Source organism: Callithrix jacchus, chromosome 2, assembly GCF_049354715.1.
Source record: "Callithrix jacchus isolate 240 chromosome 2, calJac240_pri, whole genome shotgun sequence".
NCBI classification, from domain to species: domain Eukaryota; kingdom Metazoa; phylum Chordata; class Mammalia; order Primates; family Cebidae; genus Callithrix; species Callithrix jacchus.
Genome location: NC_133503.1, coordinates 35,892,477 through 37,045,909, shown reverse-complemented (window position 1 = coordinate 37,045,909; position 1,153,433 = coordinate 35,892,477). Strand labels below are relative to the sequence as shown.

General features: G+C 42.7%; 22 protein-coding genes, 2 long non-coding RNA genes, 7 other non-coding genes and 10 pseudogenes across 163 annotated transcripts; 18 read left to right on the top strand and 23 right to left on the bottom strand.

Annotated features, from left to right (window-relative positions):
* Positions 1 to 2,110: 2,110 nt before the first annotated feature.
* LOC100389376 (uncharacterized) lies at positions 2,111 to 88,941 on the bottom strand. The gene is made up of 5 exons (XM_035285897.3): positions 88,639 to 88,941; positions 28,552 to 28,630; positions 21,794 to 21,967; positions 14,385 to 15,253; positions 2,111 to 2,369 (listed from the first exon to the last, which is right to left on the bottom strand). The coding sequence occupies exons 1-4, from the start codon at positions 88,818 to 88,820 to the stop codon at positions 15,026 to 15,028; spliced, it is 663 nt and encodes a 220-aa protein (XP_035141788.1). The 5' UTR covers positions 88,821 to 88,941; the 3' UTR covers positions 2,111 to 2,369; positions 14,385 to 15,025.
* On the bottom strand, positions 12,498 to 12,601 carry LOC118151973 (small nucleolar RNA U13). The gene has a single exon (XR_004740361.1). It is a non-coding gene; the product is annotated as a small nucleolar RNA U13 (small nucleolar RNA).
* On the top strand, positions 40,561 to 40,668 carry LOC118151862 (U6 spliceosomal RNA). Its single transcript, XR_004740267.1, has one exon. It is a non-coding gene; the product is annotated as a U6 spliceosomal RNA (small nuclear RNA).
* HSPA9 (heat shock protein family A (Hsp70) member 9) lies at positions 56,756 to 77,377 on the top strand. 2 transcript variants are annotated; one of them, XM_002744205.7, is made up of 17 exons: positions 56,756 to 56,929; positions 58,068 to 58,126; positions 58,344 to 58,431; positions 61,305 to 61,486; positions 63,327 to 63,451; positions 64,571 to 64,644; positions 64,730 to 64,836; positions 65,310 to 65,472; positions 65,758 to 65,850; positions 70,994 to 71,203; positions 72,520 to 72,747; positions 73,926 to 74,030; positions 74,596 to 74,713; positions 75,112 to 75,206; positions 75,879 to 75,971; positions 76,130 to 76,270; positions 76,600 to 77,377. In XM_002744205.7, the coding sequence occupies exons 1-17, from the start codon at positions 56,849 to 56,851 to the stop codon at positions 76,675 to 76,677; spliced, it is 2,040 nt and encodes a 679-aa protein (XP_002744251.1). In that variant the 5' UTR covers positions 56,756 to 56,848; the 3' UTR covers positions 76,678 to 77,377. The 2 variants fall into 2 exon arrangements, with proteins under 2 accessions (XP_002744251.1, XP_054108498.1); XM_054252523.2 differs by lacking the exon at positions 58,068 to 58,126.
* On the top strand, positions 71,829 to 71,898 carry LOC118151929 (small nucleolar RNA SNORD63). Its single transcript, XR_004740321.1, has one exon. It is a non-coding gene; the product is annotated as a small nucleolar RNA SNORD63 (small nucleolar RNA).
* Positions 73,545 to 73,610, top strand: LOC118151930 (small nucleolar RNA SNORD63). The gene has a single exon (XR_004740322.1). It is a non-coding gene; the product is annotated as a small nucleolar RNA SNORD63 (small nucleolar RNA).
* Positions 88,875 to 124,491, top strand: ETF1 (eukaryotic translation termination factor 1). 2 transcript variants are annotated; one of them, XM_078360559.1, is made up of 12 exons: positions 88,875 to 88,946; positions 89,107 to 89,210; positions 95,504 to 95,561; positions 111,558 to 111,733; positions 112,716 to 112,855; positions 116,964 to 117,102; positions 117,692 to 117,882; positions 119,017 to 119,146; positions 119,406 to 119,561; positions 119,995 to 120,059; positions 121,776 to 121,923; positions 122,196 to 124,491. In XM_078360559.1, exons 4-12 carry the CDS (start codon positions 111,571 to 111,573, stop codon positions 122,276 to 122,278), a joined length of 1,215 nt encoding a protein of 404 aa, XP_078216685.1. In that variant the 5' UTR covers positions 88,875 to 88,946; positions 89,107 to 89,210; positions 95,504 to 95,561; positions 111,558 to 111,570; the 3' UTR covers positions 122,279 to 124,491. The 2 variants fall into 2 exon arrangements, with proteins under 2 accessions (XP_078216685.1, XP_002744252.1); XM_002744206.7 differs by lacking the exon at positions 95,504 to 95,561.
* A 12,593-nt stretch (positions 124,492 to 137,084) lies between these two features.
* On the bottom strand, positions 137,085 to 140,023 carry LOC144580845 (uncharacterized). The gene is made up of 3 exons (XR_013531053.1): positions 139,327 to 140,023; positions 137,656 to 138,140; positions 137,085 to 137,228 (listed from the first exon to the last, which is right to left on the bottom strand). It is a non-coding gene; the product is annotated as an uncharacterized LOC144580845 (long non-coding RNA).
* A 22,072-nt stretch (positions 140,024 to 162,095) lies between these two features.
* EGR1 (early growth response 1) lies at positions 162,096 to 165,923 on the bottom strand. Its single transcript, XM_002744204.6, has 2 exons — positions 165,337 to 165,923; positions 162,096 to 164,650 (listed from the first exon to the last, which is right to left on the bottom strand). The coding sequence occupies exons 1-2, from the start codon at positions 165,638 to 165,640 to the stop codon at positions 163,326 to 163,328; spliced, it is 1,629 nt and encodes a 542-aa protein (XP_002744250.1). The 5' UTR covers positions 165,641 to 165,923; the 3' UTR covers positions 162,096 to 163,325.
* LOC144580836 (uncharacterized) lies at positions 165,735 to 167,386 on the bottom strand. Its single transcript, XM_078360464.1, has 2 exons — positions 166,425 to 167,386; positions 165,735 to 166,019 (listed from the first exon to the last, which is right to left on the bottom strand). The coding sequence occupies exons 1-2, from the start codon at positions 166,572 to 166,574 to the stop codon at positions 165,735 to 165,737; spliced, it is 435 nt and encodes a 144-aa protein (XP_078216590.1). The 5' UTR covers positions 166,575 to 167,386.
* A 17,691-nt stretch (positions 167,387 to 185,077) lies between these two features.
* Positions 185,078 to 193,895, bottom strand: REEP2 (receptor accessory protein 2). Of its 3 annotated transcripts, none has more exons than XM_002744203.6 (8): positions 193,715 to 193,895; positions 191,859 to 191,931; positions 191,508 to 191,584; positions 187,504 to 187,624; positions 187,159 to 187,272; positions 186,654 to 186,801; positions 186,432 to 186,562; positions 185,078 to 186,347 (listed from the first exon to the last, which is right to left on the bottom strand). In XM_002744203.6, the coding sequence occupies exons 1-8, from the start codon at positions 193,744 to 193,746 to the stop codon at positions 186,279 to 186,281; spliced, it is 765 nt and encodes a 254-aa protein (XP_002744249.1). In that variant the 5' UTR covers positions 193,747 to 193,895; the 3' UTR covers positions 185,078 to 186,278. The 3 variants fall into 3 exon arrangements, with proteins under 3 accessions (XP_002744249.1, XP_008983832.1, XP_035141697.1); XM_008985584.5 differs by having other exon boundaries at positions 186,654 to 186,795; XM_035285806.2 differs by lacking the exons at positions 191,508 to 191,584; positions 191,859 to 191,931.
* Positions 193,896 to 196,565: 2,670 nt separating this feature from the next.
* Positions 196,566 to 275,428, bottom strand: KDM3B (lysine demethylase 3B). Of its 2 annotated transcripts, XM_054249828.2 has the most exons (25): positions 275,116 to 275,428; positions 255,004 to 255,171; positions 252,651 to 252,764; positions 250,802 to 250,907; positions 248,991 to 249,115; positions 246,054 to 246,128; positions 240,849 to 241,448; positions 235,330 to 236,578; positions 234,221 to 234,422; positions 229,597 to 229,811; positions 228,618 to 228,770; positions 219,152 to 219,259; positions 217,491 to 217,618; positions 215,289 to 215,568; positions 214,902 to 215,024; positions 213,970 to 214,226; positions 209,536 to 209,802; positions 208,255 to 208,426; positions 206,572 to 206,662; positions 206,324 to 206,454; positions 205,023 to 205,142; positions 203,412 to 203,551; positions 202,819 to 202,995; positions 201,372 to 201,506; positions 196,566 to 197,910 (listed from the first exon to the last, which is right to left on the bottom strand). In XM_054249828.2, the coding sequence occupies exons 1-25, from the start codon at positions 275,311 to 275,313 to the stop codon at positions 197,830 to 197,832; spliced, it is 5,415 nt and encodes a 1,804-aa protein (XP_054105803.1). In that variant the 5' UTR covers positions 275,314 to 275,428; the 3' UTR covers positions 196,566 to 197,829. The 2 variants fall into 2 exon arrangements, with proteins under 2 accessions (XP_054105803.1, XP_008983821.2); XM_008985573.4 differs by lacking the exon at positions 214,902 to 215,024.
* Positions 275,429 to 278,343: 2,915 nt separating this feature from the next.
* On the bottom strand, positions 278,344 to 290,779 carry FAM53C (family with sequence similarity 53 member C). 3 transcript variants are annotated; one of them, XM_035285758.2, is made up of 5 exons: positions 290,654 to 290,779; positions 286,607 to 286,836; positions 286,154 to 286,211; positions 282,225 to 283,009; positions 278,344 to 281,388 (listed from the first exon to the last, which is right to left on the bottom strand). In XM_035285758.2, exons 2-5 carry the CDS (start codon positions 286,682 to 286,684, stop codon positions 281,131 to 281,133), a joined length of 1,179 nt encoding a protein of 392 aa, XP_035141649.1. In that variant the 5' UTR covers positions 286,685 to 286,836; positions 290,654 to 290,779; the 3' UTR covers positions 278,344 to 281,130. The 3 variants fall into 3 exon arrangements, with proteins under 3 accessions (XP_035141649.1, XP_035141656.1, XP_054105782.1); XM_035285765.3 differs by lacking the exon at positions 290,654 to 290,779 and adding an exon at positions 290,464 to 290,499; XM_054249807.2 differs by lacking the exon at positions 290,654 to 290,779 and adding an exon at positions 290,009 to 290,050.
* CDC25C (cell division cycle 25C) lies at positions 289,405 to 351,587 on the top strand. Of its 14 annotated transcripts, XM_035285663.3 has the most exons (16): positions 289,405 to 289,531; positions 290,296 to 290,359; positions 298,291 to 298,517; positions 300,163 to 300,257; positions 301,002 to 301,047; positions 302,307 to 302,340; positions 302,456 to 302,545; positions 304,465 to 304,563; positions 309,241 to 309,396; positions 342,410 to 342,562; positions 344,240 to 344,341; positions 347,933 to 347,995; positions 349,648 to 349,746; positions 350,284 to 350,417; positions 350,771 to 350,882; positions 351,060 to 351,587. In XM_035285663.3, exons 3-16 carry the CDS (start codon positions 298,324 to 298,326, stop codon positions 351,207 to 351,209), a joined length of 1,527 nt encoding a protein of 508 aa, XP_035141554.1. In that variant the 5' UTR covers positions 289,405 to 289,531; positions 290,296 to 290,359; positions 298,291 to 298,323; the 3' UTR covers positions 351,210 to 351,587. The 14 variants fall into 14 exon arrangements, with proteins under 14 accessions (XP_035141554.1, XP_035141547.1, XP_078216535.1 ...); XM_035285656.3 differs by lacking the exon at positions 289,405 to 289,531 and having other exon boundaries at positions 290,294 to 290,359; positions 298,287 to 298,517; XM_035285667.3 differs by lacking the exons at positions 289,405 to 289,531; positions 290,296 to 290,359 and adding an exon at positions 297,627 to 297,874.
* Positions 346,027 to 346,587, bottom strand: LOC118150217 (coatomer subunit zeta-1 pseudogene; annotated as a pseudogene).
* Positions 351,588 to 362,558: 10,971 nt separating the features above from the next.
* On the top strand, positions 362,559 to 384,875 carry GFRA3 (GDNF family receptor alpha 3). Of its 2 annotated transcripts, XM_002744198.6 has the most exons (8): positions 362,559 to 362,825; positions 372,967 to 373,254; positions 377,516 to 377,608; positions 378,948 to 379,260; positions 382,823 to 382,926; positions 383,088 to 383,222; positions 383,559 to 383,647; positions 384,187 to 384,875. In XM_002744198.6, the coding sequence occupies exons 1-8, from the start codon at positions 362,726 to 362,728 to the stop codon at positions 384,274 to 384,276; spliced, it is 1,212 nt and encodes a 403-aa protein (XP_002744244.4). In that variant the 5' UTR covers positions 362,559 to 362,725; the 3' UTR covers positions 384,277 to 384,875. The 2 variants fall into 2 exon arrangements, with proteins under 2 accessions (XP_002744244.4, XP_035141538.1); XM_035285647.3 differs by lacking the exon at positions 372,967 to 373,254.
* A 12,216-nt stretch (positions 384,876 to 397,091) lies between these two features.
* On the top strand, positions 397,092 to 449,892 carry CDC23 (cell division cycle 23). 6 transcript variants are annotated; one of them, XM_078360242.1, is made up of 17 exons: positions 397,092 to 397,165; positions 399,209 to 400,724; positions 423,448 to 423,520; positions 426,822 to 426,959; positions 431,608 to 431,650; positions 432,338 to 432,428; positions 432,531 to 432,663; positions 434,794 to 434,971; positions 435,053 to 435,150; positions 435,299 to 435,380; positions 444,032 to 444,185; positions 444,304 to 444,423; positions 444,751 to 444,826; positions 445,153 to 445,214; positions 447,303 to 447,381; positions 447,457 to 447,576; positions 448,408 to 449,892. In XM_078360242.1, the coding sequence occupies exons 2-17, from the start codon at positions 400,609 to 400,611 to the stop codon at positions 448,576 to 448,578; spliced, it is 1,734 nt and encodes a 577-aa protein (XP_078216368.1). In that variant the 5' UTR covers positions 397,092 to 397,165; positions 399,209 to 400,608; the 3' UTR covers positions 448,579 to 449,892. The 6 variants fall into 6 exon arrangements, with proteins under 6 accessions (XP_078216368.1, XP_054108491.1, XP_078216378.1 ...); XM_054252516.2 differs by having other exon boundaries at positions 432,323 to 432,428; XM_078360252.1 differs by lacking the exon at positions 399,209 to 400,724.
* Positions 400,576 to 400,724, bottom strand: LOC118151933 (small nucleolar RNA SNORA57). Its single transcript, XR_004740325.1, has one exon. It is a non-coding gene; the product is annotated as a small nucleolar RNA SNORA57 (small nucleolar RNA).
* On the bottom strand, positions 449,881 to 458,583 carry KIF20A (kinesin family member 20A). Of its 2 annotated transcripts, none has more exons than XM_035285603.3 (19): positions 458,494 to 458,583; positions 457,558 to 457,743; positions 455,933 to 456,022; positions 455,714 to 455,833; positions 454,990 to 455,128; positions 454,682 to 454,869; positions 454,466 to 454,595; positions 454,094 to 454,288; positions 453,875 to 453,986; positions 453,707 to 453,775; positions 453,363 to 453,506; positions 453,070 to 453,235; positions 452,794 to 452,958; positions 452,525 to 452,664; positions 452,273 to 452,375; positions 451,766 to 451,964; positions 451,418 to 451,509; positions 451,057 to 451,194; positions 449,881 to 450,408 (listed from the first exon to the last, which is right to left on the bottom strand). In XM_035285603.3, exons 2-19 carry the CDS (start codon positions 457,720 to 457,722, stop codon positions 450,091 to 450,093), a joined length of 2,673 nt encoding a protein of 890 aa, XP_035141494.1. In that variant the 5' UTR covers positions 457,723 to 457,743; positions 458,494 to 458,583; the 3' UTR covers positions 449,881 to 450,090. The 2 variants fall into 2 exon arrangements, with proteins under 2 accessions (XP_035141494.1, XP_078216081.1); XM_078359955.1 differs by lacking the exon at positions 458,494 to 458,583 and adding an exon at positions 458,166 to 458,404.
* Positions 458,584 to 459,073: 490 nt separating this feature from the next.
* On the top strand, positions 459,074 to 497,778 carry BRD8 (bromodomain containing 8). Of its 10 annotated transcripts, XM_035285515.3 has the most exons (28): positions 459,074 to 459,107; positions 460,092 to 460,188; positions 464,767 to 464,836; positions 465,454 to 465,503; positions 465,719 to 465,841; positions 465,963 to 466,043; positions 466,466 to 466,530; positions 467,487 to 467,623; positions 468,137 to 468,355; positions 468,747 to 468,891; positions 469,936 to 470,145; positions 470,551 to 470,831; positions 471,468 to 471,920; positions 472,262 to 472,355; positions 472,537 to 472,583; positions 473,332 to 473,546; positions 475,384 to 475,476; positions 475,669 to 475,737; positions 476,443 to 476,620; positions 477,339 to 477,443; positions 477,899 to 477,943; positions 484,313 to 484,591; positions 486,033 to 486,296; positions 487,550 to 487,707; positions 492,493 to 492,582; positions 493,117 to 493,185; positions 496,363 to 496,540; positions 497,394 to 497,778. In XM_035285515.3, the coding sequence occupies exons 1-28, from the start codon at positions 459,089 to 459,091 to the stop codon at positions 497,484 to 497,486; spliced, it is 3,927 nt and encodes a 1,308-aa protein (XP_035141406.3). In that variant the 5' UTR covers positions 459,074 to 459,088; the 3' UTR covers positions 497,487 to 497,778. The 10 variants fall into 10 exon arrangements, with proteins under 10 accessions (XP_035141406.3, XP_078215914.1, XP_078215900.1 ...); XM_078359788.1 differs by lacking the exon at positions 468,137 to 468,355; XM_078359774.1 differs by lacking the exon at positions 477,899 to 477,943.
* LOC103789288 (uncharacterized) lies at positions 484,259 to 498,438 on the bottom strand. Its single transcript, XR_013531022.1, has 3 exons — positions 498,389 to 498,438; positions 495,402 to 495,503; positions 484,259 to 485,771 (listed from the first exon to the last, which is right to left on the bottom strand). It is a non-coding gene; the product is annotated as an uncharacterized LOC103789288 (long non-coding RNA).
* NME5 (NME/NM23 family member 5) lies at positions 498,121 to 565,622 on the top strand. Of its 3 annotated transcripts, none has more exons than XM_002744195.6 (6): positions 498,121 to 498,164; positions 498,710 to 498,843; positions 508,925 to 509,130; positions 509,817 to 509,917; positions 518,542 to 518,660; positions 522,210 to 522,420. In XM_002744195.6, exons 2-6 carry the CDS (start codon positions 498,715 to 498,717, stop codon positions 522,291 to 522,293), a joined length of 639 nt encoding a protein of 212 aa, XP_002744241.1. In that variant the 5' UTR covers positions 498,121 to 498,164; positions 498,710 to 498,714; the 3' UTR covers positions 522,294 to 522,420. The 3 variants fall into 3 exon arrangements, with proteins under 3 accessions (XP_002744241.1, XP_008983779.1, XP_054108492.1); XM_008985531.5 differs by having other exon boundaries at positions 498,669 to 498,843; XM_054252517.2 differs by lacking the exons at positions 498,121 to 498,164; positions 522,210 to 522,420 and adding exons at positions 563,379 to 563,523; positions 565,496 to 565,622 and having other exon boundaries at positions 498,605 to 498,843.
* On the bottom strand, positions 520,839 to 520,943 carry LOC118151849 (U6 spliceosomal RNA). Its single transcript, XR_004740254.1, has one exon. It is a non-coding gene; the product is annotated as a U6 spliceosomal RNA (small nuclear RNA).
* LOC118151982 (small nucleolar RNA U13) lies at positions 522,666 to 522,768 on the top strand. The gene has a single exon (XR_004740369.1). It is a non-coding gene; the product is annotated as a small nucleolar RNA U13 (small nucleolar RNA).
* On the bottom strand, positions 550,351 to 558,304 carry WNT8A (Wnt family member 8A). Its single transcript, XM_008985444.5, has 6 exons — positions 558,109 to 558,304; positions 557,993 to 558,026; positions 557,643 to 557,781; positions 554,343 to 554,468; positions 553,516 to 553,658; positions 550,351 to 551,335 (listed from the first exon to the last, which is right to left on the bottom strand). The coding sequence occupies exons 1-6, from the start codon at positions 558,174 to 558,176 to the stop codon at positions 550,790 to 550,792; spliced, it is 1,056 nt and encodes a 351-aa protein (XP_008983692.1). The 5' UTR covers positions 558,177 to 558,304; the 3' UTR covers positions 550,351 to 550,789.
* LOC128931415 (large ribosomal subunit protein eL36 pseudogene) lies at positions 565,263 to 565,953 on the top strand (annotated as a pseudogene).
* A 3,354-nt stretch (positions 565,954 to 569,307) lies between these two features.
* On the top strand, positions 569,308 to 570,367 carry LOC103789258 (proline-rich protein 13 pseudogene; annotated as a pseudogene). Its single transcript, XR_013531021.1, has one exon. The product of XR_013531021.1 is annotated as a proline-rich protein 13 pseudogene (transcript).
* Positions 570,368 to 574,094: 3,727 nt separating this feature from the next.
* Positions 574,095 to 691,718, top strand: FAM13B (family with sequence similarity 13 member B). 32 transcript variants are annotated; one of them, XM_017967858.4, is made up of 26 exons: positions 574,095 to 574,615; positions 577,480 to 577,622; positions 612,443 to 612,609; positions 614,497 to 614,688; positions 615,131 to 615,343; positions 623,180 to 623,357; positions 623,662 to 623,803; positions 628,392 to 628,487; positions 632,633 to 632,790; positions 649,388 to 649,429; positions 650,094 to 650,249; positions 652,361 to 652,493; positions 666,952 to 667,016; positions 669,188 to 669,236; positions 669,642 to 669,789; positions 672,531 to 672,596; positions 674,649 to 674,859; positions 675,565 to 675,694; positions 676,317 to 676,398; positions 680,029 to 680,258; positions 683,360 to 683,443; positions 683,674 to 683,769; positions 686,185 to 686,268; positions 686,363 to 686,526; positions 687,965 to 688,066; positions 689,346 to 691,718. In XM_017967858.4, exons 4-26 carry the CDS (start codon positions 614,532 to 614,534, stop codon positions 689,467 to 689,469), a joined length of 2,910 nt encoding a protein of 969 aa, XP_017823347.1. In that variant the 5' UTR covers positions 574,095 to 574,615; positions 577,480 to 577,622; positions 612,443 to 612,609; positions 614,497 to 614,531; the 3' UTR covers positions 689,470 to 691,718. The 32 variants fall into 32 exon arrangements, with proteins under 32 accessions (XP_017823347.1, XP_054108470.1, XP_078215942.1 ...); XM_054252495.2 differs by having other exon boundaries at positions 574,095 to 574,992; XM_078359816.1 differs by lacking the exon at positions 628,392 to 628,487.
* LOC118151663 (uncharacterized) lies at positions 593,973 to 595,759 on the bottom strand. Of its 2 annotated transcripts, XM_035292142.3 has the most exons (3): positions 595,028 to 595,759; positions 594,683 to 594,715; positions 593,973 to 594,233 (listed from the first exon to the last, which is right to left on the bottom strand). In XM_035292142.3, exons 1-3 carry the CDS (start codon positions 595,724 to 595,726, stop codon positions 594,096 to 594,098), a joined length of 870 nt encoding a protein of 289 aa, XP_035148033.1. In that variant the 5' UTR covers positions 595,727 to 595,759; the 3' UTR covers positions 593,973 to 594,095. The 2 variants fall into 2 exon arrangements, 1 of the variants encoding a protein (XP_035148033.1); XR_004740078.3 differs by lacking the exons at positions 593,973 to 594,233; positions 595,028 to 595,759 and adding an exon at positions 594,885 to 594,970 and having other exon boundaries at positions 594,611 to 594,715.
* On the bottom strand, positions 689,344 to 733,927 carry PKD2L2 (polycystin 2 like 2, transient receptor potential cation channel). Of its 11 annotated transcripts, none has more exons than XM_035292124.3 (15): positions 733,567 to 733,735; positions 732,577 to 732,678; positions 730,553 to 730,686; positions 728,229 to 728,485; positions 722,098 to 722,319; positions 715,818 to 716,046; positions 714,050 to 714,220; positions 713,313 to 713,494; positions 709,329 to 709,449; positions 707,621 to 707,722; positions 705,704 to 705,768; positions 704,907 to 704,964; positions 693,436 to 693,548; positions 692,944 to 693,051; positions 689,344 to 689,601 (listed from the first exon to the last, which is right to left on the bottom strand). In XM_035292124.3, the coding sequence occupies exons 3-14, from the start codon at positions 730,673 to 730,675 to the stop codon at positions 692,961 to 692,963; spliced, it is 1,734 nt and encodes a 577-aa protein (XP_035148015.1). In that variant the 5' UTR covers positions 730,676 to 730,686; positions 732,577 to 732,678; positions 733,567 to 733,735; the 3' UTR covers positions 689,344 to 689,601; positions 692,944 to 692,960. The 11 variants fall into 11 exon arrangements, with proteins under 11 accessions (XP_035148015.1, XP_035148011.1, XP_035148013.1 ...); XM_035292120.3 differs by having other exon boundaries at positions 733,655 to 733,735; XM_035292122.3 differs by having other exon boundaries at positions 714,050 to 714,154; positions 733,655 to 733,735.
* KLHL3 (kelch like family member 3) lies at positions 733,798 to 1,030,920 on the top strand. Of its 50 annotated transcripts, none has more exons than XM_078360095.1 (22): positions 733,798 to 734,011; positions 772,043 to 772,096; positions 784,140 to 784,261; positions 839,134 to 839,287; positions 840,159 to 840,200; positions 863,923 to 864,024; positions 867,402 to 867,520; positions 875,904 to 875,984; positions 928,968 to 929,087; positions 939,763 to 939,869; positions 950,520 to 950,641; positions 956,465 to 956,627; positions 969,372 to 969,481; positions 984,397 to 984,513; positions 988,094 to 988,243; positions 1,006,341 to 1,006,458; positions 1,008,693 to 1,008,890; positions 1,010,422 to 1,010,523; positions 1,014,240 to 1,014,368; positions 1,019,813 to 1,019,953; positions 1,022,303 to 1,022,446; positions 1,026,323 to 1,030,920. In XM_078360095.1, the coding sequence occupies exons 8-22, from the start codon at positions 875,980 to 875,982 to the stop codon at positions 1,026,349 to 1,026,351; spliced, it is 1,755 nt and encodes a 584-aa protein (XP_078216221.1). In that variant the 5' UTR covers positions 733,798 to 734,011; positions 772,043 to 772,096; positions 784,140 to 784,261; positions 839,134 to 839,287; positions 840,159 to 840,200; positions 863,923 to 864,024; positions 867,402 to 867,520; positions 875,904 to 875,979; the 3' UTR covers positions 1,026,352 to 1,030,920. The 50 variants fall into 50 exon arrangements, with proteins under 50 accessions (XP_078216221.1, XP_078216240.1, XP_054108475.1 ...); XM_078360114.1 differs by lacking the exon at positions 875,904 to 875,984 and adding an exon at positions 866,287 to 866,486; XM_054252500.2 differs by having other exon boundaries at positions 863,906 to 864,024.
* Positions 735,360 to 757,315, bottom strand: MYOT (myotilin). Of its 3 annotated transcripts, none has more exons than XM_002744187.6 (10): positions 757,238 to 757,315; positions 753,370 to 753,936; positions 747,692 to 747,866; positions 746,418 to 746,519; positions 742,353 to 742,402; positions 741,363 to 741,495; positions 739,890 to 740,097; positions 737,001 to 737,166; positions 736,202 to 736,335; positions 735,360 to 735,993 (listed from the first exon to the last, which is right to left on the bottom strand). In XM_002744187.6, exons 2-10 carry the CDS (start codon positions 753,723 to 753,725, stop codon positions 735,821 to 735,823), a joined length of 1,497 nt encoding a protein of 498 aa, XP_002744233.1. In that variant the 5' UTR covers positions 753,726 to 753,936; positions 757,238 to 757,315; the 3' UTR covers positions 735,360 to 735,820. The 3 variants fall into 3 exon arrangements, with proteins under 3 accessions (XP_002744233.1, XP_008983624.1, XP_008983633.1); XM_008985376.5 differs by having other exon boundaries at positions 753,852 to 753,936; XM_008985385.5 differs by lacking the exon at positions 753,370 to 753,936.
* On the bottom strand, positions 754,412 to 766,826 carry LOC108588431 (tachykinin-3 pseudogene; annotated as a pseudogene).
* Positions 766,610 to 768,040, bottom strand: LOC100399984 (elongation factor 1-gamma). The gene has a single exon (XM_035292141.3). It carries the CDS (start codon positions 768,017 to 768,019, stop codon positions 766,838 to 766,840), a length of 1,182 nt encoding a protein of 393 aa, XP_035148032.2. The 5' UTR covers positions 768,020 to 768,040; the 3' UTR covers positions 766,610 to 766,837.
* LOC144580829 (heterogeneous nuclear ribonucleoprotein A1-like) lies at positions 769,125 to 770,343 on the top strand (annotated as a pseudogene).
* On the bottom strand, positions 783,716 to 784,492 carry LOC108589619 (14-3-3 protein zeta/delta pseudogene; annotated as a pseudogene).
* Positions 848,275 to 849,040, bottom strand: LOC100399626 (putative neuropeptide Y receptor type 6; annotated as a pseudogene).
* LOC144580830 (transgelin pseudogene) lies at positions 855,649 to 856,391 on the top strand (annotated as a pseudogene).
* On the top strand, positions 890,883 to 893,669 carry HNRNPA0 (heterogeneous nuclear ribonucleoprotein A0). Its single transcript, XM_002744186.6, has one exon. The coding sequence runs from the start codon at positions 891,185 to 891,187 to the stop codon at positions 892,091 to 892,093; it is 909 nt and encodes a 302-aa protein (XP_002744232.1). The 5' UTR covers positions 890,883 to 891,184; the 3' UTR covers positions 892,094 to 893,669.
* Positions 1,007,373 to 1,008,134, bottom strand: LOC108589609 (ribosomal protein uL30-like pseudogene; annotated as a pseudogene).
* Positions 1,030,921 to 1,069,538: 38,618 nt separating the features above from the next.
* On the bottom strand, positions 1,069,539 to 1,070,467 carry LOC100385042 (ribosome production factor 2 homolog pseudogene; annotated as a pseudogene).
* Between the last annotated feature and the right edge of the window lie 82,966 nt (positions 1,070,468 to 1,153,433).

Below are 1,153,433 nucleotides of genomic sequence, written 5' to 3'. Positions count from 1 at the left end.
TCTTGCTCTGTCACCCAGGCTGGAGTACAGTGGCACTATCTCGGTTCACTGCAACCTCTGCCTCCCTGGTTCAAGCAGTTCTCCTGCCTCAGCCTCCCAAGTAGCTGGGATTACAGGCACATGCCCCCACGCCTGGCTAATTTTCGTATTTTCTTTTTTTGATGGGGTGAGGGGTGGAGCGCAATGGTGTGATCTTGGCTCACTGCAACCTCTGCCTCCTGGGTTCAAACGATTCTCCTGCCTCAGCCTCCCAAGTAGCTGAATTACAGGCATGCACCACCATACCCGGCTAATTTTGTATTTTTAGTAGAGATGGGGTTTCACTGTGTTGGTTAGGCCGGCCTTGAACTCCCGACCTCAAGTGATCTGCCCGCCTTGGCCTCCCTGTAAATACTGGGATTACAGGCGTGAGTCAGTGTGCCTGGCCAATTTTTGTATTTTTAGTAGATTCAGGGTTTCACATGTCTGACCTCAGGTCATCCACCCGCCTTGCCCTCCCAAAGTGCTAGGACTACAGGCATGAGTCACTGTGCTCAGCCTCAAATTGTTTCTTAAGCAGACCAGCAAGGAGTGAGGCCCTACTCCATAGAGAATAAGGGGGCAAAAACCCCCACTATAACCTATAATGGGGCAGCCGCTCTTCACACCCTCCCCTCTTTCTTAACAGGCCATACCTGTTCGTGGTGCCTCCATAGAGTCAAGCCACTCTTTCCCTGGCCTTTTACACAACACCTGAATGGTCACACTTGCAAAGAAAGAAAAGGTCAAAATCTTGCTCTGTTGCTTATCCTCCTATATCTGCTGTGCTAGGTAACTAACACACTAGATGCCTATGAATATTTCATAAATTGAACTCGAGGGAGCTCCTGGAAGCAAGAAACAAAAGAGTCTGTTTCCAAACTGGACCCACAACAGGGATCAACACATGGGTCCTCCTGAAATGACTAAGGAGGAAGCAGCCTTCTGCTGCCCGTGCACTGCTGTCCTCATATATAAATTCGCTCCACAAGCATGTGTAGCACACCTGCTATATGTGGACCCTAGATCATATGTTCTAGTGGGAAAAACACATATAAAGTAAGTAAACACATAGTATTTCAGGTGATGTTCATTACCTCAGAGAAAAACAAAAGATGGTAAGGGGGCTGAGGATGGTGGGAATGGGGTCCAAGAAAAGCCTCTGAGTGGGTGGCATTTGAGCAGGATCCGAAAGGAAGTGAAGGAGCCACATTTGCAGCTGTCTGGGGGAAGAATGTTCCAGGCAGAGGATACAGCAGCTGCAAAAGCTCTGAGGTGGGGTATTTTGCAAGGTGTGGAGTGGAGTGAGTGAGACTGGAGTGGGGTAGTAAAGGTGAAAGAAGTAGGATATGGATCAGGGAGAAATCGGTGCTCAAATTATGCAAGGCCTTGTGGTCCATAGTAAGGATTTTAGATTTCTTTCTGAGTAAGGCAGGAAGTCATTAGAAGTTTCTACACAGAAAAGTGACACGATCCTGCTCTGGCTCCTGTGTTTAGAACAACCTGTAGGGGGCAGAGAAGAAATAGGAAAACCTCTTAGGAGACTACGGCAGAGCCAGGAATTTTCCCCCCAAAGTCATCCTTTCCTTCCACATTTTAGCTGGGGACATGGCTGCTCATAAAAAGGACTACATTTCCCAAACTCCCTTGCAACTAAGCATAGCCATGTGACAAAATGCCCGCAAAACGGATGTGAGAAGATAACTGCAACTCTTAGGTCATGTTCTTGAGGGCTCAGCACAGCTAGACACATTGTGCCATTTCTTTGTGGGTTTTTTTCCCCCAATTTTATTGAGGTATAATTGACAAATAAAAATTGTATATAGTATTTAAGCTGTACAATGTAATGTTTTGGTATCTGTATGCATTGTGAAATGATTACCACAATCAAACTAATGAACACATCCATCACATCACCTCATGTAGTTACTTTTTTTTTTTTGAGACAGAGTTTTGCTCTTGTTGCCCAGGCTGGAGTGCAATGGCGCCATCTCGGCTCACTGCAACCTCCACCTCCCAGGTTCAAACAATTCTACTGCCTCAGCCTCCCAAGTAGCTGGGATTACAGGCATGTGCCACCATGCCCAGCTAATTTTGTATTTTGAGTAGAGACGGGGTTTCTCCATGTTGGTCAGGCTGGTCTCGAACTCCCGACCTCAAGTGATCCACCTGCCTTGGCCTCCCAAAGTGCTGGGATTACAGACATAAGCCATCGTGCCTGGCAGGTTCATGTTCTTAAAGGAATGGGCCTGCCCTCCACTTCTTCCTTCTTCCCTTTCCATGGGTTACAATCTCCTGGGTGTGATGATGGCAGCTGGAGACACCACCTTAAGCCACAAGATGGAAGTTACCTGTTAAAGATGACAAAGCAACAAGCCACAAGGAGCCAGGGTCCTTGACATTGTGTGGTGACTATGTTAACCCTGGCCTACTCCTGCACAGGTTCATACATGAGAAAGAAGCAAGCTTCTATCTTGTGTGCAACTCTGTATTTGGGGGACAGTAATATCGCAGTCTCATCCATATTGGACCTAATTCTTTTTTTTTTTTTTTTTTTTGAGACAGAATCTCATTCTGTTGCCAAGGTGTTGTGATCTTGGCTCACTGCAACCTCTGCCTTCTGGGTTTAACCGAGTCTCGTGTCTCAGCCTCCCAAGTACCTGTGTGTCGCCATGCCTAAGTTTTGTATTTTTTTAGTAGAGATGGGGTTTTTCCATGTTGCCCAAGCTAGTCTTGAACTCCTGGCCCCAAGTGATCTGCCCTCCTTGGCTGTAATTACAGGCGTGAGCCACCACGAAGGCCTTTGTTATACCTAATTCAAAGGCTATTGCAAGCTTCCAGGCAAGCAGTGACAGTGGGTGGTTCTGATGAGAGTGTTAGTGGTATAAATGGGGATAAGTGACTAGATTCTGGAGATAATTTAAAAGGTAGAATTTGACAGCATTTACTTAAGGATTGGATAAGGGGACATGAAAGAAAGAGAACCAGGAATGACTCCAAGATTGGGGCTCTAGTAGAACAGATTTGCATTGATTGCCCTGGGGAAGACTCAGGGACCACTGAATTGAGAGACTCATGTGGGGATGGCGAGTCGCTGCTGGGTCGCCGCTGGGTATGACCAGGACCTATCAACATAGCTGGCTTTAAAGTCCAGAGATAGATGGCATTAGTTAGGGAGTGAGGATGGATGAAGAAGAACAGAGGTGTAAGGACAGCCCAGAGGCATCCAGAGATGGGGAGGTGAGGAGCCAGCCAAGGAGATGATGAAGGTGGGAGGAGAACTGGGTGTGTCATGGAGGCCAAAGGAAGAGTGTTTTATGAAAAAATAAGTGACCAACCATATCATATACCACTGTTTGGATGAGTAAAATGGGGAAATCAATCAGAAATGACAACTGAAATTAGCAACATGGAAATTGCTGGTGACATTGACAAGAGAATTTGCCTTTGAAGCACTGAGGACAAGCAGAAATGGGAAGAGAGGAAGTGGAGACAAATATAGATGATTCTGAATTCCTGACAGGTAGAAATTATTAAAGGGATCTAATTTCCACTCTTCCTATCATAGTTCTAAGTTTTCTAAAGGGCATAAGGGCACCCAGCAACTCAATCTATCCAGCTTCCCTTCCACATGGGTCTGAAGGGCTCTGCAGACTCTCCTCTCCCAAATCCACCCTGCTGCTGGGAGCCCCAGCCTGCCTGCAGCTCTGCCTCTGTCCTACTGACTTCCAAGGCCGCTCTCAAGGACTGCCTTGGCAGGCTAGGCAGCCAGGCCTGACTCTCCTGGATCATAATTAGTGCTGCTGCTAACGATGTTTGGCCTCTGTGGAATAGCAACCTGGGAAATTCTGATACTACCAATTTTCCCCCTCAGTGCTTTCCCAGATGCAGTTTCCCAGCCAGTGCTGTGTGCTCTCCAGCCCTTCGCCCCAGCTGCCTCCTTGCCAGGGAGAATTAAGCCTGTGCCTCAGATGCCACTCCAGAGGGCCTAATCAGTTAGCTAAAACCATCTCCTGGCCATTATCATGGCATTATCGTATTAACACAGGAACTGGCTTTGGAGGAGGCGGGGGGCTGCTATGAGGAAGAGGTGGAGGAACCAGGCCAGCCCCACACAGTACACGATGAGCATTGCTAGTCAGAAAACTGATGAATAGAGAGAAACGAGCCTCCCAGATGAGCCCTGGAGTTTTCAGTGGAGATGCAGCTCAACCATCTACTCTTTCCTGATGAGGAGCCCACCCAGTGCTCCTTTCTCCAAGTAGGGAGGGCCTCTACAGCCAGAATGCTGGACACTGCCCCATGGCCTGGTGTCCTGGGGCTGGGGCCGGGCCTGGTCAAGTCTTGGGCCCAGCTCTTCTCAGCCACAGCAGCCCCAAGTCCCTTCAAGGCTCTTGCCTTGAAAGTGCTAGCTCATAGGAGTGTCCTGATCTCCCAGGTCTGGAGACTTTACTTCATTGCTCTGATGGGCCTCCAGTTCTCTGGGGCAGGGTGCTATGGTGGGCCCTATGTCTCAGGGTCTTGAAGGAGAGGCCAGAGGGTTGCCTTGGTTTAAGGTCACTGGGGTTATCTGGACCTTGGCTTCTGCTACATGGGATAACGATGAAAAAATCAGCATTTCTAAGGTACCTGCTACATGGAAGGCCCAAGGTAAGATCTTTTTTTTTTTTTTTTTTTTTTTGAGACGGAGTTTTGCTCTTGTTACCCAGGCTGGGGTGCAATGCACGATCTCGGCTCACCGCAACCTCCGCCTACTGGGTTCAAGCAATTCTCCTGCCTCAGCATCCCGAGTAACTGGCTTGCACCACCATGCCCAGCTAATTTTTGTATTTTTAGTAGAGACAGGGTTTCACCTTGTTGACCAGGATGGTCTCGATCTCTTGACCTCGTGATCCACCCACCTCAGCCTCCCAAAGTGCTGGGATTATAGGCGTGAGCCACCGCGCCTGGCCAAGGTAAGATCTTTTTATTGTTGTTGTTGTTTTAGTAAACTATACGTAACATAGTCCAGGCATGGTGGCTCATGGCTGTAATCCTGGCACTTTGGGATGCCAAGGTAGGTGGATCACCTGAGGTCAGGAGTTCAAGACCAGCCTGGTCAACATGGTGAAACCCTGTCTCTAATAAAATACAAAAATTAGCTGGGTGTGGTGGTGGGTGCCTGTAATCCCAGCTACTTGGGAGGCTGAGGCAAGAGAATCACTGGAGCCTGGGAGATGGAGGTTGCGGTGAGCCCAGATTGTGCTTCTGCACTACAGGCTGGTCAACAGAGTGAGACTCCCTCTCAAAAAAAAAAAAAAAAAAAATATATATATATATATATATATATATATATATATATATATATAATAACATAAAACCAACCATTTTAGCCATTTTAAAGTGTCCAGTTTTGTGAATTAGGTACACTCAAAGTATTATACAACCATCACCACCATCCCACTCTGGAACTTCATCTTCTCCAACTGAAACTCTGTACCCATTAAGAACCAATTCCCCGCAGTGTAGGATCTTGCGTATCTATCTCTTATGGCTTTTGTTGTGAGGTAGGAGCTATTTCCCCACCTTTTTTTTTTTTTTTTGAGACAAAGTCTTGCCATATCGCCCAGGCTGGTCTTGAACTCCTGAGCTCAAGCGATCCTCCTGCCTCAGCCTCATGAGTAGCTGGGAACACAGGTGTGCACCACCATGCTTGGTTCCCAGTTTTTACAGACAAGGACACTGAGGGGCAGGCAGGAAAAGCAATCCTGGCTTTCCCAAGGACAAACAGGAAGAGGACTTGAATCCTGGTCTGCCTGATTCTCAAGCTCTCTGTGGTTTCCCATCCTGAGCTGACCAAGATTTAGGGCCATTATGGAAATAGCATCATCAAGTAATATCACTGATGATTAGTAATTTCATACGTGATATCACACACTGAACTGTGGCCCGAAGTAGGAAGGCTTCTAGACAGCATGGCTGGTACTCAGGAAAGCTTCCCAAAGCAAGGCCAGGCACTGATAGTCTTTGGCCCACCTCAGAGCATTCAGAAAGTGAGGATCCCCCACACTCTCCTTTAAATTGGTGCCTTGCTCCAAAGCTGGCTTTGCTCATTTGAAGGCAGTAGGCTCAAGGGCTTGACACCACTCAAAGGCTCACCCTCTGTGGAATAGTGAAAGGAGGATGGGCTGGGGGGCAGATAGGCTTGGGTTCAAATCCTGACTCTGCCACTCTGTAACCACTTGTGGCAGACTCTTAGGGGAAAAAAGATCCTTTGAGTTAGCTCAGGCATAGAAGTTTAGTATAAAAATACACGTGGAACCACTGTGGCCTCTAAGGAAACCCCAGGGGCAGGTGCTGAAGCTGAGAAGGAATCTGAATTCAAGACTCCTCAGGGGCTCTTGAGGGGTGAAGAGGTCACAGCTCTTCCTTCTCAGGCTCTGCCCACCCTCAATGTGATTCCACCACACTGGGAGCTTCTGCGTCTCTTCCAGGCTCTGCTCCCTCTTGGGGAACTCTGACTCAGGTTGAGGTGACTAAGAGGGAATTCTGTTGGCCAGCTGTCTTTCTGCACCAGACAGTAAGTCAGAGGTGACTGGCTAGCCCGTGGACCAACAGGTCTAAGGTTAGAACCACCCTCTGGTCTAATCACCTAGGGCAGAAGAGGCAGGCGTAGATAAGTGGTGATGTAAACAACTGGGGTAGGGGTGATGTCATATGGTGTATAATGTGGCCTGCTGCAAAGTCTTGGCCAGTACAAAGTCCCTTAGAAGGGGTTGTAGGGTGGGTAGGTAAACAGGACTAATACACATATTGTGTATGTTTAGGCAAGTTTCTTAACCTCTGCGGGCCCATTGTTTTCTCATCTATACAAATGGGACAATAACACCTACCTCATAGGGTTTTTGTAAAGATTAAAAGCACAGGAAAAAATGAAAGGGAACTCAAAGTCCCTGGCACACAGTAGCTGCTTGATGAACATTGGTTTCTCTTCCCTTCACTTCTGTAGGAAAGACCATAATTTGTTCTCTCTTGTTCCCTTTGTTATTCCTTTGTTCTCTAGTAATACATTTTGTTCTCTGTGGCAGAAATGGGCCTCCTAGCCAAGCACCTAGTTGGAGAGGAACATGGAGTCCCCTGTCTTATAATCCTGAAGAAACCAGTATTGCTAGCTAACCCTCTTCAAGAGTCTTTGGCAGGACAAGTGATGGGGAGCAAAGAGGGCGCCTGTGTCAAAAGGAAGATAAATGTGCCCCATGCTTAGGAAGACACTATGATGGAATGCCTGGACAAAGCAGCCTTTTTTTTTGAAATGCTATGAGACGATAAAAATGAAAATAGGTCTTGCCAACTCAAGGGCCTAAGGCAGAAGAATTATTTCTCAGTGGTTATTCCATGCTCAAAGGAGTTGTCCTAGTCCTCATTCAATCATTGACTCAGCAATTATGTATAAAATGTCTACTTTGTGGCTGTCTCTGCTTTCACAGAACTTACAGTCTCACCAGGGAGAGATAATAATCAAATAATCCTACGAATGAATATACAAATACCACGATGAGTGTTATGAAAGAAGGGGACATGATTCTATGAGAACTTTTAGAATCTGACCTAGATTGGGGAACCAGACTGTATTAAAGATTTGGACCTTTATCTTGAGAGCAATAGGAGGTTGTTGAAGGGTTTAAACAAGGTTTTGGCATAATCGGATTTGCGTTTTGAATTGCTCTGGTTATAACAAGGAGAACAGATTGAAGGAGGCCTGTTGTGGTAATGCAGCAAGAGATAATGGTATCTTGCTTTGGTAGTGGTGATGGTGGTAGAGATAGAAAGAAGTTATGAATTAAGGAGATGTTTAGGAAATAGCACCATTGGCCAGGCGCGGTGGCGCATGCCTATAATCCCAGCACTTTATAAAGGCTGGGGTGGATCACTTGAAGTCAGGAGTTTGAGACCAGCCTGGCCAACATAGTGAAACCCCATCTCTATTAAAAATACAAAAATTAGCAGGGCATGGTGGTGCATGCCTGTCATCCCAGCTACTCAGGAGGCTAAGGCAGGAGAATCACTTGAACCTAGGATGCAGAGGTTGCAATGAGCCATGATCACACCACTGCACTCCAGCCTGGGCAATAAAGCAAGACTCTGTCTCCAAAAACAAAAAAGAAAGAGAGAGGAAGGGAAGGGAAGGGTAAGGGGAGGGGAGGGGAGAGAAGGGGAAGGGAGGGGAGGGAAGGGGAAGGGGGGAGGGGAGGGGAGGGGAGGGGAGGGGAGGGGAGGGGAACAGCATTTATAGGACTTAATGATTGATTAGATATGGGATGAGGAGGAACATAGTGACAAGAATTTGGGCTTATATAAATGGATGGAAGACCAGAAGTAAAGTCTTAGACATATTGCCTTTGAGACACCCAACTGCCAAAATTGAGCCGGCAGCTGGATACATGATCTGGAGCTCCAGGGAGCGGTCAGGCTAGAGATGACAAATGTGTAGGTCATTTACTCAGAGGTAGTTCAAAGGCAGTATATGAGCTCGCTTAAGGAGAGACTAGAGTGAGAAGGAAAGAGACCTAGGACCAACTCTGAGGTACTCAGACGTGTCATTTAGGGCAGTGGTTCTGAAAACGTGCTCCATGGAACCCTGGGGCATCCCCAGGACCCTCTCAAGGGCCTGTGAGGTTAAAACTATTTTCTTTCCTTTTCTGTTTTTGTCTTTGTTTCTGTTTTTTTTCAGTCAGGGTTTCACTCCCGCTGCCCGGACTCAGGGTTTCACTCCCGCTGCCCGGACTGGAGCACAGTGGTGCGATCTTGACTTACTGCAACTTCTGCCTCCCCAGGCTCAAGTGATCCGCCTACCTCAGTCTCCCGAGTAGCTGGGACCACAGGTGTGCAACACCACACCCAACTAATTTTTGTATCTTTTGTAGAGATAGGTTTCGCCATGTTGCCCAGGCTATTCTTGAACTCCTTGGTTCAAGCCATCATCTTCTCACCTCGGCCTCAAAAAGTGCTGGGATTACAGGCATGAGCTACTGTGCCCAGCTAAAGCTATTTTCACAATAGTGTAAGATAATGTGTCTTTTTCATTGTGTTGACATTTGCACTGATAGTGCAAAAGCAATGGTGGGTAAAACAGCCTGTGCCCAGCACAAATCAAAACAGTGGTGCTAACCTTTGCTAGCAGTCATAGTACATGTCACTGCCATGTACATGCACTAAAAACATTTCCTGTTTACTCAGCAATGTTCTTTTAGCCAGTATGGGCCTGAAATAAAAAAGAAAAGAAAAAACAGGAATGTTCTTGATCGAACAGTAAAGATTATTAATTTCTACTAAACCTCAACTCTTGGGTACTTTTTAAAAAATATTCTGCTGGGCATGGTGGCTCATGCCTGTAATCCCAGCACTTTAGGAGGCTGAGGCAAGTGGATCAACCGAGGTTGGAAGTTTGAGACCAGCCTGACCAACATGGAGAAACCTCATCTCTACTGAAAATACAAAATTAGCCAGCCATGGTGTCTCATGCCTGTTATCACAACTACTTGGGAGGCTGAGGCAGGAGAATTGCTTGGACCCAGGAGGTAGATGTTGTGGTGAGCCAAGATCATGCCATTGCACTCCAGCCTGGGCAGTAAGAGCAAAACTCCATCTCAAAAAAAAAAAAAAAATCTGACAGTTGGGAGCAGTAGCTCAAGTCTGTAATCCCAGCACTTTGGGAGGCTGAGGTGGGTGGCTCACTTGATGTCAGGAGTTCGGGACCAGCATAGCCAACATGGTGAAACCCCATGTTGTAAAAATACAAAAATTAGCCAGGTATGGTGGCGGGCGCCTATAATCCCAGCTACTCAGGAGGCTGAGGCAGAGAACTGCTTGAACCCGGGAGGTGGAGGTTGCAGTGAGCCTAGATCGCACCACTACACTCCAGCCTGGGCAACAGAGCAAGACTGTCTCAATAAATAAGTAAATAAATAAACAAACAAAATTAGCCAGGCATGGTGGCATGTAACTGTAATCCCAGCTACTCAGGAGGCAAGGCTGGAGAATTGCTTGAACCCAGGAGGTGGAGATTGCAGTGAGCTGAGAGTGTACCATTGCACTCCAGCCTGGGTGACAAGTGGGGAACTCTAAAAAAAAATTTGGATAAAATAGAAAGTACACATAAAGCATTTCTGCTGTATCCCAAGTACAGAGATAGTCCCCAGGAAAAGCATTTTTGCTATTGTCTTTGTTTCAAGCAGAGCTAGCCTCTTTTTTCATGGAATATCATTTTGTTTTGTTCTGGGTTTTTGGTTTTTTGTTTGTTTGTTTGTTTTTTTAAAAGACGAGCTTTCACCATGTTGGTCAGGCTGGTCTTGAACTCCCGACCTCAGGTGATCCGCCCGCCTTGGCCTCCAAAGTGCTTGGATTACAGGCGTGAGCCAAGACGCCTAGCCTGGGTTTTTTTTTTTTTTTTTGTTTTGTTTTGCTTTTTGAGGGTTTTTTGTTGTTTGTTTGCTTTTTTGAGATAGAGACTTACTCTGTCACTCAGGCTGGAGTGCAGTGGCACGATCTTGGCTGACTACACCCTTGACCTCCCATTCTCAAGTGATCCTCCTACCTCAGCCTCTCAAAGTGCTGGTATTACAGACTCGAGCCACTGCTCCTGCCTATCAGATTTTTTTTTTTTTTTGAGATGGAGTTTCAGCCTCCAGAGTAGTTGAGACTACAGGCACGCACCACTACACTTGGCTAATTTTGTTTATTTTTTTGTACAGACAGGCTCTCATGCTGTTGCCAGGCTGATCTCTAACTCCTGGGCTCAGCGATCCTCCTGCCTCAGCCTCCCAAAGTGTTGAGATTACAGGTGTGAGCCATGGCACTTGGCAAGGAGAATTATTTTTACTTGAAAGAATAACAAAGAGACAAACTATGATTTTTCAGATTTGAGTGTCTGGCAGATAGTTTTCCAAAAATGAACAAAGTGAGACTATTACTTCAAGGAAAACAACTGACAGTATTTGTTGCCAATAATAAAATTCAAGCTTTCAAGTGAAAAATTAGAATTTTGGAATACTTGTATATGTCACCATGAACTTGAAAACTTCTCAATAGTTAAAGACTTCTTTGATGAGATTGATAGTGATGTAATGAATGTAACTTTAAAGTAATTGCATAATGAAATGCATCAACATTTAGAAGCTATATATAATTCAGTGGACCTATATTTTCCAAATGACCAACGAACAATGTTACAAAATCTCTTCAAAGTTTGAGATTAACCAATGGATTTTAATGTAATAGAATAGGAGTTGATTGATATGATTTCAGATTCCATATACCTTTAAGAAGCTATGTTTCCTCTTTAGTATAGTGGTGAGTAAAAAAGAAAAGAAAGAAAAAACTATTTGTGTCAAATTCTGGTGTAGTGTCCAAGAAAAATATCCACAATTATCTGAAGACTAAAATATTTCTCACTTTTCCAACTTGGTGAGGCTAGATTTTCTCCATGTCATGGATTAAAGAGATATTTAGGAAATAACAGCATTGGCCAAGCACAGTGGCTCACACCTGTAATTGCAGCAATTTGGGAGGCCAAGGCGGGCAGATCACTTGAATCCAGGAGTACAACAAAAACAACATATTGAAACTGATTAGGCCGGGCATGGTGGCTCACAGTAATCCTAGTACATTGGGAGGCTGAGGTAGGTGGATCACTTGAGGTCAGGAGTTCCAGATCAGCCTGGCCAACATGGTGAAACCCTGTTTCTACTAAAAATACAAAAATTAGCCAGGTGTGGTGGTACATACCTATAATCCCAGCTACTCTGGAGGCTGAGGCAGGAGAATGACTTGAACCTGGGAGGCAGAGGTTGCAGTGAGCTGAGATCATGCCACTGCATTCCAGCCTGGGTGACAGATGCTATCTCAAAAAAAAAAAAAAATTAATTGCAATAAGAGAATAAGATAAAGAATTAAAGAATCCAGTTTGGGGTTTTTTTGTTTTTTTTTTCTTTCTGAGACGGAGTTTTGCTCTTGTTGCCCAGGCTGGAGTGCAATGGTGTGATCTTGGCTTACTGAGACTTCCAACTCCCAGGTTCAAGCAATTCTCCTGCCTCAGCCTCCCGAGTAGCTGGTATTATAGGCGCTACAGGCGTGCACCACCACGCCCGGCTAATTTTTTTGTATTTTTAGTAGAAATGGGGTTTCACCATGTTAGCCAGGATGGTTTTGAACTCCTGAACTCAGATGATCCATCTGCCTTGGCCTCCCAAAGGGCTGGGATTACAGGCATTAGCCACTGCACCCGGTGAGAATCCAGGTATTTTCTATTAAGCCAGTCATTAGAGATTTGTAAAAATGTAAAACATGCCAATTTCATCACTATTTTTGGGGGAAAATATAGTACATTTTTCACCAAAATGTGTTAGTTATGTTAACACATAATGTTTATTTTTGGTATTTTAAATTTAAATGGATTAATAAATATTCTTTCAACATCTCAGGCTTTCTTTCTTTCTTTTTCACATCAGATGGGCAATGTGCCACCATCATAACAAGGTTTGAGGGAAGCACATCTCACACACGGGCATGAAGACCCAATCATCCCACTTATGATCTATAAACGGATCCTAGTTTTCATTTTGAATACAGTAAATACCAATAGCGATAACCACATAAACAAAAACTCTTAAAGACTTCAGTAATTTTTCAGAGTATAATGGAATCCTGAGACTGAGCTGAGGCTAGAGAATCACTTGAAACTGGGAGGTGGAGGTTGCAGTGAGCTGAGATCATGTCACTGCACTCCAGCCTGGGCAACAGAGAGATTCCATCTCAAAAAAACAAAAACAAAAACAAAACCCCCATCCATTTGTTCTCAGTGATTTAGCATCTCCATGGACAAACAGCAGGAATAAGAAATCTCTCCTAACTTGTAAGTATCTTGAGGGACAAGGAAACATTACAACTCACAAACACACATAGTATTTCAGGTCTCTAGAGATGGACTCCATCAGTTCTAAAAGGCTCCCACAGAAGGCTCCCATCAGAAAGCTCCCACCCTGTCCTCATTCCAAGAAATGGCTCAAACCATTCAGCGAAACTCAGCATCTTACTTCATCAATGCCACCCTCTCTTCCCACCAGCACATTCTACCTTTGATTTCTCCAGCTGAGATTGGTCAGGGGCAGGGCCACAGGAAGGGAGGATGAAGGGGCAGATAGGGTCAGACCTGTTCTAAAATGCCAGCACATTCAATTTGTTGGGTATTTTGCATGAATTTCCTCTTGAGTTCACAGGCTCCTAACTCAGCAGAATTAAAATGGGATGAAGTAATTAGAGCAGCAGCCTGTGAGGATGTTCTGGGCCTAGCATGCTTAGGGAATGTGGGGCAGGGGGAAAGAAAAAGGAGAAGAGAGCCTTAAGGCAGAAGGTGAGGAAAGAGATGCATCCCAAGGGTCAGCTCCTTGGGAAAGACTCTCCCAGCTTCCCTAGGTCACTGGTCAGCAGCTCTCCACTCAGCTCTGCTTCCTGAGAACCTACTCCTAGTCTAGCCCTTCACAATCAGCCTCCAACCTCCTTTTCTAGTCCCCCTTTCAGGCACTTCCATCAGATGCCCCTCACCTCTACCCATGCTAAACTCATCACCCTATCCCTACACTACGGTCCTTTCTGTCTTTGTATCTGCATTTATTACACTGTATTGAAATAATTGCTTATACTTTTTGTTGTTGTTGTTATGGAGTCTCGCTCTGTCTTGCCTAGGCTGGAGCGCAGTGTTGCGATCTCAGCTCACTGCAGCCTCTGCCTCCCAGGTTCAAATAATTCTCCTGTCTCAGCCTCTTGAGTAGCTGGGACTATAGGCATGTGCCACCACATCCGACTAATTTTGTATTTTTAGCAGAGACGAGGTTTTACCATGTTGGCCAGGCTGGATTTGAATTCCTGACTTCAGGCCTCCCAAAGTGCTGGGATTACAGGCATGAGCCACTGCGCCCAGCCTGCTTATACATTTAACTCTCCTGTGAGACCATTGGTTCCCAACCTCTGGATGTCATGCATGCATGGCATCCTCCTCCCTAAGCAAATCGCCACCTCATCATAAGACTTTCACCCTTTGGTCCCCAGACTGACTCCTACATTAGTTTAAACCCACAAGCTTTAAGTAAAAGCAGGGTTATGCAGACTTGTGGGTGTGTCGTAGTTTGAGTTTAGGTGCTAATGCTATGTTGAGAGCATGTGTGTGACTATTTCAGGGGTATAATTTGAAGGGATTGGTTTGTGGATTATTTGTGCCTGGGCCATGGAAACTCTGAGAACCTGGCTAATTTTGATAAAAGCTGGTGACCACATTCAGTTATCCTGTAAAAGAGCCAGAGGCTCCTCTCTGGGGCAGCCTGTTGGTGTCTCACCAGCTTTTCCTGGTAGGTCCCTCTGTAGAATTGCTGTCCTTCTCCAACCAGATGGATGAACCCAGGTCTCTTGGGCCCGTAGACTCCTAGAACATCAGACATCTCTGTGATGTCAGGAGGAGGAGCCCTTGTCTAGAAAGGAGATTGCTGAATTCCAAGTCTCTCTCCCTTTGTTCATCTGTCTCTCTCTTCCTCTTTCTCTTTGTGGCACTAAGATGTATTAGAATATGCCCTAATATAGGCACTAGGGCTTGCCTATGGTGTTCTTGATGTATAAAGCCCAGATGTTCTTCTAATTCTTCCTGAGCAATGATACCAGGAAGTTGACAGCCAGATGGACATTGTACACAGGCTCATCATCTGTCATCTTGACATGGCCAAGAGTCATGGCCAGACAGAGCCCCTTCTTCATCTGGAACTTGATTTTGGACTTCTTATCAACTTTGGCCACCATGTCTTCACTGTGCGTCACCAGGGAAGAGAACCTCCCTTCCTTATTTAGGCCTGGGCTCAGGATTTGTGGGATCTGCCTGATCAGAGACCCTAAGGCCAAAAAGGCATCATACTTGTCGAGTGTCTTGCTCTTGCCAAATTTCTTCAGCACCTTGATGTCCATGTGGGAGACACCCATAGCCTTGACCTCATCCCAGTGCTGCTGGTCCCCCAGGACACATGTGGAGAACATGGGCCAGGGAGTAAACTTCAGATGGCAGTGCCCAAGAAGCGTTCATCCTTCTCAGGGTCACAGTTCTTTCAGCTGATCTGTAGCTCCACTGTTTCCAAAAGCTACTGGCGCTTGCGCTTGTGCCTGTGCAGGACTTCCCACATTGCCTCCTACAGGGTCTTGAAAGGCTGCTGTTCTTGGTGCCCTGTACAGGGGTAACAAGAAAAGAGCTAATCCTGCCTCTCTTGAAGCCTGGGGCTCTCCCATTTCCTCCCTTCTAGATCTAGGGAGGGTAGGGAGTGGCATGAGAGCCTGCATTTGTCATGTCTGATAAATCCATGTTCCTTAATTAAGGTCCACTTTATTTTATTTATTTATTTTTGAGACTGAGTTTCGCTCTTGTTGCTCAGGCTGGAGTGCAATGGTGCGATCTTAGCTCACCACAATCTCTGCCTCCCAGGTTCAAGCGATTCTCCTGCCTTAGCCTCCCGAGTAGCTGGGATTACAGGCATGCACCACCATGCCCAGCTAATTATTATTATTATTTTTAAATTTTTAGTAGAGACAGGGTTTCTCCATGTTGGTCAGGCTGGTCTCGAACTCTTAACCTCAGGTCATCTGCCTGCCTTGGCCTCCCAAAGTGCTGGGATTACGGGCATGAGCCACCATGCCTAGCCAGGTCCACTTTATTAGATGATAAAAGGTCACTCTAGTCTCATTTTGTTTTTTTTGTTGTTATTGGTGGTGTTTTTTGTTTTGTTTTGTTTTTGAGACAGAGTCTCACTCTGTTTCCTAGGCTATTGTGCAGTGGCATCATTTCAGCTCACTGCAAACTCTGCCTCCTGGGCTCAAGTGATTCTCCTGCCTCCACCTCCCAAGTAGCTGGGACCACAGGCATGTGCCACCACCTCGGCTAATTTTTTTGTAGTTTTAGTAGAGAAAGGGTTTTACCATATTGGCCAGGCTGGTCTCGAACTCCTGACCTCAGGTGATCTACCCACCTTGGCCTCCCAATGTGTTGGGATTATAAGCATGAGGCACCATGCCCTGCCTTAGTCCCACTTTTGGAATGAGAAAATGAATCTTTTTTTTTTTTGAGACGGAGTCTCACACTGTCGCCTGGGCTGGACGTGCAGTGGCATGATCTCAGCACTGCAACCTCTGTCTCCTGAGTTCAAGCAGTTCTCCTGCCTCAGCCTCCAGAATAGCTGGGATTACAGCTGCCTGCCACCACACCTGGCTAATTTTTTGTATTTTTAGTAGAGACAGGGTTTCACTATGTTGACCAGGCTGGTCTGGAACGCTTGACCTCAAGTGATCCACCCACCTCGGCCTCCCAAAGTGCTGGGATTACAGGCATGAGCCACCGCAACTGGCCAGAGGAAATGACTCTTTAACCAGTAACACCATCCAACACACACACACACACTTTTTGTGATGTGACAAAAGATTGCTTAATTTTCACTTTGGCAAGCAAGGAAATAAACAAGTCAATGGTGACTACCATCTACTATCAACATGTTTTGAGGAAAGCATGTACGTAGGAATACGACCTCAAACTAAAGAGAAAAGATCTTATATTGAATACATTTAATTTTATTTAAAGACTCACTACATTGCCTCTTGCTTTTTCTCATTTCATCATGATAGTAAAATGGACCAGTGAATGCCCTAGCATGGAGTCTGGGAAGAACATAATTAGCCCGTTATCTCCTTTAGGCAGGGAGTGGTATTTGTTCATTTGCGTATTTGCAGGACCTAACTCAGAGCCTGGCTCACAGTGCTTACTACATCTTTGCGGAAGACAGGAAGAGAAGAAGGGAGGAAGGAAGTCCTCATTGGAGGACCAGGATAGGAGACAGCTCTTAAGCCCCATTGTACTTGGGACTCTGTAACAATTGCTTCCACCAAATTCTACTCTGTGACCTCTGTTTTTTTGGTTGGCAGGGGACAGAGTTTCGCTCTTGTTGCTCAGGCTGGAGTGCAATGGTACGATCTTGGCTCACTGCAACTTCTGCTTTCTGGATTTAAGCAATTTTCCAGCCTCAACCTCCCAAGTAGCTGGGATTACTGGCACGCACCAGCGCACCCGGCTAATTTTTGTATTTTTAGTAGAGACGGGGTTTCACCATGTTGGCCAGGCTGATCTTGAACTCCGGACCTCAGGTGATCCACCCACCTCAGCCTCACAAAGTGCTGGGATTACAGACATGGGCTACCTCACAGGGCCCTGTATTTGTGGTTTCTATCCCTGTTTCACCTACAAGACTGTGGTTCTTGAAGGGCAGGTACCACGATTTTTTCTTTTCTCACATCTCCAGTGTCTGACACCAGTTGTGAATAAATAACTGAAAGGAAAAAACCCAAGGAATAAACCAGCTAACGTCCCTTCTTTCTGGGCAGTTCAGAATCAGAGGCAACTATGGATTAAGGGACTACAATTAAGTTCTGTGAAAGTTGTCAATATTAAAATAAAGTCACTATTGTTAAGAAAACTCAGGGCAGACCATGAAGAGAGGGTTTTCAAGCTGGTATGCCTGATTTAAAAAAAAAAAAAATTACAAAAGACTGTAAAGCCCACAACCTTGCACAAAGGGCCTTCACGACATTACATAAAAAAATACTTCTGCCAGGACATCTGCCCAGCAACTGCCTATCCAAGCTCAGTCTGGCATCACCCTTGGTATTGATCTTTAAAGCCAAGGATAATTATTTTAAATATTTATGGAATCTTCTTAATTTTTCCTTTAAAAGCCTTTGTCAGGTTGGGCACAGTGGCTCACACCTGTAATCCCAGCACTTGGGGAGATGGAGGCATGTGGATTGCTTGAATCCAGGAGTTTGAAACCAGCCTGGGCAATATGACAAAACCCCATCTCTACATAAAATATAAAAATGAGCGAGGCAGCCAGACATAGTGGTTCACGCCAGTAATCTCTGCACTTTGAGAGGCTGAGGCATGAGGATCATGAGGTCGGGAGTTGAAGACCAGCCTGACCAATATGGTGAAACCCCATCTTTACTAAAAATACAAAAATTAGCTGGGCGTGGGGGCTTGCACCTGTAGTCCCAGCTACTCAGGAGGCTGAGGCAGGAGAATCACTTGAACCCAGGAGGCAGAGGTTGCAGTGAGCCGAGGTCATGCCATTGCACTACAGCCTGAGCAACAGAGGAAGACTGTGTCTCAAAAAAAAAAAGAAAAAATTAGCCAGCCATGATGGTACATGCCTACAGTCCCAGCTACTCTGGAGGCTGAGGTGGGAGGATTTCTTGAGCCTGGGAGGTGGAGGCTGAAGTAAGATGAGATGGCACCACTGCACTCCAGCCTAGGCAAGAGAGCCAGACTGTGTCTCAGAAAAAGACTTTGTCTTCCTTTACCCCCCTGAATACTCACATAGTTTACTATGGCATGCACATTTCCATTGCAGTGCTCTATTCCAAAATAAAGGTATTTTCTTTTAGAGAGTCTCTCTGATCGTTATTTAGGTTGACAGTTCCTTCTTGCATAGGGTATAAAAAGTGGTCTGAGGCCAGGCACTGTGGCTCATGCCTATAATCCCAGCACTTTGGGAGGCCAAGGCAGGTGGATCCCCTGAGGTCAGGAGATTGATACCATCCTGGCTAACACAGTGAAACCCCATCTCTACTAAAAATACAGAAAAATTAGCTGGGCGTGGTGGAACATGCCCATAGTCCCAGATACTCAGGAAGCTGAGGCAGGAGAATCACTTGAACCCAGGAGGTAGAGGTTGCAGTGCTGGATACCAGCATTTTAATTTCCTCTTTTATAAATGCTTACCTGATCTCCCTTCAGTTTTGCAGTTAAATCTACTGGTAATTGTGAAATAGCTCATGTAAAAAAAAAAAAAAAATCCACTGAGCCTAGAAGCCTGGTCCTCAACTTCCAGCCCTCTTTTCTCATGACCAAAATATCCCAGAGCCTTCAAGTATTCAGTACAGGCCCTGTTGGAACCTCTTTGAGCTCTACCATTTATCTCTAGAAAAGCACTGAATATAGCAAGAGGCTAGAGGCAAGCTGACATCTGCTCGTCAGCAGAGCAGAAATCATGGCTTTAATTTCCTTTCTCAATTAATTTATTCCCAGGCTGTTCCCTCCCCACCTTCATAAGCTGGTTCTTATTTCAAAAAGTCAAAGTAATAAAGCTGCTCTCCATTAGTCATCCAGTTGCTTCCTCCAGTTGCACATACACCACATGCCCCTCTGCGACCTCTTCCCATCACCTTCCTTTTCTCCTTGCCCCCTCTGCCCCACCCCTTCCAGATCGAGTGCAGGATCATTGCTCTTCCTCCAAGTCCTACACTCTTCCTACAATCTTCTGAGCTTATTCTCACTGAGTTGATCCTCATGGTGCTGAATACATACCTCATGATATGCTTTGCATTGATTGATTTCCTCATGCCAATATTCCCGGTATACTTCTATCAGAGATGACCCTACGAAAAAAATCTACTGTCCCAGAGAGAACTGAAAAATCCCAAGAGACTGAGTGCCTAACAGAGCTGGATTTATTCCCCTTGTTCCAGCAACAGGAATTAAAATCTCAGAGCTGGACCGACCCATAATTCCCAGGCACTAGCCCTAACGGTAGATCTGAACCAGGAGCCAAGGTTTTTGTGGTGACAGCCCTCTGTAGACACCTGCATGCTGCATGTTTTGACATCTTTGGGCAGTGAAATATAAAGAAATGGGCTGGGCATGGTGGCACATGCCTGTAATCCCAGCATTTTGGGAGGCTGAGGCATGTGGATCACTTGAGGTGAGGAGTTCAAGACAGCCTAGTCAACATGGTGAAACCTGGACTCTACTAAAAATAAAAAAAATTAAAAAAAAGTTGGGCATGGTGGCACATGCCTGTCATCTCAACTACACAGGAGGTTGAGGCTCCAGAATTGCTTGAACCCAGGAAGGAGGTGGAGGTTGCAGTGAGCTGAGATCGTGCCACTGCACTCCAGCCTGGATGACAGAGTGAGACTCTGACTCAAAAAAAATAAATAAATAAATAAATAAATAAAAAAGCAACTGAGTGTAGAGGGTAAGGCATGGGACTTTGGACCAAAACTCGAACTTAAGTTCTGCCCTGAAACTTCTTACCTTCCTGACCCTGGTTAAGTTACTTCTCTACCCCTTAGTTATAAAATAATGGTACCTCCTTGGCTGGGAGGACCCAATGAGAGCATGTATGTAAAGCATTTAATGTAGTGTCTGGTGCATGAAGAGGACTCAGTAAATGCAAGAAGTTATTATAATCACAAGTGAAGAGACATCACTAACTGTGTCTTCTGGTGGCTATAGAAAGATAAGCTATTGAAACTCATTGTAGGCTTAAAAAAATTTTTTTTTAAATACAGACTTGCTATTTTTTTAAAGTATTGCCTCTAAGAGTTGCTTTAATAAATTGCTAGAAAGGAGTGATTTATAAGTACCATATTGTTGGAATGCAAATAGATACTTCAAAGAGGTAAAAGCAACTTGTTTTCTTGAGTGGGATAAATATTCCCCTTGGGATCTTGTATACAAACTCAAATATTTTGCAAGCAAATAATGCTAAGAGAAACTCTAGCCCTTACTTAGGTGAAATGATCAACAAAACTGTATTCTGAGCTTTGAGTAAGGAGGTTTTTACCCTGCAGAAAAGGAGCCATTGCCCAAATGAAATACCCTAAGTTCAAAGCATGAGGAAAAATGGTCAATTTTGAGGTATTTCACTGTATACATGTTTTTTCTAATGCTGCGAAATATTGAGTAATGGCCAACCTATTGCACAGTCAATTTTCAAGTATTCATGTGTGGACTATCCAAGGGCAACTATCTAACCAACCTTGTATATGATTCTTTTTGTTCTGTCTGCTTTTATCTTTACTGCTTCCCACCACACACACACACACACACAATTCACATCCACACTCAGACACAAATATTAACACACATTTACTCACAGGCATGCATGAACTAACACACTAACACACACCTTCTCTCTCTCTTTTGTTCTCTCCTACACACACACACACACACACGCACGCACGTGCACACACACACACTTTGCCCAGAGCAAGCAGAGCCCAGAACTGTGTCTTCTGGTGGCTATAGAAAGATCCCATGACCCCTCTGAAAAGAATCTCTTTGTTCCCCTTCTCCCCTCACTGTAAGGTTTCCTTTTCCTGAATATCCCTCAGTAAGGGCGGGGAGGGAAGAAAGGAAGGAAGGAAAGGAAACAGTGGTCTTCCCCCAGCCCTGCAGTGCAGGCTGTGAGAAGCAGAAGGCTCCTGCTCCTGGGTGCTGGCATCTCTTCTGCCATTTTTTCTGAAACTTTGGGGTGTTTTTCTCTCTGCAGCACCCACGCTCCCCTCCCTTTCTGCCAAAGCTTCTTGTTGTGACAGAGCAAGCGGCTGGTGGATGGGGGAAGGGAATCAGCTAGGTGGCCTCCGGGCTGAGTTACAGCTCCCCCTCCAGGAGCAGGGAGGGTGGAGGTGAGGCCACAGACAAATCCTAGAAGCCCCCCCTAGTGCTGACCCTCCTACACACCCAGAGCGTCTGTGCACCCCCACACAACTGCCCGCCCATATAGACACACACACACACACACACACACACACACACACCCAGACGAGCGTGGTGGGCGCAGCCACGCAATCAGTAACACTCAGGCAGGAAACCCCATGTCACACTGGCATGGGTCTGCCCAGAAGCAATGCATGCCCCAGACCCCCTCCTTTGATCTCTCACCCCTCTGCTGGGCCAGAAAATGTTGCTAGGTGCTGGGCATCTTCGCAGTAGGAGAGAGTAGCAAGCCTTGGGCGCATGGACTCCGATACCACCCGGCACTTCAAGCACAGGGACCACCAGCGGCAGCAGCAGCGGCTGCCCAACCCCCTCCTCCCAGGGCTCCAGCAGCACACCCTGAAAAACACAGACACAATCCTGGTTTGGGGGCGGGGCAGAGGAAGTGTGGGGTACATCTCATAGGCTGTGGCCTCGCTTCCCTCGGGTTCAGCTGATGGCCAGCAGTCCCTGGACTTGTCTGAGGGAGAGACACCACTACAAGAGGGAAGGAGAAAGCACCACTACTCTGAAAGAAGGCCTATCAGAGGGCTCTCAAAGCTCCAGGAGAACCAGCCAGTGAGAGCCAAGTGGCCTGAATACCAGAGGACCCAACGACGTTGCCAAGCTAGATCCTGGGTCAGGAAGGTCAAGGTCATTCCCTATTGTGTGGGAATAAAATGTGAGATTCTGTGGGCTCAGCTGCAAGCACCCAGTCAAAGATGGGCCCCATCATTTTCCTTGCTCCACTGGAGGGCCAACACCCTGCCCTCCTCCCTCCCCAAGACCTCTCTCCGGCTGCTTCTCTAGCCCTTGTGCTTTAGGCACATTATTTTATTTAAATTTATATAGCTCCTCTGGGTGTTACTGGAGAGAAAGTTAAAAAAAAAACAACAACTGTGGTTCAGGGATTTTGCATGATTTGATCAAGATTACAGCCAGGCGTAGTGGCATGTGCCTGGAGTCCCAGCTACTTGAGAGACTGAGGCAGGAGGATCACTTGAACCCAGGTCAGGAGTTGGAGTCCAGTCTTCAGCCTGGGTAATATAGTGAGACCTCATCTCTCAAAAGAGAGAGAAAGCTAGAGAGACAGAGAGAATACACGACTAGCAAGTGAAGGAGCCAGGGCTCGCCCCCATGCCTGGAGAACTTGTAACCTTGGCCCTTCCCACTGCTTCTCAGTAGTGCGCCACTGGAACCTTCCCAGCTTCCTCTGAGTGAGCTGAAGAGGGAGTCTGGTGTTGAAGAAGGTGTTGGGGGAGGTAGAAGAGGCATCTGCCTATGACTTTTTTCCAAGGGAACAAAAGTAGCTCAGCCTGAAGACCCTCTGCTAGTCTTCCAAGTGTTGCAAGGCAGTGCCTAGTGGCTCGGGTGATTCCTCTAGAGCCGTTTCTCTGCAGGACCCCACACTTTCTTGGCCAGTGAGCTGCATGGCTGCAAAAAGCCCAGCCCTGGACAGGCAAAGAATGTGTTGATTCAGAGAGTTTTTAAATTAATAAGCACATGGTGATTCAGGCTGTTTGTTCAAGGAATGTGCCTAAATTGGAATGTGCCAAACTCCCTTCTCCTACCTCCTCCTCCTCCTCCCCAGGTCCTGGCTGTTCCTCATGTCATGCTGGTAGTCAGAGTCACGGTTCCTCCATACTCTCAGGCAGGGCGCGACTGTTAATCTGCAAAGCCCAACTTGCCAACTGAGCAGAGCGACTTCTCTGGACTCTGAGGTCTCTCCTGGTGTGTGTGTGTGTGTGTGTGTGTGTGTGTGTGTGTGTGTGTAAGGTGATTTTCTTCTTAAATTAAAAAGTGATTAATCCATTGGTTTCCCTCTCTTCTGGAGCGTGTCCGAGGAGGACAGGTACTACTCAGTTTCATATCTGCTGTCAGGAAGTAGACATGAGCAGCACTTCCTCGAAACAAGAACTACAGGTTGGACTTTCTTGAGGATGACCAAACTAGAAATGATTCTTCCTGGAGGAGCTGCCATCAGAAGTTTATCTCATCTTATCTCCCTTCAGATAGGACTGCTCTTCTCGTCAGCCCAGACAAACATAATTCATTCAAATATTCATTCGAAGAGTATTTATTGAGTCTTTATGAGCCAGAAATGGTTCCAGGTGCAGGGATATGGTGGTAACTAGACAGAGAGGCACCCTACTTTCATAAGGCTTGCATTCTAGTGTGTGGGGGTGGGGAGAAGGCAGCTAAGAAATGAGGAAACCAATAATCAGTGCCAGGATGAATATCAAATAAGATATGATAGAGCAAGGATCAGATCAGCAAGCTATAGCCATGGGCCAAATCTGCCCACCACCTGTTTTGTAAATAAAATTTATGAAGTAAATAAAGAGGCCTGCCCAGTAGTTCATTCCTGCAATCATAGCATTTTGGAAGGATTACTTGAGGCCAGGAGTTTGAGACCATCCTGGGTAACATGGCAAGATCCCCTATTCTTATGAAATAAATATTTTTTTAAATAGCCAGGAAAATCTGGCGGGTGCACACCTGTGGTCCTAGCTACTTGGAAGGCTGAGGCCAGAGGATCATGAAGTTACAGTGAACTGTGATCACACCACTGTGATTTTACTCCAGCCTGGGCAAAAGAGTGAGACCCTGTCTCTAAAAAAGAAAGAAAGAGAGAGAGAAGAAAGAAAGAGAGAGAAAGGAAAGGAAGGAAGGAAGGAAGCTCAGCAGGGGCCTACTTTACTTTCTCTTTATGTTTATATTTTTTAATTTTTGAATAGATAATATATTTAATCTACATTTAAAAAAACAGAAAAAGATATGCAGAGAAGTCTCTTTTCCTGCCCTGTTTCCTAGCTATCCACTTTCCTTCCCCATAAGCAACAAAATATTAATTTCTTGTGCATCCTTCCAGAGAAATTTATTCATACAAAAGAAAGTACATGTGTACAGTCTATGTTTTTGCCCCCCAGGAAGCTATTTTAAATTAGGAGGTCAGAAAAGATTTGCGAGTTAGGATAAAATTTGAATGATAAGAAGGTGCCAGCCAGGCAAAAATCTCAGAGCAGCAGCTTCCAGGCTGTGGGAACAACTAGTGCAAAGGCCCTAAGCTAAACCTGACATGGCAGGCCCTGAGATGAGAAAGGAGGCTCATGTGTTTGGGACATGCTGGGCCAGAGAGCAGTGATTTGACATAAATTGGAAGAAATTAGAAAGCAGGAAGATTCTGCTCTTAAAGGCTCTCTAGGCCAAGCACAGTGGCTCACACTTGTAATCCTACCATTTTCGGAAGCTAAGGCGGGCGGATCACAAGATCAGGAGTTTGAGACGAGCCTGGCAAACATGGTGAAACCCCATCTCTACTAAAAATACAAAAATTAGCCAGATGTGATCACTCACATCTGTAATCCAAGCTACCCAGGAGGCTGAGGCAGGAGAATCTCCAGAACCATGGAGATGGAGGCTGCAGTGAGCTGAGATCATGCCACTGCACTCCAGCCTGGGTGACAGAGTGAGAGACTCCATCTAAAAAAAAAAGAAAGAAAAAGAAAAGATAATATAAATAAAGAGAATAGCAATTAGCACAGTAATCACTCAACAACTTTCTCCTCTTCCTCCCCCTCCTCATTACTTAGTTTACAAAAAGCTTTCTCATCAATGATCTCATTTGATATTTGCAATAACCCTGTGATTGGAGTTGTTACTGCTTTCATTTCACAGGTAAAACACTGAGGCTCAAGATGATTAAATACATCATCCATGTCACAGAACAAAAACAAACCCAGGTGTTCTGACTCCACATAGCACAAGCTTCTCTTGTTGTTGGGAGAGCAGAGGGCAATGTAAGCAGGCAGAATAACAGGAACAAGAGAAAGAAGCAGGGAGCGTTAAACCCAATTGCATGTCATTTGCACCAGACATGCTCTCTCAAGAGGAGTCTGCACCTTCTGCCTTCTAGGCAGTGTCCATATTCACAGATCACAAGTCCTAGCTCAGGAAAAGGGGTAGCTTACTGGTGGACAGCCTCTACAGAGCAGGAAAATTGCGAACAAGAGAAACCCACCATTTCTACAATCTCATTAACACTGCAGACCTATACACACATGCACCAGACCTGCAGGTTGTCAGCGGTTAGTTATTAAGCCCGAGGCCTGAAATAAATTACACTGCATCTCAGAAAAACAAGGTTATGTTACTCTTATTAAGTATTCCTGGTATTAAAATGCCATCTACTGTTTTGTGGGTCACCTTTCTTTTCTCGGGGCCCTGTTGAATGGCTGGAAGGGCTGTCTTCCACATGTGCCACTCAGACCCTGTCCAGTCACTTCCCAAAGGGGACTGGCCGAGGTGAGCCACCTACCCCTTGTCTATCAGAGGCAGGCTATGAGGCCCTCGGGTAGGGCCTTCAGTGTCTGCCTTTGGAATGAAGCTGCCTTCTGGGGTTGCCCCTGGCAACCAGACTGCTTGAATCTGTATCTCTTAGAGGAGACTTCGGAGCTGGGGAGGAGGAGGAATCGGTCACTGAACCATAAGGATGCAGGGAGCATGCCAGGCATTGTCCTCCTTTCCTTCTTTCAGCTTCTAGACCCCATCTCCTGATGAGAACAAGTGTTGTCCCCTCACCTGGCTTCTGCAGGTCAGCAGAATTAGCCTGAGATGCTCCCTGAGGACAGGGAGCTTGGAGAGAACCTGCCTGCTTAGCCTACTGCAAAAATCCAGGTAACCAACACATCCTTGGCCAGTTCCTGGCATACCATATTCTTTCAAATGCCTAATACCATTTCATCCTTTAAGCTTCAACATCCCCTTCTCCAGAAATCCTACCCTGACTTGCCTTTTGTGCCCCAGGCAGACATAGTGTCCCTGCCTGTAAAACCCGGAGTATCACTCTACCTTAATACACATCACTCCATTGTACATGTATCTGTTTTCATTAGCTCCTGGAGGTTAAGGAGTGTGTATTATTCTAGCACAGGATCTGGCACATAGGCACAAAATAAATGCTTATGGAATGGATAAGTGACTGAGTGAGAACACAAGACCGTGACAGGAGAGCATTTCCCAAACCAGTAGTCCTGTAGCCCATTGTAGATTAGTAGGCATGTTGAAAAAATAAAAAAAAAATTTTTTTTAATTATCTCTGCTTAGATAATGTTGGGAAAGAAACTCCCTCCCTTCCTGAGGTAGGAAGGAGCTCTTCCAGCACTGGCCAGAGGAAGCTGGATGTGCTGAGCAGAGAGGGGCCTAAAATGATTCAGCTTCACCCACAGCATAGGGGTGTGCAGGGAAAACAGGGAACCAAGACAGTCTTGAAAGCTGAATTAATACATTCGGGACAGGAGAGTGGCAAGCTCCAAGCCTCATGTTAGGAAGACAGATCTGGCCAGGTATGTAGGGTGGACTGGAGGGAAGAACCAGCTGGCAGGGACACTTGTCAAGAAACTGTTGTGACAGTGCCGACTTGACGTAGAGGGTCCAGACAAGAGCAGTGATAGAGGGAAATGAAAGCAAGAAATAAATCACCCAACTCTATTGGATGGCTTCTTCATCAGCCCGGGGACAGCAGCTGCTGCCTGACCCTGGTTAATTAGCAGCCTGTGGTTGCCATCTGAGCTGACTGGCCACCAAACACTTGGTGCTCTGCAGAAATCTTAGCTGCCACTACCTCTGGTGCTGAGTGGTGTGGGGTGGAGTATAAGTCTAGGAGAGCACTTCCCAAACCAGTAGTCCTATTGTCCACTGTAGATTAGTAGGCATGTTGCAAAAAAATAAAAAGGAGTTCTCTGCTGAGATAATGTTGGGAAAGAAACTCCAAAGTCAACAAATGGAGAAAGTTTGTCTACTGGAACATGTCAAAGGAGCCATGTGCCCCTTCCCTCAGTGCTTATCAACCTGAAATGGCCATGGAACCCTTTTCATACTATGCCCATTCACAGCTCCGAACAGAGCACTTACTTGCTTAGATGCACAGCTTCACTCACAGGCCTACCTCGAAAGCAGCACGGAAGCTGCTTACAAGCTCTGGCTCTGAAGCCAGTCAGCCTGGATGCAAATCCTAGCTCTCCCACTCAATGGTTATCTAGCCTCTCAGTTTGCTTATCTACACAATGGGGAAAATATTAGAAGCTACTGCAGTACGGTTGTTTAGAGGATTATATTAGTGAGATAAGCACCTAGCACCGTACCTAGTACATGGGAATCCCTCAAAAACCTGAGCTACTGTTTTCATCCTATGCAGCCATGTGCTCTATAATGAGAGTTCAAGCTCTGAAGCAGGGCAACCTGGTAAGGGGAGGGTATCAAATTCTCTCTCTGGAGAATTAGGAGTGGAATGCAGGGCCACATGCTTGGCAGTGGGAGTAAAGGCAGACAAGATGCATAAAAAGAGGAGCCAGGGCTGGGCACAGTGGCTCATGCCTGTAATCCCAGCACTTTGGGAGGCCAAGGCAGGTGGATCACAAGGTCAGGAGTTCGAAAAAAACCTGAACAACATGGTGAAACCCCATCTCTAACAAAAATACAAAAATTAGCTGGGCGTGGCAGTGCGTACCTGTAATCCCAGCTACTCAGGAGGCTGAGACAGGAGAATCGCTTGAACTCGGGAGGCGGAGGTTGCAGCGAGCCAAGATCACGCCACTGCACTCCACCCTGGGCAACAGAGCAAGACTCCATCTCAAAAAATAATAATAATAAAAAAGAAGAAGAAGAGTCAGAATCTGAGATCGAGGCCTGAAGAGTCACAGCCAGCAACCTCATCCCTAATCTGCCCCTCACTCTCTTCCCGTGCTCACAGCCCCATTTTCTGGCTGCCCCTGTTTGCCCTCCCTGTATCAGAGCAGCATCAGGCCCTTGGATATTTCAAGCCAGTGGCCTCCACCAGGTGCTCATTGACTCTTACTGTGTGAGTGAGAAGCTCATGTCATGTCCTCATGACTACAGGGAACACCACTTCCCCTATCTTTTAGCCTCCCTTCTTCTCTTCTTACCCTTACTTCACACTCCCCTTTCCAGATGCTTCCCTTGAACCCAATAGCCTTCACACATTCCCAAGAGCAGCCTTTGGATCTGGAAGACAGAATGAATAAAGGAAATCATTCTTTCCATTAGTACGGCATTTTGCAAAGTGATTTTATATGACTTTGAGAACAACACTCTGAGGAAAGTATTATTATTTCCATTTTAGAGATGAATAACTAAAACTTACAGAACTTAGCAAAAACTCAAGACCACACAGCTACACAGGGTAGAATCAGGACCTGAACCCCACACTTTTCATCTCTAGGCCAGGGTTGTGTCCACTGTACCCTCCACCCTGGCCTCCCTGCCAACCCAGGACTCAGGGTCAGGCCACCATGGCTGCAAATCACAGCCTTTATCTAAGAACTTGTCTCTGGGCAAGTCATACACAGTTCTGTGTTTGCGGGTAGGCACCATCCCCAAGTAACTAGCTTTGCCTCTGGAAGTAACTTTTAAGAAGAGGTAAGCTAGTCAGGGTATTCAGGGATGCCAGGAGCAAAGTCTTGGATCAGAGCTGCTCTGCCTGCTCGTGTCACACTACTTTCCTCTGGGGAAATCCCCAGCAGCTGTGATATGGTTGGATTCAAGATTCTGCCCTAATGTGGTCTGACAGCAGCTAAAAGACTGGAGTGGGAAGATCTAGGACTGAAAATCTCTCAGTGGAAATCTGGTTTCTTGTTACTACCCTTTGTGTTCTCTGTGTTCGAGGGACTCAGGAAGACTCAGGCACCACAATCATCTGGTAGGTTTTCAGTCTCATTCATTAGCCATGGGAAGAGGCACCTCCTCCTTTTCTCCATCTGGAGAGGGCCTGAACCTAGGCATGTCAGGCAGCTGAGTCTGTCTGCTTCCCATGTTCCCCCTTTAGACCTGTCCCTCATCTCCTCCTGTAGTGGCCAGTATCTTGTCCCTCATGACCCCATGCTTCTGGATCCTGGCCCCACCTATTCCCTCCCTCCCCTCTCCTCATCTACCAGCATCATTCCAGAAGTGCTCTGAGGGCACCCCAGAATCCCTCATGTTTTTATCTTTTGAATTCCAGAGTTGACAATTTCTTTGTTACGAGGGGGAAAGGGCTGACTCCTATATCCCTGGGAGACCGAGGTGAGAGGACTGCTTGAGGCCAGGAACATAGGAAGATCCCGTCTCTACAAAAATTTAAAAAATTAACCACGTATGGTGGTGTGCGCCTGTGGTTCTAGCTGCTCAGGAGGCTGAGGTGGGAGAATCACTTGAGACCAGGAGTTTGATGCTGTAGTGAGCCTTGATTGTGCCACTGCACTTCACCCTGGCTGACAGAGACTCTGTCTCAAAAACAAACAAATAAACAAAGGGGAAAAGATATATGCCTTCTCATCTTCCCTAGCCTGTGGGGCTGAGAAAGCAGGTGGTCTGAGCCCCCTTTCTACCCTATCCAAATTGCTGTCCTTTGCAGCTCCACCTCAGTTGCCAAAGCCGGGTATGGTACACAGACAAAGGGAACCACAAAGCTTCCCCAGGAAACCAAAAATGCCAACACAACAGATTTATAACTGTGAATAGACTCCAAGAGATCATGAGGAAAGCCCCAAGCCTTTTTAGTTTCTACACACACACACACACACACACACACACACACACAGAGAGAGAGAGAGAGAGAGAGAGAGAGAGAGACACTCCTTCCTGCACCCCCAACAGCCCCCCCTTAAGGGAGATGTTAATGGAGTTGTCCATTAAATGCAGCAGCTGCCAGAGGATTCGGCTGACTGGGCAGAGGGCCTGAACCCGTTTATTCCAAACTGCAGCCCCCATCACATATCTCAGGTTTTTATCTTTTCATTTCTACATTGTGCTCTGGCCAGGTCGCTGAATGCCACCTCCTGGCCTGAGAACCCACATGCTTCCCTGGAATACACACTAATGCCTTCCTGTCTATCAGCTACAAAGGCTGTGCAAGGAGAGACGGGAGGGAGGACGGGGGAAGGGTAAATCAGCATTCATTTCCCAAAGCCTACTCATGCTCAAGAAAATGTTGCTTAAAGAGCCCCACTATGGAATCTTTCTTGACCAACCATGGTGGCTCACACCTGTAATCCCAGCACTTTGGGAGGCCGAGGCGGGTGGGTCACAAGGTCAAGAGATAGAGACCTTCCTGGCCAACATGGTGAAACCCCATCTCTACTAAAATTCAAACAATTAGCTGGGCGTGGTAGTGCATGCCTGTAATCCCAGCATTTTGGGCCGATAAGGCAGGAGGATTGCTTGAGCCCAGGAGTGAAAGACCAGCCTGGGAAACATGGCATGACCCCGTATCTGCAAAAAATACAAAAATTAGCCGGTCCTGATGGCATGCACCTGTAGTCCCAGCTACTTAGGAGACTGAAGTGGGAGGATTGCTGGAGCCTGGGAGTCAGAGGCTGCAGTGAGCCAAGATGGTGCCACTACACTCTCTTGGGTGACAGAGTGAAATTTTTTCTCAAAAAATAAAATAAAATTAACTCTCAAGAAGAAGACTGCCTGTTTCTGAAGACTATCCCCAAGACCAGCATCACCTGTCATTTCTACTGGGTCCCTGCCCTGTCCTCCATTGTGAACTATTAGAAAGCCAAATACTTTACCTGCTGTTTATAATGAAGGCAACAAAACAACTTTCATATAGTGTGGGAAAGTCCTAGAGTATCAGCCATGTACAATCCAGCAAATGGTGGGAACATGGCTTGGTGGAAGAGTGGGACTCTGGCTTAGCACAAGAGTCTGCCCTCCGTTTTTGGTTCTTCCTGCTTCTCTCAGCTTTCTTTTTGACCTTCTGACTCTTGGAGGAGCCATTCTACAAACATTAACTGAGTGCTGCTATGTGCAAGCTGCTGCTCCTAGCACAACCCTTGGGTTCATAGCAAGACTGCCTCTTCCTTGTGATTTTCCAACACCCCCAGCTGGCATTCTGGACACTATGACCAGAAGCTGGACTGATTTGATCCTCCCTTATACTGACCTAGCTTTTTCTCACAGCTGAATTGAGAAAATACCACTTATAATTGACTGCTGAACCCATCATTTGTGAGACAGCGTTTTGCTCTTGTCGCCCAGGTTGTCACAATGGCACAATCTCAGCTCACTGTAACCTCCGCCTCCTGGGTTAAAGCGATTCTCCTCCCTCAGCCTCTTGAGTAGCTGGGATTACAAGCACCTGCCACCACGCCTGGCTAATTTTTGTATTTTTAGTAGAGATGGGTTTCGCCATGTTGGCCAGGCCGGTCTTGAACTCCTGGCTGGTCTTGAACTCCTGAGCTCAAGTGATCCACCTGCCTCGGCTTCCCAAAGTGCTGGGATTACAGGCTTGAGCCACCACATCTGAGAGAAAAGTTATGGAAATGGGTAAGAGTTATCCAAAGTTTTCTTTTTCACCTCTAAATCAAAACACAAGATTCCAGATCTCTTGAGAATAATAATCAGGAGCCACTCTGATTCTAGAAATAGTGAGTCAACTAAGTGCTTGCTGAAGAGGTCAGAGATATTTGAGGTGTATCCCTAAATCTTTGGGAGTATCTTGAAAAACATTTACTGTGCTCTTTGTCTCATAGTTTCAAAATAGTTAGATCAAGGTATCCCCCAGTGGCCTTGCAGGAGAGGGTTCTTTGCCCCCTCACCAACTCCCTTACCATCCTCACCGCTAGTGGGAAGGAGGTCTTCAACATAACAGTGCATTTAAGTTAAACTCTAAGAGGTGACAGAAGCAATAAGGAATTATCTTGGAGATGCTTTATTGGAAGAAGGTAAGAATCCACCCTCATCCTTCCAAAATGGAGCCAGACCTTGGCCAGGCGTGGCAGTTCACGCTTGTAATCCCAGCACTTTGGGAGGCTGAGGCGGGCAGATCACCTTAGGTCAGTAGTTCAAGACCAGCCTCGCCAACATGGGGAAACCCCACGTCTATTTTAAATGCAAAAATTAGCCAAGTGTGATGGTGCACACCTGTAATCCCAGCTATTTGGGAGGCTAAGGCAGGAGAATTGCTTGAACCCGGGAGGTGGAGGTTGCAGTGGGCTGAGGTCGCGCCACTCCACTCTAGCCTGGGTGACAGAGAGAGACACTGTCTCAAAAAAAAAAAATTTTTTTTTTAAATGGAGCCAGACCCAATTTCACAGTCCCTAATGATGAAGACTGGGCCCAGAGAGGAAAGCAGGCGGTAGAAAAGAAGGAAGAGGGAAATGAAAGGGGAAAATTGCAAAAAGATTTAAAAAGAAAGCCCCAAGAACAAAATGACATCATGAAGAGGCCAGAGACTGAGCAAAACAAAGCTGCGAGTTCCTGCAGCCTTTCATCAGAGCAGACAGTTCCCTGGGCAGGTGCTGTGCTTCCTTCCAGAGAGCTCCAGACCCTGCCCAGGGGAGTGTGGCGCTTGGGACACAGCTGGCTCCCAGGCAGAGCACAGACCTACCCGGCGACTCTCTAGTCATGGCTCAGAGGTTCTTCCAGTCAATGTGCTTCCTTTACTGGTTAAACCCATGGAACCTCCGCCTGTGGCTCTCTGCTAACAAGGCTATTTATACCCTTGCTAGCACAGCTGTCTGCCAGATGCCTATTGAAGGAGCCATCTATTGTAGAAAAACACACTCCACTTCTTTCTCAGTGGGCCTTTACTCGTCTATGCTTTCTGAACGTAGGGAGAGGGGCTGTTGTTGCCATTGCTTGTTGTCATTGGGCATTAATCATCATCACTATACTCACAGGGTTCTCTACAGTCATTTGGGTTGGTCAATACTCTGCCACTTGGGAGAGCAGCTGTATTAGGTCAGGTTCCCTAGAAGCAGAGCCTGAGACAGGATTCAAGGCACATGATTTATTGAGATCTGGCTTCAGAAGAAAGGGAATGAAGGAAGCAGGGAAGGGTAGGAGAGAAGGATATGGCTGCAACTTTGTGTTTGGCCTCAACCTCACTCCATAAGGGGGACTCAAAAGCATAAATAGCACCAAGGAATTGATCCTTTCTTGCGATAAAGGGGCTGGCCTTTGTACCTTCTTGGCTGAAACTTGAAGGGGATGGGCACAGGAGGGGACAAAGGGTCTCCTATCCACTGGGAGCAATTTTCTGGAGGAAAAGGCATCTGTGAGCTATTGGAGCCCCACATGGCAGCTGGGGGATGGATACACTGACAAGGTAAAGGGGATCTGGGCAGGGTACCAACAGCATCCAACACAGCTACATGTTAGTTGGCCTGGGCTGATGTAACACAATACCATAGACTGGGTGACTTAAACAACAGACATGTATTTTCTTACAGTTCTAGAGGCTAGAAGTCCAAGATGGGGGGGTATGAGGGAGAGAGAGGGAGGCAGAGTAGCGAGACGAAGCCCTCTGGTGTCTCTTCCTCTAAGAGCACTAATCCCATCCTGAGGGCCCCATCTTCATGACCTCACTTTAATCTGATTGCCTCCATCTCCAAATATCATCTGGGCATTAGGGCTTCAACATATGAATTTTGGGGGCACACAATTCAGTCCATAGCAGCTACCATTTTGTAAACAGGAAAAACAGACAAGCATTAGCCAGCTTTGTTCCACGACAGCCATTTCCCCACCAGTCATTTCCCCAGCACCTAACTTCCTGAGAACCCCATTTGTTGTCCGATATGGAAGAGTTAAGTTTAAACCCCAGCTAGCTGAACCAGGCCTAGGATCTCCCAACGGTTTCTCTTTCTTCTGCCTTAGCAGCTGCTTGATCTGGGAAAATCGGGCTGTGAATGTTTGCAAGCCTCAGTCCTTGGTAAGTATTCTGGAGGTGACAGCTGAGGCATGTGCATGCACTCCTACCCAGCTCAGGCTTTGAAGCTCGGGAGCAGAGCCATTAACATTCTCTTCAGCCCACAGACAGTTCTCTTCAGCCCTTGTTAGTCTCATTTTCTTCCCTCCTGACTTTTTCATCAAGAGCAGCAGCTTTCTTGTTCCTAGAACCTTTTCTTTTCTTCAAAGAGCTCTGGTCCCCAGGGAAGCCTGTGGCCAAGAGACTTGCCAGACACCTCTGGATTACCAACGAAGAAGAGACCATGCTACCTGCTTTGCAGCTAAGAACCAAAGCATCCCCACTCCCTTCACAGAGGGCCTTCAGGATTGAGCAAAGGACCAGCTGGGGGGCCCACTTGCCCCCTGGTTTTTTGGGCTTCTGCAGTGGTTAGGCCATGGGCTAGAGAGACTATACTGCTGGGTCCTCAGGTCCACCCCTACTTCTAAATTTGGGCTATTTAGATAGAGAAGGTCAGAGAGGACAGTCACAGAGAGTAGGAATCCATCCACTACCCCATCTCTATTCTGAAGCTATTAGAGGAGGTGGGGAGGGCTCCTTTCACAGAAGGCATCTGTAGGCTGGAAAGGGGCAGAGAAGAGATCTCAGTGGGAACACGCTTAAGGCCTCTGTGATTTATTAAGAGCTACTATCTGTCAAGCTGTGTGGGGGGTGCTTCGAGAATAGGAAAAAGTAATCTTGAGGAAGCTTAAATTCTACTAGCCCCAAAGCAAATTTCCTAAGCAGTCTACAGATGTTAGTAAAAGGGACGCCAGTGCTTGCAATTCAGACAGAAGAGAGTGAGTCAAGCAGATAGTAATTCACTATCATTGTCTGAACTTTCCTCTTAGGGCTGTCCTCTCTCCAAGGGCCACTGGTTGTATCCCTGTTCCCCCAAGAGGCTTTGCAGGGGTGAGGGAATTGTGCCATGTTCCTCCACTGCCCAGGACTTGGTTCTGCCATCTCTGCATCTTCCCTGCCCCATGCCCTACAGTTATCTTAGGCATCCAAGCACTCACGCCTTACAGTTGCTTCTGCAGTGATTCCAGAGAGACACATGAAAGCAACCTTCCCAGGATCATATTTTACTGAACTCCTGTGCAGACAGGAAAACATTTATGGCAATGAGGCACCATCATTTGTATTCATTTCCCTGTCCCCTCTGGCCACAGACCTGGGCCCAGTATCACGCTGCACACCAGGCCAAGTGGGCCCAGCGGCACACAGAAAAGGACTGCGACTCCATCTGCTGGCTTGACAGCAGCTTCAGATCAGAGCCTTTGAATTCCTTGCAAAGCAAGCTCTGGCTCTGAACCAGAAGACCAAGAAGTCTTTTCATCATGATAAAGTAAAGATATTCAGCCATTTTGTCAAAGGCGATGACATCTACCCCTCCCACCTTAAACCCATAGGCAAAGATACAAATACACTGGGGAAACACTGAGCGAAGGATTATTGATCTCTCTTACAGAAGCTGGGGAAGGCAGCCCAGCAGCCGCTGGCTATGCTCTGCATAAGCGTTGCTTTAGGGACTATAATAGAGACCTGTGTATAACAAGAGGACAGCTCCAAACCAAGGTGGGGGTGGGATTAGAAAAACACTGATGAGGCTGGCCACAGTGACTTATACCTGTAATCTCAGCACTTTGGGAGGCCGAGGTGGGTGGATCATCTGAGGTCAGGAGTTTGAGACCAGCCTGACCAATGTGGAGAAACTCCGTCTCTACTAAAAATGCAAAATTAGCCAAGTGTGGTGGCACATGCCTGTAATCTCAGCTACTTGGGAGGCTGAGGCAGGAGAATCGCTTGAACCTGGGAGGTGGAGGTTGTGGTGAGCCATGATCTCACCATTGCACTCCAGCCTGGGCAACAAGAGCGAAACTCCATCTCAAAATAAAAATAGGAAACACTGATGAAATTAGAGTTTTCTTCTTTCCATCATGCCCTTCACCTCTACTTGCCTTCTTTATGAAAGAGGCTTCCTCTGTACATTACTTAACTATTCCTGAGGGCCTGTGGTCCATCCAGAGTCATCTTTACTCTCAAGATTTCTTACTGCTCTTACTGAGCAAGGAAAGGATGAAGGCCCACTTTAGAGATGAGAACAATTAAGCTTCCTTGATAGAAGACAGGAGAACAATGATATTACCTACTCAGACTCAGAAAATAATCACTTGGTTCCTGAAATCCCTTGTTTAACGACATCATGTTATTTGGAAATTTCAGTAAGGCTCCAATATGTAGTACGCATGTCAAACCAAAGTGAGGTGCCAGCAATGATGCAATTTTTCATAGGAAACAGTTGACAATCACTTATGGCACTCTCCAACTCTCACCCCCTATCAAGGGGAAAAAAGAAGTTGTTGGATATTAAGAGACTGTTTCTGAAATGGATTTATTTGGTGCAAAGTATTGGTGTGCTATGGGTACCCCCTCCAAAATAAAGAGGGTCCCTGTGTTTACAAGCCTAATGAGAAGGGCTTGAAAGGGACTCCTGGGAGAGTTTGATATGTGTCTTCTTCTGCAGTTAGGGGGGCAGAGTGGTCTAATTTCTGACTCCAGCCCAAAAAATGTAGAAGCAACCATACGTGCTAGCAGCTGCTTTGTGATGCTGGGATTTGTTCAGAGCTTGTGTGGGCAAAGAACCTGTTTCTCACAGACCTGAGATGGGCACATACGTAGGGGGATGGTTTGGAGAGCGTTTTAGATCCTGACCACAGGAATGTTAGAGGGTAAACAGGCCTGAGCAGAAGAGAAACTGGAAATGGACTGTTACATCATGAGGGGCCGGAGAGGGCGAAAGCAACTGACAGGGAGGGGTGCACTTGCCCAGGCCACTGGGAACTGCAGCAGCAGCAGCAGAGTGTGTACGTGTGTGTGTGCGTGCACATACACGCACACACAGATCTCTGAAGAACCCACGAAAGTGCTTTGGGAGAAAGCTAGATTTAAACACTGGCCACATGGAAGACGGGAGAGTGCAAAGCCAGCTTTGACATGAGACAAGTACCATATTTTCTGTCGCCTTTTACTTTGTTGTGCTTTAATTCTGGAAGGATCAGAAACTTCAGAAGAGAAAGATAACACCCTTTCTTTTCGCTTGCAGCAGACCCCAGATAGGAAGGATAAATAGCTTAAGCTTCAAAAAAAAAAAAAAAAAAGAAAAGAAAAGAAAAGAAAAGAAAAAGAAACAGAAACAAAAATTGATAATACCCAGCTGAACATTTTAAATGCCTAATTGAAATCATGTTTTACTATGTACAGTGGCTATAAGGCTTCCTAACACCTCCCAGGGATCCTGAAAAGTATTTGTCTGGGAGCAGATTTAGGACCATCACTACAAAGCAGGTTTAAAGAAACAGTGGGGCTGGGATCGGTGGTTTATTCCTGTAATACCAGCACTTTGGGAGGCTGAGGCGGGTGGATCATGAAGTCAAGAAATCAAGACCATCCTGGCCAACGTGGTGAAACTCCGTCTCTACTAAAAAATACAAACATTAGCTGGGTGTGGTGGTGTGTGCCTGTAGTCCCAGCTACTCAGGAAGCTGAGGCAGGAGAATTGCTTGAAATGAAAGGTGGTAGCTACAGCAAGCTGAGATTGCGCCACTGCACTCCAGCCTGGGTGACAAGAGCGAAACTCTGTCTCAAAAAAAAGAAAAAAGTGGGGCCAGGTGCAATGGCTCACATCTGTAATCCCAGCACTTTTGAAGTCCGAGGTGGGCGGATTGCTTGAGGTCAGGAGCTCAACCAGCCTGGCCAACACAGTGAAATTCCTTCTCTACTAAAAAAAAATAAACAAAAATTAGCCAGGCATGGTGGCAGGCACCTGCAATCCCAGATACTCAGGAGGATGAGGCAGGAGAATCGCTTGAACCCAGGAGGCAGAGGTTGCAGTGAGCCCCAAGATCACACCACTGCACTCCACCCTGGACGACACAGTGAGACTCTGTCTAAAAAAAAAAAAAAAAAGAGGCTGGGCACGGTGGCTCAAGCCTGTAATCCCAGAACTTTGGAAGCCGAGGTGGGCAAATCATGAGGTCAGGAGTTCGAGACCAGCCTGACCAACATGGTGAAACCGTGTCTCTACCAAAAACACAAAAATTAGCTGGGTGGAGAGCAAAAAAAAAAAAAGCAGGAGTTGCAATTCTCATCTCTGATAAAATAGACTTTAAAGCAACAAAGACCAAAAGAGACAAAGAAGGACATTACGTAATGGTAAAAGGATCAATGCAACAAGAAGAGCTAATGATCCTAACTATATACATACCCAATACAGGAGCACCCAGATACATAAGGCAAGTTCTTAATGACCTACAAAGAGACGTAGACTCCCACATAATAATAGTGGGAGACTTTAACACTACATTGTCAATATTAGATCAACGAGACAGAAAATTAACAAGGATATCCTGGACTTGAACTCAGACCTGAAGTAAGTAAACTTAATAAACATTTACAGAACTCTCCACCCCAAATCCACAAAACATACATTTTTCTCAGTATCACATCACACCTATTCTAAAAGTGACCGCAAAATTGGAAGTAAATCACTTCTCAGCAATTGCATAGCATTTCACAGGTTTCAATGGAAGATTGGTTGGCTGCTTGTTTGTTATTTTCCTTCCTTATTCCTTCCTGTCTCCATTGTTAAGCACATTTATTGGCAAAAAAGAGGTTTTTATTACCCATTTTTAGACTGCATTCTAGCCTGGGCTATAGAACAAGATTCCTGTTCTCTCTCCCTCTTTCTCTTCCTCTTTCTTTCTCTCTTTTATTCTTTTTTCTCTCTTTTTCTTTCTTCTTTTCTTTCTTTTTCTTCCTTCCTTTCTTTTTTCTCTTAAAAAAAATTAGCTGGGCATGGTGCCACGCACCTATAATCCCAGCTACTTGGGAGGCTGAGGCAGGAGAATCGCTTGAACCCAGGAGGCAGAGGTTGCAGTAAGCCAAGAGCACACCGTTGCACTTCAGCCTGGGCAACAGAGAAAGACTCCATCTCAAAAAAAAAAAAAAAATGAAAAAGAAAGAAAAGAAAGGAAGAAACAGTGGGAGCCTAAAACAAAGTTTTGTTATGATTATACCCCATCGGTCCTGTTCCAGTTGCAGTTATAAAAGTTGTTCTTCAACCTTTATTTTTTAAATAATTAAAACATCAAAGGACTCATAAAAAGAGGAGCTATTGTCAGAGCTAACGGTTCTCCTTGGCTTGACAATGCTTCAATGTCCTTGTGGAAAATGAAGCTCTGAGCTCTGCCGGCTTCTCTTTATTCTTCATTTTCTGAAGCCTCTCTCTTCCCTCCTCCTGTTACTCTGCAGTATATAGCACAGCTCTGAGCACAGCCACTTTTAACAACATCCCAAAACTTCCTCAGTCCTGACCCTGACCCTGGCCGTCTTCAGGAATACCATAAGGACTCGGAAGTCATCTCAGTTGAGTTTCATAGCCTCCTCCATGATAACACTTACTTCCATCTTCTCAATTTTACTTCCTCATTCTTTTTTTTTTTTTTTAGGCGGAGTCTCACTCTGTTGCCCAGGCTGGAGTGCAGTGGCATGATCTTGGCTCACTGCAACCTCTGCCTCCCAGGCTCAAGTGATTCTCCTGCCTCAGCTTTCTGAGTAGCTGGGATTACAGGTGTATGCCACCATGTCCGGCTAATTTTTTTTTTTTTTTTTTTGAGACGGAGTTTCGCTCTTGTTGCCCAGGCTGGAGTGCAATGGCACGATCTCGGCTCACCACAACCCCCACCTCCAAGGTTCAAGCAATCCTCCTGCCTCAGCCTCCCAAGCAGCTGGGACCACAGGCGCACGCCACCATGCCCAGCCAATACCATGCCACGTTGACCAGGATGGTATCGATCTCTTGACCTCGTGATCCACCCACCTCAGCCTCCCAAAGTGCTGCGATTATAGGCGTGAGCCACCGTGCCCAGCCTAATTTTTGTATTTTTAGTAGAGAAGAGTTTCATAATGTTGGCCAGGCTGGTCTCAAACTCCTGACCTCAGGTGATCTGCCCACCTTGGCCTCCCAATATCTCCTCATTCTTTCCCTACAGTTGGGGGATGAGATACATACACTCGCACCCACATACAAAACACCATACAAAGAAAATTCTATACATAGATTCTAGCCCCTTAGAAATGTTCAACTTAAGACAGTTAACATTAAACAGATAAGCATAAACATATAAACAACAGAAAAACAACATTAAACAAATACATGGTGCTTGCTTTGGCAACACATATACTGAAAAATTGGAACTATACAGAGAAGATAGCATGGCCCCTGAGCAAGGATGACATGCAAATTCGTAAAGTGTTCCATTAAAAAAAAAATACATGAATGAACAGCAGGTCAACTTCATAATTGAGATGGCAAGCAGGCGGCCAGTTGATGAATGTTTACTGAACAGCTCCTAGGTGTCAGGTGACTGGGCTAGGTTTTGGTAATAAAAATTTGAACAAAACAGACACAGTCACTGCACACATGGAGATTCAAAATACTAGAGAAGATAAATACTAAACAATTTTTTACTAAAATGTAGTTTATAGGCCAGGCTCACACCTGTAATCCCAGCACTTTGGGAGGCCAAGGTGGGTGGATCACCTGAGGTCAAGAGTTCAAGATCAGCCTGGCCAATGTGGCAAAACCCCATCTCTACTAAAAATACAATAATTAGCCAGGCATGGTGGCACATGCCTGTAATCCCAGCTACTCAGGAGGCTGAGGCAGGAAAATCACTTGAACCCAGAAGGCGGAGGTTGCAGTGAGCCAAGATTGTGCCACTGCACTCCAGCCTGGGCAACAGAGTGGGACTCCATCTCAAAAAAAAAAAAAGTATAGACAGTGCTGTGGAAGATCATATGCAGGACTGGTCTTGGCCTTAGGAGTCTAATCTATTCCGGGGAATAGAAGCTTGCCTAAAAAAATGACATTTATATTGGAATCTGAAGGCTAAATAGGATTAGACAAAGGGCTAGCAGAGAGAAATTGATCTAGGGAGAAGTGAGGGCCTATAGAAGTACAGAAGCAACACTTTCAAGGACCCAAAAGAAGGCCCGTGTTGCTGGAGTGAATCTATCAAGGAGGGGTTGCCGATAGAAGGAAGTTGAAGGGACCAGCAGGAAGCTGGGAGATTGTTTTCTTTTTTAAGAGAAGAGATCTCACTGTGTCACCCAGGTTGGAGTGCAGTGGGTATTCACTCCATCATCATGATGGCTAGGCACACCATCATCAAACACTACAGCCTTGAACTCAAGGGTTCTTCTCAGCACCCCAAGTGGCTTGAACTACAGATGTGCACCACCACACCCAACTCTGGGGGATTTTTTTTTTTTTTTTTTAGATGGAGTTTCACTCCTGTCACCCAGGCTGGAGTGCAATGGCACGATCTCAGCTCACTGCAATCTCCACCTCCCAGGTTCAAGTGATTCTCCTACCTAGCCCCCCAAGTAGCTGAAATTACAGGCGTGTGCCACCATGCCTGGCTAATTTTTGTATTTTTAGTAGAGACGGGGTTTTACCATGTTGGCCAGGCTTGAACTCCCAACCTCAGGTGATCCGCTCTCTTTGGCTGAGCCACCTCGCCCAGCCTCTGGGGGATTTTAAATGTTGATTAAGAACAAGCAAGTGGGCCAGGTGCAGCAGCTCATGCCTGTATTCCCAGCACTTTGGGAGACAGAGGCTGGCGGATCACGTGAGGTCAGGCATTCAAGATCAGCCTGGTCAACATAGCAAAATGCTGTCTCTACTAAAAATACAAACATTAGCTGGGCATGGTGGCCGGCTCCTATAGTCCCAGCTACTCTGGAGGCTGAGGCAGGAGAATCGTTTGAACTTGGGAAGCAGAGATTGCAGCGAGCCAAGATTGCACCCTGCACTCCAGCCTGGGCCACAGAGTGAGATTCTATCTCCAAAATAAAACAGAACAAAAAAACAAGCAAGTGAAAAGTATAGAATCAAAGACTCACAGGATTGGCAGTCACAGGATTTAAAGGTCATCTAGTCCCACCACCCAGATGATGCTGGTATCCCCTCTGCTCATTTTCTATCACCATATCAATACAAATGGAGGCCAGAGAGGTGCTGGCATGAGGTCACAGCAGGCTGAGGTAAGAGAGTACCCATAAAGCCCCAAAGGCTGAGGCAGGAGGATTTGGGGTTTCATTTCTCTGAGCTGAGTATGTGTTGGAGCTGGTCTCTGGTCAAACTGCCTATTTGTATGAGGACACTCTCACAGGATCAGCCAAGGAAAAGCAGATAACAGCCATTCCTGTTTATTAACCATAGCTCATTGGAAGGCTAATTGCTTTGAGCAGGTGTCAGGGAGGTTGATTTGTTCAAGAGAGCCTGGCTAGTTTGTATTCGTGACAGAGAAACCTATTGTTGAGGGCTGGGCAAGACAGCCTGTGAAGAAGTCAAAGGAGGGCACAGCCAGCCTGACCAGCACCCAGAGGAGCTCTGGCCCATGGACTCTGATCAGTGGAATTTGTTCATCATTATCAGAGCAAATGCTTCTTCCTGTGCTGGCAGCAGGACAAACAGGCTACTCCTTGGTGGTTCAAACCAGGGAAACACTCATGATTATATGGTAATAATGAACCTGGCCGCTTCCTCCCTTCATCTTCCTGATTCTCACTGTGTGGCAGGGCTGGGTATGCTCAGAAAGAGTCCTGTGTCCATGTCATTATTGAAACTAATCAACATTTAGTAAGTGTCTCCCACAGTAAAAAAAGCCCTGTGGTGGCTCAGGATACAAGAAAGTGTAGTCTCTGCACCTGAGAGGTTCACAAATCTAATTGAGGAAAGTAGAACCATGCACCAAAAGGTAAACCATAACCAATATATGGCTGCAGTGATAGGGGTTTGGGATTTAAAAGGCCATCAAAAGGCCAGGTGCAATGTCCCACACCTATAATCTCAGCACTTTGGGAGGCAGAGACAGGAGGATCCCTTGAGCCCAGGAGTTTGAGACCAGCCTGGGTGACAGAAACCCTGTTTCTACAAAAAAAAAAATTTTGGGGGGGGAACAGGGTCTCGCTCTGTCACCCAGGCTGGAGTGCAAGCGGCACAATCTCTGCTTACTACAGCCTCCACCTCCCAGGTTCAAGTGATTCCCCTGCATCAGCCTCCCAGGTAGCCTCCCGGCTACAGGCATGTGATACCATATCCAGCTTTTTATTATTTTATATATATATATATATATATATATATATATATATATATATATATTTATATTTATATATTTATTTATTTAGTAAAGACAGGGCTTTGCCATGTTGGCTAGGCTGGTCTCAAACTCTCAGCCTCAAGTAATCCACCTGCTTCAGCCTCCCAAAGTGCTGGGATTACAGGCGTGAGCCACCACATCCAGCCTACAAGAAGTTTTTAAAATGAGCAACCATGGTAGTACATGCCTGTAATCCCAACTACTTGGTAGGGAGGCTGAGACAGGGGGATTACCTGAGCCCAGGAGGTTGAGGCTGCAGTGAACTGTGATCATGCTACTGCATTCCAGCCTGGTTGACAGAGTGAGATGCTGTCTCTCTCTCTCTCTTTTTTTTTTTTTTGAGACAGAGTTTTGCTCTTGTTGCCCAGGCTGGAGTGCAATGACATGATCTTGGCTCACCGCCACCTCTGCTTCCCACCTCTCTAAGACCCTAGAGAAGCCTGGCCACATGGTCTATCTAGGAGCTAGGACCCCAGGCCATAGGATAAGGCAAGGATGAAGAGCAGTCTGTCAGTACCTGGGCGTGAAGGGACAGTGCAAATGATGGGAAAACTCAAAGCCCCCTCCGATCTTATCCAGAATATAAGATCTTGGAACCACAATGCAAGCTTGAAGATGAGAAATAAGCTAGGTTAACTTTCCCACCAGTCAGATGGGATCAGAGCATATAATTGGAGTTTACCTTTATTTAAGAATATAAATAAATGTGATACTTCCTACACACATGAATTTATAAACTGAGAGTCATACCTGCTGCAATTGCTACAGTTCATGTGTGAAAAGATGAGAACTAGATTAGAATGATTTCAACAAGAAGACAAAGACATAAAAGTCCTAGTGATATACAGGAATGAAGAACAGAACTCGATTTGCCCAGAATCTACAGCAAATCCCAGGACACATTGAGAATGCATGAAGTTTTTCCTTGTTTCTGTGGCTTTCTGCCCATAGGCATTCCTACAGGGGACTCAAGTAAATGCTTTATGAATTAGTCTTAGCATCCATAAGTTATGATGAATGCAACTTAAAAAAAAGCTTTGTTCTCTCCCAAGGCTGTATGTTACTGCTCAGGTGGACAGGGTAATAAAAAAATAAAAAAGGAGAAAACTTAGTCACTGAGTTTTTACTTTGTGTCAGATATGGTAAGAACTAGGAACATTAAGATTACTAAATCTCTGTTCCTGCCCTTAACATACACATTATCTATTCAGTGGAATGGCCATTTCAGCAAATAATTAAATCTCCTGTGATGCGTTGTGAGAACTGTGGATATGTTCTCTAGAAGCACAAAGGATCAAGTGACAAACTCAAGAAGCCAGAGAAGGCTTCACAGAGAAGGTGAGTTTAAGTGGTAGGCTTTACAAGATGAATAAGAGCTCACCATTTGTTTTGTTTTGTGACAGGGTCCGGCTCTGTCACCAAGGCTGCGGTGGCATGATCTCAGCTCACTGTAACCATTGCCTCCTGGGCTCAAGTGATCCTCCCGCCTCAGCCTCCTGAGTAGCTGGGACTGCAAGTGTGCATCACTACACCAGCTAATTTTTGTATATATTTTTTGTAGAGATGGGGTTTTACCATGTTGTCCAGGCTGGTCTCAAACTCCTGACTTCAAGTGATCTTCCTGCCTTGGCCTCCCAAAGTGCTGGGATTACAGGTGTGAGCCACTAAGCCTGGCCCAACATTTGGATAAGAAAGAGAAAAGCATTCCAGAGAGTGAGAACACTGCACAAAAAGCATGGAGGCACAAAGAAAGGGTGAGCTTGCAGTGTGGAGGAGAGAGAGGAGGGGTGAAAAAGAAGTTGGCAGGAAACGAGCCTTCCAATATTTTCACAAGATTAATTAAATTACAAAGATCATATAAGTAATTTTGCAAATTCACAAGTTGTTAAGGAGCTACATCCAAGCCTCAGAGCTGGGATTCCCAGGATAAGTGGGATTATCACAACAGAGGAAAACTCTATTTTTTCATGAAAAAAAGATATTCTGCCTGGAATTGGCCCCTACACTTTCTTTTCTTGAGATGAAATCTCCCTATGTTGCCCAGACTGGACTAAAATTCCTGGGCTCAATCAATTCTCCTGCCTCAGCCTCCTTAGTCATTGGAACTGTAGGCACACCACCACCACGAAGGGCTGGTTCCTGCCATTTTTGACCAAGGACAGCTAACCCAGCTAGGAGGGGTAATGTTCACATATTGACCACCAATGGACTTCTGAGGTGCACCAAAAGGAAGAAATCACACGTTATCTGCCATATGGCCCTGTGCTGGAGTCCACACAAAGAGATGGTCTACACAGACATTTATCTCCACTTAGAAAACTACTAGCCTCCAGCAAAATCATTTTCTTGTCTGTTTTTCTCTTTCAGGGCTTCTCACCAAAAGCACTGGCAGGTTTTCCTTCCTCAATAATAGCCAGCCTCATAGATTTCTTCATCTACCAAGTGAGCATCTTTCAGAGAAAACACTTTGGTTTAATATCCACATCACAGGAGTCTGGATAAAGCCTGAGACCTGCCAGCCATGGTGGCTTACACCTGTAATCCCAACACTTTGGGAGGCTGAGGTGGGGAGATCACCTGAAGTCAGGAGTTTGAGACCAGCCTGGCCAACATGGCGAAACCCCATCTCTACTAAAAATACAAAAATTAGCTGGGTATGATGGTATGCACCTGTAATCCCACCTACTTGGGAGGCTGGGGCAGGAGAATCACTTGAACCCAGAGGCAGAGGTCGTGGTGAGCTGAGATAGTGCCATTGCACCCCAGCCTGGGCAACAAGAGCGAAACTCCATCTCAGGAAAAAAAAAAAGAAAGAAAGAAAGAAAAGCCTGAGACCTTACAGGAGCACATCCATACTGCACAGCTTCCGGCACTCTGTCCCGGGAATCCTGTCTTTTTTTTTTTTTTGAAACAGGGTCTCACTCTCACCCAGGTGGAAGTCCAGTGGTGAGATCACAGCTCACTGTAGCCTCGATCTCCTGGGCTCAAGCAATCCTCCCACCCCAGACCCCTAAGTAGCTGGGACCACAGGTGTGCACATCACACCCAGCAAATTTTTGCATTTTTTGTAGAGACAGGGTTTCGACTCCAGCTCCTGAGCTCAAGCCATCTTCTGGCCTCAGCTTCCCAAAGCGCTGGGATTACAAGTGTGAGTCACCGCACTCAAGCCTAGAATCATGTCTCTTTAGGCCCTACTCTTTCCCTGCCTTCGCCCCAAAGAGGCAGTGTGGAAGAGGACTATCCCTGCCTACTAATATCAGTGTATCTTTAATCCATGGCAACTTCATGTAAAATATAGAACAAAAAAATAATAATCCCCAGCTGGGCAAGGTGGCTCACACTTGTAATCCCAACACTTTGGGAGGCCAAGGCGGATGGACCACCTGAGGTCAGGAGTTCAATACTAGCCTGGCCCACATGGCGAAACCCTGTCTCTACTAAAAATACAAAAATTAGCCAGGCATGGTGGTGTACACCTGTAATCCAAGCTACTCGGGAGGCTGAGGCAGGAGAATTGCTTGAAACCAGGAGGCAGAGGTTGCAGTGAGCCAAGATCGTGCAATTGCACTCCAGCCTGGGCAACAGAGCAAAACACCATCTCAAAAAAAAAAGAAAAAAAAAAAAAACAAAGAAAAGTAAAGAACCGCCAGAACTCCAGAGAGTTTTTTTCCTAATAATGTGCCTTGAGATTTATTGAAACATCTGAATCTGATTTTCAGCACATTAAAGATCTGGATTGCAAATGTACAGGTTATGTATTTTGTGATGTGTTTCTGATAGAATTCAGAGATCAGGGAAGAAAAGATATTATTACTGATAGATTCTTTGAAGGGAGGTCTTAGAAAACTGACTTCACCTTAAAAAGAAAGGTAATTTGGTTTTAATCTTTAAATAAAAAGTGCATTTGATTTTGAAAAACAAGCACTGAGACTCACGTTTTTGTGTTTAACAACCACCTTGAAATTGGTCTGCCTCAGAGGACAGCATGATTCTGGGCTACCTTAGCATGAATGATTTATGACATTCATGAACTTGGCAACTCCATCAGTTTTTCTAAACCTGGCACCCAACACCACCTGCATGTTAACTGAAGATTTATGATTTATAAAACTCACCTCATTATGCAGAGGTACATGAATTGTCTTATATTTGTAATCTATAACTCCCAAGACAGATAAGAAGACAGCTATGTCACAGAATTTATAGCTCCTACCCACTAAAGCTGAAGTTTTAGAGAAAAATTAAAGAAATAACTGGTCCTTTGGAGAAAAATAGCTTTAGCTAACCATTATACCCCCAAATGATGAAATGGCTATAATCCACCATTATATCTTACATGAACAAAGAGGCTAGAGGTGAAAGTCACTTTAATCACAGCACTGAACTATGTCTCCCTTTTGAACGCTGCAGTAATACACAGAACGTAAGTGACTTCTTGGAAATATCAAGCACTCTGTCAGTTTAATTTTTTCCCCAGTTTGGTGTCTGAGACCTCTTGCTGAGACTTCTCATCAAGTGGCCCAGCCAGACCCACGGACGGGGACTTCAGGGAAGACAATTCAATACCTCGTTGTGTCTAATGGCTTCCTGCATATACCCCCAAAATGAAGATCACATGCTGATTTGAGTTCTGAAATGCAGCTTGTTTTCAGAGATATTTTAGAAATGCAGCATCTCTCTCCCTATACCCTGAAAAATAATAATTAAAAAAAACTTGGAAGCACAGAGCTTTCAGTGGAATAAACTTATGTATCTATGGAATAGGATTATATAGCTAGCCATTAAAAATGGCAAGTATATGGGTCCAGGTTGACAAGCAGAAATCTTTAGACAATAGTAAACAAAGTAAGCAGAACACAAAATGACAGAAAAAAACGATGTTTCGATTCTAGAGATTTGCAATGGTATAAAGCTAAATGAAAAACAATAACGCCCTAAATAATTTATTTCCAAATTTCCCTACCAGTAAGGAAATAGATAGACATGGTCCTGAATCTGAGAAGCACCCCATGCCTTCCTCCTCTGGAGAGCTCTTCAAAAAACATTCTACTCTCTCTGGCCTCCTCTCTCTCAGCAGCACTCAGCTACCTAGGTCCACAGAAGAAAGCTGAAAATGTAAATGTCTTTACATAGAGAGGGAAAATTACTTGAAAAAAAAGAAAGTAGGAAACCCACTTCCATATTTGATAACTAAATAAACCTTGGAGGGAGATTGTTCTTTGCTATTTACTTAGTAACTTGATTTCTGAAATGTGTCTGGAATTCTTACAGTTCTGACTTTGGGCTCTAGTCCCAGTGTGGTCACTCTAACTCATGAAAATGATATTCCACTCACAAAATGGTGTCCTAGAACAAAAGGATAATATCAGTGAACCACAGATTACACACCAGGAAAAGTGAAACCTCTTTGGCAACTGGGACTACATTCAAGAATAGATAGATGCACAGGTAGACCCCAGGGAAGAATTGCATTTGGGTTCAGGGACTCAGTTGCCACTCCTCCTTAAGCAACCTGTTGACACTTTACCACTCAAACACAAACGCTGTTCTCCAGGGCTCTGGGTGCTGGTGTTCTGTTGGCTGCCTTTAATTCTGAGAGTGAATCCCCCAGTTCAGGCCAGAGATACATGCTGAAATGGAATAAGAGAGAAGTGGGCCAGTGCTATACACACATACACCAATGCACACACCCAATATAACCTAGGGCAGAACAGACTTCCTTTGGGAAGCCATGCAAAGTCACAGAGCACAGGCAGGATGGCCTCATTCACAGCTTCTGCCCCTTGGCACACTTAGAAATAGTTCATTCTGGTGGGGTGCAGTGGCTCATGCCTGTAATAACAGTACTTTGGGAGGCCAAGGTGGGTGGATCACCTGAGGTCAGGAGTTCAAGATCAGCCTGGCCAACATGGTGAAACCTCATCTCTACTAAAAACATAAACATTAGCTGGGCATGGTGGCACATGCCTGTAGTCCCAGGTACTTGGGAGGTTGAGGTGGCAGAATCGCTTGAGTCCAGAAGGCAGAAATTGCACTGAGCCTGGTCATGCCACTGTACTCCAGCCTGGGTAACAGAGCAAGACTCTGTTTCAAAAAAAAAAGAAAGAAAGAAAGAAAAAGAAACAGTTCATTCTTTTACGGAGGAGATGTGTTCATGAGACCCTTATACACACAGATCCTCTTTTCCCTTGAAGAAATGGTCAGAAGGATCTTTCCAGGTATACTGGCTTGCTTTAGGTCATGGCACATACACACACAAGCCCCCCTCACCCACCCCGTCAACTATCAGTTGAATAAAACAAGCAATTGGCACTTAAACCAAAGGCTGGGCCTGTAAGCTGAACCAGTGACCCTTGTGACACCTTGGCACTTTTCTGGGCCTTTACTCTGCCCAATAAGGCTTTCCATACAGAATGGTATAATTCAAGCCATACAGAGGAAGGCAGCAAGGCTGATAAGAGCAGTTCCAGGGATATTTTGGGGTACAGGAAAGAAATATTTAAATCTTTTTCTATTTTATCTCTTTGTTTTCTATTTTTATGCATTTGTAATAATAGTACTGTATACACATATGTAGTTTATAAATACATGACTACACATATAATGGGAGTATGTGAGCCAGTATTTTTCTAATAGGGACATGTAATGAAAAAAGTTGGAGACAAGAAGACACCACGGAGCTTGGGCTATTTCTGAAAAGGTGAGGTTCTTATTCTCCACCCCACTGTCAGAATCCTCCTTTATTAAACATGCAGATTCCACAACCCATCTCAGAACTGAATGTCCAGAGGTAGGATACCAGTGCTCTGCATGCTTAAAGAACTGCCCAGTAATTCTGACTGCTACTGAAGTTTGGGTACCACCGCAGTAGAAGAATTAGTGAAGCTAACATGAAAAGGGTGAGCTAGGAAAAGGGCAGAGTCAGTGCAAATGGGAACACCAGAAGTCCATTTCTAAGAAGAAAACAGGTAACTGGCCGCTACAGCTCCTGATGGAGCCTGACTAAGAAGTCCCTGTTCTAGCATTCTGGCTGTGTGGGTATTGAGACAATATCTGTACTTTCCCAACTAGTCTTCCATTAAACTCTCATCTCCTAAGGAAACCTGGACATTTCCTCCCTTGACAGTTGAGGAACAGGGGTGGGTAAACTAAGAAACCGTCTTGGTCGGCTCAGGCTGCTACAACAAAATATCGTGGACTGGATGGCTTAAACAACAGACAGTTCTTCCTTACACTTCCAGAGGCTGAAAGTCTGAGATCAGGGTGCCAGCATGGTTAGGTTCTGGTGAGGGATCTCTCCATGGAGAAGGAGAGATCATCTCTCATGTTTTCTCTTGTAAGGGCACTAATTCCATCATGAGGGCCCATCCTTATGATTTAATCACTTCCCAAAGGCCCAATCTCCAAATACAAATCATATTGGGAATTAGCGATTCAACATATAAATTTTGGGGGACACTTACATTCAGTCTATAGCAGAAACCAACAGCTCCTCGAAGAGAGAGAACATATAATTTAAGAGAACTGAAAAGGCAACTGACGTAATTTCACTAATCATGTGCCTAAAAGGGTGAGGACAAGATAGGAGGAAGAGGATGTATGAGCCAGAATTGTCTGTAAGCATTTGAACAAGGTCCTGCACTGACTAAACACTTAACCTGAAATCATGTGGGTGATTTCTAAAAAACACAGCAAGTTAAAAAAGGAGGCTGTAAAGCAGAAGCTAGAACAGTCTGTGTGACCTTGGGCAATTCACTGATTCTTTCTGTTTTTTATCTAAGCTTCTTTCCAGGTTTCTAGAACCCAATTTCAGATTCAATTGCTAGTTCAGGGTTCCTTTCACACTATATCATCCTGGTCAAAAATAAATTACATGCTTCAGTTGACTGAAAAAGAAAAGAAAAAAAAAAGAATAAATTACAAATTTGGCCCTTTAAAAAATCCAGAAAAGGCTCCTACATCTTTAAAAATTAATTATTAAATAGATCTTCATGAGGCGAAAATCTCTTTTGTCAGTCCTCCCCTCCCCGCAATAGGGGCTTCATGCACAGGGCCTTGACCTATCCAATACCCAACTATTTCCCAATGAAAATCCAGAGTGAGTATAACTGATGCTTTCCACCTTGAGCAATGAGGCTACATTGTCACTGGAATGTAAATATCCTATCTAATCAAAGTGACATCTTATTTTGATTTATTGCTTCCTTACTTTCCTTTTAAGGTCATCCTCTATTTCTCTTTTCTCCTATCAGAAGGAAGGCAAGTTGATAGGTTACTAGCGATTCAGCATAGAATGAAACCTGCTAACTGTCACCACCTCTGGGGCCAGGTACATCACTTGCCATAACACTTCCTAGGCTTCACTGGGGCAAACTCTGTTGAACCAGACTTGAGTGGAGTGACATTGTGTAATGTACTCCAATATAGTGTAGCTGATGCCAAAAGAGAAAAGTGGGAACTGTCTCCTGAAATCTGCCACAGATACACGAAAAATTCCAAGGAGAACAAAGGTGACAAATCCCTGCAGTATGCCACATTTTTATTTCCTGACGATGGAAGGTGCCACAGCATGCTATTCATCTTCGGGGAAACTGAATAAAATGTCTTCTGAGTCACCAGTTTAAAGAGACTTTGTTTTAAAAATATAAACTTGATTCTATGAGTTACAATAGAGATGGAACTTTATCGTTGTCCTGGAACTTAAATAATTCTAAAAAAGGTTAAAATATTTCAAACTTTCTAATTCTGTTGCCTAAAATAACTGCTGTTAATAATGTATTAGGCCGGTATTATAAAATGCACTTTCTGAATATGTGAAAGTAGAGGTTAAAGATAAGACCCAGCTTGGTTATGAGGCAGCAGAATCTGGTAGTTAGTAGTGCAGGTTCTGGAGTAAGAGAGTTTAGCTTCAAATTCTAGCTTCACCATTCAATTGCTATGTGACCCCATGTAACATATTTAACCACTCTAGGCCTCAGTTTCCAGATCTGCAAAATGGGAATACCAATAATATTTACTTGAGACCATTGCTGTGAACATAACAGTAACTAATGTATATAAAGCATTTGTATGGCACTTCAAACGAACACTCAGCCAGGCACCATGGCTCACACCTGTAATCCCCGCACTTTGGGAGGCCAAGGCAGGGGGGCCGCCTGAGGTCAGAAGTTCAAGACCAGTCTGGCCAACATGGAGAAACCCCATCTCTACTAAAAATACAAAAATTAGCCAGGCGTGGTGTTGGGTGCCTGTAATCCCAGCCACTCGGGAGGCTGAGGCAGGAGAATCGCTTGAACCCAGGAGGCAGAGGTTGCAGTGAGCTGAGATTGTACCACTGCACTCTAGCCTGGGCAACAGAGCAAGACTCTATGTCAAAAAAAAAAAAAAAAAAAGAACACTCAACAACTATTAGTGGTTGCTATTCTAATGGACAATTCCTATTAATATATAGGAGTTGTTTAAATACTTAAAAGTTGAAGCTAGTTACCTGTCTTCAGATACGATAAAGTAACAATTATGTCAGTTAGAATATTATTAAAAATATAGGCCTGGCGTTGTAGCTCATGCCTGTCATCTCAGCACTCTAGGAGGCTAAGCCAGGAGGATTGCTTGAGGCTAAGAGTTTGAGATCAGCTTAGGCAACACAGCAAGACCCATCTCTGTAAAAGAAAAAATAAATATACATATGTAATTATTTCCTGGATAATATATATGGTATACACAGGTATTGGCCAGCCACCTGCTCTGTTTGGTAAACATTGATCCGCATCAGATTATGCATTAGCTCTTTCCATTTCCCAATTTTGCACTGAGATGACAACAGAGAAATGAAATACAGCCCTGTGCTGTATGGTGAAGAATTATACCATTTAGCTATGAATCTGTCCATTCTTGCTTCTCTGAACCTTTACATGTTTTTACATTCAGGTTCATTTCCTTGAGCCTTCAGGCTGTAGGCCATGTTAATTTTCGAAGCAGTCCAGAAGCCAGTCCTTCACACTGAAGATATTATAAAGCTCGTGCTTTGAATATCTAGCGCTACCACGTCCCCCTTGTGGTCGTGAAGAGTATTTGCAAGGCGCCTGGGAAACCACCGGAAACAGCAAACACATACTGGATGTACCCCCGTAGGATCTTGGTTTCTGACAACCTAGATAACAACATTTGATTCCAGGATTCTTTTGATTAACACTTTGTGGCTTTTTAACATATGGAGCAAGAAGAAGAAAAGCAAACCCTTGACCAGGCACGGTGGCTTACACCTGTAATCTCAGCATTTTGGGAGGCCAAAGCAGACAGATGACTTGTCGTCACGAGTTCGAGACCAGCCTGGCCAACATGGTGAAACCACGTCTCTACTAAAAATACAAAAAAATTAGGCAGGTGTGGTGGTGGGCCCCTGTAATCCCAGCTACTCGGGAGGCTGAGGTGCGAGAATCACTTGAACCTGGGAGGCAGAGGTTGCAGTGAGCTGAGATGGCTCCATCCATCTGAGAAGGGGAGGGGAGGGGAGGGGAGGGGAGAAGACGGGGAGGGGAGGAGGGGAGGGGAGGGGAGGGGAGGGGAAGGAAAGGGAGGGAGGGAGAAAGAAAACAGAAAAGCAAACTCTTAAGAGAACCTGTTAAGAGAAGAGAGAAGTAACAAGTATGCAGTTACTGCAATGATTTCCACCTGCCCTTCTCCCTCCGACATGTATGACGTAAGAACATGTTTTCTATTGAGTTTCAATGTTAAATATTACTTGTCACTCCTATTTTCTTTGCTCTCTTGTTTTAGAATCTAAATCTCTACAAATAGGAATCATGAGCCTTTAGCTTGGATAGCCTTTAAGAAAGCCTGCCTTCTCATTTCTTTTCTTTCCTTACTTTCTTCTTTCTCTTTTTCTTTCTTTCCTTCTTTCTCCTCTTTGTTTTTTTCCCTCTCTTTTTTTATAATGTCTCGCTGTGTCACTCAGGCTGGAGTGCAATGGCACAATCACAATTACGACTCACTGCAGCCTTGACCTCCCTTGGCTCAGGTAATTCTTCCACCTCAGCCTCCTGAACGCAGTAAGCTGAGACTGCACCACTGCACTCCAGCCTGGGCGACAGAGTCTAAAGATATCTCAACGTGTCCCCCGGGCTGGTCTCGAACTCCTGGGTTCAAGTGATCCTCCCACCTCGGCCTCCCAAAGTGCTGGGATTACAGGTAACTAGGACTACAGGCGCACCATCATGCCCAGCTAAATTTTTATAGAAATGGGGTTTTGCCATGTTGCCCAGGCTGTTCTCAAACTCCAGAACTCAAGCGATCCTACCACTTCAGCTTCCCAAGTAGGCGGGACTACAGGTGCTTGCTACCATGCTCAGCTAATTATAAATAATAGTAAATTTGGCAGGGCGCGGTGGCTCACGCCTGTAATCCCAGCCCTTTGAGGTGCTGAGGCAGGTGTATCCCTTGAGTTCGGGAGTTGGAAACCAACCCGGGCAACATCGCGAAACCGCGTCTCTACCAAAAATACAAAAATTAGCCAGGCATAGTGGCGCATGCCTGTAATCCCAGCTACTCAGGGAGCAGGGCTGAGGCGGCAGGGGAATCACCTGAGCCCAGAGAGGTCGAGACTGTAGTAAACTGATACTGCATCACTGCACTCCAGCCTGGGCAACAGAGTCTAAAGATGGGGTTTCATGGTGTCTCCGAGGCTGGTCTCGAACTCCTGAGTTCAAGTGATCCTCCCACCTCGGCCTCCCAAAGTGCTGAGATTACAGGCGTGAGCCACTGCCTGGCCACCCCTGCCTTCTGAGGGAATTAAAACAAGGGAAATGAAAAGTGTTAAGTAACTAGTGAGGATAATATAATAATAGCTGACAAGGAAGAGTGTGTGGGAGGCTTTTTTTAAAACTTTAGAATCTGTATAATCTATAACCCATGTTACGTTAGACTTTTCTGTTTATTTTCTTACTCCCACTGCCATCCCCCTCAGAATGTAAACTCTTCAGTTACTTCTTTCCCTCCCCAACTCTCCCCCAACATTTCCTTTACAAGACCTCACCCAGGGGTGACTAATTAATAATACTGATCTTCCTGAAGGGATAGGGGCCTGAAGCATTTCTCTTTTTAGGACTTTCAGGACAAATTGCTTCAAACTCCAAAATCAAATTCAACCTGTCATTCGTGTTTTGCTTTGGCTGTATTCTCACCACCTAGAAGAGTGACTGACACCTGGTAGGCACGCCAAAACGTGTCTGTTGAATCAATGAATTAATTCCTCTTCTTAAAAATCTAAAACTGGTCACAGGGTAGAGTAGTTGACATCTTACCACCAGCAGAAGGTTTGAAAAGGGCTATAGGAGTCTCAGTCAAGCCCAGCACAATAGGCAGGGGAAGAGCCTAAAGTTCGGCTTTTTCCCTTTGTTCAGGATAATTGGCCTAACGTTATGTGTGAACCAAATGCTTTGTAGTTGGAAACCCAAGACCCCTGTGATAAAACGCAACACGAAATTCTTTTTTTTTTCCTTTTATTATTGTTAACAAGTGTTTGGTATTTTCTCAACGAAATTCTTTTAAGATCTGCATATCCAAATGTATTTCAAGTTTTGAACAGCGGGCGGGACCGAGCAACAAAAGTCCTGTCGTCCTCACTTAACAAAGCCACAAGACAAGATGGCGCCGTCCTCCAAGAGCCGGATCTGGGAACAAGTCCACGCCCGCGGGGTGTGCACGCGCCCGGGCTCGCCCCCAGACAACGCTGGCGTGCGCTACGGCACCCAAAGAGCGTGGTAGTCAGTCTCCACCCACGTTTTCCGCCACTCCCTGCGCACATGCGCTTTAGGCTCTTAGCTGGACGTCAGTTGCGCAGGCGCCACAGGCTCCTCCTCCCGCGCAACTGACGCAAGAAGACTGTAATCGGTTCGCAATTTATCCCGTGTGACCTTGAGTCTTTCCTGTCGCCGAGGACCCGGGCTGTCCGAGGTGCCGCCTTCATACCCCTCTTCCTCTCCTGGACTCTTTCTGAGCCCAGAGCCGCCGCAGCCGGAACCGGAGGGCAGGCTTTCTTCAACCATCATGCTTTGGAGCATATTACCTGAACGCCCTGGCTCCGGGAGCGGCAGTCATGTATCCTCTAGTCAGGCGGCGCGGGCGGCGCCTCAGCGGAAGAGCGGGCCTTTGGGCCGCAGTGACCAACCCCCGCCCCTCACCCACGTGGTTGGAGGTTTCCAGAAGCGCTGCCGCCGCCGCACCGCGCACCTCCCGGCCGCTTGAGTGCCTGTTTGCTGCCTCTTACTTCTCCATCTAGCCGCCATGATAAGCGCCAGCCGAACTGCGGCAGCCCGTCTCGTGGGCGCCGCAGCCTCCCGGGGCCCCGCGGCCGCCCGCCACCAGGTGAGGAACTATCGGACCGTCCTGGATGGGGTCACGGCCTCAGGCCTCAGGCCTCGGGAGTCGGTGCGACAGGCCGCGCGCCTTTTAGGTTTTGAATTATCCGGGAGAGGTCAGGAGAGAAAGAAAGTAACGGGCCTTCCACAGTTAGCGCTGCCGGTTCAATGCCTTTCCGAAGGTTTTGCCTCCGCCTGGGGCCCTGCTGAGTCACACCCCTCGCAATCTAGAGTGTCATCCCACATATTAGCAGGTAGTGGTGCTGATGGCCCGCTCTGTGTCTGGATGGGAAGGTTTGGCCTTGAGGGCGAGGGATGCAGTCTGTTTGGAAAGCCGCTATTTTCATTTTATTTTCGGCTTTTCTGCAGAATACAGTGTGTGTAAGGTTCCTATGGATATGATGAAATAAAGTAAAAAAATTCTTAACACTGAGTCGGAAATAAAACTCCACTTCCAGTTTTCGTGCTTAAGAATATTTTTTCCAAATGCGATTGTTTCGTTTGTACTTGAGAAAAAAAGCAAATGGGGAAAAAAAAAGGCAATGGAGTAGTTACTTGTTATCTAAAATCAAAGACAAGTGCTTTGGAGAATAGGAATTGTATGTGGGCATTAAGGAAGGCTTGGAAGGAGATTGAGGTTAAAGTTGTAACAAAGGTCTTTTATCCTAGTGAACGGCCACTGCTTAAGTTTTCCCTTTTAAAGACTCTACAAGATTAGTAACCCCAGTTCTCTTAAACTAGTTGCATGGCAAGGTCAGGGGAAAGTGTCTCCCCTCGGTTTTACCCCAGGAGACATCTGGCAATGTCTTTGGATATTTTAGGTTGTCACTAATTTAGTGGGGTGCTTAATGGTTTCTAGGGTGTAGAAGCCAGGGTTGCTGGTGTGTATCCTACAGTGCACCGAACAGCACCCACCACAAAGATCTGGCCCCAAATTAGTAGTGGTAAGGCTGAGAAATCCTACTGTAATGTGATTCTAAGGCCATGTTTTTTTTGGCCTCTTAACTTACTTGGGAAACTATGTTTATTAAACATTTACTGTTTTAGCAGCTTAACGTATCTTACATACTAAGCTAGCCCAAGTTTTCTTTTTTCTCCCAGTAGACACACTGGTTGGTGACTGAGTCAGTTTTTTTCTTTTTTAGGATAGCTGGAATGGCCTTAGTCATGAGGCATTTAGAATTGTTTCAAGGCGGGATTATGCGTAAGTATAACTTCATTTCCTTTGAGAAGAAATACATACTGAATTTCAGAGCTGTGTTTTCTACATTTGCAGTTAATTATCCTTTCCTGTAATTATTTATCTGTATTTATTTAGAGATTATGTAGTATACCACTGTTAATTTTCCTATTAAATATTATCTTTCAGTGACTTATTGATCAAGATAACAATAGCTGTGACACTTCTAAATGTCTTACAGATCGGAAGCAATCAAGGGAGCAGTTGTTGGTATTGATTTGGGTACTACCAACTCCTGTGTGGCAGTTATGGAAGGGAAACAAGCAAAGGTAAGCATGATTAGTAATTAGTACCCTATCCAGAACCTATCAAGAATCTGTGCTCTTTTCCTTAGTTAAGGAATTTGAGAACCTGATTTATTTTTTTTAATTTGAGACAGTCTTACAGCCCAGACTGGAGTGCAGTGGCACAATAATCCGCTCATAGTAACCTCTGCCTCCTGAGTTCAGGCAGTTCTTCTGCCTCTGCCACATAGTTGGGATTACAGGTGTGAGCCACCATGCCTGGCTAAATTTTTGTATTTTTAGTAGAGACAGAGTTTCACCTCATTGGCCAGGCTGGTCTCAAACTCAAGTGATCTGCCCACTTTCACCTCCCAAAGTGCTGGGATTCCAGGCGTGAACCACTGAGCCTGGCCTGAAACTACTTCTAACTAAAACAGCAAAAACATGGGACAAAGACTTGTATAGATCAGGCCAGGCGTGGTGGCTCATACATGCCTTAACTCCAGCATTTTGGGAGGCCGAGGCAGGCAGATCACCCAAGTTCAAGTTCAAGACCAGCCTGGCCAACATGGTGAAACCTCATCTCTACTAAAAATACAAAAAATTAGCCAGGTGTGGTGGCAGGCATCTTTAATCCCAGCTACTCGGGAGACTGAGGCTGGAGAATCTCTTGAACCCAGCAGGCAGAGGTTACAGTGAGATGAGATCACATCATTGCACTCCAGCCTGGGCAACAGACGAGACTTGGTATCAGGAGGAAAAAAAAAGAAAAACCTGATCTATAGTTTTTCTTTTTTTTTTCCTTTTGAAATAGAGTCTTGCTCTGTTGTCCAGGCTGGAGTGCAGTGGCGTGATCTCAGCTCACTACAACCTCTGCCTCCTGGGTTCAAACTATTCTCCTATCTCAACCTCCTGAGTAGCTGGTACTACATCACACCCGGCTAATTTTTTTGTATTTTTAGTAGAGACAGGGTTTCACCATGTTAGCCAGGCTGATCTCAAACTCCTAACCTCAGAAAATTTGCCTGCCTTGGCCTCCCAAAATGCTGGGATTACAGGCGTGAGCCACCATGCCCAGCCAGTTCAGGCTTTTCATACCCAGTGTTGGGACAAGAATCTTTACTTTCATATGGATAATGATATCTACTTCTAAATTTTTTTGTGGTGGCCACAAATTTCAGGCATATAGGAAAAATGTCGAGAACTACAGATTAGGGCCAAGAGAAGAGATAATCTTTTGGTTCCAAACAAGTGGGATAAGAAGACTATAGACTGTTCAGGTTATTTCAGAAGAGGAGACGGGTGAAAGAGGAAGCATGAAATCAAAAAAAGCCATGAAAGGAAGAAACAAGAATTCCAGATGCTGTAAATCTTGCTTAATAACCCAGTGGGAATAAAGGTTCCATGTACAGAGTGAGGAGGCTTCAAAAGGAATAGCCTGCTCCAATGAACAACATGCATTACTTCAGATATGGAGCTCTACTTGCTTCTAGTCTATCTGTGCACCTCCAACCTTGTTTCATCTGACCTAGAAAATGCAGCACTTTGGTGATTACCAGGGTAACCAAACAGTGCAAGCCATTCCCACCCGTCTTAATAGTAAATTATTAGTCCTGCTTCTATACCACATTTAAATCCTTTTCTGGGAAGTTACATACATTCAGTTGTTAGCACTACAAAGGTTCACCTGTAGTCTTAAGCAACCAAAAGCAGCTTTTAAAATGTAAGTCAGGGCCTGACCTGGTGGCTCATGCCTGTAATCCCAACAGTTTGAGAGGCCACTCGAGTCTGGGAATTAAATCATCCTGGGCAATGTGGCAAAACACTGTCTCTACAAAAAATTAGGCATGGTGGTATACCTGTAGTCCCAGCTACTCCGGAGGCTGAGGTGGGAGGATCAGCTGAGCCTGGCAGGTCAAGGCTGCAGTGAGCCATGATAGTGCCAGTGTACTCCAGCCTAGGTGACAGAGTGAGACTGTGTCTCAAAAAAAAAAAAAAAAAAAAGGCAGTAGTAGTAGTAGTGGTAGTTTGAAAGTAAAACACTGAAAATATCTTAAATATCTACTGTCTTCATTAACTGTATCAGCAGTAAAGCATGCCCAGCAGTATTGCTCATGAGTATTTGTTACGTAATTTGGGACCTGTTTGTGTCTTAAATGATTGCTGCAAAGATACCAGTGATAGGCTGAGTGCAGTAGCTCATGCTTGTAATCCCAGCACTTTGGGAGGCCAAGGTGGGCGGATTACCTGAGATCTAGAGTTCGAGACCAGCCCGGCAACATGGTGAAACCCCATGTCTACTGAAAAAAAAAAATACCAAAAAAATTACAGCCAGCGTTAACTTCACCTTCAGGGGCAAGTTGGGTCAGCAAGCAGCTCGCCACATTTCCAGGTGGGTCAGAGCCTTGCGTAGGGCCCTGGCCAGAAGGAGCAAGTGGGAAACAGAAAAGGGTTAGAGAACACTAAGATCTTCGGGAAGCCCCACATTCCCCACTGCAGTTCTGCCTTTTGGCCCGTTCTCTGGCATCCACAACCTTGCTGGAGCTCTTGCTCTGATACTCCTACTTGCCACACTCACCAGCCTGGACTATCCCTGTCAGCCCCTCCCACAGTGGACTGCCTACCTGGTATCTTTTGTGGCCACAAACACCACAGGATTCGGTGCATCAGCTGGGTTTAGTTTCTGATGCTTGGCTACTGGTTGTGAGCTTGAATAAATATAGCCGTGCCTATAGTCCCAGCTACTGGGGAGGGAGGCTGAGGCAGGAGAAAAAAATCATTTGAACATGGGACTTGGAGGTTGCAGTGAGCCAAGATTGCCATCACACTCCAGCCTTAGCGACAGAGTGAGACTTCATCTCAAAAAAAAAAAAAGTGACAACTAGAACCTTATTTTCTGTCACATTTTGGGAGTTTAGGTGCTGGAGAATGCCGAAGGTGCCAGAACCACCCCTTCAGTTGTGGCCTTTACATCGGATGGTGAGCGACTTGTTGGCATGCCAGCCAAGCGACAGGCTGTCACGAACCCAAACAATACATTCTATGCTACCAAGCGTCTCATTGGCCGGCGATATGATGATCCTGAAGTACAGAAAGACATGTGAGTAATAGTAAAAGTGCAGTTATTTGCAAGGACCATGCAGAAGAGTGTCAGCATGTTGATTAGGATCCCTAGAGCACCTTACTTTAGTCACTTTACATACTGTCCCTAGGGGAAATCTGTACCACTGCCAAAAGGGTAATTCCTTTAAAAAATTCATTTTTGTCTTGACAGATTAGATCTTTGCACAATATTGACATAATAAACGATGATTTGCAAGGCATTCCTTAACCACATAATTCAGTGTTGAATACATAAGGCAGAAATGGCATAGGTTCTATCCTGTGTTGATCCAGTACAGAAAAACTTGATTTTGCTTTTTTCCTTTCTTTTCCTTTCCCCCCCAGTAGAGACTGGTCTCACTATGTTGTCCAGGTTGGTGTTGAACTCCTGGACTCAAATGATGCTTCCACCCCAGCCTCCCAAGGTACTGGGATTACAGGCATGAGCCATCTTGCCCAGCCTGCTTTTTTCTAAATAGACTAGTATTAGAGGCCAAGTGTGGTGGCTCATGCCTGTAATCCTTGCGCTTTGGGAGGCTGAGGTGGGCTCAGGAGTTCAAGACCAGCCTGGGAAACTTGGTGAAAAGCCCCCTCTGCAAAAATACAAAAATAAGCTGAGCTCGGTGGTGTATGCTAGCCACTAGTGAGGCTGAAGCAGGAGAATCATTTGAGCCTGGGAAGCAGAGGTTCCAGTGAGCCAAGATCGTGCCATTACACTCCAGCCTGAGTAATAGCAGTGAAACCCTGTCTCCAAAAAAAAAAAAAAATGCTAGAAGCATAGGTAGAGTTTCTTGTTACATAAAAAGTTTTTTAGGCCTGGAGCAGTGGCTCGTACCTGTAATCCTAGCACTTTAGGAGGCAGAGGTGGGAGGTTTGTTTCAGGCTGAGTTAAACAGCTTTCTTGAGCTTGAGTACAAATTAGTTCTGTATGCATGGAGTCATGTGGACTTCTATGACTGGCTTCTTTCACTTAGCATGTTTTCAAGGCTCATCCATGTTGTAGTGTGTATCAGTACTACATTCCTTTTTATGGCCAAATGATATACTGTATGGACATATAGCACATTTTGTTTATCCATTTGTCAAGTGAAGGACATTTGAGTTTCTGCTTTTTGGCTATTAGGAATAATACTGCTAGAAACATTTGTGTACAAGTGTTTATGTGGATGTAAATGTTTCCTTTTCTCTTAGATAGTAGAATTGCTGGATCATAAAATGTTTCGTTGTCAAATGGAACTTCCAGACTTTATTCTAAAGTGGCTGCAAAAATTTTCTATCTGGGGTGGGAAGTAAAGAATGTTAAGATTTCATCAGTGTATTTCATATGTTGCTTATTTCATTTTGCCTTGTAATCCTCATAAACGTGATTGCTTTCTAAAGAATTTCACGGCCGGGCGCAGTGGCTCACGCCTGTAATCCCAGCACTTTGGGAGGCCGAGGCGGGTGGATCATGAGGTCAAGAGATCGAGACCATTCTGGTCACCATTGTGAAACCCCGTCTCTACTAAAAATAAAAAAAATTAGCTGGGCATGGTGGCACATGCCTGTAATCTCAGCTACTCAGGAGGCTGAGGCAGGAGAATTGCCTGAACCCAGGAGGCGGAGGTTGCGGTGAGCTGAGATCGTGCCATTGCACTCCAGCCTGGGTAACAAGAGTGAAACTCCATCTCAAAAAAAAAAAAAAAAAAAAAAAGAATTTCACTTAATGAATTCCCAGAATTATCATTTGTTGGCCATGAATGAGTGGGGTGGAAGATGGATGTTCATGATACATGGTAATTTTGTCGTGGTAGGTTGTATGGGCTGGTTTTCTCTAATACAATTTTTGTGTCTGACAGTAAAAATGTTCCCTTTAAAATTGTCCGTGCCTCCAATGGTGATGCCTGGGTTGAGGCTCATGGGAAACTGTATTCTCCAAGTCAGATCGGAGCATTTGTGTTGATGAAGATGAAAGAGACTGCAGGTGAGTGGGTTTAGTTCACAAGTGGGAAAGTTCTAAGAACTGAATGATTCCTTGAGATTACTAGCTTCCAAATCCCCAGCGTCATGCAGATGAATCTGTGGTGCCTTTTGTATAGAAAACCTAGGAATGGCAAAACTGTTATACTTCATGCTTTACCTGCAGATTGAATTTATCTTCAAGTCTCACTAATGGTGGCTGGCTTGTTTCTTTATTTCCAGTGTGGGGTAATGTTCTATATTGAAAGCCTCAAGACTACACATTAAGCTTTTGTCCCTGTTAGATAAAAATTAGAACTTCCTATTTGAAGTGGCTGTTGTAAGTCTAAAGGTCATTGTAGTTTCGTGAACCTTCACTAAAATGTTGAAAGAGTGATTTGGGTATGGTTGTTTTTTGGAAGACGGAGTTTTGCTCGTTGCCCGGGCTGGAGTACAATGGTGCAGTCTCAGCTTACCAGGTTCAAACAATTTTCCTGCCTCAGCCTCCTGAGTAGCTGGGATTACAGGTGCCTGCCATCACACCTGGCTAATTTTTTGTATTTTTAGTAGAGACAGGGTTTCTCCATGTTGGTCAGGCTGGTCTCGAACTCCCAACCTCAGGTGATCCGTCTGCCTCGACCTCCCAAAGTGCTGGCATCACAGGCATGAGCCACTGTGCCCAGCCAATCTTGGGTTTTCTTTTGAGATGAGGAGTCTCACTCTCACCCAAACTGAAGTGCAGTGCGCGATCTCAGCTCACTGCAACCTCTGCTTCCCAGGTTCAAGCCATTCTCCTGCTTCAGCCTCCCGAGTAGCTGGGACTACAGGTGCATACCACCACACCTGGCTAATTTTTTGTATTTTTAGTAGAGATGGGGTTTCGCCAGGATGGTCTTGATCTCCTGACCTCGTGATCTGCACCCCCTCGGCCTCCCGAAGTCCGGGATTTCAGGCATGAACCACTGTGCCCAGCCTGATGTTGGGTTTTTAACCAGTATATTTAGTTGGAGTGTCTTCCTGTAAGGACAGATTAGGTCACTTGCCAAAAGACTGATGAATATTGTCTGTAGCTCCAAAAGGATGACACATTTGTTGGGCTATATTGATAATTCTGTTCTGACAGAATTCCATTTTTTCCCCCCAGAAAATTACTTGGGGCACACAGCAAAAAATGCTGTGATCACAGTCCCAGCTTACTTCAATGACTCGCAGAGACAGGTGAGGTCAATTAGCATTCTTCACAAAAAGTAATGGTGCCTGGGATGGAAGGGCAGAAAAATGCTTTTCTCTTTGTTTTCCCTAGGCCACTAAAGATGCTGGCCAGATATCTGGACTGAATGTACTTCGGGTGATTAATGAGCCCACAGCTGCTGCTCTTGCCTATGGTCTGGACAAATCAGAAGACAAAGTGTAAGTTGGCGCAGTAAATTTCTCACCTGGATTTGTGAAACTAAAGTAATGGAGCCATGGGACTTACCTAAATTGTCACTTGGATTTCTTTTTATTTTTTTTATTTTTATTTTTTTTTAAGATGGGATTTCACCATGATGGCCAGGCTGGTCTTAAACTCCTGACCTCAGGTGATCCATTCACCTCGGCCTCCCAAAGTGCTAGGATTACAGGCATGAGCCACCACACCCGGCCTGTCACTTGGATTTCTTAACGATTGAACCTTTTACTTAAACTGAAAATGATTTTACTGATTTTAAGTCTATATGGTCTGTGTGTTTTTTCATTTCAAAACCATTCCTTTGTTTTCTTTTGGGCCATGGGAATTTAACAAGTATATACCTCAGGAAAATAGCTAAGATTATCTGTATTTGATTATTGAAATTTCTATCCTGGTGATAGGTTTTGTTTCTTAAGGATTTCTTTCTTTCTAGCATTGCTGTATATGATTTAGGAGGTGGAACTTTTGACATTTCTATCCTGGAAATTCAGAAAGGAGTATTCGAGGTGAAATCCACAAATGGGGACACTTTCTTAGGGGGGGAAGACTTTGACCAGGCCTTGCTACGGCACATTGTAAAGGAGTTCAAGAGAGAGGTGAGTTACCAATGTGGTTAATATGTAGACATTGGGATATTGATAAATTCTTTTTTCAGATTGCTCTTTGCTTTGTTGATGAGTTCAGTTCAGCCCCCTTATTCTAGACACAGATACTCTTCCAAGTAGATTAATTTTTTTCCTACAGATAAAGGGTAATTAAAAGTAATTCATGCTTGTTTATAAAGGTGTGACTCCATTTTGTGTTGTTCACCTTATTACTGCAGTTTAAAATTATTTACCACCTCATTAATAATGCTGGTGTTGAATGTCTTCACTTTGTAGACGGGGGTTGATTTGACCAAAGACAACATGGCACTTCAGAGGGTGCGGGAAGCTGCTGAAAAGGCTAAGTGTGAACTCTCCTCATCTGTGCAGGTGAGACATGGAAAAATCCCAGAAGTCTTGATAGATATTTTCAGCTGGAGGTTATTTAAATAGTATTTTCTAATTGGCCAAATGTCAGTTGAGTGAGTTTGTTTGTTTTTACAATTTTCTGGTTTGTAGATACCTTTGCCGTGAGCACAGAAACAGTAAGGTCTTTATTTGTGAGCTGAAATTTTTTAACCACCCAAATCAGTTACGTATACTGGAGCTAAATAATATCTGAATTACACTGGGTATACTTGTTTGCCTTTCAGTTAAAGATATTTATTTTTAAAACCTGGTTTAGCAGTGTTTAAAACTAGAATTGCTAGCTTGGAAAAACTGCTGCCTTAACTGAAATATTAAATAAATATCTTAGAGTTATTAACTCTTATAAGTGTCCTTTTTTTTTTCCTTTGGTTGGAGACAGTCTTGCTCTGTCATCCAGGCTGTGATCTCATCTCACTGAAACTTCAGCCTCCTGAGTAGCTGGGACTATAGGCACGTGCCACTAGTCTGGCTAACTTTTGGTAATTTTTTTTTTTTTCAGCAGAGATGGGGTTTCACGTTAGCCAGGATGGTCTTGATCTCCTGACCTCGTGAGCCACCGTACCTGGCCGTTTTTTGAGACAGTTTTGCTCTTGTTGCTCAGGCTGGAGTGCAGTGGTGCTGGGTTCAAGCAGTTCTCCTGCCTCACCCTCCCGAGTAGCTGGGATTACAGGTGTGCACCACCATGCCTGGGTAATTTTTGTATTTTTAGTACAGACAGGGTTCACCATGTTGGCCAGGCTGGTCTCCTGACCTGAGGCGATTCGGCTGCCACAGCCTCCCAAAGTGCTGGAATTACAGCTATGAGCTATGAGCCCAGCTAATTGTCTCACTTAATAATTTGAAAAATTGGCCGGGCGCGGTGGCTCAAGCCTGTAATCCCAGCACTTTGGGAGGCTGAGGCGGGTGGATCATGAGGTCAAGAGATTGAGACCATCCTGGTCAACATGGTAAAACCCCGTCTCTACTAAAAAAAATACAAAAAACTAGCTGGGCATGGTTGTGTGTGCCTGTAATCCCAGCTACTCAGGAGACTGAGGCAGGAGAATTGCAGATCACGCCATTGCACTCCAGCCTGGGTAACAAGAGCGAAACTCCATCTCAAAAAATATGTATAATAGAATTTGAAAAATTAGGCAGTCATAGTGTGCACACCTATGGTCCCAGCTACTCGAGAGACTAAGGAGGATTGTTTGAGCCCAGGAGGTTGAGGCAGCAGGGAGCCGTAATCACACCATTGCACTCCATCCTGGGTGACAGAGCGAGACCCTGTCTCAAAAAATGACAGTAATTTGAATCACCAGTCTGGAAAATGAGGTGAAGCTTGTGCAAGTTTCCCTCTGTGAGCATCAGATTTACTCAGCCTCTCTAAGCATCAGCTTGTTTAGCTCCAGTTCTGAGAGAAGCTTCACTTAACCACCAAGAATAGAATTGTATAAACCATGTTAGATCTGTTAGAAACCCACAAAGATGGAAAGCAGATCTATTTCCGGTGTCTGGTGACAGCAGGAAGAGCAGAGTTGTGACTGCTTTATTTTGATCGCCCACAGGGAAGAGGTATTTAAGACAGTTTTCATTGTGTTAGTAAAGTGGTTCTTGCTAATGAACCTTTAGTAAACTTGGATTTTTTTTTTTAAAGTGGCTGTGAGGAGTGACAGTTACACACACTCATCCATGGTCTTGCTGTTACTTTGCCCCACTATCATGGAGTGGCAGAACATTGCAACATTGGTTAGGGTTGAGGTTGAAATACGTGGCACTGCCAGAAGATAGTTTCTAATTCTTCCCAGGGATTTGACCTTTGGGGTAGGGGATGTGATATATTGGAAGAGATTGATTGGTTTTAATTAGTGTGGTTGCATCCTATTGATAGACATTTGGATTATTTTCTAGCAGTTATTATGGCAAGATGTATTGAGCTTCCTTACACATTCAGTTTTGCATAGGTGATTGTAAATCTATAGAATAAATTCTTTGTGTGTATTATCCTCATGCAGTTTATGTTGTGGTTTGAAAAGATGGACATTAATTAGAACAGATTAGTAAATGTTAAAGTATAAGTGATACAAAGTAAAAGTTAAGGGTGATTCTGCAGGCATTCTGCTGGGGTTCAAGTCCCCATTGCATCGCTTATTTGGTGATCTTGGATGAATTAACATTACTGTTTCTTATCTACAAAATAAGGATAATGATGGGTACTGTTCCCCTTAAGAGTTGTTAACATTACCGAGTTCATAAATATTATATGCTTAGGAAAACATACAGGAAATTGTGAGTGCTCTAAATGTTACTGTTAATGATAACAAGTGGTAACAAGGCAGTTACGTTTATAATTTAAGAAGAGGCAAGGCTCATGCCTATAATCCCAGCACTTTGGGAGGCTGAGGCGGGTGGATCACAAGGTCAAGAGATCAAGACCATCCTGGTCAACATGGTGAAACCCTGTCTCTACTAAAAATACAGAAATTAGCTGGGCATAGTGGCACACGCCTGTAGTCCCAGCTACTCGGGAGGCTGAGGCAGGAGAATTGCTTGAACCCAGGAGGCGGAGGTTGCGGTGAGCTGAGATCGCACCATTGCACTCCAGCATGAGTAACAAGAGCGAAACTCCGTCTCAAAAAAGGAGGGGGGCGCTGCACTTCGGGTGACCAGGGCAGGAATATTGCTTGAGCTTAGGAGTTGGTGACCAGCCTGGGCAAAATAGTGAGACCCCCATCTCTACAAAACTAGCTGGGTGTGGCACACAACACAGGTGCACACCTGTAGTCCCAGCTACTCAAGAGGCTGAAGCATGAGAATCCCTTGAACCGCCACTGCACCCCAGGCTCCACGACAGAGCAGGTCTCTAAAAATAAGAAGGGACCAGGCACAGTGGTTCATACCTGTAATCTCACCATTTTAGGAGGCCAAGGCAGGTGAATCACCTGAGGTCAGTAGTTCAAGACTAGTCTGGCCAACGTGGTATAACCCTGTCTCTACTAAAAATACAATAGTTAGCCAAATGTGGCAGTTGCCTGTAATCCCAGCTACTGTATAGGCTGAGGCAGGAGAATTGCTTGAACCTGGGAAGCAAAGGTTGCAGTGTGCCCAGATGGCACCACAGCAGTCCAACCTGAGCAACAGAATGAGACTTTGTCTCAAAAAATAAAAATAATCTGGCCAGGTGCGGTGGCTCATGCCTGTAATCCCAACACTTCGGGAGTCCCAGGCGGGCAGATCACCAGGTCAAGAGATGGAGAGCATCCTGGCCAATATTGTGAAACCCCATCTCTACTAAAAATAGAAAAATTAGTTGGGCATGATGATGGCATGTGCCTGTAGTCCCCACCTACTTGGGAGGCTAAGGCTGGAGAATTTCTTGAACCTGGAAGGCGGACGTTGCAGTGACCTGAGATTGTGTCACTGCACTCCACCCTGGTGATAGAGCAAGGCTTTGTCTCAATTCATCATCATCATCATCTCAGAAGGTACCTGAGAGAGGTGTTCATCATAACAAGGATAGCATCTGAGAGATGAGTTGATAAGAAAAAGATAAATGGGCAGTAGGTGTAAGGCTCTCAGGTGAAGACCTAAGAAAGGGCCAGAGTGGCCAAAAGGGCAAAGTGAAGATTGGAGTAGGATGTTGGTGGGCATGGAAAATGAGGCTAGAGCAAGCTTGTCCAACCTGTGGCCCAACACAAATTTGTAAACTTCTTAAAGTGTGTGTGTGTGGCGCGTGTTTATCCTTGGGCTAGAGGCTTCGTAGATGTGAGATTTGGCATCTCTTCCAAGATAAATAAAAACTCTGTGTGTGTGTGTGTGTGTGTTTATCCTTGGGCTAGAGGCTTTGTAGATGTCAGATTTGGCATCCCTTCCAAGATAAGTAAATACAAACCCCAGAGGAGTTGAGGATAGTAACATGGTCAGGTGTTGATTTGTGAAAAGCTCTCTGGCTAGAGTCGAGAATTGTTAAGGGCAGAAGGCAGCCTGAGTGGATGTGGGGAGGCTGTTGTAATCATGTGTTGAGAAAAGACTTGGATAAGAGTGTCAGAGTAAGACATAAGTGGTTGGGTTTGAGAGAAGAGGTAAGGAGAGAACATTGTGATGGATGTTAGACTGGTTGTAGAGGGTTGAGAGTTAGGAGTACTGGAGTTTTCAGGTTGTCATTAGCTTTTAGTGTTTAGAGTTGTGTTGCTATAGTAGCCAAATGCAGGTTTTCAATTAATTAAAATTAGCATTTAAAGTTTCATTTCTTAATTACACTAGTTTTATTTCAAGTGCTCAGTAGTCATGTTAGTGGTTGCTGAATTGAGCAGCATAAAGAGCATTTTCATCATCACAGAGTTCTACTCGATAGCACTGGTTTAGATAAATTCTGTATTCTGATTTGGTTTATCAACATTTTGCAAAAAAAAATTGTTAATATTTAGATATCACTATTCTACAGATGGTGTGTTAACTCTGTTTATTAAGTATTTAAAGGTCTAGGATACTTTCTCCTGAAGAAAGATGGTTATGGACTCATTCTGTTCTTATACATTGTGAGATTCCATGTCATACTGGGATTTGGGATTTATTAAATACTGGATGTTACATGGTGTGGCTGTCAGCAGCTCTGCATGGATGTAACGGCCATGCAAGTCAGTTCTCATACTTGTCTTTAATGAGAGCATGTCTGTAGCTTTCATACCACTTGTAAACATCCTGTAACTTACAGAACCCATGGTTGGTGGCATGTTATTTGGTTCAGACCATTTTCTTCAGGTACATGGGATATTTCTAAAACTAGGTGAAGGAAAACATCAGTTGTATGGTTCAAATGAGTATTTAGTGGCAGAATAGCTCTTTATATCCTGAATAGGGATTTTTTTTCCTGCTTATCTGCTGCATTCTTAATAACTTATAAAGTTCATTAAAACAGATTCTATGCTGTTTATCTCTGGGGAGATAAAACGTTGCATCTTAAAGAGTAACTGTTCTTGCTGACTGTTCATTTAAATTAGGTCTCACCCACCCTGTGGTTTTCCAAGTCTTCTGTCCTAGGGTATGGTCACATTTTAGTTGAAATAATAAATGTAACCATCATTTGGCTTCCCCACTAACATGCAATTAAACATTTCCTCTGCAGACTGACATTAATTTGCCCTATCTTACAATGGATTCTTCTGGACCCAAGCATTTGAATATGAAGCTGACCCGTGCTCAATTTGAAGGGATTGTCACTGATCTAATCAGGAGGACCATCGCTCCATGCCAAAAAGCTATGCAAGATGCAGAAGTCAGCAAGAGTGACATAGGAGAAGTGATTCTTGTGGGTGGCATGACTAGGATGCCCAAGGTATGGACCCATGGAATTCTGTCATAGAGAGAGGGGGCTGGCACAAGTATATGGCCGCCCATTCTGCTGGGGTGACCTAACAGAGAGATGAGATTTTATCTTCACTATTCTTTCGTGTCTTGTTAAAAATTGAAGAATAGGCCAGGCATGGTGGCTCACACTTATAAATCCCAGCACTTTGGGAGGCTGAGGCAGGCAGATCAAGTGAATCCATGAGTTTGAGGCCAGCCTGGGCAACATGGCAAAATCACCTGTACAAAAATACAAAAAATTAGCTGGATGTGGTGGTGCATGCCTGTAATCCCAGCTACTTGGGAGGATTGCCTGAGCTCTGAGGTTGATCACCTGAGTGAGGTTGAGGCTGCAGTGGGCCATGATCATGCCACTGCACTCAGCCGGGGCAGCAGAGCATGACCCCGTCTCAAAAAAGAAAAGAAAAAGTTAATATAAGAAAAATTAGGAGGGGCACTAGCAGGGAGGATCCTGAACTCAGTCATCGAATTTTTAGGACTGAAACAAAGTTCGAGATCAGAACATAAAACTTTGGTAATAACTCTTCCCCCAACCCCCGCCCTGGTTCTTTATACGTGTGTCTTTGCAGCATAGGGCATCTCTTCAAAGATTTGTGCAATGATGTATTTTATTCAACACATCATTCTGAAAGAATATGTGTGGAAAACTAATGACTGAGCACAAACCTGTTGAAGATGCAATTCTTGGTAGCCTAAATAGGATTATCTTGGGCCTAAGTTAGTAACCTTGTTTTTTTCTGAATTTTCCCATTGAAGTACATGGCCTTAGGGAATAGCAAAAAATGAACCTGGGAAAACAAGGCCTTGGACCAGACCTCTCTATTAAGAAATTTTCCCCAAATCTATTCAAATAGAACTTTTTCTTATCACTAATATAATAAACATGAGGGAGGAACATGCCCTTACATTAGCAATACACATTATTACTATAGCTGCCTTTAATAATTTGGTCTTTATTGATAATTTGCAAGAGGACGTGGACATCTGAGTCCCCTTGTCTTGCATTCTCTGTTTCAAATGATGTATTGTGTGGGAAACCAGATAATAAAACTTAGAATCCTTCCCAGATTTACAAGGGTTGTGAATGAGATATTCCTGTAAGTATAAAGTATATGCGTGTTATGAGATCATTAGCAGGAACCCAACTATGAAATGGTGATTTGAATAAACATTCTCAGATTTGAAACAGCCTGTCTTAAGAGTGTAGGACACATGTGCTCTCTTTTGTTCTGCTCAGGTAGTTCCCAAGTGTGGGCTGACAGGTTCTTTTTCCTTGATGCTCAGGTTCAGCAGACTGTGCAGGATCTTTTTGGCAGAGCCCCAAGTAAAGCTGTCAATCCTGATGAGGCTGTGGCCATTGGAGCTGCCATTCAGGGAGGTGTGTTGGCTGGCGATGTCACAGATGTACTGCTCCTGGATGTCACTCCCCTGTCTCTGGGTATTGAAACTCTGGGAGGTGTCTTTACCAAACTTATTAATAGGAATACCACTATTCCAACCAAGAAGAGCCAGGTAAGAACCATCACTTCCTACCTTGTCATGTGGGTTTTAGGTTCTATGAGGGATGTGATTGTAGCCACTTTCATGAGCATTTTCAAGAAAACACTCCGTTTTGCTGTTCAGAATAGTAATAGTTAACTGTGGGTGGTGAGAATCTTGTGTTCTGTTTTCTTTTTTTTGTTACCAGAAAAGTTCTTAGATGTCAGCTGGTGGTGATGATTACAGGAAGGACATCAATGGTCTCCTCCACAGGATTAATATAATTTGCTAAAAGGGATCTCAGTCATTTGACACTGAATTCCCTGTATGTAGTCTTCTCGAAGATGGTAAAAAGGATAGTCTGGACCAGATTTAGGGAAGTGTTCTTATCTTATGGGTGAATGAAGGGGTTGGTATGGAGGTACTGAGACACCAAGCAGGGCTATGTGGACATGGCTTGTTCTTGAAGTAGGAATTATTTCCGGCTGGGTGCTGTGGCTCATGCCTGTACTGCCAGCACTTTCGGAGGCTGAGGCAAGAGGATTGCTTGAGCCCAAGAATTTGAGACTGGTCTGGTAACATGGTGAAGCCACCTCTCTCCAAAAAATTAAATTAGCCAGGCATGGTGCTGTGCACCTGTAGTCTCAAATACTCAGGAGGCTGAGGTGAGTGCATTGCTTGAGCATGGGAGGCAGAGGTTGCAATGAGCTGAGATCGTGCCACTGTACTCCTGCCTGGGTGACAGTATGATGTGAGGCCTTGTCTCAAAAAAAATTATTTCTCGATTTTCCCAATCTTGTGGTTGGGAAACTATAACTGTTGCTGTATTTGTACAGTGATTTATTTGTCAACACATCATTCTGAAGAAATGTGGTGATTTCCTGTGACTGAGCACATGATACATCTATCTCTGATTTGTTTCCCCAGATGAACACGTTTCACATTTTAGTTCCTTTTGAGGCTTTCTGTCCTAAAGCTGCATCTTTGTACAGTGCATTTGCTTAGTTGAAACAATAGCTATTGTATGCCCTTTTGCTGTACTAATCCTATTCCTATTTCCTGTAAAGACATCAGCCTTTGTTCTGAACATACTGTTAAATTAGGACACTTCAGTCTTGGAATGTGAATCTTTCTTCTGGCTCTCATTTTTTTCTATAGAAAGGGAATAGTTTAATCAGATTGCCAACCCAGGAAGTTTTCTTCTTCCCTAGGTATTCTCTACTGCTGCTGACGGTCAGACGCAAGTGGAAATTAAAGTGTGTCAGGGTGAGAGAGAGATGGCTGGAGATAACAAACTCCTTGGACAATTTACTTTGGTAGGTATTGTGAACCCAGAATCCTGTGCTCCTTCACTGTAAAGTGAGATAATATTTTAAGCCATAAAAATATTAGTATAAACTGCTGGCATACAAATATATACTGTGTAATCTCAAGAAGGAGGTGTGCAGACACTGTACAACTGAATACCCATGGGATCCGTTTTTACCTGAAAGCCTTACTTTTTCCTTGTGTCTTAGGAACTTCCTCAGAAATAAACTCCTGATTACTCATTTAAAAGACATTTGATACTGTTACTGGTTTCTGATCAGGATTGCTTGTGAGGTGAATTAAATAGTGGGGAGGTTTGCTGTCATTCAGTGTGTACCCAGGTACATTCAGCGGTTACTTGCTATAGCTAAACTTCACTGGTATAAAACCTGTTGATTTCAGGCAGCAAACTACTACTGTTGCTTATAAACTGTGTTTTTTGTACAGCGAATCACTTCCCTCCTAGGAACCAAGTGACTTGTTTACTAGAATACCGTATCAATTTGGAAATAATAGCACTAGACCCCCCTGTAAGAGCACCTTACTCTGGATATTATTTATTATTTATTTTAGATTGGAATTCCACCAGCCCCTCGTGGAGTTCCTCAGATTGAAGTTACATTTGACATTGATGCCAATGGGATTGTACATGTTTCTGCTAAAGATAAGGGCACAGGACGTGAGCAGCAGAGTAAGTCACCCTGTTTATCAGATCATAAGAGTGAGATGAGGGAGCTCTTAGGAATAGACCCTCTTACTGTGCTGTTTTTCCCCAGGCCTCAAGGGAGGATGATGAGTCCTCTTTGTCCCTCAGTTACCAGATTTGCTTTTACAAGTATATTGTTTATTCCCTCAAAATAGGGAGGCACTGAGCCTGTGGGTTGCTGAAGTTTTGATGGACAAACAGGCCAGGCGTTTGTATATATTGGGTCCTTGGTTTCATTTTGTTTTATAGGACTATAGGGTATTTCTCCTCTTCATAATTTGTATCAAGATTGGCTGCTATGAGCAGGAGTACTCTTAATGCAATGGAGAAAGAGGCATATAACTTTACCTGAGAATTAATGAAATGCCTTCTTTTTACTACAGTTGTAATCCAGTCTTCTGGTGGGTTAAGCAAAGATGATATTGAAAATATGGTTAAAAATGCAGAGAAATATGCTGAGGAAGACCGGCGAAAGAAGGTGATTACTTTTTGTCTTCTGAACTTTACTCTTAGTAAAGCTGGATTTTGAAAGTGGAGTTTGTGGCCAGGCGCAGTGGCTCATGCCTGTAATCCCAGGACTTTGGGAGGCCAAAGTGGGCAGATTGTTTGAAGTCAGAAGTTTGAGACCAGCCTGACCAATATGGTGAAACCCTATCTTTACTAAAAATACAAAAAAGTTAGCCAGGCATGGTGGCACACACTTGTAGTCCCAGCTACTTGGGAAGCTTAGGCCCAAGAATCACTTGGACCTGGGAGGCTGAGGTTGCAGGGAGCCAAAATAGCACCACTGCACTCCAGCCTGGACAACAAATCTGTCTCCAAAACAAAAAAGTGGGAGAGTTTGAACATGTCATAGGTTGTGGGTAAGAGAAAACCTAAGATCAGTCTATTCTCCCTTCTCTGTTGGTTATACCTTATGTGGTGCAGTGCCTTTATTTCTGTTTTCCCTGTCACAATTCTCATGTTACAAAATCTAGCCTAAATCTCAAAGCCATCCAGACTACCTCATGTCACTCTGATTTCTCCCTTACTTTGTTTTTAGTCTGTAACTGTAGGCGGCACATAGCTTATTGTCTTATTGAGCATAGATGTTCAGCAAACTGGTTGACTGGAGAGTTTTCATTTATATTAAACTTTTAATTTCTCTAAGGAACGAGTTGAAGCAGTTAATATGGCTGAAGGAATCATTCATGATACAGAAACCAAGATGGAGGAATTCAAGGACCAATTGCCTGCTGATGAGGTGAGCTCTATTTTAAAGAAACTCAAGAGGTTGGACACATTGTTACCAGTGCCAGTGAAGTTTATTTTTCTGGGGGGTTTGATAGGGGTTTAATTATTTTAAAATGCGTCTAACTAGGAGACCTGGAAAAGTAAGGATTTTTGTTTTCTTTTTTTAAGTGCAACAAGCTAAAAGAAGAGATTTCCAAAATGAGGGAGCTCCTGGCTAGAAAAGACAGTGAAACAGGAGAAAACATTAGACAGGCAGCATCCTCTCTTCAGCAGGCATCATTGAAGCTCTTCGAAATGGCATACAAAAAGGTACAAGGATGAAGTGAGGTTTGATCCTAACCTGGTATTGATGGAATAGTTCTTCATTATTGTCACTGGTGGCTCCCTCCATAGCCATTTGTGGAATTAAGAGTGAGGTTAGAGTTGGAGAAATTCTCCTGCTGTCTTGACTCTACTTTGGGATTGTGGGTAGTGTCAAAGGGAAGCAATCCAGAAATCATTAAGAGTGAAAAGAGGGGAGGGAGAGTGGAATAGAGACGAAGGATGGGAGTATGTGGCTCCTTCATTTTGGAGTGCAACAAAGGAAATGGTTAGCCCTAACGTTAAATCTGAGTGGCTCTCAAATGTTTTCTTAACAGATGGCATCTGAGCGAGAAGGCTCTGGAAGTTCTGGCACTGGGGAACAAAAGGAAGATCAAAAGGAGGAGAAACAGTAATAGCAGAAATTTTGAAGCCAAAAGGACAACAGATGAAGCTTAGGAGTGAAGAGACTTCCTGAGCAGAAATGGGCAAACTTCAGTCTTTTTACTGTGTTTTTGCAGTATTCTATATATAATTTCATTAATTTGTAAATTTAGTGACCATTAGCTAGTGACCAATTTAATGGGTGGTGATTCTAACAGTATAAAGTTCACAATGTTCTATGTCCCTAGCCTGTCATTTTTCAGCTGCATGTAAAAGGTGGTAGGATGGATTAATTGATCATTATAAAGACTCAACTATTTTATGCTGAAGTGGCCGTATTTTCAAGGGGTGAAACCATCTTGCCCACAACAATGAAGGTAGTCAACCATAGACCTGGAATGAGAGACCACATATGGGGATGAGATCCTTCTAGTTAGCCTAGTACTGCTGTACTGGCCTATGTGTACATGGGGTCCTTCAACTGAGGCCTTGCAAGGGAAGCCAGCTGTGCCATGTTTATGGATGGGGCAGAGGAACCTAGAATAATGGAAAATGAATCTATTTATGTTAGGTAGAGCTATTAAAACAAGGTAGGAATGAGGCTAGGCCTTTAACTTCCCTAAGGCATACACTTTTCTAGCTACCTTCCGCCCTGTGTCTGGCACCTTCATTCTTAATGATTGTTCTCTTTTATCCATTCTGGATTTTTTTTTTAAATAAATATAAAAACCATCTTGTTCTCGTTTGTGAGGGGTGATGCCCTTAGATTTAGCTTCAAGAATATGACATCTCTCGTGCCTCCCATACTTCCCAAGGAGGGAGATGAGGATTTTCTAACATTGGAAATGCAAATTCAAGATTTAAAGGGCTGGTATAATTAAATAATGAGCAGTATCAGCATGTAAAAATCTTGTTTGAAGCATTTTCTTTTCTCTCCTAGACCTTTCATATACTTAGAACCTTAAAACAGTTTCTAGATCTCTAACAGGAAAACCAAGGTGGCTATTTTCAGGTTGCTTTCAGCTCCAAGTAGAAATGACCAGAATTGGCTTATATTAAACTGCATCTAGAAATAAGTCCTAAGGTATTATTTCTATGGCTCAAAAATAACAGGAACCCAGATTTCTTTCCCTGGGTTCTGCTTTTCTGTCCTCAGTGTACTGGCTTGTCCCAAATTCTCTGATGTAGTTCTAATTAGCACATACTGACAACTTGAGCAGAAAGGGGACTACATCTTTATTAAATGTTACGCATTATTTCCCAGAAGGCTCTCAGCAGGTTTGTGTTTCATGGACTACTATCATATGCCATGTTCAAAGGAGTCTGTTATCAACACAGGCTTAGAACATCAGACATAATGGCTCCTTTCATATTGTTTTTGTTTTTTTAAGACGGGGTTTCACCATGTTGCTTAGGCTGGTCTTGAACTCCCGACCTCAGGTGATCTGCCCACCTTGGCCTCCAAAGTGTTTGGATTACAGGCGTGAGCCACCACACCCGGCCTATATTGTTTTGTAATATGTAGAAATGAGAATATTTTCAAACTTCAGTATAAGAAATCAATTGAATATGCAAGTGTGAAGGAAGTGATTAACATTTCTGGAAGATTCAGTGTTAACACCCATGTAGAAGATCTAGGCTCAAGTTTCCAACTGCATAAACACTTGATGGGAACATTGTGGGATTATGAAGGATTGTTATATGGAGTATTGCAAGATATTTAGCATTTTTTGTTGGCCCTTGCCCATTAATTCTACTGTCTCCCAATCATAACTAAAAAAGCCCTCCAGGATTTCCAGAGCACTCCAGTAGAGAACTACTGGCTTACATTAGTCAAGACTCATGCTTGGGATCAGAGAGAGGAACAAAATATATCTATCTGGAGAAGTTGTTTAGGTGGGTTGGGTACCCATAGAAATTGTCTCCAGCTGTCCCATGGGTATGAGTGGACACAGTACTTCAGTCACCTATCAGTAAAGCTAATAGGATAAACAGTAAGAAAGTATAATGGGATTTCCTAAAGAAATAGAGCCAATAGGATATATATCTAGAATGAGATTTATTATAAGGTACTGGCTCACATAGTGGCTAGGTCCCACAATCCACTCGTGGGAAAGCTGTCTTAGTCTGAGATTAGAAGAATATGGATGCCTTAGCTCTGGCAGGTGGAATTTCAATTCCCTTCTGTCTTTTTATTTTTGTTCTATGTGGGCCCTTAACTGATTAGATGATGCATGCTCTCACCAAAGCAGAGCAAACTGATTTTCTCCAATTCAATACTAATCTTTTCTGGAGACTCACTCAAAATGTTACATGGCATCAGTGGCCAAATTAACACAAGATTGTCACAAAAGAAATGATTTGGTTTTCTTTAGTAGAGCCTCGCTTTTGTGGTTATAACTACTTGCTTGGGTCCCAAGAAGAACTTATGGGATGCCTCTTACACTAACCGTTTGTTTTCTGGGGGTTTTGTTTGGTTGATTTTTTGAGATGGAATCTTGCTCTGTTGCCCAGGCTGGAGAGGTGTGATCTTGGCTCACTGCAACCTCTGCCTCAGCCTCCTGAGTAGCTGGGACTACAGGTACCCACCACAACATCCAGCTTTTTTTTTTCTTATGAGAGACAAGGTCTTACTCTCACCCAGGCTGGAATGTAGTGTCGTGATCATGGCTCACTGTAGCCTCTGCCTCCTGGGTTCAAACAATTCTCCTACCCCAGCTTACCTAGTAGCTGGGATTACATGCACTCGCCACCACACCCAGCTAAGTTTTGTATTTTTAGTAGAGATGGGGTTTCACCTTCTTGGCCAGGCTGATCTTGAACTCCTAACCTCAGGTAATCCACTCACCTTGGCCTCCCAAAATGCTGGGATTACAGGCTTGAGCCACCATGCCCAGTCTTGCTGTCACCCAGGCTATAGTGCATTGATGTATTCATAGCTCACTGCAACCTTGAACTCTTGGGCTCAAGCAATCCTGCCTCAGCCTCTCAAGTAGTTAAGACTACAGGTGCACACCACCTCACCTGGCTTATTATTTTTTTTTTTGAGATGGAGTCTTGCCCAAGCTAGGGTGCAGTGGCCCAATCTCAGCTCACTGCAACCTGTGCCTCCCAGATTCCAGTGATTCTCCTGCCTCAGTTTACCAATAACTAGGACTACAGGCACATGCCACCATGCCCAGCTAATTTTTGTTTTTTTAAGTAGAGATGGGTTTCACCATATTGGCCAGTCTGGTCACAAACTCCTGACCTTGTGATCCACCTACCTCACCCTCCCAAAGTGGTGCTGGGATTATAGATATTAGCCACTGTGCCTGGTGTTTGTTTGTTTGTTTTTTGAGACGTCTCACTCTGTCATACAGGCTGGAGTACAGTGGTACCATCACAGCTCACTTCAGACCTCCACCTCCCAATCTCAAGTGATCCTCTCACCTAAGCCTCTGGAGTGACTGGGACCACAGGCGCACACTACTGTGCCAGGCTGACTTTCTTTTTTGGTAGAAATGAGGTCACTACATTGCCAAGGTTGACCTCACACGACCTCAAGCAATCTTCCCACCTCAGCCTCCCAAAATGGTGGGATTACAAGCATGAGACATTGTGCCCAGCCCGATTATTTGTGCTGAGTCAGGTATACATTATCAGTAGAAATACTATATACATGTGTACATAATATATCAATTCTCAGGGAGATCAAGACATTCCATTTCTTTGATCCACATAACATAATGACTACAGCAAGATGGAGCAGCAGAAATAAAAGCAAGTTCTTACAAATGGTGCATAAGAAGATGGGTGTAAAGAAGCAACTCAAATTTTGGAAATAACATTTCAAGAAAAGACCCTTTACCATTTCAGATACCACTGCAACTCCATTCTCTTCTCCAGTCATAAGGCCAGTTTTTTTGTTTGAGACAGAGCCTCACTCTGTCACCCAGGCTGGACTGCAATGGTACAATCTCAACCTCCACTTCCCAGGTTCAAGCAATTCTCCTGACTCAGTCTCCCAAGTAGCTGGGATTACAAGTGCCCACCATCATGCTTGGCTAATTTTTGTATTTTTAGTAGAGGTGGGGTTTTACCATGTTGGCCAGGTTAGTCTCGAACTCGTGACCTCAGGTGATCTGCCCACCTCAGCCTCCCAAAGAGCTGGGATTACAGGCATAAGCCACCAACCAACTCTTAAGCCCACTTTGTAAGGGCTTTGTCGTCTCCCTTTCCCCCCACCTCTAGTATCAGAATACAAAATAAGTGAAAACCCTAGGAACAGATAAAGGAGCTACAAGGCGACCTACAGCACTCCGAACAACATGTAGGAGGTACTTTAGCAATTATGGAATTAATGAAATAGGCATTTGAGTAGATAAACAATTGAATATCAGCAATTTCTTATAGTTAACCCTATTACGAGGAGCCATTTCTGCTACAGTAGGTCAGGAAATCTGTCTTGACACTAAAAAGAAGACTGCAGCTGAGCATCAAACCAGCCTTTAATGTATGCATCAGCCCTGCAATCAGGAATAGGAAAATAAAATGTTTCACCAAGCTCACAAGTTCTTAAACAGATTGTTGAAGCCCCTGACTGAGATGGTGAAGATTAGGGTCAAAGGTGATGAGGATGTGAGGTGGGGAGTCCATAAGGGACCGATTATAAAGTGCAAGATTGTGAATATTGATTATTTTTAGGGAAATGGTCCATTGCTTTCACTAGTTTCTCAGAGTCTGTTCCAAAGAGGGCTAACCAGATTTCCTATATGGGAAATTTACTAGCTTAAATGGCTTCAAGACCTACCATACCAGTCAGTCACCCCTTTGCCATTTGCCATCCCCTCAATCCTATGCATTTACTTAGCACCCTTTTCCTACCATCCACCTCCTTGGTGTATACCTTCCCCACTCAGCTCACAGATATTTCACTCAAATTCTTATTTTTTTTTTTTTTTTTTTTTGAAACGGAGTCTCGCACTGTCACCCAGGCTGGAGTGCAGTGGTTCGATTTCGGCTTACTGCAACCTCTTCCTCCCATTTCAAGCGATTCTCCAGCCTCAGCCTCCCCAGTAGCTGGGACTACAGGCACACTCCACCATGCCCAGCTAATTTTTTGTATTTTTAGTAGAGACAGGGCTTCACCGTCTTGCCCAGTCTGGTGTCAAACTCCTGAGCTCAGGCAATCCACCCACCTCTGCCTTCCAAAGTGCTGAGATTACAGGCATGAGACACCACGCCCCGCCCTACACTCTAATTTTTTAACTTGTTAATGTTCCACTTAGCAATTTCATCGTTTTTTTGGAGATGGAGTCTCTCTGTCAATCCAGACGGTAGTGCAATGGCACAATCTCGGCTCACTGCAACCTCCGCCTCCTGGGTTCAAGCAATTCTCCTGCCTCAGCCTCCCAAGTAGCTGGGACTACAGGCGCGCGCCACCATGCCCAGCTAATTTTTGTATTTTTAATAGAGACGGGGTTTCACCATGTTGACCAGGATGGTCTCGATCTCTTGACCTTGTGATCCACCCACCTCGGCCTCCTTCTGGATTATTTTGAAGCCAATTCTAGACTTGACAATTTGATTCAAAATATATACTACTAAAAGGATTATAGTACAACATCTATCATTGTCACACCTTTTAACATCTTTATAGCAAACAAGAATATATTTTTCCCAATAGTGTTCTAACTTTAAAGTTGATCTGAGTCAGGAACCAAGGGTCACACCCACATTGTTTGACATGTGCAAGTTCCTTTTAATCTAGGCTTCCCTGCCTTTTTTCCCCTTCACAGTTTATTTTAGAAACTGGACCACTGGTCCCGTAGCGTCTCCTACATTCTAGATTTTACTAATTGCTTCCCTGTGACGTAATTTACTGTGTTCCTCCGTCCCAATTAATCTGATTCAAGTTCAGTGTTTTGACATAGGATTTTGTTCTGTTCCCCAAGCTGGAGTGTGGTGGTGCTATCATAGCTCATCGTAACCTCAAACTCCTGAGCTCAGGCAATCCTCCTGCATCACCCTCCCAAACAGCTAGGATTACAGGTACTCGCCACCATACCCAGCTGATTGAAAATGATTTTTGTAGAAATGGCACTTTTACTACGTATGTTGTTTGGGCTGTTGTCAAACTCCTTAAGCCAAGTCATCTTCCCACCCTGGCCTCCCAAAGCACTGGGATTACAAGCATGAGCCTCTCACCCAGCTTGTTTCGTTTTTCTACAGTAGGCAGTGTGCATTTCCATCAGAGGGCACATAATTTCGGTTGGCTTTGTCATGTTAGTAGCCACTGATGATCATTACCTAGATCTCTAATTTCATTAAAGGTATATTATTTTACTTTGTCTTGTCTTTTTTTTGTTGAGACAGAGTTTCGCTCCTGTTACCCAGGCTGGAGAGCAATGGCGCGATCTTGGCTCACCGCAACCTCTGCCTCCTGGGTTCAGGCAATTCTCATGCCTCAGCCTCTTGAGTAGCTGGGATTACAGGCACGCACCACCATGCCCAGCTGATTTTTTTGTATTTTTAGTAGAGACGGGATTTAACCATGTTGACCAGGACGGTCTCGATCTCTTGACCTCGTGATCCAACCTCCTCGGCCTCCCAAAGTGCTGGGATTACAGGTGTGAGTCACCATGCCTGGCTTGTCTTCTCATTTTTAGTTGGAATACCTCTATAGTGAGAAAATTCCCCTTTTAACAAGTACAAAGTTACACTGCAATGTATCTATATATAAGGGAAGACCAGTTAAATGCTCAGCTCTTTTCCTTTATTTACCAGTTTTCAGAATGATTTGATTCCATAATCAAAGGTGGGGAAATTAGGTTTCTTGGCTGTCATTGTGAACTCATGGATTTTGACTTATTTTTGTGTTTCACTTCATTGCAACTTCTTAGTGATACTTAAATTGTTCTAACCCTGGCCTGAGAGCCTCTTTTTGTTGGCTTTTAAGTTCTTTTGACAAAATTCCAGTACGCTGTGTTACTTTTTTTGCTTACTGATATAACCAGGTATTCCAGACTCACCTTGTTCATTTCTGCTTCAGTCCAAGAAACTACTTCTTTTATCTGTTATCTTACTTAACATCCCTATGTCTCCCCTGCATCCCCACACACACACACAAAATATATATATATATATATATATGGACTGAATTACATCTAAGCATTTTCTGTACTTGTCCCAGTGCTGGACCATAAAAGTGGCAATAAATATTTATGGAATTGAACTAAAAGATTAGCATTTGTCTAGCTATTCTACAAGTATCTCTATTCAATCAAACAAGGCACCACTGGCAACATTAAGCACTTGCCTCTTCAGGTGGTCCAAGCAGGGTTCAGGCTCTCCCTATGAATACACTTATATGCTAGAGGTAGACCCCAGCTAATGAGCTCTCCCTAGAACAAATACTCTGTCAGGTACACACACACACACACACACACACACCTTTTTTTATACTGAGACGATGAGCTTATTTTCTCAAAGGAGGAAATCATTATAGAATAAAGCCAGAGTAATGGCCAGTATCTGCTTAATTTAACAAGATGACAAACTCATGTAAAGATGTCTGATCCTCTAGAGAGGAAACTGTCATTCCTTAGCTGCAGTCCCCAATCCAACTGAAGGATTACATTTCACCACTAGGTGTCCACAGAGGAACAAAGAGATACCTTACACTTGCCCATTCCAACTCCCTTTCACACACACTACACTCCATAAACAACTTGTCCTATGTCAATTTATTAAAAACCTTCAATCTTGTTTTACTACAGCTTAGGTCTTCATTTACTTTAACTTATGAGATATCCTGGCTGGGCGCAGTGGCTCACACCTGTAATCCCAGTACTTTGGGAGGCCGAGGCAGGCGGATCACAAAGTCAGGAGTTTGAGACCAGCCTGGCCAATATGGTGAAACCCCATCTCTACTAGAAAAAAAAATACTAAAATTAGCTGGGCATGGTAGTGGACACCTGTAGTCCCAGCTGCTCAGGAGGCTGAGGCAGAAGAATCATTTGAACCCAGAAGGTGCAGGTTGCAGTGAGCTGAGATTGCGCCACTGTACTCCAGCCTGGGCAACAGCAAGACTCCTTCTCAAATAAAAATTTTTAAAAAATTTACATACAACTCTCTCATAGGGGCAGGGTAAGCAAACATAATTGGTAAGATACCTAGGAAAAAGTCATTCATTCTAATATAGTTAATGAGAAAAACCACATTTCATTTCTCTACACTGTCAACACAGAACACTTCTGTGATCAGATGTGTGGGTTTATTCCACACCAAGCAATTCTCCAACTCTGAACACCAGCCTGGTGTCCTACAATTCAATTCAATTCTGACATTACCTACCTGGAGTTGGCTTCAGATCCCACAAATTGAGGGCTCAGTCTCAAGGCTGCCCTCATTTCAGATGCCAGTCCCAAGTTCCTCCAGGTTGTGACCTGATTTCTAACCAACTGGCTAAAAATCAGGGTACCAATGACCCCACTCCCCATCAGGCTTGATAATCTGCTAGGACAGCTTACAGAATTCAGGGAAAAAGACTTTGTTTACCCATTCATTATGAAAGATATGACAAAGGAAGCACAAATGATCAGCAAGATAAAGAGGTACATAGCGTGAGATCCAGGAGGGTTCTGAGCCCAGGGGCTTCTGTTCCTGTGGAGTTGTGATGTGCCAACCTCCCATCATATAGATGCATACGCCAACCTAGAAGCTCATCAAATCTTGTTCAAGTTTTTAGAGAGCTTAATATAGCTTAATCTCCAGCCTCCACCCATTCTCTCCAGTGGTCAGTGGGTGGGGCTGAAAGCTCCAACTCTGTAATCATTTCATATTTCTGATGACCAGATCCACCATAAGCCACTGCATTAGCATAAACCCAGGTGTGATCAAAAGAGGTTCATTATGAATACAAAAGACACTCCTATCATTTAGGAAATTGCAAGGGAACCAGGGGCAAAGAGCAAATACATTTCAATTTATACCACATTTAGGACATATAATACCCAATATTTTAAACTCCAATTCTGAAAAGCTACAAACTTCTAACAATTATTAACAATTCTAACAGCACTTAAGTAGACAGAGGAAGAGATCCCACACTCCCATTGTACTGGCTTCCTCTTTCCACCAGGAGAAACAAATCCCTAGGAATTGTACTTTGGATCTGCTCCATCTTTGGTCTCTCAACTTTTGTTTTCTGCTAGAGAACAACTGAGTCATGTTACAGGTTCTCAATAGATGAGTACGGAAAATAGTGGAAGAGGAAAGAACAAATTAGAAAAAACTAAAAAAGTAAGGGAACATTAAAAGGGAACTAATATATGACATATGCATACTAGAAAGGGTACTAGGTGCTTTATGTAAATTATTTAATCCATCAACAGTCCCATAAAATGGGTAGTATCCCATTTTACAGGCAAAAAAAATTCTGAAAGATTTAAGGAATAACTTTCCCAAGTTAAGGAGCGGAGTCAGGGTTCAAACCTAAGGCTACTAACTCAACAGAACTTTCGGGCCGGGCACACTGGCTCACGCCTGTAATCCCAGCACTTTGGGAGGCCAAGGCAGGGGGATCATGAGGTCAGGAGTTCGAGACCAGCCTGACCAACATGGTGAAACCCCGTCTCTACTAAAAATACAGTTAGCCAGGCATGGTGGCACATGCCTGTAATCCCAGCTAATCGGCTGGCTGAGGCAGGAGAATCACTTGCACCCTGGAGGCAGAGGCTGCAGTGAGCCGAGATCGCATCACTGCACTCCAGTCTGGGCAATAGAACAAGATACCATCTCAAACAAACAAACAAACAAACAAAAAAGAACAGGAAAGGGAGTGGGGCAATCTAATATAGAAAGGAGGAACTAGGACAAGAGGAATGACATAAGGAAAACCTTGGACACAGCTGATTCCTAGTCAGTAAGTAGTGTTTATGACTTAAGAAGACCCCTCCGTTCACTACTAAACACAGTGAATGACACACACAGCAGGAGCACAATATTATATAACAAGTGAACATATGACAAAAACTACAAAATGGAACCCAAAGAAGAGGTTCCAACCCGAGATTCAATTCCTGGGGGACAGAAGTATGTATGACTATGTCCCCACTCTATGAAAATATAGGTAATGGGGTCACTATAATAGATTGGACACCAAACATGGAGTTGGGCAGCCATAAACTAGCTGTGGAACTGAGCAAGTCTCTTTCACTTTTCTTTGCCTCAGTTTACCCATGTATGACATGGAGGTCATACCACCATCTTCAAAGTGTGGACATAGTTTATAAAACATGCAAGAAGTATTCAAAGACCATACAAATGAAAGTGCATGATTGATATCACTACTTACATGTCTCATAAGCAATCTCAAACTTAACAGGCCCAAGATGAAATTCTCAATCATCTCCCAGCACCTGCTCCTCACCTTTCCCACCTCAGTAAATGTCACCACTTCAGTACTCTGGAAACCATTCTTGGTTTTCCTCATCCAATCTATCAGCCAGTCCTAATTACACTTATTTATTTTTCCCTTGAGACAAGATCTCGCTCTGACGCCCAGGCTGGAGTGCAGTGGCGAGATCTCAGCTCACCGCAGGCTCGAATTCCTGGGCTCAAGGGTTCCTCCCACCTCAGCCTCCCAAGCAGCTGGGACTACTGGTGCGGGCCACCACACCCGGCTTTTTGTACTTTTTGTAGAGATGGAATCTTGCCATGTTGCCCACGCTGCTCTCAAACTCCTGGGCTCAAGCGATCCTCCCCGCTTGGCCTCCCAAAGGGCCAGGATTACAGCTGTGGGCCACTGCACCAGGCCCTCCATTCACTTCTATCTGCACTGTCACCAACCTAGTGTAAGCGAAAATCAACTCTCACATGCTAATGAAGCAGCCAAAATAGTCTCTGGGCTTCTCTTGTGCTCTCTCCAGTCCAAACCATCGCTCTAAACACTTTACCCACTGTTCTTGAAAGAAGCCAAACTTCTGAATCTGGCTTAAAAGGCCCTACATGGTCTTTTCCCCTGCTGCTCCCTCAAACCACTCACCCCGTCCCTGACCTTGTGCCACCACACTGTACTCCTCAACTGTGTTCTGCTTCCCCTTGACAAACTCTTACTCATCATTTGGCTCCCATTTCAGAGTTGGGTCCCCGCCACACACTCTCAGAGCACCGTTAAGTACTTAAGCATTTGTATAATTATTTTATTATACAAAAGTATAAAATCACAAACGGTGAGAAACCCAATCGACTATAAGCTCCACGAGGGTAAGTACTGTCATCTGGTTCACCTCCGTATCAGGAAAACAGGGTCCAGCACACGGTCTGCGCTCAATATTTGAACCCAAACGAGGCAAGGGGAGACAAGGTAGCCACCTAAAAATCCTAACTCAAAAAGACAATGTTCTAACCGTATGTTCATGCCCATTTTGTTTCAACACACTCTCCACCTCCATTCTCAACGGCTCAGGCCAAACCACCCATGGAGATACCTCAGGTCTCCAAGCTCAGGCAGCCCCCGCTATCTTCTACCCCATAAAGTTCTAAGTCCAAAGGGAGACCGTGTCCTAGCTCTGGGGCGAGAGAAAAGAGGCCTCATTCGCCCCTGCGGGTGAGGGTCCCGGACCGCCAGGAGGCACGCTCCTCATCCAGACCTACTGGACAGGACTCCTCCACACCATTCCGCGCAGCCGTGACGCACGGACACCGCAACACTACGTCAGCTAAGAAGCCGCCGCGCGAGAGGCGCTTCTTCGCGGGTTCTCGTGCACCGTTCAAAACGCGCGTCGGGCCCGAGTGCCTAGCTTTGCGTCGCAGAGCGTCAGATGTCCACCCTATTCATGGAGGAGGGACGGAAAAGACGACGACCCCAGTCTTCTCTCTTTAAGAACCACCCCCATTCGAGCCTGACGGGCTCTGAGTAAACTCGCGAGAGCCACCGGCTTCCGCCCGCTTCCTCCTCTGACTTGCCAGGCCGGAAAAAGGGTGGTACCTCCCGCCCCCAGCCTTACCTCACAAGGCAGCGCGGACCCAGCTGAGGCCAATCGGCAGGTTCATTGTAGGCTGCGGAGCAGAGAGCCAATGAGAAGTCGCGGCGGACGCAGAACTTCTCCTCACTCGCACTGGCCCCCTCCCTTCCGCCCGCCGCCTTCCACTCCGCCCCTGGCGGAGGAAGTGATGTCACAGGCCCCATGTGAGCGGATTGCAACACATGCAGCTGCCTGGAGAGAGGGAGCCGGTGTCCTACGTCAGAGCCGCCGCCGCCGCGGAGCCGCCGCCGGGGAGGAGCAGCCGCTGCCGCCCAGGACTGGGCCCTTAGGTGAGACACGGGGAGAGAAATGCCGGCGACCTCTGCGGCGAGTTGCGCCGGGCCGGGAGGAGAGGGCCTCTGGGGGTGGCGAGGAAGGGGGCCGCTCTGCCCCAGCGGCGGCGCTAACTCTGTGGTCTTGGTGTCTCCGGGCCCCGCCGGGCCGCTCTAGGGAGGAGGAGGCGAGAAGATGGCGGACGACCCCAGTGCTGCCGACAGGAACGTGGAGATCTGGAAGATCAAGAAGCTCATTAAGAGCTTGGAGGCGGCCCGCGGGTGAGCGCCGCGTCCGGCACCCCCCGTGCCCTCTTGGTTCCCGGACCCCTCAGGATGGACGCCCCCGCGCCGCATGGCCGGATGAAGAGAACCAGGCACTAGCCAACTCCCGCCTTCTGGATCTCTGGGTAGTTGCCCCTGACCCAGGGGCGAGGGTCGGCGCGGCTGGCCCGAGAAGGGGTCCTTCCCCCGCATGGGGGTAAGGGGCCCGCGCTCCCGGGGTTTAGATCACTCGGCCTCCCTCGTGGTAGGCCACCGCTACTTTTGCACCCCTCCCTGGCCCTTAGGTCCAGCTCCTCTCTTCGGGTCCCAGGTGCTGCCACCCGTCTCGGGCGCTGTTGTAGCAGAGTGCTTGGCCTTCCTTTCCCAGCGCCCTTCCCTGATTTCCTCTTCTCCTTTCACGTTCCTCAGCCAGGCCTCATTAAAATGGCCTCCCCCTCTTGGGCTTCTGTGACCCGGGTGGGTGAAGTTTGGATGGGACGGGACGCAGAGGTGGCCAGGGATAGCTTCTTTCTGACTCCTGATTTCTCTGGGTCTTCCACCTGTCCCAAGATGACTTCGCCCAAGTCCTCTAATTACCCCGCAGCTTCCTGGTTTTAGCTGTTCCAGGACCCAGCTATAAACTGAAAATGCTAACGTATGCGCTATGTGAGGGGTGCTGGGTAGGTTTTGGTTGATGAATCTGCGTGAGTATGTCCAGGAGAAATACGGATTAGAGGGCCGTTTGATATGAATCATAACTACAGAGTCCTTGCTGTCATTTCTCTGAAACTTGTGGGCATATCGCTGTAGAGGTGCCTGATGAACTTAATGCTTGTTGAGTGAGATTCAGAATTGAATTAAATGGGCTTTGAGTCTTGTACGTTTTGGTAGGCTAGATTAAATTAGCTCTGTGTGCTTTTTTAAAAAAAATGTTCCTTCGAGGAAGGTATGCCAGAGTTATTCCTGTTTCCTTAGTTTATCACTTTATTTTTTTCCTTTCCCACTCATGGAAACTTTGTTTACAGGAAATGGCCCCCCCCAAAAAAAGTGTTTGGAACATTATTACATACTTGTATGTCTGAGCATTCTTAGAATAGCAGAATGGGCTGCCTCAGGCAATGTGAAAAGTTGATTTCAGCACAAGAATTTGACATTCTGGTTTCCAGCCCAGGACTGTCATTTATGGGTAGAGTTGCAGTTTTAGAATGACAGCTCCTCCAAACTCTTCATTATGGCTGTTTTATGAAAAAGGATGTGCGTAATTGTACTGAAGGCCGAGTTCACAGGTTGGTTTTGCTAGTGTTTTGTTCTTAATAAATTGGGGACAGTTCTATTTGGAATGAGACTTCTAAAAGTTTGGCCCCATTCCGTGACTTGGGCTTGTGCTCACTCTGGTTTACTGGAGAAACATTTAATATGAGTTGAAGGTAGTAGCGTATTTTTTAGTCCTATTTTTATTTAGGTTTTTCTTTGAATTTAATAGAATATTCAGACCTTCTTAATAATCTTACAGGAACTTGTGCCATATGGTAGGGTGAATAGTTATTCCCAAAATGTGAGAATATTGTACAGAAAGGGTAATATCGGTCACGACCCGTTATGTTGCACTACGAGGAATCAGCCAGGTTCTTTTGTTTCAGTAGGCTCTTCTGTGTTACTTGAACAATCCAGTATTGCATTTTATAGATCGCTGTTATTGCAGTATTAAGGGTGGATGTGACCTGTGGATTTGTTCTTACTACTTTCATTAGCAGGCAGGTTCACACGTTTTAATTTGCATACCTTATGTTCTCTGAAACAGTCCAAAAAAATTTAATTCATAACTATAATTTGCCTGTTTGAAGTAACATTGAAGATAACATTGCTTAATAAGTAACAGCATTATTTTCTACTGCTTGATGAAGGAAACTCATTCTTAAATTTGTTCTACCCATGTTACCTAGCCACTAGAAACTTTTAAGCCCCTCTTTAAAGGGTTTGAAGGCTTTATCTCTTTGTTTAGCAAAGTTCAATAAAGTTTAAAGCATGCTAAAAATGAAGTTATTAGGTATAGCTTGTCTTCCAAGTTGTTGAGTTTGGATATTTTAGACATGATTAAGCTGTCTAAAATAGTTAGAGGATCTTCCTCTAAACATTGTGGTTAATAATCATGTCCTGCTTTGCTTTTAATCAGGATTTGGTTGCATCTTGATCCCATGGAAATTTAAAATCTTGGCCATCTCTGGGTATTGGTAAAGGAGTCAGAAGATTCCCTGTTACATACCAGTTTTTGGAGAGGGGTATAGTTTCATTGCCAACTTGTGTTAGAGTCAGACTCTAGGTTTTCATAGATAATGTACAGTGGAAAATGTTCTTCCTATTTTACCTAGGGCTAAAATATTTTTAGGAGAATTGTAATGGGCTTTAAAGACAAACTGGATGACAAAATGAATCTGTATTTGCTGGTGTTTTGGAGATACTCTGGTTTTCAGGAGGAAACAGGTTGTTTTCAGGCATTGGTTATTGGCACAAGATAGACTTAGTGGTGAAGTAACAGAATTGTTTTGGAAATGAAAAAGTCATCTCCTCTTAGTAGTGTAGAATTCTAGGCATAGGAATCAAGGATTGGTTTTTAACAGTAGTTATTAAAATTTGCTAGAGCAAGAGTAATTTTGAAATTAAGATAATCCTATTTGATTATCTCTTGCAATGTGACCCAAATTTAATGTAGCTTGAAAAAGGAACCACCTGCAAAATGGGCTCACTAACTAATTACATATGAATAAAGAGGAGGGAAGTATGTTGGCAAAATAATTTGCTAAGCACATACTATATTACAGGCTGCGCTACATACAGTACATTATTAAGTCATTTAATCTTCACAACAATTATTGCCACCATTTGGTATACAAGACACCTGAGGCTAAAAGATAATTTGTCCGAGATGTCACAGCAAAAATGTAGCAGAGTTCAGAACTTAAATCAATGTGCTCTACTGGGTATATTTTATTTTCAGAAAATACAAAACTAGACTTCCTTAAAATGTAGACTGAGCTATAACAGACTCTACTTTATGTTACATGTGTGGAAGAGCACTGATAGAGGCCAAATTACTAAAATGGGAAACTGAGAGCATTCTGTTTTGTAACCAGCATCATACTTAATCTTCTGAGTTGAAAGGAGTGTCACACATATAACTTGGGTTTTAATTTGAGTAGAACATGCTTATTCGGTTTCAGGTAAGCCTGGTCGCATGTTAGTTTGTGTGTGCTAGTCAAATAACCAGCTAATTCTTTGGGTAGACATAGGCCCCACTTAAAGTTGGTAGTAGTTCTTCTCTGTTCATGACTGCTCCTGGTATAATCTCCACAGTTGGCCTATGAGGACAAATGTATACATAAACCAAAACTGGTTGAGAGTATCTTGAATAAAGAGCTAAAACAGGCGAACGTATGTTAGAAAAAAGGGGAGAATTGTTGCTTGTTTTTTTCTCTTGGTAGTTTCTGTGCAGGCAAGAGGTGGCCTCAGAAATAGTGTTGGACACTTATAGTTTTCAGGTAATATTAATAAAATCATAACTAGAGCCTGTTCTAGCCAGGGACAGTGGTGAATGTGATCAAGGAATGGACAGTGTTAATTTGGGTTGTGTCTGTGGGTGTTAAAATATCTTTTCACTTATCTTCACCAGGAAACCTTATGTGTTTCATATCTAATGAACACTTGGTTAGATTATCTTCTAGCCATAACTCTTATTTGAAGGTCAGTGTAGCTTGCAAACTTCTGCTCTAGTGTTTAGGCGTTTTAAAAACTTTTTACTTGAAAAGAACTTGTTGATATCTTAACTGAATGAAATAACATTAGTTGTTCCTGCCCCCAATACAACCATTTTTAAAGAATCCCCACTGAATTACATATAATTAAAAGTTAATATTTTGGCAAGATCATTGAATAGGTTAATATTCTAAATCTTAGAGATAATTAATATGAACAGATTTCTTAATTTATATACTTTGAATAAATTAAGGTATGTTAGATGTGTTTGAGTACCTTCCCCAAGTAAACATTGTTGGTTAATAGAATATTCACCTAAGTGATGATGGAAAGAATGTTTTCAAAGCACTGAATTTCACATTCTTTTTTTTCCACCCGCAGTATCCTTGAAGAGCTGGTTGTAGCTAAAGTGATGCTTTGTGGTCTTTGATACAAACACCTGAACCACTTAAAGTTCAGGCTCTTAAAGAGAACTTTTTTCGTCCTCTATTCTGGCTTTTTCCATGCCCCTCTCCAAACCCCACAAACTCTTGATGGTTAGATGGGTTAAAAGACCACATTAGAACAGGGCATGTTGACTCACGTCTGTAATCCCAGCGCTTGGAAGGCTGAGGTGGGCAGATCACTCGAAGTCAGGAGTTCGAGACCAGCCTGGCCAACATGGTGAAACCCTGCCTCTACTAAAAATACCAAAAATTTTCCAGGTGTGGTGGCATGCACCTGTAATCCCAGCTACTCGGGAGGCTGAGGCAGGAGGAACAGTTGAACCTTGCAGGTGGAGGTTGCAGTGAGCCAAGATTGTGCCGCTGCACTCCAGCCTGCGTGACAGTGAGACTGTGTCTCAAAAATAATAAAAAATAAAGACCACAGGAGAAAAAAGTTAAGAACTAGAATATTTTAAGTTTTGTAAGAAGACACAAATATAGAACAAACAACTACAGAAGTTGGCCTCTCTTTCCAAATTTGGGCTTCCACATGTGTAGCTATGGACATTAATCTTGGATTAGGTGGTGACAATTGAGATAATACAGGTTAAAATACCTAACACCACATTCGCCACATTGAGAGTGCTCTGTAAATGTTAGCTCTTTGCTTTTGTGTATACAAACATTGATTCTGTAGAGCTATCCTAATGGAGAATTGTATTAAGGCATCAGGATACAGATATCACCAACAGGTCTGAACTGTGAGAAAATGGAGAAATAAGAGAGAGAAAAGAGGTGGTAAGGGGAAGAGGACAGAGTATATATGCTAGAAAGGATGTGGTAGTGTTCCTTAGTTTCCTCCAAGTGTATAGGCTGTCTACCTCAACTCAGAACTAGTCCTAACAGCCATTGTCTCTGGCATGGTGTTCTGTGCACTATGAACCTAAAGAACAATTACTCCCCTTGAATTTCAAGTGTTGACAAACTTGCTGTTGTAATAGCAGATATACTTAACCTTCCAGCGAAGGTAGGCTTACTCTGGGCATACTGCTAGGTAAGCAAGAGTACATAATTAGAATATCATTTAAGGTAGAGTGCAATGGAGGTTTTATGTCTCTCCCATCTTCCCCATCCCCAAACACCAGTTGGACCCTTTCTTCAGAGATTGAGGGTTGGCCCAATGAGCACAGCCCCCTGTCTTGGCATGATAACTTGGTTGTTAAAAAAATTAGTGTCAGCTTTGCAGCAGGGCTAAATGGTCTTAGAGCCTATTTGAAGAGTGGAAAGGAGAAATTTGCCTTCGCACTGCTGGATCTGTCTAAGAGCCTGGACAGTAGAAATTTCTTCTCAGTCCAGCCTATTCTCTAGGGATCTCAGAATAGAACCTTCTCCTAGGATACATTCTGTAGGTGTCTCTTAATTCTTCAGCAGCCTGGTATCTTAGTGAGGGGGAGAAGGGATTAGAAAGGTTCAGGGCTCTTTTTCTCCAGCAGGTTAGAAATTGAGAGTCTGAAGTTTCTCACTGGGTACTGTACTCAAGTCTGATGAAGCTCCCTCTGATACAGTTTTTTCTTATGCCATTTGACACACTTAGGATCCTTGCCCACTGTCTTTACTCTTCTCACAAACCTTTCAGGTTCAGAGGACTTGACATTTTCCTGTGCCTGACAGCTGGTTCTTGTCATACAGATAACTCTGCCTTTTGAGTTTGTACTCTTGTTTTCACAATTACATTTGTTCTTCTAAGATCCCCTTTAGAAGAATGATCATAGTCAAAATAAAAGGTTCTTTTTGTTTTCCTGCCATGTCTGTGACCTTATAAACTAGATTTTCCTCCAAAATACACATCTAGGTATATGAAAATGAAGCCCAGAAATGAACTTCTACTATTAACTAGTAAGTTAATGGGCTTCACCAAACATCTGCCGTTAGTTGGGCACTAGACATTTTGGAAGAAATATGTAATAAAAAGAGAAAATGATCTGCCACACAACCATGGAATGATAATATAAACCATTTCCAACTTCATGTTAGTAAGTACGGAATAACATCGTACATGTTGAAAAAGATTTAGTATAAGTAGATGACTAGGGTCTTTCTTTTTCTTTTTCTTTCTTTTTCTTTTTTTTGAGACAGAGTCTCGTTCCCAGGCTTGAGTCCAATGGCATGATCTCAGCTCACTGTAACCTCCCAGGTAAGTGATTCTTCTGCCTCAGCTTCCCAAGTAGCTGGGATCACAGATTCGTGGTGCCATACCCAGCTAACTTTTTTTTTTTAAGACAGTCTGGCTCTGTTGCCCAGGCTGGAGTGCAATGGGGCAATCTCAGCTCACTGCCACCTCCGACTCCGAGGTTCAAGCAGTTCTCCTGCCTCAGCTTCCTGAGTAGTTGGGATTACAGGCGCCTGCCATGACGCCCAGCTAATTTTTGTGTTTTTATAGAGACAGGGTTTCACCATACTGGCCAGGCTGGTCTCGAACTCCAGACCCCAGGCAGTCCACCTGCCTCAGCCTCCCAGAGTGCTGGAATTACGTGCATGAGCCACTGCACATGGCCATTTTTGTACTTTATTAGTAGAGACGGGATTTTACCATGTTGGCCAGGCTGGTCTTGAACTCCTGACCTCATGATCCACCAACCTCAGCCTCCCAAAGTTCTGGGATTATAGGCGTGAGCCACTGCACCCAGCTGATTTTTGTATTTTCAGTAGAGTCAAGGTTTCACTTTGTTAGCCAGGCTGGTCTTGAACTCCTGATCTCAAAAGATTCACACACCTCAGCCTCTCAAATTGCTGGTATTACAGGTGTAAGCCACCGCACCCAGCCGCAGATGATTAGGGTCTTGGACAATGTCAAAAAGGGAAAGAGATTGTGTAACTACCCAGGCAAAAGTTAGTAAAATTCCTAGACAAGGTAAGTGTTGTCAAATACTAATGCCCAATATTATTTTGAAATATAGATGAAATTCATCTTTTTGTTTCTGAGACGGGGTCTTTTATTAAAAGCCAGTTACTTGGCCAGGTGTGGTGGCTCATGCCTGTAATCCCAGCACTTCAGGAGGCCAAGGTGGGCAGATTGCTTCAAGTCAGGAGTTTAAGACCAGCCTGGCCAACATGGTGAAACTGTGTCTACTAAAATAAAAAAAAAGTAGTCAGGTGTGGTGGTGGATGCCTGTAATCCCAGCTACTCAGGTGGCTGAGTCAAGAGAATTGCTTGAACCTGGGAGGCAGAGGTTGTAGTGAGCCGAGATCGTGCCAGTGCACTCAGCCTGGGTGATACAGCCAGACTCCATTCCCCAAAAAAGCCAGTTATTCATCCATGAGCTTCAGTTTTTCCACATGCTCCATGGGGGAAATAATGCTTGGTTTTTTTTCTTCTTTAAAAAAGGTAGTCTTGGCTAGGTGTGGTTGCTCATGCCTGGGCTATAATCCCACTACTTTGGGAGGTCTAGGCAGGTGGATCCCTGAGGTCAGGAGTTGGAGACCAATCTGGACAATGTGGTAAAACACTGTATCTACTAAAAACACGAAAATTAGCCATGTGTGGTAGCATATGCTTATAATCCCAGCTACTTGGGAGGTAGGAGAATCACTTGAACCCAAGAGGCAGAGGTTACAGTGAGCCAATACTAGCCTGGGATATTGAGCAAGGCTCTGTCTCCAAAAACAAAAAAAGTAAGAAACTAGTTTTCTGAGGATGAGTAGCATACCTTTTGACACATCCCCCATCCCCCACCAGTAACAGCTCTGTGAGGAAAGGTGGTATTTCCATTTTCATGGATGAAGAAATTGAAGTACATACAGGGAGTAAATAGCTGCCTAATATCACAGCCTTAGTAGGGGGCAATGCCAGACTCTGGACCCACTTTGCTGATTTCAAAGCCTGTCATGCTAATTTATATGACACTGTATTTCTTTTGCTGAATAGAGACATCTCCCATTCCCTTCTGAAAGGAATACTCTTGTCCATGGAGATTTGTCATTTACTAGAAGGAGCAGGTGTGCTGAGACTCAGGTGCAAAGATTTAGAGGAAAACAGGCATGCAATTTCTACCCTAGGAAGAACTTGGATACTGAACATGTTTATTCTTGATGAGCATCAGTGGTGAGGGAAATAACTTGTTGCAAAATCCCTCCCCAGAAGCTCATTTGTATATTAGAAAGAAGATCTAAGTAGTAAAGTAGTGAATCCCAAACCCTGGTTGTGATTGCAGTCTCTGGCTTTGTACTGTTGTAAGAACACTAGAGAAATTTTCCAGCTTTGAAGCTGCTTCCTGGTGGAATATTCCACTAGGTTTTGTGAAGATCTTTTAATTTTTCGTTTTAAGACTAATGCCTATCATTGTAGAAAAAGTGTACACACTCTACCAGACGTATACATTTTTGTTTTAGATGACTGAGTAATCTTTGTTCCTTGGGGGATAGAAAGCTAAAATGGCCTTTCGTGAATTTTATTCTGAAAATGTTTGGACATCTGAGTTATTCACCCTAGGGTGGAGGTTGCTTTAATGTCTCAGTAAGTTCCAGTCTTGGTATTTCTCCCATTTCGTAATAGCATCTGACTCTTCGGTCAGTTGCATAAACCAATTTCAGGTAACTTTTCTACCGCCTTTGAAGGGTAACAGAATTATCCCTCCTAATTTGATAGTCTAATCAAATTAGACTTTTATAAAAGGCAGCCCCATTCACCTGCCTCAAAGGTGGTAGTAGCCACAGGAGTTGGTTGGCATTAAAGTGAGGATCAACAAAATTAAAATAAGACACTTCATAAGGGTTGGTTTTGTTTAGTTCTTGTTTTTTTATGGTAAATGCCTTATAGTATGATGGTTTGAGCTTCTAGGTGAAGTGAAAGATGGGGACAATTAGTAATTTTAAGGCACAATTAGTTCCTCTCCAAGTACTGACAGATTTTTTATTGGTATTGTATTTGGTAGTTTAGAATAAATCTCTGGTGTTTGCTTAGGAGAGACTATAAAGAGATGATGGTCAGAATTGGCCATTTATTCATTTATCATGTTTGAGCACCACTGTGCTAAAATGATTTCTGCCCGCAAGAAGCTTATATACACTTGGGCCGGGCGTGGTGGCTCACACCTGTAATCCCAGCACTTTGGGAGGCTGAGGTGGGTGGATCACTTGAGATCAAGAACTCAAGACCAGTCTGCCCAACATGGCGAAACCCCATTTGTACTAAAAATACAAAAATTAGCCGGGTATGGTGGCCCACACCTGTAATCCCAGCTATTTGGGAGGCTGAGGCAGGAGAGTCACTTGAACCTGGGAGTCTGAGGTTGCAGTGAGCTAAGATGGTGCCACTGCATCCCAGCCTGGGCAACAGAGTGAGATTCTGTCTCAAAAAAGAGGCTTATGTATACTTACTGTAAACATTGTGTTTCTTTGTTTGATACTTGGTCGAAGAGGAAAGAGAAGTGAGGTATCAAGTCCCTCTGAAGTGACTAGCCATAGGGTCATATCAGAATATTGAACCCATGCCACAAAAGTTTTAGGAATTAATTTCTGTGGTTCTCCCTTATAAATTACAGTTACCAGTGTTCTGGCTATATTATTTTTGGTGTTGCGCTTTTGTTCTGTGAAAGATTTGGCAAGTCCTGTAATCCCGTAAAAGTGACCATCACCTGCTACTACAAAATCAGCTCATACTTCCAGATTTAACAGGATTCAAATAAGACTTCAGCCCCATCCGACATTACCTCTCTCCCCACCATTTCTAGTTGGGCCATAATACTTCTTTCCAACTGGTACTATTGGTGGAGGGGAGAAGATAGCAAAGGACTAGAGCTCCATCTCATTACCATTTAGTGATCAGTTACTATCTGTTCTCCAAGCTAGGCACTCAACCTATGTGATCTTGTAGAAAGAATCCTTGTGACCTTGTGAAGTAAGTAGAAACTGAGACCCACAGGGATTTGTGTGGTTTGCCTTTGGTCACACGGCCATTAAGTGATAGAACTGGACGTGAGCCTAAATCTAGGCTCCTCCTATTCTGTTCGTATATTAACCCCATATCAAAAAGACCATCTTAGTTTAAAACTTAGTTTTGCATATTTGGGAGAAGAAAAATGGAAAACACACAGTGAATAAAACAAGGACAGGCCAGGAGCAATGGCTCACACCTGTAATCCCAGCACTTTGGGAGGCTGAGGCGGGAGGGTCACAAAGTCAGAAGTTTGAGACCAGCCTGGCCAATATGGTGAAACCCTATCTCTACTAAAAATACAAAAGTTAGCTGAGCATGGTGGCGTGCACCTGAAATCCCAGCTACTTGGGAGGCTGAGACAGACGAGTTGCTTGAACCCGGGAGGCAGAGATCGCAGGGAGTCGAGGTTGCACCATTGCACTCCAGCCTGGGTGACAGGGTGAGACTCGATCTCAAAAAAAAAAAAAAGGACAGTTTGGGAAATGGAGTAGAAATTGAAGAGGAACTGATTGATTTTCAGGTAGTGATCCATGTAATACTGCTGGCTTAGTGACTTTTTCAGAAGTGATCTGAGATTTAAATTGAGCTTTGTGAAGCAGGCATAGATGGGAGTTTGAAAAGGGAGGTGGTGAAAAATTTGGCCGTCTATAGCCTAGGCACGACCCAGCCATCAAACCCTGGGATGAAAGCTTCTTGGGGAGTATATTGTACATCCCAATTAGGGAGTATAGTAGGCAGTCTCTAAAATGTTCCTAGTCCTAACCTGAAAGTAATTATGTGACTTACAAATGACTTGGATGGCAGAGTATTTGCTGGGGAAAGAGGGTTCGGGCTGGTAAAAGTTGGTTATCTCTGAGCTGTCACAATTCATTATGGTCGTATTATAGCTATGATGTCTTAGGTAGGTTTTAGGGTTTTTTGTTTTATTTGTGCTGCTATAATAGAATACCACAGATTGGTGTTCTGTTAAGGAACTGCTCTCTGCTTCCAAGCTGGCACCTTGAACGCTGCATTCTTGGTTGAGAAGGAACACTGTTCCTCTCATGGCAAGAGAACAAAAGAGAGATAGCCCACTCTTAGAAGCACTTTATCTCGTGTGTGTGTGTGTGTATGTGTGTGTCTGTGTGTGTGTGTGTGTGACTATAGCTCTCAAGTTTTACAAGCACCTTAGTTTAAATTAGCATGAATCTATTCATGAGGGCAGAGCCCCCATAATCTAAACACATCCCATCTGCCCCACCTTTCATTACTAGGGATTAAGTTTCCAACACATGAATTTGGGAGGACATCTTCAAACCAGAGCATAGGAAAAATGCAGCAAGTGACCTTTCCATTTTTCTTTGGGTGGAGGCAAGGTTGTGAAGACTCATTAGCTTCATATGATGCAAAGATGACTCCATGAAGAAAGCAAGCCAGTTACAGTGATTCTCACCTCTACTTCTGTATTAAAATCTTTTGTATTTGAGGCTGAGCATGGTGGCTCACACTATAATCCCAGCACTTTGGGAGGCCAAGGCAGGCAGATCACTTGAGGTCAGGAGTTTGAGACCAGCCTGGCCAACATGGTGATACTGTCTCTACTAAAAATTCAAAAAATAGCCAGGCATCGTGGCATGTGCCTGTAACCCTGGCTACTTCAAAGACTGAGGCAGAAGAATCCTTTGAACTGGGTAGGCAGAGGTTGCAGTGACCCGAGATGGCACCACTGCACTCCAGCCTGGGCAATAGAGACTGTCTCAGGGGGAAAAAAAAAAAAAGAATCAGCTGGGCAGGGTGGCTTACGCCTGTAATCAGCACTTTGGGAGGCCGAGGTGCCTGGATCATTTGAGGTCAGAGGTTTGAGACCAGCCTGGCCAACATAGCAAAACATCATCTCTATTAAAAATAAAAGCCGGGCATGGTGGTGGGCACCTGTTATCCCAGCTACTTGGGAGTCGGAAGCAGGAGAGTTGCTCAAATCCAGAAGATAGAAGCTGCAGTGAGCCAGGATCACGGCACTGCACTCCAGCCTGGGCAACAGAATGAGACTGTCTCAAAAAGAAAGAAAGAAAAAGAATCTTTCCTATTTGAAAATTGAAACTGTCTCACCCAAAATCATCACCACCCTCACTCTCCTTATTCAGAAACTATTGAGTCAGGATGGAGGAAAAAGGGATCTTTTCTGTCTCAGCATGTATTCTTTTATTTTGCTTTTTTAGAAAGCTCTAAAAGGATTGGTGTCGGGGGAGGTTATGCAAACTGAAGTGTTCTTGAGCATTGTTGATGGTGAGCCTTGATTAAGATCCTTTCGGATCAGATGGGTATGATGATGGGTATGATGACTTGTGCCTATAACCTTAGCTCCTCAGGGAATCTGAGGTGGGAGGATCATTTGGATCCAGGAATTCAAGACCAGCCTGGGCAACACTGTGAGATCCTGTCTCTAAAAATAAAAATAAAAATTAGCTGAACGTGGTGGTACATACCTATAGTCCCAGGCTAGGGTGAGAGGATCACTTGAACCCAGGAATTTCCAGGCTACAGTGAGCTATGATTGTGCCACTGCACTCGAGCCTGAGTGACAGAGCAAGACTCCGTCTCTAAAAAAAATAAATTATCTTTTCACTTGAGTTTTGTTTGGGATTTATTTATTTGGTTTAGTTCTGTTTATTCTGTTTACAATTCCTTTTTTTCACCTATTTGATTTTTCAGAAGTTAATCCTCTGGGTGAAGCATTGATGAAAGCTTTGATAAGGGAAAGTGCCCCTAAAACCATTGAGAACAAAAAGGGATCTGAGTGCAGAGGCCCCTGGGAGCTTTGAGGGATACATTGCTGTATCTGTGTCTTGTTTTGCCCAGTTTTTACAGCTTGCATGTGAGTCATTGCTGTACCCTGTGATTCACTTGTTCTTTGATTTTGGAAGAGTAGTATAGGGATAGTAGAAAAATGGAGGAAAACTATTAGAAGTAAGTAAAGTTGTTGATTGTCTGTGTAGCCAGCATCTACTTAATGAGAGCTTTTTCGTTCTCCCCTGAAAGGTGTTCACTCAACTTTAAAAGACGGAAAGTATTCAACTTCCTTAATTTAATTTTGGGTGTTTACACAAACTGGTCTAACAGCTTTGATTGACTCGCAGGGGTGAGGATAAATGAATGTTTATCTTCTTTGGAAACTCCACTGGAAAAAGGTTAATCTGCTTGTTTTTTGGTTTTGTTTTGATAGTCTCACTCTGTTGCCCAGGCTGGAGTGCAGTGGCATGATCTCGGCTCACTGCAACCTCCACCTCCTGGGTTCAACTGATTCTCCTGCCTCAGCCTCCCAAGTAGCTGAGATTACCATCATGAGCCACCATGCCCAGCCCAATCTGCTTGTATTAAACCTAACATACAAAACCTCAGAAGTTATTAATGTAGCCTTTAAAATTTTAAAGTAAAAGCCATCCATTTAATAATCTGCATTTCCCCTCCCTAGTCAGGTGTCTTATTTTAAAGGTAAGTTCAGAAACTTAATGTTTCCCTCACATAAGGTAGGGAGGGGCATGCAGGGAAACTAGTGAAATTGTTTGAACCTAATTCAAGAGGAATAAGAAGCCAAGACTAACTTCAAGTTTTGTTTCAATTATCAATTTTGTAGAAATCTACCAAACAAAAATTCTTAGGCAAGCTACACTTTTGAGCCTTTTTTTTTTTAAGTGGAATCCTATAACAAGATTACATTCTTAGGTGTATTTGCTCCTTGGTCCTCTGGAATGTTACATGGATATAAAGTGTAAGGTTGCCCAACTGGGCTATACAGTAGGGTTGCTTAATGAATGTTTATCTTCTTAAACTATCAGCCATGGAAAGTAAGTAGCTGCTTATCTTAAGGTCATTGCTTTGCCCTCCACATCATTATCTTATTTGAAGGATTGCCTTAAGCATTTTGAGTTCTCAGTTAATTTGTCCCAAATTTCTCTCCTCTTTACCCTTAGACTTTCCAGACCTTTGGGGGTCTGGTGCCTGTTCTCCCTCATCAGCTCTGAGCCTTCACATCTGCTATCCCTTCTCATTCCATTCCCTGCTGACTGCCTGTTAAGAAACTATTCTCTGTAAGTCAGAGCATGTCAGCTTTTTTAAAAACTGACCCTTTGAGAAAGAACTTCAGTCTGGGTGCAGTGGGTCACGCCTGTAATCCTAGCACTTTGGGAGGCCAAGGCAGGTGGATCATGAGGTCAGGAGTTCAAAACCAACCTGACCAACATGGTGAAATCCCATCTCTACTAAAAATACAAAAATTAGCCAGCCGTGGTGGTGTGCACCTGTAATCCCAGCTACCCTGAAGGCCGAAGCAGGAGAATTGGTTGAACACAGGAGGTGGAGGTTGCAGTGAGCCGAGATCATGCCACTGCACTCCAGCCTGGGTGACAGAGTGAGACTCCGTCTCAAAAAAAAAAAAAACCAAAGAACTTCCTTGGTCCCTAGAGATTCAAAGAGCCCCTAGGATTGTAGGCTCCTTGAGAATTGGTTTACCAAGCATAAGACAGTAAAATGGGTACTCAAGCATTTTCTCCGTCTTTTATCTTTTCATAATACATGAGTGGACTCCTGTGTCAGGTAGGTAGAACCTGCAATCTAGATCATGATTAAAGTTCCATTTAGTTGCCCAGTGTTGCTAGCCTCTTCCAAAGCAAATGCCTTCTCTCCTCATTGGCCTGTATGTAGAGTTCGACATAACTCCAAAAGGAATTATCAAAAAGGTTTTTTGGAAATTACAGTTTAGAAGCCTAGTAAGTGTTTGTGATGGCAACTGAAGCAGTGTATCATAAATTTGCTTGATTCGTGGTTTGGCCAGAATACTTGCTCCCCTATCCAAGGGGTGGCAGCAGAGCACACACCATATTCTCCTGGGTACTGTCTTTGATTGTCTTGTAGTTTTTTGGAAAACATAGCACAAAAGTTCATGAACCGACCTTCAAGGTTTCATGTAGACAGCCAAACAGAATTCTGATTTTGGAGATGTAACTTTAGCTGCCAGTCTTGAGAGTAACTATTTTTGATAGTGGGAGGACTAGACAGCCAGCTCGTCTACTTTCAAAGAAAACTCTTTTCTGGGCTGGGTGCTATTTTGGGAGGCTGAGGCAAGCAAATGACAAGGTCAGGAGTTGGAGACCAGCCAACATGGTGAAACCCCATCTCTACTAAAAATAAAAAATTAGCTGGGTGTGGTGGTACACACCTGTAATCCCAGCTACTCCAGAGGCTAAGGCAGGAGAATTGCTTAAACCCCGGAGGTAGAGGTTGCAGTGAGCTGAGATTTGTGCCACTGCCCTCCAGCCTGGGTGATAGAGCAAGACTCTGTCTCGGGATGAGGGGTGGGAGGGAGGGAAGACAACTGTTTTCTGCCTGGAGAACCTGTGGAATTGACCACTAGGAGAAAATTTCCAGGGCAAGAGCCCTTGTAAATGAGATCCCTTTCCAATGCAAATGCTGACAATGCCATAGTACACATTTATGAAATTTTACTTTATGAAAATAAGCTTTGTATGACCCAATTACAGACATTTTCATATTTTAAACACCTGTAGTTACAAAGCCAATATAGGGGGTTTCTTTTTGTTCCCCTCACAGTGCTGCTTCTCTTCTTTCTTACTAGTCACTTAACACATAAACTCATTTAATCTGACTCTGTAACCAGCTTTCTAATTTCGTTTTCTTGCCAGCTTCCACTGGACTCTGGACAGGTGAAATTCTGTTAAAGCTGACATATTGGGTTACTGTGAGATTATGCACGCTCAGTAATTAGGGGAAAGTTTAGATGGTTCTGGCAGTCTTCCCAGTTTCTTTGACCCCCATCCATTCTCCTATGACACTAATAATTACTGCTACAATATTAAACTTGTTACATATTCTATAAGGGTATAGATCCAATAATCTATAAGGATTTCAGGAGGTAACTTTCTTATGGACTGATGAAATATCAGGTAGAAACAGTTTATAAACTGATACCACATTTTCGGTTTTGTTTGTTTTGTTTTTTGAGACAGAGTCTTGCTCTGTTGCCAGGAGTCAGGCTGGAGTGCAGTGGCGCAATCTCAGCTCACTGCAATCTCCGCCTCCTGGGTTCAAGCAATTCTCCTGCCTCAGCCTCCTAAGTAGCTGGGACTACAGGCGCATGCCACCACTCCCAGCTAATTTTTGTATTTTTTAGTAGAGACGGGGTTTCACTATGTTGGCCAGGATGTTCTCTATCTCTTGACCTTGTGATCCGCCCGCCTTGGCCTCCCAAAGTGCTGGGATTAAAGGCTTGAGCCACCGCGCCCGGCCCACATTTTCGTTTTTTAAACGGAGTCTTGCTCTGTCACCCAGGCTGGAGTGCAGTGGCACAATCTCAGCTCACTTCAACCTCTGTCTCCCAGGTTCAAGCAATTCTCTTCCCTCAGCCTCCTGAGTAGCTGGAATTACAGATGTGTGCCACCACACCCAGCTAATTTTTGTATTTTTAGTAGAGATGGGGTTTTACAGTGTTGGCCAGGCTGGTCTCCAACTCCTGGCCTCAGATGATCCACCCTCCTCGGCCTCCCAAAGTGCTGGGATTACAGGTGTGAGCCACTGCTCCTAGCCAAGTGGTACCACATTTTTTAGTTTGCTTTGTTTCATATCAGATCAATCTGCCTTCAAGATGTAAATCAGCTCAGTTTATACTGATAGCTTTTGTACTAAAGCCAGTCTTTAGATCAGGTCAGGGCAAATTTGAGACTTTTAATTTCCTATGTGTTGTAGATTTGATTCTGTATACTGCTGCCTGTTCTCCTTACAAAAGTATTAATGTTAAGATGGATTTCTTAACATAAAATTAAAATTTATTGATGATTTTGTGAAAACACAATACTTCTCAGGAAAACATGCTTTGGCTTTGGCTTTTATAGAGGCAAACTGTCAAGTTGAGACCAAGAGGCCTTAAAAGAAATACCCTGGGTCCTATATCTCTAGTCATGATGAATCTATTTTGTATACCATCTTCATATAATAAAATTAACTTCCAAAAACACAGAGAGAGAAAGAAAAGGAAAGGAAGAGGGAGGGAGGAGGAAAGGGAGGGGGAGGGAGAAGGAGAGGGTGGGGAAGGAAAAAGAAAGAGAGAAAAGGAAGGGAGACAATCTCAGCACTTTGGAAGGCAAGGTGGGCAGATCACCAGGTCAGGAGATTGAGACCATCCTGGCCAACATGGTAAAACCCCATCTCTACTAAAAATACAAAAATTAGCCCGGTGTGGTGGCGCTCACCTGTAGTCCCAGCTACTAACGAGGCTGAGGCAGGATAATTGCTTGAACCCGAGAAGTGGAAGTTACAGTGAGCTGAGATCACACTACTGCACTCCCATCTGCCATCTGGCAACAGACCAAGGCTCTTCTCCAAAAAAAAAAAAAAAAATCCTATTATGTACTGTCTGTATCGTTTTCATATACATACATATATGTATATTTAGAGACACAGTTTCACTCTGGTTTCCAGGCTGAAATGCAGTGGTATGATCACAGCTCACTGCAGCCTCAACCTCTGGGGCTTAGGTGATTCTCCCACCTCAGTCTCCCAATTAGCTGAGATATAGATAGCACATGCCACCATACTTGGCTAATTTTTGTAGAGACAGGTCTCACTATGTATTTTTTTGGTTTTTGGTTTGTTGCTGTTTTGTGACAGTCTGACTCTATTGCCCAAACTGGAGTGCAGTGGCATGATCTCGGCTCACTACACTGCAGCCTCTGCCTCCCAGGTTCAAGCAATTCTCATGCCTCAGCCTCCAGAGTAGCTGGGATTACAGGTGTGAGGCACCACATCTGACACACCCAGCTAGTCTTTGTATTTTTAGTAGAGATGAGGTTTTGCCATATTGTCCAGGATGGTCTTGAACTCCTGGACTCCAGTGATCTGCCTGCCTCAGCCTCCCAGTGTGCTGGGATTGCAGGTGTGAGCCACCACACCCGGCCAGAGTCTCACTACATTGCACAAGCTGGTCTCAAAACTCCTAGGTGCAAGCAGTTCTTTCACCACAAGCCTCACAAAGTGCTGGGATTACAGGTGCAAGCCACCTCACCCAGCCTACCTCCTTTAAAGTGCTTGATTTCACTGTTGCGCAGAGTTGTGCCACCACTAATTTTGAAATATTTCCCTTAAAAAAAGAGTAACAGTATTTCCATCAACCTAAAAACCCCTCTACCCTTTAACAATCTACATTCCTCCCTCTTTTCAGCCTCTGGCAACCACTAATCTGCTTCTGTCTCTCTAGAATGCCTATTGTGAACATTTTGTATAAATGGAACTACACAATATGTAGGGGTTTGTTTTTGTTTTTTTTGATACGAAATCTTGTTCTGTTGCCAGGCTGGAGTGCAATGGCGTGATCTTGGCTCATTGCAAGCTCTGTCTCCCAGGTTCAAGTGATTCTCCTTCCTCAGCCTCCCGAGGAGCTGAGATTATAGACACACACCACCACACCTGGCTAATTTTTGTATTTTAGTAGAGACTGGGTCTCACCATGTTGGCCAGGATGGTCTCCATCTCTTGACTTCATGAGCCATCACGCCTGGCCTGCAAAATGTGGTCTTCTGTGACAGTTTTTACTTGATGTAGTATAGGTTAATACATGTGTCATTTATTTTATTGCTGAATAGTTTTTCTTCATATGGGTGTACCACATTTTGATTATTCATTTATTAGTTGGATATATGGGTTATTTCTGGTTTTTTGGAGGTTTTTTTGTTTTTTGTTTTTTTAAATGAATAATGCCTCTGTGAACTTTCAAGCACAAGTTTTTGTGTGTTACATAATTTGTTGGTTGTTAAGAGTAGAGTGGTTGGGTCATATGGTAACTCTGTGTTTAAACTCCTAAGGACTGCCAGACTGTTTTTTGAAAGTATTGTACCACTTAACATTCCCAACAGCATTGAACAAAGATTGCAATTTCTTCACATGCTACATCTTTGTAGAAATGTCTCCTCACACCCTTTGCCTATTTTTTATTTGGGTTTTTTGTTATTGAATTATGAGTTCTTAGCCAAGCGTAGTGGCTCACGCCTGTAATCCCAGCACTTTGGGAGGTTGAGGTGGGTGGATCACGAGATCAGGAGTTCAAGACCAACCTTGCCAATATATAGTGAAACTCTGTCTCTATTAAAAAAATATATATATGAGTTCTTTACTTATTCTTTACATTCTTTACATAAATCTTAATAGATAATGTGATTTACACATATTTTCCAATTCTGTGAGTCTTTTTACTTTCTGATGGTATTCTTTGAAGTCCACAGTTGGTCTTTGTTTTTTGAGAATGAAAGCAGACTTATTAGAGAAGTTTAAAAAAAAAAAAAAAGTGGCTCCTCTGTAGAGCAGCCTAAAAGTTTTTTATTTTGAAATCCACTTAAGGTAGATCATCTAATATTTCAAATAGTCATTTGTCCGTGTTGTGTTTAAGAAAAATCAGGATGAGAAAAGAAATGAAACTTACAGTAATCCTTTTTGGAAAGGAATCACCTAGAATGAACTCTCCAGGTGATTTACATGTGCAGCAAATTCAGAACTGTTTTGGGGAAGTGCATGCTCTGAAAAATGTTAACTTATAGGCCAGGTGCAGTGTCTCACACCTGTAATCCCAGTGCTTTGGGAGGCTGAGGCAGGCGGATCACCTGAGGTCAGGAATAAGAGACCAGCCTGGCCAACACAGTGAAACCCCAACCCTACTAAAGATACAAAAAAATTAACTAGGCATGGTGGCACAGTTCTGTAATCCCAGCTACTCAGGAGACTGGGGCAGGAGAATCACTTGAACCTGGGAGACAGAGATTGCAGTGAACCGAGATGGCGCCACTGCACTCCAGCCTGGGTGACAGGAGTGAGACTCTATCTAAAAAAAAAAAATTGGCCGGGTGCAGTGGCTCACATCTATAATTCCAGCACTTTGGGAGGCCGAGGTGGGTGGATCACAAGGTCAAGAGATCGAGACCATCCTAGTCAACAAGGTGAAACCCTGTCTCTACTAAAAATACAAAAATTAGCTGGGCATGGTGGTGCGCGCCTGTAGTCCCAGCTACTGGGGAGGCTGAGGCTGGAGAATTGCTTGACCCAGGAGGCAGAGGTTGCGGTGAGCCGAGATCATGCCATTGCACTCCAGTCTGGGTAACAACAGCGAAACTCCATCTCAAAAAAAAAAAAATTATAAATGGACTGTAATTGATTTTTTTTTAATTTTTTTATTGTAAAAAATACATAACATGAAGCTTATCATCTTAACCATGTATAAGTATATAGTTCAGTAGCATTAAGTACATTCACACTATTGTACAACCAATCTCTAGGACTTTTCATCTTGTAAAACTAAAAGTGTACCCGTTAAACAACTTACTGTTTCCACCTTACTCCAGTTGCTGGCAGGTACAGTTCTACTCTCTGTCTCTACGAACTTTAACTACTCTAGGTGACCTCATGTAAGTGGAATCATACAGTATTTGTCCTTTTCTGTCTGGTTTATTTTTCTTAGCATAATGCGTTCAAGGTTCATCCATGTTGTATGTCAGAATTTCCTTCCTTCAGAACTGAATAGTATTTCACTGTGCATACACACACACACCATGTTTTTTTGTTAATCTACCAGTGGATGTTTGGGTTGTTTCTGCCTCTTGGCTATTGTGAATAATGCTGCTGTGAACATCGGTGTGCAAGTATACCAGTGTCCTCTCAGACTCTTGGGTATATAATTGGAAGTGGAATGGCTAGATCAAAGGGTAATTAGATGTTTAAATTTTATTTATTTATTTATTTATTTTGAGGAGCTACCACACTTGATGGCTGTACCATTTTATATTCTTGAGACAGTCTTATACTGTTGCCCTAGCTGGTGTCCAGTGGCTAATCATAGCTCATTGCAGTTTCTAACTTCTGAGCTTGAGTCATCCTTCTGCCTTCGCCTCCCGAATAGCTAGAGGATACAGGCCTGCATCATGTCCAGCTAATCTTTTATTTTTTTGTATACATGGGGGTCTCACTATGTTTCCCAGGCTGTTCTCTAACTCCTGGACTCAAGTGATCCTCCTACCTCAGCCTCCCAAAGTGCTGGGATTACAGTCGTGAGCCACTGTGTTTGCTTTACGTACAACTAGGAATTTTCTAATGAAGTGTTTCTTGACTGGTAGTGATTATGAGTGTCTTTGGAAGTTGTAGATAAAAAAATATGTTGCTAGCATTGGTCTTGAAATTTAAAAGGGGCTTAAAAATGGGTTGGTTGGCTGGGCGCGGTGGCTCACACCTATAATCCCAGCACTTTGGGAGGCCGAGGCGGGTGGATCACGAGGTCAAGAGATCGAGACCATCCTGATGAACATGGTGAAACCCCGTCTCTACTGAAAATACAAAAGTTAGCTGGGCATGGTGGCACACGCCTGTAGTCCCAGCTACTCGGGAGGCTGAGACTAGAGAATTGCTTGACAGGAGGCAGAGGTTGCAGTGAGCCGAGGTCGTGCCATTGCACTCCAGCCTGGGTAACAAGAGTGAAACTCTGTCTCAAAAAAAAAAAGGGTTGGTAACTGGCCAGAAGAGACTTCCCATGTGGCAGGGCCTTGATGGTATCTTCCATAGGTCAGATTTTGGTCCTCTGTTGTAGTTCTAAAAATGTGAATTTGGGCACTCAGAATTTATCAGTCTATCAGTCATCCTCCTTTTAATCAAACTCAAATGCAATTAATATATTGCCATTTAAAGAGAATGAGTTTGTGTGTGAGAGAGAGAGATTTCATAACTGGGACATTGCTGTGACTTCCAGCGTTATCCTTTCCCATTGTTAGGGTGTATAAGGTGCTAAATTCATGATTACAAATATGTCTAGACTTTGGAAAGACTCATTGCATCATCCCGTCATGGTATCTCTCCCTCAAGAACCACCACATTTGAAGGCTCTCCCATGGACAGATTCACTACCAAATTCCAGCCTGTTGACATTCCTTATCATAGATAGCTTCTTTCTTTATTCTTGGGAAGTGAGATGTTTCTCAACTATCTCTCCAGCTGCATTCTTTACATAAGTAATCTCTGTATTCTGTCAAATTGAGCACTAGATTCTGAACGCTGTTTCTAACTCTGGGTATACTTTCATAAACAAGACTAGTATAATTCCTGCCTTACTCCTTTGAAATTGACCTGTTTACATACTTTGGGGGGCATCTCCCTCTAGCTTGCTTTTACCAGAGAGAAACATGAGTTTACTTATGTGATGTTTGAACCCCTAATGAGTTATTCTTTCTTCCACAGCAATGGCACCAGCATGATATCCTTGATCATTCCTCCCAAAGACCAGATTTCACGAGTGGCAAAAATGTTAGCAGATGAGTTTGGAACTGCATCTAACATTAAGTCACGAGTAAACCGCCTTTCAGTCCTGGGAGCCATTACATCTGTACAACAAAGACTCAAACTTTATAACAAAGGTAATCTGGAGTTTGCTCCTTTTCCTTCTGTACATGTCTTGGTTACCTTTTATACTGTGATCCTGCTGTAGTGCTTTGTTCACTAATGTTTCCTTCAGTCAGCCATCATCAATGTCTCTTTAGCCTTGGTGGTTAGCTTGTTTTCTTTTTTGTTTATTGAAAATTCAGTAGGCCAGGCGCATTGGCTCAAGCCTGTAATCCCAGTACTTTGGAAAGCTGAGGCAGGTGGATCACTTAAGGTCAAGAGTTCGAGACCAGCCTGGGCAACATGGTGAAACCTCATCTCTACAAAAAATACAAAAGTTACCCAGGCCTGGTGGCACACACCTGTAGTCCCATCTACTCGGGAGACTGAGGCAGGAGAATTGATTGGACTCAGGAGGTGGGGGTTGCAGTAAGCCAAGATCTCCCCCCACTGTACACTACCCTGGGTAACAGAGTGAGACATTGTCTCAATTTTTATTTATTTATTTTTCTTTTTCTTTTGATGAGACATAATCTCGCTCCGTCACCGAGGCTGGAGTGTGATGATACGATTTTAGCTTATCACAAGCCTCCCAGGTTCAAGCAATTCTTCCACCTCAGCCTCTCAAATAGTGGGGATTACAGGTGCCTGCCACCACGCCTGACTAATTTTTGTCTTTTTAGTAGAGATGGGATTTCACCATGTTGGCCAGACTGGTCTTTAACTCCTGACCTCAGGTGATCCGCCTGCCTTAGCCCCCCAAAATACTGGGATTACAGGCATGAGCCACTATGCCCAACCTATTTACTATACTTCAAAGAATAAATCCTACTGAAACATTTCAGAGGAAGTTTTAAAATTAGGGAGAGAGTTCTGCCTGAGAGAGTTCAGGCTTTTTCTGCTTTATTTAAATTATGACTTAAAGGATCAGGCAGGAAAAATGGCTATGGGAACATTTTCTGTTAATTGAGGAAAATTGGGTGTGGAGTAAAGTAAAGTAAACTGTGTTTTTTGCAGTACCTCCAAATGGTCTGGTTGTTTACTGTGGAACAATTGTAACAGAAGAAGGAAAGGAAAAGAAAGTCAACATTGACTTTGAACCTTTCAAACCAATTAATACATCATTGTATTTGTGTGACAACAAATTCCATACAGAGGTAAGAAGTTCAAGACCAGGACATTTTCATCACTCTAGAATTCTTTCCCCGTAACCATTAGCAATCACTCCCCCATCCTTCCCACTCACTTCTCTCATTCTAGACAACAACTAATACATTTTCTTTCCACAGATTTGCTTGTGCTGAGCTTTTTTTTTTTTTTTTTTTCTTAAGACAGGGTCTTGCTCTGTTGCCCAGGCTGGAGTGCAGTGGTGCAATCTCACCTACTGCAACCTCCACCTCATGGGTTCAAGCAATTCTCCTGTCTCAGCATTGTGAGTAGCTGGGATTACAGGTGTGTGACCACCACACCTGGCTAATTTATTTGTGTTTTTTAGTAGAGATGGGGTTTCACCATATGGGTCAGGCTGGTCTTGAACTCCTGACCTCAGATAATCCACTTGCCTCACCCTCCCAAAGTGTTGGGATTACTGGTATGAGCCACTGCGCCTGGCCTGGACATTTTATATAACAGAATTGTACAGTTTGTGGCTTTTTTTTTTTAAGACAGAGTTTGACTCTTGTCACCCACGCTGGAGTGCAATGGCACGATCTCGGCTCATTGCAACCTCCACCTCCCAGGTTCAAGTGATTATCCTACCTCAGCCTCCTGAGTAGCTGGAGTTACAGGCATCCGCCACCACCCCGCCCAGCTAATTTTTTGTATTTTCTTTAGTAGAGACGGGGTTTCTCTGTGTTGGCCAGGCTGGTCTCAAACGCCTGACCTTGTGATCTGCCCACATCAGCCTCCCAAAGTGCCGGGATTACAGGTGTGAGCCACCGCGCCTGGCCTATTACTTTATGCTTTTAAGGTTCCTTGTGGTAGCATTCATCAGTATACTTTATTCCTTTTTATTACCAAGTAATATTCCATTGTGTGCATATATGCCATGTTTTATATATCTTTTCATCTTTGAACATTTGGGTTGTTTCCACTGTTTGGCTCTTTCGACTAATGCTGCTGTGAACATTCATGGACAAGTTTTTGTGTGATTGCACGTTTTCATGTTTCTTGGATTTGTTGAATTTCGTAGATTATATAGTAATTATGTTTGACCTTTTAAGAAGTTGCTAGACTGTTTTCCAAATAGTTGGACCATTTTACACAGCTGCCTATTTTCAAAAAGTAAGGCAGTTCACATTTATTATGCATGTTTTGAGACAGAGTCTCACACTGTCGCCCAGGCTGGAGTGCAGTGGCACAATCTCAGCTCACTGCAACCTCCATCTCCATGGTTTCAGCGATTCTTTTGCCTCAAGCCTCTTGAATAGCTGGGATTACAAGTGTGCACCAACACACCTAGCTAATTTTTTGTATTTTTTTTAGTAGAGATGGAGTTTTGCCATGTTGGCAAGGCTTGTCCCAAACTCCTGGCCTCAAGTGATCTGCTCACCTCAGCCCAAAGTGTGTGTGTGTGTGTGTGTGTGTGTGTGTGTGTGTGTGTGTGTTTTATTTTTGTGGATACATAGATGTATATATTTATGCAGTACATGAGATGTTTTGATACAGGCATGCTATGTGAGATGCCACACTGTGGAATATAGGTTACCCATTTCCTCAAGCATGTATCCTTTGTGTTACAAAGAATTCAGTTACATTCTTTTAGTTATTGCACTCAGTTTTCACATGTTTTTAGTAGCAGAACTGTAAGAAGTCATTTTCTCCCCTGCCCCCATGAAACTTTTGAGTGACAAAGCTGCCATAAGATGAACTGTAATGGTGGAAAGGAAACCTCATTAGAGTGACCTAAATCAGTCAACAGTAGAACAATCAAGAATTCACAGCTGGCTCCTAGTTCAGTCTCTTGCCTTTCATCGACCTAGGAAAAAACCTCTACAGTGAAATTAGAACTGACATTTGTCGACAGTTTACAATGGGTGGTTTTTGCTTACTTGATGGGAAGTCCGTTTATAGTTGGATCTTAGTCGACTGCATAGACAATCCAGACTTTTCTCTTCACTACCACACTCTTGCTTATGACAGAGCGTTCATCTTAGCCACTGAAACCACTTACCTGTATCTGGTTGGATAAAAGCAGATTTTGAATCTTGTTGATTTAAACAGTGGCAGCTACCCATGTTGTATAGCTTTTAGCTCATTTACTGAGTTAGACTTGTTGGCTTTTTTCCAAACCTTAACTCCTTTTCTAAGATACTGTTTAATCTTGCTAGCTTTGTACATTTTAGCTTTAACAGAGAGGGTTATATCCTGTTTATCAGGGTAGTTCTACATTCTAACAAGAGATAAGCCTATTCCCTGATAAGCAGATTTATTGAAACTTCAATCTACCTAACAAGTCATTTTGATAAGGCTTTATTATTAATGTGCACTATTAATATCTTTCTCTCCCCCCACAAGACTGAATCTTTGCTCTGTTGCCCAGGCTAGAGTGCAGTGGCATGATCTCAGCTCCTTGCAACCTCCACCTCCCGAATTCAAGTGATTCTCCTGCCTCAGCCTCCTGAGTAGCTGGAATTACAAGTGTGCACCACCACACCCAGCTAATTTTTGTATTTTTAGTAGATGAGATTTCACCATGTTGGCTAGGCTGATGGTCTCAAACTTCTGACCTCAAGTCATTCGCCCACCTTGGCCTCCCAAAGTGCCATTGCAGGCATGAGCCACCACACCTGGCCACAATATTTATGTCTTAATGCTGACTATCTAGCATCATTTTGTTAAAGATGGATTCTTAGTTGATCCATCTGTTTTCTAATCAGTTATTGAAGGGGCTATTTTCTTAGTTAAAATGGAATGAATAAGGCCAGGTGTGGTGACTAACAACTATGTAATCCTAGCACTTTGGGAGGCCAAGACAGGAGGATCATTTATAAAAATTGAATGGAATGGGTAACAATTTCTTACTTCCAAAGAAATTGTCCCCTAGCAATTAGAAATCTACTAAGCATATAGTATTCTAATTCCATCATGAGAAATCTATGTCCCAGGACCGTTCAATATTTTCTCTTCGGGAAGGTATAAATAATGGGGATATAAAGTTAACATAGAAGGAAGATTTTCCTCATAAAACTCAGAATCACTAACTGTAACACCTTTAAAGTCACGGTGGCTTATGCCTGTAACCCCGGCACTTTGGGAGGCTAAGGCAGGAGGATTATTTGAGTCCAAGACTTCGAGGCTGCAGTGAGGTATGATGGCCACTGCACTCCAGCCTGGCCAGCAAAGTGAGACCCTATCTCAAAAAAAAAAAAAAAGGAATGAGTTAAAAGTTTTTTGTTTTTTGAAATAGGGTCTCTGGATCTGTCACCCAGGCTGGAGTATTGTGGCACAATCTTGGCTCACTGCAACCTACACCCCTCAGGCTGAAGCCGTTCCAAGTAGCTGGGGCTACAGGCACTCGCCACCTAGGCCACCTAATTTTTGTGGTGTTTTTTATGTTTTGCTATTGTTGCCCAGGTCAGTCTCAAACTCCTGAGCTGAAGTAATCCACCCGCTGTGGCCTCCCAAAGTGCTAGGATTACATGTGTGAGCCACCGCACCCAGCCCAGAACTCTATATTATAAAACTGAAACTCTATACCCATTGAGCAATAATTCCTTGGTCCCTCCTTTTTTTTTTTTAGCCCCTGGCAACCACCATTCTACTTTTTGTCCCTGATTTTGATTACTCCGGGTACCTCATATAAGTGGAATCATACAGTATTTGTATGACAGGCTTTTTTGACAGGCTTATTTCACTTAGCATGTATTCAAGTTTCATCCCTTTTATAGCATGTTTCAAAATTTTCTTCCTGTTTGAGGCTGAGTAGTATTCCATTATATTGATAATACCACATTTAAACTGCTGTGTGTAATACTGCTATAAACATGAGCATGCAGATATCTTTGTGATCTTATATTTACATGCCCATGTCAGATACGTTGAAAAGCTTTTCACATAGATATCATTCCTTATTTCCTTGTTGGGTTCAAATTTGTCCATAAGAGTTACATGTTTATAACTGAAGTCTATAAATTATTCCATAGTATGGTTTTCCACAGTGCTAATAACAGTGGAGGGAAAGGTCTTGTATATGTCCTTTCAGAGTTGTTCTGACCTTAGCAAAGCTTTGGGATTCACTGTGTGGTACTTGTGTTTGCTTTTCAGGCTCTTACAGCACTACTTTCAGATGATAGCAAGTTTGGATTCATTGTAATAGATGGTAGTGGTGCACTTTTTGGCACACTCCAAGGAAACACAAGAGAAGTCCTGCACAAATTCACTGTGGATCTCCCAAAGAAACACGGTAATAGAGGAGGAGAACATGAACCCACTTACTTTATGTCTAGCAATGAGAAAACAGTATGATGGGCCAGGCGGGTGGATCACGAGGTCAGGAGTTCGAGACTAGCCTTGCCAAGATGGTGAAACCTTGTCTCTACTAAAAATAGAAAAAGTAGCCGGGCACAATGGCAGGTGCCTGTAATCCCAGCTACTTGGGAGGCGGAGGCAGGAGAATCACTTGAACCCAGGAGGCAGAGGTTGCAGTGAGTCAACATCACGCCACTGCACTCTAGCCTGGGCAGCAGAGTAAGACTCCGTCTCAGAAGAAAACAGTATGATGTGAGGGAAATGAATCCAAATGATGGGGAGAGAAGAAGTCTCCAGGAATGACTGATGTATGACTCATTGGTGCTTAAGGCTCTTCTGTTGACATAGAATTAGTAGTCACTCTCTGAAAACAAGTAGCAGTTTATGCTAAATGTTTAGTTAAGGGAATGGTGATTTTTCTTTTTTTCTTGGATGATGACATGATTGATTATTTTAGTTTTAATTTGAAGACATCTTGTAGTTCTTAATAATTGCCTTTTTCTCTTGCTACTTTTGTGTCAAAGGTAGAGGAGGTCAGTCAGCCTTGCGTTTTGCCCGTTTAAGAATGGAAAAGCGACATAACTATGTTCGGAAAGTAGCAGAAACTGCTGTGCAGCTGTTTATTTCTGGGGACAAAGTGAATGTGGCTGGTCTAGTTTTAGCTGGATCTGCTGACTTTAAAACTGAACTAAGTCAATCTGATATGTTTGATCAGGTAAGTAAGAAGTAGATGCTCTGTTATGTAAGTCCCTAGGTGGGAGCAGGCAAGTCCCTGTGTGAGCACTAGAACACACACATCTTTTTAAAATTCCCTGGGTTAAAAACCTACCTCTGAGTTAAATGGTGGCAGGTTTACAGGTGTTTATAGGAAACATTCCCCTGTGCTTTTCTGGGCCCCTTCTCTTCTGAAATCAGCCATTTTTAGGTGGGCTCCTTATGGATCCTGTGGAGATCCCTGGTTTAGTTTAGTTGGGTTGTCAGAATTGGCTGTAGAATGGAGTTTGATTTCAGAGAAACTAGAATGTGTTCCTTTTCTTTTTCTGATTTATTCTTGGAGATATATAGCAGCAAAGCTCTCAGCAATATGACAGCTGATTCAGCCTAAAGCATTTAATCTAGGAGGATCTGTTGGTTTATAATACATGGGCTCAGCCATAATACATTTCCAAGGTATTTTTCTGGAGGAAGTTGCCTTGTGGTAGAAATTGCCTTAAATTTTTTGGGTTTTGTTTTTTGTTTTTGTTCTTGTTTTTTGGAGACCAGGTCTCGCTCTCTCGCCTAGACTGGAGTGCAGTGGTGCAATTATAGCTCACTGCAGCCTCGATCTCCTGGGTTCAAGTGATCCAGCTCAGCCTCCCAAGTAGCAGGGACTATAGTCATGTGTCACTGTGCCCAGCTAATTTTTGTACTTTTTGGTAGACATGGGGTTTCACCATGTTGCCTAGGCTGGTCTCAGAATTCCTGGACTTAAGCTGTCTGCCTGTCCCAGCCTCCCAAAGTGCTGGGATTAGAGGTGTGAGCCACCGTACCCAGCCCATCTTAACCTCTGCTACCTTATTTGCCAGGAGCCAGTGATTCCCCTTTTCCTTTACAAGAACTTATTTTTGTTTGCACTTAAAGAGTTATCCTGTAGTAGGTCTAATAAAATGTCTAATGTGATTAGCTGGGAAAGTTTACCCTGGCAGTGCTGTTCACTGTAAGAGCAGCTTTTTATTAAATTGGGCTCCTTTCTCATACTTAGACTTCAGCGACCATAATGCTGAGCTTTGCATACCTTTAAGAGGTAGTGGGTTTCGGTAAAGGTGTTTTGAAGTACTAATAATATATATATTTTTTTTTTGTATGTCAGAGGTTACAATCGAAAGTTTTAAAATTAGTTGATATATCCTATGGTGGTGAAAATGGATTCAACCAAGCTATTGAGTTATCTACTGAAGTCCTCTCCAACGTGAAATTCATTCAAGAGAAGAAATTAATAGGTATAAGTGAAATGCAACTACATATTCCGTGAAATGTTTTGTTTTTGGAGGGGGTGTGTGTATGCATATGTATGTATGTACATGATTGTATGAGACAAGGCATCAAAAAGGTAAAAAGAGAGGAATTTAGCATTTTTATTAACACTTTTGCCTCAGTGAAAGCATTATTTTTTATCTTCTTTAGTCATTAGGTCAAGTAGGTGTGTTTGTATCTAAGAAAATTTTAATGTATGTTCTATTGACTTGTCCCTAATCACAGGACGATACTTTGATGAAATCAGCCAGGACACGGGCAAATACTGTTTTGGCGTTGAAGATACACTAAAGGCTTTGGAAATGGGAGCTGTAGAAATTCTAATAGTCTATGAAAATCTGGATATAATGAGATATGTTCTTCATTGCCAAGGCACAGAAGGTAGGAGAATTAGAAAATAAAGTTGGTTGAAAAAAGAAAATAAAGTTGGTATTTCTTACTGACCCAGGAAGCCTGGGGTGGAGATTTGGGGGAAGGTGGCTGATTTCAGGAACAATCAGAAAGTAGATCTACCCCTTGTTCCCCGCTCCTTCAGTCCGTAGCACATTCCTGCATAGATTTTTCTGCTTGAACTGTTTAATGTCTACTTAAGATTGTTAAATCTGCCCAGGACTGCATCTTGAACATCTCTGATGTTTCTTATGGTTAAAGCATTGTACCTAGTAGACACTCAATGTATGCTAACATGCTTATGGAAAAAAGGTTGAGAGATCAAGTCCCTGAGCCCTTTTCTCATCTAATCTCAACTTATGGAGCTTATACAGATTAGTATATGAGAGCCAAGTTAACATATTTTTTCCTCCTAATACTACAGAGGAGAAAATTCTCTATCTAACTCCAGAGCAAGAAAAGGATAAATCTCATTTCACAGACAAAGAGGTATGTGATTATTTTCTTGGTTTGATGATATATGCAAGCATAAATCCATGTGTTAGAGTACACTGGGAGTGTAGAGGGTCAGCCTTGGGAAACCAAACCACATATTAATTGGGGTTGTTGGGGGACTGTAGGAAGTGATCATCTCTGATTCCAGGGAGGGAGGCCAAATCATAGTTACTGCAGCCTATTTTTGTTGTTTTGTTTTTTGGAGACAGGCTGACTCTGTCACCCAAGCCGGAGTACAAAGGCACGATCTTGGCTCACTGCAACCTCAGCCTCCTAGGCTCAAGCAATCCTCTTGCCTGAGCCTTTCTGTACACTACCTTGCCCAACTAACTTTTGAATTTTTTATGGAGATGGGTTTTCATCATGTTGCCCGGGCTGGTCTTGAACTCCTGAGCTCAAGCAGTCTGCTTACCTCAGTAGCCTCCCAAGTGGTGGGATTACAGGCATGAGCCATCATGCCCGGCCTACTTCAGCCTCTGTTTGAGGTACAGTCCTGGTCTGTCACCCAGGATGGATGCAGTGGCACAATCATAGATTATTGGAGATGGGGTTTCACCATGTTGGCCAGCCTGGTCTCGAACTCCTGACCTCAGGTGATCCACCGCACCCAGCCACTTGACTAATTTTTTTAATAAAAACTGGGTCTTGGCCGGCCGTGGTGGCTCACGCCTGTAATCCCAGCATTTTGGGAGGCCAAGGCAGGTGGATCACAAGGTCAAGAGATCGAGACCATCCTGGTCAACATGGTGAAACCCCGTCTCTATTAAAAATACAAAAATTAGCTGGGCATGGTGGCGCGCGCTTGTAGTCCCAGCTGCTCGAGAGGCTGAGGCAGGAGAATTGCTTGAACCCAGGAGGCAGAGGTTGTGGTGAGCCGATATTGCACCATTGCACTCCAGCCTGGGTAACAAGAGTGAAACTACGTCTCAAAAAAAAAAAAAAAAAAACTGAGTCTTGCTGTGTTCATCAGGCTGGTATTGAATTCCTGGGCTCAAGTGATCTTCCTGCCTTGGTCTTCCAAAGTGGTGAGATTACACACCAGACCCACTATGCCTGGCCTGTTTTTGTTTTGTGTTTTTAATTAGTTAAGCAATCAGGAAAAATTTCTTTATCCTTGAAATCATTAATAGAGAGGAAAATTTACTTTGCATAATGTCTCTCCTGCACTGTGAAACCTGTGCTGCTTTCTTCACTTTATCATCTCTTTAACTGTAGTGGCTTCTCTGGTTTGCTCTAAATGCATCACCACAGTTTAAAGTATCACACTCCCTTATGAGATAGGTTTAAATCATACCTTCCTCAAATTCTGATTTGAAGAGCTTTGTTCTTTACAAGGCTGCTCCCAAAAGTAGTCCTGGCATGTCTCTTCTGGGCCATTCAATGAGTGCTGCTTAGAGATAAGATACTACAACAGCCTGACTTCTAGAGTCAACAATGGGAATCATAAGCTGAAAACCCAGAGTGTTTGTGTTGACATTTCATTGCTGAGGATAGAGCCTGAGGAGAGAAGTGTTGTTTGAAATAATCTGAATTTATCTGCTTATGTCCATTATGTTATCAAAACCAGAGATTACTTACAGACTTTACACACAGACAGACATGTAAGTGGGAGGATGAGAGCGATGGTTGGGCAAGGGGCTGTGAGAGGGCCTAATAAGCCTTGATAATATCCTAATCCCCCATTTTTGTATCTCATGGTCACCCCTATAGACCGGACAGGAACATGAGCTTATTGAGAGCATGCCCCTGTTGGAATGGTTTGCTAACAACTATAAAAAATTTGGAGCTACGTTGGAAATTGTCACAGATAAATCACAAGAAGGGTCTCAGTTTGTGAAAGGCTTTGGTGGAATTGGAGGTGAGTAGAAAATCAGCAAACCAAACTTAAAACCAGGGTCTCAGGCCAAGGCCCCTCCTGGTTCACCCTGCTTCAGGTGAGGTGCTCATTATCTACTGAGATGGGTAATTGAGGCAGCAGGTGCAGGTTCCTGATTTGGATCAATGTTTTTTATTACCTCTTCTATAATTCTGCAAGAGAATAGGGCTTCCCTTATTAGAGTGACCAGCCCCCCTACACCCAATGGCCCATTCCATGAACACGGTAATTTACCTTTTGGTTTGTTTCCCCAGGTATCTTGCGGTACCGAGTAGATTTCCAGGGAATGGAATACCAAGGAGGAGACGATGAATTTTTTGACCTTGATGACTACTAGGTAGTCGACATGGGTCCGGCAAAACGTGCCTCACCCTCCAGCATCCAACCCAAGGAGCATACCCATGGTGGAATCCAAACAGATCCCTGCCTTACAATTGGAACATTTCCAGAACTTAATCCATGAGCATTGGATATTGAAAAGAAACCGAAACAAAACCAGACCCAACCCTACACTTTGGTTTGTCATGGTGTCAGCGCAGCAGCCTACAACTAAGTTCCTAAATGCCACTTTGGACTAATTTAAAAAAGAATCCCAGTTTTTACTTTTACTCGATGGTGAAATTGGTTGCTCTTGTATTTTATGAAAAAAAAAAAATGATTTTTTTAACCTTCATACATAGAAGCAAAAATACTTTAACTGCTGTAAACCTTCAAAAGTTAATAGAAGTGAGATCATACTGGTTTGTTTCTTATTTTGATTGGAGAAAAAATTAAATTGCTGCATTTCGCAGTGACCCATTTACATGGCATTCTCAGCTTAGACTGCATAAGAAGAAATACATGTGGTGAAATGTTGGAACCATTTCTCTCTTGGTCTCTGTTTAATGTTGAAAGGGTGAGCTAATAGGAGGCAATTTCAACTTCACTCCCTCACGCTACCCCGTCCCCCTCCAGACTGGCAGTTTCAAGGATGCAAATTGCATTGCAAAATCAAACTGACTCATGAAGCATTTGGGCCAGTGCACTGTTTACTTCCATCTGTTTGCAGACACATTTGTGCCCAGCATTTGGGAGCCTTTTGTATCGATGTTCTGACAAAGGTCCCTATAACCTTAACCTACTCGAAACCAGTTTGGGATGGATATGATGGGGCTTCTGTGCTCTTGCTGGGATTGGGAGAATAAAACATGCAATTTAAGTGGAAGCGAAGAAATTTAAAGAGGATTTTCTTTTGCTTGGGTCAGTCCTTGTTAAAAGGGAGGTGGACGTATTTTCCTTGTGTTGGATGGCATGAGATTATGTGAATGTTTTGATTTATTAAAATGAACTGCAAGGTTTTTCACAGGAACGACAGACATGTATGACTGCATGTAATTATAAACTCCTGACCTCCTGGTGGGGTTGGAGCATCTGTTTCAAATGTGGGACTTATAAGCACCTCTCACACGAGAAATTAGGGGCGGGAGGGAAGGGATGGATCACAGCTTCTGGCACCATGGACTTTAAGACCATGTTGGATCCAAAAGTTGGCCTGAAACGCTGAAGCTTATGCTTCCCAGCTGGCCTGTAAGTCAGACTTGAACCCAGCTGATATGCAAGGTCATGGCGTGCCCGAGGTGGTGACAGTGAACAAAGTGTATAGTATGTGCCCAGTGGTAGCAATGGAAAAAAGTATACCAAATGGACTTTGAAGGACCAAAGGTTTTAAAAGTCAATTGGTATCATCTCCACACTGACTAGGGTAGTGGGGTACATTTGGTTTTCAAATTGGGTACTTTTAACACTTTAGTGCCTGACTGCTGTTCTTTACTGACTTGATTCAGTCACTCGTAGCTTTATTGGTCTGAACCAGCTCCTTGTTCCCAGGTTACAGACCTGCCTATCGTTCCAATAATCCTGTTTCACTTGAATGAAGGGAGTATGTCTTAAATGTAAAGTTTCTGGTTCTCACACTGTACTCTGAGGTCCAAATACTGTCTGTCAATGTGTAACCTGGTGTCTCAACCCCCAGTGAGAAGAGTTGATTCTTTGGTGTTCACCAACGTGGGAGACTTCACCGGAACAGGCTTTTTTGCTTTGGGCTCTGCTATTTGTTTGCAGAACACCCAAGAGCAAGCAAACATGCTCTCTTCACAGCAGTACCTTAGGGTTTTGCCATTGTAAATGGGTCTGATGTGATATGACAAGACCAGAGAAATTGGATGTAAATTTACATTTTTGAATATGCTTGTTGTTTCACATGATACATTTAGGGTATGCAGCTCCTTTTGTAGTTTTTATTTTTACTATTTAAGTTTGGAAATGATGCCAAATTTTTGTATTTCTTTAATCAATGTGTTCTCTTCGGTGATATATATTGCATTATATATTGATGTGTGTATCAATATATATTGATATGTATTACACTTACACATACAAACACAAATAAGAGGGGGTGAAAACCGTAGCCTTTGCATTCTCTATAGCCTCTGCAGAGAGATCCTAAGCAGCAAAATCTTGGTGTTGTGATGTACAGAAATGGAGAAGAGTATTAAACCATATTTAAGAATATACTTTGTGTGCTTGAGATTTTTTAGGACTGTTCTAGAAAGGCCTGAACTGTGGAGACTGAGTTCTCCAAGGCATACCTCAGATGAGTCATGGCCAGTAGCATTTCAGCCTTGGATTTGAGTTGTGTACATTTGTCTATGGAAAGGTATATGCAAAGTTTTTCTTAGATCCCAGAATTACACTAGAGGAAGATGGTTCAGGTTGCTGGCTCAAACTGATTTATATTCTCCCCCGTTCTACATGCATGCCAAAGAGAATCTTGCCCTTTTTTTTTTTTTTTTTGAAACGGAGTTTTGCTCCTGTTACCCAGCCTGGAGTGCAGTGGCATGATCTCAGCTCACCACAACCTCTGCCTCCTGGGTTCAGGCAGTTCTCCTTCCTCAGCCTCTTGAGTAGCTGGGACTACAGGCACATGCCACCATGCCCAGCTAATTTTTTTGTATCTTTAGTAGAGACGGGGTTTCATCATGTTGATCAGGATGGTCTCAATGTCTTGACCTCATGATCCACCCGCCTCGGCCTCCCAAAGTGCTGGGATTACAGGCGTGAGCCACCGCATCTGGTGCCTTTTTTTTTTAAGGTATGTTAAGTATATTATCCCAAAACCCAACATACCATGGAGGTAGATGTACCCAATTTTACAGGTGATGAAATGGAACAAAAGGTAGCAGCCCTTTAGTGGTAACACCAAAATTTTATCCCGAGCCTTATTCCAAAGTTCTGGCTTTTTGTCTTTGAGTCCTGTAATAGAATGGTCCAGATGGAAGAGCAGAAGCTAGGCCTGGGCTCTCTCCCTCCCATGCTTCTTCATGTTACATACCTTAGACTGTGTAGGAGACTAGTAGCCCATTCAAGAGCAGGTCAGGGGCTCGTCCAGTGAGCAGGGCTGCTAGGCCAGGTTCAGAGCAGAAGAGGATTTGTTTTCCCCTAAGGTTGAGGTGCTTAGAGAGCCTCTTTGGTAGTTTAAGAAGCCTAGTTGAGCCAAGGTGGTGTGTGGTTTGCTTTCTCCAGGTTTGAGAAAACTTTTAAATAAAATTGACCAGTAATGGCACTTAGCCTACATTCACCCATTTTCTCACCTGATCTAGATGATAGCCCTGACGATGAAACTCAATCACGAGCTGGGAAGGGGCGAACATGCCTGTGCTGGTAGAAGTGTAATTTTCCCTCTTAATGCATCTCTAGGCGCTGTTCTTGAAGACAAAATTGTTGGAAGACAGCACAGTGGTGCAGAATGTATGGGCTGTGGTCTTTGCCTGTCTGGGCCTGCAGCACTTGCTCTCTTTTGTTCTCTGGCTACAAGTCTCATGCCATGACACTCCCAGACAAGCACAGTGGATTCAGGGCTGAGTGCCAAAGTGGAATTTAAGCCTCATGCCAGCTTCTCCCTTGTTGCCAATTTGAGTGAATGCCAGCTGGGATTCCTACCTGTCAAGTCCAGTCCTGATAGGACTGGGTCTCAGGGGACCTGGGAACTGGTCAGCCAAGTGGCATGGGAGCATCCCATCAGAGCTAGGAAAGCCAGGCACAGTTGTTTGATTGCTCTGTAGCAGTTGGGTGTTGCAGGTTGCTGAGGGTGTGGCTGAAGAGCAGGAACTAGAGCTACAGGTGAAAACAATTGATCACCTCCAGGGTTCTCTGTAAATGAAGTCTAAACCCTGTCTGGGTGAATTCTGTTTCAGATACAGCCATCTCCAGGAGTCCTTCCCTGAAACTGGCAGGCTTACCAGGGGTTTAGCTAAGAACCCAGAACCAAACAAGAGTCAAGAAAAGCCCTGGTTGTGCTGGGCACTGTGGCTCACGCCTGTAAACTCAACACTTTGGGAGACCAAGGTGGATCACCTGAGGTCAGGAATTCAAAATCAGCCTACCCAACATAGTGAAACCCTGTCTCTACTGAAATTACAAAAATTAGCCAGGCAGGTGGTGGGATTACAGGTGGCACTTGTAAGCCCATCTACTCAGGAGGCTGAGGCACATTACTTGAAGCTGGGAGGCAGAGGTTGCAGTGAGCCGAGATGGAACCACTGCACTCCAACCTGGGCGACAGAGCAAGACTGTCTAAAAAAAAAAAAAAATTCTGGCTCTGCTGCTAGCTGGGCTTGTGACTTCACTGTATCCGAGAGTCCCTGAATCTGAACTGCCTTGCCAGTCAGCTGGGAAGCTATCAGGAAAGCGTAGTAGGGAGCAGGATCTCTAAGGTCTGCCAAATAGAAATCCTGGCTCCACATGAGAGGCTGGCAAATTATTCCATGTGTTTGAGTAGCAGTTTCCCCACCTGTAATAAGGATTCCCCTACTTCATAAGGATGAAATGGATAAGGCACATGAAGTGCACAGTGTCTGGCACTATCAAGAACTAGGATGGCAGCTGCCCTGATATTTCCTCCATTCCCAACCTTGGTCCTCTGGAAGTGGCCAGGGAAAGCTTGTGCTGGTGACCACAAGGTGGTGCTAGAGTTAAGGACACTGGAAGAAATTTGCTTCTGAAGCTGGGGGGATTTCTGACAAGCCTTAAGAAGTCCCTGGGACAGCTTGCTTTGCCCTTAAATTCTGGGAAAGTGGAGAAAGCAGTTTAACAAAGGAGTAGGGACAACTGAGCGGAGAGGAGAGCCCAGGAATCTCAATCCAGCTCTGCCCAGTTTTCTTACTCCTCATTCCAGGCTTTGAGCTACCCTTCTGTAAAGTAACTATTGTCACTGACTTTTGTTGAACAGTTATGTAATCCTTAGAAAAACATAGTGAGGGAGATGCTGTTTATATCTTCCCATGCACATTGATTCCAAAGCCAGTGCAAATGCAGGTCATCCCTACAGAGTGAACTAAGACAGCATGAAGAAGGGCTTCTTGGGGGGCCCTTGGCCCCAGTCAGGTGAGCAATCCTGGCAGTGGTGAGAAGGCAAAGCTGTACCTGGGAACCTCAAGCCCATCCTCAGAAAGGACAAGAGTCTCATTTGACTCTAGTCCTTAGTCTACAGCCACACCTTTATATAGCTTTTCTCCACAGTACCCAATACTTAGACTTCTTAAGGAACTATAACTTTAGCACTAGATCTTTTTTTTTTTTTTTAGACAAGGTCTCATTCTGTCGCCCAGGCTGGAGTGTAGTGGTGCAATCTTGGCTCACTGAAGCCTCAACCTCCCAGGCTCAAGCGATCCTCCCACCTCAGCCTCTTGAGTAGCTGGGACTACAGGCACACGCTGCCACACCCGGCTAATTTTTGTATTTTTTGGTAGAGATGGGGTTTTACCATGTTGCCCAGGCTGGTCTTGAACTCCTGAGCTCAAGTGGTCAGCCTGCCTCAGCCTCCCAAAGTGTTAGGATCACAGGTGTGTGCCACTGCACCGGGCCCTTTAATTTTAGCAGTAGAAAGGATCTTGCACCTTACCTATTCCAATCCCCTCACTGAAGACAGAAGAAAGCTGAGGCCAGAGAGTAATATAGTGACCTGTAGGTCTCATCCAGCAAATTAGCAGAGCCGACATGAACACTTGCTGCAACTCCTGCTGCAACTCCAGATTCGGTGCTCTTAACAGCTGGATGATCTTGTTATTCTTCATTCCAGGCCCTGTTCTCTCCAATGTTACAAATGAGAGAAGGGACAACTGAAGGTAGCACATGGCCTGAAACCAAAGACAGAGCTAGGAGAGGAAAGGTGGCCAACATCCAAATGGAGTTATGAAAGCTGTCTGAAGTCACTTCCCTGTGAGTCAAGGCTGGCTTGAGTGTGTAGATCAACTTGCTTCTCCAGCCCCCGGGCTTCCAAATTAGCCCCATCTAGCTCTTGCTGACTGCCACAGACTTCCAGCTCCTCCCACTCTGCTGAGATACTATACCTAGGCTTAGCCCCTTCTGCTTGCCTCTCCATCCCAACTCAAAGGAAAGCTAGAGGGCAAACCCATTTCCAAGGAAGCCAGTAGAACAAGGAAGGAGGGTGGAAACTTGAGAGAAAGTCTGTAAGCAGGAATGGCAAGGATCTTCTGAGAGGCAAAGATGCAGAGATATTCCGATTCCTGAGAGAAGGAAGGTGGGGGCTGAGCTTGAGAATGAGGAGAAATCAGGGCTTGATGATGCCAGGACCCCTGCCCCATGTTATATGACTATTCAGACCCAAATACATGCCCAGCCTAGGCTCCCTGGGTCGAGGAAGGGGAGGCAAGATGAGCCAGCTGGGGTGAGCCTGGAGGGCCTGCAGAGGCTCTTTGTTTTTTATCTCTTTTCTTTTGAGATGAAGTTTTGCTCTTGTTGCCCAGGCTGGAGTGCAATGGTGCAATCTTGGCTCACTGCAGTCTCTGGGAGGGGTGCTCTTTGTAATAAGGCAGAATATTGCCTGGGAGAGACACCCTCCTTCATGCCCCTGACAGGCTCTGATTCTGAAAGGCAGCATGGAAGGAGTTCTGCCCTTCCCTGGGGAGCTGAACAAAGTCCCTCAGAAGCCCAGTCTCCTCCAGACTTCTCCACAGACACACTCCACTGTCACCTCTATTCCTTAAATCAGACTTGAGTTAAGCCAGTCTCATTCCTTGACTCAGCAAGCATTTGGACATATTTCATGTCCTGAACCCTGTGTGATGTGCAGTGGGGAACCTTGCCCCTCAGTGTGAAGGTCCAGTAGTGGAGGCTGTAAACAAGGAATGGCAATGAAGAGCGGGGGAATGTTAAAGGACAAGGGGAGTGCAGGGTGGCTCCCACCTCCTCTGGGGGTGCTAGGTTGTGTGGAGACTTGGGTCAGCTGGAGAGATGAGAGGGTGAGTTTGGAGAGGTATGTGGATCAGTCCTGACTAGATCCAAGGGCCAGGAAGACATTCAGATTTCAGGACACTGGTTTTTCAGCAGCAGATTTTTTCATCCTGCTATCATTTCTGTGGTTTGTTTATTAACAGCTTTATTGAGGTATAATTTACGAACTATGAAATTAATCCACTGTAGGTATAGTTTGGCTATTTATTTTTAAAAGTAAATGTGTGTAGGCTAGGTATGGTACCTCATGTCTGTAATCCCAGCAGTTTGGGAGGCTGAGGCAGGCAGATCACTTAGAGCCGGAAGTTCAAGACGAGCCTGGCCAACATGGTGAAACCTCACCTCTACTAAAAATAAAAAAATTAGCCGGGTGTGGTGGCGTGTGCTTGTAGTCCCAGCTACTCTGGAGGCTGAGGCAAGAGAATAGCTTGATCGCAGGAGGTGGAGGTTGCAGTGAGCTGAGACCCTGCCACTGCACTCCATCCTGGGCAACAGTGGGACTCTGTCTCAAAAAAAAAAAAAAAAAAAAATAGTAAATGTAAATTTGTAAACACATGTTATGTAAACATCCCACAACTCACAACTCAATGTTCAGCATCCCAGAAAGATTATTTGTCCTCTCTTGCAGTCGGTCTCTATTCCCACTTCCAACCCTGGGCAGCTACTGATGGATCTGCTTGCTTTTTTTTTTTTTTTGGAAAAGTCTTGCTCTGTCCCCTGGCTGGAGTGCAGTGGTGTGATCTCCGCCTCCCGGGTTCAAGCAATTCTTGTGCCTTAGCCTCCTGAGTAGCTGGGACTACAGGTGCCCGCCACCACGCCCAGCTAATTTTGCTATTTTTAGTAGAGATGAGGTTTCACCATGTTGGCCATGCTGGTCTCAAACTCCCGGCCTCAAGTGATCCGCCCACCTCGGCCTCCCAAAGTGCTGGGATTACAGGCATGAGCCACCACAGCAGGTCTCTACAGTTCTGCCCTTCTTGGAAATTTTTATATTAATGGAAAAGCACAATATGTAGTCTTTTATGTGAAGCTTCTTTCATTTAGATAAATTTTTGAGATACATCTATATTTCTTTTTTCTTTTCTTTTTTTTTTTTTTTGAGATGGAGTCTCACTCTGTCACCTAGGCTGGAGTGCAGTGGCCCAATAATAGCTCACTGTAGCCTTGATCTCCTGAGCTCAAGGAATTCTCCCACCTCAGCCTCACAAGTAGCTGGGACTACACTGCCATGTCAGGCTATTTTTTTTATATATTCTTTTTATAGAAATTGGGTCATTTTTGTTGCCCAGGCTGGTCTTGAACTCCTAGCTTTAAGTGATTCCCCCTGCCTCAGCCTCCCAAAGTACTGGGATTACAGGTGTCAGCCACCATACCCAGCCTGTTGCATGTTTATTTTTATTTTCCAGTAGTATGATACAATAAGAAATATGTAGACATATACAGGTCTTTGCCCCACCCCTTTCCTGGCATACAGCTCCTAAAACCCATAGAATCTACAGAGTGGTAAGAGTATGCAGTGGCACAATCTTGGCTAACCACAACCTCTGCCTCCCCTGGTTCAAGCAATTATCCTACCTCAGCCTCCTGAGTAGCTGGGACTATAGGCACCTGCCACAATGCCCAGCTAATTTTTGTATTTTTAGTAGAGATGGGATTTCACCATCTTGCCCAGGCTGGTCTTGAACTCCTGACCTCATGATCCACCCTCCTCAGGCTCCCAAAGTGCTGGGATTACAGGCATGAGCCACCACACCAGGTAAGAGTGCCTTTTCTATGCTCATGAGATTACTGATGGCTTGGGGGCCCCTAGGTAACTTCAGGATGGGGACTAGTCACCAGAAAGACCCAAAACATGATTAGAGAGTGGAGCTTTTGGCTGGGCACAGTAGCTCATGCCTATAATCCCAGCACTTTGGGAGGCTGAGGCGGGCAGATCATTTGAGGTCAGGCGTTTGAGACCAGCCTGACCAATATGGTGAAAACTTGTCTCTACTAAAAATACACACACACAAACACACACACACACACACACACACACACACACACACACACACAAATTAGCCGGGCATGGTGGTGCTACTCAGAAGGCTGAGGCAGGAGAATCGCTTGAACCCAGGAGGAGGAGGTTGCAGTGAGCCAAAATCGCGCCATTGCAATCCAGCCTGGGCAACCGAGTGAGACCCCATCTTAAAAAAAAAAAAGTAGAACTTTCAGCACCTGCCTCCATCCTCCAGAGAGGGGAGAGGGACTGGAGGTTAAATTAATCACTGATGGCCAATGCTTTCATCAATCATCCCTATATAATGAGACCTCCATAAAAGCCCCTAAATGACAGGGTTCTGGAAGTTTCCAGGTTGCTGAACACACTGAAATGCTGACAGGGTGGCATGTCCACAAGGATGAAAGCTCTGCACCCAGACCTTGCCCTATGCATCTGTTCTGTTGACTGTCCCTGAGTTATAATCTTTTTAATAACCTAACCTACCATAATGTGTACATTTTTCCTGAGTTCTGTGAGCTATTCTAGCAAATTACCAAACCTGAAGGAGGGGGTCATGGGAACCCCTTATAGCCAATTAGTCAGAAGTATAGGTGGCAACTTGTGACTGGCATCTAATATTGGGGCAGTCTTATGGAACTGAGCCCTTAATCTGTGGGGTCTGCTAACTGAGGGTAATGTCAGAATTGAATTGAATTGTAAGACACCCAGTTGTGTCTGGAGACTTGGATAATTGGTTGATGTGGGAACAAAACTCCACATATTTGGTGTCAAAAATGTTATGAGTAAAACAGCATAACAGTAATATTCCATTGTATGACTATATCACATTTTATCTCTCCCACTGGTGGATATTTGAATGGTGTCCTGTTTTTAGCTGTTTGAATAATGCTTCTATGAACATTCACGTACAAGTCTTTGTGTGAATATATGTTTTTGTTTCTCATGGGTTAATGTATATCTTTGGAGAAATTTCTATTCAACTCCTTTGCCTGTCCTGAATTGGTTTATCTTGTTGAGTTATAACATTATTTATATATTCTAGATACCAAACCCTTATGAGATATATTATTTGCAAGTATTTTCACTTTCTGGATAATGTCTTCTGATGCACAAAACTTTCTAATTTTGAAAAAGTTCAATTTATCTGTTTTTCTGTTGTTGCCGTATCTAAGAATCCTTGCCAAATCCAAGGACATGATCTATCCATGTTTTCTTAGAGTTTTAGCCCAGGCACAGTAGCTTCTGCCTGTAATCCCAGCACTTTAGTAGGCCAAGGCAGGAAGATAGTTTGAAGCCAGGAGTTCAAGGCCAGCCTGGGCAACAGACCAAGACCTCATTTCTACAAAAAAATTTAAAAATTAGCTGGGTGTGGTGGTGCACACTTATAGTCATAACTACTTTGGAGGCTGAAGCAGAAGGATCACTTGAGCCCAGGAGTTTGAAGCTGCAATAAGCTGACTGTGCCATTGCACTCCAGCACAAATGACAGAGCAAAACCCTATCTTTTATGTGTAATTGGCCCATTTTGAGTTCATTTTTGGATACGGTATGAGATCAGGGGTCTGACTTCATACTTTTCATGTGAATATCCAGTTGTTGTGGGGCTGGGCATTGTGACTCACACCTGTAATCCCAGCACTTTGAGAGGCCAAGGCAGAAGAATCACTTGAGCGCAGGAGTTCAAGACCAGCTTAGACAACATAGGGAAACCCCATCTGTACAAAAAAGTTAGTTGGATTTGGTGGTACTCACCTGTAGTCCCAGCTACTGGGGAGGCTGTTGTGGAAGGATCACTTAAGCTTAGGAAGTCAAGGCTGCAGTGAGCCGTGGTGCTGCCACTGTATTCCAGCCTGAGTGACAAAGCAAGACTCTGTCTCAAAAAAAAAAGTTGTGCAAGCACCATTTTGTTGATGAAACTATTATTTCCCCCATTTAATGTTCTTTGCTCCCTTGAGAAAATCAGTTGGCCACAGGTATATGGGGTTATTTCTGAACTCGGAACTCTCTGAATTACTTCTGAATTCATAAATAATCCCATATACCTATTGCCAACTGGGTATGGTATGATAATCCCATGTACAACTGGTATAGATATATAGGTTTATATTTCTAAATTTATTATACCAGAACCATATTGTTTTGATTTATGTTACTTTGTAGTTTGTTTATTTGTTTGTTTTTTGAGACAGAGTCTCTCTCTCTCTGTTGCCCAGGCTGGAGTACAGTGGCAGAATCATGGCTCACTGTGCATTCTCTACCTACTGGGCTCAAGCAAACCTCCCACCTCAGCCTCCTGAGTAGCCTCTACTATACGTGTGTGCCACCATGGCCAGCCAATATTTTTTTAATGTTTTTATAGAGACAGGTTCCCTCTGTTGCCCAGACTGGTCTTGAACTCCTGGAATCAAGTAATCCTCCTGCCTTGGCCCCTGCAAAACAACAGGAATACAGGTGTGAACCACCATGTCCCACCAACTTCTAATATAAAACATTAAAATAAATGTGAAGCCCGGTGCAGTGGCTTGTGCCTATAATTCCAGAACTTTGGGAGGCCAACGAAGGCAGATTGCTTGAGGTCAGGAGTTCGAGACTAGTCTGGCCAACATGGCAAAACCCATTCTCTACAAAAATTAGCTGGGCATAGTGGCACACACCTATAATCCCAGCTACTAAGGAGGCTGAGGCCAGAGAATCACTTGAACCTGGGAGGCAAAGGTTGCAGTGAGCTGAAACAGTGCCACTGCACTCCAGCCTGGGCACCAGAGCAAGACTCTGTTTCAAAATAAAATAAATGTGCTGGCCAGGCTTCAGCTCCGATGGCCCCACTGCACAGGACTAGTAGAGGCACAGAGTCATCCCCATGGCTGCTGTGCCTGACGAACTCGCGAACCTTTTAAGCTCCTAGGAATTTTAGATGTTGAAAATATTCCCTGCGCCTGGGATTCAGTATTGTATGGTTCATTAGGATCTGTTGTGGCTGGCTTTGGACATTTTTTGTTAACTAAATTAGATCATGTGATGCTGGAGTAGGAGGATTTATCTCGGTGATTTTGGGATTCTGGTTTCACTGTAGGTATAATTATGCAAAGCAAAGGATCCAGCAAAGAACTGCCAGAAAAGGAATGAAAAATAAGTTATTATATGAAGGTACCCACCTCGACCCTGAAAGAAAACAAAACAACGGTAATAGCAGCAATTGAACAACCTTGAGCATAGAAAACCAGACTCCCTGAAGTCAGTGTGAATGAAGCTAAGATCAACCGCATAAAACATTTCACGTACAATAAACTCTCAATCAAGTAAATAAAGTTTTAAAAAATAATAATAAAATAAATGTGAGCTGGCTGGGTGCGGTGGCTCACACCTGTAATTCCAGCACTTTGAGAGGCCAAGGCGGGCAGATCACCTGAGGTCAGAGTTTGACACCAGCCTGACCAACATGGAGAAACCCCATCTCTACTAAAAATACAACATTAAGGCCGGGCGCAGTGGCTCACGCCTGTAATCCCAGCACTTTGGGAGGCCGAGGCGGGTGGATCACCAGGTCAAGAGATTGAGACCATCCAGGTCAACATGGTGAAACCCCGTCTCTACTAAAAAAAAAAAACACAAAAAACTAGCTGGGCATGGTGGGCGTGCCTGTAATCCCAGCAACTCAGGAGGCTGAGGCAGGAGAATTGCCTGAGCCCAGGAGGCGGAGGTTGCGGTGAGCCGAGATTGTGCCATTGCACTCCAGCCTGGGTAACAAGTGCGAAACTCCGTCTCAAAAAAAAAAGAATACCAAATTAGCCAAGTGTGGTGGCACATGCCTGTAATCCCAGCTACTGGGGAGGCTGAGGCAGGAGAATTGCTTGAACCCAGGAGGCAGAGGTTGCAGTGAGCCAAAATCACGCCATTGCACTGCGGCCTGGGCAACAAGAGCGAAACTCTGTCTCAAAAAAAAAAAATGGAAATAAATAAACGTGAGCTATATACATATTTAAGAAAGATTCATAAAAATAAGGATTATTTACTGAATGTTTGGTGAATCAGGGAGTGCTGGGTTAAATTAAGGAATAAATGTTGGCAAAACAAAAATTGTAAGGAGTACCTCCTACTGCTTCACCTGCCTGAGTTCAAAAGCAATCACAAATATGGAAGGCTTACTGAGCACTTTCACATGGCATTATCATTGTGCATCGTATGATTATTGGATATTTGCAGATTTTTATTTGACAGTAATTTGTATTCATTCATTCATTTTCCACCCTACTTCTTCCAGTGCCAGGTCTCAGGTGGCAGAAGCCCATCCTGGTAGCTCTCAGGGCACAAGGCAAACACCAACCCTAGACAAGATGCCATTCCATGGCAGGGCACACTCATAAACACACCCACACTTATTTATACTGGGACCATTTAGACATGCTGATTCATCTAACGAGCACATCTTTGAGATGTGTAAGGAAACCAGAGTTCCCAGAGAAAGCCCATGCAGAGATGGGGAGAATGTACTAACTCTGGCTTTCTCATCCATGTTATAAGGAAAGGACATTGAATTGAATGAAACGACATTATTTGAGGACCCATAGTCAACAAGGCAGACACAGTCCAAGTCAATAAGGAGCGCTCAATCTAGTGGCAAACAAAGCAAAAAAAATAAAAATAAAGCCATGGGTTGGGCTTGGTGGCTCATGCCTATAATCCCAGCACTTTGGGAAGCTGAAGCAGGAAGATCGCCTGAGGTCAGGAGTTGGAGACCAGCCTGGACAACCTGGTGAAACTGTCTCTACTAAAAACCAAACAAGGCTGGGCGCGGTGGCTCACACCCGTAATCCTAGCACTTTGGGAGGCCGAGGTGGGTGAATCACCTGAGGTCAAGAGTTCAAGACCAGCATGGCCATCATGGTGAAACCCCATCTTAAAATAAATAAATAACAAAATTAAAAATTAGTTGGGTGTGGAGGCTAGTGCCTGTAATCCCAGCTACTTGGGAAGCTGAGGCAGGAGAATCGCTTGAACCCAGGAGGCAGAGGTTGCAGTGAGCCGAGATTGCACCACTGCACTCCAGCCTGGGGGACAAGAACGAAAGTCCATCTCAAAGAAACAAAAATGTACTGGTTTGGTGGTAAAAGCACAAGACCTGGGCAGAGGATTTTGTGGGGAGGGAGACAAAAGTGGCACCCAATCCACTGGCAAGAAAAGGTTTGATTTCTGTCTGGAAACTTCATCGAGGAAGCAAGCATAGGAAAACAATGAGAAGAAAAATGCAGGAAAAAAACAGGAGGCTGTGGTGTATTATTGAGTGTCACATTGGCAGTTGTTGAAAGTTTATCAATCCCAGTCTCCAATATTCCTAACAGGCCCGAAAGCCAGCCCCAGGTCTGAGCATAGGTCCTCTCTTAAGGCAGGGAATAGCCCAGGACCCTTACTATTTCATAGGACTGTGTGTGTGTGTGTGTGTGTGTGTGTGTGTGTGTGTGTGTGTGACAGTCTTGCTCTGTCACTCAGGCTGGAGTGCAGTGGTGTAATCTTGGCTCACTGCAACCTTAGCCTCCCGGGTTCAAGTGATTCTCCTGCCTCAGCCCCCTTGAGTAGCTGGGACTACAGGCACCTGCCACCACACCCAGCTAATTTTTGTATTTTTAGTAGAGACGATGTTTCACCTTGTTGGTCAGGCTGGTCTTGAACTCCTGACCTCGTGATCTGCCTGTCTCGGCCTCCCAAAGTGCTGGGATTACAGGTGTGAGTCACTGCACCCAGCCTCATAGGGCTTTCAAAGAATCAAGGCCCCTGCACTGGAAGAGAATAAAAGGCCTACCCAAGCAGAGACCTGGGGTTCCTGCAAATTCTGTAGCAACCTACAGGAGCTTACCCTCATGCCTTGCCCCTTGGCTAGGCTCAATCATAAATAGCTCACTGGTTTCCAGCCTGGGATCTCCCAATCCTGCAAGGATTCCAACTCGTCACTTTGACCTGCTCTCCTCCTGTAGCAGGAAGGCTGGTGGCTGTCAGGAGCCTGAGGGGAGGGCAGGAGAGGGTGGAAAGCAGCATTGCTAGTAGCCTGGCCTCTGTGGACTACATTACCCACAATCCTAGAGCATAGCTCTGCAGAGAAGGCTGCTGGGGGCCTGCAGCCCTAAGTGGGAAAGCAAGGCAAGAGGCATCCTACCCAATTTTTTCCCAAACCTACCTCCTGGACCTTTGAGATTCTACAGGCAGTAAGGCTATCTGAGGCTGAGGAGACCCACAAGGCTCCTTAAATTTTGGCTTTATTTGCAGACACTGTGTGTGTGTGTGTGTGTGTGTGTGTGTGTGTGTGTCGTGCCTGGAAGCCTGTGATTTTATTCTGGATCAAGCCCAGGGCTGCTTAGCCCTAAAAGCCCCTTCTCTGACATATTCTCCCACTCAGCCCCAAACTCTGAGCTTTTCTTTCCCTGCCTTACCTGTGGCAGAACAATCACAGGCTCACAGGCAGGTCTAGCTGGCCACATAGGAACTTGCTTGTCTCCCCAGCAGAAAGCTGGACTTTGTGACAGCTGTGCTGCTGGAACGTAGTGGGAGGAGGCTCGGGAACTGCTGCTGGCTCCCTGTATGCTGAGATCCAGTCCCTGTTCGTGACCTTTCTCGTGGCAGATCACATCAGGGTAACCACATGGCTGGGCCAGGTTTGTTTCTGGAGGCGCTGTCGGGAGGGCCTGTAGGGACTTGCTGGTTCTTCCAGTGGTGGATAAACCAGCGCTGTCAGGCTGAGCAGGAGAGGCCCTTCTGGGTGATGGAAGCAGCCAAGGGCAGCGCTCAGCCCCAACTCACTCCGGGTGTACACCTGCCCCAGCTGTGGCTCCCCTCACGCCACCCTTCCAGCTTTCTCCTGCAGAGTCAAACTCAGACCACAGGGAGCCGTAGCTGGTGGAGAGGTTGGGTACCAGACCTAAAGTCAAAGATGCCTGTTCTAAGGTGAAAAGGGACCGCGGCAGACCTGAAAACAGGATCCTTCTCCTCCTTCCTCTCACTCAGATAACGACACCTTAATCAACGCAGCAGAGGCTGTTGACCTATGGGTGGGGGTGGGAAGGATTTCCAGGAGGCCAGAAGTCTGAACCAAGTAAAGGATGCATAGCACTTCTTTCTGCCAGAATAGTGTAAGAAGGGCATTCCAGGCCGAGGGGGCAGCTCGGCTGAAGCCAGGGAGGTACAAGACAATCAGGGAAGACCCACTTGTCAACTGCGCGGGGGAGAGCGACCCCCGAGGCGCAGAGGCCTGCGTGGCTGGAGGTCACGGGTGGGGGCCGCTGAACGACCCTCCAGCAGGGCGTGTGGTGCTCCGGGCTGGGGGAGAAAAGCGGGGTAAAACACCAGCGGGGGCCGGCGGGACCCCCAAGTCGGCGCCTCCCGCGCGGGGCCAAGCCGCGCGTCCCCGTCCCTCCCGCCGCCGCCGCCCCCTCCTTGGCAGCAGGTCCCCTGGCCGCGGGCTCCGGGGTTGGGCGGGCCCAGAGGACCGGGCTCCCCGCCCGCGGGCCGCCTGCCAGCCGCGCCGGGAAGGAAACGCCTTGTATGGGCCTGGGGCCGGGAGGAAACGCCTTGTAGGGCTCGGGGAGGAAGCGCCATACATGGCGCGGGGCGGGCGGGGGAGGGCCGGGGGCGGGAGCCCTCCCGGGAAGGAGCAGCTTCCGCCGGGGCCTCTGCAGGCCGGGGCCTCGCAGCCGCGGGCGGGGCGCAGGGGCGCAGGGGCTCTACGCGGCCTCGACGCCTGCTGACCCGGCGGGAATCTGCAAGGCCGCGCGCGCTCTGTGGCCTTGGGTGCAACGCCCCTCCCGAGCCTGGGGTAAAACGAGAGGCTGCGGCGGAGGCCCGCGTGGCGGCCCCGGGCCCTCGCAGTTGCGGGCCGGTGGAGCGGTTTCCCAGGCGCCGGCTGGACGTGCCCCGTTAGCCTCTCCCTAGCCGTCTCGGGCCCGGGAAGCCTGTACGAAGGGCGGAACGAGGAGCGGACGGCTTCGGGAGAATGTTTCCAGAAGAAAATAGGGCACCCTGAAGGTCTGGAGTTCCTGTTCAGACAACGGGGTTCCAGCCCCAGCGTCTCCCGTTGCCAGCGGGGTGATGCTGGGCCGAGTACTCACCTTCTCTGAGCCTGTGTCCTCATCTCCTCCGTGCAATGGGAGTGAGAGTCCCTGCTGTGCAGGTTTGTGGTGAGAATGAAAAGGAAATGGGGGCTGTGTCAAGTGCCTGACGTGGCATAGGTGCTTCGGCAGTGCCAGCTCCTCAGTCCTCTGTGCCCCTTCCCGGTTCAGAAGTGGGGGCCATTCTCCCTGGAAGCCCTGCCCCTTGAGGGAGACGCTCCTCCTTAGGCATATCTGGGGCCTCCTCGCCAAGACTGGACCTTCACCAGAGGCAAGCCTGTGGCCCACCACCCAGGGACCTGCTAGCCCTGCCTGCTGCCCTCCTCTGTGTACCCCATAGCATCAGTAATCTCCTAGGCCGTCCTGCCAAGGCAGAAAGAACCTGTAAGAAGTCGAGGTTCCCATCACAGCCAGAAACTGATATCTAGGACACCATCCTTCCCACGCCTGCTTTCAGTACCACACCCACACATTTCACCAAGAGATGGGTATCAATCTCAGAGAAGCATTTCCCGATCCTCTCTTGCTGGCCCTGCCCTCATCAGTCCTGCCTGTCCCGGAGTCCCACCGAAATCTAACCTGAATCTTCCTGTTCCATCCTGCTGAGCAGCAGTCCGCAGCCCCTGATGCATTCCAGGCAAGTTTGTGGACACACAAAAGATGCGTGTCACCCATGGCCTTGTTTCCTTTCATCCCTGGCAGGCAAGGAAGCTGTCGTTGGCATGGTAACCTTCACTGTGAAAGTTGCAGCCCTCAAGGATGTTTTTCAATTCCAGCAGGGACACAGCTCCTTCCCCACATTGTAGACCACAGGGTGACATGTAGCTGTGTCATTCTGGCCTCCCCCAGAACGGACATGAAGCTGGCAGCACAAAAGGATGAGTTCGTGGAGGGGAGCAAAAGGCTTAAGGGAGATGTCGATTGGATCTCTGAGGAACAGGTTCCTTTTGCCCTATGTGCTGATCCTCTGAGGCCCAGAATATTTCGGGAGACTCTTGGGATCTCATGGTGAAGGATAAACACATATCTTCACTAGAACCAGGCCCCTGACAAATGGCATGGTGCCCAGGGCTTAATTCCATAGAATAAGCTGATAAATCATAAAGCCTCCAGAATCCAGCGATTTGCTTTCTTGTCAGTTCCTCTGTGGGATAAATGAATATTTATTAGCCATCTCCCATTTCCCAGCTTCCCATACATTATTTCAACTAATTCTGCGCTCAGTTCCTATGAGGGACATATTACAACACTCATTTTACAAATAGGGAAACTAGAATTTGGGGAAAGGTCTTAAGCAACTGGACCAAAAACCACATGGCCATAGAGTGGCAGCACCAGGGCTGGGACCCTGTTCTTTTCCACTAGTCCTGTGTTCCTTTGCATTTGCTTCTGTGCTACAGGTAAAGATAGCCTTCCCCACAGGCCCCAAGGCACTGCCCTTCTAGGGAGTCCTCAGCAAGGAAAGGTGGCATCAGCGTCTGCCTCTGGGCCCACGTGTTCCTGTGTGGCCCTGCCTGGCACTGCAGCAGCCCCAGCAGCCCCAATCCAGAGGCTTCTCCCTGCCAGCTGCCTTGTCGCCGTCATGGAGTTTCCCCGGCAGAGGGCAAGCGGAGGGAAAGTGGTTCCCAGCTGCCAGCTTCACTAGGCAAAATCACTTTCAAGCCAGCCCCGGCTTCCCTCGGTCCCTCCAGAGGAGCACATTCAGCTCCCCCGCAAAAGGGAGGCGGGGAGAGACACAGAAAAAAAAGGGAACTTCCATGTCTTTCTCTCCCTGGCTGGGAAGTTCTTGGCTTCGAGCTGCCACTCATCTTATAGGTGGGGAAGATTAATACGGATCCTCTCAAGATTATAGACGTCTCTAAAATGAACCCTGGGCAGAGCTTTGTCCAAGAAAGATGCTCGTGGGAAAGGCCTGGATCTGACTGCGGTGGGAGAGGAGAGGCAGGTGTCAGCAAGGACAGACACCCTGGTTCTCCTGCTTTCCCACGTGCTCTTTTCTGAGTGCATTCTTCTTTCTGTGCTTCTTCTGTCCAAAGAGACAGGAAGGGTTATTTGCTGGCAAATGCAACAGGGTCAGAGAGAAAGCAAGAGGAGGAGGAAACTACCGGGTTTTGACCTTGAGCAAAACAAGGGAGGTGTTGAGAGTGTTAATAGTTAATATTTACCTACAGTGTGTCAACCACTCTTCATTTATTATCTCATTTAATCCCCCCCCTCAGGTAATCCCACTGTTATGTCTGTTTTAGAGATAAAGAAACTGAGGCATGTTCAATAACAATAACTCCCAATTAATGAGTGAGTTGGCCATCCTGGGCAACATGGAAAGACCCTGTCTCTAACAAAAATACAAAAATTAGCCAGGGTGATGGTGCATGCCTGTAGTCCCAGCTACTCAGGAGGGTGAGGTAAGGGAGGATTGCTTGAACCTGGGAAGTCGAGGCTTCAGTGAGTCAAGATCTCGACAATGCACTTCAGCCTGGATTACAGAGTGAGACTCTCTCTCTCAAAAAAAAAGAGAGAGTTGGCCCAGCACTTTGTTGTAGACATTGCCTCATTTAACCTCATAAACCAATGAGATGAAACCATTACAGTGATTTTATTTTGCACTTTCTTTTTTTTTTTTTGAGGTGGAGTTTCGCTCTTGTTACCCAGACTGGAGTGCAATGTCGCGATCTCGGCTCACCACAACCTCTGCCTCCTGGGTTCGAGCAATTCTCCTGCCCAGCCTCCGAGTAGCTGGGACTACAGGCGCGAGCCACCATGCCCAGCTAATTTTTGTATTTTTAGTAGAGACGGGGTTTCACCATGTTGACCAGGATGGTCTCGATCTCTTGACCTTGTGATCCACCCGCCTCAGTCTCCCAAAGTGCTGGGATTACAGGCGTGAGCCACCGCACCCGGCCTATTTTGCACTTTTTTAAAACTTTAATTCTACAGCCGGGTGTGGTGGCTCAAGCCTGTAATCCCAGCACATTGGGAGGCTGAGGCAGGTGGATCACAAGGTCAAGAGATCGAGACCATCCTGGTCAACATGGTGAAACCCCCATCTCTACTAAAAATACAAAATTAGCTGGGCATGGTGGTGCCTGTAATCCCAGCTACTCGGGAGGCTGAGGCAGGAGAATTGCCTGAACCCAGGAGGCAGAGGTTGCTGTGAGCCGAGATCGCGCCATTGCACTCCAGCCTGGGTAACAAGAGGGAAACTCCGTCTCAAAAAAAAACAACTTTAATTCTTTTAAATTTTTTAAATACCTACTCGAATGGGAATTATGCCCATTTTCTATAGGTGAAAACTGAGATTCAGAGAAGTAGGAAAATTGCCTATGATCATGAAGTATGTAAGTGGCAGAGCAAGGGCTCAGAATTCGGGTCTGTGTAACTCCGGAGTACATGTGCTTGTCATGTTTGCCCTGCTGTCTCCTGACTCACCAAGGCTTCTTCGCCGCCCCTAGGGCTCCTGCGCAGATAGGCTGAGACCACAAAAATCTGCCCACACCTACATTTCCCCAGTGCTCCACACACAGGTGAAAACTTGGCTGCTGTTCATTCTGTTTTGTTCATACTTGCCACCAGAGCATGTATGGTGCGTGGACAGATAGGCATGGGTGATATGGGGACCTGGGTCTTGAGACTCTGGCTGTCAACTGGCCTCTCTCTCCCATCCCAGACTCCAGAAGCAGGAGGAGACTTGAGAGGCCTCCATTACCCTTCCCAAGCCTTGAAATTTTCCTAAGAGACCAAGACGTCTAAATTGAACAGCCTTGGGATATCTGATGACTCAGAGAAGTGCTTCTTGGAGAAGAGGCTGGAGAGCCCAGCAGTTTTTATTTTTGTTTTTGAGTCCATGTTTTGCTCTATCACCCAGCCTGGAGTGCAGTGGCACCATTTTGACTCACTGCCACCTCTGCCTCCCAGATTCTCCTGCCTTAGCCTCCTGAGTAGCTGGTAAGCTGGTACTACAGGCATGTACCACCACACCAGGCTAATTTTTGTATTTTCAGTAGAGACGGAGTTTCGCCATGTTGGCCAGGCTGGTCTCAAACTCCTGACCTCAAGTGATCAACCCTCCTTGGCCTCCCAAAGTGTTGGAATTACAGGCATGAGCCACTGCATCCAGCCAAGCCCATCAGTTTTGGGTTTTTCCAGGCTAGAGTACAGTGGCGCCATCTCGGCTCACTGCAAACTCCACCTCCCGGGTTCAAGAGATTCTCCTGCCTCAACTTCCTAAGTAGCTGAGAATACAGGCATGTGCCACCATGCTGATTAATTTTTGTATTTTTAGTTGAGACGGGGTTCCACCATGTTGGTCAGGCTGGTCTCAAACTTCTGACCTCAAGTGATCCACTCGCCTTGGCCTCCCAAACTGCTGGGATTATAGGCATGAGCCACAGCGTCTGGCTGAGCCCAGCAGTTTTAATTAGGGAGATTTCTCATCTATCGTTGAAGGCCTTTAGCCAGCCTGGCTCCCAGAGCTCCCACAGCTCCTCTGCATGGTTACGGGAGCATGACTCCATGGCTCCCACCCCCACTTCAGGCCTGAGGGGGTGGGAAACACTTGAAATCCTGAGTCAGAGGAAAGGTTCCACTTCACTTTCCCTGGAACAGAAAGCCAAAGATGCAGCCGTCTGTATGGAGAAGAAGGAGAACTGGAAAGTGAGAAAGAATAGTGCTCACTTCCTTCCCTACCATCTCTTATTTTTAAAACATTTTATTCATTTATTTTTTATTCCACCATATGTGATTCATGCTCATTGCAGAAAATACATGTGATGGAAATAAGCTTTGTTAGTGTGAGTGTTTCTCCCTGTTTCCTCTCCTCTTACCCATCCACAAAACGTTTCCAGCTCAGAATTCATGCCCACTCCCAGCTCAGAGAGTCTGCTCTCAGCCATCCCCAGTCCAGCATCTTTTGTGATGCAGAATCAAAATGAGGGGATGGGGGGTACTGGTTAGGGAGAGAAGGAGATGGAGAGCTGGAGAGGCTGGAAGAAAGAAGGACTTTGACAGAGAGGCTAAATCCATCTATATAATGAAGAATAAGGAATAGGAAGAGAGACGGGAAGGGGGTAGAAAGGAAAGGTTAGGAGGAATTTTATAAGTACAGTATTGCCCTGGGGCATTAAGTAGACACCCTTGTTCTCCAAGTCAAGATTAGATTTACTTTTGTTTCCTGTCTCTAAGATCATAATTCTTTTTTTTCTTTTTCCTTTTCTTTTTTTGAGACGGAGTTTAGCTCTTATTGTCCAGGCTGAATACAATGGTGTGATCTTGGCTCACGGCAACCGTCTGCCTCCTGAGTTCAAGTGATACTCTTGCCTCAGCCTCCCAAGTAGCTGGGATTACAGGCATGCGTCACCATGCCTGGCTAATTTTCTATTTTTAGTAGAGACAAGGTTTCTCGATGTTGGTCAGGCTGGTCTCAAACTCCCGACCTCAGGTGATCCACCAACCTCGGCCTCCCTAAGTGCTGGGATTATAGGCATGAGCCACTGCATCCAGCCCTGATTATAATTTTTTACTTGCAACTCCATGGAGAGCCTTGACCATGTAGGTGTACAGAATTTCTCTGGAGTTCCATACAGGAAGGTACAACATATTGTCATTTGACAGATGAAAGAAGAGACTTGCTTTCTTTACAATTATGATTTAGTCTAGAAAAATTCTGGCAACAAATGCAAATGGAATGGTAGAATTATGAAATCACCCTTTGACCAAGTGCATTGACTCACACCAGTAAACCCAGCACATTGGGAAGCCGAGGTGGGCAGATCACTTAAGGTCAGAAGTTCGACACCAGCCTGGCCAACATGGTGAAACCCTGTCTCTACCACAAATACAAAAATTAGTCAGTTGTGATGGCGTGTGCCTGTAGTCCCAACTACTTGGAAGGCTGAGGCAGGAGAATCACTTGCACCTGGGAGGCAGAGATTGCAGTGAGCCAAGTTCGTGTCATTGTACTCCAGGCTAGGTGAAAAGAGCAAAACTCCATCTCAAAAAAAATAAAATCAACCTTTTAACCCTTAATGAGATAATAGATTTAGATAAGGATCATTAATCATTGGAGATTTCTATAACCATCGCATGAAAGGTATAGGAAAACTTTGTAATGCCAGTGATAGTTGGGCCCATCAATCAATCTGGGTTTTCTTTCAGAGTTAGGGTCTCCTGTGTTGCTTAGGTTGGAGTGCAGTCGCTATTCACAGGGGCAATCATAGCTCACTATATAGGCCGGGCATGGTGGCTCATGCATGTAATCCTAGCACTTTGGGAGGCCGAGGCAGGTGGATCACAAGGTCAGGAGATCAAAACCATCCTGGTTAACATGGTGAAACTCTGTCTTTACTAAAAATACAAAAAATTGCCGGGCGCAGTGGCTCAAGCCTGTAATCCCAGCACTTTGGAAGGCCGAGGCGGGTGGATCACAAGCTCAAGAGATCGAGACCATCCTGGTCAACATGGTGAAACCCCGTCTCTACTAAAATACAAAAAATTAGCTGGGCATGGTGGCACGTGCCTGTAATCCCAGCTACTCAGGAGGCTGAGGCAGGAGAATTGCCTGAACCCAGGAGGCGGAGGTTGCGGTGAGCCGAGATCGCGCCATTGCACTCCAGCCTGGGTAACAAGAGGGAAACTCCGTCTCAAAAAATAAAAACAAAAACAAAAAATTAGCTGGGCGTGGTGGCATACATCTGTAGTCTCAGCTACTCGGGAGGCTGAGGCAGGAGAATCACTTGAACCTGGGAGGCAGAGATTGCAGTAAACCGAGATTGCACCACTGCACTCCAATCTGGGTGACAGAGCAAGGCTCCGTCTCAAAAAAATAAATAAATACAAATAAAACTCTAAAAATTATGTTCTTTTTGTTATGTTGCAATACGAAGTGTATAGCATCGCCTAAAAATTGAACATGAATCAGATCCAGCCTCTGGGTACAACAACCAGTTTATGTGAAATTGATGGGATAGAAGGACATATTGAACAGCATTATAAGGGGGGAAACAATGTAATGTGTTCAATTCAAAAAGTGGGAAATTCTTCAGGACAGATAACCTGGTTTCTTCAATAAATAGATAGCAAAAGGAACTATTGTGACTGAAAAGAAACGATTAAAAGACAGGCGAGGGTGAGGAGGGATAGCATGTGGAGAAATGCCAGATACAGTATGCACCTAAAATAAAATAAATAAGTTAAAAAAAAAAAAAGAAAATAGTATAATGGATCCTCACGGACCTACTACATTAGATCTTAATATAATTTGAGTGTTTGAGGTGACTCCTGAAATCATTCTTTTAAAAATTGATTTCAAATTGATGTCATGAAAATAAAATGATTTACACTTAAAAAAAAGAAAAGAAAAGAAACTTAAAAGACATCGACCAAATGCAAAGTGTGGTCTTTTTTGGGTCCTGATTCAAGCAAAGGAACTTAAAAATACTTATGAAGATACACTGAAGTATTTACAGATGAAATTATATAATGTCTGGGATTTGCTTCAAAATAATCCAGTGTGTGGGGGTGAGGGTAGGGAAGAGGGTGTTATAGAAGAAACAAGACTGCTGTGAATTGACCATTGTTGAACTGGTTGATAGATACAGGGACATTATTACATCATTCCCCCTACTTTTGAGAATATTTAAGATTTTCTACAATAAAAATATGAAGGTTGATCTAGCCATGAAATAGATATTTAGAATTTATTTTTACAATGTGTGTGTGTGTGTGTGTGTGTGTGTGTGTGTGTGTGTGTGTGTGTATTTTTTTCTTTCGAGCTAAGTCTCACTCTGTTGTCCAGGCTGCAGTGCAGTGGTACGATCTCTGCTCACTGCAACTGCCACGTCCTGGGTTTAAGTGGTTCTCCTGCCTCAGTCTCCCGCGTAGCTGGGGTTATAGGTGCTCGCCACCATACCCATCTACTTTTTGTAGTTTTAGTAGAGACGGGGTTTCAACATGTTGGCCAGGCTGGTCTTGAACTCCTAACCTCAGGTGATCCACCCACCTCTGCCTCCCAAAGTGCTGGGATGTAGTTTTTCAGACACCCAGAAACACCATCAACAGTAGTGGTGTGCCTATGCGCTAATGCCATCTCAGTCCCTGTTGCCTTCTGGAAAAGTACAACTCCTTGGACTGTCACTGAGGACCTTCCAAATGTGGCCCGAACCTGCCTTTCCAGCCACGTTCCCTGCCCCTCCCCTCCATGCTTCCTGCCACTCCACCATTAATTTGCGGCTTTCTGAACACACCTCCCTGGCTTTGCACTTGCTGTTCCCTTGCCTGCACGTCCTTCTGTGAACTCCTAGTGTTCCTTCTACACCCATTTCTCCATTTCTCCTCCTTGACAGAATGTCACTCCCTGCTCTGTACACACCTCTCATATGTCACACTATGGTAATTATGTCTTTCCGAATCTTTCCTCATGAAATCCTGTGCTGCCCCAGGCTCTATCTTGTTTATCTGTATGTGCCCAGGACCTGACATAAAGTAGGCATTTGATAAATACACTTTAGATAAATTTTTATCTATTTGTGATAAAGGAGCCACATAGACTCTGGATGACCTAGTACTGAGGACAACCCCAAGAAAGTCACCCAGACTTGAGCTCTTCTTTCTAAGGGGTGCCTACAGAATTGTAGAACAACGAAACAAAGGCTGACCCGAGAATAACCAACCAGCAGGAACACCTGGCTAACACCAATTCAGTAATAAGCAAAAGAAAGAAATTTCAGAGAAAAGCTTTGAGCCTAGTGCTTTGTATGAGTTTTATATGGGGAATGAAGATGGAAAGAGAATTCAGTGATGGGGGCGAGATCACGAGTTCTCTAAGAAATAGTTGAGGGAGCTTCGTGAACTAATAAAATAACAACACTTTCTGGTTTTTAAAAAACATACGGCCCCCAAATTTAGAAGCCAACAGCAGTTGTCTGGTGCTTCTGTCCTGCCAGCCTCTAACAGACAGACCATCCACTTATGGGGAATGTTAAACAACTGGCATCCACTCAGCAAAAGCCTAGAGACCTGAGTCCCTAGGAAATCTTTCCCATCTTAGTTTGTTTATTTTCTCTTTCTTTTTTTATTATTTTATTTTTTTGAGATGAAGTCTTGCTCTTATTGCCTAGATTGGAGTGCAATGGCACGATCTCTGCTCACGGCAACCTCTGCCTCCCAGGTTCAAGCGATTCTTCTGTCTCAGCCTCCTGAGTAGCTGGGATTACAGGCCTGCACCACCATGCCCTGCTAATTTTTTTTTTTTTTTTTTTTTTTGAGACAGAGTTTCGCTGTTGTTACCCAGACTGGAGTGAAATGGCACGATCTCGGCTCACCGCAACCTCCACCTCCTGGGTTCAAGCAATTCTTCTGCCTCAGCCTCCCGAGTAGCTGGGACTACAGGCGCGCATGCCCAGCTAATTTTTGTATTTTTAGTAGAGACGGGGTTTCACCTTGTTGACCAGGATGGTCTCGATCTCTTGACCTCATGATCCACCCGCCTCGGCCTCCCAAAGTGCTGGGATTATAGGTGTGAGCACCGCGCCTGGCCTAATTTTGTGTTTTTAATAGAGATGGGGTTTCTCCACGTTGGTCAGGCTGGTCTCAAACTCCCAACCTCAGGAGATCCGCCCACCTTGGCCTCCCAAAGTGCTGAGATTACAGGTGTGAGCCACCACACCCGGCCTGTTTTATTTATTTTATTTTTTTAAGACGGGGTTGCCAGGCGCGGTGGCTCAAGCCTGTAATCCCAGCACTTTGGGAGGCTGAGGCAGATGGATCACGAGGTCAAGAGATCAAGACCATCCTGGTCAACATGGTGAAACCCTGTCTCTACTAAAAATACAAAAAAAAAATTAGCTGGGCATGGTGGCTTGTGCCTGTAATCCTAGCTACTCAGGAGGCTGAGGCAGGAGAATTGCCTGAACCCAGGAGGCAGAGGTTGTGGTGAGCCGACATCGCGCCATTGCACTCCAGCCTGGGTAACAAGAGCGAAACTCCATCTCAAAAAAAAAAAAAAAAGACGGGGTTTCACCGTGTTGGTCAGGTTGGTCTTGAACTCGCGACCTCAGGTGATCCACCCACCTCGGCCTCCAAAGTGCTTGGATTACAGGTGTAAGCCACCACGCCCGGCCTTGGCCTGTTTTATTTTTTTGAGACAGTCTTGCTCTGTCACCAAGCTGGAGTGCAGTGGTGTGATCTCAGTTTACTGCAACCTCTGCCTCCCGGGTTCAAGAGATTCTCGTGCCTCCACCTCCCAAGTGACTGGGATTATAGGCACCTGCCACCGTGCTCGGCTAATTTTTGTATTTTTTTAGTAGAGATGGGGTTTCACCATGTTGACCTCAAGTGATCCACTCACCTTGACCTCCCAAAGTGTTGGGATTACAAGGATCAGCCGCCGCGCCAGACCTGTTTTGTTTTATTTTGAGGCTGGGTTTTGCTCAGTCGCCCAGGCTGGAGTGCAGTGAAGATCATCACTCACTGCAGTCTCAAACTCTGGGGCTCAAGCAATCCTCTGACCTCAGCTTCCCGAATAGCTGGTACTACAGGTGTTTGCCACTACACCCTGCTAGTGTTTTGTACTTTTTGTAGAGACAGGGTCTCTCTGTTGCCCAGGCTGGTCTTGAACTTTTGGTCTCAAACTATCCTTCTGCCTCAGCCTCCCAAATTGCTGGGATTACAGGTATCAGCCACTCCACCTGGACCCATTTTTATTTTTACCACTCTTCGTTAACCGCTTATTATGGAAGGGGCAGATTCCAGCGGTGCAAGAAAATAGTCCATCAGAGGACCTTCATAAAAACCAGATTCTAGAAAATACTTATTTACTTATCTAGTCCTTTTCTTTTACGTTCTTTTTTTTTTTTTTTTTTTTGAGACGGAGTCTTGCTCTGTCACCAGGCTGGAGTGCAGTGGCGTAATCTCGGCTCACTGCAACCTCCGCCTCCTGGGTTGAAGCGATTCTTCTGCCTCAGCCTCCCGAGCAGCTGGGACTACAGGCACGTGCCACCAAACCCGGCTAATATTTGTATTTTTAGTAGAGGTGGGGTTTCATCATGGCAAGAATGGTCTCGATCTCTTAACCTCGTGATCCTCCCGCCTCCGCCTCCCAAAGTGCTGGGATTACAGGCATGAGCCACGGTGCAGGCCCTCTTTTACTTTCTTAAATAGAATTATTTTCTTCCAATGATAAAAACATCTGCTCACTGGGCACAATAGCTCACACCTGCAATCCCAGCACTTTGGGAAGCTGAGGAGGGCAGATCACCTGAGGTTAGGAGTTCAAGAACAGCCTAGCCAACATGGTGAAACTCCATCTTTATTAAAAATACAAAAATTAGCCAGGTGTGGTGGCACACACCTGTAATTCCAACTACTTGGGAGGCTGAGGCAGGAGAACCATTTTAATCTGGGAAGTGGAGGTTACAGTGAGCCAAGAGCACCATTGCACTCTAGTTTGGGCAACAGAGTCAGACTCCATCTTAAAAACAAACAAGCAAACAACAACAACAACAAAAATTGGCTCATTTAGAAGACACAGAAAAGCATAGAAAATAAAAGCCTGGGCACAGTGGCTCATGCCTGTAATCCCAGCAGTTTGGGAGGCTGAGGTTGGTGGATCACAAGGTCAGGAGTTGGAGACTAGACTGGCCAAGATGGTGAAACCCCGTCTCTACTAAAAATACAAAAATTAGGCATAGTGGCAGGAGCCTGTAATCCCAGCTACTCGGGAGGCTGAGGCAGGAGAACTGCTTGAACCTAGGAGGCGGAGGTTGCAGTGAGCTGAGATTGCACCGCTGCACTCTAGCCTGGGCAACAGAGCAAGACTCTGTCTCTTAAAAAAAAAAAAAAAAGGCCAGGCGAGGTGGCTCACATTTGAAATCCCAGCACGTTGGGAGGCCTAGGTAGGCAGATCATGAGGTCAAGAGATCAAGAACATCCTAGCTAACATGATTAAACCCCATCTCTACTAAAAGATACAAAAAAAATTAGCTGGGTGTGGTGGCGCATGCCTGTAGTCCCAGCTACTTGGGAGGCTGAGGCAGGAGAATCACTTGAACCTGAGAGGCGGAGGTTGCAGTGAGCTGAGATCACATCACTGCACTCCAGCCTGGTGACAGAGCGAGACTCCAACTCAAAAAAAAAAGAAAAGTTACCTATAATCCCACTACCTAGAATAACAACCACCAGCATTTGATGTATAATGATGTTATATGTGCATGTATTTTATAAAACTGGAATCATGCCATGTAAAGTTTCATATCTTACTTTCATTCCTTAATGTTGTGAGCATTATATCATGAATACTTTTCAGGTCAATTATTATTTCAGAACATGATTTATGACTGCCTAGTAAGTCATCCATCATATGATGTAACAGTTTATTTCAACCACCACCCATCAGACATGTATGCTAATGCCATTTTTCTCCATTATACATAATACTATGATTAACAGCAGTCATAGCAGGATTGCTAGGAGAGAAGGCATGAACCTTTTTTCTTTTTCTGTTTTATTTGAGACAGAATCTCGCTCTGTTGCCAGGCTAGAGTGCAGTGGCACAATCTCAGCTGACTGCAACCTCCGCCTCCCAGAAGGCATGAACTTTTATAAGGCTCTGGGTACACGCTTGTAGCCCTCAGGAAAACTGGGCCCAATTCATTCTCCCTCCATCAGCATGTAAGTTTCGTGTGGCAAAGGCTTTCTCTTCTTTCAACATGTGTGGAAAAGGTATGCTTTTATATTTTTCTTTTTTCTTTTTTTGAGACGGAGTTTCGCTCTTGTTACCCAGGCTAGAGTGCAACGGCGTGATCTCGGCTCACCGCAACCTCCGCCTCCTGGGTTCAAGCAATTCTCCAGCCTCAGCCTCCCAAGCAGCTGGGATTACAGGTGCAAGCTACCACGCCCAGCTAATTTTTTGTATTTTTAGTAGAGATTGGGTTTCACCATGTTGACCAGGATGGTCTCGATTTCTTGACCTCGTGATCCACCCGCCTCAGCCTCCCAAAGTGCTGGGATTATAGGCGTGAACCACTGCACCCGGCCTGCTTTTATATTTTTCACAATGAATATATATTTTGTAATAAGAAAAAAAGTCACTTTCCTTTTTTTTTTTTTTTTTTTTGAGATAGGGTATTGTACTTTTATCCAGGCTGGAGTAGTGATGAGGTCTCGGCTCACTGCAACCTCCACTCCTGGGCTCAAGCAGTTCTCTCACCTCAGCCTCCTGAGTAGCTGGGATTACAGGCTTCTGCCACTATGCCCATCTAATGTTTGTATTTTTAGTAGAGATGGGTTTTCACCATCTTGGCCAGGCTGGTCTCCAACTCCTGACTTTGTGATCCACCCGCCTCGGCCTCCCAAAGTGCTGGGATTACAGGCATGAGCCCCTGCGCCCGGCCAACATTACTTTTTTAAAGAAGAAAAAAAATAAGCATTATTTCCCCCATGAAGCAGATGGGGAAACTGAAGTCCATGGATGAATAACATAAAGATTTGCTTTACAAAGGCTGATAGCTGGGCCTGAGGAGATGGAAAAAGTGTTTGAGTAGAACCAAGATATGTCTGAAGAGAAAGTTGTAAGGACCTTGATAATTTCATTAGCCAAAAATGAAATCTAGCTCTTCATTTGAGACGGATAGTTTGAGACGGACAGTTGTTGAGGTGGCTAAAAGTCGGTTCTAATAAGGCAGCTGGAGGGGATGCCAGTTTCAGGGAGAAGCCAGTTTCAGGGAATTCAAAGTTGCTTCTAAAGAGATTCAAAGGTGGTTGGCAGGGCTGGGGTGGTTGAATTTCTCCTCCCAGAGACCCTCCAAATCCTCACCAACTCTCTACTGTAGGTGCTCTGTTAATTTGTTCAACAAATAAGCCTCGTTTGGTTCTCAGGCTTCTAGTCACTGGATCTGAAAAGGTTCTAGGAAGCGAAGTCGGTTCTGAGGAGCTAATAAGCTTCCCTGGAGGCTGAGAGGGTTTTCTCTGAGGACAGCATCCACTGCTAGTTCCGTGGAAATGGTGACTTCTGGATTTATCTGGCAGCTGAGGAGTCACTCTGGCCCATGTAGGAAGCCTGTTCTTTTTTTTTTTTTTTTAAGACAGGGTTTCACCATGTTATAATTTATAGTTATAATTTACATACTATAAATTTCACCCATTTTTGTGTATAATTCAATGACTTTCAGTAATATAAACAATTGTTCAAACATCACAATCAAGGCTGGTCTTGAACTCCTGACCTCAGCCTCCCAAAGTGCTGAGATTACAGCCGTGGGCCACTGCGCCCGGCCTGTTTTTTTTGTTTTTTGAGAGGGAGTCTCACTCACCGAAGCTGCGGTGCAATGGCGTGATCTCGGCTCACTGCAACCTCCACCTCCTGGGTTCAAATGATTCTTCCACCTCAGCCTCTCAAGCGGCTGGGGTTACAAGCGCCTACCACCACACCTGGCTAATTTTTGTATTTTTAGTAAGGATGGGGTTTCACCATATTGCCCAGGCTGGTCTCGAACTTCTGACCTCAGGTGATCTGCCCACCTTGGCCTCCCAAAATGCTGGGATTACTGACATGAGCCACTGCACCCCACAAGCAAGGATAATGTTTTAAAAACTCCTTCATAAGTTATAATTTACATACTATAAATTTCGCCCATTTTTGTGTATAATTCAATGACTTTCAGTAATATAAACAATTGTTCAAACATCACAATCCATCTCCATAATCCTCAAAATAGCAAGAACGCATTGGCCATCAATAACTCTCTTACACCCAGTCCCAGAGAACTACTAATCTGCTCTCGGTCTCTATAAGACTTTTGCCTTTTCTGGGCATTTCATATAAATGCAGTCATACACTATGCAGTCTTTTGCACCTAACTTCTTTATCAAAATGTTTTGAGGTTTACGCATGTTGTGGCACACATACATATTTTGTTCCTTTTTTTGCTGAGGCCTATTTCATCGTTTGGGTATACCACATGTTGCTTATCTATGCATCAGTTGAATAGACACTTGGATTCTTTCCACTCTGGCTGTTATGAATAATGCTGTTATGAACATTTGCATGCAAGTCTTTGTGTGAACATGTTTTCTTTTTTTTTCTCTTTTGAGACAGAGTCTCGCTCTGCCACCCAGGCTGGAGTGCAGTGGCACAATCTCAGCTCACTGCAATCTCTGCTTCCTGGGTTCAAATGATTCTCCTGCCTCAGCCTCCCAAATAGCTGGGACTATAGGTGTGTGACACCATGCCTGGCTTTTTTTTTTTCTTTTTTTTCAAAGATGGGGTTTCACCCTGATGGCCAGGCTGGTCTTGAACTCCTGATCTCAGGTGCTCAGGTGATCCACCCACCTCAGCCTCCCAAAGTGCTAGGATTACAGGCGTGAGCCATCGTGCCTGGCCTAATTTATTTGTATTTTTAGTAGAGATGGGGTTTCACCATGTTAGCTAGGGTGGTCTTGCTCTCCTGACCTTGTGATCTGTCTGTCTCAGCCTCCCAAAGTGCTAGGATTAGAGGTGTGAACCACGGAGCCAGCCATGTTTTCATTTCTTTTAGGTAGATACCCAGGAGTGAAATTGCTGGGTCATATGGTAAGTGTACATTTAACTTTACAAGAAATTACTAAACCATTTTTCCAAAGTGGCTACATCTTTTTATATCCCCACCAGCAATATGTGAGGGTTCCGGTTTATTCACATCCTCATTGATCCTTGTTATTGTCTGTCTGGAAAGAATAACTGTGAAGGATAACTTTTTCCAATAAACGAAGCCACCCTCTTCCCATCCCAGCCCCCACACATGCCAGGTCATCAGCAAGTGTTGGTTTATCAGAGTTGGAAGCACAGACCCAGACCTGCCCTCTACCCTCTGCTGTCCTCTCCTGTGGTGGCTCCATAACCCCACATTCCTGTTGTCCAAAGAAGAAAGAGAGAAATTTTAGTTACAGTACAAACCCCAGTCTGAGAGGTGAAAATGTGGCAGATCAGTCTGTGACAACCAGTGGGTGAATGGGACCTGTGTTCCAGAAAACCCATCAGTAACCGCCCACAGGAGATGGTGAAAAGGCAAACTACAGATAACCTCTCAGGACTAGTCCCCTGAGGGCAGCATCCCACATCACCTGACCCTGAGCCTCTTCCTGTTTTTGAGATAGGAGTGTCTGATCAATCCCCAGCTCACCCCCTCCCAGGCACCTCTCCTTTTTAGAAAAGTGTCATCATGGACTTTTGTCCATTTGCTGAGCTGACTAAATAATGACAATCTACCTTGCTTCACCCAGACACCTCATTACCAGAAAGATAGAAACAAATGGGGCTGGGCAGTGGCTAACGCCTGTAACCCCAGCACTTTGGGAGATTGAGGCAGGTGGATCACCTGAAGTCATGAGTTCGAGACCAGCCTGGCCAACATGGTGAAACCTCGTCTCTACCAAAAATCCAAAAATTAGCCGGGTGTGGTAGCATGCAGCTATATTCTCAGCTGCTTGGGAGGCTGAGGCAGGAGAACTGCTTGAAACCAGGAGGTAGAGGTTGCAGAGAAATGAGATGGCGCCACTGCACTCCAGGCTGGGTGACAGAGCAAGACTGTCTCAAGAAATAAAAAGATAGAAACAAATGGGAGAGAATTTGGAGTAGAACAACAAAAATAACAAAGGGGCTGGCTCTGTTTACTTGAGTAATTACTAAAGGGAGCAAATCTCTTAGGAGGCTATGACTGTGTAAGTGTCGGGGAAGATAGGTGCTTGCTGTTTCAAGCACCAGGGATGTGAATAAATATGGATCTGGTGGGAAGAAGGAGCCAGAACGGTGGGAGGAAGCTTTGGAGTAAATCCAGACACATCTACACAAAGACTTGCACTCCAGTGACCACAGAAGCTTTATCTGTAATAGCCCCAAAGGGAACCAACAGAGATGTCCCTTCATAGGGGAAGGGATGAACAGTCGGGGCATAGCCATATAGCAGAATGCTACTTGGCAATGAAAAGGAGTGAACTATTTCCAGGGTACATGCAGCAACATCAATGAATCCCGAACAGTGATGCTAAGTGAAGGAAGCCAGACCAAATCAAGGACATAGCAACTGATTCCCTGTATAAGAAACTCTGTCCTCTTTTTCTGGCTGGAACCATGGAAGTGTAGAAGAGAAGAAGAAGGTTCTTGCCGTGCCAGAAACCCTTAAGAAAAAATGAAGGAATTTCACAGAGCTGAAGATCAAGAACCTGAGAAGAAATGTGCTCCAAAGATGCGTCAAAAAGCAAGGAGGAGGCCGGGCATGGTGGCTCATGCCTGTAATCCCAGCACTTTTGGAGGCCAAGGTGGGCAGATTATCTGAGGTTGGGAGTTTGAGACCAGCCTGACCAACATGAAGAAACCCCATCTCTACTAAAAATACAAAATTAGCCGGGCATGGTGGTGGGCACCTGTAGTCCAAGCTACTGGGGAGGCTGAAGCAGGAGAATGGCTTTAATCTGGGAGGTGGAGGTTGTGGTGAGCCAAGATCACACCATGGCACTCCAGCCTGGGCAACAAGAGCAAAACTCTGTCTCAAAAAAAAAAAAAAAAAGAAAAAGAAAAAAGCAGTTAAACACTATCACAAGGAATTAGGCAGATGTACAGAACTGAAATTCAAATGGTGAGGATGGCAAGAAAGGCTGGTAACTTCTGTGTACCTGCAGAACCCAAAATGGCATTTGTCTTCAGAATCAGAGGTATCAATGGTGTGAGCCCGAAGGTCCAAAAGGTGTTGCAGCTTCTTCACCTTTGTCAAATCTGCAGTGGGACCTTTGTAAGCTAAACAAGGCTTCAACTAACATGCAAAGGATTGTAGAACCATACACTGTATTGGGGGTGCCAAAATCTGAAGTCAGTAAATGAACTAATCTATAAGCATGGTTATGGCAAAATCAGTAAGAAGCAAATTGCTTTGACAGGTAATTCCTTGATTGCTCAATCTTTTGGTAAATATGGCATCATTTGCACAGAGAATCTGATTCATGAGATCTCTACTGCTAGAAAACACTCCAAAGCAGCAAATAACTTCCTGTGACCCTTCAAATGATCTTCTTCACGAGGCAGAATAAAGAAAAAGACCATCCATCTTGTAGAAGGTGGAGATGCTGGCAGCAGGAAGGACCAGATCAACAGGCTTATTAGAAGAATGAACTAAGGTGTCTCCCATGATTATTTTTCTAAGCTGGTCAGTTAATAAAAAAGAAACCCTAGAGAATGCAAACTGATTCACTGTGACAACAGATCAGTGATTACCTGGGTAAAGGGGTGGAAGGGAGGAAAAACTACCAAGGATCATGAGGGAGCTTTTGAAGGTGGTGGTAATGTTCAGTATCGCAATTGTGATTATTTCACCTATGTACATATATGTCAAGACTCATCAAGCTGTACACTTTATGTGTACAGTTTATTGTTCATCAATAGTACCTCCATCTGGGGCAACATGTTGAAACCCTGTCTTTACAAAAAATACCAAAATAGGTTTCTTCTTTTTATTTTTAAAAATTTTTTAAATTGTATTTATTTATTTATTCATTTTTTGAAAAAGAGTCTTGCTCTGTCGCTCAGCCTGGAGTGCAGTGGTGTGATCTCAGCTCACTGCAACCTCCGACTCACAGCTTCTAGTGCTTCTCATGTCCTAGCCTCCTGAGTAGCTGGGATTACAGGCATGTGCCACCATGCCCGGCTAATTATTTTGTATTTTTAGTAGAGACAGGGTTTTACCAAATTGGCCAGGCTGGTCTTGAACTCTCGACCTCAGGTGATGCACCCACTTTGGCCTCCCAAAGTACTGGGATTACAGGTGTGAGCCACTGAACCCGCCTAAATACAAAAGTAGTTAAAAAAAAATTTTTTTTTAGTCCAGGTCTTGCTCTGCTGCCTAGGTTGGAGTGAAGTGGTATGATCTCAGCTCACTGTAGCCTTGACCTCCCAGGCTCAAACAATCCTCCTACGTCAACGTCCCGAGTATCTGGAACTCCAGGCACAGGCCACCACACCGGGTTTATTTAATTTTTTGTAGAGATGGGGTCTCCCTATTTTGCCCAGGCTGGTCTTGAACTCCTGGGCTCAAGCAATCCTCTTGCCTCAGCCTCCCAAAGTACAGTGATTATAGGTGTAAGCCACCAACACAGCCCTTGATAGAGTCATGATAATAATTTTTAAAACCCTAAGGAGAATGGGCTTGGTGGAGAGAACTCCCTGCAAAGGGAAATGAAATTTTACTTGCATCTGAGTTGCTGGGCCACCAATCTGATCTAAGAGGTCATTTGAAGTAAGTTTAGCCACAGAGGCTCTCCTAGGTCCTAGTAATGGAGATAAGGAGACTGGGAGAAAAATTACTGAAGTAGTGGGTTAGAGTTGCTCTTTGGGTGCAAAAATCTTATTAGCCCCAAAGGTTTCTGGGTAAAATGTTGAAATGTTATTTGCTTGAAATCTGATTCTTTTAAACTTGGCCTCATTTCCCTTAGGACTCTGGGATCTCGCTCTGTCCAATGGCTTCCCTCTCAAACTGCACCAAGTGTGGCATGAAACAGTGAACACAGTGTGGATACAGGGAGGGGACTGGCAGAGAATACCTCTGACCCTATAGTACCCATACCTGGCTCCAGTTCATACCTGGGGGGTAGGGGGCAATTCTGAATAGGCGGAACGTGGCAGAAACTGAAAACTCAAGCATGCTGCAAATCCTGGGCTAAGCTCCGCCTTCGTTAGTGCTTGGAATCTTTCAAACCAGGTGAGAACATTCCTGAAACAGGCTGAACATTCCTGAAATTCAAGCAAAAAGAGTACCTCTCAGGTAGGTGGAGGAAGGGTCAAAGGTCCTTAGGACCTCGTTCTTTCTTTTACTTCAGAATCAAAACCTGTCCTTGTCCTTAGCCCTGTCCCCCACCCCCAACCCCCTTCTGCACTACTCCTCTCTGTCCTTCCTCACATTCCCAAAGCCCTAGACAATGTCCCCCGGAGCAATCAGTTGTTCAATGCTCTCTGGGGCCCTTCCCCAACCTCAACCTTTATGATGATGTTCTATTTCCCTTGCAGGAGTAGGAATTTATATAAACACTTACCGTTCTTATATTTTTATTTTTATATCAGCCAACACATTCATTATACTATAGGACTATAAAAGGGAGCAGTTTTTGCCCCATGCCCTATTTCAACCATGAAAAGGAACTTAAGCTTGTCAGAGCCTAAAGAAACCCTGGTGACAGGACTAATAAAAATTAGCAAGCCAGGTGCGGTGGCTCACGCCTGTAATCCCAGCACTTTGGGAGGCTGAGGTGGGTGGATCACAAGGTCAGGAGATTGAGACCATCCTGGTTAACATGGTGAAACCTCGTCTTTACTAAAAATACAAAAAATTAGCCAGGCATGGTGGCACACACCTGTAGTCCCAAATAATCAGGAGGCTGAGGCAGGAGAATCGCTTGAATCCAGGAGGCGGAGGTTGCAGTGAGCCGAGATCACGCCATTGCATTCCAGCCTGGGTGACAGAGCCAGACTCCGTCTCATAAAACTAAAAATAAATATAAATTTTCAACATGAAAAAATTAGCCACCTGTAATGCACCTATATTCTCAGCTACTTTGGAGGCTGGAGGAGACTTTGAGCCCAGGAGTTCAAGGTTGCAATGGGCTATAATTGCACCACTGCACTCCAGCCTGGCTGACAATAAAACCCTGTCTCAAAAATAAAATAAATATTAGCTAGCAACAAGCCATCTGCATCAGAATGGCCTTGTTATCAAAGCCAGTTGCAGGACCCCATCCCAGATGTAAGGTATCAGTCAGCAGCTCTGTTCATGGGACCTGGGAATCTCATCCTGATGCCCTTGTAACATACAAGACCCTCTGCTTTAAAGGAACAGAGTCTCAGTGCTCCTTCTTTCATATTTTATGCTTGCCATGTTTTGTTTCTCAGGAATCTGGAGTGAGAAATTCTTAAGAATGTGTAACAGGCATGGACTTGTGTTCCTGGGCCTAGAGTGAGATGGGAAAGGGTTGGTGGGGCTGGGAAGAGGTGTGCCAATACAAATATTGTCTCATCAGGACCCGGCAATTTTGCCAGGAGGCTCACAGGGATGTGCCCCTTGCTAGAAAAGGTGTCCAGCTCCCCCTGCTCCAGGCCGAGGAGTCTGGTGTCATGGGAAAGGGCAGAGGTCAACGGTGTTGGTCAGGGAAAGCTAAACTGCACAAGAAAGAACTGGGCCAATGTCAGGGGATATTGGAATTCCTCTGGCTCCAGAAAGTGTGGGTTGAGAACCACCTAGGAGACCCTTAGAGGAAGGAGAAGAGGTGGAAGCCAATTAGACTTTCACTTCACTCAGGGCCTGATAACCATACTAGGTCAAGGGGAAACTTCATTGACCCTCTGATTTTAGGGGTCAGAAGTTGGGAGAGGAGCCAAGGCTTGGGAATTCCAGGATAACAAATCTATTGTACCCATCCACCCACGGATGGTGGTCTGACCAATTCACATAAGACTTAGATATCAGGGTTGGAGGCAGTGCTTCCATTCAGTAATCCATCTCATCCACATTCCTGAGTAGACTTAGCCAGTGTCCTCCTCGCCTCACCCACAAACCAAGTCAATCAGGTTGACTCCTACTTGTGCTTCCCAACTCAATTTTTCCACCTTTCCTAAGCCCCTGGGTGGGTTGGGTGCCCTTCTCTGTGCTCCCAAAGAGCCCCATTCTTGCCCATATCGCATACCACAATACCATGTTGCAATTTTTGACTTATATCTGTCTCCCCAACCAGCAATCCACATTCCTGGAATAGGAGCTAATCCCATGGTGTCTGTCCGGGCCGGGTCCAGGCCTCTCACAGAGTAGGCAGACGCTCACATGCCCACAGGGATAGCCCTAGCAATAGGAGTGGTCCCTCTGGGGACTGGGGCAAAAATAACCTAGAACCTCAGGCCTCCTACACAATGGGAACAGCTTTGGCCTGGATGTTTTTAGACACCAGGCTAGCCTTCTGCCCACTCTGTCCTCTGTCCCAGGAAGCTGCCAAGGATGACAGTTCCAACTGGCACGTGATGAGATTTTCTTCCTGGAAGGATTCTTGGCTTGACAACTGGCCTTTACCTCTTCTAGGTTTCTTTGATGCCCTCAAGTTGCTGGGGACATGGGGAATGGAAGGGAGAGGCTGAGTTGGCCTCAGCATTGTTACTGTTTCCACAAAGCCCTTGTGCCCACTTCTTACCTCTTCTAACTGCACATGGCAGGGATTCCCAAGATCATGGATTTTCCAATCCTGAGTAAGGTGGGGGACGGGGCTGGCCCAACATTTGATGCCAGGAGAGTAGCACTGCCTCTGGCCACACAAGTCTCAGCCCTAACTCTGTCCTTTTTTGGCTTTAGCTAACCAGGGTAAAGCTTCAGCCCAACAGACTGAAGAGGAACAGGCCCATTATTAAAAAAAGAACCCCAGCCTAGACAACATGGTAAAACCCTGTCTCTACAAACATTAGCTGAGTGTGGTGGCATGTGCCTGTTATCCCAGCTACTTGGGACACTGAGGTGGGAAGATCACTTGAGCCTGGGAGGTCAAGCTGCAGTGAGGTTGTAATTAGACAGTTCTGCACTCCAACCTGGGTGGATAGAGCAAGACCCTGTCTGATGACCCATACTCGTCCTCATAAATAACGAACTCCTGTTTCACACAGTGGGCCTGACTCTGGCTGGAGGATCTTTGTATCTCTAAAGGCCAAGTCTTCAGAAAACCTCACAGCCCTCAATATGGCAGAGTCCTTCCCCTAACCCAGGAAACACATACCCAATCACAGCTACTTTATTTTCCTTTTAATTTTCTGGAAGGATATACACCACATATCCCATGGGCAGTAAGCGCATTCAATGTGTTTATAAGCCAAACAGTCACTTTGTTTAAGCAAACACAAGTACAAAGTAAAATAGAACCACAAAATAATGAACTGCATGTTCATAACATACAAAAATCGCCGCCTACTCAGTAGGTAACTACAACATTCCAACTCCTGAATATATTTATAAATTTACATTTTCAGTTAAAAAAATAGACTTTTGAGAGTTCAGATTTTGTTTTAGATTTTTGTTTTCTTACATTCTGGAGAACCGAAGCTCAGCTCAGCCCTCTTCCTTATTTTGCTCCCAAAGCCTCCCCTGAATCATCACTCCCTGCTCCCCTTAAGGCTAGAGGTGAGCATGTCCCTCACAATTGCACATGTCAAGCCATCAGCAAGGCGCATCACACAAAAGGCACCAAGACGTGAAACTTTTAAAACCAAAGGACAAAGAAAAACACTTTCAAAAAAAAAAAAAAAAGAAAAACCAAACCATATTTTGCCACATGTGAGAGTACAGTCGAGCAGTATTTACAAAAACGTTAACGGAAACGGAACAACACTCTGACACATGCGTTGAGAATACCTAGGACTGCTGTTTCAAAAAAAGGTTCAAACTTATTGTCACAGCATCATCACAAAATAGAGGATCACCATTGGTTTGCTTGGCTTTTCTTTTTTTTTTTTTTCCCCCCAAAGTGAGGACCTAACTCCAAATAATACAATAGAATATGCAAATTATCTTCACATCAAGAGTACCTCAAGAAAAACGAAATCCATGGCACAGACACTATACAAGGGTGCAGGGCAGGGCTCTGAGGGGCCTAAACCCCATGTTGCCAACTCGATTTTCTAGCGTTGAAGGGAGCAAGGGGTCAGGCATATGATGGAGATGATACTGAAATGATTTATCCAAAATCCATGCAAGTCAAGTTCTTTGGATAGAGGTGAAGAACTTGGACATGGCTGTTTCAGGCAGCTGAAGTCAAAGGGAACAGGAATTTGGGAAGGGGAAGTGGGCAGAAAGGATTGTTGGCCAACAGACCTTCCGCTCTGAGTAGAGAGGGAGGACTTGGCTCTGAGAACCTCCATGACCTAAGAGGAACCCTCCTCTCCTATGGCCATCTCCTCCTCCTGTCCTTTAAGTCTCTTGTGTTTCTTTTTCTCCCTTTTCCGTTTGTTTCCCCCTTTCCCTTTAGCAAATTTCAATTGTCCTGGGAGAAAAGGTTGCTGTCATGTCCGAAAGCCCTGTGGAGGCGCTGAAGGAGTTGGTAACAGCTGAGGAAGGGAAGCTGCTGACCTGGGCAGGGAAAGCAGGGGGAACCGAGGAGTACGTAGTGGCCACCGACGGCGAGGGGAAGCCACTGTGCACAGGGGATGGGTAGGTCGAGGAGCCAGGAGAGGAGAAGGAGGTGGGCACAGGGGACGGGTATGAGGTGGTGGCTGGGGACGGATAAGAGGTAGTAACTGGGGACGGGTAAGAGGTAGCAACTGGGGATGGGTAGGAAGAGAGGGAGGAGGTGGCCGAAGAGGCCACAACACTTTTGTCTGCTTTCTTGTCCTTCTGCCGCAAGTGGATCTTGGTATGCCTCTTGCGTTCATCGCTCCTGGCAAACTTTCTCCCACAGATGTCGCAGGCGAAGGGCTTCTCGCCCGTGTGGGTGCGGATGTGGGTGGTAAGGTGGTCGCTGCGGCTGAAGTTGCGCATGCAGATGCGGCACTGGAAGGGCTTCTGGCCTGTGTGGATGCGGATGTGGCGGGTGAGCTCGTCGGAGCGGGAAAAGCGGCGATCACAGGACTCCACTGGGCAGGCATAAGGGCGTTCGTGTGGGGGTGTCTTGCTGGGCCGGTTGGGGTACTTGCGCATGCGGCTGGGTTTGATGAGCTGGGACTGGTAGCTGGTATTGAGGGCCTTCAGGTCCTGGGAGCCCGACTGAGTGGCAAAGGCCTTGATAGTAGACAGGGGAGTGAGCGAAGGCTGCTGGGTGCGGCTCTCCAGGGCCTGGAAGGGCTTCTGGTCTGGGGTGCCCAGGCCCAGGTCTGCCTGCTGCTGTGGAAACAGGTAGTCGGGGATCATGGGAACCTGGAAGCCACCCTTGGCGGGGTAGGCGGGAGGCGGATACTGGAGCGCCGTCCCTGCCGAGCCCGGGAAGGCCTGGCTTTGTGGCTCAGGGAAAATGTCAGTGTTTGGCGTGGGGAAGGTAGGTGCCGCTGAGTAAATGGGACTGCTGTCGTTGGATGGCACTGTGCAGCTCAGGGGTGGGCTCTGGGAGGCGGAGGAGGAGGAAGAGGCCGCTGGAGATGGTGCTGAGGACGAAGAGGCTGGCGGGTTGGTCATGCTCACGAGGCCACTGACCAGGCTGAAGAGGGGCTCGGGCCACAAGGTGTTGCCACTGTTGGGTGCAGGCTCCAGAGAAAAGCGGCCCGTATAGGTGATGGGGGGCAGTCGAGTGGTTTGACTGGGGTAACTTGTCTCCACCAGCACCTTCTCGTTGTTCAGAGAGATGTCAGGAAAAGACTCTGGCAGGAGAGAGAGAGAAGGGGAAGGCCTGGTTACTGGAGAGCAATCACTGGAGGACGAGGACGACCCGAGCTGCCAGGCAAGAGGTCGGGCCGGCTACCATTGACTCCCGAGGTAGTTAATAATTGATAGCAGCAGATTGCAATGTTCCTGGACCCACTCCAGTGGCAGAGCCCATTTCAACAACAGTTGACGCAAATACGGAGAATCCCCCTTCACTGCAGCTCACAGCGCTCCGCAGCGGCTGCGCGGGCGAGGGATTCCCGCCAGCACCTCCACGGCCGCCGCGGCTAGTGCGCGTCCCCAAACCCGGGCTGCTGGGATATCCACGGCCAAGGATCAGGGTCTTTCCTTGGGAAAAGGCGGCAGGCAAGGCAGTCTTTCCGGAGCGTGGGGGTGCTGCCCCGCTCATCAAAACAAGCCCTCCCCCTCCACCCACCCACGCAGCTCCAGAGCTCTCCATCCAAAACAAAAAAAGCTCAGTCCTCTGCGCTCCGCTAGGGATGAGGGCAGGGGGTGGGCTGTATGGTGTCCCATGGCATCCCTCTAATACACGACCCTGGGGATGCAAGGAATGAAAGGGAAACCCAGCTTCCATCCTAAGGTCCAGGAGCACTCCTGCGGTGAAGGACTGAACGCCAGGATCGTGGGGAAAGGGTTCCTCCGGGCGTAGGCCACTGCTTACCTGTGGTCAGGTGCTCGTAGGGTTGCTCGCCCGTATCCCCCTGAGGGTTGAAGGTGCTGCCGCTGCTGCTGCTAGTGTTGCTGCCGCCCCCGCCGCCCCCGCTGCTGCTGCTGCTGCTGCTGTTACCGCCGCTGCCCTCTGGGGCCCCAGCGGAGCCAAGGAACTGGGGAGCCCCGTTGCTCAGCAGCATCATCTCCTCCAGCTTGGGGTAGTTGTCCATGGTGGGCGAGTGAGGAAAGGATCCGAACGGGTCAGAGATCTGCAGCGGAGACATCAGCTGCATCTCGGCCTTGGCCGTGGCCATCCCAGACGAGCGGGCCGGAGAGCTGGTGTCGGGGCGGGTGGGGGCAGCCCGAGGCTGGAGCTGCGGGGGACACAGTCGCGGGGGCCTGGCCAGGTTACATGCGGGGCGCGGGGCACACTAAAGAGCGCACAGGCGGGGACCCCGGCTCGCCCTGGGCGCTGGCGGGCGTGGATGCGCCGCGGTTGCGGAGGCTGGGGCAGGGGCCGGTCCTGCGGCGGCGGCAGCTGGCGGCGGCAGCGGATGGCGGCGGCGGCTCCCCAAGTTCTGCGCGCTGGGATCTCTCGCGACTCCCCAGATCCGCCTCTATTTGAAGGGTCTGAAACCGCACGGGCCCGCCTCCGTCGTGACGTACATGGCCATATATGGGAAGCAGGAAGCCCTAATATGGCAGGACCGGCCGGGAGGACCCGGAGTGACGTGAAGCCCCCCCCATCCGACAGCGCCTGACACCTCCATCCCGCACCCTGGGGCCCGCGCCCGCATCCCAGGCGCCCAGGCTTCGGGAAAGCACAGAGCTCGAGCTGCTGCCGGGGCCTCCGCGACCCAGCGCGCTGCTCTGGAGTTCCCGCGTTGCCCCCGCCCCTCCCTCCGCCTCCTTCCCTCCTCCCAGAGCCGGAAGCGGCCGGGCCATATCGGGCTACTCCAAATAAGGCGCTGCCCAAATAAGGTTTGTTCCGGCGGGGGGATCCTTCCTGCTCCTTATATGGCATTTCCGGGTCGCTGCTGATTGCTCCCTCGCTCCCTCCCCCCTCCCTGGTTCCAAGCCTGGAGCCGGAGCACTCACAGGAGCCGGGGACGCCCAGGCGGGGAGGGCTCGGGGCGCGTGGCGCGGGGCGCGCGGCTGCTCAGGCGGCTCCCAGGCGTGAACTGGGCTGGGGAAGCCCGGACCCAGAGCGGGGGCGAGTGAGTCGGGCGGGGGTTCTGCCGCTGTCATCCAGGGCCCGCCCCCCCACCTCAGGGACCGTGGGAGCCAGCCGGGAGCGTGGGGGAGGAGCGGCTGGGCCCGCCAAGGCAGGGGCCGCCCAGGAGAGGCGGGGCCTTGACCCGGAGCCTAGACCCGGCAGGTTGACTCTCCGAGTGTCGCCGGGGAAACTGAGGCCAGGAAGTCACGGCCACTTGATTCTTGGGACACTGCATAGCAGTGAGCTGCCTTGTCTCCGCCAGCTGTCAGTGGGATGGAGCTGCTGGTGCCTGGGGTCCCCTGTACGCCCGGGGAACCGAAAGGCCTGTTTCCTAGTCCCCGCCGGCGAAGAGCCCACTTTTGAGGAACCGGAGCGGGGAAGCTGATTGCCCCAGGAGAGACCTGATTCCTGTTCCCACCAGGAGATAATGGTCCTTCTGGCGGGGGGCGGGGGCACTTCCCCCCGCTGATCCAGTCCAGGTGGAGGGCGGTCCGACCCTGCGGAATTCCGAGGGGTGGGCTTCCCTATGGGCTGTCTGAGGACCCCGGGCTGGGCGCGAATAGACCTGCTTGGCGGCTCGGTGCTGCCCCCTGGAGGTTCTTTCTCCACTCCCAGGCCCCGGGCTCTGGTCGCGCGGGCTCTTCCGCCGCCTCCTAGCTCCCCCTCCCGGATGCAGCGCTGGGCGCGGAGCCAGGCCGGGGGAGCCTTCGACGCAGTGAGCGCGAACTGAGCAGGCGCCGCAGCCCGGGCTCCCCCTGCAGTCCCTGGGGAGCCGCCACTGCCGAGGCGCTGGGACCAGGATAACACTCCCCGCTCCGAGCCTGGCCTAGGCGAGAGGAAGAAGGAAGCGCGGGGTGGGTGGTGGCGGGGAGGGGGAGAGCAATTCCCGCAGGTCTTCCCGGGGCCGGACGCGAACAGGGAAGCCCTCCCCGCCCCCACGACGCAGTCAAATGCGCACCCCAAAGGGAACAGGGATTCCGGGAAGGGAAGGCTCCTCCTGCTCTAGCTCTGAATCCAGAGGAGGTGCTGTTTTTCTGGATTTAAAAAGAAAGCAGAAAATGTATGTGGGGAAGGAGGGTGCTTGACGACACAGAGGGAAGGGAGGGGATGAGGTCCTCGGTGAACGCCAACAGCCTCTGGTGGTCGGGGTCAGGGCGTTTAAATGGGGGAGGGTGTAACTTTATCGGACTTCATCCTTTTGTGGCTGTCCCCGCCCCACCCCCCACACACGTTGTCTTATAAAAATCAACTTAAGAATCCAGCAATGAACCAGGACTCACCTGTCTCTGAGCTCACCATCCCAAGTCTGCTGGAGAGGTGGGGGGCCCACTCCCGCTGTGTACCGGGTTGTCCACTGGGGCAGGGGTGATGCACCTCTCAGAGGACTCCTGCCTTAAGGGCAGGAAGGCCAGGCCGTTGCAGCGCAGATGGTCCTGTGTCTGAATGTCCATTTTGCCACTCCCTGGTAGGGTACCTTAGCCAAGTTTTTTGTTGGTTTTTTTTTTTTTTTAATTCTTTCTGAGACGGGGTCTCACGCTGTAACCCAGGTTGGATTGCAGTGGCGCGATCTCAGCTCACTGCAACCTCTGCCTCCCAGGGTCAAGTGATCCTCCAGCCTCTGCCTCTTGAGTAACTTGGACTATGGGTGGATGCCACCATACCTGGATTTTCTTTTTTTTTTTTTTTTTTTTTTTGTATTTTTGTAGAGAGGGGGTTTTACCGTGTTGCCAGGCTGGTTTTGAACTCCTGAGCTGAAGCGACTCACCCACCTGGGCCTCCCAAAGTGCTGGGATTACAGGTGTGAGCCACAGCACCCAACCAAACTGTTTGGTTTTTGTTTTTTTGACAGGGAGTCTCCCTCTGTCACCCAGGATGGAGTACAGTGGCGTGATCTTGGCTCTCGCAACCTCTGCCTCCCAGGTTCAAGTGATTCTCCTGCCTCAACCTCCTGAGTAGCTGGGACTATAGGTGCATGCCACCATGCCCGGTTGATTTTTTTGTATTTTTAGTAGAGACGGGGTTTCACTGTCTTAGCCAGGCTGGTCTCAAACTCCAGACCTCATGATCCGCCTACTTCGGCCTCCCAAAGTGCTGGGATTACAGGTGTGAGCCACCTTGCTGGGCCAGGCAAGCTTTTTGTAACTCAGTTTCACCTATAAAATGGGGTTAATGTTAATAATACCCACAGAGGGCTGGGAACACTGGCTCATGCCTGTAATCCCAGCACTTTGGGAGGCTGAGGTGGGCGGATCACGAGGTCAGGAGTTTGAGACCAGTTTGGCTAAGACGGTAAAACCTCATCTCTACTAAAAATACAAAAAAATTAGCTGGGCATGGTGGCATGCACCTATAGTCCAGCTACTTAGGAGGTTAAAGCAGGAGAATCACTTGAATCTGGGAGGTGGAGCTTGCAGTGAGCTGAGATTACGCCACTGCACTCCAGCCTGGGTGACAGAGGGAGACTGTCACAAAAAAAATAATAATAACAATAATAATAATGCCCACATGGGAGTATTATTGTGAGGACTGAAATTCATTTGGGCTGACATATGTCAAGTCCCAATACACAGTACCTGCCTTGCAATTGGCATTGAACAAACAGTGGCTATTATTCTTTTCAGGGGCTTTGGATCCATAGGGTCATCAACAGTTCACCCATCCATCCTCAGCCTCCAAGAAGACTCCAGTGCCCCTTTTCTGGAAAGAGCTATGCAAACGGGGAAAATCATACCCATCCTATCACAGGGGACATAATCCCTAAGAGTTGATCTGAATCCTTCTTGCTAGGCTGGGCGCGGTGGCTCAAGCCTGTAATCCCAGCACTTTGGGAGGCCGAGGCGGGTGGATCACAAGGTCAAGAGATCGAGACCATCCTGGTCAACATGGTTAGAACCCCGTCTCTACTAAAAATACAAAAAAAATTAGCTGGGCATGGTGGCGCGTGCCTGTAATCCCAGCTATTCAGGAGGCTGAGGCAGGAGAATTGCCTGAACCCAGGAGGTGGAGGTTGCGATGAGCCGAGATGGCGCCACTGCACTCCAGCCTGGGTAACAACAGGGAAACTCCATCTCAAAAAAAAAAAAAAAAAAAAAAAATCCTTCTTGCTGCAGTAGAACGTTTCCTAGAGCAGAATTTTTCAACCTTGACGGTGCAGCAGAATCACCTGTGGAGGTATGGAAAAGACAGGTTTTTACCCTGAAGCAACTGAATCACAATCTTCCTGAGCTTGTGAGTACCAGCACTGAGCCGGGGCATCAGCCGGGGATTCTTGTGCTGTCCCTGGAAAGACACCCAGACCCAGAGAGAACATCCTCCTCCCCCAGCCACGGCAAACCTGGTCCCCGATGATTCTCCTGTGCAGCTCACCTAAGGTATTTTCAGGTCCTTGCTAAAGCTCAACACAGGAAATTCTCAGAGTCTACATCTTTTGTTTTGCATGAACAACATCAATTCCCCTTTCTTCTTATTACTATTCCCCAGTCAGCAATTTCTTTTGGGGAGCCACCCTAATCCATGTGATTGGGGGCAAGAGCCCCACCCTGGATCTATGGGTAGGTATGTTTCCAGGGCCTGGCCATCCATCCAGGGGTGGCCTAGCCTAGGAGTTGTTCATTTCCCTAGCTGTAGTGATTGAGTCAGGATGGGCACATGATCCAAACCAGGCCAATGAGAATTGCTTCCGAGACTTTCCAGAACTCTTGGGAAAGGGAAATTGCCTTTCCCTGATGGTACTAAGCCAATAGGATGTAAGCCTGGAGGCCATCTAGCTCACAGGCCTGGAGCTCCGGCCTGAGAATGAAGTCAATGCAGGGAAGTCAGAGAGAAGAGAGGCAGACATACAGAAGAGAGACATGCAGAAGGTCCCTGCACTCACCTGGGCTTGTTAGTTATGCAAGCCATGAATTCTTTTTTTATTAATAAAATAAAACGTCCTCAGTTTCTCTTACTCACAATCCAGCCAGTTGTACACCCATTATCAACAACAATAAAAACTTCCCTGAAGATCTACTGCAGTCAAGGTTTGGGAATAAGACCCATGGCATAGGCCTTGGCCTCTAAGGAGCTTACAGCTGGGTAGAAAGGAGCCTGGTTCCTATGTTACAAGAGAATAAAGAATAGGAAGGAGATAGCCCTGTTAGCCGTCAGAACTCAGTGACACTAAGGGACATAGGAGATAAGAGGGGAGAGAGATTGCAGGGGCCTGGGAGAAGGGCAGGGACAATGAAGAGATTTTGGAGGAGAAGGAACATGAGAAGGCCCAAACTTTGTGGATGGGGAAGTGAGAAGCTGTTTCAGGCCAGGCTTGGGGGTGGGTTGGCTAGGAGCACCAATGTGTGGTCTGTCTGGGGAAAATGAGGCTGGAAGGTGGAGAAATGGCTAGAGTAGAGAGATTTCCTCTTGGGAAGTAGCAAGTTAAATAAAACATTCATTCTTTTAAAAAGGTTTACTGGCCACTGAGTGTATTGGGTACAATGCTGAGTCTCAGGGATTCTGCAGTGAGGCTTTGCTCTCATGGAAAATACCATTCCGTGGGATAGACAGAAATAAACAGTTATGCAAATAAAAAGGATAATTTCAGATCATGGTGAGTGTGGCTTATATACTAGGAAGGTGAGGGAAAGGCATCTTGGAGGTGGCATTTATGCAGTGATAAAAAAGAGGAGAGGAAACCGACTCTGCATAGAGGGGTTTGGTGGGGAGAGCATTGCGGGCAGAGGGCCAGCCTTGCAGAGACCTCAGGAGGGAAGGCAGTCTGGCTGTGACCTGTCTGGGACCTCAGGTGAAGGTGTGGACAGCAAGAATTGTGCAGAGCCAACGTGCAGTCCAAACGTGCAAATTGTGCAGTCCACCCCCACTCTCCCTTATTCTGTCCTCATAGCTCATACAGAGGACAAGGTGGCCCTTCTCAACCCTGCCCAGCCCCTGTGGTGTGAGCTCCTGGAAGGCAGCTTCCACCCAGGAACTTGGGGAGGAGCTGAGCTCAGAATGCTGCATGCTGCCCTGGCCTTAGACCTTCAGGAAAAGGGCTGGAAGTCACCTCTTTACATAGAGTTATGCTGCTGACCTGACTTCTCAGCCTCAAGTCTGGGGCATCTGAGTCACCACACTCCTCTCTGGTCTGTCTTTTGGCCAATGGTACACTTCTGTTTGCTGTGATTGGGGGGACAGGAAAGGGAGGAGATAGTGAAAAGAATTGGCCCCTCCCATGGAGCCAAATCTCAGTTGGGGCTAGTGAGCACCCCACTTGTGACCAACAGCCCAGATGAAACAACTGGCCTGGGGCCTGCAGGAAATCAGGTTGGAGGTAAGGAAGGCTCCGAGTCACTGCTCCCTGGTCTAGGGCCCCACTGGGCCTCAGGGGTGCTCAGGGATGACCTAAGCACTCAGACCTTGCTGGACAAGTGACTGATACCAGAAGCTGGGGAAAGGTGAGAGGCCCTCAGCTGCTGTCTGCACTTAGACCTTTCCTTGCAAGCAGGAGAGAAGGAGGCAGAGAGAGAACTGAGCCTCCCCAAAGCCATTGAGGCTCCAGGAGAAAGCCAGTGGAACCATCCCATCTCCAACACCCGATCCAGGACTGAACTGGCTGCAGCTCTCAGAAGAAAACAAGCCCCTTTTTCCATTGCTGCTTCCTCCTCCCCAGCCGTGGGCTACGTCAGCACCCACGTGAGCTGCTCAAGCCCTGGTTTGCCCGTGGCCAGCCGGGGCTCAGGAAGTGACTCTCTTGGGGTTTGTCTGGGGCACCTGTCACACTTTCCGACCAACCAACTTTCCAACTGAAGGCTGATGAGCCTTGAATGGGTCTGGGGCAGTTCTGCTCCTACTCCAGGGAGGGCCTTGAGGGGTGAGAAGAAACTTGAGGAGTCAGGCATGAAGTGGGACAGAAGGTGCCCTGGGAGGGTAGGTGAGAGGGGGCAGTGGCATGGGAAGACGGGAGAGAGAGGGAGGATCATCCTGAAGTGTGAAGTGGTCTCATCTACTCATTCAAGATGCCAGAGGACAACACTGGGTCTCATGCTAGGTGAAGGGCTGTGTGGGGTGTTGCTGAGGTCTGAGAGACAGGGCGTCTGAAGAGGGTGTCTGGCATGCTCTGGACAGGATCCATGGGGTACAGAGAAGACAGCACAGAGGATTGAGCCCCTGGTGGCTGGGGGTGGGGGGTTAGCCCAGGAGCCATAGAGTCAGGTTAGGCCTGAGATGGAAGCCCCAGAGATATCAGCACTTGGGAGGGGCACAGTCTGTCCTGGGGGTGTCTGTAAAGGGAAGAAGGAGTGGGTGGAGATGGGTCTTCTCTGCCCCGCTGTGCCCTGCAGATGCAGAAGGAGGCTGCTGCCCTTGGACATGTGCCCCTCTGCCCTGTGCTGGCCAGTCCCTCTCCTGGGCCTGAGGCTAGCAAGACCTTGGGCTCAGAGGACAATTCAGCCTGTGGTGATTTCTTTGCTCCCCCTACCCCCAGCTGCGTGTGCAGTAAAGCCAGCCGGCTGCAGAAATCTCTGGAAGCTCGTTGGGCAGGAGAGGGAGGGGAGCATTACATAAGAGCCCACTGATGTGCAGGAAGTTGAGAGCAGCCTTTAGATTAGAAAGGCAGCATTTCCACCCAGCCCAGAAAGGCAGGAATAGCAACGGCAGTTATTTCTGGCCCCTCACCACCACCCAGCGCTGGGGCTGCTCAGCTTCTTGGTTGGTGAGCTTGGGCTCTGCAGGCCTTGGTGTGGGGGATGGGCAGAGAGGGGGCAGACAGTCCCTGGGGTTACCCCACTCTGGCACTGGCCTCACACCCAACTTCCACTCCAACAAACACCAGGATGCAGGGAAAACAGCAATAATAATATCTGTGCTGCTTATTTCCTCTGATTTTCCTCAATCTCTGGATACATTCTCCATCCCCGCCCTTACCCCAATATATGTTAACCATGTGACAGGCTCTGTGCTAAACACTTGATGGGCATTTGTCCTCACAGTGTCTTATGAGGCAGGTGCCATCCTCGCCCCCATCTCACTGATGAGAAAATGTACTCAGAGAGGGCAGGCGATTTGTTCCAGGGCACAGAGCTGCCCACTGGTGGAGCCAGGATTCCAATCCAGATGGTCTGGCTTCAGAGCCCTACAGCTGAACCCCAGCTCCTACCAAGAACTCTTCTGTGGGGCCCCGGAACGAATCAGATGAAGCTTTCACTTTCACCCTGCAGGGTTCTTGAGACAAGTTGGGTGGGGGGGACAGATATAGGAACAGGTCATTTTAATCCATTCAACAAGTATTTCTCAAACATCATTTCTGCTCTAGGCATTAACGATACAAAGAGTGGTAAGGAGGGACCCCCTCTTTGGCAGCTCACAGCCCAATGGGGAGACAGACGTTAAGAGGTGCTTGGAGCAGTGTGACACACACTGTCATGGGGAAGCACAACGAATGCGGGGGCCCTGATCCAGCTCCCACCCCCTGAAGTGCTTCCCAGGCAATCAGAGAGCCAACTTGCCATTTAAAAAATCATCGCTGGAGTCTGGGGGGCAGGGGGAGGGCAGGTGGTGAGACTGGCAGGCACCCATGTGATGGTCCAGGAGAGAGGGTGGGGTCGGATGCATCAGCACCAGCTATCACAGGGGCTCCTGCAGGGCCCTCCTAGGCAGAGACAGAAAGCCAGAAAAACTGACACCCACACGGACTGACAAGCCACCCAGCCCAAAGGAACATTCATATCCCCCGGTACAGCGGCAGTAGGATGGCCGGGAGGCTGATGGAAGGGCCCTGTTGTTTTTCCTTCCTCCAACCATCTTTCTATCAACTCCTTCCATATGGGAATGCTGTTTTAAGGCAAGGTCAACATGCATGAGTGAGAAGGAAGCTGGCGCCTAGCACAGGAGAGAGAGCTTCCATCCACCATCACACTGACAAACAGCCATAAGGGTGGGAGGGTCAGCTCCTGTTCCTAGGAACATCCTCAGAAAGGTCTCTACTGTACTCTGGCCAGAGGCAGCACTTCTGTTCCTATCCATGGGCACAGGGAGGGGTCTGGAACTTACAGGATCCAGTTTCCCTGTGATCCAGTTGCAGAGAGGGCCATCGTGGCAGGAAGCGACAGTGTCTTAAAGCTGACATTGGACTTGGTGTTTTACATATTTAATAATAATAATAATTATTATTATTATTATTATTTTGAGATGGAGTTTCCCACTTGTTGCCCAGGCTGGAGTACAGTGGCATGATCTCGGCTCACAGCAACCTTCACCTCTCTGGTTCAAGTGATTCTCCTGCCTCAGCCTTCCAAGTAGCTGGGATTACAGATGCCTGCCACCATGCCTGGCTAATTTCGTATTTTTAGTAGAAATGGGGTTTCTCCATGTTGGTCAGACTGGTCTCAAACTCCTGACCTCAGGTGATCCATCTGCCTCAGCCTCCCAAAGTGCTGGGATTACAGGCGTGAGCCATGGTGCCTAGCCTAAAATTTTAATTATTAATATTTATTTATTATTGTAAAATATACAAACATTTACTATTTGAACCATTTTAACTGTACATTTCAGTGGCATTAAGTACATTCACACTGTTGTACAATGATCACCACTGTCCTTTTTGGAACTTTCTCATCATCTCAAACAGGATTTCTGTACCCTTTAAATGAGGACTCCCTGTTCCTCCCAGGCTGGAGTGCAGTGGCACAATCTCAGCTCACTAGAACCTCTGCCTCCCAGGCTCAAGCAATTCTCCTGTTTCAGCCTACCAAGTAGCTGAGACCACAGGTGTGCACCACAACACCCAGCTAATTTTTGCATTTTTAGTAGAAATGGGGTTTTGCCACATTGGCCAGGCTGGTTTCAAACTGCTGACCTCAAGTGATACACCCGCCTTGGCCTCCCAAGGTGCTAGCATTAAAGGTGTGAGCTATCATGCCTGGCTGCCTGCTAATCTCACAGTTCCTGTCTCTATGGCTTTCACTATTCTAGGTACTCATGTAAGTGCAATCACACAGTATTTTTTTGTGTCTGCCATAATGTTTTCAGCGCTTATCCATGTTATAGCATGTGTCAAAATCCCATTCCTTCTTAAGGCTAAATAATGTTCCATTGTATGCATATACCACATTTTGTTTATCCATTTATAAACAAATGGATAAACAAATGTCCATATGACTGATGGACAGAGGATTGTTTCCACCTCCTGGTGACTGTGAACATTGATGTGGACTCAGAATTCTTTTTTTTTTTTTTTAAATAGAATCTTGCTCTGCCCCCAGGCTGAAGTGCAGTGGAGCAAACTTGGCTCACTGCAACCTCCGCTTCCTGGATTCAAGCAATTCTTCAGCCTCAGCCTCCTGAGTAGCTGGGATTACAGGCGCCCTTCACTATGCCCGGCTAATTTTTGTTTTTTAGTAGAGACACGATTTCACCATGTTGGCCAGGCTGGTCTTCAACTCCTGACCTTAAGTGTTAGGAGTTCAAGTTCACCTGCCTCGGCCTCTGAAAGTGCTGGGATTTCAGGTGTGAGCCACCACGCCCAGCCTTGGTTTCAGAGTTCTAATTCATCATAACCTGTAGCTCTCAACAAGGGGAATCAAAGTCAGATTTCGGAAAGACCTCATGGTTTCCTACTACCAGTGACCAAAGCAGCAAAATTTTCCTCCCTGGATAGCTTTAATATTCAGAGACTCCCTGCTCCCCCAGTCCCACCCCCTCCAGATGGAGATAATGCCGGGAATGCTTGCCCTGCTGTAGGAAAGAGGCTTTAAGGGCCACCCTGGGATCAGAGCTCTGGGTGGTTTATTTTTAGGAGCTGGGTGGTAGGGCTTGCATTGTCTTTCCTTGGGCTCTGGCACATTTGCCTCCACCCTCCAACCCCAGACCCTGCTTTCTCTTTCTCCTTTTCCTGGCAACATCCAGGCTGTCTCACTTTTTCTCTTCCAGGCTAAATCGAGAGTGTGAAGCTGCTCTCCTTCCCAATTTAGCATTTGAATTAAAGTGAGAACTGAATGTGGCTGGAAAGCTGACTCCCATCTGTGTGTGTGAGAGAGAAAAGGAGTGCAAGTGAGCGTGGGCATACGCTGGGGCAGCCAGGGCGAGGGCAGCCGATCCGGGCAGCTCCTGTTTAGCGCAGACACCCATCTTTGGGTGTAGGCAACAGCTCAGCTGAGAGACACTGAAGTTTGAAGATTGCTGTTTTTCCAGGAGTGAAGATTGCTGAAGAGGTATCGCTTTAACATTCCACAAAAATGTGCCAGTCCCCGTGCTGGATGCTGTGCAAACAGTGGGGAGCCAGCTGGGCCCATTGCCTACGCCCCAGCCTTCAGGCTGGTGGGGAAACAGACCAGGAAGCAGGCAATGACCACACAGGGTGTTGTGCGCTGTCGTGGGGTGGGGGTGGGGAGGAGGACAGGTGTGGGAGGGGCCTGGAGGGGCATCTGACAGCTTGGAGGTGGGTGGAGGAGTCACTCTGAGCTGAGGCTTGAAGCCCACACAGGAGCTGAGCAGGTGAAGCAGGTGAACACCGGTGCTTTGTGCAGAAGGAAATATGCATGTAAAAATCTGAGTGGGGTTGGCACGGTGGCTTGCGCCTGTAATCCCAACACTTTGGGAGGACTAGGCAGGAGGATCCCTTGAGCTCAGGAGTTTGAGACCAGCCTGGATAACATAGGGCAACCCCTGTCTCTAAAAAAATCATTTTGAAAAATTGGCCTGATGTATGCTGTCGACCTCATACTGAAGTGGGACAATATCCAGATGGAAAGCAGGTGACGCTGCCAAAGATCCTGGAGGTGAACTGCACCCCCAACTGTGAACGAGCCTGCAGGTACCACCCCGACTTCTTCAATGACATCTTCAACACTTCATTTATCGACTGCCATGTCACCTGCCTTGTCTAGGCACTTGCCGTCCTGAAACCTGTGCTTGAGGCAGGATTCCAACCTCAGTTCTCTGAGCTACTTCTGCAAAGGCCCTCATGTGTGCCCCTCTCCACACCGGCTCTGGGCACAGCCTCAGCCCCAGGCCTCTGTCTTCCTGAGCCATCTTCCTGGCCTCACACTTTGGGAGCTCAGCATACTCCTCCCACCTGTGGGTCAGAGCAGGACAGTGATGGTGTCCCCAGGGCTGAGCACCTCCCCTCACCACCATCCATTCACTGATGAGTCTCCGGCTTAGCCAAGGGCTTCATTCCTGGCATGGAGAGTGTGTTCCCGGCGGCTGTGTTTCTAGGGGTTGTTGGGGGAAGGGTTCCGTGGAGCGAGACAAGGTGTCATTGGGAGCAGGGTTCCTTCCACAGGGAAGCATTTGGGAGCCCTGTGCCGCATGGGGCAGGTGGGTTTCTCTTCCAGAGTCTCTGCTCTTATGCATCAGGACAACCCAGGGATGGCTGTGGGCTGCACACTGCTCCCACAGGTCTCTATGTGATGAGTGCCCCGGAACAGCCTGAGGCCACCGCCCAGCAAACCTGCTTTATCCCTATCTCCAGCTCACCCAGAACTTCACCAGCAAACCTGTTGCTGAGGTCTGGGCAGGAGGCCACTGTCTTCTGTTACCATCTCCTTTTCCATTAGCTGAGGGTCAAGACCCCGACAAGGAAGTCAGTCCCTGTCTTCCCAGTGCCCTGCTCACCGGGCACTCTGTAGGGTCCCACCCTCATCTGAGATGGGCCAGGATCTTCCGGCGAGGGGGGCCTGGGGCTGGGCTGGGTGGATGGCAGAGCACCAGGCAGAAAAGGATTCCAAGGAGAACTTCAGGTTGAAGTCAGATGCCACCTACCAGGGTCTACAGTCAAAAGGTTAGCTTTTTCTTATTTTTTAGTTCATGAAAGAAAAATGTAAAAGTCCAGTTCTTTTCTAATCGTGTTTCTGAAACTTAGAGTCAGCTGCGAGTGTTTTTTGTGTGGCTGCAGTGTGCCTGGGGCCAGCTCACGGGCAGTGGGTGGGCCTAAATCCCCAGGCAGGCAGGAGCTTCTAGAGCCTTCCAACATTTGGGAGGGCAGAGCTAGACCTGGTGGTGTCTCCTCTTTGAAATTAAGAACAATTGGCCAGGCACAGTGGCTCACCCCTGTAATCCCAACACTTTGGGAGGCCAAGGCAGGTGGATCACTTGAGGTCAGGAGTTCAAGACCAGCCTGGCCATCATGGTGAAACCCTGTCTCTACTAAAAATACCAAAATTAGCCAGGCGTGGTGGCATATGGCTGTAATCCCAGCTACTCCAGGTGGAGGTAGGAGAATCTCTTGAACCCAGGAGGCAGAGGTTGCAGTGAGCTGAGATCATGCCACTGCACTCTAGCCTAGGTGACAGAGTGAGAGTAAAAAAAAAGAAAGAAAGAAAAAGATATTAAGAACAATCTTTCTTGTAGCAAAGCTGCACCCGATGATGCTGCCTCCCCTCTCTACGTTGTCTGGGCCTCTGTTTACAAGCACAATTTGCCCTTCCTGGGGGGAGCCTTGCTCTAGCCCCTGGGGGGCCTGTTGCAGGGGCAGGGCAGGCTCATCACCTTTGGCGGCTCCTAGAGAGCTGTTGACATGCAGTGCCTCTCACTCGATTCATGCTGCAATAAAGGCCAATTTTCTCTCTCTCAAAAAAAAAAGGCCAGGTGTGGCGGCATGCGCCTGTGGTCCTAGCTACTCAGGAAGCTGAGGCGGGAGAACTGCTTGAGCCCAGGAGGTCAAGGCTGCATTGAGCCCTGATTGTGCCTTTGCCCTCCCTCCAGTGTGGGCAACAGAGCAAGACCCTGTGTCTCAAGGGAAAAAAAAAAAAAATTTTAGGTCAGGCCCCGTGGCTCACGTCTGTAATCCCAGTACTTTGGGAGGCTGAGGCAGGCAGATCATTTGAGGTCAGGAGTTCAAGATCAGCCTGGACAACATGGTGAAACCCTGTCTCTACTAAAAATACAAAAACCAGCCAGGCACCGTGGGCCACACCTGTAATCCCAGCACTTTGGGAGTCCAAGGCAGATGGAATACGAGGTCAGGAGATCAAGACCAACCTGCTCAAGATGCTGAAACCCCGTCTCTACTAAAAATACAAAAATTAGCCAGGCCTGGTGGCAGGCACACCTGTAATCCCAGCTACTTGGGATGCTGAGGCAGAGAATTGCTTAAACCTGGGAAGTGGAGGTTGCAGTGAGCCAAGACTGCACCACTGCACTTCAGCCTGGGTGACAGAGCGAGACTCCCTCTAAAAAAAAAAAAAAAAAAGATTTGAGTGGTCATGGCTTTTGCGGAGCAGGGAACTGGTACTGGGTGAGTTGGGCTCCAGAGCTTCAGTGCTCCTCCTCTCCACCTCCTTGTTCTTCCTGCTTCTCCCCTTCTTCCAAGAGAACAAACCCAGATGAGAGTAACCTAGGCTCAAGGAGCCTGGGAGCACATGAATGTCCTCTACTGAGACTCCAAATAGTCTAGGAGCAGGCAGGGAGACTTCAGTCTCCTTCTGAGTTGACCACCCAGAAAGCTGGACCTGGCAGGCTCAGGATGAACACGGAGCAGAGGAAATGGGATCTCAATCACACCATGGAAATCAAGGTATCAGGAAGGGCTTCTGCCTGGCTTCACTTACCCCACCCTTCTGGGTTGGAGGTGCTGGCTGAGTTGATCTCTGGGGAACCCTTCCTTTTCTTAGTTGAGGGGACTGAATCATGATTTTGGCTGAGACGGGAATGGGTTGACCTCTTGGCAAAGAAAGACCCACTGTTTGCCAAGACAGGAAAGAGCTGTCTGGGGCACCATGCATTTCCCTGTCAGGAAAAACGACAGGAACAGTTAAGGGATGTTGTTGTAAAACTCACCATCAATATTTCAAGCGGCATTATTTATTGATCACTTATCTGGCTGGAACAAAGGAGAGGGTAATTCATAGGGGATGCAGGGCTGGTGGGGTCAACTTGGGAAAAAGGTCAGGGAAAGGTAGGTCATTGAGAAGCCTCACCCCCAGCCCCTGCAAAAATACTATGGGATTCCAGGATTTGGAGACTAGAGACTTTTTTTTTTTCTTTCTACTTTTTTTTTTTTTTTGAGACAAAGTATTGCACTGTCACCCAGGCTGGAGTGCAATGGCTTCTGTTCACTGCAACCTCTGCCTCCTAGGTTCAAGCTATTCTTCTGCCTCAGCCTCCCGAGTAGCTCGGACTACAGGCAAATGTCACCACACCTGGCTAGTTTTTTTGTGTATTTTTAGTTGAGACGAGGTTTCACCATATTGGCCAGGCTGGTCTCAAACTCCTGACCTAGTGATCTGCCAGCCTCTGTCTCCCAAAGTGCTGGGATTACAGGCATGAGCCACGGTGCCCAGCCTATCTTTTTCAGCTTCACAGTACCCCACATGAAAATACAAGATGAGGCAGAGGGCACCTGGAGCAGGCCTGGGACTGTCACTGTGGCCATCAGGGAGGCCATATCCTAGGAATACTGCAGCTATATGAGCTTCCTTCCCTCTGGACTCAACTTATCCCTCCCCACGCTCCCCTCACCCCAGTTCCCCACCCCTTGCAGCCTCAGCGGTCCCTCTCCCCTCTTGACCCTAAAATCAAGCTCCAGCAGCCTCTCTAGATACCATTTCAGAAGCCTAGGTTGGGGCTGGGTGCGGTGGCTCACACCTGTAATCCCAACACTTTGGGAGGCAGACAGGCAGAGGTGGGCGGATCACTCAAGGCCAGGAGTTCAAGACCAGCCTGGCCAACATGACCAAACCCCATCGCTACTAAAAAAAAGAAGTTAGCCAGAGGTGGTGGACCTGTGCCTATAATTTCAGCTACTCAGGAGACTGAGGCAGGGGAATTGCTTGAACCCAAGAAGCGGAGGTTGTAGTGAGCCAAGCCGAGATGGCTCCACTGCACTCCAGCCTGGACGACAGAGCAAGACTGTCTCAAAAAAAAAAAAAAAAAAAAAAAAAAAGGTTGTGTCCCTCCCAGGGTGAGGAAAGTGGGGGTCTTCTTCTAGGCCTGACCATCTCCTGGGGCAGTAGGTGTGCACACAGACTGGGCTTAGGAGGAGATGTCCTGTTCACCCACAAGGAAGCTTTCTTCATGAACCTCCAACTCCAGGGAATAGAGGATGAGGCGCTATGCTCACCAAACCTTGAGCCTCCTGTCTGCGCGAGATTGTCCGCGGGGCCGGGGAATCCCATATAGGGAGGCAGCTGCGCCACCTAGTGGGCTTTTTCATCCTCGCAGTCATCCCTCCCATCCCTCGCAGCCTCCAACCTGGATATGGCACAGTTTCAGGCAGGACACACACAGAAGCCGCTGCCCGGTAAGGACAGGAAATGCCTTCCTCCTCCATATAGACCCGACCCAGCGCAGAGAGGGAGAAACTGAGGAGATGTTGGAGGGAGGTGATCGTGTACTGGAGGAGATGGAAGATAGTAGGGAAGCCAGCAGGAGCTTTTGGCCTGCAAACAGCTTCTCCCTGTCATTCTGGATGCCATTGATATGGAGACTGTGGCTCAGAGCCCCCAAGATCCCTCTCTCCTGTGCCTGCCCTGCCTCCCTGCCGGCCAAGCAAAGCTGGGCTCAGCTCTGCCGTCAAGGGAAAGCCGGCAGAGGCTGGATGGAGCGGCTGGCTTTCCTCTGACATCACAGCCTGGAAATCCCATTTTAAGCAGGTTCTCCGGGTGTAGGGCACCGCAAGAAAGGGAGGGGGAGCCAGCTGAAGAAGCTAGAGACCTGAGGCTGTTAGAGCCAGCAACCTCAGGCCTAGAGGGCTGCCCAGCGATCCCAAGGAGGCCTGGGTGTGGGACCCAGGGCTAGCCTGTCCCAGTCCCTACCCAAAGTTAATACCTCTCAAAGGCCCCCGGGAACCCAGGCAGTGATGCTGCACTCTCCACATAGTGTTGGCCATCCACCTCTGTCTGACATCTTTTTCACTCCCCTGGCTTGGAGAAATCTATGGGAGCAGAGGGGAGGGGGTGAGGGGAGAGGGAGATTGTCCCAGGGAATGAGGGGACAGCAAGGGGTCACCTAGACCCAGATGTGTCCCACCAGCCAGCCTCTTTCCCAGGACCCTTTTGACCCATTCTTCTTGTCACCCTCCATCTCCCCTTACCTCCTCTGCACCAAGGAGGGGCGGGCCCTGTGCCCAGAGTTCTAGAAGCTTGAATGTTTCCATAGCAACAGACCAATGAGCTTGGAAATCTAAGCATCTTCCTGTGGACACAGGGAACCCCTGATGCACATGCAGAGCCTGGCAATGCAGAATCTGCCATGACCTGCCTAGCCATCAGTCACTGTGGGTGCCAGCATGCTCCTGAGTGTGTGTGTGTGTGTGTGTGTGATATGCAGCAAATGAGATTTAGGTTAAAGAGCACCTAACCTGGTTTCCTGGGCATTTGGTAGCTGTTAGCGTGGGACTGCAGCATCTTACCCTCTCGGGATCTTTCTAGAATGAATTCCTCCCCTGAATTTTACTGTGGTATCTTCCTCTCCTCTCTGATGAAAAGAAAAATGGGCCAAAACTGCTCAGAGACTGATGGTGAAGGCGATGCCCCTCACAGGGCTGGTCGACTGGAGGATTCCAAGGAAGACAAAAGGGACATCTCACATCCCCCACCGTGACCTCAGTTCAGGGGGCTCTTGGCTAGCTTGGCCCAAGTGTGGCAGATGTACATGCCTTGTGATGCCAGGGAAGGAGGAGGGAAGCCTAGTGTAAGAGCATTTTGCCAAACTTGGGGTCCAGAGCCTGGTCTAGGTCCTACACCCCACCTACCTCATGCTCTGCTTCCTCCATTTTCCTTCCACAGGTTGAGCTATTTCTCTGCTCCCTTTTTCCTCCCTTATGGCTCTTTTCTTTTGTCAATCTCTCCTTTGTACCTGCTCTGCTCCTCTGCCTTTCCCTCCCATTGGGTTCTGGCCTCCCAGGGGCTCATCCGAAGCCAGTTGTGCTTTTGGCCCCTGGAGCTCTGGCTCTGCCTCCTGGGCTCAGCCCTACACCCTGTAGCTCCCTCCTACGCCTCTCCTCCAACCTGGCCCAGCAGTCCGGGCTGGACCCCTGTCTTTCCTGGTGCCACACAGGCTGTGCCTCTTGGTCTCAGCCCTTGGTTCCCTCTCTGTCCCCAGGACCCACAGGGCTGGTTTCCCCATCTCTGCTTCTTCGTGCAATGTGTCTGGCTCAACCCCCTTTGGCATTTTTAGTCTTTCTAGGCACAGTCCCGAGCCTTGCCTAGCAGCCCTATATCCTGTCCTCTCTCCCCTGGGGGCCTCACTGGGATCTTCGTCCCCCAGAGCCTACACCTAGCACTTTCTTTCGGATACCAGAGGGTCCACTAAAGACCTGGGGTAGGATTCTGAGGGATAAAACAAACCTTGGGGGTTGGAGCCCCTGGCCCTTCTTAGGCCTCTGGTTTTTATTTATTCATTATTATTTTTTAAAAATAGAGTCATTGGCTGGGCGCGGTGGCTCAAGCCTGTAATCCCAGCACTTTGGGAGGCCAAGGCGGGCAGATCACGAGGTCAAGAGATCAAGACCATCCTGGCCAACATAGTGAAACCCTGTCTCTACTAAAAATACAAAAATTAGCTGGACATGGTGGCACATGCCTGTAGTCTCAGCTACTTGGGAGGCTGAGGCAGGAGAATTGCTTGAACCTGGGAGGCAGAGGTTTCAGTGAGCCAAGATCATGCCACTGTACTCCAGCCTGGCACCTGGCAACAGAGCGAGACTCTGTCTCAAAAAAAAAAAAAAAGAGACGTAGCCAGGCACGGTGGCTCACGCCTGTAATCCCAGGACTTTGGGAAGCCGAGGCAGGTGGATCACTTAGGATCAGGAGATCAAGACCAGCCTGGCAAACATGGTGAAACCTCTCTTTACTAACATACAAACATTAGCTGGATGTGGTGAGGCGTGCCTGTAATCCCAGCTACTCGGGAGGCTGAGGCATGAGAATCGCTTGAACCTGGGGGGCAGAGGTTGCAGTGAGCTGAGATTGCGCCACTGCACTCCAGCCTGGGCAATAGAGCGAGACTCAGTCTCAAAAAAAAAAAAAAAAAACAGATGTGATTTTCCCATGTTGCCCAGGCTGGTTTCGAAATACTGCGTTCAAGGATCCTCCCGTCTCGGCTTTCCAAATTGCTGGGATTACAGGGGTAAGCCGCCAAACCCAGCTAGGCCTCTGTCTTTTTTTTTTTTTTTTTTTCTGAGATAGAGTCTTGCTCTGTTGCCCAGGCTGGAGTGTAGTGGTCTCAGTGCAGTGCTGTGATCTCAGTTCACTACAAACTCCACCCGTGTTCAAGTGATTCCCCTGCCTCAGCCTCCTGAGTAGCTGGGATTACAGGTGCATACCACCATGCTGGTCAGGCTGGTCTAATCTCCTGACCTCAAAATCTGCCTGCCTCGGCCTCCCAAAGTGCTGGGATTATAGCATGAGCCACCACGCCTGGCCCAGGCCTCTGGTTTTATCTCAAGTCCCAAAATCGTTTTCTCAGACTAAGCCCCCACAAGCCCATCTCTTAGCTGGTGATCAGAGCTCCTGTGGGTCACAGGCTGACCTCCCCCCTCCCCAGCTGGGCCCTGCTTCTCACTTGAGGTTCTTGCCACCTGTTAGCTGGTGGGGCAAGAACAAAGCACAGAGCGCAAAATAAATGAGGTGCCAGAGTTTGGTTTATTGGCTCATCCAGTGCCAAAGGTCCAATGGGCACCCTCTTTCCAAGGAACTGGGAGCCTGAGGCTCCTGCATTTCTCTTTCTTCTCAACATGTTCCTCCTGGCCCTGATTGAAGTCATGGCAGAAGCTGGGGTGGGGTGTGGGCAGAGGCTGGGCTCTGCCAGAGGTCTTAGCGCTCAGTCTGCTTGGCACAGGACGGGGACCCTGGGCAAGAGGGGATGGGCCCCAGGGACAAAGGAGATGAGCCCACTCAGCAGGGGCCTGTACTAGAGCCAGGAGCCGGGGGCCCTGAGGAGTGGGAATGGGGGTGACCTGCAGGGGAGCAAGGGCAAAGGAGCAGGTGAAGGGCCCCCCAGATCCCCCTTCTCTCATGGGCCAGGGTCCTCTGAGGCTCAGCGCCTAGGAGGGAGGGTTGAGCGGGGAAAGGGCCAGCTGGCTGTGGGGCCGAGGGTGGGAGGAGGTGACTGCTGGAGGGACAGTCCTTGACCCAAACTGCCCCCAGCCTTAGACCCAGAAAGACAAACTCACACATACACCCCTAGACCCCCCCCAACCTCTTTAATGTGGGAACATGTGGCACACAGCCCCACCCAGTGACCAGGAAAAGAGCCACCAGCTGCAGCTCTGGCCTGGCTGTCCTTGTCGCTGAAGCACACGCCAACCCGTCTTCCATCCACAGCTGCACCTGGAGGCCCCACCTAGGGTCCCCGAGGTCCTCCCCATGTGCTCCCTTTCCCCTAGGTGCCTTCAGGCCCGTCCTTGGTCTATCTGGACTAGGACTGCACCCTTCCTGCTCCCAAACCGAGGTGAGCAGTGGAGAAACGTTAGAGCCTCTGAGAAGCAGATGGCCATGGGCTTCAGCAAGGCACTGGGTGGGCGGGGTGGAGCAGGGCGGGGCTGCAGCGGAACAGTGGTGCAGGCCCAGGACCCCTCACCTCCTTGCGTGGCTCAGTCCTCAGCCTCTGGTCCAGCCTCTACCCTCAGTCCCCACAGCTGGGCCTCCCTCCTCTTTTCCAAGCCCCTTCCAGAAGAGTGGCCACTGGGCAGGCACTGGAAATGGCCATTGGAGGGGCCCCAGGGGCCTGAGACACCTGGGCTGCTGGCACAGTGTGGAGCAGGGCTGGGGCCAAGGCCCTTCCTGAGGCTTCATCCTTGCTGTGCAGCCTGCCGGGTGGAGGGCTCAAGCTGAGTCGCCCCCACCAGAGGTCTTTTTCTTGGGCCGGGTCTTCAGTGTCTTGGAAGCCAGTGGCTGTGGAAAGAAGGAGGAAGATGGGGCTCAGCCTGGAGCCACAACCCCCTGCCCGTTTCCCCAAGCTCCAGCCAGTGCTCTCACCTCAGCTTTGGGTACTTTTTTGATGGGTTTGGCCCTCTTAGGAGCCTTGTCTCCCATGTCATCCTCAGAGGTCTCTGTCCGGGAATCTGCTGGGTTTATGTTGGACCTTAGACTGAGGGCAGGGTCATCTCCTGGGTGCAGGGAGAAAAGGAGATGAGGAATCTTTCCCCTCTGGGTTCCTTGCCCTCACTGCTCCTCCCCAACCCTGGGCCCGGCCTGTACCTAAGTCCTCGATGGTGTCCAGGAGGCTGCCAGGGCTGGGTCGGAGGCGGCTGTCGGGCCCCTGCAGGGGCAGTGCATCCTCATCCCGGATCAGGGTCAGGTCCTGCATGCTGAAGCTGCGGAGCTTCTCTGACAGCACCCCCTGGCCCTAGGGTCACCACCACGCACCGGGAGAGCCGGGGGGAAGGGGCGGGGTGGAGATAGCGGTCACCATGGTGCTGGCAGCAGCCCAGGGTCAGTGCCCTCCCCACAGGGTCCTCACCCAGTCCCACAGTGACAGAGCTGAGGGCTGGGGTGGGGCCACACTTCCCCTCTGGACAGATGGGAAAATGGCTGGACAATGAAAGTGACTCAGGCAGACAGCGGTGGAGCCTGGACTGGAAGCTCTAGCTGCATGAGCCCAGAGCCTCTATAGTCCCGAGGACAGGGTAGAGGCCAAGGAGCCTGATCAGGGCCCTTGGTACAAGGCGGGTGGCCTGGGAGTCCAGGCCTGCCCCCATCTCACCTTGGCAGCAGCTGTGACTGCAGCATTGGCGGCCAGGTTCAGGCCCCTCTTGCCCACCCTCATCATAGTCTCATAGCTCTTGTCCCGGGCCTGTGTGATATACTCATCAATCTCCTGCGGGATTGGAGGGGAAAAAAGAGGAGAGGTGGGTGCTGCTGTCAAGGCCCTGCCCTACCCTTGTTCACCCCGGTCAGAGGCCCCTGCCTACTCTGGGAGGCCAAAGCAGCCCTGCCAGGTCACTTCAGGCTCTGGGACCCTAGGGAAGGCCAGTCTGTATGAGGCTGCAGGCTCTGGGCTGCCTTGGCTGGGGGCAGTCTGGGAGGTGAGCTGAGAGTAGGGGCAAACCTTCTCCTTGTTGGACAGTGTTGGGTGCACGAACTTGCGGTAGAGCACGCTGGAGCCCTTGGTGTAAGGGGACAGCAGCCATATCACAAAGGCGATCTTCAGTTCAAAGTAGAAGGGGAACCTGTTGGAACAGGGGCAAGTGCAGAGTACAGGGCAGAGAGTCAGGGGGTGCCCTGTGCCTGGCAGCACCGCCCCATGTGTGACCTTGCACAGCCCCTCCCTCTTAGCGCACTGGGGTCCCCATGAGGCTTATGGGACTGCTCCTTTCTAATCCCAGGGGGACTGAGGGGCTCAGCTGAGACTCCAAGAGGGAAGGTCAGAAGTGACGCTAGAAGTAATTTCTTCCAGCACCAAGTCTCCTTGCCTCATCCTCTCCCTAAGCCCCAGCTTTTCACTCCTAGAGAAAACCCCTCTTCCTCTGCCCTCAGGTCAACACCAAGGCAAACTCAACCTTGCAGGCCCACCCCTGGGTTTTCACCCTTTCCCTTCCTGCCCTCCCTCTCATCGAGAGGCCTGGGGCTTCTCTAGCTTGCTCCGGACTCTGCTGCCTTGCCATGACACACCCCGTGCTTTTCAGGATTGCCCTTCAGGCCCCCTAACACCTTCTCCTCTGGCCACAAACTCCTTCAGGTTGCCTATGTCCTCACAAAGCCCTCATCAAAACTCTCTCTTTTGCTGTGTCAAGACACACGTATAGGCCAGGCGTGGTGGCTCACGCCTGTAATCCAAGCATTTTGGAGGCCAAGGCAGGAGGATCGCCTGAGGTTGGGAGTTCAAGACCAGCCTGACCAATATGGTAAAACCCCATCTTTAAAAAAAAAAAAGACACATGTATAGGCCTGGCACAGTGGCCTGTAATCTCCTAGCCACTTGGGGAGCTGAGGCGGGAGGATCATCTGAGCCCAGGAGTTTGAGACCAGCCTGGCAACACAGCAAAACCCAATCTCTACAAAAAAACAAAAAATAAGCCAGGTGTGGTGGTGTGTGCCTCTGGTCCCAGCTACTCAGGAGGTTGAGGTAGGATGATCATTGAGCCCAGGAGGTCGAGGCTGCAGTGAGCCTAGCTTACACCACAGTACTCTAACCTGAATGACAGAGTGAGACCCTGTCTCAAAAAAAAAAAAAAAAAAAAAGGCATCTATATTCCCTACCCTCAATTTTTTAATATTTTTTGAGAGGGAGTCTTGCTCTGTCGCCAGGCTGGAGTACAGTGGTGCAATCTCGGCTCACTGCAACTTCCGCCTCCTGGGTTCAAGTGCTTCTTCTGCCTCAGCCTCCTGAGTAGGTGGGACCACAGGCACACACCACCTTGCCTAGCTAATTTTTTTGTATTTTTATTAGAGACAGGATTTCACTATGTTGGCCAGGACGGTCTCGATCTCTTGACATCGTGATCCACCCGCCTCTACCTCCCAAAGTGCTGGAATTACAGATGCAAGCCACTGTGCCTGGCCAATTTTTTTTTTTTTTTTTGAGATGGAGTTTCGCTCTTGTTGCCCAGGCTGTAGTGTAATGGTGTGATCTTAGCTTACTGCAATCTCTGTCTCCCAGGTTCAAGCAATTCTCCTGCTTCAGCCTCCCAAGTAGCTGGGATTACAGGCATGTACCACCACGCTTGGCTAATTTTATATTTTTAGTAGAGATGGGGTTTCTCCATGTTGGTCAGGCTGGTCTTGAATGCCTGACCTAGGTGATCCACCTGCTTTGGCCTCCCAAAGTGCTGGGATTATGGTGGCTCATGCCCAGCCATTTTTTTTTTAACCAATGGGGTCTCACAATGTTGCCCAGGCTGGTCTCAAACTCCTGGGATCAAGCGATCCTCCTGCCTTGGCTTCCCAAAGTGCTAGGATTACAGGCAGGAGCCACCATGCCTGGTTGTTACCCTCAATTTGCAGATCTCTCCATTTCTTTCCTCTCCTAAAACTGTTTTTCTCAAATTCAAGGGTCTTATCTATAAACGTAATGATCTTTTGTCCTCTCCCCCTTGGTAAAATTCTCTTGAGTTCCGATGAACTATTTTATTAGTCTTCTCTTCCAAGAGGTATCTGATCATTCAGTAAACATTTTTGAGCTCCTGCTCTGAATATACAGATGATTAAGACATACTCCCTGTCCTCAAAGTGCTCATACATATGTAGTCTAGCACAGCTTAGAAAATGCCTTGGAAATGCAAGTATCCAGTGTTTATAGGAGTGAATCATATGCCTATTTTACAAATAAGGAAACTGAGGCCTAGAGAGCTGTGACCTGCTTAAGGTCACGGGCAGCATGGCAGGTTTCCCGAGGTGCTCTTGCTGCCACCAGAAAGAAACTTAGGGGTTATATCTGTTCTTAGTCCTTTTTTTTTTGAAACAGAATCTCACTGTCACTCAGGCTGGAGTGTAGTGGGACGATCTCTGCTCACTGCAGCTTCCACCTCCTGGGTTCAAACAATTCTTCTGCCTCAGTCTTCCTAGTAGCTGGGATTACAGGCATGCCACTATGCCCAGCTATTTTGTTGTTGTTGTTGTATTTTTAGTGGAGACAGGGTTTCACCACGTTGGCCAGGCAGATCTCAAACTCCTGAGCTCAAATGATCTACCCACCTCGGTCTCCCAAAGTGCTGGGAGTGAGGTGTGAGCTACCACACCTGGCTCTTTGCTCTTTTTTCTTTGAGATGGAGTTTCATTTTTTTTACCAGGCTGGAGTGCAGTGGTGCAATCTTGGCTCGCTGCAACCTCTGCCTCCTGGATTCAAGTGATTCTCCTGCCTCAGCCTCCTGAGTAGCTGGGATTACAGGAATACACCACCACACCTGGCCAATTTTTGTATTATTATTATTATTATTTGAGACGGAGTTTCACTCCTGTTACCCAGGCTGGAGTGCAATGGTGCAATCTTGGCTCACCGCAACCTCCGCCTCCTGGGTTCAGGCAATTCTCCTGCCTCAGCCTCCTGAGTAGCTGGGATTACAGACACGCACCACCATGCCCAGCTAATTTTTTGTATTTTTAGTAGAGACTGGGTTTCACCATGTTGACCAGGATGGTCTCGATCTCTTGATCTCGTGATCCACCTGCCTCGGCCTCCCAAAGTGCTGGGATTATAGGCTTGAGCCACCGCGCCCGGCCAATTTTTGTATTTTTTAGTAGAGAAGGGGTTTCTCCATGTTGGTCAGGTTGGTCTCAAACTCTCGACCTCAGGTGATCCACCCGCCTTGACCTCCCAAAATGCTGGGATTACAAGCGTAAGTCAACCTACTGGGCCTCTTTTTTCTTTCTTTCTTTCTTTCTTTTTTTTTTTGAGATGGAGTCTCACTCTATTGCTCAGGCTGGAGTGCAGTGGCATGAACTGAGCTCACTGTAACCTCCATCTCCTGGGTTCAAGCAGTTCTCTGCCTCAGCCTCCCGAGTAGCTGGGATTACAGGTGCACCATCATGCCCAGCTAATTTTTGTATTTTGTAGTAGAGATGGGGTTTCACTATCTTGGTCAGGCTGGTTTTGAACTCCTGACCTTGTGATCCACCTGCCTCAGCCTCTCAAAGTGCTGGGATTACAAGCATGAGTTACCACACCCGGCCCCTCTTTTTTCTTTTTTAAGAGACAAGGTCTTGCTCTGTCACTCAGGCTGGAGTGCAGTGGCATGATCATAGCTCACAGCAGCCTCCAACTCCTGGGCTCAAGTGATCCACATGCCACCACACCTAGTTAATTAAGATAAATTTTTAGTAGAGACAAGGTCTCACTGTATTGCCCAAGTTGGTCTCAAACTCCTGGTCTCAAGTGATCCTCTAGCCCTGGCACCCCCGCAAAGTGCTGAGATTACAGGCATGAGCTACCTCACCCAGCACTACTATGTTCTTCTGCAGATCAAGTTAGGCATGAGAGGGGAGATATCAAGGACCCCATGGAATTGTTGGGAGTGGAAGAAACTTCACCCGAGCCCAATCTTTTGTTTGGGTGGCTGGGTAGAGAAAGGCAGAGGCCCTGGGCCCTGAGATGCAGGAGGGGACGCTGGACCTCACCAGGAGAGCACTATATCCGTGAGTGTTTCGGCCGTGGTGAAGAAGGCAAAGACGATCCAGTACATCATCCATTTCACCTGAGGGACAGAGGGCAGCGCTCACTGGGGCATGGGGCCGAGGAGACCAGGGACACCCAGGACCCCAACTCTGTGTGTCAAGCATGCCTGAGCTGGGGAGAACACCCAGGACCCCACTTCTGCCTGCCAGCCATTCTGGGCCCTCCTTTGCTGGTGGGTCTTATTAGTGGCAGACAGCATTGGTACAAAGTCACCCCAACCTGTAATAGGACCCAGTGTCCTCCCCTCTCTCTGCCATGTGGGTTGGGTAGGGGGTGAAGGGTCATCCACTCACATATTCCTTCACGTTTTTTGTCTTCACGGCCTTGTATGAAGAATAGGCTGGGTACAGGGTGCCAAAGATGAGCCTGGGGAGGCAGGCATGGTTACTGGGCCCCTTAGCCAAGGGCAATGGTCTCTCCCTCCCAGCTCTGCATCAGCCTCTAGGTAAGTAAGGGGAAGAGGGACAGAACTCCCTGCTGGACTGATGAACTCAGGTCAGTGGGTAAGGTCAAAGTAGCGAACATGCCCAGATAGCTAGGGTGATGCCCCTCCCCACTCCATTGTTCAGTTTTTCTCTAGCCCCCGAGGCAGGGAAAGACCCAGAGGCCACAGGGTACAATGTGGTCCCTTGCACCATGATTTTTGGCTATGCACAAACATGTCATGGGGACAGGAGTCAGGTCACTGCCACAAGGTGTCTTCCTTCTTGACCTCATGCCCATTCATACTCATCTGCCCTTACCTTCCACCTCCCCTGTCTCAGAACCAGGCTCTGCGAAGGAATCTGACACCACCTAACAGGGCACCCTACCTGGCAGTCAGAGGTACCATGTGGCCCTGGGGCCCTGGGGAACGGAGGGCAGAGGGGCAGGAGGCCCTGAGAGAGGCAAAGCGGCTTATTCCCCCATGTAAACACTACAGGGACCGGGCTGGGGGGAGGGCTGCCACTGGTGATCCAAGTACAGAGTGCAGATAAGACAGGATGGGAAAGAAGAGGAGCAATGCCCTTTGGGGCTTGCCCAGGCAAGAGAGAAGCAGCGACCCCGAAGCCACATGGAGGCCTGAGGTCCCTCATTCCCCCTGGGGTGGGTGGGGGAAGAGGAGAGCAATCATCCCGAGAGTCTAGAGGAAACCAGGACAGAGGCACTTGGTTGCCTGGTGAGGCGCACAGAATGGGAAGAAAGGAGCAGGGCGGGGCTGCCGCTGTCAGTCCCCCACGGTGGAGGCCGAGGGGCAGGGTCCTCATTAGGGCAGGGGATAGCCCACGAGGAGCCCCTGTCAGGCCCAGCCCCTTGACCATGTGTGGGTGCCGTGGGGCTGCCTGTTTCTACATGGACAGGCAGGATACTTCCGAACTAGCCGGTGCGGATGGAGTAGGGGGCAGAATCCTCAAAGACAAAGTCTGGGGTCGTGGGGAATGGTGTGTGTTCTCTCCTGGGGCCCAGGGAGGTGCCAGAGACAGCTCCACAGTGTGGTTGGCAGCCTGGAATGAAGGCCACCGCGCGTCCTCCCCCGGCGGCATCCACAATCCCAGGCTGAGCACACACATCTCTCCCAGTTACCGCCCACACTTTGTCCTCCGAGCATTTCTGCTTCCCGATACTCAGACTTCCTCCCTGGGGGGCCATAAGGGCATGTGCCCTCGTCCCCAGTCTCCTGACAGTGAGTGGAAGCGAGAGGCCAAGGGGCTTGGCGATGGCTCAGAGCTGCGGAATGGTGATGAGGCCCTGCCTTGCTCCATTCTCTTCCATCACCCTGTTCCCTCCCACAGGGGGACAGGGCCCGGGTCTGAGGACCCCTCCAGCCCAGACCTGCTAGGTGGGGGAGGGGCCGTGTCTGCCTCCCCTTCTAAATCAAGCCTTGCTGCTCAGCCCCTACGATGGGCACAGGAGCAAGGACGGTAGAAATAAAAGAGGTTATTAATAAAGAATGTGGGTGAGGTCCCTGGGAAGCCAGGCCTGCCACGCTCCCCTAATATTCCCCTCTCCAGTCCTGGGTGCCACATCTCCATGTCTCTGGGGACCCCAAATAAGGAGGCAGCGCCTTTAGGTGACTCTGCTGCACGAAGCTTCGGAGAAGTCCACCCGGGCTTTAACACCCCCGCCCTCCATCACAGCCCGCATCACCCCCCGCCGCCGCCGCACTCACACCACCAGGCGAGAGATGATCCAGGACACCATGGCGGGGCCGGGCACGGCGCAGGGCGGGGACCCGGCCCGGCCGAGGATGCAGCTGCCGGAGGCCGAGCGGCGGCGGCGGCAGCAGGAGCCGCAGTAGCAGCAGCAGCCGCTGCAGCAGCCGCCGCGGGGGCAGCGGAGCGCCCAGAGCCGCCGTTAAAGGGGAGGTCCCTGCCGCAGCGGCGGGCCGTGGGCGGTGGCGGCTCTTAAAGGGGAGGCCGGGAGGCCTCGGCGGCGCGCCCCCCGGCACCTGCTGTGGCCGGGCGCGCGCCTCTGACCCTCAGCGTCCTGCCTTTCTGGAATCGCTTGTTCATCTTTCTTGGGTTTCAAGCCCTAGGCTGTTGTCGTGGTTCCATCCTGAAATCGACCCTGCCCACCTCCAGCGCTTACTGTGCAACAGCCCCTGTGCTAACAGCTTCAATGCATTGCCAGTGAATCCTCTAGACCACCCTATCAGGCAGGGGCTGTAATTGTCCTCATTTTGAAGATAAGAGAATGGGAAGCTTAGAAGGTTCAATAATCTGTTGAGAGTCACAAAGCCATGCTGCTAAGATGATCCCAGGAAGCCTACTTTAAACAGGTTATATCCCCCAGCTGCTGACTAGCAAACTCTCCTCTCATCACAGGCCCTGGAGACATTCACCTGAGCTCACAGGTACAGCCACACCTGCCCACTCCACTCCTCATCCCCGTTGAAAGAGGATCTCCCCTGGCCTGATGATCTGTTTTGTTTTTTGGGACAGGGTCTTACTCTGTTGCTCAGGCCGGAGTGCAGGGGCACAATCTCAGCTCACTACTGGGCTTGAGTGATCCTCCTGCTTTAGCCTCTCAAGTAGTTGAAACTGTATACAGGCCGAAGCCGCCAATGCCCAGCTAATTTCTGTATTTTTTTTTTTTCTTTTCACCAAAATGAGGTTTTGCCATATTGCCCAGGCTGGTCTCAAAACTCCCGAGAGCTCAAGTGATCCACCCGCCTCAGCCTCCCAAGGTGCTGGGATTACAGGTGTGAGCCACTGGGCCGCTGGTCTGCCTTCTTAGGTTGTCACCTCCTAAGCTTTGCAGGGGAACAGAGGTTTATGCTCTCAATGTGGTTACTCCCAACAAAGGGTCAGCTTTCTTTTCAAACAGAGGGGCTGGGAGAGGGCCTGGGACTCCAGTTACACCCCCATCAGCAAGCACTAGTGGCGGTGAATGTCCTGATTCTGACATTTATATCCAGAATGTAGGCTAGGCCGCCTCCTGATCTTCAGCAAAGCAACCAACCTCCAACCATCCACTACCCCCCAGCCCTATTGCTCTCCTTTCCTGTCCCATTTTAAAGCTTCTGCATTCCTCTACCCTTTATGTTGAAGTGTAATCCTTCTGGTGACCACAGCGTCAACCTGTGCCCATGGGGCTGAAAGGACATATTCAGAACTGTGTATTTCAAAGAGTCATGGTCTTATTCAACTCAGTATTCTTGAACCACACAATGGTCTATTTCTAACATGATAAATTGTATTTCCAGGTTCAAACGCTTTAGAGGACATTTCCCAAAAGGTTCCAGAGAAGCAGCCTCTGATAACCCTTCTTGCTATTCTTTATAACTTCCTCTCCAGAAAGCCTCTTCTAATTGGAATTGGAATGCAGTTGTTCGTAGTCCCCACAATTAAGCACTTGAATTACTGCTTGATAAGTCCCATATGGGCCTCTCCCACCATCTCTAAGGTGATCTATGGCCATGTTTCACGCAGACAGGCCGTCTGCTTAAGAATTCCACCACAGGGCCGGGTACGGTGGCTCACACCTGTAATCCCAGTACTTTGGGAGGCCGAGGCGGGTGGATCACGAGGTCAAGAGATCGAGACTATCCTATCAACTTGGTAAAACCCCATCTCTACTAAAAATACAAAAAATTAGCTGGGCATGGTGGTGCGTGCCTGTAATTCCAGCTACTCAGGAGGCTGAGGCAGGAGAATTGCCTGAACCCAGGAGGTGGAGGTTGCAGTGAGCCGAGACTGCGCCATTGCACTCCAGCCTGGGTAACAAGAGCGAAACTCCGTCTCAAAAAAAAAAAAAAAAAAAAAGAATCCCACCACAGATTGTCCAACTTTGCTCAGGCCATGGCCTTTCTCCTCAGATTTTGCCACCTTTCCCACTCCATTCACAGAGCATAAAGTATGGGGAAACGTGTCTCCTTTCTACCCCAGCTTTCCCACTCCATTCACAGAGCATAAAGTATGGGGAAACATGTCTCTCTTTCTACCCTCTTACTCATGTGGCCCCTTCCCCTCGCTTCCAAGTTCCAAACCATAATGACCTTACCCTGGCACTTTCCTTTCTCCCAACATGGCACAACCTTGAGAAGCAAAGAAAAATATTTGTGGCAGGTCATGGTGGCTCATGCCTGTAACCCCAGCACTTTTGAGAGGCTGAAGCGGGCAGATCACAAGGTCAAGAGATAGAGACCATCCTGTACAACATGGTGAAACCCAGTCTCTACTAAAAATACAAAAATTAGCTGGGCGTGGTGGCCTATACCTATAGTCCCAGCTACTTGGGAGGCTGAGGCAGGAGAACTGCTTGAACCCGGGAGGTGGAGGTTGCAAGTGAGCTGAGATCATGCCACTGCACACTAGCCTGGCAACAGAGCGAGACTCAGTCTCAAAAAACAAAACAAAAACAAAAACCCACAAAAATACATACATATATATATATGTTTGTATGTATATATACGCACAGTCATGAAGACCTGGAAATGAATCCCCCACCTCCAACCCAACTCCCAATCTGATGTTATTTTGGAAGGGTTGGTACGCAAAGAATTTAGTCCACTCCAAACAGATTTGTTAGATTTTTAATAAGAACATGGAAATCCCAATCAGCCCTTCAACAAAATTAAAATACAGAAAGTGAAATTAAAAGTATTCTACAGTAAATGACTTTTATTAAAAAAAAAAAAAAAAAAGTAACTGTGAACATATAAACAGCCTGCAGGGCACTACAGTACAGCTGGAGAGAGATACATTTTCCAATGTACCTATGGGTCAATGAATTCCATCATTTTCAAATAAATCCTTAATCAGACTCCACTCAGTTGGAAAGTTTTGCTGAAAATATTTCTGGACAAAAAAAAAAACCTCATGTTGGAAATCAACTGTCCTTCCCATTTGGAAATGTGAGGAATCCCCAGGGAACACACCACAGCTCAGAGGTGACAAAGTTCCTTCTCATATGACAGTTCCCCAAGGTAAGACTAAGATGGGAGGGGGAGAAACTAAAAGAATCCTAAAAAAAGCCAATTTTAAGAAATTCTGCTTTGGCTGATTTTGTGCTATAATGGGTAGATGATTTCTAAAAATCATATTTCTTCAAAGAGTTTTATATCGAAAGGAAGACTAAATGTAATGTGCCTTTCCTCATAATCCAGGAAAACAACTGTGGTATTTCAAAAATTCTAAAAATATCTACTTTCATGAAATAGTAACTATTTCACTACAAACCTATTTTTCACTAAATACACACATTTCCTAATCCTGGAGCCTCCTGGGAAAAGCAGTGGGTTCTCCCTGGGCCCTGCAAGGCTCCAGTGTTCACAGGAGAGTGTGGGGAATGGCTTCACCCCGTCTCCTGGGATGGGCCTCGTCAGAGGTCATGTGCAGAGACGCTATCAGGCTTCCACCAGGCATGTTTAAGCAATTACCCCCTACTTGTACCAGTTATGTGATTTCCCTGACCTCCAAACACATTCCCATTTAACTAGGCACAAGAAGAAAAGAAAAGAAAGGTGTGCCCATGAATCTCAAATCAGGAGAATGTGCAGGAAAGCCCCGCCGTGTTCAGGCAATTTGGATTCCCAAAAGCCCACAGGATGGGGATGTGGCACTCTTGGCTTGGAGTCTGAAACTGTATGTGTGAACAGTACGACTTTCCTGTGTCAACCTTCGGTGTTGAGGCAGCATAGAAGAGAGTGGCTGGAGAGTTTGGAATACTGACCACACTGGCTCCGGGTGAAGGGCTTCTGCTCCAGCAAAGAGCCCTGCCGTTCCCTGTAAGTGTTGTGAGTGAAAGACCTGCTTCACAGGGAAGTTTGGAGTTTCTCCATGCCTAGGACCTTGCAAGTTTGGATTCATGAGCCTTGAGGGTGCCAACTGCATCTTTCACTGCATGGTAAATGATGTTCTTCACCTAGAGAGGGTGAACAGCAAAGTCAGTTCACAGCAGCCCCATGCAAATAAATGTATGTTCTACCTTGACTGTAAGCCTACTGGTTAGTGGGGAAAATTCCCAAAAAGGACCATGCGTTCCTACACAGTCATTTACAAATTACATAGGGCATAAAGTCTGTACTCAAAAATAATAATAAAATCCTGTGAACGGCACGGCTATCTGATCACCATCACTTATGTGCTTACTATGTCCTGGGCAGGCTCTGTTGCTGAACTCTCTTTTATTTTTTAATTTAAAGACGGGGTTTCACCATGTTGGTCAGGCTGGTCTTGAACTCCCGACCTCAGGTGATCCACCAGCCTTGGCCTCCAAAGTGCTTGGATTACAGGCGTGAGCCATCATGCCCGGCCTGTTGCTGAACTCTTTATGTGGCCCTTCGCTTAATCCTTGCCAGAATCCTATGAGGTAGGTTCTATTATGATCACCCCCAGTTTACAGATGAAAAACTGAGGAAACTCAGGCCACAGTGAATGCCTGGAGAACTTTGCTTCCTTATATGGTTAAGAGGCTTCCCTAAGGTTATACAGAAAACAAGAATGGAAGGTAGGATTATGGCATATTTTTTTCCTTTGTGCTTGTATGTTTTCTGATTTGGAAAACATATTACATGTGAAATTGGAATACACAATAAAGGTTATTAAAAAAGTGAAGAGGCATATTTAAGTGAAGAGGATAAAGATGGTTTTCTTTTAAAGGGCTGACAAGAAAATTGAGGTTATTTTGGGGGAGGAAAAGTGGGGAAATGCATAGTGGAAGGGTACATGAGGGCTTCAACCAAGTAGTTGCTGTATATGTATGTATGTGTGCTGTAATTTCTTAAGTTGGGTAATGGGCATCCAAATCCCTCTTATGCTATTCTCCATTAATTTTTTTGCATTGCTTCAACAAAAATTTGAGTACCTACTATGTGTCAGACATGGTGATAAGGAAAAGCAGTAAATAAAATAGTAAATTCCTGCCTTCACAGAGCTTAAATAACTTACCTTCTAGTACAGTTAAGTAACAGATAAAAATCTATCTATGTATCTATGTATGTAGGTATCTATCTATCTATCTGATGGTGAAAATATTACAGAAAAAATAATGCAGTGAAAGTGGGACAGAGAATGCTGAAGCAGGAGTTGCTGTTATTCCAAACAGCATAGTCAGGAAAGGTCTTTGTTTTTATTTTTTGTTTTCAAATAAAAAGACAGAGTCTGTTGCCCAGGCTGGAGTGTAGTGGGGTGATCATAGGTGACAAGAGCTTTGAAACTCCTGGGCTCAAGTGATCTTCCCACCTCAGCCTCCTGAGTGGCTGAGACTGCAAATACACACCCAATATCCCTAGCGCAGTAAAGGTGTTAAGGATAAGGTGACATGTTATCTTTACATTTGCATTCTATTTAAACAGCAGTGTTGGATGGGTGTGGTGACTCATGCCTGTAATATCAGCATTTTGGGAAGCTAAGGCAGGTGGATCACCTGTGGTCACGAGTTCAAGACCAGCCTGGCCAACATGGCGAAACCCTGACAACTACTAAAAAGAATTAGCTCAGCGTGGTAACACATGCCTGTAATTCCAGATACCTGGGAGGCTGAGGCAGGAGAACTGCTTGAACCTGGGAGGCAGAGGTTGCAGTGAGCCAAGATCATGCCACTGCACTCCAGCCTGGGCAACAGAGCAGGACTCCATCTCAAAATATAAATATATAAAAATAAAAGTAAACACCAATGGTGACTATACTTTGTATAAAAACTTTATGGTAGGCTGGGTGAGGTGGCTCACTCCTATAATCCCAGCACTTTGGGAGGTGGAGGCAGGCAGATTACCTGAGGTCATCTGTTTGAGACCAGCCTGGCCTGTTTGAGGCCATGAGTTTGAGACCAGCCTGGCCAACATGGTGAAACCCCATTTCTACCAAAAAATACAAAAATTATCTGGGTATGGTGGCGCATGCCTGTAGTCCCAGCTACTTGTGAGGCTGAGGCACAAGAATCACTTGATCCCAGAAGACGGAGGATGCAGTCAGCCAAGATCATGCCACTGCCCTCCAGCCTGGGCAACATAATGAGATCCTGTCTCAAAAAAAAAAAAAAAAAAAAAAAAAAAAGCAGGTAAGACTCAATCTAAGAGCAATTAAGAAAAACCTCTTCAATCTGATCTGCCAAGAACCAGGCATACCAGAGGAAAAGTGGCCACAGTGAAAGCCTAGAGAATTCTGCTTCCTTATTCTTTGTCATTTTTATGCAACTAAAGTACCTAAGTGTATTAATGATGAAATTCTGCCCTTCAAATTCCAATCCATTTCAAGAGCAGAGGAAACCTAATCTGACTGTTCAGCTCTGCTCTACAAGGGGATACAGTTCTTAGGAACATGAACTGTAATCCCTAGCAGAGCTCTAAGAAACTAAGCCTGCATAGAAATCTGTTACGAGAAACACCTTCAGCGCAATATTTCTTCTCAGAAACAGGCTTAGAACATGATGCCATAGTGCTTTTCCCACCTGTTTGGGGAGGTCAGTCTAGTTAGTTACTAACACTAATAACACTGTAACTCTGAAGGCGAGAGAAATAGAGGACTGTCACAACAGAAATGATTAGGTTAAGCAGTGGCCCACACCTGTATTCCGAGCACTTTGTGAGGCTGAGGTAAGAGGATCTCTTGAGCCTAGCCTGGGCAACAGAGACCAAGCTCTATTAAAAAGAAGATAAACCTTTTTTCTGAGATGGAGTCTTGCTCTGTCACCCAGGCTGGAGTGCAGTGGCATGATCTCAGCTTACTGCAACCTCCACCTCCCACTTCAAGAAATTCTTCTGCCTCAGCTTCCTGGGTAGCTGGGACTATAGGCGTGCACCACCATGCCCAGCTAATTTTTGTAAAAAAGAAGAAAAAAAAAAAAACAAATAAAATTAAGTGGGGTGTGGTGGCTCATGCCTGTAATCTCAGCACTTTGGGAGGCCAGGCAGGCGGGACTACGAGCTCAGGAGTTTGAGATAAGCCTGGCCAACATGGTGAAACCCCATCTCTACTAAAAATACAAAAATTAGCCAGGAACAGTGGTTGGTGCCTGTAGTTCCAGCTGGTTGGGAGGCGGAGGCAGAAGAATCGCTTGAACCTGGGAGGCGGACATTGCAGTGCGCCAAGACTGTGCCACTGCACTCCAGCCTGGGTGACAAAGCAAGTCTCCATAATAAAGAAATAAATAAATAAAATTAAAAAGAAATGATGAGGTTAAAAGATGAATATTCTCTAAATAAAACTGAGGAGGACTTATTAAACAATTCCTGAAAGGACTCCATATCCCCCAGCTTTCCTGCGTCATTTCTCCTCCACAATTAGACCTTCAAAGAATACCCTCAGAAAGGAGAATGTGCTTTCTGGTGTAATGTATATAAGTATGCAATGAGAAGACAGAGTGGGGTAGAAGGAGTTATTTACCTGCAGTTTATCCTCATGATTTGTATGAGTGTTAGAGAGATGCCTGAATTCCTGAGTCAGGCGGAAACAGTGCTTTACATGTTCTGGAGATACAAAGTCTTCTGCTACTTTTATGCAACTGTATAGATTGTGAACCTGAGAGAGGCAAAGTACAGAGGAGAAATATCAGACATTAGAGATTCAATAAATATGGAAAACATCCATGATATAGTTAAAAAATTTAGAAATAAGTATATTTCCATTTTTGTAATAACACAGAAAAGCTGTAAGTGCAAATTTATAAATAAAAATATTGACCAGGTGCAGTGGCTCATGCCTGTAATCCCAGAACTTTGGGAGGCAGAGGCACATGGATTGCTTGAGCTCAGGAGTTCAAGACCAGCCTGGCCAACATGGCGAAACCCCGAAACCCCGTCTCTACCAAAGGGGAAAAAAAAAGGAAAAAGAAATACATAAAAATATTAGTATTTGCACAGAAAATGTTCTGGAAAAATATACACCAAACTCTTAACAGTAGGCTACATCTGAGGAAAGAAACTAGATTGGGAAAGTGGGATAAGGGGATTGAGAAGAAGAGTAAGATATAGGTAGCTCAGCTAGGATTTGTCACTTTTTCTTTAATAGCTTACATTGTTAAAATTATTTTATTTTACTTTTTTTTGAGACAGAGTTTTGCTCTTGTGGCTCAGGCTGGAGTGCAATGGCACAATCTCAGCTCACCTCAACCTCTGCCTCCCAGCTTCAAGTGATTCCCCTGACTCAGCCTCCCAAGCAGCTGGGATTATAGATATGTAATGCCAGCAATTTTGTATTTTTAGTAGAGACAGCGTTTTTCTTCATGTTGGTTACGCTGATCTTGAACTCCCAACTTCAGCTGATCTACCCACCTCAGCCTCCCAAAGTGCTGGGATTACAGGTATGAGCCACCAAGTCTGGCCCTGTTTAAATTTTCTTAAATGAACCTTAACATTTAAGGTTAAGAAAATAAAAACATAAATTGGGTGCGCTGGCTCATGGCTGTAATCCCAGCACTTTGGGAGGCTGAGGCGGGTGGATCATCTGAGGTCAGGAGTTTGAGACCAGCCTGACCAACATGGAGAAACGCCGTCTCTCCTAAAAATACAAAATTAGCTGGGCATGGTGGCATATGCCAGTAATCTCAGGTACTTGGGAGGCTGAAGCAAGAGAATTGCTTGAACCTGGGAGGTGAAGGGTGCGGTGAGCTGAGATGGCACCATTGCACTCCAGCCTTGGCAACAAGAGCAAAAGTCTGCCTCAAAAAAAAAAAAAAAAAAAAAAAAAAAAGGCATAAAATAAGTTGTAGCATAAGCAAAATCAGTCTAATTCAGCTACTTAAATCTTAAATCTCTTGGTAGATTAGCAAGAAAAGCAGAAATAAGAAAACATCCATGGAACTGTTCACCCTAAGCCCCAAGCAGGAACTCACCTGGTGTGGGGCTCCAGCAGGTATGAAAACAGCATCACCTAGGAACTGCACGATAGCCCAGCCTTGCACGCCATACTCTTCATAGAGTCTCTTACGGAGGGTCTGGTCCAGGTACCAACTTTGGTCATGAATTGGGTCATGATCAGGGGGGTTCTCTTGGCCTTGTTCTTCTCCAACCTGAAGCCATCATCAAAATCCAAAGACAGGAAAATTAAAAATTATTAACAGCATAAATCCAACTTGCTGCAGCAATATCCTAGGATGGGGTGAGGGTGACAAAACCTCTGCTTTATTCTACTTAACATCCTCTATGTGTGGATGCAAGCCTTTGGGCTTTTCCACCAGAGGTACCATGGCAAACAGGTCTGTCTTTTTTCTTTTCTTGTTTCAGAGACGGAGTCTACTATGTTGCCCAGGCTGGAGTGCAGTGGCTATTCACAGGTGCAATTCTACTACTGATCAGCACGGAAGTTTTGCCCTGCTCCGTTTCCGACCGGCCAACCGGTCTTTAATGCCAAGGAACTCCACATGAGAAACCCTAGACAGGGTGTCTTGATATGTGAGCTGGGAGCACAGTCCATCCAGGGGCATACCTTTCTAAGCAGCTCCCGGATCTTCTCTGCATCCTTGGCTGCATAGATGTGCCATAAAGCACCTGGCTTCTCTTTTCCATCATGAATCCTCTGCTTTGTCACCTCATCAGCATCTCCCTCATCAATTGTCTTGAGTACCTCTGAAAAGAGCAAAATGACACTTTCAATGTAGTTAGCCATTTCAGTACCTCTGAGTTAAACAAAATGTCTAATTCAAACAAATTCAGTTTCTACTCTTCTCCATCTCTGGAATAATATAAGACAGAATCAAAGAATCAAAATTCATACTGGTCTAAGCACCCTACACACACAACGAACAACAACAAACCTTCCTTATTAGAGCTTCAGCATTTTTGGAGGTATAATTTCCCCATAAAACACATTTCTTGCTCAAACTGTGTAGCCATATCTTATGTTTAACTTGCAGGCTATTTCCTGCTACAAGTATATGGAGTTTGTATCTTTTCTCAAGACCCCTTCAAACACTAGCATTCTGGATCTAAGCTCACCAAGCATAAAGCATCACTGGCAAGTTAAGAGGGTTGGCTTCTAATGCTTATCTGTTATAATCACCTTAAAAACAAGTAATGAATGTTGCAGGTGTGCAGAATCAAAAGCAATTGTAGGCCAGGCATGGTGGCTCATGCCTGTAATCCCAGCACTTTGAGAGGTTGAGGCAGGAAGGTCACCTAGGTTAGGAGTCTGAGACCAGCCTGGCCAACATAGTGAAACCCTGTCTCTACTAAAAATACAAAAATTAGCCAAGTGTGGTGGGACATGCATATAATCCCAGCTACTCGGGAGGCTGAGGAAGGAGAATAGCTTGAACGCAGGAGTTGCAGTGAGCCAAGATCATGCCACTGCACTCCAGCCTGTGTGACAGAGTAAGACTCTATCTCAAAAAAAAAAAAAAAAAGGCAAATGTAAAGCCAGGCATAGTGGTCTTGCCTGTAGGCCCTGTTACTTGGGAGGCTGAGGTGGGAGGAATACTTGAGCCCAGGAGTTTGAAGCCAGTCTGGGCAACATAGTAAGACTCTATCACAAAAAAAAAAAAAATTACCCCGAACCTTGAGATTATACTTACTTTCTTTTTTAAAAAAGTATCTCCTTTTTCTGAAATTTCCACAGTGAACATATACTAATTTTAACACTGAGATGGCAGAAAGTGCAAATACAATGCAATTCATTTGCATTTATGCAAATGAAGCAAAATATCACTTTTATGCTTCATTTCTATGAAGGTCCTCGCTTTATCATCTGTCATTCCACAGCTGACCTGACTGATAGGTTAGGTCAGAATTCTGTTTGCCCTTTCTTTATTCCTCTTTGTGAGGTTACAAAGTGGAGAAGGGCAACATTTCTAGAAAGAGAAAGACTCTAGTCAAAGATACACAAAGTAGTACTCTTCTCTACTAAAATCTTCCCCTTTATCTAGCAACATCCACTGGGAACCCACTTCCCATCAGGACTGGAAGAAACAAGAAAAAGCTACTAGGGGAATAAAACAAGAAAAAAGAAAAGCCACTGGACCTGACTAAGGATGAAAACACCCAACTGTATTCCCAAGACAAAGCCTCACCATTCTGAAGCAGTGGGTTCTAGAAATCATACCTTCATCATGAGCACCCTCCCCGATGGGAATCCCAACATACACCATCACATTAACCGCATCAGACACATCTAAGTGTAGATTTGTTGTACCAACTCTTCTATCTTCTGCTGTTATCAACCCTAAAGGAGAAAGGAAAATACGCAATCGGAAGAATCTACATCAATAATACATCTGAAAACATGCTCAAGGGTGTTCCTTCTATTGAGATGGAGTCTCGCTCTGTCAGCCAGGGTGGAGTGCAGTGTTGTGATCTTGGCTCACTGCAACTTCCACCTCCTGGGTTCAAGCAATTTTCCTGCCTCAGCCTCCCCAGTAGCTAGGATTACAGGCACATGCTACCACACTCGGCTAATTTTTGTATTTTTACTAGAGACAGGGTTTTGCCACGTTGGGTAGGCTGCTCTCATACTCCTAAGACCTCATGATTCGCCCGCCTCGGCCTCCCAAAGTACTGGGATTATAGGTGTAAGTTGCTGCGCCCCGCCCAAGACTTCACTCTCCTAAAATTAAGAAATCACTCTCATCTCCTTTATACTGTTTTAAGACTGATTTATTATTGACACTGTTTGGCCACTGAACAAAATCTACCTCCAAAAAATGATCTCTCCATGAAAAACAAAACAGGCTGGGTGTGGTGACTGACTCCTGTAATCCCAGCCCTTTGGCAAGAAGAGGCAGGTGGATCATCTGAGGTCAGGAGTTCAAGACCAGCCTAATTAACATGGAGAAACCCCATCTCTACTAAAAAAATACGGAAACTAGCTGGGCATAGTGGCGCATGACTGTAAATCCCAGCTACTTGGGAGGTTAAGGCAGGAGAATCACTTGAACCTGGGAGGCAGAGGTTGTGGTGAGCCAAGATTGCACCATTGCACTCTAGCCTGGGCAATAAGAGTGAAACTCTGTCTCAAAAAAAGAAAAGAAAAGAAAACCAGGTATGGGCATTAGGCATATTCAGATATAGCTGAGCTTTCACTGTGATTTAGGTCATCACTGGCCTTCCCAAAGCACTGGCTGGGTAGCATGACACCCAGACCTCTTCATTATTATTTTGTCAAGTCTCTTTAGACTTAAGAATATGGCTCCTTGGGTAGTTTTTGACAGGAAACTTCCTCACAACTGGAGACATGTAAGCTTATGGTCTGGGCCCACATGGATGTTATGAAACCCAGTATGACAAAAGCAAACCAGCACCTACCCAAAATAATCTCTACGCCTGACAGTGACCACAGATCTCCCTCTATAGTTGAAATAAGAACAATAGTTCCCCGAAAGAGCAATTTTAGTCTCTCCCTCATACCATAGGCGTTGTACATCTTGGGGCCCAGATCAGGCCTTACAAAGTAGCTAGGTAGCCTAGAGGCCAGATTGAGCCTGCCATCTCGTTTGGTATATTCTGGCAGAGGAAGGTTCTCCATCAGATCTTCAAACCTATAAAAGTGCAGGAAAGATGACTTAGCTTGTTATTAGGGAAGAAAGCCAAGAGACAAAGTTCACTTTTCTGTGATTACTTTGCGAAGGCTTCTGAAGATGAAACCAGTCACTAACCTCGTTGGCATCATGTCTCGAAAATCTTCCCCAGGAGGCCAGTCCTTGAGTTTGAGCACCATTGGCTGCCCATCTTCTGACCGTAGTCGTTCTGGAAGACAGAGAATACTCCTATAAACATCTGCTGGTTTGGCTGCTGTCCGATTTTCAACAATGACAAAAGTTTTAGGAGACTAACCTCTTATCTTTTTTTTTGAGATGGAGTCTTGCTCTGTTGCCTGGGCTGGAGTGCAGTGGCGTGATCTCAGCTCACTGCAACTTCCACTTCCCAGGTTCAAGTGATTCTCCCTGCCTCAGCCTCCTGAGTAGCTGGGATTACAGGCAACTGCCACCATGACAGGCTAATTTTTATATTTTTAGTAGAGACAGGGTTTCACCATGTTGACCAGGCTGGTCTTGAACTCCTGACCTCAGGTGTCTGCCCGCCTCGCCCTCCCAAAGTGCTGGGATTACAGGCGTGAGCCACTGCACCTAGCTTAGGAGACTAACCTCTTATTTCAGAGTTGTAAACTCCCGTAATGGACTAGGTGGGCTTTGTTTTCCTCACTCACTACTTCAGTATGTGTCATATTTTTCCATCTTACAGGGATTCTGTCCCCCTTCCTCAGAGGGAAAGTGCTCTGCACAGCCCATGGAATCACATGCTTAAGCCTAGGCATGCTCTGGGAGTCATGTAATTGCCATGTAAACTACATGGTTGGCACCAGGGAAGAATGTACCCCACCAAGTGGGTATAATTTATTTATTTATTTATTTTTTTTTTTTTGAGACGGAGTTTCGCTCTTGTTACCCAGGCTGGAGTGCAATGGCGCAATCTCGGCTCACCGCAACATCCGCCCCCTGGGTTCAGGCAATTCTCCTGCCTCAGCCTCCTGAGTAGCTGGGATTACAGGCACGTGCCACCATGCCCAGCTAATTTTTTGTAATTTTTAGTAGATATGGGGTTTCACCATGTTGACCAGGATGGTCTCGATCTCTTGACCTCGTGATCCACCCGCCTCGGCCTCCCAAAGTGCTGGGATTACAGGCTTGAGCCACCGCGCCCGGCCTAATTTATTTTTTTGTTGTTTTTATTTGTTTTTGAGATGGAGTTTCACTCTTGCTGCCCAGGCTGGATTGCAATGGCGTGACCTTGGTTTACTGCAATCTCCGCCTCCCAGGTTCAAGCGATTCTCCTGATTCGCCTCCTAAGTAGCTGGGATTACAGGTGCCTGCCACCCACTACACCTGGCTAATTTTTTTTTTTTTTTTTTTTAGTAGAGACACCACACATGGCCTTAATTTGGTTTTATTTGTGGTGCCATCTTGGCTCACTGCAACCTCTACCTCCTGGGTTCAAGCGATTTTCCTGCCTCAGCCTCCTGAGTAGCTGGGATTATAGGCACACACTACCACGCTGAGCTAATTTTTGTATTTTTACTAGAGACAGGGTTTCACCAAGTTGGGTGGGCTGGTCTGGAACTCCTGACCTCAGAGATCTATGCATCAACCTCTGAAAGGGCTGAAACTATAGGAGCGAGCCACTGCACCTGGCTGGCTGGCTGTATGTATGTATGTATTTATTTATTTATTCAAGTCCTCATTATGCTCCAGAATATAATTTATTATTCAAAGGCAGAGCTGGGCATATAGATCTTTATTTCCCAGTTTGCTATTACTGAACTAGGTATAAAAGCTACTTACTGCATATGATCTCGAAACCATCCCAGAAATCCCGAACTTTCACGTCGGAAATTATAGCACAGTTCCTGCAGTTCACCAAGTCCACATCCTGGTCTCCAAATTCCTGGCTAAAGGCTTCTGGCTTCCAGAGCTCAGACTTGAGCTTTTTATGTACCCCCGAAACCAGCACTGGCTATGAAAAACAAAAATATCCCAATCAGAGCAATCTAGGAAAAACTTCCAGCTCTAGGGCTGAGAGAGAAAGGAGGGTTTCCTGAGGAGGGCATCCTCTTCTCCAGGAAAGTTCTACTATTCTTTCCCAGTTTTATAATGCATGGATTTCCACATGTCAACTAAAGTGAAAGGAAATGCTTCTACTCTATTGTTATGCTTGATTCTCACCCTCAAGAAATCACTTCTGTTGCCCTAGTACCTGCCACTGTTTTAAGGTGAGAGAACAAATAGCTGACAAGTGCAACTTTGAGATTTGAAAATACTTCCTCATACTGAAAGTGACAATTCTATCCATGAGCTCCCCCTTCCTCAACACCTGCTAAAGTTTTTAAACTAGGGATTGTTAATCACACTATCAAAAAACTTGTGTGGCCTTAAAACATTTACTTAGAAAAAGTACTAAACCCTCCTCCTCCCCATGTTAAAATCACACTTAAGAATTTTTCTCTAAAGGTGTTATCAATACCAGATCACCACCTAACAGAAATTTCAACTGCCTTTTTAAGAACACAGAACTATATAGCTAAGAAACAAGAGGATGCATGGTGTTTTTAGGAATCTCCTTGATTTATTTATTTTTTTGAGGCAGAATCTTGCTCTGTCGCCCAGGCTAGAATTCAGTGGCATGATCTCGGCTCACTGCCACCTCTGCCTCCTGGGTCAAGTGATTCTCCTCCTCAGCCTCCTCAGCAGCTGGGATTACAGACGCCCACCACCATGCCCAGCTAGTTTTTTTGTATTTTTAGTAGAGATGGGGTTTCATCATGTTGGCCAGCCTGGTCTTGAACTCCTGACCTCAGATGATCTGCCTGCCTTGGCCTTCCAAAGTGCTAAGATTATAGGTGTGAGCCACGATGCCCAGCCATCTCCTTGCTTTTAAAAACCCAAGACAGTGCTCGCTTCGGCAGCACATATATTAAAAACCCAAGACAACTTGAAGTAGCAAGGCTATTATAATAACCTCACTATGTCTAAATCTCCCTGGCAGAAGGAGAGACCTGGAATTGTCCAGGTAGCTGTGGTAGGCAGGCAGACAGCTGGTCCTCGGAATGACTTGTTCTTGCTTACCTGACCTTGCTTCCAACACTCCCGGAAGATCTTCCAATTGTTTTTGTTGCTGGGATCATGGAGACACAGAAGCCTCCCATCACAGAGCCAGGAGTGAGAAGTATGGGGATCTAGCACATTTAACCCCATCACCATTTCCTTCACTTCCTTCTGGGTTTCAGTTAAGTTGCAGGCCCGCTTTGAAGCATCTGAGGTTTTCTTATTTTCTACCACTGAGGCAATGATGTGGTCAAGAAAGTTGGGTAGGCTGGCCTTGCTCTTCACTCCCTGCCAGACACAAATCCATCAGGTAAGCTTGACTGAAGCACCATGAGAATGGCATTCCAAAAACCGTCTCACAGTTGTATTCACAAGTAGTTCTGACCTATCTGATTAAATTCTACAAAAGTTATTAAAATGTCTTTTACAATTGGAAGGGGCTAAGAAGTCAACATCTTAAATTCCTTTATCCTTCATATTTTACCTTAACAATTAGGTAAGAAAGGAAAGTACCGAAAGATCCCTTCTGCCTTGAGAGATTTGAGTTCTAAGAAATACCTTTGGCAACAGCCATTAAGTGTACAAAGCACACATGCATGTGGACTGCAGGGATCATCAAATGCTGTAACTGAGTGAGAAAGATCATTTAGTTTTAGGGTTCTAAATTTTTCCTAATCAGCAGGCCCAGGGATACAATACTTCGATTAACTAACTGAAGTGACTTTATCAAGGCAGGGAGCACCTCAATGAAGGGTGTACCAGAGTGTCCAAGAGGAACTGTATATTCTGAAAGCAGTCTCTGACTCTCCAATTTTTCCCTCACTACTATCCCACTGAGAATCACTCACCTGTTTCAGCTGATGGGAAAGCTCAGGCTCAGAGATGAACGTGACATACCTACGGTCACAAAACTAAAGGTAGGGGAGCTTTTATAAACTGGATAATCCTATGCTTACAGTATTACTAATCCCTGTCTCTATAAAGTGTGTATAATCATGTAACATCATGGAAGAATCAGAAAAAGAACTGGTGGTATGATGAACAAATATACATAAAACAGTACCCAAAGTAATTGTTTTGTTTGCTTTTTAAAAGTTACTTATCCAGGCCAGGTGCAGTGACTCACACCTGTTATCCTAGCACTTTGGGAGGCTTAGGCGGGTGGATTACCTGAGGTCAGGAGTTCGAGACCAGCCTGGCCAACATGGTGAAACCCTGTGTCTACTAAAAATACAAAAATTAGCCAGGTATGGTGGCATGTGCCTGTAGTCCCAGATACTTGGGAGGCTGAGACAGGAGAATCGCCTGAACCCAGGAGGTGGAGACTGTAGTGAGCTGAAATCGTGCCACTGTACTCCAGCTTGGGCAACAGAGTGAGACTCCTTCTCAAAAAAAAAAAAAAAAAGTTACTTATCCAAAAGAGAAACAATCACCCACATATATAGGGCTCAATCACCCATAATTCATCACGTTTCAGCTGTCAATCATAAAATAGAACATGACTAGCTGGGTGTGGTTGCTCACACCTGTAATCTCAGCACTTTGGGAGGCTGAGGCGGGCAGATCACCTGAGGTCAGGAGTTCAAGACCAGCCAAGCCAACATGGTGAAACCGTCTTTTTGAAAAAATAAAAATAATATGACACATATTTATGTTTTCACTTGAAATGATTTGCAGATCATATAAACTGAAAATTAAAGAAACAAGGTGTAGAACATTTGTATAAAACGAGGAAAGCATACAGAGGATAATATCTCGAGGCAGCTGGGAGGCAAGGGTGTGAAGGAAACCTGTCACTCTAAACCTTTATACTATCTTTAATTAAATTAATCAATCAATTTTTGAGTTGTAGTCTCACTCTGTTGCCCAGGCTGGAGTGCAGTGGCGGTCTCGGCTCACTGCAACTTTCTTTCACCTCCCGGGCTCAAGTGATTCTCCTGCCTCAGCCTCCTGAGTAACTGGGATTACAGGCACATGCCACAATATCTGGCTAATTTTTTATTTTTAGTAGAGATAGGATTTCACCATGTTGGTCAGGCTGGTCTCGAACTCCCAATCTCAGGTGATCTGCCTGCCTCAGCCTCCCAAAGTATTGGTATTACAGGCATGAACCACTGCACCCAGCATCATTTATTTTTTTTTCAGACAATTCTCCCTCTGTTGCCCAGTGCGTGGTGCGATCTCGGCTCATTGCAACTTTCACCTCCCAGGTTCAGGCATTCTCCTGCCTCAGCCTCCCAAGTAGCTGGGATTACAAGCATGTGCCATCATGCCTGGCTAATTTTTCTATTTTTTAGTAGAGACAGGGTTTTGCTATGTTGGTCAGGCTAGTCTCGAGCTCCTGACCTCAAGTGATCTGTCTGCCTCAGCCTTCCAAAGTGCTGGGATTATAGGTGTTAGCCACTGTGCCTGGTTGCCTTTTTTCTTTTTGAGACGGAGTTTCACTCTTTTTGCCCAGGCTGGAGTGCAATGGCATGATCTTGTCTCATCGCAACCTCAGCCTCCAGGGTTCAAGCGATTGTCCTGCCTCAGCCTCGCATGTAGCTGGGATCACAGGCACTCACCACCTGGCCCAGCTAATTTTGTATTTTTAATAGAGATGGGGTTTCTCCATGTTGGTCAGCCTGGTCTTGAACTCCTGACCTCAGGTAATCCGTCCGCCTCTGCCTCCGCCTCCCAAATTACTGAAATTACAGGCATAAGCCACCATGCCCCGCCTCTTTTCTGTCTTTTAGATGTTGTACCTTGTGAATGCATTCATTCAATAAATGCTTACTAAACACGACTGGATAAAACACCATGGCCCTAGGGATAAACTATAGAATAAAACAGGAAAAAATGCCTTTAGGAGAGGCAAGAGACAGAAAATAAAACACACAATAGGTCAGATGGTAATGAGTGCTATGAAAAAAATAAAGCAGAGAAAATAGATATGTGCAGAGGAGACAGTGTGATGGAATTTTAGAAAGCGTGATGTACAAAGTAAGGGTTACTGAGAGTAACATTTCAGGAGGTAGGTGAGGGAGCTGATGATGAAGCAAGCAAGGGGGTTACATGGGAAAGAAATTCTAGGTAGAGGAAATAACAAGTGCAAAGGCTCTGAAGAGGGAGCATGCCTGGCCAGGTTGAAACAAGAGCAAGAAGGTGGGTGTGGCTGGAACGGAGTGAACAGGACAGAGCGTGGTAGTTGAAGTCACAGAGGTGAGGGGAAGAGGAACAGATAAGGCTACAGCCTCATAGTCCAGGTGCGTATTCTATTCATCTGTAAGCACTATAAGGATTCTGCTCTTCTTATGACAGAAAGAGGAAGCCCTTGGAGGATTTCAGGCAGAGGTGATATGATCTGACATATATTTTATTATTTTTTTCTTTTCATTCTTTTAAAATTTTTATTTCTTAATAAAAAGCCTCCAGTGGGATGACTTATATTTTAAAAGGACCACTCTAGCTACTGTGTTGAAAATACATTGTTGGCTGGGTGTGGTGGCGCGTGCCTGTAGTCCCAGCTACTCGGGAGGCTGAGGCTGGGGGATCTCAAGTCCAGGAGTTCTGGGCTGTAGCGCGCTATATGCTGATCGGGTGTCTACACTAAGTGCAGCATCAATATGGTGACCTCCTGGGAGCGGGAAACCACCAGGTTGCCTAAGGAGGGGTGAACCAGCCTAGGTTGGAAATGGAGCAGGTCAAAACTCCCGTGCTGATCAGTAGTGGGATCACACATGTGAATAGCTACTGCACTTCAGCCTGGGCAACATAGTAAGACCCCATCTCAAAAAAAAAGAAAATACACTGTTGATTGTGAAGGGCAGGAACAAGGAGACCTGTAAGGAATTTATTGCAAAAACTTAGGCAAGATGTTAGCTCAGACCAGAGAGAAAGCAATAGAGCTGATGAAAAATAACTGGATTCTGAATATAGTTGCAAGATCAAATTTGAAAGGATGTGCTAACAAATTAGATATGAACGGTAGGACAGGTGATTCCCAAATGATTCTAAGATTTCTGGTGCAAGCAATCAGAAGGACAGAGATGCCACTGACCAGTTAAGAGAAAACTAAGGAGAAGCAGGCTTATGATCAGAAGATCAGGAGTTCAGGCTTAACATGCATTAAGCGTTTCAGGTTATCTATTAGATATCCAAGAGACTACAATACAAATGTACTATCCAGGTTAAAAAAAAACCCTGCTATTATCAAGAAAATCAATCAATCATTATATTAACTTTTCTCTGATGACTGAAAAACTTCAAATTCTCAACTTTTACTGACTTCCTAACATGGTACAAAGGTTCACTACTTAAAAAGATCTCAAACATTCCCAAAACTTTAGAGACCTTGTCAGTTTGACAATGTAGAGAACACAAATCACCCATGTGCCCTCTAACCCAATTATCAGATCTCTGACGGTTCTTTCATGGAAAGACAGCAAAGGCTAGAGTTGCAGAGAGGACACTTACTGCTGAGGATGTAGAGAAGACCGGGGGGAAAGGTATGCCTGTGTCCAAAGGGGTTTGAGGAAGTTTTCCAGGCCCGGAGTGAAGGAGGTCTCGAAGGCTAGAGCCTTCGGTTTTATTGTTGGAGGCAGTGGGACCCAGCAACAGACTGTTAAAAAGCTTTGGAGTCAACGGAGAGACCTTTGCAGTGGAGTTGAATGAGTCCAGCCCAAAGGGTGAATGAGACTCTTTATTGAGCACCGACCTCAGGGACCCTGCTTCTGTAAGAACATAACCAGGAATAACATTAGGTACAAAAAGGAATACCCAGCACACAACTGACTCCTAAAAATCAGTCACGTGGTTAGAAGGAAAGATTCTCTCCCTTCCCCTGCACCCCCCAAACTGTGTATGCTCTGTTTGGGTCTAGCCTGACAAGCTATAATTACAAGAGGTCTCACAGCCAAGAAGCTCTCCTACTACTTCTTTACCAAATCTGAATTTCAAACTCCCTTTTGTTCTCATCCATCTTTCATCTCCCTTACTTTCTAAGACAGTGTTTCAAGTGGATCTCCAGAATACCTGTACTGAAGTCACTGGGAGTGCTTGTTAAAAATGGAGATCATTACCCCCAGAGATTCTGGTTTCATAGTTCTGGGTAAGGCACGGGAATCTGCATTTTAAACCATTTCCCAGGTGATTCTTGTGTCCACTGAAAACTTCTACTCTAAGTCTAGCTCTCAATCCTGGCTGCATAACAGAACCATCTGAGAACTTGTTAAAAACCATGTATGTGGCCGGGCACAGTGGCTCACGCCTGTAATCCCAGCACTTTGGGAGGCCAAGGTGGGCAGATCACCTGAGGTCAGGAGTTCGAGACCAGCCTGACCAACATGGAGAAACCCTGTCTCTACTAAAAATACAAAAAAAAATCAGCCAGGTGTGGTGGTGCATGCCTGTAATTCCAGCTACTTGGGAGGCTGAGGCAGGAGAATTGCTTGAACCCAGTAGGCAGAGGTTGTGGTGAGCTGAGATCGTGCCATTGTACTCCAACCTGGGCAACAAGAGCGAAACTGCTTCTGGAAAAAAAAAAAAAAAAAACCTTGTATAAATTCTGACTAAGGAGGTCTAGGGTAGGCAGGGTAAAGCCCAGGCATGTGCCTTTTTAGAGAAGCTCCATTTCTATAAAGAAGTTGAAAGACAGCCCTTCATTTTTATGTGATCAGCCAGAGAAAGCAAGTGGCACGTTTCATTAATTGGATGGTAATGTGTGAGTTCAAAGAATCCTGGAACAAACTCTTGAGTTCCACCACAGGCAGAGCAGAGGTTTGTATGCATCTCACCTTTTGTTTCTTCTTTAGCTTTCTGGGTTGCTAAATCTGCCAACCAGTGCAGGGCGGAGGAAGGTGGGGCCATGTCAGGGCAAGGAGGCCTGATGGCTTTCAGTTCACTATTGCTATTTGATGCTGAACTGTCTGTTTTCAGAGGTTCTTCAGATCTGATGTCAGTGCTGTCGGCTTTGGGAACATGGTCCGGCTCTGGAGTTGTTACTGCTGCCAGTCCTCCTCCGCCTGAGAAGGTAGTTTCGTTTCCAGAAGAGGCACTAGGGTTTATACTAGGAAGCTAAAACACAGAAGGTCAACATGATTAGAGTGCTGGCCTTGACAACACAACTAGTAATGGCTTCCCATACTAAATAGGTCTGGGAAGAATTATCTGTGCCATAAACTGGCGTTTCATACATTCTTTAATTCAAAATATATTTATTGAGTCATACAACATGCCAGAAACCAGGCTATGTTCTGTGATCAGTGAACAAGGCTTGAAGTTTGCAATCTAGAATAAAGACTTAGCATGTCTGACACAATTTATACAATGGCAAATTGGTAATTTAAATGACCATAGTACTATTCTTAGGATTATATAACATAGTATATGCAAAGGGCTTAGCATGGTTCTGACACACATATATGCTAAATAAATGTTTATTACTCTATTATTGATTTTTCCAAATAATTTATTCTATCTAGAATATTTACATACTCTACTTGGTCAACTCTACTGAAAATATATCTTGAGACCCCTCAGCATTAATCCCTGTGCCTCTTATCATCAGCAATATGTTATAGCAGTGTTGCCAGAAAGGCCTTGGAATGTAAGCAGTTGGTTGTAGGTCAGGAGTTCAAAACCAGCCTGGCCAATATGGTGAAACCCTGTCTCTACTAAAATACAAAAAATTAGCCGGGCATGGTGGCTCATGCTTGTTTGTAATCCCAGCTTCTCAGGAGGCTAAGGCAGGAGAATCACTTGAACCCAGGAGGCAGAGGTTGCAGTGAGCCAAGATTGCACCACTGAGCTCCAGTTGGGTGACAGGGTGAGACTCTGTCAAAACAAAACAAAACAAAAAAAAACAGGCCAAGTGCAGTGGATCACGCCTATAATCCCAGAATCTTAGGAGTCTGAAGTGGATGGACCACTTGATGTCAGGAGTTTGAGACCAGCCTGAGCGACATGGTGAAACTCTGTCCCTACTAAATATACAAAACTTAGCCGGGTGTGGTGGCACATGTCTGTAATACCAGCTACTCAGGAGGCTGAGGCACGAGAACCACTTGAATCTGGGAGGCAGAGGTTGCAGTGAGCCAACATCACGCCACTACTAGTCTCTAGCTTGGGCAACAGAGTGAGACTGTCTCAAAACAAAAACTGACAGAGCAATGTGAAAACCATTGTCTCTGAACCCAACTCAGTGAACCAATCTTCATATTTCTGTCTTCCGTACCTGAGATGAATCCAGTGATATGGACTATGTATCATCTCAGATAAGACTCAAGAAGACCAGTAGTATTCTAAGCAACCTTTTCTATATTCTTTACCCATACAAAAACCCTGAGGTATACATCTTGACAAGATGCTAAGAATCTCTTTGTGCTATTAGTCAACCTTGAACTGGTTTAAAGACGAATGAAGGTTGAGTGTGGTGGCTCACGCCTGTAATCCCAGCAGGCCCAGCATGGTGGCTCATGCCTGTAATCCCAGAACTTTAGGAGGCTGAGGCAGGTGAATCATGAGATCAAGAGATCAAGACCATCCTGGTCAACATGGTGAAACCCTGTCTCTACTAAAAAATTACAAAAATTAGCTGGTTGTAGTGGTGTGTGCCTGTAGTCCCAGCTACTCGAGAGGCTGAGGCAGGAGAATTGCTTGAACCCGGGAGGCAGAGGTTGCAACCAAGATTGCTTGTACCCGGGAGGTGGAGACAAGATTGCACCACTGCACTCCAGCCTGGCACCTGGCAACAGAGCAAGACTCTGTCTCCAAAAAAAAAAAAAAAAAAAAGATGAATGAAGAGAAACTGTACCAATAAGGAATAATTAAATAATCCTTTGAGTTAAGTTCTTTGAGCTCTCTCTAGAAAGGCTTCCCCATCCCCTAATTCCCCCGGAATCCTATAGTAGCCTGGCATAACAGAGCTGAAAAGAGGGCATTTCCTGGTACAGAAATCTTTAAGCTTCATTTAGTTATATCCACTCACACCAGTTTACCTGTGACATCCCATTGGTGACGGCAGGTCTTAGCACAGATTTGTTCTGTCGACTGATACACGGGCAGTTTGCTTTAATTCCCCATTTGCCCCGGGCAGCATGTACCATGTCTCCAATATTGTAAAGAGCTGGGAAAAAAGGTAACAATAAAAATAACACCAGAATACTCGTATATGCCACATATTGTGCTAAGAGTCTTCTTTACATTATTTTTCTGAATCCTTACCACATTTCAATGAGGTAGCTTTTTTTTTTTTGAGACGAAGTCTCTCTCTGTCACCCAGGCTGGAGTGCAGTGGCATGATCTTGGCTCACTGCAATCTCCACCTCCTGGGTTCAAGCAATTCTCCTGTCTCAGCCTCCTGAGTAGCTGGGACTACACGCTAATGCCACCACGCCCGGCTAATTTTTTTGTATTTTTGGTAGAGATGGGGTTTCACTGTGTTAGCCAGGATGGTCTCAGTATCCTGACCTTGTGATCTGCCCACCTTGGCCTCCCAAAGTGCTGGGATTACAGGTGTGAGCCACTGTGCTCAGCCAGGTAGCTGCTTTTATCTTCAATTTTTGATGATCTAACTGAGACAGAGAAGTTAGGTCATTTGCTCAAGTACAGAAAGCTGGTAAATGGAAGCACTTAAACACTTTAGTCCAGGTTTATCTACCCCTAAAGTTCTGTTACTTTTAAGCACTAAGCTACACTCCTTTCCCTCATCTAGTAAACATTAACATGGTGTCCTCCAGGAGAAACTCTAGGGGTAGATTTTTCAGTGTTCAAGAGTGTAAACATTTTAGCTGGATTTTTACAAGCCTAAAACCATAAGTCTTTCTGAAAGCCTAGGGCACTGGCTTTTTCATTCTGGCTTCCCAAAGTGCTGGGATTACAGGTGAGTCACTGAGTCCAACCTGAGGTATAATTTATAAAGAATAAATTCCAGCCAACCACAGGAATGTGAAATGATATCTGGAAACAAAATTAGTTCCTCTGATCAGAAATGGGGAGTAGAGTGTGCAGTGGCCACATGCACACTAAAACACATCGAAAGATCCAAATTTGGCTGAGCATGGTTGCTCATGCCTTTACTCCCGGGGAGGTCAAGGAGGGAGGATCTCTTGAGGCCAGGAATTCAAGGCTGCAGAAATCTATGATCACACTACTGCACTCCAGTCTGGATGACAGAGCAGACCATGTCTCTTACAAAAACAATAATAATAAAGATCCAAATTCTCAGAGAAATCTGATGATGCTTAAAAGAAAAAATCAGGCTAAGATAAAACATTTTGGGCCGGGCACGGTGGCTCATGCCTGTAATCCCAGCACTTTGGGAGGCCGAGGCAGGTGGATCACGAGGTCAAGAGATCGAGACCATCCTGGTCAACATGGTGAAACCCTGTCTCTACTAAAAATATGAAAAATTAGCTGGACATGGTGGTGCACACCTGTAATCCCAGCTACTCGGGAGGCTGAGGCAGGAGAATTGCCTGAACCCAGGAGGTGGAGGTTGCAGTGAGCCGAGATCGCTCCATTGCACTCCAGCCTGGGTAACAAGAGCGAAACTCTGTCTCAAAAAAAAAAAAAAAAAAAAAATCAAAATTTTTACGTTGTATGGCTATCTCAACTAAAAACATTTCTTCCACCAAATCTAAAAAAGGAATTTCCTTACCTGTGCCAGGAATAATTTGTGTGGGCATGAGATTCTCTGGTTCGTGGGACTGTCCCTTTGCACACTTCAACCAGGAGAAAACTTCTTCATCACCCATCTCTTCCGTCTCTGAAATAAAAATGAATGATTTCACTTATTTTATAAGGGTCACAAAATGGATCCTTCTGAGTGGGAGTTTCAGAACCCCGAAGGCCAAATAGCTAATCTAAAAAAACAAAAAGCCCCTGCTTTTCTGAAATTTTATTTATTTACTTATTATTATTTTTTCTTTTTTGGGGTCCCTCCAGCTTAGCTTTACTGCATTTATTTACTTATTTTTGAGACAAGGTCTAGCTCTATCATCCATGCTGGAGACTAGTGGCTTGATCTTGGCTCACTAAAACCTCCGTCTCTCTGGCTTAAGCCATCCTCCCACCCTAGCCTGCAGAGTAGCTGGGACTACAGGAGTGCACCATCACCTCTGAATAATTTTTGTATTTTTTTGTAGAGATGGAGTTTTGCCATGTTGCCCAGGCTGTTCTCGAACTCCTGGGCTCAAGTTCCTGGTCCTGCCTTGGCTTCCCAAAGTGCTGGGATTATAGGCATGAGTCACTGTGCCCAACCTGAGGTATAATTTATAAATAAATTCAACAATTTAAAGTGTTTGCCTTAGTGAGTTTAGAGAAACTGAATGAACAACTACGATAATCACGACACAGAAACTTTCTATTCCATCTCCAAAAGTTCTCTCAGGCTCTTTGCAGTCAAGTCAATTCTCTTTCCTCAAGCCCTGGCCATCAGTGATCAACTTTATAATACTAGAAGCATGCAGGATGCAGTCATTTGTGTTGGGTTTCCTTCACTTAGCATAATGCTTTTGAGACTCATCTATACTGTTGTATTAGTAATTCATTCCTTTTTATAGCTGAGTAGTATTCCATGGTATGAATGTACCATGACTTGTTTATCTATTGATCAGCTGGTGAACATTTGGACTGTTTCCAATTTTTGGCTATCATAAAAAAAGCTGCTATATGGCTGGATGCAGTGGCTCACGCCTGTAATCCCAGGACTTTGGGAGGCTGAGGTAGGCCCAGGAACTTGAGCCCAAGAGTTTGAAACCAGCCTGGACAACATGGCAAAACACTCTCTCTACAAAAAAAAAAAAAAAAAAAAAAAAAAAACAACAAAACTTAGCCGAGCATGGTGGTGCATAGCCTCTCAGCTACTTGAGAGGCTGAGGTAGGAGGATTGTTTGTGCCTGGGAGGCAGAGGCAGGAGTGAGCAGAGATCGCTCCATTGTGCTCCAGCCTGGGCAACAGAGAGATCCTGTCTCAAAAACAAACAAATAAAGCAGCTATAAACATTCATGTATAGGTCTTTTTGTGGAAATGTTTTCATTTCTCTTGTAAATACCTAGCAGTGAGATGCCATGTCATATGGTAAATTTTAGTTTTATAATTTTGTAGGAAATGACCTTATTGCTTTCCAAAGTGATGGTACCAATCTGCATTCCTACCAGCAATATTTAAGAGATCTACTTCCTCCACATCCTTGATAATACTTGATACTGTCAGTTTTAAAAATTTTAGCCATTCTAGTAGACATAATGATTTCTCATTACGGTTTTAACTTGTATTTCCCTAATGAATAATTTATTCCACATACTTATCTGCCATTGATCTATCTTTTCTGATGAGGTATCTGTTCAAATCTTTTTAAAACCAGCTTGGGCTGGCATGGTGGTTCACACCTGTAGTCCCCAGCACTTTGGGAGGCCAAAGTGGAAGAATTAATTGAGCGTAATAGTTAAAGACCAGCATGGGCAACACAGTGAGACCCCATTTCTCCAAAACCAAACCAAAACAGAACATCAATAACAAAAGAATGGGCTTGTTTGCCCAGGCTGGCGTCAAACTCCTGCTGGCCTCTAGAGATCCTTCTGTCTTAGCCTCCCAAGTAGCTGGGATTATAGGTGTGCATCACTATGCCCAGTAGCTTTTCATTTTCTCTTTTTTTGGAGACAGGGTCTCACTCTGTCACCCAGACTGAAGTGCAACGGCTCATTGCTGCCTCACTGCAGCCTCAACCTCCCAGGGTTAAATGATTCTCCCACCTCAGCCTCCTGAGTAGCTGGGACCACAGGTGCAAGCCACCACATCTCACTAACTTAAAAAAATTTTTTTTTGTAGAGATGAGGTCTCTCTATGTTGCCTAGGCTGGTCTTGACCTCCTGGGTTCAAGCAATGCCACTGCCTTGGCCTTCGAAAATGCTCAGATTACAGGTATGAGCCACAATCTCAGAACTCTGGGGGGTGGAGGTGGGCGGATCACCTGAGGTCAGAAATTCGAGACCAGCCTGGCCAACAGGGTGAAAACTTGCCTCTACTAAAAATACAAAAAAATTGTCCAGGCGTGGTGCTGGGCGCCTCTAATCCCATCTGCTCGGGAGGCTGAGGCAGGAGAATCACCTGAACCCAGGAGGTGGAGGTTGCAGTGAGCTGAGCTCGTGCCACTGCACTCCAGCCTGGGTGACAGAGAGAGACTCTGTCTCAAAAAAAAAAAATTTATTGGCATAATAATGTTCGTAATTTTACTTATCATTTTAATGTCTAAAATATCTATATTGAGATCCTTGCATTCTTTTTATTATTATTATTTTAAAGAGATAGGGTCTCACTATGTTCATCCACTGGCCTCAAACTCCTGGGCTAAAGTGATCCTCCCACCTAAGACTCTCAAGTAGATGAGATTATAGGCACATGCCACCATGCCTGCATCTCTCATTCTCTCATTTGGTAAACTACACCTTCTCTTTTTTATCATCTAGGCAGAAGCTTAGTAAATATAAAATATCTCTTTTTCTCATTTATAATCTTCTTTTAAAAGTTAATTGTTTAACTTTTTTTTGAGATGGGGTTGCATTGTCACCCAGGCTGGAGTGCAGTGGTGCACTCACAGCTCACTGCAGCCTCAACCTTCTGAGTTTAAATGATCCTCCCCCATCAGCCTCCAAGTAGTTGGAACCACAGTAGTTGCATGCCACAAAGCCGAGCTAATTTTTAAATTTTTTGTAGAGACAGAAGTCTTGCTCTGTTGCCCAGGCTGGTCTTGAACTCCTGGATTCAAGTAATCCCCACCTTGACCTCTCAAAGTATTGGGATTGCAGGCGCGAGGCACCGAACCCAGCGAGTCCCATTTCTTTTTGGTTTCATTTTTCCCATCTTCTTTTGAATTATTGCATATTTTTTGTGATTTGATTTTGCTTTCCACTTTGGACTTATTAGCTATATGTCTTTTTTTTTTGAGACGGAGTTTTGCTCGTTACCCAGGCTGGAGTGCAGTGGCGCGATCTCGGAGTTGCAGCTCACTGCAACCTCTGCCTCCTGGGTTCAGGCAATTCTCCTGCCTCAGCCTCCTGAGTAGCTGGGATTACAGGCACGCGCCACTATGCCCAGCTAATTTTTTGTATTTTTAGTAGAGACAGGGTTTCACCCTGGATGTTGACCAGGATGGTCTCGATCTGTTGACCTCGTGATCCACCCGCCTTGGCCTCCCAAAGTGCTGGGATTACAGGTGTGAGCCACCACACCCGGCATGTCTTTGTTTTTAAGTGGTTGCTTTAGCATTTTCAGTATTAATCTTTAACTTTGATCAGAGTCTTCAAATATTAATTTCACTTTACATTTAGTGTAAGATCCTTACAAAACTATACTTCCATTTTCCCTCTTTTCCTCTGTGCTACTATTATGTATCTGAATTTTACATATATTATAAACCCCACAATACATTGTTGCTACTTTTGCCTTTTATTTTTTTTGAGACTGAGTCTCGCTCTGCTGCCAGGCTGGAGAGTGCAGTGGCGCAATCTCGGCTTACTGTAACCTCTGCCTTCTAGGGTCAAGTGATTCTCCTGTCTCAGCCTCCCAGGTAGCTGGGACTACAGGCATGTGCCACCACACTCAGCTAATTTTTTATATTTTAGTAGAGATGGGGTTTTACCATGTTGTCCGGGTGGTCTTGATCTCCTGACCTCTGATCTGCCTGCCTTGGCCTCCCAACGTGCTGGGATTACAGGTGTGAGCCACCACACTCGGCTTATTTTTGCTTTTAAACAATTAACTGTTAAAAAGATTATAAATGAGAAAAAGAGATCTTTTCTATTTACTCATATATACCATGTAAGATGTTCTTCATTACTTTGTATAAGTTCTTATTTCCATATCACATCATTGTCTTCTGCCTGAATGATTACCTTTAACTTTAGTATATTGTGGAATCTGTTGGTGGTGCATTCTATCAGCTTTTCTTGGTCTGAGAACAGATGATAGAATGGTCACTAATTGTTTTGTTTTGTTTTTTCTTTTTTAAGACAGAGTCTCACTCTGTTGCCTAGGCTAGAGTACAGTGGAGTGATCACGGCTCACTGCAGTGCGTTAACCTCCCAGGCAGAAGTGATCCTCCCACCTCAGCCTCCCAAGTAGCTGGGACCACAGGCATGTACCACCATGTCTGTAATCCCAGCACTTTGGGAGGCTGAGGTAGGTGGATCACCTGAGGTCAGGAGTTTGAGACCAGCCTGACCAATATGGCGAAACCCTGTCTTTACTAAAAATACAAAAAAAAAAATTTTGCAGGGCATAGCAGCACAAGCCTGTAATCCCAGCTACTTGGAGGGGCTGAGGATTCACCTCCTGAACTCAGGAGGCGGAAGTTGTACTGAGGTTGAGTCTCGCCCCTGCACTCTACCCTGGACAACAGAGTGAGACTCCATCTCAAGGAATAAAAACAACAAAAAAAGTTCATTCCATTGTTTTCTGTTGTCTTCTGGCCTACAGGACTTCTGACAAATTGGCTGTCATTCTTACCTTTGTTACTCTACACAAAATGTACTTTGATGTGGTTTTCTTAATGTTTTTTTTGTTTGGAGTTTATTGTTAAATTTGTGTTTACATAGTTTTCATCAAATTTGGAAATATTTTGACTTAAATATTTTTTGTCTCTATTCTCCCACTCTTTCTTTCTGAAAGAAAGGTTTGGTAGACCACCTGATATTTCCTGCAGCTTTACAAGGCATTTAAATGGCGGTCATTTTTCTCTGTTCTTTGTTTTATATAGTGTCTTTTATCATGTCTGCAAATTCACTTTTTTCTTCTTCTTCTACAGTATCTAATCTGCTGTTAATCTCATCTGGTATAATATTTGAGATATTTTTCATCTCTAGATGTTTTCATTTGGGCCTTTATATATCTTCTTTTCTCTCCTCATCACATCATATTTTTCTTTAAGTTCTTAATCATATTTATAAGATGTCTAATAGCTACATTAAAGTTCTCCTTCATTTGTTTTTGGTTGAGATGGGGTCTTATATTGCCCATCCTGGAATTGAACTCCTAGGCTTAAGTGATCCTCCTGATCCAGTTTCCCAAAGTGCTGGAATTACAAGTGTGAGCCACCATACCTGGCTTAAGGTTTTCTTTTCTTTTTCTTTCTCTCTCTTTTTTTTTTTTTTTTTTGAGACAGAGTTCACTCTTGTTGCCCAGGCTGGAGTCCAATGGTATGATCTCGGCTCACTGTAACCTCCGCCTCCCCAGTTCATCAAGTGATTCTCTTGGCTCAGCCTCCAGAGTAGCTGGGAATACAGGCAACTGCCACCATGAGAGGCTAATTTTTTGTATTTTTCATGGAGACAGGGTTTCACCATGTTGGTCAGGCTGGTCTTGAACTGCTGACCTCAGGTGATCCACCCCACCTTGGCATCCCAAAGGGCTGGGATTACAAGCGTGAGCCACTGTGCCCGGCTGGTTCTTTTATATTCTATTACCATTGTCACTCTGGGTTTTTTTCCTATTGACTGATTACCCCTCCTCAGCTTACTGGTCATGTAAGTCAGTATTTTTGCACACTTGATAATTAATTACTGATTAAACATAGAGCTTTGTGACTTATATTTCTGGGTAATGGGTTTTGTTTGAAGGGTGCTCCTTTAAATTATTCCTTTAAAGGGTATTTGGTGTTAGTGTGGTACACAATTAAGTAACTTACTGATCTTTTTGGTTCTTCCAAGGCTTGCTTTATACTTTGTTATGGAGGCTCCAGAACAGTTTTTATTCTGAGACTAAATTAGTCCCACTACTCTTCATACTGGCTGGTGGGAATACAAATCATGAGTATTGTGAATTACTCTGTCAACTGCTTTCTGAAGGTTCTATCTTGGGCTTTGAGGAGTTTCATCTTATTCATAAACAGATCACTATATAGGCAAAAACTGAGGGGCTCTCAATGTAGATGTCTGTGCAGTTCCGGTCTTTTTAGCACTTTGCCTTATTCTTCTCAGACTGTCGTCTCTGTCTCTCATCAATAAGGTTGCCAGTTTCTGTTTTGGTTCTCTTTCCTTTGCTACAGCCTAGAAACTGCCTAGCCAGGGCAATTGTAGGGATCACCTTGTTTTTTTCCCTTCTCTCAAAGATAACAGTCCCTTGTTTCCTGTTGTTCAATGTTGTGAAAACTATGGTTTCATAGATTTTATGTGGTTTTCTCACTGTTTATGGCAGGAGGGCAATTCCTGTGGCAGTTAATCTTTCATGGGCAGGAGTAGAATACTCTAGCAGCTAACATTTATGGAATACCTGGTGGGTGTCAGGTCCTATTCTAACTACTTTACATACAACACCTTATCAAAACAACAAAGCTGTGAGGAAAGTACCGGTATCTTTGTTTTATAGACAAGAAAACTGAGGCTCTGCAGGATTAAGTAACTAGCCCAAGATACAATAGTTGGTACAGTAAGATGCAGAAATAGGTATCACATCACAGTAGCCTAAACTAAACCACTGTATAATGGTTATATTGTACTTCCAAAGAGGGAAGAAGAAAAAAGTCAAGAGGCAAAGGAGGGTTTTTGGCATGTAATAAGATAAAGCAAGAGCCAAGGGCAGCAAATAATTTAAATAGACAGTTTTCCCAAGAAAATAAACAAATGGCTAGGCACAGTGACTCACACCTACAATCCTAGCAGTTTGGGAGGCCAAGGCAGGAGGATCACTTGAGCCTGGGAAGGACCAGACTTGACAATGTAATAAGACTCCTTCTCTACCAAAAAAAAAAAAAAAAGAAAAAGAAAAAATAATTAGCTGGGCATGGTAGCATACACCTGTAGCCCTGGATATGCAGGACACTTAGGTGGGACGACTGCTTGGGCCTAGGAGGTTGAGGCTGCAGTGAGCCATGACTGTGCCACTGCACTCCAGTCTGAGTGACAAAGTGAGACCCTTTATCAAAAAAAAAAAAGACAAAGTACATGAAAAGATACTAAACATCATTAGTCACCAGGGGAAAGCAAATCAAATTGACACAATGAGATACTACTTCACAGCCACTGTGATGGCTATAACAAAAAAGACAAAGGTCAAGTGTTGGCAAGAATATGGAAAAGTCCCATACACATTGCTGGTGGGACTGTAAATAGGGCAGCTACTTTAGAATATAATCTGGCAGTTCCTCAAAAGGTTAGAAGTAGAACTGTCAAATGACCTAGCCAATTCCACTCCTGCATATATAAATACACAAGAGAAATGCAACCATAAGTTCACACACAAATATTCACAGTAACACTATTCATAATAGCCGAATGCAGAGACAACCCAAAAGTTCAACTGGTGAATAAACAAAACATAGTATATTCAAAAAGGAGTATTATTTGGCAATACAAAGGAATGAATGATTCATATGTGCTAAAACACAGATTAAACTTTAAAATATTACACTAAGTGAAAAGGGCTAGTCACGGAAGGCATAACAAAGTGTAAAGCAAACCCTGGTAGAATCAAATTGTTCAGCAAGTTACTTAGCTATGCACTAGATACAATAGTGATGATTCTTCTGGTTTTTTTTTTGAAATGAAGTCTCACTCTGTTGCCCAGGCGGGAGTGCAGCAGTGTGATCTCAGTGCACTGCAAACTCTGTCTCCGGGATTCAAGTGATTCTTCTGCCTCAGCCTCTCAAGTAGCTAGGATTACAGGCATATACCACTACGCCTGGCTAATTTTTGTATTTTTAGTAAAGACGGGGTTTCGCCACGTTGGCCTGGCTGGTCTTGAACTCCTGACCTCAAGTGATCTGCCCGCTTTGGCCTTCTAAAGTGCTGAGATTACAGGCTATGAGCCACTGCGCCCAGCTGATTCTATTTTTATGATATATCTACAAAGGCAAAAAGCAGACTACTTGTTAAAATAGTATTCAGTGGCCAGGCCAGGTGGCTACTGCCTGTATCCCCAGCACTTTGGGAGGCCAAGGTGGGTGGATCACCTGAGGTCAGGAGTTCAAGACCAGCCCAACCAACATGGAGAAACCCCATCTCTACTTAAAAACAAAAAAAGTACAAAAATCAGCCGGGCATGGTGGTACATGCCTGTAATCCCAGCTACTCGGGAGGCTGAGGCAGGAGAACTGCTTGAACCTGGGAGGTGGAGGTTTTTTTAAAGAACATCTTTATTGAGATATAAACAAAGATCTTGGCTGTGAGCCAAGATTGTGCCATTGTTCTTCAGCCTGGGCAACAAGAGCAAAACTCCTGTGTAAAAAAAAAAACACACATATATAGCATTAGTCTAAAAAAAGAGAAAAAAGCAAAAAAGCAGACTAGTGGATGCCAATGGCTGAGGAGGAATAGGGAGTGACTGCTAATAGGTATGGGTTGTCAGGTGGGGTGTGGACTTACTTTATTTAATTAATTGATTTATTTTTAGATAGTTCTTGCCCTGTTGCACAGCCTGGAGTGCAGTGGCATGATCATAGTTCACTATAACCTCAAACTCTGAGCTCAAGTGATCCTACTGCCTCAGTCACCTGAGTAGCTATGACTACAAGCATTTGCCACCACATCTAGCTAATTTTATTTGTTTAGAGCTGGGACTTGCTGTGTTGCTTGGGCTGGTCTCAAACCCCTGGCCTCAAGTGATACTTCTGTCTCGGCCTCTCAAAGTGCTGGAATTACAGGTATGAGCTACCACACTAAGCCTTACTACACACGTTAAAAGGGGGGAATTTTATAGCATGTGAATTTTATCTCAATAAAGATGTTATAAAAAAAAACAAAACAGAAACACAGGCATGGTGGCTCACACCTGTTGATTCCCAGCGGACTACTTGTTAAACCAGCATTGTGAGAGGTTGAGGAGAATCACTCGAGCCTAGGAGGTCAAGAGTGCAGTAAGCTGTGACTGCACTGCTGCACTCCAACCTGGATGACAGAGCAAGAAACTGCCTAAAAACAAAAAACAAAAAACCCACAAGGGAAGATTAAGAATAATCCCTCTTGCCTTGTTTCAACCTTCCTACGGTATTTGCCATTTTAAGGTCTTACAATACAACAAAGTTGAATGAAGCCAAGGAACTAAAGAGAGGCATAAGCCCATTTCTGCCTCAATTTTCAAGTTCCTCAACTCCACGGACACACCTAGAGCTGCACAGGACAATGTTTACTTACCGCTGCGAGGCCGGCTTTTCCTGAGCCGGTAACAGTCAAGACAGACCCCAAATCCACATTTACGACAAACCCAGTGGATATTGAAGAGAGTTGTTTCACACACATCACACATCTCCCGTACACCTCGCACAGCTCGCTTCCATGCCACTTTCTCTGGTGGAAAGAGGAAGCACAATTGGCATTGACCATCCTGACCGACAGCAAAAGACCCCAGACCCACTGATCCCTACTCAAGCTATTTTGTTCAGTAATAAAACTCAAAGATTCATAAAGTTTTTGTTTCTGTAAGAGAAACTAAATACAAGAAATTTCTAGTATTTCTGAACAAACTGTACAACTTATTTATAATATAATGATATTTCAAGGGTTCATGGTAATACCAGGATATAATCTACTGTCAAAAAGGAATTAATGCCACATGTTGTCACTCAAGGAATTGTAAAATTTTTAATTGGTGGAATTTAAAAATAAGAGGATACCTCTCTTGAAATTTAGGATATAATTTCACAGTGTAATTTTCCTTAGTTTGGAAAATAGGGCTCAGTATCTTACAGACATGGAAATATTTGAAATGTATGAATAATGTGGGTTCTAGGTGTGAAACATGGCACCTAGTAACACACCATTTATTCACAAACCATAGAGCTTTTAAATACAAATTGGCTCAAAGCAAACTGAAAATATTCAGAGTGAAGCAAATCCAAATGGGAATTTAAATGGATGTTATGGTAGCTGTGCTACAAAAATGAAAGGCAAGCAGAGGAATTTTTAGTTTGTTAATTGCCAAAAACTGAAAGAATGAGGTCTGCTGGATATAGTTAAGGTCTCAACTACAGGTTGCTATAAAGAGAAGTCTTATCAGTCTTAATTCATTCACAAAAAAATGCCATCTGCCACTGTCTCCAATCCTTGATTTAAGTGAAAGAAAATAAAATTTTTCACTAGGAGCACCTGGAAGACAAGTGAGAAAGTGACTTACGGTGTGGCTCCACCATCATCATGGCCTCCTTCTCAGACATTACGAGCTGACAGAACTGGTCCCCAACATTGGCCAGGATGTATTTTGAGGTCTCTAGATCTATTCCTTCTGCTAGGGAGGAAGAGGGAATCCACAGGTTCATGGCATCAGGGTCACTTTGCTGGGGGCTTAGAAACCCCTCCACACGGAGTACCCCCTTTCGAGTGAAGATCAACCTGAGACATGATCAGATACATGGTAAATAGCAGTAGCATGCAAACTAACACACACCTAAACTCCTAGAACCTAAACGTAAGTAAAATGAGACAACAGGAATCAGACTAAGAATTTTCACCACAGTTGACCAAAACAGTATACATTCTCTGCTAATAGTAAAGCTTGTTAACTAACAAATAGTAGGTCTAGATTCTTTAAAAAGCTGTCCCAGAGCTTTTTAGTTTTTCTAAAAAGCTTGGCTTAAGCAATCTGCCCACCTATGATGGCTCCTTGTAAAATTTTTTTATTATTAAAAAAACCTGCTCTTTGTTTTTCTATCCACCACACCTAGCCAACACAGAGCCACTTTCATCATAACACTTTATTTATTTTTTGGAGACAAAGTCGTGTCTGTTGCCCAGGCTGGAACACAGTGGTGTGATCAAAGCTCACTGCAGCCTTGACCTTCTGGGTTCAAACAATCTGCCACCTCAGCCTCCCAAGTAGCTGGGACTACAGGCACCTGCCACCAGATCCAACTAATTGTTTATTTTTTCAAACTGTTTGGGCCAGTCGTGGTAACTCACGCCTGTAATCCCAGCACTTTCAGAGGTCGAAGCAGGTGGATCACGAGGTCAAGAGATCGAGACCATCCTGGCCAAAATGGTGAAACTCCGTCTCTACCAAAAATACAAAAATTAGCCAGGTGTGGTGGCACATGCCTGTGGTCCCAGTTGCTAGGGAGGCTGAGGTGGAAGAATCGCTTGAACCCAGGAGGCAGAGGTTGCAGTGAGTCGAGATTGTGCCACTGCACTCCAGCTTGGTGACAGAACAAGACTCCTCTCAAAAAAAAAAAAATCTGTTTGTAGAGATAGGGGCTTGCCATGTTGCCCAGGCCAATCTCAAACATCTTGGCTTAAGTAATCTGCCCACCTATGATGGCTCCTTATAAAATTTTTTATTATTAAAAAATAAAATAAATTAAATTAAATTAAAAAAGCAATCTGCCCGCCTCGGTCTCCTAAAGTGTTGGGATTACAAGCATAAGCCACTGTGCCTGGCCTTGTAACACTTTAAATTCATGTCTACCTACCTCAGGTGAGTCCTTAATATTGCCTGACAGTCACAATACAGTTTCTTGGTACACTCCCTCTCCTAGATGCCTATTGTCATACCTTCCTTCTATTCATACCTTCAATATTACTTCCCCAGTTAGGACCTTGCTTTCTATCCCACTGAGAAAACAGGAGCCAGAAGACAACTTCCACAAGCTCCTACCACAACACTACCACACTTCCCTGCAGCTTGGCCCACGTATTCCATATGATTTCCTGATGCTCTGAACTAGCAAAGGCCAATCTCTCCAGCTATATCCTATCACTTTTCCCCAACTCAAGGACATTTCTCCACTAAATCTCTGCTCTCTTTTCAACATCATCTGTTTTCTTCTCTATCAGATCACTCTTGCCAGCATCTAAATTTGCTCTAATTTCTACCACAAAAATTCTCTCAAGCCACACCTTCCTCCATTTATCTGTTGTTAGGGCAAAGTCCCTTGAAAGAATTGTCTATACTCATTGTCATACGTTCCTCCCACTTTTATTTTCTCCCTTACAATCAGGCAGTTCCCCTACCAATCTACCAAAACTATTTTGATAAGGTAATTCTACCTTACTAAATCAGTCACTTCTAGTCCTTATGTAATACGACCTGTCAGCAACATTTTTACTTTTTTATTAAAAATTGTTTTGTGCTGGTTGTAGTGGATCACACCTGTAATCCCAGAACTTTGGGAGGCTGAGGCAGGCAGATCACCTCGGATTTCCTCAGGAGTTTGAGACCAGCTGGACAACATGGTGAAACACCGTCTCTACCAAAAATATAAAAAATTAGCCGAGCATGGGGCCAGGTGCCTGTATTCTCAGCTCCTCAGGAGGCTGAGGCAAGAGAATTGCTTGAACCCGAGAGGCGTTGGTTGCAGTAAGCCAAGACTGTGCCATTGCACTCCAGCCTGGGCAACGAAGCAAGACCCTGTCTCAAAAAAAAAATTATTATTATTATTTTTTTGTAGAGACAGGGTCTCACTATGTTGTTCAGGGTGGTCTCAAACTGCTGGCCTCAAGTGATCCTCCAACCTTAGCCTCCCAAAGTCCTGGGATCACAAGTGTGAGCTACCACCTCCGTCCAAGTCAGCAACATTTGACACAGTTCATTATTCCTTCCTGGAAATACTTTCTTTAGTGTCTTCTAAGATACCTCACTGCCTAGTTTTCCTGCTACTTCAGTGGCTGTTCTTTCTCGGTCTCCTTTACTAGTTCTTCTAACTTCTCTACCTCTAAACATTAGAGAGTACCAGCATTCAGTCCCTAGACTGCTCTCATTCTTTATCTATGCTCTGATCTCACTTAGTCTGACAGCTTTAAATACCTGGTGATTTCCAAATTTATATCTCCAGGTGGAACCCCTTCCTTTAACTCTAGAGCTGTATCTCCAGCTGCCTTCTCAGTATCTCCCTTTGAAAATCTAACATGCATCTCCAATTTAACATGGCCAAGTTAAAACTCCCCATTTTCCTCCCAAACTTGCTTTTCCCTAAAGAATCTCTTTATCAGTAAATGACAATCTCATTCTTCCTGTTTTTAGGACAAAAGACATAGATAGAATCAGACACAGAATCATCCTTAAGTCCTTTCTTTCATACTCCACATCTAATTCATCAGAAAATTATGTGTGCTCTATCTTCAACCACTTATCATCTCCATCACTGTCTCCCTGGTCCAAGCCCCATCATTTTTCACCTGGATAATTCAAACAGCCTCCTAACTTCTCTGCTTCTGCCCTTGCCTCTACATAACCTATTCTCAAGAAAGTAGCCAAAGTGACCTTTTAAAACATTAACCAGTGTCACTCATCAGCTCAGGGCCTCCAATGACTTCTCATCAGAGTAAAAACCAAGGCCTTTAGAACAGCCCCGTAAAATTCATCATTAACTCATTCACTTCAACTCCTTTTCCTTCTTTGCTTATTCCATTTTAGCAACCTAACTTTATGGACACACCAGAAATATTCCAGCTTTGGGATGCTTGCACATGTATGGAATTCTTGTCACAGTGTGGTGTATTGCTTCACCTCCCATAGGCTATTCCTCAACTCTCACTTTCTCAGATCATCCTGTTTAAAACTGTAGCCTCTCTAGCCTCCCCACACTTTAATCCTCTTTGCTTTCTTTATTTTTCTCTTAGTTATGATAAGCTGACATATCATTTATTATTTTTTTTTCTTTTAGGAAGAGTCTCACTTTGCTGCCAAGACTGGAGTGCAGTGGTATGATTAGGGCTCACTGTAGCCTCGACCTCATGGGTTGGATGATCCTTTGACCTCAGCCTCCTGAATAGCCAGAATTACAGGTGTGTGCCACCACACCCGGCTAGTTTTTAAGATTTTTGTAGAGACAAGGTCTCACTATGTTGCCCATGCTGGTCTCAAGTGATCCTCCTGCTTCGGCCTCCCAAAGTGTTGGAATTACAGGCAGGTAATCACGCGTGGTCTTTTTTCCGTATTTAGTGTCTGCCTCCCCAAATCTTCTGAGGGCTGAAATTTGCTGAATCCTCAATGGCCAGAACAAGGGTTGGCACACAGTAAATGCTCAATAAACATCTGCTAAGTGAATCCACATCATAATGATAAACCATATGGATTTACTTTTAAAAATTAAAGATTCTTTTTTTTTTTTAATTAAGTTTTTTATTTTTTCTAGAGACAGGGTTTCACTGTGTTGGCCAGGCTGGTCTTGAACTCCTGACCTCATGATCCACCTGCCTTGGCCTCCTAAAGCACTGGGATTACAAGCGTGAGCCACTGCACCCACCCTAAAAATTAAAGATTATTGAAAGGTCATTCAGAAGGAACTCCCCTTCTAAATTTATCAAGCAGAAGGAAAGTGACTAAAGAGCTGTTGTTGGGTAAAAGCAGAGGATATTCCCAGATTTTCATCAGTTATATCTATTTCAAAGATGCTTCACATTATCTCCAAATCTTATTTCCCCTTCTTTTTAACATGACTCAAGTTACTCTAGAACTGAAGAGGAATAAGCAGTCAGGGAGATCCATAATATGAAATACAGTCCTTCTGCTTATAACAGTGGTTTCAAATAGAACCAACCCAAGTTAGGAATAACTCAGGGAACAGCACAGGGCTGCAGCTTAGACTGCTCAACTTCAATTCTCCAAGGACAAAACCACATGTCACTTTACAGTCCAAACAACTAAGTGACTACTATGCCAGGGCCTTTTCACAGATGCTGAGAGCAAAGGAGTTAAGGAAAGCAAAGACCAAGATGATCAAATATGTTTATAGACTCAGAGAAAGAGTGGAAGTTATGTGTCACTAATGAAAACTGGCAAAGGAGGAAAACAGGAGTATGGGTACCTCCGGAAGTGAAAGAAGCGGCAGGCTACAGTAGAATCATCTTGCTCCTGTTCCTTAAACTTCCGGTACCGCTCCAGGCGGCATTCACGACACTTATGCAGATGAGGTGCCACGTTGATGCACGACCCATCCTGAAGGAAGGGCTCTCCAGACTGCTTCAGCTTCTTCACTTTACTTACATCTTTCAGCACTGACTGGCCAACTGTGGCAAGGGGGAAAGAAGAAAAGTTTGTCATGAGGTGTTAATAGGAACCAACAGCATGATTCTTTTGGGGACAGACATTTGTCCTGACCTGGGTTGCTACTCCTTTCCCTGCTTGGGCATGTACCCATTCTGTCCATCCTTGACAGAAATGGAAGGCAGGGAGCAAAGAGGCTACCAATGGGAGCTAAGAACCATGCAGAACTTGTGGGAAGTGCCCCACTATGGTGAAACAACTTTGAATATGGCTGTGAAAAACACAAGAAGGCAGATTGTAGCTATCACTTGCCTCTAGTCTCTCACGATATGGCTGTTCTGTTAAACCAGGACCTCTTGAGCCTCCACAACATACCAATTCCTAATGAAAACAGCCACTTTTACCACAAGACTTTGTTTTATATGCTTCTGAACTATAAACTCACACCACAGAAGTTAATAGATTTTGATAGAGCTATTAAAATCCTTACGTATGTTTCAGAGAGGAGCAAACTGAGGAGTGATTCTCTCTGCTTCAAGTCTACAAATGTCTGCTATGTGGGAATGGATACCAGTTCCCAGTAACCTCCTGAAGTAAAGAGAATGGGCCAAAGTGAAGTAAAAAGGGATGAGACAAATGCAAAGAAATAAGTTTCTGACCCAAAATAACCAACAGCCAAGGAAGATCAAGAGTCCTCCTTTGGGAGATTATCATTATATGGGACAGATACCCCTCCTACAGTGCTGGTTTAGATGCAATCCTGCCCTGAACCAGGTCTGACAAGGGGCCCCTGGCAGGTCCTCTTGGCTCTGTAATTCTATGAGATTACAGAACTTCCCATCAAAGTCAGGGCCTCTGCTGCACAAGAGCACAACAGGCATTTGAGCCCAGTGCCAGAGCAAAGCCCAAATATAGCCCCAGCAGGATCACCTTTCAGGGGGGCGGTCCGAGGCCGGCCCTTGGGGGCCTGCTTCCCTTTGCTTTTGCCCAGCAACAGCTCAGCACTGCGCTCCCCATTGGGGCCCAGCTTCCCCATCAGGTGCTCTGGAATCCCCTTCAGACCAGTCTTAGCCTGCAGCTGCTCCTCAGAGTCACTCAAATCTGACAGGTCACTGTTGGTGCTGGAGTCCGAGTCCTGTCTGCAAGCCAAGCTTCGCTCATCCAGTGAGAACCTTTTCACAGCTTCAAAAGGAGCTTTGTTCTCCTGTGAAAAATCTGCCGGGGAGGACAGAAAGCCGCCTGAGTGCCTGCCAAAGACATTACTAAAGGTTTTGAGGAGGGGATTGTCCTGCTGCCCAGGCCCCACAGTTGGCCTCTCCTCTGTGGGGCTGGAGGAGAGAGTTGGCATCTCAATGGGCTGAGTGAGGCTGCTGGTGGGAGAGCTGGAGCGGCCATTCCCCATGGCAGAGAGGCTTGGGCCCCCAGTGGTAAGAGCTGAGCCCAGAACACCAGATACTAGCTTGGAGGAGTCAGCTGTAATGAAGAGAGGTTTCTTCTTTGCTAAAGATGCTGAATCTGCAGAGGAGTGAGACTCGGGCCAGCTTGGTGCCACCTTGGAGGTGACAGTGGTAGCAGAAGAGGAGCTACCTGATGCCTGAGATGCAAAGCTGCTGAAAGGGCTGTGTTCAACTTTCTCCACAAATGCCAGGAAAGGATTAGAAGGCTCTTCTCGGGACAATTTGGGGGGTTGTAAAAATAGATTTTCATGATTCTCGGGGGTGCGGGTATTTAGGAGGCTCCGTGGGAAGGCTGGAGTGAGGGTGGGCATGGACTCTGCAGGCACTTTCCGGTCCACAGAGCTGCCAGCCTTAGAGCCTGGCTTAGTGTCTGCTCCAAGAACGGATCTGCCTTTACACAGGCCTGAGCTCAGGCTCTCAAGGCTTTGTTTGAATGAGTCCCGACTAGAGGAATCATCAGCCAAACTCTCTGAAACAGTAGTGAAGTAGTTACTGGTAGGTAAAGTTTGGGACATGCATTGAAAAAACAAGTTTTTGGAGAGATCAGTGTCTTTCTGAGACTCTTGTGCAGAGGTACAACCAAAAGAGAAGCCCAAAGATTTGTTCTCTGTGGCTAGAACCCCATTAGACTGGCTCCTTCCACTTCCAAAAGTTAAAGGTTGTGACGAACAAGGGAGAGGTGCTCCAAATCCAGAAGAGGCCAGGATAGAATTTCTTGAATTCTGAAAGGAAGATAGCCTGAGTTAGTGATGTAGACTTCTCATGACAATCAAATAATGTCTTTCTTGAACCTCACTATTAACACATCAGCAGAATTTCTTGGGGGCTAATCAACTTTTCTCTTTTACAATTCCATGGATATGCTCTTGTAACTGGAATTCACCAGCAGTGGAGAAGAAATCTGTCACAGACTACACACTGAGCACCTCTTTAGCAAGGTGAGCCAGAGACAGCGGGATGTCATTCATCCTGCCATTCCTTTGGTTGCTACCCAATTGGTTATCACAGTGCTAGAAGGCCATGTAGGCTTCTTAGCAGCTATTTGGAAGTAGAGAGGCTCCTCTAAGGAATTGGAGAAAAGGGTTCCTGAACAGACATCTGCTTTTACAGTGACCCCTGTAATATTAACATATCTCAATGACCTTGGGAGCTATAAAGTTTTGATCTATTTAGGCTACTATAAAATTGCTCATTTTACAAAAAGTGACTTTAATCCCAGGACAAGCCCACTGTACATTTAAGAAAAGTATTCTCCTTATTAACGTGAAAGTCCACAACACGGACCCTTTTGGATTTTGGTATCTATTTACGGGTTCAAGTCAACCTAAAAGTTGAAAATCTACTTCAATTAATATTAAGACATAAAGACACTAAATTAAAGAAAGCAAGCTATTTACTGAGACCTTTTATTATAATTAGAATCTAATAAGAATCCAAAGAGGGAAAACATATATACTGTTAATAATCCAAACACAAGCCTTCAGTATAACTGAAGAATGAAATAATAAAACACTCTCCTTTCCTTCTTTTACCATGAAAATGTTGACTTCTGCTTGTGAATGACTGTATGTATAAAGAATAGAAGTACTTTCCTATATATCAATGTACCCATATACAGACAAGAGAGACAGAGAGATAGAGATAGATAGAGAGAAAGAAAGAGAGGAGAGAGAGAGAGAGAGAGAGAGAGAGAGAGAGAGAGAGACAGAGAGAGAGGAGACCCATAGGTAGGTATGAGCCCTTAATATTTATTAATTTAATAAAACTCATATCCAAGTACTTGACTTGCAAACCATAGACTACTTTCAAGTAGTAGAGGATGATATACCTTAATATTCACTTTATTTATTTTTATTTTTTGAGACGTCTCGCTCTATCTCCCAGGCAGAATGCAGTAGCACGATCTCGGCTCACTGAAACCTCTGCCTCCTGGGTTCCAGCAATTCTCCTGCCTCAGCCTCCTCAGTAGCTGGGATTACAGATGTGTGTCACCACGCCTGGCTAATTTGTTTTTGTATTTTGAGTAGAGACGCAGTTTCATCATTTTAGCCAGTACGGTCTCAAACACCTAACCTCATGATCTGCCCCCCTCAGCCTCCCAAGAAGTGCTGGGATTACAGGTGTGAGTCACAGCTCATGACCAATATTCATTTTAAAACACTGGAAATAAAAATTATTCCATTACCACTTAATGGATATAGAGTTTTCCTTTTGGAGTGATAAATTTCTGGACCGAGACAGTGATCATAGTTTCACAACACTGTAAGTGTACTAAATGCCACAGAATTGTACATTTTAAAACAGTAAGTTTTACATTAAGTGTATTTTATGACAATTTTAAAAAAAGTGATTCCAGATAAACAAAAGGGCTATTCTCTTAAAAAGGGAGGAGAGGGTTTTAATTAAACTATTCTTTAAATATGCACGAGGTGTTAACAATCAGGCTTTCCATAAGGGTAGCACAGAGACCTAAGAACCAAGCAGGCCACCTGTGTTGGCCTCCAATTGACATCTGCTACAGAGACTACTTCAGGGCATTGTAGAGTTAAAAAAATTAAAGCTCATTTTCTTTTTTCTTCCTACTAACCTGTAAGTATTGACTTAAACTGCCTCCCCACAATAGAGAAGAAGAGAACAGACACAGCCCTGAGGTGCTGCTGTTGCTTCACAGGCAGGATTTGGCCAGAAGCCTTGACACCTGCATGACTGCAAGGAACTAGCATGGGTAGCTCATGTTTCACTCTTAAAGTTACCCTTTAAAAATAAATACACACGTGAATGAAAAATAATTTGGACAGTCTTTCGTTTTCCTTCAAATGATTAAATTCCAAATCCTTTTCTTATAAGAAAGTAATGAGAAACTGATCTCAACCCAGTTTTTAGGGCAAGAAGTTTCCTGTTGGCTCTGTCTTTATTTTAGGTTAGGCAGTGTAATGAAAACATTCATTTCTACACATTTATTTATTTATTTATTTATTTAGATGGAGTAGTGCTCTGTCACCCAGGCTGGAGTCCAGCTGGTAAGATCTCAGCTCACTGCAACCTTCGCCTTCCAGGTTCAGATGATTCTCTTGCCTCAGCCTTCTGAGTAGCTAGGATTATAGACATGTATCACACCAAGCCCAGCTTATTTTTGTATTTTTTTTAGTAGAGATGGGGATTTCACCATGTTGGCCAGGCTGGTCTCAGACTCCTGACCTCAAGTGATCTGCCTGCCTCGGCCTCCCAAAGTGCTGGGATTATAGGTATGAGCCACTGTGCCTGTCCCATTTCTACACCTTTAAATCATATCCTGGAAGACCCAAACAGAAACACAGCAACATGAATGCTATAGTCACAGAAATTTCCCCAACCTGTATGAAACAAAATATTCTTTGAATCTGAATTTCATGTGTTCAGCTTTGCTACTCTTAAGAGTATCAGCATTCAATGGGTTTCTTTTATAGCGTGTAAAACCTGGTCTATTTTGTAAGACCCATTTATATTTACACTGCCTTTGACATGAAGTTGTTTTTAAATAATTCAGACACTATGATGATTTACACAGGATATCCATATAAGATTCTCACCTGGTTATCTTGGGAATGCTGGTCAACTAACAGAACAAACCATCAACTGTGTGAAATTTACATTTATAGGCCTTCTCTTCTGTATGGACATTTCATCTCCCTCCCTATCCCTGCACACTAGGGATTAACAATCTGTACTTGTTGGGGAGGGAAAGAAGTCAGATGAAATGTATATGTCATGTTTGGCACTGTTATATCTGAAATGGTTCCATTTTAGAATGTGAGTTCCTTAAAATAGAGATTTCAATTCTTTATAAAGAATATACAGTATTTAGCACACAGTAGTTTCCTATATATAATTTTAAAAAATCATTAAGGATTTCATCTCTGTATTTCATATTCTAGCTTGAGTTAATAGCTATTTGGGGAAAAAAATGACCAGCACCATAAATCATACTTTGGTGACCAAAATTAGTCAAAAAGACTGTATTATACTGATTTTGATATTGTTTCAAATTTGGATTAGGGAGACAACCTGATGTTAATTTACATTTAACACAGGTTCTATTGTAGCAACAATATATGCAAATCAGATAAAGAACAAAGGAAATCAGATATTCTTGTGATGAAATCCATCACATTTTCCAGGTAAGGCTTAAAAAGATGAAATCAGGGAGAAAAAAACCTTTTATGGCCACATCAAATAATGGAAATTAACCCAGCCTAAAGGGAAAATATCAAAGAAAATGATTAACTGAAAATAGGGTAATGGTAGCTTGCACGCATAGCCTTAATTATAATATTCACTATTACCAATACTGTAATTCATTAACCTTGCCTCTTACAGGCCTAGTAATAGAGGCTCGACCACTACATGAACTAAATAGATAATTGAATTTAAAACATTCCCCACCAGATCTATTTTAACATGTCTTTAAATTAGGTTGTATTATCAGTTTTTGATTTGCCCAATTGTTCAGGTGCCTTTTTTTTGTTTTGTTTTGTTTTGAGATGGAGTTTTGCTCGTTACCCAGGCTGGAGTGCAAATGGTGCGATCTTGGCTCACCACAACCTCTGCCTCCTGGGTTCAGGCAATTCTCCTGCCTCAGCCTCCCCAGTAGCTGGGACTACAGGCGCACACCACGATGCCCAGCTAATTTTTGTATTTTTAGTAGAGACGGGGTTTCACCTTGTTGACCAGGATGGTCTTGATCTCTTGACCTCGTGATCCACCCGCCTTGGCCTCCCAAAGTGCTGGGATTATAGGCATGAGCCACCACACCCGGCCTTCAGGTGCCTTTTAAAAGCTGATAAAGTTAGTAAAATATACACATTTGCCCAATGAGCAGTAAAGACCTATACATAGAGTACAATTTAAGCACATCTCAGAAATACTCCTTCCCTGGGACACTTGAATGTTTTTTAACATTTGAAATAAAGGAGGGTGAAAGAGTAAACCAAGTCTGCCCCTGAAGCAACTCACCTCTCCTGAGGCCTGCGGCCGGCTGCCTTTCTGTTTTTCCAGCACAGTCCCTGCTGCAAGGCCAGTGTCTGAGATCCTCACTGTGTTTGGGGTGGAGCTGGCAGTAGTGATCACAGCTGCCGAAGCCACCATGCCCTGGCCAACTTGTTCCAGTGTTTTTCCTGCCTCTTTGTTTTCGGCTCCACCCAACTCTGGGGCCAAAGGTGTCTGACCTGTGGCCGTAGCATACGGAGTGAAAGAGGCAGGAGTGTCCCCACCTACAGGCTCATCCTGCACCACCAGAGTCCTGCCGTTTTCTTTGGTGTAAGTGGCAAAGCGAATGTTGCGGTTAATCTGGGGGACAAATGTAGGCGGTGGCTGCTTTGCTCTCTGATCCAGCCCTGGGTCTCCACTGGCATTCCCTCCTTTCCAGGGCCCTCGGCTTGCCTCACCTCCATCGCTCCCATTACTGTCTACTTCACCCCTGTCTCCTTTTAATTTCTTTGATGCAGGGTCACACCCAGAGTCCGAAGCACTTTTCCTCCTCCGGCCATCTTTCCCCTCTATGCTTTCTCTCTTCTTCTTTCCTTTGGAAGATTTTACTGCTTTTAACGTACCCCCCTACAAAACAAAATTCAAAAATGATTTATTACAAGGAAACTTTCATCCTGTGAATACCATATACCATTAGCTCTTTCCCATCTCTAGAAGTAGACAAAGCAGGCATAGACTGCCAAGTTCCAATGCCAGTTCTAAAACATTCCCTGTGTTAAAAGCTCTAATCTTCCTGTGACTCAATTTATACATACACATTGAAGATAATAGTTACTAGAAGATAACTCACTTGGCAAACTTTCTGTTAAATAAAACATATTACTCCCTCAAATGGACTTTAACAATTTGTTGAATTTCTTTCAGAAAACAGACTGCTAGAGATAGGCTGGGAGTTCATTTACCCCTTGATGAAATAACTCACTTTATTACATATTTATCTCCTTGATTGAAAGAAACTTGCATTTTAAGTATTGAAATAGGAAATCTCCTCTAACCAGAAATCACTAAACCAACATTTGTGAGTCTGTAACCAAAGAAAAGTGAACCTGAAAGAGGCAGGTTTGGATTGCTCATATAGACACTGTAAAAACTCAATCCCCAGACCTTATTTCAAAGCATTAGTAGACAGAGGAAAGGGAAAAACGCAGGCTACCACTGGCAAAACAGGCATATCTCGTATTTCTTCTAGTAATTTCAGACTATCTCATGAAATCTTACTTTTGTCTTATTTGAGAGGTCAGACAACCTAGGATGATACAGAATTAGAAGGGGCAATTCCTTATCTGAATAAACTTTCCCTAAGAAGAATGAAGGGAGTGGGGCATGGGATGCAGCTAACGTTCTCTTGAGCAATCTTTGAGCAGCAAGGTTACAGCTAAAATATTTTTTAGACTGGCATTCCACCATTAAACAGGTATTCACTTTAGCATTATTTGGGTAACTTTCAGATAGTTGCATTTAGAAACTTGTGTGGGAGTGGTAATAACTGACACACAGTTATTTAGCCATTAATATTTACCAACTTAGTACCCTTTTTTTTTTTAGATGGAGTCTTGCTCTGTCGCTCCCGCTGGAGTACAGTGGTGTGATCTTGGCTCACTGCAACCTCCGCCTATCGGGTTCAAGCAATTCTGCTTCAGCCTCCTGAGCAGCTGGGACTACATGTGTATATCACACACCCAGCTAATTTTTTGTATTTTTAGTAGAGATGGGGTTTTACCATATTAGTCAGGCTGGTCTCGAACTCCTGACCTCATGATCCACCCACCTCAGCCTCTCAAAGTGCTGGGATTACAGGTGTGAGCCACCATGTCTGGCCAGTTAACGTACTTTTATGCCCTTCAATACTTATAGATTTTTCACAGATCTGTATCTTTTTTGTAATTATTATCATAGCTGTTACAATGGAAACTCAAAAAAATTTTAAATTTCTTCTGGCCAGTTCTAGTTCCTATATTTTTCCTTTTTGCTACCTTCATTACCATCTTTTCTCCTTTAATTTCCTTCTACAAAACTCTTAAGCAGGCTGGGCATGGTGGCTCATGCCTGTAATCCCAGCATGTTGGGAGGCCAAGGTGGGTGTATCACCTGAAGTCAGGAATTCAAGACCAGCCTGGCCAACATGGTGGAAACCCATCTCTACTAAAAATACAAAATTAGCCGGGCGCAGTGGCTCACGCCTGTAATCCCAGCACTTTGGGAGGCCGAGGCAGGTGGATCACGAGGTCAAGAGATCGAGACCATCCTGGTCAACATGGTAAAACCCCATCTCTACTAAAAATATAAAAAATTAGCTGGGCACAGTGGCACATGCCTGTAATCCCAGCTACTCAGGAGGCTGAGGCAGGAGAAATGCCTGAACCCGGGAGGTGGAGGTTGCGGTGAGCCGAGATTGTGCCATTGCACTCCAGCCTGGGTAACAAAAGTGAAACTCTGTCACAAAAAAAAAAAAAAAAAAAATTAGCCAGATGTAGTGGTACATGCCTGTAATCCCAGCTACCGGAGAGGCTGATGAAAACCACTTGAATCCAGGAGGGGAACGTTGCAGTGAGCTGAGACTATGCCACCACATTGACTAATTTTTGTATTTTTTCAGTAGAGACGAGGTTTCGCCATGTTGGCCAGGCTGGTCTTGAACTCCTGACCTCAGGTGATCCACCCACCTCGGCCTCCCAAAGTGCTGGGATTACAGGCATGAGCCACTGCGCCTGGCCTCTAAACCTTTCATTCAAGAACTGTTTCTGTTTGCTAAGTATCGTTTTCTTTCGATTTTGTTTTGTTTTATTTTGAGATAGAGTTTCACTCATCACCCAGGCTGGGGTGCAATGGTGTGATCTCGGCTCACTGCAGCCGCTACCACAGGAGGTATTCAAGTGATTCTCCTGCCTCAGCCTCCAGAATAGCTGGGATTACGGGCGTCTACCACTACACCCAGCTAATTTTTGCATTTTCAGTAGAGATAGGGTTTCATCATGATGGGCAGGCTAGTCTTTAACTCCTGACCTCAGGTTATCCACCTGCCTCGGCTTCCCAAAGTGCTGGGATTACAGGTGTGAGCCACTATGCCTGGCTCCCTCTTTTGATTTTTCTTTAATCTCTATTACCACCCAGTTTTCACTGTTGTAAATCACAATCAGTGAACTCTTCTTTCTTTCTTGTTCATTCACTCATACTACATTTAAAGGAGATGAGGTGATCATGGATCTCTAAAAAGGGTTACTATAAAACTTGGCAGAACTATCAATAATTGTACTTTGCTAGCAAAGAAACCAGTAATATGCTAACACCAAAAAAGGAAGAACCAACATCTGCTGCTAGAAACCAAAGATCGCCAGGCGCAGTGGCTCGGCACCTATAATCCCGGCACTTTGGGAGGCCAAGGTGGGCAGATCACAAGGTCAGGAATGCAAGAACAGCCTGGCCAATATGGTGAAACCCCATCTCTACTAAAAATACAAAAATTAGCTTGGTGTGGTGGCATGCACCTGTAGTCCCAGCTACTTGGGAGGCTGAGGCAGAAGAATCGACTGAATCCGGGAGGAGGAAGTTGCAGTAAGCTGAGATCACGCCACTGCACTCAAGCCTGGGCAATAGAGTGAGAGTCCATCACAAAAACAAAAACAAACAAATAAAAAAAACACCACCAAAGACCCCACCTATAACCCATCCAGCCAACTTGCAGAGCCTGGCTCACAGCAACCTACTACCCAGTCCCTAAACAACTTATATGTAAGTCCTACTTACAGTGAGCTACTCATGTGTGAGTTAGCAGCCTATAACATTGAGACCAGTACTCCCCAGTCATATTTGGCCAGCTGAACAGTACCTGGCATACAACATGTGCTTAATGAAGGAAGGAAATAAGGAAAGGAACAAAAATAGGTGTCCCAATACGCAAAGTAGCAGGTGTTTTTGGCTATGCAAACACAGCCAAGAGACTTAACCCTGTTCGTGGTAGTATTTATTACATGTAGTAAAGTTTTTAAACTTAACCCTGGCCAGGTGCAGTGGATCATGCCTGTAATCCCAGCACTTTGGGGAGGCTTTGAGACCAGACTGGGCAAGATAGCAAGACCCTATCTCTTAAAAAAACAAAACCCAAAAAACCCAATTCTCTTTTCCTACTCTGATCTTGTTTTAGCAAGTCAGAATGGCTGAATAAAGATAAAGAAGGACTATATACTTAGGAATAGTGGCCAAGACAGCAGCATTACAGAGGTGCTAAGATACCGTGAGGAATATGTGGACAGCTGGTCAACTGAAGGAAATTCACAGAATTACTTGATTGGTTCACGCAGAGATTTTTCTTTTTTGAGACGGAGTCTCCCTCTGTCCCCTAGGTTGGAGTGCAATGGCACTATTTTGGCTCACTGCAACCTCCACCTCCTGGGTTCAAGCAATTCTCCGGCCTTAGCCTCCCAAGTAGCTGGGATTACAGGCACCTGCCATCATGCCCGGCTAATATTTTTTTTTTTGGATTTTTGTAGAGACGGGGTTTTACCATGTTGGTCAGGCTGGTCTTGAACTCTAGAACTCAGGTGATCCACCTGCCTCAGCCTCTCTAAGTGTTGGGATTACAGATGTGAGCCACCATACCTGGACCAAAGATTTTTAATGTATCTTTTTTTTGGGTTATATTAATTCTGAATAAACCAAGAGTTGGCGTGGTTCAAAACAATTATGGAGTAATCAATCCACTATGGGCTGAGCACTGAACTAGGCACCAGCTTGAACTGATTCTACTTGGGAATACATAATTTCAGACTTCCTTGGACCTCACTGCCACTGAATGGAAAAAAAATGGTGGACATAGTTTCTCCTTCATTTCTTGTTACTGGGTAGGTCACAAGTATTACTACTGCTTATTGCACTTTTAACTGACTACATCTTTCAAATATACCTGTCCTGACAGAATATAGGGAGAAAATCGCCTTGCATTTTAAAAGAACTAGGGAACATAGTCATGATTAAAAGGGTGTGCTCAAACTAGGTCTCTTTCTTGAGAATATCTCCCCCCTTAATTAGACAGACTGTGGAAAAAGTAAAAAAATGCACAGTGGCTAAAGCTGAACAATTCAAAGGGCATCCACGGAGAACACATATATAAGGGATCTACACAGCAAGATAATGCAAGCTTATGAGTCAGCTCAGAAACGCAATCCATTACTATACCTCGCTTTGAGGCGTTGAATTATCCATCAGCATCACATGGATTAGTCTGGGATCTACCGACTTGATCTCACCACTCTACAGTAGGAGGTAAAAAAGATGTTTAATGACTTGTCCATAAAAAAAAAAACCATGCAATTTCCTAATTAATGGTCTCTTTATTGTTTTGACTCACCTACTAGAATGAAAGCTCCATGACAGCAGAGATCTCTACTGCCTCATTTACTGCTACAACAGGTATAGAATATGGTAAGCATTCAAATATTTGTTACGTAAATGAAGAAAGAGTTGAATTAATGTCAAAGTATGTCTTTTAGGAATGTTAATTTCAAATCCCTTATCTCTAAAACCTTCCTATTCTATATATTATGAAACAAAAAACCTTCAGAACGAACAGTCATGAAAAGAATCACTCTAGGGCTGGCCACAGTGGCTGACACCTGTAATCCCAGCACTTTGGGAGACTGAGGGGTGGATCACCTGAGGTCAGGAGTTCGAGACCAGCCTGGCTTAACATGGTGAAATCCAGTTTCTACTAAGAATACAAAAAATTAGCCACGTGTGGTGGTACATGTCTGTAATCTAAGCTACTCGGGAGGCTGAGGCAAGAGAATCACTTGAACCTGGGAGGCAAAGGATGCAGTGAGCTGAGATTGTGCCATCACACTCCAGCTTGGGTAATAAGAGCAAAAGTCCATCTCAAAAAAAAAAAAAAAAAATCACTCTAGGCCAAGCATAATAGCTCATGCCTGTAACCCCAGCACTTTGGGAGGCTGAGGTGGGTGGATCATGAGGTGAAGAGATCGAGACTATCTGGTCAACAAGGTGAAACCCTGTCGCTACTAAAAATACAAAAAATTAGCTGGGTGTGGTGGCACATGCCTGTAGTCCCAACTACTCAGGAGGCTGAGGCAGAAGAATTGCTTGAACCTGGAGATGGAGGTTGCAGTGAGCTGAGATCATGGTATTGCACTCCAGCCTGGGCAACAAGAGTGAAACTCTGTCTCAAAAAAAGAATAAAAACTTGATGGGGGGCAATTTTATAGAAAACGTCAAATTTGCCAGGCGCAGTGGCTCACGCCTGTAATCCCAGCACGTTGGGAGGCCAAGGCGGATGGATCAGGAGGTCAAGAGATCAAGACCATCCTGGTCAACAAGGTGAAACCCTGTCTCTACTAAAAATACAAAAATTAGCTAGGCATGGTGGTGCACACCTGTAGTCCCAGCTACTCGGGAGGCTGAGGCAGGAGAATTGCTTGAACCCAGGAGGCAGAGGTTGCGGTGATCCGAGATTGCGGCATTGCACTCCAGCCTGGGTAACAAGAGCGAAACTCCGTCTCAAAAAAAAAAAAAGAAAACGTCAAATTTATTGTGCCTATTCGTTCATCTAACAATTATACATATAAATTTATTCCAATAAATAATGTAAAAAGATGTTCATGGATGTTCACCATGACATTATATGTATTAGTGAAAATATTGGCAATTATTTAAATGTCTATCAATTTTAGATTAGTCATGATATATATATGTAGTACAAAAGAATGCAGATCTTTACATACAAAAATGCTCATTATATACAATTAAGTAAAAAAGATAAATTATATATGTATTAAATGATCTTGTTACTAAAGTGTAACTTATATAATTATTTACCATATAAATTTTATTTCATATAAATTATATACCATATAAATCATTTATGTCATATAAATATAATATATAAATCTTCTGGCCAGGTGCAGTGGTTCATGTCTGTAATCCAGCGCTTTGGGAGGCTGAAGTGGGCGGATCACTTGGGCTCAGGAGTTTCAGGCCAGCTAGGCAACATAGCAAGACCCCTTCTCTACAAAAAATAAAAAAATTAGCTGGGTATGGTGGCACATGCCTATAGTCCCAGCTACTCCAGAGGCTGAGGTGGAAGAATTGCTTGAGCCCAAGAGGTGGAGGTTGCAGTGAGCTGTGATCATACTACTGCACTCCAGCCTGGGTGGCAGAGTGAGACCCTGTCTCAAAAAACCACACACACACACAATTATGAAGTAATACACCATATGCCGAGCACTAAACTAGGCACCTGCTTGAATTGATTCTACTTGGGAATACAGAATTTCAGACTCCCTTGGAGCTCAGAAGTAGTTTCTTCATTTCTTATTACTGGGTAGCTCATATATATATTTTTTTCACATATTTTTATATATACATACACATATAGAAAATATATAGAAGAATATGCCAAACTCTTAATGGTGGCATTAAGGGGAGTGACATTAGCATAGGGGAAGGAGTAGCCTTTAATATCTACTTTATATATATGTGTATTGTTTGAAATTTGTCAATGAGAATTTATTACTTTAATAATTTATAAAGATATACATAAAAAGCACTTATGCTTACATTATATGTTATTGCTAATGGCAAGTCTGAAATTAAAGTTGTCATAAACACATTATTTGTTTCTCTCAAAACACTTATCTACTATTTTTAGTCAACAAAAAACAATTATCCTAAACAATTATCCAGGTATCTCTAGATGCTATGGTCTTTCTGTTTATTAAAAATAATTCTTTTTTTCAGCATCTAGGGCACAGTGGCAGAAATAATACAGAGGCACATGCTAACTGCCTAGTCTTTTAACTACTAACTTTTATGAATATGATGAAATAATACTACTATTATACATTGTGGATTGTTTGACAGATTTCAGAGCACTTTCAAATACTTTATCTCAGGACCCAAAACAGTGTTTTAAGGTCAGTGGGGGTTTACCTATTTACCTCTCATTTATAAATGAAAACAGTGAAGTTAAGAAAGTTCATAGTCTTTCTAGGGGTTATACAACTATTATTAATTGATCCAGAAATGAAACCCAAGTCATTTTATACAAAATGAAGTGCTCACCTATCTAAACCATCCTCAGACAGAATAACAGAGTCTCACCTCAGTTAAAGACACCTCCATAAGACGAGTGATGGAGTCTTGATGGCTCACAACACCATAGAGCCATCCTTCTTCCCCCTCTGGCTGGTATACTTTGACCCTGTGACCTTGAACACTGTAGGGACCTAAAAAGGAGATCAGTCAGTATTGAATATTTTTGGCTAAGCTATATTTCATAATTGTTTCTAAAAGCCAAAGGAAAATTAGATAATGTAAATATTTGGCACTTTTGGTCCCCTTTTATAGAACTGAACAAATGAGCAATTCCAGATTTACCAAATTCAGCAATTTAAAAACAAAACATGAATGGTTTCTTCCAGTAGTCTTTGTAAATTCTTCATTTATTTGAAAATTCCTTAGAATTTCCCAGCCCTCTAATTCCCCCTTGTTTTAATCTTTAAGTTCTGAAAGTATCACAGGAAGGGAAAGGAAACTTCCAAATAAAAGACTACAGCAGTATGAAATGTAGTTACATACCTGACTTGTACATGAAAAAAGTGGGAGGCCACTAAGCTGAATGTAATATTATGTTACATTATGTTATGTTGTATATGACCGCTTACATTCTGGTATCTGACTTTCAAAAACAGTGGGTGGAGAGTTCAATTTATGAGGTTTCGAGCCTTCTGCACTAATAGTCTGAACAAATATAGCACCTGTCTTCCTAGGAACACAGAGTTTCAAATATATTACTTTATCAGCAGGTAATGTTACCTGGCAATTTAAACTGTCCTCCAAGGACAGTTTCTCTCTCCCACATATCCTTGTACATTTGAGACTAAATACCTAATTCATTACCAATTTTAGATTATTCTCTCTCAGAGCTATAATTAAGCTTCTGTAACTTTTCTATACATTTTATATATATACATATATATATGTAACTCCCTACCTCTCCTGTCCACTCAATTTTCTTTTCTGCTACCAATTTTCCTCATACTCTTTCTTCCACCATCTTTCCTTGATTATTTAACATCATTTTATCCTGACACCTTCCTTCCCCAATAGGTCAGTTTTTCTATACTTACCTGTTTAGATTTATTTTGACAAAAGAGAAACAAGGAAACTATTTCCCTGAAAATAACGATTATTATGAAATCAAGAAAGGAAGGGTAGTGAAATGTGCAATATAAACGAAGCCAACACATTTTGTGTAGATTCTTGGGCAAAACTTGCATCTAAACTTGAAAGTTAATAATTCTTTTTATTCTTAAAAATAACATGCTTTTAATGTCAATGAGTCTGTGGACACATTATTTTATACTCTGAACTCTAAGTTGTGATTTGTTGGTCTTAAGTCTTTAGAGCTTGAGAAACTTGCAGACTGTAAGTTCAACAAAAGCAAAGATTTTCTAATTCATTACTATATCCCCAATGCCTTAACACTGTCTAGTACACGGTAATACTTAAGAAATAAAAAAAACTAAAACTCAACCCACAATAAAACTGTACATCATGAAATGCAGAATGAAGAGGAAACACGGGTCTGAATGAGATCCTGTTTTTGCTCTAAGAGCATCTTTAAGGGGATGGATTGACCTTAGACAGAATAACACAGTCTCATCTGAGTTACAGATACCTCCATAAGAAAAGTGATGGAAAGAGAATGAGATTTCTATTCTACAGATCCAGCTAACTGGAGATTTTCTTTCTTTATTTTTATTATTATTATTTTTTAAATCCTTCATGTGGCATCTGACTATACCCACAAAAAGAAAATAAGTACCAATGTTTAAGGTTGCATGGTAACCCACTCAACAGAGATCATTACCTGAATCAGAGTTCAGGGACAGAAGACTATCTGTTCTTACCTCGGCTGAATATCTCTTGTAGCTTTTGGTCACTGATCAAAGCATTAACTGTTTCTCTCAGTGCAGTATGTTCCAAAAGAATCTGGTTTTGGCTATCTGTTCCCATCTGGTAAAGATAAAAGAAAACAACTGAATGTTAAAATGAATAGCAAACATCTAATCAGCTGAGAAAAATCATACCCTAAAGAACTGTACATCAACATTTGCCAAACAATATCTATAGAACTTTAGTTTCAGGCTAGGTGAGGTGGTCATGCCTGTAATCTCAGTACTTTGGGAGGCCAAGGCAGGAGGATTGCTTGAGCCCAGGAGTTTGAGGCTGCAGTGAGCTATGGCTGCACCACTGCATTCCCGCCTGGGTGACAGAGTGAGACCCTGTCTCTTGAACAACAAAAAAACAGAAGAAGTCTAGTCTTATGAGATTTCTGCAAAAATTAAGGATGCTAGGATCAATTAGGATTAGGAAATATTATATATCTTTCTACATATAATAGCATATTAAAGGCTCTGAGAAGTCATACAGGAGAGAAACTTATTTAGGCCAGTGTTTCTCATACTTATTTGACCACAAAACATTTTGTTCCTTGTAAATCTTTTTGCTTATTTCAGTATTTATCCAACATTTACTAAGTGCTATCTCATAAAGCACTAGGATTATAAATATGAATAAAGCAAGATTACCGAGAGGAAACGAGGCCTAATGAGTGGGGGAGGACATATCAAAAAAGAAATCATCATTAATATTTCACAGAACACAGTTTAGGAAGTAACTGCTCTTGTCTGTCTCAATAAGAGAGTGAAACACTTAGGTGTCTCATTTTTTCCTGCAGATAGTAACCCTTACCAGTGAGAAATAAATATATTTTCCTAAATTCTAAAACTATAACTCAGATGCTGATTTGTTTCAACTTTTTAACTTGTCCCTTTTCTTGTAACTATAATACTTCATGCTGCTTGGAACCAGTCCAAACTCCTGGATATCAATAATGTATAGGGCCCCTTGGACTCGAGTTATAGAAACAGCCACCTCAGAGAAGCCACCTCTTCTGAAGGGACTAAGAATTGTGGTCTTAAGTCTTGGGTGGTTTTAGGGTGGGGTAGGGCTGTGTAGAAGAAGCCTCAGCCACCAAAAGTACTTTTCAAGGGAACAAAAAAAATCCCTTAAAATGCACAGAGACGTATGGTATGGTAGCTTATGCCTATAATCCCAGCACTTTGGGAAAGCAAGGCAGGCAGTCATTTGAGGCCAGGAGTTTGGGAACAGCCTGGGCAACATGGCGAAACTCTGTCTCTACTAAGACTACAAAAGTTACCCAGGTGTGATGGCATGCGCCCTTTATCCCAGCTAGTTAGGAGACTGAGGCACAAGAATCACTTGAAACCAGGAGGTGGAAGAAAAAGGCCAGGAATGGTGGCTCATGCCTGTAATCCCAGCACTTTGGGAAGCTGAGGTGAGTGGATCACCTGAAATCAGGCATTCGAGACTACCCTGACCAACATGGTGAAACCCTGTCTCTACTAAAAATACAAAAATTATCTGGGTGCAGTGGCACATGCCTGTAATCCTAGCTACTTGGGAGACTGAGGCAGGAGAACTGCTTGAATCCAGGAGGCAGAGGTTTCAGTGAGCCGAGGTCCCGGCACTGCACTCCAGCCTGGGCAACAAGAACAAAACTCTGTCTCAAACAAATAAAATAAAAAAGGCACAGCATATTTATGGGAGGAAGTAATAAAAGAAATGCTAATATGTTCCCAGTAAAAGAAAAGGGGAAATACCTATATTTATATCAACAAAGAAACTAGCAATGAGAGAAATAATAGGCTCAAGACTAGAGCAAGTGTTAAATACCTGAAACAGATGCAACCCACTGGCATCTGACAGGAACCGAAGCTCTCGATCCAGAAGATATTCCACTGGAACCACAGATCCCAAACCCAGTTTATCTACTAGGGGAGTAAAAGTCTGTGAAGTACAATAAAAAGAAATTGATTAGAACTTGGGAATTAAAAAAAAAAGAACTTGGGAATAAAAAAATAGCAATTCAAACAAATATCTAACTTCAGAGAAAGAATTATTATATCTTTCATCCCAGTAAATATAGATAAGCTAAAGCATAAGTCCTTGGAAACATTCCCAACCTAGCATCTGCCCCTCAAATAGTCATGGGAAGCTAACTAATGCAGAAAGTCAGCTCAATATTCTTCTTGGCTAAAAAGGACAGAGGAATCAGAAATTCTCCTAATTCTGCCTAGGGATCTGGCTAATCTTGCCAGACTTCAAGGAAGCTAAATTATAAAAATTCCCAGAATAAACAGTTATACTGTTGTCATGTCTAGAACTCTTGAAATCTTTGTGAAATTTATAAAATAATGCATGGTTAATTCATATTACCATTTCATAAATAAATAGCCTATAAAAAAAAAATCAAGCAGAGACCCCATATCCACTTACAAAAGAGCTTCTCCTAAAAGTTCAACTGGAAAGAGGCGTTAAAAACAAACTAAAGGGCTGGGCGCAGTGGCTCACCTGAGGTCAGGAGTTCGAGAACAGCCTGGCCAACATGGTGAAACCCTGTCTCTACTAAATATACAAAATTTAGCAGGGCATGGTGGCGCGTGCTTGTAATCCCAGCTACTCGGGAGGCTGAGGCAGGAGAATCGCTTGAACCAAGGAGGCAGAGATTGCAGTGAGCCGAGATCACGCCACTGTACTCTAGCCTGGGCGACAGGGCGAGACTCCATCTCAAAAAAACAAACAAAAAAAACCCAAAAAACAAAGTTTAGTAAGTGATGATATATACCACCAATAGATAAAAAATATTTGTTTTAAATATTAATTTAATTCTGTTAGCCACATGATAATTAGGATTTTTTAGAAGTTACCATTTATGCCTATACTTTGCTAACAGGACAGACAGAAACAAATGGATACTCTCACAATTAAATTTTATAACACACAGCTGGGCACAGTGGTTCATGCCTATAATCCTAGCACTTTAGGAGGCTGAGGCAAGTGGACTGCTTGAGCCCAGGAGTTCAAGACCAGCCTAGGCAACACGGTGAGCAACCATCTCTACAAAAAAATACGAAAATTAGACTGGGGGCAGTGCTGTGGGCCTGTCGTCCCAACTACTCAGAAGGCTGAGGTGTGAGGATATCTTTTTTTTTTTTTTTTTTTTTGAGACAGAGTCTTGCTCTGTTGCCAGGTGCCAGGCTAGAGTGCAGTGGCGCAATCTCGGCTCACTACAACCTCTGCTTCCTGGGTTCAAGCAATTCTCCTGCCTCAGCCTCCCAAGTAGCTGGGACTACAGGCACGTGCCACCATGCCCAGCTAATTTTTGTATTTTTTAGTAGAGAAGGGGTTTCACCATGTTGGCCAGGATGGTCTTGATCTCTTGACCTCGTGATTCACCCACCTGGGCCTCCCAAAGTGCTGGGATTACAGGCATGAGCCACTGTGCCCAGCCAAGGATGTCTTGTCTGGGGGTCAGAGGTTGCAGTTAGCTGTGACTGCACCACTGCATTTCAGCCTGGGTGAAAGAGCCAGAACCTGTCTCAAAAATATAAAATAATAAAACAAAATAAATTTTATAATGCTATTTTGTTCTACTCCATAATTGAAAAAAAACTTTAAAGGTTACAAATAACATTTCAAAAGCTTGCTTTAAGATTAAAGTGAAAAAATTATTTTCGTTGTTGTTTTTGTGACAGGGGTCTCACTATGTTACCCAGGCTGGATGCAGTGGCACAATCATGGCTCACCGTAGACTTGATCTCCTGGGCTCAAGACATCCTTCCACCTCAGCCCCACAAGTAGCTAGGACCACAGACGTGTGCCACCAGACCTGACTAATTTTTGTATTTTTTGTAGAGATGGGGTTTTGCCATGTTGCCCAGGCTGATCTCAAACTCCTGAGCTTAAGTGATCTTCCCACCTCAGCCTCCCAAAGTGCTAGGATTACAAGGCGTGAGCCACCATGTTCAGCCAAAAAAAATTCTGTCATATCAAATGTCATCTAATATAAAACATTTTGCAGGACAAAGGAGAAAAGACTGCTGCTAATTTCTGCATTAGTAACTTCAGAAAAAACAAATTAGTTAAGGACAAACTATGTAGCTCTTACACACACTCTTTCCCTAACACATAGTTATATTATAGGAGTAAAGCTCAGATATGTTCCCACCCAGTGAAAGCCACTCACCAGGGCCGGCCATTGTCCAATGGAGACTCGAGTGCCCTGGAGAAGGACTGGGTCCTCACGGGGTGCCCATACAAGAGATCCTTCCAGCAAAAGCACAATAACTTCTTCAGCATGAACTTTTACCCAGGAGTGTTGCTTCCAGTTACAGCCATCAAATTCTACAAAGATCTGCAAAAAGAGATAAAAAGCAGTTTGGAAGTCACACTTGGAAAAATCTCACATCATACTTATACATGCACATAAACCCCATTGTTCTGAACAACTGACTAGGAATAATTCTAAATTGTGTTTAAGTTCTTCTAAGGGATATCAATAAAAACTGATCTTCAGAGCCAGGAAGCTGGTCTCAGCCCCATTCTGAAAAGGAGGGACAGAGTTAAGGAGGCATGAACTATCCACAGTCATTCAGTAATTTTTAGTCATGTCTCTACTGAAATTGGCAACTCTTAGTTTCTAATTCATATCTACACATACTAGCTGAGGGCTTACCATATATAAGGTACCATGCTAGGTTCAGGAATACAGAGAGGAATCTGGTACACTTCTTGGTCTCAAAGAGCTCATAATCTAATAGGAAGAAATTTTTTGTACTTCTATTGAAATGACAATGAACTTTTATTTTTTGAATAGGTGATGTATGTATACAGCAAAAATTCAAAAAGATAAATGCTAAAAATCATTGCTCTCCCACTCCTGTGTGTGGATTCTACTGACTGACTGAGACAGGATCTCACTCTGTCAACAAGCCTGAGTGAAATGGTTTGATAGCTCACTGCAACCTCCGTATGCCAGGCTCAAATGATCCTCCTGCCTCAGCCTTCCAAGTAGCTGGGACTACTGGCATGTGCCACCACGTCCCGGTAATTTTTGTAGAGACACAGTTACACCATGTTGCCCAGGCTGATGTTGAACTCCTGAACAAGGGATCTGCCCACCTTGGTGTCACAAAGTGCTGGGATTACAGGCATGATCCACCATGCCCATCCTTTTATAAATTTAAAATTACATTAAAATTAATTATTTTGGTAGAGATAGGGTCTTGCTATGTTAATCAGGCCAGTCTTGAATTCCTAGGCTCACGTGATCCTTCCATCTGGGCCTCCCAAAGTGTTGGGATAATAGGTGTGAGCCACTACACCCAGCTCTGCATGTGGATTCTTAAGTTCAACTGTCAGAAGTAAGCTCACATCTGCTGGTCAAGACTAGCTGTAGTCACAACAATGCTGTTTCTTCTCTTAACAGATATTTCACTTCTCAGGATATACTTAAGTAGATACTGTATTTATATCATTCTGAAAGCAGATCACATCAAAATGAAGCTACGTTTTTCTAATAAATATTATGCTTAGACTTGTTTTTTTTTTTTTTTTAAACAGGATCTCACTTTGTTGAGAGTGCTGTGGCACAATCATGGCTCACTACCGCATCGACTTCCTGGGCTCAAGCAATTATCCTGCTTCAGCCTCCTGGGTAGCTGAGACTATATAGGCACACACCACCTCGTCCTCCTAATTTTTGATTATTTGTATAGACAGGGTCTCACTATGTTACTCGAGCTGGTCTCGAACTCCTAGACTCAAGCATCTTCCCGCCCTGGCATCACAAAGTGCTGGGCTTACAAGTGTGAGCTACCCTTCCTGGCCCCAGCTTTGACTTTCTATATAAATTCTTTTTTTTTTTTTTGAGACGGAGTTTCGCTGTTGTTACCCAGACTGGAGTGCAATGGTAGATCTCGGCTCACCACAACCTCCGCCTCCTGGGTTCAAACAAATCTCCTGCCTCAGCCTCCCGAGAAGCTGGGACTACAGGCGCGCCCCACCATGCCCAGCTAATTTTTGTATTTTTAGTAGAGACAGGGTTTCACCTTGTTGACCAGGATGGTCTCGATCTCTTGACCTCGTGATCCACCTGCCTTGGCCTCCCAAAGTGCTGGGATTATAGGCGAGAGCCATTGCGCCCGGCCCGACCTTCTGTATAAATTCTGACTTCTGAACATGAGTCAACACAGCACCAAAAGCTACCTATGCGGCCAGGTGTGGGGGCTCACTCACACTTTGGGAGAGCGAGGTGGGTGGATCACGGAGTCAGGAGTTCAAGACCAGTCTGGCCAAGATGGTAAAACCCTGTCTCTACTAAAAATACAAAGATTAGCCAGGAGCGGTGGCAGTTGCCTGTAATCCAAGCTCCTTGGGAGGCTGAGGCAGAGAATTGCTTGAACCCAGGAGACAGAGCTTGCAGTAAGCCGAGATGGCATCACTGCACTCCAGCCTGGGTGACAGAGTGAGACTTCATCTAAAAATAAAAATTAAAAAAGCTACATATGCATATAGATTATCACTATTTATAACAGATATGCCCAGTGCCTAATATATAGCTGGTCACAAAATGGCCAGAGTATTTATTTATGTCCCCTCAATCAACAAAGGATTTCTGTTGACTTTTGGGAAACACACTGGCACGATCTTGGATCACTGCAACCTTCGCCTTCTGGGTTCAAGCGATTCTCCTGCCACAGCCTCTTGAGTGGTTGGGACTATAGGTGTGCACCACCACACCCAGCTAATTTTTGCATTTTTTGTAGAGATGGGATTTTGCCATGTTGGCCAGACTGGTCTCCAATTCCTGGCTTCAACTGATCCACCCGCCCTGGCCTCCCAAAGTGCTGTAATTACAGGCATGAACCACTGTGTTTGGCTTGTGTGACATATGTAATTAATAAAAATCAAATTCAGGCCAGCCACTGTGGATCACCTGAGGTCAGGAGTTCCAGACCAGCCTGGTCAACATAGTGAAACCCCATCTCTACTAAAAATACAAAAATTAGCCAGGTATGGTGGCTTGCGCCTGTAGTCCCAGCTACTCAGGAAGCTGAGGCAGGAGAATTGCTTGAACCTGGGAGACAGAGGTTGCAGTGAGCCGAGATCATGCCACTGCACTCCAATCTGAAGCAAGGCTCTGTCTCCAAAAAAAATCACATTCATTACAATTGTTATGTGTATTTTACCACAGTGAAAAAAATTTTAAGAAAAATATTACTGAATTCACAATAGCTTTTACTGGTATATATGTTCTCATATAACCAACATAAGAATTATAATGATATGAAAATTCAGGAAATTTATACTTGAAAAGTATAGAACCATAGATCAGTAGCCTACCATTTAGTTTAATCTCTTCACAGGCAACAAATACTTGTGAACTGAAGGGCAGTGCTGAAAAGTTATCACAGAAGTTAAATCCGTTATCAAGATCTAGCTTTATTATCTATAATACTCCAAGTAAGCTTCATTTCCAATTAATAAAAAGATGTAGATGAGGCCGGGTGTGGTGGCTCAGGCCTATAATCCCAGCACTTTGAGAGGCTGAGGCGGGTGGATCACAAGGTCCGATGTGCAAGACTAGCCTGGCCAACATGGTGAAACACTGTCTCTACTAAAAATACAAAAATTAGCTGGACGTGGTGGTGGGCACCTGTAGTCCCAGCTACTCGGGAGGCTGGGGCAGGAGAATTGCTTGAATCCAGAAGGCAGAGGTTGCAATGAGCCGAGACTGCGCCACTGCACTCCAGCCTGGGCAACAGAGCAAGACTCTGTCTCAAAACAAACAAACAAGATGAGGATGCAAGGCTCAGAAAGGAGAAGAATGATTTTTACAAAGAAAAAAGCAGGACAGAACACTGAACTGCACCATATTTAATATATAAATAGGCTCATTCATAGATATATACATGTTGAGGGGAATAAGACAGTCCCTGCCTTCAAGTAACTTGCCACTGGAAAGAGAGATGCATTCAAACTTACATTTAAGTGCAGACTCAGGCACCAAGAAAGGCAGCACAATGTACAACGCTTGGAGCTCATGTTCCAGGAGGCCTGAACTATTGTCTCAGTTCTACTGTCTTGCAAAACTTGGGCTGGGGGCAGTGGCTCATGCCTGTAATCCCAGAACTTTGGGAGACCAAGGAAGGAGGATCACCTAAGGTCAGGAGTTCAGGACCAGCCTGACCAACACGGAAAAAACCCCATCTCTACTAAAAATACAAAATTAGCTGAGGGCTACTAGAGTCCTAAGACCAAAGCAAAGAAAAAGAAAAAAAAAAAAAAAAAAAACAAATTAGCTGGGTGTGGTAGCACATGCCTGTAATCCCAGATACTTGAGAGGCTGAGGCAGGAGAATCACTTGAACCCAGGAGGCAAAGGTTGCAGTTAGCCGATATTGCACCATTGCACTCCCTGTTGCGCAACAAGAGCAAAACTCCATCTAAAAAAAAAACTTGGACAACTTGCTTTTCTCTCCTGAAACCTTAGTTTCCTCTTTTGTGATATGATACACCTTCTTACCTCACAGACTGGTTGTGAAAATTAAACAGATTTGAAAGCACTTTGGTCCATTGTAAAGCACTATTGGGGCAGTAATATGTCACAGGATAAATAGAAATGGGGTAAAATAAAGTACGGTGGGTATTCAGAGGCATAAGATCAGTTCAGATGTGCACAGGAACGGATAGAGGGTGAGGACAACAAAAGCCCCAGTTAAGTTCTATGATGGCCAGGAACTATTCAACACACTTTGGGAGGAAGCAGTGGTAAATAAGGCAAAGAAGGCTAAGAGTACATGTGGAAGACCTTGAACACTTAGATAAAAGATTAGGGCTTCATCTAGCTGCCAAAAGGAAGTGCGGGTGTGTGTATGCAACTATCATTAAAAGGTTTTGTGTGTGTGTATGGTGGGGCAGTAGGGAGTGTTCTTACATGACCCAGAGTTGGGGGCAGTAACATGAGGAAGGAAGTGACTTGTGCTTGTGAGAATACAAGAGCCCTATCCCTATCACAAAGCTTGATGACTGGCTGGATGTAAGAGTAAGAGAGAATTAAAAAATGACTTTGATTTTGAACCAGAGAAAAGAAGTGCTGCCATTACAAATATGTACTGATGTCAGGAGGAGACAACGGCTGGAGGACAGACAAGACCTTGCAAACCATGAAAAGCAGCCTGGAACGTTCAATGCACAGGCTGGATCTGATCCTAAGTGACACAGTACTCTATCAGGTATCCTCAGAAAACCAGAGGTTGAGACTCCAAAGTAACTGATTGCTAGGTGCCATGATGTATAATTCTAATCTGCCAGCTCACTGCAACCTCTGCCTCCTGGGTTCAAGCAATTCTCCTGCCTCAGCCTCCTAAGTAGGTAGGACTACAGGTGCGCACCACCACGCCCAGATAATTTTTTTTTATGTTAGTAGAGACAGCATTTCACCATGTTGGCCAGGATGGTCTCAATCTCCTGACCTTGTGATCTGCTGCCTTGGCCTCCCAAAGTGCTTCAGTTACAGGCATGAGCCAACAAGGCTGGCCTAAAAAAGTTCTTTAAAAATCAAATAAAGTCGAGTATGGTGGCTCACGCCTGTAATCCCAGCACTTTGGGAGGCCGAGGCAGGCGGATCACGAGGTCAGGAGTTCAAGAACAGCCTAACCAACATGGAGAAACCCTGTCCCTACTAAAAATACAAAAAATTAGCCAGGAGTGGTGATGCATGCAAGTAATCCCTGTTACTCAGGAGGCGGAGGCAGGAGAATCGCTTGAAACCAGGAGGCCAAGGTTGCCGTGAGCCAGTCATGCCATTGTATTCCAGCCAGGGAAACAAGAGTTTTTTTCAAACTGTCTCAAAAAAAAATCAAATAAATTACCATAAGTCTGACAAAATCAGATGGTAGTAATTTAAGTGATATGGGGCTTCGTGTTTGTCATGTACTCATCAGTTTAGATTCTGGTTGTCCTCAAGGCCATTCTTACTTTAATTAATAACATTATTCATTTATTCACTCAACAAAAACAGAATACCTCTTATGAGTGTTAAAACTGGCACTCTGAATAAAGAGACCTCCAAACAGGCTCTGTGTAAGCAATGTGGCTTGATTCACCTGGGTGCAAGGAGGCTGAGGCCAAAAAGGGCATCAGCGAAGTGGGGTGGGATAGGAGCTGGGTTTTATACTTGGGATGAACAGTGTAAAGTTACGGAAGTTAAAGTTGGCAGTTTTTTGCAAGCTGGGAGAGGGTCGTAGGATGTGGAGTTAGGAGGTTGAGCCAAAGTCAGTTACAAAGTCCAATGGCCTTGTCGATTGAGGCTGGAATAAGAAACAATAATGTCTCAGGTTAGTTAGGTGGCACAGGGGTTGATCGTTCCCTTCCAGCTACTTCAGGTTTTCTAATTCTGGAAGGTCCTCCAGAGGTGTACATGCGTTCAAGGGGGTCACTGTGCGGTTCATGGGGGTTGCCATGTGATCCAAAGCACAGTCAGACCTTACATGAAGCACTTGCCAGGGCCAAGAATATCAAGGTAAATAAGGTAGCAACTTGACAGTAGGGACTCACACCCTAGATAAGCCCAACAGAGAGGTACAGAAATTATTACAATGCAAAGTCATTGGGGCAATAATAAAGATTTGAATAGGCTATGTTAGGTTAGACAAGCCATATGCCTTGGGAAACCAGAACAGTTTCACAGAAGAGGTAGTAGCATACAACCTGGGTCTTAAAAGGACAAGCTGCATCCTTCTGGCAGAAAAGAGAAGGAAAGGCTTTCCAGCAGGTGCAAAGGCAGAGAAAAGTGAAAGATCAAGTGTCCTGGGAGTAGCAGGAAGAGGCCAGTAAGTAAGCTATGAAGAACGGCACTTTGGGAGGCCAAGGCAGGCGGATCATGAAGTCAGGAGTTCAAGACCAGCCTGGCCAACATGGTGAAACCCCATCTCCACTAAAAATACAAAAATTACCGGATGTGGTGGCACAGGTTGCAGTGAGTTGAGATCACCCGACTGCACTCCAGCCTGAGTGACAGAGCAAGACTCCATCTCAACAACAGAAAAGCTCCGCCTGGTTGAAAAATTGAAACCTGTTGACAAATATATTGTTTGGCCAGGAGTGTTTGTTTGTTTGTAATGTGCATTTGAATATCTTTAGGCAGCATATGCACTCTCCACACTATATGTTTTGATCTGTCACCCAGCTGTTTCTCACAAGTCTGGCTCCTCCCAAGACCTATCTGAGTTTATGTTGCCTTTTTAGGCCTTGAAGGAGGCACTGACAGTTTTAAAGGTGATGGGGAGACCTGGTAAAATATGTTTCAGAAAAATAATAGGGGTTAGGCACGGTGGCTGATGCCTGTAATCCCAACACTTTGGGATGCTGAGGTTAGAGGATCACTTGAGCCTAGGAGTTCAAGACCATTGAGCCTAGGAGTTCAAGACCATTGTGGGTAACATAGTGATACGTTGTCTTTACAAAACTAAAAAATTAGCTGGGCATAGTGGGTGTACACCTATAAGTCTCAGCTACTTGGGAGTCTGAGGTAGGAGGACTGCTTGAGCCCAGAAAGTCAGAGCTACAGTGAACTAAGATCACACCACTGCACTATAGTACCTGGACAACAGTGAGACCTGTCTCAAAAAAAAAGAAAAGAAAAGAAAAAGGAAATAAAAAGAAGGAAAGGAAAAAGAAAGACGATGGGGGTTAGCTCTCAACACACCCCAAACAGGAAATCAAAACAGAAATTATAAAGCATTTTATACTCAGATAAAGAACTAAAATACAACTTATGCTATGGAATAAAAGGAATTTAAAAAATGAGTCTAATAAACTAATGTGGAAAGATCACTGAGGGAAAAAAGCAAGTTGCAGATTATTTGGGGGGAGGAGATTGTGAGTGAGAGGGTTGGGATTAGAGAGTGAACAGTCTTTTAGCCTCTTCAGTAGATGTTTGGTTTTTTTTTTTTTTTAAGAATTTATTTATTTGAGACAGAGTATCACTCAGTTGCCCAGGCTGGAGTGCAGTGACCCGATCTTGGCTCACCGCAATCTCCGCCTCTGAGGTTCAAGCAATTCTGTCCCTCAACCTCCCAAGTAGCTGGGATTACAGGCATGCACCACCATGCCCAGCTAATTTTTATATTTTTAAGAGACGGGATTTCGCCATGTTGGCCAGGCTGGTCTGGAACTCCTGAACTCAAGTGATCGGCCTGCCTTGGCCTCCCAAAGTGCTGGGATTAGAAGCATAAGCCACTGTGCCTGGCCTAAAAAAACATATTTATAATTTTTTTTTTTAAAAGGAAAGAATTACCTTTGGGGTCAGGTTGGAAGATAAATTATGAAGGGAAGAAACTGGAAGCAGGGAGACCAATTACAAAGCATGAATAACCCAGTTAAAAGACCTAAACCAATAAGAATACTGTATGAATGGAAAGTATTATTTAAGAAATTAGAGATAAAAACAGAGTATGGTGATGATTGTGAGATCATAAAGGAAATCAGAGATAACTTTCCAAGGTTCCTAAATTTTCCAATTTTCCTACCTATACTCCAAACAAAATGTGAACTCTGTTAAAAATTTTTTTACACAACTGTGGGATATTTTGTCAAGGTGGGGGAAGATGCATGAGTAGAATACCTCTGTTTTCAAATAAAAAATAATTTTCTCTTTACAGTTTCTTTCTCAAAAGATAGCTTTCTACCAATTATCCCCAAATTTTTCTACTTTCTAACATCCTGAATAAACTATGTGAAGTACATGGGAACAACAGAAATAATCTGAATAAAAACTCAAGCACTTATAGTGCTTTCAGGGGCTGGGGAATCACAAAGATGCGAATTTGCATCCCACCTCTCCCATTTCTTAACTGTGTAGCCTGCAGCAAGTTACTTTAGCCTCTTTGAGCCTCACTTCCTTTACCTAAAAATAGGGACAATAAGGCCCTCTAAGGATTGCCTGTAGGATTACACGAAATAAAGACTTAAAATGCATAGCAGAATATGGGCTCCAGATAAATGCTTATTCCTTTAGCAAACTCAGGCTAGAGTCAAAATTGGGATGACTTTTTAAAAACTGATACATAACAAGAATCTTAAACATGTACATACTCAGTATCTATCATACCACTCTAGATCATAATCCTAGTAAATAACCCTAAAGGGCCAGGTGCTGTAGCCCACGGCTGTAATACCGGTACTTCTCGAGGCTGAGGTGGGAGGATCACCTGAGGTCAGGAGACCAGTTTAGCCAACATGGTGAAAGCCCTGTCTCTACTAAAAATACAAAATTAGCTGGGTGTGGTGGCGCATGCCTGTAATCCCAGCTACTCAGGAGGCTGAGACAGGAGAATTGCTTGAACCCGGGAGGTGGAGGTTGTGATGAGCTGAGATTGCACCACTGCACTCCAGACTGGGCAATAAGAGTGAAACTCTGCAACAAGAGAGAAACTCCATCTCAAAAAAAAAAAAGGAATTATAATAATAATTCTAAAAAACCCTAAAGAGGTTGGGTGCCATGGCTCACGCCTGTAATACCAGCACCTTGGGAGGCCAAGGCGGGTGGATCACAAGGTCAGGGGTTCAAGAGCAGCCTGGCCAATATGGCAAAACCCGTCTCTACTAGAAATACAAAAGTTAGCTGGGCGTGGTGGCACGAGCCTGTAATCACAGCTACTTGGGAGGCTGAGGCTGCAGTGAGCTGAGATTGTGCCATTGCTCTTCAGCTGGGGCAACAAGAGCAAGACTCCGTCTCAAAAAAACAAACAAAAAAAAACCCTAAACACTAAAAAGGTTTTTTTCACAAAAATGCTCACCATGGCATTATAGATAAAGCCTAAAATCTGAAACAACTTTAATAGCCAACAAAGGGGAAGAGTTAAATTACTTAGCCAAAAAACTTTACATTCATAAAATTACATTCAAATTCCTTGCAGAGCATTTATTGTTTTCTTTTGGGTTATGCAAGTAATACATCAGTTACCTGTGGAAAATACAGAAAAGCACGAAGAAAATTAAAATCGCCTATAAAATGAAATTTTAGTAAAAAGAAAATTAACAGACTGGGGATGATGGCTTACACCTGTAATCCCAGCACTCTGGGAGGCCAAGGTGGGCAGATCACGTATGGTCAGGTGTTTGAGAACAGCTTGATCAACATGGCAAAATACCATTTCTACTAAAAATACAAAAATTAGCCGGGCATGGTGGCGTAGCACCTGTAATCCCAGCTACTGAGGAGGCTGAGGGAGGAAAATGGCTTGAAGTCAGGAGGTGGAAATTGCAGTAAGCCAAGATTGTGCCACTGCACTCCAGCCTGGGCAACAGAGCGAGACTCTCAAAACAAAAACAAACAAACAAAAAACCCAGAAAATATCTGCCACATTGAATGAAAAAGCATAACTCAAAATTAAAACGACAGTATAAGGCCAGGCACGGTGGCTCACCTTAAGTCAGGAGTTCAAGATCAACCTGGCCAACATGGTGAAACCCCATCTCTACTAAAAATACAAAAAATCAGGCATGGTGGTGGGCACCTGTAATCCCAGCTACTCGGGAAGCTGAGGCAGGAGAATCACTTGAACCCAGGAGGTGGAGGTTGCAGTGAGCCAAGATCATGCCACTACACTCCAGCCTGGGCAACAAGGGTGAAACTCCATCTCAAAAAGAAAAAAATAAATAAAAATTAAAATGCAGTATGAATTCAACTATACTTTAAAAAAAAGTCCTAAAAACAGCTTAGATTACATATCAAAATATAATGAGTACTTTATAACGAACTGTAAGACTACAAGGTCTAGCTTTTTTCTTTTTATTATTATTATTATTTTTTTTTTTTGAGACGGAGTTTCAATCTTGTTGCCCAAGCTGGAGTGCAGTGGCACAATCTCGACTCAGTGCAACCTCCATCTCCTGGGTTCAAGCGATTCTCCTGCCCTCAGCCTCTTGAGTAGCTGGGATTCCAAGCATGTGCCACCATGCCCAGCTAATTTTTGTATTTTTAGTAGAGACAGGGTTTCAACATGTTGACCAGGATGGTCTCGATCTCTTGACCTTGTGATCCACCTGCCTTGGCCTCCCAAAGTGCTGGGATTACAGGCATGAGCCATCGCACCTGGCGCTTTTTTCTTTTTAATATTATTAGAATAATTTCTACATTTTGTATAATAGTCATGCTTTGCTTCAGAATCAGAAAAACAAAACACCAAATGCTTCAAATCTAAGAAAACGACCTAGATGCAAATCACAAAACCAAAGGCCAGTGTATCCTGGACTGGAGTTTCAACATCAAGATGACTCCAATATCAAGACGAAAAAATTAGTAGTGAGTCCATATCCATAAAAATATGTAAAAGAAAAAGTTTAAAGATTATAAATATAGCAGGGTGACAAAGTAGAAATTCCATAATAAATCAGAAGTGAACATCAGCCTAATAGGGGCTTCAAAATGTTCTACTTTTTTTAGACAGAGTGGTCAGGGAATGGAAAAGGAAAAAATAGAAAAATTCACATTTCCTGATCTCCCATGAATTTACAATCTAGTACAGTAGATAAGCAAGTGTGGAGGAGGGAAGATTTCCCTCTACCTTCTGAGGGTTAGGTGACTGAAATAAATTGACAGTGAGCAGTTTAAGAGAAGAAAAAGTATACAAATTTGTTACATGTAGGGGGATCACAAGAAAGAAAAATAAATACCTAGAACCCAGTAAGACTGAGAAGCTTTCTTATTCTATAGAAATTATAGAAATAATTTTTAAATAATTATAGTATAAACTTATAGAAATAATTATATTTCTATATTTCTTATAGGCAACTTAGGGGAGAGTAAACCATATACATTATTCATTTATTTAAGATTTTGTGTGTGTGTGTGTGTGTGTGTGTGTAACTCCTAGGCTCAAGTGATCCTCCCTGTAGGTACACACCACTGCACCCAGCTTAGTAAATGATTCTTGGGAAAGAAAAAAAATCAGTGGGCCCTCAGAAGAACAGGTGACAGCTAAGACTCTCTGTCTGCATGTTGTGTAGACCTCCAGTCTCATCTCCTAAAACAGAAATTAATCTTCCCTGGTTGATAAGCTTACCAGGGAAGGTATTCATGACAATAGAGTTCCTTCTTTTTTTTTTTTTTTTTTTTGCAGGCTGGAGTGCCGTGGTGCGATCCTGGCTCACTGCAACCTCTGCCTCCCATGTTCAAGCCATTCTTGTGCCTCAGTAGCAGGGATTACGTGCATCACCACACCTGGCTAATTTTTCTATTTTTTAGCAGAGATGGGGTTTCATCCTGTTGGCCAGGCTGGACTCAAACTCTTGACCTCCACCTGCCTTGGCCTCCCAAAGTGCTGGGATTACAGGCATGAGCCATAGCATTTGGCCTAGAGTTCCTTTTGGAGGATGTGTCTTTAGGTAGATGAAGGAAGTTTAGAGGCAGCCCTCCATCAGCTGTTCCCCAACTGCCTTCAGTTTGAGGTCCAAAGCAGAATATTTTGGGGTGGCATTTCCAGAACTTCTTTACAAGCTATACATATTGCTACACATATCTATAACAAGAAAAACTATCTATAATAAATATCCCCAAGTGCTAAAGGAACAAGGAGTAAAAGCAACATGCTGGGGAGTCAGAAAGGCTTTGTAGGTTTGTAGTTCCCAGAATGGATGGGCCTGAAGGATGATCAGGCTTTCTTTTCTCTGTTTAGGATTTCAATGGATGACAGTACTAAAAGAAAAAGTTAAAGAGGGAACAAAGCAATGGAAGCCAGAAAATACCAGGAAAGTGGAGGATCACCAAAATCAAGGCTGCAAGCCTTTCAGCAACACCAAATTTCCCTTGTCCAGTTCTTTGCACATCAAGGACTCTTCTTATCTGTAATTTGGTCTCTAGCGTAGAGCGGAAAGGGGTTCTATGCAGATCTCTGGATAGGTATATCTCCCACTGTAAATTAATAACCTTGCATGTGGATTTACAATTCAGCCTCCAGAGTTTGGCTAGAGAGAATCAGTCCCCTAGAGCCTGATTACCTCTGAAGTCAGGAAAAAAGGAAACCACCCCCCCTCCACACACACACACACACACACACACACACACACACACGAAAAGGAGTTTCTGCTCTTGCAAACTGAAAGAGGTCCCACTATCTGAGTCACTACTAATCAGGCAGGTTTTACCCACGTAGAGATCATGAGCAAAAGACAATGCTTTCGCCTCAGGGGCAGTAGAGATGGTACAGGGAAAAGGCTTAAAAACCACTAACCTGTGAAAGGCAGTGGAAAACTGAGTAGCAACAACAGGTGTTGCATCCCCCAGGCCTTGTGGAAGCAAAGCCTACCCACCCCAGCTGTTGCAGAGAAAATCACAACAGAAAAGTCATGTTTCTTACCCACCATTTTGAGTCTCTTGGTGGAGGGGGAACCAAATAAACTAGAACAAGTTGGAGAAGAGACCCAGGAAAGTGTGTGATAAAAAGAGAATGAACCCTTGGCAGGTGGGAAGAATGAAACAAGTCCCTTAGAATCAAATGGGAAATCAATGACCGGGCATGGTGGCTCACGCCTGTAATCCCAGCACTTTGGGAGGCCAAGCCAGGCAGATCACTTGAGGTCAGGAGTTCGAGACCAGCCTGGCCAACATGATGAAACCCTGTCTCTACTCAAAATAGAAAAATTATCTGGGCGTGTAATCCTAGCTACTTGGGAGGCCGAGGCAGGAGAATTGCTTGAACCTGGGAGACGGAGGTTGCAGTGAGCCAAGACTGTGCCACTACACTCCAGCCTGGGTGACAAAGTGAGACTCTGTCTCAAAAAGAAAAGAAAAAATAAATAGAGCTATTAAAATTCTCTCTCTTTCTCACACACACACAATCTTTTTTTAAAAAATCAACTCAACTCTATAAAGTGCTTGAGTGTCTGAAAAATTCAACCATGGCTCAGTGTTTCATAAACACACCTGCAGCTGTAAGGGGAGAGTTAAGGTGATGAGTGTGCTTAGGGAGGCTCACAATTAAACAGTATATATTTTTAACATCAAAAAGTACAATTTCATTTTTAATTAAAGTTCTCTACACTATACCATATACAGATTCACAAAAACATATTCTATTTACATTAATAAACAGAGCATAAATATCAAGCTATCACTCAGCATTTTAGCTTTTGGAATTATAAGTAATAAAATGACACAAACATTTTAAAAGCCATAAACTCCCATTTCAACTAGGGATGAAATTCTGTTTGAACATAGGCAGCGAACAACACATTGTACACTGGAAATATGATAAATATGGTACTATCCTGGACCTGACTATAATTATTACATTATTTAGAAACAAAGTAGAGAGAGAGTTTAGAGTCTACCTACCCTACCCTGAGATGGAGGAAATGTTGGGTGGGGAGGCATAAAAAAAGAAGGCAGATACACTTTTACTCTTCCTGGAAGACTTTCAGACAGAAAAAACATAGTACTAGCCTAGACATTGCTACAATTATTTCATTATCTCTAATCAAAGGAAAAAAGTATTTTAGAGTCCATCATTCCTTGAAACAGAGATGAAAGATTAAGGAAGAAAAAAAAATAGGGCAGATTTTCACTTCTCTGGTAAGTTCTGGATAAATGAGATGACTATGATACACATTCAAAATCAAGTGATACTACACTTAGAGCACCATTTCATTCTACCATACAGAAAGAAAAGGATGTTTTAACTAATAAAATTAGTGTTGACACAATTGGTTAACCAAGTGATACTACATTTAGAGTACCATTTAATTCTACCATACAGAAAGAAAAGGATGGTTTACCTAATAAAATTAGTGTTGCTGCAACTGGTTACTCAGCAGAAAACAAATCAGGTCCCCCAATCTCACTTGCCAATTACAAAAATATTTCAGGCCAAGTGCAGTGGCTCATGCCTGTAATCCTAGCACTTTGAGAGGCCAAGGTGGGAGTTGGAGGATCACCTAAGGCCAGGAGTTTGAAACAACCTTAGGCAAAATTGCAATACCCAGTCTCCACAAAAAAAAAAAAAAAGTGGGGTGTGGTGGCTCACCTGTAATCCCAGTACTTTGGGAGGCTGTGACAGACAGATTGACTGAGGTTAGGAGTTTAAGACTAGCCTGGCTAACATGGCGAAATCCTGTCTCTACTAAAAAATACAAACATTAGCTGGGCATGGTACACACACCTGTCATCACAACTATTCAGGAGACTGAGGCAGGAGAATCACTTGAACTCTTGAGGCAGAGGTTCCAGTGAGTCAAGACCACACCACTGCACTCCAGCCTGGGTAAAAGAGTGAGACTCTTGTCTAAAAAAAAAAAAAAAAAAAACAAAATGCTGAGAGTGGTGCTGTGCACCTATAGTCCCAGCTAATCAGGAAGCTGAGGCAGGAGAACCAATTCAGTGCAGGAATTTGAGGCTGCAGTGGCTATGATTGCACCACTGTACTCCAGCCTGGGTGACAGATAAAACCATCAAAAAAAAGAAAGAAAGAAAAAGAAAAATCCTGCCAGGAATGGTGGCTCACGCCTGTAATCTCAGCACTTTGGGACGCTGAAGCGGGCAGATCACCTGAGATCAGGAGTTCAAGACCAGCAGGGCCAACATGGTGAAACCCTGTCTCTACTAAAAATACAAAAATTAGCCAGGCATGGTAGGCGCCTGTAATCCCAGCTATTTGGGAGGCTGAGGCAAGAGAATTGCTTGAACCCAGGAGGCGCAAGTTGCAGTGAGCCAAGATCCCACCATTGCACTCCAGCCTGGGACAAGAATGAAACTCCCGTCTCAAAAAAGAAAAAAATTCCATTCCAGGCCAAGGTGCAGTAGCTCATGCCTGTAATCCCAGCACTTTGGGAGGCCGAGGTGGGTGGATCACCTGAGGTCAGGAATTCAAGACCAGCCTGGCCAACATGGCAAAACCTGATCTCTAATAAAAATACAAAAATTAGCCGGGCATGGTGATGCACGCCTGTAGTCCCAGCTACTGGAGGCTGAGGCAGAAGAATTCCTTGAACCTAGGAGGCAGAGGTTGCAGCAAGCCGAGATCGCACCACTGCACTCCAGAGCCTGGGCAACAGAGTGAAACTCTGTCTCAAAATAAATACATAAAAATAAAAAATAAATTCCAGATAGACCAAAGATCTAAAAGTAAAAATAAACAAATAAACATGTTGGCTGGGCATGGTGGCTCACACCTGTAATCCCAACACTGGGAGGCCAAAGCAGGAAGATTGCTTGAGCCCAAGAGTTCCAGACCAGCCTGGACAACAAGGCGAAACCCCATCTCTACAACAAATACAAAAATTAGCCAGCCTGGTGGTGCACGCCTGTAGTCCCTGGGAGGATCACTTGAGCCCAAGTGGCAGAGGTTGCAGAGAGCTGTAATCAGGTGGCTGCACTGCAGCCTGGGACACAGAGCAAGACTTTCTCAAAAACAAAACAAAAAGAGGCCTGATAATTCTGATTAACATAACATTCTTATTTTTCTGTATGCAAAGCAACCCATTAAAAAAAGTCCAGACAGGCCAGTTGGGTGGTGATTCAGGGCTGTAATCCCAACACTTTTCGAGGCCCAGGAGGGCAGACGACAAGGTCAGGAGATCAAGACCATCCTGGCTAACACGGTGAAACCCTATTCCTACTAAAACTATAAAAAATAAGGCCGGTGCGGTGGCTCAAGCCTGTAATCCCAGCACTTTGGGAGGCCAAGGCAGGTGGATCACGAGGTCAAGAGATCGAGACCATCCTGGTCAACATGGTGAAACCCCGTCTCTACTAAAAATACAAAAAATTAGCTGGGCATGGTGGCGCGTGCCTGTAATCCCAGCTACTCAGGAGGCTGAGGCAGGAGAATTGCCTGAACCCAGGAGGCAGAGGTTGCGGTGAACTGAGATTGCACCATTGCACTCCAGCCTGGGTAACAAGAACAAAACTCCATCTCAAAAAAAAAAAAAGAGAAACAAGCACTTTACTGTTGGTGGGAGTATGAAATGTTCCACTCCTACTGAAAAATAACCTGGCATTATCTAATATAATAAAAAATACATATACTTCTTAACTAAACATTTCAATCCTGGATTGCTAAACTACAGAAATAAAACCTGGATTACATAAAAATATGTGTACAAGTAGATTAATGACAGTATTATCTATACTGCCAAAAAACTTTAGATAATCTGAATGTCCATTAACAGGAGGAATAACTGAATAATATGGTAGATCTATTTATTCTATGGAATATAAGGGAGTCACCAAAAATGATGAGTAAATCTGTAAGTATTGATCCCCATGGTATACTCTCAAATGAAAAAAAGCCAGGGTGCAAACATTGTGCAGTATGACACCATTTACTAAAAAAGAAAACTTTGTATATGGTTCAATGTTTTCATGTTTTAAATTAATAAAGTACTAGTATTAAGAAAGATGAGCAAAGACATTGCTGGTTTTTCCTCTGTAAACCTTTGACATTTTGCAAATTACAAGCTTTGCTTTTACAAAAAAAAAAGGAAAAATTCATTTTTTGGGGGATCTGTTTTATCTATGATACCCATATATGTGACCAAGGTCTCTGCAACTTACATGGGCCAAATAATGATTTAGGAACACAAAGAGGGCATCATATTAGGAATGAAGAACCAGAGACAAATGCATAAAAACCCAATAAACTAATTAAAAGAAAAATAAAAGGCCATTTTAAAACACAAATACAACTACTATTTCGTGAGAAAAAGGGGAAAGGCTGTTGTCCTGCCTTGGCTAAACATCTGAGTAGTTATTTGTCAGCACAGCTTTGCTGGTGAAGATGTCCGTCTATCAGACCCTTAATAACAAAAATTCCAATCAACAGGATCCTGACTCCTTTTTTTCACCTTTCATCTTAAGGTAGCATTTGGCTTTGTTACTATTTTCCAAAAAAAAGTTTCATTAAATGGATCAGTACTATATTTTATAGCATATCTGAATCAAAATGTATTTAGAAAGAGTATATTCGTAGAGCCTAAAATTGAGAAGTGTGTTTTCAATCACTTCAGAAACTCATTCATGCAACCCTCAATTACTCATCCTTAAAAGGGGGCGCCCTGCTAGGCAGTACTCAAAACCAAGCATGCCTGAAAACATATTAAACATAACTGAATGAAAATCTGCCCAATCACAGGCCAGCTGCTTGCAAACTCCACCCTAGAGTACGGGAAGAACACTTTTGATTGGAAGACAGTTGTGTTTACTACCGTGTGTGGTGCAAATTGGAAAGGTCCACATGCCCACGGTCCAAAGGAAATCTCTTTTAATGAGAAAGAAAAACAAAACGGCCCGTTCTCATACTACACTAGTCATTGTCATTAATAGAACCTCAACAAAACAGCAATTCTTGAACAATTTTGCAAGCTGATGAAAAAAATCTAAAGGCTCTGAGTTTTGGTCTGGCTGTTTTCTCATCTATGTCCCTGTATATATGTAAGACAAGCATAAACGTATTCCCAAAATACAAATCTGCCTTTGCCTCTATATTCACACAGCCCCAAGCAAGACCTCAACATAGTTGTAATGTTCTTTGCTTTAATTTCCAAGAATCACTGCAACTTTTTACTTGGTTTGAGAACCCAGTTCCATGGGCTCAGTGGTAAAATTATTTATTTAGCTTAGTGGGTGTCCAGCAAGGAAGTGAGCTTCAAAAACCTCTGCCCTTAGGGAGCACAGCAAACAACAAAGTGAATGGGGAGCCATTTCAGGTGCAGAGCTCATTAGCAATTCATCTGATGGAGGAAATGAGACGACCATTGTAAAAACCAGAAAATAAATCCCAATGAATAGCTAGGGCAAACTAGGCCTTAGGCCAAAGTATGCATATAACAGAGGATCTTAAGTATGTTTTGCCTCCAAGGGGTAGAGTGAATCTGAAATGGACACTTCTTTTCCCATCCCAGCGATCGTTTAAACAAAGTGCAGAGGACTAGAGATCCAAATCCCAATCTTAATCATCATTGCATCCCCTTATCTTTTTTCTATCATTTTGCAAATTTGCCCCACTGAGGCCTCATAAATGTCCTAGCAGCGTTTCTTATAGAGCAGGAAGAAAGATCAAAGCAAATGAACCCAAGCAGCAGAAGCAAAGCCTAAGCTATCCACAAGCCAAAAAAAAAAAAAATTTTTTTAAATCCATAAAGCTTGTATATTAGTAAAAAAGGACAATGTAACACTGTTAATAGGAAGAAAAATGAACATCAGAAACCTACAACATTACTTCCAAATCTCACAAATTGCGTTCTCGTTTATATCTGGAGAAACAAGTTCATTAAGAAAATTTGCTTTCTGCTTGCTGATCTATTACATTCCAAAAGAACGCCCCCCAACACGCACACACACACCATTTTTCATAGCCTTATCTCACCAGAGAAGCTAGGGCCCCTATCAAAATGAGGAAATAAAGTGGCTTGACAAAACTTAAACACTGTATTTTGCCGCCACATTAACGAGAATAACACATCATGATCGCGAAAGCTGGTTAAGTTGTATGACTGAACAACTTTAATCACAAAACACACCAAGGCAAGCATTCAAAAGGGGCCAAGCCCAAACACAAAGTTTCAAAACAAAACCTCTCCCAAGGTTGGGGGAGTAGCTGAGCTAGGAGCAAAAAGCACCACCCAGCAGCCCCGTTCGACTACTAAGAAAGATCTCAAACTTATCAAAAACAGCCACAACTGCAGCTCCTGTCACCCAGAAACGTAAGAGAGGAGAGCTTGAGACAGTGCCGAGAGCTGGCCTTTCTGGAGACCGCCAGGCCGAGCCCAGCTCAGACAAGGAGGAAGTAACTGCCAGATAAAAAAACCCCGAACAGCTCCAACTGCAGCCTCCGTGCCTCCCATAGCTGCCCACATTCCCGCCCCACTTGGGGCTCTGAGAGAAAAGGAACAGGGCGCAGGTCTCTTGGGAGAAGCTGGGGACCACAGGTCCGCGTCTTCGAGAGGGCAGTGGCAACTCTGAGGCTCCCGGGAGCTCCAGATTCGAGAGCCTGCTCCGAAGGCGTGTTGGGGGGAACGCCGAGAAAAGGGTCGCCCAGGAGGCGGGGCCTGCCGGCTGCAAGCAGCACCTCCTGGCGCCCTGGCCGCCCCCCGGGGGAAACCGGGGCGCACACCCCGACGCGGAAGCCATGCCGGCAAGAGCTTGGGGTGCCGAGGTGCCGGCGGGGGGCGCTAAGGAGATCTGGGGGGCACGGAAATAGGTCACCCCCATCCCACCGCCCCCTCACAAAGGCCCCCGGGGAGGCCGCCCGCAGGCCCCACAGCCCCGGCCTCGAGTGCCCGACTCGACCGCCACTCACCGCTAGGTCCTGGGGCACCGCCCCGCTCATGGCCCGCACCGTGCCGGCCCGCCAGGCTCGAGTGCGCAGCGCAGGCCCCGGATCTCCGCTTGCCGCCGCCGCCGCCGCCGTGGGGGCCGAGACCGAGGCTGAGGCCGCAGTGTCCGCGAACAGAAGCAGCAGCCGCTTGCCCACCGGGGAGGCCGCTGCGTCCGCCATCGCCGGGGCCGGCCTGACCCGCGCTCCCGCCCGCCGCCTCCCACCACCTCCGCCGCCAAGCGCCCGATCCGCCCGCAAGGCCTCCCTCCGCACCACCCGCGGCCGCCGTTCCCCCCCACCCCCCCCAACAGCCACCACCAACCACCGGCGCCGCGCAGCGCCCCCCGTGGCCGGGAGCGGAGCCGCAGCCCGGGCCCCGCACAGCGCCCCCCGCGCTCTGGAGCGGGGCGGCAGCTCCTGGCCCCTCGCAGCGCTCCGCCCCAATCTCCCCGGGGCCTGCAGTGCCCCCTGCGGTCGGGAGGGGAATTACAAGTTCGGCCGGGGTAGGGAAGTGGGCGGCTCCTTCAGATCCCCCATGGCACCATCCCTGGTCTCAGTCTTCCTTTAGGGAGTCGTATACCTGAGAGGGCCTTAGCTTGCTCTCCTCAGACACCAAAGACATTTACGGGGTAGGGGGTTGACGGGCAAGGGACCTTGACAGTGGATGTTCTGAGTTATTTAGTGTCGCTAATACCCCCATTGATTTCCTAACCTGAAAATATGAGCTGGCCTACCTGTTGTCTTGTAGGAAATGTTCTCCCCATTGGTTCGTGAAACACAATGTCTTCCTTCTCATTGGCCCATCGCATAGTAACATCCCATTCTGTCCTACCAGTACTTCTTAGGTTCCTTTCGAATTGGCCAATGTATTACTTCCACTGGATGTGTAATGGCACTCTTGCCACTGACTTAAGGCCAACGTGCCCCCCCCACCCCCCACCCCCCGCATCTTGGTGTTTTTCCTAAACCTAACTTCTTCCCTTCCTAGTCTGCCAATGTTAAGTCTGTGTTTCTCCATTCAACTCTTAGGGGAATTGGAACTAGACTAGCAGTAAAGGGGTTTCTCTTAGTAGCACCCCATCTTACCATGGAATTAGTGGGGCTGAGGGCAAAGAGAATTCTGTAACTCTTATCTGAATGCATTGAATACAGGTGTGGGAGACTGATAGCTCCTGATTAGAAAAGGAGCCTGTAGAGAAAGTGAGATGCTAAGATTTTTGGCTAGATTGTTACTCACAATAAGCAACAGGAAATTACCTCAGTCATTTAAAGTTGGCAATATCAGGGACCAGCACATTCCATGGTCTCATGGATGCAGAGACTGAGTATACACAAACCAGATACAAAAGATAAAGGGTCTAGTAATAACTCATGACTGTTGCTCTAAAAGTGACTTTTTTTTCATTCATTTTCCCTACAGAGAGGAGAGCGGTAGCTGGTTCTTTCTCCAAGGCTTCTGTCCCTTCCCAACTAACGCCTGTCCATAACCTTGTCTACACCCTTGACCTACTTTTCTTGTAGCAAAGGCTTGGGGAGAGGGGTAACCAACTATTGACTTTAGCAAAAGTACAAAACATATAGGGAAGTCATTCTAGAACTAACCCTGTGGAACACCAAGAAAACATTCCTCCCTCCATTCCTTTTAATTTCCATCTCTCACAGCCAATCTGAGGCCTGATTCAGAATGTTTTTCTGGGCTGAGAGCCACCTCTTAAAGCACATGGCCCATAAGCTATAGTTGATAGGAGGGGAACAAGGGTGAAGCCATACAAGACCTATCTGCCTTGCAACTTTTCTATCAAAATTAACTGCTGGGATTTTCTTCCATACAGAGATTTAACACTGCCCCAATGTCCAAGGGTGGTTTCTCACAGCAAAGAGAGAAATATACCTAAGCTCAGGACTAGGAAAGGCAAAAGGGAAATGCATTGAACAAATGTGGCCAGCACTTTTCATGTGCCAGGAACTTTCCAAAGTGTTGGGGACACAATATTGAACAAAAAAAAAAATCTTGTCCTCATGGAGTTTACATTCTTTCCTATATTAACAAGACTTCAGGAATGAAAAATGAAATCACACTTGGCTTCACAGGAAGTAAACAGCAGAAAAATTCACAAAAATTAAACTCAAAAGAAAAAAGGAGACAAAATCATTTGTAGGTGAAGTGAAACATCAGTTTTAAAGAAAAAAACTGTAATTTTAAGCTTCTTTAACCACATGCCACTGGCCCCACCTCCCTTCCTTTGTTTCCAGGACAATCCTCACTTTTTCTAGGGCGTATTTGCATCCCTGCAAAGATTCCTGCTCCAGGTAGTCAAATCAATGCTGTCCTCCTGCACATACTTCATTGGTATTCAATGATGAGTGCCACCAATTTGAAGCAGGAAACTAGGACATAGGCTAAGCAACTTGACTCTCCTTGCTGCCTGGCAAGTTAGCACCACAAATGGTAAAGAAAGGCTAAGCCTTAAGGACAGAGGCTTCTGCCTGGATCTCTAAGCAACTACACTTCACCCACACACATTGGAAGAATGTCAACATAGGGAGAATAAAGGGTGGAATAGAAAGGTCTAAAGAAAGAGAATGAGCCACATAGCTTCTTTCGGCAAATCAACACTCCAAATGGAAACATCATAGAAAATACTCTTCTACAACAAAAGAGAAGCTTTGCTGCTAGGATAGTTTTCCAAAAGCAACATTTTTAGGATGGAAAAATTGCCTAGGTCTTTGGAATCCGAATTCTGATGACTAAACCTCTATCTCTCCAGGACATAACATGTGAAAACTTAAGAAAGATCCCTGGCCCCATCTCCCACTCTGCCATCTCCCTACTTCCCAAAGCCTACAAACCAATCTATACAAGTTCCTGACTGCACCATAAAGCATTTCTCGGGGAGCTTGGAATGCATTAATACTGACTTCAACTTGCTGGAAGTGAGAGTGACAGCAGGCAGGAGGAGACAAGTCTAACTGCCAGGGAAAGAGACACCAAACCAGACTGTAAAAAATAACCAAGGCCTTAGCAGAAGCCTGGGCCACAGTATATCATCTCTCATGGAGGGCAAAGGGCCTAGAGTCCAAACACTGCCCCTTTTGAAAGGTTGACCCACATCTTAGAGGAAGGGGCTAGAACAGTTAGGTGGCTTTCTACCTTGCTTCTTCCTTGTCCTTCTTTGTGGGGAAGGGAAGAAGACACTGTAGTACACAAGGTTGCTTGGGAAAATGGATTATTCTAATAAAACTTTATTTCTTCAAACACAGCCACAGAGGCAGAACCTCATGTTTAACACACACAGACTTATGGATTTTTTTTTAATATAAAACAAAGTTTACGAAAAATTTTTCCACTTTTTGTATTTGTAATCCCATTAGCACAGGGACTTTGGCAGCAGGTGGGAGTGAAGGGCAGCTGGGCTGCCACTGGGCAGTCACTGGGCACAGGAGGAGAGCACCAGCCTGGGGAGTGGCTTCACTCACACACGCAGGTATACTCACCTACTGGCCAACCACACCACACACACAGCACAGATGCAGACATCTACCCAGTGTCAGCCACATGCCCTGGAGGTGTGCTCCACTCTGGGTAAGCCCAGTATGTGACAATCCAAATAGTCAAAACAGCTAAAGTGGAGGGAGGTTGCTTGCTTTACAAAAAGAAGCAATCATAGGCTGCTTTTAAATGGTCAGCAGTCCAAATGCATTGAAAAATAGCATTTGTTTTACACAGAACTGTTGAAACAGATCTACTGTGTAGAGCAACATAAACCACTTCTTGAAAATGCCTGTTCCAGGGCCACAGGTTCTTACATTGGGAAGCAAGATGATAGTTCTGACTAGCTTAGTTTTCCAGGCTAAAAGTAATGGAATTAAAATAATGAGAACTGTAGACCTTCTCCCCTTAGAATGGTGCCCTGGGGCTTTGGGGAAACCAGGATGGAGGCAGAATCACTGTCTCACTTCTTCAGCTTAGGGCCTGCAGAAACCTCATTGGCATTGCCAGTGACCTGTTGGAAGCTGGCATAGCCAATCTGCAGCAGAGAGCCCAGGGATGAGGATACCCTAGGAAGAAAAGAAGTTGGCACCAGGGAAATTATGGCCTGAAGAGGGAGAAGAGCCAGGGGAGGAATGAAACCATAGATCGGCAAGTCCTGGGCTCACAGTTCCCCTAGATTCTCCAGAGGGCCTCTCTCAGGCCCCTAGAGATCTGGTAGCCCAGTGGTAACTAGCCAGGAGATACAGAGGAGCCTCTGAGGGCCAAAGGCTTAAGAAGACATGGCCATCTCCTCTCTGGAGTAGAGACGAGGAGGCTGAAGCCTCACTGATGTTGACACACAGGAAACCCAGAAAATGTCAGGTTCAATTCCATGAGGAAGAAAACACAAAGACCTTGGTCTTCTTCCCTTACATGAGGAAGTGGGTCCTAGAAAACCCTGGAAATTGAAGAGAAAAATGTCCTTCTTGCCATAAACAAGAAGGGTAGGTCCAATTTGGTCATGCAGGGTCTAACCAAAACTGGACAAAACCTCACAAGCTATTGTAGTGGCAGCTTTAGTATGTGTTTCCACTGGTGCCAGCCCTACCACGGTACTTAAACCCATCACTGTGGCCACTGGGACCAGCGGTCCAGACTCAAGTTCCAGGTGAGAAACAAAAAAGTAAATGCAATCCAATGACAACCAAACTCCCAATTGCTTCTTACAGCCTTTGCTTTATACATCCTCAGCCAATCCCTCAGGGAGCCCCAACCTCCCTATGGTCTCTAAGGGCCAATTAGAGGCAAATAAACATTTCCTGGCAGGAGTGGAAGAAGAGCAAACTATTAAATGCTAAACACCCCTTCCTCTTTCTCAAGCAGGGTCTAACCAAAACTGGACAAAACGAAGAGGCTGGGCCTGGATCTTGTAAGAACTGGTTTCCTGCAGTCAGCTTCCCAATAGCAGTGCTGCGGTGAGCTCACCATGTCTGCTGAGGACTGAATGCCGCTTCTGCTGCAGGTCTGCCTCACTATGAGGACCAATATAGGGCCTTCCTACCTAGTCTATGACCTAAAAGGGCAGAGGGTAAGGGGAAAAGGGTCCCATCAGCAGAGAAGAGAGAGATGGAACCCCTAACCCTGCCTCAGTTGCTCATGTGCCATGTGCAACTCTACTCAAGAGGGCAAGAGAGGCAGCTGGTATAAAGCCTAGACAATCTGATGAGAAAAAAAGGCCAGCATGGAAAAAATACGGTGACACCCCCGCCATCTGCATTCCCCAATATACTAGATCGAGCTAGTGGGTGGGTGGGGCAGCTGAGGAAAAGATCATTAGCTGAAGTCATAGCACTTAACACACCCTGCTGTGCCCCAAAATGAAATCCTTTGCAGAGTTGGTGATGCTATGGATTACAAGCCTGTTCCAGAGCTATTTAGAAAAAGGGAAAACTTGGTGCCCACCTCTTAACTCCTTGAGCAAACCCACCATCCTGTAAAAAACTCAAGATCCTGGGGGTATCATGATACTCTGCTGTTAAGGAGCAACTGCCTTCCTTCCCTAAGGCTACGCAAACACACCTTTCCACAAGTACACTCCCATGCACGCACACACTCTCACACAGTTTCTCCGAGGAGGCTGACTCAACCCCCCACCCTGGCCAAATTCTAAGACACAAGTGCCCTTTGAAGCAAAGGGGCTAGTGAAATTCCCCGAGCTGGGGTCAGCAGACCCCTTCCTTCCCTGCCCATTGCTCTCCTTGTGGCAGGGATACTCACACTCAGGGCCGCCATGGGAAGGGTCTGCTCTGGGGCTGTCCCTCCCGCCACCAGCTCCGTTTATCTTGTCCCGGCCAGTCTCTTGGCATGGTCGAGCTTGCTGGAGCAAGAAGATTTCCGGCTGCCCTGAGTCGGAGCCCTCCACTCACCCCCATTCCCAGGCTAGGCCCCCAGCCTTGGGGCCTTGACACTTGTTAGTAGCCATAAGAGAGTCAGTCTGTGTGGCCCCAGGAAGCAGCCTCTCAGTTTTAGTTCTCCTCAATCAAATTCAAGTCCAGGTCCCCAAAGTCCTGCTGGCACAGTGTCCGCTTGCTCAGTGCCTGCCGACCCCACCGAACAGCCCCCTCCTCCTCCTCTTCGCTTTCACTCAGCACCTGGGAGGAACCCCCAATGGGGCTGCAGGAAGCAGAGAGGGGTTGGGGGCTACAGGCCATGAACCATGGTGGAGAGATGCTGCTGCCTTCCCGGGCTGTTTCTTGGAGACAGAGACCTCCTGAGTATGGTTTCTGTCAAACAAACAAAGAAGACAGTTACACCTGAAGGCAAGAATCCTAGGCTTTAGGGTGAGGTTTGTAAACTTTCTGACAGAATTTGGAGCCCACAGTTTCCATTAGATTTAGAGGCTTTTGCTCAAAGCAATAGGAAAAAACAAAAAAAGATTTAGAAGCTCTATGCAGGCGGGATCATCATCTGCATTGTACTACTCTGTACTGCCAGTGCCTTGTCAGAGTCAGTAAATGTTTGCAGATGGGATGGACAACTGTATGAAAAAGTGAATCTATTCTTAAACAGGTCTGTAACCCAGTGGTCTAGAAAGAATAATATGAAAAAAGTGAGCAAGTGCATACAATAACTGCACTCACACTAGGAAGTCAAAAAACATTTGTCTAACAGATGACTACACTGTAGCAGCCCAACTTGCTTCAGCCTTCAGACCCACTTTGAAGCAGTGACAGGCAAGTGGCAAAACCAGCTTTGGGCACAAGGAGTGGGCAATGATGATGGGATTTTTTGCAGCTTATGCATTCTTAAAAAGGAGGGAAAGTAGCACTTGCAGGACAATTTGGGATCCCTGTTGGAAGGTTTAACATGGGTCTCACCCCAGTTTCTCTAACTCCCAGGATTTTTAAGGCATTTCACAGGATGGGGGAACTTTTAGTGCTAAAACTGAGACAGTCTCAGGCAAGCTGGGATGGTACGTCACCCTAGCTAAGAGCTAAAGGAGGTGCTGCTGGTGGGTGGCAGGGGAGCAGGGGAATGAACCTAGGGGCTAGCTCAAAAGTGGGAACAGAACAGAGTCCCCACACTCCCATCCAAGTTCCCCTTGTCTTGCTGGTCCCACCTGATTCATCTTGTCAAAGTCCAAGGAAGGCCGCAGACGCCGGGGGTCCTCCTCGTGGCGCCGCTTGACCCCAGTTTTGCGGGCATCCAGATCACAAGGCTGTGAGCGGCTTCGGGGAAGGTTACGGAGACCTCGAGGTCGCCAGGGCAGCTCTGGGGAGGATGCGGGAGAGCTCCGGGCAGAAGGCAAGAAGCGGCTTGCCTGTGGGCCCAGGCTGGGTGACAGGGAGAAGCGGCGCTGAGGTGGGCAAGGTGACAAGGACTCAGCATCACTCTCCCAGGAGCCACTCTGAGGGGAGGCAGCGCAGGGTCGAGAGGAATCTTGGGCCAGGGCCAGGCTGAAGAAAGGAGGGCTGTAGGGTCTGTGGGCTGGGGCACATTGAGAAGAGGCACTGGGAGCTTGGAGGAACCTGAGGCTGGAGACCCGCTTTGGGGGGCTCTGGTGAGGCACCTGCGGCCCACCCCCTCCACCACTGCCCCGGTGCTTGATGGGAGTCCACAGCTTGGAGGGGGCGGGCCGCCACACCGGCTGCCAGCGAGACAGGTCCACGGGCACTGAGAGTGAGCGGCAGTGCCTCTTAGATGGAGGGGCAGGGGGCACAGGAAGCTTCTCTGGGTCTGGGGGCTCAGGGCTTAGGACTTGCGAGAGGGGCTGCTCCTTGGGGGAGCTTCCCCGACTGGGTGGTCTGAGGTGTAGGCTCAGGCCTGAGGGATGATAGCTGAAGTTGAGGCTGTCCTGGAACTCAGCACAGGAACAGTGGGGCAGGCCCCTCCAGGAAGCACCTTCTGGAAGGCATTCATAATAAAAATAGTATTAATGATAGCTTACATTTTTAAAGAACTTACCATGTGCCATACAATGTACAGAGCACTTTATGTGAAATTTTCCAAAAACCTCATGAGGTAGGTAGCATTATTATCATTATCCCCATTTCACAGATAAGAGAAATTCAGTAACTTCCCCAAAATCACACAGCAATCAAAAGACCAAAGGATTCAAATCCAGGTGTGTCTGATGCCAAGGCCAGGTTTCTAAATGACTATGTTATATTGCCTCCCTTGTGACAAACTACTTGGAATCAAAAACATTTCATCTACTGCCTGCCACTCCCTCTCAAAAGTAAAAGAAGTCAAGAGAAACAAACAGGTCAATGTGTGTCCCAGCTCATCCCTCCCCCAAACCCTCCCTCACTCTTGCCCTGGATGCTGAAAAGCAGGCCTACGCTCTCCTTCTTTGGCCTTTCCTCTTCTCATGTGTCAACAGCACCAAGTCAGGAGTTAGGGCTGCCAAGAAGTAAGAGGTAATCAGGCAGATAAGAGATCACTTTTATTCCTAGGGAGGGCAGACAGGGTGGGGAACGCCTTTGACAGTAAAATCCAGGCTTGAGAAACCCTAAGACTTTGTGCTGCTCATGTTCTTTTGTGTCTGGCTACCCGCATATTCCAAATCCCTTCCTCTAGGCCTTCCTTAAATCCAAAGAGATGGAGGGACCAAGGGAAGGAAGGGGAAATGGACTAAAAGAAAACGATTCTCATTCACTGTATTCCAATCAAAAATGTGACTTTTGAGAGATGGCTCATTAAGGGACTAAGGGCCTAGTCCAAACTCCTATGGCTAGCTGGTGGAATTCTGCAGGGTCTGGATATTTGGAGCAATTGACAAGCATATGAAGTCAGACTCAATGATGGCAAAATAAATACTGACTGTATTTAGTCAATAGTTCTTCCCCCTACTAACCTCTATGAGGGCAGGGACCACGAGTTCACGTTCTTTACTTAAAACACAATACCTGGTTTCCAGCAAGTCTTTAATAAACAGGAGGAAGAGACTGAATGAACATGTTTTTGCCAAAGCGCTTCCCTTGCTAGGTATCCCAACAGAAAATGAGATGCAGAACAGCTCAGCAGCATGAGTCAGAGAGTTCTGACTGTCCACTAGTGATGCCTCCATCTAAATGTCCCTATGATCAAGGGCCCTTTGACTGAGTAATTAATAATCTAGGAATTTATACTTCAGATATATTTTCACATGCGAAAAAATGACATATGTACAAGGTTGTTCTCTACAGTATTTCTCTCTCTCTCTCTCTCTTTTTTTCTGTTGCCCAAGCTGGAGTGTAGTGGGCACAATCTCGGCTCACTGCAACCTCCACCTCCCGGGTTCAAGCGATTCTCCTGCCTCAGCCTCCTGAGTAGCTGGGATTATAGGCACTTGCCACCATGCCCAGCTAACTTTTTTTTTAAGATGGAGTCTTGCACTGTCACCTGGGCTAGAGTACAATGGCACAATCTTGGCTCACTGCGATTTCTACCTCCTGGGGTTCAAGCTATTCTCCTGCCTTAGCCTCCTGAGTAGCTAGGATTACAGGTGCACACCAACACACCGGACTAATTTTTTTTGTTGTTTTAGTAGAGACGGGGTTTCACTATGTTGGCCAGACTGGTCTCGAACTCCTGACCTCGTGATCCACCCACCTTGGCCTCACAAAGTGCTGCGATTACAGGCATGAGCCACTGCACCTTGATAATTTTTGTATTTTTAGTAGAGACAGGGTTTCACTATGTTGGACAGGCTGATCTCAAACTTCTGGCCTCAAGTGATTTACCCACCTTGGCTCCCAAAGTGCTGGGATAACAGGCGTCAGCCGCCACGCCTGGTCCACTACAATTTTATGTATCTAAACAAGATTAGAAATAACCTAAATGTAAATCAATAGATTTGTTAAATAAGCCACTCTACAAGCACTTTAGGAGGCAGAGGCAGGCGCATCACCTGAGGTTGGGAGTTCAAGACCAGCCTGACCAACATGGAAAAACCCTGTCTCTACTAAAATTACAAAATTAGCCAGGTGTGTTGGCTCATGCCTATAATCCCAGCTGCTTAGGAGGCTGAGGCGGGAGAATTGCTTGAACCCAGGAGGTAGAGGTTGAGGTGAGCCAAGATCACGCCATTGTACTCCAGAGTGAAACTCCATCTCAAAAAAATAAAAAATAAGCCACTGTACATTGATACAGTGTAATAATATGAAGCTACAGATAATAAGGGAATGCTCAGCATTCTGATAGGGAAAGATCTCCTAGCTATATTAAAGTTTTTTGAGATGGAATCTCGCTGTTGCCCAGGATGGAATGCAGTGGCACAATCTCAGCTCACCACAACCTCTGCCTCCCGAGTTCCAGTGATTCTCTTGCCTCAGTCTCCCAAGTAGCTGGGACTACTAGCACATGTCACCATGCCTGGCTAATTTTTGTATTTTTAGTATAGATGGCATTTCACTATGTTGGCTAGGCTGGTCTCAAAGTCCTGACTTTGTGATCCAACTGCTGGGATTACAGGCATGAGCCACTGCACCCGGCCAGTTTCTTTTTTTAAAAAAGGTACAAAATAATATATAATATGCAACCTTTTGTGTTAAAAATGTGGAAATAAAATAGGTGCAGCAAACCACCATGGCACATGTATATCTATGTAACAAACCTGCATGTTCTGCACATGTATCCCAGAACTTAAAGTAAAAAAAAAAAAAAAAAAAAAAGGAAATATATAATTTGCTTCTTTTTATATAAAAAAATTCCAGTCACATATACTGTAAAGAAACTAATACTTTTAGAGAGGTAGCAGAAGCTGGGTAGATAGGGAACAGGAGAGTAAGAGAGATTTTTCTCAGCATAACCTTTTTGTTATTTTTTAAATTCTGAACCATGTGAATGTATTAGCTATTAAAAAAATTAGACTATACAAGTCCCCACAGAATAAGAGCAAACTAACCAGATAACTTTCATGCTAGAACATGAAAGACTACCAATCTCAGAAGTTGACCCTGACAAGAAAGTTCTAGGGCTAGGCTTGCCAACCCTGGTCACTGGAAACCAATGATAGAAATGTGTGGAGACGGGCATGGGTATACACAAACACACACGATGCCTTACCAGACACAAGCTGGAAAGGGTTCCCACAGTTGGAGATGTCTGCATGATCAGGCAAAGGCTAAGAAAGAGAGAATATCCATCATGATTTGGATTCAGGACACACCGACAGATTTCTAGGAAGCCCTCTTCAGTTCTCCTCTGCAATTCATGAGCTATAGGGATGTTAGGGACATTAAGCGTTCTTCCTTTTGTCTTCCCAAAGTTAGTAAGTCAAACAGTCCACATCCTCCAACATCTCAAACCCTTCTCCACCCAGGTTTTGCTGTCCCTTCTCTAAAGGTGGAAAAATCCCTGCCCCCTTCCTTTTGGGCTGGGTTTTGAGCCGTTAGTGGGCTCTTCCAGGTTAAGTATCATGATTCATACAGCACAGGACAAGAGTAAAGTAGTAGCAACAATCAGCCTCAGAAAAAAGGGGGAGGGGGTCGTGAAGAAGCAGGAAGACTGGTCTTTTACCAGACTGATGCTGAAGCGTGTGCATTTCAGCTCATCCAGAGTCTGCTTCTGTAGCTGCTCAGTGATCAGGGTTATCATGATTCTCCCCAGGATTTGACTTGCACACTTTGGAGCAAATGATGGATGTCTTCCCTGTTGTTCTTCCAGACCTCACTCGTGAGCCGTCTTCTGCCACTGCAGCACCATTCTAGCACCATTGGGACTTCCCTCTCCAGTCATGCCTGCTGAGTCTGCCAATTAGAGGGACCAGCCCCAAGTGATATTAGAGATGCACCTGGTCCAGAGATGGAAAATGCATGGCACACATACCACAGCACCCCTAAGCCAGGCCTCTGGCAGACATCAATTGCCCACAGCTCTTTCCTGCTAAGCCTAAACATAGCTTCAGAAACTATGAACTTGGCAGTCTAGATATGAAATAAAATAGAGTTGGCAATCAAGTTGAAACTTATTTGCCACTCTTAACCTGGCTCTGTTGTTTCTAACTGGAATACCAGCACCACTTAGAAAACAGCTGCTCAAGTGAGAGAGAGGGATGCCCAAATGATTATTTCCATCAAGATTAGCCCAGTATTTTATCTTCCAGTCAGAAGTGAAAAGAGATACCCTTCTCCTAAACTACAGAAATAGTAATAAGAGAACAAGGAGGAACAGTGGTTGTAGGCATGACTTTCTGCTTTGGACCAGAGTACATAGGATTTTATGTCCTCCCACAGCCTAAATATCTGATATAGTATTGTTTTCCCATAGATACTGTGTATGTTTTCTTTTTTTTTTTTTTTGAGACGGAGTTTAGCTGTTGCTACCCAGGCTGGAGTGCAATGGCACAATCTTGGCTCACCGTAACCTCCGCCTCCTGGGTTCAAGTAATTCTCCCACCTCAGCCTCCCAAGTAGCTGGGACTACTGGCGCGTGCCACCATGCCCAGCTAATTTTTGTATTTTTAGTAGAGATGGGGTTTCACCTTGTTGACCAGGATGGTCTCGATCTCTTGACCTCGTGATCCACCCACCTCAGCCTCCCAAAGTGCTGGGATTATAGGTGTGAGCCACCGCCCTGGCCCACTGTGTATGTTTTCTTATCAAATAGGAAGAGGATAAGGAAATGATCAGGGTAATTCCAATACATTTCAATTCCACAGACATTACAAACAACTACATGACTTTATTCGACTAAGTTTTTTGCCTGATCTGATGCAAAGACCATGGATACAGTTAAGCAAGATTCTTTCTCATGGTCAATTTCTGACAGAAGCAAACTAACTCCATCAGAGAACAGGCTTCAAGCCCACATAATTACCCAAGGCGCCTTGCTCAAGGGAAAAGGGGAGGTTAAGCCAGTCTTGATTTTGTTCTGTCTATTCCCAGAAATGACCAGCAGGCTGACAGATTACCAGAGACTGTATGCAGCATTAGCTAGTCAAAAGAACAAATGATCAAGAAATCTAATTATTAAATCTAATTTTCTGAGAGTTTTGGCAAATCATTTAATACTCCTTGGCCTCAGTTTACCCATATGTAAAGTAGGTAGAATAATCTAAACCTGTCACAGGAACAACATAACATACTAAAATGTACAAAAGGTACCACCTGGCCTGTAAAAATCAGGAGTCCACATAGACTACCATTTCTCATTTCTGTTTGTGAATCTTCAAGACCTCAGAATGTCAGAAGTAATGATATCAGTAAGATGAAGAAGGCAACAGGGTCTATCTCTGGCTGAATACCATCCTCCCTCACCTGCACACTAAAAAAAAGCCCAAGAAGGCTCTTCCTTCTGTGACCTTGGGGGCAGACCACTGTACAATAAAGAGGAAATCATCTCTAACCCATTCACACCTCAGAAGGAGGCCACAAGGAAGAGCAAAGAAATGAATCTGGATGTACTTGGAGTTCTTTGGAAGAAAGGTGCAAGAGAAGTCAATCATCATTAGAGTTAACTACCATTTTCATGCATAATTATTACCACCCTGAACAAAATTCTAGCTTCCGGGGAGCTCCCTTCAGCTGCTTCCCCTATGTTCTCATGGGAGAAGCTAAAGCTTATATCACTTTTGCTCTTGGTTTCTTAACTCTGCCTTCAAAGATCAACCAGAGAGGAAACCTAAGTGCAGGATTTTACCCTAGAGACCCCAGGCCTCAGGCTCACCAGCTAGGAGGAACAGGGTAGTGAAACAAACTCTCTAGCTTTTCGAAAGATATTTGGACAACAGCAAACTCCCAATCATCTCTAGGATAGGTGAATAGAGTGAATTTGTGTTTTTCTGCATTTTAATTGTTGGGATGTGGCCACACACAGCGGTAATTGGAACAATGCAACTACCACCACGCAACTGATACTCTCAGCCTGAGTTTCCTAAAACAGGCCAGGCTGAGAGGGGGAACAGAACGGAAGCCATAAGGAATCAAACCAGGACACAAAAGAAGGCAAACCAGCTCCGCGAGGGGCCTCCTCTTTCTCAAGCAGGCATTGAAAAAAGTGTAAGAAGCCCGATCTTGCTGCCTTCCTTCCCCTTCCATTTTGTGTATCTGAAGGGTAGAGACAGCCCTGAACGTTCACTAAACAAGTTAAAACTTCTCAGTTTAACAACTGGCACAAGGGCTTAGCCCTTCACAGAGCAGCAGGCCGCTAGGCCCTCTCAGCAACCCCACCAGGCCTAACCCTCAGTCCAGGCTTTTCCTCCACCATCAGCCCCCTAAAATAAAGATCGGACCCCCACCCCATCTGCTACTGGATGGCAGTAACCCCTGACACTCCTGTTTCAGGGATGCGGAGGTTGTGCTGAACCTAGACAAGGTAGAATCAAGTCAGGCCAAGAGGGAGGAGAGTCACAAATCCCTTGGGGACCTTCCCCCAGGTCCCAGCCCTACACCTCTTGGGGAGACTGAAGGAAAACATGAGGAAGGCAGGGAGGTGCACGAACAGGTAAGTGGAGACCTTCCGCCTCTTCTTCCATATGGTTCTGGTGGGAATAGTGGTGACAAGTGGGAAACACCCCTCCCCCACCCCCATGAAGAAGCAAAAGGCTAGGCCCCTTCAATCTTCAAGCTATCCCTCTGTTGCCCTGCCTGTCCCCGCGGGGTGGGGCATGGGGCGTCCGCTGGTCCGCGGCGGGGGGGGGTCGCCAGGGCTTGCTCAGGGGGGCTGGCGTTTGCCTCTTCCCACTAGGTTCCATCATCTGGCCGCGGGAAGCGAACTCCCGACGCAAGGGATGGGGAGGGTCTGGGACTTAGCACTCCGCCACCCCCTCCCCCACCGGGTCCCGTGCTCTCCCCGCGGAGGCGGCCTGCGAGGCCCGGCCGCACAGGCGGCAGGACTGGGGGAGGGGAAAGAGGGAAGGAGGGAGGGACAGTTGAGGTGCCCGCCCCGAGGCCCCAGCGCCACCTGCCCTCTGCCACCTACCGCAGCTCCTCCAGCTCCCAGGGCCACGGCCGGAGCAGCTCTGAGCGCTCCGTTCGCCCCACGGTGCCCTTAAAAGGCGCTGGCGCGAACCAACGAGTCCCTGAGGAGAGTAGGGGGACAGCTCCGGCTAGCAGAATCCCCTCGAGCCACCCGCGGAGGCCGCAGCCCCGTGTGGTGTCTCTGTCAACGTCTTTCTCAGATAGCGCTGTCGGGAAGTAGCCTGACGCTTTGATTTAGGGATGGGGGTGGTTTCCTCACTAACGAGTCACCCCTTCAAAATCTCTCAGAAAGTGGACGGTCCCAGTCGGAGGCACATCTTGAAACCCGCGGGGGAGGCCCCGTCGGAAGAAGGTAAACAAAGGCATCGCCCCTGGCCTCCCTCCCTCCGTCGGCCCAACTACAGCCTCCCACGCGGTTCTGGCCGCGTCACGCAATTAGCCACAGTGCCCCATCACCTGCTCTGCTGCTCCGCCCTCCACGGCCACCTCTTCGAAGGAATTCCCCCTTCCCCCTGCAAAGGACCTGTCCGCCGCGTGAAGGCTGCTGGGAAGTGTGGTCCAAGCGCCGATCAGGGCCTGCTCTGAGTCCCAGGAGCCCCTCTTGCAGCTGCCGGATCGGCATGAATCTTAAAAACCCAGGACTTACAATGGTTGCGGGGCCGTTTCCACTCGGTTTTGTAATTTGCCCTCACCCAGAACACTTTGTAAAGCTCAGGATAGCCCAAGGCTGTTCACTCCCTATCCTCCCTCTCCGCCCCCCCCCCAGCAGGATGAGGTAATGGGATTGTGATTATGACATCATAGGCGGTTCAGTTGCTTGCGTTGGGTGGGGGGAGGTGCGGGGAGGTGGGGAGAAGTACGGTGGTTACACTTTCGTTAAACAGAAAGGGAGGGAGGAAACAGGCAGATGGTGAAAAGATGTGACGGCCCTACATTTCCACTTCAGGAAGACAAAACCACCTTTTATTAAGTCTCCACCACTACCACCACTTCCCACATGAGCCAAAGTTTAAGTCTTTTTTAGAGACTGAATGTAGACGTTAGTGTGTGAAGAGGTTGGGTTGATGGTTTCTGGCTCTTATGTAAATTTGAGTCTCAGCCTCACAGATGGTTCAGGGAGACAAGCAAAAAAGTGGATGAAGAAGAGGCTTTAAACAATGCCTTCGTGTTGTGATCTCTTTGTAATGCAAAGTTTTCGATTTTTTTTCAATTGATTGGAAAGTAGCAGTAATGCAAGTAATCTTCACTATTACACTTAGCAGAAAGTCCTCTGAAAGACATCTGTTCTCTGTAAATATTTTGTGCCTTACTCATGACTGGGACAGGTAAATAGCTGTGATCAGCTGGAAAGTAGAGCCAATGGTGGGGATCTTCCTCACAGAGCCAGGTAGATGAGGAAGCAGGAGCCACAAAGTCTGCAAACTGAAAAAGAGTAGAGGAAAAGTGAGGTACAATAATAACTGAGAAAATAGGGGTAGAGAGATTTACCTTGCACTGCCTATTTCCCCTTGGCAAAAGGAGCAGAGGCAGGCACCATGAAGTGTGGGACACATAGTTTCTAATAATTGCACTTATGTGCCAGACACCATGCTTTTTTTTTTTTTGCAGAAACAGGGTTTTGCTCTGTTGCTCAGGCTGGAATGCAGTGAGACCATCATAGCTAACTGCAGCTTGAACTTCTGGGCTCAAGCAGTCCTTCCCATCTCAGCCTCCTGAGTAGTTAGAACTACAGGGGTGTGCCACCATGCCCAGCATATTTATTTCTATTTTTGTAGAGAGAGGGTCCTTGCTATGTTGCCCAGGGTAGTCTGAAACTTCTGGCCTCAAATGATCTTCCCAGCTTGGCCTCACAAAGTGCTCAAATGGCCAGGCATGATGACTCACACCTGTAATCCCAGCACTTTGGGAAGCAAGGCAGACAGATCATTTGAGGTCAGGTGTTCCAGATCAGCCTGGCCAACATGGTGAAACCCCATCTCTACTAAAAAATACAAAAATTAGCTGGGCGTGGTGGTGCCCACATGTAATCCCAGCTACTCCGGAGGCTGAGGCAGGAGAATCGCTTGAACCCAGGAGGCAGAGGTTGCAGTGAGCTGAGATCATGCCACTGTACTTCAGCCTGGGCCACAAACAAAACAAAAGAACAAAAAAAAAAAAAAGTGCTGGGATTCCAGGTGTGAACCACCATACCTGGCCTACATACTTTGATGTATATTCTCATTTTTTTTTACAGTCATCCAATGAAACAAAACTTTCTCTTTGACAAAGGAAACAGCCCAGGAGATTAAGTGACTGCCCACGTGGTAGGTAGAGGTAGTATCAAAAAGCAGTCTAAAAGAGATTCAAAAAGCCCTTGCTTTTCACTGCTAAGCTCTTCCCCTTTTTATTATTAACCAAGCTTACTAATTACATGATTGAGTTGAAAGTAGGCATTGGCTCATTTGCAAAACATTGAAAGAAACTGAGACAAAAAAAAAAAACAAAAAACCCTGCAAGTTTCAAGCCTCATTTCAAAGGAAGGTTACATCCCCTTTCATCATCTATTAAATAGCCTCCCAGTGCAGCCTAACACTCCTACCCATAATGAAATCTCCTTATTCCACTTTTAATTCCCAACGATTTTTTTACTCATGTCCTGCTCTTCTTCCCTGCTGCCCCCTGTGTATTATTTTGTTCTTGAGCCACTGTTTTGAACAGCATCTTAATTGTGCCCTCATGGGCCAAACCCCATCTCTGACCCTGCCCCAATGGGTTTCAGCAGAGGATACTTTCCATCCATATTCTGAGGATTCCAGGGCCTGGAGCCGGTCATCCAGGAGGTCATCCAAAGGAGTGGAAACCATTGGCTCTAAGAGACTCTCCATTCCCTGCCTAGGAAGGAACAGCTGAGTCAGAGGAACATGCATTCAATTCAGACCCTCCCTTTTCATCCAGTGAAAGCTAAATCTCTGCAAAGTGGGGAGAAGTAGGGCTAAGCCTACCAGTCATGAAAAGAAAAAGGAATAGAAAACACACTCCTCAGCTCCTCTGCCCTGCAGAGGCTGACTGGGAGGGTCCCAGAAATGTAGGGCTCTTCTCCACTGCCTGATCTGGGTATCCCAGGAGCAACCGCTGTACCGCGGGTTCTTATTTGGTGTTTCAGGGTGAAGCCCAGGCTGCCGCTGTGCCCTGGCAACAACAAATATGGGTCAGATTGAGGTCAAGGTGAAGGAACACAGCTCACTGCTTATCACAGTGAATCAGGAGCCTAGATAGGGATTCCCCAAGGATGACATAGGATCAATGCCCTCAATCCAACAGAAAAAGTAAATCTTCAAATCAGATTAAACACCAAACTTCCCACCTCCCTAATATTCTTTCTTCTGGGAAGGATAAATTAGATATATTCCAACACCTTCAGAAATCAAGATATAAAAGACAATATTTGACTTACCTTTAAAATAATTCTACTCTTTCACAGTTTGTATGTATGTATGTAAATGTACATGTAATTAGCTAAGTATGTTGCAATTAGCTAAGCCAGCTGGAGTCACGATGAGATAGTAAAAATGTTTGGTAGGAAGCCCATTCAAAAGTGGGCAAAGGATATGAACAGACACTTTACGAAAGAAGACATATATGAGGCCAACAATCATATGAAAAAATGCTCATCGTCACTGGTCATCAGAGAGATGCAAATCAAAACCACATTGAGATACCATCTCACGCCAGTTAGAATGGCGATCATTAAAAAATCTGGAGACAACAGATGCTGGAGAGGATGTGGAGAAAAAGGAACACTTTTACACTGTTGGTGGGAGTGTAAATTAGTTCAACCATTGTGGAAGACAGTGTGGCGATTCCTCAAGGCCTTAGAAATAGAAATTCCATTTGACCCAGCAATACCATTACTGGGTATATATCCAAAGGACTATAAATCGTTCTACTATAAGGACACATGCACACGAATGTTCATTGCAGCACTGTTTACAATAGCAAAGACCTGGAATCAACCCAAATGCCCATTGACGATAGACTGGATTGGAAAAATGTGGCACATATACACCATGGAATATTATGCAGCAATCAGAAATGATGAGTTTGTGTCGTTTGTAGGGACATGGATGAATCTGGAGAACATCATTTTCAGCAAACTGACACAAGAACAGAAAATGAAACACCGCATATTCTCACTCATAGGCGGGTGATGAAAAATGAGAACACATGGACACAGGGAGGGGAGTACTAAACACTGGGGTCTATTGGGGGGAAAAGGGGAGGGACAGTGGGAGGGGGAGGTGGGGAGGGATAGCCTGGGGAGAAATGCCAAATGTGGGTGAAGGGGAGAAAGGAAGCAAAACACACTGCCATGTGTGTACCTACGCAACTGTCATGCATGTTCTGCTCATGTACCCCAAAACCTAAAATGCAATAAAAAATTTAAAAAAAAAATGTTTGGTAGGAGAACAATCTCACTGGGTGCAGTGGCTCATGCCTGTAATCCCTGGACTTTGGGAGGCCAAGGTAGGCAGATCATGAGTTCAGGAGATTGGGACCAACCTGGCAAACACAGTGAAACCCCGTCTCTACTAAAAATACAAAAAATTAGCCAGGTGTGGTGGCACATGCCTGTATTCCCAGCTACTTGGGAGGATGAGGAAGGAGAATCACTTGAACCCAGGAGGCAGAGGTTGCCCTGAGCCGAGATCACACCACTGCACTCCAGCCTGTGTGACAGAACAAAACTCTGTCTCAAAAAAATAACAAAAAACAATTTCATTAGGAAACATAGAGCTTTTAAGAGTATTGCTGTTGTTGCTGTTGTTTTTGGAGACAGCGTCTATGTTGCCCAGGCTGGCCTCAAACAATTCTCCCAAGTAGCTGGGACTACAGGTGCACCCTTGCATCTGTAAAAAGTCTTAAGGGCGGTCAGACACTGTGGCTCTTGCCTGTAATCTCAGCACTTTGGGAGGCCAAGGTGGGTGGTTCATTTGAGTTCGAGACCAGCCTGGCCAATATGGTAAAACCCCACCTCTACTAAAAATACAAAAATCAGCCATTCACGGTGGCAGACACCTGAAGTCTCAGCTACTTGGGAGGCTGAGGCAGGAGAATTGCTTGAACCTGGGAGCTGGAGGTTGCAGTGAGCAGAGATTGCACCACTGCACTCCAGCTTAGGCAACAGAGCAAGACTCTGTCTCAAATAAAAAAAAAAAGTCTTAAGGGCTAGGTGTATAATTTCCATTTGAAAAAAATCTCAGAAACATTTGTGGGACTAGATTTTTAGAGAATTTCTTTCAGGAATGCTGCAACTTTGTCAGAGCACTCAGATTCTAGTATATTTCCATCACCTGAACATTGAATGAAAGCCACTTTGGTTGACACCTTTGTTGTGACCATCCGTAACTGCACTCACTTGGGGACCTGCTGCAGAAAGCACTGGCAGCTAGGTGTACACTTGCCATAATCTATCTGCTTTTGCTGCCACTGGAGAATAACTTCATCTGTCTCTACTTCCCACCTGCAGGGAAGTATACAGTTTTCCACAAAGTGTGATTATATTGTAGTCATCAAAGCAGATATCAACTCACCCCACACTCCCTTAATCCCCGGCCTGATTTTCAAACTCAGCTGGCAAGCCAAGGTTCTGTGCTAACTCTTACCACACTCACTGTCTGCATCCTAGAGGACAAAGACTCACACATCTCCTTTCTGGGGAAGCAGGTTCTACAGATGAAAAGGGAATTAGGATAAAAGCCAGCTGACTACACTGTGCCTCTCAGCCACTACCAGCACCAAGATACTGACATCAGACAAAAGTTGCACTTTTGACTTTTGTTTCTCAAAGTGTGATCTCCAAGTTGTCTACATAGGTAGCACCTGGGGGCCTTGATAATGACCCCACTTTAGACCTATTGAATGATGGTTTTTGGAGCCTACATCTTAAAGAGCTTCCAAGGTTATTTTTGGAAGATTTTTATTATGGAAATTTTTAAATATACACTGAAGTAAGGAGTATTAGATAATATCTTACTACTCAAAGTGTGGTCCTAGGACCAGCTACCTCACCATCAGCAGGGGGCTGGTTAAAATGGAAGAATCACCAGGCGCGATGGCTCAAGCCTGTAATCCCAGCACTTTGGGAGGCCAAGGCAGGTGGATCACGAGGTCAAGAGATCGAGACCATCCTCGTCAACATGGTGAAACCCCGTCTCTACTAAAAATACAAAAAATTAGCTGGGCATGGTGGTGCGTGCCTGTAATCCCAGCTACTCGGGAGGCTGAGGCGGGAGAATTGCCTGAACCCAGGAGGCGGAGGTTGCTGTGAGCCGAGATCGTGCCATTGCACTCCAGCCTGGGTAACAAGAGCGAAACTCCATCTCAAAAAAAAAAAAAAAAAAAAAAAGGGCAGATTCTTGGGCCACAACTGCAACGCAGACCTCCTGAATCAGAATCTGCATTTAGCAGGTCCCCAGGTGGTTAGTGTGCACATTAAATGTTGAGTAACGCAGATATGATGGATCCTCCTGCCCCCTATTGCTCAACACTCAGGGTCAATCTTCTATCATCAATACCCTCCCCCAGCACAGGATTATTTAAAAGCAAATCCCTAACATCAGGAATGTCTGTTTTTGTTTTGCGACAGTCTCACTCTGTTGCCCAGGCTGGAGTGCAGTGGCACAACCTCAATCTCCCGGGTTCAAGCAATTCTCATGCCTCAGCCTCCCAAGTAGCTGGGATTACAGATTGTGTGCCACGACACTCAGCTAATTTTTGTATTTTTAGTAGACACAGGGTTTCACCATGTTGGCCAGGCTGGTCCTGAGCCCCTGACCTCATGTAATCTGCCCGCCTCGACCTACCAAAGCGCTGGGATTACAGGCGTGAGCCACCGCGCCCGGTCAATAATTTCTAAATATCACCACTTAGTCATTGTTCAAAAATTCCATTAATAATCAAACTTTGAGGTCTTCTGGACTGTGATAAGGATTATTCCGGGATGATTTAATTCCTTCACTTCCCTGCAACGGAATTTCTTTTTACCCACGTACAATAGTGTCTCTGAGATGCTGCACACTGAAAGAAACCAAATAAGGAAAGCTCTCGGAAGAGGCCAATGCCTCTCATCATAAACACGCACACCTGTCTTGCCCCAACACCTGCCACACCGGCAGCAAATGCTCCATCTTTCGTGGAAGGCCAGCAAAACGTAGAAGAAAACGCCGGCACAAGAAAGAAGCCATGAAAATGAAACGCTTAAAACATCCTACACCCAAAACAGTCTTTCCTAGTATTATCCTAGGGGAATGGTCATTGCTAGCCAGGCGCGATTTAAATCTCCCGGGGTTCGTGGGGTGGAGGGAAACGAAGAAAACAGAAACGCTGTGGCGATTGCTCAGAGGGAGAGCCAATGATACGTCAGGCTCCCCTTAAGGCGGGCATACCCCGCAGCCTTGCTCAGCACTGGTGGGCCAATCGCTATCTTGCTCTGGTTATGGGGCGGGGCAAGTCTTTCCACTTCCAGAGCAAGCAACGCCCCCGGGTGATGTGCGAGCCCAATGATTGGCCATGAGGGTCTGGGCGCGAGCGCGGAGATTGGCTGACGCAGCTTAGAGGCGAGCCGGGATAAGTTACTGGGCGGGCGGAAGGTTTGAATGGTCAACGCCTGTGGCTGTTGGTATTTTTGCTCCGAGGCTGTAACTTCGGCCTTCTGCTCAGGGGAGCCGCCGAGTCCGACGCTGGCCTCCCAGTTGGGAGGCAGAGTTGCGGTTTAGTTAACTGTCTACTTTCTCCAGATTTCCTTTTATTCTGTTCGAGTCTCCGCCTGTGTCCGACCCCTACCCACCTTCCTTCCTCCCGACGGCAGGCCTCAGACTCCAAGCTTGAGGTAAATTCGCAGTGGTCTCCGCCGCAGAATCATGGAGACTCCATTGACCCCTTAGGGTCCAGTTGGGCCCCCACAAACGGAGGTTGGGAAGGCCGAATGGGCATTATTGCGAGTTACCAGACTCGGGTTCCTTCTGGTCAGGAGTCTGGAGCTGTGTCGCGTGGAACGAGTCAAGATCCTCTCTTTATTCCATCTTTAAAGTCCTAAGGTTGCCTCTCGTCAGTGAATTCAGGTTGTAACCTGAAGCCAAGCCGCTTCGACCAAGTGCTGTTTAACCTTTAAGCCACTCTGTGAATCACCCTTCGAGGATGCCCCTCCTCCAGTGCTGGTCCGCCTGACTGAAAAGGGTGGAGGAGTTTGGGAAAGCTGAGGGAACTGTGATGTACTGATATAGATGATGTTTTCCTCTTAGCTAGGTTTTGTTTTTCTCCTGTGAGAACTCGAAGACCATGTCTACAGAACTCTTCTCATCCGTAAAAGAGGAAGGAAGCTCTGGCTCAGGACCCAGTTTTAGGTCTAATCAAAGGAAAATGTTAAACCTGCTCCTGGAGAGAGACACTTCCTTTACCGTCTGTCCAGATGTCTCTAGAACTCCACTGGGTGAATTTCTTGGTGATTCTAGAAATCTCAGCATTTTGTCTGGGTAAATATACTTTTATTTTTACGTCTTATTGCCTTTGCTATTTCCAAACAGTTGGGTTTTTTGTTGGTTTGTTTTCAGTTATCTGGCTCAAATGTCAGGGTTTGGGTCTCAGCTCTTCCCTTGACACTGTAATCCTTTTGAGTCTCACCTTCTTTCCTGTGACATAGAAATAATAATCTCAGCTGGGTGAGGTGGCTCATTCCTGTAATTTGCACACTTTGGGAGGCCAAGGAGGGCAGATCGCCTGAGTCCAGGAGTTCAAGACCAGCCTGGGCAACATGGCAAGACCCCTTCTCTACAAAAAATATTAAACAGCTGAGTGTGGTGGTTGGCACCTATAGTCTCAGCTACTCGGGAGGCTGAGGTGAGGTGGAAGAGTTGCTTGAGCCTGGGAGCTGGAGGCTGTAGTGAGCCAAGATCACCTCACTGCATTCCAGCCTGGGCAACAGAGTGAGATCCTATCTCAAAAATAATAATAATAATAATAATAATAATCTCTTCCTATCTTACTAGGATCTTGTGAGAATCAAATGTTCTGATATCTGGGAAGAGTCTTTGAAAACTGCTACATTATGAGTTGGTCACATTATTAGTATTAATATTAGCGTTATTGCAGTTGTACTTTGAATTCTGATCGTATCATGTCTCAAATAGCAAATAGAGAAGTAAGTACCTGGGAAATACTAGGGACTCAAGGGAGAAATCAAGTCTGTGTTCACTTTGCCCAGGATAGAGAATGTGGGGTCAAGATCTTCCTCTGCCAATAAACTTTGGGCCTCATTAAAGAAAAAACAATATCTGTTTCAGTATGTTGGTAAGGAGAAAATGAGGTATACATTATAGTAGTGGGAGATTTTTCTCAGCCTGGTCTGAGATATTTTCAAAAGCAATTAGATTTATTTGGACACTGTTCAGATGATCTGATAGACATTAAGGGATATTTTGGCCGAGCGCAGTGGCTCACTCCTGTAATCCCAGCACTTTGGGAGGACGAGGTGGGCAGATCACGAGGTCAAGAGATGGAGACCATCCTGGCCAACGTGGTGAAACCCCATGTCTACTAAAAAATACAAAAAGTAGCTGGCCGTGGTGGCGTCCACCTGTAGTCCCAGCTACTAGGGAGGCTGAGGCAGGAGAATTGCTTGAACCCAGGAGACGGAGATTGTAGTGAGCAGAGATTGCGCCACTGTACTTCAGCCTGGCGACAGAACAAGACTCTGTCTCAAAAAAAAAAAAAGGAATATTTTAAATGAAGAGGATTGGCCAGGCATGGTTGCTCATGCCTGTAATCCCAGCACTTTGGGAGGCCTAAGTGGGCAGATCAGCTGAGATCAGGAGTTCGAGACCAGCCTGGCCAACATGGAGAAGCCCCATCTCTACTCAAAATACAAAAATTAGCTGGGTGTGGTGTTGGGCGCCTGTGATCTCAGGTATTCAGGAGGCTGAGGCAGGAGAATCAGTTGAACCCGGGAGGCAGAGGTTGCAGTGAGCTGAGATCATGCCACTGTACACCAGCCTGGGTGACAGAGCAAGACTCCGTCTCAAACAATAAAAAAATAAATAAACGAAGAGTATGACATGATTTTTGACTTTTAAAGATATAACAATCTAATGGGAATTTCGATGTACTATTATGTCTCAACAGAGGAACCCCAAAACATTGCCTTGATCTTTCAAGTCTTAGCAGTGGGGAGATATCTGCCACTCAGCTTACGACTTCTGCAGACCTTGATGAAACTGGTAGGGAGAAAGAAGGGAGACAAAGGTCTCAACGGGGAGAATAACTTTTAAGGAAAATGACAGGGAAGTAGAATAGAGATGGAAGGTGGTGAAAGTATTTAGAGAATCTGCCTAGAGTGATGGAATTTTGTGGGTAACTAGAGGATTTTTGAGAATGATTAAGCCAATGGAAAGAGAAAGATAACACTAATAGGAACTACTTTGCATTTGAAAATGTTAGACAAGAAGAAATATATTTTGTTGACTGATTAGTGATGGTAATGAAATTATAGTCATAGGATATGAGAAGTTTTGTGTCTTAGTCTAATCTCAGCAGAGGCAAAGAAGCCAGCGTAAAGGAATATGTTGTCAACTAATTCTTACATGTTTTGTATAAAACATTCCAAAATGAATGTTTCATTAGTCAACCTTACAGAATTCTAATTTCAGATTTTCTGAGTGATAACCTTTCTTTTCTACTAAAACACACACACACACACACACACACACACACACACACACACACTCCATAGGTTAGCATAGTGCTCTGTTTCCCAGCACTTCTTTTAATGACACATATAAATTCTTAAGTTCCATGAAATTGTACCTTTTACCATGAAATGGGTACCAATCGAGAGGCTGTGTGTTCAAAAGCTCAGTCCTTGCAGTTAATATGGCTTACTGGTAATGAAGAAAATCTGAAGGAAAAACAGTATGCATGGACAAAAGTAACTCCTTTTACTGATTCTTTATATTTGATTGCAGGTCACCTGGATTCTTCAGGACTTCAGGAAGTACAGTTAGCTGGGATGTAAGTTCTATTGCCAAATGAACCCCATGCAAAAGCCTTTCAGCACTAGTCATAGAGATTTTATCCTATACAGATTCTGCAGAGTACAAACCCTTTCTCTCTCTTTTGTTTTTCTCTGAGACAGAGTTTTGCTCTTGTTGTCCAGGGTGGAGTGTAATGGCTTGATCTCGGCTTACTGCAACCTCTGCCTCCCAGATTCAAGTGATTCTTGTGCCTCAGCCTCCTTAGTAGCTAGAATTACAGGCATGCACCACCATGCTTGGCTAATTTTTTGTATTTTTAGTAGAGACAAGGTTTCTCCATGTTGGCCAGGCTGGTCTTGAACTCCTGACCTCAAGTGATCAGCCCGCCCCAGCCTCCCAAAGTGCTGGGATTATAGACATGAGCCACCGAGGCCCTTGAAGTGGCACGCACCCAGGAACCGGAGGTTTCAAAAGAGATCAGGGGAGCCTTATGTGTCTCCTTTTTCTCTGCTGGTAAGTCATTGAACATCATTATTAAGGGTCAGTTGGAGTGTTATAGGCTATAGGATGGCAGCTCTGAATTTATGAACCTTTGAATTGCTTTAAATGCTCCAACCCAGCTGGGTGCTATGGCTCATGTCTGCAATCCCAGCACTTTGGGAGGCTGAGGCAGATGGATCACAAGGTCACAAGATGCAGACCATCCTGGCCAACATGGTGAAACCCCATCTCTACTAAAAATAAAAAAATTAGCCAGGTGTGGTGGTGGGCACCTGTAGTTTCAGCTACTCAGGAGGCTGAGGCAGGAGAATTTGAACCCAGGAGGCAGAGGTTGCAGTGAGCTAAGTTTGTGCCACTGTACTCCAGCCTGGTGACAGAGTGAGACTTCATCTCCAAAAAGTAAGTAAATAAAAATAAAAAATAAATGCTCTAACCCAGATAGATAATGAAATCCAGGGAGGGAGGATAGAAATTAATTTTTTAAAAAAAATTAGCCCCAATACACTGTGCTGGAAAATTAGTAAATTGTAAATTGTATAAAACTCATTCATTTTTGGTACATGTTTATTTATGTGGTTATGCAGGCAAAATGAGGGTCTTATCCCCAAGATGTCACTTGAGTCTTGATGTTTACCACAGAGAATACCCTATGTATTGTTGCCGGAAGAGACATGTCAGCTAGGAAAAGGGCTCCTAGAATGAAATAAAGAAAAAGTTTGGGATGTACCAATCCACTGAAGAATAATCAAACCATATTTGGGGCTAACCTGACCCGCAGTTTGTTTTAATCTGCAGGAATCATCACCAGCACCTAATGAAAAGTAGCCCAGTGAGTAGCTTCTCTTTTTTGGGTTTGGGTTTGTTTTTCGGGTGGGAGGGAGAGGGTTTCCAATGCACCTGTGGCTTGAGGATGCTGGACATTCTCAGCAAACACTCTTTTTTAGGTACAGCTTCTTTGTAGCACTCCAAATGGTTTGGACCATGGCCATAGAAAGAGAGATGCAATGTGTAGCTCATCAGCAAATAAAGAAAATGTGAGTGTTTAATGGAAACCTAGATATATTGGCAGATTTATTTTTTTGAGTGAAGAAACTTGTTGGTGTCATTGTGAAATGTAGAACTGTTTACACCTTGTGTGCTAGACAAGCACACTGTATTGCTATAGGAGAAAAAAATTCTTTGTTTTTGTTTTTTCTCATTAAAGTTTGGCCCTAGGACAGAGACCCAGCCCCAGCTCCAAGTCCTCCACAGTAGGTCATCGTTATTTCTCATGTTCTGTTGAAGAATTTGAGGACAAAAATTACCCTTACTGTAGTGTAGGGATTTAAGAGTTTTTCAGTTGTTTGTTTTAACAGGTAGGGATAATTTGCATAACTTGTTCACAGATTTTTTTTTTTCCACCACTTTATATGCAAGTATAGATTTATTAATTTCTTATTTCTTCTCCCTTAGTCTAGCTTTTAAGCCCTTACTTTGAGGAAGCCATGATTTTTTTTTTTTTTTTTTTTTTTTTTTGAGATGGAGTTTCCCTGTTGTTACCCAGACTGGAGTGCAATGGCACGATCTCGGCTCACCGCAACCTCTGCCTTCTGGGTTCAAGCAATTCTCCTGCCTCAGCCTCCCGAGTAGCTGGGACTGCAGGCGCGCACCACCATGCCCAGCTAATTTTTGTATTTTTAGTAGAGACGGGGTTTCACCTTGTTGACCAGGATGGTCTCGATCTCTTGACCTCGTGATCCACCCACATTAGCCTCCCAAAGTGCTGGGATTATAGGTGTGAGCCACCGTGCCCGGCCGCCATGGTCCTTTTTATGCAAACCTTAGGCTATCCTTCACTTCCAAGTTAAAACTAGCTTTTCCAGAGCTACCTAATCACTAAGATAATTCTCTATCTAATCCTTTCAACTAATCCCCTTTACTAGACATCTTTTTTCTTCCCTGCGTCCCATCCCTTTACCCAGGTCATTGCCCATAAAAGATAGCTACTATTCTTTTCTTACATTGACTTAAGATATGCTCATATTTTTGGCTGTTCTAATCAGTTTTTTCTTGATTTAATACTGTCCTTCTAATCTCCATTTATAATCATTTTTTATTTATTTGTTTTTGAAACTGAGTCTTGCTCTGTTGCCCAGACTGGAGTGCAACAGCGCAATCTCGGCTCACTACAACCTCTGCCTCCAGGAGTCAAGTGATTCTTCTGTGTCAGCCTGCCAAACAGCTGGGACTGTAGGCATGCACCAGCACAGCCTGGCTAATTTTTGTATTTTTAGTAGAGACTGGTCTCAGACTCCTGACCTCAAGTTATCCACCTGCCTCTCAAAGGGCTGAGATTATGGGCATCAGGCCTATAATCACTTCCTTTTTTTTGAGACAGTTTTGCTCTTGTTGCCCATGCTGGAGTGCAGTGGCACAATCTTGGCTCACTGTAACTTCTGCCTCCCAGGTTCAAGCGATTTTCCTGCCTCGGCCTCCCAGATAGCTGGGATTACAAGTGTGTGTCACCGTGCTCGGCTAATTTTTGTATTTTTAGTAGTGACAGAGTGTCACCAAGTTGGCCAGGCTGGTCTCGAACTCCTGACCTCTGGTGATCCACTCAACTGGGCCTCCCAAAGTACTGGGATTATAGGTGTGAGCTATCGTGTCCAGCCTGTAATTACTTTTTAAAATCTCACTTATCACCTTCCCAGGCAGGCTACCTACCCCTACCCCATTCCTTTTACTTGTGACCATAAAATTAGTATCTTACAAAGCAAATCAGCATGCCATACATAAAATGCACATCATAATTTGCATCTTCCCATGCAAAGTTATATAAGCGCAGGATGTAGGATCAAATTTGATTACATGAAATGTGTTTTGTGAGGGTTATTCATGGCTACATCAGATGAAATGTTTTTATCAGGCCAACTGACATTTCTCTTCCCCAACTAAAGCTGTTTTTCTTATGCAGGAAAACAGCACTTTGAGGCCCTTGAAGTGGCACGCACCCAGGAACCGGAGGTTTCAAAAGAAATCAGGGGAGCCTTATGGGTCTCTTTCTTCTCTGCTGGTAAGTCATTGAACATCATTATTAAGGGTCAGTTGGAGTGTTATAGACTATAGGATGGCAGCTCTGAATTTATGAACCTTTGAATTTTTCTAAACTGGCATCATCAAGCCAAATTTACGTGGGAAAAAGAGGGTTGGAGAAGTAAAGTTTGAACACGAAAAGATAGGAGCTATATATCCTCTGATCTTCTTGTTTAAACGTAAGGGGGGGAAAAGTATCTTGGGCTTTGATTTTCTTCTACTTTATTCTTCTTTTTATATGAAACGGAGTCTCACTCTGTTACCCAGGCCGGAGTGCAGTGGCACGATCTCAGCTCACTGAAACCTCTGCCTGCCTCAGCCTCCTGAGTAGCTGGGACTATAGGCATATGTTACTATGGCTAATTTTTTTTTTTTTTGAGACGGAGTTTCTCTCTTCTTGCCCAGGCTAGAGTGCAATGGCCTGATCTCAGCTTACCACAACCTCTGCCTCCAGGTTTCAAGCGATTATCCTGCCTCAGTCTCCCTAGTAGCTGAAATTATAGGCATGCACCACCATGCCTGGCTAATTTTGTACTTTTAGTAGAGACGGGTTTATCCATGTTGGTCAGACTGGTCTCAAACTCTGACCTCAGGTGTTCCGCCCACCTTGGCCTCCCAAAGTGCTGGGATTACAGGTGTGAGCCACCGTGCTGGCCAATTTTTTGTGTTTTTAGTAGAGACAGGGTTTCACCATGTTGCTCAGGTTGGTCTCGATCTCCTGACCTCAGGTAGTCTGCCTGCCTCAGCCTCCCAAAGTGATGGGATTACAGGTGTGAGCCACTGCAGCCTGGCCTCTTCTACTTTATTCTTTAAGTATAAAGATTGCTTTTTTTTTTTTGAGATGGAGTCTCACCTTGTTGCCCAGGCTGAAGTGCAATGGTGCCATCTCGGCTTACTGCAACCTCCACCTCCTGGGTTCAAATGATTCTCCTGCCTCAGCCTCCTGAGTAGCTGGGATTACAGGCACCTGCCACCATGTTCAGCTATTTTTCTTGTGTTTTTAGTAGATACAGGGTTTCACCATGTTGGCCAGCCTGGTCTCAAACTCCTGACCTCGTGATACACCCAGTTCGGCCTCCCAAAGTGCTGGGATTACAGTTGTGGGCCATCGCGCCCAGCCTGCTTTTTTATTTTTTAGACAAAAGGTCTTGCTATGTTGCCCGGGCTAGACTGGATCTCTTAGGCTCAAGCAATCTTACCACTTCAGTCTACTGGGTAGCTGGGACTACAGGCACACGGGACTGTGCCCAGCTCTGGATGCTTTTTTCTAATAAATGGACCCTAATTTATAAAAGCACTTCCATATTGTTACTTAGTGGTATCCAAATTTTCCTTTAATAAATTATGCTGTGATGTAAATTTGAGAGCAACTGGGCCAACATGGCAAAACCCCGTCTCTATTAAAAATACAAAAATTAGCCAGGCATGGTGGTGCCTGGCTGAGGAACAAGAATGGCTTGAAGCTGGGAGGGGGAGGTTGCAACGAGCTGAGATCATGCCACTGCACTCCAGTGTGAGCCACCACGTGATGGAGTTAGATTCTGTATCCAAAAAAAAAACCAAAAAGTGAAATAAAAATAATTAGTAGTGGCCGGATGCAGTGACTCACACCTGTAATTCGAGCACTTTGGGAGGCTGAGGTGGGCTGATCACTTGAGGTCAGGAGTTCACAACCAGCCTGGCCAACATGGTGAAACCCCATCTCTACTAAAAAAATGGACAAAAATTTGCTGAGCATGGTGGTAGGCACCTGTAATCCCAGCTACTTGGGAGGCTGAGGCAGGAGAATCACTTGAACCTGGGAGGCAGAGGTTGAAGTGAGCCGAGATTGCACCACTGCACTCCAGCCTGGGCAACAGAGTGAGAGTCCATCTCAAATTAATAATAATAATAATAATTAGTGATTTCATGTGATTATTCTACATATTTTCTCTAGTGTCTTTTGTGCACTTATATATTGGGGTCTTAACTTACCCAGGCATTCACTTGATTTTCATAAACCATGGACTCCAGAGATTTGGATTCTTATTGCTAATCTCAACCCTGACAGAAAGCTATTTTAACATATTCTATCCTAAGATAAAGTTGATCATGTTTTATTTAGATTTTTGGTTTCTGGGTTGGAGGGAAGACCTGGAGTATGTTCAGTTATTGGATAGTCTTGTGTGTGATTTTTTTTTTAATTGCAGTAAAATGTACATAACATTTATCATTTTAACTATTTTTGAGTGTACAGTCTAGTGACAGTAAGTATATTAATAATGTGACACCATTACCACAATTCATTTCCAGAATTTTTTCATTATTCAAAACAGAAGCTATATATCCATTAAGTGATAACTCCCCATCCCTGTTTCTGCCCAGCTGTTGATAACCTCTATTTTCTGTCTCTATGAATTTGACTATTCTAGGTACCTCATATGAGTGGAATAATACACTATTTTGTCTCCCTCTCTCTGTGTGTTTGTGTGTGTGTGTGTGTGTGTGTGTGTGTGGTCTCACTCTGTCATCTCTGCTGGAGTGCAGTGGCACAATCATAGCTTACTGCAGCATCAAACTCCCAGTCTCTGATGATTCTCCCACCTCAGCCTACCAAGTAGCTGGGACTGCAAATGCGTGCCACTATGCCTGGACAATTTTTTTGAGACAAAGTCTCACTCTGTCACCCAGGCTGGAGTATACTGGTGCAATCTCCACTCACTGCAACCTCCATCTCCCAGGTTAAAGCAATTCTTGTGCTTCAGCCTCCCTAGTAGCTGGGGTTACAGGTGTGTGCCACCATACCTGCTGAATTTATTTGGTATTTTTAGTAGAGATAGGGTTTTGCCATGTTGGCCAGGCTGGTCTTAAACTCCTGGCCTCATGTGATCTGCCTGCCTTGGCCTAATTTTTTGGTATCTTTTGTAGAGACAAGGTTTTGCCATGTAGCCAAGGGTTCAAGCAGTTCTCCTGCCTTGGCCTCCCAAATAGCTGGGATTACACGCATGTGCTACCATGCCCGGCTAATTTTTGTATTTTTAGTAGATACAGGGTTTCAACATGTTGGCCAGGCTAATCTCAAACTCCTGACCTTGTGATCTGCCTGCCTCAGCCTCCCAAAGTGCTGGGATATAGGCGTGAGCCACTGCACCAGCCCTTGCTTTTAATTCTTTAGGGTATATATTCAGAAGTGGAATTGCTTATGTGATTATTCTACGTTTAATTTTTGAGGAGCTGCCATGCTAGTATCCATAGTATGCCTCTGCACCCTTTTACATTCCCACCAGCAATGCACAAACACTTGTTATTTCATATAATGGCCATCCTAATGGGTATACAGTAGTATCCCATTGCAATTTTGATATTCATTTCCATAATAATTACTTATGTTAAACATCTTTTGATGTGCTTATGGGCCATTTGAATGTTTTCTTTGGAGAAATGTCCATTCATGTCCTTTTTGATTGTTTTATTGTTGTTGTTACTGAGTTGTAGGAATTCTTTATATATTCTGATATTAATCCCTCATCAAATATATGACTTGCAAATGTTTTCTCCCATTCTGTGGGTTGCCTTTTCATTCTCTTAATGGTGTTCTTTGATGCACAAAAGTTTTTCATTTCAATGAAGGCCAATTTGTTTATTTTTTTTCTTTTGTTTCCTGTGCTTTTTTTTTTTTTTGAGACAGAGTTTCGCTCTTGTTGCCTAGTCTGGTGTGCAATGGCACTATCTTGGCTCACCGCAACCTTCGCCTCCCAGGTTCAAGCAATTCTTCTGCCTCAGCCTCCCAAATGGCTGGGATTATAGGCATGAGCCATCATGCCCGGCTAAAATTTTATTTTTAGTAGAGATGGGGTTTCTCCATGCTGGTTAGCCTGGTCTCAAACTTCTGACCTCAGGTGATCTGCCTGCCTTAGCCTCCCAAAATGCTGGGATTACAGGTGTGAGCCACCATGAGTGGCTCTGTTTCCTGTGCTTTTGGTGTCATTATCCATATCCAATGTCATGAATTTTTTCCCTTATGTTTTCTTCTAAGAGTTTTATAGTTTTTTTTTTTTGAGACGGAGTTTCACTCTTGTTACCCAGGCTGGAGTGCAATGACGTGATCTCGGCTCACCGCAGCCTCTGCCTCCTGGGTTCAAGTAATTCTCCTGCCTCAGCCTCCTGAGTAGCTGGGACTACAGGTGTACGCCACCACGCCCAGCTAATTTTTGTATTTTTAGTAGAGACAGGGTTTCACCACGTTGACCAGGATGGTCTCGATCTCTTGACCGCGTGAGCCACTGCGCCCAGCCGAGTTTTATAGTTTTAGCTCTTACATTTAGGATTTTGATATATTTTGAGTAGTTTTTTTTTTTCTTTGAGACGGAGTTTCGCTCTTGTTACCCAGGCTAGAGTGCAATGGCGTGATCTCGGCTCACTGCAACCTGTACCTCCTGGGTTCAGGCAATTTTCCTGCCTCAGCCTCCTGAGTAGCTGGGATTACAGGCACGCGCCACCATGCCCAGCTAATTTTTTGTATTTTTAGTAGAGATGGGTTTCACCATGTTGACCGGGATGGTCTTGATCTCTTGACCTCGTGATCCACCGCCTCGGCCTCCCAAAGTGCTGGGATTACAGGCTTGAGCCACCGCGCCCAGCCTTGAGTAGTTTTTAATGTGGTCAATATCCTTGATAGATCAATGGAAACGTGGTGGACAGTGAAATGAAATATCTGGGCAGTCCTATTACTGCTGTTCCAAAATTGGATACAAATCCAAAACTAGGAGAAGACCAGGCAGAAGAGATTTCAGATGAATTAATGGAGTTTTCCCTGGAAGATCAAGAAGCCAAGGTAAAGTGTTCTGTAATAGTATCTTTGCATTCTTCATATTCCTTCATTCTGTTAAAAGAAAACCTTTAGACAAATCAAACTTAGCAGAGTTTATTTGAGCAAAAAAATAACTAGTGAATCCAACAACCCTCATAGCCAGAACACTTTCAGTAAAACTCCCATTTGCTATGTGTATTATGAACAGAAAATGGAAATGAAGTGCAGAAAACAGAAGTGAGGTGCAGAGACAGCCCAATTGGTTACAGCCATGTGTCTGCCTTATTTGAACATGGTTTAAACAGTTGATTGCTTATGGTTGACTGAAGCTCAGCTGCTGTGCTTTGCTAAGACTCAGCTTTTTAATACAAACGTCTATTTCTAAATTAGGCTTTCAGTTAGTTTAAGGACTAAGTTAGGTTGCAACTTGGTATGTAAAGACTCAAGTACAGAGGCATCCTCAGGCCAAATTTAGTTTAATTAACAATTCATTCTTTTTTTTTTTGAGATGGAGTCTTGCTCTGTTGCCCAGGCTAGAGTGCAGTGGTGCCATTTTGGCTCACTGCAACCTCTGCCTCCCAGGTTCAAGCAATTCTCCTGCCTCAGCCTCCCGAGTAGCTGGGATTACAGGCATGCACGCCTGGGTAATTTTTGTATTTTTGGTAGAGACAGGGTTTCGCCATGTTGGCCAGGCTAGTCTTGAACTCCGGACCTCAGGTGATCTGCCTGCCTCAGCCTCCCAAAGTGCTGAGATTACAGGTGTGAGTCACTGTGCCCAGCCAACAATTTGTTCTTAAATAAACAATATTTTATGCCTAATATGTAGCAGCCACTCTACTAAATGCTAGGGCTACAGAGATCAACAAGATGTGATAACCTTAATTTATTTACTTATTTACTTATTTATTTATTTGAGATGGGGTCTCACTGTGTCACCCAGGCTAGAGTACAGTGTTGTGATCTCGGTTCACTGCAACCTCCATCTCCTGGGTTTAAGTGATTCTATTGCCTCAGCCTCCCAAGTACCTGGAATCATAGGTGCATACCACTATGCCTGGCTGATTTTTTGTAATTTTAGTAGAGATAGGGTTTCGCCATGTTGGCCAGGCTGGTCTCAAACTCCTGACCTCAAGTGGTCTACCTGCCTCCCAAAGTGCTGCAATTATAGGCATGAGCCACCACGCCTAGCCTGACCTATCTTTAGACTGTAGGGCTACCTGACTGATAGGTTATCAGGTCACTATAGGAATCTTCTTACTCCTGGTGAACAGGTTCCAGTCAGTAGTTTGAGTGGTTTAGCAACGAAGTAATCTAGTGTAAGTGATGCCTCCAGGATAATAGTAACGTATAGAATATACCTAACATGACTTTTCAGGTATTTTATAATAGAGATTTCTGTTTCTTTTGCCTTTCCCATATCACTGAGAGATATAACTCAAGGCTGTGGGTTGTAGGCTATATACTGATATGCCGAAGATAGTTTCTGAGGCATTTAGTTTTTTTTTTTTTTTTTTTTTTAAATAGGGGACAGGGTCTTTCTTTGTAGCCCAGGCTGGGGTACAGTGGTGTGATCATAGCTCACTGTAGCCTCAATCTTCAAGGCTCAGGCAGTCCTCCCACCTCAGCCTTTGAGTAGCTGAGGCACATGCCACCATACTTGGCAAATTTTTTTATAGAGATGGGTTCACCATGTTGCTCAGGCTAGTCTCAAACTCCTGGGCTCAAATGATTCACACACCTTGGCCTCCAAAGTGCTGGGATTACAGGCGTGAACTACCATGCCTGGCCTGCATTTAGCTTTTTTTTTTTAATTGAAACAAAATCTCACTCTGTCACCCAGGCTGGAGTGCAGTGGCACCCAGGCTGGAGTGCTGTGGCATGATCTCAGCTGACTGCAACCTCTGGCTCCTGGGTTCAAGCGATTCTTTTGCCTAAGCCTCCCAAGTAGCTGGGACCATAGGTGCATGCTACCATGCCTGGCTAATTTTTGTATTTTTAGTAGTCATGGGGTTTCACCATATTGGCCAGGCTGGTCTTGAACTCCTGACCTCATGATCTGTCTGCCTTGGCCTCCCAAAGTGCTGGGATTACAGATGTGAGCCACTGTGCCTGGCCTGCATTTAGCATTTCTAAACCAACTTTGTTTCTTTGAAACAAGCAGGGCTATGAGTTTGTCTTTAAAATTTATTCATTTCACAAGGCCAATGTGGTATAGTGGAGTTAGGACAGTTGCATTCTAGTTCTCATGCTTTTATTTATTTTTATTTTTATTTTTTTGAGACAGAGTTTCACTCTTTTTGCCCAGGCTGGAGTGCAATGGCATGATCTCAGCTGACTGCAACCTCTGCCTCCCAGGTTCAAGCGATTCTCTTGCCTCAGCCTCCCGAGTAGCTGGGATTACAGGCATGTGCCACCATGCCCAGCTAACTTTGTATTTTTAATAGAGACGGGTTTTCTCCATGTTGATCAGGCTGGTCTTGAACTCCTAACCTCTGGTGATCTGCCCACCTTGGCCTCCCAAAGTGCTGGGATTACAGGCGTGAACCACTGTGCTCAGCCTTATTTTTAACATTAATTTGTTTATTAGAAAGGTTTTTGCTCTACTCTGTCACCCAGACTGAAGTGTAGTGGTGAACTCCCGGGCTCAAGCAATCCTCCCACTTCAGTCTCCTGAGTAGTAAGGACTGCAGGTGCATACCACCATGTCCAGCTAATTAGAAAAAACCTTTTTTTTTGAGATGAAATCTTTCTCTGTTGTCCACGCTGGAGTGCAGTGGCATCCTGGCTGGAGTGCAGTGGTGCAATCTTGGCTCACTTGTAGAGATGGGGTCTTGCTGTGTTGCCCAAGCTGGTTTGGAACTCCTGGGCTCCAGCAGTCCTCTTGCCTTTGTTGCGGGATCTTTAGGGTGTTGCTTTTCTGGCCAGAAACCTCTGTGGTCAGCAGTGCCTTTGCCTGAGTTCTTGTCCTGCGTTGAGATACACAGACAAGTAAAGGGTGAGCAAGACGAAGAGAAGCTTTATTGAATGTTAGAACAGCTCAGAGGAGACCAGAAGGGGGCAGCTCCTCTCTATAGGCAGTTTGTCTTATGCAGTATTCAGCTCTCAGCAAAGAGGAGGCCCTGGAGTAGGTGGCTTCTCTCTGCAGGCAGGTCCCCATTGACTTCCTAGCTCTCAGCAGATAGCATAGCTCCTCTCTCCTCTCTGGTTGTGTGGTCGTCTCTCTGCCTTCTGCCCTGCTCTGGCTGAGCCTGAGGCTTTTATGGACCTCACAGGGAAGAAAGTACTCCCTGATTGGTTCATGGAGTGTTGGAAAAGGCACCACAAATCCCCAGCTGGTGGGCAGCAGCCTTTAAGCCCTTCCTGGCCTGAAGATGGGGCCTTATGGGAACCTCCTTTCCATCCAGAAGTTTGTCTGCCTCTCTCAGCAGTCCATGGCACCCAGGCTGCTCACACCAAGGTGCACCTGCAGGCCAGCACTGAGCTCTCTGTCTCTGCTTGGCTTCCCTTCTTAATGCTTCTCTGTACCCAAATTCTGGAGGGGGCAGAGGCTGCAGGGTGCTCCCCTGAGGGCGTGCACACCCCCCAAGACTGTGACAGCACCTGGGCTTGCCCCAACCCCACTCTGAGATTGGAGTGGGTGCTGGGAGCAGAGAGAAGTGGGAGGGGGCAGGCCTTCCCAGGCCCCCATGGGTACAGGCTGCAGAGATACTTAGGTCCTGCACCTGGGAGGGTGGCTGCAGCTGCACTCAGGAGGGCAGTGATCCTGCCTGCTCCTGGCCCCTGCCAAGAGCACAGGGAGGCTCAGATCTGCAGCTACAACTTGGGTGGCTGCAACACCACCTAGGAGGGCAGGGCTCCTGCCTGCTCCATGGAGTGGGAGGCCCAGGTTTCCAGCAGCACCAGGGGAGCTCCTGCCCCAACTCAGAAGAGGGCAGGGCTCCTGCTACCTCCACACATCATGCAGCCCTATCCATGCTTCTCTGCTGCAACAGGTATGATGATGGCAGCAAGCCCTCTGGAGCTGCAGCTGCTATCACCTTGGCCTCTTAAAGTACTGGAATTACAAGTGTGAGCCACCATATCCAGTCTCATTCTTTTATTTACTTGGTGTTATGACTGTTCACAAGACAACCACTTGATCTCAGTTTTTAATTTATAAAATGGAGAGCATAATAATTAAAAACTACCTCCTCAATAGGCTTGTCGTGAATAAAATGTTAAAAGCAGTTTGTGTCTTCATCACATACATATAAAAGGTAACTGTATGATGAAGGATATGTTAATTAAGTTCATTGTGGTAATCTTTACATAATATATACATAAATCATTACATTGTACTCCTTTAGTTGAATTTTGTCATTTATACCTCAATAAAATAGAAAAAAAAAACAAACCCTAAAGAGCAGTTTATAATACAGTAGTAACCTGTTATCCACAGGGAATGCATTCTGAAACCCCCCATGGATGCCTAAAATTGCAGACAGTACTGAACCCTATATATGCTATGCTTTTCCTATGCATGTATACCTGTGATGGAGTTTTTTACTTAGGCATAGTAAGGGATTAACAATAATAACTAATAAAATAGAACAATTACAACAACATACTGTAGTAAAAATTATATGAGGCCAGGCATGGTGGCTCATGCCTGTAATCCCAGCACATTGGGAGGCTGAAGTGGATGGATCACTTGAGGCCAGGAGTTCAAGAGCTGCCTGGCCAACATGATGAAACCCTATTTTTACTAAAAATACAAAAATTAGCCAGGTATGGTGGTGAGTGCCTGTAATCTCAGCTACTTGGGTGCCTGGGGCAGGAGAATCTTGAACTTGAACCCAGGTAGTGGAGGCTGCAGTAAGCTGAGATCACACCATTGCACTCCAGCTTGGGCAACATAGTGAGACTGTGTCTCAAAAAAAAAAAAGTACTGGTTGGGCTCGGGGGCTCACACCTGTAATCCCAACACTTTAGGAGATTGAGACAGGTGGATCACCTGAAGCCAGGAGTTCAAGACCAGCCTGTCCAACATGGCAAAACCCTGTCTCTACTAAAAATACAGACAAATAAAATTAGCCAGGTGTGGTGGCGGGCAGCTGTAATCCCAGCTACTCAGGAGGCTGAGGCAGGAGAATCACTTGAACCTGGGAAGTGGAGATGTGAGCCGAGATCGCTCCATTGCACTCCAGCCTGGGCAACAGGAGCAAAACTCCATCTCAAAAAAAAGAAAAAAGAAAAAAAGTGCTATGGGCCAGGAGTGGTGACTCACACCTATAATCTCAGAACTTTGGGAGGTTGAGTTAGGCAGATCACCTGAGGTCAGGAGGTCTAGACCAGCCTGGCCAACCTGGTGAAACCTCGTCTCTACTAAAAATACAAAAATTATATGGGTGTGTGTGATAGTGGGTAATGTCAGCTGCTTGGGAGGCTGAGGTAGGAGAATCACTCGAACCCAGGATGTGAAGTTTGCAATGAGCAGAGATTGTACCAATGCTCTCCAGCCTGGGCAAAAGAATGAGACTCCATCTCAAAAAAAAAAAAAAAAGTGCTACGAATAACAGGATGATATGAAAAAAGGACATAGGTGTTTGGGAGGGTATTACTTTTGACTTTACCCTGACTAGCTGGAGAAATGGTGACAACACTATAATGAAGTTGAAAAGAAGGGTGGATTCAGAGGGAATAGATATGTTCTGTTTTGGACATTAAGTTAGAGATGCTAAGGAGGAAATTTAGATGGAAATTCTAAATGAGGAGTTGAGGCTACAGGATGAGAAATGTACATTTCAGGGCCAGCTGTATAGAGGAGAAAATGAAAGCTAATGCCTCTAAGTTTAAAGTGAAGAGAAAGTCTGGGAAGATAAGTGTACAGTTTAGTGGTATTAAGTGCCTTCATTTTATTGAGTGTACTTACCCATCTCTAGGATTTTTTTATTACCCCAAGCAAACATTTTTTTTTTTTTTGAAACTGAGTCTTGCTCTGTAGCCCAGGCTGGAGTACAGTGGCATGATCTTGGCTCACTAGAATCTCCACCTCCCGGGTTCAAGTGATTCTCCTGCCTCAGCCTCCCGAGTAGCTAGGATTCCAAGTGTGCACCACCACGGCCAGCTGATTTTTTTGTATTATTAGGAGAAACAAGGTTTCACCATTTTGGTCAGGCTGCTCTTGAATACCTGACCTCAGGTGATCTGCCCACCTCACCCTCCCAAAGTGCTGGGATTACAGGTGAGCCATTGCACCTGGCCCCCCAAACAATTCTGTACCCAGTAAACAAGAACTCCCATTTTTTCTCCCTTCCCCAGCCCCTAGTAACTATTCTATTTTCTGCCCTCTATGAATTTGACTGCTCTAGGTACCTCATATAAATGGAAGCATACAATATTTGTCCTTTTGTCTGTGGCATATATCTCATAGTATAATGTTTTCATTGATAATCAGTGTTGTAACATGTATCAGAATTTCATTCTCTTTTTTTTTAAAATCAGGTTTATATTAAATTGTAAAATGCACATAATCTTTATCATCATAACTATTTTTGAGCGTATAGTTTGGTAGTATTACATACATTTACATCATTGTGTAACCAATCTCCAGAACTCTTTTTTGGAAAACTGATACTCTGTACCCATAAAACAACTTCTCATTTTTCCCCCCTCCCAGCCTCTGGCAACCACCATTCTACTTTCTATAGAAAGTATAGAATAATTATACATTTGATTATTCTAGATATCTCTGGAAAGTGGAAGGATACAGGGTTTTTTTGTTTTGTAACGGGCTTATTTCAATTAGCATAATGTCCTCAGCTTTCTCTGTGTTATAGCATGTATCATAATTTCATTCCTTTCTATACCAGAGTAATATTCCATTGTGTGTGTATACCACATTTTGTGATATTTGGGTTTCAACCTTTTGGCAATTGTGAATATTGTTGCTATGAAAATTGGTTTACAAATATCTCTGTGTGTCCTTGCTTTCAGTTCTTTCACTTTTTTGGAGACAGGGTCTCACTCAGTTGCCCAGGCTGCAGTGCAGTGATGTGATCATGGCTCATTGTAGCCTTGAACTCTTGGGCTCAAGCAGTTCCCCCATCTCAGCCTTCCAAGTAATTAGGATTACAGGTTTATGAACCACTATACCTGGCCCCGCTTTCCCTTCTTTTTTTTTTCTTTTTTGAGACAAAATTTCACTCTTGTTGCCCAGGCTGGAATGCAATGGCATAATCTTGGCTCATTGCAACCTCTGCCTCCTGGGTTCATCTGATTCTCCTGCCTCTGCCTCCCAAGTAGCTGGGACTACAGGCATGCACCACCACACCTGGCTAATTTTTTATATTTTTAGTAGAGACAGTTTCACCATGTTGGTCAGGCTGGTCTCGAACTTCTGACCTCAGGTTATCCACCTGCCTCAGCCTCCCAAAGTGCTGGGATTACAGGCATGAGCCATCACACCCAGCCTCAGTTCTTTAGGGTATATATCCAGAAGTGAAATTGTTGGGTCATATGGTTATTCTATGTTTAGTTTTTTGAGAAACTCGTGTTTTCACAGCAACTGTTCCATTTTACATTCCCACCAACAATGCACAAGTGTCCCAGTTTCTCCAGATCATAGCCAACACTTGTTATTTTCTGATTTTGATAATATCCATCCTGATGACTATGAAGTGGTATCTCATTTTAATTTTGATTTGCATTTCCCTAATGATTAGTGATGTCGAACACCTTTTCATATGCTTACTGGCCATTCGTATATCTTCTTTGGAGAAGTGTCTATTCAAGTCCTTTGCCCATTTTTTTTTTTTTTTTTTTTTGTAGAGACAGGTAGTTTCTTCTTTTCATCATTTTTTTTTTTTAATTTTTTATTGGATTTTAGGTTTTGGGGTACATAAGCGGAGCATGCAAGACAGTTGCGTAGGTACACACATGGCAGTGTGCTTTGCTTTCCTTTTCCCCTTCACCCACGTTTGGCATTTCTCCCCAGGCTATCCCTCCCCACCTCCCCCTCCCACTGGCCCTCCCCTTTTCCCCCCAATAGACCCCAGTGTTTAGTACTTCCCTTTCTGTGTCCATGTGTTCTCATTTTTCATCACCCGCCTATGAGTGAGAATATGCGGTGTTTCAATTTCTGTTCTTGTGTCAGTTTGCTGAGGATGATGTTCTCCAGATTCATCCATGTCTCTCTCCGCGGATTCAACGAGAGCTCCAATCCTCCCTTTGCCCATTTTTTAATTGAGTTGTTTCTTTTGTTGTTGTTGAATTGTAGTTCTTTATATATTCTAGATATCAATCCCTTATCAGATAAATGATTTGCAAATATTTTTTCCTATTCTGTTGGTTGCCTATTCACTCTGTTGATTGTGTCCTTTGATGCAAAAAAGTGTTTAATTTTGATGAAGTCTATTTGTCCACTTTTTTTGTTGATTGTGCCTTTGGTGTTATATCTGAGAAATTATTGCCAAATTCAATGTCATACAGCTTTCCTCACCCCCCTCCCCACCTTTTTTTTTTTTTAAATCGTAGGGATGGGGTCTCACCCAGGCTGGAATACAGTGATATGATCACATAACTCACTGTAACTTCAAACCCCTGGCCTCAAGCGATCCTCCCACCTCGGTGTCCATGGTAGCTAATACTACAGGCATGCACCACCACACCTGGCTAATTTGTTTTTTGTAGGGATGGGAGTGTTACTCTGCTGGTCTCAAAATTCTGGCCTCAAGCAATCTTAATCTTGTAATGGCCTGCCAAGGTACTGCCATTACAGATGTGAGTCACTGGGTAATCTCCCTGTTTCCTTTAAAAAGTTTTATAATTATAGCTCTTAAGTTTAGGTCTTTGATTCATTTTGAGTTAATGCATGTATATCGTATAAGAGAAGGCTTTAACTTTGTTCTTTTACATGTGGAAATCCAGTTGTCTCAGCACTAATTGTTGAAAAAACTATCCTTTCCTCACTGAATGGTCTTGGCACCCTTTTCAAAAATCATTTAACTATATATGCGAGAGTTTATTTCTTGGTTCTATTCTATTCCATTAGTCTCTATGTCTGTCTTTATGCCAGTGCCACATTGTTTACTGTAGCTCTGTAGTAAGTCATTTTATGAATTTTTAATTTCACAAATCATCCTTGAATATATTCTCCTTTGTAGAAAAGTTAAAACAGAACAGCTAAGGATAACTAACCCTGTATGACCACCTTTCCCAGTCCCTATCAAAGGATGACTTTGAAATTATTCAGGATCAGTGGGAAAAGTTAAGAGCATGTGAATCAGTGGAGCTCAGTGGTCTGAGAAGTAACCTCTGGAGGCAGACTACCTGGATTTATAGCTTGACTCTTCAAGTTTTAGATAAATGACTGTAGGTGAGTCATATGATCTCCTTGTGTTCAATTTCTTGAGTTGTTGTCAGGATTGAATGAGTTAATTACACATAAATCATGTAGAACAATATTTGTCAATTAATAGTGCTTAATTATTATAGTATAGTGTTAGTGCTTAATTATTGTAGTATAGGGACTAAAATATGTGTAGTTATGAAGAAGTCTGATAGGTGAGGGGATGCTCAATGGCCTTGATGTCCTCAGCAAAGTAAAAATGGAAGCAATCTGATTATTGAGAGGAGATTGTGAGGTGAGAGTCTTAAAAGTGTGTGAAGAAGGTTGTAATTGACGTTTGGGGACTGTAGAATTACTAAAAGGCTAGTAAGATGATATTTGTAGGGTCCTGTGAGGGTATTATCAGGTAGACCTGCATGGCACTTGTTGCAGATGTCTTCCAACAAGAATGTTCTGGCCTGAAAGCGAGATTGGAGACTTTGAAACTCCAGGGATGATAGTAAGGGTTAAAGATTGCCAATGGTGGATAAATAAGGGGTTGAGGAAGAATAGGTGGTGGTGAAGGCAGCAGGCAAGTCAGTGATGATTCAAAGCCTGGCTAAAGCGCCAAGTATCATTAGGTGGACATAGTAAAGTAAGAACAGTAATATAATTGAAAGTTGCTGAGAAGGTGTAAAGTGGCTGGTTTAGAAAGTTTTGAGACCTAGGCCGGGCGCGGTGGTTCACGTCTGTAATCCCAACACTTTGGGAGGCTGAGACAGGCAGATCACTGGAGGTCAGGAGTTTAACAGCCTGGCTAACATGATGAACCTTGTCTCTACTAAGAATAGAACAATTAGCAGGGCTTGTTGGCAGACACCTGTAATCCCAGCTACTTGGGAGGCTGAGGCAGGAGAACTGCTTTAACTTGAGAGGTGGCAGTTGCAGATCGTGCCGCTGAACTCCATCCTGGGTGACAGAGCAAGACTCCATCTCAAAAAAAAAAGAAAAGAAAATAGAGTTTTTGAGAGCTATAGGAGATATTAGTCAGTTTGAGTACATGCCACGTTTGAGCTCTTGGTATTATAGTAACAGATTATGGTTGCAATTTTTATTTTTTATTTTTATTTTACTTTTTAAAATTTACCCCCATCCCGGTTTTTTTTTTTTTTTTTGAGACAGAGTTTCGCTCTTTTACCTAGGCTGGAGTGCAATGGCCTGATCTTGGCTCACTGCAACCTCTGCCTCCTGGGTTCAAGAGATTCTCCTGCTTCAGCCTCCCGAGTAGGTAGTATGATAGGTACCTGCCACCATGCCTGGCTAATTTTTTGTATTTTTAGTAGAGATGGGGTTTCACCATGTTGGCCAGGCTGGTCCCAAACTCCTGACCTCATGATCCACCCACCTCAGCCTCCCAAAGCGCTGAGATTACATGTATGAGTCACCGCACCCAGCCTAATTTTCCCTTTTAAGAATGAAGTATTTTTGCCAGGCACAGTGGCTCACACCTGTAATCCCAGCACTTTGGGAGGCAGGGGCGGGTGGATCATGAGGTCAGGAGTTCGAGACCAGCCTGACCAACAAGGTGAAACCTCGTTTCTACTAAAAATACAAAAATAAACTGGGTGTGGTGGCGTGTGCCTGTAGTCCCAGCTCCTCGGGAGGCTGAGGCAGGAGAATTGCTTGAGTCCAGGAGGCAGAAGTTGCAGTGAGCTGAGATTGCTCCACTGTGCTCCAGCCTGGGTGGCTGAGTGAGGGTCTATCTCAAAAAATAAAAAGAAGTATTTTTATTTATTTATTTTAATCCTAGTTTGTTGAGAGCCTGATGTAGAGTGCTAGAGAAGCTTAGCGGAAGTATTGTGAAGTCATGCTCTCCAAAGTGTTGTCAGTGGACATTGTAAGAATGTGGAAAAAACAATGAGTTTTAGTATCGAAGATAGTACAGGGACTAGAATGGAAAGGAAAAATGAGAGCCAGGCAATAATAAGAGTTCCCATTTATTGACTACTTAGCACCGTGTGCTAAGCAGTATATATCCTTAGTCACAATTCATTCTCATATCAACCCTGAAAGATGACTATTATCTCTCTTTGAGGGGAGTTCACTGGGTCATGAGGTAAGGTTTGATACTCATGATTACATAGAAGCAGTAGAGCCAGGGTTTAAACTAGGATCTACTGACTCTGGAGCCTGTTTTTAGCAATTCTCCCAGGTAATTCTGATGCACACTAAATTTTGAGAGTTATGTTCTTTTTTTTTGAAATGGAGTTTTGCTCTTGTTGCCCAGGCTGGAGTGTAATGGTGCGATCTCGGCTCACTGCAGCCTCTGCCTCCGGGATTCAAGTGATTCTCCTGTCTCAGCCTCCTGGGTAGCTGGGATTTCAGGCATGTGCTACCATGCCTGGCTAGTTTTGTATTTTTAGTAGAGACAGGGTTTCTCCATGTTGGTTAGGTTGGTATGAACTCCCAACCTCAGGTGATCTACCCGCCTCGGCCTCCCAAAGTGCTGGGATTATAGGTGTGAGCCACTGCGCACAGCCATGTTCTACAACATAGTATTAAATCCTATTTTATTTTTAATTTCATTGGTTTGTGGGAAAAAAGAACAGATACAATCTGAAGAAGGTGGATGGATGTTGGGAGAATTGACAGTGACCTTCCTAAAACATAAACAGTTTTGAGGACTTGCTGATAATGGATAGTAGTTCTATAGAAAAATAGCAAGTTAGGAATAGTCAGCATGGGGAAAAGGTTTCTAGGGCTTCTGAAAAAGAGCAATGTAAAATGAACATTTAGCATCACTTTTACAAATATGTCACCTTTGCAGAATATTGTAATTAATATAGTTAAGTCTCAACTGGTATTAAATTAGCAAATTGAATTTAATATTAACTTTAAAAATTATTTTATTTTATTTTCTCTCTCTCTTTTTTTTTTTTTTTTTCCCGAGATGGAGTTTCGCTGTTGTTACCCAGACTGGAGTGCAATGGCACGATCTCGGCTCACTGCAACCTCCGCCTCCTGGGTTCAAGCAATTCTCCTGCCTCAGCCTCCCGAGTAGCTGGGACTACAGGTGCGCGCCACCATGCCCAGCTAACTTTTTGTATTTTTAGTAGAGACGGGGTTTCACCATGTTGACCGGGATGGTCTCGATCTCTTGACCGCATGATCCACCTGCCTTGGCCTCCCAAAGTTCTGGGATTACAGGCTTGAACCACTGCGCCCAGCTTTATTTTCAATTTCATTGTTGAAAACTTGTCTAAGGTATGTTGATCTGCTTTTATGAAATTAAAGTACAGTACAGTGAACATAATTGAATCTCTGGTGATTGAAGATCTTTCATAGTCTCAGAAATATCATTCTAAATTGCATAATATGGACAGTAGAAAAGCATGGTCTTAAAATAGATTGACCCCAGGGAATACTCTGGAACAGGGGTCCCCAGTACAGGAACCAGGCTGCACAGTAGGAGGTGCCAGTGAGCATTAACACCTGAGCTCTGCCTCCTGTCAGATCAGTTGCTGCATTAGAGTCTGTTAAAGGTGGACTCTTGTCTGTTCCTTATGAGAATCTGAGAATCTAATGACTGATGATGATCTGAGGTGGAACAGTTTCATCCTGAAACTGTATCCCCACCCAGGTCCATGAAAAAAATGTCTTCTACAAAATTCGTCCCAAGTACCAAAAAGGTTGGGGACCACTGCTCTGGAAGTTTCGTTTTGGTTAGGTAGAAGAATGACATAGGGCTATGAGTTTTTGTTTTGTTTTGTTTTTAAAGAAACAGGGTCTTTTATGTTGTCCAGGCTGATCTCACCTGAGCTCAAGTGTTTCCCCTGCCTTGGCCTCTCTTTTTTTGTTGTTGTTCTTTTTTTTTTTTTTTGAGACGGAGTTTCGCTCTTGTTACCCAGGCTGGAGTGCAATGGCGCGATCTTGGCTCACCGCAACCTCTGCCTCCTGGGTTCAGGCAATTCTCCTGCCTCAGTCTCCTGAGTAGCTGGGATTACAGGCACATGCCACCATGCCCAGCTAATTTTTTGTATTTTTAGTAGAGACAGGGTTTCACCATGTTGACGAGGATGGTCTTGATCTCTTGACCTCATGATCCACCCGCCTCGGCCTCCCAACGTGCTGGGATTATAGGCGTGAGCCACTGTGCCCGGCTGTTCTTTTTTTTTTTTTAAGTTTTTAATTTTTTGTTTTTTTTTGCCTTGGCCTCTCAAAGTGCATTTTTATGGTCTTTGAAAATATTTAGACAATAGAGCCTTGGCAGAAAATACAAATAATTAAGTAAAAAAATGTTTAAAAATTGTCCCTTTATGGGCTCATTTTCTTAGATTGTAACTCTTATGAAGTCATTCTCTTTCTTTCTTTCTTTCTCTCTCTCTCTCTTTCTTTCTTTTTTTTTGAGACAGTCTCCCTCTGTCTTCCAGGCTAGAGTGCAGTGGCATGATCAGGGCTCACCGTAGGTCACAGCTTCCTGGGCTCAGGTGATTCTTCCATCTCAGCCTCCTGAGTAGCCGAGACTATAGGCACGTGCTACCATGCCCAGCTAATATTTGTAGAGACAGTTTTGCTGTGGTGCCCAGGCTGGTCTTAACTCCTGGGCTCAAGTGATCCTTCCACCTCACCCTCCCAAAGTGCTAGGATTACAGGTGTGAGCCATCATGCATGGCCATAAAGTCATTTTTGATTGATGGCCTACCCTATAAGAATATGCATAGCAGTTGGTTTTAGGTTAGAAAAGGGATAGGGTGCTGGGCATGGTGGCTCATGCCTGTAATCCCACCACTTTGGGAGTCCAAGTTGGGCGGATCACTTGAGGTCAGGAGTTTGAGACCAGTCTGGCCAACATGGCAAAACCGCATCTCTACTCAAAATACAAAAATTAGCCAGGCATGGTGGCATGCACCTGTAATCCCAGCTACTAAGGAGGCTGAGGAAGGAGAATCACTTCCTGGGATGTGGAGGTTGCAGCGAGCTGAGATTGTGCCACTGCACTCCAGCCTGGGCAACAGAGTGAGACTCCATCTCAAAAAAAAAAAAAAAAAAGAAAGAAAAGAAAAGGGATAGGTATTTTTTTTTTGTTGTTACTGGTTTACTGCCGGGCACAGTGGCTCATGCCTGTAATCCCAGCACTTTGGGAGGTCAAGACAGGCAGGCACCTGAAGTCAGGAATTTGAGACCAGCCTGGCCAATGTGATGAAACCACATCTCTACTAAAAATAGAAAAATTAGCCAGGCATGGTGGTAAGCACCTATAATCCTAGCTATTTGGGAGGCTGAGGAAGGAGAATTGCTTGAACCCGGGAGGTGGAGGTTGTAGTAAGCCAAGATTGCCCCACTGCACTCCTTCCTGGGTGACAGAGTGAGACCCTGTCTCACAAAAATATTAATAATAATAAATGGAAATAAATAGATACCTGTATAAAGCAGTGACCTCCTTGGAGATTATTGTAACCTTAGTGATTTCTCACTCATTTGTTTATTTAAAAAATGATTATTGAGTACCTGTTACATGTTGGGCAGTGTGGCAGGCACTGGTGATACAATGATGAACAAAACAGACTAGAACTTATATTCTTGTTAGGGTTGCATCAAAACAACAACATTTTCCATCAAGTTTATAGATATTCGGATCCAAGATGGCCGACCACTAACAGCTCAGGATTGTAGCTCCCAGTGAAAGCTCAGAGAACGAGACGACGCCACATCTTTAGACGAATTTTCGTCACTCACCGATTAGCCGATTCCCAGTGGAGGAGCCCCACGGGTCGCCAGCGCGACTCTTGTGGCCGCCGCCACGGTTTTGCCGGCGTCTCGGTGCAGCAGCTCTTCATGCAGAGCCAACGGGACTGCTTCCCCTACTGACCGGAGTTTGGAGCTCCAGGAAGTCAGAGCCGCTTGTTGCGGACTCAAGAGGGAAGCCAGACCAGAGATTCCCGGGCAGAAGAGCACCATCAGTCTTATCGCTGCTATTTAGGCTGCTACAGTGGGTTGCTCGGATCCCAGCACTGGGAATCAATAAGTCGGACGTTGACTCAGAAACCTAATTAGAAAGGCGGTTCATCTACAATGAAGGGAAAAAAACAGCCTAAGAAGGCCGAGTATACTCAAAATCAGAACCCATCAGCAACGGAACAAGCCCTGTTGGAAAAGGACTCATCAGCAACCGAACAAGCCCTGATGGAAAAGGACTCATCAGTAACGGAACAAGCCCTGATGGAAAAGGACTGTGTTCCATTATCTGAAGTAGGCTTTAAAAGGTGGATGATAAGAAACTTCTGGGAGTTAAAGGAACTTGTTCTAACCCAATGTAAAGAAACTAAGAACTTGGAAAAAAGGTTAGATGAAATGTTGAAAAGAATAGACAATATAGAGAGGAATACAAATGAACTTATGGAGTTGAAAAATACAACACGAGAACTTAGTGAAATATGTACAAGCTTAAACAGCTGAATGGATCAAGCAGAAGAAAGGGTATCAGAGGTCGAAGACCAACTTAATGAAACAAAACGACAAGACAAGAACAGAGAAAAAAGGATAAAAAGGAATGAGCAAAGTCTCCAAGCAATATGGGACTATGTGAAAAGACCTAATATACGCTTGATTGGTGTACCTGAATGTGACGGAGAAAATGAATTCAAGCTGGAAAATACTCTCCAGGACATTATCCAGGAAAATTTTCCTAATTTAGCAAAGCAGGACACTATTTAACCCCAGGCAATACAGAGAACACCACAAAGATGTTCCTCAAGAAGACCAACCCCAAGGCACATAATTGTTAGATTCACCAAGATCGAAACGAAGGAGAAAATATTAAGGGCAGCCAGAGAGAAAGATCAAGTTACCCATAAAGGGAAGCCTATTAGGCTTACAGCAGATCTCTCAACGGAAACCCTACAAGCTAGAAGAGAGTGGGGGCCAATATTCAATATACTTAATCAACAGAACTTTCAGCCCAGAATTTCATATCCTGCCAATTTAAGCTTTACATTTGAAGGAAAAATAAAATCTTTTAGGAACAAGCAAGTACTCAGAGATTTTATTACCACCAGGCCTGCATTACAAGAACTTCTAAAAGAAGCATTATACACAGAAAGGAACAACCAGTATGACCCTTTCTAAAAATACACCAAAAAGTAAAGAGCATTAACATAAAGAAGAATTTTTATCAACGAAAGGACAAAATAGCCAGTTAATAGCAAATGGCAGCAACCCTAAATTTAAATCTACCAAATCTCCCAATCAAAAGATACAGACAAAATCTAACGGTATATCCAAAGATATACATAGACTCAAAATAAAGGGTTGGAAAAAAAAAAGTACCAACCAAATGGAGAGCAAAAATAAATAAATAAAAAGCAGGAGTTGCAATTTTCACATTTGACAAAATAGATTTCAAAGCTACAAGGATACAAGGGTAAAAGGATTAATGTAATAATAAGAGATCTTAACACCCAGATACATAAGACCCATAATGAGATTTAGATACAATGAGACAGAAAATTGATAACGATATCCGGGACTGGAACTAAGATCCAGAGCAAATAAACTCAATAGAGCTCTCCATTTTAAACACACAAAATATACATTATCCACAAAATCTAACGATATATCTAAAGATATACAAAGACTCAAAACAAGGGGATGGAAAAAAACGCACCAACCAAATGGAGAGCAAAAATAAATAAATAAAAAGCAGGAGTTGCAATTCTCATACTTAATAAAATAGATTTGAAAGCTACAAGGATGCAAGGGTAAAAGGATTAATGTAACAATAAGAGATCTTAACACCCAGATACATAAGACACATAATGAGATTTAGATTCAATGAGACAGCAAATTGATAACGATATCCAGGACTTGAACTCAGAGCCAGAACAAATAAACACAATAGAGGTCTCCATTTTAAACACATAAAATATGCATTAACCACTTTAAACACTCAAAATATTGATCAGCCATTATTGAAACCCATTTTAGGAATGAAGTAATATTCCTTTTTCCCTCTTTTTCTTTTTTTCCCCTTCTTTTTCTCTTTTTCCCTCTTAAAAAAAAAAAAGGAAAGAAAAGAAAAGAAAGAAAAAAAGGAAAGACAAAAAGAGCCTAGCACCCTGGAGTTCCTGTGTCTTCCCACCCCTGGTCACCCTGTTGGGACAGTATCAGGACACAGACCCTAAGAGGCTCAGCCTGCTCCTTAAAAAAAAAAAAAGAAAGAAAAAAAGCTTTAGGCAAAAAAAAAAAAAAAAAGTTTATAGATATTCTAGTTAGAGTTATTGGTTGCAAATAACAGAAACTGATTTTAGTTTCCTCAAGCAGAAAAGAGATTTTTCTGGAGGATAGTGAGGAACACTGAATTACAAGGAAGGCTGGAAAACAAAGTAAGGCCTGGCTAAAATACTATTCCAGGAACATTGTGCTCAGGATGCCACCACTTGCTGGCTGGACACTCAATGCCACTGTTATTGGCATCCTGCTATGGAGCATGATCAGGCTTGCTGCTAGATAGACTGTGCTGCTCATGGATATTTGCTACCAGCTACTATATTCTCCACTGTGCTGCAGCAACCATAAAAAGTCTGGACCAACCCTTTGCTTTTTGAGCCTCTTCAAGGTTCAAAATCCCAGGCAGGAATATCTAGTTGGTCCTAAGGGTGTGGAAAAGGGAATATCTGTTCCCTGTTGGCCTCCTCATTAGGAGGCAGGACTGCCTCTCTAACTTGAGATTTTACTGAAGCAATATGCTGGGCAGCCAAATTGCAAATGTCTGCCATAACAGATAAAATAATTTAGCTATTGGGCTGGGTGTGGTGGCTCACACTTATAATCCCAATATTTTGGGAGGCTAAGGCTGGAGAATAGTTTGAGGCAGTGTTTGAGACCTGCTCTGAAACATAGCCCCCATCGCTATAAAAATAAAAATTAGCCAGGCATGGTGGCATGCACTTGTAGTCCCAGCTACTCCAGAGGAGTTCAAGGCTACAGCGAGCTATAATCATGCCTGGGCAATCCAGCCTGGGTGTCAGAGGAAGACCCTGTCTCTAATAATAATAATAATTTAGTAATTGCAAATAGTCCAAGTGTAATGACGGAAACAAAATGGGGGCTGAAATAGTGACTAATAGAAGGAAACCTTTAAATGGAGAATAATAAGGGAAGACCTCCATAAGTGGAAAGATATTTGGTTAAGAATAGGATGATTGGAAGGAACGATCCAAGATGGCTGATCGCTAACATCCCGAGATTGCAGCTCTCAGGGAAGGCGCGGAGAACTAGAGGACGCCACACTTTCAGACAAAGTCTCGTTGCTCACGGAGCAGAAGATCCCCCAGTGGAGGAAACACACGGGTCGCCAGCGTGACTCTCATGGCCGGCGCAGCGGTTCCACCCGCACCTCGGCGCGGCAGCTCTCGGAGCAGAGTAAACACATTTGGAGGACCGGCCCGGGCCCCCAGCACAATACCAGAGCCCGGCGCAGCGGCAGTGACGGCACCTCGGTGCGGCAGCACTCGGCGCAGAGTAAACGGGACGGGTTCCCCTTCTGACCGAGGTTTGGAGTCCTGGGAAGGCAGAGTCGCCTACTACGGACACAGGAAGGAAGCCAGACAGGAGAATCCTGGGCAGAAAAGCACCATCAGTTTTAACGCCGCTGCTCTGGCCCTGGGAACTAACAACCTGGACGTCCACTCAAGAGACCTAATCTGAAAGTTGGTAATTTCAAAGACGGCAGGAGGATAAATTTCCAATGACGAGAAGAAACCAGCGTAAAAAAGCTGAGAATACTCAAAATCAGAACGCCTCTCCCTCTAAAGATGATCACAGTTCCACATCAACAATGGAACAAGGCTTGATGGAGAACGAGCGCATCCTGATGACAGAATCACTCTTCAAGGAATGGATAATAAGAAACTTCGGTGAGCTAAAAGACCATGTTGTAGCCCAATGTAAAGAAACTAGGAACTTTGAAAAAAGGTTTGATGAAATCCTATTGAGAATAGACAACTTAGAGAGGAGTATGAGTGAATTAATGGAATTAAAGAATACAATACAGGAACTCCGAGAAGTATGCACAGGTTTAAACACTCGAATTGTTCAAGCAGAAGAAGGGATATCAGAGGTCAAAGTCCAACTTAATGAAATAAAACGTGAAGAAAAGATTAGAGAAAAAAGGATAAAAAGGAATGAACAAAGTCTCCAAGAAATGTGGGACTATGTGAAAAGACCAAATTTACATTTGATAGGCGTACCTGAATGCGACGGAGAGAATGAATCAAAGCTGGAAAATACCCTTCAGGATATTATTCAGGAAAATTTTCCTAAACTAGCAAAGCAGGTCAACATTCAACCCCAGGTAATACGGAGAACACCACAAAGATATTCCTCAAGAAGAGCAACCCCAAGGCACATAATCGTTAGATTCACCAGGGTTGAAACGAAGGAGAAAATACTAAGGGCAGCCAGAGAGATAGGTCAAATTACCCACAAAGGCAAGCCTATCAGACTTACAGCAGATCTCTCAGCAGAAACTCTACAAGCCAGAAGAGAGTGGGGGCCAATATTCAACATCCTCAAAGAACAGAACCTTCAGCCCAGAATTTCATATCCAGCCAAACTAAGCTTCACAACTGAAGGAAAAATAAAATCTTTTATGAACAAGCAAGAACTCGGAGATTTTATTACCACCAGGCCCGCTTTACAAGAGCTTCTGAAAGAAGCATTACACACAGAAAGAAACAACCAGTATTAGCCTTTCTAAAAATACACCATAAAGTAAAGAGCACCAACATAAAGAAGAATTTATACCAACGAATGGATAAAACAGCCGGTCAACATCAAATGGCAGTAACCCTAAATATAAATTGACTAAATCCCCCAATCAAAAGACACAGCCAAAACCCAACGGCATGTTACATCCAGACCTGTTTCACATGCAAGGATACACAAAGACTCAAAACAAAGGGATGAAGAAAGATTTACCAACCAAATGGAGAGCAAAAATAAATAATAAATAAATAAAAAGCAGGAGTTGCAATTCTCGTATCGGATAAAATAGATTTTAAAGCAACAGTGGTAAAAGGATCAATGCAACAACAAGAGCTAACGATCCTAACACCCAGATACGAGACTTAGATTCAATGAGAGAAAATTAATAAGGATATCAAGGACACGAACTCAGATCCGGAACAAGTAAACTTAATAAATATTTATAGAGATCTCCACTTCAAATACACAAAATATACATTCTTGTCAATACCACATCACACCTACCCATAAGTTTAAATGAAACATTGATTGGCCATTATTAATACTCAATTTTTTTTCAAAATAAAGCAATATTTCCATTTACTCTCCCTCTTTCTCTTCCTGTTTCTTCCTCTCCTTTACTTATATTTTTTTTCTTTCCTTCTCTCAAAAAAAAAGAAATCAACTTGTAAACCTCTAGATCCAAGTCGGCAATGTCTCTCTCATTGCTTGATTTCCTTCCTTCCCTTCCCTCCCTACCTCCCTCCATGCTTCCTCCCTTCCTTCCTTCCTTCATCCCTTCCTTCCTCCCTTCTTCCCTCCCTTCCTGCCTTCCTCCCCCCCCACCCAAAAAAAAAGAATAGGATGATTGGCCGGATGCAGTGGCTCACTCCTGTAATCCCAGCCCTTAGGAGGTCGAGGCGGGCAGGTCACAAGGTCAAGAGCTCGAGACCATTCTGGCCAACATGGTGAAACCCCATCTGTACTAAAAACACAAAAATTAGCCTGGCGTGGTGGTGCACACCTGTAGTCCCAGCTACTTGGAAGGCTGAGGCAGGAGAATCGCTTTAACCCAGGAGGCAGAGGTTGCAGTGACCTGAGATCACGCCACTGCACTCCAGCCTGGTGACAGAGTGAGACTCCATCTCAAAAAAAAAAAAAAAAAGAATAGGGTGATGAACTCTTGCAGTTTGCCTGAGATTGCAATGTTCTAGGATGTGGGGCTTTCACTGCTAAAGCTGGGAAGGTCCCGGACAAGCTAGGATGAAGTTGGGGTCACGCTAATTGTGAAGGAACCATACATGATAAGAGTAGAGGCAGGAGCATTTCATGAAGAAGGAACGTTGCAGGTACAGAGGCCCCAGGTGAAAAAGGTTTTTGCATGTTGGAGGAACTGAGAGGTCAGGTGAGTGAAAGGAGTGTCATGTGAGCTGCAAAAGAATAAGTTGTCGGGGGCCGGGCGTGGTGACTCAAGCCTGTAATCCCAGCACTTTGGGAGGCTGAGGCGGGTGGATCATGAGGTCAAGAGATCGAGACCGTCCTGGTCAACATGGTGAAACCCCGTCTCTACTAAAAATACAAAAAATTAGCTGGGCATGGTGGCGCGTGCCTGTAATCCCAGCTACTCAGGATGCTGAGGCAGGAGAATTGCCTGAACCCAGAAGGCGGAGGTCGCAGTGAGCTGAGATCACGCCATTGCACTCCAGCCTGGGTAAATAGAGCGAAACTCCCTCTCAAAAAAAAAAAAAAAAAAAAAAAGTTGTCAGGGTAGATTATACAGGGCCTTTAGGCTATGATTTGGATTTTATTCTAAGTACAGAGATGCTACTGAAGGGAGAGCTTTAGGCAGGGGAATAATATGATCTGATTTGTTTTTCGAAGACCACTCTTGTTGATGGATGGGGAATGGATTAGACGGGAATAAGAGTTGGAAGTGAGTGGGTGGCTTGGCTCACACCTATAATCCCATCACTTTGGGAGGCTGAGGCAGGATGGTTGCTTGAGCTCAGGAGTTTGAGACCAGCCTGGGCAACATAATGAGACCTCATCTCTACTAAAAATAAAATTAAAAAAGTATTAGTTGCATGTGGTGGTACATGCCTTTAGTCCAGCCACTTGGGAGCAGAGGTGTTGGGATCGCTTGAGCCCATGAGATCAAGGCTGCAGTGAGCCATGATTATGCCAGTGTGCTCTAGCATGGAAAACAAACAAAGGGAGACCCTGCCTCAAAAAAAAAAACAAAACCCCCCCAAAAAACAAAAACAATTGGAAGCAGATAAGAGTAGGAAGGTATTGCATTAGTACTAGCAAGCGTTGGTGGTAGCCTCAGCTAAGGTGGTGGCTATAGAGAGTGAGAAATTGATGCATTCAAAATATATTTTGCCTGCCTGCCTCAGCAACATGGAGAAACCCTATCTCTAGGAAAAAAAATTTAAAATTTGCCGGATATGGTGTGTATGCCTGTAGTCCCAGCTACTCAGGAGGCTGAGCAAGGAGGATGGCTTGAGCCCAGGGGTTTGAGGCTGCAGTGAACCATGATCACACCACTGCTTTCCAGCTGGGGTGACAGAGCAAGACCCTGTCTCAAAAAAATTTAAAAAAAGATGTTTAGATACACATTTTGGATAGAGAATCAACAGGACTTGAAGGGTTGGACGTAGGCTGTGAAGGAAGGATGAGATTGAGGATGACTTTAGTCATGTGCAGTTTGAAGTGTTTTGTCGTGAAGAGAAAACAAGCTATCACAAGAAAAATTCCTTCTTTTCTCACCAGATATAGCAACCAATCTCCTTTAATACCTGTATAATCTGCAGTTTCTCTTGCTACAGGGCATGAAGTGTCCCTACTCCTATCTAAAGCTCTCCCTTCACACTGCATCCTATTTATTCATTCATTTATTCAGTAATGCTGGAGATATAGTAGTGAACACAATACAGCAAAGTCCTGCTCTCACAGAGCTTAGATTCTAGTCATGAGGGAACAGACAAACAAATACATTTGTAATATGGCAGATGGTAAAAATACTATGGTGAAAAAGCAGAGGGAGAAGAATAGGGAGTCCCCTGACTGGAGTGGGGTAGGGTGAGAGTTGTTATTTTTGATAGGTTGTGTTGGTCAGAGGAGACCTCTTCGAGAGTGACGTTTGAGCAGACATCTGAAAGTGCGAGGAAGCCAAACAAGCAGATGTCAGAAGGAATGAGTCATTCCAAGTAGAAGGCAAAGCAAGTACAATGCCCCTGAGGTGAGTACGCTTGGCATGTTCATGGGACAGCAAGAAGGCCAGTGTGACTGAAGTGGAGGGAGCAAGTGGAGAGTGGTAGGAAATGAGGGCAGAAAGAGGACAGATCATGTAGGGCCTTGGAGGCCATTGTAAAGACTGTGAAAACTGAGTCAGACAGAAGCATCTCCTTATGTGTAGTACTGCAGTATTTTCCCTCTCCTATATTATCAATTTTCCCTTCTCCAAGAATCATAGTTCTCAAATTTTTTGGTCTTATGACTCCTTTGTAATCTTAAAACTTAACTTAGAATCCTGTCTTACACCTGATCTTAGGAGAAAAGCATTCAGCTTTTTATACATTGACTATGATGCTAGCTGTCTGTTTCTTGAGAAGCCCGTCATGAGGTTGAGGAAGTCCCCTTCTATTCCTAGTTTGCTGAGATATTTTAGCATGAACAGTTTTTTTGTTTTTGTTTTTGTTTTTTTGTGGGTTTTTTTAATGTTTTTGTTTTTAAAGAGATGTAGTCTCACTCTCTTGCCCAGCCTGGACTGCAGTAGCATGATCACAACTCACTGCATCCTCGAACTCCTGGGCTTAAGAGATCCTCTTGCCTATGCCTCCCCAAGTAGTTGGGACTACAGGCAAATACCATCACCCCTGGCTAATTCTTTTTTTTTCCCCCTATAGAGATGGGGGTCTCGCCATCTTGTCCAGGCTGGTCTTGAACTCCTGGGCTCAGACAGCCCCCCGCCTCAACCTCCCAAAGTGCTGGGATTACAGGCATCAGCTACCCTATGCAGCCCTTTTCTCTATATCTGTTGAGATAATCAAATGAGTTTTCTTTTTTAATCTATTAAAATCTGTGATGAATTACCTTTTTGAATGTTAAACAACCTTGTATTGCTGTGATAATGTCCCTTCGTTGTGATATATGATCCTTCTTATATATTGTTAAATTTCATTGCTAAATTCTGTTGATAATTTTTATACCAGCGGAGCCCAGTGGCTCACACCTGTAATCCCACCACTTTGGGAGGCTGAGGCAGGTGGGTCACTCAAGGTCAGGAGTTTGAGACCAGCCTGGCTGACATGGTGGAACCCTGTCTCTACAAAAACTAGCTGTGCGTGGTGGGGGCACACCTGTAGTCCCAGCTACTTGGGAGGTTGAGGCAAGAGACTCACTGGAACCTAGGAAGTGGAGGTTGCAGTAAGCTGACATAGTGCCACTGCACTCCAGTCTGGGCAACAGAGCAAGACTCCATCTCAAAAAAAAAAAATTTTTTTTTTTTTAATACATCTATGTTCATGAGGTTCTTTTCGTGGTAATGTTTTGGTATTGGTATCAATGTAATGATTTGCAGATAATTCCCTCTTCTTTTCAGTTTTCTGGAAGAGTTTATATAGAATTGGTTTTATTTCTCTTTTAGATGTTTGACACAATTCACCAGTGAAGCTACCTGGGCCTAGAGTTTTCTTTTTGGGAATGTTTTTAACAAATTCAACTTACTTTATACATATGGCACTACCCAGGTTATCGGTTTCTTTTTGAGTGAGTTTGGTAGTTTGTATCTTTGAATGACATTGTCCATTTCACTTAGGTTGTAAATATAGTGGCATAGAGTTGTTAAAAATACTTCACTATTAGCTTTTAGTGTCTGTAGAATCCATAGTGATGTCTCTTTCCTGATATTGGTTATATGTGTCCTTTCTCTTGATAAGTCTGGTTAGAGATTTATCAATATAAAATCCTATTAAAAAATCATGTTTTTTTCATTGACTTTCTCCATTGTTTTTCTGTTTTCTATTCCATTAATTTTGCACTGTAATCTTTGCATACTTTGAGTTTGATTTGATCTTCATTTTTTAATGTTAAAGTTGAAGCTGAGGTCATTGATTTGAGATCTTTCAAAATATGGATATTTAGTGCATTAGCTCTATCTCACAAATTTTGATATGTTGCATTTTCAATGTTATTCAGTTCAAAATACTTTCCAATTTCCTTTTTGGTTTCTTTTTTGATGTAGGGGTTACTTAGAAGCCTGTTGTTTCATTTCTAAATAAAATATTGGACCTTTCTGTTACTGTTTCTAATTTAATTTCATTGAATTTATTCCATGGATTTATATGACTTAAATCCTTTTAGGTGCATTGAGATTGGTTTTTATGGTCCAGAATATGACCCAGAACATCTTGGTATATGTTTAGTGTAACTTAGAAAATATATAGTCTGCTATTCTTGAGTATTCTATACATGTCAGGTAGGTCCGGTTGCTTTATATGGCTGTACACATCTATATGCTTATTAGTTTTCTTTTTTTTTTTTGTTTTGAGATGGAGTTTCGCTCTTGTTACCCAGGCTGGAGTGCAATGGTGCGATCTCGGCTCACCGCAACCTCCGCCTCCTGGGTTCAAGCAATTCTCCTGCCTCAGCCTCCTGAGTAGCTGGGACTACAGGCACGCACCACCATGCCCAGCTAATTTTTTGTATTTTTAGTAGAGACAGGGTTTCACCATGTTGACCAGGATGGTCTCGATCTCTTGACCTCATGATCCACCTGCCTCAGCCTCCCAAAGTGCTGGGATTATAGGTGTGAGCCACCGTGCCCAGCCTAGTTTTCTCTTAATCTGTCATTTTTTTTTTTTTTTTTGAGACACAGTCTTACTCTGTTGCCCAGGATGGAGTGCAGTGGTACAATCATGGTTTACTGCAGCCTCAACCTCCTGAACACAAGCAATCCTCCTGCCTCAGCCTCCCAAGTAGCTGGGACTACAGGCATGTGCCACCATACCCAGCTAATTTTTGTTATTTTTTTGTAGAGACAGAGTTTCACCATGTTGCCCAGGCTGGTCTCAGACTCCTGAACTCAAGCAATCCATCATTCTTAGCTTCCCAGTGCATACAGTTAAGTAATCAGATAGTTTCTGTCCTTTATTTTATTGATATGAAGGGGGTACAGTGACTGATTTTCAGATGTTAAACCAACCTTACATTTCTAGGATACATCCTACGTGGTCATGATTTCAGTCTTTTGTTTTGTTTTGTTAATTATGGATGGGGTGGTGTCTCACTATGTTGCCTTTCCTGGGCGCTCCAGAAATTCTTCCACTTCAGCCTCCTGAGAAGCTAAGACTACAGATGCATAACATTGTACCTGGCTAGTTTTAGCATTGTTAGGAATTAGTCCATTTCATCTAAGTGGTCTCATTTGTTGGCACACAGTTATTCATTAATATTTCTTGATGATCCTTTTTATTTCTGTAAGGTTGGTAGCAGTGTCCCACTTCCCGTTCCTGATTTTGGTAACTTGAGACTTTCTTTTTTTTTTATTGGTCCGGCTAACTAAAAGTTTGTCAATTTTTGCCCATCTTTTCAAAGAACCAACTTTTGGTTTTATTGTTTTTCTATTCTCTTAAGTTTTGCTCTAATCTTTTTTATTTCCTTCCTTTTGCTTGCTTTGGATTTAGTTTCCTCTTAGGTGGAAATTTAGGTAATTGATTGGAGATATTCTTTTTATTATAGGCATTTACAGCTATAAATTTTTCTCTAAGCCTCATGTTAGCTGCATCCCATAAGCTTTCGTATTTGTATCTTCATTTTTATTCATCTCAAAGTATTTTCTGATTTTCCTATGATTTCTTCATTGACTCATTGGTTATTAACAAGTGTGTTATTTAATTTGCCTTTTTTTTTTTCTCAGATGGAATCTCACTCTGTCACCCAGGCTGGAGTACAGTGGCATGATCTCAGCTCACTGCAACCTCTGCCTCCTGGGTTCAGGCGATTCTCCTGCCTCAGCCTTCCGAGTATCTGGGACTACAGGCACCCACTACCATGTCTGGCTAATTTTTGTATTTTTAGTAGAGACAGGGTTTCACCATCTTGGCCAGGCTGGTCTTGAACTGCTGAACTACCATACTGTTTGCCTCAGCCTCCCAAAATGCTGGGATTACAGGCATGAGCCACTATGTCCAGCCGATTTAATTTTCATAAATTTGTGGATTTTCCAGATTTTTTCTGTTATTGATTTCTAATTTTATTCCATTGTGTTCAGAGAACATACTTAGTGTGATTTCAATCCTTTTACATTTATTAAGGCTTATTTATTTTTCAAGCATATGGTCTATTGTGAGAATTGTCATGTGTACTTGAAAATAATATGTATTCTACTGTTGTTGGGTAGCGTGTTCTATGGATGTCTGTTAGGTATAGTTGGTTTATGGTTTATAGTATTGTTTAAATTAGGTTTTGAGGTTTCTAAAAATGGTACCACTGGATGTGGTGGCTCATGTCTGTAATCCCAGCACTTTGGAAGGCTTTTCAAATAGACCATATGCTATTTTTCAAGCATATGGTCTATTGTAAGAATATGCCATGTGTACTTGAAAATAATATGTATTCTACTGTTGTTGGGTAGAGTGTTCTATAGATGTCTATTAGGTATAGCTGGTTTATGGTTTATAGTATTGTTTAAATTAGTTTTTGAGGTTTCTAAAAATGGTACCACTGGGTGTGGTGGCTCCTGTCTGTAATCCCAGCACTTTGGACCCAGGAGTTCACAACCAGTCTTGGCAACAAATAGAGTCCTTGTTTCTACCAAAAAAAAAAAAAAAAAAAAAAAAAAGCCAGATATGGTGGTGCAAGCCTGTAGTCCCAGCTGTTTGGGAGGCTGAGGTGAGAGGATCACTTGAGCCTGGGATGTCAAGGTTGCAGTGAGCTGTGATCGTGCCACTGTACTCCAACCTGGTTGACAGAGTGAGACCCTGTCTCAAAAAATAAAAATAAAAAAAAGAAAGGTACTATACTAAATGTATCTCTCTCACTGGGTGCCTTGTTATTCTCACCCAGGGCCTTTGCATTTGTTGCTCTTTGATCCTAGAACATTGTTTCCCAAGGCAATGCATGATTTTCTCTTATTTCAGTCTCATCTCTGCACATTTGTCTTATGAGGACTTTTCCTGACAGATTTCCCAACACTATGTTTTTCTTTTCATCCTTCTTTATTTTGATTTATGGCACTTATCACTATGGAAAGAAGTAAAGAGTATATTTATTCATTTACTTGTTTGTCTCTTTTACTCTTTTGTTCATTACTTCGTCACCTAGTAGGTACTCAAAATGCATCAAGCTTCCAAATGTGAATTTGGAAGTCAGAGCAGAGGTCTTGACTAAAGACAGAAATTTAGGAGTCATTAGCTTAGAGGGAAAATTTAAATTCGTAGGTAGAAGAAATTACCTATGGCTAGAGAGAGGAGATAAAAGAGAAAAGGGCCAGGACCTAGCCCTGATGAATCCGGAATCTATTAGAGGTTTGATAGGTAAGGAGGCCTAAAAAAGAAAATTGAGAATGAGCAGAGGAGAGGGCACAGAGGTAGAAGCATCATGATTCTTCTAGTATAGGAGTTGTCTGTACTAGAAATAAAGAAGTAGGCCAGGTACTGTGGCTCATGCCTGTAATCCTAGCACTTTGGGAGACTGAGGTGGGCGGATCACTTGAGGTCAGGAGTTTGAGATCAGCCAGGACAATATGGTGAACCCTGTCTCTACTGAAAATAAAAAATTTTTTAAATAACAATAATAAAAAAATAAAAATACAAAATTAGCCAGGCATGATGGCCCATGTTTGTGATCCCAGCTACTTGGGAGGCTGAGGCAGGAGAATTGCTTGAACCAGGGAAGCAGCGGTTGTAGTGAGCTGAGATAGCACCATTACGTTCTAGCCTGGGCAGCAGAGCCAGACTTTGTCTCAATAAAATAACATAAATAAAAATACAAAAATTAGCCTGGGGGTGGTGGGTGGTGGCACATGCCTGTAATCCCAACTACTTGGGAGGCTAAGGCAGGAGAATCACTTGAACCCAGAAGTGGAGGTTGCAGTGATCTGAGATTGTGCCACTCCACTCCAACCTGGGTACCAGAGGGAGGCTCCGTCTCAAAAAAAAAAATAATAATAATAAATAATTAAGAGAGTAGGAGGTGCCGTTGAAGCCAATAAAAATGGAGCAGCCAACTCAATGGAAGCAGATGTGAGGTTCAGAATGATAATGTGGCTAGAGAAGTGACTGTCAGATGCTACAACGTGAAGGTTGTCAATACTTGACAAGAGCACAAGAGTGGTGTAGGCAGAAGCCAGGCTGGCTTATGTATACTGAAGAGTGTGTTGGCCATGAGGAAATGGTGATGCTGCTTCAATTTATAAAATAATAATTATTCAATTAGACCTTTTTATAAAATCTGCAGGTTGAATCTAGTTTAATAAGTTTCCCTATCTTCTTTTTGTCTTTCTCAGTGTTGAAATACTCCCATATTTGGAAAGTGTCTAGAGATTCTTTAAAGATTGAAAATGGGTAGATGTTGAGTGTTATCTAAGCCAAATGATCCTGGGATCTTCCTACAAGTTTCTGGGAACTGGGAAACTTCTAACTAGCTAGACAGAACTAAAGTACCATCTTCATCATCTCTCTATGACCTAGCACTTACATTCTTTGCAATAAATTGACACTGTTTTTCATATAAGTGTATAGGAAAGAAGTAGCTTGCTTTTTATTTTTTATTTTTTTCCTTCAGAGAAAAGACAGTCTCACTTCATTACCCAGGCTGGAATGCAGTGGCATGATCACAGCTCACTGTAGCCTCGTAGGCTCGACCTCCTGGGCTCAATTGATTATTCCACCTCAGCCTCCCAAGTAGGTGGGACTACAGGCACACATTACCACACCTCAGTAATTATTATATGTTTTTGTAGAGACACAGTTTTACCATGTTGCCCAAGCTGGTTTTAAACTACTAGACTCAAGCGATTCGCCCACATTGGCCTCTCAAAGTGTTTGGATTACAGGTGTGAGCCACCATGTCTGGCCGCTGAAGTAGCTGTTTCTGTTTGTGGAAGTAGTTTTCTGCTATCATTTATTTTAATGTCTTGTCCTTGAACTATATGAAGATGTTTATCATGTTCATTATCAGCATAATAGCTACCAAAAACTTAAAACATTGGCACAACAGAATAGAGATTTGAGAAATAGACTTATGCACATATGTAATTGGTATTTCAACCAAGATACAAAATAATCAAATGGAGAAAGTATAGTCTTTTCAACAAATTGTGCTGGAGCAATTAGAAATCCATATGTTAAAAAATAAAAGTACTTCAACCCATACCTTACATTATATATGAAAATTAACACAAAATGGATCATAGCTCCAAATCTACAACTTTAAACCATAAAACACCCGAAGAAAGGCCAGGCACGGTGGCACGTGCCTGTAATCCCAACACTTTGGGAGGCCGAGGCCAGTAGATCACCTGAGGTCAGGAGTTCAAGATCAGCCTGGCCAACATGATGAAACCCCATCTCTACTAGAAATATAAAAATTAGCCAGGTATGGTAGCAGGCGCCTGTAATCCCAGCTACTCAGGAGGCTGAGGCAAGGAGAATCACTTGAATCTGGGAGGTAGAGGTTGCAGTGAGTCAAGATCGTGCCACTGCACCCCAACCTGGGCGACAGAGTGAGACTCTGTCTCAAAAAAAAAAATTCAAAGAAAACAGGAGAAAATTTTTGTGACCTTGAGTTGGGCAAAAATTTATTGGATACTACGCTTAAAGATGGATACAGACCAAGTGTGGTGGCTCATGCCTGTAAACCCAGTACTTTGGGAGGCCAAGACAGATGAATCACTTAAGCCCAGGAGTTCAAAACCAGTCTGGGCAACATGGTGAAACCCCGTCACTACAAAAAATACAGAAATTGGCTGGGTATGGTGACGTACCTCTCTAGTCCCAGTTACTCTGGAGGCTGAGTTGGGAGGATCGCTTGAACCTGAGAGGCAGAGGCTGAGTGAGCTAAGATTCCACCACTGCCCTCCAACCAGGGTGACAGAGCGAGATCCTACCTCAAAAAAAAAAAAAAAAAAAAAAAAAAAAGCCGGGCACAGTGGCTCACACCTGTAATCCTAGCACTTGGGGTGGCTGAGGCAGGCAGATCACAAGGTCAGGAAATCGAGACAGGCCATCCTGGCCAACATGGTAAAACCCTATCTCTACTAAAAATACAAAAATTAGCTGGGCGTGGTGGCACGAGCCTGTAATCTCAGCTACTTGGAGATTGAGGCAGGAGAATCACTTGAACTGGGGAGTTGGAGGTTGCAGTGAGCTGAGATTGTGTCACTGCCCTCCAGCCTGGACAGAGTGAGACTGTCTCAAAAAATAAAGAATACGTTTCAATTAGCTAATTAATTGCAAACTCTTAGTAATATGGCTCTTAGCATAATTATTATGGTGTATTCTAGAGAAGCTCTTAAAATCCTTATCTAGCTTTCCCCTGCCTTCTCAGGAAAATTGAAGTTATATGAAGTCACGTCTGTCATGGAGATGAGGCACCCTGCTCCTCAGCGCCTCATCACATCTCCTTTCCTACCCCTACCTTCGGTTTCTCCATTCCTGCATCACTGGCTTCCTGGCCTTGACTGCATCTCTTCGCTTCTTCCTTTTGGGCTTTGGCTCCTGCTACTGCATAAATATTTCTCCATCTTCCAAGTTAGGCTACCAAGAGAGAGAACCTGATTGGCCTAGATTATTTTTCCTTATTCTAGACCACTAAATAGATGTATTCAACCAGCAATATAGTCCAGTCATCATTGGCTAGAGGGTAGGGTGGATGGGGGCATAGGGCAATGTTTGGGAGGAGTCTAAGGGGAAAGGTATAGAATATTGGCATGTGTAATGTGGACTGTACCATCAGCTGGCACCACTTGCAAGAGATAGAACCATGTGTGTGGTAAACAGCATAATATCCATAGTTGTTATAATGTAAAATGTTATTCCTATTTCCTTCTTCCAGAAACCATTGATGATCAAGCTGCCTTCCAGTTATGGCTCTCTTATTTTATTGCCCCCTCCTAAATCAATCCTTAACAGGTAGTGAGATAAGGGTTTAGAGAAGGAGCTTTTGCCTATTCTCTAGGTCAGAGGTAGAGATCTCAAGGTATGTGGGACCAGAGGATAGGATTGTGGATTAGTTGGAAGTTGTTATCAGAGGTCATTTGATAGATCCTCTTAACTCTGGATGTAGCACCCAAACCATGCCTTTCAAATAAACAGTAGTCTCTCTGTCCTCTTATACTTTCATCTGTTCCTGTGTAAGCAATTCTCACAGCTAGTTTTTCATGACATTTGAGCCATTTTTTTCCCTGATGGGCTTCGTTGGTACTATAGGATTCATAATATCAATCCTATAATGGTCATCATGCTATTTGATTTTAGTGTGTCCCTTTTTCTTGCATGATGCTTCTTTTGCTATCTTTCTTCTTAGCTTTTCATCTTTAGGTTTGTTGAGGTCCTTAAATCCTTATTGTTAAGTCCTAGAATCCTAGAGACAAAATGGACTTAGGTTTGTTTGGGTTTTTTTGGTCATATAACTGGAGGGTCTGAGCTTGGGTTTGCTTTCTGCTACAAGAACTGGTACATCTAAGACAGTCAGCTGCAGAATTTGGTTTGGCTAGTTAAAACGTCCATGGAGATGGAATATCATGCAGTCCAAGTGGAAAGATGTGAATGGGCCTATGAAGATAGTTTGCCTACCCAGGGCTTCTCAAACTTGAGAAATCACTGGGCATTTTGTTAAAATGCAGATTTTGATTCAATAGGTCTAGGGTATGGCCTAACATCTGGAAATCTGCATTTCAAAGAAGCTCCCAGGAAATGGTGATGCTGCTGGTCTGCAGACAAACTTGGAGGAGTAAGAACTGAGAGGTTTAATATTCCCAAACAGGCCTCAGTGAACAGAAGCTGCCTATATCGCTCCCCCTCCATGCCGGAGAACTTGAATAGGCTAAGACTGAATCATGTGGACAAATGCAAGGACAACGCAATGCCAGAGAGAGTTGAAAAAAAGTATTTTTCTGGCCAAGGAAAGCTCAGGAAGGTAAGAACTTTTTAAGATGAAAATCTGTGCATCTCATGTCTTTGCTTTTCTGGTGTGAGGATTGCTTTAGTATGCCTTTTTTGTCTTCCTCTTCTTTATGTTTACTTTTTCCTCTTCGTTCTTAACATCTTTCAGTCTTTTCTACATCTGAATCCACATGTAAAATATGTATGTAACATAGATATATAAAGTATATTGATATTGTACTTTCAGAAATGTTGTCATCAGCTGGGTGTGGTGGCTCAGGCCTGTAATCCTAGCACTTTGGGAAGCCAAGGCAGGGAGATTGCCTGAGCTCGGGAGTTCGAGACCAGCCTGGGCAACACGGTGAAACCCTGTCTTACTAAAATACAAAAAATCAGCCGAGCATGTGCCTGTAGTCCCAGCTATTTGGGAGGCTGAGGCAGGACAATCACTTGAACCTAGGAGGCTGAGGTTGTAGTGAGCCAAGATTGCGCCACTGCACTCCAGCCTGGGCAACAGAGCAAGGCTCAGTCTCAAGAAAAAAAAAAAAAAGAAATGTTGTCATCATACTGTCTTCCCAACCCTTTTTCTTCAGATCTGAAAGAATATGAGGGAACTTTGGTATGGATATTTTACTGCTGCGTTACATGCAGTCTGACAGAAACAACATCATATAGCAGACTGGTTTTGTTGAAAGCAACTTCTAAAAACGTTAGTCTTTGTTTTTTACTGTCCCCAACTTTTAAAAAATTCTAAATAGATGGGAGGATCACTTAAAGCCAGAAATTCAAGACCAACCTGGTCAACATAGCATGATCCCATCTCTAACAAAACATAATAAAAGAAAAAAATTAAAATTCTAAATATCTTAGATATTTTAGGAAATCAACATATTTATTTATTTATTTATGTTTGAGATGGAGTTTCGCTCTTGTTACCCAGGTTGGAGTGCGATGGCACGATCTTGGCTCACCGCAATCTCCGCCTCCTGGGTTCAAGCAATTCTCCTGCCTCAGCCTCCTGAGTAGCTGGGACTACAGGCACGCACCACCATGCCCAGCTAATTTTTTGTATTTTTAGTAGAGACAGGGTTTCACCATGTTGACCAGGATGGTCTCAATCTCTTGACCTCGTGATCCACCCGCCTCGGCCTCCCAAAGTGCTGGGATTATAGGCGTGAGCCACTGCGCCCTTCTTTATTTATTTATTTATTTATTTACCCCTGAGATGGGGTCTCACTCTGTCACGCAGGCTGGAGTGCAGTGGCATGATCTCGGCTCACTGCAGCCTCAACCTCCTGAGCTCAAGCGATCCTCCCACTTCAGCCCTCCAAGTAGCTGGGATATAGGTATGTGCCACCATGCCTGGCTAATTTAGTATTTTTTGTGAAGATGGATTTTCACTATTTTTCCCAGGCTGGTCTTAAACTTTTGGGTTCAAACAATCCTCTCGCCTTGGCCTCCCAAAGTACTGGAATACCTATTTATTTATTTATTTTAGAGGCAGAGTCTCACTCCGTCACTCAGGCTGGAGTGCAATGGTGTGATCATAGCTGACTACAGCCTTGGCCTCCTAGGCTCAAGTGATCCTCCCACATCTGCCTCCCAAGTAGCTAGAATTACAGGCGTGAGCCACCATAGCCCGCTTCATCTACCGGTTTTAAAACCTTTAACATGAGGATTGGGCATGGGGTGGGAATCTTGTCATCTTCAGGGTTTACATTTAAAGAAGACAGTCTCTCTGTGTGACGTTAATATCACTGAGATGCTGGAGAAAGATTCTAACCAGGGGCATCTGATTGGTGATTTTTCCAAGGTGAGTTTGGTTACACCCATCCTGTATTTCAGTGAGTCATTTTGGATCTGAGTCTTCTCTGTGTGCGTAGAACGCTCAGTGTAATTACACATCTTCAAGTACTCTTTGATAATCTGACAGTGCTCTAGTGGTAGATCCAGGCCCTAAGCCTTTCCAGAGAGAAAGTATTTCTTATTCTCTGGGAAAATCCAGAACAAAGGAAAAATTATGAGACTTTTACCTTTTTTCTATTTAAAAACATGTTTTAAAATTATGTAAATAATACTTGGTTGTTACAGAAAAGAGTAGAAATGAAGAAATTTATCCCAGACTTTATTAACCAGGGTAATTATTGCTTGGTATATATTATTTTTTTTCCCCATTGCCTGTGTAATTGCAGAAGGTATATATTCTTTTTTTTTTTTTGGAAAAAATGTTTTCTTCCCCTTTGCACAGAGCAGTTTACAAAGGTGGCTATCTCCTGACTCCACGCATGTTTTACACAAAAATGCCCCCTCAAATATGCCTAGCTATCTGCCCCACTTCAGTGTTGGAGAACTGGTGGGGCAGAGTGCTTAACTCTCAGGAACATTTTTAAAGATATTTTTGTGGGGAGGAAGTTCTGGGTCAAGGGGAAAGATTAGACCCAAGAGTGAGTATTCCATTCTCCATCTTCCTGGGAAAATCCCAATGCCAACAGTTTTATGAAGAGTATCTCTCTCAGCGCCCTAGTGACAGGGAGAGCACAGACCTACTGCTTGGGTGTAAGGCCGAGACAGAGAGAGGATAGGGTTAAGCAGCGACTGCAAACCCAAGGCAGAGGAGTAGACGCATATAGGGGAGCTGAGGGGACAGAGGTAGCCTAGAGGCCCAAGTCATAAGCTCCAGTCCTTCCCCAGGTCTAAGCAGAAACTATTCTTCCAAAGACTAGGATGGAGTTTTAGTTTTAGGAAGTGGCTTTGCTCCAGGACACAGAGAAGGCAAACCAGGCAAAGATCCCACAGGGTGGAGAGTTATGGTAGCTAAGAGATGGACACTCACCATAGCAGTTTTGAAGCTACATGCCAGGATCAGAGTAGAGAATGCATTTTATATGACCTATTCAATACAATTTAAATCACTGTTTCTTCCATGTTGTCCCTTCCTTATGAGCTATTCCTAATGCCATTTCCAAGGCAGAGGACAGGGCAGTAAGAAGGAACGAAAGAAAACGCTGAGGTCAGTAAATGGGGCTAAGGCTTGCATAGGATACATCCCTACCCATCCCCACCCCCACTTATTCTATAGAAAAGAATTCTTTCTCCCTCCCCTTTCTGGGCTGTCAGTATGAGGGCCAGGTAAAGGCAAAGGGAGGAAAACACTCAGCACATTCTTTCTCCTACTTTAATCTGAAGTGTAGGTACAGCAAAGGGCATAGAATTTAAAAAATGTCAGGGCAGAGGAGCATGTGAGCATAATCCAGTCTAGAAAGAAAGAGGGTGCTTCCCCTGCCCTGTATCTAAATATGCTGGGAACTTTACTCCCAGAACTGCAAAAAGAATGAAAAGGAACAGGAAGGATGTAGGGGAGGTTGGGGGTACAACCACAAACAGGATGGAGATTTAAGGATCACTATGATCCCCAAGATGACCCTGAGAGCATCAGTTGGGGAATTAGATGAAAATTTATAGCAGACATGCGAATTTTTCGAAGAGGATGAAGAACCAGGAACAGCGGGGTCTTCACTGAAGGAGCGACCACTTGATCTGTTCTTTGGCTGACTGTAGCACCTGAGACATGGTTTGCTCGGTAAGGGGGACATCTTCACCCCTTAATGCCACCGGATGTACCACCTGCTGGGGATCACTCTCTAGGATCACCCTCCATCTACAGTTTCATTCACAGCCAAGAACAGCCCCTCCATGTTCTCCAGTAGTGCTCGCTTTTCTACATTTTTCCTCAGTATCTGTCTCAATGAGTCGAAGAGGCAGTTCAGAACAGCCATAAGCATCAGCTCATTTTCATAAGCTGCCAATCACATAGAAATAGAGATCTATACTGCTTTTGTATACCACTGTCAGGCCTTCCAAGAGCGCAATTTCACTGTCAGTCCGATGGGTCTTGTTGAAAATGTTCTTCTCAAAGGCCTTTTGCTCCTTGACACTGGGGTAGGTGTCGTCATAGTACTTGGCAAAAAGTCGATCTCCATCATTGTCCAGAATTGGGATGGCTTTGACAGTATACAGAGAAGGTTCCAAAATCAGTGCCTCCATCTTGCCCTGCAGCTGATGCCAACGTCAGAAGGTATATATTCTTACACATTTTTTTCTGTGTTTTTACAAACACATATACAAAAAAAAAAATACAGTTTTTGCTTTTCCACAAAAATAGTTTATATTGTTTTGTTATCTGTACTCTTCGTTTAATAATTATATCAGGAGCATCTGAGCATCTTTTTTCTTTTCTTTTTTTTTTTTTGAGATGGAGTCTTGCTCTGTCACCAAGGCTGGAGTGCAATGGTGTGATCTCAGCTCACTGCAACCTCTGCCTCCCGGTTCAAGTGATTCTCCTGCCTCAGCCTGCCAAGCAGCTGGGACTACAGGTGTGCACCAACATGCCCAACTAATTTTTTGTATTTTTAGTAGGAATGGGGTTTTACCATATTGGCCAGGCTGGTCTTGAACCCCTGACCTTATGATCTACCTGCCACGGCCTCCCAAAGTGCTGGGATTATAGATTTGAGCTACTGCACCCAGCCTCTTTTTTCTTTTCTTTTTTTTTTTTTTTTTTTTTTTTTGAGATGGAGTTTCGCTCTTGTTACCCAGGCTGGAGTGCAATGGCGCGATCTTGGCTCACCGCAACCTCTGCCTCCTGGGTTCAGGCAATTCTCCTGCCTCAGCCTCCTGAGTAGCTGGGATTACAGGCACACATTACCGCGCCCAGCTAATTTTTTGTATTTTTAGTAGAGACGGGGTTTCACCATGTTGACCAGGATGGTATCGATCTCTTGACCTTGTGATCCACCCGCTTCGGCCTCCCAAAGTGCTGGGATTATAGGCGTGAGCCACCGCGCCCGGCCCTCTTTTTTCATATTAATAAGCAGTTATGCTTCATCCTGTCTTTCTTTTTTAAGAGTCAAGGTCTTGCTCTTTTGCCCGGGCTGAAGTACATTGGCATGATCATAGCTCACTTCAGCCTTGAGCTCCTGGCCTTAAGAAATTCTCTCTCTCCTTGACCTCCCAAAGCACTGGGATTACAGGAATGAGACGCCATGCCCAGCCCATTTCATCATTTTTAATAGCTCCATATTATTTCATTGTTTTGGCTGTTCATAATTTCTTCATAAATCCCTTCTTGTAAGATATTTAGTTTTACAATTTTTTTCTTATGAATGATACCAAGATGAACATATTTGTAGATAAGTCTAAAACTTTGTACACATCCTTGATGAGTTCTTTAGGATTAGTACTTAGAAATGGACTCGATGTATATGTGCTTTATAGAGACCACTGATTTTTTTGAAGGCCTCTTAGGTTTTAAGAGTCATTTGGAAAGAAGGACAGAATGAGGGTCTTTGATCTCAAACTTGGGTGTGGAATACTTGCTGTTATTTCAGCTCTTGTGTATTTCTAGGTATGTGCACTGCCAACCGTGTCAGGGAAACACCAAGATCTGAAGTATGTCAACCCAGAAACAGTAAGCAGATTTCTGGAGAGGGTAACTGGTTACATAAGCTACCATCTGGTCTGTTCTGTCCCTAAAATCCCCATTTCCATTTGTATTTCTTTCACTGTGTTCACTCACATAGGCTCCTTATTCAACTGAAGCTATATTAAAGGACTCCTTTTCCCCCCCGCTCTTCTTTCTCTTTCATTTTTAGTTAAACAAATGATACGTAATTATTGTAAAAAGAAAACAGGGAGGGGTAGGTGTGGTGGCTCACGCCTGTAATCTCAGCACTTTGGGAGGCCAAGGTAGGCAGATCACTTGAGGCCAGGAGTTCGAGACCACCCTAGCCAACATGGCAAAACTTTATGTCTACTAAAAATACAAAAAATTAGCTAGGCATGGTAGTGTGCACCTGTAATCCCAGCTAATCAGGAGACTGAGGCAGGAGAATCACTTGAACCTGGGGAGCGGAGGTCACGGTGAGCTGAGATTGTGCCATTGCACTTCAGCCTGGGCAGCAAGAGTGAAACGCCATCTCAAAAAAAAAAAAAAAAAAGAAATGGGATCACGATGAACGTGTAGTATTGAAATTTGCTTAGTAAGACATAGACATCTTTCTATATCAATAAGAAGATATCTATATCATCATTTTAATGCCTATATAATGCTCTATTCTAGCATGTATAATTTATTTTACCAAACTCCTATTATTGAATATTGAAGTTATTTCTAATATTTTGATAATATAAAACAATGCTGAGATTAATCTCATTGTGCCTACATTTTTGTGTGCTTTTCCTGTTTACTTAAGATGTTAGAAATTGCTGGGTCAGCTGGGCGCGGTGGCTCACGCCTGTAATCCCAGCACCTTGGGAAGTCGAGGCAGGCGGATCACGAGGTCAAGAGATTGAGACCATTCTGGCCATGGTGAAACCCCATCTCTACTAAAAATATAAAAATTAGCTGGGTGTGGTGGCACGCACCTGTGGTCCCACCTACTTGGGAGGCTGAGGCGGAAGAATCGCTTGAACCCAGGCGGAGGATACAGTGAGCCGAGATTGCGCCACTGCACTCCAGCCTGGTGACAGAGTAAGACTCCATCTCAGAAAAAAAAAGAAATTGCTGGGTCAAAGTGTAATTACATTTATTTGTTTATGCATTTACAAAGTTCCCTCAGAAAAGCTGAACCAATTTACACTTTCACAAGTTGCTTCAGTTTCTTCCTCTAGGTATAAACCTTTTCCTTCCATAGCCTTTCCTGAAAGACTTACTTTCTTCCTTTATGATGGTGGGTAGGGAACCATTTTGCATCTCTTCCTGCAATTTTGAGATCTCTAGCTGCTATCTCTGCCACCATAGAAGTCCTTCAACATCTCCTGAGAGGCTGATTCTAGCCATGCCTGTCCCCAGAAGGGTAGCCTGAATTTGGTTTTCCTTCCTTGGTATCTTAGCAATGCCAGCTATTTTGGTTCTCTAGAAGGGCCACTTCCTGTTTCATTCTCTTTTGTGGGTAGAGCTGAACCACTGTCACACGTCAAATATGGGATGACTTTGGAGGCTGGACATATAGTGGAATCCCAGGTGACTAACATGAATATGCGTGTAAGGAATTGTGTCATTGGCTCTTCTCTCCCTCAGAGTGGCAGTGAGCAGAGTATTCAGTCATTGTTTCTGTGCAGGTGGCTGCCTTACTCTTGGGGAAGTTCCAGGGTCTGATTGAGAAGTTTTATGTCATTGATTGTCGCTATCCATATGAGTACCTGGGAGGACACATCCAGGTGAGATGACATTCTGGCCATTAGTAGGGGAGGGCTGGAGATAGCTCTTTATTGAGAAGAGTCTGTGGACAAAGGGGCCTATGAACTCTAGAATTGGGACAAATATTACATATTTGAAGCACATCAAGGCTGAAGTCCTCCTTGTTTTAATTCTGTATACCTTAAGCAGCTTACTTTCCCTTTCTCTCTTAGACCAATGTCCCTCTTTTCTGTAGGAGCCAAGGACTCCTACCTAGACATAAAAACATTAATCCAAGTGTTGCACTTTGCAAACACTGTTCATGAACATTCCTCGCAGTGATTCCTGTTCTTCCAGTGGTTCAGTTCTGTGAACATTTATTGAGCATCTACTACATACCAACCTCTATGCCAGGTGTTCAGGATATATACAGAGATATACTTAGACTCCTGCCCTGAGGATGCTTATAGTCTAGCTTTTCTGGCCCAAATATCCCAGGTTGGTATCCCAGTCATTTCTAAGTAATGGTACTGTCCATAGCCCTTGAGGAAATGCTTATTAAAATTATTTTTCTACAGGGAGCCTTAAACTTATATAGTCAGGAAGAACTATTTAACTTCTTTCTAAAGAAGCCCATTGTTCCTTTGGACACCCAGAAGAGAATAATCATTGTGTTCCACTGTGAATTCTCCTCAGAGAGGGGCCCCCGAATGTGAGTATCTAAATGGGGTAGGGCAGGTGATGGAAATGGATTTTGAGTTGGACTTCCCAGACCAGTTCAGACAGAGACTGACTGGATTCTATAGTTTGAAGAATTTTAGAGAGGTTGAAGGAAGACATTCTAAAATTCAAAAGTTTGGAGCAATAAAGGAAAAGGGATTGAGAATGAGGCCACAGTACAGAAAAGGAGGAAGGGTGGACCACAGTACAGGAAGTACTTGGACCTTGTTTTACACATACAGTGAGACTGGAAGGTCCTGTTTGGGGTTAGCAGGATCCCAGTGAATGGCCCCTGGAATCCTGACCTTTCTTTCCACCCCACCCATCTCTGGGTTCTGTCTAAAGGTGTCGTTCTCTGCGAGAAGAGGACAGATCTCTGAACCAGTATCCTGCATTGTACTACCCAGAGCTATATATCCTTAAAGGCGGCTACAGAGACTTCTTTCCAGAATATATGGTAAAGGGTGGGGCATGCGGGGAGCTAACTTTAGCACCCAATTCCCAGGGTCTGCAAAGCCCTTAGAGACGAAACTGCTGCTCCTCCTTAACCACTGCCAGCAGCAGCGTCTCTATTATCCTTCATAGGCAGAGTTCAGGAGTCTAGAGATCCCTTACTCTGTCCCTTACCTTTCAGGAACTGTGTGAACCACAGAGCTATTGCCCTATGCATCACCAGGACCACAAGGCTGAGTTGCTGAGGTGTCGAAGCCAGAGCAAAATGCAGGAAGGGGAGCGGCAGCTGCGAGAGCAAATTGCCCTTCTGGTGAAGAACATGAGCCCATGATAACAGACCAGCCACTGGCTGCTAACAGGTCATCCAAAGACACTGCAGAAACCCTGAGCAGAAAGAGGCCTTCCCGACGGCCAAACCCAAGATTGTAAACCAACAGGCTGCCAATCTGTTGAAATGCCAGGCCTGGGAATGGATAAGGTTTCAGCTTGCTGAAACCTGGTGACAGAGTCCTGGAGCTGGCTCTATAAGGCAACCTTGAGTTGCATAGAGATTTGTGTTGGTTCAGGGAACTCTGGCATTCCTCTTCCAAACTCATCTTCTCACAAGCCAGTCATCTGTGAGTTATCTTCCTTCTTTCTTTGTATTTTCCTTCATTGTCTCCCCCTCTCCCTTTTTTAAAAATGGAAAAATAAACACTGCAGAGTGAGAGATATGATTGTGAGCCTAGCCTGCTCCTAGAAGAGCTGTATATGGAGATCACCAAGTTAGACTCCTTCAGACATACCATCTTTATTCATCTGGGGCCAACATGCTTTTCTCCAAACCAGTAATTCTTAGGCTGGGCGTGGTGGCTCATACTTGTAATCCTAACACTGGGAGGCCAAGACGGGTGGATCACTTGAGGTCATGAGTTCGAGGCCAGCCTGGCCAACATGGTGAGACCCCATCTCTACTAAAAATACAAACATTAGCTGTGCATGGTTGTGTGTGCCTGTAGTCCTGCTACTCAAGAGGCTGAGGCAGGAGAATCACTTGAACTCAGGAGGGGAAGGTTGCAGTGAGCTGAGATCACACTGTTGCACTCCAGCCTAGGCGACAGAGCAAGACTGTGTCTCAAAACAAAACAAAACAAAAAACCAGTAATTCTCAAAGTTTGGACCCTGGAACATCAACATCATCTGAACTTGTTTGAAATACAGATGTTTGGAAGCATAGGCAATCTGGCTGCAACATCTGTCACCCCATTGATTGCCAGAGTTGAAATGTAGATGTTCAGGCCTCACCTTAGTCCTCTTAAATCAGTTCCAGGGTCTGATTGAGAAGTTTTATGTCATTGATTGTCGCTATCCATATGAGTACCTGGGAGGACACATCCAGGTGAGATGACATTCTGGCCATTAGTAGGGGAGGGCTGGAGATAGCTCTTTATTGAGAAGAGTCTGTGGACAAAGGGGCCTATGAACTCTAGAATTGGGACAAATATTACATATTTGAAGCACATCAAGGCTGAAGTCCTCCTTGTTTTAATTCTGTATACCTTAAGCAGCTTACTTTCCCTTTCTCTCTTAGACCAATGTCCCTCTTTTCTGTAGGAGCCAAGGACTCCTACCTAGACATAAAAACATTAATCCAAGTGTTGCACTTTGCAAACACTGTTCATGAACATTCCTCGCAGTGATTCCTGTTCTTCCAGTGGTTCAGTTCTGTGAACATTTATTGAGCATCTACTACATACCAACCTCTATGCCAGGTGTTCAGGATATATACAGAGATATACTTAGACTCCTGCCCTGAGGATGCTTATAGTCTAGCTTTTCTGGCCCAAATATCCCAGGTTGGTATCCCAGTCATTTCTAAGTAATGGTACTGTCCATAGCCCTTGAGGAAATGCTTATTAAAATTATTTTTCTACAGGGAGCCTTAAACTTATATAGTCAGGAAGAACTATTTAACTTCTTTCTAAAGAAGCCCATTGTTCCTTTGGACACCCAGAAGAGAATAATCATTGTGTTCCACTGTGAATTCTCAGAGAGGGGCCCCCGAATGTGAGTGTCTAAATGGGGTAGGGCAGGTGATGGAAATGGATTTTGAGTTGGGCTTAGAAATTAGGGCTCAGAAATCTGGGTTTTAAAAATCTCCCTTTTCAGTTGATGTGAATACAGGCTAAGGCTTAAGAACTAGTGCTCTGGTTATCCCAGCACTTTGGGAGGCCAAGGTGGGCAGATCACTTGAGGTCAGAAGTTTGAGACCAGCCTGGTGAAATCCCATCTCTACTAAAAAAAAAAAAAAAAATGCAGAAATTAACCAGGCATGGTGGCACATAACTCCAGCTACCAGGGTGGCTGAGGCAGGAGAATCACTTGAACTTGGGAGGCAGTGGTTGTAGTGAGTCAAAATCTACTGCACTCCAGCCTGGGCAACAGAGTATATTCCATCTCAAAAGAAAAAAAAGAACCAATGCTCTGGAATTAAGGTAAGCCTTTCAAACTGTTTTCTTCAGCAATGTCCTAGGTTTTCCTTTTCTAGATCATTCCATGGTATGAGTTACTAAAAGTGCCCCCACAGACTCAGCAGCATGTTGTATCTAGGCATTCTCTAAGGCAGATGACAAATCTCAGTTGGGCTCAAAGGTTCCCTATCAGCAGTGGCTCACGCCTGTTATCTCAGCACTTTGGTAGGATGAGGCTGTCAGGAGTTTGAGACCACCCTGGTGAACATGGCAAAACCCCATCTCTACTAAATATACAAAAAATAGTCAGGCCTAGTGTCAGGTGCCTGTAATCCCAGCTACTTGGGAGACAGGCAGAAGAATCTCTTGATCTTGGGAGGCAGAGGTTGCAGTGAGCGAGATCACGCCACTGCACTCCAGCCTGGGCAGCAGAGTGAGACTCCATCTTAAAAAAAAAAGTTCCATATATATGGCTTCAGGGGGATTTTGATTTTTAGGTCTTTTCTCCACTCCATTTCACATCTCACAAAGGCAAGTTAGGATTTAGAATGGTTGGAAGTAGAGATTTGTGATATATGAAGATAGGAATAAAACAAAGCAAGATCTGTTAGACTTCAGGAAGATTTTTAAACTGTATTCTTCAGCAGTATCCCAGAGTTTCCTTTCTTGGCGCTTTTAGTATGAATAGGCTTTTATCTACAGTGAGGTGTGGCCCTACTTGGTCTCGGGTGGCAGTGGAATTGACCGAACATTGTCATTCTCTGGTATTAACCTAGTAGTACTGATAGCCCAGGACTGAAAAGGACAAAGCCCTCTACAACCTAGGCTGAGATAAAATAAAGACAAATATACTATCTTCCCAGGTTTTGGAACAGAGAGACATTTTTAAAGTGAGTGGGAGGGAAGGGGAGTTATAGCCATAGGGCAGCCCATGCACGTGCCTGAGTGGCTGGACTGGTTTTTTAATTTTTTTATTTGGCAAGGTTTGCACATGCTCTTGCCCTAGAGTGCTGCATGCATGCTTTGCAGCAGAGGGCACTGCTGTATTCTCCAAGCAATTCGGCTGAAGCCTATAGCATCCATTCCTAGCTACTGCCTGTCTAAAAACGGAAGCTGCCTCTGTGGCCTTCTCCCTAAACCCTTGAGCTCACAGCCCAGAAGGTCTTGGGGAAAGAGGAAAGCTGCTGCTACATTAGGTGGAGATGGCCAAAGGAAAGATGCTGCTCCTTTGCCCCACCCACACATGCCCCTGTAGGAATTCTAAGTTCCAACATGGGAAGAGATTGATGTACATGTGCCCACATGTTAGTAGTCTGAAGTGGAAATTGTGAGTTGTAAAACAAAAAACTAAGGCTTAATTATCTTCTTTATGGAAAACCTTATTTTCCCCAAAGTCAACATTTTTTGGTATAATTTTTTAGAGACAGGGTCTCGCTGTATTGCCCAGGCTGGAGTGCAGTGGCTATTCACAAGCGCGATCCCACTACTGATCAGCATGGGAGTTTTGATCTGCTCCATTTGCAACCTGGGCCGGTTCACCCCTCTTTAGGCAACCTGGTGGTCCCCTGCTCCCAAGAGTTCACCATATCGATGCTGAACTTAGTGCGGGCACCCGATCAGCATAGCGCACTGCAGCCCAGAACTCCTGGACTCGTGATCCTCCCACCTCAGCCTCCTGAGTAGCTGGGACTACAGGCATGCGCCACCACGCCTGGCGGTATGATGTCTTATAATATCCTCTCACTGTATAGGGACTATATAATCTGATTCATGTTATTTTCAGGAATAACAATAGTAGCTGACATTTTTCAGGTGCTTACAAGACTATTTCTAAACTCATATATATACACACTGATTTAATTTTCAAAACAAGCCCATGAGACAGGTACTCATTATTATGTGCATTTCTTTATGAAGATAAATTGAAGAACAGAGGGATTAAGTAACTCTTTTTTTTTGAGATAGGGTCTCACTTGTTGCCAAGGCTGGAGTGCAGTGGCATGGTCTCAACTCACTGCACCCTCCATCTCCCAGACTCAGGCAATCCTCTCACCTCTGCATCCTGAGTAGCTGGGATCACAGGCATGTGCCACCATGCCTGGATAATATAATTCTTGTATTTTTTTTTCTAATTTTAATTTTTTTTTTTTTTTTGAGACGAAGTCTCTATTTGGCTTACTACAACTTCTGCCTCCAGGGTTCAACTGATTCTCCTGCCTCAGCCTCCCAAGTAGTTAGGACTCCAGGCACGTGCCACCATGCCTGGCTGATTTTTGTATTTTTAGTAGAGATGGGGTTTCACTCTGTTAGCTGGGATGGTCTCTCTGACCTTATGATCCACCTGCCGTGGCCTCCCAAAGTGCCGGGATTATAGGTGTGAGCCACCATGCCTGGCCTTTTTTTTTTCTTTTTTTTTTTTTTTGTGGAGACGGGTTTTGCCATGTTGCCCAGGCTGGTCTCGAAATCCTGGGCTCAAGTGATTTGCCCACCTTGAACTCCCAAAGTGCTGAGATTACAGGCATGAGCCCTTGCGCCCAGCCAAGTAACTTGTTTAAGATCACAAAGCTAATTAATGGTGGAGTAGGGATTTGACCCAAGATAGTATGGCTCCAGAGCCTGTCCATGGATTTTACTGTTACCAAACCTTCATCAAAGAACAGTGTGCCAAGGCAGGCGCAGTGGCTCATGTCTGTAATCCTAGCACTTTAAGAGGCCAAAGTGGGAGGATCCCTTGAGACCAGGAGTTTAAGACCAGCCTGGACAACATAGCATCTCTATAGAATAAGAATAAACTTAGCTGGGGCCAGGCACAGTGACTGACGCCTGTAATCCCAGCACTTTGGGAGGCTGAGGCAGGTGGATCACGAGGTCAGGAGCTCAAAACCAGCCTGGCCAACATAATGAAACTCTGTGGTGTTTCATTTAAAAATATTTTTAAAATTAGCCAGGTGTGGTGTCCCATGCCTGTGATCCCAGCTATTTGGGAGGCTGAGGCAGAATTGCTTGAACCTGGGTGGCAGAGGTTGCAGTGAGCCAAGACCATGCCATTGCACTCCAGCCTGAGTGACAGAGACTCTGTTTCAAAAAAAAAAAAAAAAAAAGAATAAACTTAGCTGGGCATGGTGGTGTGCACTTGTAGCTATTTGGGGGGCTCAGGCAGGAGAATGGCTTGAGCCCAGGAGGTTGAGGTTGCATTGAGCTATGATGCTGCCACTGTACTCTAGCCTGGATAACAGTAAGACCTGTCAAGAAAAAAACAAAAGTATGCCCTTCCAGAGTTGGCACTGCTTTTTTACTGTTTTGGGTGTTAAATCTATAAGAGCCTCAATGGTAAGTTCTTGAGAATCTGAGGCCATAAGGGTTGCTTGGATTTGAGAGATAAAGAGCAGGCACTAAAACCCCAGCCTAGAGACCTCAGTATGAGGCTGTGTAGGGAGTGTGCTCAGCATTGGTGCCCTTGCAGTGACTGGTAGTATTCATCAGGAAGGCAACATTGAACAGAAATCTTTTGATCTAAAAACTGCTTCTCCAGGCCAGGTGTAGTGACTCATGCCTGTAATCCCAGCACTTTAGGAGGTCAAGGAGGGTGGATCACCTGAGGTCAAGAGTTTGAGACCGGCCTGGGCAATATAGTGAGACCTCCATCTCTACAGTGTCTGTAGGCCCAGCTATTCAGGAGGCTGAGGTGGGAGGATTGCTTGAGCCTGGAAGGTACAGGTTGCAGTGAGCTGAGACTGTACCACTGCACTCCAGTCTGGGTGACAGAGCAAGACTCTGTCTCAAAAAACATACATTTAAAAAATTTTTTTGAAATTGCTTCTTGTCAATCTCGGCTCAGGACCTGGCTGACCACTGACATACAGGGAATATATTAGGCCATTCTTCCATTGCTATAAAGAAATAACAGACGGGGCTCACACCTGTAATCCTAACACTGGAAGACCGAGTCTGGAGGATCACTTGAGCCTGGGAGTTCACCATCTGGGCAACATGGTGAAACCCTGTCTCTACAAAGAAATTTTTTTTTTTTAATGGAGTCTCGCTCTGTCACCAGGCTGGAGTACAGTGGCACAATCTCGGCTCACTGCAGCCTCCACCTCCCAGGTACAAGCTATTTCCCTGCCTCAGCCTCTCAAGCAGCTGGGATTACAGGCATGCCCCACCAGGCCCAGCTAATGTTTTGTATTTTAGTAGAGACGGGGTTTCACCGTGTTGGTCAGGATGGTCTTGATCTCCTGACCTCGGCCTCCCAAAGTGCTGGGATTATAGGTGTGAGCTGCCGCACTTGGCCAAATTTTTTTTTTTTAAGATGGAGTTTCACTCTTGTTGCCCAGGCTGGAGTGCAATGGTACAATCTTGGCTCACTGCAACCTCCACCTCCCGAGTTCAAGCAATTCTCCTGCCTCAGCCTCCCGAGTAGCTGGGATTACAGGCACCTACCTGCCACCATGCCTTGCTAAATTTTTTGTATTTTTAGTAGAGATGGAGTTTCACCATGTTGGCCAGGCTAGTCTCAAGCTCCTGACTTCAGATGATCCACCCACCTCAGCCTCCCAAAGTGCTGGGATTACAAGTGTGAGCCACTGCGCCTGGCCCTCTATGAAGAATTTTAAAAAATTAACCAGATGTGGTGGTGTGCATCTGTAGTCCTAGTTACTTGAGAGACTGAAGTGGCAGAATCACTTGAGCACGTGAGGTCAAGGCTGAGGTGAGCCATGATTGCACCACTGCAATCCAGCCTGGGCAACAGAGTGAGACCCTATCTCAAAAAAAAAAAAAAAAAGAAAAACAAAGAAAGAAAGAAAGGAAAAAAATACCTAAGACTGAGTAATTTTTTTTTTTTTTTGAGACAGGGTCTCACTCTGTCACCCAGGCTAGAGTACAGTGGCATGATCTTGGCTCACTGCAACCTCTGCCTTAGCCTTCCAAGTAGCTGGGACTACAGGCCCACAACACATGCCCAGCTGACTACTATGCTTACTTGGGAGACTGAGCAATTTATAAAGAAAAGAGGCTTACTTAGCTCATGATTCTGCAGGCTTTACGGGAAGCATGGTGTTGACATCTGCTCAGCTTCTGGGTAGACCTCCAGAAGCTTACAATCATGGCAGAAGGAGAAGGAGAAGCAGACATGTCACACGTTCAGAGCAGGAGCAAGAGTGGGAGGGAGTGACAGGAGGAGGTGCCACACACTTTAAAATAACTAGATCTCTTGTGAACTCAGTGACAGCTTACTTATCCCCAAGAGGATGGCCCAAGCCATTCATGAAGGATCCACCCCCAAGATCCAGACACCTTCCACCAGGCCTCACCTCAAACATTAGGGATTACATTTCATCATGAGATTTGGGTGGGAACAAATAACCACAGATATATCAAGTTGGAATATTTCCCTTTCTTTATCAGGAGTATAAAGTAGGAGGCATAGGGGATTCTCTCCCCATTCTGTTCAGGCATAGGTTAAGGAAACACCAATTCCTTTAAACATATGCATCTGGAGTTGTCAATTCTGAGTATCACAGGTATTGAAATATGACACAGTCCCTGCCCTCAAGAAACTGACAAGGTAGAAAAGTAGAAAATGGTTCTTTTTGTTTCCATTCCTATAAGTACTCTGGTCCAGTAGTATATTCAGCAAAAGGAACAAAAAGTGCCTCTTCCAGCTCCAAATCAGAATGTCAGGTGGTGGGGGCTGGCCAAGTTCACAGAATAATTAACTCCTGCATGCTACCTGGGATGATATTTATTCAGTCCTTGCTATATGCCAGGTATAATGCTACACCTTTTTTTTTTTTTTTTTTTTTTTTTGAGTCAGATTCTTACTCTGTCGCCCAGGCTGGAGTGCAATGGCACAATCTTGGCTCACTGCAACCTCCGCCTCCTGGGTTCAAGCAATTCTCCTGCCTCAGCCTCCCGAGTAGAAGAGATTACAGGCACCCGCCACCACACCTGGCTAATTTTTGTATTTTTAGTAGAGACGGGGTTTCACCATATTGGCCAGGCTGGTCTTTTGGGCAGGCTGGTCTCGAACTCCTGACCTCATGATCTGCCCTCCTCGGTCTCTCCTGGACCACATGAGCCACTGTGCCAGGTCTACACCTTCATTTAATACATTACTCATTTAATCCTTACAACTGTTATATGAAATAGATACTATTATCCTTAATTTTGTAGTTGAAGAAATGGAAGCACAGAAAAATTAAGTGACTTGCCCAAGGTCACCCAGCTAGTGTCAGCATTTGAATCCAGGCAGTCTGTAAAGCTTGTGGTCTTAACTATTTATTATACTGCTAACATCCTGGATTAGGATAGCAGCAGGAATTACAGCTCAAAAGAGAGAGGACTTGAGAGAAGGTAGAAACCATGTAATCTGACCATAAGAGGAGAAAATTGAGATTACAAGTGAAAGTGGAATATGATGCAGGGTCTTTGGACATTTGAGCTGCAATCAGTGGATTATAAGGCCCTCCTAGGGTGGGATTTGTGTCTTAATCATTTTGCACCTAGCATAAAGCTGGGCTCGTAATCAGTCTCAAAAGACATTATTGAATTGAATGATGGCTGAGTAACATCATCTTTGTAGAAAGGGCTAGCTCATTTGTCATTGTCCACAAGGGGCAATGCTGCTTATCTAGCAGGTGTTGGCAGTCACAGAGGACATGGTTGGTGAAGAGGATGTGCTGGAGGGCTGTCAGTCTTGGAGTCACATTTATTTGCAGAGCCTTCTCCAATCCACATTAAAGGCCCGGTGATGTCAGGCTCTCTACCCCTGTACTCAGAAATATGCACCAGGCATCTCGTTTTCTCTCATGGAAAGGCTGGCCTTTTACAGGTGGGATTGATCATTGTTCCCAGCCCATCAGCTTGACCCTGTCCCTGCATTCTTGTTTTATTCTGTGGGGACAGCACTGGAATAGACACTGAGTATCTATCAGAGTGGGCACCCTGAGCAAACGTCCTTTCCCAACCACTTTTCCTGCCCCAAACTTGATTTGGCTTGGTGGCTGGAGGAGGGGGAGGGCAGAGGAGACACCCCTTGACCACCTGACATCTTTGGTGGTTCATGGGTCTCAGCCTTTTCCTAGCATTCCGACCAGCCTGAAATTGTTACATTTTGCTTTATAAATTTCTTTTTTAAAGTATTGTCATTTGGAAAAACAAAACAAAACAAAAAAACTATTGTCTGTATGTAAGAGCAGGTGTGAGAGAAAATGAGGTGCCTGGAGCATATTTCTCTCTGGCAATGGGGTGGAGGGCCTGACATCATGAGGCCTTTAATTGTAGCTCCCCAGCTTCATGTTCCCTAACCCTTCTGGGGAGGAGGGCTTGGGAAAGGCACATGGAGATAGGGTGGAGCTGGGGGAAAACAGGCCTTGTACAAAAGCTGAGTAGCCAGATGTTCACTTTTACAGCTCTTCTGTAAAACTGGCAGGGCAGATATAGATTAAAACGAAGGACAAACTCCATTTAAAGTGCATTACAGCTCAAGAACCAGCACCCCCTGGGCAGGAGAAGGGAGGGAAGGGCACAGAGGCCATATCAGTCTACTTCCTTATCTAGGGCCACATGTCTCTCTCCTAGCTTTGCCAACGGTGATTTACACCCCCAGCTGGAATGACTCTCGTTCTGGGCTGATTACATCTGCAAATGCCCCCCAGAGGCCACAGCAGGATGGCCATATTCAGAAGCAGCAGCCAATAAATCTCAGAGGTTTATATTGCAATTCTCAGTACCCTCCCTGCTGGCCCTCTGCCAGGCTGGCTCTGGAAGTAAGGAGGGGGTCGAGTTAGAGGGTTAGGGGATGAAATCCTCCACTTCCTTTCATCACCCTCTTTCTTTCTATGCACTGCTTAGTTATCCTTCCAAGCCATTCTGCTTCTGGCTTTATCCTGGGATCTTGTGGGAATCAGGCCCAGGTCCAGGCCCAGTAAATACCCTTATCCTTACGGGTAGATGTCTGTGTTCTGGACACAGATGTGTTTCTACCTAGTTGTTTCATCCTGATAAAGTAGCTTGCTCTCTGAAACGTTCATCGTGTGAAAAGGATGGGCTCCCAAATGGTCTCTCCAGACACCTTCCTCAGTGATCTTTGGTCCAAGGAAATCTCTTCTACTTAGTGGAGGGCTTTCACATGTCTTGCTATACGAAGTTGGCAGACAGCAGGTGGGACGCCTCGGGAAGAGCACCCCCTTCCATGCCAAGCCCCATGGCTCCCTGGGCACCAGCCCTCCCCCTCGCCCCCACCCCTGCTGTCCCTCGGTCCAGCACAGGAGGCCTGTGGTGCAGACATGCGCTTCAGAGTTGCAGGGTGGCACCCAGGACCCTGTTGGGAGAGTGCGGTGGGAGAGATCTTTCCATCTTCCCTTAGGACACCATCGGGGCTGAATGTTGGAATCTAATGCCCCAGGTATGCTCCCCCAGCAAAGCCATTCCACCTGTCTGCGACCCATCTTTGCAGAATCTTGAGCTTAATAGCCATCGTACCCTAGAAGACACTTAGGAGGGGAAAAACGAGATCATAGATGTGCTAATTCTAAGAAAAACAAATACTAGGTCGGGCGCAGTGGCTCACGCCTGTAATCCCAGCACTTTGGGAGGCCGAGGCGGGAGATCACCTGAGGTTGGGAGTTTCAGACCAGCCTGACTAACATGGAGAAACCCCGTCTCTACTAAAAATACAAAAAATGAGCCAGGCGTGGTGGTGCATGCCTGTAATCCCAGCTACTCGGGAGGCTGAGGCAGGAGAATCGCTTGAACCCAGGAGAGGGAGGTTGCAGTGAGCCGAGATCACGCCTTTGCTCTCCATACAGCCTGGGCAACAAGAGCGAATCAAGAAAGAAAGAAAAAGAAAGAAAGAAAGAGAGAGAGAGAGGAGAAAGAGAGAGAGAGAGAGAGAGAGAAAGAAAAGAAAGACACTAGAAATGCAAGTGCCCTTGTTCAAGTTTTGTTACAAAATTTCTTTTGTGGTGGTGTCTGTTTGTTCTTTGGTATGTGGGTGAGTGGGATCCGGAAAGTGAGAAAGGGTGTTTTTTTTGGAGAAATATTTGCTTCCCTGAGATGGCGAGTTTCCAGCGGCAGCTTCCACAATGCCTTGCTAGGCGAAGTTGGCAGACAGCAGGTGGGCCACCTCGGGAAGAGCATCTCCTTCCGCGCCAAGCCCAGAGGCTCCCTGGGCGCCGGTCCTCCCTCGCCCCCACCCGCGCCGTCCCGCGGTCCAGCGCAGGAGGCCCGTGGCGCGGAAGCGCGCTTCGGAGTTGGAGGGCGGCGCCCAGGACCCTGGTGGGAGTGTGTGCGTCGCGCAGGAGGGCCGGAGGCGGGGGTGGGAGGCGCGGGTCCAGGGAGCCTGGCTCGCAGAGCTCCAGCGGAGGAGCTAGGGGAGCGCGGACCCCGGCGCCCAATGCTCGTCATGGGGCTGCCCCCGAGCCCGCGACCGCTGCCGCCGGTATTCCTGATGTTGCTGCTGCTGCTGCTGCCGTCGCCGCTGCCTCTCGCAACCGGTGAGTGTCCGAGCGCGCACCGGCCAGGGCTGCAGGAGGAGGTGGAGGTGAGGTGAGGTGAAGCCCAGGGCACCTGCCCAGCGAGGGCGCAGCCGCCTCCAGTGCATCCGAGCCGAGCCAGGGGAACTGGAGCAGTAAGCCCAGGGTGTCTGCAAGGGACCGGGGTCCCTCCTAACACAGTGTCCGAACTGTGTTAGGACTGAGTGCCAGCAATGGCCTGGCCACCCAAACATCTCCTCTTTGCCCTCTTCTCCCCCTCTTCTTTCTTCTGAGGTCGGTCTACAAGTCACAGAAAAACCCATCCTACAGCCAGGCCACTACCAAGACAGCATCTCTAGGAGGCCGGGAGAATCAGACTAGAAACAGTGTCATTTGCTCCACGTGGGCTTTAACTCTTCCTTCTGCTTTAAGGACTGAGGAAGAAACTAGGTACAGGTGAAGAAACAGAAGTTTATTAGAACTGACTTGTTTCATGACCTTCTATGATAGTAGGCCTTGCAAGCCGTCTAGCACAGTGCCTTGCCCTTTGGATAATAAATAATCCATAATAGGTGTTTAGTAGTTCAAAGCCTGGTTTTAGAACCAGGCCACTCCCACAAGGTAGGACAGCCTGGGATCCAAGGTCCCTGGAAGTTCCATGACCTTCTTGAGTGGGATGGGTGTGTGGAATCTCATTATGGGGCTCCTGCCCAGAGACTGAATAGAGGAACTCCTGAGACAGTAAGACCACCACACTGCCCTCAGTCCACAAGGCAGTGATGCAGAAATGCTTCCTTAAGACAGATATGGAAGGAAGGAGGGAAAACCCTGGTCTGTCTACCTGACAACATCAGTAAGTCAAGGCAGCAAGGCATCACTAGGACTGATTTGACTGCCCAGGAAATTTCACTAATCCTAAAGGTTATGGTTGCATGTCAGGATCAGGGGAAAACATTAAACATCTTCCTTATTAAATGATTTAATATAGTAGAGTTGGTGACAGATCTATTTTCCACAGTAATATTTGACAGCAATGATTTCTGGTTAAGTGGCCTCATTGAAAATCCATAAAACAGTCATCTAGGAAGTGCCAGGTAGGGCCAAGTGCTCTTCAAGAGCACAGACCAACAGAGGGCTTTAACAATGGGGTGGAAAATACCACCGCTCAGGGCCTGCTAAAACCAAGCATATAGGAGACCTCCGATTCACAGGGAACTGGTGTCATGTACTGAAAATCCTTCTGAAGTAGATAGGAGGCTGGAGTCCTGGGTTCTAGCCTTGACTCAATCTTGACTTACGACATTCCCTGGTGCACATTATGTTTCTTTGTTCTTTGTCCATCTATTTATAAAATGGGTACCTGGGCTATGGGCCTCATTGGGGAGAAACAAATGAGGATCTTGTGCCCTCAAGCATAGCCTGATCTGAGCTATTTTACAGTTACTCATTCTCTGATGAGCAAGAAGCAGAAATCAAAGTTACAAAACTAGGGTGCTAACAAATTGGTATGAAATAGACATGGCAGTGGCTGCATAAATGAGGAGGTGGGGCAAGTACAATAGAGAGTGGTAGGCATGAAGCTAGAAAAGGCATGACTTGTCAAAAGGGGGCAGTCATGACTCAACTCCTGTTACATGTGGGCCCAAGTGTTTCCATTTTTCAAGCCAAATTGGAAATTCATAGTTTTATTTGAAATCTGATCTTTTTTTGAGACAGAGTATCAATCTGTCACCCAGGCTGGAGTTCAGTGGTGTGATTCCAGTTCACTGCAGCCTCGACCTCTCATATTCAAGCATCTGCCTTAGCCTTCCGAGTAGCTGGGACTGTAGGAGTGTGCCATCACACCGGGCTAACTTTTGTATTTTTTGTAGAGATGGGTTTTTGCCATCTCTGATGCCCAGGCTGATCTTGAACTCCTAGGCTCAAACAATCTACCCATCTTGGCCTCCCAAAATCCTAGAATTATAGGTGTGCGCCACTGCACCTGTCCTAAAATCTGATTTTAATTTTAATTTTATTTTATTGTGATTTTTTTTCTTTGAGATGGAGTTTCACTCTTATTGCCCAGGCTGAATGAAGTGCAATAGTGTGATCTTGGCTCACCACAACCTCCACCTCCTGGGTTCGTGATTCTTCTGCCTCAGGCTACCAAGTAGCTGGGATTACAGGCGCATGCCACCACGCCCAGCTAATTTTTGTAATTGTAGTAGAGATGGGGTTTTTCCATGTTGGTCAGGCTGGTCTTGAACTCCCAATCTCAGGTGATCCACCTGTCTCAGCCTTCCAAAGTGCTGGGACTACAGGTGTGAGCCACCGCTCCCAGCCTAATTTTATTTTTTACTTATTTATTTTTTTGAGACAGAGTCTTGCTCTGTCACCAGGCTGGAGTGCAGTGGTGTGATCTCGGCTTACTGCAGCCTTGACCTCCCAGGCTAAGGTGACTTCTCCTACCTCAGCCTCCCAAGTAGCTGGGATTACAATCACGTGCCACCATGCCCAGCTAATTTTTGTATTTTTAGTAGAGATAGGGTTTCAACATGTTGGCCAGGATGGTCCCAATATCCTGACCTTGTGATCCGCCCACCTCAGCCTCCCAAAGTGCTAGGATTATAGTTGTGAGCCACTACACCTGGCCTAAAATCTGATTTTTAAATGTTGGCCACTAATTACAACTTTAAGAAAAGACTGTGAAAATGCAAACACACAAACAAACAAAAACCCAAAACCAAAAATACTAACCCCCCCCCCCACCACACACACACACACACACAAACAGGAAAAGAAAATACTGCCAGGTGTGGTGGCTCACGCCTATAATCCCAGCACTTTGGGGAGCCAAGGTGGGTGGATTGCTTTCGCTTAGGAGTCCGAGACCAGCCCAGCCTGGGCATCATGGTGAAAGCCCATCTCTACAAAAGATACAAAAATTAGCTGGGCATGGTAGTGCATGCATGTGGTCTCAGCTACTTGGGAGGCTGAGGTGGGAGAATTCACCTGAGCCTGGGAAGTTGAGGCTGCAGTGAGTGGTGATTACATCACTGCACTCCAGTCTAGGTGACAGAGATTCTATATTTAAAAAAAAAAAAGAAAGAAAAAAAAAATAACTATGCTGACTAAAGAGAACACATTTGCACACTGGATCAAATTATAACCTTTGCCCTGGATCAAGTCGTGTGTTTCACAATCTAGGAAACACAAATTCCACCTTGTTGAGATGAAATTTAATGTGATCCCCAAGTTCTTTGTTGAGATGAATCCCCCTAAATCCACCATTGCTCAAACTTGGTAAAGTGTGTCAGCTAAGACATTGTTTTCTTTTGAAAATGTTTGCAACTTGGATGGGTTAGTGGCTCATGCCTGTAATCCCAGCACTTTGGGAGGCCAAGGCGGGTGGATCACCCAAGGTCAGGAGTTTGAAACCAACCTGGCCAACATGATGAAACCCTATCTAAAAAAAAAAAAAAAAAAAAAAAAAAATTTACAACTCAATAGTTAGTATAGTTCAATATTTGTGGCCGGGTGCATTGGATCATGCCTGTAATCCCAGCACTTTGGGAGGCCTAGGCAGGCGGATCACCTGAGGTCAGGAGTTTGAGACCAGCCTGATCAACATGGAGAAACCCCATCTCTACTAAAAATACAAAACTAGCCGGGCATGGTGGTGCGTGCCTGTAAACCCAGCTACTGAGGAGGCTGAGGCAGGAGAATTGCTTGAACCCAAGAGGCCAAGGTTGCGATGAGCTGAGATTGCGCCAGTTGCACTCCAGCCTGGGCAACGACAGTGAAATTGTCTCAAAAAAAATTTTTTTTAAATTTAGTTCAGTTACAGCAATAGGATTTGAATCTGCTACTTTTCTTTTCTTTCTTTCCTTTTTCTTTTTTTTTTTTTTTTGAGACAGAGTTTCGCTGTTGTTACCCAGACTGGAGCACAATGACATGATCTCGGCTCACCGCAACTTCCGCCTCCTGGGTTCAAGCAATTCTCCTGCCTCAGCCTCCCGAGTAGCTGGGACTACAGGTGTGCACCACCATGCCCAGCTAATTTTTGTATTTTTAATAGAGACGGGGTTTCACCATGTTGACCAGGGTGGTCTCGATTTCTTGACCTCGTGATCCACCCGCCTCAGCCTCCCAAAGTGCTGGGATTATAGGCGTGAGGCGTGAGCCACCGCGCCCGGCCTTTCTTTTTTTTGAGATGGAGTTTCGCTCTTGTTGCCCAGGCTGGAGTGTAATGGCACGATCTTGACTCACCACAACCTCTGCCTCCCAGGTTCAAGCAATTCTCCTGCCTCTGTCTCCCGATTAGCTGGGATTATAGGCACGCCACATCTGGCTAATTTTGTATTTTTAGTACCCCAGCAAATTTTGTATTTTTAGTAGAGACAGGGTTTCTCCATGTTGGTCAGGCTGGTCTTGAGCTCCTGACCGCAGGTGATCTGCCCACCCCGGCCTCCCAAAGTGCTGGGATTACAGGCTTGAGCCACCGCGCCAGCCGAATCTGCTACTTTTTCTTGTGTATTTAACACTTACTTATTGGGTACCTACCAGAAGTAACATCATAAATTTGTAGAAATTCCTCAATCTTTTAAAGCCATGTTCCCCTTTTGGTAAATATATAAAATCTCATACCTTTCTTAAATATTTTTTGAAATCTCAAAAGCTTTTTTTTTCATCTTGTACATGTAAAATTATCAAATAGGGTTTTTGGAAATACATATTTCCTAGGGAAATTCTGATATACTTTTTCTTTTCCATAGATTATTGGAGTACACACAGGTGGTGTTTGGTTACATGAGTAAATTCTTTAGTGCTGATTTGTGAGATTTTGGTGAACCCAGCACCCAAGAAGTATATACTGGACCCTATTTGTAGTCTTTTATCCCTTCCCCGCCAACTCCCCAAAGTTCATTATATCATTCTTACACCTTTTCGTCCTCATAGCTTAGCTCCCACATATCAGTGAGAACATACGATGTTTAATTTTCCATTCCTTAATTACTTCACTTAGAATAATAGTCTCCAGTCTCACCCAAGTTACTGTGAATGCTGTTAATTCATTCCTTTTTATGGCTGAGTAATATTCTATCTTATATATAGATATGTATATCTATATGTAGCACAATTTCTGTATCCACTCACTGATGGATGGGCATTGGGTTGGTTCCATGATTTTGCAATTGCAAATTTATCATGTGCTGCTATAAACATGAGTGTGCAAGTATCTTTTTTGTATAATGACTTCTTTTCCTCTGAGTAGACACCCAGTACACCCAGTAATGTGATTGCTGGATCAAATGGTAATTCTCCTTATAGCTCTTTTTTTGAGATGTAGTCTTGCTCTGTTGCCAGGCTGGAGTGCAGTGGTGTGATCTCGGCTCACTGCAACCTCCATCTCCCGGGTTCAAGTGATTCTCCTGCCTCAGCCTGCTGAGTAGCTGGGATTACAGGTGCATGCCACCATGCTCAGCTAATTTTTGTATTTTTAGTAGAGATGGGGTTTATCATGTTGATGAGGATGGTCTCAATCTCTTGACCTTGTGACTCACCTGCCTCGGCCTCCCAAAGTGCTGGGATTACAGGTGTGAGCCACTGTGCCCGGGCTTTTAGCTCTTTGAAGAATCTCCACATTGTTTTCCATAGTGGCTAGTTACATTCCCACCAGCAGTGCAGAAGTGTTCCCTGATCGTGGCCTCCATGCCAACATCTACTTTTTGATTTTTTGATTATGGCCATTCTTGCAGGAGTAAGGTGGTATCACATTGTGGTTTTAATTTGCATTTTCCTGATTAGTAATGAGGTGAGCAATTTTTCATATGGTTGTTGGTTATTTGTACATCTTCTTTTGAGAATTGTCTATTCATGTCCTTAGTCCACCTTTTGATGGGATTGTTTGTTTTTTTCTTTGTGATTTGTTTGAATTCGTTGTAGATGCTGAGTATTAGTCCTTTGTCAGATCATGCCAGTGCACTCCAGGCTAGGCGATAGTGAGACTGTCTGGAAAAAAAAAAAACAAAAAACTTAAATCCAAGACCTGAAACTATAAAATTCGCGATAAATTGTGAAAAATTTCTCCCACTCTGTGGGCTGTTTACTCTGCTGACTGTTCCTTTTGCTGTGCAAAAGCTCTTTAGTTTAAGTACCAGCTATTTATTTTTGTTTTTATTGCATTTGCTTTTGGGTTCCTGGTCATGAAATCCTAGCCTAAGCCAATGTCTAGAAGGGTTTTTCCAATATTATTTTCTAGAATTTTTATATTTTCAGGTCTTAGATTTAAGTTTTTTTTTTTTTTCAGAGTCTTGCTCTGTCGCCCAGCCTGGAGTACAGAGGTATGATTTTCGCTTACTGGAAACTCTGCCTCCTGGGTTCAAGTGATTCTCCTGCCTCAGCCTCCTGAGTAGCTGAGATAATAGTTGCCCGCCACCACATGCAGCTAATTTTTATATTTTTAGTAGAGACAGGGTTTCACTATGGTGGCCAGGCTGGTCTAAAACTCCTGACTTCATGTAATCCACTCGCCTCAGCCTCCCAAAGTGCTGGGATTATAGGCATGAGCCACCATGCCTGGCCAAGTTTAAGCTCTTAATCCATCTTGAGTTGATTTTTGTATAAGGTGAGAGATGAGGATGCGGTTTCATTCTCTTGCATGTAGCTAGCCAATTATCCCAGCACCATTTGTTGAAAAGGGTGTCCTTTCCCTGCTTTATGTTTTTGTTTACTTTGTCCAAGATCAGTTGGTTGTAAGCATTTGGGCAAAACTAATCTCTGATGTTAGAGATGAAGATACTGCCTTATCGATCCACCATCTTCAGTAGAGCTACCACCAAAATGCAGATTTTCATAAAAACCTTTATGGGGAAAGCCATCACTCTTGAGGTTGAACCCTTGGATACAACAGGAAATGTAAAAGCAAGATCCAGGATAAGGAAGGAATTCCTCCTGCCTAGTAAAGACTGTGCTGGGAAGCAACTGGAAGACGGATGTGCTTTGTCTGACTATAACATTCAAAAGGAGTCCACTCTTCTCACATTGAGAATTTGTGGTGATCCTAAGAAAATAAGTCTTACACTACTCCCAGAAAGAATAGGCAGGTGCTGTGACTTATGCTTGTAATCCCAGCACTTTGGGAGGCCGAGGCAGGTGGCTCAATTGAGGCCAGGGGTTCAAGACCAGCCTGCCAACATGGTGAAACTCTGTCACTACTAAAACTACAAAAACCAGCTCAGTGTGGTACATGCCTGTAATCCCAGCTTCACAGGTGGCTGAGGCAGGAGAATCACTTGAACCCAGGAGACAGAGATTGCAGTGAGTCAAGATCATGCCACTGCACTCCAGCCTGAGCAACGGAGCAAGACCTTATCTCAAAAGAAAAAAGCATAGGAGAAAGAAGGTGACGCTGGCTGTCCTGAAATACCACAAGCTGGATGAGAATAGCAAAAGTAGTCATATTCATCAGGAGTGCCCTTCAGATGAATGTGGTGCTGGAGTGTTTATGGCCAACCACTCTGGCAGACATTATTGTGCCAAATGTCTGACTTACTGCTTCAACAAACTGGATGACAAGTAAAAGAAATGAAAACAGGCTGAGCATGGTAGCTCACACTTGTAGTCCTGTTGCTCAGCTCCCCTGAGAGAAAGTTTTTCCAGGCTCTTGGTGTCTCACTCACCCAAGAATGGGAGAGGGGACCATGCCAGGCGCAGTACATTTGCAAAGTAAATACTGGACCCCAAAAAGTTTTTGCAGAAAGTGATTTATTTAGGCAGAGAAAGAGAAAAAGGAGAGAGAAAAAGATAAAAGAGAAAAAGGCTTCCACTAAGAGTGTGTAAGGGGACCCAAGTATGGAATCCAAAGGGATGCGGAAGAAGGAGACTTTTAACCTGCGAGGAATTCTCTCCCTCTCCAAGTCCCCTGGCCAAAGAAAGGAATTCCTTTAAACTTCTGCTAGAGTGATTTACTTTTGATTCTTTCCCGTGCCCACGAAAATTAAAACAGAAACCGTTAAATCTGCTAGATGGAGAGGCATGGGAGGGGGACATGGCACTGGGAAGTTCTTGCTCTTAGAACTACGCCCTCTTGTGGACCCGGAAAGAAAACACATTCCCTCAATCCCAGCACTTTGGAAGGCCGAGGTGGGTGGATCACTTGAGGTCAGGAGTTCAAGACTAACCTATCAACATGGTGAACCCCTATCCCTTACTAAAAATACAAAAATTAGCTGGGCATTGTGGCAGCGCCTGAGTAGCTGGGCTTTGCCTTGAGTAGCTGGGCATTGTGGGGTACCCAAGTAGCTGGGCCTTAGGAGGCTGAGGCAGGAGAATCGCTTGAACCCAGGAGGTGGTGGTTGTAGTGAGCTGAGATCATACCACTGCACCCCATCCTGACTCTGTCTCAAGAAAAAAAGAAATGAAGACACTGGTTTACTTGGGAGCACAGTGACTGGAAGAGGGCTCCAGGGTTACTGGTAATGTTCTGTTCCTTTATCTGAATTCTGGCTACCCAAGTGTATTCAGTTTGTGAAATTCATTGAGCCATACATTTTGATTCATGTACTTTTCTGTGTTATACCTCAATAAAACGTTTATTACCAAGGAAGATGTACAAATGGCTAACAAGCACATAAAAATATGCTCAACATTTAGTCATTGGGGAAATGCAAATGAAAACTTCAATGAGATACCACTTCATGCTCACAAGGATGGTTATAATTTTTTTTTTAAATGGAAAATAGCAAGAGTTGGCAGTATGTATAGACACTAGAATCCTCATACATTGCTGATGGGAATGTAAAATAGTGCAGCTGCTGTGAAAAATACTTTGGTGGTTCCTCAAAAAGTTAATCATAGAATTACTGTATGACCCAGCAATTCCACCCCTAGGTATGTATCCCAAAGAACAAAAAACAGGTGTTCAAACAAATACTTGTACATGAAATGTTCACCAAAGCACTATTCACAATAACCAAAAGGTAGAAGCAACCCAAATGTCCACTAACTGAAGAATGGATAAACAAAATGTAGCATATTGATACAGTAAAATACTATTCATCCATAAAAAACAATAAGGTACTGGCTGGGTGCAGTGGCTCATGGCTGTAATCCCAGCACTTTGAGAGGCCAAGGCAGGCAGATCACCTAAGGTCAGGAGTTCAAGACCATCCTGGCCAACATGGTGAAAACACATCTCTATTAAAAATACAAAAATTAGCCAAGCACGATTAATGTGCCTGTACTTCCAACTACTCAGGAGGCTGAGGTAGGAGGAGCGCTTGAACCCAGGAGGTCGAGGCTGCAGTGAGCTGTGATCGTGCCACTACACTACAGCCTGGGACATAGAGTAAGACCCTATCTAAAAAAGAAGAAGGGGAAGGAACAAGGAAGAGGGAAGAAGGAGAAGAGCTGAGGTGGCTTCATCTAAGGAGGTAGTGACACACATGGAGAAAAGTGGGCAGATTCCAGATGTGTTTTGGAGTTGACAGGACTTGCTGGATTGAACACAGGATGTGAAAGGAAGAGATGAATTAAGAATGATGCCTAGATTTTTAGCTTTGAACAGCTAGGGAGATGATGATGTTCTGTTACCCCATGTTGGGCACCCTAAGTCCTGGAATACAGGGGCTTCCTTCCAGACTGAGGAGGAATCTTGGTATTTCTGAGTGAGAAACAGGGTCGGATTACCCTTTATTTCCTTCTGGAAATAGCTCCCCATCCCAACCCCAGCCAGTTTCCACCTTCAGGTATTTTTTAATGATTTTTAATGGGAGACTCAAAGTTAATGCTGACTCCCATTTAGCACTCCCTTGTCCATTCTCAGCTCTCTGATTCTGATACTAGCTCTGCCCATGGCATGGCTCTGCCCAGGGCCTCCTTCCTCTGTGCCTGTCAGGCTCAACAGGCTCACCTTCAAACAACTATCCCCTTTTCCTCCCTGAAGGCTGAGCAGCCTCTCTACAAACGCCTATTTCTTGTTGGGTCCAGACTGTGGCAGCTGCAGGCTATCCAGTCCTGCTGGGCTTTTCTCTCTCCATACACACTAAAGGCCTTTTGTGCTACCCTAAGATTTTCAGAAAGGTTTATCAGGAATGCCCCCCACCCAACCTCATGACTTGGTATTCCCAGACAGCTTCTCTAACCCTAGGTGAGCCTCACCTGGTATCTCCCTTTATAGGAGACCCCCTTCCCACAGAGAGCCGGCTCATGAACAGCTGTCTGCAGGCCAGGAGGAAGTGCCAGGCTGATCCCACTTGCAGTGCTGCCTACCACCACCTGGATTCCTGTACCTCTAACATAAGCACCCCACTGCCCTCAGAGGAGCCTTCAGTCCCTGAAGACTGCCTGGAGGCAGCACAGCAACTCAGGAACAGCTCTCTGATAGGCTGCATGTGCCACCGGCGCATGAAGAACCAGGTTGCCTGCTTGGACATCTACTGGACTGTTCACCGTGCCCGCAGCCTTGGTGAGGCCCCCATCATAGAGTGGTCTGAGGTGGGGAAGATGGCTCTTGGGGGTTGTTTTTTAATCCTGCAGGATATGGGCCACATGGTAGATACTGATGGGGAGGATAATGAAGCTCTGCATTTGACGTCAGGAAAGGTGGAGGGATAATGCCGGGATCCCCTTGAATCCCCATAACACTGCCCTCTCTTCTCCCTACTTCCCCCTTTCTTATCTGGCAACATGTCAGCTCCCACTTGGCAGCGCTGTAAACCAGACCGAGGCCCAATGTGGGGAGCTCCTGGAACAGAAGGTATGGACAGGAGATGGGAGAAAAGAGTCTTAACCCATAAATAGACCCCAAATACCAAGTTCAGGGAGATGGAGAGTTAACATCTTGGTCCAGCCTTTAACAGAAAGAATACTCATTAACCAGCCAGGAGATGTAAGAGAGAGAGAAGGCACAGAAAGAACCAAAGAGGAGCCGGCTGTCACTCTTTCCATAGGTCCCTCTCTCTGTTAGTCAGCTTTTACTTGACTATGTTGCCTTAACAAAACAGTGACTTGCAAAACAAAGGTTTAATTCCTGCTCATGTTCCTTTCTTTTTGAGACGGAGTCTTACTCTGTTGCCCAGGCTGGAGTGCAGTGGCACGATCTCGGCTCACTGTAACCTGTGCCTCCTAGATTCAAGCGATTCTCCTGCTTCAGCCTCCTGAGCTGGTGGGACTACAGGCACGCACCACCACACCTGGCTAATTTTTTTTTATTTTTTAGTACAGAGGGGGTTTCACCATTTTGGACAGGCTGGTCTCAAACTTCTGACCTCATGATCTGCCCACCTTGCCCTCCCAAAGTGTTGGGGTTAGAGGCGTGAGCCACTGTGCCTGACCCAATTCTTGCTTATGCTCTCTATTGGCTCTTCATGCATCTTCTTCATTCTTTGTCTGGGATGTTCCCTTCTCATGGCAGAAGGAAATGAGCATTGGCAGAACCATGTGATGGTTTTAAAAGTTTCTGCTCAGATCTTATCTATACTATGTATGCTTATATTCCATTGAGAGAGCAAGTCACATAGCCAAGCCTGACATCACTGGATTGGAAAAGTATACTTCTCCCACAGAGAGATACCAAAAATCACATGGCAATAGATGAGGATATACAATCTTACAGGGAAGGCAAAGAATGATTGGAAACAATAATACAATCTACCATTGTCAAAGAATTCATTTCTCTCCCTTCTACAAGTAAAATACACCCACCTATTTTCCATGGAAGATGCCTTAAAAGTTCTGTTCAAACATGACATCAGGCTTCAAGTCTAGGATCTCGTGATAGTTTCCAACTGGGCCTGGATGTGGTTCCTCTTGATGTAAAAACTTATGAGCTAAAAAGATAAATCACCTGCTTCCTATATGTACTCAGCATACAATAACGGGACAGGGTGAGGATAACCACAACAAACGTTCTCAGAAAGGGGAGGGATGAGTATCTAGGTGCAGTGGCTCACACATATAACTTTAGCACCTTGGGAGGCCGAGGCAGGAGTATCCCTAAAGCCCAGGAGTTTAAGACTAGCCTGGACAGCATAGTGAGCCCCCATCGCTACAAAAAAATAAATGAATTAGCTAGATGTAGTGGTGCACACCTGTGATCCCGGCTACTCAGGAGGCTGAGGGGGGAGGATTGCTTGAGCCCAGGAGATTGAGACTGCCCTCCAGCCTGGGTAACAGAGTGAGACCCTGTCTCAAATAAATGAATGAATGAATGGGAGACACACAGCAGATATTGATTCATAGCAATTCTGAAATCCCACTAGACAAATGTTGTAAGGGCCCTCTTTCCTGAGAATAAGGATTGTTCTTTAATAAGGCCCTGGTTTTGCTCTATGGGAGTAGTTGGTCTATCTATTGTTCTCCACAGCTCTTGGCTCAACCCTCTGGAAGATCCTTCCTCTTTCATTTTTCTCTGGCCACATTTGGAAAGGGCATCAGGGACTACAATCTCCCTGGGGGCTGAACCGCATTCTCAGCCTGCTTCCTCCCTGAGAAATGTTGGGACATTTTAAGTCTCAAATAGTCACAGTCTCTTTTAATCTATGCTGGTAGCTCTTTGTAGTATGACTCTCTGAAAACATAATTGCTGCTTATATCTTTGATTTCTATCATCTCATGTGCCTATGGCCTTTCCCACAATTCAAGACATGCCTCTTTTTCTACACCTAAATTAGAAGCATCTTGCCCTTATCAGGCTTCTGTGGAAGAGCCACTAGTTTAGTCTTTTTTCCCTGAATACATTTGTCCAACTGGCAGGACTTATTTGGTACCATCTTAATCAACTGAGAGATCTCCACAAACAGCACGATAGCCACATACCTCATTTGGTCTTTTCCCCAAGGCTGAGTTGTAATCAACCTTATCACTCAAAACATTTTTTTTATGTTTTATCTTTTACCTTATGAATATGAGAAACAATTGCATTTCTTAATCCTGCAAGTCCTGAAATTTCTGCATTATCTTTTCCTCCACACTTGGTAACTGGCCAATTCTTTTCTGAGCTTTTCTCTTTCTTATAGTACCTTACCAAATGCAGCCAATAGCAATCAAGACATACTAGTAACCTTCTGCTTCTCAGCTTCCCCTAACAGTATAAGCTCATTCAGCAAATACTTTTCTCAGTTATTGCAGGCAACAATTTTACCAAATGCTTTGCCACTGCATAATGAAGACTGCCATCTTTTCAGCCCCCAGTAACAGCTTCTTTATCACCCTCTGCCCAGTGCCAAAGCCCATGATACACATTATATTATTTAATTACTGTAGCACTCCACTTCTAGGTACCAACTGCATTTTATTTTTACTTTTTTTAGTTGGAATCTCACTTGTCACCCAGGCTGGAGTACAGTGGTGCAATCATAGCTCACTGCAGCTCAGCCTTCTGAGCTCAAGTAATCCTCCCACCTCAGCTTCCTGAGTAGCTGGGACTACAGGTGTGTGCCACCACACCCAGCTAATTTAAAAATTTTTTTGTAGAGATCAAGTCCTGCTGTGTTGCCTAAGTTGGTCTCAAGCTCCTGGGCTCAAGGAATATTGCTGCCTTAGCCTCCCCAAGTACTGAGATTATAGGTGTGAGCCACCATGCCTGGCCCTAGTTGCATTTTTTTTTTTTTTTTTGAGACAGAGTCTCATTCTGTCATCCAGGCTGGAGTGGCGTAGTCTCGGCTCACTGCAGCCTCCACCTCCCGGGTTCAAGGGGTTCTCCCACCTCAGCCTCCTGGGTAGCTGGGATTACAGGCATGCACCACCACACCCAGCTAATTTTTGTATTTTTAGTAGAGACGGGATTTCACAATGTTGGCCAGGCTAGTCTCAAACTCCTGACCTTAGGTGATCTGCCCGCCTCGGCCTCCCAAAGTGCTAGGATTACAGGCATGAGCCACCATGCCTGGCCCCCCATTGCACTTATAATAAGAATTTGCTAGGTTGTGCTTTGTAACATCCAATTTCCAAATCTCTGGCTTTCAACAACAAAAATGTATTTCTTGCTCATGTTACACATCTGCTGCAGGATTCTGTGGGTTGGCTTTGTCTCTGTTCTACTTGTCTTCTTCACCAGAAGATCCAGGCTGGTAGAGGAGAAAGAGTAGCAGCAGAACCATTTGAGGATTCTTAAAGCTTCTGCTCTGATGTGATTTACATCACTTCAGCTCACAATCCACAGGCCAGAACAAGTCACATGGCCAAGCCTGCCATCAGTGGGGTGAGGAAGTATACGCCTCTCACAGGGGGTGTGAAAGTTACATGGCAACAGGTGGAGAAGAATAATCCTCCCATGGGGTGGGGAGCAAATAATTGGAAACAATAATACAGTTTACCACACTCCTTGTTCCCTGTTTTCTGCTTCTCATTCTAATCACTTTTCTTTCAGAACTTCCTCTGAGGCTTCTCCATGATTCCTCTTGCCTCCCCACACTGTGTGCTGAGCACCATGGTGTAAGTGCGATGGTGCTCGGCATATTTATCCACCTCGCTTATACCATGGTGCTCAGCACACAGTATGCTCAACAAATGGTAGCTCTTATTATTCTTATAGTTTATGGATGGAGCTCAGCCTATATGTTACGGCCCCACATTTTTCTTGTCTCTGCACAGCTTGCAGCTGGTTAGGTAGAGGCTGTGCTTTTCCTTTTCTCCACAGGGCTTTAAGGTCTGAGCCAGCAGAGTCAGCCCCTCCAGCCTACCCCACCTGGTCCTCAGCATTCTGGTGCTCCCCACCTTGTCTCTAGGTAACTATCAGCTGGATGTCTCTCCGTATGAAGACACAGTGACCAGCAAACCCTGGAAAATGAATCTCAGCAAACTGAACATGCTCAAACCAGGTCTGTAGGGCAACTAGACTTGGGAACGGGAGGCTGGGGTGGGACTCTGAAGGAAGGGTGGCCGGGGAACGGCACAAGTTGGGGGGCTTATAAGGGGAAAGCTTCTAGCCTACCAGGTGACTAAGGAAGACTGTCAGGCTGGAAGTGTGAGCCATGGGGCATGGTCTGGTCTCATAGGAGTCATCAAAGGACAGCAGTTATTAGGGAGGCATTTGAAGAGAGCCCATTAGGGCTCCCTGTTTCCACAAGGTGGGCCCGTACAAAGGGTGTGGTGGGAGTGGCATCAGCCCCAAGAAAAAATGTCCTGAAATGGAGTATTTACTTGCATTCAAGGCAGCTAGGAAAGTAGCCTCTTTGTCCCTGAAGACTAGGAAATTGCTTGTTTTCAACCATTCTAATGGGATGGGCGAGGTATTGGGCAGGAAAAAGAGAGTGACTCTGCCCAGGGTGACTCAGGGTGGGGAGCCATCAGTCTGACAAGAACTGTGATGGATGCTTTTCAGGAAAGTGAGGCTATGAGTTAATTGAGGAAAAACATACACACATGCACTCTCTTTTTGAGAACTATGAGCTTTGCTGTATAGTCAGTATTTTATCATTAGAATTAGAATTTTGAGAAAAAGGCATAGGGATTCATGCATGAAACACTCTTAGTGATAAGATCAGCAAATAACCTGTTACAGTTACTTGATTACTGTGGCTGCTGGAATATTCTGTTAATAGAAATATCACCATAATTTCCCAAGATTCAGAATATGGGGAACAGAGTATACATGAATCAATAAATAAAAGATGGGCAGGTGACATTAAAATGGGTCAGGATAGGTGCAGGCCAAGCAAATCCAAACCAGAAACCTAAAATAGAGTTTAGTTGCCTCTGTTTTGGTCATTTCTAAAAGTGCTTTAGAATGTTTGGGCGGAGATGAAGGAGAAAAAACAAAAACAAAACAAAAACAACAAAAAAAAAAATGTCGCAGGTACTCTAGGTTATAATTTCTACCATTAGAACTCACTGCATAGCATTGAGGAAAGAGCTATGGTTATTTGAGCTTTCTGGCTGCTTGAATTCTAAGTAAATGGGTATTCGATGCATATAGATGAATCCTTATTATTTTACCTAGTCAAGATAAGGAGTAGGATAGGGAAGGCTTCAAACAGGAGAGAGGGGAAGCCCTGGATTAGGAGTGGCTGTATTCAGGACAGGCCTTCTTTTCCTCCTGGATCCACTATCTTCCTTGTTAAATCAGGGGTTTTCTGGGGTTCCTATGGAGCCTGGGCTGCAGGCATGCAGAGGGCCCACCCGAGTGACTTCATGCCCTTTCCCTCCACCACCCCGCAGACTCAGACCTCTGCCTCAAGTTCGCCATGCTGTGTACTCTCAATGACAAGTGTGACCGACTGCGCAAGGCTTATGGGGAGGCGTGCTCTGGGCCCCGCTGCCAGCGCCACGTCTGCCTCAAGCAGCTGCTCACCTTCTTCGAGAAGGCCACTGAGCCCCATGCGCAGGGCCTGCTGTTGTGCCCCTGTGCCCCCACCGACCGGGGCTGCGGGGAGCGCCGGCGAAACACTATCGCCCCCAGCTGCGCGCTGCCACCGGCGGCCCCCAACTGTCTGGAGCTGCGGCGCCTCTGCTTCTCCGACCCTCTGTGCAGGTGTGGGGTTTGGGAGGGCAGGGTGGGCAGGGATGTGGCACACGCCCCTCCTTCCTGGCTAAGTTCCTGTGCTGAGCAGGGTCTTGACCCTCCCAGGGAACCGTGGGACCCACCGGCTGCTTCACCAAGTAGCTCCTTGGATATTTTGTGAAACTCTTTTCTCAAAAAGAACATATGGTTTTTTTTTTTCTTTGCTGTAAAACCTCAGGACATATAAAAATGTATTTTAAAAAATTATTCAAAATTCTATCACCTGAAAATAATCTATCATACTTTGGGGAGCACTTCCTTTCAGTCATTTTTCTATCCAGATAACAAAAGTAGACATCCTGGGAATATATGTCTATCTTACTTTTTTCTCTTATGGCACAAATCTCATGAGCATTTTTTCCGTGGAGGTGTGTGGTAAGACACCGTGGCTCATGCCTGGAATCCCAGCTGTTTGGGAGGTTGAGGTGGGTGGATCATTTGAGATCAGGAGTTTCAGACCAACCTGGCCAACGTGGTGAAACCCCACCTCTACTAAAAATACTAAAATTAGCCGGGCTTGGTGGCAAGCGCCTGTAGTCCCAGCTACTCAGGAGGCTGAGGCAAGGGAATCACTTGAACCTGGGAGCTGGAGGTTGCAGTGAGCCAAGATTGCACCACTGCACTCCAGCTGGGTGACAGAGCGAGACTCCAGTCTCAAAAAAAAAAAAAAAAAAAAAAAGGCTCTGAAGTCAGACAGATATGAATTTAAATTCTGGGTCTTTGTAATCTTGAGCACATCACTTAACCTGAGGTTCCATTTAGTCCCCTGTAAATACTGGGATAATAATGAAGACCTCATGAGACTCTCGTGAGAGTTAAATTACATAATTTACATAGAGTGATGTAGAGTACTGGTGTAGAGGAAGTGCTCAATAAATGGTAGTGCTTATTTTTTCACTTACTGTCCTATAAGAACTTTTTCTTTTTGATACAGACACTCTTTGTTGCCCAGGCTGGAGAGCAGTGGTCCGTTCTTGGCTCATTGCAACCTCCGTTTCCCGGGTTCAAGCAATTCTGCCTTAGCCTCCCGAGTAGCTGGGACTACAGACACATGCCACCATGCCTGGCTAACTTGTATTTTTAGTAGAGGTGGGGTTTCGCTATGTTGGCCAGGCTGGTGTCCAACTTCTGACCCTGTAATCCTCCTGCCTCAGTCTCCCAAAGTGGTGGGATTACAGGCGTGAGCTACCACACCTAGCCAAGAACTTGATTTTTAAATGCCTGAATTATATTCCATGTATGGATACCCCATATTTTATTTAACAATTCCTCAGTCGCTGGATATTTAGGGTTTTTTTTGTTTTTTTGAGACAGAGTCTTGCTCTGCTGCCCAGGCTGGAGTGCAGTGGTGTTATCTCGGCTCACTGCAGCCCCTGCCTCCTGGGTTCAAGGGATTCTTCTGCCTCAGCCTCCCAAGTAGCTGGGACTATAGGTGCACGCCACAATGCCTGGCTAATTTTTATGTTTTTAGTAGAGACGGGGTTTTGCCATGTTGGCCAGGCCAGTGTTGAACTCCTGAGCTCAAGTGATCAGCCCACTTTGGCCTCCCAAAGTGCTAGAATTATAGGCATGAGCCACCATGCTTAGTCAACTCTCATTCTTTTTTTTTTTTTTTTTTTTGAGACAGAGTCTCACTCTGTCGCCAGGCTGGAGTGCAATGGCACAATCTCGGCTCAGTGCAACATCTTTCTCCCAGGTTCAAGTGATTCTCCTGCCTCAACCTCCCGAGTAGCTGAGACTACAGGTGTGCACCTGTGTGGTGACACCTGGCTAATTTTTTTAATATGCTTAGTAGAGATGGGGTTTCACTATGTTGGCCAGGATGTTGTGATCTCTTGACTTCGTGATCTGCCCACCTTGACCTCCCAAAGTACTGGGATTACAGGCCTGAGCCACCGTGCCTGGCCTCTTATTCTTTAATCTTTGTCCACAAACGTAATTACTACTTAGGATGTATTGCTACTAGTGCCGTTGCCAGATCAAAGGACATGGAGGTATTTGATATAGTTGATAAATATTTTCTCCAGGAAATTTGAAATTCTGATCTGGCTTTTCTGTGTCTTCTCAGGACAAAACACTCACAAAATTGAAGTTATCATTCATTCAAGTGATATTTGTTGACAATAACCTTGGTTTGCACCTTTGTTCTCCTACTGAGTTTTTTGTAACCTTGGACAAGTTTCTTAACCTCTGAGACTACTGCTTTTCTCGTCTGTAAACTATCTCATACTCAGGGCTCTTAATAATCATAATACTGATATTTACTGAGTACTTACTATGGGCTGGATACTATTTTAAGTACTTAACATGTATTAACTCATCTAAACCTTACAAGATCCCTAATTAGATAGATTCTTTTCTTTTCCTTCCTTCCTTCCTTCCCTCCTTCCCTCCTTCCCTTTCTCTTTCTTCTCTTTCTCTCTCTTTCTTTCCCTCCCTCCCTCCTTTCCTTTCCTTTTTCCCTTCCCTTCCCTTCTTTCCTTCCCTTCTTCCCTTCCTTCTTCCCTTCCCTTCATCCCTTCCCTTTATCCCTTCCCTTCTTCCCTTACCTTTTCCTCTTCCCTTCCCTTCATCCCTTCCCTTTATCCCTTCCCTTCTTCCCTTACCTTTTCCCCTTCCCTTCCCTTCATCCCTTCCCTTTATCCCTTCCCTTCATCCCTTCCCTTCTTCTCTTCCCTTTTTCCCTTCCCTTCCCTTTTTCCCTTTCCTTCCCTTTTTCTCTTTCCTCCCCTCCCCTCCCCTCCCTTCCCCTCCCCTCCCCTCCCCTCCCCTCGCCTTCCCTTTCTTCTTTCTTGAGATGGAGTCTTGCTGTGTTGCCCAGGGCAGTCTCAAACTCCTGAGCTCAAGTGATTCTCCTACCTCAGCCTCCCAAGTAGCTGGCATTATGGGCATGTGCATTCTCTTACTTCATCCTCACAAAAATCCGTGAGGTTTTGCTGCTGTCATCTCTATTTGATAGTTGAGGAAACAGAGGTTAAAGAAGCTATCTGAGATCACATAAGTAGGGATTATGGAGCCTGAACTCAGAGTGAAATGGTGTGGGGTCTGAGGAATGGTACATTTGGTTATGACAGGGGCACACTTCACAGAGGAAGAGGCCCTGGGCCAAGGCAGAGGAGGATTTGGGACAACAGTGGGCCTGCCAAGCTAAGGGGGCGGTGAGGGAGAAGGCTAAAGGCTGGACCCTCAAGGATGACTCATGAAATTTTTCTGGCCAGGTACAGTGGCTCACACCTGTAATACAGCACTTTGAGAGGCTGAGGTGAGTGGATCACCTGAGGTCAGGAGTTTCAGAGTAGCCTGGCCAACATGATGAAATCCCGTATCTACTAAAAATACAAAATTAGCTGGGTTTGGTGGCACACGTCTGTAGTTCCAGCTACTTAGGAGGCTGAGGCAGGAGAATCACTTGAACCCAGGAGGTGAAGGTTGCAGTGAGCTGAGATTGAGCCATTCCACTCTAGCTTGGGTGAAAGAGAGCAAGACTCCATCTCAAAAAAAAAAAAAAAAATAGAAATTTCCCTTCTTCCAGATCACGCCTGGTGGATTTCCAGACCCACTGCCATCCCATGGACATCCTAGGAACTTGTGCAACAGAACAGTCCAGATGTCTCCGTGCATACCTGGGGCTGATTGGTGAGGCTGGGGGCATGTGTAGGGAGGCTCGTGTTGGCTAGGCCTGAGGGCAAGAATGCTCTGAAGATAAAGGATGTGATCCTGATATGGGTGGAAGAAGGTGGGAGCTATAGTTCGGGTTAGCCTAGGCCCTGACTACCCTTTTCCTCTTCACTCCATAGGGACTGCCATGACCCCCAACTTTGTCAGCAATGTCAACACCAGTGTTGCCTTAAGCTGCACCTGCCGAGGCAGTGGCAACCTGCAGGAGGAGTGTGAACAGCTGGAAGGGTTCTTCTCCCACAACCCCTGCCTCAGTGAGTATGCTGAACTTGCTCTCAGGCCCCGGGGTTGGGTCAGCTGGACTCAAGGGAAGAAAAAGGGTCAACTCTGTGGCCCAGGCTGGTTCCATCCATCTCTGCCAGACAGAGCGGCTCCCAGCGTAGGCATTCATCCCTGTAGCCTGGGCCTTTCTTCTGTCTCCCACTCCCTGAGAAACCCCCAATGCTGCCTGTTCAACCTGTCCGGAACCCAGGAACATCTCCAAATCAAGAAACAAGCAAGCAGAATGAGAGAGTATCCCACTTCCACCTCCCTCCTACTTTCTCTCCTGCTCCCACGCCCTTCCAATGAGCCTTCTCTTCTCTCTTCAGCGGAGGCCATTGCAGCTAAGATGCGTTTTCACAGCCAACTCTTCTCCCAGGACTGGACAGACTCTACCTTTGCTGTGATGGCACACCAGGTAGGGCCTCCTCTGTTATACCCCTCAGACCTTTTTTTTCCTTTTTTTGAGATAGAGTCATGCTCTGTTGCCAGGCTGGAGTGCAGTGGTGAGATCTCCGCTCACTGCAACCTCTGTCTCCCAGATTCAGTCAATTCCCCTGCCTCAGCCTCCTGAGTAGCTGGGACTACAGGTGCATGCCATTACACCTGGCTAATTTTTTGTATTTCAGTAGAGCTGGGGTTTCACCATGACCAAATGGTCTCAATCTCCTGACCTTGTGATCCACCCTCCTTGGCCTCCCAAAGTGCTGGGATTACAGGCATGAGCCACCGCACCCAGCCACACCCCTCAGACCTTTCCTGGGCCCACTGGGGAAAACACAAACGAGGCAGACAAAGGGATGGGGGCGGGGGGCTGATTTCCTCCTTGCCACAAATACTAGAGACCTCTTATGGAGATGTACCTCAGGAGATGGGGAGTACCTCTTGACTGAGGCAGAAGAAGTGAAGGGGCTCAATAAGATCCCCTGAGCTAATTCCATTCCATTTCTCCCACAGAATAAAAACCGTGCTCTGAGGCCACAGTCCTGGATGCCCTCTCTTTTCTCCTGCACTCTTCTCTTGATTCTGCTCCTGAGCTTATGGTAGCTCATAAGGCCCCAGGGCCTTCTTTCCCTTCACCACACCCAGATGGACTTGCAGCCCACAGGGGTGAGGAAAGAACAGCAGCAGGAAGGAGGTGTAGTGCGCAGACAAGGGCACAGGAGAAGCTACGGGTTATGACCTCCAGATCCTGACTGGCCTGGTCCTCATTCCCTCCACCCATCTCCACTTCTGATTCATGCTGCCCCTCCTTGGTGACCACAATTTAGCCAATTTTCTGGTGGTGACCAGCTCCATCAAGTCCCTTTCTGAGCCCTTCCTCTTTTGACTACCAGGATCACCAGAATCCAATAAGTTAGCCATTCTCTATTGCATTCCAGGTTAGGGTTAGGGTAGGCAGGACTGGGTGTTTTGAGGCAGCCTAGAAAGACATTCTCCATTGTGAGAAAGGCGGGAGCAAGACTTCTGCCCCTTCGTCTCCTCCTCTGAGTGGAGGATGGGAACCTACTGCCTGCACTGCTCTGTCCCCAGATCCTGCAGAACATCTGGGCATCAAGAACTGGAGCCTATGGGCCTTGCTTTATTCCTATTATTGTCCTAAAGTCCCTCTGGCCTCTTGGATCATGATTAAACCTTTGACTTCAGACTTTGCCCTTTTTCCATTTTCTCAAATTTTGAATTTCTATAGAACTAGGGTGTTACAGAAAAAGCACAGGCCAGGTGATGAGGAGATATAGCAATGCTGCCACCAACAGCTATGACTTCAGGCATATCTCTTAGCCTCTCTGTGTTCTTGACATGGAGTTGGAAGAAAGTAGCTTATGTGAGGCCGTGGACCTAGGATTTGTCCCAGCTCCAGCCATTTGTCAGATATTGCCTGGGATCTGCCACAGCAGCTGAGATGGCGACCGTTAGTCAACCACACCATTTACTGAACACGGGCTTGGGTTATTAGGCTGCTCCAGATCATAATGGGGGCCAGAGGAAAAGAGAGCTTGGTTCTTTTTTTTCTGAGATGGAGTCTCGATCTGTTGCCCAGTCTGGAGTTCAGGGGTGCAATCTCAGCTCACTGCAACCTCTGCCTCCTGGGTTCAAGTGATTCTCCTGCCTTAGCCTCCTGAGTAGCTGGGATTACAGGCATACACCACCAAACCTGGCTAATTTGTATATTTTTAGTAGAGATGGGGTTACAGGTGCCTACCACCATGACTGGCTAATTTTTGCATTTTTTAGCGAAGACAGGGTTTCAGTTTCACCATCTTGGCCAGGCTGGTCTTGAACTGCTGACTTCAGGTAATCTGCCCACCTCAGCCTCCCAAAGTGCTGGGATTACAGGTATAAACTACCACACCTGATGCAGAGGTTGTTCTTTTTTTTTTTTTGAGATGGAGTCTGGCTTTGTTGCCCAGGCTGGAGTGCAGTGGTGTGATCTCGGCTCACTACAACCTCTGCCTCCTGGGTTCAAGCGATTCTCCTACCTCAGCCTCCCAAGTAGCTGGGATTACAGGTATGTGCTACCACGCTCAGCTAACTTATATATATATATATATATATATATATATATATATATATATATATATATATATATATATTTTTTTTTTTTTGCTCCCATCTACCTTTGCAGAAGTATTTTTTTTTTTAATTAAAAAAAAAGAAAAGAGACAAGGTTTCACCATGTTGGTCAGGCTGATCTTGAACTCCTGAACTCGTGATCCAGCCACCTGGGCCTCCCAAAGTGCTGGGATTAGAGGCATGAGCCACTGCACCTGGCCTGATTTTTTAATTTTTAGTAGAGATGGGATTTCAACATGTTGGTCAGGCTGGTCTCGAACTCTTGACTTCATGATCTGCCCACCTTGGCCTCCCAAAGTGTTAGGATTACAGGCGTGAGCCACTGCGCCTGGCCCAGGATTTGTTCTTGATCTCAGGGAATTTGTGATCCTATTGGGATAAGGACACACCTACACAATCAAAGCGTAATAGTTGGAAGAATCTATTTATAGAGCTCTGGACATTTGTCTATTAATTTATTCACTCACTCAATAAGCATCTGATGAGGCCGGGCACGGTGGCTCACGCCTATAATCCCAGCACTTTGGGAGGTGGAGGCGGGTGGATCATGAGGTCAAGAGATCGAGACCATCCTGGTCAACAAGGTGAAACCCCATCTCTACTAAAAAAAATACAAAAATTAGCTGGGCATGATGGTGCATGCCTGTAGTCCCAGCTACTCAGGAGGCTGAGGCAGGAGAATTGCCTGAACCCAGAAGGCGGAGGTTGTGGTGAGCCAAGATCGTGCCATTGCACTCCAGTCTGGGTAACAACAGCGAAACTCCGTCTCAAAAAAATAAATAAATAAGCATCTGATGAGTGCCGATTCTGAAGACACTATTTTGTGTGCAAGAGATTCCGAAGTAAAAGGACTCTCAGATCCTATTTTCAAACCTTTAACACCAAAGCAGGGATAAGGGCAGTGCAGTATGACAAGTGATACATAATGATTATGATAATTTTTTTTTTTTTTTTTGAGACAGAATCTCGCTCTGTCACCCAGGCTGGAGTATAGTGGCATCATCTTGGCTCACTGCAACTTCTGTCTCCTAGGTTCAAGCAATTCTCCTGCCTCAGCCTCCCAAGTAGCTGGGATTACAGGCTCATGCCACCACAGCAGGCTAATTTTTTGTGTTTTTAGTGGAGATGGGGTTTCATCATGTTGGCCAGACTGGTCTCAAACTCCTGACCTCAGGGTGATTCACCCACCTCGGTCTCCCCAAAGTGCTGGGATTGCAGGTATGAGCTGCTGCAGCTGGCCCTAATTATGATAATCCTCATTTATGGAGTCCCTACTGTGTGCCAAGTACTACTGTGCACTAACTGTGTGCAAATACATGCATTAATTCATTTAATCCTCCAGCAACGTTTGAGTTTGTTAGTTGTTAGTCACAAGCTATTATGTGACTTTGGGCTTAACCTCACTGGGCCTCACTATCCATATCTGTAACATGAAAAACCATGGCACCCACCTTGTGAGGAGTGAGATAATCCATGTAAAAGCACTGTGGCTGGCACACAGTAAAAACTCAAAAAAGTCAACAATTACGTGTTTTTTTGGTAGAGAATTTGGACATTACAGACAATTCTAAAGAAAAAGCAAACTCATTAAAATCCCACTCTCAAATGTCCTGACCATTCCCTGCATATCTGTGACCTTGAGAATCTATGGGTATGTGTAATGTTCATAAGTGGGGTCACACCCTGGAAAGCAAAGTGCAAGTCACAGACATCATTCAGCACCTATGAGTAGAGTTGAGCTGTAGCAGCATTCTATTTATCAGCTGCATGACATGAACTTATATGAATGCATATTCATACATGCACAGTTTATTTAATCAGTTCTGTGTTGATAGATATTTGGTTGTCTTCCCATTCTTTTCTGAGCCAAGTTTAAGGCAGTGAGGGAGGTGACTGTGGGTGGGATGTACACAAAGCTGCCAGAGTGGTGGGTGGAATCAGTCTCTCTATATACATTCTTGTATCCCTATGGCCTACCCAGCCCCAGGAAATGCTCAGTCAGGCTACCTCCCTGAAAACTCCAGTGGGACACCAATTTGGCCTTCCTTCTTCCTTTTTCCCCTCCCAGGAAGATCTCTGAGCAGTCAAGGCCTCTCTATTTGACCTGGCTCCATTAACCTGGGGCTGGGGGTGTGAATGGTATAGTCATTTCTTGCTAAGTACTTGAATTAGACTAATAGGTCATGTATGCTTTTCTCTGAAGAAGGTCCAAATTTCTGGTAAACAACCAGACCACTCTCCCAGCCGAGGTCCCAGAGCCAAGATTCTGGCTTGGTGTGCAGTGGCTGGGCTGAAACTTTTAATGGTGTCATGGCTGTCTGGGATGGTTAATGTCAGACTAGCTTCTGGGCAACACGGTGGTTAGGGCTTTTGGCAGTAGTGGTAAATGGAGAGGGCTAAATTACAGGTTCCTCCATGATTGGGATGCAGCAGATTATCTCCTAATCAACTATCTCCCAATTCACCCATTCATTCATTCATTCAACAAACTTTTAACAAGCACTTGCCCTGTCCCAGGTCTTGAGTGTTTTTATAGGAGATAATATCTGGGCCGGTGCAGTGGCTCACGCCTGTAATCCCAACACTTTGGGAGGCTGAGGCGGGTGGATCAGCTGAAGTCTGGAGTTTGAGACCAACCTGGTCACCACGGTGAAACTCTGTCTATTGAAAATACAAAAATTAGCTGGGCATGGTGGTGGATGCCTGTAATCCCAGCTATTCAGGAGGCTGAGGCAGGAGAATCACTTGAAGCTGGGAGGCAGAGGTTGCAGTGAGCTGAGATCACCCCATTACACTCCAGCCTGGGCAACAGAGTAAGACTCTGTCTCAAAAAAAAAAAAAAAAATGAAAGAAAAGGAAAAAGAAAACTATCTGTCCCTGTATAGTCATGAGCCATGATTTTAATGAAGAAGCAGCCCAGACTGGCAACTGGTCCGTAAGTTGGGCTGTTGGGATTCTTCAGTTAACCTGGTTGATTATAACACTCAGCTCTTTGACCTCGGGAAATGTTGTTCACATTTCTAAGCCACTGTTTCCTCATCTACAGTGGGGATGCCAATAGAATACATAACAAGTTGCAGTGTGTTTTGCTTTGTTTTTAGTAAAGCAAATTAATTTCAGCCAAAAGACTAATTGGCAATATCAAATAATGCTTATATCAATTGTAATAGCTTTGGGTGGCAATTTTTTGGCTTCCTATTTCTATAAAAACTTGTAAGCATGAGGCATTTATGCTTATTTTGATCTCCATGTATATTTAATTAATTTAGGTAGTAGTAAAAATATTTTAAAACTAACTCAGGGTTTTTTTTTTGAGACGTAGTTTCGCTCTGTCACCCAGGCTGGAGTGCAGTGGCATGATCTCAGCTCACTGCAACCTCTGCCTGCCGGATTACAGCAATTCTCTTGCCTCAGCCTTCCAAGTAGCTGGGACTTCAGGTATGTACCACCATGCCCAGGGAATTTTTTTATTTTTAGTAGGGATGGGTTTTACCATATTGGCCAGGCTGGTCTTGAACTCCTGGCCTCATGATCCACCTTTCTTGGCCTCCTAAAGTGCTGGGATTACAGACATAAGCCACTGCACCCAGCCTTCTTTTTTGGGGGGTGGAGACAGAGTCTCACTTTGTCGCCCAGGCTGGAGTGCGGTGGCATGATCTCAGCTCACTGCAACATCACCTCACAGGTTCAAGTGATTCTCCTGCCTCCCAAATAGCTGGGATTACAGGAATATGCCACAATGTCTGCTTGATTTTTTTTGGTGTATTTTTAGTAGAGAAAGGGTTTCACCACGTTGGCCAGGCTGGTCTCGAACTCCTGACCTCAGGTGATTCACCCACCTCAACCTCCCAAAATGCTGGGATTACAGGCATGAGCCACCTTGCCCAGCCAGGTTGTTTTGAAGACTGGAAATTATCACGACACTCAGCACGGTGCCTGATACAGGATGGACACTCAGTAAGTAGCAGCTATCATTATTATATACATCTGAGAGGGGACCTGTAGGTACCATGTATTCTGTTCTCCGCCCTGGAACAGTGGTGAGGTGATGGGGCTAATTTCCTCTCCAATTGTGGGCTCAAGTTTTGGTAAGGCTGCCCCTGGGAGACTTGGTATTCAAGGTCTGAACTCCAGGCTGGAAGCTATACAGCTCTGAGTCTATTGCATAAGCCCTGAGGGACCTTGTACAAGTCATGAAGGCAGAGAAAGTTGGCATCTTAGTCAATGGCCTTTTGACTGCCAGGAACAGCAACACTGAAATTACTTAGTAAACGGGGAGTATCGTGCAACCCAATTCCAAGAAGTTCAGCCAGGCTTTGAGGAAACTGGAAATGGTGAGTTGGGAACCATCTCTTGAAGCCCTAGACATCTTGAACCATCTACTACCTTCTCTCTGCAGACCTACTTCCTCTGAATGGCTAGGTCCAGTGGCTGCAGCTACCTGATCTCTCATCTCCATGCCAATTCCAAATTCACAGAGAGAGGAAATCAGATTATCTGGGCTCGGGTTCTAGATTGGCTTTTCTGGGCCAAGGTCCCATCCCAGGCCTATTAGCTGGGTAAAGAAAGCCTAGCGACACTTATTACTAAAGTAATTACAGGATCCTGATCCCAGACTTATCAGTAGAGGGCAGCTCTCAGAGGAGGCAGTGCCGCTCCATAGCACACCCCAAAACATGGACTCTTGTTAGGGAATTTAGGTGGATCTTAACAATCACCAGAGCTCTGGCTTTGCTGCCTCAGTGGCTTCCTCCCAGGCCTGGGAGTGTCTTCTCTTCATTTCCTTCTTGGATACCCTGAGGGGCAGAATGTAGGAACCGAACCTGGGTGATGTGCCATGACTTCTCTGGGTCTGAGGACCACCCTGGGAGCTAGAGCTGAGTGGAGGTTCTTTATGGCTACAGAAAAGACCTTGCTACTGCAGGGCCTACTAGATTTTTGGTCCTGGCAGTCGAAGAGTAAGACAAGTCAAGGGAATCAAAATATGCTACCGCAAAATATGTAATTTTGGCATAGGAAACATTTTGAGCTGAAAGCAATGGAGGTTCAACAGGAGCAGGAAGAGATCTCTCTCCTCTTATCTGCCTGAAAGCAGGGCATAAATTTTCCTTTGAAAAAGGCATTCTCCCTATACCAGAGTAAGAAAAGTGACTCTTTTTTTTTTTTTTTTGAGACGGAGTTTCGCTGTTGTTACCCAGACTGGAGTGCAATGGCATGATCTCGGCTCACCGCAACCTCTGCCTCCTGGGTTCAAGCAATTCTCCTGCCTCAGCCTTCCGAGTAGCTGGGACTGCAGGTGCGCACCACCATGCCCAGCTAATTTTTTTGTATTTTTAGTAGAGACAGGGTTTCACCTTGTTGACCAGGATGATCTCGATCTCTTGACCTTGTGATCCACCCACCTCGGCCTCCCAAAGAAAAGTGACTCTTATCACCAAAAATGGGAATTCAGCCAGATGTGGTGGCTCACGCCTGTAATCCCAGCACTTTGGGAGGCCAAGGAGGGATCACTTGAGGTCAGGAGTTTGAGTCCTGCCTGGCCAACATGGTGAAAACCCATCTCTACTAAAAATACAAAAATTACCCGGGTATGGTGGCTCATGCCTGTAGTCCCAACTACTCAGGAGGCTGAGGCAGGAGAATGGCTTGAACCTGGGAGACAAAGGTTGCAGTGAGCCGAGATCACTTCACTGCACTCCAGCCTGGGTGACAGAGCAAGGCTGCATCTCAAAATAAATAAATAGATAAATAAATAACAGGGAAATTGACACCAAGATGAGTTTGCATAAACAGACCTTACTAAAATATTACTTAACTTCCATTTGTTCCCCCATGTATTTCCTAGTCAATTCCCGACACTTCATTGTCCCTTGGAGCCCAAATCATCTTTCTTTAGCTAAAAGGGCATATGAGCCCCTAAGTCTAACTGCTTCTTTGAATTTAACTTCTTTTCTCTGAACTCCCATGCATATAAATAATTAATAAAAAGTGTGTTCCCTTTTCTTCTGTGAATCTGTCTTTTGTAAATTTGATTCACAGGCCTCCAGGTACTGAAAATCAGAAGGTAGAAGAAAAGTTTTTTTCCTTCCTCAACAAACGCATTACCATTTCTTTGGCAGATAACCCTCCAACTTTCCCTTTAGAGCCCATCTGACTGACAGTCATGGGCGCATTTCTCTCTTGGGATCTCTTGTTCTTTTTGAAACTGAGTCTTGCTCTGTGGCCCAGGCTGGAGTGCAGTGGCACAATCTGTAACCTCTGTCTCCTGAGTTCAAGTGATTCTCATGCTTTAGCCTCCCAAGTAGCTGGGATTACAGGAGTGCGCCACCATGCCTGGCTAATTGTATTTTTAGTAAAGACGAGGTTTTGCCATGTTGCCCAGGCTGGTCTTGAACTCCTGGGCTTATGCAAATCCACCTGCCTCAGCCTCTCAAAGTGCTGGGATTACAGGCATAAGCCACCACACCCAGCTGGGGTCTCTTGTTCTTAGAAACTTCAGCCCCTTTTTAGCATCTCCACTTCTTTCTGGAGGAAGCCTTCTCATATCTAGAACCTGAGAGACTTGCTTGATTCAATAAAATTCCACCTTCAGATATTGAGCTAATCAAGGCCTTATCTGAGATGCTATGGGCGGGTGTGGAGGTGGAAGAGAGACAGAGACAATAATAATAATAGCTAACACGAGAGCCTAATGTGTACAAGGCACCATGCTAATGGCTTAATGAGCATTCTCTCATTTAATTTTCATAACTATCCTATTTTATTTTCCCGGTTTTACAACAAGGCTTAGTGAGGCCAAGCAAGGTGATAGGGCTAACAAGTGTCTGGTCCAGGAATGAAACCTCAATCTCCCTGACTCCCCCACACAATCTCTGATCCATGTTGCATTTGTCCAGTGTTTGGTGAGACCCCATATCCTAAATAAAAACAGGCCAGGATAAGGGCTGTGGGGTCAGAGGGAGCTCTTTCAGACTGCAGGAATGGCTTCCTGGAAGAGAAGTTATTTGGATTAGGCCTTAAAGAATGAGTAGAGTTTATTAGGCAGAAATGCGGGGAGGGCACCTCAGAGATCAGAATGAGCAAATGCAGGGACTGGAAAGGGCAGTGTTGCAGGGAGAATAAGCAGTCGGCTGTGACTGGAGTTCTGTGAGTGGCAGGGGGTACTCTCAGGTCTTCCTGTCACTTATCTCCCCACCCTGCTGTCCTGGAGGAGGGTTAACCTTTAAGGACACACCCAACTACAGGGCTGCTGGTGTGCAAGCCAGGCCCTGTGGAATAGGCAGAAGTCCCAGGGAACTGTGTGCAGAATTCTGGCTTGGCCTGTTTGGTATCCCTGGCCAGTCATGGCCCCTTCACTCTTTAGTGACATCCTAGGACAGAGGTCGGTATGTGTGGGTGAGAGGATGAAGTGAGCCTGTGTTTGGGCTGGGAACAGTGACAAGCAGGATGTGAGAGCCCATCCCCCACAGAAGAATGCCTGCAAATAGCCCTCCCTGGTGCTGACCCTGCTCCCAGTGGCTATCATCAGCTGAAGTGTTAGGGCATTTGTTTCAAGGGCCTGGTCCTCCCAGACTTTGGTTGGCTTTTGGTTTCTTCCTACTGAGCACGTACTGTTGGCTGAGTAGGGCAGAAAGTAGGTTGGCACAGAGATGAAGACAAGTTTTATGGTAGAGATGGATAAACAATAGAGACATCATTATTTTAGTATTTGGTAGCTATGAAACACTGTGCTAAGAGCTTTACATGTATATCCTTTTTTTTTTTTTGAGACAGTCTCACTCTGTCGCCAGGTGCCAGGCTGGAGTGCAGTGACGATCTCGGCTCACTGTAACCTCCGCCTCCCGGGTTCAAGCAATTCTCCTGCCTTAGCCTCCCGAATAGCTGGGACTATAGGCATGTGCCACCACACCCAGCTAATTTTTGTATTTTTTTTTTTTTAGTAGAGCCGGGGGGCGGGGGGTCTCGATCTCTTGACCTCGTGATCCGCCCACCTTGGCCTCCCAAAGTGCTGGGATTACAGGCATGAGCCACCATGCCAGGCCCATGCATATCCTTTTAAAAGATGAGCCTTCCAGCCTGGGCGACGTAGTGAGATCTTGTCTCTACAAAAATTATAAAAATTAACTGCACCTGGTGGTTGTGCCGGTGGTCTCAGATACCTAGCAACTTGAGAGGTTGAGGTGGGAGGATTGCTTGAGTCAGGGAGGTAGAGGCTGCAGTGTGCCCTGATCATGTTACTAGACTCTAGTCTAGGTGACAGACTGAGATGCCATCTCAAAAAATTAAAATAAAAGCTGAGCCTTTTCATGGTCTTGTCTCCACATGGTATCAATCTAGCATCCATAATATTTGAATAATGATTGCACAATCTTTTGAAAAATATACACAGCAAAACTTAAAATCCTCTTTTCCTGAGGCCTAAGGATTGCTTGAGGCCAGGAGTTTGACACCAGCCCAGGCAACATAGTAAGACCCCATCTCTACAAAAAATTTAAAAATTAGCCAGGCGTGGTGGCAAGTAGTCCTAACTAATTAGGAGGCTAGGTGGGAGGATTGCCTGAGCTTGAGTGTTTGAGACTGCAGTGAGCCATGATGGAGCAGCTGTACCTCGGCCTGGGCGACACAGCAACTCGTTTCTAAATAAATAAATACATAATTTTTTCATCTGTCTCTCTGTATTGTATACACAAAGCAACCCCTCATCACAACCCTTTCTTCCCCTCCAAGCTCCCCTAGAGGAGAAATTAAGGCCATGAATATATAGAGAGAACATTTTTTCTTTACTCACATACATAATCCAAATTAAACTTCTTCACAGCCCTGTGAAGGCAGGGACTATTGTTTCCATTTAAGTTGGAGAAACAGATGATTAGAGGTTAAATCTTGACCAAGCTCACAAAGCTAATCATTGGCAAGTGGATTTGAAGCAGGTTCTGCGCCTACAGTGAAGTGCATATGTCATCCAGTGGCTCTGAGACTCCTGAGAAGGGGCCAAGTAATTCAGCATGGGGCGATCACTTAGGCTTCATGGAGGAGGAAATATTTGAGTAGGACATCAAAGGATGAAGAGAAGCTCTCAATAGGCAGAGACGGGCAATATGTTTCTCAGGAAGGGGTCGGGGGGGAGGCCCAAAGAATAAGCATATCAGATAGTGGAAGGTCAGAGAGGAGGTGATCTCACCACCATCCCCAATAACAGGGTGAGCCTGGCACTTAAGAGACTTGCCTCATTTCCCAACTTTGCCCCAGGGAGATTTTGCCTGTGCCCTTTTAACAGCCACCATCACAAAGCCTCCTTGTGTCTTCTGAAAGAGACCTTCTGACTCTGGCTGGCTCCCCATTATAGGGGAAGAGAGGGAGATCTGTGGTGAAGGAGCCCAGAAATGAACTCCCAAACCAAATGCCATACACTCAATTCCTCAGGAATTACATGTCAAGACTGTCTTAGGGAATGCAGCCCCCTAGCTGGTCAAAGAAAGCAGACTGTGGTCTAAAGGACACAATGGAAAGTAGATCCAACTTAATCTGGGTTTGAGTCTCAGCAAAACCATCAGCTGGGTGAATTCAGGCAAGTTGCTTAATCTTGCTGAGCTTCAGTCAAAAAATGATGGGCCTTTTTGCTAAAAAGTGGTGCCTCATAGGTTTGTCAGAGAGGAAGAGGAAATGGCTGGCTGGTGGGTGTATTGATCTAATATTTCCTTCAGTGCTGGGTGTTCGGGACTTGTCAAATCTGGATTTCTCCGGAAGGAAATAGACAGTATGCAAGCTCAGCAACTTGGGTGGGAAGGTAACTCCCAGCAAGTAAAGGGAAAAAGAAGAGGTGATGGGTGAAGCATGGAAAGAGAGTTTCCAGTCCTAAAGTCTTAGTACCATGTAGAGACAATTCCATGAACCTCCCTGAGCCTCAGTTTCTTCACCTTCAAATGCCAACTCAACTTAATGAATAGTGGCAGGGTGCTTGAATTGCTATTTCTTTCATTCATTCATTCATTCATTCATTCATTTATTTATTGAGACAGAGTCTCACTCAGTTGCCCAAGCTGGAGTACCATGGTGCTATCTCAGCTTACCGAAACCTCTGCTTCCCAGGTTCAAGTGATTCTAGTGCCTCCCCCTCCCAAGTAGCTGGGATTACAAGCACGTGCCACCAGGCTCAGTTAATTTTTGTATTTTTAGTAGAGATGGAGTTTTGCCATTTTGGCCGGGCTGGTCTCAAATTCCTGGCCTCAGGTGATCTACCAGCCTTGGCCTCCCAAAGTGTTGGGATTACAGGCGTGAGCCACTGACTAGCCAAGTGTTTGTATTTTACAAATGAAATTGAGGTTAAGCCCTGTCCTGGTTCCAGCATATAGCGTGAATGTGTGTATGTGCGTGTGTGTGAGATGATGATCCTTTAAATTACACAAAAATTGGGATCCCTGTGTTTGAATTAGCAAGAGATCAAGCCTACTGCCTCTGCTTTTTCTGCTGCCCAAGGAATTGGAAAACCTGGCCATTTGACTTAACTGGCCACCCAGAAAAGGGGAGGCAAAGGAGAATAAACACAAATTAGTATTTCTGTAAATTAGCCTGACATACTAAAGTTTACTGAGTGCTCATTACCTGCCAGATACTCTGCTAAGCACTTCACATATAACACCTTTAGTAGAGTCTAAATTACACGTTGGAGAATAGCCTAGGGCTTAACAGTACAAACTTGGGAGTCCAAGGCTGCTTAGGAGGTTAGGAGTCCTGCCTCTCCCGGTAGCTTGCTGCACATCCGTGGCTATTGCCTATGTACCTTCACCTCTCCAAGCCCCGATTTCCACTCTGTCTCTTGGGTCCTAGTGAAACAAAGAGATAAACAACAGCAATATAAATGACGGCAGACGTTTATTGAGCTGACGTGGATGGCAGGGGCATCCTAATCCTGAAACACTATTCCCTTGTCTCCACCATGGCAGCGGAAGCCTGGGCTGAATCCGCGCTGCGCCCCAGCCCCGCACCAGCGCGGGTGGAACCGCGTGGGGGAAGTTGCGGTTCGTGGGCGGCAAGCGGAGGAGGCGCGCAGCCTAATGCAGTTGTCAGTTAATTAGGGGAGAAGGTTATGTCATTAACGGCAGGATCGATACAAAGGGAATTAACATGCTCGGCCAGCGCCACCGCTAGCTCTCCGCGCGGGTCGCGGGCCGAGGGTCGAACTCCACGAAAATTCCGTACGCATTAGTCGACCATCAGCTGCCGCTCGGGGCTCTGGGCGGGCGGAGCGTCAGAGCTGGGCCGGAGGCGGGAGGCCGGGCCGGAAGAGCGCCCCTGCCTGGGTAGCCCCGGAGTCCTGGCGCAGCGCGGTCCGGTCTTCACTGCTGGAGGCCCTCGGAGGCAGGTGAGTGTCGCGGCCTGGCCCGGGGAGGCCAGGGGCGCTATGGCGATGGCTGGGTTAATGTTTAAACATTCCAAAGAGCCCCTGCTACTGTTTCCAGCGCACTCCACCCAGGCTCCTGAACACAGCTAGCTCATGCCGCAGGTCCAGGCGAGTCACTGGGAAGCCGCCCTGACCTCCCTAAACCAGGCCAGACCATCATGTCACCCACCCTCACAGCACTTTGTGACATTTATCACAGCGGGACTATATAGTGATCTATAGAAGGTTTTGTCCCCAACTAAATGCAAAAATAAATAAAATGAAATGGAGGAGGAGGAGGAGAAGAAGAAGGAGAAGGAGGAAGAGGAGGAGGAGAAGAAGGTGGTGGTGGTTCTGTACACTGTCTTTCTCCCGACCAGACTATAAGCTCCAGGAGAGCGGGACTTAATGGGTCTGCCTTGTGTAGCTGCAGCCAAAATGCCTTGAAGATGCAAGTGCTCAGTACATATCTGCCCAAGGAATGAATCCCCTTAGCAGCCCAGGGAGTAGGTAGGGTGAGGAAACTAAGGCTCAAAGAAATGACTTACCCAAGATCATACTGATCTCCCACCTCCCCAAGCTTTTTCCTTGAGTAAATTAATCTGTCTGAACCTTGGTGTTCCCATCTAGGAGAAATCTAGTTTGTAGCTGCCTCCATACTAAGTGCCAGGGACTGTGCTAACATTTTACTTACATTTGCTCATTTAATTCTCACAACAACCCTGTGAGATAGAAATCATGTTATAAGCCAGGGTGCGGTGGTTCACACTTGTAATCCCAGCACTTTGGAAGGCTGAGGCGGGCGGATCACCTGAGGTCAAGAGTTCGAGACCAGCCTGGCCAACATGGTGAAACCCCGTCTCTTCTAAAAATACAAAAATTATTTTGAAGGATGACTGACAATTAATAAAAAAAAAAATACAAAAATTAGCTGAGTGTGGTGGTGCATGCCTGTAATCCCAGCTACTTGGGAGGCTGAGGTGGAAGAATCACTTGAACCTGAAGTGGAGGTTATAGTGAGCCCAGATTGTCCCATTGCCCTCCAGCCTGGGCACTAGAGCAAGAATTCGTCTCAAAAAAAAAAAAGAAATCATGTTATATAGGAGGAACTTGAAAGTAGCAAGAGCTGGGCTCATCATTTGTCTGTTTGCCCTCAGATCCACTGTTCTCCTGCTAATACTCTGTGTCACAGGTGGGCTAGCCCTACACTCCATCCCCATCCCATCCCCAGGCAGGCTGCTTCTCCCAGGCTCTCTTGTCAGCTGGCTTTGGCTGGGTTTGGACAATGGGAGCCACAGGCTCAAGATTGAGGGTGGGAGGACAGAAGAAGCTAGGATACCCACAACCTTGTCAGTTTCTGGCTCCGTCTCCTTCATCTGGCCCCCACGCTCGGGATGGCAGTGGTTTCCTGCTCTTGCTAATCTCTGGGTTGCCCCAGTCTCCCGTTTGTCTTCTCACTTCTTCCATTACTTATAGCCACAGTATTAACTTCTCACTGTTTGAAATACTCAGTGAGTTCATTTTCCTGATTACCGGAAGAGCCATGATTTGTATCCAAATCTGTCTGACCACAAAACTTACATGCTTAAAGTTTTTCATGCTTAAAGTTTATTGCCGATGACAGTAGGGCAAAGCAGTTAAAAAATGATAACCACTGAACCACACTGCCCAGAAAGCTCTTACTAGGTAGCTTCTGTAGGAGAAATTCATTTTAAAGAGAATGGCTCACCCATAAAACCTATTTATAATTTATTGTTTTAAAATTCTGCTTTCCATAGCCAAAATATTGTTTACACCTGTAAATGAAGGTAATCATAGCATCTACCTGGTAGGGATACTGTGAAGACAAAATAAGCTAATCTATGCCAAACACCTGCACGACAGTTCACTGACAATTCCTTCCCCGATTCTTTTAAAACCTGGGGAAGTTTTAGTGCCTTCGGTCTTTTCATCTCGGGAATCCTGGAGTGTGGAGGATGGCAGCTCTGCCTTTCATTTCTGAGTATTCTCCTTATTGCATTGTAGATTCACCTTGCCCACTGGACCAGTGAATGTGAAGTAATCAGATGGCCAGCCTGGCAGCTACAATACACAGGAGATGTGTGCAATGAATGTTAGATCTGACTGAATGCTCCCAAATCAATTGGACTGCCCCCAGAGACTTGGCTGGCAATGAACGAGAGTGTGAGGTGCTTTTGACACATGCATTCAGGACCTGATTTGAGCAAAGGTGTCTGCTTAACAGTCCTGAGGGCAATTTTCTCTCCTGATTGATTCGTAACTTTCCATCTTAATGGAAAATAAGGCAAGTGTAAAGGAAGTAGTTTTCTCCTTGAACCAGAAATCCTTGTTGTGCTTTCCTTTCTGAACTTAGGGGGTACTATATCCTTTTATCTGAAAAGGGGTTACAGAGGCCAAAGTTTGCTGGGAGATGGTGCAAAGGTATAGGAGTTGGGAATAGGAGCTCAACTCACACAATCCCCAATGACTTGGGAGAACTCGAAGACTAGAGAATCTGTGGAGGTCAAGAAACTGTCCTTGCCAAGAGAGATTGTGCCATTGCACTCCAGCCTGGGCAACAAGAGTGAAATTTCATCTCAAAAAAAAAAAAAAAAGACACTGTCCTTGATGGCTGAACAACTGCACATAACAGATTAGGTCTTTAGCTACCACAGCCTAGAGCCTGGGGCTGGGAGTCTCACCTGTTCCCTGGGATAAGGTTCTTCATTTGAACCTACACTGACTGCTGCAATTTGCCATGAGCTCATATGAGTCATTGACATCAATGCAATTTATAAAATTTGTAGACAGTACAAATATATTTGATGTTATGGTTTTAAACTAGTTTGGAAGTTCTTTACCACAGTAGTATAAGCCTCCTACCCCTAGAGCTTAATAGCACAGGATTTGGAGCAAACAGACCCAGGTTCCAATCCCAGCTCACTGCTGACCTGACTGCTTCTTACCTCAACTTTCTGAGCCTCAAGTTTGTCATCTATAAGGCAGGAATAATTGTACCTACTTGGAAGAGTTGTTGTGAAGATTAAATTAGACACTAGAGTGAGAGTTTAAGAAATAGTAGCAATTATTAAAATTGTTGGCCGGGCATGGTGGCTCACGCCTGTAATCCCAGCACTTTGGGAGGCCGAGGTGGGCGGATCACGAGATCAAGAGATTGAGACCATCATGGCCAACATGGTGAAACCCCATCTCTACTAAAAATACAAAAATTAGCTGGGCATGGTGGCACGTGCCTGTGGTCCCAGCTACTCGGGAGGCTGAGGTGGAAGAATTGCTTGAACCCAGGAGGCGGAGGTTGCAGTGAGCTGACATTGCGTCACAGCACTCAGCCTGGCAACAGAGCAAACTCTTTTTTTTCTTTTTTTTATGCCCGGTGTCTCGGCGCTTGAGGATAGAGCTAGCAGATGGGAAGTCACCAGCACCGAAGACATGATGCCAAGGGGGCCAGAGCCCTTTCCCTCTTCCTCTGTACATTACGGGTAGCAGGACCACAAGCCCAGTCCCTGCCAAGGAAAGGAGGGTAAGACTCCGTCTCAAAAAAAAAAAACCACAACTGTTGGCCGGGAGTGGTAGTTCACGCCTGTAATTTAGGAGACCAAGGCAGGTGGATCACTTGAGGTCAGGGTTCAAGACCAACCTAGCCAACATGGTGAAACCCTGTCTCTACTAAAAATGCAAAACTTAGCTGGGCATGGTGGCTCATGCCTGTAATCCTAGAACTTTGGGAGGCCAAGGCGGGCAGATCACCTGAGGTCAGGAGTTCAAAACCAGCCTGGCCAACATGATGAATCCCTGTCTGTACTAAAAATACAGAAACTAGCCAGGCATGGCGGTGGAGTCCCAGCTACTTGGGAGGCTGAGGCAGGACAATTGTTTAAACCCAGGAGGCAGAGGTTGCAGTGAGCCGAGACTGCACCATTGCAATCGGTCTCAAATTTCTAAAATGATGCTGAGTCCTAGGGATAGATGGGGTTGAAAGATTTATGCTGAGATTATTCTAAATTTAAAAACAAATGGCCAAGAGCAGTTGTCCAAGCCAAGGCTCATGCCTCTAATCCCAGCACTTTGGGAGGCCAAGGTGGGTGGATCGCTTGAGCCCAGGAGTTCAAGACCAGTCTGGACAACATGGTGAAACCCTTGCAGTCCCAGCTGCTCAGGACGATGAGGTGGAAGGATCACCAGAGCCTGGGGAGGATGAGACTACAATGAGCCATGATCATGCCACTGCACACCAGCCTGGGCAACAGAGTGAAACTGTCTCAAAAAATAAAATAAAATAAAAACAAACTGGCTGGGCACAGTGTCTCATGCCTATAGTCTCAGCACTTTGGGAGGCTGAGGCAGGCAGATTACTTGAGGTCTGGAGTTTGAGACCAGCCTGGCCTACATGGTGAAACCCTGTCTCTACTAAAATAGGCAAAAAAATTAGCCAGGCATGGTGGTGTGCACCTGTAATCTTGGGAGGCTGAGGCAGGAGAATTGCTTGAGCCCGGAAGTCAGAGGTTGCAGTGAGCCAAGATTGCAACACAGCACTCCAGCCTAGCTAACAGAGTGAAACTCTGTCTCAAAACAAACTAACAAACAAACTAGGGACAAGGGGGCAAAGGCTGTCTCTCTGAGAGTCTATGATTATAAATGTCAATTTTTAAAATCATATGATTGATCTGAGTAGTAAATAAAATAGTGCATGTAGGCTGGGCACAGTGGCTCACGCCTGTAATCTCAACACTTTGAGAGGCCGAGGCAGGCGGATCACAATGTCAAGAGATCAAGACGATCTTGGCAAACATGGTGAAACCCCGTCTCTACTAAAAGTACAAAAAATTAGCCGGGCATGGTGGTGTGTGCCTGTTGTCCAAGCTACTCAGGAGGCTGAGGCAGGAAAATTGCTTGAAACTGGAAAACGGAAGTTGCAGTGAGCCAGGATTGCACCACTGCACTCCAGCCTGGTGATAGAGTGAGACTCTGTCTCAAAATAAATAAATAAATAAAAATAATAAAATAAAATAAAATAGTGCATGTAAAGTTCTTTGCCCAGTGCCTGACACATAGGATGTACTCTGTAAACATTTTATTAGTTACTGTGACCAGGAAAATGTGACAGTTTGCTGCCAAAGCTGAATATTTTTTAAATGCTCAAGTTTAAATTATAGTGAATGCTCTGGCATTGACTTGACTAGCTTCTTGAGGGTAGAGACTGTGACTTGGCCACTTACAGTTTTCTTAAAGCTTAGTGCCACCGTAAATTACTAATAAATAATTTTTTGAATAAATGTTGAGCTCACGATATGGTTATTACAGGACTCAAAAGCATTTTGAAAGCTTTGGAAAGGCTGGGTATGATGGATGATGCTTTTGATCCCAGCACTTTGGGAGACCAGGCAGGTAGATTGCTTGAGCTCAGGAGTTCAAGACCAGCCTGGCCAACAGAGCAAGACCCTGTCTCTACAATTTTTTTTTTTAATTAGCTAGGCATAGTGGTGCATGCTCATAGTCCCAGCTACTTGGAAGGCTGAGGTGAGATGATTGCCTGGGCCCCGGAGTTCAAGGTTGCAGTGAACTATAATCACACCAGTGGACTCCAGCTTGGGAGGCAGAGTAAGACCCCATATCTTACCCCATATCTTAAAAATAAAATAAAATAAAAACCCAGAAGGGGCTGAAAAATAAAATGTTGATTTTTGAGAAGGATGGAGGGGTTCATGAACATAGAAACTCAACATGGCCACAGGAAGAAACATCTTCAAATTCTAATTTTTTTTTTTTAGACTGAATGTTGATCTGTCGCCCAGACTGGAGTGCAGTGGAGCAATCTTGGCTCACTGCAGGCTCCGTCTCCCTGCCAGACTCAAGCAACCCTCCCACTTCAGCCTCCCAAGTAGCTGGGATTACAGGCACCTGCCATGATGCCTGGCTAGGTTTGTTTGTTTGTTTTTGAATCAGAATTTCGCTCGTTACCCAGGCTGGAGTGCAGTGATGTGATCTCTGTTCACTGTAACCTCTGCCTCCCTGGTTCAAGTGATTCTCCTGCCTCATTCTCCGAAGCAGCTGGGACTACAGGTGCGTGCCACCACACCTGGCTAATTTTTGTATATATATTTTTAGTAGAGACGAGGTTTCACCATGTTGGCCAGGTTGGTCTCGAACTTCTGGCCTCAAATGATCTGCCCACCTTGGCCTCCCAAAGTGCTGGGATTATAGGTATGAGTCATCGTGCCCAGCCTTTTTTGTTTTGTATTTTTTTAGTAGAGATGGGGTTTCACCATGTTGACCAGGCTGGTCTTGAACTCCTGACCTCAAGTGATCTGCCTGCATTGGTCTCTCACAGTGCTGAGATTATAGGCATGAACCACCACAACTGGCCTGAATTTAAAAATTTTTTAAAGTTTAATATTGTGAGCTTAGTCAAGAAGTCCTGAAGTATTATGGGTTGAATTGTGTCCCCTGAAAAAATTCATATTGAACATACTAATACCCAGTACTTCAGAATGTGATCTTATTTGGAAATAGTCATTGCAGATGTAATTAGTTAAGATGGGCCAGGCACAGTGGCTCATGCCTGTAATCCCAGCACTTTGGGAGGCTGAGACGGGAGGATTTCTTGAGTCCAGGAGATTGGGAGCAGTCTGGGCAACATGTGAAACCCTGTCTCTACAAAACATAAAAAGAAAAATTAGCTGGGCATGGTGGCATGTGCTTGTAGTCCTAGATACTTGGGAGGCTGAGGTGGGAGGATGGCTTAAGCCAGGGGAGGTGAAAGTTGCAGTGAGCTGAGATTGTACCACTGCACTCCAGCCTGGGCAACAGAACCAGAATCTTTCTCAAAAATAAAAAACCCAATAATAATAGTAATTAGTTAAGATTAGGTTCATACTGGAGTAGGGTAGACTGCTAATTCAGTAAAACTGGTATCCTTATTTTATTTTATTTATTTATTTATTTATTTATTTTTTGAGATGGAGTTTCACTCTTGTTACCCAGGCTGGAGTGCAATGGTGCGATCTCGGCTCACCGCAACCTCCGCCTCCTGGGTTCAAGCAATTCTCCTACCTCAGCCTCCTGAGTAGCTGGGATTACACGCTGCGCTACCATGCCCAGCTAAGTTTTCTATTTTTAGTAGAGATGGGGTTTCACCATGTTGACCAGGATGGTCTCGATCTCTTGACCTAGTGATCCACCTGCCTCGGCCTCCCGAAGTGTTGAGATTATAGGCGTGAGCCACCGCACCCTGCCGATATCCTTATTTTAAAAAGGAGTTAAATGGGATACACACACACACATGCAGGGAGAATGTTATGTGAAGATTAAGACAGAGGTTGTGGTGGTTCTTCTATAAGCCAAGGATTGCCAGCAAACTGAGAAGCTAGGGGAGAGGCATGGAACAGATAGTTCCTCATAGCCCTCAGAAGGAAACAACCATGCTGCCATCTTGATTTTGGCCTTCTAGCCTCTGGAACTGTGAGACAATACATTTCCGCTCTTTAGTCATCTAGTTTGTTATACTCTCATGCCAGCCTCTGCAAACTAATACGTGAAACAAACAAATCTAAAAATGCTGCCCTTCTGGCTCTCCCAGTGGTCTTTCACGCCCAAGCCCAGATATTCATGTCCAAAGGCTGGAAATGAATATATATCCAAACATGCTTGTGTCCAGCCATTTCTATCATAACAGCCCCCACCAACTATGCCTCAAAGAGCATATAGAACCATGTGGAAAGCCCTTGACCGATAGGTCCCAACAAGCACAGTAGCTTTAAGTCCAATCAACTACAACCATGTAATTAAAAATAATTCCTGCTTATGTCTGAAGAGCTTTAAATAAAGTTTGGAATTATTTAGCTATTTCACCTTAATGTTATTTTTTTTAGATGGAGTCTTGCTCTATCTCCCAAGCTAGAGTGCAGTGGCATAATCTTGGCTCATTGCAACCTCCACTTTCCAGGCTCATGTGATTCTTTCACCCTAGCCTCCTGAGAAGATGGAATCATAGGTGTGCTCCACCATGCCCAGCTCATTTTTGTGTTTTTAGTAGAGACGGGTTTTTACCATGTTGGCCAGGCTGGTCTTGAACTCCTCACCTCAAGTGACCCGCCCACCTCAGCATCCCAAAGTGCTGGGATTACGGGCGTGAGCCACAGCACCTGGTCATTAGTGTTATTTTAATATGTAATAGTAATTGGGATACATTGGTTATTATGGTTCAGGGACTTTGTGAAGCACTTTACGCACATCATTTCTTTAATCAACCATAGGACAGACTCAGAGAATTTGCTTGTGTATAAATGTATAGCTAGTTCGTAATGGAGATCTTAGTCTGCCTCAGCCCAGTGTCTGTGTTCTTTGTTACCACACTCTTCTGCCTCCTGAGAGGGTACTGAACCTAATGCAGAGAAAAGTCATGGAATATTAGAGTCCTTCTCTTGTCTGACTTAGTCTTGTTTTAATTGACATAAAAGCTCCTGTACATTCTGCCTGCATTTTCCAGCTCTAGATGAAAGAAATGTGACTGGCACATAGTAAGTGCTCAGTAAGTGTTAGCTGTTATTACTATTAATATTGCATTGTATATGTTCCTGTCTGGCAAGGGACGTGAATTCCCAGACTATTGCTATCAGTGGGTACTTAGAATGAACAAGACCAGTGGGGTAAGAGCCTGGCAAGAAAAGTTGATCTAGAGAAAAATGAGAAGTAAGGGTGGAGAGGTTGGGGCTGGGGGATGAGGAGTAAGAAAGAGAAAGCAATTGGCAGAAGGCCAGACTGCACTTTGCCTTTGGTGTGGCTGCCCCTGGGAATTGAGAGGAGTGGGGTGGATGGCCCCTCTACTCCTAATTGGTCAGGTCACCTTGCTTTATCTTTTATTTCTTCCCTTTTGGGGTGATGGGGTAGCTGCAACTTGTGGTTACATAAAGCTTCCTGGAATTCTTCCAGGAAGAGAGGAAGCATGTGAGGTCCTGGCAAACAAAGATTCAGGAGTTGAGCAGTGTGTGAGCCATAGCAATTGTGTACCAGCAATCAGCACCCTGGTAAGGCTGGAGGACAGTAGAAGGAGGCAGGTTTACATGTAAATTCCCTCTCTCCCACTTTAGCGATTGTGTGATCTTGGGCAGGTAATTTACCTATCTGAGTCTGATTTCTGCTTCTGTAATAAGATTGATAAATGGCACATGCTCTACAGGCATTTTGTCAGATGCCTGTACGCTAAGCATTTAAGTGCTTAGCATAGTGCCTAATAAATAGTAGCCATTATATTGCTACTATATATATATATATATTTTTTTTTTTTTTCTTTTGAGATGGAGTTTTGCTCTTGTTGCCCAGGCTGGAGTGCAATGGCATGATCTCGGCTCACTGCAACCTCCGTCTCTTGGGTTCAAGCGATTCTCCTGCCTCAGCCTCCAGAGTAGCTGGGATTACAGGCATGTGCCACCACACCCAGCTAATTTTTTGTATTTTTAGTAGAGATAGGGTTTCTCCATGTTGGTCAGGCTGGTCTCGAACTCCCAACCTCAGGTGATCTGCCTGCCTCAGCCTCCCAAAGTGCTGGGATTGCAGGTGTGAGCCACCACGCCCAGCTATATGTTTTCCTTTTGAGGCAGATTCTTGCTCTGTTGCCCAGGCTAAAGTGCAATGGCATGGTTTCAGCTCACTGCAACCTCAACCTCTCAGGTTCAAGCCATTCGCTTGCCTTCACCCTCCCAAGTAGCTGGGATTCAGGTGTGCACCACCATGCCCAGCTAGCTTTTGTATTTTTAGTAGAGACAGGATTTCACTATGTTGGCCAAGCTGGTCTCGAACTCCTGACCTCAGGTGATCTGCCCACTTCAGCCTTTCAAAGTGCTGAGATTACAGGCATGAGCCACTGTGCCCAGCCTATTGTTATTATTTTACGTGTTATTAGAGTTTGATGCCCTCTCTGCCTGCATGTGTGGAATCCCCAGCCTCCTCCTCCTGTTTCTGTTGCCTTAGTCCTGAAAATCTGGGTTACGTGCCCGTTGATACTTTCACTTTATTCTAGACTGTCCAGTGGGGTCATGCTTTCTGGGACCTCTGGAAAGCCCCAAGACAAGAGAAAGTATCTCTTCATGACTCTGGGATGATCCTTTTGTTCCACAGCCCAGTAAGGGCTGATAAAAGCCTTATCTGAGTGACATTCCATTATGGGATTAAATTAGACTTGCTCTAGGGCCTTCTGGCTGCCACTCCAGGCTGGATGCTGGCAGCTTCTGGTTATTGCCTTTGGCCCAATCTGAGGTCATCACACTCTTTGGGCCCTAGGGGCCTTCAGAGGCAGGGGCTGGGGAGAGGCTCTGACAGTCATTGGGATTAGTTTAAATTAGCAAACTCTGACTAAGCATGGAAGCCTACAGCCAGGCACACACTAGGTACTATAGGAAATAGGGAGGCCCAGATATTTACCCAGTCAGCTCCGTTCTGAGGCAGCAAATGACAGGCTCCATGAAGGCAGTCCACAGGGATGTGGAAGATCAGTAAACAGAGTTAATGGAGCAAAGGAATAACTGTGTGATTAATTTCAGGGTGGCTGATGAATTTCTGTGAGCCTCGGTTTCTTCATCTATGAGCTTAGAACATTAACATGTACTACAAAGTGTTAAATGAAAATGTGCTGGCTAAAACAACAACTGGCTTTGTGCTATTGCTGTTAACTTTTTTTTTTTGAGGCGGAGTCTCGCTCTGTCACCTACGCTGGAATGCAGTGGCACAATCTCAGCTCACCATAACCTCCCTCTTGAGGGTTCAAGCAATTCTCCTGCCTCAGCCTCCTGAGTAGCTGGGATTACAGGTAGGTGTCAGCCTCAGCCTCCCAAGTAGCTGGGATTACAGGTATGTGTCATCATGCCTGGCTAATTTTTGTATTTTTAGTAGAGAGAAGGTTTCACCATGTTGGCCAGGCTGGTCTTGAACTTCTGGCATCAAGTGATCTGCCCGCCTTGGCGTCCCAAAGTGCCTGGATTACAGGTGTGAGCCACTACATCTGGCCTGTTGTTCTTAACTTCTCAGATCCTCAGTGTCCTCATGTATGAAAAGGAGGAAATAATATTTCCCCAATTCCCAGTGTTATTGTAAGGGTTAGAGAAACCAAGCATGTAAAACAGTTAGTGCTTACCTGCGTATGCACACACATTCCTATGTTGCTGAATAAATGGGAACTCCAGCTACTTGGGATGCTGAGGCTGGAGGCTTGCTTGAGCCCAGGAGTCAGAGGCTGCAGTGAGCTATGATTGCGCCTCTGCATTCCAGCCTGGGTGACAAAGTGAGCCTCTGTCTCTAAAAAATAAAAAATAATACATAGGAACTCATGATATTTTCTTCTTAGGACAGTTTGGATGAGGTGGTCATCTGCTGTTGACTGGCCCCTCAGGAAGGTCAGGAAGCCATGGCCAGTATGATGTTACCATTGTGGAGATATGTTTATAGGACCTGGGTCAGGCTGGGACCAGCCTCAGCTTGGGGGGCAGAGCAGAAAGGAAGAAGAAAGAGGGGCCTGGGCACGGTAGCTCATACCTGTAATCCTAGCACTTTGGGAGACTGAGATGGACATATCACTTGAGGTCAGGAGTTCAAGACCAGCCTGGCTAACATGGTGAAACCTTGTCTCTACTAAAAATACAAAAAAAAAAAAAAAAAAAAAAAATTAGCTGGGCACGGTGGTACCCGCCTGTAGTCCTAGCTGCTTGAGAGGCTGAGGCAGGAGAATCGCTTGAGCCCGGGAGGCAGAGGTTGCTGTAAGCCAAGATTGCAGCACTATAATCTAGCACTCTAGCCTGAATGACAGAGTGAGACTCGGTCTCAAAAAAAAAAAGGAAAGAAAACTGATCAATACCATAAGCATTACAGAATCCAAGGGGAAGGGGAAGGATAATGTTTTTATTAATAAACTGCCTCTAATTTTTGTATTTTTAGTAGAGACAGGGTTTCACCATATTGGTCAGGGTAGTGTCAAACTCCTGACCTCAGGTGATCCGCCCCCCTTGGCTTCCCAAAGTTCTGGGATTACAGGCATGAGCCACCACTCCTGGCCCCATTTATACATTTTTTCCCCTAAATTTTAGGCTGCAAACTTTTATTAAAAATTTGAACTCTTCGCTTTACCAACACTGGCTTACAAGAGCTTCCTTTTGGCTGGGTGTGGTGGCTCATGCCTGTAATCCCAGTACCTTGAAAGGCCAAGGCAGATGGATCACCTGAGGCCAGGAGTTCGAGACCAGCCTGGGCATTATGGTGAAACCCCATCTCTATTAAAAATAGCTGGGCGTGGTGGCATACACCTGTATTTCCAACTACTCAGGTGGCTGAGGCACAAGAATCACTTGAACCAGAGAGGCAGAGGCTGCAGTCAGCCAAAATTGCGCCACAGCACTCCAGTCTGTGCCACAGAGCAAGATTCTTTCTCCAAAATAAAAAAAACCCAAAACCAAAAAACAAAACAAAACAAAAAAACAGTAAAAAAGCTACTGGCCAGGTGCAGTAGCTCATGCCTGTAATCCCAGCACTTTGGGAGGACTAGGCAGGTGGATCACAAGGAGGTCAGGTGATAGAGACTATCCTGGCCAACATGGTGAAATCCCTTCTCTACTAAAAATACAAAAAGCTGGGTGTGGCAGTGCATGTGCCTGTAATCCCAGCTACTCGGGAGGCTGAGGCATGAGAATTTCTTGAACCTGGGAGACAGAGATTGCAGTGAGCTGAGATCACACCATTGCACTCTGGTCTGGCAACAGAGTGAGACTCCATCTCAAAAAAAAGCAAAGGCTTCCTTTTGTCCTTTTTTGTTTTGTTTTTTTTGGTCAAGGTATAAGATACATACAATAAGATGTGAAAACTACAGTGATCTTACATGTATAATTCAATTAATTTTTTTACATGTATGCACACCCATATAATCACCACCCAAATCAAGATATAGAATATTTTCCTTTTTTTTTTTTTTAAAGAGACAGGGTCTAGCTCTGTCACCCAGGCTGGAGGACAATAGCTCAATAACAGCTCACTGCAACCTCAAATTCCTGGGATCAAGCAATCCTCCCATTTCAGCTTCCTGAGTAGATGGGACTACAGGCATGTGTCACCAAGCCCAGCTAATTTTTAAATTTTTTGTAGAGACTGGGTCTCTCTATATTGCCCAGGTGGTTTCAAACTCTTGGCCTCAAGTGACACTTTTTTTTTTTGAGACAGAGTTTTACTCTGTTGCCCAGGCTGGAGTGCAATGGCACGATCTTGGCTCACTGCAACCTCCTAGGTTGAAGTGATTCTCCTGCCTCAGCTTCCCAAGTAGCTGGGATTACAGGCGTGTGGCATGACACCTGGCTAATTTTTGTATTTTTAGTAGCTACTGGGTTTCATCATGTTGGCCAGGCTGGTCTCGAACTCCTGATATCAAGTGATCAGCCTGCCTCTGCCTCCCAAAGTGTTGGGATTACAGGCATGAGCCACTTCACCTGACCAAATGACACTTTTACCTCAGCCTCCCAAAGCTTTGGGATTATAGGTGTGAGCTGCTGTGCCCTGACAAGATATAGAACATTTCTGACAGTTTACTCTTAACCCAGTTTTATTACTAATAATACTATTTTTTTAACATTGACTGAGTTCTTGGTATTAGGCTAACTGCTAAATGATATTATGTGCATGATATCATTTGATCTTTGCAACAAAATACTGTGATTATCTCCATTTTGCAGATGAAGAAATGGGGAATTTGAGAATTTAAATGACTTGCAAAAGGTCAAGCAATGAAGTAGGTGCCAGGGTGGTAGTCAAACCCAGGTCTACTGGATGCCAAAGCCCATGTGCCTAACAATTGCTATAGCAGTGGGCACCCATTGGAACCACTTCAAAATAACTATTACTTTTTCCATTCTGTTTTATTTTGTTTATTTTCTCAGGAACCTCTAGTTTCCTCTTTAAAACTTGGATGGAATAATCTCTGTGCTTAGCATACTCCTTTCCATGAGCTCAGTCCGTAAGTCCTGCTCCCTGAGAAAGATGACAGAGGAGTTTCTAACAGCCTGCTGCTTCTGGGCGCCGCAGTGTAATCACACAATGAGTTCTTCTTACCTGCTGCATAGATGAAACCATTTCACTGAAACAGAGGTATTGCAGTAGAGAAAGAGTTTAATGGTCACAGGGCTAGTCAAGTGGGTAAGAAGGGAGTTTATTATGCAAATCAGACTCCTTGAAAGCTTGGAGGCTAGAATTTTTCTTTTTTCCTTTTTTTTTTGAGATGGAATTTCACTATTGTTGCCCAGGCTGGAATGCAGTGGTGCTATCTTAGCTCATTGAAACCTCTGCCTCCCAGGTTTAAGCAATTCTTGTGACTCAGCTTCCTGAGTAGCTGAGATTGCAGGTATCCGCCACCATACCCAGCTTATTTTTGGTATTTTTAGTAGAGATGGGGTTTCACCATGTTGGCCAAGCTGGTCTCGAACACCTGACCTCAAGTGATCCAGCTACCTTGGCTTCCCAAAGTGCTGGGATTACAGGTGTGAGCCACTGTGCCTTGCTGAGGCTAGAATTTTTCAAGGGTAGTCTGGCAGGCAGGAGGCTAGGGAATGGGGAGTGCTGATTGGTTGGGGATGATACGATAGGAGTGTGGAAAACAGTCCTTGTGCACTGAGTCTGTCTCTAGATAGGGGCGATGATGGGACCAGTTGAGTCATGAGTCACCGGTCCAGGTGGAGTCAGTTGGTTGCCAGAGTGTGAAAGTCTGAAAAACATCTCCAAAGACCAATCTTAGGTTCTACAATAGTATCATTATCTACAGGGGCAATTAGGAGAGTTATACATCTTCTGACCACTTCTGACTTCTGAGCAGTAAACAATGACTGGTTATCATTTATCTATAAACAGATCTTAGAAGAATTTAGGCTGCTCTCATAGTCCTAATCTTGTGGCCTTTTTTAGTTTTACGAGGTGGTTTCACTCCCAAACCAGGAGAGGGTAGTTTTGGGAAAGCACTATTATCCTTGCTTTAAGGTTAAATTATATGTCCCATAGTTACCTTGGCTTATGTGCATGAATGAACAAGGGCAGCTTGGATGTTAGAAGCAGGATGGAGTCAGTTCAGATTTCTTCCACTGTCATAATTTTTCTATGTCAGATCTCTCTGCTGTCATAATTATTGCAAAAGCAGTTTTAAAAGTGACCATTCTGTGTATGCCTCCCTAAGAAAACAGCACAGCTTTCTTACTTCCCCAGGTCCACAAGTGTAGAAAGTGCAGCTCAGACCTAAGAGTGCTCTTTATCTGGAGCCCAGGAGTTCAAGACTAGCCTAGAAAACATAGTGAGACCCTGCCTTCTCAAAAAATAAGCTGGGCTTGGTGACACACACCTGTAGTCTCAGCTACTTCAAAGGACTACTTGAGCTCAGGAGATCGAGGTTTCAGTGAGCCAAGATCATGCCACTGCATTCCACCCTGGGTGACAGAGTGAGTGAGACCTTATCTCAAATAAATAAATAAATAAACAAATAAATACAGTTAAAAGAGATAGGTTTTGAAAAATGTAAACATATCCCTTTTTGGTAGCTAACAGCAGTACCCTTGTCCCCAATGGAATATGGATGGCGCTAAGGCAGTCAGCTCATTTGGGGTCCAGGCTGTCCTCCTTCCTCAGCTTCTGGAACAGAGGGATGGCCTGGGTGTAGGGTTATGTGATTGTCCTGGGGAAATGAGCATTCTGACCTGCTTGATGGGAAGCCTGCTGAGATCAGGCTTAGCCTATTGCCCCTGCTGGGGAGCTCCCAATGGATCGTGTTCCCTGGACAGACGAAGAGGCTGAGCAACACAGTGATGTCAGCCCCATTGATTATCCCTCTTTCTAAAGGTTCTCAGCAGTGACCTCAAAGGTGAGGTATCCTTAGGGGAACTTTACTGAGTAATAGGAATAAAGGACACTGGGAAGGGGGGGTTACCCAAGCTGGGCTACACTGGCTGAGAGCCCCTGATAAGCAGAGTTGGCAGTGAGGCTTCCCATTATATCCTAGGGCCATTACCTTGGGGAGCTGGAATTGGACAAGCCTGCCTTTCCATTATGCAAGGAAAGGGCTTTTCAAGTAAATTTCCGTTTAAGTATGAGCTTAGATCGGTGAAGATGGGGCCATAATAGCTTTGATGGTCATCACAACTATTAAAAATACATTTTTTCCCTGTGCTCAGCCTGCCTTGTCATCTTCATATTGTTCATCCCCAAAAGACTGTGACTCAACATTTTCCTAGCTTCTAGGAGGCAGGTCCATAGGTATTTTCAACTTTTTAATTTTTCAACATACATAGTGGATGAAATTTACATGCTTAACACAGCCCATGGATGTATCCAGAATGTGATAAAACCCAAAAACTAAAAGACAGTTTGGTAATGGAGGTGGGTGATGGTTAAGTACAGCACTCTGCTCATTGGTCATTGTCTATAATGCTGGGCTTTCTTCTCTTCAGACCATCTGGTGTTGCCTGTTCATTGCTTAGGTCCTCAGCTACATAGAGTTCTCAACCTGCTGTCTCTGCTGCCTGAATGCTCTTCCCCTATGCTCTACCAGGCTGACTCTAGGTCTATCTCTAGGTCTCAGCTGAACCTAATTTCTTCAAGGAAGCCTCCTCTGATCCACTCCTCTAGCCCCAGACCAGGTTAAAGCCTTTTATTGGTTGTCTATCACTGCATAATAAACCACCCCAACCATGTATTTCCTCATTTTTCTGCAATTTTGGCTGGGTTCAGTCTTGCCTGGGGTCACCTCTGCAGCTGCAGTCAGTCGTCAGGTTGACTGGGTGCTGGCTGGTCCTGCATAGCCTCACTCATTTATCTGGAGCCTCAGCCAGAATGGTGGGAACCACTGGGACAGCTGGAATATCTGGGACAGCTAAGAGGCTGACCTGGTTGCATCAGGGCAGCAAGAGGGCAAGAGTTAAAGTTGTAAGATTCCCTTGAAGCTGAGGCTCAAAAGTCACATAACATTCCTTTCACTGCTTTCTATAGGTTAAAGCAAGTTACAGGGCTAACACAGATTCAAAGGCAGGGATATAGACTCAATTCGTGGCACAAAGTCATATTGCAAAGGGGCACATATCCAGAGATGGAGGACTTGTGGCCATCTTTGCCCATAGCCTAGCACAGGCCTCCTATCATAGCTTCTTAAGCTTTTCATCACTGCACTTATGGTAACTGCTGTTACATAATTCTTTGTGATTGTTTATTGTCTTTCTCTCCCACTAGACAAAAATGAGTATAGGAATCGACTGTCTCTTTCAACAGTCTATTCCAAGAGCTTGGCACATAGTAACAACTAGATAAATCATAGTTAAATGAGTATATGGATAGCACCCACCTCCTTTCTACCCCTGCCACCTCCAACAAAGAATTAACCAGCCCAGGCCGGGTGTGATGGCTTACACCTGTAATCCCAACACTTTGGGAGGCTGAGGCAGGCAGATCACTTGAGGTCAGGAGTTCGAGATCTGCCTGACCCACATGGTGAAACCATGTCTCTATTAAAAATACAAAATTAGCTTGGTGTGGTGGTGCATGTCTGTAATCCCAGCTACTTGGGAGGCTGAGGCAGGAGAACTGTTCAAACCTGGGAGGCGGAGGTTGCAGTGAGCTGAGATCGCACCATTGCACTTCAGCCTGGGTGACAGAGCAAGACTTCACCTCAAAAAAATAATAATAATAATAATTAATCAGCCCAAAATGTCAATAATGCCTAAGTCAAGGAACCTTGCTGGGAACTGACTGCTCTTTCAGTTCTCACCGGGTTTAGGTTTAGTTAAGTTCTTCCCGGTAGTAGCCTCACCCTACTTTGGTCTCTGGTGTCTGGTCCCACACTGCTCTTGAGCAAACAGCTTTTCTAGTCAAGCCTTTTGAAGAGCAGGGAGGGAGGGAATGGTTCCATCTGTCGGACAAAGCCAGGATCACAGCAGAAAAAGGCAATAGAGTTTTTGCAGGAAGGGCTTTAGGTGGGGATCAGCGTTGACCAGACTACAGCCCCCAACGGACGATGAAAAACATTCAGTGGGGCAGCACATGACTGGATAAAGTTGTTCGCAAAGCTGCTGTGTGTGACAAACTTGGGAGTGGTATTTAGAAGCTTGAAGTGCTTTCCTTCTTATTCTTTATTATTATTTTGAGACAGAGTTTTGATCAGTCACCTGGCTAGTGTGCAGTGGTGCAATCTCAGCTCACTGCAGCCTCGTCCTCTTGGGCTCAAGAAATCCTCCCACCTCAGCCTTCTGAGTAGCTAGGATTACAGGAGCACACCACCACACCCAGCCAAGTTTTGTATTTCTTTGTAGAGACTGGTTTTTGCCATGTTTTCCAGGCTGGTCATGGATTCCTGAGGTCAAGCAGTCTACTCAACTTGGCCTCCCAAGGGGGGAGACATGATGCCCAGCCAACAGTGACTTTTAAATTCTTCATTACATCACTGCCTTCTGATGCATTTATTGTTTTTTAATTAATTTTTTTAATTAAAAAATTTTTTAATCTATTTAGAGACTGCGTTATGAGACTGGCTAATCTTTGTGCTTTTGGTAGAAACAGGGTATTGCCATGTTGCCCAGGCTGGTCTCAAACTCCTGGGCTCAAGTGATTCACGTGGCTAGACTTCCCAAAGTGCTGGGATTACAGGCATAAGCCATTGAGCTCAGCCTGTGTTTATTATTAATAAACCGAAAACAAGGAAGTCAGTCTCTCCCTTCTAACTTTCATGGAGGCAATCTGAGCTCTAGTCTTCAACTGGAGCTTATCAGAGGTAGAAGAAATCCTGGTCGTCATCTGGCTTAGCTCTGTCATTTTATAAGGGGAAAACTAAGGTGCAGTGAGGAGAGGGAGTGGGAGAGTTTTGCAGGTGTTTTAGCTCTTGTGGATTCCAATCCTGGGCTGCTTCTAGGTAGTTTACTTACCTCTAAATTGATAGTACCTACTAATTGTCATAACAACTGTAAAACTGAATCAGTCCTTCCTTCCTTCCTTCCTTCCTTCCTTCCTTCCTTCCTTCCTTCCTTCCTTCCTTTTCCTTCCTTCCTTCCTTCTTCCTTCCCTCCCTTCCTCCCTCCCTTCCTCCCTCCCTCCCTCCTTCCTTCCTTCCTTCCTTCCTTCCTCCCTCCCTCCTTCCTTCCTCCCTCCCTCCTTCCTTCCTTCCTTCCCTCCCTCCTAAAGCCCTTCCTGCAAAAACTCTATTGTCTTTTTCTGCTGTGATCCTGGCTTTGTCCGACAGATGGAACCATTCCCTCCCTCCCTGCTCTTCAAAAGGCTTGACTAGAAAAGCTGTTTGCTCCCTCCTTCCCTCCCTCCTTCCTTCCTCCTTCCTTCCCTCCTTCCCTCCTCCTTCCTTCTTCCCTCCTTCTCTCCCTCCCTTCCTTCCTTCCCTCCCTCCCTCCTTCCTCCTTCCTTCTTCCCTCCTTCCCTCCCTCCCTCCTCCTTCCTTCTTCCCTCCTTCCCTCCCTCCCTCCCTCCCTCCCTCCTTCCTTCCTTCCTTCTTTCCTTCCTTCCTTCCTTCCCTCCTTCCCTCACAGGGTCTCGCTCTGTTGCTCAGACTGGAGTGCAGTGGCATGATCTCAGCTCACTGCAGCCTCTTGACTTCGCAGGCTCAAGGAATCCTCCAACCTCAGGCTCCCGAGTAGCTGGGACTACAGGAGTGCACCACCATGCCCAGCTAACTTTTGTATGTTTCGTAGAGATGGGGTTTCATCATGTTGCCCACGGTGGTCTCAAACTCCTGGATTCAAGCGATCCTCCCAGCTTGGCTTCCCAAAGTGCTGGGATTACAGGCGTGAGACACTGCACCTGCCTGAAATATTGCTCTTTAAAAAAGAACATAATGTCGTCTATGGTCATACCACCCTAAATGTACCTGATCTTGTCTGAAAAAGGACATAAAGTCTACTTCACAGGATTTAACAAGATAACATTTGAAAATGATTTGTAAAATAGCAAAACACATAAATATGAAATTAATTTTTTAAAATTATGAAAACATAGTGGAAGAATATGAGCTGTAGTTGGACAGAACTTGAGGTCACCTCAGTTAAGTTGCCTATCTGAGCCTGCCTTGCAGGCTTGTCAACAGGATTGTTGGTGCTCAGATATATAAAGTCCTAGCAGGGAGTTAGCAGCTAACATGTATCCAGTGCTTACTATGTGTTACAAATTGTTCAAAATACATTACATGGATTATCTCATTCAATTCTCACCCCACCTGAATAACAGGAATTATTGTTATGGTACTCATTTTATCAGTGAATGACCTGAACATATTAGGTTGATACGAAAGTGTGGTTTTTGCCATTAAAAATGATGACAGGCTGGGCATGGTGGCTCACACATGTAATCCCAGCACTTTGGGAGGCCAAGGTGAGCAGATCACCTGAGGTCAGGAGTTTGACACCAGCCTGGCCAACATGGCAAAACCTTGTCTCTACTAAAAATACAAAAATTAGCTGGGCATGGTGGCAGGCGCCTATAATCCCTGTTACTCAGGAGGCTGAGGCGGGAGAATCGCTTGAACCTGGGAGGCAGGGGTTGCAGTGAGCTGAGATCGTGCTACTGCACTCCAGCCTGGGTGACAAGAGCAAGACTCCGTCTCAAAAAACAAAAAAGTGATGACAAAAACCAAAATTACTTTTGCACCATTCTAATAGAATAAATGACTTTCCCAAGGTCACAAGCTGATAACGGTGGAGTTAGAGTTTGACTTTAGGTGGTATGGCTCAGAGCCCACATTCTCTAGCTCTGTACTCTACTCATTCCCAATAAAGGACTCTTACTAATATCACCATTACATCTCTACAGTGAGAGAAGAAAGGCAAAAAGATAACTAATGTCAGCTTGGAGCTGAAAAAAATTTTGAATTGGGCAGAGACTGGTGGTGCTGGAGGGTTAAGGAAGTAGAGTTCAAAGGCTTACAAAGGTGTTGAGGGGTCATTAAAGTTGGTAATTATGGCTTTTACTTTTTAAATATTTAATATAAGATAGTTATTCAAATATTTTCCTCCTGTATAAAGGGACAGTTTGAGTCTTGAGTGAATGAGTCTGTGACGTAGTTACTGATGATCGGACAAGCATGAAACAGTTTATTACTCAGCTGGACACAGGAAGTCTCTGGTAATTTTGACTGTTGATTTTTCCTTTTTTAATTTTTCACCTGGGTGCAGATGGGCTAAGGCAGAAAAGGGCTTTAGCCGACTGTTGATTTTTCTAAGTCACGTACATATTAAAACTTTTTTATTCATTGCCAGGAGCAGTGGCTCACATCTGTAATCCCAGTACTTTGGGAGGCCAAGATGGGTGGATCACCTGAGGTCAGGAGTTTGAGACCAGCCTGGCCAACATGGTGAAACCTCGTCTCTACTAAAAAAAAAAAAAATACAAAAATTAGCTGGGTATGGTGGCTGGAGCCTGTAATCCCAGCTACTCTGGAGGCTGAAGCAGAAGAATCACTTAAACCCGGGAGGCAGAGGTTATAGTGAGCCCGGATTGTGCCATTGCATTCCAGCCTGGGCAACAAGAGTGAAATTCCACCTCAAAAAAAACAAACAAAACAAAACAAAAAACTCTACTACTGGTATTATTGACGAGTATTCCAGTGTTCCAGTTTATCAATGTATCACTGATTATCCTAAATTTTACCCATTTGGGGGCTGGGTGCAGTGGGTCACGCCTGTAATCCCAGCACTTTGGGAGGCCAAGGCAGGTGGATCACTTGAGGTCAGGAGTTGAAGACCAGCCTGACCAACATGGTGAAACCCCACCTCTACTAAAAATACAAAATTAGCCAGGCATGGTGGCACACGCCTATAATCCCAGCTACTGGGAGGCTAAGGCAGGAGAATTGCTTGAACCTGGGAGGTGAAGGTTGCAGTGAGCCGAGATCGCAACATTGCACTCCAGCCTGGGCAACAAGAGCGAAACTCTGTCTCAAAAAAGGAAAAAAAGATATTTGGGGTGGGGCGCAGTGGCTCATGCCTCTAATTTCAGCACTTTGGGAGACTGAGGCGAGTGGATCACCTAAGGATGGGAGTTCGAGACCAGCCTGACCAACATGGAGAAACCCCGTCTCTACTAAAAATACAGAATTAGCTGCGAGTGGTGGCAGATGCCTGTAATCCCAGCTACTTAGGAGGCTGAGGCAGGAGAGTCGCTTGAACCCAGGAGGCAGAGGTTGCAGTGAGCTGAGATCACACCACTGCACCCCAGCCTGGGCAACAAGAGCAAAACTCCATCTCAAAAAAAAAAAAAAAAAAGATATTTGGGTTATTTACAATTATTGGTGATTAAGAATAAAGCTACTATAATTATTTGCAATAAAAATTACCTGCAATGGATAATAGTTAAAGACCCCAAGCATAAGAAACCCTGATGTTGAAATACAACTTAAGAAGGTGCTTACAGGCCGGGTGCCATGGCTCACGCCTGTAAACCCAGCACTTTGGGAGGCCAAGGCAGGTGGATCACGAGGTCAAGAGATTGAGACCATTCTGGCCAACATGGTGAAACCCACATCTCTACTAAAAAAATTAAAAAATTAGCTGGTCATGGTGGCATGCACCTGTAGTCCCAGCTACTCGGGAGGCTGAGGCAGGAGAATTGCTTGAACCCGGGAGGTGGAGGTTGCAGTGAGCCGAGATCATGCCACTGCACTCTAGCCTGGCGCCTGGCGACAAAACAAGACTCTGTCTCAAAAAAAAAAAAAAAAAAAGACGGTGCTTAGGTGCTTACAAATGAGAATCCTGTAAATTTTCCTTAAAGTTCTCTTCAACATACCTGTGAGTTGCATTCATCTAATAAAAAATCTTATCTAGCAGGGAAAGAAATCTTTGGGGGCTGTAGAAAACAATAGTACCAACAGAAAATATTGTCAGGGGCTGGAGGGAGGGGAGAATGGGAAGTGCCTGGTAACAGATATGGGGTTTCTTTCTCAGATGATGAAAATGTTCTGGAATAGGGTAGTGGTGATAGTTGTGCAACTATGTTAATATACTAAAAACCACTGAATTATATATATCAAAAGGGTGAATTTGGCCAGGCTAGTGGCTCACACCTGCAATCCCAGCTACTCTAGAGGTTGAGGCAGAAGGATCACTTGAGTCCAGATGTTCCAGACCAGCCTGGGCAACATAGTAAGACCTTCATCTCTAAAGTAAAGAAAAGAAAATTATCCATATGTGGTTGTACCTGTCTGTAATCCAAGATACTGGAGAGGCTGAGGCAGGAGGATTGCATAAGTCTAGAGTGACAGAGTGCTAGTTCTACTCAATTGAGTATTATATGTTTCAAATATTATGGATTTTTGTTTTGATATGGAGTCTTGCTCTGTCGCCCAGGCTGGAGTGCAGTGGCATGATCTCAGCTCACTCCAACCTCCGTTTCCTGGATTCAAGCAATTCTCCTGCCTCAGCCTCCCGAGCAGCTGGGGTTACAGGTGCACCATCATTCCCTGCTAATTTTTGTATTTTTGGTAGAGATGGGGTTTTGCCACATTGGCCAGGCTGGTCTCCAACTCCTGATCTCAGGTGATCTGCTTGCCTCAGCCTCCTAAACTGCTGGGATTAAGGCATAAGCCACTGTGCCTGGTCAATTTATGGTACATTTATATAATGGATTACCATGCAGTTATTAGGTATCATGATTTGGAAGAATATTAACTTGTGAAAATACTTGTAGCAAATTATCAAATGACAAATGTGGGCAGCGTGGCAGTATGAAGCTATGTACATGGATGGATGGAAAAAAACACAGAAACCAGTGATTTCCTTTGGGTGGGAGTTAGTGTTCTACATATTCTCCTCTTTTTTAAATTAACTAATTATTTAAAAAAATTTTTGAGACAGAATTTTGCTCTTGTTGCCCAGGCTGGAGTACAGTGGCATGATCTTGGCTCTTGGGTTTGAGCAATTCTCCTGCCTCAGCTTCTTGTGTAGCTGGGACTACAGGTGCACACCATCGCACCTGGCTAATTTTTGTATTTTTGGTAGAGACGGGGTTTCGCCACATTGGTCAGGCTGGTCTAGAATTCCTGACCTCAAGTAATCCACCTGCCTCAGTCTCCCAAAGTGCTGAGATTACAGGCATGAGCCACTGTGCCCACCATATTTTTCTTTATAGTTAATGTATTCTTCAAGTTTTTGCTATTAACATTACTTCTTTTTTTGAGGTGGGGGGGAGGTAGAGTTTCTGTCATCTGGGCTGGAGAACAGTGGTGCAATCATAGCTCACTGCAACCTCAAACTCCTCCCATCTCAGCCTCCCGAGTAGCTGGGAGTACAGGCATGCACCACCATGCCTGGATAATTATAAAAAAATTTTTTTACAATAGTAGTGATAGGGAGGTCTTGCTATGTTGCCCAGGATAGTCTTCAACACCTGGGCTCAAATGATCATCCTGCCTCAGCCTCCCAAAGCACTGGGATTATAGGCCCACAAATTGATTTTTTTAAAGGGTAAAATGGGCTGGGCATGATGATTTATGCCTGTAATTCCAGTACTTTGGGAGGCCAAGGCAGGAGGATTATTTGAGCCCAGGAGTTTGAGACCTGGGCATCATAGGGAAACTCTGTCCCTTAAAAAATTACAAAAAAAATTAGCTGGGTATGGTGGCACATAACTGTGTTCCCAGCTACTTGAGAGGCTGAGGTGGGAGGATCACTGGAGCCCAGGAGTTGAAGAATGCATCAAGCCTTGATTGGGCCACGGGCACTCCAGCCTGGATGACAGAGTGAGACCCTTTCTTAAAATAAGTAAAAAAATTAAAATTTAAAAATAGATAACTTCTAGATAACACCCAAGGAATGCAAAATGGTTTCAAAAAATTCCTGAGAGTTGGTAAGATAGCGTATTACTATGAAAGGGTAAAAACCAAAAACCATGGAAAATGTTCACGTAATGTTTAAGAACACGGGGCTTTGGAGTCAAATCTGGTTTATAGTCTAGACTCTTTCCTTGGAAGAGTGATAGAATTTCTCTGAGCTTCCGTTTTTCTATTTATAAAATTGGGATGATACGAATATCATAGTGCTGTTTTTAGGATTAAACCAGATTATACATGTAAAAGGGCAGAAACTGTTGCAGGATAAGTCCTCAATAAATAGTAAATGTTAACAATTGTTGTTAAATAAAGGTTATAGAAAAATGCTCTCACCCCACCTCCCCGCGGTACCCGGGGTAAGAAAGGGTAGACAGGCCGGACGCGGTGGCTCAAGCCTGTAATCCCAGCACTTTGGGAGGCCGAAGCGGGCGGATCACGAGGTCAGGAAATCGAGACCATCCTGGCTAACATGGTGAAACCCTGTCTCTACTAAAAATACAAAAAATCAGCCCGGCGTGGTGGCACGCGTCTGTAGTCCCAGCTATTCGGGAGGCTGAGGCAGAAGAATCGCTTGAATCCAGGAGGCAGAGGTTGCAGTGAACTGAGATCGTGCCACTGCACTCCAAGCAGGGAGTCAGAGTAAGACTCCGTCTCAAAAAAAAAAAAAAAAAAAAAAGGTAGAAGAAAAATGATTCTCCACATGGGGCGATACGACTTCCTATTTTAAAGAAAAATCCAGAGGTTACCGTGCATCTTTCCTAGTATATACATCACTTTAGTATAGAGTCAGCCCTGAAACTACACCCTATTTTTCGTCCAATCACACCACCCCTAAAGTGAAAGTCACTCTCCCTTCTCCACTCTTTCTGGCCCCTATTCCCACCCTTAGCTTCCCAGTTCACTTTTCCCAGTCACTCATTTCCCTCTTCCCCGCCCCGCCCAGAGGTCGTGGCTTCCCCCTCGCCCCGCCTATCTCTTGTTCTAACTTTGCCGCCTTAGTAGCTCTTGGCCAATCGGGAGTGTAATTATTTCTTTTTCCCCGCCTCTTCGTGACGTTTTCATAAGTACGACCTATGATTAGTTTTGCTGGAGCAAGAGGCGACCAATCACAGGCAGATATTTTTGGAGAAGATGGGCAACCAGTATTATCGCTGGTGATTGGCTGGAGTGGCCCGAGTCGAGAAAATGGCTGCGAGTACCTCCATAGTCCCGGTGGCTGTGACGGCGGCAGTGGCGCCTGTCCTGTCCACGAACAGCGATTTCTCAGATTTGCGGGAAATTAAAAAGCAACTGCTGCTTATTGCGGGCCTTACCCGGGAGCGGGGCCTACTGCACAGTAGCAAATGGTGAGATGTTGGAGTGGGAAGAGACCGGGCTTGGATCCTTGGCCTTGGGGGCTTGTCGAGCTGATCAGTTTGTGTCGGTGTTCCAGGTCAGCGGAGTTGGCCTTCTCTCTTCCCGCATTACCTCTGGCCGAGCTGCAGCCGCCTCCGCCTGTTACAGAGGTAAGGACATCTTTACTGTGAGCGCTCCCCGTCAACCCAGGGGTGTGCCTCAAGAACCACTGAGTGCCCTGTCACTGGTGGGGGGCAAACTGCTTAGCAGGAGTGTTTGTAGAGGGAATTCAAGCATTTAAAAGAGCTGGGTGTTTTAAGTGATTTTATCCATGTAGTTTTCTTGAGTTTTGAAAGCCCTGGTGGTGCTCTTATTTAAAGCTGGAGAGAATTAGTAAACAATTATTGCTTATGATTTCAGCCTTTCAGGGCTTATAGCCAAACCTAGACATTAGTGCCTCATAATAGTAAATATTATTATAAGGAATTATCATAAGAGTATCTCATAACACTCAAGTGGATGAGAAGAATCAAACGTTCTGGCCGAGTGCGGTGGCTCACGCCCGTAATCCAGCACTTTGGGAGGCTGAGGTGGGCGGATCACGAGGTTAGGAGTTCAAGACCAGCCTGGCCAACACGGTGAAACCCCGTCTCTACTAAAAATACAAAAATTAGCCGGGTGTGGTAGTGCACGCCTGTAATCTCAGCTTCTCAGGAGGCTGAGGCAGGAGAATCGCTTTAACCCGGGAGACAAAAGTTGCAGTGAGCTGAGATCGCCCATTGTACTCCAGCCTGAGCAGCAGAGCGACTCTGTCTCCAAAAAAAAAGTTTTTACAAAACCTACATTGTTGTCTGATCAGCATAGCAAATAATGATTGAGTTTAGGTGCTGAGTTGAGACGACCTTGGGTTCAAATGACCTTTGGCAACTTAAACATCTGAGCCAATTTCCTCATCTGTGCAGTGATGATAGTAATAGTATCTACTCCATGGGGACATTGAGATAATAATATAGACTGCTTAGAAGTGTATGGTGCTTGCATCTATATTTCAGTCAAGTTCTTTATTAGTAGCACCAAGGTGGGCAAGTGATTTCTAAGTGACAACCTCCTCATCTACAGGTAATGTTAATAATTGCTGGGTTTTCAAGAAGTTTAAATAAAGCAATAGTAAAGCATATGGTACACTCTTAAGTAAATTTTTTTAGTCATTGCAGTTTATATCTTACTAGCTTTTACTCCTGTGCCCACTTTCATAGTGCCTAGGACCATCATTGGTCCTAACTAGGATAAATACTTGTTTTTGTTGTTTAAATTTTAGATTCAGGGGCTACATGCGCAGTGTGCAGGTTTGTTACAGGAATATTTTGTGTGAGTCTGAAGTTTGGGGCTTTAGTTAAACTCCTCATCCAAATAGTGAACATAATACATGATAGATAGTTTACTTTCTTTTCTTTTTTTTTTAATACGAAGTCTTGCTCTTGTTGCCGAGGCTGGATTGGAGTGCAATGGTGCGATCTTGGCTCACTGCAACCTCCGCCTCTTGGATTCAAGAGATTCTCTTGCCTCAGCCTCCTGAGTAGCTTGGATTACAGGCAGCCACCACCATGACCAGCTAATTTTTTGTATTTTTAGTAGACATGGGGTTTCACCATGTTGACCAGGCTGTTCTCAAACTCCTGACTTCAGGTGATCCACCTGCTTCAGCCTCCCAAAGCGCTGGGATTACAAACATGAGCCACTGTGCCTGGCCAGATAGTTTTCAACATTTCCTTTCCTCCTTCCCCCTTTTGGAGTCCCCAGTGTCTGTTGTTCCCATATCTATGTCCATGTGTACCCAGTGATTAGCTTCCACTTACAAGTGAGAACATGCTACATTTGGGTTTCTATTTCTGTGTTAATTCACTTAGGATAATGGCCTCTAACTTTATCCGTGTTACTGCAAAGGGTGTGATTTTGTTCTCTCTTTTTTATGGCTGTGTAGTATTCCCTGGTGTATAAGTACCACATTTTCTTTAGTGCATCATTGATGGGCACCTAGATTGGTTCCATGTCTTTGCTATTGTGAATACTGGTAAACAAGCGAGTGCAGGTGTCTTTTTGGTAGAATAATTTATTTTCCTTTGGGTATATACTGAGTAATGGGATTGTTGAGTCAAATGGTAAGTCTATTTTTAGTTCTTTGAGACATCTGTGAACTGCTTTGTTCACAGAAAGAGGCTGAACTAACTTATAGTTCCACCAACGGTGTATAAGTGTTCCCTAAATAGGATCAATAATTATTGAATAAGTAAATAAAGCATATTTATTGAGAAGTAGGGCCTCAGTACCTATTACCCTCTCCTGAGGGTTCATATTATGCATAGGGATTTTACAGACTTCGAAGAAACCTGACCATTATTGAATTATTGTTAAGTGTTAGCTATTGGTTTGTTTAATAGCTTTCAGTTTGCTATGAGAAGGATTGATTCAGCTGACTCTTTACTAATTTGTTGTCCACTTAGTGTTTTCAGGTCTTCTCTAAGGAGTATCTCTAAAAAGAACCCCAGAGTAATGTTTTGATCTAAAGTTTAAACTAGAGTAAACCTTAAAACTGTGATTTATTGGCTGGGTGCGGTGGCTCACGCCTATAATCCCAGCACTTTGGGAGGCCGAGGCGGGTGGGTCATGAGGTCAAGACATCGAGACCATCTGGTCAACATGGTGAAATCCCGTCTCTACTAAAAATACAAAAAATTAGCTGGGCATGGTGGTGCGTGCCTGTAATCCCAGCTACTCGGGAGGCTGAGGCAGGAGAATTGCCTGAACCCAGGAGGTGGAGGTTTCGGTGAGCTGAGATTGAGCCATTGCACTCCAGCCTGAGTCACAAGAGTGAAACTCTGTCTCAAAAAAAAAAAAAAAAACAAACAATATGCATTTATGAGTGTGTTGGTTTAAGTTTTTCAAATTTTGTTTTTTCTCCATCTTTTCATTTTAAAAAAATATTTTAGAAAGAAAAGTTTGGCTGGGTGCAATGACTCATGCCTGTAATTCTAGCACTTTGGGATGCTGAGGCAGGCAGATCACTTGAGGTCAGGAGTTTGAGACCAGTTTGGCCAGCTTGGCAAAACCACTACTAAAAAGACAAAAATTAGCTGGAAGTGGTGGCACACACCTGTAATCCCAGTTACTTGGCACCTGGGGCATGACAGTCGCTTGACTCTGTGAGCTGAGATTGTGCCGCTGCACTCCAGCTGGTGACAGAGTGAGACTCTATTTCAAAAAAAAAAAGAGTTCTATGGGCTTACTTGGTAATAAACTAAATATATAAAATTATATATATAATATATATATATGCATCTACATGTTCTGGAGTTTTAGGAGGAAGAAAATAATCATTTTTCTCTTACATCTTGAAATTAACGATATGCTTTTTAGTTTTGAACTTTTGTTGTTCTATTCCCAACCACTTACGTAAGTTTGTTTCTTTTTTAGGAGGATGCTCAGGATATGGATGCCTATACCCTAGCCAAGGCCTACTTTGATGTTAAAGAGTATGATCGGGCAGCACATTTCCTGCATGGCTGCAATAGCAAGAAAGCCTATTTTCTGTATATGTATTCCCGATATCTGGTGAGGGCCATTTTAAGATGTCATTCTGCCTTTAGTGAAGCATCAATATTTAGAACCAATGGAAAAAGTTAAATCTTTTAAATAGCTTAGCAATGGGCCACTGAATGAATGTACTTTATAAATACTTCGCATTAATAAAAAAAGGATATCATAAATAAGTTAAAAATAGTGGTACAGAAGAAAATATTCTTAGGAATAACTAACAGGATAAATAACAACTGGATTATTTGCTTTAGGTTATATAAGGTTCTTCATGTCTGTGAATTAATATTATTGTGTAAGAATTAAGTTAAAAAGCCTGGGCTGATTTTTAAATTTATAAATTCATTTATCATTTTTATAGTATATTGGTTGTTTTTCTTTCATGACTATTAAAAATTATGACTTTAAAGGACAATGCAAGTAAACCAATTTAATACTGTATTGAATAATAATTTAAGTATAATTTATTATTTTACTTTGAAACATGAATTTACTTTCCTACTTTTTCTTAGTTGTTTTCTATATAAATTGATTTTAAAAACATTTTATATACTCCTCATTTCCTAGTATAAGTAGAGTATCCTTTATTTGAAATGCTGGAGACCAAAAGTGTTTTAGATTTCAGATTCTTTTCAGATTTTGGTATATTTGCATTATACTTACTGGTTGAAATAAAAAATACTCCAGTGAGCATTTCCTTTGAGTGTCATATTAGTGTTCAGAAAGTTTTGGGCCAGGCGTGGTGGCTCACACCTGTAATCCCAGCACTTTGGGAGGCCAAGGCTGGTGGATAACCTGAGGTCAGGAGTTCGAGATCAGCCTGGCCAACATGGTGACACCCCAGCTCTATTAAAAATACATAAATTAGCTGGGCATGGTGGCCTGTAGTCCGAGCTACTCAGGACGCTGAGGGTGGAGAATTGCTGAAACCTGGGAGGTGTAGGTTGCAGTGAGCCAAGATCACACCATTGCACTCCATCCTGGGCAACAACAGCAAGACTCTGTCTCAAAAAAAAAAGTTTTAGGCTTTTAGGTTTTGGAGCAATTCAGCTTTCAGATTTTCTGATTTGATTAACTATTAGCATATTTTGTATTTGGCAAGCATGGTAAATTCCTGCAGTTATAGACTATGTTTAAGTCATCTTTGTTTTAATTTACCATTTTAACTTTTTTTTTTTGAGATGCAATTTTGCTCTTGTTGCCCAGGCTGGAGTGCAATGGTGTGATCTCAGCTCACCGCAACCTCTGCCTCCCAGGTTCAAGTGATTCTCCTGCCTCAGCCTTCCGAGTAGCAGGGATTACAGGCATGTGCCACCACACTGGGCTAATTTTTGTATTTTTGTTAGAGACGGGGTTTCTCCATGTTGGTCAGGCTGGTCTTGAACTCTTGACCTCAGGTGATCCACCCACCTCAGCCTCCTGAAGTGCTGGGATTACAGGTGTGAGCCACCGCACCCAGCCCCATTTTACCATTTTTTAAGGCAACCATCACCACCTCCATCACTAGAACATTTTTTATCTTGTAAAACTAAAATTCTATACCCATTAAACCATTCTATACCCATTTTTCCATTCCCCAAGTTGGACCCCTTTGCAAAACCATTCTAATTTCTATTTCTATGATCTGGACTACTCTAAGTACCTTACATAAGTAGAATCATGCAGTATTAGTCTTTTTGTAACTGGCTTATTTCATTTAACATAATACTGTCAAGTTTCATCCATGTTGTAGCACATATAAGGATTTCCTTCCTTTTTAAGGTTTAATAGGATTCCATTGTATTTATATACCACATTTTGCTTATCTCCATGAATTGAACAAAGATATTTTGAAATTATGGGATTTAAAAAGTTAAATCTTTCAAATATAATCTATACCTTTGTAGAAACACTAATTTGGATGAGTTATGGTAGAATAGAACCAGCATTTGCTGAAGTTTGTGATAAAATAAAGTTCCTTAAGGCAAATATATAAAACATAAAAGGAAGCCTGGGCAGCATGGTGAAACCCCATCTCTACAAAAAAATACAGTAATTAGCCAGGTGTGGTGGCACATGCCTGTGGCCCCAGCTACTTGGGAGGCTGAGGTAGGAAGATTGCTTTAGCCCAGGAGGTGGAGGTTGCAGTGAGTAGAGATTGCACCACTGTACTCCAGCCTGGGAAACAGAGAAAGACCCTGTCTCTGACAACAACAAAAAAAAACTGAAAGAAAAAAGAGTCTTAATGTTTACACCTTTTATTTAAAAATAATTCCAAATTGACAAGTTGCAAGAATAGAATAGTACAAAGAATACTGACGTACTCTTTTTTTTTTTTTTGATGGAGTCTCGCTCTGTCGCTCAGGCTGGAGTGCAGTGGCATGATCTCGCCTCACTGCAACCTCCACCTCCCGGATTCAAGCGATTCTGCATCAGCCTCCTGAGTAGCTGGGACTACAGATGCATGCCACCCTGCCTGGTTAATTTTTGTAATTTTAGTAGAGATGGGGTTTCACCATATTGGTCAGGCTGGTCTCGAACTCCTGACCTCAAGTGATCCACCTGCCTTGGCCTCCCGAAGTGCTGGGATTACAGGCGTGAGCCACTTGCACCTGGCACTCACATACTCTATCCGGATTTGCCTAATGTGAACGTTAATCGTCTTTGTTTTATCATTTCTCTCTACTTCTTTATGTCTATACAATGTGTACATACCTATGGAATTGTTTTACTCTGAACCATTTGAGAATAAGTTGCAGATATCATCATTCTTTACCCCTAAATGCTTCAGTGTATTCTCTTTAGAATAAGGACATTTTCTTAAGTAACCACAATGTAATTACCACCTTTAGTAAATTTAACATACCATATTGTTAAATATGGTATTTGATACCATATTTAATCTACAACTGAATTCCAGTTTTTTTTTTGTTTTTTTTTTTTTTTTGAGACGGATTCTAGATCTGTCACCCCGGCTGGAGTGCAGTGGTGTGATCTCAGCTCACTGCAACCTCCACTTCAGGGGTTCAAGGGATTCTCCAGCCTCAGCCTCCTGAGTAGCTGGGATTATAGGCACTCATCACCACGCCCGGCTAATTTTTGTATTTTTTAGTAAAGATGGGGTTTTGCCATGTTGGCCAGGCTGCTCTTGAACTCCTGACCTCAGGTAATCCACCAGCCTCAGCCTCCCAAAGTGCTGGAATTACAGGCATGAGCCATGGTGCTCTACCAAATTCCAATCTTGTCAATTGAATTGACTTAGCAGTATCTTCTATAGCATTTCACCCTCAGTACAATCTAGGATCAGTTGTCTTGTCTCTTTAATTTCCATTAATCTGGAATAGCCTTATTTGTCCTTTATGACATTGACTTTTTTTTTGAAACTTATAGTTCTTCCTTTCCTGTTTCTTTTTTTTTTTTTTTTTAATTAATAGACTATTTTTTAGAGCAGTTTTAGGTTCACAGCAAAATTGAACAGAAAGTACAGGAGTTCCCATATACCTCCTTCTCCCCCATCACAGAGCTTCTCTCACCATCAATATCCTGCACCAGTGTAATACATTTGTTATAATCAATGAACCAGTATTGATACATTGTTATCAACAAAAGTCTGCAGTTTACATTAGGGTTCACCTTGTGTTGTATATTCTGTCGTTTTGACTTCTTTTTCGTTTCCATTTCCCCTTCCTTTCCTTTCCCCACCTTCTTTCTTTTTTCACATATTCCTGCTACATGAATCTTTCCCTTTAGTTAATAGAACATTCTTCATTTTGGATATGTCTGATGTTTTTTCACAGGGCATTGTATTAGTGTTACATAATGTCCATAATCCCCCTCACTGCTAAAGTTAATTTTTATCATTTGATGAAGATGTTATCCATTTTCTCCAGTGTGGTTACTATTGTTTCCCTTGCAACTCAACAATCTGTGGGGATACACTTTAAGACCATGCAAATATCTTGCTCCTCATACAAATTTTTCTCTAAATTTAATATTTATTATTAATTTTTATCTGAAGTAGTCTTTACTATAATGTTGCAAAATGATAATTTTTCTACTCTAGCATCTGTCTACTTTTACTCCTCAACACTTGGCATTCTACTTTAAGAAAGAGCCTTCCCTCCCTTTCCCCATTTATTTATCTGTTTAGTATTGGTATGGACTCCCATATTTTTAATTGCACATAATTCATTACTTATTTTGGTGCTCAGATAACTCCAGATTTGGCTAGCGAGCCCCTGAAGAGTTACTTAAAATTAGTGACCAGCTGGGCACAGTGGCTCATGCCTGTAATTCCAGCACTCTGGGAAGCCAAGGTGGGCAGATCACTTGAAGTCAGGAGTTTGAGACCAGTCTGGCCAGGATGGTGGAACGCCATCTCTACTAAAAATACAAAAATTAGCCAGCCATGGTGGTTGGAACCTAAAATCCCAGCTACTTGGGAGGCTGAGGCTGGAGAATCACTTGAACCTGGGAGGCAGAGGTTGCAGTAAGCTGAGATTGCACTACCGTGCTACAGCCTGGGCAACAAAGCAAAGTGAGACTGTCTGAAAAATATAAAATAAAATAAAATTAATGACTAAAAATAGGTGCCATTTTGGTTGGACTTGGCCCTTTAGGTAGGATCAGGATGCTAGTTTTAGAATAACCTGAAAAAAAAGATCTATTTGTTGATTTTCTCTTACAGTCTGGAGAAAAAAAGAAGGACGATGAAACAGTTGATAGCTTAGGTACGAATTTTTTTCTTTTACCTTTTGACCTAAAAAGCAGGATTGCAAACTTAAATGCTTGCAAGAGCCAGGCAGGTAATATGAATGGTCTGAGGATAGCCTTTGCAAATTGGAAACACCTGGCTTATCTCAACTGCCTTGTTGTACCCACCTTCAGCTGAGGGCTGTGTTGGGGGAATCTGGGCATTGTATTGTGAGGTCTTTCTTCCCTTGGCCCTTACCTGTTTCCTGCAACCTGAAGCTAGAAATTTAGAGTTTTAGTTGTGGTTTTTGATTTTTAAACATTCATAATGAATTCAGATTTAAAAAAAAAACAAACCTGTATGAGTCTGACAGTGTGACTGTAAACCCATTAGTAGTTGCAATTTCTGGGATTCAGTAAATGGGTTTTGTAAGGTATCATTCATAATCTTTGTTTGCTAGAGGTTTCAGGTTTAACTTTTATCGATGCTAAAGAGAATATCTGTGTCTATGAAAATGAGCTGGGTACAGTGGCTCACACCTGGAATCCCAGCATTTTGAGAGTTTGAAGCAGGAGGTTCACTTGAGCCCAGGAGTTTGAGACCAGCCTGGGGAACATAGAGAGAAGACCCTGTCTCTAGAAAAATAAATAAATAAGAAAATGAAAACCAGCATCCTAACCTTAGAACAGAGACTCTATTTCTTTCCTAGGTCCCTTGGAAAAAGGACAAGTGAAAAATGAAGCTCTTAGAGAACTGAGAGTAGAGCTCAGCAAAAAACACCAAACTCGGGAACTTGATGGATTTGGACTTTATCTGTAAGTGTTAGAGTAATTTGGAACTTTCTGTAACATGTTCTTCTGAGTAGAAAGGAGCTATTACATAGCATTAACTTCTGCAATTATTTCTTTTTTGCCCAGGTATGGTGTGGTGCTTCGAAAACTGGACTTGGTGAAAGAGGCCATTGATGTGTTTGTGGAGGCTACTCATGTTTTGCCCTTGCATTGGGGAGCCTGGTTAGAACTCTGTAACCTGATCACAGACAAAGAGATGGTAAATTGTGATGAGCTATGTGAAAAGCCCTCTGCTTCAAGACTTCTGTAATTCTGTTATAATACAGGAGTGGGGGAAGTTTTGGCAGGCCTTTGGTTTTAGTTCTCTCATTGCTGCACCTCTGGTGTCTTTCACTGTTTTAGAATTAAGTCTTTGAAAGACAGATAACTAGCTCTTTTTCGGTAGTTGCTGTTGGATTTGCATCCAGTTATATTGGAATATTTTTTCATATTCATGTTTTTACATTTCGGTTCTACAGTGACTTGTTTTTGTTTTTGTTTGAGACGGAGTCTTGCTCTTTCACCTAGGCTGGAGTGCAGTGGTATGATCTCAGCTAACTGCAACCTCCACCTCCTAGGTTTATGCAGTTCTCCTGCCTCAGCCTTTCAAGTAGCTAGGCCTGTAGGTACGCACAACCATGCCCAGCCTACTGTGACTTATTTTATAGACAATATTATTATAGTTTCTCCCCTAATCCCAGAGATGCTATAGGAAAAGTTTCTCTGCTATCAAAAACTGTATTAAAAAATTATGGCCAGGTACAGTGGTTCGCACCTGTAATCCTAGCACTTTGGGAAGCTGAGGCGGGTGGATCACCTGAGGTCAGGAGTTCAAGACCAGCCTGGCCAACATGGCGAAACCCTGTCTCTACAAAAAATACAAAACTTAGCCAGATGTGGTGGTGGGTGCCTGTAATTCCAGCTACTCAGGAGGCCGAGGCAGGAGAATCACTTGAATTTGGAAGGTGGGTGTTGCAGTGAGCCCAGATTGTACTACTTCACTCCAGCCTGGGTGAAAGAGCAAAACTCTGTCTAAAAAAAACAACATTGTTCAGGCCTTTTCTGAGCTGTCATGGATTCTGTAAAGATTCAGAAATTTGCTTATTAAGGAAATAATGTGTATTAAGTTGTTTTTAAACTGCAGTCATTTTATTAGCCATTAGCAGAGGACATTGTCTATAGTGTTTATTTTGCTATTCTTCAGTAGTTAATAGAAGCAGCAATACACTTCCTTTTTTGGCCTTAAAATCTTGTTGATTTCCCCTAGTAATGCTTCATGTCACTAAATCTGTATCTGAGATCTTATCTTGGTTTACCTGTATTCACCTATGTCTAACTGCCTACTAGACTTTTATTGAAAGTTTGTCAAACAATCTCTGGATTCAAAATATGCAAAACCAAATTCCTTGTCTTGCCTACCAAATTATTTCTCCCAACTTGATAGACTCTTACTAGCATCACTGTTTACAATGACATCCAGTCTTGACACATTAGAGTCATACTTGTGGCTTCCTTTTCTCTTATCTCCCTTTATCTAGTCAGTCATGAGACATAACCATGGTTACTTTCTTGTGTGCATCTCTTTTTCTTGGTTTCTTTTGTCATCTCAGTTGTCATCTCAAATTTGGATTACTTATAAGTAATGGATACTTTCTATCTAGGGTTCCCATTTTCATGCTTCCCTGCATACTATTTCCAAACGTTTTTGTGTGTGTGGAGATGAGGTTTAACTCTCTTACCAGGGCTGGTGTCAAACTCCTGGCCTTAAGGAATCCTCTCCCATAGTTTCCCAAAATGCTGGGCTTGCAGGCTTCAGTCATTCCACCTGGCTTGTTTCCAGACTTAAAGCTTCCATGTCATCATGTCATTCTCTTACTGAATATTTGCAGTAGTTCCCTTTTGTATCACATTATCTGTTGTACCATAGGATTCACTCTACCAGTTCAGTTTTATTTTTCCACTACTTCCCAGTACATAGCCTCCTCGAAAACCAAGCTAGTTTCCTCATCCTACTCACTCAAATTCATCATGACTGCTTTGCCTCTCCTTATGCTATTACCCTTGTCTATACTATTGTCTTCTTCCTCTTCCCTTTGCTATTCCAATCCTACCCCATTCTCTAAGACTCACCTCAAATCCTGTCTTTTCTTTGGAGCCTTTCCCAGCTAGGCCATTCCTCCCTGTTGTGCTTATTAAGTCATATTCACTTAATCGGACTGCCCTGTTTTCATTACTAGGTGTTCTAATAAAATTTTAGTGATAAATTCCTTTAGACAATATAGTTCCTGGATGTTTGTTTGGAAGAGAGGTCAAGTTATATTAAGTGTGTCCCTCTCTCTCCTGCTGCCAGCTGAAGTTCCTGTCTTTGCCAGACACCTGGATGAAAGAGTTTTTTCTGGCTCATATATACACAGAGTTGCAGTTGATAGAGGAGGCCCTGCAAAAGTATCAGAATCTCATTGATGTGGGCTTCTCTAAGAGCTCATATATTGTTTCCCAAATTGCAGTTGCCTATCACAATATCAGAGGTGAGTGAATAAAGACAATGGAATACTATCAGACCCTGACAGGTGCATTGTGCTGTTTTCTGAACTATCTTCTTTCTGCAGATATTGACAAAGCCCTCTCCATTTTTAATGAGCTAAGGAAACAAGACCCTTACAGGATTGAAAATATGGACACATTCTCCAACCTTCTTTATGTCAGGGTGAGCTGCTTCCCTTGATTGGATTTGATTAAGCTCTTTTGTGCACTAATCTCCTGGGTTGGATTGTCACTCACTTATATTAGCTAGAGGAAAAATAATTTAGGGAGTTCTTTTGTCATGCTTAGAATTTCTTTTTCTTTTATCCCAGAGCATGAAATCGGAGTTGAGTTATCTGGCTCATAACCTCTGTGAGATTGATAAATATCGTGTAGAAACATGCTGTGTAATTGGTAAGAGTTAACTACATTTTTTTCTTTTAAGATTTATGTTTATTACAAGTAATATATGTGAAAATAACCACAGTTAGCCAGGGATGGTGATACATGCTTTTAGTTTTATCTACTCAGGAGACTGAGGCAGGAGGATCACTTGAGTCCAGGATGTCAGGGCAGCAGTCAGCTGTAATCACGTCACTGTGATCCAGGGCTGGGCAACAGAGTGAGAGCCCATCTCTTAAACAAACAAAAACCCAATAATACAAAAGTACCAAAGGTAACAATTACATACCGCAGAATGTAAAAGCTCACTGTAATCCCACTCTGAGGATTGTTTGGTGAACATGATTCCAGAATATTTTTCTGTGCATAAATATTAAAAAATGTATGTGTATGGCTGGGCATCGTGGCTCACGCCTGTAATTCCAGCACTTTGGGAGGCTGAGGCGGGTGAATCATGAGGTTAGGAGTTTGAGACCAGCCTGACCAACATGGTAAAACCCTGTCTCTTTAAAAATACAAAAATTAGTTGGGCGCAGTGGCAGGCGCCTGTAATGCCAGCTACGGGGAGGCTGTGGCAGAACTGCTTAAGCCCGGGAGGTGGAGGTTGCAGTGAGCCGAGATCATGGCAGTGAGCCGAGATCATGTCACTATACTCTTACCTGGGTGAAAGAACAAGACTCTGTCTCAAAAAAAAAAAATAAAAGTATGTGTATATGTCTTTGTCTATATTGTTTGCTTGCAAAAATGATATCATTATACATAGTGCTATCTAACTTCCTTTCTTTAAACTTAATATATCTTTGTCATCTTTTCATGTTAGTACATTTAAGCTTGTATTATTTTTGATGACTCTCTAGCATTTTATAGATGTACCTTTTTTTTTTTCTTTAAGAGATAGGGTCTTGCTCTGTCACCCAGGCTGGAGTACAGTGGCACAATCTTAGCTCACTATAACCTCCAATCCCTGGGCTTAAGCAGTCTTCCTACCTTAGCCTCACAAAATGCTGGAATTATATGTGTGAGCCACCAAACCTGGCCATCATTTTAATTTAGTCATTTTCTATTATTATAAGTTGTGGCTAGTTTTTATTAATATAAACATTGTTTCAAGAAACATCTTTGTATATATATATTTATTTTTGCATACTTATGCAACTATATCTATATAATAGTTATGTAAAACATACATACCTTTGATCCAGCCTTTCATAGCAGTAAGAATTTTGAATCTGAAAAGAGATGAGACTGTTTTCCTACATTAGGGTGGCTCAGTCTGAGCACTGTTGACATTTTGGGCTGGATAATTTTTTTTGTTGGGGGCTGTCCTATGCATCACAGGTGTTAGCAGTATCCTTGGCCTCTACCCACTAGATGCCAGTAACTCCCTTCCCCCAGTTGTGACAATTTGACAACTAAAAGTGTTTCTAGACATTTCCAAATGTTCTCTGGGAGTCAGACTCACCCTCAGTTGATAGCCATGGCCCTCTATACTTGGCCATGCTGTGTGGCCTGATAATCAGTTGCCATAGACAGGTGAGTGATCAATCCTGGATGAAAGTAAGTTTGGTTGGTTGTGACTGAAAGCCTAGCTTCCCTGTTCCTGGGTCTGGTCACATTACATTGACATCATATATTTGTACCTTTCCAGGTTAGGATATTGTTAATAAACAGATGGAATTTTAATCCATCAGTAGTTCAGTAAATTTTTTTTAGCCCTTGAAGAATTTATGTGGTGGCTCATACCTGTAATCCCAGCACTTTGGGAGGCTAAGGTAGGAAGATCACTTGGAGGAGTTCGAGACCAGCCTGGCCAACATGGCAAAACTCTGTCTCTACTAAAAATACAAAAAAATTAGCTAGGTGTAGTGGCGCATGCCTGTAGTTCCAGCTACTTGAGAGACTTAATTAAGCGGGAGCAACTCTTGAACCCGGGAGGCAGAGACTGCAGTGTGCCAAGATCGTGCCTTTGCACTCCAGCCTGGGTGACAAAGCTAGACTCCGTCTCAAAGAAGAAGAAAAATAATTCTGTGAGAACACAGTTTAACAAGGATCAAATGATCTTTTCAGTATTGGAGCATTATAAATAAATCATAAATTCCATTATGGTGAGACTGGGCTCCAGTTTATTCGGAAAGCATCTCCTTTGCATCCTTTCTGTGCCAGGCACTGTGCCTTGTATTGTAATACCTACCCGAATTGCCTATTGAAGATGACCAAAAGGAAACAACTATAATTCGTGCACTGAGTGTTATGATTAAGGTAAACCAAAGATGCTAAGGGAATATATAGGAAAAGCATCTAATTAGCCTGAGATTAGAGAAGGCTTCTTAGAGAAGGTGATGCTTAAAGGATGGGCAGAAGAAAAAGAACTCGAAGGGAGAAGGGTTGACTTCAGAAGGGCATCACAGTACAGAGGCATTGAAGTGTGCAGCAGACATTGTGCTTGAAAGAGTTCACTGTGCCTGAGGCTTGGTGTGGGAGGTAAGAATGTACAAACAGAGGCTAGATCTTGAAGAGCCTTGATGCCTTTCTAAAGTGGTCAAGAGCTGGGCACGGTTGTGTGTGCCTATAGTCCCAGATACTCCAGAGGCTGTGGCAGAGGGATAACTTGAGCTCAGGAGTTAGAGTCCAACCCAGGCAACATAGTAAGATCCCATTTCTAAAAAATTTTTTTTAGAAATTAAAAAAAAAAAAAAGATGTCTGGAGACAGTGTGCTGGAAGGATTAGAGAAAGGGCAAGATGGCCGGGTATGGTGGCTCATGCCTGTAATCTCAGCATTTTGGGAGGCCGAGGCGGGCGGATCACCTGAGGTCAGGAGTTTAAGACCAGCCTGGCCAACATTGTGAAACCCCATCTTAAAAAAAAGAAAGGGCAAGACTAGAGGCAGGGAGGCCAGGTAGCGGGGGGATGTTACACTAGTTTAGTCCTAGGAATGACAGCCTAGATTGATGTATTGGCAGGAGGAATGGAGAGAAGCAATTGGATTTATTTATTTATTTAGACATGGAGTTTTGCCCTTGTTGCCTAGACTGGAGTGCAATGGCATGATCTCGGATTACTGCAGCCTCCACCTCCTGGGTTCAAGCAGTACTTCTGCCCAGACTCCTGAGTAGCTGGGATTACAGGCGCCCACCACCACGTCTGCTAATTTTTTGTATTTTTAGTAGAGACAGGGTTTTGCCACATTGGCCAGATTGGTCTCGAATTCCTGGAGATTGCCAACCTTGGCCTCCCAAAGTGCTGGGATTACAGGCATGAACCACCGTGCCTGGCCAGCAATTGGATTTAAAAGTTATTTAGGAACTAGAACAGACAGGAATTGGTGATTGGGTAACCAGATGGATACCATTGCCCTTTATTTTATTTATTTTTTGACAGGGAGTTTTGCTCTTTTTGAATCAGGCTGGAGTGTGGTGAAGTGATCACAGCTAACTGCAACCTCCACCTCCTGAGTTCAAACGATTTTCCTGCCTCAGCCTCCCGAGTAGCTGGGATTACAGGCATGTGCCACCACACCTGGCTGATTTTTGTATTTTCAGTAGAGTTGGGGTTTTACAATGTTGTCCAGGTTGGTCTTGAACTCTTGAGCAAATGATTTGACCCCCTCGGCCTCCCAAATTGCTGGGATTACATGCCTGAGTGACCGCACCAGCTTTATTTTATTTTATATTTGAGATGGAGTCTTGCTGTGTTGCCCAGGCTGGAGTGCAGTTGCACGACCTCAGCTCATTACAACCTCTGCCTCCTGGGTTCAAGCGATTCTCCAGCTTCAGCCTCCTGAGTAGCTGGGCTTACAGGTGCCCACCACCAGGCCCTCTAATTTTTGTATTATTTTTAGTAGAGACGGAGTTTTGCCATGTTGGCCAGGCTGGTCTTTAACTCCTGGTTTTGGGTGATCCACCTGCCTTGGCCTTCCAAACTGCTGGGATTACAGGTGTGAGCCACTGTGGCCAGCCTATTTTATTTTATTATTATTATTACTATTTTTTTTTTTTGAGACGGAGTTTCACTGTTGTTACCCAGACTGGAGTGCAATGGCACGATCTCGGCTCACTGCAACCTCCGCCTCCTGGGTTCAAGCAATTCTCCTGCCTCAGCCTCCCGAGTAGCTGGGACTACAGGCGCACACCACCATGCCCAGCTAATTTTTGTATTTTTAGTAGAGACGGGGTTTCACATTGTTAACCAGGATGGTCTCAATCTCTTGACCTCATGATCCACTCGCCTCGGCCTCCCGAAGTGCTGGGATTATAGACATGAGCCACCGCGCCCAGCCCTATTATTTTTTTATATAGAGACAGGGTCTTAATCATAGCTCCCTGTAAACTTGAACTCCTGGGCTCAAGTGATCTCTGGCCTTAGCCTTCCAAAGTGCTAGGATTACAGGTGTCAGCCACCATGCTTGGTTCCAGTACCCTTTACATGATGAAAGGAAATAGAGATAGGGAACATAATGAACAGTTTTTTTTTTTTTGACATATTTTTAACAGTTCTTTTTTAAAAGGAGACAGTTAAAATCAAAGGAAGCCAGGCATGATTACTAGCATCAGTAGTCTTAGTGATTTGTGAGGCTGAGGCAGGAGATAGCTCGAGCCCAGGGTTTGAGTCCAGCCTGAGCAATACCATCTGGCAAGATAGTGAGACCCCATTTCTATTTAAAAAAAAATTAGGCCAAATGTGGTGGCCCATGCCTGTAGTCCCAGCACTTTGGGAGGCCAAGGCAGGTGAAACACTTGAGGTCAGGAGTTCGAGACCAGCCTGGTCAACATAGTAAAACCCTGTCTCTACTAAAAATACAAAAATTAGCTAGGCATGGTGGTGGGTACCTATAATCCCAGTACTTGGGAGAATGAAGCAGGAGAATTGCTTGAACCTAAGAGGTGGAGGTTGCAGTAAGCTGAGATTGTGCCACTGCACTCCAGCTTGGGTGACAGCGCGACTCTATCTCAGAAAAAAAAAAACAAAAAACAAAAAACCCCAGCACATATATGAAGAATAATTATTTAGAAGTTTCTTTTTTTCTTTGTTTTAATAATCATTTGAGGCAAACACCTTAATGAACTGTTTTTTTTTCCTCAGTATATCTATCTGTAGTGCCCAGTAAAATTTCTGACATATAGTCAGTAAATCTTTGTTGAATTCAGCCTTAAAAAATTAGAGCAGGGAACATTAGATATGACAAAAATATACTTTAGCATTCATATTATAGACAGTTGAGAGGAAGTGAAAAGGAGAAAGAAGGATGGAGAGAAGGAAAGGAAACTGAGGACCTGAGAGAATGAGACAATCTTAAGAGTAGAGTGATGGCAAGAATCTCCTACTTGTTTAGTCCTGGCTGTTTTTGCTCTTATGTCTTGATATGACTTGCTCCCTTCTGTACCTGTCAGTCACAATCTCTGAGAGGCAGCATTTTATATACGTATATATATATATATATATATATACACTACACAGACATATACTACAGTATAACGTAGTTAAGCTTTGAACTCTGAGCTAGATTGCCCCATTTTAAATTCTGGTTCAGATGCTAACTAGCTGTGTTATCTTCGACAAGTTACCTAACCTTCTGTGCTTTAGTTCCCTCATCTGTAAAAGGAGAATAATAAAATGTGAGCCACTGTGCCTGGCCCATAAAGGAGATTTTTTAAAGTGCAGGGTTTCTCTTGCTTGCTGCACCTCTCCTTCTTTAAGTTACTGGTGTTACCATGTTCTCATGCCACATTAAAAGGAATATATATATACATATACAGGGTTTAATGGGCTGCTTGCTTTACAAAAATAGAATATTATGTACATACCATGTTCTTATGCCACATTAAAAGGAATATATATATATATATATATATATATATATATATATACATACACAGGGTTTAATGGGCTGCTTGCTTTACAAAAATAGAATATTATATACATACTAAATGTTTATATACATTTTACTTTTCTCATTCAACAGTATTTCATGAAAATCCTTCCTAGTCTTGGTGTAGCTCTTCATCTTTTAAAACAATATAGCTTAGGGCTAGGTGCGGTGGCTTAACGCCTGTAATCCCAGCACTTTGGGAGGCCAAGGTGGGTGGATCACCTGAGGTTAGGAGTTCAAGACCAGCCTGACCAACATGGAGAAACCCCATCTCTACTAAAAATATAAAAAATTAGCTGGGTGTGGTGGCACATGCCTGTAATACCAGCTACTTGGGAGGCTGAGGTAGGAGAATCACTTGAACCTGAGAGGCAGAGGTTGCAGTGAGCCAAGATCGCACCATTGCACTCCAGCCTGGGCAACAAGAGCAAAACTCTGTCTCAAAAAAAAAAAACCCCAAAAAACAAAAAACATAGCTTTATTGAGGTATAACTTACATACCATAAAATGTTAAGTTTACGTTTCAATCTGTTTTTGTAAATTTATAAATTTTGTAACCATTACCATAATCCAGTTTAGAATATTACATCACCCCAAAAAGTTCCCTCATGTATATTTGCAGTCAGTCCCATTCCCATCCCCCAGTAACCACTGCTTTGCTTCTTTCTCTATAGTTTTGCCTATTCCAGGAATTTCATATAAATGGATTCTTGCAATATTTAGTCTTATTGTCTGGCTTCTTTCAGTTAGCATTTTTTTTTTTTTTGATAGGGTCTCTCTCTCAGGGTCTTGATAGGGTCTCTCTCTCCCAGGCTGGCGTGCAGTGGCATGAACTCCTGGGCTCAAGCTTTCTCCTACCTCAGCCTCTGGAGTAGCTGGAACTGCAGTACCGTACCACCACATCTGGCTAATTTTTAGTTTTAGAGACAGGGTCTCACTATGTTGCCCATGTTGGTCTCAAACTCCTGGCCTAAGTCATCCTCCTGCTTCAGCCTCCCATCCATTAGTGTGCTTTTGAGGTTCATCCATGTTGTATCATGTATCAGTAGTTCCTTTTGCTGCTGAGTAGTAGTCCATGTTTGGATATTCCACATTTTGTTTATTCACCAGTTGATGTAAGACAGATAGCTTTTATACTTTCTTCAGCTGAAATCTTTCACTTTCACTTTTTGAGACCAATGAAAATAGAACTGCTTTGATTCTCCTGTAAGAGGGAAACTTAGAGCACTACCTTTTTTTTTTTGTTTCAGATGGAGTTTCATTCTTGTTGCCCAGGCTAGTGTGCAATGGCAAGATCTTGGCTCACTGCAGCCTCCACCTCCTGGGTGCAAGTGATTCTCCTGCCTCAGCTTCCTGAGTAGCTGGGATTACAGGCCTGCGCCACCACACCTGGCTAATTTTATATTTTTAGTAGAGATGGGGTTTTTCCATGTTGGTCAGGCTGGTCTCGAACTCCCAACTCAGATGATCTGCCTGCCTCGGCCTCTCAAAGTTCTGGAATTATAGGTGTGAGCCACTGTGCCCGGCCAGAGAGCTACCTTTTTTGTTTGTTTTTATTTTGAGATGCAGTTTCAGTCTTGTTACCCAGGCTGGAGTGCAATGGTACCATCTTGACTCACTGCAACCTCTGCCTCATGGGTTCAATAGATTCTCCTGCCTTAGTTTCTGAAATAGCTGGGACTACAGGTGCGTACCACCACTCCCAGCTAATTTTTGTATTTTTAGTAGAGACAGGGTTTTGCCATGTTAGCCAGGCTGGTCTCGAACTTTTGACCTCAGGTGATCTGCTTGCCTTGGCCTCCCAAAGTGCTGCTGGATTACAGGCGTGATTCACTATGCCCAGCCTGGGTCTTTAGAAACCTATGCTCCAAGGAATATAGTTTGAAATCCACCAATGTAAAGCATAGTCTAAGAAAACATATATATAGGCCAGATGTGGTGGCTCATGCCTTTAATTCCAGCATTGTGGGAGACTAAGCAGGAGGATCGCTTGAGCTCAGGAGTTTGAGACTACTGTGGCAACATAGGGAAATCCTGCCTCCACAAAAAAATTTAAAAATTACCCAGGCTTGGTGGCATGTGCCTGTGGTCCCAGCTATTTGGAAGCCTTATGTGGAAGGATCGCTTGAGCTCAGGAGGTTGAGGCTGCAGTGGGTTGTGATTGCACTCTTGCATTGCAGCCTGAGTAACAAAGCAAGACCTTGTCTCAGAAAAAAGAAAAAAAAAGAGAGTATGTATATAAATGGTATATCCAGGTGATATTAAAAGGAAGAAAATTTTGCAGTGTTTAGGAATACTTTTTTTTTCTTGAGACGGAGTCTCACTCTGTCACCCAGGCTGGAATGCAATGGCACTATCTTGGCTCACTGCAACCTCTGCCTCCTGGGTTCAAGTGATTCTCCTGCCTCAACCTCCTGAGTAGCTGGGATTACAGGCGTGTGTCACCACGCCCAGTGAATTTTTGTATTTTTGATAGAGGTGGAGTTTCATTATGTTGGTCAGGCTGGTCTCAAACTCCTCGTGATCTGCCTGCTTTGGCCTCCCACAGTGCTGGGATTACAGGCATGAGCCACCGTGCACAGCTTGAAATACTTTTTTTTTAAACCAGAATGTATAACAGATGAAATATATTTCCTAAGGGAGTGATATTTCCCTTTTGTACAATTTGGCTATTTTGCCAGGACTTTAGAGGGAGTGGGTTATGGTTTCATGCCCATTTGGTGAAATGCTATCTATTTTAATGGTCTTTTATTTTTACCTTTCTGATTATTCATTTTTTGTTTGATTTTTAATCAGGCAATTATTACAGTTTACGTTCTCAGCATGAGAAAGCAGCGTTATATTTCCAGAGAGCCCTGAAATTAAATCCTCGGTATCTGGGTGCCTGGACACTGATGGGACATGAGTACATGGAGATGAAGAACACATCTGCTGCTATCCAGGCTTATAGGTGATTATCTAGAGTGGGGTGAGGTGGAGCAGATTTCTGTGATGTTAGGAGCCTCTAAGCCTACAAGTTGCTAACCTTGATTCTGCTTTCTTAGCAGTCTGTCTTTTCTGTTTCTTAGACATGCCATTGAAGTCAACAAGCGGGACTACAGAGCTTGGTATGGCCTTGGGCAGACCTACGAAATCCTTAAGATGCCATTTTACTGCCTTTATTATTATAGACGGGCCCACCAGCTTCGGTAAGTCTGGTCACTTAATGTGTCTGATGTGGCAGGAGCTAATAACTTTTTTTTCCCTTTTGATAGCTATTGTCAAATCACAGTGGATGGTTTTGACTCTTGGAGACCTGAGTTTAAACTTGGTAAATGCTGTTTGGTTATTTTCATTTAGTATATTTCACTAATGGGTTAAAAGTATAATTATGAACACAAAGTAATCTATTATAGGGAGCATTAGGTTAAAGTCTGGTTGTTTCATAGATTTGAAATAGTGGCATACTGGTTCCTCAAGGGAGAACTTCAGTTTCTGTAAGGTCTTTGCTCAGACTGCCTATTCTTCTTTCTCAGACCCAATGATTCTCGAATGCTGGTTGCTTTAGGAGAATGTTATGAGAAACTCAATCAACTAGTGGAAGCCAAAAAGGTACCTTAAATTGGGTCCTGAAGAATTTGGGTGGAAATCTGCTGTTTAGTTGAACGTGGGGCTATCTGTGCTTTAATTTTTCCCTTATTCTGATCTAGATACATAGGAAAGTCTGAATATTTATAGATACATAGTATGAAAGCAAAGCTGGGCCAAGATCATCAGTGGGAATGTCAGTATGTAACCTAGACCTATCAGAACTAGTAAAAATGCATTGCGTTCTATAAATCTGAACTTCTGGGAGGCTTGCAGGGTCTTAACCTTCGTATGATTTAGTCATGGCACATGGGACGATGGTCAAAATTACCAGTTTATTTTTTTGACAGTGTTATTGGAGAGCTTATGCTGTGGGAGATGTGGAGAAAATGGCTCTGGTGAAACTGGCAAAGTGAGTGAAAGGAGTGAAATGCTATTGATATTTCTGCGGGCTTCTCTGGGATGGTGGGTCCTGCATGCTCTAGAGCCTCCTGTCTACCCATCATTCTACATGGGTGTGGGGATGTAGCAGGATGTATGAAAGCTGTCTGCGAATGTAGCCATTTTGACCCTAGAGAATGCCACTTCTGGCTGGGTGTGGTGGCTCATGCCTATAATCCCAGCACTTTGGGAGCCCGAGGCAGGTCAATCACCTGATGTCAGCAATTTGAGACCAGCCTGGCCAACATGGCAAAAGCCTGTCTCTATTAAAAATACAAAAATTAGCCAAGTATGGTGGCAGTTGCCTGTAATCCCAGCTACTCAGGAGGCTGAGGCAGGAGAATTGATTAAACCCTGGAGGCGGAGGTTGCAATGAGCTGAGATTGTGCCATTGCACTCCAGCTGGGTGACAAGAGCGAAACTCTGTCTCAAAAAGAGAGAATGCCACTTCTCTTGAAGGAGGGCAGTGCTTTCCTGTTAAAGCAAGGGGTCAAGAATGATTTGAAGAAAGAAATGATGAAATTTTTGTGTCAGGGCAGTGTAGGAAAACTACTTTCAATGTTAATTTCCTGATAAGGGCCAGAAAAATTAGGAATAACTCAAATAGTAGGCAAAAAGGTTCTTTTTTTTTTTTTTTTGAGATGGAGTTTCGCTCTTGTTGCCCAGGCTGGAGTGCCATGGTGCAATCTTGGCTCACTGCAACCTCTGCGTCACAGGTTCAAGCGATTCTCCTGCCTCAGTCTCCTGAGTAGCTGGGATTACAGGCATCTGCCACCACGCCCGGCTAATTTTGTAGTTTTAGTAGGGACGGGGTTTCTCCATGTTGGTCAGGTTGGTCTAGAACTCCTGACCTCAGGTGATCTGCCTACCTCAGCCTCCCAAAGTGCTGGGATTACAGTGGTGAGCCACTGCACCCGGCTTCTTTTTTTTTTTGAGATGGATTCTTGCTCTGTTGCCCAGGCTGGAGTGCAACCTCCGCCTTCTGGGTTCAGATGATTCTCCTGCCTAAGCCTCCCAAGTAGCTGGGATTACAGGTGTATGACATGACACTGAACTAAATATATATATAATATTTAGTAGAGATGGGATTTTACCATGTTGGTCAGGCTGGTCTCGATCTCCTGACCTTGTGATCTGCCTACCTTGACCTCGCAAAGTGCTGGGATTATAGGGGTGAGCCACTGAGTCGCCCCCCCACCCCCCGCTTTTTTTTTTTTGAGTCAGAGTCTTACTCTGTGGCCCAGGGTGGAGTATACTGGCACAATCTGGGCTCATTGCAACCTCTACCTTCTGAGTTCAAGCAATTCTGCCCCAGCCTCCTGAGGTGGGATTACAGGCATGTGTCACAACGCCTGGCTAATTTTTGTATTTTTGTTTTTTGAGACAGTCTCACTTTGTTGCCAGGAGCCAGGCTGGAGTGCAGTGGCACAATCTTGGCTCACTGCAACCTCCGCCTCCCAGCTTCAAGCAATTCTCCTGCCTCAGCCTCCCAAGTAGCTGGGACTACAGGCGCACGCCACCACACCCAGCTAATTTTTGTATTTTTAGTAGAGATGGGGTTTCACCATGTTGTCTAGCATGGTCTCGATCTCTTGACCTGGTGATCCGCCCACCTCGGCCTCCCAAAGCGCTGGGGCTACAGGCTTGAGCCACCGCACCCAGCTGTATTTTTTTTTTTTTTTTAAGTAGAGATGGGGTTTCACCTTGTGGGCCAGGCTGGTCTCAAACTCCTGACCTCAAGTGATCTGCCCACCTTGGCTTTCCAAAGTGCTGAGATTGATTACCTTACTCTGAGTAATCCTTGAGAATTTTTGCAAAGATGTATTATCTAGCTTAGATAGTAATGTTTATTAACTCTCCTTCCATCATTAGAGTAATGATCCTAAGCTTTGATAACAGTAACTGTCACTTCTAGTACTATTCTAGTTCTGAGGGTATCATTTATGTCAAAATTGATACTTACCTATGTATTGTTTTTTTGGTCTTGTGTACTTTTACTTTTTATCACTAAGTTGCTTTGAGATATCATTTGTATTTAAAAGACCAATTTATTCTGTAGGCTTCATGAACAATTGACTGAGTCAGAACAGGCTGCCCAGTGTTACATCAAATATATCCAAGATATCTATTCCTGTGGGGTATGTATCATACCATGAGAATTATATTGCTGTTATTATTACTGTCACCTCAGTCATTTTGCTTTCCCTTTCTAGGAAATAGTAGAACACTTGGAGGAAAGCACTGCTTTCCGCTATCTGGCCCAGTACTATTTTAAGTGCAAACTGTGGGATGAAGCTTCAACTTGTGCACAAAAGTGTTGTGCATTCAATGATGTGAGTATCAGTTCTTTAATAAAAGGTTTGGATTTTAGACTAGAACACAAGATCTTTACCATGCTGTGGGGGTGGAAGGAAGAATTTATGTGGAAAGCCTACCTGGGCCAGGCACAGTAGCTCACACCTATAATCCCAACAGTTTGGGAGGCTGAGGCAGGAGGATCGCTTGAGCTCAAAAGGAGTTTAAGAACAGTCTGGGCAACAAAGGGAGACGTTGTCTCTACCAAAAATAAATTTTGCTAGGTTTGGTGGTACATGCCTGTGGTCCCAGCTACTTGGGAGGCTGAAGTGACAGAGGACTTGAACCTGAGAAGTTGAGGCTACAGTGAACCTTGATCACACCACTGCACTGTAGCCTGGGTGACACAGTGAGACCCCATCTCAAAAAAACAAAGAAAAAAAAACAAGCAAGCTACGTGCCTGTCTGTGGAACTTGTGTATCAGCTTTTTTTTTTTTTTTTTTTTTTTTGAGACAGTTTCGCTGTTGTTGGCCAGGCTGGAGTGCAATGGTGTACTCTTGGCTCACCACAACCTCTGCCTCCCGGGTTCAAGTGATTCTCTTTTCTCAGCCTCCTGAGTATCTGCAATTACAGGAATGGGCCACCACACTCGGCTTTTTTTTTGTATTTTTAGTACAGACAGGGTTTCTTTATGTTGGTCAGGCTGGTCTTGAACTCCCGACTTCAGGTGATCCTCCCACCTTGGCCTCCCAAAGTGCTGGGATTACAGGCATGAGTCACCACACCCGCCATATATCAGCATCTTAATAACTTTTTTTTGAGACTAGCTCTGGACATGTTTTGAAACATTTGCCTGACTTTGTTGCAGACCCGGGAAGAAGGTAAGGCCTTACTCCGGCAAATCCTACAGCTTCGGAACCAAGGCGAGACTTCCACCACTGAGGTGCCTGCTCCTTTTTTCCTGCCTGCTTCACTGTCTGCTAACAACACCCCCACACGCAGAGTTTCTCCACTGAACTTGTCTTCTGTCACGCCATAGTTGGCTACTCTCGAGCCAGCATATTGTTAGACTCATCTTAATTAAGCCTTACCTCTATGTAACAAACAGTACGTCTGTTCCAAGGACCTCAGCTCTTGTTTCTATAGATGGCCACAGCGCCATAGGGACAGCTTGTATAATTACCCTCAGAGGCTGACTGACAGAATACTGGCAGGAACAGACATTGTCTTGCCAGTTAGAAGCACTTCTATCTCACTTGTGTCCAGAGTGGTTTTAGATCTTGGCCTTCTCTGAGTGCTTTTTTAAATTTTTTTGCTGCCAAGAAAGTCCCTTTAATAGCACTTTAGCACAGGCAATGCTACAGGAAGTGTCAGTGCTGCTGAGTGGAAGAAAGGCAAAGAAAGGAGGAAACTCTGCCACTCTACCCTCAGCTGGCAGTAGTAGGGCACTGAGTACCCTAGGAAGAAGTCAGAGCAATGGATACAAAAGACCTTGCTCTTAAGATTTGCTGAGCAGGATCCCTATTCTGATGTCAGAGATTAGGTTTAAGTGGAATAGAGCTATCCATTTGTTCTTACTCTACAGAGACGATCTTCCAAAAGTTTTGAGGGGTCTTCTAAAAGCTTTCAAATTGGAAGTAAATTACTAGAGTTGAATAAAAGGTCAAAAAAGAATCTCACAGAGCTTGGGACTGCTGATAGCCCTTACTGAGGGCAAAAGATGGCTATATTGTTAGCTATACTCCTACCAAAGCAAAGCAAGGAGGTAGGATTATAGATAATTTCACAGACATTTGGAAATAATGTTTGTGACTCTACAAGAATAAACTCACTTCAAGCTGATCTGTTTTAATGAATTTTCAATGTAATTGTCTATTATTTTTTCCCTCCCATCTGCAACAGAATACATTTTTTCAGCCTTTATCTAGATGAGATAAAGGAAATCATTCTTGTGGTGCTCTTGGAGTTTCAGGCCTGTGCATATGTATGCAGCAGGAGGTAATATGCTATGTCTGCTGTAATGAATTTGTACAGTAGATGCTATGGATCATTCTGAGCTCAGGGTCCAGACTTCATTCTTATTCCCAGAAATTTGTGTTACCTTTTTACCTCCTAACATATGACACTTCATCTTATATTAAGGAAGGTTTAGAATATCTAATACTACTTGAATTCATTTCTTACTAAGCCTTCTTAGGCGAGCTGTATACTAGTTACTAGTCTCCACTGCCATGCTTTTTCAAGGTTCCCCATGGTCCACAATGATGTTTGATTCTCAATTTTTCTGTCGCCTTTATAATTTGTTTTAATGGTTTTGCTACATTTGGAATTCAATAAAAAATGTGAACAATAATATCTTTAATATAACTTTTTTGTGTGTGCATAGAAACCGTATAAGTAAAAAAAAAAAAAAATGAGATTACATAGGTGATTATAATACAAAAAGTGGGAAAAAACCTGATATATGGTAAAGCTTAAAAGGGACCTATTTCTTCAGAAGAGTAGCTGACCCACCTCAGGGCCATGACTGCTCTTCTCTTTCCCCACAGCCTTAGTACTTTTTGCCAAAAGGCCCGGATTTGAGTAAAGGGGAGCGCCGTGAGCGTAGGATCCGGGCATAAGGGCTGCAGTCTGTTGAGCTTTGGCAGGTTGGTGTCCGGGGAAGTAAATTTCGAAGAAATGGTTTCTTCCCTGGGGGCGGTTGGTTTGGTTGCTGGTTTTCCTGGTTGTTACCAAGGCGCTTTTTGGCAGAAACCTGGCCTTGGAGTTTTAGCACCGTATGATACTGCTCAGCAATACATGCTGCCTTCTTCCGAAGGTCCAGTTTGACTAGCACCATGTTGTTCTGCAGTTCAGCCAGAGTCTGGTCCTAAGGAAGATCAATAAAGTTATAAAAAACACTTTTGTCTGGTAGATTAGAGAAACAACAGGGCTAATACATAACCACCCATTACTAACAGTTATTAATGACTGTTTCTTTAAAGATTAAAACTCTTTAAGGTCAGAGCTTATAACTAGATAAGGGGGCATTTTCTGAGACCAAAATATAAGCAGTGCTGAATAGGACATCTTCTAACCCATAAGGTGGTATGAGCTTGAGTAAATTTAATTTCTAAGCACCGTAGTCTCTAGATATCAAATTAAATGTTGAGCTTAGTTTAAGATAGACAGTTTTAATATCTCTGGAACCAGGATGCATCTTACTGATGAGAAATGTCATAGCTAAATTGTTAGTTTTTTTTCTTAGTAGTACATAAAACAATGGTTTTTTAGATGAAATATAACAGTAACTCCTCCCTAAGGTGGTTGTGACAGAAAATGCCTATAAATTACTTAGCATAGTTCCTGGTCCTTAGTAAATGCTTAACAAAAAAATAGTTATTTTTATTTTGCAAATATACTGCTGTCACTCTAAGTTCAGCCTAAAAATCTTTACCTTTTTCTTCTGGTCCCCTTTCCTTTCTCACATATACACTGGAGTGGGCTAGGAGGAGAGAAGTGGGTAGTTTGCCCTAACCTGTTTTATTAAGATGTCATCACAAGTGGTCAAGGCTTGACGAAGTTTTCCTGCCCCAGTGCTGTGGCAACAAGCTCTCTCTGCTGATTGGAGAGACTCACCAAGTTTCTGAAGCTCTGTCCGCAGCAGCCTTATATTCTGAAAAAGGGGAAGTAGGAATCAGATTGTGGGCAAGAGCAACCACTATAATAATCTGGAGGGGTCAGGTAGCCATTTGAAGAGAAGTAAAATTAGAAAGGGTAGTGAGCTGAGTGAAATAGCCACTCTCCAGCATCTTGTCTTCCCCTGAACCAGTGATAAGAGTGTTGGATGTGGGAAATTGCCTTAGGTAAGAGTATGGTAAACAGAGAAAGGTAATTACCTTCTGGCCCTCTTCTAACTTCTTGTCCACATCAATGGTGAAGGGCTTGGCTGAGGGTGGCGGTTCTAACATTTTCTGATACTTATGCAACTCTGAGGGAAGGAAACGGGAAACTTTATAAAATATGTGGGGTTTTTTTTTAGCCTTGGCCCAATCTCTTCAACTGAGTTAAGAGTAGCTTGTAGCAAATATCAAAAGTGAGGCTATGTGCGTCCTAGACTAAAATGTCAGGGGGGCTGTAGCTTGCAGTTTAGGAAATTATGTTAGAGCAAGAGTCAGAAGGCCTGGGTTTGAGTAACAGCTCGTCCCTGAACCACTGTTATGTTTCCTGCCTGTCTCTTTCCTCACCTTCAGTGGTGGAGTTTAGCTCTGCCTTGCACTGCTGTAATTTAGCTTTAACCTCCTGAAGCTGCTGTGTGGAGGCAGAAGCTGCCAACCTTTGTGACCGCCGTAGGGACAATTCAGACCCTGATTGCTGTTGGGCCACCGACTGTTGTCTGGCTTCCTGCAAGAGAGCTTCTAGCTCTTCAATCTTTTCATCTCGCTCCTAAGAGGGAAGCAGAGAGCACAATTCTGTGCAGAGCCAGAAAAATATTGCCGAGGCAGATGACTGAACAGACAAACAAAGCACTTGTGACACTGATCCCTTGAAAACCTGTTGTTAGCACTTAATACAATTTCCTGGCCAACTAAACCCTTAATCAATTCACCAAACATAGATTGAACCCAAAGCACTAAGAGGAATAGAGAAAATATATTCCTGCCCTTACTGGAGTAGTTTACAAAATCTCTACTTCAGGCAAGCTAGTGATGGAAATCTGAGCAGTTAGTTGGAGCTGGCTCAGGGCAACTCACCTGAATCTCTTCTTGGTAAAAACTTGTCAGTGACTCCTTAAGGATATTTAGTTTTTCTTCATACATTTCCTCCAATAGTTCCTTTTGGGTGTCCAAATGTTCACTGTCAGAAACAGAGGAGAAAAGAGAAAGTGAGTGAAGATTCTGAGGAGTGAACTTGGGGAACAGATCTTGAGGCACAACTCCACCCAACTCCTTACTTCCTACCCTCTGTCCCAGGTGACAGAGCAAGAGGGATCACTCAGCTAGTACCTGCACCACTGTTCCCGCTGTTGCATCTGTTCTACCATCTCAGTGCAAATTTCATCTCGGAGCTGCATCTCCAGCTGCAACTTTTCCTGTCGTTCTTTCAAAAGCAGTACCTTCATGGCTTCCACTACTTGTAGAAGCTCCTAGGGGAGAGACACGTGTCAGAGGTCATCAGATGCCCATGCCCTCGAGAGGCACAAGCCCACCTGGAAGGCACCATAGAAAATGTGTAGCTACTAAGCTGCTGCACCAAAGCCTTCTTGAATTCTCACCTCTTTGCCATACATGGAGACGTCAGCTTCATTTTCAGTGTTATTATCAAGGCCTGCGTCTGCCTTAGCCCCTTTCTCTAAGCTGGGGGATGCCTGAAGACTATGTTCCTTGATGAATGAGTGCAGGGATGGGAATCCTAGTTGCACAGGTGGGGCATGCACAAGCTAGAGAGAAAAAAAAATATATCTTACTTGAGTCTGTAAGTAGTCCCTAGGAGCTTTCTTAGAGTTACCAGTTCCAAGTTGAGCATACCCATCATACCTCTAGCTTCTCACCTGGCTAGCAATGGCTGAGAACTTGGCCACATGAAGAGTCTCATCATAGGTAGATGCACAGGGATTCACATTGACAATCATGCAGGAACGGCCTCGGCCCGTGAAGAAACCTTGGAACACTCGAGTCAACTTGCTGTCACGGAACGGAACCAAGTTCTGCTTTGAGCTGGCAGAGAATCAGAGATACTAGAGCTGTGAGCAGAACAGCAGCCTTTGGGGTAGCCTAGCACCAGTGGTGATCAGGAAGTCTCTTAGCAAATTGCAGAGCCTAGGGCTTATAATCAAAAGCTCACCGGTTCTGCTGGTTTTGACGAAGGGCAGCAATACAGCGGCCCAGGGTGTGCAGAGAGGTGTTAATGTTTCCTGCTTCCTTCAACCGTTCACCACTCTTCTGATCTTTGCAGCGCTCTGAGCCAGCCAGATCACAGAGTGACAGCCTAGAATGATGCACAGGATCTGACAAGGGCCTCATATGTTATGAGCCTTCTGGCCCTTTGTATAATTCTGGAGAGGGGAGGGCCCACTAAGAATCTCTGCACCCAAAGAAGGAGAACAAGTTCCCCTAAGAACCTCCCTCATGCTTTCCCGACTACCATTTATGACCAAGAAGCCCAAATTTCGAAATGGAAAAACTTACTCGCTGATCTTGGGGACTATATCTCCTTCCCCATGAAGGTGTAGGATCCTGATTGAGAAGATGCTGTGACTGGAAGTTATGAAAAACAGTCATTGCACATCTTCTATGACCAGACGGAACACTAATGTTTCCTGAACACAGTGAAGTTTATTCTTACAATCCACTCACCTGCGGCTGGAGTTCTGGTTGAGGTGGGTGCTGGCAAAGCTCTGGTTCTTACGACCCACTTTCAGGAGCTTCCAGGCCTCCTCAGCATCTTGAACATGAATCCAGTTGAGATCTGAGGCCAAAGTAGAGAAGGGTATAAGATGGGAACATCCAACTCTTTTGCCAGTCTCTCCCCAATTGCCCTCCAGTGTTCATGCCAACTTCCCCCATTTCTCATACCTTTCACATAGGGATTGCCATTTTGATCCTCGCATAGCCGCAAAGTCTGCCTCTTGCGCTGCTGGTTAGGCGGTTCTAATAGGTCATAAAGCAATTCATTGTAGATTTCAAAGAATGAGATCCAGATGGAGAAGCGAATGTCTGCTGGGACAGGTACTGGGGCAGTGTCTGGCTGTGCCCATCGGTGACTTGTTTCTGGGGAAGAAGCCAATGTATAGGGCATCAACTTAGAGCAGTTCATCTCTTTTTGGCCTGCAGGGGCTTCAGAAGGCAGACCTCAGATTGCAACCTCTGGTCTGTACTCTGGGCAGCTGTTAGGAACAGGGAGTGGGTTCCTACTGTTTCTTGGCAGAGCCCAGTCATCGTACATACCATCCAGCTGGCTACTGCTGGTATACTGACTGATGGAAGAGAGCCCAGCAATGCCACTGTCGAAGCTGGTGCTGGTACCTATCCGACTTTCAATGTAGACACTCCTCTTCAAGGAGGTGGACAGCTCCTCCTAGAGGGGCACAGGGAGAAGGTAAGCACAAAACTTCCCTAGATTTGTACCCCCTGCCCCCACTGCCATGGATACCAATGCTTTACCTCTTGGAGACCTCCATTTAGCAGAGATAGCTTCTTCATTTCCTCCTGTCGGATCTGCTTGCTATCTAGCCAAATTACCTCATTGGAAAGCAAGGGTTTCAGATCAGGTGTTGGATGAAGTTGGCCTTGGAGGCTATTGAAGATCAGTGCCAGAGACCGGGGAAGAATCCCTCCATCCTTGATGGTACCTGGAGGCATATGAAAGATGGCTGAGGCAAGTGTCTTTCTCCCCCTAACTCAGAGTATCAAAAGGTAAAAACAATGCCATTAGCAGCCAATCAGGAATCCTGTGAAGCATTACTACTCACCTTGAATCGTGTGGGTTTTCCCTGAGTTAGTGACTCCATATGTATAGATGAGCCAGTTCTGGCCTTTGAGTACATCTTTTACCATCTCCTTCACAGTTAGGTTGAAGAAGGATGCCTGTCCCACTTCTGGCCCAAAGATCTAGAAAGAGACCCAGATTTTTAGTGGCCTATCCTTCATCTCCCACTTGCCTCCTGTGCAAAGCTGCAGATATATTCCTTCCTGAGTGGTTGGCTCTGGAGACCACTCAAGCAGCTTCTTCCTGTAGTGCTGCCAGCTGTTCCCCAAACACTGAGGACTAAGCACTCTCTGCTAGTCTATCTTTCACCCAAATCAACAAACACTTAAGGAATGTTATGCCCTAGGCCTGATGCTGTACACACAATGGGGCAATATAATGGCCCCCAATCGTGGGCTTTGGAGATACATGGATCTAGACTCAGGTCCTAACTCTACCCATGACTAACTACATGGCTTCAGTAATATTACATTCACCACACTATCCTTGTCAGGAAAATAAGGAAATAACGATAATAATATAATTTGTTGGAATTGAAATACATATATTACTTGACATAGTGACTAACATATAACTAGGGCCCTCAAATTGTTTACGTGTGCATATACAAGGAACTCACAATCAAGTAGAGAAGCTTTCCCTCTAAAGAGGGAATAAAATTGCCCTTACATGTTGGTCCTTTGTTCACAGACCAGTAACCTCCATACCTGGGAAAAGGTGAACCTGTGGGTGGCTTGGCCAATTCCCCGCTCATTGCTCTTCAGGGCAAAAGAGTCCTTGGGTGCTTGTAGAACAAGGGTCTCCATATTCTCAATATGTACACAACCCTGAGAAGGGAGAAAATACAGCTGTCATAGAAGGCATTCCTGGGAATCCCTTTTGCACTGCATCATTTCACCTTAAATCCTCCCTTCTCAGGCACTCACCTGATCTTCCTGTCGTTCCAGCTCTGAAGGTAACAAGGGCCTAACCCTCAGGTATACTTTCACCTTCTCCATACTGTCCTCAGATGGAACCTGTGGTACAATTCCAGCCCAGAACCACAGATTAATTTCAGCAGTTACCTCTGAGCAAACAGGCAAACAGTAGTTTCTAGGAACCATGATAATACTACCCCATTTCACCTCAAATGTCTCCATGCAGCTACTCTTTGGTTTTACAATTATTCCAACCAAAATAGACATTTTTATGACTGTTACTCTTCCCTGTCTTACCATTATCCTGCAAACCTGGTTTGCCACACCAATGATCTGAGTTAGAATTTGTTGACTGGTATGAAAATTGGTATGTGATACTAAAGTAAAGCAGAGGCAGACACACTTGAATTTGAGTCCCAATTCCATCACTTAGTAACTATGAGACCTTGAACTGTGAGTTCTTTAAATTATTTGCCTCAGTTTCCTCATCTGCAGAATGAGGTTAATAATAACACCCACATCATTCATTCAACAGATATTTAAAGGCTAGGTACAGTGCCTCACACCTGTAATCCCAGCAATTTAGGAGGCTGAGGTGGGCAGATCACTTGAGGTCAGGAGTTCGAGACCAGCTTGATCAACATAGCAAAACCCCATCTCTACTAAAAATACAAAAATTAGCTGGGCTTGGTTGTGGGTGCCTGTAATCCCAGCTACTCAGGAGGCTGAGGCAGGGAGAGTTGCTTGGGCCCAGAAGGTGGAAGTTGTGCCACTGCACTACAGCCTGGGCAACAGAGCAAGACTCCATCTCAAAACAAAAACCAAAAATACCCCCAGATATTTAGAGAGTGCCTACTATGGCCTAGAAACAGAAGCTCTGACAGTCCATAGTGAGAGACATCATCAAGGACCATGTTCTCATGTAACTTTATAAGTCTAAGAGAAACTCTATAAGAGAACAAAATGTACGTTAATGTTTAGCATAGGACCTAGTACAGTGTTTCTCAGCCAGGGTCATTTTCACTCCAAGGGCCATTTAGCAATGCCTGAAGTGCCTGAAGACATTTTTTGATTGTCATGAGTGGGAAGGCACTACTGACATCTAGTGGGTAGAGGCCAGGAATGCTGCTAAACAATGCACAGGACAGATCCCTGGAAGAACTGTCTAGCCCCAAATGTCAACAATGCTGTGACTGAGAAACCCTGACCTAGCAGGAAAGCTACAAAAAATTGAAGCTGTGGTGATACTATTAAAATATGAACTGTACATTCTACTTGCATGATGCCTATATGACCTTGTGCAAATTATTTAGCACAGCTGGGCCTCAAGACAGAGAGAGATAACTATTATCTTTCCCTGAGAGATTAACTGAGAGCATGCACTTGAGGGTATTTCATTAATGCATTGCAAACAATAGTTCTTCTGGACACACAACACTTAAAATTTTTTTTACTTATCATGCCCTTAATTTTTTTTTTTTTTCTTTTCTTTTTGTAGCCATTTTGTCCCAAATGCTCTTAATTTTGAATTGATCTCTCAGCCATTCAGGTCTTTGACCTCATATTACCCTGTATGGACAACTATTGGCCTGAGGATCTCACTTTTTGCCCCAGCCACTCCCCAGTTCCTTTACCTGCTGCTTGTCCTCCAGGGAGGCAGAGATGACAGAGCAGTCTGACAGAAGGTTCTTGCGTACCACAGATCCCAAATCTGCAGCTGTGGACTCAAACATGGGAGAGACTACGACATCGTCGTCGGACAGCAAGCCCGCTGGTGGAGAAAGGATCCCTTGCGACATGATGGCAGGGGCAGCCTAGGTCTAAAAAGACAAAAACGTTAGCAACAGAAGAGGCTGAGAATTTTAGATGAGAAGTCCCTTACCCCAGGACACCGGGTCCCGCTCCCTACTTCCTTTCTCCTCCAATTATCTGCAAAGGGGAAGGGAATGAAGGAAGTTCACTTAATGAACAATTGGGAGAAGTTTGAGGTGGCATTTCTTTTCTTTTCTTTTCTTTTTTTTTTTTTTTTTTGAGATGGAGTTTCGCTTTTGTTACCCAGGCTGGAGTGCAATGGCGCGATCTCGGCTCACTACAATCTCCGCCTCCTGGGTGGCAATTCTCCTGCCTCAGCCTTCCCAGTAGCTGGGACTACAGGCGTGTGCCACCACGCCCAGCTAATTTTTTTGTTTTTAGTAGAGACCGGGTTTCACTGTGTTGGCCAGGATGGTCTCGATCTCCTGACCTAGCGATCCGCCCGCCTCTGCCTCCCAAAGGGCTGGGATTCAGGCTTGAGCCACTGTGCCCGGCCTTGGGGTGGAATTTCTGAGCACTCCGCAGAAATCTGGCCCCAAAAGCAGAAGGCCAAGCCTCAAGTAGGGCGCCTCGCCCGCCGGTGCTGTGCTGGTGGTGTCAGGGTCCCTCGGCTTCTTCTCTAACCTCACCGCAGGGCTCACGGTGAGAACAAAGATGCAGCATTAAGAGAAAGAGATGGCTGCAGCTCCGCCCTCTTAAAGCCTATTCTGCGCGGGCAAGAGCTGGTAACCCGGACTCCAGCCCAGCCGCACACTTACCCGAAGACGTGCCACTGGGTCCTCCTCCGGTACCAGCTCACTCACACCTGGTCTCCGAAGCGGACTGTCGCAGCCGGAGAGCACAACTCCGCCCTCGAGGGGCAGCTTTGTCACCGATACAATATTTTAAATTACGCGCTGCGTTCGTTCGGCCAATCAGATAGCGAAGCCTGTAGCTACCAATCCGCGTAAGGAAAAGGGGCGGACCTAACTGGAATTCCAGTCGTTTGCTTCCGCTTGACCGCTCAAATCAAATGTAGATCCGGGTTACCAACTGTCGCGATTTCGGAGTTATTTGGCAGGGGCTTCTTCCAACTTAACACTTTTCCTTGAATCCTAGACATTTCTTATCCAAGCAGCATAAAGAAAATCTTGAGGTTTCGGCCTCCAACCCTTGTCCTTCCTTAGCAACACTTTTAACATAAGTGCACAAGATAACTGGTTTAGCGTGTTTGCTTTGTCTTGGGGCGGCGGCGGGGGAACGACATTTCCCAGGAGGCACCGCGAACCAACGCTAGTACTCTATTTCCCAGAATTCCCGGCTTTCGGAGCTACCAGACTGTCTCTCCTCGGGGTTGGAGATTTCGGGGCCAAGATGGCGACGGGAACGGGCAGTGAGTATCTGAGCAGGTTTTGCGTGAAAGGCCTTTGTGGATTCGAGGCTAGGCACCATATTTTTGTTACACCACTAAGGAGTAGGAGAAGTGGTTTGCTTGAGAGCCCAAGGTTTTCAGAGACCTGCGCTCCACAGTATCGTGAATACCAACGTGTGGGGCCCCAGAAATCTGGGGACTTGTTTCTCAGGGAGGGAGCGGAGGTTTGAGAGAAGCAGCTTACTGAATCCGAGTGTGTTAGGAGCTCTGCGGGGTAACCGTAAAAGCAATCTAGAAACTTGGGCGTGCAGACTGAAAGATGTTGTGAGCCAGTCGGGTCGGAGTAACCGGCGTCTCAAAGAGCCATTCATTTTCTGACCTCCGTTTGTGAGGCAGAAGTCGGGTCTTTTAACAATGAGCTTTTCCTGCTACTGAGAAAATTGCGTCTCGGGCATTTCAGACATTTTTCTTTTCGTGGACTGAAAGTCTCCTAGGCCTGACGTGGGGAGAAGAGGAGCTGAGAGAAGTAAACAAGTTTATGCTAAGAGGGAGGCGGGGTAGTAGGAGGTTCTGGCCGCTCGGCTTCCTGGGAAATAAAGCCCTCGCGGTTAAACTGGAGGAATAAAGTCCAGTATTCTTAAAACTGGGCTTTTAGGGAGAACTGCGTAATCTGACATTCCCTATTTTTTTAATAAAGCAGAGCTTCAAGCCATGGCGTTTTAAGAAATAAAATGTTATACTGTAATTCGCATGCAACGAATAGGTACCACCTTCACTGTTGGTATTTCACTTGGAGAGGTGAAAATCGAGATTTGGTGATAGCAGTTCACTTTGTCCTAACAAGTCGAAATGTTTTTTATTAGCCTTTTAGACCTCCTTTTAGGGATTTCGGAGCGTAGCACTGCAGTCTCAGCGGTTGTTTCCAAGGTTTTGTTTTTTTTTTTCTCTCTCTCTCCTCTCTCTCCCCTCTTTCTCTCTCTCTCTCTCTCTTTCTCTTTCTCCCAGAACACAAGCTGCTGAGTACTGGCCCCACAGAGCCGTGGTCCATCCGAGAGAAGCTGTGTTTAGCATCTTCTGTCATGAGAAGTGGAGATCAAAACTGGTAAGGTACCTAGGATGTCAGCTCTCCTGGGTCTTAGAAATTGTTGCATATGCTTTCATGTTGGTAGCTTTCTGTAGTTAATCATATTAAGCTGTAAGTAGACTTTCTTTTCTTTTTTGAGACTAAGTCTCTGTCGCCCAGGCTGGAGTCCAGTGGCATGATCTCGGCTCACTGCAACCTCTGCCTCCTAGGTTTGAGTGATTCTTGTGCTTCAGCCTTCCAAATAGCTGGGATTACAGCTATGCGCCACCAAAAGTAGCCTGGCTAATTTTTGTATTTTTGGTAGAGATTTTGTATTTTTAGTAGGGTTTTGTCCAGACTGGTCTTGAACTCCTGGCATCAATTAATCCACCAGTCCTGGCTTCCCAAAGTGTGAGGATTGCAAGTATGAGCCACCATATTCAGCCAATTCTCTGTCTCTATAGATTTGCCTATTCTGGGTATTTCGTACAAATAGAATCATATGTGCTCTTCTGGACTTTATCACTTAACATAACACTTTTGAGGTTCATTCTTATATAGCATGTTTCAACACTTAATTCCTTTTGTAGCTGAATAATAGTCTGTTATACGAATATACCAAATTTTGTTTGTTCATCACTTGATAGACACTTGGGTTGTTTCCACTTTTTGGCCGTTGTGAATAATGCTGCTATGAACATTCATGTATAAGGTTATGGACAATGTTTTTAATTCTCTGGAGTTTTTTGTTCAAGTAGTGAAATTGCTGGGTTACGTAGTAACTCTATTATGTTTGACTTTTTGTTGTTGTTGTTCAAGATTGTGTCACTGACGCCCAGGCTGAAGTGCATTGGTGTGATCTTGGGTCACTGCAGTCTCTGCCTCCTAGGCTCAAGCGATCCTCCAGCCGCAGCCTCCTGAGTAGCTGGGACTACAGGCACATACCACCATGCCTGGCTATTTAAATTTTTATGTTTTTGTAGAGACAAGGTCCTGCTATGTTGCCCAGGCTAGTCTCAAACTCCTGGCCTCAAGTGATCCTCCCAGCTCAGCCTCCTGAGTAGCTAGGACTACAGACCTGTGCCACCATGCTTGGCTAATTTTTTTTGTTTTTTGTCACTTTGTTGCCCAGGCTGGTCTCGAACTCCTGGCTCAAGGGATCTTCCTACCTTAGCCTTCCAAAGTGCTAGGATTACAACCGTGAGCCATCACTCTGAGCCTGGAACTATCATTTTACCTTGCCCTTTATCAGCCCCCACCCCCTTTCTTTTGCATCATCCATTATGAATTTAACTGTCTTGCCACATTTATAGACAATTCAGTACTTTGCTGATTGTTATGTTTTCTAGCATTTTTTTGTCTCTTTAATCTAATTTTTGAAGTAATACATGGCCACCATAAAAACAAAAACACTATATAGTAAGAGCAACAGCAACAGAGAAATGGGTTAAAAACTTGAGTTTATTTTTCTCACACATAAAGTAAGTCTAGGCAGTCCACAACTCTCATAGCAACTTTACAGGGACATTAAGAAGTCAGAAACTACTCTTTCTGTTCCACCTTCCTCAGCACAGTTTATCTTCTGATTATCTTATGGTTCATGGTGGTTCCTTGAGCTTCAGCTATCACATCCTTGTTCCATGCAACAAGAAGGAACAGGGTTGGTAAGAAAGGTCACATCCCTTTTAACAACTTTTTTTGTGATATAATTGATTTGCAGTAAACTGCACTTTTTTTTTCCTTTTTTTGAGATGGAGTCTCACTTTGTTGCCCAGGCTAGAGTGCAGTGGCGCAATCTCGGCTCACTGCAACCTCTACCTCCCAGGTTCAAGTGATCCTCCCACCTCAGCCTCCTGAGTAGCTGGGACTACAGGCCTGCGCCATCATGCCTGGCTAATTTTTGTATTTTTTGGTGGAGATGGAGTTTCTCCATGTTTGCCAGGCTGGTCTTGAGCGCCTGACCTCAGATGATCCACCTGCCTTGGCCTCCTAAAGTGCTGGGATTACAGGTGTGAGCTACCACACCTGGCCACTGCATGTATTTAAAGGGTAAGATGCGGTACTTCTGAAATATATATACTTCTGTGAAACCATCCACAATTAAAGTAATTATTATAGTATCCATTAACAGATGAATAAATAAAGAAAATATGGTGTGTGTGTGTGTGTAATACACATATAAAATGAATACAATGGAATACTATTTAGTGATTAAAAAAAGTAAATCCGGCCGGGCGTGGTGGCTCACGCCTATAATCCAAGCACTTTGGAGGCCAAGGTAGGCGGATCACCTGAGGTCGGGAGTTCAAGACCAACCTGATCAACATGGTGAAACCCCGTCTTAAAAAAAAAAAAGAAAGAAAGTAAATCCGCCAGGCGCAGTGGCTCACGCCTGTAATCACAGTACTTTGGGAGGCTGAGGTGGGCAGATCATGAGATCAGGAGTTCAAGACCAGCCTGGCCAACATGGTGAAATCCCATCTCTACTAAAAATACAAAAATTAGCTGGGCATGGTGGTGCATGCCTGTAGTTCCAGCTACTCAGGAGGCTGAGGACTGGCTTGAACCTGGGTGGCAGAGGTTGCAGTGAGCCGAGATGGCACCACTGCACTCCAGCCTGGCAACACAGCAAGACTCTATCTCAAAAAAAAAAAAAAAAAAAAAAAGTAAATCCTGGCTGGGCATGGTGGTGCATGCCTGTAATCCCAGCTGCTCAGGAGATTGAGGCAGGAGAATCACTTGAACCGGGAAGGTGGAGGTTGCAGTGAACTGAGATCATGCCACTGCACTCCAGCCTGGGCAAGAGAGTGAGACTCTGTCTCAAAAATAAAAAAGTAAATCCTCCATTTGGGTGATTCCATGGTTGAGCCTGGAGGATTGTATGTAAAGTAAAAAAAGCTAGGCACATAAAGAAATGCGATATGATCTCAGTTATATGTGTAATCTGGGAAAAATTATAGACCTCACAGAACTGGAGAATAGAATGGGGCTGGGTGGGGTGGCTTAGTCTGTAATCCCAGAACTTTGGAAGGCCAAGGCGGGCAGATAGCTTAAGATCACGAGTTGGAGGCCAGTCTGGACAATACGACGAAACTGTGTCTCCACAAAAAAAAAATACAGAAACATTACCCGGGTCTGGTGGTGTGTGCCTGTAGTTCCAGCTACTCGAGAGGCTGAGATGTGAGGATGGCTTGAGCTGGGGAGGCAACATAAGAGCTCCTGTTCCCTATAGAAAAGAAAATTAGTCAGGCTTGTGGTGCATCTGTGATCTCAGCTGCTTGGGTGGGGCTGTAGTGGGAGGTTGCCTAAGCCTCAGAGGTGAAAGCTACAGCAGGCCATGATTGTGCCATTGCACTGAAGCCTGGGTAACAAAGTGAGATCCTATCTAAACAAGTGTGTGTGTGTGTGTGTGTCTGTGTATATGTACACATATCACATATACATTAGTGTGTGTATATGTATGTATATACATGTGTGTGTATATATACATATATATGTGTGTGTATATATACACATAGATGTGTATATATATATACATTGTGCATATATACATATATGTGTGTATATATAAACAGCTCATTTTTAAGCAAAACAGGTAAACTGTTTGAAATAGAATCTAATCTGTATATTTCCTTACATTTTTATTAGATAAGTAGTATAAGAATCCTTTTTGATTTTTGAGAAGGAGTCTTGCTCTGTCATCCAGGCTGGAATGCAGTGGCACGATCTCGGCTCGCTGCACCCTCCGCCTCCTGCATTTATGTGATTCTCCTGCCTCAGCCTCCCAAATGAGTGAGATTACAAGGGCGTGCCATCATACTTGGCTTATTTTTGTATTTTTAGTAGAGATGGGGTTTCATCATGTTGACCAGGCTGGTCTCAAACACCTGATCTCAAGTGATCTGCCCTCCTCGACCTCCCTAATTGTTGGGATTACAGTCACCACGCCCAGCCATAGAAAAACAGTATAAGAGTACTTGAGTAAAATTGTTAAATTTTATTATTTTATCAGCAGATACCAAATCATAAAGTTCAGAATGATATACAATGTCTTCCTCCCATTATTGTCCCCCATCTACTAGTATTAGCAGTTTCTTGTGTCTCTCTAGCATTAGTTTTGTTTATGTGAGCAAATATTTTTCCCTCTTATTCCCCTCATTTTTGAACACAAATGATTATATACTATACATGCTGTTGTTTTTTTAAGTGGTAGTGGAGCGGGGAGGGGGTCTCACTTTGTCACCCAGGCTAGTGAGCGACGGTGTGATTTGGGCTCACTGCAGCCTCAACTTCCTGGGCCTAAAGGATTCTCCCACCTCAGCCACACAAGTATTTGGGACCACAGGCCACAGATACACACCACAACACCTGGTTGTTTTTTTTTTGTAGAGACGGAGTCTCCCTTTGTTGCCCAGGCTGGTCTTAAACTCCTGGGCTCAAACTATCCTCCCACCTCTGCCTCCCAGAGTGCTAGGATTATAGGCACAATCCATTGCACACCTGGCATTCATTGGCATCTTTTTTATTCCAAAGTTTGAACTCTAGGCCTTGTACTCTCAGCGTATCTCTCCTGTTATTTTCTGCTTGGTGTGTAATAAAGCTTTCCTCATTTTGCAGGGTGTCAGTTAGCAGAGCAATCAAGCCCTTTGCAGAACCTGGCCGCCCTCCAGACTGGTTCTCTCAAAAAGTAAGTTCCCAAGCAAGTGTTCTTTTAGAGCAGTCTTTGAGTTCTAAAGCAGGCCCTGCCTTTTAATTACAAAGCTTTTGTACCATGATGTGGGAAAATAGTTAAGAATGCCTTTTCTTTTTTCCTACTTTTTGCTAATCCATCCATATATGATCATATTAGACTTTTCTTCTCAGTGTTGCATAATATTTAAGAACCCAAGCTTGGAAATTAGATCTGGGTTCATTATTACTCCATCCAAAAACTGGGTCATTTTCCTTTGTGTTTTTTTCATTTGTAAAATAGTGATGATTTGCTTCAGGATTGTTGTGAAGTTAATTGAGGTAATACATGTAAAGCATTTAACACAGTGCCTTGTTAGTAGATATTAGCTATAAATATTTTCAATTAGGTTGCCTTTACCCAAATGCACAAACTGTAGTCCATAAGACTCTTTCTGTGTCTTGTTTTGATTATTTTGAACTGATTGGATTATCAAGTTACTTACCTGCCTAGAAACCATTCACATCTTACATATATCTCTCTTCTCTAAATCTTACTCTAATCTCTTTAAACTTTGAAAGGGCATTTCTTTTCATGCTTGCTCATCACATTTTCACTTTTTTTTTTTTTTGTAGCATTGTGCTTCCCAGTACTCGGAGCTTTTAGAGACCACTGAGACCCCAAAGTGAGTATAAGGCCAGGTACTTTAGCCAAATTTCTTATAGAGTGTTTACTGAGGAATTCTGGTTTATACCTATTTATAATAGTGGGTGATTTAAAAACATAGCAGAAGTTATCTATGATTAATTGATAAAGAAGGCTCAGAGCAAGTGGGAGAGGGGATAAATGTTCTCTTATTCAAATATGGATTTTTTTTTTTTTTTTTTTCATTTTCCACAGACGGAAACGAGGTGAAAAAGGAGAAGTGGTGGAAACTGTTGAAGACGTCATTGTTCGGAAACTGACTGCTGAGCGAGTTGAGGAACTAAAGAAAGTGATAAAGGAAACCCAGGAGAGATATAGGTACTTATCAGAGAGAATGCCAAAAGACTGAGAAAGACATAAGAGGCTGACGTCTGGTATTGGTCAGATTTTTAGAATAGATTAAAAATCCATTCTACCTACCTCTCTTTTCTTCCTATAGACGGTTAAAAAGAGATGCAGAACTAATTCAAGCTGGACACATGGACAGCAGACTGGATGAGCTTTGCAATGACATTGCAATGTGGGTTATATTATATTGTTCTTCTGTGCTTGTTTCTTTTTCCCCTCTTTTCCCCTCAAGTAATCTGGCTTATTTCCTCCAACTGCCATCCCTTTAGACTTGAGACAGATTCTGGAAGGAGAAAACTGCAAAGCGGCTTGGTGGCTGGGAGGGGGGAGTGAGTCCTAGAAGGTAATATGATGGAACATTTCAGTATGAAAACATAACTTAGTTATAACTTAAAAGTGGCTCTAGTTTGCCTGAGTGAAGAAGTGGGAGTTAGACAGTATACCCCAGTTCCCTGTTTTGCTGGTTAGAATTCCTGTTTAGGCCTTTCTTCCAGAAAGCGCTGGCCAGGCAAAAAAATTTCTTTTTATGGGTTCTGTGAACTCTGGGGAGGAGCCAGAGCCTGTCTAGTGTCTAACTCTTAATTCCTTGTTTAGGAAAAAAAAATTGGAAGAAGAGGAGGCTGAAGTAAAGAGGAAGGCTACAGATGCTGCATATCAGGGTAAGCTGATCCTAGTATATCTGTTTAGCAGTTGATCGCACAGTACTGCAAGCTAATGACAGTTGGATTGTTTTGTAACATAGAATCCATTGGGTTAAATTTACTTGCACAGTTTTCTCTTCTGCTAGAATAAAAACATCCCTTAATGTCCCAGAAGAAGCTCCTAGAACATGAACTCTGCTCAGATCTCACTAGACCTTAATAAATAACTTTAGGATACCAAGGCTCGATAAGAAGATATTGAACATAATTAATGTTTTAGAAGTCAAAGGCCTGTGAAAAGATTGAGAATAGCTCAGTCATTAGATAAGGGGAGAAATGTAAGCATTTACAACTCTAGGAATAAATGCTGTGAGGTCTTTTCCTGTTTTTGTTCCCCCACCCCCGAGAGCTTGTTGTGCAGGCCTGAAGTGCAGTGGCATGATCTCAGCTCACTGCAATCTCTGCCTCCTATGATATTCAAGCAATTCTTCTGCCTCAGCCTCTCAAGTAGCTGGTATCACAGGCACCTGTCACCACGCCCGCCTAATTTTTTGGCCAAGCTGGTCTCAAACACCTGACCTCAGGTGACCCGCCTGCCTTGGCCTCCCAAAGTATTGGGGTTACAGGCGTGAGCCACCGTACCTGGCCTCCGTGTTCTTAAAAGCAGAGTATTAATAAGTCACTGAAGAGAATATTAAAGGGTATAAACCACTTTCCCACTCCGAGGACTTTTGGGATAACTAAGTAGTTTGAGATTGTTAAAGGAGTTTATTTAGTGTGAGAATTGCCCTTAGGAAAAATTAGGCTAAAAAGTTATCCATCTCCAGAAGTGTTAAAGCTTTCTAATCCAAACTCATTATGCTGCTTTAGTAATGCAACATTCCTATTTGTCCTTTATTGTATAATAGCAGAATAGTGTCAAGTTTCATTTATTTAATCTTAAAGATTTGGACATGTTTTCTTTTACGTTCTAGCTCGTCAAGCAGTAAAAACACCCCCCCGGAGGTTACCCACTGTGATGGTTCGCTCTCCTATAGATTCTGCCTCCCCAGGAGGTGATTATCCACTTGGGGACTTGACTCCAACCACTATGGAAGAGGCTACCTCTGGGGTGAGTATATTTCCAGCTGTAGAAATTGATCAGCTAAGGGGCAATAAGCCGGCAGAGCTGAGTGATGAGGAAACCACTTTTGGTCTAAAGGCAACTTCCTCTCTTGGTCTGAATGCTAAAGAATTTACCATGTTCTGTGCTCTGAGATAAAAATGGACCTAAAAACACTGAGGCTTTTGACCTTTTTGAGAGATAGGTAAAAGACTGTTTTAAGGAATTGTTTCATACTAGTCTTATGAAATTCCTGCTAAAATAAGGGACTGAGTCCTTGTAAATGTAATACTGGTAGTGGGTAAGGAGTTCATAAAAGGCAAGTTGGGTGGGATGTTTGAGTGGATGGAAGTGAAGCTTGTGGGGAAGAAAAGTATGGCTGAGAGCAGGAGGGATAGAGGCTTTCTGGGCAATTCGACTCAGGACTAATAAAATAATAGTTAGACACACTAACCCAAACAGATTAGTAGGGAACCTTCCATAGTTTGAGAAGTCAGATAAAGGTTCTCTGTTGTCTCTTAGGTAACCCCCGGGACTTTGCCGAGTACCCCAGTCACCTCGTTTCCTGGGATTCCTGACACCCTTCCTCCAGGCTCTGCACCCTTAGAAGCCCCCATGACCCCAGTAACAGATGATTCACCCCAGAAAAAGATGCTTGGACAGAAAGCAACTCCACCCCCCTCCCCTCTGCTGTCAGAGCTCTTGAAGAAGGGCAGCCTCCTGCCTACTAGCCCCAGACTGGTATGGAGACTTCTGTGGGTGTTTGAGAGCTGTGGTGATTTAGTACTTGGAAGGGAGTGCCTGGGACCTAAAATGTGACATGGGGAAAAAAAGTTCAAAAGAGGAAAATATCTCCTAATTATATGTTAATTTTTGAAAAATATAGTAAGTTGATAGTACCCTTGGGTCCTGAGGTCTCTGAATCAAAATTATTTTGGTTCTCTACTCCAGAGAACTCTTGTCAAATAAGTTTTGAACATTATAGTTTAGAGTTTCCCTTGGGTATTAAATTATTCTCTGTGGATGTTAACTGTTAGTTTTCATAAAGTTTGATCAACTTCTGGAGCTTTGTTGGGAAATGGTAGTAAAGGAAAACTTGAGTGTAGCCTTCACCTCTGTTCTTCCCTGGTAGGTCAATGAGAATGAAATGGCTGTGGCTTCTGGCCACCTGAACAGTACAGGTGTCCTCCTGGAGGTAGGCGGGGTCCTTCCCATGATACATGGTGGGGAGATACAGCAAACACCCAATACTGTTGCAGCCTCCCCTGCTGCCTCAGGTAAGTTACCACTTTTCCTTTATCTACTTCAGAGGTGTTGAACTTGACATTGACTGACCTCAATTTCAGTGTTTTTTACTAAGTAATTGTTAGTCCTAGTTTAAAGCCCAACTTTGTCTAACTGTTTTTGAAGCTACTTTACCTGGTAAACAATGTAGTGCTCCTGATTATAAAGCTGTCTGTCTTCAAGGTATTGATAGCCCTGATTGACCACAGCATAGATATTAAGAGTAATACTGAGCTGCTTTCTTGTGGCTTGCAAAATCAAGGTACTAGAGATACCTGAGATTCTAGAATAGTGGAATAAGATTTGGAACCAGAGAACTGGGCTTGAATCTCAGACCTGCCACACATTGGTTTTGTGACTTTGTATAGGTAACTTAGCTTTTGAGTCTCAGTTTACTTTTTTTATTAATTGTAATGTATATATTTGATGAAGAGGTGATAAGAATTAAATGAAGAAAAAAGTGTAAAGCAGGGAAAGACAAAAAGCTCCATAAAATATTCTATAAACTTTATTGGTATTTGAATGGTGTTGAACTTGGTGATTTACAATATGCTGAACTTCAGCAGAAGTGACATATTTATTAATACCAGTTTTTTATTTCTTGGTGATTAATTTTCCTCTGAGGAAAAATTACCACCCTTTTTTTTTTTTATACAGAGCCTCGCTCAGTTGCCCAAGCTGGAGTGTGGTGGCACAATCTGAGCTCACTGCAAACTCCATGTCCTGGGTTCAGTCAATTCTCCTGCCTCAGCTTCCTGGGAAGCTGGGATCAGAGGTGTGAGCCACTGCACCTGGCCTTACCACCCATTTTTTTATATATGTTGTGTGTTCTAGTGCTTTGGTTCATTCCTAACTTGGAGGAAGATCTTAAGTAAGGTTAGAGAGAGTAAGGATATAGATGATGAACTTACTCAGTGCAGCAGTTGCTCTCATCCTTTGAGACCATAAGAATTTCTTAGCTGAGTCTTTGAGTAGCTATTGCTTCTTGTTTATATGCTTTCTTCTTACTTCATTTTGTGTACCTCTTTATATGTTAGGTGCTCCCACTCTTTCCCGGCTTTTAGAAGCTGGTCCTACACAGTTCACCACACCTCTTGCTTCCTTCACCACTGTTGCCAGTGAGCCTCCAGTTAAACTTGTGCCACCCCCTGTAGAGTCTGTGTCCCAGGCTACCATTGTCATGATGCCTGCGCTGCCAGCACCATCCTCTGCTCCGGCTGTCTCCACTACTGAAAGTGTAGCTCCAGGTGCGTCCCTGAGCAGCCACAAGGTCTAAAATTTGATTTTGAGCTTCATTAGAGAATAATGACCAAGAGCATCAGCTCCAATTCAGATGTTTCTTCTCTGTTCTACATAGACATGTGCCATCTTTATCCTTAGAAATAAATATCCTTAGAAATAGATGTGAGAAGACATGGGTGGGCATTTATGTGTTGCAGGGAAGAGGCTAAGTATACAGATATGAGCAGGCTTGAAAATATGTTCTCACCCTTATAAATAAAACTGAGGAGAAGAAAACATAGGCACATGTATAATGACTCTTTCTGACCTTAAGTGTTTAGATATTTAACATCTGTCTGTAGTGCTGATGTGATCTCAAGGTGGTCACTTTGTACCCAGTAAGCTTCTGAGATGTTTTCTCTTTCTGTTAGTGAGTCAACCCGATAACTGTGTTCCCATGGAGGCTGTGGGGGATCCACATACTGTGACTGTTTCCATGGACAGCAGTGAAATATCTATGATCATCAATTCTATCAAAGAAGAATGTTTTCGATCAGGGGTAGCAGAGGCCCCTGGAGGATCAAAGGCTCCCAGCATAGATGGGAAGGAAGAATTAGATCTGGCTGAGAAGATGGATATTGCTGTGTCTTACACAGGTGAAGAGCTGGATTTTGAGACTGTTGGAGACATCATTGCCATCATTGAGGACAAGGTAACTATTCAGCAAAGCCCCAAATAAAATAATCTCATGGGTCTTATGTAGGCTTCTCTTCTCAGCTTAGCTTTACTGCTGCTTTTTTTTTTTTTTTTTTAGAGACAGAGTCTTGCTCTGTCATCTAGGCTCAAGTGCAGTGGCATGATCTTGGCTCACAGTAACCTCTGCCTCCCAGGCTCAAGTAATTCTTGTGCCTCAGCCTCCTGAGTAGCTGGGACTACAGGCGCATGCCACCATGTCTTACTAATTTTTTGAATTCTTAGTAGAGACGGGGTTTCACCGTGTTAGCCAGGCTGGTCTCGAGCTCCTGGCCTCCCAAAGTGCTGAGATTACAGGCGTGAGCCACCATGCTCGGCCACTTTGCTACTTATAGTAAGAATTACTTAAACAACTCTCCTACTTCTGCCCATCTCCATCTTTGTAGCCCCTTGATGCTAACATACTAGTCATCTCCCCAGGCATATCCATGTCACTGATTTGCACAGGACACGTGCCTATTCGTTGTTTGCCTCCACTATATTGGAGAAAATTGAGAGAAAGCTACAAATTCAAGCTATCACATTTGGTGCTAACAAAACTGAGGGACTTGGGCTTCTTTCTGTGACTTCAATAGGCTTGTGTATTGTGGGACAGGTAGATGATCATCCTGAAGTGCTGGATGTGGCAGCAGTGGAAGCAGCACTCTCATTTTGTGAAGAGAATGATGATCCTCAGTCCCTGCCTGGCCCCTGGGAGCATCCTATCCAGCAGGAGAGGGACAAGCCAGTACCTCTCCCTGCACCGGAAATGACGGTCAAGCAAGAGAGAATGGACTTTGAGGAAACGGAAAACAAAGGAATACATGAACTGGTGGACATCAGGGAGCCCAGTGCAGAGATCAAGGTGGAACCTGCAGAACCAGAGCCAGGCATTTCAGGGGCCGAAATAGTAGCTGGAGTTGTTCCAGCCACAAGTATGGAGCCACCAGACCTCAGGAGTCAGGACTTAGATGAGGAACCAGGAAGTACTGCAGTTGGAGAGATTATTGAAGCAGATGTTGCCATTGGGAAAGGCGATGAGACCCCACTTACAACTGTGAAGACAGAGGTATTTAATAAAGATCCGGGGCTGGGAAGATGGAGGGTTATACTGTAGGTAAGAAGTGACAGCTTATGGAGGGTTATACCTTAGGTAAGAAGTGACAGCTTAGGCTTTTTGTTTTCCTGTTACATTCCAGAGTTCTACATGTTTGATGTGTCCAAAGCCCATAGGCTGTGATTAGTGCTATAAATACTTGTCTTATTCCTGTTAAGGTTACCATTGGCGTCAAATTACATGAGTAGGACTTAGAATTTCTTCTATAGTCTCATTATCATTGAAGAATAAAGTTGTGTGAGCTATAATGATTTACCAGTACTTAGGGTATTTTTTTCTTTTTTGGTTTTCAGGCATCCCCTGAAAGCATGTTGTCTCCGTCACATGTCTCAAATCCCATTGAAGATCCTTTAGAGGCAGAGACTCAGCACAAGTTTGAAATCTCAGGTAAATATAGCCCTCTTTAAACTAGCTTGAAATCACTTGCTTTGGCTTCTGAGGGATTGTGGGTTGTGGGCAAGTAGAGGAAGTAGAATAGGTCAGCATGGAAAGGAGAGCTACAGGGGATTACGGTCCATAGGAAGGCTAAGGTGGAAAAATCTTCAGGTAGTCTTTCTCTCCTCTGCAGACTCATTGAAAGAAGAATCAGGGACTATTTTTGGAAGCCAGATAAAGGTATTTCAGACTTTTCTTTATTCCTCTTGCCATGTGATTAGATTTCCCTATAGCACTACTTTTTAATGAATTTCAGTAAAGTCACATCGTTATTCTCTGATAAGAGACTGGTACGGAGTTGCATGGGGAAAAGCTGCAGTGGACAGTCAGGCATAATGGGAGTGCCTCCTAGCAACAGGTGCCTCCCATATGAAACAGTTTGTGAATATCACACAGTCCTTAAGAAACCTCGCTTGATACAGTTAGAGTGATTTAGAGTGGATATGGATACCAGAGCCAAGGAGAACATACAGGAATCAAGTTTATTAATTAGGCTATCCAAAGATAATCATCCGAAGTTTTCTTTTTTGAATTTTTAAAGCAGTAGTAACAAAGACTTGAATGTGATGTGAGCTTACTCCATCAGATGAGACACAAAATAAAAATTATTTTTGATAACTTTGTACCCAGGGTCAGAGTTCCTCTCAAGAGCAAGGGGAAAGAAGGAACGCCTCTTAGCTTAGTCTTCAGTAAGTAGCTTTTTTTTTCTTTCTTTTTAAAAGATCCTGGGTCTTATTCTTTATCCAGGTTCTAAATTACTTAAGCCAGTGTCTATAAGTAGATAGTAGTATAAGTGATAGGGGGCTAAGTTAGGGAACAGTGTGAGGTCATTTCTAGAACGAATCTAACCCAAAAACAGATCATATTTAATGATGCTTTGCTAGATAGCTTTGCTTGCATTTGTTGACTGGAGCATACTGTGTCTAAGGATGCCCCAGGTGAGGATGAGGAGGAAGATGGTGTCAGTGAAGCGGCCAGCCTAGAGGAGCCTAAGGAAGAGGATCAAGGAGAAGGCTATTTGTCAGAAATGGATAATGAACCTCCTGTGAGCGAGAGTGATGATGGCTTCAGCATACACAATGCTACACTGCAGTCACACACACTGGCAGACTCCATCCCCAGCAGCCCTGCTTCTTCCCAGTTGTGAGTATCTGAGATTCTTTGAGGCCAAGGCAGTGAAGGTGAGAAAGAGAAAATCTTTTTTTTTTTTTTTTTTTTTTTTTTTTGAGATGAAATCTTGCTCTGTCACCCAGCTGGAGTGCAGTGGTGTTATCTTGGCTCACTGCAACCTCTGCCTCTTGGGTTCAAGCTTGTCTCCTGACTCAGCCTCCCAAATAGCTGGGACCACAGGTGCATGCCACCACTCCTGGCTAATTTTTTGTATTTTTGGTAGAGACAGGGTTTCACCGTGTTGGCCAGGATGGTCTTGATCTCCTGACCTCATGATCCGCCCACCTCAGCCTCCCAAAGTGCTGGGATTACAGGTGAGAACCACCACTCCTGGCCTCTTTTTTTTTTTTTAAGACAAGGTCTTACTCTGTTGTCCATGCTGGAGGGTAATGGCGTGATCTCGGCTTACTGCAACCTCTACCTCCCAGGCCAAGCAATCCTCTGGCCTCAGCCTCCTCAGTAACTGAGACTACTGGCATATATCACCACACTCCACTAATTTTTAGTAGTGATGGAGTTTTACTGTGTTCCCCAGGCTGGTCTCAAACTCCTGAGCTTAAGCAATCTACCTGCCTTGGCCTCCCAAAGTGCTGGGATTACAGGTGTGAGCCACCATGCCTGGCCTTTATCATGATTTTTAAGTTTTTATTTTTATTTTTTGAGACTCGGTTTCACTGTTATTACCCAGACTGGAGTGCAATGGCACGATCTCGGCTCACCGCAACCTCCGCCTCCTGGGTTCAAGCAATTCTCCTGCCTCAGCCTCCTGAGCTGGGACTACAGGCGCGCACCACCATGCCCAGCTAATTTTTGTTATTTTAGTAGAGACAGGGTTTTACCTTGTTGATCAGGATGGTCTCGATCTCTTGACCTCGTGATCCACCTGCCCCGGCCTCCCAAAGTGCTGGGATTATAGGCATGAGCCACTGTGCCTGGCCCAAATTTTTATTTTTATTTTTTAATTTTTTTTCAGAGACAAAGCCTCCTTTTTTTTTTTTTTTAGATGGAATCTCGCTCTGTTGCCCAGGCTGGAGTACAGTGGCACAGTCTTTGCTCACTGCAGCCTCCGCCTCCTGGGTTCAAGCAATTCTCCTGCCTCAGCCTCCCAAATAGCTGGGATGACAGGCATATGACACCATGCCTGGCTGATTTTTTTGTTTTTTAGTAGAGATGTGGTTTTACCATATTGGCTGGGCTGGTCTTGAACTCCTGATCTTGTGATCCACTCGCCTCAGCCTCCTGAAATGCTGGGATTACAGGCATGAGCCACCACGCCCGGCTGAAACAGGATCTCTCTTTGTGGTCTAGTCTGGTCTTAAACTCCTGACCTCAAGCAGTCTTCTTGCCTTGACCTCCCAAAGCACTGAAATTAGAGACATGAGCCACCAGGCCTGGCCTGATCTTTTCTTTAGTGTTTCCCTTTCTTGTCCTGGAATAAACTGTTGACAAGAAATAATTAGGGCTGGGCGTGGTGGCTCATGCCTGTAATCCCAACACTTTGGGAGGGTAAGGCAGGAGGATTGCTTGAACCCAGGAGCTGGAGACCAACCTGGGCAACACAGTGAAACCTTGTGTCTACAACAAAATTAAAAAATTAGCCAGGCATGATAGTGTGCGCTTATAGTCCCAGCTACTTGGGAGGCTGAGGTGAGAGGATTGAGTCTGGAAGGTTGAGGGTACAGTGAGCATGATCACATCACTGCACTCCATCCCGGGGGACAGAGTGAGACCCTGTCTCAAAAAAAAGGAGATAATTATAATTTTTTTTTTTTAACCTTTGCCTAGTGGAATTGCTGTTTCTCTGTTTCAGCTCTGTCTGCAGCGAGGATCAGGAAGCTATTCAGGCACAGAAAATTTGGAAGAAAGCCATCATGCTTGTATGGAGAGCTGCAGCTAATCATAGGTGAGTGGGCTTTACCAATCAGTAGGTTCATTTTCTCCTACTCCTATTCATTGTTGGTGACTGAAAAAAAATCCGAGTAGGCTTCTGTGAAACTGCTGGTATTGGCTCTTACTACCTTCAGCTACTTAGAGTAAGTTCCCTTCCTGTGCTTCTGGAGAATGTCAGTAATTTCACGTTATTCTTTTTGGACAGGTATGCCAATGTCTTCCTGCAGCCTGTTACAGATGACATAGCACCTGGCTACCACAGCATTGTGCAGAGGTGAGCCACGTTCCATCCAAAATGGTAACTTGCCTAAATTAAAAGTTGTCCAGTTTTAGTGAAGTTTTGCTTTACATAGTAAGTTTAAAGCAAGTAAGTTTATGCTTTTGATGTAAGGGGAACCAAGTGCTAAACTGATCATTCTAGTGGCTGGATTACCAGTGATAGTCTAAAAGAGTAAAACCCCACAGGGAGCAGTGGCTCACGCCTATAAACCCAGCACTTTGAGGGGCTGAGGTAGGTGGATCACTTTGAGCCCAGGAATTCAAGGCTAGCCTGGGCAACATGGCGAGACCCCCCCTTTACAGAAAACACAAAACTTAGCCACGTGTTGTGTCGTGCATTTATAGTCCCAACTACTTGAGAGGCTGGGATGTGGGAAGGATCACTTGAGCATGGGAGATCCAGGCTGCATGCAGTATGCTGTGATTGTGCCATTGCAGTACAGCCTGAGTGACAGAGGCAAGCCCTGTCTCCAAAAATACTTAAGTAAATATACTCCCTTTTTAACCTTTCTCAGTATTTATTATATAGATTGTTTCTTGGGTTAAGCACATGTTTTGGGGTAAAGGGTTAGTCTTCAAGTCCTGGCAGCTGGGAATTAAGGTATGCATGAGAAAATCTGTTATGATGATAATGTATTCAGAGATCTAGGTAAGTCCTCTTCCCACCTCCACTACTACTTATTCCTGTTCTCTTTTTCAGGCCGATGGATTTGTCAACTATTAAGAAAAACATAGAAAATGGACTGATCCGAAGCACAGCTGAATTTCAGCGTGACATTATGCTGATGTTTCAGAATGCTGTAATGTACAATAGCTCAGACCATGATGTCTATCACATGGCAGTGGAGATGCAGCGAGATGTCTTAGAGCAGATCCAGGTATTTTGAGGATCCTTTGTGTTTCAGCAAGGATGAAGTTAAAATACTCCAGGGGAGGGTTCATATTGATGCCAAGAAGGGTTGCTGTGTGTTTTACTTGAAATAGCCATCGGGGACACAATTGAAAACATAGTATTTTGTTCTTATAGAATTTATTTTTATTTTCTCTGGTGTGGTGAAAGAGTTGTGATACAATATTCTGCCTTTCTTGGGCAATTAATTTCCGTTTCACAAAGTTTTTAAATAAATTTTTTTTTAAATGATGAATGTATATTTTTAATTACATCAAGTACCTGGTATGTAGTAGACACTCAGCAAATAAGAGTTTCTCCTTTCCTTTTCCCTTCTTTTATCCTGTGATTGCATTACCAGGTACTTTTTGGGGTGTTGAACTTGGAAGAATGTTGCAAATCTTTGCACAATCTGCCAAATTACTTAAATTGCTGAACTTTGGTTTATTCTAGCTTTATTCTTTTTCTCATTCCTGGAGGATAGAGATTTTGATCCTATATTATAGCAAAAAAGAGGGCTACTTGATACTTTAGCATCCCTATTGCAACTAGAATTAAAACTTAATATGTTAAACTTCCGATCAGTCAAAATATGTTTGAGCCAGAAGAATACTATACAAAGTTCTATTTACAAAGCCTAAAGTGTACTTAATTCTTCCCTACTAAATCAGGTCTCAATGGCCTACCCTGTTTTTTTCTCCCTACAGCAATTCTTGGCCACACAGTTAATTATGCAAACATCTGAGTCTGGGATCAGTGCTAAAAGTCTTCGAGGGAGAGATTCTACCCGTAAACAGGATGCTTCAGAGAAGGTGAGGCCATCAGGAAAGAACCTGTGTGCCAGTAGTTCCAGTAGTAGAAGTCTGAAGCATCCAAGGAACTTTATGTTACTACTTGGTATTGTTGGGCTTCTGCATTTCAATGGTATACAGACACATAGATCTTAGAATGGTGGTGGTTTTTGCCCATCTCAACACTGAATAAGCCTGCTGTGTCACATGAAATCGTGAGTAGGGCAGTTATTAATTCCTCTGGGAGAGTCCTCTCAAAGCGGGGGAAATGGCTTAGCCTGCAGCAGTTGGGGACCATCAGTTTCTGTGCTAGAGGTGTAATGGCCAGATTGCTTTTGGATCTCTTTCCTCTTGTTCTTGAGTTTTAAAATTTTGTCCTTGTGTGTATGGTGCTTGTGTCTCTGTCCTGAGGTTTGGGGTGCTTGTGGCTGAGAGTTTCTGTGGAACCTGATCAGTGTTTGTTTGTCCTCTAACAGGACAGTGTCCCAATGGGCTCTCCTGCCTTCCTTCTCTCTCTCTTTGTAAGTATTGAATGGCTGCAAGGGGTGGTGTTGCCACAGAAGATTCTCAGCTCTTAACGGGGGTGGGTGGCAGAGGGAAATCCAATGTGCAGACTGTGGCAGTATCTTGAACTTCTGTTTATTCAGGTCATTGAATAAGAACTCTTTTCTTCTGCATTCCTGTCTTTTGCATGTGTGTGTGTGTGTGGGCTGGGTAGGGACTGTTTTGAGATCACTGGACTGAAATGTATTCTTGGGGTAAAGGATCTAGGATGTACCTGCTCCTCATTTCTTGACTTTACCTTTCACCAATTTTTTTCTTACAAATTGAAGATTGCTCAGAGCAGCAGCTACTAGCTGGCTTTTTAACAGTGTTCCTCATAATGGCAGTACTCAGCACATAGTTTTTCTCTTTTAAAATTAAGTTGCAAGACTAATGTAACAAACAGTAAAATTTAAGCTAAAGAGCTCAGTACAGGCTATAATTCCAACACTTTGGGAGGCCGAGGTGGGAGGATTGCTTGAACCCAGGAGTTTGAGACCAGACTGGGCAACATAGGGAGACCCTGTCTGTACAAAATTTAAAAAGAATAACAAAAAACCCTACTAGCTGTGCAGCAGAGTGGTGTGCCCCTGTGGTCCCCAGCTACTCAGAAGGCTGAGGTAGGAGGATCACTTGGGCCCAGGAGGTCAAGGCTGCACTGTTCATACCACTGCACTCCAGCCTGGGTGACAGAGTGAGACCTTGTCTCAAAATTAAAAAAAAAGATCTCAGTAATAATGACCACTGCATTTGGGTGTGGTGGCTCACACCTGTAATCCCAGCACTTTGGGAGGCCAAGGCAGGTGGATCACCTTAGGTCCGGAGTTCGAGACCAGCCTGACCAACATGGAGAAACCCCGTCTCTACAAAAAAAAAGAATTAGCTGGGTGTGATGGCACTTGGCTATAATCCCAGCTACTCAGGAGGCTGAGGCAGGAGAATCGCTTGAACCCAGGAGGTGGAAGTTGCAGTGAGCCGACATTGCGCCATTGCAGTCCAGCCTGGGCAACAAGAATGAAACTTCATCTCAAAAAATTAAAAAAAAAAAAAAATGACCACTGCATCAATATTGGCTGCTGAAATTACGGATAAGCTGAGGAGAGCTAGCCTAAAGACTTTGATCTGTGTTGTTCATTATGGGACAATGAGGCATAATGTAATGGAAGGCATCAGGCTAGAAAACTACTTGGTCTTAAGGTCATTGGATAATCTTTTGGGGCATTGTCCTTGCTGTGTGATGAAGCTAATATAATGAGGTACTTGTCCAGCCTACCTCACAGGGATATTGTGAGTATAAAATGAGATGATATATTGAAACTGTCTTGGAAAAAAAAAAGCATTATACAAATGCAAGGTGGTATTTTTATTTTCACTGTTACCTCATGGGCAACTTATGTTCATGGACTCTAACAATTTTTGAGTCCTTGCATATTAGAAATGTAAAAATGGCCTGGCCCAGCAAAAGTTTCAGTAATTCGTCTTGCCTATAGGCCTCTCAGCCTGTACCACAGACAGAACATTATGATCTCCGTTCTTTCTTACTGGCCTGCAACAGTGACTTTGGATTCCCCAAGCAAAGCATTCGGCTGGCTGTTGCAAGGCTGGTTAATGGGATCTTTTATCTATTGAAGACAGCAAAATATTGCACAAGAGGAAGGAGCTGGGCTGCAGGGAGAGAGCAGCAGATGGAAAGAAGCCTTCTAATTGTCCTGATCTCATGGAAAACAACTGTCAGGAGGTGCTAGGGAACTAGTGCCAGGGTCAGTCTGCAGGAAAGGCCTTTCTTATAGGGACCAACAGTTGGACAGGTATGTTAGTCAAGAACCTTACTACCCACTGTCCATTCTGACTCTCCTACCTTTCTTTTACTCTCCTGTTACTTTGCACATGATTTGGGCCTGGGTGGGATGACTAATAGTTATTCTGTGGGACCCTAGGTGAATCCAAGGACCTTTGTGGTAGGCATGAGCAAGATACTCCATCCTACATTTCTTCTCATAAACAACCAGGTGTTCTTTAGCCACTCTGTGGGAAGACAGAAATATGCCCCTCATCCCTCTGGATTTTTCTGCTGATTTTCTTCTCCTCTCTCCCCTAAGAAACCAAATCCCCAACTTTTCTGTTACACCTCTCTTATCTCCTGACCAACTCATGCTCCCTTTCTTTCTCTGCCTGTCATCTAGGATGGGGGAACCAGGGGACGCCGCTGTGCCATTGAAGCAGATATGAAGATGAAAAAGTGAAGCCTCAGAGTACCCTCTTTGAGCTGAACCTAAAATAAAAGTAAACAAGATAGAGCTTGGGCTTGCGGGCCCAGTTCTGGAAGTGGAAGCTACAGAAGAGGAGATACCTGGGCCGCTTGACATGAGCTGGAAAATCTCTCTCAGAGAGTTGGAGTAGCACAATTGCCTGTTTTAGGGCAGAAATCATGGGCTTTGTTAATGTCCTAATGTGTAGCTAGCAGATTGTAGCTAGTTTGTATTGTCAATTGTACAGACTTCTTTAAAAAAAAAAACAACAACTGTGAAATTTGTATGTATACAATAAACCAGGAAAAACAAAAACAAAAAAACCTCTAGCCGTTGGCTTGGGGTATGTGTGTATTTGAAACTTGTGGTTTCTTCTGCATAACTGTTTTGTTTGTGGAAATGAGACTGTAAGATTGTTAGAGGGGAAAAGTGGTCTTATGCTGTGAGAAGGTAAGTAACCAAAACAGTTTCTAGTTAATATACCTTAAAGTGTTGCATTGTGCAGGAAAGACTACCTTATTTAGACTTTCTTGAATGTTTGGGAAAAGTAAGGTTTTCAGAATTTTGTTCATGGCATTGCTTAAACTAGAGCATGGACATAGGTAACATTGACCTTTATCTCAGGAACATTTGTCCCAATGGTATTTCTAGGATAATGTGTTACCATTTGTTTCCCTGTTTCTATGGTTAAGGACTCTGTACAAAGAGTTCTTCGTGGCCAGGTGCAGTGGCTCATGCCTGTAATCCCAGCACTTTGAGAGGCCAAGGCGGGCGGATCACAAGGTCAGGCATTTGAGACTAGCCTGACCAACATAGTGAAACCCTGTCTCTAATAAAAATAAAAAAATTAGAGGCCGGGCGCGGTGGCTCAAGCCTGTAATCCCAGCACTTTGGGAGGCCGAGGCAGGTGGATCACGAGGTCAAGAGATCGAGACCATCCTGGTCAACATAGTGAAACCGCCTCTCTACTAAAAATACAAAAAACTAGCTGGGTATGGTGGTGCGTGCCTGTAATCCCAGCTACTCAGGAGGCTGAGGCAGGAGAATTGCCTGAACCCAGGAGGCGGAGGTTGCGGTGAGCCGAGATTGTGCCATTGCACTCCAGCCTGGGTAACGAGTGAAACTCCGTCTCAAAAAAAAATAAGTAAAATAAAAATAAAAAAATTAGCTGGGCATGGTGGGGTGTGCCTGTAATCCCAGCTACTCAGGAGGCTGAGGCAGGAGGCGGAGGTTGCAGTGAGCCAAGATTGCACTAGTGTGCTCCAGCCTAGGTGACAGAGTGAGACTCCATCTCAAAAGTTACTGGTCAGGTGTGGTGGCTTACACCTGTAATCCCAACACTTAAGGAGGCTGAGGTGGAAGGATTGCTTGAGCCCAGGAATTCGAGACCAGTCTGGGCAACAAAGTGAGACCCTGCCTCTCAAAAAAAAAAAAAAAAAAAAAAATTAGCCCAGCATGGTATGCACCTGTAGTCCCAGGGACTCAGGAAGCTGAGGCTGGAGGATCTCTTGAGCCACGGAATTCAAAGTTGCAATGAGCGGTAATTGCACCACTGCACTCCAGCCTGGGTGACAGAATGAGACCCGTAAACAATTAAATAGTCTGGGTGTGGTGGCTCATGCTTGTAATCCCAGCATTTTGGTAGGCTAAGGCAGGTGGATCACGAGGTCAGCAGTTCCAGACCAACTTGGCCAAGATGGTAAAACTCTGTCTCTACTAAAAATACAGAAAGCCAGGAATGGTGGCAGATGCCTGTAATCCAGCTATTCAGGAGGCTGAGGCAGAGAATTGCTTGAACTTGTGCAGTGAGACTCTGTCTCTGAAAAAAAAGTTTTAAACATTGCTGTTTGAAGGCTAACCCCAGTTTTAAGAATTACTAAAATTGGCCAGGCACAGTGGCTCACACTTGTAATCCCAACAGTTTGTGAGGCCAGCACAGGAAGATCACTTGAGCCCAGGACATCAAGACCAGCCTGGGCAACATAGCAAGACCTTGTCTCTACAAATAAATTAGCCAAGTGTGGTGGCACGCACCTGTGGTCCCAGCTACATTAGCAGCTGAGGTGGGAGGATCATGACCCTGGCTGGTGGAGGCTGCAGTGAGCTGAGATCATGCCCCTGCACTCCAGCCTGGGTGACAACCCCAAAATTAAAAATCTCAGTTCTATTCCAACTTCTCTTAATAACTAAACTTTTTGTTTGTTTAGCTATGAGCCACTGCACCTGGCTAATTAAACGTTTTTAAAACTCATTAGTGAAATGAAACAGTGTCGGGTGCAGTGGCTCACGCCTGTAATCCCAGCACTTTTGGGAGGCGGAGGCGGGCAGATCACCTGATGTCAGTAGTTTGAGACTAGCCTGGCCAACGTGGTGAAACCCCATCTTTACTAAAAATACAAAATATTAGCCAGGTGTTGTGGCAGGCGCCTGTAATCCCGGTTACATGGGAGGTTGAGGCAGGAGAATTGAGGCAGAATTGCTTGAACCTGGGAGTCAGAGGTTGCAGTGAGCTGAGATCGAGTCACTGCACTCCAGTCCGGTGACAGAGCAAGCCTGCATCTCAAAAAAAAAAAAACAAACCAAAAAACCGGGTATGGTGGCTCACGCCTATAATCCTAGCACTTTGGGAAGCTGAGGTGGGCGGTTGACAAGGTCAAGAGATCAAGACCATTCTGACCAACATGGTGAAACACCGTCTCTACTAAAAATACAAAAATTAACTGGGTGTGGTGGTGATTCTCGCGTGTAGTTCCAACTACTTGGGAGGCTGAGGCAGGAGAATCACTTGAACCCAGGAGGCAGAGATTGCAATTAGCCGAGATCGCACCACTACACTCCAGCCTGGCAACAGAGTGACACTCCGTCTCAAAAAATAAAATTATGAGCTTTTTTTCTAAACAGATGGTGGCTATGATGAAAAAATGAGTATTAGATAAATATCAGTTTATAACAAAATAAATAGATATGTTACACTGGAGCAAGTTTAATAGTCTAAGCCTTCTTGAGAAAGGGGTTTAAGAGGATACAATTAGAAGTCACAGATCAGTTGAGCGCGGTGGCTCACGCCTATAATCCCAGCACTTTGGGAGGCTGAGGCGGGCAGATCACCTGAGGGTGGGAGTTCGAGACCAACTTGACCAACATGGAAAAACCCCATCTCTACTAAAAATACAAAATTAGCCAAGCTTGGTGGCGGGCACCTGTAATCCCAGTTACTCAGGAGGCTGAGGCAGGAGAATTGCTTGAACCTGGGAGGCAGAGGTTGCAGTGAGCCAAGATCTCGCGAATGCACTCCAGCCTGGACAACAAAAGCGAAACTCTGTCTCAAAAAAAGAAAGAAAAAAAAAAAAGAGAAGAAGAAGTAAAGGTGGAGAGATTTGAGAGGCACCTGAATAGAGGTCAAAGTTGAAACCTCAAAGTATATATACATTTTAAAAATACATTCATAAGAAAGCAGAGGACCAAGCAGGAGCACAGAAGACAGGGATTTATTGAAAGTTGTAAAAGGGAGACGACAAAGAAAGGTGTAAGAAAACCAAGATAGTGGTGGAATGAGAGCACAGGAAGATATTTTTAAGCTTGATGTTTCTCAGTGTCAAGTTGAATATGACCAGAAGGATGCCAAAGGCAATTCTAAAGTGTGTTTTGAAGATTTAATGGTCCATGGGTTAAAAATGTGTATACACTGAGGAAAATATCCCTTGTCCCCTCAAGTTTTTTGCCTTATGGTTTAATTATGGATGATTTGGGCTAGAGGAAAATGATTGAGCTAGCTATGCTCCAGTTCTTTCCCTTCTTTTGGCATGAGCATGAGGAATTCTAAGTAAAAATAATTATTAGATAATATTAATATCTCTATTATACCATATTGTATGGTATAATATCTCTATTATACATGGGGCTTTTTCTGTATTGCCAAAGATAAAGATCATTTCATCTCATGTCTCCCTTCAGCTAGTTTTTAATTCTTCCTAATGATGAATACTTGAATACAAAGAAATTTCTGGCCTCTTATTTTTCTGCTGAACTCAGGAGATGGAGGTGCCTCAGGAATATTTATTTGAATGAATTTAATGCATTTTTCCTGTGTATTTACAGATGAGACATGAGTGGGTTTGGCTGGATTCTGATCAAGATTATCCCAACGACTCTGAGTTGAGCAATGACTGCAAATCCCTCTTCAGCTCATGGGACTCCAGTCAGGATCTTGATGTGGGCATCTGGAGGGAAACTGAGGATCCAGAGGCTGAGGAACTAGAGGAAAGCAGCCCAGGGAGAGAAACTAGTGAACTGCTTGTTGGGGATAGAGACAGTGAAGAATCTCAGGAAGAGGCAAAGCAAGCCAGCCACCAGAACTTCCTCCACTTTCTCTCTGAGGTAACTGTGAGCTGTTATTTCCAAAGCTGGAGGCCTCAACTTTCTAAGAGAATGCTTATCCTTACATGCTTCTACCACTTTTAATATTGTTTACTAAAATATAAACTTCACAGTGGCAGGGACTAAGTTCATTGCTGAGTCCCCAGCACTTTGTGCCGATAGAGAATATGCACCAAATACATGCATTTTGGGCTGGGTGCAGTGGTTGACACCTGTAATCCCAGCACTTTGGGAACCCAAGGCCGGTGGATCACTTGAGGTCAGGAGTTTGAGACCACCCTGGCCAACATGGTAAAACCCCGTTTCTACTAAAAATACAAAAATTATCTGGGCATGGTGGCATGCACCTGTAATCCCAACTAGGCAGGAGGCTAAGGTGGGAGAAACAGTTGAATCCCGGAGCAGAGGTTGCAGTGAGCCAACATCACACTACTGCACTCCAGCCTGGGCAACAGAGTGAGACTCTGTCTCAAAAATAAAAAATAAATACGTGCTTTTTGACTGAATTTCTAATACCTCAGTCACTAGGGGCTTGGGTCATAAGGACTGCTTTATGAGTATCCTTGTAATTCATGCTTTTGGAGTTGTGGGAAGTCATACTTGCCCAAATTTTCCTTGAAGCTTAAAGTGTTGTGACTTTAAGGTAGTATTTTAAAGTCATTACCTTGTTAAGGACTGAGGACCGGAAATAAACAGAATTGGACAGAGAGTTACATATATGCTGTTACTGAACACATTTAGGAGAACTTAGGTCAAGATCAGCAAGCATCCAGTTCAAACGTTACCACTTCTCTCTACAGTGTCTGTGGTAGACAAAATTTTCAACACTTTATTCTAGACAGCCACTGTCTTTTTTTTTTTTTTAGACAGCCAGTCTCAATTGATCAGAGTTGACATTTGAGATGAAAAATTAGAACATAGGCTAGGCACAGGGGCTTATGCCTGTAATCCCAGCATTTTGGGAGGCCAAGGTAAGTGGATCACCTGAGGTCAGGAGTTCAATACCAGCCTGGACAACGTGGTAAAACCCCATCTCTACTAAAAATACAAAAATTAGCAGTTGCCTGTAATCCCAGCCACTTGGGAGGCTGAGGCAGGAGAATCACTTGAACCCGGGAGGCGAAGTTTGCAGTTGGCATGTCATTGCACTCCAACCTGGGCAGCAAGAGCAAAACTCCATCTCAAAAAAAAAAAAAAAAAAATTAGAACATAAACTCCTGGAAGAGGCAAGGACCATGTCTTTCTTATTCACTATAACGTCCCCCCACCAACTAGCCCAGTGCCTGTGTATATATTTGACAGATTTTAAATGATTGAATTAATTAAGCTATTTTGTCCTCTCAGACTTAGTGACTGTGACAGTGTTAGCGTGTGGCATTGTTGATATGTGGATGATTTTCACTGGTGTTCCTGTGCATCTAATAATAAACTTTGATTGCAGGTAGCTTACTTAATGGAGCCCTTGTGCATTAGCAGCAATGAATCAAGTGAAGGCTGCTGCCCTCCATCTGGTACCAGACAAGAAGGATGGGAAATTAAAGCTAGTGAAGGAGAAAGGGAGCTCTGCAGAGACACTGAAGAGCTTTTAGCCAAGGGAGACCTCTTAGTAGCTGAAAAGCCACTGGGAGAAAATGGAAAGCCAGAAGTGGCTTCAGCTCCCTCAGATATTTGTGCAGTTCAGGGACCACCCACAGGGAGTGAAGAGGTAAGCAAGAAACTTCAATCAGCTGTCTCGTAGTCTTCTGCCCGGGGAAGCAGAACAGAGTGATTAGAGCATGTAGGCTAAATCCGGAAAGTTAAACTACCTGGATCCAAATTCTGGATTTAGCACTAGTTTTAGCTGTGTGACCTTAAGCATGTTAGTGAACATTTTAGAACTCCAATTTTTTCTGCAGAAATGTAATCATAGCACTCTATTTTGAGGGTTTGCTGTGAGGTTTAAATGAGACAATTTATATAAAGCACTTAGCACAGTGCATGGCTTATAGTAAGCAATCAGTAAAATTTAGAATACCATCATTATTATTACTATTATCTGGCAGGTGGGTGCAGTGCCTCGTGCCTGTAATCCCAGTGATTTGGGAGGCTGAGGCAGGAGGATCTCTTGAGCTCAGGAGTTCAAGACCAGCCTGGACAATACACGGAGACACTGTCTCTACAAAAATTTTTTTTAAAAAATAAGCCAGGGCCGGGCGCGGTGGCTCAAGCCTGTAATCCCAGCACTTTGGGAGGCCGAGGCGGGTGGATCACGAGGTCAACAGATCGAGACCATCCTGGTCAACATGGTGAAACCCCGTCTCTACTAAAAATACGAAAAATTAGCTGGGCATGGTGGCGTGTGCCTGTAATCCCAGCTACTCAGGAGGCTGAGACAGGAGAATTGCCTGAACCCAGGAGGCGGAGGTTGCGGTGAGCCGAGATCGCGCCATTGCACTCCAGCCTGGGTAACAAGAGCGAAACACTGTCTCAAAAAAAAAAAAAAAAAAATAAGCCAGGTATGGTGGCATGTACCTGTAGTTTTAGCTACTTGGGAGTCTCAAGGGGGGCCCAGAGTTAGAGGCTGCAGTAAGCCATGATGATGCCACTGCACTCCAGCCTGGGCAACAGAGTGAGACCCTGTCTCAAAAAACAAAATTACCTGGCTAGCTAGAGTAGTTAACTCCAGGGCCACAGGTGATCATGATGGTTTTTAAACAATCCAGTGAGAATTGAGCAAATAATCCTTTTCCGTTCGGGTGGAGGTGGGTGGCACAGAGTCAAGGTCCTCCAGCAAGATTGTTAATAAGAGCTCATTGACTTAGGTCTCGTTAAGTCAGCTTTCTTTAATTTTTTTTGTAGCTTTATATACTTGACCTCTTCTCACCTTAAGGGCAGCCTTCATTTACTCTATGCAAGTAAAATGATTGTGCAGGTAGTAAATCTCTTTCTAAAGGTTCCTGTGTCTCCTGTCATTCCCAGGGGGAGGCTCAGCAAGAATCCAAAGGGGAGGATCAGGGTGAAGTATATGTGTCAGAGATGGAAGATCAGCCCCCTTCAGGCGAGAGTGATGATGCCTTTAACATTAAGGAGACTCCCTTGGTGGATGTATTTTTCAGCCGTGCTACCTCCTCAAAGCTGTAAGCATAGACTTTCATCCAAGTTTGTTAAGATTCATACTTCTACTTCTGTTTATGCCTATTTGAATCATGAAATGGATTACTTTTATAAGTTAAAGAAAATTAGAGTTGGAAAACACACAAAAATAGAATTAAATATAATTTAAACACCATATAAATAGAAGTCTATATGCTCTCTTGTTATAAAACAAATCTGTTTCATCAACATTAGGACTAAAACAACTCTGTTTCATCAACATTAGGACTGTCTTTCAAGACCAGGTGTGGTGTCTCACACCTGTAATTTCAGCACTTTGGGAGGCCAAGGCGGGAAGATCCCTTGATCCCAGGACTTCGAGACAAGCCTGGGCAACAGAGGGAGACCCTGCCTCTACAAAACAAAAATAAAAATAAAAAAAAATAGTCACATATGGTGTCACTTGCCTATAGTCTCAGCTATTCTGGAGGCTGAGGTGGGAGGATCACTTGAAGGTCAAGGCTGCAGTGAGCCATGATTGTGCCACTGTACTTTAGCCTAGTCTGTATCATTCCAGCCTGGGTGATAGAGCTAATATTATACAAACTATTCCTAATATACAAACTATGCTGCTTTTTTTTTTTTTTGAGACGGAGTCTTGCCCTGTCACCCAGGCTGTGGTACAGTGGCTGGATCTTGGTTCACTGCAATCTCTGCCTCCTGGGTTCAAGCAATTCTCCTGTCTCAGCCTCACAAGTAGCTGGGACTACAGGGGTGTGCTACCACATCCAGTTTTTTTTTTTTTTTTTTTGTATTTTTAGTAGATAATGGGGTTTCACCATGTCGGCCAGGATGTCTCTATTTCCTGCCCTCATGATCCACCTGTCTTGGCCTCCCAAAGTGCTGGGATTACAGGCGTGAGCAACCTCGCCTGGCCTTCTTTTTTTTTTTTTTAAATAGACCCAGGGTCTAGCTCCATCACCCAGGCTGGAATGCAGTGGGCACAATCATGATTCTCTGCAGCCTTGACTTCCTAGACTCAAGGGATCCAGCTACCTCAAGCTTCCAGATTGCTGGGACTACAGGCATGGGCCACCACAACCAGCTGATGTTTTATTTTTTGTAGACCATGTTGCCCAGGCTTGTCTCGAACCCCTGGTTTCAAGTGATCCTCCTGCCTCAGCTTCCTAAAGTGTTGGGATTACAGGTATGAGCCACTGTGCCTGGCCCAAACAATACCTCTTTTAAAAATATTAAAATAGCTTTTATGAACTTGAAATGGAAAATTATTTTTATGTAGAAGAAATATTTTTTAAAGGAAAAAAATTAGGCCAGGTGTGGTGGCTCATAACTGTAATCTCAGCACTTTAGGAAGCTGAGGCAGGAGGATTGCTTGAGCTCAGGATTTTGAGACTAGCCTGGGTAACATAGTGAAACCTCATCTTTACAAAAAGTAAACAAAATTAACTGGGTGTGGTGGCATGCACCTATAGTCCCAGCTATACAGGAGGCCAAGGCAGGGAGGATTGCTTGAATTCAGGAGGTGAAGGTTACAGTGGGTTATGATCATATCACTGCCCAGCCTGAATAACAGAGCAAGACCCTGTCTCAAGAAACAAAACAAGAAAAAAAAGAAAAGAAAAACATTATTTTGAAGTTTGTGATCTTTGTTTTTCTTTCATGTATTTTAGGGAATTGTTTATATCAAACTTGTCTAATCCCCAGCCTGCAGCCCAGGACAGCTTTGAATGCAGCCCAACACAAATTCTTAAAACATTATGAGATTTATGCACAGACTTTTTTTTTTTTTTTAGCTCATTAGCCATCATTAGTGTATTTTATGTGTGGTACAAGACAATTCTTATTCTGCCAATGCAGCCCAGGGAAGCCAAAAGATTGGACAACTCTGGTTTATATAATTGTCTCATCTTTGTGTAGATAATTATAGGAATAAAGAACACATTTTAAAATCTTTTTTTTCTTCTTTTTCCTTTTTTTATCTTTTTTTTTTTTTTTTTAAACCAACGCAGTATCTTTTAACTTCAAACATTTTAAAATCTTAATGGGGAGGGCTTTTTTTTTTTAAAAACAGGAAACAAAAAAATCTTAATTTTTTTTTTTTTTGAGATAGGATCTCACTCTGTTGCCTACGCTGGAGTACAGTGGTGGCATGATCTTGGCTCACTACAGCCTCCACCTCCTGGGCTCAGGTGATCCTCTCACCTCAGCCTCCTGAATGGCTGGGAACACAGATGTGCACCACCATACCCAGCTGATTTTTTTGTATTTTTGGTAGAGAAAGGGTTTCATCACATTGCCTAGACTGATCTTGAACTCCTGGACTCAAGTGATCCACCTACCTTGGCCTCCCAAAGTCCTGAGATTACAGGTACGAACCACTGTGTCCAGCCTGAAGTGAATTACTTTTTTTTTTTTTTTGAGACAGCGTCTCACTCTGCTGCCAGGTGCCAGGCTGGAGTGCAGTGGCACAATCTCGGCTCACTGCAACCTCTGCCTCCCAGTTCAAGCAATTCTCCTGCCTTAGCCTCCTGAGTAGCTGGGACTACAGGTGCACACCACCAGGCCCAGCTAATTTTTGTATTTTCAGTAGAGACAGGGTTTCACCATGTTGGCCAGGATGGTCTTGATCTCTTGACCTCGTGATGCGCCCGCCTCGGCCTCCCAAAGTGCTGGGATTACAGGCTTGAGCCACCGCTCCCGGCCACGAATTACTTTTTAAAGCAGAAAAACATGGAGGCCAAGACCGGCAGATCACCTGAGGTTGGGAGTTCAAGACCAGCCTTACCAACATGGTGAAACCCCGTCTTTATTTTTTAAAAATAAAATAAAATTAAAAATAAAAACAAAGTTGCTTTTATCTGTGACTCCTGGCCTCAAGCGATTCTCCCGCCTCAGCCTCTCAAAGTGCTGAGATTACAGGCATGAGCCACTACACACAGCTAAGTAAGTTACTTTTACTCCGGTAATAAATAGTCTTTTTCTGGACAATGTCAGATCCACCTACTGAGAGAATATAGTATGAACTGTTTGTTTTTTCCATCACTATATCCCAGATCCACCCAGTTGTCTGTGGAAAGGCAAAACTAACAATTATTCTAATGTTTTTTCATTTAAGATATACAGCAGATATATAAATATATACCAGATAAATATATCTATTCATATATATCAGATAAATATATATTTATATATAACAGATAAATTTATATATAAATAACAGATAAATGTTATATATATAACTATATTGTATACAATATATACAGTTTGAACAGCAGATTTATCTGTTATTTATATATAATTTTATCTGTTATATATAAATATATAAATTTATCTGTTATATATAAATATAACAGATAACAAACTATATATATTATATATATATAGTTTGAACAGCAGATTTATCTATTTATTTTTCCCCGTAGAGACAGGGTCTTCCTTTGTTGCCCAGGCTGGGTTTTGAACTCTTGGCTTAAAGCAATCCCACCTCAACCTTCCAAAGTGCTGGGATTACAGGCCTGAGTCACTGTGCCCAGCCTAGATTTCAATTTTTGGTACACATATAGTTTAAAATGTAGATTGGTGAGGAATACCTTCATTTGCTTTTCTGTAACTCCTTAAGTATGAGCAATAGAGTGCTGACATGACACATTGTGACCGTACAAACAGCAGGAAATCTGCAATATGAGACATTTTATCTCATGATAGTTAATAGTCTTGGATGGTAAACTCTACATCCTTATCTTAGAATTTAGATTAAATATGAAATCTTTATTAGAAAGCAGTAGCTATCCAGCCTGAGCAACATAATGGGACCTTGTCTCTACAACAAATACTGAAATTAGCTGCAGGGTGTGGTGGCATGTGCCTGTAGTTCCAGCTACTTAGAGGCTAAGGCAGGGGGATCACTTGAACCCAGCAGGTTGAGGCTGCAGTGAGCCATGATCACACTACTGTACTCCAGCCTGGGCAACAGAACAAGACCCTCTATCAAAAAAAAAAAAAAAAATTGGCTGGGTGTGGTGGCTCGTGCCTGTAATCCCAGCACTTTGAAAGGCTGAGGTGGGTGGATCACTTGAGGCCAGGAGTTTGAGACTCGCCTGGCCAATGTGGCAAAACCCCGTCTCTATGAAAAATACAAAAATGAGTTGGGCATGGTGGTGCGTACCTGTACTCCTAGCTACTTGGGAGGCTGAGGCAGGAGAATCACTTGAACCGGGAGGTGGAGGTTGCAGTGAGCTGAGATCATGCCACTACACTCCAGTCTTGGCAACAGAGCAAGAATCAGTCTCAAGAAAATAAAATTTAAAAATTAAAAGAGAAAGCAATAGTTATTAATAGATATTAATAACTAAGTCTGCTTGGCCAGATAACTTAAGGAGAGATTTTTGAAAACTTCAGATAATTGGGTGCATGTCTTAAGAAAACCTCAGACCGGGCGCGGTGGCTCAAGCCTGTAATCCCAGCACTTTGGGAGGCCGAGGCGGGTGGATCACGAGGTCAAGAGATCGAGACCATCCTGGTCAATATGGTGAAACCCCGTCTCTACTAAAAATACAAAAAATTAGCTGGGCACGGTGGCGCGTGCCTATAATCCCAGCTACTCAGGAGGCTGAGGCAGGAGAATTGCCTGAACCCAGGAGGCGGAGGTTGCGGTGAGCCGAGATCGCGCCATTGCACTCCAGCCTGAGTAACAAGAGCGAAACTCCGTCTCAAAAAAGAAAAGAAAAGAAAACCTCATTACCCACCTGGGGAGACAGAATATTATTTGTGAAGTTACTGTCTCTTTTCTGTCATGTTTTATCCCATAGGACTGATCTAAGCCAGGATGACCCTGTTCAGGATCATTTGCTATTTAAGAAGACTCTCCTGCCAGTCTGGAAGATGATTGCCAGTCACAGGTAGGTCTCCAAAATGGTGATAGGATTATGTTCAGAACTGAAGCAGTAATACATATTGGGTTTTAAGCATAAAAAGAGATATGTTCATACCTCAAATGAGCCATAGTTGAAAGGTAGATTCTGTATCTAAGCCTGATTTATCCCAAAGTACTCACAGCTGCTTTAAGTCAGTACAAGAAATAGTTGCTGTGCCATTTGAATTGCCTCTAGAAATTGGTTCCTACTTCATGATAAAATTTGTATTTAAAATGTATATTCTTCTTTTCAATCTGGTGGATTCTCTTTTTTCACAGAGACAAGGCCTCAGGAACTTTGAACAAATTTCTGAGCCCTAAATCAGTATATTGTAATAATAGTTAAATATTTTATAGTTTTTTTTAAACTCTCTATCAAGAGGGAACAAATAGATTTCTTTCTAATGGTGCTCACATTCTGCATTCTGCAAAAGGAAGTCTACTAAGAACTGAGCTTCTCTTCTCTTTTAGAAAACCTTACCAGGGTTTCTTTATCCTCTCTGGGTTTGTCCCTTAACAGATTCAGCAGTCCATTTCTGAAGCCTGTGTCAGAAAGGCAGGCCCCAGGGTACAAGGATGTGGTAAAAAGGTCAGTGAAAAAGGGGTCGAGAAAGTTTGGTTGCTTTTATATCTGCCTTTTCATTTTTTATTTCCCATCTGTTATTTTTTATTACTTATAAACTCAAGATATGTTTTCATAGCCAAATAAGTTTATAAAGTTATGATGAGCTCAGTATTATATCCTTATTTGAGAAGGAATGCAGGGAACAAAAGGATGATATAGATTTATTTATTTATTTTATATTATTGACTTTTAAGTCATATGATCCATTTATCCATATCTATCTCTATTTATCTATGTGTATATATATATGTGTGTATGTGTGTGTGTATATATATATATATATATATATATTTTTTTTTTTTTTTTTTGAGATGGAGTTTTGCTCTTGTTGCTCAGGCTGGAGTACAATAGTGCGATCTCTGCCCATTGCAACCTCTGCCTCCTGGGTTCAAGCGATTCTCTTGCCTAAGCCTCCCGATTAGCTGGGATTACAGGCATGCGCCACCCTACCCGATTAATTTTGTATTTTTAGTAGAGATGGGGTTTCTCCATGTTGGTCAGGCTGGTCTCCAACTCTCAACCTCAAGTAATCCACCCACCTTGGCCTCCCAAAGTGCTGGGATTACAGGCATGAGCCACCACCACACCCAGCCTTTTTTTTTTTTTTTTTTTTGGACAGTGTCTCACTCTGCGAGGCTGGAGTGCAGTGGTACAATCTTGGCTCACTGCAACATCTGCTTCCCAAGCTCAATGATTCTCCAGCCTCAGCCTCCCAAGTAGCTAAGACTACAAGCAAGAGCCACCACATCTGGCTAATATTTGTATTTTTTGTAGAAACAGAGTTTTGCCATGTTGCCCAGGCTGGTCTTGAACTCCTGAGCTCAAGCAATCCACCTGCATACGCCTTCCAAAGTGCTGGGATTACAGGCATGAGCCTTGGTGCCTAGGCTGATCATTAATTATGATCTTAAATTGGCCTTTGGTTGTTTTTGACACTATTCTTTTGGAGCAAAACTTTAAAAGGAACCCTGTATGCATAGGTATACTAAGGCACAGATGTCAATCCAAATGGAAGTTATGAACATTGGTTGATGTAGTATTTTGGAATTTTATTTTTATTAAAAAAATTTTTTTTGAGACAGAGTCTCACTCTGTTGCTGGAGTACAGTGGTGAAATCATGGCTCACTGCAGCCTTGACCTCCTGGGTCAAGCAGTCCTCCCACCTCAACTTCCCTAGTAGCTGGGACTACAGGTGTGTGCCACCATGCCCAGCTAATTTTTGTGTTTTTTGTAGAGACAGAGTTTCACCATGGTGCTCAGGCTGGTCTCAAACTCCTGGCCTCAAGCAAACCACTCGCCTCAGCCTCCCAAAGTGCTACGATTATAGGTGTGAACCACTGTGCCTGGCCTGATTTTTTTTGTATTGTAATAAAATTCTTCTTTGTTTGGAATGTTATTAATAACTTTATTTTTCTTCATAATATCACTGAGGAGGAATTTTTAAATTTTTTGTAGATATGGGATCTCACTACATTGCCCAGGTTGGTCTTAAACTCCTAGTCTCAAGTGATCCTCCCACCTCAGCCTTCCAAAATGCTGGGATTACAGGTGGGTAATCCCAGCCTATTTTGGATTTTATAGCACAGGACATCTAAAATGCTATCATAAACTTGTGTGGTAATAGAGTATAAAAGATCACGATAGGACCTTGGAGAGTCACTTGTCTGTTTGTGCTGCTATAGCACAATACTGTAGGCTGGATAATTTATAAACAATAGAAAATTTATTTCTCTTTGTTTCGATTCTGGAGGCTGGGAAGTCCAAGATCAAGGCACTGGTAGTTTTGGTGTCTGAGGTGGGTTACTCTCTGCTTTCCAAGATAATGCCTTGTTGCTGTATCCTCATATGGCAGAAGGGACAGAAGGGTAAGAGGGTGATCTCTTCGATATGGAGCCCCCTTTTTCTTTGATATGGAGCCCTTTTATAAGGATGCTAATTCCATTCATAAGACTAGAGCACTAATGACTTAATTACCTCCCAAAGGGCCCACCTCTTACTACTGTTGCATTTGGGATTAAGTTTCAACATGAATTTCAGAGGGGATACCATCATTCAAACAGTAGCAGAGACAAACTTCTTTAGGAACAAGGAAAGTAAAGCTTAGGGGTGCTCGGTCATGACTTGCCTGTGATCAACCAACAGTTAATAGCAGAGCTAGAACTAAGCCCCAGATTCTTACCTCCGGTTCAGTCTTCTTTCTAAACTGCTGTGCCTTCTCTTATACATCTACTTTCTCTGTCTCATTAATGTTGTCATAATGTTCACTTGATCCTCTTTTCATCTACATGAAAAAAGAAAAAATTATTCTTAGTTTTTTATTTGCGCAGTAAGAGAAGCAGATTAAATAATTTGTGACTGTACCTTGTAAATAGTGAATAACTACTGTGTGATAAACTGATAATTGGCACTTTTAAACTTTGGTACCTGGGGCCAGCACCACTCCTATGATAGTAGAGTGTAGTGGCTTGGCCTGTGCACTCTGGAGTCAGGCTGCCTCTGAATTGGAATTTAGGCTGTGTGCCTTTGAGTAAGTACTTAACCTTTTTAGATTTCAGTTTCTTCATCTGTCAAATGGAGATAATAAGGCTGGGCTCAGTGGCTCATACTTGTAATCCTAGCACTTTGGGAGGCCAAGGCACGTGGATCACCTGAGGTCAGGAGTTCAAGACCAGCCTGACTAACATGATAAAACCCCGTCTCTACTAAAAATACAAAAATTAACCAGGCATGATGGCACGTGCCTGTAATCCCAGCTACTCAGGTGGGTGAGGCAAGAGAATTGCTTGAACCCAGGAGGTGGAGGTTGCAGTGAGCCAAGATTGTGACACCGCACTCCAGCCTGGGCAACAAGAGTGAAACTCTGTCTCAAAAAAAAAAAAAAAAAAAAAAAAAGGAGATAATAATGATACCTACCTTACAGGTTTATTGAGAGGATTAAGTGAGTTAGTACAGAAATACAGTGTTTGGCCTATTGTAAACAGGGAAATGTTAACGGCTGTTGCTATTTTATTATCTGATGGGGGTTGTTATCTTTGCTACCGTTTTCATTAAGAACTGGTTAGTTCTTCAAGAGAGCATGTCAGGTTATCATATGTTCCACACAAAGATTTGATTTTCTGTTTTTTCTTGGCCACCTGCAGACCTATGGACTTAACTACCCTGAAGAGAAATCTCTCTAAGGGTCGGATTCGCACCGTGGCCCAATTCCAGCGAGATCTGATGCTGATGTTCCAAAATGCTGTAATGTACAATGACTCTGATCATCACATATACCATATGGCTGTGGAAATGCGGCGAGAAGTCTTGGAGCAGATTCAGGTACAGTATGTAGAGAGAGAGCTGTAGCCTCTGGAATCTTGATTTCAGAATGTCTATGAAAATAAAGGTGATTTTAATGTGACTTTGCGTTCTCAGAGTTTATTTTTAATTTAATTAATTATTTTTTTTGAGACAGAGTCTCGCCCTGTCACCCAGGCTGGGGTGCAATGGCATGAACTTGGGTCACTGCAACCTCTGCTTCCCAGGTTCAAGCCATTCACCTGCCTGAGCCTCCTGAGTAGCTGGAATTACCAGGCCTGGCTGATTTTTTGCCTCTTTAGTACAGACAGAGTTTCACCATGTTGGCCAGGGTGGTCTTGAACTCCTAACCTGGTGATCTGCTCGCCTCGGCCTCCCAAAGTGCTGGGATTACAGATGTGGGCCACTGTGCCCGGCCTCTCAGAGTTTATTTTTAAAGGTGATTAAGGCCCTGAAGGATTGATAATCTGCCTGCTGGTTTGGAAAACCCTGAGCCTCAGTAAGTCCAGCTTTGATAGTGAAGTAGTCTAGGAATGCAGGCAGCAGTGAAGAGCTCTCAAGACAGCTGAGGACAGATAAGTAATGGGAATTCCTGCTTCCAGAGCCTTAAGTCAATGGGCTAAACTCCAAAGAGGCCAGAGTCACTGTGTAGTTTTTGGTTGCTTTATCTGTTGATATTAATATATGCTCACACTTTCCCATCTCTAGGGAGTAAGATACAGTAGCTAGAATACATTTGTGGGTTTCTTTTCTAGGTAGCATCATACTTTAAAGAAAAAAAGTATAGTTGAGTCTATTTGCCAAAGAAATAAACTTGCAATCCTTTAGCATGTAAGTTTCATAATAGCTTGCTATGTGTTCCTTAACCCTTTAGGTGCTGAATGTTTGGTTAGACAAAAGACAAGGCTCAAGTAGTCTGGAAGGAGAACCAGCCAACCCAGTGGATGATGGAAAACCTATTTTGTAACGTGGAGCTTCTAGCCTGACTTTTCTAGAGTTTGAAACCTCTCCCTGAACTCTGACCTAGAGAGGATCCCAGTACTTCTTTGCCATGTCTCTGTTGTCTTTTCCAATAAGAATATCCCTACCTCACTCAATGATACATGTGGACATAATATAAGGAAAAACAGGGGAAGCTGAGATTTGGGTTTAATGCCATAAATGTTGCATACATCTTTGTTCCACGGGCTTGATTTAAAGACAATTAGATTAGATCTTTTACTAAGCCTTTTACTCTAATAAATAAATGTCTTTTCACAAACAGAATATTGCTTTTTAATGACTAGGTAAGCTTGGCATAGAGGGGACAGCATCATCCGGTCAAATGAAGGTATCTGACACGGGTCTTACATACACTGCCTGGAAAGGAATCTGGGAGGTGGGGTGGTCTTATCATTTATAAAGTAGGGATAATTGAAGAACAGGATGAAATAACATAAGTTGTGAGTAAAATGTCAGAAAATATCTAGTGCCCTAAGATTCACAAGGAGAATAAAGATGACTACCTGGCTCGCTTTGGTTAAAACAACTTGCCAGAGGCTGCAAGGAGGTTCCTTGCTGGGATTGGCCCTCTGCAGCCACCGTCCCCACGCTGGGGCTTCAGGTCTCCTAGCAACAAATTGAACTCACCAGGGCGGCCGCTGAGGTGAGTGCTCAGAGAGGGTCAAATTCAGAATTTTCAGGTGCAACCCGGAAAGTCCCAGAGGACCCAGAGGCCCTGCTTTCCAATTAGGCCTGACCCTATGCACAGAGAGGTCCCTGCGGGACAGGGTTGCTTCACAGAGGCAGCCGGAAGAGGCCGCTCACCCGCCGCTGTATTGGCGTGTGATGTTGCCACCAGCCCGCCGCCCCCTTCGAGCCCCCTCCCACCTTCTGCTGCCTGGGAATGCCGCTGGTTCCGGGGCTTCGGGTCGACCCTTGGCCTCTGGTCATGTGAGCCCAGTAGTCCTTCCCGCCTCGGTGACAGCGTGTACGAAAAGCCGGGGCTCGATATGGACATAGTAGAAATCCTATTATTGAGACCCTGCATATAGAAAAACACGGCAGTTTTTTAACCTGCGTTAGTTAATAAAATCAAGTACCTAATATTGCTATTCTTAATCACAATTACATTGAATTTGGGATTGGGAGGGAAATTATGTCATTGCAGTTGACACCTGTTAAGAAACTCTCAATTTGTGTCCTGAAAAGCCATAATGGAGATATCAATGCCTCCACCTCAGATATATGTAGAAAAAACTCTGGCCGTTATCAAACCAGATATTGTTGACAAAGAGGAGGAGATACGAGATATTATTCTCAGATCTGGATTCACCATTGTTCAGGTAACTTCTGGGCATGATGATTCATGCTTTTTTCCTCTCTGCCCTTTAAAAAAAAATGCTTATGTAAATGTACCTACCCATTTAAACCGTTAATGTTCAGCATTACCTTTAAGTTTATTCTTTTAAGTATAAAAGTTTTATGTGATAGTTTTTAAAAGGATATAAAATGAGAAATAAAATTAACTTTTCCCTCACCTGTCCTCTCCCATTTCAAGTCCCAGGCTCCAGAGAGAGGCAACGCTTAACACTTTCTGTTCTTCCAGGAGTTTTCTATGCATTTATAAACGTTTTCCCCCCATAAAACAGAGCAGCCCTTTTCCCTTGACCCCCTTTACAGAGTCCCTCAGATAGGATTCCAAATCATTACATCTGAATTGATCTCACTCTTCCTAACTTCTGTGTAATATTTCCTTGTGTATTAGAACTACAGTTTATTTACTTGATCCTCTATTGATGGACTTTTAGACTATTAGTATTTTTTCAGTTACAACAAACATTTAATGTTTTAAGCCTTATATTTGTTCTGCAATTAGTAAATATTGTCATTCTAGGGATTTGAAAATGAATATAAATAGCATTGTTAAGGATTATCAAATAAAATTGAATATTTTTAATCTTCTTTTATAGTATTCTAATTTGAATTTCCAATTTTTTATTTTTTCACATTTATGCAGTGTCATATTGCTTATTTAGTTAGTTTTTTTTTGAGACAGAATCTCACTCTGTCACCCAGGCTGGAGTACGGTGGCCTGATCTCGGCTCACTGCAACCTCCACCTCCCGGGTTTTAGCGATTCTCCTGCCTCAGCCTCCTGAGTAGCTAGAATTACAGGCTTGTGCCACCATACCCGGCTGATTTTTGTATTTTTAGTAGACAAAATACTACTTTTGTATTTTGGGGTTTCACAATCTTGGTCAGGATGATATCAAACTCCTGACCTTGTGATCCACCGGCCTCAGCCTCCCAAAGTGCTGGGATTAGAGGCGTGAGCTACCTTGCCCAGCCTTTAGTCAGTATTTTTAAAAATAAAGAGAAAACGGCCAAGCACAGTTGCTCATGCCTATAGTCCCAGCACTTTAGGTGGCAGAGGTGGATGGATCATAAGATCAGGAGTTTAAGACTAGACCAGCCAATATGGTGAAATGCCATCTCTGCTAAAAATACAAAAATTATCTGGGCGTGGTGGCATGTGTCTATAGTCCCAGCTACTCTGGAAGCTGAGGCAAGAGAATCGCTTGAACCCAGGAAGTGGAGGTTGCAGTGAGCTGAGATGGTACCACTGCACCCCAGCCTGGGCAACAGAGGGAGACTCGGTCTCAAAAATAATAATAATAATAGGCCAGGCGCCATGGCTCACACCTGTAATCCCAACACTTTGGGAGGTCGAGGTGGGTGGATCACAAGGTCAAGAGATCTAGACCATCCTGGTCAACATTGTGAAACCCCGTCTCTACTAAAAAACACAAAAAAATTAGCTGGGCCTGGTGGCACGTGCCTGTAATCCCAGCTACTCAGGAGGCTGAGGCAGAAGAATTGCTTAAACCCAGGAGGCAGAGGTTGCCATGAGCCGAGATTGCGCCATTCCACTCCAGCCTGGGTAACAAGAGCGAAACTCCATCTCAAAAATAATAATAATAATAATAATAATAAATGAAATGAATAGAAAATATCAGTATTCAGAAAAGATATGGGATTTCAGTTGAGCTTCAAAGGGCAGGTGGAGGCTGAGGGAAGGGATGGTACGAGAAAGTGTTAGGAAATATTTAATGTAATTAAAGACTCAGGTAAAGAACTTTATAGCAAACGTTAGGAAAACTGGTAGCCACTGAAAAAGTTGGATCAAGTATTGTATACAAGGAAAGACTCCAAATGGACCTGAGATCTAGAAGCCATGAAAGAAAAGACTAGTAAGATTATATAAACAAAAAATTTCTTTACAGCAAAATAAATACCATAAGCAAAGTCAAATCATAACAAACTTTGAAAAAAGATTTGCAACTCATATCAGACAAAGGGCTAGTCCTCCTAATATATAAAGAGCTCCTAGAAAAAGATAAAAATAAATCAGTAGAAAAATGGGCAGAAGAGATGGATGGTCACAGAAAGAGAAAAACATTTTTTAAATATATGGAAAGATTCTCAATTTCTAGGTGGGAAAAAAAAACTACACTGAGATTCCATTTGGCAAAAATATAAAAGTAAATGGCACAATCCCTATCGAAGGGAATCTGGCAGTTATCTACCACTATAACAGATGGACTTACCATTTGATCAGCATTCTGCTCCTGAAAATCTGTCCTATAGAATTCCTTCTGCTCTTACTACCTGTCATGCACAGAGCCCTGTTTAGTCCTGTCAGTAAGTTCCTGTATTAATATGAAGTAATACATATGCAGGTTATTTTTTGCAGCATTGTTTATGTATCAGCAAAAGATTGAAAATAACCCAGATTGGGAGATTGGGAGACAGGACTAAATAAACCCTGGAAACTCCACCATATTGCATAATATACAACTAATTGTGAGAAGAAGAATGAGAAACCTGTTAGTACTGTTATAGAAAAAAGCAAAGTGTGTAGCAAAAAGAACAAAACAGCAAAAAAGCAAAATCGTGTGTACCAACCTTTTGTGTTAGAGACAAAGTAATATATTCCTGTTTGCTAATATTTGCAAAATGAAATTCTGGGATAATAAATAAACATTTAAAAAGGATTGCCTATTGAGGGCAAGGAAGTACTGGGTAGATTAGGACATGGATAGGAATAAGAGTTTTCAGTATATACCTTTATATATTGCTTTGAATTTTTGAATCCTGTAATTATATTACCCATTAACTTTAGAAAAAACAATTAAATGAAGTATACAAATAAAGGCATCCATTTAAGTTTTTAAAAAGTCCATATTAAAAAAAATTTAGTGACAAACTTGATAAGTGGCTAGTGTTAATTATAAATTAAAAATTAGCTGGCGGTGGTGGCTCACGCCTGTAGTTTCAACACTTTGGGAAGCTGAGGTGGGTGGATCACCTGAGTTCAGAAGTTCAAGACCACCCTGGCCAACATGGTAAAACCCCATCTCTACTAAAAATACAAAATTAGGAGGCTGGGTGCAGTGGTTTATGCCTGTAATCCCAGCACTTTGGGAGGCTGAGGTAGGCAGATCACCTGAGCTCAGGAGTTCGAGATCAACCTGATCAACATGGAGAAACCCTGTCTCTAAAATAAATAAATAAATAAAAATACAAAATTAGGGCCAGTTGAGATGGCTTACACCTATAATCCCAGCACTTTGGAAGACTGAGGTGGGCAGATCACCTGAGGTCAGAAGTTCGAGACCAGCCTGGCTAATATGGTGAAACCACAGCTCTACTAAAAACACAGTAATTAGCTGGGCGTGGTGGTGGAAGCCTGTAATCCCAGCTACTCGGGAGAATGAGGCAGCAGAATCACTTGAACCGAGGAGACAGAGGTTGAAGTGAGCCAAGACTGTGCCACTGCACTCCAGCTGGGTGACAGAGCAAGACTCAGTCTCAAAAAAAAAAAAAAAGACTCTGTCTTAAAAAAAGAAAAGGCTGGGCATGGCAGCTCATGCCTGTAATCCCAGCATTTATGGAGGCCGAGGCAGGCAGATCACAAGTCAGGAGATCAAGACCATCCTGGCCAACGTGGTGAAACCCCGTCTCTACTAAAAACACAAAAATTAGCTGCCCATGATGGCACACACCTGTAGTCCCAGCTACTTGGAAGGAGGCTGAGGTAGGAGAATCGCTTGAACCTAGGGGGCAGGAGCGGCGGTGCAGTGGAGGTTGCAGTGAGCCAAGATCGTGCCACTGCATTCTACCCTGGTAACAGCAAGACTCTGTCTCAAAAAAAAAAAAAAAAAAAAAAACACCAACAACAGAAAGCAAAATTAGCTGGGCATGGTGGTGCATGCTTGTAATTCCAGCTACTCAGGAGGCAAGGCTGGAGAATCACTTGAATCCTGAAGGTGGAGGTTTCAGTGAGCTGAGATTGTGCATTGCACTCCAGCCTGGGCAACAAAAGTGAAACTTTGTCTCAAAAAAAAAAATTAGTGTAACTAGCCTGGGCGATGCACTGAGACCAGAAAAAAAAAAAGATTTAATATAGATGACACTTTTCCTAGTTAGTAATTTTCACAACAAAGGCAGCCATGGTATGTCCTTCTGTCCTTCCTTTTTTGCTTTAATTGTGGTAAAATGTATATAACATAAACTTTACCCTTTTAACCATTTTTGAATGTACATTTCTTTCTTTTTTTTTTTTTTTTTTGAGATGGAGTTTCGCTGTTGTTACCCAGACTGGAATGCAATGGCACGATCTCGGCTCACCGCAACCTCCACCTTCTGGGTTCAAGCAGAACCCTCTTCAGCCTCCCGAGTAGCTCTCCTGCCTCAGCCTCCTGAGTAGCTGGGACTACAGGCATGCACCACCATGCGCAGCTAAGTTTTGTATTTTTAGTCTCTACTAAAAATAGAGACGGGGTTTCACCTTGTTGACCAGGATGGTCTTGATCTCTTGACCTCGTGATCCACCCGGCCTCCCAAAGTGCTGGGATTATAGGCGTGAGCCACCGCGCCCGGCCTGAATGTACATTTCAATTGCATTAAGTACATTCACATTGTACAACCATCGCTACTGTCTATCTCTAGAACCTTTTCATCTTAACACTGTGCCTAATGCTATCTTGTTGCTTCCCTCTTCCCCATCCCGGATAGCCACTATTCTACTTGCTGTCTCTAGGAATTTAACTATTCAAGCTATCTCATTTAAGTGGAATTATACAAGTTTTGTCCTTTGCATTGTATGCTTTTAAAATAGGCTTGTAAGTGCATTAAACTTGAGGCTTTCCTAGCCCACCTAAGGGAAAAGCTGAAAAGTGATACATCGTTTCAGTAGATGGCAGTGTTGGCCTTTGTTACAAACTGAGAGTTCTGTTCTGATAGTACTTGATATGGCTGTTTCTCTGTGTATATTCAACCTAATCTAATTTCAGATGAGATCAGGTGTGTTCAGGGTGGTATGGCTGTAGACTATTCAACCTAATTTCAAATAATGTCACCTGATCTAATTTTAAAGCAACCACTGGAATAATTGATTTAGTATCAGTTTTAAAGATGAATTTTTAAGTCTTATCTGTTGCTGTGTAAGCCCTTATCTGCCACTTGCTCCTTAAAAAGCAGGGGAAGCTACCTTCTGCAGGTATGCCAGTCAATATAGGACAGTTTTAAAAATTAAGGGTTCATCTTTAAAACTGATACTAAATCGAGGATTATGCTAAATCAGGTGCTCTTTTAATTTCTTTCCTTTTTTTTTTTTTTTTTTTTTTTAAGATGGAGTCTTGCTCTCTTGCCAGGCTGGGGTGCAATGGCTCACTGCAGCCTCTGGGGTTCAAGTGATTTCCCTGCCTCAGCCTCTCCAGTAGCTGGGACTACAGGAGCATGCCACACACCGGGCTAACTTTTTGTATTTTAGTAGAGACCGGGTTTCACCGTGTTGGCCAGGATGGTCTCAATCTCCTGACCTCATGATCCACCAGCCTCAGCCTCCCAAAGTGCTAGGATTACAGACATGAGCCTAATTTTTCTTTTTTTTTGAGATGGTATCTCGCTCTGTCACCCAGGCTGGAGTACAGTGGTACAAATTTGGCTCACTGCAATCTCTACCTCCCAGGTGAGCCACCATGTAATATCTCACATCTTTTATTTCTTCACTATATGAATTTCAATTTGAGAACAAATGTCAGCACCTTTTTCATAGTAACTGGTCCCTCATTGGTGAGAATGTTATACTTGTCCAGCAGGTCCTATTCATAGCAGTGCTGTGCCACCTAGGTAAGCATGTTCCTAAACTTCTTGCTCTGGGCAGTTGGATCCTTTGCTACAAACCAAGCAATGTTACAAAGTTTCTGAAGCCTGCAGAAACACAGAGTTCTGGAAAGGGCTTTAAGGGGTGGGTCGCTTAGTAAAATTCACACGTATTCTCAGGAAAATCTAAGCCATTTTAGAAAGATAGATTTCTGCCATAATCATGGGGATTTTTAGCCTTCACTTAGTGACTTGTCTCCATGTCTCATCATCCTTACTCCAGCCAGAAGTTCTTTGATTTGCACTTTGAATCCCTCAGTTATATTTTGAGCATTTTCCCTCCTGACCCACCTTTACTGGAATTGAAAAACCGCAGCACCAGGCATGGTGGCTCACGCCTGTAATCCCAGCACTTTGGGATTCCAAGGCAGGCAGATCACCTGAGGTCGGGAGTTCGAGACCAGCCTGACCAAGATGGAGAAACCCTGTCTTTAAAAAAAAGAAAAGAAAAGAAAACAAAAACGCAGCAATAAATAATTTTTTGTTGTTTTGTTGTTTTTTTTTTTTTCTTTTGAGATGGAGTTTCACGGTTGTTACCCAGACTGGAGTGCAATGGCACGGTCTTGGCTCACCGCAACCTCCACCTTCTGGATTCAAGCAATTCTCCTGCCTCAGCTTCCTGAGTAGCTGGGACTACAGGCGCGCACCACCATGCCCAGCTAATTTTTGTATTTTTAGTAGAGATGGCGTTTCACCTCTTTGACCAGGATGGTCTCGATCTCTTGACCTCGTGATCCACCCGCCTTGGCCTCCCAAAGTGCTGGGATTATAGGCGTGAGCCATCGCGCTTGGCCTGTTGTTTTGTTTTGAGACTGAGTCTCACTCTGTTGCCCAGGCTGGAGTATGTTGGCACGATTTCAGCTCACTGCAACTTCTGCCTCCTGGGTTCAAGCAATTCTCATGCCTCAGCCTCCTGATTAGCTGAGACTACAGGTGTGCACCACCATGCCCAGCTAATTTTTGCATTTTTTTATAGAAACGGGGTTTTACCATGTTGCCCAGGTTGGTCTTGAACTCCCGGGTTCAAGTGACTTGCCCACCTAGGCCTCTCAGAGTGCTGGAATTACAACAACAGGGAGTGAGCCACAGAGCCTGGCCAGAATTAATAAATAAATATACATTTTTTGAGACAGAGTTTTGCTCTGTCACCCAGGCTGGAGTGCAGTGGCATGATCTTGGTTTACTGCAACCTCCACCTCCTGGGTTCAAGCGATTCTCCTGCCTCAGCCTCCCGAGTAGCCAGGATTACAGGCACCTGCCACTGTGCTTTGCTAATTTTTGTATTTTTAGTAGAGATGGGGGTTTCACCATCTTGGCCAGGCTGGTCTCGAACTCCTGACTTTGTGATCTACCCGCCTCAGCCTCCCAAAGTGCTGGAATTACAGGCATGAGCCACTGTGCCCGGTGATAATTTTTTAAAGCACTCAAGGTCAGGTGCAGTGGTTCATGCCTGTAATACCAGCACTTTGGGAGGCTGAGGCAGGTGGATCACCTGAGGTTAGGAGTTCAAGACCATCCTGGCCAACAAGGGGAAAACACATCTCTACTAAAATACAAAAATTAACCAGGCGTGGTGGCTTGTAATCCTGTAATCCCAACTACTCAGGAGGCTGAGGCAGGAGGCTCTCTTGAACCCTGGAGGCGGAGGTTGCAGTGAATGAAGATCATGCCACTGCACTCCAGCCTCAGTGACAGAGTGAAACTCTGTCTCAAAAAATAAAAATAAAAAAATTTAGGCCGGGCATGGTGGCTCACGCCTATAATCCCAGTACTTTGGGAGGCTGAGGCGGGTGGATCACAAGGTCAAGAGATCGAGACCATCCAGGCAACATGGTGAAACCCCGTCTCTACTAAAAATACAAAAATTAGCTGGGCATGGTGGTGCGCGCCTGTAGTCCCAGCTACTCGGGAGGCTGAGGCAGGAGAATTGCTTGAACCCAGGAGGCGGAGGTTGCGGTGAGCCGAGATCGCGCCATTGCACTCCAGCCTGGGTAACAAGAGTGAAACTCCATCTCAAAAAAAAAAAAATGTAAAAGCACTCAAAATAGCTGCTTCTAGAGAAAGCATGATACTTTCAATTAGACTCAACTACCATGATTTTTTTTAACTTGATTCATTGTTATAGTCTCATTTGTGAAGGAAATAACATTTATTTGTCCAGAATGTTTCATAGTCTTTCAGATTGAGAAACATACTAGCAACTAATTTTTTTTTTTTTTTTGAGACAGAGTCTCACTCTGTTCCCAGGCTGGAGTGCAGTAGTGCCATCTTGATCTTAGATCATGGCAGCCTCTGCCTCCTGGGTTCAAGCAATTTTTGTGTCCCAGCTTCCCTAGTAGCTGGATTACAGACATGCACCACCATGCCTGGTTCAATTTTTGTATTTTTAGTAGAGACAGGGTTTCACTATGTTGGCCAGGCTGGTCTCAAACTCCTGACCTGAGGTGATATGCCTGCCTAGTCCTCACAGTGTGCTGGGATTACAGGCATGAACCATGGCACCCAGCCTAATTTTTCTTTCTTTTCTTGTGTTTCTTTCTTTCTTTTTTTTTTTTTTTTTAAATGGTGTCTCGCTCTGTCACCCAGGCTGGAGTGCAGTGGTGCAATCTTGGCTCACTGCAACCTCTACCTCCTGGGTTCAAGCTATTCACCTGCCTCAGCCTCCTAAGTAGCTGGAACTACAGGCACGCACCAACATGTCTAGCTAATTTTTGTATTTTTAGTAGAGACGCGGTTTCAGTTGGCCAGGCTTTCCTTGAACTCCTGACCTCAAGTCATCCTCCCGTCTTGACTTCCCAGAGTGTTGGGATTACAAGTGCGAACCATCATGGCTGGCCTAATTTTTCTTAATGTTACAGTGAATCAAGATATTTGTGACAGAACCAGAATAAAGAACACACATGTTCAAACAAAAAAGTTCTTTACTGCATCATTATACTACATGTTTGTTTGTTTGTTTGATACAGGGTCTCACTCTATCACCCAGGCTGGAGTGCAGCAGTGTGATCATGGCTCACCACCTCCAACGTAGTGGGGAGTACAGGCGCACACCACCACACCTGACTAATTTTTAAATTTTTCATAGAAACGAAGTCTCCCTGTGTTGCTCAGGCTGGTCTCTAACTCCTAGCTGGGCTCAAGTGATCCTTCTGCCTTGGCCTCCCAAAATGCTGGGATTACAGGCTTGAGCCACTGTGTCTGGTTGTTATTTCTAAGTACCATAATGAGATCAGCTCCCAAATAATAGCACAAATAGAAAACCATGAATTTGGAATACTTTAAAGTCCCGTTTTGTTCATTGCAGTGTTCTTTTTTTTTTTTTGAGCTGGAGTTTCGCTCTTGTTACCCAGGCTGGAGTGCAATGGCGAGATCTCGGCTCACCGCAACCTCTGCTTCCTGGGTTCAGGCAATTCTCCTGCCTCAGCCTCCTGAGTAGCTGGGATTATAGGCACGCGCCACCGTGCCCAGCTAATTTTTTGTATTTGTAGTAGAGACGGGGTTTCACCATGTTGACCAGGATGGTCTGGATCTCTTGACCTTGTGATCCACCCGCCTCGGCCTCCCAAAGTGCTGGGATTACAGACGTGAGCCACTGCGCCCGGCCCATTGCGGTGTTCTTTACCTTAAGAAGGAGATGCTGGCCGGGCGCGGTGGCTCAAGCCTGTAATCCCAGCACTTTGGGAGGCCGAGGCGGGTGGATCACGAGGTCGGCAGATCGAGACCAACCTGGTCAACATGGTGAAACCCCGTCTCTACGTAAAATTACAAAAAATTAGCTGGGCACAGTGGCATGTGCCTGTAATCTCAGCTACTCAGGAGGCTGAGGCAGGAGAATTGCCTGAACCCAGGGGGCGGAGGTTGCGGTGAGCCGAGATCGCGCCATTGCACTCCAGCCTGGGTAACAAGAGCGAAACTCTGTCTCAAAAAAAAAAAAAAAAAAAAAGAAGGAGATGCTATAAATGTGTTACTAACAAACCATATGCTTAGGGAGGCTGCCTAACTGGAATAATTTTTCTTAAGTAGGCTAAGTAATTCCTCTTACTATCTTATTTACAGCATACATTTAATTATATCATTTTCTTTCTTCATAATACAGAGATAAACCTCAAAGTTATAATCAGATTGGTACTAATGATCTTAATGAGGTATCATTGAACTGTCATTTTAAATGTGTTTGTTGACTTTGTGTCTTTTATAGAGAAGAAAACTACACCTCAGCCCAGAGCAATGTAGTAACTTTTACGTGGAACAGTATGGAAAAATGTTTTTCCCCAATTTAACAGCTTACATGAGTTCCGGACCGCTTGTCGCCATGATATTAGCGAGACACAAAGCCATCTCTTATTGGCTAGAACTTTTGGGACCAAATAATAGTTTAGTAGCAAAGGAGACATATCCAGACAGGTAATTTTCAGGGTTGGGGGGATGGCAGGGAATGGAATCCATCTGTGAAAATGAAAAAAAAAAAAAAAATCTGATTTCATTGTAATGGTGGGATTTTTCTTTTCATTTGGAAGTTTTCCTAAATCAACTTTTTTTGGGGGGGAGAATCTGGGAGGTCCATTTTACATTTTAACCACTTTAAATACCTATCAATACTACATACCAGAAAAAGCCTCAGAGAATGTCTGATTTATAGTTGATTATCCGTATTCTCTCAACCTTTAAACTGCCACTGAAGTAGGATTTTTAGATGGGAAAATTGGGATGGTATTTTAAAAGAATAATGGTAATACAGGAGCAGAAATTCAGATTTTCAGCATTATTGCTAATGTATGGAAACAAGAAGATACTGACTTTTTACACTTTTGAATATGCATTGCTTTTTCACTTCTCACAAAACAACACTGCTTTTTTTGCCCAGAGAATTCCTGTTTACCCAGTGTATTCATTCCTCCTGCAGATGTAAATATGTTTGATCCTTATCTAGATAGATAAGTTTAAATTTAAGCTTAAATTTGACATAGATTGTGAAGCTTTCATATGTAAGAAGTGACCATGCTTTTGTAAAATTCCTAAGTAGAATATATACATATAAAGTAAGGAATAGATGTCAGATTGGATGGACATCATCTCCAACTTGTTTTTAGTCTAAGGGCAATTTATGGCACAGATGACCTAAGGAATGCACTTCATGGGAGTAGTGACTTTGCTGCTGCGGAAAGAGAAATACGTTTTATGTTTCCTGAAGGTGAGTTACAGATGACAGACTTGTCAACTGCATCTCCTTATTGTTTGCTTTTTCTTTTATTTTGCGGATATAGCTGGGAAGGAAGATAAAAGATTTTTTTTCCAGTATATTTTGTTACATTTTTGAGTTGTATTTACTTAACACTTGAAGCCACAAATGGAAAACTTGACATTTCCCTAACAACTAAATTGTGCCCTCTAGGAAGTCCTTTGAGAAATGTTTAATTTTTATTTATTTATTTTTAACATTTTAAAAAATTTGAGACAGTGTCTCACTCTCACCTTGGCTGAAGTGTAGTGGCATAGTCACAGCTCACTGCAACCTCGAACTCCTGGGCTCAGGTGATCCTCCCGCTTTAGCCTCCTAGGTAGCTGAGACTACAGGTGCATGCCACCATGCCTAATTTTTTATTTTTTGGAGCGATAGGGTCTCACCATGTTGCCCAGGATACGCTCAAATGCCTGTGCTCAAGTTATCTGCCTGCATTGGCCTCTCAAAGTGATAAGATTGCAGGTGTGAGCCAACACACCCAGACTATTTTTTTTTTCTTTCTTTTCTTTTGTACTAGACATATTCTTCTGTGTTATAATTCTTTCTAGTTATCCTGAAAGGTTCAGTAGAGTTTGTGACACATGAGAAAAATAATCTCTCTTGGAAACTACATTTGATTTACTGTCTTCTCTAACAGTTTACTGTTTGCCTAACAAAATCTTGTGCAGTTGAGAAATTAATAACTAGTCCCTTTTTTTGTTTCCATACTGTTAGGGAAGTTGTAAACCTTTCAGAAGTTGACATATGAGGAAGAACACTGAGGTTTTTGGTTTGTTTTTAATGTCTTTAGAGCATAAATAAAATTTTGTGATTTTTGTTATAAGGAAAAAATAAATACAAAGCATTGACAAAATTTTGTATTTTTTTTTTTGGTATGTTTTTCCTGTTATAACTTATTTTTTCCTAAGTCATTTAGATCTGTTCCTCAGTATTTTCCACTGGAGATTCATTCAAATAAAACTGAAAACTGTCTTGGAGATTTAAAAAATTCATGATTTTTTTTGTTTCAGAGATTTCACATTTATGGAATAACTGATGTGATACAACAGTATCACTGTTGTTTGAATTTCTAAATTCAAAATAAATCAATTTCACTTTTTGAGTACTTGATCTGTTACTTTTTAGTGCCACCAGACTGATGCTGACCTGACAATGGGCTGACAACTTTTCTCCACTGGCCTTTCAGATTCTTAAACAAGCAAACAAAAACTACTTTTAAAATATATATATATATTTCTCAAAGCAGTTCTCCTGCCACAGCCTCCCAAAATACTGGAATTGTAGGAGTGGGCTGCCGTGTCCAGTGAGATGACTTTTTCATGTGGTAGCACTTTATGTTAGTCCTGCTAGTGAATTAGACTTTTGCTCGTTAGCTTTTATTATTTATTTATCTCTTTGAGATGGAGTCTCACTCTGTCACCCAGGCTGGAGTGCAGTAGCATGATCACAACTCACAGCAGCCTTGACATTCTGGGCTCAAGCGGTCCTCCCTCCTCAGTCTTCCGAGTAGCTGGAACAACAGGTACATGTCATCATGCTTGGCTAATTTTTGTATTTTCTTTTTTTGTCTTGCATTGGAATATATTTTCTTCTTCTTCTTCTTCTTCTTTTTTTTTTTTGAGACAGAGTTTCGCTCTTGTTACCCAGGCTGGAGTGTAATGGCACGATCTCAGCTCACCACAACCTCCACCTCCTGGGTTCAGGCAATTCTCCTGCCTCAGCCTCCTGAGTAGCTGGGATTACAGGCACGCGCCACTATGCCCAGCTAATTTTTTGTATTTTTAGTAGAGACGGGGTTTCACCATGTTGACCAGGATGGTCTCGATCTCTTGACCTCGTGATCCACCTGCCTCGGCCTCCCAAAGTGCTGGGATTACAGGCTTGAGCCACCGTGCCCGGCTGGAATATATTTTCTATAGATATGAATTCTCACTGCGTTGCCCAGGCTGGTCTTGAACTCCTGGTCTCAAGCAATCCTGCTGCCTCTGCCTTCCAAAATGGTGGGATTATAGGTGTGAGCCATTACACCCAACTTCTCTTTAGCTTTTAAATAAAACAGGATAAAATTCATTTTATGTTAAGTAGAAGGTATATTTGGAAGCTCTTAGTACTCATAGGATTATAGGATTATATTCCTAAATGTAATTTTCTTCCTTTTCTTTTTCTCTCTTTCTTTTTCTTTTTTTTTTTTTTTTAAGATAAAGTCTCACTCTGTTGCCCAGGCCAGAGTACACAGTGGCACAGTCACAGCTCACCACAGTCTTGGCCTTGCAGGCTCAAATAATCCTCCCATGTCAGCCTTTGGAGTAGCTGGAACCATAGGTGTACACTACTATACCTGGCTAATTTTTCAAGTTTTTTGTAGAAATGGCGTTTTGCCTTGTTGCTTAGGCCAGTCTCAAACTCTTGTGCTCAACCGATCCTCCTGTCTGCCTTCCAGTGTTGGGATTACAGGCGTGAACCACTGTGTTTTCAGTTGCCTTTGATTTTTACTCATTAAATTAATCCTTCTAATTCATTAGATGAATAAGAAGGCATGAGTTTAGAGATATAGTTAGACATTTGAGAAGCAGCAAGTTGTAGGATAAATATAAAATGATTAATTACTTAGCACATTGCAGATCTTTTGCTGTGAAGTTCTTTGGAGCAAATTCTGAGTTTGTGGTATGAGTATCCTCCTACTTAGCAGTCCATCAACAACTATGTGCAAAACTTTATATGATGATTCACTCAAGCAAGTTATAAAGATATTCAAAGACATGTTCCTAATCCTTGAAAAAAGTAATGCTTGCTGGGCACCGTGGCTCATGCCTGTAATCCCAGCACTTTGGGAGACCAAGGTGGGTGGATCATTTGAAGTCAGGAGTTTGAGACCAGCCTGGCCAACGTGGTAAAACCCTGTCTCTACTAAAAATGCAAAATTAGCCAGGCCCGGTGGTGCATGCTTGTAATCCCAGTTACTCAGAAGGCTGAGGCAGGAGAATTGCTTGGACCTGGGAGGTGGAGGTTGCAGTGAGCTGAGATCGCACCACTGAACTCCAGTCTGAGCGACAGAGTGAGACTGTCTCAAAAAAAGAAAAGGAAAGAAAAGAAAAAAGTAATGCTCTCTTCTTTCTCTTTTTTTGGGGGGAAGGGGTTACAGGGTCTCTCCATGTCATTCTGGATGGAGTGCAGTGGTACAATCATAGCTCACTACAACCTTAAACTCTTGTCCTCAAGCAGTCCTCCCACCTCAGCATCCTGAGTAGCTGGAACTACAGGTGTGTACCACCATATTCTGTTAATTTTTTTTTTTTTTTTTTTTTAGACAGAGTCTCACTCTGTTGCCCAGGCTGGAGTACAGTGGCATGATCTCTATGCCTGGCCCAATTTTTAAAATTTTTTTAGAGATGGGATCTCACTAAATTACCCAGGGTGGTTTTTTTTCCCTTTTAATAGAAATGGCTAATTTGAAGTTTTGCTCTATTCCATTCCTTCAATAAATTTATTGAGTTGCCTACTATTTGCTATAAATGCATAAGAAGATGAATAAGAAGATATCCCTACTCTCAAAATGATTATATTTGAAAATAAATATACTGGCTCAATATGGTGGCTCACACCTGTGATTCCAACACTTTGTGAGGCTGAGGCAGGAGAATAGCCTGAGTCCAGGAGTTGGAGACCAGCCGGGGCAACATAGCAAGATATCATCTCTACAAAAAATAAAAAATTAGCTGGACGTGGTGGCCTATGTCTATAGTGCCACCTACTCTGGAAGCTGAGGTGGGAGTATCGTTGGAGTCTAGGAGGTTAAGGCTGTGTGAGCTATGATAGCACGCTCCAGCCTGGGCAACAGAGTGAGACCCTGTGTCAAACAAACAAACAAAGAAATAAATAAAACAAGGATGACAAAAACCTTAAAAAGCTTAAAGAAAGTCCATCCATGTAAGGAACATGAAAACACTCTTTTTATTTTCTCATTATTTAGCCCTAATCCTGTCACGGTGGCTTACACTTATAATCCCAGCATTTTGGGAGGCAGAGGCAGGAGGATTGCTTGAGCCCGGCAGTTTGAGAGCAGCCTGGGCAACATGGCAAGACCTTATCTCTTACAAAAGTACAACAAATTAGCTGGGGGTGATGGTGCACACCTATGGTCCCAGCTACTTGGGAGGCTGAGGTGGGAGATTCACTTGAGCCCAGCAGGTCAAGGCCCCAGTGAGCTGTGGTTATGCTGCTGTACGTCAGCCTGGGTCACACAGTGAGGCCCTCTCAATAAATAAGTAAATGAAAAATCTGCTGATGAAATTAAGAAAGCAATTCCAGGGAATAAACTATTTGCAAGCCATATATCTGATAAGGGCTTAATGTCTAAAACATATAAGGAACTCTTACAACCCAATATAAAAAAAATCCTAAATAAACCAATTAAAAAATGGGCAAAGGGGTCCAAAGTGGCTCCCGCCAGAGGTCATGGTGCTTGCAAAGGCGAGGTCATCAGTTCAAGGCTAACCTGAGCAACCTCATAAGCTCAAACTGATTGGCAAAAAAAAAAAAAAAAAAAAAAAAAAATTGGGCAAAGGACTTGAATAGACATTTTTCTAAAGAAGACATACAAATAACCAACAAGTATATGAAAAGGTGCTCAAGGCTAAGCATGGTGGCTCATGACTGTAATCCCAGCACTTTGAGAGGCTGAGGTAGGCAGATCTCCTGAGGTCAGGAGTTCAAGACCAGCCTGGCCAACAAGGCGAAACCCCTTCGCTACTAAAAAATACAAAAAATTAGCTGGGTATGGTGGCATGCGCCTGTAATCCCAGCTACTCAGGAGGCTGAGGCAGGAGAATTGCTTGAACCCGGGGGGCAGAGGTGGAGGTCAGCTGAGATTGCACCACTGCACTTCAGCCTAAGCAAGAACAGTGAGACTCCATCTAAAAAAAAAAAATCACTAATCATCAGGGAAATACAGATCGAAACCACTGTGAGATATCACCTCACACATTAGGATGACTATTATCAAAAGAAAAAAAAGGTAGGCCAGGTACAGTGGCTCACGCCTGTAATCCCAGCACTTGGGAGACCAAGGCAGGCAGATCACGAGGTCAGAAGATCAAGATTATCCTGGCCAACATGGTGAAACCCTGTCTCTACTAAAAATACAAAAATTAGCTGGGTGTGGTGGCGCGTGCCTGTAATTCTTAGCTGTTCAGGAAGCTGAGGCAGGAGAATCACTTGAATCCGGGAGGCAGAGAGTGCAGTGAAAGATCGTGCCACTGCACTCCAGCAAGACTCTGTCTTAAAAAAAAAGAAGGTAAATGTTATGTTGGTTTCATAATCGTTCGATACAGACACTAGGTTAAAAAAAAAAACAAAGTTATGGTGGCACTGCACTCCAGCCTGGTGACAGAGCAAGACTCCCTTTCAAAAAAAAAGGTAAGTGTTGGCAAGCATATAGAGAAACTGGAACATTTGTACACATTTGATGGGGGATTTAAAATGACACCACTGTTGAAGACAGTATGAAGGTTCCTCAAAAACTGTTACATGATCTAACAATCCCTCCGCTGGATATATATCTGAAAGAATAGAATCAGGATCTTGAAGAGATACCTGCACTAATGAACCACAATAATGTTCATTGAGCCATTATTCACAATAACCAAGATATGGAATCAACCTAAGTGTCCATCGGTGGGTTAGTGTATGAAGAAAATGTGGTGTATATACACACAATGGAATACTATTCGGCCTTAAAAAGGAAGAGATTCTGTCATTTTCAACAACATGGATAAACCTGGAAGACATTATATTAAGTGAAATAAGCCAGGCATAGAAAGACAAATACCACATAATCTCACTTTTATGTGGAATCTGCAAAAAAAGTTGAACTCAGAGAGTAGAATGGTGGCCACCAGGAGCTTGCAAGACAGAGTGGGGGATGGAAATGTTGATCAAAGGACATGAAATTTCAGTTAGATAGTAGGAATAAGTTCAAGAGCTCTAATATAACAGCATGGCGACTATAGTTAATAATAACGTATTGTGTAATTGAAAATTGCTAAGACAGTAGATTTTAAGTGTTCTCAGCACAAAAAAGGATAAGTATTTGAGATAATGCAGTATGTTAATTAGTTTGATTTACGCTTTCCATAGTGTTTACATATTTATTTTATTTTATTTATTTATTTATTTTGAGACAAAGTCTTGCTCTGTTACCAGGCTGGAGTGCAGTGGCATGATCTCAGCTCACTGCAACCTCTGCCTCCCGGATTGAATCGATTCTGCTGCCTCAGCCTCCCGAGTAGCTGGGATTACAGGCTCGTGCCACCATGCTCAGCTAATTTTTGTATTTTTAGTAAGGATGAGGTTTCACCATGTTGGCCAGGATGATCTCAATCTGCTGACCTGGTGATCTGCCTGCCTCAGCCTCCCAAAGTGCTGGGATTACAGGTGCGAGCCACCGCTCCCGGCCGTGTTTACATATTTCAAAACAACATGTACACAAAAAATGTATACAATATTTTTTATCAATTAAAAAATGTGTTGGCTGGGCACAGTGGCTCATGCCCGTAATCCCAACACTTTGGGAGGCCAAGGTGGGTGGGTCACCCGTGGTCAGGAGTTTGAGACCAGCCTGGCCAACATGGTGAAACCCTGTCTCTACTAAAAATACAAAATTAGCTGGCATGGTGGTGCATACCTGTAATCCCAGCTACTGGGGAGGCTGAAGTAGGAGAATTGCTTGAATCCAGGAGCTTGAAACCAGCCTGAGTGACATAGTGAGTGACACCCTGTCTCCAAAAACTTAGAGAAAAAAAAAGATGGGTGTGGCAGCACACACCTGCAGGCCCAGCTACTTGGAAGGCTGACACCAGAGGATGCTTGAGCCCAGGAGTTTGAGATTGCAGTGAGCTATGCTCACACCACCATACCCCAGACTGGTCAACAGAGCAAGACCCTGTGTCTTAAAAAAAATAGTTAACATTTTTAAAATACGAAAAGATAGGCAACAGACTGGGAAAAAGTATTGGCAAATAATATGCCACATAAAGGAATAAAGAACTTGTAACTAGAATATATAAAGAACTCCTATGTCTAAATAATAAGAGAAACATCCCAATTGAAAACTGAGGTGGCTGGGCGCAGTGTAATCCCAGCACTTTGGGGAGCCGAGGCAGGCGGATCACGCAATGAGTTCGAGACCAGCCTGACTAACATGGTGAAACCCCATCTCTACTAAAAATACAAAAATTAGCCCAGCATGGTATTACGTGCCTGTAATCCCAGCTACTCAGGAGCCTGAGGCAGGAGAATCACTTGAACCTGGGAGGCAGAGGTTGCAGTGACCTGACTGCTCCACTGTACTCCAGCCTGGGTGACAAAGAAAAAAAGAAAAGAAAAGAAAGAAAACTGAGGCTGGTTCTACTCAGGAGGCTGAGGCAGGAGAATTGCTTAAACCCAGCAGACTTAGGTTGCAGTGATCCGAGATCATGCCATTACACTCCAGCCTGGGTGACAAGAGTGAAACTGTCTCAAACAAAAAAGGAAGGAAGGAAGGAAGGAAGGAAACAAACTGAGGCTGGTTGCAGTGGCTCATGCCTGTAATCTCAGCACTTTGGGAAGCTGAGACAGGCAGATCATTTGATGTCAGGAGTTCAAGACCATCTTGGCCAACATGGGGAAACCCCAGCTCTGCTAAAAATACAAAAATTAGGGCCGGGCATGTTGGCTGACACCTGCAATTTCAGCACTTTGGGAGGCCAACGCGGACAGATTACCTTCGGTCAGGAGTTTGAGATCAACCTGGCCAACATGGTGAAACCCCATCTGTACTCAAAATACAAAAATTAGCCAGGTGTGGTGGCACGTGTTAGTAATCCCAGCCACTTGGGAGGCTGAGGCAGGAGAATCAGTTTAACTCAGAAGGCGGAGGTTGCAGTCAGCTGAGATCATGCCAGTGTACTCCAGCCTGGGCAACAGAGTGAGAATCTGTCGCCAATAAATAAATAAATAATATAAATAAAAATTCAAAAATTGGGGGCTGGCGCGGTGGCTCAAGCCTGTAATCCCAGCCCTTTGGGAGGCCAAGGCGGGTGGATCACGAGGTCAAGAGATCGAGACCATCCTGGTCAACAAGGTGAAACCCCGTCTCTACTAAAAATACAAAAATTAGCTGGGTGTGGTGGTGCGCGCCTGTAGTCCCAGCAACTCGGGAGGCTGAGGCAGGGGAATTGCTTGAACCCAGAAGGTGGAGGTTGCGGTGAGCTGAGATTGTGCCATTGCACTCCAGTCTGGGTAACAACAGTGAAACTCCGTCTCAAAAAAAAAAAAAAATTAGCCAGGTGTGGTGACACAGGTCTGTAGGCCCAGCTACTCGGGAGGCTGAGGTGAGAGAATCACTTGAACCCAGGAGGAGGTTGCAGTGAGCTGAGACTGCATCACTGTACTCCAGCCTGGGCAACAGAGCAAGACACCATCTCAAAAAAATATATACAAAAATAGATAAAAGTTATTTGAAAACAGTGTTTTTAATGATTGCATAGTATTTACTCATTATATTTTCTTCAATAAGAATACATTTGTATTTGCAGTGATTGTTGAGCCCATTCCAATTGGACAGGCTGCTAAGGACTATTTAAATTTATATGTAATGCCAACTCTGCTTGAAGGACTCACAGAGCTTTGTAAGCAAAAACCAGCAGATCCTTTGGTAAGAAACCTTTTTATTCACACTAAAAAATATTTATAGTTTTCATGTTTAAAGACGTGTCCTTTGAAATACTGAAAATATTGAGAATCTTTTTAAAATAAACATTTCTAGAAGCTATTTTATATATATTTTAGATATTATATATAATTATTGATTACTTACAATTTTCTTGCTGTGATTTATTTATTTATTTATCTATCTATTTATTTATTTGAGACGATGTCTTGCTCTGTTGCCCATGCTGGAGTGCAGTGGTGCAATCTCAGCTCACTGCAACCTCCGCCTCCTGGATTCAAGCAGTTCTCCTGCCTCAGCCTCTCAAGTAGCTGGGATTACAGGCTCCCACCATCATGCCCAGCTAATTTTAGTATTTTTAGTAGAGAGAGTGTTTTGCCATGTTGGTCAGGCTGGTCTCAAACTCCCGACCTCAGGTGATCTGCCTGCCTCGGCCTCCAAAAGTGCTGGGATTACAGGCTTGAGCCACCACACCCAGCTTGTCTTTTTTCTTTTTTGTAGCCATCCTAGTATAGATAACACAAAGTGGTTTCTCAGGGTGGTTTTGATCTGCATTTCCCTAATGACTAATGTTGAGCATCTTTTCATGAGCTTCTTGGTCATTTGTACACCTTCTTTGAAGAAATGTCTATTTAAATTCAAGTCCTTTGCCCATTTTTAAACTGGATTGTTTGTCTTTTTGTTGAGTTAAAGTTCTTTTGTTGAGTTAGTTATATTTTTAGATATTAACCTTATTAGATATATGATTTGAAAATACTGTCTTCCATTTTGTAGATTGTCTTTTCATTTTCTTGATAGTATCCTTTAATGTATAAATGTTTTTTATTTGATGAAATCCAATTTATTTATTTTTTCTTTTATTTCTTGTTTTTTTGGTGTCATGTCTAAGAATCCATTGTGAAATCTAAGTCCAAGGTCATGAAGATTTACCCCTATGTTTTATGTTTTCTTTTAAGATTTTTTATTTTTTCTTTCCTTTTTTTTTTTTTTGAGAGAGAGTCTTACTTTGTTGCCTATGCTAGAGTCCAGTAGCGTGATCTCGGCTCACTTCAACCTCTGCCTTCTGGGTTCAAGTGATTCTTGGTCCCAGCCTCCTAAGTAGCTAGGACCATAGGAGCATGCCACCACACCCAGCTGATTTTTCAAATTTTTTGTAGAGATGGGGTCTCCTTTTTTTTTTTTTTTTTTTTTTTGAGACAGAGTTTCGCTGTTGTTGCCCAGACTGGAGTGCAATGGCACGATCTCAGTTCACCGCAACCTCCACCTTCTGGGTTATCAGGCAATTCTCCTGCCTCAGCCTCCCGAGTAGCTGGGACTACAGGCGCGCACCACCATGCCCAGCTAATTTTTGTATTTTTAGTAGAGACAGGGTTTCACCTTGTTGACCAAGATGGTCTCGATCTCTTGACCCGCATGATCCACCTGCCTCGGCCTCCCAAAGTGCTGGGATTATAGGCGTGAGCCACCATGACCGGCCAGAGATGGGGTCTCCTTATGTTGTTCAGGATGGTCTCAAACTCCTAGTCTCAAGTGATCTTCCTGCCTCGGCCTCCAAAAGTGTTGGGATTATAGGTGTGAGTCATTGCACCTGGCCTCTTTTAAGACTTTTATTGTTTTAGCTCTTATATTTTAGGTAATTGGTCCACTGTGAGTTAAGTTTTGTATATGATGCGGTGTAAGGGTCCAACTTTATTCATTTGCATGTGGAAATGCAGTTGTCCTAGTACCATCTGTTGAAGAGACTATTCTTTCTCCATGAATGGACTTGGTACCATTGTCAAAAATTTTGTTGACCGTAGATTCATGGGTTTATTCCTGGATTCTCATTCTTTTTAAAAATATGAAATGCAGGCCGGGCGCGGTGGCTCACGCCTGTAATCCCAGCACTTTGGGAGGCTGAGGTGGGTGGATCACGAGGTCAAGTCATTGAGACCATCCTGGTCAACATGGTGAAACCCCGTCTCTACTAAAAATACAAAAAATTAACTGGGCATGGTGGTGTGTGCCTGTAATCCCAGCTACTCAGGAGGCTGAGGCAGGAGAATTGCCTGAACCCACGAGGCGGAGGTTGCGGTGAGCTGAGATTGCGCCATTACACTCCAGCCTGGGTAACAAGAGCGAAACTCCATCTCAAAAAAAAAAAAATTAAATAAATAAATAAATAAAAATATGAAATACTTTATGAATTGTGCATCATCCTTGCACAGGGGCCATGCTAATCTCTCTGTATCATTCTAGTTTTGGTATATGTGCTGCCAAAGAGAGCACTGGACTCTCAGGTGTAGTCTATCGGTCTGCATGTCTGGCATAAGGATGTCACTACCACACTATGCTGAATAGCTTTGTAGAAGGTTTTGAAATTGAGAGTACACGTCAGTCCTCCAACTTGCTCTTTTTCATCATTGTTTTGGCTCCTCAGAGCCCCTTGCAATTTCATATGAATTTGAGGATTGGCTTTCCATGTCTGCAAAATGCTTGTTGGACATTTGGCAAGAACTGCATCAGATCTGTAGATTGTTTTGGTTATAAGTGACATCCTAACAATATCTCAAGTCTTCCTATCCATGAAAAAAAGAATGTCTTCTAATTTGTTTAGGCATTCTTTAATTTCTTTCAGCAATGTTTTACAGTTCTTAATGTATAAGCCTTTCACTTCTTTGGTTAAATTTATTCCTTGGCATTTTATTTGTCTTTATGCTACTGTAAATGAAAGTGATTTTGGCTGGGCGTGGTGGCTCATGCCTGTAATCCAAGCACTTTGGAGGCCAAGACAGACGGATCACCTGAGGTCGGGAGTTCAAGACCAGCCTGACCAACATGGTGAAACACAGTCTTTTAAAAAAATAAATTTTAAAAAAAAAAAGTAATTTTTAAATTTCTTTTTTGGACTGTCATTGTTTTTGTTGCATAGAATACAACTGTTTTTGTGTATTGATCTTGTAACCTACCTCTTTGATGAATTTATTAGCTCTAATAGCTTCCTTTTAAATTCCTTAGGATTTTCCATATATAGGTTTATGCCATCTGTGAATAGAGATTTACTTTGTCCTTTCCAGTTTGGATTTACTCTTGACAGTCTTGTATAATGTAAATCTAAATGTTCCATTTTAATGGTCATTTTCTTTAAGTGATTTTGAAAACTGTTTAAGTTTCCCATTGATAAAGTATATATTGAAAGGAAAGGCCGGGCATGGTGGCTCACACCTATAATCCCAGCACTTTGGGAGGCTGAGGCGGGTGGATCACGAGGTCAAGAGATTGAGACCACCCTGGCCTACATGGTGAAACCCCGTCTCTACTAAAAATACAAAAAATTAGCTGGGCACAGTGGCGCGTGCCTGTAATCCCAGCTACTCAGGAAGCTGAGGCAGGAGAATTGCCTGAACCCAGGAGGCGGAGGTTGTGGTGAGCCGAGATCGTGCCATTGCACTCCAGCCTGGGTAACAAGAGCGAAACTCCGTCTCAAAAAAAAAAAAAAAAAAAAAAAGAAAGGAAATATTAACTTAAGCATTTTTTTTTTGTCTTTTTTCATAGATTTGGCTAGCTGATTGGCTGCTGAAAAATAATCCCAACAAACCCAAACTTTGTCACCCTCTAATGGTAGAAGAACCTTATTAAAAAAAAATCCTCAAAAGAACAAATCATAAACTGTCATATTGCAAAAGGCTGTACTTCTACTGCTTGAAAAAAACATTATTTCTAGGGTTTAAGTAACTATGAGTGAAATAAATTTATTTCTTAAAAATAAGTGTTAAAGGAATAACTATTCTATGAAGCAGATAATATTAAGGTAAAATATAGGCTTAGAGTATGATTTTAACAATGATGTAACATTAGGTAATGGAAAACTGATGTAAGATGTTGCTAGGTGGTTTTCTTAAGTTTGATAAGTAGGACGTAAAGTTTAGTTATACATTTTCCCAAGCACATATCCTATATCTAGATACATAATTAATGCATAATTGAGATAGTCTAGTTTAAAAGGCATAAGACCTTTTGCAGCTCATAAGCATGATGATTTGGTTTCATGCTCATGTGTGAGATGTGCTTCCCTCAAACCTTGTTACAGCATCATCACATTACCTGTTTGATGTAAAAAATAAAAATAGAAGGCCAGGTACGGTGGCTCATATCTGTAATCCCAGCACTTTGGGAGGCTGACGTGGGCATATCACGAGATCAGGAGTTCAAGACCAGCCTGGCCAACATGGTGAAACCCCGTCTCTACTAAAAATACAAAAATTAGCCTGGTGCGGTGGTGTGTGCCTATAGTCTCAGCTACTGGGGAGTCTGAGGCAGGAGAATTGCTTGAACCTGGGAGGCGGAGGTTGTGATGAGCTGAGATTGCACCACTGCACTCCAGCCTGGGCAACAGAGCGAGATTCTGTCTCAATAAAATAATAATAATAATAAATAAAAATAAAATGATGTAAGTATATAAATAATTATTTGGTACAATGAAAATGGCCAGAACCAGGGGATGATTTTAAACTTAGGTAACTATTAGGCTGGTGCAAAAGTGATCGAGGTTTTTGCCATTAAAAAACTATCAATGGTAAGGCTGGGCACAGTGGCTCACGCTTGTAATCCCAGCACTTTGGGAGGCTGAGGTGGGCGTATCACCTGAGGTCAGAAGTTTGAGAACAGCCTGACCAACATGGAGAAACCCCATCTTTACTAAAAATACAAAATTATCCAGGCTTGATGGTGTATGCCTGTAATCCCAGCTACTGGGGAGGCTGAGGCAGGAGAATTGCTTGAATCCACGAGGTGGAGGTTGTGGTGAGCCACGATTGCGCCATTGCACTCCAGCCTGGGCAATAAGAGTGAGACTCCATTTCAAAAACAAACAAAAGAAGGCAAAAACTGTGATTGCTTTTGCACCAACCTAGCATTTTCTCGAAATTAATAAATGCCTTCTGGCTGGGCGCAGTGGCTCATACCTGTAATCCTAGCACTTTGGGAGGCCATGGCAGGCGAATTACAAGGTCAGGAGTTCCAGACCAGCTTGGTCAACTTGGTAAAACCCCGTCTCCACTAAAAATACAAAAAATTAACTAGGTGTGGTGGCAGGCACCTGTAATCCTAGCTACTCAGGAGGCTGAGGTGGGAGAATTGCTTGAACCTGGGAGGCAGAGGTTGCAATGAGCTGAGATCCTCCCAGTGCACTCCAGCCTGGGTGACAGAGTGAGATTCTCTCAAAAAAAAAAAAAGAGCAAATATTTAAACCTGTCTTCCTCTCTTCAAAATGTCATTATAAAACAAAAAAGTGGAGATAGGGAATAACTGTTAATAGATGAAAAGAGACTAGAGCCAGCTTACAAAGGATGTTTCTTAAAATGCAATGAGTGGATATTAATGGGATCCTGGTTTTAAAAACGTATGTAAAAGACCTTTGGGGCCAGTTGCAGTGGTTCAGGCCTGTAATCCCAACACTTTGGGAGGCTGAGGCGGGAGGATCACGAGGTCAGAGGTTTGAGACCAGCATGGTGAAACCCCATCTCTGCTAAAAGTACAAAAAAATGTGCCGAGCATGATAGTGCTCGCCTGTAATCCCAGGTACTCAGGGGGCTGAGGCAGAATTGCTTGAACCTGAGAGGCAGAGATTACGGTGAGCCAAGATCACACTGCTGCACTCCAGCCTGGGTGACAGAGCAAGACTCCATCTCGGGGGGGAAAAAAAAGAACTTTGGGGGGAAATTGAGATTTAGATACAGACTAAATATTAGAGAATAATTGCTGACTGGGCACAGTGGCTCACGCCTGTAATAGCACTTTGGGAGGCTGAGGCAGTCAGATCATCTGAGTTTGGGAGTTCAAGACTAGCCTGACCAACATGGATAAACCCTGTCTCTACTAAAAGTACAAAACTAGCTGGGCGTGGTGGTGCTTACCTGTAATCGCAGCTACTCAGGAGGCTGAGGCAGGAGAATCGAATGAATCTGGGAGGCAGAGGTTGCAGTGAACTGAGATCTCACCATTGCCCTCCAGCCTGGGCAACGAGTGTGAAACTCTGTCATGCACATGCACACGCACACACACACACACACACACACACACACAAAAGAATAATTGCTCATTTCTGTAGGATGAAAATATGGCCATAAAAGGAGAATGCTATTATTTTTAGGTGGTACATTCTGAAATGTTTAGGGATATAGTTGATGTTTATAACTTATTTTCAAATGAGCTGGCAAAAAAACTTTTTATAATGTATAGATAAAGCAAAGTTAGCAAAATATTAACAATTGTTTAGGTGTTCAGCATTTAAGTGTTTATTTTATTATCCTTTCAACTTTAAAATATTCATAAAATGAATTTGGGGGAAAAAGTTGAATTTATTTTTAACTTTAAAATATTCATAAAATGAAGTTGGGGAGAAAAGAGTAAAGATCCAGCTATCATCACTATAGTGATTAATTTTTCACATAAGTGATGGGAAGACATTCAAATACTGTATGTCTTTAGATTTGATACCAATGGAACGTATTACTAATCTGTGAGGTATTCTAGCCAAAAATGTGTACCTTAAAATTATCAAGGATTTAAGCCAAACTCCCAGCTTAGAGTAATATGGGAGTTAAAGCGACCATCTAAAGGACAACATAAAGAAGCAAGCAGAAACATTTAGAAGATGGGATGTTCTTCAGGACAGCTGCCCTGGTTTTTTAAATAAATTGGTATCTTGAGAAGAGAGACTGTCTTAGATTAAAAGAGATATAATTAGAGATTAAAAAAGATTAAAAGATATATAATTAGAATCAGTACCTGTTCCTAGGTTGGACCCTGGTTTAGGCAGACAAGCTACAAAGAACATTTTGAGACAACCAAGAAGATTTGAATCCAGACTGAGTATTAGATGAGATGAAAATATGTCTGTTGCCTTGTGCCTGTAATCCCAGCTACTCAGGAGGCTGTGGCACAAGAATCACTTGAACCTGGGAGGCAGAGGTTGCAGTGAGCAATCTTGCACTCCAGCCTGAGCAACAGAATAAGACTCTGTCTCAAAAAAAGAAAAAAATAGAAAAGAAAATATAATGTGGAAAATGGAAAGAAAGATTATTAGCTGAAAAAGAGCATGTTACAAAGCACTATGCACAGTGTGCACTCATTTAATTTTGGTTTTGGTTTTGGTTTTGGTTTGTTTTAATAAGATAGGGTTGGCCGGGCACGGTGGCTCATGCCTGTAATCTCAGCACTTTGGGAGGCCGAGGCGGGTGGATCACGAGGTCAAGAGATCGAGACCATCCTGGTCACCATGGTGAAACCCCGTCTCTATTAAAAATACAAAAAATTAGCTGGGCATGGTGGTGTGTGCCTGTAATCCCAGCTACTCAGGAGGCTGAGGCAGGAGAATTGCCTGAATCCAGGAGGCGGAGGTTACGGTGAGCCGAGATCGTGCCATTGCACTCCAGCCTGGGTAACAAGAGCGAAACTCCGTCTCAAAAAATAAAAATAAAAAAATAAGATAGGGTTGCACTATGTTGCCCAGGCTGGTCTCAAACTCCTGGGCTCAAGCATTCCTCCTGTCTTGGCCTCCCAAAGTGTTGGGTTTACAGGCATGAGCCATTGTGCCCAGCCATGTGCTCTCATTTAGATTAAAAAAATGAATAAATAAATGTGTATAGAGTAACATGTAGAAGGATACCCACTCAAGTGTTATTATCTATAATCTCTGGATGGTAGAAAGATTTTTCTTTTTTGCTTAGCTGTATTTTAAATTTTCTACAGCATTTACATAACTACTTTTGTAATTAAAAGAAATATTAAGATTATGAAAAATACGTATTATAACAACTTTAAAAATATGTGTTTTAAAGTTGTAAAAAAATGTCAACTTTGAAAGGGCTGGCAACACTTCCTTACTAATAGACTGTCTTTAAGCTGTCAGTGGCTAAGATGTTTTGCAAGTTCTCAGTGTTGGTATTTTTCTGAATTTTTGGACATATTCCTTCTGAGACTATGTGACCACTGTGTTTCATTTTTTTTTTCTTTTTCTTTTTGTGACCACTGTATTTCAAAACACCTTTAGCATCAGTGCTGGGAGAACAAACCAAAATCTTAAAAATAAAGATAAATAATAAATTGTTATATTTTTAGCAATGACCAAGGACATATAGGAAAAAGCAAATCATTTTTACAGTGGGATTCCAGTGTGACAGCTTTAGAAGGTCATTTCCACATTCAAAGCCTCTGTCATGGAGGGGAAAAAAACAAGGAAGCATTGTGTGTAGCAAAAAAATTCCAATTGGGTGTGGTGGGGCTCACGCCTATACTCCCAGCACTTTGGGAGGCCAAAGCAGGAGGATCACTTGAGGCCAAGAGTTCAAGACCAGCCTGGGGCGACATAGCAAAATTCCATCTCTACAAAAAGTACAAAAATTAGCTGGGTATGGTGGTCTGCACCTCTGGTCCCAAACATTTTGGAAGCTGAGGTGGGAGGATTGCTTAAGAGGTCAACACTGCAATGAGCCATAATCACACCACTGCTCTCCAGCCTAGGGGACAGAGGGAGATTCTGTCTAAAAAAAAAAAAAAAGAAAGAAAATTTCCATGCTGGTAGTCGGCTCCAATCCAGCCATTCATATTTTTTTCCATTTTTTTTTTTTTTTAAATGGAACCTGGAGCTGAGTATGGTGGCTCATGCCTGTAATTCTAACACTTTGGGAGGCTGAGGCGGGCTGATTTCTTGTGCCCAGTAGTTTGAGACCAGCCTGGGCAACATGGTGAAGCCACATCTCTAGTAAAAATACAAAAATTGGCCAGACATAGTGGTGCACACTTGTAGTCCAAGCTACTCAGGAGGCTGAGGCAGGAGGATCATTTAAGCCCAGAAGGCCAAGGCTGCAGTGCCATGACTGTGTTACTGTACTCCAGCCTGGGCAACAGTGCTAGACCCTATCTCAAAATAAAATAAAAATAAAAATGGAAGGGGCAAAGTAGAGAAAACCAGACTAATTTAAGTTACATTTTAGGGATTGATAGATAAATGCACATGCAAATGGAAAATAATATAGTTGCCATGGAATTCTTTAATTTGGCACAGATTTTATTTCCTTACTTCATGGGCCAGGAACTGAGAAGTGTAACATAGGATGAATAAGAAAATGAGAAGTCTGCCTTCTTGTTTACTCCCTAAATAACTAGAAGAGGAGAAGTCTGTCTTCTAACATCACCTGTTAGGTGTTACCAAAGTACTATGCATGCATGTGTGGTTGTTAAGTACTGGTGACTTAATGAATTTTTCTCACACTGAATGATAGTGTGGCATCCTTGTTAAGCATGATATGTCACTTCATTTGATTCCATTTTCCAGGACTCAAACTAAAGAAAGCCAAAAAAGCAAGCAAGCAAGCATTCAGCTCTCTTGCAACTTGGAACTAAACAGAAGTTTAGATTCCTCTTTTTTTCTTTACAATAAACTTGTAAACGATATGGGATGGCATCTAGAAGCCTTCTCTTCCCAGGCCTCTTGCCAGTCTTCTTGTACTTAGCCAGAAAAAATGGTACATGACTAACCTGGGCATTCCTACTTAAGTTTCTATTTGTGTGCATGTGTGTGGCATGGGGATAGGGGATGTGGGTGTGGGGTTCTGGAGCATGAGATAATGCTTGGAGAAAGGAGCCCAGGGCAATAGCTTGTCTGTCCTGTGTTAAGGGTGTCATGGATAAGCTTGATTTGAAAGTTATATAGTATTTGAGAAGTACTCTCCCAGTTCAGAAATACTGTCGCTTCTCTTATGCAGTTAACTCTTTATAAGAACTATTTAGGTGATGCTTCTTTTTTTTTTTTCTTTTTCTTTTTTTTGATACAGAGTCTTATTCTGTCACCCAGTCTGGAGTGCAGTAACACTGTTATGGCTCACTGCAGCCTTGACCTCCTGGGCTCAAGTGGTTCTCCCACCTCAGCCTCCTGAGTAGCTGGGACTACAGGGATGAGCCACCACACCCAGCTAATTTAAAAAAAAAATTTTTTTTTTTTTGAGACGGAGTTTCACTCTTGTTACCCAGGCTGGAGTGCAATGGCATGACCATGGCTCACTGTGACCTTCGCCTTCTAGGTTCAGGTAATTCTCCTGCTTCAGCCTCCTGAGTAGCTGGGATTACAGGCACGTACCACCATGCCCAGCTAATTTTTTGTATTTTTGGTAGAGACGGGATTTCACCATGTTGACCAGGATGGTCTCGATCTCTTGACCTTGTGATCCACCTGCCTCGGCCTCCCAAAGTGCTGAGATTACAGGCTTGAGCCACTGCACCTGGCCAAAAAAAAATTTTTTGAATCCCAGCACTTTGGGAGGCCAAGGCAGGTGGATCACAAGGTCAGGAGTTCGAGTCCAGCCTGGCCAGCATGGTGAAACCTCATCTCTACTAAAAGTACAAAAATTAGCCAGGCATGGTGGCACATGCCTGTAATTCCAGGTACTCAGGAGGCTGAGGCAGAAGAATCACTTGAACTCAGGAGCGGGAGGTTGCAGTGAGCTGAGATCATGCCACTGCACTTCAGCCTGGGTGACAAAGTGAGATTCTGTCTCAAAAATAATAATAAAAAATAAAAATAAAATAATGCTCTTTTTTTTGTAGAGATGGGGGTCTCACTATATTGCCCAGGCTGGTCTTCTACTCCTGGGCTTAAGCGATTCTTCTGCTTTGGCCTCCCAAAGTGCTCAGATTACAGGTGTGAGCACCTGGCCTAAGATTTGATTTTTGATTCAGAGATGGTCCAGTTCTTCGCAGTTTGCTATTTCTGTGACTTTAATTGCTTTCCTTGGATTCTTTGTTTCTGTCAGCCCCCTTACTAGTAACATTTCCTATATTATCTTTACATCTTTCAGGTAAGATCCATAATTGTGTTCCAAAGGTTAATTAAATCTCAGAAACTCCCAGGCTTATGAGAGAGATTATTATTATTATTATTATTTGAGATAGAGTCTCTTAATTATAAATCTTCTGGGGCTTGGGCAAAGAAAAGAAAAAGAGAAAAAAGAGATAGAGTCTCGCAAAAAAAAAAAAGAAAAAGAAAATTAAAAAAAAAAAGAGATAGATTCTCGCTCTGTGGCCAGGCGCCAGGCTGGAGTGCAGTGGTGCGATCTCGGCTCACTGCAACCTCTGCCTCCCGGGTTCAAGCATTTCTCCTCAGCCTCCCTAGTAGCTGGGACTACAGGCAAGCACCACTACGCCCAGCTAATTTTTGTATTTTTAGTAGAGACGGGATTCACCATGTTGGCCAGGATGGTCTCTATCTCTTGACCTCGTGATGTGCCCGCCTGGCCTCCCAAAGTGATGGGATTATAGGCGGGAGCCACGGTGCCCGGCCCAGAGAAGTTTATTTCTAAAGATAGAAATTGCCAGTGATTTCTGACAATTTTACCTAGCTTTCTTCCACCTCATCAAAGGACATGACTAACGAAAAAGATCTTTGTGAAGCAGTCATGTCTTAGCTTTCCCATTAATTTAATTAAAGCCTCTAGTACATAGGAAAGCAGATGACTATATAAAATGATGTTTCTTCCTTTCCTGCTTCAAGGGTGATCCAAGAAATTTCTCTCTCCTCATCTAAAACAAGGGTCGATGACACTGCTGTAATTGATGCCTTTTGTTCCCAGACCAAATTGTTTTTTATAGCCTACCCCCTACCGGCACTTTCCAAAGTGCCACTGCCATCAGCTCCGGAGGGAATCCCTTCCTCAGGCTTCCTGGGCAGCAGCTGCAGAGTGATGGCAGGGAGCACAGAATGGGAGGAGAAAGCAGCTTGCAGACAAATGGGCAGCTAATCAGACCAACAGCCCAATCACTAGACCCATAAAAAAATTCCATTCCCCACCTCCGCTAACCTCATCTGCATTTTTTGGCTGAGGTGGGGAGAATGCTTCTTGAAAAGTTGTGCTTCAAATGGTCTATCAAAGCAGGCTCAAATTACTGCCCCCCAACACCTTTTTCTTTCTCAAGCCAATTGTGCTTATTCAGCCCAATAGTTGTAAAATCACTACAGACCTTACAGATACTAAAAGGACAATTAGGGAGTATTGTGAACAACTTTATGCCAATAAATTGAACAAATTTGATGAAGCAGACAAAGCCTTTGAAAAATGCAAACTACCAATAGTGTGTCAACCTAAAGCACAATTTCTGGGTCTTCTTTTATTCAAAATTTGGATCTCTCAGTTTTCAAGATTTTTCATTTTAAAGCAGCCTTCCTGAGCTTACTTAATTAGCATTCTCAACTGTTCTCCTAGGAGCTGGTTACTTCTCAGCACAAGTTATCTAATTGTGGGATGGAGAGGGTTAAGCTATTTTATAAGAATAAGCATCTCTAAAGTTGTTCACAATCTTATTTTAGGATTATAAAATCCCGATTCTTCTGGGTGGCCTTTATGTTGGGGCCAGAAGGACAGCCTTTCTGAACTTTATCTAGTGTTTCTGGTCATTGCCAACGTGAGAACATTTCAAGGAGTCTTTAACATATATATGTGGTTAGTCTTGTCCCAGTCAGTCTGCAATGAGGTTGGAGCTTTAGAAACAAGCACATCCTTTTCAGTGATGTTTGCTTTTATAATGCGTAGTTTAGCAAATGGACTGTGAGGAATTAATCATGCCAAACTCCTAACCATCTGATGACCAGGTACAGACTAAACATCTCAGATGAAAATGTTTAGACTTTAAGCCTTCAGTCTTTCATTTCAAACCTCAATTATAATAAATTACAATATCTAATAGCACCCTTAAGTTCTAGTTTAACTTAGTCTGTTTGCACCTTTTATAGATAGAAGTTCAATGTGTACATGGCAGACTGTCATCAATTCCTTCATGCTTCTCAGATATGATTTGAGAAAATGTAATATTTGAAACTATTGTCATCTTTGTGGTGAGAGATAAGTATGTATCCTAAATTAAATAAAAATGTAATACTATTAGGGAATTTTCCCATTGGTGAAATCATATTATTATAACTCTCTGTTGTTAAAATGGAAGGTGCCAGCCCGAACACACTATAGTGTATAGGAAGTCAGACCCTTTGTTTAGCTTCCTGTAGGGTCTGGGTGCCCCCGTGCCCTCCTCCTTCAGCTCTTCTGTAGCTACCTGGCTCTAAGTAGCTCCAAGGCCTGGCTCTAAATTCTCCTAAGCCATCTGAGCTGACCTTTTCGCTGGATTCCCTACCTTTTCCTCTTCATGTAGTCCTTTTCTCCTCCTGTCTCTGTATAGCTAGCTCTATTCTTTTTTTTTTTTTTTTTTTTTAAGAGACGGGTTTCACCATGTTGGCCAGGACAGTTTTGATCTCCTGACCCAGCTTGGCCTCCCAAAGTGCTGAGATTACAGGTGTGAGCCACTGCACCCGACCTGGCTCTATTCTTTTTAAAGCCTCTTCATCTTTTTTCCTGGCCTTATCTTGATCATTTCCCTTTATATTTAGAATGCATCTGACCTCCACAAAGCTGCTATGAAGATTTTGAAATTATCAGATGTGGTGGCTCACATCTGTAATCCCAGCACTTTGGGAGGCCAAGGTAGGTGGATCACGAGGTCAGGAGTTCGCGACCAGCCTGGCCAATATAGTGAAACCCCGTCTCTACTAAAAATATAAAAATGAGTTCAGCATGGTGGCAAGAGCCTGTAGTCCAGCTACTCTGGAGGCTGACGCAGGAGAATAGCTTGAACTTGGGAGGCAGAGGTTGTGGTGAGCCAAGATAGCACCACTGCACTCCAGTCTGGGGAACGGAGCGAGACTCCATCTCAAAAAAAAAAAAAATTTTTTTTGAAATGATGAAGCACGCCACAAAGTAGAAGAGTTTTGTTTTTTTTTTTTTTTCTGAGATGGAGTCTCACTCTGTCACCAGACTGGAGTGCAGTGGCATGATCTTGGCTCATTGCAACCTCCACCTCCTGGATTCAAGTGATTTCCCTGCCTCAGCCTCCTGAGTAGCTGGGACTATAGATGCGTACCACCACACCTGACTAATTTTTTGTATTTTAGTAGAGACAGGGTTTCACCATGTTGGCCAGGATTATCTTGATCTCCCGACCTAATGATCTGCCTGCCTTGGCCTCCCAAATTCTGGGATTACAGGTGTGAGCCACGGGCCCTGGCCTAAGTAGAGGAATTTTTTGGGAGGAATGGAATCTTGCTCTGTTGCCTAGACTGGAGTGCAATTCACAATCTTGGCTCACTGCAACCTCTGTCGTCTCCTGGGTTCTCCTGCCTCAGCCTCCTGAGTAGCTGGGATTACAGTTGTGCACCACCACACCCGGCTAATTTTTGTATTTTTAGTGGAGACGGGGTTTCACTATATTGGCCAGACTAGTCTCGAACTCTTGACCTCAGGTGATCTGCCCACCTCAGCCTCCCAAAGTGCTGGGATTATAGGCATAAGCCACTGCACCTGGCCAAGTGGAGGGATTTGCAGCAGTATACTAATGCAATTTATTGCTGTTCCAGTTGGCCAGGGGACTCAAGTTGAATGGACACTGCCTGTATTGATACTGAAAACAGATCCTACATCCTATGTCCACTGAGTAACTAGGTTTGATTTCTCTCTACTTTGTGACAATCAACAATTGCTTATTGAGTATGTAGTGTGTTGCTCATATATTGAAAAAAATTTCATATTTATGTTAGTCTGACATTCTGGGCTCCCACAGACTGGCCAGTGCTTATCTTTCTAATGCTTATTTTTCTAAACTTATCTCTTCTGTCCCCGCCTTTATGGATTCTGCTCTAGCTAGAGTGGTCTATTTGCTCCCTTGCTCATTCCAGTCTACATGTGCTAAAGCCTTTCTCTCCCTTTGCCCTTGCTCCCCAACATCACAAACACTGGAAGACCCTCCTCTTTTCTGCTTATACAGTTTCAAGCCTGCAAGATAATTTTCTATAATTTTGCTGTAATAACGTGCTTATCTCTTGTGCCTGTGAACTACTCATACTTAAATTCTGACTTGGCTAGTGGTTAATAATCTATTCCCTTGACATATGTGCTGGACAGTACATTATGAAGTGCTTTAACATTTGGCCTTTCGAGACAGCAAAGCAATTTTTTTTTTTTTGAGATAGAGTCTCACACTGTCACCCGGGCTGGACTGCAATGGCGTGGACTCCACTCACTGCAACTTCTTGTTTCCCTGGTTCACGCGATTCTCCTGCCGCAGCCTCCCGAGTAGCTGGGATTACAGGCATGCACCACCATACTGTAATTTTTTGTATTTTTAGTAGAGACGGGGTTTCACTATTTTGGCCAGACTGGTCTCGAACTCCTGGCCTTGTGATCCACCTGCCTAAGCCTCCCAAAGTGCTGAGATTACAGGTGTGAGCCACCATGCCTGGCCAATTTTTACAAACATTTGTTTTTTTTAAAGTGAGTTATCTGGTAACCTCCCAAACAAGGTTGCGGTGAGCCGAGATCGTGCCATGCCATTGCACTCCAGTCTCGGTAACAACAGCGAAACTCCGTCTCAAAAAAAAAAGAATATCGGAACGTTGCTTTTTTTTTTTTTAATTGAGACGGAGTCTCACTCTGTCACCCAGGCTGGAGTGCAATGGTCTCAAACTTCTGAGCAATCTTGGCTCACTGCAACTTCTGCCTCCCAGGTTCAACTGATTCTTCTGCCTCAGAGTCCTGAGTACCTGAAATTACTGGTGCACACCACCATGCCGGCTTATTTTTGTGTTTTTAGTAGAGACGGGGTTTCACCATATTGCCCAGGCTGGTCTCAGACTGCTGAGCTCAAGCGATCCACCCGCCTCAGCCTCCCAAAGTGCTGGGATTAGAGGCGTGAGCCACTATGCCAGGCTTGACTGCTGCTTTTTTATAGGCTATATATTTCTAGGAAGCAGAACAAACTTATTCTAACTTCTTCCATATGGCAATTGGGAGAAGGCATAATGTGAAGGCCAAAATTGTCAAGATAGAGAAACTTAGAAGCTCACAATAGAATTTTAGAATTTGAAAAAAAAACATTGGGGGACTGGATCATGCAGTCTAATCCAATCCCTTCTTTGTATAATAATGATTTTGAGGCTCAGGAAGTAATTTGCATGGCATTATAAAAAATCTATGGCAACATCAGCAGCATTTTCCCCACAATACTAAATTATCTTCCTTGATTTTCTGAAAATTAAATTGTATTTATAGTCACATAAGATTGCCGGAATAGGGTGGGCATGGTGGCTCACACCTATAATCCCAGCACTTTGGGAGGCCCAGGTGGGTGGATCACAAGGTTAGGAGTTCAAGACCAGCCTGGCCAACATAGTGAAACCCTGTCTCTACTAAAAATACAAAAATTAGCTGGGCATGGTGGCAGGTGCCTGTAGTCTCAGCTACTCAGGAGGCTGAGGCAGGAGAATCGCTTGAACCCAGGAGGCGGAGGTTGCAAAGAGCCGAGACCTCCAGCCTAGGTGACAGAATGAGACTCAATCTCAAAAAAATAAATACAATAAAAATAAAAGAGTGCAGGAATAAGTTCTTTTGGAAAAATGCAAGACAACCTTCAGGGAACTAAAATATTACCTCACTCTCCTTTTGGAACATGAGCCTCATTATTTGGGTAGTTTTATTTGCAAGTACAAATTTTCTCAGCTTTTGGATAGATCTTATGTGTTATTGGCAGAATCGTTTCTCGCCAGAAGCATCGGAATTCAGAAAGACAGAAACAATGGAATTTATCTCAGCTCAATAAGAATTTTGAAGAACTCCAGATTATGATGTATTCCAAAGTGGCCTTAGTTTTTCAGCAAATTTTAGACTTCAGAGTCAGAACTGGCCTTGGATCATCCTCTAAGAGAATCAACAATTCTTTTTTTTTTTTTTTGAGACGGAGTTCCGCTGCTGTTACCCAGACTGGAGTGCAATGGCATGATCTCGGCTCACCACAACCTCCGCCTTCTGGGTTCAAGCAATTCTCCTGCCTCAGCGCGCACCACCATGCCCAGCTAATTTTTGTATTTTTAGTAGAGACGGGGTTTCACCTTGTTGACCAGGATGGTCTCGATCTCTTGACCTCGTGATCCACCCGCCTCGGCCTCCCAAAGTTCTGGGATTATAGGCGTGAGCCACTGCACCCGGCCAACAATTCTTTTCTAAATCTTAGCCACAGAGGCAACATGAAATGTCTGGCTGTTCAGGAAAGCTTTAACAATATTTTCACCCTCACTGTTTTCTTTTTGTTTGTTTTTTTGTTTTTAGTTTTTTTGGAAACAGAGTTTTGCTCTGTCACCAGGTGCCAGGCTGGAGTGCAGTGGTGCAATCTCGGCTCAGTGCAATCTCTGCCTCCTGGGTTCAAGCAATTCTCCTGCCTCAGCCTCCCAAGTAGCTGGGACTACAGGCGCATGCCACCACGCCCACCTAATTTTTGTATTTTTTAGTAGAGACAGGGTTTCACCATGTTGGCCAGAGTGGTCTTGATCTCTTGACCTTGTGATCTGCCCAACTCAATCTCCCAAAGTGCTGGGATTACAGGCATGAGCCACCATGCCTGGCCCCTCACTGTTTTCTTTTGGTTATGTAGGAATGCTATTGGAGCCCAAGACTTGAAATAAATTTTGTATTATTGTCTTTTTTTTTTTTTTTAATTTTGTTTTCCCCAGTTTGTGCTCATATAGATTCTGGCCAGGTTTTTTCTACCACGCCATGCTATCACCCAGGTTCTAAAGAAATCAGGCTGAGAAGAATTATATAACACAATGGGGCGATGTTCAAGTACCCTCAACCTGGCCCTGTCCTTCAAACTCGGGAGATTATTTCAATTCAACTCCAGGACACTTGTGAATGAGGGAAGCTTTTGGAGGGGTGATTAGTAGGAGGGTGCCAAGGGGCTGAAAGAGCTTCTGAAGCTCCCCACCAGGCTGGTCCAGAATTAACCCATGGTTTCCCAGTCAGAGCAGTCCCAGCTGCCTTGCTTTGGGGCCTCACAGGTTATTCTATGAAGTTAACCAACTGAGTTTGACCGTGACTGGCTTTGTTTTGCAAAACAAAATTGGTAAGGCAGGCCTCATGCTGACTGACTGAATGGTATCATCAACCCAATTCAAGGGGTGCCACAAAAGCAAGGAAGTGAAACTTCAATTTCCTCCTCATGTTAAATGATAGCTTATCATACTGAGTATGACCCTTATGCAGCTCAGGGCAAAGTATTTTATTGCTTTTTTTGTGAACAGCAATAAACCACTCTCTTCTACTTTTCCCTCTAACCCCTACCCCCGCCCCACACCTGATTGATTAAGGCTCATTGGAAAGGTCTGTTCTCTGTTGTCAATGGTCAGAAAACCAGAAGCCTCCTTTTTGCCCTCACCAACTGGTATCATTTTACCTCTATCTTAGGAAATACAGGGTTTGTTTTAAAACAAAACAACACAGAAGTAAATGGGGGAAAAAGCCATTCTGGCTTCAGAGCACCCTTGTAATTGCCATTGGCTCTAGCCACTTGGGTGAGTTTTGCTTCAGTTTTAGGCCAGGCAGATGATGTTAGTTGCTTTCATCCCTGAGTTTCCACTGCCCTTATACACACCTCCATTCAAGTGTCTGTCATACTACATTGGGTTGTTTGTTTGAGACAGGATCTCGCTCTGTTGCCCATGCTGCAGTGCAGTGGTACAGTCATAGCTCACTGCAACCTCACTCTCCCATCTCAAGTGATCCTCCTGCCTCAGCCTCCTGAGCAGCTAGGACTGCAGGTGTGCATCACCACACCTGCTTAATTTTTGTGTTTTTTGTTGAGACAGATCTTGCTATGTTGCCTAGGCTGGCATACTACATTGCTATGGGCACAGGCGAGCATTTCTTGATTGGGAGGAATTATAGTGCTTTCATTTTTATGTCCCTAAGCAGGTGCCTAGCATATCCTTGACCCACATAAGGCATGTAGTGAATGAATAAATTGACAAGGAGGCCTCCCACAACGGTTAGCTCAAATCTTTTCTCTGACCTGCCAGCAAGTCTCTACCTACCTAGACTCAGAATCAGAAAGAGGTTCAGTAGCTCAGCTCCCTTCACTGGACACTTGTGGGCATCGATGGGGGAAGATGTGATGTTTCTTAGGACTTGAACCTGCACCCTTTTCACTTTCTACTCCTATTTTTTTTTTTCCTTTGGAAATCTCATTTACTTCCATGGCTTCAGAAAATATCTCTTTATTGACTGGGTGCGGTGGCTCAAGCCTGTAATCCCAGCACTTTGGGAGGCCGAAGCGGGTGGATCATGAGGTCAAGAGATCGAGACCATCCTGGTCAACAAGGTGAAACCACATCTCTATTAAAAATATAAAAAATTAGCTGGGCATGGTGGTGCATGCCTGTAGCCCCAGCTACTCAGGAGGCTGAGGCAGAAGAATTGCCTGAACCCAGGAGGCAGAGGTTGCGGTGAGCCAAGATGGCGCCATTGCACTCCAGCCTGGGTAACAAGTGAAACTCCATCTCAAAAAAAAAAAAGGAAAATAAAATAAAAAAAAAAAGAAAATATCTCTTTATTGATGACTGCCAAATTTGCATCTCCTTCTCAAATTTCTTTTCTAGTTTATTTAGCAAGATTTCCTATATTTATTATCCAATCACCTGCTTGATATCTCCATTTGAATGTCTCAGAAAAATTACAAAGTTAGCAAGCTTAAAATGGAACTTTTTTTTGAAATAGTCACTCTGTTACCCAGGCTGGAGTGCAATGGCACAATCTCAGCTCACTGCAACCTCTGCCTCCCAGATTCAAGTGATCCTTGTGCCTCGGCTTCCCAAGTAGCTGGGATTACAGGCACGCACCACCACACTTGGCTAATTTTTGTATTTTTAGTAGAGAAGCGGTTTTGCCATGTTGGCCAGGCTGGTCTCGAACTCCTGACCTCAAGCAATCTACCCACATTGGCCTCCCAAAGTGCTGGGATTCCAGGTGTGAGCCACTGCACCTGGCCAAAATGGAACTGTTAATTCTCATCTTCCTGTTAGTCCTAACCTGGTTCTCTCTCATTTTGCCTATGTCCAAAAATGGTACCACCTGCCACTCAGTTACTAAAGTTAGAAAGACTGGGAGTCATCTAGCTTCCTCACCTTCTGTCACTCACCATATTTAATCCATCAGCAATTGAAACTCTTCCTCTTTTTTTTTTTTTTTTTTGAGATGGAGTCTTGCTCTTGTTGTCCAGGGTGGAGTGCAGTGGCATGATCTTGGCTCATTGCAACTTCCACCTCTCGGGTTCAAGTGATTATCCTGCCTCAGCCTCCCAAGTAGCTGGAATTACGGGCGCCCACCACCATGCCCAGCTAGTTTTTGAATCTTTAGTAGAGATGGGGTTTTGCCATGTTGGCCAGGCTGCTCTCGAACCCTTGACCTTATAACTTATGTGCCTTGGCCTCCCAAAATGTTAGGATTACAGGTGTGAGCCACCGCGCCTGGCCAATTCTTCCTCTTTTTAACATACTGCTCATCTTCCTCCTCTCTGCTCCTTCTGTTTCTATCCTAGTTCAAGCCACCATTAGCTCTTGCCTGAACTAATAGAATTGCCTTTTCTACAGGCTTCCTCTCTTGCCCCTTCCAGTCCGTTTTCCATATAACATTTAGTATGGATTTTTTTTGTGGGTTTTTTGTTTGTTTGTTTTTTGAGACAGAATCTCATTCTGTCACCCAGGCTGCTGGAGTACAGTGGCACAATCTTAGCTCACTGTAACATCCACCTCCCAACCAAGTGATTTTTGTACCTCAGCCTCCCAAGTAGCTGAGACTATAGGCACATGCCACCATGCCTCGCTAATTTTTTTTTTTTTTTTTTAGTAGGGACGTGGTTTCATTATGTTGGCCAGACTGGTCTTGAGCACCTGGCCCCAAGATGCTTGAGATCCGCCGCTTTGGCCTCCCAAAGTGCTGGGATTATAGGCGTGAGGCACTGAACCTGGCCTGTTTTGTTTTGTTTTGAAGTGAATGGGATCCTATCACCAACCTGCTTAAAACTTTTTAGACAGGGTCTTACTATGCTGTGCAGGCTGGTCTCGAACTCCTGGACTCAGGTAATCCTCCTGCTTTAGCCTCCTGAGTTGTTGGTACTACAGGTGTAGGCCACTGTGCCTAACTCCTTCTTAAAATCTTTTCATGGCTTCCCATTTCTCTAGAACAAAATGCAAACTTTTTACTGAGGCCTACTGAAGTCCAATATAATTCTGACTCTCTGTCCTACAACATTTTTATTCAGGTGAAACCAAGTTCGGGTGAATACCGTGGAATACAGAGAAGGAATACATGAAGCGAGAGGCAGTGTCAAGAGAGAATAGGTGGACTTTTTCCTTTGACTTGGGCTTAGGTGGTAATGATGTATTTGGGAACTTCATATGTTCTTCTCTTTCCTTGTTTTATTTTTTTCCCTTAAATCACATTGCACACCCAGCCCCTCCCCCATAATCTACCTCTTTTAACTACTGCCCAGCTGATTAGTCCTGAGAGTAGTATGGAGCCCCTTAGAGCAGAGGACCTAAAGGTTACTTTAACTTGAAATCAGGAGGCCTGAGATCTACCCTCAGCCTTTAACTAGCCAAGTGACCTCAGGCAAATTGCTTTTCCCTTCTGCAAGGAGAAGGGGTTCTCCTCCAGCTCCGAGGATAATGACCTATGTGACCTATGACTTACACACTCACCCCACCATTAGGAACACCAGTTTTATGTTGGGAGAGTACTAATCACCCACTACATGCAAATTCAAGTGTTGTGAGAGGCTTACAGAGTCACCAAGAAGGGTAATATGGTTCTACATCCAAGGAAGAGACTTGTCAGCCCTATTGTTGAGACAAAAAATACATAATGTCTAGATATCATAGGCAGTGAGACACAGATTCTGTCAAATGAATGGAAGGAAATTTCAAGGAGCAGAGAGACCTTAAGGTAATGTTTGGAGTTGAGGAGGCAGTAGATAGGACACACGTGTTTCAGAGAGGGAAATGGTCTCGACTGAGATACAGAAGTTAGGTGGGAATTGAGTGTGCAAGGAGCTGTCATAACCTGGTCCAGCTGGAGCTGAGTAAGCAAGGGATTTAGTTGGACAAGCAAGTTAAGAGCAGTTATTGGCTGGGAGCAGTGGCTCACTCCTGTAATCCCAGCACTTTAGGAGGCTGAGGTGGGTAAATCACCTGAGGTCAGGAGTTTGAGACCAGCCTGGTCAACATGATAAAACCTCGTCTCTACTAAACATACAAAAAATTAACTGGGTGTGGTGGTGGATGCCTGTAATACCAGCTACTTGGGAGGCTGAGGCAGGAGAATTGCTTGAATCCTTGAGGTGATGGTTGCAGTGAGCCGAGATTGTGCCACTGCACTCTAGCCTAGGCAACAGAGGGAGACTTACTCTCAAAAAAAAAAAAGAAAGAAAGAAAAGAAAAGAAAGAAATGCCAGCCCAAATAATTGAGATTTTATTCTCTAGGACCTTGAAGTTTTTTAATCAGGTGAATAATGAATTGAATGTGATGTACTAGTAACATAAATATGGTAGTAATGTGTTAGGTGAAGAGTTGAAAAGCAGAATGTCAGTTCTTCATTCAAAATTCAGATACAAGGTATGATCTTAGTACAGTGTGAAAGCAAAGGGAATGGAGGGAAGGGATAGATTTGGGGGACAAACCAAAGGAAGAAGACTAAATATGAAAAGTTGAGCAGAGGGAGGAGTCAAGAATGATTCAGAAAAGTAAGCCTCAGTTACTCAAAGTTACATTAGTTCACCAATGGAAACAGAGAAGTCATAAGAGAAAATCAATTCTGACATCCGAGGAGAACAGCCAGTCAAGCATTAGAGTTGCAATGCCTAGAACTCACACAGAGATGGAAGTTTAGGAGTTAGCAGCACAGAAATAAAACTGGAATTTGAGAATAGGTAAGTTCTCCATGGTGAGAGCAGAGAAAAAAAGTGGGCCCCAACCTGAACCTCAGGGTGGGATATTCATTATTAAGGATCAAGAAAAGAAGAGTAGCCCAAAAGAATTGCCTGAAAGCCAGGAGGATTTGTAGCCAGTGGTTGCCGACGCACTTAGAGAAAACTATGTCTGTGAGATAGAGGAAGAGGGATACAGAAGACAAGCAATTAAAGGTGGGTAATGTGGCTGGGCACAGTGGCTGACATCTGTAATCTCAGCACTTTAAGAGGCCAAGGCAGGTGGATTACTTGAGGTCAGGAGTTCGAGACCAGCCTGACCAACATGGTAAAACCCTGTCTCTACTAAAAAAAAAATACAAAATTAGGGCCGGGCGCGGTGGCTCATGCCTGTAATCCCTGCACTTTGGGAGGCCGAGGCGGGTGGATCACGAGATCAAGGGATCGAGACCACCCTGGTCAACATGGTGAAACCCCGTCTCTACTAAAAATACAAAAAATCAGCTGGGCATGGTGGTGTGTGCCTTTAATCCCAGCTACTCAGGAGGCTGAGGCAGGAGAATTGCCTGAACCCAGGAGGCGGAGGTTGCGGTGAGCTGAGATCGCGCCATTGCACTCCAACCTGGGTAACAAGAGCGAAACTCCGTCTCAAAAAAAAAAAAAAAAATACAAAATTAGCCTGGCATGGTGGTGCACACCTGTAATCCCAGTTACTTGGGAGGCAGAGACAGGAGAATCACTTGAACCCGGGAGGCAGAAGTTGCAGTGAGTTGAGATCATGCCTTTGCACTCCAGCCTGGGCAACAAAGGTGAAACTCCATTTAAAAAAAAAAAAAAGAGGTGAGTAATGAAATCATTATCCTGATTATGGGTCCCCTACTTAAGAGATAAGGTGGCAAAAGAAATAGAATATGAGTTTGGAAGGACAGCGGGTCAAGGAGAGTTTGTCTTTTTCTTCTCTCTCTCTCATTTTTTTTTGAGACAGGATCTTATTCTGTTGCCCATGTTGGAATGCTGTGGCATGATTACAGCCTCCCACCTCCACCTCCTGAGTAGCTAGTACTACAGGCACCACCACTGTTGGCTAATTTTTATATATTTTCTAGAGATGAAGTTTTGTCGAGGCTGGTTTCAAACTCCTGGGCTCCAGCAATCTGCCCAAGCCCAGCCTCTGAAAGGGTTCGGTTGTAGGTGTGACTCATCATGCTGGGCCCTTTTCTCTCTTTTTAATTTATTTTTATTATTATTTTTTGTGGTGGTTGTTTTTTGATATGGAGTCTCGCTCTGTCACCCAGTCTGGAGTGCAGTGGTATTATCTTAACTCACTGCAATCTCTGCCTCCCGGGTTAAAACAATTCTCCTGAGTAGCTGGGACTACAGGTGTGTGCCATCACGCCTGGCTAATTTTTTTTTTTTTTTTTGAGATGGAATCTTGCTCTGTCACCCAGGCTGGAGTGAAGTGGCATGATCTCGGCTCACTGAAACCTCTGCCTTTCGGGTTCAAGCAATTCTCCTGCCTCAGCAGGAGATTTGGCATTACAGGTGCCTGCCACCACACCCAGCTAATTTTTGTATTTTTAGTAGAGATGAGGCTTCACCATGTTGGCCAGCCTGGTCTTGAATTCCTGACCTCAGGTGATTCCCCACTGCGCCAGTCCTCCCAAAGTGCTGGGATTATAGGCGTGAGCCACCACGAGTTGCCCTCTCTCTCTTTTATTGGTAAGTCCCTTGGATGTCTGAAGAGGGGGATATGGCTAATGCCAGGAGACGGAGTGGTATTATTTAAGGGGACCTTCTAGAGGGGCAATTCCAGAGGGAGATAACAGTGTTTAAGGTGACTCTAGATTAGAAAATGTCAAGGTACCCTTGATGAGTGATTAGAAGGGTGAGGAAGTCTCCAGGAGTCGTAAAATTACTGAACATAATCCAACTAAATAGACAATTGAGCAAAGTCAGGAAGATAAAAGACTGACAAATGTGGTCAATGCTGAGGTTGTGGGTCTGTAACAACAGTTTGTCATGAACACAGTAAGGAGCTACAGTTGGAAGAACTGGGATAGATGAAGCTGAGTATACCAGACAGAAGAGGGGTTTTGAAGCAGGCTACACCTGGAGGAAAGCAGAGAAAGCAGAGAAAGCAGCGGTCTGGGGGACCCTGGAGTTGGGCATATCCAGATTCCAAAAGAGGAAATAAGGCCCTAGGCCAGGCAAGACTCTCACTGATAAAGGAGAGCTAGATCAGGCAAATGAGTCAGACAACAGCAGCTTAGAGGTAAGGTGGGCAGGAGAACAATGCCCCATTTGTAAATCTCAGGTACTCAGTCATGAATCATGGGATTGGATGCCCTGATGGTCAGTTTCCTGTTCTTGTCCCCACACCACCACAAGACCCAGCACAGGAGGACTCTAATGAGGCCATTCCGGTGGCCCAATCCCAGTGGATGGAGCAAGGAATCTAGGTTATTTTGTTGGTATGGAAGCAGGTAGAAATGAACTTTGGGAGGCTGGGTGCAGTGGCTTATGCCTGCAATCCCAGCACTTTGGGAGGCTAAGGTGTGCAGGTCACGAGGTCAGAAGTTCAAGACCAGCCTGGCCAGCATAGTGAAACCCCATCTCTACCTAAAATACAAGAAATTAGCCGGACGGCTAGCAGGCGCCTGTAATCCCAGCTACTTGGGAGGCTGAGACAGGAGAATCACTTGAACCCGGAAAGTGGAGGTTGCAGTGAGCTGAGATTGTGCCATTGCACTCCAGCCTGGGGGACGGTGCAAAACTCCAACTCAAAAAGAGAAAGAAATGAATTTACAGGCATGGTGGTTCACGCTTGTAATCCAAGTCCTTTGAGAGGCTGAGGCAGGAGGATTAACTTGAGCCCAGGAGCTGGAGACCAGCCAGGACAAAATAGACCTAATCTCTACAAAAAGTTAAAACTAAAATTACCCGAGCATGGTGGTGTATGCCTGCAGTCTCAGCTACTCAGGAGGCTGAGGTGGAAGGATCCCTTGAGCCCTTTTGAGGTTGCAGTGATCATGATCATGCCACTGCACTCCAGCCTGGACAACAGATTGAGAACCTGTTTCAAAAAGAAAAAGAGAAAGAAATGAACTTTGGCCATGGAGAAATGCAAGTGGGCAATCAGAGCTCTGTGAGACCAAGAATAAATAGATTCTTCAGACACATAAGGGAAAGAGGTGAAAGCAGTTGAGGCTTGAAAAGGATGTCTGAGCCGGGCACGGTGGCTCAAGCCTGTAATCCCAGCACTTTGAGAGGCCGAAGTGGGTGGATCATGAGGTCAAAAGATAGAGACCAGGATGGTGAAACCCCGTCTCTACTAAAAATACAAAAAATTAGCTGGGCATGGTGGTGCACGCCTGTAGCCCCAGCTACTCAGGAGGCAAGGCAGGAGAATTGCCTGAACCCAGGAGGCGGAGGTTGTGGTGAGCCGAGATTGCTCCATTGCACTCCAGCCTGGGTAACAAGAGCGAAACTCTGTTTCAAAAAAAAAAGAAAGAAAAGAAAAGAAAAGGATGTCTGGCTCATACCCCACCTAATTTCTCCTCACAGAAACTCAAGTCAGTGTATCTGAAGACAGTCTAGGAAAAAGAGACAACTGGTGAAAAACTGAAGTAATTGGGTTGTTATTATTATTGGAGAATGGATCTGTTTGAAGGCCTCAAATCCATAATATGAAGTCCTAGGAGATGCCAGCTTAAGATGTAGTAGTATTAATCCAGTGCAGATGTGAGCAGATGCTCTGGTAAGCTCTTTGTCCTGGGTAGGGAAGGACTGGCTTTCCCCTTCCTGACAGTCTTCCTACTTCCCCCACCCATCGTTTCTCTGGTCCCTTGCTGACCCAGTGCAGTCAGAGGCCCTCCAGACCCCTGGCCTAATTCCCTCAGTGCTTTCCTTGGGTCATCACACATCCTTTTCCTGATGACACTCCATGAGAAGGGCAGCCTAGCAGGGCAGGCAGAGCACCAACTATGGAGGCTGTCAAGAGCCCTGGAGTCCACTCTTTGCTCCTCTGTGATCTCAGGTGATGATAGGGTCAGGATACGTTCCTCCTCCAGGCAGTAGGGAATGCTGCAAGATTGAGTGGTTTAGAGCTCTATTCCTACCCAGAGGTCTTTAACCTCTTCTAGAGCCTTTGATCTGGTCCTTGCTTTTATTTTCCTCCAACCTGAACATCTTTATCCAGGTCCAGGGTCACTGTCTTTTGTCATCAATGAAGATTATGAGTAGTTTGTGATGTGGGGCTAGAAACATTTGTTTTTCTCTGAACCCTGTTTTTCCTTTCCTTTCTCTGTCTTCTAAAATAAACAGCCCTCCTTTGACATTCCCTCTTGAAACTTTGACCTCCAATGTAGACCATAATGGTTAGTTTTTTCTTTGAGTACCCCCTGAAGAACCAGGATTCTGCCCTCCCAAATCAGCAGGAGCCAGGCTTTCTGCTTTATCATTCTAAGGAAGACTTTTGCAAATCAAAAGTTAGGTCTCTTCATTCTGGAGAAAGGCTGAGAAATATGACTCTCTTGCTTGGTGAAGAGGGAGGAGAGCACACTTTTCATTGCATATGAATGGTAGTCAAACTGTCATGATGGTGAATGTTGCCAGAGATCCCTGGGCTCCTACAGTGTAAGTGGTGTAAAATAAAGAGTATGGATTTATGAGGTGGTAGCCTGAATTCAAATCCACCTTCCTGTGTTTAATTTTAGGTTGGGGTGCTTAACCTTTCTCTGAGGCAGTTTCCTTAGTAGTCGGAAAGGAATAATTGTAACTCTTTAATTGGATTGGTCTGAGGATTGAAGGAGATGATACCTATTAAGCACCTGACATTTTAGTAGGTGATCAGTTACGTCCTTTCCTTTCTAGTTTCTCTAACCACTTACTCACCTGCCAGCAAGCCTGAGTAGATTGGCAGCAAACCAAAGGAGACCCTGGGAACAGGACTAAGGGTTTTCTTCTCTTCTCTTCTCTTTTCTTTTTTAAATAAAGACAGGGTTTCAACATGTTGGTCAGGCTGTTCTTGAACTCCCGACCTCAGGTGATCCGCCCGCCTTGGCCTCCAAAGTGCTTGGATTACAGGCGTGAGCCACCACGCCTAGCCAGGACTAAGGGTTTTCTTAGGAGCTCCTAATTCTGCCCACATCAGAGGGCAGATGGGAAGAAGGAAGAAAAGAAAAAGACAAAAGAGATAAAGCTTTGTAGGGGTCTGGCAAGCATAAGCATATTTATGTTCTTTCTTTCCTTCCTTCCTTCTCTTTTTCTTTGTTTTTTTTAAACTTTTTTTATTTTGGGGGGGCAGGGTCTCACTCTTTCACCCAGGCTGGAGTGCAGTGGCATGATCGGCTCACTGCAGCCTCAACCTCCCAGGCTCAGTGGATCCTCCTACCTCAGCCTCTGGAGTAGCTGTGACTACAGGTGCATGCCACCACGCCTGCCTTTTTGGTATTTTTTGTAGAGAAGGGGTTTTGCCATGTTGCCCAGGCTGGTCTCTAACTCCTGTACCCAAGTGATCTGCCTGCCTCAGCCTCCCAAAGTGTTGGGATTACAGGTGTGAGCCACCATGCTTGGCTTCTTTTTCTTTCTTTTCCCTCTCTCTGTCTCTTTTTTGTTGTTGTTGTTGTTGTTGAGATGAGGTCTCACTATGTTACTCAGGCTGGTCTCAAACTTCCTGGCCTTCTTCTTCTTTTTTTTTTTTTTTAATAAGATGGGGTTTCACCATGATGGCCAGGCTGGTCTTGAACTCCTGACCTCAGGTGACCCACCCACCTCGGCCTCCCAAAGTACTAGGATTACAGGCGTGAGCCACCGTGCCCAGCCACTTCCTGGCCTTCTTAAGTGATTTTCCCGCCTTGGCCTCCCGAAGGCATATTTTCCTTTGAATCTAGACTGAGCAACTACAGAATTCCATTGTCCAGGTGAAGTGATGCTGTGCTTGAATTTACTGAGCTAGGGGAATAGGCTCATGAACAGGTTTCCCTCACTGAGTTGATCACTTTTTCAGCAGATTTGCAAGATCCATCATCAGATGGTGGCCAATCTGCCTGTCTTGGGCCCTGAATCTATGGAACCTGGGGGTTTTACTGTTCTGTCACCTTAATGATAGCCAGCTCATTAAGAATGAACCAAAAGGGAAGGAGTGTAGGGTTGTAACTAATGAATCTGAATGAGGCTGTGTTGCCTTGGAATGAATCCTTGACAGGAAGGTGATGGATGTAAAAAAATCCAAATTCCTCTAGTTTCTGGCTCAGGGTCCATGTGGGAAGATTGGTTGGTGTGATTGATTGCTCTGAAGATAAGATGGATGAGGGTGGGAGAGGCTTGGAAGGAGACAAGACCAGGAGACCGAGTTTTTTGGGGAAGCAGACAAACTTCAGGGGATTCCTGTTGCCTTGCTATTTCTTGGTGAAAACCTCTGATATAATCCTACAGTAAACACAAAGGTTGTTCTCCTGGAATGAACTTTTGAACAGGGCAGCAAGGATGGTTTTGCTTCTGAAAATCCCTCCTAAGATTATTGGGATACATCAGTAAGGTCCTGGGGAAAAAGTCAAAGCATCAGGTGCCTGGGTTATTTGGATGGAGAGTCAGTTAGGAATGCAGGGAGGAAATCTAGTGTGTTCATTTCTCTAGCACAGTGTCACAACTCAGGCTTCAGGATGGGTGCTTTGACATCTGTATTTATGGATGGTTTCACCTCCGTGCTAGATAATTTTATTTTTGCTTTTTCTGAACCCCAGGGAAATAATCTTCTTTTGGTTGCCTATTTCCATCCCCCCTTCCACGACCACCAAGCAGGCACACCACACACATTTTCTTTCTCTGTCTCTACTGGAGCCTGTTTTTAAACTTTCTATTGAAGGATGGACAGAGGAAATCTGTCATTTCCTTGACATATGCTTCACTTTTATGTATTTGTCCTTATATCTATTCTCTGACATCTGTGGTAGTTTTAAATGTTTCTCTTGAGATGCCAACTTCCTTAATGAACATTTCACCTTCCTTTTCACTAAAAAACAAAGTTGGTTATTCCTTTTTGGCATTAGAACAAATAACACATTCTTTCTGATGACAAAAAATGTTTATTGTTAGGCAAATGTAAAAATATAGAAAAACGCAAAAGGAAAACAAACCATTCTATTTTGGTATCACATAATGGCAAATGTTTGCACATTTTTAACAACAAAATTGGATTCATTCTGAACATACCATTTTGTAATCGGCATTGTTCCCTTCTATCATGCATGTTTTCCATGTTGCTAAGTATTTCTCAAGAATATTTTAGTGGTTAATAGTCTACTTTAAGTTCATGATTTACTTGTTCATCATACTTTGAACACTGAAATTGTTTTCTAATTTAAAACAATAAGCTAGGGGTGTTTTCCCGTTCTTGGTGATTATTTTTACTTTTTACTCAACATATTCAAAATATCTCCTCCCAGCATGGTGTAAGGTCTGTGCAGACAGCAGAGATTCCGAAGGATGAGATACTCAGATTTAGGAAACCAGTGGGTAAGCTCCCGGGGCTCTCTTTATGGGAAACTACCCCTCCTCCAAAGATTGCCACTGGAAGATGCAGAAGTGCAAATGCAGGTAGGTAGAATCCACAATTCCCCTTGTCTCTTCCCCTTGGTGTACAGACACCCCAGGATGCCCAAGTTAAGAGATCAAACACACTTTGAATATGGCTCAAGTTCAAAGGGCTTCCTTACTCCCCATTAAAATAACATTTTCTATCTCTGGGAGTCTGTATTGTTTTCCTGTTGACCAGTGTCTGGGTCTCCATTTTTTATTATCTGCCAAATCAAGGGAGTTGGATATTTCTAGCTTCCCCTTTATCCTGGCTGATTATTGGGAGAGAGAAGCAGGGTTTCTTATCCCCTTTCTAATCTTAAGGTTTCCAAAGGGAGCAATAGAAGTCCCAGCTGGATATGTCCTAGAAGCATTTATTGTGAAATAAAGCTGAGTTCTCAATCTGGGAAAATAACCAAGCAGTCCCTAGCTCTCTAGGGAACATCACTCTTATGGGACTTTGTCTGGGTAAGTCATAGTCTCCTGTCCGCTTACTGCCACGAGTCCCTTTCCATGGCTCCAGAGATGGTTTATGAGCTGCAAAAACCCTCAGGTTATACTGGGTGCTGGTTTCCCCAGGCTTAAGCAGGAAGAAATTATTTTCTTTTACCTTTCTTTTTTTTCTTTTTTCTTTCTTTTTTTTTTTGAGACAGGGTCTCAGTTCTGTTGCCCAGGCTGAAGTGTAATGATGCAATCACACCTCACTGTAGTCTCCTGGGCTCAAGTGATCCTCCCATCTCAGCCTCCCAAGTATTTAGGACTATAGGCAAATGCCACCATGCCAGGACAATTTTTTTTTAATTTTTTATTTTTGAGACGGAGTTTCGCTGTTGTTACCCAGACTGGAGTGCAATGGTGCGATCTCGGCTCACTGCAACCTCTACCTTCTGGGTTCAAGCAATTCTCCTGCCTCAGCCTCCCGAGTACCTGGGACTATAGGCTTGCGCCACCATGCCCAGCTAATTTTTGTATTTTTAGTAGAGACGGCATTTCACGTTGTTGACCAGGATGGTCTCGATCTCTTGACCTCATGATCCACCTGCCTTGGCCTCCCAAAGCGCTGGGATTATAGGCGTGAGCCACCGTGCCCGGACTGACAATTTCTAAATTTTGTGTAGAGATGATGTCTTCCTATGTTGTTCAGGTTGGAGGAAGAACTTTTCAAAATTTCATATGTGGGGTGAAAAATCTAACACTCTAAAAACTTCCCAGTAGGCAGATATGTGGTCTTTACCTAATTTATCAGCATGGATTTGTTTGTAGCTGGTCTGGAGCTAGCCACAGGCTACCCCTTCAGGAGTCTGAACAGAACTCTCATTTTTTGCTTTTATTCTCCTGATTCCCAGCAGCACACTGGGTTGGACATGGTCTGAAATTTAAAGGAACAAATACTTCGAGGGTCCCTCTAGATAGGGACCCCAAACCAAACTTTCCCTGTGGCAAGCTGCGTAAGTACAGGTGCAAAGACGGGAAAGTAGCTTGCAGGAAAGATGAAATGGGGGTCTGCCAAAGTCAGGAGGCCCAGGTTCCCATTTCAGCCCTGCCAGGAATATGCTGTGGAATCCTGGGCCTACATTTCACCACCAATAGCAGATACCATGAGGACTACAGACCAACACTGTGATTTTCCAGTTGCTTTCCAATCTGTTCTGTCTGAGAGAGAAGCTATGTCCCCTTCCACTGACACAACCAAGTGAACGTGTGTGGGGTATTATCAGGCACTGCCCTTACCCAGGGACTGGGCACTGCCTGAGGAGCGTGAGCAGTAATACTTCTTCACCATATCCCTACACTGGTCACACTTGACCGTACAGCACCACTGGAATTTGCAGTTACAGCTGCTTATGACCTCAGTTCTCCTCTCTTCCACCTGCAGTCCACACTCAGTGCACAGGCTCCCACAGCTACATCGCTCCCACCTGGATGTGTTGTGGCTGTTCTGTAGGCACTCACGACCCTCTGTGCCATAGATGCCTAGGCTGGAATTATGGGTACAGTAATCTGGTGATTCCTCTAAAAAGATCAGTTCCGTCTCTGCACTAGGAAGGAAGGCCTCAGAGGGTGCCCAGTGGCTCTCGGCACTGTTCCCAGCTCTCAGTTGCCGCTTATCCATTTCAATTTTCAGTGCCCGGTCATACTTGGCCTTCAGGTAGTCTCCCATCTCCCGGAAGTCAGCTAGCTGCAGCCAGCATGTCTGTACGCTGCAGCTCCCGGAGATGCCATGGCATTTGCAGGTCCTTTTCAAGGCGGCTCTCACTGCCTTCACAGAGAGAACATAAAAAAGACAATGGCTCTGAGCAGGGAAGACCAAAGGTCAGTGATTAAAAAGAATATGTTAGAGCTGTGTTTCTTAACTTTAAAGGAACATAGAATTATTGGGGAAGCTCATGAAAAATATTTATTCCTGGGCCCTACCTCAGATCTTCTCAATGAGGATATTCAAGGGGTTAAGGACCTGGGACTGGTTATGTTAAAGCTTCCATGGGTGATTCTGATGGAGAGCCAGGCAAGAGCTGAGAAGGTTACTAGAGCCCAGAAGCCTCTGCTCACTTGTAGAGCTTTTCTCTATCTGCCCAGCTGGAGCACTTTGGGAGGCTGAGGAGGGCGGATCACGAGGTCAGGAGTTCAAGACCATCCTGGCCAACATAGCGAAACCCAGTCTCTACTAAAAATACAAAATATTAGCTGGGCATGGTGGTGCATGCCTGTAATCCCAGCTACTCAGGAGGCTGAGGCAGGAGAATTGCCTGAACCCAGGAAGTGGAGGTTGCGGTGAGCCGAGATTGCGCTGTTGCACTCCAGCCTGGGTAACAAGAGCGAAACTCCGTCTCAAAAAAAAAAAAAAATTAGCTGGGTGTGGTGCGTGGGTGGGGCACCTGTAATCATAGCTACTTGGGAGGTTAAGGCAGGAGAATCACTTGAACCCGGGAGGCAGAGGTTGCTGTGAGCCAAGATCTCACCATTGCAGTCTAGCCCAGGCGACAGTACAAGACTCTGTCTCAAAAAAAAAAAAAATTGAATATAATAATGATCAAGGAAATACTCTGTAAATTACAAAGGAAACTATGATAATTGCCACAGTTATTGTCTTGAGGCTGAGGGTGAGAATATTTCCAGGACAAATATTGGATTTGTCTTCTGGGTTCTTTCTGAGAGGGGAGGAAGCTTCGTTTGAACAATTATACCCCTAAGGCAATGAATTTCCCATGGTTGTACTTGCTTAAAAAACCTCTTCCTGGCCGGGCACAGTGGCTAACACCTGTAATTCAGCACTTTGGGAAGCCGAGGCAGGTGGATTGCCTGAGCTCAGGAGTTTGAAACCAGCCTGAGCAACACGATGAAATCCCATCTCTACCAAAATACAAAAAATTAGCCGGGCATGGTGGCATGTGCCTGTAGTCCCAGCTACTCAGGAGGCTGAGGCAAGAGAATTGCTTGAACCCAGGAGGCAGAGGTTGCAGTGAGCCAAGATCATGTCATAGCACTCCAGCCTGGATGACAGAGTGAGACTCTATCTCAAAAAAAAAAACCTCTTCCTGGCTGGATGCAGTGGCTCATGCTTGTAATCTCAAGACACTGGGAGGCTAAGGCAAGAGAATTGCTTGAGTCCAGGAGATTGAGACCAGCCTGGGAAACATGGGGAAACCCCATCTCTACAAAAGCCACAAAAATTAGCCGGGCATAGTGGCAAGTGCCTGTAGTCCCAGGTTTTCAGGAGGCTGAGGTGGGAGGATGGCTTGAGCCTGGGAGGTGGAGGTTGCAGTGAGCTGAGATGGCATCATTGTACTTCAGCCTGGTGACAGAGAAAGACCCTGTCTCAAAAAAAAAAAAAAAAATCCAAACCCAAAAAACCCTTTCCCCCTTTCCCTGGGCAACCAGGACATCTAGGTACAAGTTGACAGGGAAATTTTTATGCTCTTGGCTCAAAATCCAACTTGTTTCCAGATTTGTATTCAGAATACTCCAGAGATTGCCACCTCACCAGAAGTGTTGGGGGAGAGTTAGACACTCCAGAGAAGCTTAGATCAATCCCAGTTCCCCACAACCCAGACAGACTTTAGGACACAAGTCTGGACAACAAGGCCCTGTTAATTTACTAGAACATACAGTTGAAGTGATAAAAAATGTAAGTCATAGAAGCAAGGCCTTGATTGTGTGTCCTCAGACGCCCGCCTGTAGAGGGGCAGAGCCAGCAGATAATGATAAGAGGACTCGACGGGAAGATCTAAGTTCACTGCCTGTCTCTGACATTTATTAGTTGCCTTGGACAAGCCAATATTCTCAGACTTCATTGGCTTTGCCATCCAGAGAATGAGAGTAGTCATCCCAGTCCTGCTGGGTAGTATGAGGAAAGAACGTATAAGACAGCTCTAGGTAAATTGTGAAGGGCTGCGCAGATGTGAAGCTGTTGCCAACACCGGCCACAACTCCTATACCCACCAGTCTGCCGGCCCTGTTATTGTGAAGATTCATCAGGGCTCTGGCATCCTTCCCCTTCTCCAAACTGTCCACAAAGAGTTTGGAGATCCTTTCCCCAAATTCCACATTGTCGCTGCAGCCTCCCCAGATCCAGCCATGGCCTCCTAGACATAAAGAAAGAATAAATTCTCCATGTAGCTCCCTGCTAAATCCCAGTCACCTGCCAAACCATCCCCAGGAGCCCTAGGAGTGTAAAGCTATGACTGAAGGTAAACAAGGAAATGGAGGTGCTTGGGGTGGGTGGCAGGAGTCCTGTTGCTAGAGCCAACTGCCCAGCCTTTAGACACGTCCCAGCCATAAGCAATTAGTCTTCTATACCCGCTGTAAAAGTAGGCACACTGGGGCTGACTTAGATGCTCTCAAAGGTTCACTGCAGCTCAATCATTCTGGATTTCTGCACCATTATTCTACAATCATCTTGTAAAAGCCTCCCTCATTAGCGATAAATCTAAGGAAGCGTCTTAGGTGGTCTGCAAATTGTTGAGTGGCTCTGGATTATGGATGAGCCATTCCAAGCTTGAAATACCAGGGCTAGCTTTAACTCTCATTTCTAATTGCCTTGTTGCTTTTAGAGCTACTTGCTAATACCTGGACTCATGGACCAAGGCTCAACTCTAAGAGTGTAAGACTAGGAAATCCTAGTCTTTGAGTCTTGAGATTAGACTCCTTGCTGGAATCTTGAGGTTTAAGGGAGCTGTCTCCCTTAACGTTTTCCTGAAAGACTTTAGCCTGCACTCAGCTCTGTAGCCCCTCACCTCTTCCCATCCCTATTAGAAAGCCCAACTTACCTGTTTTTCCATTTCTTGACTCATCACAGCCACAGTTTTCGAAGTCACCCATGCTACAGTTCTTGGTGATGGTGTACATGACTCCAGCAGAGCTGATAGCATGTATGAAGGAAGTCTCTCTGGTGGCTTTGGAGAGAGAGAGAGGGGATTGACTGGAAACTTGGATCCTGATCACCCAAAGCAGAGGCTTTGGAAAAATGATGTTTCTCTCCCTTATCCCCCACTTCCTTTGGGTTTAAGAGGATGCTTTTCTTTCTTTTTTTTTTTTTAAGATGGAGTCTTGCTCTATCACCAGGTATAGTCATGTGATCTCAGCCCACTGCAACCTCTGCCTCCCAGGTTCGAGTGATTCTTCTGCCTCAGCCTCTCACGTAGCTGGGACTACAGGCACCTGTCACTATGCCCAGCTAATTTTCGTATTTTTAGTAGAGATGAGTTTCACCATTTTGGCCAGGATGGTCTCAATCTCTTGACCTTGTTATCCGACCGCCTCGACCTCCCAAAGTGCTGGGATTATAGGCGTGAGTCACCACACCTGGCCTGTTTTTTGGTTTTGTTTTTGTGTTTTGAGACAGAGTCTCAGTCTGTTACCCAGGCTGGAGTGCAATGGTGTGATCTCGGCTCACTGCAACCTCCAACTCCCAGGTTCAAACGACTCTCATGCCTCAGTCTCCCGAGTAGCTGGGACTATAGGTACATGCTACCACACCTGGCTAATTTTTTTAAATTTTTTATTTTTTGGTAGAGATGGGGTTTCACCATGTTGGCCAGAGTGGTCTAGAACTCCTCGGGCTCAAGTGATCTACTCACCTTAGCCTCCCAAACTGCTAGTATTACAGGCATGAGCAACGACAACTGGCCTATTATTATTATTATTATTTTCTTTTTTTTGAGATGGAGTTTTGCTTTTGTTGTGCAGGCTGGAGTGCAATGGCGCGATCTCGGCTCGCTGCAACCTCTGCCTCCTGGGTTCAGGCAATTCTCCTGCCTCAGCCTCCTGAGTAGCTGGGATTACAGGCACACACCACCATGCCCAGCTAATTTTTTGTGTTTTTAGTAGAGACGGGGTTTCACCATGTTGACCAAGATGGTCTCGATCTCTTGACCTCGTGATCCACCCGCCTCGGCCTCCCAAAGTGCTGCGATTACAGGCTTGAGCCACCGCGCCCGGCCCTATTATTATTAGAAATAGGGTCTCACTATGTTGCCCAGGCTGGAGTTGAACTCCTGGGTGCAAGCAATCCTTCTGCCTCAGCCTCCCAAAGTTGGAATTACAGGTGTGAGCCACTGCATCCAGCCAATGCACTTCTATTTGAAAGAACAATGCATATCTTTCCAGCCTCCTTACTTCATCCAGGCAGGAATGAACATCCCTATATTACCAAAAAGGAAAATAAAAACCAGAGGTAGAACGATGAGACCAATGTAATCCCAGCACTTTGGGAGGCTGAGGCTGCAGAATTGGTTGAGCCTGGGAGGCAGAGACTGCAGTGAGTCAAGATCGTGCCACTGCACTCCAGCCTGGGTGACAGAGTGAAACCCTATCTCAAAAAAACAAAAAACAAAAAACAAAGAATGATGAGAACGAGACCACTTTCTAGTTGCGGTGTTGAGCTAAGGACCCTGCTCCCTTCGAGTCCAGCCTTGACCTCTGTCCACTAGCCACTGCTGCTAGTCGTTAGGCAGTGAGACGCAGGGCCTGAGGCTGGCTTAGGAGAGGGAGAAGGACCTTTTCTGCTCTCTGACTGGGAAGCTTGGGCCGTGTAATAATCATAATAATTATGATTGCCACTTACTGAGCTCTTATCTTACTAAAGTTTTTTTTCTTTTTTTGTTTTTGTTATTTTATTTTATTTTATTATCTTACTAAAGTTTTTATAAATATTGTCACATTTCATTTCTACATACTCCCTATTCTATCTTATACTCTTATACCCCACAGGGAGATAGTTCCTTCTATCCTCTTCTTTTTTTTTGAGACAAGGTCTTGCTCTGTCACTCGGACAGGAGTGTAGTGGTGTGATTATAGCTCACTATGCCCTTGAACTCCTGGGTTCCAACAATCCTCCTACCTCAGCCTTCCAGGTAGCTGGGACTACAGGCACATGCTACCATGCCAGCTAATTTTTTTACTTTTATTGAGTAGAGACAAGGTCTTGCTATGTTGTCCAGGCTGATCTCGAACTCCTGAACTCAAGCAATCCTCCTGCCTTAGCCTCCCAAAGTGCTGGGATTATAGGCATGATCCCAGCCCATGCTTGGCCACTTTCTCCCTCTTCTTTATTCTCTTTCCCCTAACTATTCTCAGGTGAATATTATCTTCAAAAATGACATGCACACTTTGGCATACAGTGGCTACATGGGTACACACAAACACACACAGACACACACCCCACCTGAGGCACAGCTCAATGTAACATCTCAGCTTTTCTGTTGTTGGGATTTTATGGCAGTTAGCCATGTGAAACTTCCTCAGGGGCTGCAAACACAAAGCCCTTTCCCCATTTTTATTTCATGCAACTCAGTGCAAGACCAGTGTGTACAAACACATAAATATAGGCATGCATTTAAAAAATAGAGTAATTTCTCTGGGCATGGTGGCTCATGCCTGTAATTCCTGGCACTTTGGAAGGCTGAGGTGGGTGGATCACCTGAAGTCAGGAGATCAAGACCATCCTGGACAACATGGTGAAACCCCGTCTTAAAATAGAGTAATTTCATCTGGGCACAGTGGCTCACGCCTGTAATTCCCGGCACTTTGGGATCACCTGAGGTCAGGAGTTCAAGACCAGCCTGGTGAAACCCCTTCTCTACTAAAAGTACAAAAATTAGCTGGGCGTGAGGTATGGCTGTAATCCCAGATACCCAGGAGGCTGAGGCAGGAGAATCGCTTGAACTCGGGAGGTGGAGGTTGCAGCGAGCCGAGATCTTGCCATTGCACTCTAGCCTGGGCAACAAGAGCGAGACTCCATCTCAAAATAATAATAATAATAATAATAATAATAATAATTTCCTACATTTATCTCATAAATAGAGACATCTCATATCCACCTCATTCAACCCGTAGGATACTTCTGATGAACTACACAGAACTGGCCTTACTGACCCAAATGACAAATCTGGGGTTGAGAGAGGGGAAGTAATTTACTCAAGGTCACACAGCAAGGAAAGGCAGGTCAGCAGGTCACCGGCAGCATTTTCATTTCACTGTGCAACACATGTCACACATACACACATACTGCAAGCCCCTCTCCATTCACACATATGCCCCTTGCACAGGTGAGTCCCGCACAAACTTACCACTTCTCAGCCTGTTGTGGGTGGAGAGCTGGAGAGCATTTTCAGGGCAGTTCCAGCGTTCCCAAGCAAACTGGAACTTGCACTCCTCAATGCCACTCTGGGCACCTAAGGCCACGCTAGTTGTGTAGGTCAGATAAGCCTGGCAAAGGGAAAAGGGCTGTGAGCTTCTGCCCGGTATGGGTCATCTTGGATGGGGGGAGCAGGCAGGACTCAGATGGGCCAGCTCTCCATCGAGAATCAACTATGGGTTCCTCTGGGTGAGGCTCTCTGGCACTGTCCCCTCCCCTCTTTTCTCCAGAAGAGTCCCCTTAGGGCCCTCAGTGGGTAAAGGAAGCCGGAGATCATCCTACCTTGGGACCTGTTATCAGGAAATTGTTCACTGACCTACCAAAAAGAGAAAAAGTGAGGCAGAGGCGAATGAGGATGAGGTGGTGGGGGCTTGGAATGAGGGTGGGAAAGGACTTACCAGGCGGAGACACTGAATGTGGCACAGCATATGCCCACAGCTGCCCAGAGCACAAACAGGTTCCCCATCACCCTGCCTACCCCAGTGGACCAGGTCCAGCTCAGGGCCAAGTCCAGAGAAATGAGGAGAGGGTAGAGTCTTCCTCAGTGTTTATGTGAGAAAATTCTGAATGGCCAAGGGGGAAAATCAGCAGCTCCTCTCATTTGTTTCTCACTGGTAGGGCTGCAGAAGCCACTGATCCAATGGGGGGATCGATCGGGGAGGAGGGACTCAGTTTTCGAGGAAAGCCCCGCCCTGCCCAGCCCCTCCAGCCCTTCCCTCCCAAGACTGAGAGAGAGGCTGAAGCTTTTCTCCTACCCTTGAGCTTTCTTTATTCTGTATGTCAATTTTGTCTCTTCCTGCTTCTTCAGCCCATTTCTCAGAATCACATAGGCCACAGCAGGCTGGGTCCTTAACCCTGAAGGCAGGTCACCTATTCTTGGAGTTACAGTGTCCTCAGCTGTCAGTGAGCCTCTACTCTCTGCCCAGCCTCCTCCCCAAGCTGTTAATAATCATAAAGCAATGCCGTTTGGGGCCCCCACCTACTCATTTACCCAAACCAGTAAGTGCACCATCCCTCCCACTCCCTTCCAGGCTGTGAGGTGATGGAACTGTGGGACTATGGAGCAGGGACACTTCAGAGTTCATCTATGTATCAGTCCCTTCCACCACATGTAGCAAAGTAAGTGCTGGTAAATTTCCTTCATTCCTAGCAAATCTATCCTTTTTTTTTGAGATGGAGTCTCGCTCTGTCGCCAGGCTGGAGTGCAGTGGCATAATCTTGGCTCACTGCAACCTCTGCCCCCAGGTTCAAGCGATTCTCCTTCCTCAGCCTCCCAGGTAGCTGGGACTACAGGTGCATGCCACCATGCCCGGCTGATTTTTGTATTTTTAGTAGAGACAGGGTTTTACCATGTTGGCCAGTACGGTCTTGATCTCTTGACCTTGTGATCTGCCTGCCTCAGCCTCCCAGAGTGCTGGGATTACAGGCATGGGCCACCGTGTCTGGCTAATTTTTGTATTTTTAGTAGTGAAGGGGTTTTGCCATGTTGGCCAGCCTGGTCTTGAATTCCTGGGCTCAAGTGATCTGCCCACCTTGTTCTCCCAAAGTGCTGGGATTACAGTGTAAACCACAGAAGCCTTTCTTTCTGATACCACTTTGTTACTAGGACTTCAGCTTCTTAGGCAGGAATCTGTCTTTTATTTATTTTTTTTGAGACAGAGTTTGCTCTTATAGCCCAGGCTGGAGTGCAAATGTGCGATCTTAGCTCACTGCAACCTCTGCCTCCCATGTTCAAGCAATTCTCCTACTTCAGCCTCCCCAGCGGCTGGGATTACAGGCATGAACCACCATGCTGGATAATTTTGTATTTTTAGTAAAGATGAGGTTTCACCATGTTGGCTGGGTTGGTCTCAAACTCCTGACTTCAGGTGATCTGCCTGCCTCGACCTCCCAGAGTGCTGGGATTATACGCATGAGCCACTGCACCCAGCCAGGAATCTGTCTTTTTTTTTTTTTTGAGACGGAGTCTCACTCTTGTTACCCAGACTGGAGTGCAATGGCGCGATCTCGGCTCACCGCAACCTCTGCCTCCTGGGTTCAAGCAATTCTCCCGCCTCAGCCTTCCGAGTAGCTGGGACTACAGGCGCGCACCACCATGCCCAGCTAATTTTTGTATTTTTAGTAGAGACGGGTTTCACCTTGTTGACCAGGATGGTCTCGATCTCTTGACCTCATGGTTTCACCTTGTTGACCAGGATGGTCTCGATCTCTTGACCTCGTGATCCACCCGCCTCGGCCTCCCAAAGTGCTGGGATTATAGGTGTGAGCCACCGCACCTGGCCCAGGAATCTGTCTTTTAGGTTCACTTTGGATTCTTAGTGCTTAGGAAGGCGCCTGGATGAATGAATGAAAGAACCTGTCTGTGACCCTAGTGTACCACTGGATATGGTTGGGGACTAGAATAAAGGAGTGGAAGTCTTTCTTTGTTGGTGAAGCTCTTTCCTACAGCTGGGGAAGGAAGACTAGAGAAATTCAGAGGAGGAGGCCAGGGATGAGGAGGAGAAAAAATAAATAAATGAAAAAGAAGAAGAAGAAAAAAAGAAGTTCAGAGGAAAGCATAGATGGACAGTCACAGTTCTGATTCTATCCTGTGACCATTACAGCATCCAGATCACTTCCCAGCACCCTGGACCTGGTTTGGGTAGGAAGTGGAGCTCAGAGATCCCTCTACAGAAGGATTTCTAGGGGCCAAAGAGTCCCCAGATGTCTTCAGGGCAGTTCACTCCAAGTATGGGCCAGGATTGGCATCAGTCTACAAACTGACTGTGGTCCTTCTGAAATAAGATAATCGTGAAAATAGAAGTGTTTAGAAATTTTTATAGCAACTTGGAGCAATTTTAGATATGCTAAACCTAAGAGGAAATTTGGGCTCCTATTTTGTATGTAGTTTTTTGTTTCATTTCTCTGGAAGGATGAGGACAAAAAGCCCTAATGGACTAAAAAGCTCTGTCCCCCAGCCCCAGCAAACTCTCTTGCTTTGATTGCTTGTGGGCTTTTCTGCTTGGGGAAAATAGGTGTCCCAGACTTGAGTCACGTGAGAAAAGCCAACTGAGTTAGCCTCAGCCTCCTTTTCTCTGTCTCCTACTTTTCCCAGTTAAGAATCTAACTTAACGTTCACTTCTTAAGACGGCAGGTTGATTTCCATGGCACTCACTGTGGGGTCAGAACAGGGTTAGTGATAGCTCTGAGGAAGTCCCATGCCACTTTGAAAGAGTTTTAGGAGTAACTCGGCATTCACTTCCTGTGTGTACGTGATTGGGTCTTATGCTTCTGTGTCCCCCACTGTACCTGGAATTTAGTTGGTACTCTACAAAAAATACTCTTTTATTTTGAAGATAGTTTTTTGTGTGCAAACTGTGCTTGCTCCTGCTCAGATTCTATAAAGATCATACAGTCTGTAAAAGGAAGTGAGAATTTATATAGAGAGGCCTCTGCTCCAGTATCAGGAGCCCTGGGCTTTGGGTACTAATTTGTGGTTTGACCATGGGCAAGCTATTCATCCCTGTCTAGACTCAGATTCTTTATTTTTTATTTTTATTTTTTTGAGACAGAGTCTTGCTCCATGACCAGGCTGGAGTACAATAGCGAGGTCTCGGCTCACTGCAACCTTCATCTCCCGGGTTCAAGTGATTCCCCTGCCTCAGCCTCTGAGTACCTGGAACTACAGGCACTTGCCACCATGCTTGACTAGTTTCTTATGTTTTAGTAGAGACCAAATGGCCAGGATGATCTTGATCTGACCTCATAATCCGCCTGCCTCAGCCTCTCAAAGTGCTGGTATACAGGTATGAGCCACCATGCCGGCCTCAGATTCTTCATCTATAAAATGAGAGAATGGGGAAAATGTTGAAGGCTGAATGACCACTAAAGACTTTCCCAGCTGGGCTGAGCATGGAGCTCACGCCTATAATCTCAGCCTTTTGAGAGGATTAGGCGGGACGATCACCTGAGCCCTGGAGTTTTAGGTTACAGTGAGCCATGATCCTGCCACTGTACTCTAGCCTAGGTGACAGAATGAGACCCTGTCTCTTAAAAAATACTTTCCCAACTGTCTGTCTCTCTTTTTTTTTCTTAAGACGGAGTCTTACTCTGTCGCCCAGGCTAGAGTGCAGTGGTGCAGTTTAGGCTCACTGCAGCCTCCACCTCCCGGGTTCAAGTGATTCTACTGCCTCAGCCTCCCAAGTAGTAGGGACTACAGACACTCACCACACCTGGCTGATTTTTGTATTTTTAGTAGACGGGGTTTGACCATATTGGCCAGGCTGGTCTCAATCTCCTGACCTTGTGATCCGCCTGCCTCAGCCTCCCAAAGTTCTGGGATTACAGGTGTGAACCACCATGCCCAGCTTCCAATTCTCTTACATGTTATAATCCTAACTTTAAAATGTATAGCCTTAGGCTAGGGCTCACTCCTGTAATCCCAGCACTTTGGGAGACAGAGGCAGACAAATCATCTGAGTTTAGGAGTTTGAGACCAGCCTGGCCAACATAGTGAAACCCTGTCTCTACTAAAAATACAAAAATTAGCTGGACATGGTGGCTTACACCTGTAATCCCAGCTACTCAGGAGGCTGAGGCACGAGAATCACTTGAACCCTGGAAGCAGAGGTTGCAGTGAGCCAAGACTGTACCACTGTGCTCCAGCCTGGGTGACAGAGTGAGACTCTGTCTCAAAACAAAACAACAACAAATTTACAGAGTTTATTAATCCCAGAGGTGATTGTAGGCCAGAAATCTTATCTCTTCAGTTGGGAGCATTGGAATTATCTTTTGTTTGTTTGTTTTTGAGAAGGAGTGTCACTCTGTCACCCAGGTAGCGTTCAGTGCTGCAATCTCAGCTCTCCTCAACCTCTGCCTCCTGGGTTCGAGTGATTCTTATGCCTCAGCCACCCAAGTAGCTGGGAGTACAGGTGCCCGCCTCCACACTTGGCTAATTTTTGTATTTTTAGTAGAGAGGGGGTTCACCATGTTGGCCAGGCAGGTCTCCAACTCCTGGCCTCAAGGGATTTGCCCAACTCGGCCTCCCAAAGTGCTAGGATTACAGACGTGAGCCACTGTGCCTGGCAAGAATTATCTTATATATTTTTAAATCCTGCAGTTGACCATTAAATGGGCCTTTAAGATGGATACCTGGAGGATAACCAATGCCTTCTTCAGAGTCCTTTGGGGTATATCTACATAAGACCCCTATACGGGACTGACCAAATTTTTCACTGCAGACAGAGGTTTCCTGGAGAGAATAGTAAGAAGCATTCCACATCAAGTCTGCAAATCATTTCCAGTCAACCTGTGCATCAATTTCCTTAATCCCAACTTTATTGTCTCATTAGCTTTTTAAGTTTTTTTTAGATGGAGTCTCTGTTGCCCAGGCTGGAGTGCAGTGGCGTGATCTTGGCTCAGTGTAACCTCTGCTTGCCAGGTTCAAGCGATTCTCCCGCCTCAGCTTCCCAAGTAGCGGGGACTACAGGCGCATACCACCATGCCTGGGTAATTTTTGTATTTTTAATAGAGACAGGGTTTCACCATGTTGGCCAGGCTGGTCTCGAACTCCTGCCTTCAAGTGATCTGCTTGCCTCCTAAAGTGCTGGGATTATAGGCGTGAGCCACCACTCCTAGTCTCATTAGCTTTTAAGTAATGAGAAGTCAACTCTTGGTTTCTCTCTTGCAGGAATGGAAATCTAGAGCTGAAGCCTAGAGCAGAAGGTGACAGTGGGGACACATGAGCCTATGACAAGACAGATTGAATAGTAGTATCTCTGAAGCCCTGGTATGCTGACAAATGACTAGCAACTGGCTTGGGTGCAGGAGATAAGGTATGTATCTATGTATAATGTCAAGTAGAACATGTAAATAGATACGAGGAATATGCATTTGCACCTCTGGGAAGGTATTACCAGGTAATCCTGAAGGCCCTTTCCACCTCTGATGTTCCAGGATGACGAGATTCCAGGAGTCCCAGGGAAGCACTGAGGACTATAATTGATAAAGGACATACCAACGTCACCCTTGCTGTGCCCAGCTTCAGGAAATTCAGAGGCCATTTGTGGAACCTTAGAGTGTCTGAGCTAGAGAGTCCCATTTGACAAGGAGGTACCTGAGACCCACAGAGAATTTGTTCAGGTTTACACAGTGATTCAGGGCCAAGAGAGCCTGGATTACACCATCCCGGTTTACTCAGGACGGAGAGGTCTCCTATAGTTTGGGGCTTTCAATGTTAAAGCCTGGAGAGTCTTGAGCAAACCAGGATAGCTGGTCACCCGACAGCAGAAGTATGCCTCCTAGGCCAGTGTTTCTTTCTAAAAATTCTTTCACTGAACTTCCCAAATCCTTCATTCCCCAACATTTCTTTCCCAGGCTCCTTGCAGGGCCTTTCCCCTGAGCCTACAGGGATTGATGAGACTGTAGGAGCAAGCTGCAGAAGAGTTGAGAGGGAGCAGTGAGGGGGCGGAGATGACTGGAGAATGTCAAAAGACAAAGAGATAGGATTTCTGACTTTTTACACTTCTCTGCTAATTAGATAAAGGATTGGGGCAGGGGGAGAATGAGTCCCCATGCATATTCTTCTGAGCTGTGACAGGGAGCAGAGTCTAGGGATTTTCTGCCCCTGATCTCCACCCCTCCTCCTTGGAAGCTTCTAACCTCCTGGGGATACTTGACTCCCAGTCCAAATGCCACAGCTGCTTGAGCTCCTGACCCTCCCTTTGGCCCCTTCAATTTAGCCTTAGTGACTTACCAAGTTGCCCCAACAATATGCTGTGGGAAAAAAGTGGGATGCTTTAGTTTTCCTTTTTAGCTTCAGAGTTCCGGGTGTGGGCAGGGAAATGAGGTCCCTATGTGAAAATGGGAGCAGTTGGTGGTCTGTTGGATACATGGGCCTGTAAGGACAGGGGCACATTGAGTGGGGAGGGGGGAATCAGTCTGCAAGCCATGACTAGATCTGTTTTGTGTTGGAAAGTATGTTTCCTTCATGAGTCTGGAAGCTGCCTAAGGCTGGGCCCTGCCAATCCCAGCCACACGGTGATGGCCCAAGGATAGGGACCTATTTCTCCCATCAGACTGAAGTACCCAAATGCTAGAAGCTCCGTCTTCACCATTAGCCTAGGAAGAATTAGAGTTGGAGGGGCCCACTCAATACAAGTTTCCAATTGGCTAAAGCCTCTTATTTTTTATTCCCCCATTGTTTTAAACCTCCATCTCTATTCATCTCTGGATAGGAAATAGAAGTTCTCAATTAATGTTTATTAATTAATTGTCAATGAAGAAGGTTTGGAACTGGTTGCAGGATTTTACAAGTTTTCAGAGAAATATGCATCCATCCATTCATTTATTAATTCCAAAAATATTTACCTACTCAGTTCAGGCCAGTACTCAATACTATGAGTTTAAGATGAATTGGGAGATATTTTCATCCTGTAGAAGTTCTCATTCTGGTCTGAGAGAGACAGATGTTTAAATTATTTTTAATAGAACAGTGAGATAAGGAACATTGGAAAGGTGGGAGGGATGGAAGTAAACAGGGATAAATAAGTAAACGCCATAAAAGGGACTTCTGATGAAGATCTGCCATCTGCCGGCAGTGAGTGGTACAACAGGCTCTCGTTGCCAGAATGTAGGTTCAGTACCGGAATTTTAGCCATTATCCAGTACCTGCCTAATGGATAGCCAGCCTAGTGGTTGGCACTGAACTGTAAAGCTTGTAAAGGGATCTTTGTCTTTGAAAAATTTGCACTATGCTTATGGATGTAAAATATAATTTAAAAAGTTGTCTATCGCCTTCCGCCACAGTCACCATTGGAGAGTAGCAGCCGTGGCTCTTCGCTATCCTATGGCCGTGGGCCTCAACAAGGGCCACAAGTAACCAAGAACGTGAGCAAGCCCAGGCACAGCCGCCGCCACAGGCATCTGACCAAACACACCAAGTTCATGCGGTACATCATCCGGGAGGTGTGTGGCTTTGCCCTGTACAAGCAGTGCGCCATGGAGTTACTGAAGGTCTCCAAGGACAAACTTTTCCCTCAAGGTCATCAGGAAAAGGGTAGGGACACACATCCGCGCCAAGAGGAAACGGGAGGAGCTGAGCAATGTCCTGGCCACCATGAGGAAAGCCGCTGCCAAGAAAGACTAAGCCCCCTCCCCTGCCCTCTCCCTGAAATAAACAGCTTGACACCCCCTTCCCCCCAAAATAAGAAGTTCTAGCCAGATTAATCAGACAAGAAAAATAAATAAAGGGTATTCAGTTAGGAAAGGAGGAAGTCAAACTGTCTCTATTTGCAGATGACATGTTTTTTTTTTTTTTTGAGACGGAGTTTCGCTCTTGTTACCCAGGCTGGAGTGCAATGGAGCCACTGCAACCTCTGCCTCCTGGGTTCAGGCAATTCTCCTGCCTCAGCCTTCTGAGTAGCTGGGATTACAGGCATGCGCCACCACACCCAGCTAATTTTTTGTATTTTTAGTAGAGATGGGGTTTCACCATGTTGACCAGGATGGTCTGGATGTCTTGACCTCGTGATCCACCCGCCTCGGCCTCCCGCAGTGCTGGGATTACAGGCGTGAGCCATTGCGCCGGGCCTGACATGATTGTATATATAGAAGACCCCATCGTCTCAGCCCAAAATCTTCTCAAACTGATAAGCAACTTCAGCAAAGTCTCAGGATACAAAATCAATGTGCAGAAATCACAAGCATTCCTATATACCAATAACAGACAGAGAGCCAAATCAAAAGCGAACTATCATTCACAATTGCTACAAAGAGAATAAAATACCTAGAAATACAACTAACAAAAGATGTAAAGGAGAACTACAAACCACTGCTTAATGAAATAAGAGAGGACACAAACAGATGGAAAAACATTCCATGCTCATGGTTAGGAAGAATTAATATCATGAAAATGCCCATACTGCCCACAGTAATCTATAGATTCAATGCTATCCCCATCAAGCTACCAATGACCTACTTCGCAGAACTGGAGAAAACCACTTTAAACTTCATATGGAATCACAAGAGAGCCTGCATAGCCAAGACAATCCTAAGCAAAAAGACCAAAGCCAGAGGCATCATACTGCCGGACTTCAAAATATACTACAAGGCTACAGTAATCAAAACAGAATGGTACTGGTACCAAAACAGAGACATAGACCAATGGAACAGAACAGAGGCCCCAGAAGAAACACCACACATCTACAACCATCTGTTTATTGATAGACCCAGCAAAAACAAGCAATGGGGAAAGGACTCCATGTTTATTTTTTATTTTTATTTTTTTTTGAGACGGAGTTTCGCTCATTACCCAGGCTGGAGTGAATGGCGCAATCTCAGCTCACCGCAACCTCCGCCTCCTGGGTTCAGGCAATTCTCCTGCCTCAGCCTCCTGAGTAGCTGGGACTACAGGCACGCGCTACCATGCCCAGCTAATTTTTTTATTTTTATTTTTAGTAGAGATGGGGTTTTACTATGTTGACCAGAATGGTCTCGATCTCTTGACCTCATGATCCACCCGCCTCAGCCTCCCAAAGTGCTGGAATTACAGGCGTGAGCCACCACGCCCGGCCCTATTTTTTAATTTTTATTTTCGTTTTTTGAAACGGAGTTTTCGCTCTTGATACCCAGGCTGGAGTGCAATGGAGCAATCTTGGCTCACTGCAACCTCCACCTCCTGGGTTCAGGCAATTCTCCTGCCTCAGCCTCCTGAGTAGCTGGAAATACAGGCACGTGCCACTGTGCCCAGCTAATTTTTTGTATTTTTAGTAGAGACGGGGTTTCACCATGTTGACCAGGATGGTCTCCATCTCTTGACCTCGTGATCCACCGCCTTGGCCTCCCAAAGTGTTGGGATTACAGGCTTGAGCCACCGCACCCGGCTGGACTCCTTGTTTAATAAATGGTGTTGGGAAAACTGGCTAGCAATGGGCAGAAAGCAGAAACTGGACCCCTACCTGTCACCTTACACTAAAATTAACTCCAGATGGATTAGAGATTTAAACATAAAACCTAACACCATAAAAACACTAGAAGAAAACGTAGGCAAAACTATCCAGGACATAGGCATAGGCAAGGACTTCATGCCTAAAACACCAAAAGCAATGGCAATAAAAGCCAAGATAGACAAATGGGATCTAACTAAAATTCAGAGCTTCTGTACAGCAAAAGAAACCATCATTAGAGTGAATTTGCAATCTACCCGTCAGACAAAGGGCTAATAACCAGAATCTACAAAGAACTAAAACAGATACACAAGAAAAAAAACAAACAAGCCCATTCAAAAGTGGACGAAGGATAAAAACAGACACTGTTCTTTTTTTTTTAAATTATTTTATTTTATTTTTTTTGAGATGGGGTTTCACCATGTTGGTCAGGCTGGTCTTGAACTCCTGACTTTGTGATCCACCCTCCATGGCCTCCCGAAGTGCTGGGATTATAGGTGTGAGCCACCATGACCGGCCAACAGACACTTTTCAAAAGAAGACATATATGAGGCTAACAAACATATGAAAAAATGCTCATCATCACTTGTCAATAGAGAAATGCAAATCAGGCCGGGTGCAGTGGCTCGAGCCTGTAATCCCAGCACTTTGGGAGGCCAAGGCAGGTGGATCACCAGGTCAAGCAATCGAGACCATCTTGGCCAACATGGTGAAACCCCGTCTCTACTAAAAATACAAAAATTAGCTGGGTGTGGTGGCGTGCACCTGTAGTCCCAGCTACTCAGGAGGCTGAGGCAGGAGAATTGCTTGAACCCAGGAGGCGGAGGTTGCAGTGAGCCAAGATTGTGCCACTGCACTCCAGCCTGGTGCCTGGCAACAGAGCGAGACTCTGTCTCAAAAAAAAAAAAAAAGAAAAAGAAATGCAAATCAAAACCACATTGAGATATCATCTCAAGCCAGTTAGAATGGCAATCATTAAAAAATCTGGAGACAACAGATGCTGGAGAGGATGTGGAGAAACAGGAACACTCTTACACAGGTAGGAGTGTAAATTAGTTCAACCACTGTGGAAGACAGTGTGACGATTTCTCAAGGATCTAGAAATAGAAATTCCATTTGATCCAGCAATCCCATTACTGGGCATATATCCAAAGAACTATAAATTGTTCTACTATAAAGACACACGCACACGTATGTTCATTGCAGCCCCGTGTACAATAGCAAAGACCTGGAACCAACCCAAATGCCCATCAATGACAGACTAGACAAAGAAAATGTGGTATATATACATTATGGAATACTATGCAGCCATAAAAAACGATGAGTTCATGTCCTTTGTAGGGACTTGGATGAATCTGGAAACCATCATTCTCAGCAAACTGACACAAGAACAGAAAGCCAAACACTGTATGTTCTCACTCATAGGTGAGTGTTGAACAATGAGAACACGTGGACTCAGGGAGAGGAGCATCACACACTGGGGCAGTTGTGATGGGGAGGGATAACCTGGGAAGAAATGCCAGATATAAAGTTAAAAAAATAAATTTAAAAAAATACTTAATGTAAAAAAAAAAGAAAAAGTTGAGTTGCAGAGAAAGGGAGACGAGTGATGGGGGGCCGAGACTCGTGGGTTCTGCTCTTCTTCTGAGGAGTTAGATGCTTCCACCTGGGGCCAGAGGGTGGAGAACACACCTAAACATGTGGAACCCCAATGCCGGGCAGCTAAATCCATATCCCCCCAACATCGGGTGCCCTGGAAATTCCAGTTCTGCCCACCCACCACCTGTCAATCCATCCTTTCCCCCAGGCCCCTATCCTCCTCCCACAGGAGCTCCCCACTGCAATCCAGTTTTCCCCCCATGTGGGCCCCCTCCTCCTGTGTTACAGCCAGGGTATCCAGGATGCCAACCCTCTGGTCCCTACCCTCCTCCATACCCACCCCCTGCCCCTGGAATGCCTCCTGTGAATCCCTTGGCTCCTGGCGTCGTTGGACCAACAGTGATAGTGGACAAGAAGATGCAGAAGAAAATGAAGAAAGCTCATAAAAAGATGCACAAGCACCATAAGCACCACAAGCATGGCAAGCATTCCTCCTCCTCTTCCAGCAGTGACTCTGACTGAATACAGGCCCTGGACCCTTCCCTCAAGTCTCACCAGTTCTGCTCTCCCATCAAGCTTCAGATGCCATGTTATACTGGGGGAAAGTAGCTCTTGTGCTCCCTTCCCTCACCCCCACCTGAGCCTCACCCTGCTGTTCAGCCCTGAGTGCCTAGGAAAAATGGGAAGAGGACTGCCATGGCATGGCTGTCTTCTTGCTGCTGGGATAGATCATATAGCTAATGAGTTTAGCAGGGGAGCTATTTTTTGAAGATGATGAACTAAATGTTGAAGACAGGTTTGAGATCTGTAAAATGTGATTTTTACTTCCTTTTATAATACTTTTGATTGAGGGGTTTGTGGAAATTTAATTATGATGAAGAACCTCTATCTTTTTTGTAATGTTGGCATACTTGGAGAATTTAGTGGCAAATACATTCCCCAGCAGGCCTTTTTTTGGTTGCACTAACTGCAAGGTTGCTGGGAAGTAGAGTCCATTTGGTTGATGAGCCTTGACTGCTGTTTTGGAACCTCACCTCTTCTCCTTAGCCCAATATACTGTGTCAGGTCCTATTCTCGTTCTCCAGCTCTCAGTCCAAATAAAGTTATTTCTCCTGGAAAAAAAAAAGAAGAAAAAGTTGTCTATCAACCAGGTAACACATATTTGAATGTGCATGCACACAAAAAACACTTAAAAAAAGCATAGGTCAGGCATGGTGGCTCACGTCTGTAATCCCAGCACTTTGGGGGCCAAGACTCTTTCAAAGGCCAAGTTGGATGAGAGACTCTCATTTTTTACATTACATATTTCCATGTTTTGTTAATTTTTTTGGTAACAACCACGAATTAAATTTTAAAAAAATCTACATGGAATAATTGCCGGGCGTGGTGGCTCACGCCTATAATCCTAGCACTTTGGGAGGCCAAGGTGGGTGGATCGCCTGAGGTCAGAAGTTCAAGACCAGCCTGGCCATCATGGTGAAACCCCATCTTTAAAAAAAAAAAAAAATCTACATGGAGTCTTGCTCTTTTGCCCAGGCTGGAGTACAATGGCATGATCTCAGCTCACTGCAACCTTTCCCTCCTAGGTTCAAGTGATTCTCTTGCCTCAGCCTCCTCAGTAGCTGGGATTACAGGTGCGCACCACCATGCCTGCCTAATTTTTTGTATTTTTAGTAGAGATGGGATTTCACCATGTTGGCCAGGCTGTTCTCAAACTCCTGACCTCAAGTGATCTACCCGCCTTGGCCTTACAAAGTGCTGGGGTTACAGACATAAGCCACAGTGCCTAGCCTTAATTTTCTACGTTCTCTTTTTCTTTCTTTTTTTTGAAACGGAGTCTCGCACTGTCTGCTGGGCTGGAGTGCAATGGCACCATCTCAGCTCACTGCAACCTCTGCCTCCTGAGTTCACGCGATTCTTCTTCCTCAGCCTCCCAAGTAGCTGGGATTACAGACGCATACCACCACATCCAGCTAATTTTTGTATTTTTAGTAGAGATGGGGTTTTACTATGTTGGTCAGACTGGTCTCAAACTCCTGACCTAATGATCCGCCTGCCTCAGCCTCCCAAAGTGCTGGGATCACAAGTGTGAGGCCCCGCGCCTGGCTCTATGTTCTCTTTTTCTACAGTTATTTCTGGGTTGGGTGTGTAAGGGGTAGGGGATGTTGGACCTCCTGCACTAATTTTTCTCATTTTCTTATCTTTTATTTCCTGTTTTCCATTTTTTTGTTCTGTTGTTGAGGAGAGTTCCTCAATTTTATCTTCCCATCCTTATGTTGGATTTCTAAAAATTTCTGTATCAAATACTTAATACCTAAGCCTTTTCCCTTACTCTCTGAATATTCCTTTTTTTTTTTGAGATAGAGTCTCACTCTGTCACCCAGGCTGAAATGCAGTGTTACAAATCTCAGCTCACTGCAACTACCAAGTTCAATCGATTCTCCAGCCTCAGTCTCCCAAGTAGCTGGGATTACAAGGCTGCATCACCACACCAGGCTAATTTTTGTATTTTTAGTAGAGATGGTGTTTTGCCATATTGCCCAGGGTGGTCTCGAACTCCAGACCCCAGGTGATCTGCCCACCTCAGCCTCCCAAATTACTGGGATTACAGGTATGAACCACCACACCCGGCCTGAATATTCCTTTTTCATAGTAGTCTGTTCTTATTTCATGATTGCAATATCTTCTTTTAACTCTCTAAGGATATGATTTTTAAAACTTTTGTCTCCTATTTTATTTCTTTTTCTAAATTCCTTTTTATTATAATGTTAGAGCCTTTTCTCAAAAGCCTAGCGATGCTTGGCTGTTCATTCATGCTTAATAATGAGGAACTAAAAAGCTCTTTGTATCTGGATATGGCTTATTGAATAGTGCGCTTCACTCCAGAGGGTTAAGATAGGCTCTAGCTAGTTCACTGGGGAATCCTAAGCATCAGTATCTTTAAGTCTTTTCTCTAGGGCTAGTTTTACCAGAGGTCTTTTAGTCTACAACTCAATAGGTGAAAAATCTTTCATTTTAATTTGTATTTTTTATTTATTTACTTTTTAGACAGAGTCTTGCTCTGTCGCCAGGTGCCAGGCTGGAGTGCAGTGGCGCGATCTCGGCTCACTGCAACCTCTGCCTCCTCGGTTCAAGCAATTCTCCTGCCTAAGCCTCCCGAGTAGCTAAGACTACAGGCGTGCCACTACGCCCAGCTAATTTTTGTATTTTTAGTAGAGACGGGGTTTCACCATGTTGGCCAGGATGGTCTCGATCTCTTGACCTCGTGATTTGCCCACCTCGGCCTCCCAAAGTGCTGGGATTACAGGCATGAGCCACTGCACCTGGCCAAAAATAAAAAGACAATGATATTATTATTATTATTTTGAGATGAAGTTTTGCTCTTGTTGCCCAGGATGGAGTGCAATGGCATGGTCTTGGCTCACTGCAACCTCTGCCTCCCAGGTTCAAGTGCTTCTCCTGCCTCAGCCTCCCAAGTAGCTGGGATTACAGGTGCCCGCCATCACACTCAGCTAATTTTTGTATTTTAGTAAATATGGGGTTTCACCATGTTGGCCAGGCTGATCTAGAACACCTGGCCTCAAGTGATCCACCCACCTGAGCCTCCCAGAGTGCTGGGATTACAGACATCAGCCACTGTGCCCAGCAAAAAATATATATTTTGAGTACCAGGAACTAGGTTAGATGCTGGGAATATATCTCTGTTGCCCAGGCTGGAGTGCAATAGTGCGATCTCAGCTCACTGCAACCTCTGCCTCCTGGGCTCAAGCCATTCTCCTGCCTCAGCCTTCCGAGTAGCTGGGATTACAGGTGCACACCACCACACCTGGCTAATTTTTGTATTTTCAGTAGAGACAGGGTTTCCCCAAGTTGGTCAGGCTGGTCTCGAACTCCTGACCTTGTGATCCACCCGCCTCGGCCTTCCAAAGTGTTGGGATTATAGGCCTGAGCCTTGGTGTCAGGCCTGCCTTTTTTTTTCTTTTTTAATTAGCATATCCTTGGCAGTTTGCATTGAAAAATAGAGGCTGTAGCTATGATGATAACCTTAAAAAATAAGTTGCAGAGGCCAGGCGCCATGGCTTACACATGTAATCCCAGCACTTTGGGAGGCCGAGCTGGGTGGATCACATAAGGTCAGGAGTTGGAGACTAGCCCGACCAACATGAAGAAACCTCATTTCCACTAAAAATACAAAAACTTAGCTGGGCATGGTAGCACATGCCTGTATTCCGGCTACTCAGTAGGCTGAAGCAGAAGAATTGCTTGAACCTGGGAGGCGGAGGTTGTGGTGAGCAGAGATTGTACCATTGCACTCCAGCCTGGGTAACATGAGGGAAACGGTATAAAAAAAAATTGCAGAAAACAAGATCAATTTATTGCCAATATTTCCCAAGGTGTTTTTAATTTTTATTATCCTTTTTGGTCTTTGCCCCTCTGGCATTTCGATGGTTATGTTAGAAAACGACTGATAATTCACTCTGCCTCTTCCTACCTAACCCATATTTATCAATCTGTTGCAGGTGGCTCAATTTTGGTTCAAGAGGCACTGAACACTTTTCCAAGAGGGGCGATACAAACTTCCTCATAACCATTGTATAGCTACCGATGCCTAAGAAAAATGTTAGGGAAAGTTCTATTGTTCCCCATCTACCCCTTTTCCTAATTTGAAAACAAGGAGCAGTGCGGGAGGAAGGGGCCCCACGTGGAGTTCTATGTTCCTGAAAAGGGTTAATTTACTAGCAAGCAAGCCTGGCCCAGAGTCTTTGTAGCCAATGGGGGCTCGCCCTGATGAGGTAATGCTTTCAGCCCATGTTTCATTGGTTGCCTTTCTCATTACTAGGCGTTCTCGGAGGCTGGGAAGTGGAGAGGGCTAGTTTTAGGGCTAATGGGGGCTTTTTCCTCGTGACAGGTGGTGCTTACAGAAATGCTTGGAGCCAGTTGTGGAAATCTGTTTCCTCTTCTCAGATGCCTGCATCTTGAGCCAGTTCTTCTACCTGGGGCTCTAAGGGTGTCTTCTAGTCTGGTTCTTGTCCCCAACCCACTGTCAGCTCCTAGGGTTCTCAGCAATGAGAACACGAATGTGATGAAGTTGTCTTAAGCCCTGATGAGCCGGAGCTGGAAGGAAAGCCTGCCCATCCTCGGATGAATACGTCCCATTACTTTTGTCAGCATGGGACCTTGGAATGTAGCAGCTCTTCACTTCTGAACCCTCTTTGGCTGGGGAGCAGAAGCACTGGCTGTGAGTCAGGCTGACTGCCTCTATACTTCCCCCACAAAGTTTTAGGAGTGGTGAGGAAAACTGGGGCTTCCTTCCAGCCATCTTTCCTCTGTCCGTGGTCTTCTATTTTGCTTACCTCCATTCTGGGAAGTTGTAGTGGCCCATGTAAGTCCTTTGACAAGCAAACAATTGTTTATCATGTTTCTGAAAGAACTTGGAGAACCCTTGGCCTTGCTTTTTACGTTTTTGGCCCTGCTTTTACATCAAGATCTGTATGAACTTCCTGGTAAGGAGAGAGGAAGCACCAGATTCCAGGCTGTATGTAAACAGGGAAACGAGGCTGGGAACGTGAAGTAGTTGTGGATGAAGTGGGGGTAATAGACAAGTGCTTGTTTCTGTCAATCAGCCTAATTTTTGCCTATAAACTTCATGCTGCTTTTTACACACTTAAGAACTAGACAACAAAGAACCAAGAGGGTATATTTCGGATGGCTGAACTCTGAAGTTTTTCAGGGCTGACTTGTAAAGAAGAAGTGGACATTGTACGTATGAATAGGACTTTACAACCACAAGGGGGAAAATTAGTAGAGGCTTCTAAGAGAGAGATGAAGCAGAACAGATTCTGTGGGCTCTGAGAGCTGAGGGAGACAGCATTGCAGAGGTGAACGGGCTCCCTGGGTCACTGAAGAGTAAATGATCAAACCAATTTGAAACAAAAGTTAGCTGTAAGCATCAGTCCTGCTTTTCATGGTTGAACTTCACAGAATGAGATTCTGGGAGTCGAAGGGAATAATATTTTATGCCATTTTACTGTGTAATTCTGGGAAAGGAGCTCTTTTTCTGTGACCCAGTTTAACTGTCTAAAAATAAAGAAATCACCCTGAATTCAAAGGAAGAATCTGTAAGTGAAAGGCTTACTCTAAGTGTTTAAAAGCTTGCCTACGGCATTTAAGATTCTGATGATATTGTCTGAAATATCCTGAAACTAACCCCATTCAGGCCTCCACCCACAGGATAAAGGTCTTCTTTTCATCCTGGTCTCACTCCACGCCTCCACCCCCAGCTGACAGGGATCTGACCCTCCCTAGATTAATCACAGAAAACATGAAAGACCAGGAAGAAAAGGCATAGTAAAAAGTAGGAGGCTTCCACATCAACGTGGGATAGTAATATGTATTTACAGGATGATCAGTTAATACATTTGAGAAAGTGCTTTGTAAGCTGTTGCCATGATAACAAATGGGTTTATGCTCCTGAAAAGAATAGGAATTGTGTTTTACTCATTGTGTTCTACCCCAGTGCCTAGCCCAGGACCCCGCACTTTTCTGGGGGTGACTTTTTATTGGATTTTTTTTTTTTTTTTTTTTTTTTTTTGAGACAGAGTTTCGCTCTTGTTACCCAGGCTGGAGTGCAATGGCGCGATGCCGGCTCACTGCAACCTCTGCCTGGGTTCAAGTGATTCTTCTGCCTCAGCCTCCCGAGTAGCTGGGACCACAGGCTCGTGCCACCATGCCCGGCTAATTTTTGTATTTTTTTTTTTAGTGGAGATGGGTTTCACCATGGCCAGGATGGTCTCGATCTCTTGACCTCGTGATCTGCCCACCTCGGCCTCCCAAAGTGCTGGGATTACAGGCGTGAGCCACTGAGCCCAGCCTTTTTTTTTTTTTTTAGAGACAGGGTCTCACTATGTTGCCCAGGCTGGTCTTGAACTGCTGGACTCAAGCAATTCTCCTGCCCAAAGTGTTGAGATTACAGGCTAGGCTTGAGCCACTGTACTGGTGAAAAATTTTAATTATATGAAGGTAGAAAGAATAGTTTAATGTGACTCCATATATCCATCTCCCAGCTTCAGACTATTAATAACCCATCACATAGGTGCTTAATGTTGTGAGGAGAAAAGGGGGGAGTTTGGTAGTTTCTTAGACATACTTTACTCCATCTTTCTTGGGAAGATTATGATCAATATGAACCATAAATCAGAAAAATTACATTTCCTGTACTTCACATTAGGTTAATCACATTTGAGAAAAACCAAAAGTGAAATTCTTTTATTTTTTGAAACGGAGTTTTGCTCTTGTTGCCCAGGCTGGAGTGCAGTGGTACAATCTTGGCTCACTGCAACCTCTGCCTCCGGGGTTCAAGCGATTCTTCTGCCTCAGCTTCTTGAGTGGCTGGGATTACAGGCATGCACCACCACACCCAGCTAATTTTGTATTTTTAGTAGAGACAGTTTTACCATGTTGGTCAGGCTGGTCTCAAACTCCTGACCTCAGGTGATCCACCCGCTTCAGCCTTCCAAAAGTGCTGAGATTACAGGCATGAGCCACCACACCTGGCCAGAAATTCTTTTTTTTTGAGATAGGGTCTCACTCTATTGCCCAGGCTGGAATGCAGTGGTACAATAATGGCTCAATGAAGCTTTGACTCCCCACACTCAAGTAATCCTCTCACCTCAGCCTTCAGAGTAGCTGGGACTACAGGCATGTGCCACCATGCCCAGCTAATTTTTGTATTTTTTTGGATAGAGGCAAGGGTTTCGACATACTGCCCAGGCTGGTCTTGAACTCCCGGGCTCAAGTGATCCACCCACCTCAGCCTCCCAAAGTTCTGGAATTACAAGCTTGAGTCACCAAGCCCAGCTGAAAGTTAAATTCTTAGGAATACCTTTCATTTATTTTTAATTAATTAATTTTTTAACATTCTTGGAGTAAGGAACACCTTTCAATCTGGATTACTTAATAAAAGGATTATAAAATAATTATTTGAATTTTATAAAAGGCCAGACCTTAAACTTTGTTACTCATGCCGGTGATTAAGTTTGCCATGCCTCAGGTTTTTTTGTTTAAATTATAGCCTCGCAGGAGGGTGTTGGGTGGTGACTGGAAACCCTGGCTGACTTGTCAGGCATCATCAGCCTGCTGCCTTGACTGTGATATGGATGGAATGGGGCCAAGGTCTTCATGTTTCTTAGTGTTTCTACTTTCTTTATCTTTGACCCTTGTACTGAGGACTGGTTCTTTATCTCTAAGGACACAGATAATAGGCAGCCAAGTTTGCCTGAACAGACTTTTTGGCAGTTTTCAACCATGTTTTCTGGAAGCGAAGAAGAGGGTGGTAAAAAGTCTACCAGTCTTACCGACTGAAACCGTCATCTACAGAGCTGAGTGTTTGGGTGAGTCACTTTTCTTTGGTCCTACCACATTTAGGTAAAATGAAGCTTTTTGGTGTAGTGATACAGTGGGGAATGTTGCAGGTTTTAGAGTAAAGTAGACCAGGGTTTGAGTTTCTTTGCTATAATGGTTCTCACATTTCTTACCTGTAAAATGGGTTGTTTTAAGAAATTATTTATTTAAAAATACATAGTGTAGGGACCAGCACAGTCAAGTGCTCACTATATAGTAGCTACTTTTGTGATGAAAGTGAAGACACTGCAAGCAGAAAAATAGGCAATGGAAATGGACAGAGAATTCACTAAGTAATACAACTGGTGGGAAGCAGAACACTCAACTGCACTTGTAATTAGAGAAATGCAAGCTCAATAATGTGTGCCATTGTTTTTGTTCATTAGATTGGCTAAAAATATACATAAAGTCCATTTTTGGTGAAAGTTTAAGCAAATAGTCATTCTCATATATTTTTATAAAGGCTTTTTGGAAGTTGGTTTGGTAATATCTATTAAATTTTAAATTTGTTATTCTTTAATTCAGCAATTTGTTTCCAGGAATCTGTTCTACATAAATATACTTGAGTATATAAACATATTGTAGTACTGTTTTTCATAGTGAAAACTGGAAACAAATTTACTATATGGACATATTTCTATGGAATTATATGTGTAAAGGCATATTTAGAGTATTGTACCATGATCCTATTTATATTAAAAGAAAGATAATTGTGTGTATGCATTTTATAAATGTATGAAAAGAGGTTTGAGATGATATATTTCACGGTTTACTTTTGGGGGAAGTAGGGTAAGATTAGGGTGAAGAGATGGTTTTGCTTTTCATTCTTTTTCTCCCCACTAATATACTACATATGCTTTTCTTTATTCTTCTAAATCTTTGAATTTTCCTAATGACTATTATAATTTTTTAGCGCCAAAAACCAGGAACAAATATGTACTATTTTTGTATTTGTAAAAACAATTTAACAAAATGGTGAAGATGTGAATTTAGACTATCTGAAAGGCCCTCTGTAGAGGGCCTTGTCTAGACTCAACATCATGGTTGGGTAGAGACAGTAGTTTTTGGGTCTGGAAGGGTGGGAAGAGCTTGTATTTAAGAATCAAAACTTCCACTTCATGGTTTGGGGCTTGGATTTTTGGACCAATAAACCCAAGTGACCCCTTCTGAAGACAGTAGGACTGCATAGGAGAGGTTAACAGGTGTTTCTGTAGTCTTGTCCTATCCAAGGCCCTTATTTTATTTTATTTTTGAGACTGAGTCTCACTCTGTTGCCCAGGCTGGAGTGCCATGGTGGGATCTCAGCTCACTGCAACCTCTGCCTGAGTTCAAGCAATTCTGCTGACTCTGAGTCCTGAGTAGCTGGAATTACAGGCACGCGCCACCACGCCCAGCTGATTTTTGTACTTTTTTAGTAGAGATGGGGTTTCACGATGTTAGCCAGCCTGGTCTTGAACTCCCGACCTCAGGTGATCCACCCGCCTCATCCTCCCAAAGTGTTGGGATTACTGGCTTGAGCCATCCCACCCAGCCAAGGTCCTCTATTTAAAAAAAAAGAAAGGGCTTGGACTTCTTTGAAAGAGGCAAGGCAATCTCTGAGTTGTAGTATCTGAGAGTCCAAGATGGCAGGGCTGGCATAGAACCTTCCAAGTTCTTTCTACCTCTTTGCTTCCTTTCAGGTTAACATGTCGGATTTTGTTTTGTTTTGTTTTTATTTGTTTTGAGGCAGGGTCTCCACTCTGTCACCCAGGCCGGAGTACAGTTGAGCAATCATAGCTCACTGTAGGCTTGAACTCCTGGACTCAAGTTATCCCCTCACCTAAGCCTCCCTAGAAGCTGGGACTATGGGCACATACCACCACCCCAGGCTAATGTTTAAATTTATTTTATTTTGCTAGGCATGGTGACTCATGCCTGTAATCCCAGTACTCTGGGAGGCTGAGGTGGGTGGATCACGAGGTCAGGAGTTTGAGATCATCCTGGCCAACATGGTGAAGCCCCATCTCTAGCAAAAATACAAAAATTAGTTGGGCATGGTGGCATGCACCTATAATCCCAGCTACTCAGGAGGCTGAGGCAGGAGAATAGCTTGAACCCAGGAGGCAGAGGTTGCAGTGGGCCGAGATTGTGCAACTACATTCCAGCCTGTGCGACAGAGTGAGACTCTGTCTCAAAAAAAAATTTTTTTTATTTTTTGAGACGGAGTTTCCCTCTTGTTACCCAGGCTGGAGTGCAATGGCGCGATCTCGGCCCACTGCAACCTCCGCCTCCTGGGTTCAAGCAATTCTCTTGCCTCAGTCTCCTGAGTAGCTGGGATTACAGGCATGCGTCACCATGCCCAGCTAATTTTTTGTATTTTTAGTAGAGATGGGGTTTCACCATGTTGACCAGGATGGTCTCGATCTGTTGACCTCGTGATCCACCCACCTTGGCCTCCCAAAGTGCTGGGATTACAGGCGTGAAAAACAAAATTTTTATTTTTGTAGAGAAAAGGGCTCACTTTGATGCCCAGGTTGACCGTGAACTCCTAGTCTCAGGCAATCCTCCAACCTGAGCCTCCCAAAGTGCTGAGATTACAGACATGAGCCACTGTGCCTGGCCAAGCATGTCAGATTTTTATCAGATATTCTGGATCCCTAATAATGAAATTTTTCTTTAGGTTTTAGGCAGCTTTTTCGGGTTATAAGTACCCACAAACTTCTCTGTAGTTTGCACATTTAGCTCCCCGCACTGTGGACAGTATCTGAGTGAGAAAATAGACAAAACTTCTTAGTGAAGATAGGAATGGAGGCTGACAGAAGGAAAATCCTGTTTTCCTGGGTAACTTACTCCAAATGAAAAGAGGTTTCATGGAGTTAAGAAATGTATCACTCTTGGCTGAGCGCAGTGGCTCATGCCTGTAATCCCAGCACTTTGGGAGGCCGAGGTGGGAGGATCACGAGGTCAAGAGATCGAGACCATCCTGGCCAAAATGAGGAAACCCTGTCTCTACTAAAAATACAAAAATTAGCTGGGCATGGTGGCACACGCCTGTGGTCCCAGCTACTTGGGAGGCTGAGGTGGAAGAATCGCTTGAACCCAGGAGGTGGAGGTTGCAGTGAGCTGAGATTGCGCCACTGCACTCCATCCTGGCGAAAGAGCAAGACTCTGTCTCCAAAGAAAAAGAAAAATGTATCATTAAAGCTGGGTGCGGTGGCTCACACCTGAAATCTCAACACTTTGGGAGGCCGAAGTGGGTGGATCACTTAAAGCCAGGAGTTTGAGATCAGCCTGGCCAACATAGTGAAACTCTGTCTCTACTAAAAATTAGTCAGGCATGGTGGCGTATGCCTGTAATTCCAGCTAGTTGGGTGGCTGAGGCATGTGAATCGCTTGAACCTGGGAGGTGGAGGTTGCAGTGAGCCAAGATCTTGCCACCGTATTTCTAGCCTGGGTGAAGGAGTGAGACTCTGCGTAAAAAAAAAAAAAAAGTATCACTCTAATATCCTTCAGAATTCTCTCGGATTTTTAGATTGTAGTCAGAAGGCGACTGGCACTGAGGTAGTGGCAAAGGTCTGCATGGGGTACAGTGATACATTTCATCATATCACTAGATACTTTTTAAAAAATTGTGATATATGAGAGAGGATGTAATGCATATATATAATTTGAAAAATAATTATGAAAAACAAACCCCATGTACCTTGTACTTGGCTTGAGAACTAGGATATTATAAAAGCTCTGAAGGTCCTAGGGGGTCTGCTAGCATGCAGGTAAAATTTGGCCACTGCACAAAGATACCTTGCCAAGGGGAGAGGAATTTGCCTCCTAAAGAATGGAGCTTTTTCCTTGGGTACAAAGACACTATCTGCTGCTAGACCGAGGGTCCATAAGGCTGGTTCCTACCCAATGGATATGTCATTTTTCTAATTATCTGGTTAGAAAACAATTCTTTTTTCTAGTTCATATAGAGGCTTCTTATAGGCTACTGGACTGTGTTTCTGGGGGTGCGGGGGTCACACCTGTGTGTTCTGTACCCTCCACTATAAGTAACAGTTATATTGAATTTTGGATTAATGTTTGTTATTTTTCTTTAGTGTTTTACCATGTATATGTGCATCTCTAAATTATCTACCTATCTCTCCCTCTACTCCAAAATGCCATTTGGCATTGTTTAGTGTTTCTTTTTTTTTTAATTGCTGTAACAAATTAACCACAAACTTAGTAGCTCAAACAACCCAGAATTGTATGTGGGAGGCGATGGGTATAAGGGAAATTGTACTTTCTGCTCAATTTTGCTGTGAACCTAAAACTGCTCTAGAGTTTTGTTTTTTGTTTCTTTGCTTTTCTCGGGTGTGTGTGTGTGTGTGTGTGTGTGTGTGTTTAAAGGCATTAGGTACTAGCATTAGGGGAAGCTTGGAACTCTCTGTACTATCTTTTGCAACTTTCCTGTAAGCCTAAAGTTATTCTAAAATAAAAAAGTTTATTTAAAAATTTTTGAAAACCATAATACAAATTTATTATCTTATAGTTCTGTAGGTCAGAAGTCTGACATGGGTCTAACTTGGCTAAAATCAGGCTCCTAGAGGAATATCTAGGGGTCTAAAGGAAAGAATCTGCTTGCCTTTCCTACCTATCTGTTTGCTTGTCTTTCCTACCTTCTAGAGGTTGTCCACATTCCCTGATCATGGCCTTCATTCATTTTCAAAGCCAGCAATGGCAGATTGAGTTATTCTCATATCCAGTCTCTCCAGTGTCTTCTGCCTTCCTCTTCTATTTACAGAGGCCCATGTGATTACATTGGGCCCACCCAGATAATCCAGGATGATCTCTCCATCTCTGGGTCAGTTGAGCAACTTTAATTCTGCCTAGAACCTTTCTTTCCATTTGTTATGTGCCCTAATATATTCACAGGTTCTAGGGAATAGAATGTGGACATCTTTGAGACATCATTATCCTGCCTACAATAGCCATCTTTATGTACAACTTTGCCACATGCTTGTTCTGGCCCCAACTAAAAATGATTGTCCTTTTTGTTTCTTTTCTACAAATAGCTCACTCCATATCTGCCAAGTCTGAGTTGCTTTCTGAGCAAGTGGAAAGAAGCAATATCCTTATTCTGATATAGTAATAATGTCCCATAATAGTATTAAACAATTGAATTAAATGTATTTTCTGGACATTAACTCAGCATTTATCAATAGCTCCAAATTGAGTTTCAGGAGCAAACTAGGGCAATTCAGAGACTACCACTTACGCTTCCTGTTGTTTCCAACTTTTATTTTTATTTATTTATTTATTTTTTTGAGACGGAGTTTCGCTCTTGTTACCCAGGCTGGAGTGCAATGGCGCGATCTCGGCTCACCACAACCTCTGCTTCCTGGATTCAAACAATTCTCCTGCCTCAGCCTCCCAAGTAGCTGGGACTACAGGCACGCGCCACCATGCCCAGCTAATTTTTGTATTTTTAATAGAAACGGGGTTTCACCATGTTGACAAGGATGGTCTCGATCTCTTGACTTTGTGATCCACCTGCCTCGGCCTCCCAAAGTGCTGGGATTATAGGCGTGAGCCACTGCGCCTGGCCTGTTTCCAACTTTTAAAATTCCAAAATGAAAACATATATAAGAAAGGCAGGAAACAGAAATATACAAAAAGAAAAATTCTAAAGTAAGCACCTGTGTAGCCACTACCCAATTAGAGAGAGAGAAAATGGACAACACCTCTTCCTCAAAGCTCACCTTATGGCTCTTGTCTGTCACATACTGCCTCTCTCAGAGATAAATCACCATCCTGACTTTTACAGTAATCAGTTGCTTGGCAGCTTACTACTCTGCATTAGTCCATTTTCACGCTGACATACCCGAAACTGGGCAATTTACAAAAGGAACAGGTTTATTGGACTTACAGTTCTACATGGCTGGGGAGGTCTCACAATCATGGTAAAAGGAAGGAGGAGCAAGTCCTTCCTTTTTTTTTTTGGTTTTCTGTTTCTGCCATTCTATGTGGATGGCAGCAGGCAAAAAGAGAGCTTGTGTAGGAAAACCTATAAAGGCACCAGATCTTGTGAGACTTACTGACTATCACGAGAACAGCATGGAAAAGACCTGTCCATGTGATTCAGTTACCTCCCACTGGGTCCCAACCACAACATGTGAGAATTCAAGATGAGATTTGGGTGGGGACACAGCCAAAGTATATCATACTCTATAATTTTACCACCTATGTATGTACCTCTGACTTGTTTTGAATTTATACTACTACTAGCAATGAAAGAGATTCTGTTGTTCCACATCACATAGTTTTACCACCTATGTATGTACCTCTGACTAGTTTTGTCTGATTTTGAACTTTATAAAAGAGCCATTCTGTAGGTTTCTTTTGTATTTTATTTACCTTCTTTATTGGTATGATTCAACCATGCAGTTACCTGAAGGTCTAAGTTTATTCATTCTTTTGTTTTTCTTTCCTTCTTTTTTTTGAGATGGGGTCTGGCTCCGTTGCCCAGGCTGAAGTGCAATTGTGAGGTCTTGGCTCACTGCAGCTTCCACCTCCCAGGCTCAAACCATCCTCCTATCTCAGCCTCCTGAGTAGCTGGGATTACAGGTGCATGCCACCGTGCTCAGCTAATTTTTGTATTTCTTGTAGAGATGGGGTTCTGCCAATGTAAAAAATGCAGCTATGAACTTTCAGGGTGTTGCCTTGTTGCACAGGCTGGAGTGCAGTGGTGCAATAATAGCCCACCCTAACCTTGAACTTCTGGCCTCAAATGATCCTCCTGCCTCAGCCTCCTGACTAGCTGGTATTATAGGTGTAAACCACTATGCCTTTTTTTTTTTTTGAGACAGGGTCTCTGCTTGCTGGAATATGCCTGCAGTGGCCCAAAAGAAAAAAAAAAAAAAGAGAGAGACAGGGTCTCACTCTGCTGCCCAGGCTGCAGTGTGGTGTTGTGATCATGGTTTACTGCAGCCTTGAATTCCCGGGCTGAAGTGATTCTCCCATTTCAGCAACCTCATTCCCCATCATTTTTTTTTTTTTTTTAGAGATAGGATCTTGCTATGTTGCCCAGGCTGGTCTTAAACTCCTGGCCTTTAGTGATCCTTTTGCCTTGGCCTCCCAAAGTGTTGGGATTATAGGTGTGAGCCACCATGCCCAGCTCTGTGACTTTTAATTAGGAATTAATAAGTAATTATTTATTGTAATTACTCACATTTGAATTTATTTCTGCTATCTAATGTTTTACTATTTGTCCTTCTTTAAAAATTTCTTATCCATTTTCAAAATTAAGATCTTCCCATTTTATTTTATTCCCCAATAAACTGGAAGTTATATATACTATTTAATTTCTTTTACTGATTATGTAGAAATTTTAAAATGTATATTTAACTCAACAAATTATAAACTTATTTAGCCTCCTCTTAAACAATACAAAGCCTTCTAATACTTTAAGTTACTCTCTCACAACAGTATATGTAAAATTATTGAACAACAGAATTTAGACATTGTTGCTATTATTTTGGATAGTGTTGAGATTTATAGCAAACATGCAAACAGTTTTCTTTATTCACCATTACTTCTTGCATTTTGGATCTTCCTCTGGAAGATGGTAATTTTCTCTTAACATTTTGATACATTGCAGTATCTTCTAGCTTTCATTTTATTATTGAAAGGTTGGTTGACAGCCAAATTATCTTTTATTTGAAGATTACTGTGTTTTCTTTCTTTCTTTTTTTGAGAGTCTCACTCTGTCACCCAGGCTGGAGTGCAGCGGCGTGATTTTGGCTCATTGCAATGTTCACCTCCCAGGTTCAAGTGATTCTCCTGCCTCAGCCTCCAGAGTAGCTGGGATTATAGGTGTGTGCCACCACATGCTAATTTTTGCATTTTTAGTAGAGATGGGGTTTTGCCATGTTGACCAGGCTGGTCTCAAACTCCTGACCTCAGGCAATCTGCTCACCTTGGCCTCCCAGAGTGCTGGGATTACAGGCATGAGCTACCACACTGGTCTAATGTCTTTTCTTGCTGCCTAATTTTAAGATCCCCTTTCTTTCTCTCTGAGTACTAATCTTTATGTGTGCATTTTATACTTTTCACCATGGCAACTTTTGGTCTTCTAGAATTTAGGATATTTACCATCAATTCTGGAAAATGTTCAGCCACTATTTCTTTGAATATTGCCTTTCCTCCATTCTGTTATCTCCTTCTTGAACTCTAAGTAGATATTTGTTGAATCCTTATGCATGCCATTGCAGGTTTTATTTTGAAGTTATTTCATCATGTTTTTAGTAATATTTAATCATTAAATTTTATTTTAGGTCATATTCCTTGTAACTGTATCTGTACGATTTTCAGAGATTATTTACTTTTGCTTATACTAGGTGCCTGGGGGCACTAAAGCTAACACTTTAATAATTTTCAGCTTGGGGTTTTCTAGGTCACACAGGTAGTGTGAAATTCTAGCCCTTTATAGTGTGCTTGCAAACTTGTTTAGGAATTCTCAGTTTTCTTCCTTTTTTACAACTCCATCCACAGTTAAGGTGGAGACAGATATCTTTACCTTTCACTCTGTAAGTCAGGTTTTTTGTCTGTTTTTTTTTTTTTTTTCTTTTCTTTTCTTTTCTTCTTTTTTTCCTGCTGAGGATGCAGCCCTTCAAAGTTCCTAGCTTGAGGAGGTCACCAATTTGATATCTGGGCAATATGCCAGAGACCCACAGAATAGGGATGCCTTATTCAACCTAGGTGAGGTCACAGAAGGCTTCTTAAAGTGACACTGTCTGGGCATCTAAGCTGAATTTAGGCTTATTAAGCAATAAGTGGGAGTATGCCATGGCATGGCATAATTACACTGTCTTTTTTTTTTTTTAAAGGCCGGAGAGCGCCCGTGGGTCTTGAACCACGCAGAGTGGTTGTTTTCCACCGTAGAAAGCATTGTCGAAGTAACTGCTGAGCTAAAGCCGGCCCTACACTGTCTTTACCATAGGATAGGAATCATGTCTAGCATACTCACTGCTGTCTCTAGCACTTAGCACAGAACCTGGCACCTATTGTTAGATGCTCAGTACGTATTTTTTGATTTATGAGTAAGAAGTATCAGTGTTTCCAAGTAGAGAAACAATACATATAAAGCAAACAAGAAGAAACAAATAGCAAAACTTTATTAAAAAGCAATAGATTTAAACTATGGGCTATTTCTTTTTTCTTTTTCTTTTTCTTTTTTTTTTTTGAGATGGAGTTTCGCTGTTGTTACCCAGACTGGAGTGCAATGGTACAATCTCGGCTCACCACAACCTTTGCCTTCTGGGTTCAAGCAATTCTCTTGCCTCAGCCTCCTGAGTAGCTGGGACTACAGGTGCGCACCACCATGCCCAGCTAATTTTTGTATTTTTAGTAGAGACGGGGTTTCACCTTGTTGACCAGGATGGTCTCGATCTCTTGACCTCGTGATCCACCTGCCTTGGCCTCCCAAAGTGCTGGGATTATAAGCGTGAGCCACCACACCCAGCTTCTTTTTTCAATGAGTGCTTTTACTGTACTCTTTTTTAGTAAGACACTTATGTAGGATAGAGTGCTACACTGTAACAGGGATAAGCCACGTGCATAATAACTATCACATTACTCTCTGTGTACAAAAGTTGGTTTCTTTCCATGAAGGCCTAAAATAGGGATGTACACCTTCATGTTTTGGAGCCTCTCTGCTGATGAGCTTGGGGTTTCAGAAAACATTAAATGTTTCTGCAAATTGTTATATACTTAAGTGGAAAAGAGCAGTTAGGTGTAAATGCTTGGCAAAAAATACAGCTGTAGTTAGATTGCAATCTGCAAACGTTGGCATTGTCAGTTTGCCACAGAAAATGTGGTCTAAATGAAAGGTGCGTGAGGGCTGGGAATGGTGGCTCACGCCTGTAATCCCAGCACTTTGCGAGGATCTCTTGAGCTCAGGAGTTAGAGGCCAGCCTGGGCAATGTAGTGAGAATATGTCTCTACAAAAAAAAAAAAAAAATATATATATATCTGGGCATGGTGGCACATGCATGTAGTCCCAGTTACTGAGGAGGCTGAGGTGCGAGGATTATTTGAGCCTGGGATATCGAGGCTGCAGTGAGCTATGATTGGGTCACTGCACCCCCAACCTGGGAGACAAAGCAAGATCCTATCTCGAAGGGGAAAAAAGTTGGTTCCTCTAAGGAACAGGTAGGGTATGCAAAAATGGTGAGACCCTCCTGCCTGGATTTCTGGTTAAAAAGGCAGCAGAAAGTTCATGATTTTGTGAAGGTCATAATCTGAGAACTTTTTTCTTTCCCCTATATGGATACAGGCAGAGGGAAGAAGAGAAAGGGATATTTATTCTTTGTTATTTATTTATTTTTAATAATAAAAGTTCTGATTGTGGAAAAAATATCTAGCTGATTATAGAAATTTAATAAAGAAGCCAAAACAAATTAGTCTTATAGCTGATGATAGTATTGGCTTACATTATTTAGATACACTGAATTCTAAGTTATCAGGCCAAATATGTGGACTTGGCAAAGATAAGACTTACTGTCAATTGTTGCAGCTCTCCAAACTGGATGTGACTGGCACCAGTGGCTATGTGAGTGAATATAGAAGCTGAAATCCACATTGTTAACTTTGGTTCTATTCCACAAAAATATTTTATTCCAGAGATATGTAAGATGAAGCTTTTCTAGGGCAGAGATCATGATCATGTACCCTAGCACAGTGCCTGACCCATAATAGCTGCCCGAGAAATATGTGTTGAATAAGTAAATGGCACAAAGGTTATTCTGGGTTGCTAAGATCAGAACAGTATTTGCCATTATTTTAGAGGTTGGCGTAGGATTTGAACACCCTGGAACAGTTTCTTCTCTTTGCAGCTAGTAATATTTTTCTGTTTATGAAAAATACACATTCTTGCCCACTGGCACAATGGGCCTGGGCAAAGTGGCACAGACTGATTTCCATTCCATTTCTTGGAAGAGCCAGCAATACATCTCTCTAATGGTGAGTTGCTTCTCCTTTATCAGAGGATTTAAATTTGATGTTTTTTTTGTCCTTCCTTTCTTCCCAATAGAGACTGCCTCAAGAAAGAGAAAATTAATTAGCTGAGTTTGACTGAATTTGATAGCATTTTACTGCTCTGTGAGAATCAGAGTAGTCACAATCTCATCTCCATATGCACTTGTTTTTCTCTGTACACAAAACTGCATGTAATGATGGCTCTCCATCCCTATTTATACTTATATCTTGTTCTACAAATGGGCAGTGTAAATATGCTTCGAACTGGGGAAGAGGTGTGCTTGTATTTATTGTAAGTTACAAGGTTCAGAAGATCTTAAAAATAGCACTGAGAGTTTAGGGAATTCTTATTGGTTCTTTGGTTTTCATTTACAAATAGACAAAGATTTGGCAACTTCTGTCAAGACAGGTTTTCACACCGGGCCTCATTCCTAGCAATAAAATTCTAGATATGAAAGCAGGACATTTTCAGATTGTTCTCTAGGCCTCTGAAAGCAGTATAGGAGAGGGAAGTGAAAAAATTGTAGTATATGGCTTATAAAGCACTTATATGCATACCAATTCATTTAAGTCTTGGTTTCCCTACTTGACTAACAGGGACTCTAGGGTACAACTAAGTTAAGTAACTTGATCAGAGTCACAAGTCTAGTAACAGGGCTAGAACTGGAACTTGGGATGTTTGTTGTATCTATTTTAATTTTAAGTGACAGAATTTGGCTTTTAAGGGACAGAATTTGGCTCTTGCTGGCTAGGGTGGCTCCAGTTTCTTATTAACATTGTATTAAAAAAGATAAGGCAGCCTTGACTGACCACAAGTTAATCTATATCCTAGTACTCTAACAGCCTTGCTCAGGGAGATCAATAAGGGTAAGGAGGACAGGTGATTAAAAGTTTCCTTATTGATGGTACAAGAGATGGGCTCAACATCCTGCTACATCTGGAAAAGCTGAATTCAATCAAACTCATGTAAAGGAGGGAAGAACCCATTTGCATTCTCTGTGAATAGTGATGGCATTATTAGCCATCTGTCAAGTGACTAAAGAGAGAGCTACTTCCTGACTTCGTCTCATTCCAGTGACACTGGTGACCTTGGGGAGGCAGATATGCTGAGGTCCTCCCTGGCATCTAGAATGCAGTCCAGGTTGGAGCAAAGATATATTCCTTCTATAGTGATGTGACTCATGACCTTATTTCTGAGAGGCATAATGCCTCTGTTTGGATGAGCTGGATAGAATGCTTGTTTTCCAGGCTTAAAAGTCATCTTGCAAATAAATAACAATCTTATCTCAAGTAGTAATTTTCCTGGCATGACCTCATCTCTGGAGGGAGTCTTAGAAACAAAAATGCTTGGTCTATACCAGTCACTTCTCATCCCGGCCAAATAGCTATCTGAAATGCTATTTATGACTTTATTGATATATTGAAATGTGACATCTCCATCTACAGGTAAAGAATTTGTAGGAAAAAAGAAAAAGTAATGTAATTTTGAAGTATTCTTTTAGTGAGGTATTCTCTCATCTCTGTAACAAACAGAACTGCTGTTCTTTGCTGTAGGGGCTGTCCTGTGCCATAAAGCATGTTTACCAGCATCCTTGACCTTCACCCAACAGCCAATAGCACCTCTCTAGTGCTGACAATAAAAAATGTCTGCATTTAGCAGATCCTGAATTCAGAAAAAAAAAATAAAAAAAAAAAACCAAAAATGTCTGCAGACATGGTCCCACAAGAAGTGTTGCAGTTGAGAACTAGTTTTTTTTTTTTGAGACGGAGTTTTGCTCTTGTTACCCAGGCTGGAGTGCAATGGCGTGATCTCCACTCACCGCAACCTCCGCCTCCTGAGTTCAAGCAATTCTCCTGCCTCAGCCTCCCTAGTAGCTGGAATTACAGGCGTGCCCCACCATGACCAGCTAATTTCTGTATTTTTAGTAGAGACGGGGTTTCACCTTGTTGACGAGGATGGTCTCGATCTCTTGACCTCGTGATCCACCCGCCTCGGCCTCCCAAAGTGCTGGGATTATAGGCGTGAGCCACCGCGCACCTGGCTGAGAACCAATTTTAACTGAAGCAACAAGATAGAACAAAAGAAACCAACTTCTTCCCTCTACCCACCAAAAAACTAAAGTGATATCTGAGATAGACTTCCTCTAGTAATTTCACAGGATTTAGATAAAGCAGGTAGATTAAATACTCACAGTTATTTAGTTATAAAAGGCCAAGTCAGAATTATTGAGGACAGTATCTTTGGAGACTGTTGCTGGTAAGCTGTGATTCTTACCACAGGTGCCTAGCTGCCTTTTACCTCAAGTTGAGGGAGTGGGCCTTCAGTGGAACTGCTCAGAGCACTTGACCTGTATCTCTTGTAGTCCGAGGGGCACAGTGGGCCTGTGTCTGACTCCCACAAGCTGGTGGCTGTCTCGGCAGCAGAGCAGAGGAATGTTAAATCTGCACCGAGATTTGCCTGTACTCCGAAGTTTATTTGGGCAAGAAATGTGCGAGGACTTCCTGTGGACCAGGTGTGAGCCATACAGAGCTGCCACTAGGCTAACACAGCAGCACCATGAGAAAAAAGCTCTCCTTTGTCCAGACACTGCTTCCCTCTACTGGGAAGTAGTTGTAACTTAGTTTGGACAAAACACTTTACTGCCACCTGCTGGAAAATCATCAAAATAAATAACATACAAAACTACAGTGAGGATGATGTGAATGGCACCCCTAGGATACAGAGTGCACAACCTTGTACCACAATAAAGGGTCACATGCAAATGGATAATGTGAGAGTCATCTCAGATCCTATATGACAGGGCCTTTACAGAGATGCTCAGGTTTCAACAGACAAGTAGTTGGAGGTGCGTGGAAAGAACTACCAAAATAGCTTTATGTTTAGATCAACAGAATTATAGAGGAGAAACCGCCAGAGAAGCAGGATAGTGGTGGTCTCTGAGGTATCCATGAAAAAAAAAAAAGTCAGCTTTAAGCCTCTACCATGCCCAGGGAGTGTCAAACCATCATACAAAGTTAACAAATTTCCTGCTCCATTATTTTCCCTGCCCCCCAATATTTGGTTCTGGTTAGTTAGGCTGGGAGGAGAAAGACTAGGCAGGTTAAAGATGACTATGGTCCTCTCTTTAAGGCAAGCAGTGAGACAACTGTTCCCAGCTGAAAAAAGAGGAAAAGGTTTCACTCTCTGTGACTCAGTGACCATAGGACTCTATTCCTAAGGAGACCACAGAACCCCTAAAAACTCATGGAAGCTGAGTTTTAAATTAGGTACATGACAGGTCTACTCCCACCACACAAGTTGAAAGGCATGGCAAAAGGTAAAACATAAAAGTTTGTGTTTGTTTGTTTTGAATTATAGCCCATGTGCCCCCTGTGTTGAACATACTGGTTTTATATTAAGTGGGATCTAGAGACTGTATCTTCCAGGGATATGTTCTAGAGTTTTTCAAGGGGAAAATGGTCATTGATCAATTCATTTGTTTTTTGAGATCCCATACTTTGGGGGTAGGGTATTAAAAAATGCAAGGGAGGCTGGGGGCGATGGCTCACACCTGTAATCCCAGCACTTTGGGAGGCCGAGGTGGGAGGATCACTTGAGTCCAGGAGTTCAAGACAGGCCTGGGCAACACAGGGAAACCCATCTCTAAAAAAATTAAAAAAAATTAGCAGGGCATGGTGGCATGTACTTGTAGTCCCAGCTACCCAGGAGGCTAGGGTAGGAATGTTGCTGGAGGCCAGGAGGTTGAGGCTGCATTGAGCCATAATCCAGACACTGCATCTCAGCCTGGGTGACAGAACAAGACCTTGTGTGTCTCTCTCTCTCTCTCTCTCTCTCTCTCTCACACACACACACACACACACACAAAGAAAAAAGACTGGGTATGGTGGTTCACGCCTGTAATCCCAACACCTTGGGAGGCCGAGGTGGGTGGTGGATTATTTGAGGTCAGGAGTTCGAGACCAGTCTGGCCAACATAGTGAAACCCTGTCTCCACTAAAAATACAAAAATTAGCCATGTGTGGTAGTGCACGCCTGTAGTCCCAGCTGTTTGGGAGGCTGAGGCAGCAGAATCATTTGAACCTGGGAGGCGGTGGTTGCAGTGAGCCGAGATCATACCATTGTACTCCAGCCTCCTGGGTGACAGAATGAGATCGTCTCCCAAAAAAAAAAAAAAAAAAGAAGCAAGGGAGTCCTTCCCTCTGGGAGCTTGTATCTTAGGTTTCATACTCTGAGCAAAGTATTTATTATAGTCAGTTATGTCAACAAGAGCCTGTGTTGCATGTGTGGGGCAGGTTAGGGCGGGTATTAACTCTCTTCGGATTTACTCTCTTAAGACTTTTACTCACTTATGATAAAGCTTTTGAAGCAATCATATTGCTCCTGTTCTCCAAGCATGGAATCACAGGTAAACCTTTCATTTAAGATATTTAGACTGAGTTGGGTGGATCACCTGAGGTTGAGAGTTTGAGACCAACCTGACCAACATGGAGAAACCCCATCTCTACTAAAGATACAAAAATTGGCCGGGCATGGTGGCACATGCCTGTAATCCCAGCTACACCGGAGGCTGAGGCAGGAGAATCCTTGAACCTAGGAGGTGGAGGTTGCAGCGAGCCAAGATTGCACCACTGCACTCCAGCCTGGGCAACAAGAGGGAGACTCTGTTTAAAAAAAAAAAAAAAAAAAAAGAGAGAGAGATACAAGGCTAAATGCACAGGCTGCATCTTCTCTGGGATGCTCTGAAATCAGGCTCTGTTGATCCTGTTTGGCAGATTTGGAAATTTATATTTCACTTCACTCAAGTTTAATCAGGCTCTGAGAAATTAATTTGAATAAAACAACTTAATTCAATCCAGTGAACAGTGTCTGATTTATAAACCATGGTATGAATTGACAAAAACTGTATAGCTAGTATAACTTGTCCTAGACACGTGCCTTGGACAATTGCTTCTTACTGGGTGTATGGATTTATTCTAGAGGATGGAAAGGCTACTGGCTGAGTTTGAAATCAGAGTATAGGCCTTTGTATGCTCTTAAAGGATATCTAGAATATCCAGAATTTAGGTTTGCTAGGATATAAACTCCACAAAGGCAGGGATTTACTGATGTATCTTAAGAGACTGGAATACAGCATTCACTAAGTATCTGTTGAATGAGTGAATATGCATTAAGATTTAACTGCCCTGAGTATTGGTCCTGGTCATTAAAATCAGTTACCTTGTTCCTGGGCAGAGTGTGAGCCTCACAGAACATTCTTATTCAGCTTCTGCTGGTTTTAGACTCTTTGTAGATCCCACCCCTCTGTTATGACAGCATCACTGGGCATGTGACACTTAGGTTACAGATAGTTTAGACTCTCTGATGAAATGTGGAGCCACTCTGGCCTCTGTAGCCCATTTACAGATCATTTCATAGGGTGACTTTATTTTTTTCAAATCTCGTCCCAAGTTCAATGAGGGTTCTTGTCTTACATTTTCCAGGTTACTGACTTCCAGCTCAGGCAGGTGGGGAGCAACTGAATTGTGGTGGCTGCTATTTTTTGTGCAGGCATTGATCTACAGGTCGTCAAGGAATTCAAATTGAAAATCCCAAAGCCCTTAAAAGACTATAAAAAGAAGAGATTGGCTGAAAAATCATTTTTGTGAGCTCAAGGGAGTTGTAGGGTTGGTCTGTGTAGCTATGCAAACAAGTACCAACTTTTTTTTTTTTTCTTATTTTTCTCTCAGCAAAGATGATGGGAACAAGAAACAACTTTTAAGTTCAGAGAGCTTATTCTTTCTCCCTTCTTTCAGCTCTGCCTCCGCAGCTGGCTGATTTTAGTATACGAAGCTCCTTGTGAGCCCGCAGCCTATTGACTTCCACAATTCCAGACTGTCTCGGCACCAAGCCTCAGTGTTCTGTCTGGAGTCTAGGTCAGGTTCTTAGGGTGGGGGCGGGCAGGACGCAGGTGCACCCCCGTAGTCCCGGATGTAACCTACATCTCTGGGAATGGGATCCAGAGTCACTGCTTAGGCCTCCCTCGCTGTTTTCTGTTCAGGTCTCTGTGCTCCTCACCTGGATTTGGGCGCCCTGGGTTTTTCTGGCCGCCTGCAGGGAGGGACATGGCTCCCTCAGCAGAGACCAGAAGCGATCTCTGTGTTCCGGATTTTCCCTTTATCCTTCCTACGTCCTCTCCCCAGTGTCCTCTCTGCTTCCCAACCTCCCCAAAGCGATGACCCCCACAACCCGCCCCGGGCCCACGCCTGGCTGCTCGCACCCTAACTCAGGAGCCCAAATTTGGGGTGGGAGAGGAACTGCATGCCTCAAGCCCGATGGAACCAGGGCCGCGGCCCGGGACGCTGTGGGGGTGGGGACAGTCGCCGCCCCGCCCCCGCCCGCGTCCCGCCCCCTCCCACGCACGTCACATCCGGCCCGGCCTCCGCCAGCCGCTCTCCTCCCGCTGGCCGTTAGGGAGGTTGTGCACCTCAGCCGCCGCTTCAGTCGACACTCCCGCCGTCTCTTCCGCGTCTCCGCCGCCACCACCGCCGGGGGTATCCGGGGGTCGCTTACCGGGCTGGCCCCGCGCCACAGCCGTCGCTTTAACCTCCCGTCAACGGCCGCCCCAGGAAGAGGCTTCCCGGCCGCGGAGCCACTTGGGGCCTCAGTTCTCGCTCTCTTGCAGTCGCCGCGGGTCCTGGAGAAGCGGCTGCGGCCAGGGAACGGGGCTTCGTGGTTCCAACGGTAGGTAAACGGGCGGGTGCCCGGATCTGCGCATGCGCGGGTTGCAGGTCGCCGCAGACCTTCCAGTCCTGCTGCACCCCCAGAGTCGCCTCCCACCCGCGCCTGCTCCCGGGTGTTGCGTTTCGGGGTGTGGAGGACTCCAGCAGGTGGGGCGTTCCGTGGAGAGGGCCCCCTTTCCGCTGGAGAAAGAGGAAAATGAAGCCATGCCCCCTGGCTACTGGGGGGTGTGGCAGCCTTGGATTTGCAAAGGCTGCAGTGCCTTGAGCGGGAGTGCCAGTCACCTCCCAGCCCCTCTAGAGATGGCGCGACACCCCATGTTTCTTTGCTGACCTCTCCTGCCCGCTGGCGCTGTGCCTCTTCCCCGCCCACTTCCGTCATGCTGGGCAGTGAAGTTGATGTAGAATTAAAAGGAGTGTGGTTTATTCTGGGCTCTATTGCGCCCCTTTTTAAGGTCACGTGAGATGAGTGGTTGCGGACTTCCTTAAATCGCTCCGAGAATATAGCCAAAATTGGGCTGATGATGCACTGGGGCCTTGTCTAGAATGCACTCTGGATAGGCCAGGCTGGAGGGGGACACTTTGTACAGCATTTCACATGGCAGCCTATTTTCCTAGATGAGGTTGTAGGCACTGAAACCGGTTGGCACATTTGCGCAGTGGGAAACTGTTAAGCCCATTTTCTTTATAATCGGTTAAAACCAAATTAACTTTTAGAAAGACGGTGCATTATTTCATTTGGTTCCACGTTTCTCCTGCTGATCAGTGAAAAAGTTGGGCGTTTACCTTATTCTGAAGGAGCTAATAATCTAAAATGGTAGCCGGAATTGTTACCATTATTGTAGACTATTAACATTAACTGGTGTGCACTTGTTTATAGAGACAGACATTAAAGGGTGGTTTTGAATTATTTGTCTTTCTGCAGCTGGGTAAGTGTGAGGCTGTTTTCAACTCTCCTTTTTGGGTAACCTTGAAATGCTTGTTGGCCTGGTTTTCTCACAGGTAGTGTGCATTTACTAGGTGCTTGATGGAATTGAACGAACTGATAATTATTTGTATATCCATTGGGAGCCCCTTCTTACCTTTTTTTTTTTTTTTTTTCTTGAGACAGAGTTTCGCTCTGTAGCCCAGGCTGGAGTGCAGTGGCGCGATCTCGTTTTACTACAGCCTCCGCCTCCCGGGTTCAAGCGATTCTCCTGGCAGCCTCCTGAGTAGCTGGGATTACAGGCGCTCGCCACCACGCCCGGCTAATTTTTGTATTTTTGGTAGAGACGGGGTTTCACCATGTGGGCCAGGCTGGTTTCGAACTTCTGACATCAAGTGATCCGCCCGCCTCTGCCTCCCATAGTGCTGGGATTACAGGCGTGAGTCACTTTGCCTGGCGCCCTTCTTACTTTCTTAATCCATACTTCTTTTAAAATTGGAGTAATAATTTCTCCAATTTAATTTTATTACAAACTTAGACACCTGGGTGACTCAGCTTAAGTTCTTGGAAAATGTAGAAGGGCATATTGCAGTGGCATAATTCGTTGGGTGGTGTAAATGTTAGTGTGTTTTTATTAGAATGTCATCGTTTTAGGACAGAAAATGACTGAAATGAATATATTGACTTTTCACTGTTACCCCACCAATAAAATAACTGCTTTTATAATCTTATGAATAAGCTCACTCCATCTCTGCATAACTCCTCCATCATCGTATACAAATTTTAAATTTGGGGACTATAATAGTATAAATTTTTGTTTGTTTGTTTGTTTGTTTTTTGAGATGGAGTCTCACTCTGTTGCCTAGGCTGGAGTGCAGTGGCGCAATCTTGGCTCAGTGCAACCTCCACCTCCTAGGTTCAAGTGATTGTTCTGACTTAACTTCCTGAATAACTGGAACTACAGGTGCATGCCACTGTGCCCAACTAATTTTTGTATTTTTTGTAGAGACGGGGTTTTGCCATGTTGCCCAGGCTGGTCTCAAACTCCTTACCTCAGGTGATCTGTCTGCTTCTGCCTCCCAAAATGCTGGGATTACAGGAGTGAGCCACCTTGCCCAGCCTTAGGTTCAAAAAAATTTTTTTTTTTTTTTGAGGCGGAGTTTTGGTCTTACATCCAATCTGGAGTGCAGTGGCATGATCTCAGCTCACTGCAACCTCTGCTTTCTGGTTTCAAATGATTTTGTTGCCTCAGCCTCCCAAGTAGCTGGGCTTATAGGCACTTGCTGCCATGCCCGGCTAATTTTTGTATTTTTAGTAGAGATGGGATTTCACCATGTTGGCCAGGCTGGTCTTGAACTGTTGACCTAGTGATCCGCCTGCTTTGACCACTGCCCCTAGCTTTTTTTTTTTTTTTTTTTTTTTTTCTCGAGATGGAGTTTTGCTCTTATTGTCCAGGCTGGAGTGCAACGGAGTGATCTTGGCTCACTGCAACCTCCGTCTCCCGGGTTCAAGTGATTCTCCTGTCTCAGCCTACCCAATAGCTGGGATTACAGGCATGGGCCACCACACCTGGCTAATTTTGTTTTTTTAGTAGCGACGGGGTTTCTCCATGTTGGTCAGACTGGTCTTGAACTCCTGACCTCAGGTGATCTGCCCACCTTGGCCTCCCAAAGTGCTAGGATTACAGGGGTGAGCCACACCCAGCACGTTCAATTTTTTTGAGGAATTACCTTACTGCAGAGCATCTGCACCATTTTATATTCCCACTAGCAATGTACAAGGATTCTAGTTTCTCCACATCCTTGCCAACAGTTATTGTTTGTTGGTTGGTTTGTTTGACAGCCTTTTTGGATTTTATTGTGTTTTTGATTTACATTTCTCTGAAGGCTAGTGACAGACTTCTTACTGACCTTTGGTTTATCTTCTTATTCTTTTTTTTTTGAGACGGAGTTTCGCTCTCGTTACCCAGGCTGGAGTGCAATGCTGCGATCTTGGCTCACTGCAACCTCTGCCTCCTGGGTTCAGGCAATTCTCCTGCCTCAGCCTCCCGAGTAGATGGGATTACAGGCACATGCCACCATGCCCAGCTAATTTTTTGTATTTTTAGTAGAGACGGGGTTTCACCATGTTGACCAGGATGGTCTTTATCTCTTGACCTTGTGATCCACCCACCTCGGCCTTCCAAAGTGCTGGGATTACAGGCTTGAGCCACCGTGCCCGGCCTAGTTCTTGACTAGAAATATATTTGTACCAAGAACTTACTTCCATCACATCAGTGTTACGAAGGTGCATGCATTAAGACTATATTTTCATCAATGAATTCATTCTTTTTTTTTTTTTTTTTTTTGAGACGAGTCTCGCTCTGTTGCTCAGGCTTAGTGCAATGGCATGATCTTGGCTCACTGCAACCTCTGCCTCCCGAGTTCAAGCCATTCTCCTGCCTCGGCCTCCCAAGTATCTGGGATTTCAGGTGCCTGCCACCACGCCCAGCTAACTTTTGTATTTTTAGTAGAGACAGGGTTTTACCATGTTGGCCAGGGTGGTCTTGAACTCCTGACCTCACATGATCTGCCCGCCTCAGCCTCCCAAAGTGCTGGGATTACAGGCATTAACCACTGCACCTGGCCTTTTTTTTTTTTTTTTTTAAAAACAGGGATGGAGGCTGGGCGCGGTGGCTCAAGCCGGTAATCCCAGCACTTTGGGAGGCCGAGGCAGGTGGATCACGAGGTCAAGAGATCGAGACCATCCTGGTCAACATGGTGAAACCCCGTCTCTACTAAAAATATAAAAAAATGAGCTGGGCATGGTGGCGCGTGCCTGTAATCCCAGCTACTCAGGAGGCTGAGGCAGGAGAATTGCCTGAACCCGGGAGGCGGAGGTTGCGGTGAGCCGAGATCGCACCACTGCACTCCAGACTGGGTAATAAGAGCGAAACTCCATCTCAAAAAAAAAAAAACAGGGATGGAGTGTCCTTGGCTGAAATGATCTTTCCACTTTAGCCTCCCAAGGTGCTGGGATTACAGGCGTGAGCCACCATACCAGGCTAATGAATACATTCTTATAAAATAACTTTCCTTTGTTTATAAAGTGTTTTGTAACATGGCTAGGAGTAGAGGAGGGGGTTACTTGATGAAGAAAAGGAAAGTATGGTATGTATATATGAACTTGACCACAGTTGGTGTTCACCAAGCCTGAGAAAGGTTAGGGGCTTCCTCAAAAGAGGCAGTAGGTTAATATGTGAGTAGCCAACTTTGATTCAAAATGGAAATAATGAAGGATATTTGGAATGGAATGTAATAAAGGCTGTTTTAATGTACCAACTCATTTCACACATTACACTAAATAGATATTAGTATTGAATTTACAAGAACAGCTCATTGTCAGCCCGGCATGGTGGCTCACACCTGTAATCCCAACACTTTGGGAGGCTGAGGCAGGTGGATTGCTTAAGTTCCGGATTGAGTTCCAGACCAGCCTGGGCCATGTGGTGAAACTCTGTCTCTACAAAAACACAAAAACTAGCCAGGCATGGTGGTGCATGCCTGTAGTCCCAGCCACTTGGGAGGCTGAGGTGGAAAGATCTTGACCATGGGAAGTTGAGGCTGTGGTGAAGCCAAGATCATGCCACTGCACTCCTGCCTGGGCGATGGAGTGAGATCCTGCCTGAAAAAAACAAAAACAGACCGGACGCGGTGGCTCACACCTGTAATTCCAGCACTTTGGGAGGCCGAGGCAGGCGGATCACGAGGTCAAGAGATTGAGATCATCCTGGCCAACATGGTGAAACCCCGTCTCTACTAAAAAATACAAAAATTAGCTGGGCGTGGTGGTGCACGCCTGTAGTCCCAGCTACTGGGGAGGCCGAGGCAGGAGAATTGCTTGAACCTGGGAGGCGGAGGTTGCAGTGAGATGAGATTGTGTCACTGTACTCCAGCCTGGTGCCTGGTGACAGAGCAAGACACTGTCTCAAAAACAAACAAACAAAAAAAAACCAGTAACTCATTACCAGATTGACTTATTAATCAGATATTTATTTAGTTCTTAAGTGCCAGAAATACATTGAGGAGCAAAACCCAAGGAGTCACATGGCTAATGGTTGCATAACTAAATTTAGTAGAAATTGTTGAACACTTGAACCTGGTGAATTTTATAGTATGTAAATTAACCTTAATAAACCTATTATTAAAAAACCCACCAATGGACTTTAGGGAGCTTATGCTCTGTTGGTAGAAACAGCCATTAAACAAACACAGATTGAATATATAATAAAACTTGTGGTGGGCCAGGCTCACAGTGGCTCACGCCTTTAATCCCAGCACTTTGGGAGGCCAAGGTTGGAGGATTCCTTGAACTTGGGATCCTTTGAGACCAGCCTGGGCAGCATAGGGAGACTCTATCTCTACAAAAAATTTAAAAAGCCGGGCATGGTGGCATGCTCCTGTAGTCCCAGCTACTCAGGAGGCTGAGGTGGGAGGATTGCTTGATCCCAGGAGTTTGAGGCTGCAGTGAGGTATGATCATGCCACTGCATTTCAGCCTGGGGTACAGAGTGAGACCCTGTCTCAAAAAACAAAACACAAACCTGTGATAAATGTTTTGGAGCCGAGGAATGATGCTTCCTAGATAAATAAATAGGTAAGACCATTAGATTGAGCGGGTTGGAGAAAGCCTCTCCGAGAATGGGACTTGAACTGATGATAGGAAAGAGGAAGCATGGGAGAGTGTTGAGGTCAGTGAAGTAGCAAGTATAAAAGCCCTAGGTTGGCCGGGTGCAGTGGCTCACGCCTGTAATCCCAGCACTTTGGGATGCCGAGGCGGGTGGATCACGAGGTAAACAGATCGAGACCATCTTGGTCAACATGGTGAAACCCCGTCTCTACTAAAAATACAAAAAATTAGCTGGGCATGGTGGTGCGTGCCTGTAATCCCAGCTACTCAGGAGGCTGAGGCAGGAGAATTGCCTGAACCCAGGAGGCGGAGGTTGCGGTGAGCCGAGATCGCGCCATTGCACTCCAGTCTGGGTAACAAGAGTGAAACTCCGTCTCAAAAAAAAAAAAGCCCTAGGTTGAGGAAAATGTAGTAAGCGGACAAGATAATTTAATGACATTTACTAGATTTCTACTGGAGAAGGAAATACTGCAAGTCTTTTATGTCAGGTAATTACCTCGCTTCTAGTGTATATTTTCTTTTCCTTGTACATGTAATGTATAAAGATTCTTATTTTTTGCTTTGGTTTTAAAGAGTTTTCAGAGAGAGCAATGTCTGTGAAGTTTCTATTATTGCCCTTTTCAGGAACAGAATAGAAAAGGTTCAATTTTGTTTACCTATTAAAAATATTTCTCTACTTGTTGCTTTTGTGTGTCAAACTGCTGCTCTTTACAGTTGAAAAGTAAAAGTTAAAAAAAAAAAAAACCCTGAAAACTGCTTGTTGATTAACATTGATTAACATAGAAAACTGCCTGCTGAATGTCATTTTGCATTGGGGAGAGCAGGGAGGCAGAGAAGGTTCTCTATGGTCCTAATTTGGAGCAAACACTGGTCACATTGGATTTAGTGTCTGGCAAGGTGTGAAGGAGCTCAAATTTTGGATTAGGTACAATGAGAGCTTTTTTTAATAGCAAAAGCGGACCACATTATGATTGGTTGTAGAATCACTTTCAAACTATTAACTCATAAAATGTTTTTCTATTGAGAGAAAATATTCTAGTAGTATTTTAACAGGGATCTTTGGCCAGCAACTGCAAAGTATTTAAGTGCTTTATGAATTACCTTTGCTGTAGCTTCATATATTTCAGTGACATGCTGGTCTTGAACTCCTGACCTCAGGTGATCCGCCCTCCTTGGCCTCCAAAGTGCTTGGATTGTAGGCCTGAGCCACTATGTCCGGCCTCAGTGACATTTTAAACAGAATTTTCAATGAGAATTGTAGTTTTTGCCTAAAGGAGCATCCACCTGTAAGATAGTAGACTTAGAGTTCTAATTACTAATTCAGTAACCTTGAACCAGTTTCTTCAGTTCTCTCATCTTCGTTTTCTCTTCTGAGAAAAGGAAGGGAAATCCATCTTCCTCATTTCACGGGATGGCTGGAGGATTCAGTTTTGGAGAGTGAACTGGAAAATACACTGGAAATGGTAACATCAGTTTCAGTATTGGGGTTCTGCTGTTTAGTGTTCTACTGGGGAAACAAAAATGAATTCTTTGGTGTTTTTTTTTTTTTGAGATGGAGTTTCACTCTGTCAACCAGGTTGGAGTGCAGTGGCACAGTCTTGGCTCACTACAACGTCTGCCTTCCAGGTTCAAGTGATTCTCCTGCCTTAGCTTCCCAAGTAGCTGAAATTACAGGTGCGTGCCACCATGCCCAGCTAATTTTTTTTTTTTTTGAGACAGGGTCTTGCTCTGTCGCCCAGGCTGGAGTGAAGTGGTGTGATCTTGGTTCACTGCAACCTCTGCCTCCGAGGCTCAAGTGCTTTCTACTGCCTCAGCCTCCCTAGTAGCTGGGACTACAGGGGCATGTCACCATGCCTGGCTAATTTTTGTATTTTTGGTAGAGACGGGGTTTCACCATGTTTGCCAGGCTGGTCTCAAACACCTGACCTCAGGTGATCTGCCTGCCTTGGCCTCCCAGAGTGCTGGGATTACAGGCGTGAGCCACTGCACCTGGCCTAATTTTTGTATTTTTAGTAGAGACGGGGTTTCACCTTGTTGGCCAGGCTAGTCTCAAACTTCTGACCTCAGGTGATCCACCTGCCTTGGTCTCCCAGAGTGCTGGGATTACAGGTGTGAGCCACTGCAGTTGGCCCTTTTTTTGCATATATTATAGTCAAATTTCACAATCTAGTGGGGAAGATATACAACAAAGTTTAATCACTGCTTTTTTCTTCATGTACCAGCTTCCCTTTTTTTCAGTTATTATACAAGTCTGTGCAAAAGGGAAATATTTTAATCTCAGGGGACCAATTTGGTTAGAACAAGTTGTAGAATTACTCATAATATCCCTTACCTGAAAAAAATGAAGTGTATTGTAGTTTTGTATTAACAAGCTATAAGAAATGATAAGCTATTCTTACTCTTATGAGTGTGGTAGGCCTTACCTGTACATGTTTTCAGTAGAGAAAAGGTGAAAGGTTACTAGAATAGAGGAGTCTTAAAGAGTCAAAATTTGTCAAAATTGAGATGATATGCACACACAACTGACTAGAATATGCATTCTCTAATACATACATATGCTTTTTCAGATATTTTATTTATTTGAGATGGAGTCTTGCTCTGTTACCCAGAGCAAGACTGGAGTGCTCTGGAGTGCAGTGGTACAATCTTGGCTCACTGCAGCCTCTACCTCCTGGATTCAAGGGATTCTCTTCCCTCAGCCTCCTGAATAGCTGGAACTAGGTGTGCACCACCACACCTGGCTAATTTTTTTGTATTTTTAGTAGAGACTGGTTTCACCATGCTGGCCAGGCTGGTCTCAAACTCCTGACCTCAAATGATCCACCCATCTAGGCCTCCCAAAGTGCTGACTGGGATCCCACACTGGGATTACAGCCACTGTACCTGGCCTTTTTCAGATATTTTATGTCATCTAAGTTGTAGTGTTTTTTAGATAGCATCCATCATCGTGCTGATACTTTGGGGAAGAGCTAATTTAGCAAATATTCACCTTAACTTAATAGAAAATCATGCAAATTAGTGGACCAGTGACTTTGGAGTGCCAAGGAGACCATGAGGTATCTGCTTTTAGTTTCCAAGATCAGTTGAAGAAACTTCCCCAAAGGATGACCGCTTGAAATAGCTGCCTGTAGTCAGTTCTAGAGTTGTACTGACAAGTTTAAAAAACAGAAAAGAGTGGTAGAGGGATGTTTAATCCTACTTATGAAGGTCTGAGGAAAGGTGACACTTTAAATGCTTGTCTCCTGAGTAAAGAGCTTGTAATGTGCTAGAGCAAGATGGCTGCCAACAGGTTCTCTTCCCCAAATACACTCCAAAGTCACTGGTCCCCTAATTTGCATGATTTTCTATTAAGTCAAAGTGAGTATCTGCTAAATTAGTTCTTCCCTAAGTATTAGCACAATGATGGACCCTTTCTAAAAGACACTACAATTTAGATGATTTATTTGTGGAGGGGAATGCGGATTAGATTTTAGAGTAAGATCAGTTAGAAAGATAGATGAGAGGATTTAGTCACAAGGGATTTTTATCCATTTATGTGACTTTGTTCCTTTTATTCTGATTTGAATAGCTTGACATCATGATTGGAGGTTATAAGATAATTGATTGTGGCCATGAAACCCTTTTGGGAGTTTCTCAAAACTAGCCAAGCTATTTACCAATAGATTACCTCCAGGAGTAACCAATTTTTATCTGAATACTTTGAATAAGAGAAGAATAAATAACCATCTGTGGTTGAAATGTGTTATGTATAGTGATTATAACCTGTAAAATATATGTGCTGTATCTAGTACCATAATTTGACAACTGTAGTCCTACAAAATATGCCTGATTCCATTTTCTTTTTTTCTTTCTCCATGAAGGCCTAGCTTGATTCCATTTTCATTGTGGTTTTGTGGAATCACCATGGAGGATCATTCCTTCAAATAACATGTTAAAGTGCAAATAGATGAACAAATTCTTAGGAATAGGTATAGTAATATTTCCCACATTGTTGTAAGAAATAGCTTATACTCCTTTTTTTGGTCTTATTTTTTTTAAGGCAGTGAAATTCCCAACCTTTTGAGCAATAGAGCACTCTTTAAAAACTTTCTAGTCCTGAATTCCGTATTAGCTATACTTTGTATCTGATAAATTACTTAATGTCAAAGCCAGTATGAACTTAATAACAGATTTAAGTGATTTGGTGTTTTCCTGATTGTGTTAGCCCAATCTCAGGCTGCTATAAGGAACTGCTTGAGAATGAGTAATTTTTAAAGAAAAGAGGTTTAACTGTTTCACAGTTCTGCATTGCTGGGGAGGCCCCAGGAAACTTACAACCATAGTGGAAGGCAAAGCAGGCCCATCTTACGTGGCAGCAGGCAAGGGAGTCTGTGTAGGAAGCGAAGTGGGAAGAGCCTCTTGTAAAACTATCAGATTTAGTGAGAACTCACTGTCACACAACAGCATGGTAGGAACTGCCTCCATGATCCAATCACTTCCTTCCCTTTACACATGGGGATTACAATTCTAGATGAGATCTTGGTGGGGACACAGAGCCAAACCATATTACTGATCAGAGTAGTGTCTATGAACATTTGATAGATAAGTTAATGCACTTTTAAGACATTTGTTCAGCTTTTCTGTTAAATATCTCAGACAAATTATGCTTTATTCAGTTTCTCTGGCCAGGAGAGAACCACTAATTTAGCATATTTGCAACTTTTGTAGTATCATCCTTGTTCAGTTAGAATGAAAGAAGTATGTTTTGCTTTGGTAGATTATTTGGAGCCCTGGCTAGTAAGAAACTGAATGTCTGGATCAGGGATAAATTAGTTAGTTTATTTACTTATTTATTTGAGATGGAGTCTTACTGTTTTGCCCAGACTGGAGTACAGTGGCTCGATCTTAGCTCACTACAACCTCCACCTTCCAGGTTCAAGCGATTCTTCTACCTCAGCCTCCTGAGTAGCTGAGATTACAGGCATGTACTACCATGCTGAGCTAATTTTGTATTTTTAGTAGAGTCGGGGTTTCTCAATGATGGTGAGGCTGGTCTCCAACTCGTGACCTCAGGTGATCCACCTGCCTCAGCCTCCCAAAGTTCTGTGATTACAGGCATGAGCCACTGTACCCAGCCAGTTTATTTTACTTTAATTTTGGTTTAATGATGTAAAGTCAAATATAGCAATAGTCTACAGACTTACAAATCTCTGTCATCTTTATTGAGATCCAGCTTTCTGTCTTTGTATACCAGTGATATAGGGATATATTTAGTTTTTTGGCTTTAACAAATAGTGAGATAGCTTTTTTAAACCTTTCTATGTGAATTGTATCCTATTTTGTCAAAGCATTTTGGGCAAAAGTGAGTTTTATTGTTCCTTCCTATTCTATTTGAAGGTAGAACTTTTTCTTGGCACTTTTTTTTTTTTTTTTTTTGAGACGGAGTTTCGCTCTTGTTACCCAGGCTGGAGTGCAATGGCGCGATCTCGGCTCACCGCAATCTCCGCCTCCTGGGTTCAGGCAATTCTCCTGCCTCAGCCTCCCGAGCAGCTGGGATTACAGGCACGCACCACCGTGCCCAGCTAATTTTTTGTAATTTTAGTAGAGACGAGGTTTCACCATGTTGACCAAGATGGTCTCGATCTGTTGACCTCGTGATCCACCCGCCTCGGCCTCCCAAGGCACATTTTTTTGAGTTGTTCTGTTGCCCAGGCTGAGTACAGTGATGCAGTTACAGCTCACTAAAGCCCCAAACTCCTAGGCTTTAGAAATTCTCCCATCTCAGCCTCCCAAGTAGCTGGGACTATGGGTGTGTACCACCAGACTCAGATATATATATATATTTGAGATGGAGTCTCGCTTTGTCGCCCAGGCTGGAGGGCAATGATGTGAACTTGGTTCACTGAAACCTCTGCCTCCTGGGTTCAAATGATTCTTCTGACTCAGCCTCCTGAGTAGCTGGGAGTATAGGCGTTTGCCACCATTCTCAGCTAATTTTTGTATTTTTAGTAGAGATGGATTTACACCATGTTGGCCAGGCTGATCTTGAATTATCTCAGGTAATCCACCCATCTTGGCCTCCCACAATGCTGGGATTACAGGCGTGAGTTACCACTCCTGGCCTTTTTTTTTTTTTTTAAAAAAAAAGAGATGGAGTCTCACTGTGTTCAGGCTGATCTCAAACTCCTGGGCTCAAGGGATCTGCCCACCTTGGCCTCCCAAAATGCTGGGATCACAGGTGTGAGCCGCTGCACCAGCCTGTTTCCTTGTGAGTGGGAAAAGTATATTTAAAAAATGTCATGCTGTGATGAAAAGTTTGATACTAAATAATCTTTTAAAGTGATGCCATGCCTTACTTGTATAAAAAAAATGTTTTTGAGACAGGGTCCCTCTCTGTCGCCCAGGCTGAGGTTCAGTGGCATTATCACAGCTCATTGGAAGCCTCTATCTCCCTGGGCTCCCGTGATCCTTTCACCTCAGCCTCCCGGGGACTATAGGCGCATGCCATCATGCCCAGCTAATTTTTGTATTTTTTGTAGAGACAGGGTTTTGCCACATTGCCCAGGCTGGTCTTTAACTCCTGAGCTTGAGTGATCCTCCCACCTCGGCTTCCCAAAGTGTTGGGATTACAGGTATGCGCCACCATGCCTGGCCTCTTGTTTCATTTTTTCATCTTTATTGAAGTATAATTTATATACAACAGCATTATAATGTCCTGTTCAATACATTTTAATAAATGTATTCATATGTAACTACCACTGCCACAATTATGACATAGAACATTTCCATCACCTCAAAAGTTTCTGGGTTTCAGTTTTCTCATCAGTAAAATGGATATAATTAAAGTATTTGCCTCCTTAGGGTTGTTGTAAGGATTAAATGAGTTGATATGTTTAAAGCTCTTGAAATAGTCCCTGGGATATTGTAAGAGCTCAGCAAATGCTGTCTGCTGTTATCATCTATAGTACTGATATTGGTGCTCTACCCCTTTTTAAAGGCCCTCATTACTAATTTTAGTAGATATTTACAGTATAAAGATTCTATGCTGTTAAGAAAGTGTGTTTCATTTGTTAAAAATCAGTTGATTATAGATGCTATTTTGGTTAATATAGCTCTGTAGTATATTTGCAAGTTGGCTAGTGTGATACCTCAAGCTCTTCATTGTTTTCAGGATTGCTTGCGTTAATCAAGGTTTTTATGCTTCTGTACAAAATTTAGGATTGTTCTATTTCTGTGAAAAATGTCATTGGAATTTTGATGGGGAGTGCGTTGAATCAGTAGACCACTTTGGATTGTATGGATATTTCAACGGTATTAAATTTCTCAGCCCATGGAGGAGAAAAGGGGTGTGTTTGCTACTACTGTGTATGTATATATGTGTATATGTAAATGAAATTAAATGGAGTGCAAAAGTACTGAGTCCTAGTAGAACTTAGGTCGATAGGTGGTATATGTAGGTACGCTTTCTTGAATGTCATCCAATTTTATCGATAATTGATATTTTATTGCATTGTTTCTGGGCTTGGAGTAGTGGCTCATGCCTGTAATCCAGTGATTTAGGAGGCTGAGGTGGGAAGTTTGCTTGTGCCCAGGAGTTTGAGGCTGCAGTGAGCCGTGATTGGGCCACTGTACTCCAGCCTGGGCAACAGAGTGAGACCTTGACTCAAAAAAAAAAAAAAAAATTCTTTGTAATCACTGTTATCTCATGGTGAGTTATATGATGTAAAATTCAACATAATTTTCTATTCCTTGTCAATAACACCATGCTAGGCAACTGTCACTTGTATTTAAAATAATTTTGCTGTTTGGGGCAGGGAGTTGTGGCTCACGCCTGTAATGCTGAAGTGGGCAGATCACCTGAGGTCAGGAGTTCGATTCCATCCTGGCCAACATGGTGAAACGCTCCCTCTCTACCAAAAAATACAAAAATTAGCTGGGCTTGGTGGCATGTGCCTGCAGTCTCTGCTACCCTGGTGGCTGAGGCACAAAAATTGCCTGAGCCCAAGAGACAGAGGTTGCAGTGAGCTGAGATCATGCCACTGCACTCCAGCCTGGGTGACAGAGTAAGACTCTGTCTCAAAAAAAAAAAAAGAAAACTACACACACACACACAATATTTTGCTGTTTGGATTTATAACAGTATGGCTTTGGAAATACTTGTTATTTTGAAAGTCTACTCATTGTATTGTCTTGTGTCAGTCCTTTTATTTAACTGCTTTCTTTGCATTTTATTCATTCTATCTGCTAGGACATTTTATTGGTTCTCTTTGGGATATTTTTGTATGTGCCTGCTGCTGTTTTCCTTTTTTTTTTTTGAAAATGTAATATTGTAGTTTAGTGTTGCATTCATTTTCTAGGACTTTCACAACAAATTACTGCAAATTACATGGCTCTAAAATAATAGGAAGTTTTCTCTCACATTTCAGGAGGGTAGAAGCCCAAAAGGAAGTGAACACAGGGCAGATTCTAGGGGATAATCCTTTCTTGGCTTCTGGAAGCTTAACTCTAGTTTCTCCCTCTGTCACATGCTCTTCTTCCTCTATGTGTGTGTGTATATATCTTGTCCTTTTCTTATAAGGACAGGATTATTGGATTTAGGGCCTGCTGTAAATCTAGGATGATTTCCTCTTGAGGTCCTTAACTAATAGACCTGCAAAGACCTTATTTTCAGATAAATTCACAATATGAGGTTTTGGGGGGACATGAGGCTTGGGGGCACATTATTCAACCCACCACAGATGTGAAGGGAGTATTTACATGTTTTAAGCTCTGAAAAGGGGTAGGAAACAGGACTAAATAATGTCAACTACGTTGCGATTTGCAGAAATGTTACCTTGGGCCACTCTCCAGTCTGAGAGTTCTCAGCAATGTGTTCTAGATAGAAGTCCCAAGTGAAAGACTAACTAGGGCATGGAGCATAGGCCTACCCTCTGGAAGTAACTGTTAGCAAGCTAGAAATAAGTGATGACCTAAAATGTGTATAAGACTATGAGGCCAGGTATGGTGGATCATGCCTGTAATCCCAGCACTTCGGGAGGCTGAGGTGGGCGGATCACCCGAGCCCAGGAGTTCAAGACCAGCCTGGGCAATGTGGTGAAACTTCATTTTTACAAAAAATACAAAAATTAGCTGGATGTGGTGGCTCATGCCTGTAGTCCTAGCTACTCTAGAGTCTGAGGTGGGAGGATCACATAGGCCTGGGAAGGTTGAGGCTGCAATGAGTGAGCTGTCATCATGCCACTGCACTCCAGCCTGTCTCAAAAAAGGAAGCAGACTGGCTAATTTGAGCACCATAATGTGAGATTCTATCATAGTATAAATTGTGATAATTTACATGGAAAGATAGTATAGTGATTAAGAGCATAAGGACTTTGAGAATCACATTCTCTGGTTTCATATTCTGTCTCTGACCCTTATATGTGTGGACTGTGGGTAAATTGGTATGCCTCTGCAATGTCTAAAGAAAGGGTTAAAGAAGACCTTAATACAACATGTAAAGTCCATGGAACTGCCTGGCATATAGTAACTGCTCACTTAATGTTTATTGCTGCTATATCCATCATCCTCAGGAAAGAGAGAAACTCATCGTCAGAAAGATTTATACCTTTGATTGTTTTCCTAGCAGTGAGGGTAAATTTTTACTGAGGAATTCATAGATTCCTACCCAGCCTCACCTTAGGAAAATATGCTTTCAGATTGTCTAGTTAGAGGTTGGGGCCAGTAGAGGACATGAGAATGAGATAACAGGTTCCTGGCTGGGAGCAGTGGCTCATACCTGTTATCCCAACACTTTATAATCCCAGCAACGTGGGAGGATTGCTTGAGGCCAGGAGTTTGAGACCAGCCTGGGCAACATGAGATTTCCTCTTTACTAAAAATAAAGCTGGGCTTGGTGGTGGTGCTTGTTGGACCAGCAATTTGGGAGACTGAGGTGGGGGATCACTTGGGTCCAGGAGTTTGAGGCTGCAGTGAGCTATAATTGCACCACTGCACTCTAGCCTGGATGACAGAGTGAGACCCTGTCTCAAAAATAAATAAATAAATAAAAAAGGAAACAGGTTATTGGTTTCATTAACAAGGCATTCTAAACACTGAGTAGCCATTTTAGTGATGTATAGAATTTGCTCTCTGGCAGACTTTTATAGTGAGTTTTCATTTGTAGTACATCGAGCAAATCCGCCTTTCTGTCCTGAGGGTATCTTTTAATGTAAGTCTGTTAAATACCTTATCTCTGAAGTTCTCTAAACAATCTAATTTTGCAGTTGTTTTCAAATGAATAGATAGGTAGATAAACCACATGTTTTAGTAGGCATTTCAGGATGCTTTGCAAGTAATCATTTACTAAAAGATTTGTTGTGGGAATGTGGTTTTCCTTCCCCTTAGTTTTTAATGTTCCTCCTGGAGGTGTATATTACTAATAACACTTCTTTGAAAAACTACACTGATTGTTACTACTCTTTTGTTTACCTAAAGCTTGTTGAGTAGAGTCCTGCAGTGTAGTTTCCTGAACTTATTAAAAGCTTTGTAAATAAATTTCTAGAATTCATAGAGGGTAATGATACCATTAGAATTCACAGAGGATGATGAGACCAAGTATTAAACATTTTGCCAGACAAGTTCTTCTCTCTCTCCCCAGCCTAATTGCTGGTCTTTTAGCATTATGCAAAGAAGAGAGGAGACTGGTTCTCTGTCTACTATATGTTATCTCAGTTAAACTTAACAGCTATACAGGTATTACATTGTTTTTTGAGACAGGATCTCACTTTGTTGCCCAGGCTGGAGTGCAGTGGTGCAATGACAACTCATTTTAGCCTCTACCTCCTGACAGAAGTGATCCTCCCACCTTGGCCTCCCAAAGTGCTGGGATTATAGCCATGAGCCAGTGCACCTGGCCTGTACAGATAGTTTCTTATTTTATGTAAAGAAACCTAGGCTCAGATACATGGAAATTGTTCACTGTCATGTATCTACAAAATGGTGGAGTTAGTATTTGAATCTAAACCTTTCTGGGTCTGTTCTTTTTGCTGTTTTCCAACATATGCTATTGCTTCTCTAAATTAGGGAGCTCAGACAACCACTGTGTTGTATATAAAGAAATGAGGAAAGTAGTTAAGTATAGTACCAAGCTTAAATTATGTCTTTGATTGTTTGATCTTTTGAAAATACTTCCATGTTTTGTTCTGAGTATATGAGGAAATGAGGAAGGAATGGGATGGGGTAGGGTGTGTGCACACAATTGAGAAAAATGGATTATTTGAATGGTGTAGTCCTTGAAGATGTGTCCTGTTACATCTACTCCTTTGCAATTCGTTTATTTATTTATCTTCAGCAGAAAGGTTCTTCTCCAGTTTTCTATCATTGAAACCTTTTCAAGGTTTTGCCTTTAGGTTACAGATAGGTTTTTCAGGCAGAAGAATACCTTTCAATATTAACCTCTTAAGAGGACTTTACTGCTGCTGCTATTAATAGTCTCTTCTGACAGTTAAAGATGTTGTAGGAAATTGAAATAATTGTTTTTGTCTTGTAGATTAACTGCTGAAGTACTGATCGAGTTCTGCATTTCTTCAATGAGGAACTACAGGCTGATCTTCTGCCATAATCTCAAACAGCCATAAATGACAAAGGAATGCTTGCTCAGTGAGGGTAGCTGGTGCAGAAGCCATTTTTTAAACTTAGGTATTTAAGTACTGAAAGGTAAGTTTTCAAAATGGTAACTGTCATGAGCTATAAATCCATAGAGATTTTGGAACTTGCCCCCTGTAGCTACTATCTGATTTAACTTGAGGTTTTGTAGTTCTTAGCTGGCACCAGATACATTGAGGAATGGATGTTGCTTGTCTGAGACTATGTAAATGTATGGCATTTTGCTGTCCCTAAGTTAATTTTCTCTTTTCCTTTAAGTTGGCTGCATTGTTTCCTAGTCATGTTGTGACACTCTACCAGTGGGTATACATTTGATCCAGTGGACCTTATTTTTGTAAACTTAAGAATTTTAGTAGACTTATCTTTGTGATATACTGTCCTTCTCTTGCAGTGAGAAAGAAATTGTTTATCTTGGGTGATGGAAAAAAGACCAGCTGGTGTCATTTTGTTCATTATCAACCTTTGAGTTTTTCTTTCTTTTACAAATACTCTTTTCCTACATAAAGTAATAAATATAGTGTGTTTATTTTAGAAAACAAATTTTTCATGGGATTACTTGTTCTCTGATATGTCAGATATTGGAAATGGCCATCCGAGACAATTGTTTTCTCCCACTTCTTTACTAATCACAGTTCCTACAAAATTAGGGCAAGTAACTATTTCTTCTGAACTGGATGGCTCTGACAATTTTTCTTTTGGATAATTATGAAATATCAGTGTTGAAGCCAGGCGCAGTGGCTCATGCCTGTAATCCCAGCACTTTGGGAGGCCAAGGTGGGTGGATCATCTGAGGTTGGGAGTTCAAGACCAGCCTGGCCAACATGGTGAAACCCCATCTCTACTAAAAATACAAAATAGTCCGGGCGCGGTGGCTCACGCCTGTAATCCCAGCACTTTGGGAGGCCGAGGTGGGTGGATCACGAGGTTAAGAGATCGAGATCATCCTGGTCAACATGGTGAAACCTCGTCTCTACTAAAAATACAAAAAATTAGCTGGGCATGGTGGTGCATGCCTGTATTTCCCAGCTACTCAGGAGGCTGAGGCAGGAGAATTGCCTGAACCCAGGAGGCAGAGGTTGCGGTGAGCCAAGATCACGCCACTGCTCTCCAGCCTGGGTAACAAGAGTGAAACTCCGTCTCAAAAAAATAAATAAATAAATAAAAATACAAAATAAGCCGGGAATGGTGGTGCGTGCCTATAATCCCAACTGCATGGGAGCCTGAGGCAGGAGAATCACTTGAACCTAGGAGGCAGAGGTTGCAGTGAGCCGGGGTGGCACCATTGCACTCCAGCCTAGGCAAAAAGAATCAAACTCTATCTCAAAAAAATGAATAGCAGTGTTGATAAAAGGACATCTTTTATTGAAAGTTGATGTCCAGACTTGAAAAATTTCTTTTTTATAAAAATGTATTATAGCTGCTCTGTCATGTAGAAATAAGAACTTGTTAATCTTGTTCTTATTAGCCCATCATTTATAAAAAGTGGTTATTAGATCATCACTTTTTAAAAAGGATTCTCTCCTGTTTGGGTTTATGAGGGGTTAGATGAACTTTATATGGTACAGTCCAGAATGGGTTTGGATTTACCTGTGTCATTAATAGGCTTGTTCAGTAAAGGTTTTCTTGGAGCCAAATTTGCTCCTTAATTTGTCTTTGGGACAATATCTCTTGCTAAATCTTGGATGATTAACTTTGCTATTGTTGATAAGTATGCAAGCACTAAAGGGAGCATTCAGCACTAACTGTATGTAATAGGGAATATGTTTAGGTAATTATACTGAACTTCATCTGTAGAACACACTATGGGCCTGATAACTGGAACATACTTAAATAGATGAGAACACATTCAGGTGTAAAGCATTTTTCTTTATTGTATCTAGTCATATTGCCACCTGTTAATCATTATAGTCTTTTTTTTTTTTGTCTTTCGTTTGGCAGAAAAGACAGCTTTGATTTCTGGCTGCAAAAAAGATATGAGGAAGAGCTCCTCCCCTTCCTTGAGTAACTGCAACTCCGTTCTTGCTAACAAAATATTTGGAATTCCACTTGATGAGCTGCAGCAGGGAGGACATCCAGACAATGAGGTTCCATTCATAGTCCGCCACGTTGTGGACTATATTGAGGAACATGGTATACATTTCCTTACTTTGAGGGCTAGCTTTTGTTTTAATAAACACAACTTACCCTTTTTGACCTTGGATTTTTAATTTTTTGTTTTTTTAGTATGGAAAGTCCAAAACATAGGAAAAACTAGGAATTCTTTTTAATGTTTTAGTGTGATTTTTACTTAAATTCATATACTTGGAAATGACAGTTGCCCAGCCTAGAACAAGTTTTAGTGGGGGTGATAGGAATTTTTTAAATGGATGTAAGGGGTGGGATAAAATAGAATATCCCTCAGAACAGAGATAATATGTTTCTAGATGTATAATTTGAAGGTTTTTAATCAAGTCATGGGAGCCAAGAAAGGCTTTCCAAAAGCACGAGTATTTTAAGTTAATTGGAGAATGAATATATGTGGTCAAGCAGTTGACATTGCAGCGCATTTAATGATTGCCTTGAACTAATGTAGGAGGTCTGGAGCAACAAGGACTTTTTCAAGTCAATGGAAATGCTGAGACAGTGGAGTGGCTTCGGCAGAGATACGACAGTGGAGAAGAGGTGGATTTGGTTAAGGAAGCAGATGTTCCCTCAGCTATTAGCCTTCTTAGATTTTTTCTTCAAGAACTTCCTGAACCTGTTATCCCTGGCAGTTTACATATTCACTTGATGCAGCTTTCTCCAGGTAACATAATGTAATATTTATCAGTAGGTCATTTATTGTTAATTTCATAGTCTTTACCTTTTAGAAATCTTGACATGTAAGCAGTAAGTATAGTATTTTAGATATTAATTTGTTATTTTCTCATTTGCTTTTTGGGGCTGAATGATCTTATCAAGGGAAATGCAACTTCCTGGATCCCTCTAGTACCATTTACTTTTTGTGATTGGTCTTATTAGCCTAAGATACAGGGTGAAGAGGAAAAGGAAGAGAAAAGAACAAGGAGTAGGAGGGTCATCAAAAAAAAAAAAAAGAAAATTATGTAAGGTAATGTGTGTGGTGGCATAATGTCCTATAGTAGCCAAAGGTGTTGCTTAGTGGTGATACTACTAATATTAGGGTTACTTATCCCTGGTTTGGCAGAATTTCCTAGCAAAAAAGCAAGAAGACAACTTTGATTCTAGGCTTGGAATATACCTAAAGCTTGTTCTTGGACGCTTACCTAAAGGAAATGAATATCAAATTGAACATCAGACTCTAAGCCAAAGAAACAAAAAAAGCTTTATCTTTGTTGGGGTTTTTTTGGTGGTGTCTAAGAGTAGTGCTTAGCTAGAATGGAATAGGAACAGGAAAAATAATGGTAGAGGCAGCAGAAAGGTAAAAGAACCAAGAAGTGATGAAAGGCTTCTGTTCCTAGAGCCAAATGGTATTCATGTGTATGTAATGGAGAGACATGCTTCATTATATAGGAAAATGTGTAAAGTTGGCATATAACATATATTTCTTGAATTTTAAAATTACCTTTTCAGGATTTTTTGGTATTATGGAGTTCAGTTATTTTTGAATCAGGTCTTCTAAAGCAATTCAGTTATGCTAAGAATTATAACTACTTCCTTTATACCTATCTCTATCACAGCTGGGCATTCTATAATATGTGTCTATATATCCTGAAGTATTATGTTGTCAGAGAAAGTGTATTTTCTTTTGAAAGTGTTTATCCATCTTTTTCTTAAATTTTAAACTCCTATGAGCCTAAATTAGTTAGGTGTCTCTGATTTATATATAAAGGTCAATGCAAAGACATTCTGTGACCCTCTTACACAAGTTTTCTGTGCAGCTAAATCATAAGGCTCACTTTGAACTTAACCTGATTCACTTTGTTATACTGGACCGAGCATAGAAAGTCAACACCAAGACAAAAGTATGCCAAATTACAGGGTTTGTTGCCAGCGACCATGGAGGACTCACGTCTCTCCAACCCGTGGCAGAGAAAGAAGGGTGACAAGACCTTTTTATACCTGTAAAACCACCTCGGGAGTGGGGGTGAGTAGCGGGGATGGGGATGAAAGGCTTCAGACATTTCCAGGGCTAGTGGATTCTGTAAATCACCTCCTGGGCTGAGACGAGGGTGAGGAGGGCTCCGGACATTCCAAGGGCCAGGGGACTTTTGTCATTCCGATTGTTACTTAAGTGGTTTACAGAAGTCAAGATAAACATTAGTTTATACATTATCTGGGTAGGGGTACAGATCTCAGTTACTTATTACAAGTTGCAGGGGCCAGGATGGACTTATCTTGGGCTGCTTATTCTGGTTATTACTGGTAAGCAAAGGCTAGCAACTCTGGCAGTTACTGATAAGAGAAGGTAAGCAGCTTTACCTCTTTGCATTCTGCAAAGTAAACTAGCAGTCTTATTTACAGAAGCCAAGGCCGGTAGTTATGGTGCAGCCATTACAACTTATTTCTGAACAACAGCTTTGTCTTTTATAAAATGGCGTTGCTCAGGTTCCAGCTATAGCACAACTTCTGTTCTTTTACTTTATAACGTGGATCAGAAAACAGGTTTCAAAACAAAATGTTATTAGTAAGGCTACCCATTTTTCAAAGTATCACTTCAATTTTTCTCCCCCCAAATATTACATTTTTTTGTTTTGAATTTTTGAATCCATTTTATTCTTACAGGAATTTTTTTCAAATGTTTATATTGAGACGCCTAATAAGCATTTTGCTTTTATTTTTTTATTTTTAAAATTATTTTTATTTTTTTTTTGAGGTGAGTTTTACTCCTGTTGCCTGGGCTGGTGTGCAGTGGTGCATCTTGGCTCACTGCAACCTATGCATCCCAGGTTCAATTGATTCTCCTGCCTCAGCCTCCTGAGTAGCTGGGATTACAGGCACACACCACCACACCCAGCCAGTTTTTGTATTTTTAGTAGAGATGGGATTTCTCCATGTGGGTCAGGCTGGTCTTGAACTCCTGACCTCAGGTGATCCACCCACCTCGGCCTCCCAAAGTGCTGGGATTACAGGTGTGAGTCATTGTGCCCGGCATTTTTTATTTTTATTTTTTGTGGTGGAGTCTTGCTCTGTCACCCAGGCTGGAGTTCAGTGGTTCCATCTCAGCTCACTGGAACCTCTGCCTCCCAGGGTCAAGCAATTCTTCTGCCTCAGCCTCCTGAGTAGCTGGGACTACAGGCGCCACCATGCCTGGCTAATTTTTATGTTTTTTAGTGGAGATGGAAGTTCACCATATTAGCCAGGCTGGTCTTGAACTCCTGACCTCGTGATCCACCTACTTCGGCCTCCCAAAGTGCTGGGATTACAGGTGTGAGCCATCGTGCCCAGCCTGCATTTTGCATTTATTAAATATGAATGGAAATCGATATGGTAAAATTTTTTTGAGCCTTTTAAAATAACTCTAGAGCCATTTTCTTTATAGTGATAGGTTTACATGTTCCCTCTGTTAGCTGTTGCAGACAAATATTTAAAGTTGCAAGAGTCAGATCATCTTTCAGTACTGAATGAAAATTTTTAAATTGATAATTGGAATGAGATTTAATGGAAGCAAAGTCATTGACTCACTGATTCTATCAGAAGCTATTTATTTTTCACTAGGATCATAATTTCAGTTGGTTTTCATTTATTTATTTGTTGTTTTTTGTTTTTGTTTTTCAAATGGTCTTGCTGTGTTGCCCAGGCTGGAGTGCAGTGGTGTGTTCCTAGCTCACTACAGACTTGATATCCAGGGCTCAAGTGATCCTCCCACCTCAGCCTCCTGAGTAGCTGGGACTACAGCCACGTACCACCATGGCTGGCTAATGTTTTAAATTTTTTATTTTTTGTAGAGACAAGATCTTGCTATGTTGCCCAGAAAGGTCTTGAACTCCCAAGCTCAAGCGATCCCGTCTCAGCTTCCCAGAGCACTGGGATTACGGGTGTGAGCCATTGTATCTGGCCTCGTTTTCATTTAAAATTATGACGACATCATCTACTATGTTGACATTCATGGAATTACAGGTGTGAACCACCATGCCCAACCATGAGGCAGATATTTTCATCTAGACATAATAATCTTATTAATTATTCTTATGTTAACATTAATTTGTGAAGGAATTTAAGATATGCAAAATGCTTATGGTCCATAAGTGCTTTCATGTTTAATAGGAGAAATCCACTGTTGTCTTCTGTTTTCCACTTATACATACATAATCATTAGCGTGTGTGTGTATGCACATGTACTTACATATATACCCATTTCTTGAATAGCTGTGCAGCTAGGTGTTGTAGTATTTGAGGTGATATTTGCATTTATGTTGTAATATCATCTGTTTGTTCATTCTTTAGTCATTCTTTTGGGAAGGTGTCTAGATCTCTGAACAAAGATTCCTTTCTACTTCTTTTTTTTTAAGTAGAGATGAGGTTTCACCATATTGGTCAGGCTGGTCTCAAGCTCTGAACCTCAGGTGATTCGCATGCCTTGCCCTCCCAAATTACAGGCATGAGCCACCTCTCCTGGCCCTTCCTCCCTTCATTTATTGTAGATAATTTTGTTTGTTTCTTTTATTTTTTGAGACATGCTTTGTCACCCAGGCTGGAGTGCAGTGGCACAGTCTTGGCCCCCTGCAACCTCTGCCTCCCAGGTTCAAGTGATTCTTGTGCTTCAGCCTCCTCAGTAGCTGGAACTGCAGGCATGTGCCACCATATCTGGCTAATGTTTGTGTTTTTAGTAGAGATGGGATTTTACCATGTTGCCAGGCTGGTCTCGAACTCCTGACCTCAAGTGATCCACCCACCTTGGCCTCCCAGAGTGCTGGGATTATAGGCATGAGCCAATGAGCCACAGCACCCAGCTGTACATAAATAATATGATATTATTTTAATGTTCACAAATACATGACAGAGTTACTGCTTTTAAGATCATGGAGGAAGCCTTGTTGCAGTTGTATTTCAGCTTTTGTTTTTAAAAAGTGGTTTCATTTTTCTGTGGTAGCAGGACAGTGCATTCACTGGTGTGGTTAAATCTTGTATTTAGACTAGGGTTTCACAGCCTTGGTACTGTTGATTTTGGGCTGGATAATTTTTTGTGATGGGGGGGTTGTATACTGCAGGATGTTTAGCAGCATCTCTGACCTCTACCAAAGGCACTGTCTTCCTCTAAGTCATGACAACCATTCATTGTCAAATGTTGACAATTCCTAGTTTAGACCCTAATGGTTAGTCCAACGGCTTATACATTGTGTTTTTATAGAAAACATAGCTAGCAGTTTTGTGGATTAGTTAGAACATTTCCAAAAAACGTTACAGTATTTGAAGGAATTGTTAGGGGAAACTTCCTATACATTATTTTTTCTGGATATGATTTAAATAGAAAGTAGACTCCAAAGGAAAGAAATTTAAGCAAGTGTGTATATATTTAATGTATTTTGAAATGCTTCTCTGCCTTATTTGAAGACTTTAGAAACAGGCCTGTATAGGTATAAATGTGTAGTAGAAATGTACCCAAACAACTTTGGATAATGTGGCTAGTATTTCAAACAAAAACAGTAATGGTGTAGTAAGTGCAACATCTTTTTTCAGATATTGTGTATTCATTTAGTGAATTCAACTAATGTTTATTGAACATCAGCTGTATGTTAGGCATTGCTCTAGATCAGCAGTCCCCAACTTTTTTGACACCAGGGATGGTTTTGTGGAAGACATTTTTTTCCACTGATGAAAAGGGGGAATGGTTTTGGGATGAAACTGTTTTAACTCAGATCGTTAGGCATTAGATTCTCATAAAGAATGTACAACCTAGTTCCCTTGCATGCACAGTTCACAGCAGCACTCTTGCTCCTATGAGAATCTGACTCGCTGCTTACCTCCTGCTGTGTGGCCCAGTTCCTAACAGGCCACAGATGGGTCCGTGGCCCTGGTTGGGGACCCTTGTTCCAGATGCTGAGAATTCAGCACTGAATAAAACTAGATGAAAATATCTGCCTCATGGTTGGGCATGGTGGTTCACACCTGTAATCCTAGCACTTTGGGAGGCTGAGGCGGGAGGATCGCTTTAGCCTAGAAGTTCTAGACCAGGCTGGGCAACATAGGGAGACCCTGTCTCTACAAAAATTTCAAAAATTAGCCAGCTGTGGTGGCATTTGCTTGTGGTTCTAGCTACTTAGGAGGTTGATGTGGGATGATTGTTTGTGCATGGGAGGTTGAGGCTTCAGTGAGCCTCCATGATCATGCCACTGCACCCTACCCTGGAGCAACAAAAAAATTTCTGCCTTAACAGAACTAAAATGCTATAGGGGATAAGGGAAGATGGATAAATAGATGATGAAAATAAACCTATGGATGGGTATGCTAGATAAATGCCACAGAGCTGGAGACAATGTTAGGTAGAATTTGTCAGTGTTGATATCTTTATTATATTGATAATATTAACTGCTTGCAGTTTTAATATGTGATTTTCTAAAATAATCCTTTTCTGCTGAATGCTTAGGTTGTTAAAATTTCCCATCCATTATAGGTACAGTGATTTAAACATAAATCCAGGGACTGTTCCATGCAATTTTAAAATTGAAGTACTGGTGCATTTGAATGGACAGTTGGTAATATTGCAAAGTATAGAAGAGTTGTTACTGGTTGCATTTTAATTTTTTTTTGAGACCGAGTTTCGCTCTTGGTACCCAGGCTGGAGTGCAATGGCTCGATCTCGGCTCACCGCAACCTCCGTCTCCTGGGTTCAGGCAATTCTCTTGCCTCAGCCTCCTGAGTAGCTGGGATTACAGGCACGCACCACCATGCCCAGCTAATTTTTTGTATTTTTAGTAGAGACGGGGTTTTACCATGTTGACCAGGATGGTCTCAATCTCTTGACCTTTGATCCACCCGCCTCGGCCTCCCAAAGTGCTGGGATCACAGGCGTGAGCCACCGCGCCTGGCCTGCATTTTAAATTTTAAGTAAAACTCGTGACTGTAGCCTTTCTTCATAAACTTTTATTTATTTATTTATTTTTTGAGACAGTGTCTCTCTCAGTCACCAGGCACCAGGCTGGAGTGCAGTGGTGTGATCTCGGCTCAGTGCAACCTCCGCCTCCGGGGTTCAAGCAGTTCTCCTGCCTCAGCCTCCCGAGTAGCTGCGACTACAGGCACACGCCACCATGTCCAATTTTTGTATTTTTTTTTTTTTTTAGTACAGGTGGAGTTTTACCATGTTGGTCAGGATGGTCTTGATCTCTTGACCTCGTGATCTGCCCGCCTTGGCCTCCCAAAGTGCTGGGATTACAGGCGTGAGCCACTGCGCCTGGCCGTCCTTTCTTGATAAACTTAAAAATTTTTTTCTTTTTTTTTTTAATTTTTGAGATAGGGTCTCACTCTGTCATCTAGGTGCAGTGGTGTGATCTTGACTCATTACAACCTCTGCCTCTCAGGCTCAAGCCATCTTCTCACCTTAGCCTCCTGAGTAGCTGGAACCACATGTGTGTGCCAGTACACCTGGCTACTTTTTGTATTTTTGGTAGAGGTGGGATTTCGCCAGGTTGCCCAGGCTGGTCTCGAGCTCCTGAGCTCAGGCAATATGCCTGCCTCAGCCTCCCAAAGTTCTGGGATTACAAGTGTGAGCCACCGTACCAGGTCAAAATTTTTTCTTAAACATAGTACTGGAGTTTTATTTCCTGATGAACTTTTTGACTAGTATTATTTAGCAGAGATGGCTAATATCATGACCATAACCTTTTGCCAAGAGTTTTTCAATAAAATAATTTTAAGAACCTGGGGAAAATACACAATGAAACATAATTGAGTTGGTTTTTACTCATGAAGCAATAAATCACTTCATTTCTAGAGGACCTCTGAGCACTTATTTCTCCCAAATGGGATCCTCACCATTCAAGTGGGATTAATATGGGTCTAGTTTCTGTTAATGAAAACTCACTGACATGATAAATATGAGGCCTAACTTGTGATAAAGTTTACTTGATAAGCAGAAACCAACATCTATTTAGAGTAGAAAAACAGAGGAGAAATGAAAGACCTTTTAATTTAGTTCTGCTGATATTGTTGAAGTTAATTGTTCATTTCAGGAAACCAGGAGAAGAAAATCACTCTGTTACCTTGTTAGTTCCTTGTTTTTCTATTCATCCAAGCTGAAAGATATCACTGATACTATTAGCCCTTCAAATTGTATCTCTGCTTTGCTCCCTAGTGGTCTGTATTGACTGGCATGGCCAGTGCATTTTGACTTCTTAGAGTTGGCACTAGTGTGGAAACAGGTACGTTCATGCTGGAGACAGTAGGATGAGAATTTAAAAAACAAAAAAAACTAGAGAATTGGATCCAATGAGTAATAGATGAGGAAAACATCCTCCAGCAATTAAGGGGTTGAGTTCCTTTTTTCCAGCTTCCCCTCTCCACCTCTTCTTCATTTCATAAGTGAAATGCAAAGCCCTAAGGCATTTGGCCCCAGTAGAGGAAGTGAAGAGGTTTTGAATTGTTGTAGTAAAAAGGTGATGTGGGTGGAGTAATGTGAACCTGGCAAAATATCAGAGCTTTGCTTTTTACTTTATTAAGAAAAAAAACCTGTCATTATGTTTTATAGATTATAATAATGAAGATGAATTTGGAAGAAAGTTGAGGTTCCTCTTGCAACAGCTTCCACCTGTTAATTACAGTTTGTTAAAGTTTCTCTGTAGATTTTTAGCCAATGTAGCATCACATCATGAAGAAATTTGGTCTGCAGATTCTTTGGCTGCTGTCTTTGGTCCAGATGTCTTCCAGTAAGTTGTTTGAAAAATTTTTGTTTAATTTTTAAAAATTAGATATGTGAAATAGAATCATTATATTGTCTCCCAAGGATCATAGGTTGCTCGACGAACCATTGTTTTTTATACTAGATCTGATTAATCCTCACAGCATTTTCGTGAACAGGGTACAAATTAGGTAGGTAGGTTTTCCAGATGGGAAAATGGAAGCACAGAACGGTGATATAAGTTGCCCATGTTTATAAAGCAGTTCACTGGTTTTCTTCCAATTTTACCTGTGATTGATTTAAGAACTCTCAATTTGGACTTTTATTCTTAGCATTTACACAGATGTGGAAGATATGAAAGAGCAAGAAATAGTAAGCAGGATCATGGCTGGACTTCTGGAAAACTACTATGAGTTTTTCGAGAATGAAGAAGAAGATTTTTCATCTAATGATTTGAGTTCAATTACTGAACAGGTGAGACTATTCTATTTGCATGGATAATTTTTTTTTTTTTTTTTTTAAGAATAATATGCTCTTAAAGACTTGCCACAGACATACGTGGAATTTAGGTACTCACCTAGAAGTAATTATCTTGGTTATTATATGTAATATCAGTAGGTGGCACATTTATGATTTTTTTTTCCTAAATAACATCCTGTCCTCTGTAATTCAATTAATAAGGAAAAGGCACTGAAATCAGATTATAAGGTAGAGATTTTTTGTTTTTATTTGTTTTTTAACTATTGTTATTTTGTAAGGATAATGCAGTGTGTTTGTTTTTGTTTTTTTTTTTTTTGCAGAGAAACTTCTAGCATAGAGGAATATAGGCAAGGGGTGAGAAATTTAGAGGGAAAGATTCAGTTCAAATATTTTTAAATTGGAAGTTAACAGTGAATTAACACAGTGGTAGAATTGTCATTAATGAGAAACATTTGGATATTAATCATTTAAGTGGCAGGTAATTTTTAAATTCTGGTAACTTTATTAAAATCTCTTTCTGAGGTTACATTATAATATTTTAAAAAATGGTTTCATTTTTTAATAGACAGGGTCTTACTATGTTGCCTAGGCTGGTCTTGAACTCCTGACTTTAAGCAAGCCTCTTGCCGTGGCCTCTCAGAGTGTTGGGATTATAGGCATAAGCTACTGCATTTAGCCACTTATAATCTTGATGGTTGAGACTATACAGGCTCATACTTTCTCCTTTATGAAATGGGAATATTGAAGCTGAGTAATTAGAATTATTGCAAAGCCATATTAGTCCAGTCTTCTTAGGTTTAAAATTTGTGATTTAGGTCTATGTAGAAGGTTTTCTTCTGCATAGTTTGGTTTGCCACCAAACTTTTAATAACGTTAAAACCTGTGAAGTCACTTTTTTTTAATGGATAATAATACACCTGTTTCTTAAAAAAGGTAGAATGGTAAAATGTTTTGCTGTCATCCATACTCACTTTTTCCATGTTTCTTTCCTCCCCTTGGTTTATTGTGTTTCCAGTTTTTAAAAGCAAATACAAGTAAATATTTTCCGAGAGTTTTTTCCCACAAGAAAGTAGCATACTGTCCACACTGTTCTGCCCCTTGTTTTGTCTCATCAGTTAACAGTGTGTCTTGGAGATCTTATTAAAATATAGAGAGCACATTATTTTCTTGTAGTCTCCTATTGTGTGGGTAGAATCTTTACAATTTATTTGATTCATAGTATCAATCCCCACTTAGAAAGGGGATGGTGCATTCTGGTTTTCTGAGAACAATTTTGGTTTCTGTCTGCTTCCCATACAGTATTTAGAAGCTGCCCTGTCACTCTTAAACATATTCAGGTTTGCATGGTTGCTTCCCTTCATTTGCTGTGAGATTACAAAACATCATCTTCTGAGAGGTTGTTTATTATACAGATTTTCATTATTCCTGATAGTTCTTTTTTTTTTTGAGACGGAGTTTCGCTGTTGTTACCCAGACTGGAGTGCAATGGCATAATCTCGGCTCATCGCGACCTCCGCCTTCTGGGTTCAAGCAATTCTCCTGCCTCAACCTCCCGAGTAGCTGGAACTACAGGCGCGCACCACCATGCCCAGCTAATTTTTGTATTTTTAGTAGAGACAGGGTTTCACCATGTTGACCAGGATGGTCTCAATCTCTTGACCTTGTGATCCACCCGCCTCGGCCTCCCAAAGTGCTGGGATTACAGGCGTGAGCCACCGTGCCTGGCCCTAGTCCTGATAGTTCTTACATCTCATTATGTGGATTTAAAGTTTAATTTTCTGGGCAGCCTAACTTTAAAAGAGTTTTTATGCTTTTTAATATTTGGGGTTTGTACTTTCTTCAGTTTTTCATGTAAGCATCCATTTCCCCCGCCCCCCAAACAGAGTCTTGCTATGTCACCCGGGCTGGAGTGTAGTGGCATGATCTAGGCTCACTGCAACCTCTGCCTCCCAGGTTCAAGCAATTCTCCTACCTCAACCTCCTGAAGAGCTGGGATTACAGGCACCTGCCACCATGCCTGGCTAATTTTTGTATTTTTAGTATAGATGGGGTTTCACTATGTTTACCAGGGTACTCTGAAACTTCTGACCTCATGTGATCCACCCACCTTGGCCTCCCAAATGCTGGGATTACAGGTGTGAGCCACTGCATCTGTCCATGTAAGCATTTTTATCTTTGGCTTTCCCTTCCTTCTCCCCTCCGTCCCTTTCTCCCCTTCTCTTTTTTCTCATTTCTTTTTTCTTTCTTCCTTTTCATCTCCTAAGTATCAGGAACTTTAAAGGAACAGGAATAGATGCCAGATTAGAGTTTGCAGTATGTAGACTGAGGATGAAATCTGTGTCTGTGTGTGTGCATGTAATAAATTAAGTGGGTAGAATTTGTAGCCTGAATTAGTGATACATGGAGCTTTTGGCACATTTTTTGAGGGGTTCCATTATCATATACAGTTCTTGACTTAAAAACTTGGTTTAAAGAACTGATGCATCTTTTAAATTATTCTTGCTTGAAGCAAAATGACAAGAAGAGGATAAGTAGATAGATAAACCTTAAACCTTTGATGTCTTTTGATGCTCAAAAGAAATCCCACCTATTGCGGAGTTCTGCAAGCCACCTTTCTTTTCCTTTTTTTCGAGTTGGAGGCTTGCTCTGGTTGCCCAGGCTGGAGTGCAGCGTTGCAATCTTGGCTTACTGCAACCTCCACCTCTTGAGTTGAAGTGATTCTTGTGCTTCGCCTCTGAAGTAGCTGGGACTACAGTTGCACTGCCAAGCCTGGCACGTGCGCGCATGTGTGCTTGTGTATATGTATATATTTTTAGTAGACACTGGGCTTCACCATGTTAGCCAGGTTGATCTCAAACTCCTGACATCAAGTAATCTGCCTGCTTCTGGCTTCCGAAGTGCTGAGACGATAGGCATGAGCCACTGCGCCCGGCCTATTTTCTTTATGTTTCAGTTCAGTGATTTTCAAAAATATGAGTAATGGCCGATCAAAATGAAATAGTATACGTGATGTTTGTGTCATTTATTTTTGACATTTCTAAGATGATTTGACTTCTAAGAACTGGTAATGTCAACTTAATATTTATATCTTGACTTCTCAAGAGTCTGCAGAGTATGCCTTGATTATGTTTTATATTTTGCTCTAATTCTGCAATAATTTCTTTTCTCCCATAGTTTGCTTATGTATGCTGAAGTATCTATATCTCACATATATTGTATCAGTAGTTTTATATTTTTTTAAACACTAGAAAAATTGACTTAAAATACATTGTGCTGGCTGGGTACCAGTGGCTCATGCCTGGAATCCCAGCACTTTGGGAGGCTGAGGCGGGTGGATCATGAGGTCAGGAGTTCAAGACCAGCCTGGTCAACATGGTGAAACTCTGTGTCTACTAAAAATACAAAAATTAGCCGGGTGTGGCGGGCGCCTGTAATTCCAGCTACTCCGGAGGCTGAGGCAGAGGTTGCAGTTAGCCGAGATCGCACCACTACACTCCAGCTTGGGTAATAGAATGAGATTCTGTCTCAAAAAAAAAAAAAACATTGTACTTGACATTAAATAGAATGGTGAGGCACTGTGAGGTAGTGTTGAATTCTGTATGTTTGCCTATGGATAGAAAAAAGGACATTAGGCCAGGCGAGGTGGCTTGCACCTGTAGCCCCAGCACTTTGGGGGGCTGAGACAGGTGGATCGCTTGAGGCCAGGAATTTCAGACCAGCCTGGTAAACAGGGAAAACTCATCTCTACAAAAAATACAAAAATTATTCTGGTGTGCTAGTGCACACCTGTAGCTCTAGCTACTCTGGAGCTGCAGGCACAAGAATCGTCTGAATCTGGGAGGCAGAGGATGCAGTGAGCCGAGATTATGCCACTGCACTCCAGCCTTGGTGACAGAGTGAAACCCTGTCTCAAAAAAAAAGAAAAAAGGATGTTATCGTATTTAACTATGCTTAATAAATGAAGTACTGCCGTGGGTCCTGACAGATATGCTGTAGATATAATTATCTTGTCCCATCTTGTTAATTATCAGAATCTATTTTCTTATCAATTGTTATTATGTTTCTGGAATGTAAGTGATTTACAGATAACAAAAGTACAGATTTATGAAGTTTTTTGGTAAGTGGATTTCATAACTTCAGTTTGATTAGTGAAGCAGAATTGATAAGGTATTTAAGTAAACATAAGTATCCTCAAACTGAGCACAGTTTGATTGTGTTCTTAAATATTTTAAATTTCTTATCCACATATTTAAAGATGTGGGCAGACCTAACCCATCTTGGAAGTGCTTTGATTTTTCTCCTGATTTTGATATTTGAAGGAAGCAAAGTTTATCCAGCACTTAATTCTTTTATAGTTTCATCCCATTAATGCAAGTGTTTGGCTACTAGAATCTTTTCCAGGTAGTAGATATTTTTATTAATACTATGAAAGAGAGAGAGATGGCTGGAGGTGAACAGGGAGTGCTTGAAGGATGATCCAGAGTCAAGTGGATTTTGTATATAGATCCTTAAATGAATGAGAATCCAGCAGAGTGGTTTGAAGATGCAGGTGATAACGATGTTTCTTTATACGTTTGAGAAGGCAGGTAGCAGCACTCTCCACAAGCTGGAGTCTGGAGAGCAGGCATTTCACGAGGCCCTAGAGAAGGGAATTACAGCAGTCAAAGAAAGAAGAGATGTAAGTATGGATGAGGGTTTTCCATAAGTGAAGTTGAGGCAGCTGCATAGGTAGAGCAAGGTCAAAAAAACTTCTGAACAAAATAGTGTTGATAAGCAGAAGGTCATGTTGACAAGGAGAGGACTAAGAAAAATTTTGAATATTAGTGTGGGGTAAGAGAGCATTTTAATCCAAGTTCTTTAATGCTTAACTCTAGCTCAAAATAATTGAGTCAGTTCTTAGTGCAGGAAGTTACACTGGGAGGCCTGGAAGTTGGGAGGGGAAAGAAGAAAACCCAACAGGTAATTGTTCGTCGTATTTTAGTTGACTATTGGTGAAAATAGTGGAGACTATCAATTTCCATAAAGCTTAATGAATTGAATATAATATATTCAATATAATCAAGTATAAGGCTTTCATAGTTCCTCAGAGCTATTGACTTTAGACACAAAATGATTTTATTTATTTTATTATTTTTTTGAGAGGGTCTCACTGTGCCATCCAGGCTGGAGTGCAGTGGCATTGTCATAACTTACTGTAACCTCGAACGTCTGGTCTCAAGTGATCTTCCCACCTCAGTTTCTTAAGTAGTTGGAACTACAGGCATGTGTTACAATGCTTGGCTAAATTTTTTTTTTTTTTTTGACAGAGCTTCCCTCTTGTTACCCAGGCTGGAGTGCGAGGGCGCAATTTTGGCTTACTGCAACCTCCGCTTCCCGGGTTCAAGAGATTCTCTTGCCTCAGCCTCCTGAGTAGCTGGGATTACAGGCATGTGCCACCATGCCCAGCTAATTTTGTATTTTTTTGTAGAGATGCGGTTTCTTTATGTTGGTCAGGCTGGTCTCAAACTCCCAACCTCAGATGATCCACCCACCTCTGCCTCCCAAAGTTCTGGGATTACAGGCATGATGCTTGGCCAATTTTTAAAAATTTTTGTGGAAACAGAGTTTTGCTGTGTCACCCAGGTTGGTCTTGAACTCTTGGCCTCAAGCAATCCTCCTGCCTTGGCCTCCTGAAGTGTTGATATTACAAGTGTGAGTCACCACACCTGGCCCCACAAAATGATTTTTAAAAGTGTGATATAACATATGTTAAAATAGTCCAGGCGTGGTAGCTCACACCTGTAATCCCAGCACTGTGGGAGACTGAGGTGGGTGGATTACCTGAGGTCAGGAGTTCCAGACCAGCCCGGCCAACATTGTGAAACACTGTGCTAAAAATACAAAAATTAGCCAGCTGTAGAGGCATGCACCTGTAATCCCAGCTACTCGGGAGGCTGAGGCAGGAGAATTACTTGAACCCTTGAGGTGGAGGTTGCTGTAAGCTGAGATTGTACCATTGCATTCAGTCTGATTGACCGAGCAAGACTGTCTCAAAAACAAATAAAACTGTTAAAAATAATAATATCTTTGTACCATAAAAGAGTGTGCTGACCAAGTTTTTGTTCTCAGTTTTCAAAGTCTTCTTTAAATTTTTTTCTGATGTTTTGCTTCTGTGCCCAAGCTTTTATTAATTAACCAAAATAATTCCCGTAATTCCTTTCCCTCACCATTATTTATTTATTTTTTGAGACAGTCTCTGTCTGTCACCCAGGTTGAAGTGCAGTGGTGTGATCTTGACTTGCTGCAACCCCTGCCTCCTAGGTTCAAACAATTCTCCTGCCCCAGCCTCCTGAGTAGTTGGGACTGCAGGCACTCGCCACCATGCCTGGCTAATTTTTGTATTTTTAGTAGAGATGGGGTTTAGCCATGTTGGCCAGACTGGTCTCAAACTCCAAGACTCAGGTGATCCACCTACCTTGGCCTCCCAAAGTGCTGGGGTTATAGGCATGAGCCATTGCACCTGGCCCCCTTTTATTCTTCTGAAAACATTTTTTTTTTTTTTTTTTTGGCCAGTGTTTTCCTTGCTTAGATAACCAGATGGATATTAAGTACATCTTCTCAACTTTCACTAGTTATTAAATACATAGATGAGGAAAGAGGGTAATTTTCCATTTGATCTACTTTAAAACCTGATCTGTCATTTGAGATTTTCACCTTTGCTTAGAAATTTTACCTCAGTTAATCACTTAGGCCAATGATTTTTCAGTCCTTATCAGCATTATACATTATATGGGTTAGACTAGAGAAGACATTTACAAGCACAACGAATTATACAGAATATGCCACATGTACTTTTACATGTAAACTAAATGGTTCACTTTTTTTTTTTTTTTTAAGACAAAGTCTTGCTCTGTTGCCCAGGCTGGAGTGCAGTGGTGCAGTCTTGGCTCACTGCAACCTCTGCCTCCTGGGTTCAAGCAATTCTTGTGTTTTAGCCTTCCGAGTAGCTGGGATTATAGGCACACACTGCCACATCCAGTTAATTTTTGTATTTTTAGGTTAGGTTGGATTTGGCCATGTTGGCCAAAATCTCAATCTCGGGTGGTCTCCATCTTCTAGCCTCAAGTGATCCACCCACCTTAGCCTCCCAGAGTCCTGGGATTACAGATGTGGGTTACCATGCCTGGCCTAACAATTGTTAATAATGACTTTTTAATGATCCATCTGACTAGTGACCTCTATAGACCTGTGGTGGAGACCTCCTGCTTTAGGTAGTTTGTAGTTTGAATGGTAGATACTCTCTTCATTTACGTAAGAAAATGATGCTACATGTAGAAACTAGGATCTATTAAATAAATGTAGAAACTATAAAAGAAATGACAACAATTTTAGTTACAGTGATAGGTATTATTTTTTATTATGTATAGACATTGCTGAAGAGGTTATGTTTATTAATCCTTTCAACCAGCTCTGTGAGGTAGTTAGTTATAGCATCTTTATTTTATACTTAAGACTTGGAGAAGTTTAGTTGCCAGAAATAGGGGCAAGTAGAGATGTGTGAATATAGATATTTCTGCCTCTGATGCCTACCTTTTAACTATTGTATTATACTTCATTTAATTTTAAGACTGAATCTTATTCTGTCACCCAGGTTGGAGTACAGTGGCACAATGATGGCTCTGTGCAACCTCGACCTCCTGGGCCCAAGTGATTCTATAGGCGCATGCCACCATGCCTGGCTCATTTTTGTATGTTTTGTAGCAACAGGGTTTCACCATGTTGCCCAGGCTGGTCTGAAACTCCTGGTTTCAAGGATTACAACCACCTAAGCCTCTCAAAAGTGCTGGGATTATAGGTGTGAACCACTGTACCTACCCTGTATTATATTTTAAAATAGGCATTCTGTACTTGTTGATTAGGAGTTTGATAGAATATCACAGTGTAATTACCTTTCTTTTGGTTGCAGTTTTACTTTCTGATAGTATTCTAGTATTCTAGCAACTGTTTTCGTCTATCAGGAAAAACATACTTGTTACATGTGGTAGTAAACACATTTATTCTAGGTATTCATATTGTATTTTTCTAGAACGGAGAAAAAGCATACTTTTATTGCTCAGCGTCTTTAATGACTAGTATTAATTTATATTAAGCCATTCTATAGATAGTTTCTTCTTTGGGATAACTTAAAAACTCATTTGAAAATATTTTGCTGGTTTTTCTTCTCCAATATTTCAGTATCTTTTTATTAGACTGATTACCTACCTAGCCATTTTGATAATGGAGGGCGTTTTAGAGCTTCTGCTAGCAAGATAATTATAAATTTGACTTGTGCTTACTGGTCAAAATATGAGTTCTTCCTTGTAGGATCCCATCTCTTCATATATAATTCAATCTGAATCACTTAGAAGTTAGCTGACATTTTCTAAAATGTAGCTAACATCTTAAGGCAACATTTTTTTTGCCTTCTTTTTTCACACTTACTCTGTATTAAAATGACTTAAGACATCTGGCAATCAGATTAATTAGAGGTCTGTTGTAAGTGTTACATTTACAAAACTAGTTAGAAAATTTAGTTTTCTTAATGTTAATTATACCTTATAGGCTTACTTATATTCCTAGTGATATGCTAATTTTGCAGTCATTACCTCCCACTTCAAAATGTTACATTTGTCTGGTTGGATATGAGGAAGTTGGCAGTTACTTCATAAGAGAGATTGGTCCTAGGAAATGAGAAAATAAAAATGAGTTGTTTGTGTTTAAAATTTTCATAGAATAATATGTCTTAGACTTGCTAATTAATAGTTTCATTACATTTTAATTCTGAATTTCCTTTTATTTATATAGGTTAATGAACTTTCTGAGGAAGAGGAAGATGAAAAGCTGGAACATATTGAAGAACTTCCAGAAGAGGGTGCAGAAAAATCAAATGACATGCCAGAGGTGGTACAATTAAGGATGACTGAAAATATCTTGGAATCAAATAGTGTTACAGCATCAACAAGGTAATAGCTCAGTTGAATTAAGTTTAGCTTTTAAGTACATCATTCCAAGGGTAGACTCACTTAAGCACTCAGGAACACAAACTAACTATATGTGAAAGTTTGGCATTTGTGAGTGAAAAACAGCAAGAAGTAAAATTTTAAATTTAAAGATGTGTTCTTGCTAAGGAATTTTCAGTTACTACTGTTAATACCTTTTTTCAAAAATATAACCTCTTAAAAATATTACTTCTTAAAGTTTATTTGTTTTTTATTAGCTTGTTAATTGGGCTGGAGAAAATTTTAGAACCTCTGGAAGTAGCATCGTTGGAGAAGGATACAGTGGCTGAATTGACTTGTATATTCTGTTTCCAGGCTACAATTAGTTATAACTAGGCTGTAAGGATGAAACTCTGATCCGTTAAGATAGTGCTTTCCAATTGTTCTCATATATAAAATGCCAGTATTTACATGGCATACTGGATAAGTTTGATAAATGATAAATGTGGTAGGCTGAAGGCCCTATCATAGCATATAGCTGGGACCATTGGGCACACTATTAAGGAAGCTTTAGAGAATTCAAAAGAAAGAGTGAACCTTTCTGTAGCTTTTGATAAATATTTCCAGACTATTTAAAGGACATGACCCAGTTTACATTGTCATCCTCCCTCTGTGGATCATTAGGTCTGCTAAATTCTATGCTAGTTCTATGTAAAGCTCCATGGTTTAGTAACCCTGTCTAATTAGGAGGATATAGCTATATATTTAATCCACTAGATATTTTTTATTTAATTTGTGTTCAGTGGAATGGTGGTTAAAAAGAAGAGGAAGTAATAATTTGAGTCAGAAAGCCAAATGTCATTTAAAAGTAACCGGTAAAATCTAAGGGAAGAACTCTCTAATGCCATTTAGGAAAATAATGAAGTAATTTTAAGAGTCTGCTGCAAAATACAACTATTACATTTCTCCGTAGGCCTCTGGATCTTTATATTATGTATGGTTTCTTCAAACATGATCATAATTCTGATATATTAAAACGTTTATTCTCTCTGTTGCCCGATTTAACATTTTGTTTTTGCTTTTATGTGTGTTTACATAACCTAATATTTTTGATGATCACTTAGCTGTATTTTAATTATATATTAAGATATCTATATGTTCAGATATCTGTATTCGAACTGTCGTTCTTTTTTCTTGATATTTTGAACTGTTTCAGCTAGCTTGTCAGTACTGTACTGCTACTGAAAAAAACCACCTTTGTTCTTTGGCCATTTTTTCCTTCTTTTAAATTATTTGGATAAATTTGCTGTAATCAAAGAGTGAACCTTTCTCTGGCTTTTGATAAATATTTCTGGACTACTTAAAGGATGTGACCCAGTTTACATTGTCACTTGGCAGTATTTTCTTGAGGACCTTACAGCAATAAATTTAAATGGGTGTTGTAAATTTTGTTAATAAATTTTTTTGGGGGGCCAGTCTGTTGCCCAGGCTGGAGTGCAGTGGCACAATCTCGACTTATTGCCACCTCTGCCTCCTGGGTTCAAGTGATTCTCATGCCTCAGCCTCCCAAGTAGCTGGGACTACAGGCACATGTCACCTAATTTTTGCCACCTGGCATTCATTGTTGGAGAAGGATACAGTGGCTGAACTGACTATAACAATTAACGGAAACATATAAATATCATCACTAAATCTAGGAGACCAAAAATATTAGAAGGTTATGTAAACATACATAAAAGCAAAAACAAAATGTTAAATAAATTTTGTATTTTAGGAGAGATGGGGTTTCACCATGTTGGCCCAGCTGGTTTCAATCTCCTGGCCTCCAGCGATCCATCCTCCTCTGCCTCCCAAAGTGTTGGGATTACAGGCATGAGCCACTGCACCAGGCCTCTAATTTTGTTAACTAGAGCTCTGCTCTCTAATAAGGTGACCACTAGCTCCTTCTGTGTATTTATTATTATTTAATGACAGGGTCTCTTGCTCTGTCATCCAGTCTGAAGTGTAGTGACACAATCACAACTCACTTAAAGCCTCCACTTCCTGGGCTCAAGCGATATTCCTGCCTCAGCCTCTTGTGTAGCTGGGAGCACAGATGCTTGCTACCATGCCCAGCTAGTTTTTGTATGTATTATAGAGATGGGGTTTTGTCATGTTGCCTGAGCTGGTCTTGAGCTCCTGGGCTTATAGGTGTGAGCCACTGTGCCCGGCCACTAGTAGCAGTACAACATAGCTACTTTTTGGTGGTATCTGTTGACTCATTATTAATACTTTTCAGTGTATTTAAATGTAAACTTAAACTAATTAAAATTAAAATTTAAAAATTACTTCCATAGTGTGCTGGCCACATTTCAAGTGCTTAGTAGCCACACATGTATCAAGTGACTATCATGTTGGACAGTGCAGATATAGAACATTTTTTTTTTTTTTTGAGGTAGAGTTTTGCTCTTGTTGCCCAGGCTGGAGAGCAATGTCATGATCTCTGCTCACTGCAACCTCTGCCTCCCAGGTTCAAGCGATTCTCCTGCGCAGCCTCCTGAGTATCTGGAATTACAGCTGGGATTACAGGCATGCACCATCATGCCCAGTTAATTTTGTGTTTTTAGTAGAGATGGGGTTTCTTTATGTTGATCAGGCTGGTCTTGAACTCCTGACCTCAGGTGATCTGCCTGCCGTGGATCCTAAAGTGCTGGGATTATAGGCATGAGCCACGGTGCCCGACCTGATATAGAACATTTCTATCATTGCAGAAATTTCTTCTGGAGAGTGCTGATTTAGACAAGTTAATTCATTAAGTATTTACCAGCAAGTTTAAGTATTGTTTCAAATACATATTACTCATAGCTTTTCTCTGATCATCTGTCTGGTTTTGTAGAGGATCTTCCTTTCCTCCAACAGTCATTTTATAAAGTTTTTTTTTTTTTTTTTTTGAGACAGAGTCTTGCTCTGTCACCCAGGCTAGAGTGCAGTGGCTTGATCTTGGCTCACTGCAGCCTCTGCCTCCAAGGTTCAAGTGCTTCTCTGGCCTCAGCCTCTCAGTTAGCTGGGATTACAGGCCTGTGCCACCACACCCAGATAATTTTTTATTTTTAGTAGAGACGAGGTTTCCATGTTGGCCAGGCTGGTCTTGAACTCCTAACTTCAGATGATCCACCCACCTCACCTCCCAGAATGCTGGGATTACAGGTGTGAGCCACCAAACCTGGCCGGTTGTCAGGATTCTTTAATTGCAGGTCCTAGAAACATTCTGGTTAAAGTATAGAAAAAGCAATTTATTAATAAGAAGGATTCTGGGCTACAGTCAAATGGAAATGCAAAGATAAGAACATGGACAGCTTTGTGAAGTTTAGAAACACAGGGGCAGCATTTGGCTGTTGCTATGAGAGTTCTGTCTGTTATTCTGCTCAGAAGTAGATACCTGTAGGGTGGGGGGAGAGGATCTGCCCTACATATAGTTAGGTGTCTATTCCCCTAGCTAGCATAGAACTGGTTATTGTGATTTATGTGTATCTGAGGACTGTGCAGAATGGAGGGAGGAGCTAGTTTCCCATGGGAAAACAGGGCTATTGCCAAAATGTTGGAGTGGGGATATTAGGCAGATGTCTACCATTTTGGTCTCCTAGATTTAGTGATGATATTTATATGTTTCCATTAATACCTATACATTTTCATTTTATTTTAGTTTTGGCTGATAAAGTGTCTAAAGATTAAAAAGTGCCCATGACTACTTTTTTGGTGGTATCTATTGCCTCATTATAATACTTTTCAGGTACTATAATGTCATCAGAGTAGAGGTACCTGCTGTTTTTTAGTTGACATTTATTTATGAAAATATTAATAATTTAATTCTTCTCTTGAAAGTAAAAATATCCATGGTGTGTAGTACCTTCAGACTGTTTTCAGTTTTTATTCTGTTTGTTATTAAAGTTGCTCACATTAGAATTTTCTATAAATTACCTATTTTTACATTTATTTTAATGGCAACTTATTCTTATGGATGTTATTGTTTGAGATAGAGGCTGAAGATTGAAGTTGTTTGTTGATGTCATTTCATAAGTGGTTGATGCCATTTCATAAGTGGTTAATAAGACATAAGCAAATGAAAAATTGAAGTGGAATGAAGCCTACAGCTAGTTAGAGGGAACAGATGTGTTTGATCTTTTAGGCTTTCAGAAAGAATGATTAGGGTTGTAAAAATTTTTTTCAGATATTTATTTTTGCATGTCTCTCTGCTAAACAAGGTTATCCATTTGTTTTTTTTTGTTTGTGTTCACATGAAGTTTCACTCTCGCCCAGGCTGGGCTATCTCGGCTCACTGCAACGTCTGCCTCCTAGATTCCTAATTCTCCTGCCTCAGTCTCCTAAGTAGCTGAAATTACAGGTGCCCACCACCATACCTGGCTATTTGAGACAGGGTTTCACCATGTTGGCCAGGCTGGTGTCTTGAACTCTTGACCTCTAGTGATCCAACCATCTCAGCCTTTCAAACTGTTAGGATTACAGGCATGAGCCACCACACCCAGCTCCCATTGAAGTATGTTATTTCTAATCCCCAGCAATCTACTTAAGCTTCTTATTCTTGTTTCTTATAAATATAAAAATACTTCACTGAGTCTAGCCGATTTCATTAGTATAACATATCTGTTGTTTTAAAAAACAACAGATCATTTATTTTATTTTATTATTTTTCTGGGAACTTTTCAGAGAGTTAAGAGCATTTCCTTTCTTTGGTTAAATCTCTTCAATGTCTCTCTATTGAAGGAGCCAAAAATTCTTAACTGGGCTGTAAGGTTCTATTCTGTATACACATTCTGCCCCATCCTACCCCTAACTGCTGCACCTTTTCTTCCTTTATCTCTTAGTTGCTCTGTCATTCTCCTTTGGCCATAATAAAATTCCTTAATTCATTAGTCATGTTCTACCTTTGAGCCTTTGCTCTGGACTGTTCCTTCTGTCTGCTTAGTTGTGCCCCTAGATAGCTGTATGGTTCTCTCACTATGTTCAGTTCTTTGCTCAGATGTCACTTTCTCAGTGATAACCTCCTCATCCTCCTTTCTTGATCTCCCTTAGCCTATTCTATTTTGTCCAAAACTCTTATAACCATCTCACATATGTTTATTATTGTTATTGTCTATCTTCCAGCCCTAGAAAGTAAATGATGAGACAGCAGGATTTTATTTACCCACGTATTTATAACACTTAGGATAGCGTCTGCTACAGAATAGGCACTCAGGATACATGTTGAATGAATAGAGCTTTAGAAGCAAGATGGAATTTTCTTGAATGTTCAACTTAATATGATTAAAATTACATAGCAAATGTGTCAGTGTTCTGAGATAGAAGAGATATAAAACATATTCTTTGATACTACCTTGGATGAAAGGAAAGTCAGGGAGAAATTTCCCTAAAATTCATAGGGCCCAGTATATAGGGAACTTTGAATGAATTTGAAACTGGAGATTGAACTTTTAGTAATTAACGTGTCATCTCTTTTAGTACTCCTATGAAGTAGTTTGCAAACATTTACTGGAAATATTAGGTAGCCTGCTTTGTATTTCTCTTCAGAAGTAGCCTAGGAAAGTGTTGGAATCCTAAGAGAAATAAACAAGTGGGGAATGGTTTAAGTTAGCAGTTCTCGAACTTCGGGTCTCAAATATTAGTGCCCTTATAAAAAGTTATTGAGGATTCCAATGAGCTCTTGTTACCCTGGACTATACTTGTTGATATTTACCATATTAGATATAAAAACTGAGAAAATTTAACCACAGGAAGTATTTCTTTGCCAAGTTGTATTTGGGAAGGATGCTGCTGCTGCTGCTTCTGTTTTTGAGACAGAGTCTTGCTCAGTTGCCCAGGCTGGAGTACAATCTTGGCCCACTGCAACCTCCACTTCCAGAGTTCAAGGGATTGTATCACTTCAACCACCCAAGTAGCTGGGACTGCCAGTATGTGCCGGCATACCTGACTAATTTTTGTCATTTTAACAGAGATGGTGTTTAGCCATGTTGGCTAGGCTGGTCTCAACCCCGCCCCCTCCCCCCGGCTTTAAGTGATCTGCCTGCTTCAGCCTCCCAAAGTGTTGGTATTATAGTTATAAGCCACCATACCCAGCCAGGGTGCTTCTGTTTGTAGCTAAAATATAACTATTTATGACCTCATGGGTTTTTATTGATAAATTCTTTCTCTTTTATTAGTTCTAAGTTAGTGCTTCTCAGATATTTTGGTTATACAACCCCCTTACACACTTAAAAATTATTGGGCACTCTAAAGAACTTTTGTTTCAGTGTGTTACATCTATTGGTGTTTGTGATATTAGGAATTAAAACTGAGAAAATTAGTTAATTTTTAAATTTTTTTGAGACAGGCTCTTGCTGTGTTGCTCAGGCTAGAGTGCAGTGGCATGATCATAGCTCACTGCAGCCTTGACTTTTAAGGTTCAAGTGACCCTCCCACCTCAGCTTTGTGAATAGCTGGGACTATAGGAACGCACCACCACACCCAACTACTATTTTTAATTTTTTGTAGATACAAGGTCTCATTATGTTGTCCTGGCCAATCTCAAGCTCCCGGGTGCAAGTGATCCTCCAGCCTTCGTCTCCTTAAAGTGCTGGGATTACTGGGCCTTATTTATTTTTTTAAAGTAACAATAAATATATTACATGTTAGTGTAATATTTCTTTTAAAATGAAAAGTAACTGTGTTTTCTATTTAAACTTTTTTAGTGGCATTGTTTTACATTTTTGCAAATCTCTTGAATGTCAAGCGTGAAGGATTCTTACATTTTCTTCTCCATTTAATCTGTACCTGTTAAGATTTGGAAGTTTTGGTATTAGGAAGTGGGGCCTTTGGGAGGTTATTAGGCCATGGGGGTGGGACTCTCATGAATCAGACTAGAGGCCTTATAAAAGGCCTGAGAAAAGACTTCTTACCCCTTTCTCTAAATGGGAACATAGTGAAAAAAGTCTTATCAGTAGGCCCTCACCATACACTTAATCTGCTGGTGCCTTGATCTCAGACTTCTCAGCCTCCAGAACTGTGAGAAATAAATTTGTTTCCTCAGTGTATGGCATTTTGTTATAGTAACCTGAATGGACAGAAAATTGATGCTGAGGAGTGGTTGCTGCTGTAACAAATACTTAAAATGTGGAAGTTGCTTTGGAACTGGGTAATGGGTAGAGGCTGGAAGAGTTTTGAGGAACATGCTAGAAAAACCTGTATTGCTGTGAATGGGCCATTAAGGGTGATGCTGGCGAGGGCTCAGAAAGAAAGGGAGAAGAGTTTTAGAGAAAGCCTCAGTTTTCTTAGAGAATACTAAGTGGTTGTGAATATGAATGGTAAAGGCCGTTCTAATGAGGTCTCACAGAAATGAGAAACATGTTATTAGACAGTAGAGGAAAGGTGTGGCAAAGAAGTTGGCTGAATTGTGTTTGTGGTCTAGTGTTTTGTGGAACATAAAACTTGGGAGCTGTGAAACTAGATTTGGCTGAGGAAATACAATCTAAGCAAAGTATTGAAGGAGTTGCCTGGTTCCTCTTGATTGCTTATCGTAAAATGTGTAAGGAGAGAGGAATGATTTAAATATGGAATTGTTAAAAGGGAAGCAGAACTTAAAGATTTGGAAAATTCTCAGCTTATTGGTATTATAAAGAACAAGAAAGCTTATTAGAGAGAGGTCACCAAAGGTGTGGCCAGACTGCCGTCTAATAAGGAGATTAGTCATCTAAAAGGAAGCTAGGACCTTTATCCAAGACAGTGGAAGAATGACCCTGGCTCACATATGTAATTCCAGCACTTTGGGAGGTTAAGGCCGGTAGTTTGAGACTAGCCTGAGCAATATAGTGAAATCTCATCTCTACAAAAAAAAATTTTTTTTAATGAGCTGGGTATGGTGCCATATGCCTGTGGTCCCAGTGACTCAAGAGGCTGAGGTGAGAGGATTGCTTGAGCATGGAAGGTCAAGTCTGTAGCCTGGGCAACTAAGTAGGACACTGTCTCAAAAGAAAAAAAGAATGACCCTGAAGGCAATTGAGAAATCAATTACAGGCCTTGAGTGTAAGGGCCTGCAGGGTTGGGGAAGCCTAAATGCAAAAGAGGGGCCACCAGTGATTAGGGGGACCTTGGAGACCTTGGCAAGATTCCATTATGCCTGGCATCATACTCTTCTGCCACTCTAGGTATGGCTCTGGTGTAATACAGGCAACTCTATCTCTACCAGAGCAGAGAGTACATGAGCCCAAGGGGTTTGGCTACCTCCACATTCAAAAGATGGGGCTGCCCTTGTGACCCAGGCAAGAGGACCATTACAGGGATGGGGTATGGTGTGTTGGTCATTCGGAAAAGATTGCTTCACTGAGTTTGGTAGATCTTCCAGATGTTCACACATATGTTAAAGTTCACATTCTTTAATGTCACTATTGATTGCATCAGAAGCATCTTTAAGTACTCAGATGTTTTTGAACTTATGGAGGAGGATAGAGGTTTTCCAGAATTCCGATTTTTGCCTGAGATTTCAGATTTTGTCATGTTGTTGCCAGCATTCAAGTCCTAATAGCCATAAAAGTTTAGATGTTAGTCTATCTTTCAAGTAAAAATGGTATTCCATAATAAAAGTGATTAGTTTTTTAAAAAGTTTCAAGTGGCTGGTGAGGAAGAATACAGTGGCCACAGTAGTACTTGCTTGGACTTATGCCAAGAACCCAAGCAATTTTTCTACCATTGATTTCTCATTATCATTGTAGAAAACTTTAAACAACAATTTTAAGAGTTTATTTGAGCATTTAAGGATTCATGAATCAGACAGCAGTCAAAACCAGAGGAGGTTCAGAGTGCTCCACTTTAGCATCCTGAGCAGTAGTGGGGCTTTTATAGACTGGATACAGAAGTAAAGAAATAACTTGATTGGCTAGGCATTTACCTTACTTGGATATTATCCAGTGAAAAATTCCTAGGTAGAGGTTAGTTGGTGGGTTTTCATTAGTCATCTTACTGTTGACATTAGGTTTCAGTTTGCTTACGTGGGAAGCCAAGGCACTGGAGCCATTTCAGCCTGATGGTCTCCTAATTAAAAAAATTTCGAAAATATGCAAATGTCAGGATAGTGAAAAGGGAAACTATGAAGGTAGTTCTAACTGTTTTATAGAAAGGGCTTCAAATACCCTCAGGTTTACAGACCACTTTTCGAGAGACAGTGGTTTAAATGTTTGTATGTGAGTTGTATTGATTGGTCTGTTCATGCATTTGTTATTTCTGTAGTTGTCATGTTTTGTTGAGATTTAAGCTGTGCTGAGAGTGGAAAATATGGTGGAGTTTGAGGTGTGAGCAGCCTAGGGTGCATGCATGGGAAAACAGTAGTTTTGGTTGATTGATCCTGAGGTTCAATCTAATCCGTGAAGTCCATGGAAATCTCAAGATTGTTTCTGAATTGTTGCTTTATATCCACACATTTATCATTTAGCTTTATATTTAAATGTACAAACTTTGGGGGAATTTTTACCTTTAAAATGTGAAGAGAGGCCAGGCTTGGTGGCTCACGCCTGTAGTCCCAGCACTTTGGGAGGCTGAGGCTGGTGAATCACGATGCCAGGTGTTTGAGACCAGCCTGGCCAATATGGGGAAACCCCGTCTTTACTAAAAACACAAAAATTAGCCAGGTGTGATGGCATATGCCTTTAGGCTCAGCTACATGGAAGGCTGAGGCAGAAGAATTGCTTGAACCTGGGAGGTAGAGGTTGCAGTGAGCCAGCATCACGCCACTGCACTCCAGCCTGGGCAACAGAGCGAGACTCCGTCTCAAAAAAAAAAAAAGAAGAGAGAAAAAGGAGAGTTCTAAAAGAGCTTTTTATCTTTTCTTCCTTTGCCTTACAATCTTTTTCGTGTTGCATTAAGAAAGTTTATTTTGGCTTGAGGTTTAGGTAATTTTTAATTTATGCTCATGCTTAAGAAACCACAAACCAAAAAGTGATTACTTTGTGTTAAAAAGTTCATTTAAAGTTGTGCTTCTCATGCCTTGCTAAAACTCAATTTAGGAAGATGAAAAATTGAAACGCTCTTTGTGGTTGCTGATGCTAGCGCTTCATTCTTGTGAGTTCATTGGCTTCTGATGTTCAATTTTAGATAAGGTGCAGGAAAGATGGTGTAAGTGATTTAGGAAGAGCTGTGAGTTTAGGGTTTTAAGACTGGTTTCCACCTCATTCTTGGATCCCCTATTATTGAGAAAATGTGCCTTCAGTTGACTAGAGGGGTATGCTAACTGTAATAATATCTTTTTTCTTTCCTTTCATCATTGAATCATATATTTTGCAAAATATTTCAGTTGACAGATTTTATCAGTTCACATTTTCACTATCCAGGTTCCACTTGAGTTTAAAAAGGAAGTCATACTTGAGTGGAAGTACCAGAAATGTTGAGCAGTAACAAGTAGAATTTATGCTCTGGGTCATAAGAAAGTTTTATTAGAGTTTAAAAAGAAAATCTTTTAAGTTCTAGCACATGATAAATATTGACAGGTTCTCTCCCTCTTTTCCTTCTCCTATAAATGATGCATTTGATATTTTAGATTTGTTATATATAAGTTAGTGACTAACTTTGTAATAGTGAGAAATATTTTGGTCTACTCTTATCATTGGTATAAAGTACTCCTAAGCTGATGGGGAAAGTAAGGAAAGGATTTTTGCTTTTGGTTTTAAAGGAGCATGTGATTATTATTTTTGTTTTGTTTTATATGTTTATTTTTTGAAACCATAGTTTTTATATGTAATTTTGGTATGGTTCTAGCATGACTTATCTGGAAGCTTTCCAATTTTTAGACTTGAAAGTTAGCCATAAATGCTTTTCTCAAATTGGATAATTGAACAATAGTACTCTACCTGTTTTGCATATTTTAGTAATTTCATATTTATAAATTATGTCCCTGGGTATAGTAGTGTGATTAATGAAAACAGACTGTTTTCTCTGCTTACATTGGATTAGACTTATATATATTTTTAGAGAGGTCTAGCTAGATTCAAAATTTTATTCCTCTTTGCCCACCTCCTGAAAAATTACAAAGTAATTAGGAAAAAAATTGTAGACTCTTGATTGGGTACCTCCTTGTCAGTAGTGACCTCATGTTGCAGTCTGCTTCCCTTAAACTGCAGAGTGTAGCACAGCCCTACTATTTGTAGGAGGACTCAGCGCTAATAATTGCTCAGCAGTTTTTATAAGCCCATCACTGTCCTTTACTTTGTTTTTAATGAAGTCTTTATCTGATGTTTTTGTTGGAAGATGCCAGCGTATTCATAATAGTTTCCAAGGCTCTGTTGCACAGGTAAAGTGGTCTTTACCAGAGTTAGTTGAGGCTGAGCTGCAGTACTTTTTTTGTATTTTTATTTATATTGCATTTTTATAATACAATTTTTATATTGTATTTTTATAATATTGCATTAAATATTTTTACAATTGGGAAATTAAAATAATAGTTTCTTATTTTATTTGGATACAAAATATTAGTGACTAGAATAAGTGGTTGCAAGATTGATCTTATGCTTTCAAGATGGTTATGTCATTGTAGGCAGATTTGAAAATAGAGTTAATAGCAGAAGGGATAAAATGTCAGGGAATGACTATAGTCTTCAATGTTATGCTTGACTGATGACTTTAAAATATGTATGTCCCCTGTGATTAATTGTTTGTCTTTTTAGTCTAGTCTTCCTTGTCTGGGGGTTTAATGAATGTAGTTTGCATTTCTAGGTGGTCTTTATGGCATCTGCCTGTAGTTCCTAAGTAATTTGACCGGAAGTTTTTCAGCAATTATTTTTCTTGTGTCTTTATTTTAGAACTCACATCCTTGTGATATTTATACATTTTAGCTGCAGATGCTTAGCTATATTGATACATCTTTTTTATATCTATTGGTGTGTGTGAGCCCTGGCTTATACATGAGGGCTTTTTACCCACAGGATTTGACTACAGTATGAAAATAAAGAATAATTAATATTTGTGAAATATGAAAGCTAAGTCAATCCTTTTTGTCCTTCAGAAGCTCAGAGAACAAAGTTTTACAATTTATTTGTGTATAGCCTCATGAATGACAACCTGACTCTTAAAGTGCAAAATCTATTTATTTGATTTGTTTACTGCGGCTGGCGGGAGCTCCTTATTAAAAGGAGCTGTTTAATTTTGATTGTCCTGGGATATTCTTCAGGGCTAAAGAATCTTTAATCTTGCACTAATAATTGAGCTTGCTGACCACTACTTTTATATATACTTGTAATTTTCAGTAGCAATTAAAAAGGATAGGAAGCAAAATGATCAACTGCCTTGTGATCTGGTCAGTTTAAGACCACTGGAGCTTTTATCTCTTTTTGGCTCCTTTGAGTAACTGGAAATTTTATTAAACTTTATTCTTTTTGGAGGCTAGATATAGATCTAGGCCACTGTTTCTCAAATTTACCAGTATGAATACGAATCATCATTGACTCTGTCGGGCGCAGTGGCTTACACCTATAATCCCAGCACTTTGGGAGGCTGAGGCGGGCAGATCATGAGGTCAGGAGTTTGAGACCAGCCTGACCAATATGGGGAAACCCTGTCTCTACTAAGAATACAAAAATTAGCTGGGCATGATGGCACACTGCTATAGTCCCAGCTGCTTTGGAGGCTGAAGCAAGAGAATCTCTTGAGACAGGGAGATTGAGGCTGCATTGAACTTTGTTTGCGCCACTGTACTCCAGGCTGGGTGACAAAGTGAGACCCTGTCTCAAAAAAAAAGTTTCTAATTTTAATCAAATTTATCATTCTTTTTATCCTGTGATTAATGCTTTTCATGTCATATTTAAGAAATCTTTTCCTAAATAAACATTTCTACATTATCTTCTTTCAGCTTTATTATTTTACCTTTCATGTTTAGATTTACTGTCTACCCAGAATTGATTTGATCTCTCATGTATGAGGTCGGGGTCAAGTTAACTTTTTCCATGTGGATACCAAATTGTATCAGCATTCATTTTTGAAAACACTGCCATTTCCCTGCTTTCTGTACCACCACCTTTTGTTCTAAATCAAGTGTATATGATGGTTGTTTTTCTTTTCTGTCTGCCTGTTTTTGTGTGGGTGCCATACTATTTTATTTACTTTGGCTTTATGGTATTTGAAGTTTGGGGATAGAGTACAGATCTCCAACAAAGTAACACTGTCCCTTCAGGAGATTCTGATACAGGTGGTCCATGGTTGACATCCCTGCTCTAGAGATGCTGTGAGAGAGCTCCCAAATTCTTACCTGTGTTTACAGTTATAAAAACATATTATTAAATGGAGCCATTCTGATACATAGTTGCACACATTGTTTAAGCTTGCACATGTAAAAACAATTTCTGGTATTTTGTAATCTTTGTGAGCACCAATGATTTCAGAACATATGTATCCTGGTCCATTTTATATATTCATTTGCTGATATTTATTCTTTTTCTTTTTCTTTTTTTGAGAAGGAGTTTTGCTCTTGTTACCCAGGCTGGAGTACAATGGTGTGATCTCGGCTCACCGCAACCTCTGCCTCCTGGGTTCAGGCAGTTCTCCTGCCTCAGCCTCCTGAGTACCTGGGATTACAGGCACGTGCCACCATGCCCAGCTAATTTTTTGTATTTTTAGTAGAGACGGGGTTTCACCATGTTGACCAGGATGGTCTCGATCTGTTGACCTCGTGATCCACCCACCTCGGCCTCCCAAAGTGCTGGGATTACAGGCTTGAGCCACTGCGCCCGGACCTGATATTTCTTTCTTAAAAATAATTCTGCAAATATAGTAAAATGTTAATTATAGACTCTCAGTGTTGGACTATATGTGTTCTTATACATATAGTTTATTTTCACTTTTCTGTATTTTTGAGAATTTTTGTAATATTGGAAAAAATGCTACAGAGAATACTTTATGGTATAAAATCCCTCCTCCCCTTTTGTATCTAGGATAGATTGTGGTAGATTTGATGAACCCTTTTTGGTAGTCTCAGATGTGTACTTTCTGAGTCAAAGAGCATGCATATTTTTAGAGCTCTTTGAAACATATTACTAAATAGATTTCCATAAGAAATTTTTACTCATTAACCTTCCCACTAGCAACATGCATGTTTCATAGCCTTTATCAGTATACTGTATTGACATCAGCAGAAATATATATACATTTTATTTTAATCTTTATTTATTTATTTTGAGATAGGGGTCACACTATGTTGTCCAGTCTGGCCTCAAACTTCTGGGCTCAAGTGATCCTCTCAACTCAGCCTCCTGAGTAGCTGGGACTTCAGGCATGAGCCACTGGCACCTGACTCTTAAGCTGTATTTTGAACTTGCATTTCTAGTTAAGCTGATTATTTTTCTTTTTGGTTGTTTGATTCTTTATGAAATATATCCATTTACCTACTAGCATTTTATTGATAATCTAATCTGACAAAAAAGGGTGAGAAAATTCCTCTGGGAAAATGAGCAGATGACTAACAGGGGCAAATCTGAGAAAGAACAGAGAGGAGATAAGCCTCACTAAGAGTTAAAGCATTATATAAAGCTTTAGTAACAGACTGATGAAGTAAGTAGTTGGGAATTAGAAAGCTTTTTCAGAATTTGGTGTAAGATAAAGCAAAAGCTTACCAGAAATCACAGATTAAATGGTTAAGAGTATTCAATTTATAGATTTTCCCCACACCATTCAATATGCCACATTGTCAGTGGATTATAGTTAGATATTAAAAATGAAAAGAATATTTCTCAATAGGTAGGGAATCATCTAAGTTTAGTAGAGATTGCAAATATTGCCAAGGAAAATAAAACAGGTTGCACCACATAAAAATTTAACTTTTATAATTTAATAGCAGCTCATAACCAAAATGTAAAAATATAAGCAGCAGTTTATTAGAGCAAAATATCAGAAAAAGATCTATCCTAGTTAATGTTAAGACTCTTTAGGGAAAGCATCATTTATCTTTTTACTTTGTGTTTTTCTTCTGCAGAAGTCAATAAATATTTTAACTTTTAGCTCACAGGAAACTACTAGAAATAAACTGATGATGGGTACACTCTTCTTTAGGGTGTGTTTTGGCTTTTTTTTAATTTCAGAAATGAAGTTCCAAAAAACTTCAGTGGTTTTTTTTGTCTCTTTTCTTTTTGAGACAGAGTGTCTTTCTGTTGTCTGGGCGGGTGTGCAGTAGCATGATTACTGCAACTTCCAACTCCTGGGCTCACTGATCCTCCTGCCCCAGCCTCCCAAGTATCTAGGACTACAGGTGTGCACCACCATGCCAGGCTGATTTTTAAATTTTTTGTAGAGATGGGATCTCACTATGTTGCCCAGGATGGTCTTGAACTCCTAGTTTCAAATGAACTTTTAGCCTCAGCCTCCCAAAGTGCTGGAATTACAGGCATGAGCCACTGCACCTAGCCGGAAAAATCTTTATGAGTGTTGGTAAACACTTCCCCGGAGATGATTAGCATGAAGACATTTAGAACTAAAAATAATCAATTCATTAGAAACTAGCATGATACTGGCAGTTAACAAAAATGTTTTTATATGTAGGAGGGGTTATGCCTGTCAAACCAAGAGGGCTTACTGTTGTCTGCTAAAGCATTTACTTTGCTACTTTGCTACTGAGACATGATAATTGCTGAGTGAATGAATGGTAAATAATAGTCATTTGATTTCCTACAGTGGATCCTGATAATACTAAGTTGATAGTGTTTGTTCTGCATGTTGGTTAGAGATTGTATTGCCACATTTTGGAGGGTTTTTATAAAACTAATTTACATTTTTTAAATGACAAGGTAGCTACAGGTGTGGTGTTCAGGTCAAGAAGACAGAGTCACTCCTCCCTGTGGCTAAGTGTTGGCTCTGATGATGTGCTTAGGCACACAGTGCCGTTTAGACATACTTTATCTTTTGTCTGATAAATGATTTTTAAAAATTACCTATATTCATGAACAGCTAATAACTACTGTTCACTTAAACCCAGTACAAGTAATTTTCTCTCCACCTTTGGGAATCAGTCAGTTTTTCTCCAAGTGAGCATCAGAGAAAGTAGTTGTCCCCCTTTTACCCCCATAAGTATATATATTTGGGCGTCTTTTTGTGTGAATAATCGTTTCTTTAGAAAATTACATTCATCTTCTCTGAGAGGTGCTCATGCTGTGGTGTGTGTATTGTTTTTAGTCACTTTTTTTTTTGTTATAGAAGACAGTAGAGTGTCTTTGTTAGTAGCAGGGGCTTTGGGGTCCCCAGCTCAGGGCCATATGCATTTGGCCAAGTTAACATTTTTGAGCTTCACTTTTGTGGAGAGGGGAAATAATTGTAACTTCTTGGGTATTAAATGAGATAAATGCATGTCATGCTCCTAGCCCATAATGAATATTAAATGAATACTAGCCTTTAAATTCTTGATCTTGTTAGTGATATGTTTTTCCAAATTTATTTTCTTTGGTTGATATTTGAAAGCTTTACTAACCAGATTCAGAAAATATTTCCAACTTGTTATGTAACCAAGAATACAACACTTAGTGGGTGCTCTCCTGGTTGTGTCAAGGTAATGCAAATGTGGCAGATTTCAGCACATTTTATAGTTATTGAGTATTGAAATGTTTATAGTTAATTTTTTCTTTGATTACAGCACCCATATATCTCCCATCAGCATCCTACCAGCCTCTACAGAGTAAGTAGTATATTTATAGAAGACAAATTTTTAAGATTTAAAAATACTACTAAGCTGTAGAAATGAAAATAATATACTTATTGTGCTCACTTTAGGGGAGAGGCTGTTTACAGGCAGTAAACAAGTTAGTATTTTATGTACTGAAATAGGAACAAGTGAAGAAGAAACCTGTTGCATTAATATACAAAATAAAAATGAACTTTCTTCAGATGATTATTTTTTGGTTCCTCTGAAATAGTTGAAAAATGCTCATGGAAGTGTAAGTTTTAAAAAAGTTGACCTAAAAAGTGTGAGCAATACTCATAGTTCATTTAGCTGAGTGTTAGTAGACTATTTTGCTTTATAAGTATAGCTTTGAAAAGTCTTATTTAAGTGGTTTTCTGTATAGCGAGGAGTGAATTATAGGGATAACCGATCCTTCCCATCACAGTAACAATAGAGGCATTATGGTTGATTTGTATACGATTGTCTGTCTGGGTAAATTTTACTTTTAAAACTTAAGCCAGTATCATGTATTCCTTTAATGTATTTCTTTTTATACTTCAGTTTACCCATTTTAATATCAGAATAGTTTTATTGGTCAAAGGTTTCAGCATTTATGTCTGTGTGACCAGATAACCAGTTAGAGTGACTGCTTCTTACTAAACTGTGTTATGTTTTGTAGTATTTTAGAAAGAACAATTAGAGCAGCTGTGGAACAGCACCTTTTTGATCTGCAGAGCAGCATAGATCATGATCTTAAGAATTTGCAACAGCAAAATGCGGTGTGTAATAAGGAAGCACAGAGTATTCATTGTGATGGGGAAGGATCTGATAACCAGTAAGAAACATTTTACTGTTGTTTATTAAATGTCATAAAATAGTTTTATCTTAAAAAACTGTATTTCTACTTAAATAACAGGGCCTCGTCTTTCTTGGAGATTTCTGAAAGTCATTGTGAAAAGTGACTGTGTTTATATACTTGCATATACATCCATAATTAACACTGAAAAATCTAACTTTTTTCATAATGTTTTATTAAGTCCAACACAGGTTTGTTTGGTTTTTGTTTTTTTTTTCCTGAACATCAAATGAAGTAACAAGCTTACCTTTAGGAATTATGTTGTATGAGAAATAACTTTAAAAAATTAGACTCTGCAAGAGATGGTCACACTTTGAGAGGCATTCAGTGATCTAGGCAGTTACAGGAGCAGCAGATTTATATCCCTGTAGTGCATATGATCATTGAGTGAAAAGATGGGCAGTCATCCTTTGCTATTTAAATGGTTATCCCCTGCCACCAGCCTCTCCCCTCCCCACATCTTTTTGTTAGGTCTTAATACAGGTTGAACAAAATCCAAAATCTGAAATGCTCCCTAATCCAAAAGTCCAAAATCTGAAATGCTCCCAAATCCAAAACTTTGAGCACTGACATGATACTCAAAAGAAATGCTCATGTAAACATTTTGGAGTTTGGATTTTCAGATTAGTGATGCTAATCTGGCACCTCTCCTTGGGATGTTGTAGGGGACCTTGTTTGTTATGCACTCTGAAAATTTTCATAAGCAAATGAGTGGCTTTAAAAATAATTTATGGGCCAGTTGCTAACTGGCAAATATTCCAAATTCTGAAAACAAACAAACAAACAAAAAACCCCAAATCTAAAGCACTTCTGGTCCCAAGCATTTCCGACAAGGAATATTCAACCTGTATTTAACCTTTGTTAGTTAAAGGTACCTATAAGACTCGATATTACTCCACTCTTCATCTGACCTGTTACCTTTAAATGAAGGAAAGCCTCTCTTTGTTTTCTATTACTTTAGCCCAATACTTCAGGATACCTGTGTACCTCCCTCAGATACCATGGTGCAGTGATTTCATGTCTTTCATATATCAGTGTTTTTGAGGGGGACAGATGATAAAGATGTACCCAAATCTAGAAGATTCATAGGAAGGTTAAAAAAAAAAAAGATGATTGGGGAGTGATTTTTTTTTTTTTTAGACAGTTTTTAAAAGGGCTAACTAGAATAGCTATCGAATATGAAATGAAACTGAAAAATGTAAATTATGTGAAAACCAGTGGTGGGAATGTTTATTTTTGGAATTCCGTGTAGTATAATTGCAAGTGTGTCATGGATGGCACTGCCAGCCAGTGCAGCTCTATTTGATGGCTTTGGTTTGTGTACTTTGAAGGCATGATTAGAATATATACAACTGGGAAAAGGCAACAGAGGGAAAGAAAAGAAAAAAATTAAAAAGGAAAAAATGTATTCAGTTGGATCTATTGGAAGTATTTGGGCAGAACATGAAGGGGAAAAAAGCAGTATGTAAAAGTTAGAAATAGTGGGAAAATGTTTCAAAGGATGTAATTAGATTTCTTGGAGTTTGTCCTTAGCTTAGCTAGGGATCCTGCAAACCTATACCCATTGGTCAGACAATATTCTTATTTTCATCACTGGGGAAGACATGTTCTATTGAGGGAAGTGGTACCATCTTTGGAAACAAAAACCAGTGTTTTGTATATTCAAAACTGTAAGATGACAACTCTGCAGCAGGAAGCTGTTTCTGTTTTACTTGATAAGGTGTTAGACATTGTAGTGTCTAGTACTGGACTTGTATTTGAACAGGACAAATGGGTCATTACTGTGTGAGACTGTGTATTTGCAAGGGAAATGACTATTTTGCACATAAATTATTTTAAAAGCCATTTGGTTATGAAAATTTTTAGAGGGGGGTAACAAACAAGATCCCTCATAATATCCTAAGGAGACAAAAACTTAGCAGATTTAATAATCTAATTTAGCAAGACAAAAAAAGTGGATTTTTGTGAAAAGTACACATTTTTCCCACAAGTAAAAGTTTCAGATCATTGTTGTTATTTACTTATTTTAAAGTAAAGGCATTACATAGTCAACATTTGGCCTGATCTAATTTTTTAAACTTCATCTCTAGGGTTAATATTGCTGATGATATTATTAATGCCAGTGAAAGTAACAGAGACTGTTCAGAACCTGTGGCTAGTACTAATTTAGACAATGAAGTTATGCAGCAAGATTGTGTATTTGAGACTGAAGAAAATAACCAGGTAAGGAATGTCAAAAATGTGTGTTAGGTGTGTTTGATGTATAACTTTGATTGTTTCATGTGTTCCTTTGATGTCAGTATTTTGCCAGATATAATTCAGTATTTTGTGGGCACACTTAATTATCTCAATTATAAATCCCCAAGAATATACATTCTCTCAGAGTTTAGGAAACATCATTGGTAGAAAAGTTTAAAACAACTTATTTTAAGTTATTTTCCTAGAAAGAAATTGTTATGTCAGCTGAGGTGGTTAGGTGGTATTATGGTTGACTTTCATTATTTTTAAGACAGCTTCTGTATTTCTTAGGAGTTTTGGTGAAGACCATGGTATAGGGGAGAACATATAATATTCTCATATAGCTCTTCTGATGGGATAGACCCCTGTAGCAAAATACTGGTTAACAAGAGAAAAACAAGTATTGAGATACCTCATGTACACATGGGAGATACTTGGGGAAAGTGAGTCAATCTCTCAGAGGTGGCTTAAATACCATCATGCCCTGAAACAAAGGAAAGAAGGATGCTGGAGAGATCTACTTGTAATAAGATGGCCAGGAAAAGCACCGTAAGCAAAGTTAAGGTTTGCTCTGAAGATTGATAGTTTTAGAGTCAGAGAGGAGACACCCGTAGAAATGGAGATTTCTACTGCAGGTGAAAATTTCTTTTATAAAAGAGTAACTTCTCTGTATTATCCTATATTTTCTATTTCTGAAAATAATCAGCTCAAAATAATCCTTATGCTAAAGAGGCATAATTTGGTGTGGAATGTTCTGAACCCCCAATGTTGGCATCCTTTCATGATAAGCAAGAACCTATGAACATTGTTGTAATGATGACCAAATTATTGTCACTGTCACATTTGTTAGTGGTAATATTTAAAAAAAAATAATTGCCATTAAATATAAAAAGCATCTTTCTAAGACATGCTCAAAATGTAATTTTGATATTACTTTTAAAAATAAGATGCTAAATTAATTGATAAAGTGAGTTTCTTCAGTATATTTTCATTCTAAACCATAAGCTAAAGTAGGGCTAAAGAGGAATTTAGAGTAAGTAGACTTAGGTTTGTATTTTGCCTTTGCTTAATATAACTTGGACTTTGGCCAAGTTACCTGACTTCTGAACGGCATTTTGCTTTTCTCTAAATTACATTAGAGGATTATGATTAAAAAATGTGAACATGCTATAAAATTATTTTATAAACTAGAAGACATTTCAAAGCAGTTGCCACCCATTAGTTTCACAGACTTGGGTATGTTAGATTAACAGCTTTTTAGTTATTGCTTCTGCAGTCCTCTTGCCTTTTCCTGGATTGTGAATTTCTGCCTGTCTACTGAGTCATTCCCATCTGTGTAAAACATTCATACTGTTATTTTTTCCAAGTTCAGAAAAAACCCTCTCTCAACTGCCTTCATCCCATTCTAGCTACATATACCCTGATTTCTCCGCTTCCCTTTATAAATAGAATTGCCAGAAGAATTGTCTGTGTCTATTTTAACTCTTCTCCCATTCTCCCTTAAATTCACTGTAGCTATCCTTTCCTCCGACCATTCATTCCTCTGAAATTGCTCTTGCAAGTTACTGGTGATGTCTATTGAATGTTTTACTTGACCTTAATAGCAAAGTTTGATTCAATTAATTACTCCCACTACCTTGATATTACTTTTTTCACTTGGCATTCAGGATATCTCACTCTGTTGTTTTTTTTCCTATACTGGCTGTTCTTTTTCGGTCTCTTCTGCTGATTGCTCATCTTCTGAATCTCTTATATTTGGAATAGCCCAGGGCCCAGTTCTCAGATCGCTTATTTTTATTTACTTCCTTAGTAATCTTGTTTAGTCTAATGGCTCTTACTACCATCTATCTGCTACTGATGCCCAAATTTGTATCTCCAGTACAGACCTGTTTTGGAACTTTGCATTCCTATATCCAACTAGTCCACTGAACATTTCCACTGGTGTATTTTTACCAAGCATCTGTTGAGTAGGAAAGATTTTGTTCGTCACCCATCATTAGTTTCATGGCCGAGGCACCTGTAACAGAAGACATTAACAAGAGAAAATCATGCATGTTTGTTTAAGTTTTATGTGACATGAGCACCTTCAGAAATCAAGACTTAAACAGAGACAGCTGTGTATTTTAATGCTTTGGTTTCATGAAAAGTGGACAGTAGTGCAGAAGAATAATTAGACAAAGAGGATGTGATCTCATTGTAATAAATGAAGAGTGGCTAATTTACCAAGGCCTATTTGTTCAGATTCTTTTCTGCGTCCCTGTGTATTCAGAGATAAGGGCGTTCCTTTTGTCCAGGTATAGGATAGATACTTCTGGAATGAAGGTTTTATGACTTACTTCAGAAAAGAAGTCTGACTACTTTTCACTGTTTCTACTGCCACCCTGCAGGTCCAAACTGCCATCATCTCACCTGGATTAATATTACCTCCTAAATGATCTCCTCATCTTTGTTTCCTGATGGTGTGTTCTCCACATACAGTCAGAATGATCCTTTTAAGAGGAAAATTAGATAATGTCACTTCCTAGAACCTTCCAGTGCCATCTAGTTATCAAAATATAGCTATAGGCACTACAGAATATTGGCTGTGATAGTGAGGTTTGAGATAGCTAAATCTTAAGTCCTATCTGGATTTCTATTTGTGTGGATATCTTCTTAGCTCACATTCTTACCTATTCTTGAAGATATTTCCTCAATTTTACCAAATCTTATCACTCTCTGTGTATTAGTAGGCCCTGCCACTTACTTACCTACTCCAACCTCTGAATTTTTTTGCCCTTTTTCCCTGCTTCCAACACCCCCCACCCATGGAGTCTTGCTCTCCTGCCCAGGCTGGAGTTCAGTGGCATAGTCTCGGCTCATTACAGCCTCTGCCTCCCGGGTTCAAGCAGTTCTCCTGCCTCAGCCTCCCAGGTAGCTGGGATTACAGGCATGTGTCACCACGCCTGGCTAATTTTTGTGTTTTTAGTAAAGGCAGGGTTTCACCATGTTGGCCAAGCTGGTCTTGAACTCCTGACCTCAAGTGATCTGTGTGCCTCAGCCTTCCAAAGTGCTGGGACTATAGGCGTGAGCCACTGCTCCTGGCCCACTCCTCATTTTTGATAGTGTTATAATTATTTTACGTATCTTTAAATTTTTATTTTTAGAGACCAGGTCTCACTCTTGCCCAGGCTGGAGTGCAGGGATGTGATCATACTCACTATAACCTTAAACTCTTCAAGCCATTTTTCTCACCTTATGTCCTAGAATGTTGGGATTACATGCATCAGCCACTGTGCCGAGCCATATCTACTTGTTTGTTTATTGTCTGTCTCCCAACATTAGATTAAAATCTCATGGGGCCACTCACAGTGGCTAATGCCTGTAATCCTAGCACTTTGGAAGGTCACAGTGAGAGCATCACTTGAGCCTGGGAGTTTGAGACCTGCCTGTGCAACATAAGGAGAACCCATCTGTACAAAAATAATAAAAAATATTAACCAGGTGAAGTGGTGCTCTCCTGTGGTCCCAGCTACTTGGGAGGCTGAGGTGGGAAGATCACCTGAGCCCAGGAGGTAAGGCTGTAGTGAGTGGTGATCACACTACTGCAGTTCAGCCTGAGTGACACAGTGAGAACTTGTCTTTGAAAAAAAAAAAAACAATGAGGGCCGAGATTTTTGTCTCTTTTGTTCTGTATTACATCCCTATTATCTAGATGCATAGTAGGTATTCATTAAGCATTTGTTGAATGTAAGACCACAATGGCATCTGGCACATAGTAAGCAACTCAGTAAATAATTTGTTGAATGAAATTGGTGTATCAGGCTGGGCGTGGTGGCTTACACCTATAATCCCAGCATCTTGGGAGGCTGAGGAAGGTGGATCGCTTGACCCCAGGAGTTTGAGACCAGCCTGGGCAACGTGGCATCTCTACAAAAATTAAAAATTAGCTGGGCGTGGTGGCATACACCTATAGTCCCAGCTATTTGGGAGGCTTAGGTGGGAGGATCACTTGAGTCTGGGAGATAGAGGTTGCAAGGTTGTAGTGAGCTGAGATCACGCCACTGCACTGCAGCCTGGGTGACAGAGTGAGACCCTGTGTTCCCCCACCTCTTCCCCCGCTGCCAAAAAAGGAAGTTAGTGTATCAGCTACTTTGTAAAGAGAACAGGAATTCTTTCTAAAATTAGTTTTAGGAAACCTTTTTGAATGATGAGTTCTTGGTCTTGAAAAGCTGTCACCATTTTTACTCCCAGCTAAGAAGCACAGTGATTTTCCTTCTTATTAGAATAAGATAGTTCAGTTGGGCAATACACAATACTTGTTAACTTGGACAGTACAAGCAAAAACACCTGATTTAAATTTCAGTGACTTGATAATCTAGGTTTTACATGCACGTAGTTTCTAATATGGAATATAACTAGTGCTGTGAGGGCACTATAGTCTTTCAGAAGAGAGGACAGAACTTCTGGCCAGGGTAGTTATGGAAGGTCTTGGAGCAAGGGGGATTTTGAATTTGGCCTTTCATAGGGTTGAATTTGGTTCAAGATTCGTGAGACTAAAATGAATAGTATAAGTAAAGATTACAGGGAAATGTTGAATGTTAATGAAGCAGAGCTACTTGTAGAGCTCAGGGTATTGTGGGAGGATATATAATAGAAGATAATTCTGGAAATAGTAGATTCGAGTCATGCATAGAACCTGGAATACTAAGAATTGTGTATTTTCTCAGTAGAAGGAAAATATGGAAAACTTTGAAGCAGAAGGAATGATGTACCCAGATCTGTATTTTAGGAAGAAGATTTTTGTAGTAGTCATAAAACGTTTGTAGGAAATATTGGGGGTAAAGACAACAGTTAGTGGGCTTTTTGCACTATGGGGAACACTTAAAATGTCTGAGCTGGTGGGCATGGTGGCTCACGTCTGTAATCCTGGCACTTTGGGAGGCTGAGGTGGGCAGATCACTTGAGGTCAGGAGTTCAAGACCAGCCTGACCAACATGATGAAACTCCATCTCTACCAAAAAATAAAAAAATTAGCCCAGGTGTGGTGGTATATGCCTGTAATCCCAGTTATTTGGGAGGCTGAGGTGGAAGAATCTCTTGAACCTGGGAGGAAGAGGTTGCAGTGAGCTGAGATTGTGCACTCTAGTGTGGGCAAAAGAGTGAGACTCTCTTTCAAAAAAAAAGTGAACTCTGGGATCCAGGGAAGGAAAGAAGGAAGGAAGAATAGAGAACATTTCAAAGGTGAAGATGATTAAGATTTAGGCGCAAACTGGGTTAAGAAACACAGATGCTAAGGGATGGGAAAAGAGGTCAGTGTTGGAGAACTTGTGGTTCATTTGAAGCAGATGTTTGGGTCTTGAGTTGTGGCTGGTGGTGGGGGCTCATTTTGCTTATGAGTGAATGGAATTGCCAAAGCAGTGACTTCAATAAGAGAATAAGTGGGGATTGAAGAAACCTGAGGGGCACCTCTGTCTTTTAGCACTTTAGAAGGGGAAGTTTAATTTTATTTGCTTGCTAGGGGGGTTAAAAGTCTAATCGAATGGCCTTTTTTTCTTTGCCTTTGCTGTTGAGCAAAATATTAAAAAAATAAATATATTTTAAACAATACAAATAATATATTTAATATATTTATATATATTATTAAAACATTTTTAAAACAATATAAACAATATATTTAATGCTGGTGAAGGTTTGGTTAAGATAAGCAGTCTCATACAGACGTCAGAAGTATAAAATGCTGTAAATTTCCTGGAAAACACATTGACAGAACAAAAGACCTTAAACCAGAAATTTCAAAATCTAGGACTGTGTCCTAAGGAAATATATACAAATCAGCGGTGTATGCAAATATTTTTCTATTAAAATTCTTATTGGGGGTTTATTTGCAGGAAAAAAATGAGAACCATGAAAAGTGCTCAATGGAAAATGATTTGATAAATTATAGTATATCCATGTAATAGGAGATAGGAGATTGTTGAGTCATTTAAAATTGTTTTAAAGGGCCAAGTAATAGTCACGAGGTAAAGTTATTTTGAAAAACAAAAAACAAAAACCAAGTATAGATTACTAAAGCTAATGAAGTTCCAATTTCTTTGCATGCACCTTATGTGTGTGTATGACACATAGTCAAAAGGCCAAGAAGTGTAACAAAACATTTACAGCGGCCTTCTGGATGATAGATTGTGGATGATTTTGCACTACAGGCTGTAGTGCAGTGGCACAATCTTGGCTCACAGCATCCTCTGCCACCTGGGTTCAAGCGATTCCCCTGCCTCAGCCTCCTGAGTAGCTGGGACTACAGGCATGTGCAGCCACGCTCTGCTAATTTTTTTTTTTTTTTTTTTTTTTTTTTTGTATTTTAGTAGAGATGGGGTTTTACCATGTTGGCCAGGATGATCTCAATCTCCAGACCTCTTGATCCGCCCGCCTCAGCCTCCCAAAGTGCTGGGATTACAGGCATAAGCCAACATGCCTGGCCTATAGAATATTTTTTAAGTGAGAGGTGTTATAGGGACTTAATTCAGATGGCTTTGACTATTTTAAAATGAAATGCATTTGCAGAGGGTGAGGAGACAGGAATTGGGTTTGGATCTGAAGAAAATAGGTACAGTTTCGCAAGAGTCTCTGTGGAGAGAAAGCAAATAGAACTGAGTCAGCAGATATTCAAGAACCAGTGGAGGTGTAGCTGAACTTTGATGATATGAATTTGTAGTGAGCCAGCTAGGAAGGTACATAAATGACACATTTTCTTGTAGCATCTCTCTGGAGGACAGAAAGCTGGTCATAAACTAGGCCACATTGACTAAATAGCTTTGAAATAGTTAACCATGGTACAGAGTGCACGCTGGATGGATTAGAAACTTAGGATGAACTTTTCAAGCTGTGACATTAAGGTGAAGACATTGCAGAAGAGGGGAATATAAGTTGGACAGGATGTATGAGTTTTAAGTGTATTTTAGCATGGCATGATTCAAGTGGCTTTGGTAGAAAGTTAACTCGTGTCTAGGAAAGTGTAAGGCTAGGTAGAGTAGGAGTCAGTAAACTTTTTGTGTAAAGGCCCTAGTCAGTAAATATTTTAGGCATTGTGGGTATACAGTCTCTGCCACAACTACTTAACTCTGCTGTTGTAACGTGAAAGCAGCCAGAAAAAAAGTAAGAAATGAGCATGGCTGTGTTCCAATAAAATTTAACTTATGGACATATCTGAATTTCTTGTCATTTCACTTCACAGAATATCATTATTCTTTTGATTCTCCCTCCTACCCTCAATCATTTAAAATGTAGAAACCATTCTTAGTTAAATAACTATGCAAAAACTGGCAACAGGTTGGATTTGTCTAATATGCTATAGTTGCCATCCCCTGGGCTAGAATATTGTAAGGAGATCAAGATTTTGGATATAAAAAATAATGCTGGAGATTTATTTTTCTTTGAAATTGACTTGTAGTGTAAGGAAATCAGATTGCCTTTTAACATTTCAAAGCTGATAAATCAAATAATCTCAAGAATACTAGGTGCTACATAAACCACAGTCCTACAATGTATTTGGTTAGCCAGGCTGAAATTAATCTTACGGAATCTTTTTGGCTGTTTGTTTGAGATAGTCTTACTTTGTCACCCAGCCTACAGTGCAGTGGCACGATCTCAGCTCACTGCAACCTCCACCTCCCGTATTCAAGTGAGTCTCATGCCCCAGCCTCCCAAGTAGCCGAGATTACAAGTGTGTGCCAACACACCCAGCTAATTTTTGTAGTTTTTTTTTTTTAAGTGGAAACAGGGTTTTACTATGTTGGCCGTGTTTGTCTTGAGCTCCTGACCTCAGGTGATTCACCTGCCTTGGCCTCCCAGAGTGCTGGGATTACGGGCATGAGCTACTGCCCGCAGACAGGAATTTTTAGTGATTAAATGCCTTATGTGTGGATAATTGACTTTTTTGTCCTACAGAATTTTAACATATTTTTATTTGTTTTTTGAAAAGAGATAGATTCAGTTAAACATTTAAATATTACCAGAGGATATATAGAAAAGTGTCACCCCTTCTGTTCTTGTCTATCCATATTTAATTCCCCTCCCTGATGTGGGATATAATAAAACTATAAAAGAGAGCACTGTCTTGTCCTAAAAATTGCTTCAGTGAATATCCTGGCACATACGCCATTTAATCTGTGCAAACCTCCTTTAGGATAAGTTTATAGAAGTAGAATTTGGGGTCATAAAGTATATGCATTTGTAATTTTGTTATATATCGTCAAATTGCCGACTCTTAAACCAAGTTTATGCTTTCACAAGCAATGCATAGGAATACCTATTTGTGCCTTACCACTGCAGAATTTTTACTACAACCTGGTAAGTGAAACTTATATATTGTGACTTTCTTTTACATTGACATTTTTATAGAAATGTCAAGTCTTTTATTTTTATCTTTTGAGACAGGGTCTTTTTCTGATCATACAGTGGCATGATCACAGCTCATTGCAGTCCCAACCTCCCAGGCTCAAGCAATCCTCCCACCTCACCTTACCAAGCAGGTGCATGCCATCACACCTGGTTAATTTTTAATTTATTTGTAAAGGAGTCTCGCTTTGTTGCCTGGGCTGGTCTCGAACTCCTGGCTTCAAGCGATTCTCCCACCTCAGCTTCTGAAAATGCTGGGATTACAGGTGTGAGCCACTGTGATGGGTCTCATCTTTACTGTTTACAGTTGTCTATATCTGCATTTTTCTGTTGGGTTGTTGCTATTTTTCCTTTTGGTTTATACATACTTTTTATTTATTAAGGAAATACTTTCTTTTTTTTCAGCCCCTCCAAAGCAGAAGGAAATACCTCCTTTCTTATGATCAATTACAAATATTTGTTTCCAATTTTTTGTCTTTTGACTACTTAAAGTCATTTTTGACAATATTAAACTTTTTTTGTTTCGTTTTGTTTAGGTTTTAGGTTTTGATGTCATAGTTAGGAAGGTGTTCCCTATTCTGAGATTATAAACTAATTTTCTTCTTTTAAAAAAATACTTCTGTGGTTTCATTTTCTACATTTGAATATTTCACCCACTTGGAATTTATCATGGTGTAAGATGTGAAGAGTGGATTCAGCTGTTTTCCCTATATGTTTACCTAGATGTCCCAGCACCTTAACTTTTTGAATAATCTGAATAGTCTATCGTTTTCCCACCAATGCAAAATGCCACCTCTATCATAAACTAAATGCCTGGGTACATTTATTAAAAAAGTGGCATTTGAAATCAGTTGAGTGTATTTCTCGCATTCACCCGCAATGAGTGACAGTGCCACCTTCTTGCCAGCATTTGGTGGTGTTAGTGTTTTGGACTTTGGCCATTCTGATGTGGTGTGTAGTGGTATCTTGTTTGAATTTTGAGTTTCTTAATGACATAACGATGATGAGTTTTTCATATGCCATGTGTGTATCTTATTTGCCATGTGTTTGTCTTCTTTAGTGAGATGTTTATTCAGGTCTTTTGCCCAGGTTTTTTTTTTTTTGTTGTTGTTGTATTTTGTTTTGTTTTGTTTTGAGGTGGAGTTTTGTTCTTGTTGCCCAGGCTGGAATGCAGTGGAACGATCTTGGCTCACTGCAATCTCTGCCTCTCAGGTTTAAGTTATTCTCCTGCCTCAGCCTCCTGAGTAGCTGGGATTACAGGCATGTGCCACCATGCCTGGCTAATTTTCTAGTTTTAGTAGAGATAGGGTTTCTCCATGTTGGTCAGGCTGGTCTCCCAACCTCAGGTGATCCACCTGCCTTGGCCTCCCAAAGTGCTGGGATTACAGGCATGAACCACCGCACCCGGCCAATTGCCTGTTTTTTGATTGGGTGATTTTCTCATTGTTGAGTTTTAAGAGTTTCCATCTTTCCGTTTTTTTTTTTTTTTTTTTTTTTTTTGAGATGAAGTTTCGCTCTTGTAACCCAGGCAATGGCGTGATCTTGGTTCACCGCAACCTCCGCCTTCTGGGTTCAGGCAATTCTCCTGCCTCAGCCTCCTGAGTAGCTGGGACTACAGGCACGCGCCACCATGCCCAGCTAATTTTTTTTTGTATTTTTAGTAGAGACGGGGTTTCACGTTGTTGACCAGGATGGTCTCAATCTCTTGACCTCGTGATCCACCTGCCTCGGCCTCCCAAAGTGCTGGGATTACAGGTTTGAGCCACCGCGCCCGGCCCCATCTTTCTGTTTTTTGAACTGAGTTGTTTTATCGTTGTTGAGTTTTAAGAGTTTCTGTCTGTCTCTCTCTTTCTCTTTCTCTCTGTCTCTCCCCCCACCCTCTCTATGTGTGTGTGTATGTGTGTATTTTTTTTTTTTTTGAGATGGAGTCTCTGTCACCCAGGCTGGAGTGCAGTGGTGCAATCTTGGTTCCTGGCAACCTCTGCCTCCCAGGTTCAAGTGATTCTCCTGCTTCAGCCTCCCACATAGCTGGAATTACAGGCATGCACCACTTCTCTCAGCTAATTTTTGTATTTTGAGTAGAGACGAGGTTTCACCCTATTGGCCAGGCTGGTTTTGAACGCCTGACCTCATGATCTGCCCTCCTCAGCCTCCCAAAGTGCTGGGATTACAGGCATGAGCAACCATGCCTGGCCTATATTTTGGATAACTTTATCCAATAGGTTTTTGCAAAATAGAATTATTTTTTAATGTGCTACTAGATTCCACAGTAAATATTTAGGAGTTTTATCTGATATAAAGAGATTATTCACTGTAGATTTTGAATAGGTATAAGTTGTACTCTAATCAGTATTTTGGGAGTTGAGAGTGTATGAAGGTGAAAAAAATAGAAAAGAAAATGGGTCGGGTGCAGTGGCTCACGCCTGTAGTCCTAGTATTTTGGTAGGCCGAGGTGGGAGGTCAGGAGATTGAGACCATCCTGGCCAACATGGTGAAACCCCATCTCTACTAAAAATACAAAAAAAAAATTAGCTGGGTGTGGTAGCGCATGCCTGTAGTCCCAGCTACTCGGGAGGCAGAGGCAGGGGAATCGCTTGAACCTGGGAGGCAGAGGTTGCAGTGAGCTGAGATCGCACCACTGCACTCAAGCCTAGCAACAGAGCAAGACTCCGTCTCAAAAAAACAAAACAAAAACAAAAAACAAATAAAAGAAAGTGTATGAAGTTAAATAGCCTGACTAGAACTCACATCAAAATACCTGATTTATCATCACTAAAATCCATTCATTTCATGGTACCTTCATTGATGGTACCCTTCAAAACTTAGAATTATTCATACCTTGCAAATACTGAGAAACCGCTGAAATATAGTTACCTCCTTTCAGAAGTGGAGACCAGAAGTATTTATAAGCTCTGGTAGATAGCCAAGAGGAACAGATGGCTGTCAATTTGATGTGTACTATCTTAAGACCTCATCAATTTTGGTCATATTTAATAGAAGAGAGAGAGTAGGCTGGATAGAACTATGTCAATATGCAATTTACTGAGTGTTTTGTTTGTATAGCAAATGAAAGGTACAGAATGGAGTGAAGATATGTAGTGTATTTAATAGAAGTAACTAGCATGCTTGAGCAAAGTGAGTGAGTAGAAATGGGAAGATGCAGAACTAAGCAATGTGGGTGCACCAATTATGAACAGGAAAGGAATGGATGGAGACCAGAGGAATTACTGGAAATCCCTGTCAGGTTTTAATTAGCTCTTGGCAGTAATTTCCGAAAACTACTAAGATACTGCTAATATGACTGTGATGTATCTGCTCCTCCTCCTGCTGCTTTTACCACCACTGCCAAAGCTGTCTAGCTTACTTGAATTGAGAGACCAGAGCACCTTAGCCTTCCTTTGCAGAACCTGATGTTTATGAAAAGGCACATGGGAAGAGGTGGGGAGAAGATATGGGTTATTTTGCCCTCTGATATTTTATTTATTTTAATTTTGTTTTTTATATTTTTTGGAAACAGAGTCTTGCTCTGTTGCCCAGGCTGGGGTAAATGGTTCATGCAGTCTCCTCTTCCTCACCGGTTCAAGTGAGTCTCATACCTCAGCCTCCATAGTAGCTGGCATTACAGGCACACACCTGGCTAATGTTTATATTTTTAGTAGATGGGGTTTCATCATGTTGGCTGGACTGGTCTCAAACTCCTGCCCTCAAGTGATCCATCCACCTTAGCCTCCCAAAGTGTTGGGATTACAAGCGTGAGCATCTGCACCTGGCTAATATAGATGGCTTTTCTTACAAGCTATTTCTTTTGATTCTCTGCAGTAACTCTAAGGTAGTCAAGTAAATGATTGTTATTCTCATATTTGTGATGAGAAAGGTAGAGCTAGGGCTTGAATTTGGTTTTTTTGAGTGAAATACCTGGGTTCTGTCTGTCTGTTTGTGACAGAGTCTTGCTCCTCACCCAGGCTGGAGTGCACTGGTATGATCTTCCACTTAGTGGGTTCAAACAATTCTCCTTTCTCTGTCTCCTGAGTAGCAGGGAGTACAGGCATGCACCACCATGCCCAGCTGATTTTTGTATTTTTAGTAGAGATGAGGTTTCACCATGTTGGCCAGGCTGGTCTCAAACTCCTGACCTCAAATGATTTGTCCGCCTTGGCCTCCTAAAGTGCTGAGATTACAGGTATGAGCCACTGTGCCCGGCCCCAAGATTCATGGTGGCTCATGCCTGTAATCCCAGCACTTCTCGTGGCTGAAGACAGGTAGATCACTTGAGGTCAGGAATTTGAGACCAGCCTAGCTAACATGCTAAAACCCCATCTCTACTAAATATACAAAGAAATTAGCCAGGTGTGGTGGCACCGTGAGCCTGTAGTTCCAGCTACTCGGAGGCTGAGGCAGGAGAATCACTTGAACCCAGGAGATGGAGTTTGTAGTGAGCCAAGATTATGCTACTACACTCCAGCCTGGGTGACAGAGACTAAGAAATAATTTTTTAAAGTAAGTAAATAAAAGTTAAATATTCAGCCTGGGTAATGGTTATTTCATGTGCCCAGAAACCTTTGGAATGTAAAGCTATCTTCTAGAGCAGTGGTTTCCAACCTTTTTGGAACCAGGGACTGGTTTTGTGGACAACAGTTTTTCCACGGACGGTGGGTGAGGGGTTGGGTTTTCCACATGAAACTATTTTACCTCAGATCATCAAAGCATTAGTTAGTTTCTCATAAGGAACATACAACCCAGATCACTCGCATGCACAGCTTAAAATAGGGTTTGCACTCCTATGAGAATCTAATGCTACCACTGATCTGACAGGAGGCAGAGCTCAGGCTATAATGCGCTTACCTTCTGCTGTGTGGCCTGGTTCCCCACAGGCCATGGATTGGTCCTGGTTCAGGGGTTGGGGATACCTGTTCTAGATCTAAAGGTTGCCGAAGCCTGATTTCTGTATCATTGTTTCTCACACTTTGGTTCTCAGGGACTCATTTGTACTCTTAAAAACATTGAAGATCCCAAAGAGCTTTGTTTACAGGATTTACCATATTAGGATTTAAAACTGAGAAATTTAAAAAATATTAACTTACTTAAACATAAATTCATTTATGGTAACATAAATAAGGTTGCTGTTTTCCGTAATAGACAACCATTTTCATAAAATTTTTTTAGTTTGAGGAATGGCATTGTTTTATAGAAAGAAATATTGTTGATACCTGTTTGACTTAAGACAGCTGGATTCTTGTAACTTGCTTCTGCATTTTTTAATTTAATTTTATTTTTGCTTCTGCATTTAGTCTGTTACTGTTACATTGTTTTTGTTGAAGCCTATGGGACAGCCTCACAGAGAAGTGTAGTTTGAAAAGGGACTAGTATCTTAATAGCTTTTTTGCAGTCTTATGGACCTTTCATGCTAAACAAAACTGAACAAGTGGTACTTTCTAAAGAAGAATCGGAGAGTCTAGGAAGTATCAAAACCTTTTGTTGATTTGAGAGGTGATCGTCGAAAACACCAAAAGTTCATGTATTTTGTAGTAATTCTCTGGGTATTTGTATTAGACTTGGTAGGTTTTTAATTTGGGGGAAATAGGGATGAGATGGTGTCACTAAGCTCATTGGAAAATGGGAAAGTTTTCTCATGTGGAGACTTTCTTTGTGGAAAATAGTTATTACTTCAAATATACAAAGTCCTCCATAACTCTTATTTTACCTACAAGAAGTTGCCAAACTTGTGTGTTTGTGGCTGAGGAGAAATAAGGCAAGCAGCAGTTGGCAAGCAGGATCAGAAGACCATCATTTTGGAGGAGAGAATTCTAAGGAAAAAGGATAGTAGTGATGATACCTAATAGAGTAGAAAGAAATGCAGAGTACCTGCCATACTTCAGATGACTTAGGTTTTGAGGGAAGATAAATTACTCTCTGTAAAAAGAGATCTAAGTCCTATAGACTGTTATAAATGATAGCTAATGAGGGGTGTTTGACTAACATATATTCTAATATCCTAATTTAGATTGGCAACTTCCTCTCTTATCTGTGTATTGGGAGCTCCATTAATACATGGTGGTGTTCTTTTTGTCAGTCTGTAGGCATATTGTTAGAGCCATGCAGTGACCATGGTGATAGTGAAGATGGCTGTCCTGAGAGGTAAGCATTTTTTCTTGTTGTTGCTAATTAATCATTTTGAGAATTGGAGCTCTTCACAGATTTCTAAGGTGAATTTTTAAGATGATTATCCATTATAAATATATAGTTTAGGTAATCTTAAACCGGCTTCTTGTTTTAATGGTAGGCATAAAGGATATTAAATATAAATATTTGGATTTATACAGGTTCAGACAGACAGTAGTTATAACTTGGAAAACATTCAGAGGGAAAAACACATAGCCTTTTTGCTTAAACCTTTCAGTTGATTTTAGAACAATTGGGAATTTACTGATACTCTGAGTATATTCATCAGTGAGTTAATTCATGGTCTTAGAACTGTGTATAGTAACTGAAAGATACTGTATTTGTTTCAACAAATATGTGTAGAATGTTTTTCTTCCTCTTTGAATTTATCCTTGATATGTCTCAGTACACTCCTAGGCAGTTGGTGCTTTTTTACACTTTGACTGGCTATAATGGTAGAGAAATACTGGAGGCAACAAGTATTTCGACTAAATGTAGAGTCTCAATAGATAGTCTCTTTGAGTAGAAGCTTTCTAGAATGTTTTAAGTCACAAAGTAAGATTTGGGTTCTTGTTACCCTTTGCATCAGTCTTCAAGATGCTGCCAAAAAGTAGAGTATAACTTTTTAGGAAGATGATTTGCGATTCTGAAAACACTTCAGTAATGAAGTTGCAGGCTAGATTGTAAATATTGAGAGATCCCAGACAGCATACTAATTTGCTGACAGCCTGTTGGCCAGGATGTATTTGTATTAATTTCATTGTTTCTTTTAATTATAAGTAGGAAGCCAGTTCTTAAAGGGTAAGTAAATTCTTTGGAGCCATGTCTCTGAAGCTTCTCCATACTCTGAAGGTCCACAGATTTCCTGGTTACAGCAGTTCCTTGTGCTTCCTCTTAGGAAGCAGGAATCATCCTCTTCCAGCCTAGCGAGTACTGGAGCTATTGGCTGAAGATACAGGATTAATGGCATTAACAGGCACCCCCACAATGATAACATCTGGATTTGGTAGAACACTTAGGACCCATATAGTGAGGACTCTTCTGTTTTGTTGTTGTTGTTGTTGTTGTTTTTGGAAAAAGCTCTTTCCTTTTCAATTTCAACTTTGTATAGGTTTGCAAACTTGTTATTAGATCCAAAGAGTACCTTGGTTACATGGATTACATTTTGTATGTTTAATATCATGTTTCTCAAATTTAGGTGATTAGGTCTTCTAGGCCACTTAAGTAGTATTTACTCATCCTACCATTTGCTCCTACTCTAAGCAAAGGAATGCCTTTAAACTTATCAGAGCATTGAGTTCATTTCTTCTGCTCAGCAAAAATAAGGTAATTATCTATATGAGAAAATGACTTGCCATATTTAGATCAAGACATGTCTCCTGAGTGCATACTCTGTTATGGCCAGTTAGAAGTTACATCTTGATGTGTCATTGTAAATTGCCACAGTGCCTTTGAGGAAAAGAACTTTTCCGTAGTAGACATATTAATGATCTATTGTATAATAGCAGGTGCTCTGTTGACTGGAAAATTGGTATGGATTATTTGTAACAGCTTGCTGTAACGCTTGTTCTAAATAAGGGTTAGTTTTTTGGAGGAAATAAAAGGTGAACTGAAATTTTTTTTAAATTTCCCTTTAGAATGTTTTGAGGAGGAAAAGGTTTGGAAGTAGTAACCTTCTTTGATTGGAAGTAGCAACCTTGTGATAGAAAACAGATTTAAAGTAAAAGACAGTGATACCTTCTTAAAAAGTCTTTAGAAGTCTCAAGAGTGGAGAGAATAGAGCTGTTTATTTGGTTAAAACATTTATATAAAATCTTTGTATACATTCATCCTTTTGTGTTTCTATTTACTGTGGATTTCAGTTTTCATTTTATAAAAGTTTTTCTTTTTTGCTGTGGTGTGTGGAGTGGAATAGGGAACAATTACTTGATTTTTCTAAACCCAAAGTGATTCTGTGGATCTTTTCAGTATTGTGTGGTTTTTCAGATACAGGGCTCCAAAGAATGGGCATATGTCCAGTTGTCATTTTCTCTTCATATGTAGTAAATGCTAACTGTGTTGTGGAGAAGAGGAATCTAGGTAAGAAATATATAATGATAATAGCCTTTTTATTCTTAATATACTAACAACTTTACTTGTATTTTTAGGGAAGAATATTTGTTATTTGACAGTGATAAATTGTCACACTTGATTCTGGTAAGAACTATTTTTTATCTTAGTCTTTAAAAACTTACCTAGGTTTAAACTGTCTGTTATGTCTGGTCTTTAACTTGGGTTAGCTAGGTTTAAATATTTAAATGTAAATACTCCTATCAAATAGTTTACAGTTAAACAGCAACTTACTTTGCCACTTTTGGTCACAAGAAACGTGGTTACGAAAACACTTTGCTGAATTTGGCATCCAAACTTATCATCCGATGAGACATACTATAAAACTGCATTTTTCTATTTGAAAATAGTTTGCACAGTGGGAGTGGGACAGTTGGCTATATAGGCACAGTAAACCAGTGAAGACTACACATGGATATGTGCTGGATATCTTTAAGCTGGGCGTGAAAAAATTCCGTAGTTGTGAAATGTATTCTTTATTTTAAAATACAGGATTCTAGTAGCAAGATATGTGATTTGAATGCCAACACTGAAACAGAAGTACCAGGAGGTCAAAGTGTTGGTGTTCAAGGGGAAGCAGCATGTGTCCATATTCCACATTTAGATCTGAAGAATGTTTCTGATGGTGATAAATGGGAAGGTAATTTTACCCACACACATTGTTTTCCTGATAATGTTATTTGTAACTGAAATTACCCTAAGCAATGATAAGAGTACAACCCTTTTCTGGATAACTTTATTCATCTTGATCTTCTGTTCTCCCTTTCTTATTAGATGAGCAAGTGGGTATTTTTAGTGAAACACACTGAGATTATGGGGCAGCATCTCATATGAACTAGAACTAGAATTTCTTATCTGATCCATCAGCAGCTTTGAAAATGGATGTTATAACTGATTTTTTAAAAAAGTCACCCAGCCTACGTTTTTGCTAATAGTTAAAGTCAGGTGCTATCTCCCAGTCTTTGAAAGCCCAGTATGTTAAGGCATAGGGATCTCACCAATTTAAACAGAGTGTGTATAATTACCTTGCCATTAGAATGATCAGTAATACTTTTTTGAAAAATGACCTTCAAGGGTACTTCTAAACAAATATTGTACCATATTCCTATATTTCTGTCTTAGGTTATGAAGGTATGGTGCAGGGGATGCTAAAAATTTGCACAAAGGAGAGAAGTTAAAAATTAACAAGCAAACAACATGGGTGTATGCATTTCTCAAAAGTCAGCAGATGCATAGATTTTTGTGTTTCTTTGTATATAAAGTTTTCTTTTTACTTCAAGAGAATCAAAAACTGTGAACAAATAGTGAACTTCAGTGGATGATTTGCATGCTGGAGTGTTTATGGGGAAATTTATTGGTACCTGAAATTTACTCTGAAATCCTTGAAAAAAACAAGATGGTTAATGTGATGGATAAATGTTATAAAGCAAGTATAGTAGAATGTTAATGGTAGATTGTGATTGGTATATGGATATACAATGTAAAGTTCTTTCAATTTTGCTATTTGTAAACTTTCAAATAAAATGTTGAATGGGGGTGGGAAACAAGCAATAAATTTGGATCTAGGAGTTCTTCTGGATCATACACCTTGGTAAAGAGACAATGAGATAACTCAAGAATCTTAGGCAGAGCTGCATATTCATTCACTTGGATGAAGATCCCTGGGTTGTCTCACCTTTGGCAAGTTATCTGTTGACATATGCTGGCAATAACAGGAATTGTAATGCCAGTGCCATGGACTCCTTTTGGCACTCTAAGTGTACTCACCTGATTGCAAATGGAGTGTGTGTGTGGTTTTTTTTTTTTTTTTTTTTTTTAGGACCCCCCCCCAACCAAGGCATTGTTTGTGCCAATTTTTATTGCTGTCTCCTCCCCAGCCTCCTTTTTATATAGGTCTAGATGTTTGGCATCCCCAGTCACATACCTGTTTTAACTTAGACTAAATTAGGAAGTTGTCTTTCATTTGCTTTGTTTGGGTTATTCAGGACACTTAGAGTTTATGAAGATGCTTTTCCCAGTGTTAGGGGATTTGTTAGCATACTGGTGGCAGTTGGAGATTAATGTTCTTTTTTGTTATTTACTATGGCTAAAACAAAAGGAGTGGTGGTTGACAGACCATCCCTTAAAGCCTTGCTAGGAAGTGAGTCTTCAAAAGAAGCAGCTGGGATTCTGATAAAGCACTTTTGTTTCTTCCTGTTAGAAGATGCAGATAATTAGTTCTTTATGATCTTTGGCCTGGGAGTCCTGATTAAATTTTAAGCATAGAAGAGCAGTTGTTTTCATTGTCTGAAGAGAATGGACATTCTCTGTCTAGCTTCAGTGTTCTTGAGTCTCCCCCAAAGAGAACCGGATACAGACTATCTTTTTTTCCGTGTCAGAATCCAGCACCTATACCTTGGTATAGATAAAGGAGGTAACCTCTAGGCTACTGATGCCTGATTTTCAATGCCTGAGTTGCCCTGGCTCAACAGCCTTAACAAGTCTGTGAAGGTCTCCTTCTTGTTCTTCCACAAATAGGGGTTCCTGACTTTCAGATAGCCAATGGTTAGAGACACCTGAGTGAACTTCCCAGCCATGAACTGTGCATGTGCTTGGTAGAGTGGCTGTTAGTAGACCATGTTGTTCCTTCCAACTTTGTCACTAATGCAAACATTGATTTTCCACAATTAGGAGTTTAGGATATTCTAAATGAAAAAGTCTTATTTACTTAAGAAACAACCTACTTTAGACCCTGGATACCTTGGAATCACAGATATGCTTTGTTTGATGTGACCCTGTAGAGAAGTGGGATGATTCCAAATAGAGGCCTATGTCACTATTCCTAAGTATATGGTTTCTGTTTTGTTTTTTTCCCTTAAAGGAGGAGCAAAATAGTCAGCAGAATGCAGTAGGTAGCAAGCAGGTAGCACATGACTGTCACCAGTATGAATCTGTAGCAGCTGTTCACAAACTTTTGACTTTCAATGGAAGTGGATACCATCGTCACATTCTCTCCTGCTATCTCTGGAATGAAATGCAGTAGGATTTTTTCAAAGAGCAAACTAAGGGAGATTTTTTTCTTTAAAATCATTTATACCGAAAAGCTTCAAACAGAACCTGCTTAAGAATTTCCATTTCTTCAGTTTTATGTTTGGGTAAAATAGCACTACTTTGAGTTTTTTCCCCCTTTTTTGCATTGCTTACTGAAATGCAAATGTTATGTTTGTATTTGTTAAAATCTAGTTAGTGGTAATTTCTTTTAATAAGGTTTTTGAGCAGAATGCCTAACTGGTTTTAGGGAAATGTTTTTGGTATCTTTGGCTTTGTGTTATGTGTATGGTTTGTTCTGACTGTGCCGTGTGTTCACTTTAGTATTTTTTGCCATTTTTTCCATTTTATTAGCGTCATGCCTTATCACTTTTCCCCTCATTGATTTCAAAACAATGCATCTGCAGAGAGATGGGGAGGGTAAGTATGGTTCACCATAGTTTAGTTTTTTTGCCTTTTTATGGTTCACTTTGTTTGTCTCTTTATTAAGCCCTTCTCCTGCTGTCCCCATATCTTAGGAAAACTGTTCTGGGTTAAAAGTGAATCCAGAAGAACTTGTTGTTACTTCTGTCTTTTCTTAAAATAGGACATTGCTCATAAAATGTTTACTACCGTTACTTATTTTCTGGGACACAGGTACAAGGGTTGCTTTGAAAATCACTTTATTGTTGGGTTTATTGTGGGATTGCACGCTTTGTACTCAGTTTTAATTATCAAATTGATCTGGACTTCAAAAACAAACTAAATTATGTTCTTATTATTTTGAAAGGAAAGGTAATGCTTTAAATGGCTAATGCATAAAGTTAAACTAAATTATTAAAACTGCGCTCTTAGCTATTGTGTGAGGAAAAATAAAATAAAATATCACTCTTGAATTTTGACACTGTCAAGCCATCTTTGTATTCATTTTTGCTATTGCTAATAGCCATAACATCAATTTTTTAAATTGTAGTCATTAAAAAAACCTGCTGGATGTGGTGGCTCACACCTGTAATCCTAGCACTTTGGGAGTCTGAGGTGGGTGGATCACTTGAGGTCAGGAGTTTGTAACCAGCCTGGCCAACACGGTGAAACCCCATCCCAACTAAAAATGCAAATATTAGCCAAGTATGGTAGTGAGTGCCTGTAATCCCAGCCACTCAGGAAGCTGAGGCAGGAGAATCACTTGAACCCAGGAGGCAGAGGTTGCAGTGGGTCAAGATAGTGCCACTGCACTCCAGCATGGGTGACAGAGCAAGACTCTGTCTCAAAAAAAAAAAGAAAAGAAAAAAGAACAAAAGACAGTTAATGTGTAGATGGGAATTTTTTTCCCCCTCCTGTACTTAATTTTGTATTTGGAGTATATTTGTGGATTGTGTGTATGATCTGTATGTGTTCTGTATGTAACCAAACATTATATTTGCAAAGACACCGAATGTATTAACATAGCTTTCATTTGAGAGCATACAAGATAACTGCAGTAAGGTAAATGTGCTTAAGAAGCCCTAGTGCTGTTAAGTTTTGTCTTAGTAATACTTTTAGGTATTACTGAAATACATATCATACAAAGGAATCCTGTAACAGAAGATAACCGCCACAGTTTAATATTAGAAGCCAGGTGCTGTCAGGTGAATTAGCTCCACCTTTGGGGATGTTAGAATTCTTCCAGAGTCAGAGAGCTCCACTTGGTGAGTGTTCTGTGTAACATGGGGAACAGCTCCCACTTTTTCTTAACATAGCTATTTGACAGTGAGTGATAGGTCATACACCTGGTATCATTTGGTTTTTAAGTTAAATTTCTAAGAAGCTGTTTCTAGTTTTCTTCCCCTACTTGAAATGTAACATTTATAAATAAAACATCTTTAGACAAGTTCAGAATTATATTAAGTAACATCTTTAGAATTAAAGAGCTTGACAGTGTCCTTTCTTGCTTTGCCACTGGGTTCAGAATTTAAATTTATATGAAAATAGAACTCTGAGGTGGGCACTGTGGCTCATGCCTGTAATCCCAGCTCTTTGGGAGGCCAAGATGGGAGGATCGCTTGAGCCTGGGAGTTCAAGACCAGCCTGGCCAACATAGTGAGACCTCAGCTCTAACAACAACAAAAAAAGAAAATTAGTCAAGTGTAGTAGCAAGTGCTACTAAGTCCCAGCTACTTGGGAGGCTGAGGTGGAAGGATTACTTGACCCTAGAAGGTCAAGGCTGCAGTGAGCCATCATGATACTCAACTCCAGCCTGGGCAGCAGAGCAAAACCTCATCTAAAAAAATCCAGAATTCTGGGCTAAAAATTGAAGCTTGAATAATTTTAAACTGTAGTAGGCTTTGCGGAGATCCTAGTATCTCTTGTTTTTAAATAAGTATATATATATATTATTATATGAACCACTACATAATGATATGATTTAAGGAACACATAGCTGGTATTTTATGACTTTTCTTCCCATGTGGAATCAAGAGATCCATGGTATTATTCTTTGTGTTTGTTTTATAGAGCCATTTCCTGCTTTTAAGTCTTGGCAGGAGGACTCTGAGTCTGGAGAAGCTCAGCTGTCTCCACAAGCTGGAAGAATGAATCATCACCCCTTGGAAGAGGACTGTCCTCCAGTATTATCACACCGCAGTTTAGATTTTGGGCAAAGCCAGCGTTTTCTGCATGATCCAGAAAAGTTGGATTCCTCATCTAAAGCACTATCTTTTACTAGGTATATGATTTTTATGTACTTACAAGAGGCAATTCCTGTTATATACCCAAGTCTTTTGAGAGATTTAGTCTTCCTGCCTGGGCAACAAGAGCGAAACTCTGTCTCAAAAAAAGAAGATTTAGTTTTCTAAACCTAGAATTCAAGAGCTTTCTCCCTCATTTTATGGAACACATTTTTATAACTTTTTTTTTTTTTTTTACCCTACTGAGTTCATTGAGGTGTAGTGTTCGAAGTTTGCTCTCAAATAGACATTTTTCTCATGGTGTATTCATATATTTATGTTTTCATCGTGGAAATACAGAGCTCTGTAAAGGAAGCAGCAAGTGGTGCCGAGCAGGTCCTAATCTTTTTTTTTTTTTTTTTTTTTTAAATCAAAGCCTTTAATGGATCTGAATGTCAAAAACTTTGCTATGAGGTTTGAACAGTTACAAGAGTGCTGAGCTGCTAGGTATCTTTGTTTCTTTTCTGCTTTTGTCCAAGCCAGTTTTAAATGATTCCAAACTGTTTTAATTACCACTTGATTTATTTAAATTTGTGGTCTATAACACTACAGTGTTTCTTTATACTACCTGTCCTTTAGTGTTAGGGATTATTTTTACCTTAAAGATATACTTATTGGTAATAGTATTATGTCAGGGCAATAAGAGATACAGTGTTGGTACTTGAAAATTTAACTTACAGTGTTGGCTTTATGTTTTAATTCAGAATTCGAAGATCATCCTTTAGTTCAAAAGAAGAAAAGAGAGACGACAGAACACCTTATCAGTTGGTCAAGAAACTTCAGAAAAAAATTAGGCAATTTGAGGAACAGTTTGAAAGGGAAAGAAATAGTAAGGTAAGTTTGTAACATTGCCCTTAGTGAGCGAAATCTAATATTAGAACTGAGAGGAGGATTTTTCGAGAGCATTAGTTTAGATCTGTGTGAGAAAGGTGACAAATCTGAGATGCCCAGAGGAATAGTGATTATGTAGATCTGAAACTATGTAACTCAGCCTCCTGACTTCCAGGCCAGTATTCGTGCCATTTGCACCATGGCATCTTTATATTTCCATTGGCAAAACAGCTTTTCGAATTTTTAAAGCAAGTGCTTTACATCGACAAATCATGTTACTGGTATTACTGCTTTATCAAAAACCACAAGTACCAAGTGGGGTGGAGAGGGAGTTTAGGAGGGATGAAATGGGGGAGGGAAAGAGAGTTTTATTAATTAGAGCATGTGAAGTGAACGAGTCCTGGTACTTGGAGTCAGAAGACCCATATTCAAATACGGCTTCTGCCGGTTACTAGACCCTGCCCTGGGAGAACTTGACTTAATATCCTGCCCTATTTAATTAAAATAAGATGAAATAAGAACTGAGCAGTCTTTTCTGTGGCAACTGTAAAATATTATTTGGATATAAATTAACATAACTATTGTTTATCACAAGTGTCAGTGATTCTGCTCTATAATTTTTCAGCCCTCCTACAGTGATATTGCTGCCAATCCAAAGGTATTAAAATGGATGACAGAGCTTACAAAACTGCGGAAGCAAATTAAAGGTATATTATGTGCCATTTTGTAAAAAATTCTTTATATTGATATCTAAGAATTACAATGAAAACTTTTGATAATTTTAAATCTTAAGCAGTTTGACAAAAATAAAAGTTACCTTTTTTCCTTTTATTAGGGTCAAAATTGCATACCGTAATACTGTTATAGTATAGTACTATGGTTCTGTATTATATTTTAAATGTCTTTATTGTGTTTTTATTAGTAATATCTTTTTGAAAGATACCTGAGATTGTATATTTGTAAATGAACTGATGTTTATAAAGTTTATCTGAAATACATTTCAAATATTAAGCAGCCTTGAGTTTTGGTGGATATTTCACCAAGATTTTTTGGTAGGTATTTTCATCTAAGACTAAGAATGTCTTATCACAGTGACTCGTTTATACCACAAAGACTAAATTGTAACTCTTGAATGATAAACTAGGCCTTGCATTTCTGGGTATCAACCCAGTATAGTAATTGTTGAAGTATTTTTACTTTGTAGATGCTTAGTAAGTATACGTTTTAATAATTACTACTTTGTCTGTGCCAAATATGGGTTTATTATCTAGAGCATCACTTTGGTTTATTCACTTAAATTTACTCAGTAAAGCTGTGTTGTTTTGTTTTGTTCTGAGACAGAGGTTGCCCAGGCTGGAGTTCAGTGACGCCATCTCAGCTCACTGCAACTTCTGCCTCCTGGGTTCAAGTGATTCTTGTGCCTCAGCCTCCCAAGTAGCTGGGATTACAGGGGCATGCCACCAAGCCCAGATAATTTTTGCAATTTTAGTAGAGATGGGGTTTTGCCATGTTGCCCAGGCTGGTCTCAAAACTCACAGCCTCAAGTGATCCACCCGTTGTTTTGGCCTCCCAAAGTGCTGGGATTACAGGTGTAGGCCACCACACCTAGCCTATAAAAATAAAAAAATATTTTTTATTTTTTTGAGACAGAATCTTGCTCTGTCACCAAGGCTGGAGTGTGGTAGTATGGTCATGGCTCACTGCAGCCTTGAACTGGTGGGCTCGAGTGATCCTCCCGCCTCAGCCTCCAGAGTGTAGCTAGGACTACAGGCATGCACTGCAACACCCAGGTAATTTTTTAAAATTTTGCATAGAGTTGGGGCCTTGCTTTGTTGCCTGGATTGGTCTCAGACTTCTGGCCTGAGTGATTCTCCCACCTCGGTCTTGCAAAGTGTTGGGATTATAAATATGAGCCACTGGGCCAGGCCCAGTAAAGTTTTTAGTATTTCTGAAGTACTAAGTACTTTGTAGGCAACTAGGGATATAACAGTGAACAAGACAGACACAGTCCCTACTGTTACGGAGTGTATATTCTTGGGGTTAAGATAACATCTCTCACTCTCTCTCTCTCTTTCTCTCTTTTGAGATAGGGTTTGACTATCTCAGTGCAGTGGCAGTGGCACAATCTTAGCTTATTGCAATTTCTGCCTCCTGGGCTGAATAGCTGTCTGGCTAATTTTTTTGTAATTTTAGTAGAGATGGTGTATCACCATGTTGTCCAGGCTGGTCTCAAACTCTGGCTCAAACAATATGTCTGCCTTGGCCTCCCACAGTGTTGGGATCATAGGCATGAGCCACCATGCCCGGCTAAGATAATCTCTCTTAACTTCTCTTTAGAATATTCTTAATTTTCTCCTACACTTCTGTTAAAGATTTCCATGTTTAATGCCAGTTTCCAGTCATCAGTGAAAATTATTACCTTGATTGTATTAGTAATTGATACCATTAAATTGTCTAGCATTGGCCTCCTAATTTCCCACTTTCTTTCACTTTTACTGCCCATCTGCTGCGTGGTAGCCAGAATTATCTTTAAAAAAATCATGTTAGTCTGGGTCCCAGCTACTCTGGAGGCCAAGGCAGGAGGACCACTTAGGCCCAGGAGATCAAGGCTACAGTGAGCCATATTTGTGCCATTGCACTCTAGCCAGGGTGGCAGGGCAAGACCTTGTCTGGGAAAGAAAAACAAATAAAAAGTCCTGTTACTCTTGTTTTCAAGCCCTTAAGTGGGCTTCCACCCAGAATAAAGTCAAAACTCCTTACTTCGGCTTTCAAGGCCTTGCACACTCTGCCCTTGGCCAATTTGATCACTTTCATATCTCTTTTGTGTTCCTCAAACTTGCCAAGCTTTAGAACCTCCTCGTTGGCTGTTGTCTCACTGGGGACAAATGCCCTTCTACTAAATCTTCTGTGCTAGGAGAACTCCTTATTCCATATTTTACCAGGATGATACTATTCAGAGAGGTCTCTTTTGTCAGTCCCATCCAATGTAGTTGTTCTTCCACAAATTATATTCCTTTTAGCACTGTGACTCCATCCTGTTTTATCTTACTTATAGATCGTAGCATTTTTTAAAGTTATTTTACTAATCTGAGTACTTGGTTATTGTTTTTCCTTCCCTGAATATATGCTCCACAAGAACAGGGACCATGTCTGTTTTGTTTTCCTCTGTATCTCCTATGTTACTCACCAGAGTATTTTATTCTATGATATGCTCTCTAAGGATATAAAAATAATAGCTTGCTCTCTCTTTTTTCTTATTGTTCTTTTGAGATAGAGTCTCACTCTGTTGCCCAGGCTGGATTGCAGTGGGCAAACCAAGAGGTTTACTGCAGCCTGAGCCTCCCACGCTCAATGTGGTCTCCCCACCCCAGCCTCCCAAGTAGCTGGGACTTACAGGCAGGCATTTGCCACCGTGCTAAATTATTTTATTTATTTATTTTTTGAGACAGAATGACAGGAATGTCACCCAGGCTGGAGTGTATTCCCATGATGTTGGCTCACTGCAGCCTCCGCCTCCTGGGTTCAAGTGATTCTCCTGCCTTGTACTACCCAAGTAACTGGGATTACAGGCGTGTGCCACCACACCTGACTAACTTTTGTACTTTTGTTAGGGATGGTGTTTCGCCATGTGGGCCAGGCTAATCTCAAACTCTTGACCTCAAGTGATACGCCCGCCTCAGGCTCCCAAAGTTCTGGGATTACCTGTGTGAGCCACCAGGCCCGGCTTCAGCTAATTTTAAAAAATTCTTTGTAGAGGCTGCGCACAGTGGCTCACACCTGTAATCCCAGCACTTTGGGAGGCTGAGGCGGGTGGATCATGAGGTCAGGAGATCGAGACCTTCTTGGCCAACATGGTGAAACCCATCTCGACTAAAAGTACAAAAAAATTAGCTGGGTGTAGTGGTGCACGCCTGTAGTCCCAGCTACTCAGGAGGCTGAGGCAGGAGAATTGCTTGAACCCAAGAGGCGGAGATTGCAATGAGCTGAGATCGCGCCACTACACTGCAGCCTGGGCAACAGTGCGAGACTCTGTCTCAAAAAAAAATTTTTTTTTTGTAGAGATGGGGTCTCATTCTGTTGTCCAGGCTAGTCTCAAACTCCTGGGCTCAAACAATCCTCCTTTCTTAGCCTCTCAAAGTTCAGGGATTACAGGTGTGAGTCTAGAGTAGCTGTCTTGCTGGTTTTTGCTTCTTAAATATTTTATTTGGGTTTGAAATTTCTGAGTCTGTGTGCTACTAATGTATACTTTGTTGTTGTGTATCTTGCTTATGCTTTGACCCAGTCACATTTTAGCTAAAACCAATTATTATTTATCTGTCTTTATTTCTGAAATGTAGATGCAAAACACAAAAGTTCTGATGGAGAATTTGTACCTCAGACACGTCCACGTAGTAACACTCTTCCAAAAAGCTTTGGCTCTTCTCTAGACCATGAAGATGAAGAGAATGAAGATGAGCCCAGGGTCATTCAGAAGGAGAAGAAACCAACTAAAGAAGCAACCCTTGAACTTATTCTTAAAAGACTGAAAGAAAAACGTATTGAAAGGTGTCTTCCAGAAGATATCAAGGTAATCTTGAGCTACGATTTTTGCCCAGATTAGCCTTCAGAATTCCTGAAACAAAATAATTACTATAGTAGGATAGAGATATCTAAGTAGTCTGATTTTCCTGAATCTGCTCACCAACTTTACAGATTCAAAAACATGCTTTAGTCAGCATAACAAAAGTACCATATACTTCAGGAATTGAGTCATAATAAAACTGAAAAACTAGAATGCTAATGAGTTCATTCATTTATGTTGGAGGCAGTTGGCAAGATGAGTGTGTAAAAGAACGTCAAACAAGTAGCTCATGCCTCTAATTCCAGCAGTTTCTGGGGTTGAGGCAGGAGCATTGCCTGAGTCTAGGAGTTTGAGACCAGCCTGAGTAACCAAGTGAGACCCTGTCTCTACAAATAAAATTTAAAAATTAGTGCACGTCGTGGTGTATACCTGTAGTCCAGTTAAACTTTGAAGGCTGAGGTGGGAGGATCACTGGAGCCTGGGAGGTTAGGACTGCAGTGAGCTGTGCCTCTAGCCTGGGTGACAGAGTGAGACCCTGTCTTAAAAAAATAAATAAAACATGAAACAACCTGAGTTTGAATCCTGTCCTGGTGTCTTAATAGCTATATCTATTGAGCTCCTAGCTTATGCCAGACATTGGCTAATTATATTTTATGCATTATGCCACTCAGTCCCTTCAACAGTCTTATAATGTATATGGATGTGATTATGTCCATTAATACTAACTTGATATGGTGGTTATGAGGATTAAATGAAAAATTTTTTTTTGAAGTGCCATTATTCTTTTCCAGTAAAGCCTATGCCTAGGGCAGTCCTGATCAAAGCACTTGGCAACCTAAGAATATATTAGATGAGATTTACTTGGAGAATAGAAAGAGGAGATGGTCTCAGGTGAACTTTTATCTAGGTAATAGGGAGTTCTGATGCAGAACTTGTATGTTGACAACACAGAGTACACCTCTCTCAAGATCCAAATATTGGAGTCTTTCTTTGCCTTCAACAGAGCTGAATTAGTCATTCTCATCACTTTCCCTCTTTTCTTTTGCTTAAAAAAAATTTTTTTTTTTTTGGCTGGTTGTGGTGGCTCATGCCTTTAATCCTAGCACTTTGGGAGGCTGAGGTGGGTGGATCAGCTGAGGTCAGGAGTTTGAGACCGGCCTGGCCAACATGGCAAAACCCCATCTCTACTAAAAATAACAGTTAGCCAGATGTGGTGGCACACTCCTGTAATCCCAGCTACTTGGGAGGCTGAGGCAGGAGAATTGCTTGAACCCAGGAGACGGCGGTTGTGGTGAGCCGCCTCATCTACTCCAGGCTGGGCGACAGAGCAAAATGTAGTCTCAAAAAAAATTTTTTTTTGTAGTAAATTTTGTGTGTGTATGTGGAAATCATAGCTCACTGTTTTGCCCAGGCTGGTCTTGAACTCATGGCCTTGAATACTAAGATTATAGGTGTGAACCACAATCCCAAGCCCTTTCTTTTAGTTTTAAGTTTTGTGTTAGAATAAATGTCCCCCGACCCCCTACAGCCTTATTCAAATGTATTATCCTTGGTTTAAGACTGATTCAAGCTTGAGTTTAAAGTCACAGTGTTTGACAGACTCTACTCAGCTATCCTCTACTGAATGTATATAATCTAAAGTTATTATAGCAAGATGTTATCCAGTGAATTTTTATCTTTAATTTTACTCTTGTGAGAAACCAGGGTGGTAGTAGTAGTAATGAGTCCTGGACATAAGTAGAGAGATTATTTGGTCTAGTGTTAAAGGATTTTTTTTTTTTTTTTTTTTTTTTTTTTGAGATGGAGTCTGGCTCTGTTGCCCAGGCTGATGTGCAGTGGCATGATCTTGGCTCACTGCAGCCTCTGCCTCCTGGGTTCAAGAGATTGTTCTGCCTCAGCCTCCCGAGTAGCTGGGATTACAGGCATCTACCACCACACCTGGCTAAGTTTTGTGTGTGTGTTTGTCTGTGTGTGTGTTTGTGTGTGTGTGTGTGTGTGTGTGTGTGTGTGTTTTAGTAGAGATGGGGTTTCACCATGTTGGCCAGGCTGGTCTTGAACTCCTGACCTTGTGATCTGCCTGCCTCGGCCTCCCAAAGTGCTGGGATTACAGGCGTGAGCCACCATGCCTGGCAAGGGTATTGTTTATACAAATTTTTTTGTAGAAAATTTTTTTTGTGGAAATCATGTTTTGCTGTGTTGCCCAGACTGGACTTGAACTCATGGCCTTAAGTGTTGAGATTGTAGGTGTGGATCACAACGCCAAGCCTTGAATACATGTTCAGGTGTTAATAGTTGATCTATAGAATGAAGAGGACAAATTTGTTTTAATTAATAGAATATGCAGAAGTTACCATATTTATTTGTCTGTGGAGTTTGTTTGTGAACAAATACATTTGGGAAGCATTGCCTACTCTACTAATTAGACTACTAAAAGCTGTGGGAAGAGTATTAGAGTGTAAAGAATGTGCCAACCCAAATGAGGGGAAACTGAGTTAATAGAGAAGTCTGAAGTCACAAATGGACATTGTTGAGCCTTTTCCAGGATCTTTCCACTATACTGCTTCCAGATTTTCTTAATCATTTAGAATTATTGTATTGTAAAACCTGTGTGTGTGTGTGTGTGTGCACATGCACATGCATGCCCACTCATCTTAATGCCAATAAAATGCCAACAACATTAAATAGCAAGTGTTATGTATGTTTACTCTGTGCTGGGTAGGCAGTGTTGTAAATGCTTTCCATAGAACTCATTTAGTCTTCATTAAAGCCCTTTAAGGTAGAATGAAGCATTACCATTTTACAAATGAGGATGTTTAATACAAAGAGCTTAGGTAATTTACCCAAGCCAGTATTCATAATCTATTCAGATAAAATGTAAATCAAGCCATCAAAGGGGTTTGTACCTACTTATTATAATAAGAGCAAATTGTACAGGAGACTGATAATTTTGCCTGCAAATCTGTAAGCAAAGGGTGCATTAACTTGGGCTAGACAGTTGATGGTTTGCCCTTCCTGCCTAATTGTTTATATTGTGGGAGTGAGGAGAGTGTTAATGGTGCCAGTGGAGTTAAAAAAAAAAAAAATGTGTTGTTGTTGTTTAATTCCAGAAAATGACCAAAGATCATTTGGTGGAAGAGAAAGCTTCTCTTCAAAAGAGTCTTCTTTACTATGAAAGTCAACATGGAAGGCCGGTAATATCTCTCTTGCTAAAAAGATTTTATTTTTTGTCTTAAAAAGGAACATGAATCACTTTTGTGGCCTACATTCTTCAGAAACGTTTTTGAGCATTATTTCCTACAGTTGGGGGATTGCTTATTGATTTAATATAACATTTGAAATTCAAGGAATAAGTCTCTTTTAATGTTTTGGACATTTTAGATTTGCGATGACTAGGCAATTTCTTTTTTTTTTCTTGCTTCAGGTGACCAGGGAAGAAAGGCACATTGTTAAGCCTCTCTATGATAGATACAGGCTTGTAAAACAAATGCTGACAAGAGCTAGCATCACTCCTATCCTTGTAAGTAAAACAAGCAATATTTCTCAAGTTCATTTTATCAAGATGTACTCTTCCAAAAAAAAATTATTACTGTGGTATATTGGGGAAATACACAGCCAAGGCAGAAATAATTGTCATTGTAAGGTGTGAGATTACTGATTTTAAAATATAAAATAGGTAACTAATAATGTCTGCTAGTATATCCCAAACACTTTTGTAAGCATTTTTATGTATGCTTATGTCATTAAATCCTGACAAGTAAAATCACAATAGGTAGAATATGATAGCATCGTTTCACAGGTGATGAAACTGAGACTTAGGCAGTGAGTCATCTGTCTAGTGTAATTTACTCTGTAAGTGACAGAAGCAGAATGAGAAACTCATTTAGCCTCCTTGTCTAGTTTCTTTCCATTTAAATTAATGTCTTTGAAAATGCATCAGTTTTGTGGTGGCCATGATGATGTCCTTCTATTTGCATAATGATACAAGCTGACTCTTAAAATAACTTATTAATCTTTTTAATGAGAAAAAGTCACTTAAAATAATGCTTATTAGTATTGGTGTACATTTTTAAAGAAAAATGAAAACTTTAATATTTAAATGCAGATTAAGTGCTGTCTCCAGATTAACCTTTAGACAGTATGACTGTAGATAGATTGGTCTTGGGTTCAAATAGAAAACAGCATGTAGCCCATTCTTCATTATTTCCTTAATTCACTGAACCTTCTGGATTGCTGTGGCTTTCAGGCTATTTTTATGTTGCTAGCCACTTGCATGGCAACTTCCTTTAGGTGATGATTACCTGGTGACCTTTTTTCACCCAAATTTTATTTTAGATTCAAGGGGTACGTGTGCAGGTTTATTACCTGGGTATATTGCATGATGCTGAGGTTTGGGGTACAAATAGTCCTGTCACCTAGGTACCTAGAATAGTTGCCAGCAGTTTTTCACCCATTGCTCCCCTCCTTCCCTTCCTCTAGTAGTCCACACATAAACTATATATATGTTCTTATCATTTAGAATTTTTAAAATATTTGTCTGTTGTTGCCTTTTTTTTTTTTTTTTGAGATGGAGTTTCACTCTTTTTACCCAGGCTGGAGTGCAATGGTGCGATCTCAGCTCACCACAACCTCCGCCTCCTGGATTCAGGCAATTCTCCTGCCTCAGCCTCCTGAGTAGCTGGGACTACAGGCATGTGCCACCATGCCCAGCTAATTTTTTATATTTTTAGTAGAGACGGGGTTTCACCATGTTGACCAGGATGGTCTCGATCTCTTGACCTCGTGATCCACCCGCCTCGGCCTCCCAAAGTGTTGGGATTACAGGCTTGAGCCACCGCACCCGGCCCTGTTGTTGCCTTTTTTATGCCCATAAGTACCCGATGTTTAGCTCCCACTTATAGATGAGCACATTCAGTATTTGCTTTGCTGTTCATGTGTTAATTTGCTTAGGATAATGGCTTCCAGCTGCATCCATGTTACTCTAAAGGATATGATTTTGTTCTTTTTTATGGCTGTATAATATTCCATGGTATATATGTTCCGCATTTTATCCAGTCCACTGTTGATGGGCACCTGATTTCATGACTTTGCTATTATGAATAGTGCTGTGATAACCATGTGGCTGCATGTTTTTTTTTTTTTTTGGTAGAATGATTTGTTTTCTTTTGGATATATATACCTAGTGATGGGATTGCTGAGTCAAATGTCAGCAGATGAATGGGTAAATAATATGTGGTAACCTCTTAAGCCATAAAAAAGAATGAAAGACTGATAGATGCCACAACATGGGTGAACCTTGGAAACAAGGTGAATGAGAGAAGCCTGACATAAAAGGCCACATATTGTATGATCCCTTTTGTATGAAATACTTAGGATAAGCAAGACCATAGAGACCTTAGATTAGTGGTTATCAAGGGCGGGGGAGAAGGCAAATGAGTGACAGCTAATGGGCACAGAGTTTCTTTTGAGGTAATGAAATGTTCTGAAATTAGTGGTGATAGTTGCACAACTTGGTAAATGTACTAAAAACCACCAAATCATACATTTTAGAAGGGTGAATTTTATGATTGTAATTATATCTTAATAAAGCTATTATTTAAAAAAAAAAAAGAATGAGAATGGCCCTCAAACCAAAAAAGTTGACACCTATTTTTAAAAAGAAAAGTGCTTCCGATTAAACTATATGTATGTTCTTATTTAGAATTTTAAAAATATTTGTTGTATGAACTCTTTTAGACTTCTCTAGACATAAATTATCTTCCTTGTGCATAAATAAAAATATAAGCAAAAATAAATTTAAGCATTTCCTAAAAATACTTAAAGCAAATGCTTAAGACTTTGAAAATAAAGTTTAAGATTCATAACATAATGAAGTGAAGCTTCACTGGACACTTTGAATACTTAAAATGTAAAACTATATTATTGATTGTTTTAGGGATCTCCATCAACCAAGCGACGGGGTCAGATGTTACAGCCAATCATAGAAGGAGAAACTGCACACTTTTTTGAAGAAATCAAGGTAATCCTTTAAAGAAATAATTATCTGATCCCTTCCCTAAAGAAAAAGTTCAAAGTCAAGGCATGTTTGATTCTCTGTTTGGATATCTTTTTAGGAAGAAGAAGAAGATGGTGTTAATCTGTCCTCTGAGTTAAGTGATATCTTGAAAACTGCAGTACAGATACAGTCTTCATTGGAAAACTCTGAATCTGATATTGATGAAAATCAAGAAAAACTGGCTCTGGATCTCCGATTGTCAAGTTCTCGAGCAGCTTCTATGTATGTATGCTGATTTGTGATTATAGCCTATTTTTATAATAAAATGTATATATGCCAAGAAATTTAATGTTAAATAATTGAGCATTTAGGAATTAGGTAAATAAAGAATTTATCAAAGGACACATGCTTTTTAAGTGTGATGTATTGTCATTCTCATTTTAATTTACTTTTTGAGATGGAGTTTTGCTCTTGTTGCCCAGGCTAGAGTGCAGTGGTACGATCTCAGCTCACCGCAACTTCCACCTCCCAGGTTTGAGTGATTTTCCTGCCTCAGCCTCCTAAGCAGCTGTGATTATAGGCGTGCACCACCATGCCTGGTTAATTTTGTATTTTTAGTAGAGATGGGGTTTCTCCATGTTGGCAGGCTGGTCTAGAACTCCTGACATCAGGTGATCTGCCCGCCTCTGCTTCCCAAAGTGCTGGGATTACAGGCATGAGCCACTGCGCTTGGCATCATTCTTATTTTTAAATAAATCATTGCCGTGTTTCAAAATTAAAAAAAAAAAAAAAATCTAGCCAGGCACAGTGGCTCATGCCTATAATCCCAGCACCTTTTGAAGTTGAGGCAGGAGGATCCCTTGAGGCCAGGAGTTTAAAACCAGCCTGGCCAACATAGTGAGATCCAGATGCTATAAAAATGTTTTTTAAATTAGCCAGGGGTGGTGGTGTGCACCTGTAGTCCCAGATACTTGGGAGGCTTAGGCAAGAGGATTGCTTGAGGCCACCTTATTGAACCACTGTTCCAGTCTGGGTGACAGAATGAGACTGTCTGTAAAAAAGCAAACAAACAAATAAAATCTGCAGTTGATTTATAACAAAGTACAGGAAGTAGTTGAGAGTTGATCTCTTTGTTCTATATCCACTTGTTTACCTTTGGACTGTATGGTGTATGTCACTGGTTCTGAGCCCCGACTTCACTTTACAGTCACCTGCCAAGATTTTAAAGTACTGATGCTTGAGTCCTTCAGCTATTCTGTCATAACTGGTTTGCTGTAGAATTTAGGCATTTGTAGACCTAAGAGTTCCTCAGCTGATTTAAATTTGCAGCCAGCACTAGAACCTCTGTTAAGAATATAATGAGGCCAGGCGCGGTGGCTCACGCCTATAATCCCAGCACTTTGGGAGGCCGAGGTGGGTGGATCACGAGGTCAAGAGATCGAGTCCATCCTGGTCAACAGGGTAAAACCCTGTCTCTACTAAAATTACAACAAATTAGCTGGGCATGGTGGTGTGTGCCTGTAGTCCCAGCTACTCAGGAGGCTGAGGCAGGAGAATTACTTGAACCCAGAAGGCAGAGGTTGCGGTGAGCCGAGATCGTGCCATTGCACTCCAGTCTGGGTAACAAAAGCGAAACTCCATCTCAAAAAAAAAAAAAAAAAAAAAAAAATATAATGAATCAAGTGTGCCCTTCAGTATTTTCTTACCATTTCAATTCTAGGCCTGAATTACTGGAACAACTTTGGAAAGCCAGAGCTGAAAAAAAGAAACTACGCAAAACGTTGCGGGAATTTGAAGAAGCATTTTATCAACAAAATGGAAGGTTTGTTGAGCATCACAAAATTGAGTCATCTATCTTCTTTAACTCACAAGTTGACCATATATTGAAATAGTGAAATATATGGGATTAGAAAGAAATTGTGCAGATAAGATGCTGGCATTGAAAAGTTTTAAAAAATTCTTTATGTTCTGAGGCCCTTCTTTTAATGGCCAGGAATAGTCACAGCTAGTGTAAACAACATTTGATCAACTATTTTCAGATTGTCCTAGGGAGGCTTGGTTGTGTTGCAGTGATTTTATATTCTTTAATTCTACATCCTTACCTTTTTGGGAGTAGTTGTGAACTGAAATATTTCTTATTTTAGAAAGGATCTCATAACAGGAGTGGTATCCTCGACTAGTTTGGATTTTTTATTTTTTACTAAGACCACTGTGCTCATACTGTGTGTTGAGGCTGCCCATTTTCAAGGTGTGTAACAGTGTGCCGGGCATGTGGCTCCTATAATACACTATGGCACATGCCTTTATCTAACTAGGTAATGCACAGTTGACTTGGAGGGGCTGTTTTAAAACTAAGAAAAATACATTCTAGTTCCGATGGTGGCCAGAAGTTTGGGTACAGTTATCTCAGGCCTGAGAAACATTTTTCTAAGTAGCTGGGTCATCTTACCAAGGTGATAGCTAATATTACAAATTTCAAAATATGTGTACTTTAATTCCCTTTGCTTTGTGAGTCTCCTGTATAGGTTGGCACATACGGTTAAAAAAATCTGAAGTGCAGGAATGCATTTTTCTCGATTGTCTTCTATTTCATTGTATTATTGGAAGAAAACTTTGCTTATAATTAGGATAGTTTGATGCTTTAGCTAGTGATGCTTTAGCTATTGAATTGCATTGGGTCATTACTGTAAAGTTAGAAAATTACTCTGTTGCTGCAGGTAAGATAGTGTACTTTTACATCTCAATTCCCTGGAGCCACAGTTAACTAAATGTCAGCGTAGCCTCCAACACTTAGTAGACACTGACCTGACAGTCTAGCACTGGATGTCCTATTAAAATATTGGGTTTCCTCCAGTTATCTATATTGATTATTGATAAGTATAGCATCATTTAATCTATCAGTAGAGAAATCTATCAAAAATTTTAGAAATGTTCCTTGGGGATGAGGGTATTAGTTCAATAATCTTTTTTTTTTTTTTTTACAGAGCAACTTTTTATTTGAGCTTATATTTAGTAACAGTATGTCTCATATTAGGACAACTTCTGGGTCTTTTTTTTCCAGATGATCTCTAGAACATTATAGATTTTATTTTCTCCTATAGGAATGCCCAGAAAGAGGATCGTGTTCCAGTGCTGGAGGAATACAGGGAGTACAAGAAAATTAAAGCCAAGCTTAGGCTTCTTGAAGTTCTTATAAGCAAACAAGATTCTTCAAAATCCATATAAAATATGTTCCTTGCAAATTCATATCATAAAGTCAGTTGTATTCCTTGAAGCTTATCATCGTGTGTACTTGGCTGGTACTTAAATTCATTTTGTCAGGCACTCAGAGAATCTCATTTTGTACTTGTGGTGCCACTAAACAAAACATATGATAGGAGGGTAAGTAAGCCCTCTCAAGGGAGCATAAGTGATGTTCCATATTAACCACAGACTGTCCTCTCCAACTTAACAAACATGCAGTTTCCTTCATTGTTTTCTACTACAGATACATCCTTTTAGCAAAAGACTAGAATTTTATCCTTTCAACTTCAAGAACTTTGGAAATACAAGGTTTTTGTTATTACCAACTTTTTGTTTCTCATTACTGAAGAAAATTGGAGGAAAATCTTCACACTGAATTCATCTGTTGCCTTTTTCTTACACAATGACTGAAAATTTGAAAGAAACGCTTATAAAAGTGCACATATGCAACTGTGTTCTCTGTTTTCCTAGAAAACCAAAATCTAACTGAGATTTCAAGTCCTACTGTGGAATACCTTTCTATTAATTCCCAAAGTGACACCTTCTCACAGGTAGTATGTTAGCAAAATTTTGCAATTGAGTGGTCACACAGCTCCTGGATGAAGATAACAGTTGGTAGACCAAAAAGTGACCTTGCTTAGTACATTGAAAACACACACCACACATCACACACAAAACTGAATCATACCACATGCTGCCTATGGGACTTCAGTTACTGTTTCCTGAGTTACTGTTTATCTGCTGGCGATGGTGTGATTTGTCTGGATCAGATCCGCTCTGTTCCCTCTACCCACCTTCAGATAATGTGAGAAAATAGCCATGTCAGTATGTAGGAACTCTGATGGTGCTCAGATTTGTGTGTTCAATCACTGGGCCTAAATCAGCAAAATAATAATTATGCCTAAAGTAATTATCTGTTCTTAACAAGGGCTATACCACTGCATTTTCACATGTATCTTCATGAGGTTATCTTTATCTTTTCCCACCTCCACTTTTAATCAACAAAATACATAACAACAACAATACCCCTGTCAGGGACCACCCTTTGCTCAATCATCACATGCTGTTTAAAGCAGCTGTTTACAGGATATGTAGTGGTATGACCCTTGTCATATAGATCTTAGCATATCTTTTTTTCCTTTGGCTTTGCATGGCTTTTCTTTAGGTACTCTCTCAGTATCATTCTGGTAATTATTGTTACGGAATGGTGATTTTGTTAACTACAACAGCAGATTTGAGTCAGGCTTAATCTAAGTGTTAACTTTCTTTTTCTGGTGCTTTTTTCGATCAATGATTGTCTCACTTTGACTATACACATGTTTTGCATGCAATAACTCATGCATGGTTTTCTTAACTAGCTAATATTAACAATTTGTTCCATATAAAAATGAAATTTTGCAACATCCTTTAATAAGGTGAGGGAAGCATGAACCTCAGACTTCTGGCACTATTACATAGTAAGCACATGAAGTAGCTTGATAATAAATAGCAGTTCTAGTACTTCACATTTCACCTGTGTGTGCAATGCCTTTTTTTTGGTGGGGGGGTTGGGAAAACTTAGTAGTGAATGTATAGTTGGGGAATAAAGAAAAGCACTAAATCTTGCCCTTTTTGTGTGGTTTCCTTTTGATACAACTAGGTTATTTATAATGTATACCTAGAAAAGTGAAATTGAAAATGCCAAAAGATGTATCCTTTTTATTTGAATCCGTCATGCAGTGTACATTTCAGATAATTTCCTTCAGTCTCCAGATAGGAGTGTATCCAAACATCTAATTTTATGTGCACTGTGTATTTTATATGAATATCTTATTTTATATACCACATGCAAAAATGTCCATATGCACTATTTAAATGTTTTAAATAATATATTCCTTCTTTATAATGCTAAATCTATATGAGTACCATATTTTTATAAGTCAGTGGCCTGACTGGTTTCATTTTAGGATTAACAGCTGCTTCATGATGTTATTCATTGTTAATGTTTGGCTGTGAGTAGAATATCTAAAAGTGGCATGGCGGCACTTACGCTCTGTGACAGTATTGTGTGTCATAGTTGAGCAGTAGGTGATAGAATTAGGCAGTTGGTGATAGTTTTACTTTGGTACAAATAAAAACTGTATATCTATATACAAATAATATATAGATATATATGTCTACCAGTATAATTGCATTGCTGTCTGGCACTTCATTGTACAGACTTTTGTAATAAAAGAACTTGAAAGTTCTAAGTCTTTGAAATGTATGTTTGTTTTTCCACTGGGTGTTTAAAAAAAAAAAAAAAAAAGACCTTAAGTGTTCCTTCACCTTAGGCTTTCACCCAGGGGCCAATGTTAGAGAACAACGGGGTCATTAAACTATTTGACTGGCTACAACTCTGGGAAATGGTAGGGCAGAGAAAGGCCATGTTGTTCTTTCCCTTGTGCAAATCTAGGGGGAGCCACAGAAAGAACAGTTAGCATTTCTTGTTGCAGTGAATTTTCCTATTAAGAACTCTTAATGTATGGTTGCTTAAGAGAAGAGCTTGGCCTGAGGAAGGTGAGTAGTAATCTAAAAATGTCTTTGTATTTAAGTTTTAAAATTCAGGGACTGTTGAGCACCAGTGTGGAAGTTGAATGCTAACTAAGGTCAAATGATGTTGCTTGGGCTAAGAGAACATTTGGCTACTGTAGAGGGGCTTACATAGCCTAGAAAAATTAGAAGAGTTTCTCTCTAATTTCCAACATGACAGCCACACACAATTTTCCAGTCTTCCGAATAAGGCTGTTACCGGATCCTCATTTACACTTTCCAAACATAACTTCTTTTGACACTGATATGCCTACCCTGCTCTGTATTTTATTTTTGGGAAACCTTAAATGCATTACACCTTAGAAATGGTCTAGGTAAAATTCCAGTTTGAGGATGTTAGTGAAATTTCTGTGGGTGGCTGGGGAGTTTGTTCTACACTTTGGCTTTTTTCTGGAAGACAAATTCTAAAGAATGGAGGGAGATTACTTGAGTCTTAAATAATAGTTTTTTAGAATCTTACGCCTTTATTTATCTGTGGCCAAAGGAATTCAGAACATGGTACATGATGCACTTGATAGCACCAGTAGTTCTTCTACTTTGTAACTATGAGAAAACAGTCTTTACCTACTTACTGAGCTATTACAGATCTGCCCTGTGAACTAGAAGCATTTTTTTTTTACTCATCCTTCACTTTTCTAGAATTTGATAACCTCATTATAAAATCCTTTGTGTGTACCAGTGTGTGTATACTGGAGGCTTGTCATAATATGCATGGATTGTACAGTGAGTCCCTGTCAGAGACACTTAATTCTGACCCTGAGGATAGTTTGATGATAGGTTGTTCAGTACCTTTAAGGAGTGCCTGAAAAAGACTACAAGTTTATGAAGTAATCCATGAATAAGTCTTTGTTAGAAATGCTTAGTGATTGCATGACAGATTCTTACCTCCACTTGTCTCAGTATTATAGAGCTGAAAGCTTTCTCATCACTTGATTTAGTTTCAAATTGATATAGTGTAATTCCTTCTCCAGCTCCACAGCATATAAAAAAAGCCTAGAAAATTTAGAAGGAAGTAGAGAAATGAGTTAGTAATATACTTTCATGTATAGACAGCAAGTTACGAGTGCGAAATGCTTTGAGTGGGAAGAGCACTGTAAGCTCCTAAAACGTGCCTCTTTTGATCTAATATTCTAAAGCTGTGTGGAGAAACTATCTGCTGTGCAAATCAAATATAAATGGCAGCTTCTGTTACTTAGAGATACAGGGATTTAATCAAAAGTTTCTTAACCTTTTAAGCAAATGGAGTTGTATGAAACTTTGAAATTGGATAGAGATTAAAGGCATCCCAATAGAATTAGGTTTTGGATTTAGGAAAAAAATGTCCTTAATGCCCATGTCATGATATCCCATAGTATTCTGGTTAGAACATAAGCTTACTCTTGAAATTCTTGTTGAGTGACAGGCTGGTAGTCATCTTGAATTTCCTCAGAATAATACTTTTTCTCAAGCCTCTCTTTCCATTTTTTCATCTGTTCTGCCTTTTGAATCTCCTATCAGGGTAGAGGACAGGTGAAGGCTGCATTCTTTAGTTCTCTTTCAAGTCTTTAACATACAAGCATCACAGGATTGAGGATCTTAAACTGTTGTCTCCGGCCCTCAGATTTTGAGCCTCACTGGCTTTTTGCCCTGCCTGGATTTTATATCTGTGCATCAGCAACATCACTTCAGAGGACTCGATGGGTGTAATTGCTGTCTAACATAGTTAGGGAAGCTTTGTAAACAAATTATAAATTACTCTCATTTCAATGCCTTTTCCCTTTAGCGTCTCCATCTGAATTATTTTCTTTCATTTGATCGAAGCTAAGATGTTCTTGCCATACCTCTGTTTCTTAGCTAATGTAATTAGATTCAAAGTGTATCTGTGGGTAGTTTTGGCCTTTCCAGCAACTTCTCAGCCAGATGATTTCAAAACCCCCTCTTTGTAATTACTGCATTGATTAGTCAGTGTGTGTACTCCAATCTGTCTATGTATCCAAAAACAAGCCCCTTGTATGACAAAATTTGTGTTGCTGAACCTTCCTGTGCACTGTTCTCACTATCACCCACTTTCCTTAGAGTATCCACATACCCTTTTCCCAGCTTCAGATAAAAAGGGCCTGTGTGTCGTGGAAAATAACCATAGCACCAGAAAAAGGTAAAGAGGAGACAGTGCACCCAGATACTATTAAACAACTTCTCAGTAAATTGGTATGTTACTTCACTGCTCCAGCAATAATGCTAGGTAGCAAAGTGGTGGGTCCCTTTATAAGGGTTCTGGGCCAGGTATGGTGGCTCACACCTGTAATGCCAGCACTTTGGAAGGCCAAGGGGGTGGATCATGAGGTCAGGAGTTTGAGACCATCCTGGCCAACATGGTAAAATCCCATCTCTACTGAAAATACAAAAATTAGCTGAGCGTGGCAGCAGGTGCCTATAATCCCAGCTACCTGGGAGGCTGAGGCAGGAGAATTGCTTGAACCCAGGAGGTGGAGGTTGCAGTGAGCCGAGATTGTACCACTGCATTCCAGCATGGGTGACAGAGCAGGACTCTGTCTCAAATAAAAGTTCTGATTACCTTCATCAGACAGGATGGTGATGCCTAGTTTCATACACTGTTTACTTGTTAAATGTGTACTCTTCTGGTCAGAGAATCTCTTAGTGCCTTTCTGTAATCCAACTTTTTTTTTTTTGAGACAGTCTCACTCTCTTGCCCAGGCTGCAGTGCAGTGGTGCAATCTCAGCTCACTGCAACCTCCATCGCCCAGGCTGGAGTGCAATGGGGCAATCTCGTCTTTTTTTGTTTTTTTTTTGAGACAGAGTTTCACTCGTTACCCAGGCTGGAATGCAATGGTGCGATCTCGGCTCACCGCAACCTCCGCCTCCTGGGTTCAGGCAATTCTCCTGCCTCAGCCTCCTGAGTAGCTGGGATTACAGGCACATGCCACCATGCCCAGCTAAATTTTTGTATTTTTAGTAGAGATGGGGTTTCACCATGTTGACCAGGATGGTCTCGATCTCTTAGCCTCGTGATCCACCCACCTCGGCCTCCCAAAGTGCTGGGATTACAGGCTTGAGCCACTGCGCCCGGCCGAAATCTCGTCTTATTGCAACCTGTCACCGAGTCTGGAGTGCAGTAGCACAATGTTAGCATTCAGTGTGGAAGTTGAATGCTAAGAACCCCTACTGGGTTCAAGTGATTCTCTTGCCTCAGCCTTCCGAGTAGGTGGGATTACAGGCATGCACCCCATCTGGCTAATTTTCGTATTTTTAGTAGAGAGGGGTTTTTGCTATGTTGGCCAGGCTGGTCTCAAATTCCCAGCCTCAAGTGATCTCCCTGCCTTGGCCTCCCAAAGTGCTGGGATTACAGGCATGAGCCACTGCACCCAGCTTTAAATGAGCCTATTTGAAGCAGGAAAGGATGACTTTGAATCCTAGTTTTATTGTGGACACATTATAGCACCCATGGTTTGGTATATGTAGGTAGTCCCTGTAACCACTTCTGAATGACCAGGCCAATTATAAAGTAGATGCATTAGTAACAAATGTGGAATAGACTATGCATAGTAAACTTAGCCATCACTCCTCTTGTGAAGCCTTTCTTGACATTCAGAGGGAAGTGATACCTTTTCTCATAAGCCAGGTATCAACTCTTTGGGGGCCCTTGCTCCAAGCTTTTAGGTTCTGTAGGTAAGGTCACCTTACCTCCTTTTATGGGAGCTGCCTCTTGCAGTTAGTTGTCTCTGCATGATTTTCATGTTCACATTGGCCCTTATATTCCTCTAATACCTCAAAAACAAATTCTCTATACTAAACTCCCTCTTTTTGAGCTACCTAAATGTGATTTCTGTTTTTCTGACAACTCTTACTGATGAATACTTGGTAGCAGGGGAGGCCCAAAGAAACAGACCCTCATAGATAGTATGCTTCTACCAAGGGGCACAACAATTGACTTAAACTGAATTTGAGACTGCCACCTGACTATTTGGGATTCCTCATGTTTACAGAACCAGCAGGGAAAGAAGTGGTTACTTAATGTGTTGAGGTGATCGATCCAAATTACCAAGGGGAAATTGAGTTACTGCTACAAACTAGCAAAGAGTAGACTGTGCCCAAGGGATTTTCTGGGGTGTCTCTTAATAACTTCCATGTCCAAAATTAAAAGATAATGGGAAATCACAGCATTCCATTAAAGGCAGGACCACTGAGAGTTCAGATTCAGAACTAATTAAATTTAATCCTAATGCAGCCAGCTGAGCTCTTGAGTATAGGCAAAGGGAATGATATGGAATGGGTAGGAGAAGCAAGTTACAAATATCAGCTGTACCCTTGTCATCAGTTACAGAAACAAACACTATAGCCCCCAATCATATTCCCTTCTTTGCTTTTTATGTATATATTTTCTTTCTCCTTTTAAGGAATATTGGGGGTGGCTAACTGTAGTTTAAACAATAGGTTGCAAAATATTCTTAAGGTATTGTGATTCAACTAGAAGAGGTCTTAATATCATCCACAGATGGATACAATTATTGTTGGGACTTTGCTTCCTTTTTAGGGTGAGGGTAAAAGTACCTTCATTTGTATAAAGGATAGTTCCATCTCACTGGATAGAAGCATGGAATCGTCATTTTATGGAAGTATAAATGTGTATGCTAGAAGAGTAGAATGGACCAACTGTTCAACTCAAAATTTATGCTTTTACACTCTGTGATGTTGGGTTTTAGGCTTTGTAAACTTTATTCCCTAAACTCTTACTAGCTGGATTTCTGTTAGATTCTGCCAGTATTTGCAGGATAGAGGGGAAAAGAGTAATCTTGTTTTTGTTTTTGTTTACTGTTTCCACTGGCATTGCTTAGGCAATGGTAGTTATCTTCAGCAGCAGTGGCTCCAGGCTGTAGCATCTAGCTGCTTTTGGCATACTCAGAAGCAGCCTCATCACAACCACTTAGAAGTACAGATTGAGTATCCCTAATTGGAAATCTGAAGTGTTCAAATTCCAGGACTTCAGCACCTCCATGACTCGATTTCAGATTTTTGAATTAGGAATGCTGAGCCAGTAAGTATATAATGCAGATATTTCAAACTCAAAAATAAAATTAAAAAAAAAACTGAACTCTAAAACACTTCTGGGTTCCAAGCATTTTGGATAAGGAATACTCAACTTGTATCAGCAGGGGGCTGCCTTCTCATCATAGGACTGAGCAACAGCTCCACAAGCCCCTTCTCTAAGATCGTAGTTTCTAGTAACACCACCTTTTGTGATCTTAGCCCTAGGAGTGGTAACCTCTTCCTGCAGTCATTATGAATTGCCTCAGTGTTGTCATTTCACTTTTTTCTGTCTTTAATACCTGTATAGTAACCAGTTCCCTGTTGGGCATTTTCTCTATTTGAAATACATATTGTCCTTTCTTTCTTCCTGAGTGGGCTCTGATTGATAGATGTAGTACATCTTCTCATTTGGTCAGGTGTATTTTTTGGGGATTTTTGTTTTTGTTTTTTGAGACAGAGTTGCGCTCTGGGTTCCAAGCATTTTGGATAAGGAATACTCAATAGTTGCAATGGCGCTATTTTGGCTCACTGCAACCTCTACCCCTCAGGTTCAAGCAATTCTCCTGCCTCAGCTTGCCAAGTAGCTGGGATTACAGGTGCATGCCACCATTCCGCCTAATTTTGTATTTTAGTAGAGATGGGGGTTTCACCATGTTCACCAGGCTGGTCTTGAACTCCTGACCTCACTGGCTTTGGTCTCCCAATGTGTTGGGATTACAGGTGTGAGCCACCATGCCCAGCAGTATTTTGTGTCTTTAAGGAATGTTTAAAAGTTTTTCCTTATCTTGGTTTTGAACATTTTGGTAATTGCTGGGCATTTTCTACTTTATTGCTGTTACAAATAAGGTCTTTTATTATAATTTTAACAAAACAATTGATGTTTGCATGTATGACATTAAATTTTTATTAGAAAAAAGTTTTATTGAGAACTTAAAAGAAGACATTGATAGAAAATGAAAATAAATTATGAACCCTTTCAAAACCTTTCAATTCAGTATTCTAGTTCTTCATTTCCTTGATACAACTCTGTACCATGGTCACAAGTTTTCCCTCTCATGAATAGGAGGATATAAATTATTTTTCCTACCATTTTACCTAATTATTTTTATTGTAATTTTTCAGATCATCATATACCTAGAAAATTGAAGAGAATCATAAGTAAAGGCAGTTTTACTTTTTAAATTTTTTAAATTAGAAAACCTCTAATGTAGTTCTCTTATCTAATTGTTTTGACTTGCCCCTCCAATACATCCCTATCTTCTTCCTGACATATTCAATGTTTTCCTATTAAGTAAGGTAATAGGGGATAAGATCAATGTTTTTATCATTATCAAGGAAGTATTGATTTCTGTTTATTTTTCCTCTCAAGTTTGGGTATTGAAACTTACAAATACCCAGCATTTGTGTAAAATGATCATGCAGTTTTCCTTTTTTTAATACAATGAATTATGTTAATTAGTTGATTACCCAATGTTGAACCATTTTTTCACTCCTAAAATAAATACTATCTGAATTTTGATATATTATTTGTGCTCTTAGATTCTATCTGCTAATATTTAGGATTTTTGCTTCAAGATTTATACATGAGATTTTCTGTTTCGGCACAATATATAGTAGATTCATTATTTGGGAGTTTCCTTTTTCTCTTTGCCAAGGCGTTTACTTTTTTTCTCTTTGCTAGGGCAAAGAGGAATGGCTTAAATAGCTTGAAACTGTTTGCTCCTTAAAATCTTGTAGAATTTCTTAGTGAAGACCATCTGATTGATTTTGAAGACCGATCTTCGATGACTTCATTTCTTCTACAGAATGGATTTGTTTAGGCGTTTTAGGGCTCAGTTTTGACAAATTTTATTTTCATAGAAAAATTCATTTCATTCAGTTTTTCAACTGTTGTTTGCATATAGTTATACAAAAAAGTCTCATAATGATATCTTCTAATTCCTTCCATTTCTTATTTCCCCCATTGTAATTTCTACTCTGTGTTTATGCTTTCTGTCTTTTATTCCTCTAGTTACCTGGTTTCTTTTCACTGATGTTTGCAAGGAACCAGTCTTTTATTTATACTACTACTTTTGTTTTTAACTCATTAATTCTGCTCTAATCTTAATAACTTTTTTCTTTGTATTTCTCATATTTTCTAAAATTAATGCTAACACATTTCTTTACATTCTTTTATTTATTTATTTATTTATTTATTATTTCTTTATTTTTGAGACAGAGTCTTGCTCTTGTAGCCCAGTGTGGAGTGTAGTGGTGTGATCTCGGCTCTTTGCAGCCTCCGCCTCCTGGGTTCAAGCGAGTCTCCTGCCTCAGCCTCCCAAGTTGCTGGGACTACAGGTGCATGCCACTACGCCAACTAATTTTTTATATTTTTAGTAGAGACAGGGTTTCACCATGTTAGCCAGGATGGTATCGATCTCCTGACCTCGTGATCCACCTGCCTTGGCCTCCCAAAGTGCCAGGATTATAGGCGTGAGCTACCTTTTATTTTTATCGATAAATTTAAGACTTAATTTTCCTTTGGGTATTTTTTTACTTTATCTCATAGATTCTGCTACATGGTATTTTTATTATTTTGTTTTCTTGGAATTCTATGATTTCATTTTGTATTTCTTTTTTTTTCTGAGACAGTCTCGCTCTGTCGCCCGGGCTGGAGTATAGTGGCACAATCTCTGTTCACTGCAACTTCCGCCTTCCGGTTCAAGCAATTCTCTTGCCTCAGCCTCCTGAGTTGCTGTGATTATAGGCATGCGCTGCCACACCTGGCTAATTTTTGTATTTTTAGTAGAGACGGAGTTTCACCATGTTGGTTAGGCTGCTCTTGAACTCCTGACTTTGTGATCCACCTGCCTCGGCCTATCAAAGTGCTGGGATTACAGATGTGAGCCACCGTGCCCAGCCTGTATTTGTTTGACTCAAATGTCATTTAATAGAGTTTTGACATTTTTTAGTCAATGTTTTCATTTTCTGATTTTATTAACATATTTTTATTGTGTTTTCAGAGAGTTTTTTTCTGCATTAACTTTTGGAATATATTGAGGTTTTCTTTGTGTCCTAATAGGTGAACAATTTTCATGAATGAGTTTTTTAAAAGAAGGGGTATTTTCTGAGAGTACAGAACTTAATATACAACTGTAAGATCATCTTACTATATGTTTTGGGTTTTTAAATCCATTTATTTTTCTTGGGATATTTTTTCTTTTTTGTGTTTTCCTGCCTATTTCTCCTTTTTAAAATCCAGTAATCTTTATGAAAGTTGATACTCTGGTGCATAGATACTCATAACTGATAAAATTAATCTTAGCCTTATAAAGTCGTTTAGACTTTAGGTCATTTGGAGCTTTTTGTCTAGAATTCTTTGATTTATATTAAGTTGTATCCCTGATATCTTTTGTTTGCCTTTTATGTCTTTGATCATATTTCTATATTTAACATTTTAGAATCTCTTTAAATATATATTTTGGGATATTTTGGTTTGTGATTCAAACCCCCTCTGTCCTCTAGTAGAATCCTTAGAAAGATGATAGTATTCCCTGAGTTCTTGCATGTTTGTGCCTTTGAATTTGAAGCACAGCTTTGCTGGATGAAAATATTTTTCTTTTTAAGTAAATTAAGCATATTTGCACATATTTATATTAGGTATATCTGCTTGCAGTTATACTGTTTTATATTTATATTTTAAGTCTTTTACCACGTGGTCTGTTTTCTCTTTTTTGTTTTGGTAATTCTGCCCTATAGAAATACATGTATTTTTGTTCTATTGGTTTGTCTTTGTGTATCTTTTTTTTTGAGACCGAGTTTTGCTTTTGTTGCCCAGGCTGGAGTGCAATGGTGCAATCTTGGCTCACTGCAACTTCCACCTCCCAGATTCAAGCAATTCTCCTGCCTTGGCCTCCCGAGTAGCTGAGATTACAGGCATGTGCCACCACACCAGTTAATTTTTGTATTTTTAGTAGAGATGGGGTTTCTCCAGGTTGATCAGGCTGGTCTTGAACTCCCAACCTCAGGTGATTCACCTGTCTCAGCCTCCCAATATGCTGGGATTACAGGTGTGAGCCACCATGCCCAGCCGTCTTTGTGTATCATTTTATATACCGTTAGTCCTCCCTTTCTTGCTTTGTTTCTTTCCTATGATCAACAAGCAAATTAGCTTGTAAATTCTTCATCTTCCTCTCCTCCACTACCCAATTATATTCAATAATATTATTTTTCATTGTATATGATAGATGACATCTTTTGTAAGACATACCATTATGTCACATACCACTTACATAAAAAATATCAACCTGACCGGGCGTGGTGGCTCATGCCTGTAATCTCAGCACTGTAATCTCAGCACTTTGGGAGGCCGAGGTGGGCAGATCACAAGGTCAAGAGATCAACACCATCCTGGCCAACATGGTGAAACTCCGTCTCTACTAAAAATACAAAAAATAGCCGGGCATGGTGGCACATGTCTGTGGTCCCAGCTACTTGGGAGGCTGAGGCAGAAGAATCGCTTGAACCCAGGAGGCGGAGGTTGTGGTGAGCCGAGATTGCGCCACTGCACTCCAGCCTGACGATAGAGCAAGACTCCGTCTCAGAAAAAAAAAAAATTCAACTTTTGACCATTAACTATAAAACACATTTTGATTTCACAGATGTTAAAATGTGGGGTGAACATGTGTTTTAAAGTCAATGAAACAGGGCTTGCTCGGCACAGTGGCTCATGCCCATAATCCCAGAACTTTCAGAGGCCAAGGTGGGAGGATCTCTTAAGGCCAGAAGTTCAAGGCCAACCTGGGTAACACAATGAGATGCTGTCGCTGTATAATTAAAAAAAATAAAAATCGGTGCAGTGGCTCACAGCTGTAATCCTAAGACTTTGGAAGACCAAGGCAGGTGGATCACTTGAGCCCAGAAGCTCGAGACCAGCCTGGATAGCATGGTGGAACCTGATCTGTATAAAAAACACAAAAATTAGCTGAGTGTGGTGGTACATTCCTATAGTCCCAGCTACTTGGGAGTCTGAGGTGGGAGGATCACCTGAGCCAGGGAGGTCAAGGCTGCATTGAGCTGTAATCATGCCACTGCACCCCAGCCTGGGCAACAGAGCTAACCCTGTCTCAAACAAAACAAAAAAATAAAAATTTAATCAGTAAAAGCCTTATTATTTACTATTGTACACTTAAGCTGATATTTCTTACCGGTTTGTTCTAAATGATATTCTTTAACTTTTTTTTTTAATTTTAATTTTTGTACTTTTTGTAGAGATAGGGATTTACCATGTTGCCCAGGCTGGTCTCAAACTCCTGGGCTCAAGTGATCCCCCAAAGTGCAGGAATTACAGGTGTGAGCCACCTTGCCCATCCTCTCCAATCATCTTGGTTGGCTGACACTCGTCCTCTAGTAGAATCCTTAGAAAGATGATAGTATTCCCTGACTTCAGGCATATTTGAGCCTTTGTATTTGAAGTGCAGCTTTGCTGAAGATAAAATTCCTTGGTTTACATTTTCTGTCCCTGAATATATTGTAGGTGTTCTTCTGTTGATTTACGGTGTTGAATATTGTTATGCTAACTTGATTTTCTTTAACCAAAATTTTACTTGGATAAGCCTCATATTGACCATTCTAGGTAAATTTTCCCATATATACAGTATGTCTTTCAATTCACATCATCTTTTATTTCAGTAATGGTCTACTGAAGTATAGATTTTTTAGTTTTTTAAGATCCAATTTAGGCTGGGCACGGTGGCTCACACCTTTAATCCCAGCACTTTGGGAGGCCAAGATAGGCAGATCATCTGAGGTCACGAGTTTGAGACCAGTCTGGCCAATATGAAACCCCATCTTTACTAAAAATACAAAAATTAGCTGGGTGTGGTGGTGAGCACCTGTAATCCCAGCTACTTGGGAGGCTGAGGCAGGAGAATTGCTTGAACCTGGGAAGTGGAGGTTGCAGTGAGCCGAAATGGCGCCACTCCACTCCAGCTGGGTGACAGAGCAAGACTGTCTCAAAAAAAAAAATCTAATTTAGATAAATGTTACAAGAACAATTCAAATATTTTTTTCCTCTTGAAATATTTGAAAGCCACCAACATGAGTGCTCCATCACCCTGAAAACTTCAGTCTGTACCTGCATACAAGGGCGTTCTTTTTGATAATATAGTACAATCATCAGAAACAGAAAATTAATATTTATAGATTATTGCCATCTAATCCTCTGTCTCCCTTTCAAGTTTATCAATTGTCCCAGTGATGCCTTTATAGGAAAAGTATCCAGTCCAGGATTATGTAGTGTATTTACTTGACATATCATTTTAATCTCATTTAATCTGGAATAGTTCCTCAGCTTTACCTTGACTTTCATGTCTTGACACTTCTGAAGAACAGGCCAATTATTTTGTAGAATGTCCCTCAATTTAAATTTTGTCATGATTTAGATTCAGATTATATGGCTTTGACAGGGATGTCACAGAAGGGATGCTGATTCTCATGGCCTCTTATCAAACAGCATAATTTCGATTTGTTTCAGTGTTGATTGTGGTCACTTACTTAAGATGCAGTCAGACTTCTCCAACCTAACATGACTGCTTTTCCTTTTGTAATAAGTATTTGGTGGAGAGGCATATAAATGTCTCATTCATGGAATCCTTTTATTCAATGGGGTATTAATCATTATCATAATGCTTAAATATTCTCAAATTTGGCCAGTTTCATCTTAAACTGATTCTTTTAATAGATCTCCATCATTTTTTTGAGCAGTTTTACTTTATGTCTCAGTAAGCTATTCCAGACTCATCTTGTATAGTCGTCCTTCAGTACTCATGGGGAATTGGTTCTAAGACCCCTGAGTATACCCAAATTTGCATATACTCAAGTCTCAACAGTTGGTCCCGCGGAACCCACATCTAGGGAAAAGCCCTCCCTAACCTGCAAATACTGAATTTTCCATCCAGGTGAAAACATTATGCATTTAAGTGGACCCATGCAGTTCAAACCTGTGTCATTCAAGAGTCAGCTGTACTTTCCAGACTTGGAATGAGCGAGATCTCCAAGGAGCCCCAGTTCCTTTTAGAGGAGAATGCTATTTGGAAACCAAGATCTGGGTACTGGTTGTGCTCATTGCTGCTAGGGTGTCATTTCTTCTAGCCCTCATAGTGGATTGGATAGAGTTAGAAAATACATGTATGTATATGAACACAAATACATCTAGATTCTAATCCAGCACCACAAAGTTCACCTTCAGCCTTTCCATTTTCATAATTCCTTTATCTGAAAATGTGAAACTTCAATGTGAAATTTTATTTGCTTGCTTACTATAGTCTCCTGACTCTGCTGTCTTCTGAGCATTTGGAGGGAAGAGGTGGTGACCAGAAGTAGAGCAGTGGTTCTCTCTTTTTTTTGAGTGGTAGTGGTAGTAGTATATTTAAGGAAAATAGGTGTTACTTAAATTCTGCAATTGTCAGATACATGTTATATATTACAGTTTTCAAAATACAAAATTGTTAAAGCAATTCATCACATTAATGATTACAAGAGAAAAATTATCAAATCTTCTCCACAGAGTATATGCACTATGAATACCCAGTGTGATATTCGCACAGTGAGTGTACACCTGTAGAATCAGGTGTCTGACTGAGAGTACAGGGGAGAGGAAGCAGCTGAAATCCAAATGGTTTGTTCTAAACATGAAAGGATCTAGATTCTGGGTGATTTATTTGGAGGTGACAATTGCTGTTCTGAAAAACAGCAAATCATTTCAATTCTTAACCAGAGCATTTTTCTAAGCATATTTCTAATAAAGGTACCACTTGTGTTTATGAAAAAAATTAAAATCTTACATTTTCGTCAAAGCCTTCTCTTCTGGCTTGTTCAGCCAAATCTCTGCTGTCTTTGGTACTGAAAATATAAAATAGAAATAAGAGGCAAATGGCAGTAAAAAAGGAAATGCCACCATAAAATACAATTGGATCTGTAGTAAGGATCTGAATAGTCTTTCTTTCTGATAACACTAATTATTTAGAAAATGTGATCATTAACAAATTCTTCAGAATATCATGTCATTAACTGTGAAAAAAATGTTTCTGTTCCACTGCCAGAGTTCTAGGTTTGGGAAGTGTTTTGACACCAAAGTCATTTAATAAATATAAGTGTAAATAGAAGTATTGTTCAAAAGGATTGTGTGTAAAATGTTATTTTTATAGCCAAATAAATGCATTTAATTTAGACTAAAATTGTTTCCTAACTTTTTAGAGGGACTTTATTCTCCCCTCCAGCTTTCTCTCACAACTTTTTCTGAGTAGTACGTCAGGCTTTATATTAATTTTAAATTAGCTTAGAATTTCATGATGTCCTGGATGTACTGACAGTGTATTTAGTTAGAATCACCACATAGGTTGGTGGTTGTTTTGCAATTAAAACCTTTACTCATGGCCGGGCACAATGGCTCACGCCTATAATCCCAGCACTTTGGGAGGCCCAGGTGGGTGGATCACCCGAGTTTAGGAGTTAGAGACCAGTCTGACCAACATGGTGAAACCCCATCTCTATTAAAAAACAAAAAACTTTACTCATAAGATTCTCATATAATGTAGAACTTTAAAATGGTAAGTTAAACATTTGAGAAAAGTCATCTTACGTTTTCTTGTCTTCATCTTTTTGAGCTTTCTTCAGTCTGAGTTTCTCAAGAACATTTTTGTAACTCTGGGCATAATTAAAAATAGTTTGAAAATTTATCAGAATATATCCCTTATTATTAATGTTTTATCAAGGTAAAAGAAATATGAAATGCTTGTCCCTCTGGATTGCTACCCTAAAGGATTGTGGAGGTAAATACTGTGATTATCGTTCTTTCACCTCATTGCTACATAAGCTTTATGCCTGTTGGTGAAAACACAAAAGGGGTTCTTTTATTGGGGGCATCATACTGGAACTTGGAAAAAGCAAAAATCTTTAAAAAGCATTAACCTATATTGCATTAGGAATGTTAACACTTGGGACGGGTGCGGTGGCTCACGCCTGTAATCCCAGCACTTTGGGAGGCCGAGGCGGGTGGATCACGAGGTCAAGAGATCAAGACCATCCTGGTCAACATGGTGAAACCCCATCTCTACTAAAAATACAAAAAATTAGCTGGGCATGGTGGCGCGTGCCTGTAATCCCAGTTACTCAGGAGGCTGAGGCAGGAGAATTGCCTGAACCCAGGAGGCGGAGGTTGTGGTGAGCCGAGATCGCGCCATTGCACTCTAGCCTGGGTAACAAGAGCGAAACTCCGTCTTAAAAAAAAGAATGTTAATACTTTTAATGACTATAACCAACATCATGAATTCAAGTGATAAAAGAAGGGGGGCGGGGAACAAACTCATTGAGGGATAGCTTAACAGTTTTTCTGGTTTGTTTTACAGATTCGTTTTTGGACAAAGTTTGTAATCCCCACTAACCCCACAAGCATTCCATATCATAGGACCTCTTCTCTGTGAAGTGCTGTGCTTTGGGAATATGGGGTATGCAGAGATGGCCAAACTGGCAGGGGAGATGTGACTGGTACACATGTAACTGTTACAGCTCAAACTGAGGTGTAGGTATTGAGAGAAGGACAGGACAGATTCCACTTTTTAAAGAAGAGTAGAGTGGTAGCCAGAGAGAAGAGCTGTAGCAATATTTCAGGGGTCAGAGAATGACTTGAGCAGAGGCTCAGAGAAGAGAGTGAGAACAAGCATGGTGTATAGCACAGTGCTCAGAACAGATTAGCCAGGACACACAGGGTTGTAAATAGAGGCAGAAAAGTAGAAACTATAGTAAAATTATAGTTAATGAAGATAGTTTGGGACTGTGAGACTTGAGGATTTAGAATATTCGGGTAAGGAATTCGGACTTGACAGGCCTAGGCAAACTGATAATCAGATCTGGACTGGCATAGGGAAGAGGCTAGAATAGTCAGGAAATGTTACCATAGTGAAGGCTGGGTGAAAAGTACTGAAAGCCTCATCAAGTGGTGTCAGTTAGAATTTAAAGTATTCCACAAATGTAAGCAGGAACTACAGAGATAAGCTATACATAAGCCATGACAATAGATTATATAAGGGATAAGGAAGCAAATTCTTTTCAAGGTTTTTGAGCCAGGAGTGACTCAGGATAGTGCTGCCATTAACAGAAACAGGAAAAGTGAGGAAGACAAGACACATGGAGTTCTGAGTTTAGATTGTTGATAGAAATTGAACAGCATCCAGAGTAAAAGCTTACCAGAAGGAAGAGCAAGTTTTATTATAATACTCAATAGTGCTTTGCATTTAGGAAATCACTCAATAACTTGATATATTGAACTTTGAAATAATTTTAGCTATGTTTTTAAAGCCAGAGAGCATATCTCACTTCCATAGTCATGAAATAATGTGAATATGAGTAACACTGGATCAAAACACAAAAACCAACCCTGGGGGTGGGATGGGGTGAGTGGGGAGAACACCACTTGGGGTTAAGTGGTATTGAAACTACAAGAGGATAAGTTTTATGAGATTGGTCTTAGAATTTTAATTAGGAAAGGAATTTGATTTACCTGTTTAATCATTTTACCAAGTTCAAAATCCGGCCTTCTGCCTATTGAATAATCAGCTTTCACTTCAGAATAGGTATCATTAATAATTGCCAAGAACATATTCTAGGGATAAATAGCAGATAATTCTTTCAATAAAAATTTAGTTTAAATGTTAGTGACTTTAACATGTTTTGGATTTGTAAAATTATGTTTAACTTTTAAAAGTAGGCTGGGCACGGTGGCTCATGCCTATAATTCCAGCACTTTGGGAGGCTGAGATGGATGAATCACTTAAAGTCAGGAGTTTAAGATCAGCCTGGCCAACATGGCAAAACCTCATCTCTAACAAAAATTAGCCAGGTGTGGTGGCACACACCTGTAGTCCCAGCTACTTGGGAGGTTGAGGCAGTAGAATCACTTGAAGCCAGGAGGCTGAGGCTGCAGTGAACCAGTCATGCCATTGCACTCCCGCCTGGGCAACAGAGACTCTGTCTGAAAAAAAAAACAAAAAACAAACAAAAATACACCAAGTTTTAAAAGTAAACTGTATGCTCAAAAATGGGGAAATGACTATGCAGACAATAAAGTAGAATAGATAATGTGTAGTGTGTGGGTATGGGCAAGTTTGTTTACAGTAAATGAGAAATGCAGAATGTAAAAGAATGCATATGAATTGATTATATACACATAAATTCATATTACATGATGGAAGAAAATTTAGAATAATGTAATTATGTGTTCATAAAGGTGTTTTTTATTTTTTTTTTGAGACAAGGTCTCAAAAATGTTACTCTATCACCCAGGCTGGAGTGCAGTGGTGCAATCTCAGCTCACTGCAGCCTCTCCCTCCCAGGTTTAAGCGATTCTCCTGCCACCCAAGTAGATGGGATTATAGGTGTACACCACCATTGCCTGGCTAATTTTTGTATTTTTAGTAGAGACAGGGTTTTGCCATGTTGCCCAGCTGGTTTCGAACTCCTGAGCTCAAGTGATCTGCCTGCCTTGGCCTCTCAAAGTGCTGCAATTACAGATGTGAGACACTGCACTTGGCCAAGGGTGTTTGTTGTGGTTGGTGTTGTTTAATTATATGAAGCTGCTTAAATTCACAGTCTTACTACAGCTCCTACAACTACTAATGTCCAGATAACACAAATGTAGAAAGGATATTCTTATCTTCACCAACCTGCCTTTCACTGTGGCCCAGCTCTAGCTCTGTAACCCTAAGACTTTTGTCTGTCACCAGGGGATAACTTCAGGGCCTGACAAAAAGTGTTTTCATGGAGGACAGTAACAATGCCTTGACTAGGAAGGCAAGGTTCCTGGTTAGGAAGGCTGTTCTGAGTGCATGTGAGAGATCTGTCCTGACAACTCCTGAAAACCACAACCTGGTAAGCATTTAGCCCTAAGGGCCAAAAGCCATTGCAATATGGGCAGAATATTAATGGACAAATTATAGCTCATGGCATGCATTCCAATTATTTATGTAAATGGTTTAGCACATTCCCATCCAAAACACCCAGATGTTAACTACTGTGATTACATTCTCCATTAGACAACTTGAAAACAGTCACTGGACTAGTGAACCTGGATTACTAGGGATCCACACAATTCTTAATAAATGTAAAGTATTCTGACAGCTGCACAGAAATAATAGTTTCTTCTAAATGAGTAATTTTATTTTTTATTCTAAAAAGTAAGAAATATAACGAATATATATGATCATTCTTACCAGCAGGACAAAGAACACAAAAAAGATGAAAGTGATAAAGTAAATGGGTCCCAAGATATGATTGGCTTGCTGAATACCAGCAAAATTAAAATCTCCAAGAACAATTCGAAACTGTGCAAATCTTTAATTAAAAGAAAGAAAAACATTAGAAAATTTATCTCTTATGTACATACATGACAACTAATGGGATTACAAATGTCTCTAGGAGGATATCTAGCAGCATTGGCATATGCTTTCTGACTTTAATTATGTTAGTACAGAGTTCTGTAAAATTGGTTGTAGAAAATTCCCCTAAAAAAAAGACTTAAGGTACCTCAATAGCTGAACAGGTAATGTAGGAAATGACTGCTTTTTTTTTTTTAGACAGAGTCTCACTCTGTTGCCCAGGCTGGAGGGCAGTGGCATGATCTTGGCTCACTGCAACCTCCGCCTCCTGCCTTAGCCTCCCGAGTAGCTGGGACTACAGGCACCCACCTCCATGCACAGCTAATTTTTGTATTTTCGGTAGAGATGGGGTTTCACCGTATTGGCCAGGCTGGTCTCGAACTCCTGACCTCAGGTGACCCACCTGCCTCGGCCTCCCAAAGAGCTGAGATTACAGGTGTGGGTTACCATGCCTGGCTGAAATGACTGTTTTAATGAATGTGAACTCAGTGTGTACCTCTAACTTTTTTTTTTTTTTTTCTGAGACAGAGTCTCACTCTGTCACCGAGGCCGGAGTGTTGTGGTGCTATCTCGGCTCACTGCATCCTCTGCCTCCCAGGTTCAAGCAATTCTCCTGCCTCGCCTCCCAAATAGCTGGGATTACAGGCATGCACCACCACGCCCTGCTAATTTTTTTGTATTTATAGTAGAGACAGGGTTTCACCATGTTGGCCAGGCAGGTCTCAAACTCCTGGCCTCAAGTGATCCACCTGCCTTGGCCTCCCAAAGTGCCAGGATTAAAGGCATGAGCCACTGCACTCAGTCCACCTATAACATTTGAACCTGAGATACTTGTTTACTAACTGGTTTTGGCAGTGGCCTCCTTGGCCGGCCATCTCTGTGCTCTTCTAAATATTAGAACTTAGACTTTGTTCAACAAGTGATTTTTTCAGTTTGTAGAAAGTTTAAACCCAAGAGCTCTAAACTTTCTTTCTTTCTTTTTTTTTTTTTTTGAGATGGAATTTCGCTCTTGTTACCCCGGCTGGAGTGCAATGGTGCGATCTTGGCTCACCACAACCTCCGCCTCCTGTGTTCAGGCAATTCTCCTGCCTCAGCCTCCTGAGTAGCTGGAATTACAGGCACGCGCCACCATGTCCAGCTAATTTTTTGTATTTTTAGTAGAGACAGGGTTTCACCATGTTGACCAGGATGGTCTTGATCTCTTGACCTCGTGATCCACCGGCCTTGGCCTCCCAAAGTGCTGGGATTACAGGCTTGAGCCACTGCGCCCGGCCAGAGCTCTAAACTTTCTAATGTCAGTATTTAATTTTTGCCTTAACCAACTCTTAAATTCTGATAAAACAGGAATGCCAACAATTTGTCACTTGCTAGTCTCAAATAAGTTCTGGTAATAATACTCAACATGATCCTAAGGTTTATTTTACCCTCTTTGATGCCCTGGTTTGATATGAAATACCACTTAAAATATTTTAGACCTTCTTTTTCTTATTTTAAAGATGGAAAATGAAGAAATTAAGACTTTGAGTAGCATAGTAGTAGCAAGTAGAATTACAATTTTCTAACTTGAAAATCTTATTTTATATTCTCATTAATTTGCAATGGTGCACCAGACATATCAGGAACATCAGTTTAAATTATGTGTGTGTTCTTTATGAGGAAATTTGGAAGGTTTTTTTTTGAGACATTGTTTCACTTTTGTCACACAGGCTGGAGTACAGTGGCAGGATCTTGGCTCACTGCAACCTCTACCTCCTGGATTCAAGCGATTCTCCTACATCAGCCTCATGAGTAGCTGGGATTATAGACATATGCCAGGCATGAGCCTGGTTAAGTTTTGTATTTTTAGTAGAGATGGTGTTTCACCATATTGGCCAGGTAGGTTTTGAACTCCTGAAGTCAAGTGATCCACCTACCTTGGCCTCCCAAAGTGCTGGGATTACAGGTGTGTGGAAGAAAATTTTTAATTGTATGTTGATAACTCTGTGTGATTGGTCAGTGAAAAGGGAGAAAGGCTGCTTGTCCCTTACTGCTTTTGCCAATTACATAAATGGAGTAGACAACTATCTATAATGAAGGAAGAAAAAGCATTCAAAGAAATGGGATATTGGAGTTCTAGGACTCAGAGTTATCCGAGGTTCCATCCTTGGTACCTAGCTAAGACCTGACCAAATCATACTTAAAGTATTTATCTTGCTTTTAATACTGGTTTGTAATGCTTTCCTACATAAGATAGAGAAAATAATGAATTGGAAGGAAACCAAGTCTCACCACAAATTAAATATTTTTTCTGGCATAGGAGAATATATTTTAGTGTTTCTGCCATGATCTTTGAGTTGCTATTTTGTAAAAAAAAGGTAAAGGAACAATTTCTCATTCTTTTCTCCTCTCCAGAAATTAGCTTAGTAACTAAACCTTCCACTCAGCCCTTTTCTATGAGGAAAGTGTTAAGATACTTCTGCTCTGTAAAGAATAATAAGAATGACAAAAACTGAAGCATTTACTGAATGGTTATAATCTCATAAGAACTGGAGGCTCCAAATACGATGTGTCTTTTCTTAATTGGAGCTTAGTTTATCCATTTGTTTCTTTTTTGCAACCTGAAAACAGCACCATGACACCTCAGCATAAAGAGTTATATTATCCTAAATGCTGGGATTATAGGTGTAATGGCACCCAGCCTAAACCTGTTTTAAAAATACATGCTTGGCAGATTAGCAAAGGACAATTAGGTCAATATCAATAAAAATATTAAGATGGAGTCCTGTAAAGAAAACATTTAAGATTTCTAGTGGCTGGGTGTCGTGGCTGGGTGTAATTCCAGCACTTTTGAGAGGCCAAGGCAGGAGGATCTCTTGAGCTCAGGAGTTCAAGACCAGCCTGGGCAGCATGGCAAAACCCCATCTCTACAAAAAATACAAAAATTAGCTGGGTGTGGTGGCATGCCCAGCTACTCGAGAGGCTGAGGTGGGAGGATTGCTTGAGCCCAGGAGTTTGAGGCTGCAGTGAGCTGTGATCACGTCATTGCACTCCAACCTGGGTGACAGAGTGAGACCCTGTCCCAAAAAAGAAATAAAAAAAGATATCTTTTGCCCAGAGAATAAATACTATAGAGACATGGAGGCCAATTTCCATTATTTTAGGTAAAATTGTCACTTCCAATGAAAAATGAAAAACTATTTTTCTATTTTTTTTTTTTTAAATGGGGTTTCACCATGATGGCCAGGCTGGTCTTGACCTCCTGACCTCAGGTGATCCACCCACCTTGGCCTCCCAAAGTGCTAGGATTACAGGCGTGAGCCACCATGCCTGGCCAAAATGAAAAATTATTTTTCTAACCTGACCCAGTAATAGCTTAAAAATGGATAACATAATCCATTTGGTTCCTTCAATGCCAAATCCTAATTTGAGTGTGACAGATATTTAGCCATCAAAGAAAATAACAGCCAGGCGTGGTGGCTCATGCCTGTAATCCTAGCATTTCAAAGTTTAAAACCAGCCTGTGCAACATGATGAGACCCCCCCGATACAAAAAAATAACAATAAAAAAATCAACCAGGTGTGGTGGTGCACACTTAGTCCTAGTTACTTGGGAGGCTGAGGACCATTTGAGTCCAGAAGTTTGAGGCTGCAATGAGCTATGATGACATCACTGCACGCTAGCTTAGGTGACAAAGCAAGACCTTGTCTCAAAAAAAAAAAAAATCAAACTAAATATAAATATATTAAAGCTTATATTACTACTTATCATAGAAGGTTAGAACTTTCCATTTTTTCTTAGAAAATATAGAAGATATAATTACATTTATAATAAGAGCTTACATGGAATTCTGAAAAGTGGAAAAATCATCAACTTGTGATCCAAAAACAAGAAATCCTAACTGGGCATAAGCAAAGAATATTATAAAAAACATGACGGCAAATCCTACTATGTCTTTAATACAACGTGACAAGGTTGATGACAGTTGAGACATTGTCTTATTGAAGCTTATAAATTTGAATATCTGAAAAAGAACAAAGTTAATTGAAATAGGAGAATATCAAAGATTATAATTACTTAGAATAAATTAATTTCAGAAAAATTCTGCTTTTAATTGCAGGAGATACTTACTGATAATCATGAGTGTTTGAGGATTTGCCAGCAATCATTACAAAGCCAAAGTTGTTTTTTTTTTTTGGTCACCCAGGCTGGAATGCAGTGGGAGATCACAGCTCACTGTAACCTCCACCTCCTGGGCTCAAGGGATCCTCCCTCCTCAGCCTCCAGAGTAGCTGGGACTACAGGTGTGCACCACCAAACCCAACTAATTTTTTTTGGTATTTTTTGTAGAGATGGGGTTTCACTGTGTTTCCCAGGCTGGTCTAGAACTCCTGGAGTCAAGTGATCCACCTGCCTTGGCCTCCCAAAGTGCTAGGGGTACAGGTATGAGCCACTGCACCCAGCCCAAACTACTTTTAAAATTACTTAATAGTTAAGAAAATCATTTTTCCCCATGGCTTTTTAATTTTTCATTAGCTATTGCACTGTTGTGTTATCTAATATAATAAAATATAAATACCTTTATCCATGCAAAAAAGATGGTAATAGCAATTATATTGTTGTAATAAATGTGCCAATATGCAAGAAAATAGAAATCTGAATATTTTTCAGTACTTTTCAACAGCTGTCCAAGTAAGAGAAAAATTTGTATATTACAGTATATGTTGAAGGAAACAGCCACAAAACATAACTAAATGGGAAAATAAGAAGGGTTAAATTAGAGAATATCTCTACCTCTAAATATCTTACAGCCTATGAGAAAGCACACAAAAAAGTTTATCAAAAGTTTAATAAAGAGGGAGAGAAAGATAGGACATATGCTTTTATATAAAATGGAAACTACCCTCAACTTATACAAGTTTAAGGTAGCATTAATTATTATGAAGTAGAAAAACATTAATTGCTTGCCATTCTAACCTATCTAAATCTTTTTTTTGAGTCATAAAACATAAATGTATAAAAAGATTATGTAACTCTGAGATCATAAGGATTTCTGCTCTGCATAATACCTAAAAGCTAAACATTTTCTACCGTGTAATACTACAAGAAAAACAATTTCCAATTACAAAAAATAAAACCTTCTGGAACCCTTTAACACTCCTTTAAGAGAGGATTTCAGAACCAGGTTATTTTAGCTATCAGAGCTTTATAACTGACATGAAAATTTTTCTTTGACTTTCCTTTCCTGAAATGCTCAGATAAACATTTAATGCTCTGTCCCCCCTTTTTTTTTTGAGACGGAGTTTCGCTCTTGTTACCCAGGCTGGAGTGCAATGGCGCGATCTCGGCTCACCGCAACCTCCGCCTCCTGGGTTCAGGCAATTCTCCTGCTTCAGCCTCCTGAGTAGCTGGGATTACAGGCACGTGCCACCGTGCCCAGCTAATTTTTTGTATTTTTAGTAGAGATGGGGTTTCACCGTGTTGACCAGGATGGTCTCGATCTCAAGGTGATCCACCCGCCTTGGCCTCCCAAAGTGCTGGGATTACAGACTTGAGCCACCGCGCCCGGCGCTATGTCCTTTTTAAGACATTAGTGGGGATACCAGAGACGTAGGTGGCTTACTTTGTGACTCTCAGAAACTTTCCATCTGGTTTTGGGAAATATGGTTTAAGTACTTGATTGGCTGTAATTAAGGGCCAATAATGGTGAAAGATCAGATTGCAAATCAGAAACATTGGTTCTTTGTTCCTAAGAGCAAGCTCTTAACATTTGTCTCGGCCTGCCTAAATCTGTTTATTTCATTATATTCCATTGACTAGAACTGATAAGTCTTTGGTGTTACTTTCGGGGACAATTTCCTCAATCCTGGTGCCCTCTGGACCCACAAGGGCCCCTCTGGCTGCTCACCTCTGTCAGTATTGTGCTTAGCCTTGCCTTTTGTCTATTTTTTCAAAATTCATTACGAGGAGGAAAACAGATTTAGGCAACATAGATCATTTTAAACAACCTTGCCCCAACAGACCCATGATTGGTGAAACTCAAGGCCCTGTAAGTAATACATTTTTTGAGAGGTAGGAAGACCTACTGTGCACATTAAAGTGTAATATTTCTGAAATCACCTTTCCCTGTAGGTTTATGTTGACCCTCCCAAGGACCAAATCAGAAAAAAATAGATTTCTCCCCTTTGGAGGCACACCATTATTAATACTATTCCAGTTCATTTTAAGTTTGACACTTGTAGCTTTCAAAATAAGTTCTGGATGAATAGAAGATTCTGTGTTTTCACATCTCCACTGGTAGGTTCAGATGTGATCCCCTTCAACCATACACATGAATATATACTCACCAGCAAAAGGAGCAGTTCTAGCCAGTTCCAAATACTTTTGAAATAGTTAGACTTAAATTCTTTTATTTTTTTGACTTCTTGTGTTGTGAATACAAAAAGGAAAATACAAAATGTGATTTCACAGGAAGCAATAAAATAATCATAGTAGCTAACATATCTGAGGAGCTTCACAGAGTAAAACTGCCATGAAGTAATTATTCCTCCAGTTGCGGAGAATTCTGCCACCAATCTGTAAAATCAGGTTTGTGAAAGTAACTGTTCATTTCAAGCATTTATATTTCAGTACTTAATGTGAAATTTTCAATCAATGATTATGTATACTTTAATAATAATCAGTTTTTTTGTATAAAATATGTTTCCTTGGGGAAATGGGTTCAATTTAAGCGTCTTCTAGATTTACTTATTTCATAGTGGCTCCACTTTTTCTCTACCTGAATATTCACAGTGGTCAAAGACCAATGTAAAGGAGAAAGCAAGCTGTGATTTTTTTCCAGACATTCATTCTATTTTGTATTCAGCTTGCTTGTTCATAACTGGGAATATAAATTATGTCCATAGGAGAATAATATGTTCAAGAAAATGCTATACTGTTAGTTACTGTTATTAGTTAGAACTCTTCCCCAATATACATAATTTTTGAATACTTCAGAGGGAGGACATAAATTCTCCCTCTTTAAGATGATCAGAAATGCTTCTTGCTTCTAAATGTCAAGGTCACATATTCTAAAGCAAATGTTTTCTGCTGGATGCTGGATACAAAGATCTATGTAAAAACGGAAGTATACAAATTAATTTCAACACGACATATGAAAAGATTTTGAGGTTGTTCACTGTATCTCTGGTGTTCTCCACAACTTCTGATAATTAAGAATTCATGGTAATTTAAGGAACCAGCATTTCTATCACAATATTACAATTCCTACATAAAGATATTAGCAAATTTTATTGGTACCATTATAAGGTTCTGCCAAAACAACAAAAACAAAACCTCAGTTAACAAATAAAACTGACATCTTACACATACGAGGTAGTGAGTGAAGTGAAAGAAACTCAGTGTTATGATCTGAAGTGTAGACTAATAAACAAAAAAGGGAAAATAAACAATATTGTTTAGTTTGCCTGATACTTGCACAAAAATGAAAATAAATGGATAAGGTGTAAGTAATATGCTTCTATATGACTACTGATTAGATACGCCAGTTAACACTTTCAAAATCTGCTGAAGTTTCTAAAAAATAACAGTTTAAAAGGTAACATAGAATAAGCGTAAAACCTTCAGAGAGGAAATCTAGACTTAACTGATATTACGAAGGCTTCTTCATATGACTAAAAGCCAGTTACCTCAATGCTTCCATTCTTGTTTAGAACATAAAAACAATTTGTACTCTTCACTTCATCCTGATCAGGACTGTTGGAAAGGGTGAGTGAAGTTGGTAAAAAGCTCTGTTTCTCTGAGAGAAGATAACTTTAAAATAAAACGTATAATATCCATTGGCTGCTTAAGGCAGTTCATTTGTTTTATTCCTTTTTACAAAGTTTAAAGGCCATGGTGTGTTTCACTCTCCCTGTTGCACAGGAAGCAAAATCCCCTAAACTCCAATTCCATATTCCATTCAGAAAAAATGTAAGATTTATGAGATAAAAGTGATTCACTGATATTAAAATAATGTAACTTTTAGGTTCAGGGGTACATGTGCAGGTTTGTTATGAGGTAAACTTGTGACTTGGGGGTTTGGTGTACAGATTATTTTGTCACTTGGGTACTAAGTATACTCCCTGACAGTTTTTTCCTGAATCTCTTCCTCTTCCCACCCTCCTCCGTCAAGTAGGCCCCAGTGTCTGTTGTTCCCCCTTTTCTGTCCATGTGTTCTCATTAGTTAGCTCCCACTTATGAGAACATGTGGTATTTGGTTTTCTGTTACTCTGTTAGTTTGCTAAGGATGATGGCCTCCAGCTCCATCCATGTCCCTGCAAAGGATATGATCTTGTTTTTTTTTTATGGAATAGTATTACATGGTGTATGGCAGATGCTGTTGTTGGTCTCTCTAGCAGTCATTATCCTTTTTTCTAACAGAATCCTAATTATATTCAGTGTTTCACCCATCCCCAGTTCACTTAGGGAAAGCTGATTAAATCCCCAGGCATACTGTATGTAATTGCATTGTATGATTACTGTGATTAGATCCAATCACAGTAATCTTTTGCTAGTGCTTGATTCTGACTCCCATGTTCTTCAAAGATCAATTATATATTGAATTTAAAAAAACATCTCAACCCCTCACATCTGAACCCACCAATGAAGGAGGTATAAACCCTTATTAAGGTTTTTAATTTGTTCATGCTTGTGCTGAGATTAAAGTCATATAGTTTAAAATAAATATAACATAGGCTGAGCATGGTGGCTCACTCCTGTAATCCCAGCACTTTGGGAGGCTGAGGTGGGTGGATTGCCTGAGGTCAGGAGTACGAGACCAGCCTGGCCAGCATGGTGAAACCCCACCTCTACTAAAAATACAAAAACTAGCTGGGTGTGGTGGTGTGTGCCTGTAATCCCAGCTACTCAGGAGGCTGAGGCAGTAGAATTGCTTGAACCTGGGAGGCAGAGGTTGTAGTGAGCCAAGATCACGCCACTACACTCCAGCCTGGGTGACAGAGCTAGACTCCATCTCAAAAAAATAAAAAAAATTGAAAATTAAAAAAATTAAAAATTTAAAAAATGTAGTTCTGTCAATATGAAAAAGCAACATCACATTGTTTTATTATTTCAAAATTTAGGAACATGGAGATTACATACAATATGTTAGTTTTATATTGCTTAATATATAGTCTCATTTCTTTATGCAGCTACAGAGTTATCATTTAGTCTTAATACTTTCCTCCTCTAATCAGATTATTAAAATCTGTTGGTTTCCTTTCAGCATGGCTTCTTTATAAGTAACTCATTTTTGTCTCAAGAATGAACAATTTAAATTTCAATGTGTGATAGCAGCCAGCATCCCAAAAATGTTAGAGCCTGCGGTATATTGCAAAAATGGCTCCAGTTCTTTGCATCTTTTTGCCTGGCCTGTCACCTAGGAAAGGGTGCACTCCCCTAGCCCTTGATGCTAGACTCAATCATGGGAATTGCTTTGGCCAATGGGATGTTAACATATATGATGCAAGCAGAAACTTGAAATGAGTTTGTACATTAGAACTTGCTCTTTGAGACCTCTACAACTGCCGTCAGAAGGACATGCCTGGACTAACTTGGACCCAGGAGAAGGATGAGATACATGTAGAGCAGAACTAACTCACAGATGCACATGTGAATCCTGCCAAATGGCAGCTATACTGGCAAGCCTAACAGAGATCACTCAAGCCCAGCTGGATCAACTGAACTCTGTAAACACATGAGAAGTATTTATTGTAAGCCACTACACTTGGGGATGGCTTGTTACCTAGCAAAAGCTAAATACAAGACCTAACTTGGGTCTCAGCTCTTTACCTCTGAATCGTTTAGGAGGCTTTTGGTTATAACCCAAAACCCCAACTTAAATTGGCTTAAACAATAAATTTATTTCTGTCACATAGCAGCAGTTTCAGAGATACAGCAGACACCCTTTGTGGTAAGTTCATGGAGCTAGCTCCATTTCTTTGAGATAGTTTCAGTTTTGCCCTCTGTGTTAGCCATATGTTATGCTTCCCCAAAATGATTGTGTTCAAGCAGCAGCTGTGATTATATGTCATTGATGGCAGTAAGGAGACAGCACCAACCAAAGAGAAAAAAAATTATTCCCGTTAGGCTGATTGGGTTACCTCAGGTCACCTCCCTAACCTGGACCATGCTAATTGATTTATGCCAGGCCAAGCTCACTGCACTCTAGCCTGGGCAACAGAGCGACACTCAGACTCGGAAAAAAAAAAAATATGGAAAAGAAAATATATTTACTATTCATTAAGTGGGTCTTCATAATGATCTTTATCCTAGTCACCTTCATACTGAGTAGGCTGAGGAGGAAGAGGGGGAAGAGGAAGGCTGGATCTTGCTGTCTCAGGGGTGGCAGAGGCAGAAGAGGTGGAGGAGGTGGAAAGGGAGGCAAGGGAGGCAAGTGCATTCAGTGAAACTTTACAGATTTGACATAGCAATTTCTTTCTGAAAAATGTTTCTACACAGTACCAGTCCTTCCACCCTTTGCTTTAGTTTCCATGCCTGTATCATCGAAGGGTCTGTGTCATAAAAGAAGTCAAAAGCAGTCTTGAATAATTGGAAACCTTCTCTAGATGTCTAATATCCATTTGTTTTCTGTTCTGCTTCTGCGTTTTCTTTCTCATCATCTGGCACTGGTTTGGAAGCCCCATCTCCATCAAGGCATATTCTGTTAATTCCTCTGGTGTGGTGTCTATTAGCTCTTGATTTCTCCATGACCAGTAACCTGAAACCCTTCACCCTCCCACATTTTCTTTGCCATATCCTCCACATTTCTTTCATAATTCCTTTGATTGTCTCTGTCATGAATCCTGTGAAGTCATGCACATCTGAATACAATTTTCTCCAGTGGGAATTTATTGTTTCAGGTTTGATGGCTTCACGGCTTTTTTAAAATAACAATGACGGCATCTTCAATAATGGAATCCTTTCACACTTTCACAATGTCTGTTGGGGTTCTCTTCTGTAGTGTCGACAATCCTTTCTATGGTGTAAAGTACTGTGTGTTATGAGCCTTGAAAGTCCTCATGATCCCCTGATCTAGAGGCTGAATTGGAGATGTTGTGTTTGGGGGTAAGTGAACCACCAGAAAAAGCATCAATGGAACCAATCCAGAGAAAGAGTTTTCGTTGTCCAGGCTTTCTTGTACAACCAAAAGATTGGAAGCTGGTGTTTATCTTTTCCCTTCAAGGTTAGGGAGTTAGCAGTTTTATAGATAAGGGTAGTCCTGATGATAAACCCGACCTTCATTTGCACAAAACAGTAGAGTTGGCCTATTTCTTCCTGCCTCTAATCCTTGTGCTTGCTTCTCTTCCTAATAAATGTTCTTTTCGGCTTTTTCCCCCCCCAGAATAGGGCATTTCTGTCTGCATTAAAAACCTGTTCAGGCAGATATCATTTCTCCTCAATAATTTTCATAATGACATCTGCTATATTGTCAACTGTCATTTGGTTGGCAAAAGCTACTTCTGCTATCTTGACATTTTAAAAAGTCAAACCTCTTTTTAAAAGTTTCAAACCAACCTTTGGTGGCATTAAATTCTCCAACTTTAGATCCTTCACTTTCCTTTTACCAGTGGCCACACAATGACTTTGCTTTTCTTAAATATTAGAATCTAAAGGTATGCCTTTCTTATAGCAATCCTGCATTCACACACAAGCTGCATTTTCAATGAAATAAGAAGGAATTTTGCAAAAAGCAAAGTTTTCACACCTGCTGGCATAGCTGCAGTGATGGCTTCATGAATTTTCTTTCCCTCCCTCTACACCCAGGGCAATGATCTTTAGTCTCTGGATTATTTTTATCTTGAAATAGTGGGCAACTTTAGCTGCAGACATCAATTTATGATACATAACAAGTAATTCAACTTTCTCTTGTAATGTCATGACACTTCTCTGCTTCACGGGAGCATCCCCAGTATCACTAGCGGCACTTTGTATGGGTCCCATGGTGTTATTAAAGGTTCATGGTATTGCACTAAATGTGATAAAAAACACACAAGAACTATGAGAGATCACTTTTTTTCTGAGATATGCAATTTACTGGAGAGATGAACTGCTTATGTGAAGGTGGTGAGCATCACAGGACACTTTAAATGGATACAACACTAGAGTTCACTGTAATAGCAACAGGAGATGGCTACAAAATTATTATAGTAGTACAGTGTGTACTCTAGTTAATTTTACACAGTTATGATTTAGTATTGCATCTTTATATTTGTTTACATTTTTCTTGACTACAAATGGTGACACATGTTTGTGTGCATAAGTTTTTGACAAATTTTAACTTCTTATAATAGATTTGTATATATTTCATGATAGTAAGTGATAGATGAGTACATGCATTTTATTCATTCATAACATACCTTTTTCTTAATTTTCAGTATTTCTAGGCTACATGGTTTGGGAATTATTTTTCAAATTGTCACAAAGGTCCCCCAAATTTTCCAATATATTTACTGAAAAAAATCCATATCTAAGTGGAACCTGTATAGTTCAAACTCATGTTGTTCAAGGGTCAACTGTACTAATAAAGAAGTTTTGTAGGCCATTGACCACTGTCTATGAAAAACAAAAAAATTTTGAGTCACTCACCTGATAATACAAAACAGATTTACATTAGCATTATATAAGGAAAAATCAATAAAAATAACTCTGGTCCCTCTTGTGATCCAGTTGTTCAGTCGAAGGTCAATGAACTTGTTTTTGGTTTCAGATTTTGATTTTGATAAAGTGAAAATATATCCCCCATTTCGGTAAACACCAAGAAATCCCCAGTGCCAAGGGGAGTTGGTATTAGAAGTAGAGTACCTCCATCTGTTAGACATAAAAAGAATAATGGTGAAATGAGAAAGTCCAGCTGAGAAGTATTCTAAGAATTTAAGTTAATCTTTGTTCAAAAGTAGTAGTTTTTTGGCCTGGTGTGGTGGCTCATGCCTGTAATCCCAACACTTTGGGAGGCTGAGGCAGGCAGATCCCTTAAGCCCAGTAGTTCAAGACCAGCCTGGCCAATGTGATAAAGCCCTATCTCTACAAAAAAATACAAAAACAAGCCAGTCATGGTGGCATGTGCCTGTAGTCGCATCTACTCAGGAGGCTGAAGTGGGAAGATTGCTTGGGCCTGGGAAATCAAGCTGCAGTGAGCTGTGATCATACCACTGCTCTCCAGCCCAGGCAACAGAGCCAGACCCTGTCTCAAAACAAACGAAAAAAACAAAACAAAAGTAGTAGTTTTTTAAAAAGTAGTAGTAAATTCATAAGTATTATAGTAATTTTAAAGCAAGACAATGTGTTAAGTTCAAAGGATTAATATTTAATCAAATTTAATATATTTTTTACTTTTTAATGCTTATGGTGGGCAACACCACTGGACTAGGTGCTATGAGAAAATTTTTCAAAAATCCATAATTTTTCAAAAATGACCTGGGCATGGCAGCATGTACCTGTAGTCCTCATTACTCAGGATTCTGAAGCAGGAGGACTTCTTGAGCCCAGGAGTTCAAGACTGCATTGAGCTATGATTGTATTACTGCACTCCAGCACTTCAGCCTGGGTGACCAAGTGAGACCTTATCTCAGAAAAAAAAAAAAAGAAATCCGTCTTTAGGTTTGGTGGCATATGCGCGTAGTCCCAGCTACCCAGGAGGCTAAGAGGAGAGGACTGCTTGAGGCCAGGAGTTTGAGGCTGCAGTGTCTATGATGGTGTCTGTGAATAGTCCCTGCACTGTAGCCTAGGCCACATAGGGAGATCCCATTTCTAAAAAACAAACAAAAATCCATCTGTTGCCTCAGGGAGCTTAGAATCTGGAAAATGATGACCATTTTTTTTTTCTTTAACAGGCTGTTTCTGTTATGAGATGTTTAGTGTGAGTAGGACAAGAAAATCAAGGGTTCAGAAATGGGAAAACAAGGTGCTTCATAGTCTGTCTTGTAAATATCATATATTGTTTATAAATGCTCAATAAAAACTTTGTTATAAAGTCTATGTTGTTACATAGATATTTTGTTTTAATGAAAATACATACAATCAAAATAAACTGTGTATAAACTAAATTTTGGGCTGAGTACAGTGGCTCATGCCTGTAATCCCAGCACTCTGGGAGACTGAGGCAGGTGGATCACTTGAGGTCAGGAGTTCAAGACCAGCCTGGCCAACATAGTGAAACCCCATCTCTGCTAAAAATACAAAAATTAGCTGGGTGTGGTGGTGCGTGCCTGTTATCCCAACTATTTGGGAGGCAGAGGCAGGAGAATCTCTTGATCCCAGAAGGCAGAGGCTGCAGTGAGCCAAGATTGCATCACTGTACTCTAGCCTGGGTGGCAGAGTGAGACTGTCGGAAAAAAACCCATTTTTAAAATTTCATCTTTTTAACTTTTAACTTAATTATAGGATATCCAAAAAGGAAGCTTTGATTCCTTATTTCAGTCTCTCTATTCAGTTCTCCCAAAATGGATTTGAAAGGTTATTCAAATATGCACTGTTTAAGCTTGTTTTTCTACTAATAACACTATGTTTCAGCAGGGAGGGAAAATGACACTGCTAGGAAAAAGTACCTATGGTTTTTTTTTTTTCCTCTTTTTGAGATGGAGTCTCTCTCTGTTGCCCAGGTTGGAGTGTAGTGGCATGATCTCAGCTCATTATAACCTCTGCCTCCCAGGTTCAAGTGATTCTCCTGCCTCAGCCTCTCAAGTAGCCTGGATACTGGGATTACAGGTGCACACTACCACACCTGGATAATTTTTGTATTTTTAGTAGAGGTGGGGTTTTACCATCTTGACTAGGCTAGTCTCAAACTCCTGACCTCAAGTGATCCACCCACCTTGGCCTCCCGAAGTGCTGGGACCACACCTGGCCTGAAGTACCTGTTTTAGTGAAACTTCCAATAGTTGTATTTTTGAGTGTTTTCCACACATGTCTATTAAGTGGAAACAGGACGATCTGTTATGCCAGCTCTCTCCTAGCTTCCAATTTTTGTTTTTAATTAGTGAATTTTACATTTTAGACAAGTACAAATTGATTCTTTTTTCACTGTTGAAGATTAACAGATATTAACTCACAACTTCAGTAAAGTATAGAGATAGTAAACCCAATTGATAGTGTTAATTTTGGTATTTAATAAAACATTTGTACTTGTTATGAGAATTTGGAATATAAAAATAACTAAAAAATTAGTTTAGATTCCAATTTAAAATGTGTAAATAATTGCTTTATCTTGTAATTTTGGGTTGAAAGAAAGTGAATAGTACTATAATAGTTAAGAGAATGGGCTGGGTGCTGTGGCTTACACCTATAATTCCAGCACTTTGGGAGGCTAGGGCAGGTGAATTGCTTGAGCCAGGCGTTCCAGACCAGCCTGGGCAGCATGGTGATATCCCATCTATATAGGAAATACAAAATTATCTGGGTGTGGTGGCATGTGCTTGTAGTCCCAGCTACTTGGGAGGCTGAGGCGGGAGGGTTGCTTGAACCCCGGCAGTCAAGGCTGCAGAGAGCTATGGTCTCCATTGCACTCCAGCTTGGGTGACAGAGCAAGATCCTGTCTCAAAAAAAAAAAAAAAAAAAAAAAGGAGGTATCATCATACTTATGAACTTATTAGATTTATAAGAATCATACAAGTCCTTAAGAACACTCAAAACTCCTATAAAGAAGAAACAAACAGAAAAACCCAGCAATGATTAATCTTGGGAGTTCAAGAGAGGTTGTTTAAGAAAGGAAATATGATCATGTTGCTTTCCTAAACCCTTAAAAAAAGGAAATATAATCAGATCACTCATATTTATAATATAAACATTGACTAATGATTGACAGTAATTATGATGTAACTATACTGAGAGGCTAAGAGGAACAGGAAGAGTGTGCAGAGGGGGTAGCAATAAGAGAGCTATATGATAGATCACCTTCCATGATAGAAAAACAATAGAGGCCAAGTGCAGTGGCTCATGCCTGTAATCCCAGCTCTTCAGGAGAGCAAGGCAGGAGGATTACTTCAGGCCAGAAATTTGAGATCAGCTTGGGTAACACAGAAAGACCCTGTTTCTACAAAAAGTGGAAAAAAAAAAAAAACACTAGTCAGGTATGGTGCTATATGCCTGTAGTCCTAGCTACTATTCAGCAGGCTGAGGCAAGAGGATTGCCTGAATCAGGAGTTTGAGGCTGCAGTGAACTATGAATTACACCACTGCACTCCAGCCTGAGCAAGAGAGTAAGATTCTGCCCCTTGAAGAAAAAGAAAAACAACAACAACAACAAAACATAATTGTAAGATCAAGTATAAGGTAGCAGTATGAGGATGTTATTTAAAAAGAAAAAGCATATACTAGAAGAAACAACTGTAAAAGAGCTAAAAGTAGTTGCTTCTGGAGAGTGGAAATTATAAGTAGAAAAGGGTAGACCTTTGTAAAGATTTGTATCACTTTAATAAATATTAAATTACAAAAAAAGGTTTATTCTCTTCCATATATATATATATATATTTTGTTTGTTTGTCTGTTTGTTTGTTTTTTAGACTGAGTCTTATACGGTTGTCCAGGCTGGAGCACAGTGGCATGATCTCAGTTCACCACAACCTTTACCTTCTGGATTCAAGTGATACTTGTGCCTCAGTCTCTTGAGTAGCTGGGACTACAGGTGCCCACCACCATGCCTGGCTAATTTTTGTTTTTAGTAGAGATGGGGTTTCACCATGTTGGCCAGGCTGATCCCAAACTCCTGACCTCAAATGATCTGCCTTCCTCAGCCTCCCAAAGTGCTAGGATTACAAGCATGAACCAATGATTTTCATATGGCTCTAAAAACACAGGGTGAGTAGCACAGATTCCACCAGCTTCTGTGTCAAGGAGACGTAGTGCCAGTGGCATTGGGTTTTCACATTTTCTTTCTTTCTTTCCTTTTTTGGGACAAGGTCTCCCTCTGCAATCAGACCTTGCTGCAGCCTCAACCTCCTAGGCTTAAGTGATCCTCCTGGCTCAGACTCCTGGGTAGCTAGGACTACAGTTTAATGCTACCACACCTGGCTAATTTTTAAAATTTTTTGTAGAGACTGGGTCTCAGTATGTTGCCCAGGCTACTCTCAAATTCCTGGTCTCAAGCAATCCTTTTTTGGCTTCCCAAAATGGTGGGATTACAGGTGTAAGCCACCACACCCAGTCTCACATTTGTGGGGATCGCTCCCATGTAAGGCCCCTAGGAAATGGGCCTCGCAATACGGTGAGCTTGAGCCCGGACACAGATCCCTGGTTGGGGGAGTCGAGCTAAGGGAAAGCAGGAACCGAGAGAGGGACTATGTTATTCTAAATAATTAACAGACATTACTTTATGGATATGAGGACTTGGGAGGCAATGTGTCCACTTTCGGCTCCTTATGGTTTATTGCTTGATTGTGTTCATTTTGGACCCTTGTCACCTTCATTGTAAAATATTAACTTAAGTATTTACACTTGGTAACTTACTTACTGTAACTTACTGAGTGTAACTGTAACTTACCATAACTTACTGGGCGTGACTGTAACTTACTTACCTTGACCTATTGGGCGTAACCTACTTACTGGAAGTAACCTACTTACTGGGCGTAACCTACTTACTGGACTTAACTTACTTACTGGGCGTAACTTAGTGGGCGTAACTTGCTTACTGTAACTTAAGTATGTTGATCTGGCGTAAAAAACTTTGACTTCAGAAAAGTATATAATGAAACGTATTGCAAAAATAAAATTGCTGCTTGGACACAGCCTAAGCCAGCCCTCCAGACTCTGCTTTCCTTTATTCTTTCACTTCCGTGCACTCTCTCCCTCAGGTTGAACGAGACATCTACGTTGGCAGTCTTGGGGACTCCTGCAGGTTGGTAGTCCCCCGGCAGACGTGCCGGACCCCAACACACATTTTCAATATAAAATGTACACGAGTCTACACCAGCACTAGCTTCAGTCACTTTGAAACACAGTGGCCAGGCTGGGTGTGGTGGCTCATGCCTGTAATTCCAGCACAAGGTCAGGAGTTTGAGACCAGCCTGGCTAACATGGTGAAACCCTGTCTCTACTAAAAATACAAAAATTAGCCGGGCTATTCACGAGGCTGAGGCAGGAGAATTGCTTGAACCTGGGAAGCGGAGGTTGTGGTGAGTGGAGATTGTGCCACTGCATTCCAGTCTGGGTGACACAGTGAGACTCCTTCTCAAACAAAACAAAACAAAACAAAAAAAACACCCCATAATGGCCATAAGCATCTTTGGCAAGCATCATCAGATGCAGTCCCTGTAGAGCATAACTGCCCCATTTTAGTAGGGACAGTGAAAGAAAAAATCACTGAAGGAAGGCAGAGTGAGAGAGGAGAGAAGTGACAGAGCACACCTAAGATACCCACAAAGGATCCCAAATTGTCCTGGGGATGTGTTGTGGGCATCTTGCCACAGCCAGAAAAGCAGATTAATTGACCATTTTAGAAGCAAAAATTGATGGTTTGTCCTGTGTCTAATATGACTAAGCATTTTATATACCAAAGTCAGAAAAAAGAAAACACTTTGTATCCTAAAATAAACAAAAATAATAGGTTCACCTTTCCTTTTCTAAACACTGCTATCTCCCAATTTTCCTTTTTTTTTTTTTTTACTACGGCTGAAATAATCTCCTTATCCTTCCAGGCCCCATCTGGCATTACTTGGAAAACACACATCTAAAAGATACAATGGTAAATGCTAGAAAAAATTACAGTATAATTTTATGCTACTTACTCACTATTACTTGTAAGGCCAAAATTAGAGAGGTCTTCATTTGCAGAAGTGTATTTGCCATAACATTCGCTTATCGAAGACTGAAAAGATGAATAGACTTTGCATGTGTTGTTGCGGACTTTTAGTTGACGAACTCTGGGGACTCCTAGAAGTATGTTCTCATAGTAGATGCGACTGCTGTTCTTCAAATTATACAGCTGCTGGTTATTGTACCATGAATCCCAGTACAGACCTTCCAAAAGGGGTCCTTCCATAAACTTCATATAGAAAAATAAATGTCATGGGAAAAATATTTTCATGTCAATAGAATCTACATTCACAACATTATGCATAAGAGATTCTGAGTATGAAAATTAAACTGTTGACCAAGCCACCATTAATGGTAATCGTAATGCTAATGAAGCTACTGCGGATGGTTAACACTCATTAAGCATGTACTGTGTACTAGGCCCTGCTCTAAGCACTTTACAAGCATTAATTCATTGAGTCCCATAGCCCTTCTTCTCTCCTTATTGAAAATTTTCTTCCAATACATGAGTATCAGAGCTGGTCATAGCTATACATCATGACTTCACCCTAAAGATGTCTCTACATCTCCTCCCAACTCTTCCCCAACTCTGGGCAAGGTGCCTACTACTCCAGGCTCTGCCTGCCCCTTGCTGCTCATTCTGAGATCCCAAGCCTAGGGTTCATTTACTTCCTCCTTTTGTCTTCTCTGCCATTGGCCACATACACGCTTCAGATAACACAATAACAAAGTGGCAAGGTGACCTCTACTTCTTTTATTATTCTTTCCTATTTCACCTAACCAGCTAGGATCATTTAGCCATCTCACACTTGCCCTCTCACTTTCAAGAAATGACCCTGTCTCCTTGATAAGTTTCAAAATCCTGTACAGCATTCATGATATGACCTTTGTCCAATTCATAATTTGGCCTTGTCCACCTCATCTTCCACATGCTCACAATATCAAACATAACTCCATGTGTAGAATTACTTATAGAACATATTGTTCCTTGTCCTAAAATATCCATCCCTGATTCATCCTTCAAAATGCAACTAAATTGTCATCACCACTGGAAGCCTTCTCTAACTGCCTTGTTCTTACATGCCCCAATGTGCATATGCCAGGTTTTGTGTCCTGGGATAGCTGAAACTGCTGTCCTCTTAACTGTTCTTTCCTCATAATGTGAGTATGTTGTTATGTTAAATGTAATGGAAAAAGCAAGTCTGCTCCAATGCTGAAGGAATAATTCCCTTATGTAAGTAAAAACACCATGATATTCTTATATGTACTTTTTGTTGTATACTGAATATTACTGAAACATATACACAGTAAAGGGTTGTATGCCAAAACCACATATATTACACTGTCTGGGCAATTAAAGAACTTTTTAAGAGTACATTTTGCTGGGCGCGGTGGCTCAAGCCTGTAATCCCAGCACTTTGAGAGGCTGAGGCGGGTGGATCATGAGGTCAAGAGATGGAGACCATCCTGGTCAACACGGTGAAACCCCGTCTCTACTAAAAATACAAAAAATTAGCTGGGCATGGTGGCGCGTGCCTGTAATCCCAGCTACTCAGGAGGCTGAGGCAGGAGAATTGCCTGAAGCTAGGAGGCGGAGGTTGCAGTGAGCCGAGATCTCGCCATTGCACTCCAGCCTGGGTAACAAGAGCGAAACTCTGTCTCAAAAAAAAAAAGGGTACATTTCACTATACACAATTATAGACTGACTAGATCCTAACCCTCACATAAGATGTAAGTCTTCTATTTAACAAATGAAATGAGAATGTTTAAAAAAAATCATAATTTTTTCTTTGACGGAGTCTTGCTCTGTTGCCCAGGCTGGAGTGCAATGGTGGGATCTTGGCTCACTGCAACTTCCACCTCCTGGGTACAAGTGATTCTCCTGCCTCAGCCTCCTCAGTAGCTGTGATTACAGGCGCCCGCTGTTATACCCGACTAATTTTTGTATTTTTTAGTAGAGACAGGGTTTTTAACATGTTGGTCAGGCTGGTCTCGACCTCCTTATCTCAGGTGATCCACCTGCCTCGGCCTCCCAAACCAAAGTGCTGGGATTACAGGTGTGAGCCACCATGCCTGGCCAAAAAAATCAATTTAAAAAAAATTACAAGGATAGTATCACAATGAGAACATAGGCTCTCAATAAAACACTTACTGGTTGGTTGTTTCTAATAGTTTAAAGAAATGATATTTATTTTTACTCATTTCTTCAAAAGATATTCATTGGGTACTCACTGTGTATGCCAAGAGTTCATGGACTACCTAAATCTACTTCATCCACAGTCACACGATACTTTACCTTCCAAAACTCAGTTATGCTGCGAATAGACTTAAAGTTGGTTCTTTCTTCACCAGGCACAGAAGTGTCCAAAAATAGAGATGACATAACTTTGTTTAAGTAATACATATGTGGGTTTACCATCCCAAAAGTCACTAAGGAGAAGAATTTTTTGTTTAAAAAAATTGTTTAATAATTTACATTTAAAAACTTATCAGGATTAAAAATGTTATATTTTGTTCTCAATTTTGTTTTGAAAATTAAACTTTATTATCTAATTATAAAAGTAATAATTTAAACAAATCTAAAATAGAAATATAAAAAATAGGATGTAGTTTCTAGAATTAGTTTGGCAAATATTCTTGATTTTTCTTTATGCATACACATTTATAAAGAAAATAAGTTTATTTTTATAAAAATGAGGAGACATTATATACACTATTCTGCAAGTTGGCTTTTTCTCTACATGAGAATAAGGCAATATAGTATGGTGAGTGGTTAAGGTTATATAGACTTTAAATTCAGACAGATAAAGGTTTGAGTCCCATTACAGGGATGGTATCCCTTACCTCCTAGTTTTGTTGTGAGAAGTGAGATGATGCACAGAGAACATTTAAAACTGTGTTTTGGCACATGAGTTTTTAAAAAATATTAACTAGTGGCCAGGTGTGGTGTCACACTTGTAATACCAGCACTTTGGGAGGCTGAGGTGGATCACTTGAGGTCAGGAGTTCAAGACCAGCCTGACCAACATGGTGAAACCCCGTCTCTACTAAAAATTTACAAAATAAGTTGGGTGTGGTGGCACAGGTCTGTAATCCCAGCTACCCGGGAGGCTAAGGAAGGAGAACCTGGGAGGTGGAGGTTGCAGTAAGCTGAGATCATGCCAATGCACTCCAGCCTGGGTGACAGAGTGAGACTCTGTCTCAAAAAAAAAATCATATTATAAATGGAGATTCAGGTTGCTTTCTTCATTATATATAAAAAAGTGTTCTTTAAAAACTCTGAATAACGGGATTATATGTGATCTTTTAATTTTTAACATTTTCAAATGTTCTGTAGTAAGCATGTAGTTTTCATAACTAAGCTTTTATAAAGCAGTCTAAGATATCTTAATTTATAAAGTTGGCTACAGTTATTATTTTTTCTTTGTTTTTTTTTCTTGAGACAGGGTGTCAGCCTGTCACCCAGGCTGGAGTGCAGTCATTGCAATAAAAGCTCACTGCAGCCTGGACCTCCTGTGCTCAAGCAGTCTTCCACCTCAGCCTCCTGGGTAGCTAGGACTACAGGTGTGTGCCACCATACCTGGCTAATTTTATAGTTGTCTTTTCAATCAAGATGGAACTCAAACTCACCCCTACACCACCAATTAATTACTTAATTGCTATACAATTGCCAGTGTGTAGCATATACCAACATGAGATAAATGCGAGCTTTCATCAACTGTATATTGGATGCCATAAAGACAAATGCTCTTTAATACTCCTCTTCACGTATTAAGCCAATGCTATTGACCCACAGATAGGTGGAATGCAGGTTGAGATGTTTTCCCAGTCCTTCCTAATGATTTGCATTGACTCAGCACAAACATATATATATTTTTAACTGCATTAGGTCAGTAAAAAGAACCAAGCTAATGGCAGACACCAAGATGAACTTTGGCCTCATTTGTACTTTGATTTATGAAACTCTGTTGTGTCTATATGACTCTCAAAATAAAATTGCAGTTGCCAACCCAAGGGATGAATTATGTTCAGGACAGAATTGCCAAATGAAAGGAATAATTATATTCAATCAATATTGACTATGGAAGCTTCTTATATATGCGATGTAAAATTTTGCCCCTTAAGAACTGGAAATAGTCAATTTCTAAATGAAATAAATCTAAATGAATTTAAGATTATGTCTAAACTGTGTCACTATATTTTGAGTTTTAGTAGCCTCACAGCTTAAGGTTTTGAAGTCTGTATGTTTTATTTTTCATCTTCATATTTTAACTTCTTAGTTCAAACAAACAGCATCTTTATTTATATCTGTGTACTTACATATACATAGGTTTATTAAAAAAATAAAGTAGAGTAACAACTCCTGAAGTGTGGTTCTAATTTCTACTTCGTTTCTGTAATGCAGCTTATGTTTCGAAGTCCCTGTGAGGTATAAGACAAAATTTTTCCTTACATTATTATGTAATTTATAATTTTTTTTTTTTTTTTTTTTTTTGAGACGGAGTTTCGCTCTTGTTACCCAGGCTGGAGTGCAATGGCGCAATCTCGGCTCACCGCAACCTCTGCCCCCTGGGTTCAGGCAATTCTCCTGCCTCAGCCTCCTGAGTAGCTGGGATTACAGGCACGCGCCACTGTGCCCAGCTAATTTTTTGTAATTTTTAGTAGAGACGGGGTTTCACCATGTTGACCAGGATGGTCTCGATCTCTTGATCGTTGTGATCCACCCGCCTCGGCCTCCCAAAGTGCTGGGATTATAGGCGTGAGCCACCGCGCTGGCCTGTTTTTAAGTGACAACAATGGAAAAACCACAATCACTTTTAGTCATTACATTGAGAGGCGGAAAGCTCCAATAGCTTCTAGCTATTTTTCAATTCTTAGTTTTACGAGGCAGGGATAATTACTAAATTTTCCCATCAGGGTAAGCGGGTCGTCATTTTTTGACTATATACTATTAATAACAGATTTTATATCATGATCTCTTCTCACCAGTCCTGTCTTAAGATGAAAAAGCAAATTACAAAATAAGCAAAACCCCTCATCTGTCCTAACCGTTTTCTCCACCCTCAATACTGCTGGAGGGGGAAAGAGCACCCCGGCTTGAATTCTGTCAAGGTCACGATTCCCCTGATCAACAAAGGACTTTAGAGACCGGCCTAGCGACGGCCACTAGACAGCAGGTGGCAACGCCCATATCGAGCCTCCGGCCAGAGGGGAGTGCCACGGCGCCCAGTGCACTGGGACCATCTGTCCCTCTCCGTTTCTCCAGGGGAGGCTGTGAGGGCTAAAGGTGTCGCCAGTCACATCTCTCACATGAATTTGGGGCCGCAGAGTTCCTTCCAGGGTGTCTGGAATTGCCATATCGCCCCTGTCCCTCCTACTCCTTAGAAGCATCCCTCACCGCCTCGGTGCCACCGTGACGCCTCAGCCATGGAGGACCTGGACTACACTGCCAGTTCGTCTTCCCGACGCCTCGGCGCCTGCGCGCTAATTTCCGGCGTGCGCTGCTCGGCTCTGACGCCTGCGCGAGGCCCCAGCTCCTCCAGGGCTGCGAGCTACTCGACCAGTCGCCACTGCGGCTGCGCGGCAGGGTCTGCGGGCTGCTGGTTGCGGGGCGTCTGGTGTGGAGGGCCAACTTCTGGGAATAACCTGGCTGTGGGCTTAAAAATCGCATTCATTCATTATCACGGGCTTCTCTTTCTCGAATGTCTTTAACATTTATCGCCTTGTTTAGTCTCCACATCCACCTCCGTGAAAGGTAGGTATTTTTGTCCTCATTTTAGGCCTGAAGAAACCGAGACGCTGAGAAATGAAATAATTCACTGAAAGTTGGGGCCAAGTCTGTTGGATGCCCAAGCCCGAATGCCTAACCGTGACCCCACGCTGCTGCTGCTGCTTACAGAAACTGGTTATTAACCGAGAGCTGTTGCTGGAAGTAGCTTCCACTCCCCTGCCCCAGCTAATGTTAAAATAGATGAAAAACCCTGCAGTGGTTATGTGAAAGGGCAGGTGAAAACGGGAGTCCTTGGGAGGCCAGACCCACATCTGACCCAGGAGCTTTGCAAAGATGAGAAGGTTGGTAAACCAGCTATAGAAAAGGCCAAACTAATTTGGCTGTAAATTAAGGCAGCCAAAAGCCCTCCAGGATGTAAGACAGGACGGATTCTCGTGTTGATAAAAAGGAAAATAAAATGGAATCCAGTCCAAAGGCTCCAGGGAAACCTGCAAAGAAAACGACTACACAGTTTTGAAAGGAAAAGATAAAGCCACTTTTGTTATTTCCCTGAAAGAGATGTAGACTGATGTCGATAAATGCTGTTTTATGTGTAGATAAAAAGCAAAACTAGGCCACACAGTAGTGAGGGTCAAAAACTACCATTGATACGAGGAACAGGAGAGGCCTCACCAAAGGCTGACAGCCAGTGAACTAGAGGAAACTAGAGGCCTGAGGAAAAAAAAGAGTTTTGGAATAGTTTTAACGAAAGGATTTAGGCTTTCTGGTACTGGGACTCTAGCTGCTCACAAAATTATGCTTTCTAATGTAACAGGTTATCTGAAGTTGAAGTTATTGGAGGAAAAACACCCATATGTAGGCATTACATGATAATAATTTTAAAAGATGGAGTCTCCCTATGTTTCCCAGTCTGGCCTCAGATTAAGAAATCCCCAGCTTGACCTCTCCCAGCAGCTGGGACTACAGGGCTGCCAAATTCACATTAACTATGAGAATTAAGCAGGTAACCTCTAGAGACTATTCTTATTCCTCTGTATCGTTCCAATTTCAGTATATGTGATGCCGAGGCAAGCACAAGACTATTCTTATTCCTTTGAGCACAACAGACTAAAAAATCCTGAAGAATTAGAGACCTATTTGGTTAAAACAAAATCATAATTCAGTAGATTCAGTCATAATTTAAGTTATTGTGGTTGCCTTTGAAGTGCAAACCATGGAAAGTCTAGCTCAGTTTCTAGAGGAATTGGCTGAGCTGTGAGCTTCACACTGTTCTAGAATATAATTTTGCTTTTTTGGAACTTGTTATTCATAGGTTTTGCTGAGTGGAGTTTTATTTTACAGATCTAGTCTTTTGTGAAGAGGAGACAGTCTGTTTTAAATAATTAAATTTTATTCTCTTTTGACATAAAACTGTGGAACACTCAGATAATCTATACCATGTTAGTATTCCTAAAAGAGAAAACAGGTAAAACAGTATTTAGAAAGCAGTACCAGTAAACCTTATTACAAGTATTAGATGTGTTTAAAAAGTTGATATTAATTTATAACCTGTAATTGTTAAATGTGTATGACTTAAATGTTAAAATCCTGCATTTTAAGATCATCTTCTACAGTTACAAATCCATATACCCAGATTTTCTGTAGGCTTCACAAATCAGAAGAGTAGGTAGAATGTGCAAGAGTCAAAGGATAAATAATATTATAAATATATATTAACTATATTACCTAATTAAAACCATAATCTGTTAATACAGCTATGGATTAATTTCAAAAAATGTAATCAAATATATTACTAATGGTGTAGTTGGCTGTTTTCCAATGTTGGTAAAGTTATTAAAGTTCTTCACTTTCATAGAGTCCAGATTGAGCTGCCAAACGCTGAAACTCTCCTTCTGGGTTAAAAGCTTGTTTCACATCCAAACCTTTCCCGTTAAGTGCTAAATATTTGCTGAAGGTTGGTCGAACCCGTAACTTCTTAGGAGCTGGAAGAGTTTGGTTTGGACGTGCTGAAATAGATCATATAAAAGTTGATTCAGAAAATCTGTTCTAACCAAATTGGCCATATTTATTATCAGACAGGAAAAGAAAAAAGAACCAAAACTGATTATATATGGGGAAAACCTCTCAAATTTTATACTCTGTTGGGATTTGCATTTCTTATTAAATCTTCCTCATTAAATCCCTTGTAAGACTTTGGTTAATAGTATGACATACCTGTAACGTCTAATCTTGTGTTACATGTGGTCACTCCAGCTTCATTAACTGCTGACACAGTATACCACCCAGCATCTTTCTTGTTTACATCTTTTATCAGTAAAGTAACTCTTCCAGTGTTATCTTGATATAAGCTGAAAAAAATTTTTAAGAAATGAAAGTACAGGAATTATTTCTGTGAAGTGGATGTCTCTGACCTATACTCAGACTAAGAAGAAAAAGAAGCATTTGAAAATTCCGAAGCTATATCTATTTATTGCCAAATAGCTATTAGTCTTCTTGAATTAAAGATTCCCACTTGGGTGCTGTCTTCCTCTACCCTTCAATCTGTCCCCTGATCTGAGGGTCCCTTGTCATTCACTCTGGTGTTTCTGTGTTTGTATTTATATGTATGTATAGGGGAAAGGAGGGGCCCTGACCTGTTCCCTTATCTGCCTTCTACCTCCTCCTTTGTTAATAAAGGCTGAAGCTTTTTTGTAAAGAAAAAAAAAAAAAAGAGACAAATCCCCCCCTTAATCTGGTTTATGTCATTTGTGTCCTTGAGCCGTCTTTCATCATCGTTGATAAAAGATAAATCCTCATCTACTTTATGGCTTACATTTCCGGTTAGTGGAATCTGGCTTTTTGAAGTTTTCTTATATTTATTATCTAATATATATTTTATTTTTCTTTAGTGTTTTAAAAACTAGACAAATTGAGATAAATACATGCCATTTATAATGCATGTTAAAAAGTGTAACTGGAAATAAACTATAGTAAGTAAATAAACTATAGTTAAGTCTAGAAATATATATCCTACCTTATTCGGTCAGTGTTGAATTGTACCATTTCATTATTTCTTTTCCAGAAAAGCTTTGGTGGAGGTATAGCAGAGATCTGGCATTCTAGTTTCACTGAGTCTCCCTCTAAAACCTTTTTGCTCTGTGGTTTGTAGATAAACATTGGTGCTCTTTTATGTTCTTTTGCTATATATTAATACAAAAATTCAAGTATTTGAAATATTATAAAAAGGCATTAAATCAAACCAAGGTATTATGAAATTTGTATGTTGATATTAAAATGTTAAAAAGCAACAGCAACGGAATTAGAAATTTTTAGTTCAAAAGATATGCAATACTATTTTATTATACCATTCAGAATTCTCAACTGTAATGACATGATTCATTGAATTGATAATTATAGATAATTATATTTCATTCAAATTTAAGTCACATTCTTTTTTTTCTTGAGGTGGAGTCTTGCTTTTCAGGAGTGTAGTGGTGTAATCTTGACTTACTGCAACCTCCACCTCCCGAGTTCAAGGGGTTCTCTTGCCTCAGCCTCCTGAGTAGCTGGGATTACAGACGTGCACCACGCCCAGAAAATTTCTATATTTTTTTTAGAGGACACGGGTGTTTGTTGTGTTGGACAGGCTGATCTCTTAACTCCTGGCCTCTAGTGATCCGCCCACCTCAGCCTTCCAAAGTGCTGGTATTACAAGCATGAGCCACCATGCCTGGACCAAATTTAAGTTATACTCTTTTTTTTTTGAGATGGAGTTTTGCTCTTGTTACCCAGGCTGGAGTGCAATGGCGCAATCTCAGCTCACCGCAACCTCTGCCTCCTAGGTTCAGGCAATTCTCCTGCCTCAGCCTCCTGAGTAGGTGGGATTACAGGCACACGCCACCATACCCAGCTAATTTTTTGTATTTTTTTTTTTTTTTTTAGTAGAGATGGGGTTTCACCATGTTGACCAGGATGGTCTCAATCTCTTGACCTCGTGATCCACCCGCCTTGGCCTCCCAAAGTGCTGGGATTACAGGTTTGAGCCACCACACCTGGCCCAAATTATACTCTTTATCATATCATCTATAGGGAGGTAGCATGAGTGATGGAAAAGAGTGTCAGACAACTTGGGTTCAAATTGCCTTTTGGCTCCATAAGCCATGCCAAATTGGTAAAATTTTATTTAGTTTCTCTGATCCTCAGTTTTATCTATAGTTAAAAAAAAATCCAGGTAGTAGTGACTGTTGTGCCTACCACATAAAATAATTGTAAGGAACAAATGAGATAATAAAGAGATACTTTGTAAACTGTGAAGGAATATGGGAATATCAGTAATTATCATGAACTTATTTTCAACTACCTGAGGGGAAAGAGGAAATGATAGTTCAGTACCATAACCCTGGTTTTTCTGAAGGAGAGATGAAATTGAACAGATGACAGCCAAGAACTCTTTCAGCTCTACTATTGTAGTATTTCGGAAGCCATTGGTACAAATAGAATTTGCCTAAACTTTAATCACTTAAATTGTATGTGTTTTTTAAAATTTCCAGCTCACCAGTTTTTCCCTGAGATTGAGGCCCTTTGGTATATTATGGAATTATCTTAAAGATTTTGTATTGATCTGGGTAGAATATAAACTCAAGAAAATAACTTATCCTTTAATCCAATCAAACTTATATAATAAGCAGTGAATTATAGCAAAATGTCTCTAATGCAATATACAATGACTTAAAGTATTAAAAATGTGGTATGGGTTGAGTATCCGTTATCTAAGATGCTTGGGACTAGAAGTGTTTTGGATTTCTGATTTTTAAAAAAATTTTAGAATATTAGCTTTATACTTCTTGAACATCCTTGATTTGAAAATCTGGAATGCTCTAATGAACATTTCCTGTGTGTGTCATGTCAATTTTGGAGCATCTTGGATTTCAATTTTTGGATTAGGGATACTCAACCTGTATATTTAAAACACTTAAAGTGTAAAATTTCAAAACCAGACACCAGTTTTATAAGAGTTGCCCTACTTAAGACAGATTTGAGACATAAATTTAGTCATACCTGTTTTCTAAAGCAAGTGGGCCTGTTTTGGTTATAATTAGACACTAGTTTCCTAGTAAAGAAGACATAGTCTAAGGCTAAAAGCTGATATTTACTCTTGTTTTTTTAAGAAATTTTTAAAAATAAGGTCTCACTCTGTCACGCAGGCCTGAGTGCAGTGTATATATAGCATAGCTCACTGTAACCTCAAACTCTAGGCTCAAGCTATCCTCCTGCCTTAGCTTCTCTAGTAGCTGGGACTATAGGGGTACACCACTATGTCCAGCTAATTTTTTTATTTTCTGTAGAGACAAAGAAGGTCTTGCTATTTATTACCCTGGCTGGTCTCAAACTCCTTGGCTCAAGTGATCTTCCCACCCTGGTGCCTCTTAAAGTGTTAGGATTACAGGCCTGAGTCACTATACCCAGCCTACTCGTCACGTTTAAACTATGTATTTAACATTATGACAGATTATGATAATTCTGTAATATTATGAGTCAGATTGGTTATTTTTATTATCCTCATTTTTGAGAAATGAAGATTAGAGAAACGATTAGACTAAGATTTTCATTTTGAGACTCTACAGTTACAAAGCTTTGGTGGTAGATCTGTCATTCTAGTTTCACTGACTTTCTTACATATATATATATAATAGATATATGTGTGTGTATATATATGTGTGTGTATATACATACATATGTGTGTGTGTGTGTGTGTATATATAAATATTTGTTCTGTGGTTTGTAGATAAAAATGGGCATTCTAATAGGTTATGTAGACATTAACCTTAAATACAAAGTCTGCTGGGCTTTTCTTTTAAAATACTTTCTTTTTTAAATACTTCTGGATTTTAAGGCATTCTCAAGGGTCCCTTTAGAGGCTTACCAAGGACATCCAGCTGCACAGTAAAGGTGGCTTCTCCTGCTCTATTCTTGGCAACACATACATAGGCCCCTGTATCTGAAGCTCTGACTACTTCAAAGATGAGTGAATGAAGACCCTTCTCAGACACTATCATTTTGTGCAAATCATCTGATTGAACTGGTCTTCCATTTAGATACCATGACACATCAGGAGCTGGCAGTCCACTCACCTAGAAAGAAAAACACAAGGAGATGGCAGAATTTTAAAGTATAGCATCACTGGAACCTATTCTTCCATATATGAATTTAAACAGTCCCTGGGTTTGTGATTGAAATGCAAAGCAGGAGCTCAAAAAGGTATTTATAATTTTTTTAAACAAAACATTGGAAACTAAGATCCCTGTAGGCTATCTCAAACCATAACTCTTTCACATGCAACCTCAGTCTCTTTACGAACTCTTATTTACTATATTTAGAACATTAATTTATGTTATATTGGTTTCCATAAGGAATATAGAAGTCCTATGGCTTTTCTGGCTAAATGTGACTGCAAATGAAGTTCCAGAGGCATATATAGGTGAAGCTTGCTGATCTAATGAGTAATTTTCCTAAAACAGAGTGTTCTTGAGCTGTAGTTTGGCATATAAATGGCAATTTGTTAAGTGTTTTTACATAAACGTTTAACAATGAAATCCAAAGCTTTAACACTATAGTTCATAGGGAATCTGGAAAAAAATTTTATAAGGAAAAAAATCTCCAAAATGAGGATAATAAAAATACAGCCTCTTCTAAAGAGCTATTCTAGTCTGAGGGACTCTTTTAGGCCAAGAGAAAGCAAGGTGGCTTGAATTTCTTGATAGAGGAGAATTGGAAAGACATAATACTTTAAGGCTGGGCACGGTGGCTCATGCCTATATTCCCAACACTTTGGGAAGCCGAGGCGAATGGATTGCCTTGAACCCAGGAGTTCTATCTAGACCAGCTGGGTGTGGTGGTGTGTGCCTGTAGTTTCAGCTACTAGGGAGGCTAAGGTGGGAGGATGCTTGAGCCTGGGAGATGGAGGTTGCAGTGAACTGAGATGGCGCCATTGCACTCCAGCCTGGGTGACAGAGCAAGACCCTGTCTCAAAAATAAATAAATAAATAAATAAAAGGCATTATACTTTAGAAATTCTATTGTTCTGATAGCTTCACTAACAAAGAGTATTTATTAGGTATACCTATTTACTTGGTTAATCCTCATAACTTTTTGGGATATCTGTTATCCCACTTTACAGATTAGACAAAAGCACAGAGAGGTTAAATGACTTGTCTAAGGTTGCTTAGTTGAAAGGTGGCAGAGCCAGAATTCAAACCCACATCACTTTGACTTCAGAATTTGTGTTCTTGTCCATTGTACGTACTGCTTTGCAAACTATGAAGTCGGAAAAGGACATTTTCAAAACTTAGTACCCTATTGTTGATTTCTCCCCATTACTTTTGAACTCTTCTCTTACTTTGAAGTCCATTCTGCAGAATCTTCCTTCATCAATCGACATGTTCTCTGGTACTTCAATGAAACGTGGTGGATAAAATTTCTCCTGGATTGCGTCCTGATCATTCACAGTTCCCCTTGAGGATGATCTACTTCTACAAAAATATTTTGGTAACAATTATGCATAAACATTGTCATTGCTTTTCATTTTGCACAAATATAGTTTAGCCATCAATTTTTTTTTTTTTTGAGACAGAGTTTCATTCTTGTCTTTCAGGTTGGAGTGCAGTGGCCCAATCTTGGCTCACTGCAACCTCTACCTCCTGGGTTGCATTTTCCTGCCTCAGCCTCCTGTATAGTTGGGATTATAGGCATACGCCACTGCACCCAGCTAATTTTGTATTTTTAGTAGAGAAAGGGTTTTACCATGTTGGTCAGGCTGGTCTTGAACTCCTGACTAGATTATAGGCGTGAGCCACTGTGCCTGGCCTAGCCATCAAATTTGAAACCACAGAATCTACTGTTTGATCTGATGGTATAATAACAAGAGAGAGAGGCGTTAGGGCTGAATTTATTTACTGTGGCATATTTGATGACTGTTAGAAATGATAGCAATTTAGAAACATCTGGTACAAATTGTACATCTTAGTTCTCTTTTACAGTGCCATGAATTGATGAAGAAATGGGTCTATTAAAATGCCCAGTACTCAGTAGATTATTCTTATCACCAGAGATTGTATAATTAGAATTGAGTCTCCATTATCATGAGAAAATTGTTTAATATAGAAGCACGGTCCTGGCTTATTTGACCAAAACATTAAAAAATTCCCCTGTGATAGTTTTGATAATTAACATCAAAATTTTGATCATCTTCTCAGACATTAGAAAATACACATTGTATTTTTTTAAAAGATACAGAGTAGTCTTGAGGGCTTTATAAGTATTACATTTTTAAGCTGAAAATATTTTAGGTAGGAAAACATACATTTCTTTAAAATTAAAAAAATTTTACCTTACTTGTGATGTAGGAACTTGCAGTCGTGCATGTTCTGAGTTGTGTTGCTGAAATTAAAACATAATAAGAATGTTTACATGCAATTGTTACCTTGAATAAAGCAGAATTCAGTAGTTATAGATGAAAGGAACATTCCTATTGTGTTTGGCTGTACTTGTACAGCCCTGGCAAGTTCTATCTGTTTAGCTTTTGAGCACTTAAAATACAGGGAACTAACATACTACCACTCTAGCAAGAAAGCCCCAGAATTAATAGGACTATTAAACAAGTATGATTTATGTAAATTAACTAGACTTGGAATTGATGGTGGTTCATTTTTCAGATGACATTTTATGACAAAGGATGATGTTTCTCCCTGATGCATTTGAAATGGGAGCGCATAGTACAGATTGTCCTTTACTAAAACAGGAATAGACATGAAGTCACTTGTATTGGCAGTAGATACAGGGATGATGCCTTCTTCTCTAAAGTGGCACCAACAGCAGTAAACACATATTAGACTGGAAAATTCTTCTCTTTTTAGCTTGTGGCACAAGATCCTGATGGACTCCATGAAAGATATGTGTAGAGCTATGAAAAAGCTTTGTAAAATAGCATTAATTCCTGTTTAATGAAGTTATATTTAAGCAAACATCTTTTAGGATTTATATCTGAGCACTAGAAAATTATTTCTATTTGAGAATAAAATCAGGGATTTGTGAAAATTATAAGATAACTAATTGATTAAGTAGTATATATTTTGTGTGTTTCATTGTGCTTAGCACAGTGGGAGATACAAAGTATAAAATACAGTCCCTACCCAAAGCTGTGTAAGAACACACAAAATCTGAGTACAAATAATTTGTTTTGGGATGAATCTATTTATCTAATGTATTTTGTCATTTTTAAGGCTTAAACTCTGTAGCAATTTTTGGCTAGCCTTAAGGTTCTCTAAGTAAAATATCAAAACAACTGGTCAATTCAGTGATCAAGCAAATCAACTAATTTGTTGGTAAAGTAAAAGTAATCCAATTAAAAATATCCAGGCTGGGCATGGTGGCTCACGCCTGTAATCCCAGCACTTTGGGAAGCTGAAGCAGGTGGATCACTTGAGGTCAGGAGTTTGAGACCAGCCTGGCCAACATGGTGAAACCCTGTCACTACTAAAAATACAAAAAATTAGCTGGGCATGGTGGCATATGCCTGTAACCCCAATTACTTGGGAGTCTGAGGCAGGAGAATCACTTGAACCCAGGAAGTGAAGGTTACAGTGAGCTGAGATCGCATTCTCTGCACTCCAGCCTGGACGACAGAGTGAGACTCCATCTCAAAAATAAATAAATAAATAAAAATATCCAAATTAAGTCTTTGACATTTTTCTTTTTCTTTCTTTCTTTCTTTCTTTTTTTTTTTTTGAGATCGAGTCTTGCTCTGTTGCCTAGACTATAGTGCAGTGGCACGATCTTGGCTCACCACAACCTCCGCCTCCCAGGTTCAAGCGATTCTGCTGCCTCAGCCTTCCGAGTAGCTGGGATTACAGGCACGTGCCACCATGCCCAGCTAATTTTTTGTATTTTTAGTAGAGACGGGGTTTCACTATGTTGGCCGGGCTGGTCTCAAACTTCTGACTTTGTGATCCGCCCACCTCACCCTCCCAGAGTGCTGGAATTACAGGTGTGAGCCACCATACCTGGCATTTGTGGCATTTTTCTACAGTGACGGTGTGAACATGTATATAGTTATATTCAGAGATGTAGTATTTCGTTTACACCATAGTTTGGTGGTATTTTATATTATTTGGGTATAATGTTTGAAGTGTATAACAAAAGTGAGATTGGTCTTTTCTGATTTTGTAATGATATGTTTCTGTTGCTGTCTTTTTTCTCAGTACTATTACCTTCATTTTAAAGATTTTAAAAATGAATGAGAAAAACAATACATCCTTGTTTTTGGAATAATATACTGTATGTTTATAAGGTAAACCATCATCAGTATAATATTGCTTTGAGTAATTCCACTAATAGTGATGAGTTTGTGTCTCATTTTTGCTGTAATCTTCCATACCAAGTGCAGAGCCCAACATATAAGTAGATTCTCCATGTAAATTAGTTGAATGAATGAATTCATGAACTGTTTAGTAGCCAAAAATAAATTTAAGTTCTCTTTTCAGTTTCTAGTTCTTGCCCTGGTAGACGCTCTTCCATGCTTTTTAGCAGGTGTAGTCACATCAAACAGAACCAAAAAACTTAATTTCAAAGATTGGGTCTGGTGGCTCACACCTGTAGTAATCCCAGCCCTTTGGGAGGCTGAGATAGGCAGATCACTTGAGCTCAGAAGTTTGAGACCAGCCTGGGTAACATGATGAAACACTATCTCTACTAAAAATAAAAAAATCACCTGGGCATGGTGGCACACACCTATAATCCCAGCTATTCGGGAGTCTGACGCATAAGAATCACTTGAACTCAGCAGGTAGATGTTGGAAAAAAACTGAATTTCAGTTTTCTACATTTGGAAGCCAGGAATACTTGAGTTTCTAGTTTAATCTCTTTGGCTCCCAGTTTATTGTGGACATTTTGGAGGGAACGAAAGATAACTACAGATGGAAGAAGGAATGCTAACAGTCTGCCGTTCCAACTGTACATTTTTCTTTTTTTTTTTTGAGATGGAGTCTCGCTCTGTTACCAGGCTGGAGTGCAGTGGCACAATTTTGGTTCACTGCAACCTCCACCTCCCAGGTTCAAGCGATTCTCCTAACGTCAGCCTCCCGAGTAGCTGGGACTGCAGGTCCATGCCACCACACCCAGCTAATGTTTGTATTTTTAGAGAGATGGGGTTTCACCATGTTGGCCAGGATGGTCTTCAACTCCTGACCTCATAATCTGTCTGCCTCAGCCTCCCAAACTGCTGAGGGAGTTTATTTAGTCTTCACTAAAATACAAAAAATTAGCTGGGTGTGGTGGCGTCTGCCTGTAGTCCTGGCTACTTCAGAGGATGAGGCAGGAGAATTGCTTGAACCCGGGAGGCGGAGGTTGCAGTAAGCCGAGATCACTGCCACTGCACTCCAGCCTGGGCAACAGAGCAAGGCTCTGTCTCCAAAACAAAGTCTCCTTTTCTAAATGCTTATAAATAGCATTAGAAACAAAAGTCAGTCAGTTCCATCCACCATTGGATACAGAAAGAGGCCATGATAGGCATGCATATATACATATATATATATATATATACATATACATATATATATAATACACACACACATATATGTATGTATATATATATAATTTTACCCCATTTTTTGATAGTTCTAAAACCTGGAAACACAATGTCACAAAGTCAAAACACCAGACGTCTAATGGTATTATTTTTTATCAGAACATTTATGGGTCAGTTAGCCCTAGGACTCTCTCTAGTGCCTACATGGACAGAATATATGGGTTGTGAATCTTCAACAGGAAAGAAATTAAGACTCTAAATGAAAGTAATTATAACCTTTCTCATAAGCTGTTTAACATTTCAATGTTTTAAAACATACTTGTGGTACTAAAGAAACATCCAATTCCTTTTGTTATGTTCCTGTTTTTAAAAAATGCTTTCTAAAAACCAAATAAACCCCCTCATTAGTAATAGTTCTAAGATTAACAAATGTATCCTTTCCAAGAAGGGATTAACTTTACAGAGAGCATAAAGTTAATATCCCACAGGCTTGCACCTGATCAATTTGATTTTTTTTTTTCTTTTTTTTCTGAGACAGAGTCTTGCTCTGTCACCCAGGCAGGCACAATCTTGGCTCACTGCAAACTCCACCTCCCAGGTTCAAGTGATTCTCCTGCCTCAGCCTCCCAAGTAGCTGGGATTACAGGTGCACACCACCAGGCTCAGCTAAATTTTGTATTTTTAATAGAGATGGGGTTTCACCATGTTGGTCAGACTGGGACACCTCAGCCTCCTTGAGCTCAGGCAGTCTGCCTGCCTTGGCCTCCCGAAGTTCTGGGATTACAGGTGTGAACCACCATGCCTGTCCTGAAAAGCAGACATTTAAAAATCTTACAGAATAAAAATACTTGACAGAGCACTTTAATTTACCTGCGAGTTTCGTGTATCACTGTCATCTTGAGTGTGAAACACGGCAGCCGCGTTCTGTGGTCCTAGCAATCTGCGAGCCATCTTCTCTTCATATGTTAGACGCTTTAAATAATTTATTGAGACAGTAATTAGATTTAATAAAGATATTTGTACAGGTTTACCTTAAAACCACTACTATAGGTCAGAACTTAAAATTAGTTCTATCTATTGAATGATAGAGTCTGTGGTTTTTTGAAGTCTTTTTCTTCCATTCAAAGCATTTTCCTCCTATTCTAGTGCCATTTCCCTCACTTGCAGTAAAGATTCACTTAGGCTTTCTTTTTGCTCTTATGAACAAAAAAGGCAAGCATAATCACCCTTAAATAAGGATCTCCTAAGTAAAGGGAAATTGTTCCCTTTCCTCCCTTGTTCTACATGTTCCAGTCAACTTTGTTTTTGAGTCCTTACATTTAGAAGTAATTTTTATTTAATTAATTAATTTATTTTTGAGACGGAGTCTTGCTCTGTCGCCCAGGCTATAGTGCAGTGGCACAATCTCGGCTCACTGCAACCTCTGTCTCCTGGGTTCAAGTAATTCTCCTTTCTCAGCCTCCCAAGTAGCTGGAACTACAGGTGCATGCCACCACACCTGGCCAATTTTTGTATTTTTAGTAGAGATGGGGTTTCACCATATTGGTCAGGCTGGTCTTGAACTCCTGACCTCGGTGATCCACCCGCCTTAGCCTCCCAAAGTGATAGAATTGTAGACATGAGCCACCACACCCAACTAGAAATAGCTTTTATTAAATGAGCACTGAATATTTGACTGTACTAACTTCTAATTGAGAGCAGTGCAACTGATAGGCTAAATGTATTTGTATTAAAGACTTATAGTACTGTTTAAAGATAAGTTACTAATATAATGTACACAATAAGAACTACATAAAAATTATAATTATCTGTCAATATTATACATCCAAGTACGCTAAGTTGAGTTGACAGTAATTCCTATTCTTTGAGCATCAAACATATTTTATAAGAGGATAATATTTAAAACAGAAAAATTTCATTAAATCATTCAGATAGATTTTTCATTTGCTTCATTCTTTTACTGCTATAAACCAAGAGGTGATTTCATGCAGAGAAAAATGGAATAGGGACCAAATATTCCTTCTTTTTGAAAAATCTTATTCCTTGCTGATTATATGGACATAGATCTGTGAGATAAAACTTCCTTATTAAAATTAGATTTATAGTTTAATTGGCCTTTTGTACAAAATAGACATCTTGCCCACTTGATTTCCATTATGAAGAAGGGTGTCTTTGCATTTCAGCTTTCTTTCCAAATCTTGAATCAAAGCTTCTTTTGATCCTTGTATTTCATGATCAGGAGTTCTTGGTGTGGGCTTAGCATTTGCAGTTTGGGATGGATTAGCATTTACAGGTTGGCCAGCTGAGGACTGTTGATAGCTTTAAAAAGAAGAAAGAAAAGATTTTTAAAAAGATCTTGGGCTCATTTTGTAAGTTACCTTTAGATATGTTGAGTTTATTATCACTTAGTACTACTAGTATTATTAAAAACAAATTGCCCTAACAACAGAAATATTTTATAAGAATGGTTAACATCTTTTTTTTTTTTCCTTTTGGCAAATGGAAATTAAGTGGCAGGAGGAAAAATTTAGATTAGACATAAGGAGGATGTCCTTTCTTGAAGATGTTCCCTAAAGAATGTGAGAGTAAGTCTAGTTAATGGCAGCTTGAGAGCTCTTCCAATCTTATGACTGAATTTTTTTTTTTTTTTAAATTTAGATTCTGGGAATACATGTGCAGGTTTGTTACATGGGTATATTGTGTGATGCTGGGGTTTGGCCTTCTAATGATTCTGTCACCCAAGAGGTGAACATAGTACTTGATAGGTAGTTTTGAACCCTTTTCTGCCTCCTTCTCCCCTTCCTGATTTTGGGATCTCCAGTGTTTATTGTTTTCATATTTGTGTCCATATGTACCCCAGTGTTTAGCTTTCACTTATAAATGAGAACATGCTATATTTTGTTTTCTGTTTCTGTGTTAATTTGCTTAGGATAATGGCCTCAAGCTGCATCCATGTTGCTGCAAAGGACATGATTTCATTCTTTTTTATAGCTGTGATGACTGAATTTCTTATTTGATTTATGGGTAGATATTGAGTGGTGCTGTGCTAGAACTGGTTCATATGGGGTGATTTTTAGCATCTTTTCCCAGCTTCCTGTGATTTCATGTTATAGTTTGAGATTGGTGGTGGAAATATTTACACCAGGGAAATTGGTAAATACCACAAATAATGGCTCTTTCATCCATTGATTGTTAGACATTTACCAGCACATCGCTGGCGTTTAGTGAATAATCTGTTGCTTTGAATGGAGTCTACTGTTTACACAGCCATTGACTTGCCTAGAATTTCCAATTCCTATTCATTTCATATTCTAGAAAATTCAAGTATGGCACTATGTAATAGCAACTAAAGTAATGACAGTTTCTTCAACATTGCTGAAGTGATTTTTAGAGAAAGAATGGGATGATTTGAGGAAGGAGAAAGAAATATAAACTGGAAAAAAAGCAAATAAATAGTCTTTATTTCAAGTTCTGATCCAAAATTTTTTCTAGGATGTACTTGCCCCTCTCGTATTTCCCTTGTGGATTCTGATAGAGGATAGGGTGGTATTTAGAGAGTCCTATATTTTTTAGATCTGTTAGGTAGCTTACACGTGTCACAGTGCTTGATTCAGTTTTTATCTAGTTTAACCATTTAGAACCCTGCAGGGGCTAATCTTTATTTTTAATTTTTATTTATTTTTTTGAGATGGGGTCTCACTTTGTCACCCAGGCTATAGTGCAGTGGCAGGACTTGGCTCATTGCAACCTCTGCCTCCCAAGTTCAAGCGATTCTCCTGCCTCAGCCTCCTGAGTAGCTGGGATTACAGTCGTCTGCCACCATACCCAGGTAATTTTTGTATTTTTAGTAGAGATGGGGTTTTGCCATGTTAGCCAGGCTGGTCTCAAACTCCTGACCTCTGGTAATCTGCCTGCGTTGGCCTCCCAAAGTGCTGGGATTACAGGTTTGAGCCACCTTGCCTGGCCTTTGGGGGTAATCTTTATTAATCTATTTAATGTGAGGAAACTGGCCATTGCCCTCAATGAGTGTTTTACCATTATCATAATGAATGTTCTACAGCTATCCAGATGAGACAGTCTTGGTCTCTTCTCTGAAATTATTTTTTACAAATATTCTCAAGGATCATTAAAAGGACTTGTGAGCTAAGTGGAAATGTATTTCCTCAAGTAGGGCCAGAGTTTTAATTTTTGCTGGCTTTAGGGACTTGGTTAGTAATCATTAGATTGTAAACATTCTGGAGAAAACAGTATGTCTTATTTCTCGTCATTATATCATTTATATCCATGAACACAAAGCATGGGTATAAGAGATACTATCAGTTGAGTAAATGAGTGATTTTCATTGTATTCAGGATACTCTGTTGAAGGCTAGTGACACACATTTCCTCTCCTGACATTTCAGGTCTTAAGATCTTCATGGTTGTCTGTATTAACCTTTAACTAAAGTCTGATTTGTTTGGTGAATTAAATAGCCAAACAAAATGTTTTTCAAAAAGTGAACTTTTAAAAATATAGAACTTTTTTTTTTTTTTTTAGAGATTGAATTCCTAGATCAAAGTGGCAAAATCTCTTTGGTTTTAGAGATCTCATATTTTTTCAATCATATGAAATTATAATAGCCTAGTGTTCTTTTTATTTTTTGTTTTTGTTTTTGAGACAAAGTCTCATTCTTTTCCCCTAGGCTATAGTGCAATGGCGTGATCTTGGCTCACTGCAACCTTTGCCTCCTGGGTTCAAGCAATTCTCCTACCTCAGCCTCCTGAGTAGCAGGGATTACAGATGTTTGCCACCACACCAGGCTAATTTTTATATTTTTAGTAGAGACCGGGTTTTACTGTGTTGGCCAGGCTGGTCTCGAACTCCTGACCTCAGATGATCCACCTGCCTCGGCCTCCCAGAGTGTTGTGATTACAGGCATGAGCCACCGCACCCAGCCTTTTCTTTCTTCTTTTTTTTTTTTTTTTTTTGAGACGGAGTTTTGTTCTTGTTGCTCAGGCTGGAGTGCAATGGCGAGGTCTCGGCTCACTGCAGCCTCCGCCTCCCGGGTTCAAGCAGTTCTTCTGTCTCAGCCTCCCAAGTAGCTGGGATTACAGGTGCTTGCCACCATGCCTAGCTAATTTTTTTGTATTTTTTTAGTAGAGACAGGGTTTCACCATGTTGGCCAGGCTGGTCTCAAACTCCTGACCTCAGGTGATCTGCCGGCCTTGGCCTCCCAAAGTGCTAGGATTACAGGTGTGAGCCACCTGTTTTTTTTTTTTTTTTTTTTTTTTTTAATGCTAGCTTACCATCTTTGTAAGTCACACATTTGTTAATGCGAATTACATTAAATAATTGTTTTTAGACTTGTCCTATCTGGGAAATTCTTAATATATCTGAAAAATACTGAAGGATTATCAAAATCAATCCTGAGAATCACCGATGTATATGTAACCTCAGTTACTTTGTTCACTGAATACCCTCATTATTACCAGTTTAGTTAGCTTAAGTGTTAGGACTTGATAAATGTTCCTATTTACAAACTAATAGTATGTTTGCACACTGCTTTATAGGTTCTTTCTCTATGATTAATTACCTAATTCCTTAATATTGCTACAGACCAGAAAACTGAAGCACTGGGTAGTAAAGTGCTTGCTGAATTTCATATTGAAAGCTTTTTGGAAGAATAATTGAGTTCCCCTCAATTTTCAGTCTGTAGTTTGATCAACTGGGTAAAATGTTTGCTTAAGAGCTTCCTATTGATGAAAACCTAAATAAAGGTTTCAGACTTCTCTAGGTCAGAATCCAAGGGATCATTTTGGAAGTCAGGGCAAATTGGAGCCCCTCATAACAATGAGGGAGTTGTGCACAAATGTTCAAAGGGCCAGGGCTTTCCACTCTGTACAGCTGGACAAAATGGGTATCAAGTGGCTATGGGAAGATTAAAGATTTATCTGTGGTTGCTGAAAATGGAACAGCTAAAGCTGGATCTTTGATCTCTGGTTTGGGGACCTCCTAGGCTTTATTTCTTATTATAGTTTTGCGTTTCTCTCTCTCTCTCTGTTTCTTTTTTTTTTTGAGTTGGAGTCTTGCTCTGTCTCTCAGGCTGGAGTGCAGTGATGCAATCTTAGCTCACTGCAACCTCTGAATCCCAAGTTCAAGCGATTCTTCTGCCTCTGCCTCCCAAATAGCTAGGATTACAGGTGCCTGCCACTGTGCCCAGCTAATTTTTGTATTTTTTAGAGAGATGGAGTTTCGCCATGTTGGCCTTGGCCAGGCTGTTCTAGAACTCCTGACCTCGGGTGATCCACCCGCCTTGGCCTCCCAAAATGCTGGAATTATAGGTGTGAGCTATTATGCCTGGCCTCTTTCTCTTTTCTTAGGTTTTCAATAACTTTCTTTTATGGGGAGTAATTTGGAATAGAACTGAAAGACTTTACTAAGAAAAACAGAAAAAGTTGTTTTACATTTTAAAATGCTTATGTAGGAAATATGGAAACAATAGAAAGCTAGATAGAAAATGATCATCAGGGTAAATGTAACCAGGAAAAATCTACTATATATCATGAATATTAAGGGAATTTGGGAGGGAAGAGAAAGAAAGGGCTCTCAATTATTGAAAGCATCCTTTTAAAATATTAGGTTAAACCTACGAGAATGCTATTTTTGTAGGTCAAAAACAGTTGATTATCAGCCATTTCAAATGGTTCGACTCAGTATCTGTAGGATTCTAACATGTTTTTGGTTTTCCTGATTTTTAGTTTTTTAAATATTGAAACTTTTTTTTGCAAGCTGAATTGCTATAGTCGGTTCAACTAGGTTTCCAAAGTTGTCACCAAAAATAGAAATTTCTAGAAAAATTAGCCTCTAGAGAAGATTGCGAGAAATTAGTGGAGTTGAGTGAATGTATCAGTAAGCCTGCAACAAAACATATTCCATTGGACAATTATTGAGATGCCTCTGATTCAATTCTCTGAGTGTTCCAGCCAGCCAAGGAACAGGAAATCTGATAGCCTTTAGTTTGCATAAGCACAAGGTATTCAGTTCATGTTTTAAAAAAAGCCTAACCATCATGTCCTTTTTCATATCAGGTTCTCCTAGAACAGTCTTAGGGCAGTAGAAATAGCACATGTTTTCATAAGGCCTCAGTATTAGTCCCTGTATTTAGATCAACCCAACTAATTTGAACAAGGTGTGGTTTTAATTAACAGAAGAAACCTTAAGGTCATAAGCCTTCATCTATTCAGGCTCTCCTTCTGATCATAGTAAGGAAAATGTATACACTCAAAAGTCTGAGTTCCAGATTTTTTTTTATTTGTTAATTTAAAATTTTTTCAGCCAAGTGGATGTTCGGGATTAGAGGGGAAAAGGGAAAGGAAGAAAAACTGAGAAGAAACTTAATAGCCTTTGCTTATGTGATAGGAGGAAATCCTATCTGAAGATGAGCAGACAGGTGTTCATCTCAGCTGAGCCCAGAACCAGAGGAATTAAATTTACAGCATGAGGAGCTTAGCTTAGAACTAAAGGAAAAGTTCATTGTTCTTAGGTATGTGAGGAATTGTTTTTTCAAAGATGGAAAATAATGGGTAAATAATTTTATGGGGTAATAGGTAATTTGGATTCAGCTCAGCCTGGACACTGGAGAATTGTCAGATGATCTCTTATTACCAGTATGCTGGTTCAGCATGTTCTATTAGAACTATGGAATGAGACTGTAAGGTCACATTGCCTTTTTAGATAGTAAAAAATGAACTGCAGCATAATCCTAAAACTCCTAACCCCCACCCCGCTGCAAACTCCTCAGATACAAGTTCACTGTACATGCAATATGTAAAAATTCACTTACTTGGAATCCATCGGGGAAGGGATTTTACTGCTATTGTAATCAGGCTGTGATGGTAATATGGAGCTGAGGAAGCTGGCTGGGGACTGGTTATAGGTGGTTGTAACCCTTTGGCCTGGGTTGGAGCCAGCAGGCTGCTGGGGAGAAGCAGGGAAAGCAGGGGAGGACATGGTGATGTGAGAGCTCACTGTTGAGGAGGCAGAAAATCTTTGTTCTGTACACTGGCGGGGCTGGATGATAATGGAAGACTGTTTGGTCTGGCTAGAGAAGCTGGAGGTTTCTGGTCCAGGAGGCTGCAGTCTGGGGCCACATGGGTTTTGAGACTGGATGAAGTGTTTTGGACGTTCGTAGTTAAACATGCTTAGTTGGTATATGGAAGATGAAGGCACGTTATTACTATAATGATTTGTTCCTGGAAGGGTGGAGCCCTGACTTTGGAGCCACAAGCCTGGAATTATGGAAGGTTGCCAGGAATCAGAAGCAACCTTGGTCTGCTCTTCCTCGTTCAGATCCTGAGAATACTGTGCTCCTGGCTGTGGTAGAGTGAGCTTCTCTTGAAGAATATTGTTCCTTCAAAAGGAGAAAATAATTGTTACAATATTTGCTTAAACAATAATATTGCTTATTTGACATCTTTCAGATCTTATGTGCTTTTTCTTTTCTTTTTCTTTCCTTTCTTTCTTTCTTTTTTTTTTTTGAGACAGTGTCTTGCTTGGTCGCCTAGGCTATAATAGCTCACTGCAGCCCCTCCAACTCCTCGGCACAAGCGATCTTCCCACAGGCAATCTCGGGAAGGACTACAAGTGTAAGCCACCACCATGCCTGGCTAATTTTTCTTTCTTTCTTTTTTTTTTTTGTAAAGATAGGGTCTTACTATGTTGCCTAGGCTGGTCTTAAACTCCTAGCCTCAAGCAGTCCTCCCACCTCAGCCTCCCTTGGTACTGGGGTTATAGGCATGAGCCACTGCACCCAGCTGAGTGGATGTTTTTTTTTTTTCATATGCAAAAATCCTTCTTTGTTGAGGAGTAGAGAGACACATTATGTTTTTAATGTAGGACACTTCAGGAACTCTAGGGGACTCTATAGTCAATGCTCATTGGGATTGGGGATATTCACTATGTAGTTTCCACACCAGGGTCAGGTAGAAAAGATGGGGAAGGAATCAAGCCACAAGAATGTTACAAGAATGGGGAAGAGAAAGTACAATAGGAGCATGTGCACTTGGGGATTGGGTCAGGGAGACAGGTCTTCCTGATGCAGTCCAAGGGTCCAAAAGTGGAGTGCTCATTTTGCACTGGGGTATACTTGAGGGTGCCGAAGCTGGGGACATTCTCTTGATTCCTATCAGTAGGAGAGTCTGGCTGGACGCTCCTCTTGCCCATAAGTCCCACAAATAAGTCCTACATGTTACGTTTCTGGGGAAGTGGTGATCTTCTAGATCTTCTTTTCTAGATCTTCTTCTTCTAGATCTACGTTTCTGATCTTCTAGAATCCAAGATAGCCTGGCTCAGGGCTATGAGCAGTTCCTCCAGAGAGAAGGAGTGGATTTCATAGAGTCTCTGAACCAGCTGGTAGAGATTCATGTCCTTGTGTCGGCCCCCCGAGAGAAGCCACCTCCTTCTTTGACTTATTACAGATGGCCCCAAAGCTCTGAGCTAGGCTGAAGGCCAGGATGGCTGTGAATAGCAGTGTGATCCTGATGGTGCCTGTGGAGCAGCTCTGTGCCTGGGCTGGGTGGTCTGGCAGGATCAGGGAGCTGGCCAGGAGTGCTGCCTGCTCCCCTCACACCTGGTGCTGCCTGTGCTGCTGCTGCAGAGACTAACCGAGTAGAGGGGATCTGGGAAACCTGATTGTTTTTTAACCTTACAACTCATTGCTTCTTTTTCTCTCCTTGATTCCTTTGAACATGTTAATAAACTACATGTTAATTAAGGAGTGACTGTGTGTATGTGTTTGTGTAGAATATATGTTACAGGTGGCATTCCAGAGTCATTTATAAATTTTTCTGTTTTTATTATGTATTTTAAAACAGAATCATAACTTATAATTCTGTTATTTTTAGATTATACTTTCTAGTTACTGATCTTGATGTTCTTTTAATTATTTAGAATTTTACTTTTTATTATTTTTACTTGTTTAGTAGGTATTTTAGACTAATTTTATTTTTGGTCTTTTTTTTTTTTTGCCACACCTTTGGAGATCTCAGACTAATTTTGAAATTGCTTTAGCTCTTTTACTTTTTCTTTTCAAATGGCAAACAGGAAGCATAGAAGTAAATAAGACATGTATGAAACTAGTCTATACCTTACCAAGAAAAGACAGGTACCATTCCCCCTACTTAGCTCTGTAGTGGCCCTCCTGCCTTCCTACTGTAGATCCTTATTTTTTCTTAGATGAACATTTGCCATGAAAGTCAACCTTGAAAGATTATATTTGCCTGATTTTTTTCCATTACTATAGTAAACCTAAGCGGGACTATATATAGGCATTGCATACAAAGATTAGCCCTATAAATTGTAACACTAATCATGTTTTCATTCAAAATATCAGATAAACGAATTCAAAAACATTTGCATATTTTGTTTAATATAGTATAAGCTGATACTGAGATAATGACAAATTGAACTTTTAACTGAAAAATTAACCAAATTATCATCATTGAAACTCAGTCTTATAATTATTTTAGTTACTGTCTTGGATAAAATGTCATTAATGAAACTTTTCCAGACCAAACAGTTTCATCCTAAATAGTAGGATACTTTCAAAAAATAGTATTTCAAGATTACCTATGTAGTTTAGAGTTAAATTAAAGTTAGCAATTTTAGGAAAGAACAGAAATGCAACTAAATAGCCAAGAGAAAGACTCTAGTGAAAAATAATATTTAAAAAGTTAAATATTCCTTAATTTCAAGTTTATGAACACAAATACATTAAACTAGAATGCATTTTAGAAATGAACTACTTTAGGCATTTAAATTGTTGAGGGGAAAACATCCTGAAGGAGGGCCTTAAGTAGATTTAAAAAAAAAAAGTCTATTTCAAGGCAAGTAGTTTTGTGGTTATGGGTTTATTCAGTCTGTTGCAGAATTGAATCCTGAGTTTGAGTCCTACATTTCTTTCTGGGCAGGTACATTATTCAGACTCATTTCAAGTAGCAAGGAATAAATATCTTTTCCAAAAACAGTTGTTTTTTCTTTACATATGTTTTCAGAATGTCAGCTGTCTTGCACATATTGATATTGGCCTACATTGTTAATAGGGATATTTTAAAAGCCCAATTAAAAATTTGTTATTTCAAAAGTTTCATTTTATCCATGTGTCAACAAAATTTTATACAGACATTTACACAGGTAATTCTGTGAGTCTTTTCTTTATGTTTGTAGTTACTGTTCAACAATTTAATTCTATAATAGATTTTGTTATATGACAGTATTTTATTCCAAATAATGTTAAATGAATTTCAAAGATTTTATAAATAAAGTACTATTCAGTCTCCTGTTTTAAAAATCTTAACCTTTTTTTCCTGCCTATCTCTAATATAGCATAAACTTGCACAGAAGACTGATAGGAGATATGTTGAGTTCATAAGACATCACAACAATTACATCAGATCAAGTGTCCCTTTTCAAGGAAAAATGGTGATTTAAAAATAATGACACACAGCTATCTTTCCTTCTACCATTTGTATCATGCCTTTCAGTCTCAATGAAATGAATGAGTCGTTTTCTCTTTAAATCGTTGTGTAATACCGTTATAATGTTGTGGCTTTCAAACTTTTTATCTGAAAATCATCTTTTTATACACTCATCTGATTTGGACAAAAAACAAAAGCAAGACCTAAAAGTGTAGCAGGAATAAAGAAGGGACTTACCCGTAGTTCCAGAGGGTGCCAGCTGGGTTTAACTCACTGTTGAAGGGAAGGAAGAGGCATCTCCTTCCCTCACAGACTAATCTAGTGGCTGTGTGCTTAGTATTATAGCACCACTGACTTTTATCAGCTGCCAAACAGTGACATCTGATGTGCTTGCCTGTCCATCTACCTATGCTGGCATGTCAAAGTAAGAGTCCACAATCTAAACAATATCTCAGATGTCTTAGTGATATTTAAGGAGTGGGATTACATGAGCTTCTCTTGCAAGCCTCTTTATTTTAGACGTGAATTTTGACTATGAACTTTAGCAAGCTCATGTGAGGGAAGGGCAGTGAATAGGGAAATGGGAAAAATAGAAAAAAAGAAACTCTCTTATTTCTTTATTACGGTGGGGACTTTGAATTTTCCCGATTTAAGAGACAGGACTAAAGGGAAAATAGTATTTCACGAGTGGAGTTCTTCTATCTATTATACTAAGACTTCTTCAACAATAAGACCAGTGATAGATGGGCTCCAGATTGATTTGTGTTGCATAATTCTTCATCTGAAGTCTTTTTTTTTACTTTTTCCTAATGAGAGTGGGATTCAATAATAGATTTGCAGTCTCTTAGTACTAGCAATTTGTTCCGAGGTGGAGTGCAGTATGGGCAAAGCAGGAGACCAGGGTCATGATGACATGTTACTGGGAAGGTATGGAGGTAGAAGAACATGAGTGTGTTTCTTTAGCAAGTTTTCTGTATCTGTATGGCATATGCCCCTTTTGCCTAGTACTTTTGTTTTAAAAGAGTTTTGAAACAACCAAGCAAATAAGCAATCTATATAATTAGAGCTGTCAATGCATGTTCATCTCCCTTTACTCCTAACAGTTACATAGTTTCCTTTTACTTTTTATCATGGAGAGCATAATGGTATTTAGGTTTCCATTTATGTGCAGGGAAGTAATTAATTGCAGAAGAAAATGTCGAATCAACAAATGTTGCGAAGTAGGGTAGGTGGCATGAGGATCAGGCCAATGGAATAGAATTATCTCCATGGAGTGGCTTCAATTCCTCTCCTTCATGGGTAGATACCCCAATCTTGATTTAATCTACATGTACATTTAGGGTCCAGCAAATAGATATTTGAGCACATATGAGCCATATAAGATTCTTTATAGCTGACTACAGCTGACCATGTAGGTGTACCTTTCTTTGGTGTTCAAAGAAAGTTTGATAATTTCTGCCTGGGCGCGTAGCCCTTAGTAGAAAACACATGCTAGACTTGGTGAGTAGGTGGTTGCCTACAAAGTCTTATTTCAGTAGTCTCCCAAAATATTCCTCAACATCTGTTCACTGATATTTCAAATTCCATTAATAGAGACAAAGGCTTTCAATATAAATTAGAGAGACTTAAAAAACAAATGCAAGAGATAGAATAAAAATAATAATAGCCAGTATACAGCATTTATTATGAGTAAGACACTTCTCCAAGCATTTTATTTTATTATTAGTTTTTTTTTTTTTTTGAGACAGAGTTTTGCTCTTGTTACCCAGGCTGGAGTGCAATGGCGCGATCTGGGCTCACCGCAACCTCCGCCTCCTGGGTTCATGCAATTGTCCTGCCTCAGCCTCCCGAGTAGCTGGGATTACAGGCATGTGCCACCATGCCCAGCTAATTTTTAAAATATTTTTAGTAGAGACGGGGTTTCGCCATGTTGACCAGGATGGTCTCGATCTCTTGACCTCGTGATCCACCCGCCTCGGCCTCCCAAAGTGCTGGGATTACAGGCTTGAGCCACCGCGCCCGGCCAGTTTATTTTATTTTATTTTTTTTAAGAGACAGAGTCTTACTCTGTCACCAGGCTGGAGTGCAGTAGTATGATCATAACTCACTGAAGCCTCAAACTCCTGGGCTCAAGAGATCCGTCCTCTGTAGCCTTTCAAGTAGCTAGGGCTACAGGCATGCACCACCATACCCAGCTAATTTAAAAATTTTTTTCGTAGAGACAGAATTTCAGTATGTTGTCCAGGCTAGTCTCAAACTCCTGGCCTCAAGCAATCCTCCTACATTGGCTTCTCAAAGCCCTGGAATTATAGGCATAAACCATATGCCCAGCCTATTCTAAACATTTTAAATGAGGTGTATGTGACGGACATTTGGTTCTGCTGGAGAACAGGGTTTGATTAGGACAAGGAAAAGGAAATAATAGATTTGAGGTCTCTTAGTACTAAAAGTTTGAGGTATACCTCACCAGCCAAGTAAGTTAGACATCCAGGATAACTAAATTCCTGATTTTGCCTACAGCAGGTTCTAAACGTACTACACTTGAGGAAGAATTTAGTTCCCCTTACTCTTTGTCTTTTAAGCTTTGCCTCTTCCCTAAGTCTTTGTAAGATATAACCCAGGTACAGTGTGATACCGGCTTTTATGGTACATCAAGGCTAAAGTTTTTTGCTATAATAGGGGACAAAGGGATGAAAAAGGAAAGGTAAGTAGGTTCTCATCTCAGTAGTCAGGGCTCTGTCTATATTTAATAATCTGTAATTTTTTTTTTAAGGAAAGGGGAGGGGAGGGAAAGGGAAGGGAGTGGAGAGGAGAGGAGGGGAGGAGGAGGAGGAGAGGGAAGTGGAAAGGGAAGGAAAAAAAGAAAAGAGAATTATGGGGAGAAGGAAAAGATAAATTAACAGGAAACTAGTGGGAAATTGCATTTATATTCATGGCCTCTAGGAAGTTCCTAAAGTCCTTGGGAAGTAAGCATTGTTACTTCCATTTTGAAGAGGAAGAAACTGGTTTTTCAGTAATTTTTTCAGTCAAAGCTGTCCTCCAAAGCCCCAGACCAACCAGTCATAGTAGCCCCCAGGGGAAAAGAGGAGGGTCAAATGAACAGCAATGTCTCTTTCCAGAGCTCCCTTCTTTTTTTTTTTTTTTTTTAAAGAAAAAAAAAGACAAAATGAAAGGGGGAGAGAGAACAGGAATCTTGCTCTATTGCCCAGGCTGGAATGCAGTCTAAAAATAGATATTAAAAACCTCTTTTATGCCGATAATTGTACTTATCAGCGGAAACAGGAAGGAATAAGGGAAGAAAATAACAAACAGCCAACGAATATTTCATTTAAGTCTGTGAAATGCTATGGAAATGCTGAAGAATGATTTACTTCCAATTATGTGGTCACTTTCAAAATAGGTGTAATGTGATACTGAGAAAGATGTATGTTCTGTGGACCTGGGGTGAAGCTTGTTGCAGGTCTGAGATCAAATCATAAATGTCCCTGTTAATTTTCTATCTCGTTGATTTGTCGAATATTAACAATGTGGTGTCAAAGTCTCCCACTATTATTGTGTGGGAGTCCAAGTCTCTTTATAAGTCATTGAGAACTTGTTTTATATATCTGGGTGTTCCTATATTGGGTGCATATATATTTATGATCGTTGACTCCTATTGTTGTATTGATCCTTTTACCATTATATAATGTCCTTCTTTGTTTCTTTTAGTCTTTGTTACTATTAAAGTCTATTTTGTCAGAGATGAAAGTTACAACTCCTGTTTTTTTTTTTTTTTTCTCTCCATTTGATTGGTAAGTCTTCCACCAAAGCTTTGAGTCTTGGTGTGTCCTTGCTTATGAGACGGATCTGGATACAGTGTACCAATGGGTTTTGACTTTTTATTCAATTTGCCTGTCTGTGTCTTTGATTGGGACATTTAATCCATTTAAATTTAGGATTAATATTGATATTTGTTAGTTTAATATTGTCGTTTAATGCTAGCTGGCTATTTTACCCATTAGTTGATATAGATTCTTCATTATGGAGATACTCTTTGCCTTTTGGTAAGTTTTTGGGATGACTGATACTGGTTGTTCCGTTCTGTGTATAGCACTTCTTTCAGAAGCTCTTGTAAAGCAGGCCTGGTGGAGGCCTGTGCTTTCACTAGGAAATCTGAGTGCTTTCTTGTTTGTGAAAAATTTTATTTTTCCTTCATTTATAAAGCTCAGTTTGGCTGGATGTGAGATTCTGGGTTGAAAATTCTTTTCTTTGAGGATATTGAATATTGACCCCACTCTCTTCTAGTTTGTAGGGTTTCTGCTGAGAGATCTGCTGTGAGTCTGATAGGCTTCCCTTTATGGGTAACCTGACCCTTCTCTCTAGCTGCCCTTAGAGTTTTCTCCTTTATTTCAACCCTGGTGAATCTAACAATGATGTGTCTTGGAGTTGCTCTGCTTGAGGAATATCTTTGTGGGGTTCTCTGTATTACCTGGAGTTGAATATTGTACACCTATAAATTATTATTGTGTACAATAAATTAGGTCTTTTCACACAGTCCCATATTTCTTGGAGACTTAGCTCATTCCTTTTTACTTTTTCTTCTCCATCTTGTCTTCTTGTTTCATTTCATTATGTTGGTCTTCAACCTCTGATATCCTTTCTTGATCAATTCGACTGTTAAAACCTGTGCATACTTCGCAGAGTTCTCCAATTGTATTTTTCAGTTCCATTAATTCACTTATATTCCTCTCTAAATTGTCTGTTCTCATTAGGATTTCATCAAACCTTTTTTCAAAGTTCTTAGTTTCTTTGCATTGGGTTAGAACATGTTCTTTTAACTCACAGAAGTTTCTTATCATCCACCTTCTGAAGCCTACTTCTGTTAATGGTACTCACTCGTTCTCCATCAGACCTTCTTCTGTTGCTGTTGAGGAACTGTGATCCCCTGTAGAGGGAGAGGGAGAGGTGCTCTGATTTTGGGTATTCTCAGCCTTTTTAGGCTGGTTTCTTCCCATCATTATAAATTTATCCATCTGTCATCTTTGTAATTACCAACTTTCTAATTAGGTCTCTGAGGGGATGTCCAACTTGTTGATTCCCAGCGCCGGAATCTGAGCAACCCACTGGACCAGCTAAAACAGCTGCATTAAGATTGATGGTGCTTTTCTGCCCGGGAATCTCTGGTCTGGCTTCCTTCTTGAGTCCATCCTTCAATCAGCTGAATAGGCGACTCTGCCTTCCCGGAGCGCCAAATGTCGACCAAAAGGGGACCCAGTCCTGTTTACTCTGCACCAAGAACTGCTGTGCCGGCCACAAGAGTCGTGCTGGTGACCTGTGGGGCTCCTCCACTGGGAATCTCCTGGTCTGTGAGCAACAAAAATTTGTCTGAAAGTGTGGCGTCCTCTCGTCCTCTGTGCTTTGACTAGGAGCTACAATCCCGAGCTGCTAGTGATCAGCCATCTTGGATCTCTCTCCCTGTAAATTTGTTTTTTTTCCTGCCTTTTAATGTTTGATTTGCTTTTTTGAATGGTGGCTTGTTTCCTCACAAATATGGCTATTTGAGTGGTTTAGTTGCCTATTTGAGAAAAATCATAGAATCTTAAGACTGGAAGAATTATTCAATGCCAGATGGTGAACTTTTATTCTAACCTGCTCATAAAGACAACATTTTCTGTTTCTTTTTCTAAAGTATCAGTAAGAGCCTTCTGTAAATTATTCAAATGCCCTACAAAATATAGTAACTTCCTACTATCTCACTGAAACCTTTCCTATAACATGTTAAGGGAATTCCCTGTCTATTATCAGTTTCAGAAACAGGGTAGCTATTTAACTGTCACTCATTCCTCCCTCTTCATATATAGGTTTTGTCTTCATTCAAAAATATAAGGGATATATGATATTGTAAAAATGGTGCTGTGAGCTTATTCTGAAGTCAGAGGTCAGATGTGTGTGATGAAACTCATTTATGCTATATCAAATGAAAATGTCACATTGAGGATGGAAGAGCTTAAGAGTGAAGAAAGTTTTATTTTAGTTTACGTATATATAATTTACCATGGTTATTGAAGTTCTGCATAGACATATAATGAAAGGGAATCCCATTGTAGCATTTGTAATTTGAACTATCCAGTCTAGCATTTGACTGTATCTTATATTATTCTCAAGCAAAAAAAAAAAACAAACTCCGCTAGGTTTGGAGTTAAAGAATACAAATGATAACATTAATTTGGCTAATGCTCTACAACTTTCTAGACATATTCACCTTTTGTTATCTGTTTTTAGAGATCTGAGTGTGAGAGCCAACTCTGCCACATACTTGCTGTATAGCCTTAAACAAATTGCTTAAGCACTGAACTTTAATAACTAATTGAAAAATGAGGCTAGGCATGGTGGAGTATTTCTGTAGTCTCAGCTAGTTGGGAGGCTGAGTTGGGAAAATTGCTTGAGCCCAGGAGTTCAAGGCTGCAGTGAACCATGATCACACCACTGCATTCCAGCCTGGGAGACACAGCAAGACCTAGGACCTGGACTCGCCCACACAAAAACGTACCAGGTTTATCAACCTAAATCAGATGATTCCTGAGAGACTCAAATGAAATGGGAAGTCAAGTAATCATGTAATGGACATTCTGTGGGCTTATCTCCTTAACTGTTTACTACTTATTTATCTTGCCGAACACAGTGTGGCTCATAGACACTCAATAAAAACTTGTTAACCTTTATGGAATATTTACCCAATAGTTTTCTCCACAGATGATTTTACTAATGAAGATGGTAATCACTTATGAAAGATACTCACTTACAAGTTCAGGGTCTTTTAAAGTTTTATTCGCTTATTTTTATTTTTGAGATGGGATCTTGGCTCACTGCAACCTCCACCTCCTGGGTTCAAGTGATTTTCCTCCCTCAGTCTCCTGAGTAGCTGGGATTATAGGTGCCTGTCACCTCACCCAGGTAATTTTTTTTTTTTAAGTTTTAGCAGAGATGGGATTTTGCCATGTTGGCCAGGCTGCTCTCGAACGCCTGACCTCAAGTGATCTGCCCACCTCGGCCTCCCAAAGTGCTGGGATTACAGGCCACTGTGCCCAGCCTGTAGTTTATTTTTTAAACAATATTTTGACTTGAGGTTTGTTTTAGGGGGTAGGGAAGTGGCAAATGGTGATGGATTGTATTGTTTTAAACATAACCTGGTGGGCAAATTCACTTAACTGAATTATCTTAACATTTCTACATTTGCTTTCCAAACACAAGGTCAGTTCTGTTTTTATTTTAAGGTCTGTTTTTCTTCATGAATAAAGAGGAAACCTGCATCACAAAAGTTTTACATTTTTATAGTGAGATAGGAGACTGAATTCTATTTTGGGAAGAGATTCCACTTCTTCAAAATCTTGTGTTATTTTAGCATTGATTTTTTTCTTTTTGGTATTTTTTTTTTTTGGAGACAGAGTCTCGCTCTGTCACTCAGGCTGGAGTGCAATGGCATGATCTTGGCTCACTGCAACCTCCACCTTCTGGTTCAAGCAGTTCTGGTGCCTCAGCCTCTTGAGTAGCTGGGACTACAGGTGTGCATCCCCATGCCCAACTAATTTTTTTTTTGTATTTTTAGTAGAGATGGGTTTTTGCCATCTTGGACAGGCTGGTCTCAAACTCCTGACCTCAAGTAATCCACCTGCCTCAGCCTCCCAAAGTTTTAAGATTACAGGCGTGAGCCACCATACCGGCCTGATTTTTTTTTTTTCTAATAAGTCTATGTAGAAAACCCTTAAATGTGAATCTAAGCACAGGGCTTAATATTTCAGCCATAGTGAAATGCATGCTGAAAGGCAAGGGAGGACCAACACAGTTAAAGTGACTCATGTCAGAATGCAAAATCCCTGAGGATGGAGCTTTGCCATTATCTATCTACAGAACCAGGAATGTTTGTTGAATGAATGCATGTTGGGTCTGTCTCCCCTTACTACTATGCTTGCAGCTCAAAGGTATTTCCATTGATAGTACAGAAGTCCTTCTTTGGAACCTGGATGTCATATTTATTATAACTGGCTGGTTCAGGAGTAATTGGCCTAAAGTTTATAGGGGTATTGTCTGGATTTGTATCCTTTGTTTAGCTTTCAGTGCTTCAGGGAGAGGCCAGTTTTGGAGAAAATTTGCTCTTGGATAACTTGGGAGGACGCTCTGATTTCTCTACTACTTTTCTTTCTGAAAAATATTCTTAATCACGAGTTCAGATGGAAACAAAGACTCTTCCTTTTGGCTCAGGGCTGAATTGTAGCAAGAAGATTTTGAAGAGTTATTACCTGGGGAAAAGAAGAGTTTTGCTGTGGAAGTTGTGGTGCCAGCCTCATTTACTGCAATGCACTTGAACTCCCCAGAGTCTTGAGGAAATACTTCTGTGATAATCAAGGTGCAGACTTCCTCTGGAAAGGGAAGAAATTCAACTTGATTATCATATTTGGACGCCCCAAGTTAACAAACTTATAGTGTGGGAGGATGTTGGGGAGCATAGGTACTAGGAATAAATAGGTTACCCCTGAGATTTAAAAAAAAATCCGTCTGATTAGGTATTTTCTCTTCTCAGTGGGCTCATAAAGATAAATCTTAAAAATACAACTCCATTGGCAGGTGTGGTGGCTCACACCTGTAATCCCAGCACTTTGGGAGGCTGAGGTGGGGCAGATCATGAGGTCAGGAGTTCAAGACCACCCTGGCCAACATAGTGAAACCCCATCTCTACTGAAAGTACAAAAATTAGTTGGGCCTGGTGGCACACACATGCCTATAGTCCCAGCTACTCAAGAGGCTGAGGCAGGAGAATCACTTGAACCTGGGAGGCGGAGATTGTGGTGAGCCGGGATTGCATCACTGCACTCTGGCCTGGCAACAGAGCAAGACTCTGCCTCAAAAAAAAACCAAAAACCAAAAAACATTAATTGATTGTATATTTCAATATAGCTAAAAGAGAATAATTTTAATGTTCCTAGTGTAAAGAAAAGTAATTAAGGTGATGCATATCTCATTTACCCTGATTTAATTATATGAATGTATCAAATTATCGCATATATCTTGAAAATATGTACATCTAATATATATCAATAAAATAAAATAAAATAAAAAAACTAAAACAATCCCAGCATGGTTCTTCTCAACTGCCTCTTAGGCATGTCTGTTTTCTCTGCTAGACTATGAGATCCTTGAAAGCAGGGATTACATTTTATTCCTTGATTTCTAGATTTCTGTAGCTTTAGTCCTAGATAAAGATATTCTGAACTGAACTAGAAATTATCAGTACCATCATGCTTAGACCTAATGTTAACACAGTGATGTCCACAGAGTGATGGGCACCATGCCTACTCCTTGGACAGTCAGCAGTTTGGTTGTTTGATGTCAGGACACCTCCTTACTGCTTCTGTGTAAAGTTATGGAGTCACAAATCCTAAACTAAGTGGGATTAGAGAGAGAATGTATATTCTTTTAGAGCAAGGATCTGGTCACTCTAGTTCATTGCTGTCTCCTTAATACCAAGAACAGAGACTAACCATAGTCTGTACTCAGTAAACATATGTTGAATGAATAAATATATGAATAAATACACGGATATATCCCAGTTATCTTGTTTCTTCTGTTGTGTCATTTCTTTTTTTTTTTTTTTTCAATGTTCAGTTTCCTTTAATGACCCCCATCTCCCTGAAGGAAAGGTGCAGGCAGCAAGGCGATGGCAAGAGATGTTCACTTGAAGATCTTGCCCTGATTGAAGGCTTTGCCCACATGCTGGAAGGCCCCCTCCCAGGAGAAGTACTCTCGAACCAGCGTCTGGGCCTCCTCGCTGCCAGGATCCAGTTTCCGCCATGTGTATGACTCCTAGTCCACCTGCCAATCTGGACTCAGCGGAAAGGCAAGCTCCTGGCCTCGGAAGACCCAGACTCCAGAAATTGAGCTACTATTGTTGGTTCCAAAGAGGATGACACTGGCGAAGGCATTCTTCCTCAGCTTGTCCAGTCGCTGGAACATTCCAGTGATGAGATTGCAGCTCATGAAGGTCTGAGTGAGTTCTTCAGGGAAGCGATACTCTGAGTACCACAGGGACCAGCCGTCCTTATCAAAGTGCTCCCAGAAATATGGCAGTGCCACAGACAGAGTGTCCTCATTGGAGTACTTGCGCTTAAATTCATCTAACACAAAGGTACTTTTGGGCAGGTGAGCAAAGGGGTCTTTGGCCTTGGGCTCAGCAGCCAGCGCCTGCTCACATTCATCCATCTCCTCCTCAGGAGCAGGGGCAGCTGCCTTTTTTTCCTCCTTCCGCTCAGCCTGGGGTTTCTGCTTCTCTTCTCGTGACCCCTTCTCTTTCCGTGGTGTGTCCCTTTTAGGTTGGCTCTCTGCAAACTTTTTAGCATCAAACTGGGCCATCTTCTCACACAGTTTCACTTCCCCCAAGACAGCCCGGAATTGGGGCTTGTTAATGCAGGTGAGGAACCAGCAGTTGGTATTGGGAAAGGCCTGGCGGAAAGAAGGCTCTAGGACCTGTTTATAAAGCCACAACAAAGTGCAGACAACTGTGATGTCAGCCAGTGTCACTCGTTCGCCCACCAGAAAAGTCCTCGTCTTCAAGTGAGCATCCAGCAGCCCCAGAATTCGCCTCACTTCCTCCTTCGCATTCTCAGTGGCCTGTTTGTTGTGGTGCATGATGCCCAAGGTGGGGAACACCCAGGTACTGGCTGGAGGTACTATGTCGCTATCGGCAAAGCTCACCCACTGCACCACCTGGGCGGCTGCCTCTGGAGTACTTCCCTGCAGCTCCTCATTGCTCACATAGTAGGCAATGGCATTGCTCTCAAACACACAGAATCCGTCGTCACCCTCAAATGCTGGAACCTTGCCGGCAGGAAATTTGCGGAGAAATTCAGGGGTGCGGTTGGTTTGGCCAAAGTGGAAGTGGGGTGGTGCGGAGAGCACGCGGACCTGAGCCCCGCTGTATTGAGCAGCGATGAGGGCCTTGAAGGCCCTCCAGTTTTCAGGATACATGTACAGGGTCCCAGCCGCCATGGTGATTCCGCAAAGAAAGGGGGTGTTGTGTCATTTCAAGAGTTGGGGAAGAGGAGCCTCAAAAGAGCTCATGAAGGCAAGAGTGACTTAGGGGACAAAGTCTTCTGATGCTACTGTTGATTTAATCAACTATCAAGATTTTAAGAAATTATACTTGCCAGGAATGGATGATAAACAAACTTCTGAAAGGTAAAACAAGAAAAAAGAGAATTTAAGTGATGATAATTAATTTAGTTGGGAGAAGGGGCCATATGTATATGAGAAATACCTGGAAGCAAGTACAAAGTTGACTAAACTGGAGTCACAGACAGTAAGTCAATTCTACAGAAACTCAGAAAAGGTGCCTAAAGAAATTAATAATTGGCAGGGTGCAAGAACTTGATTTTAGTTTTGCTTCTACCACTAAATTGCTCTGTGACCTTGGGAAAATTACTTTACTTCCCTGGACTTTCTTCATCCCTAACATGAAGATTAGATCAGATGAATATATCTTCTTTGAATATGAACCATTGTTGAATATACTAATACTGAGGTGGCCTTTTTCACCCAAGAGAATAATTTGTTTCCTAATTTCTCTGATTAAAATAAAATTGAATATAACATTATAAAAATATGTAGTATTACTGTAGAAAAATACACAAAAGGTTAATAATGATTTTCTCTATTTTTACATTTTTTCTTCATGTTATATATTTTCCAGATTTATTTTAAATTTGTATTACTTTATTTTAAAAAATGCAATAAATATTATTTTAACAGAAATATATCCTTTGTATAATAAAAGGATTTTTTTCTATATGTGATTTGTAAATATTTATTTTGTATTAATATTTAAATGAGCCTATTTTCTTCATTTGGCATAAGAATGACCTTGGATTTGAACACTGGTTTCAGCATTTACTAGCCTTGTGTTCCTGAGCAAGATTTTTTTTTGTTTCTAATTTCAGTTATTTAAAAATGAAGATAACACATACCTCAAAATGTTTATGTGAGGATTAAATGAGAAATTGTTTATAAAGTATAAACTCATTGTTTAACATGAGGTAGATTTCATACTTATTACCCTTCCCCAAATTATTTTGTAAGCAAATTACCTAATAAAGCATTTAAAAAGTTATTCATCAGTTTTCTTATGTTTTACCCTTTAAGAATATTTTTATTCTCATATTTCTTTTTTGTTTATATGTCAAAAACTCATTAGGAAAAATCAGATTAATTCATGACAATAAACCAGTCTTTTAACAACTATGAACATTACTCTTTCATCAAAACAGTTTTTGTGCAAGATCAGCTGAGGAAGTTCTTTTTTGGAGGGTTGAGCTTTGATACAACTGGTGAGAGCCTGAGGAGCCATTTTGAGCAATGGGGAAGGCTCACGGACTGTGTGGTAATGAGCAATTCAAACACCAAGCGCTCTAGGGGTTTTGGGTTTGTGCCACTGTGGAGGAGGTGGGTGCAGCCATGAATGCAAGGCCACACAAGGTGGATGGAAGAAACATGGAACCAAAGAGAGCTGTCTCAAGAAAAGATTCTCAAAGACCAGGTGCCCATTTAACTGTGAAAAAGATATTATTGGTGGCATTAAAGAAGACACTGAAGGACATCAGAAAAATTGAAGTGATTGAAATCATGACTGACTGAGGCAGTTGCAAGAAAAGGGGCTTTGCCTTTGTAACCTTTGGCGACCACGACTCCATGGGTAAGACTATCATTCAGAAATACCATACTGTGAATGGCCATAACTGTGAAGTTAGGAAAGCCCCATCAAAGCAGGAGATGGCTAGTATTTCATCCAGCCAAAGAGGTTGAAGTAGATCTGGAAACTTTGGTGGTGGTCATGGATGTGGTTTTGGTGGAAATGACAACTTCAGTCATGGGGGGAACTTCAGTGGTCATGGTGGCTTTGGTGGTAGCTGTGGTGGTGGTGAATATGGTGGCAGTGGGGATGGCTATAATAGATTTGGTAATGATGGAAATAATTTTGGAGGTCGTGGAAGCTACAATGATTTTGGCAATTACAACAATCAGTCTTCAAATTTTGGACCCATGAGGGGAAACTTTGGAGGCAGAAGCTCTAGCCCCTATGGTGGTGGAGGCCAATACTTTGCCAAACCGCTAAACCAAGGTGGCTATGGTGGTTCCAGTAGCAGCAGTAGCTATGGCAGTGGCAGAAGATTTTAATTAGGAAGCAAAGCTTAGCAGGAGAGGAGAGCCAGAGAAGTGACAGGGAAGCTACAGGTTATGACAGATTTGTGAACTCAACTAAGCACAGTGGCAGGGCCACCACTTCACAAGAAGACATGTTTTAGACAAATCTTCATGTGTATGAGCAAAAAACTCGAGGACTATTTTTGTGATTAATTGTATAACAGGTTATTTTAGTTTCTGTTCCGTGGAAAGTGTAAAGCATTCCAACAAAGGGTTTTAATATAGTTTTTTTTTTTTTTGCATTCATGCTGTTGATTGCTAAATGTAATAGTCTGATCGTGATGCTGAATAAATGTCTTTTTTTTTTAATGTGCTGTATAAAGTTAGTCTACTCTGAAGCCATCTTCATAAATTTCCCCAACAGTGTGAAGTTAGAATTCCTCAGGATGATGCCAGGTTCTATTTGGAATTTGTATACAACCTGCTTTGGTAGAGAAGTCATTGCCTTCAGAAATCTTGGTGTAGTTGAACTGATTGTTATGTTGTGACCTGAAGTTCACCATTAGAAGGGATTACCCAAGCAAATTCATGGAATAATTGGTTATAAAAATGATTGTTGGCACATTCTATGCAATATATCTAAATTAAATAATGGTACCAGCTAAAATTATAAATAAGAATAAAGCTTGTGTATCCATTATCATGTGTAATCAATAAACGATTTAATTCTCTTGAAAAAAATTAGTAAACTTTAAAACATGAAATAGACTTCAAGGTTAATTGGAATTAAAAGCAATTGAAAAGCTCATCATGATACTTTTTCTCAGAATCTGAAAGTCATCTGAGTTGGCTATCAGCACATTCTGTCTGTAATAGTGAACTTGAACTGTGGCTGTGGCCTAGATTTGGCATTCGAACATGATAGATTGACCTCTGGTTGTAGAGATGTCTTGAAGGACAAACAGAGTTCAGAGGATGGAAGAAACTGTTATACTATATGCAATGATTGAGATGCCATTTGCAGTAAGAGCGTACCTTTTTTTATCATAATTATTGACAGCTGACGGTATCTTAAGGAGCAGTTGGACATTCTTTTGGGCTTTGTAGTGTGCTTTACAGTCAGGTGTAAATTATTTTTATCTTCATAGAATTATATTTAATGAGAAAATTATTATTTCACTTCACCAAGAGCCATTTTTTTTCAAATTAGAAAACAGCTGGGTGAGGTGGGCCACACCTGTAATCCCAGCACTTTGGGAGGCCGAGGCAGGCAGACAACAAGGTCAGGAGATCAAGACCATCCTGGGCAATATGGTGAAACCCCATCTTTATCAAAAATACAAAAAAATTAGCTGGGCGTGGTGGCACACACCTGTGATCCCAGTTACTCAGGAGGCTGATGCAGGAGAATTGCTTGATCCCAGGAGGCAGAGATTGCAGTGAGCCAAGATTGGGCCACTGCACTACAGCCTGAATGACAAAGAGAGACTCTGTCTCAAAAAAAAAAAAAAAAAAAAAAAAGAAAAAACCAGATTAGTTGAACACTATTTCGTTACATTTGACTATTTTGTTGAATACATATCTAGTCACAGATTTAGTCTTTATTATTGGTCACAGTAGTGTGGGCAGTAATCTGCAGGGGACACATTCCAAGACCCCCAGTGGATGCCCGAGGCCATGGATAGTACTGAAACTTATATACACTGTGTTTTTTCCTGTACATACACACCTATGATAAAGTTTATAAGGTAGGCACAGTAAGAGATTAATAACAATAACAAAATAGAAAAATTATACCAATATACTGTAGTAAGAGTTATGTGAATGTGATCTCTTTCTCTCAAAATATCTTATACTCTTTTCATCTTTTTTCAGACTGCTGTTGACTAAGGGTTATTGAAACCACAGAAAGTGAAACTGGATAAGGTGGTGAGTACTATATTATAATTTGTTAAGAGCCTTGAATGAGGGAAGTTGGGCCAAAATTTTAACTGTGCTGCTGGCTGATTGAAGCTGGTTATAGTAACTTGGAAAAGACTATTAACCTCTCTAGAACTCAGGTTCTTTATGAAATAGAGCTAGCAAAATGCGTCTGAAAACTTCCTGTAAAGAATAAGAGTTATACAGATATATGAAAAGTATTTATGCCTAGTTTAGTATCACAATGTATAAATGAATGGATGGCATTTATGTTAAATGTACCTCTTAAATCCTGATCTCTCTCCCACTTCTACCTGCAACCCCAGGGTACTGTGGAATCTAAAATGATATTTCAGATTATAACTTGGCTCTGAGACCGGAGAGGGGTTATCTGAGGTCCTTCTATCAGGTGAGACCTAAGGACCAGCCTAGCGCTTCAGGCCTGTTGCCCCGAGATATCAGGGCATTTTACAGGGAAGGGATGCAGCAGGAGAGCCTTGTAGAAATAACAGACTTTGGTTCCTGACAGCATCTGTTAAATGGGAGCTTCCAGAGTCAATAGCAATGTCACTTACTCTTAATGACATTGTTTCGTTTGTCTCCCATCCTGTATCTGGCACAGATTAAATCCCTGCCCTGCATTTCATGCTTTGAACTAGCAATGGGCATTGATTTCAATTCTGTCAGATTTGGTAATTGGGAGACAGAGAGCCCAGAGAAGGCTCAGCTATAGTTTTGGTTTGACCCAGGTGATTGTGCTATTTTCAGTGGGTGACAGGGAAGGTAGTGATTTCCAGCTGTGACCTAATCAGGATGTAGATTCTACTTCGCTTGTTGGCTTCTTCAGAATGGCATTTTATGGCTAGTTAAAAGAATTTGACTATACCTTGAGGTCAGGCAAAGCAGTCTCCTTGGAGGGGACAGTCTAAGCATTGCCCTCCAGAACTGGAGGACTGCCACAGAGCAGAAGTCTAAAGAGCACAGGGTATGCCATGAATTGCTCTGCAACACTGAGCAAATCATTTCACCCTTTTCAGCCTCATTTTTCTCATATATAAAGTGATATTAATCTCTGAAATCCTTCCTGGTTTCTGCTTTTTTTCTTCTTATCACTTCATTAACGTCTATAACTTATTTATAAAATCTAAACCCCATCGTGCAGGATGGAGAGTTTACCTTAGTAAACACAGGGGGTACCACACAACTGGATCCTGACAGGCTGCTGCAGGGACTCTGCATCTGGTTTAAGGAATGAAAGAGAACATGATGCTGTCACTCATACTGTCAAAGCCCTGAAATTCAGGTACATGGTGGCCAAAATCTAACTGGCTCAGTTTTAGCTGCTACCTACCACACCCTAAGTTTCCTTTATGAAAAGCATGATGCTTCTCATTTCAGTGTCAGTTTGGATGTTTGCTTTAGTGGTATACTTTCTTCTTTATCTTCCAGCATTTCATTAGCTGAGATGGAGAAATACAACACCAGGCAATTTATATTTGGGAAATGCATATTGGCAAGTATTTAGACACTATAGATTAAAGGTTGAAAAACCTTTTAAATTTTACTAAATTTTTTTTCTTCCTCTATATAGTTGCTCTTCTTAGATCATTTAGGTTTTCAAAAAAGCACTTCCCTTCCTTGCTTTGGTTTTTTTTTTTTTTTTTTTTTTTTAATTAAAAGGGAATTCATCCTCGGGTAGTTGGAATACTCTCTTATGGGAACAAGTTCCTAAAAACCAACTGTCCTTTATGGTGTGGCACACAGACAAAGGGTCAAGCCATATAGAGCTACAATGGAATTCTTTCTGAAACCTATGAATTTCTTGAGAGCTTGTTTGGAGGTTCTAGCAGGGGAGCGCAGCTACTCGTATACCCTTGACCGAAGACTGGTCCTCCTCTATAGGGGATGGTCGTCCTCTTCGACAGAGCGCACAGCTTCAGGAGGGATGCACACGGAGCAGTGAGGGAGGAAGGGGACACCCGCCTAGCCAGCCAGATCAGCCGAATCAACCCTGGCGATCAGTGGGGTGACAGATGTCGCAGCCAGATCGCCCTCACATCTGAAACCTATGAATTTCTTTCTTGTTCTTTTGAGGTCATGCATCTAGAGGCTTTCTTCATGTATACTTCTTTTTTTATTCAGACAGAGTCTTGCTCTGTCACCAGGCTGGAGTGCAGTGGTGTGATCTCAGCTCACTGCAACCTCTGTCTCCCAGGTTCAAGTGATTCTCCTGCCTCAGCCTCCCAAGTAACTGGGACTACAGGCACATGCCACCATGCCCAGCTATTTTTATATTTTTAGTAGAGAGGGTGTTTTATCATGTTGGCTGGGATGGTTTCGATATCTTGACCTTGTGATCCACCTGCCTCAGCCTCCCAAAGTGCTGGGATTATAGGTGTGAGCCACTGTGCCCGGCCTCATGTATACTTCTTAAGAAAACTGCATTGATTCTTTTTTCTAGGGTCCATGTCTCCATTACTGGGACCCTCTCAGAAGGCCCAAAACTAAACCTATCCTCTGGAGGTCAATACACAGTGGTTGAACTGAAGTAGAATAACTTGATCTGTTGCTGGAGGTTTCATTAGCTGGGAGCTGATGGTCAGAGAAACTCTAGTGGTTTTCTTCTTTATCCTGTGGGGGAAACAAAATCAAACACAATCAGGTGAAAGAAAGATTAGAGGCAACTTTGATAGAAATGCCTCTCTGTATACACATTTGAATGTAGCACATATTTTTATCTATAATCCTTGTATTTCTTTATATTTGCATAATAATTTTAATGCTTTTTTTTTTTTTTTTTTTTTTTTTTACCATTTTAACCAATTATTAGTGGATTTTGGCTCCTAATAGTTTCACTTTAAGTTTCTTTTGTCTCAGTCTGGCAATCAGGAGGTGTTATAAAACACATTGTCTAGAAGAAATAACTTATAAAGCAAATAATCACTTCAAAATTTGTCTGCAAAGTTTTAGTTTTTTGGCATTTTTTAAAGTGGAGCTTTCACTTCATTCACATGCAACAAATGCACATCCATATGAGATTCAGTACTTACTCTGACATTTCTGTAGCACATTCCAACCACAATCCCAGGAATAAAACTTTTCCTTACTTCTCTGGACACCTTCAAGGAAGATAAAACTAAATTTTGTCTAAATCTCACTGGGTATTAATACAATTTAGTTCCAGTGTATTGTATTTATACTCAGACTAGCAGCAGTGTTGGTTATAGACAGGTTAATTCAGAACATCTGGATTTTTTTTTTTGATGGAGTCTTGCTCTGTTGCCCAGGCTGGAGTGCAGTGGTATGATCTCAGCACACTGCATCCTCCCACATCAGCCTCCTGAGTAGCTGGGACTACAGGCTGCACCACCACATGCAGCTAATTTTTGTATTTTTAGTAGAGATGGGGTTTCACCATGTTGGTCAGGCTGGTCTCAAACTCAGCCTGGCAACAGAGTGATACTTCATCTCAAAAAATAAAGCGTGGTGGCTCAAGCCTGTAATCCCAGCACTTTGGGAGGTCGAGGTGGGTGGATCACGAGGTCAAGAGATCGAGACCATACTGGTCAACATGGTGAAACCCCGTCTCTACTAAAAATACAAAAAATTAGCTGGGCATGGTGGCGCGTGCCTGTAATCCCAGCTACTCAGGAGGCTGAGACAGGAGAATTGCCTGAACCCAGGAGGCGGAGGTTGCGGTGAGCTGAGATTGCGCCATTGCACCCCAGTCTGGGTAACAAGAGCGAAACTCCGTCTCAAAAAAAAAAAAAAAAATAAATAAAATAAAATAAAATAAAATAAAATAAAAATAAAAACAAAAAACCCCATTATTTTGGAGCCATAGAGTAGTATCTGTGAATTTGTATTTTGGTCTGAAGTCTTTAGAATGTTTGTTATGGTAAGAAATACATTGAAACACATTACTATGCTTGTTATAAGGAAGGATGTTATCTTAGTCTCTTCAGGCTCACTATGATACCCTTTAAGATACCTTACTGGGTAATTTGTAAACTGTAGAAATTTGTTGCTCACAGTTCTGGAGGCTGAGAAGTCCAAGATCAAGGTACCAGCAGATTTTGGTGAGGGCTGTCTCCTTCATAAATGGTACCTTGTTGCTGTGTGCATGGTAGAAGGGGAAAGGTAATTCCCTCAAGTTTCTTTTATAAGGATACTAATCCCATTTATGAGATTGGAGCCTTCAGGACTTAATCACTTCCAAAAGGCCCTAGTTCTTAATGCTGTTACATTTGAATATTAGGTTTCAATGTGTGAATTTTGGGGGGACATAAGCATTTGGACCAAAGCAGATGTTGTCAATGTTCCTATTATCTTCATGATGATTTACTTGAGAAATATATTTCAATTGTTAATACTAGGAATAATTGAGCTTCTCCCATGATACTAGTTTAATTTTTCCTCATAGATACTATTAATCTTTTTTTTTTTTTGTGTGGGGGAGGGAGGCAGGAAGGGAGGGAAGAAGGACGGTAGGGAGGAAGGAAGGGATGAAGGAAGGAAGGAAGGAATGGAGGAAGCGGGGAGGGAGGGAAGAAGGACAGTAGGGAGGAAGGAAGGGATGAAGGAAGGAAGGAAGGGAGGAAGCGGGGAGGGAGGGAGGGAGGGAGGGAAGGGAAGGAAGGAAATCAAGCAATGAGAGAGACATTGCCGACCTGGATCTAGAGGTTTACAAGTTGATTTCTTTTTTTTTGAGAGAAGGAAAGAAAAAAAAAAATAAGTAAAGGAGAGGAAGAAAGAGGAAGAGAAAGAGGGAGAGTAAATGGAAATATTGCTTTATTTTGAAAAAATTGAGTATTAATAATGGCCAATCAATGTTTCATTTAAACTTATGGGTAGGTGTGATGTGGTATTGACAAGAATGTATATTTTGTGTATTTGAAGTGGAGAGCTCTATGAATATTTATTAAGTTTACTTGTTCCGGATCTGAGTTCGAGTCCTTGATATCCTTATTAATTTTCTGTCTCATTGAATCTAAGTCTCGTATCTGGGTGTTAGGATCATTAGCTCTTGTTGTTGCATTGATCCTTTTACCACTATATCTTTGTTGCTTTAAAATCTATTTTCTCCGATACGAGAATTGCAACTCCTGCTTTTTATTTATTTATTATTTATTTTTGCTCTCCATTTGGTTGGTAAATCTTTCTCCATCCCTTTGTTTTGAGTCTTTGTGTATCCTTGCATGTGAAACAGGTCTGGATGTAAAATGCCATTGGGTTTTGGCTGTGTCTTTTGATTGGGGGATTTAGTCAATTTAAATTTAGGGTTACTGCCATTTGATGTTGACTGGCTGTTTTATCCATTCGTTGGTGTAAATTCTTCTTTATGTTGGTGCTCTTTACTTTTTGGGGGTATTTTTAGAAAGGCTAATACTGGTTGTTTCTTTCTGTGTGTAATGTTTCTTTCAGAAGCTCTTGTAAAGCAGGCCTGGTGGTAATAAAATCTCCGAGTTCTTGCTTGTTCATAAAAGATTTTATTTTTCCTTCAGTTGTGAAGCTTAGTTTGGCTGGATATGAAAGTCTGGGCTGAAGGTTCTGTTCTTTGAGAATGTTGAATATTGGCCCCCACTCTCTTCTGGCTCGTAGAGTTTCTGCTGAGAGATCTGCTGTAAGTCTGATAGGCTTGCCTTTGTGGGTAACCTGACCTTTCTCTCTGGCTGCCCTTAGTATTTTCTCCTTTGTTTCAACCCTGGTGAATCTAACGATTATGTGCCTTGGGGTTGCTCTTCTTGAGGAATATCTTTGTGGTGTTCTCTGTATTACCTAGGGTTGAATTTTGACCTGCTTTGCTAGTTTAGGAAAATTTTCCTGAATAATATCCTGAAGGGTATTTTCCAGCTTGGATTCATTCTCTCCGTCGCATTCAGGTACACCTATCAAACGTAAATTTGGTCTTTTCACATAGTCCCACATTTCTTGGAGACTTTGCTCATTCCTTTTTATCCTTTTTTCTCTAATCTTTTCTTCACGTTTTATTTCATTAAGTTGGACTTTGACCTCTGATATCCCTTCTTCTGCTTGAACAATTCGAGTGTTTAAACCTGTGCATACTTCTCGGAGTTCCTGTATTGTATTCTTTAGTTCCATTAATTCACTCATACTCCGCTCTAAGTTGTCTATTCTCAATAGGATTTCATCAAACCTTTTTTCAAAGTTCCTAGTTTCTTTACGTTGGGCTACAACATGTTCTTTTAACTCACCGAAGTTTCTTATTATCCATTCCTTGAAGAGTGATTCTGTCATCAGGAGGCGCTCATTCTCCATCAAGCCTTGTTTCATTGTCGATGTGGAACTGTGATCATCTTTAGAGGGAGAGGCGTTCTGATTTTGAGTATTCTCAGCTTTTTTACACTGGTTTCTTCCCGTCATTGTAAATTTATCCTCCTGTCTCTTTGAAATTACTAACTTTCAGATTAGGTCTCTTGAGTGGACGTCCAGGTTGTTAGTTCCCAGGGCCAGAGCAGCAGCGTTAAAACTGATGGTGCTTTTCTGCCCAGGATTCTCCTGTCGGGCTTCCTTCTTGTGTCGGTAGTAGGCGACTCTGCCTTCCTGGGGCTCCAAACCTCTGTCAGAAGGGAAACCGGTCCTATTTACTCTGCGCCGAGCGCTCCCGCGCCGAGGTGCCATCACAGCCGCTGCCGGGCTCTGGTGTCCTGCTGGGGATCCGGGCCGGTCCTCAGAACCTGTTTACTTTGCTCCGAGAGCTGCCGTGCCAAGGTGCCGGTGGAACCGCTGCACCGGCCACGAGAGTCGCGCTGGCCACCCGTGTGTTTCCTCCACTGGGGGATCTCCTGCTCTGTGAGCAACCAGAATTTGTCTGAAAGTGTGGCGTCCTCTAGTTCTCCGCGCCTTCCCTGAGAGCTGCAATCCCGGGATGTTAGCGATCGGCCATCTTGGATCGTCAACCTCCTATTAATCTTAATATTGGTTATGTTGCTGTCTATGTTAACTACTTGACAGTTCAGAGCTCACTTCAGAGCCAATAAAATTTTTTAATTTAAAAATTTATTTTCGTTAAATTAAATTTACATTTAAAGATTCATTTTCAGTTTAGGAAAACGTCTGTGTTTAGAATAGTCTAGGTATATGAATCTACTTTTTTGTAAATTGTATACAATTTAAATGCACACATGAAGCATTTCAAATGAAAATTTAGCAACTAAATTCCAATATTTTAATGCAAAATACAGTTTTAAAGACTAACAAAAAAGGTAAGATTATTATTATTACTGTTATTACTTTTGAGACAGAGTCTCTGTTGCCCCATCTGAAGTGCAGTGACGTGATCTCTGCCCACTGCAGCCTCTGACTCCTGGGTTCAAGTGATTCTTCTGCCTTAGCATCCTGAGTAGCTGGGATTACAGGAGTGCCACCACAACCAGCTAATTTTATTTTATTTTTTGTAGAGAAGGGGTTTCATCATGTTGGCCAGGCTGGTCTTGAATTCCTGGCCTCAAGGTATCCTGCCTTGGCCTCCCAAAATTCTGGGATTAAAGGCATAAGCCACTACGCCCAGCTGTAAAATGAATTTTTATGTTGATTGCACATTGAAATGATAGTCTTTTATATATGTTGTGTTAAAACATATTACAATTAATTTTACCTGTTCCTTTTTGTTATTTTATTGTTACTATTAGAAAATTTAAAATTATATTTGCTGTTGTTATTTCTGATAGGCATTGTATTTTTATTAGATGGCACCATTCTGAACCATGAGCTTTCCTAAAGTGTTAATAAAACTTTCTCGATATCTTCTAAAGTTACTGGCTTATTCAGTTTTTCTGTCTCTCCAAAATAAACTTCAATCATTATATTTTCATCAAAAATTCTTTTTTTCAAATATATTTTCTTTTTTTTTAAATTTCCAATTTGTATATTATGTTCCAGGGTACATGTGCAGGATGTGTATGTTTGCTACATAGGTAAACATGTACCATGGTGATTTGCTACACAGATCATTCCATCACCTAGGTATTAAGCCAAGCATTGATTAACTATTCTTCCTGATGCTCTCCACCTATCCACCCTTCACCCTCCGAAAGGCCCTAGTGTGTGTTGTTCCCCTTGATGTGTCCATGTATTCTCATTGTTCAGCTCTCACTTATAAGTGAGAATATGTGGTATTTAGTTTTCTGTTCCTGAATTAGTTTGCTAAAGATAATGGCTTCCACTCCATCCATGTCCCTTCAAAGGGCATGATCTTGTTCCTTTTAAGGGCTGCATAGTGTTCCATGATGTATATGTATCACATTTTCTTTATCCAGTCTATCATTGTTGGGCATTTAGGTTGATTACATGTCTTTGCTATTGTGGATAGTGCTGCAGTGAACATACATGTGCATGTATCTTTATAATAGAATGATTTATATTCCTTTGGGTGTATACCCAGTAATGGGATTGCTGGGTCAAATGGTATTTCTGCCCCTAGGTGTTTGAGAAATTGGTACACTGTCTTCCACAGTGGTTGAACAATTTACACTTCCACCAACAGTATAAAAGCATTCTTTTTTCTCTACAACCTCACCAGCAGGTTCTCTATTCTCTTCCATTGGTGTATGTATCTGTTCTTATAATAGTACCATGATGTTTTGGTTACTGTAGCCTTGTAGTATGATTTGAGATTGGGTAGTGTGATGCCTCCAGCTTTATTCTTTTTGCTTAGGATTGTCTTAGTTGATCTCTTTTTCTGGTTTCATATGAATTTTAAAATATATATTTTTTCTAATTTAGTTAAGAATATCAATGGTAGTTTAATGGGAATAGCACTGAATCTATAAACTGCTTTGGGCATATGGCCATTTTCTCGATTTTGATTGTTCCTGTACATGAGCATGGAATATTTTTCCATTTGTTTGTGTCCTCTCTGATTTCTTTGAGCAGAGGTTTGTAGTTTTCTTGAAGAGGCCCTTCATTTCCCATTAGTTGTATTCCTAGGTATTTTATTCTTTTTGTGGCAGTTGTGAATGGAAATTTATTCATGATTTCACTCTTATAGAGCCAATAATTCAATAGAGATTAGAGTTAGGATCTCCTAAACTTGTGACCTGATACTTTTTTTACACTATATCTATGATGATTTATTTCCTCAAACCAACGTTTAGATCACGTGGCCCACAAAGAACTTTTATGTGATTTCCATGTAGGAGAGTTTAATTGGAAGATGTAGATTAGCCTAAGTAACAAAATATGGTAATTTCCAGAAAGTCCTTGGTTTATGGAAATAGAATATCTAAAATTGTAACTATTCCAGAAAATTCAGGCCATAAATTTGCATTACACAACAGTGCTTTAATAAAAAAAAATGAGTTCCCACTTAAAAGTCTTTTACATACAGTATTTGACACCATTACATACAGTATTTGACACCATAGAACGAGATTTATCTAATCTCCTAATCTCAATATATAATCCCTTAATACTTGGTGGCTCTTTTCAATCTTGAAAAACCCTTTATCATTTGGAAGTTTTAGAACCATATCAGGCTTAATTTGAATTAGACTAAAATTTGGTGATGTAAAAAGATTAACTAATAACTACTTTATGTTTTATTTGTTAAGGTGGATAGTGGCTATAGAATGTACCTTTTATTGTTATGTAAACTGTACATAAATATTCTATTAACTTTTCCTATGTATATAGTATTTTATAATAAATTTGTAAGATTAAAATAAATCTGAACCAAAGTTGCCTTTTTTCCCCATCATCAATATTTATTGAGCATTTACAGTGTAACAGGCACAATAGAACATACAGAAAACATTGTCCCTGCTCTTGAGGAGCTTACACTCTAAAAGAAAAAATATACCTCTTTTAAAATGGCATTTTTGTTTGGTGTTTTCTGCCAAGTACTAAGGAAATATTGTGTAAAGTGAGCTTTGGGTATAATTTAGCCCCATCATTATTTAGAGAGAGAAAGAGGAAGGATTTTAAAGGCAGACAATGACAGACAATTCAGGATAGGTAGGGTTTTAAAGGGAAATGAACACCATCTCATAAACTAAGGAGAGATTTGCTGCAGTAAATAGGATGAGGGAAATAGTTTGTGGGATGCAAGCAAAGGAAGCAGGGTATCTTAGACATTGAGTGGAGCCAGAAAGATCATGTGGCCTTTTTCCAAGTACATGGCCACCAAGTAGGAATGGTTGGTGACAAGACAGAATGCTAAAAAAGGAAGGTAATCTTGTATACCTGACAAATAGAAAAAAATAAAGAATCAAAATCAAAGGCAGGCTATAAGAGTATCAAGAAATTCTTAAACACCAAAAAGTAATTTGGAAGCACAAAATTTGTAGTTAATGCTACCCAATGTTATGATGGGTCAAGAACATTGTGGCTTCCTAAGTTAGAAAATGCCATATACCAAAATTTTGAATGGAACATATTACTTTTTTTCTAATCAATCTCCTCCTCTCCCAGAAAAATAGGAACTAATTTTCTTCAGGGTTGGGAGGAAATAGAGGGGATAATGGGACATGGTTGCAAACAGTAGTTATATTAGTAGTATTTTTGTTGTTATGATAAACTTTGTGTTTAAACTTGGTAAAAGTCCATTAGCTGCCAAGAGGGTATAAGGAATACATTTCCAAAAATGTACTATTTCCTTTAGAGAAGTTTCAGCGCCAAAAGACTAATTTATATGAAAAGCTGTAGAGAAAGTAGTTAAATGACCGTCCATTCATAAAACTTTTATTCCACTTACATGAATTAATACACATGTTCTTAACAATCATGCTAGGATTGTTCATGAAAATTTTATAAGACATGAAACAAAGCTAGCTATCATCTCAAGTTATTTCCCTATTAACTATTTTTACAGCACATGCATGTTAGACACGTATAAAAAAATCACAAAAGCAAAAAACCTAAACAAAGTTAAGTACATGGGTTTTTGTTTTACTGCAGTGCTTGATATACACGATTTGGCTCTCATAGAGCCAATAATTCAATAGAGATTAGAGTTAGGACTTTTTAACTCTAACAGTCAGTTTTAACACTGGCCCTTATGAAGCCGTAATGTACCAAAATTTGTTTTTAGGTTGCCTAAAACATCTAAATACAAATAAAATGAGTGCAGCAAAAATAATGAAAGCTAACAGCAGGTAACTTGGAATGTGAATTATTTCTGCCCTTATCCAGAGTAAAATGGGTCACAACTTTGTCTAAAGGAACACTTCTGCAGCTGTAGTCAAATGTGTGCACACTGACATTGAGTATTCCACAGACATACATGGTTTAACATGTGGTATCCATGGGATATCTGTTTCTACCACAGCCTTGTAAGTGCTCCAAACTTTAAAATACTCACAATTACTACACCTGTGACTGGAACCAATGATCCCTTTTATTCCCCACCAGCACAAAACATTATGTAGGCAGTTTTCTTTGCTTAGACATGGAAGCAGTTTTAACACTGGCCCTTGTGAAGCCACAGTATACCAAAAGTACTATGCCAAACATTTATAACTTATATAAAAATTCCATATTGGCCACCTCAAGATGAGAACAGGTAACTCCCTAAATGTTAACTGGCTCTACTCCCCTAATATTAAACATAAAAACCACATGGGAAATATAGAAATTCAAATAGAAGTAACATAAACCTGTCATAAATTGTAAATAAAATACTATTTGTGGGACAGCATGGATGACAAATGGTCTGTGTAAATTTTAGAATGAGGCAGATAAAAGTTTGAAGACCAGTTAATTTCCCCCTCCTTCTCCTGCTTCAGCTTCCTCTCCTTGGGTATCCGATGTCCACAATGTCAAGTTGTCTCTCAGTAATTGCATTATTAGCGTGCTGTCTTTGTATGACTCCTCACTTAATGTATCAAGTTCAGCAATAGCTTCATCAAAAGCTGTCTTTGCAAGAGAGCAGGCTTTCTCTGGGGAGTTCAGAATCTCAAAATAGAACTAGAGAAGTTAAGGGCCAGACCCAGTCTGATAGGATTTGTTGATTGCATTTGCTTTTTGCTGATTTCAAAAGCTTCTTGGTATGCTTGTTGTGACTCATCCACAATCCCTTTCTTGTCTTCACCAGCGGCAACCTCAGCCAAGTAATAGTGGTATTCTCCTTCCATTTTCAAATAGAAGACTTTGCTCTCTGCTTGTGAAGCATTGGGTATCAAGAACTTTTCCAAAAGAGACAGTACATCATTGCAGGTATCTCTTAGTTCCTTTCCAATTTTCTCTCTGTATTCTCAAGCCATCTGCTGTTTTTTTCTCAGAACTTTCTGTCTTTTGTTCAATACTTGAGACGACCCTCCAAGATGACCTACGGGCTCCTACAACATTTTTATAAGCAACTGGGAAGAGATTCCTCTCTTCATTGGATAATGCAGCTACTTGCTTAGTTATAGACTTCGTGCAGGCTGCCATGTCATCTCTCTCAGCCTGCTTGGCCAGTTTGGCCCTATGAACCAGCTCATTTTTATCCACGACTTGATGTTCTGTGTCCAGAGTGGGTGGTGGCAGTGCACGGACAGGGGCTCAGCAGTCTCTGGGCAGTGGCAGCAGCAGCCTGCCTTTGGTGTTTGTAAGAGTTAGTTTTTTCATTTTCTTCTTTTCTTTTCTCTCTCTCTCTCTCTCTCTTTCTTTTTGAGAGTTTCACTCTGTAGCCTAGGTTGGAGTGCAATGGCATGATCTCTGTTCACTGCAACTCTGCCTCCTGGGTTCAAGTAATTCTCTTGCCTCAGCCTCCTGAGTAGCTGGAACCACAGGCATGCACCACCATGCCCAGCTAATTTTTCTTATTTTTTTAGTAGAGACGGGGTTTTACCATGTTGGCCAGGATGGTCTTGACTTTTTTGACCTCACGATCTGCCTGCCTAGGCCTCCCAATGTGCTGAGATTACAGGTGTGAGCCACCATGCCTGGCCTTTTATTTTTTTATTTTTTTTAAGATGGAGTCTCACTCGGTTGTCCAGTCTGGAGTGCAGAGGTGTGATCTTGGCTCACTGCAACCTACTCCTCCTTGGTTCAAGCTATTCTCCTGCCTCAGCCTCCCCAGTAACTGGGGTTACAGGTACCCACCACCATACCTGGACAATTTTAAAATATTTTTTGTAGAGATGGGGTTTTACCAAGTTGACCAGGCTGGTCTTGAACTCCTGACCTCAGGTGATCCACCCACCTCAGCCTTCCAAAGTGCTGGGATTACAGATGTGAGCCACCATGGCTGGCCAGTTTTTTCATTTTCTAAGAACAGATAGTATTCTCAGTAGTTCGGAAGCAGATAAATTCAGTTCTACGAATATGCATGAGATATAAACATGCATTAGATTTTTATGTCCAAAATTAGGCACAAACAGAAAGAGCCTTTATCTATGTACTCTCTAAACAGGGTGGAACCAAACTTTGATGTGTTAGCTGCATTTGCTTGGCTTGGATCATTTTCCTAAAAAATGAAAACTTCACAAACAGTCAAACTCTTGAATTGGTAAATGGTTCCTGATGCCTCTTTTGCTAAGACTCCAGGAACAACGCAAAGGGTTTTGGAGTTAACTGACACAATTAAATTATATGAAAAGCTAAATAGTGCAAAAGATGAATAATAATAATATAGGTTCATCTTAATAATATCGTAAGACATCAGAGACATTAGAGACATTAAATCATGCCCGTGACATCACAAGACAGCACATGATCAATCACCTGGAAGGCTTTGAGAAGTAAGTGCTAGAAATAAGGAGATAGAAGCTTGATTGGTCTAAGTTCAGGGAGGACCTTCAACTGAATTTTGAAAAATGTTTAGAATTGGAAAAGATGAGGTACATATGTGAGATGAGGGTTGAGGGTGAATGGTAGTGGGGGATGGATAGAGAAGGTCATTAAGTAACATTCATGGAACATTAAACTGTGCCGGATACTGTGGCTTATCCCTTTATCTTGAATGTGAGGCAAGCAGCCCATGACCATTAGATGATGTGGAATACTCTGGGGTCAGATTGTTTGCATTTATTATTAGGTATGTTAGGTTTTTCTCTAAGTCTCAATTTCCCCATTGATAAAAAGACACAATAATACTGTTTATTTCTAGGGTTTGATAGCTTACAAAAGCACTTAATTTATATATGATATATATCAAGCACTCAATGAATGTTAGCTGCTAATATTATTCTGATGATTGTTATTATATGGTGATTCAGGAGATAGTCTACCCTTCCTCAGAGGTTACTGATCTAGGCTTCCTTGATATTTTTTCTCTTGTGAACTTAGAACTTCTATAATATACTTTTGTTTTTAATAATTTATTATCATGTACTTTCTTTGGAGGTTCCTTAAGATCAGGGATTTTTTAATATGTCTCCCTAGTGTTGAACGCATAGTAGGTGAGGAGTTGGTTGATTTTGCAGATTATTGCATAGGGAATATTACATTTTCCTAGGAGGTGTATATTGCTTTGTGCAGTTTTCCTCAATCCCACCCAACAAATAAAAGCAATTGATATAGCAGGATTCCTCCTCTATTGATGTTGGCAGTAAATCCTATATTTTACTAGCCATCTTAGGTGAGGTTAACCAATCATAGACTTGAAGACCAAGAGATGACATGAAAAATCTTCTGGTCTAACATCTTTGGAGAACAAAAGTAAGGTTCAGAGAGAGTATGTTGTTTGTCTGAGGTCATGTAATCTGTTGGTAGAGGAGTCAGGATTTGAGTCTTTTGTCTTCTAGTGCAATCCATGCAAGTTTATAGCAAATGGACTCTTTATTACTAGATAAATTCAAAACTGGATATTATTCTGAGTAGTTGAGACTGTAGTGTTTTTTTTTCCCTGTTATTAGATCAGAATATGTTTATGGTTCTGAATTCAGCGAGTAATGGAACAATCCATTACCAGAACATCCATTACCAGAACAGTCCATTAAAGTCCCAGAAGGACTTTACTTTTCAAAGGACTTAAGTGGACTTTTGTTTTATACATAAGCTCCATGAGGATGGAGACTTAGTCTGTTTTGTTCACTCCTGAATCCCTAGTGCCTGGAATAGTGCCAGGCACACAGGAGATGCTCAATAAATAATTGTTGAATGAATGAGTTTGCTTTGTCAGCAATATTGGTTAAGGCTTCAGTTGAGAATGTTTGTGACTTCTGGAGAGTGTAAACTTTAAGCATCAAACTCTGGAAAGAAATCCTGGAAACAACAGGGAAACTTTGGCTATGGCAAAAAGATAAAAATGAAATGCTTCCCCTCTGTGGGAAGAGAATGATTACATGAGAGAGTATATATAAAACTTCTGAAACTTCTTGGAAGAAACATACCTTATAAATAAATGTAAGGTCAATTGGTGCAAGAGGATAAAATATCCTCTAAGCACTTGGCACATCTCAGAGGAGAAGCTGGAAAACATTAGCAGGACAGTTTTGGTAGTGTGTGGAATCCAAGTTTTTGCCACCTTGAAGTCATTCTGTATCTGTAAGCTAATGAAAACAAAAAAGAGAAAATTCAGTCTTTATAAAGAGAAAGATCTTTGTACCTGGCTTCTTAATGTTCATGATGCTCCTTCTTCTAAGCATGAACAGTCAAGCTTCATGGGCAGGGCACCTGGCAGCCCCTGTTACCATTTAATCCTTGGGGTGGGGAGGCCAAGTAGGAGTTTCCCATTTTCTGTCCCTGATCTTCCAACCAATGAAAAAAGACAGTGATGACTAATGGAACAAAGAAATGCCCTGAATCTTACTTTCTGTATATTGCTGAGTTATATAATCTATGTCTGAAATGAATAAAAATATAGAAGGGTCAAGTAATACGGGGAAAGAGAGCACAAATTTAAGATGAAGGAAATTTAGATTCTCTTTTAGGGCTGTCATTAATTAGTTATGATTTGGACAAGACCTTTGGGGGTCTCAGTTATCTCATATCAGAAGTAAGATGGTCCCTAAGGTTTCTTCTAGGTTTAATATTTGCCCTTTTCAAACATTAAAAAATATCTCAGGGTCTGAGTAGATGAATTTCCATCATAGGAGAATAGAAAGAAAGATGAACATTGGTGCTTAAAGCAAAAGCAGTCAGCATTTAAGGAACTGGCTTTGCCTGCCACTTCAGAATGCAGAGGTTTGAAAGATGGTGAGCTGAGTCTTAGAAATTACTGAAATGACTTAAAATGTTATTTATTTATTAAAAATCTTTCAGAACTAATTTGAGTAAATGATAAAGCAAAGCCAAATACAAAAAGGAAGAATTTCGAAAAGAAAGCTCACCCTTAAATATTGGCTTCTCTTGCTAAAGCCACTGTGGTCTTTTACATTTGATTCTCATGTATTTTCCTCTAGGGGAGAAAAAAAGGAGATTTTTCAAAAGGAAAAAAACCCTTTTGTTTGTTTGGAAAATACAACACTCCAGAATATCAAAATCAAAGTGTGGGTTCTTGGTACATGTGGGCCCTACATGTGACTTATCCTGAAGTGTTCTTTCCTGATTTTAGGTAGCACTGGGTATGTTGTTGGGGGAAAAAATAGCCAGGGTTTTACTTTGGTGATGAGTTATGCTAGCAGGCTTCATGTCTCACGTAAATGGTAACCTTTGCTGAGTGTAACCCTAGCTCTTTGTAAAGAGAACAAAATTAGACTCCACCAAATGAAGAGTCTAAGACCTTGGCAATCTTACCCTGGAAAGATGACAAGATACATAGAGATCAGACAAATGAACAATGATGATGCCTTAACATTGCCTGAATAGGTGGGATGTCTGCAGAGTTATACTAACTTCATAGATATTATACAGGTTCAGTGGTCTGAAAAATAGGACATTAGATCTATTTGAAAGTGAACAACTAAAGAATTTGATAGTAGCTTCATTAGGAAAAAAGAGGAGAGAGAGGTAAGGTAAGGCAGATTTAGCAATGTACAGTATTTAAAATGTATTCAAGTATCACATTAGTGAGAATATTTTAAATTTATATAATAACTTAAACTCTGCATTCTTTTAAAATGTTACTTAGGTTATTTTGATTTGATGGAGAGGTTATTGTACTGTTCCACTTATTTTCTTTTATTTGCCTATTTTATTATTTAGTGTTTTTGTTTTGTTTTGTTTTTAGAGAGAGGGTCTTACTCTGTCACCCAGTCTGGGGTGCAGTGGCATGACGATATCTCACTGCAACCTTGAACTCCTGGGCTCAAGTCATCCTCCCACCTCAGCCTCCTGAGTAGCTAGGACTACTACAGGCACATGCCACCATGCTTCGCTATGTTTTTTTTTTTTTTTTTTTGTAGAGATGGAGTCTTGCTAGGTAGACCAGGCTGAAGATTTAGTGTTTGCATGTTTATTTACCTTCTCTTTGGTAACAGATGTCATACTAGGTAAACTTTATTCACATAAAGATAATTAATTCTAAGTGTCCATTAAGCAACAGATATTGTGAACGATTTTAACAGTTAATTTAATTGCTTTATTTATTTTTAGATTTTTTTTTTTTTTGAGATGAAGTTTCGTTCTTGTTGCCCAGGCTGGAGTGCAATGGTGGGATCTTGGGTAACCGTAACCTCTACCTCCCAGGTTCAAGCAGTTCTCTGGCCTCAGCCTCCCAGGTAGCTGGGATTACAGGCGCCATCACACCCAGCTGATTTTTTATTTTTTAGTAGAGACGGGGTTTTTCCATGTTGGTCAGGCTAGTCTCTAACTCCCAATCTCAGGTAATCCACTCGCCTTGGCCTCCCAAAGTGCTGGGATTATAGGTGTGAGCAACTACACCTGGCTTTATTTTTAAGTTTTTTATTTTTTAAGAGACAGGATTTTGCCATGTTGCCCAGGCTAGAGTACAGTAGCTGTTCACATGGGCAATCCTAGCACACTATAGCCTCAAACTCCTGGCTTCAAGCAGTCCTTTACTTCAGCCTCGGGAGTAGCTAAGACTTCAGGTGTGTGCCACTGCACCTGGCCATTTTTTATCCTCTATTACACCTAACGGGGTGGAGGAAGAACAAATAGTTGAGGAAAGAGGTACATGAATGAAGTCAGTAAAGGAGTTGTGAGTTTTGTGTCTATGAGATGGTTTCCATCACTTTCTGAACAAATCCAATTTCTGCTCTGGCCCACTGTGTCAGTTCATAGCCACCACTGTTACTGTAGTATTAGTCCCTGCAAAAATAAATGCATCTGTTTTGTAAACATACTCAAGCTGTTCAAAGAGGATGATATTTGACATCAACTGAGTATTTTGATGATAGTTTCGAAAAGTTCTTAAGGAAGCTTTATACATGGGAAATTCTAAAGATGTATCTCACTATTTCTTCCCCAGTCTATCTAGACCATTTTCTAGCAAAAGTAGATTTTAATTATTTCATATCTCTGATTCATTAGCATACAGCCTTCATATTGGTCTCTGTTTTGTTTTCTTTCTTGCTTGCTTGCTTTTGGAAAAAAGAAATCACTTTTTAAAAATTTTCAACACGTTTAACTGATGTCAAGCGTTAGCTGTTGTTTTCTACATGACTGGAAATTTTTCTTCATCACATTTAGAGTTTTGTCTCTTCCCCAGTGTTTTGTCAAATTTTTGATTTTACAAAGTACCAAAGAGGTGGTCCGTTCTGTTATTATTGATCATCCATCTCTCCATGTCAGATTAAAATACTTACTGTCCTGGTTCTCATGGTTCCTATATCTAAATTGTGTTTTTATATAAAACCATCTACTCTATGAAGTTATTATAAAAGATGCATCTCTATGTGAATATCTATGTAGCTCAACCCTTACTGTTTTCTTATTGTCAAGGTCCACATTGTTTATGGCCTTTCTCAGACAGCTTCTCCATCAAAGGATATGATGCCTGTCATGAGTTATGAATGTTACTACTTCTTTCCCTTGATACTGAAATCGTAGTGGAATTAGACACAACTGGGACATATCTTTAAAATCTTGCTCACTGGAGGGCTCTTCTGGGGCATATGGTCTTTCTCCTGTGGCTTGATGTTTTAGGTCAGGAATTTGAGAAGAGCTGGCCGAGCAGTTCATCTCCGATCCAAGTGTTGACAGCTGGAACTAGATAATGCATTTCCCAGATAGTTTCTTCACTCACATGTATGGCACCTTTGTGACACCTTGGTCAGTTCACCCCACTACTCAACTTGGTGTCTCATCCTTCAGGGATCTCCATGTGGCTTGAGTTTCTTACAGGATAGTGACCTCCTGGTAGCAGTTTCCTCACATGAAGGCTTAGGGCTCCAAAATAAAATGTTCCAAGAACCATCTCTTAAAGACTATCTTTCCCCAGTTGTTCTTGTGACAATAGAGGAAGTAGTTTTAAAAGACCCAGTTTGCAGAATTCTTCTTTATAAAAAATTCAGGCCTTAGGGTTCAGATACTAATATAAAAAGTTGAATTATGTGGCAAGCTACTTTTCACTTTGTTTTCTTAGGGAACTTTCAAATGTAGCTAAAGTTTGGGTTTATGATCTTTTTCTTATTTGAGGGTGAAATGTTGAAATTGAACTAGCCCTAGGACAAAGGAGAGGAACAGTGATGGTGGGGGCCCATATTCCAAGTGAATAGCTACACTGCTTCCTGGGTCTCACTCTCTAACACCTGCAGTGATCATGCTGCTGAGAGATGTCAGGAGACAAGTTGCCTAGAATTAAGAACCTTCCTGTCCTGGAAGTGAGAACTTCGAATCCAACTTTTGGCAGAACTTCTGATTGACATAGTTTGTATTTTGCAAGCTCTCCTCACCTCTTCTGTCTGCCCCTACCCAGAACGCTTTCCTACACATACATTACAGTGTTTCTTCCTTTAGAACTAGCCCTCCAAACCTATCACTTCCTCAATCCCACACCAGAACTAACTTGTTGTATTCTAATCTCTGATAGACTGGTTCGAAGATACACAGTTCTTCATGAACACATTTTACCCCTTCATTTGTCTTTAGGAAGAGCCATTGCTTTAACCCCAATGGTACCCTCTCCAGTGGTGGCATTCTGAAGCAGACACATCATCTTAGAGGTTGGGAAGATTGGATGTCTTTTACATTCTGCTGAATGCAGAAGAGACTTTGATACTTAACCATCGAACTTTTATTTCCTTTGATATGTCACTTAAAATAGGAAGAGGATGTTTGCCTTTTTTTCTTTGAAATGAGGTCTCGCTATGTCACCCAGGTTGGAGTGCAGTATTACAATCATATTGCTCACTGCAGCCTTGAATTCCTGGGCTCAAGTGAACCTCCCTCCTCAGCCTCCTGAGTAGCTCGGACCATAGGCACATGCCATCATGTTCAGCTAATTTTTAAACTTTTTTTTTTAGTGGACGTATACTTTTGTTATGTTGCTTGGGCTGGTCTTGAACTTTTGGGTTGAAGCGATTCTCCCTTCCCTCCCTCCCAGAGTGTTGGGATTACATGTGTGAGCCACTGTGCTCAGGCTTTTTGTTCTTTTTGATGCCACTGCCTTTGGTATTTTATAACATAAAAACTTTACATAAGTTTTACATGAGGTATATGCCCAGTAATGGGATTGCTGGGTCAAATGGTATTTCTGGTTACAGATCCTTGAGGAATCACCACACTGTCTTCCACAATGGTTGATCTAATTTATAACATAAAAACTTTACATGAGGTTTTATGTTATAAAATCATGCCCAATTTTTAAAAGGGGCTATTCCATTTCTGTTAGCCATACATACATACACACAGAGTTATTGCCCAGAGGAATACTTTGTGCCTAAGGGCAGCTAAGACCCTATAGTGTAATTAGCTGGGAGTCAGGTTACCTCCCACATGGACAGTGTCATGTGCTAGAGATGTGTGCAAGTAGAAAAGTCCTAGAGGAGAATCTGTAGCATTAAGCAGGCTTTGCAAATTAAAAAAAAAAAGATCATTCACAACAACCCTCTCTGACCTTAATTTTTAATAACTGTGAAATGGAGTTAATCGTGTAGGCACTGTACTAACCACTTTATATACATAATCTCATTCACTCCTCAATAACTCCAATATCTAGGGATATTATTATTCCCATTTTACAAGAAAGGAAACATAAGCTTAGAGAGTTTACACAAATTACCCAGTCATGTAGTTAGTAAGTTGTGGAGCCAGGAATAAAATCCACATAGTTCATCTCTAGAGCAGAGAGTTCTTCCTTGAAGTACTTTCTTGACCTGTGTGAGTAATTTCATAATGTGTACTTCTTGGGAAATAAGAGGAAAGGGGACCTACGCTGTAATGAAAAGCCTGAAGTTCTACTTTATTTATTTAGTCTAGATGATCCTTTATTTTTACACAGGTTCTTAAAGTCCAAACTTCTTCTTTTTAAAAATTATACTTTAAGTTCTGAGATACATATGCTAAACGTACAGGTTTGTTACATAGGTATACATGTACCAAGGTGGTTTGCTGCATCCATCAACCCGTCATCTACATTAGATATTTCTCCTAATGCTCTCCCTCCCTTATCCCCCCACCCCCTGACAGGCCCTGGTGTGTGATGTTCCCCGTTCTGTGTCCTTGTGTTCTCATTGTTCAACTCCCACTTATGAGTGAGAACATGTGGTGTTTGGTTTTCTATTCCTGTGTTAGTTTGCTGAGAATGATGGTTTCCAGCTTCATCCATGTCCCTGCAAAGGACATGAACTCATCCTTTTTATGGCTGCTTAGTATACCATGGGGTATATGTGCCACATTTTCTTTACCCAGTCTATCACTGATGGGCATTTGGGTTGGTTCCAAGTCTTTGCTATTGTGAACAGTGCTGCGATAAACATACATGTACATGTGCCTTTATAGTAGAATGATTTATAATCCTTTTGGTATATACCCAGTAATGGGATTGCTGGGTCAAATGGTATTTCTGGTTCTAGATCCTTGAGGAATTGCCCCACTGTCTTCCACAATGGTTGAACTAATTTACGCTCCCACCAACAGTGTAAAAGTGTTTCTATTTCTCCACATCCTCTCCAGCATCTGTTGTTTCCTGACTTTTTAATGATCGCCATTCTAACTGGCACGAGATAGTATCTCATTGTGGTTCTACTTTATAACTAGGCTTTGGGTTTAGGAGGACTCTCTTAAGGATATAAACAGAGATGTTCACCAATAATCTTTTCATATTCAAGACATTGGGTCAGAAACTTAACTCTGAGAATGGTCTACATTTATTGCTTGCATATATAAGAAAATATATGTGGTGTTGCAGTTAGTTGAACTAGACAGTATATCAAAAGCTATTTCCAAAATATGAGTGATGTGTGATAAATGTGTTGATTCAATTTTTTGTATGTGAAATAGCTTGGTCAAAGCCCCAAAACTCACATCGGAGGCCTTGGCAGAGGCAGAACTGAAAGAAAGTATGTTCAGGAAATAAAGATATTTATAATACCCAAAGGGCAAATTCTCACTAGGTCCAGCCGCCTCACTACAGAAAATGATATAATGAGACCCCACTGCATTTCTCTCAGCATCATGCAATATATCCTTGTAACAAACCTGAACGTGTACCCCTGAATATTTAAAAAAAAAAAAAAAAAAAAAGACGACCAGGCGCAGTGGCTCACACCTATAATCCCAGCACTTTGGGAGGCTGAGGTGGGTGGACACAAGGTTAGGAGATTGAGGCTACCCTGGCCAACATGGTGAAACCCTGTCTCTAGTAAAAATATAAAAATTAGCTGGGCATGGTAGCATGCATCTATAGTCCCAGCTACTGAGGAGGCTGAGGCAGGAGAATTGCTTGAACCTGGGAGGTGGAGGTTGCAGTGAGCCAAGATGCACCACAGCACTCCAGCCTGGGTGACAGAGTGAGACCCCATCTCAAAAAAAAAAAAAAAAAAAAAAGAGGGGGAGAGAGAGAGAAAGAAAAATAAAAGAATTCTACAAGGGGAGGGGAAGAGGGTGATTGGGACAGGTTAGCAGCATATCTTTTTTCCCTTACTCTCTTCCGCTAGTGCAGTTTAATTTAGCTTCTTGCCACCTTGGCAGTCTTGTTCTGTGTGAGAGCCTGAGAAGCTGAGGCGCAGATGGAGAGAAGTGGGACAGTGACAAGCTCATGGAGGCAAGGGGCAGTTTGAAGTGCCAGGAAATGGGGCCAGGGGGCCAGGTGGTCATGATAGTAGATAACATGCAAAGAGCAGGAGCATTTTGGGGAGGTTATAGAGAAGCTGGGATTTAGAGACCACTGAGAGAGTCAGTCAGGCTTTATAGCTTCAGACCTTGTCTCAGGGCTGTCCCTGGTCCCTATAGTCACTTCTGGGACAGTGCAGAAGCAATGTTCTCTAAGGTCACAGAGTTATTGAATATTAGAGCCCCATGTAATTTCAGAGGCCATCAAGTACATACACCCTCTCAATTTCACTTTAAAGGGAATTTAAAGTGATTGTCCAGTTGATCCAAAACAGCTTTGATTTTCATGGCAGGCTTTAATATCACTTTCTTTTGCAATTTGCTTTCGTGTTAAAAAGTCTGTCTATAAAAGACCCTGTGTGTGCGTGTGTTTGTCTATGTGCGTTTATATGGATGTGATGTTGATGTTGGGCTTGTTTGGTCAGAAAATAGAGTGAAACATTGTGATTTTAGTTACCTTATTAGCTGCTGATCAGGACTACAATTAGTCAATCTATGTATATTTACAAAGTATCCACTCAATGTATTCCTTTGTTTTTAAGGGCTAGACAGATATTTAATTTAATTTAATTTATTTACATACTGAGACAGGTTCTCACTCTCTTGCCCATGCTGGAGTGCAGTGGCACTCACTGCAACCTCAACCTCCCACGCTCAAGCCATCCTCCTCACCTCAGCCTCCTGAGTAGCTGGGACTACAGGTGCATGCCACAACACCTGGCTAATTTTTTTTGTTGTTGTTGTATTTTTTTGTAGAGACAGGGTTTTGTCCTGTTGCTGAGGCTGGTCTCCAACTCCTAGGCTGAAGCGATCTGCCGGCTTGGGCCTACCAAAGTGCTGGAATTACAGGCAATATTTTAAGCACATAATTTGGATAACCTTTTGCTTTCCTCCTCCTCCTCCTCTTCCTCCTCCTCTTCTTCTTTTTCTGAAATGGAGTCTCACTCTGTTGCACAGGCTGGAGTGCAGTGGTGTGATCTCGGCTCACTACAACCTCTGCGTCCTGGGTTCGAGCAATTCTTCTGCCTCAGCTTCCCAAGTAGCTGGGATTACAGGCATTACCACCACGCCTGGCTAATTCTTAGTTTTTTTTTTTTTTTTGAGATGGAGTTTCGCTGTTGTTACCCAGACTGGAGTGCAATGGCATGATCTTGGCTCACCGCAACCTCTGCCTTCTGGGTTCAAGCAATTCTCCTGCCTCAGCCTACCGAGTAGCTGGGACTACAGGCACGCACCACCATGCCCAGCTAATTTTTGTAATTTTAGTAGAGACAGGGTTTTACCTTGTTGACCAGGATGGTCTCGATCTGTTGACCTCGTGATCGACCCGCCTCGGCCTCCCAAAGTGCTGGGATTATAGGCATGAGCCTCCGCACCCAGCCTTTTTAAGGTATTTTTAGTAGAGACGGGGGTTTTACCAAATTGGCTGGGCTGGTCTTTAACTGCTGACCTTGTGATCTGCCCGCCTCAGCCTCCCAGAGTGCTGGGATTACAGGCATGTGCCTGGCCAACCTTTTGCTTTCTAAGTGCTGACATATTCAGTGGGGAAAGAAATAATAATAACAGCTCCTCAAGTACTATGGAAAAACACTTGATAGTTTTACAGTGATTCTCAAAATTTAACATGTATAAGCATCATTCCAAAATTTTGTTAGAATGCAGATTCTGATTTAGTACATCTGGGATTTCTTACAAACTCCTAGGTAAATGAATGCTGCTGGTCCACAGACCACACTTTGGCAAATAGCTGAATAAAGTCTTAACACTGGTTAAAATGTAAGGCATGCATAGGGAATAGCAAGTCAGTTTGATAGGGAAGATCAGATCTCAAGAAGCCTTGAATGCTAAGGTAAGGATTTAGCTAATATTCTGTGTAAAAGAATCACTGTAGTTTTCTATACTGGGTAGAGAGTGACATGATAGGACCTGTACTTAAGGGAGATTTATGTGTCATCATGTATCAGACAGATGTAGTAGAAGTTTTATGTTAAGTATTTAGGAGCAGAGACTCAACTCCTGGCCCTTAATGCCAAATGAGAAAAAGTTGCAGGAAGCGGGGAGAAAGGGATTGGCAATAGAGAGGCTAATTGCTTTACAGACTGGCTCTGAGTGAGGATAAGGAGTTGTTTGGATCACAAATCTCTTTAGACTGCCCAAATTCCAAGAGATCCCTGCAAATCCCTTGCTTATTTAAGGATGCAGTCATAAAATATGGTAAATTTCTCTGCTAGATCCAATTTATCAAAATGTATTGAGTGCCAAATACAGCCCTCTGCTATTTCAGGCATCTGTGTGTTTCCCAGTGTTTAATGCAGGATCCTTGTAATGTTAATGGTGAATGAAGGAATTCATTCTGCTTAATTCTCCTATTTCAACTTAAGATGTAACAATATATCCTTGATAAGACTATTTAAAAAGCAAGGACATGATAAACACAAAATACAGGTTAGTGGTTACAACTGGGGGAAAGTAAGGGGAAGAGATAAGAGAGGAGTAAATAGATGATGTGAATTATTGGTATTGTTCTAGTTCTTGGGTTGAGTAATTGATTCACTGGATTTGCTATATTATTAAATAAGGAAATGAACCAGTAAATAAAATAAAGTAGAAGAGTACTGTATATGTTAATACTCCAAAATATGATTAATTATGCACCGTCTATTTTTAAAAATATATATGAACACACACTCAAAAGTAATATCAGGGAGGGTCCAGCCTGTCTACAGGGTCTGCCAAAAGTGAGAGAATGAAATTAAAGTCACGATATCAGCTTATACCTATGGAGGGTTTTCTGTTTAGTATAATTTCAGAATGCAGGTAGTTCAGGTAGTTATCCCATCCAGTCTGATGCTTGGTGAGAAGGCAGTAGCACCAACAAAATATACTAACATTCTACTATCTAAATTTGTTTCATTCAGCAATTTACAGAGGGCTTTCACATATCAAAACATGCTTGCCTGCCATTTACTCAGTGTTACATTCTTGCCTTCTTGAACCTGGGACTAGAGGTCTTAGAAGAATGTCTTGTAGGAATTTGGTGTGAATGTCTTGGAGGAATTTGGAGTGAATGTCTTGGAGGAATTTGGTGTGCTCAGTATGAAGAAATATATCCTAGAAGGTGAAATCTACTTTCAAAATAAAAGTTCCTTCTTTGTTATCTGTCCTAGTAAGTGAATTGAGTTCTGGCTTATTCTACCGAACATACAGGAATTACCAATTTCAGAAACTTAGGATATAGCAAAATTCAGTCAGTGCTTAAACTACTCTGAGTATAATTTAACTATTTTGATGCATAAGGCATTTATAGGAACTTGGGTGTTCCACAAAAATGAATTTTCCAGAAAATTGAAATAAACCTATTAAGGCAAAAATATTTTTAAAAATAAAAGTAGTAAATGCTAAAGGACAAAAATTCTAAAAATTCAGAGTACAGAAGGTACAAAGTGAAAGGTAAAAATGACCCTTCTGAATCCCCAATTTCTACTATTAATAGTTTCTTATATATCTTTACAGAAAATATATCTGCATATTCAGTTATATTTATAATTTTATTTTTTTTCACAAATGGGATTATACTATAGTGGAATTACAGGATATTCATTTTAGATTTTAATAGGTACAGCTTCTGGGTTAATACTGGAATGAGAAACAAGGAAAAAAAATAGTTACAGCTAGATTACCCTTTTGTAAAATGGTACATTCTCAGTAGTTATTTGAGAATAACTTCCTCAATTGTTCTTATAATATATCCCATTGTTTTGCAAACTTGCCGTATTTTAGTCATAAGTGAGGCTGCACATCTTTTGTATGTTTATTGGTTGCTTCTGCTTTCCCTTCTTGTAAAATGCCTTCAAACTGAAAACAGAACATTAACAATATATTTTTACAGCTACATTTTTATAATTAGACTATATTAAAGGTGAATGTTCAATAATAATAGATTAAACTCTTGAGATTCTTTTTCATGATTTTTTAATACAATACATTGTCACACCAATGTCTAATACCAAGATGATGACATTTGGTGATTTAATGAACAGTTGTACTTCACCCAGTCTTTAGTCTAATTTGAGCCTCATGCAAGTTTGGAAAATTCCTGAAGTGGAAAGCATCAGCAATAAAAAGTGAGTTTGTGATAGTTGACTTCAGTCACTCCCAGCTTTGTCCAAACAGTACATACCTTCCTCCCACTTTGCTGATAAATGATGTTGGAAATAAATTTATACCCATATGCATAATTCTATGAGTTTAGGGCTCATGCCTCTTTTTGTTACTTATACAGTTTCTATCATACTATGGCTACTTAGGAAGTGTCTAAGAAAAACGACAATAATGCTGGTATTTGGTTTGTCAGTTGTGTCTTGGGGCATCAGTGGGACACAGAGCAGAATTCTTGCTAGGAATATGATCCTCACTTGATTCTAATTTTATCTTTGTGGTGAAGCTTTTAAATATGAGGACAGCTGATGTTGGATAAATCTGTCCTCACAAGCTGTATGAGATTGAAATAAAATTAAGTATTTGGGGTTAGATCCAAATGTAAAGATGTGGAAGTGCCTGATTAATCTTTTGATATTTCATTTTCTGCGTCTTGGTAAAAAGGAACTGTTTATTGTGAACTCCTAGCAGCAGTCCAGTTTGAAGCTTATGATAAGCTAAATGTGTGCCCTAACTTAAGGTCTAACATTTTATAAAAGATGAAGTAGAGTTCTTACTTTTCACCCCAACCTCCACCCTGCTGATGAAATGATAGGCTATATAGACCAGATTTTTTTTTTTTTTTAGCAATGTCTCTTTCTTTTTCTCCCTTGAATAACATGTTTATACTAATGAAATAGTGAGGCCCACGCTTGCACTTGGGTTGGGGTAATAATCCTGTGTGGTCTTTGTAAGTTTGCAAATGATGAGGCCCCAAACTCCTAGTAGATTCTTATCCAGGTGACCAAATGTATTGCTAATTGCTAAGGAATAAATAAATGTGTGTGCTCCAAGAATAGATGTCTGGCTCTTCTTCAGCTGACTGGATTACTAAGGTAGAAAAGCACTAAAAATAAATCAGGGCACAAATTCTCCTGCCAGGAATTGAGCATTGGGATAACTTGTCTGCCTGGTGGTGTTGACATCATCTGTTCTCCTAATGCTCTGCATAAATAGGAGCCGGAATGAGAAATAGATTTTGGCCATGGACTAGTGTCAGTAAAAGTCCTTAGCCCTTGTCCTGATACGCCTATTGTTGCTTCTTGCCAGGTTCAGTTAATTAGGCCATCCTCTAGGCGGCAGCTAAGTACATCAAGGTAAGAACTCAAAACCAAACTCAGGGTCAATCTCAGGGGAAATCATTTGATCTCTTCTAAGCTTCAATTATATTTTTGCGAGTTCTCTTCTGTCAGTTGGGTTTCAGCGTTTCCCCCGGGGGTCAGATTTTAACAGAGTTGGAAATGTGGGAAGACATCTCAGGAAATCATTTCTCTAGGACCTGAAGATTTCACAGTGATCCAAGTTCCCTGATGTGGAGTTAAGGATTCTTATCGCTGGATTCCTTTCTGTTATTACTTCAGATGTCCTGAGCAGAAAACCTTAGCCAGTTAGAATTAACCTCTGGATCTCATATGAACTAAAATGGGAGGAAATCCATGCACATCCCTACCTTCTTTATATCTGAACCTACTTTGTTTTAGTTTTATAGCAAGTTGCATTTAACTGGAATAATACTGTCTCACACTGATTAAGTGCTTGATGCTCACAAAATGCTTTCACACATTTATCTTGTGATCACAACAAGCCTGTAAGGAAGGGAAATGTTCTTATCCTCTTATTAACTGCTAGACTCAGAAAAGCCAACAGATTGAGACTTTGGCAGCAGTTGGTGCTAAGATCTTTGGGAGCTCTGAGATTTCATAGTCCACATAGTCAGCAGTGAACAGTCTGACCCATTTCTCTGGGGAAAGGTTGGGAAGTTTGTTCTGTCTGTTTAAATAGTTTGTTTATTTAAATATTTGTACAAAATATGTACTCTCATTATAGAAAATTTGGAAAATATGGAAGAAAAAAAAGTCAACCACAGACCGAGCAAGCAAAAACAAATTCCTTGGGTTTCCTGTTTTTTGACTGAATCTGTGAGATAGAAGGAGAGATCAGTAGGTATTCATTAATGTTTATTCTGTCTCCACCCCTTACTTGTGTTTAGTTAATAGGAGGATAAGAACATCTGCCTTCTTTACAGGCTTGTGGTGTTCACAAGATAAATGTATGAAAGCATTTTCTGAGCATCAAACAGAATAAACAATAATGAATTCCTACTGATCTCTCCTATCTCACAGACATTTAAATTCAGTCTCCTCTTCTAGGGATCCTTCATAGGTAGGTATTGACTCTAAGCCTTCAAAGCTGAGCTCTAAAAGGTGAGTCAGAATCTCCCTATAATCCTGGTACAGATCAGCTGTTAACTGTTCTCCTTTCATTACCCTTCTGTTTTTTTCCCCTCACGACACTCTTCCTTTCCTTCTGGCTATATCAGTACATTTTTTCTTCATATTTCTCTACTGTTTGTCATTTCCAGGCTTAAAGTCAGCAGCGAATTCTGCCTGGCCTCCCCAGAGCAGAGTCAAGGACCCCAATAACAATGAAGAGAATGAAAGGACAAATATGGAAACTGCTGCTTTTTCTAGTCTCCTACTCACCCAGCTTGGTACTGGCTTCTGAGACATACACTGACCAAAAAGAGGAGTATTGGGAAGTGCAGGAACTTTTCTTTTGTTTTTTGAGACGGAGTTTTGCTCTTGTTGCCCAGGCTGGAGTACAGTGGCCCGATCTCGGCTCACTGCAATCTCCGCCTTCTGGGTTGAAGTGATTCTCTTGCCTCAGCCTCCCGAGTAGCTGGGATTGCAGGTGCACACCAGCATGCCTGGCTAATTTTGTATTTTTTAGTAGGGATGGGGTTTCACTATGTTGGCCAGGCTGGTCTTGAACTACTGACCACAGGTGATCCGCCCACCTCGGCCTCCCAAAGTGCTGGGATTACAGGCAGGCATGAGCCACCGTGCCTGGCCCAGAGCAGGAACTTTAATAGCTCCAGATGTTTGAAGCCAGGAAATATTGAGCTCCAGTCTATCTTTGAATCCTCTCCTGCATTTTTCTTCATTCTTAAATAATAGACATTAGTTAATCATTTATTGATAAGTCTGTGTGTGTGAGTGAATGAATGTGTTTGGTCCTGAGACTAGAAGTAGGAAGCTACTATACTGGTTTTCTATAAGTTAAAATCATCTAGATTATATTCTCTGTCCTGTTCCCAAGGAATTAAGAACATTTGATTTTCCTCATCTGTAGGATCAATATGATGTGAGAAAACCCAGCTAACCAGTAGCCTTGGTTTCAAAGATACTCGCAGCCTCTATGTTGTCTGTTTTTCTGCTCCTGTTGTCCCTACAGAAAAAGCCCCTCAAGGCTGTGTTTGAGGTAGGTCCCTGCTCTCTGGCAAGAAGCATAGACTGGAATGACAGCTGTGTGCAAGGAGGCTAGTGGATAAATTGTAAAGGATGGGCTCACGCCTGTAATCCCAGCACTTTGGGAGGCCGAGGCGGGTGGATCACGAGGTCAAGAGATAGAGACCATCCTGGTCAACATGGTGAAACCCGTCTCTACTAAAAATACAAAAAATTAGCTGGGCACGGTGGCACGTGCCTGTAATCCCAGCTACTCAGGAGGCTGAGGCAGGAGAATTGCCTGAACCCAGGAGGCAGAGGTTACGGTGAGTCGAGATCGCGCCATTGCACTCCAGCCTGGGTAAAAAGAGTGAAACTCCGTCTCAAAAAAAAAAAAAAAAAAAAAAAAGGATGGGAAGGGTCTTCTCATTCTACTCTAGTTGATGTAGTTCCAGCTTTCAGTTGATCACACTTGGGAAGGGCTCATCTTCTCAACAGGACAGAAAATATGTGACCCCAAATTAACCACTAATAATTGTACATCAAATCCAAATGGGAATGAGGAGATAAAAGGCAGGATAGAGCCAATGTCTCATGGTAAGCAAAACATTTTTAGCTGGAATGTAAAGAATGTTGGTATTGGCGTTTAAAGGAAATGCAAGCTGCCCTTCCCTTCAATCCAGATAGCTCACAGTTGTTTGGGTCACAATTACTGTTTTACCAGTTTTGGAAATCTAACATTAATCTTAGCATTGGCTTTAGTGGGGAATCTATGCAATGTTGTAGATCTTTACGGAGAGGTATTTTAAACTGTGAAACAACATTTGTTTTTCTGGACACTTAAGACTTTTATACACTTTTGGTGGATGTGCTTTTGATTGTGCTGAATTGATCTATATCTTTAAAATATAATAAAAAGAATTAGGGCCAGCATAGAGGCTGAAGAATATCTCTTATCTAAAATGCTCGGGACCAGAAGCGTTTCAGGTTTCAGATTTTTTTTTTTCAGAGTTTGGAATATTTGCTGATACTTAAATCCTCCCTTGAGCATCATGTCAGTGCTCAAAAAATTTTGGATTTTGGAGCATTGAGGATTTTGGATTTTTGGATTAGATATGCTCAGCTTGTATAGAGAAACTTCCTGTTACCACACATAAGCTGAAATTTTTTTTTGACAAGAATACACTTTCACTCTGTTTTAAATTATAGGATTAAATAGCAGGCTTTGATTGAGGGTCTATTGTACTGCCCAGTACTGAGCAGTTGGAGTGTAACAGAAGATCAAACAAAGGAAAAAAAAAAGTCCAACTACATTTATAGTAAACTAAGTATACAGAACATGGTGTAAACTTTTTAGAAGCCATCCAACTCAGTATTTTTTGAGCATCTCATGTAGGCTACCTACTTTCTTTTGTTTTGTAGCCAGACTACTTCTTTCTAGTTTCATCCAATTGTTTAAAAACTAAATGATGCTTGTTGGGCATGACAGAAGCTGGGAGAACTCATTGTTATCCCATTTCCAGTAGTAGTCCAAAAAAAGGCAAATTGTTTGAGGATGATTCATTAGAAACATGGCCTCCCTCATCAAAGGATGGCATGTTCTATCATTAGAGAACTAATTTATGTGATGTGATCATGAGTGCTGTGGACTTAAAGGGCTCTATAACCTGTAGGAATTTGTGACTCAGCATCTGGCCCCTGGAAGCAGGTTCTTAGCGGGCTGTCAAAGCTCAAGGTGAGCTTCAGGTCGTCCAACTTCTCCTCAGGTTTTTTTTTTTTCTAAACAAATGAGGACCTGAAGTCCAGAGAAGAGAGGCCATTTGCTGTAGTGTGTTATTGCCAGAGGAATATCAGGAGAAATTGTGAAATTTGGAAAAAACATTACTAGATGTCCTTCAGAATGCTAGGCATTGACTAGTAAACCCTTCTAGGTTATCTGATTCTATAGTGATCTACACCTTTCATTGTCTTTGAACTATTTTAAATCCTTTAAAATTATAGAAAACTGAGGGTAATACAAGTTATTCTTGTCTGTGGAAATGCTTACCATGAGACATTGGCTCTACCCTGCCTTTTATCTCCTCATTCAGATTTGATGTGTAATTATTTGTCTTGTGGAGGTGCAATTGTTTACCACTCCTCACACACATGAAGCTGGGTTTGCATTTATTAACACATTCATTTCAGCATTCCTGGCTGCCTCTTGTACCAGTTTTTAACATTTTACTGGATCTGTCTTTAATGAGTTAAATTAAACCTTTGTCATGTGTTCATTTTATATTTGTATGGCAATCAAAATTTTGCCTTAAAAATTATCTTTTAACAGGAAGAAACTAAGATTTTAGTAAATATTCTCTGTTCCTTTTGTTAATTGGATCAGGCATCATTCTATAAAATAGAATAGATGCTTTGCAGGGCATGTCAGAACAATTGTTTTTTGAAGATGGGAACAAGGAAACAGAAAAATTAAAAAAGCAGATTGGTTAACATCAAGTTACTTCAAGTTACTTTTCTTATAAGGGCTAAAGCAGAGGGGACTTCCCTATCATGCCAGCTCCGGTTAACTGGGCCTCTTTTGATTGGTTACTGGGATTCCCCTGTTTCAAGAAAACTTGATCTGTTTGGGGTTTTACCTGCTTCCTAAATGTTTCCGTTTTTGACTCTGTGATATTTAGCAGCATGCGAGAATTCATTTTGGTTTGTCTTTTGGTGCCCAGAACAGGAGCTTAGTCCCAAACAGTGACCTATAAATTTTATTTAACACTTCATTCACTGTGAATAGGTAGAAGCACCATTTACATGGGTTTCTGAAATGGCTAATCAATTGTAACTTTTTCTCACATTTCTATGTTTATTGGTCACATGGGTGACATCTTAAAAATATTTTATCGAGGGTGAATTTCATGTAACATAAAATTAACCATTTTAAAGTGAATGATTCGGTGGCATTTAGTACATGCATAATGTAGTGCAACCACACTTCCATCTAGTTCTAGAACATTTCTATCACTTCAGAATAAAACCTCTTACCCTTAAGAAGTTTCTCCCCATTCCTCTTCCCCATATCTCCACCAATCCGTATTCTGTTTCTATGGAATTTTTTATTCTAGATATTTTATGTAAATGGAATCATACAATATTTGACATTTTGTACCTGGCTACTTTCAGTTAGAATAATGATTTAGAGGTCTAGCCATGTTGTAGCATATATCAGTGCTTCATTTTTTTATTGGTGAAAATAATTCCATTGTGTATCTATACCCAATTAGTTTATCCATTCATCCATTGATGGACTGGGCTGTTCCTACCTTTTGGTTATTATAAATAGTGCTGCCATGAACATGCATGTATATGTACTTGTTTGAGGATCTGATTCACTTATTTGGGGTGTATAACCTTGGAATGGAATTGCAGCATCATAGAGTAATTCTGTTTAATTTTTTGAGGAACTACCAGACTGTTTCCACAGAGGCTGAACTATTTTACATTCCTATCAGCAGTGTATGAAGGTTCCAATTTTGACACATCCTCGCCAACCCTTATTTTCCATTTAAAAAATTATGTCTATCTAGTGAGTGTGAATTGGTACTGCATTGTAGTTTTGATTTGCATTTCATTAACAACTAATGAGTTCAGCATCTTTTCATGTGCTTGTTAATTATAGAATTTTGAACATTGTATTATATTTTGGATGTACTTGGGAATATTTTGAATATATCAGGGAGGCTGGCTTTTGAAAAGAAATATTTGATGATTCCCATGTAATACAAGTAATCATCCCCTGATTTGTGTTTCTTAATTTAATATTTTATATATTAACATTTATTAAAGTGATTCCTATTAAAAAAATTATCTTTTTTGGAGACAACCTGGAGAAGATTTTCTTCATTCCCATATGACACTCTTGGCACAGTATTTTCACAGACCATTCCTGAATCTTCTGTAGTATCAAGCAACTGCTATTAAATAACTCAGAAAAATGTTGCTATGGTGATAATACTTGTCCTTGCTAAACGCAGCTATGTGAGCTGTTTTATGCTGTAAAATCTCACTTGGAGCTCTTTGTAAGATTTATTTGTTGATTTGCTTTTTGAATGGAGATATATGGTACATTCTATTTTATTTTATTAATTTATTTTTTGAGACAAGTTCTCATTCTGTGGCCCTGGCTAGAGTGCAGTGGTGTGATCATGGCTCATTGAAGCCACAACCTCCCAGGCTCAAGTGATCTTCCCACCTCAGCCTCCTGAATAGCTGGGACTATAGGTGCACACCACCATGCCCAGTTAATTTGTGTATTTTTTTTGTAGAGACAGGGTCTCACTATGTTACCTAGACCAGTCTTGAACTGCTGGGCTTAATCCATCCTCCTGCCCTGGCCTCCCAAAGTGCTGGGAATACAGGCATGAACCACTGCGTCCTAGCCCAACATATGGTACTTTTTTTTTTTTTTTTTGAGATGGAGTTTTGTTTTTGTTGCCTAGGCTGGCGTATAACAGTTCAATCTCAGCTCCCTGCAACCTCTGCCTTACAGGTTCAAGCAGTTCTCCTGCCTCAGCCTACTGTGTAGCTGGGATTACAGGCATGTGTCACCATGCCTGGCTAATTTTGTATTTTTAGTAGAGACAGGGTTTCTCCATGTTGGTCAGGCTGGTCTTGAACTCCTGACCTCAGGTGATCCGCCCATCTCAGCCTCCCAAACTGCTGGGATTACAGGTGTGAGTCACTGTACCTGGCTCCATATGGTGCATTTTAAAATAAATATCAAACAGCCACCATAACTTTTATTGAACATTTATTTGGTACCAGACTCTCTGCTAGGTGTTTTACATAGATTAGCTCCTTTAATCCCAGAAGAATGTCAGCCCCTAAGGATAAATAGTATTTTTTCTGTGTGAATTGTGGTATCCCTAGCATCTAAAAGAGTCCTGCCACAGAGCAAGTGTTCAATAAATGGTATTGGATAAATTAAACAACCTTTTGATGGTTGTTTGAGATAGTTATTGTGATTATCTTCATTTTGCAAATGACGAAGCTAAGAAATGTAAAACCATTTTCCCAAGGTCTTACAGATAGGCAGTAGTGGAATCCAGATTAGAACTCAGGCAGCCTGCTCCAGAGTCTGTATCATGTGGCCTTTAGGCCATAGAGTTCAGAAGAGCACTTTTACTTCTTCCTTGCAGGTACTACAGGGTGTCCAGCTATTTTGTAAAACAAAGAGGAAACAATTAAATTCATTTTAGTTCAACAAATATTTATTTATGGCCAATAAATAATATGTGCCCAAATACTTGTTAGGTATAATATTGAGAACTGGTAGTTAGGAAAACAAGATTATATTATGGGGTCTGACACTAGCTGGTATGACCTCGTACAAATAATATGCCCTCTCTATGCTTTGGACTCCTTAGTTGTAAAATGGAAAAGTTGGACCAGATGATCTAAATGTGCTCCAGCAAGTGTGGAGTTTTATTAAGAAATTAAGAAATAACATTAAGAAATAACACTGAGAAGGCCACAGTAAACTTGCTTGCTGGGGGTTGGGGTATTAGGGGTATCTTGGTTTATATATTTTAATCTTTATAGGGAATGAGAAAAGAGAAGAGGAAACAAAGTGGTCAATATATGATGGCAATCATAGAATGTATCACCTAGAAGATAAAATAAAGCAATTATCCCAGTAACAAGGAATCCTCAGTTCATCATTAATTTCAAGAGATGAAATTTATTCTATTCTGGCCCTTTCCTTTGAGAAGTATAATACCCTAAAATTACATCATATTTTATAGTTTCTCAATGTTTCCTCTCATTTGTACCTACAACTATGCTGAGAGGTAGTTTGGGGAGGATAGTATGGGGAAAAACCAAGGGCTTGGCCAAGGTTCAACAATTATCTAGTGATTCTCAGTCTTAGTTTTATGATGCTCAGCATATCTTAGCTCCAAATTTGAAGAATATATAAATTATTATTTTTAATGTTTTGATTTTTCTTTTAAATTCACTTGGTTAGAGAATATATATGCCTAACAACAGTTTTCCCTTAGGTTTCCAGAAGAGGATATTGCCTAATAAAACATAATAATAGGGTAGCAAAACTTCTAAAATAATGTGTTAATTTTATTTTTTTTGAAACAGGGTCTCACTATGTTGCTCAGGCTAGAGTGTAGTGGCAGTGGTTGTTCATGGGTATAATCACAGCATACTACAGCCTTGAACGCCTGGATTAAGCAGTCCTCCTGCCTCAGTCTCCCGAGTAGCTGGGACTACAGGCATGTGCCACCACGCCTGGTTCCTGTTTTAACTTTCTTTTAGAAAAGAAGATCTTAGGCCAGGCACAGTGGCTCATGCCTGTAATCCCAGCACTTTGGGAGGCTGAGATGGGTGGATCACGAGGTCAGGAGTTTGAGACCAGCCTGGTCAACAGGTTGAAACACCACCTCTACTAAAAATACAAAAATTAGCCAGGCATGGTGGCATGTGACTGTAATCCCATTACTCAGGAGACTGAGGCAGGAGAATCGCTTTAACCTGGGAGGTGGAGGTTGCGGTGAGCTGAGATTGCGCCATTGCACTCCAGCCTTGGTGACAGAGTGAGACTCTGTCTCCAAAAAAAAAAAAAAAGTTAAAAAGATCTTAAGGATGAAACATACTTTTTAAGGCTCACTTGTTTTATACTTTAAATTGGGTTGAATGATTATATTTCTTACTCTTCTAAGTGTAGCCAATGAATGCACTGAACTTACCACATGTCTGATTTATACACAGTGCTTCAGAATGCTGGGTGCCTCAGAAATTAAAAGATGACCCTTGCCTTGAATTTCACAAAAATTATGAAACATACAACTGACCACTGCATATGACAGAACATTATGAGTGCCAAAAGCTCAAGATAAGTGTTATAGGAAATTAAGATGAAGAGAGTCCTTTAAACAGTAGTGGTTGAGAAAGGTTTCATGGAAAAGGAGCCAAGTCTTGAAGGATGTAGATATTAAATGTGAAAGAGTGACAGTGAGAGTGAAGTAAGAGAAGGAAAGTAAGAGAAAGATATTAACAGGTGGAGGGAATGAGTATGAGTACAGACTCAGAAGGAAAAATATTCAGGGTGTATTTGGGAAAGTTGTGAACAAGTTGGACTCCTTGAAAAAGTTGTTAGAAAGATCCCTCCAATGATTGGTTCTTTGTAGGCCTATCATTGTTCTTTTTCCACTTCTCCCCCAACCCAAATAAAACAAAAGAATACACCATTAATTCCTTCATTCAGCTAGCATTTATTGAGTACCTGCTCTGTCCCAGGTATTTTTCTAGGGAGCATAAACTAGATCAACTGGCTTTGCCTTCAAAGGGCTCACAGTCTGATGAGGAAGACTAACTCTTGGTTGGAAAAGGAGTTACATACAGAGTACCCATTTTATTTGAAATGGGGCCACCTTGAAAAGAATGAGCTTGGCTGCATTGGGCTGATCGCCTGAGCTCTGTTTTTAGCCCTTGGAGCAACTTCAGGATGTGTGGCATTCCAGGAGAACAGCTGCATACTATATTCTGAAAATGACTAAAGTAGCACCTTCGTTTTTTCCAGACCCAAAGCAATGACTCTCACTAGGAAGGAGAGCCAAATCCTAACCTGGCTTGTGCTATTGGGCATGTTGTTCCACAGACTTTTAGAGGGGAAGTTTCAGATTGTCTTGCCTTTGTCCCAAAGAAAAGAGATACGGAGGAAGGAAGGGCTAAATTATAGAGGCCTCTCATTAAAAAAAAAAAAAAAGTTCATTATTGGTATTTCTTAGTGCAGCAAGAGATAATAATGATAGATATTATTTATTAAGTGCTTCGTGCCAGGCACTGTGATGAGAGCTCTAACTAACATTCAGCATCCAGTTTAACCCACACAACAGTCCTAAAAATTAGCTACTATTTTCATCACCTTTTACAAAGAAGGAAACTGAAGCTTAAGAAGATTAAGTAACTTGCCCATGTCACATAGCTCATGAGTGGATATCACAGAAAGAGTAATTAATATTGTAATGAGTTTTTATGTTTCATAATTTATAGAGAAAACTGAGGTTTAGAGAGAAGTGATTAGTCCATAGGGAAAGAGAAAAATGTCAGAGCCAGCTTTATAACCCATATCTCAATTTTATGACTCTTTAAAATTTTAAACCTTATTTATAATACAAAATTTAAATATATACATATATCTATATGTCTCTATATATCACCTAGCTCCTACAATTACTAAGTATTCATGATCAATCTTGTTTCATCTATACCCCTACTCTCTTGCCCCCACCATATAATTCTGAAGCAAATACTAAACATATTATTTTATCTATAATCAAAATATTTCTCTGAGAGATGATTTTTGTGAAAAATATAATACAATCATCACACCTAAACATTTGTAATAACTCCTAAATACCATCAACGATCTAGTCTAAGTTCAGATTTCCAGTTGTCTCATAAATGCCAAAGTTTTTCTTGCAGTTTGCTTGCTTGAATCAGTATCCAAATAAGGTTCACACATTACAATAGATAGATACATCTTCTAAGTCTCTTTCAATCTATAGCTTTCCCTCCAACATTTTTATGTTCTTGTGATTGTTGAAAAGACTAGTCATTTGTCCTATAGAGTTTCCTGCAGTTTTGATTTTGTTGATTGTATACCTGTGGTATAGTTTAAGATGTTCTTCTCTTCTGTCTTCTGTATTTCCTATAAATTGATTGTTGGATTTAGAGGCTTGATCAGATTCAGGTTTGAGTTTTTTATTTTGAAAGACTACTTCATAGGTGATGTTGGGTCGTGTTTCCCCATCAGGAGGCACAAAGTGTTTGGTTATCTCTTTTTGTGATATTATAACAGCAGTAATTGATTATTACTATTACTATTATTTTTTGAAATAGGGTCTCACTCTGTCACCAAGGCTGGAGTGCAGTGGCATGATCTTCGCCCACCGCAACCTCTGCCTTCTAGGGTCAAGCAATTCTCCTGACTCAGCCTCCTGAGTAGCTGGGATTATAGGAGTGCCACTGTGCCTATCTGATTTTTGTATTTTTAGTAGAGATGGAGTTTCACCATGTTGGTCAGGCTGGTCTTGAACTCCTGACCTCAAGTGATCCACCCACCTTGTCCTCCCAAAGTGCTAGGGTTACAGGCATGAGCCACCATTCCCGGCCTAGCAATCACTGATTTTTAATGCCTAGATACATTAATTTATTAGAGATTCCAAGGCCTTCCATTTACAGCCATGATGGAATATCAGGAATAGAATTTACCCTTCAACTTAGCTAAAAAACCCAGCAAGATATATGAAACAGTGGTTTTCAGACATTGGACAATAGGCATCATAGGAGTGTGATTCTTGAAGAAAGGGAAGTAATGTCTGGCATCCAGTGAAAAAGTACTGGACATGCAAAGAAATGGGATAATATAACCCATAACATAGATAAAATTTAATTAATACAGAATTCAGAAGTGACACATATCATAAAATTAGGAAACAAGGATATTAAAACAGCTATGATAAAAATGCTTCACGTGTTCAAGCATTTGTAGAGGAAAACATGAGCATAACAAGGAGAGAAGTGAAAGATGTAAGAAAAACACCCAAATCAAATTTCTAGAGATGAAAAATACAATATTTGAAATAAGAAGTACATTGGATAGGATTAACAGCAGACTAGACACAGTAGAATAAAAGATTACTACATTTGAAGACATAGTGATAGGAAGTACTCAAAGCTCAGAGAAAAAAGATGAAAAAAATGAACAGGGCATCAGTGAGCTGTGGAACAGTACCAGATGATCTAATGTACATGTAACTCAAGCGGGAGAAGGGCAGGGACACCAGAAAAGTATTTGAAGAAATAATGGCTGAGAAATTTTCAGGTGCCTTAATACTTAATAGGACCTGGAGACCTCTTTTTCTGTTGGGATTGCTTCTCTGTAGATAAAGAGAACAGTTTCATAATGAGCAAGAAGAAAGCTATAATCAATAAACTAACCCTTTTAGACTACCTAGTGACCTTCTGTGTTACGTGTATGTTGTTTTCCCTTTAGGACCATCTGGAAAATTTGTGATACTTGTTTTTTTTTTGTCTATACTTGAATCTCTTATTCACTCTTAAAGAGATTCCCATCCCTCACCACCATACCACCAAGTGCCCCTGGCTAACCTAAGGAAGTCCTGTACCTGTTTCCTGAGCTGCTGCTGGCTCCAGGGTCCTTTCATTCATCCATGCATCCACCTCCAGCTTTCCCTAATGAAATTTTGACTTACTTTGGACTGCCTGTCAGTTCATCTTAAAGGCTAATCCTTGATAATTAATTCTAGAGGTTTCTGATGAGTTAATGTATAACACTAACAGATTAACATTTACATTTAAAAGGCCATCCAGAGATATGCTCTATTTCCTATTTATTTAAGGCCTAGCTCAAATACAATCTTATTTATTCAACAATCATTTCTCTAGTGGTACCCTGAGTCATATACTGTGCTAGAATGAATAAGGCCTAGCTCTTGCCCTCTGGACCTTCACATTGCTGAAAGACAGACTTACAAACAAATACAAGTTGTTATCACATAAATACAGTAAAGGAGATATGAACAAAGGTTTGAGCACTCGGTGGGGAACAGTGAGCAGGACAGGGTACTCAAGAAGAAAGACCTTTGTAATAAGCCTGAAGAAGAAACAGGAGTGGAACAGTTTGAGAGTATAAAGAGAATCTTGGGCAAAGAAAACATCATCAGAGACACAGAAATAATGAAAAATGTCAGTTGCTGTTTACTAAGTCCTATGGTTCATGCACAAAGCTTTACAAACATTATCTCACTTGACTCTCACAAAAACCTTTTTAAATAGCTGTCTTTATAATATGCATTTTTCAGATCTGGAAACTGATGCTTGTGGGGAAGTTCCAAAAGTTGCCCAAGGTTGTCTAATATGGCAGAACTAGGATTAGAACCAAGAACTATCTGATTGCAAAGCATATAGTCTTAATCCTTAACTTACTAAAGAAAACTTGTGTTCAGAATATGGTAGGGTGAGAGCAAGGTAGTAGTAGGAGAGAAGGCAGAGAAGGTTTGTAAAGGCCAGACTTCTGAAAAGTTTTGTATGTTATACATCCATGAAATAGTTTATTTTATTTTATTTTCCCCTAACTCCCAAGCCAGAAGGAATCTTATTTTTCCCTTTAACCCCCGAGTACTTAATGTTTATATCTCACGTCCATTTATAACTTTTGCTTTTTTCCCATTTCCCCATTTACCATTAGGCAACAAAGTTTTAATCAAAGGTATTATTTATTTTTTGAAAAATTGTATAAACCAGGCAGGGTGATGTGTGCCTGTAGTTCCACCCACTTAGGAGGTTGAGGTGGGAGGATCACTTGAGCCTAGGAGTTGGAGGCTGTAGTGAGCTATTATTGCACCACTGCACTCCAGCCTGGGTGAACAGAGTGAGACTCCATCTCCTAAAAAAGATAATAAAGAAAAAAACACAAATTATGTATATTTAAATTATACAACTTGATTTGATATACATACTGTAAAATAATCACCACAATCAAGGTAATTAACATAGGCATCACAATTACCTTTTGTGTGTGTGTGTGTGAGGATACCTTTTGTATGAGAACACTTAGGATCAACAATGAATTTTAAGTATACAGTGTAACACTGTTACTGATAGTCACTATGCCATACATTAACTCTCCAGAACTTATTCATCTTGCATAACAGAAACTTTCTACCTTTTGACCAACATATCCTCCTTCCCTCAGCCCATGGTAGAGTCTATGAATTTAACTATTTTAGATTCCATATATAAGTGATATCATACAATATTTGTCTTTTTTTGTTTGGCTTATTTCACTTAGTGTAATGTCCTCTAGGTTCATTCATATTGACACAAATGGCAGGATTTTATTCTTTTTAAAGGCTGAATAATATTCTGTTGTACGTGAATACCGCATTTTCTTTATCCATTCATCTGTCAATGGACATATAAGTTGTTTCCATATCTTGATCCTTGTGAATAATGCTGCAGTGAACACAGAAATGCAGATACCTCTTCCAGATCCTGATTTCACAAAGGAATTACTTCTTATTCATCATCTTTATCCCATACAATACTCCATTCATTTAGTGAATGTGCTCTACTCACAGGGAAGGAGGGAAGGAGGGAAAGAAAGAGATAGGGTAGGAGGGAGGGAGACCTGTGGTTGTAGAAACTTTAGGCACCTGGGCTTTGCAATTCTTTTATTTATTTATTTTTGAGACAAGCTCTTACTGTTGCCCAGGCTGAGTGCAGTGGTGCGATCACAGCTCACTGCAGCCTTAACCTACCGGGCGCAAGTGATCCTCCCACCTCTCAGCCTCCGCCATAGCTGGGACTACAGATGCCTGCCACCACGCCTGGCTAATTTTCTCTATTTTGTAGAAATCCAATCTCGCTCTGTTGCCAAGGCTGATCTTGAACTATTGACTCAAACAGTCCTCTTACTTCAGCCTCCTAAAGTGCTACGATTACAGGTGTGAGCCACTGTGTTCAGCTGTAATTCTTTAAGAAGTTGTTGTTGCCTTGGAGAAATTAGAAACTCTTAGGCCATCGCTATATGCTGGTTGGTAAGTCATATAACTCCAGCATTGCATCCTGGGTTTCGATGTGCATGATGTCAATATGGGACAAGCCAACTGAGCTTTCTGCTAAAACTTATAGGAAAATCTGGTCTGAACCACAAATATCATGAATTCTAACCCAGGGACATAGCAGCTCTCCCAGTAGTTTTGCTGTTTTGTGGATATTGTGGTTCCCTTGCCTGGGACCCATTTGGTGTTTAGCACTTAGTCATAAATCAGCCTTGTGCCCTATTAGGCTGGGGCTGGAAAGTAGAGGAAGGGAGAGTAGGGGAGAGACGTAGAGATGTTAACTGAGCATGTGCAAATCAAGAAGGAAGACAGGAATCCAGGCTGTCTGCATACCTTTTTCTATAGACAGGTTGACTATGCAGACCTTTTTCTATGCAGCCTGGTTGTGACCTTTGGCCAGTTAGTTGTGTCTGCAGAAGAAATTGAGCCTTTTCTCTTCTTAAGCCTCCTTCAAATTCGTAGACCTGGAACATACCTAAACCTCAATTTTACCCCTCTCTTTACACAGTAGAGAATGAATCACCTGATTTAGAATCAGCGGATGTGGGTTCAGGTACTGACTGTCAGTTACTCACTGTGTGACCTTAGGCAAGTCATGTAGTCTCTCTGAGCTTTGGCTCTTTCCACAGAGTTGGAGTTAATGTTTCCTGTCTGCCCCTCCCTCCCCTGCCCCGGCCACACACACACAGTTGTTGGGGGAATGAAATGAGATAATAGGGATGAAAGTGTTTTGTGAATGGTCAAGCTCCATGCAGTTAATTGTAAGGGAGGAGGAGGAGGATGTGGTTTCCTGAGGGGCATTTGGGTTGTGGGACCCTATTGAATAAGCTCTTCTTTCTGTGCCACCTAAAGTGCCACCAGGTGGCAGCAGGATCCTATCTCTGCTCTTTATCTAATGGAGGATAAAGCAGGGAGAAGATAGGAAAGGCCTTTGGCTGCTGCTTTGCTCTGTTCTATAAAGGTGAAGAGGATTTATTTCTTTACCACTATCTACATTTCTTACTCCACCGAATCCCTCTGGTTAATATTGAATATTTCCTCAGAGGACCCCCATTCTTAAACTAGAATCTCAGGACACTTTCTCCATTTTTGAAGAGGCATAAAGGAGGGAAATAATTTGTCCGATGTTAAACAATTGGTTCATTCAAGAAATAAGACTTCAGTTTAGGCTTCTTTCTATGTGTGCAGTCCTTTTGAAAATGTATTTTCAAGATGTTTTGGGAGGCTTGAAGCTGCTTTGCTTCTTTCAGTGGAGGGGAATTTGAGGGCTTTCTGAGGCAGAGGGAAATAGAAAATCTATCTGTAGCATTCATTTGCAAATCTTTTGAAGTGTTACCTTGATTAAGAAACAAATTTAGGGGTACCTTGTTCAGAACCCCCAAGTATCTGAAAGGTAAGCCTTAGAAACTCTCAGATATGTACACTAGATGGAGTGCAACAGATACCGCAGGAGAGAGAATCCGTGGTGCATTGTTTTAAGGGTCGCATTTCAGAATATGGAGTTTTGCATCAGATGTCTTCCTGATTATAGTCTCCTCAGAGGGACATGTTCCAATGAGACTATTCTCAGTACACTCTGGCATATGGCAAAGGAAGGTGAGAAGGAGGGAAGCCAACCTTAACCATTTGCTATTGGTAATCCACATAAGGTGGCAAAGTAACAGAAATAAAAGCATGTGGACTTGAGAGCCCAACAGATGCCGGTTCAAAGCCTGTCCCAGTTACTTACTTGTATAGGCAATTTTCATAGGTTCCAGTTTTCTTATAAAACGGGGGTAATAAGATCTACCTTGTTAGCTCTGTAACATTTGACAAGTTATTTAACCTCTGTGTAACTCAATTATATTGTCTGTATAATGCAAAGTCCTACTTCATAGGGTTTTGTAATGATTAATAAGCTGTTACCTAGAACTATGCATGACATATAATAAGCACTTGGTAAACATTAGTTGTTGTTTTGGTATTATTACCATCATCACCATAGAGGGTTGTTGTGAGGATTAAATGAGACAGTGTATGTAAAGGTTTTAAAGAGAGCAGACACTCGGTAAAGAGGTATTTATTTATATGTAACTAATAAACACAGTGATGTAACTAGTATTTTACGGTGATAAATGAACCTGTTTACTTATGATATAAATATGGGAGTATTATTTTGCCTTTTGTTTTATGTTTATTCTTATTCAATTATTTGAGGATATTCCTGGCTTTTTAAAATACAGATCTGTCTTTTTTTTGTAATCTAAAGGCAATAATGACAATTAACATTTAGTGGCCCCTTTCTATATGCCAAACCCTGTGCTTTATGTATATTGTCTCAGGAGAATTTAGTAACTTTTTAAAGTCCCTACATCTACCAAATGACAGAAGTGGGATTTGAACTCAGACAGTGTGATTCTACAGTTTGTTTTCTTGTATACTATCCTGCTTACTTAAAAAAATGTTTGGACTAAGAGGATCCCATTTCTTAGTAATAGAATTATATCTTATGGCTGAAAGATATTTAAGAATTAATCATAAAATATATAATACATATCAGGCATAATAAAAATGCTAATTACCAATGATCTGGCAGAGCACTTTTGGAAACCTAACTTTAGGAAATAATCCAAAATACAGTCACAATTTTATGGATAAAGGTGTTCATCACAGTGTTATTTATAATTTGGAAAAGTTTTAAAGCAATCTAAACATCTGACCAAGAAATGGTTAGTAAAACATGGTATATCTACTTGATGAATCATTATGGGGGTCTTAGTAACTGTAAATGGTGATGCTGTTTAGAACGTTGTAAGAAAACAGATACTGTATATATGTGAAGTCATGAGAAGATAAGTAGATATTAGATATTTTATTTTTCTTTCTTGTATATTAATCTTTTGTTTCCTCATTCCAGCAAGATGAATAGGACAAAGGGATTCTCAGTCCTTTTATATATTAGGAGTTGGGGAATTTGAGTAATTTTTAAAGGTTGAATCTTTTCTGACCTGTAGGAATTCTCAGAGAATCTTTTCTTCACTCAGCAAGTAGATTTGGCCCCTGATGGACACTTAGATCAAAGATATAACGTCCTGAATCTTCTGGTGAGAGATGCTCATAGTTTTGTTAGCAACAAGTTTGTAGCCAGGAAGCAGAGTGGAATATGTAGAATTAGAGAAGGGCTGGGCAACAGGAATAGATGACTTTGTATACATACAGTGCGAGGACCCAAGGACTGGAGGGACAGTGTATCAGAGCTGAGACACAGAGGGGCTAAGTGACATGCTTAGGGCAGCACAGTGAGACCATGGAAGAGTTGGGATGAGAGTCCCTGGATTCCCAGCTTCCAGAGACATTGATAGTCCCCATCCCTCCAACGCCAGAGGCAGTTTTGTTGTAGCTCTAAATGTATGAGTAAGTGGATGCTCCTTGTGGCATTTCAGAAGGATGCTGTTTCCCACTAGTTGTTCTATAGAGGAATTGAGGAACCATCACATAATACCATAGGTCAGGTTTCCACTGAATTATTGACCTAAAAACTATATCTCAGACTCATTCCACCAAGCTAGAAGCCCAGCATTTTCATTAGGCTCTAAATTCAGATTTAACATCTGCTTTTGAAATCTCCTGGCTGAAGCTCTTCCAGGAGCAACTCTGAAGTCCTGGTTTCATACTTCTCTCAATTCCCTGTAATCAGAGACAGAGGGCGTTTTGGGAAGACATATGGTGAGATGGGGCTTTATCTGAAAATGTTCACGAAATGTTCCAAGGTTATGACAGGCATGATTTAGCTTATATATATGTCTTTCCAAGAGTCCGTGAGGTTGTTGCTGAAGTTCCTTATCAGTTTGGGAAGACTGAAAGCCTGCTTATTCTGTGTAATAAGACGAATGCATGCCATATGGATACCCAATCCTCTGGAAGATTCTCACCTGAAGAGACTGGCTTAATTGTATGGTAGATAGCAGACAGAACTGTTGGTCAAGGCCAGTCAGGGATGCTGAACTTCAGCTATAGGCTTTGCAAATTTACCAGTTTGTATGTATAGTCTTTCTCATGTACCTACCTCCTGGGTTGCTTGGAGGAGCTAGGGAATTAGATTCTGATGAAAAGGCATAGTCCTACTCTGCCTCTTTCTAAATACATAACCATGTTGTAATTGTCTGGATTACTGACATTCCCCCCTCAGAAAGTGCTTTTGTGAGGAGCAGGGATCCAGTCTTACTGTTGTCTTTATCCCCAGTGTCAGGCAGATACCTCGGCAGGTACTCAGTAGACGATAGTTGAACAGTGAATGAAAGAGGATGCAAGGTAGCTCATGTCTATAATCCCAGCACTTTGGGAAGCTGAGGTGGGCAGATCATGAAGTCAGGAGTTTGAGACCAGCCTGACCAACATGGTGAAACCCCATTCTACTAAAAATATAAAAATTAGCTGGGCATGGTGGCAGGTGCCTATAATCTCAGCTACTCAGGAGGCTAAGGCAGGAGAATCACTTGACCCCGCGAGGCTGAGGTTTCAGTTAGCCGAGATCATGCCACTGCACTCCAGCCTGGGCAACAGAGCAAGACTCGTCTCAAAAAAAAAAAAAAAAAAAAAGAGGATGGAATTTGAAGCTGGACAGATCAGAATTTTCCACTGTGTGACTTCAGGCAACTTGCTTAAGTAACAGTTTTAAAATTTGTAAATTGAAATAGCATTACCTACTTACAAGAGCATTTTTAGGATTAAGTTAATGAATGGAGGAACCTGATAACTGATTTTTTTTTGGATTCTGATTCAGTAACAGTCAAAGGTTGGAACATAGAGTCATGGAATTACAATGCAACTAAAAGAAAACTAGCCTCATTTCTGCCTGGCTAAGTCCTAATCCTTTGGATCTCAGTTTAAATATTATTTCTTCCAAGAAGTTTTTCTTATCTACTTCCAGTCCTTACTGTTCCCTGAATAGGTTAATTCATCCTGCTAAGTGCCTTCATAATGTTATATTTTCTCTGTTATAGCACTTGTCACTTCTTTCTGAGACAGAGTTTCACTCCTCACCTAGGCTGGAGTCCAATGGTACAATCTTGGCTCACTGCAACCTCTACCTCCCTGGTTCAAGCGATTCTTCTGCCTTAGCCTCCCAAGTAGCTGGGATTACAGGCATCTGCCACCATGCCTGGCTAATTTTGTTTTTTGTATTTTTAGTAGAGAGGGAGTTTCACCACGTTGGCCAGGCTGGTCTTGAACTCTTGATCTCAGGTGATCCGCCTGCCTCTACCCCCCAAAGCGCTGGGATTACAGGCATGAACCACTGCCCCCAACCTTGTCACAGTTCTTTTAAAGTATTATCTCTGTTAGACTGTAAATTACATGAGGGCAGGCATTATGTCAGTCTTGCTCACTATTGTATTTAAGCACATAGTAGGCATTTATTAAATACTTATTGATTGAATGAAGCGGGGTCTTAGGAAGGATAAGTAATTTTGCCAAAGCGTAAGCTAGACTCCACATCTCTTGACTCCTTGTATCACAACTGCCTCATGGACAGGCACTTTGGATTTTCAGGTTTTTAAAAAAAGTTTTTGTCCTTTTCTCTCATTAAGAAAAATTACATAAGCATTATACATAAACTGTATTTAGGAAATACAAGGTAAGCAAAGAGACAAAAAGAAAGAGGGAAGGTGTGTAGAAGGCATGATGCAAAGATTATTTTTTTGAGATGGAGTTTCACTCTTGTTGCCCAGGCTAGAGTGCAATGGCTAAATCTCAGCTCACTGCAACCTCCGCCTCCTGGGTTCAAGCGACTCCCATGCCTCAGCCTCCTGAGTAGCTGGGATTACAGGTGTCCGCCACCATGCCCAGCCAATTGTTTTGTATTTTTTGTAGAGATGGAGTTTCGCCATGTTGGCCAGGCTGGTCTCAAACTCCTGACCTCAGGTGATCAGCCAGCCTTGGCCTCCCAAAGAGCTGGGATTTCAGGCATGAGCCACTGCGCCTGGCCACAATGCAAAGATATTAAGAAAATCGTAAAGCTAGTGAATAAAAAACACATTATCTTAGAAGGAATGAAAAAAAGGCAGTTGGTTTCCCAACAGAAATTATGGAAGGCAATAGAATAATGGCCTTTAAATAATGAAATAAATAACTGCCAATCTGTAATTCTATATCTGGTGAAAATATTCTTTAAAGGTAAAAGTTTAAATAAAAAAAACCACATTTTTAGACAAAGGGGTTGCTTGTTGACCCCTACTAGACAATGAGATAAGAATAATAAATAAAAGGTATATATAGGGAAGGAATATGAAGTTGTCATTATTCAAAAACAAGACTGAGCACAGTGGCTCCCACACCTGTAATCCCAGCACTTTGGGAGGCCAAGGCGAGCAGATCAGTTGAGCCCAGGAGTTTGAGACCAGCCTGGGTAACGTGGTGAAACCCCATTTCTACAAAAATTAGCCTGGCATACCATGCGCACATTTGTAGTACCACCTACTCCAGAGGTTGAGGTGGGAGGATCACCCGAGCCCAGGAAGGTTGAGGCATCAGGGAGATGTGATTGTACCACTGCACTCCAGCCTGGATGATAAAGTGAGACCCTGTCTCAAAAAAAAACCCCCAAAAACAAAAACAACCCAACATGATTAACACGATTATGTCCGCAGAAAATTCAAAAGAAGCTGTAGGTGAATGATTAGAATCAGCAAAAATGAATTTAGCAAGAGCTCAGAATACAAGTCAACATAAAAATTCCTGGCATTTTATTATACCAGCAACAAATAATTAGAAAATAAATAGTATTGATTAAGTTTTACCTTAAAAAAAAAGGCGGCAAGATGGAAAAAGTAGGAAAGAAATAAAGACACATTACCCAAAAGTGTTGTCATATCACCTGGGGATAAACACTATTAATGTTCTAGGATGCTTTCTTTCAGACTTAGTTCCTGAGTGTTATGCACACATGTACATAACATGTATGTATGTTGTATGTATGTTCTGCACACACACAATTAATTAAAATATTTGTCTTTGTTGTTAAGTTGAGAAACTTCATAGAAAATAGGAAGGGTTTATAACTGGAATAATTAGGAAACCAGCCTATCCAGTGACAATGTCCAGAAGATAGGGACACTGCTGCTGTGGAGAAGCAGAAAGCAACTTTGGAGACTCCAGGATGTAGAAAATGGCCTCCCAATCAATAACTCAATAACTTTTTACTTTTAGGCTGTGTGTTCCCTTATTAGAGAAGGATTTGGCTCACTTAAAAGGATAAAGTTTTGCCCTGCATTGACCTTTTAGAGAGAGTCTGGTTCCTCTAATAGCATTATAATGGGGCCTGTTCTCCTGGAGGCTGGTTGCGCTGGAAGGCCTTTCGTTTCTAAAAGCTGTTCCAAGAACCTGTCAAGGCAATTAATTAAAAGTTAATAGAGCATTTTCTTTGAGTCCCAGGACTTGCTCGGCTATCTCGTTGGCAAATGACATTTGAGCTATAAAAGTCCACCTTGCCCTTGAGCTTCCTTGTGACCAACATGTGTTTTTATTTGTCATCCTGCCAGTGCAGGTATCCTGAGCTCTTATATTTCAGATGGAAATTTAGCTTTCTCCTTCTTCACATATTAAATCTAGAGGGTATAGTCCTCATTTACTGTTCAGATCCACACACCACTTTCAAGCAAAGATTTGTCATCCCCAGATGTTATTCTATATCTACCGTTCACAAATATCTGTTGAGGTCCCCCACTTTGTGCCAGATGCCCTACTTGGCACTGGAGCTACTACAGGGAATAAGGTACAAGCCCTGCCTTTGAGGAATGCATGTTGCTTGAAGGCACACATGTAAACATGTCTTCATGGTACTGCCTGGTAGGTATACATAGGGTATGGAAGCAATGACTCGGGGATCCTAATAGCCCTGGGGAATTAGAGAATGTTGTTGAGAAATGTTTAAGTGAAATCTTCAAGACTCAGAATTTCATGACTTATTGACAATACTGTAATCCCTGGGTAATTAGGATAATTTATGTTCTTATTGGATAATTAATAAAACATAGGTTTGAAAACATTCAGGCATTTAATAAGTAAATAATTACAGCCTAACTTTTTTTTTTTTAAGAGATGGGGTCTTACTCTGTCGCCCAGGCTGGAGTGCATTGGCATGATCATAGCTCACTGTAATCTTGAACTCCTGGGCTTAAGTGATCCTCCGGCCTCAGCCTCCTGGTGCTAGGATTACAGGTGCATGCCACCATGCCTGGCTAATTTTTAAATTGTTTTTATGGAGACAGGATCTTGCTGTGTTGTCCACGCTGACCTCAAACTCCTGGTTCAACTGATCCTCCAGCCTTGGCCTCCCAAAGTGCTGGGATTACAGGTGTGAGCCACTGTGCCTGGCCCTAATTTTGTTTTTAAAGAAGTAACTTTCAAGATCTATAAGTATTAAATTCTTTTTCCATGCCTAGGACTGGTCTTTGAAAGTTCACAGTCTATCTGAGAACAGATTTATCTACCTAAAATAGAGAATAGCAGGAAACAGTCAATGAGCAGATGCAACAGATGTGCTTCTGTTGCTAACATCACACATCTTTTCATTCCCTCAGGGGAAACAGTAATCCAATCTCAACAAGGAGCTTGATTTGGACACAGAAACTGGAGAAAGAGACCTGTCTTGCCTTTCTTATCCAACCAGAAATATTCATGTTCTACTTTCTCCCATTTATTGCATGAGCACATTTATTGCATGAGTGGCTTCAGGAAGAATTTTAGGGATTCCTAGAAATAACAGTCTTGAAATACTTTCCTCTTCTTCCTTCATGTAGATGCTTCCTCTTCTCAGTATATTCTCTCTTATGGGTATAAAGGTAAATTGAGTCCTACTTTGATATTAACTCTGCCTTCAGTTACCCTTAACTTTCCTTTAGTCAGATTTCAACCTAGCCTGAAGGAAAGCCTTCAGAACCCTGTGTACATGTTGATGGAAATGTAAATTTAGTATAGACTTTATGGAAAACAGAATGGAGGTTTCTCAAAAAATTAAAATTAGAACTACCATATGCTCCAGCAATACCACTCATGGGTATATATCCAAAGGAATTGAAATCAGCACATCAGGATATATATACAGTGGAATATTATTTGGCCTTAAAAAAAGAAAGAAATCCTGTTATTTACAGCAATATAGATGGACCTGGAGGACATTATGCTAAGTGAAATAAGCTGGGCACAGAAAGACATATACTATATGATCTTAATTTTATGTGGAATCTAAAAAAGTCAAACTCATAGAAGCAGAGAGTAGAATGGTGGTTACCAGGAGCTGAGGGGTGGTTATGGAACTGGGGAAATATTGGTCAAAGCTTCAAAGTCTCAGTTTGATAGAAGAAAGAAGCTCAAGAAATCTGTGGTCTATCATGATGACTGCAGTTAATTACAATGTATTGGATTCTTGAAAATTGCTAAGAGGGTAGGTCTTAAATGTTCTCACAACAAAAAGTGATAAGTATGTGAGATGATGGACATGTTAATTAGCTTGATTTAACCTCATAATATTATACATATATCAAAACACATTGTTCACTGTAAATATATATAATTTTATTTGTCAACTATACTGTAATTTTAAAAAGTAAATTAAAGAAAGAAAGACTTCAAAACCAAGACACTGAATTACTCCTCTGGTATACTGTAAAGGCTTGAAAGCCTCAGGTTGGTTGTAAATTCTTTAAAGCTGGTCTTGCACTTTTCTTATATTGAATGGAGAGCTAAGTATACAGTAAGGGCTTAGCTTACAGGAAGAGAGATTGATTCTGTTCATTAGGCTGATGAACTGTGCTGTTGAGGCAGAGAGGAAACTTAGGGAACTTGTTGCAGGAATGTTTTAGCATTTTCTCATTCAGCTCTGGTTTACTGGACAGACATATTCAGGATAGTTTACTGATTCTTTGAGGGCATAGGTAAACACTTATTCATTACACCAATAATACTCTTTTCTAGAAGTTTTTAAAATATGAGAAATTATTCTTAATCCAAAATGATTTGAGATTAGGTGATAGGAGGTTTTTGGAGTGCTGTCTAAAGGAACCTGTTTCCAGGGCTTTCTGGCAAACCTGAAGGTCCAGTCTTCTAAAAGGCTTATCTGGCAACCGGAGAGAGGCAGACAAGACAATGAGGCCTTATTTTATTCGCCAGCTGGCTCAGTGATAGACCAAACTGATGTGAACTATCCACAGGTACTGCAAAAAGAGAGAAAATAAAGGCTGATTTTTGGAAGTCTTTCCATGTTTCTTCTCATACATGAGTTTTACCCGCAATACTTGGTTTATGTTTCCATTATACCTTCTTCTCCAACTAGCTACTTACACACTTGTGTTCATCTACCTGCCAGAATGTAAGCCCCTTAAAGGTGAAGGAATGCATTAAAAATACATTTAATTTGGCCAGGTGCGGTGGCTCACGCCTGTAATCCCAGCACTATGGGAGGCTGAGGCGGGCGGATTAAGAGGTCAGGAGTTCAAGACCAGACTGGTCAACATGGTGAAACCCTGTCTCTACTAAAAAATACAAAAATTAGCTGGGTATGGTGGCTCATGCCTGTAATGCCAGCTACTTGGGAAGCTAAGGTAGGAGAATTGCTTGAACCAGGACCCGAGAGGTGGAGGTTGCAGTGAGCTGAGATCGGGCCCTTGCACTCTGGCCTGGGAGACAAGAGGGAGACTTTGTCTCAAAAAAAAAAAAAAAAAAAAAAAAATCACAAAAGTTCTTTTTTTTTTTTTGAGACAGTGTCATGCTCAGTCGCCCAGGCTAGAGTACAGTGACACAACCTTGGCTCACTGTAACCTCTGCCACCTGGGTTCAATCCATTCTCCTGCTTCAGCCTCCTGAGTAGCTTGTATTACAGGCGCCTGCCACCATGCCTGGCTAATTTTTATATTTTTAGTAGAGACAGGGTTTCACCATGTTGGTCAGGCTGATCAACTGACCTCAACTGATCTACCAGCCTCAACTGATCTCAGCCTCCCAATTACAGGCATGAGCCACCACACCTGGCCTGTCATTTCTTTATATTTGGATAACATAAAGACTTTAAGACCCTTTCTCCTTTGGGTCAATCAATGATTGGCACCATACACCTTTTACAAAACAAGGGACAATACAGTCCTCATTCACATCCTGGTCATGTCACTCCTAGAGACTCCCGCATTGCAAACCTCCCAGCAGGTGCAGCCCTTTCCTCTCCATTTGATGGGCTTCTCAGCTCCCATCACACTGACTGGACACAGACTCCCTAGAGGCAGCCCCCAAGAGCAGAAGAAACTGATGGCACAGGGGTTCCTAAAAAGTCATCAAGCCAGATGACACAAAACTCAAATGACATTTCACTTGTTTTGGTTCATTTTGTTTGAGGCAAGAGTGCAGTGGGTGTCCGACTAATCTTTTTTGGAATCTTTTGTAGAGATGGGATTTGGCTCTAATGTCCAGGCTAATTTTGAACTCCTGGACTCAGGTGATCTGCCCACCTTAACCCCCCAAAGCACTGAAATTACAGGCCTGCACTGTGTAATTTGCTGCATGACACAGCCCAATAACAAGGAAGAAACCCCACGGGTCCAGTGTCTATTCACATGGGTGGATTGATGGCTGGGAAACCCCAGCAGGAGGAGCCAAAAGAGCAGCCACCATACCTGCGTGTCCTGGTCCTCTCCTGAGGTGGCCAGGACAGAGGTGGGGGTGGCTTAGGGCTAGAGGAGGGAAGGTGATGAGATGGGGTGGGATCTGAGTTGGGGAAGGTAGGGGAAGGGGGGATGTTGGGCACCTGGAGGAGGAGGAGGAGAAAGGGGTCTGGGAAAGGAGCCAGTTCAAACTATAACTTCAAGGGCGAGTGGGAGGTTCAGCTACAAGTCAGGGAGAACGTCTATCAGGGAAGCAACAGGACATGCAGGGCGAGAAAGCAGGAAGCTCAAGAACAATTAGATGGAGACCAGACTCTGGTTTCCACCAAACCTTCTCCTGTCTGGGTGCTGCCTAAGCAACGCTGGGGCTTTATACTCCCTCTCCACCAATCCTTGGCCACTGAACATGGTGTCTCACAGTGGACATTCCATGGAGCACATGCGTCCTCCAATGCCTCTCCCCCATCTCAGTCCCCTGTGCACCTCCCAAGGACAGGTCCTCTCTGGAACAATCACGGACCTGATTTCTAGTCTTCCCCACCAGCTCCCTGTTCCTGCTTCTGGGCAGCTCATTACTGAGCTCCCAGGGCTTCTCATGGTCAGTCTTGGCTGCAAAACATAAGAAACAAATGATGGCAGGACAACAGGAAGAACCTCACACACAGCACAGTGGGAGGCTCTACAGCCCCTCTCAGCCATTCATATTCTAAGCAACAAAACATCAGAAGGATGCGGAAGGTCCCCATAGTAAACTGTCTCCATCACATCCATAGAGCCATCTATCCATCATTCTGCATCTTGGGAACTAATGTTGGAGCTACATTGGTTTTAAGCATGAATGGTACATTTACAAAAATTAACCTTATTTTGTTCATCAAGCAAATATCAATATAGTTCAGACAAATCCAAGCACACAGCAGGTTTTTGATCATAGAATTGTGCTAGAAGTCAATGATTAAAAGCTAACCAAAAATTACTATATGCTTGGAAATTCAAAGTGCCCTTATAAACAGAAAAAAGAATCCAAAATGAAATAAGACTGACTTTACACTTGGTGGCAAGATCATAACATGGCAATCAAATGTCTCCCTCTGGCCCGGGAATTCCACTGTGTGGCACAAGGTTGTGTGGTCTCAAATCACCCCTAACCCACCTAGACATGTTAACATCTGAAACAGGTTGATGGTGTCACTTATCTATATTATCTTACTGCCTGTGAAGTTGGACTTTTAATTCTGAATGCTAATGAGGGGGAGAAAACCAAGGTGACTCTCATGGTTGAGCTCCCAGGGATGTCCAAGGAATCTGTGCATTTCAAGAGACAAAGTTCGTCAGCCTCTCTCCTGGGTGATTTGGCTACAATACCCAGGGGGTTTGGCAGCATCATGAGTGATGGCTAGGGAGTGTGAAGCAGGTGGGCAGGACCCAGGGGCCTGGTGACCAGGTCAGACCCCCATTGTCCATTATCTTTTGTGGACCCATCCTCAGGTAAACTTCCCAAAGGCCTGCTTCTGCCTCATCACACAGGGTGTGCTCAAACTTAGGCCTCTCACAGCTGAAAACCACTGCTTTAAATGTCCTTACAATTTACTATGACATAAAGTTATTGTAAACTGCAAATATTCTATTCATGCTACAGATGGAAAGCCAATGCCTTTACCATAAATAGAAAAACAACCCTGAGACACAAGCAAAACAAAAATGAAACAGGGATAACACCACTATGGCATTCAATTCTGTTTGTATGCTGTCACCTGCATAAAGAGCCCTGAATTTGGGTTGTCTGGTTGTAAAAGGAGAGACCAAGTAAGTGGGTGTTAAAGTCAGATTAGCTCAAAAGTGAATGGCAGAGAGTACCGTGATGTCCATGAAGGGTTGCTGGGGTCACCTTATAGCCTAAGCAGAGAGAGGGCAAGGAAGGAGATGTGAGCAGAGTTTGGGGCCTCCAACCTGGGAGGTGATTCATGCAGCCCAGGAAAGGCTCCTCAAAGCCAGGGTCAACCTCCCTTGCAGGTAGGTCACTCATGGAGGCAGGGCCAGGCACCTTAGATTTGAGACCGGCTGTGCTGCTGACCAGCTATTTGACCCTGGGCGGGTTTCCTTTCACACAATGGGAGTGTAATGGCTGTGTCAAAGATTGTCTGAGGATAGGAGGAAGTAACCTGTTGAGCCCCTGTGTACTGTCATCACCTCCCAAGGACGTCTTTCCTCCCAGAGCTGGCACCTTGGAAAGTCCTTGGCTAAAGACAGTAATGAAGATAATGGCAGTAAATCATCATTTATGGCTGTTGAGGGAGGGGCGGGGGTACGGTTCCTATTCCTTGATAAGAATGAGGGTCTGGTGACTCCTGGGGACAGCTGAGTGAGACCTGTTGGTCTCCTGGGTCCCCAGGGGCAGGTCCATCTTCAGTGGCATTGGGCCTAGGCTGGGATGCTGGGGCAGCCACTGGAGCATCAGCAGGACAAACAGGCACAGAGGCCGTGCATCCATTAGAGGTGGCAGGTGTAGGATCACCTGTCCACCAAGTACAGTCATCAAGCCTGACTGACCACTGACCCTCACAGATGATGCCCTGTCCCTTGCCTCACACTTTGGTAGGGCAGCAGCTGGCACTTGGGGCCTCACAGAGCATCCCACTAAGACCTCTGTGTCCTGGTCACTGAATGGGCACTTGAGTCACCCAGGGCTATTGGAACAAGGAGGAAGAATCAGGCCCCGTGATGTTTTGGGACAGTGTTTAGGACAGGAAAATGCACAGAATGTATGCACAACATAGGGAAACTGTTGGTGTGGGAGCCAATATTTTATGACCTCCAGCCCTAATCTGAGCACTCTTACCTGTGCAATCTGAAGGAAACAGGAGACCTGCAGGAAAGATAGTGCCTGGATTTAACTTAAAGGAACAAAATGTTGAATGTTCACACTTCCAATATCCCTCTAAATCAACTCTTTCAATGCTTCCATCTTCACCACTATCATATGGGGTAACTGAGGCAGACAGAGATTTGCTGACTCAATGTCACTCAGTTGAGTCTGAGTTCACTGCTGATCACATCTGAACAAACTGCTTTTTCTGAAGTTTACCCCGTTTGATCATGCAGCTGCTGATTTTGTGCAGCCCTGAGACAAACCCCACCTGGCTGAGGATAAAGCAAATCCGAGGTGACTCTCAGTCCTGCTGTCATTTCCCATCAATTCCCCACTCTCCTCCTCTGCCCCTGCACAGTCTCCCGCACAGGCTGACACCATATAGTGGTCTTAATGGAGTTCACTGAATATTTCAGGTTCTCCTCTGAGCCCCTTGAAGGTGGAGGTAGCTATGGAATTTGCTTTGACTTAGATGTGCGTGCAAGTGAAGGGTATCACCTTGAGGCAAAAGGGTGGGAGCTGTTGAGACTGGCCACACTTTCCTTCATCTCTTAGAGCTGCTGATAGGTCCCATATAGAGGCTTCTCTTTTATTCTGGTGGGAGATGTGAGGATGTGGAGCACAGGGCCCAGGAGAGCCATGGAGGTCGGGTAGCATGAGCAGGAAAAGAGCCTTCAGTGTTGTAAATTTCCATTGATCGGGGCTGTTTATTACGTACAGTGACACCTGGTCCATCCTAGCAGGCATACACCATCCATTCCATGCTCTGTGAAGCAGACTAGCCTACTGTCAGAATATGAACTAGTTGTCAGGCACATGTAGGCTTCAGTTCCAGCTCTGCCTCTTATTGACCACAACCTCAGGCATTTGACTTTCAGTCTCTGAGCCTCAGTTTCAACTCTGTAAAATGGGCTGGCTATATTACCTCAGGTTGTGGAGAGAATTACATTAAATAAAAATGCACATAGAGCATTGAGCCCAGGGCCTGGCACACAGAGTGAGTACTCAACATTAGCCATATGTGGGGGCCGGCACGTCTGCCGGGGGGCTCTTGGCCAGCAAGAGGGTGCCAACCTGGAAAGGGGGGTGCGCGGAAGAGAAAAAGAAAGAACAGATGGGGTCTGGAGGGTTGAGAAGTCAGATGCTTCACCAACAGCTTTATTGAACTCAGGGCCTGGTTATATACATTACAAATAGAAGTGCTTACGTCATGGGATCAGTGTTTCGTGGGAACAGAAAGTTTTACAATATAATCACGAGTCACCATATTTTGGATAAATATGCTGGGAACAGGGAGATACATAGTCAGGTTAAAGTTGGGGGTGCAATTATCAGTCAAAAGAGTCCAGGTGCAATATCTAAGTTTAAAAGTTTAAAAGAAACTATTTATCTAGGGCAGGAGTTTCACAAGAAAATCACGGGCTACATTATAAATCATTAAGTCACAAGCAGTATTGTAAATACAGCATCAAGGGTCCAGGTGCAGGAAAGACATAAACAAAGCAATTTTTACTATCAGCTTGCTTTGAAGATTTAAGTCATAACTTTAAGAAAAAACTATAATGAATAGAGAAACAAAAGTGGACACTGTGAGAACCAAAAGTAGCCACCGTGAGAACAAAAAGTGGACACCGTGAGAACCAAAAGTGGACACCGTGCCTCCCATCACCTCAGCACAATAGAGTAATAACTCATGTTATTTTTTGTATATCACATAAGCCTTTTTGCAGTCCTTCTTCCCCATAGCTCGACTACCTCCAACAGGGGGCCCGTGTCCAGGATCAAGCTCCACCATATGGTATGACCCAGTACTTGGGGGTCTCACATGGAAGCATTCCCACAGCCATGTAGCTTCAGAATGCAAATTGATTGTCAAAACCCAGACAATGCAGCAATTACAAAATGAGAAATGTAAACTTATTTGTATATGTATTCTTTCAATCTTTATTTTTCAACGGATAGGATAAAACTACGAACAAGGCACGGTGGCTCATGCCTGTAATCCCAGCACTTTGGGAGGCTGTGGTGGGCGGATCATGAGGTCAGGAGTTCGAGATCAGTCTGGCCAATATGATGAAATCCTGTCTTTACTAAAAAACACAAGAGTTATCCAGGCATGGTGGTGCACACCTGAAGTCCCAGCTGCTCAGGAGGCTGAGGAAGGAGAATTGCTTGAACCCAGGGAGGTGAAGGTTGCAGTGAGCTGAGATCACAACACTACACTTCAGCCTGAGCAACAGAGTGAGATGAGACTCTCTCAAAAAATAATAAACCATGTATATTCTTTTGGAGCCAATGTTTTTCTCTTAAATGGTATATCATTAAAATATTTTTAGCTTAAAAAGAAAAGATGATTTTTGAGATTATCATTTTAATGATAAGATAATGCTCGATCAATATCCAAGATGGCCCTTTTAGGAGCAGCTCAGGATTGCAGCTCCCAGTGAAAGTGCAGAGGATGAGTGGATGCCGCATTTCCAGACGGATCTTTATTGCCCACAGACCAGGAGATTCCTAGGCGGAGGAGCCCTACGGGTCGCCTGCACGGCTGTTTTGGCCAGCATGGCTGTTTTGCTGGTGCCGCAGAGCGGCAGCTCTCTGTACAAAATACACTGGTCTGGTTGCCCTTTTAAGCTGGCCAGGAGATTCCCGGGCAGCACCATTGTTTCAGCCAGCGCAGTGGGTCACTGCACGGGAAATCAGCAGGCGACTGGAACACCTAGGAGAGAGTCAACAGTTCAACTTAAAAAAAAAAAGGCTCTGAGGCAGGGAGCCAGGTGATCAGGCTTGGTGGGTCCCACCCCCACAAAAACAAACAAAAAAACCAGCAATTGGAAATGCTTGGGGTTGAGAGTTTCACAGCAAGCACATCTGAACCCAGGATGGTGCAGGTCGGTGGGGGAGGGGCGTCCGCCATTACCGAGGCACTACACCCCTATGGAGGTAGTCCGCCATTGCTGAGGCAGCTTGCCATTGCCAAGGCAACCCGCCATAACAGAGAGAGTCTGCCATTATAGAGGTGGGCCACCATTGCCGAGGCAGTTCTAACCACACCCATATAAACAGGACTACAGGGAAGCTCAACGGGAGCAGGGCAGAGCTCAGCAAAGCCTCTGCAGGCAGACAGTGACTAGGCTGCCTCCTTGCTGGGCAGGGCAGCCCTGAAAAAAAAAAGGCAGCAGCACAACAGACACTCATAAATAAAGCCCTAACTCCCCGGGACAGAGCACCTGGGGAAAAAAAAGGCGGTTTATGAATTCTGCTGCAGCAGACTTAAACATACCTGCCTAGCAGCTCTGAAAGAACAATGGAGCTCAAAGCTCAACACTTGAGCTCCTATAAAGAACAGACTGTCTCCTCAAGCAGCTCCCTGACCCCCATATATCCAAAGAGTCACCTCACAAAAGATTGATCAGACTGACATTTGGCGGGCATCATTCTGGGACAAAGATAGCAGAAGAAGAAACTGGTAGCAACCCTTACTGTTCTGCAGCTGCTGCCGGTGACCCCCAGGCAAGCAGGGCCTGGAGTGGACCTCAGCAGTCCTACAGCAGAGGGGCCAGACTGTTAGAAGGATAACTAAGAAACAGAAATAACTTCATCATCAACAACCTGGACGTCCACTCAGAGACCCAATATGAAAATCAGCAACTACACAGACAACAGGTGGATAAATACACAAAGATAGGAGGAAACCAGTGCAAAAAGGAAGAAAACACCCAAAACCAGAACACCTCTCCACCTACAAGGGATCACAACTCCTCACCAGCAAGGGAACAAAGCTGGATGGAGAATGAGTGTGATGAAATGACAGAATCAGAATTCAGAAGGTGGGTAATGAGAAACTTCTGTGAGCTAAAAGAACATGTTCTAACTCAATGCAAAGAAACTAAGAACATTGAAAAAAGATTTGAGAAAATGATAACAAGAATGGACAACTTAGAGAGGAATATGAGTGAATTGATGGAGCTGAAAAACAACACAAGAACTTCACTAAGCATGCACAAGTTTCAACAGCCAAATTGACCAAGCAGAAGAAAGGATATCAGAGGTCAAAGATCAACTCAATGAAATAAAATGAAAAGGCAAGAATAGAGAAAAAAGCGCAAAAAGGAATGAACAAAAACTCCAAGAAATGTGGGACTATGTGAAGAGACCTAATCTACATTTGATAGGTGTACCTGAATGTGACGAAGAGAATGAATCCAAGCTGGAATATACTCTTCAGGATATTATCCAGGAAAACTTCCCCAACCTAGCAAGGCAGGACAATATTCAAGTCTAGGAAATACAGAGAACACCACAAAGATATTCCTCAAGAAGAGCAACCCCAAGGCACATAATCATCAGATTCACCAGGGTTGAAATGAAGGAGAAAATGCTAAGGGCAGCCAGAGAGAAAGGTCGGGTTACCCACAAAGGGAAGCCCATCAGACTCACAGCAGATCTCTTGGCAGAAACCCTACAAGCCAGAAGAGAGTGGGGGCAATATTCAACATCCTTAAAGAAAAGAACTTTCAACCCAGAATTTCATATCCAGCCAAACTGAGCTTCATAAGTGAAGGAAAAATAAAATCCCTTGTGAACAAGCAAGTACTCAAAGATTTTGTCACCACCACGCCTGCTTTACAAGAGCTCCTGAAAGAGGTGCTACATATAGAAAGGAACAACCAGTACCAGCCACTCCAAAAACATACCAAATGGTAAAGAGCATCAACAAAATGAAGAATCTGCATCAACTAATGTGCAAAACAGCCAGCTAGCATCAAAATGGCAGGATCAAATTTATAGATAACAATATTAACCCTAAATGTAAATGGACTAAATGCACCAATCAAAAGACACAGACTGGCAAATTGGATAAAAAGCCAAAACCCATCGTTGTGCTGTATCCAGGAAACCCACCTCACATGCAATGATACACAAAGCCTCAAAATAAAGGGATGGAGGAAGATTTACCAAGCAAATGGAGACCAAAAAAAAACCAGGAGTTGCAATTCTCCTCTCTGATAAAATAGACTTTAAAGCAACAAAGATCAAAAGAGACAGAGAAGGACATTACATAATGGTAAAAGGATCGATACAACAAGAAGAGCTAATGATCCTAAATATAAACGGACCCAATACAGGAGCACCCAGATACATAAAGCAAGTTCTTAATGCCTTACAAAGAGACTTAGACTCCTACACAATAATAGTAGGAGACTTTAACCCATTGTCAATATTAGACAGATCAACCGACAGATTAACAAGGATATCCAGGACCTGAACTCAGATCTGGCACAAGCAAACCTGATAGACATTTACAGAACTCTCCACCCCAAATCCACAGAATATACATTCTTCTCAGCACCACATCACACCTACTTGAAAATTGATCACATAATTGGAAGTAAATCACTCCTCAGCAAATGTATAACAACTGAAATCATAACAAACAGTCTCTCAGACCACAGTGCAATCAAGTTAGAACTCAGACTTCAGAAACCAACTCAGAACTGCACAGCCTCATGGAAACTGAACAACTGGCTCTTGAATGTTGACTGGATAAATAATGAAATGAAGGCAAAAATAGAGAAGTTCTTCAAAACCAACGAGAATGAAGACACAACATACCAGAATCTCTGGGACACATTTAAAGCAGTCTCTAGAGGAAAATATATAGCAATAAGTGCCCACATGAGAAGAGTGGAGAGATCCAAAATTGACACCCTATCGTCAAAATTGAAAGAGCTAGAGGAGCAAGATTAAAAAAACTCAAAACCTAGCAGAAGACAAGAAATAACTAAGATTAGAGCTGAACTGAAGGAGATAGAGACACGAAAAACCCTTCAAAAAAAAATCAATAAATCCAGGAGCTGGTTTTTTGAAAAGATCAACAAAATAGACAGACCACGAGCCAGACTGATAAAAAAGAAAAGAGAGAACAACCAAATAGATGCAATAAAAAACGATAAAGGGGAAATCACCACAGATCCCACAGAAATTCAAACCATCATCAGAGAATATTACAAACAACTCTATGCACATAAACTAGTAAACCTGGAAGAAATGGATAAATTCCTGGACACTTGAATCCTCCCAAGCCTAAACCAGGAAGAAGTCAAAACCATGAATAGACCAATAACAAGATCTGAAGTTGAGGCAGCATTTAAGGGCCTACCACACAAAAAAAAGCCTGGGTCCAGATGGGTTCACAGCTGAATTCTACCAGACATACAAAGAGGAACTGTTACCATACCTCCTGAAACTATTCCAAAAAATCCAAAAAGAGGGAATCCTTCCCAATTTATTCTATGAGACCAACATCATCCTGATACCAAAACCCGGCAGAGATGCAACAAGAAAAGAAAACTTCAGGCCAATATCCATGATGAACATAGATGCAAAAATCTTCAATAAAATACTGGCAAGCAATTGCAACAGCACATCAAAAAGCTTATCCACCATGATCAAGTAGGATTCATCCCAGGGATGCAAGGCTGGTTCAACATACACAAGTCTATAAATGTAATTCACCACATAAACAGAACCAAAAACAAAAACCACATGATTATCTCAATTGAAGCAGAGCAGGCCTTTGAAAAAATTCAACATCCCTTTATGCTAAAAACCCTCAATAAACTCGGTATTGATGGAACGTATCTCAAAATAATAAAAGCTATTAACGACAAAACAACAGCCAATATCATACTGAATGGGCAAAAACTGGAAGCATTCCTTTTGAAATCTGGCACTAGATAAGGATGCCCTCTCTCACCACTCCTATTTAATATAGTACTGGAAGTTCTAGCCAGAGCTAGCCAGAGCAATTAGGCAAGAAAAAGAAATAAAGGGTATTCAAATAGGAAAGGAGGAAGCCAAATTGTCTCTATTTGCAGATGACATGATAGTATATCTAGAAGACCCCATTGTCTCAGCCCAAAATCTCCTGAAACTGGTAAGCAACTTCAGCAAAGTCTCAGGATACAAAATCAATGTGCAAAAATCACAAGCATTCCTATACACCAATAACAGACTTAAAGAAAGCCAAATCAAGAATGAACTGCCATTCACAATTGCTGCAAAGAGAATAAAATACCTAGGAATACAACTAACAAATAATGTAAAGGACCTCTTCAAGGAGAACTACAAACCACTTCTCAACGAAATAAGAGAGGACACAAACAGATGGAGAAACATTCCATGTTCATGGTTAGGAAGAATCAATATCGTGGAAATGGCCATACTGCCCAAAGTAATTTACAGATTCAATGCTATCCCCATCAAGCTACCAATGACCTTCTTCACAGAACTGGAAAATACCTTAAACTTCATATGGAACCAAAAGAGAGCCCGCATAGCCAAGTCAATTCTAAGTAAAAAGAACACAGCAGGAGGCATCACACTACCAGACTTCAAACTATACTACAAGGCTACAGTAATCAAAACAGCATGGTACTGGTACCAAAACAGAGATATAGACCCATGGAACAGAACAGAGGCATCGGAGGCAACACAACATACCTACAACCATACAATCTTTGATAAACCTGACTAAAACAAGCAATGGGGAAAGGATTCCCTGTTTAATAAATGGTGTTGGGAAAACTGGCTAGCTATGTTCAGAAAGCAGAAACTGGACCCCTTCCTGACACCTTACTCTAAAATAAACTCCAGATGGATTAAAGACTTAAATATAAGACCTAACACCATGAAAACCCTAGAAGAAAATCTAGGCAAAACCATTCAGGACATAGGAGTAGGCAAGGACTTCATGACCAAAACACCAAAAGCATTGGCAACAAAAGTCAAAATAGACAAATGGGACCTAAACAAACTCCATAGCTTCTGCACGGCAAAAGAAACAGCCACTAGAGTGAATCGGCAAACAAGAGAATAGGAAAAATTTTTGCAGTTTACCCATCTGACAAAGGGCTGATATCCAGAATTTACAAAGAACGAAAACAGATTTACAAGAAAAAAACAAACAAGCCCATTCAAAAGTGGGCAAAGGATATGAACAGACACTTTACAAAAGAAGACATACATGAGGCCAACAAACATATGAAAAAATGCTCATCATCACTGGTCATTAGAGAAATGCAAACCAAAACTACATTGAGATACCATCTCACGCCAATTAGAATGGGCATCATTAAAAAATCTAGAGACAACAGATGCTGGAGAGGATGTGGTGAAATAGGAATACTTTTACACTGCTGGTGGGAGTGTAAATTATTTCAACCATTGTGGAAGACAGTGTGGCGATTCCTCAAGGACCTAGAAATAGAAATTCCATTTGACCCAGCAATCCCATTACTGGGTATATATCCAAAGGATTATAAATCATTTTACTATAAGGACACATGCACATGAATGTTCATTGCAGCACTGTTTACAATAGCAAAGACCTGGAATCAACCCAAATGCCCATCGATGATAGACTGGACAGGGAAAATGTGGCACATATACACCAGGGAATATTATGCAGCAATAAAAAATGATGAGTTCGTGTCCTTTGTAGGGACATGGATGAACCTGGAGAACATCATTCTCAGCAAACTGACACAAGAACAGAAAATGAAATACCGCATGTTCTCACTCATAGGCGGGTGTTGAACAATGAGAACACATGGACACAGGGAGGGGAGCACTACACACTGGGGTCTATTGGGGGGAATAGGGGAGGGACAGTGGGGGGTGGGGAGTTGGGGAGAGATAACATGGGGAGAAATGCCAGATATAGGTGAAGGGGAGGAAGGCAGCAAATCACACTGCCAAGTGTGTACCTATGCAGCTATCTTCCATGTTCTTCACTTGTACCCCAAAGCCTAAAATGCAATTTAAAAAAAAGATACTGCTCAATTTAATGAGTAATTTAATTATTACTATTGGACATTTTGTAGATTGCAAAGAGCATTCAAAACAAATGGAGAAGAAAAATATGTATTAAATGTTGTAAATATGAATTTGTCTTTATTCAGAAATATAGAACATATATATGTAATATAGAATTTATTTATTATGAGTCATGTTAAAAAGAAGGATTGCCTGAGGTCAGGAGTTCAAGACTAGCTTGGCTAACATGGCGAAACCCCATCTTTACTAAAAATACAAACATTAGCTGGGCATGGTGGCACATGCCTATAGTTCCAGCTACTTGGGAGGCTGAGACAGGAGAATTGCTTGGACCCAGGAGGCAGAGGTTGCAGTGAGCCGAGATCTCACCACTGCACTGAAGCCTGGGCGAGAGAGCATGACTGCCTCAAACAAACAAACAAACAAATAAATAAATAAGATAACATTTTTAAGTACCAATGGGCACTTGTCTGGTTGTTTTTCTTTCTTTAGGTTAACATGCCAGCAGTGATTCTTTTTGAGTTTATGACATAAGATAGTGGTTTTTATCCAAATAAGTCAACTACTTTACCCCATCCCTAAGCTACTTCATGGAAGGAAAAAGGAGGAAAAAGCCAGTACTGTGACTGCCTACGCTTCCCCCAGCATGGCCCCCTGTGAGACCTGTGGCAGCTGAGACCCAGGAACTGTTCAAGGGCGCCAGGCCCCATCTGTCTGCGTTCACTCACCTTCCTCAGGTACTTGCATGGGGGATGGCACCGACTTTGTGCTGCTGCAGCTCCCTGGTGAGCTGGCCCTGGTCATGGGACAGGAACTGTGGGGTCAGGATAATAGAGGTCTTCACCACCTGTAGAATGGGAACAGAAGCTCATGATGAATGCCAACCTATTAGACAATTAAAAAAAAACATTTCTTTAATGAGTGGAAAAACAAGGGGATGCTTGAGTCTATAGTGGTCAAGAGCATGGGGGCCTCAGAAAAGGTCAGAACCAAGTTCAATTTCCTGTACTTGGAATTTCTACTTCATGCCATGCAAAATTACTTTACCCCTCTTCACCTCAGTTTCCTTCTGCATGAAATGGGAACAATAAATTTCATTCCTCATTCAGTTTCTGTCAAGAATTAATGAGATAATACCTCTAAAACATCCAATTCATTTAAATGTATCATCATTTTTGTCATAACTAGTGAGATCAATTTCACTATTATTGCATATACAGTTCTGTGCCTGAAAACTACAAAACAAGAAAATGTTAACTCTAAAAAGTGTCAGTGATTTGTCATTGTTATATTATTAATCATAACCATATTTAACCACACAAGGCCTTGTACATGGCAGGTGCTGAGTAAACACTTGTTGAATCAATGCATGGGGGCTCCACAGCCACACTGTTCAGGTCCTGTTCTGTCTCCACACTTATTAGCTGAGTGATCTGGGCAAGAGAAAATTCACCTCTTATGTCTCCATTTTTTTTTTTTTTGGCATAAAATATAGATAATAAGAATCCCTAGCTTATTAGGTTGTTGTGAGGGGTGAGTGATTTGTCACATAGTAGGGGCTTGTTAAACATTAGCTGTGGTAAACTCCTTCCAGATTTTCCTTTTCAGAACCATGGATGATGCCATAGTGCCACCTGGTGACGCTAGAGTGTAAGTACACATGATCGCCAATATGCTCGCTCTCCACCACAGGTCCCAGACTGGGTAGTTACCGCCTAGAGGTTCTGCTGCATCTGCCTTCTCAATGCTCACGTAAAGACTTTTGTGTTTTCCTCTTTGCATCCCTGCAGATGAGGTTCAGGTTGCCTGACTCAGCTGGGTGATCCACAGGGCAATGACCACGGATGCCAGTCCTGTGAGGTCGCTGGAGAATATTCCTTCCTTTTCAAGCTCTGGGCAGATGACATGGCTGGGGTGACCCATGCCCTCAAGTTTCTTGCTTTGGAGGGTGACATTTTCTTTTGGCAAGGAAGGCAAAGGTCACAGGAAGCCAGAGACCTGGGACCTCTCTGTGCCATGGGCCCAATCTATAACCTGAACACTCTATGCTAAAAGCCCAAGGCTCGGGTGCTCCCCAGGGCTGCTCTGCCCCCTGGGTCTTGGCAGCATGGGGTCCGTGTGTGGGGATGCCAAAGACAGGAGCTGGAAGGTCTAAGAAATTGTTTTGGTTTGTTTTTTGAGACAGAATCTCATTCTGTTGCCCAGGCTGGAGTGTAGTGGTACGATCTTGATTCACTGTGACCTCTGCCTCCTTGGTTTAAGTGATTCTCCCTTCTCAGCCTCTAGAGTAGCTGGAACTACAGGCACTTACTGCCATGGCTTGCTAATTTTTGTAGTTTTAGTAGAGTCAGGGTTCACCATGTTGGCCAGGCTGGTCTCAAACTCCTGACCTCAAGTGATCTGCCCATCTCGGCCTCCCAAAGTGCTGGAATTACAGGTGTGAGCCACTATGCCTGACCAACAGGTCTAGGAAATTTCTATAGTTGAGGGGAGGACTGGAACTTCCTCAATATGTAGAGTAGGAGTCAAGCCTGTGAGATCTGAATGATCCGGGAGATCTCGGTTCACATGGGGGTGTAGTGGGAAGAGGAACATTGCACACTGTTGTTGATGGGCCATTGGAGGGGGTGCAGGGGCAGGTGACCTCACTTACCTTCTAGGGAGCCCAGAGGCCCTGCAGCTGAAGGCAGGAAGCCGTCTCAACGCCCTTCCTGCCAGCTGAATCAATTTTTTAGCATCCCCACCAGATCTCACTCATCAGGTAGGCAAATTACCAGGCAGGTGATTCTTCAGTCAAGCCAAAGCCCCACCTTGGGAGCTCTTTCCTTCCTCGGCCTACATTCTGACCACAAGAAGGCAGGAGCAGGAACTTGTATTACATGGAGCCTTTTCCCCATGATGCGGGTTTAGTCCCTATTCTACAGCTGGGGAAACTGAGGCACACTGAGCTGATGCAGAGGAATCTTAGAGGCAGAGCCGGAGTCCAGACACTCTGTGAGGTCAGCAACATCGAAGAAGGGGGCTGCTTCCCTGCCTGAGCCTGGCTCCTGGTGGGCCTCGTGCCTGGGAGGGAAAAGGATACCGGGTCCCCAGGCCCCTGCTCTAGACTGCATTCCTCACTTCTATCCACCACCCCCGGGTTCTCAACCCAGGAACCAAAGGGGCCTTTTGAGGTGAAAGGGTGATCATGTCCTTCCTAGGTCAGAGCAGAAGCCAAAGACCTCCTCCTACCCCCAGCCTTGGGACTTCCCAGTCCCTTCCCGTTGCATCCACTCTCCCTTGCTCACATTCTGCTTCAGCCTGCCAGCTTGCTATTCAAACAGGCCTCCTCTTGTCTTGGCCTCCCAAAGTACTGGAATTACAGGTGTGAGCCTCTGTGCCCAGCCCTGACTTCTGAGATCTTAATGCCCAGACCCCTCTCCTTTCTTGAGCCAATGGGGGCCATGACCCAGTGAGCTGAGCTGGGACCTGGCCGCCACTCACCCTCCTCATAGGCCACAGAGGCCTGGAGACAGCTTGGGGCATGGGACATGGACAGCCTCACTTTCTCCTCCCTGTTGTCCACATTCCCTTCCAACTGGACCAGGCTTTAAGAAGCCAAGGTGGAGACATGGCCCAGTAGGCTGACCCACTGAGCCTTGGAGCCATGAAGCTGGGAAGGGGAGGGCAGAGGCCTGAGTGGAGCCTGGTCCAAGCCCTGCCACTGGTCTCTGTCCCAGGGGCAGACTCTGGCCCAGGCTCAGGAAGGGGCTGGCTGGGGAGGCTGTGGTTGGACCTGTAGGAAACCAATGGAAGGCATAATACCGACGCCCGATCTCCAGGGTACCAGGTTCCCCACACCACATCCCTTCCCGAGCCTCCCAATGCCCCATCACCGAAAGCACCTATGAAAATACTCAGGGCTGGGCGCAGTGGCTCACTCCTGTAATCCCAGTACTTTAGAAGGCCAAGGTGGGCAGATCACTTGAGCCCTGGAGTTTGAGACCAGCCTGGGCAACCTGGCAAAACCCTGTCTCTACCAAAAATACAAAAATTAGCCAGTCTCATAACAAATAGCTTTAAATATTTTTTAAATATCCATCTAGGCCAGGCACGGTGGCTCACATCTGTAATCCCAGCACTTTGGGAGGCCGAGGCAGGTGGATCATGAGGTCAGGAGATCGAGACTGTCCTGGCTAACACAGTAAAACGCTATCTCTACTAAAAATACAAAAAATTGGCTGGGCATAGTGGCATGCACCTGTACTTCCAGCTACTTGGGAGGCTGAGGCAGAAGACTCACTTGAACTGGGAGGCGGAGGTTACAGTGAGCCAAGATGGCACCACTGTACTCTAGCCTGGGTGATAGAGATTCTGTCTCAAAAGCAAAATAAGACAAAACAAAACAAAACAAAAACCCATCTAGGAGCCCACCAACTCAGCAGCAGCCACCACAGGGTAACTTAGCAATGACTGCTTCCCAGGCCCCACCCAGATAGTCTGATTTAATTGATTTGAGGGGGGCCCCGGCACTTGTGTTTCTAACATTCCCAGTGCCCCGGTGTTTCTGCCTACAGCCCAGGCTTTCTGAGTTTGCATGGGAACCACGGCAAAGGTCTAAGCAAGTTCAAGGAGACGTGGGTAACGCCTGGCGTAACACTTCAGGCACGGAGCAGTTTACCTCAAGCCTTGGGAGCATGATAGGGAACAGGACCAGGACAGGGTAGTCTAGAATGGGGCTGGGGAGAGGCAAAGAGGCCCCAAGAGAACACAAGCCTGGAGGAGGCCCTGCAGGGGAAGGAGCCTCAGCTACCCTGTATTCTAGTCCAGACACTGCAGCTAAGAAGCTGTGCACTCTTCAGTAAGGGCGGCTCCCTCTCTGGGCCTCAGCTCCAAGGTCTGTAAAACATACAGAACAATGGTTCACAAAACTTAGCAGGACTTAAGAGAGTGTGTGTGTGCACATGTGTCTGTTATGAGTTAAATTTTGTTCCTCGGATATGTTGAAGTTCTGACCCCACATACCCATGAACGTGGTGTTATTTGGAAATAAGTTTTTTGCAAATGTAATCAAGTTAAGATGAAGCCACAGTGGTTGAAGGCAGGTCACACACCCAATGAATGCTGTTCCTAGGAGAAAGCCACCATGTGGGACAGAGGCAGAGACTGGCTTGACACCACCACAGCAAAGGGTTGCCAGCAGCCATCAAAAGCCAGAGGTGGTACGGAGGATCTTCCCTAGGGCTTTCAGAGGGAGTGTGCCCCTGCTGAAAACTTGATTTTGGACTTCTGGCCTCTAGAACTGTGAGACTAGATATGTCTGTTGCATTAAGCCTTCCGGTTGGCACTTTAATACAGTAGCTCTTGGAACTGAATGCAGGGTGCTTACTACACATGCAGAAGCATGTCGACCTCTGAGGAGATCCAAGTTGGGAGGAGGGTACAGCCCCGGACTCCTGTGGAATTTCACAGAGCACACTGAGACCCTGCCAGGCAAGTGGGAGAGGGGGACGGTCTGCAGACCACATGAAGTCGGCCCTGGGTGGCTCCCTGCATCTGAGCTCAGCCCCTCACTGGCTATCACTGAAGACCGAGGGCCCCACCTGCCTCTCTGCATCCTGGGTGAGTGCCTGACCTCCCTGAATCTGTCCTGGGGCCACTGGGTTGTGGGGAGGAACAAACAAGGCTGGGGAAGCTTCTCACCACTCCACAGACCCCAGAATGGAGCAAGTGAGAAGGAGCCAGCACAGCTGTCCCAAATAAATCAAGGACAGAGAAGCAAGAGGACCAGCCACTTGCTGAGTGTCTGCCACAGGCTCATTTCCAGGCATCCGGTTCTATTGGGCATGGGGTTTACAGATCCGGGAGCAGCCAGGAGCCTGGCTGGGAAATGGGGAAGTGACCATAAGTCCTGGAGAACAAGAACCTTGGAAGGAGAAGCTCCTTTGAAATGGCCATGGCTCATTCTCAACCCACAAATGCCATCCTCATCCAGCTCCAGATGCCAGGAAGGGAGGGAATTCCCTTCTCACAAGCACCTACTATATGCAGATGTTGTACAAATGTCTGTTTTCCTTCTAACGATTCTGCAAGGGAGATGGTAGATGTTCCCATTTGACAGAGGGGAACGGGGAGGCTCAGCAAAGGACAGTCACAAGGTCAAGTTCACCCAGCCAGGAAGACAGAAGAAGTGAATGGAAACACCAAGAGAACACCTGCTATGTCATGTGCCTTGGCTATGCAGGCAGTGGGAACTGGTATGCAGACCTCCAAAAACTACCCTGTGAAATACCTGAACCAAGATGAGGAAGCATGTTCAGAGAGGTTCCTTGTTGGGATCACCTGGCCAGGTCAGGGCAGAGTAGGCATTGGAGGCCGACTCTGCCCCTTCTTATTTCCCAGGGCTGCTGGAGGCAGGAAGGGGGAGGAGATGGGGCCAATAATGGCTAATGACAGCAAATATGTAGTGACTGTTTTCCATCAGTCACTGCTCTAAGCGACCTAAACATATTTAATCTTTGCAATATTAACCCCATGGGAGATATAACCCCCAGTGCAATGATTATATCATTTTACACGGGAGGAAACTCAGGTGCCAGGAGGCAGCTGGGCTCAGATTGAAACTTGGGCAGCCCAGCCGCTACCTCTCTGTTATAGGAGGGGCTAGGTGTTGGGGCGGTGGAGGAGCTGCTTTGTCTCGCGCCCGGGCCAGGCCTGGGGTTCAGCAGATGTTCCCCCAACCCAGAGTGACGCTCTGGCCCCATCCAGGGTGCTGGTCTGCAGTTCCTCAGTTGGCCACTAGATGGCGGGGCCGCCCGGGCAGTGAGGACCTGCTGGCTAAGGGGAAGTGGGGGCATCTTCCCCAGGGACTGTCAGCCCCGTCCTGGCCACCCACCTCCAGCTCCCCGGAGAAGTCAGGCAAATGAGGCCTGCTGTGGTTTCGGAGGGTCAGGCTGAGGTATAGGCCGTGGTCTGGGGCTGGGGCGAGGCCCAGCTGGCAGCTGGAATGCAGCAGGAGCCCACCCCGGCCCGGGATGTGCTCCCCGGAGACCAAGAGGGCCTGGGATGAGAGAATCTGGGTGTCAGGCAGGTACAGGGGTGGCAGCTTCCTCTTCTCACCATCCCCTGCGCCGGGAATGCAGCAGCAGCTGTCACCTCCCAGCCTCCTCGCCTGCCCTTGCCCCAGCTGACCTCTAAGAAATGCAAATCAGGGCCGGGTGTGGTGGCTCACACCTGTAATCCCAGCACTTTGGGAGTCTGAGGCGGGTGGATCACGAGGTCAGGAGTTCAAGACCAGCCTGACCAACATGGTGAAACCCCATCTCTACTAAAAATACAAAAATTAGCCGGGCATGGTGGTGCTTGCCTGTAATCCCAGCTATTCAGGAGGCTGAGGCAGGAGAATTGCTTGAACTTGGGAGGCAGAGGTTACAGTAAGCTGAGGTCATGCCATTGCACTCCAGCCTGGGCAGCTGAGCAAGTCTCTGTCTCAATGAATGAACGAATGAATGAATGAATGAAAAGAAACAGTGGCAACAGCAGCACCAGCTGTGATCATTACCTGAACATGCAGCAGGCGGTGAGGTTTATCATAGTTTTATGTCACAGGGTTTTATGAGGCAGGGACTGCTACTCCATGAGTCAACAATGTGGACTGAACACCTGCTACGTGCCAGGCTCTGTCTTAAACCTGGGGATACTACCACAAACAAAATAGAAATGGCCAAGCCCCTGCCACTTAGATGGCAGTGCTGGGAGACAGGACAAGGAGAAAGGCATTGTGCTTCCTGCTGGCACCCTCGGCAGAGTGAGCGTGAAGCCACCTGAGCTGAGCCATGCCCCAGCCATGCTCCACCGTCCACTTGTCTCATGAGGCCAGGACACGCCCACCACCAGCTCAGTTACCCATGACAGAGGTGGGCTTGCAAGCCTCGGGTCCTGGTTGATGTCTACCTGTGTTTGCACATGGGACCACTCAAAGATTGTTAGGTTGAGCTGACGCCCCTGAGGGCTGGGAGTGCATGTGTATGTCACCAGGGATATGGGGGTCTTGGAGGAGGGAGACCATGTGAGTTTCTCCTGGCAGTGACCTCAGCCCCGGGCCACACCACAGGCAGCCCCTGTGATCAGGCTGTGCCAGCCTCCCTGAAGGAGCCCACTGTGTACCACAACCATTTTGCCCAGGACAGAGACCCTGTATCTCGAGAGGCTGTGTCGTGATGTCCCCTCAGCAGAGTCCTAACAGCTGGGTGGATGAGATGTCTCTGCTGCAGTTGACCTGTGGAGACCAGTGGGTGGGAAGGGGCTGGCTTCTTCCCCCGACCCCAGAGTGAACTATCATGGGTGCCAAGATCTCACTTGACCCCTCCGCCCTTTGGGGAAGCCACTGTGGACAAATAACCCCAAAGAGAGGTTTGCACAGAGACTTGAGGGCGAAACCACATCATCATCATCATCAAATGAAGGTAATCAGAGCTCCCACCATGGAGGGCCTCTGCGCCAGGCATGGTGCCAACTGGTTCCTCATCTGAACCTCAGAAGAACCATAAGAGATGGTGGCAGATGAGGAAACTGAGTCACACAAGTCAGGGAAAAGAAAGCATCTTGCCTGTGCTCACACAGTCAGTGATGGTGCTGCCTGGCTTCAGGCCAGGAGCCCTGATCACTCATGTTCCCTCCCCCAGCCATGGTGGTTTAGCCATGGATGGTTTAGCCACCCTCGGGGACAGGCACCAAGGTGGCTTCCTGCCTTTCATTTCTGAGAATAATGAATAAGACAGCTGAGGTGTGAGGCTTCTCCAGGGGAGGGGCCCCAAGGAGGAACTGAGGGGCCAGGGGCTCCACTGTCTTCATTCTACCAGGCAGGGCCAGAGCACTCTGAGAGGTGACTGCCACAGCTATGCTGCCAGGCATGGGGAAGGCGGGAGGATGGACATGCAGATAGGAAGGACAAATGCACAGAGCAGAAGTGGGGGCTGGAAAGAGAGAAACAGAGGATGAGGGAGAGTGTCGGGGAGGGGAGGGAGGAGAGGGAGGGGTAAGGGGAGGGGGGCAATGGAGGGGAGGGGAGGGAGAAGGGGGAAGGGAGGGCAAGGAGACAGACAGGGGAGGAGGAGATGGGGAGGGCTGGGAAGGCAGAGTTGGGGGAGGAGGGAGGTAGGACAGGAGGAAAAAAATCTGTGGGTAGAAAGGAGAACAGGTGGCAAGAGAGCAGGTGAAGATGGTGGGGGGGAAGATGGAAGGGAGGATGAGTGGGAAAATGGAAAGGAAGATGGGAGGATGGGAGGAGGGTGACAGGTGACAGGGAGGCAGGTGGGGGGAGGCAGGTGGTGGGGGAGGCAGGTGGGGGGAGGCAGGTGAGGGGTTACTAAGAAAAGAAGTAGACAGGAGGAAGGCCCTGGGAGACCCTGCTTGGAGTTTCTTCTTTCTGCATCTTGCCTTATCCCCAACCATTACCTCTCCAGCTCCCATTCAAGAAGGACTTTAGCATTAAGTATTATCAGTGTTCATATACCTATTGGTATATGAACCAATTTTAAAGACCCCTTACAGTCTGTTTGCATAGTGGAGATGGCAATATTTTCATGTCTTTCCCAAGGTGTGAAGCACCAGCAGTGGTGAATAAGCACTAGCAGGTCCTTTTGGAAATTTTTGTTGAGAAAGCCATAAAAGAGAGGGTTTATACATGTGGAAACCATAGCAACCACATGGCAAACTACAAATACCAGGTCATGGTGGCAGCTCATCAGCACCTCATGATATCAGTCAAAGATGACATTGAAGATATTCAGGGCAGCCAGCAGGCTCCAAAGGTCACCACGATGGAAATCAACATTGTGTTGATCCTCTTGTTCTCACTGAGCAGGCTCTCATTTCCCCTCTTCTTGTCTACCTTTGCATTTCTCCTGTGGAGGCAGATAATAATTATCTTCAAGTAGCAGATGAGGATGAAGCCCAGAGGAACAAAATACTACATCATAAGCAGGGAGGTGGTGAAGAGCAGCTGGTTCTTTCTGGAGGGCCAATTCTCTACACAGGCCACCCGGTGGGTGTAGAGGTCAGTGGGGGAGAGAGAGGTTGCAGAAAGGCTCATCAGTGAGGTGGTAGGACAGGAAGAAGGGAATAGACAGCAGAAGGGAAAACAGCCAAATCAGTGTGATGCTCCAGTAGGCTTGAGTCACACTGGGCTTCCAGCCATGGGGGTTCACAAGTAGCTGGTATCTTTCCATGGCAATTAATACAAATGAGAATATGGACACAGAGATGGAGACACTCTGCACATGGGATTTGAGTTTGCACATGGTACCCCCAAATATCCCGTGGTTCATCAGAGTGTAGATGACAGTAAAGGGGATGCACATGACACACATCTAGATATCAGAGAGGGAGAGGTTGGCAATCAGTATGCTGGTGACATTCTGAGCTTTTCTCTGCTTCTTAAAGATGATGATGATGAGAGAGAGGTTTCCAAAAAGGCCCACAATTAAGACCACAGTATAGGCTGTGAGGAATAGGAATAAAGCTAGAGAAAGAGGTTGACAGGACTCAAAAAAATGCAGTTGTTGTTCTTTGTCCTGGTTGTATCAGATGCTGGCTGGTTTAGGGAAACTTCCATTATGTCAGGATTGTAAGAAGAGATTTTCTAAGCTTGCTTGTGTTATGGATGGATATTGTGGCCATTAGTCCTTGGGAGGCCCTTTGTTCTGAGGATTCCAATGAGAAATTAGTAGGGTTTTGTCTTCCCTGATCTGTGTTTGTATTTGATGGAAACACAAGAATGACTTGAGCATGCTCTTAAGAGCTTAAAAAAAGAAACAGAACCCAGAATATTAACACAAGTTCTTAACAATATGGATAATTCTCTAGGGGTACCAAAGCCCCTGAGAGGACATAGAGCAAATCAAATATCCAGGGGATCTCTGTGAACCTTTACCCTCCCCTCATCTCAGGTACTTTCTTTGTCCTGCTAGTATAGTCTTTAGAGCTAGGGAGGCAAGGAATGTAACAGCATTTTGTTAACTATAGAAGCAGCCAAATATGTGTTTCTATCCCTATCAACTTCTGTATTTTTTTTTAGGGTCATCTGAGTATGCACCCACTTGCTTCAATGGCCTTTAAAATGTCATGAGGATAGGGATTGTGCTGTAGAGGCTGGAATACTGTCTTTGAAGTTGGGTTCTGTTATGGTTTGTTTGAATGTTTGTGTTCCCTCCAAAATTCATGTTGAAACTTAATCCCCAATGCAACAGTATTAAGAGGTAGGGCCTTTAGGAGGTAACAACTAGGCCATGGGGGCTCTGCCCTCATGAGTGGATTAGGGCCTTCAACTCTCTGGGGTTGAAGCCACAGGCAGTTTCTGGGTATGTTGTTCAGATTTTGGAGATCAAGACAAGGAAGGCAGACAGTGTCTAGTGAGCCATTACCCAGGAATAACTTCATTTAAAAAGCATTCCTCCAATTCTTCCTTCCTTCAGATCCCTTCTTCTTCTGACTTCCAGAGGAAAGGCAGGCTCTGGTTCTGTGGCTCAGCATAGTTTAGGGTGGTTATATTCAGTGGAATTATTCATACCAGGATGTGCAACAGGCTTGAAGAACTCCCTGCCTTTCAAAGTGCTGAGATTTCTGGCCCAAAGAGAACGCATTTAGAGACAGCAAAGAGGGAAAAAACTCTCCTCATCTTGGTTTATTCTTTAGGAGTTTGAGGAAAACAACATAAATAGCATTGACAAAGGGAACTGAGCAATAGGAATGAAAGTTTGAAGTTATGGTGGCCTATTCTCACATTGTCTCTGAGATCTAAGGCTTAGTAGTTTCTTATTGGGAATAAATCACCTTAGGAATACTTAGGTCTGTCGGATACCACAGATGAACTGAGTGTGGTGGTGTGTACCTATAGACCTAGCTACTCGGGGGGCTGAGGAGGGAGGATCCAAGGAACTGATCTGTTGGTCAGATGTGTTAAAAGAAAAACTTCAGCCAAATTCAATTTGAAGGAGTTTAATTGAGCAGTGAAAGATTTGTGAATCGGGCAGCCCCTAAAATCACAGCAGATTCTGAAAGACTCCAGGGATGCCTCATGGTCAGAACAAATTAATAGATTAAAAAAAAAGTGATGTATAGAAATTGGAGGTGAGGTACAGAAACAGCTGGATTGGTTACAGGTTGACGTTTACCTTCTTTGAACACAGTTTGAATACTGAGCAGTCTATGAGTGGTTGAAGTATGGCCTCTGAAATTGGCCAAGACTCAGCTATTGCTACAGGCACATATTCCTAAATTAGGTTTCAACCTTGTCTGCCTATTAAGCTAGGTTACAGTTCATCCACAAGGACTCAGATGTAGAAGCATGGAGTCCTTCTCAGGCTATATTTAGTTTGCTTTAACAGATACCATGTAGTAATAGGAGAAATAGCAAAATTTATAAATAATAATATTCAAAAAGAAAGTTTAAGGCCTGGATGACTCACGAGACCCAGGGTTCACAGATAATGGCTGAAGGAGAATTTCAAGGCAAATTTAAGCCTTCCACTTCCTAAAGCATATACAAGGCAATATTTCTAGTTTATTTGGTCATTTCATTTTTTTAAAAAATCAGTCAAATTAATCATTTGTGTTACATGAAAACAAATAGACTAGAATCTCTGAAAGGTACATCTTAGAGCTTACCCTAAGAACAAAGTACTACATTAAGTAACCACACTTAGCATCAAGAAACAAGTGCCTAATCTCTTATAGTGTTATTAAAAAGTGTAATTGGCCTGGCTATTCAACATCAGGCAAACCTCCTTAAGTTATTCAGCTATTCATCCATTCCAAAAAATCAAATTTCATATCTGTCTATTGCGTAAGTGTTTGCTATCTTTTAAAACTTGAGGATTACATTTGACCCAACCATTTTTTTCTTACACAAGACTCCATCTCAAAAAAAAATTACTTATAAAAGGTTTATAAGTGAAAATAGCTTTGAAAAATGGAATAATTAAAATGAAAAGCATGAGTAACAACACCAAATATTTTAAAATATTTTAAAGTGTAAATAATTAAATCAATATAATCCTGGGCCAAGAATTAGCAGGCAGATCAAGGAATGGAATAGACAGAAATAGACACTGATATATATGATATGTTAACATATGATAGTGAAAGCAATAAGGATTACTGTTTGTTTGTTTTTGAGACAGAGTCTCACTCTGTCGCCCAGGCTGGAGTGCAGTGGGGTGATCTCAAGTCACTGTACCCTCTTGCCTCCCCGGTTCAAGCAATTCTCCTGCCTTAGCCTCCTGAGTAGCTGTGACTACAGGCATGTTCCACCACACCTGGCTAATTTTTGTATTTTTTGTAGAGATGGGGTTTTGCCATACTGCCCAGGCTGGCCTCAAACTCCTGGCCTCAAATGATCTGCCTACCTCGGCCTCCCAAAATGCTGGGATTACAGGCATGAGCCACTGTTCCTGGCCAGAAGTAAAGATTTCTAGGGAAGGAAAGAATTATTAAGTAAATATTGCTAGAATAGTTAACTAGCTGTTAGAAAAAATATTAATTTAGTTTCATAATATACACTAGAATAAATTCCAGGTGAAAGAATTTGAGAAAATAGACTAAAAGAATTTTAATAGACAATATAAGACAATATAGAAAATGGGTGGCTCATGCCTGTAATCCCAGCATTTTGGGAGGCCAAGGTGAACAAATCACCTGAGGTCCCAAGTTCTAGACCAACCTGGCCAGCAGGATGAAACTCCATCTCTACTAAAAATACAAAAATTAGCCAGATATGGTGGCATGCGCCTGTAATCCCAGCCACTTGGGAGGCTGAGGCAGGAGAATCGCTTGAACCCGGCAGGTGAAGGTTGCAGTGAGCTGAGATCACGCCACTGCACTCCAGCCTGGGTGACAGAGCGAGACTCAAAAAGAAAATGTAGAAAAAATATGATCTTTAAATGGAAAGGGATTTTTGAAACTTCTTCTAACTTAAATAAAACCTTATCAAGGAGCTGGTCTTTGACCACCTTGTCTAAATTAACCACCCTCGCCGCTTTATTCTGTTTTAGCACCCTATTTTATTTCCTTAGTTACAGTTACAACAATCTATGATTATGCTTTTTAAAAAGTCTATTAGCTTACTGATTTATTGCTTTTCTTACCAAATATAAATTCTTTTTTTGGGGGGGTAGGTGGGGGACCAGGTCTTGCTCTGTTGTCCAGGCTGGAGTGTAATGGTGTGATCATAGCTCACTGCAGCCTCAAACTTTTGGGGTCAAGTGATCCTCCTGCCTCTGCCTTCTGAATAGCTGAGACTACTGGCATGCACCACCTTGCCCATTTAATTTTTAAATTTTTATTTGTAGAGAGAGGATCTTGCCATGTTGTCCAGGATAATCTGAAACTCTTGGTCTTAAGCAATTCTCCTGAATTGGCCTCCTGAGGCACTGGGATTACAGGTGTGAGCCACCCTACCTGGCCAAATAGAAACTCTTTGAAGGCAAGAAATATGTCTCCTTTACTGCTGTATCTTTAGTGTTCCTGTATAGTTTCTGGCACATAGCAAGTCTTCGGTGAATATTTGTTGAATGAATGAATAAATGAATAAGCTTAAACTCAAAAGAAGAAAATACAAGAGGAAAAGTTAAGATGCCTATTTAAAAACTTTTAAACTTTCTTGAAAAAAATCAATATCTAAGTTAAGACACAAAAATGGAAATAATTACAAGACATGATGCAAAAGATATTTTTTATGAAGCATATGTATCAATAAAAAAGAAATATACTGATAGTATCTATTAGTATGTATGGACAATTAACAGAAGAGCAAATAAAGACTAATAAATATTTGCAAAAAGAGGTCTTGTTTCACTAGTAGTCAGAGAAATAGAAAACAAAACAGCAATGAATTATCATTTTCATTTAGCAGATAATCAAATACTGGAAAAAAGTCACGAATATCCTATACCCTGATAACGGAGGGTGAAAAGGGCACTTTATACATTATTGATGGACATATAATGTAGAATACCTTATTAGAAAACATTGGGAATAAACATTCAAGATATTTTAAAAATACTTATTTCCTTGGTCTCTACAGTCTAGTTCTACCTTAAGGAAATATTAGGAAATGCAGATAAAGATATATAAATAAAGATATTCTTCACAGTGTTATTTATAGTAGTAAAAAAACAAAGATCAATCTAAACCTCCAACATTAGGGGAATGGTTAAGTAAATTAGAGTATACTCGAAGTCTGCATATGACTTATGCAGCCTTTGCAAATGATATTTAGGAATAATAAAATGATATGAGAAATGCTTATGGTGTAAAGTTAAATGAAAAATGGATGGTATAAAATCATGGATCACAGTATGATCTCAAATATGCAAAGCAATAAGGGAAATATAACAAGGTTAATAGTTTAGGGTTAGGATTATGGGTAACTTTTATACTTTATAATGTTTTATATTTTTGTAGTTTATCAAGTTTTAAAAAATGAACATATATTACTTTCATAATTGAAAAGCAAGTTTTCTTTCTTTTTAAGCATACAATGTTGGACATATAGATCTCTCTGTCCTGTAATCGTTGGTGATAAAACTTAGTGAGCAATAGGGTTTTGTTTGCCTCAAGTTAAAATTCATTGCTTTAATTGCAAAAGTTAATTTATGAGCCAAAAATTTTATACAGCAGGTTGTTTGGTTGATGAAAGTATCCAAAGAAAGAACTGAGCATCTGATTTTTCTTATCTCTTCAGAGCCCTTGTGGCATTGATTTCTGCTCTCTCATTATATTGTATGTTTTATTTTTAGTTATAAAATATGTTTTATTGCCTTTAATCTGATATACCTTTATAAGCTTGAATTAAAACATGAGATGATTTTCTGAACTCACGTTTTTACCATGTTAGTGAAAGTTAAGATCGAAAACTGCAAGTAGTAGGTTCTGAACTCAAAGTCACAGTCATCCGTGTTCTAATTAATCAATTATTGCAGAAGTTTGGTAGAGAAAGGTTTCCCGGTTGTTTTTCTCCCCCCCACAACAGCCATCTTTACTTCTGTCAAGAATTATTTTGACTTTGTTAACAGCTCTCTCATTATATGCATTTTAAAAAGAAAAGCTGTTAATCAATCTGCTTGAATTGTTTTTTCTTTTTTCTTGATTTCAGTAGATCCTGGATGAAGTACTCACTAAAGTTTAGAGTATCACCTTAAGACCTGGGCAAAGGGCCCCCTGCTTTGGATCTTGTATCACAAATGTTCAAAATATAAGTGTCATTTAGGATCCAGCACTAAGTGGCATAGTACAATTTGTAATCCAAATGTCCACTGTAGTGACTAACACCATTCAGGCTCCAGCTAACCCTTCCCTTCATCTCTTGCCCTGTGTCATTGAAACAAAAAGTGATTCTGTGTGAACGTCATGAAGGTTATGGGCTGTTGATGCTGGTTATGAACGCTGCTTTGGAGTATAGGGAGGATTTGAATGACAGAAATTCTTAGGTGAGGGAAAAGACAAATTAATTAGCACAAATGCAGTAGAATCTTGCACATTGAAGTATCATTTTGCAGGGCTGTGGAGCATCTATTTTCTTGTTTCTCTTTGTATTCCAGTATGTGGTTCTGGAGATATAAATTAGGATGATATTTGTTAACAGTGGCTCATGGCAGTTGAGGAATATTTTGCAATATTAAACAATTTATATTACTCTTAAATTTTATATATGAAGGTCCTGATATTGTGGACATTGGCAGTAGATGAGCCTTGAACTCTAGGATTGTGAGTAGTTCTGTTTTTGTAAAAATACACAATAGGACTTAATTCATTTTAAAAAAAATTACATTAAAGTTTAAACTTTATTATAGTAAGTTTACTTAAAATTTGATAATAGTTATAATTTGTATTTTGTATTTAAATTTTTATAGACAATTCTATATTAGAATATTTTAGAAAAAAGATAATGTATGATAGCTGGGCACAGTGGCACATATCTGTAGTCCTTGCTACTCAGGAGGCTAGGTGAAAGGATCACTTGAGCCCGGGAATTTAAGCCCAGCTTGGGCAACAGAGCGAGACCCCATCTCTTAAAAAAAAAGGGTCTGTCTAAGCCCAGACACCAGTCTTCACTTCCTGTGAGCCCCGAGGAAGCCCTCTCTCCCCAGACATGGCCAACAAGGGTCCTTCTTATGGCATGAGGTGCGAAGTACAGTCCAAATTGAGAAGACGTACAATGAGGAGCTGGAGGAATGGCTGGTGGAGTGGATCATAGTGCAGTGTGGCCCTGATGTGGGCTTCCCAGACTGTGGGCACCTGGGCTTCCAGATCTGGCTAAAGAATGGCGTGATTCTGAGCAAGCTAGTGAACAGCCTGTACCCTGATGGCTCCAGGCCAGTGAAGGTGCCTGAGATCCTGCCCTCCATGGTGTTCAAGCAGATGGAGCAGGTGGCTCAGTTCCTGAAGGCAGCTGAGGACTATGGGGTCACCAAGACTTATTCTAGACTGTTGATGTCTTTGAAGGCAAAGACATGGCAACAGTGCAGAGGACCCTGATGGCTTTGGGCAGCTTGGCAATGACCAAGAATGATGGGTACTACCATGGAGATCCCAACTGGTTTATGAAGAAAGTGCAGGAGCATAAGAGGGAATTCACAGAGAGCCAGCTGCAGGAGGGAAAGTATGTCATTGGCCTTCAGATGGGCAGCAACAGAGGGGCCTCCCAGGCTGGCATGACAGGCTACAGATGACCTCGGCAGATCACCAGTTATGGAGAGAGGGCCAGCCCTGAGCCCTGCCATTCCCCTGCTCCTTGGCTGCAGGCATCCGACTTAGCCTGCCTTACCCATACCCATGTGGTACCTTCAGCCCTGGCCAAGCTTTGAGGCTCTGTAACTGAGCAATGGTAACTGCACATGGGCAGTTCCTGCCCCGTCCCCCTAGCCTCAGCCTAACTTCTTACCTGAAAGCACCACTGCCCTGGCCCCTTCCTCCAGCTGGCCCCACCACCCCTACTGTCTTCCCACTGGGCTAAGCAGGGGAGAAGCGGGCTGAGGGTAACCTGGATATGGGGCAAGTCCACTGTCCTCCTTGGCAGCAAAAGCCCATTGAAGAAGAACCAATCCAGCCTCCCCCTATCTTTTTCTGGAATATTTTTGGGGTTGGAACTCAAAAAAGGAATAAAAAATACATCAATCTTTAAAAAAAAAAAAAAAAAAAAAAGAACCAGGCACAGAAGCTCATGCCTGTTATCGTAGCACTTTAGGAGGCTGAGCAGGGTGGCTGTCTTGAGCCCAGGAGTTCAAGATCAGCCTGACCAACATGGCAAAACCTTGTCACTACAAAAAATACAAATTTTTGTATTTAGCTGGTGTTTGGTGGTGCTGCCTATAGTCCCAGCTACTTGGGAGGCTGAGGCATGAGAATTGCTTGAACCTGGGAGGCAGATGTTGCAGTGAGCTGAGATTACTGCACTCTGGCGTGAGCAACAGATTGAGACTGACTCAGAAAAAAGAACATAACATTTGAAAACCAATATGAAACTTTTAATTTTTAATTTTTCACATTTAATGTAGACTTTGATGATCTTTAGATTTTTGTTTTTGAGACGGAGTTTTGCTCTTGTTGCCTAGGCTACATACAGTGCAATGGCACAGTCTCAGCTCACCTCAACCTCCACTTCCCAAGTTCAAGCGATTCTCCTGCCTCAGCCTCCTGAGTAGCTGAGATTACAGGCATATGCCACCACGCCCAGCTAATCTTGTATTTTTTTTTTTTTTTTTTTGAGACGGAGTTTCGCTCTTGCTACCCAATGGCGCGACCTCGGCTCACCGCAATCTCCGCCTCCTGGGTCCAGGCAATTCTCCTACCTCAGCCTCCCGAGTAGCTGGGATTACAGGCAATCTTGTATTTTTAGTAGAGGCAGGGTTTCACCATGTAAGGCCAGTCTTGAACTGCTGACCTCAGGCGATCCACCTGCCTTATCCTCCCAAAGTGCTGGGATTACAGGCGTGAGCCACCATGCCTGGCCCATGACCTTTAGATTTTATACACTTTTTCTTTTTTTTTTGAGACAGAGTCTTATGCTGTCACCAGGCTGGAGTGCAATGGCGCGATCTCGGCTCACCGCAACTTCCGCCTCCTGGGTTCAGGCAATTCTCCTGCCTCAGCCTCCTGAGTAGCTGTGACTACAGGTGCACACCACCACGCCCAGCTCATTTTTGTATTTTTAGAAGAGACGGGGTTTCACCATGTTGACCAGGATGATCTCTATCTCTTGATCTCGTGATCCACCTGCCTCGGCCTCTCAAAGTGATGAGATTACAGACATGAGCCATTGCGCCTGGCCTACACTTTTTTTTTAATATCAATGTTTATTTTGTAATTGATGTGAAAATTATATGTATTTATAGTGTACACTATGATGTTTTGATATATGTATACATGTGGAATGATTAAATCAAGCTAATTAACATACCCTTCACATTACATCCTTATCATCTTTTTGTGATGAGAACTTTTAAAATCTATTGTCTTAGCAATTTTCAAGCATCCAATATATTATTATTAAACATTTTTTATGCTCTAAATAAATTGAATTTATTTTTAATCCTTTGGATACTTACTGATAATATGACACAAATTATAAGAAAAGCTTATAACATGATTATTTGATAAAATTAAAGTAGATAAATTGTATGCACTATATTGTAATTTAAAAATTATATATGTCTTTATCTTATTATTTATTTAGACACTGCCAGCTCATCAACATTACATCCAGACCTGTGCAATAATGCTTAAATTCAGTTGTCTTTGATATTCTGTCAACTTTTAGTTACATACAAATCATAACTTTAGGCCAGGCATGGTGGCTTACACCTATAATCCCAGCACTTTGGGAGACTGAAGTAGGAGGATGGCTTGAGGCCAGGAGTTCACCATGAGCAGTATAACAAAATTCTGTCTCTACAAAAAAGAAACAAACAAAACTTAGCCAGGCATGATTGGCATGTGCCTGTATTCCCAGCTACTCAGGAAGCTGAGGTGGGAGGATTCGGTGAGCCCAGGAGTTCAAGGCTGCAGTGAGCCGGGATTGTACCACTGCACTCCCACCTGGGCGACAGTGAGATACTGTCTCAAAAACAAAATTATATTTTTATACATATTTTAAAATTTTTGTCAAGGCACATGAATCAAACTTTTTTTAACAGTTTGTTTTATAACGTTTACATTTTTAGAGACATACTGTGGGCTTTCATTTATATTCTGGCTGTGGACCTTGCAAATATTAGGCCTGGATTTGCTTAAAATTATCTTATTTGTTTGCTTTAGAGTTTAATTATTTTAAAATAAGTGATATTTTAAAAATTTTAGATGTACCATTGTTTATCAAAAACTTGGGAAATACCATGAGGAGAAAAATAATATTGCCACTGTAATACCTCAATTTTGGCATTTTAAAGGATTATCCACTTTAAAATGTGTCTTAAATTTATTCTTTCTCAAACTCCATTGCCATTCTAGTCATCCTAGATTAAGCCACATCATTTCTCACCTGAACTAAAGCAATAGTGTAGTTTACTTGTCTCTCTCTGTTTTCTTTTACCTCCTTCTAGTTCTTTTTCCATGCTGCATCAGAATGGATTTTGAAAAAATATATAAATGAGATAATGTTGCTTTTCCTTACCTAAAGCTTGTTGACAGTATCTAATTGAGGTTGTAGCAAAAATTCAAATTATCTACTATTCCTTATGAAGTCTTACATGATATCTACCTCTCCAATTTTCTGTCATATCTCTCCTCTTCCCCACATCTATTAGGTCCTTCCCAATGTTAGCTTTAGGGAGAAGTTTTAATAGGAAGCAGGATATCTTCTTGACCCTACAGGAAGAACTTTGTGAGGTGGTAGCTAGCTTGATTATTAAATGGCAGCTAAAATAAATATTTTATTTTTGACAATGCTTACTCTTATGTCTATATTATTATAGGACCCCACCTTCTCTTAACGCTCTTTGATGATGGCTGGTTAAGTTTAAAGGGGTAAGGTAGAGGTAGGGATGGGAACTGGCAACATAAATTGGGAGATATTTAAAAAATGCTACTGCTTTTATAATAAAAATCCATTTTTTAGATAGAACATAGTTTAACAAGTTTCCCACTGATGGATATAGATTGTTTCTAATTCTCCAGTCCCATTGTAAATACCACATTATAAACAATGACCTTAGTGGTTAAATATTAGGAATTATCTTAAGGAAGTAACATTCTGTGGTACACTGATGTTTGAACATGCCTGATACAGCCTCATATCCAGACCTAATCAGTATCCTATGATGCCATGGCAGACAAATACGTCAAAGCATAAAAACCTTGGGAATAACTTTTAGTAGGATTTCATTTGGAATGTTGGCGTCTGTTAATTGTATAGAGTTCTTTTATCCCTGTAATCTTTGGCTATGCCTCAAAATGTAAGCCCGTTCAGGCACTGAACCCCTCCAATACCTTCTTGCCCATTTCATTCAGAGCATCCATCCTCTGAGGAACCTGATTCCTTTGCTGACTTAACTAGAAATGTGCCTTCTCTCACAGTCCAGGTCTCACAGGACTGAATACAGTAGTCCCCACTTATCCTTGAGGGATATCTCCCAAGATCCCCACTGAATATCTGAAATTACGGATAGTACTGAACCCTATGTCCACAGTGTTTTTTTCCTGGACAGCAATGGATGGGTTGTGTATGCAGCATGATATAAAAGAGATGATTTATCCTAGTCAGGATGGAGCAGAATGATGAGAAATTTCATTATGCTCCTTGGAATGACAATTTAAAACTTACAAATTTTATATTTCTTAGATTTTTCTATTTAATATTTTTGCACCATGGTTGATCCCAGGTAACTGAAATCATGGAAGGCAAAACCCCAGACTGGGAGACTACTGTATATATATTCAGTTGAACCTCATTCAAGGATTCTATATTTATGAATTCACCTACTCACTAAAATTTTTTTGTAACTCTAAAATCAATACTCGGCACTTGCGTGGTCACTTGTGGATGTGTGCAGGGTAGTTCAAAATTTGAGTCACCCAATGACCCATTCCCAAGTGAGGTTGAACAAGGCAACATTGTCTTCTTATTTCAGTTCTCATACTGTAAACAGTCATCCTTTTGTGGTTGATTTAGTGTTGCTTTTTTTTTTTTTTTTTTAACATGCTTGTGCTTTCTGTTGGTGATTTCACTGTTTGAATGGCCCCCAAATGTAGTACTGAAGCCTGTGATGTGCCTTAAGGAGAAAACATGTGTTAGATAAGCTTTGTTCAGGCATAAGTTATAGCGCTGTTACCATGAGTATATTAAATAAAGTATTGTTAAGCAGAAACACTGATAAAACAAGTTAAGTACTGATTGGTTGATGAACATGTTCTGACCAGAGGCTTACGAGAACTTCCTCCTGTATTTCCCTCTAGGATCAGTGCTTCGGTATTTGCTAGTGCAGTGTTCATGGCAGCTTTATAGAGACAACTACTGTAAATGACAATAACTGGCTTTATTTCTGGCGCTCTCTTGCCATTTTGATGACTTATTTTCTATTTTGTGGAATTTAAGTTCATTTGGATGTTTACCTCTAACGTTTTACTTTAATGACATTTTAGACTCAGTTCATTATCTTCAACAAACATTAATCTAGTGCTTTTCTGCTTCTTGGGAAATTCTTCTTTATCCTGAGATCATGAGATTTCCTCCTATATAATTCTCTAAAATTTCTATTCTTACATTTAGGTGTATAATCTATTTGAAAAAGACTTTTTGGTTTAGTACCCGCTAGAAATATAACTTCATTTTGTTCTCACAGATATTTGATTGTCCTACTACTGTTTACTGAAAAGACAGTTCCTGCCTCTACTACTTCACCATGCCATCTCTATCATTTATCACGCATCTGTATATGTTTGTGTTCTCTCAAAATTCCTGTGTTGAAACCCTATTCCCAGTGTGATGGTATTTGGAGGTGGGACCTTTGGAAAGTAATTAGGTCATGGGAGTGAAGCCCTCCTGAATGAATGGGATTAGTGCTCTTATAAGAAGAGGCCAAGGCTGGGTGTGGTGGCTCAGGTCTATCTAATATCAGTGCTTTGGGAGGCTGATGTGGGAGGATCCCTGGAGCCAAGAGTTCACAACAAGCCTGGGCAACATAGCAAAAGCCTGTCTCTACAAAAAAGAGGATTACATAATTGTTTTGAGATAATTGTTCTTGACTATGAGGATTAATAACAAGAGTGCTACTAGTCAAAGGTTGCACAGGTGAGGTCCTCACAAAAGTATTTTTGTGTGTAGAAGATTGTGATGGCCTTTGTGCAAGGTTGTGGCTTTTTTCAGTCTTTTATGATAGTTTTCATTATCAGGCATTGTGCACGAGGACCCTCTGTTCATGGCCTTCCCTGGCTCTCTTTGTCAGAGGTTTTAACACATGTGACTTCATTCGATTCTGACAACTTTCACAATTCTTGGATACTTCATATAATACTAGCATAGTTGGTATTTTTAAATTTCTCATTTTTTGATTCTAACATATAGGAATGCAAATGATTTTGCAAATGTATGTTATGTCATCTTGCGAAAATCTCTCATTAATTTAATAATTTATTCTTAGATACTCTTGAATTTTTCACACTTGTGATCCTACCATCTGTAAATAATGATAGTTTTGTTTCTCTTTATAATTCCTATTCTTTTTGAAAAAATATACTTGCATTGCTAGGCTGGCCCTGCTAGGCCCTCTAGTACATTGTTGAATAAAAGTGGTATTAACAGGCATTCTTTAAAGACAAGCTTTAAACATCTTACCATACTTATAGTAAATATTACACTTAATGTCCTCAGAGAAGTATTTTTGTGTGTATAAGATTGTGATGGCCTTTGTGTAAGATTGTGGTTTTTTCAGAGTCTTTTGTGATATTTCTTGTTATCAGGCATTTTGCGTGAACATTTACTCATAGTGTTTCTGACTAAGAAAAATTTTTTTCCAGTTCATTAAGAGTCTTTTAAAAATATTGAATGTTTATTTTTATCAAATACACGTTCTGTCATTATTTAGGTTGGTCATATTTCTTCTTCTATTCTGTTATTGTAGGTAATAGTATTAATTGATTTTCTACTCCTAAATCAACTTTGTATTATTTAGACAAACTTATGTTTTATCTTTTTTTTAATATTATCCCTTTTTATCCTTTTTATATATTGCTGCTTTCTGTGTGCTAATACTTTGTTTAGGAAGTTTGTATTCATGTTTTTTAGTGAGCTTACCTATAAGTTCCCTTTTTCTTACTGTCCTTAGTGGATTTTTTTTTTTTGAGATGGAGTCTCTGTCTGTCACCAGACTAGAGTGCAGTGGTGCAATCTCAGTGTACTGCAACGTCTGCTTCTGGGTTCAAGTGACTCTTCTGCTTCAGCCTCCCGAGTAGCTGGGATTACAGGTGCATGCCACCAAGCCCGGCTAATTTTTGTATTTTCAGTAGATACAGGGTCATGCCATGTTGGACAGGCTGGTCTTGAACTCCTGGCCTCAAGTGACTCACCCACCTTTGCCTCTCAAACTGCTGGGATTAAGGCCATAAACCTCCCACACCTGGCCTCCTTAGTGGATTTTTATGTCAAAGTTAAAATAGCCTCATCAAATGAGTTAGAGAAAGTACTCCCTTTTTCTAGTCTCTGAAAGCTTTGTATTATTGGTCTTGTTTCTCCCTCGAATGTTTGTAGAACTTTCTGGTAAAGTCTGGGCCTATAGTTTTCATTTTGGGAAGATTTTTGGGAAAAATGGAATGCTTGTAGGGTGAATTAGTTACTATTGGCTGCATTTGGTAATTTACAGCAAGAAAAAAAAAAGCTCAAAAAAGAATTGGCTTATTTGCAAGCAGAAAAGGAATTTAATTATTTAATTTGAAAGGAAATTAAGAGAGCACAGAAATTCAGTACTTGCAGGTCTGGAAGATACAAGTGATTCTCATTTCCAGATGGTAAAAGAGAAAACTGAGAAGGCCTTTGAATATTAAAGTCTGATTAAAAATGCTTAGCTGCTAAAGCAAGTATCCCTTGAGGATGTGACCATATAGTCATTGTTAAAAAAACTCTAGATGAGTTAAAGTTGTGTTTATTAAATCCTTTAAATTTGACAAAATGGTCAAGTAAAAGAGAATAAGGATGCCGTCAAACCTGATAGGTTTAAGTATCTGAACTAAATTAAATGAGGGAGAATTGTTTTGAAAAGAACTGTAGGTGTCACTATTACTACAGGCAGCTAACTAAAACAAAATTATAAAAAGTCAAGTACGTTTTTGAGAAAGAACTGTATTTCAAAAATAACCTCAGCCTGGACTAAAATTGTCTATGACTGTAGGCCCCCAATTTCTACAGGAAGGAAGCTGCTCAGTTCCCAAGAAAGACGTATTTTCCAGTGCCCTCTTCACCACCACCAAGGAGGATGGCTTCCTGCTGGAGAGAAGACCAAGAGCCATGGTGAGCAGGGGGTTGGGGAGCCCATTAGTATTAGAGAAATCAAGAGCTATTCAAGAAATATTCCCCCTCTCCAGAGTAGGAACTCCTTGTAATCATCTGCCCAGTGAGATTTTAGAATTGCATTTTCTATCCTTCTCTTTTCCAAATGGGAGGGTTTATTGGAGTTATTCTGACTCAGTTCCATTATTGTATATTATATATGTATTGGGGTGGGTGGAACAAATAACTGTTGTTATAAATTCATAAGTATCTAGGTGAAAATCAACCTCATCTAGACCTGATATAGAAATTAAGATTTAGATCTTGGACTTTAAGCTCAAGTGAGTGACTTTATGGGACTTTAAACTTTTTTTCTCCCTTGGGAAGTAAGTATATTTGCATGTGAGAGGGTACAGAATCTTACAGAAAATTGAGCAGAGCTAAAGGGAGAATTAGAGAACTAGAGGACAGCTCAGAAGATATTATCCAGAATGCTTTGAAAAGACACAAAAGGATGGAAAATATAGAAGAGAAATTAAGATATATGAAGGAAAAACTAAGAGAATTTATCATTCATTTAGTTGGAGTTACATAAGGAAAAGAGAGCAAGAAAGGGGCAGAGGCCATGTTTGAAGATGAAATGGTTGCAAATATTTCAGAATGAATTAAAGAAGCCCAGCAACCTCAAGTAGGATAAATAAAAAGAAATCTATCCAAGACACATTCTAGAAACTGCAGCAAACAACAGGCAAAGAGAAAGATATTAGAAACACCAGAGGAAAAAAAAAGTAGATTACTTTCAAAAGAGCAACAGTTGTATTATCACTTGGCTGCTTAACAGCAAAAATAGAAGTCGGGTGACATGGACTGGTATCTTAAAGGGGCTGACAAAATAGCTGCCAATCTAGAATTTACACTAAACCATAAATATCTTTCAAGAATGAAGGCAAAAGAGGCATTTTTTCAGATAAACAAAAGCTGACAGAATTCATCCTTTTTTTTTTTTTGAGATGGAGTCTCACTCTGTCACCTAGGATAGAGTGCGGTGGCATAATCTCGGCTCATTGCAACCTCTGCCTCCCAGGTTCAAATGATTCTCCTGCCTCAGCCTCCTGAGTAGCTGGGACTACAGGTGCCCACCACCACATCCGGCTAATTTTTTGTATTTTTAGTGGAGACCAGGTTTCACCGTGTTAGCCGGGATGGTCTCAAACTCCTGACCTTGTGATCTGCCCACCTCGGCCTCTCAAAGTGCTGGGATCACAGGCGTGAGCCACCGCGCTCGGCCAGAGAATTCATCACTAGTTAATTACAGGAAATTCTAAAGGATGCATACATCAGACAGAAGAAAAGTGATCTCAGAGGCAAGATCTGAGATCCAAGAAGGAAAGAAGAGCAGAAAAAGTGGAAAACATATGGGTAAACCTAAACAAAGACCAATTGTATATAACAGTGACAATAATGTCCTGGCAGGTATAAAAAATTAAAATGCACAGCACAACAACAATATAATCCAGAGAGGATAAATAGATTTTAAATAATCCTTGTGTCATCTAGGGGCAGGATAAAGATGTTTACTAATTTCAGTTTTGATAAATATGCATGTGATAATTCCTAATATAACTACTAAAAGAATAAAAACAGTATATTATTTCAAAACCAGTAGATGAAGGAAAAGAGATGATAAAGTACTCATTCTTTTATTATTATTATTATTATTTTATTGCATTTTAGGTTTTGGGGTACATGTGCAGAACATGCAAGATAGTTGCATAGGTACACACGTGGCAGTGTGTTTTGCTGCCTTCCTCCCCTTCACCCACATTTGGCATTTCTCCCCATGCTATCCCTCCCCAGCTCCCCACCCCGCTGTCCCTCCCCTATTCCCCCCAATAGACCCCAGCGTGTAGTGCTCCCTTCCCTGTGTCCATATGTTCTCATTGTTCATTACCCACCTATGAGTGAGAATATGCGGTATTTCATTTTCTGTTCTTGTGTCAGTTTGCTGAGAATGATGTTCTCCAGATTCATCCATGTCCCTACAAAGGACACGAACTCATCATTTTTGATTGCTGCATAATATTCCATGGTGTATATGTGCCACCTTTTCCCAGTCCAGTCTATCATCGATGGGCATTTGGGTTGGTTCCAGGTCTTTGCTATTGTAAACAGTGCTGCAATGAACATTCATGTGCATGTGTCCTTATAGTAGACTGATTTATAGTCCTTTGGATATATACCCAGTAATGGGATTGCTGGGTCAAATGGAATTTCTATTTCTAGGTCTTTGAGGAATCGCCACACTGTCTTCCACAATGGTTGAACTAATTTAAACTCCCACCAGCAGTGTAAAAGTGTACCTATTTCTCCACATTCTCTCCAGCATCTGTTGTCTCCAGATTTTTTAATGTACTCATTCTTTACAAGTTAAGAAATAGGGGCGCAACAAGGATGATCTTAGGTTTTCTGGATTTAGCAACCAGGTGGGTGACAATATTCCTAACTGATTTGGGAGCAGGAAAAAAAGAGAGTGTGGGAGGAAGGTACTGAGTTCTGTTTGGGACAAGTTGAATTTGAGGTGCTTGAGGGACAGCCATTAAGTCTCCTCTTGGAACTTAGGGCAGCAGGTTTTCTTTTTAAAACCATTTTTGGTAAGTTTTTGAGCTAAAGTGATTCCCAGCTCTGTCTGAATTTATGAATTAGCCTAAACATTCTGAGCTCCATTAGGCTGTTTTACCAATGTGCATTTTTAACAGGTTTTCCAACAATAAGTTAAGGGAAAATTGTGAAATTGATGTTTCTGGAAGCTTTTAAAAATTAGATGCTTTTCTATTTTGAAAGATTTAGGTTTGCCTTCCTTCCAGAGGGCTGGACTTCTTCCGGGATCAGTCTTTTGGTATTAAGGAATTTATTCTCTGCTCTTCTCTGCCATCTGGTGGCAAATGAATGGAACACTGCATTTGGAAGGGAAAGAAGGAATTTGAGCTTTTTATTATAAATTTTTTATGTATTTGGGGGGACACGTGCAGATTTTTAAATATACACATATTGCATAGTGGTGAAGTCTAGGCATTTAGTGCACTCATCACCGGCATAGTGAGCATCGTACCCAACAGGTAATTTTTCAACCCTCACCCCCCTTTTACCCTCCCACATTTTGTAATCTGCAATAGAAATTTGAGCTATTTTAAAATATGTAACTTGATGAAGAGAAGCAACATATGGTTGTGTGTATTTGTGAATCCAAACTTTGACACCACCAAATCACAGCAGTAGTTTTAGGGCAAAGAAATTGTCTATCTGTGGTATTTTCTGTATTCTTTCCTCACTCTTCTCTTACCTTCATTGCCCTGCCTTACCATCTGATTTTTCTTTTCTTTTCTTTTCTTTTCTTTCAGACGGAGTCTCACTCTGTCACCCAGGCTGGAGTACAGTGGTACAATCTCAGCTCATTGCAACCTCTGCTTCCTGGGTTCAAGTGATCATGACTCAGCCGCCCGAGTAGCTGGGACTGCAGGTAAGTACTACCATGACCAGCTAATTTTTTGTACTTTTTTTTTTAGTACATAGAGGGTTTCACCATGTTGACCAGGCTGGTCTTGAACTGCTGACCTCAGGTGATCTGCCCACCTCAGCCTCCCAAAGTGCTGGGATTACAGGTGTGAGCCACCACGCCAGCCTTATCTGGCATTTCTAACCTTATATGTAGGGCTAAGTAAACTGAGTCATCAAAGTTAAAATCATCCTTCAGCACTTCTTTTACTTAAATCAGTGTTGACTTTATGACCTTGTACAAATGTGTGGTCTCCTTTAGTTCCCAAAAATATTGGTGTCCTAATCTCCAAAACCTATGAATATGTTACCTTACGTGGCAAAAAGTACTTTGCAGATGTGATTAAGGTTAGGGACCTTGAATGGAGAGAATATTTGGGATTATCTGAGTGGGTACAATATAAACATATAATCTCTTTTCTGGTTGTAGTGGGGTATGGGAGTGGGGAGAGAAGGATAGAAAGGGGAGAGAGGGATGGAAGATGGGAGGGATAAAAGGAGGAAAGGAGGGGGAGGAGGAAGAAGAGAGAGAGGAGGAAGCATGGAAGAAAAGCAGAAGAAATTTGAAGTATGAAAGGAACTAGACTCACCATTGTTGATTTTGAAGACTGAGGAAGGGGGCCATGAGGCAAGGAAGGTGGGTAGCTTCTAGAAAGATTCTCCCTGAGAGCCTTCAGAAGGAAATGCAGCCCTGCTGAAACTTTATAATTTTAGCCCCCTGAAGCCTGTGTCAGACTTCTGACCTATGGAACTGTAAAATAATAAATAATCTTGTTTTAACTCACCAGTTTTATGATAATTTGTTATGGAAATGATAAAAAACTGATACAAAGCTCCACTTCATGTTCATGAGTCTGGAACCTCCACTGGGAAAAGTGCAGAGCTAGCTTGACTTTGGGCTAGTGTCGAACCTAGGGAACTTGAGGTAGAGAGATAATAAACTAGTTTGTTTGACCAATTTAATATTTCCTCTTTCCAGGTTATATTGTGACCATCAAGTGTCTATCTACCCTATTATTTCACTCTCCTCTTTTTTCTAGATTATGTAGTTTCCTTTTTCACATTTCCCCTCCATTTTAGCTTGCCTATATGTAGGAGTTTGTGATTATTTTAACGAATATTGATTGAATGCCTATCATATAAAGGGTTATTCATGGTCCCTGACATGGAAAGGCCAATAATTTAGTGGGGACAAGTAACAACAAATATTAAATAATGTTTGTTTCCCCACAAGTTATAATTTAGAGGGAAAACAGAGAAGTCACAAGAATAAACATTTTCTCTCTAGCATTATCAATTTCTCCATCTGTATTGATTCATTCTCATCCCATCTTACACAAACAAACTTTATTCCATATACCTCTGTAACCAGTACTCTACTTCTCTGCAGTTACAACAAAACTTCTTCAACTCCATTTCTGCACTTCTTGTTCCCTCTCAGCCCACCTTAATTACCTTTCTCCATCACTGCACTAAAGATTTGTTTGTCAAGGTCACTAATGACCTCTGTGCTACCCGACCTAATGGCCTCTATTCTAATCAGCTCATCTCTCAGCAGTATTTGTTTTAGGTGATCCCTCCCTTATTTTTTTTAAAAACAGCTTTATTGAGATAAGTTATATACCATACAATTCATCTGTTTAAACTGTATAGTTTAATGTTTTTAGTTTATTCACAGGGTGGTGCAACCATCACTACAATCTAATTTTAGAACATTTTTGTTCTCCCTAATGGAACTCTGTGCCCAATAACCATCGCTCCCCATTTCTCCCTCCTTTTCTTCCCCTAGCCCCATGCAACCATTAATCTACTTTCTGTTTCCATTGATTTGCCTATTCTGGACATTACATGTAAATGGAATCATACAGTATGTGATCTTTTGTGACTAGCTTCTTTCGGCTAGCATAATGTATTTCAAGGTTCACCCATACTGTACCATGTATTAGTACTTTATTCCTTTTTATTGCCAAATGATATTCCATATCCATTAGTTGATTATTTTGATTATTTCTACTATTTGACTATTATGAATAATGCTGCTATAAACATTTGCATACATATTTGTGTGGGCACATATGTTTCATTTTTCTCGGATATATACCTAGGAGTGAGGTTTTGCTGGGTCATGTGGTAACTTAATGTTTGAGGAACTACCACCTGTTTTCCAAAGTGGCCACACAACTATTCACGATAGTAAACACATGGAATCAACCTAGATGCACATCATGGTGGACTGGAAGAAGAAGCTGTGGTGTATATGCACCATGAATTACTATGCAGCCATAAAAAAGAACAAAATCATGTCCTTTGCAACAACATGTAAGCAGCTGGAGGCCATTATCTTAAGCAAATTAGGCAGGTACAGAAAACCAAATACTGTATGTTCTCACCTTATAAGTGGGACTGAAACATTAAGTACGCATGAACACAAAGAAGGGGACTACTTGAGTGGGGAGAGTGGAAGGAGGGCAATGGTTGAAAATAACCTATCAGGCACTTTGCTCACTATGTGGGTGATAAAATTATTTGTACATTATACCCCAGTGACACGCAATTTACCTACATAACAAACCTGCATGTACACCCTGAATAAAAAAGTATTTTCTACCCTAAAATAAAAGTGGAAAAAGTAAAAACAAAAAAACAAAAAACCGCAAGTGATGGCACCATTTTTACATTTTCACCAAGCAATGTATGTGTGTTTCAGTTTCCCCACATCTTCACTAACACTTATTATTGTCTGCCTTTTTTATTATGGCCATCCTCTCCCTCGTTACTGAAATACTTTCTTGGGTTGGCTTCCAACCCATGATGTTACACTCTCCTGGTTTTTCTCCTGCCTCACTTGCTGCTTTTTCTTGGTCTTATCTGTATGTTTACCTCATCTTCCTACTCATCTTCCTCTTCTTTTTCTTCCTCATTCTTATTTTCTTCCATGGAACTTCTAAATGTTGGAGTGCCCCAGAGTTCTGTCTGGAAATATCTTTCTATCTATATATTCTTGCTTTGTGATCTGGTCTCATGTCTTTAAATACTACATGAAAATTAATTATAAATTTTTATTTTTAGCCCTAACCCTGATATTCAACTGTTTACTAAACAACTCTTGTTAGATTATACCTAGTAGGGATTTCAGATTTAACATCTCTAAAACAGAACTTGTGGTTTTTAACAGCAGACCTGCTTCATCTCTGTCTTCCAAATTTTGGTAAATGGAATTGCTATATATCCAGTTGCACAAGTGAGAAGCCTGCAAGCCATTCTCAATTACTCTTTCTCTTATGCCCTATATCAAGTCCATCAGGAAATACCTTTTGGCCTTGCTATCCTAATGCCTTTTTTCTTTTCTTTGAGACAGAGTCTCACTCTGTTGCCCAGGCTGGACTGCAGTGGCATGATCTTGGCTCACTGCAAACTCTGCATCCCAGGTCCAAGCGATTCCTGCCTTAGCCTCCTGAGTAGCTGGGACTACAGGCACATGCCACCATACCTGGCTAATTTTTGTATTTTTAGTAGAGATGGATTTCTGCCATGTTGGCCAGGAAGACTGGTCTTGAACTCCTGACCTCATGTGATCCACCTGCCTTGGCCTCCCAAAGTGCTAGGATTACAGGTATGAGCCACCACACCCGACCTCCAGTGTATTTGAATTCATTCACTTCTTTTTCTGTTTTCTACTACCAGCCTAGTCTCAGCCATCATTATCTCTTCCTTGGACTGCTGTGGTAGACTCCTACTGATTTCCCTGCTCTCTATTCTACAGTCCAGAATTCATATAGCAGCAAGTAATCTTTTAAATTTTAAGATATCACATAATTGGAAATGCTTTCATTTTCCAGTAAAAGAAAAGGAAGAGGCATTACATTATTTAAAGGAAATTTCAGTTGTGGCTTATTTTTAAATGGTTATAAAAACTTTTAAATTTTCAACAATTTGTTCATAAATAAAGCTTCTTCTGGATGGTGAATATAAAAAATGGAAAAGATTATCATTAAAAAGTCTTGATCAGGGAATTGTATGTGGCCATTTCCGGTTCTTTTCTTCCTTTCCTACTTTCAATTTTTTTCTAAATAATTCAATAAAAAACCTACTAGGTAGGGCTGAGCAAGATAGACATGTGCACTGGATGGTGCTGGGGGCAGCCTGACGTGGGGTATCAGAACCCATGTGAAGTGGGAAGGGGTCTGTGAGGAGGATGATCGTAACAGCCCATATGGTGGTTGGAACTTGAGAGAGGTGAGGAGGTTTTCTGCATAGGAGAGTGGTGACAGCAGAAACCTGGCACAGGGTGTTGGGGCTTGAATGAGGTGAGGAGGGCACCTAGATTTTGGGGTAGAATTTATAGCTCAGTGACAAATGTTAGAGCCTAAGTAGGTTAAGGAAGATGCTTGCTGGCTTGGCACCATGTATCAGAGCTTGATTGGGTTGGGAGGGGAATCTCTGCAGAGGGGTGGTGGTGGCCTGGCATGTGGCATTGAGGCCCAGCATGGTGAGGAAGGCAGCTACATGGGAGAGGCCTGTGGCAGCAATGATGGGCCAGCCCAGTGTATGAGAGTCTGAGTAAGGCAAGAAGGCCATCTTTGTGAAGGGGTGGTAGCAGGAAAGGAAATTGATTATATGCAGGCAAGATTGAGCCAATAAGTAACTATATTGAGGAATGTGGGAGCCAAGTTTTCCACTGTCAGAGAAGAGAGTTATAAATATGCAAAAGAAAAAAACTGGAATAAACTTTGTGGTATTGGATTGGAATTGAGGTATTGGTGTGAACTCATGGTTAGATAGATTAATGTAGAAATAAATATAGACGTAAATGTGTGAATTACATACATTAATGTATGTGTATGCATAATGTGCCATGAGTCTGTATATATACATATATCCCCTAGCTCTGTCTGGGGGCAGCAATCCTCCAACAGCAATGTGCCACATCTAGTGCCAATATCCTATTTCTAAGTACCATTCTCCATTAAAAGGAACCAAGATTTCTTGAAATCGCTGATTCCAGGTTAGGGCAGTGAAAGTCCAAGATGAGTCTACGATATCTTGTCAGGCCGGAAAGTACAACGTGCTCGAAGAATTATGGGGACATGTCAAAAGAACACAGAAGTCAGTTCGAACGAATTCCCAGTAGCCAAATCTGACATACTTTGGGTGACAAAATAAATAATAATAGTAGAAGATTACAACCCGTGGAATAAAAGCAGGAATTCATGAGTCCATATGGATATAAATAAATGAATAAATAGTTGGGCAGAAGAGATCTAGTAAGTGTAGATGTAATGCTTGAGTAGGAAAATCACCATTTATAAATGATTATAGATTTATAAATGATTGTAGATTCAGCTGAGAATCATCAATGAATATTAAAAATTAGTGGATGAAAGTTTGATAAGGAAAGGGATATTATGTAGTTTCAAAATACCTCCACACAAATTTAGTACTTACAAAGAAGAACAAAAGCAACTTAGAGTGGAAAATCTGGCAGACACTCCCTTATTTGAGTGATTAAAGTTAACAGTAATGGGACAAGAAGAAATGTACTACCTGATAGGATGCAGTGTCACTTTTGTGACATTCCTGTTAAAATATGTAATCTTACTCTAATTATGAGGAAATATTAGACAAATTCAAATTGAGGTACATCATACAAAATAACTCACCTGTAAGTCTGTAATCTTCAAAAGAGGTTCAACAAGAGGCATGACAGTCAAAAACAGCATGTGATTCTGAACTAGATCCATTCATATTATTGGGACAATTGTCAAAACTTGAATGGGGCTTGTGGTTAGTTGGCAGTGATGGATCAATGTTAATTTCATAATTGTGATGGTTATATTGTGGTTATGTAGGAGAATGTCCTTGTTCACAGCAATTACACATTAAAGTCTTAGTGGAGGGCACTGGGGCATCACGTTGACAATTTATTCTCAACTGTTTCAGGAAAAATGTTATTTGCATTATTGTTGCAACTCTTTTGTAAGTTTGGAATTATTTCAAATTAAAAAGAAAGTAATTTTTAAATGAGTAAGCTAAAGGTTTTCATTAACGTGTCATCTTATTAAATATATCTGGATATCTTAAATATAAATAATATTTATTATCTTAAATATTAAGTATCTTCCCTATTCAATTTTTGTAGCAAGGCTCTTGTAGATAACACCAAATTCTTTCCAGTTTACCCCTGTGTATTATATTAATTTTTTTTCTGTGTATACCATGACATTAAAAATGCTGTGGAACATTAGACAAAGGGCTCCCTGTATGCAAAGGCCTGGAGCTCAGAGGGCATGTCTTTTAGGAGAATTGCAAGCCGTTAAGCATGTCTGGAAAGTGGAATTCGTGGTGGGGTGGTTGTCAAGGGAAAAGACATCTAGCAACCTTAGCTGGATGGTGGTGCCATTCACTGATCTAGGGGGTTACATTGGTAAGTCACTTCTGTGGCCCTAAAACTGATAGCATAACATTAGTGAGGGTGTACCCCAACTAGTAAAGCAACCATTTATGTAGAAACTTTCCCCAAGATGCTTCCTGACCTCAGAGTTCAAAGACAAATTGCCTTAAACTTGTGCCTCTAAGAGGCACACCTCAGAAATGTGAAGAGGGATAGAAAAAGTAGCTGGCCTCTGTCCTATCTATTATACTATCAAGTAATTTAGCAAAAAGGACATATTACAATAGACACATATGATAGCACAGTTTTTTAGTACTCAATAGAATGTGGCTTTAATTGTTAATAATAAAAATAATATATGTCCATTTTAGAAAATGAATCAAAGTAAAAGAAGAAAATAACAATCATCCATAAATCTACCATCTAGATAGAATCACTGAACCATTTATGGCATATTTTCTGACAGTGCTGTATAATGTATTTCTTTGTTGTAAAGATTTTCAAACATACAAAAGTTAAAAGGGGAATATAGTGAGTACCCATATGCCTTCCTCCTAGAGTCAATAATTATATATACTTTGCCATATTTGCCTAATCTCGTGTGTGTGTGTATGAGTGTATGTGTATAGATATTTTTATTAATAACCTGTGTTGTTCAATGTTCTTTTTTTAATCTCTGCTGATTATTGTTTTTTTAATTTTTATTTTTTTGGGTACATAGGTGTATATATTAATGGGTTACATGAGATATGTTGATGGAAGCATGCAATGGATAATAATCACCTCAGGGTAAATGGGGTATCTATCACCTCCAGCATTTATCCTTTGTGTTAGAAACAATCCAGTTATACTTTTTTAGTTATTTTAAAATGTACAATGAAATTATTATTGACTGTTCCTGTTATGCTGTCAAATATTAGATTTTACTTATTCGAACTCTTTTTGTTCCCATTAGTCATTTTTTTTAAGACAGTCTCGGGCCGGGCGCGGTGGCTTACGCCTCGAGGCGGGTGGATCATAAGGTCAAGAGATCGAGACCATCCTGGTTAACATGGTGAAACCCCGTCTCTACTAAAAATACAAAAATTAGCTGGGCATGGTGGCATGCGCCTGTATTCCCAGCTACTCAGGAGGCTGAGGCAGGAGAATTGCTTGAACCCAGGAGGCAGAGGTTGTAATGAGCCGAGATCGCGCCATTGCACTCCAGCCTGGGTAACAAGAGCGAAACTCCGTCTCAAAAAAAATAAATAAAAAAAAAGACAGTCTTGCTTTGTTGTGCAGGCTGGAGTGCAGTGGTGCAATCTTGACTCACTACAATCTCTGCGATTCTAGTGCTTCCGCCTTCCAAGTAGCTGGGATTACAGGCAGCCACCACCACACTCAGATAATTTTTGTGTTTTTAGTAGAGATGGGATTTCACCATGTTGGTCAGCTGGTCTCAAACTCCTGACCTCAGGAAATCTGCCCACCTTGGCCTTCCAAAGTGCTGGGGTTACAGGTGTGAATCCCATTAGCCATCTTCACTCCCTCGCCACCAGTACCTTTCCCAGGCTCTGATAACGATTTGTTTACTCTCTATCTCCATGAATTCAATTGTTTTAATTTTTAGCTCCAGAGACCATCCAAAGTTTGTATTTCTATGTCTGGCTTATTTCACTTAACATAGTGACCTCCGGTTCCATCCATGTTGTTGCAAATGAGAGGATCTCATTTTTTTTATGGCTGAATTTTCTGTATCCATTCATCAGTTGATGGACACTTAGGTTACTTCCATGTCTTGACTATTGTGGATAGTGCTGTAATAAACATGGTAGTGCAGATGTCTCTTTAATATACTGATTTTCTTTCTTTTGGGTTTATAGCTAACAGTGATAATGGTGGATCATATGGTAGCATTATTTTTAGTTTTTGGAAGAACCTCTATAGTGGTTGTACTAATTTACATTTCTACCCACAGTGTATGAGGTTTCCCTTTACTCCACATCCTTGCCAGCATTTGTTATTGCCTGTGTTTTGGATAAAAGCCATCTTAAATGGGGTGAGTTATCTCATTGTAGTTTTGGTTTGCATTCCTCTGATAATCAGTGATGTCGAGCACCTTTTCATATACCTGTTTGTCATTTTTGTGTCTTCTTTTGAAAAATGTCTATTCATATCTTTTGTCCACTTATTAATCAGATTATTAGATTTTTTCCTGTAGATCTGTTTGAGCTCCTTATATATTCTGGTTATTAACCTCTTGTCAGATGAGTAGTTTGTAAATATTTTTTCCCATTATCGAAGCTGTCTCTTCACTTTATTGATTGTTTCCTTTGCTCTGCAGAAGCTTTTTAACTTGATGTGATCCTATTTGACCATTTTCACTTTATTCACCTGTGCTTGTGGGATGTTAATCAAGAAATCTTTGCCACTCTAATGTCCTGGAGAGTTTTTACAATGTTTTCTTTCAGTAGTTTCATAGTTTGAAGTCTTAGATTTAAGTCTTTTTTTTTTTTTTTTTGCTCGCTGAAATCTTTTATTAACTTAAAAATATATAGATTAACTCTTTGCCTGAAGAAATATACATTTTCCTTTAATATTGAAGGATTTTTTTTTTTCTGGGGATACAGAATTCTAAATTGAAATTTTCTTGTTTTTTTTTTTTTCCTGGATTGAAGATTTATTTATTTATTTTTTAATTTTTTATTGCATTTTGGGTTTAGAGGTACATGTGCAGAACCTGCAAGACAGTTGCATAGGTACACACATGGCAGCGTGTTTTGCTTCCTTTCTCCCCTTCACCCACATTTGTCATTTTTCCCCAGGCTATCCCTCCCCAGCTCCCCCCACCCCGCTGGCCCTCCCCTTTCCCCCCCAATAGACCCCAGTGTTTAGTACTCCCCTCCCTGTGTCCATGTGTTCTCATTTTTCATCACCCTCCTATGAGTGAGAATATGCGGTATTTCATTTTCTGTTCTTGTGTCAGTTTGCTGAGAATGATGTTCTCCAGATTCATCCATGTCCCTACAAATGACACGAATTCATCATTTCTGATTGCTGCATAATATTCCATGGTGTATATGTGCCACCTTTTCCCAATCTAGTCTATCATCGATGGGCATTTGGGTTGGTTCCAGGTCTTTGCTATTGTAAAGAGTGCTGCAATGAACATTCGTGTGCATGTGTCCTTACAGTAGAACGATTTATAGTCCTTGGGATATATACCCAGTAATGGGATTGCGGGGTCAAATGGAATTTCTATTTCTAAGGCCTTGAGGAATCGCCACACTGTCTTCCACAATGGTTGAACTAATTTACACTCCCACCAACAGTGTAAAAGTGTTCCTTTTTCTCCACATCCTCTCCAGCATCTGTTGTCTCCAGATTTTTTAATGATTGCCATTCTAACTAGTGTGAGATGGTATCTCAATGTGGTTTTGATTTGCATCTCTCTAATGACCAGTGATGATGAGCATTTTTTCATATGATTGTTGGCCTCATATATGTCTTCTTTTGTAAAGTGTCTGTTTATATCCTTTGCCCATTTTTGAATGGGCTTGTTTTTTTTTTTCCTGTAAATCTGTTTGAGTTCTTTGTAAATTCTGGATATCAGCCCTTTGTCAGATGGGTAAACTGCAAAAATTTTTTCCCATTCTGTTGGTAGCCGATTCACTCTAGTGACTGTTTCTTTTGCCATGCAGAAGCTGTGGAGTTTGATTAGGTCCCATTTGTCTATTTTGGCTTTTGTTGCCAATGCTTTTGGTGTTTTGGTCATGAAGTCCTTGCCTACTCCTATGTCCTGGATGGTTTTGCCTAGATTTTCTTCTAGGGTTTTTATGGTGCCAGGTCTTATGTTTAAGTCTTTAATCCATCTGGAGTTAATTTTAGTGTAAGGTTTCAGGCAGGGGTCCAGTTTCTGCTTTCTGCACATGGCTAGCCAGTTTTCCCAACACCATTTATTAAACAGGGAATCCTTTCCCCATTGCTTGTTTTTGTCAGGTTTATCAAAGATTGTATGGTTGTAGATATGTTGTGTTGCCTCTGATGCCTCTGTTTTGTTCCGTTGTTCTATATCTCTGTTTTGGTACAAGTACCATGCTGTTTTGATTACTGTAGCCTTGTAGTATAGTTTGAAATCCGGTAGTGTGATGCCCCCCGCTGTGTTCTTTTTACTTAGAATTGACTTGGCTATGCGGGCTCTCTTTTGGTTCCATATGAAGTTCATGGTGGTTTTTTCCAGTTCTGTGAAGAAAGTCAATGATAGCTTGATGGGGATAGCGTTGATTCTGTAAATTACTTTGGGCAGTTATAGCCATTTTCACGATATTAATTCTTCCTAACCATGAACATGGAATGTTTCTCCATCTGTTTGTGTCCTCTCATATTTCGTTGAGCAGTGTTTTGTAGTTTTCCTTGAAGAGGTCCCTTATGTTCCTTGTGAGTTGTATTCCTAGGTATTTTATTCTTTTTGTAGCAATTGTGAATGGCAGTTCGTTCTTGATTTGGCTTTCTTTAAGTCTGTTATTGGTGTATAGGAATGCTTGTGATTTTTGCACATTGATTTTATATCCTGAGACTTTGCTGAAGTTGCTTATCAGTTTCAGGAATTTTTGGGCTGAGGCAATGGGGTCTTCTAGGTATACTATCATGTCATCTGCAAATAGAGACAATTTGGCTTCCACCTTTTCTATTTGAATACCCTTTATTTCTTTTTCTTGCCTAATTGCTCTGGCTAGAACTTCCAGTACTATATTGAATAGGAGTGGTGAAAGAGGGCATCCTTGTCTAGTGACGGATTTCAAAGGAAATGCTTCCAGTTTTTGCCCATTCAGTATGATATTGGCTGTTGGTTTGTCGTAAATAGCTTTTATTACTTTGAGATACGTTCCATCGATACCGAGTTTATTGAGGGTTTTTAGCATAAAGGGCTGTTGAATTTTGTCGAATGCCTTCTCTGCATCAATTGAGATAATCATGTGGTTTTTGTTTTTGGTTCTGTTTATGTGGTGAATTACGTTTATAGACTTGTGTATGTTGAACCAGCCTTGCATCCCAGGGATGAATCCTACTTGATCATGATGGATAAGTTTTTTGATTTGCTGTTGCAGTCGGCTTGCCAATATTTTATTGAAGATTTTTGCATCTATGTTCATCATGGATATTGGCCTGAAGTTTTCTTTTCTCGTTGGGTCTCTGCCGGGTTTTGGTATCAGGATGATGTTGGTCTCATAAAATGATTTGGGAAGGATTCCCTCTTTTTGGATTATTTGGAATAGTTTCAGAAGGAATGGTACCAGCTCCTCTTTTTGTGTCTGGTAGAATTCGGCTGTGAACCCATCTGGACCTGGGCTTTTTGTGTGTGGTAGGCTCTTAATTGCTGCCTCGACTTCAGACCTTGTTATTGGTCTATTCATAGTTTCAACTTCCTCCTGGTTTAGGCTTGGGAGAACACAGGAGTCCAGGAATTTATCCATTTCTTCCAGGTTTACTAGTTTATGTGCATAGAGTTGTTTGTAATATTCTCTGATGATGGTTTGAATTTCTGTGGAATCTGTGGTGATTTCCCCTTTATCATTTTTTATTGCATCTATTTGGTTGTTCTCTTTTCTTTTTTATCAATCTGGCTAGTGGTTTGTCTATTTTGTTGATCTTTTCAAAAAACCAGCTCTTGGATTTATTGATTTTTTGAAGGGTTTTTTGTGTCTCTATCTCCTTCAGTTCAGCTCTGATCTTAGTTATTTCTTGTCTTCTGCTAGGTTTGGAGTTTTTTTGATCTTGCTCCTCTAGCTCTTTCAATTTTGACGATAGGGTGTCAATTTTGGATCTCTCCATTCTCCTCATATGGGCACTTATTGCTATATAGTTTCTTCTAGAGACTGCTTTAAATGTGTCCCAGAGATTCTGGCATGTTGTGTCTTCGTTCTCATTGGTTTCAAAGAACTTCTTTATTTCTGCCTTCATTTCATTGTTTATCCAGTCAACATTCAAGAGCCAGTTGTTTAGTTTCCATGAAGCTGTGCGGTTCTGGGTTGGTTTCTGTATTCTGAGTTCTAACTTGATTGCACTATGGTCTGAGAGACTGTTTGTTATGATTTCAGTTGTTATGCATTTGCTGAGGAGTGATTTACTTCCAATTATGTGGTCAATTTTCAAGTAGGTGTGATGTGGTGCTGAGAAGAATGTATATTCTATGGATTTGGGGTGGACAGTTCTGTAAATGTCTATCAGGGTTGCTTGTTCCTGGTCTGAGTTCAAGCCCTGGATATCCTTGTTGATTTTCTGTCTGGTTGATCTGTCTAATATTGACAGTGGAGGGTTAAAGTCTCCCACTATTATTGTGTGGGCGTCTAAGTCTCTTTGTAAGTCATTAAGGACTTTCCTTATGTATCTGGGTGCTTCTGTATTGGGTCCATATATATTTAGGATCGTTAGCTCTTCTTGTTGTATCGATCCTTTTACCATTATGTAATGGCCTTCTTTGTCTCTTTTGATCTTTGTTGCTTTAAAGTCTATTTTATCAGAGATGAGAATTGCAACTCCTGCTTTTTTTTTGCTCTCCATGTGCTTTGTAAATCTTCCTCCATCCCTTTATTTTGAGGCTTTGTGTATCCTTGCATGTGAGATGGGTTTCCTGGATACAGCACACTGATGGGTTTTGTTTCTTTATCCAGTTTGCCAGTCTGTGTCTTTTGATTGGTGCATTTAGTCCATTTATATTTAGGGTTAATATTGTTATGTGTGAATTTGATACTGCCATTTTGATGCTAGCTGGCTGTTTTGCCCATTAGTTGATGTAGATTCTTCATTATGTTGATGCTCTTTAGCATTTAGTGTGATTTTGGAATGGCTTGTACTGGTTGTTCCTTTCTATGTGTAGTGCCTCTTTCAGGAGCTCTTGTAAAGCAGGCCTGGTGGTGACAAAATCTCTGAGTACTTGCTTGTTCGCAAAGGATTTTATTTTTCCTTCACTTACAAAGCTCAGTTTGGCTGGATATGAAATTCTGGGTTGAAAGTTCTTTTTTTTAAGGATGTTGAATATTGGCCCCCACTCTCTTCTGGCTTGTATAGTTCTGCCGAGGGATCTGCTGTGAGTCTGATGGCCTTCCCTTTGTGGGTGACCTGACCTTTTTCTCTGGCTGCCCTTAGTATTTTCTCCTTTATTTCAACCCTGTTGAATCTGATGATTATGTGCCTTGGGGTTACTCTTCTTGAGGAATATCTTTGTGGTGTTCTCTGTATTTCCTGCATTTGAGTGTTGGCCTGTCTTGCTAGGTGGGGGAAATTTTCCTGGATGATGTCCTGAAGAGTATTTTCCAGCTTGGATTCATTCTCTTCATCCCCTTCTGGTACACCTATCAAACGTAGGTTAGTTCTCTTCACATAGTCCCACATTTCTTAGAGACTTTGTTCATTCCTTTTTGCGCTTTTTTCTCTGATCTTGGTTTCTCATTTTATTTCATTGAGTTGATCTTCCACTTCTGATATTCTTTCTTCTGCTTGGTCAATTCGGCTGTTGAAACTTGTGCATGCTTTGCAAAGTTCTCATATTGTGTTTTTTAGCTTCTTCAATTCATTCATATTCCTCTCTAAGTTATCCATTCTTGTTATGATTTCCTCAAATCTTCTTTCAAATCTTTTTTCAAGGTTCTTAGTTTCTTTGCATTGATTTAGAACATGTTCTTTTAACTCACCGAAGTTTCTCATTACCCACCTTCTGAAGTCTAATTCCGTCATTTCGTTACTGTCGTTCTTTGTCCAGCTTTGTTCCCTTGCTGGTGAGGAGTTTGGTCCTTTGTAGGAGGCGAGGTGTTCTGGTTTCGGGTGTTTTCCTCCTTTTTGTGCTGGTTTCTTCCCATCTTTGTGGATTTATCCACCTGTTGTCTGAGTAGTTGCTGACTTTTCAATTGGGTCTCTGAGTGGACGCCCAGAATGTTGATGATGAGGTCTTTCTGTCACTTGGTTTTCCTTCTACCAGTCTAGCTTCTCTGCTGTACAACTGCTGAGGTCCACTCCAGGCCCTGCTTGTCTGGGGTACACCTGTAGCAGCTGCAGAACGGTGAGGGATGCTACCAGTTTCTTATTTTGCTATCTTTGTCCCAGAATGGTGCCTGCCTAATGTCAGTCTGATCAGTCCTTTTTGGACTCTGGATATACAGGGGTCAGGGAGCTGCTTGAGGAGACAGTCTGTACTGTATAGGAGCTCAAGTGCTGAGCTGTGAGCTCTGTTGTTCATTCAGGGCTGTTAGGCAGGTGCGTTTAATTCTGCTGCAGCACAACTCTTAGAATCCCTTTTTTTCCTCAGATGCTCTGTCTCGATGGGGTTGGGGCTTTCTTTATGAGTGTCCATGGCACTATCCTGCCCAGCTAGGAGGAAGTCTAGTCACTATTTCCCTGCCAAGGCTCCGCCCTGCTGATGTGGTGTAGGGCCTGTTGCTGCGGGCTCTGCCCTGCAGCCACAAGCTCTGTGCAGGCTCCGCCCTGCTGCCACCAGCTCCGCCCTGCAGCAGAGTCTCTCTGTTATGGCATGTTGCCTTGGCAATGGCAGGCTGTGTCAGCAATGGGAGTGTACCTCCGTAGGGGCGGATATCCTCGGTAATGGCAAATGCCCCTCCCCCACTGAGCTGCACCGTCCTGGGTTCAGCTGTGCTAGCAGTGAAACTCTCCACCCGGAGCGTTTCAAGTTGCCGTTTTGTTTTTCCCTTTGTGGGTAAAACCCACTGAGTCCACTCTTCTAGCTCCCTGCCTCAGAGCGCCTTTCTTTCTTTCAAGTTGAACGGATGGCTCTCTCCCAGGTGTTTCAGTCGCCCGCTGTTAGAGCACCAGGATCTGTGTGATTTCCTGTGCAGCTAGCCACTCGCTGGCTCAAACGCCACTTCCCAGGAATCTTCTGGTCTGGCTCACTGTCCAAGTCCCGTTTAATCGATGGATATGCTAATCTGCCCTCCCAAATCTCAGATTGCCAGTTTAGCGGGGAACCTGGGCCCGTGTGTTTTGTGTGGATTGTTGGGGAGTGCCTGCGCTGCGGCACTGGCCGAAGCGGCCGCAACAGCTGAACTGGCTGCGCTTACGTCCCGTGTCTTTCCTACACCTGGGACTTTCCCCATTCTGTGGGCAACAAAGATCCGTCTGGAAATGCGGCTTTGACTCACCCCCTGAGCATTCGCTGAGAGCTGCGATCCCGAGTTGTTCTTACTGCGCCATCTTGAAAACCCCCCCAGATTTAAGTCTTTAATCCATTTTGATTTAATTTTTGTATATGTTCAGATATAGGCGTCTAGTTTCATTCTGCTGAATATGGATATCCAGTTTTCCTAGCACCATTTGTTGAATACTCTGTCCTTTCTCCAATGTGTGTTCCTGATATATTTGTTGCAAATGAGTTCACTGTAGACATATGAGTTTGTTTTTGGCTTCTTTCTTCTATTCCATTGGTCTATCTATCTGTTTTTAGCCAGTACCATGCTGTTTTGGTTACTTTGACTCTTTAGCATAATTTGAAGTCAGGTAATGCAATTCCTCCAGTTTTGTTCTTTTTGCTCAGAATAGTTTTGGCTATCTTTTGTGTGTGTGTGTGGTTCCATGAATTTTAGGATTGTATTTTCTATTTCTGTGAAGAATGTCATTGTATTTTGATAGGAATTGCATTGAATCTGTAAATTGCTTTGGGTAGTATGGATATTTTAACAATATTGATTGTTGGTTTTGCCTTTCTCCCAAGACTGTTGAGCTCCTAGAGGCCAGAGACTTTATTGAAAACACCTAGCCCAGGAATGAATTAAATGAAATGATGAATAAATGACAAGAGAAAGCTCTAAATACTTTTTATTTCGAAGGTACATATTCTGCATATAAGTCTGTGCATGTGTATGTACTTGGGTATGTGTATTTTAGGGATATTCTAGAAATGTTAAAATTTTTTTAGTCCTCTAATTCTGATAAGCTGTCTCAACTTCCTACCCATCCAGCTGGTAATTCAATCCCTGTTATTACTGGAGTTGTGTATACAAGAGTTCCGGGGTTATGTGGGGCCAGGAGTGTGGATCTGGTTCCAAGACCAAGGTGGTATACCTTACTTTAAAAATAGTTAATGGCCAGCCTTCACTGTTATCAACGATGTGAGGGATGGGGTGGAGTTGGGGGGTGGTGGGGGCTATACACTGGTTTCCTCCAGTGGGGGAGACTTAGAAGCTTCTTGTCACTTCTAGACTTGGGAAACTATCTTTTATTCACACTAAACCCTCCTCTTCCAACATTTCCTTCCTTCTGGAGGAGACAGATACAATTCCCCCTTCTAAAAGCTTAGATTTTGCTCCTGAGGCAAGGGAATATACAGGCAGAAGAACAAGGTACAATCAACATCACCACAAAATGAAGAGGTCTGTTTATTTTCTCACCACAGGAGAGACCCTTTTAAAGACAATCTGCTTTATGGGTTGTTGTTGTTTTTCTCCACAAAAAGCATTTTATTAAAGAGAGAGAGGCAAGTGCCTTTGCATGAAAAAAGGTGGAAGGAGCCCCAGTAATGTCATGTTGACATTTTTGCCATTCTGACAAGTATGGGTTCAAATAAAGTCAGACTTAATTTGATTTGGCAAAATAAATAGTTTGAATTTTTATATGTCATCTTGATGGTATGATATTTATATCTAAATGCAAGTCATGACTTTTTCCTCTGCATTATCAATTTAAGTTCTTCATAATACAGTATACTTAGCTGGAATACTTAATGGTTTTCCTATTTATTAGTTAGCTATTTTAGGACAATTAGGTCATTTCCAACTTTTTTTCTAGTGTAAACAAATTCAAATAAATATCTTTGTAGCTCACTCCTTGCATAGGTCCTGAATTATTTCACTGTGATAAATTCCTAGAAGTATAATTGCTAGTTCAAAAGAAAGGATCAAATTTAAAAGCTCTGATATGAGTTATTAGGGTCTACTAGAAAAAAAATGTACTTTCACCAAAAGTGGCAAAGAATGATGCCCTTTTGAAATGTTCACCTTGAATAAAAAAAAATGGAACCTGTATTAATTTGCTAGTGCTGCCATAACAAAATATTATAGAATGAGTTGCTTAAACAATAGAAATTTGTTTTTTCCTAGTTCTGGAGGCTGGGGGTCAAAGATGAAGTGCTGGCAGTTTGGGGTTCTTCTGAGGCCTCTCCTCCTTGTCCTGCCGATGGTCATTCCTCTACGCACTTGTGCTCCTGTTGTCTCTTCTTAAGACACCAGACATGCTGAAGTAGGACCTCATCCTAATGGCATCATTTTAATGTAATCACCTCTTTTGAGATTTTATCTTCAACTATGGTTACATTAGGAGGTACTGGGGGTTATAGCTTCAAAATATGAATTTGAGGGTGGGGAACACGTGTACACAATTTAGTCCATAGCAGAATCCTAACTGCAAAACAAACTTGGATGTAATAAAAAGTTGATTTTAAAAAATCAGAGTTGCTGCTTTCTGGAAATGTAGCTGGCCATAGTCTTTCCTTTCTTCCTCAGTTCATTCTTTCTATGTATAATTTAGGTATATTAAAACACACTCTTTTTAGTGTGTGGTTCTATGACCTGTGTAACTATCACATTTCATTAGGGTTTTGTAATCAAGCTTGCAGAAGAAATGGAAGCCAAAGGCAGTCTGAATTTCAGTTATATTTTTATATGTTTTATTTTGGAAGGTTGAGACACCTGTAAGTGAGTGAAAGAAACAAAGTAAATGCAGATGATGATCTAAAAGGCAAAATAGAAAAAAAATAATTTTTGCCCTTATTGACCTAAAGAGTAGGAAATTGACTGCATCATTTAAGTGTTTACATAATCTTTTATTGACTATCCCTAACTTTACTGATCTAATCTCCAAAAAGAATCTAACATTCCAGCCTAGTATGGTGGTATGGATCTATAGTCCAGCTACTCAGGAGGTTGAGGCATGAGAATCACTTGAACCCAGGAGGGTGGAGTTTGCAGTGAGCTGAGATTGCACCACTGCACTCCAGCCTGGATGACAGAGCAAGACCTGGTTTCAATAATAATAATAATTAAAAAAAAGAACAGAAGCAATTATTGAAGGCCACCACTTCATCAAATGTGTCTGCACTGAGGGCATCATTCTTAGTGGCTAACTACATTGCTAAAGCTCAGAAGCCCTTCACCATTGGTGAAGAGTTGTTCTTGCCTGCTGCTAAGGACATTATGGTGAACTTTTAGGAGAGGCTGAAGTTCAAATGGTGGCACGTGTTTCTCTTTCGGCTAGTACCATAACTAGACAAATTGATGAAATAGCAGAGGATACTGAGGCACAATTGTCAGAGAGGATTAATGAGTCACCATGGTATTCAGTCCAGGTTGATGAGTCTAACGATGTTGACAAAAAGGCAACAATGCTTGTTTTTGTGCTATATAGTTTTCAGGATGATGTGCAGGGGGAATGTGTTAATGGCACTTTTGTTGCCAATCAACACCATAGGTGCAGAATTACTCAAGACTTTGAATGATTACATATCAGGAAAATGGAATTGGTTTTCTTGTGTTGGTATATGCACAGGGAGAGTGGCTGACATGACTGGATGGCTTTCTGGTTTCACTACTCAGGTCAAAGAGGTCACTTCTGAATGTGAGTCTATGCACTGTGTCATCCACAGAGAAATCCTACCTAGTCGAAAAATGTCACTTGAACTTAACGTTTTGCAGGATATGATTAAAATTATCGGCCGGGCACAGTGGCTCACACCTGTAATCCCAGCACTTTGGGAGCCTGGGGCAGGCAGATCATGAGGTCAGGAGATAGAGACCATCCTGGCTAACATGGCGAAACTCCGTCTCTACTAAAAATAGAAAAAAATTAGCCGGATGTGGTGGTGCGCACCTGTAGTCCCAGCTACTCGGGAGGCTGAGGTAGGAGAATTGCTTGAACCCAGGAGGTGGAGGTTGCAGCGAGCCAAGATCGCACCACTGCATTTCAGCCTGGGCAACAGAGCGAGACTTCGTCTCAAAAAAAAGAAAAATTATCAACAACAATTAAGTACATGCCCTTAACTCATGTCTGTGTAACTCTGTGAGATGTATATAGGAAGTGAGATGGCTTTCTAAAGGTAGATCACTGACCAGAGTTTTTGAGTTATGAGAGCTACTCCAGAGATTTCCTTTGCAATGCATTTTAATGACAGAATAGGTGGCAAAACTTGCTTACTTGTGTGACATATTCAACCTGCTCAATGAATTCAATCTGTCATTTCAGGGGAGAACGACAATTGTGTTCAAATTAGCAGATAAAGGGGCTGCATTCAAAACTAAACTGGAATTATGGGGGCGATGAGGGAACTTTGGGATTGCTGACATGTTTCAAACATTAGCAGAGATTTTCAAAGCGACTGACCCAATGCCTTCTTTCTCCCAGCTGGTGCATGATCACCTATCTCAGCTTTCAAAAGAGTTTGAGCTTTACTTCCCAATCACACACACACAAAAACCTTGAACTGGGAAGGAATGGATCCACCACCCATTTGTGAATAAGTCTCATTCTGTTGCCCAGGCTGGAGTGCAGTGGCGTGATCTGTGCTCACTGCAACCTCCACTTCCCAGGTGCAAGTGATTCTCTTGCCTTAGCCTCCCAAGTAGCTGGAACTACAGGTTAGCCACCACGCCTAGCTAATTTTTTAACTTTTAGCAGAGATGGGTTTCATCATATTGGCCAGGCTGATGTTGAACACCTTACCTCAAGTGATCTGCCTGCCTTAGCCTCCCAAAGTGCAGGGATTACAGGCGTGAGCCACTGTGCCTGGCCTAAAATATATTTCTTAATGTGTAATCTCCCAAATAAGTTATAGTCTTGTGCATCCAAAAAAGCACTGCCCCATGAATATCTCATTATTACCTTAAGCATTTACAATTATGTTCATAATCTTCCCTAACCCCCCACCCAAGACATTTCCTTTTCTTGGATTTTCTAATTCTACCATGCTGCAATTTTAGGCTTCTAGGTTTTCAAACATGGTCATGCTTCCCCCAGCAACTCCCTCCCACAACTCACCCCCGGCTCCTTTTTTTTGAGATGCAGTCTCACTGTTGTTGCCCAGGCTAGAGTGCAATGGTGCCATCTCAGCTAACTGCAGTGTCTGCTTCCTGGTTCAAGCAATTCTCCTGCTTCAGACTCCCAAATAGCTGGGACTACAGGCATACACCACCATGCCTGGCTTTTTTTTTTTTAAGTAGAGACGGGGTTTCACTTTGTTGGCCATGCTGTTCTTGTACTCCTGACCTCAAGTGATCCGCCTGCTTCAGCCCCCCACAGTGCTGGGATTACAGGTGTGAGCCACTGTGCCCAGTCCATTTCCCCCTTTATTATCAATGGGCAATTCCTGACATTTGAGGGGTTTTTTTTGGTAATAAGATTATAGCTTTCTACTCTCCTTTCATTTTTTTTTTAAATGGCATTTATCACTAACATGCCGTATACCATTCTTATTGTCTGCTTCTTCCTCTAGAATGTAAGCATCATGAGGGCAGAAGTTTGTGGTTTACAGCTATATTCCCAGCACCAGGCATAGGATTCATATAATTGGATAAACTAAGAACTTACTATGTGCCAGGCACATATACATACATGTTTACATGTAGAATCTCATTTAATTTTCACAACAGAAAGATGTTTTATTATTCTCATTTGAAGATAATAAAACTGATTACATTTTAAAAAATGTTAAGTAACTTGCCCAAAGTCACACAACTAGAGGGTTACAGGGTAAGTGATACACCAGTGTGTTTACCCTCAAACCTTAGCCCTTCTATATGCCTTTGTAATAATATCCAAACTACTTAACCTAAGATTCAAGACATTCCATAGTATCATTTCATAGTATCAAAGACCCTCAACCTATCTCACCTCTTCCTGTTTTCTAGCTAAAACTGCTGGTTCCGGTCAAACTAACTGGTCCACTCCCTGTGTCTTGAATCTTATGTGCCCTCTGGATTTTGCTCAAATAAACTCCCTGTAGAAATCTTTTCTTTTTTTCCTTTCCAACTTTTAAGTTCAAGGGATACGTGTGGAGGTTTGTTATGTGGGTAAATTGCTTGTCTTGGGGGTTTGGTGTATAGATAATTTTGTCACCCAAGTCATTGCCATAATACCTGATAGGCAGTTTTTCAGTCCTCTCCTCCTCCCACCCTCCATCCTAAAAAAAAGACCTGGTGTTTAATGTTCCCTCCTTTTATGTCCATGTATACTCAATGTGTAGTATAAGTGGGAATTTGTGGTATTTGGTTTTCTGTTCTGGCCTTGATTTGCTTAGGATACTAACTAGTCTTTGACTCTGAGGTTCAGTGGAACTTCTAATTCTTTCCTAAATCTTTCCTGAATACTTGACACTGTGAGGAATTCCTCTTAACTTATTCAGCTTTTACCATATGGTTTTGGAGGCTTCTGGTCACGTAATGCCTCATATTAACTATGTCCCACCCCATGTATCTTGCATGGCACACAAAGGCTCAATAAATGTAAGCCGTTATAATCTTCTATTCCCACCTGAGGGCACTAAAAGCAGTGACTTAGGGGTGTTGGATCTCTCTGTAAAACGTTCGTCTAACCAACACCTTTAAAAAGCTAACATTCTAGGCCGGGCGCGGTGGCTCATGCCTATAATTCCAGCACTTTGGGAGGCTGAGGTGAATGGATCACCTGAGGTCAGGAGTTCGAGACCAGCCTGACCAACATAGTGGAACCCGTGTCTTTACTAAAACACAAAACTTAGCCGGGGGTGGTGGTGGGCGCCTGTAATCTCAGCTGCTCAAGAGGATGAGGCAGGAGAATCGCTTGAACCCAGGAGGTGGAGGTTGCAGTGAGCCCAAATCACGCCACTGCACTCCAGCCTGGGCAACAAGAGCGAAACTCCGTTTCAAAAAAAAGCTAACATTCTAGTTGAAAGAAAGCAACACATGGATGATGTAAATTGTACATTAAAAAATTCACTGAGGTTGAATAAAAATGTCTGCTGGAGTGTCAAGGGGAGCTGAAAGGGCCTCTGAGGGCATCGCGGGAGGGCTTCAAGGATGGCAGGAGGGTGGCAGAGATGTCGCGCCTCGTCTGGGTCGTAACGTCTGAAGAAGCTCTTTTGGTTCCCCGTTGTCTTTCACACCGCCGCCTCGGGCTCGCCTTTGCGCAGGGCCACGTGTTAAAGTTTTAGCTTAACAGCAAGCCTGGCCCACTGTAAACGGTTAATAACCGCCTTCGTGGACCAGGCATTTGCCCTCCATCTTTGTGCCGGCGAGAGGAGGGGCGGGGACGCCAGGTGTAGCAGACGAGCCGAGAGGATCGGGTAGATCTGAGCCCCCAACCCCAACAGTCAAGTTTTCAAAAAGCCCGCGCGTGGTGCCCCAGGCCGCATCCGTTGGGAACGGCCCCCAGCGCGCCCCCTGCTCCCTCCCCCGCCTAGCCTTGGGCGGGAGAAAGCGCGGGGGTGGCACGCAGACTCTGCATACTGAGGGGGCCGGGGCAAGCGCGCACTGGGGAGCGCGCCCGTTCGACAGCCGCCGAAAACGGAAGTGGGTGCGAGGGGATCACGGTGATTGGCTGAACTGACATGTCTCTCAAGGGGCTGGCGCGAACGCCACTGCGGAGTTGGGCGAGGGGTTGAGGAAAGGGGAGGGGGAGAAACCTTGGGAACAGCCGCGGTGCCGGGAAGAAATGGATCGCGGCGCTGTGCGGAGGGCAAGGAGGAACCCATGTCAAGGGACAGAGGGGCAACTGGGAATGAAAGTGGGGTGGCAGGAGAGGGGACGGCAGCAGCACAGGCGGCGGGCTTGAATAGACCGCGGAGGGCGGGGAGTCCGTCATCTAGAGCGGCCCTGCGGCGCGGTAGGCGGGATTAATGAGAGCGAGGCGGGGATTGGCGGGCAGCCCTCGGCGGCCGTACGTCGGCGGTGACGCACGCCTCGGGGAGGGTGCGCGCGCGTTCAGCGGCCTCTTTGTGTGGTGCCCCGATAGGAGAGCGGAGGTGGTGGCGGCGGTAGCGGTGGCCTTGGTTGTCTTCCAGTCTCCTCTGCTCGCCCTTTTGCCGGCACCTCTCCCCTTCCCTCCCCCTTCCTCTCTTCCTTCCTTCCTTCCTTCCCTCCCCTTCCCTTTTTCCCTTCCCCGTCGGTGACCGGCGGGGGTGGCTCCAGCTACGGCTGGGCCCAAGCTGTGTAGAGGCCTTAACCTACGATAACGGCGGCGACGGCGAAACCTCGGAGCTCGCAGGGCGGGGGCAAGGCCCGGGCCGTGGAGATGGAGAATTCCCAGTTGTGTAAGCTGTTCATTGGCGGCCTCAATGTGCAGACGAGTGAGTCGGGCCTGCGCGGCCACTTTGAGGCCTTTGGGACTCTGACGGACTGCGTGGTGGTGGTGAACCCCCAGACCAAGCGCTCCCGTTGCTTTGGCTTCGTGACCTACTCCAATGTGGAGGAGGCCGACGCCGCCATGGCCGCCTCGCCCCATGCCGTGGACGGCAACACTGTGGAGCTGAAGCGGGCGGTGTCCCGGGAGGATTCCGCGCGGCCTGGTGCCCACGCCAAGGTTAAGAAGCTCTTTGTCGGGGGCCTTAAGGGAGACGTGGCCGAGGGCGACCTGATCGAGCACTTCTCGCAGTTCGGCACGGTGGAAAAGGCCGAGATTATTGCCGACAAGCTGTCCGGCAAGAAGCGCGGATTCGGCTTCGTGTATTTTCAGAATCACGACGCGGCAGACAAGGCCGCGGTGGTCAAGTTCCATCCGATTCAGGGCCATCGCGTGGAGGTGAAGAAGGCGGTCCCCAAGGAGGATATCCACTTCGGTGGGGGTGGAGGCGGCTCCCGATCCTCCCGGGGCGGCCGAGGCGGCCGGGGGCGCGCCGGTGGCCGAGACCAGAACGGCCTTTCCAAGGGCGGCGGCGGCGGTTACAACAGCTACGGTGGTTACGGCGGCGGCGGCGGCGGCTACAATGCCTACGGAGGCGGCGGCGGTTCGTCCTACGGTGGGAGCGACTACGGTAACGGCTTCGGCGGCTTCGGCAGCTACAGCCAGCACCAGTCCTCGTATGGGCCCATGAAGAGCGGCGGCGGCGGCGGCGGAGGAAGCAGCTGGGGCGGTCGCAGTAATAGTGGACCTTACAGAGGCGGCTATGGCGGTGGGGGTGGCTACGGAGGCAGCTCCTTTTAAAAGAAAATATAAAATGCCTGGGAGTGGCTGTTGGGGTAGCTCTTTTTGACAGCCCAAGTGGGGTCAACTCCTAAGCCCCAGCCCCTCACACCGCCTTCCCTGTTTTGCCCTTAGGGGAGCCACTTCTAAGGCTGCTTACCCTTGGGGGTGTTCCTCTATTTGCCTGCCACCTCTCTTGTCTCTCCCTCTGAAGATGGACTTGGCCCCACATACACATTTTTGTGTTACAGTCATTGATGGACTCTATTTTTTTATTATTACTTGGACCTTGGTCGTTTTTATACTAGCAAAATGTCTTGTTTTAATTTGTGTTTTTTGGGGGGAGGGAGGGAGTGAACTTGCTGATTCTGTAGCAAAACCTGGGCGGGGGTTGGGGTGGGGGGTAGTTTACTTTGTTGTAAGGACTTGATACCTGGCTACGGCGTTTTCTATGAAATCTACTTGGATCCCTTGCCTGAAATTTGGAAGCATATGTACAAAAATCATTTTTACGTTTTATTTTTAATAAATCATTGTGTTTGACCGTACATGTCTAACATTTTTTTTCTAGGATCCATTCCATATCGTTTTTAAGGAATATTTGTTTAAGATTTTACGTGTTAATTCTTTATTCTTGATGTGTACTTAGAGAAACTTTTAAGAGGTCCTGTGGGTTTTTTTTTTCCCTCGTTGCCCTGCTAGTTGCGTATTGAATTATATCCCTTACAGGCAAAACTTCTGAAGTGGTGGATGTGGCTTTTTAAACTCTTTTAAGTTTCTGTGCATCCATCTCTTGTACTAAGCGATTTGCTTATCATCTTGTCATGATTGGTCATTTCTATGACAATTTACTTCAAACTGTGTACTGTGTAGTTCTATATAGTTTGTGTTAAGCATGTCATTCATATAAACTGTTTAAAATTTTTCAGATGGCCTAGTTTCATCCCTCTTATTGGTTTGTCTGTAATGAATGGTTGAAAATAAGGGTTATATTTTACCCTCAAATGCGGTTTTGTACTTTCAGAGCAGGTTTAAACGTTTTTTTTTTTTTTTTTTTTTTCCCCTGTATCTGAACTGTTGTCCTCATGGAAATCCTTTTCCCAGTCTTTGTAGCACCATCTACTGGCAGAATGGCAGAGTAGCTGCGAAACAATTCGTTTAAAAACTTTAGGACAATTGCATCAGATTTAGAAGTTTTGCCATCAAAATTCTTTGCAGACTTGGAAGTTACACGTTTGCTTGTAACTGAGATGGGCTTCACAGGAATGTAGTTGCCAGTTCATATCACACTTACCCTTTCTATAAGAGATTTGAAAATGTAAACTGCTATGCATAGCTTGGGCAATAGCCCTAAATTGCTATGACAACTAATGAACCAACTACATAATACTGGTATTTTAGGTGCAAGTTGTAAAGCAAAATATCTGTATTGTGCTTGGTTAACAAATGTATATTTGTAGTCCTTTCATGCAATAGCATTCAAGTTGTTGTTTATAAGAGAAGAACAAAACTGATAATAGGAGAAAATTGCCTTTCTGGATAGAAATATAGAATAGCAACGTTTATGGATATCACAAATAAAGAATTCAATTCTTTACATGAATGAGTGAGAGTATGTGTAACCTGGTGGGTGGGTTCAGAGTATGTTTAATATGCTTAACTTGATGTTATTTAACGTAAATATTGGACTTAAATATGTTGAAGGCTCAAAGCTATACCAAGAAGCTTTCTGAAAAATTATTGGGCTTTAAAATAAAAGAATATTTTAATACTGAACCATTTTTTTTTAACTTGTTACTGTTCAATTCCTAAGGTCTAGTTCTTGCCAGTTTTTTTTTTTTTTTTCTGATTGCCAGGACTCTACTTCTAAAGAGGCGTGGAGAAAGGTTAAGATTATTAGGCCAGGTTGTGGTTGCTCAGTATTCACTTTGGCAAAGGATAGCGGATGCTTGGTACAAATGGTGTTCTAGGTCAAATGGGGTGGATGCTTTTGCACATTGAAGTGATTAACATGTCAAATCCTTTGCTCTCAAATAGTTCTACAGTTTCCATCAATTTCTGTCTTATTTTTTAATTCTAGTGATATACATCATACTACATGTGGACTACTTCATTTGGTAATTTGGTCCAGCTTTTTGGTGGCTGTACAGTGGCCTCTAGGATACAGAAAATGATTCTCTGAAATTTTTTGTTAAAATTGTTAAATACTACTCTGCTTGACTTTTTTACTCAGTTTTGGTGGGAAGATATGGGTCAATTGGAATAGTTCTAGTTCACCTTTGTCAGGGTTTTCAGTTTAATAAGGTTATTGTCATTTTATATTCCCAACAGGGGCTTCTAAAGTTTGCAAATGAGTTATGTAAAAGTATTTTCTGTTTATTAGGAAAGCAATGTGTTCTGTTCATGGTATAATAATACTTTATTGTGTCTACCCTTAAAATTGCTATAAACTAGTGAAGACAAAAGCATACTGGTATTTAGTCATTTGTGGGTTCCTCTTGTCAGTTTATATGCAAACATGTTTGGCATGTGGGACTTGGGGAGGAGGAACAACTGCTTATATATTTTGACTCCTTCCACCTCTGAAAGTTATCTGAACATTAGTCAGATTTAAGAGATCGGATCATGGGAGCAGGTGCTACAGAACCTAGTAAGTGTTGAATATAATTTTCAATTATATTCTTCTTGAATGTAATTTGATGGATTAGCAAAATAAAAGTGAACCTTTTATTTTTCATCTTTCTTAATGTGAAGATCTTTTGCAGTTACATTCTCTGAAGTGTAAATTCAGTAGTCGTTAGTTGAAAGTGGTTTGAAAGGTTGTTAAAGACGATACAGGTTGAATATCCCTTATCTGAAATTCTTAGGCCCAGAAGTGCTTTGAGTTTGGGATTTTTTTCAGTTTTTGAATATTTGCATTATACTTAACCATTTGAGCAGCTCTCATCCAAAAATGTAAAGCCTAAAATGCTCCAATGAGCATTTCCTTTGAATGTCAAGTTTCAGATTTTGGAGCATTTTGGATTATTTGATTTGGAATACCTGTAAGTGTTTCAGGTAATTTAAAAAGCTCTCACTGGTACTAATATACTGTATCAAAAAAAAAAAAAACAAAAAACAACTTTCAAATGGTTAAAGGATAACTATCAAATCAGAATGACTATACTGATTGCACCCATTTATCCATTGTTAAATGATTGGAAACATTTCATATTCAAATATAATTTTCATAATTTTTGTTTTAAGCAAACCTAAAAGATTGCAGATACTTGATAATTTTGCATTTATGACCTTCTTCAAGACCAGAAGTGACAGTATCAGCTATTTGATTTGTAGGCTTATTTAGTTTACCTTTTAAGTGTGCTTAAGTTTTGAGAATTTGCATTTTAGGTTAAATTTTGTATGCCTGTGTCTTCTGCTGATTGCAAATAGGCATTTGGATGTTGGAATTTGAGCAGAACTACATCTAGACTGTATGGATTTTACCTAAAAAGACAGTACTTGCACTTAGGGTAAGTGTCTTTCTCCATTTAACCAGCTTATTCAATCATCTTAAGAGTGATCATTGGGACATTTTTCCTCCTCTTAACCTTATTTTGGCCTTTTGAAACACAGCAACTAAGATTGCCTCTAACCAAGGGTAGGACAACACTTTTTCCTTAGTGTTTTATTGCAGGTTACTTTGATTTGCTTTTGTCTTATGCTTTCTATTACATGCTTCCTATTACAAATGAAAACATGGAAAATTTTTTTTCCAATAAGAAGTTCCTTTAATGAGTAAATGAAGCTTGAGAAACGTAATTTCTACTATATGTTACTTTAAAACTTGTAATATTATGTAACATTTGGATTATACTTTAAGCCACAGAAAATAGCAATATTACTGGGCAGTACAAAATACAGAAGTCCTGATTTTTCTTGGGGCTGGTATATTTTTTAAAATACTTAGAATTAAATACTAACTATAAGACCAGACTAAACAAAAAGTAAGTAAAACTTAATATGAACAAAACCCATCTCAGATAATCACTGCTAATAGGTATGTATTCAGCTACATCTTTTGCATGCACCTACATTAACTCTTAAAAATAGAATTATATCATTTTGTAGTTTAGATCATGAACATTCTCACATACCAAGACAAGTAGACCTATTTCATTCTTATTAATGCCTGTATAATGTTCCATAATATAGCTAATATTGTAACTTAAAACATTCCTTTGTTGAGGGACATGAAGTTTTTTCCATTTCTTGCTGTTACGAATAACGATGTGATGAGTGATGATTATGCCTGTAAATATGTTTGTGCTTGTCAAATACTTATTAGCTGATGAGCTGGCTTCTCAGCTAAATGCACTGGAATAATGAAAGTGCAGCAGCTTTCTGATATGAGTATTTTTCAATTCTCAGTAGATACACAGAAAAGTATGTACCTATTTGTGGCTTTTTAAAAGCCTTTGGGTAAACTCAACCAAAACATTTTACTGAAAATTTCAAAGTTAGCTTATATGTGATAAAACATTGTTAATAGCCAAGGAAGACCATTACGTTGCTGCTGCTTTTTGCTTTCTCCAGTAGTTTTAACTGCAAGACTGTTTGCCAGTTGTTTTCCATATGATGTCCACATTTATCACTTAAGAAATTTCATTACTGTCTGAAGAAATAATAAGAAAGCTACCATTCAGTATTGGCTATGTGCCCTGTACTATGAATATATGCATCATTTTAAGTTTATTTTAGTCCTCAATAATTCTATGAAGAGATTCTTTTAACCTCCATTTTGCATATTAGCTACAGCCTTATAACTTAAGTAAGGTTATGTAGCTACAGTCAAGAAGAAACGGATCTGTTAGCTTAATTTTAAAAGTTGTAAAAAAAAGTTGCTCCTCCCATTTCTTTACTCAGTGCTCAGAGGTAACCTATGTTTAATACTTTGTCGTCTTCTAAACTTTACTTGCATGGATACATAAAAACTTTTTTTTAGAACAAAATGGATCACTTAGTATGTTTACATATATATGCATAAATGTGTATTTTAACATCAAACACATCTTCGTCTACCTGTGTATGTACCTCTGTCATATAACTATTCTACAGTATAGATGTGTCATTTATTGGTCAGCAAGTTTCCAGTTTTTTGCTTGTAATTTAAGACTCCTTTTGCAGGGTTTGCATTGACATTTACAACATACTCAAGAGGAAAAAGAAAAGGTACAGCAGCCTAGCTGAAGCTGTTCATTACACTGGTGTCCAGATAGTTCTCTAGGAAACCTGCTAGAGTCCTACAAGGAATTGGTGGATATTCTACAGTCTTAACATTTCAATTTTATTTTGTTATTTCACCACAAAAAATTTTGCAGACTTTTTAATTAGAAAGACTTAATTAAAAACTATGTGTCAAGGAGTGGTGGCACACACCTGTAGTTCCAGCTACTTGGGAGTTTGAGGTGGAAGAATTGCTTGAGGCTCGGGGGTTAGAGGGTGCAGTGTGCTATGATCATGACTGTGAGTGACCACTTCACTCCAGCCTGGTGACTTAGTGAGAGTCTGTCTCTGAAAAATAAAAATTAAAAAAAATTTAAAGATATGTAGCTTGTCTCCATTAAAAACAAGCCTTAGTTCCCTTACTTTCTGAAAGAAGTGTACCTTGAAGTCTGAGATTAGAGCAATAAATATGCCATTTATTGTCCTTTTTTCAGTTTATTCTAACTAAAACTTGAAGCATGATGTTTGTTGTAGGTTAATAGAGATTTTTCAGTGCAGAAATTGTCTTCAATTTAATTTTAAATTACTTATTAAGTACTCTCTCAAGAAGAGAAAATAAGACAGGAAAAATGGTGTCCTGGGAGAGGATTGCTCTGAATCAGATGTGTGCAACACCAAAAAATCTCAATTTCCATTTGAAATGTAGATTCAGATCTTGCTATTTTCTGATGAAAAAGCTAAATTTGCTCTAATTGAAAGTTTATGTCCTTATTTTCATTTTAAGTTAACAATTGAATAATTTTTGAGGAGGCAAGATAGTTTGAAAATAATAAATGGACATGAATTATTAGCCCCAAATTTCAATTTAGCACATCATGGGTGTTCTTGATGCCTAAATTTAGTCTCTTACTAAATACAGTATGTGGAAGTATTTTACTTGGGAAGTAGAATTTATTGTTGTTCCAAAAAGTGGCACAGGTCTGGTTTGGGAAAATTAGTCTCTGACATTGGAACTTGCTTTTGAGTGAACTTCATGTTTGCCTTAAATGAGAATTTAAATGTTACAAGATAAAACATTTATTATAAAAAAGATATTTGAAAGCTGCTATTTAAAAAGAAATTACAAAGTGGGAAGACTAGAAAGGGCAATTCTCTATTTTCCACCTATTTTTTAACTTTCATTTAAAGCTAGATAAATTGAACTTTCAGAGAGGGAAAGGATTCAGGAAGATGGCTTTGGTAGGTATTCTTAACTACTTCCTTCTCTATTCAGGCAGAATTTCTTTGTTTCTTTGATTCTTTTACCATTTTGTATGGTTTACTTAAAAAACCTCTCTGAAATAGGTATCATTTCCTGCTCTAAAATTCTCAAGTGTAAACTTTTGCCATTTAAACGTTGTGCTTCTTTTCCAGTGTTTATCATCAATTTCATTGGGTGTTAGGCACCTTTGTGTAAGACACTAACATAATCTGGAGGTACACAGCAGTGAGACAAACATGGTTGCTGTCTTCGGATACCTTGCATCCTGGGTGGAATTCAATATATTTTGAGATGATGCTTTTTTTTTTTTTTTTAACAGCATTGTGTCACTATCTCAGATTGTTCACACCAAATTGGAGTTAGTTCCATTGTCATTGAATGTACATTCTCTGATGAAAATTAAGACTCTTTTCTCCTCAATTGATTACTTTTTACTAATCAAATGTTTTGTTTTTGATGCTTATGTTACAAATGTAATTTGCTTCATAGTGGACCTCCGATTTAATATTTCATAGCCCTTAAGGACATAAATTTTGGCATCCAATAGATCAAGTTCTATTTCTGACACAGTCACTTTCTAGCACTGTGACCTTGGACAAACTGGCCCAAGCCTCTGTTTCCTTATTTGTAAAAAAAAAAAAAAAGGCTGTAGTAATACCTGCTGCATAGCAGATTCAATGAAAGATTGCATTGTTAAGCAGATTCAATGAAAGAATGCATATAAAGAAGGGCTTACTGTAGTCTCTGGTACACAGTAATCAATTACTATGTGGCCCTGATGAAGAGGTGGACAGACTAGAAAAAGGCATACTTCTATGTCACCCGAACCGTACCAATACAGTATTTGCACGGTAAATGAAATCAATGAGTATCTCAAAATAGTAGTGACTTACACATATGTAGTCCATAGAACACTCTTAGTACCTGAAGCATGGTCTTTAGGCTTTGCTCTTTACTTGTTGGGTGAGCTTCCACGCAATAGTTCTCAAAATCACTGCTGCTGTAACACTAGTAGGACAGAGATGAGTCATGTTAGCTATCTGTAATGTTTTAAATATTTGTTAATATTAGGAAGGTATAAATAATGTGAGTGTTCCTTAAGGCAGGAAGAAGGATCAAGAAAAGCATTGTGGAGCTAATAACATTTAACCTTAAAAGATTTCCAGAATCTACAAATAACTAAAACATTTGCAAGAAAAAAGCCCATTCAAAAGTGGGCAAAGGATATGAACAGATACTTTACAAAAGAAGACATACATGAGACCAACAAACATGAAAAAATGCTCATTATCACTGGTCATTAGAGAAATGCAAATCAAAACTACATTGAGATACCATCTCAAGCCAGTTAGAACGGCGATCGTTAAAAAATCTGGAGACAACAGATGCTGGAGAGGATGTGGAGAAATAGGAACACTTTTACACTGTTAGTGAGAGTGTAAATTAGTTCAACCATTATGGAAGACAGTGTGGCGATTCCTCAAGGACCTAGAAATAGAAATTCCATTTGACCCAGCAATCTCATTACTGGGTATATACCCAAAGGATTATAAATCGTTCTATTGTAAGGACACATGCACTTGAATGTTCATTGCAGCACTGTTTACAATAGCAAAGACTTGGAACCAACCCAAATGCTCATCAATGATAGACTGGACAGGGAAAATGTGGCACATTATACCATGGAATACTATGCAGCCATAGCGATGAGTTCTTGTCCTTTGTAGGGACATGGATGAACTCGGAAACCATCATTCTCAGCAAACTGACACAAGAACAGAAAATCACACACCGCATGTTCTCACTCACAGGTGTTGAACAATGAGAACACATGGACACAGGGAGGGGAGCATCACACATGGGTCTGTGGGTGGGGGGGAACTAGGGGAGGGACAGCATGGGGAGAAATGTCAGATATAGGTGATGGGGAGGAAGGCAGCAAACCACATTGCCATGTATATACTTGTGCAACAATCTTGCATGTTCTTCACATGTACCCCAAAACCTAAAATGCAATAAAATATATATTAAAAAAAAGATTGGTCTAATAGAGAAGGTGGGAGGAAAAAGGGCATTTTAGGTAGAGGACAGGTGGAAATATGGAACATATTCAGAGAAGTATGCTTATTGGATGCTAAACATTATACTGGGTATAATTACAAATCTTCTCATTGCGTCATTCAGTAACCTTCTGCTTCACAGATAAGGTCGCTAAAACTCAAGCCGAAAAGGTTAAGTAACTCCTAAGGCCCCCAAGCTGCTGACATGATAGAACTGAGGGTTGAATCCAAGTCTGACCAGTTCTAGTCATTTTGCTCCTTCCACTAAGCTTCATTGACTTCTGGATAACAAATGACTAATTTGTACTAAGATAAAAGAGAGTTGTGAGAAATAAATTGGGAAAATTAAGTTGGAACCAGGATGCTGAGGTCTTTGAGTAGTAGGCTAATGAGTTTGGACTTATCTGGTAGGCAGTGAAAGTCATTAAAGATTTTTGAGCAATAATAGAGGTAGTGAAACGAATTCACAAAGATTAGTCCAGTAGCATTGAGGACCATAAATGACAATATGGGGGATGTTTCAAAGTGGCAAGTTTGCTAAGACAACTGATGAGAATGAGAGCATGAACAAAGAGGTGGCATTGGAAATAGAGTGACAATTTGAGGTAAGTTGTGAAAGCATAATTGACAAATGATTGGCTATATGAAGAAGGAAAAGGGAGTAGATTAATCAAAATTACTGTGTGAGAAGATGTTGTGCGACTGGTAGTAGGAAGAGGAGATTTAGTTGATTCTGGTAGCACATTGAAGCATTATGTCTTGCACGTATAGCTTTACAAAATGGCCATTGTGCTGGATAATCTTTTTGCCTTTCCTGATCCACTTTCTATCTTTATCTCTCTTGTTCTGTGTTCCTGGGAGGCTGACTCCTAAAGAACTCTATATTCTTTTTTCTAGCTTTATTTATGGTGGGTTTGGACAGTGATAGAAAGGTGAGACAAAAATATTTGTTTCTTCTCTTCCTCACATACTTAGCAAGAGATTGTCAGTGGCCACAACTCTGCTCCCATGGTCCTCTTTTATAGCTTTAGGTCTTTTCTGACTTCTTGTTACCGTCTCCTATTTACTAGATTCTCTAGTTCCAAGATGGTTCAAACCTTGTTGATTTCCCTTAACTCTGCCCACACCCTTGTAAATAATTTCTTTTATTAAAACTCTTCAATAACTGAATGTACTGTGGTCATCTCTTGAGTGAAATTAAATAAACTTCTTTCACAATTTCTGACTTGATCTTCCCAGCATCACCAAATGTGAAGACCTAGCTATTTGCACTGGGTTACTATTCCTAAATTCAGTGTCTCCCTGTTTCTTGCTTTGTCAAATTAAAATTTGTTACTCTTCTGCTTGGTGATTCTGCTGGAAATACCGAAGAAAAAGACAAAAATGCCTGCCCTCCAAAAGCTTATATTTTTACTGAGGAGAGACAGGCAGTAAGACGTAATAAATTATATGGTATGTTAGAAGATGAGAAGTATAGAAAAAATTAGAGTGAGGAATGGTGAGTGTTGCGAGGGATGTTTGATAGGATAGGGTGATATGGGCAGGTCTCTCAGAAAGTGACATTTGAACAAAGACTTGAAGGAAATGTGGGAGTGAGCAATATAGGTATTTAGGGGAAAAGCATTCCAGGTAGATGATTAGGAAGAGCAAAAGCCTTGAGGCAGGGCTGTGCCTGGCCTCTGAGGAAATACAAATTGTTCGGAGTTACTGGACCTGAGGGAAGAGGAGGAAAGGAATAATGAGGTCAGAGAGGGGCCTGATCATGTAGGGATTTGTAGGTTGTAAGCATTTTGGCTTTTACTAAATGAATGGTGAGCCATTTGAGTTTTGAGCAGAGGAGTTCCATGATCTGATTTGAATTTTAACAGATTCTCTCTGGCTTTTTCAAAATTCCTATTCCTTTCATACAGCCGCTTTCAACGAGGGTTTATAAGGAAAGCAATCGGAACTACTTGGATAAGGTATAAATGATCCAGAATCTTTTTAACTCTACCATGGTGTATATGTATATATGCTGAGAGATGCTGCTTTTTGGCCAAAATGAATCTTTAATTGGGGGTATGCAGAAAAGTTATATCTGGCCTGAGGCTGTTACCTTTTAGAATGGCTTACTTGCAAGGTTGGCCCTAATCTGAACACTTGGATTTAGGGGTGTTCCCAAATCTGAACACTTGGATTTAGGGGTGTTCCCACTGTTCACTAACTAATAAAGGTGGTTCACTGTACCTAGACTGTGCAAATAAGATGATTTATGCTAAACATCTGCTTTCCTTCTGGGAGTCTGGAATTTTGCTACATGCCCCATAAAGGGTGTCTGTATGACCAAACTCCTAGTGAAAACCTTGTGTACTGAGTCCCTAGGCAGAAACATCACTCATATAAAAATGTGCTCTGTGTGAACCTTCATGGGAGGGAGAGACCCTGAAAAAGGCTGCACATGGATTTCTCCAGACTCTGCTTATGTCTTTTTCCTGTATGATCCAACTGTGTACACATACTGTGTCACTGTAATAAACTTAAGCCATGAGTACAATACTTGGCAGTGCTGAGTTTTGTGAGCCCTTCTATCAAATCACTAAATATGGGCTTGGTCTGGAGGATCCCTGACACAGGTAGATTTTTTTTTTTTCTTTTTTGAGAGTCACCAAGTTAATGGGAAAACATTAGGTTGTGGATAGGAGTAGTTGGGCAATTTATCAAGAATTCAGCCAGCTCTGTTTATTGGAGAGCTCTTCTGAGCTGTTTCTGCTTTGTTAATTCCTTTTCTTTCTCTAAAAACTTCCCTCCAATTGGTTTTTGTCACACTTTATACATTTATAACAAATTGCTGACAGGAATTTGTCTATCACATTATGAAAAATGGCAAATGAGAGTAAAATCATGGATTTATTAAGAACTATTAAAGTATTCATGTGCCCTGGGACACCATTTCTAGGAATTTAACCTAACAGAACAGTTTATTGAACAATTTATTGAAAGGAAAACAGTTTGCATAAGAATTATAACAGCAAAAAATTGGAAACTATCGAAATGTCAAATATTAGGGAAATGTTAACTGTGGTGTGTCAAAAGGTGAAATATTAACTCAGTGTTCATTAACAGGTGAATGAATTAACAAGATGTGGTATATACCTACAATGGAATATTCAGCCATAAGAAAGAATACACTTCTGGTATATGCTGCAACATGAATGAACCTTAAAAACATGCCAAGTGAAATAAGCTCTGCACAAAAGAACATACTATGATTGCACTTACATGAAGTACCTAGAGTAAGCAAATTCATAGAAATAAAAATGGAAAATTACTGTTTAAGGGATACAGAGTTTCTTTTCAGATGAGAAAGTTTTGAAAATGGATAGTGGTGATATATGACATTATGAATGTACATAATGCTGCTGAATTGTACATTTAAAAATGGTTAAAATGGCTTTTTTTCTTTTTTTGGAGGCAGAGTCTTACTCTGTTGCCCAGGCTGGAGTGCAATGGCATGATCATAGCTCACTGCAGCTTCAAACCCTGGGCTCAAGTGATTCTCCTGCCTCAGCCTCCCCAGTAGCTAGGACTGAGTACAGGCATGTGCCACCATGCCTAGCTAATTTTAAAAATCTTTTTCTGGAGATGGAGTCTTGCTATGTTGCCCAGGCTAGTATTGAACTCCTGGGCTCAAATGATCCTCCCATCTCAGCCTACCAAAATGCTAGGATTACAAGTGTGAGCCACTGCACCTGGCCTAAAATGGCAAAGTTAATGTATATTTTACCACAATAAAAATTTTAATGAGGCCGCACGCGGTGGCCCACGCCTGTAATCCCAGCCCTTTGGGAGGCCAAGGTGGGGGATCTCCTGAGGTGAGGAGTTCAAGACCAGCCTGGCCAACTTGATGAAACACCATCTCTACTGAAAATACAAAAATTAGTTGGGTATGGTGGCTGGCACCTGTAGTTCTAGCAAGCCAGGAGGCTGAGGCAGGAGAATTGCTTGAAGCTGGGAGGTGGAAGTGGCAGTGAGCCAAGAGTGTGCCATTGCACTCCAGCCTGGGGGACAAGAGTGAGACTCCATCCCCCCCCAAAAATTGTAATGAAAAAATATATTATCTAACATAATAAATATGCAAGTATATTAAAGTAGTCAGATTAAAAATTATATCTTAAAAATATTTTTTTGTGATGAGTCTTGCTCTATTGCTAGACTGGAGTACAGTGGCACGATTTTAGTTCACTGCAATCTCTGCTTCCTGGGTTCAAGGGATTCTCCTGCCTCAGCCTCCTAAGTACCTGGGACTACAGGTGTGCGCAACCATATCCAGCTAATTTTTGTATTTTTAGTAGAGACAGGGTTTCACCATGTTGGCCAGGATGGTCTCAATCTCTTGACTTTGTGATCCACCCACCTCGGCCTCCCAAAGTGCTGGGATTACAGGTGTGAGCCACCGCGCCTGGCCTTAAATATTTTTTTAAAGACAAGGTCTTGCTCTGTTTCCCAGGCTGTAGTACAGTGGTGGTGCAATCATGGCTCACTGCAGCCTCAAACTCCTGGGCTTAGGCGATCCTTCTGCCCCTGGCTCCCAAATAGCTAGGACTACAGGTGCACTGCACCATGCCTGGTTAAGTTTAAAAAAATTTATTTTAAGAGTTGAGGTCTCACTATGTTGCCCAGGCTGGTCTTGAAACTACTGGGCTCAAGCGGTTCTCTCTCCTTGGCCTCCCAAAGTGCTGGGATTAGAGGTGTGAGCCACCATGCCCAGCCAAAAAGTTTTTTTTTAAATGAAATCATGGACATTGAAATTACCTATTTGCAATTATTTACAATTACGAATACCTTTAAAAAACTCCATAGAATTATTAAGTTCTCAATTTATTTCTATTTCCATGTCATCTTCCCTCTTTCCCCAACTGAAAGTTGCATCTTTTTCCACTGAGTTTCCCTGATACCTTTTCTGTACTTGAATCTCATATTTTTTACCATTATATATGCCTATGTCTAATTTTCTCAAACAACTTGTATGCTCTTTGGCATTATATTAATATAGGATTTATGTTGCCACTCACTGGTACAGCCTGCATAGTAGATATTCAGTGAGACTTAGTTGACTGAATTATAAGCATGCCATTGTATAATGGTAGAGATTTACCAAAATGTTTGAGCATACTTGCTCATTGATTTTATATCACTTCACGTGTGTGTTTGCCTCAATTCTCTGTACTTGCTAGATGTGCAGACCTGATCTCATCCACATACACATCACTGTATTCTTGACTTTGGGGCTTTGCATCATTTATATTTTACCTTTTTATGTAAAAACAGCCTAATTTTCTTTGGATCCAGAAAGGAAAGAACTGGAGACATGAGGCAGGGGCAGCAGATAGAGGAGAGGATCATCACAGTTGATTTAAAGTTACATATGCCTATTGAAAAGTTGTAAGTAAGAAATAATGCTCATTCCTGAATAGAATGTCTGCAAAAGAAGCAGATTTTTTTTCCTTCCTAAGCCACTGGTGTAATAATTAGGTTTTGCTTTTGTTATGAAGAGATGTTCACGTTTGCCAGCAGAGGGCACCAGTTGTAGGTTGTAGATTCATAGGAAGCCTCAGAGACTGGTGTACTGGTCTGTGTGAAGCACTCTGCTTGTTGCTTTAGTTGGTCTGTCTGCCCCTCACCTGCCTTTTTTTTTTTTTTTTTTTTTTTTTAATATCTTAGAGTCCAGTGGTACTCTTCCAGCTTTCCCCAAGAGCATTCTTTGGCTAGGCCTGGTTAATAAGCTAGGTGCCCAGAGGAATCCAGGTGGATGGACTTCGTTGTAGTAGCTGTTTGGAAGCCTGGGATGCCAGCTTATATGTAATATCCTCAGGGGTTCAGAGCTGTTTTTCCTCATCCAGAGGTAAGGTGAAAAGGGCATTAAGCTAGGCATCCGAAGGTCTGGTTCTACACTGAGCTTGGCTCTCCAGGTAGTTTTGAGCCAGTTGCTTTTTTTCTCTCTCTCAATTAGCTTATCTTTAAAATGGAGATAGTAAGATAGCAGTAGTGCATTCTGTGTATAGCTAATAGTGGCCTGTGAGGTCAGGTAGACCTGGGTTCAAATCCCATCTTTGCTATTTACTAACTGTGGGGCCTTGGTTCAAGTTATTTAACTCTCAGAACCTCGATTCTCTCATGTTCAAAAGAGAGATAATAGTCCCACAGGATTGTGGGGATTAAATGAGAAGGGTACATGTGAAGTGTGGAATACAAGGTCTGGTCCAGAGTAAATTTTCAAGGAATGGTAGCTATTATTACTATTCAGAGGATGTTGTCTTAAGTCAAAGGAGATGATGGATATGAAGCACTTTGTAAACTTAAAGTGCAACAGAAATGCCATGGGTGATTATACTCCGGAATCCACTTGGCGTAAATTATTTTACCTTCAGAGGAAGAGTCTGTATTCCACTGGATAAGGTACTGTTTTATTTATCTTTTGACTTTTTGGGGTCTCAAGTTTCTTTTCAGTTTCTGTCTGGCTTTGTGAGGGTGCTTGGCAAGTGGTCCAGAATAGGAGAGGGCATTTTGGTGATACAGGTGTGGGTGGACCTTAATTTACCTTTGGTCATGTCTAGTCCTTGCTGACCTGTTAGTAACAGTGACCAGTGGAGATGTGAAAATAGCTCCAGGAGAGGCCCTACCCTGGTTAATTTTCATCTTGAACCTAGGACCAAGCACTTACAGAGCTATAGTTTGATAGCATTGGCATAGACAATGAAAATTGTAGCTGCTAATGGTTACTAATGCTTATTACAGGCCAGGCTCTCAGCTAAGTGCTTTACATACTTTCACATTCTAACCTAACAACACCGTGAAGTAGATACTCTTATTATCATCACCTTTTTGCAGATGAGAAAATTGAAGCTTGTAAAATAACTTGCCTAGGGTCATGTTTTTGATAAGTACAATTGGATCTTGCCCTGTCTGATTTTAATGGTCTGGGCTCTTTTCATTTTTCAGGTGATGTTTGCATCTAGCTGTGCATTAGTCACCTATGAAGTTCATTGAAATTTCTGTTCCCAATGGGTACAGTAGCCCACACCTGTAATCCCAGCATTTTGGGAGGCTGAGGTGGGAGAATTGCTTGAGCCCAAGGAGTTCGAGACTAGCCTGGGCAACAGAGACCTCCGTCTCTAAAACCAAAGGAAAAAAAATAAAAAAGTTCCTGTTCCTCAGGCTCTGATTCTATGGGTGTGAGGCAGAGCTGGACCCCGCAGTGTTTTTTCATTTTTCCAGATTTATTGAGGAATAATTTGCATAAACTAAAACTCACCCATTTTAAGTATAGAGTTTAAATGAAATGCAGTACTTGTATACAGTTGTGTAGGCATTACCACAGTCAAGATACAGAACATTTCTATAACCCTAAAAACTTTCTTCATGCCTGTTGATCTTCTGGCACCTACCATTTTAACCAGCTGGGCAGATGGTTCTGATGCACAGCTGTGTGTGGGATCATTATACTGTGTTATGGTTCCTGCAAATGTGAGGTGAGGAATTGATGTCCTGGAGAAAGAGGGTAAAGGTGAGAAAAGAAGTAAAAGGGCATTTACAAGGAAGAATGATTGGCTTAGCTGTCTTCAGATAAACTGTACTGGCTCCCTGTACAGAGATAGGATATGGAAAAGAGAACTTTCTAGATAAAATCCAGCTTAAAAAAGTTTCTCCTCCTAACATGGTTTCTTCCTAAGCCACTTAAGAGCTGAATGATTCTAAATAAAGTTGGTGTGGATGGCTGAATCAATTGCCTTGGGGTAAGATCTGGGGCCACTAGGTACTTTTGATAAGCTGTGGAAGAAGGCTGGTGTATGGGAAGGACTGGGTTAAGACAGGGATCCCCAGGTTACAGACTGGTACTGGTCCATGGCCTGTTAGGAACTAGCAGCGGCATTAGATTCTCACAGGAGCATGACCCCTATTGTGAACTGTGCACGCAAGGGATCTAGGTTGTATGCTCCTTATGAGAATCTATCTAATTCCTGATGGTGTGAGATGGAACAGTTTCATCCTGAAACCGTCATCCCTCTTGACCCCCTACCCCCATCCTTGGAAAAGTTGCCTTCCTTGAAACTGGTCCCTCGTGTCAGAAAGGTTGGGGCCTGCTGGAGTAAGACACTATTATTACTGGGCAATCTGAGGATGGGACCTTTTACTCCAGACACCACTTTGGTTCTTTTTACTCTCTCTACTGCAAGACTCCAACAGCAACTGTCCTTAATATGAAGTCCAGTAGGGAAAATTAGCCGAGAGCAAACAGGTTCAGGCTGTGGCTCAGAGGACATTTGGATAATAAGGTAGATAATGTAAAATGTATCTCTGAAACTAGAAAAGATTGGGGGTAGGAACTTTGTGCCAGGAGTCTGGAGACTGTTTCTTGACTCAGCTCTGCCCCCTGGTTTTGCTAGATGACTTACCTACCTTCCTTCCTTCCTTCCTTCCTGCCTTCCTGCCTTCCTGTCTTCCTGCCTTCTTTCCTGTCTTTCTTTCTTTTCTTTTTTTTCTAAATTTCAACTTTAATTTTAGATCAAGGGGTACATGTACAGGTTTGTTACATGGGTATCTTGCATGATGCTGAGGTTTGGGGTTTGAATGATTCTGCCACCTAGGTAACAAGCATGGTACCCAATAGGTAGCTTTTCAACTACATTTTCAGCCTTGCTCCCTGTATTAGGTAGTTTTTGTGTTGCTATAAAGAAATACCCAAGGCTGGGTAATTTATAAAGAAGAGAGGTTTAATTGGCTCATGGTTCTGCAGGCTGTACAGGAAGCATTATGCTGGCATCTGCTTCTGGGAGGCCTCAGGAAGCTTACAATCATGGTGGAAGGCAAAGGGGGAGCTGGTATATCACATAATGAGAGTAGAGGCAAGAGAGTGAGAGTGAAGAGGAAGGTGCCACACACTATTAAACAACCAGACCTGGAGTGAACTCAGAGCAAGAGCTCACTCATTATCATGGGGACAGAGTGAAACTATTAGGAGAGATCTGCCCTTATGATGCAAACACCTCCCACTAGGCCCTACCTCCAACTCCAACACTGACGGTTATATTCCAACATGAGATTTGGTGGCTACCAACATCCAAATCTTATCACCCCTTTTATCTCCCTCCATCCTCTAGTAGTCCCCAGTGTCTATTTTTCCCATCTTCATGTCCATGTGTACCCAGTGTTTAGCTCCCACTTATAAGTGAGAATATGCAACATTTGGTTTTCTGTTTCTACATTGATTCACATAGGATAATGGCCTCTTGCTACATTCATGTTGCCACAATGGACATTATTTTGTTCTTTTTTTATGGCTGTGTAGCATTCCATGGTGTATATATGCCACATATTCTTTATTCAGTCCACCACTGATGGGCACCTAACTTGATTTCCTGTCTTGGCTATGGTGAATAGTGCTGTGATGAATATATAAGTGCATGTGCCTTTTTGGTAGAATGGTCTATTTTCTTTTGGGCATATACCTAGTAATGGGATTGCTGGATCGAATGGTGGTTCTATTTTTAGTTTTTTGAGAAATCGCCAGTCTGCCTTCCATAGTAAGTAGCTGAATTAATTTACATTCACCAGCAGTGTGTAAGCATTCCCTTTTCTCCATAGCCTTGACAACATCTGTTATTTTTTGACTTTTTAATAATAGTCATTCTGACTGGTATGAGATGGTGTCTCATTGTGGTTTTGATTTGCATTTCTCTGGTGAGTAGTGATGAGAATTTTTTCATGTTTCTTGGCTGTTTGTAAGTCTTTTGAGAAATGTCTGTTCATGTCCATTGCCCACTTTTAAAAATGGGTTTTTAAAATGTTTTTTGCTTGTTGAATTAAATTAAAAAAATATTTTTTGCTTGTTGAATTAAATTTCTTATAGATGCTGCATGTTAGACCTTTGTCAGATACATAGTTTATGAATATTTTCTCCCATTCTGTACATTGTCTGTTTACTCTGTGGATACTTTTTTTTTTTTTTTGCTATACAGAGGCTCTTTAGTTTAATTAGGTCCTATTTGCCAATGTTTGCTTTTGCTGCAATTGCTTTTGAGGATGTAGTCGTAAATTCTTTGCCAAGGCCAATGCCCAGAAGAGTATTTCCTAGGTTTTTTACCTAGGATTTTAATAGTTTTAGGCCTTACATTTAATTGTTTACTCCATCTTGAGTTAATTTATTTTATTTTATTTTTTGAGTCAGAGTCTTGCTCTGTCACCCAGGCTGGAGTGCAGTGGTGCGATCTTGGCTTACTGCAACATCTGCCTCCTCAGTTCAAGTGATCCTCCTGCCTCAGCCTCCTGAGTAGTGGAGACTACAGGTACACACCACCACACCTGGCTAATTGTATTTTTAGTAAAGATGGGGTTTTTACTTTAGTAAAGATGGGTTGCCACATTGGCCAGGCTGGTCTCAAACTCCTGACCTCAGGTGATCTGCCTGCCTTGGCCTTCCAAGGTGTTGGGATTACAGGCACGAGCCACTGCACCTTGCTGAGTTAACTTTCATATATGGTGATAGGGTCCAGTTTCATTCTTCTGTATATGGATAGCCAGTTATCTCAGCATCATTTATTGAATAGGAAGTCCTTTCCCCATCGCTTATTTTTGTTGACTTTGTCAAAAATCGGTTGCAGGTGAACAGCTTTATTTATGGGTTCTCTTTTCTGTTCTGTTGTTCTACGTGTCTGTTTTTGTACCAATACTGTACTGTTTTGGTTACTATAGCCTTGTAGTATAGTTTGAAATCAGGTAATATTATACCTCCAGCTTTATTCTTTTTGCTTAAGATAACCTTTCTTTTCTAAATGGCCTCTTCTGAGTGTTCTCTATTCTGCCTACCTCCCGTGAATCATGAATGGTGAATAAAGTATGAAGGTGGTAGTTGTATGGTTTTGACACATACATTATAGTCATATTGGTTAGCATGGCAAAGTGGGTTGCAGGGAAATTTTGCAGGAGTTTTATATTTGCTCTGTTTTTTTTTTTTCTGGCTGGGGGATGGAGTCTTGCTCTGCCGCCGAGGCTGGAGTGCAATGGTGCGATCTCAGCTCTCTGCAAACTCTGACTCCTGGATTCAAGCAATTCTCTGCCTCAGCCTCCCAAGTAGCTGGGATTACAGGTGCCCACCACCACGCCAGGCTAATTTTTGTATTTTTAGTAGAGATGGGGTTTCACCATCTTGGCCAGGCTGGTCTTGAGCTCCTGACCTCGTGATCCACCTGCTTCGGCCTCATGTGCTGGGATTACAGGCGTGAACCACTGCGACCAGCTTATGTTTGCTCTTAATAGTTATATTTTGAAACTTGAATGTGCTCAACCCTTACACATATCCTTTCCTGATCTTTTTTTCTGTCTGGTTTGTTAGATGTGGCATTTCTCCACCTTCCTGTATGAAGAATATGTAAATGTGGGTATGTGCAAAGGAGAGTCATTTCTTTCTTATGTCCCTTTTATGAATCACCCAGTTGTCTTCCTGGTGGATGTCTGAACTCTGGCACGGATTCCGAGATTCAGTTTCCTTATTTGTAATGTTCAGCTTTTCGTGGACCCTGTGATTGGCCTCAAAAGGAAATATCTGGAGCAGGGCCACAAGGCTGATTAGAGGAGGAAGGGACATAGAGGAAACAAGATATGAATGGTATTGTGAAAGGAAGAAGTGAAGATAAAGTGCTGTGTGGGGTGTAAATGAAATTACCTAGGCCTCTTCTCACTTGAGAAACAGTGAGTGTGGGTAATGGTCTCATCTAAGAGAATGCTGAGGTGCCAGGGGAAGTCATCTTTGAGAGTAACTCTATAGCTATTTTGAGTTCAGGAGGCCATATAAAGTTTTAGTTACTTTTACTTTCTATCGCCTCTATATTCCTCTGTTCCTTCTGTGGTTTCAGGGCTTTGTAGTAGTAAAGAAATTTAACAGTTTAAATTTATAAGGATGTTAGATTTACTGAGGGTCTCTTTGTACTTTCACCTACACCATGTTATCCTCCTTGAAGTCCCCTATAAAACATTAGAGTCTAGAAAGTATTTCTTCTAAAATAATCACACAGATTACTCTGAGAAGAAAAATGGACCATTTAAAACATTTTTAGAGTCCTGTAATTTTGGAGCTGAAAGGGACTCTAGAGATTGTCTGGTCTGATCCTATATTGTGAATCAGTTACTGAGCATGAGGTCCAGAGTGTGAAGAACACTACTCAGGAAAGTCCCTCAGCCAGTGAGTGCTAGTACAGATCTGGAAAAGCCCGGGGAGACATGAAGGGTCCCAGAAGAGAGATGCTCATAGCTGATTTTTCTGAGGCATTAGGGTAGCTTCTGCACCACTTTTTGTGGCTAATTGCCCCAGTTACCTCTAAGGCTCTGTGGCTAGGAGATAAGACTGGCCTCCTGCCTTCCACAAGATTATGTTTTAGTTTGGGAAACAAGATTTATAAATAATGAATTAGCCAAGACAGTATATTAGGTGTGAGATGACAATACAGGACAGTACGGTTTGTAGCAATTTTGGTGGTGACTGGCTGTCACTGGTGTGATTAAAGAAAGTTTTATGAAGACGGGATTTGACTGGCCTCCCAGAAAGACTAAACGACTGGCATTGGAGAAGGCATTCCAGGCAAATTAGTCTAAATTGAAGCTCAGCAGCTGGAGATTACAAGATGTGAAAGATCTTTGGCTGGAGATGGGGGTTCAGTGGGAGACTTATTAGTTGGAGCCACAGCTTAAGTCAAATTCCAGTATGACAGATTTTAGTTAGATTTTTTTGGAATTGTGCTATAAAACTGGTAGTATCCATTGTGATAGCTTTACTGCAATAGTCTTTGGCCTCTTGCAGTAAAATAGGGTTTGTTTCAATTTCACCTCTTCATATTACCTCTCTTTTTTGAATTTCTAATTTTCCAATTTTTACTTTTAATTTCTCTTTGTATTCAAATTTCTGTCGGTGCTTTTCCCTTAACTCCTCTCCATCTATCAGACACTCAACGCTACTATAGAATTTGGGAGGAGGATTTGGAACATAAACTGACCTACAAGTGAATTTCCCCAGGTGGATGATAAACTCCACTGCAGGCCACAGAGGGGCCTCCTCATTCCAGCAATCTGGCCAGGCTGATAGACTCATAGCCTATGGGGGCAGGGGAGGGTGTAGGGGCCAATATTTCTCGGGCTAGTGAGGAACTGCCTGATTCTTTGCAGCCTAGACAGAGGAGGAAGGAGCCCCGGGGGCAGGCTAATCGCCTGGGCTGGGGATGCCTAGGCAGATGCAGAGGCAGCTGGAAAGGTGGCACGACACCTTGGTCGCTGGAGCTGCCGCTGTTCCTAGGAGACCAAGGAGCAGCAAGCCTGCGGGGGAGGGGGAGCAAGTGGGTTGCTGCTTTTAGCAGCTGAAAGGGCTGCAGGGAGCTCTGGGTAGGACATTTTCTGCTGCTGCTGCTTTTGCGGTAGAAGCTGCCGCGAGTAACTCAGAGGAAGGAGGATTGAGAAGGGAGGAGGCTTCACTTGCAGCCATGCTGAATCACTGTTGCTGATCAGATCTCCCATTGGTCTGCTGGGAGAATCAAGAACAGAGCTAGGATCCCCGGGTGCATGCACAGTTCAGCGGCTACCACCGTCACTGGGCCTCACACAATGGAGGGTGAAAGGTATGTATGTATAAGTGTGTGTGTTGTGTGTGTACATAAGTAAATGTGTGCTTGCGGTGCAGCCACCAGCTTTTGTGTTTGCATTGGCTAGGCAGGGTTGGAAGACCTAGCCACTGATGGATCTCAAAGGGCGGCAGAGCAAGAGCAGGAAAGCCCCTTTCCAAACCACCCCTTCCAGGGCTTGAATCTCCAGAGATCTGGCTTCCGCAAAGGCAGGTCTGGGTTTGCTAGGCAGCGGAGCACCCTGAAAGAAGGGACTTCTGGCTAGTGTTCGGCAGTAGTTTCACCACGGGCTGAATCGGGATTGCCTTTCTCAGGCTGTTTCAAGGAGGCGTTTCCCTTTCCTGGCTACTTTCCTGGGGTGTTTTTTTCTTTGGTGGGGTTTTTTTGATGTCATAGTGGGGCTGGCCTGATATATTGTACTTGCATTTTCACGCAGGAGTGCTTGAATCTTCAGCAGGCATGCCATGCTGATGGCTGTGTGTGTGCATGCGTGCATGCTGTGTATGTCTGATCCACACACACATTCAGGGATGAAGGAGAGAAACCCAGTCAGATGACACTTGCTCTGAACTGAGTTTCATATTTGTATTGAAAAGTTTATGAGTCATGCATGAAGGTATGTGCTTCTTCCATCAGGGATTTCTTTTGAAATAGGTACCAGCAGAAGAGATTTTAAGTTCTTTGTTGAGCTGGATCTAACTAGCGAGGGTTTATTTCCTGGCAGGCACATGCATCTAAATTTTTAAATTGTTATCTGAAGATCTGAATCTTTCATTGTGAAGGTGCTCAGTGCAGTGCAGAGGCGACATTCCCCTGTCTATGAAGTAAAATATCTCCTGAGTGCCAACCTCTGCATTCTTCAGTGTGCAGCTGGTAGAGTACTGGGCTTGCCTTTTCTCTGAGGAGAGAAGACTGCAGGGAGGGGTCTGGCCATGGCAGTGAGCCACTGAGGGGAAGGCTGCTGGTCCAAGTTGCCAGTTTGATGCAGGCAGTAACCATCTGGTTAACAAAAGCGGGCTCAACTAGGTCAACACTAGAGAGTTTCTCAATGAACACTTTCCTTTTCATGGGTTGTTGTGACTCCTGCATCTCACGTGGCACAGTGATGTCATTAAACATCTCTAGACCCCATTAGAACTGGTCTGATGGTTGGGTGCCATCTCATTCTCCTGTCTGAAGAGGCTCTGGGAACTGTGCTGCTGGTGCATTCTGTTTCTGGATGCTCTTTGCAACTGGAGCTTAGTGTTGAGCTCCGTGTGGCCTGCTGGGCAGCAGAACATGAAGGGCTATTTCTCTAGGTGGGGGCAGAGATGAGCAATGTCTTTGGTCCCCCAAACAGTGTCCCATTGGTCTGGTAGGTGGCAGAGAATGGGGTTGATGTGATGGAGGTTTAGAGACTCTGGTCATGCCTATTTGTTTGACCCGTGGTGTAACTGGGGTTGAGATGTCAGTGTGAGATTACCAGCAGTGGATCAAACAGTTTTGGGCACTGTATTCCCAGTTCAGAAATGTAATGAGTTCCTGCCCCGTCCTGGTGCCTCTCAGCTGGGATGGCTTATATCTATAACTTTAGAACAGCAGGTTGCACGTGTTCTTGTACCTTTCCTCTGCTGAAGGCCGACAGTAGACAAGAAATCCAGACCAAGCAGCTTCCAGTGTTCACCATGTCACCCGGGTCATATCTTTTGTTTCTGCTCCAAGTCCAGATTACCATGCCAGGCATTCAAGTCTTCTGAACTCTGACTCCTTTTGCCATTCCCACGCTCACTCCTATACCCACTAAGAATTCTGTTGGTCTCTTTCGTGATCACCTGTCCTATACATTATTCAATCTAGCTTTATATCCTTAGCTCCCAGAGTTCCTTTTGCTGGATGTCTTTACCTTCTTCTTTTGCAAAAGTTATCTATCTATGAAGGTTATTCTAAAATTCTACTTTATCTTGGAAAGTCGGCTTTTCTAGTCCTGGCTGATGTTCTTCTGAATTCGAATACCTCTAGTTTGTCCCTCATATTGGACACGGAATAATAGGCCCACCGGATTTTTCAGTGCTTTTATTTTATGTATCTTACCAGTCCCCAGACTTGGAAACAGGTCCTCAAGGGCAAGGATGATGCCTTGTACTTCTGAATACCCCCATTGACTACTGTGTGGGTACACACATAGCAGGTGCTGAATAGTTATTAGCTGATTAACTAATAACTTTTGTGTGAGCTCTGATAACTAAAAAGAAAGTTGGTGAGAGAAGAGATTGAAACCTTTGGCCAATAAGTTCATCTTTGGATATCAGCCTTATTATCTTAGCACAGGTCATTGACTCCATGGAATGCTTTGAGGTAGGGGGAGAACAGAAGGAAGTAGCCTTGTTTTACAAGTGCCCTGGGAAATTGAGGTCTAGAAAAGCTGAGTGACTTGCCTAGGATCACATGCCAACCTCCAGAGACTGGAGGGATCTTGAATCTGGTGTTTATTCCACACTTAACCTGCTGAATCTTAATTGGGGCTGGCTGTTTTTAAGCATTACAAATTTTCAACCAAGAGATTGCTAATGAATGGTTTTTTTCTCTTTGCCGCGAGGGCATGAAAATATTTCCTACCTTTAAAGGCTATTAATTAAAAGCATGGGCTTTGGAGTAACATGGACCTTGTGGTGAATCTATTTTACAAATAATGTGACCTTGAGTGTGTCACATTTTTTTCAGAATTAATTTTTCTCTTCTGTGTAAAGGGAGTAATAATAGTACTTATACTTTTAGAGTTGTGAAGATTAAGTGATACCATATGTGTTAGGTACCTAGTAAAGTTTTTTTTGGCACAGAGTAAGTACTCAGTAGATGGTAGTTGCAATTATCATTGGTATCCGCCTATTGCTATGTTGTACCCTGTGCCTCACTGCCGGGTTACTAACCAAGGCATATTTTAGGGCCTCTTTGTTTGTCATCCAAAACGGATTATATCAAACCATTTCCATGAGGAAATTAGGTAGCTTATCAGGCCATCATCTTGCTTCTTACTTAAAACTATCTCCTTATAGTAAGTTACCTCATAGGGCTTGGCATTTCTTCTTTTAGGTTTCACTAAGATCTGCTTTAATCTTCCTTTTTATAGACAACCTGTGGCATCTAGTTGCCTCAGTGGTTTGGAACCATGGGCTAGATACATGTTTGTTCAGGCCAAAATCTTAAGAAGAACTTGCGAATTTGCACTGTCCTTTGCTGTATCTTTCAAGATTTCCAGGTCTCTCCTGGACCTTATGATGAGGGAACTTCCCCAGTTTACTCCATGGGAGGATCACTGTGGCTTGACCAGTCAGAGGAAGATGATTTTGTCTTCTGTTTTTCCAAGGGAAAGGCTCTCTGGCTCTTAGCTACTACAATGATAAATTGTGTCTGTGTGAGTGTGTATGTAGAGAAGACAGATATCAAAAATGGCAGTTGCACTTGCAGTTGGGATTTTATTTCAGTTCTGGAAATCAGCCTTGTGGATAGGTTAAAATAAAATTTCAACATAAATGGTTAGTAAGACTCATAGAGAAAGAAAGTAAAATGGTTGCCAGGGGCTGGAGGGAGGGAGGAATGGGAAATTATTGTTTAATGGGTAGAGAGTTTCAGTTTGGGAAGATGAAAAAATTCTGGAGACGGATGGTAGTGATGGTTATACAACAGTATGACTGCACTTAATGCCACTAAGCTGTGCACTTAAAAATGGTTAAAATTGTAAATTTTATGTTACCCCTATTTTACCACAATAAAAACAAATTTAGGCCCAGACTGGCAGATCTGAAAGTTACAGAGCTCCACAACTTTGGAAGAAGCATCATAAAAAGGGGAAGTTGATTGTCTATTTCTCTTAAAATTGTGGTTATTTTCTTCATCAGAAGCACAGGGATGCCCTTGCTTGAGAGGGGCACCATATACCGGGCACTATGTCATGATTTTGTGTGAGGTGCCTCAGAGAATGGTTTTTACCGACTGGTATTTATGAAGAAGAGACTGTTTCTGGACCTCAGGGAGCTTCTGAGCCAAAGGAGCTCATCTATTTATGCTTGATCCGGGAAAGACAGATACAGAATATTTTCTGAGGAGACAAGACTTAGAAAGCCAGTGCTCTTTAAATGTTGAGTTTTGCAATGTCACGTTAAATGCTGGCAAGACCCTGGAAAGAGCAAGTGTTGAGCAACCGAGCCTTTTTTTCTGTTCCCAGTGGCTAGTCACTAAGGCCTCTTCCAGCATTAGAAGTCAGGGATAGAAAATTCTGAAAAAAGTTTTGGCATCACTACTACCTGAAGCAGATGTGCATGCATTTCAACCATGATAATTGAAACCAAATTTTTCCATTTTAGAAACACTTTTTTGGCAAAGTAAAGTTTTCAACTGCAAAAACAAAGTCAGGGAAAGAAACCTATTGATTTCCCTATACCCAGATTTGGATTTTTAGGATTTTGCTTGCTAAGTTTTGAATTGGTAAGACAAATCTGGCCAAGAAAATTTTTGTGTAAGTTTTCGTAAAGCAAGTGCTTTATTTGATGAAATTTGCCATCATAGAACTGACCTAATTTTTTTTTTTAGTTTCTGGATGAATGCTCAAACTAGGTTAAATGGAATAGAGCGTTAATAAACCATGTAAAAAATAGCTTGAACATGTGTTGGTAGATTGTTTTTTCTGTTAAATAAGTTCAATGCCTCTCAGGTCAGAAATCTAACTTTTTATAATTATGAGGATTTTTAGAGTTTAGCACAACTTTCCTGGACTTTTCTTTTTCACTTATGATAGTATATTGTAGCCACCACCAAAAACCACACACATGCAAAGGCTCAGCTCTGCTATTCAAACCAAACATAAGCTTGGCTTCCAAAATGCCACATAATGAGGAACGTGTTTTCTTTTAGTCTTTCTCTCTTCTTGTCTAATTCTATCAGTCTGTGTAAACTGTTTTACATTTTTATACAGCCCACCTAAGAGTTTTCCCCTTGAGTTCTGAAGAAAGCAGTCGGTGACTTGGGCTTTTAGGAATGTGATTAGTAACATACCCTGTTCTCGAGCTCGTTTATGAAGGAACATGACAGCAGCTGCTGACCAGCTTTGTTGAATCATGATTGGCTTGTGTGAAGCCTCCAGTATGGAAACTCCAAGTTCAGTACAATTAATAACACTGACTCCAATGCACACTGCAATTTCCCATAATCAGAAGTGAAGTAGTGCTATATCACAGGTCCTAGGAGATTTAGTCTTTTTTCATCTGGCTTGGTTTGGCCACATAAGGAAGAATGTCAGAGAGTGGGACATGAGGGGTTGTGCCCCCCTTGGCCTGATGGGGTATGGACATTATCCTGAGTCAGTGGACCTTGGAGTCAGGTAGACCTAGGTTTCACTGCCAGTTCTGTACTTACTAGTTATGTGGGATTTTGACAAATTTTATCTCTGTTCCTTAAGAGATAATACTACCTACCTCCTAGGGTTGTTCTGAAGATAAAATGAGATAATGGAGGCAAGGTACTTTAACATATCCTCAACTTTCAGGAAGTGTTAACTTGATCTGTACCTTCCATGTTCTATGTGTCCATGTGGGCTATTACAGGGATTCAGGTTAATGCTCCGAACTGAGGTGGAACTGCTAAGAGAGGATGAAGAATATGGGGCTCTCTGGTAGCCTGTGTGTAAATGGTACTTCGTGATGGCAGGACTGCACCACCAAGGTCAGGTTCTTCATTAATCCAGAAGTAGAAATCTAAGTTTGGTCATTTTGGTCTTGAACTTTAGGATTGGGATACTTAATAGATCTGCAGTTTGACCAGAATGCCTGGGGTTCAGAAATGCTATCTAGTTAGGGTCCCATTGCTGCCCAGAGTTGGAGGAGCAGAGTCATGCTGATGACCTCATGAGAACCTAAAGTACAGCAGTCAACATGTCATGAGTTTATTGATTTGCAGTAAAATATTATTGGCAAGATATTCCTGAGGGTCTGCAACCACTTTCTGTCTCTCCGAAGGACAACCATGGGAGGCCAAACTGGTCAAAAGGCTGAAGAGTAAACTAGGGACTGAGTGATGGCAATGGAGTATTTATAGGCTTTAAGTTCCACCATGGGGATCTGATCTGAGGCTGAACCAGCTGACGACGTGTGATGACTAAATCACTTTCCTAGACAGAGCGCAATGGGTTCAACCAGGTGCTTTCTTCTCGGTCTGATTTGTAGTTTTTGGTTATTCCTTTCTAAATGACACCTTTGTTGAGAGTTTTTAATGCATTCAGCCCAGCTTTTCTCTGGCTCAGAGTTGTTTTGCCTTCATTGGGTGGCTTTGCCTCTTTATTCCATCTCATCTCTAGCTTGAACATAATATGCTTCGGCCCCTTGTATGTGGCCAGTGTCAGCCCATGACTTCTGAATTTTGTTTGCATCTCTTGGAGACTTTAGAGGTGAAACAGATCATAACCTTTAGCAGCATTTCTCACACTCCCCTTTCCTTCCCTCTGCATTCTCACACACCCGGGATGTTCTGGAGCTCCTCATTTGTTTTTTCTTTTTTAAAAAAACTTTTATTTTAGGTTCAGGGATACACGTGTGGGTTTGTTACAGAGGTAAACTTGTGTCACAGAGGTTTGTAGTAGAGATTAGTACCTGTCATCACCCAGGTACCCAATAGTTCTTTGTTCTGTTCCTCTAGCTCCACATATCCTCCATCTGCAAGTAGGCCCTAGTGTCTGTTGTTCCCTTCTTTGTGTCCATGAGTTCTCATCACTTGGAGCACTCCATTTGTTAGATTCCCCCAAACATTTCTGTACAATCAGCCTGCTTGGAGACTCTTCTATTTCCTGCCTTTCTGGCATGTTGTTTAGTATTCTTTCCATTCCATTTACTGCCTCCTCAGCAATAGAAAGAATCTAAGAACAGACACAATAAGCAGCAACCCATCCCCCTTTCTTCCCTCTTCTCCAGTTGTTGCTAGTTTTCTCTCACCCACCTCCTCCTGATTCTATGTCATCAATGCAGGGAACCGGGCTGCCTAAGAAAGTACTCCTCTCCAAATGAGGGGTGGAGGGGATAAGGAGAGGAAGTTGAGTGGGTCAAAGCCATCATTATTGAGGGGGAGTGAGGAAAGCTACAGTGGTCAATAGTTGTACCTAATTTACTTATCTATCCATTAATTTACTCAGTAATCATTTAGAGTACCTGTCATGTGACAAAAGCTAAGAATTCAGAGGCAACCAAGATACCGTCTTGGTTCTGATGGAGCTCACAATCTAGAGTGGACAGTGGTGTGCTGGAGTCTGCAGTCATCCACTTGTAAAACTGTTTGTTAAGTTTTCAGGAATTTTGTGAGCCAACTATTAAATATGGCCATTATTAATAATTAAATTATGTAACATAAATTGTATTAAAAATGAATGTAATAAATACCCCAAACTCATCATTTCTAATTATTTTCACTATAATCTTCTAGGGCTTTGAGGTTATGTCTACTGTATCTTGCTGTAGAAATACTATACAGTGGTATAATGGTGTGCTGTTGCACATCTCTTCCCAAATCTCATGTTTGGTGGCATCATATTGGTAGCTTAAAATCTGCCATGGTGGGAGTACTTACACTCTGGAAATTGGCAAATATTACAAATCAGGACTCCTTTCCTGCCAACCAACTGTTAAACATTTACCAGCACACATGGTGTCCAGGAGACAGATAAGTAAGAGGCAATTAGAATATAATACAGAAGGAAGCACAGAGTACTGTGGTAATACAGAAGAGGGGAAACTGATCTAGTTTCCCACTAGATTTTCACTAATATAGTGAGTAGTGGAGTATGAGATGGAAGGCTTCCAGCAAGCGGCTTGAAGGCTGGTAGGAACTAGGGAGACACAGGGGAGAATGAGTGGGGAATAGAATAGAATAGTTTTCTTCAGACAAAACTTCACAAGGTAGAGAGCCTAGTGTATTTTGGCTATTGAAAGTAAAATTTTAGTACTACAATAATGAGAAGTTTTCAGGGCAATGATGGGATTAAAGGCCAGGCTAGGTCTCTGAGATTTATTCTGAATGCAGTGAGGAATCAGTGAGGCTTCATGTAGAGCATGCCTTGAACACACGGGCATTCTGGAAAGGTCTCTCTGGAGTCTGGGAGTAGACTATTCTAATAATCCTGGCAAGAGACCATGATGGCCTGGAGTGGGTTGTAGTGGTAGTGAAAGTGAGAAGGAAATGGGGTGCAGAGATATTAACAGACAGGATTGATATGATTTATGGCTGTATGTGATGAGTGAGAGAGAGGGAGGATGATATCAAGGATGACACCCCAGTTTTTAGCTTGGATAGGTGATTGGGTGGTTGGTTATGCCTCTGAGATAGAGAATACAGAAAAAGTAGCAGGCTTGAGGGAAGGTGGGGAACATAAATTTTGGATAAGTATGAGTTACCTGTGTAAAATCTAAGTAGGGGAATAAAATAAGACATTGGATATGTGGATCTGGAATTTAGAGGATAGAGGAGGGCAGGAAAGAGGGCTTTGGAAGGTAGTGTGCTAAAAGGGGGCCACGATTTTAGAGGTTACATATTTTTATTTGTAACTTTTATAATTACTATTTTGTGTATATTTATATTTTAACTCTGAAGGCCAACTCTACTTTCTTTTAAAAAAAAGTGTTGGTCAGACTATCCCCTTCTGCTCCACCATCTAACACTTATAAAGACAAGTAAAGAATTTTCAGGTAGAGTTCAGATAACAAATACGTATTGAGGACCTACTGTGGGCATGGCCGCATGCTGGGCAGGCTAAGCCATACAAAGAGTCCTCAGAAACATGTTCCTTGCCTTCCAGGTATGTTGAATCTAGGTGGTTGGATTGGTACCATGAAAAAGCAATCAGGCACAAGGCAGAATTCTATGTGCCAGTTGAGTTACAGGTCAGAAATACTACAGGACTTCAGAGAAGGAAGAGTTAGGACTGAAGTATTCTGAGGGCTTCATAGAGGAGGCAAAGCTTAACTAGTCTTTGAAGAACAGATATTTAGATTATGATACAGGGAAAGAGAAGGGAAATCTAGGTGCCTGCAGTGATGGTTGGCACATAATAGGTACTCAGTAAATATCTGAGTAAGTGAGAGAGCTAAGGCTGGCATTTAGGTTCAATCCAGATCGAGGAGGTCCTTGGATACTAGGCAAGAATCATGACTTTATCCTGTGGACTGATGATTTTTCAGCTTAGCTATAGAGTCATTTGAAAGGAAATTTTATGTGGGCACCTAACGTGTAGAACAAATGGATGCCAAGGGCTGTGACTGAAGAAGCTTCAGCTCATAAACCTCACAGCCCCTGAAGAGACCTATATGTAGTAAGGATCTGAAAGTCATAGTCAGATGACCTTTTAGAAGGATCAGTTTGGCAATGGTGTACAGGGAGTACTTGGAGGGAGAGCATCTACAGTGGGGAACAGCAGGTGGGAGGCCACTGTAATAGTCTAAATCAGGGGAAAAGAGAAACAGAAAGCCCAGGAAAGAAGGGCCAGCTGTATCTATACTTATGGCTATAAAGCTTGACTGTCTTGTTGTATGTCTTCCTGAAATGGGGTCTGCGAGTATCTGTGAGTGTGGGTAAGTTGGAGCCAATTTGCAATATCCTTTCTGTGGGCTGTTGAAGGAATCATCCACTGCAGTGGATTCATCATGGCACCACTGGTGGTTCATACGAGCATGTTTGCTAGTAACAGGCCAGTGTGGAAATTAGTAAGTATTGAGCCAGATATCTGGTGCTTTAACAAAGTTGACTAGATTTATGTGTTCTCATTCTGCTGCAGCTTATTTAGAAAATGGCTTAGATGATCATATCTGTATATTTCTATAGCAAAGAGGGAGATTCTGCCTGGCCCATACTTTCTCACTGTATCTACGATTGTTGACCCATTTGGATCTTAAATATGGCTGCTCAACTTGAATGTTTCTGGAACCCCGAACATTGGAATATACATAAAGATTCCTTTGTTTAGCAGTTTGAGCTGCAGGTCTGGTGGGAGGGGCACATATAAATTAACATTGACTATGGTTTTTAGTAGGGGCTGGAGCCAGTTTTTGCTCTTGGAGAAATCAACCATTTTGTGCTTAGAGTAAGGACATTTACTGTGAAATGCTTTTCAACAGAAAACATCTTGTGACTGAGTCTGCCTGAAAGTGTGTGTGTGTGTGTGTGTGATTTTGAGTGGGTCTGGGTAGGGTGAAAAGTATGGTATTATTCTTGAACAAGATAGTGGGAATATACCTTAGTGTGGTTTGTGTTTCACAGATGAGGAGAGGGGATCCATTAGCCTTATTTGGGAATAAGAACTGAGAATGCTTGGGATTAGGACTTGATAGGGTGGGGATGGGGCAATCTGTTGCGGTCTCAGTAGTTAAGATCTGGTATGAATGGAGGGAAAAAGGTTTAGGTGATGAAATGGTAAGATCTAGCAACTCTGTGCCCAGGCATGTGACCATAGGTTGAGACACATATATATATGTGTGTGTGCATTTATGTACCCATTGCTGGAGGGTATAGGTTGTAAGCTTCAAGTTCAGGACACCTAAACTCAGATCCCATCTCTATTACTTATTATTTGCAAAATCTTGTAAAGATTTTTTTTTTAACTTCTCTGAGCCCTCAGATGTTCATTACTTAATTTCTTGTTCTCTGCAAGGTTAATGAGTTGCCAAGAAGCTTGTACCTTCCAGAGACCAGGGACTCAGAATCTTCTCCAAACATCCTGTATCTTTTCATGGAGGAGCAGGGGAAAAAAGGAACCTGGTTTCCTTCAGATGTCAAGCCTTGCCTCTGCATCAAGAGTGGAAAGGGCTGTGGATGGATAGGCGGACACTGTTGTCTTTCCCTAGTCAGTCCTATGGTTATCAGCAAGTTACTTACTCTTTCAGGGAGGCTCTAGTGTGAATTATATTTTGTTGAACATTAGTCCTCTCATAATAGGCAATCTATGTTTGAGACCTTTTGGTAAACACAATATTGTATTAAAAGGGATATATCGTTATTGGACCATTCTGGAAAGTGCAAAGAGCAATATACCAGAAGAGTGAGCTTTCCTGTTTACTAGCCACACTGGAGATTGTGTCAGCGCTTCTAAAATGATTCTTTTTGGTTTATACCTGTTCCATATCTTTGAAGTGAAGCTAATGATATCTGTTCACTAGGTTTTTTTCATGCTTTAATCTTATTAGTTCCCTGTCAAGAAGCTTCAGTGGCTTCCTGATCTATACCTAATTATGCTTTCTCATCCTGGCTTTTAAGTCTCTCCACAGTTTGAAGACAACATTTATAATGAATACTGATAGAGTATTTTACAGGTTATAGATTTATCCTAAGAATGCAAGTATGGTTAATATTAGAAAATATAGTGTCATTCATCATATTACAAGAATAAAGGAAAAAACTTATATGAACATCTCATTAGATACACAAAGACATTTTATAAAATTTAGCATAACTTTATGACTTAAAAACTCTTAATAAAAATAGAAGGGAATTTTCTTAACCTGACAGAAAGCATTTCTAAAAATCCTATAACAAATATACATAATGGGTGAACATTAGAAACATATTTAAAAGTGGGAATATGACAATACTATTCATTAGCATCCTTTCTGTTTGACATTGTGTGGCCATCCTAGCCCGTGCAAACTTTTTTTCAAAAAAGAAATGAGAGGCCTAAGAATTTGATAGGAGAAAAATCTCTGGCATTATATGCAGATAATATGACTGTCTACATAGGACACCTAACTTAATCTATGTACAAATAGGAATAATAGGAACGTTGGTAATGGCTAGATATATGATCAATTTGCAAAAATCAATGGCATTTTATAAACAATAACAGTCAGAAAATATAATTTAAAGATACATCATTTCTATCACAAAACAGCAATAAAAACGATAAAATACTTAGGAATAAATCAATCAAACATGTGTAAGGTCTTCATACAGAAAAATCTAAAAGTTTGAGTGACAGTAAAGAGGACTTAAATACGTGGAGTGATATCCTATGTTCATAGATAGGAGGGTATAATATCAGAAAAATCAAGGTTTTTTCCAAATTGATCTATAAGTTCAATGCAGTTCTTATCAAAATTTCATTTGAGTTCTTATGGAATTTGACAAGGTAGTCAAGACACTTCTCAAAAATAACAATAGGATTGGGGACTTTCCTTGTTAGATATTAGACCTTATTGCAAAGCTACAGAAATCATGTGGTATTGGTACAGAGACAGACAAACTGACCAGTGGAATAGGTTAGTAAGTCAAGAAATAAATCTCTATATATCTGAAACTTTAATATGTGACCTAAGGTGGCATGCCAGATGTGTGGGAAAAATAAAAAGTATTAAGTACATGGAACTTACGGAGAAATTTAGATCCCTCTTTCACATCCTGAGATAAAAATCAGTATCAGGGCCTGGCATAGTGGCTCATGCCTGTAATAGTGGCATTTTGGGAGGCTGAAGTGAGCAGCAGATCACTTGAGGCCAGGAGTTGGAGAACAGCCTGACCAACATGATGAAACTCCCCATCTCTACTAAAAGTACAAAAATTAGCTGGGTGTGATGGTGCACACCTGTAATCCCAGCTACTTAAGAGGCTAAGGCACGAGAATCTCTTGAATCCAGGAGGCAGAGGTTGAGCCGAGAGATCTGCACTCCAGGCTGTATGACAGAGTGAAATTGTCTCAAAAGAAGAAAAAAAAATCAGTTTCAGATAAAATAGGGCTTAAATGCCAAAGCAAAAATGTTAAACCTTTAGTAGAAAATGGAAGTTAATATTTTTCTAGCTTTGTAGTAAAGAGAGACACTATAAAATAAATTATGCTTTGGAATTTCTCATCTTTTGAGGAAAATTTTCATCTTTGCTGGTTGCTTCCCCTCTCTGATCACATTTTCTGGCTTGAGGTTTTCTGTACCTGCTTAAACACGCAACTCTAAGCATCCTCCTTTGTGCATATCTTCCTCTGTTCAGCTAACTTCCTTGTAGGCAGAATCCAAACAATCCCAAAGTTCAGATACTCATGGCTTACATTTGTATGATGAACTGACTGTGAGGAAGGGAGCCAAAAAGGAGTCTGTTATGGTCAGGCAAGCTGTGGGTCTGCCACGCTGGTTGTATTGAAATGTTCCAATAGTTATGAACCCCAGTGTGAGATCTATAGTGATTCTCAGGCCTCTTAAATGTCCTCTGAATCATAGAAGCCTCTTTCTCTAGCAAGGTTGCAAAGTTAAGTGGTGGCATGGATAGAGGCTCACTAGGGAAAATCAAAGGAGAGTACCCTCATTGTCCTAAAGTTGGAGTGAACTATGGGGTCCCCAAATCTACACAAGTGGAGAAGGTTCTGTTTTCCTAGTAGCAAAGTAGAGCTTAGCCTGGTTCAAACAGATAATGCCAAGGTCTCACACTTGACATGGGAGCTGAATAGTTTCACCAATTTGGGGAGAAAGACCTTTCCTTGCTCATTCTTTTGATTCCTTCTCTCCACTTTCCATAAAGTTGAAAGATGTTGTTGAGTAGTAGTTGGTTAACTAGCTGGAACCCCATGGCGATTTGAGTATTTTGTCTCTCTCTTTCATTTTTTTCAAGAGACAGAGCCTTGCTCTGTTGCCCAGGCTGGGGTGCAACAGCATGAAACTCCTGGGTTTAAGCAGTCCTCCTACTTCATCTTCCTGAGTAGCTGGGTCTACAGGCAACAGCCACCATACCCTGGACTCTTGATTTTAATACAGAAGGCCTTGAGATAATGGTTGACTCTTGCTAGTTACTACTTACTCAGTCTACACACAGATAGGCTTTCCTTCATAATACTTATAATCCTTTGTCTTCCTATGGGATTGCAGTTTCCCACAAGCTTTTGCTGTTGTTCCACTGCTTCCTGGAATGTAGCCAATGTGATTTTTCTAAAGCACAGTTTTGTTTACCTGCTTTCTGCCCTACTTTTGTTTAAAACCCTCTGATGGCTTGTCATTATTTCAGAAAGAAACCCAAACTGCTTAGCTTTGCTTATATGACACTTACAAGACTACTCAGTCTTCTAGTTTTTTCTCTTGATATTCTTTCTTGTGCTCTCCTTTAGTTTTACTGAACTACCAGTGCTTTGAACACACTTTGCTCTTTTTCTCCTCCAGGTCCTTGTGCATATTGTTTCCTCCGCCTGGAATACTATTCTTCTTTCTCTTTACCTGGCTCATTTCTGCTCTTTCCTCAGGTCTCAGATTCTAGGAAGCTTTCCATAGCTGGAACAAGTTGGCCATCTCCTGTGCTTCTGTAAATCCTATTTAAATGTTTACTTGGCATTCTCCCCTACTGAACTCTAAGCTTCATGAGGGCAGTGATGGTGGCTTTGTTTATTGTTTTGTTTCCCTTAAATCTAAATGCAGTGCCTGGCGCATAGTAGCCGCCAGTAAATGCTTGTTGAATGAACAAACAACCCTGTGAAGTGAGTGATAGAGTACTTAGTCCCCTTCAATTTTCAGGATGGAGAGATGGAGAATAAGGACGTCACAAAAATCACACAGTACTTGGTGGAAGAAGCTGAGCTATGACCTGCAATGGAAGATCTGAAGAAATTCCCAGTACATTGTCTTTCCTACTGGGTCTGTGTGAGAACAGGCTGACAGATGCCTCTGGTGGGTGGGTAAATGCGTGGGCTTTTGGCAGTTGAATGAATGGGTTTACCAATGTGTGATTCTCTTTCCCTCCCTCTTCCTTCCTGTTCACAGCATCAAGCTGAGCCCCCAGACTCTGATACAGGGTGGGGATGATGAGAAGAACCAGAGGACGATCACTGTCAACCCTGCCCACATGGGGAAAGCATTCAAGGTTATGAATGAACTGCGGAGGTACTTTTTCTATCTTGTCTCTGCCCTTTCAGAAGGAACTTGTCCATGAGCTTCATTGAGGATTGAGAACAGAAGTCAGAACACGACCACCTAGGGAATTTTGACTCTTCCCACCCACTCTCAGTCACTTAGTTTCCCCTTTCAAAGTCTGGTTGAGACAGAATGGCTTTGCCAGAAAACTGTCTTTCCTTTGTATGTATTTAACACCTATCATTTTAATAATTAATCACAGGGGAAAAATCCTTCATAGTTACAGCAAGTCTGTTCATAAACTTGATTTCCAACAGAATGAGCTGCTTGAAAATCTATAATAGAATGATTGCAACACCCACACACAGTTGCAGATTAAAGACTGTGGTGGATGTCACGTATTTTCTTCTGGTTTCACTCTCTTTCACTGGTCTAAACTTAGGTTGGCAAGACAACCACATGAATGGAAGAATACCTGGCTCCTTAAATGTAAAGAGAGAAATGAAATGTGAATACACTCATCCTCTCTGAGCTAATAGTGAGGGCTACGCATGCTATTTGTAAGGCCAATGTGCGTGTTTGACAAGCTTGTTGCAAGGCAGCTTCAGGGCTCTGAACATGTGTTTCTGTACATGTTTTTCTACACAAAGCCTGAGCACGCAATCTCTTCCTTACCAGAGAGCTCAGAAGCTTCCTTTGCCCGTGCCTTTATTTATTGCATACTTCATCCTGTTGTGAGATGTAATTGTTGATTTCATCTTTTCTCTGTAGTTCATGAGCTCTTTGAGGGCAGAGGCAACTTTGGAGTAATTTTTATCTCTAGCACCTGGCACTTCATAGGAACTTCTTCTATTCATTCACCAAAGATGCCCAGAGGCACTGGGTGAGCCCTGGAATGGGTCAGTGGGGTACAAAGTAAAAAATATAAATAGGTCAATGAAAATAATCTTTCTATAGTACAAATAGGTATCAGGATGGAGGAGTGCGTCCAGCGCCTGATAAGTGGTAAGTATGCGGTAATCATTTGTTTCTTAAAGAGGGCTACAGAAGCAAGCATGACAGGTGGGAACTTTGGAGAAGAGAGTTGATGCTTGAACTGAAATTTGAAGGACAAATAAGAGTTAGAGAAGAGTAGTGGGGATAGGGAGAAGCCTTCCAGGCAGAGAAGATGGCACATAGCCAAAGAAGTGTGTGTTGAGTGCAGAGTTGAACTACTTTTAAACAAAATTCTATCTGATTCTATGTTTGCTTTCTTATTTCTCCTTTCTACAGGGCCCAGTCTCTGGCATTAATAACCAAGTTAAATTAAATTTGTCTTATGCTCCACTACTCAATTTTTGTTAGGCCTCCTGCCAGATTTCCTGGAAGCTTTGCCCATAGCTGTCTTAGGCTTTGGGCTGTACTGAGGTCCATGCTTGTGGGCATGATTCTCTTGTTACAGAAGAATTTTTCTTGTGTTCCCTAGACACTATTGAAATTCCTCATTTAGTTCTTTTAAGTATGGCTTGTGTCCTCTGTCTGATTCAAGAGTCTTTCACCAGGCCTTGTTTTGCCTGATATAGTCAACTCTAGTGATGCTGAAAGGGAGAATATAGGAAATAGATATGCACACAAGATTCCCTGCACCTCTACTTTCTATTATTAGCATCTCCCCTCCTCTCCCCTCCCCTTCTCCTCCCCTCCCCTCCCCTCCTCCGCCCCTCCCCTCCCTTCCTCTCCCCTCCCCTCCTCTCCCCTCCCCTTCTCTCTCTCTCTCTCTCTCTCTCTCTCTTATCAGTCTGTCACTTAGGGTGGAGTGCAATGGCCCAGTCATAGCTCACTCTGATCTTGAACACTTGAGCTCAAGCAATCCTCCCACCGTAGCCTCCCAAAATGTTGGGATTATGGGCATGAATCACTGTGCCCAGCCCCCTTTTTCTTAACTAATTTTTTAAAAAGACATTCTAAGTTCTATTACTTCTGTTACAAGTTACTAGTTTTTTCTCTTTCCCCAAAAGCATTGACTTAGATTTAACCTTCTCCAACAGTCCTACTTCTTCTTCTCTTTTGTATAATTCAGCATTTGCCAAACTCTGTTCTGAGGAATGCTAGTTCCATTAAGATGCTCTGTCAGAAAAAAGAGCTCTGTGCCCCAGTGAGTTTGAAGAATGCTGTATACTGTACCCCTCTCTGAGGCTCATAATATATACTGGCATATTAAACACTCTGAAAAGTCCTACAGTAAACTTGTCTGACCAAGGGTTTTCCACATGTATTTGACTGTAGTGCCTTCTTTGATGGTTGTTGTATAGAGAGCAAGTGTTTTGTGAAACTTGTTTTGGGAAACACTGTTCTAATACCAGACATAGTCCTTTGCTGAAATTTAAGCGTATAATCTTATTTTCCCTCTGTTTGTTGTTTCAAAGGGACCACGATCTGTATATATTTAGCTGGCTGGGAAAATTTTAATTCAGGTTTAGGCATAGATTTTCCTTGAAATTTTTCTTTTGTAAAATAAACATATTTATTATAGAACATTTAGAATATATAGATGAGCAACAAGTCATGTATAATTTTAGTACATAGTGGTAATCATTGTAAAACTTTGGACGATATACCTCTTCTTTAGAATATATGTCTCATTGCAAAAGACATTGTGGCACAATAAAAGTCTCTATATTCCTTAGTTTAAATCATTTTAGCAAATTTTTATTTATTTATACATATGTATATTTTTTTTGAGTTGGAGTTTTGCTCGTTGACCAGGCTGGAGTACAATGGTGTAATCTTGGTTCACTGCAACCTCCATCTCCTGGGTTCAAGCAATTCCTCTGCCTCAGCCTCCTGAATAGCTGGGATTACAGGCACCTGCCACCACACCCAGCTAATTTTTGTATTTTTAGTAGAGACGAGGTTTCACCATGTTGGCCAGGCTGGTCTTGAACTCCTGACCTCAGGTGATCTGCCCTTGTCGGCCCTCCAAAGTGCTAGGATTACAGGCATGAGCCATGACGCCCAGCCAAATGTTTATGTTTTATATAACTAATGGCCACAAGTCTGTAGCTAAGACCAAGCTTACAGTAGCTCAATGTATAGAACTTACAGAGAAGTCAATTTTGTAACTTTGCATTTTGGCTTTGATTCTTGGCTATGTTGCTTAAAAGATTTTATGGGTTGATGGGTACCATAAAATCTTTTGCCTGCCCACCTCCATTACTATCTGATGGGAATGTTTAAATTGGATACAAGTCTTTTGGCTCTAAGTCCTAGTCCATAAGGGTCCCACCAAGGGACAGGACGGACAGGGGCAGGCAGGCACACTACCCTGGTAAAGATACAGGACAAAATAAAAGTTTGGCCATAGATGCTGCCCTTGGCAGATCTTGTCCAACAGGGTGAGAATGTAAACTAAAAATAAAATTCTAAGCCCCCCAGTGGACAGAACAGACCATCTGTTGGCCAAGGGGACCCCTGATTAATTTTGAAAATGGAGTTCTCAGCCATGATGGGATGGGAGGGGTCAGACTCCCTCCCTTGGTAACCATGATTAAGCTTCCTTCCCCTAGGTTCTAACAAAAGCCAATCCTTTCAAAAGACTCCACCACTGATATCAACAAACTGTCTGACACTGCCCTTCCGTTTTTGCCTGAGAAGAGACCACCGACCACAGGAGTGGTTCTGGTTAGTCTTTTGAGAATGCACAGTAAGGGGTTTCACGGCCTCTGTTTCACCTTTTGACGTCAGAGGACTGAAAACTCCATCCTCTGATTACTTTAGCTTTTGAACTTGGAGAGCAAGAACTTCAATTGCGTATGTGCACGTTTCTCTTTCATAAATATACATGATTTCTTCCATAGCTTATTGATTATGTGTATTTGGCCACCTTGATTACCATACATTCCTGTTTCCTTTGCCCCTCTCTCAAAGTATCTGTTTCTGGCTTCTGGCTGAAAGCTGTGCTTCCTAGCCTGTCAGAATAGCCACACTGCAGATCGTAACCTTTATAGGAAGTAAAGTTTTCTCTTCTTTTAAACAAACAAACAAACAAACAAATGCCTTAGTTGGACATGGGAGTTTGTGACTGTAATCCCAGCTTTGCAGGAGGATCACTTGAGCCCAGAAATTTGAGGCCAGCCTGGGCAACATAGTGAGAACCATCTCATTAAAAAAAAAAAAAAATTTATGTGTCGACCTAACTTATAACAATATTGAACAAATTTTTCTATGTCACGAATTGTTCTACAATATAAAGTGGATCAATGATATTCTATTTTTGATTTATTTTTTAAAAAGAATTCCCTGTTGTCAGATGTCTAGGTTTTCCCAATTCCTCATATAAATAACCCCCTGCTATGGTTACCTCTGTAGCCATATAACACAGCAGTTACAAACATAGACTCTGGTTTCAAATCTTGGCTCTAGTACTTATTTTGTGACCATGGGCAAGTTAATTAATCTCCCAGATCTCACTTTTGTCGACCATGAAATGAGGCTAAAAAGAGTACCAGTTTTGCTGGCTTGTTAAGAAGATTAAGGAATAAAGTGCTTAAAACAGTGACAGCACATATATTACTGTTGTTGAATACTTGTGCACATTCATGATTATCTGTGTAAAAGTAATTTCTAGAAGTAGAATTGCTGATTTGAACAGCCTGTAGAATAATAATAATAACTATTCCTTAGATATTGTGAGATCCTGGCACATAATATTCTATAAGCATTAGCTATGATGATGATGATGTGCTAAACACTGTGCTAGGTTCAGGAATATGGTAGGAGATAAGAGGACCAAAGTCTTGCCCTTAACGAAGTTTGTGTTTGCATGTTATTGAAAGGCTACATCAAATTCCAGGGTATTTAAATGGCTAACTTCTAAAAACTAAATTGGAAAGGTGAGGCAGGGAGGAAGGGGACCTGCATTGATACTTTCTTGATCTGAGTGAGTTTAATGGGAACTAGAGAGAGGCTGGGTGTACTTATGGAGGCCTGAGCTAAAGCATCTTGCTATCCAGGGGTTATGCTAATGAAATGTTACATGATATTAAAGGGACTTGGGATTATTTCTTGCATTGCTTTCACATAACTATTTTGGTATAAGCACACATGTTCTTTGCAGTTTATGAATCACACAATTCATGAGTTTCCTATTCTTTTTACCTACATGGTAGAGAATGGGCTGTTGGCATGGTAACTGCCAAGGCTTCTTCCTCCTTTTGTACTTCATTGCTCTGCTTTGGCCAGACCACAGCTGCTGCTTCTGGATGGCAGAGCTCTAGTGACTCTTACTGACATATCCTAACTCCTGACTTACCATCCATCCAGCAACCTCATTTGCTGGCTGGATGGTAAGTCAGGAGTAAGGATGTGTCAGGAGAAATGATGTGGGCCTTCTTAGAATAGCACATCCTAACCTGCCTGAAAAGAAGGGGGCAGAGAGAATGAAACAACCAATGAGTAGAATCCATGTGCAGTCTCTTTTCTCATTTTGTCAATTTTAATCTCCTATTTCCCTATTGCAAACAGTTCTCTGCTCTCATCTTTTTTTTTTTTTTTTGATGGTCTGCCACTATGCTTTTATTATTGATATGAACCATCTTAGCACATTGCTTTCTGTTTTTCTTTTGGTAACAGCTTTATGAAGACATAATTCAGATGCCATACAATTTACCTGTTTAAAGTATACCATTTAATGGCTTTTAGTATATTCACAGAGTTGTGCAATCATGATCTTAGAATATTTTCATCACCCTAAATAGAAACCCTGTATTCTTTAGCAATCACCTCCTTCGTACTTTCCCCCATCATTACAACCACCCCCCATCCGCCCTAGGTAACCACTAGTCTACTTTAGGTCTCTATAGATTTGCCTGTTTTAGAATTTTACAGTGTGTAGTCTTTTGTGTCTGGTTTCTCTCACTTAGCATAATGCTTTTGAAGTTTATTCATCTTGTAACATGTCTCAGTACATCGTTCCTTTTTATTGCAGAAAAATATTTCATTGTATAGATATATCACATTTGACTTTTGGCTATTATAAATAATGTTGCTGTGAACATTCATGTACAAGTTTTTGTGTGGATGTATTTTTTTTTTTTTTTGAGATGGACTTTCGCTCTTGTTACCCAGGCTGGAAGTACAATGGCATGATCTCGGCTCACTGCAACCTCCACCTCCTGGGTTCAGACAATTCTCCTGCCTCGGCCTCCTGAGTAGCTGGGATTACAGGCACACGCCACTGTGCCCAGCTAATTTTTTGTATTTTTTTTTTTTAGTAGAGATGGGGTTTCACCATGTTGACCAGGATGGTCTTGATCTCTTGACCTCGTGATCCACCCGCCTCTGCCTCCCAAAGTGCTGGGATGGATGTATGTTTTTATCTCTCTTATGTATATATCTGGGAGTGGGATTATTGGGTCATATAGCAACTTTAATCTTTGAAGGAACTGCCAAACTGTTTTCAGAGCAGCTGCACCATTTTACGTTTCCATCAGCAGTGAGGTTCTAATTTCTCCACATCTTCTCTAACACTTGTTATTGTTTGTGCTTTTGATTATAGCTATCCTAGTGAGTGAAAGGTGGTATCTTGTTGTGGTTTTGATTTGCATTTCTCCGATTGTCAATGGTGTTGAGCATCTTTTCACGAACTCATTGGCTGTTGCTACATCTTATTTGGAGAAATGTCTATTCAGATCTCTTGTTCATTTCTAATTAGGTTATTTTTCTGTCTATTATTGAGTTGTAACAGTTTGAGTTCTTCACATATTTTAGATACAATCTCATTATCAGGTAGACGATTTGCAAAAAATTGTTTCTCGTTCTATGGATTGTCTTTTCATTATCCTGATGGCATCCTTTGAAGCACAAATGTTGTAAACTTTGATACCTGATTTATCATTTTTTCTTTTATTGTTTGTGCTCTTGGTGTCATATCTAAGAAACTGTTGCCTTATTTGGAGTCATGAAGATTTACCCCTATGTTTTCTTCCAAGAGTTTTTATAGGCTTAGCTCTTACATTTAGATATTTGAACTATTTTAAGTAAATTTTTGTATATGGTGTAAGGTAGGAATCCAACTTCATTATTTTGCATATGGATATCCAGTTGTTCCAGCACCATTTGTTGAAAAGACTATTTTTCCCAGTTGAATGATCTTGCCACCTTGTCAAAAAAATCAATTGAACATAAATATGGGGTTATTTCTGGACTCTCAATTTTATTTTATTGATCTATATAGCTATCTTTATACTAGTACCACACCATCATATTTTTTGAAATGGGGTTTCACTATGTTGTGCAGGCTCGTCTTGAACTGCTGGGCTCAAGCAATCCTTTTGCTGTAGCCTCCTCAGCATCTAGGAGGCATGTACCATCGCACCCAGCTACACACTGTCTTTTTTTTTTTTTGCTGATTATTCCTCTCCTTAACCTCTCAACCATCTCCCACATCTGAATTCCAGGACCATGTAACTACTTGCCTGCTTGATAACCTTACTTACATGTCCAATGGTCAGCTCAGACTTAACATGTTTAAAACTTAACCTCTAATCTTAAATGAAATATATGGAAACAAGAAGATATGGAGGAAAAGTGAAGTAGACAATTGAAAAAAATAAACATTTTTTCAAATTTGTTTTTCAAAATATAAAAAGTTAACATTTGCTAAATATTTTCTGTTAGCACTATGCATTATCTGATTTACAGCACATCTCAATTCTGTGACACTCTGAGTGTATTGTATACCTGTCTACACTAGAGAGTGGTGAGGCAGAGGTTTGAGAGGCTTGATTTGAGAGCCTCAGCTCCTTCCTAACCTTACATTGTACTTTTCCACAAATGGCGAAGTGTCTAGTTCTACATTTTTTCTCCTCAAGATTGTCCTTTGGAGTAGTGTGATAACTCAGAAAAAAGGATCCCATAGGATCCCAGGTAAATTGAATAGGAGTGCTTGTGAGCCATGCAGTGCTTTAGAGCTACTACTTCCTTCTTCCATGTAGTGTGCATACATAGTGATGTCTCCAGTGTGCAGACAGGCTTCCCCACCCCCAGGGAAAGCCCATCTTAAGTATTTGGCAAGTTTCTTTTGGCCAGTTTTCCAGGTTAGCATTTCTCTGGCCTTAAGACACACTTCCCACCCATCAGAACTGCTGTCATTGATTTGCTTAAGTGGATTCTCTATCTTTATTCTTCATTCCTTTTTGTTTCTTTCCCATTTGTTCAAGAATTATCAGCTTCCCTGGATTTGTGCAAGGTAACATGCCCTGACATTTGCTTGTTCAGCTCCTGGCACTGAACATTTGTTCAGCATTTCTGACCCTTCTCTGTCAACAATTTTCTGATTAAAATATAGGTTACCAAAAATATATAACTGGATATAACTGGTTCCTTTTTTTTTTTTTTTTTTTGAGAAAGAGTCTTGCTCTGTCACCCAGGCTACAGTGTGGTGGCACGATCTTGGATCACTGCAACTTCTGCATTCTGGATTTCAAGCGATTCTCATGCCTCAGCCTCCTGATTAGCTGGGATTATAGGCATCTGCCACCACACCGGGCTACTTTTTTTTAGTAGAGACAGAGTCTCACCATGTTGGCCAGCTGGTCTCAAGTGATATGCCTGCCTTGGCCTCCCAAACTGTGGTTACTCTTAAATAGCAGTGATAACTCAATTTTCTTCCTAAAATACTTAATATAAGTAAAAATGTCCACGATGAGTCTGTTCATGTTGGAAATACATTTTTAGAATAAAATTTAATGGAACTGAAAATGCCATTTTCAGATGGCATCTATAATTCCATTTGGTCCCCATGATATGTGCCCCAAAGGCAGCTAAACCAGGTGTGAAAACTGTGGTGAGCTTATTTGCCCATGGTCTCTTAACCAGTTAGGGACAGAGCCAGTTCTGTTCCTGGTTGTACTGGTTTATCCTGATACAGTTGGTGGTTAGGGTCTGCTGCCCACTGCAGATAAGGTCTCAATCCCCCGGTTTTGCCTGTTGGTGCCCAAAGGAAACCTCCTTACTGATACCTTCTTCCGCTTCCTGACTACTTCTCCCCGTTGGATCTAACCTGTCTTCTGTGTTTTCTCATTGCAAGTGTCAGCCAATCATGAGGCATTGTGGTACTGTGGAAAAGTCACTGTATCTGTAGTGAAGAGAGCTGGATTCAAGACTTAGGCTTCTGTGGCTTTGGGCATCTTTTCACCTCTCCGAGTTTCATAGACCAGATGATCTCTAACAGCATTTGCAGCTCCAGCCTTCTCAGACCTTATGAGTCTATTCGTCTGATGTATGAACCCAAACAAATTTCTTAGTAGTTGACAGTGACTTAATGGGCTATACCAGAGACGGCAAATATGGAGCTTTTCTTCCATCTGTCAACCATGGCAGACTTATTAATTGGCCTCAACATTCTCACACAAAACCTAGTCATGACCTCAGCCTTCTTAAATCAGGGGAGCGTGCTAAGTAACCACTACCAGTGACTCACAGTTGAAGTGTGTTTGTCTTCCTTATCTTTCATCCTCTCTCTAGTGCTTTAAGCTCAAGGAGGGATGAGTGGTGATCAGGATACCACAGAGGTTAAGAGCATGGGCTCTGGGCTTCAGCTGGCTTCATTTAAATCCTGTTTCCACTGTTCCCTTTCTGTGTGACTTTGGGAAAATTACTTCTCTGGATCTCAGTTTCTTCATTTGTAATATGGGCATAACAATTAGCCCTATCTCATGGGGTTGTAGAGAGGATTAAATGAAGTAATATGTGCAGCCGACTCTGTGGCGCAATGGATGAAGTAATATGTGTAAAAAAGTGCTTAGAACAGTGCCTGGGACTTAGAAATCAATAAATATTCACTATTATATTGATAACAGGAATGACAGGAGCTTGGAAGAGTAATGAAGGAAACATTCTTGGGTTGATGGGAGGTTGTGACACCCTATCAATCTCTAAAGTAGTCATATCTCCACTCTGCCTATGAATGTGGATTGATCACACTTCATTCATTAATTTATTTATTAAGTAAAAACTTAGGGTCTGCTATGTGCTAGGTATGCAGCCAGGTGTCTAGGATACAATATTAAATAAGACAAGCCCCTTCGTGAGTTCAGTGGGGGTGACAAAAATAAAGGTAATTACAGTATTTTTAAGTAGTTGCAGTGATTGGAGTCTACACAGGTCTTTAGGGAGCACTGTGTTTATGGGCAGAGTCTTCTTGTTGATAGTGTTAAATCTGGGTGGAAGGAGAAATACCTAAGGCTGGCTTGCCTCTTACTGATGTTGCATATACAATGCGTCTCTTGGGGAATTGTTAGTACGTGGTCTTGCTGGTGACACACTTCAGTGGTGTGCTCATGTTCCTCAGCATTCACTCAGTCACTCGAATGACAGCCCCAAGCTTTTGCCATTCCTTCCTAAGTCACTAAACCCTTAATTCTCAATCAGACTTCATGGAATTGGGGAACAGAGAGGTGAAGACAAATAAAGTAGCCCTGAATTTATAGCCACCAATTAGTTGGATCTCTCCTTGTACCTTAGGAAAGCATGAATGCCAGGTATATCAGGGACTTGGAAAAGTTGATGAATCCATCCCCCTGTCTAACTCAACATAGATCAAGTCCCTATGACAGCTTTGTGTAGTAATAGTGTGAAATCTGGGTGGGAGAAAAAAATAGCCTTATAAGATGAGGGTAGGTGTCCGTGCTGTGACCCATCCTGTCCCCTCCCTGGTGTCTTACAGTAAACAGCTGTTGTGTGACGTGATGATTGTGGCAGAAGATGTCGAGATAGAAGCCCACCGTGTGGTCCTGGCAGCCTGCAGCCCCTACTTCTGTGCGATGTTCACAGGTATGGTGTGCGGCCAACATTAACCCATGGTTATGGGGCTGCAACTCTACTGGGAGAATGTTGAGGGTGGTGACATGAGGGGAGGGAGGAAAGAGAAAGCCATTAGCCCACCATGAGGGGCTTCTTTATGCCAGATATTGTGCTTTGTGCCATGGAGGACTTGATACAACCACGTCCAGGCCAGTTGGGCATGTAGCCCTTTCTACCATGAGGAAAAAAAATACACTCACATAGCTCATTAGTTCTCAAAACTCAGCATGCACCATCGTCATGTGGGGAAGGGTGTTAGCAATGTAGATTCCTGGGCTCATGGCCAGGCCTTCTGGTCTCTCACTTTGCAGATGGAGGACACTGAGGCTGATACAAGGGAAGAGACTTGCCCAAGGTCACAGTGAATGAGTGGGACTTGGCTTCCTGGCAGCTGACCCAGTACCCTACCAGCTGGCCTACATATTGTCCTTCCTTAGCCCTTCATTCCAGACAGGGGCCCTGGGCCTCCTTTAGCCTTTATAGGAGTGTGGAGGAGAGTTGGAAAAGTGATGATAGGGCTTGAGGGGGATGAGAAATAGGTATAATCAATATCTGGCATTCAGTTTCAATACATTTGCCAACTTTCCAGGGTCCCTGTTTCCTGGGCATGTCCAATAGCCTTGTCCAAATCGATCCCATCTGTTAGTTCTGAGACTGAATTACCTGAAACCCACAGCCGAGCTTCCTGTCTGTAGTTCTCAGCACCTCCCCTGAACCGGGTACCTTCAGTGCTTTATAAAATCACTGCTGACAGAAGGAGGCCATCTGGGCTTGGTGAGACACCCCAGAATGGGTCAGGTGTCCCTTCTACATGCTTTCCAAGTGCCTGTGCCTGTTCTGAGTATGGCAAATGTCACTGTGCATAACTGTTTGTTTCCTGGGATCTCTAATATCCATGCCCTGGTATCTCATGTAACTGGCTGCTTTCATCCTGCAAATGTCTCTTCAGGCAGGTCCCCTTTCACCACTCTGGCCATAGTTCCACACCAAGCCTCTCTATCCTATAACTTGACTTTATCTTTTCATAACATTTATCACTATCGGAAAATCATCTTGGTTTGTACCTGTCTCTCCTCGCTAGAATATAAGCCCCAGGAGGACAGGGACCTTGTTGGGCTTGTTTGTTACCATATCCTGAGCACCTGCTACATGGCAGGACACAAATATTTTTTAAATGAGTGAATGAAGTGTCTTCTGCACTTGACTGTGAGCTTTGGGCATTTAGGGAACATGTCTTGTTATTGTTGAATCCTCTGTGCCCAAATAAGTGAATGTCTGAAGAATGAACGCAAGCTTGCTAAGGATGCGTGAGTGAAGGCACATTTGCTGAATGGAGTGTAACCCTCTTCCTAATATGTTACACAGCTGAGCAAGACTGGTTTTGTTGGGAGATACTTGTGATTTGTGCATTGAGAGTTTGTCACATGTGTGTCCCCCAGGAGCTTGTCTCAACTTGGAGTGGTGCCTCTGCTAAGGGACCAAGCTACTCTTACCTCACTTTCATCTTTGGGTCAGGAATTTCACATTGTAGCCTGGAAAACTAGCTAAGTTCAGTATCTGGAAATTTTGAGCTGCATTCCCTTTTGACTTGTCTTAAACCCTAGTTGCAAGGCCTTTATTTCCTTTTTTCCCCCTTTCCTTCATCCATCTCTATTTTAAAATAGTTCATCTTGTCTACAATAGTTATTTAGCTGTAACTTCAATAAATAGCTCTGCCAGTCATCCTTTGTGTGTGGGGTTTGGAAAGTTCAGTGTGGAGAGAAATCTGTTTGGAATTCCAATGAATTGTCATACTGGCTCCACTTTCTGCTAATGAACTTGCCTGTGAAGTAGCTGAAGTGTCATAGCAAAACCGAAGTGATTTTACAAAGTGGAAGAAAAAATGTTTCTGGGGCATTCTTAGATTCTAGGAATTGAAGGGACAGGAGACTCAGGAGAAGAAAGCAGGGTGATGCAATGCCCAGCCCTAACCTTCCGTTGAATCTGGGTCCCGTCCATCCTTCCGCCCATCCATTCACCCAGCCATCCAAATACTATTCATGTGTTTTATTATAGATAAAAATCAGACACTGTGGGCAAGCAAAAAGTAAAAACTTATGTGTACCACAACATCTAGGTAAGAGTATGGTTTATATCTTTTTAGATTTTATATTTATAAATGTGTACATATACAAAACATATATTTGAGTTCATTTAATATATACAGTTGAATAGTCTTTTTTTTTTTTGAGACAGAGTCTTGTTCTGTTGCCTGGGCTGGGGTACGGTGGCATAATCTCAGCTCACTGCAACCTCCACCTCCTGGGTTCAAGTGATTTTTGTGGCTCAGCCTCCTAAGTAGCTGGGACTATGGGTGTGTGCCACCATGCCTGGCTAATTTTTGTAGTTTTATTAGAGAATGGATTTCACCGTGTTGGCAAAATGATCTTGAACTCCTGGCCTCAAGTGATCCACCTGCCTTGGCTCCCAAAGTGCTGGGATTACAGGCGTGAGCCACTGCTCCCAGCCAAAATAGCCTTTTTTGATGTATGTATTTTTTTAAAAATTGCTATTCATCTTCCTGGAATGTTCTTTCCTCTGTCTCTTTGCCTGCCTGACTCCTGTACATCCTTCATTAGTGCTTAAGCATTGCTTCCTCAGGAAGGCCTTCTATGTCCTCTCTGGCTTAGGTTAAATTCCTTCACTACTTACTCCCATGGTACTTTATGCTTCACTCTAGTATTACTACTCATCTTATTACTTCCTCAATATTTGATTTCCCTGGTCAATCATAAGCTTTATGAGAGTAAGAGCTGTACCTTTAAAATTCACCACCATGTCCCCGCTGCCTAGCATGGTCTTCCATATAGCAGGTGCTCAATAAAAATTTGTTTAATTGAGCCTAGCAGTATATAATGAATATCCTTCCATGTCAATGAAATTGCAGTTACAACCTAATTTTAATGCCTTCATGTGATTCCATTATATATACTCTAATTAAAAATTCATTTCCTTCTTTATTGGAAATCATAGTTTTATGTGATATTTTGTTATAAATATTGTTATAATGGGAATCCTTGCATCTTAATCTTTATTTATATTCCTGATTATTTTATTAGAATAGATTTCTAGAATAAGAAGTACTTGGTTAAAAGGTATACACACCTTGAAGACTTTTGAGACATGTGCCATACTGATCTAAAGAACAGTTGTACTGGCTTATGCTCCCATCAGTGAGATATCTAAGATTTATATAGTTTTAAGGCCCCTTGATCTTGCCTAAACCTCAGTAAATAGGTACTAAAAATATCCAGTAACATTGCAAAATTTTATTCTAATTATCAGGTTCAGCTTCAAAACATGTAAAATGCATTGTGTGCTGGGGGTAAGAGGCTGAATCTCGTTAAGTCCATTTCTATCAGTATGTTTAAAGCCAAAAGGAATATAAAATACAGGATGTCTTCTGACTTGAGTTGTGTGATTATGATATTTTACCCAAGCTTAAATGTTTTTATTTTTTTGTCCCCTGAGTTCATATTCTCCAAATGTCCTGATGTGGTTCCAAATACCAATCCCACATTCCTTGACCATGTCCTGTAGTAGTAATTGTCCTGTGGACAATAACTCACTGTGAAACTGAGATCTGAGTGCCTATCAGAGAGTGTCCCAATCCAGACAGTCTACGAGAAGATCTGGGGTGAGCAGTCAACCTATTTGCCTTTCATTGCTTTCAGCATTGCTTGAGTGTGGAGGCCAGTAGTTCTGTGTTCCATCCGTCTTTTTCCTAAAAGGATGGAATACTTAAGATTCTTTCCCCATCCTCCCCATGTGGCACCTCCATCCCAGAGGAAGCAATTTTCCCCAGATCTCCTCATCAGTGTTTCTCTCTTTTTATCATGGCTTCTGTGTACTATATAGTATTTGTATTCCATATGGATCCCTGACCTACATGTCATCTAGATACAGCCCCCCATTTTATGGTGTTAAAGGAACTGAGGTCTAAAGAATATATGGGCTTAGGGTCTTATGCCCATAATCATGCAATGGCTAAAAGACACTTGGGCTTCCATCCCACATGAAGTCCTGGGAGTGATCTGTCCCACTCGTCTGGTCCTATTGTACTGTTTGTAGTGGCTGATTTAGATTGGTTTTTGTTTTTTAGAGAGGAGTTACTGTCCAGTTTTTATTAGATTTAGGCTGATGTTCAACTGGCATCTTTGAATATATGGTGAGTAGAAATAGGGAGGACAGGTCAGGAAAGTTCTGGGGGTGAGACAAGGGGCTTAGACTTTGAGTAGGCACTAATCATCCACAAAGCAGAACCATGAGGGCCTGGCTGTCTTAGTCTCTTCCCAGGCATGAACTTCTTGCGTAGAACTGTTGTTTCACCTTTGCTGCAAGCCAGACTTTACCAGACCCTGGCCTGTGGCCGGTGTCTGTGTTCCCAGTGTTTGTATGGTGTCCTGATGCCTTTGAAGAGCTCTACATAACATGCAGCTCAGCAAAACTGATTACCGGGCAATGGACAATGAGAGAGGGAGAACTAGGGAATAGAATTCTTTTCTTAGACAAAGTGGACCTTCAGGGAGGTTGTAGGGTAGTAATTGTAGTAGATAGGGTCTGCTTTCTGAGAGGTTTGCCCCTGAGGAGTCAGAGATTAGGTAGATAGAATATTTCAGAGAAAAGGGATGGATGTGTCAGAGGCTGCCTGGGATTAAGGAGCAATGGGTTCACCTTCCATGTGATTATCTTCTAGAGTTAGTCATCTTTGGGCTAAGTGGCAGTGACACAGGCCTTCTTCTTCCTGTCCCTATCATATCACAATAAAGTCAGACATCTTTTTCTGGCCCAGGAGATCCAGATTTGATGGTGAGGGAGCCAGCAATCCTGTCTAATAATGCTACTCTCCGTGCAGAAATGGCAGGTGTTTTGAGCAGGGATTTGGCTTGTGGTTCAACACAGGACTGTGTGGTGCCTAGGAATAAAGACTGCTATTCAGTCCCAGTGGTTTCTCCATTAAGGTGCAGCTGGTTTGACCAAGATGGTCTGAGGTAGACTTGTTTGGGTTTGGAGTAGCTCGGCCTTAAAACTGAGATCACCATTGGAGATAAACTATTGGTAAAGAATGTTTTGTGAATGTTCATAGAAGAGGTTAGGAGTTGGTGATGTGGAGGCCTCTTTGCTAAGGATTAAACACAAGATTGGTAATTCTACCTTGTATTGGGAGATGGTGCAGTATCTTGGAAAGGGCTTTAGAGTAATAATGACCTGGATTCCAATCTCAACTGCATACGTGTGTGGAGAATTCACTTTCCTCTCTGATCCTCAGCTTTCTTATTGAAAAGACTGGAATAATAACAATAACAAGGGAACAAATATAGGTAATGGGTATAAGGCACTCAGCACTACATAGATACTTAATAAAGTCTACTTTTATTACTGTAGAGCACGTTATCGTTTTTAAAACTCTTGCGGATGTGGTTGGGGGGTGGTGATTAGGGTTGATTTTTTTTTTTTTGTAGTCACTTTGTAATGACACAGAGACATTTTTTCCTGACTTTGTGCTCCCTGTGCTTCCAGTTGGGCAGAAAGATCTTTCTAGAGGGAGGAGGGATGAGATTCCAAGGGGAGTGGGTGAGGAAGTGATGTCTGTCACTGTGGTTCTGCTGGATCCTGCTGTCCCAGCTCTCACAGTCTCATTGTCTCCTTTGATTCTCACAAGGCCTTAGGATAAAGGCAGAACAGGGAATGTCCTTATTTCACGGGTGATATAGGGTAACCTATGGTTCAACAGAGGACTCTGTGGCACCTAGGAATAGAGACTGCTATTCACTCCCAATGTGACATAAGAACCTGTGAACTAAGTCCATTCCCCGATCTGCAGTCAAATGACCCAGAACACTCACCTGCAGCAGGTTGGCCAGGATTCAAGGAGATGGCAGGGTATTTCTTTCTCTCCTGTGAGGTTAATGTCTTTGGCCTTCGTACTCAGCTCTGGCCGAATGAGTTGGCAGCCCAGGTTTCAGGACTTAGATGAGGATTAGGGGGAAGAAAGGTCAATAACCATCTTAATGTCCATGAAGAATCATTGTGCAAAAGATAAGAATTTTTCTGTTTTCTCTCTACCCAGAACATGAGACTAAATTACAACACTAATTCAAGTTAGAAGCAAGAAGGTATTCTATGACATAAGGACTCTTGAACACTCCATTTTCTTGTCCTTTAGGACATATGACTATGTAGGGGTGGTTGGTGGTTTAGCTGTGGTGTTCTTCAAAGAGACCTGCCAGCCGGTCTATTCCTTTTTCATTCTCCAGGCTTTATTTACTTAATAATAGGGTTGTTTTTATACCAATGATCTGGAAGATGAGCTAGCGATTTTTCTAGACATCTTGAGTCTTCTGTGATTGTGAAAGGTTTCCTTTTACTCCTCCATTCCATACTCCTCCCTCCTTCTCTTCTTTGGCAGTCTTCCACCTAAAAAGATCTCAGCTGTGCACATAGTGTGCTTGTTAGGATCTAGATTGAAGGCTTGGAACCTTTTACTTAATAGGCTTCTGGGATTGCTTACTCTTCTTGGCCCTCTGTGGTTCTCAGAGGCTGCTAAGTGCAAAGCCCTAAGGGTCTGAGGATTTAAAGAAGTTCAAGACACAGTCAGGCCAACATCATCCTTAACCTGATATTCTGCATCAGTCTTCTAACTGGTCAATCTGCCACCTGCTTTGTTTTCCCATTCCCAATCCATTCTCCATACTGTGGCTACAGTGCTTTTCCCAGTATAAAAATCTCATGTATCCCTTACCTGCTTAAAATCTATCAGGGGCTCCCTGTTGCTCTTAGGATGAGGTGTAAACTCCTTAGCATGGCCTGTAAGTCCCTCAATGGTCCAGCTCCTGCTTTCATCTACAGCCCTGTCTCACCATTCTTCCCTAATGTGTTCCAGCCAGACTGAACTTGTTGTGGTTTCCAGACAGGTCACATCCTTTGTTACCTCAGACCTTTTTATACACTATGCTGTCTGTCTGGGATACTCTTCCTCATTTTTCCTTCTCTTTTGAATAACTATGACTCCTCCAGATCAGTGGCTCTTAACCATCATGCATCAATCTGATGAAAACAATAGCTTCTCTCCCTGGAAGAGAAAACCTGTGTTCTTGTGTGCTCATGATTTTGCATGCAGCTTTAGGGTACAGGAATCTCTGGCTTAAGAACCTTTCAAGCTAAGTCTCCTTTTCTAACATCTGACATCTTTTGCAGTTATTGGTTTTCTTGTCTCTCTCTCCACTAGACTGAGCTCCATGAGGGTGGGGCTGTGACTTGTTAGCTGTTGTATTCTCTGGACCTAGCACAGTGTTTGAGACATGAGGACACATCTGATTTATGTTTGCTGAATGAATAAATGAGCAAATATCTGCCCTTGAGAGAATCATGCTCTCTTTGGAGAAACGGGACGTGCATGTTAACAGATCATAAGCGGAAGATGCAAAGGGCTAAAAAGATGTGCAGCTGACAGCCATTCTCTGAAAGTTCAGAGTCTGAGGTGGCTTTCTGGGCCCCTTGGGAAGAGCTAGCAGAAGAGAGCACTTGGGTTGACCACACAGATGGAAGGACTTACATGGCTCATCTTGTTTTCTAGAAATATTTTCTCAAACTATTAGAGATGAGTGAAGGAGCAAGAACGACCAAGTCCTTGATGGTTTTTCTCCTCCAGAATTACTGAAGCCCATGGAATTATGAGATGTCAAGAGAATCTCTCTTTTTTTCTTTCTACTCCAATAAATATTTTTTAAGTGCTTGTTTTATGCCAAGCACTTTGTTATGTGTTAAGGATATCTTGACAAATAAGCTTGGCAAGATCTTAGCTACTTGGTTCTTTGTTAGGTATTAAGTACTAACTTGTCCTCAGAATTTGGACCAAGGCCTTGAGTTTGGGAATACTTTTATTAAGGTTATTAGTTAGGATGAGATTTTATTGAGGGATGTATTGGAAATGACACAGGGTCTAGAGTTAGGCCAAAGTTCAAATCTTACTCCTGCCTCTTAGAATTTATGAGTAAATACCTCTTGAAATGCCAATTTTATAATTGGTAAACTGGAAGTAATACTGTCTACCTTCTGGACATGTTTCAAGGGTCAAATGAAATAATATGAGTCAGGTAAACATTAGTGTACCTTAGCAGAGGGTCTGGTACACAGTATTGACTAATATGACTATTTTTAGGCCCCATTTAAACTAAAGTCTTAGTTTGGTTTAGTTATTTTTGCTGGTTCAGAAGATAATAAGATTGGATTATACAAGCTTTTTCAGAAAATAAGTGCTGTCTTTGAGCCCTTAGTTTTTCTTTCACATCATTTTTTTCTTGCTTATTTAAGTTTTAAGTACTACTTACAGAAAATTAGAAATTTAAGAGTCATGTAAAGGAGCAAGGAAAAGTCTCCTAAAGACCTCCTGTCTAGGAAACTGTCTTAACCTTTTCTGAATCATAGATTCCTGTAAGAATCTGATAAAAATGACCTGTCATTCCCCTAGAAAAAGTGAACTTTTATACAGATAAAAAAATATTTTCATACAATTCCAGGAGTTTTTTATTTATCCCAAAGTTACAAAACCCTAACCTGACTTTCAACCGCAAATTCCACAGGCAGAAAACAATCAGCCCAGGCTCTGATTTACACTGCTGTGAGGGCTTCTGAATCTCTTGGTTCTTACAATCTGGCTGCTGTATTTTTTTTAGTCTTATTTTTTGAGGACTAACTCATTAGACAAAGAATTGGCTATCTTTGATTATCTTTGGCAGTATAATTACCAACTGGACCCTCATTAATGAACTTTTTAATAACTTTTGATTTCCTTGTGTATGCATGTTTTTGTTTGTGTGTCTCAATAAACTCAAGAGAGAGATTGTGGAGCCTGTGTTATGGGTGGAGGAGAAATATACTGTTTTTCCCTGTTTTTCTTTACCTGTTTGTTCTGCCCCAGGGCACTGTACTGAGGCCTTTCACGGGCTTCATTGGCAATCAGAGGAGAGAGAACAGGGTGGAGGGCCATAGGTCTACCTGATCTGGCAGCTGAGGGAGCAGGCAGGGTTTGGAATGGCTCCCCCGCTACTTTCCTCCCTGTTCCAGAGTCATTCAGCTCTTGAACTGTGTCAGGATGGGACTCTGGATTGGTGGAGGAATCATGTGCAGTCCATGCAGCTTGGAGGTGGGTGTCTGCAGCCCACATGCTGTACTGTACTTTATTTTCTTGGCTCTGGTGTATGAATTCCGCAGAGAGAAAACAGCCGCCCAGGCTCAGTTTTCACACTCACATTAAGGCTTCTGGACCCCTTGTTTCTTGCAGTCAGGTTGTCCTTTATTTCTGTTTACAAAGACATGTGTTGCCTGTCTTTCCTGAAATCAGCAGCTTTTGCTGAATGGGCCTGGCTTTACATAAACCCATGTGTTGTTTGCAGAGTGCAGGCTGAAGGCAGGGGCCTCAGGACCATAGCAATGTGGTGCTGCTATTGCCTTTATTTATAGCCCTGCCTTCTCTCATTTTTGGATTATTATCAGGGCCTCCAGCTGTTCTCCTGCCTGTGATCTAGCTTCTACCCTACATCCAAAATTTCATTAATTCTCAATGGTGCTATACCTGGGATAAAGTCCCAATTTGTTTACCTCACTTACAGGGCTTGTCAAGTCCTGGCCCCATCTACCTCTCCAGCTTCCTTCTTCTCACTGTTACTCTGTATACCAGCCACACCAGCCTCTCGCCATTTCATCAAAATTTATTTTTTGGGTACTTTCCTCTCTTTGCACGAATGGTCCCCAGATTCAGCTCATCCTTCCTTACCTTTGCTGCCTGTAGAACTCTTCCTCATCCTCTATTTACCTCACTAAATGTGATCTCTTACTAGGGTGTCTGACTGCAGTTCCCAGGAGAGATTTGTTGCTCCCTCCTCTGGGTTCTTGGGCTTTAGTATAGTGTAGTGGTTACAAGTGTGGACTCCAGAGTCAGACTTCCTGGGTTTCAACCCAACTTGGCCTCTTCCTAGGTGTGTGACCATGGGCAAAATGAATTACCTACCCTCCTGTGCTCAGTTTCTTCGTCTGTAAAATGGGGGTAATATTAATAAACCTCATAGGTTGTTGCGAGGATTAAAAGACTTTAAAGTGCTTAACACAGTGTATGGCCATAGTTAGCTTTCAACAAATGTTACTTATTGTTATCACAATACTTTGTGTATAATTCTGTCTACTAAGTTCTTATCACCTCTGTTTATAAATACTTTTATATATCTGCCTTACTAGACTTGCGTTCCTTAAGGATGGGCACATATCTTCACTTTTTCTGGCCTTGTATATGGAAGTTTACAGCAAATATTGGTTAAATGAGTGGTTGGACACAGATTTGCCCTCAAAATGGAAGTGGGCAATAGAGTAAGGAATGCTTACGATTGGGTTTGTGGGTGATCACAGATCCAAAGTTGAGGTAACCTTGAGGTTACCTGGTTTATCCCCCTCTGTGCCTGAATCCCTCTGCTACCTCCTGGAGCCCAGGAAGTGCTTTTGTGTTTCCAAGACAGGGCAGGAGTGTGGAAGGTAAATATATCCCAGGTGCCGCATTCATGTCCTTTTTGTTTTTGTTGTAAACTCTAGGTGACATGTCTGAGAGTAAAGCCAAAAAGATAGAAATCAAGGATGTGGATGGGCAGACGCTAAGTAAGCTGATCGACTACATCTACACTGCTGAAATCGAGGTGACCGAAGAGAATGTCCAGGTATACTCAGGCTCACTAATAGCTCAGTGTATTACACACTCAGGAGCCACTGTTTTACGGTGTTATTTTATTTAACTCTCTCAACAATTCAGTTGGTTACTAAAGAGGAAACTATGGCTCCAGAGAGGTCAGGTGACTTGCTCTGGGCCACATGGTCAGGAGGTGAGCCAGCTGGTCCTCAAACTCATGACTCTGGCTTGGGCACCCCTGCTCATGATATCCCTGGATGAGCCTGGGCCCGGGAGTAGAAAGTCTTTAACTCATGTCAGTTGAAAATCTTGCAAAGGAAAAGCTGGGAGCCTGGGTGACTCCTCTTCTCCCCAGGTCATTGTCTTGTCTCAGAATTCAAATAGCTGAATAACTTTTGGGTACTAACAGTAAGTGCAAAGTAATTTGGCATCAAATGAGCAGGGGGAGGTTGTAGAAGTCTGTAATTGGAACTAGCTCTCTTTTCATCATATATTTATTTAATAACTCTTTTTCTGTAAAATACAAAGTGTTTCCAAACTTGGATAATTAGAAGATATTCTACTTTGGATCCTTATTGCCTGGTTAGGATTAAGAGGTACATAAAGCAAGGTGGAGTTTGTGTGGACATAATGTTCGCTGTTTGGAGGTCCTGAGCCCAGAAGCTTCTGTCTCATGAGGTTGGGTTGTGTTACCCTCCCAGCCTGTGGATGCATTCACCAATGTGAAAATTCTCTGAACCTCCTTGTTCAGGGACTTTTAACCTCTTTGCTTTCAACTGTGGTTAGGTCAAGGGTGATGTTGGAGAAAAAACAAAAAAGATTGGGAAGGGGCTGGGCGTTGCCCTTCCATGGTGGAGGTACTAGCAGTACATTGGGAGGCTGAGGCAGGCAGATCACCTGAGGTCAGAAATTTGAACCCAGCCTGGCCAACATAGTGAAACCCCATCTCTACTAAAAATACAAAAATTAGCTGGGCATGGTGACAGGTGCCTGTAATCCCAGCTACTTGGGAGGCTGAGGCAGGAGGATCATTTGAACATGGGAGGTAGAGGTTGCAATGAACTGAGATCGCACCACTGCACTCTAGCCTTGGTGACAGAGCAAGACTCTGTCTCCAAAAAGAAAACAAAAAAGATTGGGAAGAAGACATTTTGGATCAAAGTGTGGATTCTTCTTCACGCTGTTATGTATTTGCTGAGGTGGTTGCTCACAGGTTGTCTGTGAAGACAGGATCTATTGAGGATTTGGTACACTGAGGAGATGAGCATGGAGGCACTGGGGCTCTCCTGAAAGCCTCAGAAACAAGGGTCAGAGATCTGGGACTTTGTTAAATGGCTGTGAGAGCTACACTCCTAGTCCCTTCCCAGCCACATATACCTTGGAGATACCCTGAGTTGTCCTTCCATGGTGGAGGTACTAGCAGTCATAACTGACTTTTATAAGCAAATATGTGCCCATCAATTCACATGCATTATTCATTCAATTCTCATAACCACTCATTGGACTGTACCAGTATGATCCCTCCTTTACAGCTGAAGAAGCTGGTGCTCAACAGGGTTAAATAACCTGTCATGGTCACAGAGAGAGTAAGTGGTAGAGTTGGGAGCTGAAGCCAGCCCCCTGTGCTGTGCTCTAAGGCTGTGATGAATTCTTGTTTCTTGTTAAATGAATGATCAGAAACTTGACTTTGGCTCATAATGATTTACAATAATAAAAACTGACATCAACTGAGCACTTCCTAGGTACCAATCACTGTGTTAACTACTTTAAAATTTTCTCATCTGATCCTCATAAGATGCCTTATTGTCCTCATTTTATTGTTGTGGGGACAGAGGCATTGAAAGGTTAAGTAATTTGTCCGCAGTTGTATGGCTGGTAAGTGGAGGAGTCAAAATTTAAAATGACACTTAAACACAGTGCTCTTTGTCAGCTCTTCTGTTCTTCTATATATGCCCTCCCACCCCCAACCTCTTTTCCTTTCTTTCTTTCTTTATGTGGCACTGATTCAGTGCCAGATCCACTGTGTGGCTGGGGCAGAGGCCCTGGGTGGCCCCAACACCTGGGCCCCTGGCTGGTGCCCTCCATCCGTGCGTGGCCCTGCCTCCCGTCAATTCCAGGAGTAGGTGCTTTCTGAGGCAGGGCATTTCCTTTTGTTTTTGCTAAAGGAAGCAAACTCTGTGACGGGATATCCTCTGCTGTGTTTTCATGTTATCTGAGGGAGGAAAAAAACAAAATGAGACCTGCACATGAAAAATGGAGGGGAAGCCATTGCAAGCTGAAGGGTAACCTGTAAACTCTTTGCCAGGGGCCATTTCAGGGCCTGTTTTCCAGGAACTGTAATGCTGAGGTGGCGGAAGGCAAGCTAGAAGACTCTTGACTTAGGGTAATCTTCCATCCTGATGGGTGGTTTTGGCCAACTACTCCTTCTCTGAGCTCAGCCTCCTCCCTCCAGGGACCAGGCAGTACTGCCTTAGTGATTCTGGGAGGACAGTCTTGCTTCAGAGCTGAGGGCCCACGCTTGGCCTCTTGTTCATCATCTTGTCACTCCTGCTGCTTTGAAGGAGTGGAGTTTCAGGCAAGAGAAGAGAAGAGAAATCCTCTCAAAGCCCTGTTGATGTGGGAAGAGGAAAGTGAAGATAGTCACTTCATGGATGTGTTGCTGTCTTTTCTTTCAGAGCCTCTGGAGATGTGTTTTGTACTTGTTTCTAGATGCCAGAACCCCATTGGATGGGGCCTTCATTTATCCAAGAGACCCAGAGTCTGAGCAGTAATACATCTTCCAGCCTCCAATCCTTCCCTTCAGCATTCTGATTTCCTTTACTTTTTTTTTTTTTTTTTAACACATTCCTGTATGAAGCAAGTAGAAAGAAAAAAAAGCTTTGACTCTAAGCTAGTCTCAGTGGAAGATCAAAGAGAGGAAAAGAGCAATTAGAGAAACTGCAAGCCCCATTCATTTTAGGAAGTCAGTTTGGGAAGTCTTTTGGGTAGGAGTGAACTCAAACAGGGGTATGAAGAGGTAGAAAGCCTTATAATTTTTGCCTACTAAGTGGGTATTGTGAACAGTAGGGAAAGCAATGTGGGTAGCTCTCTCCAGGGAAGTTTTAAAAATTAAAAGTGTAGCCTAAGGAGAATATTCAGGAAATATTTATTATTTCATTTCTCTGGCTGGTTGTCATAAGCTTGAGAATTTAAACACCACACTGTGCTGCTGTCTCCTTGGAAGAGAGGAAGGAGGAAGGGACTCTGTGTCACTAGCATGATCTTGTGTTTGTGTATTGGGTGGGGGGAGCTCACTGGAATGCAATCTGGGGGCAGATTGGACTCTCAGAAATCCTTTTGGGTGGTAGGTGGTGGGGAGAGGGCTGCTGTTGCATTCCTGCCTCTTCTCACATGTGGCCCTTACTGGGTTTACCACACCTCTGAAGAGGGTGTGTGCTGGCTGATGTTTGACAGCTTCCTCTACCTCAAGACTTCTGAGGGTCACTGGTTCAAGGTTACTGCTCCCTAGGATGAACACCTATCCTAGTTTGCCCAGAAGTGAGGGGCCTTCTGGGGTTTGGGACTTTCAGCAGTAAAAGGGGCAAAGTCCCAGGAAAATCAGCATGATTGGTCAGCCTGTGGCCTTAACTCCAGTCTTAACTCTAGCTGTTACTGGCCAGCGGGTGTCATGGAGGTGATCTGGAGATTGGGAGCAGAGCTTTTTATTCCTGGTGTACATTCAATAAGAATGGTTAATGGATCACCATTTGACTAGCAGGCAGAGACTAATCTGGTCCTGGAATCTGTTCGGCCAGGCTGAACCAGCTCACAGGTTAATTGAGTTTCCCAGTTTATGGCTGCTTAGTGGGGATGGTGGCTGTTTAGTGGGGATAGAGTTCAGGTAGCTAGATTTGGATTCTGGCTGTGTTTACTTATAGTCTAAAACTCTCAGAAGAGGGTGATTTTATCTTTTTCTTTCTCAGGAATGAATTAGTGGTTCAGAGAATACCACAGACATGGTGTTAATTTACTGTTTCCTGCTGGGGATATAGGATAGTGGAAGAGAGGGTGGAGGAAGAGAAAAGGAGCACATTTTCTAGAACTCAGCTGTCGCGAGGGAGAAGTGTAAGCCTGTGGGTAGGAGCAGCCTTCCTTGCTGAGCGTTGGCATTTGGCTCAGGAGTTCGAGCACTGATAGTGGAGGCTCTTGGTGGCTATTGCCTGTGGGGAGGGATAATGGAGGGTGACCGACTGTCCCACTTTTAGCCCTGAAAGTCCTGGGAAACCCCTCAGTCCTGGGAAAACTAAGACTGTTGGCAACCCCAGTGGAGGGACAAGACCCCCAAATGGCAGTAGGGCAGAGTTTTTGGCCTGAGTACATAAAACTGATGAAGAGTCAGAGCTGAGGACTCAGAGCTGTCTTGGGAGAAAGACAGAGTCCAGAATTTAAATCACTTGAAAAAAAAAATCTTTTTTAAGTGTCCTGAATGAAGAAAACAAATGCATCTGTAGCTGATATCTTCCTGGACAAGCCCTCATGGCTGGAAACAGCTAGAGTGTAGCTGGCTCAGTCACTCTCAGAGCCAGGACAGCAGCTGAGAGCAAAGGCCTGGGACAAGGGGATTATTTTGGGGTGAAATGGATGCTAGGGTCCCCAAGGTAAGCGGCCTTAAATCAAGCTATTATACAATGTGATTTTTTTCTGAATTTCTTTTTGGAAAATCATGCTCAGACTACCTGCTGCTTCCATAGGTGAAGGGCAGGGTGGCAGAGCTGGAGTGGAACAGAACTTTGGCCTTTTGTCCTGTATGTTTGATCTAGAGGCAGGCTTCAGCAGCTGAGGGGAAGTCCTAGGGAAACTTGACAGAGGCTGGCTGGCTGAGAACCCAGCAGGCCTGCTCAAGCCGGTCTTCCCTGGCCTTTAGGAAAAACACATGAACATACACCTAAGCAAGAACTATTTCTGTCTTCCAGGATATAGAATAAATACTCATGTGTCCTGTGACCTTTTAACTGGAAACTTAACTCTCCTTTCTCTATGAATGTACCCAAATATGATCTTTGCTTTGTATCTGTTTGATGGGAGAGTAAAGTGGCATTGCCTGAGTTCTGAGGGATTTGGGATGAATCTTGTTCCAGTAGACTCTAAGCTCCAGGAGAACAGGATCTGGTTTCTCTTGCTTTCTCTTGAATCCCAGAGCCTAAACTAGTGGCTGGCACACAGATGTTCAGTAATTAATAATAATTCATTATGTACCTTTCTGCATGAGGACAATATACTGAAGGTTGTGGGACAGTGGCTCTAAAACTTGGCTGTACATGAGAAGCATGTGGGGAGCTTTGAAAAACATCTTAATGTCCAGGCCACCCCCATAACTATTAAGTTAGATTCTTTTAGAGCAAGACCCAGGCATCAGTATTTTTAAAACTCTTACGATTCCAGTGTGCAGCTCAGTATGAGAACCACTCTGTGTGTGTGTGTGTGTGTGTGTGTGTGTGTGTAGTTTTGTTACTCAAAGTGTGGTTGGTGGACCAGCAACTGCAAGGATCGCTAGGGTTCTTATTAGAAATGCAGGCTCTCAGATCCCATCCTAGACCTAATGAATTAGAATCTGCATTTTAATAAGATCCCCAGGGATTAAGGACTGGGAAGCATGGCTGTAGGGATGCAGAGAATCTGCTGGTGTTTAGGGTTCATGAAGTGCAGAGTAGGGGGAAATAAGGCTGGAAAGCAGGCTAGGAAGTTTGGACTTATTGGGCAGGCATTGGAGAGCCATGAAAAGATCTTGAGCTTGGGAGTGATGTGATAGGAACAGAGGGATGAGTCCCTGCCAGTGGGATCCAGTGTCTGAGAAGAATGTCACCTTTTCTTGCAGGTGCTGCTACCAGCAGCCAGCTTGCTGCAGCTTATGGATGTTCGGCAGAACTGCTGTGATTTCCTGCAGTCTCAGTTGCATCCCACAAATTGCCTGGGGATCCGTGCATTTGCAGATGTGCACACCTGCACTGACCTTCTGCAGCAGGCCAATGCATATGCAGGTAATGGGGAGCCGGGCTGCTGCACCTCCTCTGAGTTTGTGGATCTAATCACCTGGCCTTCTGCAGACTCCTCAAAGATTATGAGAAGTGGTCTCTGCTGTGAAGCAGCTATGATTTAGTTAGGGATACAAGATCCAGGTGGAAAGATAATTAATGGTAGGAAAGTTAAGCTCATTGCCAAGTGGAAAATGATTAATTGCCAAATGGATGGTAGAGACGGTAATTTTCACTAGAGTAGAGGAAGGAGATCTAAGAAGACTTGTGGGGTGGGGAGAGTAAATTGAGCTAGGTCTTGAAATAAACAGTTTTTGGTATCATTAAGGAAACCTTTATTTTCATCAGGTGTTCCGTGAACAGTCTTTTAAAAGACACGTCCTATTGAAGGGCTTATAATGATGAGGGGTACCCTGCTCCACCTTTCCACACCGAGTTCTTGTGCTCCACAGCCACTCACTTTCAATCCTTAAAGAATTAAAATGCAGGTTCTGATCCAGCTAAAAGCTACTTCATCTGCAATTCACCTCCATTTATCAAAATAATATGTGTAACTGCTGTTTTTTGATTTATTAGTTTTAGATATTATTTGTTGACTTCAGAAGAATAAGGTTGAGCTTTTGCACACTTTCTTCTTAAATACATGCAGCCATCCCCCTCTTTATTGTCCAAATATCATTTCCACAACTGAACTAAATAATCTATTACAATTACAGGGATTTTTAAATCAGAAAATGAATCAGAAGGGCAGTTAATAATTGTATTTTTCTCTTAAATAGTGTATGGTTCTACCACTAATTCTTGTTGGAACAGTCCTCAATACATCAGATCATCTGTTGATTCACTTATTTTTCTTGGAGATGTTCTCTGCGCTAGAGCTTGTCAGTTTATTATTTTAATAGGGTTTTGAAAGGGAGTAGAAATGAACATTTATATTCAGCCCACCATGTTTACTTAGCTAGCTGGAAATAAATCTTCATTGCCACTTGTTCCAGTCTAAAGAAAGATGATGAATGACTTGGAAATAGGCCTGATCATTTTAATTGATAAATTCAGCCATGGCCACCTTCTTCCCTTGTAATAAAGCAACTCCTTCTTTTCCCTGCTTAAACACTGTCATGGCTGCTATTCTGTTCAGTGTCTCCTGCAGCCAGTGTCTGGAAATTAGCTGAGGACTACTGGCTGCCCACCTGCCAGCTAGCTACCTGTGCTGTGTTAGCCTGTTGGTCAACAAAGCAACAAGCAGTTGTTCTGTTTCTTGGCATGCTTTTTCTCTCTGATTAAGTCCCTGACCCCAGGAGCCTGCAGATACTTTCATGTCTCCCCACAATCTGTTTCTGAGGGCACACATGGGAGCAGTTGTAAAGTTAGTCTTGATATGATGGTTTTTGTGAAGGATTTACCCAGTAGCCCCAATTCTGAGTCCTGCTGATTCTTTCTGGCTCTAAACTTTGACTCTTCTGTTTCTCTGCTGTTCCTCTGCTCTCTTCCCCCTGCATATTCTCCACTGCCTTTCCACATTTGCTTAGGGAGCCTCTTCTCCCTAGGGAGGACTCTCAGTGAAGACTTTGAAGAGGTTACTTTCTAGATAGATGGATGTGCTAAGATTTTGCTTTAGCAGGAGCCAAGCTCTTTGCTAAGGTAAGCATTTTCTGTGCAGATTATTTTCACAAACATTTCTAGTGTAGTGGCAAAGGAAGAGTGCTTAGATGTCAAAAATTATCTGTCTTCTTCTGAGTCTCCTCTTACCAGCCCTCTCCTTCCACATAGCATGTGCGTGTATGTGTGTGCACACCTAGCACATATCCCACCCTAATGGTCTGATACAGTTGTCTGAGGTTTGGGAAGTATACTGAATCTCCACCTTTTTAAAAATTTTAAATTACCTTTTAGATTCAAGGGGTACATGTGCAGGTTTGTTACATTTGTATATTGTGTGATGCTGAGTTTTGGCTTCTGTTGATCCCATTACTCAGATGGTGAACATAGTACTCAATAGGAAGTTCATCAGCCCTTGGCCTCACTGCTTTTGGAGTCCCCAGTGTCTGTTTTTCCCATCTTTATGTCCATGGGTACCCAGGATTTAGTTCCCACTTGCAAGTGAAAACATGTGATATTTGGTGTTCTGTTTCTGTTTGGTTAATTCACATAGGATAATGGGCTCTAGCCGTGTCCATTCTGCTGCAAAGGACATGATTTTGTTCCTTTTATGGCTGTGTAGTATTTCATGGTGTATATGTACCACATTTTCTTTATCCAATCCACTGTGGATGGGCACCTAGATTGATTGCATGTCTTTGCTATTGTGAATAGTGCTTAATGAACATACGTGTGCATGTGTCTTTTTGGTAGGACAATTTATTTTCCTTTGGGTATATACCCAGTAATGGGGTTGCTGGGTCAAATGGTGGTTCTATTTTCAGTTCTTTGAGAAATCTCCAGATTGCTTTCCACAGTAGCTGAATTAATTTACATTCCAACCAGCAGTGTATAAGCATTCCCTTTTCTCTGCATCTGTTGTTTTTTGTCTTTTTAGTCATAGCCATCCTGACTGGTGTGTGATGGTATCACATGGTAGTTTTGATTTGCATTTCTCTAATGTGAATCCCCACCTTTAATAGAGTTCCCAGGCTCTTCTGGCCTGGCTTTTCCCAACTTTAATGTCTGTGTTTTCTCCCTTTCTCCCTTGCACTGTATGATGATGAGACTCATCTGTGGGAGAGTGCAGCAAATGCAGCTGGGAACACATCCATCTTTCTGGTACTCCTTGGTCCTGTTGCTGTCATTGTGACTGAGTTCCATCTGCATTATGGGTGTGTGTATGCAGCCATCTTGATGAATTATCCTTAGCTAGTGCTTACTGAGCTCTCACTTTGAGTCATACCCTCTGCCAAGCATTTTATTGTCCTCATCCCATTTAATGCATACAATAGCTGAGGAAACCAGAGCATAGAGAGGTGAAGTAATTTGTTGAGGTCACATAGTGACAGAAGGGACAGAAGGCAGGATTCAAGCCCAGACTGTGCCAACTCCAGAGCTAGTGTTTATTACATTCTACAGCTTCCAGGCCCAGTTTGGACATAAGGACTCCCTGTGAATCAGTAACTGAGGAGTGCATGTGGCTAGAGTTGGCATTTTCCATTGGATGCATGTTCCTGGAAGCCTGTGCAATGTAGTCACCAAATCCCAACAACCAGGCAATGTAGACAGACATCCAGCTGTCCACTAGACAGGGTATGTCATCATCTTGGGGTGGAGGAAGGACCATGTGGGTGTCTTCTTCTCTTTCCTGTTGGATGACTTCCTCTCAGACACATGGAGCCTGTTTCTTCACTGCACGAGTGAGCAGGCCCTCCTCCTTTCCCTGTCTGGGTCAGCATGATCTTCAGGCTGAGAGTCTCCTCCCTGTTATATAGGCCTTCTCTGGAGCCTGTGACCCTCTCCTGGGTGGCTTTTTCTGTAGTGGTCTGCTGTGCACACTAGGGAGATAATATTTTTAAAATAGTATAATGTAGACGATAAGGCCATGATGCAAAGAGGTTAAAAGAAGGGTATGAAGGCTAGATTGTGCAGTGTTTAGAGAAGAAGTAGAAAACTATTTTCCATGCTCACTCCCTTGAACCTACCCACTGATGTAGGCCTGATTTTTTCCTTAGTCTTGTACCACTGACTTTAGATGGAGTCTGGTGTTCTCTGCTATCACTGCCTCTTGAGATAGACCTGTGACCTCATTCTGTTGGAAGTACAGGGGTGCAGGCACCCACTAGGGTCATATACAAGGGAAAGCATTGGTCTCTGTGGTCACAGGCCTCCATGGACCCAGGCCTTGAGTTAAAAAGTATTTCATGCCAACAAACTATAAGGAGACCTTCTGTATCGGAACTAGGAATCAGACCAGCTAACACTTTGGATCTGAGTAATCCTGAGCCTATTTTCTCCTTTCTGTGATGGGAGTAAGCACATCCTATCCTGTCTCCAAGGTAATTTGGAGATTGGGGGAATGGGGAGGAGAGCATCCTATGGAAGTAGACACCACTGGGGCTGTGCTGTGGAGCCTCCCTGCCAGCCTCATCATCTGCAGTGAGGGAGCCTCAGAGTTGGATCCGGGCAGGAGAGACAGGAATCCTCAGGTATTGCTGCTGCAGACCACATGCACTTTGTGGGAGGAAGGCCATATCCAGGACTTCTGGTTTTGGTTTCTCTTTATCTAGATGTATAGTGCAGGCAGGTATATCCTGTGCAATCTCCCCTACTCTTCCCAGTTTCCGGCTAGCTTTGCTTTGCCTTCACTTATCTGTAGATTTGTTTTGCTGCTGAATTCTCTTTCTTTTCCTTCTCTAAAAAGCTTTCTTTTTCTATGCTTATCATTATTGTTGTTGTTATTCTTGCTATTTTAAGAAAAACGCATCCCTGACTATTAACAGAAAAAGCACATAGGTGGAAAGAAGATACCACAATCCTACCTAGAGATACCTGCCTGCAGCACCTTGATGTATATCCTTCCAGATCTTTTTCACTGTATATATGTGCTTTCCAGCTTAAAAAACATTCTAGCCAGGTACAGTAGCAGGTGCCTAAAGTCCGGCTACTTGGGAGGTTGAGGTTTGATAGCTCAAGCTGTCATGCATAGCATGAGCCCAAGTCCAGCCTGGGCAACATAGCAAGATACCCCATCTCTTAAAAAAACATTCTTAGCAGTATATTCTGAATGTCTTTCCATGTTAGCAGATACATTTCTATACCACTGTTTGAAAAGTTTAGGTAATATGTTCAATAAAAGCAATTTATACTGATGACCAAAAAATGCAAACAGTACATAGAGGTATAAAATGCAAAGCCAGTCTTCTCCCAGGCTGTCTCTCTGAAGTGGGGAGATCCTTGGTATCCCTACAGAATGTATATGTTATGCTTTTGAACTTATACAAACAGAAGCACTCTGTACTCATTGTACTTTTGTTTGACAATACAAATCTTGCAATTATTTTCAGACCCCTGTGTGTGGCTATATCATATTCTTTTAATCTTCTGCATCGCATGGATGAGGTATAATTTATTTAACCGGTCTTCTATCAATGGACATTAATGATTCTGGTTTTTTCTTTTATTTAAAATGCTTCAGTGAGAATTCTTATACATAATATTTTGGAGTACACTTGCTAGTGTACCTACAGGATACAAACTTAGAAGCATAATGGTTGGATCAAAGAGAATATACATTAAACTTTTTTTGATAGATTTTTACCAACGTGCTCTCTAAACAAATGTGACTTTATTTTAAAGCCAGTTCTTGGCTTCTGATAGGTCCTCAGCTTTTCCAGCAAGAGCCCAACTTTGTGGGGGCTAAAGCATCATCTCTATATCCAGCTACCTATTTGGTTTCCTGTTTGGAAGGGTCCTGTCTCTTCCTGCTGTGGCAGTCCCTCCTGCTTCCTCTGGATTCAGTCTCCCCCTCAGGAAAATCTCCCAGATCTTTGCTATGATATATGTTATTCTGGGGTGAAGGGGGTAGGTACACATTTAGAAGCCAGCTGCTCAGACCCTTGTCTCAGCTAATGGCATCGCAGTCTTTCTGGGCAGTGAGAAGCTGGGAAATGGACCCCAGTGTCTTTCACAGCCCGTTTCTTATACTTCATTATTGTTGTTTCCAGGGACTGCTTAATCTTTAACCTCAGAGGCCAGGGCCCAGGTTTATGGGGACTTCGTTGTTTGGTAATTGGAGAGCCATGCACTGGGCCATCAGCAGAGCTGTTTGGGAGGGATGTTAATGGGACTTCATTAAAGAAATGGCAATTAAAATTCTTTGGACATGTTGTTTACATCAGTTTGCCAAAGCTAAGCGAAAATGTCCAGAGACAGGATGGAAAAGCCATTGGATTTCACGTGCTCGTGGAGAGAAATGACCTTTTTTTGATAGATTGAGTCATTTGAGATCATGGAATGAAGTAATTAAATTAAGGGCGGCACAAAAATTTGGAGAAGCGTTAGAAAACCTCTGAATAAAATTGCTGCTCCTAACTTGTCCTCTTCTAAAATTGCTGCTCCTAACTTGTCACCATGAAATAATGATGATGACAATGATGGGTATTTCTATCATTTTTGCATACTTGCTAGGTGCCAGGAATGACGTTACATGATTCATAGGCATGGCCTCATTTTGTTCATCTAAGTATAAGAGATAGTTATAATTTTCTCAGCTTATAGGTGAAGGAACTGAAACTCCAGAGAGGTTTGGTAACTTGTCCAAGATCATATGTTAATAGTTTGTAAGTAGTAGTGCCACAGTGAGGCCAGCTGACTGCAGAGGTCTGTGTCCTGAGCCCCAGCTACTTATTTTCCACCCGCCCAGACCAGCACAGCCTATTTTAGCATGATGGTTGCCTCACTCCTGCTTCTCTTGGATTTTCTGCTTCTAATTTGAAGGTGGCAAATGAGGCAGTCGTGCAGACATAGATAGTTTTTGTTGCTTGCTCTTTGTTAGGATTTTAGGAAACTTCCCTTGTTCCATTTTCTGGGTTATGGGGAACCTCACTGTTGAATCAGCACTGTTATGGCCCTTGGCTCTGTGTGTGTGTGTGTGCGCGCGCGTGCGCGTGAAAGGGAGAGGACAACACATGTATTTCTGGAGTTAAGGCAACATAGAAAGAGAGCTCATTTCCTGCCTTCCCAGGGAGTGTGGAGGTAATATTTAGAGTCTGAGGACTGCTGGTCATTACCCTTCTGAGAAGAGGTCAAGGTAGGTCTCTGTTACTTCCCTGTAGGAGCTGAGCCTTCTTTCTAGAGCAGAGAAACTGTAAGCCTGGAAAGCTAAATATTGATTCAAGAAAGCTTGCCGCTGGCCTCCAAAAATAGAGTAATAAGGGGTAGAAGAGAGAGTTTTAAGGCAGTTCTGTGGTTTTTTTTTTTCACCTTGCCAAATTTTTTGATTTTGTTTGTGTGTCCACCTGTGTCAGCTAGTCTCTCCTGAGGGTGTGACCTGAGGTTCAGTTCAGAGGCACTCACACTTGTTCCATGGGGCTGCTGGCCCTGAGAATTATGAGGCTTATGGGGTTTATTTCATCTCTGCAGGTCAAGGAAGTCATAGATGCGTCATCATTCCATTTATTCTGAACTTGTAGTTAGTTGAACCAGATCAAAAGTTTAGGTTTATTTTATTCCATAAGGAGAGAGGAATAGTCCTGGGGCTAGCCTGAGAGGTTGCTTGAGCCGTAGGCACTCTTGAAGAACAGTCAGGAAAGTGAAGCAATAATTTTAGAGCTCAGTATACACAGATGAGGATTCAGCTTCAAATGATACAGACTTGGTCCCTGACCTCTTGGGGCTCCCAGACCCAATAGAATAGAAAGATTCATGTAATAAAGCAGGGTGATTAGGGATATGATTGTTATTTCTTGTTTGGGGGCTTTGGGAGCCTCAAAGACTATCACTTCCTTTAGCCTGGTGAAAGGGAGGATTAGGGAAATATCTTAATTCTGGGGTTAGGTCTGAGATTTGAACCAGAACTGACCCCAAAATGCCAACAATTCAGGAATTTAGGGACTAAGATTACTCTCTTTTTTCCCCAAAGAGAGGTTTTTAGATGCATATCCCCTGTCTATGTCTCTCACTATGTCCAGCACCCCTAAGAGGGATTCTTAAGGTTTTTGTTTTCTGATATCTATGTTTAATTTTACCCCAGTGGACTGCTCAGGATTGGTGTTCTTGATACTTATCAGAATATTTATTATTATAATCAGACAGTCTTGGTTCCAAAACCTGGCTCTGCCAGATTTACTATTCTGTAAACCAAAGCACATGTCTTAGACTTGCTGAGCTTCTGTTTCTCCATCTGTAAAATGGGGATATTGATACTCACTTTAGTAGGGCTTTTGGGGGGATTGAGAGACACAATATATGTAAAATACTTAGAATAGTGTTAGCTAATATTAGGAAGTGGCCTGAACTTTCTGCAAGACCCAACTGTACCACCAGAGAAAGCCCTTTCCTGGGAATGTGTCATCCAAATTTTATCATCCTTTTAACTTTGGGAAGATATGTTTGTGTTGCTTGGTGGGAAAAATACTGAAAGTTGTATAGTGCCTCTTCCTCTTCTTCTTAATTTCCCATCCACATGGACATGAACATACTCATTGTGTTTTACCAATCAGGACTTGGAACTTAAACAATATTTGTTACTTATATTAAAGCCTGATTAATTAGAACTCTTAACCAGAACCCTTAATTAACTGACTTATTTTTCTCTGTGTCCACTTCTCTCTCTTTTTTTTTTTTTTTGAGATGGAGTTTCACTCTAGTTACCCAGGTTGGAGTGCAATGGCGCGATCTTTGCTCACCGCAACCTCCGCCTCCTGGGTTCAGGCAATTCTCCTGCCTCAGCCTCCTGAGTAGCTGGGATTACAGGCATGCGCCACCGTGCCCAGCTAATTTTTTGTATTTTTAGTAGAGATGGGGTGTCACCATGTTGACCAGGATGGTCTCAATCTCTTGACCTCGTGATCCACCCGCCTTGGCCTCCCAAAGTGCTGGGATTACAGGCGTGAGCCACCGCGCCTGGCCCCGTGTCCAGCTCTCTTTAAGAAAAAGAAGCAGGACAGGCACGGTGGCTCACGCCTGTAATCCCAGCACTTTGGGAGGCTAAGGTAGGCATATCACCTGAGGTCAGGCATTTGAGACCAGCCTGGCCAACATGGCAAAACCCTGTTTCTCCTAAAAATACAAAAACATTAGCTGGGCATGGTGGTGTGCACCTGTAATCCCAGTTACCTAGGAGGCTGAGGAGGGAGAATTGCTGGAACCCAGAGGGCAGAGGTTGCAGTGAGCTGAGATTGTGCCGCTGTACTCCAGCCTGGGCAACAGGGCAAGACTCTGTCTCAAAAAACAGAAGAAGAAGGAGAAGGAGAAGCAAAATGATAAGAAAAGTTAGAGTCATTACTGGAGAGTTATGGCTGGCCCATGGTTAAAAGGTACTATGCCCCCTGCACATGCATTCCCTGCCCCAGGATTTCGCCTCATCTGCCTCTCCATCACATCTCCAAGAGCCTGGCAGAGCTCCTCATACTTAGGGAGGGCTCAGCAAATCTTTGTTGGACAAATGAAGATATTACCTGTGTTCTAGCTAGACTTCACTATTGCTGTTCCTTACACATGCTCTGAATTTTCCTCTTCCCTGCCTTTGTTTATACTGAAAGTATTTCTCTCAGTCCTATAAGAGGTGGACTTTGGGATGGAGTTATTTGTGCCTTGTCTTGTCTTGCTTATAAGGCAGTAGGTTCCTTTTAGACATCAGTTCTGTTTTCTTATTTCTGAAGAAACACTGCATTTGATACATCATATGTTAACAGTTATCTAGCACTTGCAGTGGACTCAGTAAATGTGAGTTACATCTATTTCTTTATTTAATGCCCATATCACCTTTACAAGATATGTACTATTATTATCTCCATTTAATATATGGGAAACCTACAGCTTCAAGGAACTAAATAACCAATATCTCTGGACAGTTTGTTGAATTCAATAGAATTAAATTTGGTCTCTAAGATCTTACATGTCCACAGCCTTGCCCATAGGACCTGCAGTCCCAAAAGATGTCTTTAAAACACTTTTTTTTTAATAGAGAGGGGGCTTCACTTGATTGACCAGGCTGGTCTTGAACCCCTGGCCTTAAATGATCTTCCTGCTGAAGCCTTTCAAAGTGTTAGGATTATAGGTGCGAGCCACTGTGCCTGGAGCCAAGCGATATCTTGATGATAAAGAAACTCTTCTCTGTTAAAGAGTGGTGCTGCCCATAGACCTGGACTTTGCAAAGCAGGAACACAGGCTGATAATATTCATCCTTTATTTCTAAAAAGCTTCTTAAATATCTCAAAATGAATTAATATATATTATCATCTTTGGGCTTCAAAGCAATCTTGAGACCTATGTCAGGTATTATGATTGCCTTTTATGGATGAGCATGCCAAAGCCTGGGAAGAAGTGACTGTAAGAAATGAACCCAGGTCTTCTGATCTTTAGCAAAGGCTCTTCATTACATTCTCCATTAATATATTAACAGCAAAGCAAAACAAACAAAAAACCCCAAATAACTGTTCAAAATAGAAGATGGTTCAGGAAGGTGTCTTCTGGGAGCAAAGTGGGTTCTTTCCAGGAAGCACCTGTGGAGAAGGCTGACTGGAATACAGAGTCTTCTGGGGAAATCCTATTTCCCAGGAAATGGAGTTAGCTGGAGCATCCTGTTTCTCTTCTCTACCCTGTTGTTTCTTGAGTGTTGCTAACAGAGAGGGGATCCTGGTCCAAAGACTCTGTGGGCTACCCCTGTCTCCTCAGACTAAAGGGAGAAGGGAAGGCATTTTCCTCTTTGATCCCTCTTTGTTTTTTTTCTGTTCATGCCCTACAAACCTCCCAGATACATGGGTGCCAGCCCTGGGTGGGAAGCTGCTGCCTGTTATTTCTCTTGTTGCCCCTTCCCTATCAGACACTGCTTCCTGGAAGAATTTCTGAATGGGATTTCAGTGGAAGGTTCCAGATGGGCAGAGAAGCAGCCCACTTCAGAAAGGAGTCTAGATTTAAACCCTCCAGCGGGGGAGGGATAGAGGGATGGAGGTGAGTGCTGACTACTTTCTGTCTGATTTATCTCGAGGATTGCTAATTTATTCCCCACATCACCTAGAATATACATTACTGCACTTCCTTTATCTTCCCTTTCAGAATCTAAGCCTATCTACAGCCTTATGAGCTCTAAGGAAATTTTTATTTCATAGCATAGAATTTTACTTTCTTACCTCCTCTTGTTCTTTTTCCTTCTCCAACTGTCAGTTTTTTGGTCAACCAAAGATAAATGTGGGAAGGCCAGATGTGGCTCTGGGGAAGAGATGTTGGTGCTGGTTTGTGGGACCCTCCTGAGAACCATGTGGTCCTGCTGAGCTCAGCTGTGGCTGGTCCAGAGAGGCTCAATGTCCTGTGCTTGGTCATGGTGTGGTGGCTTGTGTGGTGACTGCTTTTTCTATCTGCTATTTCTTGGGTGTTACCAACTGACAGGGGACTGTGGTACAAAGACTTCCTGGATCAGAAAGGGAATGGAGGGAGAATCCAGTACTTTCCCAGCCTCCAGCCCAACAACAAATTTTATCATCCAAAGAAGATTGCTCTCTTGCTTTTATTTTAAGATCTTTAGGAATGAACACTTAAAAAATAATACTATCTAGTCTTAAATATTTCCACAGTTAAGAAGGTTTTTTGAATATTTATCTTAAAAACTAAAGGCTTTTTTTGTATTGATATACAGAGAAGCAAAGACCAGTGTCTTACCATGTTGACACTTTGTGGGGGGTTATCCTGGCAGGACCCATAGACCATAGCAGCCAGGAAGCGCCTCAGCCCAGAAACTAAGCAGGGTCAAGCTTGAGGGAGGCTTGGATGGGGGACTGCCTAGGGAGACCGGTGGTTGACAGTTGCTTCCCTTCATAAAGAAACTGACTTTTGGATTTGTCTTATCATGTATAAACATTCCTGAGTTTCAAGATGGACAACCTTTAGTTGTGACTATCACAACTAATATCAATAGGCTGGTTTGGAGCAAGTGGGAGCCCTATTTTGTCCAGTGGAAGATGGAAAATATTGTTTATAACTCAATCTACGAGAGTAAACTATTAATGTTTAGGGAATCTGGATGAAAGTAGAAATTTGTATGAGAATTCTTTAGGTCTGAAGTTATTTTAATATAACAAGTTAAAAATGATTTTCACAAGAAATGATTTCAATCTTAAATTCTTTGTTTGATTTTTATGAAGTTGATGAAGTCAGGGGCAGTGGCTTGTGCCTATAGTCCCAGCTGTTCAGGAGGCTCAGGTGGGAGGATCACTTGAGCCTAGGAGGTCATGATCAGCCTGGGCAACATAGCAATGATGCCATTGGCCCCAAATCATAATTATAAATGGTAAAGCCAGGATTTGAACCTAGGCTCCTTCTTTCTGAAGTAGATGATGACATTTCATTGAGTTTAATGCTCTGGACATAGCAGGATAATGGCCTGGACAAATGTCAGGGTAGGACATGTCCCTGGCATTTCCCTTTTGCAGACCTTAGGCCTGTGGGTTTTATCTTATTCTAGTTGTCACCAAATTCCCCTGTGTCTTACAGTTCCATAGCCCTGGCTCCATGGACTGTTCCTAGGGGTAGTGGGGCCACCCTGTTGCCACCTGGATGAATGCTTAGTTGGGCCTTGTGAACCAGAGACTCACAATAGTAGGCTTGACTTTGGGCAAGAAAGGATGATCACATCTTCTGACCTTCCAATGCTGACTTCCTATAAGAACCCCCAGAGATCTCTCAGACACACAGCAGTTCTGACCCATTTTTGTTTGGCTGAACTTCAGGGTGCACTATCTGTGACTCTACCAGCTTGTACCCTGAGGAGAAATGAGCTCAATTATGGAGGCAGGCCCCAGTGAGGCTTTTCTGCAATGCTATTATTAATTGCATGGAGCATGGAAAAAATATAAAGTCAGATCTGTCTGCCCCATTTTCGTCTTTGTTGATGTTCAGGACAGAGGCTCATAGTGGGTGATACCATCACTGCTGAATTAAAAGGCGAGTTTCCCTCCAGCCATGATGTCTCTGCCTTTCTTTCACTCCATTTCCCTCCATGGCCCCCCTGACCCCCTTTAGGACTCTACTGTGAATCCCACAGATTGTCATGGAAGGGCAGGAGTGTGTTATAACTTTGTTTTTTAAACTTCTGCTTTTCTTTTGGAACAGAGCAGCACTTTCCAGAGGTGATGCTAGGAGAAGAGTTTCTTAGCCTGAGTCTGGACCAGGTGTGCAGCTTGATATCCAGCGACAAGCTGACCGTCTCTTCAGAAGAGAAGGTATGACATGGCTCATTGGGGAAATGGGAGCATCACTCGTCAGGTGGTCATGGGAGGGATTTGTGGTTTCATGAGATCTTTTCTTTTCTTTCAGAGAAAAATAACAGCTTTAAAGAAAAACCCTTTTAAAAATTTAAAAAAAAAGGCTTTCTGGCTCATGACCACTGCATTCTAGACTCTTTAGAGAAGAAATGACAGTGATGATGATGATGACAAAGCTGCCACTATTTACTGAACACTTACAGTTCGCCAAACACTATGCTAAGTGCTTTATGTTCTTGGGCTCACTCCGCCTCTACCGTAGCCCTGTGAAGCAAGCACTGCTGTTGTCCCGGTATTACAGAAGAGGAAGCAAATTCGGATTCCTCTTCTACCAGGAAAAATTTATTTACGCCGGTAGATGTAGTCTACTATAGTGAGATAACATAAGCTTCGGTGTTGGCCAGCAGGGTCCAAATCTCAGCTCCAGTATTGACAAATTAGTTATGTGACCTTGGGTGAGGTTCTTTGCCTCTCCTTTGTTTCCTCTTGTAAAGTGAGGATAATAGTATTAGAACATATTCCACAGGGCAATTAATTGGGATAATATATATAAAATGCCTGGTATAGTACTTGGTCTTATTCCTTTCTGTATTCTCGGAGATGCTCAATACATGTTTTTTGAATGTCTTAGTTCACTCTTTGCATCCAAGCTTGAGGCTCTTTCTTGAGCGAATATTTAAGGAAAAACATTGAAAAGGATTTTGTATCTGAGATGAAATTGCATTCACATGTCCAGAAAATGGGGTAAAACACACACACCTTCCTGCCATCCTGGGAAAGTTTGATCAAGAAGAAAAACAGTCGTTTGTTAAAACTGTAGGCTTCCCTGAGACTAGCAATGGATTCCCAGAAGGTGACTGGCACAATAAACTGGACTCTCCCTTAGGCTCAGGGAGGCCTCAGCTTCCTTGAACCTTTATGGGCACAAAGGACCCTTTCTGCCTTAAAGTCAGAAACTGAGAGGATGCTGTGCCTTCTTACCAATCATATGTACTGTCTGCTCTGGATTTTGCTACCAAATTGGCACAATTGGAAGGAATGAACCAGTCAGTTGATTGGCTATGTGAATGTTGAGACAGTTGGTCAATTTGGGGCCCTCTTGAGCATGTTCTAAGTGTAGAGTGAGAAAATGGAAGCCCTCATATAAACAGCAGGATTTGAATTAGCTTGGGGTATGTGGGTTGAGAGTGGGAGAACTGTTACTTTGAATTCATGCTGGCCCATCCTGCTCTTGAGATCATAGCAAGGTTTCTGCACCTGAAGGTGAATCTGTGCTTGCTGTGTCTGGGTGGGAGTAGGGGTGGGTTGTTAATAAGGAGAGGCATTATAGTGCTCTGGAAACCACTTGGGCTTTGGGCACAGGCAAACCTGGTTCTATTCTCTGCTTTCTGGCTATATGACCTTGAGAAGTCGCTAGTCTCTTTGAACCTTAGCTTCCTTAAATTTAAAATGGATAGCAAATATAGCGTTTGCCAGGTGCTCAATAAATGGCAGTTGTCATTGTAATTGCATAATCATCTATTTATAGGCACCATTAATAATGATCATGGTACCAATTTTGCCATTGATAATGGTAAAATATGCCATTGAGTTAATTACATCTTTCCAGAAACAAAGAAACATAACTTTAAAGGTATACACTTAAAAATTATTTGAGTGGTGCTCAGTAATTCATATGCTTACATATGAGTTGCTCTTTCTGTATAACCAGAGTTTGGAGTATAGGTATTTTTCATATTAAGGAAGTTCTATTTCATATTTGCTTCTTGGAACTTAGGTGTAACTTCAGAATTATGTCCTGCTTTTCATAAAGCAGATGACTTGTGATCTTGATCCCTTTAGCACCTTTAAGGTTGGCAGTGCAATTTTGAGTTTTATCAAAGAATAGCGGGGCTTGGTTTACATTTTCTCTTTGGCTAAACTCAGTTTTATTTCTCCTTAATTGATCATGTCTTGCTGGAAGTTAAATAGCTGTAAGCTTCTGACAATTAGATGTTTTTCATTTGAATGCTAGTCCTTTAGGCTTTGAAAATTCTGTGTCTGTTCCAGGAGATTTAGTGATTTCTACTCCCTTTAATTACATTGTGTATGATAAGCAATCTCTTGCATGCATAACAACCTTTCCTTTCAGTACTGTTTTGTAGTGGAATTTTAAAATGTATTTGAAGTAATATTAGGGATCTTAAGTTAAAATTCAATTGCATATGATGTTAACAGTTGCAGAAAACTCAACTGGGTTGGTAATCAAATAACTTGTGTTCCGCTGACTCCACACGTAACAGCATGTCAGCAATTATGACTTTCTGTGTGCTGCCCACAGATTTCTTTGAACATATATTTAAAAAGCCAGATTTCAGACATTAACCTGTAAAAAACACATGCATCTTAAAATAGAGGAAATGGAGTATTTTGCTGTTAACAATGCGTATAAGTAACAGTGGCCAGCCCTAGGCAGCTTCCATCTTGGGAGTTTGCAAGTATAAGTTCTACAGTCAAAGGGGATGAGTTTGAATCTTGACTTTCCTACTTAAACAAGCTGAGAACCTTGGGCAAGTTGTTTATTTCCCACAAGAATGTATGTACCATATACAAGTAGACAGGAATTTTATCTGTCCATTTGTCACTGCTGGAGTGGTATCAGGTTCATGGTAGGCACCGAAAAAATTGCTGTTGAATGACTGCATAAAAGAACCTCCCTATGGCTCAGTTTTCTCATCTGTAAAAGGTGGGTAATGGTATCTACCTTATAAGGTTGTTATGAGGATTAATTGGGATGATATATGAAAAGTGCCTAGAATACAGGAAGTGTTCATTACTGTAAGACACTATTGTTATTGCTGCCATTATTATGGTTGTTACTGCTAGTACTGCTTTTAGTGGTAGTTATAACTGTTGAATGGTGCTTTTCCCAGTACCCATATTGGTCTGGGCTGTTGGTGAGACTGGGGGCCCAGTACTTAGCAGGGTCAGAGAGTGGTTGTGACCTCATGTACTCCAGTGCCCCCAGCCCTGCCTGGGCCCCTCCCAGAGCTCAGAGACTGTTCTTCTTTCAACATCACTTGCTTTTGCCCATTCATTATCTCCTCTACTGCCCTCAAATACCTTGAGGGCTGTGAGGGTATCTAAGTCATCTTTGTATTACATACAGTGCCTGACTCAGCGCCCCAAGAGGTGCCATGGAAGGGCTCAGCAGATGTTTCCCAAGGGATCGAGGCAGGCTGGGGCTGGACTCTGCCCTGAGCCAGCTGAGGTTATGGGAATAATTTTAACATTTTTCCAGAAAGTACGGACAGATAAGGGGAATTTGAGGGCAGGGGAGGGTGTGGATCCTTGCCATTTTTGCTCTTGTTTTTCCTTCATGTGGTTTTAGAAGTCCTATTATTTGAGAGAGGTCAAATGGCTGTGATGGGAGTCACACAAAATCACTAGTTCATTGGGTGGAACCTTCCCTTTCCTCATGTCATGCTGGACCCGTATTGACTTCAGTAGGGATGGCACCATGTTCAAGAGGTCGAAGAAGAGGCCTGGAGGCAGCGAACGAGACATAGGGTTTATTGAGGGCATTTACATACAGGGCTGTCCAGTGGTGGCAGGCTGGACAGGGAATTGCAACTGCTTGTAAAATGCATTCAGTTTATATAGCATCTTCACTTAGCACCCTCCTGCTAGGGACCTTCGCCTGGTAACCCTCATTTAACACAAAACAAAGGGCCTCAATCCCCTGCATGTCCCAGGATGGGCTGGGGTACATCAGATGTTCCTCACAGGTAACGAATGAATCTCCGGGTTCTTTATTCCTTAGCCGGGAACACTGAAAACAGATTCTTTTTAGACTGTAGAGTCATTCTCATGCTTAAGTTATTGCTGTCAGGTGCATCTACCACACACTCCATTGCCCTGAAGACACAACCAAAAAGATAAAGCAAGTCCCTCCAAGGCATCTGATTTCTTCCACATGGTGGGTGTTGAGGGGTCAGGGCTAAGCCTGTGAACTGACAGCATGTTTATTATATTTCCCTTTAAGACACAAAGTTCAGGTCTGGCAATGAACATCCTCAGTGGCCCAGTGACCCAGGGGCAGGGTAAACAACCTGCTGGGTAAACCCTGCATTTCACCCCAGCAGGGAGAAATGCACTTTAAGGAAAGGGATACGACTCCTGAGTTCCAGTGCAGTTTTGCCCTTGAATTGCTGTGGGGCCTAGCAAGTTACTGGGCTTCTTTGAATCTTTGCTTTACTATCTGGTAAATATATTTCTCCATCTCAAGATCCCATACCTTCTTATGAAACACTATTGAGGCTTTTCAGAGACACCTCTGAGTGAGTCTTAACAGGGAAATGACATCTGTTTTAGATACTGGTTAGGAAGAAATTTATTAAGTCTCTTTAAAAAATTAGTGTTAAGTATGTGCTGGAATAAGAACTATAGGTTACTTTCTTTTTGCATTATCACATTTTAAAATGTGCTGTTGTCTCCTCAAACTGCATTTTAGGGGCCAAATTCTGATATCTTATTTTTTGGCAGGGACTGGGCCCTTGTCTCCTAGGATCATTGGTGTTGCATGTTCTTCTGTCTGAATTCCTTGCCTCTCCAGCCAGGTGGTGTGGGAGGCAGGCTGGAGGGCCTCAGCTGGTGGGCTAGGCTTGCGTGATTGCTGTGGAGGCATTGCCAGGTGACTGAGCAGGTGTAGCCTGCTGCCTAGGCCAAGCTGTTGGCAGCCCTGCCTTACTCTGAGGTTATCATTTAGAGTTGCCAGCTTCTCAGCCTACCAGCAGTGATCTGTTAATGCCCTACCTTGGCATTACTCTTTTTACAGTTCTCCTTTGGACAGTGCAGTTCAATAACCACCTATGCACAGAATGCCACAGCACCGTGCCTCCAAATCTACCATGACCAACCAGTATTCTCCAGGTACATTTCGCATTATTATTATTATTTTTAAAACATGAAGTTTTGGCTGGGCATGGTGGCTCATGCCTGCAATCCAAGCCCTTTGGAGACCAAGGCAGGTGGATCACCTAAAGTTGTGAGTTCAAGACCAGCCTGACCAACATGGTGAAACCCAGTCTTTAAAAAAACAACAACAAAAAAAAAACCCATGAAGTTTGTACTGAAGTAAGTTCATGGAGAAACAAACAAATAAAGCATACAATTAAACTTTTTACAAAGTAAAACACCCATATAACTAGCATCCAGATAAAGAAACAAACCCTAGAATCCCCTTCCAGTTACTATTCCCTCCCCTGGGAAGGACATCTACCTTCTTGGCTTCTCATACCTTAGATGAGTTTTACCCATTTTGGAAGTTTATATAAATAGAATAATGGTGTGTGTGTGCTTTTGCGTCTGATTTTTCCTGTTCATCATGACATTCAGAACATTATTTCTAATTCTTACAACAACTTGCAAGGCAGAGATTATTGTCTTCATTTTGCAGAGTAAGAAACTAAGGCTCAGAGAGGTAACACAGCTCATTAAGAGTAGATAGCGCCATGATGTGAAGCTGCATGTGTCTGCCTCCCAAGCCCTGCTCTTTATTAATACACCCCCACCCCGATGAGGGGTACAGAGATGAGTGACAGCTAATTACTATTCAGGGGCTCATAGTCTGGTAGGCAGACAGACCGAAAACATGTGTCCATAGTATTTGTCCAAGAGAAATAATTGCTTATAATTGTAGTTCAGGGAAAGCACCCTGAAATATTTTATTCCAGGTTGTTGTATAGGAACGACATCATGGAAAAGAGAATCTTTGAGCTAAACTTTGGAGAATGAGAGTAGAATTTTGGAAAGCCATTTAAGTTGGACTATTCCTACTAAAGATCTGGAAGTTTGGAATAGCTTGTACTTGGGGAGAAAAGCAACCTTTGTGACAAGAACCAATGATCTTCAGTGGGGTATGGTGGGAGATGAGGCTGGGTATGGGGTAGGAGTCTGTGAAGAGATTTAAGGAGGGAGAACTTTCTTCTTGAGGTCAGTATTTGCCTAAATGTGTCCATAAAGACACAGTATTACAAGATGTTTATAGGTGTTTGAGTTTTTTTTTTTTTTTTTTAAAGCATTCTCAGGTTAGATACATTTAGGAGACACTGGCTGAACAAAGTAACCAGGTTTCTTTACTACAGGACTTGTCAGAACTTTTATATGAGCTTTGCGAACCTTTAAGGGGTATTTGGGAATACAGTATGATGTGTTTCTTGGGCTCATTTGGCCCCTGAGCCCCTTTACTACAGAATATCTCCTGCATCTGATATCCTTAGGAACACATTATGGAGAAGAGTCTTTAAGCCACCTTTCATTGGTTATCCCAGATATTCTACTATTTTTTGCATCTTTGATATGTCTTTCGGTAATTCATTTCCTTGGTGATTTATAATTTTTGATTGTGACTTCATGTTCAGAGGGTGTCATATCCTGGGAATCTAGGTTGTCCTGGGCTGTGGACCCTATAGGGTAGGTTTACTGGTTTAGGAAACGGTTTTTATATTAGATTTTGTCTTATATATTTCCTATACCACCTGAATGATGTCAGTTCAAACTCTATGTTTGTATGTGGCATGAGCCTAGGGTTTGGGTTTCTTGAAGATGTACATTTTACTCCCTATCTTTCCCTTCTTCCTTGCCTCCCTCCTCGCTGCATTCCTCAGCCCACAGGAGATGGCAACCTTCCTTCCCCTTACCCATAGCAGATGAGTAGAGTTCATCTAGTCTTAGTTTTACAGCTGGGCAAAACTGTCCACAGGAGTCTGTGGCCCAGACACCCTACCCAATGGGACACCAGTCTTCAATTAAAGCTCATATCTGAATTGTCTCTGAGACATTTTGGCTTCAACTTTTGTTCAGCTTCCTGGCTTGAATTTCTTCTTATTTAAAACACTCAGGCATTTTCTTCTTGCTTTCCCATATGGCTCAAATCTTTACTTTATTGAATACATTATTTTCACATGTTTGGAACTACAGGGAACTATTCCTTCCAAAGCAGCTAAGTCCACCATATTGACTGGCAGACATTCTCCATCCCTATGTCATCCTGCACTCATGGTTAGGATTAGTGCCACTGAAGTCTCTCAGCTTGTAGGTGTTTCTATCAAACCATTATGCTTCAGTCCTTTCCTTATTCTTTGTGGACTCTTAGTGAAAATCTGTTTTACTGGCTGTAGGCAGTGATAGAAAGCTGAAGAACAATTTCCAGGCCAAGTGATCTTACTGTTTTAATTTTTTCATGATTTCTGGTTATCTGAAGTCAGATATCTGGCAGTGTGCTGCTGTAGGAAAAGAACCATACATTCATTCATACCTCCCCCCTTTTTTTTTTTTTTTTTGCCAATCAGTTTGGGCTTATGAGGTTGCTCAGGTTAGCCTTGAACTGATGACCTCGCCTTCGCGAGCGCCATGACCTCCGGCGGGAGCCACTTTGGACCCCAAGATACCTCCCTTTGTAGAACTTATAATGACTTAGAGAAGAGATATTTTATCAAATATGTGCACAAGTAAATATATCGCTACAAAGTGAGAGGTGTGTTATGAAGGAGATGTGCAGGGTGCTGGGAAAGTGTAGATTGAAATCAGTGGTTCTAATTGCTGTCTTCTCACCAATTTGCTAGGTAATGTCAGGCAAACTACTTCGTTTCTCTCTGCCTTTCTTTCTCCTTTTGCAAATGACTAGCAGTTTCACAGCGTCCTTGTGAATCTAAAATGAAGCAACTACAAGGAAGAGCTTTTAAGTGTTGTGTGAAATGGTGATGGTATGGTCAGAAAGATGAACTCAACTGGGTAGGTTTCTAGGGAGCCTTCAGACTAGGACATCACTCAGTCAGTGGTGTGCTGGTAAATGTTTAACAACTGGCTCCCTAAAAAACATTCTAAAAGCCCTGATTCTTTTATTGATTCATTTGCTGATTTCCATGGTGTAAATATTTCCATCAATGCTGACTTCAACTACCAGTGTCATGTCACTAAACGTGGAGTTAGGAAGAGATATGCACAATAAGCTCTAATTGCAGCACACCACTGCTCCCAGTTATACCTGGCATTGAGTGTGACAATGAAGTGAGAGTATGGTTAATACAACTTGTTAAGCTTTCATTTAAGAAACACAAACAGGAATCCGACAGAATCATTCTTGTGTGTAGAAGCACTGTCTTCTTAATTAATTAGTTAATCCATTTTTTTTTTTTTTTTGAGACGGAGTTTCGCTCTTGTTACCCAGGCTGGAGTTCAGTGGCATGATCTTGGCTCACAGCAACCTCCACCTTCCGGGTTCAAGTGATTCTCCTGCCTCAGCCTCCTGAGTAGCTGGGATTACAGTGCGCGCCACCATGCTCAGCTAATTTTTGTATTTTTAGTAGAAACGGATTTCACCATGTTGGCCAGGATGGTTTTGATCTCTTGACCTCGTGATCCGCCCGCTTCAGCCCCCAAAGTGCTGGGATTATAGGCATGAGCCACCACACTCAGCCTATCTTCTTAATTTAAAAGTATGGCAGGGGATTTGGTAAACGTTATTGCCTCAATCCCTGGGAAACAAATAAGGATACCCACGGGAGCTGTCCTAGGAGGGTGTGAGGATTCTAACTAGGATTGTCCGTTTAGGAACTTAGTTTCCCAACTCAACAGTCTGCCCATGTTTTTAAAATTAATTGTGTCTCTCAGATGCAAATTGCATAATGTTTGAGCATGAGTTTTTGGAGTTAGAGGAGAGTTCATGTCAGATCTACTACTTCCTGGCAGTAGACCTTGCACAGCTTGCTAACCTCTCTGAGGCTGTTTCCTCTTCTGTAAAATGTAAGCAGTGACACCTGCTTAATAGAGATTTTTGGTGGATTAAATGAGATCATATGTATAAAATGCCTGTGCTTGTTGTTGTTGATAAAGTTACTCCTCAGATCAAGTAATAATCAGGTCCATGTACAGGAACCTAGTTTTTTTTTCCCCCCGATACTGTCAAAATTAGCTTCTTTTCCTTCTTCCTATGTTTTGCTAAGAATTGCTCCCAACTGAACTTCTCCCCTGGCCAAGTCAGTGCCCAGCCTTTTGAACTTGAGTCCTTCTTGATCTTCAAAACATATTTTGAAAGCAGGGAAAAGTGCTCCAGGACTCCTCATTCTCCTTGGGGCATGGAAGTCCAGCCTGGCTTGGCTGCCTGTCTGTCCAGAGGGACGGAGTGGAAGGACTGGATTCATCTGGTGTTCTCTGGCCAAGACCTGTGCTTACATCTGAAGTGTGGTGAGCTGGGAGCTATGGAATCTGATTTTCTCCAGCTTCTTTCCACATGACAGTCTTGTAGCATGCAAAAAATTGGTTCTAAGACATTGATCAGTGAGGAAATGGGGCTATTTCTTTGTTTTAAAAGTGAAACCCTAACTGTGCCTAAGAGCAGCTGATTATTTCATCACAAAAAGTAGTATCTAAGTATATATCACCTCGTCCTGGTGATGGAATCTATAGTCTCTGCTTAGATTTTATAGACCGGGGGTTGACAAACTTTTTCCAGGAAAGGCCAGATAATAAATATGTGAGGCTTTGTCTGTCATGGCTTCTCTTCTCTGCTACTGTAATGTGAAAGCAGCCACAGACGATATGTAAATGATGAGTGTGGCTGTCCTCCAACATAATTTTATTTACCAAAACAGGTGACAGGCTGGATTTGGCCTGTGGGCAGCAGTTTGCAATCCCACTGTTATTAGATCTATTAGACATTTGAGAGTCAGCTAAGAAAAATGGGTTTAGAGCAAGAGCACTGAAGTTGGTTTTGTATATAACCAAGCATAGCTGGCTCTGCTTCTTTTTAGTTCTGGGACTTGGGCAAGTCATTTAATAAGGCATAAGAGTATCTGCTCATTGGGTTACCTTGAGAACTCAGGGAAGTGATGTTTATGGACAGTCCTTTGATGGGAAGGATTATTGGGAAAGATTTTAGGTACATTGAAAGCTAAAACAAGTTGGAAGTTTATTTGCTTGTTTATTTTCAAGCATGAAGTCCAAATGAAAAAAATATGTGGCCTTCTCTAGCTGCTGAGAAGGTCACTGTTGTTGCTGAATGCTGTGGCTTTCATAGCTGAGTAGGTAAACAGTGCAACTAAGCGGAACCAGTTAAACAAGTCAAGCCAAAAATAAAGATAAGGTTAAATATCGACTTCAGTAGACTCAGCTTGCTTTTTGTTTTTATAACAAAAATTAAGCTGGTTGATGGGGAAGAATGTGATCGATAAATGCTATCTACTCAAGGACTTATAGTTTATTCTTCAGCAAAGCTTTGCCTGTCAATTACCTTGTGTCGTGCTAGGAAGCATTGGGGGATGGTGTGCAGAGATAGAGCTGGTACACTTCTCACTCTGCATAGGCTCACAGTCTAGTAAAGGGGACTAGAAAGAGGTGTGGCTAACCAACCACATGCAGGGCAGAATGGGGTAGTCTGCCCATCACCTAACGCAGCAAAGGCAGACTTTATCTGCCTTACCCACCAAGATTCCAACTCTTTCTTCCCCAGCCCTGCTCCAGCGTGGGCAGCTTCCACACATCTCCTTTCATGCTTATTCTGAACGCATTTTCCATTCATTCATTTTAAAAGTATTTCAGTTTGTGTTATGTGCCAGCAAATAAGACAAGGTCTCTCATGGATCTTAAGGGCTAGTGGAAGAAACATAATCATTCAAACAATGCTATGAGGGTGAGGGACATAGCTCCATGAGAGCTCCTAATAAAAAATGAACTAGATGAGGATTTCTATGGTGTATGTGCTTATGTTTGTACATAAATAGGTTATTTTATATAGAAATAGGAGCAAACTATACATACATACTACTCCTTTCCTTTTCTACTCCCTTCCCTTCCTTTCCCTTTCCCTTCCCCTTTCTCCTTCTCTTTTCTTTTCTTGCCAAATTCAAGTTATTTCCAGCCTGACTTAAGTATATAATTAGGAAACAGTGGCAAGTGTTTTAGGGCAAAGCATCATTAACATGTCAACACACAAAAAATATACTTAAGAAAAATCAGAATACTTTTTCCCCCTTGCAGATAAAGCTTTCATTTCAACTTTCTGCCATCCTGTAAGTTTTGTTGTAGTTTTCCCTTAGAATTTCTTTTCGTCTCCCTTCTACTTCTTATTCTGAAAAACTAAAAACCTATTATAAGTTTGCAAGAATGAACATCCACATCGTCTTTACCAAGACTGACCATTAATACTTTATTTCATTTACTTTATCTCTCTAGATTTAATCTTTCCTTTTGCTGAATCATTTGACAATACATTGCAGACATTATGACACTTCACCCCTAAATATTATAGCATGTATTTCTTAGGAACAAGGAAATTCTCTTTTCTAGCCATATATCCAATTATACCAATTAAATTTAATATTGATCTAGCAATATTATCTAACAGACAGTGGATATTCACATTTTCTTAATAGCACCCCAAAAGCCATTTATGGCAATTTCTTTTACAGCCATAATCTAATTAAGGTTTATGCACTGCATTTAGTTGCCTTGTCTATAAATCTCCCTAATCTGGAACTGTCTTCCTACCTTTTTCTGTCTTCCATGATATTAACAGTTTTGAAAATTCAGGCAAACCATCTTGTAGAATGTGGTAAATGTAGAGTTGTCTGATCATTTCCTCACCGTAAGATTCAGGTTAAATATTAATATTTTAGGAAGAATAATACTTAGGAAGAATAATACTTTTAAAACTATGTGTTTTTAAAAAATCAAAATCAGGAATATAAGTTTGTCCTCTTATTGGTGGTGTTAAATTTGGTCCCTTGTTTAACATATTGTCTATCAGATCTCTCTATTTGAGGATCTTTTCCCTCCGTGTAAGTAATATGTAATCTGTTGCGTGATTCTGTCTTTTTTTTTTTTTTTTTTTTAAAAGACAGGCTCTTGCTGTGTTGCCCAGGCTGGAGTGCAGTAGTGTGGTTACAGCTCACTGCAACTTCAGTCTCCTGGGGTCAAGTGATCTTCCTCAAACAGCTGGGACTACAGACAGGTGCCGTTATGCCCGACTGATTTTTTTTTTGTAGAGATGGGATCTTGCTAAGTTTCTCAGGCTGGTTTCAAACTCCTGGGCTCCCACCCTGGCTTCCCAAAGTGCTGGGATTACAGGTTTAAGCCACTGTGCCTGGCCTTTAACAACTTTTGATTTTAGCATCTATTGGTGATCTTTGCTCAATCAGTTATTACATTGGTGGTATTGCAAAAATGGAATTTTTCTAATTCCATTATTCCTTTTACGAGGCATTTTTTTTTTCTTGGAAAGGAGAGAACTTCTTACACTTTTTAAGTATCCATATAAGAAAGAAGAGACCTTCCTATACTTTTTTAGTATCCATATGGGTTCATGGATTATATTTTTAAAATTATTATTATTATTATTTTTTGAGACAGGGTCTCACTTCATCACCCAGGTTGGAGTGCAGTGGTACACTTATGGCACACTGTAGCCTTGACCTCCCAGGCTCAAGCAGTCCTCTCTCCTTAGCCTCCCTAGTAGCTGGGACTATAGGCATGCTCACCGTGCCTGGCTGATTTTTGTATTTTGTAGAGATAAGATTTCGCCATGTTGTCCAGGCTGGTCTTGAACTCCCGGGCTCAAGTGATCTGCCTGTCTTGGCCTCCCAAAATGTTGGGATTATAGATGTGAGCCGGCATGCTTGGCCATATTATAATTTTTTTTAAAAAAATTAAGGCTATATTCCCGTCTTAGCCTCTCAAGCAGCTGAGACTACACGTGCCACCATGCGTGACTGATTTTTTTTTTTTGGTAGAGATGGGGTCTTGCTAAGTTTCTCGGGCTAGTCTCAAACTCCTGGGCTTCCACTTTGGCTTCCCAAAGTGCTGGTATTACAGGTGTAACCCCATATATTGAGATATATGGATATTAAATGGACAATTTGATTAGTTTTGACAAACGTATATGCGCATGTAATGCACACCCTAAACCACAAAAAGTTTCCTTTGAACCTTTTTCAGTCATTCCCTGACGCTGCTTCCTCTCAAAGCAGCACTAATCTGATTTCTTCATTATTCTCTTTGATATTTAAATTGTCCCAAATATTGGCATTGAAAGCCCCATCCAGCTGGCTCTGTGTCCTTTTGAGATGTCTTCTTTAATCATGTATAAAAAGATGTTTTGCTTTATTCTTTTAATAGCTGAAAATAGAGTTGGCACTCTGTATCCATGGGTTCCATATCCGTGGATTCAACTAAGAAAATATTCAGAAGAAAAAAGTTCCACAAAGTTTCAAAAAGCAAAATTTGAGTTTGCTGCAACATTAAATACTACACAGAATCCACTTGCATGAAGTGATGTATGGGCATTATATTAGGTATTATAAGTAATCTTCTATAATTATTTAAATTCTATTATTCATATACTTTAAATAAATATATATATATAAGTGTATGGGAGGATGTTTTAAAGTATATGGGAGGATGTACGGAGGTTATATGCAAATATTATGCCATTTTATATAAGGGACTTGGGCATTGGCAGATGTTGGTATCTGTGGGTGGTTGTAGAACCAGTGCCCTGGGGCCAGGTGCAGTGGCTCACGCCTGTAATCCCAGCACTTTGGGAGGCTGAGGCAGGTGGATCACCTGAGGTCAGGAGGTCAAGACCAGCCTGGCCAACATGGTGAAATCCCATCTCTACTAAAAATACAAAAATTAGCCAGGCATGGTGGTGTATACCTGTAATCCCAGCTACTAGGGAGGCTGAGACAGGAGAATCACTTGAACCTGGGAGGTGGAGGTTGCAGTGAGCTGAGATTGTGTCATTGCACTCCAGCCTGGGAGACAGAGCAAGACTCTGTTTTAAAAACAAAAACAAAAACAAAAACAAAACAGTGCCCTAAGGGTACTGAGGGATAACTATATCTAATGGTATGGATACTCCTTTAATAATTTTTCCTAAAGCCCACTAGTGGACTTCAGGTAGTTTTATTTTTTTATCCCGTTACAACCATGCTGCAGCTAACATCTTGCAGCACATATTCTATTCTCTTACACTGATGTGAGTATAGGCTAGAACTCAGAAGTGGTATTTTAAAGTCAATGAGTATGCACATTTAAAATTTTGATTGAGAATGCCAATACTTCCCTCCCCTCTTAAAAAGCATATTAATGAAATTTTAACAGACATTGCTGGTTTCCCCATGGCCCCACCAACACTGAATTTTCTCTGTCTGTGTGTATCTGGTGGCACAGAGTTCAAATTTGGACTTATCCCTGAGTAGAGCAAACATCCAAAGTATAGGTCTGTCTTTTTGGTTCCAAGCCCTCCAGTTTTGATTTGCATAGAAATGAAATCTCTCCTCAAGGAGAAATGTTTTCCATTCCTTGTCATTCAGTGTCACATTGACCATCACAGCCAGCTTTGGGCAGAGGGCATTCTTCCTGTTTTTATTCTGCCTTAACTTTACTTGGGACATATGTGAGGAAAGGGAGGCCTGGGGGATGATGACATTGCCCCCAGGGTCTGATCTTCCTAGGCAGCCTCTGTAAATTTGGTTCACAGTTACTGCTCTGTATTTCTACGCTTAAATAACTATTGGAACTGGTTTTTATTTTAGAATGAACCATGATGATTCTACATTTGGGATAGCAGGTTTGTCCGTGTGTGTGTGTGTGTGTGTGTGTGTGTGTGTACAGTGTGTGTGTGTGTGTGTGTAGAGTGTGTGTGTGATTGCTCTCTGAGGCCAGCAAGTAAACAAAGACTTTCTGTTTTTATTTTAAATATTGAGTCTCAGATTAATTTAACACCTTTAGGGATGATTCATAACTTTTTCTCCTTTTTTTTTTTTTACAGATTGAGGGTTGTTTGAAAGCTTTTGTCTCTTTACTGAAGTTGCTCATGTTGCTTTTCTTTATAGGTGTTTGAAGCTGTGATTTCATGGATCAATTATGAGAAAGAAACCCGCTTAGAGCACATGGCAAAGCTGATGGAACATGTCCGACTCCCTCTCTTACCTAGGGACTACCTAGTTCAGGTGAGTACTGTATGAAGAACCAAGCACTTCTGTATTCACCCAGGCCTCTAGGAACAACAGTGGGCAATCCTGACTGGACGGAGCGGTTGAGTCTTAGTGGGTCTTCTGTATGTGCTGAGGGAACCAACCCACTGGGTTAAGTGTTAGGTGTTGTAAAGTTTAAGAGCATAGGCTTGAAAATAGGACGCTTAGGTTTCAGTCTCTGCTATACTGCTTATTAGTTTTAGATTTTTATTTAACCTCTTTAAGCCTCAGTTTTTCTTCCATAGAGCAGATATTATAGTAGAGCCCGCAGGGTTGTTGTGGGCACTAAAGGAGTGGAGTATGCAAGTCAGACGTTTAGTGCGGAGCCCGGCATAACATGTTCCATGGAAGTTAGCTGTCTCTGTTGTAGAGGGCCGAAGCAAGAAGGGTCATGTCCACAATGTTTCTATATTCCCTTTTTGTCTTAGTTTTAGGAAATTTGAAGCCAAATTAAAGACTGCAAAAACCGGGTGCCTAGAATATGTAGTGATTCTACTTGGTCTGGAAAGGAAAGAAAAATTAAGAATTGTGGGGTTCTCTTATGATGCCATATGTTTTCTCACTTAATCCTTGTAACAACCCTGAGAAGCAAAGATTGTAACTCCTTTTTACTCATATAGGCCTTGAGGCTTATGGAGGTTGGAATTTTTCAGGGGTCACCAGGCTTAGGGAGGCTCAGGACTCAAATCCATGTCAGTCTGGCTCTGAAGTACATAGTTCTTCAGCAAGCTAGCTGCCACCATTGATAGGCTCTTTTCTGCTTACCCATTACATGACTTACTTTATATAGTAAATGGCATTAGACACTTTAGAAGCAGAGAATAAACCTGAAAATATATAAATAAAACAAAACATCAAGACAGCAGGTTAGCCCTCAGCTGTCTCCAAGGAGTCTCTAGAAGGAAGGGAAGGTGTGATGCAAGGATAAGAGGCAGTTTAGCAGCCCAGTAAGCTCTTCTTACTCTGCAGCTGTATAATACTGGGCACATACTTAACTGTTTTAAAACTCAGTTTTCTCATCTGGTAAAAATGGCGTTTGCCTTTATAGGATTGCTTGAGGATAAAATGAGATAATCCACTTAAGGTCTGTAACACAGTGTTCAGTGAATGTTACTGATCTTACTTTGTAGTGTTCGTGACCACTGCTGTGATTCTTAGTAGCAGGTGACACAGTATCCTCATGAGCACTTGTAAACTCTGCTGGTGACACTTGTTGATCGCAGATATGAGGGGTCAGTGAAATGTTCCCTGAAAAGCTGTACCTCAGCCTTCTCAGCTGCTGAGGGATAGGCTTCCAAGCTCTTAAATGGAGTACCCACACTACGTTGGGTGGTACCACCGCCACCTGGTGGCAGCATATCCTTCCTGTAGAAAAGGTCCCCTAAGCAGAGGGAGTGAACAGGCCTGAGCATCCCATGTCTGTCAAACCTCCCACTGTCCTGTGGGAAGCTGGCCGGGGGTGGAGGAGGCATCTGGACTCCAGCATAGTCTCACTTCTATAGGGAGGGTGGGCGGCCTGGGGACATGGGTTCCAGAGGAAGCTAAAGCGGCCTTAGAGACCCTCGGTCACAAACTCCACCAGGCATCCATAACTGAAACTTAATAAACATCACCATTAGGAAATGGTTCTTGGATTATTATGCCAAAGTAGAGTTTAGATCTAGAAAAGAAGAGGGTCAGAGGCAATGGGCATGAGAAATAATGTGTGGGACTCCCCTGCCCTTTTTTCAGAAAGGCCTTTTATCAGGCTTCCCAGAATGAACACCTGTGGAAGAGGATGTTTCATTAACATTCATTTGACTTGGAAACTTCAAATGAGTATAATTGCTGGGATGGCTGTTGGTGATGGAGGAGGAGGAAGAAGGGAAAGCCCTGGGCAGACCTACACCAATGCTGCCAGACTTCTGGGGGAGGTTTTTTTTTTCTTTCACAAAAGCTAGCATTTATTAGGCTTTTACTCAGCATTTAAAAATATTGTATTAAATTAATAATATGTTGTGATAAAATATATATAACATAAAGTGTTATTTTAACCATTTTTAAGTGTACAATTTAGAGGTATTAATTACATTCACAATACAGTACAACCATGACTATATAGATTTCAAAAACCTTTTCATTACCCTCAAGTTGAAACTCTGTACCTGTGAAGCACTAACTTTACAGGAGAACTTTTAATTCAAGCTGAGTAAGTTCTTCTAGAGAAATAGCTGCTCATGCATTTCTCTTTCCTTCCAACCTTGTTTAGACATCCTCTCCCACCCTTTTTATTTTGTAACTGACCCTAGAAGTTTATGATTCGTCTCAAGCTGGCTCAGTTCCTTACTGGGAGGGGAAAAAAAAACCTTCCAAGGAAACAGTTCCTGGGGACTGTCTCTGGGGAGGGAGGTGCTCAGAGGTACACAGAGGGCTTCCCTCACCAATCCCTTTTTTCCCTTCCAGCTCCAATGCTGCCCAGCAGGTGATGGCCCTGGCTGTGCTTTCATTCCTAGTGACAGACGGGGACCCAGGAGAGGCTCAGTCAGGCCTTGTGCATCACTGACTTGAGGGCTGAGATAATTGAGGTGGGAGGCCCTTCTCATTCTCTGACTGGACTTTAATTCTGCAGGGTCAGAAACTTCTGGGTCAGAAATTTTGTTTTGTTCATCGTTTTCCTTCTGGGGACCAGCACAGGGCTGCCCAACTAGGAGACATTCAATCAGTGTTAGCTGTTGAATGGAATCGATCTTTCCCAACACAAAGCAGCCTCAGAAGACCACACTACGCTCAGTGATCTAACCTGGGCCAGAAGGTGGAGAGTTGAGAGTTAGAGCATCAGAATGGCTTCATGCTTGGTCTTGCTGGTGAAACCTTTAGGCTAACATTTGCTGATTACCTGCTTAGGTCCTGAGCTATGGAATAAGAGGTGAAGAAGCCCCAGCTCCAACTTAGATGGAGTCCTAGGTGAGGTCAATAGGTGGAACTTTGTGCAGGATAATTTTTCTGCTCTGATGTTGTTAATCTGTTAGAAAGAGCCTTTCTGCCCTGAGACCTTCACTATAAGACAATAGATAAGAATCTTTCTCCTTGACAAGCTTAATTTGCTCAGTGCCTCCAGAGGTTGGCTGATGGCTCCCACACCCTTTCTTCTTTCACCTCACTCCTCCTCTCCGACGTCTGTTTTCCCTAAACATCACAATGTATTCAAATCAGGAGAAATGTGTTTAGAGGTTTTTCAGGATGGCTGTCTTTTGTTTTGCATAAACTCATTTAAACCTCAAAACAAACAAAACTGGTGAGGCTTAGATACCTTTAATATGCCCATTTTTACAGATGAGGAAACTGAGGATCAGAGAGGTTAAGTAGTGGATCTGGTCTAAAGCCAGAGCTTGATCCCTTATCCCACTGTGCTCTTAAGATGCAGGAGGTGAGCAATAAGTTGTAACTCTTTGGGTCTGAGATGATGTGGTGAAGAAATGAATGAGTGTGGAGTACAGGAATGACTGAACCCAGGGAGAAAGCTTGGGAAATGTGGCTGAGCTCTGCTGTAGGATCACCTGTGTATTGTTACCTCTAGACGGTTGAAGAAGAAGCTTTGATAAAGAATAACAACACCTGTAAAGACTTCCTCATTGAGGCCATGAAATACCATCTTCTTCCTCTGGATCAGAGGCTGTTGATTAAGAACCCAAGGACCAAGCCCAGGACTCCAGTCAGCCTTCCCAAGGTAAGCTCCAGCCCAATCCTCGCCAAGAGTCAGGACTGTGCCCTGCAAATGGCCTTCCACTCCTGCCTCCAAGTCTTTCCTCACCCATGGCTGCCCTGCATCTTGCTTGCATTTATAACCTAGGAGATGGAGTCTTCTGGTTCCTCTTGAATCTGCTGGTACCTCTCTCTTCTGGGGTCTTCCTTTCCTAAGAGTTTTAAGGTAACCTCCAGTGTCATCAGGGAGGTTTGAGAATAACTCAGAGCTCCCCTTCACTCCCACCCTGCCTTCTCATTTCACACCATGGCTTGTGCTCTGTTTCTGTTGGAAGTAGAGGGATGACTATGTTGGTTTCACTTAGTGATGGCCATACTGGTCCTCTTTCTAGGCCATGCTTTGAGTCAGAACAGTCCCAGTCTGTTTCTTTCCCCCACTTCAGGGAAGGACATAAAGGACTATTAGGGCTGCCAGAGAAGAGAAAAGGGGTCCCGAGAAAAGAGATCCTGTCAAATTGAGGAGTTTGACAGGTCATGAAGCAGGGGAAGGAAATGGAAGAAATGAGCATTTGTGAGGGAGCAGTCAGGGAAAGGGAAGGAAGACATAGGAGGGGACCCCAAGATCTAGAGATCTAGAGTTTATGGTTTGTGCTGGCTGCTTTTGTTCCCTGCGAGTCTTCCTCTCAGACCCTCAGGTCCTTATCTACAGAATGAAGGATGCTCCACCTGATTCCTGAAGTCCTATCTGACTTGGCGCCAAAGTGGTCATTCTAGGAGTCTAACATGCTGATGTCTGGGGGAAGGAATCAGTCAACCAAGGAGGAAAGGAGAGGTGGAGAGGAGTGGGTGATGTTGTCTCATGGATGACACAGTAGGCAGCACCAGGAAATTATTTAGGTCCTTGCTTTGTCGTCCTCCTCCTCCTTCCAGCTGGCTGCCCTCCTCCCTGCCTGCTTCTTCCAGGAAGGTTTCATAGTGGCTAGAGAAGCATGTTGTTTTCCAAGACCAGGTTGTTGGAATTCTCTGAGGTTTGCAGGACCTTCTTTCCCCTCTGCTCCACGACCTTGGATCATGGGGAATATATTGTTGCAATGTGAACAAATGTCTCAGTGTCCCAGATAATAATATAAGCAGCTAACCTTTATTGAATGCTGAGGGTGTCACTTGCATATCTTATTTAGTCTTTTCAACAACCCTATAAGGTAGAGACAGTTATTATCCTACTTTTATAGAGGAGGAAACTGGGGTTCAGAGAAGTTAATTGACTTGCCCAAAGTCAACACATGTAATGTGGTAGAACGAGCATTTGAATTGAGTCTTTATCACTCTCCAAACCTGTTCTCTGAATCCATACCATCCTGCACCTGGCTTCACCTTTGTAAACCTGAGAGTGCATACTTGCCTGTCAGTCTCATGCTGCCTAGTGCAGGTTAGAAGAAGGCACAGCCGCAAGGCAAGGCCTTTGTCTGGCTGAACATTGGTATTACTGCGGGTTAATGCCTTTTGTTTCATTTGGTTAAAATATTGCACTGGAACTTCTTCATATTTTTCAAAGTGAAAATAACTTAACTTTCTTTAATTATAGACATATGTGCTTACTGTAGATTATTAAAAAGATAGTACAATTTCAAAATAAAGTAAAAGTCACTTGAAATGTCTCCTAGGGTAAAAAACACTGCTATTGTTTGGTAAATTTTCTTTCAGACATGTCTCTATATACTTTTTCACAAATAGATGTAGTGTATTGCTATATAGATTCAAATGTTTTACCCCACATGCAGCCATGTGGTACAGACTGCTTTTAATATTATCAGTATAGGTGAAATCAGCATTTAGATTGTAATGGTACATGGTGTTTAATTGTACTTATGCACTATTATATACATATTATGGACAGTCCTCTACTGATGGGCTTTACAGTAATTCCTTTTTTCTGGTATTGTAAACATTTCCGTGTCAAGTATCCTTTAAAAGGTGGTATTTTGTTTTAGTTTGTATTTCTTTCACTGGGAGTGAGATTAATCTTGGTTTTAAATGATTATTGGCATTTGTATTTCTAGTTTGGAGAATTCTCTGTTCATGGTCTTGCTCATTTTTCCTATTAGATTGTATGTTTTTTATTAACATTTTTTATTTTTAATTTTTTGAGGCAGAATCTTGCTCTTGTACCCAGGCTGGAGTGCAGTGGAGTGATCCCAGCTCACTACAGCTTCCACCTCCCGAGCTCAAGATATCCTCCCACCTCAGCCTCCTGAGTAGCTGGGACTGCAGATGTGTGTCACCACACCCAGCTAATTTTTTTTTTTTAATTTTTTTGTATAGACAAGTTTTCTCCACGTTGCCTAGGCTGGTCTCGAACTCCTGAACTCAAGCAATCCACCCACCTTGGCCTCCTAAAATTCTGGGATTATAGGTGTGAGCCACTGTGTCTGGCCTTATTTTTAGTTTTTAAAGGCTCTTTGTACATTAAAGAGGTTAGGCCTTTTTATATATGTATTTCAAATATGTTTTATTCTTAGTTTGCAGTTTGCCTCTTGTTTATAGTAATTGTTTAGTCCAAAAAACCACAATTTTCAAGTAGTCAAATTGATCTGTCTTTTACTTTATAGCTTGGGCTTTGTGTCATGTTTAGAAGTGTTTTCTTTACTCTGAAATTATTTAAAGAATGTCTCTATGTTTTCTTCAAGTGCTTTATTAATTTTGTTTTACATTTGAATCTTTAATGCACTTAGAATTTTTTTGTGTGTGTAAGGAGTGAGGGCAGGGATTCAGTTTTACTTGCATTGCAAATGAGGAGCCAGTTGTCTCAAAGTTATTTTGGTTGTTAATTTCCCTTTTCCCCCATTGGTTTGAACACTATCTTTATCATGGTCTAAATTTCCGAAAGTTTCATGTCTTGAGAATGTTAATTCTAAGTGCACTTTTTTATTCAGCCTGTTTACTTCCCTGGGTTTTCAGCTGGTCTTCTGTTTGTGATGTTTCCCTTTGGAAATGGTGGTTCTCATCCTCTGTGATATCGGATGAATGACATCTTTGCCTGAGGAGTGTAGTCTGGAGCTAAGGGAATGGTTCAATGCTGGCCCAGCTTTTTTTGTGTAGAAACCATACCCAGTGACCTCTCCTTTTCTGGACTCCATGTCTAGCTCTTACCCCATATACCCATAAAACGATAGTTTTAAAATTAAAGCCCAGTTTGTGCCTTAGCCCGGACTAAGCATGCTGAGAGCTGCTCCATCATCACCCCTGTTCCATCCCAGGGATTGAATCTATAGTTGAGAAAGAGTCTATCCCTTGTTTCAGGAGGTCAAAGCCATCCTCCTGTCATCCCAACTCCTTAGGAACCATTTATTTTCTAAATGAAAACATTTAGATTCCTGGGCACCTAGCCTTCTGCAGGCAACTGGAACCATGGCTTCCTTAGACTCTGTTAAAGAAATAAAGAAGACATTATTGCTCTTTGTCTCATGGTTCTCCTGTCTTTAATCCTTGAATGATTTAAGGTTATATTGTTCAACCTGCTTCTTAAACTATACTCTTATTACCATTATTTGAGCACTTAAATTAGTGAGGAGATCCCCACTGAGGGCTTGAGGAATGAATGGGGTATGTTGAGGGAAACGATCACTTAGGTATTATCAGGTCATGTACTGTCTAATTAAATTATCACAGTAATAGATCTGAATTCTTCATATCCCCACTTTACTGAGATTACTCAGAAAGGTTAAGAAACTTGCCCAGTTAATTACTGGCTAAGTGCAGAGCTGGGGTTTGGTCTGTCCCTCTACAGAGTCCATGCTTTTCCTTTTACACCAAACTGCTTCCTGAGAAACAGCTTTGAGATTTTGGTAGTGGTTTAAAGAGATGATTTTCTTTCAGACTAATTGAGGTATAATAATTTATATGCAGTAAAATTCACACTTTTTAGAGATACAGTGTGATGAGTTTTTACAAATATACAGTCATATAATCATCATCCTAGTCAAAAGACAGAATATTTTAATCACTGCAGAAAGTTTCCATGTACTGCTTTGTAGTCAGTCCTCTTCTTCTACCCTGAGCCTCCGACAACTACTGATCTGATTTCTGTACCTCTGGTTTTGCCTTTTCTAGAGCGTCATGCAAATGGCATCATGCTGTATGTAGTCCTTTGAGTGTGGCTTCTTTTTCTTACCATAATGCATTTGAGATTCATCCATGTTGTCGCATGTATCAGGAGTTCATTCCTTTTTATCACTAAGTAACATTCCATTTTATGGATGAACCATAACTTACCCATTCACCAGTTGGTGGACATTTGGGTGTCCATTTTTGGCTGTTACAAATAAAGCTGCTGTGATTTCACTTACAGATCTTTGTGTGGACATATGTTTTAATTTCTCTTGGGTAAATACCTAGGAGTAGGATTGCTGGGTTGTATGGTAAGTATATGTTTAACTTTATAAGAAATTGCTAAACTTTTTTTTAAAATGGCTGTACTATTATGCATTTCTACCAGCAATATATGAGTTTCAGTTATTCTGCAGTCCTGCTACTACTTGGCATTATCTATTTTAAAAAATTTTAGCCATCCTAGTAGGTATATGGTGGTATCTCACTGTAGTTTTAATATGCATTTCTCTAATCATTAATGATGGTGAGATTTTCTCATGTACTTATTTGCCACCCATATTTCTTCTTTGGTGAAGTGTCTGTTAAAATCTTTTGTCCATTTGAAAAAATTGTGTTATTGTTTTCTTACTGAGTTGTAAAAGTTCTTTATGTATTCTGGATACAAGTCTTTAATAAGATATATATTGTGCAAATATTTTCTCCCAACCCGTGTCTTATATTTTCATTTTCTTGGCAGGATCTTTGGAAGATAATTTTTTAATTAATAAATTTTTTAATTGACAAAAATTATATGCATTTATCATGTACAACACGAGGCTTTGAAATAGAGATACATTGGGGAATGGCTAAATTTAACTAATTAATGTATGTATTACCTCATTACTTACTTTTTTGTGGTGAGAACACTTAAAATCTATTCTCTTAACTATTTTCAAGAATATAATAAATTGTTATTAACTATAGTCACCATGTTGTACTATAAATTTCTTGAATGTATTTCTTCCATGTCACTGAAATTTTGTGTCCTTTGATCAACATCTTACCAGCCAACCCCTTCCCCTATCTCTTGGTAACCACCATTCTATTCTCTGCTTCTATGAGTTTAACTTTTTTAGATCCCACATATGAGTGAGATTGTATGTTATTTGTCCTTTTGTGCTTTGCTTATTTCACTTAACGTAATGTCCTCCAGTTAATCCATATTGTCGCAGATGATAGGATTTCCTTCTTTTTTAAGGCTAAATAGTGTTCTGTTATGTATGTGTACCACAGTTTCTTTATGCATTCATTTGTTGATGGACATTTAGCTTGATTCCAGTTCTTGGCTACTGCAACTAATGCTGCAATGAACATGAGAGTAGATATGTCTCTGACATACTGATTTCATTTCCTTTGGACATATACCCAGTAGTGGGATTGCTGGATTATAGAGTGGTTCTATTTTTATTTTTCTGAGCAAATTCCATACTGTTTTCCATGATGGCTGTACTTTGAAGTAAAGAAGTTTTTAGTTTTTCCATTTTTTTCTGTTGTGGTTTATTTTATGTTCTATATTAAAAAAATCTTTGCCTAATTTGAAGTCACAGATTTTCTCCTATGCTTTCCTCTAGAACTTTTAGGTTTTTCATTGAGGTCTATGGATCCATTTTGTGAAGTTTTTTTTTTTTTAATGTGGTTGTTGCATGAGTTAAGGGCCTAAGTTTCTTTTGTTTTGCATATGAATGCCCAGTTGTTCCGCACCATTTATTGGAAAGATTCTCTGTTACTTTTTAAAAATAATTGACTGTATATGTGTTGGTCTATTTCTGGACTCTCTTCTGTTCCATTTTATCTATTTGTCTACCTCTACACCAATACCATGTTGCCTCAATTACTAGCTTTCTAGTAAGTCTTGAAATTAGGTAGTATGAGTCCTCCAGTTTTGTTCTTCAAAGTTGTTTTGTGATTCTAGGTCCTTTGCATTTCCATTAACTTTCAGAATCATCTTGTCTATCTACAAAAAAGCTTGTAGGGGTTCTGATTGGAATGGTATTGAATCTCTAGATCAAATGTGGGAACTGCCATTTTAATAATATTAAATCTTTAAATCCACAAACACAGTATAACTCCATTTATGCAGGTCTTCTTCAATTTCTCTCATCAGTGTTCTATGGTTTTCAGTATATGGGTCTTATGTGTCTTTTGTTGGATTTATCCCTGGAATATTTTATTGTTTTAGATGCTATTGTAAATTTTTTAAATGAAATTACAATTTCTAATTGTTTATTGCTAATACATAGAAATGTGATTGATGAGAAAGATTATTTAATGGGGGAAGACGTCAGATTGGTGATGGCTTCATTGCTTTCTGAAAACAAGGACTATAGTTTCAGGAGATTACTGAGTAGCCCAGGCTGATGCTTTAGGCAGGCATTTAGGGCTCTCTTCTAGAGTTTTAGCTCCTCCATGCAATTGTAGGTTCCACAGCAGCAGGCATTACTCATCTATGTTCTTGGCACATGGCCTCAATTAAAGAAATTGATTTTCAAAGAAGAAATAACCTCATAGAAACTTAACACTGACCATTTATATTACCCCTCATTTTTTCCCAATAGTCTTATCATCATTCATACCTGTGTTTTCACATGGATTTAGTAAGGATTTATGACCTACTTTATATCCTCCTTTGATCACTAATGTAGGTTGACTCTAGAATGTTTGATTCAAGCCAACAAGTCCAAATTTGAATGAATCCAGTTGTCATTCCTGGGGGGTTAAAAAGGTCTCTTCGTTTTTTGTTTTTAATCTAAAATCCAGCTATAAACAATCGTGTATGCATTAATTCATTGCTTTTTTTTTTGAGATTGAGTTTTGCTCTCATTGCCCAGGCTGGAAAGCAATGGCATGACCTCAGCTCACTGCAACTTCCACCTCTCGGGTTCAAGTGATTCTCTTGCCTTAGCCTCCCAAGTAGCTAGGATTACAGGCACCTGCCACCATGCCTGGCTAATTTTTTGTATTTTTAGTAGAGATGGGATTTCACTATACTGGCCAGGCTGATCTCGAACTCCTGACCTCAGGTGATCCACCCTCCTCAGCCTCCCAAGGTGCTGGGATTACAGGCTTGAGCCACCATGCCCAGCCAATTCATTGCTTTTTAATTCAGTCATCCAACATATGTTCAAAGAGAAATCACTAATTGCCAGACACTGGGGTAAGCACTGGAGTCACGAAGGCTCATATGAACTGGTCTCTTCCCCAGAGGACTCCCAGAACCAGGAGGAGGGGAAACAGATGTGAAAAGACAATTCCAATGAAGTGAGTAAATGCCTTCATGGGGGTACAGGCACAACACTCTGAGAGCAAAGAGAGGGGTAAGGGGTTAAGGAAAGTTTTCTGCAGGAGCTAACAGGAGCTGTGTCTCCAAGGTCAAATGCAAATTGTCTGTGAGAGTGAACATCCAGAAACTGGTTCCGATGACTGCAGGAGAAAGCTGGTTTACACCCTCTGTTGACCACATAGAACAATTTGTACTTTGCAGCTTCTTCCCTGGGTCATTGTCCTTGTCTTCATCACTGAAGGTATTGATGATGATACAGTAGTATTGTTTAATTACTAATTACTGAGCAGCTTCTTTGCATTACTAGCCTAAGTACATAATGTCCACTGTCTTATTATGTCTTCGTTACAACTCTGGAGGCTTTGAGATAGGAGAAAACCAAGATTCAGTGAGACTGAGTGAGACTGAGTGACTTGCCCAGAGCTTTACAGCTCTTAAGTGGCAGTGGGAAGACTTGAATCCAGGTCTGGCTGACTCAAAGCCTGGGCTTTTAAATTACATGATACTAATCCCCACAATAATGGTAACAGCAGATCTCAATTACTGAACACTTACCATGTGTCAGCCGCTGGGCTAAGTGACTTATATTTGTTATCTCATAGGATTTTCATAACTATAATTATCCCCATTTTGCAGATGAGGAAATTGGACCTTGGGTTATGTCACCCACTCATTATGTATTAGTTATCTATTTCTGCATTACAAATTACCCTAATTCTGATGGCTTAACACAATAAACATCTATCATCTCACAGTTTCTGTGGGCAGGAATCTTGGAGTGGCTTCGCTGGGTCCTTTTGGCCCAGGGTTTCTCATACAGTCAAGCTGTTGGTTGGGGTACAGTTATTTCAAGGCTTGTTTGGGGAGGATCTGATTCTAAGCTCACTCATGTGGTTGCTGGCAGGCCTGTTTCTTGCCATGTGGGTCTCTCCATAAGCTGCTTGAGTGTCCTCATGACATGACAGCTGGCTTTCTTCCAGAGAGAATGATTCTAGAGCAAGAAAATGAGAGCACATACCTAACACAGAAGCTGTAGTCTTTTTATAACCTAATGTCAAAATCCATGTCCTGTCCCTTGTTTCTTTTATTTGCTAGGTACAATTCACTAAGTCTAGCCCACACTCAAGGGGAGAGGCTTTAAGTTCCATGTCTGAGTGTAGGAGTATCACAGAATTTGTGACCCATCTTTAAAGCACAGCTAGTAAATGGCTGTGTTGAGATTTAAGCCTAGGATGACTGACCTGAGGCCCTGCGCTCTGAACTGTTTTATTATATTACCTCCAAATGTCACAAAAGCATTGTAGCCGAATGCTGTGTTGAAAGAAACCTGATCCTGCCCTTTGGGGACTTTTAATTTTAAACAGTCTCTCTGAGAAAGTAAGATAGAAATATATGAATATTCTATTCTATTTGAAAAACCAAATAAGTAGAGGAAGAAGAGAAATTAGGAGATAATTGGACTAGTTGGAGAAGCAGGCATAGGAATTCCACGGGCAGGGTGGTTTGGGCTTTCATGAATTCAGTCCAGATAGGCTTTCTGGTAGAGCAAACTTTGAAAAACAACGTGGTGGAGAACGACTTGCACTATATCCAGCAATCCTTAGCAGTAACTCTGTTTGCCAGCCAAGGCCCTTCCCTGAGAGGAACAGGACTCTGCCTTGAGATAGCTGCAGAAGCTAATAAGGGTGTTTTTTCTGAGCCTTATATACATAGATATAAGACGTAGATCCTGAGACATCCCAGCTGGAACAGCTAACAGCATCATCTTGACTCCCACACATTCACCGCCCAGCACTTTTCCTGAGGCTGGGTTGCCATGGACAACCAGAGGCTGTCTCCCAGCCACTCAGAACGCTCCTACGTTACCCTGTTCCACAGATGGCAGCAAGGAAATGAGGTTTCAGGAAGATGCAAATGAACTTTTTGGAAATGAACTGAACCTGGCACTTTTCACTGTCATTCCAGTTCAGTTGGCATCTCTATTCAGCTCTTTAAAAATGCTGCTGAAACGCCATTTGGGCTGGAAGTGGGTGGCTTGCTCCTGAATTGGGCTGTCCTTTTAGTAGCTGGTGTTGGAAGAAACTGTTGACAGGCTGGGTGTGATGAGCTCTTATTTGGGCCAGGCCCCTGGATGGGCACTGCCCCCTTCTACCTTGGTCCACACCCTGGCAAACATCCTGGGGTCGTGAAAAATCCCCACAATCACCCCCAGAATTAGGGGCACTTATCCTCCCTTCATAGGTTCATAATATCTTTTTCTACCTTTTATTGGGAGTCTGCTTTTTAGCACCTGCCTTTGAAAATAATGGTGACACTGGCACTATTAAGCCTCCTGACACCCATATGGGAAGCATCCTATTACCCTGATATTACAAGTTATGAAAATGAGACTTAGCAATGTTAAACGTCTTGCTCACAGCTACAAAGCTGTGTGTGTGTGTACATATGTATATATGATACATAGGTATATATGTACGTGTGTGTGTACATATGTATATATGATATATGACACACATATATATACATATATATGTATATATATTACATTTGGGTCCAGATGTGTCTGATTCCAAAGCCCATTTTTTCCACCCCTCCTCTCTCCCCCTGGGCCTTGCCCTCTTATTACCTGGTTCTCAGACCCCCATTGTCTCTGCACCTTGCTATCAGTACTTGCCTAGAGCAACTGTTGCTCAGGAACCTGCTTGGACAAGTCTTCTGGCTCGACCTCGACATGCTCCTTCGGATGAATTGTTGGTGTTAGCCCTGCGGCCCCACGCACCAGGGTAAGAGAGACTCTCGCTTCCTGCCCTGGCCCGAGGGACCGACTGGCTGGGCCTGCCTTCTGCCCAGCTCACCGGTCACAGAAGAGAGTTTGGACATACATTCTACTCTTGCCCCATGAAAACAGTGTGTAGAGTCCAGATTGTTTCTCTTACCTGAGTGGAAATTTGAATGACCTATGTAGTCTTGAGGCCAGGGCTAGGGTTTTGATCTACACATAGGCTGGAAATCTCTACTCTTTTCATGGACTGTCCCTTTCCCTGGCTGGTCCCTGGCACCTAATGGCTCTCAGACACAGAGTGGTTGTGATTTCAGTGAGGAGGGACCAACATGCCTTCAATCCCACAGTCACACGGGTGGAATCAGAGTCATCTATGTGAGCAAGAGAACATTATATATTTATTTTAAAAAATATTATGCTGGGAATAAAATTTCCTTACTAAGGAATCAGTTTTTCCCATTGGCTCACTAATCTCCCTAAAATAAATGGCTATTTGACTTTTCAAAATAAGGGTGTTTTCCTTGGGAGGTATCTAATAATTGTCCCTGCCGCAGTGGAGTTCAGCTCACTCATATTCTGTTAGTCAGAACCCTCCATTCACCAGAACTTCTGCAGCCTTCAGCACAGTGACAGTTGAGACTTGGGATCAGAATCCCGAGGCACCCTGCCAGCTTCCTAAGCATGCTGCAGTTCATGAGAGTGATTGAATTATGTTCAGTCTAGCATGATTGTTCGCCTAGAACCATTTCTTTAGTTTGTGATTCGTACATGACTGATGGTTCTCACTCAGGGTTACCTTGAAAGATAAATGTTAAAAATAGCGATCTCTAAATAAGCTGATCTGATTCAGTAATTTCTAATAAAGACATCATAAATCTTAAGTAAATTGGGGTTTAGGAGTGTTGGGGAAAGAAAGAAAACATGCTTGTTGAACTCCCTGGGCCTGAGTGTTTCTGGAATATAAAATGAGGACTTGTAGGTGAGAATGGTTCAAGTCTCTTCCTCTAATATCCTGTGGTCTTCTTAAATAGCTAGAAGTTTGTGATTTCAGAGATGTGATACATGTAGACTGTGGGAAATACTCATATTTCCCTAATTGGTTGCTAACATCAGGTATCTATGGAAATAGCTATCCATTAGCATTCACGATAGGACATTTATTCTTTTCACTCTGCATGAGCAACACAATGGTGGGTATAGTGCTCCATGTATGATGGCTTCTTGCAACACCTACTATAAAAATTGGATTTCTTTTGACCATACTGGGCTGTATCAATTTACATTCCCACCAACAGGGTATATGAGTTCCTCTTTCTCCACGTCCTTGCCAGCATTTGTTATCTTTTGTCTTTTCTATAGTAGACGTTCTAATTGGGATGAGGTGATATTTCATTGTGGTTTTCATGTGCATTCCCCAGATGATTAGTGATGTTAAATTATTTTTTCATATACTTGTTAAGAGAAATACCTATTTAGATCTTTTGCCCATTTTTAAATCAGATTATCTGTTTTTCTGTTATTGAGTTATTTGAGTTTCTCATATATTCTGGGTATTAACACCTTGCCAAGTGTGTGCTTTTGGCACCTTTGTGAAAAATCAGTTGGCCATAAATGGTGGATTTATTTCTAGGTTTTCTAAGCAATTCCATGGATCTACATGTCTGTTTTTATGCCAGTACCATGCTGTTTTAGTCACTATAGCTTTGCTGTATATTTTGAGGTCAGGTAGTGTGATGTCCCCAGCTTCGTTTTTTTTGTTTTTTGTTTTTTTTTGCTCTAGATTGTTTGGCTATTCAGCATCCTTTGTGGTCCCATATGAGTTTTAGGATTTTTTTTTCCTATTTTTGTGAAGAATGTCGTTGGTAGTTTGCTAGGAATTACATTGAATCTGTAGATTGCTTTAGGTAGTATGGGCATTTTAACATTATTATTCTTTCAATCCATGATCATGGGATATCTTTCCATTTATTTGTGTCCTCTTCAATTTCTTTCATCAATGTTTTCTAGTTTTCATTGTAGAGATCTTTTACCTCCATGGTTAAATTTATTCCTAGGTACTTTATTTATTTATGTTAATGAGTTTTTTCTTGATTTCTTTTTCAGGTAGTTTGCTGTTAGTGCCTAGAAACAATGCTAACTTTTATATGTTGATTTTGTATCCTGTCACTTTGTCAAATTCAGTTATTCATTTGAATAGTTTTTTGGTGGCATCTTTAGGCTTTTCTATATATACAATATTATATTCTCTGCAAGCAGGTACAGTTTGACTTTCTCCTTTCAATTTGGATGTACTTTATTTCTTTCTCTTGCCTGATTGCTCTGGCTAGGACTTACAGTACTATGTTGGATAGAAGTGGATAAAGTGGGCATCCCTGTCTTGTTCCAGTTCTTAGAGGAAAAGCTTTCAACTTTCCCCTTTCCAGTATGATGTTAGCTGTGGGTTTGTCACATATGGCCTTTATTATGTTGAGGTGCATTTCTTCTATATTTAATTTGTTGAGAGTTTTTATTGTGAAGGGAAGTCGAATTTTATCAGATGCTTTTTCTACATCTATTGAAACAATCATGTGGTTTTGTCTTTGATTCTTTTAATGTGATGTATCATTTTTATTGATTTGTGTTATGTCAAACCATCCTTGCATTCCTAGGATGAATCCAGTTTGATCACAGTAAATGATTTTTTCAATGTGCGGTTGTATTTCATTTGCTAGTATTTTGTTGTGGATTTTTGCATGTGTGTTTATCATAGATATTGGCCTATAGTTTTCTTTTTGTGTGTGTGTGTCCTTGTCTAGTTTGGTATTAGAGTAGTGCTGGCTTCAAAGAATGAATTTGGAAGGATTCTGCCCCTTTCAATATTTTGGAATAGTTTCAGAATAATTGGCATTAGTTCTTCTTTAAATATTTTGTAGAATTCAGCAGTGGAATCATCAGGTCCTGGGCTTTTCTTTGACAGCGGACTTTTTATTAGTGATTCAATCTTGTTGCTTGTTATTGGTCTGTTTGGGTTTTCTATTTCTTCATGATTCTGTATTGGTTGGTTGTATGTGTCCAAGAAAAATTAAAAATAGAACTACCATGTGACCCTGCAATCCCACTATTGGGTATGTATCCAAAGAAAATGAAATCAGCATGTTGAAGATACATCTGTACTCTCATGTTTATTTCAGCAGTATTCACAATAGCCAAAATATTGGAATCAACCTAAGTGCCCATCAACAGATGAGTGGATTTTAAAATATGGTATATATACTATTCAACTATAATTATAACTATAAAAAGGCCGGCACAGTGGCTCATGTCTGTAATCCCAGCACTTTGGGGGGCTGACAAGGGCGGATCTCCTAAGGTCAGGAGTTCGAGACCAGCCTGGCCAGCAGGTTAAACCTGTCTCTAATAAAAATGAAAAAAAATTAGCTGGGTGTGGTGGTGGGCACCTGTAATCTTAGCTACTTGGGAGGCTGAGGCAGGAGATTTGCTTGAACCTGGGAGGCAGAGGTTGCAGTGAGCCAAGATCGCGCCATTGCACTCCAGCCTGGCTAACAGAGTGAGACTCCACCTAAAAATAAATAAATAAAAAGGTGAAATCCTGTCATTTGTGACAATGTGAATGAAACTGGAAGCCATTATGTTAAGTGAAATAAGCCAGGAATAGAAGGACAAACACCACACGATCTCACTTATATATGAAATCTAAAACAGCCAGTCTTGTAGAAGTAGAAAGCAGAATAGTGGTTATCAGAGGCTGGGGAAGGGAGGAGGGAGAGGAGATGGGGAAGGGGAGATGGGACTGGTCAATGGATACTATGTTACAGTTAGACAGGAGGAATATTATTCTGGAGTTCAATTGTACAGTAGAGTAACTATAGTTAACAATAATATATTGCATATTTCAAAATAGCTAGAAGAGAAGATTTTGAATGTTCTTACCATGAAGACGTAATAAGTATTTGAGATTGTGGGCATGCTGATTATCTGGATTTGATCATTACCCAATGTATGCATGTATCAAAACATCACACTGTACCCCACAAATATGTGTACCTATTATGTGCCAACTAAAAATAAAACAAACAAATTGACTTTCCTATGCCTATGAGAGAAGTAGATGTATACCTGCTCTTCCTGCAGCCTTGAGCTCACTCTGAAACTGATGGTCCTATTCCACAAAACCTCACAATTCCTTTTCTCAGATATTTGTACAAGTTTTCTATGTTTAAAGTCATGTCTCACCAGTGGTTTTATGAGCTCAAAGGCAAGTTTGTTTTGAAAATTTTATCTTGTATTCTTTTTTCATTTGAGACAGGGTCTCATTCTGTTGCCCAGACTGAAGTGCAACGACTCTGCAATCACAGCTCACTGCAGCCTCAAATTCCTGGGCTCAGGCGATTCTCCCACCTCAGCCTTTCAAGTAGCTGGGACTACAGGCATGTGACACCACACCCAGCTAGTTTTTGTATTTTTGTAGAGATGGGGTTTCACCATGTTGCTCAGGCTGGTCTCCAACCCCTGGAATCAAGAGATCCACTTACCTCTGCCACCTAAAGTGCTGGTATTACATGCGTGAGCCACTGCACCTGGCTGTCTTATATTATTTTTGTCTTTCTACTCAGGTTTTACTTTAACATAAAAAATTTGCATTTTGGAAGGATTTTGCATTTTGCATTTTGGAAGGAATTGTGAAAGTTCTCAGAGATGAGTGGTAGATTTTCTCCAATATGAATGTACCCTCTATATCCCTGGTGGGAGATAGTTTCTTGGGCATGGTGAAGGTTCCTGAAAGCCTTGCCTTTTTTTTTTTTTTAATTTACAAAAGAAGCTGGATAGCTTATGCTAATAATAAGCAAACTTTCTTTTGGTGGTCGAGTCAAAAGATGGGAAAAGCCCTCACTTTCTCTTTTTATTTTTTATTTTTATAATGTATTTATTATAATATAGCCCATATTTCTCTTTCGCTTGTTTTTTCTGTCTCCAGAATTTTAATCTGGTGTTCCAACATATCTTAACTAAAGAAAATGACATTCTAGTTTAGTTTTTTTTTCCATTTTTTAAAACTCTGTATTGTTTGTTTAACACCTTGCATGTGCCATTTACTTTTTATTCATTTATTCTTTATTCAAAATAAATACTTAAGCCCTCACTTTTACCTGGCAACATAAATACAGGGAGTTATCTTGGTGACTAGGCAGATCCATTTTCTGCCCAGGCAGGGCTTGCTGTCTAGGGTCACAAAAGACAAGTCACCGACGGTCAAGCACAATGCAGAACACACAGGGCAGGTGAAATCTCAGGAATGTGTAGCTCTGACTTGGAGGCCAGAGAAATCAATTTGGAGGAAATAACATGTAAGCTGAGACCAGAAAGATAAGCAGGTGTTAAAGCAGAGTGCTCAGAGATGGGAAGAAAGTTTCAAGTCAGGGCACAGCATGTGGGAGGGTGTGGGGTGTCTGAAGTCCTTGCAGAAAGAAAACTTAAAACTGCTTTTATTCTCACTCAGGTTTCAAAGAAAATCCTTGCAGTATTTGCCTTCAGTTTAGCTTTACCTACTCAAAACCAGAAGGACAATGCAAGTTCTGGGCATGCTTACCAACACAAGTCATTCTGTCCTGGAAGAGTAGGTTAGGCATTGTTCAGAGTTTGCCAAGGGCTGTGTTCATTAACATCCCCCTTGAACTGTTCGTGGATGCCTGTCGAAGCAAAGAATTACAGATGGGAAGTAATGTAGAATTCATCTTTACTCTGAAAAGGGCTACTCTTGACACAGGGCAGTGGGCCCTCTGAGCTGAGGCACGCAGGAACGTCAAGAACAGAATGTTTCTTTCTGGAAGCAGCAGTGGCTGCAGCAGCAGCAGCTTGAGCTTGGACTGTGTGTCCTGGGTTCCTTTGGAATGCTTTACAAGTCAGAACTGATTTCTTAATTTTTGAACACTGGTCACCCACTTTTGGTGACAGACAGCTGTGGACTAAATCTGATGACCAGTGACCACCCACATGGCAGTGGGTGAGCCTGTTCTGGAATGTTGGGGAATAAATGATTGATCTGTAGCAATGGTGGTGAGCTCTGGTTTTGCCTCCCGTTTGGTGGGTAGTGTTCGCTTGAGGGATATGCTCCTGCGAGCTCATGCAGATTTTGATGGCCACTTCTCTCCCCAAAAATACATTGTGGGAAAGTAAAAAGCACTATGATAATTCATAATGGCAAAATTTGTTAATGGCATATCATCAGGAAATCCATACAGGGTGTAGGTTAAAAAAGTGGTTCTCAAAGTAAGAATCTTAGAGTGGAGCAGCAGCAGCAGTACCTGGGAACTTGTTAGAAAGGCAGATTCTGGGCTCCACTCCAGATCCACTGAATCGCACTTTGGGGATAGGGTCCGGCAGCTTGTGTTTTTACGAGTCCTCTATGTGATTCTGTTGTATGCTCCAGTTTGAGAACCACTGGATAAATGAGACAAGCTACAGGTAATGAGCAAATGAATTTGCTGGTTGTGACTTCCACTCTTTCTCTCCACTCAAGAAAGCATATTGGAATGCCATTGAGTGAGAGTGACATCAGTGTGGGGATAGCTGTGAATTTGCACATGCTTATTAACATATGTAAACTATAGGTAACTGGTACTTTAATTTTATTTATTAATAACATGTGACCAAAGTCACAGCAGTGGTACCACAATTAAGTATGGCAGTTCTGTTAACCTAGCCAGAGCAGTAGTTTTCATTGTTTTTTGACCATGCCCTGCAATACAAAATAAATTTAAATTGCTATCCAGAAGACACATGTAAGTGTGTATAATCAAAACAAATATTTCATGAAATGATATTCTTATGATATTTTCTGTGCTTTTTAAAACTATATATGCTGGTCATAATCCATTACATTGATTTCATGACCTACTAATGGAAAGTGACCTGTGTTTTGACAAACATAGATGCAGCAAGTTGTGTTTGCTCGGATCCTGTCTCTAGAGCAGGAGCTGGGGGTGGTGACTGGCTTCACCCTCTGTCAGGTAGACTTGAATTTCAGATTCTGCCTACGCTCTTAGCTGTGTGACCTTGGGCCACTTACATATGTTCTCTGAGCTTTACTTTCCTATCTGTCAATGTGGATGATGATATTTACCTCAAGACAAGCCTTGTCACCACAACTGTGAGGTAAATATTATCATCCACATTGACAGATAGGAAAGTAAAGCTCAGAGAACATATGTAAGTGGCACAAGGTCACACAGCTAAGAGCGTAGGCAGAATCTGAAATTCAAGTCTACCTGACAGAGGGTGAAGCCAGTCACCACCCCCAGCTCCTGCTCTAGAGACAGGATCCGAGCAAACACAACTTGCTGCATCTACTACCTTACTTGTGGAAATAGGACTGACTGCTAGAACTAGTTTTCAGAACATTATCAGTTTAATAACTTTTATAATAACCACCTCACAGCAGTTTTTCACAATTCTTTTTATACTGCAGTGCATAAGTGCACCCTACATTCTAGGCATTCAGAAATACTTTTGAATAATAATTAAAAAAATACATCCAAATTATGCACTTTTTCAAAGTATATTCAAGTTTGCTTTGATATGAGATTTAGCACCCCCCATTCCCAATCTTGAGGGCACTGAGATTACAGAAAATGGCCTACGTGACTTCACATACCCACAAGCTAGCCCCTGAGTGGGGCATTTGGGAAACAACTTATGATTGTGTTTTTGTGGGAAGATGCTTGTTAGACTTTTCTTGAATACTCATATCTGTTGGTAACTAGGGGCAGCATCTTCATGTATGTAGCTCTGTAAACTGGCATCTCTGATCATCCATAGACCCTGGGCAATAAGCATGTGGAAGTACCAGGGATAGGTCACCCATAAATCCAGATTTTGGGGAGAATGCGCTAATGTCCACTTGTCTCTCTGGAGGTCATGATTGTGGTTGGCGGCCAGGCACCCAAGGCAATCCGCAGTGTGGAATGCTATGATTTCGAGGAGGACCGGTGGGATCAGATCGCTGAGCTTCCCTCCAGGAGATGCAGAGCAGGTGAGCAGCCCTGTCTCCCACTTCTGCAAGCTGTTTTCCCCTGCTGGTCCCCAATCCATGCCGGAAGTCATGAGTTACTCCTTGTTTCCTCAAGCATCTGTGCATTTCAGGCTCCCATTCTTTTCCCTCCTGCAGCTTTATTATTTTTTTTTTTGCAGAGACAAGAGACAAGTGAACATTTATTTTTGTACCCTTCTGCCTATGTGTATTTCAAGTCTTTTTCACAACAAGGCCCCAGGAATCTCCAGATTCTATTATGTCCCTGGGCTTGTCCACTGCTGCAGGAGTCTTAGGGTGCCTCATACAAATGCTAGAGTTACTCAGTTACCAATATTAAACCGTAGGATAGGAGATGCAGCAAGCAGATTCCTTCCTCCGTGGAATGTGCTGATTTCAGACGAGGCGGCAGCCAATGTAGAAAATGCCAGAATTCAAAGTAATGAGAGGTGCTTGCCATGAACATAAGCTACTGCTTTTTCTTTTCTTTTTTCTTTTGAGATGGAGTTTCACTCTTGTTGCCCAGGCTAGAGTGCAATGGCATGATCTTGGCTCACCGCAACCTCCACAACCTCCGCCTCCCGGGTTCAAGCGATTCTCTTGCCTCAGCCTGCCGAGTAGCTGGGATTACACAGGCATGGGCCACCACATCCCGCTAATTTTTGTGTTTTTAGTAGAGACGGAGTTTCGCCATGTTGCTCAGGCTGGTCTCGAACTCCTGACCTTAGGTGATCCGCCCTTCTCAGCCTTCCAAAGTACTGGGATTACAGGTGTGGGCCACCACACCCGGCCAGCAGCTGTCTTTTCTTTGATTCTTCTTTTCCAGTTTTTGAAGATACTTGATACAAATTCTCCAAAACCCAAAAACACATGCTTCCACTTCATTGATAAAAATTACTGCAGTTTGGCACCTGGGTCTATTTCAGCTGGCAGATGAGCTGATTGATGTGTTTACCCTGATAGCCAGGTGTGCCCATCTCCTTGAGGAAGCTTACTCTGTTTTTGGTAGCATGATGGGCCACTGAGAGGTGGAAAGGGAGCAAGAATCATGAGATCTCCTGGAAATGCTTCCCCAGGAAGGCAATTTCATGAATGAGGTCATCCAAGCAAATGACACCAAACTTCCCCAGGTGTTCCTCGATCACTGTGTTGTCTGTCAGAGGGATGGTCTTATTCTTGACCTTGGCTTGTCCATGTTTGAAAATGATCTCCTGGACAGACTTCAGATTTGGAAATCCCCAGGTCACATGAGGTTCCACTATATGCAACATTTTTAGGTTCTGGCGGGTGACTTTTACAAAGACACCATGAAAAAATTTCTCTAGGCGAAGTCTTGCAATGGTTTTCTGCACCAGTAAACTCAAGCCATCCATCCTTTCAAGGCATATAACAAAGGCCAAGGAATGTTTATCTGGCGATTCCAAGGCATGAGGTTTCACTTCTAGTTATCTGACATGCACCTTGTCACGTGTCTGCCACCAGGAATCATGTAGGAATGATTCCAGTTGCTTAAACCTGGGCCCTTTTCCTTTCTTCCTTCTTTGCCAAAATGCCTGCTTTGCTGAAGTGGCTTTGAGGGCTTGATAGGCCTTCCTCTTTTTCAGGAGATTTTCTGGAACCAAAGGGATTTTTCTTTGCTCTTGCTCCACCATCTTTCCATTGTAGCAGCTACTGATCATCTTTTTTTATTGTTGTTAAGACAGAGTCTTTCTCTGTTGCCCAGGTTGGAGTGCAGTATCATGATCTCAGCTCACTGCAACCTCTCGTTCCTGGGTTCAAGTGATTCTCTCACCTTAGCCTCCTGAATAGCTGGGACTACAGGTGCGCACCACCACACCTGGCTGATTTTTAAATTTTTAGTAGAGAGGGTTTTTACCATGTTGGCCAGGCTGGTCTTGAATTCCTGATCTCAGGTGATCCACCTGCCTTGGCCTCCCAAAACACTGGGATTATAGGCATGAGTTACTACACCTGGCCACCTGCACAGTTTTTGGCTTTTTTGGGGTCAGTTCTTATGAGCTTGGTGAGTTAAAGCTAATTCAAGTATTAACTTGAATCAGACAAAAGTAGAAAGCTAATAGGAAAGAAATCCAGTGAATCCCATAATGACTGTCAAATATCTAAAGTATCTTCTGTGGTGGCTTTTTCTGTGTCTGTCTTGCTCCTCATTGTCATCCATCAACATGAGCAGTCATGCGCCTGACCTGACCTAGATGTCTTGGTTTCCTGTGCCTCAGGTGTGGTGTTCATGGCTGGCCACGTGTATGCTGTGGGAGGGTTTAATGGCTCACTGCGGGTGCGGACAGTGGATGTGTATGACGGCGTGAAGGACCAGTGGACGTCTATTGCCAGCATGCAGGAGCGCCGGAGCACACTGGGCGCGGCAGTGCTCAACGACTTGCTCTACGCGGTGGGAGGCTTTGATGGCAGTACTGGTAGGTTCAGGGTGTGTTCCCAACCACTCCCAGCCTGGGATACATCCTCCATGCAACACTGTTTTATTCAGCCAGTTCTGGACTAACTTTCTGTCTGTTTGTAGCTACTGCCCCAGGGACATACTCACCCTTCTTCCTCAACCAGCTTTGTGGGGAAGAGCCAGGCCTTCTTCCACACAGAATATGTAACTGCCCATGTACTAGGCTTTCTAGGACCTCACACTCAGAGTCCCTTTCCTACTTTCCAGTGTCTGGGGACATATTTACTCAGAAGATGAAACTTGGAGAGAATGCTTAGCTGGGGGTGGGGGTGGGGTGCCTCAGACCTCCAGTTTGAACCCTCTGCTAGACAGGTGAGGGAGCTGAGTTTGGCACTTGGAAGAGACCTGGCTTGGGTCACGCAGTGGGCCAGGCTGCCCATTTTTTCTGTTGCCCTTTCTATGACCCCACTGAAGCTTTACCAGTGGGGTTTCACCATAGGTGAGTCTCCTTGCCTCTGGATTCTATCTAGCTTCAAAATTTCAACTCAAAACCAATAGTGGACATAAACTCAGAGAGGTGATCTCATCTCTACTCATACTGCCAGGTAGATGTCTCTGTGGACAGTAGCTCTATTAAACTGATATGATCTCCTTTGGCCCCCAGGGAGGTGAAAAGCAGTCTTTTTTACTTCTCTGAGTTTTATTTGTGTCTTCACAACTTGGGGACTTTTCTCAGCCTTCTCTTTGCCTCACTCATGTAATTCCAGGGTCTTTAGCCCCTCTCGAGGCTGCCTTTAGTGAGTGCGAAAAAGAGAATGAAAGGGTAATGGAGCATTCTTTCTTTTGGGAATTACTTTTGGCTATTAGTAGAGAACATGATTAAACAGTGCCTCAAAACATGAGGGTTTTGCTTTACTCATGAAACAAGAAGCCTAGAGGTTAGCAGTTGCTGAGTTGGTCCAGTGGCTCATGGACATTGAGGCCACATTCTTTAAGATTCTCTTGGCCTTTTTCTCATGATTGTGAGGATGGCCATTATAGCTCCAGCCAACACATTTGTGTTCCAGGTAAAAGCAAAGGCTATTTCTGAAATCCACATAGACTTCTGCTTAGGTCTCATTGACTTGGTCACCTCTAGCTGCAAGGGAGTCTTGGAAAGCAAGTGTTTAGCTTTCCACTGCTAAGGTAGAGGAAGTTAAGGGGAAGGAGATTGGAATAGGTGTTCAGTGAGGCTACCTCAGGTGTCTACTTGGAATCAAAGTATACCACTCTGCAGTTTTTATGATCTGCATTTGCCATGCATTTCAGGTATGCCCTTTGTCCTTTCACAGCCCACCCTCTGAGAAAAGTCTTAATAGTCCCCGCAGGTAGACACTGAAGGTGTGTTTCAGGGAGTTTCCACAGGTTGCATGGTGATGCAGAAGTGGCACTGAGCCATACATTTAGGTTTCCAGCCCCTGCATTTGGACTCCTCCCCTATCCTCACTGCTTCTCACACAGCAGGGTGAGGCCTGGTGCCACGGAAGTCTCATGAGTCTCTTGTCTCCCAGGCCTAGCATCGGTGGAAGCCTACAGCTACAAGACCAACGAGTGGTTCTTTGTGGCCCCGATGAACACGCGGCGGAGCAGTGTGGGTGTGGGCGTTGTGGAGGGTAAGGAGGTGGCAGTGGCCAGTGGCCAGGCCTACCTGGCTCACGGGCCTTGTCCTGGGTCCAGTATCATGCTTGGTGCTTCCTCTACCTTGGTTTATTCTTGAGATCACTCCTCTGAATTAGGTACTATTTTCCTGATTTAACAGGTGAGGAAAGTTGAGACTCAGAGAGGTGGTGGAGCTCCTGGCCCAAGGCTGCTAAGTGGTGGAGCTGGGCTGGGGAGTAGAAGCCCAGAGGGGGAAATGTCGGCCTGTGGTTTGGCCCCTTGTTAGTAGCTCTGCTATTGGTTGGGGAGGGGAAGGGAGTAGGGAATTCATAGTCAGCATATAACCCAGGAGGATAACGTAGTGGAGTGAAAGTTAATTGCATTTAATTAATTTTGTCCTCATATTCATATGTTGAACATTAACAGAACTGTGAGTGAGGTAGGCACCTCTTCTTAGATCTGATGACTGTCTCTGCAGGGCAGGCTGGTGATTGAGACCAGCTCTAGTCAGGAAAGCTGTGTGGGGTAAGGCAGGAGGGAGTGGTGAGGTCTAGGGCCTGGTCAGATGGTACACTTTTGTTTGTAAAGAACTCTCACGTCTAGTCTCTGGTTTGCAAAACCGTGGAGACAGGCAGGACTTGGATTTCCTCCACCTTCCAGACGTCCCACATTCCAAGGACAGTAAATAGCATAGCCTGTCCTTGAACCCAGGGGTCTTTCCGACTCCTAAGCTGGTGCTCTTTTCACTGTGCTGTGCTCCTTCAGAGTGCTGACAAATGCCAGTAGGTAGGAGTTCTATAAATATGTGTGAATTCAGTGTACCAAAGCATACAATATTATTTGAACTAAAAGGTAATCATTTGCATGACAACACTGATTCATTAACCTGTACTGATGTGGGGATTTAGATGGAATATCTGTTTATTCAGACATGTGTGCAGACATTCCATCTCTCATGTACACACTCAAGAATCCACATGCAGACACAAATGTACCCTAGGGAAAGCGTAACATCCAGTGAATTAGACATTAATAGAAAGATTCTTTTCTCGCATTGCATTTCTCAGTCTGCACTGTATTGTGTAATTTAAGTTTTTATTTAAAGATATACTATTCTGGCTGGGCGCAGTGGCTCACACCTGTAATCCCAGCACTTTGGGAGGCCGAGGTGGGTGGATTACTTGAGGTCGGGAGCTTGAGATCAGCCTGACAGACATGGAGAAACCCCATCTCTACTAAAAATACAAAGTTAACCTGGTGTGGTGGCGCATGCCTGTAATCCCAGCTACTCGGGAGGCTGAGGCAAGAGAATTGCTTGAACCTGGGAGGCAGAGATTGCAGTGAGCTGAGATCACACCATTGCACTCCAGCCTGGGCAATGAGAGGGAAATTCTGTCTCTAAAAAAAAAAGTATACTATTTCAACGTACTAAATAAGTCTTCTTTGTGAGGGCAAAGATTTTGTCTTCCTACCAAGGTAAATTGTGTCTTGCAATCTCATTCTCTTGGTGGAGCAGAAATTGATTTGTCTGCCAAGTATAAGTGCTTTGTCTAGCCACCTTCTCATTTCTTTTCTTGTTCCTTAGCCAGAAACATCAAATAATAGACTAGGGGTTAAAAATTGGAAATCCCTGTTAATAGACTCCAGGAGGAACCTTGAGTGGGTATTTTTTCAGCTGATGCAGATGGAATGGTTGATGGGGGTTAGAAGAGGTGCCACAATGGTGGTATTTAAAATGCTCCCCTTGACAAAGGCTTTTGTGAGCATGTTCTATATTTGGAAGAAGTGCTGTCTTGTAACATGCCCTGTTGGCATAGAAGACAGGCTGGGGATTTGTTTCTTCTGTCCCTCCTGAATCTGAGGCTCTTTTGGCTGTGGGTCACCCTGGGGCAGCAGAATCCAATTGACAGCTGTAGTGAGAATGTGGAGGGAGGAACTTAAGTGGACTCTGTCTGCTTCACTGTGGCCTTGAAGAGACAGCTCTCCACACTGTCTGGCTTCGTCTCCTCCCTCTCATCATCTCATTACCATGGCAATACAGTTTGAATGACACTGAAAAAAAATATGGAGGAAATCATGATAATTTGCTACTGGCTGCCTTGAAGAATACCTACTTAGGAAAAGGACTGTGTGGATTGAAGTGTAGGCAGAAGCTCCCCAAGAGAGCGGAGAGTGTACTGTGGAGATTGTCGCATCTGAACCAGCATACACCTTACAAGTAGCCTGGACCCTAGAAGAGCTGCTTAGTCAGGTTCAAAAAAAATTTTTGACTTGGTGAGTGCAGAACTTAGGAGGACATGTTTCTTTCTTTTGGGTCAATTGAGAGGAACTTGGGGCAGAAAACAAAGCCAGGCTTGATGATGATAGAAGAAAAACATTTATGGGCTGGGCACGATGGCTCACACCTATAATCCCAGCACTTTGGGAGGCCCAGGCAGGTGGATCACGAGGTCAAGAGATCAAGACCATCCTGGCCAACATGGTGAAACCCCGTCTCTACTAAAAATAGAAAAATTAGCTGGGTGTGGAGGCGCGTGCCTGTAGTCCCAGCTACCTGGAAGGCTGAGGCAGGAGAATTGGTTGAACCCGGAAGGTGGAGGTTGCAGTGAGCCGAGATCGCACCACTGCACTCCAGCCTGAGGGACAGAACAAGTCTCTGTGTCAAAAAAAAAAAAAAAGAAAAACGTTCTTACATTTTATAGTGCAGCAGTAGTTCTGGTAGCAGAACATAGGTTTGAGCCTAAGAAACTTTCTAACTTAAAATAATTGCAGATTTTCAAATACCAGTAGCATTCTTGGTGTCTGTCCATTAAGAAAGCACATATGACCAAAAAATCTACTGAGTAAGTAATCCTGTTAAGTGGATTTAATGATATTTATTTAGTCTATATCTATTGTGACTCCTCCCCCTGTTCCCACAGAAGAGACCATCCCATTGCATTTTAAGACTAAATTTTAAACCCAAAATATTTGAATTTCTGCTTTGGGAAAGCTCAAATGGCAAAGTTTTCCTCCTGTGTCCAACCTCACTCTCAACCCTCAACCCCAGGCAGAAATGATGCTCTTGGATATAGCAGCTTAATGGTGTTTTAATTTAAAAGTAGATGATGGTACCTCAGGGTTCTTGTTCAGAGATCACAGGGTGTCTGTAGAAAAATTCCAGTCACCCTGGCTCACAATGTACAGAGAACTCTGCATTCACACAGTCTACCTGCCAGGGTTGTGGAAGGAGTAGAAACAATGGTTAAGACAGGTTTTGGGTTCTCATTGAAGAATATTTTTCCACATTTACTTCATCTGTTATTTTGATCCTTTAGTTAGAAAGGTGGTCTGCTTGCCTATAGCTGGAGGCCTTCTAGCTTTCCATCTATCCGGTGCTGGTGTCTTGTTTTAGAGAAAATGTAACCTAATTCATTAGCAAGATTATGTTGAGCCCCAGTGGTACCAAGCCATAGCTTTGTGTTGGGTATTTGGGGGTACTTATTTAGAAAGATGTTCAGTGTTTGCTTGTAAGGCGCTCATGGCTTAAGAGCAAGTAGCAAGTAGAATATGTGAAGAAATGTGAAGGATGCTTTGCGTGGTTGAGGAGTAAGTTGGTGGTCCCCTGAAGAAAGGGGACTCAGAATTCTGAGGTAAGGGTGCCCCAGTTGGTTACAGATAGGGTTTCAGCCGAGCTCTGGTTTCATGCCAGTGTCCCTGGCACCACACTCAGCCACTTTGTCTGTTGCAGGGAAGCTGTATGCTGTTGGGGGTTATGATGGAGCTTCCCGCCAGTGTCTTAGCACCGTGGAGCAGTACAACCCAGCGACCAATGAGTGGATATACGTGGCAGACATGAGCACCCGCCGCAGTGGTGCAGGTATGGGGGAACCTTGGGGTCCCAGCTGTGTCTGATTAGCTCACAAGTGGGTCTTTAAAGTATTTTTTGGTTTTATTTTAGATTCAGAGGGTACATGTGCAGGTCTGTTACGTGGATATGTTGGATAATGGTAGGGTTTGAGCTTCTAGTGTACCCATCACACAAGTAGTGACCATTGTACCCAACGGGAAATTTTCCAACCTTCACCCTCCTCCCAGCCTCACCCCTTTTGGAATTCCCAGTGTCTATCGTTCCCATCTTTATGTCCATGTATATCCATTATTTAGCTTGCACTTATAAATGAGAACACATGGTATTTGATTTTCTGTTTCTGGGTTATCTCACTTAGGATTATGGCCTCCAGCTCTATCCATGTTGCTACAAAGGACATGGTTTCACTCTTTTTTTTGGCTGCATAATATTCCATGGTGTATCCATATGATATTTTCTTTAATTAACCATTAGTGGATACTTCGCTTGATTCTATGACTTGGTGTTGTCAGTAGTGCTGCTTTAAACATACAATTGTATATGTCTTTTAATGCTTTCTTTTCTGTTGCATAGCGGGACTGCTGGGTCAGATGGTAGTTATATTCTACGTTTTTTGAGAAATCCCATACTGTTTTCCATAGAAGTTGTATCAATTTATATTCCCACAACAGTGATAAACATACTCTTCTCTGCAACCATGCTAACATCCAGGTTTTTTTTTTTTTGACTTTTTAATAATCACCATCTGACAAGTATAAGATGATACCTTGTGGTTTTAATCTTCATTTTTCTGATGACTATGATGTTAAACATTTTTTCATATGTTTACTGGCTACTGGAAAGCCTTATTTTGAGAAATATCTGTATGTATATCCTTTACCTGCTTTATAATGGGGTTGTTTTTTCCTTGTTGAGTTGCTGGAATTCCTTATATTCTGAATATTAGTCCTTTGTTGGAGGAATAATTTGAAAATATTTTTCTCCCATTCTGTAGGTTGTCTGTTTACTCTATTGATTATTTCTTATGCTGTGCAGAAGCTTTTTTGTTGAATTAAGTCCCACTTGTCTATTTTTGTTTTTGTTGTGTTTGCTGTTAGCATTTTAGTCAGAAATTCTTTGCTTAGGCCAATCTCCAGAAAAGTTTTCCACAGGTTTTCATCTAGAACTTTTATAGTTTAGGTCTTCCATTTAAGTCTTTAATCCATTTTCAGTTAATTTTTGTATATGGTAAGAGATAGAGGTCTAGTTTCATTCTTCTGTATGTGGCTAGCCAATTTTCCTAGCACCATTTATTGAATAGAGTGTCTCCCCATTGTTTATTTTTGTCAGTTTTGTTGAAGATCAGCTTGTTATAGGTATGTGGCTTTGTTTCTGAGTTCTCTATTCTCTTTTTGTGTCTATTTTTGTACTGGTACCATGCAGGTTTAGTTACTATAGCCTTGTAATCTAATTTGAAGTCAGGTAATGTGCTACTTCTGGCTTTGTTCTTTTTGGTTTAGTTTGGCTTTGGCTGTTCAGGCTCGTTTTTGGTTATATATAAACTTTAGGATTGTTTTTTTCTAATTCTATAAAGAACTATGTTGATAGTTTTATAGGAATTTTGTTGAATCTGTAGATTTCTCCAGGCAGTATGGTCATTTTGATGATATTGATTCTTCCAATCCATGAGTATGGGATGTTTTTTCATTTATTTGTGTAATCTGTGATTTCTTTCATCAGTCATAAGTGGGTATTGGTTCAACAACTTAACATTTTATTTTACCTCCTTCTTCTTTCCTTTTGCTGTATATAATCCCACTATCACCTTTGCAGCTAGACACAGCACTTATCAGTTAACCTTTCCTGGGGGATCACTAGAGAATGGATGAGTTAATACTCTCCTCCTCACCATCCCTTCTATTCCTATGAAGGTGTTTACATCTTTTGAAAGTGAAGGCTTACTCTGTGCCAGGCACTGTCCTAACAAGTACTTTTTTGTGTCTCAATCCACTTAATTCTCACTGCAGCCCTACAAGGTGGATACAATATGAATTCTACTTATCAGATTTAGAAAGTAAGTCTGCCAGTGGTTGAACAATTTGCCCAGGGTCATATAATTAGTAACTAGCAATATCAGGATACTGACTCCAGAGTTAGCATTTTAAATCCCTAAATTATCAGCCTCATTCCTCTGAAGTAGTAAGACAAGTCTTCAGTTGGCAAAGCTGAGCTTGCCTATCTGGGATTGAAAGCCAAGCTATGAGTGTTCTCGTTTGGAGATAACATGCCCCCCACTCCCACTTTTCCTCGCTTTGGCCCACTCCCCAACATGGGAAGAAAATGACTTTCCAAAAGGTTTTTCAATTCTACTTCTTGTCAGAAGACCAGAAGATCTGTGGTACTTGGGGATTTTTTTCAGGAAGTGGAGCAACAGCCCCCTTCTCCCCTGCTTTGTCTTCCCATTCATTGTCTCAGAGGCCCAAAGGGAAGGGTCTGAGAGGGCAGACAGAGTCATTGGTCCACTGGCTCTTTATTGCTGGTTCCTGTGGTCAGCGGTGACTAATTACCAATCTGCTCCTGGCAGGAAGACTGTGTGACTTCTGAGAAGGGAAGCCACATTCCCTCAATGTTTTCCTTTCTCTCTCTCTCTCTTTTTTTTTGTACTTTTGCAGATTGAGTTGTGATCTCATTTTATAGTAGCAAACATATGACCACTTCCTCAGCATTCCTTAAAAAGTATGTGATTTTAATATTTTCAGAGAACCTTTATGTACTCACTTGGTTACAAAAATAAAATCTGCGTGATTCCATTTAAAAAACATTTGAGTTTGGAGTGCTATTTTTAGGGAATTTTTGTCTCTCCTGATTCTGACAGGTGGCCCTTCCTGAATGTGGAGCCATTGCCTGGAAGTCAGGAGGCCTGGGTCTTGATGCTGGGTCTGCTGTCATTTGTCATGTGACCTTTCCTGGGCAAGTCCCTTCCCTTCTTTCTGGCCCCTAATTCCTTATATGTGAAATGAGTGGGTTGTTGTAGATGTTCCCTAAGAACCAAGTCCATCTACAAATCCCATTATTCTTTTCCCATCAGAAACGTCTTTTGGAAATTTTGGTTTCTTTAGAGCCTTCTTCATACTCCCTAGGAATCCTCTGATGTGATGTAAGGGGTGAGAGCTCAGCATGCCTGGGGCAGCACACCCTGAGATACGTGGCTGCTCCTAGGACCGAAAGCCTGGGGAGGCAGCCGGGCGTGGAGCTGCGAGGGCAGTCCTGCCTTCGGAAGCTCAGGCTTGTCTCTGTGGAGGGAGCTGCCTTTGGAGGCTACAGCTGCTTTGTCTCTGCCAAGCTGCTGAAATGGTTATTGCTGGGTGGACATCACCTGGCCCTACTCCTGCGGCTTACCTATGCTGGAGGACCTGGGGGTGACACGTCTGCTGCCTGTGTCCCTAGGAGGCACATTCACCTTGATTTAGGAAATGAAAACCAAGCCTTTTTCATGAGACGACTGTCAGAGCCCTGGGCTTGGCTCCTAGGTCAGCCTTTCTTCAGTGCTTCACTTTCCTAAGATTTGGGCAAGTCTCACCTCTTGAGTCGGGAACCCACATACTGGTCACAGTGGGTGTTCTTGTTGGCTGAAGACCCAGAGACCAAAGGCTCTGGCCTTTGGCTGCCTGAGGCCCTTTGAGTTGCCAAGAGCCCCTGTGGCTCTAGGTCCAGGAAACTGCTGCATGAATGTTTCTGGATGAGGCTGCATGAGGGCAGAGGGAGAGTTGCCCAGGCAGTGGTGCCTGAGTGCCCAGAAAGCAGCTTGCTTCCTCAGCAGGGTGTGGGCAGTGCCACCAGAAGATTAGGGGAAAAAGAGGCCATCTTTCAGGGAATGCGTGTTCCTGCTGAGCTTGGAGTTAAGGAAGGTGAGGCAGCTTTGGAACTCAACTAATTTATTAAACCTGTCAGTTAGAGAGAGCCATTATTGATATGACAGCACCATCTGCTGTTAGTTTAGAGCAACTGCTAGGAGCCACTAGCATACTGGCATAATTGGTGGGAGGGATTTTATTAATTTATATTTTTGTCATTCAAGCGGTATCTCTTGAGAACCTACTGCTGTGGGACACAGGGAAGCAGGTGAGGACAAGATAAAAAAAGTCCTTATCCATAGGAAGTTATGGTCTACAAATCTGGTTCTTGGGTCTGAAACCTGGCTGCACATCCCAGTCACCTGAGGAACTTTTTCCAACTCCTGACCAGTGTGAAATCTATATCAAAAAGCTCCCCAGTCAATTGAGATACAGCCTGTCCATGCAGTGGAGTCGTCTGTGGTCCATGGGAACTACTGATCTAGTACAACTCTTCCCCTTTACAAATAGGGAAACTGAGGCCCAGAAAGGTTAAAGGTCACCCAGTGAGCAAGTCAGAGAGACATGTCCAGAACACAGGTGTTCTAGCTACCAGGTCAGTTGCACTTTCGTTCTTTCTTTCTTTTTGAGACAGAGTTTTGCTCTACCACCAGGCTGGAGTGCAGTGGCTCGATCTCAGTCCAATGCAACCTCTGCCTCCTGGGTTCAAGTGATTCTCCTGCCTCAGCCTCCTGAATAGCTGGGACTACAGGTGCAGGCCACCATGCCCAGCTAATTTTTGTATTTTTAGTAGAGTCGAGGTTTCACCATGTTGGCCAGGATGGTCTTGATCTCTTGGCCTCATGATCCGCCCGCCTTGGCCTCCCAACGTCCCGCGCCCAGCCCAAGTTGCACTTTCTAGATACTGTGCTGTCTTCCTTCTTTATGGTTTTCATCTTCTTGATGAAAGGATCTTAAAAGATGACACTGAAATCTGTAAGCAAAGCAATTCTAGCACTCAGCTCAGGCCGATCAACATGGTGAGTGATCTAATGATGCCCTCTGCAGCCTAGGAGGAGAGAAGTGGGCAGAAAGAGCAGCTTCTGCAGACACGACCAGCAGGAGGCCTCCCTAATAATAATTTCAGCACTTTGCTGTGTGGCTAGTTTCAATTTTTTACTCTTTTTACTCAATTAATATAAGGCTGAGTAATATAAGTAATACAACATTGTAGGAAAACTAGGCAATATCTATATTGCCTAGGAAAAAGGAAAACGTACATTACCACTCAAATAATTATTCTTAATATTTTTATGGATTTCATTCAGTCTTTTTTCTTTGCTTATGAACATCTTCCTCCATATAGATGCATGTATATATTCATATATATATATGTGTTTTTAAAAATAGAATTTGGGTCACATTTGCTTTATATTTCAAAGTTTTGAGGTTTCCAGTCTTATAGGAGGCAGGCAGGGTGTCATTATATTTGTTTTACAGATGAGGACACAGGTTCAGGGAGACAAAATGGCACTCCCCAAGTCACCTCATGGGTCGGGACTGTTCAGGACTGGACGCCAGTCCTTCTGATTTCTGGTTATTTAGCCAGTCTGAGGCTGGGACACTGTGTTTGCCTTTCAGGGGTTGGAGTGCTCAGCGGACAGCTGTATGCCACAGGTGGGCACGATGGGCCTTTGGTGAGGAAGAGCGTTGAGGTTTACGATCCTGGAACAAATACCTGGAAGCAAGTAGCAGACATGAACATGTGCCGGCGCAATGCAGGTAATGACTGCTCTCTCCATCTCCGCTTTGGGGGTCGTGCGGCTTTTCTTCCTGAAGACACTGGCTCTAAACAGTGGGGAGATTCCCAGGGTCTGGAGCTGAGCTTGTATCCTGAACAAGGAGTGTCCATTTGCCGGGTGGGCTCTTGGTTAGAGGAGGGGAGAAGTTGAGACCCAAAAAGCTAGCTGCAGATCCTGCAACCTAGATGCAGGGGAGCCCCTTTCTCACCAGGGAAAGGTGATGACTTTTACTGCACACAGATGAGCACAGACCTGGAAAAGTCCTCTGGTTGTCATCAATGTCCCTACCTGCCCCCCCACCCCCAACAGCTTTGGTAGGTAGCTAAGTACAGGGCCAGACAATGGCACTTGGTTCTTTTCTTTGGCAGTGCCTGGCTAGGAGAACCTTTCAATTCTAACCTGAAACCAGTCTCCTTCCTTACAGGGATAGTCGGACCCTTGATCAGTTCTTCTTTCCTTATTGCTTTCTTCATATTCCTGTCTCTCCTTTCCGTCTCATCCCCTGTTCCTTCCTGTAGGAATGGTTTACTGTAGAGTATCTAGGTATGTTTCCTGGAGCATGAGGTCCCTTTTAAGCTGTCTCCTTTTTGAGCTTTGCCTTGTGGGTCGTGTACTCCGCCAGTGGACCTTTATGCCTCTTTGCTCTAGGGAAGTGTTGGCTTAGCCCAACTTCCCCGGCTGGAAAGACACACAGGTGACATAGGCAGATTCATTTCCATTATTCTCATATTACCTGTTTGCCACACCCATTTGTGGCCGACTTGGAAGTGTAACTGGGGGTTGGAAGAATATTTATTAATTTGCTCATTGCCTAAGCCTGCTGTAATAGAAGTTGTCATTTGGCTTCAAGTCACATGAGCAAGAAATTACAGGACCCTTATAAGCAGCTATCTAGAACCTGAGAATTAAGTTTAGATGTAAATGTGTGTTTGTATAAAATTCATAGATATTTCTATTTTTTAATAACAAAAATGGAATTACACTATAACACTATTTTATAACCTGTTTTATAAAAAACTCACTTTATAATCTTTCATGAACATTTTATTACAACACTAAACTTATTTATGTGATATTTTAAATGACTATATCATAATTTAAACAACCAATCTACTATTGGACACAGGTTATTTCCATCTTTTCTATACTATAAGTAATACTTTAGTTACTATAAATGGTCCTTATAGCTAAATGAGTGTACACATTTAAAATTATTTCTTTAAAAGACCAGAAGTAAATTTTTTTTTCCAGACAAAGTCTTACTCTGTCGCTCAGGCTAGATTGCAGTGGCATAATCTTGGCTCACTGCAACTCCGCCTCCTGGGTTCAACAGATCCTCCCACCTCAGCCTCCTGAGTAGTTGGGACCACAGGTATGCACCATCACGCCTGGCAATTTTTGTATTTTTTTGTAGAGACAGGGTTTCACCATGTTGCCCAGGTTGGCCTTGAATTCCTGGGCTCAAGTGATCCATCTGCCTTGGCCTCCCAAAGTGCTGGGATTATAGGTATGAGGCACTGTGCCTGGCCGGAAGTGGAATTTTTAAATCAGAGGGAGCACATGTGTTTTAGATGCCATCCAGGAAGGTGGTCCATTTTATCCTCTGAGAGTACTTTCAGCAACATTGATAATTATGACTTTTTGGAGTATCACCAATCCCTTAATCAAATTTTGAAAAAATACACAATGTACTGGACTATGGCCCTTGCAAGTCTTAATGAACAATAACTAATTATGTTTTCCTATGCCTTAGACCTTGCTACATGAGACCTTGCCCAAACTCCATCTCACTCTGAGATCAGTATGGGAGCTGTGCCTCATCCCTGGGAGCTGTATGTGAAATAGACCCAAGTCTTGTAAAGGGATTACAAACATAACCGTCAGCATCATACAGCGGGCTTATCAGGGAAAAACGTAGCAGCAGAGAAGTAGTAGCATGCATGAAATCCCCTGAATTGTCTTATTCCCTAGCTCAGGCTGGGCACAGGAGGTCTGTATACACCTTCCCAGTAGAGAGCGGTCTGTGCCCATAGGCTCTACATACTTACTGTGTAGGTGTGAGTGTGGCAGGGGGCATACGCATTGTAAGAAACAAAAACTCCCCGGCTGGAGAAATGATCTTGTTAGGAAGAAGGATCCTTGGAGCTCAGTGGCTGTTGTCATATTTTCTTCCACTAAGCAAACTCAGACCTGTGGAGCTAAATCTCTGTTGTATTACCATAAAGGAAGGAAAAGAGCCTCCCAGCCTCTCCAGATTTGTCTCTTTATCAATTCTGATCTCTTGGTGCACCTGCTGTGATGTCTCTTACGGCTTTTGTTTGACTACCAGGGGTCTGTGCAGTGAATGGGCTCCTGTATGTGGTTGGAGGGGATGATGGGTCCTGCAACTTGGCTTCGGTGGAATACTACAATCCTGTCACTGACAAATGGACGCTGCTTCCAACCAACATGAGCACGGGGCGGAGCTATGCAGGTCAGTGTGTGCCATCTCTCTGCCCATCCCAGAGGCCTCCAACACACTGGGGGCTGGTGGGATGAGAATATGTGAGCTTGCTTAACTTGGACCTGAGTGCCTCCTTAAGAGATGACAGGTAATGGTTATGTGGCCACCACTCCTTCATTCTGTGCTCATGACAGATACAGAAAATTGGCACTGATTACCTCCTGCCCTGACCTTGTGAACCTGAAGGTAGCCTCAGAATGTATAACAGAGTTCCAACTGAGTAGTCACAAGAGAGTTTAGAATTTCACTGGCATTTCTGGTTTACTTTGTGCCAGGCTCCTAGATGGCATAAGATGCAATGCTTTCTGTCCAGAGTTGAATTTGAAGGGTAAGACCTGCCCACACAAAGCAGGGGAAAGACAAGATGATGTATATACACGTTCTAAATGACATGCGCTAGACAGGCTTTGGCACACAGAAGACTGGTGAGAACTGGCAAATCCAGGGAACCCTTGCTGGAGGAGAGGGGCTCAATTAAACTTTGAGGGTGGATCAAAATCACACAAATAGCTGTCCTTTACTGGGCGCCTGGCCCATGCCAGGGGCAGTGAGTTAGGAACAGAGTGTGCATTCTTTCTCATCTTTTCAACAACTCTCAGGCTAAATGGGACTATATCCGTCCATTTATGGATGATGAAACTGAGGTTTGGAGAGTTTAAGTAACTTGCGAAAGGCCACATAGCTAATAAATGGCAAAGTCAGAGTTCAAACCCAGAGTTCTAAGTCCATGCCTTTTGTGCTACCCTGGCTCAGGGTAAGCCTTAGAGTAAGGCACCAGGGTGGTGTGGAAGCTTCTTGGGGAGTGTGTGTGAGGGGTTTGGTGAGGTGCAGGGTCCAGGGTGGCATCAGAGTTGGTACTGCTAAGGTTGGGTCCATGGCAAGATGAACAAATATATATCTATGGTGTAGTTCAGTTCCTTGTATCTGTTTTTCTAGAACCTGGAATAGAGATAACATTATTTATCCAGCACACAGAACATACCAGACATTATCCAAAGTATTTCATGGTCATTATCTTATTTGATCCATACCACGACTCCAGGAATATTCTTCTTCCCATTTTGCATTATAAAGGTCAGTCATTCCTTCTTGTTTGACTGCAGAGGAAGAGCGGGCTGTGCAGATTCGAAGGAGTTTGTAGCACATTCTTTTTTTTTTTGAGACAGAATCTTACTCTGTCACCCAGGCTCAGCTCACTGCAGCCACCACCTCCTGGGTTCAAGTGATTCTCCTGTCTCAGCCACCTGAGTAGCTGGGACTACAGGTGCCCATCACCATACCTGGGTAATTTTTGTATTTTTAGTAGAGATGAGGTTTTAACATGTTGGCCAGGAAGGTCTTGATCTCCTGATCTCGTGATCCTCCTACCTTGGCCTCCCAAAGTGCTGGGATTACAGGTGTGAACCACCACGCCCAGCCTGCAGCACATTCTTTCAATGTAAGACTTCTGTGACAATGGACTTTAAGTTTTTTCTTCCTTTAGAGCTTTTTTTCACCTCATAATGCTTTCCTTGGCTTAGTATAAAACATTTTAGAAGATGTTTAGTCCTGGAGTAATTCTGTTATGGGATGAGTGAGGCAAGTGAGGGATCCTCCCTTGATTCTATGTGTGCCTTAATGAGAGGGGAAGAGTTAAGTGTAGGTGGTTAGAATTTCATATATATGCTGAATATTTCATGTCCCTTTCTTCACTGTCTGCCCACTCCAGAAGTAGGTAGGAAGAAAACAAGCGAACCTGCAATTTTATCTTCAAACCCACTTACTGAGCGGGTCTATTATCTTAAAATCTAAGGAAATGCTCGAAAATGCAAAGATTTATGGACAAAGTTATTTATTGGGCCCTTACTCATAATAGCTAAACTCTGAGAATGACTTACTGTCTGGCATGAGGGAGATAGCTAATAATCTATGGGATACTTGTATAGTGTATGGATTCTTAATGTTATGAGAAAACATTTGTAATAGCCTGTGTGAACTATTTTTAATAGCCTGTATTGGCGGGGGATTGGAGTGGGGGTTGAGTAGCTGCTGCTTCTACAAATGGATACTGGAGTCAGATATGAATTGAATCCCAGCTCTGCCACTAGCCCTGAGTCTCTGGGCCATGTATTCTATCACACTGAACCCCTGTTGTCTTATTTGTAAAATGGGAATAAAATTAGACTAAGCCTTTTAGGGCTGCTGTGAGAATGCAATGCAGTAATATATGTGAAGAGCTAAGCACAATACCTGCCTGGCACTTGACACCATGCAGTAAATGATTGTGATTATTATTAGATGCTAGAAAGTATTCCAAAAAGACAGTGGTGGTTTTCTTTGTGTGAAGGGATTAAAGCTTTTTTCTTTGTGTTCTTCTGCATTTTCCAGATTTCCCATAATGAGAATATATTACTTTTATAATCAAGATAAAAGTTATATGAAAAAGCAACACAGGAGCCTGCTTTCAAAAAAAAAAAAAAGCTACCTTCTGAAAGAGATGTCTGAGATTCAAGTAAGATGCTGTCAAGATCAGGCATTTGGTCTGGACTCAGGCTCTGCCTGCCTCGAAGCTTCTATGTCTGCGCCTTTAGCCAGGAATGAACAGAAAATAGATGTCTTAGCAGAATATCTCCAATGGGGTATCCTGGCTTGCTTTTAGCCATGTTCTCTCAATCTCATCTTCAACCAGAACATTTTATAGTTGTGGGACTATGTTAAAAATAAGGCTCCAGTAACCATCCTGCCTGTAGGCACCTGTAAGTTAGGATTTCATTTAGCAACAGACACCAGAAACTCTGACGGATACTTTCCTAAATAAGAAAGTGAGTGGATTTGTCTCTGGTAAAAAGAAATCCAAGGTTGGCCTGGGGGCTTAGACTGACATTGAAGAACCAAGTTTCTCCTCTCTTCTGTTCTGCCAGCTTCATTAAAGGCTGTTGCCTCCCCTTGGCCTTGCTTGAGCATTCTGGGCACAACAAGAACAAAGCCAGTGTTGCAACACTGGCACACTTGCCTTTATAGTCGTATTGGCCAGCACTGGGTCACATGGCACGCCTAGCTGCCAGGCAGTCTGGGCAGCTGAGCTTGCAGCTTGTGCTGGTGGCTGTAGTAGAGGATAGCAAGTAGGAAGGACGTTGATGGAATCAACATGTGGTATCTGCCATGTAGCCTCAGTCCCTTACAGTGAGATTTTGGGTCATGCGTGGATTTATAGTTAGGTGCTGAGCATGGTTCACCCGGACTAAAACAGTAACACAGCATACATGTCTGGAGCATTTATCAGAGTCAAGATTGTCACACTGGCAGGGTCTGTTAGATGACATTTGTGTGGGCACTGAGCATAAAAAGGTCAAAGAACTCACTGAAGGCCACAGTGCAGGTTGACTGGTGGCAGAGCTAGGATTGGAATTCAGTCTTTCTTCCTCCCATGAACGCAGCCTACTGTACTTACCACTTCATGAGAGTAGAGGTGTCTTCTAAAAGTAGAGACGAATCACCCATTGCTTCTCTTAAAGTGATTCAAATTTAGAACTGCGTAGCTGCCCCTGGGCACTAAACATTGTTGAGGTGGGTGCTAGAGCTGGGGACAGGAGTCACCACAGTGAGTCCATGTGGTGACACGGGGTGAGGCCATTAGCCAGTGGTATTTGAGAGACTTGAGGTTCAAGTGTCTTGCCAGGGCTTGGCTGTTGGAGTGGGGAACAGCCAGCTGCTAGCAGCCTGAGACCACAGACACTTCAATATTAGGAAAAAAATGATACCTATTTCCCTTGGTTGTGACTTAGGCTATCTTGGATTCATGAACTCACTGGGAGCCTGAGTAACTTTGGAGAAGCTAAGATGGTAACTTTCTCTGTTTCTTATTAGGTGTTGCTGTGATTCACAAGTCCTTGTGACCCAAATTCCCACTGCCAGGAGGTGGAGGAAGGAGCAGGTGCTGCTTGTGACTCTGAACAGTAGGACCGTGGTGACTGACTGGATTCAACTCACTCGGCAGGGTCTGTGCTGCTGTAAGAACCTGGCAGACTGGTGTAGTTCATCACCATGTGGACGCCGTTACCCACCCCCTGCTTCCCTGAGGTGCTTTGGCCTATACCCTGAGCAGGGGAGTTCCTGACAGCCCCAGGCAGCACCTTTGGGCTTTGTTTTGGTATTTCTACAGGGACAACACAGAACCTGGAACATGTGTGTGTGTGTGTGTGTGTGTGTGGTGTGTGTGCAGAACATGGTGTTTCTCTAAGTTAGGGGGTGAGCATGTGTGACAGTCTACTGGATTTCTTTACTACTGATCCTTTCACTATGTTAAGAATCAAATCTCAGTGACATCTCTTTTGGATTTGTCCCATGGGGACCCTGAGACTACTAAAGCTGCTTTCTTCTGAAGGTCCAGTTGGACACCCTGGGAATGTCCAGGAATAACCAGTGAGGGGCAGTTCTCTGGCCACGCCCACTTATGTACTTGACTACCACGACTTTGTCTGCAGAAGAGCTGGAGAATTCTCAAAGCTGCACCGTGTCCTTCCTCTGTGTGCTAGAATAAGGGACAAGTGGGATTCCCTGTGCTTCTCAGCCAGCTGTTTTTCCTTGAGTTCTCCTCTAGGAAGCAGATGAGAACTGCCCAGTCTTCATGTCTAGGCCATTGGTCTTTGATACCATAGATTCCAGGCCTGGGAGATGTTATGTCTCTTCAGCTGGGAAAACTAGCTCTTCAGAGAAGCCTCCGGCAACACACTGAAAAAACAAAACAAAACAAAACAAAACAGGAAAAAACAAACAAAAAACCAAAGTGGTAAGGATTCAGCTTCTGCCTATAGGGGTCTCAGAGAAGGGTCCTACTTTTAGGTTTTCCCAGGACAGGACAGTCCCCATTTATACTTATTATCCAGGCTTAATTATTCACAGCACCTCATTTACTCTCAGAAGTGTTCTGGTTTGGAGGATAAATAAGAGGTCACCCTCCTCCAAACCCAAAGATAGATTTGTCCCTGTGTTGGATGGGGTTGTGTGTGATTCAGATGGACATTGTTTGACTTCAAAGGAATATACCACTAGAGCTGGCCCTTGGCGCTTTGTGACAATGGTCAAGTCTGTCTTATGTCCTTGTCTTTTTTTTCCTGTGCTATTCCCATATTCCAGGGTGTGCACCCTCTCCCCAACCCCCAAGGACCTCCACTTCTACTTTCTCTGTGGGGTAGGAGATAATCAGTGGGCCCTGGATTTGAGGCCTCCTAAGGGGTGCTTGCATTTTAAAAAAGGAGCTTGATGAGAGCTTTGTTAATTCACAGGTAAAAATTATTAATGATGGAACTTCAGGCATCTTGAGGGGTGGGCATTTGAAGGTGTATGGAGTAATTTGTATTTTAAAAACCTTAAAGTTGTGCTGTTCCTAAATTAGCAAATTGCTTATGCTGGAATTTGTGGCATAAGCAGGGGAAGTCTTGTGTCTGGAGATTAGTCTCATACCTTGCAGTCTGGGACACCCTCCTTAATGTCAAAATCAACCCACAGGAAGCCAAGGAACTGCATAAATGTTGATGTTGGACTTCCGATATGATTGGGCTACTTCCAGGCGGGCGCTGCGGGAGATTGGCATCCCCTATCCCCTGCAGTGAGAAACCCAGGAGTCTTCCCAGCCAGTGGGCCACTTTGTGCATTTACTATATACTTATTATGTCCTAAATGTGCAACTCTCCTAAAGGCAAAACTTCTCTTTCTGATGTTAAGCACATGTTACTTCAACAAGACGCTTGGAGAATAAAAAGGTGCCCAGAATTTTTAGAAGCCTTCAGAAGAGGCTACAGTATCCAGCTTTGGTGGACCTGGAAGAAATGTCTTCAAAGGAAGCAAGGCATGCTTTATTTGAGTGGGGATGACCGTGGCTTCAGAACTCGACCTGGCTATGGGTTGGAAGCTGATGGGATGAGCTTGTTGTTTTAAATGTCCTTTCTCCTTCTCTGAGGAAATTTTGAGACTTGTTTAGGTGTGTCTGTGTGTTGGGGATGAGGTTGGGGTTGGGATCTGATGAATGCCAGTCACAGAAGCTCTCAATTTCAGGTGATAGGTGAATTCCCTGCCCCTCCCCGCCACTGAGAAGCTAGATTTTCATGCTGGAGAGGCAATTTTTTATGTGTCATCTTCCCGGGAAGGATCCCTCCACTGAAAGCTAGCCAGTCGTGTTTTCTGCTTTCGGAAATTTGCAACTGGTTTCACCTCATGCCTTCCTTCCTACAAAGCACTGCCTCTGCTGGGTGCGCTGCTGAGGCCATGTGCACTTCACCCTCGTGTGTCCTTTCTCATGGGGACCAGAACACTGGTACGTCATCACCAAAGCCAACCTGCTCTAGCTGCCCACAGATGCCACCCAAAACCTGCTATCTCTTCATTGCCAGGTACGATTCTCTTTCCACAGTGGACACAGCAGGCTATTTTCTAGTTTGTGTTGGTCACATGGTAGATGAAGCCTTTTCCTTCCCCGCTTAGCATGGCCACGGCTGCTTGTGAATGCAGCTTTGCCAGTGGCATATCTGTCATCTGATTGCGGTGGAGAAATGGAATTGAGGCCCAAGGTTAGAAGCAGCCGAGACGCCACTTGGATACTGATTTGAACAATGTAGAAGTCAGATTCTGAATTCCAAAGTGATTTCTCCTAAGTACCCAATGGCATCTCTCCATCTACAAAGTTGCAGTATTATGCAAATGAAAGTGACCTCATTTTCTGCTATGCAATAAGAATACTTAATTCTATTTCCCAACAAGCCAGTTGCAATATCCCCTAAGATGCTCTATGAGCTGTCTTACTTTGATATCTGTTGTGTAATGTTTGTATATTTCTGAGCCAATCCTTTCAAAGATGGACTTTTTATAAAATTGAAGCTATAGCTTTTAGGCTAAAATTTTAATGTAGATATTTTTATAAGATTTTTTTTCAAGATATTTGAATCGCTTTTTATCATCCATGATAATGAAATGTTATATTCTTTGCACCATTCACCCTCATAGTTCATGCCCATAGCTCTCTTCCTTTTTCTCACCCTCGAGAAACATATTTTTCAGTAGCTCCAGGTATATGAGCCATTTTAAAAAAAATACCATATTCAAGGGAGTCTGCTGAATTTTAAAACATAGTCGCTGGTGTTTCTTGAATTGCTAGGGACTGATGTTAAGTTTGACTCAGCACTTGCCCATCTGTATTGATTGTCTTTTTTTTTTTTTTTTTTGAGTCTGCTTTCTATGGGGGTGAGGCTGGGCTATCTCATGGTGGCTCCCACTGAGTGGCACTGAGCCTGGCACCCTGTGGCATGGAGAAGCCCCAGGGAAAGGCCTGCCCCCCAGCACATACTCCCATAGCATCCTACGTCCAGCTGACCATTCTTTTTCTCTTCTGTCTCCTTGTTCATCTGAAGCTTCCATTAGCTTGAGGCCTTTGCTGCTGGATGATGTCCTTTTTGGGAGCATCTTGTCTGTAAACTTTAAAAGTGGGGGTCAGTCCTCATGATCCCCACTAAGAATGTGTCAGGCATGTGCTTTGCAGATGCTCACACTACACTTACAATTTGCTTCTTGATCTGTGTCTGTGCTCCAGGCTCTGTTTTGTATATTTATCTGCCATTAGCATTATGGTTTTTAAAATTTATTATTATTGTTGGGACAAGTGCCATTAAATTGCCTCCACGTTCCCCATTTGCACCTAGCTGGATGAAGCTGGGAGGTTGAGCAAACTCATATTCCACTTAGTTGGAGTTTTTAAGGCTCTGTTTGCCTGGAGAAGCGAGGAGGTTAGAATGTATTTTTGTTTAAGTGTTTGCACTATTTAGAGTCCTAAGCCCCTCATGTCCAGCTGTGCTGTGTTTCTCCTGACCAAGCAGGAGAGCCAGAAGCACTTCCAGCATTTGGGAATGGAATAGATTTCTTCTGTAGTGGATAATCACAGTCTCATAGCCCCCATGCAGCCTTCATCACAGGGCTCAGTGACTCATGGATATAGCATCAGCCATGGCAGGAATGCACAGGACTGTGGCATTTGCAGCATCAAATTGCTCTATTGCCTTGTTTGGTTATGAGATTGTAAACTATTCGCTCCCCCGATCCCCCCCGTTTTCAGTGGCAGTAGAGGACCCTTGTTGGACTTCTTGTTTAATTTGCATATTACATGTAAAATACTTTCTTTGAAAGAAAACTGAAGACATTGAATGTTTATGTCTACGTGGGTGTTTTGTCCCTGTGGTTGTCATAGGCAGTCAGACTTGATCACTGACACCCGTACAACATATTGCATAGGTAAGATCCTTGATCTGGTGTTCTCTGCATGGCTGTTAGGGACTGTATATCTTGTAAAAGAATCCTTGTCACATGCTTGATCAGTTATGGCAATAGCTGAAGAAACATTTCCTCAAATGTATTATTTTAACAGGAATCATGTTCTAATTTCCCATCCTTTAATTTTAATAAAAGCTGAACTGTGCAAACTTTTCTCAGTATTTCATTTCTATAGTCCAGTCTCTCTGCTATATCTCAGACATGAAAAGGACAGACTTATTCCTATATGTCTTTCGGTTAAAAATTTTTTTAAGATCTACTGGACAAGGTCTATCTTCCTTGGTTTCTATCACTGGCCCCAGCAGAGTGCCAGACCCACAGAGTGCCAGACCTTCTTCAGTTAGGCAAAGAGAGGATAGTCCCTCCAGGGGGTGTTAGGTGGTATGCAACTGCTGGATAATCACTGGAAACCACTGGGAGTCAGATTTTTGGGTAAGATGGCTGGCTCAACTGGGCATCACCATTTGGGAGGGAAGCCTTATATGAAGTGGGTGGGGATGTGTGGCTCAGCTGTAACTTCTCAAAGCCTTCTGCTCAGAGACCTTAGCTGCCTCTCTAGCTAACAAACTGGTCAGTGCCAAACCCTTTTGGGATGTCAGTGGCTCTGGCCTGTACCAGGTGACAGATGGTCAACACAGAGGTGTTGGACTTATCTTCAAGCTGGAGAGACCCCAGGAATGAGTGAAAACCCTTTGCCAGGTTCCTCCCCAGATTTGGGAAAGCAGATTCTGAACTCCAAGAGGGCACAGCCTGCTTGACTTACTCTGCACTCCTGGTGCCTGGCGCTCAGCTAGCATTCAGGACTATTGATGGGAGAGGGCGGAAAGACATGTGAGGAGGGCTTGGCTGGCGGCGTCTTTCCTTCATCCACCTCCTCTCCCCTCTCCTGGGCTGGCCTCCACTGGAGCTCTGTTATTCCAGCTCTCACCACTCACCCTCTGCACCTGTCGGGTAGTTCAGAAGAATGAGGTCAGGCCTCGTTGAGCCCCATGGACCCCAAGCAGATGGGAGGAATTTGTGCCCCTGGGACAGAGGAGGCCCAGAAAGGTGAATCCATTTGTCTGAGGATGTGCTGTGAGCAGTGGAGCACACCTGGATGAAACCTGCTAACTCTTTTGACCCACAACTGAGTTTGAGCGTCAGCCTGAGAAGAGGGTTCAGGCTGCAGTTGTTTCAATAATCATAGCAACCAGCATTTATTTTGCATTTGATGTGTGCCATGCCCTGTGCTGAACACTTTAATTCCAGTTAATCTCTGTAAACACCTCATGGAGGCAGATGATGACATGACACTCTACCTAATTCACAGGATTACGGGAGTTAGTTAATAGACCCTTGAGAGGAGATGCAGGCCCCCTCCTCCTACTGAGGCTGCTTGCTGAGCTGTGTCATCCTCAAATCCCAGAAGTCATACCCTGTGAGTGCATTCTGCAGCTAGGAGGTCACGAACGTCTGGCCCTTAAGGGTGGGCAGGAAAGCAGATGCCAGAGCCAGGCTGAAGACCTCCCCCTGCGGCCAACCTGCTCTGGGCCTCGCCTGGCCTTGGAGAGGCCCAGTGAGTGGTTGATGGCTAGTGAGGGCTTTGTCTCAGTGCACATACATTTCCCCTGCTATTCTGCTGGCCTGGTTTCTCCTTATAGGAAAAATTCCAGAGTGATTTCATATTTGGTGGTTTTTCTACCAACCTATGTTTCCATAGTTTACAAATAGTGTCTTTTGACCCTAACAAGCTATTTTACTTTACTGAAAACATCTTTTGTTCTGTTTCCCTCATGTGATTTTCCCGTAGGAGTCTGCACTCCCCGTTGTCCATCCCTTTCTGCCCAGGCAGCTTCTCCTGCCGTTCCAGGGTCAGTGCCCAAGGGAAGGGGCCCCTGACTGGGATTTTAGAGATTTTCAGATGCTGCCCATATGTTTGCACATGGGGAGACTGGGGCTTGGGGCTCTAGAGAGGCAGCTGGCTGTTGTTCTTAGGGAGTGTTGATGTGGCTTTCTCTCTAGACCACTCACAACTCCAAAGCTGCCCCTTAGTGCTTGAGGCCGATCCAGGTTCCCCATCACCCTGGTGGAGGCTCCAGGACCTGTGCCTACCTGCCTGCCTGCCTGCCTGCTTCTGGGGTGGCTCTGGGGTTGAGGAAAGGCAGCGACTGCGGGCCTGAGGGTCAGGACCCTTTTGGGGGTGGAACAGAGTGGAGGGGTGGCCCTGACATGGCAGGGCTGCTCTCTCTCAGATTCCCACCCTATGGTCACTCCAGCTTCAAAGGCTGCTCCAAGCTCCCAGGGTCACTGGAGGCTGCAACTCTCCTTCGCTGGTGTCAGGGCTCTCGGCTGGCCTAAGGTGGAAGGAGGCCTTGTTTTTGGCTGTGTGACCTGCAGCACATCCTTTTCCTTCTCTGGTTCCTCATCTGTCAAATGGAGGAATGTGTGTCCTTATGAGCATTTACCGCACTCACTGGGCCCTGTTCTAGCTCCTACTTGACTGGCAAGGAGATGGTTGGGTTCAGGGAGGCTGAGGGATGAGGGGAGCAAGAATTTGAACCCACATCTTCGCTGGTAGCAGTTTTTGACTGCTATGCTGCACAAGATGTTAATCTATTAGACCTCTGGACCCTGCTGGTGGACATGCATGATAAAAATGTTTCGATGAATCTCTGAATTGTAAGATAAGGCTGGAAAGTTTGGCTTTAGACCTCTTTCCTTTCCTTGGTTTTTCTTTCCTTCCCATTCCTAGTTTCCAGCTGCCTCCAGGAAAGACCCCACTGTCCTTCCCAGTGTCTTTCATTCTCCCTTTTCAGTGTGTTCAACAGTTACTCCTTCAACAAGAATATATTCATCATCTATGTTGTGTGTTTCTGGGAGCTTGAGACACAACTGCTAACAGAACAGGTGATCCCTGTGTATGTTTCTAAGGAACATGGTCAGATAAAGACGCAGGTATAGTCTGGTGTGCTGTAGGGGCAGGGGTGGGAAAGGAGGGGAAAAACATGCCCCCAAGAGAGAAGGAGTCACAGGGAGCAACAGGAGAGACAGAGACTGGGGGAAAGAGGGTGAGATTCACACAGAGCAAGAGACAGAGTGAGAGAGACAGAAACACAGGGAGGCAGAAGCATAAAAATGACACACATGGCCAGAGAAGAGATACCATCCATATAGAAACACAGAGGCAGAGACCCAGAGAGAGAGCGAGAGTGTAAGAGAGCAAGAATCATTTCTGGCAGAGGACGGGTCAGCATGGCCTTTCAGATGGGAAGCTTTAGAGTCATCAGGAGACTTCAAGCCTGAGTTCAGGCAGGGTGATCACGTGGGTTTGAGCAGTCTCCTCACCTCTCAGAGCCAGTGCCCTGATCTGTAAACTATGGATGTTGTACGACTTCTATGAGCTCGAGGAGATGAACATGAGAAGGCCCTAAAACATAGAAGGCAGCTACTTCAGGCCCTCGGAGTCAGGCACAGCCTGGCAGAAGCGGCCTATAGCATGAGATGCTCTGGGTTTCTGGTGGCGGGCGCTGGTGCTGGAGATGTCCTGACTGCGTGCAGGCTCAAGGGGCTGAAGTGTGAGTGGAGGGAAGTGCCCAACAAAGGATGAGCTCTCTGTCCCAGGGTCTTCTCTGGGCCAAGAGACCTTTTTTCTTTGTTTTTTTTGAGATGGAGTTTCACTTTTGTGACCCAGGCTGGAGTGCAATGGCGCGATCTCGGCTCATCACCGCCTCCTGGGTTCAGGCAATTCTCCTGCCTCAGCCTCCCGAGTAGCTAGGATTACAGGCATGCGTCACCATGCCCAGCTAATTTTTTGTATTTTTAGTAGAGACAGGGTTTCACCATGTTGACCAGGATGGTCTCGATCTCTTGATCCACCCGCCTCGGCCTCCCAAAGTGCTGGGATTACAGGTGTGAGCCACTGCGCCCGGCTTTTTCTTTTTTAAAAAACACAAGCTCTTTGATAAGCAGGATCTCACTTCTGAAGGATGCCTCAAGTGGAGTCATCTGGCAGGGCCTGGTTTCACCTGTGGCCACTTGGCTGCCCTCTATTTGGCACAATGTGTTGAAATCCCTTTTAATTTGCTCCTTCCTTCTGAGAGGGGGTGGAAGGCATGAATCGCAGGAGCTTACTTCCTGCTTTTGGAGTAGGGCCTCTTGGTTTCAACTCTGCACAGCACGCCAGGGAATGTGGGCTTTGGTAAGCATGCGTGGTAAGTGTTTACGTGACTCAGGAATCGCCCATGTGGTTGCATCTGATTCAGAAGTCCTGTGGGGTAGCCTTAGCAGTTGTTGTTGTATGCACTGCCTCTGCCTGATGTATACAACAGTCACTTTCTCAATTCACGGGTGGCACATGCTAAACATCCGCATGGTGCCTGTGCATAGTGGGTAGTGTACTAGGGGGAGCGAATATTATCTTATTCCCTTTATATAGATAGGGAAGCTGAAGCTTAAGAGAGGTTAAGGAACTTGGTAAAGTTCTCCAAGCCTGGATCCTATCACCCAGGATTGTGTCTGGTTCCAGGTGACAGCAAAATGACTACAGTGGCTTTTCCAAAGAGTGGACTATTTGCTTACATAACCACAGGTACAGAGGCCGGCTTTCCAGGATTGGCACAGCAGCTCCACCTGGCCAAGTCCTGCTGTCTTCCTGTTCTTCCATCCTTAGCATGCTGGGAGATAGGTGCTCCATAGCTCTTTTGACATCTGCAAAACAGGATGAAAAAGAAGCGAGGGTGGGGGTTCAGGGGGTGGGCGGGGAAGTAGAAGATACAGTGCCTGTAACAGGAAAGCAAAACCTTTTCAGAAATCCCTACTAGAGCACCATTTACTATTCTTGCAGTGCCCCAGCTGCCAGCGAGTTAGGGCAGATGAGTACTTTTACTTGGGCATGCTGCTCCAAACAAACTCAGAGTTTGCTTTGGGAGAAAGAAGGGGAGAACGGACATTAGGTGGGCAACCAGCAATGCTGGCCACAGTGAAAAGTCCTTATAGCCTTATGTCCCCAGATGTCATGTGGCTTCCTCTCCACCAGTCAGCTTGGACGTTGCTTTCTTGGATACCAAAGTCCAGGTCTTTTTGGTCCCTCCCCTAGCATCTGCCCTGCAGGTTATTTTGGCTAGATACTAACTGTATGCAGGGCTTCTTGTGAGTGAGTGCCAAGGATGCTCCCTGTGCACTTGGCATCTGCTGAGGGGATACAGAGTGGGGTCCAGGATAGGGCTGGGCAGGGAAGGCTTCCTCTCACTGCTGCACTCCAGCCTTCTTCCTTGCTCTATTTGGCATCAACAGTGGGTGTCCCTTTTGGAGGATAAATGAGAAATCCTAAGGCATGGAGACCTTTAGGAACCCATTGCTGAGGCTTTAGTGGTGGCTCATTTATCAGCTGTGGAAGTTTTCCTGAAGCACTGATTGAAAGGACCTGTCAGCTGCAAGATCTATGAACTTTATCTCAAGAATGACCCATCCACGCAGCACCATAAATCTTTCTGAGCCACAAACTGAGAGGTGGAGATGGGTGAGATTTGGTGTTGGCCTCTTGGAGCCGATTTTCCCAACTCCCTTGTCCTCTTGCCCTCCAGCACATCCTCACATTTAAGGATAGCCCATTCAGTGGTGTCCCGAGCTGAGCTCAGCTGAAGGAGGTCACAGAAATGATTTGGCCAGCCTTGCTGCCAAGGGTCTATCCCAGGTCTGTGCCCCTCAGGTGTGGGCCTGACTCTAGCCTTGACACTGAGTGGGCAGGGAGGAATGTCTGGGCTGGAGGGGCTTGGGCCTTGCATTACACCTCATACAGAGGATGTGGCGCAGCATGGAAAGGGTAGAGTGAGAACGAGAAGATCTAGTCTCAAAACGTCGTTTGACAATAGAGCATAATGGCCAGGGCACAGACTCTGGTTTGGACAGCGTGGGTTTGGATCTCTGTCCGTCAATTACTAGCAGCGTGACCCTGGTGATAAAAGGCCCTTCCAGGACAAACGGGTCCACACAGGCAGTGCACTTCAAGGGTGAGGAAGCCCGCACTCTAGGGGAGCTAACAGCCCCCTGCGGGCCTTTCCCTCGTTCTGGGCCTTACCTCCACCTTCAAGCAGCAGCCTGGATCTGAGGTGAGAGTGTGCAGGGGAAGGCTGAGGCATTGTAGGGCATTTCGAATGTATTTTCCAGCCACAGATCCATCATTTTAATGTAACCTAGGCCTCCTATTTGAATGATTAACTAAGGAACTGTCTGTCCTGGTGCCAGCAACTGCTGCAGAGCCCAGATAAGGACGCCCATAAAACCATCTCTAGGCAGCCAGGCAAGGCTTTATGCATGTCCTAGAAAGGGTAGATTGATTTCTAGTAGTTTCCATTAGAAATTTTTTACCTGGATCTGGGAAACTGCTAGGCACCAGGAGCCTGTGAATGTAGGTGGGTTAGCCCCAGGTGGACTCCAGGAGGCCCAGGTGGAGATGGGTGGGGTGAATGAGAGAATTAGGTTTTGCTGTAGTGCCAGCTATACATCATGGGGGTGCCAAAGTGAGCTCCAGAACTCTGGGGTGGTGTCATGGAGTGCTCCCACTGCCAGGCTGGGGGACTCCTGTCCACTGTGAAGCCCTGGGCAGGAGCTACCCCTTCCTGAAGCAGTCCCTACCTGGATGCCACCTTCTCTGAGCTGCTTCTGTACTTTGCATGTGCCATGCATGTACTGCATATTTTTGAATCTTCATGAGTGTCAGGCTCTGTGCCAGCTCTAGAGATAGGATGTAAATGAAAGGATCCCAGTCCCCGCGGTGTTCATGTCAAGTTGTGGAGACAAAGTCATAAAGAAGGAATGACAATACAGTATAGTAAGCATAAGGGCTGGGGAGTGAAGGGGCCTGTGGAAGCACTCAGAGGGTCAGGGCAAGGGTCCTGGTGGAAATGATGATGAACGGAGTCATAATTTTGGATGGATGATGGGTATCAGCCAGGTGAGGGGATAGATGTAGGTGTTAGGGAGGAAGGAGGAAGGAATTCCGAGTGCAGAGGACTGGTGGCTAGAGAGATGGCATTTATGGGAAAGCATAAACAGTTCAGTGTGGCTGAATCATAGTGAATGAGGAGAGTGTGGAGAGAGATGAGGCTGGATATTGGGCAGGGGCCATTTCACAAAAGGACTTGAAACTGTGATGAGGAGGTGACCCTCTGTCTTGTGGTTGATGAGGGAACATTGAAAGTGTCTAAGGTTGGGTACCCCAAGAAACAGACTCTGAGATGCTGATATTTTCATGCAGAATGTTATTGGTTAGTGCTTTTGGCAATAATGCCTATGAAGGGGTGAGGGAAGCAGGAGAGGGCAGAGGGCAAAGAAGTCACAGTGGAGGCTGCAGAAAATCCCTGGGGTGCTCTGGAATTGGGTGGCCTTGCAGTGTTGTCCTGAGTTGATACAAGGGAGACAACCCTTTGTATCTTTGCAAAATTAGTGATTGGTGGCAAAAGTACAAGCAGCCAAAGAAAAAATGGGTAAATTAGACTTCATCAAAATTTAAAAAATTCAGCGCTTCAAATGATACCATCATAAAGTAAAAAGAAAACCCACAGAATGGGAGAAAGTATTTGCACATCATCTATCTGATAAGTGTGTAGTATCCATAAGTATAAATAATTCCTACAGTGCAACAGTTAAAAGATAAATAACCCAATTAAAATAGGCAAAGGATTTAATTTCCAAAGAAGATACACACATGGCCAATAAGCACATGAAAAGATGCTCAACATCATTAGCCAGGGAAATGCAAATGGAAACTACAGTGAGATGGCAATTCACACCCCCTAGCGTGGCTGCAATAAAAAAGACAGGAACAAATATTGGCAAGGACATGGAGAAATTGGAATCCTCAGCCATTGCTAGTGGGAGAATAATGTGGCACACCTTCTTTGGAAAACGGACTGGCAGTTCTGCAAAAAGTTAAATGTAGAGTTACCATACTACCCAGCAATTCCACTCCTAAGTATACACCCAAGAAAACTGAAAACATGACCCCACAGAAACTTGTATATGAATTTTCATAGCAGCATTATCTATTGTAGCCCCAATGAGAGGGAAGAAAACCCTACATGTTCATCAGTTGATGAGTGGATAAACGAAATGTCGTATATTTACAGTGGAATATTATTTAGCATGAAAATGAATGAAGTTTTGATACATTCTGCAACATGGGGGAACCTTGAAAACATGCTACTTAAAAGAAGGCAGACATGGAAGGCCACGTATTTCATGCATCCATTGATGTGAAAATCCAGAATAGGCAAATCCATAGAGACAGCAAGTAGTTTAAAGGTTGCCAGGGGCGAGGGGAGCGGGACAGGGACTGGCTGCTAATGGCCTTGAGGTATCAGGATATCTTTTTGAAATGATGGAAATGTTCTGGAAATAATGACGATGGTTGCACAACTTTGTGAATATACCCAAACTCCCTGAATTATAATTTAAAGGGGTGCATTTTTATGGCATGGAAATAATGACTGAAATAAAAAATGGTCACTGAATGTGCACACTTTGGGGACCTGGGTTACACACCACTGCATCCATTGCAGAAAGCTTTGTTTGTGGGAGTAGCACAGTCAGATTGTCACTTGAGCATGTGACCCCCATGACAACCCTAAGAGGCAGGCATTGCTATTCCCCGCTTTAAATGCGTGAATCAAAGCCTCAAGAGGTTAAACAACTTGCAGAGGGGACTAGAGATGATTTGAACAGGAATGTGAACTCATGTCTATCTCAGGTTGAAGGCCACGTTCCTTATGATTCTGAGCTATTTCGTGTTCACTCATTCACAGATTTGTTTCCCTTGAAAGATTAATTGGCCTCTACTACAGATGCCATTCCACCACGAACGTTCAGCACCAGTATTCTCCCAAGCCACAGGAAAAAATTAACAGAAGGAACAGCATTTCTCATTTTTAATCTTTTTTTGATGCAAATTTTTGCTTATACTTTGACAACTTGTTTCTACTAAAAATCTAGTATCAGAAGGCATCTTATTTGTCAAAAATATTACAAACTTATCTTCATCAATATTTCAGTTTCCTGTCAGATGTTCCCACACCTAAGCACATTCCCTTGACGACCTGGGGAGTTATGGATTTCAGTCATTGAAGTCAGGGCTGATGGAGACGCAGTTTCACGCTGTTTTCCCCAGGCTTCTCCATGAGGCTGCATCGCTGTGGCTGATGGAGAGTTGAGGATATTATCCTTGGCGTATATGCCACTGACTCACTCCTTTGTCAGACCTGCTCTTTCCAAAGTCCCATCTTGGTGCCTCTTTGATACACTCTGGCTGGGGGTAAGGGAGGAGAGGGTGTCAGGTGCATCTGAGATGCTTTTGGTAGATTCTTCTCCATATGAAGGAGGTTGGGAGGAGGTGCATGGGTTGGGGCTGTTTAGTGGGGAGATGGAGGAGCCCTTGGAAAGGTACTTTTCAGACAAGAGGACAATAGGGGTGATTTTCAAGACCCCAGGAAGGACCCACACATCTTGCGCTACTTACTTACTGTGGCCTGAAGTTTCATCCTTAGATGCATTCTGCAATACGGGGACTCAGACAAGGAGGCTGTTGATGCTAGTGAAATGAAAACACCCCTGCTGCCCAGGTTACAGCCTCAGTGGTTACTCCTATTTCCACGTGAATGCCCAGGCACATTTCCACAGTAGGGGAAGCAAGGGGTGCCGAAGACCTGAGTGGTGGCCAAGAGACCAGGGAGGGGAAAATCGGGGGTGAAACAGCAAAGTGGTGAAGAGGGCTCTGGTGGTGCACTGTCTAGTTATGAGCCTGGCTCCGGGTGTCACCCTGGGCACAGTCTGTGTTTGCTACCTGATCTTTGAAATGGAGGTAATAACAGTCCTCAATTTGTTGGGTTGTTGGAAGGATTAAATGAGATAATACATATTTGGCAGGCATACAGGAAAATACAGTCATATGAGCAGAAAAATGCAGTCTCTAATAGTGTTCTAATTTGTCTCACAAGTTTCCCACTTGCTGGCTTGTGGGAAGGGAAACTTTTCAATTTTAGTCTAATCTGGTAAATGTAGACTTGGTTCTTGCCTAGTCAGGGTTCAGTTGTAGAGAGAGAGAGACATATAGCAGGATATTTAATGGCTTATGAAATTGTTGGGGAGGTAAAGAAGCACACTGTAGGCTGCCATGGCTCTCTAAGCTATACTGCTGAGTTAGGGTGCCAGGGGTGTACTGCTTCTGCCCCAGGCAGGAACCTGCAGAACTGGAAACAGCTCCTGTACCCACCTTTGCCACAATCGACACCAGGAATACAGGCACTCCACAAATCCTCGGTGTCCACTCTCTGTTTTGCTTTAATGCATTTAATGCTTTCTTGCGGGTAGCAGAAGCTAAACTGCATTCAGAAACCCTAGCTGTAAATGAGAATGGAAATGTGGTTTTTAGCTTTCTAGGCTCTTTTTGATAGAAGCAGGGTAGAATGCCCGTGGAACTATCAGTCCTCAGTGTTCCACATTCTTCCCATGTGGCATCCATACACTCCCTTCTTCCCATGCACCTAAACAGCCGTGGCAAGAACTGGCTCCTTTCTAACTGCTGCAGCTATCCTCTGTGAAAATTAAAATGTGCTTACCCTTCTCCACAAAGGGAAAGCTTCAAATGCCGCCAGTCACTCCATCTCTAGGTGGCATTATTCCTCCTCTAGTTTAGTGACAATTCTGCCTTAATATCATATAACCTGAAGCCTAAATATAAAATTAACAATCACAGAATATACTATGCACAACCTCAGTATATATTATGCAAAGTAGAACAAAGGAGAGAAAGAGGGGAATTGAGGCCTGTGTGTATGTATATTGTATAACGTGCATACATACTCACATAACTGTTAGTTTTTATGGTATCACAAAGTGCTCCAAAACTTACTGGCTTGAAGCAATCACTCTTTATTATTTCCCACTATTCTGAGGATTGTCTGGGCAGTTCTCTTGGTCCGATGTGGTTTGGCTGATCTCTGCTGGGCCTGCTCAGGCGTCGGTCATCAGCCAGCAGGTCGGCTAATGGCTGAATGACCTAGGATCACTCAATTGTCTGGTGGTTAGCAGGTTATTGGAGAGGGCACTCATCTTCCAGCAGGTTAGCTCAGGCTTTTTCACACGGCAGTCTCAGGGCCAAGCCCTAGCGTGCAAACACTTTTAGAGCGTTTGTTTATATTACATTTGCTAATGTCCCATTGGCCAAAGCAAGCCACGTGGCCAGCCCAGACTCAAGGAATGAAGAAACAGACCCCATCTTTCATTGGGAGGTAAAGAATTGATGGCCATCTTAACCATCTACCACAGTGTATGTATACAACAAGACAGGCCATATGTGGGGCCGTCAAACAAGTCTCAATAAATTGGAAAAAAAAAAAACAAACAACTGAGGTCATGCAGAATACCTTCTCTGACCACAATGGAATTAAACTGGAAATCAATAGCAATAATATATCAAAAGAAAAAAAGCCAAATATTTGGAAATTAAGCCAAAGTCCTGGTCAAGTTTTGGGGAGGGTGACAGGGCGTTGTTTGTCTTGGCTTTTCTTGATTCCCATCTTGTGTTAATTTTTTCACAAGGATGGCAAAGATTTAGGAAATTTGTCAGATAATCATTCTTTATTCTCTCAAGCACAACCTGTTGTCACATTTGCTGATTAAAATGTGTTCTTTTTCTAAGGAGTGCCTTGATCAAAGAGGCTATTTGTGAAGATGACTTTCATCATATTCCAGTTATCCAAACTCTTGTTTTCCATCTCCTCCTGATCGGCTCTAAGCATTGGGCCGTCCTGACCCCAGGCCCCCACCTTTGCTGTCACAAACGTTAAGCAGAATGTGGTCATTATTACTGGTTTTCCTAAGTGTCTGGAGAACTGGCATAGACTCTACTGATATAAAAAGCATATCAAGAAGCCTCTGGTACCCTATTCTGAGCCTAAGGCACACATCACTCACTAATCAACTGTGACACTGACCCCTGCAAGACAAGGCACCAGGCTGCCCCTGCCAGTCAGTTGGAGTTGGCGACAGGGATGAAAGTGATTTGTCCTTTCAGTTTTAAGCACTTGCCCTTGGGTTTTTCTGTATGGTGCAAATATGATGTATTGTGCTGATGTTCCAGATGTTGGGGGCTGGACTATAGAATTGTATGTGCTAGTGATACGCTGTAACTGTCAAAAGTGCATGACGTTGACTACATGCAACAATAAAACAAGTCATGGCTCTTTCCCCTTTTTCTGTAATACTGTAAAACTTGCACTTTTTTTCAAGTTGAAATAAAAAAAAAATACCCTGAGTAGTGTTATGTGAGCAGACTTAACATCAAGCCACCTGCCGTCCCTTGAGCTGTCTTCCCCCTTTATTTCCAGATCTTAGGACATCCTAGAAGCTTTTACCTCTTCTATGAAGAGGCTCTCAAAGATTTTAATAGTCAGTTCTGCCCTGTAGCATAGGAAAATACCTTACTTGCACACCAGAGGCCCCTGTTTGATTTAGAAGTACAAATAGTTTAACAGCTACCAGCTCTCGAATTTCTTGTGTGCCCGGCACTCCCCTGAATAATTTATCTGCACCAGCTCACTTACTCCTCACAACAGTCCTGAGCACCTGGTATTAGCATCTCCATAGTGCTCAGGATGAAATGGCTCAGAATGGTCAAGTCATTTGTTGAAAATTGCATGCTAGTAAAAAGCAGAGGTAGGATTGGAATCCAGGTCTGTCTGGCATCAAAACCTTGATTAATCTTCCCCTTGGTCTCTCCCTCAGGGGACGTGGTGCTCCTTGTTTTGGGGCTTATAGGCTCCTCTGTCCTTTTTCCTGCTTTCGCTCTACCTTTGACTTGCACTAAATCAAATGCTTTTCAATCTCAATCTTGATCTCTCCTCAGCACCATCCATGTCCCCACACCCACAGCCCACTTCTGTTAGTCTGAAAAGGGCAGGCATTTCTCAGAAACAACATCTTTCATCCCAGGCACCCAGCTTAAAACACAAGAGTCCTGGAGCAGAGAAATTTGCCTGAGAAGTAAGCAAATGTCCTTTCTGGAGAGCAGAATTTGAAAGAGGCAGGGAGCTCAGCAGAGCAGGGGAGGAATGGCATGGGGGAGCTGGGAGCTACAAAGTCAAGTTGCACTAATCTCACCAGCTTCAGGCCTTAGACTGAGAGATTTATTCATTGTTTCCCCACTGAGCTCTGGGTGTGCCTTGGGGCTTCGTCCTTTTGGTGCCGGTTCATACTGAAACTTCAGGCCATGCTCTGCATGTTTTCTCACTGCTCTCTGGCTAGTTGCAAAGACCAACATCCCCCTCCCCCATCCCTTTTGAGGCTCAGCTAAATTATTGAATATCAGGAAATAAGTACTACTCACTGCCTGGTAAGAAGCTGCCCATCACAACCCGAATCCTGCAAGCCAGGGAGTCTGTGTTCCTGACGTTTGGTTTAGGACTCACACTGACCACTCCAGTTTGTCTTCTCTGTCTGCAGTGTCTTAATATTCATAGAAATATTGCACCTGAGGCTGTGGTCTTTGGGTCTCAATAGCTGTACTTTGGTTTCAACTGCTTTGGAGGAAGAGGCATCGCCTCATGCTGCTTCCAAAATCACTCTGATGTGTCCCTGTGTTTTACGTCATGCAATCTTAAATATATCCTTAAATATAAAGAAAAAAAATCTCTAGACTTTTCGCATGTTGTCCTGGGACAGAAATGTAATTTTCTTTGGAGGAGCCTTGCTGATGATTTGCCCACATCCCCGGCCTGGCAGAATTTGGTTCTGGAGGCAACCTGTCAACTGTCTCTCTCCTTCCTCTGCAAGTTCCACCTCCTGCCTTTCTCTGCCTTCAGCCCGCTGGGATCCAAAACACACAGACGTGCCTCTGGGTCTATTCCATGTATAACACCAAACCAAACAGGAAAGCTTCAGCCCACCTAACTGGACCCTACTGGAGAAGGGAAAGAAGTGCTGCTTTTTCTCGTGATACTGGTGCTCTGATTTCCTTGAGGCCCCTGAGAGAGGTTGGTTTTGACTTCTTAGGTGTTGACCATACTCTTTTGCTAATGTTAGACCGTGGGACTTAATATTAGCATATAATATTAGACCTGGGCCCTGGAGCAAATAGCTGTTTTTTGCCTACTTGCTTGGCATGTAATATTAGATAGGGGCCCATGTGTCCTATCCCGTTGGAGCACACTGACTATGGGAGTGGCAGCGGGGGTGTCTACCTTCCTATCTCTGCCTCTCATTCAAGCCCTGTGCTGGCAATTCCAGCCCAGTTTTTGCAGAAGCGCTGTGTCAAAATGGTAGGAGACAGGCAGGGTGCTCCCAAAGTCTCAGCATAATTTGGTTTCATTACAAGGGTTTTCATTTTGATGGCAACATTATTCTTTTCATGGAAGAAATTATCTTCAAATTATTTAATCGCACTCTTTTTTCTCTGGGGATACTTTGGGGTATATTGCTGCAGTCTTTACAGATTGCTGGAAAGTAGCTAGCCTGTCTATCGTCTTAATCATTATCACAGGCCCACATTTGGAGGAGAAGAAAGTCTCTAGTTACCACAGAGACATTTGGTCCCTGAAATAATCCTGAAATACCCATGCTTTCCAGAGTAGAAGCATTTAGGCTCTTTTATTTCTCCAAAGGAAAATATTATCAGCCTAGGAAGAGCTGATGATTTCAGTCAAGGAAGGTTAGGAAGGAGATTGACTCCACCATCTTTCTGGGGTAATGTGTTACCCTGAGATGCAGATCCTGGGCAGAATGTTCATTTTAATTTTGCTGTGACATGGAGTCTAGGAAGCATTACAAAATCATAATAGTAGTTGTTGATAATAGTAAAGCAGCCGGATAAGCTGGGATCTGGAGAAGGCCCCTTAGGGGTAAGTGGTAGGACTCAACCTGATGTCACCATGACAGGTGGCACCATGGTCCCCAAATCCCAGCCCAGAAGCAGCCCTGGAGGAAAATACAAGGTGAGGGAGGGTTCCAAGTGAGGCAGAAGCCAAGGCTGCTTGAGCCTCATTGGCTTCTTGAGCCAGTATCAGGAGCTGAGCAACCCCAGACCTTTGTGGCCTCCTAGAGGGTGGCACTTTGTGGAAACTTATGCCTCCTGGTCAGGGGAGTATTACGTGGGCTGAGGGAAGAGCTGGGGACTGCTGCTGTAGATTAATCAGGGGGAACCCTGGGAGAGTGGACCAGGGCACCCCACAGACCCATAGAGACAAGAACATAAGACATAGGTGGCCACTCCGGCTAGCTGTCCTTAAAGTAGCTCTCAAATTCCTGAGTCTGGAATGCTCTTCCCAGGCACATTAGTCTACCTGGCTCAGGCAGCCCCTCTTCCTGGCAGCCCCTGCTTTTAACCCTCCTTCCCTAGCAGGATTGATTGCTGTCTCCTTTGTGTCCCTAACGGACCTTGTGCAGACCCTTGGTGAGGTACCTCTACCCTAAAATGCAATCATCTGTTCATGATGGCATGCTTATCTGTCCCTAGATGACTATGAGATCTTGGAGGACAGAGCCTAGTATAGTTTCTGACCCAAGATATGGACTTAATAAATGAATGACGAAGTATTCATTGGCTCGCTCCATATAGAAAGATACAAACAGAGGGTGAGAAACAATGGCCTACGTACTAGATCAGGGCTTGATTCCTGGAGCAATCTTCACTGGCTGTGTAGCCTTGGATAAGCCACTTCATCTTTCTGAGACTCTGTTTCCACATCTATTATGTAAAGAGGGTGATCCTGAAGGCCTGAGGCTCCAGTGCTGGTCAGGGATGGTATTTAGCCCTATTCTGCATGTGGACACGGGCACAGCTACCCCAAGAAAGGCCTCTTGGCAGGGTTGACATGGTCAACTTTGTTCTCCCAGATGGACGGGCCATCTTCCAGGGTGGAAGGTGTGATGCCAGCTGACACAGCCTGCTGCATGCCAGGCTTTACATGCATCATCTCCTCCATTCCTTGTAAAAACCTCATGCAGTGAGTCCCACATTGCAGATGGGAAAACTCAGACTCAGAAAGGGGAAGTGCTTTTCTCAAGGTTCTTAAGGCTGTAATCCTCATGGTCTGACTCCAGGACCTTGCTCTTAACCATTGTGTTCCACTGCATTTCTGTGCCTTAGAGGAACCTAGGGGTCAGTGGGACCATGCCAGGGTAGGCCTTCCCACCAAAGGCTTGAAGGAGGGTAATGAAGTCAGCCCTAGACACAGGTGGAGAGGGGAAGGGAGCGCCCTCAGCCTTAGTCCTGGATTTGGGGTTCCTAGGGACTTCCCCTTTGGAGAGCTGCACTCCAGTGGCCTCAGGGGACCCAGCATCTGAACCCTTGGTTTTAGCTCTGTAGTTCTTTCTCTTTGTTTTCCCGCCCAGGAGGCAACAGGAGGCTTACAGTCTGGGCGGTGCCGGAAGTAAGACCCGCCCAGGAGGCAACAGGAGGCTTACAGTCTGGGCGGTGCCGGAAGTAAGACCCACCCAGGAGGCAACAGGAGGCTTACAGTCTGGGCGGTGCCGGAAGTAAGACCCGCCCAGGAGGCAACAGGAGGCTTACAGTCTGGGCGGTGCCGGAAGTAAGACCATCATTCTTATTCTCATTGCTGAAGAGGAAACTGTGGCCCTTCCTTCATCCCTCCGCCCCCTCAGCTGACTTAGCCAACAGTACTTGAGAGGTGACCCAGAGGCCCAGTAGGAGGCTTAGCAAAGTGGTTAGGGTATGGCTCAGAAGTCAGATAGACCTGGGGTTCTAGTCCTAAGTCACTCACAAGTTGCTTAACTTTTCTGAGTCTCAGATCCTTCACCTGGTGTACAAGCCTTATTTGAAATGTTGGTCTGGCTTGCAATAGCTGCTCAATAAATTATAGTTATTATCATCATTAGTAGACCTGGGGTGGATGTGGGGTGAGAGAACAGGGGCCTGCTCTGTGAAGCATGAGTGAGGGTGAGCTTTGGAGGGCTTAGGTCTGCCGCTAGGGCTCATCCTTAGCTGTTGGCTCCGCCGGGCATGGCGCCTCCCATGGGTGAAGTTATTGCTGCCTCTTTTCTGAATCCAAGCATTTGATAAGGGCAAATGTGTCTACTGATCTTCCCTAGAAAAGTTGGTTTGAGATGAGATAAAGGATGCCACTTAGAAATGACTGGATATATATTTCTGACAATGTCAAGATTTTTATTTAATTAAAAAGCATTTATTTCCCACTTATAAGTGAGAACATATGGTATCTGGTTTTTCATTTCTCCCTTAGTTCACTTAGGATAATGGTTTCCAGCTGTGTCCATGTTGCTGCAAAGGACGTGATTTCACTCTTTCTTATGGCTGCATAGTGTTCCATGGTGTATATGTAACCTTTTCTTTACGCAGTCCACCACTGATGAGCACCTGGGTTGATTTCATGTCTCCTTAAACATGGGAACAATAGACACTGAGGAATACAAGAGAGGGGTTGGGGGCAAGGGTTGAAAACTACCCACTGGGTTATATGCTCAGTACCTGGGTGACGGATTCATTCACACTCCAAACCTCATACTCCAAACCTCAGCGTCATGCATTTGTAACACATCTGCACATGCACACCTTGATTCTAAAGTATAAGTTAAAATAAAAAAAGAGAAAGAAAGCATTAATTTGGGATTTGGGCTGGGTTTGGGCAGGATTTACCTGCCTCTTGATATCTTGTTTCTCCCTTTTGCGAAGCACTTTGATGACATGCTGCTTTTCCCCTCCACCAAGGGAGGGAGGTTTTTCACCTGTTTTCCTCTCAGGGGTGCCACTCCTTCCCCCTGCCCTAGGGGCTCTGGTCGAAGACAACCACTTAGCTATCAGTGGGGATGGGGCCTACACTGGGGAGAAAGCTAGGGAAGCAGGCACCCAGAGGTGCCCTTGGCTTTTTCCAAGTATAGGGGAGTGGTGTTTGGAGAGGCTGAGACCTCAGGAATATCCTAGAACTCAGTGTTGGGCCATTGCCCCTGGAGCTACGCAAGGTCTAGATGAGAAGGTATTGGGCTCCAGTCTTCTCTGTCCTATTTGCTACTCCCCCGTCCCCAGTTCCCACTAAAAATGTCACCAGACTTAGTACATAGCTCACCATACCTCAATCTACCATCCTCTCCAGACCACCCTCCACTCCCACCTGGATGAAAGCATTAGCTTCATAACTCATCTCCCTGCATCCAGCGTCCCACAGCTCTCATCCATGCCCTGCACAACAGCCAGTGTGACCTTGCCAGCTTAGTGACTTGTCATGATGCCTGACACATAATAAAATACCGTAAACACAGCCCCCAGTGCTCTGTGTGCTCAGGTCCTGTGTCTCTCAGGCCCATCTCCTCCTACCCACCTTGCCACAATCTGCCCCCGCAGCCTTCCTCCAGCACCCAGGCTTCAGGGCTTTGCCCATGCTCTTCCTTCATGCTGTGATGCTTTCTCACTCCCACGCTCCCTTAGCTCCATGAACTCCTACTCACCTTTCATGTTTCTGCTTAAATGTTTTCCGTTAGGCCTGGCGTGACCCCATCAAACTAAATCAAATTGAATACTCTCACAATTTGCCTTTCCTCCATGGCATCCATCACAGTCATTCACGACATATATTTTGAAGTTGCTCTAGGCAGGGTCTCTCTCCAACACACTGCAGGCTCCAGGAGAATGTCTTGCATAGAGACTGGTGCATAGTAGGTGCTCAAGATTGTTTCCTGAGTGAATGAATGGAAGTTTTTCCTTTTTCTCTATATTGAGCCTACCTTTTAGGAGTTTCTCTGGAGATGATTCCCTAATATGTTTTGAACCTTGTGAATTTTGACTGTATGGTAAATTGACACTCAAGAAAGAAGAAGCCTGCATGGACTACTCACCCGATGTCCCTACTCGTTTATGATCCTTGGCAAGGGTCGTGGTACATTTCCTGGTGTCATGTGCAGGGCCTCCCTGCTTTTCTTGCAGCATGGCCGTAGGTATGTGTGGATGTCCTCCCGGAGCTCAGTGAGATCCACCACTCTGCCATTGAAGGGCTCCCTGCCCTCCTGCCATATGGACATACTGGCTTTTCATCACACCCTTGGTGAGCACCAGGCATGTTGCCAGGCCCTGGGGGAAGTCATTATGAGTGTAAGCTGTCAGGTCAGAAAAACCTGGATGTGACTTCTGAATCCATCACTTACTAGTGGTGGGAGATTAGACCAGTTATTTAACCTCTTATCCTCAGTTTTCTTATCTGTAAAACAGGGATAATAATAGTGCACAGAGCATGGAGTTGTGAGGAGGACTGAAAGAGGCAGGCTGTGGAAAGCACTCAGGTCAGTGCCTGGCATGTGGTAAGATGCACAGATGGTAGCTGCTGCTGCTGCTGTTATTAATATCAGGAAAGGGAAATTAACATTGGTCAGGCCAGACACTTCCATAAATCCTCTCTGCAGTGTGGCTTGGTCTCTGGTACTATGGGTTCCTGCTGGGAGGAGTGGAGGGCCGAGGCAGGTGGGCTGTGGAGAGGCACGCAGAAATCTGGTGGCCCTGTGGGGCTCTCAGGAAGTTTGTTCTGGTTGTGTGTATGGGGGCCTCCCACTCAGCATATGGGGCTGCTTGGCTGGGAGCCACATTTCCATGGGAATCCACGGGCTAGTAGGTCTGAGCTGTGTGCTGAGATCTATGGGATATTTTATTTGGAGAGAGACAAAAGAAACTTCTGTTAGGTTTCTTGTATCTCATGAGACACTTCTCCTTGGTCTGGGAGGGCTTCAGACATGGGGGTTGGCCCCATACACCAGCAAGCAAGCTGGTGGGGATGGCGGAAAGGTGAACTGCAGGGTGGAGGCAGCTTCTTGCATTTCTTGAAATTACAGATTCCTAGAGGTAAATGGGATGTGACAGATCATCAAGTTCAATCTTGCAATTTCATACATGAGGAAACTGAAAACCCAAGCAAGCCATTCTGCTTTGCTGTGACTCAGTTTCCTGATCTGTAAACTAGGGACATTGGCATCTCCTTTACAGAGCTGGTGTGAGGATACGGTGTATGTAGTGCTTGGCTTGTAGCAGGTGATCAGGCAATTTCATCCCTTCCTCTGTGCATGCCACTCCCACATTCTGCTAGGTTTCTCTTACTGAATCAAGGTGACAGGGAGATTTCTGCAGGGGTTTCCAGTATAATTTATTTTTATTATTTATTTTCATTTTTATTTTTTGAGATGGAGTCTCACTTTGTCACCTAGGCTGGAGAGCAGTGGGGTGATCTTGGGTCACTATCGGCCCCGCTTCCTGGGCTCAAGCAATTCTCTTGCCTCAGCCTCCTGAGTGGCTGGTACCACAGGCACATGCTACCACACCTTGCTAATTTTTGTATCAATATCATTTTTATATGTGCATAATGAACAATGTTAGTCCTGGAACCACAAAACACGAATTTGAATCCTTGCCCTGGTGCCATTGGGGAAAAATATCCCCAGTTTGGACAAATTGCAGGATTTCTTGGGAACTCGGCTTCCACATCTAACTGGACAACATCTGCTCCCTACCCCCACAGGGCTGAGACAGAGCTTGGGTAAAATGATGTACACTGAAAGGCCTGCATGTCTAAAATGCCCAGAAACTGGAAGGCGCCATCCTTTCTGCTTATGTATATTGCCTCTTCCATGCCCTAACACGGATTTTTCTGCTAGAGAAATGAGGCCTTCAGGATTGAGCTGTGCGTGGGAGTGTGAGTTGGAGTTTGATCTGGTTCTTTGAGTGAGTCTTCAAGTATGTAAATGCCATGAGCTGGTCTAATTGAGTCCCACCTTCGGGTTATCTTCCCCTTTCTTTTCTTTTTTTCCTGATGTGTGTGAAAGCTGGGCCTTCTTTCCTACGTGTTACTTTTGGCGATGATCTGTATAACCAAGAGTGAGCAGCTGCTGAATTGGCTGGAAATAATCCCAGACTTACTGGATGAGAGCATTGCAATCTGATCCTGATTCACAAGACTAAGGGCTGAATTCCATGACAGAGGAGTCAAATCTCTGGTTTATTTACAGGTAAAAGGGGCAATTTAATCTGATGCAAGAGGTGTTTTTTTTGTTTGTTTGTTTGTTTTTTAAACAGCAGTAGTAATTGTATCTTTCTCATGTACAGCTAATTACATCTTTTAATATTTTCCATCTAACAACATTTATTCTTTTGTCTTCCAGGCATCCTTGGTAAATTCATTTCTTTTTTCTCATTAATATGTTTATTAATCCTCAAATATTTATTGTGCTTCATCAATAAAGTGAGGATGAACAGAAATTTGGATTTTGAGCAGTTGAAGCTATAGCCAGGTCAGAATCACAAAATATAGGATTTCTGTCTGCTGATGGCTTCATTCCCCAGCATGGGTTTTGGGGATCAAGAAGCTGGGAGTGAAGAACAATTCAAGTTCAGTTTTCTTCCTGACTCTTGGGGCATTCTCAGCTCACGACCTGGGGCATTGTGGGTGTCTGAGGTGCAATCTTGCTGGCTTCAATGCACGTGTCCTAAGAAGCATGTTCCTGAGAGAACTAATCTCAGTGTCTATAATAAGTTAGGGTTTAGAACTCAAAAGCAATTATTTAGAATGTTGTTCTCTTGCCAAGTCTTCTTGAAACTCTAATACCTAGTTTCTTCATAGGTAAGATGGAAATTAATAATAACACTAATAATAATAATGTGAAATTTCATTTATTGAATAGTATGAGCCAGACACTGTGCTAGGCACTGCAGTTAGATTACCTCATTTGGTCCTTATATGAACCCAAAAAGAGAGGTGCTAATTGTGCTCCTCTTTAACAGATGAGCGAATTTGGGCACAGACGAGGTAATCAATTAACTTACTCAAGGACACCTGGACTGTGAGAGGCAGGGCTGGAGTGATCATTGTGTAATGATGAATAAACCCTGGATTGGGAGCAGAGACTTGGATTTCTGCCTTGATTATCTCCTAATTCTGTGACTGTGGAAGTCACCCAACTTCTCTGGGTTTCAGGGTTTGTTTTTGGGTTGTTTTTGTTGTTTGCTTGTAGATGAAAAACATGCTTGGAAAAAACTGGACTTTACTTAAGCGCTGTTTTAGCTCTGACATTCTGGAATACTAAGAAATTCTACTGAGAATAAAAAGGGCCACTGAAGCGAACTGAATAGAATTCTCTCCCATGCAGAACACTCCAGATGGCCTTGATTTCTAGCGGTGACACCTCTATGCCAGTGCCTGTGATTACTTTGCAGCAAAGTTCCTACCAGGCTCCGAGCAGTTCTCAACCATCTCACACTCCAAGCCCCTTGAACATTGCTCTCAATTCTGCAGTTTCTCCTCATGTGCCCTGAAGCTCAAACTGCACGTAAACAACCAGTCCAAGAATAATAATTCTGCTTCTTGGGATTGAGGAGTGTATCAATTTTCTGTAATTCTTTGTAGCAGAGTGAGCATACATTATAGAGTTCAAGTGTTTTGAAAATAAGCTGTGAAGAATTGTTATCTGCCGAAAGAACTGGCAATTTGTCAGCGTTCAGCAGCTGCAGGGCTGAGTGACTCTGAGCAGTATATGCTGTCAGTGCTGACCTCAGGGAAGTATGACAGAGGAGGTGGGGGCAAGGAAGGGAGTGCTCCTCAGTATCTCAAAGAGAAAAATAATTTAGCTGTTGGAGGTATGAGAGGACTTTTACAAGAGCCTGAAAGAAGCTATGTCAATTGTGACACATAAGTCCTAATTTGCAGCAAGATATAAAAGAAAAATCATAAAAATGTTGGTACAACTCAATCTTAGCATGTTGACCTACCTGCTGTTCTCATCCAGCCCTAAGAACTCATTTGCTTTTATCAACACCAACAAATCTCAGTCTCCTTGATAAATTTTTTACTTTCCTTCAGCAATTTTGTAGTTCATATTTCAGTTATGGTTGACTGTGGCTTCTCAGTAACTACAGTTTGAAAAATAAAACAGAAACCTTCTTTTTCATTTTGCTAATTAATCTTTCAGTGGTCTCTGCTTTTGAAATAGCCTTTTTTTCTCTCTCTCTTTCTCCCTCTCTGCCTTTTCTTGCTTTCCTTCTCTCCCACCACTGCCTTTCTCTTTTATATTTTTAGAATTCTTGAAAGAGGTTGCTCAGTTGTCATTGATCTCTCAGGTTAGGAGTGGTTGGCAAGCAGGACCAGAACCATGGACAGTGCCACATATGCGCTTGCTTCTCCAGATGCACCATTCTGTTTAATTAAAATGCGTTTAATGGCATCACTTTAGGGCAAGATTGAAACCTGTAGAAAAAGCTTATATACTCATTTAGATGCTACAGAGATGAAAGTATACTAATATGTCCCTTGTTGTTCTAGGAAAGAAAATATTTTATTCCTAGGAGCCTAACAGCTCCAGACAAAATTTGTGTCAGAAGTTGCTAGCTGTTAGCAGGGAATGGGGATCCTGCGACAGCTGGTAAGATTAAAAAGGAAGAAAAAGCCAGAGTTGACTTTGATTGCAAGTTTTGGGGCCAGAGTTGGGGCTGTGTATTCCTCAGTGGAGACTAGTGAGTGGTTTTCCTAGGGGTCTTGGTCAACCTGCCTGAGATGGAGACATCTGGGCATTTATAGGAGTTATGGATGAGAAACTGGGGTACATTTTGTTCTCACAGGAATAGAGTATCAAATGACATGCAAATTGGCCCCAACTATTTTGCTGCCATTAGCTCATGTAGTTTACAGAATGTCACAGAACTAGAAGAGTAATAATTTAAGTATCAGGAACATTACCTAGAAGTAAGGGATAATTCAATAGGGTAGAGCACATTTTCCCAAATAGCCATGATTAGGGGAGGTCGTCTGTTGAGGAATGAAGGTTGAGATGCTTTGCTGCTCAGAGGGTCTGGTCCTGGAATTATAGTAATATAAATAGAGAGACAGAGCTCTTATGATGTCCATGTACCTACCATCAGAGACTCAAAAATATTTAAATGTGATTTTATTTATTTTGTGGTATGTGATACAAGCAATAACAAAATATAAAATATTAAAGGTACAAAAGACATTATGTTTTTATCGTCATGCAGGAACAATTAATTTTTGCTATTTGAATTTGTTAAATTTGTTCTTTTACGATATCTCAGTTTTGTGCCATTTTAAAAAGCCTTTGACTTTAGAATGATAAAAGTCATAAAGTTATAAAATATATGCCATATATTTTGTCTAGCACTTTTATGGTTTTATTTTAAAAATGTTATTATGAAAAATTTCAGGTAGCTCTCCCTCTTTTTCCTGTTTGCAGCCATCTACTTCTTCTACCCAGAAGTAACTGTAGTTATAAATTCTTCAAGAATCCTAAAATGTACTGTGCACATAAAAGTATACACTTGCCATATTTCTTCCTCTTTATATAAAAGTCATAGCCTACTGTACAGACTATAATGCAACTTCCTTTTTTCAATTAACAAAATGTCTTAAAGATCATTTTATATTAGTACATAGCAAGTTGCCCCATTGTCTACAGATTTCAAAGACTGTTAGGATATGTGATTCTATTGAAGCTTTGTGCCAGCCCTGTTCTGTAAGTGAACAGACATTTCTGTGTTACAGATGAAGAAAACTGATTTACCGAGAAGTTCTGTGACTTGCCTAACTCTTATTTTCTCCAATAGTAACAGGAAGGATGCAAACTCAGGACCTGTGGTTCCAGTGCTAAAGCTTTTCTTTCCCTACACACAAAAATTATAGTAAATATTCCTCTAAAAACCCCCTATCAACTTAATCTGCTAGAATGGAATTACCCAGTTTTCACTTTTCCTTATTTTATCCATATCTAGATTGGTAGCAATTTTATTTCAGTGTATTTTACATATAATTCCACCATGCTCAGGCTTCCATTGTTGTTAAGTCAGCTGTCTATGGAACTCATTCCCCTTTGTCACAGTCCCATGAGTGCTTTTATGTTTTTTCCCTTTATCTTGGGTGTTCTGTGCTTTCACTATATCACATTTCAAGGTGTTTTTATTTTTCAATTTTATTCTTCTTGGTATTTGTTGGGCTTTCTGAATCTGTGGATTGGTATCTCTTACATGTTCTGGAAAATCCTCTCCAAACTTTGCCTCTGAGTCATTTTCTCTCCTCTCCTACTTTTGGAACTCTGGTTAAACATGTTGGATTATTTTCACTCTACTCCCTTATCTCTTTGTTTTTGTAATAGCTTTTATTGGGATATAATTCACATACTATACAATTTTTAAAGCATATAATTCAATGGTTTCTTTGTATGTCCAGAGTTGTAAAACCATCATGGCAATAAATTTTAGTGCTTTTAATCACCTAACAGAAACTTCATGCCCTTTAACTATCATATCCCAATTTCCCATCTCACTTAACCCTAAACAACCACCAGTCTACTTTCTGTCTTTATATATTTGCCTGTTCTGGACATTTAATATAAATAAAATTATATCATATGTGCTCTTTTATTAGCAGCTTCTTTCACTTAGCATAACGTATTTAAGATTCAAACATGAATGAAGTACATTCATCCATGTACTTCTTTCCTTTTAATGATTGAATACTATTCCATTTTATGGATATACCACATTTTGTTTATACATTCATCAGCTGATGGACATATAGGTTTTTTTCCCCCACCATTTGTCTATGCTGCTATAAACATTCATGTAAAACTTTTTGTACAAATGTATGTTTTCATTTCTATTGGGTGTATACCTAGGAGTAGAATTGCTGGAATGGTAACCATACATTTAACTTTTTGAAAAACTTCTAGATGGTTTTCCATAGTGGTTGCACCAACTTAAATTCCCAGCAGAAATATATGAGGGTTTTTATTTCTTCACATCCTCACCAACCTTATTATTATCTGACTTTTTGATTACAGCTCTTCGACTGGCTACAAAGTAGTATTCCATGGTGATTTCAGTATGCATTTACCTGATGATTAACAATGCTGAGCCTCTTTTAAAATGTGCTAACTGGCCATCTTCTTTGGAGAAATGACTGTTCAGATTTTTTTTTTTTTGCCCATTTTGACTGAGTTATCTGGTTTCTTTTTTTTTTTTTTTTTAAATTTTTTATTGGATTATAGGTTTTGGGGTACATGAGCAGAGCATGCAAGACAGTTGCGTAGGTACACACATGGCAGTGTGCTTTGCTTTTCTTCTCCCCTTCACCCACATTTGGCATTTCTCCCCAGGCTATCCCTCCCCACCTCCCCCTCCCACTGGCCCTACCCTTTTCCCCCCAATAGACCCCAGTGTTTAGTACTCCCCTTTCTGTGTCCATGTGTTCTCATTTTTTGTCACCCACCTATGAGTGAGAATATGCGGTGTTTCATTTTCTGTTCTTGTGTCAGTTTGCTGAGGATGATGTTCTCCAGATTCATCCATGTCCCTACAAACGACACGAACTCATCATTTCTGATTGCTGCATAATATTCCATGGTGTATATGTGCCACATTTTTCCAATCCAGTCTATTATCAATGGGCATTTGGGTTGATTCCAGGTCTTTGCTATTGTAAACAGTGCTGCAATGAACATTCGTGTACATGTGTCCTTATAGTAGAACGATTTATAGTCTTTTGGATATATACCCAGTAATGGGATTGCTGGGTCAAATGGAATTTCTATTTCTAAGGCCTTGAGGAATCGCCACACTGTCTTCCACAATGGTTGAACTAATTTACCCTCCCACCAACAGTGTAAAAGTGTTCCTTTTTCTCCACATCCTCTCCAGCATCTGTTGTCTCCAGATTTTTTAATGATCGCCATTCTAACTGGCGTGAGATGGTATCTCAATGTGGTTTTGATTTGCATCTCTCTGATGACCAGTGACGATGAGCATTTTTTCATATGATTGTTGGCCTCATGTATGTTTTCTTTCGTAAAGTATCTGTTCATATCCTTTGCCCACTTTTGAATGGGCTTGTTTGTTTTTTTCCTGTAAATCTGCTTGAGTTCTTTGTAAATTCTGGATATCAGCCTTTTGTCAGATGGGTAGACTGCGAAAATGTTTTCCCATTCTGTTGGTTGCCGATCCACTCTAGTGACTGTTTCTTTTGCCGTGCAGAAGCTGTGAAGTTTCATTAGGTCCCATTTGTCTATTTTGGCTTTTGTTGCCAATGCTTTTGGTGTTTTGTTCATGAAGTCCTTGCCTACTCCTATGTCCTGGATAGTTTTGCCTAGATTTCCTTCTAGGGTTTTTATGGTGCCAGGTCTTATGTTTAAGTCTTTAATCCATCTGGAGTTAATTTTAGTGTAAGGTGTCAGGAAGGGGTCCAGTTTCTGCTTTCTGCACATGGCTAGCCAGTTTTCCCAACACCATTTGTTAAACATGGAATCCTTGTCCCATTGCTTGTTTTTGTCAGGTTTATCAAAGATTGTATAGTTGTATGTATGTTGTGTTGCCTCCGGTGCCTCTGTTTTGTTCCATTGGTCTATATCTCTGTTTTGGTACCAGTACCATGCTGTTTTGATTACTGTAGCCTTGTAGTATAGTTTGAAATCCGGTAGTGTGATGCCCCCCGTTGTGTTCTTTTTGCTTAGAATTGACTTGGCTATGCGGGCTCTCTTTTGGTTCCATATGAAGTTCATGGTGGTTTTTTCCAGTTCTGTGAAGAAAATCAATGGTAGCTTGATGGGGATAGCGTTGATTCTGTAAATTACTTTGGGCAGTATAGCCATTTTCACGATATTAATTCTTCCTAACCATGAACATGGAATGTTTCTCCATCTGTTTGTGTTTTCTCTGATTTCGTTGAGCAGTGGTTTGTAGCTCTCCTTGAAGAGGTCCCTTACGTTCCTTGTGAGTTGTATTCCAAGGTATTTTATTCTTTTTGTAGCAATTGTGAATGGCAGTTCGCTCTTGATTTGGCTTTCTTTAAGTCTGTTATTGGTGTAGACGAATGCTTGTGATTTTTGCACATTGATTTTATATCCTGAGACTTTGCTGAAGTTGTTTATCAGTTTCAGGAGTTTTTGGGCTGAGGCAATGGGGTCTTCTAGGTATACTATCATGTCATCTGCAAATAGAGACAATTTGGCTTCCACCTTTCCTATTTGAATACCCTTTATTTCTTTTTCTTGCCTGATTGCTTTGGCTAGAACTTCCAGTACTATATTGAATAGGAGTGGTGAGAGAGGGCATCCTTGTCTAGTGCCAGATTTCAAAGGGAATGCTTCCAGTTTTTGCCCATTCAGTATGATATTGGCTGTTGGTTTGTCATAAATAGCTTTTATTACTTTGAGATACGTTCCATCGATACCGAGTTTATTGAGGGTTTTTAGCATAAAGGGCTGTTGAATTTTGTCAAATGCCTTCTCTGCGTCAATTGAGATAATCATGTGGTTTTTGTTTTTGGTTCTGTTTATGTGGTGAATTACATTGATAGACTTGCGTATGTTGAACCAGCCTTGCATCCCCGGGATGAATCCTACTTGATCATGGTGAATAAGTTTTTTGATTTGCTGTTGCATTCGGCTTGCCAATATTTTATTGAAGATTTTTGCATCTATGTTCATCATGGATATTGGCCTGAAGTTTTCTTTTCTCGTTGGGTCTCTGCCGGGTTTTGGTATCAGGATGATGTTGGTCTCATAAAATGATTTGGGAAGGATTCCCTCTTTTTGGATTGTTTGAAATAGTTTTAGAAGGAATGGTACCAGCTCCTCCTTGTGTGTCTGGTAGAATTCGGCTGTGAACCCGTCTGGACCTGGGCTTTTTTTGTGAGGTAGGCTCTTAATTGCTGCCTCGACTTCAGACCTTGTTATTGGTCTATTCATAGTTTCAGCTTCCTCCTGGTTTAGGCTTGGGAGGACACAGGAGTCCAGGAATTTATCCATTTCTTCCAGGTTTACTAGTTTATGTGCATAGAGTTGTTTGTAATATTCTCTGATGATGGTTTGAATTTCTGTGGAATCTGTGGTGATTTCCCCTTTATCATTTTTTATTGCATCTATTTGGTTGTTCTCTCTTTTATTTTTAATCAATCTGGCTAGTGGTCTGTCTATTTTGTTGATCTTTTCAAAAAACCAGCTCTTGGATTTATTGATTTTTTGAAGGGTTTTTCGTGTCTCAATCTCCTTCAGCTCAGCTCTGATCTTAGTAATTTCTTGTCTTCTGCTGGGTTTTGAGTTTTTTTGATCTTGCTCCTTTAGCTCTTTCAATTTTGACGATAGGGTGTCAATTTTGGATCTCTCCATCCTCCTCATATGGGCACTTATTGCTATATACTTTCCTCTAGAGACTGCTTTAAATGTGTCCCAGAGGTTCTGGCACGTTGTGTCTTCGTTCTCATTGGTTTCGAAGAACTTCTTTATTTCTGCCTTCATTTCGTTGTTTACCCAGTCAACATTCAAGAGCCAGTTGTTCAGTTTCCATGAAGCTGTGCGGTTCTGGGTCGGTTTCTGAATTCTGAGTTCTAACTTGATTGCACTATGATCTGAGAGGCTGTTTGTTATGATTTCAGTTGTTTTGCATTTGTTGAGAAGTGCTTTACTTCCAATTATGTGGTCAATTTTAGAGTAGGTGTGATGTGGTGCTGAGAAGAATGTGTATTCTGTGGATTTGGGGTGGAGAGTTCTGTAAATGTCCACCAGGTTTGCTTGCTCCAGGTCTGAGTTCAAGCCCTGGATATCCTTGTTGATTTTCTGTCTGGTTGATCTGTCTAGTATTGACAGTGGAGTGTTAAAGTCTCCCACTATTATTGTGTGGGAGTCTAAGTCCTTTTGTAAGTCATTAAGAACTTGCCTTATGTATCTGGGTGCTCCTGTGTTGGGTCCATATATGTTTAGGATCGTTAGCTCTTCTTGTTGTATCGATCCTTTTACCATTATGTAATGGCCTTCTTTGTCTCTTTTGATCTTTGTTGCTTTAAAGTCTATTTTATCAGAGATGAGAATTGCAACTCCTGCTTTTTTTTGCTTTCCATTAGCTTGGTAAATCTTCCTCCATCCCTTTATTTTGAGCCTTTGTGTATCCTTGCATGTGAGATGGGTTTCCTGGATACAGCACACTGATGGGTTTTGGATTTTTATCCAATTTGCCAGTCTGTGTCTTTTGATTGGTGCATTTAGTCCATTTACATTTAGGGTTAATATTGTTATGTGTGAATTTGATACTGCCATTTTGATGCTAAGTGGCTGTTTTGCCTGTTAGTTGTTGTAGATTCTTCATTATGTTGAAGCTCTTTAGCATTCAGTGTGATTTTGGAATGGCTGGTACTGATTGATCCTTTCTATGTTTAGTGCCTCTTTTAGGAGCTCTTGTAAAGCAGGCCTGGTGGTGACAAAATCTCTGAGTACTTGCTTGTTCACAAAGGATTTTATTCTTCCTTCACTTCTGAAGCTCAGTTTGGCTGGATATGAAATTCTGGGTTGAAAGTTCTTTTCTTTAAGAATGTTGAATATTGGCCCCCACTCTCTTCTGGCTTGTAGTGTTTCTGCCGAGAGATCTGCTGTGAGTCTGATGGGCTTCCCTTTGTGGGTGACCCGACCTTTCTCTCTGGCTGCCCTTAGTATTCTCTCCTTTATTTCAACCCTGTTGAATCTGACGATTATGTGCCTTGGGGTTGCTCTTCTTGCGGAATATCTTTGTGGTGTTCTCTGTATTTCCTGCAATTGAGTGTTGGCTTGTCTTGCTAGGTGGGGGAAATTTTCCTGGATGATGTCCTGAAGAGTATTTTCCAGCTTGGATTCATTCTCTTCGTCCCCTTCTGGTACACCTATCAAACGTAGGTTAGGTCTTTTCACATAGTCCCACATTTCTTGGAGACTTTGTTCATTCCTTTTTGCGCTTTTTTCTCTGATCTTGGTTTCTCGTTTTATTTCATTGAGTTGGTCTTCGACTTCAGATATTCTTTCTTCTGCTTGGTCCATTCGGCTATTGAAACTTGTGTTTGCTTCGCGAAGTTCTCGTATTGTGTTTTTCAGCTCCTTCAATTCATTCATATTCCTCTCTAAGGTATCCATTCTTGTTATCATTTCCTCAAATCTTTTTTCAAATCTTTTTTCAACGTTCTTAGTTTCTTTGCATTGATTTAATACATGATCTTTTAGCTCACAAAAGTTTCTCATTATCCATCTTCTGAAGTCTAATTCCGTCATTTCGTCACAGTCATTCTCCGTCCAGCTTTGCTCCCTTGCTGGTGAGGAGTTTTGGTCCTTTCTAGGAGGCGAGGTGTTCTGGTTTTGGGTGTTTTCCTCCTTTTTGTGCTGGTTTCTTCCCATCTTTGTGGATTTGTCCGCTGGTCGTCTGCGTAGTTGCTGACTTTTCGTTTGGGTCTCTGAGTGGACACCCAGAATGTTGATGATGAAGTATTTCTGTTGCTTGGTTTTCCTTCTACCAGTCTAGCCCCTTCGCTGTACTACTGCTGAGGTCCGCTCCAGACCCTGCTTGTCTGGGGTGCACCTCTAGTAGCTGTGGCACAGTGAGGGATGCTACCAGTTTCTTTTTCTGCTCTCTTTGTCCCAGGATGATGCCTGCCTAATGTCAGTCTTTTGGATATAGAGGGGTCAGGGAGCTGCTTGAGGAGACAGTTTGTACTTTATAGGGGTTTAATTGCTGAGCTGTGCACTCTGTTGTTCATTCAGGGCTGTTAGGCTGCTATGTTTGATTCTGCTGCAACAGAGCTCATTAAAAAACCCTTTTTTTTTTTTTTTTTTTTTTTCTCAAATGCTCTGTGTTGAGGGGTTTGGGCTTTATTTTTGGATGTCCGATCAGGTGTCCTGCCCAGCTAGAAGGCAGACTAGCCACTGTTTGGCTGCCGAGGCTCCGCCCTGCTGTTGTGTGATTCGCGCTGTTCCTGCAGGCTCTGCTGTGGTCTCCACCACGCCCTGCGGTGGGGTCTCTTCGTTGTAGCGTGTTTCCTCAGCAACGGCAGACTGCGTCAGCAGTGGGCGTGTATCTCAGTAGGGACGGGTTGCCTCGGCAACGGCTGGCTGCGTCAGCAATGGGCGTGTATCTCAGTTGGGGCGGGTTGCCTCGGCAACGGCTGGCTGTGTCAGCAGTGGGCGTGTATCTCAGTTGGGGCGGGTTGCCTCGGTAGTGGTGGACGCCCCTCCCCCACAGAGCATCTCGGACCGTCTGCTCGGGATAGTTTGAAATCGCAGTTTTGTTCGTCCCACTGGGTATCCCAATCCCTGCAATCCCCTGGGCTGGCCTAGTGTCCAAGTCTCATTCAGTCTCAAGTCCAGCCCTCTCAAGTCTCAGGTTGCCGGTTCAACAGGTTGCCGGACAAGCGCGCCCTGTGGGGATTGCTGGGTAGGGCCGGCCGCCGCCGCCCCAGCTGCCGGCTTCGCCAGGCAGACCTACTGCCTGGCGTCCCGTGTCTTTTTTATACTTGGGAGTTTCCCCGTTCTGTGGGCAACAAAGATCAGTCTGGAAATGCCGCTCTGACTCACTGTTTGCGGATTCAACGAGAAGAGCTCCAATCCTGGGTTGTTCTCACAGCGCCATCTTGAGTCCTCCCTCTGGTTTCTTAAAAAATTATTAAGTGTGCTTTTATGTATTTTAGATACAAATTCCCCATCATATACAGTTTGCAAATATTTTCTCCCATTCCATGGGTTGTCTATCACTTTCTTGATAGCGTCCCCTGAAGCAAAAACATTATTGAAGAAGCCCAATGCCTATTTTTTGCTTTTTTTTTTGAGACAGGGTCTTGCTCTGTAGCTCAGGCTGGAGTGCAGTGGCATGATCATGGCTCACTGCAACCTTGACCTTCTGGGCTCAAGCAGTCTTCCTGTCTCAGCCTCCCAAGTAGCTGGGACTACAGGCATGTACCACAATGCCAGGCTACATTTTAAATTTTTTGTAGAGATGGTGTCTCGCCATGTTTCCCAGACTGTCTTGAACTCCTGGGCTTAAGTGATTCTCCCTCCTTGGCCTCCCAAAGTGCTGGGATCACAGGTGTGAACCATTGTGCCTAGTCTAATTTTTCTTCTGTTATTTCTTGCACATGTGGTGTCATATCTAAGAATCCATTGCCTAATCCAATGTCATGAAGATTTAGCCCCTATGTTTTCTTCTAATACTTTTATAGTCTTGGCTCTCACATTTAGATATTCATCCATTTCAAGTTATTTTTTGTATATGATGTGACATAGGAGTCCAACTTCATTCTTTTGCATTGACCATTCGGTTGACCCAGCACTATTTGTTGAAAATATTATTCTTCCCCCATTGAGTTGTCACAGATCCTTGTTGAAAACTAATTGATCACAAACGTAGGGATTTATTTTTAGACTCTCAGTTCTATTCTATTGATCTACATATGTCCATTCTTATTTCAGTAATACATGATCATGATTACTGTAGCTTTGTAGTATGTTTTGAAATCAAGATGTGTGAGTCCTCCAATTTCATTTCTCTTTTTCAAGAGGGTTTTGACTATTCTGGGTCTCTTATATATGAATTTTAAGATCATGTTGTCAATTTCTAAAAGGAAGCCATCTGGAAGTTTGATAAAAATTGCACTGAATTTGTAGATCGATTCATGGGAGTCTTGCCATCTAAACAACATAAAGTCTCCTGTTCCATGAACTGGGAATGTCTTTCCATTTACTGAGATCTTTATTTCTTCCAGCAATAATTTATAGTTTCCAGAGTATAAGTTTTTTACTTCTTTTGTTAGACTTATTTTAAGCATTGTATTCTTTTTGATGTTATTTTAAATGGAATTTTGTTTATAATTTCACTTTTGGATTGTTCATTGCTAATGTGTAGAAATACAATTGATTTTTTATATTGATTTTATATTCTGCAACCTTACTGAACTCCCTTATCAGTTCTAGAATTTTTTTTAGTGGATTCCTTAGGATTTTCTATTTTTAAAATCATATCATCTGTGAATATAGTTTTAGTTTTTTTTTTTACAATCTGGATGTCTTTTAATTCACTTTCTTTCCTTATTGCTCTGTGTTGGATATCTGAGACTATGTTGAATAAAAGTGGTGAAACTGGATACTCTTTTGTTGTTTCCGGTTTTAGGGAGAAAGAATACAGTTTTTGTACCATTAAGTATGATGCTAGCTGTGGGTTTTTCAGAGATGCCTTTTAGCATGTTGAGGATTTTACCTTTCATTCGTAACTTGTTGAAGGTTTTTTATTTTAATTAGGAAAGGCTGTTAGATTTTGCCAAATGCATTTCCTGCATCTATTGAGATAATCATATAGTGTTTGTTTTTTAATTCTATTGATATGGTATAATGCATTAATTATTTACATATATTAAATATCCTCCTTGTCTTCTTTCCATATTTTTCATCTTATTATTCCACTTATATTTTATTGTAGTATGTGCCTCCCAACTTAAATATGAGCCTGATGAAGGCAGAAACTGCATCTTGCAATAATTATTGGTTTTCGGGTGTGAGATCTTTGTGGATCTTGAAATATGTGAACCCACTAAACACCCCCCTGGTAAAAATACCACTAAGAATAAAGGGGAGAAAAACTAAGTTGGATTGAGGTGTGTATTCTGGGTAGTCATTGGGTCTCCATCACCAGGGAGGTGTCTTTTTCTTACAGATAAGTCTTCAAGAAAATACTTTAAATTTGTGCCTCAGCAAAACGACAAACCACAGACTGCAGAGTCACTCTTGGATCGCATACATTTCCAGTGCTGCATTCTCTAGGGTCACAGGCCATTCATATTCATGGTACCTGGCATGTTAGGAGGATAATAATTGTTTGATCATTTTATTAGGACTGTGTTCCATGCACTAAGCAGCAGGTTAAGTTCTGAGGTTATAGAAATGCAAACCACCATGGCACATGTATACCTATGTAACAAACCTGCACATTTCTGCACATGTACCCCAGAACTTGAAGTATAATAATAATAATAATAATAATAATAATAATAATAAAGAAATGCATGAAATATGGTCCTTGCTTCAAGGAGCTCAGAATCAGTGGAGATAAAAGACACTTAAAACACAGGTGAAAGTGCGATAGTGGTGCGAACACAGGGGAGGAGAGAGGATGTGGCTTTCTCAGGCAAGTGAGTTCTGTTTTCCCTTTCTCACCTCCACTACCATCTCCTGGTCCAAGTCACTATCCTCTCTCTCCTGGAATAATAATCAGGTAGGAGCCTTCTAACTGATCTCCCTGCTTTTCCCGGCTACTTGTGCAGTTTATTTTCAGTAGCGCATCCAGGGTGGTCCTTGAAAAGCTTAAGTCTTCTGATAGCCACGGCCCACACTGACTACCTGTCTTTCCACTGTTCTCAGAGCCCGAGCTGCTGCCATGGTTCACAAGTTCCTACCTGATCTGGTCTTCTACTATGTCTCTGACCTCTCTTACACTTTCACTTTTGATAATACCACTGCACACGTTAATTTCCTTGTTGGCCTACAGCACATCTCCACCTGGGGTCTTTCCTTTTTTGCCTTCCTCTTCCTGGACCACTCTTCCTCAGGTATCGCTCCTTCCTGCTCCCCAGGCTTCTTGCAAAGCCCTTGTGAATAAGGCCTTCTCTGATGTCTCTATATAAACTGAAAGACTCTCTTTCTCCCACTCCCTCTCTACCTGAATCTGCTTTATTTTTCTCTATACCACTCATTCATTTGTTGATGATCTGTCTTTCCAGACTAGAATGTAAGTTCCATGAGATCAGATGTTTTTGCCCACTTGATTCATTATTGTGACTTCCACTGCCTGGCCTGTTTCCTGGACCGTTGAATATTTGCTGACCAATTTGATGTACTGACATCCTAGAGTCTGAATAGGAGGGACTTAGGATGAAAAAATGGTCTGGAATATGAGGTAGACCGGGTGTTCATTGAACTGAATGATTTATTTCTCCCACATGTAAGGGTTGATTTTTGGACTAGATGGTTGCTGATGTCCATTTTCATCCACTCATCTCTGAAATACTATAACAAAATGGCAATTTGGAACCTAAAGTGGACCAAAGGTCTATGTGAAGGACACTGACAGCTTTTTGCAATCTGAAGGGGGAAGCATGCCTGAAGGTACAACACATTTCCGGGTAGTAAACGTGGCTCCTGAGACTGCAGCTGGTCATGGAAGCCAACCAGTACCAGTTCGGAAAGCATCTGGTTCTCTCTCTCATCTCAAGAACAACCCTTGCACCAAACCCCAAAGCTCAAATTTAATAAGAGCCTTCCTTAGCATAATGTATTATTAACAGACATGGGCTATTGAGTGCTTCCCTTGAGCCATGCTCTGTGCTGGGAGCTTAACACAGTTCTCTTTTAATCCTTTGAGTTATATATATTGATATCATCTTCATTTTACAGATGAAAAAACAGAAGCTCAAAAAATGTTTATTATTTGCCTAGGGCTATGTGGCTGGCAAGTAGCTAAACTAGTAAGTTTTAATTCCAGTCTGCTAGAGTCCAAAACTCATGTTCTTGGCTACACCGTATATCCCCAGATCAGCCACCTGCAACAGATACATTACTTCAGAGGGTAAGAACACATCCCTGCAGTTTCTCTGCTTTTCTGCCTTTGGAAACATGGAGAGAAAGGTCTGGCTGGAGGATCCATGAAACAGCAGGGAAGAAAGAGGAAGGTGGGGAGTCATGGAGACGACTGGAGAGAATGCTATTGTACAGGAGATGTTGGACTCTGTGTATGTATCACAAGCTAATTAGGAGAACAGATTAAGCTGCTTTGGTGTTTAAAATAGCTGCGGGGAAAACAACCTTAATAGCAGGTTGCAGATGAAAGAAAATGAAATGAGAGAGAAATGAGGAACATTTTAAAAGAAAACAATCAGGCTGGAGGGAATGGAGAGAGGAGAATAAAGCAATGCGTTTAAAAAATTAAAGAAATTAACAGGGAGTGGCTTATGCAAATCTGGTGAATGACGTGGAAGAGTCTAGTCCCACAGTAGCCTCAGTGTTTGCCATGTTCAAAGCCCCACAGTTTCTATGGTACAGGAGATAGAAGGAAAGTGGTAAGCAATTTGGGGGGAATCACTCAAGAGAAACTTCAGGGACCAGGGTGTGCTCTTTTCCTGCTCATTCTCAGCCCGGCCACTCCCTGTGGTTCTGCCTTGTTTCCCTCTTCTCATTCCTCCCAATGAGATACCTGGTCATTCTACCCCTCTCATGGATCGCCATCCCTTAGTGGACAGCTCTCAGATCCGGCTCTTCAGCCCAGATGGACCTCCTGAGTTCCCTCTCTGTTGCCTACCCCATCCTGCACTATCTTACCTAACACATCGAAAAGAAACTCATCTGTCTCTCCATGTGCCCATGTCAGCACATGGTACCACCATCTACCCAGTCATCAGGGCCAGAAAACTGGGAATTTTCTTGACTCTCCTCTCTCTCTCATATACCCATCAGTCAGTCACTGGATTCTGTTGCCTCTGCTTTCTACATATATCTCTAATCAGGTCAGCATTTCTCTTTACCTTACTGCCACTGTCCTGGTCATCACTTACCTGTACAACTGCAGTAGCCCAAAGAGTTGTTCTGTTTCATTCTTCTTACTTCCCAAGCCATTCCCCACACAGCAGCCTAAGTGGTCCTTCCAGAATAAATCTAATCATATCACTTTCCCTCCTGAAAACCTTCAATGTTCCTTTTATTTTCTGGTTATCTATTGCTATTTAAGAGGAGACCCCAAAACTCAGTGGCTTAAAACAACCATTTTATTATATTTTATAATTTTTGGGTTAGGAATTCAGGCAGGGCTTAGCTGGGTGATCATTCTGTTCCATGGGGCATCAACAGAGGTCAGTTAGTGGTATCCAGCTGGTAACGGGTTTCACTCACAAATAGGGCCCTTTGCATGGAAGGTCAGAAGGCTAGCCTCAGCTGGGCTGTCAGCTGCAGCTCATACATGCTGCCCCTGAAGCATGATGGTCTTAGGGTGGTTGGTCTTTTTACATGGTGACTCATGGCTCCACAAGTGTGAGCTCTAGGGAACAAAGTGGAAGCTGCATGGTGTTTTATGGCCTAGCCTCAGAAGTCATGTAGCACCATTTCCATACTACTCTATTGGTTGAAGCAGTTACAAGCCTGCTGAGTTTCAAGGAGGGGGGATATAGAGCCCCACCATGGGAGAAATGTCAAGGAATTTGCAACCATGTCTTCTAACCACCTCAGGGTGAAGAACGGCCTCTGTAGCATGGTATTTGTGGCCCTTCATAAACTGGCTTTTGCTGATCTCCTTCCTGCTCAACATTCCAACTCATTGTGTTTTATGCCCCAAGGATGTAGCCCTCCTTAGTAACTTACAACTCTTTAAGTAGTCTGAGCTCTCCTGAGCTGTTGGACTCCTTACTCTGTTTATAGTGATCTTCTCACTCTGTCTTCATTTGACAAAAGTTTTTTCCCCCCTCAGAGATATATATTTTCAGACACAAAGCTTAAAATCTCAAATGTCAACTGGTAGGATTTCAGAAAAAATAATAGAACAGTAAAAAATAAAAATCAGGTTGTAGATCTATGTTGGGAGAGGAGGTTAACTTTCCAGGTAGTTCATATTGAGAGTGTGTACACAGCTCTTGAGGGTCATTTCTGCTTTCTGTGGCTTTCTTTAGCTAAGGCCAGAAATTAAAATAAATCCCAATGGTTGTGGAGATCTCTTCTTACCCATCCATCCACCCAATTAGAAAGAAAAACTTGTGGAAGGCAGGGGATATCACAAGAGAAAATGGCACACCAGGGTGTGACGTCTCAAGTAAGAGGCTTACTTTACAGTTAATACTAGTATGCTACTGTTCATAATACTATGTGGTAAAATTCTCATGTCATAAACATATATAAGATCTTATACGAAACTCTGAATGGATTGACACTTGATAATTCTCTTAAGTAGAGCACAGTAAAGCAGGTCGGCTACATTCCATCAATTGTTTAAAATTCTTTTTGACTTTTTCTCTTGGTCTTCTGTTATCCTTTCTGCAGGTTGCTTCTTCAACCCTTACATTTTTCTGGTTTATAATTTGCTTAGGTCTTGCTTCTGCATATGAATCCTTCCATAAGTTTTACCCAAAGTATCATGGGAGATATTTTTCTTCTTCTTTGGTTTGAGAGCTTTAGGCATTTTCATAGTTAGTTTATAAAGGTCATCTAATGCCAGGTGTGTCCTCCTCAGAACCAGATCCAGTAAGGGTCTCATCTCTTCCAGTTCAGCATCTCTTCCATGGTATTCAGCAACCAGATTTCTTTAACAGCAGCTTATAGTTTTGAAAGTAAATCTTCCCATTCAGTGCAGTGAAGTGCAGAACATACTCTAATCCAGCCAGGCAGATATTTGATACTGTGGGGCCTCTGAGGAAATCAGTAAGAAGACTTTTTAGTCTTCTGTGATCTTCTGTTACATCAGGATCATCACCAGAAAATATTAGCATGGATTTTGTTCCCTCATAACATTTACTCTTCTTAATGTCTTTTAGAGAGACAAAATTCTCAATACCTAGTTCGATGAGATCCAGCACATGGTAGTCATACATACGACCTATTACTAGATTATTTGGCCGCTTCTTATTATGGGAGCCAAACCTCCATAAAGAACAATCTGACTTCTTTGAAAAGAATTCCAATGATGTCTGATCCTCAAAAGGTCTTGTAATATTTTTCTTTTTATACGGTATACCATTACGGTTTTTTCAGTGCACACACATCTTGAAGTATTTGCATCACTGTTGCATTTGCATTTCCCCCTTTAATCGGCATGGCATTTTTATTGTTTTCATTGAGTTTCGGCTCTCTCTTTTCAAGGAATCTCTTGGCTCTTTTCATTTTGAGCTTTACAACTTGATCCAGAGTGTCCATTGCTACTGCTACCTGCAACTCTATTTTTGACAAAATTCTATACCCATTCAATTCTCAGCTTAAGTGCTACTCCTTTTAGGAAGCTTTCTGTGAATCAGTCTAGGTTCGATTTTTTTCCCAGGCAGTCAAATAATACTCATTACACAGTATTGCAACTGCTTGTTTAACAGCCTACATCTCTCACTAAACTGAAAGTTGTTAGAGGATAAGACTATGTATTATTCATCTCTTTCTCAGAATTTAACACAAGATTTGGCACCTGTCAATCACTCAATAGATGTTTATTGAATCCCTTACTCTCTCTGTGTCTCAGTTTCCTCATTTCTAAATTGAGCAGGTTGGTTAGCAATTGGGATAGCAACTAGGTTTATTTTATGTGCGTTTGTCTCATTCCGTTACTCGGCATAGAATTGGAAAAAATTATGAAGTTATGACTGGATTCAGCAAGAAAGAAGACGGTGATCCATTAGTGATGTCTACCATGGGTACGGCAGAGGGAAGAGGCAGCATGTATGCTGTGTATTTAACATGCCTAGATTAGATCACTTCCAGGGCTTCTCCAGCCTTAAATGTCTGTACATAGTACTGTCTATATCACATTTATCTTGAATCCCACACTGTAAGAACTGGGAGTTTCTCATGGTGTCACTCAGTCTAATGTCTTCATTGCATAGATGAGAAACTAAGACTCTGAGGGAATTGATTCACCTGGATGTCAGAACGTGAGTACAGGGACAGATATAAATTGAATTAATTTGCACTTATCTAAGCCAAGCAGGAATAGAGGGTTATTATATAATAGATGCTAACCTCAGCTCAATATTAATTTTGCCCTTGCCTACTTCAAGTTATCAGACAACTTGGCAATAGAACCCAAACTGGGCTTAAATCCTGGGCACAATCACTCACTAGCTGTGTGTTCTTGAGGGAATTACTTGACTTTTATAAATTTCAGTTTCCTTTTCTGTAAATTGTGGATAATATCTATTGCATAGGTGAGACAATGTAGGCAGAGCACTCTTCATATTTCTTGAACACCATAGAGTAGTATGGAAACGTGGGGACAATGTAGGGAGAGCACTTTTCACATTTTTGGAACACAGTAAGGACTCAAATGTTAGCTTTTACTAGTAGTAGTATTAGTATGGCCACCTCTGGTGTTATCACCAAGCTTTTTACCTGGCTTACTCCCTGGAGCTAGCACAGAGACCCAAACAGTGCAAGTTGCAAGGCTTGGGGCACTGGTTATTTGGACTCTCGGGAGGGACTTGCACTTTGTTAAGGAAAATTTGAAGAATCCTATTTTCCCCAACCCAAGGGCTTTGAAACCGAATGCAGTGACAAATTGTGGCTTGCTCCTGGGTAATGTTTCTATACCACTATCAGACCAGCCACATTTTCAATCAGGATTTCTATAAAGGAGAAAGGGCAGCTCATCTAACAGGCCAGATGCTTGATCAGATCTGAATAGTTTTGTCTTTGGGAAAGAGAGGGAAGAAACGGTAAAAGTCAATAGAAAACAATTGACTTCAGACAAATATATATCTATCTGTCTCAACCAGAGGGGACAGGATCAGAGTCTCCCAGTGTTTAGGGTTTTTCACTGAAGGTTGAATACTAATGAATTAAAGTGAGCTGACTATAAAGTTTAAAAAATAAATAGTTTGGGAAAAATCAATAGAAGGCGATTATTGTAGAGGCTTGGCATAGCAGTGAGGACTTGGGGAGCAGCAGGGAATGGTTAGGTGTTAATCTAATTTGGGGAGGGCTAATGCATGAAGCTCTCCAGGCAACAGTGACAAATGCACTTCTAATCATCTCCATATTAAATTTAGTATCAAGGAGAGGAGCACTTCTCTCTCTTCAGTTTCGCAGGAATGTGATTAACATGGATATGAAAAAAGTTAAAGGAAACAGAATTTGATTTGAACTTCATAGACTATTTCAGTGTGAAAACTAAGATGTATTTGTAGGGTTTTAGTGGATAAATTTACAAGGATTCTAAATTGTGATTGAACCAATTCCATCTTGTATTTTTCTCCCTCCCCTTCTAGTCTCCTGGAGGTATAAGTCTGCTGAGAATCAAGCAAAAGGAAGAAAGAGCCAACCCAGCTGAGGGTGAGCCTTGCTATGGTGGGGAGGAAAACCACTGTGGGAACATAGCAGTGTGAAAGATCTGAGGCTGGTTGTTGACAGGGGAAATGGACCCCTTGGTTGGCCCTGAACCCTTTATCAGCACAAGAATGGGCGCTCTGAATTTGGAATTAGAGAGCTGAACACAAGAAGGAGGTGCTGTACGGTGATTCTAAATCTGATGGTCAGCAGTTGGCTATAGTGATGACACAGCAGCAAGTCCATTGACAGTGGTCCGGGAGGGATGACTCTGAATTTTCGTCTTCCTGCAGTCACTCTCTCTCACCTTCTAAGTAAAAAGTTTAGGATTCAAAGGCCGAGAATGTAAATGGCTGCCTATGGGCATCTGCACCTGGAAAGAACTCTTCCCACTGAACAGAGACACACCATCAGTGACAATCCCAGAATGTGCTGCAGGGTTTGCATGCTAAGATTCTCTCCCTCAATTTTCACAATTTGGGGGCATAGTGAAGGAAAAAAGGGGGAGAAGAAACCTGAGGCTCCTCCTGCTTTGACAATGAAGGTGCCAGCAGCTTTCCTGCCTTATATTTTGAACACTGGCTGTGCTTTATGGCTGTCAGGCTATGGTGTTTCAGGCTTACTTTTTATAAGAGGTTCCTTTTTGCAATGTGCTTACAAATTTATCCCCTTTAGGGACGGGCCTTCTTTGAACATGCTCTACCTTTAGTAAGTAATTTAAGGAACACAGACCATTGGTCTGGCTACACATCAGAAAACGGTGTAATTAAAGGGATGAGTTTAATTGGGAAATTGACCCAGAGCTCAATTTAGCATCATCATCCAGGCCAGACAGGGTTAGGCTGACGTCAGTGGGAGTCTGGCTGCCTCAGGAGTTGGGGACAGAGCTTGCTTGATTAAGGTGTTTCCTGGGAAATGAAATTAAGCCTAATGATTTTCAATGAAAGGGACTGCTAATTGGGAGGCAGTGCTGCTTAATTGGGATCATCTGCAGGTAATTAAAGGTTTCCTCCTGATGGCCTTCACTGCTTATGACTCTGGGAGGTTAAGATAACGTGAGTGATACAGACGTTCTCAGCCCTCTGTGCAGAACCTCTCTCTTGACCCTCTGTCCAAGGCCACACAACTAGGCCACCTTTCTAGTCCTTGGAAAATGGTGCTTAGAGTGATGTCTTCAATAGACCCTCAGAAGCCTGGGTGAGTTTAGGTTTCTGGAGTGAAGCTGCTGCCAGGGAGTCTGTGAGGTCCCTGGAAAGGGGAGAAAAAGGCAATGAGGTTACATGGCATGCCAAGGAGGTGCCCTGTGTTTTGGTCTTGACACCCTGACCTCCAAGACCTTTGTGTCATATAACTCTGGCTGAATGGGACTCAAGGTTGACAATGTTATCTTCTGTAGAGATAGGTGTCTTGCCCCATGTGGGAAGGAAGTCCTAGTATAAAACACCTAATTAGGAGTTGAGAAAACTGATTTCTGGTTCCAAATTTACTACCAACTGGCATTGTGACTTTTTCTCTTTAAGCCCCAGTTTTCTCTTCTATAAAACGGGAATGGCTATACCTAACTATGGATTACGTAAATACCCTTTCATTCCAGGTATTGGGTAAGGCCTGGGGAAGGATAGAATTTTAATCTGTGTTTTAAGGAACTCAGTCTATAGTGGGGAAGACAGACCTGTAAACCAACAATTGCCATTTGGTGTCACAGCCCTATAGGACAATAGAGGAAGAGGTCAGTCATCAGAGAAGGCTTCAGAGAGAACGGAACATGAAGCATGATTGTTATGAGAATAAGTTTTGTGACTGGATGAGGCAGGTGGCGAAAGCATGCCAGGCGGCGCAAACAGGGTGTGCAAAGACACGGGCATGCAGACCCTAGGGCACAGTCTGGGGATTGTCCCCGGTGGTGCATTTCTGCTGGGTGGGAAGGATGTACATTGTGAGGAAGGAGAAAAAGGGCAGTGGCGGTCACAGGTGACGAATCACAGAAGGCCATGTATGTTACTAAGGGAGCTTGCTTGGACTTTCTCTAATAGGCAGTGCGTGGTCACTGAAGAGTGTTAAATGTAGGAGTGACAGGTCAGGACTGAGTTTGAGAAAAGCTACTGATAGAAGTGTGCTCCCAGGCGGGGCGCAGTGGCTCACACCTATAATCCCAGCATTATGAGAGGCCAAGGCAGGCAGATCACCTGAAGTCAGGAGTTTGAGGCTAGTTTGGCCAACATGGTGAAACCCTGTCTCTACTAAAAATACAAAAATTAGTCGGGCGTGGTGGCACATGCCAATAGTCCCAGTTACTTGTGAGGCTGAGGCAGGAGAGTTGCTTGAACCTGGGAGGCAGAGGCTACAGTGAGCCGAGATTGTGCCACTGCACTCCAGCCTGGGCAACAGAGCAAGATTCCTCCTCAAAAAAAAAAACAAAAGGTAAAAAGAAGTGTGCTCCCAATTTGGAAGCTGGAGGTGATCCCTAAATTCAGGCAAAGGCAGTGGGAACAGAAAAGGGAACAATTTGAGTTTGTATCATGAGTTGCATTGTTTGTTCGTGTACATTTTAAGCTTCTGAGAACTCTGGAATCACAAGCCTCATTATATAGCCCCTTTGTTCACACTTCTTTACCTGCTGTAACCCCACATTCTGAAGAGAGAGGCTCCCTGGGATCTGACTTTCCAAAGGAAACTTTGGTGAGGCTTTGGACTTTCCACCGAGTCTCGTCAGGTAAGAGGAATGAGATAGGACCAGAATTTGGGGCCTCTGGCCACCCTAGGAGGCTTAGAAAAGAGAGCTCTGGCAACAGGCAGGAACCCAACCCAGCTCTTAAGTGTCAGTAGCTTTTGAAAAAACATGCGATGAAAAGCAGCCGAGACCGGAGGCACAAAGGTGAGCAGGAGCCGTGGGTAATTGCAGCTTTCACTGAGACTGCAATCTCATGTTCTCTCCTTTCATACCTGGCAGTTTGGGTAATAGGCAGAGCATTCATGTTGCAATGGATAAGGTAGGGTCCCATTTCCAATTTTTTTGAAAAGCTGTTCCCAAGAGTTGGGTCACCTTAAAGACTCAGTATCAACTGTTGGTGCCAGTGCAGACTCTTGGGACTAAAGCTATTACCTTCTAACCCCATCAAAAAGCATCTTCAGAGTTGAAGTTTTTTGAAGTGTTCAGCTATGATTCTCTATAAAGTGCCTCTTTGAATAGCTCCTGTGCAGAGTATGAGTTAATGGGGCTGAGATAAGCTAGATGGGGGATTTCTTGCTTTTCCATCTGAAACCTTAACTGATCCACCCCTCCTCTTCTTAACTCTTACAGCACTGGCTATCCATACCACCCGTCAGCAAAAAATGCCCTAGGCTGAGATTGAAATGTGTGTGTGTATCCATGGAAAAAGGACTGCTGGGTACATTTTCAGAATTCTCACTCCAAAGAGCAAGTTCGATTCCTTTCAGCTTGTTTTGCGGTTTCCTTTTGAAGTCCAGCGTTAAAAGAACTGGACTAATAAAAGAGTGTGAAAGGGCCTTTTCCTCGGTGGAAACCTCAGCTTGACCTGTCTTTTCCCTCCAGCCCCTAGAGGGCAGGAGCCTGTGTTTTCTCCGTGTTTCTGGGCAAAGTGAAGCACCCAATAGTCCTTTAGGACAAACTTTACACCATTGACCATGTGAAACTGATTCATCCAGGGTGAGTGAGTTTGTCTTATTACCTTGGTATACTCTTGCTGGGTGAATGAATGAATTTACTTTGTTCTAGGAAAGTGTTTCCTGAAAGGGACCGTAGGAGCCGTGCTATAAGATCTCCATGCCTTTGGAAGGGCTGTCCTACATAAGCACCTTCTCACTGTGCTTCGGATAAAGTCCAGCCTCTTTACCAGGGCCCAGCTTCTGTGGACTCTGTGGCCTCATCTAGCTCTGCTGTCCTCATTCTTGCTCTGTTTCAGCTGCACAAACCACTTGTCATAGCCCTACTCCAGGGACACACCCCAGACAGTTCCTTTGACTGGGAAGTTCTTTTCCTCTGTGTCCAGCTAATTCCTAGTCATCTTTTAGCTGGCCCTGGTGAGGCCTTCTCTCACCCCTAATCCATATCCCTTTCTATACTCTGTCATCAACCCCCATACTCTTGTATCTCCTATTAAAATTTGTCCTTCTATATTTATGTGTGATATTATTGGCTTAGCCATTCTCCACATCTAGACTCTAAACTCACAAGGGCTGCACCTTATTCTGTCTTAGTCACCACTAAATTACAGTGCCCTGTACAGAGCCTGGTATATAGTAGGTGCTTAGCATACATCTTTGAGGAAATGAATATAACTGATGTTGACTCTTAGTTCAGTGTAGCAGCCAAGGTGGGCAGAGCTGGGATGTATTAGCTATAATGCAAACAAGCCTAGATCTGGCCCACCCCAGAAACAATGAAGGCCACAATGCTTCTAGAACTTTCCTGTCTCTACCCAACAGGAGCTATCAGAGCAGAGCAAAGAGGCTCATGCCAGGATCTCGATGCTTCTGACTCAGTAGTAGTTCTGTATTTGCTTCTCTCATCCTCTGACTCCCAAAGTACCCTTGGTACTTTCTTTCTCTCTCTGAAGGGTTTGGTGGTCTGATGGCCTTGGAGCCAGTATGGGGAAGGAGGAGGGATGAGCTTATTTGGCCAGATTGGAGGCTGGCAGAACAGTTTTCTTAGCAGGGTGTCTGTTGATAAAATATCTACAGCCAGTTGTGAGAGGTTATTAATCTCAATTAAATCTGATTATGACATAATTGGATTTGGAAAGAGACTGTCCAAGTCAAGCCTGGCCCCTCTTGATGTTTACCCAATGGCAGGATCATACCACACAGACTGGTGTCCATGTCGGACAGAAGGAGAGCCTCTGGCACCTCCAGGAAAGAGGGCCTGGATGCCGTGGATATTCAGGTCCCTAACCACAGAAAGCTTCACAGATTGTAGTAGTCTAACTGTTGCTGGCTTCTTGGTGAGATGTGACATTCATTTTGGGGACTCTATTAATCATTACAATTATGGAATTATTACCTTGAAAAATGCCATTTTCGTTACCTTCCCAGTAAGGATGTGTTGGTAGAGGACTTGGTCCTCATGTTAAGCCAGAGGAACAAGCTGGCACCAGAAACTTCCCAGGTCCTGCTGAAGGCCAGGTGGATTCCTGAAGAAACAGGAGTTTGGCCTGACCTGGTGGGCTGCTAGGGGCTCCAGCTTTTAAAAACCATGGCTCAGCCTGCTGTTATCTTAGGGAACAATGAATGGGTTATTAGCTTGTGGGCCAGACAGGCTGGGCCAACTGTGCTAGCCTGGACTCAGAACTGCAGAGGGCTGGGGAGCCATTAGCTACTGAGTGCTAGAAAAATATTAACAGATGAATCCCTGCCTTTTTACAGAGCATGTGTCTGAAAGTACAGGTAAAAAATAGGTCCAAGCTGAACAAGAGACTTATGTGTTATAAGGGAGTCTGTTTTCAGAGAATGGGAAAGATCACAAAAAATTTAATATATTTAAGCATTTAAACATAATTGATAATAGTGTGGTAATGCATCATGTATGTTATTTTAAAAAATAAAATGTACTTTCATTGAAGTAATATATGCTCATACATTAAAAACTCACAATGAGCTGTAGCAGTCAAGAGTCCTGCCTGCCCCTCATCTCTTTTCAGAACTGTCTCCAGGGTCCACTACTTTCAACACCTTTTTATTTTTTAAATTATATTTTAAGTTCTGGGGTACATGTGCAGATCATGCAGGTTTGTTGCATAGGCATACAGAGAGGGGAACATCACACACCAAGGCCTGGGGGTTGGGGGGCTAGGGGAAGAATAGCAGGGGGTGGGCAGACTGGGGAGGGATAGCATTAAGAGAAATACCTAATGTAGATGATGGGGTGATGGATGCATCAAACTTTAATATTTCTTTAGAAACTTACCTCCATGTTTGTAAATAATATGCTACTATTGCTATTTCTTGACACATTCATTTTGGGCATTATTGAATTCTTGTTAGAGTGTAGGTAGGTTTAGGATGCTTACACACACCCTTCTATTCACTTTCTACCCCACCTCACTGCCACTTCCCCATCTTCCAGTAAAATGACATAAGGTATTTTGGTTGAATTGGGAGTCTACGGTTGCGTTGCTATGATGACAATTGTTCTTTGAGAAGCCAGGTAAAGTACTATAGTTGTTTTCGTTCTTTGAGAATTTTTAGTTTGGTTTTTATTTTCTAGAGTTACTGTCTTTTTCTTTCTATTTTTTACTCTCAGAACTTTTTTTACATAACTTTTTTTTCACTTCTATCAGGTTTTTTTTTTTTTGGCAAACTATATATCAATATTCTATAAATTCTGTGTGGTTGTTTTCCTCTTGGAGTCCCCCTCCTTGGAAACTTCCATTTTCCTGTTTCTGACTGGGACTGATTGTTCTCTAGGTGACATGGTTTTGGCTGTGTGTCCCCACCCAAATCTCATCTTATAGCTCCCATAATTCCCATGTGCTATGGGAGAGACCTGGCGGGAGATGATTGAATCTCCCAAAATGTGATGGTTTTAAATACAAGAGTTTCTCTGCACAAGCTCTCTCTTTGCCTGCCACCATCCATTTAAGACGTGACTTGCTCCTCCTTGCCTTCCACCATGATTGTGAGGCTTCCTCAGCCATGTGGAACTATAAGTCCAATTAACCCTCTTTCTTTTGTAAATTTCCCAGTTTCAGGTATGTCTTAATCAACAGCAAGAAAATGGACTAATGCACTAGGTCTTCATCACTTGGGAACACTGTAGCTTTTCTGCTTTAGATTCTCTGCTTAAGTTTTGAGTTTGTTCAAGTTTAAAATGTTTCTATTTACTCTGAACTGCAGAGGGGTGGGGAATGATAGTTTTGGTGCTTATAAAATCTCAGGTTTAAAAACTCACTCTAAAGCTGTGCCCCATTGTCTTCTGCAGTCCATGTCCAATTATCACACTTTCTTTGGTATCTCTCTCTAGAAAAGTGGAAACTAGGCAAAAGTTTCAGGAAAAATTATTTTTGTCTTCCAAATCTTCCACTGATTTTTTAAATTGGCGCTATCTTATTTGTAATTTTCAAGTTCTTTCTTGAACTCTGTTCTCTTAAAAAAGATAGGAACCTATTCTGGCTTATTGTATGCAGTATATTGTTTTTTATTAAAAATTTCAGCATTTACTCATCTTTATTAGTTCATTTTTTCTGGTTCTTTCCATTTTTCCTGTTTTGTACTTTCTTTCATATTGGAAGGATTCCTGAAATGTTAAGTGATCCTGTTTGCTGTTAACATTTAACATTATGGTTTTTAAAGGCAGGTAGGGGTGTGTGTACATGTGTGTATGTTTATATGTGTAAGAGAGAGAGAGAGACTAGCCAATTAGTAGGCTTCACTGTAGTAGTATCAGGAAAATATAAGAATCTGGCCAGCTTTTCTATGGATAAAAATCATCTTGCCTGCAGCCTATGGGGAGAATGCCTGATTACCAGCTTTCTGGTAGTGGAGCAGAGGAATGGGGACTGCAGGCTTTAAATTAACCTCCCTTTGTCTCAAATATGCCTGATTCTCTGTGCTCTGATTTCTCCAAAGAATAAACCTTTGGTTTCCTTGGGAATAGGGTGGATGGAATTAGTCAACTGGCTGTGTGGAAGTGGAGAGGAAATCTTGGGGCATAACCCTTCTGTATGTCCACTTTCAGTAAGTCCTGTTTTCAGCATTGTGCCTCCCATTCCCAACCTTCTGCCTGTTGTTGCATCTAGAACCTTAAATCTCGAGCCTTTCTGGAAGGTGTGGAGAAAAGAATTAGCTTATTTACTATAGTGATCTCCATTTTGTAGGCACATTGGCGGCAGCTTCCTCTGCCCTGCTGTGTAAGTTACCAACCCTCCATTTATTTGCTGTCTTCCTAGTTTATATACATTTCATTCACTGTTATCTCCTTTCTCACTCTCTTTTCCTTTGGTTATTTATACTTAAAAATTATTTTACTATCATTTTAGTGGGATTTTCAGAGGGAGAAGAGACAAATGCTTGTGGTCAAAGTTTTTAAAAATACTTTTGTTCTTTTTCAAAATTAAACATGTAGTTGACTGGCTTAGGTCCAGCAAGTACTATTCTGCTTTTGTATCATCAAATAAATTTCATCTTTTTATAAACTGTACAGTGTTTATATGCTGTTTTTCCTCTAGTAATAGGCCTTTGATTTTATCCCCCTATAATCTAATATTGAAGAATTTGTAAAAATAAGGAGCAACACACAAATATAGTGAAGCTAACAAAACTGAACTGCTGTTTGGGGAACAAGGTCAGCCAGTAACAACCTGAAATGTTTGTCTATTAGTTAGGAAAGTTTGCCTTTGAAGAACAAAGAACAGATTAGAAATGACAGCGTATGAGGTACAACAATTAGATGTGGACATTAAGGGCTGTTAGTAGACACAACAAATGAGGCTTCCTGTTGTGCTTCTCCCCACCTGCCTTCACTTCCAGTGTGTCTACAGGACTCCAGCAACCCACTAGCTTGAGCTCCTTTCATCCTTCAGCACCCAGCCCAGACAGTTCCACCACTGAAAACCTCTCTTCGATCCTAGCAAGGCAAATTGCTCTGCAGATACTTTGCTTTTGCTTTCTTTTCCAAATCCTTATGGTGGTTTCCAAATGTCCTTCTGTAAACTGGTGCTCAGCTGTGATGAAATTTCACTGGTCTTTAGAAAAATCAGAAAAATAAAGAAATGTAAACTGTGTATTTGTGTTCATTGTGGGTATACACATGGTGTGAAGTGCCAACTCTTTTTTTCTGGTGAGGAAAGGCCTTCATTATGAAACTGCCCTTTATTTTTATTCTTAGATAATAAGGAAATGTCTTTCACAAAATGGTGATGTTAGTAAATAGTAGACAAACAAATGTTTGCTTAGCAAAATAACAGGTTGTAAACATTAGAAACCAAGCTCTGAGTTAGGGTACTAGAATGTCACATGGGAGCAGTCATTGGAGTAAACCACCTGATATTGTTTGACTGTGTCCCCACCCAAATCTCATCTTGAATTGTAGCTCCCATCATCCCCATGTGTCATGGGAGGGACCTGGTGGGAGGTAATTGAATTATGGGGATGGGTCTTTTCCATGCTGTTCTTATGAAGTGAGTAAGTCTCTTGAGATCTGATGGTTTTTTAAAAGGGCAGTTCCCTCCACATGCTCTCTTGCCTGCCACCATGTAAGATGTGCCTTTGCTCCTCTTTCACCTTCTGCCATGATTGTGAGGCCTCCCCAGCCATGTGGAACTGTGAATCCATTAACCTCTTTTTCTTTATAAATTATCCTATCTCAGGTATGTCTTTATTAGCAGCATGAGAATAGACTAATACACCACATATGGACTTAGCTACATTCTTTATACTTAGTCTTTGCTTTCTTACAGCAAATATCGCTGTCGCAAATTCTCATTCCTATGCTGAGTGTGTAGGGTCTTTAGAAGACACTCAGTACACCTCTGGAAATTAATGGATGAACCAGTCATGTTCCCTGGCTGCTGGGTTAAGCTTCTGAGCTTGCTTTCAAGGATTGGCATTACTTGTATGGGACTCAGGTCTTGCTATTAATACCACTGTTGCATGTTCAGTGCCGAGGCACTTCTCTGCCTTTCCATTCCACCTGCAGCTTTCATAGGGAGACCAGCCCCAGCTTGGCAGCATCCCAGGGACCAAAATTCTTCCAGTACATCCTCTTCCTTCCTCCTCAGCAAAACCCACATCCTTCCCTTGCCTCTCCCACTTAGGGGAGTTCCTTAAGGGACCCTGTTTTATTCATCACCACATCTTTACTCTCTTCTGGCAATGAGCCAGATGCCTGGAACGCAGTAGGCACTCAGTCAATGTCTGTGGAATGAATAGTAAAGAATCATGCCTGGAAATTTCACAGTACATGTGATTTGCAGGTGCCTCCATGCGTTCATCATTTACTAGACAAAAACAAATGAACACTGAGAACTTTGTAAATCACAAATTCTAAGAAATTCATGGATGATCTTGTGTAAGAATTTCTTAAATTCTTAAAATTATGTGAAAAATCTTGTGTACGGTTGATGAATGTGCATTTTTCTGGGAAAAATAATTTTCATGACTACACCTTTAAAAAGTTAAGAACTATCAAAGAATATGAGGCTTGAACCTATGCACAAATACGCCTGAATGCACATGCTAAGATGGGAAGTGCTATATTGATACAAGAAATTTTTATTATTATCTTTGGGAGTCTTGCGTTGGGATACCTGACCTTCTGGCTTGACCACATTTTTCTTTTTTTTGTTGTTGTTGCCATTTTTTCTTGGAAACTCTGTAGCTTTGGGGTCTAGTATTTCACCACTGAAAACGAAGCCTGGAATTTTAGAGTCAGAGTCACCAAGCTTACTACATGAACCTAAAGCTCCAGGTGACTCAGAAAGATTTTTAGGTTAATAACTAACTGGATCGGATAGAGTGTTTTGTTTCACAAACATGATCATAATTTGCTCTTATTTACTTTTAAATTATAAGTGATTATTCAGTAGTTTTTCCTCCTTTTTAAATGGGCTCTTAAAAACATTGCTTTAATAAAATATAAAACTTAAAAGCAGCTGTGGTGTTGGTATGTAATGATTGAAGTATAATTAAGAGTCATAATTATCCCCAGTTAGCATTTGGAATGCCAAAGTAGGAGCCCCAATCAGCTCAATGTGCACAGGAGAATCCGATGTGAAACAGGGACAGGGCATGGGGTGGGAGGGCTTGATTTAGGGACCCCTAAGCATCAAATTGAAGAGGGTTAGTTGTGGAATGGGACATCTAGGAATTGATTCGTCATGGGTGGGGGGATTGTGGAGGGAAGGAAGGTCCCAGCCTTCTCTGGTTTAAGGAGAAATGAAAGCCTTGCTCAGGGGAAGGTGCTTCTGGTGAATGTTTTCCTGGAGTTCTGAGCCTTAATTACTCCAGATCAGACAGACACCCTGGAAGAACTCCTTGCCCTTATGAAAATGTAAGCCACTTGAGGGTATATCGAGGGCCAGAAAGCCCATCCTCTATAGCCCACAGGGACTCCGTGACCTAGTGTAATCTCCAAGGCTGCCAGCCTTCCCCACTCCCACAATTTTTTGCTGCCTTACCCTCACCTGCCTTCCCCAAGACTCCTCTAGAAACCTTTCCTTTCCCCATCTTCTCTTCACCGTTAATATGAGAAGCGTTCTGCATTCCCATGGCCTTTGGGCACCCCATGGTCCCAAGGGAGTAGGAAGCCCTGTTACCTACCCATGCTTCCTCTAGGAAACTTGGTGTAGATCAGAAAGTGTGGTGATGATTTCCCGCCTCCACTCTGGTTATGAGTCTCCCTAAAAACAAGGAAGCCTGTAGAACCTTTCCCTGCTATTAGCTCATGAATGCACCCAATCTATGACTTGATGACATGGAACTAACAGGGGCAGCAATGGCTTTAATGCTTGTATAATTTGTCTTGTGAGGATGGACCTGCCAATGTTGTTATTTCCCTCGAGCACTGCTCCTATATGATGATGGTGCCTGGACCAGCGTGGAGCAGGAGGAGGTCTAAGGAATGGCATGCCTTGCAGACCCGTCAGCTAGGGGTGCAGGCACATGTCGCAGAGCCATGGTGGGATATGGCTGGAAAGGTCCCTTACAACCAGCTCACAGTAGTGGACTTTGACACTGGGTTTTATTTACCAATGCGGGTTAGTACGGGCTTCACTAGAGGATTTTGAGTAAAGGAGAGACCTGCCTGGAGTTGGGCTTTGGAAGACTTGTCAGGCATCCTGTTTGGGGGTGTTGATAGATGCAAGGAGTCTGGAAGCAGGGAGATGTATTGTTTTCAGTCCAGAGAACGGTGTTGATGAACTGGGAAAGGCTGGCTGTGGGAACGGCACGGGAGCGCTGTGGTTTGATGGGTCTAGGGGTAGGGTGTGGGGAATACCAATAGAGGAGCCCATGTATCTGGCAAGATGGTACAGGGGAGTAAGGGGGAGGGGGCCAGGCAGAAATGTCAGGGTTGGGATATTTTGAATTTAGGTAATTGGTGGGATTAAAAGAGGGAGAAAGGGGTATGAGACTATTTGGGAATGAGAAGAGGAAGAGACCAAATTTGGGGTGAGTCATATTGTTTGAGAAAAATTGAAATGTCCAACCAGCATGAGGAGTATGGGAGCTGGGTTGGAGTATCTGGGTTGGGGGAGAGCAGAGAGAAAATGCAAGAGGATGAGGCAAGTCCCTTGGGGGTGGTGCCTGTGTGAACCCAGGGCCAGAAAAGAGCCAGGGGAAAAACAATTCTGCTGGCAAAGCTGATGGCTTTCTTGGGACCTTCATTCTTAAGACTGGAGCAGCTTGGGTTGGGTCTGTGGACTCACTGTGACTCTGGTCTGTTGAAGGTGTAAAAGGAGGCTCCCATGCTGGTTAGTAGTCTCTGACCCCAGACCTGGGCGGATCTGAGTTCTAATCCCATTGTACACTTCTAGCTGTACAACATTGACTAACTTATTGAACTTTCTGGATGTCAGTTTTCTTATCTGTAAATTAGGACCGGCCTCATAGGTCTTGCAGCAAATATTTCCTGAGCACCTTTGGTGCTAAGCATGGTGGGTTTACAGAGATAAGATCTCTGCCCTCAAGCCATTCATCACCTAGAGGAGAGAAAGAGAGAGACAGAAAGCCAAATACAATAAAATGTAGTGGGTGCTACAGAGCCTGGACCAGGGAGGATTAGGAACTTGTGGAAGTGTCATTAAAATTGGATTGTGTGTGTGAGTGTGTGTGTGTGTGTGTATGTGCCTGTCTGTGTGTTGGGGGTGGGAGAGGATGTTTCCTGGAGGGAATGTTGCAGATAGTTTGAAGATTGAGTAGGAGTGAGGCTGAGTGATTCTCAACCTTGGCTGCCCATGAGTGACCATCCATGAGTCAGGGCTCCACCCTGACCAGTTAAATCAGGATCTCAGTGTGGGGGTTGGAGGTGGGTTGGATAGGGCCCAGGCATTGGTATAATATTAAGGCATGTTGTGATTCTCATGTGCAGCTAACATGGAAAACAACTGAATTAGCCAAAGGGGGAATGGAGAAGAGAAAGTGAATCCTACCAGAAAGAGTGGTGTGTGTGAAATCTCAGAAGGGCAAGAGGAAAAGGTTCAGAGGGACTGCAGAAATTCAATTAGAATATGGTTTTGCAAACTGGAGTTCATGGTTTGTTAGTGAGTCATGAAACTGATTTAGCATGTCATGACCTGCTTTAAAAATCAAACAGAACAAATGGAATTGAAAATATCAGGGCACATGGTGCATAGTAAAGATCAGTTTCTAGAAACTTTGGCTTCACAAACACATGCGGGTGTGTGACCTGGGACCTGCAAAACATACCTCTTGCCCTGGGCACAGTCATAGACTTCGGGGAACGCTGGCTCAGCTGGATGGAGTGCCGAAGTTGGGTAGTGATGGGGAGGTAATGAGGACTGGGCTGTGAAAGGCACTTGGGCTCTGTCCCTAGGAGAGCAGGGAGCCTTGATGGGTTTTTAACAGACAGCAACAAGGTCACCTCTGCATTTCAGAGCAGTCCTTCATCTACAGTGCAGCTTGGAGGAGGAAGAGAGGCTGTGGCTGTGGTGATGACTCCAAGGGAGATGATCAGGTGTGACTGGCAATAGCTCAGGAAAGGAGTGGAGGGGACACAAAAGGAGGACACGGGCTGATGGATAGACCTTCACCTCTGCCCTCATCTTTCCCTTATTATCATTATTATTATTTGAGACAGAGACTTGCTCTGTCACCCAGGCTGGAACGTGCTGGTGCAATCTCAACTCACTGCAACCTCAATCTCCTGGGGTCGAGTGATTCTCCTGCCACAGCCTCCTAAGTAGCTGGGATTACAGGTGATCGTCACCATGCCCAGCTAAGTTTTGTATTTTTGTAGAGATGGGGTTTCACCATGTTGGCCAGGCTGGTCTTGAACTCCTGACCTCAAGTGACCTGCCTGCCTTGGCCTCCCAAAGTGCTGGGATTATAGGCATGAGCCACCAAGCCCAGTTCCTCTTTCCCTTATTGCTCCTTCTGTGGCAAGTCCCTTGGTCTCTAGCCAAGGTGCAGACAGTCCTTCCGGCCAATCACAAGGGCTTGATTCAGGACCTTCGCAGCATTTTTTCTCTCATCTCTTTACCCACTTTCTGTCTCCATCTGGGGAACTCAGCATCACTTCAATGATTCAAGCAGGAGGGGGAGAAACCTCCGGAGTCTTTCTTTAAATGAAGGCTTTTGGGGGGGGCTTCCTGCTCCCCTAGATGCAAAAATAGCAGAACAGATGTAACTAATGCTTTAAGAGAAAATTTTCTTTGAGCTGATATCAAACATAAATGTTGGGCCCTGATGGGATGTTCAGAAAGTTCTAGGTGGGAAAATACTCCATTTTATCTCATCTAAGGATGGGTGCTCTGTGGGCTCCCTCTTATCAGCAGGATTTGTGCCTTTGTGGCGCTAGAGGCTCAGATGAGGGGTGGGAGCAGTCAAACTGCAGCCTTCCTCTGTCTCCGTCCTAGGCTATGTACTGGGGATAGAAAGAAGAGTAACAGGCAACACCTCCTATGACCACACTTGTGGGGAGTGAGTGGCACTGCCAGCCACTGTGAGCCACCTGCTATAGCCCCCCACCCCCCGGGCCACCCTGGCCCCCTTGCTGTTCCTACCACACCCACCCCTGCCTTCGGGCTTTCATTTCTGGTTTTCCCCCCCGGGCCACCCTGGCCGCCTTGCTGTTCCTACCACACCCACCCCTGCCTTCGGGCTTTCATTTCTGGTTTTCCCCCCCGGGCCACCCTGGCCGCCTTGCTGTTCCTACCACACCCACCCCTGCCTTCGGGCTTTCATTTCTGGTTTTCCCCCTGCTTGGAACAGTCCTCCCCCAGATCTTCACAAATGTCTGTGCTCACATGCCACCCTTCCTGCAATGGCCTTTTCTGACCACCAAGATAGATTTTTCTTCCAATTATTTTTAATATTTGAGTCAGGGTCTTGCTCTGTTGCCCAGGCTGGAGTGTAGCAGTGTGTCCATGGTTCGCTGCAGCCTCAAACTCCTGAGTTTAAGCAATTTTCTCACTTCAGGCTCCTGAGTAGCTAAGACTAAGGGTATGTGCCACCATGCCTGGCTAATTAATTTTTTTTTTTTTGTAGAAATGAGATCACACTGTGTTACCCAGGCTAATCTGGAACTCCTAGCTTCCCAAAGTGTTGGGGTTATAGGCGTGAGCCACCATGCTCAGCCTCTTCCAGAACTTTTTTTCTCTCACCCTGCTTTAATTTTCTTTAATTGCCCTGATCCCTACCTGAAGCAATCCATTTGTTAGTTTTTGGTGGCCTTTTCCCTCAACTAGAGGGCGAGTTCCATGAAGGCAGGGACCATGTCTGTCCAGGTCTGCCTCTTTCACTGCCGTGTCCCTTGTACTGGAACATGTGAACGTGTAGTGCATGTGGCCCGAGACAACTAGTGCTGAATAAATATTTCTTTAATGAATGATGGTAGATGTGGGCATCATTGATGGATTGACACCCAACCATGTATGAAACACCCTGCTTGCTGGTGAAGGAGATTTGGGAAGCTTGGTTTATCTCCTGGGGCTTTTGTGGGAGACAGCCACATGCAGTGTGACACTGCATGGTTTTGTACCCAAGCATCTTCCCCTGGGGCTGTGATATGGTTTGATTCTGGGTCCCCACCCAAATCTCATCTCAAATTGTAATCCCTATAATCTCCATGTGTCGAGGGAGGGAGCTGGTGGGAGGCAATTGGATCATGGGGTGGTTCTCCCCATGCTGTTCTTGTGATAGTGAGTCTTCATGAGGCCTGATGGTTTTATAAGTGTTTGACAGTTCCTCCTTCACATGTTCTCTCTCACCTGCTGCCATGTAAGACGGGCCTGCTTTCCCTCTGCCGTGAAGCCTCCACAGGCATGCGGAACTGTGAGTCAATTAAACCTCTTTTCTTTATAAATTACCCAGTCTCCGGCAGTTCTTTATAGCAGACTAATACAGGCTGGGACTCTGCTCAGAAGGTACCCTGCTCCCCTTGGGGGCTTCCAGATGGGGTTTAGTGGTTTGTCCTTTAAGACTGACAGTAGCGGTCCAGGTCCATGCTGAAATCAATGAATAAGTTATGTCCAAATAGGCACTGTGGTTTTGTAAGCATATTTACCACCAGGCCCAGATCTGGGACTCAGCCGTACCCCACTCCTTGCTCCTGGAGCCTGTGCCACAGCCTCCTTCACATGTGTTCTCAAGGCCGCCCTCCTCTGCTCCGAGGCTGGAATCTCCGCTTCCTTCCTTTGTTCCCTTTCTCATCCTTCCATCTGGACTGGAGGCTGACGGGAGTTTCATCAGGTCACAGACTCAGAGGTTTCATGTGTCTCATTTTCTGTCAATCTGAGTCCCCATCATACGAGGCTGGCAGAAACTTGGGCTCAGTCATTCTTGGGTACTGCCTCTCCTTAGGCAGTGACAAGGACTTAGAAAAGCTCTGCCGTTGACCACGGAGCTGCCATTCTTCCAGCCACATAGTTCCCTAGGTCCGAGTTCCTGCTGTTTCTTCCCACACCGGGGCCCTGAGCCTCCTGTCCACTCTGCCTACTGCATAGCAGTGGTCATTCCCATTGCGCACCTACCCCATGCGTGTTTACAAAGAGAAACAGGAAGCCCTGTCCCTACCCTCAGAGACCAGCCTGTGTAGCTGCAAGTCACAAGGCTCTACATGTAAAAAGGACAGGAAGCAGATCATGTGTTAAAACCACCAAAATCAGTGTTAAAACAACCAAGTGCAGTGGCCCAAGATCTCCTCCTGGTGAAGGAGATTTGGGAAGCTTGATTTATCTCCTGGGGCTTTTGTGGGAGACAGCCACATGCAGTGTGACACTGCATGGTTTTGTACCCAAGCATCTTCCCCTGGGTACAAAACTCATGATCTACCCACCCAAGGTGCTGGGATTACCCACCAAGGTGCCTGTAATCCCAGCACCTTGGGTGGGTAGATCATGAGTTCAGGAGTTCGAGACCATCCTGGCCAACATGGTGAAACCCCGTCTCTACTAAAAATACAAAAATTAGTTGGCCGTGGTGGTGTGTGTTTGCAATTCCCAGCTACTCTCAAGGCTGAGGCAGCAGAATCACTTGAAACAGGGAATTGGAGTTTGCAGTGAGTTGAGATCACGCCACTGCACTCCAGCCTGGCAACAGAGCGAGACTGTCTCAAAAAACAAAAACAAAAAAGCCAAAGACTTCAGCAGTTGGGAGGAAAGTGGGGCGGGGGAAGGGTTGGAGAGCTGGTGAACGGCTCCTTGTGGGGAGACAATGGTAAATCTGCATCTGGAAGGTGGGTTGATTTGAGGGTTTTTGTAAGGAGGTTGGGGAATTTTGTATGAGGGATGGGAAGAACTTAATCCCTACCCCCCATACAAAACCCAGCCAGCCAACTCCACAGCCAATATGAGGTGAATTTGCCAGGAGAAGGAACCAACCTGACCTACTGAACTCTGAAGAACTTAAAATGAGTGCTTGGCTATTTCTGCATCAGTATTCTCCCTGCTGCTGCCAGCCAGGCCTGACAAAGTTGGGTTTGAGATGCTGCAGCTCCGGATGGCTTTGCTTCTCTTTGTAACAATGTGTGGCTTTGAAATGTAATATAACAAGTTCGCCTGTCACAGGCCTGAGCAGTTCCTCAGCTGTCGCCCCCAGCTCTGCTTCTACTGCAAAGGGGCCACATTAGAATCCCACCCTGGAGAAAATGAATCTGGAGTTTGTGGAAGACGGCAGGTGCTTTTTATAGCTCTCAATGGATTTTGAGTGGTGCAGAGAACTGACAAACCACCTCTCGAGGCAACGGCTCCTCTGGACACAGTGTTTTGAAAAGGATTCAATTCCACTTAAATGATGGCATTTTAAGTATTTTTTTTCGCTTTCTTTACCCCCTGTCTTCCTTTTTCTTTTCCATAGGAAGTAATGTGAATTAAAATTGCCTGGGAAAGTCTAGGCATGAATATTAAAATGTTCGGCTGCTGGTTAAAGGAAATTTATGTTTGCAATTTCCCTCTGTTGTAGAAGCTTGCTTTTATTTTTAGCAGAGGCTGTTATCCCCGACTTCAGATGTTCCTCTTGGTGTTTCTCCCTCTTTCTCTATAATTCCTGTGTCCTGTTCTGTCACACCTCTGTGTCTGGTGGTCTTGGGAACAAGTAAGTGCCCATCATCTACAAAGCAGGGAAGCAACATTCTAATGGCCATAGGGTCCTGCAAATAAGCAAATGAGTGACATAGGGTGGGGGCAGAGTGGGTGTGCCCACTGGAAAGGGAAGAAGCTGCCCCGCCAGCTGCCCGCTGATGGTCGGGGCTAGGCCTCCAGGTTTTCATCCACATTGTAAGGTGAAATTCCTTGAATTTTAAATGTAGGTAACTAAAAAACAATCCCACTATGTGGCTGAATAAAACACGCTCATCAGATTCAGCCCTGAGGCTATCCGTTGGAGCTTCTGCCATAGATGCATTAGGCCAGTTATGGAAGCTTATCACACAGTGATAAGCCCAAATTACCCTCCAGCATAAGACCTGCTTGGCCGGCAGCTGCCTCTTTAGGGATAGTTTTAGTTTGAAAGAGTGACCTTGTGGCGTAGAAGAATGAGCCTCGGCTCTTGCACTTTTGTTCAAGTTCTGCAACTCCTGGGCCCGACTGACCTTGAGCAAGTTGCTTGAACCTCATGGGTCTTAGTTCCTCTAATTTTTTAAATAAGAAAAATTATATCTGAATTACCTACTAGGTTTCTTTCGAGGCAAAAAGGATCACATCAGTAACCGTGACTGCAAAAGTGCTGATACCAATTGCTGTCCTTATTTTGTGTGGCCAGCACATGGTGGGAAGGAACTGTGAACTTGAAAAGATGCTTACTCCATGCCTGTCCAAGTTCCAGCCTGTTTCTTAGTTCTGGCCTAAGCCCAAGGGAAGTGAGGCTTGGGGCTTTGTCTGTAGTAACGTGACTTCCCAAAGCCATCATGGCACAGACCACTGAAGGCGGAGCAGGGGCGGGCAGGCAGCAGGGGCACCTCAGGTCCTATCTCACCTCACCAAGCTCTGTGGCTCAGAGCATTCTTGAAGAACAATGTGTTCAGCAGATTGTTTAAATAGAGTATTTAAACATAGAAGCGCTATCTAGGATAGTGTTTCCCAAGCTGCTGTTCTAAGGCATACTACTCTCTAGGATGTTGAAAGAGAGGAGGACAGGATTTCATACTCAGCTAAGCTGGGACACATTGTATTAAAGTTAAACAGGTGTCTTTCTGGCGGGACTGTGAGTTCTTTTTTTATTATGCGAATGTATACTGTGAGGTGAGTATACACCGTATTTCTCAAATCTTTGTTTATAAGCTTTCATTGGCATTTCATTAAGAGGCAGTTTGGGTAATGTTGACCTACGTTAGCTGATGCATTTTTTTCTCTCCACGGATTTCTGTTGCATGCCACTTGAGTACTGGGGGATAAATGAGCTGAAGCAGACCTAGTCTTGGCCCTGCCCTCCTCATGTTTCCAGTCTAGTCAGGGAGGCGAGCACTAACCAAGTAAGCACACATTTAGTGCAGAGTCATGGCAGGAGAAAACCCGTGTGGGAGAGGAGTGTGGTGCCATGGGGAATCTGCCCCTCTGTGTGGGTGTCCCAGAGGGAGGGAACACTTTGAAGGATGCAGAGGTCTGAGCCAACCTGGAGAGCCCAGAGCCAGGAGGTATGGGTAGACAGGAGCCAGTGTGGCCAGAACCCTGGGAGTGAAGGCTGGGGATGTGTGTGGGTGGCTGGAGAGGCAGCAGGGCTTGGCCACAGGAAGGATTTTGGCCTTTATCCTGAGGGTAGTGGGACCTCCAGAATCTTTCTTTGTAGGGAGAGGGGAGGCAGAGCAAGAGTGCTGTTTCCATTTAGGTTTTGGGGTTGCTTGTCAGGGAGCTGATGGAGATTATGGGGGAGGCACTAAAGCCTCCCTAAGCTGTGATTTGGTGTGGCCATTGCTTGACATCTTTGGGCTGCTGGGTGGCTGGGGAATGTCTGCACAGGGATGCCTCCTTTTTGCTGTCCCAGTTGCAGGAGGCCTTCACACACGGAGCACATAGAATGACAAATAAAGCTGGCAGTGTAGAACGGTACTGAATGTTTTGCTGTCTTGTTACTTGACCTGTGGGTGCAGTTAGCTTTCCATGCAGATGTACTGTTTCCCAGGAAGGATGCTACTGCCTGCTGGGAAGCTAGTGCTGGGGCAGCTGGTCACAGTATGCTTTTTCTGGTCCCTGTTTGCTCTGGAATCAAGAATGTGCTGATGGTGTCTCCCTGAGGACGAATGTTCCCTTGAATTTCATGTTACTCAGCCAGTATAGCATGAACTACCCTCCATGTGTTCAAACTTCATCCCATAAATATTTATTAAATGTCTTGCCAAGCATGGGAGATAGAAGAATGAACAAGACAGGCATGGCCCCTGCTCTTACCCAGCTCTCCTGCTCATGGGAGGCAGACCATTAAATAGTATTGCCAAAGGTGAAGGGTTTGGGTCCCTACCTAGTTCAGGGGGCTTCAAGGAAGCCTTCCAGAGGAAATTGCTATCCAGGGTGGAGAATGAGTATGCGCTAGCAGGGTGAAGTAAGGGGTGGGAGAAGAATGCCAGAGAAAAAGGAAGAACAGACACAGTTCTAGAAGTGAGAGAGTGGGGCTTGTGCAAGAGTAAGGGGAGGCCGGGTGCGGTGGCTCATGCCTGTAACCCCAGCACTTTGGGAGGATGAGGTAGGTGGATTATCTGAGGTCAGTAGTTTGAGACAAGCCTGACCAACATGGTGAAACCCCGTCTGTACTAAAAATACAAAAAAATTACCCAGGTGTGGTGGTATGCACCTGTAGTCCCAGCTACTCAGGAGGCTGAGGCATGAGAATTGTGCAAACCTGGGAGGGGAAGGTTGCAGTGAGCTGAGATCATGCCACTGCACTCCAGCCTGGGTGACAGAGCAAGACGGTCTCAAAAAAAAAAAAAAAAAAAAAAAAAAAACATCGAAGGGAGATTCAGCATGGCCGCAGCATGGGTGCAGGGCAAGGTGAGGAAACTTTGTAGGATTTCCACTTTTCTTGCTCTCCTGGAGAATGTGTGGGGGAGTCCTGAGTAGTCTTGGTGGCAGTTGTCCAGTGCATCCTGAGCACACTCAGTCCTACATGCAGCAAACTAAGCTGTGCTTCTAAACTGACTGCAGGCACAGGCCGCATAAGGAGACAGAGCGAAACATTCAGTGCTCCATCTGTAAAGGCCTCCTGCAACTGGGGCAGCAGAAAGGGGCCATCCCTTGTGCGGATATTCCCCAGCCACCTCAACAGCTCGAAGACGTCAGGCAATATGACAATGTCTGTCAGGCAATACAACCTGTATGACGGGTTGTGACACTAGCGATGTCAGAAGTTGCAGGAAGTAATTATTGCAAGCTCTTGGAGCAAGCTTACTGCTAAGAAGACTTTGCATGGATGCCCTGAGCCCTGCACCCATGAATTGATATAACTGCAATGACAAGGGACAGCTTTTTTCATTTAACGAAAGGAATTGTGGCAGTGGGGGGCGGAGTAGCAGAGATATATCGGCTACAGTGACCTTTCACGGTAGGCAGAGAAATGCCAGTGTTGAAACAATTATCTCAAGTGCCCTCGGGTACCAGCTTCCTGTTGATAACATGTGGTGCTAATTACATTGAAGAATTTAGGGCAGATGTTGTGTCTAGAATTAATTGGCCTGCAGAAAGGCTGAGCAGGGCTCAGGACCAGAAGCAAAGATGTCAGCCAAGTGTGTGGGGCAGCTTCGCCTTCTGGCTTCCTCCTCTCATGACTTCGGAGGAGGTTCCACTCTCCTCCAGTCACTATGCTTTACTGCACTCTCTTAACCTTTTCAGTGAACCAAAAATTTGATTGGCCAACCATTCACCCCCTTTTTGGTTTATAGTCTTCTAGATCTGCAGGGCAGGAATCAGTGGCCAGTTAATCAAAATACTCTGTGTGGAAAGGTCAGTATGATGAGGCCCCTGCAATATATTTCCCTAGAATGGGTGGTATTAGTATTCTGCCTCTGCATGCCTTTCCGTATTGCCCAAGTCGAACCCTGTGGTCAGGAAATTGCATCAGTCCTGTGGGTTCCTGATGGCTATGATTTTAATTAGAGAGAGGAACAGTGTCAAGTCTGATTGAGTTGCTCTTTCCTCCTATTGGACCACTGTTCCTGGGAAAGGTGGGCAGTGGTGCTGGGAGATGCTCAGTGGTTTCCCTGCTGTGAGCACCCAGTCCCTACTCTGAATTTCTTCTCCCTCCCTCCCTCCCTCCCTCCCTCCCTCCCTCCCTCCCTTCCTTCCTTCCTTCCTTCCTTCCTTCCTTCCTTCTCTCCTCCTCCTCCTCCTCCTCCTCTTCCTCCTTCTTCCTCTCTCTTTCTCTTTCTCTCTTTCTTTCTTTCTGGGTCTTTCTCTGTCACCCAGGATGGAGTGCAGTGGCATGATCTTGGCTCACTGCAACCTTTGCCTCCGAGTTCAAGCAATTATTTTGCCTCAGCCTCCTGAGTAGCTGGGACTATGGATGCATGCCGCCATGCCCGGCTAATTTTTTGTATATTTTTTTTAATACAAAAAGTATTTCCAGATGGGCTTTTACCATATTGCCCAGGCTGGTTGGGAACTCCTGAGCCCAGGCAATCCACCTGCCTTGGCCTCCCAAAGTGCTGGGATTACAGGTGTGAGCCACTGTGCTGGCCTGGACTCTCTTCTTTCATAACTCACAAGTGTAAGGGCTGATGACAGTGTTAATTAGCCTGCAGCCAGGCTGCTTTGTGCCAGGTCTTGTGCTGAACATTTCACATGAATCATCTCATGGAATCTCTGTTACAGCCTTGTGAGTTTATATGCTTCTTTGTCAGACAAGGAAACAGAAGCCCAGAAAGTTTAACTAAAATGCTCAGGCCACCCAGCAAGTAAGCAGGAGCCAGGGTTTGAACTCAGGGAGTTTGACTCCAGAGTCACTTTGTTACAGTCCCTTGTCCCCACCAGATCCTGAATTCTCTGAGGACAGGGATGGTGGCATATGGTTTTGTTCATCCCTGTGCCCTCACTCCTAATGGAAGCCAAACACAAAGGGTGGGGGGTCTCGCAGGCATTTGTTAAATGAATAAATGAACTTAACACCCAAACCTTGCATGAGTGTGAGAGCAGGAGAGGCAGTCTGGAATCAGGTTCACACCCTCTCACCAGCTTTGGTGTGTTTTACATACAGGGTCTGAAGGGATGGTGTGAGGGCCCAGGCACAGTGCTGGTGAGCAGTCTGCTGTTCTTGAAGAATCCAGTGGGCTGGGCATGGTGGCTCATCCTTTAATCCCAGCACTTTGGGAGGCCGAGGCAGGCAAATCACAAAGTCAGGAGATAGAGATCATCCTGGCCAACATGGTGAAACCCCATTTCTACTAAAAATAAAAAAATCAGCCGGGCGTGGTAGTGGGTGCCTATAGTCCCAGTACTCGGGAGGCTGAGGCAGGAGAATCACTTGAATCCGGGAGGCGGAGATTGCAGTGAGCCAAGATTGTGCAACTACACTTCAGCCTGGCAATAGAGCGAGACTGTCTCAAAAACAAAAACAAAAACAAAACAAAAGATAACATAACATAAATTAGCTGGGTGTGGTGGCATGCACCTGTAGTCCCCAGCTACTTGGGAGTCTGAGGTAGGAGAATCACTTGAACCCAGCAGGTGGAGGTTGCAGTGAGCCTAGACTGCACCACTGCACTCTAGCCTGAGCGATAGAGCAAGTCTCAAAAAAAAAAAAAAATCTAGTGAAAGCTGCTGTGCTTGTCGAGGCAAACTCACTTCTGAGAAATGAAGACATTGTTCCATTAAAGGTCATTGTGGGCTATTTGGTATCATTTCTTATTTTCCAAAATTCTTTAGCATTGAAAACTTTAATCCATAATAGTTAGCTAACCAAAACTGGAAGAAAACTCTAGACATCTTCATTTACCTTTCAGATATCTTTAGAGAATTTTGTCCTCCAAATAAGTGGTGGGAGGGGCGGGGGCGGGGTGCACCTGCAAGGGTCTCCGTTACTGAACTCAGCACATTGGTTTTCTGCGGTGAATGTCTCTTATTTTTATCATAGAAAGCTGTTTCATTTTGAAAAATTTAAATTATATAAACAAAACAGAAAGACAAGAAGAGTATAGTAAATAAAAGTCCCTCAAAAACCCACCTCCCAGAGCTGAGTAGTAATTTGGTGAACATCTTTCTAGCATTTGTGTGTGTATAAAATACAATTTTAAAGAGAGTAAAATACTGTAAATACTGTTTTGCAATCTGCTCCCCTCTCTCCTCATTTAATATGCTCTGGAGATCTTTCCATATCAATGGAAATGTGATTGATGCTACATTATTCTTTTTAATGGCTATATAGGACTCTGTTGTGTGGCTGTTTCAGATTAATTTAATCTGTGCATTTATCCACTTCATGTAGCACTATAATTATGCATTAATTGTCTCTATGCTGTGAGCTCATTGAAAACAGGGACACAGTTAAACCCATGGGCATACAATAGGTGTCCTATAAATGTTCGCATGTGTAGATGGATGGATAAGTGAGTGAGAAGGAGAGGAAGAGGCTTTGTTTTGTCATTGCTATGGATGGTTTCTGGCTGAACCTGTCCGAGTGACAGCCTATTAACCCAGGGCTGGAGAAGGCATTTTAGTGATTATACAGCTGCAGCGTCCCTGTCCTTTTGGAGCCATGAGTTTAAATCCTAGTGCCATGAGGAAGTATTTCTGACACCAATCAGATTAATTCCTGATCTTCCTGAAGGGAAGTCCTTGGTTTCTTGACCCTATGGGTTACTTTCTATGCCGCTGCAGCCTCTCTTCTCCTCATCTCTTTCAAAGCCACATTGGCTGCCCAGGGGAAAACACCTCTTACACATTTAGGGAAACTGGAATTGGCTTTTTGTGGGGAGTTGAGGGGCAGTGTCAGGGATAATAGCTACTTCTCTCTCTCTCTGTCTCTGTCTCTCTCTCTCAGGGATAATGGCTGCTTCTCTCTCTTTCTCTCTCTCTCTCTCTTAGGGATAATGGCTACTTCTGTCTCTCTCACACATCTTTTAAAGTTCTGAGCTGGATGCTTAACCCCATTCCATGGGTACAAAATGTTATGAAAAGTAAAAAGAAAAGAAAACCTCCAAGATCACTGACTGAAAATAAAATTAAAATCCTAGAGGCCTGCTTCTGGGGGCAGGGAAAGATAGAGTCAAGCTGGCGTTTACCCTGGGGCACAGCAGTGGGAGGCACACAGATGGACTTCACTGGGTCTATAGCCATTGCTAGATTCTCACAGGGCTTTGAGACCCCAAATAAGTTTAGAGCCTCTGTTTATAGAGGAAAAGCAAAGTAAGTACCTAAGCCTCATTTTCCTTGTCTATAAAATGGAACAATTACAGAATTGGGTGAGGATTGAAAAAATAAGATGTTAAGAGTGCCTGATTCAGGGGCATGGGAAATAGGTACTGTTACTGATGCTTACAGGGTAATGTAGCACGACTTTCCCTGCTCTATGGGTGACTGTCTCGTCCAGCATTGTCGCGGGCATGTGTGTCTGTGCCAGTGTGCGCGAGTGTACATGTAATGGGCTATAACTGGAGATGTGCTTTAGCAGTTGCTGTAGTCTAAATGTTTGTGCCCTGCCCCACCCCAATTTGTACACTGAAACCCGATTCCCAATGTGGTGTTATTAGGAACTGGGACCTTGGGGAGGTGATTAAGTTATGAGGGTGGAGCCCTCTGAAATGGGATTACTGCCCCGATAAAAGAGGGCTGGGGAGCTTGGTTGCCCTTTCTGCTATGTGAGAACAGATAGAAGATGCCATCAACAAGGAGCCCTCACCAGGTACTAAATCTGCTGGCACCTTGGTCTTGGACTTCCCCAGCCTCTGGAATGGTGAGCAACACATTTCTGTTGTTTATCCAGTGTCCAGTCTAGGGTATTTTGTTATAGCAGCACAAATGGATTAAGACAGCAGCCTTGCTCTGAAAGAGTGTTGGTCCCGTGGACCAGAGAGAGAGAGCAAAATTGGTGCCAAGTTAGAGGCTGTCTCATTGTCCTGATGTGAGCCTGGCAGTGCTGAGGATGGATGAGGAGAGAAGCAAAAAGGAAATGCTTCTTATGACTTGGTGGCTGGAAGAGGAGTTGAGAGAGAGAATCCAGAGGAAAATGGGTAGTGGTGGAGAGGTTTGCAGGAAGAATTCGGTTTACTCCTAATGGGTCTGAGGAGAGGTAGGCCATAGGAGTAGCAGTGGAAATCTAGCAAAAATACAAGTCTCAGAAACATAATCACTTTGAACTCCTTTAGTTCTTTATTTGCATGAGTTGCAGTTTATGGGGATTTTTGGATTTTCGCTAAAAGAAGGGGGCTGACTTCTGGCAGAGGGAGAACCTGGAGCTGATAGAGAAGGAGAAGGAAAGGTGATGGAAAGGGTGCCCTAGTGTCCCAGCCCAGTCCCTAAATGTGACAGTGAAAGGCTTAAGGAGAGAAGCTGAAGTTGCCATTTTTGCAAAGGACCCCATAAGTCATGGAGTTGCTGAAGGATGCCCTGTCCCCATGTGACAGAGTGACACAGAGTCAGGGAAAGGGGGTTTTCCACTTGGGTATAGAAGGCAAAATGAATCTGTAAGCACAGGAAGAGAGGTCCTTTTTTTTTTTTGAGAAAGAATCTCACTCTGTTGCCCAGGCTGGAGTGCAGTGGTACAATCTCGGCTCACTGCAACCTCTGCCTCCTGGGTTCAAGTGATTCTTCTACCTCAGCCTCCCAAGTAGCTGGGATTACAGGCATGAGCCAGCACGCCCAGCTAATTTTTGCATTTTGTTAATTTTTGTACCATGTTGGCCAGGCTGCTCTTGAACTCTTGACCTCAGATGATCCACTCAACTTGGCCTCCCGCAAAGTTCTGGGATTATAGGCATGAGATACCATGTCCCACAAGGAGAGACACTTTTGGAGTGGATGTTGGCATATGATTGATGCATTTGTGATTGATACTGTCAGAAGCAACAGAAATGAGACTCTCTTGTTGAGTGTGGGGGGGACTGTAGATAAGGCAGAGGAAATACATGGCTGATCTTGCATAGTGATCACAGATGACAGATGGGCTTATGAACCTGTAAGAGATATTCCTTGGGGACTGTTAGGAGATGGAAGATCACCAAAGACTGGAGGACTTTTGTAAGTGTGTAGGGCAAGAGTAGGGAATCTGTTTTTAAGGTCAATGTGCCTTCATTTCCATCTACAGGCTGGAGAGACCAGGGAAATTTTGGATAATGAAAGTAGCTACCTGAATGTTAGATTCAAGGAAACTCAATTCAAGAGTTTGAGGACTCAATTGATAATTTTTTTTCCCAGCTTTTAGTATTAGCCAGACCTTTGCATCAGTTTCCCTCTCCTCTCCCCTCCCCTCCCCTCCCATCCCCTCTCAGATGATCCACTCACCTTGGCCTCCCCCAAAGTTCTGGGATTATAGGCATGAGATACCATGTCCCACAAGGAGCAAATGGGATACCATGTCCCACAAGTCAGCAAATCAAAATAACTGAAGTTCTTGATTAGAACTCCAGTTTTTTCAAGCCCACGGCTACAGACCCATCTCTTGGGACTTCATCGCCTCCCAGTTTGCTTCAACCCCTCCCCTCCCCTCCCCTCCTCCCCTCCCCTCTCCTCTTCTCCTTCCCTCTCCTCCTCCCCTTCCCACCTCTCTTCCCCTCCCCTCCTCTCCTCCTCTCCTTCCCTCTCCTCCTCCCCTTCCCACCTCTCTTCCCCTCCCCTCCTCTCCTCCTCTCCCCTCCTCCTCCTCCTTCTTCTTTTTCTTTTCTTCCTCTTCTTCTTCTCCTCTCTCTTTCTCTTCCTTTCCCTCTCCCCCCCTCCCTCCCCAACCCTCTCCAGCAAGAATCTGCATCTCAGAGCTGGGTCCTGACAAAGAAAAGTCAGCAAATCAAAATAACTGAAGTTCTTGATTAGAACTCCAGTTTTTTCAAGCCCACGGCTACAGACCCATCTCTTGGGACTTCATCGCCTCCCAATTTGCTCTGGCTTGAGTGTTCTTTGTAGGGTGACTCTGTGGGTAGAAATGTCTAGAAGCCCTCTGTTGAGAAGGGATTATTGATTTTCCAGCCTACCACATGATGCTTGAGCTCCAAAAGGCCTCCTGGGCAGAGCTGCCTTGTCAGTTCTAGGATCCACTGGGTCTGTTTCAATAACTGTCGCCAATTCCCAGAAACACAGGGGCTGGATGTAGAGCTTGTGGCTAGATTCTTGGGTCTCCTCTTTCCTTCTCTCAGTGTATCTACCTTTTTCTCTCACCCACCTATGAGGCTAGTTCTCACTTTCCATTATCTTTGGCGATTACTCCCTACTATCCCCAAAGAGGAATAAGATGTGGTTCCAGGTGGGTAGAGTTTTCAGCTTTTAGGCCAGAGATAAGGCATGGGCTTTCCAGGTCCCAGTCTCTCTCTCTCTCTCTTTTTCATTTGAATTTTCTTTTTTTAAACTTCAAAACATTTTTTAATTTTTAATTTTTGTGGGTACATAGTAGGAATATATATTTATGGGGCACATAAGATGTTTTGACGCAACTATGCAGTGCATAATAATCACATAATGAAGAATGGGGTATCCATCCCCTCAAGCATTTATCCTTTGTGTTACACAATCCAAGTATATTTTTTTGGTGATTTAAAAATGTGCAATTGAGTTATTATTGACTATGGTCACCCTGTTGTACCATCAAATAGTAGGTCTTCTTCATTCTTTTTTTTTTTGTATCTATCAACCATCTCCACCCCTATTTCTTTTGGGTCACACCATACCTGGTGCCCAGTGTTGGATCGGACTCTCACACCTGTCTCCCAGTCCTCCTGGACAGAACCCCCAGCTCTCACTCTCCTCACCTTTGAGCTGATGCCCCATTGCCACAGGGCCCTGGGCTCCGCTGGGTGGCAGTGGGTGCTTACATGAGCATCTTCTCTTGTAACACCTGCTGGATTCCACATCTTTCCTAAACCTCTTTATAGTGTCAAATGCCACCACTTACGGTAATAGGTTCTACAAACACCTAACATCGTCGAGGAATTTATTTCTTTCAGAGAGAGAACTTTTCTACTTTAAAAACTTTTTTTGATGGAAATATTTTAATATTTATTATAAACTTCCTTGCCTTTATGATCAGAGTATTGATTATATTAATAGGAATAATTTTTGTTAATCCTGTGGTAAGATATACGTGTTTCCTCCCTCCAAAAATCTGTGTTCCATGGAGCCGGGCTTTTCTAGTTCTGCAGCTGGTCATTTTCACTCTCCTCCCATGCCAGTCTGCATTTGGCAGTCACGTCTCATGCCTTGCCCTCTCATTGTTATTCTCTACTCTTTTAGAAAATGTTGGTATGGTGTGGTGGCTCACACCTGTAATCCCAGCACTTTGAGAGGCCAAGGAAGGTGGATCACTGAGTTCAGGAGTTTGAGACCAGCTTGGTCAACAGGTGAAATCCCATCTCTACTAAAAATACAGAAATTAGCCGGGCGTGGTGGCAGGCGCCTGTAATCCCAGCTACCTGGGGCACTAAGGCACAAGAATCGCTGGAATCCAGGAGGTGGAGGTTGCAGTGAGCCAAGATCACACCACTGCACTCCAGCCTGGGTGACAGAGTGGGACTGTCTTGAAAAAAAAGTTTAAAATTTTTTGATTGTAATAAACACATTTATATAGAAAATAGTTAAAAACAAATATGGAGAAGAAAATACAAGCAAGTATGAAGAAAGCATTTTTTCCCCATCTAGTTCTCCTTCCCTTTGTCATTACACATATGTATGAAAATTCAATAATACTGAATATATATTAATATATATTTCAAATTACTGAGCTATTTTACAAAATGATTGAATAGTGTTTTATCATAAGATGTACAGTTTTGCCACATTTTCCCTGTCCAGTCTATCATCGATGGGCATTTGGGTTGATTCCAGGTCTTTGCTATTGTAAACAGTGCTGCAATGAACATTCGTGTGCATGTGTCCTTATAGTAGAACGATATATAGTCCTTTGGATATATACCCAGTAATGGGATTGCTGGGTCAAATGGAATTTCTATTTCTAGTTCCTTGAGGAATTGCCACACTGCTTCCACAATGATTAAACTAATTTACACTCCCACCAGCAGTGTAAAGGTGTTCCTATTTCTCCACATCCTCTCCAGCATCTGTTGTCTCCAGATTTTTTAATGATCGCCATTCTAACTGGCGTGAGATGGTATGGAACATTACGCAGCAATAAAAAATGATGAGTTCGTGTCCTTTGTAGGGACATGGATGAACCTGGAGAACATCATTCTCAGCAAACTGACACAAGAACAGAAAATGAAATACCGCATGTTCTCTCTCATAGGTGGGTGTTGAACAATGAGAACACATGGACATGGGGAGGGGAGCACTACGCACTGGGGTCTGTTGGGGGAATGGGGAGGGACAGCGGGGGGTGGGGAGTTGGGGAGGGATAGCATGGGGAGAAATGCCAGATATAGGTGAAAGGCAGGAAGGCAGCAAAACACACTTCCACGTGTGTACCTATGCAACTATCTTGCATGTTCTTCACATGTGCCCCAAAACCTAAAATGCCAAAAAAAAAAAGATGTACAGTTTTAATTTAGCTCATCTCTTATGATTTAACATTCAGGCAATTTACATTTTTTAAACTAATTAAATGTATGATAAATATTTGTGGGTATTTTATCCTCATTTAATTTTTTTTAAAAGATAGATGCTCAGATGTGAGATTAATTGATCATATTCTAGAGTTTTGCTTTGTTTTTTTTAAGCCCAATTTCATTGACTGACCGTACCAATTTTTGCTGATAGCAGCATCCCTCCTCTTCTCTCATTGCTTGTGAGAGTGTAAAACGGTACAACCTCTTTAGAAAACAGTTTGACAGTTTCTTAAAAAGTTGCCCTATCATATGACCCAAGCCTAGGTACTAACCCAAGAAGAGAAATATATGTCTACAGAAAGACTTTTACATAAATGGTAATAGCAGCTTTACTATAACAGACAAAAATTAGAAGAAACCCAAATTTCATCAATGGATAAATAAATTGTGATGTATTCATAGAATGGAATGCTGTCAGCAATAAAGAGGAATCAACTATTTTTTATGTGCAACAATATAGATGAATTTCAAAATAATTTTGCTGGGTGAGAGAAACCAGACAAAAAAGGAGACGATACTGTGTGATTCCGTTTATATGAAGCTTGAAAAAAATGCAAACTAATCTAGAGTGACACAAAGCATAACAATGGTTGTGCAGGGATGGATGAGTTGGAAGAAGTGGTGAAGAGGCTTTACGAAGGTGCACAAGGAATACTTTGGGCGATGACTATGTTTGCTGTCTGGATTGTGGCAATAGCTTCATAGGGGTACACATATATATCAGAATTTATCAAATAATACATTTATGTATAGTTTATTATATGCAAATCATATTTTGGTAGAGCTAGTTCTTAAAAAGATATTGTTATATATGGCAATTTTTTTCTAGGAAAGTATTAGTTAATATTCCAACTGGGAGTGTGTAAATCCCTTCTCACGAGATTGGTACTATTAAGTTTTATAATTTTTAAGCAAGTGTGATCAACTGAATAGGTAAAAACTAATATGCATATTAAGACTATTAACCCTTATGCTTATGTTTACTTCATACACCTTTCCTCCAGTTTATGGTTTTAATTATTACGGAGAATTTGTGATAGACAAGAACTGTAAAAAGTTTTAACGTTAAATCAATTGAGCATTTCTTTTATGTTTTTCTGCCTTCCTAATGTGCAACTTTTAATTTTGGAAAAAGGATTAGTCAAGTACATTAACATTTCTTGTTAAGCATGAGTGAATGAGGCTGCAGTGTGGAACTGTGATTTTTTTCCCACATAGTAGTATATGTGAGTTTGGTGACAACTGTTTAAGGCCTTTCGAGATCATTATTTTCTATGTTTATTGTTTTCTATGTTTCTATGTTTATTATAAAAAGAGTGTTGAAGTACTCTTTTTAATGTTAAAATATTGTAGACCTCCATATGATAGTGATTATACTTTAGGGTCTGTTGATGGAGAATACATAAGTACCAAAAACTCCTACACATTCAGTTGCTTTAAAAAATGATTTTGCCTAAGCAATGTCTAGAAGGGTTTTTTCTGATGTTACCTTCTGGAGGTTTTATGGTTTTGAGTCTTAGATTTAAGTCTTTGATCCATCTTGAGTTGAGTTTTGTATAAGGTGCGATATAAGGATCCAGTTTCCTTCTTCTACATGTGGCTTGCTAATTAACCCAGCATCATTTTTGGAATAGCATGTCCTTTCCCACATTATGTTTTTGCTTGCTTTGTCAAAGATCAGTTGGCTATAAGTATTTGGCTTTATTTCTGGGCTCTGTATTCTGTCCATTCATTGGTCTATATGCCTATTTTTATACTAGTACTATGCTGTTTTGGTGACTATGGCCTTATAGTATAGTTTGAAGTTAAGTAATGAGATGACTCCAGATTTGTTCTTTTTGTTTAGTCTTGCTTTGGCTATACAGGCTCCTTTTTGGTTCCATATGAATTTTAGGGTTGTTTTCTCTAGTTCTGTGAAGAATGATGATGGTATTTTGATGGAAATTGCATTGAATGTAGATTGCTTTTGGCAGTATGGTCATTTTCACAATATTGATTCTACCCATCCATGACCATGGGTTGTATTTCCATCTGTTTGTGTCACTTGTGATTTCTTTCAGTGGTATTTCATAGTTTTCCTGTAGAAGTCTTTCACCTCCTTGGTTAGGTATATTCCCAAGTATTTTTTTTTGCAACTGTTGTAAAAGAGTTTGAGGTCTTGATTTGATTCTCAGCTTGGTTGCTGTTGGTGCATAGCAGCACTACTAATTTCTATACATTGATTTTGTATCCTGAAACTTCACTTAATTTATTCACCAGATCTAGGAACTTTCTGGAGGAGTCTTTAGGGTTTTCTAGATATATGATCATAACATCAGCAAGCAGCAACAATTTGACTTCTTCTTTACTGATTTGGATGCCCTGTATTTCTTTCTCTTGTCTGATTGCTTTGGCTAGGACTTCCAATACTATGTTGAATAGAAGTGGTGAAAGTAGGCATCCTCATCTTGTTACCATTCTCAGGAAGACTGCTTTCAATTTTTCCTCTTTCAGTGTAATATTGGCTGTGGGTCTGTCATAGCTGGCCTTTATTATCTTACAGTATGTCCCTTCTATGCAGATTTTTGCTGCGGGTTTTAATCATAAAGAGATGCTGAATTTTGTCAAATTCTTCATGACCAAGAACCCGAAAGCAAATGTAACAAAAACAAAAATAAATAGATGGGTCTTAATTAAGTTAAAAAGCTTCTGCACAGCAGAAGATATAGTCAGCAGAGTCAACAGATAACTCACAGAGTATCTTCACAAACTATGCATCGAACGGAGGACTGATATCCAGAATTTACAAAAAACTCCAAGAAATCCGCAAGAAGAAAGCAAATCATGTCATCAAAAGTGGGATAAGGACATGAACAGATGGTTCTCAAGATATACAAATGGGGGGAGGACTCAAGATGGCGCTGTGAGAACAACCCAGGATTGGAGCTCTCGTTGAATCCGCAAACAGGTGAGTCGGAGCTGCATTTCCAGACTGATCTTTGTTGCCCACAGAACGGGGAAACTCCCAAGTATAAAAAAGACACGGGACGCCAGGCAGTAGGTCTGCCTGGCGAAGCCGGCAGCCAGGGCGGCGGCGGCCGGCCCTACCCAGCAATCCCCACAGGGCACGCTTGTCCGGGTGCCCTGTTGAACCGGCAACGTGCGACTTGAGAGGGCTGGACTTGAGACTGAACGAGACTTGGACAGTAGGCCAGCCCAGGGGATTGCAGGGACAGATCGTTTGGGATACCCAGTGGGACGAACAAAACCGTGATTTCAAACTATCCCAAGCAGACGGTCCGAGATGCTCTGTGGGGGAGGGGCGTCCACCACTACCGAGGCAACCCGCCCCAACTGAGATACACGCCCACTGCTGACGCAGCCAGCCGTTGCAGAGGCAACCCGTCCCTACGGAGATACACGCCCACTGCTGACGCAGCCTGCCGTTGCTGAGGCAACACGCTACATCGAAGAGACTCCGCCGCAGGGCATGGCGGAGACCACAGCAGAGCCTGCAGGAACAGGGCGAATCACACAACAGCAGGGCGGAGCCTCGGCAGCCAAACAGTGGCTAGTCTGCCTTCTAGCTGGGCAGGACACCTCAATGGACATCGAAAAATAAAGCCCGAACCCCCCAACACAGAGCATTTGAGAAAAAAAGGGTTTTTTTTAATGAGCTCTGTTGCAGCAGAATCAAACATAGCAGCCTAACAGCCCTGAATGAACAACAGAGCTCACAGCTCAGCAATTAAGCTCAAAAAAAGTACAGACTGTCTCCTCAAGCAGCTCCCTGACCCCTCTATATCCAAAAGACTGACATTTGGCAGGCATCATCCTGGGACAAAGATAGCAGAAAAAGAAACGGGTAGCATCCCTCACTGTGCCACAGCTGCTAGAGGTGCACCCCAGAAAAGCAGGGCCTGGAATGGACCTCAGCAGTCATACAGCGAAGGGGCTAGGCTGGTAGAAGGAAAACCAAGTAACAGAAATACTTCATCATCAACAATCTGGGTGTCCACTCAGAGACCCAATCGAAAAGTCAGCAACTATGCAGATGACAAGCGGATAAACCCACAAAGATGGGAAGAAACCAGCGAAAAAAGGAGGAAAACACCCAAAACCAGAACACCTCACCTCCTAGAAAGAACCAAAACTCCTCACCAGCAAGGGAGCAAAGCTGGACGGAGAATGACTGTGACGAAATGACGGAATTAGACTTCAGAAGGTGGATAATGAGAAACTTTTGTGAGCTAAAAGAACATGTATTAAATCAATGCAAAGAAACTAAGGAACTTAAAAAAAGATATGAGGAAATGATAACAAGAATGGATAACTTAGAGAGGAATATGAATGAATTAAAGGAGCTGAAAAACACAATACGAGAACTTCGCGAAGCATGCACAAGTTTCAATAGCCGAATTGACCAAGAAGAAGAAAGAATATCTGAAGTCGAAGACCAACTCAATGAAATAAAACGAGAAATGAAGATTAGAGAAAAAAGCGCAAAAAGGAATGAACAAAGTCTCCAAGAAATGTGGGACTATGTGAAAAGACCTAACCTACGTTTGATAGGTGTACCAGAAGGGGACGAAGAGAATGAATCCAAGCTGGAAAATACTCTTCAGGACATCATCCAGGAAAACTTCCCCCACCTAGCAAGACAGGCCAACACTCAAATGCAGGAAATACAGAGAACACCACAAAGATATTCTGCAAGAAGAGCAACCCCAAGGCACATAATCGTCAGATTCAACAAGGTTGAAATAAAGGAGAAAATACTAAGGGCAGCCAGAGAGAAAGGTCGAGTTACCCACAAAGGGAAGCCCATCAGACTCACAGCAGATCTCTTGGCAGAAACACTACAAGCCAGAAGAGAGTGGGGGCCAATATTCAACATTCTTAAAGAAAAGAACTTTCAACCCAGAATTTCATATCCAGCCAAACTGAGCTTCAGAAGTGAAGGAAAAATAAAATCCTTTGCAAACAAGCAAGTACTCAGAGATTTTGTCACCATCAGGCCTGCTTTACAAGAGCTCCTAAAAGAGGCACTACACATAGAAAGGAACAACCAGTACCAGCCATTCCAAAATCACACTAAAAGTTAAAGAGCATCAACATAATGAAGAATCTACAACAACCAACAGGCAAAACAGCCACTTAGCATCAAAATGGCAGTATCAAATTCACACATAACAATATTAACCCTAAATGTAAATGGACTAAATGCACCAATCAAAAGACACAGACTGGCTAATTGGATAAAAATCCAAAACCCATCAGTGTGCTGTATCCAGGAAACCCATCTCACATGCAAGGATACACAAAGGCTCAAAATAAAGGGATGGAGGAAGATTTACCAAGCAAATGGAGAGCAAAAAAAAGCAGGAGTTGCAATTCTCATCTCTGATAAAATAGACTTTAAAGCAACAAAGACCAAAAGAGACAAAGAAGGCCATTACATAATGGTAAAAGGATCGATAAAACAAGAAGAGCTAACGATCCTAAACATATATGGACCCAATGCAGGAGCACCCAGATACATAAGGCAAGTTCTTAATGACTTACAAAGAGACTTAGACTCCCACACAATAATAGTGGGAGACTTTAACACTCCACTGTCAATATTAGACAGATCAACCAGACAGAAAATCAACAAGGATATCCAGGGCTTGAACTCAGACCTGGAGCAAGCAAACCTGATAGACATTTACAGAACTCTCCACCCCAAATCCACAGAATATACATTCTTCTCCGCACCACATCACACCTAATCAAAAATTGACCACATAATTGGAAGTAAAGCACTGCTCAACAAATGCAAAACAACTGAAATCATAACAAACAGCTTCTCAGACCATAGTGCAATCAAGTTAGAACTCAGAATACAGAAACCAACCCAGAACCGCACAGCTTCATGGAAACTGAACAACTGGCTCTTGAATGTTGACTGGGTAAACAATGAAATGAAGTCAGAAATAAAGAAGTTCTTCGAAACCAATGAGAACGAAGACACAACATGCCAGAACTTCTGGGACACATTTAAAGCAGTCTCTAGAGGAAAGTATATAGCAATAAGTGCCCATATGAGGAGAATGGAGAGATCCAAAATTGACACCCTATCATCAAAATTGAAAGAGCTAGAGGAGCAAGATCAAAAAAACTCAAAACCCAGCAGAAGACAAGAAATAACTAAGATCAGAGCTGAACTGAAGGAGATTGAGACAAGAAACACCCTTCAAAAAATCAATAAATCCAAGAGCTGGTTTTTTGAAAAGATCAACAAAATAGACAGACCACTAGCCAGATTGATTAAAAATAAAAGAGAGAACAACCAAATAGATGCAATAAAAAATGATAAAGGGGAAATCACCACAGATTCCACAGAAATTCAAACCATCATCAGAGAATATTACAAACAACTCTATGCACATAAACTAGTAAACCTGGAAGAAATGGATAAATTCCTGGACTCCTGTGTCCTCCCAAGCCTAAACCAGGAGGAAGCTGACACTATGAATAGACCAATAACAAGGTCTGAAGTCGAGGCAGCAATTAAGAGCCTACCACACAAAAAAAGCCCAGGTCCAGACGGGTTCACAGCCGAATTCTACCAGACACACAAAGAGGAGCTGGTACCATTCCTTCTAAAACTATTTCAAACAATCCAAAAAGAGGGAATACTTCCCAAATCATTTTACGAGACCAACATCATCCTGATACCAAAACCCGGCAGAGACCCAACGAGAAAAGAAAACTTCAGACCAATATCCATGATGAACATAGATGCAAAAATCTTCAATAAAATATTGGCAAGCCGAATGCAACAGCAAATCAAAAAACTTATTCACCATGTTCAAGTAGGATTCATCCCGGGGATGCAAGGCTGGTTCAACATATGCAAGGCTGGTTCAACATATGCAAGTCTATAAACGTAATTCACCACATAAACAGAACCAAAAACAAAAACCACATGATTATCTCAATTGACGCAGAGAAGGCATTCGACAAAATTCCACAGCCCTTTATGCTAAAAACCCTCAATAAACTCGGTATCGATGGAACGTATCTCAAAGTAATAAAAGCTATTTATGACAAACCAACAGCCAATATCATACTAAATGGGCAAAAACTGGAAGCATTCCCTTTGAAATCTGGCACTAGACAAGGATGTCCTCTTTCACCATTCCTATTGAATATAGTTCTGGAAGTTCTAGCCAGAGCAATCAGGCAAGAAAAAGAAATAAAGGGTATTCAAATAGGAAAGGTGGAAGCCAAATTGTCTCTATTTGCAGACGACATGATAGTATACCTAGAAGACCCCATCACCTCAGCCCAAAAACTCCTGAAAGTGATAAGCAACTTCAGCAAAGTCTCAGGATATAAAATCAATGTGCAAAAATCACAAGCATTCCTCTACACCAATAACAGACTTAAAGAAAGCCAAATCAAGAACGAACTGCCATTCACAATTGCTACAAAAAGAATAAAATACCTTGGAATACAACTCACAAGGAACGTAAGGGACCTCTTCAAGGAGAACTACAAACCACTGCTCAACGAAATCAGAGAGGACACAAACAGATGGAGAAACATTCCATGTTCATGGTTAGGAAGAATTAATATTGTGAAAATGGCTATACTGCCCAAAGTAATTTACAGAATCAACGCTATCCCCATCAAGCTACCATTGACTTTCTTCACAGAACTGGAAAACACCACCATGAACTTCATATGGAACCAAAAGAGAGCCCGCATAGCCAAGTCAATTCTAAGCAAAAAGAACACAGTGGGGGGCATCACACTACCGGATTTCAAACTATACTACAAGGCTACAGTAATCAAAACAGCATGGTACTGGTACCAAAACAGAGATATAGACCAATGGAACAAAACAGAGGCACTGGAGGCAACACAACATATCTACAACTATACAATCTTTGATAAACCTGACAAAAACAAGCAAGGGGGAAAGGATTCCCTGTTTAACAAATGGTGTTGGGAAAACTGGCTAGCCATGTGCAGAAAGCAGAAACTGGACCCCTTCCTGACACCTTACACTAAAATTAACTCCAGATGGATTAAAGACTTAAACATAAGACCTGGCACCATAAAAACCCTAGAAGGAAATCTAGGCAAAACTATCCAGGACATAGGAGTAGGCAAGGACTTTATGAACAAAACACCAAAAGCATTGGCAACAAAAGCCAAAATAGACAAAAGGGACCTAATCAAACTCCACAGCTTCTGCACGGCAAAAGAAACAGTCACTAGAGTGGATTGGCAACCAACAGAATGGGACAAAATTTTTGCAGTTTACCCATCTGACAAAGGGCTGATATCCACAATTTACAAAGAACTCAAACGGATTTACAGGAAAAAAACAAACAAGCCCATTCAAAAGTGGGCAAAGGATATGAACAGACACTTTACGAAAGAAGACATATATGAGGCCAACAATCATATGAAAAAATGCTCATTGTCACTGGTCATCAGAGAGATGCAAATCAAAACCACATTGAGATACCATCTCACACCAGTTAGAATGACGATCATTAAAAAATCTGGAGACAACAGATGCTGGAGAGGATGTGGAGAAAAAGGAACACTTTTACACTGTTGGTGGGAGTGTAAATTAGTTCAACCATTGTGGAAGACAGTGTGGCGATTCCTCAAGGCCTTAGAAATAGAAATTCCATTTGACCCAGCAATCCCATTACTGGGTATATATCCAAAAGACTATAAATCGTTCTACTATAAGGACACATGTACACGAATGTTTATTGCAGCACTGTTTACAATAGCAAAGACCTGGAATCAACCCAAATGCCCATTGATAATAGACTGGATTGGAAAAATGTGGCACATATACACCATGGAATATTATGCAGCAATCAGAAATGATGAGTTTGTGTCGTTTGTAGGGACATGGATGAATCTGGAGAACGTCATCCTCAGCAAACTTACACAAGAATAGAAAATGAAACACTGCATATTCTCACTCATAGGTGGGTGATGAAAAATGAGAACACACGGACACAGAAAGGGGAGTACTAAACACTGGGGTCCATTGGGGGGAAAAGGGGAGGGCCAGTGGGAGGGGGAGGTGGGGAGGGATAGCCTGGGGAGAAATGCCAAATGTGGGTGAAGGGGAGAAGGAAAGAAAAGCACACTGCCATGTGTGTTCTTACGCAACTGTCTTACATGCTCTGCTCATGTACCCCAAAACCTAAAATCCAATAAAAAAATTAAAAAAAAATATATATACAAATGACCAACAAACATGAAAAATGCTCAACATCACTAATAATCAGTGAAATACACATCAAAACCATAACATAATGCTATCTCACTCCTGCAAGAATGGCCGTAACTAAAAAAATTAAAAAATAATAGATGTTGGTGTGGATGTGGTAAACAGGGAACACTTTTACACTGCTGGTGGGAATGTAAACTAGTATTACCACTATGGAAAACATTATGGAGATTTCTTGAGGAACTAAAAATAGATTTACCATTTGGCCCAGCAATCCCACTACTGGGCATCTACCCAGAGAAAAAGAAATCATTATATGAAAAAGACGCTTTTGCACTCATGTTTATAGCAGCGCAACTCACCATTGCAAAAATATGGAACCAGCCCAAATGCCCATCGATCAATGAGTGGATACAGAAAGTGTGGTGTCTATCTATCTATATATGTGTGCCATGGAATACTACTCAGCTATAAAAAGGAATAAAATAATTGTTGTTGCATTTGCAACAACCTGGATGGCATTGGAGACCATTATTTTTTTAAGTTTTTTTTTTTTTTTAATTATACTTTAAGTTCTGGGGTACATGTGCAGAATGTGTAGGTTTGTTACATAGGTATACACGTGCCATGGTGGTTTGCTGCACCCATCATCCTGTCATCTACATTAGGTATTTCCCCTAATGCTATTTCTCCCCTGGCTCCCCACCCCCAAACAGTTCCTGGTGTGTGATGTTCCCCTCCCAGTGTCCATGTGTCTCAATGTTCAACTCCCACTTATAAGTAAGAACACGCAGTCTGTGTCTGTGTTAGTTTGCTGAGAATGACATTTTCCAGCTTCATCCATGTACCTGTAAAGGACATGAGATCATCCTTTTTTATGGCTGTATAGTATTCCATGGTGTATATATGCCACATTTTCTTTATCCAGTCTATCGTTGATGGGTATTTGGGTTATCTCCAAGTCTTTGCTATTGTGAACAGTGCTGCAATAAACATACCTGTGCATGTGTCTTTAGAGTAGAATGATTTATAATCCTCTGGGTGTATACCATTTGACCCAGTAATGGGATTGCTGGGTCAAATAGTATTTCTGGTTCTAGATCCTTGAGGAATTGCCACACTGTCTTCCACAATGGCTGAACTAATTTACACTCCCACCAACAGTGTAAAAACGTTCCTATTTCTCCACATCCTCTCTAGCATCTGTTGTTTCTTGACTCTTTGAGGATCGCCATTCTAACTGGCATGAGATGTTATCTCATTGTGATTTTGATATGCATTTTTCTAATGACCAGTGATAATAAGTTTTTTTCATGTTTTTTGACCACATATATGTCTTCTTTTGAGAAGTGTCTGTTCATATCCTTCACTCACTTTTTGGTGGTTTTGTTTTTTCTTGTAAATTTGTTTAAGTTCCTTGTAGATTCTGGATATTAATCCTTTGTCAGATGGATAGATTGCAAAAATTTTCACCCATTCTGTAGGTTGCCTGTTCACTCTGATGATAGTTCCTTTTGCTGTGTAGAAGCTCTTTAGTTTAATTAAATCCCGTTTGTCAATTTTGGTTTTTGTTGCCATTGCTTTTAGTGTTTTAGTCATGAAGTCTTTGCCCATGCCTATGTCATGAGTGGTATTGCCTGGGTTTCCTTTTAGGGTTTTTATGGTTTTGGGTCTTTCATTTAAGTCTCTAATCTATCTTGAGTTAATTTTTGTATAAGATGTAAGGAAGGAGTTCGGTTTTAGTTTTCTGCATATGGCTAGCCAGTTTCCCCAACATCATTTATTAAATAGGAAATCTTTTCTCCATTGCTTGTTTTTGTCAGGTTTGTCAAAGATCAGATGGTTATAGATCTGTGGTGTTATTTCTGAGGCCTCTGTTCTGTTACATTGGCCTATATATCTGTTTTGGTACCAGTACCATGCTGTTTTAATTATTGTAGCCTTGTAGTATAGTTTGAAGTCAGGTGGCATGATGCCTCCAGCTTTGTTCTTTTTGCTTAGGATTGTCTTGGCTATACAGGCTATTTTTTGGCTCCATGTAAAATTTAAAGTAGTTTTTTTTCTAATTCTGTGAAGAAAGTCAATGGTAGCTTGATGGGGATAGCATTTAATCTATAAATTACTTTGGGCAGTATGGCCATTTTTATGATATTGATTCTTCCTATCCATGAATGTTTTTCCATTTGTTTGTGTCCTCTATTATTTCCTTGAGCAGTAGTTTGTAGTTCTTGAAGAGGTCCTTCACATCCCTTGTTAATTGTATTCCTAGATATTTTATTCTCTTTGTAGCAATTGTAAATGGGATCTCACTCATGATTTGGCTCTCTGTTGGTCTATTATTAGTGTATAGAAATGTTGTGATTTTTGTACCTTGATTTTGTATCCTGAGAATTTCTGATGTTGCTTATCAACTTAAGGAGATTTTGGGCTGAGACGATAGGGTTTTCTAAATATACAATCATGTAATCTGCAAACAGAGACAATTTGACTTCCTCTCTTTCTGTTTGAACACCCTTTCATTCTTTCTCTTGCCTGACTGCCCTGGCCAGAACTTCCAATACGATGTGGAATAGGAGTGGTGAGAGGGCATTCTTGTCTTGTGCCAGTTTTCAAAGGGAATGCTTCCAGTTTTTGCCCATTCAGTATGATATTGGCTGTGGGTTTGTCATCTCTTATTATTGTGAGATACTTTCCATTGATGCATAGTTTATTGAGAGTTTTTAGCAAGGGGTGTTAAATTTTATTTAAGACCTTTTCTGCATCTATTGAGATAATCGTGTAGTTTTTGTCATTGGTTCTGTTTATGTGGCTTTTGTTGACTGATTTGTCTATGTTGAGCCAGCCTTGCACCCAAGCTGATTTGATCATGGTGGATAAGTTTTTTGATGTGCTGCTGGATTCGGTTTGCTGGTATTTTATTGAGGATTTTCATGTCAATGTTCAGCAGGGATACTGGCCTGAGATTTTCTTTTTGTTGTGTCTCTGCCAGATTTTGGTATCAGGATGATGCTGGCCTCATAAAATGAGTTAGGGAGGAGTCCCTCTTTTTTTATTGTTTGGAATAGTTTCAGAAGGAATGCTACCAGCTTCTCTTAGTACCTCTGGTAGAATTTGGCTGTGAATCTGTCTGGTCCTGGGGTTTTTTGGTTGGTAGGCTAGTAATTACTGCCTCGATTTCAGAACTAGTTATTGATCTATTCAGGGATTCGACTTCATCCTGGCTTAGTCTTGGGAGGGTGTATATGTCCAGGAATTTATCCATTTCTTCCAGATTTTCTAGTTTGTGTAGAGGTGATTATAGTATTCTTTGATGGTAGTTTGTATTTCTGTGGGATCAGTGGTGATATCTTCTTTATCATTTTTTATTGTGTCTATTTGATTCTTCTCTCTTTTCTTCTTTATTAGTCTGGCTAGTGGTGTATCTATTTGTTAATATTTTCAAAAAACCAGCTTCTGGATTCATAGATTTTTTTGAAGAATTTTTTTTTTTTGCATGTCTCTATCTCCTTCAGTTCTGCTCTGAACTTAGTTATTTCTGGTCTTCTGCTAGTTTTTGAATTTGTTTGCTCTTGCTTTTCTAGTTCTTTTAATTGTGATGTTAAGGTGTTGATTTTCCATCTTTCCTGCTTTCTCCTGTGGGCATTTAGTGCTATAAATTTCTCTCTAAACACTGCTTTAGCTGTGTCCCAGAGATTCTGGTACATTGTTCTCATTGGTTTCAATAAACTTATTTATTTCTGCCTTAATTTCATTACTTGCCCAGTAGTTATTTCAGGAGCAGATTGTTCAGTTTCCATGTAGTTGTGTGGTTTTGAGTGATTTTCTTAATCCTGAGTTCTAATTTGATTGCACTGTGGTCTGATAGACTGTTTATTATGATTTCTGTTCTTTTGCATTTGCTGAGGTATGTTCTACTTCCAATTATGTGGTCAATTTTAGAATAAGTGCAATGTGATGATGAGAAGAATGTATATTCTGTGGATTTGGGGTGGAGAGTTCTGTAGAAGTCTGTTAGGCCTGCTTGGTCCAGAACTGAGTTCAAGTCCTGAATATCCTTGTTAATTTTCTGTCCAGCTGATCTGTCTAATATTGACAGTGGGGTGTTAAAGTCTCCCTCTATTATTGTGTGGGAGTCTAAGTCTCTTTGTAGGTTGGAGACCATTATTCTAAGTAAAGTAACTTAGGAATGGAAAACCAAATGTAGTATGTTCTTGCTTATAAGAGGGAGCTAAGCTATGAGAATGCAAAGGCATAAGAATGATATAGTGGACTTTGGGGACTGGTGCGGAAGGGTAGGAGCAGGGTGAGGGATAAAAGAAAGCACATTGGGTGCAGTGTAGTGATGGGTGCGCCAAAATCTCAGAAATCACCACTAAAGAACTTACTCCTGTTCTCCAAAAGCCTACTGAACCAAAAAAAAAAAAATTAAAAAATGAATTTGCATTATAATAATCACCACAGCATTTATATACATGTTGGGAAATAGTGCAGCTCTGTGTGAAATACATATTCTGTCTACAAAGTTTGGTGTGCTTGCGGGTGCTTGATCCGCTGTAATAATTGCAATGCATTTCATGTTTGGGAACCCACACAGGGAGCCACACCTTTCTAGGTAGAGCTGAGACTCAGATATTTTGCCTTTGCTGAAATCTGCCCCTTCCTTTAAACTACTTTCTGCTGCAAATTGTGGGGATGTGGATTTGGGGCTTCCAGGAAGCCTGAATTTGGCATAAGTGGGAGTATTAGTAGGCTTTTAAAAACTTTTGTCTCCAACCTACCTTTTTCAGTTATGAAGGCGCATCTTATTCAAGAGTCCTGAGAGTGGGTGAAAGAGATATTAATTATATGCTTCTCATTTTCTTTCAGGGAATGTCTTTGCCCAGAATAATCAGCATATGGCTTTTCCCTGGTTCCTTTGTCATTTTCTCTCAGGGGACTGGAAGTATGCCTGTTTAAATGAGATAACATGTGAACTGCCCAGCACAGGGCCTGGCTATAGTTCATGCTCAACAAATCTTTGTTCTTCTCTCCTTTTCTCCTCTATTTGATAGCAGCTTCCAAGCTCACATGCAAATTGAGCATTGATCTCACAGCAAATATGTTTTGGCTTAGTGATGAGTCCACTCAAAAGGAGGGAGATAGTTATTTAAATTATTGAAACACCTTAATCCATAAGCTCACATAAAGTTGTTTTGAACTAATAGTTTTAGGCACTTAGGCTCCTGTGTTCCATCTTATGGGTGGTTAATGTCTCTTGCTATTATGTACCAGGCAAAATCTCTCTTGCTGTCACATACTTTAAAGATTAAGGCATTTGAAATTTTCTTTTTGTTAAACTTGCAGTGGAGTATTGGATTCCTTGGTTCATTTAAAAAAAAAAGCCCTTTATCAAAATGTTAAGCTTGGTTAATTTGCATAAAACATTTCTTCTGCAATTTACTCTCTATTACTTTTGAAGCACAAATTGTCTCTGCTGCAGCGTGGGGTGCTTGTGATGGCACTCAAGCTATTAGGGCATTCAATTCCAGGAATGAACAAGTCTTAGGTTTCAAGCTCAAGGAGAGAAATTGGAATCTTGTCTCACTTTATTGGGTGATCTGAGCTGATTTGAAGGAGAAAAGAAAGAAAAGGAAGCTGATCTTGCAAAGAGCAGGTTCAAAGGCCTAGACTGAGAGTATAGAAAGGTGTGGATAGAAGCTGGGATCAGTTCTGATCTCACATATGCTCAGGGAGCAGAGGAAGATGAAGAAAAGCCTTGGGGATGTCTCCAGAAAGAAGCTCAGGGACAAATCTAATGGGCATTTGCAGCCAGATTCCTCTGCCTAAGATGCAGCCCCCATCCTGCCATTCCTCTGTTTTTCATTCAGCCTTTCTGCTTTCCATTAGCCCAGAATCAACTCTACATTCAAACAGGGAATCAGAGTAGCTGGTGGATATCAATGCTGAAGGCAAACAAGCTTCAGCACAGCAAGCAGGCTGTTGGGAAACCAGAGGCTGAGAGACTTGCCTGGGATCTCAGTAACAGCAGCCTTGGTGGTTCTGGCTTTTCTACCTCAAACCCACCCACCTCAAACCTGGGTTTGATGCTTTCTGTGCAGGGCAGCAGAGGGGAGCCTTTCTGCACTTACTGGCAACCTCTCCTTTAAGGCGAAGCCACTCAGCCTGAAAAACACTGACATTCACAAATAGCAGATGGGCAGGCCATAATTAGGCAGTCTCTGGCTCCTCTCACTCCACTTTTCTTAGAAAGGGGAAGACTCACAGAAAAGGGGGGAGGGTTCCCTGCTGGGGAAGGGTCTTTCCTTTGCACACAGGAGTTTCTTCCTGAATCATCCTAGTTTTTTCTCTGAAAGTTCAGGAAGAGCTAATGTTAGTAGGAGCAAATTTGGTGAAAGGTGGGATTCGTGTGCAGGGAGATGGGGTTATATTTAGACCCGTATAATTAAAGATCCATTTATGTCTGAGCATCCTTAAACAGACAAATATAAAACTCATGAATACCAAATTCTATTTGGGTAACTGGCTGGAAGCACATACACACTTGCACATGCACATCCTTTGAGCTTGTCTCTGTCTATTCACCTAGAAATAAAGGCACCACCCGTCTCGGCTCAGGGCTAATGAATTTTGAGGCTCACTTCCTAGGGCTACAATAAAGAATTCTTCAACTCTATGTTCAAACAGAAAATCAGAGCAGGTGGAGGACATCAGTGCCGAAAGAAACGCAGGGAATCAGGGTAGGTGGTGGATGCTGAAGGGAACAGACAAGCTTCAGGACACCAAGCAGGCTTCGGGGAAACTAGAGGCAGAAAGACTTTGGGGTTTTAGTGGCAGAGGCCATCATAGCCCTGCCTTTGCTCAGAAATACCCTTCTCAAATCCAAGCGCTCTGTTCTGATTTTAAAAGTCTGGTTCTCTTACAGCCTGAAACCTGAGATGCTCTGACATGGATATTGACAAGGGAGAGACCAGCTTTTCTTCTGAGTTGCTTTTCTTGTAGGACTTAAGTAGAAGTAATGTTCAAAACCTAAAAACAAAGAAGCAGTGATTCACAGCTATTGAAAAAGTTTGTTTTTCACTTAAAAATACTTCAAAAATAAGAAAAAAACACAAATTCCCAATCTCATAGAAGCCCAGGCAGAATAGAAAATGGGGAAAGCTTCCTTTTTCAATGGGTTAGTGGTAGTGAAAGTCCACTGATACCGACTTCTGCACATCAGAGATCTCACACATCTCCATATCACATCAGAGATAATCATGTGAAATTACTGCAGTCATGTCGTTTTCCAAGCAAGTAGGTACAGGTAGACTTTTGGATTTCAAATGTACTGGAGTTTAATGACCTTAACATCCTTTGCCACAGAATCCAGCCAAGGCCCCTCTCCCTTTCTCCCTCTCTCCTCTGAATGCCACACACACAGGCATGTGTTCTACACAATTCTGTTTTATCCTGTCTGATGTTTATACTCCTGCGATGCAGCATCTGAAGGACAGAGAACGCAGCCAGGGGAGCCATGACTCTGGGTGTCATGGGATCACAGAAGGGATACACAGGAGAGTGGAAGTGCCAGGGACTACAGGAGAGCATGGCCATGTCCTCCTAGAGTTTTCTCATCAAGGTCTTCAATGCAGATGGAGAGTGTCTTCTGACAGAGATGGGAGAGATGGCTAGTATGTTGAATGACAGGTTCAGGGGTTGAAGAGTTCTTGAGTGGATGGAACTGAAGCCTAGAATTCAACAAGGCAAAAGCTAAGGGGAAAAAGGTAAGGCCTAAAATACCAAGGACACCAACATGGAATTGGGGAGGAAGGACTTAGCCTGTGTGGATATGATGTGGCGATGTAGCTGATTGTGAATGCATTCTGAGTCAACAGTGGGATATGGGAGCAGGGAGGTAAAGTGATCTTTGGCTACTTCACTAGAGGTCTGACTGGAGTGGAGGAGCTTCCAGCCCCCTTCTATTGTAGCCTGGACGTGCTGGAGCATCCTTCTTAGGTCAGGACCCTCCAGTGAGAACTGCACAGAAAATCGGAGCGCATTGGAGGAGGGTCCAGGCCCTTGGAGAAACTGGAGACCCTACCGATGAGAAGGGAAGGCATTGAGCTTATTTGATCCAGAGAACTGAGGGCTGTTGAGTTTATTTTAAAGTATCTGCAAGACTGACCAATGAAAGAGGGATTTAATTTGTTCTGGGTGGTCTAATGCAGGGGTCACCAAACTATGGTCTACTGCCTGCTTTTGTAAATAAGGTTTTATTGGAGTACAGCCATGATATTTTATATATTGCTTATGGCTACTTTCATGCTGCAATACTAGAGTTGAATGGTTGCCAAAGAGACCACATAGTTTATAAAACCTAAAATATTTACTATCTGGATTCTTTCCAAAGAAAAATGTGTTGACCCCAGGTCTAACATATGGGAATAAGGTCTGATTTGGAGGATTTCATGGTAAATGCTTTAAGAAGGTATATTTTACTCAATAAAAGGAAGAAAAATTAAATTTAAGTATTAATTGAAGGTAAGAGTTGAGCTACCTTCTTGGTGGGATTGCTTTAGAGGCAATTCAGGCATTAGTTTGTGTTTGGTCTTAGGTGGCCTTGGACTCTTCTCCAATTTTGGGTGTTTCTGATTCACTGCCTTATGGAATTACTTAAGTTACTTTTGGTTTATTTTCTGATTGACAAATATGGTCACCTCTATTGTTCGCTACCCTCCTCTTCTTATACACAGAGTTAACATCTTACTCTGATTTGTAACTCCTGCTATGGCTAAGGTAAGTCTGCCCTGCACTCGCTTCAAGTGTGTTTATAATGAGAATTCTAAGAGGGTCCCCTCTTAGGGTTTCACCTACAAAGATGCCCACAGGCAGGCATCTCAATGGCAGTATTGTAACAGCAAATCTAGGGAGGTAGTATGGATTAGAAATAGTACAGGTCTTAGAGCCAAACAGCCTTAGGTTTGAATCTCAGCTCTACCATTCACTGTGATCTTGAAAAAGCTTCATTCTTTCATTCATACATTCAGTGTGTACTGGATACCTACTATGTATGTGCCAGGCACTATTTAAGGCACTTAGGACATGTTAGTGAGCAAAGGAGTAAAAATTCCTTCCATCTGGGAGCTTATAGTCTTCCAGTGAGACAGGTAATAAATAGAAAACATAGTAAATATGGAAATTATCTAATATGTTGGAAGATGACTAGTACTATGGAAAAATAGAAAGTAGAGCAGGATAAGAATATTTGGAAACTGAGGTTTACAGTTTAGAAAAGATGGTCAGAATAGACCTCCTCATTGAGAAAGTGAAATTTAATCAAAGACTAGAAGGAGGTGAAGGAATTGGCCATCCAGACCTCAGGAGAAGATCAGGGCATTAAGGTAGGGCCGTCCCTGGTGTGTTCAAGGAACAGCAAGGAGGCCAGTGACTGGAGTGGAGGGGCAGGAGGGAAAGCAGGAGGGGAGGGAACCAGGGAGGAACTGGGGTGGGGAGGGTGGGTAGAATGGGAGTGGATCCCTCAGGGCTTCGCACATACTTTGTCTTTTACACGGAGTGAAATGGGAAGCCACTGTAGGAGCTTCCATTATGAACAAGGGAGTGGATCTGACTTTTGATTCAACAGAATCTTCTGCCTGCTAGTTGAGATTAGACGATAGGGGTGTGTATTCGTTTCCTGTGCTGCCAAAACAAATTACCACAAATGGGGTGGTTTAAGACATCAGAAATTTATTCTCACAGTTCTGGAGGCTGGGGGTCTGGTCAAGGTGTTGGCAGAGGTGTACTCCCTCTGGGCTGTATTAGGATTCTCCAGAGAAACAGAACCAATAGGGTGTGTGTGTGTGTGTTTATATACATGTACATAGATGGTCCCTGACTTACAGTGGTTCGACTTAATAATTTTTTGACTTCACAATGGTGTGAAAGTGACACACGTTCAGTAGAAACTGTACTTTGAATTTTGATCTTTTCAATAAATCACATGAGATGTTCAATACTTTGTTACAAAATAGTCTTTGTGTTAGCTGATTTTTCCCAACCATAGGCTGATATAAATGTTCTAATCATGTTTAAGGTAGGCTAGGTTAAGCTATGATGTTGAGTAGGTTAGGTGTCTTACATGCATTTTTGACTTACAATATTTTCCACATATAATAGATTTATTGGGTTATAACCCTGCCCAAGTCAAGGCAGCCTCTGTGTACATATGTGTAGACAGACACACACACACACACACACACACACACACACACACACACAGCAAGAGAGAGAGAGAGAGAGAGAGAGAGAGAGAGAGAGAGAATTTGTTATAAGGAAATGAGGAAATGGTTCACATGATTTTGGAGGCCAAGAAGTCCCAAGATCTGCAGTTGGCAAACTGGAGACCCAAAAGAACCAATGTGTAGGTTCAGTACAAATCTGAAGGCCTGACAACCAGGAGATCTGATGGTGTAAGGTCCAGTCTGAAAGCAGGCAGCCTTGAGACTGGAAAGAGCCAGTGTTTCTGCTTGAGTCCAAAGGCAAGAAAAGAGCAGTGTCTTGGCTCAATGAGTCAAGCAGGATGAGTTCTTTTACTGAGGGAGGGTCAGCCTTTTTGCTCTGTTGAGGCCTTCGATTGATTGGCAGAGACCCACTAATATTAGGGAGAGCAATCTACTTACTTACTTACTTACTCAGTCTACTGATTTAAACGTTATTCTCATCCAAAACACCCTCACCAGACACATAGAGTAATGTTTGACATAATACCTGGGCACCCTTGGCCCAGTCAAGTTGCCACATGAAAGTAACCATCACAGCCAGGCGTGGTAGTTCACATCTGTAATCCCAGCACTTTGGAAGGCTGAGGTGGGCAGATCACGAGGTCAAGAGATTGAGACCATCCTGGCCAACATGGTGAAACCCCATCTCTACTAAAAATACAAAAATTAGCTGGGTGTGGTGGTGTGCACCTGTAGTCCCTGCGTAGCTGGGCAGGAGGCTGGAGAATCACTTGAACTGGGAGGCAGAGGTTGCAGTTAGCAGAGATCATACCACTGCACTCCAACTTGGTGACAGAGTGAGACTCTGTCTCAAAAAAAAAAAAAAGTAACCACCACAGGGGCTCCTGGAGAGAACCTGTTCTTTGCCTCTTCCAGAGAGTAGTGGCTCCAGGTATTCCTTGGTTTGTGGCTGCATAATTGCAATCTCTGCTGCCATCTTCACATGCCCTTCTCTCTCTCAAATCTCCCTCTACTTTCCTCCTATAAGGACTCTTGTCATTGGATTTAGCCCACTCAGATGATGCAGGATGATCTCATATTGAGATTCTTAATGATATCTGCAAAAACATCTTTTGCAAATGAGGTCATATTCACAGGTTACAGGGGTTAGCATGTGAATATATCTTTTTGAGGGGCATTCAACCTATGACTGGAGGCAAGGGCAGTGGTAGGGAGATTGGTTAGGAGGCTACTGCAGAAATCCCAGCAGATGATAATGGCTTAGGCCAGAGTGATAGCAGGAGAAATGGTGGAGAGCTGAAAATATTAATGACAAATTGGATGGGGAGTGTGAGAGAAAGACAGGATTCAATGATAACTCCAAGGTTTCGGTATGAGAAGTTAGGAGGATGGGATTCCTTCTACGGGTTGGGGAAGGCCAATGGTGGAGCAGGTTTCTGATTGATTCACTGTTTAAATTATTTTTTGGTGGAGCAGATCTGGAGTTCAGTTTTGGACATATTAAGTTTGAAATGTGTTAGACATTCAGGTGGAGATACTAAGCAGGCAGTGGGATTCACAAGTCTCAAAACTGAGAGGAGACATCTAGATTAGAGATGTGAATTTGGGAATTTTCAGCATATAGAAGGTATCTTAAAGCCACATGACAAAGTGTATTAACCTCAAGGAATAAGGATCCAATTATATGGAAAGTTGTGTGGAATCCAGCTTGTCTGGGAAGGGTGAGTCCAGGCTCATCTGAGGTGAGACACTTTAGTCGTTGCTACTCCTGAGACTGGCAGCACTGACATCACCTGGGAACTTGTCAGAAATGCAGAAGCTCTGATCCCACCTCAACCCACAGCATCAGGATGTGCACTGTACAAGATGCCAGGTGTTTTCAATGCATGTTGAAGTTTGAGAAGTGCCACTCTCATCAGTACAATTACTCACCTCACTTTCAGTGTTTGTGGGATGGGCTTAATTTAAATTTTCTGGGAACACTCATTTAGAATGTCTGCTAGAGTGAAACAAAGGATTAGGGAACATTCTATAGGAAAGGGCAGATAACTCATTATCTAAGAGGTGTCCCCAGAGGTCCAGCAAGTTGCATCAGCCTCAGGGGAAAGCAGGCATGAAGGTGCAGGTGAATGGGGATCATCGTATGTTGACCATTTGACTCCTCAGTACCAGTCTTCACAGCCCAAGAGTCCTTGTGGTGTTTCTTCACTTTCTCCAACCCCCTCTCACCACCTCCTGATACAATAATTGTGAATTTTATAGCCCTGAAAGGATCTGGGGTCACCTCAGGTGCATGGATTTTTTTTAACAGATAAAATGTGATTTCTCTAAAAGTCTTAAAACATTTATTTTAGAAGGTGAGTCTTTTTCCCTCTGTTCAGTGAGGTTTGTACCAAAATAATCTATAAATCCTTGTGTGTAGGTGAACAGACTAATTTTAGGAGATGCTCTCTCCTGGGAGAATGGCTCACAGCCTGAGGACAAAGGTACTGATGTAACTCATTTTAACCCATGATTTGAGAAATCCACTTTCAAATATTTGCTTTATGAGGATTTTCAAAATATGTCTTATTTTATATAGTAGGCCCATTTCAGAAGACTTCTTGTGAACTCTAACTTCTAGAAACCAAGCTGCATTTCTCCATGAACTAATGTGATTGTTTCAGAGATACTTTGCCCCCATTTCTGAGTGAGGCACAAGCAAAACTTATCTCAGCTTGGGAATAGGGTGACCAACTGTCCCTGTTTGCCGGTGACTGAGAGGTTTCCTGGGATAAGGGCCTTTTAAAAAGATAGGCAATACTTTTAGAGCAGTTTTAGGTTCCCAGCATAAATGAACAGAAAGTACAGAGACTTCCTATATTACCTCCTTCCCCCACACATGCACAGCCTCCTCCACTATCAACAGCCACTACAGTGGGAACATGTGTTATGATTGATGAACCTACTTTGGCACAAATGTATAATGACATTCATCTACCATTACAGTATCATACAGAATAGTTTCAGTGTTCTAAAAATCCTCTGCATGCCACCCATTTAACCCTCCTTCCTCCCAAATCCCTTCCAATCAGTGATCTTTTTTTACTGTGGATTTGCCTTTTCTAGAATGTTATATAGTTGGAATTGTATAGTCGATAGCCTTTTTAGATTGGCTTCTTTCACTTAGTAATAGGCATTTAAGTTTCCTTCAGGTCTTTTCCTGGCTTGATAGCTCATTTCTTTCTTAGTGCTGAATAATATTCCATTGTCCGGATGTATCACTGCATGGCTTACTTATACATTCATCTACTGAAGGTTGTTGGCTTCCAAGTTTTGGCAATTATGAATAAAGCTGCCATAAGCATCCATCGACAGATTTTTGTGTAGACATAAATTTTCAACTTATTTGAGTAAATACATATGAGCATGATTGCTGGATCCTACAGTAATAGTGTATAATAAATCGCCAAGCTGTCTTCCAAAGTGGCTGTAACATTTTGCATTCCCATTGGCAATGAATTAAAATTTCTGTTGCTTCATGTCCTCACCAGTATTTGGTATTGTCAGTGTGTTGAATTTTGGTAATTCTAATAGGTGTGTAGAGGTATCTCATTGTTGTTTTAATTTGCAATTCCCTAGTGACATTTGATGCATCTTTTTTATATATTTATCTACCATCTGTGTATCATCTTTGGCAAGTTATCTGTTCAGTCTTTTAATTTTTTAATCAGGTTATTTATTTTTGTACTGCTGAATTTTACAAGTTCTTTGTAAATTTTGGATTAAAAGTCCTTTATTAGATTTATCTTTTGCCAATACTTTTCTTATCTGTGGTTTGTCTTATCATTCTCTTGATCATATCTTTCATAGAAGAGAAATTTTTTGTTGTAATGAAGTCTAGCTTATCAATTATTTCTTTCACAGTTCATGCCTTCAGTATGTGTCCAAAAAGTCATTACTATACCCAAGATTATCTAGATTTTCTCTTGTTATCTTCAAGGAGTTTTATAGTTTTGCATTTTACATTTAGGTGTATGATCTGTTTTGAGTTAATTTTTGTGAAGGATATAAGGTCTGTGTCTAGATTCATGATTTTTGCATGTGGATATCTGGTTCTTCTAGCCCTATTTGTTAAAAAGCCTATATTTTCTCCATTGTATTGACTTTGCCTCTTTGTCAAAGGTAAGTTAACTGTATTTCTATGGGCCTGTTTTTGAGCTTTCTTCTGTTCCATTGATCTATTTGTCTAATCTTTCACCAATACCACATTGTCTTGAATATTATATCTTTATAGTAAGTTTATAGAAAGTCCAAACTTTGTTATTTTTAAATTGTAAAAAGTATACAATGTGATGTTTTGATATAGTTATCTTGATATACCATACACATTGTGAAGTAATTACTATGTTTGGGCAAATTGCATGCCCATTGTCCCACATAGTTACTGTGTGTGTCTGTGTGTGAGTGTGTGTGTGTGTGTTAAGAGTTTCTAAAATCTATTCTCTTGGCAAATTACCAGTATATAGTATATAATATATTATTAACTATAGTCCTTATGTTATGCATCATATCTTTTTAAATTACTCATCCTACATAACTGCAACCCACCCCCTCTATCCGCCCCGGTAACCTTTTCTTTTTGTATATGTTACCACGTTATTGAGGTCTGATTGACATACAGAAAGCTATATGGATATATGGTGGATATGTTAAACTGCTTGACTGTAGGAATCACTTTTTTGTGTGTGTCTATGTATGTAGATATGTATGTGTCTATCTACCTCGTCTATCACTACAGTCATGTGCTGTATAATGACATTTTGGTCAACAATGAACTACATATACAACAGTGGTTCCATAAGATTATAATGGAGCTGAAAACTTCGTATCGCCTAGTGAAGTCATAGCTGTCATAATGCCTGACTTTGTAGCTACCTAAAGTTGTAGCACAACACATTATACATGTGTTTTAGGTGATGCTGGTGTAAACAAACTTACTGTGCTGCCAGTTGCATAAAAATATGGACCATACAATTAGGTTCAGTATATAATACTTGATAATGATAATAAATGACTATGTTAGTGGTTTATGTACTTCCTACACTATACTTTTTATTGTCATTTTAGTGTACTCCTTCCAGTTATGAAAAAGTAGCTAACTATAAAACAGCCGCAGGCAGATCTTTCATGACATATTCCAGAAGAAGGCATTGTTATCATAGAGAAGACAGCTCCATGCATGTTATTGCCTCCCTCTGAAGACCTTCCTGTGGGACAAGATTTGGAGGTTGAAGACAGTGATATTGATGATCATGACCTTGTGTATGCATTACCCTGTGTGTGTTTGTGTCATAGTTTAAAAGTTTTAAAAGTAAACAAACAAACTAAACACCTGGGAAAAAGGGTGGTTATGAGCTCTGCTGCAGCAGACTTAAACATGCTTGCCCAGCAGCTCTGAATGGAACAATGGAGATCCCAGCACAGCACTTGACCTCCTATAAGGGACAGACTGTCTCCTCAAGCAGCTCTCCGACCCCCATGTATCCAAAGAGACACCTCATAAAGGAGAGCTCAGGATGACATTTGGTGGGTATCCTTCTGGAATGAAGATAACAGAATAAGAGAACAGCAGCAACCCTTGCTGTTCTGCAGCCACCGCAGGTGATCCCCAGGCAAGCAAGGTCTGGAGTGGACCTCCAGCAGTCCTATAGCAGAGGGACCTGATTGTTATAAGGAAAACTAAAAAACAGAAAGAAGTAACTTCAACATCAACAAAAATGACATCCACTCAAAGACACCATCTGAAAGTCACCAACTACAAAGGCCACAGGTAGCTAAATCCACAAAGATGGGAAGATACCAGTGTAAAAAGGATGAAAACACCCCAAATCAGAATTCCTCTCCTCCTCTAAGGGATCACAACTCCTCATCAGCAAGGGAACAAAGCTGGACGGAGAATGAGTCTGATGAATTGACAGAAACAGGCTTCAGGAGGTGGGTAATAACAAACTTCTCTGAGCTAAAAGAACATGTTCTAACCCAATGCAAATAAACTAATAACCTTGAAAAGAGGTTTGACAAAATGCTGAGAATAAACAGCTTAGAGAAGAATATAAATGACTTGAAGGAGCTGAAAAACACAACATGAGAACTTTGTGAAGCATATACAAGTTTCAATAGCTGAATTGACCAAGCAGAAGAAAGGATATCAGAGATTGAAGATCAACCAAATGAAATCAAATGAGAAGGCAAGATTAGAGAAAAAAGAGTGAAAAGAAATAAACAAGGCCTCCAAGAAATATGGAATTATGTGAAAAGACTTAATCTACATTTGATAGGTGTACCTGAATGTGACAGAGAGAATGAATCCAAGCTGGAAAACACTCTTCAGGATGTTATCCAGGAGAACCTCCCCAACCTAGCAAGGCAGGCCAATATTCAAGTTCAGGAAATACAGAGAACACCACAGAGATATTCCTCAAGAAGAGCAACCCCAAGACACATAAATGTCAGATTCACCAGGGTTGAAATGAAGGCTAAAATGCTAAGGGAAGCCAGAGAGAAAGGCCGGGACAAAGGGAAGCCCATCAGACTCACAGCAGATCTCTCAACAGAAACCCTACAAGCCAGAAGACAATGGGGGCCAATGTTCAACATTCTTAAAAAAAACCAACTTTCAACCTAGAATTTCATATCCAGCCAAACTAAGCTTCATAAGCAATGGAGAAATAAAATCCTTTAAAAACAAGCAGTTGCTAAGAGATTTCATCACCACCAGGCCTGCCTTACAAGAGCTCCTGAAAGAGGCACTAAACATAGAAGGGAACAACCACTACAAGCTACTCCAACAACGAACCAAATGGTAAAGAGCATCGACACAATGAAGAAACCGCATCAACTAATGGGCAAAACAACCAGCTTGCATCAAAATGGCAGGATCAAATTCACACATAACAATGTTAACCTTAAATGTAAATGGGCTAAATGCCACAATCAAAAGACACAGACTGGCAAATTGGGTAAAAAGCCAAAACCATTGGTGTGCTGTATCCAGGAAACCCATCTCTTGTGCAAGGACACACATAGGCTCAAAATAAAGGGTTGGAGGAAGATTTACCAAGCAAATGGAGAGCAAAAAAAAGCAGGAGTTGCAATTCTCATCTCTGTTAAAATAGACTTTAAACCAACAAAGATCAAAAGAGACAAAGAAGGGCATTACATAATGGTAAAAGGATCAATGCAACAAGAAAAGCTAACAATCCTAAATATGTATGCACCCAAAACAGGAGCACCCAGATATATAAAGCAAGTTCTTAACAACCTACAAAGACTTAGACTCCCACACAATAATAGTGCGAGACTTTAACACTCCACTGTCAATATTAGACAGATCAATGAGACAGAAAATTAACAAGGACATCCAGGACTCGAACTCAGATCTGGACTAAGCAAACCTAAAAGACATCTACGGAACTCTCCACCCCAAATCCACAGAATATACATTCTTTTCAGCACCACATCGCACCTACTCTAAAATTGACCACATAATTGGAAGTAAATCACTCCTCAACAAATGCAAAAGAACAGAAATCATAACAGTCTCTCAGACCACAGTGCAATCAAATTAGAACTCGGGATTAAGAAACTAACTCAGAACCACACAGCTTCATGGAAACTGAACAACTGGCTCTTGATTGTTGACTGGATAAACAATGAAATGAAGGCAGAAATAAACATGTCCTTCAAAATCAACAAGAACAAAGACACAACATACCAGAATCTCTGAGACACATGTAAAGCAGTGTCTAGAGGAATATGTATGGCAATAAATGCCCACATGAGAAGCAAGGAAATATCTAAAATGAACACCCTATAATCGAAATTGAAAGAGCTAGAGGAACAAGAGCAAAAAAACCTCAAAAGCTAGCAGAAGACAAGAAATAACTAAGATCAGAGCAGAACTGAAGGAGATACAGACACAAAAAAACCTTCAAAAATCAATAAATCCAGGAGCTGGTTTTTTGAGATCAACAAAATAGACCACTAGCCAGATTAACAAGAAAAGAGGGAAGAATCAAATAGATGCAGTAAAAAATGATAAAGGGGGTATCACTACCAATTCCACAGAAATATAAACTACCATCAGAGATTACTACAAACAAGTCTATGCACACAAACCAGTAAACCTGGAAGAAATGGATACATTCCTGGACACTTGCACCCTCCCAAGCCTAAACCAGGAAGAAGTCAAAACCTTCAATAGACCAATAACAAGGGCTGAAGTTGAGGCAGCAATTAATAGCCTACCAACCAAGAAAAGCCCAGATCCAGGTGGGTTCACAGCTGATGTCTACCAGACATACAAAGAGAGCTGGTACCACTCCTTCTGAAACTATTCCAAACAATCCAAAAAGAATGAATCCTTCTGAAATTATTTTGTGAGACCAACATCATCCTGATAACAAAACCCAGCAGAGACTAAACAAAAAAGAAAATTTCAGGCCAATATCCATGATGAACATATGTAAAAATCTTCAGTAAAATACTGGTAAACTGACTGCAACAGCACATCACAAAGCTTATCCATCATGATCAAGTAGGCTTCATCCTGGGAATACAGGGCTGGTTCAACATTTGCAAGTCTATAAACATAATCCACCACATAAACAGAACCAAATACAAAAACCACATGATTATCTCAATAGGTGCAGAGAAGGCCTTCAACAAAATTCAGCAGCCTTTATGCTAAAAACTCTCAATATCCTAGGTATCAATGGAACATATCTGAAAATAATAAAAGCTATTTATAACAAACCCACACAAACCCACAGCCAATATCATACTGAATGGGCAAAAACTGGAAGCATTCCCTTTGAAATCTGGCACTAGGCAAGGATGCCGTCTCTCTGTCTTTTTTTTTTGAGATAGAGTCTTGCTCTGTCACCAGGCACCAGGCTGGAGTGCAGTGGCGCAATCTCGGCTCACTGCAACTTCCGCCTCCTGGGTTCAAGCAGTTCTCCTGCCTCAGCCTCCTGAGTAGCTGGGATTACAGGCATGCACCACCATGCCCAGCTAATTTTTGTATTTTTAGTAGACACGGGGTTTCACCATGTTGGCCAGGATGGTCTTGCTCTCCTGACCTTGTGATCCATCCACCTTGGCCTCCCAAAGTGCTGGGATTACAGGCATGAGCCACAGCACCCGGCCAAGGATGCTTTCTCTTACCACTCCCATTCAATATAGTATTGGAAGTTCTAGCCAGAGCAATCAGGCAAGAAAAAGAGATTAAAGGTATTCAATTAGGAAAGGAGGAAGTCCAATTGTCTCTATTTGCAGATGACATGATTGTATGTTTAGAAGACCCCATCATCTCAGCCCCAAATCTCCTTAAACTGTTAAGCAGCTTCAGCCAAGTCTCAAGATACAAAATCAATGGGCAGAAATCACAAGCATTATTCCTATACACCAACAACAGACTAAAAGAGAGCCAAATCAAGAATGAACTCCCATTTACAATTGCTACAAAGAGAATAAGATACCTAGGAATACAACTACCAAAGTATATAAAGGACCTCTTCAAGGAGAACTACAAACCACTGATTAAAGAAACTTGACACAAACAGATGGACAAACATTCCATGCTCATGGTTAGGAAGAATCAATATTGTTAAAATGGCCATATTGCCCAAAGTAATTTATAGATTCAATGCTATCCTCATTAAGCTACCTATGACCCCCTTCACAGAACTGGGAAAAAACCACCTTAAACTTCATATGGCACCAAAAGAAAGCCCAGTTAGCCAAGACAATCCTAAGCAAAAAGAACAAAGCTGGAGGCATCATGCTACCTGACTTCAAACTATGCTACAAGGATACAGTAATCAAACAGCATGGTACTGGTACCAAAACAGAGATATAGACCGATGGAACAGAACAGAGGCCTTGGAGGCAACACCACATATCCACAACCATCTGATCTTTGACAAACCTGACAAAAACAAGCAATAGGGAAAGGATTCCCTGTTTAATAAATGGTGTTGGGAAAACTGGCTAGCTATGTGCAGAAGGCAGAAACTGGACCCCTTCCTGACACCTTACACTAAAATTAACTCCAGATGGATTAAAGATTTAAACGTAATACCTAACACCATAAAAACCCTAGAAGAAAACCTAGGCAAAACCATTCAGGACATAGGCATAGGCAAGGTCTTAATGACCAAAACACCAATAGCATTGGCAACAAAAGCCAAAATAGGCAAATGGGATCTAATTAAACTCCAGAGATTCTGTACAGCAAAAGAAACAATCATTAGAGTGAACAGGCAGCCAACAGAATGGGAAAACATTTTTGCCATCTACCCATCTGACAAAGGGCTAATATCCAGAATCTACAAAGAACTAAAACAAATTTACAAGAAGAAAACAAACCCAAACAAAAGTGGATGAAGGACATGAACAGATAATTTTCAAAAGAAGACATATGTGAGGCCACAAATATATGAAAAAATGCTCATCATTAGAGAAATGCAAATCAAAACCACATTGAGATACCATCTCACGCCAGTTAAAATGGCGATCATTAAAAAATCTGGGGATAGGCCGGGCGTGGTGGCTCACGCCTATAATCCCAGCACTTTGGGAGGCCAAGGCAGGTGGATCACAAGGTCAGGAGATCGAGACCAACCTGGTCAACAAGGTGAAACCCATCTCTACTAAAAATACAAAAATTAGCTGGGCATGGTGGTGAGCGCCTGTAGTCCCATCTACTTGGGAGGCTGAGGCAGGAGAATTGCTTGCACCCAGAAGGCAGAGGTTGCAATGAGCTGAGATCATGCCATTGCACTCCAGCCTGGGTAACAACAGTGAAACTCCATCTCAAAAAAAAAATCTGGGGATAATAGATGCTGGAGAGGATGTGGAGAACCAACCCAAATGCCCATTGATGATAGACTGGACAGGGAAAATGTGACACATACACACCATGGAATACCATGAAGCAATACAAAAACGATGAGTTAGTGTCCTTTATAGGGACGTGGATGAATCTGGAAACCATCATTCTCAGCAAACTGACACAAAAAGAGAAAATCAAACACCACACTTATAGGTGGGTGTTGAACAATGAGAACACATGGACATAGGGAGGGGAGCATCACATACTGGGTCTGTTGCGGGGGAATACGGGAGGGACAGCAGGGGGTAGGGAGGTTGGGGAGGGATAACATGGGAAGAAATGCCAGATATAGGTGATGGGGGATGGAGGCAGCAAACCACATTGCCATGTATGGCACAAAGCCACTAACAAATTCTAAAAATAGAAAAAAGCTTATAGAATAAAGATAAAAAGAATAAGGTTATAAAACATGTTTGTGTTTCAAGTTGTTAATTACAAAAGAGTTAAAACACTAAAAAAATTTACAAGCTGGTAAAGTAAAAATGTTATAGTAAGCTAAAGTTAATTGATTATTGAAAAAAGAAAAACTTAAAAAAAATAGATTCAGCATGGCATAAATGTACAGTGTTGATAAAGTCTACGGTAGTGTATAGTAATGTCCTAGGTCTTCACTTTCACTCACCACTCACTCACTGGCTCAGCCAGAGAAGATTCCAGTCCCACAGCTCCATTAATGGTATGTGCTCTATACAACTGCACCCAATTTTTATCTTTTAGGTATATATTTTTACTGTACCATTTTTATGTTTGGATATCTTGAGATACACAAATGCTTACCATTATGTTATGTTTGCCTGCAGTGTTCAGTACAGTAACATGCTATCCAGGTTTGTAGCCTCAGAGCAATAGGCTACACCATATAGACTAGATGTATAGTAGGCTATACCATCTAGATTTGTGTAACTACACTCGATGATGTTCTTACAATGCTGAATTGCCTACTGATGCATTTCTCAGAACATGTCCATTGTCAAGTGATGCATGACTGTATGTCAAAACGTCATGTTCACTGTAAATATGTACAGTAAAAGAAAGAACAAAGTTGGAGGACTGACATGAGCCAACTTCAAGACTTACTATAAAGGCATAGTATTCAATTCAAGACAGTATGATATTGGTGGATCAATGAAACAGAAGAGAGAGCTCAGAAAATGGACCCATATAAATGTAGTTAACTGATCTCTGACAATATGAAATATACACAATTAATGTATACAACCTTGATTGGCTTGAAGATAAGCATACACATGGGAAACCATCACCACAATCAATGCCATAAACATATGTGTTGCCTCCAAAAGTTTCTTCCCACTCTTTATTTATTATATTATTTATGATAAGAATACTTAAAATCTACACTCTTAGTAAACTTACTTTTTTTAAAAAAATTTTTTTATTGCATTTTAGGTTTTGGGGTACATGTGCAGAACATGCAAGACAGTTGCATAGGTACACACATGGCAGTGTGTTTTGATGCCTTCCTCCCCTTCACCCACATTTGGCATTTCTCCCCCCACTGGCCCTCCCCTTTTCCCCCCAGTAGACCCCAGTGTTTAGTACTCCCCTCCCTGTGTCCATGTGTTCTCATTTTTCATCACCCGCCTATGAGTGAGAATATGCGGTATTTCATTTTCTGTTCTTGTGTCAGTTTGCTGAGAATGATGTTCTCCAGATTCATCCATGTCCCTACAAATGACACGAACTCATCATTTCTGATTGCTGCATAATATTCCATGGCGTATATGTGCCACATTTTCCCAATCCAGTCTATCATCAATGGGCATTTGGGTTGGTTCCAGGTCTTTGCTATTGTAAACAGTGCTGCAATGAACATTCGTGTGCATGTGTCCTTATAGTAGAATGATTTATAGTCCTTTGGATATATACCCAGTAATGGGATTGCTGGGTCAAATGGAATTTCTATTTCTAAGGCCTTGAGGAATCGCCACACTGTCTTCCACAATGGTTGAACTAATTTACACTCCCACCAACAGTGTAAAAGTGTTCCTTTTTCTCCACATCCTCTCCAGCATCTGTTGTCTCCAGATTTTTTAATGATCACCATTCTAACTGGCGTGAGATGGTATCTCAATGTGGTTTTCATTTGCATCTCTCTGATGACCAGTGACGATGAGAATTTTTTCATATGATTGTTGGCCTCATATATGTCTTCTTTCGTAAAGTGTCTGTTCATATCCTTTGCCCATTTGTGAATGGGCTTGTTTGTTTTTTCCTGTAAATCTGTTTGAGTTCTTTTGTAAATTCTGGATATCAGCCCTTTGTCAGATGGGTAAACTGCAAAAATTTTGTCCCATTCTGTTGGTTGCTGATCCACTCTAGTGACTATTTCTTTTGCTGTGCAGAAGCTGTGGAGTTTCATTAGGTCCCATTTGTCTATTTTGGCTTTTGTTGCCAATGCTTTTGGTGTTTTGGTCATGAAGTCCTTGCCTACTCCTATGTCCTGGGTGGTTTTGCCTAGATTTTCTTCTAGGGTTTTTATGGTGCCAGGTCTTATGTTTAAGTCTTTAATCCATCTGGAGTTAATTTTAGTGTAAGGTGTCAGGAAGGGGTCCAGTTTCTGCTTTCTGCACATGGCTAACCAGTTTTCCCAACACCATTTATTAAACAGGGAATCCTTTCCCCATTGCTTGTTTTAGTCAGGTTTATCAAAGACTGTATGTATGGTTGTAGATATGTTGTGTTGCCTCCGATGCCTCTGTTTTGTTCCATTGGTCTATATCTCTGTTTTGGTACTAGTACCATGCTGTTTTGATTACTGTAGCCTTGTAGTATAGTTTGAAATCCGGTAGTGTGATGCCCCCCACTGTGTTCTTTTTACTTAGAATTGACTTGGCAATGCGGGCTCTCTTTTGGTTCCATATGAAGTTCATGGTGGTTTTTTCCAGTTCTGTGAAGAAAGTCAATGGTAGCTTGATGGGGATAGCGTTGATTCTGTAAATTACTTTGGGCAGTATAGCCATTTTCACAATATTGATTCTTCCTAACCACGAACATGGAATGTTTCTCCATCTGTTTGTGTCCTCTCTTATTTTGTTGAGCAGTGGTTTGTAGTTTTCCTTAAAGAGGTCCCTTACGTTCCTTGTGAGTTGCATTCCTAGGTATTTTATTCTTTTTGTAGCAATTGTGAATGGCAGTTCGTTCTCGATTTGGCTCTCTTTAAGTCTGTTATTGGTGTAGAGGAATGCTTGTGATTTTTGCACATTGATTTTATATCCTGAGACTTTGCTGAATTTGCTTATCAGTTTCAGGAGTTTTTGGGCTGAGGCGATGGGGTCTTCTAGGTATACTATCATGTCGTCTGCAAATAGAGACAATTTGGCTTCCACCTTTCCTATTTGAATGCCCTTTATTTCTTTCTCTTGCCTGATTGCTCTGGCTAGAACTTCCAGTACTATATTGAATAGGAGTGGTGAGAGAGGGCATCCTTGTCTAGTGCCGAATTTCAAAGGGAATGCTTCCAGTTTTTGCCCATTTAGTATGACATTGGCTGTTGGTTTGTTGTAAATAGCTTTTATTACTTTGAGATACATACCATTGATACCGGGTTTATTGAGGGTTTTTAGCATAAAGGGCTGTTGAATTTTGTTGAATGCCTTCTCTGCATCATTTGAAATAATCATGTGGTTTTTGTTTTTGGTTCTGTTTATGTGGTGAATTATGTTTATAGACTTGCGTATGTCGAACCAGCCTTGCATCCCCGAGATGAATCCTACTTGATCATGATGGATAAGTTTTTTGATTTGCTGTTGCAATCGGCTTGCCAATATTTTATTGAAGATTTTTGCATCTATGTTCATCATGGATATTGGCCTGAAGTTTTGTTTTCTTGTTGGGTATCTGCCGGGTTTTGGTATCAGGATGATGTTGGTCTCATAAAATGATTTGGGAAGAATTCCCTCTTTTTGGATTATTTGGAATAGTTTCAGAAGGAATGGTACCAGCTCCTCTTTGTGTGTCTGGTAGAATTCGGCTGTGAACCCTTCTGGACCTGGGCTTTTTTTTTTGTGTGGTAGGCTCTTAATTGCTGGCTCAACTTCTGACCTTGTTATTGGTCTATTCATAGATTCAGCTTCCTCCTGGTTTAGGCTTGGGAGGACACAGGAGTCCAGGAATTTATCCATTTCTTCCAGGTTTACTAGTTTATGTGCATAGAGTTGTTTGTAATATTCTCTGATGATGGTTTGAATTTCTGTGGAATATGTGGTGATTTCCCCTTTATCATTTTTTATTGCATCTATTTGGTTGCTCTTTCTTTTCCTTTTTATCAGTCTGACTAGTGGTTTGTCTATTTTGTTTATCTTTTCAAAAAACCAGCTCTTGGATTTATTGATTTTTTTGAAGGGTATTTCGTGTCTCTATCTCCTTCAGTTCAGCTCTGATCTTAGTTATTTCTTGTCTTCTGCTAGGTTTTGAGTTTTTTTTATCTTGCTCCTCTAGCTCTTTCAATTTTGATGATAGGGTGTCAATTTTGGATCTCTCCATTCTCCTCATATGGGCACTTATTGGTATATATTTTCCTCTAGAGACTGCTTTAAATGTGTCCCAGAGATTCTGGTATGTTGTGTCTTCGTTCTCTTTGGTTTTGAAGAACTTCTTTATTTCTGACTTCATTTCATTGTTTATCCAGTCAACATTCAAGAGCCAGTTGTTCAGTTTCCATGAAGCTGTGCGGTTCTGGGTTGGTTTCTGAATTCTGAGTTCTAACTTGATTGCACTATGGTCTGAGAGACTGTTTGTTATGTTTTCAGTTGTTTTGCATTTGCTGAGGAGTGCTTTACTTCCAATTATGTGGTCAGTTTTCGAGTAGGTGTGATGTGGTGCTGAGAAGAATGTATATTCTGTGGATTTGGGGTGGAGAGTTCTGTAAATGTCCATCAGGTTTGCTTGTTCCAGGTCTGGGTTCAAGCCCTGGATATCCTTGTTGATTTTCTGTCTGGTTGATCTGTCTAATATTGACAGTGGAGTGTTAAAGTCTCCCACTATTATTGTGTGGGAGTCTAAGTCTCTTTGTAAGTCATTAAGAACTTGCCTTATGTATCTGGGTGCTCCTGCATTGGGTCCATATATGTTTAAGATTGTTAGCTCTTCTTGTTGTATCGATCCTTTTACCATTATGTAATGGCCTTCTTTGTCTCTTTTGATCTTTGTTGCTTTAAAGTCTATTTTATCAGAGATGAGAATTGCAACTCCAGCTTTTTTTTTTTTCTCTCCATTTGCTTGGTAAATCTTCCTCCATCCCTTTATTTTGAGACTTCGTGTATCCTTGCATTTGAGATGGGTTTCCTGGATACAGCACACTGATGTGTTTTGGTTTTTTATCCAATTAGCCAGTCTGTGTCTTTTGATTGGTGTATTTAGTCTATTTACATTTAGGGTTAATATTGTTATGTGTGAATTTGATATTGCCATTTTGATGCTAGCTGGCTGTTTTGCCCATTAGTGGATGTAGATTCTTCATTATGTTGATGCTCTTTAGCATTTAGTGTGATTTTGGAATGGCTGGTACTGGTTGTTCCTTTCTATGTGTAGTGCCTCTTTCAGGAGCTCTTGTAAAGCAGGCCTGGTGGTGACAAAATCTCTGAGTACTTGCTTGTTCGCAATGGATTTTATTTTTCCTTCACTTCTGAAGCTCAGTTTGGATGGGTATGAAATTCTGGGTTGAAAGTTCTTTTCTTTAAGGATGTTGAATATTGGCCCCCCCTCTCTTGTGGCTTGTAGAGTTTCTGCCAAGAGATCTGCTGTGAGTCTGATGGGCTTCCCTTTTTGGGTGACCTGACCTTTCTCTCTGGCTGCCCTTAGTATTTTCTCCTTTATTGCAACCCTGGTGAATCTGACGATTATGTGCCTTGGGGTGGCTCTTCTTGAGGAATATCTTTGTGGTGTTCTCTGTATTTCCTGCATTTGAGTGTTGGCCTGCCTTGCTATGTGGGGAAATTTTCCTGGATAATATCCTGAAGAGTATTTTCCAGCTTGGATTCATTCTCTTTGTCCCCTTCTGGTACACCTATCAAACGTAGGTTAGGTCTCTTCACATAGTCCCACATTTCTTGGAGACTTTGTTCATTCCTTTTTGAGCTTTTTTCTCTGATCTTGGTTTCTCGTTTTATTTCATTGAGTTGATCTTCCACTTCTGATATTCTTTCTTCTGCTTGGTCAGTTCAGCTGTTGAAACTTGTGCATGCTTCGTGAAGTTCTCGTATTGTGTTTTTCAGCTCCTTCAATTCATTCATATTCCTCTCTAAGTTATCCATTCTTGTTATCATTTCCTCAAATCTTTTTTCAAGGTTCTTAGTTCCTTTGCATTGATTTAAAACATGTTCTTTTAACTCACAAAAGTTTCTCATTATCCACCTTCTGAAGTCTAATTCCATCATTTCATCACAGTCATTCTCCGTCCAGCTTTGTTCCCTTGCTGGTGAGGAGTTTTGGTCCTTTGTAGGAGTCGTGGTGTTCTGGTTTTGGGTGTTTTCCTCTTTTTGCGCTTGTTTCTTCCCATCTTTGTGGATTTATCCACCTGTCGTCTGAGTAGTTGCTGACTTTTCAATTGGGTCTCTGAGTAGATGCCCAGATTGTTGATGATGAAGTATTTCTGTTACTTGGTTTTCCTTCTACCAGTCTAGCCCCTCCACTGTATGACTGCTGAGGTCCACTCCAGGTCCTGCTTGTCTGGGGTGCACCTATAGTGGCTGCAGAACAGTGAGGGATGCTACCAGTTTCTTTTTTTGCTATCTTTGTCCCAGAATGATGCCTGCCAAATGTCAGTCTTCTGGATATAGAGGGGTCAGGGAGCTGCTTGAGGAAGCAGTCTGTACTTTATAGGAGCTCAAGTGCTGATCTGTGAGCTCTGTTGTTCATTCAGGGCTATTAGGCTGCTACATTTAATTCTGCTGCAGCAGAACTCATAAAAAAAACTTTTTTTTTCTCAGATGCTCTGTCTCAGGGGGTTGGGGTTTTCTTTATGTGTCCGTTGCACTGTCCTGCCCAGCTAGGAGGCAGTCTAGTCACTATTTGCCTGCTGAGGCTCTGCCCTGCTGGTGTGAGGTCCACCCTGTTGCTGCAGGCTCTGCCCTGCTGCTGCGGTCTCCACACTGCTGCCACGGGCTACACCCTGTGGCGGAGTCTTTTTGTTGTGGCAGGTTGCCTCGGCAACGGCAGGCTGCGTCAGCAATGGGAGTGTACCTCAGTAGGGGCGGGTTGCCTCGGTAATGGCAAACGCCCCTCCCCCACCGAGCTGCACCATCCTGGGTTCAGCTGTGCCCGCAGTGACACTCTCCACCCGGAGCGTTTGAAATCGCCATTTTGTTTGTCCCACTGCCCTCGCCCAAACACCGTTTCCCTGGAATCTCCTGGCCTGGCTCACTGTCCAAGTCCCGTTCAATCAGATGGATATGCCAGTCTGCCCTCTCAAGTCTCAGATTGCCAGTTCAACAGGGCACCCGGACCAGTGCGCTTTGTGCGGAGCACTGTGGAGCACTGCTGCGCTGCAGCACTGGTTGCCAGCTGCACCAGCCGCCGGCTGCACCAGCCAAAACCGCTTCGCTAGCATCCCATGTCTCTCTTATAACTGGGAATTTCCCCGTTCTGTGGGCAACAAAGATCCGTCTGGAAATGTGGCCCTGACTCACCCTCCACGCGTTCACTGAGAGCTTCAATCCTGGGTTGTTCTCACCGTGCCATCTTCCTTAGTAAACTTTCAAGTCTATAATACAGTTTGGTTTACTATAGGCATGATATCTTCTTTTTTTTTTTTTTGAGACAGAAACTTGCTGTGGCACCCAAGGCTGGAGTGCAGTAGTGGTGTGATCTTGGCTCACTGCAACCTTTGCCTCAGGGGTTCAAGATATCCTCATGCCTCAGCCTCCCTTGTTGCTGGGATTACAGGAATGTGCCATTGTGCTTGGCTAATTTTTGTATTTTTAGTAGAGACAGGGTTTCCCTGTGTTGTCCAGGCTAATCTCGAACTCCTGGCCCCAAGTGATCCACCCACCTTGGCCTCCCAAAGTGCTGGGGTTACAGGCATGAGCCACTGCACCTAGTCATGATGTCTTTTAGTTTGTGTGTTTGGGCTATTGGTATTTAAAGTAATCGTTGGTATAGTTGAATTAATATCTACCAGTTTTTGTTAATGTTTTCTATTTATTCTTTGTTCTTATTTGTCTTCCATTATTTTTCTACCTTTTTTGGTTTTAATTGAGCATTTTATGTAATGCTACTTTTTTTTTTAGCATATCCATATGCTAGAAAGTGTATACTTTAAAATTTTTAAGTGGTTGGCCTACAGTTGGTAATATACATTTACAACGAATCCAAGTTCACTTTCAAATAATACTATATTGCTCCCCAGGTAATCCTGGTACCTTATAATAACTCATATCCTCTCTCCCATTGCTTACAGCATCGCTGTTACTCAGTTCACTTATGTATCAGACATAGTCATGAATAACATGGTTGCTATTATTATTTTGAACAAGCTATTATTTGTTAGATCATTTAAGAATGAGAAAATAAGAGATTTTAATTTACCTTCAATTATTCCTTCTCTAATGTTCTTTATTAATGTAAATCTGAGTTTCTGGTGTTTATAATTTTGTTTGAAGAAGTTTTAGCATTTCTTACAAGGCAAGTGTGCTTGTAACAAATTTTCTTAATTTTTGTTTTTCTGAGAAAGTCTTTATTTCTCCTTTACTTTTGAAGGATAATTTCACAGAATATGGAATTCTAAGTTGGTGAGTTTTCTTTTTCTTAACAATTTAAATGTTTCACTCTATTATCTTCTTGCTTGAATATTCTTTAAAGAGTCAGATATAATTCTTATCTTTGCTTCTCTATAGGTAAGAATTTTTTTTGCCTTTGGTTTTTTAAGAGTTTTATAACTTTGGTTTTCTGCAGTTTAAATTTTAGGCTCATGCTTGTAATCCCAGCACTTTGGGAGTTTGAAATGGCAGGATTGCTTGAGCCCAGGAGTTTGATACTAGCCTGGGCAACATGGCAAAACTTTGGTTAACTTTTGTGTTCTTTTTAATCAAGACAGGCATGTACCTGTTGTCTCAGCTACTCAGGAGGCTGAGGTGGGAGATCGCTTGAGCCCAGGAGGTAGAGGCTACAGTGAGTGGTGATTGGGCCAATGTACTCCAGTCTAGCCTGGATGACAGACCCTCAAAAAAAAAAAAAAGAACAGAAAAAAAATAACCTAAGTAAATGCCCAGGTGTAGCTTTTTTTTCTTTTTTGGGATTTGTCCAGCTTGGTGTTCTCTGTGGTTTGGTGTCTTACAGTAATTTTGGGGAAATTCCCAGTCATTATTGCTTCAAGTATTGCTTCTGCTCCTTTCTGACTTTCTTCTTCTGGTATCCTCATCACATGTGTGTTACTACATCATCTGTAGTTGTCCCTCCATTTTTGGATATTCTGTATTGCTTTTTTTCAGTCCTTTTTCTCTTTGATTTTCAGTTTTAAAATTTCTATTGACATGTCCTTAAGCTCAAAGGTTCTTTCCTCAGCCATGTCCAGTCTACACAAGAACCCATGAAAGGTATTCTTTGTGTCTGTTAGAGTGGTTTTTATTTTATTTTTTATTATTTTTAAAGATAGGTTCTTGCTCTGTAGCCTAGGCTATAATGCAGTGGCATAGCCATAGCTCACTGTAGCTTCAAACTCCTGGGCTCAAGCAGTCCTCCTGCCTAGCCTCCCAAGTAGCTGGGACTACTGTCACATAACACCATTCCTGGCTAATTTTAAAAACATTTTTATAGAGATCAGATTTTACTATGTTGCCCAGATTTTACTATGAACCCCTGACTTCAAGCAATTTTTCCACTTTAGCATCCCGAAATGCTGGGATTACAGGTGTGAGCCCCTGTGCCTAGTCTGTTAGTTACAATGCTTTTTATTTCTAGCATTTCTGTTGTATTCTTTCTTAGAATTTCCATCTCTCTGCTTGTTACTCACTGTTCTTGCATGTTGTCACTTTTTCCATTAGAATTCTTATCATGTAAATCATAGTTGCCTTAACTTTGTCTGATAGTTCCAACCATCCTGCCAAACCTGAGATTGGTTCTGACACTTGTTCAGTCTCTTCAAATTGTGTTTGTGGCCTTTCAGTATGCCTTGCAATGTTTTTCTTAATAGCCACACCTGGATGAAGGGAAATGGGCATTTCGTTGTGTGGTGGTGAGGTGCTGGCTGGGGGAGGTGCTCTCTAGTCCTATAATTGGGTTGTGGTCTTTTAGTGAGCCTGTGCCCGTGGACTGTGACTTTCAGTGTTCCCCGTTGTTCTCTGTTGCCCACCTTATGTGGGACAGCATGGTTAGAGGTGGCCCCGAGTTCTGTATTTCCTTCCCTCACATGGAAGGCCGGTGTGGGATGCAGTTGGGTATTTCCTTTACCCAGTTAGGTTGGACTCTGGTACAATCTCGATAGGTTAAGCTCTGGTAAAACAGCTTTTCTTGGAGGCAAGCCTTATTAAGAAGGACAGATTCCTTGGTGTATTTCAAAGCGGCTGCTTTCCCTGTCTTTCTGTTGTGAGCATGAGGGGATTTTTCTTCCGCCTTCACTGTGAGAACCTGGTAGGCTTCTAGAGATAAGACTCATAGAAGTGTGAGGGCCTGCCTATAACTGGGGGTGCCTGGAATTTTTAACTCTCAGGCTTGTCCACGCTGAGCCTCTAGCAATTCATCAATTACAGTTAAGGTCATCTTGCTGCAATACTGGTTCCCACAGAGGTTTCTTTTTGCTCATGGGATTCTGCTCTGGTAAGTTGTAATTTTTTGTCTCTGCCTGTCTGAGTGTCCAACTTTTGGGGCAGTTGTTTGCCCCATGAACCTTCCTTCTCTGATGGATCTGAGAATTATTAATTTTTCAGTTTGTTTAGGTTTTTACTAGGACAGAGTGATGCCTTCCAAACTCCTTACATGTCAGATCAGAAACTGGGAGACAGGTAAGGGCCTTGTCATACTAAAATGGGTATGGTTTTGGGAAAACCAGGATGGTTGATCACTGTAATTGATCCTGGATCCTGTCTGGGCTCAGGTGAATCCCCCAGGACATGGCATTCAGTGTGTTGGAGCCTTAATTTCCTTTTGGCTGAAATGAGAGCGGGTTGACATTGGGCTTCCTTCTATCTAAGTTTGTAGGATCTGATTTTCTTATGCTGGGTATTCTTAAAGCAAGACATCTCTGGACTTAAACTAGTGGAGACTACTTGCTAGGAGAGAAGACCAACGTTCTCTTGTTAAACATCCTTATCCTTGACTTGGACTAATCTTGGTTTGGAAGGCACAGTGACCCTTTGCTCTCACAGGGCCTCCCTGCTGTTTTCACCCATTACAACAGTTGTCACACAGCAGGGAGTTCTTGCTCTTAAATATCACCTATTTCAACACAGAACAATTTTGGTAGGTGTGGACTCAGGATGTTCTGCCCTTTTTGGTTGAACTTGACTGGAAGGATCTGAAGCAGAAGTCAGAGTGGGGCAGGGCGTGGTGTGAAGGCCTGGCCCAGCCTATTAGCCTTGGACACAATTCTTGCAGGTTTGCCTCTGATTTACTTCTTTTCAAAATGCCTTTCAGTTTTGTATCTCCAATTATTTCATGATCCCTGATTTGCCAGCAACATAATCAGAAATATTAAGTGCATCATTATCTTCCAAAGTCCACAGCAGAGAAATAGCTTAGACAATTTTTATGAAATTGTAATGTGCCCACTTGAACGCAAACCCTAATTTCCTGAAGTCTAGCTCTAGTTTGAAGAATTGCCTGATTTTTAAAAGTTGAATTTTGCTGTCAGAGAGGCTGACTATACTTACTGCCAGCATTGTTATTTGTCTTTATATATTTTAGTCTTAGCTCTTGAGTATAAAAAGCTCTCTCCTTCCTTCCTTCCAAGAGTTGAGTTTCAACCGCGTGACTAGATTGTAAAATTTTGCACAGGCTTAAGGCTTCGCAAGGAAATGGAACATGCTGCTGTCTCATTGTTTCTTCTGGCAAATGACACATTTTCCCAGTGGCAAATAGACATGGGGAGAGGTCAAACAATTCTGAAAAGCAGAAAGGACCTTAAGAGTTCTTCTGCTCCAGCTCTTTGCTCCCTGGCAGGATTGTATTCGAACAATTCTAGGTAGGGGAGGGGGTGTCACAATGTCCTTTGGGAATCATTTTATTCCCAAGGGTCTTGTGGAAGGTCTTTAATTGCAAGCCAAGTCATCCACAATTGCAGAGGACAACACTACATAACAGGTATGGTTTTAAGTACTGAGATACAGCAGTAAGCAAGATAGGTAAATACATAAGAAAATCGGTAATACTATCAAAAGAATAAAACAGGGACATGTGATAGAAAGGCCTAGGGATGCAGCGAGGGTGACACACCTTGAAAGGAAATGGGCCAGGAGAGGTTGTGTGAAGTATGTGCTCATATTTAAGCTGAGATCTGGATGACAGTCATTTAGATACTATCCCATAGATAGCTGGGAACCAGCAAAGATTTCTCAAATGGATGAACACAGTATAATGTAATCAGTAATCTATGACCATACCTAAATGAGCATGCATATATGTCATATTTTATAGAAGAAACTCAGCCTGGCCAATAGGTGAAACTCCTATCTCTATTAAAACACACACACACACACACACACGCAGAAATTAGCTAGGTATGATGGCAGACACCTGTAACCCCAGTTACTTGGGAGGCCGAGGCATGAGAATTGCTTGAATTTGGGAGGCAGAGGTTGCAGTGAGCTGAGATCATGCCCTTGCACTCCAGCCTGGGTGACAGAGCAAGCAAGACTCCATCTTTAAAAAAGGAAGAACCTCTGTGAAGTAACTGTTATTCCCATTTTACACACGAACACTAAGATTCAGAGGCTTCAGTGAACTTGTGCCAGAGGGGACCAACAGTCTCTTACACCTTTTGATGAGAAATGTGGAGATTCCTTTTCCTTTTCTCATTCCCTTCTGTTCCCCAAGGCCACAGAGGTAGTCCAAGGAACTGGCTCTTTCACACGTGTTGTCTGACTTTATGTCAGTCACCTTGGGAATGAATATGCCTATCTATAGATGGATGAGGTGCCCTTGAGAGGCCTCACAGACCAGATATTTTGAGCATGGAATTCATCCTTACATATACTCTTTTTAGGCCCAAGGGAAGCAAGATGTGTGTGTGTGTGTGTGTGTGTGTGTGTGTGTGTGTGTGTGTGTGTGTGTGTTGGGAGGGGGGGGTCTTCTGGCTCTTTTTATGAGTTGAGGGATGGTAAAACAGGAAGCCATTTCCTCTCCTGTGTCCTGGAGGGAGAACCGCAGAGCACACTGGGGTCTTTGCCAGTCTATGTTGGGGGTGTTCAGCTGCTTTTGAGACCCCACATTCCATCCGGTCCTTGTAATAAATGGGTGCACACATGTTTATCTCCCCTGGTTCCACCATCCTCACAATAGTGGGCTTAACACTGACCTATTAAGCTGTTTATTATGAGGTGAGGAATAAAAACAGTCTTTTTTAGTTTCTCAAAAAGTAGGTCAAACATACCAAATCTGTTACCGTGTTATTTAATCTTAAGATATTAACTCCCATCTATTCTGTAACCTCCCCTGGGGAGTTTGCAATGAGAGGGATGTTTTATAGCCTGAAATGTGTGTTTGATGATCTCTGCCTCATTAAATTGGAATAGAACCCGTCATTTGTTCTTCTAATAGACACTTAAACAACACACCATATATTAACACTCTTTGTTACAGTTTCTGTTTGAGATACCTAAGCGGTCAGAAGGAAGCCAAGGTCTTGAACCCCCCTCGACCTTCCCCCACCCAAATGCCCCAGCCATTTCTGGGACTGTTAACAATAGATGTGGAACCACTTACCGCTCCTCCACAGGACAATGGCTCTATTTTGTGTGTGTATGTGTTGAGGGGAGGTTGGTGATGACTTAAACAATTGTTTTGTGGTAAAATACATATAATAAAATATGTACCATCTTAACCATTTTTTAAATTTTTTGAAGGAAACACCATACTGTTTCCCATAGCAGCTCCACCATTTTATTGAATATATGTATAATTATTTTTAATCATTTAAATTCTAATGATATATAATTCATTATACATTCAAATATTTTACAGAAAAATATCCTTTACCTTAAAATATTCTCTGTATGTTTCCTTTGCATCCTTGTCAGTAGATCTCCCTTAGGAGTCATCCTTGACTTGCCTTTTTTCCTCCATATCCAACATTCAAAGCATGAAGGAATTCTGTCAGGTTGGTCTTCAAAATATATCCAGAATCCCATCAATTCTTACCATCTCCACTTGCCTGACTTGCTAGTCTGCTCTCCTCAGCACAGCTGGAACAGTCTCTCTAAAACCTGTCAGATCATGTCATTCCTCTGCTTGAAATTCTCCTAAGGTTTTACCCATTTCATAAAAGCAAAGGCCTTACTATGGTTTTTGCATGGCCCATCCATCCCTGCACCTCCTAAACTTGCCTCCATCATCCCTGCTGCTCTGCTTGAACTCACCTCCACCATCCCTGCCCCTCTTCCTGAATATGCCTCCATCATCCCTGCCCCTCCTCCTGAACTCACCTCTATCATCCCAGCCCCTCCTCCTGAACTCACCTCCTTCTCAAATGGACCTTTCCAGAGCACCCTGTTTAAATGGTTAAACTAGCACCTTCCCCACTCACTCCTACCCTCAAACCCTGCTTGATTTTCTTCACAGTCCTTAGCTCCACCAGTCACATTTGCCTGTCTCCTGTCTCCACCACAAGGTAAGAGCCTTAAGACATATACCCTTGTCTGTTTTGTTCATTCTGTATCCCAGAACCCTAGCAAGGGCTGGTGTATCTAGGAATTCCTACCTAGTCCTTGAATGCATGTTCATACCTACATTTCATATAGTATAGTAGATGCATGTTCATACCTACATTTCATATAGTATAGTAGGTGCCTGTTCATACCTACATTTCATATAGTATAGTAGGTGCCTGTTCATACCTACATTTCATATAGTATAGTAGGTGCCTGTTCATACCTACATTTCATATAGTATAGTAGGTGCCTGTTCATACCTACATTTCATATAGTATAGTAGATGCCTGTTCATACCTACATTTCATATAGTATAGTAGATGCCTGTTCATACCTACATTTCATATAGTATAGTAGGTGCCTGTTCATACCTACATTTCATATAGTATAGTAGGTGCCTGTTCATACCTACATTTCATATAGTATAGTAGATGCCTGTTCATACCTACATTTCATATAGTATAGTAGATGCATGTTCATACCTACATTTCATATAGTATAGTAGATGCCTGTTCATACCTACATTTCATATAGTATAGTAGGTGCCTGTTCATACCTACATTTCATATAGTATAGTAGATGCCTGTTCATACCTACATTTCATATAGTATAGTAGGTGCATGTTCATACCTACATTTCATATAGTATAGTAGGTGCATGTTCATACCTACATTTCATATAGTATAGTAGATGCATGTTCATACCTACATTTCATATAGTATAGTAGGTGCCTGTTCATACCTACATTTCATATAGTATAGTAGATGCCTGTTCATACCTACATTTCATATAGTATAGTAGGTGCCTGTTCATACCTACATTTCATATAGTATAGTAGGTGCCTGTTCATACCTACATTTCATATAGTATAGTAGGTGCCTGTTCATACCTACATTTCATATAGTATAGTAGGTGCCTGTTCATACCTACATTTCATATAGTATAGTAGGTGCCTGTTCATACCTACATTTCATATAGTATAGTAGGTGCCTGTTCATACCTACATTTCATATAGTATAGTAGATGCCTGTTCATACCTACATTTCATATAGTATAGTAGATGCCTGTTCATACCTACATTTCATATAGTATAGTAGATGCCTGTTCATACCTACATTTCATATAGTATAGTAGATGCCTGTTCATACCTACATTTCATATAGTATAGTAGATGCCTGTTCATACCTACATTTCATATAGTATAGTAGATGCCTGTTCATACCTACATTTCATATAGTATAGTAGATGCCTGTTCATACCTACATTTCATATAGTATAGTAGATGCCTGTTCATACCTACATTTCATATAGTATAGTAGATGCCTGTTCATACCTACATTTCATATAGTATAGTAGATGCCTGTTCATACCTACATTTCATATAGTATAGTAGATGCCTGTTCATACCTACATTTCATATAGTATAGTAGATGCCTGTTCATACCTACATTTCATATAGTATAGTAGATGCCTGTTCATACCTACATTTCATATAGTATAGTAGATGCCTGTTCATACCTACATTTCATATAGTATAGTAGATGCCTGTTCATACCTACATTTCATATAGTATAGTAGATGCCTGTTCATACCTACATTTCATATAGTATAGTAGATGCCTGTTCATACCTACATTTCATATAGTATAGTAGATGCCTGTTCATACCTACATTTCATATAGTATAGTAGATGCCTGTTCATACCTACATTTCATATAGTATAGTAGATGCCTGTTCATACCTACATTTCATATAGTATAGTAGATGCATGTTCATACCTACATTTCATATAGTATAGTAGATGCATGTTCATACCTACATTTCATATAGTATAGTAGATGCATGTTCATACCTACATTTCATATAGTATAGTAGATGCATGTTCATACCTACATTTCATATAGTATAGTAGATGCATGTTCATACCTACATTTCATATAGTATAGTAGATGCATGTTCATACCTACATTTCATATAGTATAGTAGGTGCCTGTTCATACCTACATTTCATATAGTATAGTAGGTGCCTGTTCATACCTACATTTCATATAGTATAGTAGGTGCCTGTTCATACCTACATTTCATATAGTATAGTAGGTGCATGTTCATACCTACATTTCATATAGTATAGTAGATGCATGTTCATACCTACATTTCATATAGTATAGTAGATGCATGTTCATACCTACATTTCATATAGTATAGTAGATGCATGTTCATACCTACATTTCATATAGTATAGTAGATGCCTGTTCATACCTACATTTCATATAGTATAGTAGATGCCTGTTCATACCTACATTTCATATAGTATAGTAGGTGCCTGTTCATACCTACATTTCATATAGTATAGTAGGTGCCTGTTCATACCTACATTTCATATAGTATAGTAGGTGCCTGTTCATACCTACATTTCATATAGTATAGTAGGTGCCTGTTCATACCTACATTTCATATAGTATAGTAGGTGCCTGTTCATACCTACATTTCATATAGTATAGTAGATGCATGTTCATACCTACATTTCATATAGTATAGTAGATGCATGTTCATACCTACATTTCATATAGTATAGTAGATGCCTGTTCATACCTACATTTCATATAGTATAGTAGATGCCTGTTCATACCTACATTTCATATAGTATAGTAGATGCCTGTTCATACCTACATTTCATATAGTATAGTAGATGCCTGTTCATACCTACATTTCATATAGTATAGTAGATGCCTGTTCATACCTACATTTCATATAGTATAGTAGATGCCTGTTCATACCTACATTTCATATAGTATAGTAGATGCCTGTTCATACCTACATTTCATATAGTATAGTAGGTGCCTGTTCATACCTACATTTCATATAGTATAGTAGGTGCCTGTTCATACCTACATTTCATATAGTATAGTAGGTGCCTGTTCATACCTACATTTCATATAGTATAGTAGGTGCCTGTTCATACCTACATTTCATATAGTATAGTAGGTGCCTGTTCATACCTACATTTCATATAGTATAGTAGGTGCCTGTTCATACCTACATTTCATATAGTATAGTAGATGCATGTTCATACCTACATTTCATATAGTATAGTAGATGCATGTTCATACCTACATTTCATATAGTATAGTAGATGCATGTTCATACCTACATTTCATATAGTATAGTAGATGCATGTTCATACCTACATTTCATATAGTATAGTAGATGCATGTTCATACCTACATTTCATATAGTATAGTAGATGCATGTTCATACCTACATTTCATATAGTATAGTAGATGCATGTTCATACCTACATTTCATATAGTATAGTAGATGCATGTTCATACCTACATTTCATATAGTATAGTAGATGCATGTTCATACCTACATTTCATATAGTATAGTAGATGCATGTTCATACCTACATTTCATATAGTATAGTAGATGCATGTTCATACCTATATTTCATACCTATATTTCATATAGTGATAAACTTTTAAAAGGCTCTGGAGTCAAATGTCCTAACTTCCAAAATGGGTTCCAATTTAATGACTTTCAACACTTTGCTTAACCTAAGCCTCGATTTCCTCATGTGAAAATGGGGATAAATAATAACACCTACCTCATAGAATTATAGCTGAGGATTCAATCAGATAATCCGTGTAATGTGCTAGTCACTACATCTGCAAATGGTAAGTGATCAAAAAAAGTTATTTTGTCATAATTGATGTTATTCTTTTGATTTCTGCATTTTTTACTTGATCTTGTTTCATGTGCACAATGGCAAATATCACTTTTTAGGGCTATATGATCTGCATTCTAATGATTTATGGCACCTGGCTTAGCCATTTCCCAGGTAGATGATTCTGAGCTTTTTTCCCTCTTTATAAATAGTGCTGTGACCAGCTCCTTTGTACACCCTGTCAGTGTGTACTTTTCATTCATCCTTGTTAAATATAAACTGTTTGGGATGTTGTCTTTTATTTGGCTTGCTGGATGTAAGACTTGGAGGTGGTCATGTGGCCTTTCTCCACTTGGCCCACACAGCACCCCCAGTCCACCTCCAATGATACCAGCTGGACACAGCGCTCCTACTTGTGGCTTTTCTGGTTGAAGTGGAGGCTGATGGAGGGCAGGAGTTTTTCTGTGGAGGAACATGACCCAGAGGAAAGGGAACGTGCTCTGTGGTTAGGCAGACCTGGGGTAGAATAACGGTGCTGACGTTTCCTAGCTGTAAGATCTTAGTCAAGGTCTTTAGCCTCAACTTCAATTTCCTTGCTTAACAAAGACTAAAATGACCTACCTGAAAGGGTTGCTGTGAGGACGGCAGATCCCGTTCAAAGCACGTTTAGTATAGTGCCTGGTTCACGGGAGGTGCGTAGACAGTGTCTGCTGTCATTGTTGCTATTGTTCTTTGCTGGGAGGTGGTCTCTGCCCTACAGGACTCTGGTTAATGGCGGAGGGTGGGTAAAATGTTAAGGTCGAATGATAACATTGTTGCTTAGTCTCATGGAAATGCAGGTCTGCCTTTGCGTGTTGGAAGATAGGTTTCAGCCCTGCACCTTCTCCTTCTAGAGAATGCTCTGACTTGGTTTAAACTCCATCAGTGAAAAAAGCTTTCTTTTCTATCTAGCCTAACCCTTCATTTCATGTTGTTTGTGGCGCCAGTGCCATCAGGTGCCTTGCCTGATATGACTGAGCGGACTGGTGTCTGGTATGAAAGCACAGATCCTGGCAACTCCAGTCTGGCGGCTTCCCCTGTTAGAATAAACCTGCAAGTGTAACCCCAGAAGGACAATGCAAGTCTTTCTCCCTGTATTTTTCTCTTCTCTTTTTAAAAATGCCATTTATGTTA

Bases quoted from the DNA above. Each gene is read 5' to 3' on its own strand.
- LOC118151663 (XM_035292142.3), bottom strand. From the start codon at position 595,726: ATGACGGAAGTGGGCGGGGAAGAGGCACAGCGCCAGCGGGCAGGAGAG. The intron at 594,716-595,027 runs GTGCGTGGGAGG...CCCTCCCTGCAG, and splicing joins GAGGCCGGGCCGGATGTGAC to GCGGCCAGAAAAACCCAGGG. The intron at 594,234-594,682 runs GTGAGGAGCACA...TTCTTTTTATAG, and splicing joins CCCAGGGCGCCCAAATCCAG to TCTTTTAAGGGCTTTGGGAT.
- HSPA9 (XM_002744205.7), top strand. From the start codon at position 56,849: ATGATAAGCGCCAGCCGAACTGCGGCAGCCCGTCTCGTGGGCGCCGCA. The intron at 61,487-63,326 runs GTGAGTAATAGT...TGTGTCTGACAG, and splicing joins CCTGAAGTACAGAAAGACAT to TAAAAATGTTCCCTTTAAAA. The intron at 75,972-76,129 runs GTGAGCTCTATT...TCTTTTTTTAAG, and splicing joins ACCAATTGCCTGCTGATGAG to TGCAACAAGCTAAAAGAAGA.
- GFRA3 (XM_002744198.6), top strand. From the start codon at position 362,726: ATGCTCGTCATGGGGCTGCCCCCGAGCCCGCGACCGCTGCCGCCGGTA. The intron at 362,826-372,966 runs GTGAGTGTCCGA...CTCCCTTTATAG, and splicing joins GCCGCTGCCTCTCGCAACCG to GAGACCCCCTTCCCACAGAG. The intron at 383,223-383,558 runs GTGAGTATGCTG...TTCTCTCTTCAG, and splicing joins CTCCCACAACCCCTGCCTCA to CGGAGGCCATTGCAGCTAAG.
- CDC25C (XM_035285663.3), top strand. From the start codon at position 298,324: ATGTCTACAGAACTCTTCTCATCCGTAAAAGAGGAAGGAAGCTCTGGC. The intron at 302,341-302,455 runs GTGAGTAGCTTC...ACTCTTTTTTAG, and splicing joins ACCTAATGAAAAGTAGCCCA to GTACAGCTTCTTTGTAGCAC. The intron at 350,418-350,770 runs GTGAGTATCTAA...TTCTGTCTAAAG, and splicing joins TCAGAGAGGGGCCCCCGAAT to GTGTCGTTCTCTGCGAGAAG.
- CDC23 (XM_002744197.6), top strand. From the start codon at position 423,201: ATGGCTGCGAGTACCTCCATAGTCCCGGTGGCTGTGACGGCGGCAGTG. The intron at 431,651-432,322 runs GTACGAATTTTT...TTTCTTTCCTAG, and splicing joins TGAAACAGTTGATAGCTTAG to GTCCCTTGGAAAAAGGACAA. The intron at 447,577-448,407 runs GTGAGTATCAGT...ACTTTGTTGCAG, and splicing joins AGTGTTGTGCATTCAATGAT to ACCCGGGAAGAAGGTAAGGC.
- PKD2L2 (XM_017967907.5), bottom strand. From the start codon at position 733,927: ATGCGATTTTTAAGCCCACAGCCAGGTTATTCCCAGAAGTTGGCCCTC. The intron at 707,723-709,328 runs GTAAGAATGATC...ATTTATCCCTAG, and splicing joins TTGTGTTCTTTGTCCTGCTG to AATATGTTCTTGGCAATTAT. The intron at 693,052-693,435 runs GTAAGCTTATGT...TAAATTTTCTAG, and splicing joins ACTCAACAAGAATTTCAAGA to GCTTTTTTTATATGCTGTGG.
- FAM53C (XM_035285758.2), bottom strand. From the start codon at position 286,684: ATGATAACCCTGATCACTGAGCAGCTACAGAAGCAGACTCTGGATGAG. The intron at 286,212-286,606 runs GTAAAAGACCAG...TCTCTTTCTTAG, and splicing joins CACGCTTCAGCATCAGTCTG to CCTTTGCCTGATCATGCAGA. The intron at 283,010-286,153 runs GTAAGGCATCGT...AATGCCTTCCAG, and splicing joins CCCTTTCCAGCTTGTGTCTG to AAGGTGCTTCCTGGAGGGGC.
- REEP2 (XM_002744203.6), bottom strand. From the start codon at position 193,746: ATGGTGTCCTGGATCATCTCTCGCCTGGTGGT. The intron at 191,932-193,714 runs GTGAGTGCGGCG...CTGCCTCCCCAG, and splicing joins ATCATCTCTCGCCTGGTGGT to GCTCATCTTTGGCACCCTGT. The intron at 186,802-187,158 runs GTGAGATGGGGG...TGGTGACCCTAG, and splicing joins CAGTCACAGCTGCTGCCAAG to GGCCAGGGGGTGCTGTCAGA.
- WNT8A (XM_008985444.5), bottom strand. From the start codon at position 558,176: ATGGGGAACCTGTTTGTGCTCTGGGCAGCTGTGGGCATATGCTGTGCC. The intron at 557,782-557,992 runs GTAGGATGATCT...TCCCTTTGCCAG, and splicing joins TCCTGATAACAGGTCCCAAG to GCTTATCTGACCTACACAAC. The intron at 554,469-557,642 runs GTAAGTTTGTGC...CTCTCTCCAAAG, and splicing joins CCACAACAGGCTGAGAAGTG to CCACCAGAGAGACTTCCTTC.
- LOC100389376 (XM_035285897.3), bottom strand. From the start codon at position 88,820: ATGGGGCCTGTGACATCACTTCCTCCGCCAGGGGCGGAGTGGAAGGCG. The intron at 28,631-88,638 runs GTAAGGCTGGGG...TCTGTCTTCCAG, and splicing joins GGTCCGCGCTGCCTTGTGAG to ATCCAAAGGCTGCTCTTGGG. The intron at 15,254-21,793 runs GTGAGAGATCAA...ACCCCTGTACAG, and splicing joins TTTTCTGGCCCAGCAGAGGG to GGCACCAAGAACAGCAGCCT.
- KIF20A (XM_035285603.3), bottom strand. From the start codon at position 457,722: ATGTCGCAAGGGATCCTTTCTCCACCAGCGGGCTTGCTGTCCGACGAC. The intron at 453,987-454,093 runs GTATGAGAAATG...CTTTGGCCTCAG, and splicing joins TGGCAATCCCTATGTGAAAG to ATCTCAACTGGATTCATGTT. The intron at 453,236-453,362 runs GTGAGCTTTTGA...ATTCTCTGCCAG, and splicing joins CGTCAAAACCAGCAGAACCG to CTCAAAGCAGAACTTGGTTC.
- BRD8 (XM_035285515.3), top strand. The intron at 468,892-469,935 runs GTAAGTTACCAC...TTTATATGTTAG, and splicing joins AGCCTCCCCTGCTGCCTCAG to GTGCTCCCACTCTTTCCCGG. The intron at 476,621-477,338 runs GTATTTTGAGGA...TTCTCCCTACAG, and splicing joins ATGTCTTAGAGCAGATCCAG to CAATTCTTGGCCACACAGTT.
- EGR1 (XM_002744204.6), bottom strand. From the start codon at position 165,640: ATGGCCACGGCCAAGGCCGAGATGCAGCTGATGTCTCCGCTGCAGATC. The intron at 164,651-165,336 runs GTAAGCAGTGGC...CTCTCCTGCCAG, and splicing joins CTACGAGCACCTGACCACAG to AGTCTTTTCCTGACATCTCT.
- ETF1 (XM_002744206.7), top strand. From the start codon at position 89,125: ATGGCGGACGACCCCAGTGCTGCCGACAGGAACGTGGAGATCTGGAAG. The intron at 111,734-112,715 runs GTAATCTGGAGT...TGTTTTTTGCAG, and splicing joins ACTCAAACTTTATAACAAAG to TACCTCCAAATGGTCTGGTT. The intron at 112,856-116,963 runs GTAAGAAGTTCA...TTTGCTTTTCAG, and splicing joins ACAACAAATTCCATACAGAG to GCTCTTACAGCACTACTTTC.
- FAM13B (XM_017967858.4), top strand. From the start codon at position 614,532: ATGAGGAAGAGCTCCTCCCCTTCCTTGAGTAACTGCAACTCCGTTCTT. The intron at 676,399-680,028 runs GTATATTATGTG...TCTGAAATGTAG, and splicing joins ACTGCGGAAGCAAATTAAAG to ATGCAAAACACAAAAGTTCT. The intron at 686,269-686,362 runs GTAATCCTTTAA...ATATCTTTTTAG, and splicing joins ACTTTTTTGAAGAAATCAAG to GAAGAAGAAGAAGATGGTGT.
- LOC100399984 (XM_035292141.3), bottom strand. From the start codon at position 768,019: ATGGCGGCTGGGACCCTGTACATGTATCCTGAAAACTGGAGGGCCTTC.
- KDM3B (XM_054249828.2), bottom strand. From the start codon at position 275,313: ATGGCGGACGCAGCGGCCTCCCCGGTGGGCAAGCGGCTGCTGCTTCTG. The intron at 255,172-275,115 runs GTGAGTGGCGGT...CTCTTTTTGCAG, and splicing joins CGGTGCCCCAGGACCTAGCG to ATCTTTGTAGAATTTGATGG. The intron at 201,507-202,818 runs GTGAGTTCCTGC...TGCCTCTCTCAG, and splicing joins CTGCTGGAGCCCCACACCAG to GTTCACAATCTATACAGTTG.
- NME5 (XM_002744195.6), top strand. From the start codon at position 498,715: ATGGAGATATCAATGCCTCCACCTCAGATATATGTAGAAAAAACTCTG. The intron at 509,918-518,541 runs GTGAGTTACAGA...TTGTATTTGCAG, and splicing joins ACGTTTTATGTTTCCTGAAG to TGATTGTTGAGCCCATTCCA. The intron at 518,661-522,209 runs GTAAGAAACCTT...CTTTTTTCATAG, and splicing joins AAAAACCAGCAGATCCTTTG to ATTTGGCTAGCTGATTGGCT.
- LOC144580836 (XM_078360464.1), bottom strand. From the start codon at position 166,574: ATGACAGCGGCAGAACCCCCGCCCGACTCACTCGCCCCCGCTCTGGGT. The intron at 166,020-166,424 runs GTGAGTGCTCCG...CTGCCATATTAG, and splicing joins CCTGGGCGTCCCCGGCTCCT to GGCTTCCTGCTTCCCATATA.
- MYOT (XM_002744187.6), bottom strand. From the start codon at position 753,725: ATGTTTAACTACGAACGTCCAAAACACTTCATCCAGTCTCAAAACCCA. The intron at 741,496-742,352 runs GTAAAATTTTTT...ATATTTTTGTAG, and splicing joins GTTCCTACATCACAAGTAAG to AAGTAGATCATCCTCAAGGG. The intron at 736,336-737,000 runs GTAGGATATATA...AATTTTTTTCAG, and splicing joins TTCAACACTGACCGAATAAG to CTTATATCAAGATAACACTG.
- HNRNPA0 (XM_002744186.6), top strand. From the start codon at position 891,185: ATGGAGAATTCCCAGTTGTGTAAGCTGTTCATTGGCGGCCTCAATGTG.
- KLHL3 (XM_035292129.3), top strand. From the start codon at position 914,180: ATGCACAGTTCAGCGGCTACCACCGTCACTGGGCCTCACACAATGGAG. The intron at 988,244-1,006,340 runs GTAAGCTCCAGC...GTCTCTCTGGAG, and splicing joins CTCCAGTCAGCCTTCCCAAG to GTCATGATTGTGGTTGGCGG. The intron at 1,019,954-1,022,302 runs GTAATGACTGCT...TTTGACTACCAG, and splicing joins CATGTGCCGGCGCAATGCAG to GGGTCTGTGCAGTGAATGGG.